At 39.3% G+C, this 1153433-nt stretch overlaps 11 protein-coding genes, 2 long non-coding RNA genes, 1 other non-coding gene and 1 pseudogene across 51 annotated transcripts in view; 8 read left to right on the top strand and 7 right to left on the bottom strand.

Annotated features, from left to right (window-relative positions):
* The first annotated feature begins 9552 nt into the window (after positions 1 to 9552).
* On the top strand, positions 9553 to 44494 carry MCM6 (minichromosome maintenance complex component 6). Its single transcript, XM_061439094.1, has 17 exons — positions 9553 to 9748; positions 14502 to 14648; positions 16007 to 16117; positions 17160 to 17409; positions 18937 to 19102; positions 19379 to 19524; positions 20334 to 20484; positions 23053 to 23194; positions 25392 to 25533; positions 26236 to 26343; positions 27388 to 27543; positions 29338 to 29466; positions 31196 to 31357; positions 38917 to 39052; positions 39676 to 39831; positions 40557 to 40696; positions 43748 to 44494. Exons 1-17 carry the CDS (start codon positions 9642 to 9644, stop codon positions 43862 to 43864), a joined length of 2466 nt encoding a protein of 821 aa, XP_061295078.1. The 5' UTR covers positions 9553 to 9641; the 3' UTR covers positions 43865 to 44494.
* A 10299-nt stretch (positions 44495 to 54793) lies between these two features.
* Positions 54794 to 104720, top strand: LCT (lactase). Its single transcript, XM_061439102.1, has 17 exons — positions 54794 to 55433; positions 66319 to 66398; positions 69306 to 69389; positions 71257 to 71359; positions 73061 to 73139; positions 77123 to 77849; positions 81483 to 82128; positions 83290 to 84837; positions 85673 to 85941; positions 89100 to 89390; positions 91608 to 91806; positions 93397 to 93599; positions 95421 to 95530; positions 97137 to 97271; positions 101913 to 102136; positions 102949 to 103176; positions 103797 to 104720. Exons 1-17 carry the CDS (start codon positions 54794 to 54796, stop codon positions 104012 to 104014), a joined length of 5784 nt encoding a protein of 1927 aa, XP_061295086.1. The 3' UTR covers positions 104015 to 104720.
* Positions 104721 to 107827: 3107 nt separating this feature from the next.
* Positions 107828 to 137974, bottom strand: UBXN4 (UBX domain protein 4). Of its 2 annotated transcripts, none has more exons than XM_061439114.1 (13): positions 137583 to 137974; positions 131092 to 131194; positions 128499 to 128527; positions 127729 to 127847; positions 126906 to 127080; positions 123313 to 123406; positions 120139 to 120193; positions 119230 to 119394; positions 118402 to 118529; positions 114127 to 114229; positions 112242 to 112373; positions 110398 to 110600; positions 107828 to 108472 (listed from the first exon to the last, which is right to left on the bottom strand). In XM_061439114.1, the coding sequence occupies exons 1-13, from the start codon at positions 137662 to 137664 to the stop codon at positions 108334 to 108336; spliced, it is 1527 nt and encodes a 508-aa protein (XP_061295098.1). In that variant the 5' UTR covers positions 137665 to 137974; the 3' UTR covers positions 107828 to 108333. The 2 variants fall into 2 exon arrangements, with proteins under 2 accessions (XP_061295098.1, XP_061295108.1); XM_061439124.1 differs by lacking the exon at positions 137583 to 137974 and adding an exon at positions 136999 to 137558.
* Positions 137975 to 138008: 34 nt separating this feature from the next.
* On the top strand, positions 138009 to 139570 carry LOC133256101 (translation machinery-associated protein 7-like). The gene is made up of 2 exons (XM_061430875.1): positions 138009 to 138047; positions 139282 to 139570. Exons 1-2 carry the CDS (start codon positions 138009 to 138011, stop codon positions 139465 to 139467), a joined length of 225 nt encoding a protein of 74 aa, XP_061286859.1. The 3' UTR covers positions 139468 to 139570.
* Positions 139571 to 145531: 5961 nt separating this feature from the next.
* On the top strand, positions 145532 to 149899 carry LOC133260618 (uncharacterized). The gene is made up of 2 exons (XR_009740892.1): positions 145532 to 147300; positions 149800 to 149899. It is a non-coding gene; the product is annotated as an uncharacterized LOC133260618 (long non-coding RNA).
* Positions 149900 to 156680: 6781 nt separating this feature from the next.
* R3HDM1 (R3H domain containing 1) lies at positions 156681 to 319626 on the bottom strand. 18 transcript variants are annotated; one of them, XM_061439158.1, is made up of 28 exons: positions 319438 to 319624; positions 318528 to 318670; positions 252586 to 252794; positions 249591 to 249801; positions 235235 to 235276; positions 234696 to 234785; positions 230670 to 230784; positions 229583 to 229661; positions 222705 to 222764; positions 222481 to 222621; positions 218833 to 218941; positions 218648 to 218743; positions 216271 to 216308; positions 216140 to 216190; positions 215797 to 216023; positions 213426 to 213680; positions 210608 to 210759; positions 206995 to 207096; positions 204548 to 204838; positions 200013 to 200136; positions 187147 to 187301; positions 180447 to 180598; positions 164568 to 164671; positions 162441 to 162610; positions 160868 to 161012; positions 159384 to 159466; positions 158916 to 159000; positions 156681 to 158037 (listed from the first exon to the last, which is right to left on the bottom strand). In XM_061439158.1, exons 4-28 carry the CDS (start codon positions 249759 to 249761, stop codon positions 157676 to 157678), a joined length of 3399 nt encoding a protein of 1132 aa, XP_061295142.1. In that variant the 5' UTR covers positions 249762 to 249801; positions 252586 to 252794; positions 318528 to 318670; positions 319438 to 319624; the 3' UTR covers positions 156681 to 157675. The 18 variants fall into 18 exon arrangements, with proteins under 18 accessions (XP_061295142.1, XP_061295151.1, XP_061295125.1 ...); XM_061439167.1 differs by lacking the exon at positions 318528 to 318670 and having other exon boundaries at positions 162441 to 162607; positions 319438 to 319625; XM_061439141.1 differs by lacking the exon at positions 318528 to 318670.
* A 233-nt stretch (positions 319627 to 319859) lies between these two features.
* Positions 319860 to 625553, top strand: ZRANB3 (zinc finger RANBP2-type containing 3). 3 transcript variants are annotated; one of them, XM_061439301.1, is made up of 21 exons: positions 319860 to 320551; positions 351368 to 351535; positions 438013 to 438031; positions 477930 to 478108; positions 481595 to 481826; positions 488814 to 488899; positions 521885 to 522056; positions 523231 to 523347; positions 554185 to 554304; positions 556983 to 557102; positions 559841 to 560020; positions 560538 to 560690; positions 595482 to 595887; positions 598890 to 599084; positions 602977 to 603059; positions 606688 to 606789; positions 607937 to 608079; positions 617729 to 617839; positions 618858 to 619260; positions 622157 to 622288; positions 624727 to 625553. In XM_061439301.1, exons 2-21 carry the CDS (start codon positions 351375 to 351377, stop codon positions 624823 to 624825), a joined length of 3213 nt encoding a protein of 1070 aa, XP_061295285.1. In that variant the 5' UTR covers positions 319860 to 320551; positions 351368 to 351374; the 3' UTR covers positions 624826 to 625553. The 3 variants fall into 3 exon arrangements, with proteins under 3 accessions (XP_061295285.1, XP_061295300.1, XP_061295295.1); XM_061439316.1 differs by lacking the exon at positions 319860 to 320551 and having other exon boundaries at positions 351447 to 351535; positions 478022 to 478108; XM_061439311.1 differs by lacking the exons at positions 319860 to 320551; positions 351368 to 351535 and adding an exon at positions 430125 to 430607.
* LOC133236029 (U6 spliceosomal RNA) lies at positions 339218 to 339320 on the bottom strand. Its single transcript, XR_009732706.1, has one exon. It is a non-coding gene; the product is annotated as a U6 spliceosomal RNA (small nuclear RNA).
* LOC133260715 (uncharacterized) lies at positions 589824 to 617733 on the bottom strand. Of its 2 annotated transcripts, none has more exons than XR_009740941.1 (3): positions 610977 to 617733; positions 610231 to 610290; positions 589824 to 606588 (listed from the first exon to the last, which is right to left on the bottom strand). It is a non-coding gene; the product is annotated as an uncharacterized LOC133260715 (long non-coding RNA). The 2 variants fall into 2 exon arrangements; XR_009740938.1 differs by lacking the exon at positions 589824 to 606588 and having other exon boundaries at positions 609868 to 610290; positions 610977 to 611167; positions 611880 to 617733.
* A 23336-nt stretch (positions 625554 to 648889) lies between the features above and the next one.
* On the bottom strand, positions 648890 to 759960 carry RAB3GAP1 (RAB3 GTPase activating protein catalytic subunit 1). Of its 2 annotated transcripts, XM_061439326.1 has the most exons (25): positions 759873 to 759960; positions 759716 to 759771; positions 754223 to 754298; positions 716856 to 716988; positions 713729 to 713807; positions 697596 to 697715; positions 695987 to 696152; positions 690592 to 690691; positions 688334 to 688415; positions 683560 to 683628; positions 682212 to 682285; positions 679601 to 679693; positions 679014 to 679183; positions 676311 to 676400; positions 675140 to 675312; positions 673739 to 673793; positions 672520 to 672891; positions 663928 to 664065; positions 659880 to 660107; positions 655087 to 655183; positions 654887 to 654990; positions 654647 to 654762; positions 653089 to 653191; positions 650606 to 650626; positions 648890 to 649785 (listed from the first exon to the last, which is right to left on the bottom strand). In XM_061439326.1, exons 1-25 carry the CDS (start codon positions 759888 to 759890, stop codon positions 649549 to 649551), a joined length of 2970 nt encoding a protein of 989 aa, XP_061295310.1. In that variant the 5' UTR covers positions 759891 to 759960; the 3' UTR covers positions 648890 to 649548. The 2 variants fall into 2 exon arrangements, with proteins under 2 accessions (XP_061295310.1, XP_061295319.1); XM_061439335.1 differs by lacking the exon at positions 650606 to 650626 and having other exon boundaries at positions 759873 to 759958.
* Positions 669978 to 670811, top strand: LOC133260710 (ATP synthase subunit d, mitochondrial-like; annotated as a pseudogene).
* A 14392-nt stretch (positions 759961 to 774352) lies between the features above and the next one.
* MAP3K19 (mitogen-activated protein kinase kinase kinase 19) lies at positions 774353 to 834156 on the top strand. 2 transcript variants are annotated; one of them, XM_061439373.1, is made up of 14 exons: positions 774366 to 774757; positions 780635 to 780830; positions 784358 to 784546; positions 786485 to 786639; positions 791295 to 791410; positions 794019 to 794134; positions 803656 to 803752; positions 809204 to 809282; positions 810208 to 810464; positions 819289 to 819332; positions 821237 to 823687; positions 827099 to 827248; positions 828693 to 829390; positions 833117 to 834156. In XM_061439373.1, exons 2-14 carry the CDS (start codon positions 780654 to 780656, stop codon positions 833181 to 833183), a joined length of 4596 nt encoding a protein of 1531 aa, XP_061295357.1. In that variant the 5' UTR covers positions 774366 to 774757; positions 780635 to 780653; the 3' UTR covers positions 833184 to 834156. The 2 variants fall into 2 exon arrangements, with proteins under 2 accessions (XP_061295366.1, XP_061295357.1); XM_061439382.1 differs by lacking the exons at positions 827099 to 827248; positions 828693 to 829390; positions 833117 to 834156 and adding an exon at positions 824689 to 827057 and having other exon boundaries at positions 774353 to 774757.
* Positions 834157 to 840051: 5895 nt separating this feature from the next.
* Positions 840052 to 871836, bottom strand: CCNT2 (cyclin T2). Of its 9 annotated transcripts, XM_061439410.1 has the most exons (11): positions 871679 to 871836; positions 870811 to 870892; positions 868851 to 868877; positions 856658 to 856786; positions 854802 to 854862; positions 852800 to 852862; positions 849601 to 849646; positions 847802 to 847965; positions 844490 to 844560; positions 842853 to 844005; positions 840052 to 842751 (listed from the first exon to the last, which is right to left on the bottom strand). In XM_061439410.1, the coding sequence occupies exons 1-11, from the start codon at positions 871834 to 871836 to the stop codon at positions 842684 to 842686; spliced, it is 2022 nt and encodes a 673-aa protein (XP_061295394.1). In that variant the 3' UTR covers positions 840052 to 842683. The 9 variants fall into 9 exon arrangements, 8 of the variants coding, with proteins under 8 accessions (XP_061295394.1, XP_061295403.1, XP_061295378.1 ...); XM_061439419.1 differs by lacking the exon at positions 868851 to 868877; XM_061439394.1 differs by having other exon boundaries at positions 840052 to 844005.
* A 9134-nt stretch (positions 871837 to 880970) lies between these two features.
* ACMSD (aminocarboxymuconate semialdehyde decarboxylase) lies at positions 880971 to 945431 on the bottom strand. 5 transcript variants are annotated; one of them, XM_061439483.1, is made up of 10 exons: positions 945223 to 945431; positions 936687 to 936731; positions 927363 to 927459; positions 922613 to 922662; positions 921023 to 921259; positions 915886 to 915979; positions 913230 to 913325; positions 911970 to 912142; positions 888656 to 888714; positions 880971 to 883689 (listed from the first exon to the last, which is right to left on the bottom strand). In XM_061439483.1, the coding sequence occupies exons 1-9, from the start codon at positions 945277 to 945279 to the stop codon at positions 888691 to 888693; spliced, it is 873 nt and encodes a 290-aa protein (XP_061295467.1). In that variant the 5' UTR covers positions 945280 to 945431; the 3' UTR covers positions 880971 to 883689; positions 888656 to 888690. The 5 variants fall into 5 exon arrangements, 4 of the variants coding, with proteins under 4 accessions (XP_061295467.1, XP_061295448.1, XP_061295474.1 ...); XM_061439464.1 differs by having other exon boundaries at positions 888656 to 888754; positions 945223 to 945430; XM_061439471.1 differs by lacking the exon at positions 888656 to 888714 and adding an exon at positions 888715 to 888754 and having other exon boundaries at positions 883637 to 883689.
* Positions 945432 to 970259: 24828 nt separating this feature from the next.
* Positions 970260 to 1153433, top strand: part of TMEM163 (transmembrane protein 163) — a 331871-nt gene continuing 148697 nt past the window's right edge. The window contains exons 1-3 of one of the 3 annotated variants that reach the window (XM_061439558.1): positions 970260 to 970832; positions 983199 to 983261; positions 1038957 to 1039076. In XM_061439558.1, coding sequence (XP_061295542.1) covers positions 983210 to 983261; positions 1038957 to 1039076 — 172 coding nt within the window. In that variant the 5' untranslated portion in view covers positions 970260 to 970832; positions 983199 to 983209. Of the gene's footprint in view, positions 970833 to 983198; positions 983262 to 1032900; positions 1033299 to 1038956; positions 1039077 to 1153433 lie in introns of those variants that run through there. The other 2 variants (XM_061439555.1, XM_061439557.1) reach the window with 2 other exon arrangements.

Here is a 1153433-nt window from a genome sequence, read left to right on the forward strand (position 1 = left end):
ACACTGCTTCTGTTTTATGTTTTGTTTTTGTGGGTCACGAGGCGTGTGGGATCTTAGCTCCCCAACCAGGGATCCCCAACCAGGGATCAAACCCTCATGGCAAGGCAAAGTCTTAACCACTGGACCTCCAGAAAAGTCCCCAGTAAAAGAATAAATTGGTACAACCTTACTGAAAAGCAACTTGGCAGTTTATGAAAATGGAAAACATTCATTCACTTTCACCTAGGACCAACCCTTTCAGAAATTTATCCTCCAGAAATACACACATACAAAGAGGTTGATTGCATTATTGTTTCTAATGGGGGGGGGGGGGCAAGGGGAAGCAAGATGGGGAAAAAAATCCCTAACCTAACCTACATACCCATATGTAGAGGATTGGTTAGGAGGAAGCAATTTAACCACTGACTTTCCTCTTCCACCAAAGACTCTCTGTGATCTTGACTCCCTCTCTCCTCCAGGGTGCTTCTAAGAGGCATGAGCCAGTGGTGACAACTGAGACACCTGAGAGGCACAGAGGCAGGAGATACCAAGTGGCTCAGAGCCTTCATGGGACTGGAACAAGAGACTACGTGAGGATCTGAAGGGGTGCATAAGAGGATCTGATATCATAGCTGTATTTTTTACAAGAATGCTTGTCTTTTAGAGGAGATACATACTGGAATACTTACAAAAGAAATTGTATAATGTCAGAAATTTATTCCCAAATAATTTGGTGTCAGGAGAAGATGGGTTATAGATCCAACAATACTGAACTAGGTGACAGATACATGGGAGTACATATTTCTATTTCATATATTTGGAATTTTCTATAACAAAAAATTTTCTTAAGAAAATATGCTCTTTGGTTTCTTAGGAGATGTTAAGACTTCCCAAGTTCCCAGTTTTAATCAGCCAATAAAAATATTTGATATCAAGCCAAAAGATAACCAACCTAATCAAGGCAGAAAACTACATATGCCAACTGGGAGATGGAATGTTTCCAGCATTCAGAGAAAGGAGACAGAACCATAGGCTGGGAGGCCAGAAAGCCTCCTAGAGAAGGTGGGACAGTATGGAGACAGGTCTAATCATAATCTAATCTAATCTAATCACATATCCCCTGTTGGCAAGGGGTCTCTGGGTCCCTGGAAATGGGTATGCCAACCACCTCAGCCCTACCTGGATCCTCATATCAGGAAGTGGATTCCTGGAACACTGGTGTTTGCTCTTGGATTGCCTCAAAAATTCTGACGTTAAGACATGCTTTGGGCCAAAGTTTCTCCCAGGCACATGTCATACCGTTCTTGGTCTTTCCTCCCAAGTGGCAGTGATGTTTATGAAGCCCTTCATAACATCCATCTTCCACCAGTCTCCAATGGGTGGTCCTAAATACATCTAAATTGCAGAACTCATTCACTTTGGCAGATGGTGGTGTGCAATTCTACGGTGTTGTGGGCTAACCAACCTTAACTGGTACAGAGCAGGCAGTACAGTGGGCTACAGTGGTTCTCTTTGGCTAAGCACTAATAAGAGTACTTCCAACAAGGTTAGACACACACACACACACACACGTTACACCATAGTATGTTTATGTTATACAAGTATATTTTTATGGAAAATACTTCAGAGACAAACAGCATTATAGTGAATCAGTACTGAGGAGGGTTAAATAGAATATGAGTATGATATCTACTAATATATGCCAGGCATATTTGCACATATTATGAAGCACTTTGCACATATTATCTCTTTTTAAATTTTATTTTTTGATTTTGCTGGGTCTTCATTGCTGTGCATGGGCTTTGTCTATTTGCAACAAGCAGGGACTACTCTCCAGTTGCAGTCTGAGGGCTTCTCATTGTGGTGGCTTCATTTGCTGTGAAGCACAGGCTCAAGGGTGCGTGGGCACAGTAGCTGTGGCTTGCGGGCTCCAGAGCACAGGCTCAGCAGTTGTGCTAAGCACACGGGCTTAGTTGCCTCACGGCATGTGGAATTCTTCCAGACCAGGGATTGGACCCATGCACCCTGCATTGACAGGCCGATTCTTAACCATTGGACCACCAGGGAAGTCCTATTATCTCTTTAAATCCTTACAATGACAGCCCTATTGGCAGGTTTTATTATCATCCCTCAGATAAAAAACTCATTATAAATTATCTTATTTACTCTTTATAACAATAGTGCAATTAACAGGTTAACAGTTTCCATTATTGTCCCACAGAGAGGTTAAGTACTCTGCACAGAGAGTTTAAGTATACTGCACAGAGAGGTTAAGTAACTTACACGTAGTGGAGCCAGGACTCAAATCCAGAGCCCAAGTGCTTAACTGCTGAGGCTATACCAACAACTCAAAAACGTTGCTTCAGGTACAACTGGATTCTGGTGCAAGGTTCCAAGTGAGTGCCTCTTTATTGTACACACTTTTGTAGAGCAAAAGACTTCCCCATATTTGCCTTTGGAGGAGGACGAGTAGCTAATGCCAATTTTCTTGGGGAAGGACAGTATGCAGGGAAGTTGCTAGCCCGTCTAGTAACTGTGCAATCCAGAATAAAGTTCTCTTAGTCCAGGGTGATTGGCTGAGCTGGTAGAGTCTGACTAGATTTCAGCAGCCCTGGACCTTGGCTACCATAGATGGTAATCCCAGCCATAGGAGTACAAGAGGGAGTCACAGGAAACCTTCATGGAGTGAGAAGCACTCATTCCATCACAGGTGTTGGGGGCCATGTAGTCTCCCCTCTATCCCTGAGTTGCCAGAGGGAGTAACTGCTGACTGGCTCTCTCCCCCTGCACCTTTGCTCCAACAGCCAATGGTTTCCAAAGCACTGAAGCCTATGTCAAGGGCCTCTCAACCCAGAGAGAGCAGAGCAGGTCTCTGTAGCCCAACTTAGTGGCCACCACTCACTCTGCTTCTTGGGCTCCCATCACACTCCCCTGCAATCTAACTCCCACCCCCTCCACAACCTTGAAATCCCTTCGGCCGTGTTCAGTCTCTGTCCTCCTTGACACTCTGCAGCCTTCACTAACGACAATGACTGGTGCTAGAGTCTTCTCTTTTGATTTTTCAGTTTCTCTTCCTATTTTTTTGGCTGTTCTTTCCCAGCCTCTCTCATGGCATTTTCCTCCTCAACCTCCTTTTAAATGTTGGTATTCCCCAGGGCCTCACACGTGGACCCACCTTCTCTTTCTTCAGATGCTCTCTGGGTGATCACATCTATTACTGAGGCTTCCCTAGTGTCTCTTCTGAGGAGTCCTCAATCTGTTTCTGTTGCCTAAATCTTTCTTAAATTTGAGAAGAAAAAAAAGTGAATTTCAACAAACCTCTGCTTACACAATTCTTTAAATTAAAAAATTTTTTATTCTTTTTTTATTTTTTTAATTGTCTCTTTTTTTTCTTTGCAAAGTCTTAACCACTGGGTTACCAGGGAAGTCTGAGTACTTTCATTTTACAATGCTCTTTAGATACACATTAGCCAAAACCTTAGAGCTTAAGATTTAGGTCACTCAATATCCAGAAATATCCACTGCAAAACACTTAGCAAAGCCTATTCTTGTTGTAAAAGAGTTAGCTAAATCACACTGTTTTGTTAGGGAAAAAAATTCAACTTTGTTTTTTAGTTCAAACAAAAATGTTAATATTGTTTCAAGAAATAGTCTTAAAAAACACTGAGAGACAAAATATGGAACATACTTAGTAAAATTAATGATTAAAAACAGTCAAATTGATATTAAAATAATACTGATATAATTCAGTTCAGTTCGGTTGCACAGTCATATCCACTCTTTGCAACCCATCGGCTGCAGCATGCCAGGCTTTCCTGTCCATCACCAACTCCCAGAGTTTGCTCAAACTCATGTTCATCGAGTCGGTGATGCCATCCAACCATCTCTTCCTCTGCTATCCCTTTCTCCTCCTGCCTTCAATCTTACCCAGCATCAGGGTCTTTTCCAATGAGTCAGTTCTTCGCATCAAGTGGCCAAAGGGAGTTTCAGCTTTAGCTTCAGTCCTTCCAATGAATATTCAGGACTGATTTCCTTTAGGATTGACTGGTTTGATCTCCTTGCAGTCCAAGGGACTCTCAAGAGTCTTCTCCAACACTGCATTTCAAAAGCATCAATTCTTTGGTGCTCAGCTTTCTTTAGAGTCCAAGTTTCACATCCATACATGACTACTGGAAAAACCATAGCTTTGACTAGATGGACCTTTGACAGCAAAGTAATGTCTCTGCTTTTTAATATGCTGTCTAGGTTGGCCATAGCTTTTCTTCCAAGGAGCAAGCATCTTTTAATTTTGTGGCTGCAGTCACCATCTGTAGTGATTTTGGAGCCCCCCAAAAATAAAGTCTGTCACTGTTCCCCATCTATTTTCCATGAAGTGATGGGACCAGATGCTATGAGCTTAGTTTTTTGAATGTTAAGTTTTAAGCCAACTTTTTCACTCTCCTCTTTCACTTTCATCAAGAGGCTCTTTAGTTCTTCTTTGCTTTCTCCCATAAGGGTGGTGTCATCTGCATATCTGAGGTTATTGATATTTCTCCCAGCAATCTTGATTCCAGCTTATGCTTCATCCAGCTTAGCATTTCGCATGATGTACTCAGCATATAAGTTAAATAAGCAAGGGTGACAATATACAGGCTTGACGTACTCCTTTCCCAATTTGGAAAGTCTGTTGTTCCATGTCTGGTTCTACTCCTCCTGCCTCTCAGGAGGCAGGTAAGGTGGTCTGGTATTCCCATCTCTTGAAGAATTTTCCACAGTTTGTTGTGATTCATACAATCAAAGAGGTGGTAAGAATACACAGAAGAACCATACAAAAAATATCTTAAAGACCCAACCTCAATGGTGTGATCACTTGCCTAGAGCCAGACACCCTGGAATGCAAAGTCAAGTGGGCCTTAGGAAGCATCACCAATATAATTAAATTTCTGATTTTTATAACAGCTATAAAAACAGGAATACATTTATATGATGTTTCTCTTTTCTTAATTTACAACAATGTACAGTAAGTACAGTCAAAAATAATGTTTTTATATAAATTGAGAAGTCTAATGAAAGTTTTAAATATTTTTGCAGTAATTGTGTTTGTGTATAATTCTTTGGAAAAAATTACATAGGAATTATATAAAAACAGGTAAGGGAATTTCCCAGCAGTCCAGAGGTTAAGCCTCCACATTTCCAATGCAGCAGGTACGGGTTTAGTCCCTGGTGGGGGAACTGAGGATCCTGTGTGCCATGCAGCATAGCCAAGAAATTATTTGTAAAAATAAATTAATTAAATTTTTTAAAACAGATAAAAATTGCCATCATTGCCTCTTCCCTCACCAGTCTTTTTGCCGTACATCATGACTAAATTTCTCATACATAAATAACAAAAGAGGAAGGCAAATGACTAAAAAGGCATTTAATCATGTACTGCTAAAAATGAATTGGTCAGCAGCTGACATATAATTCTCTTATTTTGCGAATAAGAAGTAATATATATTAAATATTTTAAGAGGATTGACTTTCTTTGGAGGAAAATATTTCATACCATGATTTGATAAATATATTATTGAATATTGTATACCACCTAAAATCAACCATGTAAAAATTTAATCTGCTGATTTTATTCAAAATATATTGAAGTGTTAATAAGCCAGGAAAAAAATATTACAATTAACTTTAAAAGATTCAGTATCATCAACCTGTATTGCTACAGCCCAGCATAAGATATGTTTCAGGAGAGAAGAACACTTATCTTTTAGAGAGTCTTTCTGAAATATCTACAAATGAAATAATATGAAATCCTTTTGAAGGATTTCCTTCAAAGTCATAAGGGAGTGGTGAGAATTGTACTTTATGGTCTTCTTCCTAAACCCCCTAACTACAGTCTAAACATGAGAAAAACATCAGACAAATCCCAATTGTGGGATATTTTGCAAAATACCTAAGCAGTAATCTTGAAAACTATCAATGTCATCAAAACCAAGAAAATTCTGAGAAAGTGTCAGACCAGCGGAAACTAGAGATACAAGTGAATGTGATATGGTATTCTGGGTGGGATCCTGGAAGAGAAGAACAACATTAGGTGAAAACCAGTGAAATTCTGGAGAAGGAAATGGCAACCCACTCCGGTATTCTTGCCTGAAGAATCCCAGGGACAGGGGAGCCGGGTGGGCTGCCATCTATGGGGTCGCACAGAGTTGGACACAACTGAAGCGACTTAGCCACAGCAGCAGCAGTGAAATCCAAATGAAGTATGGAGTTTAGTTAATAATACTGTACTGAAATTGGTTCTTTAGTTGTGACAAATATACTGTGATAACATAAGATGTTAACAATAGGGGGAAATAGGCATAGAGTATATGAGAACTCTGTACTATCTTTTGCAAGACTATTTTAAAAGACAAATCCAGGACTTTTCCGGTGGTCCAGTGGCTAAGAATCTGCCTGCCAATGCAGGGGACATGGGTTAGATCCCTGATCTGGGAAGATCCCACATGCTGGAGGGCAACTAAGCCAGTGAGCCAAAACTGTTGAGCCCGAGCCCCGCAATTAAGAGAAAGCCCTCAAGCAGCAACAAAGACCCAATGCAGCCAAAAATAAATAAATAAAAGACAATTCTACAATAAAAAATTTAAGGGACTTCCCTAACAATACAGTGGTGAAGACTCTGCTCTCAACTTGGGGGACGCTGGTTTGATCCTTGACTAGGGAACTAACATCCCGCATGCTGTCCAGCCAAAAACAAATAAGTAAAATAAAAATTTTAAGATAATCATTATGGAGAGGGAAAGCAGATGGGGTGTATGGTTGGGACAGAATTGGCCACGTGTTAGTGGTTACTGGGGCTATGTAATGGAAGTTCATTATGCTTTTCTGTATATATTCATTTATGATTGAAATTATTATAAGGTTAAAAAATACATATATTGTGTTGGGGGGGTCCTCAAAGCCGTCCACAGGTTCTGTGATTTGCTAGGAGGACTCTTGTTATTCAGCGGCTCAGTCATGACCAACTCTGCAACCCCATGGACAGCACTATGCCAGCCTTCCCTGTCTTTCATTGTCTCCCAGAGTTTGCTTAAACTCATGTTCATTGAGTCAATGATGCCATCCAACCATCTAGGACGCAGCATATAATCATACTCACAGCTATGAATTTCTTTTATTATAAGCTTTATTTGAGTTAAATATAGAAAACAATATACTTTTATTTGCAATTTAATGATGCAAGTTGTTATGGCAATATAAAATTGTTTACAGTAATTCCTTTTATTATATAATATTATCCTTTTGAACATTATATGTATGTAAGGAATAAAGCTAATCATTTATGAATTTTAACAATAATCAGAAAATTTTCTTCCAAAAAAATTTCCTTAAGTATGATACTAGGTATAAAGCTCATAATTGCCAAAATATTGATATTAAGTGTGTGAACCTGTCATTAAATAAAGATAAATATCCTTACAGTGAAAGGACAGAAAATAAAGCACAGGGGGCAAAGTTCAGACAAAACCAAGCACAAGCTCCCTCTGAAGTCACACAGAATGCACTTAATTCCTTCCCAGGATCACACGTGACTACCAGGGAAGCTCAACTGGAGAAGCCTAGTGCTGTTACTGAAGATTGGTTACATAAGCACCCTCTGCCTAGCACATGTTAAGATTCCAGACTCTCAGAAAATATTCAGTATCAACCACACTGTAAAACATTTTAGACACAGTGAGCCATCCATACCACTTAGGTCAAGTGTAATATCAACGTAGGGAAATATTTAGCAGTCAAGTTCCCAAATGTGAGCCAAAGGCCAACCCTGCCAACAAGCCTTTATAAGGATAGTCTCAGGCCTAAATGCACACACACACGCATACACATGCACACACAGAGGCATACCACTCTCTGATACAGCACAAGGATGTTTTGTAACTCACATTCTCCTCTTCTCACACACACACACAAAGGCATACCACTCTCTGAAACAGCACAAGGATGTTTTATAACTCACATGCTCCTCTTCTATGGAAGGTACCTCCACAATACACACTTGGAGACCCCATCTCCTATTTTGGTCCATTGATGAATGTCTGAAGGCAGGAGGAAGGGCCTGTGAGGTGTGGAGGGCTGAGAAGAACACGTTCCAAGTTTCTCTGTGGGGACAGCCATAAATAAGCCTGGAACTGCACTTTTGTTCTTTGCTTTTTTCCTTCTGTAGGTGGTACTTTAGTTCTGAGACGTCTACCTGGAGAAAGAGAAGGAAAAGAAAAATGGAAGAGAAAAGAAGAAGGCTTTCTGAGAGACTGAGACAGAATCCCGTCAGCAAAATGTTCCTAGATATCTCCTGGATCCATTCTTATGCCAGTGCAGGAGGGTTGGGAATATCATGAAACAGGTGAGTTTAAGGTTCCTAAAGTATATACAAGTGGTGATGTTCTGTGGGCAGGCAGATCTGGAGCTGGTGAAGAGCTGAGGGATACAGATCTGCAAGGGTTCCCATCCCCTTCAAATGAGGTAATACACACCATCTGATACACTACAGTACACAAGCAATGAACTCTTTTGTTAAATCTTGTAAATGTCTTGTGAATAGGGCCTTCAACTTATGTGTGTGTGTTAAAAGAATGACTGTAGCTTCTATCCTCCTGTTTGGCATTAAAAAAAAAAAAAACTTTCCTTTTAATATACTTAGAAGCCTCAAAAAATAAAACTAAGCCAAGTTTCTCATAATTTTTGGAGGCCCAAGAAAGATAACTGGTCGGTAATACACCTTCAGAATTCATCAGCACCCAGATCTTGGTGAATTGAAACCAAGGGAGTGAAGGGGCTCGCCCAAGAGAGCTCCTTTAGGAGATAAGAGGGTTCTGGAACCAGAACATCAGAAATGGCCAAAGATACAGGAGAAAACAAGTGAAATAAAGTCGGGGGAATATGGCCACCAAGGGGTGGAAAGGAAAGTCAGGAAGACCCAAGTCAAGAGTGCGTTTGACAGTGGAATTAATCAACAGCGTCAAATAATAGCTGATTTTCCCCGGTCAGCACCAATCAGAATAATTCTGCCAACATCCTTTCCCCCTGGTATTGTTTATACATCACTTTTGACTCTTTTTACAGGATTTTAACTGGTGGTTTAGTTTATGTCTTCCAATTGGATGGCTCCGGGAGTTGATGATGGACAGGGAGGCCTGGCGTGCTGCGGTTCATGGGGTCGCAGAGTCGGACCGATTGAGCGACTGAACTGAACTGAATTGGATGGCTCAAGCAGGTCTGAATCTTACTCATTTTCCTCTCTAAAGCCTTATGCCTCCTGCTCAATTAATATCAGGGAAACGATTTGAAGAAAATTTGAAAAACCACCCCCCAATCCCACCCCCGAACAAAGATCTTATCTTTTAACCTCCCCCAGCCAAATTTCGTTGCCCACGACCAACTGCGCAGGCGCAGAGGCAGACCACCCAGGTTTCCCAGGTCTTTGCATTTGGCGCGAAATCTCCGCTCCGTGGGCGGGGCTGAGAGAGAAACCGCGCTCATTGGACAAGTTTGGCGCGAATCCTGGGGCTCCTGAGCCACGATTGGCTCCGGCCTTCCAGCGAAGGGGCGGGACGGAGGCGGCGCGCGCAGAGCGGCAGCGTCGGAGGAGAAGCAACTATAGTGTGGCGCCAGCTGCCCTTCAGCCTTAGGCGGATATGGACCTCGCCGCCGCGGCGGAGCCGGGCGCCGGCAGCCAGCATTTGGAAGTCCGCGACGAGGTAGCCGAGAAGTGCCAGAAACTGTTCCTGGACTTCTTGGAGGAGTAAGTCGGCGGTTGGCCCTTAATCGCGGAACTTCCCCTCCCGGCTTCCGGAGTCTGGGGCCCCCTAGGGCCTCGCGCGAGTTTGGGTACTGAGGGGTCGCGCGCCTCGGAGAGCGGGCCGCGGGGAGGAGCCTGGGTCGGGCTGGGCTGGTCTCCAGGGTTGGTGAAGTTCATCTGGAGCCCTTCCTCGGGCTCCTGCCGTGTGCTGTGTCCTGGGCCGAACGCTTAGGCCCGTTGTTCAGTCCTCACAGCCCGAAAGGCTGGTGGTCGCGTAGCCCCCGTTTCCCTGTGGGGACGCCGAGCGGGTAGGAATGAGTAACTCGTCCAGTTAGGCCGCACGTCTGACTCGTGAAGGGAGGCCGAACTGGCGTGGGAATCCTGGCGGGGGGCTCATGGGGTCCACCGAGGGCCAGGAAGCCCTGGAGCCTGTGGAGGTGAATGTGCGGGAATGAGCCCGGTGCTTGACAGATGCTCAGGCTAGGGGCCGCCTGCGTTGCTTACGGCACTGAACGCACTCCCTCCATCTCTTCCTTCCTTCCCTTCCAACGCCCCAAATCCCTCTTTTCTTTTTTTTTTTTCTGTTGCTTTGTTTTTAGGCTCCAGGCATCTCAAACCCCCTCTCTCTGGCTTGCAGCCACTGCCACCAGTTACTTTTCTTAGATCGCGCAGAATATCGCTGCTCTCCCTGAGTCCAGGAAGAAGTGGAAGCACTTTGGAATGAGTTAGAGAAAAAATTTTTATAAGACCTCAGCTTTTTAATTTGATCATTTCTTGCGTTTGAAGTACTCTTCAATGACATCCTCGGCCTGAGACTCGGCAATAGTCCTAAAAAAATTATATACGATTTTACTAATATGTAGAAACTCTTAAGTTGTTAGCATTAGTTATACTGAAGCTTTAAATACTTCCATCATTAAAGTTTCTTGTGGCTATCTTTAGGGACCTTAATGACTTCAGTATCTTTTAAGCAATAACATGACAGGAAATTCTTTTTTTGTTGTTGTGGTAAAAACTCGTTTTAACCTTTTTTAAACATAGAGTTCACTGATGTTAAGTACATATGCCTTGTAATATAGCCATCACTAACATCCATCTCCAGAAGCTTTTCTTCTTTCCAAACTGAAACTCCACTCACTAAACAATAATTCACTATTCCCACCCCCCCACCCCAGCACCTGGCAACCACCATTCTATCTTCTGTCTGTGAATTGGACTACTCTAGGTACCTCAGATTTGGCCTTATACAATATTTGTCCTTTTGTGACCAGCTTACTTCACTTAGCATAGTTAAGTCTTTGAGGTTTATCCATGTTGTAGCATGTGCCAGAATTTTCCTTTTAAGGGTGAATGGTACTCATTATGTCTATTCTACATTTCGTTTGTTTATTCATCCATCCATGGACATGGGATGTTTCCACACTTTTACTGTTAATAGTTCTGCTGTCTTAATGAAATTCTGATATACTTAATACCATAGTTTATATTTCCCTACTTTTCATAATGTTTTTCTCTGCCTGATAACTATTCATCCTTCGAAGCCTAGCTAAAGATTCATACCTGTTTGTTAAACCCTATGAACCTTTCAGGCAGCTGCAATCCTTTCTTCCCCTATGTTCCCAGGCTGCCATTTTCCATTACCTCTGGTAGTGTATCTACTGCCAGCTATTTCATCTGAATGTGAATCCTATGCTAAATCCCACCTAGCCACCATACCACTTTACAAAGGTCCTCAACTATGTTTGATGTTAACAAATAATATAGTTACCTTCACTTCCTTGCAGTTTGCCTTGCAGCTAACTGCTGGGCACAATGATGATGAACAAGACAAATAATCCTTGTATTTGTTGAGAAAAAAATGTTATCTCCCTCTCAAAATACCAACTTTGATTTGTCATTTCTTATGAAATAAAGTCCAAATTCTTCACAGCTGCCCTTTCTAGTTTCATCTTCCACAGCCATTCTGTCATCATCCACAGTCCTCCCATACCTTTCCTGACTGTCACATACTTGGAAACATCTGTAGCCAGTCTATCTATCACTCATTTTTCTTTTCAGATTTTAAAAGTCTTTCCAGGCCAAATTCCACTGCCACCTGTTATATGCATAAAGCCTTTCTAGGTGTTCCTGTTAGGCAAAATTAGTTTATATTCACCTGTCACATTTCTTTCACCTTCTTTTTTTTTTTTTCTTTAAGATCTACCCTCTTAACAAAATTTTAACTGTACCCTGTATTGTTGTTCAGTAGATTCTGTTAGAACTTATCCATCTTGCGCCACTGAAGCTTTTTTTAACTTTAATAACTTTTATTTATGTTTTATTTTTAATATTGTGTTAGTTTCTGCTATACATCAACATGAATCAGCCATAAGTACACATATGTCCCCTTTCTCTTGAACCTCCCTCTCACCTCGCACCCCATCCCACCCCTCAAGGTTGTCACAGAGCACCAGGTTTGAGCTCCCTGCATCATACAGTAAATTCCCACTGTTACCTGTTTTACATATGGTAATAGATATATTTATATATATATATATTTCAGTGTTAACTCTTTCAGTTTGTCCCTCCCTCTCCTTCCCACACTGTGTCCACAAGTTGTTGTCTTTATGTCTCCATTGCTGCCCTGCCAATAGATTGATCAGTACCATCTTTCTAGATTCTCTATATATGAGTTAATAAACAATTTGTTTTTCTGATTGCTCTTTGTTTAATAGGCTGTAGGTTCATCCATCTCATTAGTATCGACTCAGATGCATTTCTTTTTATTGACTGAAACTATGCCTATAATACTTCCACATTTTCCTTTTCCTCCAACCAACATTCCACTCTTTGATTCTATGAATTTGACCTTTTTTTTTGGCTTCACCCCATGACTTGTGTGATGTTAATTTCTTGATCAGGAATTGAACCCCGGGCCCACAGCAGTGAAAGCACAGAGTCCCAACCACTGAACTGCCAGAAAATTCCCAAATTTGATTCTTTTAGATACCTCATATAAGTAGAATCATATAGTATTTGTCTTTGTGTAATTGGATATCCATTGGAAGGACTGATGCTGAAGCTGAAATTCTAGTACTTTGGCCAACTGTTGCGAACAACTGTCTCATTTGTAAGGACCCTGATGCTGGGAAAGATTGAAGGCAGGAGGAGAAGGGGACCCGACAGAGGATGAGATGGTTGGATGGCCTCAACAACTCAATGGACATGAGTTTGAGTAAACTCCGGGAGTTGGTGATGGACAGGGATGCCTGGCATGCTGCAGTCCATGGGGTCACAAAGAGTCAGACACGACTGAGCGACTGGACTGAACTGAATTGGTTTATTTCACATAGCACCATGTCCTCAAGATTCATCCACATTAGGACATTGCAGAATATCCTGTTTTAAGATTGAGTAAACATACAGAGAGTAACATGGAAACTTACATTACCATGTGTAAAATAGATAGCCAATGGGAATTTGCTGTATGACTCAGGGACCTCATACTGGGGCTTTGTAACAACCTAGAGGGGCAGGATGGATAGGGAGATAAGAGGGAGGAGACACATGTATACCTATGGCTGATTTCAAGTAGATGTTTAGCAGAAACCAACAAAATTCTGTAAAGCAATTATCCTTCAATTAAAAAATAAAATTTAAAAAAAAGATAGAATAAACATTTTGTTTATTCATTTGTCTTAGACATTTAGATGTCTTATCCCTCTAAATGTCTCCTATGAGAGTGTCAACCCTAGGAGAAGAGCAATGCTGTTATTTCCAACTTATGGTACCTCTGGCATAGTGCTTTCCAGAGAGATGTTCATAATGTATTAAACAGAACATGCTGAATTTGAAGGAGGAATTTAGTTTTCCTCAAAACTATCTGCATGGTTATATTAAAAGAATAAAAAGTAAATATGTTTGTATGATACTTGTTAGGAAAAAACACCCCAGCTTTACTTTGTGTGTATGTACATTTTCATTTCCCTGAAAGTCTTGAGCCCTAAAGCACCTCGTTTCCGTGTATTTATTGATTTTCTTGTTCTTAAATCAACAATTAATGTCAGTTTTCCCTTTAGAAATTAAATCTTTTGATTTTAGCCTGAGTTTTTTTTATTTAATATTTTCTAATCAACAAATGCTAACTGTTCTTTTATTGTTGTTATGTACAATTAAGATTAGGAAATGTTAGATCAAGAAATTCAGATTTGGGACTTCCCTGGTGGTCCATTGGTTAAGAATCCACCTTGCAATGCAAGGGATGTGGGTGTGATCCCTAGTTAGGGAACTAAGATCCCACATACCATGGAACTAAGCCTGCGAGCCTCAACTGCTGAGCCAGCTGGCACACCACAACTAGAGAGTTTGCGCTGCAATGAAGGTCCCCAACAACACAGTGAAGATCCCACATGCCACAACTAAGACTCGATGCAGCTAAATCAGTAAATACTGGCGGGGGGAGATTCAGATTTAAATCTGAAGACATAGTTTTTCTATGTTCCCAACTTTGTACAAAGATTTCATAGGCATTCTCTCATTTAATCTTCACAGTTAACCTTACAGGATGATGTTCTAATCTTTTTCATTATTATATTCAAAAAGAAGAGGGATAGGTTTAGAGAAGACAGGTAACTAGCCTTAAGGTATACAACTACTAAAATGGGCCTCTCTAGCCCTAAAGCTGATGATATTTAACCAGTATACCGAATTATCAGGCATTCAGATTCTTCTTTTTACTGCCTAATTTCAGTTTAATCTGATTTGTATGTATCTGCAGGTTCCAGAACAGCGATGGAGAAATTAAGTACTTGCAGTTAGCTGAGGAGTTAATTCGTCCTGAGAGAAACACATTGGTTGTGAGTTTTGTGGACCTGGAGCAATTTAACCAGCAACTTTCTACCACCATTCAAGAGGAGTTCTATAGGTATGGTATATTAATCTTTAAGTAGACATGGAACCTGGGAAGCCAGCTCTTGTTGGAATGGAAGTGTTAATTTGTGAGGATAAAGGGAGGGCAGGTGTCACAAAGCCCTTTTTTACAACCAGTGGTTATTTTAGTGCTGCTCTGAACTAATTTAGGCCTTTGTAGGGTTGAGTATTTTTCACATGCAGATATTGAAAATCTCTGCTTTCTATTGATAGTTTTTCCAAGTGTTAAGAGAATTGCTTACTTTGTGTCAGGCATTCGGTGCTATTGCTCTGTCATTCATTTAATCCATTCCCCGTCCCATATTAAATAAAATCCCTTGAAACATTTTAAAAGCTGAATGATATTTGGGGGCAGGAGTTAGACATTAGGCTTTTAATTTGCTTTTGATTGCTATGTAAAGCAGGAAACCTTTCTACACGAAATTCTGTCTGCATTTGGATTAAATAAATGTGACAATCTGTATAAATAAAATCAGGTTAAAATAAACACTGTGGACAGTTATGAAGGAGAAATGAAGACTCAGGAATAAGGAGTCACAGTCTTCTTTTTTCACCTGGTGGACTGGGAGATGGATTTGTCTCAGTGTTTCTAGTCATATCTGACTATCAAGAATGGCTAGAAGGATAAGCAGCAGAGTTTATTGTGAAAGTATGTAGTAGGAAAAGTTGTCCTGACAAGTGAGAGGGAGGTAGAAAATTGGGCTGATGGTAGAAACACCTATGTCCATAGCGCATGCACAGACTGCCGCACAGTTCTGTCTCCTTAGAGTAGCTGATTTTCAGAGGACTTACAGATCCTACTGCTTAAACCAAGCTACTGCAGCTGTTTAAAACTTAAATCAAGGGGACATGCACACACCCACCTAACCAGCCAGGTGAAACATTTCTGCCAACTTGCTCTCACATCAGTACACAGATTCCTTCCCTACCCTTATCCATTTCCTGTCAATCAAGAATTAAACCTGGAAGAATATACTAGGCCTTGACACCAAATGGGAGGCTGCTTTGCTATTAAGAGGTATTATACTGCCCAGGTTCAGGAAGAGTAATCTTGGACAGAGGAGTGGTCTGTGGTGTGCATGCTAAATGATTATTAAAAAATAATAGATATCAAGGAGTAGCACTTTATATTTGGTGTTTGTGTTGTCTTAGATGTATTTGTGGTGTAATGGAAGAGGATTGAAGAGGTTCCTAGACCAGATGATAGAAGGATCCTGCATAGTTAGATTCTAAAGCTTGGTTGTAATCAGGTGAAATTCCTTAGTTTCAGCTATTGGGAAGCATGAAAGGGAAAAGAGGGCTTAGTAAGCCTCTTAAAGTTGTAAGTTGGTTTTCTTTTTGTTTGCTTTTCAGAGTTTACCCTTACCTATGTCGAGCCTTGAAAACCTTTGTCAAAGACCGTAAAGAGATCCCTCTTGCCAAGGATTTTTATGTTGCATTTCAAGACCTACCTACCAGACACAAGTAAGAAACTCTTTGAAAGGAAAAAGAATTCATTAAATAGTATAGCTATCACTTGTCAGAAAGCTCAGAAGGTTGTAGTCTTACATCTGTAAAGAGTTACACCCAGTTATCCAGAACATTTAATTGTGGAAAATTTATATTTCCAGGGAAATGAAAGGGAAGTAAGTTAGGTGAAGTCATTTCTAGGGATTATAATACTTTAGCACACCTTTTAAAGGATGTTTAGATGAAAGCTTAGTTTAGAGAGAAAATATGAACATTGAGAGCAGTCACAAAAATTAATGAATTGTCAAGAGCTTAAATAGCATAACTTTTAAACTGTTTTCCTCTTTAGCAATTATTTAAAGAATAAATTTATTGGAGGAAATTAAAGTGCTATTTTGAAAACTTTATTAAAATTACCTATAAAGTTACCAAGTTGTTTAATATAAAATGAGTTTCTGAAATAAAGTGTTTTCTAAACCTTCAAGTTCAAACAAACAAGTTTTCCCCCATGACAACTGTACTATGAAAATACTTATTTAGAAATGTAGTTCAGCAGAAAATATTTCTGTGTGTGTGCTCAGTCACACAGTCGTGTCCAACTCTTTGTGATGCCATGGACTATGGCCCACGAGGCTCCTCTGTCCGTGAGCTTTTTCCCAGCAAAAATACTGGAGCGGTTTGCCATTTCCTCCTCCAAAGGATCTTCCCAGTCCAGGGATCAAACACACATCTCCTGCATTGATTGCATACAGTCTTTACCACTGCGCCATCTGGGAAGCCCCTGTTTTATAATTGTAATTGCAGTTCTTTCATGTCCTTTACTTAGGTGGGTTTTTTTTTTTTTTTTTTTTTCCATTTATGTATTTGGTTGTGGATGCATGTACATTATACTTCAGGAATGGGCATGTTGACTAAATCACTCTTTCAGGAGAGTCTAAAGAATACCTTGTCTCTTATTGTTTTAAGCATAAATTATCTTTGAATATCCTCTCGTTAAAAGTGAAAATTTTTAGTTTGGAAATGAACATTTACTAATGCAGTATCTTTCTTTAAACAGAATTCGAGAGCTCACCTCATCCAGAATTGGTTTGCTTACTCGGATCAGTGGGCAGGTGGTACGGACTCACCCGGTTCACCCAGAGCTTGTGAGCGGAACTTTCCTGTGCCTGGACTGTCAGACAGTGATCAAGGATGTGGAACAGCAGTTCAAATACACACAGCCAAACATCTGTCGAAATCCAGTTTGTGCCAACAGACGGAGATTCCTGCTGGATACGAATAAATCAAGATTTGTTGATTTTCAAAAGGTATTCTGTTTAGATCAGATTCAGCCTATGCTAATAATTCACTTCTAGGCACTTGTAATTATTATTATAAGCTTAACTTAGGCAATGTTGTAATTGCCTAAAGATCTGTGACTTACATAAAAACTGACTACAAGTTTAAGCTAAAAATTTGTCATGCAAATTTCAATTATCAGTATATAAATGTGTTTTAACTTTTAATAACTTGGATTGGAAGCTCCTTCAGACAAATAAAACATATTTGTCAAAGAATAAACACTAACTTATTATTAGTTATCACTGTAAGTTAGAGTTATGGAAACTGAAGAAGTAGAGACTTGGTATAAGATTGGGAGGTGGTGGTTAAGAAGGAGGAAGGCATAAGTAAAAGTACAGGTGAAAATGGACATGCTTGTTAACAGCTATGGGGATTATCATGATTAAAGTAGAGGAGCCAAATTGGAGATCGTCTGAGAGATGATTTGATGCGTGGCATGGAAATGCTTGGATCCTCAAATTGAGAAGTTTGGACCTGTTTTGAAAAGCAAGAGGAATACGTTTTCAGAAGATGTGTATTTTTCTTCGTTTCAGGAAGATTAATGGGACAACAGTGGTAGTATTTAACAAAGAGACTAACAGGCAGTTGTAGTTACCTGGGCAAGAGATAGATGGTAGCAGTTAAGAATGAAGGGGCTAGGTCTTTTTAGGACTGAGTAACTCTGGAATATGCAAGGAGGAAAGAAAAGTTGCAGCAGCTCAAGCACTAGGAAAATGAGAACCAGACTAAAATAAATAATATTAAATTCAACTTTTAGTCTTTACTTAGTTTTCTTGTATTATTTTGATACTTGGTTAGTAAGAAGCCTGTACTCTACCCACAATTTTGGGTAAGAGATGCTTTGTATCTGATAACTTGATATAAAAACCAAATACCAAAATATGAATTTAGGTTGGCGGGATGGGGAAACAGCTGTAATAAAGGACATTCTTAACAATTCAGAAAATACGAAAGTAGACTGGATAATAGAAGACATGGAATTAAATACTTAAACCCTTGATGTGATTGATGGCATTGTGGTTACATAGGAGATTGTCTTTATTCTTAGGAAATGAGTGCTTTAATATTTAGGGGTAAAATATCTTGATTTTTGCAACTTCTTTCAAATAATACAGTAAAAATATGTGTATCTTAAGTAATGTTAACAGTTGCATTGAGGTGGAGGGTATAATAGATGTGAAAATTTTCATAAAATTATGCTGACAATTTAGAGGAGGATGGGACCCAAAACACATAATTAAAGTAAATTTCAACAAAGAGAACAAAATATGTGTTGTTTAATGAGGGTAAAAGTGAAGTTGCAGTTTTCAAGTAGACGTAATCTCTTACTAAATTGAAAAGAGTTTTTTAAGATGAATGTTGGCACATGTCAAAAGTCTGCCAACTGGTAAGATAATTTAGGATATATCAATGTTTGTGCATTTAATTTAGATCACATGGCACTTGAAAGAGATCTCTTCTCATCCTTGGCCATTTATTTGTCTCTGTCATAGGTTCGTATTCAAGAGACTCAAGCTGAGCTTCCTCGAGGGAGTATCCCCCGCAGTTTAGAAGTAATCTTGAGGGCTGAAGCTGTGGAGTCAGCTCAAGCTGGTGACAAATGTGACTTTACAGGGACGCTGATTGTTGTGCCTGACGTGTCTAAGCTTAGCACACCAGGTCAGTAATCTGTGGCTCAAGTTTAACAAATTCTCAGTTATTGCAGAACATCTAGCTTCTTGCCTCTTGCTTGTCTTATTTTTGGCTACCAATCAGAGTGAGCAAGGAATTGTAATGATAACAAAGACTAACTGATTTTGCTATAGAAGGTACTGTTCTGAAAATTTCAAAGCCTAAATGAAATTTTAGATTTTTTGGTTTTATTTATTTGAGAAGTTTTGATTATCAGTACCTTCAGTATTTAGCTATGAAACAACCTGTCATTCAATGTTTCAGGAGCACGTGCAGAAACTGATTCCCGAGTCAGTGGTGTTGATGGATATGAGACAGAAGGTGTTCGAGGTCTCCGGGCCCTTGGTGTTAGAGACCTTTCATACAGGCTGGTCTTTCTTGCCTGCTGTGTTGCACCAACCAACCCAAGGGTGAGTGAGTGTCTTAGTAGAATGGCAAAGCTTAAGAAAGACATTACCTGAGGCTGCTGTAAATTCAGTGTTAAAGACAAGGGCTTGGGTTGAGATTTGCTCTTGAGTTCTAAAACCAGATTTTTTCATGCCTTGTTTTCCTGACCTTAAGGAAAAGTCTTACTTATTTTTGTGTGTTAAAGTTCAGTGCTTTAAGCGTATTGGTGCTATTATTATTAATGGTGGTTTTTCTGGAGGTGGGGGTGGTCTTGTTTGTTTTTTAATTGTTACATTTCCTCTGTCACACTCCTTGAGAAAGTACAAATAGAAAAATTTCGTAATCTGGGAAATAGCTTATAAATTACTCTTTCTGAGAGTGATTGACCCCCTGGTATTATAGTGGTTGAGAACTTAATTTTGTTTGCAGGGTGGGAAAGCAATGAGAAAAAGTTTGGAAAATAGTCCAGTGTTGGGAAATGAGTGCACATAATAATTCTATTCATTCTCATCTTCATAACAACGATTACCATTTTATTATGGCTCATCTCTTGAGCATCTGGATTCATTTAGATAGCAATGCAAAACAATGGTGGTAGCTTTTTTTGTTATTTATAAATCACTGGACAGATGACAAGCTCTTTGGTATTTTGGCTAACTTAGGCCTTTCTGGTTAGAAGGTTTTTTTTTTAAAAAAAAAACCTTTACAGGCAACAGATTTTGACCTCCCAGGATGTATTTTGTTTGTGCTGATGTTTCTTCTCTTTCACATTATTTTGACTATTTGTATATTTCAAAAATCTACTATTTTTTTCCTTTCTCCTCCCCCTCAGTTTGGAGGAAAAGAGCTCCGAGATGAGGAACAGACAGCTGAGAGCATTAAGAACCAAATGACTGTGAAGGAGTGGGAGAAAGTGTTTGAAATGAGTCAAGATAAAAATCTGTACCACAATCTTTGTACAAGCCTGTTCCCTACTATACATGGTAAGAAGTCTATGTGTGAAATAAGCTTGAAGTCAAAGTAATGTTTGTAAAACAGCAACATGTGACTTCTTAAAATACACAAATCAGATGTTAAAAGGTTTTTAGTGGGTTTAGATGGAGTTCTTAAAAGTCATTTATAAAAGGACAGATATTACATGATACTTAAAATAGGTAAATTCATAGAGAGAGAAAGTAGAAAAAGGTTACCTGCTGAGGAGAGAAATAGGGAATTGTTTAATGAATAGAATTTGTGTTTGGGGTTATGAAAAGTCCTAGAAGTGAATGGGTGATGGTTGTAAAAGATAGTGAATGTACTTAAACCCCTTCTGAACCCCTTAAAAATGGTTGCAGTGGTTAATTTTATGTTGTGTGTATTTTGCCAGTTTTCTTTTGAAAAAAGAAGAAATCATTTAGTCTTTTTCTGGCTTTAGGACAGAACTGCACTTAAATATATTCTTAATGCCAGATTAACATCCTGATCTCTTTTTTCTTGTTAGTTTTCACAATGGGAAGAGATTTCGTATTTTTTTTGGTTATATGTACTGTGCCTAAGCCTGGCATGCTGCAGTTCATGGGGTCACAGAGTTAGATACGGCTTAGCGACTGAACAACAACTGTGCCTATACTTTGTGGTTTCTGCTTTCACACTTTCTTAGCTCTTGGTTACTAGCTGTTCACTGTCATTAAATCCCTTGTCCATTGAAGGATAGGACTAACTTTTCAGATCTCATGCTTTATTTTTGTTTTTTTTCCATCCCTCTATATTCAGTTGACGGAGAAGGCAATGGCAACCCACTCCAGTACTCTTGCCTGGAAAATCCCATGGACAGAGGAGCCTGGTAGGCTGCAGTCCATGGGGTCGCTAAGAGTCAGATATGACTGAGCGACTTCACTTTCACTTTTCACTTGCCTGCATTGGAGAAGGAAATGGCAACCCACTCCAGTGTTCTTGCTGGGAGAATCCCAGGGACGGGGGAGCTTGGTGGGCTGCCATCTCTGGGGTCGCACAGAGTCGGACACGACTGAAGCGACTTAGCCGCAGCAGCAGCAGCAGCATATTCAGTTGAAGTAATGGCAAGAGTTCATAAGATTATGGTTATTTGTCTTAGGTATGTATTTTTAATCATTGAAAATGAGCCTTTTTTTCTGCTTAAATATTTGGTCAGTGTAATTGAACTGAAATCCTTAATATTAATAATCCTTTGTGGGTTTTAGAGTATCCTCCCTTAGAATGAGTAGGTATCAAATTTTTATACTGTTCCATTCCCCCACCATAAATTAATCTATTGCTACGTAACAAATTATCCCAAATTTAATGGTTTAAAACAACAAGCATTATTTCATACAGTCTGTAGGTCAGGAATTTGAGGGAAACTTAGCTGTGTGGTCTTGGTCAGTCTTTGTAGATTTTGCAGCCAAGATGTCACCTAGGGCTGTAGTCATCTGAAGGCTTGACTTGAGCTGGAGGATCCACTTACAAGGATCCACTCACTCTTATCTGTCAGTGCTTGTTGTTAGCTGGAAGCCTCAATTCCTTACCATATGAATTTCTTCACTGGACTGTTTCAGTGTCCTCATAGCACAACAGCTGGCTTCCTTCAGAGCATGCAGTCCAGAAGAGCAGAGCAAGGAGGAAGCAAAATGCTTCTCAAGACCTAGTGCTAGAAGTTATACACTTTCTCTTCCACCATATGCTATTTGTGGGAACCAAGTTACTAAGCCCAGTCACACTTTAGGAGAGGAGAATTAAGCTCCATCTAGAAATGAGGATTATCAAATAATTTGTGGGCTATTTTAAACTACCACACCTCCAACTCATTTGTTTCATACAGGTTATAAGTCAGAGAAATTTTGTTTTTGGAATGGATTTTAAATTTTCTGCTTCTAAGAAGTCCTTTCTGTACATGTGCCAGCATTTCATTGATGGCATTCACAGAAAGTCATAATAATTAAGACAGAAGAATGTTTCTTCCAATACCACATTTCTAAAATTTGGTGTTGTCTTTTTTTTTTTTTTTTTTAATTGTTCATTTCCTTCTTGTATTTAAAAACAGTTTTTAGAAGCAGCTGTAGACCACATTCAGCATCTTGCCTAATCTATATCAGTTTAATTAGCTTGTATTTATAGGGTCACTATTCCTGATACAAAAGAGGTAAGTCATGGATCATTTCCTGAAACTCTTGATAGAACCGTATAACCTGCAGTTGGAAAGAACTAGCAAATATGGTAGGCTGTAGTGGACATAGTTTATTTATGGGGAGAGATATTTGAGGACTGTGACATAGGGAAAGACTTTATGTAGGAAGCAGGACTTATATACAAGGAAAAACTCTTAGAATGGTGAGCATCAGCATCTGCTTCAGGTGAAGGTATTAGTACAGTGATAGGTGACTTTACATTCATAGGACGAGAACCAAGATCAAAATGAGAAACCAGAAAGATATTTTTACTTTGGTCTTAACTTTGCTTCAGCTACCTCTGCACTTTTGGTTGGTAAACATGCCTTTGTAGTGTCCTGTGAAATTGTTTAAACTCATGTTGAAAAATACCTTGGGTTTTTATTTCAGGTAATGATGAAGTAAAACGGGGTGTCTTGCTGATGCTCTTTGGTGGTGTCCCAAAGACAACAGGGGAAGGGACCTCTCTTCGAGGGGATATAAATGTTTGCATTGTTGGTGACCCAAGTACAGCAAAGAGCCAGTTTCTCAAGTAAGTGCCTGCGATAGTACAACAAAGAAAACAATACGCATAGTTGCAGGCTTTCAAAAACTCTCTTGGGTTAAAGTCCACCTTAATTTGTTGAGGAGAATGTAACAACATTTTACAGATTTTGGAATACGTAAAAATTGTAATTACAATCCCACATAGAATTCTTTTAATCTTTGTATAAAACTCTTTGAATGTATGAATATATATATATATTTCCATGGTTATAAGTCACAGCATGCATATTTTTAATTTTAATTAATACTTTAAATTCTTTTCAATGTTTCTCTATTTTCACAATTGTTTTTTGTTGGCATATTATAGCTTAAAAGATAATTCCCCTACCCTGATATTAGACAACTTAACAGAGTAACTTATTTTAATGATCAAATACAGTGAACATCATAATGTGTATAAGTTTTTATTTTATTAATTTCCTTTGGGTAAATTCCTAGGCATAGGATTGCTGAGATTAAGAATACAAATGTCTTCACAGTTCTTATACAGGACACAGTTTCCAAAAACAGTGTGATAAAAATGAGGCATTTTGTGCTGAACTTACCAATATGAATTTAGCAGTTTCTGCTTATTTTTAAAAGGTATAAGTACTTGCTTACTTTCAAACTTTTAAGAAACTTAGAGGTCAAGATAATGGCAACACAAGCACCTCTTGTGTTCTTGGTGCTGTGTGAGTCTGTGTATGTGTCTGTGTATTATGTCATACCCTACCAACATTCAGACAGGCATATAATACTGTCTTTTTTTTCAGGGAGGCAAACAAAACTCTGAGTTCTCAGTAAATTGTCTAATTCCTTAGAGCTGACAGGTGGCTCTAAGCCATGAATTCAGCTTTTGATTGCAAAGCATGTGCTCTTCATACTGTATCAAGCTGCCTTTCCTTTATTTGGAAAATTTTTAACATGGCAGTGTTCTAGAACATAAAATTTTTCGCTGAAGTTTTATAATTAAATATTATTTCCTTCAAGTATATCATGGACTGAGTTCTAGGTTTGAAGATAATAGTCCTATATTAAATGAACTCTCTTTATTTTTCTTCGTTTCTGTTGCTCCCGCCTCCCATCTCCCCATTGCCACCACAAAAGATGTACTACAGTGTTGCCTCTGAGCAGTATTGTGTTGTACCTGATTATATTTGCTTTTTAACGATATTAAGTCTTTTGATCCATGAACATGGGTTATCTTTCCATTTATTTAGGTCGTCTTTAATTTCAGTAATGCTTTGTAGTTTTCAGTGTATGTGCCTGTGCTTCTTTTATTAAGTTTATTCCTAAGTATTTTATTCTTTATGATGCTAGTATAAATAGAACTGTTTTCTTAGATTCATTTTCAGGTTGTCACAAGTGTGTAGAAATACAACTATTAAACTTTTATTTTGCAACATGCACAAACTGATTTATTCTGTTTTTGTGGACTTACTAGTTGTGTTTTAGTGGATCTAACTTGTCTGCAAGATCATGTCAAATGCAAATAGTGATAGTTCTTTTTTCTTTCAAATCTGAGTGCCTTTTTCTCTTTCTTGCCTAATTGCCCTGGCTGAATCTTTCAGTGTAATGTTGAATAGAAGTGGCAGGAATAGACCCCTAAGTCTTATTCCTGTTCTTAGGGGAAAAGCATTCAGTCTTTTACTAGTAAGTATGATGTTAGCTGTGGGTTTTCATAAATGCCCTTTAGCAGGTTGAGGGAAAGCCTCTTGTAATTACTTGAGTTTTTATCATGAAAGGGTATTAGATTTTTTCACATTTTTTTAACATCTATTATAATGCTTCTTATCTTTTTTAATATGGCATATTATTGTTTCTTAGTTGTTAAGACAACCTTCCCTTTTTTGGAATAAATTTCACATCTATTCTGTTTTTGTTGTTGTTGTTGTTTGTTTTTTGTTTGTTTTCATTTTTTAAGTGCAAGGTCTTCTAATAGATTACTGGTGCCAAACTATTAATTGATGTTTTTGTCGTGTATGAATTTCATCTTCCTTGACAGGAATGGATTTAGTCTATTCAGAAGACCAAAGGAGAAAAGACTTTCTATTTGATCTATGGCATTTATCTTAACTGCATTTTCTTAATGCTTTTTCCAAATGTTCTCTTAAATTCTTACTTGATGTAAACTGTATCAAGCTGATAATCCTGAAAAGGATGCTTTATAATCATATATTAATGAATATGATAACCTTGAACAGGCACGTAGAGGAATTCAGTCCCAGAGCTGTCTACACCAGTGGCAAAGCGTCCAGTGCTGCTGGTTTAACCGCTGCTGTTGTGAGAGATGAAGAGTCTCATGAGTTTGTCATTGAGGCTGGAGCCTTGATGCTGGCTGATAATGTAAGAACATTTTACCTGATTAGATAGAAAGAAATCAGAATATCACCTACCCTATCAATAAAGACCTATAAGTTCCTATTAAGGTGTTCTTTTTCAAGAAAAAATAAAATACTTTTAGTAAATAATTTATGGTTTTATTAATCTAGAAATTGAGATTATCATCATTAGTCAACACTTTCTGAACTTCTGTAGAATATATTGCCTGCCCTGAGCTTGTTGTTTGCTATGACTACTAGTACGTCTCAGCACTTTTTCCTTTCTAGACTGTGATACATCTATGAGTATATCTATTGCATTTTGCATGTATTTGTCATAGATCAGTTAGATCTGTGAATGCATGTAAATTGTAGCTGTAGATACAAACATGTTCCAATTTCATCCTTCACTTTGAGCCTAAAATCAACACTGAAGTGATCCAGAATGTTTTGACCCTGAGATTTACACAACATTTTGATGTTGAGTAGAACTGCAATAAGTAACTGCCTGTTTTTAGTTTTGCCCTTAAAGGGCAAACTAGAGTTTAAAGTGAGTTGAAAGTTGTATGGTTCCCTTGGGGATCGTGTACTGCCTTACTCTAATAGAGGGAATTGGGATTGCTTACTTACCTTAGTTGTTTAAAGTCATTATGGTAGCAAACTTTGAGTTTCCTTGCCATTTGACATCTGAAAGGAAGTTTCTTATGCCAGGCTTATTTGATTACAGGGTGTATGTTGTATTGATGAATTTGATAAGATGGATGTGCGGGATCAAGTTGCTATTCATGAAGCTATGGAACAGCAAACCATCTCTATCACCAAAGCAGGAGTGAAGGTATGTGTGTCCACTTCTGTTCCACTGCATCATGCCTTAGCCTTGTAGACTAGTGTAGCTCTGGAGATGATCACTTGAATAAAATTCATTACTTCAACATGAAATGCTGTTTATTGAAATGGAAAACACAGCCCTGAGGCTTATTAATCCAAATTACAGGTGTTGGGGGCATAGCTCAGGGGTAGAGCACTTGACTATAAATTACAGGTGCTGTTAAAGGTACTGTGAAAATTAATTTATGAAACAAAGTAGAGGAAGTACTGGTGAAATTTTTAGCTCTTTCAAAATTTCCTCAAAGCTTCTCTGTAGTCTTCACTAAAGTGTGCTTCCAATTGTAACAGAAATAAAGTTGACAAATCATTTAAATGGAAATAATAAGTACAATATTATAATTAGCATTAGAGAGAAATAAAACTTTAAAAATAAAAGTAATACATTCAAATAGTTAAGAAAAATGTAATAGGTAAATATAAACTAAAAAGAGAAATCTCCTCCTCCCAGCACCAGCAGATACTCAGAAGTATCTGCTGAGTTTATGTCCCTTTTAGGAATATTTTATCATAAATAAGCATAATGCACATAAAGTTTTATTTTTTGCTCATTTAACTTTATAGTTTTATTTTGGTAATCTTTCTATACCAGTATGTATTAGATCCACTATGGTTTTTTATTACTCCATGATTTTCACTTGTATATACCCCAGTTTGACTCATAGGTAGGCTCTTATAAAAAGAATGATGTTTAGGTCATTTCCAGCCTTCTGTATTACAAACAACATTGTAAGCATTGTACGCCTCTTCCTATATCTAGCTGCAAGATCAATTCTTAGTAAGAAATTCCTGGCTTAAAGGGCATACACATCATACCAGCACCATCGTATGGGGATACCTGTTGCTATATCAGACTTTGATTTCGATGATTCAGTAGATGAAAGATGATATCTTATTATTTTGGTTTTCATTAATTATGAATGATGTTGAGGTTTGTCATATGCCATTCCAGTTGTCTTTAAACCTGTCATGATTTTTTTCCTTTTGTGGTCAGGCTACTCTGAATGCCAGGACATCCATTTTGGCAGCAGCAAACCCCATCAGTGGACACTATGACAGATCAAAATCATTGAAACAGAATATAAATTTGTCAGCTCCTATCATGTCGCGATTTGATCTCTTCTTTATACTTGTGGATGAATGTAATGAGGTAACTACATGAGCCGTTCCTCTGAGCTTCCTTTATTATTTCCAGTTTGAGTAATTGATCGAGACAAGCCTGGAAGATGTACTCGTGAAGAATTGGTGCATGCGTTGGCACTGACCTTTCATATCTCTGAATGGCACAGGATTAGATAGGTTTATTAAGCAACTTGGAATCACTTTAATTGATGGTTCTGTTTAATTGTATTAAGGAATATCAAGTTTGTTGTTTTTGTTGTTGCTTTTTAATTCTAAAAAAAAAAACCACAGTTCTCAACCATACCCTTTAATATTTTTATTAGACTTTTGTTTGTTTTTTCATTAAGGTTGAAAAGAATTCGGATACCAAACAACTTTCCTTTTTTTCCACAAATTATGAGTCATTTGTCTCCCTATATCTTCCTGTCAAATTATCGTATGTGTCACATTTTTTTCTAATTATGTAGCAGTTTTAAGACTGAATGTAAAATTGTGGATTTACTTACATTCTGACATATTAGTATTAGAGTTGAAAGAAAGTGAAAGTCACTCGGTCGTGTCCAGCTCTTTGTGACCCATGGACTGTATATATAGACTATACAGTCCATGGAATTCTCTAGGCCAGAATACTGGAGTGAGTAGCTTTTCCCTTCTCCAGGGGATCTTCCCAACCCGGAAATTGAACTCAGGTCTCCTGCATTGCAGGCGAATTCTTTATCAGCTGAGCCACAAGGGAAGCCAAGTATTAGAGTTACTTAGACTTAAATATTTAACAATGTTGCATATCTCAGATGTATGCAGAACTGCAGAATGACCTTAGAAGGCAATATTGTACTGTACTTGTAATTACTGAGCATGGAGAGTCTACATTACTTTAGGCAGAATAAATAACTCTTGCTTAAAGTAAAGTTTTAAATTTATCTAAATAAAATTTGCCTTCCATTAATGTGAATGTTAGAGAGTTTTCATGTTCTATCTTTGGGTTTGGTTCTTTTCCTTCACAAATCTATATAAAATGTTTAACCCAGTCCCCACCCCCCATCGTTGGGCATTGACTGATTTTCATATATTTATGTCTCTACATAATTTATTTACTTTTAACTTTTTAATTAGAAATAATTTCAAACTTACAGAAAAGTTGCAGGAAATACAATAATGAATATAGTACCCATATACCCTTTATTCAGTTCACATAGGTTTTTGCCCTATTTGCTTTACCATTTGCTCTGTGTATCTCTACATTTTTTCTATACCATTTGAGAGTAAATTACATATTTTTAGTATGATTTTATTCAATGTTAGTAACAGTTTTATGATGATTATCCTCATATATTCATAAGTGGCAGCATGATATCATGGCTAGGAGGACATATTCTGAAGCTAGACTCTTCAAATCCTTGCTCAGTTACTAACTGTGATGTTGGACAAGTTACTTAATTTTTTCAGGCCTCAATTTACTTATCTGTAAAATGGGGTAATGTTATCTACCTAATAAGGTTTTTGTGAGGAACAACACTTAAGGCAATAGAGCCTGGCGTTTACTGAGGGCACTACAACTCTTTATTTCTGTCAGATTAGGTAAGTCAGTTAATTTCTTCAGGAATAGTCTTAATTAGAGTAAGGCACAGCTATACACTGAAGCATTTGATTTTGGATGAAACTGGTATTAAACTTTGCTCAGAAACTTGAACCCATTAATATATCTTATGGTGGCATATTAAAGCTTGAGGTTATCATGCTACAAATAATTTCTTAATGCCTGGGATAGTCTGGAGTGGATGTTATTATAACTGATCAAAGTGATTTTCTTGTTTGGAATTAGGTTACAGATTATGCTATTGCCAGGCGAATAGTAGACTTGCATTCAAGAATTGAGGATTCCATTGATCGTGTGTATTCCCTTGATGAGATCAGGAGGTATCTTCTTTTTGCAAGACAGTTTAAACCCAAGGTAACCTGCCCTTTTGTACTGTATTCAGGCATGATGAGTATGTGGCATTTAAACAGATGCATTACTTGGAAATTAACTGAACCTGATTTGAGGATTTTTTATGGCTGGTTGATTGGCTTGATCTGGGGGTTTGCTTGGGCTTTTTTGGGAGGGTGGGATAACAGTTTATTTCTTTAGCAAAAACGTCTTGAGAAAAAGTGTTTTAAAAGTCTGAAAAATTCCATTTCTTCTACTAATTAGGTGCTAATAAAAAGGTTTTTATGAGTGAAGAGTTTTGAATAACCAAACAAACTAGATTTTATTTCAATCATTATTCCTAAGAATCTTAAAATTGTGTATGCTTAAATCAGTAGTCTACAGATGCTCTTGAATCTTTCTCTGAGGAAAAACTTGGATTCCTCTAGTTCATTGTAATGAACATAAATAACTACCTTTACAGTAATAGATGTAGATCTTTGGATTAAACCTGCACTGGATTCAGGGTGCTCACTTGGACGTTTATTTTTGTTTGTTTGTTATTATTTTTTTAATTTATTTATTTCAATTGGAGGCTAATTACTACAATATTGTAGTGGTTTTTGCCATACATTGACATGAATCAGCCATGAGTATACATGTGAGCCTCATCCTGAACCCCTCTCCCACCTACATTAAAAAAAAAATCCATAATGCATATGTTGTTTGGCATTTTCCTAAAATAGAATATAGAAAAAATTTTCATTTGATTCTTGTTGAAATGTCTACACTATTTCTGGCTTGACTTTTGGGAATTATGCTTAGATTTTAATCATCTATCACCTTCACTTGATAATCCATAATATCAGAATTGAGTCTCATTGTCCCAAGGAAAGGGTAGAATATCACTTTTGTTTGTAGAAGCATTTGTTCTCCATGACTAACCTGGTTGCTCTATAACTTTGGCTTGCTTCCTTAATACTTAGTTCCTTGCTCTGAAAAACTGAGTATCCTTTAGTTACTTTGTTGTTATTATTGAACAAATGATAAGGTTTACTGAAATAGCTGATATGTATATCCCAAGTGGATACCTGAAATCACAGATAGTACCAAACCCTATAAATACTATGGTTTTTCCTATAAGTTATTAGCGCAGTAAGAGAATATCTAAATGGCTGGCATCACTACTTCTGCACTTGGGAAGCATTAGTGAGTAAAAAGGGCTACTTGAACATAAACACTGTTGCCATAACAGTTGATCTGACAACTGAGTTTGCTACTAACTGACTAATAAGCAAGTGCCATATACACTGTGGATACTCTGAATAAAGGGATGATTCACATCTTGGGTGAGACATTGGATAGCTACTAAGATTTCATGACACTACTCAGAACAGCACAAAATTTAAAACTTATTGTTTCTGTCTGAAATTTTCTATTTAGTATTTTTAGACTACAGTTGACCATAGGTAACTGAAACAATAGAATGTGGAGAAGCCACAGAGTGGCTTGAAATACTATTGAAATACTTACATATTGAAATACTAACTCTACTGTCTTCCTATTCGTAAAATTAGTGCATGGAATTCATAGTCCTCCTTCGTGTTAGTTTCTTTTGAAAGGTATTTCAGGACTAATTTCTTGTCATTGATTTCAAAGTCTTGACCCTCTCAGTTCCCCCAGAGTATCTCCATCTGGGAACCTTTTAACCTTCATGTTTAATGCAGCTTCCATTAAGTAGAAATGCTCTGACTTCATCATTGTTCTGAAACAGATTTCTAAAGAGTCAGAGGACTTCATTGTGGAACAGTATAAACGCCTCCGCCAGAGGGATGGTTCTGGGGTAACCAAGTCTTCATGGAGGATTACAGTGCGACAGCTTGAGAGCATGATCCGTCTCTCTGAAGCGATGGCTCGGATGCACTGCTGTGATGAGGTATCAAAATCACTTTAACATAATGGGAAAGAGAAATTGATATTTGGCTTTAAGTGTGTTTTTATTTTTGGTATAGAACATACTAGCATTCACTGCAGATTTATTTTTATATAACTGTTGAGTTCTCATAGAATACATGACTCCTGACCCTGGGGGCTTTCCCTTAAAGAAGGTTGCTGTCAAGCATTTATTGAATGTAGTAGTTAGATTAATGAGATAATCATGACATAGATTATAGAGTACAAACAGAGGTGAGTTCAAGATTAGTGCCATTCGTTCAATAAAAATTTAAACCTTACAATGTTTAATCCTTACCATTTAACCTTAACAGTGTGCTAGGCTTCTGGGCATCAGATACAAATGTGATAATGTTGCCCCCAGTCACCTAAGAAGGGAATTTACCTCCTTAGTTTCGTATAATGTGTGGATATTAAATTGTTCTTTGAGCCCTGGGTTTTACAGGTACATGTCAGAGGATATTCACACCCTTATCTCTGCTTCATGAAAACCAGCCCTGCTTTATATAACTTTATATTTTTAAACAGTGTAAGATTTGTTTGAGGAAAGAGTTTGGCTATTTTTCTTAAAATAGTATGATTGAGGTATAATTCACAGAAGAGACTGTACAGCTCTGACTTTTTACATACACCCTTGTGGCCACCCAGCTCAGAATATAGATTTATAACATCTTAGGGAGTTCACTTATACCCTTTCCCAGAAGTGAGCACTGTGGTAACTTCATTCACATTTTTGTCCCATAGATTTCATTTCTCAGGTGTGTTTGTTTAATTTTCAGATTCTCTGCTATAGCGCTTTACTGTTTACAAAATTCTTTGATACTGTCTTGTTCTTTGAGTCTTCAGACATTTAATGGACATCTTTATAGGTTAAGAGATGAATAAAAGAGCCCCTGTTTTCCATTGCTGATAATTTGGTGGGAGAAGACATATGTTTAATTAAATATGTGAAATATGAGAGAGGCTATTATGGTAGAGTGTCATCAGCAGAGAGTATAGAGATCAATAAATTCTTTCCTAAGTAAGGTGGAGGGTTTGGGGAGATGCCAACATTTGAACTGGATCACTGAAGGGCATATGGAATTTTGATATGCATTTTTAGAGTGAAAGGAGGAAAGTTTAGCAAGAATGTAGTGGAATCTGCAGAGAAAGAATAGGTCATGGTGGAGGGGAATTCTTAAAAACTATGGTAACATTTGTACCATTTTTTTTTCCCATTGTGATGTTTCCTAAAATGAGTGTCGTAGAACTGATGAGTCTTGGAGAATTTGTTAGATTTTTCTTCCCTTTTTTTTTTTTTTTTTTAAATTTTTTTTTGGTTTTTTAGTAGGTAGAAAATTCACATGATATGAAAATAAATATGGATATATACACAAATATATTTCCTGAGTAAAATTGAGTGTTTTGCATATATTTAAAAGCCATCTGTACTTCCTTTTATTTTATGATCCTATTCTTTGTTTATTTTTACTTACTTTATTATACAGGCCTCCCCTAGTCTAAGATTATAAAAGAATTCTCTCAGGATTTCCTCAAGCACTTAGATGGTTTCATTGTTTGTATTTAAATTATTCGAACATTTGGTATGTATTCTGCTGTAGGATGTAAGCTATGAATCAGTTGATTCTTTTTGAGCTAGTTTCCTAGTTCCAACACCACTTGCTGAACAATCTATCTTTTCCACACTGGTTTGGTATGCTTTTATTTTATATTAAATTCTTGTGCCTGTTAAAGTCTCTTGAATTTTTTTTCTGTTCCTTTGGTCTTTCAACCTTCTTTTGCATTGGTGCCACAATATTTTACTCAGAGGGGCTTTATATTTTAAATGTACGGCTAGTTCCACTGCATTGGTGGTGGTCTTTTTTGGCTGTTGTGAACTTAATGACCTTAGGTGTTTTTTTTGTTTTTTTTTTTACTGATATTTACTAAGAGGAAAGCATCCTAGGAACTTGTTTGAAAAACTTGGGAATTTCCCCTTCTCTGCCCCTCCTTTGCCCTCCCCGCCATTGCCTGTTTTACATATGGTCATATAAGTTTCCTTGTCACTCTCTCCATGCATCTCACCCTCTCCTTCCTCCCCTGCCCTCCATGTCCATTAGTCTCTGTTCTCTATGCCAGTGTCTCCATTGCTGCACTGCAATAACTTTCTCAGTACCATCTTTCTAGATTCCATATATATGCTTTAGTATAGGAGGTTTATCTTTCTCTTTCTGTGTAATAGGCTCTAGGTTCATCTACCTCATTAGAACTGACTCAAATGCTTTCCTTTTTATGTCTGAGTTATGTTCTGTTGTATATATGAAATACACAGCTTCTTTAAAACCTGGGAACTTTTGAAGAAAGCACTAACCATTCTGTCTCTAGACTGCTATTCTCACCTACAGATTCTGGACTTGAGCTGCAGTATGTCCAGGCTCCAGCCACCTCTGCTTACTTCAGACTGGGCCCTACAATCCTAATTGGCAAGAACCAATTCTTTATTTATTTATTTTTTAAAATTTTATTTTATTTTTAAACTTTACATAATTGTATTAGTTTTGCCAAATATCAAAATGAATCCGCCACCGGTATACATGTGTTCCCCATCCTGAACCCTCCTCCCTCCCAAGAACCAATTCTTTAATACCTATCCTGTTGCTCCTGTTTGTCCTGAATTCAGTGGTTTTTGTATACTGACAAATTCCTTGGTTTGTCTGAAGGCAAGGGGAGAGTCTTATCAGCAATCAAGGACCTCTCTGTTCAGTCCTGAAATGGGTTTTCCTCCAGTTGCATGGCTTGTTCCTATACTTGTGCTACTAAATGTATGAAGCTATGTAATTATACCACCCCTTAGATTTTTTCTAACTGTTGAATATATCATGTAGTAAGGAAATGCATTATACCCTTAAAGCTGTCTATTCATTTATCTTTGTTTAAAAAATCTGAATATAGGGCCAACATATACTTGAGCTCAGTGTTTGATACTCAGTTTTTAGTATTTTTATACTAAAATAAAAATAGTATACTACCAAATTATAGATATTGAGAGCATGTTACATTTGTTAATAAGAAGAACTGACATCTCGATGATTTTTCCTATCTAAGAAAACAGGATAGCAATTAGAATCTAGTTTATGCCACTAAAAATTGCAGCTGTTTAAAACAGAAACAGTTATTTTTTTTGCTCATGCTTCATGTTCATTTATGTTAGCCAGAGGCTCTCTTCACATTGCTCAGAAATTCAGGCTGACATAAGTCTCTGTTGACATACACTTCCATGATCATAGAAGACAGAAGAAAAGGTGAATCATACACCGCTTCTTAACCTATCTAGAAATGACATGGCACTGCCACTCAAATTTCATTGGTTAGAGGAATTAACATAGCCATGCCTAAGTTCAAGTGGTTAAAGAAGTGCTTTCCTATCAAGTGGCTAGAATGAGAAAAGCAAACATTTGTGAACAGTTCTGATGATTCATTCATTATCTTTCCACTTAAGTTTTGTGTTGTTTCATTTAATGGCTTTTAAAGTTTTCCTATGATTTTTGCATAATTCTTACTGAATTTATTTCTTGGTATTTTGGTTTTTTTCTTGGTATTGAAGGTAGACTTTTTTCCATTTTATATTTTGACTGGTGGTTGCTTGTATATATCAACTATTGGTTTCTGTATGCTAGTTTTATACTATATGAAGCCTTTAGTTTCTTTTTCATTCAAGTCTATTGATTTTCCAGATTTTCATTCTTTTTTCAAATGATAAAGGGTTCTAGTCTTACTGAAAAAGTAAACTTAATCTTTTCCCGTAGACTCTACTAATTTACTTTGGCTTTTGCTATTGCAATATAATGTCTAATAATTATGAAATTAGACATTTTTTTCTTGTTCTTAGTTGGCTCTGTGGCTGAGATATGTTTTTATCAATAAGAACTATACATTTATTATTCATATCTTGAATATTGCTGTCAGGAAGATTGTTTTGTTTTTTGCCTAGTATCTTTTTAGTGTTGTATGTCTGCTTAGTCATTCAGTCCAACTCTTTGCAACCCCATGAACAGTCACCCACCAGGCTCCTCTGTCCATGGGGATTCTCCAGGTAAGAATACTGGAGTGGGTTGCCATGCCCTCCTCCAGGGGATCTTCCCAACCCAGAGATCAAAATCAGGTTCCCCACATTGCAGGTGGATTCTTTACTGTCTGAGCCACCAGGAAAGCCCTTTAGTGTATATGAGTTAATCATGATTTTTTTTCTCCTGGATCTATTAAAATGAAAATAGACTAATATCAAGGCTTCCTGGAATAAATTCCACTCTTTTAATGCATTTGGCATTTGCTTGCTGTTATTTAGAATTTTTAAACAGTACTCACAAAAAACCACGGTTGTTACTTCATTTAAATTTTTGGAAAATTTCCCCATTTTTCCTCTATCCTAGAATGGTTTTCCGTTGTATTAAAATGATCTGCCTGGGAATGCCCTGGCAGTCCAGTGATTAGGATGCTGCTGCATCTCCACTGCAGGGGGCACAGGTTCAGTCCCTGGTCAGGCAGCTAAGGTCCTGCATGCTGTGTGATACCACCATAAATAAAGTGAAATAAAAATCTGCTTTTACTGATAGGAATTCTCAAGTAAAACTCTTGAGCCTAGATATTCTCTCTCTTCTTAGGTCAGTTTTGGGTGAGCTATATTTTCCTGAAAAAAAGTATCCATTTCTAAGAGTTTGCAGAGTTTAGTAATAACCAGTTAGAATGTATTTTTTTGGTTGCTTGTTTTAGTACTACGTTGTGATTAGGCAATTTCTCATTTAGTTTCTAGGATGCTTTCTGTGTAGCCCAGTGTCCCTGTTTGTTTTCTTTTGGGCTGGTGGGTCTTGCTTTCTCTAGTTGCAGCAGGTGGGGGCTACTCCTCATTGTGGTGTACAGGCTTCTCATTGCTGTGCTTCTCCTGTTGCGGAACACAGGCTCCTTGCACGTGGGCTTCAGTAGTTGTGGCATGTGGGTTTAGTTGCCCTACAGCATGTGGAATCTTACCAGACCAGTGGTTGAACCCATGTGCCCTGCATTGGCAGGCTAATTCTTGACCACCAGTGAAGTCCCCATCGCCAGTTTTCATAAATGTTCCATGAGCACTTTGAAGGAAGGCCTAGTTCCCTGTTTGCGTGCTTACCTGTGTACTCAGTTGAATTCAACTCTGCGACCTTGTGGACGCCAGACTCCACGGTCCATGGAATTTTCCAGGCAGGAAATACTGAAGTGGGTTGCCATTTCCTACTCCACGGGACCTTTCATCTGTGAAGGGGGAAGTTAACTTATTATATTACATAGGCCTTCTGTTTTTTTTGTGGGGTTTGTGGTCTACCATATCTTCTCTAAAGTGCAAGTTTAAAGTGTGTTATGAATACTTTTTATTTCTCTACCAGTAATATAGTTTTGTCTCTTTGTATTTATCCTTTTACATCCTATAGTTTCAGCTTTACTAATATTGTTCTCTTAACTGATACTTATCTTTTCATTTTGATGTGTACCACCTAACTTTCTTGGTCTCATTTATACTTTTTGGCCTGAACTCTTACCTTGCTTTCTTTTTCTGATATTCCTTTGCATAACTTTTTATTATTTTTGGTCATTTCTGAGTAAGCTAAGTGTGTATACACACACACATAGCATAGAGTTCGGTTTTATTTTGTGATCCAAACTAATATTATTTTAATGTATGTTAAACCCATTTACATTTATTGATATGAGAGAGAGGGTTTTTTATTTGTTTTCTTTTTATAGTTGAAATGATTTTTCATGATGTGGTAACTTTGCTTTTGCTTGTATGTGCAGTTCTGAGATTCAGAAAGTTTACGTTTTATTTTAGTGGTTACTTTTGTTATTATAATTTTATATTATATCCTCCATTCTCTATTGGTTCCCTACCAGGAAGAGTGTTAAAACTAGTGTGTTTCATCTTCCTTTTTCTTCCCTTCCCTCTGAATGGCATGATTTTAGTAAATTTTACAGCTTTCCTTTGCACAGTCAAATGTAGTTATCCATCACTTGATTTATCATCTTTTGACTTTCATTTGTTATGGGTGGGAGGCAGTCAGCAAATTCACTTTGAATCTCCCTTTACGTAAACCCTCTGTCTTTAGGTCATACCATATACATTGTATTCTGTCACTCTTAATTCCCATGCTTGTTTTTTAATTCATAGTTTTTTTAGATAAATATATGCGTAGCTCATTGAAGATAATTTGTTATGATTTCCTAATTTATCTCTTGGCTGATTGAAATTTGGTCCTTTTTCAAGGGTTTGGTGGAATAGATGAGTTCATGGGGCTAACTTTCCCTGAGTATTATGTGCAACAGGGTTATTTGTAGTCTTTACCTGAATGACATATTGGCTTGACCTACAACCTATGTCTCATACTTTCTTTTCGTACGAATTTTTCTACTGTATCCTGACATTAGTTGTTCCCTTGGGGAAATCTGAGGCCAGCCCTTGATTATTAATTTCTCCCCCATAAGTAACTGGATATTTTTCTCTTCGTAAACTATTTTTTATTTTTATAGACCAGTAAGTTTACTAGGATATGTCTTGATATTGACTGCTCTAAAATGCCTTAAAAGTTTCCTTGCAGGCAGTAGTGTATTTTAAAAAAAAAAAAGTGCTCTGCTGGATTTATCTGTTGTTATGGGGCTCAGCTAGTTAGGAAGGGAGTATATTTAGAGAGACTGTTGGTTATTTATATAAGGACTTAAAACAATGCCCCCTGCCCCCAAAATAGACTTGTAATTTTTCTTCTAAGTGAACTTTTTTGTTGAGGCAAAACATAAGTACAGAGAGTGCACAAATCACAAGTGTACAGTTCGGTTAGCTTTCAGTGAAATACCTGTGTAATCTACACCCAGATCAGGAAGTCGAACATTCCTTATTAGCATTTCCAAGACCTACCCTTTGAGCTTTTTCTTTACAGTCACTGCTACCTGCTTCTCTGAGGATAACCTTTTTCTTTTCTTTATTGCTGTATAGTACTCTAACCATACTTTTCCTGATAGTTGTTTTCAATCTTTTTCCCCCTCCCAGTTGTGGTTAAAAACACATAACTATCAGTAAGTGTGTCATAGTGATTGGCTCATTCTTCTATTAAAATGGACATTTGTGAATAGTCTCCAGTTTGGGTCTTATGAGATGTACATGTCTTTTAGTTCATCTGATGTATATATGTGTACATTTCTGTTCAGTGTATACCTGCGAGTGGAGTTATTGAATTATTGGGTCATAGACTGTATGCATACACAATTTAGTAAAGACTGAAGTGATTTCCCACAATGGTTGTAATGGTTTATATTCCCAAGAGCAGTGAATGAAAGCAGTGTACATCCTCAACACTCAATATTGCTGGTCATTTTAGCCATTCTGGTAAATTTATGGTTTGCCATAAATATCTCATATTTTTATGTCATGTGAGAGGAAGAGTGTGAGAAAACAAAAATGTCACTGAAATTTCATATGCAGAAAATCTGTTTGGTATATCAAAAAGACTGGCTTACTGGTTTACCTCATCATCTTGATTGGTTTAGGTTCAGCCTAAACATGTGAAGGAAGCTTTCAGATTACTGAATAAATCAATCATCCGTGTGGAAACACCTGATGTCAATCTCGATCAAGAAGAAGATGCCCAGATGGAGGTTGATGAGGGCCCAGATGGCATCAATGGTGAGGTGTCTGTCCATGACTGTTCTAGAGTTAGGGGCCAAAATGTTCTCTAAGATATCGTAATAAAAGTACACTTACTGATGGTTATGAAGTCTGTGTAGCAAAAAGGGGAAAAATAGATAATGAATTTTATTAACTGTTTATAAGTTAAAATATAATCAAATAGTTGATATAAAATATATAAGCTTGAAAGACTTGAGAGAAAATACACCAAAATGGAGATAGTGGACTTAATATTGCAAATGCACTTTTAGATCATGAAATCTTTTATCTCCCATTCTTCCCATTTCTTCCAAATGAGTTTTTGTCTTCACTAGTAGCATTTATAAAATTGCTTCTAATTTATTCGTACAGTTACTGAATACTGGGTATAATTATATGGTTGTTTTAAAATTAGTATTAATGAGGAGGGAGGAGGGTTCAGGATGGGGAGCACATGTATACCTGTGATGGATTCATTTTGATATTTGGCAAAACTAATACAATTATGTAAAGTTTAAAAATAAAATAAAATTAAAAAAAATAAAATTAGTATTAAAATATGAATAGTGTATTTATAAAAGCACCTAGTGGGGGGGGTATTGGCACAGGAAGAAGATTCAAACAGTTAATATTTCACTTAGGTCATGCTGATAGCCCTGCTCCTGCGAGTGGAATTAACGGCCACAGTGAAGACATGAACCAAGATTCTGTTCCAAAAGCTTCCTTGAGGCTGGGCTTCTCCGAATACTGCCGAATCTCTAACCTTATTGTGCTTCACCTCAGAAAGATGGAAGAAGGTGAGGCCATACCTAGTGCTGCTCCTGTGCTGAGTCATTTACATAAGCTGTATTCACATAAACTGCTGTGGTTTGCTAAAGATTGTGTTGTTTTGTCAGAAGAGATGATAAATTTTTAAGACAAGCTCACTTTGGCAAACAAAATCTGAGGGAATGTCAGCATATCTACCAACCTGGATGTTTTCCCTACAAGTTCATTGTCAGAGGTTTATGACTCATTTTTATTAATGTCCTTGGCCTATTCTAATATTTGTTAAGCCAAATTTGGGATCTGATAATATATAAGGAAGCACTTAACAAATTTTTTGTAGATGTAAAATCTTCCTTCTTTACAATGGCTTTGTTTTAAATGGATGGAATCCTTCATTCCCAATTTATGCTTTCAGTTGCTGTTTACAAACATTGTCTGGGTGGTGAAGCATAAGAAAGTGAAGGAAACACCTTCATACTTTGAAATCATAATAGCTTTAAGAAACTTATCTCTTTTTTTTTAAATTTTTCTTTTCAGGATAAAGTAAGGATACTTTAATTGAACTAATATGGAGGGTTATTTCAGGCTTAAGGTGGAACATTGCAAACCTTATTTTAGCAAATATGTTTTCTGACAGATTGGTTATCTAATCTATACATTATTTTGTTTGTTGTTTATGCAAACTCCAAGAATTGGCAAAACAGCTTACTACCAAGATAATTTAATCCTTTTTAAATGAATTTTTTTTTTGCAGAAGAGGATGAGTCAGCATTAAAGAGGAGTGAACTTGTTAACTGGTACTTGAAGGAAATTGAATCAGAAATAGATTCTGAAGAGGAACTGATAAATAAAAAGAGAATCATTGAGAAAGTCATTTATCGACTCACCCACTATGTACGTATATAATTAAGTTTGCTGGGGTATTATTGAGGGAAGGTTTTCATGTTTCATATCTTTATAGGTTCCTTAGATGTTCATTTATTTTGAATCCTGAGAGTCTAGTCAGAATTAAAAATTGTTTAAGAGACTTACTAATTAACTGACTTATTTCTTCTGCCAAAATAAGCAGAATTTATGTTAAAGCTGGGAAAGTGAATTTAGGGTCTTACTATTTGAGTGTTTTTAACCTTTGTTTTTTACTCTACCATAAACCTTCAAGCGGCCTGACCACTATCATCTAAATTCTGCATTTTATCCTTCCTCCTGTTCTTGTCTCCCCATTAACCAGTTTACTGTCTGTCTCATATATTTTTTCTTATACTTGCCAATTCATTCATTCTCCTTTTATAATACTTGCTTGGCAAAACTCCAACTTTGGTTAAAACTAGTTTGTTTACTATACCTATATCTAAGAAGTTAAAAGTATCTGAAGAAAAGCATACAATCATATACTCACTCTTCCTTTACATTAATGACCACAGATCTCAAATGGACAATTCTTAACTTCTATCTTATCTACTTCATAGTAGCACTGACCTCACAGTAGCAATTCCTGCTGCCATTACTTTTCCCTCATCTGTTCATTCTCCTATTTCTTAAAGGACCATTACATATATACCGTCTCACTGCTCCAATCAGTTGGCTATTTTCAGTATTCAACCTGTCAGCACCATCTGTCACAGTTGATCACTCCTAGAAATACTTTGTTTGCATGGCTTCTGAGTCACCATATTCTCCTGGGTCTTCTCACTGTTATTTTCTCCTCTTCTCTCTTCTCTCACTCTCTCTCTCTCTTTTTTTTTTTTTTTTAAATTTTGAGCTGTGTGATTCTGTTTTTTCTCTTTTGGCCACATAACATGGCATGTGGGATCTTAGTTTCCCAGCCAGGGATCGAACCTGTGCCCCCTGCAGTGTAAGCACTGAGTCTAAACCACTGGACCACCAGGGAAGTCCCTCCTTTTTTATTTTCCTGACTCTTTCTCTTGTCCCTTTTTAAATGAAGTACTATACGTAGTCCTCAAACCTCTTTTTCTATTTATATTCATTGCCTAAGTGAACTCATTTGGTTCTATGAATTGAGAACCATTTGTGATGACTTCCATATTTACATCTCCAGCTCTCACCTGTCCTCTAAATTCCTAATGTATATAGCTAGCTGCTTACTCACAAATTAATAAGCATCTCACACTCAATGTGTTCAAAACAGTTACTTCCCTGTAGTTTCACTTACTCAGTTACTTTAGGCCAGACATTTTAGAGTTAACTTTGATTCCTATCCCCTCACAACTTTCTTTTATCAGCAAATCTCATGAACCCTGCCTTCAGTATTCTCTCTTCTCTCTTCACCACCATCACAGCTACCCAAGCCACCATGCCTGGAGTTCCACAGGTGCCTCCTAACTGTCCACCCTTGCAGTGCCTCTCTGCCCATCAGCCAAACAGGTCTTTTAACAAATGAAATTGTTCTAGTGCCCTGCCTTCCTTCCATCATGTTTAGAATAAGATCAGTCTCTGTACCATGGCCCGCAGAACTTTCTACACAAGCAGGCCCCTGCCCACCTCATTGTCTTCATTTCATAGCTTCTTTCCTTTCCAATTCTTCACAGTGACACTGGCCTTGTGACTGTTCCTTAGACACACCAAGTATGAAGGCTTTTACACTTGCCCTTTGTTTCTTTCCCCATATTCCCTCCTCCATTCTAATGTCTGCTCAAATGTTGCCTTCTCAAAGTAGTGCTTCTTGCTTAATCTGTTGAAATAGCAGACTTCCTCCTTGCTGTCACCCCCTAACCCTGCTTGTTTCTTCAAGTGTTTATCACTGCCTGGCAGTATAGTCTTTGTTTAGGTGTTTAATAATGTGCAGCCACCATGAGGGCAGGGACTTTATTTTGTCAATCCCCCTAGGCAGTGGTGCCTAGCTCAGAAAGGGTTCAAATACTTGTTAAATGATTGAGTTTTTCTGTTCAAATGGCAGAGATTGCATTTAACTTCACAGTGCTCACTTGATAAATATTATAGTTGTCACACATCAGAGTTTATCATCTGATAAACTATTTCCCTGTAGAACTAGATGAGTCTGTGATTACAGGTGGGGGGATTTTAAGAACTATTCCATTCAAAATTTAATAAATAATATGTATAAAAATAGAGCTGAAGTGGGGTGGTGTTGTGCTCAGAGTTGTCTGTCTAGTAGACAGTATGTTTGCATCAGGCCAGCCCTTCCCTTCCTAGTGGCCCTGGAATCAGTGTTAAGATAAAAATAATTCATGCAAAAAATCCACATTGGGACACATTGTAAAACTAACTGATCTAAATTGGGCTTACGTTTTTAAGTTTGATTCACCTCCTGAGCCAATTTGGTACAAAAGACTAAGGAACTTGTACTGGGCTGGTCAAGTGTGCTTTCTATGAAGATGTGTTTGTACATAGAGTACTTGAAAGTGTCTAATCCATCTTAATGGTATTAGTTAATGCTCATACTGTTGGAGTTTTCCATCTTAGGATCAAATCACTATTTCCTGAGTTCCTCTCTATGGGCCTTAGGTAGGAGTCCTTGTTTGTGGACATACTAGACTGACTTACAATATCATGGCTTCAAATCTGTCATCAAGTTTATTAAGCCACATGGCATGTTCTACTTTTTTTTTTTTTTACTAGTTAATAGATCAAAGTGAAAATTATGTTAATTATCTTTAGATTCTACTTCTAACTGAATTATGAATGGGTGGTATATGAAAGAGTTCAGTGGCCGGTAATTAAAAATTAACATAATATTAAGTATTAAACACTTTGAATGATAAATAGAATAGTAAACATATTTATCAGGATTTATATAATTACATGATCATAAAATCATGTTTTTTGAAGTTATTTTTAAGTACATGATGTGATATGCTAGGGAACCTGGTTAAAATCAGACATTTAGAAGGAGGGTCAGGTCTTGTGTATCTTATCATTCTTAATAATATTGCTAAAGAACTGAGGACAACCATTTGTATTTCATAGGATCATGTTCTAATTGAGCTCACCCAAGCTGGATTGAAAGGCTCCACAGAAGGAAGTGAGAGCTATGAAGAAGATCCCTACTTAGTAGTTAACCCTAACTATTTGCTTGAAGATTGAGCTATTGAAAGAAACTGGAGGAACTATGGCCCTCCACCTCGGGCCTGGAGTCTGGATGGAGTTCTGCTAGCCAGAGAAATGCTTCTGGGAGCAATGATTCAGGAAGATTTACGTTGAGGAACAAGAACCAAGTTGATTGTCCTATCCTATATTGTCATATTCCTTTTATACCAACACAGGTTTTATCCCTTTGTTTAGTGTGCTTCTTGTCTAAAAAAAGTTGGATTGCAATAATGTGTTGTTTCTATAACTAAGACCTTGTGTTTTCATGTGTAGAAAAAGGTCTGCTGCTTATATGTTATGTGATATCATATTGGAGAAATAACTTTTTTCAAGTATCATTTACTGCTTTTTTTCACCAGAAAAAACTTTTTCAGCAGTTGTCTATTAGATTTATTTCTAGTCTACTCAAATTATTGCTTCCATTTATTCATGAATATAGAAAAGGGATGGAAATATGACATTATGGTAAACATTTACACATAACTTCCTCTGAGGAGAGTCCTTATTAGAATTTGATAGTATGAAAGCTAAGAGACCTTGGAGATGACTTTTAAAAGTTAAATCAAGTTCTATTTGTTTTTTTAAGAGAGTTTATGAAAATAAAAAGTTTATTATACTTTTCCACTACTCTTTAGTAACTTTTAAAATTTCTATGTTCTAAGAGTAAGGTCTCAGAATTATTTTCTGACTGCTTTTTTAAGGGAACTTTGATCATTTTCTATATTATAACCATCCTTAAATTTTTTCAAGGAAAATTATTGCTGTTTATGATACTAACAGTCTCTGAGGCTTTAGCTTTGATCAGTATGTTCATGATGTACTTGTTCCTATTGTTGCAGCTTTTGGCAACAGATGGAAAATGTCGTTTTTCTATATATACAACCACCCTTAAATTTTACAGCATTTTTCTAGGAAAAGAATTACTGCAGTTTATATTAACAGTCTCTGAGGCTTAGCTTTGATCATAGGTTCATGGTGTAGAAGTTACTGTTGTTGCAGCTTTTGACAATAGATGGTATTTGGGGGTCTGTGGGGCTAGTCAGGGAATGTTTATACATGTTACTCAAGTTCTCTAATAGAAACTTCACTCACCACTAAAGATAAGGGAGATTGGAAACAGAGAAGTTGCACAGTTAGCAGATACAGGGTATAAACTTGTGTGAAAACTATGTTACTAATTAATGGGGGTAGGCAAGCCTTTTGAGACAAGAAACTTCAGTGTACAGGATCTCAGACTTATTGTTGAGCAGGAGCTGCTGGAGTAAGGCAATGGACTAAGACAGAAGGTTCCAGTAATAGGTGATAGGAAGAACAACTAGTAAAAACAGAAAACCGCAAGAAAGAGTTCCTTCCCTGCACCAGTTCCCAACTTGATAAAGAAGATGGGGTAAGGCGTTTCTGAATAGAGAAACAGCCTGACAGGAATTTAAACTTCAGTTTGATCAAAGGAAAGTGTGACGGCCAGGAAAGATGAGTTCCTTAATGGTGAATCTGTCTTCTCCCCCAATTTTGCTATTAGTGAAAGTGGGGACTCTAAAGCAAAGTGAGACAGTTAATAACAACTAAAGTAAGTTTTTATACATCTGAGTAAGTGTGCTTACATTTTCACACATCCCCTCTATCTACATGTTACTTGTCAGAGAAGTGAAGTGGCTAATGGGTGATGGATTATGTATAAGATCTTTATGAAGAAAATTAGACAAGTATTTAGTAAGTGGATAGATGTAAATTGTTTCTGAAAAGGACATCTTGAATATTGTAAATTGTCAACCATAAGTTTAATCTAATTTCAACCAAATCCCAACAGATGTCCATCAGATAGGAAATGACTACATAAATTATGGTAACAGCCATGCTCTCTGCATTATACAAACTAAAATGAGGGAAATGAAGATGTTTGAAATGGAAATATCTCTAGGACGTATGGAAAAGATGTGCAAATAAAGCCATGGAACACCTGAATATATGACACAAATATTAACAAACCTAAGGGAAAATAGACAGCAAAACAATAATAGTAGACTTAAGTATCCCAGTTTTCATCAAAGGACATTATCAGTAAGGAAGCATAGACTTCAAGTAGTATGTTTAGACCAGATGAGCTTAACAGGCACAGACCATTCTGTGCAAAAGCAACGGAATACAGATTCCTCTTAAGTATAAATGGAACATTTTTCAGGATAGATCATATGTTAGGCCACAAAACAAATCTTATTAAGTTAAAGATGACTGAAATAGGCATCTTTTCTGACAATAATATAAAACAAAACTACAGGCAGAAACCTCAAGTTCTCACAAATATGTAGGAATTAAGCAACATCCTACTTAACCAATGAGTCAAAGAAATCAAAACAGAAATTTAAAAATGAAACACGAAAATGGAAAAATGACATAGCAAAACTTGATGGGAGGCAGCAAAAGCAATCCAAGAGGGAAGTTCATAGGAATAAATGCCTTTATCAAGAAACAAAGATCTCAGCCTAACTTTATATCTTGGGTGGGGTGGGAAATAGAGCCCAAAGTTGGTAGGAAAGAGCAATAAAACTAAGCCGGTTTTTTTTCTTTTTAAGGTAAAATTGACAAAACTTATAACTAGACTCACAAAACAAATGGAAGATAAGTTATACCACAGAAATATATAAAGAATCATAAGATGTTGATATTCACCAGCAAATTGGACAACCTAGTAGATAAACTGCTAGAAAAACACTATCAATCATGACAAAAATGAAAAATCTAATTAGTCTGCTTAGTAATGAGATTGAATAAAAAATCAGAAACCTCCCAACAAAGTCCAGGACCATATGGCTTCACTGATGACTTCCACCAAACATTTAAAGATGAATTAATACCAGTCCTTATCAGTTTCCAAAAATGGAAGAGGAGGTACTATGAAGCCAGCATTACCGTGATACCAAAATGAGACAAGGACACCTAAAGAAGAGAAAATTACAAGCCAATCAATATCCTTGATGTACAAAATAGATGCAAAAAGCCTTAACAAAACATTAGCAACGTTAATTCAATAATATGTTAAAATGATCAAGTGGGATTATTCCAGGTATGCAAGGATGATTCAACATTGCGAATCAAGCAATGTATTATACAGCTTAACAAAATGGATAAAAATCCTTGTCGTCCCCATAGATAAGGAAAAGAATTTGATAAAATTCAACATCGAATTATGATTTTAAAAAACATCATAGTATAGAGGGAAAGTATCAACATAAGATGAAATGGCAAGTCCACAGCTAATCATACTCTTGGGGACGAGGCAAGAATGCCCACTCTGAATATTTTTATTCAATAAATAAAAATGGAGTCCTAGCCAGAACTAGGAAAGAAAGGCATCCAAAGAAGTAAAATTGTCACTATTTGCAGATAATACGATGTTTCATATAGAAAACCCTAAAGACACAACCAAAAAAAAAGTCGGGTACTTACTGATGGTCAAGTGGTTAAGAATCTGCCTGCCAATGTAGGAGATACAGGTTCAGTTCCTGATCAGAGAACTAAAATCCCACATGCCGCAACTTTTGAAGCCCATGTATTCTGGAGCCTGCATGCCACAAGTAGAAAGTCAATGTACCAGAACAAGAGCTCTGCATGACACTGAAGATCCCACTTGCTACCCCCAAGACCTGATGCAGCCAAGTATTTATTTTTTTATGTATCAGAAAAGAGAATCCCATTTACAGTTGTATAATTAAAAAACACCTAGGAATAAATTTAACCTAGGTAAAAAACCTGTATACTGGAAACTATAAGACAGTGGTGAGAGAAATTGAAGACGATAATGATAAACATTCCATGCATACAGATTGGAAGAATTAATATTGTTAACATGCCCCTTCATTTTAAAATGCCCTTCATTACACATTCAGTGCAGTCTCTCAAAATACCAGTGGCATTTTTCATAGAAACAGACAGTCCTACAATTGTGTGGAATCACAAAAGATCCTGAATAGCCAAAGCAATATTGAGAAAGAACAAAGCTACAGGCATCATGTGTCCTTACTTCAAGCTATATTACATAGGTATAGTAAAACTATGGTATTGGTACAGTAAGGAAAGACATTCTCTTAAATGGTGTGGGAAAACTAGATCACTACATTACACTATTCACAGAAGTTAAAAATGGATTTAAAAGTTGAGCATAAAACCTGAAATCATAAACTAGAAGAAAACAGATGGTAGGCTCCTTGACATCAGTCTTGGCAATGGCTTTTTGGATTTGTCACTAAAGCAAGGGCAACAAAAGCAAAAATAAATAGGACTACATCAAACCAAAAATTACTGCACAGCAAGGAAAACCATCAGTCAAATGAAAAGAATGTGAGAAAACTTTTGCAAATAATATCTGGTAGGGGTTAATACCCAAAATACGTAAAAACATAACAGCAACCTAAAATAGACCAATGACCAGAATAGGCATTTTTCCAAAGAAGATATTCACATTGCCAACAGGCACATGAAGCGGTGCTCAATATTACTAATCATCATTGAAATGAAAATCAAAGCCACAATGAGGTATCAATTACACCTGTTATTAGAAAGGTTATGAAGAAAGTAAGTGTTAGCAAGGATATGAAGAAAAGAGAACACTTGTGTACTATTGGTGAGAACCTTTGGAAAACATTGAAGTTTCCCCCACAAAAAAAACTAAAAATAGAACTACCATGTAATCCAACATTCCACTTCTGGTATATATCTGAAGAAAATGAAAACACTAATTCAAAAAGATACATGCACCCTCATGTTCATTGCCACAATATTTACGATAGCCCAGACATGGAAGCAACCTGTGTTCACTGATGGATAAATGGATAAAGAAACTGTGTATAATCAAATATTAGTTCTGAAAAGAAATCTTGTCATTTGTGACATGAGTGAACCTGAAGGGCATTATGCTATATGAAATGTCAGAGAAGGAGAAATAGTGTATAATCCAAAGGAAAAAAAAATGTTTACATAAAAACTGAACTCATAGGTACAAAGAACAGACTGATGATAGCCAGAGGTGAAGGTGGTCAAAAGGTACAAATTCCAGTTACAAAGTAAATGTCATGGGACTATAATGTACATCATGGTGATTATAGTTACTGCTATCTATCTGAAAGTTGCTGAGAGTTTAAACATTCTCACCACACACAGGAAAAAAATTTGTATATTAGTTATGGATATGTTAACTAGTCTTACTGTGGTGATTTTGTGCAATGCATATGATTGTGTTGTACACCTGAAACAAATACAATATTATATGTCAGTTGTGTCTTTTTAAAAATTAATTTTTTAGCTTTTCTTATAACCAGTAGAAGAGGCTTTTTAAAACTATATCTAGAGAGCAATAAAGAAATCAATGAATTTGACTACACCAAAATTTAATACATTAAAAATTAAAAACCAAAGCTACAGATTTGGAGAAGGTTTTGTCAACCTATAATACTAGAGACAGGATTAATGTCCAGAATAAATAAGCTGCAGATGAGAAGAATATACTATATATGTTTACTATATTATGTATATAATTATATATAATTTCAGTAGCTATATATTTTCTCGATTTACAATGGTAATAAAGATTATTTCCCAAAATAGATACAGAACTGATACAAATAAATTTTTTAAATCATTCAAAATTATATAAACTAATAATTTGATAGTAGTATAATAGCATTGGTAGGTTTGCTAGGAATTTGATGTTGTAATACACTACTGGTTGGACTATAAATTGGGACACTGCTTTCAAGGAAAAATTTGTTAGTACCATTAGAAGTTAAAATATGGCTGACTACCTTATTACCCAGCAAATGTACTCCAGTATTTTTCCTGAAGAAATACCTGTGTATAGAAAAAGGCATAGACGATGACACCCAATCAACAAAATAATGATGGTGCAGCATCACACAATACAGCCCTCGAATCAGATATATCAGTATTTACACAATGTGAAAAGATCTCCAAGGTGTGCTATATGCTACAAATGCTAGTTGTACATCAATACTCACATTATCAGTTAATTTCAGTTCAGTCGCTCAGTCGTGTCCGACTCTGCGACCCCATGAATTCCAGCACGCCAGGCCTCCCTGTCCATCACCAACTCCCGGAGTTCACTCAGACTCACGTCCATCGAGTCAGTGATGCCATCCAGCCATCTCATCCTCTGTCGTCCCCTTCTCCTCCTGCCCCCAATCCCTCCCAGCATCAGAGTCTTTTCCAATGAGTCAACTCTTCGCATGAGGTGGCCAAAGTACTGGAGTTTAAGCTTTAGCATCATTCCTTCCAAAGTAATCCCAAGGCTGATCTCCTTAAGATTTGAATGGTTGGATCTCCTTGCAGTCCAAGGGACTCTCAAGAGTCTTCTCCAACACCACAGTTCAAAAGCATCAATTCTTCAGCGCTCAGCCTTCTTTACAGTCCAACTCTCACATCCATACATGACTGCTGGAAAAACCATAGCCTTGACTAGACGGACCTTTGTTGGCAAAGTAATGTCTCTGCTTCTCAATATGCTATCTGGGTTGGTCATAACATTTCTTCCAAGGAGTAAGCGTCTTTTAATTTCCTGGCTGCAGTCACCATTTGCAGTTATTTTGGAGCCCAGAAAAATAAAGTCTGACACTGTTTCCACTGTTTCCCCATCTATTTCCCATGAAGTGATGGGACAGGATGCCATGATCTTCGTTTTCTGAATGTTAAGCTTTAAGCCAACTTTTTCACTCTCCACTTTCACTTTCATCAGGAGGCTTTTGAGTTCTTCTTCACTTTCTGCCATAAGGGTGTTGTCATCTGCATATCTGAGGTTATTGATATTTCTCCCGGCAATCTTGATTTCAGCTTGTGCTTCTTCCAGTCCAGAGTTTCTCATGGTGTACTCTGCATAGAAGTTAAATAAGCAGGGTGACAATATACAGCCTTGACGTACTCCTTTTCCTATTTGGAACCAGTCTGTTCCATGTCCAGTTTCAACTGTTGCTTCCTGACCTGCATACAGATTTCTCAAGAGGCAGGTCAGGTGGTCTGGTATTCCCATCTCTTGAAGAATTTTCCACAGTTGCAGCTTGCAGGCTCAGGAGTTGTTACGTGCAACCTCTAGGGCACATAGGCCTCAGTGGCTGCAGCTTGCAGGCTCAGGAGTTGCTACATGCAGCCTCTAGGGCACGCAGGCCTCAGTGGCTGCAGCACACAGGCTTAGTGGAAGCTTGTGGGCTCCAAAGCACAGGCTCAGTAGTTGTGGCACATGGCTTAGTTGCTCCATGGCATGTGGAATCTTCCTGGACCAAGGATTGAACCCGTGTTCCCTGCACTGGCAGGCAGATTCTTATCTACTGCACCATCAGGGAAGTCCCAAATACTTTGCTTCTGATAAATGGCATTTCAAATAGTGGGGAAGGAGTGGCCTATGCAACAACCCATTAGAAGTTTATAAACTCTGGTAACATGCAACATAAAGATGGAATAAAGGTCTAAAGATTAGAAGCAAGAATATTAATACATTTGACACAAGCTTTCAAAAATATGGTACAGAGTAGTGTATTTTGAAAGATACACTTCAAATAAGCCAAATTTTAAAACTGGGGGACTATTTTTTTTCTATCACATTTTAATACATGATATCCAAACTATTGAGTTCCTATGTCATAATAAATTGTACAAAGGATATGAACCTAAATCTTAGAAGAAAAACAGGTAGCCATTTAACATTAAAAACTACCCCTCCAAACCTAAAATGTGTCCAAATGTGAATTTATAACAGGTGTGAGCAAACCAGAGAGATTTAGACACACTTCTAATTGTAAGCAGGATTTAAGTTTGAAGAAACCTGCTTTGGATTGCAATCAAAATTCCAAATGGACACACCATTGAGTTAGCAACTTAATTTCTAAAACTCTTATCTTAAATGTGGACAAAGATGTATAGCTAAAAATATTAATTTGCAACATATTAAAATTAAGAATCAACCAATATTCAATATGCAAGAGGTTAAATTGAAGTGCAGGGGAAAAAAGCTAAGGAACACTGCATTAGACATAGTTCCATGTATCTTTTATATATTTGAAATGTTGTACACATATTTGCATTTGTATATGTAATAATAGCTATCATTGAGTTGCATGGTTCTAAATATGCTAATGAATGACCTGATTTAATTCTCACAACCCTGTATATCCCCATTCTGCAGCTGAGAAAGCAGAGACAGAAATTAAGTAACTTCCACCAGATGAAATTTAAACTCCTGGCACTCTGACTCCTGAATACCATTAATATATGCAGAGAAAGAAAATTGGAAGGAAGCACAGTATTGAAAATGATTATCCTAGGAAGGGAAACAAAGAGGGGAATGAGTAAATTTTATACATATTTCTATACTGTTTGAATCTTTTATAAAATATATTCATCATGTATATACTTATGTATTTTTAAAGGAGGAAAAAAGTTTGGTGAGGAACTCACTTTTGTTCTGCTATGTAAATAAATTTTAAGATAATTTGTAAGTAAGAAAAACATATTAGTAAACTCGGGGAGTTGGTGATGGACAGGGAGGCCTGGCGTGCTACAGCCCATGGGGTTGCAAAGAGTCAGACATGACTCAGTGACTGAACTGAAGTAAGAAAAAATGTGAAGGACTTTTTCCTTCACTTTCCAGGTTCCTTGGCTTAAATTGTATGAAAAGTTTGAGGTTATTGTGCCATCTCTTATGGCTTTAAAATTTTTTGATATTACATTGATGAATCATACTGTTCATGGGGTTCTCAAGGCAGTAATACTGAATTGGTTTGCCATTCCCTTCTCCAGTAGACCACATTTTGTCAGAACTCTCCACCATGACCCGTCCATCTTGGGTGGCCCTACACGGCATGGCTCATAGTTTCATAGAGTTAGACAAGGCTGTGGTCCATGTGATCAGATTGGTTAGTTTTCTGTGATTGCGGTTTTCAGTCTGTCTGCCCTCTGATGGAGAAGGACAAGAGGCTTATGAAAGCTTCCTGATGGGATAGACTGACTGAGGGAGATACTGGGTCTTGTTCTGATGGGTGGAGCCATGCTCAGTAAATCTTTAATCCAATTTTCAGTTGATGGGTGGAGCTGTGCTCCCTCCCTGCAATCTACCTGGGCCAAACTATGGTGGAGGTAATGAAGATAATGGTGACCTTCCTCAAAAGATCCCATGCACGTACTGCTACAGTCCGTGCCCCCAAACCTGCAGCAGGCCACCACCAACCCACGCATTTGCCAGAGACTCCCGGACACTCCCAGGCAAGTCTCCTGTGGGGTCACTGCTCCTTTCTCCTGGGTCCTGGTGCACAAGGTTCTGTTGTGCCCTCCAAGAATCTATTTCTCAGTCCTGTGCAAGTTCTGGGGGGGTTAATGGTGACCTCTTCCAAGAGGACTTATGCCATACCCACACCCAGAGCCCCTGTCCCTGCGGCAGACAACTGCCGACCGGTACCTCCACAGGAGATGCTCAAACACAGTTCTGTGTCAGTCTCTGTGGGGCCCCTGGGTTCTGGTGCACACAAGGTTTGTTTGAGCATCTCTGGCAGATATGGGGTTTGATTCTAAAAGTGAATTCACTCCTCCTACCTTCTTGCTGGGGCTTCTCCTTTGCCCTTGGGCGTGGGGTATCTCCTCACAGCCACTCCAGTGCCTACCCTCTTACTAGGGTTTCTCTGACCTTGGACGTAGGGGTATCTCCACATGGCCGGTCCAGTGAAGCGCAGGCACCACTCCTGATCTTGGATGTGGGGTATCCCCTCTTGGCCACTCACCACTCCAGCGGGGCCACCAGATTCCTTATATTGACAAAGGAGGCAAGAATATACAATGGGGCAAAGACAGCCTCTTCAACAAATGGTGCTGGTTCCAAATAGGAAAAGGAGTACATCAAGACTATATATTGTCACCATGCTTATTTAACTTACCTGCAGAGTACATCATGAGAAACGCTGGGCTGGAGGACACACAAGCTGGAATCAAGATTGCCAGGAGAAATATCAATAACCTCAGATATGCAGATGAAACCACCTTTATGGCAGAAAGCGAAGAAAAACTAAAGAGCGTCTTGATGAAAGTGAAAGAGGAGAGTGAAAAAATTGGCTTAAAGCTCAACATTCAGAAAACAAAGATCATGGCATCCGGTTCCATCACTTCATTGGATGTGATGAAGAAACTGGAAACAGTGGCAGACTTTATTTTGGGGGGTTCCAAAATCACGCAGATGGTGACTGCAGCCATGAAATAAAAAGACACACTCCTTGGAAGAAAAGTTATGACCAATCTAGACAGCATATTAAAAAGCAGAGACATTACTCTGTCAACAAAGGTCCGTCTAGTCAAGGCTATGGTTTTTCCAGTAGTCATGCATGGGTGTGAGAGTTGGTTGATAAAGAAGGCTGAGGCCAAAGAATTGATGCTTTTGAACTGTGGTGTTGGAGGAGACTCTTGAGAGTCCCTTGGACTTCAAGGAGATCCAACCAGTCCATCCTAAAGGAAATCAGTCCTGAATGTTCATTGGAAGGACTGATGTTGAACCTGAAACTCCAGTACTTTGGCCACATGATACAAAGAGCTGATTCATTTGAAAAGACTCTGATGCTGGGAAAGATTGAGGGCAGGAGGAGAAGGGGACGACAGAGGATGAGATGGTTCGATGGCATCACCGACTCAATGGACATGAGTCTGAGTAAACTCTGGGAGTTGGTGATGGACAAGGAGGCCTGGCGTGCTGCCGTCCATGGGGTCGCAAAGAGTTGGACACGACTGAGTGACTGGACTGAACTGAACTAAACTGATGAATCATGTACTGATTTCATTATTGTAGATAATCCAGTTACCTATTAAGTGTTAATAGTTGCTTGGTATTTTACAACCTCAACTGAAGTTATAAAGTAAGTATTCCACAAACCTCCTGACAGTTCCTTGAAGATGGAGCTGGCCTGGCATTTAGTCCTTACTGTCCTTTTAAGTTTTTCTTGCTGGGGTTTAGACTGGGACTCTGATAAAAACTTCATCTCAGCTGCTGGTCCTCTAACCAACAGCTTGCTACACAACCTGAGAGATCCCCTGGGAAACCAGGCTTCTCCCTTTGTAGCAGAAGATGAAGAAATTTACGATTGTCGCCAGCCACTGCCTGCATTCCTGCCAGAGTACTTTAGAAGTGTCCGCGCCAGTATGATCACCCATTACAAAGTATTTCTGCCATGGGCACAACTTCTCCCAGAAGGAATCTCGGAGAACCCAGACAAGGAAACAGTGCTGTGCTATCGGCAACTGCTTGAGGCCCTCAAAACTGCTCAGCTTCAGCCCTTGGTGGTTCTACACCACCAGACCCTCCCTGCCAGCACTCTCCAGAGAACTGAGGCCTTTGCCGATCTCTTTGCGGCCTATGCCTCCTTTGCCTTCCACTCCTTTGGGGACCTAGTTGAGATCTGGTTCACTTTTAGTGACTTGGAGAGAGTGATCACGAAGCTTCCCCACCAGGAATCAAGATCTTCACGTCTGCAGATGCTCACTGATGCCCACAGAAAAGCCTATGAGATTTACCATGAAAAATATGCTTCTCAAGGTGAGTTCACACAACCCTGATGGCTGACCCACCAGCAGCCTTCATCATACACCTTCATCCACCCTTCTTAAAGCAGGACTCAGCATTTCTTTCCACTTACTTTCAACAGTCCCCTCATAGCTATTTATAAGTGAGAAATTAATATCCTGAAGATTTCTTGGTGGAGGTAGGTAGGGGTGGCTTGCATTGTACCATGCCCAACATCCCCTTTGAAAAATGTCTTTAAACCCTCCTTACCCAGTCTTGAGTCTACACTATTATCAATTATCTTTCCGTCTTTCCTTCTTCAGTCTTGCCTCCCTGACTCTCCCTAGGATTTCAAGATTGCCCATTTTCTTTCAGCCTCCCTGCTTTCTTTTTTACATTTTAATTTTTTATACTTTTTGACCATGCTGCGTGGCTTGGGAGACCTTAGTTCCCAACGAGGGGTCAAAACCATGCCCCGTGTAATGGAAGCTCAGAGTCCTAACCCCTGGACCATCAGAGAAACCTTGAGCCTCCCCATTTTTCTTATGTGAAGAGAATTACATGCTCTGGTTGAAGCTTATATTCCAGCAGGGGAGACAAATACAAGATAAAATAACGATACGCTGATGGATAGTGAGAAGAGCATGATTACAATTGTCCGTATTCTGCTTCATAGCTAATTTAAGCTTCCCATTCAGTAGGTCTGGACAGACTCAGGACATTGATTTTAATATATCCCTAGATGAATCTGAGGTATACCAATTTTGAGAACCAATTAGATTAATTAGGTTAATTGGATTAGATACGCTTTCTAGTTTTTATTATATACTGTATATTTGTATACTTACTATATATAGTAAGTATATATATATACTATATATATACTATATATATATATACTATACTTGTATATTCTACTTTTTAAATTTATTTTTAATTGGACTTTACAATTTTGTGCTGGTTTTTTGCCGTACAATAACATGTATGTATACATGTAACATATTTGTATACATACTATATATCTGTATACTTGTATATTCTACTTTTTAAATTTATTTCTAATTGGACTTTAAAATTTTGTGCTGTTTTTTTTGCCGTACAATAACATGAATCCCATAAATATACATATTCCCCATCCCTCTTAAACTTCCCTCCCACACCATGTTGTACTTTTGAAACTTAACATATAATTAATATATTCTCATTTTAATAAAAACTCATTGAAAGTATGATTTTCAATGTTCTTACATGTTCGCATTATATTAATGGCTCGTTTAAGATATTTCATTTTTACATACTAGTTTAATTTTCAGTTAAAAATTACGTTGCAGTGAACATATGTATAAATACTTGCCTTCAGATAAATTCTGACAGACTCTTTTTAAAAAAAAAAAAGTATTTGTGTAACTTACGGCTGTGCTGAGTCTCATTGCTGCACATGGGCTTTCTCTGGTTGCACAATGAGAAGTGCAGGCTTCACACTGCGGTACCTTCTCTTGTTGCTGCTCCCAGGCTCTAAGCTTGAGGGCTCAGTGGTTGCAGTGCATGGGCTTAGTTACCCCAGGGCATGTGGGATCTTCCTGGACCAGAGATCAGATCTGTGTCCCCTGTTTCAGCAGGCAGTTTCTTTAGCACTGAGTCACCAGGGAAGCCCTCTGAGATTCTTGAAACTGAAATTACCAGGTCAGAAGATGCACTTTCTTTAAGACTTCAAAGGATGTTGCTAAATTATTTTCCAGAAAAGTTGTAACTTTATACCAACAATTACAAAATTGTTCTTCTGACCCCACTCAGCCTGTTTTCAGTGATGTAATTGTTTTATCATTGGTGTAGACAGAAATAGTTAATAACAGATCTATAATAAAAATAGAAAGAGTTTTATTCAAGCCAAACTATATCTTTGGAGGGAGCCTCTCGGAAATCTCCGAGGGACTCCTCAAGAAAAGCATGGTTTTAAGCACAGTTTTGTATTTCGTCAGAAAAAAGAACATCAACCATGACGGGGGTACATTCCTGCAAAGTTTTGAAAAAAGACAGATTAGCCTGTGCACAGAGAGTATGTGTGGCTTGCCACCCGGGAAGGAAGCCTTATTATCAGAGGTGTACTGTCACTGACGTCCCAGGAAAAGAGGCATTCATCTCTATCTTCACAACAGACATTCTTTACTTCTGGACAATGCATCTTCTTCTTTGATGGTTAAAGCACATGGAAAATGTATGTTTAACAGACTACAAAACAGGATGTTCTAGTTAGCAAAAAGTTTATGTTAAATCATGCATAAGCCAGAATGACTTCCCCATATCTCAGTACGTGAAAATTTTCTTCCATCATTGGTAATTTGATGGCTGAAAACTATTATCTCCTTATATTCTTTATTTGCATGTGTTCAATTATAGAGAGGTTAAACATTTTTTTCTGTGTTTAAAATAAAATCAGGGCAAGGGGGAAAAGAGTGGGAATGTGATTGGGGCTATTTTAGATATGATTGTCAAAAAGGCTGTCCTTGGACCACCTTTTTAGCCAAGTGGAAGGAGGGAGAGAGCCACAGGATCTGGAGGGTTACACGCTGCTGGGTGAGAGAACAATCCTGCCGAGGGAGCCACAAAAGCCCAGCTATCAGTTTCATAAACTCTAGGTCAAGGGAGAACAAGAGATGCCGGATTTGAAACCAGTTTCTTTAAAAGCCTATCATGGAACGAATGAGAAAATAAATAAATATTTATTGACTGTAATTCTACTGAAGAAGCTTTGAGTAAAATGAACTTTGAAAGAAGGCAAAGCTAGACATGGATCATCTGAAGCTGAAGAAAATCTGTCTTATTTTGAGGACTAATTCCATAGAATTATTTTAAATTATAAAGCTATATATACATGTTTGTTAAAATGTTTTACATATTTCATTTTTGATCTTCATCAGGTTACTAAAGACTATTTCTTTCTTAAACTCATGTTTGCCTTCTTTTCTTCTGCTCATTCCTCCCAGCCTTCATTTCATGTTTTATCAACATCACTAGATTGTCTGTCCCTGATATAATACAGGACACTAAGTAAATTCTCTTCTCAGTCTCTTTACTATTCCAAAAGACAGTTTTCCTTCTTCCTTTCTCTCCCTCACTCATCTTCCACTTTTTAATCCAATTCCATAGCTTTGTTGTTCTTTGTAAAATACATTTTTAATATACCCAAAAAAGTTACATATGTTGATTAAAAGCAAAATATAATTTTTAAAAAGCAGGGATATTGAATAATATCCCATGAACTGAAAAGAAATTTTGAGACCAAAAAGTGAAGCAGGCAACTCCATAAAGTATAATTATGGGGTTTATTGTGGGTAACTTACATATGGGTTGGATTGGCGATCTGGAAGCATTTGCAGCTGCATTCCCCACTGCTGGGCTTCCCTGATAGCTCAGTTGGTAAGAATCCATCTGCAATGCAGGACACCCTGGTTCAATTCCTGGGTCGGGAAGATCCCCTGGAGAAGAGATAGGTTGCCCACTCCAGTATTTGTGGGCTTCCCTTGTGGCTCAGCTGGTAAAGAATCCGCCTGCAATGCGGGAGACCTGGGTTCCATCCCTGCGTTGGGAAGATCCCCTGGAGAAGGGAAAGGCTACCCACTTCGGTATTCTGGCCTGGAGAATTCCATGAACTGTATAGCCCATGGACACGACAAAATGTCAGACTCGACTGAGCGACTTTCACTTCCCCACTGCCAAAAAGGGTATGGGGAATTTAAAGGGGCCAAAGCTAAAAATACAATCTGACTACTAAGGGAGTAGCACATTTGCACCAATGGGAGCCGGGGGTTTTTCCTCCCCCTTGGGGTCTCATGACCATTTTTCCCTGTGGACCATTAACTATCTGTGTTAGTTGAATAGCATTCTTCCAGTTCTTGCATCAGATGAAGACAAGGGTAAAAGTTGATAGGAAACTTATCTGGCTTGGGTGCATTTCTTGTGAGTACACTAGAGCTCAGTCACGCAGGATGGGAAGTGGGTAGGACTGCAGGCCTAAGAAGGAGCTGACAAAATGCAGTCAATGTGATTCAGCCACATAATAGTTAACATCCATGAAGTGACCACGCAGTCCAGCAATTAAGCTATAACAATACTGTGATGGTTTTGTAATATATAGAAATATTGAATTACTATTTATACTCATGGACTAACAATGTTGTAGGTTAATTATGCTTCAATTTTTTTTAAAGCAAGTAAACAGCAAAAAATGAAATTATACCCACAATATAATATCTGCTAAGTAGAGAGCCAAGAAAAATAAAAGCAAATGTCAAGGCAAAAATATTTGCATCACAAATATTCATAGCAGTATTATTCGTAATAACCAAAAGTGGAAACAACCCTAATGGCCATCAGTTGATGGATAAAGAAAAAGTGGCGTATTAGTAAAATGGAATAGTACTCAGCACTTGAAAGGAGTGATTGATTCATGCTACAATATGATAATTCTTGAAGACATTATGCTAAATGAAAGCAGCCAGCCCCAAAAGACCACATATTATATAATTTCATTGCTATTAAATGTCCAGAGTAGAAAAACCTATAGTAGAGACACTAAAGTAGAGTAGTGATGTCTGGGGCTAGAAGACAGAATGGGAACTGACTGCTAATGGGGATGTAATATCTTTCTGGGTGACTAAAGTGTTCCAGAATTAGTGCAGAGAGTTGCACAGCTTTGTAAATGTACTAAATATAACAAAATGTTATAGTTTAAAAGGATGTATTTTATAGTATATGAATTATACCTCAATTTTAATGTAAAAATTAGTTAGAAAGCTGAGGGTTTATAAGACAAAACAAACCATATCACAACTTTTGTCTACTTGTATGTTTTTCCCTATCTCATCTCCCACTCTACCCACTCCCTCCCAGGTTACCACTGTGCTAAATATTCCATCCATCTTGCATTAGACCATGGCTTTCCCCCTCCCACACTGGTGTCACAGTGGATGTACAAGTTTAAGCATTTCAATAAAATAATTAATTACAGGAAAAGTGGCATTTTACTAAATACATTTTAGCCCCAAAATCACCATGTTTAAAAAATATGTTTAAAAATTAAATTCTCATTTACTGATGACTAGAAAATAAACAATCTGAAATGAAGTTCTAATTTTTTTCCAAGGAATTTTTTTATCAGGGAATGAGTTACCTACAGTGAAATGCATGGATCTTAATTTTACAGTCTGATCTGTAAAATTGAACCCATACCCGTATCAAGATATAAAATTAAAACCATCCTCTCATCATGATATAAAATATTCATCAACACCTCCAAAAACCCCATTTCTGATCATTGTATCCCTTCCTAATCCTTACCCCAGAAAAAATGTTGATCTGGCTCCTATCAGGAATCATACAGTATGTACTATTTTGTGTGTGTCTTTTTCCATCAGCATGTTCGTGAGATTCATTTATTTTGTTGCTGTTCGTAATTTGCTGCTTGTTTCTTCTAAGTGGTGTTCTATTGTGGATGTATCACAACTGAGGGGCACTTGGGCAGTTTCCAGTTTTTATCTCATATAAATAAGTTGCTATGAACATTCTTGTACAAGGTTTTGCACGGACGTATGTTTTCATTTCTCTTGGATAATACCTAGGAGAGGAAATGCTGGATTACAGGGGAGAGATGTATTTGACTTTCTAAGAAACCGCCAATTTCTCAAAGCAGTTGTTCTATTTTATACTCCCACTAGCTATGTGTGAGAATTTCAGTAGCCTCATAATCCTTACTAACATTTGGCATTTTCGTCCTTTTCTGTTTTAGCCATTCTGATGGTATCTCATTTAGATTGCATTACTTTTTTAAAAAAAAGTTTCTATCCCAAATGTGTATGTATTTAAACAATTTAGTGTCCAATTTTGCTTGGTTTGGAATTTAGCATGATGAAAGAGTATTATACATTTTGTAGTCCTCTAGGACTTTTTTGTTCAAACAAAATTGTTTCCAAGGCTTATTCATATTGTTGAACAGAGCTATATCATCTTCTTTTCACTGCTTTCCACTGTGGGACTAAGCCAAGTTTTATTAATTCATTTTCCTGCTTATGGACATTCTAGTTTTCAAATTTTGCTATTATGAACATAGCCATTATGAACATTCTTGCACATGCTTCTTTCTGCATGTGTCTAAGAGTTTCACTTGTGTTTATGCTCAAGTGATTGCTAATTGGGGGAATGTAAATATTTAGCTGTGAGAGATAAGTTGTTTTCCACTGTGGTTATACCAACTTACATTTCCTTGACCAGTGTTTATACTTTGGTTCCTGTTGACCTCTTCCAACACATGTAATTACCAGAATTATAAATTTTTGCCTATCTCACAGATGTAAAAATATTTCTTTATCATCCTTTATCATCTTTTTTACCTGATTCCTATTCAGATTGAGCAGGTCTTCATGTGTTCATTAGCCATATTTATTTCTTTTGCATAATTCCTGTTTTGCCTTTTATCCATTTATGTGTTGACTTGTTGGAATGCTTTATATATTCTTTAATCTGCATTGGGCATATGGGATGACGGTATTTTTCCACTTCTTATCTTTTCAATTTTTTCATGGAGACTTTGAGGAACACAATTTCTTACTTTATACAAAATTATCAATCTTTCGGTAGATTTTTTTATAAGTTCATTTGTATCATTTCTTAACATAATTTTGTTTACTTATTTATTTTTGGCTGTGCTGGGTCTTCATTACTGTGTGGCCTTTTTCTCTGGTTGCAGTGAGTGGGGGCTACTCTCAAGCTGCAGCGTGCGGGCTTCTCATTGTAGTGGCTTGTCTTGTTGCAAGCGTGAGCTCTAGGGCGCTCAGACTTCAGAAACTGTGGCTTATTGGCTCAGTAGCTGTGGACACTGGGCTCTAGAGCACAGGCTCAATAGTTGTGGCACACAGGCTTAGTTGCTCCGAGGCATGCACGATCTTCCTGGATCAGGGATCAAAACTGTATCTTCTGCATTGGCAGGCTAATTCTTTACCACTGAGCCGCCAGAGAAGCCCCCAATCCCTTTCCCCTCTACTCTGAATCTCAGATATTAGATAATTATACATTTTCCAAGAACACTGCTTAGTCATTTTCTGTCATTGTGTCACTGTTGATATTTCTTAATGATTAAGAGGTAATCATTTAAAAGTCAGAGAGAACCTGAAAAATTAGAAGCTATAGGTGGTTCAGAGTTTTTTCCTTTCTAATCAAGACTTTTAAAAAATTAATATTATTTTTTTGTTTGTTTTGATTTTTACTTGTTTTGCCTATCCAGGGCCAAGGAAATAATTTGTTCAGCATGTTGGTAATATATCCATAGGAAGATACTCTATCAGTACAGGCAAACCTTTAAAGCATTTTTACTTATTATTTTACTTCTTTATTTACATGTTTATTGAGTTAGAGGTACATAAGAAAACGTTAAACCAAACAACTACTTTGAAAACAGATTGAGTTGGTGATTTGAATTTATTTGGCTATTTTAAAAAGTACTTTGCTTTACCTAAATTCACTTGAATCCAAAATTTGAAGTATCCTAGTAACTTACCGAAATAACTGAGGTAGTGACTTGTTTCAAGATTACATACATCCTACAATAATACTATTTTTTAGAACAGTTTTAGATTTATAGAAAATTTGAGCAGATAGTACAGAGTTTCCATATGTCCCTGTCCCTGAAACCAGTTTCCCCTAACATAAACATCTTACATTATTATGGGACATTTGTTGCAATTAAAGAACCAAGGTTGATACGCTATTACTAACTAAAGTCCATGTTTTGTTCAGATTTCCTTAATTTCTCCTGCATGTCCTTTTTCTACTCTGGGATCTCTTCCAAGGTACCACATTATATTTAGTTGCCGTATCTCTGTAGGCTCCTCTGAGCTGTGAGAGAAGTTACAGCCCTGCGCTTTGGTGGCCGGGATGTAATGGTGTAGCCACTATGGAAAGCTGTATGACAGTTCCTCAAGAAATGGAGCCTGCAATTGCCATACGATCTAGCACTTGTGGGAATACACCCAAAAGAACTGAAAGCAGGAGCTTGAACAGATATTTGCACACCCATTTTCATGGCATTATTCAAAACAATCAAAAGATGAAAATAATCCATATGCCCATACAAGGATGAATGGATAAATAAAACATGCTAGATACATACAATTGAATGTCATTCAGCCTTCAAAAGAAATGAAATGCTGACACATGCTACAGCATGGATGAACCTTGGGTACACTACACTAAGTGAAATAAGCCAGACACAAAAGGACAAATATTGTATGACTCCACCTATATGAAGGACCTAGAACGATCAAACTCACAGAGACAGAAAGTAGAATAATGATTACCAGAGACTGGGTGGAGGAGGGAATGGGGAAAAACTCATGGACCCGGAGTTTCTGTTTGAAATGATGGAAATCTGGGGAGGTGGATGGTGGTGACAGTTGCAGAACAAAGCCACTTAAAAAAAATTTAATGGTGAATTTTATGTTATGTATTTTTACCGCAATTTTGAGTTCTTTTCTAATGACTGTGTGTTGTTATAAACTTCCTGCTCGTGTTTTCAACGTCCTACCGTTGGAAGGATATGAAAAGATTCTTGGCAGACCAGCAGGAGCATGAACACACCTCTCACAGGAAGAGCAGAGTTGCACACCGCGCCTCCCGCCTGCCGACACCGGAACACAATCTAGGGCAACGCTGGGGACTCCCACTCTCCCCCTGAAGCTTTGATCCTGGCAGTTCAATACTGGCCTGATTGATTACTTCTATTTAAACATTTGGGGCAAAAGGGAGAGGAGCAAACAAAAAGGGGCTGTTTTGTATGAACAATAGCAATGGGTTTTAGAGGAATGACATACTTTTGTGATGGAAACAGAACTGAGCTTATCCTTAAACAAAATCTAGTAATACCTGTGAGGGACATAAACTCACACATTGCCATGCAGTAATTTCCTACATGGGCTTGAAACAGTTAATACTCAACCCCCATCAAATACTGATTTTGAGTTCTGTAGACAAGCACACTGACCTTTAACCATATCCAGCAAAAATTACAAGATAAATTATCTTAAACCAGTGCAATTACCCCCAACTTCAGTCCCGAAGAAACATGAACTGCCAGCTTAGAATGAGGTTCCAGTTTTGAGTAACCTGCATTTTATGTTATTTTAAGAAGTATAGTTTGTGCTTGCACTAGGAACCAGTTAGGAATAATATCAGAAATTTTATTTTGTATGATATGAGACTTTCTGGAACCTCAGGTACGCTTGTTCACTCTGAGTCTAGAAACAGCTTGTTAAGTCAAATAGGAGTGATGTGTGAGTCAGTTGCACTTAGGGATTAACTGTCCTCCTGTGTCATGTCATTGATCCAGAGATAATACTAAATTGGACATTTAAAAATGTTCAGCACAGGCTGAGAACATATGTTCTACGTGTGCTGATGTGATGATAGACTGAAGTGTGGAAAATCTGTGGAAGGTGAAATGGCTCCATGGGGCACAATCACTGAATAACTGGAAAATAGCATTATCTTATCAGGAGGACCAAATGTCTCTGAGTGATATTCCTAGCTCAGAGGATTTCAAAGTTCCATTATGCCTATCAAAATAAGCACTTTGGTAGTTGGCAGCGGTTGGTTATTAATAGTGGTTTCAATGACTGGGGAGATCTTTCTCCTGTACAGAATTTGAATGTAGGAGAGAGGTCAGGCATATAAGCTTGTCATTTAAGTCTCAAACGCTGGCTTTAGGCCATTTTGTTTACTGTTTCCAAAGCACAGGTCTGAGCACTTGCCTATGCACCCATCCTAAGCTTGCTATTTGGAGAGACTCGAGAAATGTCGAAGCTTGCTCCTCAGGGAGCACACAGTCTCAGCAGGAGATAAAGACTTTTGTGCATCAAGGAGTTAGATGGTGCTTCTGACAACTGAGGCATCCCAAGTCCACCACACGAATGGGTGCATTCTCAGTCATGTCCGACTCTTTGCAACACCTTGGACTGCAGCCTGCCAGGCTCCTCTGTCCATTGGATTTTCCAGGAAACAATACTGGAGTGGGTTGCCATTTCCTCTTCAAGGGGATCTTCCCCACCCAGGGATGAAACCCGCATCTCCTGCATCTCCTGCATTGGCAGGTGGATTCTTTGCCACTAAGCCACCTGAGATGCCCACAGCAGCGTGTTTCAAACTGGTCTGAGCACCACTGTATCTGAAGCACCCAGGAAGCTTGTTAAAAGGCTCTCATTCCTGGGTCCACCCCAGTCGGCTGACAAGAAGGACAGGTGATTCTGATGTACGTAAGCTTCAACACCACTGTTAGGTGATCAAATGTCAAAGCGAGAGGGTTCAAGCCGCACAGGTCTATGTTTCTTCATATTCTCCTCAATGCACAGTAAGGGTTGGATGGACTTGGCACAGTGAATAAGGACAGGTAACAGCAGTCCCCTGAGAGCACCCTACCTCTCCAAAGTCTCTCCACTTGGAAGTCTAAACTGTTGTTTAGACCGACAGTTCCCAAGCTTTAGCAGGTGTCGGAATCACCTGGAGCGCTTGTAAAGCACGTAGAGGCCAAGGTTTATTAGGAACTGAGACGCAGCTCTCTCCATCTGCCTTTTACATTGTGTGGGGTTAGGGAAAGGAACTGTTTTGATTCGTGCAAAAGACTTTACAAGTGTCCTGCACGTCACTGTTCTGATTTATATGAAACAGTCTCTAAAGGGACATTTCTTAAAAAGCTACCTTGTTTTCTAAAGTCTTTCAGCTTGAGTAAAATCATGTGAGTGATTTCTGCAGAAATCTTTTTTAAAGTTGGTGAATGTGGACTAGAAAGGCCAACAGAAAACGAGTTCACCAGTGGCTTCTGGGGTCACAGCCTCCTTCCTCTCTCACCTACATCCCCTCATCTGGTTGGTTTCAGGTGGAAAACTCTCTGTGGTCCTGCGAGCTGAGACGCTCTCCAAGCTCCTGCTAGAACCATCTATGTCTACACTTGTCAAGGTAATGACAGCCCAAAGAAATAGAATCTGTAACTTCTGAGAAAAGTTGCAAGTTTAGTTTAAAAAAAAAATAGAAATTTTTGTCGACTTGACATCCTTTCTTTTTAAATTTATCTTATTGACATGTATTTAACCTACAATGCTGTGTTAATTTCTACTGTACAGCAAAATGATTCAGTTATATATATTTTATATACATATACATTCTTTGTCACATTCTTTTCCATTATGGTTTATCACAGGATATTAAATATAGTTCCCTCTGCTATACAGAAGGACCTTGTTGTTTATCCATCCTACATATAAGGGTTTGCTTGACATTCTTACAAATGCCTCTTCTGAGTGTTATGCATTCTCTAGATTTATAATTACTTTAAAACAAAATCTTATTTGTTGTAGCCCCAGCTTTCACTTGGTCAAGTGTCAGCTTTTGCCTACACAAAGACGTCAAATGCCTCTGGTCTTGCTCCTTCTTAAAAAGAGCTTATCAAAAGAGAGGTCAGTTTTGTATTTTTCATTTGTTTGTTTTTTTAGCAAAACAGACACTAGGGTAAGAGGTTTTTTTTTTTAAATAACATTAATAATGTGGTCCCTAGAGTGCCCATCCTGTTTTCTACCTCCTCTAAAAACAACTTTTAACTATAATTTTAATAATAAACGTTAAAACATTTGAGAATTTAACAGCCTTGGCCCTTGTAACATTGACTGCTGGGCAGCGTGGAAAACCCTCTGAGAAAACAACTGATTCCTGTAGTTGCTGCACCGTGTCTGTGCTGCGATGGAGGCCCCATGTGCCAAGGTCCAACTTCAGATTTACAAGCTCAGGGGTTTAAAAACCAGACATGATAAGGTTCTGAAATGACCAGGTCCAAGACTGATAGTATGACCAGAAAACCAGAATATCTAAATTCTTTTATAAGGGGCGATAACTGCTATCAGTTATGAGCTCAGGAGACCAAAGTGCTGATCAGAAAATGCTTGTCAAGAAGTAGTCTTTGAACTGGTCTCTCTGCCCCCATTTCCCCCCTGCAATACATCTTTTGCTGAATTCCCTGCTGAGAAGCTACATTCCCCTGAAACGGTGAAGGTCCTCAGAGCCTTCCAGAATGCGGCTCACCAGGGCCCTCTTGCCGGCTCTCTGCCCTCGCCTTTTCCCCGGTGTGCATGCTGTCACTCCACCAGCCCTGCGGCATTCGCTACCCGAAGTCTTATCCTCCTTCCCTTCCTCAAATCTCTTCCAATAAAATTCTACCCATTATTAACATCAGTGTCAATGTGCCCACCATAAAGAGGCTTCTGTTAATAATACTTCCCCACTAAACCTGATGTGGTCTCTCCCTGCTTGGAATATTTTAGCCATTTGTTAGATCAGCAGTTCTCAAATTTTGGTATCAGAATCACCTGGAGAGCTGCTGCTGCTGCTACTACTGCTAAGTCGCTTCAGTTGTGTTCAACTCTGTGCGACCCATAGACAGCAGCCCACCAGGCTCCCCTGTCCCTGGGATTCTCCAGGAAAGAACAGTGGAGAGGATTGCCATTTCCTTCTCCAAAGCATGAAAGTGAGAAGTGAAAGGGAAGTCACTCAGTTGTGTCCAACTCTTTGCGACCCCATGGACTGCAGCCTACCAAGCTCCTCCATCCATGGGATTTTCCAGGCAAGAGTACTGGAGTGGGGTGCCATTGCCTTCTCCGACCTGGAGAGCTACTAAAGTACAAAACTTAGTGTGGAGGGACACCCTGGGCTTTCATAGCCTTCCCACATTCCCAGGTGAGTCTAATCCCCACCAAGATTTGAGGTGTGGACTTTTCTTATATCACTTAGAACTTTCTGCCTGTTCTTCATGTGGTCAGTACGTTTACTAACTCTCTCTGTCAAGTTGTAAGTTTCTGTGGCTCCTACTCGTCTTTAAACCCAGCACAGTGACTTTCAAGAGTTTGAAGTCTATGATCACATGCTGCCTGGGGCTGGTAGACAAAGCAAGGGCTGAGAGGGCCAAGAATGTTCCAGAGGAGCTTGCCAGTGGGGAGCAAGCCTGTGGACTGTTGAGCAAACATGGCAACAACTTGATTGGGAAAACCATAGGGAGCAGTGGAGAGTCAGTTATCTAAGGTCAAGTGCACTGGGTTGTTCCCAGATGCCATCACCCACGGTCTCTGTCCCAGGGGAGGACAAGGGGGGAGCACAGGCAACAATCTGGTCGTGGCCAGGAGAGAAATGGCTCGCTGAAAAGGGTGGAGACTCTGGATCTGTAGTTCTTAAAGTATGTGCAGACAGAGACAGGGTGGAGATGTATGTCCTTAACTGGAGCACAAATAGGAGTGTCCACAGACCATGAGAGCTCTGTTCCTGGATTATAGTATGGGCCAGGCTAGGGCCAACGGGAGTGGACTTTAAGCTGTGGTTGGAAAGTAGCCAGTGACGATAGCCTACAATTAAACCTCCAAGCTCCGGTAGGGTCTGCAGAGATTACTAAGTGGACCGTGGGTGGCTGAATCTCCATTGCCTCTGTCCTGCAGAGTGGAAGGGCCATGAGAAGGGTGCCACCCAGGGCAGCTCTGGCCTTTGACCCCTTTTCTTAGAGTTCACTCACTCGGTGGAAACCCACCCTTTCTGGCCCGCAGTACTTTTATTCACTCACTCACTCATTCCATCGTACACATTTATTGAGCCCTTCCTGTGTGCCAAGCACTTTGCTGAGTGCATACATGATGCATTCCTCACAACACAGAGGCAAACCCCATACACATTCTCACCTCGTCCCCAGCTTTTCCTCATCCTGCTTTTTCCTTGGAAAATCCTGCTTTGGAGTATTCCATTTAGTAACGAGAGAAACAAAAAAATAGTTCTGAGCTAGTTCTTCATCTTGAAATTGCTTATGTTCTAAAGATTCTGTTTGCTTATTTCCAGGATGCAGTTGACTTCATCTCTCTTGATTTATCTTATGAATGCCACAGTGAGGCAGATTTACCACAGACGTTGAGTGAACTGCAGGTAACTTAAGCTATTTTCCATATTGATGATGAATGGCAAAGGTTCCTGAGAGCATACTAGTCATTTAATGCTTCAGCTGATGCATAAACTGGTGGTCCAGTGGTTAGGACTCCATGCTTTCATCTCTGCCAAAGGCCTGAGTTCAATCCCTAGTTAAGGAACAAAGTTCCCACAAGCCTTGCAGCACAGCCCCCCCACCAAAAAAAGAATCCATATACAAGCAGACTTCCCTGGTGGCTCAGATGGTAAAGCATCTACCTACAATGCAGGAGACCCAGGTTCAATCCCCGGGTTGGGAAGATCCTCTGGAGAAGGCAATGGCAACCCACTCCAGTACTCTTGCCTGGAAAATCCCATGGACGGAGGAGTGTGGTAGGCTACAGTCCATGGGGTCGCGAAAAGTCAGACATGACTGAGCGACTTCACTTTCACTTTCTTTCATACATGCAGTCTTGTCTGAGGAAATTTCCATAGAGAACCTCTGGAGGTTAGATAGTCTTCCCTGGAAAGGATAAAGAGAGTTGGCTTTTTAAGGTAAGTATTTACCTGGATCCTCTGCTCTCTCATGTAGAAAGCTATTGAGAATCAGAATTCCAGTGTTCATTCTGAGATTGAAAAAGACATTTCGTAGATGTGGTCATGGAAATATTTGCCTTAACAAGCCAACCCTCACTGTCCACTCCCCCCAAAGAACCTGTACGCCCCTCTCTGAGCCTTAGCTGCTGCTCCCTGCCAGCACACAGGTGTCTTAGGGCCCGGGGACCCATCGCATGTCCACAGGTTCTGAGTGCTGCAAGAGCTGTGTGTGGAGGTCCTGCATTCCCTTCTCAGAAGAAACCCTGCTCACCAGGGAATTCCTCACTCAGCAGACGGCTCCTCCAGCTCTCCAGCCCTGTGACATCACAGGCCACCCTACTGTGCATGGGTCTTTCAGGAAGGAGAAAACCCTCTATTCCCTTAGTAATTTGACTTTACCACATTGACCCGGCACAGGGGAGGAACACAGCTATGTGAGCCACAGCCCCACTAACTGGTTCTGAGCAAGTTAATCTGTTTCTCAGAGCTTAAGTCACCTCATTGTTACTGGTGGCTTTGAGAAAATAAAGAACCTGCCAGCCTCCTCTTTGAGTAGTTGCTATTGGTATTTCTCAGTGGCTGTTAACTATTCAGAGGAGGGGAAGATAGTGTGGGAAAAATGACCAAACCCAAGAAAAAGTAACTTAAAATGAGGTCAAACAACTTGTCAGCCCAAAGATGTTCCTTTTGATACTGAAATGGCTAGAAATGGGAGAAAAATGACACCTGCTCCAATTTTAATGGAGATAGTTTCTTTTCAATTTCTTTATGGAAAATGTCAGACATATCCAATGGTAGAAAGAAAAACATAAAGAAGCCATCTCCAGGTTCAGAGGCTGTCGACTCGGGGTTGATCTTGTTTCCTTTATACTCTGCCTCGCCCCTCCCCAAGCCAGATTGCTCTGAAGCAAAGCCTCGACATTATAAACATCATGACGGCAGCTCCTGATGGAGCTTCTTGTAGTAGCTCAGGCCGCTGACATGGGCAGATGACCTTGTTCCTGGTCCTAATACAGAGACTAGTTCTAGGAGGTTCCTTGTGGCCTGAGGTGATAGGATAGATGAACCTATGTCTTTGGTGGGGGTCTGTATAGAGAATGGCCTCTGTTATAGAAAAGTGTAGTTTTTTCCTCCCTCGAGTCTGGAGTCAGCTCCCTTTATTAACTGACACGGCTAGAGGTCATTTCCAAAACCACACTGAGTGTTGTGGCTTCACATCTTGAACACCTGTCCCTGTTAACTAACAACTCTCAGCAACTTCGGTTCCCTTGCTGGCCTATATCATTTTCAGACCACTGAACCAAAAGTGAAAGTTTTCGTCTTCAGCCTGAAACTCCAGAACTGCCTCTCCACCAGGAACAACGTAGCCCATCTGCTCTTCAGCCTGCTCAAAGGTGAGTGGGCCATCATTGGAGAGGTTTGCAGTGACGTTTGGCACGTTGGCTTGTAGGGTGGTAATCTTGAGAGTCTGGGGTTCCGACAGGAGAAGAAGAAGAAGGTATGGTCTGAGAGCCTGCCCTAGATGCGTGTAGAGTCCTTGCCTTCTTACTGTTGGTCACTTAGTTCCCACTGACCCAAGAAAGAAGAGAAGTTCTGTACAGCACGTGAAGGATGCCAGGGTCTCATGGAGATAAAGACCATCAGGCCAGAGATGTCAGGTGTAAGCATGGCAACAGCCCTGTGCCCATCTGTCTGTTTCAACTGCTCCTCCCTCCAGGGTCTCTCATCTGTGCCCCCCTTTGCAGGACTGCTCTCTGCCCACCCCAGACACTTTTACTTTTGTTCATTTCCCCATTGCTTGATCAGCATCTTCAGTTACAGGACCCCACAACTCATGGACCATCTCCAAAATGTCTCTTATTTCAAATTCTTGAGAGTGAATCTGATGGGTGGACCATGCATCAGAAGACTTCTCCTGGGACTTCCCTTGGTGGTCCAGTGGTTAAGACTGCATGCTTCCAATGCTGGGGCTGCAGGTTCGATCCCTGGTCAGGGAACTAGGATCCTGCATGCTGTACAGCATATAAAAAAGGTTAACATTACATTTGATAAAAATTTTTTAAATGATTATTCAGAAGAAGATTGTCCTGGTCCAGTCTGGTCAAGGGAAAGCAGTGTCCATTAAGGCACCAGGGGCTGAGGACCACTAGACACTCTGCCAGAAGGGGCCAGGGGCAGGCCCCTGGGTGCCTGATATCCAGTTCAGTCTCCCTGTAAGGTCAGAATATGGGAGATGTTGGTCGTGCCCTTTTTACCACTTGTAACCAGTGCTGAGCTGGCTTCACAGACTTCATGAACCACATCTATGAATGCCACATAACTCTAGCCCTAACTCACTTTGGAGTAATGATTTCCTGTTCTTAAATCCCATCCCTTTCTAAATGGTTGAAATAGGCAATCTTATGTTTATGCTGCTGCTGCTGCTAAGTCACTTCAGTCGTGTCCGACTCTGTGCGACCCCATAGACGGCAGCCCACCAGGCTCCCCTGTCCCTGGGATTCTCCAGGCAAGAACACTGGAGTGGGTTGCCATTTCCTTCTCCAGTGCATGAAAGTGAAAAGTGAAAGTGAAGGTGCTCAGTTGTGTCCGACTCTTTGCGACCCCATGGACTGCAGCCCACCAGGCTCCTCTGTCCATGGGATTTTCCAGGCAAGAGTACTGGAGTGGGGTGCTTCTTGCAAAAAAGATTCCACCCTCTCCTAATGTTTGAGGTCTTCTGAGTCAGTTGTGCTCTGCATTTGGTCTCTAGAAAAGCAGCATCAGCATCACTGGAAACTTGTTAGATATTCACATTCCAGAGCCCACCTCAGATCAGAAAGCTCTGAGCAGAAACCTGGGAGTTGGGCCCAGCAATCTGCAGTGAACAGGCTCCACAGGTGATGCCGATGCACATGGAAGTTTGAGAACTGCTGTTCTTAGTAGGAAAAAAAAATCACATGTGACCTCCTTAAATCATGGCCTTGGAATTTTCCAGAGGGGCTTGGAACCATTGCTTGGAGTTTGGCTGTGGTATATGAGTGAGGAGAACTGTTGATGGCAGTCATGCATAGCTGGGTGGGCTTCAGGTGGAGTGAATTAAACTTCTTCTCTTTCAGCCATAAATGAAGACCAAATGCCCGTCATTGGGTTTGATATTAGTACATTCCTGAGCTGTTCATCGAGTTCCAAGAAAAGGTAACATTAGATTTCCTGTTGAACTATCAATAACTGATATTTGCAGAATGCTCTGCTGTTCTTCACCTGTGTAAACTCACGGGACTGTTATCATGTGCCTTTGGATTAGTGAGTCCTCTGTGGCCATTCTGGACATGAAAGATGGAGACTCAGGGGAAGGCTGGGAGCAGTGTCTCTGGGCCCCATGCAGTTCTGACATCCTCACCAATCATTCAGCCTCCTCTAGTTCACCAAGAGCACACAACTAACAGAGCTGGTGTTTGAAGCCCTGCCTTCTAGTTTAGATCTTTTTGGAGGCATTGTTAGATGATGAAGAGCAGGCTGGGTTAATGATAGACCTGCCCATCCCTGAAGTTATGTGGTCTGAGCAAAGTGAGTTCTCTGTACCATTTTCTCTCATGAAATTTGAAGCATATTACCTGCAAGGAGACAGCATAAATGGGAAAGTCAGCCATGCACCGGGCAGAAGCCTAATTCAATGGTTTCTCAGGACAAATGTTTTAAAATATTGTGGGATTGCAAATAATTTCTTAGCACATGAAGTACAAAATTGGTAAGACACATACTAAAAAAAAATTAGAGCAGATCTGCAATTATCTCCATAATTATGTCAGTCTCCTGCACTTACCTGGAGAAAGGCATGGCAACCCACTCCAGTATTCTTGTCTGGAGAATCCCATGGACAGAAGAACCTGGTAGGTTACAGTCCATTGGGTTGCAAAGAGTTGGACATGACTGAAGGGACTTAGCACCCACGCGTGCATGCACTTACATTCCAATGCATTTCTTGAGTGAGAAATCTTGGTGTGGAAGCCAGTGCAGGGAGTTTCCCAGAACCCTCAGCACTCCACAGGAGTATGTTGCACAATGGAATGTCTCGTACCCTGTGTCAAGGAAGGACTAGGGGCAACCATTAGCTTCCCAGACCTTCAGCCAAAGCTCGCTGCAGACATTTCTAGCATAGCTCTGTCCAAGATCATAAGCTTCAGTGCGTTACCTCTTTGTACCTTTTTTTCTCCCAGCACTTGGCTGTCGTCAGCCATGTCTCCCTCTACTGTTCAGTCCTCTCAACTCACTTCAAATCAGCAGTTCACATCACCAGACCCTAAGCAGCGACATGTCAGGCTTTGTGCTCAGAGTGTGAGAAGTATATTGCAGTTATACTGCATGAGCAAGCAGGTCAGAACTGCTCTCTGTTTATACTTGGAATCAGCTAAGGAGTGCTGGGCTGTGTTTTTTGGAAAATAAAACTGAAGAGGTCATAATAAAAGGGGCAGTCTGAGAAAGCAGTGCTTATAAAACCACAAGGTGACATGAGACATCAGTTCCAGGGTTCTCTTTCTAACACCTTGATCTCTCGCCACTTCTCCTGAAGGGGAGGTCCAACTTTGGCTAACATGAGAGTGGGTGAGTGTTTATGGAGAACCTGCAGGTGTGGGGCAGGTGGAAGGGGGTTCTGGAAGGACAGACATCATTTTCTCATTGGAGTGTTTTAGACTCAGAAATGAGACAGGCGCACCAGTGACTCTAGCAGAGAGTGTGGCAGGAGATACAGCACTGCTCCCCAGAGGAGAGGATGAGAGCACTACCGGGATGCTCTGAGGGGTCAGAGTAGAAGGTGAGGGACAGCTGAAGGAGGGACACCTGGAAGGCTGGGCATACGGACTTCTTAAGCTAAATCGTTACCCAACTGAGGCAAACCCAGGCTCCAAGGCCTGTATGGAAAGTTCTGTTTTATCCAGGTGCAGTTTATTTCTTGAAAACCTCTTTTCACCCAAGCCAGGACAATCATGATCAGAAGGGTTGGGTCGGAAGAGCTGAGTGGGCACCCCTCCGTGTCCCTGGTGTGCTCAGACTCATGCATCTGTTTTGGACAATCCACAGCTGTAGGCCATCATTTCCCGTCACCACTTTTCTACCAAATGCAGAGTTGATGCTTCATAAAACAGAAGGAGCTTAAGTTTGAACCCTGGAGAAGGGCATGGCAACCCACTCCAGTACTCTTGCCTGGAGAACCCCATGGACAGAGGAGCCTAGTGGGCTACAGTCCATAGGGTCGCACAGAGTTGAACATGACTGAAGGGATTTAACACACACAAATTTGTAAGGCTCAGGCCCCAGTCCATGGGAGAGATCTTTCTGCAGGGTCCCTGTACCAGTTCTGCGCTCTGGGCCAGGCTTGTAAAATGCCAGCCCCTCTCCACACGAGAGCCCTAGGACAGGGAGTTGCTCTTGTCCTTCACTGCGCCTCTCCCCATGTGTGTTCTCTCCTCCGGGCTGAACACACCCACCTCTACCAACGCTTCCTCAAGGCTGCCCTCTGCTGGTGAAACTGCTGCATGTTCTCAGGCACTGGTCTCCAGCCCACAAGACAGGACTCAAGGACCGAGGGAGGGAGGGAGGGAGGGAGGAGGGAGAGAGAAGGAAAACAGACTAGAATTAAACAGAATATATCAGACTTTGTTGTGTATGAAAATAGCTCTTTAAAAATAATTTTATTTATTTTTGACTCAGCTGGGTTTTCATTGCTGCACGGGCTTTTCTCTAGTTGAAGAGAGCAGGAGCGATGGGGTGCTGCTACTTTTCATTGCAGCGTGCAGGCTTCTCATTGCAGTGGCTTCTCTTGTTGCAGAACATGGGCTCTAGGGCGCTCAGGCTTCAGTAGTTGCTGCACAAGTGCTCGATAGTTGCGGCTCCCAGGCTCTAGAGTACAGACTCAGTAGCTGTGGTGCACAGGCCTAGTTGCTCTGAGGCATGTGGGATCTCCCTGAACCAGGGATCAAACTCATGTCTTCTGCATTAGCAGGTGGATTCTTTACCACTGAGCCACCAGGGAAGCCCCCCAAATAGCATTTCATGTTATGTTTTATTTCAGCTATGTTTATTTCAGATATATTTATTTCTGAATAAATATTTATGTTCATAAAACATAACACAAATATGCATATAATGTCCACACATCTACGCATATATATAGTGATATGTGGTAAAAGCACAGACTCTGAGCTCTATCATTTGCAAGCTGTCTAATCAAGGAGTTCTCATTTTAAAAAAAGATAAAAGTTTATTGACATAAATGAAGCCCAGAGATGGACAGTCTACAGAGTGGGTAAAATCATCAGAAGTCCAGGCTCCTCTCTTATTGTTTTGTCACCCTTATCAAAACTTCTACCTCATGGTCCTAGATGGATGCTTGAGCTCCTGCCATTATGACCATAACCCAGGCAACATGAACAAGAAAGGAGGTTGTAGCTGGGGCTGATATTTAAGTGGTACCCATCAGTAGAGCTGTACTGGTAGTTCAATTACTGAAATATTTCTGTACCAGCTGGTAAATAGCTGCTGGCCCCTGATGCCCAGAAATTACTCACTTCTTTAAGTCTCAGTTTCCTTCTCTGTAGGAAGAAGATAAATAATGTAGTGCCTACCTCATACACTTATTTTGAAATTTAAATGAGGTAATTAATGTACATACATTTTTATCACAGTGGCCAATACAGAATCAAAAGACTCAATAACTGAAGTCATTATCTTTAGTTGTGTTTTATAAATGTACATGATAAGAAGAAAAATTTCATCAGAACTGAAGACGGTATTCAAGGGTGTTGTAATACAGAGACTAGTAGCATTAGCACAGTATTTTCAGTCATGCAGGAGCAGTGATAACTTGCCTAAGTTCAGTTCACTCAGTCATGTCCAACTCTTTGTGACCCCATGGACTGCAGCATGCCAGGCCTCCCTGTCCATCACCAACTCCCGGAGTTTACTCAAACTCATGCCCACTGAGTAGGTGATGCCATCCAACCATCTCATCCTAACTTGCCTAAGAAGGGGTAATAATAATAATTTCCCATCTCCCAGTCACTTCCTGCCCATCACTTGGAGTCAGTGTTATTGGAATCTTTACTTTACATCAGTCTCAGGTCACCTATAAATTAGAGTCATTACTTATTATGTCCCTTCATGTCACTTCATTCCCTCAGCTGGTCTTGTTCTCTGAGTGACAGCCTGACCCTCCAGACTGCCCCGCAGCTGGGCCCAGACACAGCAGTATACGCCTGGCCGCCCCGCTCAGCCTATCAGAGGGTCTGGGAAGCGTTTGCCAACCAGTCCAAGGCAGAACGGGATGCTTTCCTGCAGGATGTTTTTCCTGAAGGCTTCCTCTGGGGTGTCTCCACGGGAGCTTTTAACGTGGAAGGAGGCTGGGCCGAGGATGGAAGAGGGCCGAGCATCTGGGACAGAGTTGGGCACCAGAACACCAACAAGGGCCAAGCAACGCCAGAGGTGGCCAGTGACAGTTACCACAAGGCAGACACTGACGTTGCCCTGCTCCGTGGCCTCCAGGCCCAGGTCTACAAGTTCTCCATCTCCTGGTCCCGCATCTTCCCCACTGGGCAGGGGCGTAACCCCAACCCCCGGGGTGTTGCCTACTACAACAAACTGATTGACAGCCTGCTGGACTCGCACATCGAGCCCATGGCCACCCTGTTCCACTGGGACCTGCCCCAGGCCCTGCAGGATCGCGGTGGGTGGCAGAGTGAAGATGTGGTGGACGCCTTCCTGGACTACGCGGCCTTCTGCTTCTCCACGTTTGGGGACCGTGTGAAGCTATGGGTGACCTTCCACGAGCCGTGGGTGATGAGCTACGCGGGCTATGGCACCGGCCAGCACGCACCGGGCATCTCCGACCCAGGGGTGGCCTCTTTTAAGGTACTTCCCATCCTTGCAGTGCCTACTTGTTGGAAGAGGAAGGGCACTTGGTTGGAAAAACACTCTTTCACCTTCCCATCAGCAAGTCTTTCCTTTTTCTTCTTTAGAGGAAATTGGAGGGAGGGAAGGAGCTGTTAAAATTGTTAAAAGTACCAAACGCTGTTCTGGTGCTTTAAACGTTACTGCATCCTCAGAACGGCTCTGATGGACGAGGGAATTGGGGTTCAGGAGGAGAAGCAATTTGGTTGTGATGACATTGCTAGTGGGTTAGCAGTGTGAAGCCAACATTTTGAGCCCAAATCTACTTGACTCCAAAGCAAGTGTTCCATGTCAGCCAGGACTTAACTGCAAGTGACAGAAAACCCAACCTAAACTGACTTTAAAGCAAGGAGGGAATTTCTGAGTTCAGGAAACTAGAAAGTCCTAGTTTTAGCTGGTCAGAGTAGAGTTGTTTGGACTACTGATGACGTTACCAGGACTCAGTTTTTCTTTTTCTCTTGTTGCCCTCATTGGCTTTATTCTTAGGCTTCCCGGTAGCCAGATGCCTGCAATCCTTCTCTGATATTTCAACATAAGTAGAAAACAGGAAAGATTGCTTATCACTGTTCTGGCAGAGGTCTCCTGTGCTCATGGTCTCCGTGTGGGTCACATGCTCATCACTGAACCAGTCACTGGGTCTAGGCTAGGGGGCTGTGAAGCTCAGTGCAGATCCCAGCTCTACCCCTCAGTACTGGCTGAGAGATGGGGAGGTGGGGATGGAGGAAGGTGATCTTTCCAGGGGGCAATCAGAGTATCACTTCAACAAGAAGGGGATGTATATCTTGAAAACAAAATATATATTTTTTCTTTTTTTGACCACATGTGGCATGTGGGATCTTAGTTCCCCAATCAGGGATTGAACCAATGCCCCTTTCAGTAGAGGTGCAGAGTCTTAACCAGGGAAGTCCCTGGAGACAAAATTTTAAATATCTTCATATGGGTCCCAAGCATCGTCTTCCTTTTTTTTTTTTTTTTTAATCTCCCAGAAAATCTACTAGCTTCACTGGCAACATTCTTCAGGATAAGCACATTAGTCTGGCTTTCCCCTGCCACACTTTGGGTTCTGTTCTGAAATGGGCTTCCCTGGTGGCTCATATGGTAAAGAATCTGCCTGCAATAAGGGAGACACAAGTTCAATCCCTGGGTCAGGAAGATCACCTGGAAAAGGGCATGGAAACCCACTCCAGTATTCTTGCCTGGAGAAGTCCATGGACAGAGGAGCCTGGTGGCCTACAGTCCGTGGGGTCACAAAGAGCAGGACATGACTGAGTGACTAACATGCACAAACTGCTCTGAGACAGGAGTATTCACTGTGCCCCAGGCTAGATAAGTGTCCCAAGACATTAAAACCTTTGGTGGGGAAATGATACTAACACACATCAGAAAATTAGAGAGCAATTCAAAATATGCACAGAGTGAGCTCTGTGAGTAAGCGACTCAGTATAATGCCGGAACATAGCACTGAAGTCAAGGCTTCCCTTCTGCTCTTGTTCACCACACCCACGGAGAAAGAGAACTCTACTGAAAGCAGAGGGTTTGGACCTTTCTGTGTTTTTATTGTGAAGCTCATCCCAACCTTTTCTCCTTAGGCTTCTTATCCCTACAGCTATGTCTCCTGAGATTTTCCTATAGAGACTTTGATGAGAAAGTCCACCTCACTTTTCTCTCTCGATTCTTCCTTTTATTTATAAAACGTTATGATACCAGTAAGGAAAAATTTCATCTCTCTCATCATCTTACCAGTATTTCGTTCCAGTCACAGTTTCCTTGCACTCACGGTATAGTGTACCTTCGGCTTCGTACCTTTGGTTTTTTTTTGTTGTTTTTATTGAAGTGTAGTTAATTTACAGTGTTGTGCCAATCTCTGCTGTATATCAGAGCAGCTCAGTTATATACATATATACCTTTTTAAATATTATTTTTCATTATGATTTACCCCAGGAGATTGGATATAATTCCCTGTACTATACAGCAGTATAGTATATACTGTATATACTATTATATATGGTGTTTATCTATCCCATATATGATAGTTAGCATCTACCAACCCCAAACTCCATCCCTCTCCCTCCCCGTTTCCTTGGCAACCACAAGTCAATTCCCTACGTCTGTGAGTCTGTTTCTGTTTTGTAGACAGGTTCATTTCTGCTGTATTTAGATTCCCCATATAATATCATATGCTGCTTGTCTTTCTCTTTCTGACGTATTTCGCTTGGTATGGTGATTTTTGGTTGCATCCATGTTGCTGCAGATGGGGTTATTTCATTTTTCATGGCTGAGTAGTATCCCAGTGTATATATGTGCCACATCTTGTTTATTCATTCCTCTGTCAATGGACATTTCGGTTGTTCCCATGTTTTGCCCTGACACCAGCAAGCTTAGAAGGGAAGCATTCCTGCTTTTAAGAAAGGAGCACAGTTTGCTGCTGGAGGTCAGGGCCCAGTTAAGGACTAATATTTGGTACACTACAAACAGTCAGGAGCTCCTCTTCATAGAGCCATGTTTTGGTATAACATTCTTCAAACACAGGTGTCATCCTCTTCACATGACGAAAAGAAGAGGAGCTCAGTAATAACAAACCCCTTCCTGCACCCCAGTCTCTGCTCTGTGCTCTGTTCACACAGCTGCCCTGAGTCCTTCAGGGAGGATCCAGAATGACCCACTTCCTGCAGACCAAGCTGAAGTCGAGAGAGAAGATGGTTTGAGTTTCCTGAGCATGTGACAGAGTCGATTTAAATGTAGACTTGTTATGCTCCACACACCCCTCCTTTGCCCAGTTTTTCACGGCGCTCCACCAAGGAACAATGCTGACTTTTGTAAGACCATGAGTTGAGTTTATGAACAGGTCCTGGTGGTGGTTTCTCTTCCTAGGTTTCATTAAGTAGAAAGGAGATCAGGCAGGCTAGAAAGACTTTTCCCCTCCTTTGTGTTAACTAAAATGGTCCCCACTTCCAACTAGTTGTCGGCTCGCTAGTCCCTAAGCCCTTACTGAGCACAGAGGCAGCACAGCACTGTGAGTGACGGTACAAGCCCGAGGCGGGACGGCCTGCATCTACCCCTTCTCTGGATCTGCGTTCCTCACCTGTGTTGTAGAAATAGTATTTGTACTTGTCAAACAAGTGAGGATCACAGGAGAGAAGCTATTAACCCTTGTCAGTGTGGTTGCGGTGCTATTGCTGATGATCTGACGGTGGTGTTGACTGCTTGTCAACACTTGTGGACGTCGTTGCTGTTGGCCTGTGAGGCTATTGTCCATGTTGCTGATGTTGCTGGCACGGTGGTGTTGTCAACATTGTCCATGGCCCAGCCTCCTTTACATTGTTAGCATCAGTCTTCTCGGTGCTGTTGACATGATGTTTTGTTGATTTGTTGCCAGTGTGACGTAGGTGTTAACTTGTCGATGACTTGATGACATTGTTGACATCAATGTTGATATATTGATGTTGACATCGTCAGTCTTACTGCTTTTATTAACTTGCTACCATCATTCACCTCGGTGTTAACTTGCTAACATTGTTCTCATTGACTTGTTGCTGACTTGTGGGTGGTGCAGCTGTCACTAAGTCCTGTATTTCCTTCCTTCTTCCTCACAAGGTGGCCCACATGGTCCTCAAGGCGCACGCCAGGGCTTGGCACCACTACAACAGCCACCACCGCCCACAGCAGCAGGGGCGTGTGGGCATCGTGCTGAACTCGGACTGGGCAGAACCCCTGTCCCCGGAGAGGCCTGAGGACCTGAGAGCTGCCAAACGCTTCCTGCACTTCATGCTGGGCTGGTTTGCACACCCCATCTTTGTGGATGGGGACTACCCGGCTGCCCTGAGGGCCCAGATTCAACAGATGAACAAGCAGTGCCCCAGTCCTGTGGCCCAGCTCCCTGAGTTCACCGAGGCAGAGAAACAGCTCTTGAAAGGCTCTGCTGATTTTCTGGGTCTGTCCCATTACACTTCCCGCCTCATCAGCAAGGCCCGAGGAGATACCTGCATCCCCAGCTATGATACCATCGGAGGCTTCTCCCAGCATGTGGACCCCACATGGCCCCAGACCGCATCCCCTTGGATTCGTGTGGTGCCCTGGGGCATAAGGAGGCTGTTGAACTTTGTATCCTTGGAATACACAAAAGGCAAAGTTCCAATCTACCTAGCTGGGAACGGCATGCCCATAGGGGAGAGTGAAAACCTCATCGATGATTCCCTGAGAGTCGACTACTTCAACCAGTATATCAATGAGGTGCTCAAGGGTAAGAACATGGATATGCTGGTGATTGAGCATGGGTGGTACTTCATTAAGTCTTCAGAGTTTTGTTTTATGGGACAAAAAATGGTCTCCCATGGAAATGAAGCCAGAAAGTAGTGTTTGTAGTAATAGTCAGCTCTTCATTCATATCAGCCTCCTAACTCTCTCCCCAAAGGCCTTAAGTCTTTGCTTTTATATTCTTAGTCCCTACAGTGCTCCTTCTATGCTCTGCCCGTCTGAGTCCTAACCATTCATCAAGCCTCATCATCTTTTTGTTGTTGTTCACAGCATGTGGCTTGCAGGATCTTAGATCTCTGACCAAGGATCAAACTCATGCCCCTTGAATTGGGAGCATGGAGTCTTAACCACTGGACCACCAGGGAAGTCCCCTCCAATCCTAATTCTAGATAAACAATTCATGTAATCTTACAGGCTTTGCCTTTATAAGCCTCCCCTATTTTATAGCAGAACACAATTCAAGTGCTTCTTAAATCGATGCCTTCTGGGCTGCAGTGCTCAGTTCAATCCAGTCGCTCAGTCGTGTCCGACTCTTTGTGACCACATGGACTACAGCATGCCAGGCTTCCCTGTCCATCACCAACTCCTGAAGCTTGCTCAAACTCATGTCCATTGAGCCAGTGATGCCATCCAACTATCTCATCCTCTGTCATCCCCTTCTCCTCCTGCCTTCAATCTTTCCCAGCATCAGGGTCTTTTCTGGGTCAGTTCTTCACATCAGGTGGCCAAAGTATTGGACTTTCAGCTTCAACATCAGTCCTTCCAATGAATATTCAGGACTGATTTCCTTTAGGATTGACTGATTTGATCTCCTTGCAGTCCAAGGGACTCTCAAGAGTTTTCTCCAACACCCCAGTTCAAAAACATCAATTCTTCACTGCTCGACTTTCTTTATAGTCCAACTCTCACATCCATACATTACTACTGGAAAAACCATGGCTTTGACTAGACAGACCCTTGTTGGCAAAGTAATGTCTCTGCTTTTTAATATTCTGTGTAGTTTGGTCATAGCTTTTCTTCCAAGGAGCATGGCTGCAGTGCTGAGAAACCCCAAATAAACACCTCTATTTGAAAAATAATAGCAGAGACTTTAGAACAATCAGAAACAGAGACTTTAAAGCAGTCCCAATTTTGTTTTTCTCCACAGCTATCAAAGAAGACTCGGTGGTTGTTAAGTCTTACATCGCTCGCTCCTTCATTGATGGCTTTGAAGGCCCTTCTGGGTATAGCCAGAGGTTTGGGCTGTACCACGTCAACTTCGATGACAGCAGCAGGCCAAGGACTGCCAGGAAATCTGCCTATTTTTTCACCAGCATGATCGAAAAAAATGGTTTCCTCAACAAGGTAGTAAAAAGACAGTCACCACCCAGCATAGCAAACGTCCCCCGGAAAATCAGAGCCTTCTCTTTTCCATCCGAGGTGCCCTCCAAGGCAAAAGTGGTCTGGGAGAAGTTCTCCAACCAACCCAAGTTTGAGAGAGATCTGTTCTACCACGGCACATTCCGCGATGACTTTCTGTGGGGCGTGTCCTCGTCAGCCTATCAGATTGAAGGAGCTTGGGACGCTGACGGCAAAGGCCCCAGCATCTGGGACAACTTTACCCACACACCAGGGAGCAACGTGAAAGACAATGCCACTGGAGACGTGGCCTGTGACAGCTATAACCACCTGGATGCCGACCTGAACATGCTCCAAGCATTGAAGGTGAAGGCTTATCGCTTCTCCATCTCCTGGTCTCGGATTTTCCCAACTGGGAGAAACACTTCTGTCAACGCACATGGTGTGGATTATTACAACAAGCTGATCAACGGCTTGGTGGAAAACAACATCTCTCCCATGGTGACCCTGTTCCACTGGGACCTGCCCCAGGCCCTGCAGGACATCGGAGGCTGGGAGAATCCTTTCCTGGTTGACTTGTTCAACAGCTATGCAGACTTCTGCTTCCAGACCTTTGGTGACAGAGTCAAGTTCTGGATGACTTTTAATGAGCCCACGTACCAGGCCTGGTTGGGATATGGCTCAGGGGAATTTCCCCCAAATGTGAATGACTCAGGCAGTGGACCTTACAGGATTGGCCATGCAATCATCAAAGCTCATGCCAGAGTCTATCACACATACGACGAGAAGTACAGGCAAGAGCAGAAGGGGGTCATCTCCTTGAGCCTCAGTTCCCACTGGGCAGAGCCCCAGTCGCTGGTCCCCAGGGACGTGGAGGCAGCTGACCGGATGCTGCAGTTCTCCTTGGGTTGGTTTGCCCACCCCATCTTCCGAAACGGAGACTACCCCGATGCCATGAAGTGGAAGGTGGGGAACAGGAGTGAACTGCAGCACTTGGCCACCTCCCGCCTGCCCAGCTTCACAGAGGAGGAGAAGCAGTACATCGCAGCTACCGCCGACGTGTTCTGCCTCAACACTTACTCCTCCAGGATTGTGCAACACACGACACCCAGGTTAAACCCACCCTCCTACACAAGTGACCAGGAGCTGCTGGAGTGGGAGGACACTTCCTGGCCTGCCACAGCCATGAACAGGGCTGCCGCCTGGGGGATGCGGAGACTGCTCAACTGGATCAAGGAAGAGTATGGGGACATCCCTGTTTACATCACTGAGAACGGAGTGGGGCTGACAGACCCCAAACTGGAAGACACCGACAGGATATTTTACCACAAAACCTATATCAATGAAGCTTTGAAAGGTATGTGAGGGTTCATGTTCCCCTTAGAGTCTCCCAACATCCGTATGTCAGGAGCCTTGGCAGAATGGAGTACAAACCATCAACAGGTCTCTCTTTTATACCCTGGTCCTTTAACTCTTTCCCTGTCTGAGGATACATATCCCTCTGGAATCTGAAAAAAAAGCAATGATCATCGCCCCAAATGTGCACACAGAGTCCCACAAGAGTATTTTCATTATTGACCAACTAGTGTGTGACAAGTACTATTCTAAGTGCTGGGGACACAGCAGGGAACAAAACAAACACCTTTATGCTGACAAGGAACTTATTATATTCTGGTAGATTCCATTTGTCAGGCTTCTCTGGTGGCTCAGATGGGAAGAATCTGCCTGCAATGCAGGAGCCCCAGGTTCTGTCCCTGGGTCACAAAGATCCCCTGGAGAAGGGAATGGCAATCCAATCCAGTATTGCCTGGATAATTCCATGGACAGAGGAGCCTGGTGCGCTACAGTTCATGGGGTCTCCAAGAGTCAGACACAACTGAGTGACTAGCACTGACTTTCAGGTTCCATGTACCCTAGAGGAATAACCTCTAAAGTGGGCTAAGACTCTTGAATTTCAGACGTGTCCCTTTACTCCAACAAAAGAATTTGATTTTGCAAAGATCAGCCATTAATACTTGTTATGGGGTTATCAGTATTAACAAAAAGATGATCTATTACGGGACACATTACTTGTGTGTACAAGTTGGTGGTTGAAGACCGCCTGAAGTGAGGAGCCAGTACGTGGCTGCGCTTCTTGGGCCCTGACCCTCCTGGTATAAAGCTGTCCTCTGCCCTCTGTGCAATGTCCCCAGCCTACAGACTTGATGGTGTCAACCTTCGAGGATATACTGCCTGGTCCCTGATGGACAGCTTTGAGTGGCTGAATGGCTACACGGTCAAGTTTGGACTGTACCATGTTGATTTTGATGACGTGAACAAGTCTCGCACAGCAAGAGCCTCAGCCAGGTACTACACAGAGGTCATCACCAACAATGGCATGCCGCTGTCCAAAGAGGATGAGTTCCTATACGGACAGTTCCCCAAGGACTTCATCTGGAGTGCAGCTACTGCCTCATATCAGGTGAGGAGTTAACCATCTACATTAGATCTACTATGTGCCAGGCTCTGTCAGGGCTGCAGAGGGCAGACAGGAGCAGTGGATTTTCACAGACCTGTGGGCAGGAGGTACAGGTACTGCAGGGTGGGGATAAAGGGGCATCTGGGAGGCCCTCTTCCCAGACAGTCTGGCTTCTTCACATCCCCAAATTCAGGTGGACAAGTACAGTTAGAAGGGCCAGGCTGAGATAGGTGTTAGCAGGCCAGATGGAGCAGGTGGAACCACGCAGAAACCCTTAGGCAAAGATGTGCAAATAAGAAGATTCTCAGCTGGATGCCTTCATTTCTTACCTAGTATCTTCCAAGCAGACAGTTTGATCAAAATGACTATCATGCGGACCCGGGCTTTTTCTGACGTCCTAATAACATGCCTTTACCTTATTCACGCTAAATGAAGCTCACTAATACAGAAAATACGAGGGTTCACTTTTCCTCAGAGAAATGAAAGCTACAAAGTGAAGTGTGACTTGCCTAGGCAGCTAAGGGTGGGACTCTGCTTTACATCTCCTTCCTCCTTTCATTTCCTTTGATCCAGGAGTGGGGGCTCTGTATTCTCAATGTGGAACCTGGGCAGGGTCAGTGGTCTGAGCTGACCTGACTCTGGGTTGCTCAGCCCTTGAGTTTTTTCTAAGTGACCATAGCTGCTGAAACTGTTTCCAAGAAAGGTGAGGGTAGCCCCACCAGATGACCAGACTACCATGATATAGTGACATCTCAGACCAAGTTTTGCAGTGTCCAGACGTACGTTAGCTAAGCACACAAACATAGAAACTATTCATATGTCTTATTCCACTGCCTGGAAGAAACCGCAGTTCTTAGTCCTCTTTGGAGCTCTGGTCAACACTGAACATGAAAGTTTCATTGGAGGAAATGCCAAGATTTCAGAGACAGAATCCTGTTACTCTTACTTGAGGCAGACAGAATTCTCTGTAGAAAGGTTTCTCCAGCTGGGCCAACTGACATTTGGGGCTGGAGAACTCTGCTGTGGGCCCATCCTGTGCACCGTGGTCCGTCCCGTGAACCATGGGCCCGTCCCGTGCACCATGGGCCCGTCCCATGCACCATGGTCCGTCCCGTGCACCGTGGGCCCGTCCCATGCACCGTGGGCCCGTCCCGTGCACCGTGGTCCGTCCCGTGCACCGTGGGCCCGTCCCGTGCACCGTGGGCCCGTCCCGTGCACCGTGGTCCGTCCCGTGCACCGTGGGCCCGTCCCGTGCACCATGGTCCATCCCGTGCACTGTGGGCCCATCCTATGCACTATGGCTCCATCCTGTGCACCGTGGGCCCGTCCTGTGCACTATGGCTCTGTCCTATGCACCGTGGGCCCGTCCTGTGCACTATGGCTCCATCCTGTGCACCGTGGGCCCATCCTGTGCACCGTGGGCCCGTCCTGTGCACTGTGGCCCGTCCTATGCACTATGGCTCCATCCTGTGCACCGTGGGCCCGTCCCGTGCACCGTGGCCTGTCCCGTGCACTGTGGGATGTTTAGCAGCAAACCTGGTCTCTGCCCACTAGATGCCCGTAGACCCCTCTCCAGCTGTAACAACCAGCAATGTCTCCAGACATTGCTAAGTGTCTCCTCGGGGACAAATAGTCCCTGGGTGAGAATAGGCCATGGGTTTCTAGCTGGACTTATTCTAGGTCCAGGGAAAGGGTCTTATTCTAGGGCACGGGCTGCAGTCCTGAATCAGGTATCACTGTGACAGTTGATGAACGGTGATTTTTCTCAGTCCATCATTGCTTTTATATTTATTAGGTGGCATTCAACAGAAAGGTCGAGTTTTGTCGGTTTTATGTTTTATTTACATATAAATACATATTGATATGTATCAAAAGTATGGCCTCATGAAATTCTATTTTGTTCGGTGGGTTATACTTTTGTCATCATCAGTATGGAGATACTTAAATCGTCCCACATTTTGCCAGGTGGATGGTCCTTTAGCCAGAGCCTGTGTCCTTTTGACGTGGCCCATCGTTCTTTGAGCACTTTCCTAATTCTTTCCGGTACAACAAGATGTTCCAAGCATCTTCTGTACTTTCTGCCCCAGCCCTGTAATCAGCCATTTCTCTAATGAGCCCTGGTTTCTTTTATTGGATAAGGGCATCTAGAAATCAAGATCTAGGTCCTTGGTGTACTCATGGGTCATTACTTCTAGGCCCTCTAGAAGTGGACAGAGCGAGGAAATACATGTGTGCACACACACATATATCTACTTCTACATGCACCCACATCTTTATGTATGTTAAAAAAACACCTTGATACCTCCAGGTCCAATCCTACTCCACAAGGTTAATGCTCGCCTTCCCGCTTTTCATATTCATCTCTCTTTTCTCCAATGATGAGAAATCTAACTCCTAATATCCTCAACATAGTCACTTACTGTCTTAGTCGCCCTGCATTAACTAGTCTCCCAACCACCCAGCCATCTCCTCCACTCAGATGGACAGCAGCTAGCGCCTTCCCGCTGCTCCAACGCCCTGCCACTCTCACAGGGGCCGTGCAGGCCAAGCCTGGATGAGCATTCTTGGTTAAAGCGCCACACTGCTTAGCCGCAGCCAGTCACGGAGTTTCACACCATACCCGTCCAAGTGTTTTATAGTAATTTATAGACACTACACATCTTGGACTACCTAAGCCCATGGGTAGGCATTTGCCCAGTGGCTTGTGGTCAGTTTGCCTGTAGATTAGGGGAAAGGAGGAAAAGGAAGCACAGAAACAGTGATACCCGTCCTGATTAGAAACTCTGCCTCCACGTCTGGCATCACTGGGATTTGTCTGACTGTGCTTGGGGTTAAGGCACATCAGATTGTTCATCGAAACATTTAATGAGCACCCGCCGTACACCAGACATTGCTGCACTGACAGCCGGGCCACCAAGGTGACAGATGCCACGTCTAGTCTTCCTAGTCTTGCTGGAGGGAAGCCAGTCAGCAGACACATAACTGCTCAGTGCAGTGTGATAGTCCCATGACGTTCAGAAAGTGTATACAGGAAGCTGCAGGAGTTCAGAAACCGGGGGGAGCAGAGAAGGTGATGCTGACTTACGTCCTGACTCAGGACCCCCCACTGACAGGAAGGGCTTGACTACATGACTGACTTGACCATGTCTTGTCCTCTTAAGATCGAAGGTGCATGGAGAGCAGACGGCAAAGGACTCAGTATCTGGGACACGTTTGCTCACACACCCCTGAAGGTTGAGAACAATGACACAGGAGACGTGGCCTGTGACAGTTACCACAAGATCGCCGAGGACCTGGCCGCCCTGCAGACCCTGGGCGTGACCCACTATCGCTTTTCCATCTCTTGGACTCGCATCCTCCCCGACGGGACCAGCAAGTACGTCAACGAGGCGGGCCTGGACTACTACGTGCGGCTCATCGACACGCTGCTGGCCGCCAACATCCAGCCCCAGGTGAGGGGCCCTGAGCAGGCCTGGGCCAAGTCCACGAGAGGGAGCCGGCTGGGCTGGGGAGCACATCTCCTGGGAAAAATCAGTGCTCTTGCCAAGTTTAATTTTTGAGTTGTCTGTAAAGATTTTCCTTCTGTCCCTGACCACCCCCTCCCAGCTATCTATTCCCCTCCCTACAGGTGACCAGGGCTGCTGAGTCTTCATGTCCTTTTGGGTATCTGACCAGTGGGCAATATGTGTGTGTGTGTGTGTATGCTTATTACCCTCCTTTTTCCTAATGGTATGATACACATAGTTTGATACTTTTTATTTACCAATAGTTCTTACAGGTATTTCCATATCCCTATGTGTTTTCCTCATTTGTCCTGTCTTTTTAGTTATGTGGAAACTGTACCTCACTTCTCTAGTCACTTCCCTATAAATGGACACTCTTCCCTGTTTTCACTCTTCTTCCTTTGTAACCAGCACTGCAATGAGTGTGTATGCATGCTAAGCTGCTTCAGTCGTGTCCAACCCTTCACAACCCTATGGACTTCGGCCCACCAGGCTCCTCTGTCTGTGTAACTGCAGTTACATAATTACACTAGGATAGACGTTTATAGGACATGGTCCTAGGAGAAGAACTGTTGAGGCAAAAGTTCGTGTGCTTTTAAGCCGTGAGTTCTTATGAATAATAAAGCTCATATGGGGGCCTCCTTTGCTGCCACCAGATCTTTTACATTTTACCTGGGAGCCTAAGAACTCTTTGCCTTTTCTCCTGGGCCATTTATGATAAAGGGCCAGAGGGGCACTAGCTCCACGGTACTGCTGTGTCCTCCGCGGTAGTGATTGGAGATTACGTACGGCAGCCAGAGTATAATCTCCGAATTATAACCCCCTTCTTCCCACCCCACGAAGCACAGACTTTAACAAATCAAAGTGCTACCTGGGTGACTTCCCTGGTGGTCCAGTGGCTAAGACCCGAGCTCCCAATGCAGGGGGCCTGGGTTCAATCCCTGGTCACGGAACTAGATCCCACATGGCATACCTGAGTTCCCAGTGCAGCCAAATAAATAAATAAAAATAGATATTTAATTTCAAAGAGTGCTACCTGGACTCCTCACACTGCTAACACTGCAGGAATAAATTAGTCATGCAGCTTTATTACAGTGCGTGTGAGTGCCAGCTGTGATGGAGATGGGAGGGCCAGTGGCTGTCCTGTAGGACCCCAAGATCAGGGGGAATTTATATCCATTACACACAATTCAGAGAGAACACAACTCAGGGCTAAATTATTTTGTGGTTCTTATTTTTTTAAATAGGGTTTAAGCTTTTATTTATTTATAGATCTTAAACTTTTATTTATTTTTGGTTGCATCACATGGCTTGTGGGATCTTAGTTCCCTAACCAGGAAATGAATCTGGGCCCTGGGCAATGAAAGCTCAGAGTCCTAACCACTGAACCATCAAGGAATTCCCTGTAGTTCTTAAGGACATTGAGACAAGGCAGAAAAGTAATATGGCCATAAAAACCTTCAAGGAGGTGTGGATCTTAAAAAAAGAAGAGAATTTGGGTGGGTGCATAGGCAGGGAAAGGGCACTTCAGGGAAAGGGAAAGACTGGGTCTGAGCTGAAGACGGTTGACAACTCAGTGGAGACCCCGGCATGGGGGTGTGTCAGGAGCATCAAGGGGAGACCCGGGGGAAGAAAGGCCACCACATGGGTGTGGCCAGAGGGGCCCGTCTCCAGCAAAGGGCTCCCACTCCAAGGAAGAGCCTCCAGACACATTAGAAGTCCTTGGGGATGCCCCTTGACAAGCAAAATGCCTCCCTCCTGAAACCGTCAGAGCATTCTATCCAGGAGGTTCTGAAGCTCTAGCATTTCTGATCCTTGATTACAGTCATAGCTAACATTTGCCAAAGAGCTGGCAGGATGTCAGTCACTTTTCCTGCCCTCTGCTGTGTGAATTAGGCCTCACAGTGATTCTGGGACATGGAGGTCTTACTGCCTGGTAGTTGGCAGAGCTGAGACTCAAACCCAGGCTTCTCTGATCCAGATGTATGAACTTTTCTCGCACTTCAGCTCTACTGTCCTATCCTTCCTGCCAAAGAAACTTTGAAGCTTTTTTGTCTCATCATTCATTCTCATTCTTAGCAACAGACATTTATGTTGGCGCATAGAGCATCAGTGGGCTCCCATGAAAAGTAGGTTGGTGGAAATGCTGGTCTTGCGTTTTCACAGGTGACTATTTACCACTGGGACCTGCCCCAGGCACTCCAAGATGTTGGGGGCTGGGAGAATGAGACAATTGTACAGCGGTTTAAGGAGTATGCAGAGGTGCTGTTCCAGAGGCTGGGGGACAAGGTGAAGTTTTGGATCACACTGAACGAGCCCTACGTCGTTGCTTACCAGGGCTACGGCTATGGGACGGCAGCTCCAGGTAAAAGTCTCAGATCCCACTGGTCGGCAATTGGAGGGTGGTTTTCTCAGCACCACTGACATGAAATCCAGGTGGCCCTGGAGGAGGTGGCCAGTAAAGCCCCAAGGCAATGCCTCAGAATTCCTGCCTCCCCCACCGCCCCATTCTGACACCACTTCTGCTGAACATGAACCTCACATCTCCAACCACCAAATGGCTTCTTTGCTCTGTGCATCTGATCTGCCTCTGATAGGAAGCTCCCTGAGATCAAGGGTGCAAACTAATTGATACAGGAAAGGATAGTATATCAGACTGTACAGACCCACAGTGGGGTTTTGTTTTGTTTTGGCAACTCCCCAAATGCCAAAGTTCCCAGTATTTGATTTGGCTGACCTGGGCATAACCTGATGTTGGCATCCCACTTAGTGTGAAATTTCAAAAAATTCTGCTGCAGATGTATCAGTGTCTTTAATTATGGAGAGCTGTCCTGAGCCCTGCTGGGGTCATATGTAAATATGTTATATGCAACTTATTACTTTTCTAAGACACAGAAACCTTTTAACTTCTAAATATATCAAACTCTGAGTTGTTTTTTTTTTTTTTTGCAACAGAAGTATAATTGACTTACAATGTTGTATTCCTAAGACTTTTAAATAAGGAATTGTGGACCTGTCATTGTCCCTTGAGAACCCTCTGATTTTCCTTTTCTCTAACTCTGAGCCTTAGAGAGTAAATTCGTGTTCATTTCTGTGATTTCCTGGGATTATGTGTCCCAGCTGGGAAGAGCCATGGGGAGATCTGCTTCGACTCATTATCAGATGCATCAGCTGTTGGTCCTTGGTTGACGTTTTGGTTTTTTGTTCCTCCAACACATGAGAGGCTGCCTCTCTCATAACGTTTGCTCTCGAGGAATCTGTGTCAGCGGCTTCCACCAACTATACGCTCCAGCTCTTTCACAGTGGGTCCCCGAAGAGAGTCAGGATGTCAGCCCTTGAGGCACACACTCTTCCAGGTACTCTGCCCGAGCCATGTGAGCCACTCTGTCGGTCAGGGGTATAGAAACCAACAGCAAGTGCCTTCTCTTTGCCAGACACAGTGCTTCTGGGTGCTTCACACACACGCTATTCACAGCAAGTCTGTATTGCTCATTTTGTAGAGGAAGAAACAGAAAGGCTGAATTACTCACGCAAAGTTACATGGTCAGCCAGGAAGAAGTGGAGCCAGGATCTGAATTCCATTCTTCCTCAAGAAAAAATCTACAGTCTTTCTCCCAAACACCAAGAGGCCATCTATCGGCAGAAAGTGATATTCTCAGCCACATTTATTCTTGTGCTGGGTCTTCATTGCTGTAGTTGCAGATTGAGGGCTACTCTCTAGTTGGGGTACGTGGGACTCTCATTGCAGTGGCTTCCCTTGTAGCTCTCAGCTCTAGGTGCATGGGCTCAGGAGTTATGGCGCACAGGCTTAGTTGCTCTGAGGCACATGCGATCTTCCTGGACTGGGGGTCAAACCCATGTCCCCTGCATTGGCAAGTGGACTCCCAACCACTGGACCACCAGGGAAGTTCTGGCCACATTTATTCTTCACTGACGTCTATGTCTGCATTTCCAGGGATCTCCTTTAGGCCCGGCACTGCCCCCTACATTGTTGGCCACAACCTGATAAAGGCTCACGCTGAGGCCTGGCATCTGTACAATGACGTGTATCGTGCCCGGCAAGGTGGCGTCATCTCCATCACCATCAGCAGCGACTGGGCTGAGCCCAGAGACCCCTCCAACCAGGAGGATGTGGAGGCAGCCAAGAGATACGTTCAGGTCAGATTTTCCTCTGGGTGTTGTTTTTGCTCCTTCTCTTTTCCCCTCCTGTCATGATCTAATGAAAACAGAATTAGACTGTGAAACAAAGATTAAGGATCTAGGCTTTGTTTTGCTATTACCTTATTTTGTGCACTTGGGAAAATCATCTAACCTTTTAATATCTTAGTTTTCTTGTCTTTAAAATAGATGTGACCTAACTACCCCACAGCTTTGCTGGAATGAAAGTTCTTTGGGGTTGAGTTTTCTTTCAAGTCTTAAAAAATCAGTTATACATGCAGCTCTTACTGGATGCAACATTGGCTTGAGACTAAAAAATAGAAATTCAGCCTCTTCAGTCTGTGGTTTGACTATAGGACAGGGCTGCAACATCACACTTCACCTCTAGGTGTCACTGTCTGATTTTACTTACTCTGCCTAAGACTTCCTTAAATTGGAATTCTGTGAAACTCATCAGCGCCCCTAATTTTCTAATTCCATGAGTTTAATATAAAGACTTGCATCTTTTGGTCATGGAATTTTGCTCTTAGGAAGTAGAGACACAAGTAAGCAGGTGCCAACATGGCCCGCCTTATTTCAGTCTGGGTCCCTGAAAGGAGAAAGAGAGAACAGCCCTCTTCAGGCATAGCTTGTCCCAGGCTCCTGCTACTGTCTCTGAAAGGTTGGAAGGTGCCCTCTTCGTGTTTCAGGATCAGGAAAGAAAGGCAAGCATCTCTCTCTCCAGACTGCTCCCACGTTTGGCCCTGAGGAGAGCATGCAGCCTGGCATTTCTGAAAGGACACCAATGGCCTTGGTTTGCCAAATCCTTCACAAAGGAACTTGAGGTCAAATGAATTAAGTGCAAACGAGAATTTAATATCCCCATTTGGTAGTCAGCTTGTGGGGCGTGGGGGAAGCCTAGGACCAAAATTAAGGTATTCCCTCATTTCAGATGCACAGAACTGATGAATTAGAGCTATAATTCGTTTTCGGAAATCAAAAACAAACCTGCAGAAATGTCACGCTGTAGTCTCATCATCAGTCTGTCAGTGAGCTGTGATCCTGCAGCCCAGGACAGTGATCTGCACACCCCCTCATGAATTCAGCTTCCCCAGAAACCCAATTCCTCACCTCCCAGTGAACTGAAGCTTCTTTTACTGGAGCGAGTATCTTCTAAACCTCATCTTTGGCTGAAAATGGAAGGCTGCTCTCACTCCACATTCCAGGCAGCAGCCAGCAGTTGCAGGGAGGATGTGAGGAGAAAAGCCCAGGACCCACAGCATCACAGCACTGAAGTGCCGTGTATACCCTGTGAGGGTTAAGGGTGGCCTGAACCTTACTTAAGAAAACAAACAGGAAAGTTCCCATTTTAGGGCTGCAAGTCCAAAGCCCATGAAGAACTGCCCTTTGCCTGGGTAACCAGGAGAGCCTCGCATCTCTGCTCACCCTAGAAGGTTCTGATGGGTCCTTCGGCATTAGACCTCCCCTGTGGTCAGTGAGGGAATCAGGGCCTGGAGGCTTGGAGTCTCTCCCCGTCTTGGGCCCAGCCCTCCTAAGGGCAGCCAGGCAGCATCTAGCAGGCCCAGAGCTCAGTTCAGTTCAAATCCCTCCAGCTGCAGTGGGTAGGAACACAGTCCTGCCCATAGTGAACTCCCAGCACGGTGACAAGACCCATGGGCATTTAAACTGCAACATGGGAACAGACTTAGAAGAAGGGCAAGTTTAAGACTGGGTGGGGAGAAGGAGGCCTGAGGTCAGTGACTCCTGGGCAGGGAGCCTGCTGTCTCCTGTGGGCCTACCTGTTAATGCCAGCGCTGACTGTCCCTCCAACCCCTACTGCAGTTCATGGGAGGCTGGTTCGCACATCCGATATTCAAGAATGGGGATTACCCTGAGGTGATGAAGACGCGGATCCGTGACAGGAGCTTAGCGGAAGGCCTCAACAAGTCTCGGTAGGTCCTGGTGCCACGCCCTCAGCCACTGAGGCTCCTGGGTGGCTGGCACAGGTGCTGTTGGGGTTGGAGAGGAGTGTCTTAGGCAAGTTACTGTCTGAGCTTCCATGCATGCTGGAAAGACAACACGAGTGTGTATGTGGAGCTCTCAGCCCCGGACAGGCACAGCTCTGACAAAGGCAGTTGCTCTTGTTATTCTTTAGAATAGGCAGGCCATCTGGGGCACCCACTTCTTAGTGACCCACTGGCTCCCTCTTTGAGCCTCCTATAGCCCAGCTGTGAGGATTAAGTAATCCACCCCAACCCTTACATCATGCATGTGCTGGCCTGGTTAGGGAAGTCCTGCTGAGCCAAAAGGTCTGATCTGTCGACCCTGGTCTCCAACCAGCAAGCGAGTGCTCCAGTTCCTCAACACAACCGTGCTGAAGCACCTACTGTGTACCAAGGCCGGTGCCAGGCCCAGCAGGGTCCACATAGAGGGGACTCTAAGCATGGCTTCCTCAGGTGCTGACACACCAGCTGGAAAGACAGTGACCTTCATCACTCCAGGGAATTCTATTCCCCAATTTCTTCATGCGTTGAAGACTCAGATGAGATCAGGGCAGGCTGGGTCGACCCAGGAGACCCCCTGGACAAGACAGGATATCGGCTGACTGGGCCTTGACAATGAACAGCACTGGGGAAAGCAGAAGGCTTTCGATCCAAGGGAAGGGGTGTGAGCACCGGCCTAGAGGTAGGAGTGAGTGGAATGCTGCAACTGGGGACACTGGCCCAGCAGCAGGGAGAGCCAAGGCCGCGTGGCAGAGCGACTGGAGGCTGGCACAGGTGCTCAGTCTTGAAGCCACAGGATCTGAGAAGCCCTTGCTGGCTCCTGAGCAGGGAAGTAAAAGGTATGGCAGCGGTGGTGTGGGGAACTTGGGCCTTAGTTTTGCCCCAGTATTTCAGAAACTCCAGGAAGTAAGGTTCTTTCCTAGGTTAATAGTAGCAGGAAGGTCAAAATGAAGTGTCAGGGCCTAAGCAGGGCATTCTCTCAGCAACCCTAAACCAGCAGCATGTGGTCAGGATCTGGGAGAGGGGAACCTCTAAGTGCTGCACACAAGGGCATGTTAATCACATCACACAGAAAAGTCTAAGAATACATGGAAAAAATGTAAATATGTATAGAAATAAGTCACACAGCAGAGACTGGCACAACATTGTAAATCACCTATATTTCAATTTTTAAAAATATATATGGAAAATGTTCCCCTAGATGTTTAAAAAGAAAGGGCAGTAAAATCATGAGAGCAGAAAAGTCCAGATCTCAAAAGTCAATTTGTAAAAGCATTTCCCCTACTTGTAAGGACAGACTTTGGAGAAAAGAAGCATGTCTAAACAAACCACAGTAAAAACTTAAAATCAGAAGAGAGGGTCTGTGAGGGAGGTGAGGTCTGTGTTCTGGTGGAAGGAGGCTCAGGCGCTTTCGGCAGCACCTGGGAAGGGCTCTCCTGGCTCCTGGTCAGCTGCCCGTGGGCACCTCAGGTACCTGAGTTTAGAGCCCTCCACCGGCCCTGCCCTAAGAGTCTCTTCCCAAAGCCCCACGCCTTTAATGACTCCTCCCGCCCAGGCTCCCTGAGTTCACGGAGAGTGAGAAGAGGAGGATCAACGGCACCTACGACTTTTTTGGGTTCAATCACTACACCACTGTCCTGGCCTACAATTTAAACTATGCCTCTTGGATCTCTTCCTTCGATGCAGACAGGTAAGTAAGGGCAGCTGGAACAATCTTCGGGAAAGATAGCAAAATGCCCTCTTACTTAGAGGCCTGTACAGCCTCTGAAACCGCCTCCTGATGCTATGTATCCTGGGGTTTGCAAGACAAGCCCCAACTCCTGATATACACCTCTATCAGTCAGACAGTTATACAGGCTAGGATTTCCAAGATGCTTTTCATTAAAGCAGACAGGCTTAGAGTTTTTAAAAATAACTAAGATTTTCAGTTCAGTTCAGTCGCTCAGTGGTGTCCGACTCTTTGAGATCCCATGAATCTCGGCACACCAGGCCTCCCTGTCCATCACCAACTCCCGGAGTTCACTCAAACTCACGTCCATCGAGTCAGTGATGCCATCCAGCCATCTCATCCTCTGTCATCCCCTTCTCCTCCTGCCCCCAATCCCTCCCAGCATCAGAGTCTTTTCCAAAGAGTCAACTCTTTGCATGAGGTGGTCAAAGTACTGGAGTTTCACCTTTAGCATCATTCCTTCCAAAGAACTCCCAGGACTGATCTCCTTCAGAATGGACTGGTTGGATCTCCTTGCAGCCCAAGGGACTCTCAAGAGTCTTCTCCAACACCACAGTTCAAAAGCATCAATTCTTCAGCCCTCAGCTTTCTTCACAGTCCAACTCTCACATCCATACATGACCACTGGAAAAACCATAGTGTCTCTGCTTTTTAATATGCTATCTAGGTTGGTCATAACTTTCCTTCCAAGGGGTAAGCGTCTTTTTTATATATATGTTTTTTCATCAGATTTTTCTCACTTATCAGATGTATTTCAGTTAAAATAATTTTCTTTTTTCCCTTTGAGGGTAAAAGTTAAACTATTTCTCTATTACAATAATGTATGTTCACAGTAGAAACATTAGAAAGCAAGAAGAGAAAATTCTTGTCATTCAGAAGTATATATATGTGTATAGGTATACTACCTCTCTCTATATATGATATATATATTATACATAGTTTATATAGTATGTCAGAAATTTCATACAGGAATATATTACAGAAAAACAGGATTACACTTATGCACAGTATCTCTTCCTTTTTAAAAAATTTCTAAATATCTAATATTGAGACATTTACAAAGACATTGTCATTTTATTTAATAACATCTAATACTTACAAAGACATTGTTATTTTATTCCCCATCTCAAGAGGAAAGGTGCCTGGGTCCAGCCCCGGTGGATCCAGGGAATTCGAAGCGGGGATGGCGTCAGCGAGGATCAGGAAACAACTGCTTAATTAAATGTTAATTAAGGATATAGAGTAATAGAATAAGGATAGCTCAGTGAGGAAATTCAGTGGAGAAAAGAGGCTGAATAATTCAGCCAGAAGGTGAGAGAAAGAACGACATGGGGAGACCAAGTTTCCGTGAACAAGGCCCGCACTTTATTTTTCAAAGTAGTTTTTATACCTTAAGTTATGCATAGAGGATAATGGGGGAAGGGGTAGAGTCATGCAGTAAGCCAGGCTTTCTTCCTGCAAACTTATCATATGCAAATTTTAGGTGATTTGCATCATCTTCTGGCCTGGAGGCCTGTTAACATTTTAAGACCCTTTCTTCAGAAAATGTATTTTTCTCTAAAGGTGATTAGTCAGGCGCCACCCTCCAAAAGCATTAAAGTTGCATTCCTATAGGGCAAAAGTGTGGTGGGCTATAACAAGAAAAAGAATTAACGCAAGGGTCCAAGGTTACAAACTTTAAAGCTACTACTTACACCAATTATATTAATCAATACACTGCCAGGGACACAGCAGGTAAGGGATATGGAGACTTAGCAGCAAACATTGGCCCAACAAGTGAAAAACCCTTCACCAATACAATTTCTAATCAATCTTTTAACTGCTCAAAGGAATCTGTATTTAGACAGTTTAGAACATCTCATGCCTCTCACAGTTGGGAGGCTCTGAACAATCACATGTGGCCGGAAAAACCTATTCAGGCAGGCTAGAGGACTTCCGAAGGAGTTTGTAGGTTGAAACACTATCACACCCAGGAACTTTATTAACTGGAGCTATAAGTCAACTCTTTTTTCAGAGCGAGGTAGTGGGGGACAGTCCCCCCCCGCCTGTAAAGTCAGAGGTGTAGGTGAAAGCACAAAGCAGAAAGTAGGCAGGCTCTGGTTTGGGGGTAGATGCTCGAGAATTTCCAGGGGGACTCCTGAGGCTCGATCCTGCCTTTGCATATGCCGAACCTCCTTCCTCATGACCTTTGCCATGGGCGGAGTTCCTCACACTGGCTCCTGGCAGTGATAGAATTCCAGTTGAGCTATTCCAGATCCTGAAAGATTATGCTGTGAAAGTGCTGCACTCAATATGCAATATGCCGGGAGATGGCTCCCGGCAGAAAGGTTTAATATTCCAACATTCATTGTCTTCTGTAGGGTTTTTTTTTCTCCTGTAGACATTCCTTATTAGATTAAGAAAGCTTTTTTGGTCGGGTTTTGTTTTTGCTTTGTTTGGCTGTGCCACGCGGCATGCAGGATCTTAGTTCCCCCTGCAGTGGAAGTGCGGAGTCCTAGCCACTGGACTGCCAGGGAAGTCCCTTTTGTTCCTTTTCTGACAAGCACCTTTCCACATCAGTAGCTGTGAATCTGTCCGGAATCTCTGGAAACAACTGCCGACATCCCCATTCATCCTCCAACCAGCAGAGTCAGGCTTGCCGAGAGGGGCTGAGGTGGCGCCCTGCTGGTTCCTGCACCCACTCGACGGCTACCTCACCGGTCCTGGGACTATCTTCCCAGGCGCCTGTGCTCAGCTTATGAAATGTCCCACGTTCAGTTCAGCTGAACAAGATAAATCCAGCTGCTGGTAAAAGTTTTTTTTTTTTTTAATTGAAGGACCGTGAATGTTAAATATCTAAATGGCTGGTCCTTATAATGAAATGCATGAGCCTGTGCCTCCCCTGGTGGCACACCTTTGGCACAATGTGATACCCTCTCTTTGCCCATCACTGGAGAGAGAAATAGGGTCTTGGGCACTTAAGGCAGGTCCTAGCGTATCTACCCCATCATCACACTAATGGGGGCCCAAATATTCGTTCCTGTGGGTGTACCACCTGTTGACCACACATAGGTGACTCAAGGGAGCCCCTTTCTGAAGACCTAGCACTCGCACTCCATGGGAGTACCAGCACCCTTCCACGTCTAGTGTGAGGTGTGGCCTGTTACCGAGTGGCTTGGAGAGTTAGGTCCATGAGCAAGTCCATTCCTGTGTACTGGTGGAAAGCTAGACCAGAGAGTTTAGGTGGCCCATCCAAAGTTACACCAGCACTGATTGATGTCACTACAACCAGTGAAAAGAGAAAAGCAAAGTAATGCTCAGAATTTTCCAAGCCAGACTTCAACAGTATGTGAACCGTGAACTTCCAGATGTTCAAGCTGGATTTAGAAAAGGCAGAGGAACCAGAGATCAAATTGCCAACATCTGCTGGATCATTGAAAAAACAAGAGTGCCAGCAAAACATCTACTTTATTGACTATGTCAAAGCCTTTGATTTTGTGGATCACAACAAACTGTAGAAAATTCTTCAAGAGATGGGAACACCAGACCACCTGACCTGCCTCCTGAGAAATCTGTATGCAGGTCAAGAAGCAACAGTTAGAACTGGACATGGAACAACAGACTGGTTCCAAATCAGGAAAGAAGTACGTCAAGGCTGTATATTGTCACCCTGCTTATTTAACTTATATGCAGAGTACATCATGAGAAACGCTGGGCTGGAACAAGCACAAGCTGGAATCAACATTGCTGGGGGAAATATCAATAACCTCAGATATGTAGATGACACCACCCTTATGGCAGAAAGTGAAGAAGAACTTTCACTTTGATGAAAGTGAAAGAGGAGAGTGAGAAAGTTGGCTTAAAACTCAACATTCAGAAAATGAAGATCATGGCATCTGGTCCCATCACTTCAAAGCTAATAGATGGGGAAACAATGGAAACAGTGAGAGACTATTTTAGGGGGCTCCAAGATCACTGGTGGTAAGTGCAGTCATGAAATTAAGATGCTTGCTCTATGACCAACCTAGACAGCATATTAAAAAGTAGAGACATTACTTTGTCAACAAAGGTCTGTCTAGTCAGAGCTATGGTTTTTCCAGTAGTCATGTGTGTAGTGTGAGTTGGACCATAAAAGCTTAGCACTGAAGAATTGATGCTTTTGAACTGTGGTGTTGGAGAAACCTCTTGAGAGTCCCTTGGACTGCAAGGAGATCCAACCAGTCAGTCCTAAAGGAAATCAGTCCTGAATATTCATTGGAGGACTGATGCTGAAGCTGAAACTCCAATACTTTGGCCACCTAATGTGAAGAACTGACTCGTTGGAAAAGACCCCGATGTTGGGAAAGATTGAAGGCAGGAGGAGAAGGGGACAACAGAGGATGAGATGGTTGAATGGCAACAGCAATTCTGTGGACATGAGTTTGAGTAAGCTCCGGAGTTGGTGATGGACACAGAAGCCTGGCGTGCTGCAATCCATGCAGTTGCAAAGAGTCAGACACGACTGAGCGACTGAACTGAAGAGTCAAAAGGTTGTTTTTTAGTAAAAATCTTGTTCATGCTTTGTGCAGAGGGTCTCTTGGGATTTATAAACTGACACCTAATCCCTAGTGTTTGAATTTGCAGGGGAGTGGCCTCCATCACAGACCGCTCCTGGCCAGACTCCGGCTCCTTCTGGCTGAAGATGACCCCTTTTGGCTTCAGGAGGATCCTGAACTGGTTGAAGGAGGAATACAACAACCCCCCGATCTATGTCACAGAGAACGGAGTCTCCCATCGGGGAGAAGCAAACCTCAATGACACTGCAAGGATCTACTACCTCCGCAGCTACATCAACGAGGCGCTCAAAGGTATGACGGGCCTACCCCTTCCTCTGTGTGCACCTTTTATTGTTGGAAACGTCTAACGTCTGCAGCCGATAGCGCACCCACGAGTCTCAGATGAGAAAGATGAGCCTTCTACCTCCTTTTGGGTTTAAGCCTTTTTGGGGGGCTGCACACTAAGATTTTTCCTTCTTAAAGCTCAGCAAGCAAAACCCTGCACCCGAGTTCCTGGCTTGCCCTTTTCTCTGTCTGAGCCTCCGGTGTCCATGTCCCTGAAAAGCAGCGCCCTCTTGTGGACAGTCTGGGCAGGGCCCAGGAGGAATGGGCTGGAGAGATTGTATGATCTTTTGTTCCCCAATCAGAAGTCTGAGACCCTTACAGCTCAGCAGAACCACCAGGGATGGGACTATGACAGGGGAATGTAAGTAATGCTGAGTAAAAGAAAGTGAGCAACGCAGCAGCAAAGAGAAACAAGTAGAAAATCTTATTCCAGATAAAATCTTTCCCAAGGGTCCCTTGAGACTCTGCCCAAGACCAGTATCCTAAGATGTGAAGACGATGATAGCTGACCCAGCAGGGTTAATTTAGTCTATACATGTTCCTGGCTCCCGATCAGGGTTGAGCCTGTCTAGAAAAATGCAGATGGCTCTGTGGTAACACCCACAGGGGACCAGCTAATGATTCCTTTGTGCAGGGTGGGCTGCTCTCTCCAAGAGCTGAAAAAAGCTCCCTTGACCTGCAAGTGGGGACTGTGGGAGCACTGTGGGCAGGCCCGGGCCCGGTGGAGAGGGGCTTAGCCCATCAGAGCAGCTCATGCTGGGGCCTCTGTCTTTGAGCAGCTATGCAGGATAAGGTGGACCTTCGAGGATACACGGTTTGGACTCTGATGGACAACTTCGAGTGGGCCACCGGCTTCTCAGATAAGTTTGGTTTGCATTTTGTGAACTATACTGACCCTGCTCTGCCAAGGATCCCCAGAGAGTCAGCCAAGGTCTACGCCTCCATAATCCGGTGCAGTGGCTTCCCCGACCCTGCTGCAGGGCCACATCCTTGTCTTCAGCAAGAAGGTGAGCTGTGGTTCTGGGATGGACAAAGCCAGAGGAGGAAGGGCAAATGGGCCTTTCTCAGTCCGTTTTCTTCTAGTTTATTGCCAGCCCTCTCTGCCTCTCCATCCCCTTCATTCATTCAACCAGTATTTTCTTTTTCTTTGAATGCTCCAGACATTTCAGGATGGAACAAAGGAATTAAGGGCTAAAGTTACATCTAGAAACCAGGCCCTGGCCTGGAAACAGCAATTTTAGATTCTTTCCCCAGCCCTACCATTAACTTGTTATGTAACCTTAGGCAAGAAATGAGTCAAATGCTGCGCCGAGGCCAGGATCAAAGAGTGACTAAAATATTGTGCCTGGCATTGTAAGGTGCCCAAGATTTGCTGAATGACTGACAAAGTATAAATTACTATACAAATTGAGACAATTATCCAGTATAGGTTTTACTCTAATTGCTGAAAGATGCTTAAAACTGCATGACTTCTCTCATAACTCACGAAAAGGATGTGCACAGTCACCTCCGTGATGTGCTGACCCTGGATACAGGGTAGCTTCTCTCCAGCAAGGATCTGGCTTGCGCTTAATAATCTAGGTCAACATGATCCAGTAACTCCATATCGCCTGTTGTCCTCTCCTAGATGCTGAGCCCACCGCCAGCCCCGTGAGACAGAACATTCAGTTCCTGGGCCTCAGGCTGAGTACGACGGAAGCCCAGACAGCGCTTAATGTGCTCTTTGCTTTCATGCTTCTTGGAGTCTGTTGTGTTGCACTTCTCTCCTACAAGTATTTTAAGCGCTCCAAGCAAAAGCACACACAACCAGGTGAACAGGAATTGAGCCACAGGTCTTCATTCTGACCCAGAAGTTACCACCTCCTCCAGTTCTCCTCCTAGTTTCTCTGCAAGTCTTTGCCACCCCCAGGACCACTGAGGATCTAATACTCTGTCTATAACAGACTTTATAAAAATCTCTGCACTCTTAAGACACTAATCTTGAAGGATTTCAAGTCCCTGATTAAAATGGAAGTATCCCCACCTTGCCCCCATATCAGGAATTCATCTGGGCATTAGAAGACCCTGCGAGTGGCTCCTGTGGAAATACGCAGTTACTGAACTCAACTACTAGGTTCTGTGAGTCATTTAACTGAGCTGTTTTAATTTTCAGAGATTTTTAAAGGTGGAAACATTAGTAAAAACCATAGCAATCCTTTTCATGAAAAGATAACCGCTAGGTCATCTCCTGCTTTCTTTAAGTTCCCTCCTAGCCTCTCTTACCTTCTGTTTCTCAGAACCTGAAAAAGATGCTCTTAATGGTGTCCTGTCTCCTACGGGTGCTTCTCCTCAGAAGACGGGTTCCATAGCAGTTATGAACATCCCCATTCACAGCTTCACCACATTAATCCTCTGCTATTGGCTTCCGGAGGCCAGAGGACCATGTCTCAGTGTCTCCGGCAAGTACATTTTTGGAGACAGGACAGAGGGAAGCACACCCACTACATCTGTATGTTTATTCACAAAACATTCAGAGAAGTGGGTGAGTCTATCACTTCCACTCAAATGTGCTCATGAGACAATCACAGAATGGAAGACTCTAACTTATTTAACCTATATATTCTTTCTAGATATCTAGGAGATATTCTTTTTTTAAAAATAGTTTTCAATTGGTTTTAAAAGGTTGATCATGCTCAAGATGTTGCTTCTGGTAAGCGTTCCTACCTGAATTGTATCTATAGAAAATTCCTACCACAGTGTCCCACTGCTGTGGGCCCCAACCTGGCAGTCAAGATTGTGGGGCACAGGCATTTTCTTCCACCAATAGACAGGAAAAGTTGATCAGATGGGGTGAAGATGGTTCTAAAACTGCTATAAGAGATTTTTATAAGCTGTCAATTTTATGTAAATTAATCTTCAAAAGTCAGTATACCTTTTCTGCAGGGGTAGGGCAGGAAATGGAAAAAAATAATATAAAGTTGCACATAAAACTCACTTGTAAAAAGAGCCAGGATAAATCTGGGGGGGGGGGGGTTGGAGAAAAAAATATAAAGCTACTGTTTTGAAACGGAGTGAACAGAAAGATCAACAAAGGAAGACAGAGCCTAGACACAGACCCAGCTGCATACCAGGGACAGGGTGCACGCCGGAGGTGACCTGCCAAATGGCGGGGCGGTAGAAGGGGCGATGATGGACCAGTCCTTATATAAATGGAGGTGGGCCACAGGCCAGTTCTAAGGATGTTAGTCACAGGTGCGGGAAGGGAGCCACATTCCTTACCAGGATATAAGATTTAAATGTAGAAAAATGAAACCCATGAGAATGTCAGAAACCCATGAGAGTGCTAGGACAGACAGGTGAGGTTTTTTAAATTACTTTTTGAAGTGGGAAAAGTATTTTATATTCAAGACTTACGACCTGGAGGTCATAAATAAAAACACTGATAAACAGGACCACATAGAAATTATGGCAAGAAATTACCATCAACATACTCATCAAAAGATGAACAGGGAGAAAATATTTATAGCATATGCCAGACAAACAGCTAACTTTCTTAATATACATGAAATCTGTTGTAAATCAGTAAGAGAGATAAACACAAATGAAAATTGGCAAAGAAAACACAGGCAGTTCTCAGAAAATAAAATAACCAATAATATTAAAAGATGTTCACCTTCATTCACAATCAACACGATGCATATAAAATGCACACAATTTTTCATCTATCAGGTGGATAAAGATGAAAAAGTATAATACCGTGTTGGCAAGCATCCATGTTCTCCTACCTGTCAGTAGGGCTGTAAATTCACAGAGCCTTTAGAGGAGGCAATTTGGCAGCATTTTTTATAATCCAAACTGCAAATACCCTTTGACTCAGTGACTTACAGGTGTATTTCCACAGCTAAGAAACTTCCCAAAGCTATGTTCACTGTAGTGACGTTTGTAACAGAAAAACAGAAACAAGCACATAAACTGTAATAACCAATGAAAGCAGTAAGAGAATAGGTAGTTTACCAAGTAAAATGCTCTGCAGGCACTAGTAAGAATGAGGTAGCTATGTGTTAATGGGGAAAGATCTTCAAGACCGTGTATGTTAAAAGGCAAGATGCAGAGTAGTATACATATAATACGATCCCATTTATTTAAAAAATAAAGATTACATATTTGCCTATGTACACGTAAAAATTTTCTGAAGACTACAAGAGAAACTTGAGAGAGATTACTTCTGGAGACTAGAAGTCTTCTAGATTAGAAGACTAATCCACAAGACTAGATTAGTGTGTGATGCCAAGAGGAAGACATCATTTTACAGCCTTCCATACTGTTTTGAATTTACCATTATACTTTTTAAAATATGAAATTGAGGCAGGATCCTCGTACTCAAAGATTGTGAATCATTCTTTTATGTATGTTTCTCTAAGATCTGCTTTTGATTTTTTTCAAGGGAAAATTGATTTTTTATTCACATATTACTGTATTTTTCAAGATGAGAGACCTTTACTTAAATGAGATGCTTGCTGGAGATGTATCTATTTCAAACTCTTTCCTTAAATTATGAAAGTAATTTCATTACAGAAAACTGAGAAGACATATAAGGATGAAAATGAACTAAAATCATAATATAAATCACTCTTACTGCTGTTGGTTTTTCTTTCTTTACATTATGCTAAATATACTATATATGATGTGTTTATAAAGTTGAGATCATACTGTACCTGCAGCTCTGTATCCTGCTTTTTCCCCTGAACACATAACAAACAGTCAATAAATATGTTAAATCAAATTGCTGAATTAGTATTGTCCCATTTTTCCTTAGCAAAAGTTAATTCTGCAGAAGGCATGTAGTTGGGTTTCTGAGGTTAAATAAATAAAACTTAACAGGTTTATACCTAAATTTTGCCTGTATTTATGATCATTCCTTAGAAAAACTTTTTAGATCAAAAAGCATGAAATTTTTACGGCTTCTGCTAATGTTTTTTCAGAAAAATTATACTAGTTTTCACTCCTACCAACACCACCCCTGGTCTGTTTCCTTGCCAACACTATTACCATTGTTACTTCATAGGTGAAACAAAATTTGCTCTGAGAAAACTTCCTCCTCTCATTACAAAATAAACTCAGAGTCCTTCTACAACGTTAAGTATCTTCCAATCTAAACACAAAAGGTTAGAGAGGAACAGTCAAAATTACCCCCTTTTCCAGACATTCTTAGTGTCTTCACCGACATAAACATATCACAGTATGTAAATCAGATTAAGAATCTAAAATTCTTAATAATAACCAAATGAGCAAGAGGCAAATCTTAACTCCCTACTTCATGCCCAACAGTACAGGTTCTTTATTTCTTTGAAGAGTGACTATCATTGAGGGCAAAACTCCAGTATAAAGGTGAGAACCAGCTGTAGACCGGCAGTTGTTTTGCATCTAATGAGAACAAAGGCCACTACATTATGCAAACAAAATGATGCCTCCCTGCTTAGGAGAGACACTAACATAGCATCAGTGTGTGTCAGAAAACTTCTTCCTGCAGTGATATTTATGGTAAAGTGGTCCCTCCTTTCTTGGGAAAGCTCCAGGCAGTACAGATGGGTGGGGGGATTCAGAGACACATGACCTCCACAGAGCCCTGTGCAATACAGAGATGCTAGAATAACAAAACTTAGATCAAAGATAAGATCATTCTGATTTTTGGAAAAGTTTTTTTTTATTCAGTGTTTAAGTAAGATTAAAAACTACAAGATTTTGCTTGCAGCTGATGAGCAAGAATTATCATCTGGCTGGCTAGTTAAAATGCTCTCAGAGTCAGATTACTCAGTGACATAACAGTTACCTTGTGTTGGCTTAGGGATTCAGAGCAAAACAGCCCTGAACAAATGTATCATCTGAGAGCATAGGGCTAAAATGGGCGTATGAAATACTGAATAAGAAAGCTGATAAAGGGAGGCTGTTACAGACTTTTTGATTTTTTTTAGGCTTCTAGCAGTTGGTTACCATATACAAGGACCCAGCAGCCAGTTATCTGACCTCTTGTCTGAGTTAAACAACTTGAACCCACTAAGCAGGAATAGAGAGACACTTTGTAGATGAGCTGGAACACATAAAGCAGTCCCACTTCTCCAGCAGAATTTTAGTTGAATTAAATCATAAGAGAAACAATGATTTTTGCACATATTGTACTTGTCGCACTACATCTGTTGAGTGGAATTCCCATTCCAGGTGTTGTTTTCATCTTCACCATCATCTTGAGTCCTCAATCTATATATCTTGCCTTCCTTTTTAAAGTCTTCCCCCCGTTTCTCCAGCACTCTTTTTCTGACTGGTTCCCTGATAAAACAGAAGAGGGAGAAAAAGGAAAATGATAAAAAATGAAAACAGCAGTTACACAAAGTCTTCTCCTTTAAACTGCCATTAGTACAAAGACAACTATAGTTTAAGGAAAGTCCATGGGAGATCACTGTATCTACGAACGCTGACTTGAATTTGGTGCTTTTTAACTCCACCTGTTCTCTAAGCCAAACCAGTCAAATGCTTCCCATGTCCATGTATTTTTTGATGACTTACTAAGTTTTAGAACAGTGGGACTGTCTGCCAACTAAATTGCTCCTTTATTATTTATGCAAGTTGATATATCTACTAAAATATTTATAATTTACACGGCACCCTAGTGGTTATCACAAACTCCATTCATAGCTTAATATATGGAAATGGTCAGTTAGCAATTCTTAACTCTTTTAAAATCTTTAAGAGTGATTTATTTCTACATGGACAATTAAGAACAAACCTTCTTCATCTAAAAATGGGAAGGAAACAGGTGAAATTTAAACTAATACATTCTCCAATACTAGAGAGGGAAAAAAAAAAGCAATAATGGAACACAAAGCTTCCCCCACTCAAACATTTGTCCCATTCTTTGCCCCAATGCAAGACCTTTTCCCTTATTTGAAGTAAGTTTTTAAGACCCATTCAGCAAGCTCTTTCAGGATGAAATGCTTCCACTCATGCTCAGTAGGAGTTCTAAAATTCAGACCTAACAAGACCTAGTTTGAATGCTGCTCTGTAAGAAGAGAAGAATTTCTCTGTGTCCTCCTCACTTGAGTAATGTACTAAGGATATAACTGGTCTTCTTGCATAATAGTTAAGAAGGACATCAAGATAAAGACTGTATCAGCCCAGCAACAATATTCACTCAAATCTTCATTTAGACAGTCAGCAGGACACAAAATCAGGGATCTCCTTAGAGCAGACAGGGCTTCCCAGGTGGTGCTAGGGCAAAGAACCCACCTGCCAATGCAAGAGACATGAGACACCTGAGTTCAATCCCTGGGTTGGGAAAATCCCCTGGAGGAGAAAATGGCAACCCACTCCAATATTCCTGCCTGGAGAACCCCATGGAGAGAGGAGCCTGGTGGGCTATGGTCCATGGGGTTGCAAAAGTCAGACATGACTGAATTAACTTACCACTCACAACTGACAAAGGCAAGGGTTTTCTTTAATTATCAAAGATTGGTGTGAGGATTTGCTATTAATGGCCCAATAAAGTATTGAACAGCAATAGGTATATAGTGTAATAAATTATGCTATTAATTATTAGAAGGGGGTATAATCTTAAATTTTAAGAAAATACTTCCTGTTAACCTCTTTCAAAAATTTAGAATTTTAACAGAGGTGTGGGCTAAGACCATTAGTGCTGTCTACTAGTATTACCATTCTAACCATGGCCATGTGCAATAAAAGTAAGGCCTCTTGGTTAAGGAACCAGTCCAAAGTAACTCTGAAAGAGACACCATTTTCAAGTGAATATACACTTTCCTCATTTTGGTCTTCTCTAAATGACCCAGAGAAGGCAGTTAAATTATCTAGAGCACAATGATCCCTCTAAAAGTAATCATGTGCGATGACTGTAAGAAATTAATGGAATGAAGTATCTTGTCAGACAAGATATGGCTAACAAGAAAGATACTGCTATTTAGACCTGAAAAAAGTATATCTTTTATTATGGAATAAGAGAATCCAATAAATGAAATAATAAAATCAGTAGCAGTGAAGCTGCTTAGCATGGAATTTTATAGAAAGAGGGCTGAGAAAACTTAGGTAAGGAGTTTCCCAGGTGATACAATAAAGCTTCAGAACATGCTGGGTTTTCCCCTTTACATAGAAAAAAGGCAAAGTATCTATAAATTTTTTTTTTCAGTTTGAATAAGGCATTGGGCATTACTAATATATTTTGCAAATGGGGAAAACACAAATACCTTTTTTCTGAGTTGCTAGACGATGCAAGGTTTGAGGTTTCCAAACTTGCTGCTCTCACCGAGGTCTGTGCAGGAGGAGGATTACTAAATAAGAAGTTGCTTATCAGTCTCCAGATGGCAAGGAATGGGTAAAGCACTGTCCCCAACAATGTCCAAAAGTCTCCACTGGAAGAATGTACCATGGATGTAGTTGGTCTTCCTGCCTAAAAACGAAGAAAGAAACCAAAATAGACTACATCAGCCCAACCACATCACACACAAGGTTCTAGATAAACTTTTTATCTGGGAAAGTCCTATGGATTTTACTTTACTGCAATAAAGTAAAATTGCCATCTTTTGCTATTTTTCAAGTGTATATAAACTTCAAGGAACTCCTGGAATTCTTTTCCTTTTAAGGAGTAATCACAACATAGAAACCAGAAAGTAGTTCTCAATGAAATGAAACAATTACTTTGAAGACAACTAAACTTTTGTAATGAAGTTAACAACTCTGATTTTAAAAGTCTATATGATTTTAAAAAAGAGAAAGGTTTCAAATATCAATGACTCCACAAAATCCTGAGTACTGGAGGACTGTTTTAGGTTTGAGGCCCTGCTTTCAGTTGGGGTAAACTATAGTCATCCACCCTTATCTCAGGGGATACTTGCCAGGACCCCCAGTGGATGCCTGAAACCATGGATCATACCAAACCCCATATATACTACTTTTTTTCCTTTACATACATACCTGTGATAAAATTTAATTTATAAATTAGGCACAACAAGGGACTATCAAAATTGCCAGCATCACCAGTATTGAGCTTTGGGGCTATTATTATATAAAATCAGAGTTACCTGAACACAAGCACTGCAGTATTTCATCAGTCTTATCGGATAGCCAAGAGGGCTGCAAGGTGACTAATGAGCAGGTAGCATATACAGTGTGGATATGCTGGACAAAGGAATGATTCATGTCCCAAATGGGACATGATTTCCTCACACTATCACAACGGTCCGAAATTTAAAACTTATGAATTATTTTTAGAATTTTCCATGTAATACTTTCAAAGTGCAGTTGCCCCTAAGTAATTGAAAGCAGGGAAAGAGAAGGGGCAGATTTGGGGGCACTGCTGCTGCTAAGTCGCTTCAGTTGTGTCCGACTCTCTGCGACCCCACAGACGGCAGCCCACCAGGCTCCCCCGTCCCTGGGATTCTCCAGGCAAGAACACTGGAGTGGGTTGCCATTTCCTTCTCCAGTGCGTGAAAAGTGAAAGTGAAGTTGCTCAGTCGTGTCCAACTCTTCGCAACCCCATGGACTGCAGCCTACCAGGCTCCTCTGTCCATGGGATTTTACAGGCAAGAGTACTGGAGTGGGGTGACACTGCCTTCTCCCTTGGGGGCACAACCATACACTAACCAAGCTATGGAAGACCCAGGCTCTCATCCCAGCTCTGGCACTTAAGGTGGCACATTTAAATTTTCTGGGCCTCTTTTTTTTTAATATCAGAGATTAAAATGTTGTTAGGATTAGTATGTTTAAAACTTAATGTGATTTTTATGTTAAAACATTTTTTTTTAATTGATAAACTGCAATCATACATAAATACAATGACACCAAGTCAGCAGATTAGACAGATGAGGGAAGAAGTTGAAAATGTGTTTAGTGTGTTTAGTCTTTTACTAACGTTACAAATATAAAGCCCAGGATAATGGAACAATAAATTAATCTAATATTTTTGGATACTTTGGATTCTAATTATCCACAGTATATTTTTTCACTTTCCCTTCCTCTAATTATAAGAAAAAATCAACAGCAGAACAGACAGACCTGTAAGAATAGAAAAAATATACATGCATATACATACTGGCAACAGTACCACTGAAGCACTTGGGGCAAGTTCCAAATCCAATAACTTCTTTTTATAATCTTCTTTGGTAAATTCCCTCCTGGGAAACATTGTTGCTAATGAAAAGTTACCGTAAGTGTTGCCAACAGTCTGTAATATAAAAATAAGTTTTAAAACCTTACAGTTGAGCCTTTTTAAACTAAGATATTACAAACTCATACACATTCAAAATGACTGATTTAAAAGTTCACTTAAATATAAAATCAAAACATTCATAAAAACTCTGTGCTTTAAAAAACAGCTGAAGGCTATCAAATACAAATAGTACTTAAGAGCTTTCATAACAAAATGACCACAAAATATCAAGAATATGTTTTCTAATAGCAAGACTAAATAAGATGAATAAAAATGAACAATTACATATCTTAACTATGACTACAGTTTGCAATTAAGAATTTCCACTGTTGTTTGTCAAACTTATGTTAGTATCTCACAAATACCCATTTAGGTTATAGGTATTTCATATTAAAAACATGAAAAAATTCTAAAATGAAAAACTAAAATTAAAAATTCTGGAACAGATCAGAATTGCCCTGGTATTATTTATATATATATATATATGGCATGAGTTTTTGCCTCTTCCTTGACTCAAAGAGTAAATGGTCCATAATCAACCCATATTATACACATAATCCAGTCCTAGGAATTTACAGTGGGCAAGCAACACAATCACCTTCACGCTGTTAAGTCACCTATACTTGTAAAATCTTTCAAAGGGAGAATGTAACTTTTGTTTTTTGTAATATTTTACTCTAGGTCATATATATACATATACACACATATATATATACACACAGACACACACACCACCACCCCCCGCACCCCCTGACTGTTCTCACTCAACATCAGGTCACTAAATTAGATCACTGTACTGAGGTGAAGTTCTAACAGGACTGATGCAATCAGAGATCTCTCTTTACTCCTGTGATTGCCTCACTTACCTGTGGCAGAAGCAAAAGACTCAGGCCAGGGCAGGCCATTTGAGGAGGCCCCAAGTGGGGCCCCAAGGCAAAAGTGGAATGAAAAAGGCTATGTGGAGTGGATCCTACTATTAAGCTTGGTGAAAACAGTTAATAAAATAAGTTTATTGTCCAGCCAAGCTCACCAGTGGAAGAAGCTTTTTAGGTATCCTTTTCCTGGGACCTATTAAGTGACATAGCCGACTAAATGCAGAAGAGATCTAGCAGAAAAGTCTGAAACCTAATTTCAATCTTGAAGTGATACATGAAATACTGGTACAAGCCTCATTTTGAATACATAATCTATCAGAATAAAAAGTAATTGGAAAGTACTCATATCTTATTTTCTAAGATGTTTATTTCACACCCATTTTGTTCAGATTTTGAACAAGGCTAAGTTCTGGAAGTAAATTCCTGAGGAAGATACTTGTTGCCAAAAACAGATTGATTATTGATCTTTAGTTTGACCAATCAGCAGATGGTGGGAAGATTGCCAGCCCCACAGCATTCTAAGCAACTTGCAGAAAATTTGCAGAGGACCAAGAAAAACTGCATCTTTTATTGAGGACAGCTCCTTTAGACTTCTGGAAAATCACTTGCTTTTCATTCCTCCAGCTGAATGTACTGAGCAGTGAGAAAAGTTTCCAGAGTCTATTATACGGTGTCAGCAAATCCCTCTTTTCATAGAACAAGCAGATATGCTGTTCCCATATGGCACTCATACATGACGGAAGCTCCACAACATCCCAGAGGCATCTTGTGCCTCCCTCCTGGGGATAAGTCATGACTTACTCATACTCTTCCAATTCTGCCTGGAAATTTTTCCCTCTTACACTTAATAACCCATTCATCGACCTTCATTACAATTCATGACATAAATTTACCTGTGCAGCAAACTGTCTAGCTTCTTCTAGAGGAGCATCAGAAGGGAATTGATTTGTAAAGGAAGAACCATCTGGAAGACGGAACTGAATTCTCGCAACAGTGCTGTAAGAAAATGAAAATTAAAAGTCAGCATCTTTACCTCTACAAGTTCTCAAACTGTAAAACTAGGAGAAGATGGAAGTAAAACTGTGTAATGAAAACAGGAATTTATGGAGAGTGAGGGAGGGGAATTGGAGAAAGGTGGTCAAAAGGTACATACTTCCAGTTTAAGGCAAATAAGTACTGGGGATGTAATGTACAATAGGGTGACTCAGCTAACACTGCTGTGTGGTGTAGGGAAAGCTGCTGAGAGTAAATCCTAAGAGCTCTCACCACAAGGAAAGGCTTTTTCTTCTTTATATTGTATCTCCCTGTGGCCCTTGTACAACAGGGGTCTGAAATGCACGGGTCCGTGTGTAGGTGAAATTTTTTTCAATAAACTGCACTATCCATGGCTGATTCAATCCACAGATGCAGAACCACAGATATGGCGGGCCAACTGTAAAGTTATACGTGGATTTCTGACTAGACAAGGGTGGCGCAACCGTGGATGCAACCCCAACTCTTGCATCATTCAAGGGCCAAGCGTATATGAGAAGATGGATGTTAGCTGAACATGTTGTATCAATCACTTCAAAATATATGTAAATCAAACCATCATGCTGTATTCCTTAAACTTATTCAGTGATTATGTCAAATATTTCTCCAATTAGAAAAAAAACTTTTACAGTAAAATCTCATTATTTTTAGCAACAGTTATTTTGAAATATAATTCACATAAAATTCATCCTTTTAAAATATACAATTCAGTGGTTCTTAATATAGTCAGAGCTGTGCAACCATCATTGATTCCAGAATATCCTTATCCTTTAGAAAGAACGAAAGCCCATCAGCAGTTAGTCCCATTCCTCCTCTCCCTGCCCCTGGCATCCCACTCATCTGCTCTGTCCTTCTGGATTTGTCTGTTTCTGGCATTCCATATAATGGAATCGTAAGATGGGTGGCTTCTGGGTTTTGTCATACAGCATTTTGTTTTCAGGTTCATACATGTTGCACCATGTGAAAATACTTCATTCTTTTTTTTGGTGAATAATATTCCATTGTATGGGATATATATCCATTCTTCAGTTGACAGACATTTTAGTTATTAGCACATTTTGGCTATTATGAAGAATGCTGCTATGAATACTCACATACAGGTTTTTGTGTGCAGACTGTTTTCAACTCTCTCGGATGTATACTTAAGAGGAGAATTGCTTAGCATTTTGAGAAACTGCCAGGTTGTTTTTCCCAAAGTGGTTGTACCATTTTATAATCCCATTAGTAATGCAGGAAGCTTCCAAAATCTCCACATTCTTGCCAAGACTTGGAGATCACCTTAAATTGACGCATCCTAGAAAGTGTGGTTTTGATTTGATTTTCCTAGTGACTAATAATGTGGAGCATCTTTTCATGTGCTTATTGACTATTTGTATATCTTCCCTGGAAAAACATCTCTTTAAATCCTTTCTCCATATTCAAATTGGGTTGTTTGCTTTTTGTTGTTGACTTCAAGTCTTCTTTTTATATTCCAGTTACCAGTCCCTTATCAAATATATGGCTTAAATATATTAAGCCATATAATTAAATATTGGAGAAAATTAAATATTTTCTCCAATTCTTTTTTTTTTTTAATTGCACCACGTGGCATGTGGGATCTCAGTTCCCTGACCAGGGATCGAACCCATGACCCCTCCAATGGAAGCATGGAGTTGTAACCACTGGAGCACTAGGGAAGTCCCTCCAATTTTGTGGGTTTCTTTTCCCTTTCTTGATATCTTTTGAGGCACAAACGTTTTTAATCTCAGTGAAGTCCACCTTCTCTGTTGGTTTCTTTTGGCACTTGTGCTTTTGCTGTCTAAGAGGACTGCCTAGTCCAAGATCACAAGGAGTCCTTATTTCCTGCCCCCAACAAGAGTTTATCCTTTTGAACTTTCACACTTAGGTAGATGATCCATATGGTGTGTGAGATAATGGTTCAAGTTTATTATTTTACACCTGGATATCCACTTGCCCAAGAAGCATTTGTTGAAGAGACCATTCTCTCCCCCATTGAATGGTCTTGGTATCCTTTTCAAAAACCAACTGATCATAAAGATATAGGTTTATTTCTAGAGACTCAAAGTCCTCTTATAGGCATACCTCAGAGATGTTGATTCCACATCACTACAATTAAGTTATCACAATAAAGGAAGTCACATGGAATTTTTGGTTTCCCAGTGCACATAAAAGCTATATTTATACTATACTATAGTCCAATAAGTGTACAATAGCATGTGTCTAGAAAAACCATGTACATACCTTAATAAAAATACTTTATTGCACAAAATGTGATCAACTGACAACACAGGTTTGCCACACAACTTTGGATTTGTAAAAAACTGCTATAAAGCATTAGCACAACAAACCAGGTATGCCTGTACATCAATCTGTATGTCCATTCTTATGCCAACACCACGACATCTTGGTTGATGTACCTTTGTAGTTAAGATTTAAAATCAGGAAGTCTGAGAACTTTGTTCTTTTTCCAGACTGTTCTGGGTGCCTTGCATTTCCATATAAATTTTAGAATCCGATTCCCGCAAAAATTTTGGCAAAAAAAACCCAACTGGGATTTTGATAGGGACTGTGCTGAATCTGTAAATCAGCTTGGGGGTAAATTGCCACCTTAACAATATGAAGTCTTCTGATCTATGAAAACAAAGTATCTTTCCGTGTATTTAGTTAGGTCTTCTTTAACTATTTCAATTATGTTTTCTAGTTCTCAGTGTATAAATTTTACACTTCTGTTAAATATATTCTTAGGTATTTGATTTGTTTTGGAAAATAGTTCTTAAAAAGCCATTTTTCTGGGCTTCCCTGGTAGTCTAGTGGTTAAGAATCTGCCTGCCAATGCAGGAGACATTTGAGTCCTGGTCTAGGAAGCCCCCACATGCCCTGGGGCACTTAAGCCCATGTGCTACAACTACTGAAGCCTGTGCTCTGGAGCCCCTGCTCTGCCACGAGAAGCCACTGCAATGAGAAGCCTGCTCACCACAACCAAAGAGTAGCCTCTGCTCACCACAACTAGAGAAAGGCCATGTGCAGCAATTAAGATCCATCACAGCCAAAATAAACGAATCAACAAACATTGTTAGAGTAATTTTTCTGATTACAAAAGTAATGCTTGTTAATTTTCTGATATGGAAAATACAGAAAAGTACAGAGAAGAAAATAAGTATTAATAGTAATCCTACTAGCAGTATGTACTAGAAATCTGAATTTCTGTCTTTGCAACATACTTCTGTTTGAGGAACTGCCTTATCCCTCCAATATGTCACCCATTCTGGTATGATTATCAGTAATATTTCTCGTATCTCCTTCACCATAGGAGTGGGCATGTCTACTATCCCAATCAGCTAGCCCATATATGTGACAAAGTGATTGGTACTAAGATGGCCCATGTGACCCAAGCAGGACCAATCAGAATTCTCAGTGAATGAGAATTCACTTCTTTCCTCTCTAGGATCAGAAGCTCAAGATCAAGAAGGTGCCAGGAGGCCCTAGGCTCTCCTGACAATATCTGAAGAGTTTCTCTGAGAATAAAGCTAAAACAGAAACCAGGAGACTAAAAAGAGACAGAAAAAGTCTGATGATACCCTTTAGGTTCCTGGATCTAGCGATGCCTACCCAAATCTATCACTGTAACTCCCAGGTGCAGAGCCAGGGCATTCCCTCTTCTGCTTAATCCTATTTGACTTGATATTCTGACAACTGAAGAATTCCGTACACATGTCACTGTTGTTCAATCTCTAAGTCATGTCCGACTCTTTGCAACCCCATCGATTGCAGCACACCAGGCTTCCCTGTCCTTCACTGTTTCCCAGAGTTTGCTCAGACTCATGTCCACTGAGTTGGTGATTCCATCCAACCACTTTATATCCTCTGTGAGATCATCACTGTAACCATTTTGATGAACATGCTTTCTGTCTTTTGAAAGAGATTTCGGCTTTCTTTAAAACATCATGTATTTAGTACTGTAAGTTTGTACATTCACATTCAATGACAAATACCATTGGCAGGTGCCAACTTATCAGTATATTCTTCTGGAACTATTTATTAAGCCACAGAATAAATCAGTTTTAAAGAGAAGCCCACAACTGCTTTTCTCCTTAGCCGCCACATACATCCATACACTTTAGCAAGAAATAAAGTACCTTCTTTCTTTTGTGGAAGTCTCTCTCTTGATTTCCATCTCTGCCTGTTTGGCCAGCAGGGCGGCAGCTTTAGCAGCTTCTACTTCCTCCTTTGTCTTTGCAAACCGAGCAGCTCTCTCCGCACGGTCCTTGAAAACAGTTGTTAGATATTAATTATCTTTCACTGCCAGAAAGATCTAGTTACACATTTCCAACATATGGAACACAGATATGCATGAATTCCTTAAGACCATACATGAACTTCATCACGCTGGATCTGGCATTTTTTAGTTTTATCAACTGTCAGGAACCACAGTTATTGTTAAACAAACAAGGACTTGATTTTGGTCACTATCTCTCAAGCCTGGAACAAGGTCAGTAGATAATATTTACTGAATGAATACATGAACAAACAATATTAAGAAAGGAGGTTTTCATATGTATTACAAACGCTTAATTCTAAAACCAACTGATGCAAAACCATCCTAAGCTTCATGTGCCTAAATCCTTTGAATGTCCTAAAAAAGAATGCTTAGCACTAGAGGAGACTGTGAGGGAGCAAATTCTTGGCTTCTTCCCTGGGAATCTTGAAAACTATCTTTGACTACTGATAAAATTCATAACATAACATGGAGAAAAATTACTTCAAAAGATTATCTCAGTTTTAATCTTAACTGTATTTTAATTAGACAATTTCTAGTAAAAGAAAACTGAGAATTAGTACTCTCTGAGTCACTAAAATCCACTATTTCTGTGTACCCTGTCTGGTAGTAAACCAAAACCACTGCGCCTGGGAAAACAATTTCACCAACGTTCTAGAGTCAAGCATTAAAAATAAACAACACTCACCAGAGCAATCTGCTGTTTTATACGCTCTCGAGCTGCCCTATCTTCTGCCTTTTCTCTGTTTCTTTCCTCTAACATTCTTTTTGTTAATTCTTCTTCTTGCTTTCTTTTATAATCCAACATTTCTTTTCCAGTTTTCCTCCTCTCAATTTCCTTCTTAATCTCTCTCTGAATTAAAGAAAAACTAAGTTTTATGAACCAGAAACAAAAGTTAATAATCCTCTGTGAATACCATTTTGTACACAGGGTGTAGGCTACAGCTAAAGGAACAGAACAACTTCACAAAATGTAAGAGTCTAGTAGAATGTATTAATAGCGTGGGTCAGTGGTCAAATCCTATCAATTTATAAGTCTTTGCCAGTGGTTTTGTAAAGATTATCATGTGGTCAATGTAATTTGGAAAAAAAAAAAAAAAACCCAACAGAATTACAGGTTGTCCCTCCAAGGACAACAAAGTAGTCATTTATTTGGCCTGAAGATATAACCTTCATATATTAGAACCCCAAAGAGATGATGAAGTTTAGGTGCACAGTGTAATAAAAATGAATGGTGAACTAGAATACAACACCACCAGAGGAAATATTCAGCAAAATGTCTACCCATTTCTTTTTCACAAAAAGGAACTAAAACTTTGATCTGCATCAAATCAATTTTAATTCAAGTCCCTTTATTCTCAGTGTAAAAGATTCACTGCAAAGGGAGAAAAGATGGTCTAATTTATTCCTAGCCATTTCCAAACATCACAACAAAGTGTACACTGTGACTTTACGACAGAAGACTGGTAATGCCCCTTACTGTGCTGCAACGTTGAACTACAGGACCAGGGAGTCATCCCATGTGCCAAGCTAAATAAGAAATCAAACATTCCCTCATGGAAAGCAAGAGGAAAAAATACTAGGCATATCAATTTACCTGTTCTTCCTCTTTCCTTTTCTCTTCTCTTCTTTCTTCAAGTTTTTTGGTTAGTCTGTATTTTAAAAGTTTTAAAAATACATTAAGAAAGTTTAAAAAAATGCATTAACTGAGATACATTATATTGAAATAAATTACATTTAGAAGATTTCTTTAGCTAAAAACTGGGGAAATGTGGAGGCAAACAAAAAAAGCTCCTAAAGGCTAAGCAACAACTTCTCTACCTAGCCCCTGGCCCTGAAAAAAATCCACAAGAATCAGGGGGAGCCATAAGAAGCCTCCCTCCAGCTCTAAGGGCCTTACCTCCTACATACCACTAGAGTTCCCTTTCCTCACCTGATTTATCGGATACTGTTTTTTTTTTTTGGCTACACCATGTGGCTTTTGGGGTCTTAGTTCCCCAATTAGGGATCAAACCTGAGGCCTTGGCAGAAAAAGCACAGAGTCCAATCCAGTGGCCCACCAGAGAATCAGATATTGATTTTAAAATGTCTTAAAATATACATATATATAAATCAATGACTTAAAAATGCTTTACCTCTTACATAGAAGAGGAATATAGCACAGAATTGATAAAAGCAAAAAGCTGAAGGCTAACACTTATAAAGACCAGTAACACCAAAATTGATTCTGAACTGTGAGAAATTCATCAATTAAAAACTAATGATTCTGAAAGCAGACAGTGGTAATGGTTCCACAACCTTGTGAATATATAAAAACCCACCCAATCTGCATACATTTTGCATTTTATGGTATGTGAATTTTATCTCAGTTTTTAAAAACTAATGGCACTTTTTCTCAGAGGGGTTTGGGTTGCACAGGCACATGCATTTGTTAAAACTCAGCTGAAGAGCTCAGCCAGAAATCTAAGGGATGTTCAAAGACGATGGTTTAGAACCCCAAAGAGATGATGAGGCTTAGGTGCAGATGGTGAGAAAAATGAATGGTGCGCTAGAACGCAGCAACACCAGAGGAAAAATTCAGCAAATGTCCACAGGTTTCTTCTTCATAAAAAGGATGTCAGAAGGACTTAAGACCCAACATGAAGGGGTTCTGCTATAAATCTAGAGTATTCTGTGCACTAAAAAAAGTTACGAGAGAAATGAACTGAAACACTTTTAAGAGGGAAAAAAAAGGACCCATGAAACATCTTACTACTAAGGGAAATTATAAACTTGAATAACCACTTTGGGAAACTGTTCAGCCAGCATCTACAACCCAGAAATTCCCACTCCTGAAAACATACCCGAAAGATACATTCACCAAGACATGTAATAAAAGAATGTTCACAGCAATCCTATTCATAACCAACTCAAACTGAAAATAATTCAAACACCCATCATCAGTAGAATAGATAAATAAATCATGGTATAATCAATACACAGTCACTACAGCTATACAGTTATGAGCAACAATTTGAAGTGCTTATATGATTTAATTATGTGATCATGGCTCAAATTTTTGAAACGTCAAGCAGCTAATAGTTACTTCCCAGTGAAAACTGTTTCATTATTAAGATCTTTTCAACATTTTACCTAATTTAAATATTAGAATTCCTTTTTAAAAGCTTTTTTAAAAATTGGGTGTATGTATCTTCTAAGAGCACTTTGAAGTTTTTTTTCCAGTTAAGGAATCTCAAACAACTCTAAAACCACTCTGTCCTGACCAGGCTAACTATAAAAGTAATAATGTTCAATGAAGAAAATGGGCCAAAACAAATAAACCTCTAATTCCAGTTTCACAGATACTAGTATAAGCATTTTGTGCATGTCTTCAAATATCTTCTGGGGTTCATTATCCTATGTAACACATACACACCAGTATGTGTACATATTGTTATTTTGTAATTAAAAATGGCTTATTATATTCTACTTGCAGAACCATATAGGCAGACACTAGTAGACATCCCTTTATGTAAGAATGGAAACTATTTGGGGGAATTCTCTGGGAGTCGACTAGTTAGTACTCTTAGCTCTCACTGCCAAGGGTCTGAGTTCAATCCCTAATAGGGGAAAACTAAGATCCCACAACTCATTTGGTGTTTAAAAAAAAAAAAAAAAAACAGAATGGAAACTATTAAATAACAGAAGCTCCCCTTTCCCACAGCAATTAAATAGCACTTGATCCCACCTCACAATAAAGGGCTACCTTTATTGTGTTTCTTCATATTCCCTCCAATTCTCGAAATCCTTTCCTGAGTTTTCGTTCTCACTTCACTCTAGGATCCCAAGGTGATACAAGTAAGGGTGCATGGTGAGGGATGTGGTGTTAGTAAAGTAGAGAGAAACAGAGGAGGAAGAGCCTCCGAAACTCTCGTTCCCTACTGCTCTTCTTCCAGACACACACCATTTCTCTCCACTGTGAGAGGTCTATCCTGCCGTGCACTACCAGATCCTGGCCCTGCCACACTCATAAAGAACAATCAGAATCAAGGGAGGTTTTGCTAAAATGAAGCTCATTTATACTGAACCGTCCATGAACTAACCCAAAAACTCAATGACAGCAATCATTATGAATCTTGGTTCCCCATAATATCTACGTCAACAAGAAAATATCAAGTCTAAGTAGTTTTTCTTAATTTCCATATAACACTAAGTGATTTTTAAGTCAAGATTTTAAAATATTCCTGCTTATCCATTCACCATTAACTCAAGTACCTTTTAAGAATCATAGTATAAGATTATGATTTGATAACTACTGTAATATTAGAAAGTACTAAACTAGAAGCCACAAAAAGTCAGAAATTTGATTATCAGACTAACAGCATGTGATACTTAATAGACAGCCACATATGCAGAACCCAGACTCAGTGCATAGTCATAAAATTGGCTGCCCATCTGGAACTTATCCTGTGACACAGAGAGATAAAAGCAGAAGTGACAGATGGAAACACATATACCAAAATACTAGTGAAAGAGGGACTGTTAAAATTATCAGACCTAAAGCTGACCAATGACTTCAGAGATATACACAAGTTCTTACTTCTAGAATATATTTTCTATGGATACAAATAAGCTGGTCAAGAAGTAAAAAATTTCAACCTAGAATTTTAAAATTTTTTGTAATTTTAGCCTAAATTCAAATTAATGAAGTAACCCAAATTCTAATTAATGAAGTAACTGAAAACCACCGTCTATTAATAACAAAACACTGTGTCTAAAAATAAAAGCAAACCTTTCCACTCTGACGGTGAGGTCTTCAGTAGGTCTCTGATTTGAACATCCACTAGGCTCTTGAGACACAGTGGTCTGGCCTGAACTTTCTCCTCCTTAAATAATAAAAGAAAAAAAAAAAGAAGAATGCCAATTTTTAAAAAGACATATATCTTTTGGGTTACAACATCTGTTAACAATCTTGTTTCTTAAACATATTTTCCCTAGGGATGGAGTAGGTGATAAGAAATAAACTATTACTAGCTCTGCAAGTTTGAACCTGGAATAACAGTATATAAGTAGGAAATAAGGCAGTTACTCAGCTGAAAGCCACCAAAATAAAACACGCAGAAATATTAATCTGGCAGGAGGGAATATAACAAAAGCAGAATAGCATGCCCTAGCCAGGGGCAGGTTCTGCTCGAAAGCAGCAGGGTCCAGTATCTTTGGTATCCATTAGGGCAGCCACTAGTCAGTCACGTGTGGCTACTGAGCACTTGTAATAAACTAATGCAGGTGAGAGACTTTTTCAACTGTATTTAATTTTAATTAAAAATGCTACATGTGGCTGTGGTTATGGTATTGAAGAGTTCTAGGGAATTTCCTGGTGATCCAGTGATTAGGACTCTGCAGTCCCACTGCAGGGGGAACAGGTTAGATTCCTGGTCCCACAAGCCTCACGGCAAAAAAAAAAAAGGGGGGGGGGGGAGACGCGAAGCTCTAGAGGCCAAGTATGATACTGGGTATTACTAACGTTATGATGACCCATGGGATCTGCTTCTTCAGACCACAATGATTCCTAGAGAAGCTTTTCATACCGAATATTTCATACACTAATATTCTTTTAAGGATTTCTTGAAGGACAGAATTTTGTCCTGGTCTGCAGTAGAGGATAGCTATGGTCTGGTACTCCCTTTCAAAACCTCTGCTATTTCCTTCCTTACCACTCACTATCAACTTCATTATTCCTTATATGTTTGATCTTTGAAACAGTATGGACTGCAGAGCAACAAAGTCTGGGTTAAACCTTGTTCTGTCACTTGAGTAAGTTATTCAATCTCACTACCTTACCTATAAAAAACTGCATAGACTTGTTAGGAGAAATACGTGCTACAGAAGCACAAGACTGAAAGTTGTACTAGGACTGGCACTAAGTGATTCAGTTATTACAGCAGTAATAAAAATATTAGAATTACTAAATAGAATCAATGGTATGTATGCATGTACTCCTACCCTGACATTCAGTGCATCACCTACATAACTTGAAATCAGCCACAGAAGGATTATTTACACTTCGGAAATTAGTAAACACTACAAATGAGGGCTTTTCTCCCTCGCTACAAAAAACTTTTGTTAAATATCTACTAGCATATCATGAATGCAACCCTTGAGTAAGAAATGGTAATCTCTAGCAGCCAGTGTGTGTTCTATAGGAAATTAATGTTTTCTTTAGTAAGTAAAATGAATGTCAAGGTCATTAGATATTAGCAAAAAATATTTAAGAAAACTTCTGAAAATAACCTGTGAACAAGCTGAAAAAAAGTGTTGTGTATAACAATTAGTGAGGTGGATCTATGACTCATAAACAAAGAAAAATGGATGGCAATCAGCTAAAACAACTGATAAAAATCCAAACACAGTAAAATTACTAGAGGAAGTTCTGTCTTTAGGTTTAAAGACAACTGGATTATCATGCATAACTTATCTCCTGATAAAAATGCACAGCAACACCCATAAAGTAGTCGTGACAAAAAAGAATAAACCTGACTTCAACAACTAAAACCAGCCTGTAGTATTACTTCCAATTTAGAGGAATTTTTACAAATTATCATAGGGATGTACCAAATCCAGACTCTGGGAAACTATAGAAAAAAACCACTCATGACAGTGGGAATCTATGAAAATCACTGACTAATAATGATATATTGGACTCCAACTCAAAGCTGGAAAATTTAGTGTAAATATAAATATTGCCTAATTAATGATAAAAAAGAATCAATGTTAAGCTTTCCAGGATTCATAAGAGATAATCACATTCTATTTACATTTTCTAAAATGCTTTTTAAGATATTTTTTTTTTGTGACGCTGCTCAGCTTATGGGATTTCAGTTCCCTGGGCCCTTGGCAGTGAGAACATGGGAGAGGTCCTAATCACTGGACCTTCAGGGAAGTCCCAATATCAACATTTTTAAAGATGAAATGATATAATGCCTAAGTGTATCCTAATAATAGGTGGCAAGGAGATACGGAAAGGAAGCACAGATGAAACAATATTGGCCATGAGTTAAAAATAGATGGAAGATAGGCAATGGGTTCATGAGATTTCTTATACTATCTTCTCTACTTCTGTATGTTTAAAATTTTCCATAATGAAGCTAAACAAACAAACAAAAAAACTACAAAGAACTAAGATTAGAGTTGCTACTCACCTCAGATAAGAGAGTATAACAGTCTGAGCCTAAGCAAGTTATTTACCTATTAAACCAAACACAAGAATGCTCTTTGTGGGAATATAACAGAATCCAGAGTGTTATGTGTAACTCTTTAAGTAGTACTAAAGTTAATGGGAAATTATAGAACATCGAATATGGGGAAGAATTTTGCTAAAGCCTAAGGGGTTCAACAACAGAACAAGATTCCTAGCAAGGTAATGAGCTTCCTCTCATTAAATATATTCAAATACAGGCCTGACGATTATCTATACAGGAGCTAGAGCAGGATCACCTTTTAAGATACTAATCTAAAAGTACTTCTTGGACTTGCCTGGTGGTCCAGCGGTTAAGAACCCACATGCCAATGCAGGAGACACAGGTTGGATCCCTGCTCCGGGAAGATTCCACATGCCTTGGAGCAACTAGGAACTGTGCACCTGCGCTCTAGAGCCCATAAGCTGCAACTGCTGAAGTCCACATGCCCTAGAGCCCATGCTCTGCAGTAAGAGAAGCCACTGCAATAAGCAGCCTGTGCGCTAAAACTAAAGAGCAGCCCCGGCTCACCACAACTAGAGAAAGCCTGTGAGCAGCAATGAAGACCCAGTACAGCCAAAAATAAATAGAATAAAAAAAATAATATTCTCGCTTTGTATCTAACCCTACATTGCCTGATACAAAGCTATATTATACAAAACAAGTGATTGTACATGATCTTTAAAATACTGTATAGAATTTCTCTCTGCCTTTTCTATCAACCCCTCTGCAGTCACAACTCTTATTGCTACAAGCTCTATTTTACAATTAACTTTTTTTCATGTTTTTTTTTTAAATTTTATTTTATTTTTAAACTTTACATAATTTTATTAGTTTTGCCAAATATCAAAATGAATCCACCACAGGTATACATGTGTTCCCCATCCTGAACCCTCCTCCCATCTCCCTCCCCATACAAGTGAAATCACTCAGTTGTATCTGACTCTTTGCAACCCCATGGACTGCAGCCTACCAGGCTCCTCTGTCCATGGGATTCTCCAGGCAAGAATACTGGAGTGGGTTGCCATTTCCTTAAATTAAGTGAATGTGAAGGGGAAAACTACAGTATTTTCATTTTTAAAAACATTAATCCAGTCTTCAAAATGAAGTAAAGTGTTTAGTGTACCCAAAAGGGTACACTAAAAATTACCTGTTGCAGAATCTGATTTTGTATCAGAAGTGGATGGCGTCTCACAGAGCTCTACATTTCTGGACTGACAGTTTTCAGAAGTGTTGTTATGTTCAAATGAGGCAGATGGAGTAGAGACTGAACCTTCTGATTGGCTACCATTTGCCAATGATGCTTCACCTTTTAATGAATGCATCTAAGGAGGAAAAAAAACACTGATTTTAATTACAGGTAAGAATCTAAATTTACCATGGTATATGAGACCAAAAATGAGGAAGTCAATCTATACTCCACAGAAGTGAGAAGTACTGAACCTCCCAAGTAAATCAATCTAAAATGTATAGTCCTAAACATGACATAATCACACTATGGAATTCAACAGCAAGGTGACAAAGAGTATTAAAAGATTTTTAAAGCACACTGTTGATTTTTCTTAAAATGAGAATTCAAGGAAAAAGGTTACAAGCTGTATTAGCCATATGCCCAAAGTGGATGGAAGTGAGAAATTGAGTAAGATCTATAAAACAAGTCAAGTAATATACTATTAAGGACCTTAATGTGAGAGCAATACTCTCTTGCAATAAAGTAATAGTGACTACATTGTGTGGTTGGGTGACAGAGGAAAAGGGAAGGGAGAATAAGAAGTCACTCATGTATAGGCACCTCTAACTTCATAAAGTGGTTTTGAAAATCAGTCCAGAAAGACAGTATTAACTACCTTTTAAGTTTAATAGCATGGCTAGTTCCTGAATATTTAGAGTGACTCCAAAAATATTCCAATGTCAAGTTCTTGACAGATCATTTTCCAATGTTTATACAAAGAACCAATTCTGTTCCTTCTCACCTGCCGGACTTTGTGGATTCTGGTAACAAGTTCATCTGCAGAAATACTTCCTGCTATTACTTCCAAAGGAATTCCACTGTCTCCAATAAAAAAACTGGAGGGAACACACACTACAGGATCTGCACAGTGTTATCAAGTCTAACAACTCATGAGAAACAAGGGAATAATTTTATTAAACACTACTGATTAAAAGAAACAAAATAATCTTTGTGAATTTCACAATAAGCTAACCTGTTTACAAAATAATTTCAACTAGTTTATCACTATGTGATACATGAATTGATTTATTTCTATCGCATATATGTAAGTGGAAAACACTCATTACATTCCCTTCTATCATGACTTTTACATCTATCTTATCTCTTGCCAGCTACTTCTATTAAATAACATTCCAACTGTATCATATTGCTTTCCAGCTATCGTAATCGCAATTTTAAAAAGCTCCCCAAGGGGCCTTCCTTGGCAATCCAGTGGTTAAGACTCTGTACTCCCACTCCAGAGGGCATGGATTCCATCCCTGGGATCCCTGGTTGCAGGATCCCATATGCTGCACCTCACAGGCAAAAAACAACAACAAACTCCCCATGACCCCATTTGATACAGTGCACTGTCTGAAAGGACAATCAGCAATATAAAGTTTCCATAAACAAGAATTCATCAGTTCTTAAATAAAAACAAATGATTTCTAATTGTCATGCATCAACCAAAAGAAAGGTAAATCCTCAAGCAATATTCATATATATACAACTGATTCTTCATGTAAAGGATACAGATCTGTGAAAATTGTAGGCAGGCTTCACTGCAAAACAAAATCAAACAACAAATCACTAGATGAATGTAAGTATTTCCCAAATACTGAGTTGTTTTTATAAAAATGTACTGTACCAATTACAAGTATTTTTCTGAAACTACAAGTTCCTTTCATAGCTATCAACTGAAAGGAGAAAAATGTATTCCTTATCTCACAGACCATTTTGGGTTTGTTTTATAATTTTCAAATTAGAGAGATACTTGCTCTTGCAAACCACAAACTAGTGGTCAGATGTGGCACCTAAAAATCACCTTAGTATCTGCCATGTTGCTTCCTCAGCAGCATGTGTTTCTGAATACAATATTGTAGCTTGTAATAAGAAGATATTAATACCTATGAATTACTTGTGCAAGTGATAATGCAATACTCTGTAATACGAAAGGACTCAAAACAACCTAAATATCCACCAGTTAAAAATTGATGAATCATGCAATTATAAAGAGGGAAAAGAAAAAAAAAGTATGTCAAACTACTATCATTTTTGTTAAAAAAAGGGAGAGGAAAACAATGGTATTCTCTTGATTTGGTTTCTTCCAAAGAGTGGTTAGGGACAGGGATGGGAGAGAGAGACTTTATAACAGTAATAAAAGACATTGATAAATGTAGATGAGTAATTCCAAGAACCAAATCAATGCTTCAAAGAACCAGAAATTTGCTTTGTCTTTTTCCGAATCTGAGACATGATTATAATAAAAACATCTGAAAATGTAAAAGAAAACTATAAAGAAAAATATTATCAAAATCCTACTTTCTCAGCTATAACCACTGTAAACTTTTGATACATTTTCTAACAATCTATTTTCAATGCAAGATACCTCCATAAATAAGAATATACTAACATGTTCCTAGAACGTTAGCTTTATTATTATATAATAAATTTACTTTTCATAATTTAAAAAACATACTAGATCTCATCCAGCTGTCCATAATGAAACAACCGTCAACCAACACTATACACAAGTACTCCTGCATCTGCTAATAGAAATTTGTTTTTAAAAATGCTAGATATATCAGTCTGTATATAAATCACAACAATTCTGAAATTCTCATTTCTTCCACATTCCCAACAAACCCCTACATTTCTCCTGCCATTACTGACTCTAAAAGGTGCTTCTGGAAGAGAATGGACAATATCAATGATATGATAGACTCTTTAAAAGAAAAAAGAAAAAAAACCACAATTATAGCTCAATAAATAAATGTTCAGTAACTACTGTGAAGCAGACTGTACTATGATTTGCTTCATGTTTTATTAATGAAGAAAAAATTTTTAATAAAAAGTTTACAAAATTACAGGTAAATTTCTATTTTAATGTTGATAGTAATTTTCATTTTGATACTATTCATACCAAAAGAACAGAAAGCCCACTTTAAAATTTTTCCAGGCATTCATCACTGATGGCTGTGGCTAACATCATAAAGACAAACAACAGAGCATTATGCACCCTGTCGCAGAAGAATGGAAGACATACCACCATCTAAGAAGTCGTCTTAAGTGGGGGAAAGAAACCTGAATCCAAATGTCAATTTACAGAAAATGGAGGACAGAGTAATAAACTAAATGACACTGACAGGACTACAATGAACAAAGCCTACACTGCAGGAAACTATGTAACAATCACCTGGATTCTCAAAAAAATAGACTGCAAAGAAAAAGACAGAGAGGGAGATCCAGAGGTGAAGCCTCCAGAGTAAAGAGCCTGACAGAGACCAGTGCATCACAATGTGTAGATCTTTATGGATCCTGAACCAAACAAACTGTAATAAATAACAAAACCTGACTGATGAAACTACTGAAAATGTAAACACTTGGTAGGTATTTGATATTAAGAAATTAAACTAATTTTTGAAGTATTATGTTAAAAAATTAAGAATTCTTATCTTCTAGAGACATAGCAAAATATTGATAGATGAAATGATATGATGACTGAGATTTATTTCAAAATTATATGGGATGGGTTCAAATGGGTGGGGGAAAAGATGAAACAAGACTAACCAAGAGGTGACAGCTGTCTAAGTAGTTGACAAGGTGGGGGGCAGGGTTCATTACACTACTCAAACACTGCTGTGTATGCCTGAAATTTTCCATCACACACACACAAATTTTAATGGGGGAAGAGGGATATATTCACAAATGAAACAGACTTGTGGTTATCAGGAACTATGATGTGCCTATAAATGCTCTTATTTTTACTGAATTAAATGACTCCATTTTCAAAAACAGGATCCAAAAGAGTGGTTATAACCTTTTAGAGATATTTAATATATTGTTTATGATTACTTCCAAGTTTTTAGAATCTGAGGATCACAGTTCCTTTGCATTACTGGTGTATGTCACATAGCTGCTTGGCAGACCAAGAATTTATCAGTTTTTCAATGATATAAGAAGAAATTTGAAAAATGGCAATCAGAATATAAGCCCTCAGAACACCTTAGACAAAAATCAACATTCTTATAGTTCAAGAGTATAAATCATAAATCACAACCAGAGACAATGGTTAAAAATTTTGTTTTAAATTGCAAGAGTAAACATAAGCAAAACATAAGCAAACCTTTTGGTATCGATTTTAATAGCAACAAAACTGTTTGAAGATGCTTCTGTCACTTTCTCATCTTCCCAACTTGCAGCCATCTGTGTAGACTGCTCATCATCACCTGTAAAACATTTCAAGCATTCTTATAGCGTAAGGCCAGTATCTGCTGATTCTTTTCCCTGTAATCTGGAACTTCAAATAAAATACAAACCCACAAATACTATTTTCTACCAAATTTGAAAACTGAATTTTTCCATAAATGAAGTGACTGTTAACATTAATAAAAAGTAATGAAAAAGAAAATACTGGTATTTAGGTTATACAAAGTGTTTCTAAATGAAGACATCCAAATTATGATGCAAATCATGGGCAGAAATGTGTCTATTTTGGCTTTTGTACATATGATTTTAGAAAACAAAGGTACAATACTTTTCCTATACGTAATATCTTTCTGTTGAGTTTAATGTCCTCCGCACACACACCACTTATTCTCCAGAATCCCTCCAAGGTAGACAGAAGCCGGGTGTGATTCTGTTTGCAGTTTTGCACCTGCCTTTTGTTAGAGGTATGCCAGTTATAAAAGGTATGCTGATCCAAAACTAATCTATGGTGACAGAATTGAGCATGCATGCATGCTACCTTGGTGGAGGTACTACTGATTGGGAAAGAGGATGAAGGAGCCTCCAGGGTCTTGGAAATGTTTATATATATATATGACTAACAATGCTGTGTCAGTTTCAGGTGTACAGCAAAGTTTTTCAATTATACATATACCCGTACCTATTCTTTTTCAAATTCTTTTCCCATTTTCCCATACTCTTGAAAACTGAGCGGAGTTCCCTGTGCTATACAGTAGATTCTTATTGGTTGTCTATTTTAAAAACAGTAGTGTATATACATGTCAATCCCAATCTATCCCTACCCACCCTTCCCCCTGCCCCACCCTGGGTTACCATAAATTCATTTTCTGTTTATTTCTATTTTGTAATTAAATTCATTTGTATCATTTTTTTTTAGATTCTGCATAAGCAATGTCATATGATAGGAAATGTTGATCTTACGCAAGTGTATTCATCTATAAAAATTCATCTAGCTGTTCACTGAATATATTTTACTTAATATACTGTATGCAATACCTCAATGACAAAATATTTTAAAAATTACACCCATTAAGAGATTATTTCCATTTTAGACCTGTAACATCTAGATTTTGACATAACCATTTATTGATGGGCAAAGGGAAACTTACCAGAGTTAAGTCACTGAAAAATATTTCTAAGGTTAGCAGAGCTATGTTTTCAGATCACACTTTTTGCTTTACAAAAATGCAAGCTTTCTATACCTACTCTTTTGTAAGTTGTTTTCTTCCCATGTGTGTTCCCCTTCCTCATTTTAATCTACCCTTAGTCTTCTCCATCTCAGTTATCTGATATTGATAACACCATCCTTTCAGTTCTCAGACCAAAGTTTACTTATTTTTGCCTTCAGTTGATGTTATCTCCAAAATATATCTGGAATATTTGGAATGTATCTGGAATATCATATTCTGACATAATGATTACAATAGCCTCCTAACTGGTCTCCCCGCTCAGTCTACTCTTAACGCAGCATCCTCTTTTAAAAAGTCAGATCAGGGAATTCCCTGGGGGTCCAGTAGTTAGGACCCGGCACTTTTACTGCAGGGGCACAGGTTTGAGCCCTGGTTGGGAACTAAAATCCCACAAGCCACAAAGCACAGCAAAAATAAAATGACACACTTCACATATTTCCAAAGCGTCCTCATTTCCCATTTCCCTCATTTCTTTTCTATAATACTATAACCTTCTAACAGGCGACTTGTTTTCCTTATCATGTTCACTGTTTGTTGTCTGTTTCCTTCCACTAGAACTCATGCTCCATGAGGGCAAGAACTGTTTTCCTTCTTATTTACTGTTATAACTCAAACATCTACAACAGAATCTAGTATATAGTAAATAGTTGGAGTACAGCAGGCTCTCAATAAGTGTTTTGTAGAACGAATAACTAAATTTCTTGTATAGAATCTTGGCATGCCTACAAAACTTGACTAATGCTACATGGCTGAAAACATCTTTTCTGAAATGAGATTCAGGACTATTCAGTAATAAGGGGCTTGAGAAATATGGCCATGGAAAAGTAGACAGGGATAGAATGCATGCACAGACCAAGACCAAAACAATGCCCATTAGCAGACGCCTAGATGTTGAAGCAGCAGACAGGAAAACTATCATTTGCCATGAGATCATTCTGAGCATGTCTTCAGACACTATGGGGTGACGAGAGCTGCAAGATTCCAAGTAAATGACAAGATTATCAACCTAGAAAATAGCTACAAAGGAACATCCTTAATACACTTAGAGAAGGCTGTGAGGTGTAAGGGGTTGTTTTTATTCATTCTTTCTTTCATACATTCACTATTTTACTTCACATTTATATTGTGCTAGGCACTGTGCTAACTATAACTAAATATAAAACAAATGAGATACTATATGCCCTCAGTGGAGCCTAAAATCTAAAAAAAGTACTTGTTTGGTAAACTATAATTATGGTAAGAAATGCTCTGAAAAAACAGACGCCTTTAGATTGGTCAGGGAAGCCCTCTCTGAGGTGATATTTAAGGTAAGACCTAAAGGATGAAAGAGGTAAACCATGCCACAGGCCAGAAAAGTTCACTAAGCAGAAGGAATTTCTGTGGAGGGAAAGGGCTGTATGGTTAGGAGTGTTGTGAACACTAGGTACCAGGGAACAAGATGAGACTGAAGAGTTGAGTCCAAAGATGACTCCCATGCTTGGGTTTATCCAACTGGATATAAGGTGGTGCCATTTACTTAGCAGTAGAGTACCAGGGGGTGGGGAACAGATTCAAGCAGTAATACTTTCAGGCTTGAGAGTCCTGTGAGGCATCCAAATGGGGATGTCAAGTAGGCAGCTGGAAGGATGGACCTGCCACTCCTGAGGCTGATGTTCCTCACTCCTTCACCTAGGCTGTTCGATGCAGACAGCTTCTCAAGGGCTCCATCTCCACTAGCAATGTCTGCTCATGACTCAGTGGAGGGCAACAACAGCTGCCTGACCAACAGAGATGTAAGAGACTGAATGGAATTACATAACAAGAGTTACCTTAGCTCTACTGGGTGAGATTTTTAACTGCCAACTTTGGTATCTTTACTTTCTTATTTTTAATCAAATTATGAACTATGCTGTGGAGTTAGATGGGCCAAAGATTTCAGGAGAAAACATTACATTCCTGGTGGTGTTAGCAGTATCCCAAAGTAAAGCCACTTAAAAAGAGTAATACAAACTTGGAAGCAGTTGCAGACCCTACAACCAAGAATTTCAACAGAGAAAAACTCAGCTGGTCTAAACCCAAATGGCTTTTTAGTCTATTTTAATCAAAAAAAAAAAAAAAAGGCATTAAATAGCATTGGTCAAGGAGATTTTAGCCAACTAGAACCATCAGTCAATGACCAGTGTTTAGCTGTCTAGCCAGTGACAAGACACCTCTGCTTCAGAATGCCTGTCAAATTATTGTACATTCCCAAGAATCAAAACCTGTTTGTTTCTTTCAATTTACACACCTACAATAATTTGAAAATACTTGTTTGACTTAACTAGTAGTAACCTCTCCAGTCTCTTAACAGTAATTCCACATATTCTTTAATTGATCCATGAAAATTTCACTAAAACATAAACAATCTGCCTAAAATGTTTCCCACTTGAGTGGCTATATGAACCACTTCCTTCCAACTATAAAGCTATCTTTTTAATTTTCCAGTGAGTTGGCACATTACTGTCAAGGTCTCAGATCTAAGAAAATCATGAGTTCTGACTATATTCTTCAAAGTCAAGAATAAAGGTCTAGGGAATTCCCTGGTGGTCCAGTGGCTAAGACTCCATGTTCCCAATCCAGGGGGCCCAGGTTCGAGCCCTGATCAGGGAACTAGATCCCACATACCGCAACTAAAAAATCTGCATGCCACAACTAAATAAATACATTAAAAAAAAAAAAAAAGAATAAAGGTCTAAGCAACTTATAAGTGTTGCAATTTCATGACTGCACTGTCTACACACTCCAGCCAGTGTTGGAGACTAACTTCCTAAAATTCTAGAAAAACTAACGGTATTTGAATGGGTCAAGTGATGTGGAAGCAACTCCTTCCACAGACTGCTAACAGTCCTCCTGCAAACATTCAACAGTCACCCATATTCTAAAAGCGTATGTTACATGATACATGCTCATCAGAAAAACTTAAATTGAAGAAGGTATATATTATATGTAGACACAAAGCCCCAAAGACCTATGACTTTATTTTTCTATTGTACTAATTAGCGCTACTGTTTCCAAATAGGTTTCTAAATGTTTCTTAATTAAACCTAGCATTTCTTTCAAATTAACAGGTTAGTCCAAGAGTGCCTTCAAGGAACCTTTGGACACTGATCAAATGTGATTTCTGTTTAAAAATATGACTACTGGGGACATCCCTGGCAGGCAAGCGGTGAAAAGTTCCTCCTGTCCTCTTCCAATGCAGGAGGTGAGGGCTCCACCCCTGGTCACAAAACAGAAAGGTTGTAACAAACTCTACAAAAGATTTCCTGATTTCTACACCAATTTCAGTTAACTACCTAAGGTCTGTTGTATAACTACCTAACGTCTGTCTGTACAATGGTTTTTTTTTCCTCTGGAGAAACAAAAAAGACACTTTTTTGGAAGCTGATAAAAAAAAAATCTGTCAAGAAAAGATACATATTCTTTTTGTGACACTGGTGTACGTCACTTAGCCGCTGTGGACCTAAGTTTCCTCACTGATAAAATGGGCATGATAAACCCTGTATTACCAACGTGCAGGATCAATTGAGTATATGCGAAAAACACAACTTAAAATGGTGTTACAACTATTACTGCACTCTTAATGAGCATATTCAGTATCATTAGTTTTCCTTTCCCTTTTCTTATGATTTTATTTATCTACGGCAGTGCTGAGTTTTCCTTGCTGCTCCGGGCTTAGGCTTCTTTTCTTTTCCTGGAGAGTGGACGCGGCTCTCTAGTTGCAATGCCCAAGCTTCTCATTGGGTGACTTCTCTTATTGCGCAACATGGGCTCTAGGCGGGGGGCTTCAGTAGCTGCGGGGAGTGTGCTCAGTAGTTGTGGCCCGTGGGCTTAACTGCTCCGGGGCATGTGGGATCTTCCATTATCAAGGACTGAACTTGTGTCTCCTGCATTGGCAGGCAGATTCTCTACCACTGAGCCACCTGAGAAGCCCTTCCTTTCATTTTTAATCCACTTATTTTCTTACAGGTTTACAGCAGTTAGTTATTATGTGAAATATAACTCTAAAAAAACAGCATAAAAGAATCTGAACTACTCCAGCTCTTCTAATTAACATCAATGAGTTAAAATTTTACCATAATTTAAAACAATTCAAAATTTCAAATTTAATGTTGTGAAACTCATATTTCAGCAACTTGCTCTTCACTACAGTGCATAAAGCTACAGATTACCGAGCCTTCCAAGCCACAGTTAATAATGAACAGACCGTTATTAAACACAAATAGTTGAAATAGTGCACCTCAAATTAACGGTAGTCGCAAATACTAATTCGGTTCAGGTAATGAGGATGAGCAAAACTTCACAGAGGCACAAGTGTACTGCAAATCTAGAAGACTGCAGTAATAAAATACGGAGCAAAATAACCCAGAGCAACACAGAATAGATGAGTTAGTACACATTCTAAAACTGTATCTATGATACTGCTGCTGCTATTGCTGCTAAGCTAGGAAGACAATAAAAAGAATCAATGCTTGTGTGTCTACTTCGAAACAAACGGTTAAGTAACAATCCACTTGCAAATTATTTCATATTAGATTTTCCACTCCTACGGCATTAAAAAAAATACGATTTATATAGACCTCAAAAGTTTACGTTTCAGGAACACACGAAAGCCAGTAACAGTGAACATCAGGTGGTTTCTCTTTGTTGATTACCGATGACACAGCTTTCTTCCTCAAAGTCCACAACTAATTACAAGCAAAACGGCCTTAGGGCCCGTCTCTCTCCTCACCTACACACTAACTATACGGGAGTTAAAGTCTCTCCAAGTGGGTCTCTCCAAGTGGAGCACTCCGTCGGGGGCGCCAGGAGGCGACGGTGGGGTCTGCGGGTGCCAACTCCGCAGGCGGCGCGGAGTCAGGCTCGACCGCGAGCAGGGCGGCTAGGGCCTGCTCTACCCGTCCCCTCGCCCCGCACTGGGGAGACGGCAGGGCTCGGCGCGTTTGGGGGGCGAGGCCGGGACCGTGCCTCCCGCAAGGGGGCCGGGAAAAGCGAGCGGTGGGGGTCAGGCCAGGTGTACTCCAAAAGGCCGGGGCAGGCGCTGAGACGCCAGGGACTGGCAGCCGGGCCTCTTGGGGCCCGGAGGAAAGGCTGGGGGCCCCTGGGGTTGGAGGTAGGCCGGAGGGGGTGTCCGTGCCACATCTCGGGCCCTCGCCTCCTTCACCTGCCACGAACACCACGAAGACCGCGCCACTCCTCTTGGCCGACGCGATGGCGGCCGGAATGGCGCCCTGGAACCACAGCATCGCTGCCCTCGGGCCGAGGCGCTCGCTCGGTGTATTGTCGCCGCGGTCCCGGAATTGGCCCCGCCCTCTCCGTCGCCTGGCTCCGCGGCCCCCGCAGCCCCAGCCGGTCAGCACCCCGCCTCCGGCTCCGCACAGGCGCGCAAACCCGTCAGCGGCCCACTGGACGAGCGTAAGCGCGCAGGCGAGGCGCACACCGAGACACGTGACGCCACACGTCGGCGTAAGCGCCGCGCCCCCGTGCCTTGTCTCGTTGGCAAGTCGGAGTGTGCGCGCGCACGCGAGGCCGCAAGGCGCTGCAGTCACAGAAATAGAAGGGGGCGTAGGGAAGAATGACTAATCGCTAAATGGCGTCGGTGGCGTCTTCCCGATGCATGACGGGAATTGTAGTCTTGGCTTGGTCCCTTTATTATTGTTTAGTTCAGTTCAGTTCAGTAGCTCAGTCGTGTCCGACTCTTTGCTACCCGATGAACCGCAGCACGCCAGGCCTCCCTGTCCATTACCAACTCCCGGAGTTCACTCAAACTCACGTCCATCGAGTCAGTGATGCCATCCAGCCATCTCATCCTCTGTCGTCCCCTTCTCCTCCTGCCCCCAATCCCTCCCAGCATCAGAGTCTTTTCCAATGAGTCAATCTTCGCATGAGGTGGCCAAAGTACTGGAGTTTCAGCGTTAGCATCATTCCTTCCAAAGAACACTCAGGACTGATCTCCTTTAGAATGGACTGGTTGGATCTCCTTGCAGTCCAAGGGACTCTCAAGAGTCTTCTCAAGAGTCTTCTCCAACACCTCAGTTCAAAAGCATCAATTCTTCAGCCCTCAGCTTTCTTCACAGTCCAACTCTCACATCCATACATGACCACTGGAAAAACCATAGCCTTGACTAGACGGACCTTTGTTGGCAAAGTAATGTCTCTGCTTTTCAATATGCTATCTAGGTTGGTCATAACTTTCCTTCCAAGGAGTAAGCGTCTTTTAATTTCATGGCTGCAGTCACCATCTGCAGTGATTTTGGAGCCCCCCAAAATAAAGTCTGACAATGTTAATATTGTAGGAAATGTTAATCGTGGTTTGCCGGATAAGGCTAAGGGGGCAACCGTGAGAGCCGCTTCACAGTCTATAAAGACAAGGAGAAATGGTGCTACCCATTGGAAGATGCTCTTCTTTTGGAGACCTTAAATAAGAGGAAATCATCCTCCACCCGGATGGAACTCTGCCTAGTGCGACGATGTAATTCTCTATTATGATTAGTGGCTATTGTGGATGGGTGTCTCTCGGTATGAAACTTAATGGGGTTTGTAGGGATTTACTACAAGTTCTATTTTACTATTTACTATTACAAGTTCTATTTACTACAAGTTCTAAATTAAGTTCTATTGAACTTAATTTATCAGCTCGACCTTGAAGAAAAGAAATAACAACAGTCACATTGTGTAATACCATACAGCCCGTGTACCTGAGAGGAGTTTATGGTTGAACGCAGACCTTGAGTAAGGTCATTGGTTAGAGATCATTACAAACCTCAAAACACTTAGCTATGCTGTTGCTACAGCTGGTTTCAAAAGTTAAGTCAGGGCTTCCGGTGGAAGAGCCTGGGGAAGGGGCGGCAGGCGCCACGTAGGGCCCCGAAGATGGCAAGAAGCCCCTGAAGCAGCCCAAGAACCAAGCCAAGGAGATGGACGAGGAAGATAAGGCATTCAAGCAGAAGCAGAAGGAGGAGCAGAAGAAACTAGAGGAGCTAAAAGCAAAGGCCGTGGGGAAAGGCCCCCTGGCCACTGGTGGAATTAAGAAATCTGGCAAAAAGTAAGCTGTTCCTTGTGCCTGAGGCAATGATGACCCTTAGTTCCATTCCTGTTTAAACACCTGGATTCCCTGCCATAATACCTGTTGCGACCTATAGCTAGAATGAAGTGTTGTCTTGAAACCTATTGTACATTTAAGGATAAACTTTTGTAAAAAGAAAAAAAAAATCAGAAGCAGAGAATAGATAATGATTTCTTTTCCAGCTACTTTTCATGGTAATGCAAAAGTGAATAAATAATTTTGTTTACCATGATATATAACAAAGTACTATTATCAAGATATAGCACTTTGTGGTTGGTTGCCATTAAAATGAAAACTGACCCAAATTTAATACCTTCATGAAATTACACGGTCTCTAATAGCTATTGGCTAAAGGTTTCTATGGTTTATTTAAAGTTGCATAGGCTATTATATTGTACATCCTACATCACTTAATTTCTCCTCTAGCAGCACAGGCATTTGACAATCTTTGAAGGATTAAGGAGGGGCTACATCTGAAAATACCCCTTTCCTACAAGTATTTAACCTAAAAATAGCTAGGAGATTGCATTCTGATTTTTATTTGCTTTTTTCCAATCAGGCCTCTTATGTAGTGTTCTTATAAACTGAAACATAATGCTGATTACAGACAATTGCTATTTACAGAGGATATCATTCCTCAGGAAGAATTAAGAGTTGATTTCAACATCAACTTTAAATAGTTTCCTTAAAATTTGATCAACATATATACCCTTTCAGTAGAATAATATCTTTAATTATTTCTAATGTGACTCATTGGAAAAGACTCAGATGCTGGGAGGGATTGGGGGCAGGAGGAGAAGGGGACGACAGAGGATGAGATGGCTGGATGGCATCACTGACTCGATGGACGTGAGTCTGAGTGAACTCCGGGAGTTGGTGATGGACAGGGAGGCCTGGCGTGCTGCGATTCATGGGGTCACGAAGAGTCGGACATGACTGAGCGACTGAACTGAGCTGAACTGAACTGAATGTTAGGATTAAATATTAGAAGAATCGTTCACAGCCTCTCACTCATCAAATATTTATTGCACATCTGCTATGAACTAAGCATTATACCTGGCAGTGATAAGGAGGTGAGACAGTCAGACAAAGCCCCTGCCTTTGTGACTGCACAGCTGGAAAAGGAAGATAGGCATTGAGTAAGTAACTATGATAAATACCACAAGAGGGAATTCTGAGTGCTTCAGAAATGTAACGATGTGACTCAACATGGATGTGAAAGTTGCTCAGTTGTGTCCGACTCTTTGCGGCCCCATGGGCTGTATAGTCCATGGAATTCTCCAGGCCAGAATACGGGAGTGGGTAGCCTTTCCATTCTCCAGGGGATCTTCTCAACCTAGGAATTGAACCCAGGTCTCCTGCATTGCAGGCAGATTCTTTACTAGCTGAGCCACAAGGGAAGCCCAAACATGGATAGCAGGGTTAGAAAAGGCCTTCCTGAGGAGATGACATTTGAGGAGAAGTCTAGCTCTGTGAAGGAGAAGACTATTCCAGAGAGAGGAAACAGCAGTGTGAAAGCTCTGAAGCAAATAAGAATAGTACCCTTGAAGCCCTGAAAAATGTTCAGCGTGACTAGAACATACAAAGAGATGTATGGTGTGAACGAGGCTGACAGATAGAAAGGATAACTCATCCAGGGCCTTGGGCATCATGTTAAGGATTGCAGACATTTTCCTAAGAATTGTAGAAAACTGTTGAAGAATTTTAAACAGAGGAGTTACATAAAAGATTTGTGTTTTCAATCTGCAGGTATGCTGCAGTTCAAGTGGATTGCAGTGGAAGTGGAATGGTTGAATGTGAAGAAACTGGTTAAGAACCCACTGTCCATGTATAAGGAAGATGGAGAAGTGGATACCTTCGAGGTTTTTGGAGGTAGACTCAATAGGTTTTAGCTATGGAATTTGAGGAAGGAGGAGTCAAGAGATCTTGGGTTTCTGTCTTGAGAAATCATATAGAAGGTTGTGATTGATAGGGACCACTGAAGGGAGAGCAGGTAGGTGGGGAGGTGGGCATGAAGATGTGAGTTCAATATTAGGCATGTACTGGGAGTGCTGGAGAGATAGCAAGTCGGGGTGTTAAGCAGGCACGGGATAATTGAGGCTCTGCAGGAGATCCTCACAGACTGCATAAAATGAGGAAAGACAAGAGTTATGACTGAGGTCTTGGGAATTCCCTGGCAGTCCAGTGGTTAGCACTCCATACACTCACTACCAAAGGCCCTGGGCTCAATCCCTGGTCAGGGAAGTAAAATCCCACAAGCCACTCGTTGCAGCAAGGAAAAAAGAAACCCAAACAAACAAAAAACAGATTGAGGGTTGTGTAGGAAAGTATAAACCAGTAACCGAGACTCAGGAGAGGCAGGGGTGTGTGTGGGGGTGGGGTGGGGGAATATGAGAGCTTGTGATACCAGAGAAGCCCAGGGTAGAGTGAGTTTTGAGAAGGGAGTGAGACGCCATTGTATTAAAGGCTGCTGTTGTGTCCAGTTAAATAAGACTTTCAAATATCCACTGCTTTTAGCAATGTGGAAGTGATTATCAGCTTAGAGAGAGGTGTTTCGATGGGTTCTTCTGTGTGGAAGCCAGATGGCAGTGGGTTGAAGAGTGAAGGGAGCTAGAGAAGGGGGGTGTCAGTAAATGTGAAGAGAAGGAAGAAGAAAGGACAATTATCTGGACAGAGATGTGGACCGAAAAAGACAGATTTTTTTTGTTGTTGTTAAAGATTGGAGAGACCTGTACACAATTATTAATGGAAAGGAGCTAGTCTTGGAAAGACTGAATACACAGTAAAGAGGGAGGACCCTAGGAAGATGGGGAAATGAAAGTGAAAGTGTTAGTCGCTTAGTTGTATCTGACTCTTTGTGACTCCACAGACTGAAGCCCTATCAGGCTCCTCTGTCCTTGGAATTCTCCAGGCAAGAATACTGGAGTGGGTTTCCATTCCCTTCTCCCTTCAGGAAGATCAGGGGATCTTCCTGATCCAGGGAATGAACCCAGGTCTCCTGCATTGCAGGCAGGCTCTTTATTGTCTGAGCCACCAGGGAAGCCCAGAAAGATGGGAGGGAATATGAAATATATGGCAAATTCTACTGATAGCTCACCCAACAATCATGCTTCTACCACGCTCCCCATTGTTCTTTGCTGGCAGAGTTTCCCCATTGAGAGGGGACCTGCTAGATATTTGTTTCTTCAGCCTCCGCTTGGAGCTAGTTAGGACCTCATGGAAAGTAGCAGGGGCATGGGCAGGGGGTAGTTCTAGGAGAAATTTTCCTTAAAAAAAGAGCCACACGGAAGAAAGTACAACCCTTCTTTGCTAGATATGGTTGTGTGCGAACAATGCCCAGTCTGCTATAGCCAGAGGAATGATGTTGCTGACACTCTGAGATTGATAGAGTGGAATATGGAAAGCACTCACATCTATGATGACTCAAGTCTTATCTTGTGAGAGAATAACTGTCCTCCTAGATTAGGCTACTCTGTAAGTTGGATATTGTTGCTTGTAATATCCCCTGGGATCACCCTAAGCCTCAGTTACCTCTGCATTCTACCAACATTATTACAGATGTAATTTACTCCCTAATAAACTTCCTGGAAGCAGATCTTCTCTCAGTCTGTGAACCCCCACAAGACAGAACCCCAGTTGCTTGAAAGATTCATACAACTTTCTTCACTGCTCTTTCTGACTTCTCTTCAGTCCATCCTACACAGTGATGTCATAGCCAACTTTCCCCAAAATTATTTTTAGCATTTTTGTTCAGCTTAAAAATCTTTACAGGCTCAGGAATTCTCTGGAGGTCCAGTAGTTAGTTAGTTAGGACGTCATGCTTCCACTGCAGGAGGCACCAGTTTGATCCCCAGGTCAGGGAACTAGGATCCCACAAGCTGTACAGCACGACAAAACAAAAATGGAAAACAACTTTACTGGCTCTGTAATACCTCTAAAAATAAAGCACAAATTCTGTAGCTCTATGTTCAAAATCCTCTACGATTTGGCTCCAACCTTCTTTTTCAACCTTCATTCTTCCATTTCCCCACCTGAGTTCCCTGGGCCAACCAGAGCATTGTATCCACCGTCCAGGCCATGTTCCTGGCAATCTCTGTTTTTATTCATTGATTCCTCTTGCATGGAATTCTCTTTCTCTCAGTCAACACGTATTTGAGCGCCCACATGGGACAGACTGGAAGCCTGGTGCTTGGAATAGAACTATTTGTTGACTGATGACAGATACTATTTTTGTTCTCAAAAAGCTTAAAGTCTAGCCACTGGAAGAAACATAAATAAACATATAATGTGTTGATTTGGATAAAATGAAAGAACAATGTCTAGGGTATTATCGAGAGGAAGGGAAGAACAGGGATGGTCTTTTGGAGGAAATGGCAACAGCCCTATTTTTCAAATGAACCTGAATTGCTGATGAAAAGCTGCAACTCAGTTTTACAATCAGACCCATAAAACAGAAGTTTATTGGTGTACAGCAGGCAAACTATGAAATGAGTTATATCTTGTTTTCCTTCCCAACACCCCACATCATTCTTGACTCCAAGGATTTATGGGCTTCTTTGGTGCAAAAAGAGTGGGTTTTATTGCAATGAGCTCCTCTCTGAGGGATCGTAGATACCAGGCCCGTTCCCGTGCCCAGAGACAGTGAGGAGGAAGGCTAGGTTTCAGTTGGTGGGTCTCCGACCATTGGAAGAACCTCCCCCCCATGACAGCTTGACCAAACACTTGACTCCAGTGTGAATTCTCAAAGTCCATCTTCAAGCCATCAAAGATATAGAGGTGGTTCACAGTGATTCTGGGCCGAGATGGGGACCCTTCCCAGTTGGCTGACCGTAAATCCTCTCACCTTCCACCTCTTGAATCTGTCGGCTCTCCTCTGTGATGTATGACTACCTGCTGCTTCAGATTTGCCAACAGTTCCCACAGCCCTTTACCCAGCACAGGACCACTGACTTTCTTCATGTCTTGATAGCGTGGGATCCTGGAATGCTTCAGTCCTGCACTTGTGCTAGAGCTCATGGACTATACTGGTGTCCCAATATTATTGTGCTTGCACAAAGTTTTATAAAAGTCATGTGCATTTTAGTTTGCCACAGCCCCTCCCACTCATTTACTTCCTCGCTGGCATACAGATACCTGAGTTTGCCGACTATACACATTGAGTTGGCATCAAAATGTGTGCAGGCATGCATGAACAAACCACCTTGGCTGCTGTTTCACCAACCTGCTCAGACCAGCTTCCATTAAGAAACTGAAAGACAATTGGTCAGAGAAGGTGGCACAGCTGGAAGAAGAGTGTAGTTTCTCATGGCCATTTTATCTTGTGAACATTTTATTTCATATATATTTAAATTACTGGGTTTATGTGTTTTTTTCCTCCAAAAGATGCAAAGGAGCAACTCAACTTAATTTTCTATCCCTCCCAATGCCTTATGTTCTTTGCAGATTAAATGAGTTATTAGTGTCATGAGGCCAAAAGTTCCCCACTACAAGGTTTTTTATTTCAAATTGCACAGATAAAAACCCATCACAAACTGAATTCTTAACTCTGGCCACTCAAGTATATTTGGATATTCATAAGAAAGTATAAAGGTGCCAGTCCTTTATGATTGCTTGGGGAAAAAAACACCAAAGTGTATTTCTTACTGAAGCTTGAACTATAAAATCCCACACCATGCTTTAAAAAAAAAGGATATTTGTTCCATAGAAATGTTCACTTGTTTACCACTAGGGGAGGCTGTATGACTTCATGTTGCAAAGCTATTTATATTAAAACAAAACTGGAAAAAAAACCATATAAAGGTAAAAAACAGCCTCTGTCCTTGCTTTTTCATGAGTGAAAAGGGGAAGTGTAAAAAAGTAAAATGCTTATGGAAAGCATAATCATTCATCTACAGACCAGAAATAAAATTTGCAACATCCACTGGATCCAAGAAAAAGCAAGAGAATTCCAGAAAAACATGTAGTTTGGCTTCATTGATCACGCTAAAACCTTTGTGTGGATCACAACAAACTGTGGAAAATTCTTAAAGAGATGGGAATACCAGACCACCTTACGTTCCTCCTGAAAAACTTGTATGCAGGTCAAGAAGCAACAGTTAGAACCAGACATAGAAAAATAGACTGTTCAAAATTGGGAAAGGAGTATGTCAAGGATGTATATTGTCACCCTGCTTATTTAACAACTTATATGCAGAGTATATCATGAGAAATGCTGGGCTGGATGAAGCCTCAGCTGGAATCAAGATTGCCGGGAGAGATATCAATAATCTCAGATATGCAGATGACACCACCCTTATGGCAGAAAGTGAAGAGGAACTAAAAAGCCTCTTGATGAAAGTGAAAGTGGAGAATGAAAAAGCTGGCTTAAAGCTCAACATTCAGAAAACTAAGATCATGGCATCTGGTCCCATCACTTCATGGGAAATAGATGGGGTTACAGTGGAAACAGTGTCAGACTTTATTTTTGGGGGCTCCAAAATCACTGCAGATAGTGACTGCAGCCATGAAATTAAAAGATGCTTACTCCTTGGAAGAAAAGTTATGACCAACCTAGACAGCATATTGAAAAGCAGAGACATTACTTTGCCAACAAAGGTCCGTCTAGTCAAGGCTATGGTTTTTCCAGTGGCCATGTATGGATGTGAGAATTGGACTGTGAAGAAAGCTGAGCACCGAAGAATTGATGCTTTTGAACTGTGGTGTTGGAGAAGACTCGTGAGAGTCCCTTGGACTGCAAGGAGATCCAACCAGTCTATTCTGAAGGAGATCAGCCCTGGGATTTCTTCGGAGGGAATGATGCTGAAGCTGAAACTCCAGTACTTTGCCAACCTCATGTGAAGAGTTGACTCATTGGAAAAGACTCTGATGCTGGGAGGGATTGGGGGCAAGAGGAAAAGGGGACGACAGAGGATGAGATGGCTGGATGGCATCACTGACTCGATGGACGTGAGTCTGAGTGAACTCCAGGAGTTGGTGATGGACAGGGAGGCCTGGCGTGTTGCGATTCATGGGGTCACAAAGAGTCAGACACGACTGAGCGACTGAACTGAACTGATATGTATAACTGAATCATTTTGCTGTACGGCAGAAATTAACACAACATTTTAAATCATTTATAGTTCAGTAAAAAAAAAAAAAATTTTAATGGCAGTCATTACATTCACAAGGCTTAAGGCAGTAATTTAAGTGGTTAATCCCATGAACTCCAGAGTCAGCTGTCTGATTGAGGTATACAGCTAATACTCACTAGCTCTGTGACCTTGGGCAAATTTCCTCACCTCTGACATTTCAGTTACCTCACTGTAAACTGAGGTAATAATAGAACTTACCATTTAGGGCTATTGTGATGATTAAATAAGAACCCTTATAAGTGCTTAGCAAGTAGTTGGCACATAGTAATTAACTGCTTTACAAATGTTAGCTATTATTTCTGCCTGCCTGCCAAAAACATGCTTGAGAAAAATACATATACATGCCTTTCAGGATTCAAGGCTTTTGACTCCTCGGCTCATTTCTTCATTTAATCATAAGACAAATATTTACTGAGAAAGGCACTGGTGGGGGCCGGGGATGTATTAGTAACAAAGCCATAGATGTTTTTCCTGCCCTGAAGATTACATATTGATGGATAGAAAACATTAAGGAACTAATTGGCCAATTACACAATTACTATTGTGATTAATGCTTTGAAGAGGAAGCATAGGATATTATTAAAGCTATTACTGGCAGAAGTGACTGTCTGGAGGACAGAATTAAGGACCTCTGGAGGAAGAGCAGGCTATCTGAAGGAAGAAATATTTGAGGTGGGATGTGAACTGTGAGTACAAGTGAACAGAAGGTGGAGGGTAGGGTGGGAAGAATAAATGTTCCAGGCAGAAGGGAAATTACATGTGGGACAAAAACAATCCACAGGTTATTTATGGATAACTTGTATAACTTACAGGTTTCAGTTATTTCAGTGTTATTTCTCATTGACTTCATGACGAATGTTAGAGGTAGAAGGGGGTGGTTGTGTACAGGGCTTTGCTCCATGCACTCTTTCAGGAACTCCTGAATTCTCCCATCAGTGGCTCTCCCTTTCCCTGGCATCTCAGAGGTCTTTATGATACCCTCTATATGCAGCCAACATGCAAATTTTAAAGGTTACGGATCACCTGGAAATCAGGTTAAAAATGTAGATTCTGAGGCTTCCCAGGTGACTCAGTGGTAAAGAATCTGCCTGCCAATGTAGGAGGAGTCACAGTTTTAATCCCTGGTTAGAATTCTACATGCCACAGAGAAACTAAGTCTGCATGCCATAACAACTGAGCCTGTGCTCTGATCCTGGGAACTGCAACTACTGAGCCAACATGCTGCAAGAAGACCACATGCCCTATAGCCCAGGCTCTGCAACAAGCGAAGCCGCCATAATGAGAAACCCATGTATTACCACTGGAGAGTAGCCCTCACTCACGGTGACTAGAGAAAAGCCCCATGCAGCAATGAAGACCCAGCACAGACAAAAACAAATAAGTAAATAAGTAAATGAAATTTTATGAAAAGCAAACCAATGTAGTTTCTGATTCAAGTTGGCCTGGGATTAGATATAAGATTCTGCATTTTTTAAAATTTTGTTTTTAAAAATACTACATATTTATTTAGGCTGTGCCCCATCTCAACTGGGGCACACAGGATCCTTGGTTGCCATATGCAGGATATACTTCCCAGACCAGGGATGGAACCCAGGTCCCCTGCATTGGGAGCGTGGAGTCCTAGCCACTGGACCTCTGGGGAAGTCCTAAGGTTCTGCATTTGTATCAAGCTTTCTGGTGATACTGATAATTGATGGTTTCTAGCCCCCACTCTGATTAGCCAGAGCAGGAAGAATCTCTTAGATGGTATTAGACAACATATATATTAGAATATATATATATATGTCTAATATATATATACATATAGAAGGTATTAGACAACCTAGCTGCTGCTGCTGCTAAGTCACTTCAGTTGTGTCCAACTCTGTGCGACCCTATGGACGGCAGCCCACCAGTCTCACCTGTCCCTGGGATTCTCCAGGCAAGAACACTGGAGTGGGTTGCCATTTTCTTCTCCAATGCATGAAAGTGAAAAGGGAAGGTGAAGTCGCTCAGTCGTGTCCGACTCTTAGCGACCCCATAGACTGCAGCCTACCAGGCTTCTCTGTCCATGGAATTCTCCAGGCAAGAGTACTGGAGTGGGTTGGCATTGCCTTCTCCACAGCATATTAAATAGCAAAGACATTACTTTGCTAACAAAGGTCCATCTAGTTAAAGCTATGGTTTTTCCAGTAGTCATGTATGGATATGAGAGTTGGACCATAAAGAAAGCTGAGTACCAAAGAATTGATGCTTTTGAACTGTGGTGTTGGAAAAGACTCTTGAGAGTCCCTTGGACTGAGATCCAACCAGTCCATCCTAAAGGAAATCAGTCCTGAATATTCATTAAGTTGAAACTCCAATACTTTGGTCACCTGATGCGAAGAACTGACTTCTTGGAAAAGACCCTGATGCTGGGAAAGATTGAAGACAGGGGGAAAACGGGACGACAGAGGATGAGATGGTTGGATGGCATCACCGATGCGATGGACATAAGTCTGAGCAAGCTCCGGGAGTTGGTGATGGACACGGAAGCCTGGCGTGTGCAGTCCATGGGGTTGCAAAGAGTCAGACATGACTGAATGACTGAACTGAAGAGGTCCAGCACAGAAAGGCATGCATCATTTCTACTTAAATTTCGTTGGTCAAAATTCAGAATCATGGTGCATCTTGGTGCAGGGGGTTGGAAAACCTAGTCTGGCACATGCCAGCAAAAAAGAGACATACACCTCCTGCCACAGTTTGCTGAAAAACTAACCACAAATGGGGAGTATCCCAGTATCTAGCAGAAGATCACCACTTTACAGAACCCAGAGACAAGAGAATATAGTATGTTTGAGGAATTTAGGGAAGTCCAGTGTGAATAGAACCTGGCAAAGGAGAGGGCCAGTGCCAGGTAAGTCTAGAGATGTAGACAGGCAAGGGTCAGAGCATTCAAGACCTGGGAGGTGATAAAAGATTTTGGAGAGTGAAAAGTCATGTGACCATTGAACATTTGAAATGTGGCTAGTGCAACTGAGGAACTGAATTTCTATTTTATTTAATTTTAGTTAATTTATTCAATAATTTAATTAAATTTACTATCTACATGTGGTGTGCAGTTACCATTCCGGATAGCACAGCTCCAGGAATTGGGATCAAATGTTTACATGAGAAGATAACCAACAATACTTGATAGATAATAAGTCACACTTGTTATATTGCAGGATAGACGAGCCAGTGGATGAAGACAGTCTATGCTGATGATATTGCAGAGTCCCTGGATCCAGCCATACCTGAGCCAATAAATTCCCTTGGTTACTTCAACTACCTTGAGTTGGTTTTTTTTTTTTTTTTTTTATAAATTTAAGTGCTATAAACAGAACAGTGTCTACATACAAGTGTTCAATAAGCATCAGATGTCATTTTTATCTCAGTGGACTTGAGTAACCACATAAGTCTTTATGGGTGAAGCATGCCTAGGATTCAAGGAAACAGAAATCCCAAACACTATGTCCTGGTAGGTAGAAGATAACAGTGGTGCAGACTGCAGAATCCACAATAGCCAGTTTAAACAGAAAAGTAATTAATTCAAGAGTATCTGCTTACAAACCCTCAGGAGGCTAAGACTGAGCAGCTTTGAAATCTCCTGGGATTGCACACAGAAACAATCCAACTACAATGAGGAATTCTATGTACAGCCTGCCTCCTCCCCTGTTCTCTTCCTGATTAGATTTTTCTGGATGTGAATGTGGCTGGTGGAGCCCCAGATCCCATGTTCAGAACACAGCCATGTTGGGGTGTAGCTTTTCTGAGCAAAAGAAAAGCTGAGAATTGAGTCATCCTAGCTGTTATTTTGGGGTAGAAAGATTTGTATATGTGAGATTTTCCCAAATACAGGAAGGGTATTTAAAAGGTTTAAATTTGACAGATGACCACAAAAGTGAAATGTTGGAATAATGTAGACAGCAACCAAGGAGGAGTAACTCAAGGACATTTGTATTGATGTGACATTGCAGGAGCCAAAATATGAGTATTTTGTTGGCTTTTGGAAACTAGCCCCTACCTTACCTCAGCCATTAAGGAATTCAGTGCCAAGACAACCAGAGATGTGAATTATGCTTATCCTCCAGCTCCTTCCCATCCCCTGACATCACTCAGTGGGAGATCTCCAGACCAGAGAAATAGCCAGGGTTCTCCTGAGCCTTTTAAACAGTTGAAAAATATTTGTTGACAATTAATGGGTGCTTGGAAATAAAGGTATAAGTAAGGTAAGGTCTTTGATCTCATGGAATTCATATTCTAGTTGTAGAAACAAAAGAAAAGATCTGATAGGGATGATAGGCATAAAATTGAGATAAAGTGATTGTGTTTGGGTGGCGACATGAAACTGGGTGGCTCATAAAGACTTCTCTGCTGAAATGACATTTCTTTTTTTTTGTTGTTTTTTAATGATTTTATTTATGGTTGTGCACGGTCTTCATGCTGCGTGGGCTTTTCTCTAGCTGTGGCTCCTCTTGTTGCGGAGCATGGGCTCTGGTGCCCACAGACCTCAGTTCTGCAGCTCCCAGGCTCGAGAGCCCCGGCCCAGTGGCTGTGATGCATGGGCTCAGCTGCTCTGCCACGTGTGGTCTTCCCAGACCAGGGGTGGAACTCGCGTCCCCTGCTTTGGCAGAGGGGCGATTCTTTATCACTGAGCCGCCAGGAAAGCCCTCAGGCGTATTTTAGACTAGTTTTCCACGCTCCTATCTGGTGAGAGAGGCCTGGGAGCCGGGAATCCTCAGCCACAGTGCTGGCTCTGCCATCAAAAGCTCTGGGGCCTCTAGCGAGCGCCTGCCCCTCCCTCAGTCGTGTCTGACTCTTTGCCCACCAGGCTCCTCTGTCCATGGGATTTCCCAGGCAAGATTACTGGAGTGGGTTGCCATTTCCTTCTCCATGAAATGTCATTTCTATGAAAGATAAAGGAGTTGGTCAGGAGCAAAACCTTCCAGGTAGAGGGGAAGAACAGATCAGAGGTGTATGCTAGACTGAGTTTTGTAAACCAGGATTGAGGAAGTTATTGAGGGATTTGGGGCAGGAGGAAATGACATAAGCTGATTACCTTTTACATCATTCTGGCTCTATAAAGATGTGGGAACAAGAGCGGAGGCTGGAAGACCAGTTTGTTGTTCAGTCACTAAGTCATGTCTGACTCTTTGTGACTCCCATGGACTGCAGCACACCAGGCTTCCTTGTCCTTCACTGTCTCCTTGAGTTTGCTCATACTTATGTCTATGGAGTCAGTGATGCCATCCATCCCGACTATCCATCTCATCCTCTGTGGTCCCCTTCTCCTCCTGCCCTCAATCTTTCCCAGTATGAGGGTCATTTCCAATGAGTCAGCTCTTTGTATCAGGTGGCCAAAGTATTGGAACTTCAACTTCAGCATCAGTCCTTTCAATGAGTATTCAGGGTTGATTTCCTTTAGGATTGACTGATTTGATCTCTTTGCTGTCTAAGAGACTCTCAAGAGTCTTAGGAAGGCCATTTCTATTCATTATAGGAAGATGACAGCTTGGTCCAGGGCGGTAGTGATGAAGACGAATCCTAGTATCCTGAGAGAAACTTCAGGATGTGATTTGGAGGCAGAGTCCGTGGGGAATTTTATTGGGTATCTGTGCTTGTGGTAAATTATCTCCAAAGATGACTGTAACCATTCTCTTCCATCCTACATGGCTTTTTGCTGCTTTTCTCATCAAGAGGTAGGGTTATTGCCTCTGCTGTGAGTGAACCCTATGAGTTTTTCTTTTTAGCCAACAGAATGCAATAGAAATGACATCTGGGACTTCAATATTGTTACCCCCGAAATGGGTTTCCATCTTGGTGGGTGTCCAGCCAAAAGACACAACCAAGCCAAAGATCAGGAGAGGGAAGGATTTATTTATTACTTATAGCAAGTAAGGAAAACACCAGGGATCTTTCCCAAAGCAGTGTCTCCCCAAACAGCACACTGGGGAAAATTTAAGCTAAGGCTACATGCATATTCATTAAAGGGCTTGAACAAAGAATTCAGCTTAGACCTTGAGCAGAGTTTACTGAGTCCAAGCTTTAGTTGACCAAAGTCATGAGGGTTAGAAAAGGGTAACATCATCGTCTTTTAGGTTCTAGTTGTTCTGGTGGCTGAATGTTGGAGAGGGTTTGAAATTCTCTAAAACAGTTCAACAAAGTGCTTCGAGCTAATCTTTACCATTGAAACAGAACTGTGAGTCTTTACAACTGATTTATTAACTTTGCTATTGTTACTTTCCTTGCCTGATAACAGGCTTGTTCTATTGTTCCCTTAAGGTCATTATTACTGAGACCTGTTCAATAGCAAGCACTGAGACCAGGCTTAGATCAAAAATAGCTTCTCTAGTATCAAAAATGCATCTAATACTTTCGAATTGTGTTGCTAGAGAAGACTCTTGAGAGTCCTTTGGACTGCAAGGAGATCAAACCAGTCAATCCTAAAGGAAATCAATCCTGAATATTCATTGGAAAGTCTGATGCTGAAGCTCTAGTACCTTGGCCACCAGATGCGGAGACGCTTTGGAAAAGACCCTGATGCTGGGAAAGATTGAAGGTAGGAGGTGAAGGGGATGACAGAGGACAGGATGGTTGGATGGCATTACTGACTCAATGGACATGAGTTTGAGCAAACTCGGGGAGATGGTGAAGGACAGGATAAGCCTGGCGTGCTGCAGTCTATGGGGTCACCAAGAGTCGGACACAACTTAGCAACTGAACAACAGTCATGAGTTCAGTTTGGAACTTCCAGCCCAGCTCAGCTGAGTGCAGCTGATTATCAGGTGGAGAAGAGCCAAGCTGTCCTCTTTAAGCCTTGCCCAAATTCCTGACCCACAGAATTAGTGCTGTAAACCACTAAATGTGGGTGGTCTGTTAAGCAGCAAGAAGGAATTGAAAATGTGCTTTTTTGGGGGGTGGGGGAGGTAATGTAGCTAATGATTTGTCTATTTCAATGATTCTCTCTCCCCCTTCAAAGAACCAACATCTTCAGTTTTCTGATTAGAAGTTCCTACAGTCTCTTCCTTCCACTCCTCCAATATTCTTACGTTGGTGAAATAAAATCCAGAGTGGAGACATGAAAGGGGAAAAGTGAAGAACAAATATTCAAAACACAACCTGAGCACATGTGGCCATGGGGGAATAAATAGCACCTGTATCCTATCTGTGCACCTGTATCCTATCTGTTTCTTGGGCTGGTGAGGGCTACCAGCTGAATGGATGTGAGTCTCTGTTTTTTTTTTTAGCATCAGCTCATAAAGGCTTGGGCTTCCCTGGTGGCTCAGAGGGTAAAGTGTCTGCCTACAATGCGGGAGACCTAGGTTCAATCCCTGGGTCAGGAAGATCCCCTGGAAAAGGAAATGGCAACCCACTCCAGTACTCTTGCCTGGAAAATCCCATGGACGGAGAAGCCTGGTAGGCTACAGTCCATGGGGTCACAAAGAGTCGGACACGACTGAACAACTTCACTTCATAAAGGCTTGACAATTTCCAAGCAACATAGGACCAGTTTTGAATCCTGCCACCATCATACGTGGACACTGGTCTCTAGAAGAGGCCGAAATTAGTGCTCTCCATCTCTGAAGACAACACACAATATACTGTTGTTTAATCACTCAGTTGTGTCTGACAATACGTACCAGGTCTCATTATATGCTGTGCAGGCAGGAGACTGGGTCAGCGGGGCCCTGGCCACCTTCACACAGGCCCTTGACTGCCCTCTGCTGGACTTAACATTCACATTTTTTCAGTTGTTGATGACACATGGAGCACGCAACTCTTTGCTTCCCGCGGTAGCTGAGGATTGCCTCTTCCCAAGCTATTCTGGCACTGTGGGCTCTACTGAGACCTGTAGGTTTTTGCACTATTCACAGGTCATAGGTCCTTCCCTGGTGGGATCAGAAAAACCAATTTCTTAGTGTGTGGGAGAGTTCAGATACCTACTTTGTTAGTTTAGGTGACAAGCTAATTCTTTTAAATTACTGTTGGCAAACACACTTTGTACTCGATTCACAAGCACATCTATTCACATTCTTTGTGGACCAAGGGCTTAAAACCTGTAAGCCTTTACTCTCAGCTTCCTAATACATAAGGTAGAAGTGCCCACAAAGTTATCAGATGCCCTCCACCATTCCCAAAGGGGCTGCTGGAGCTGCCAATATTGATACAGGTAAGAATAACTCATTTTATTGGTAAAAGTATTGTCTGCCCCTAAATACGGTCAGTGCTCTGGGAGAATCCACAGCCAGGACTGTGGTGCACGGAAGCTGTCCTTAGGAAGGTTTAAAGTCTGGACCAAATCACATCTTTAAATGCCTCCTTTGATGCTTCCTCCTCCCAGCATTTTTCTACAGATGAAGTTAGATTCTAGATCAAAAAGAACAGGAGAATATAGTCGAGGGAATGCATGTGTATTTTTGTAATGTGTATATAGGGGGTGGCAATTTGGATATATATTTTTTAAAAAGCACATGAGGATTTAATACATCTAAGTATATTTAAAAAATTCTAAAGAAGCAAGTATTAAGCTTGTGAAAAGAATTCAGTACCTTTGAACACAATTGAGAACGATTATGAAAACTATGTGCTATTTGCTCTTTTTTTTTTTTTTTTGCTATTTGCTCTTATATTAGAAATGGTGTTCATTTAGTTGACTCTCATCAACAGGTCACTTAAAATATGTTCACATTAAAGTTTCAAGGCCAATTTTAAAGCTAATCATTACAGTTGTTTTTTAACGGCAGGCTCCTTGGTTTCAGGGACCCGTGATTGTCTGGGGACAGGGGTGGGGAGATGGTGGTGGTGAAGGTTCAGAGCTGACTTCACAACAGCTTCAGCTCTGCCTTCCTCTGGGCAGTCTTCAACTCCTACAGGGTAAATCAAATGTCTAGAGTAAAACTTTAGATTTAATGTACAGCATGGTGACCTCAGTCTTTAATACTGTTTTGTATATTTAAAAGTTGCTAAACAGATCTTAGAAGTTCTCATCACAAGAAAAAAAATTATAACCATGTGATGAATGTTAACTAGACTTATTGTGATTAACATCTTGCAATATATATATCAGATTGTTATGTCGTATGTCTGAAATGAATACATGTCAATTGTATCTCAATTAAAATAACCCCTCACTTTACCAGGATTTCTACAGCAAAAGAGAATATTCAGAGAACTGAAATAAATCGTAGGATTGTAGTTTTGTCTCCACCCCCATGATTAAGTAATTCCTGCTGCAGTATTGGCCCTAATTATGTATCCTCTCCATCTGTGACATTCTACAGTCAAACATTTAAAAATTCCACAGTCCTTGGAAGTGAGTGATTTTCACAGTGCTCCTTCCTACTTCTTTCTCTGTGTCTGGCTCCTTAATCTGACTCATTTGGGAGGCAGCTCGCACCTGCTTTCAGGAGCACAATATCCATAATCGCAACACACCAGCTTGTGTGTGCAGGGGGCGACGGGCGGGGGTGAGTTGGGATCCCCTGGGACAAAGTAGGGCTTTGCAGATGCTCTAGAGGGAGAGAACATCTGCACCAGAGCCTGGTAACACCTATTGCTCTTGAGCTGCAAAAAGTAAACCCGCAGTCTGGGCTGGAAGCCAGCCAGGCTCCAGGCAAGCTGCAGATGGCAGAATCCCCTTCCCCTAGCCCCGATTTTGGGTTTCCTAGCAGTTTGATTCTGCTGGGCCAACAAGTGGGGAAAGCTTTCTATAAAGAACTTGAGCTAAACTGGACAACTGGGTGCTCAAAACATCAGCTAAGACCACAAATTCTTTAAACGATCATAATGTTCTGTTTTCAGCTGTCTCACTCTATATTCATTCATACTCACAACTGTCTACAACTGACTGGTATTAACTTACGAGAGGACAAATGACATGAGTTACACCCACAAGAAACACTCCTATAGAGAAACTGATGCTTTGTAGAATATTTGTAAAGTGGGGGGATTTCATGTCTTTCATCTTCCCTAAGTCTGAAAATGAAATCTTCAAGATAGGTTAAGTCTTCAGGACTGACTCTCATTTAAAAAGGTGATTTTAATTTACAAAAAGACAAAGTGGGTATATATTTGTAAACATTTATTCTTTTGAACTGAAAAAGGCTTGCATCAGCACACATTGTACAGCCTTGCAAATTGAAAAAAAGGTTCCTTGTTCATAAGTGCAATGAATCTTTGATGTCCAGTGATCCGCTGCAAACAATGAAAACACATTTTTAACCACTTAAGAAGTTTCCAGCACTCATCAAATGCATTTCCTCAGGTGACCAAAAAAAAAAAAAAAAAATCCACAAGAAAGGGAAAGCAAATAAGTGGCATTTAGTTATCGGAGGGAGACTTAAAAAAAAAAAAAAAAAAAAAGGAAGTATTTTCCTGCCTAGAATGATTCCTATTCCCTTTTGAATCTAAGTGGTTTGATTAAGAGGTGTTAAGAACATAATTTACTTGACAGTGTTCATATGACCTAAGTGAATAAGGAAAGGACCCTATAAGGGAATTCTTTATTTTCTGGAAACTGTTTGTGTTTAGAGATACAGGGGAAGAGTAATCTTTTGTTTGTGAGCTCTCCTTAGTCACCTACTGGGCCCCCCAAAAGACAGTATGTAGTTTTAACTTGGCTACTCCACTCCTGCATTCTTATTCCCCCAAATTCTATGTCAGGTCACACTGTGCTGCTGGCTGCAAAAAAGAAATACAGGTTGCAACTGGTGGTACTCATTTTGAAGAATAATTTGCTGTACAATCGAGCTTTGGATCTGATACAAGAATTCAGAAATATAAAACAAAATAACTATAAAAGTTAGGAGGCATTTGAACAGCATTTCCTCAGAAAAAGCTGCTAACTCTGTATCATTCTGATGTGGATTCCTACAGTCATTTGGGGTGAAATGTGCATTTTTCCCCTCTTTGCTGGATCACTGGCCTGTCTTCAGAAGTTGTAACGCCATGACCACACATCCTAGGAGTCTCTATCATGTTAACAGAAGCTCCCGATACCAAGCCAGTTAAAGATGGGTGACGATGGGGGGATCACAAAAGGCCAAGGGTCTGAGGTGGCTGTTACTGAGAACTTGCCCTTTCCAAAATGTGAAAGTCATAGTGCTTCTTGCTTGTTCTCAGCTTAAACTTGTTAACCGAGTTAATTTGTTTCTTCAATGCATTCTGCGCAGCGGAGATGGAGGGGAATGTGGCTAGGACGGTGTACGTGGAGGCCAAGTCACTGGGTTTCGAGCGTTCGGGGTTGACAGTGCTGTCACCACTGCCACAGCAGAGCGGGTGGCGACGCATTTGGGGCTGGGACTGAGGGTCCCGGAGCCACCGGATCTTGGCGCCAATTTTAAAGAGTTCCCCAAAGAGCTTCTCGGCTTCCATGCGAGTTATTCCATCTGGTAGTTCAGTAATTTCCAAGACCTTCCCAACAACTAGAATGGAAAAGGTAAAGAATTAATCCCTGTTACCAAGAGGTGGGCAGAATGTACTGCAGACTCAAATGACACAAGAAATGAACATAATTTTCTAAAACCATTCAAATCCACAGTTATACTTGGTATGGCCATCTTCTAAATATTTCTTACACCCAAGCAAGGGGTGCAGAGAGGCCCTTGCCACCGGCCACACTCACAGCCTCACATACAAAATGCAGCCTGTGCAGTGGCTTCTTCAAACTAGGTGTGTGATCCTGGTACAGTTTCCTGAACTTCAGATTCCCATTGTCAAATTATACGTATCTTCAATTTTTATTTTTTGGCTGTGTCGTGAGGCACGTGGGATCTTAGTTCCCTGATGGGGGATGGAACCCATGCCCCCTTCATTGGAAGTGCAGCCTTAACCACTGGACCACAAGGCAAGTATTCTGTATGTTATCTTTAAAACAGCACTTGCCCTAACAAACCCAAGGCTATTGAATAGAAAGTTAAGGTACAGACTTGAAAGCCCTCTGCCACAGAAAGGCAATGTATTTGTTCTTCAGACTATACAGCCTGAAGGGTATAAAGAATACTTCCTTTCTCAAAGAACACAGAGGCAATGCATTTCATTCTACCTATTCCTCTCTCACATCTCTTTCGAATCCCTTTGGTGCCTGCCCTCCTCTTAAACCCACCTTTGTTTCAGTACTCCCAAATCCGAAATGAGACAGAATTAAAAGAACATTCAAGAAGCCTGCCTTATAGACAGCATAACTGTCTAAGACTTTGTGTAGGATTCTAGACAAGGAAAACCCACTTCTGTGGCGTGGCAGTTTTAGACTCTCAGGCCAACAGTTTATAGAAGCACATCCGGATGCCTCTTGGGGACACACCTGCTTCTCCTGCACCCAGGTCGGTGGATGCAGCTTTTTTGGCTTGTTTCCTTCCTCGGTTGCCATGCCTGTTGCCAGATTGACCCTGAAAATCCACAAACATGAGAAATAAGTTGATGCTGCTACAAAATGTAATTGCAGTGTTTGACCACTTAACAACTAACTGCACTGAGTCTGGGGTTTGTACTTTAGAAGAAAAAAACCCCCACCTCTAGGCCTTCTGAATTCTGCCTCAGTGGCAGCAGAACTTTGGCCCATCACTTGCTGACAGTCTTTTCTAAGTAACAGCACCCAATGCCTCCTGCCGCCCGCCCCCCACCCCTCATATCTGGACTGTGCTGGGAACTGATGCTCCTACCACCTTCTCCCTCACTCTGCTCTCGGTAGGGCCAGGACGCCCCACTCTCACCAGCAGAAGTACAATGCTCTGCCAACAAAGCCCAGGAAGTCAGACAGCAGCTCTCACACCTGTTGGGCTGGAATGTGTCCGTGCAGAACAGCAGGAGGGTTGTACTGCAGGGTCTGGCCAAGTAACGGGTATCTGGCATCTCCTGAAAGTTAATAAAACATCACTTTCACATTTTCCTTTATTCGGGTACAAAGTACTTCACAGTTTTCTCAGTTGTCTCAGGATGAGAGAGGGAACATATTCTACCAAATAGAATAAAAAAGTGGAGGTACTGATATCTTTTTTTAAAAAAATTAAAAGCCTCCACATATCCTTCAAAGAACTGGGGTAAACTTCTGCAAGCACTAGGGACTAATAACAACAGTTATGAAGGAGGTTAAGTGGGAGAGCTGGCAGACAAATTAGCATGGAGAGAAACTTCTTGGTAAACCTTAACATTCTATGTGAAATCCTCCAAAGGAACTATAAGAACTCATTCCACCCATCTGAGATACTAAAATCCACATTTTCTCTGATGGTTAAAAGTGAACAGAACATACATTCAGGGGACAAAAGAAACCTTGGAAAAACATGAAGCTCTCTATCTCCCCCAAATCATTATTAATTACTATAAATATATTTTCTTTCACACCTTAGTGCCTAGAGTCATCCCATGGAAAGCGCTTCACACATGCTGACTGCAAAAGTTTTGTCTGTAATGTTTTCATTTGTTGTAGTCTCATTTTAACTGTAAGTCCCCAAATGTAGCACATTCAGTGTCTGGAGGAGGGTTATGGGTGGGTGCTAAGAGAGCATCTTCAGAAAATCATACAGTGCTTCTCCTGATAGTTTCCTAACAGAGACAAGCAAGGCGTGAGCCTCTTGCCACTGTGTGGAGCTCTTTTCTGATGAACACTGTGGGGGTGCTTGGGCAGCTCCCTGGTAGAACACACCCACGACATACTTGCTCCTTCCTAAACACTAGCTGAAAGGCAGATACAACATGAAGGTTTAGCACTGAGACCAGAGACACAATTTTAAGCATGAAGATGGAGTGAAGTGGTATTTCATTGAGATTTTAATACTCCCTTCCTTAATGAATGATGTTGAGCACCTTTTCAAGGGCTTAATGGACATCTGTTTGTCTTCCTTTTTGAAATTACCATATAACTTGTTCTTAAAAATTCAGATACTACTTTCCTTTTTAATGATTCTTTAAGACATTATTTTTTAAATATTTACTTATATATTTACTTGGCTGTGCCAGGGCTTAGTTGTGACATTTGGGATCTTATTTCCCCAACTAGGAATCAAACCTGTGATGCCTGCAGTGGAAGTGTAGAGTCTTAACCAGTGTACTGCCAGGTAAGTAGCATTAATTAATTATTTGTGATGAAACATTAGGTTAGGAGAGAAAATGGTAACAAATGAAAATGCCTGAGGAAGGTGAAAATGCAGTCCTTTGGAAAAGGGAAGGTAGCAGTACCAGGTAAATTACAAATTGATGGGGAGTGAATGGATGTCTTAAAATTCTCTGAGGCTGTGACTAGCTTTCTGCACTTACCTTGCGCAGAGACAAAAGGTCTAGAAAACTGGGGTATGATGGCAAGGGGTGGTCCAGAGGGACGGACAGTTTTCAGGGTAGACAGCTGAGCTGGTGCTGGTGACTGAGCTGGTGAAATAATGGGACTACTGAGTTGAGGACTGTGCTGCAATTATATCAAGAAAACAGGTCAACATTTTAGTCAGGGTTTTTGAAGAGCTCCTTTTGGACAGAAATTTTTATTCTTTCTGATTACAAGTATGTACACATTACATTATAATAGGTACTTGTTATTTAAGAAATTAAAACAGTACAGAAAAATTTATAATTTTCAATTCCCAAGGATAAACACTAGTAACACTGTTTCTATGTATATGTATCCATATATCTGCTTCATAAAAATGGAAACAGACTATACATCCTATTTTTGAATTTCACTTTTGTACTTTTAAAATAGTATTGCAGATATTTTTCCATTAGAAAATATATACTATACACCATACTGGTAGAATTTTACTAGCTTTTAAAATTGCCCATGTACTTAACTGAGAGTTTTTTCCCCTAGTATAGCTTCATATTACTGTTTAGTATTATACTTTCATTTCCCTTTGCAGTGGCTCCTTTGAAAATTTCTGGTAGAGCAGGTCTCAAATTTTGTTTATCTAGAAATTTTTAATTTCTCCCTCACTTCTAAAGAACAGTTTTACTAGATATAAAATTCTTGGTTGACAGTTTAGCACTTTGAATATATTTATTCACTTTTTGCCCCCAAATGTCTTTTGACTGGTATTCAAGGAAGATCCCCATACATTGCATCTGATTGTTAGAACTCTTGAGTCTTTAAATTTATAATAGATTCATCCTTCAATTCAAAATGCCAACTATTTGTTAAAGAAATAGGCAATTTGTCCAATAAAATATCTGCGGTACCTATAAACTGTTTTTTATTTTCTTCCTGTATTTTCTGTAAATTAATAGCTAGACTCAGAGAGGCCTGATTAGATTCAGGTACTATTTTCTTTGGCCGTCCAGGCATGGCTTATGGATTCCTTAGTTTCTTGATCAGAGATGGAACCTGGACCCACTTTAATTGACACTACAATCGATCAGTTGCTTCAAGTGTTGTCTGCCTAATCTACCTATTTGAAAGCTTCTCATAAATCGTTTCCTGATGTTTTTGATGTTTCCTTGTTCATTACTTTAATAGGATTCCAAAATATCGCTTTTGAAATTCTATCAGTGTTTTTAGATTTATTGATTGCATTTCTTCTATGATGAAGAGTCTTCCCTCATCAACCTTCTGGTTACAGTAAAATACAGTTCATATGGGAAAAGCAAGATAGCAACTTAATTCATTTTCTTTAATAAAATTCAGATCTAGTTTATCTTCTTAATTTCTAAATTAAAAAATGTTTAATTATGCAAACATTCAGAAACAGTATTTAAATTATTTGGCTATAGAGAATGTCCAAACTTCTTTACTAATCTGTTTGAGAAGATTTTAAATTCAGCATCAAGTCTTATAGGTTGGTCAATCTTATGTGACTAAGTGTTGAAAGTTTTAAAATTATAATAGACAAAAGAAGCATCTTACCTGAACAATATTGTCAACACTACTAAATTCCACACACTTCTGTCCTCTCTGGTGATCACAGTAATATTTGTTTTGCTTCCACTGTGGGGGTGAATGGGCACGAGACTGTGGATTGTTTGGTACGCTGAGCTGCATCATCACCATTCCGCCACCAGGTGGAGGTGGCGCTACTGAGAATCAGAATTAGGACCCAGCAGTTAGCACACTTTAGCAAATGGCTAGTTTCTTTAAACACCAAGATAATGACGATACTTCTATATCTCTGACCAAAATTTTATTTTTATTTATGTAATCCAGATTTAAGCTCTGATGCTTCATACAAGTGTTGTGTGTTTTAAAAAAACATTGAAATTGACTCCCTAGACCTAAATATCTCACTTATCCTAAACATAATAGGTCAGGAACGTCCAATTATCTAAAAGACCTCTCTAGAATACCACAATTGTGATATGACCTATAAAAGTGCTTAATTTTTAAAATAAATTTATTTTCAAATAAGCATTATTCTAAATACATAAAGGAAAACTGGGAAAAGAAGTACCCTACAGAAATTTCGATATATGGTAAAAAAGACATCTTTTGAGTGACTCAGTTTCATGTGGTAGGAAAAAGTTTGGCATATGGGATTCCGAAAGCATAATTTCAGTGCTCTGAAATGTCCTACGACTCAGAGAAAACTATTTACCCTCTTTTATTGTATTTTCTCATTTGAAAATGGCTAGGAAAACCACTTTGGCTGACTTCAAAAGAGCTGAAATAATCACATGAACAACCACTGATAGCTGATTTATTTCTGTTGTGGCATCAGTACTGCAGCACTACCAGTATTAGGAATGTAACTGCCACTCACCATTTCAGTGTAAGGTAAGGTACCCTGGGGCCTGCCTCCAGGACCACTGTTTGCACTTTAGTAATTGTATTGGTAGTTTCCAGTTCCCCAGAAATAGCACCAACCTGACCTGGCTAGGCACACCACAGAAGGCTGACTGCTTGGGAGTATCTCAGGGTTCTCCTTGGCCACAGCAGCCGATATTGATGCAGCCATTATTAGTCATATATTTGATAATTATCTATTGTTTCTCTGTTTCTTTGAGAGATTACATATGTCAACAGATCATTACAATAAAATATGGTCTTATGATAAAGGATTGTTTAAGAAACAAAGGAAGCAGAGAAAACAAAGCAACAAACTCAGTTTTAAGGACTGAGCAAGACTTTGCAGAAGACATGATTTCTGAATCAAATTTTAAAGATACGCAGGATTTGGCAACTGGATGCTAGACCGGCACACCAGGGGGAGGAAAGAACAGGTACAAAAGTATCTTTGGCATGAAAAAGCATAGTGCATTCTAGAAATAGAGTTCTGAGGCTTAATTGCCAGGGAGTGGAAATGGAGAGTCTATGCAAATTTTTAATTCAGAGGAATGACATGAAGAGACATCTGTTTCAGGACGATAATTCTTGAACTATGTATGTATGTGTGTATGTGTTGGGGAGAAGGAAGGTTGGGTATGGGGACAACATAAAAGAAGCAAAATAGAAGCAGTGAAGAAGGAAAGAAGGTAACAGATTTGAGGAAATGGTGACAGCCTAAGTGTGAAAGAGGAGAACAGAAGAGAGTTAGGATTTTGAAATCTGTATTGGTCCCAATATGGAAGGTGAAGAAAGGGATGAAAAGGGAGAAATATTAAATCTAAAGTGCCTTTGACATATTCCTGGTTAGGAAATGTCCAATAGGCAGTTGGCTATGTGGTCTTGCCGTGGCAGAAACAAATTTGGGAGACAGTGGCGAAAAGCCAAGGTTGAAGCTTGGAAAGTGGCTGAATTTCCGAGGAAGAACCCAAAGAGTAATGAAAGAAAGTATCCTAGAGAATATCAGTAATAATGAGGCAGGCAGGAAGGAGAGCCTGAGGAGAAAGAGAGAGCAGGGGTACTGGTAGCAGGGGAAAAGGAAGAAGTGGACTGAGCCTGTTAAATCTGACTTCTCATGTGCCCTGAATACCCTGGGCATATCTCAGCACCTAACAAGTTGAAAATCTTTTTCCTAGAAATGTCCAAGGAACCTATTTCTCAAATGGACAAACCATCCCTGCCACCTACCCGCCGGCCCCAATTATCTATTCATACCTGCACACTGGTGGCCTTGGAGCTGCTGGGAATTGCATGGTGAAGTAGTTCGAGGAAACTGTACTTGTTCTGATCCTGGATGTTGCAAGTAACCTACTGATGAGCTATGGGGAAAAAATAAAACAAATACAAAAACACAGCACAATGAGATGGAGATGACTGTAAAGATTCTTTGAATGAACAGTCCTGTAAATTTACTTAAAAAAATTATTTTTCAAGTAGTAAGCTTAGTACAAGTCAAATTAACTCTTTTATAAATTGTGAGTTATATGTAATTACTTTTTGAATAAAAATCACTTTGTTTTTGACAATAACACAGATATAAAAAAAAAACCCTGCTGATTTCATTGCTCTTATTCTTTTAAAACTTATTCTAAATAGGGTTTTTGTACTGTTCAAATAATTTTTTTAAAAATAAAAAACTCACTAATTTTACAAAATAAAAAAGTACTTTATTTGAATCTCACTAAGCTATATTTTAGAAAAGAAAATATGCAGTTGGATAATGATGAGACAGAAAAAACGTTTTATTCCTTAAAAAATATATAAGGAATAAAATAAACACTACAACATCATTCTGACATTCTAATACAAATACTGACAAAAATAAAAGGCTGTTATTGTAAAATGTCTTTAAGGTTTTCCCTGTTTAGCAACTTTTCAGGAAAAGAGTGAAAATCATAGAGCAATACTGTGAATTCTGAGAATACTGAACCCTGTTACCATCCTTTTTTCATCATTTAAGTCAACTTTCTTTACATAGTATTTTATTTCTTAATATAGCTTTAACCACTTTCTGCATTTACATCTCACATAGCTGCATCAAAAATACACATTCGAGCCAATGACTGAATTACAAAGAATACAGGGAGACATGTTAACACCATGATGACACCATTAGTCAAATTCAGGCTCTGGGACACTCTACAAGACAAATGTGTGAAAACATAAGCAGTATTTGTGGGGTAGTTGATAATACAAAGACCAATTGGGTATTTGATATAATTAAGAAATTAATTGTTAAATTTTTTAGAATGTGCAATAGTACTCTTAAGCTAGGTAGGTTTAAAAAAAACCTTTTAGAGATACCTATAATGAAATACTCATAAATGAAATAATATAATACTTCGGTCTATTTTAAAATAACGTGAGAGGAGGACGAAGTAGAAGTTTAAATGAAAACAGATTAGTTATTAATTGATAAATGCAGAAACTAAGTGATGGTACATGGGGCTTCAGTGCACTTTTATTTACATTAATGTGTATTTAAAAATGTCTGTAATGAAAAGTTTATAAATGATTCTCTAACTCAGGCTGACAATTCTCCAATTAATAATAATTAGTAAAGTTTTACTGTTTTCTGTGGCAGTAATTCAGTGTAGTTCAATAACAACAAGAAAGGAATGTAAAGGGACGAATTCCTAAAAAGTGATTTTGGGCCATATGACAAAATGGAAAAGTAGTACTTTCTAAAACTGATGTTAATTACGATCAGAATGCGTTATGAGTATTAGCCACCTATAGAAATAATACCACTCAGGCATAAAGTTTATAAAATGTACTGGACTGGGCAGAATAGAAAGCTACACCATAGGATAGAAGGATTTTTAGGTTCTTCTTCTTCCTTCATTGGGATAAAAATCCAATAGGATCTTAACTATGTTAAAACTACATGAAAGTGAAAGTTGCTCAGTCATGTCTGACTCTTTGCGACCCTATGGACTATATAGTTCAGGGAATTCTCTAGGCCATAATACTGGAGTGGATAGCCTTTCCCTTCTCCAGGGGATCTTCCCTACCCAGGGATCGTACCCAGGTCTCCCGCACTGCAGGCAGATTCTTTACCAGCTAAGCCACAAGGGAAGCCCGACAATACTGGAGTGGGTCGCCTAACCCTTCTCCAGCAGATCTTACCCACCCAGGAATTGAACTGGGGCCTCCCACATTGCAGGAGGATTCTTTAGCAACTGAGCTATCAGGGAAGCCCTAAAACTACACACAATGAGAAGAAAGATTAAGAGAATGTGATATGAATATGACAACAGAAGTCACCTTAGGGTTGTAGATATATTTGCTGATTTCTGATACTTTAGACTTGCTTTTGCATTTTCCAAAAACACATGCATGCATTTTATAATCACTAAAAATACCCTATGAAAACTGCTTGAAAGGTTCTACTTTTAAATGCTGTATCAGGGATTTAGTATCAATTAATAATCTGAATCTTCTTCAGAAGTCACAGTATGGCCTGTGATTTTCTGAAATATAAACCACCTTCAATTCATCTGAAGGACAGACCTCAGTCAGGTTTGCTCTCTCTGGAAGAAAATATTAGCTTTCTGCCATAAAAGCCTTTTGCAATTCAAAGGGATTTCCACTTTATTTATTTTTTATGATGAGGGTATCTATTTAGGACAATATAAATAAGCCCTCAACCAATTTGAATTTGACCAAACTGATATGCTCAATTAATGAAAATGAATGTCAAGTAAAACTTCTGTTGTCCAATATCTGGAGTTTTCCCTTAAATGCAAATGGTCGATTTTTTTAGGTTTTCTGGTTAAATGCTTCTATTCCTAAGTGTATTTCATTTATAGCTCACCTATTTTCAATCTGAAACAGTGGAAAAAACAAAACTATGTAGACTAAAAAACAGAGAAAATATTAATATTTCAGACACAAAACAAAAAAGGTGTAGGGACATCTAGGATAAGATTGTTGCTTTCACTGAGAACTGAATCTACTTTGTATCCTGGCAGCTAAGACAAATTGTTGAATCCAGAGAATTATAAGACTCTGCCAGGATGATACAGGAAGCAAGTATGTAAGCCTTTGGCAGGTGCTGGATTACAGACATATCATAATTGTATTCTATGATGAATTTAAAGCAAGTAGTTAATTATAGAGGAATGTAGTCCTTTGACAGAAGATATGAAACACAGTTCATATTTTACTGGGCAACTGAGAGGATAAAAGGGAAATCTTGCCCAAAGAGAGTATTACTTCCCTTTGAAAAATAGATGGGATGCAGAAGTACTTGCAATAAGGGCTAATGTTTTCCTTAAAAACAAACTTGTATTTTTCAAGTACTTGAATGAGACCAGAGGGTCTGCACTGTACACTTTACATAAAAGATGCCTTTGGTTTGAGAAATTTATGGGCAGCTATTATCAACACAATCAAACACAAAAATATCTATGATGCTTCTGGGTGAATGACTGAGTTTGAAATGGGCCATATTCTAACCAACCCACTAGTATAAACTGGTTCTCCTCAAGCATCTGTGTTAGTGGACCTATGGATATATCACTTTATTAGCCCACTGAAGTGGTAGAAAACATTCACCAAACAGTAATTTTAGTTTTAGTACAGCTGGTCCTAAGGTGCTCTTTTTGACAATACCTTAGCTACTTATTAAGTCTGCTCCTACAGTGAGACCGTAACATTGCCGCTGGCACTTAGGATGATGCTTGTACACCTGCTGTGTGATATAGCTGGAGAAGAGGCATCCCATTTCTCAAACAGCTTCATAAAATCTTTTAAAATAATTTCAAAAGATAGGAGGCCAAATAATATAATTTCTTATTTTTTGAACCAAATTTCACCTATTAGAGAATGACTTCTAGCACAACAGCTTGAGTGTACTCACCGTATCTCCCCACTGAGACTGATGAAAGCTATTAAAGGTGATAGAAATGATCCTAAGGATGAAAAGCAAAATAGAAAACATCTATTCAAGAATATCTATGAAAAGCTGGTAAGAAAGATGAGTCTGGTATTTGAAACAATATCGCTCCCTCCTGCCTCTCTCAGTGAAATACAGCCTACTCAAGACCACTGCAGCAAAGAACACAGAGCTGCCTCTCCCCACAACACCCAGAGGGAGGGTTTCTTTCTAGGAGATGTTTGTCAGCTTTCTCATCCTGCTCCCAGGTACCTGCTGCTGAAGCTAAATCCTGAGTGAATGAAGGTGAGAGACGGGAACTCCTTTTCCTTCACAATCCATATAGGACAGAGGGTCTACTGTGGGTGTGGTGTGCTGAGAATACTGGGGTTCTGGTCAGATCACCCTTGCCCCATCTCATGAAGAGGTGATTTCATGCCAGTGATCCTAGGCTGTGGTCTCCTCACCCTCCACCAAGTGATCAGCTTATAGGGTAGGGTGTTATTTCAAGAAAAGCTAATCACTGTCCATATCCCCAGCTTCTGAGCCCTGGCTCAGAGATTTCTGGGGAGAAAACAGGTCATAAAACAGATAGCATCTCATGTTTTCTCAAAAGAATGGTCTTCAATTGTAACAGAGAGGGAAGACGTTCCCGCCTACAGGTGCTTTCAAGAGCAGTGAAAAGTGCAAGTGGCTCAGCCTTGTGCCTGCCAGGCTCCTCTGTCCATGGAATTCTCCAGACAAGAATACTGGAGTGGGCAGTTGTTCCCTTCAACAACAGGAGTGGGTGTGATAAAGACAATTGGGAGGAGATATAAGATTCAGGCTAAATTGTAGGCCTGCTAGTTCGCAGGAAGGAAATAGGCAAAAATACAGCAGGAATGATCCTTTCTTAGGGCAGAATAAAAACCAAATACTGACCACAAAAACTTTTCCTTCAAAGGAGCCAGATTTTGATTGAATTATTTTGTAGAGCAATCTGTGAGTCAGAGCATTATTGGAAGCAACAGAGTAATCAGCTGGCAGTTAGTGGATACTGTCAAGGAAAAAGAGAAATGGAGTCCTACCAAAACCACTGTGATTCTAGGATGACTGTGAGAATACCCAAAGTAGCTTTCCCTGCTTGAGGAACAACATCAGAGGCTGAACATTTGGTGTCCTGGGACGCTTAAATAGACTTCACTAAAGTAATCCAGTCAGTCAGGGAACAAATTAACAAGTGAACAACAATAACCAGACTGGCTACATTATTTATGATATCCAATTAAAAAAATTACAAGGTATGCAAATAAACTGGAGAGTGTAACCCCTACTTTGGACACAAGCACGGAACAGAAACTGCCCAAGAGAAAGATTTTTCACATTTATCAGAAATACCATAGTGTAGCCATTATAGACACATTCACAGAAACAAAGGAAATCATGATTAAGGAAGTAAAGATGGAATGGTGACAAGGTTGCATTAACAAATAGAGAAAGAAATAAAACATTATTTATTTATTTAATAAGACATTAATAAAAGGGAAATTATATTAAAAAGTACCAAATGGAAATTATGGAGTTAAAAAACTGCTAAAATATAAAATTCACTAGAAAGGCCCAGCAGCAGATGTTAACTGGCAGAAGAAAGAATAAATGAAGGCAGACTGAAAGATTACACAAGCTAAAGAACAGAGAGAAAAAGGGACACAGAAAAAAGAGCTCCAGAGAAATGTGGTGCTTTGTTAAACAAACTAACACACATATAATGGGGATTATCAGAGAGGAGAACAGAAAAGATATTCCAATAAAAAAATGGCTGAAAACAGCTCAAATTTATTGAAAAAAACAAACAAACAAACAATGACCTATTCATCCAGGAACCTGAAAAAGCTTTTAGCAGAATAAATGCAGAGACCCAAAGAGATACCATAGTAAAAATACTGAAAGTCAAAGACAAGCAGTATAAGAAAAATGATTAGTTATTTATAATATAACCCCAGTAAGATTTACAGCTGACTTCTAAGCAGACACAATGAAAGTCAGAAGGCAGTGGGATAACATACTCAAAATGGTCAAGGAAGAATACCTGTCGGCAAAGACTCTTAAATTCAGTAAAGCTATTTTCCAAAATGAAGGCAAAACAAAGACTTTCCTCTGTAAGTAAAAACTGAGAGTTTGTTGCTGGCACACCTTATAGAAGGCACTAACTACAATGAACAGAGAGTACAGTATTATGGTCTTAATGCTTGCATCCCTCCCAGATTCATATGTTGAAGCCCTAACCTAATCCAATGGTATTTGGAAATGGGGCCATGGAGAGGTAACTAGGATTAGAGGAGGTCATGTGGGTAGGGCCCTGGTCCAATGGGATTAGTGCTCTTATAAGAAAAGACATCAGGGGGCTTGCTGTCTTTCTGCTTGAACACACTGAAGAAATGCCAAATGAGCTCACAATGAGAAAGTGGCCATCTGCAAACCAAGGGAAGAGCCTTCAGCATGTATCAACCCTTCTGGTACCTTGATCTTAGATTTCCAGTATCCAGAACAATGAGAAAATAAATTTCTGTTGTTTATGCCACCCAGTCTATGACATTTCATTGTGGCCGCTTGAACAAACTAACACAACCAAGTACAGGTATTTATGTAATTGGAAAGACAGCAGAAATGAACATTTTCCCTTTTTTCTGATTTAAGAAGCAAATGTATAAAATAATATGTACATAATGTAATGTCAGACCTATAACATATAGAAATGTAACATATGTGCCAATAATAGCACAAAGGATGTGGATAGGAACAAAGCTGTATGGGCTAAGAAAATGCCTACTGATGGTGGTAAGGTAAGTATCATTATAACAGTGTACTGTGTTTGTAACATTAATATAATATGAATAACAAGAATATCAGGAGAAGTGGGGGAAAAGAGCAGTTATGTAGGAGTAACTTTTCTCTATTTCACTAGAATTAAGCTAGCATAAATCAGAAGCTGATTGGATAAGTTAAGACACATATGATAAACCCTAGAAAAAACACTGGAAAAAAAAAAAACCCTCTAGACAGAGGAGATAAATAATAAAAGCAAAATGGCAGACATAAGGCAAGTACATCAGTAATAACATTAAATGTGAATGCATTAAACAATTCAATCAAAAGACAGATGTCAGAAGGGTAAAAAATGATCCAACTATTAATATATGCCGTCTATAGGAGACATGAAGGCTGAAAATAAAAGGACAGTAAAAGATACATCAAACAAACAGCAACCAAGAAAGCTGGTATGTCTATATTAATATCACACAAACCAGACTTTGAGGCAAAAACTGTACGAGACAAAGCATTTCATAATGAACAAAAGATCAGGAATATGTAACAGTTATAAACTTATCAGCTCCTACTACAGGAGCAAAACATGAAACATACACTGAAAAATGAAAGGAGAAACATACTCTTCAATGATAGTAGTGCAGACTTCATTATAACATTTTCTTAACTCAACAGCTTGCTGGATCTTAATCCCCCAACCAAGGATTGAACCCAGGTGCAAGGCAGTCAAAGTGTGGAGTCCTAAACACCGGACTGCCAGGGAATTCTCAATACTACACTTTCAGTAAGGAACAGATCAACAATACAGAAGATCAACAAAGAACAGAAACCCTGGACAACACTACAAACTAATTAGACCTAAAAGACATCTACAGAACACTCTATCCAACAATAACAGAATTTACAATCTTTTCAAGTATACATGGAATATTCTCTGGGACAGACCATATGCTAGGTGATAAAGTGAACTTCAATAATGTTAAAAGGATAGAAATAATACAAAGTAAACTCTCCAACAACAAAGAAATGAAATTAGAAATCAATAGTAGGATAAAGTTGGGACACACACATGTAAGTAGAAATTAAACATTACAATACTAAGCTACCAATAGGTAAAAACAGAAATCAAAACAGAAACCAGAAAATACTTTGGGATGAATGAAAACATAACACACCAAACCTTATGGAATGCTGATACAGCAAGAGTTTAGAGGGAAAATTATATCTGTAAATGCCAATATTAAAAAAGAAGAAAGGACTTCATTAGTGGTGCAGTAGTAAAGAATCCACCTACCAATGCAGGGGACATGGGTTCAATCCCTGGTCTGGGAAGATTCCACACGCCATGGGACAACTAAGGCTGTGAGCCACAACTACGTAAGCCCATGCACTCTGGAGTCCATGTGCTGCTACCAACAAGCTTGTGTGCCACAACTATTGAAGCCTGTATCCCACAGAGTCCATGCTCCGTAACGAGAAGGCACAGAAAATGAGAACTTCATGCGCCACAAATGGAGAGTGGGGGCTATGCTCTGCCTGCCACAACTAGAGAAAGTCTGCATGCAGCAATGAAGACCCAGTAAAACCAAAAATAAGTAAAAAAAAAAAAAAAAATCTCAGATCAATAACCTTCATTTTCATGTTAAGACACTGGGGGAGAGATCACCAAGCTTAAAGCAAGCCAAGGGAAGTAAAGAAGAAAGATTACAATGGGAATAAACAAAACAAAGAACAGAAAAGAGAAAATCAATAGAAACCAAGAGCTGGATCATTGAAGAGATCAATAATGGCAACTTTTTGTTTAGCTGACCAAGAAAAAAGGAAGGAAAACTCAAATTACTAGAATCAGAAACAAAGAAGGGAGATTACTACAGACTACAGAAATAAAAAGGATAATGAAATAGTATAAAAAACTGTCTACCATGAAAATAGATCAAGTTCCTAGAAACATACAAACTGCCAAAACAAACTCAAGTAGAAACTGATAATCAGATATAAACAGATAATCAGAGTGGACCTATAACAAATGAAGAGATTGAAGTTGTAATCATAAAACAACTCACACACACACACCCCCTGGCATACAAGGCTTCATCACTTTATCACACTTAGAGAAAAGTTAACAATAATTCTTCATAAACTTTTTTTTCAAAACAGAAAACAATACTTCCCAACTCATTCTATATTACCCTAAAATTAAAGCAGACCAAGGCACCACAAGACAACAGACGAGTATCTCTTATGACTATAAATGCGAAAATCTGACTGAATGTGATTAATCCCAGGATTGCCCGGGTCATTTAATATCTGAAAATCAATTAATGTAATATCTATTTTTTCTCAACATGATACAGAGTACCTACAGAAAATCCACAACTGGGGCACTCTCCATTCCCCTTCTGATGTCTATGTCAGAAGCCTTCTCTGCCCCTTTTCATACTTTACTAAAACTCTACAAAAGCTCTTGAGTGATCAAGCCTGGTCCCTGGTCCCGAAGCTAAATCATCTTCGGAGATCAAGAATCCAACACTGTTCACCGTAAGCTATCAACATTGCCCCTGTTGAGAATGTATGGTATAAATATACCATGTTTCTAACTTTTTGTTGCAATGAAGAGCCTTAACTTTATCTTTATATATATGAATTAAAATATTAATATACCCCCCCCCCAAAAAAGAAATCCACAACTAACATTACACTTAAGGTGGAAGACTGAATGCTCTCCAGTCATGAAGATAAGGATGTCAGCTCTCTCAATGTGTACTGAATGTAACACTAAGGTTCTAGCCAGGGCAATGAGGCAAGAAAATGAAATAAAAGGTACCAAAATTGAAAAATGTTACTGTCATAATTCCTCTCTTCTCTTTATGGTTTTGCAAATATTATGATTGTTATTTTAAATTACTATTTTTTTGATGGGAGAAAAGGACCCAATGTATTCTTAATAATTAGTTTACCTGAAAAGCAATCCCCACATATCTACAGCTTTTACCAGCTATGAAAGATATCTTTGAAAATCCAAGAACAGATGGCAAGAAAATGTGTTCTAAGAAGTCATTTGAAGGAAAGAAAAATAAAAAATAATGCAAAAACAACAACAACAACAAAAAGAAAGAAGTCATTTGGTTTTCTGCCTTTTTAAACCATTTGACACCTTACTGCCAATGATAGGCAAACAAGGCTTCCTGAACATTACTTAGCAGACATGTGCTGTGTTCCCTGAAGATGCAGTCTGAGTATCACAACATTTAATTCATTAATAATAAAAAGAATGAAGCAGTTAACAAAGAACAAGCACTCTGAATCTCACTGGTCCCAATAACTGATTCACCACCTGTGACAACCTGAGTAAAAGAAAGAAAGTGAAGTCACTCAGTCATGTCCAACTCTTTGCAACCCCATGGACTATAGCCTACCAAGTTCCTCCGTCCATGGGATTTTCCAGGCAAGAATACTGGAGTGGTTTGCCATTTCCTTCTCTAGATCATCCCAACCCTGGGATTGAACCTGGGTCTCCTGCATTGTAGGCAGACGCTTTACTGTCTGAGCCACCAGAGAAGTTCAATAACCTGAGTAAATTCCAACCAAATTTAAACCAAACTTAATCAGTCTAGCAGGAAAAAAAAGAGGGAGAGATAAATGAAAGTTTAAAACATTTAAAACAGAATTACTCTGTATTTCTTTTGGATGATTTTTGTTGGATTTTCCTATAAGTAACAACACTTTTTTACAACTTGTTTGGAGCAGTTTTAATTTTGGGGGGTGGGATAATAATTGTGGCAAAACTCTGAGGCAGAAATACAGAATAAAAAAGGACAGGAGTTCTGTGTTTTGTTAAATGTCATCAGACTGAATTATGGACAAAATGGGCTTCATATGCCCAGAATCCAGCAATGTTTGTCTCTTTGCTTAGTATCTTAGTATAGCTAAGTGTTTTGTCCTTTTGGGCTTAAGGGTGTGTTAATTCTCATTTTTTAAGATAGCTGGTGAGAGTGAATATTTTCTTATGTGATAATTTATCACTAGTTTTTGCCAAGTGGGTAAACTACTTATTTCCATGAATTGTTTATTTGTAGAGTTGCAATATAACCATCCTAGAACATACAGAGGTGATAAAAATGCTTGTAAGCTTTTATCAGACATCTGTCACATTTACCCATATCTTAACGCTTTCTTTTTAAAAATCTGTCTTGATGTAACTGTGCTGAATCTTTATATTAAGGCAACCTTTAAAACACTGATCTACTCTTTGATAATGCCTATTTTGAATCTTATATCAGTGAGAAAAGCAAAGCAATTAAGTATTTTCACGAGCTCTTCACCACACCCATCTATGTAATGATACCTGTACCCAGGCACTCTGCTTTTTTCCATTTACCACGTATAAGCCCTCTACATCTTACATATGGCGTCCTGACTTCCATTTGCGTTGTTTACTCTCACCCTTCCTGGGGACCTTACTGCTCTTCCCTCTCTGCTATAGCAACATAACTCTTTCTGCTGTCTTTCAATTTCAGCATATAAAGACCTCTTTTTTCAATTAAGTACAGACTACTCTCTTAACCTTATTTTCCCCTCCCATATACTGCTGAAATTCAATGCTTCTGCTTAGGGATGCAATTCTCAAAAGTTGTCTCTATCTACTGCCTCCGATTCCTGTCCTCCCATTCTCTTGGCTTTTAGCTCTTAAAGTCTTCCCCCCGTAATTAAGTATACCCAGAAATATGAAGAATCTTACAGAACTGTATGATATAAAACTATGTAACCTCCATTTGGATTAAGAATACCAAGTCTCCACACCTCCCTCACCATTAATTCTAACTGTTGCGTAATAGTGCTCCATATGGTTTGTTTAACATTTTAAACAAATTGTTTCTGAAGGTTTTTTTTTAAAATTATTGAGGTTTGAGGATTCTTGATATACTCTCTAAGAACTTTTTCAAATATATGATTTCCCAGTCAGTATAGTGCTTGGCTTTTCATTTTTATTCTCTTGTGGAGCCAGCTTCCATCTGGTATAATTTTCTTCCTGTCTCAAAGACTTCCTTTAGAATTTCTTGCAGTGCAGGTGAGCTGGTGATTAATTCTTTCAGTTTTGCACGTCTGAAATAGTACTGTTTCTAACAAGAAGTCTACCGAATTCTTATCTTTGTTCTTCTATATGTAATGTTATTTTTTCTCTGGCTACTTTTATAATTTTCCCTTTAAGTTTTAAGAAATTTCCTCTGTATTTCTTTTGCTTGAAGTTTGTTGAAATTTCTGGATCTGTAGGTTTATAATCTTCATAAGTTTTGAAACATTTCAGCATTATTCAAATATATTTTTTTATCCTCCCTTTTCCTCTCTTGAGGATGCCAATTGCACATGCATTAGGCCAAAAAGTACTGATGCTCTGTTCATTTTTTTCCCAGTCCGTTTTCTCTGTCTGAATTTTATACTGGCGTTGTTTCAGTCAGGTTCAATTGACTGATTCTTTCCCCCCATTATTAGCCTTTGTTTCTTACTTCTTTGCATACTTGACAATTTTGGACTGGATCCCAGCCATTATGAATCTAACCTTGTTGAGTGCTGGACATCCTTGAATTTTTAATAATATTTTTGAGCTTTGTTCTGAGCCACAGTTAAATGGAGACAATTTAATCTTTTTGGGTCCTGCTTGTTTAAGGCAGGACCAGGGCAGCTTTTCATCTAAGGCTAACTGTCCTCCACTACTGACACAGTATTCTTTTAAGTCCTCTACTCACTGCCTCTTGTATTACAAGGTTTTGACATGTGGGCTGGTAGGAATATAAACTATTCCTGCCCTTGTATGAGGTTCAGGGATTGTTCTGCTTGTTTCTTTTGAGGGGTTTTTTCCCTGGTAATGGGTAGGTTTTGTACATACACGTACCAGTCAGCAATCAACTCAGACTCAAAAGGGCCCCACTTAGATGGCCAGAGCAACCTCTTTGAAACTCTCTTCTCTTCAGTATCCTGCCCTGTCAACTCTAAGCCACAGTGGCTTCCTTGGACTTTGAATTCCATCTTGTTAACGTAAGGGTCTTGCAGGCAGGAAGTTGGGGTAATGGTTAAGACTGTTTTCCCTCTCTCAAGTTTTACTGTCCCTAACTGCCTAATGAAAACTGTTGTTTCATATGTTTCTTTAGTTTTCAAGGCAGATTTTAAATTTGGTCCCTACTACTCTATCATGGCTGAAAATGGAAATCAAGAGGATGTCGGTTTTTAGCATCCTTTCATCAACATGCCTGATACTGCCCTAACATTAATTAGTAAAACACAGACATCAGCACACTCTCAAGGCAAGGCACAGAAATTATTCACAAAATAAAATATATAAAATACGCCAGAGGGGGTAATTCTAACACAAAACTTTCCTAAACTTGGCCTTTCTCAGGGGATTGTTTGTTATCTAGGTTACCTATGGCCTCGAGAAATATCAAATAAAATGGCAAGCCAGTCAAATTCTTGGGCTGTGAAGAAAGGATGGATTTTAAGAAACAATTTGAAAAAGCTTAAAATTTACTTCGGGAAGAAAGTTGTAAAAATCTAACAAATAATTCAAAAGTCCAGGACCAGGGGGCTCTCTAATGGCTTGCAATGTAAGAACGGTCCCTCACCTAAAGTAATTCCATTCTTCTCATTAGTAGGACTGTATGAAAAAAATTTGTGCTCAATTACCTCATTCTGAATTCTGTCAATAAAATTTTTTTGGAAATTTATGTTCTCTTTTGTTACATAAATACTTAAATAGTACCCATAATTTGATACTTTAGACTATGAAGTCTGAAATATTTCCTGTCTGGTCTGTTACAAAATAGTGTGCTGACCCTAGATCTAGTAAGTACTTGTAAGTAAACAAATCCAAATTACAATGACACTAATTTCCAACTCTGATTCTCTACAGTTCCAAGTGGGACATTTTCCACCAAGGTATCTCAAATTTTCCTTTAATTCTCATTTATATTATCACCAAATATTCATTTCTTCTTTCAAAGTTCCTCCCTTCCTACTGGTACCACTGCATTTGAGCAATCTGTCACGTAACGTGCTTAAATTATAACACTTCTCCTTGTGGTCTCCGCCCAATTCAAATCCTTCTTAATGACTGCTACTGAGCTTATTTTTTTTCAAAAAGATAAGCTTTACCATATCAATTTCATATTTCAGAAATCACAAACCCATGATAATATCAGGAGTCTAAAATACAGATAAATTCAGGTACTCTGTGGAAAAGATGTTCAAGGCTAACAAATTCAAAGAAAAAGGCCAGATGACAAACAAAATATTCATAAAAATAATTCCACACATGCAGAAAAATTCAGTGACAAATGAATTTTGAAACACAAATGAAAATATCCCTAATCTACTTCAAAACAGAAACACCAAACCTCCCTCCTCAAACCATAAAGTTTTTCATCTATCTACTTAAAAGTAGAAAAAGTGTTAGAAAGATAAATGACAAACTCTAAACAGTGATCACTTTGGTCAATGAACAGTAACTGCTTTGCATGAAGGGCAGTTTCTTGGCTGTTCTGAGCAGGGATCTTAGTTCCCCCAACAGGGATTAAACCCGGGTCACATCAGTGGAAGCGCCAAGTCCTAACCACTGGAACACCAGGGAATTCCCTTACTCCATGTGTTTTTACGTGGTTTAATTTTTAAATCAAAGATTATGAATAATGTAATTAAAAATATAGAAAATATAATGGTTAGAATGTGTGATTCCTAACAGAGTTAACATATTATGTGTACACTGAAAAATGACCTGAATGAAGACATCAAAATTTAACAGCTATCATCTCTTGAATGGTGTTTGTGGCTGATTTGCTTTTTCATCTTTTTTTACAGCTTGAAATTTTTTGTATTTTCAAGTTTTCTATAATGACTATGTATTATATGTATAATCAGAAAGACCCAAACAAGTTAAATACAGAAAATGCTCTTTTAATGGACAAAATCCAAGATGTATGAGAAATGTTTTTCTCAATAGAAACTCAGTGAGAGACTGAAAAATGAAAAGATTTTTGCATGAGATATTACCTTTCCTCCCCATTCTTTAAAGGTATCTATTTAAAAATTATTAATCTAAAATATTTATTATATCACTAATTTTTGGGGAGTTCACAAGAAATGAAATAGCTATAAGCACTCTCTTTCCCTTTAACATTATTTTTGTCAGTATAAGTTACTAATTAATTTTTCTGATAAACACATGCTTACAAAAATAGCTGCTATATCCAATGGAGAGAAAATAAATACCCTGAAAAGGAAATGTTTTAGCACCAAAAGTAACTTTCTTATTACATTTTATTTCTCCAGGCTGTGTTAACAACTTCTCTTTTAATAACAGAAGTAAAATTTCACTAAAAGATGTGGTTCAGATTGAGACTTTGTTACTGACAATTATTTCAAAGGATGACTGTGGCAAACAAAAACCCAAAAATGCAAAACGAGGCATTTAGGAGAAAAAAAATGAATCTAAGACAATACCAGAAATAGGACAAAGGGGACACTAGAGGAATACTAGTTTACAAAGATGAGGAAACACAGACTATGCAGATGATGAAAAGAACAAAACTTAAAAGTAGATTTTCTTTTCTCATGTTTCATAAAGATTCTGTGAAGCATCTTTTTAACAAAGTTCTGAAAAATAAAGGTTACAGTCTCTTCAAGTTCCCCTCTCTGTATGCTAGCTTTTGAGACTGCAGATCAAAGACAAAAGTATATTCTCCTTTTGAGTTTCAAGATAAAAATGGGAAAATAAATGGTAAAATAGGAAGAAAAAAAACCCAACACTCAAATAGAAGCAGTTTGAAGATATTATCCAATTAGCTTGCCACTTTTGCAGATTACAGGAATGAAATTATTAACTTTTTTGAGATTATTTACATCATTGACTGAAAGAAGTACCACGATTAGTTGTAAAACTAGTTTCTGTGACTGGTACATGGTTTGCTGAAAGGGACAACACGCATGATCTGAATCAGGCTATGTTAAATCGTCATAGTACATGTACCAACACAATCAAATACAAAATTGCCTCAGTGATAACTGATTGGTTGAGTTGAAAGTAAAGATAATTCAAATTCTACTTTTCTGCATAAGGAGCTTCCAGAAGAAAATGGACTGCTAAGCAACTCAAGCTAAGGAAGACATTTTTCAGAACATAGGCTCATTAGTGTTCTTATAGAAACCTCATAATCTGGTTATATTTTAGTAAAAACATGAGTGTTTGGCTCAGGACTACAGCTTAGAGTTTACTAATGAGCAATAAGAGACACTGTGACTTTCTTGCAAATGTGTAAAACATTACTAGGTTATGGCAACTTGTGTAAGGATGACACGCAAATGCATGAAGTATTCCATATTAAAAATGAGGAGCTATAAGATTAGGCTTTTTATTCACTCACCTTAAATTATTTTGTTGGCCAGGTGGAATGACGCTATAGTAAACTGGCATTCCTGCTGCAGGCATAGATCCTTGATTAGACTGATTAGGGAACATAACAGGCTGTTGATAAGTGTGATGGGCAATTCCTTGAGAACCTTGAGGCAGTGAAACCTAAAATTTGAAAGACATTTTAAAGGGAAAAAGGTTTTTAAAACCTTGCAAAAGTCAAGGTCTCCAGCCTCCCTAAGCTTTTCAAATATGAGCAGTTAGGAATAAGCTAAAACTGCCATAGGCTGTCTTGATAATTTAGTTACGGCATTACCGCTTTATTTTTATATTTTTAAAGCCAGTTATTGTTTTTGGCTAGCATTTATCAAAAGCACAGGAGGCTAGGAGTTGTGTTCCAAAGTAGAAGTTATTTAAAAAAAGAAACTGTTTCCATATGGATAACCATTTGACATGGAAAGAATAATAATATTTACCTCAGGTAGAGCTAAGTAAAACTCAGGTAAGAGTACTGGTGAGATACACTGGATCAGGAAGTATGAGCTTCGGAGCTTAAGATACCTAAATGTAATAATGATCCATCAACTTTACTGTACATGTGACACTGGGAAAATAACTTAACTCTTCTGAGGCCCCAGAGTTCATTATCTGCAAAAATGGTATGTCTCTTTCACCTCAGGAGGGCTATTATAATTTCTATTTCCAGGATCTAGTACAGAAGGTATTTGAGGAACAGCAGATCTTTCAATTCTGTTTTCTACAGTATCTACATAGAAACCATATGAACATAATGGATTCATTTCTCCAGTTTCCATAGTTATCTAAAATAAAACCCACAAAGGCATAAGGGTTTTGTAATTTACAAGTGTGCCACATTACAGTGATTTTGGTCAGTAAAAGCTTCTGTTGATGCTGATATCAACAACAGTAGGGTCGATGACAGTAACAGTAGTTAATGGTGATGACAGTTAAGGTTGACATTATTGAGTACTTACTACCATGTTCAAGTTCTGTTCCAAGAACTTTGTGTATATTATTACATCAAGTCTTCCTAACAACACTAAGAAGGTATTTTTATCATCCCTGTTTTATAGAAGGAGTTAAAACCTTGCTCAGTGTTGTACAGCTATCAAGAAGAGAAGTCAGTGTTTGAACCCATGCCCACTGGCTCCAGAGCCGCAGTTCTTCAATCATTTCATCATTCTCTGTATCTGGGCTCTGTGATTTCTAAGTTAATGATTAACTTTTAGGTTTTTCCTATTAGTTCAGTTCAGTTCAGTCGCTTAGTCGTGTCCGACTCTTTGCAACCCCATGAACTGCAGCACGCCAGGCCTCCCTGTCCATCACCATCTCCCAGAGTTCACTCAAACTCACGTCCATTGAGTCAGTGATGCCATCCAGCCATCTCATCCTCTGTCATCCCCTTCTCCTCCTGCCCCCAATCCCTCCCAGCATCAGAGTCTTTTCCAATGAGTCAACTCTTCGCATGAGGTGGCCAAAGTACTGGAGTTTCAGCTTTAGCATCATTCCTTCCAAAGAACACCCAGGACTGATCTCCTTTAGAATGGACTGGTTGGATGTCCTTGCAGTCCAAGGGACTCTCAAGAGTCTTCTCCAACACCACAATTCAAAAGCATCAATTCTTCGGTGCTCAGCTTTCTTCACAGTCCAACTCTCACATTCATACATGACCACTGAAAAACCATAGCCTTGACAAGACGGACCTTTGTTGGCAAAGTAATGTCTCTGCTTTTCAATATGCTATCTAGGTTGGTCATAACTTTCCTTCCAAGGAGTAAGCGTCTTTTAATTTCATGGCTGCAGTCACTGTCTGCAGTGATTTTGGAGCCCCCCAAAATAAAGTCAGAAACTGTTTGCACTGTTTCCCCATCTATTTCCCATGAAGTGATGGGACCAGATGCCATGGTCTTCATTTTCTGAATGTTGAGCTTTAAGCCAACTTTTTCACTCTCCTCTTTCACTTTCATCAAGGGGCTTTTTGGTTCCTCTTCACTTTCTGCCATAAGGGTGGTGTCTCTGCATATCTGAGGTTTTGATATTTCTCCCGGCAATCTTGATTCCAGCTGTGCTTCTCCCAGCCCAGTGTTTCTCATGATGTACTCTGCATATAAGTTAAATAAGCAGGGTGACAGTATACAGCCTTGATGTACTCCTTTTCCTATTTGGAACCAGTCTGTTGTTCCATGTCCAGTTCTAACTGTTGCTTCTTGACCTGCATATAGGTTTCTCAAGAGGCAGGTCAGGTGATCTGGTATTCCCATCTCTTTCAGAATTTTCCACAGTTTATTGTGATCCACACAGTCAAAGGCTTTGGCATAGTCAATAAAGCAGAAATAGATGTTTTTCTGGAACTCTCTTGCTTTTTCCATGATCCAGCGGATGTTGGCAATTTGATCTCTGGTTCCTCTGCCTTTTCTAAAACCAGCTTGAACATCTGGAAGTTAACAGTTCACGTATTTCTGAAGCCTGTCTTGCAGAATTTTGAGCGTTACTTTAGTAGCGTGTGAGGTTAGTGCAATTGTGTGGTAGTTTGAGCATTCTTTAGCATTGCCTTTCTTTGGGACTGGAATGAAAACTGACCTTTTCCAGTCCTGTGGCCACTGCTGAGTTTTCCAAATTGGCTGGCATATTGAGTGTAGCACTTTCACAGCATCATCTTTCAGGATTTGAAATAGCTCAACTGGAATTCCATCACCTCTACTAGCTTTGTTTGTAGCGATGCTTTCTAAGGCCAACTTGACTTTACATTCCAGGATGTCTGGCTCTAGGTCAGTGATCACACCATCATGATTATCTTGGTCATGAAGATCTTTTTTGTACAGTTCTTCTGTGTATTCTTGCCACCTCTTCTTAGTATCTTCTGCTTCTGTTAGGTCCATACCATTTCTGTCTCTTATCGAGCCCATCTTTGCATGAAATGTTCCCTTGGTATCTCTAATTTTCTTAAAGAGATCTCTAGTCTTTCCCATTCTGTTGTTTTCCTCTATTTCTTTGCATTCATCACTGAGGAAGGCTTTCTTATCTCTTTTTGCTATTCTTTGGAACTCTGCATTCAGATGCTTATATTTTTCCTTTTCTCCTTTGCTTTTTTCCTTCTCTTCTTTTCACAGCTATTTGTAAGGCCTCCCCAGACAGCCATTTTGCTTTTTTGCATTTCTTTTCCATAGGGATGGTCTTGATCCCTGTCTCCTGTACAATGTCCATAGTTCATCAGGCACTCTATCAGATCTAGTCCCTTAAATCTATTTCTCACTTCCACTGTATAATCATAAGGGATTTGATTTAGGTCATACCTGAATGGTCTAGTGGTTTTCCCTACTTTCTTCAGTAAGTCTGAATTTGGCAATAAGGAGCTCATGATCTGAGCCACAGTCAGCTCCTGGTCTTGTTTTTGTGGACTGTATAGAGCTTCTCCATCTTTGGCTGCAAAGAATATAATCAATCTGTTTTCAGTGTTGACCATCTGGTACTGTCCATGTGTAGAGTCTTCTCTTGTGTTGTTGGAAGAGGGTATTTGCTATGACCAGTGTGTTCACTTGGCAAAACTCTATTAGCCTTTGCCCTGCTTCATTCTGTATTCCAAGGCCAAATTTGCCTGTTACCCCAGATGTTACTTGACTTTCTACTTTTGCATTCCAGTCCCCTATAATGAAAAGGACACCTTTTTGGGGTGTTAGTTCTAAAAGGTCTTGTAGCTCTTCATAGAACTGTTCAACTTTCGCTTCTTCAGCGTTACTGGTTGGGGCACAGACTTGGATTACTGTGATACTGAATAGTTTGCCTTGGAAACGAACAGAGATCATTCTGTCGGTTTTGAGATTGCATCCAAGTACTGCATTTTGGACTCTTTTGTTGACCATGATGGCTACTCCATTTCTTCTGAGGGATTCCTGCCCACAGTAGTAGATATAATGGTCATCTGAGTTAAATTCACCCATTCCAGTCCATTTTAGTTCGCTGATTCCTAGAATGTCAGCATTCACTCTTGCCATCTCCTCTTTGACCACTTCCAATTTGCCTTGATTCATGGACCTGACGTTACAGGTTCCTATAGAATATTGCTCTTTACAGCATTGGACCTTGCTTCTGTCACCAGTCACATCCATAACTGGGTATTGTTTTTGCTTTGGCTCCATCCCTTCATTCTTTCTGGTTCTATAGGTTTTTCCTATAGTCCCTTCAAAATACACAGTAAGCTCTGAATTACTTTCAATTTGGCTCAAAGGGAAAGATATGTTGATGGTTTGATTTACTCAATTTTGTATAACAAAATATATTTCAGTCTTTTTGTCTACTGAAGCAGTGCAACATTCTATTGTTATTTTTGATTGTTTTTAAGTTAGTGTATATGCTAGGTAGATCTAAGAAAAATGACACAGCTCAATCTAGATGATTTAAGCTACAGATTAAATTTTTAACTAGTGGTAAAGAAAACACATGAAGTACCAAAGGAGAGGAAATGGTACTTGAGAAGGTATAGATGTAGAAACACTCTACTAAATAGATAACTTCTCAGGCTTATTTTTTATTTAAAAAATTTATTTTAATTTTTTCAGCTGAGTCATGAGGCTTGCAGGATCAGGGGTTAAACCCAGGCTCTTGGCAGTGAAAGTAAGGAGTCCTAGTCACTGGACTGCCATGGAATTCCCTTTGGCTTATTATTTAGATAAGTTTATCACCACCTAGCTTCTCTAACCAAATGTGGTAGGAAAAATGAAGCAGGCTATCATTCATCACTTGTCAGAGCAATATTTCTCACAATCATTCACCCAATGTAAGGATTATGTGAAATACCATGAGAAAATGTACCTTGTAAAAAAGTATGCTATAGAAGTTATAACAACCGTCTCAGCTTTGAAACACTTTCAGTATCTAGCTCCATTTTTAAAAACTATAATAACAAGGAGATAATTTATTTTAAACTTATATTTCAAGGCTGATCTTATTTACATAGTGCCTGGGCTACTTCACATCTGATAGATGCTAGACAGACTAGATTAGGTAGGCAACACGAACAGGGTCTTGAGAAGGGAGAGTTCTTGGCTTGGTAGTGATCCTAATGATTAGCTACAGAGGAAGTGGGGAATGGGCAGTCTCATGGGCCTCTAACTTAAGCAGGGATGGTGGTGGTTTAGTTGCAAGTTGTGTCTGACTCGTGCGACCCCATGGACTGTAGCCCACCAGGCTCCTCTGTCTGTGGGATCTTCCAGGCAAGAATACTGGAGTGGATTGCCATTTCCTTCTCCAGGAGATCTTCCAGACCCAGGGATCAAACCCAGGTCTCCTGTACTGCAGGCAGATTCTTTACAAACTGAGCTAAGAGGGAAGCCCCTTAAGCAGGGAGAACCAGAGTAAAAAGAGGATGTGAGAGAAGATGCAAAATTGGTTCCCATAATGTTTTGCTTTCTATTATCAAAGGGCTTCAAAACTAGACATATTCTTAGTGCTCAAAAAGTCCTCGACGATTTCACATTTTAATTACGACTTTCATTTTCTGGAATTTCACAGAATATGCTACCTCCTTTGCTCATATCCTGCCCTATTCTCAGAATGTCTTAATTAATTTATGTCCATAATTTTCTAATTTTAAGAGCTAATTAAAGGTTTATATCTTTTTCTTCTGTATTAAGTCCCCAACTATTCATGGCTGTGTTTCATAATTCCTTCAGTTACTGGTCTGTAGATTATAACCAGTTTGTTGACTTGTCCTTAGATGAAATACATGTACATTTACCTTCGCAACTTGATTATTTTTACATTGTGGGACTGAATCAAAATAGCCTCTGGATTTCTTAACATTAGACTCAACTACGGGAAACTGTGAGGCTAAGAAAACAAACTCACTTGCAGATTATTCCAGAAAGGTGAAGTGAAGTAGCTCAGTCATGTCCGACTCTTTGCGACCCCATGGACTGTAGTCTACCAGGCTCCTCAGTCCATGGGATTTTCCAGGCAAGAATACTGGAGTGGGTTGCCATTTCCTTCTCCAGGGGATCTTCCCGACCCAGGGATCGAACCCAGGTCTCCCTCATTGTAGGCAGACGCTTTACCATCTGAGCCACCAGGGAAGCCATTCCAGAAAGGTAAAGGAAGATAAAATAAATGTCTGAAAATGTGACACAGTATGGGCTAAAGAAATCTGACATATTAATGAAACACTAGGTATTTCTACTTGAGAATTATGAATTAAAATGCATGACATTTTCAATACAAGACATACTATTTCTTTTCTTCATTGAGTTGGGGGCGGGGGGGTGGATATCAATTCCAGATTGGGAAATCGCACATTCTTTATTCAATAAACACTAATTTATAATCTACTCTATTTCATACACCTACTTATACCTTTACTTTTCCCTCCTGTTCCACTCTCTCCTCAAGAGACTTTGTAAGGAGCTGAAGAATAGAATAAGATATTTGCTCATATATGTAGGTAGTTGGAAACACAAACAGTGCCAGAAAAATTTACTTCACAATATTAATATGGTTCAGATATTTTTCAAAAAATTAATGAAGTGAATGAATGCAATAAAATGAGGATAGAACAAAATTGCAACAACTAATAAAACTCTTTTAAGACTATAAAGTTACATATTACAGAAGCCTTTCCCCAGATTAAACGGAGAAGTAGCCCACATTTTATTTATTGAAAATCACCTCTAGCCAGTGCAGGTAAGAGAGGGACCACGTACCTGATATGATGGCACTGAAGGATAGGGGATGACCACGCCCTGAATCTGATTTCCAATGCCGTTGGGCTGGCCACCAACGAGACTCTGGCTCTGGGGTTGCTGAACTCCAACTATCCCTTGGTAGTTTTGCTGCTGGTTGGGCATAACTTGATAACCTGTAATGGCACAGTGAGTTAAATCCTGCTTTGAATTTGTTTCACTAGCAGTATGTTTTTGTATTTTAAGCAAGTTCTAAAATCACAGAATTTGTTTAAACAGCAAATCTCAAAAGCCCTCTATTATGACAGCCAACATTTAAAAGGTTTGCTATGTAGGTAACCCAAGTCAGTCAGCACTTCCCTACTTCAAAACATTCAAATTAAATTTGTCTTCAAAGATTTCCTTTGTACTTGAGGAAATTTATAGGGCCAAAGACTTGGTTTATATACACAATTACTATTTGGCATATGTTATAATTTGATATTAAAAATAACTTTCTGTGGACCAGGTCTGTCTACATAATTTGTGGGGCCCAGTGCAAAAGCAAAATGCAGGGCCTCTGGTTAAAAAATGCAGAGTTTTGAGGTGGTATTGGCAGAACTAATTCTTTTGGAGACTGGAAATAATGGAAGGTGGGATGACTTTTATAGAAGAGCTGTATGTTTATAGAAGAGCTGTATGTTTGAAAATTCAGACTAAGATATGAATCCTTATATTAGGAATGTCTTCAGGGCACAAGGGAAAATGGAGTTATCTAGCAACTTTTAAGATTATCTTCTTATTATTAAGGTTACTTAACAAAGAAACTGATCATTAGAGAGGTTAAGCAATCTGCCTGAAGTTCATAAATCAAACACCAAAGGGACAGTTCTTAAACTTGAGACACTGCTGGTAACTTTACTAAGTTAAGAGTATAAATATACTTTTATTAAGTGAATTTATTAGTTATTTAAATGACTCCACAATAAGGTTTGAGTAATGAGTATGAATTTTATGTGTCTCTTGACCCTAAAAGGATTTCCTTAAGTAATTAGCTCAAGACATATGTAAATTACTAGAAACTACCACAAATTCTTCTTTCTTTATAAAAAAAGAAACCAGATTAAAATAAACAACCAACCTTCCAGCCAGGGAATCTAAAAAGGTTTTACAAAGATAAACCAAATGATGGCATTGCCTATACAAACTTCTACAACTAAAGGTAAGCTAAATGATTTCTCTAATACCATAGATCTATTTTGCTACCTTATAAATACCAGTTTTTATTTCTATCCTCATTAATTCCTAAAACAACAGGAATGGCAAAGATCCCATCTCAGGTGTTGATTTTGACAATAATATCAGCGTACTTGCCTGAAGTCTCAATGATTCTTCTCAATGACTAAAATAATTGAATAAATTTAGCATCACCCTTTTCTAAAGACATGAATATAAAACATATTTGGTAACTAAGCAACATATTAACAACAAAGTAAAAATACAGATACAATCAATCCTTTAATAATGAAGGGTTTTATAAAATGATGCTATTTCTATGGCAACAGTGCTTTAATGCCATGTTTCAAATGACTTCTCACCAGTCAACCTTTCCCCAAAAATGTGTATTATGGTCTTTATGGGTAATAAAGTGACTATAAACATGCTATTTCCTAAATATCCCTCCCTGTGAAATTCCTATTAATACTCAAATTTGCAGACAAATAAACTTCTTTCTTGCTCCTTAGTCTAATACTTGACATTCAACTCTACTTTCAGTTTATGAAATGACAAGCATTTCAAATTTACACTCTAAAGTCCAAATACCATCAAAACATACACAGACACATTTCCACTCCTAGGAAAATAAAGGGCAGGAATGGAAAAGGGATGTGAAGACCCCTTCTTGTGTTGGAAATGTCACCTCTGAACACCCACACAGCCTCTACTGCAGTGTCATAATTTAGGCATAGCTCTTCATACACGGGAAAAGTAACTTCTTACAATGAACTTGTCAGAATCACAGTTCACTAAATTAAAAAGAAAAATCTGAACACCTAGCAGAATTCACTGTAACATAATTTGACTTAAATTGTCACGTGCCCTAAGAAACTCAAATGTTTTTCACAACATTTTTGTATTTTATTCAAAATATATTCAGAGTTATAGGTTGCCTCGAAAGAAAACTTTGGGAAAAAAAGCCAATTTATGTGCAAATGAGGTTCTGATTTCCTTTATCTAAATACATCAGTATTTGGAGATTCACCATTTGCTTCCTGCCTGCAATTCCCTCTTATGAAAAAAAATCTGATACAGAAAGCTTCAATCAGTAGCTCCAGATACCATGACACAGTGGTCTAATGTAGGGCCGCTTGGAATTTGCACTAATAAATTTCCAGTGGTATTTTTATTCTTTAATGCAACCTTATCTCCACTAATGTTCACGCCTACTAATGGATATATTTATCTGCACACAAACATCACATTTTGAAAATGTGACATCATAAAATTCAAAACATCTGATTCCAGCACCTCATTTGTTACACAGGGTAGTATAAAGTTCTGTGAGCTCAAGATGTGCCTGGAGGGTGATAAAAGTTAAGTAAAACACAGTCCCTATATTTGAAATCAGGCATTCTTAGCCCTGACACCATATCAGAATAGCAGAATACGTAGGGTATTATGAAATTAAGAGGGAGAAATTAATCCTGGCTGATATCCACAGAGGTACTAACATTTGAGCCCGGACTTAAAGAAAAGGTCTGAAAAAAGTAAAAAAGTGAGTAACATGTTTGAGGAACAGAGACTAGTAAGGAGTGGTTTAATTTAAACATTGCATATGGAGTGAAAAGTGGAAGATGAAGGTAGAATATTGGTAGAGAATCAAAGACTTTACAAGTAGTAGAGCAGTGAGAACCATTAAGAAGTTCCAGATTTTAAAGACTGTGAAAGTAGAAAAATAACTAATATTACTACTTCATTCAAAACTAGAAAAAATAAACTGGGAACATGTTCTGGGAACAGTGGAACTATTAAAAATAAGAATGCCAAACACTTTAAAAGAAAATATTTTCCCAAGAAGCTCTATTAATCTTCCCATAATTTTTATTGCCTTAATCCATATTTCTTAAAACTCAACAGGTAATATAAAATTGTTCCTGTTAACTGTTTTCTCATGGCTTGTATATACCTTAAAAACAACAAAACTGAAATGGTGTGCTTTCTAAGGGCAGGGTTATCCACCCTGTTAAAGGAAAAAAAAAAAACCCCAAATATCAATACCAGCTATTAAGCAAATAAGCCAAGGAAGTGGACACTCATTTATATTTACCAAATAAATAGTGAGGAAAAATATATTCTTAACAGAACAGAATCAATATATGTTTCTATATTCCAATACTTTGGCCACCTGATGCGAAGAACTGACTCATTTGAAAAGACCCTGATGCTGGGAAAGACTGAGGGCAGGAGGAGAAGGGGACGACAGAGGATGAGATGGTTGGATGGCATCACCAACTCAATGGACATGAGTTTGAGTAAACTCTGGGAGTTGGTGATGGACAGGTAGGCCTGGTGTGCTGCAGTCCATGGGGTGGCAAAGAGTCGGACACAATTGAGCGACTGAACTGAACTGATGTTTCTATACAAAAACCAGGAGCTCCCTATGTGCTGACAGGCTCACTGTTCACGTTTAGTGAATGGCTTTTGACAGCAAAAGTCGTACTTAAGTTTTACGGTAACATGTCTATAGTAAGGTTAAACATATTTGCATTCTCATTAAAATAAAACTTGATCCCATAAACAGAAATTAACCTCAGTCCAGAATTCATGAATTACTCATTAAGTCTTCCCTTAAAAAATGCATGGCCACCTCAGTGTGTACTTGATAAGGAAAAACAGAACTGTTTTAGCTCATATCTAATATGTAAAGCTTGAAATGAAGGTTTAATTTAAACAATGCTGGGGGGAATGAAGGGACATTAAAAATACCCTTGAAAAAGGTTTATTTGACTAAAAAATAGGTTTTCATCAAAGAAAACTTGGAAAATACAACAAAGAGAAAAAGCCAGGGTGGAAAAACCATTTTTGTAAGACAATAACTTGCAGATAATATTATTCACATGTTGTATTTATGGCTAGCCTTGTATTTTCTACACAGACAGCAACATACATTCCCACTTTCATTATTTATAGAAATGGGCCGTACGACACATTGTTTCAAAACCTTTCCCCAAGCAATGTTTCCACAGCTAAACAACAGGGATTTTACAAAGCTATGGGAAGGAAGTATTTAAGGAAATTTTCTTAGAACATATTTAGACCTACCTCAAGTTAATGATCAAAGGATGAGAAAAAGACTCTGAACTTTCCATTGCCTTTTAGGAAGAAGGCACGTGTCAAGAAGCGAACAAGACAAAAAGACTAAGTATTTCAGAACAATAAATCAGCTTTTGGTTTCCATTGTGGAATCCAGCCCAAACACAAACGAAACCCAAACCCCCATGTGTTTTCATTTAGAATACTAAATAATTATCATTTATTTGATAGCACAAGGTACTACTAGTAGCTAATATTTACATGACATTTATTAGGTTCTAGGTACTACTCTAAGCACTTTCATGTGTGAAGTTTTTCCATGCTCCCAATCTTCAATCTTATGAAATCTTCAGTTCAGTTCATTGCTCAGTCGTGTCTGACTCTGTGACCCCATGGACTGCAGCATGCCACGCTTCCTTGTCCATCACCACCTGCCAGAGCTTACTCAAACTCATGTCTGTAGAACTGGTGATGCCATCCAGCCATCTCATCCTCTGTCATCCCCTTCTCTTCTTGCCTTCAATCTTACTATCCCCATTTTTCAGATGAAAAAACAAAAGCATACAGAAGCTCACACTTTGCGTAAGGTTAACAGCTGTTAAGTGTTGTAGCTGGATTTGCACATAGTAGCCTGATGCTAAACTTTACTTTTCTCAGGGACAGATGTTGACACAGACAGAGTATTACAGTAATACTGCTCCAGTAAGCAGAACATGAAATGCCTGACCTTCCACTGTCTGAGCATTTTGGCTAATGAAGATTTTTACTACAGTTTCACATACCTGAGTCTCAACAGCAATTTAATTACAGGAAAACAAAGAATTATTGTAAATGGTCAATATTTGTGAGTATTAAGTGTTATCCAAAACAGAAATCACGATGAAAGGCTATTAAGCAGTTAGTCCAGATTGTAGGTAAAAGAACTTACGGCTGAAACAAGGCCAAATCAAATGTCACAGAGTTTATTCAATCAGTCCATAATGTCCTCTCTCCTTCACTTGTTTTGCCCACTACTCCCAAGATGTATGGGTTGTGCCCTCTAACTGCAAGGTTACACTTCTTTGCCTCAGTATAATATGATTTCACATGGACAGAAAGCAACTGGGAAGGGGAAAAAGAGGCTCAAATGGTGTCATATTTCAGCTTCTATGTCCCCTGGTCTGTGCCTCTCAGTATTTTGTGTCAATCTCCAATGTTCCTCTGGATTTTAGCCTTGCTATTTTGCTTCAAAGGCTGCCTTTGCTCAAGATGTATACTCTACTGCCACATTCCAGATGAATACACAGATTTCTCTAGCAGAATTTTCATGAATTTGGCTCCCCTCTCCACAATGTTGAGTTCCTGAGCCAAGAAGTGAGCCTTTACTCAGTGGGGCAATGCCAACTTTAACCTGGACACCATGTATATAAGGGGGCATGTCCTGTAACAGGGGTGAAGCCTTGAAGTTCCTGTGAAGGAATGGCTCTTTTCTATATACTGAATAAGTTTTACATTACTTTTATATTAGAGGAGGGGAAATCTACCAGGTGTGAACCATAATGAACAGAAAGCTATCAGGACCTTAGAAATCTTTCTAGCTTAAAAAGAAGAAGAAGAAAAAAAAGCCTTATTTAACATTCGGTATGTTGCATGGCTGGTATCCCAGGAAGGAAATTCTACAACATTAAGTAAGGTGCCTGAACGACTTTTTCCAGAAGTCAGGATAAGGTGTTTGACCATTCATTCCAATACTTAAACAGTCCAGTAACTAGTTAAAAAGTATATAATTTTAGAGTATACTCCCTAAAGAACATGATATTAAATGCTGCAAAAAGATTATTGGACTTTTTCAAATGACATAAGACCATGGGATATATGTTGGTTAAAGTTACTATAATCACAAGTAAAATTAGAAATATTCAGTCAGAAAGCACTAAAAAAAGAAACACCCATCATTCTACTATTAAAGGTAAGAACCTTACTATTGTTTATGTAAGACAAAACCACAATAGTGTGTTAGTAACATAAAGAACCATGTAATAACAGACATGCCTCACTTTATTCACACCTGCTTAATAAAATTTACATCTTAAAGAAGTGTTGTTTTAAACCTGTGTTTAAACATTCAGGTTTCACAGCATCACTGTTACAGTGTGGCATTTATTAGAGAAGTGGCACTGTGGTTCAAGTTCATTATCTAATTCAGGCCGAAGGAGGGGAGGGACATAGCTCTGATATGTTCAAAAGTATAGTTTGAAGACTGTCAAATATGAGAAAAAAAAATCCAACGATCTGGAAAAGAGGGAGAAGGGTGAAGATTAGGAAGGGTAAAGTAGACTCTCGAGAATGAAAAGTATTGCTATGTTTTAAAAATACTACAAGAGTATTTCCAGTATTCTGAGGCTCAATACATCCCCAATTTGGCCACTACCTAAATTATTCTTTTGTCAATAAAGTGTTTCAGTACATCTAATTTAAAAAAATCCTTCCTGTGACAAATCTGGATTTAAACTGGGTATATGAGGAAAATAGACTATCTCTTGTAGAAATTTCTGAAGATTGTAGGAAAGCATCTATTTTGTAAAGCAAGCAATGCCACTATATGTGATATCAAACAACAGAATAAACACCCAGATTTCAGTGTAAGTGTTATTTAACACTGACATTCTCCTTTGTTAAAAGATTGCAGTTGTGCAATATTATCCCATTTCTTCCAGCACTTTCAGAGGAAACCACAATTAATTCTGCAAGCTGAGAGAACTAGGACAATACAAACTGATGGCTCAGGCTCTTCCCCGGAGGGCTCCAAAGAATATTCTATTTTTAACTCTCTTTCACTTCAGCAGGGAAAAGAGCAAGAAGGAAACACAGTGCTCAGCAGAAAAGTATTGCACAGGCTTTAACAGGCTAGTTTTATTTTATAGAGGTGACCTGAACTATCATTTGTGCTAAAGGAAAGCAATCTTAATAATACGGATTAGACATAATCAGAAAGATAAGAAAAGAAACTGAAGAAGTGCTTAGTCAGAATAGTCATAAATGTAAGGTTATTTCATTTAACGGTATTATTATATTTTTTCAAGGCTGAATTTGCACAGCAGAAGCACTGCTGTCAGGGTAGATTTTTTTCTTTCTTGGGTGAGCCGTTTTGCCAACTCTAAATTTAACTGTAACCAGGTATCTACAAGATAATTTATGAAAACCATTTCCAAATCATCAAAATCTCAAGTTTGTAATCTAATCTGTATTATGTCTGTAGCATTATTTTAGTGAGCAGGCAAAATTCAACTAAGGATAAGTCTGTTAGGTGAATGTGGAATACACATCCACCTAACACCAGTACACGGTCGCTGTTCTTTATCTTCTATCACCCTCTGCTCTCCTACTCCTGTGCCTTAAATTAACAAAATTACAAACATAAAATATTAATCTAATAAAAACAGGTTCATACAGGTTATAGGTCAAAGCTATTTAAATGACCGTCCTATGGAAGAGGGTATACAACTCAAGGAAATCTATGGGTACTTACCAGATACGTTTGGCTCCAGTGGCGGCAGGTTAATGAAGAAGGGAAAAGGGAAATACGTGGATTTGTAGGTAATATACAATGTTTGAGTCTGTGCTGGTCACGCAATACTAAGAAATGCTTACGGAATCAATGATAAAACAAGGGTAGCCAGGACTACCACCTAGTAATATAAATACAAAATTCCTATAACTCAAGTCAATAGTTGTCAGTAAATGACTTTGTAGCTAGAGTCCCTATTTGACATAACTTATCTGTTATAAGTATCACCCCTCCTCTGCTTATCCAATAGGATCCTTTCTTCCTTGCCTGTCTTTCATATCCTGGTTACTTTTAAATTTGTGCCCTGCAAAGCTGCCATTATTCTTGGGCATCTTACAGCCTGTTTAACCCAAAATGTTTCTCCTGTGGTTGTGGTCAATAGGACCCTACTGTAGTCTGCTGATTGGAAAGCTAAGATTACAGGTATAATGCATTGATAATCTTTGAATTTACCAGAGGTTGCAAAACTAAAATGATATTTAGCTTTATGGAGTCATTTTTGCTTCCCACACGCATACAATATCACAGTTTGGAAAAAAAATTAAATTATATCCCTTCAAATACCTTCAAATGCTTTTATGTGTCTTAAGTCCATTTAATGGCATGCATAATAATATTCCTAAAAAGCTATTTAGTAATAGGGGAAAAGATGTATTTGACTTTCATTAATGAATCTGGCATGCTTAGGACATTAAACTTTTAAGAAAAGCTCCAATCAAAAGCAATCTGCCATTCAATTCTTCCTTGGAAAATAAATTAAAGCAACAGCTTTCATGAATTTTTAAAAGGTAAATTATATTAAGCCAAGGTTGTCATTTAAATTCAAATCCCTATTTCTGAGTATGAAGCATGATTAAAAGGCATTACAATTAATGGAAAATATAAGCAAATGTTAACATTTTAATATAGCACTAAAAGAAGGAAGGGAAAAAAGAAAAGAAAGCAGTGGAAACCTGAGTAAAAAGAAGCCAGGAAGCAGCTGAAAAAGAGACCGGTTCACTGTGAGAAATGTAAACCTCTCAGACAGTGCTACGGCCCCGAATCCAACAGCTCAGGAACAAGGCCAATTATTGCAAAATATTAAACATATATGGTGAAGCTGCGAACTTTTCAAAAGAGTCCTAAGAATGAAAGCAGCTAAACAAAGAACAGCCAGGCCTCATAAACCTAAAATCTTTGCTGTAATTACTACCTGCAGGAAGTTTCTTTATCATATACTTCATAGTATTCAAGCTGTACATTTTATGGTAAAGGGTTAAGATAACAAATTCTTACTACTGCAGCTGGCAAGTAACCAGATCTTTTAAAATCTTTGCTTGTATGGCTCCTGTTATGGCAGTAGGCACTAAGCTATTGCAAACCAATCTTCCAATATTCTGCCCTTCTAAACTAGAAATGACTTATCTAAGACAGACACACAGAATCATGGAATTGTACGGTACACAGAGGCTTCAACAGACATATTAGCAAAACTCCCTTACTTTGCAAGTGAGTAAACTGAAACCTAGAGGCTTTAAATAATATACCTAATACCAGTTAAATACAAGTAAGGGCTGTTAGGATTTGACTCCTATTTTGTTTTCTTTTATGTTATACAATACATTGTCCAAAAGGCCTTATGTAGACAGAATTTCTTCTGTTTCTGTTGACAGGGGTTGACTCAACCTTTCAACCTTGTTTTAATGACCATAGTAGTTTCACATTCATAACGGAAGATTGGTACGTTCATTCCCCAGCAGTTATGTTAGTACTGATTTCAATTCAGTTCCCATAATAGATGGGTTTAGGAGATCAGTAACTATAGCAGTCCTCTGGCATGTGGATGAAAGATCAATCCTTGAGATATTTCCCCAACTTCCTTCCTGCACTCAAAAGGGAAAATAATAGAATATCCTGTTTATATTGCTCATACCCTACTGATCTGAGAATATCTGATTCAACTGGGTTTGTTAATTTAGAGCAAAATTTTCTTCAGATTCATTTACAAACATTTAAAAATTATTTATTTGTGCCTCAGTGGAAATAAATTGTTCCAAGTCTATCTAAGGGATATAACAAATTATTTCTAATTTTAATCAGATGGGGATGGTGGAATATAGAAAAATATAAGGAAAAAAAAAAGAAAACCAGAAAGTATAATGTTTACATACAAAAATGGAAATTACTGAGAAATAAATTGCTTTAAATCTGTAAAAAGAAAATCAGAACCAAAAAGCTACTGTGTCCATTTCCCAGTGGATTTTGCTTTTCTGTCAGGAGACATACAAACATAAATGCACATTTTTTTGTTTTTTAAATGTGTTTACTCGAATACATTGGGGCTTAGCTGCGGCGCATGGGCTCTTGGTTGTGGTGCACAGACTCTAGTTGCAGTGCTTGGGCTTAGCTGCTCTGCAGCATATGGGATCTTAGCTTCCCAACAAGGATTTGAACCCATGTTCCATGCACTGCAAGGCGGATTCTTAACCACTGGACCACCAGGGAAGTCCCAAATGCACATTTTTTTCTGTAAGCTTAGACATAAAAAATAATCACTGGCTAATCACAAAAGTCTTTAGATTATACATATTAATCATCCAACTCCTACAAATTCCATACAAAGGTTCAATATAATGACCAACAAAGTAAGTGGCACTGGCATGACTGAAATTTCCTTTAAAGGGAAAGTTTCTTTCCTACCTATTAGCATAACAATATTTTTTTCCCTTTCAGATAAGGGTGCTTTGAGGATTTATTTCTCTTCTATTCTTCAAACTGAATGACATGAACCTTAAGTTTGAGTTGAGAAGATATTATTACATAAAGTAACTGGAGGAACCAACTCTAGTTATAAAGTGTTATATTAATATTATAACTGACTCTTTTAAGAGTCAAACACAATGGCAGAGTCATTCAGACACATACACTTTTCTGTGCCTGCACTGTCCAGATGCAATCTGACTTATTGTTTCTTTCCTTTTCACCACAACCACCAGCATTAAGAAAAATCCAACAATTAAAATATCACTGATAATGAACACATGTCATCTGTTATGTAGATATTCTGGCCCTGAATTGGGAGGTGTGGCATTTATAGTTGTTTTCCAGTAAGTGGGAATAGTTTTGGTAGAGAAGCATTTGCATGAACACATTGGTCCAAACTGTGAAAGTTTTAATTTTGCAGGCACTTTGACAATGGAGAGGAATAAAATTTAGCCATGAAGAAGAACACAACTGGAAGCTCACACAAATACAAAATAAAGTTTCTTTGCTTGCTTCATTAACTGGGTATACTAATGAACTAATAAGTTAATTAGTCACATGCAAGGTATTTGAATGGGGAAAGAAAAGGCCAATTTCTTTTTTTAGTATCATAACATTAGCTGTAATATGTATTAGAATTTGTTTTATAAAATGATTAAACATTAAAATGTAATAAGTTAAACAATAAAAATTATAAATGTTTAAAAAAATAATAAAATAATATAATCTGTATTATAAATAATAAATATAATAAAAACAATAATAAAAATTATAAATATAATGTTTTTTAAAACTATTATAATTATAGATATAAAAAAATAAAAAAACTATTATAATTATGATATGAAAAGTCAGTCAAGGAGGTCCAGGAAACTTAGGAAACAATTTCTATTAGAATAAAACAACAATGTATTTAGTTAGTGAGCAGTGTCATGACCAATGTCTCCAGGTATAAGGGAGAGCTTCTGATGCCTTTCAAAATTAGAGCATATACCAGCTGAAGTGGAATGTATTACTAAACCTCAGGAAACCCTGAAATTAAAGGGAGTCAATTTTGAGACAGAGGACAAATTCTAAGTTGGCCAAAATGACCACTGTATGTACTCAACATCCTTTGGAAGAACGTTTGTCACACATACAATACAAGGCCAGCAACACAAAAACAGGAAAAACCTACACATTAAGTACAAGACAGCTCCTGAGAGCAACAGATTGAGGCCCTGGAAGTTTCCCTGCTGAGGTGATAAGTAAGAGTCTTATCTGGTAAAGCTGATGATGAGTGAGGACTGCACAAGTGAGGAGAGGCAAGAACACTCCTCTCATCAGACCACGCAGGGCAGATGTCTTTCTCCTGAAATTGTGGAACCCATCAAAGGCTACAAACATTATCAAGAGCAAGAAACTGTCCACTACAGATGCAGGGTTATGTGGCCTCAGCAATCATGCTGACATAGTCTGAGCACCTTCAAATGGTGACAAGCAGCTAAAAAGGCTTCAAAGAAACCAATAAAAATTCTCTTTCAATACCTAGAGTTATATAAAAGGCTGAAAAGAATACCTTATTAAACATCTGGGGCAGAAGTACACATCTAGGTGGGAAGCACAGAGAGAAATGAAGTCAGCAAAATTAGTGAGATAGCTTTTACACTGAGATCATAGTTGTTTTCATGGAAGGCTTAGAGAAAATTTGAAAGGGGCAAAAGAAAAACAATCTTCAGTTTTAATACATTTGATATGTTTAGGTTTAGACTGCATTCAGTTTAAATATACCTTTCACTACACAACCAGAAAACTGAAAAACAAAACACAAAAAATTGTGTAAGGACATCATTCCTTTCAAGGCATTCCTACAGAGACGAAGACACCAAAATAGCTTCACTAGGCTAGAGCTCTCAACCCAAGTTAGGTCATTTTGGGCCTTGTTTTGGGTTACCTGTTCAGCAGACATCTTAACTCGCCTTGTCTGTAGGTCTTGATGCAGTGAAGGCTGCAGCTACAGGGGCAGTCAGCACTGCGAAGCTGCTCACCTGGTACAGTCTTCTCATTATGGCTCCCAAGTCTTTAGCATGGAAACCTGACAGGGTGGTATTCTCTGGACGGTGCCTGCTCTTTTCATCTAAGATCTGCCTACTCTTTTCCTCTCACTGGTTTGCATATTCACCTGTATTCACCTATTTGAAATCCCTGACTGACTGAGTGTAGTAGTACCTTGGCAGTACCTTAATAGTAAGATGGAAATAAACCAGGATGAAAAAATCATCAATACTCAAAGCTAAGAATTCCTAACCTCATGAATTCTACTCACCTGTCTGCTGTGCAGGCTGTGGCAGTGGTTGGTTTAGATGTGAATTGTAATGGACCGAAGGGACTGGACGATACTGAGGCTGATTAGAGTGGTAATGGCCTGGAGCACAGTAACAGGCTGGCATCTAGAACAAGGATTGAGGGAAAAATAATTATTTTTATTTGGAGCAGAAATCTTTATTTCCTTGTCAGAAATATCAGAGTATAATGAGTAATAATTCTCCCCATCACTAATCATCTGAAAACTGATTTTCCTTTGCTTTAAGTTTACCTGAAAAAAAATTTAAAAATTTCAAACATGTAGTATACATAACAAAAGATATATACCAATTTCCCCACTAAATTAGATTTAGTAGATTTAACTTTTTTGGTCACATTTGTTTCAGATTTTTCTGTTACAAAACCAAATACTACTGAAATACTTAAAGGCTCACTTCCAACATTCCTTTGCTCTACATGCCATAGAAAAAGCATCATTATCTTATAGATGGTGTATATCATTCCCATAAATGTTTTTAAACTTCTAGAGTCTGTGTGTGTGTAACATATTATCAATCATCTATGTAATCTAGACTTGTTGAGAATTTTTTAAATGCACATTTATGGTTATTCTACATAAACTTCATGGGCTTTCCTGGTGGCTCAGCTGGTGAATCTGCACCTAGGTTAGATCCCTGGGTTGGGAAGATTCCCTGGAGAAGGGAAAAGCTATCCACTGCAGTATTCTGGCCTGGAGAATTCCATGAACTGTATAGTCTATGGGGTCGCAAAGAGTCGGACATGACTGAGCAACTTTCATGCACTCATTCATATAACTTCATGCAGCTTATTTTGCAATTAACATTATTTTTGAGACTCATTTTGGTTAAAGCATGTATCGGGAGCTCATTCAAATTTACCTGCTGAGCTGCTATCACCACATATGTAAGTCAGTTTATCCTTTCCTACACATTCACATTAGCACTGATTTCATTCTTTAATTTTTCTCATATTTCTAATGCAAATTAAAATGTCAATACACATTTTATTTGTCAATTATACTTTAATAAAGCTGGAAAAAATGCCAAGAAGACTAGCCTGATTTAGTTTTCCACCCAAAGCTATTTGTATCAGTTGTGAATTTCTCTAAACGTAATCTGATCTGGTTTGGGGTGAAGAATAAACAATTAATCTACTGATATGGAAGTATGTGGAGAGTTAACTTCATTAGGTTCATAGGCTCTCAAGTTCTGCTCTTCTGATTGGGCTACTTCTAAAAGAACAGAGCTCTGTGGCGATCTTACAGAGAGCCCATTTTGTCTGGAAACCAGACAAGCACAGAATTCCTGAATCAGTTATAAGCCAAGAATCTTCTAAATTTTCTGTAATATTTGTTTTTAAAACATTATAGACATAATACACATGTGATTCCTTAATTTTTCCTGGAGGTATCAGGAAGTAACAGATATATCTGCATCTAACAAGGTCAATTGATATTTAAAGATAAGAGGACTAAACACTCCAATCAGACTGAATAAATCAGCAAATATCAATTATATACTGAATTTGAATGACACACTTTAAGTATAAATGGTGCATATAGGAGAATGGAATAAGACCTATTATCTAAGTGCTAATCAAAAGAATGCACTAACACTTTTACAATCAAATTTGGTATTGACTGCTATACTTAAAATGGATAACCAACAAGGTCCTACCTTATAGCACAGAGGATTCTGCTCAGTGTTATGTGGCAGCCCAGATGGGAGGGGAGTTTGGGGGAGAATGGATACATGCATATGTATGGCTGAGTCCCTTTGCTCTCTACCTGAAACTATCACACCACTGTTAATCAGCTATACTCCAATATAAAAGTTTTTTGTTTTTATTTTTAAAAAGGATGCTTAATTCACCATATTAAAGTCACATTACAGTATGTTTCAAGACAAGCAACAGTACTAGAGACAGAGAAAAACATTTCATAATAGTATGAGTCAATACATTGGGAAGATTATACATTCAAATACTATAATACAATATGATAGAATTTAGAAACAGACAAAACCACTATCATCTATTGATAGAATTAGACAAAAATTAAATAAGGATGTAGAAGATCCAAAAGTATCAAACACATATACTCAGTTGATACTGCTGCTGCTAACTCACTTCAGTTGTGTCTGACTCTGTGCAACCCCATAGACGGCAGCCCACTAGGCTCCTCTGCCCCTGGGATTCTCCAGGCAAGAATACTGGAGTGGGTTGCCATTTCCTTCTCCAATGCAGGAAAGTGAAAAGTGAAAGTGAAGTCGCTCAGTCATGCCTAACTCTTAGCGACCCCATGGACTGCAGCCTACCAGGCTCCTCCGTCCACGGGATTTTCCAGCCAAGAGTACTGGAGTGGGTTGCCATTGCCTTCACTGAGCGTATACTAAATGCAAAAACAATATGAGAGAAATTAAAGATGACCTAAGGACATGGAAAGATATTTTATGCTCGTTAAGACCAGAACATGTCACAGTTAAAATGACAATATAACACAGAACCATTTACAGATTCAATGCAATCCCTATCAAAATTCCAAGGCCTCTTTTTCAGAAATGGAGAAGCCATCCTCAAGTTCATGTAGAACCGCAAGTAAGCTAAATAGCCAAAACAATCTTGAAAAAGAAGAACAAGCTTGGAGGACTCACACTTCCTGATTTTAAAACTTACTAGAAAAAAAAAAAAACAAAACTTACTAGAAAGGTACAGTAACAAAAACAGTGTGGTACTGACATAAAGATATAGTATAAAACAGTGTAAAAGTGACAGTTCAGAAATAAACTGTTACATTTATGATCCAACTGATATTCAACAAGGGTACCAAGATTATTTAGTGGGCAAAGAATAATATCTTTGGACTTCCCTGGAGATACAGTGGGTAAGAGTCCCCCTGCCAATGCAGGGGACATAGATTTGATCCCAGGTTTGGGAAGATGCCATACGTACCAGAGCAACTAACCGCGTGCGCCACAACTACTGAGCCTGTGTGACACAGCTACTGAAGGCTGTGCGCATACAGCGTGTGCTCCACAACGGGAGAGGCCACTGCAATAAGAAGCCCGTGCACTGCAACTAGAGAGGGACCCTCCACTCTTTGCAACTAGAGAAAGCCTGCACGCAGCAACAAAGACCCAGTGCAAAAAAAATAAGAATAGTATCTTCAATAAGAAGATAAAGAGATATACACATGCAAAAGAATGAAGCTAGAACCTTATCTCATACCATATACAAAATCAAACTCAAAATAAATGACCTATATATAGGAGCTAAACCCATAAACTCCTTTAGGAAATAAAGGAGGGAATTCTATCCAACTCATTTTGAAATCAGTACCACCCCGGGCACTACAACCTGAAAAAGGGCTTATAAGGTAACTACAGGTCAGTATCCTTCATGAAAATACATGCAAAACTCTGTAAGAGAATACTGACAAATCAAACCCAGTGATATACAAAAAAGATAACTATATCATGATACATATATATCATAAGGTATGTTCCAGAAATGAAAGGTAGTTTAACATTCAAAAGTCAGAGTAATTCACTGTATTAATAAAGGGGAATAAAACCCCACATGATCGATCACCTCAATAGAGGCAGAAAAAAAATTTTTTTTTATAAGTTAATATCCATTCATGGTAAAGACTCTCAACAAACTAGGAATATAAGAGAAACGTACAAAAAAAATCCACAGATAATTTCACAGTTAATGTTGGAAGACTGAAAGCTTACCCCTAACACTGGGAACAATGTAAGCATAGGTACTTCAAAACATATTTAAGTTAATACATGGATTCTAGAGATTTTACTTCCCTCTCCTGTGAGTATATTCAACAGTGGCACACTTAGCTAATGCAATAACGCAAAAGAGAAACAAAAGGCAAAGAGATTGGAAAGAATAATGTATGTAGAACAATCAAATTTAGAAAGTCCACAGGATAAAAAGATCAATATACAAAAGACAATTTTATTTCTACATATTAGCAGTTAACAAAAATAAATAATAAAAATAAAAAATAAAATTTTAAAATAATATCCTTTAGAATTATCACTTTAAACATTCAATATTTAGGATATATTTTAAAAACTATATGTAATACTTGTGTAATGAAAACCACAAAATACGATTGACAAAAAAATTACGGAAGATCTAAATAAATGGAGAGGTAACATATTTTTGCATAGGCCATTCAACAGTGTTAAGACGCTAGTTCTCCCCAAACTGATCTGTTTCTTCTTAAAATGTACCGTTTTATTTTCATAGTGCATTTACTTTACTGTGTTTCTCTTAAGCTAGTTAAAACAAAACAAACCTCTAAGAGTCAGAAGGGAACTCAAAGATTACATAGTTTAACCCTCCAACTGAAGTATCTATCAGTCATGTGGTTGTCTAGAATGCATTCTAGAGTCTCCAAAAGGGAAGATGGCTGACAAGTTTTGGTCACACATTCTCACAAGGTTTCTCCGTGCAAAATTAAGTTCTCTAAAGTTAGAAGATGAAAAAGCAATGTACCTGTGGAGAGGGCTGCTGAATATACCCCTGCTGCTGGAGCACTGGCTGGCTGACAGGATGACCAGAGGCAGAATAGCCCGGAGCAGGGACTGGCTGCCCAGGCGGTAGGGGAGGAGGTGGCGGCGGTGGCGGTGGCGGTGGTGGAGGGGCTGCTGTCATGATATAACCAGACTGCTGTGGGGACTGAAGAACAACAGTGGACTGGAACATGGTGGCATGAGGGTCAGAACCATCTGTTGATGGCTGGCGGGCAAGACTCATGTGGCTAAACTGAGACCCAAGGTTGTCCTGCTAAAAAAGGGAGAGACCAGAAATCAGTAAGCTTTCCATACACAGACCGATCTTATCAAAGAAAAATACTTCATGTATTTTAAGAAGAGTTGCAGTAGTATATATTAATATCATGGAAATTCTATATCTATAACAAGCATGATTTAATAGAAGAACAGCTTCAAGAAAACTGTAATTCTGAGGCAGGAAGGTAGCAATATTACAATGCTGTCAACTCAAATTACTTATAAAATATATCTCATGGAAATGTATAGCATGCAGAAAAGAGTAGGGTATAACAGCATTTCACAATAAAAAAATGAAGACACTTATTTAAAATGAAGATTAAAGGCACACTTTTATATTAGGCAACTAACATTTTCTGAAAAGACTTCAAAGACCAGGAGTCTAGCCAGGCATGGTACTAATTACTCTTTAATACCCTTCTTCCCAGAAGGTAAGAAGAGTCAGGTTCTATGCATTTCTGTAGTTCCTCCCATACCTATCGATCAAATACAGTAGCAGAAATGAAATATATAAAATCTACCCTCTCTGATCTTCTCTCTAATCTCAAAAATAATTTGGTTATCAATTCTATTTTTCCTTGGTGTTTTTTGGTCTACTCCTTAAATCAGATGCTAGGCAAAGGTAAACCAGGTGACAGTTTCCTATTGCTTTTGCTACTTGGAGAACAGGCAGTGGTGTCAAGAAAAGGCTACAATTTATATTATCTGACTCAACAAAGTAAGGACCAATTCTGACTTGTCTACATAGTATCAACTGAAATGACTACAAGGGGGTTAAAATAGCATTCCCTTGTTGTCAAGGAGCCAGATTGGCAATAAGGTGCATCACATTTTGCTGAGAGGAAAAATTTGAAAAAAGGAAAATTACTTAAAAAATTGTGGCAACTGAGTTGTCAAAGTTGACATGTCTACAATTTCTATAATCTGCTTGTTTTTGCAAAGTAAATTAAGGCTATGGAGATGATAAAGGATTGGAAAAAAGGAAACCTGACTTAGTGACTGAAAACCCTTCTCAAATGGTTGTTCTGATTTAGTCCAGCACTACTCACCTAATTCAATGAATAACTTCAGAAGAGGAAAATATACCTAAAAATGCTTACCAGCTGTAATGAAAATGTATGTCCAAATATTTTAAAAAGAAATACCATAATGATTGATATATCCCATCATTACAGTCATCTTGGTGAAAAAGTCATTTTCTTACTCCAACCATCTGCCATTTTTCAAAACATTTTTGAGGCTTTTATGTTATTTTTTAAAATGTTCTCAACCTTCTCAATGCTGGCAATTTCATTTTCTCAGACTGAAAGTGATTTTTGAAAATCATTCAGAGCCAAGGCTGGTAAATAAGGTTGCCCTGCAGCTCAAAACAAAAACACCCTCAACAAAACAAAACATTTAAAAAAAGTGTTGAGTGATTTTAAGAGACGTCTTATAATTTAACTTGGATGCAATTTCAAAATGTGATGACCGTACAGTCTGAAAAGTAACAGCATCACTGGGAAAAAGTACAGGTGATTAGGTAGATTCAACTTAATGGAAGGAAATTAACATTTACTGAATATCTATTCCATTTTAGGCACTATGCAGGAGGTACTTTATATTGTGGTCCCATATGTTCACTAACTAGAGATGGTCATTACTGAGCTCTTACTGAAAGGTATAACTTGGGGCATGCTTTGGATTAAAGGAAGTACCACTACTTTATAGTCATAGATTAAATATCTAGAGATTTTGATGTCTTATGAAACTGGAAGCTCCAATTCACCCCAATGACTAAGTTTTTTCGGACCTGGTGGGGAAAGAAAGTCTAAACCCAGATGAAAGCTGCCACCCCAGGACTACACAGATCTACACCAGCCTCAATAAGAAGAGTAGTTAAAACATCTTAGGACCTGAAGATTATTTCAGTATGAAAAACAAGGAAAATGTTAGGCTTTACATAATTGCCAAAATAAGCCAATATAACAAATATTTTATGGAACAGAATAAATTATTTCTAATACAGCTTAAAAAAAATGCTTTTTCAAAATATATGTATCCCTGACTTCAGAAAATCACAAAAGAACATATCACATTAATCACATTCACAAGGATTTATCACACATATACCCATAGAAACAACGCAGGACGTGAATAGAGATATAGTACCACGGAGTATTGCTGAGTGGGTGAGACTGGCAGGAGCGGGGATGGGTAAGGGGCTGTAGAGTACTGAACAGGCTGTGAAGAGGGCTGCAGAGGACGAATAGGCTAAAGAATAACAGGTTGGCAAACAATGTTAATGTCAGAATAAAATGTTAGAGAAGAATTACATAAAATGGAAAGTTACAGTTTTTTGGCAATAGCTTAAAACTACAAAGTCATCTTAAAAACAATATAGGAAACAATAAAAACAATAGTAAGTGAAGAAACTCTACATAGAAAATTTCTGAGAACATACATTTAAATTTAAAACATAATTAGAAAATAATTTTTTCATAAAAATATTTGATTCACTACAACAGGTAATTTAGATATTTCAAATGTTATTATCCTACAAGACCCTTGGGTTAGGTCAGTAAAAGCAAACCCCTTTATTCTTTCTTCCTGGTTTGATGAAGGGGCTGCTCTATAAACATTAAGCAATAGAATTTTTCTTCTATTCTTATTATCAAACAGTATAACAAACATAATATCTATGTCGAGTATTCTATTTGACAAGGCATGATTACTGTTTTGGGACCAAAGTGCCTAAACTTTAGCAATTTTTCAAGGAAAATATACTGTAGGTACCATTACAAATAGCCTAAAGAAAACACACACACAAATAGATCTCTTCTATATAAGGAAGATACATACAGTTTTCTTCTAACTAAAAATTTTTATTGAAAGAATATTAGAAGTTGAGAAACTATACTGGGCCTTTGAACAACTCAGGGCTTAGGGACGCTGACTCTCTGCAGGGTCAAAAATCTGGGTATAACATGGCTGGCCCTACATCTGCAGATTCCGGTCCACGGATCCAAATAATCACAGATCATGTATACTGTAGTATGTACGTGCTAGGAAAAACAAAAAAATGTGTATAAGCAGATCCTTGCAGTTCAAACTTGTACAAAGATCCACTGAAGTTCTTTGAAATTTTACTAACAAAATACTCCTGCATATCAGGAAAAAAAAAATCAAGTTTTACGTTTCCCAAGGGTACTCACAGGTATTATTAAAAAATGAAAGAAGTTTCAATCATATTTAAATTTTAGGGAATACACCTGGCTACTGACAGGCAAATTAGTTTCCCAATCTTACCTTTATGTAGTTTGTTACAAAGAACTAATATACATATTTGTTTAATAACTATCATAATCCAGCATACAGGTGACAATCTGTTTAAGTCACCTGCATACCGTCATTTAACATTTGAATCTCTCTCTGGACAATACTTTTGAGGAGTATACTTTAACAACTTCTCTCGTGGCTCAGACATCTGACTACAATTGTAAAGCATCTGCCTACAATGCGGGAGACCCGAGTTCAATCCCTGGGTTGGGAAGATCTCCTGGAGAAGGAAATGGCAACCCACTCCAGTATTCTTGCCTGGAGAATCCCATGGACAGAGGAGGCTGGTAGGCTACAGTACATGGAACATACTTTAGAAATGCAAAATTAACCAAATAGGGTTACTCAAGGAATAAACTAGACAAGAAGAAATTCCTATGATTAAGACATATAATGCTGAGCTGCTCTTCCACCACAAAATCAAGTTTCTAAAACATGAATGGCTTAGAGTAGTTTAGAATTACACACATACACAAAACACAAAAAATCTACAGTTAAAGTACTAAAAAAAAGCAAAAGTTTAAAGATCTAAAGAGTAGCCACTGACTTCTCACTAACCTCTTGAAGGTTAGTGAGAAGAAATTAGCAAGCTCCCTAATGGATGACAGCATGTACCACACCAAATGAGGTGCAGTAGCTTTAAAACTACAAAGTACAAGCTCTTCAATGTGTTATTAAGTCAGACAACCATAAAGACACAACTTTCTTCCAGACAACTTAACCTACTATGTAAGTGTCAGATGAAACAAAAGCTTTAGTCTGCTGGAGAATAAGAGAAAGAGGAGTAATATGAACACCAAGGGTATGATTTTATGTCTGCCAGAATGTCAAGTGGTAATGAGAAAAATGTGGGCTGGGAGACTGGCTGATTAAAGTGAAACTCTGACAACTCTAAGAAAAGAAAAAGCCTTAGAATGTCCTGTTTTTCTACTTCAGTTGCAACTGGCTGCAAAACAGCATTCACTTAAAGTGACTGGTTTCAAGAATGTGGCCCATCTGAAGGCTTTGGAAATCATGGCATTATTTTGTTTGGTTAGCTGAAATTTCATGGGTGGATTATCTCAGTGCAAAAGATCGTTAGTGAGTATCATTTGTTCATCAATTCTCTATTCTTGTATTCAGTGAAAAATTACCAGAAGCACTTGAAGTAATGCCAGGAAGAACAGCCATGGAGTTTGATACATACCCCAAGATTTCAAATTATAGTCTAAGATATCGTTTCTAAAGTAAGCTGCCTGTATCTTTTAGGACTGTCTCTTGAAACTAAATCAGACAAAGCTATTTCTAAGAGATAATAATCTGAAATATATAACTGTAGATCAAACCTTAGGATTTTTTTCTGAAGCTGCCAGACTATTTCCACTGAATTAAATCAAATGAAAATCTGCCCTGTAAAACTCCTGATGAAATATATAGCACTGTAAGATGACCATGTGATGGCAGATTAAAGAGAAACACTTCAAGACCAAGTTGAATGAAACCAAGACAGAAAAGGACAGTGAGGGAGTTTTATTCTGTCTAATAGCTACCTGAGTGCATGTAATCAAATGAGGTTGGGAAGTTAAAAAACCTACAAGTCCAACTTTAGGGAAACTGCCTTGCCTAATAAGGAGTCTTAATTGCCAGAGCAGTAATTATTTAGTTAAAAAATATGTGATAACTTCATCAAACTGCTCATACATTTTTCACTCCTGTAATACAAACAATTTAAGCTGTGAACAAAACTAATAAAACTTCTCCAGTTCAACTTTACCACTGTACTTCTGTCACAAAATATTCTCCATGTTCTCACTAGTGGAATACTTAAGATTGTCTTCCAGAGAAAAAGAGGTGCAAATAACTGTGCAAACTGTCTTTGACATGCTATACAACCTTTTAAAAGACAGAATGAAAGTATGAGTTTACACTGGAATAATCAAGTCCAGTAAGAACGAGTAACACATCTCTAGAAGAAAAGCCTGAATGTGAAAATATATGTGGAAACTCTAAACATTTATACAAATTCAAAGTATTATTAAAAGTGCTTTTGATAATTCTGACTCAAGTATCTTTGTCTTTATTTTTCATAGGGTAGGTGGGATGGAGAGTACCTTGAAGCAACAACTCAGTTTCTTATAAGTGATTGATTTGTTGAATTTTAAAACAACTCACTTTGTTCACTGGAATAATGTATAATCTTAGTTTTGATTCCTCTTGTCCATTTCCTGCTACTGTGAAACAGGGATAAAATACTCACCACACAGGATCATGAGATAAAAATTTCCCTTAGCAGAAAAGCCCTTGAAGTTAACCTCTCCCTAGGAGCAGTGAGTGGGACATCATTGGTGGAGAATATTAAAGTTCTAAGAGATACTTACTTGGGCCATGGCAGTTATAATTAGTGAAGTTAGCCCCAAATATGCAAAGGTAGATGAACTTAGCATTATGTAATTGTGGATATGTGCACCTGTGAGAAAATGTGATTAGCTGCTTGTTGTTGAGGTGGTGGGGGTGGCAGAGGTGGCTGTGGAGGTCCAGGCACTTGGGTTCTAACTGGTTGTTGCGTCATTGGAGGATTATACACAACTGGACTCCCATCTGGGTTTATGAAGGGCTGACCTGAAAATTTTAAGAATGAAGGAAAAAAATCACTTACAATGGAGACTGAATATAGGTCATTCTACAAACAACTTATAACATGTTCAATCCTTATTCACAATTCCAAAGGCCTCAAGTTTCTGAAAACCAAAGCTTTTTCTTCTTAGCCTGGAAAGCAAAGTTTGATTTTACATGAGGCTATTTCTAGTCTTTGTATCTCCCACTTAAGAGTAAATATTCAAAAACTTTGCTGCAGTGTTTCACTGTGGTGCTGTCACTCCAGAATCCACTCAGATTATATTATAGTACACAGTATTTTCCAAAAAATTTAATTCTCAAACACCCCTTGCTCAAGGAATTGAGTTACAGGATTATGTAACATCTCAGTTTTGAAGGGAAAAAACAAAACAAAACTTGACTTTGGGATACTGGAAATCCATTAATTAGCCTGTTAGATGGGAAATATTTAACATATAGGTCACATTGCATATATTTAACTAGTAAGATTAAAACCTGATGAAAATTAAATGGCTGATAACTTCAAATTTCAAATTGTGGCTTTGATGGCAGTGTCCTAATTTCATAGATTCTAACTTGTTAAAATTAGAAAATAATCTAAAACTAAATAATTATCTAAAATAACTTCCTTTTGATTTCAGTGAGCTTTATTCATAGGCAAAAAATAAAATGAGAGGATACTTCAGTATTGATTTTGAGGCTTATTGGTTATCAATTACTGAAGGAATATTTTAAGTAACTCTCTACACATAGATTCTAAACAACTTTTTATTACACGAAGTAATATTTTTATTGTGGGAAAATAACCAACAAATATAGATCAAAAGGAAAATAAATTCCCCATAACCTTACAGTTAATTTGGATACCTTCTTCCAGACTTTTTTCTCAATGCACATACAGATTCAAAGATTAGTATTTTTCCATACTATACACTGAATGACTAAAAAAAAAAACTGTACTGTTAAAACAATTATGAAATAAAGAGATCATTGATTATGATACCCTTTTAGGATAGGAAAAATATAAAATAAGAGAAATTTGACTGAATAATAGTGTCTTAAATAGCCCCCCAAACATTCTCTCTTTTTTTTAAAAATAAGTTTGTGACATTTAATAAGATAATATTTGGGAGAGAAGAATATATTGTTCCATTGCGATCAAGTGGGAAAAGTTCTCCAAAGTCAAATTATTTTCATCAGTTAATATCCTGACAATTTATATGATGGATATAGAGAACTAAAGCGAAATCATGCTGGGAATTTGTGGATTGTTTATTAATTTTTAAAACAATGGTAGATTAGACTTGAATGAAAGTATGTTTCAGCATAATTTAAGGACTGCTTGAAAAAAGCTGGATGTGTTGTAATGCTTTTCTCAAAAAAAGGTCACTTTTGGACTAATTTAAAATTAAGTATACAATTCAATTTCAGGTTGATTAGTTTCTCACTTTATAATTTCCTACTCAATTTACACTTTCATGTTTCCAAAAACATATTAACTAATGTTTGGAATGAAAAACAATAGAAAATAGTAAAATATTAAATCATCTTGTATCCTGCTCCAGGAAAATAGGCAGTTTAGTTACATAACAGACCTAAAATATCAAAAGATAACCATTATAAACCAAAACTGAATTTCTTAGGAGTCAGTTTCCTATGCTAATTTAATTTGTTTCTTAGAAACAAAAGATACAAATGAGATCTGAAGGTAACATATTCCAAGCCAAGGTTTTTTCTACAACAAACAAAAGGAAAGTTTCAGGAACACTCCGAGACCCTGACCCTCTATCTGGATCTACCTTGACCAACAACTACCATGCTAGTCTGACCACATCAGCTAAATCTGTGAATATTTAAGGAAGGTTAACAAATGGTTTAAGGTTGTTTTTATTATCTAACTATATGATTGGGCTATGTTGTTTTGATTATAAACCAAGACTTCTCTTGACTTAAGAAAAAAAATTAACATATATAATGGCTGCAGTTTCTTAATCTCTCTGAGGTTCAGTCTCTTTATCTGTAAAAGTAGATTTCACCTAACAGGATTATTATATGTAATGTATTTAAAGCACAACACAGTATATGGCATAAAGCACAACACAGTATATGGCACAGAGTAAACACTCAATAAACACAAAGTACTACCTCCTAACTGCAAACAATGTGTTGTCAATATTAATTAACAATGACTACTTTTTCATTAATAGTAAGATGTAGCTTATAATAGCTTTTCCTCAGTAGAAAGCAATTACCATATTCATAAGGACAATTACTTATAGGTCTTTTCACTACATTATAAAAGAAGTAAGAGCTGTTAATGTTCTCCTTTTTCATGAAATGTATACTATTTTCCCCAGGATGAAATTCTTTTGAATAAAGCTCTTTCAAAGGTGGTGGTTGCACTTCTAGGAAATGAACTGTTTCATGATTTGACCTAAAAGACAACGTCACCAATGTCACAAGGAGAAAAATATTTTCTGATATAAATATGTCTTTTAACATTCTCTAGCATAAACTGTTTTTAATAAAGTTCTAGGGAAAATGCTAATCACTCATGAAAAATAAAAAGCTGACAACATATATACAGATAATACATTTAATATACATTCTTTAATTTTCAGATAACTCCTGACATCTCAACTGAAATAAACCTTTTTCTGGATACCAACCTGTTTGAGGGTTGATCAGAATACTGCCAGGTGGTATGCCTGCTGCTTCCAAGGGAAGCAAAAAGAAGCTTGTGCTAGGAGATGCAACTTGCCCATTTAGGCCACCATCAAAGGAAAGAGAACTATGAGTGCTGACAGCTGGATAGACGACAGGTGCACCGTGAGAAGACTGGCTAAGAGCTGTACCTGGGAGAGGCTGCTGGATGTGTGAGAGCGAGCCCGTGGATGACCCTACACTACCAGAAGACTCAGAACCTAGGGAGGAGTAATAAAAAAGGGAGTTTTTAAAACCTTATATAAAGATGCAGGCTTTAAATACATAACAATAAAATTCACACTGCATAACATGCAGTTAACACATAAAAGCATGAATTATTTTTGATTTACTGTACAACTTTGCCTCCCCTCCCCACCAAAAATAAGTTTAATACACCAAGACTTATCACATTAAGTTGTCAGGTAAGTCAAAGCCAAAGCATGCAACTTAAGCAAGTCTATAATAATATCAGGCACAGACAGCCACAAAAAACACATTGCCGACATTCCCAAAAGGACAAAGTTATATACATTTTTACCTTTAGATTAACACCTAGGAATATATAGATTATAATATTCCCCCAGGACAAACAACTTAGCACAGCCAAATGCCCAAACCTCTTATATCAGAAACCCCTCATCTATAAGAACACAGAAAGATTTAAGAGTAGTGTAGGAAATAACAAAAACAGTAAATTCTCTACCAAATACCAAGAGAAACAACTGCCAAGTTTCATTGCATACTTTCATTTTCAGCTCATAATCATAGCATCTTCCTACAATGTACAGTCAACTTTTAATTTTTATCACAGCAAGGGACAAAGATAGAATAAAAATATTCCAAGTAATTATATTGCTGCTGCTGCTGCTAAGTCGCTTCAGTCGTGTCCAACTCTGCGCGACCCCACAGACAGAAGCCCACCAGGCTCCCCTGTAACACTAGCTTAAATTTTTTTACTATACTTAATAAACTAATTTGATGTATAATGGCTAAAGGGAGACAATGAAACAATGAAGAAACGGAAAGATTTTGATGAATTAGGTTAATTAGGTTTTAAAAAACAGAATTGAGTCTATGAGAATTAATTTTTCATGAAAGAAGTAAACAAATATGATACACTATATAGATTTCTCTGAAGGATAACTTCTATTTTACATTGTGCCAAAATAACTGTTTCCAATAACTATATGAAAAATAAATATACTTATTTTCATCTCTGAAGATAATATAGATTATAAATAGTACATGTTCTTAAAATGTTTTGATTTGGCTGTATGTCTAAATGACTTTCTCAGGACACATGAGTAGTTTTATTATGACGACTTGATGACTAAGTGACCATTTATCAAATAAATGCATATTTGGTACATATGCATATTTCTTACATTAATAAAACTTACCTTTCTTTGGTGATATATCATATACACTAAGACATTTTAAACATCCACATTATATGTTAAAAAGATGACAAGTGCAATTCAAAAACCTTAAGAATTTAAAGCACTCAGTTATATAGTCAGAGATTAAAAAATACTGTCACCTTCAAATTTACACCTCTCCCTTCAACTGTTATCTGTAAAACTGTATGTCTAGGCTGTACCCAAAAGGATAAGGAGAGTGCCATTTCTGATTTTCCTGATTATTTTGGGATAAAAATAAAGATCCATGAGGATCCTAAAAGAGACATAAACTTCTTTAGTATTGAAGCCAGTTAGTGAAAGTGAAAAGAGTAAATGCTATGAGCCTAAAAGTTATATAATCTAAAATAAAGAAGCTTTAGAATGAAAATGTTACTGAAATTTCTACTCATCTATAATAATTATACTGTATTACATTTCTTTAGTTTGACAATTTCTCAAAAAGTCTCAGCAATTTTATACATTTTTTGAACAGCAAGTGAACTTTATCATGAAATGCAAACAATAATATGATAGTAGTTGTTGAATTTCAGCTAATAATGGTATTAGCTAAAAATACAATCAATGTTAACTAATCCTACGTGAGAAACCACAGCTTCTAACTATAACTAAGCACTGAAGGATTTCCAATCACCTAAGGCACTTAAACAAGAGATGACATTTCATTAACCAACCTGATTTAAGTTTACATCACAGTGGAGGATTCTTATTTTAACTGATGTCTGTGAATCTGTCTCACAGAGAATAAATCCTAATGTCAATACACATATTACCTTATAAGTACTTTGGAGGTGCTCAATGTACTACTGATAAGAATCTTTTATTTAAGGATAATTACAGAAGCCATATGATAAATGCCAAGCCAACATTATGGAAACTAATGTTTGACTGCACAGTTCTAAACAGATATTTGTACCTGTTTTTGAAAGCCTGCCTATGCTTTTGCTGCTTCCAGAACTATCACCTCTTGTCAGAACTGAAATTCCACTGAAGCTGCTGGCTTTGGTTACAGCAGGCTTGAAGTTTCGGAGAGAGCTGTCTGAATCTGTGCTACTCCAGGGCCGTGGTTCAGAGTACTTCAAATCATTCTCAGTGCTGCTTTGATGGCTATTTGTTGATCTTCCTGAAGCATCTTTATTAACTCTGTAATTTAGAAATAAAACTTTGAAAAGCCAATAGAGACAAAAAGGAAAATTATGAAGGAAAAAAAAAGCTCTCAATTTTCAATACTGTACTGCATGAAAACATGCTTCCAATACCTAAATATCTGGCGCCTCTGCTGAGTGCTATTAGCATCCTCGTCTTGGATTCTGTTGGCATTTTAATAAAACATTTTTACTTTTATTAGCGTCAGTCAGACACTTACCAAAACAAATGTTAAATTCCTCACCTTTTGTCAATAATATAATTCTCTTGGGAACACAGGGACTAGAAAGAAAGAACAGATATAAAAAGTTGAGCATTTGTCAAATAATGCCATCTGTAAACCAATGATGACAACAAAAATCATGTGTATTAATTAAAATAACAATAGTTACTCCCGGTCCTCAAATCAAACATGGTGGTAAGGTACACAAATAAATGATAATGAAAAATCTTTTTGGCTTGGAGATACTATGCTTACTTTTAACAGACACATGTTTTTGAAACAATGCATTTCTGTTGTACAAAGTAACTTGAAATTCAAATATTGTTTCCAACAAGTAAACCCATTTTCACTGTTAAATATTCAAGATAAATACACGTCTGTAGATTCCATCTTATTCACTCAACAAATACCTTGATCAGTTCTGCTTTGGCAGTAGCTGTAGCAGTGAACAAGCAGCTATGCCTCAATGTAGCTTATACCCAAAAGCCTCCCAGTGCTAACAACCTGACTCAGATAGCCATCATTTTTGCATCTTGTATTAATTACAAGTCTTCTAGTTTACCAGCTATCAGTTTTGCTCCTTTCATCCAATTTAAACAGCAAAAGCCATAGAAACCTCTCTGATCATGACTTTCCACTCCTTAATAGCTCACTGATCTTCTAGTATTTAGTATTAATTGCTCAGTTGTCTATGACTCTTTGCAATCCCATGGACTGTAGCCTGCCAGGCTCCTCTGTTCATGGAATTCTCCAGGCAAGAATTCCAGAGTGGGTTGCCATTTCCTTCTCCATGGAATCTTCCCAACCCAGGGACTGAACCCAGGCCTTTTGCATTGCAGGCAGATTCTTTACCTTCTGAGCCACCAGGGAAGCCGAATCTTCTAGCACAGGGGTCAGCAAACTACAGTCAGCTATCTGTTTTTCTAAATAAAGATTCACTGGAGCACAGCCATGTCCATTCATTCACATATTGTCTATGGTTGCTTTTGTATTAATAATGGGAGTTTTGAGTTGTTGCAATGAAGGCTATATAGTAGGAAAGCCTAAAATACTCATTATTTGCGCCGTAAGAAAAAGTCTCCTGAACCCTGCTCTAGCTAAAAACTCAACTCCCTGCACTAGATTTCAGGATCAAGCTGAAATAAGATTCCTACTAATTCTCCAATTGAAACTTCCCTCATTTCCTGCCCCCTAGGCCATAATCCAGGTGGATTATGAATTCTTCAGTTCCTCATGAGTCTAGCTCTCCTTTATCTCTGGCCCCTGCAGATGCTGACCCTGGACATGGAACATTTCAATCCTTCAGGTATCCTCTTAGAAGCTAACTCTTCCTCTCACTCCAGAGTTCTGGTTTTTGGTGCATCTCTACTGTGTTCCCTATTTCACCTTCATGTTTCTATACCAATTACACACTGTATTGTCATTATCTCAATACTCATCATGGGTAGAGACCTCATTCATCTTACAATTACAGAGGAAAACAGATCTAGATTAGGCCCTGAGAAGACCTAGGGTGAATCTTGTCATTTTCTAGCTAGATGATCTTTGTCTATTTTACTTAGACTTCTGGAGCCTCAGTTTCCTCATCTGTGAATATAAACAGTGATACTGCATATAGGGCTGTTTGGGAGATAATTTATTGTAAATGTGCATGGATACATTTATCTAGTGCCCAGCAAAGTACCTACTACAGGTGATCAATAAGATTTGTTGAATATTATAAACTTTTAACTGACAGTCTAGACTTTAGTGTCATTTCCTTTTTTTTAATACAGAGAAAATTTCTATCTCTGAAAGTATTAACACAAATTACATATATTCTTATATCCTTGACTGCATAGAGCAGATCTTATATCCTAGTACTGCATAGAGCAGATACTGGTAAAACCAAACTGATTCTCTTCTTGAATCTATGTGTAAAATAAGCAGCCACTTAAAAGATCCATATAATCACATAAAAGTGGAAAGTAAATATTAATTTAAAAAATCAATTAGCTTTACTTTAAAAGAAACAAGTTATTTATCAAGAAAAGCCCACTAGCAAGTAGGATTTAGGGCACATGATTTTGTAGATAGTGACCAATATTACAAAAATCTCCATTCTGTGAGAGGAAAAAAATACTATATAAATATATAAACTATATACTCAGTCCAAAGTACTACTTCTTAGTTGATCTGCTTCCAACTTTTGAAAAGTACACATAACTGCAGCAATATAGTATTTTACAAACTATTAAATCATTAACATGAATAGGAAAGACTATAGTATTTCTAAAAAGATGACTTTATATGTAACAAATGTAGCTGAAAGTAAATATGATCAATAGATTAAGGGAGGAGTGAATAGGCAATTAGCATATATTTAAACATGAAGACCTAAATATAAGTCAGAACATACATCTTGGGAAAATATCCGGTCTCTAGCTCTCTGGTACTCTTCTTCTCTTTCTTCTATAGATTTGCTTCGTCTGTCATCTTTCAAACGTATTCTCATCTAAAGAAAAGAGAACAATTAATCTTGGGGAAATGATCTGCCAGGATAAGTCCAGCATCTATAAAAATGCTCCAAATGTGCTAGGTTACCTGGTTATCATCCTTGTCAAAGCTAGAGTTATCTCTCTTGAGGATATATCGTTTCTGAAAGTCTTCACCTTTATCATCCTTAATATGTTCAGTAAATTTCTGATCGGGTCTAAAAAATAAACCAAAAACCAAGGGAACAAAACATAAAACAGTTAAATATTACATTTTATGAAAAGTGGTAAAAATAATATGTTCTCACTCACTGGTGCTTTTATAGATACTTATGTTATCTCAGTTATTCCTCAAAAATAATTTTATAAGAAAACGTTAACTATCCCACGTCATGACTGAAAGGATATATGAAATACACTGTGGGCTCTGGAATCTGACTGCTTAGGTTCAAATACTCAGCTTTAACATTTAGTTGCTTTAGTTACTTATTAACCTTTCTTTTCCCTACTTTCCTCATTACAGTCTACCTACTTCATAAGGTTGTTCTGAAGATGAATTAATAGATGACCAGGACTTAAAACAGTAAACAGTAGACGTTTGTTATTATTATAAATACTACTGACAAAACTGAGGATCAAATGACTAAAGCAACTGTCCAAGATCAGGGGGCAAGGAAATGACTGAGCCATAGTTGGAGCCCTGGTATGTAAGCCTGTCTATTCTCTTTGCATTGCCTCCTCTAATTCAAAGAAACAATTCTGGAACAAAGGAAAAAGTATAGCACAGTATCTTATGTTACACTCTTACAGTACCTGCTCTGATGTTACATAACCAAATATGTTGTGGTTGAATTTAATAAAACTTAAGAGACTACTTCAAAATGCTACCAAGTTACCAAGTATTCTTAATTATAGCGGGATACATCTTTGTTTTGTATTAACTGAAACAGGTTAAAAAGAGGTTTTTAGAAGGTTCATGTTATGACTTAAAGTAATGATTATGAACTCTTAACAACGTATTTCATGGCTGATTGGTTTTTCCTCTATGGAAATGCTGCAAGTTCTACCGGGATCCAGAAAACAGATGGAATGCTGTTGCTCTTGGAAAATTATAATCATATAAGATTTCATTTTCTGACATATATTCTCAGCTACAATAAATTAATTCATTCAACACTCCTGAGACTTAATATCATTCTATTATAAAACTGAAATATGTGATCTATAAAAAATATATTTATAGGCAATAAAGAAAGGCTAACTGAACTAAGCAATTTTTTATATATACTTAAAATATATATTATGTAGTCACATAATTTATTATGGGTACCTTAAATAAATTTCTAAACCAGATAAACCTGAGTAAGGATATCTTCAGCAAACTTTGTAAGATATTTCATTATACATAGTAATTAAGTAACACTTCTGAATATTTGTTTTAACTTAATGAATTTTTAAGAGTACTGTATCTACAGCCTGTCAAATGATACAAAGATTTTAAATGAGAATTATCTAAGTAAGCTGAAGAAATCTTTATTTTAAAATATATTTAGATATGTGAAACAAACATATCTCCACATAGAGCTATACACAGAACTAAAGAGAAAAATAAAGAGTAAAAAAAGAGAAAAATTCCATGGCCAAACTGATGAGAAAAAGACTGCTTTCTTAAGGAATTTGAAAGATTATCTATTTAATCCTGACAATGGCACTATACTGTTATTTGTCACATGATTGCCCCACTGGTTTATATCAACTATTTTTGCAGCTGTTCAAAATCACGTTTTCTTTTTCAAGCGGTTTGTACTTGGGTGAGAGATGTTATTCCAGTATGACTGTAAGATTTAACCAAGAGCCTGGCAACTTTTCTAAGAGCAGCTGGATTCCCACACCAAATAGCATTAGCAGGCATTTCAGCTAACCTTAAGACTGTCTTACCTCTGTCTTTTATAGATGCCTGAATTTACTGCCCTGCAATCGCCAACTTCCCGCTCCAATGAGACACCCCAGTGGACACCGGGTTGTTGACATCCACAACACCACTGGTTCAAGGCTGGAGCGGGTAATCTGCCTATGAGGAAAAGGCAAGTTTGTTTTTATTCAATGTGGAGCAGTTCTCTAAGGTTTTCTGATTTACATCCTTCTTCATATTCCAGAAGAAAAAAATAAAAATACAGTGTAACTTCAATGATCTGAAATGTCTAGTTATAATTATGCTATTGATCCATTCTTCTTTAGGTATCAATACATTATAAACATCTGTGTTTAACTAAACTCTTGACTACCTGGATAAAGAGAACCCTGATATCATGTGTAGCATTCAAATAACTGAGGTTACACTGCATTGAAAACCTTAGAGAGTCACCAGTCGAAATGTTAGTCAAAATGCCTGCTAATGAACATGTGCTTGGGGTATCCAGCAGCTCTGAGTAATGTTGAAAGGTATTGGTTAAATGAAGTAGATTTCTATTCACCTTCAGTCCAGCTCATAGCTTACAGTTACTGTCCCACCTTAGTCATGATATAACTAACTAGGAAAAAGCTAAAAGATATTTAAAAAAGACTAAAAGATAGGCAGTAGACAATTAAATCAGATTCACATTTGCAGGTAAAACTTAATCCCTGAAGAAACACGGGATCCTTTTCAAAGACAGCTGTCTTCATTAATTTAATTTTAGTTGTAGTAACAATCATTTAAAAAATACAAGCTTCCACCAATAAATATACCTTTTGGACAAAATACTATTTGAAATGGAAGAAAACCAACTTAGTTCAAGCAAACAAATATGATAGCTACAAGGGTAAAGACCATTATAACAAAAGAGAAATAAATGAATTAAATATAATTGTACAAACCAAATGGTTCATAATAGACAGAACCTTGAGAAGTCTAGCTTCAAGGAAGGAAGAAAAATTATGAACTGAAAAGCATTATTTATGGCATCTGAAGCTGACTGCTGCTCACAGATCCACTGCTGTCACATATGAAATTAATATGGAAAATTCTTTTGATAGATCACCATGAAGAATTTTAGCTGAACTCAACAGGTTGCTTTAGGATTAGTTTTACTAATAGACAAAAGAGGTATTGTGAACATATAACTTTAGGTGCCTCTGCATTGTGCCTTTTGCTCCCAAATATCAGCACTGATTATCTATTTTACCATACTACAAAGCTAACACTTTTTAAAGCAAATGATTCCTCTTTACTTCTTAAAATTTTTTGCTAAGTCATACATAGCCCAGAAGGGTACACAATATTATGGATAATATTGGATTAACCAACCAATAGTCCCACTGTCCTGAGATCTGTGGAAGAAAAGAACCAAAAATAGAGGTGGAAAAGACAGTGAAATGATAGAAAATTAGTGAAAATATAAGGGTTTTAAAGTTTGCTTTTTCCTTTTAAATTTGCCTGAAGTTGGCCGTAGCTATTTAAATTGTACTAATTTAAAATCCATAAGAAAACAGTTATTAAACATCACTGACTTCATGACTTTTGAGGGTTTTCCTACTTTCTTTTTAAAAAAGCAATCCTCATTCACCTGTCTCATTTCAGTCACCTGTCTTATTTCAGTCCAGACTGGTGCATTTTACATCTCGTGAGCAGAGTGTATTTTTTAGACCTGTCACATAAGGCGATACATCACAAAGCTGAAGCAGGCTGCTAAAATATGTGGAAAACCTGAGATAAAAGATGTTACAGAAAGATAAAGAATTATCACACACACATATAACAACCTTTCTTGATACTTACATTCTTGTATTGCTAGTTTTGTTTACTATGACAGCCTTCCCACTCTGATCAACATTGTGGTCTAATCCAAAGTAAGCGGCGACTCTGTGCAAGAGCATCCTATGGTAAGATGTCATTGGGGGAAATTTTTTACGGGGAGACCTAGAATTAGAAGAAAGACTAATTTAGCAGATATTGAATAACTGTGATGACAATTTATTTTCTTGTTAAAGGTCAGGACTTACTCATTATTACCAATGAAATCTAAAATTTCTTGTTCCAATTTCAACAGCATCATTCTGTCCCTGAAACAAAATATGAAAAATCATAAAACTTAACACTGAAATAATCATAAATGTTGAATTTACAGGGCTATATATATTTTTATAAAACCTGTACACTGAAGAACATTACACACTTGATATATGCCTTCTAAAAAAGTAATATTTTAAAAGAATAAAGATGACTTTTTAAAAAAATTTATGGAAAATTTCACACATACACAAATGTAGAGAGAATACCATCCAATTTCAAAATTATCATTATATTATCTTGATCTGTTAAGTACTACTGTATTATATTAGATTGTTTCGCAAATACATGGATTATAACAGAATATTAGTCTTTATCCCTTACTCAGTAAAGTAAGAAGCAGCAAGAAAACAGACATCTTTAGGTAGGCTCATGACTTTGTTACCATGCTCAACTCCATAGAAACAGTACTCTAAAGAACATGCAATGCCAGTAACAACAGGAATACTCCAGTGGGAATCCAATGCTAGTATATAAATGGAACTACAGCAGAGAAGTATGAACTATATTACTAATCCTAACTCAGAGGAAGAAGACTTCAAATTATTCTAAAAATCACTATAATACATTTTTAAGATTTGGGGAATTTTTTTGATAAAATACCAAAGTGAACCAAATATCTCCAATATTAAAATAAATAAGGACACTAGGGAGCACCTGCACGTGCTCCTTCAGACCACTAGGGTCCTATTTAGTGCACTTACAAAACAAGTTGCTGGTACCACTCCCCGAAGGACCTCCTTGCTCACACACCAAGAACACAGCTCAAGAGAGTATTCCTGTGGTCACTAAATTTCATGTGCGTGTGGGAAAAACAAAACAAAAACAAACCTCAAGAACCTCAGAGCTAGAAGCAGCTTTACAGAAGCAGCTTTCTGTTTCTGAAATTTTATAAATCAAGAAAACTAGGCCAAGAGGTTAATGTTTCCTTCTCAAATAAACACTACATAGTGGATCCCTCTCAGATTCTAAGGGGAAAGTATGTCCTCTATTTCCCCTGCTTAAGTCGCTTGAAAGTCTATACATCAGCCCTGAGTTTGATCTATGTTGCAAAAGTAGTCTTATAAAGCTGACTAATATTAACCATACATGTTTTTATATCAATTGAAAAAAATCAAGAGAATAACATGCGTAAGTGGTGATTTTAAACCCGAAGTGGAACAGGATTACATTTTAATACAAATTTCAGCAACATTCAATTTTTTTCCTTCAGTATACTTCACCTCAGCAAGTGGCACCACCTTTCACTCAGCATACTGTACTAGAAGTACCTTTTTTTGCCTATTACTATGCTTTTCCAAATCCTCCCATGCAGTTAATTACAACTGCAAATTTTATCTATATTTGATCTATTTTTCTTCTTTCCACTGCCAACACTGTGGATCCAAGTATTCAGGATTGTGACTTGACCTCTATGATAGTAGTATATTATCTCCCTGTATCTTCCCTTGTTCCCTCCAAATCTGTTTTACCTGGAACATCCATAACAATCTTTTAAAAACACAAATGTGAAGACATGTCATGGTGTGTGATAAATATTTATCACAGGTTTCCCATTGCTCTTAGGTTAGAAATGAACATCTTTTGTAACATGGCCCATGGGGCTTCCTTGGTGGCTTGGTGGTAGAGAATCTGCCTGCCAATGCAGGAGATACGAGTTCAATCCCTGGGTCAGGAAGATCCCCTGGAGGAGGGCATGGCAACCCACTCCAGTATTCTTGCCTGGAGAATCACATGGACAGAGCTGGACAGGCTACAGTGCATCGGGTCACAGGGAGTCAGACACAACTGAGCACCCACACACACTAATTCAATGTGCCTTACAAGGCAGGTATGACCTTCAACTATCTCTTTAGCCTCATCTCCTGCCCCTTTCTCCCCAAACCTTCATCATTTTGGCTTATCGCTATAGTTCCCAAGCTCCTTCCTTTCACAGGTTCCTCAAAGATGCTGTTTCCTTTGCCCAGTACCTTTTTTTTAAAAAACATTTATTTATTTGGCTGCACCAGGTCTTAGTTGCAGCATGTGGGATCTAGTTCCCTGACCAGGGAGGGAACCCAAGCTGCCTGCATTGGGAGCACAGTCTCAGTTACTGGACCATCAGGGAAGTCCCTAGCACAGCTTCTTACATTCTTTTTTAGAACCTGTTTCTTTCATACCTTTTAAGAGTATTTATCACAATTACTTTTATATAGTTGTTTGTGCTATAGTGAGGAGCTCAACAAATCTGAGTGGAATAAATTAATCAGATTATTTTACCAATGTCTTTTAATGTTTTTCCTTAACATTTTAGGGGAGGATGGGAAATTTTTATTTACTTCATAAGGTTTTCGCTGAAAAAGACTTACTTAATGTTAAGACTCTTTTCTTCTAATGTTTTTGGGGGTCAATTTGTCTTGACATGGTAAAATTTTCTAATGTATTTTATACACTTATTGTAGGGGGAAAAAAGGAATCGGAGGCAGGCAACTTAATAAGCATTCATGAAACCGTGCATTTAATTTGGTTCCTCTGTTTGAGCTAAACAGCAAGCCTACAATATGTGAAATATTCTAAAGAAATTTCTGTTGTCTCCATGAAAGAAAACAAAAACCTAACAATTTTATTAGTAATTGACACAAATTCAGGCTTTTCCCCCTTTTATATGTAGATTTATGGGTTGCAGAGGATTTTCTATTATTACCTGGACTACATACTATTAAATTAAGTTCCCCTACTTAGTTTACTAAATTTTTAGTTAGCAAAAAGTAAAACTTGTTAGAAAAATAGCCTTCCTAAGTTCTCAAGATTTACACTTCCTGCCTTGTATCTGCTACAGCTTAGTCCAAGTTTCCAAATTTTCAAATCTGTCATCAAGGTTAGATATCTTGATAATGGCCATAAGTCAAAAATTAATAATCCTTTACAGAATCATTACATACAGTACTCAAACTAACAGATCCATAAATTAATTTTCATACGGCATAGGTTTATTAGCACATGAACTTATAGGCACACATAGAACTTGTCATTGTATAATCTTTAAAAGAAACCAATACATGCTATCTGTTATTAAAGAAATATATAAGAAAAACAAAGATCTCAAGCAAATTGACTAATAAACTACCTGAAGTTAAAATGAAGGGACAATAATCTTTTAGTTATTAGTGTTCTAATCATTATACCAGAACTGACTTTTGAGAAAGTATGTGCTGGTACACAAGTGGCAAATAAAAGAAGAAAACAAGAATGCTTGCTTTGACCATCCCCTTCCCAGTGTTCTATATGAACGGGGTCAAATATCTGCAACAGGCAAGAAGTATGATGATTTAAACATTACCTCTAATAAAAGTAAACTCAGAAAATATTTCAAGCACAGAACAATTGCATGATGTTCCCCAGAACAAAACTGCTTACTTAAAAACATATACTCTTAGAATTGATCCATGGGGCTGCTCCCCTCCATTAGTGACACAGTTGCCTGTACTGTCCATATTTCTTCAGTATATTGTAGAATTTACAGAAAATGGTTATAAAATCAATACAAAAACACGTATAAAAACCATGTCAGTGAATGTAATCTCTATCTTGGGCAACTGCAGGTTCCTGGGTTCTAATCTAGTAATGACTATTTATTACAATTTTTGAAAGTATTTCTTAAAACAGGAATTACAGATAAACGGTTATTTAATACCTGAAGTTAAGTTTATTCATTGGGATGAGAACAAGATTTAAGGACCTGAAGGAAAATTTTGAAATAAAATGTAGACTAGATTTTAGTATGATTCAAAATAAATCTGCTTAACATCTAGAATGCTCTGAAGTTCTAGTGAAAATTTGCCAGACTTATTACTAATTTTGTGCCACCTATGTCTGGCAATTAATGGTGTGTTTCATTGAGAGAACACAGAGCCATCAGGCAAATCGTTTTTCTCACAAAATTTAACATTAGCTACAACTATGTAAACCACACTGACATTAGTATTTACAAATTAGCCATTATATGAATGGTTCTGTTACATATTTTTATGAATAAAAATGCAAACACTGAAGGATTAATGTTCTGATACATGCTGCATGACATGGATGACCCTTGAAAATATTATGTTAAGTGAATGAAGCCAATCACAAGAGACCACATACATATGATTTCATTCATATGATGATACCCAAAAAAGGGAAATCTGTAGAGACAAGCTAGATTAGGGTTCAGGGCATAAGGAGGTGAGAGCAAAATGGTTAAGGATTTCTTTTGGAGGTTGATGAAAAGGCTCATAAATTGACTGTAATGATGGTAGCATGAAATCTGTGAATATACTAAAAATCATTAAGTCGTACACTTCAAAAACACATATGCAGATAACGTAAAAACTTTTGCATTTGTAGAGGAAAACAGAAAACTGCACAAAAGAAGAATATTTTAGAATTTCTTCTGAACCTGTTATGGGTTCAGAAGAAAGAAAAATCCTACCTGTTTAGGATCCTATCTTTCTTTACACAAACTAGCTATGTATTTTCTACCTTCCCCTTAACCTACTGAGTTCTCATTTCCACCAGTCTACAGCAAATGAAATGCCTTGTTAAAGTAGCCAACAACTTCCTAGTTCCTTAATCTAATGGGTTGCTTCATTTTACCTTTAATGAAACTGTTGCCCTTTGGCTGATTTCTAAGACAAATGTTCTCATGATTCTTCTGCAATCTTTAGGACCCAGTGTCTCTTACTTATCCTCTACCTTTAAGATAGTGTTTTTCCATAGAGTTTCATCCTTGTCATTTATTGCATCTTGCTGGCCAAACTCACAAAGCAAGGGTCACCTCTACTGATGACTCCTAATCTGTAAGAGCATCCAGGCTCATTTACTTGAAAATCAGAGCTATACACTTCATCTTGCCACAGCGTTTCATCAGACACCTCAAACTATATTTATTTATAACAGAACACGCCTTACTTCATTCAGGCTTGTCCTTATTACTTCCCCTGTTAATGGGATTAACCATCAGTCCAGCTGGAAACCTAACAGCTGTTCTAACAAACCACTACTCTTCCATATCCAAATAATCACCAAGTCCTGCCACGGGATTAATTCTTCAACATCTTCCGAATAAGCCCTTTCCTCTCTGTTCTTCTCTATGTTCTCCTACCCACGCTCCCTGCTCATGATTCTCGGCCCCTCACTGATGAAGTAATCTTCCTAAAATGCACATCTCATTCTGGTATTACCCTATTCAAAATTCTGTCATGACTTCTCCACAGAGCATGCCCTACTCAGTATTTCTCAAATGGTGCACTACCACAACTCAGCGAAGATGATTTTTAATTGTTCATCATATCCCCGGCTTCCCATCAGCACTTCTTGCTCAGTAACCACCCCAGCGTGTTGGTACTGATCTAGGTTGAGGACAACTGAAGAGTCTGTCTTCATACCTTACCAACAACCTCCCCATCACTTTCTGGAATTACTTGCTACATGCCTTCCTGCCAGATGCAGTGTGCAATCTTCTCTGCCTGGGTATACCACCTCCCTCTCACACTGCTGTGGCCTAGAAATGCTCTTGTCCCTCTCAGGTTCTCATGCTCCCATTTAAAGCACTGTGAATTCAAAATTCAGCTCAGGCATTATCTTTTCAGTGCAGCCTTTCCAGATCCTCTCAGAGGTGGGATCCCATCACTGTGCTTTTATAGCACCCTGAAAAACTTCTTTTACATTTATTCTATTTTAATTATATATCATGGAGTTTTCTTTTTTCCCTAGCACATAGAAAGTGAATATTTTAGGGTCAGAGATTATATTTTGCTCACTTGTATATCTACAATGTTTAGCACAATGCTTAGCACATGATAGATACCCAACGAATACCTGTTCAATGGATTAATTTCAGTTGGGACCACTGAGGAATCAACTTGAACTGAAAAAAAGTCATGCAGAGTTGACTGACTTCACACTTACACTTCCTACTATAAGGAGACTATTTTCCATTTTAGTGGTTCTCCATTTGGGATTAAAGTTAAATGTGAAATAGAACATCAAGATGGTACTGAAACAATAAATCCTGAACGAAATTAAAGGTGTATCTTGAAGCAAGACATGAGATAAGCCTCAGCAATACTGAAGAGACTTGTTCATGTTTTTTTATAACATGTGCCGACCCAATGAACTAAAAATTTCACAAATTTTAACTACCATTCTGGGGAGCTAACATCTAGAGGAGGGGTTCTTAACCTTCGAAGCTTCTAGTCCAAGAATGGGTTGGCCAGATATTTTGTGAATAAACCTTTTTCTGGGAAGAATGCCTCAATGGGATCGATGACCTGTCAAAAAGTTAAAATCTATTTATCTAGTACCCTGGCAAAACAAAGGATTTCACAATTAGTTAGTGACTCAAACAAGCACCTTAAAAATCTTTGGGTTGGAGGTTCATAAGCTAAGCAAGAAGAAACAAAAATTCTGTATTCAGTTAAGTCCAGAAACTTGTTATAAGTGAATATACTGAGTAATTTGGCTGAGTGCTTTATCGTGAGGTATATTTCTCTCATATTTCATGATTAATGATAACTCTTTAATCTCAGTTAAGACCCAGAATATCTTAATGATTCATTTCCCAAAATTCCTACAAAGAGTATGAATTATCTTTATATCATGATATATATAATGCAAAAAAGGTATTTACACATGTGTATATAGAGGCCAGCAACATCTTAGCCCTAAGAAACTGAAATGTTTCTGGTGTACTTCAAATATTCTAATCTTATTCTAACTCAGTAATGAAAACATATATAACAAAATTATGGTACTCTAGAAGCAATGTAAACCTTATAAATTTAATTTTTACCTGGGATTGTTTTTTAATGTATTTACTAAAAATTCATGTAGATCTATGCCAGTTGAATCAGTGTATTCTTGACTGGAATCTAAAAAACAACAACACAAAAACCCAGTATAAAGTTGTTTGAAACAAATTCCTTTCCCTTCACACATGATGCATAGCAAATAAAATGAGATGCCCCACAATGAAAACTGACGAAGTAGGAAAATGGAATTTATGATGAATTCAGATGACCACAATTTTGCTACTCCTATATAATGAACATGGATTTATGTAACTGCATGTTTATATACCTTCTTAAAAAGAAAATTTCTCTCATATGTGCCACTTTAATTTACTCTGAATTCTTACAGATCCTTTTATATACTCACCACAATTCTATTTAAAAATGCCTCATTTAACAACAACAACAAAAAACTGATTCAGACAGCAAACTGAGTCTGCTTAGTTCAGTTGCAAATATAAGGAGTTAGTAATTTGGAGATATGCAGGAACTTTAGCTCTGAAAGAGTATCATAAAAAAATTTGCTTTCAAAAAAAATTTTTTTTTTTAACAAATATTCACATTTATTTCTTCTCCTTAAATGTAATATCCTTATGCTGTTTATAAAACTGGTCAACATAACCGTGTCTATAAATGTAAAAAGCATTTTTATAGGCTTGTAATGATATGATATAGTCCTTTAACATTCACTCTGAAAGATAAACATCTTGGGTTTCCAAGAATATTCTTACTGCATACTAAACATTTTGGCATTAGTTCTTTGTATTGTAAGGAATTAAAAATACATCTTTTTAATGGAATCAGTATTTAAATTATAGTGATTCCATTATTTTGATACAAAAGACAGACCAATAAATGATCATGAGTTATCTTCCTTGGTGACTTTGACATGAGGTGCAGTTTTTTGGCTAAATTATCTGATGTTTAGAACTGTGTCATGCCATTTTGCCCAGAACTATATCATCCCTTCAGTCTGTTCTGGACTCCTTTTATTAGAAATATACTATATAAAAATTATTCAAGGGGTAAAGGGTGGATTAATGGTGAAATAAAACCTTTGTTTAAAAAATACAGAAATAAATTGCAAACCTCTTGATAACATTTTTCTGGGCAACTTATCACTGGCTTTTTCTTTTTCTGCTTCATCTTTTGGGGGCTTCTCCTCTTTTTCAAATGATTGTGTTAACTGGATCTGAATTTTCTCCTGTTGGAAGGTAAAATCAGTTATTAAGTGAAAATATAAAAGTGATTCAGTTAATACCCCACATTTGTATTGCTGATTAACAAAACTGCATGGAGGAAAAAAAAGGTTTTTATTTTATCCAACCAGATTCTTCAAGTAAGAAAATACAGTAGCTTTACCATGTTAATCAAACTCTTGATAAAAAAAGTTAAAATTAATTTTTTGAGCTGAATATATCAATTGAAACATATCCACTGAAAATATCAATTAAAAATTATCTTAGAGAAAATAAATGTTTTTTATAATAGTTTCAATGAATCTACTTAAAACCCTTGGAGGATCAGAAGAAAGGTCTTTTTAACCTATTTTTGCAATGGAGATACCACATCAAACAAAAGTATGATAATTTTCATCAATCATGACAATAGGAACATATGAATGTCAGGTTAACACTTACCAAAAACTAATTTTCTTAAGTATCCACTTTAAATTCATATTCCTTCATTTTCTTATCATATAAAACTGTAAGTAAAAACTTCAAAACCAAATCCCAACTTTGATTATTTCCTGTTTGAGTCTACTATCACTGTTCCTCCTCTAAGTGCCACAAAGTTGTTTTAGAAAGATTTCAGACAAGATTGTTTCCCTTAGTGATATGTAACATTTACTTGTAAAGTAACCATTGTCTAAGACTGAAAAGGAGAACTAATTTTACATTTTTAAAACAATGTCATGACATGCAATTTCAGAACAGAAAGGAATTACTAGAAATACAGCTGAAATAGGTTAAAAATCACAAGGCTTTGATTATTCACGCAAAGTTATTAAGACAGACAGACAAACTTCCAGAACATTTCTACTAAAGATAAAGGTGTAGCCTATCTAGATGTAGGCTAAGTTGCTGTATACAGTTGTTCTTTAGTGATGGGAAATATTAGTAAATGACTTCGCTTTTCTGGGTGACGGTTGGTGGTGGCAGTAGGTACAGTAAGTCAATACTGAAAGGATATAAATTTCAAGATTCTGAAACTTGCAGCCACCATGATTTCTATTAAACATTTTTCTCCCCATATATATATATATATATATATATATATATATATATATATTTAAAATAGTATTTGGCAGAAGAGTTTCAGATCTAATACATATACATATATATGTATATATATATCCCTCCCCATTGGGTTTCTGACTGCTATTTTTATCTTTTCTCAGTTCTGATTCCTATTTCATCTTAGTTCAAAGTTGTGCTCAGAATATAGGACAAAAGTGAGGCACTGGCAAATTCCACTAAAATGACAAAACATCTGCTTTATGCCCTCCTTTGTCTTATTTACCAAATCTCATGCGTTAATCAACTTCATGTATTTGTCAGTCATTTTTCTCATTATGACTCACTTTCTAGTCTACTTTCCTTATATTTTTAACTTAAAAATGAATCCCAGAATTGTTTCAGAAGTAGAATATTTAGAAGTTTCCCTAACTTATGACTTCTATCCTGTTACTCAAGGATAATCTATGAAATCAATGTTGGAAGAAAAGATTCCACATTTAGACAGATATTAAACTATTTTATCAAGGTGAACTGTATTTAAAAATCTAGCAGATATAATGTATCTAGGCTTGTCTTCAGTTGGTACTGAGGCCTTGTTTTCAGTAGCAAATAAACAAGACATATTTTAATTTTAAAAGCCTAAGCCCTTATACATAAACTCTCTTGACTACAAATAACTGAAATGATAGCACTATCTCCATGGGCAGCCATAATTTCTTTACTCTTCACTCTGTCACTGACATCAGTTATTGAGGTCATTTCCTTCTCATAAGCTCTCATCAGACTCGAGTGACATCTCTTTTTTAATTGCCTCTCAACCTTTCAAATAATGAGTTTTATTCCAGATTAATTCCTCAAAAATCACATTCTGAATCAAGCGTTATTAGCTGGAAAGTGTCTGCTGTCAAGGATTAGATGCTAGTACATTTTATGAGAAATAATTTATTTTTCAATTCCCATTTAGGTGCAATTTAGTTAACTCAACGTTTGGAAAAAGACTTTCTATTAAAAAGAGTATCTTTTGTTCAGAGAAGGTAATAATAGGTTGTTATCCCAAAAGAAAAATTTAACTGTATCCAAGAAAAATTGAGAAATAATATATTATGTGGAACAACTGAATTTTGGTATAACCAGCTTATTCATTATCCATATGCTGCAAGTCAGCTTTTTTGAATAATATATACATCAGTATACAACATATTCTCCTTGTACTAATTTATTTCTTACATAAATTTTCACTAGACAAATTTATGTAGTACTATAAGAACCCCCACCTCCCTTCTACCTCCTATAATAATTTTCAGATAGGTGAAATGTACCACATCAAACCAAAGATCATGTTTGTTACAGTTTTTCTCAAAAAGAAGACACTTTTTCTGGATTAACAGTCTTATGAATGTCCGACTCTTCTCATTTCCTCAATCTCCTTGGACAAGTTATTCTATGGGGCTGATGGAGTAACATTTTGGTCAACAAAATGAAGAAATTAATTTTCAAAAAAACCCCATTACACTGCCTACTGCTCAACCCTGAACAGGTGTATTTGTTACTCTGACATGTACAAAAGAACTTGTAAAACTGCTTTTTAAAACTTTTTAAAACACAATTGTATTGAATTTTTTTCAGAGTGTATAAATAACTCTTCAGCCTCATCAACAAGCATGCAAAAGCCAAGTTAACATCTGAAAATGTTCTCCAGGCAATCGTTCTTAGTAAAATATTTTGAGCATATTTCTATTTTTTGGAAGTTTATTTTTTATTGCTTAAAAATATCTGTTTTTATAGAATACATACAACTATCTTCTATTTATGTAAGATTTTAAATATAAATCAAAAGTAAATTTTGATCTCTATGTTCCTTGACACTTTGTCAATAATCTATTAAAAAATCTTCTTATATAAAATAAAAGCACATAGTGCTTTTTAAAAACATAACACATTCTAAACATGTGACAACTACCTTCAGTATTTATAGATATGTTTGATGGCATTGTCTTCTACATCAAGGCAAAGCATCAACAGTCTCTGCTTGAATCAACAAACATACAACTGGCATTAAAAAAAGGGGGGTATACAATCTGTCATAGCTCTTTTTTCTCTTTCTCCTTTATTCAATCATCTCTCTTAACCAAAATATTGCCTCAATTCTTTGGAAACTAATTGTTAGGATACAGGGGGACTTCGGGTTATTTAAACTCTTAAAGCAGAACAAGCCACAAACAGCCAAAGTTGTCACACTAATAAACATCGTTAAGGGGGTCCGAAAATAATTATATGTAAATGTACAAGTGTAACATAAGACAAAGATCAATCTGTAGCTAAGATTAATAGAAAAGTAAAGTCATAGCATTAAAAAAATATATAAAAAGCAAAAAACCAAACTATTTGTTGAGCCTCAGTAGTTCTATACTTTATAAACAATGGAATAAGAAATATTAGACAACTATTAGAGCCAAGCTATTATGAAGACTGGCTTCACCATGCATTCAGGTTAAGCATAATGATACATATCAAGCAGAAGTCTTGGGTAGTCTCCACTTCACACTCAAGAGGTGTTTGACAAATTTTTAAAAGCCAAAATCAAAAGGGAAAATTTCCTCGCAATTACATTAACTGGAAGTACTACTGAAATATAACTTTTCCATAATAACTTAAAATTCCCCTGAAGCCATATTCTCAGTTAACTATAAGCCTTAGACTTACTGGTAGTTTACTCAGTAAAAACATATACAACACATGTACATGCACATACAACTTTTATTTAACATTATGAAAAAATATTCTCCAGGAAGCAGGCTTTTCCATTGTATCTGTGAATAATAATTGCTTTGCTTTGTTTATTGTTTTGGTGTTTTGGTTTTTTTTTTTTTTTTACCTGGTTCTCCTGTGATATCTCTGCTGTAGGGGGTGGTGGAGATTCTTCACACACTGCAAGGCTCCGAACTAGCTTTAACTTTGAGCTTGACTGAAGAAAAGTATTTAAAATTAACGCTACATTTCATAAATCTAGGGCTAGAGTTTAAATTTCTTTATAATAGTTTCTGCTGTGTATAGATGTAGGTGAAATGTGCAAGTTAAATATATCATTAAATACCATTAAAACTCTTTGTTATGAGGGAAAACAATAACTGCAGTTTTAAAAATAATAGCAATAGCAAGAATGGGAGTAACTTCAATCTCAAAACCCAAAGAATGATGAGAGCCATTTTCTCTACAGATAAAGAACCATTAAAGATATAAAAGCAATGCACAAAAGCGACTAGGCAAGACAAAAACCCCAAATAAAACAAAATAAGCTTTCTGCCCCAAACGAAATGTGACAAAACTAAACTGAATGCAGCGCTGTATGAAAACAAAGATTCATCAAGCATGAGGGAAGGCCCTTGGCATGCCAGCACAAAATATTTACTATACCTTAGACCTTTTTCCTGTCTGTCCAAATGACTGCAATGGCCGCTGAATACACAAGAAAGATTTGCATTAAATTTCATACTGAAACAGAAAAATTGTTTCTTAGTTCATAATCCTAAGCCACAGAGAAACTAACTGCACAGAGAACGGAAAATGAGGAAATCAGAGCTGGTTTCAAGTAAAGAAATATTGATTCCTCCCAAAAGCACACTTATAGAAGATTTTCTAAAATCCTTCTGTGAGTTGGCCATGTTCTTTAAATGAGCAAACAGCCATAATTTCTGTGTTGATTGAGCTAAACTGAATTATAAGGTAATGTCTTAGTAGCAAAATAACATACACATTGTTTGTATTCTGTAACATATTACACTTTAGTGAAAGTTGGGGGGGGGTACCTACAAGAAACCTTGAGGAATTTTAAGTAGCTGTGCCTAGCAAAGTTCCAAACTTATGATACTGAAGACAATGTTTCAAATGCTCATTGAATCAGAGTACCACCACTTCTCTACTGAGCCTTTTTAGCACTGTACTTCACCGTGCTAAAAGCCAAAATCAAAAGGGCAAATTTCATCGCAATTACATTAACTGGAAGTACTACTTAAATACAACTTTTCCATAATAACTTAAAAATTCCCCTGAAGCCATATTCTCGGTTAACTATATGATCTCTAAGTTTTTCCAGAGAGAAATCACTGCACCAAGCCTTAGACTTATTGGTAGTCTTGGTTGTACTTCACAGTACAACCCCAGTTTATCAGTCGGAATCCTATTTGTTTGGTCAAGGGTAAGAGAATGAAGTAGAAATGAAGAAAAGTGAGCAAAGTTCCAATATGCATGTTCAGCTTAACCATCAGATCATCAATCACACAATTGGGGAACCCGCTCGGGTGAGTGGCTCTGGTCTGTGATACCAGGCTTTGGCCTGAGAAAACAGCTGAAGGGCTTGTGAACTGGACTCTGGAAGATTTTCTTTGCTTCCATCTCCTTCTAATCTACCTCTCTAACCCCAAACCCAAACGGTACAAGGCTTACGTATCTATCACTTAAACTCATTAAAACCAAGGAGCCAGTTTGATACCAGTCATAAAACAACATCTTTAATACCTAGATTAGTATGCTTCACATATGAAAAAAAGCCACCATTTCATTCCAGAATCCAAAAAGGCCTTCCTTGTAGAACCAACAGAAACAATAATCTATAGCACCAGTGTGGTCTGTCTCCCATTTTGAAGTCAAAGTACTTGAAATAAGAAGCACTGTACTCTTGGGATTTTGACCCTGGATTTATTCAACAGTAAAAATCAGCAGTACCAACAACAAAAGAAAAACGGAAGAAAAAAAATAGAAATGACTTTGTTTCTTCAAGAGAAGAAATGGTACGGAGGCACGCACAAATGCACACGACAGCACTGGCTGAGAGAACTCCATGTTGGTTCTGTCTTCTGTTTACTCACTTCTTTAATTTATTCAAGAGGGTTTCTGTTACCACTACACATGGACTTAAAAGAGGCTATGTTACATAAAGTAAGGGTTTACAGAAAAAAACAGGAGAAAAATAAATAGATGAATATGAGCAAAATATACATGACTAAATAAGCTCTAAGGAAAACAATTTATGATTTATTTCAGTCTTCTGATTTAATCCCTTACAGTTCTAAACTAAGTATCAATGGCACATCACTTTCTCTTAAAATTTTATTTTTTAATGAAAAAAATCATTAACTGGCAAGTAAAAACTGCATTCATATGCTGGACTGGATTCAAATTTCTAGTTTTGCTTATGAGTAGGTGATCCTAGTCAAGTTATGTCAGTTTACTTCCCTTGTATAAAAGTTCACACTACTTGTATTAATTCTCAAAGTTCTTGAAAAAGTTCAGTAAAATGATAGATTTAAAAAATGAGGGACTTCCCTGGTGGTCTAGTGGTTAGGACTCCGCCCCCAATGCAGGGGACCCAGTTTGATCGCTGGTCAGGGAACTAAATTGCACATGCTGCAAGTAAGACCTGGTGCAACCAAATAAATATAAAAAAATATTTTCAAAAAAGAAAAAAGAAAAGGGCTCTGGGGAGGTTGTACACTGTCCCTATAGTAATGGTTTAGAATTTTCATAGATTTACACATGCTTTAACCGTCTCCGTTTTAACTCATAAGAGTTCTTTGATGAAGGAAGATTAAACCACAGAGACGTAAAATTATCTCAATGTGACTTAACATGTTCTAAGTTCCTGCTACATGCCAGACTCTGTGCCACATAGTAGGCTTATAAAGATGAATAAGACACAGATGTTGGTCTCAAGAGCCTTACAGTCCAGGATCAGTGTTACTAAACAGTCAAACAGAACCTAAGATCTTCAGAATCTTAGTCCCGTGCACTTTATATCACACCTATAAACAAAACCTTCTTGTGAGTCAAATACTATTTGTGATTGACAGAATTCTCAAGATAGCCTTCTAACATTGCCCTCCTCTGGTAAATTAATGAAATGCTAATCTAAATAAGGTTGTGAAAGAATTTTGCATATGTAATTAAAGTACCAAGTCAGTTGCTCTTAAGATAGAGATAATTCAGCTGGGTCTCACCCAAACAAGCAAGCCCTTTAAAATTTCTTTGGTTGGGAGGGAGGCGGCAGGTCAGATGCAAAGGGTGAGAAGGACCTGACACTGCACTGCTGGCTTTGAAGACAGAGGGGACAGAAGAGGGCTACAGGCAGCTTCCCGGGGCACAGAGTGGCCTGTGGCCAAAAGTCAGCCAGGAAACACGGACCTCAGACCCCCAGCTGCCAAACACTAAGGCGCTGCTGTTGTTGGTATGAGTGTGAACACAAACTCTTCTCCAGAGTCTTCAGATTAAGGGCCCCCAGCCTGGCCAACACCTCTGCTTTTAGCCTTGAGAAACCCTAAGCAGAGAACTCAGTTGAGCTCAACTGAACTCCCAACTTACATAACTATGAGTTGACAACTGGACATTGTTTTAATCCTCTAAGTTTGTGGTGGTATGTTATGCAGCAATAGAAAGCTACTACATAAGTAAAGCATAAACTGCCAAAGTGGCATTATTCAATAAAAATCACTTATTTCATATCAAATGATAAAAGATCCTAATTACATAATAAATACCAGAAAATCTGCCACATACATACATGCAAACACAACAGAGAAAAGAAGTTTGGTTTTAAATAAGAATGAATTATTTCTAAAGTGGATTTTATTATTTAAAGCATGTCTTTCACTTTTCCACCCCCATTCCGCTCCACCCCTCCATCCTCCATGTGGCCTACATATATTTGCATATTTTAGCTCAGCCCAAGCCAAGCCTCCTTCTCAATTTTTTTTTACTGTGGAGAAGTACATATAAAATTTACCATTTTAATCATTTTTAAGTGTGCAGTTCAGTTTAAATATACTCAAAATGTTGTCACCATCCACACACTGCATATCTGTAACTCTTTTCATCTTGTAGCCATTAAACATTACTCCCCATCTTCTCTCATTCTAACCCCTGGTGACTACCATTCTACTTTCCGTCTCTGATTTTGAATCAAAGTACCTCATGTTAATGGAATCACAAAGTGCTTATCTTTTAATGACTGACAGTATAATAACCCCCGAGTTCATCCATGTTGCAGCATATCACATAATTTCTTTCTTTTTTAAGGCTACATGTTATTCCATTGTATGCATATTCCATATTTTGCTTATCTCTTTATCTCAAGATAAATGCATTTGGCTTGACTCCATGTTTAACTATTGTGATTAATGCTGCTATGAACACGGGTGTACAAATATCTCTTCAAGATTCTGCTTTCAATTCTTCTGGTGTATATCCCGAAGTGTAATTGCTGGATCACACACTAACTCCATTTTCAATTTTTTTAAGAACTGCCATTCTGTTTCCCATAATGTCTGTATCATTTTAAATTCCCAACAACAGTGTACAAGAGTTCTAATTTCCCCACATCCTTGCCAACACTTGTTTTTCTACTTTTTGATAGTAGCCCTCCTAATGGTATAACATAGTATCTCATATTTCTGATCTGCATTTCCATAGTGATTAGTGATGCTAAGTATCTATTCATGTACTTACTGGCCATTTGTATAACTTCTTTAAAAATGTGTATATTTAAATCCTTTCTCCATTTTTGAATTGGGTTGTTTGGGGTTTTGTTGTTGTGTTTTAGGAGTTCTCTATATATTATGGTTATAATATCTTCTCAGACAAATGATTTGCAAATATTTTCTCTTAGTCTATGGATTGTCTTTTTACTCTATTTATAGTCTTTTGCTGTAAAAAAAATTTTAAATTCTCATTAAGTCCAAATTGCCAGCTTGTGCTGTGACAGCCAGGAAATCACTGCCAAATTCAATGTTGTAAAGCTTTTGTCCTATGTTTCCCCCCACCTCTTCTTAAGAGATTGTGATTTTTTTTTTCCAATTTGGTACTCTGATTAGAAAAAGAACAATGTGAATCATGCTTCATTATGCTAATCAAGAGTACCAAATTTTGATACTGATTAGAGTAAGAACATGAGATCAGTAAGAATAAACACTGAATTATTACTAAAATACTGTGATACAGCTTCACATTGATTGTACATAGAGAAAAAATAACACTGGAGTTAAGGCAATAACCACATGTGCAAACCAAATACATTACCCTGACATAGTCTTCAGTAAAAAGCTTTTTCCTTAGGTGATGGTTAATATTGTTGTATGTGGGTCAGTCTTCTCTTGAAGGATTAGGTTTGAATGGCTTCATTAAAAAGATCCCTCTTACTGGCCCACAATGGTCAGAAGTAGTCTTTGATGATCTCCTCTCATGTCATTTGAAACTACTGGGTCCAGAGTCTTCTGATACATTTGACTGAACATCTCTTCTATTGGGTCGGGCAAAAAGTTCCTTAGGGCATTTCTATAACATATGCATAAACCTAAACCAACTTTTTGGCCAACCCAATACATGTTACATGATCAATATCACTTCAAGGGACCACAATCCTGACCAGCATGAAGTCGTCTGTGCCAGCATCTTTCACAGAATAGTACAACCTCTCAGCAAAGAAAGTTGGGTGGCTCGGGGCAAACTGCAAGATGGTCTTCAGAACACTTTCGACACTTCTGTAAAACTCATGGTTGATATACTGCTTAATAAAGCTCCGTTAGCCATCCTGGAATGTCTCCGCAACAGCTTTCAGCTAAAGAAAGCTTCTTGTGGCATGAATCAAGATAAAGTAAGATTCACATGTCCCGAGTCTTCACCCCTTACCAGCTTGATAAAGATACTGAGCACTTACTGAACCAACTGGTGGTTTATTTGTGTGTGTGTGGGGGGGGGAGGGGGTAGGGGGGCGGAGAAACACTTTACTTAACCCTTTCAAATCCAACCAACTTAAAATCAATCTGGTGTCTTATCTGGCTCTCATCAGTGAAGTCTCAAAAAATTAAAAGCAAGTCCCATTCCAAGGGTGGCCCTTTGGAGTGTCCTCATTTCAGCAAATGTTGAAACTTATACAAGATTCAAAAAGTCTGAGTTCACTGTAAAATGCACTAAACACAGATGCTAGTTTTAGGGGAGTTGGGCCCAAACAAGGTTGGGAAAGATCATGAATGGGGCAGCATGGTGCTCCAGAAGTACACAAAGGTAGAAGGCTAGGGTTGAGTCCTGCCTGTGCCACTGGATCTCCAGGTGACACTGGCAATTCATTGAAATAAGCTTCTGAAAAACAGGTTTGTGGGGCTCAATTTTGAGTTGCGACTCTTGAGTTCTGTGACTCTAATGCCAAAATGCCTTGAGCTCCTCTAGCCAATTCAGGATCCTTTTTGGAAGAAATGTCATCAGAGGGCATTGTTCCTCTGGTATTTCTTCCTCAGGTTCATGAAGGATGGTGGCGGTAAAGGTAACTTTCACAAAGGTGTGCAGTTTTCAAATGGAAACCCAGCCACCCTGAGGCCATCAATAAACACTTTTGCCCTAGACCTGAGCACTGACTTTTTTCTTAGAAATACCATTCTCTCTCTGGTAAAAGTGAGCTGTTCCAGCAACTTTCCTCCCACTCTGTGGGGACAAGATCAGCATGTCTTCTCTGCAATGTAGGTTTTTGCTGTGGGCATCACACAGGGCCTGTGATCCTGGAAGATGCCAAGGGGCAGGGTATATGGCTTCACTAATCATTTGATAGGAGAATCTTCCACAGCTTAACAGTTGTTTTCTTGTATCAGTGCTATTCAACGTACTGCCCACAGACCTGTAAATGGGTAATACTGGCATCACCTGGGAGCTTGCTGAGATGCAGAATCTTGGCAGTCTCACCCCACACCTTCTTCAGTCTCTTTTGTGGTTTTGCAGTCTTCAGCCTTTGCCCTTCTTAAAGTTGACTTTATAAATGGGTCCAGCAGCTCTGGCACTATGGCCCCTTTCCTCTTGGGTATGCAGTTTATAACAGGCATCTTGGGCAGCGGAATGTCTTAGAGGCAGGCCTGGGGACTAAGAAAGCTCTCTTGGCTGGCCCCTTTGGTGTTATGTCTAAGAAGTCATCACCAAAACCAAGTCACGAAGCTTTCTTCCAGTGTTTTCTTCTAAGAATTTTAGAGTTTTACAGCTCTTAGAGGTCTTTGATTCATTTTGTGTTAATTTCTATATATGGTCTTAGGTAAGAGTCCAAGCTCATTCTTTTGCCTGTGGACATCTAGTTTTCCCAGCACCATTTAAAAAAAGACTATCCTTTCTTCATTGCCTTAGCACTCCTATCAAGAATCATCCAATCATATATCCAAGAATTTATTTCTGGGCTCTCTAGTCTATTCCACTGGTTTATATGTCTGTCTTTATGCCAGCACCAGACTGCTTTGATTACTGTAGCTGTGTAGTAAGTTTTGAAGTCATGAACTGACCCCTCCAGTTTTGTTCTTTTTCAAGAATGTTTTGACTATTCCAGGTCCTTTGAAGTCCCACATGAATTTTAGAATGGGATTTTCTATTTTTGCAAAAATGACATTTGATTTTGACGGGAATTGCACTAATCTGTGGATCACTTTGGGCAGTATTAACATTTTAACAATACTGATGTCTCCAATTCAAGACAATGAATATACTTCAATTTAATTATGTCATCTGTAATTTCTTTCAGCATTGTTTTGTAGTTTTCACTGAACAAATCTTTCACCCCCTTGATTAAGTTAATTCCTAAGTATTTTATTCTGTTTAATCCTTCTGCATATCGAACTGCTTTTGCAATTTCCTTTTCAGATTGTTCACTGTTTATATATAAAAATCCAACTGATTTTTGTGTGCTGACTTTGTGTTCTGCTACTTTACTTGAATTCATTTATAGGAATAGTGTGTGTGTGGCAATAGAAACAATGCTAATCAAAAACTCTTTGCATAATTATTTGGGACCATACCAACAATTCAGAACTCCATAGCAATTATGTGGGAAAGTGAACTTCTTGAGATTAATGTGACAGATTGCTTGAATTAACTCTAAATGTAGTCATAAAAATTCTTAAAAGATTATAGTCCCTAATAAAACTGAATAAAAAACACAATCAACACTGTCATACAAGTGAAATTATTTATACAAGAAGTGGTCAAAGAGCTTTCTATTAATTAAGATAATATCTGCTTGGAAACATTCAAGGAGATGGATGTCTAATGTCTGCTGGCCTCTCTCCAGCTTGATGATATTATTGTTATTATTATCATGGCTTATGTAGCTTTATTGAAGAAAAAATCAATTACTAGCAGAGCTATTAGTTGATTACTCATCCACTGACAACTGGCATCATTTATTGAGTGCTATATTAAACACTGTATTCAAAGACAGATTAACTAACAGCACCAAGACTCCTAACAATATATACATAAAAATTACAAAATGTTTGAGACCCTGTTTTAGAATACAAAGGGTGTTTGACTTCCAATTTCCACTCTCTGTAGAACAAGACCAGGTCATTCCTTTATTGACATGGATAAAATACATCACATTTTCTGTACTGCTGCTGCTATAAATTCAACACCAATTCTCCAGCACATCAGTTATGAACATGAAGCATATCATGTAACCTCAAACCTCTAACAGGGGACGGTTTAAACAAGGATGGATACTGCTAGAATAATGCTGCTTCCTTTGATGTGACAACTCAGCATCCATCTCCCTCCCCCTCAGATGAATTCTTCACCATGATAAAGCAGAGTGAGGAATGGTTTCAGTCTCATAACCAAGTTAGAATGAAGAAACTGGCCACATAATACACATGCTCCATTAAAAAAAAAAAAAAAAAGGCACCTTGGGCAACTGTCCTCTTGTACTTTACAGTTTCCAGAACCATTTATTCTCTGAAGATAGAACTTATGTCTTCTCAAGTGAGCACATGAATGAATGGATGGAGGTAAACAAAAAATAAAATGAAAAAAGATGAGGCCTGACAGGAGAGCACCCAGATAAGAAAATCAAAAAAGGTACAATAATTTAAAGTTTATTCCAGCTATGATGAAGGTTATTCTAACTTTAAGGTAGCAACACATGGCACAGTCTGAGTCCATTCCCAAGATACTCAGTAGTGCTTATCTCTGTTTTATAGATCCATGCAATCTCTGGCACCAGGGAATCATCTAAGTTTGGATCACATATCAGTGAACAAATGGATAAAAGAACAGTTTATATAAAAATATCTTTAACAAATAGTAGAAAATCATAAGAGTTCTTTATATTAATTTTATACTATGACATCCCTTCATTCAAAAATTAGTTTTCCTCAATAAAATACTAAAAGGATGGTCAGGAAATTAAGACTTGGAAACAGATGAAAAGTTTGCTTTCTTAAGAAAACATTTCCATTTTCCTAAGTCACTTTTAATCAGCACATACATGTAAATTTGAGTAAAAATAATAGTTGCTGTTTAAAATGAAACCTTCAGGAAGTATCTTAGAGGTAGAAAAAGAAGATGAAATGTCTACTAGTATCTTAGAAAAAAAGGCATTTCGTAATAGGTAACTCCATATTAAGAGGTAACTATATAAAACAGATTTTTCTTTTTTAACAAGACACTATTCCCTTTTCATTCTTAAAACAGTTGACTTATTTATATTAAAACAAAAAAATTTTTCTAATTTTGTCTACTTCCATTCCTAAAATCTCTGTGTACATTATTTCGACTGTAAACCCCTTGCCAGATACCTTGTATAGAGGCATGTTGAACCTCAAAATCTCCAAGCAGAGTAAAAAATCCATGTAAAAGTAAAATCTTAAAAAACATTTGAATAAACAAGGAATACAGCATTTCAGTGGATTAACATAAAACGAACTCTCGTATTCTCTTTTTTCCTCTTCCCAGTCTTTATACTCACCATGCTATATGGAACGTGATATGAGAGACCAAGCCCATTTTTCCTTATTACACTATTTCCTGGCCATGGAATATGTTTTCAGCAAGTGTTTGCGGACTGCATGAAATTCTCCTGCAGTATGAACCACTGAGCCATGATTCAATAGTGGTCATCAGAACGTTTTTGTGTTTACCACCAAGAGCAACACAAGAGACATGGCAGAAAATGTAATACAAGCACACCTCGTTTCACTGTGCTTGGCAGATACTGTGCTTTTACAAATTGAAGGTTTGTTGCAACCCTGCTTCAAGTAGCACCATTTTTCCAACAGCGTTTGCTCTCTTTGTGTCTGTCATGTTTTGGCAATTATCACAATTATTCAAACTTTGTCATTATTATTTTGTTTGTCATGGTGATCTGTCATCAGTGACGTCTGATGTTACCACTGCAATTATTTTGGGGCGCCTCAAACCACACCCTCGTAAAATGGCAAGCTTAACCAATAAATGTGGTGTGTGTTCTGACTGCTCTGCCAACTAGACAGTCATTTCCAGCTTCTCCCTCTCCCCAGGGACCCCTATTCCCTGAAACACAACGATGTTGAAATCAGGCCAGTTAATAATCCTACATCTAAGTCTTCAAGGGGAGAAGGCAATGGCACCCCACTCCAGTACTCTTGCCTGGAAAATCCCATGGACAGAGGAGCCTGGTGGGCTGCAGTCCATGGGGTCGCGAAGAGTTGGACACGACTGAGCGACTTCCCTTTCACTTTTCACTTTCATGCATTGAAGAAGGAAATGACAACCCACTCCAGTGTTCTTGCCTGGAGAATCCCAGGGACGAGGGAGCCTGCTGGGCTGCCATCTATGGGGTTGCACAGAGTCGGACATGACTGAAGAGACTTAGCAGCAGCAGCAGCAAGTCTTCAAGAGAAGGTAAGAGTCACATCTTTCTCAGTTTAAATTGAAAGCTAGAAATTAAGCATAGTGAGGAAGGTATGCTGAAAGCTGAGACAGGCTGAAAGCTAGGCCTGTTTGCCAAACAATTAGTCAAGTTGTGAGTACAAAGGAAAAGTTCTTAAAGGAAATTAAAAGTGTTACACCAGGGGAAAACATGAACGATAAGAAAGTGAAACTTCCTTACTGCTGATATGGAGAAAGTTTTAGTGGTCTGGATAGAAAATCAAACCAGCAACAACATTCCCTTAAGCCAAAGCCTAATTTAGAGCAAAGCCCCAACTCTCTTCAGTTCTATGAAGGTGGAGTGAGGTGAGGAAGATGTAGAAGTTTAAAGCCAGCAGAAGTTGGTTCACAGATTTTAAGGAAAGAAGCCATCTCCACAGCATAAAAATGCAAGGTGAAATACCAAGTGCTCATGTAGAAGCTGCAGCAAGTTAGCCAGATCTAACAGCCTTCTATTGGAAAAAGATGCCATCTAGGACTCCCATAGCTAGGGAGGTGAAGTCAATGACTGGCTTCAAAGCTTCAAAGAACAGGCTGATTTTCTTATTAGGGATTAACGCAGCTGGTGACTTTAAGTTGAAGTCAGTGGTCATTTACCACTCTGAAAATCCTATGGCCCTTAAGAATTATATTAAACCTATTTTGCCTGTGCTCTATCAATGGAACAACAAAGCCTAGATGACAGCACATTTATTTACAACATGCATAACTGAATATTTTAAGTGCATTGTTGAGACCTACTGCTCAGAAAAAGGATTCCTTTCAGAATACTACTGCTCATTGACAATACACCTGGTCACCAAGAGCTCTGATGGAGATGTACAACTAGATTCATATTGTTTTTATGCCTGTTAACAACACAACATCATTCTGCAGCCCATGGATCAATAAGTAATTTCAACTTTCAAGTTCTTTCAATTTCTTAAGTCTTATTACTTAAGAAATACATTCTGTAAGGCTATAGCTACCACAGATAGTGATTCTTCTGATGAATCTGGGCAAAGCCCAGAAAGCCTCTGGAAAGATTCACCATTCTAGATGCCACTGGTGATTCATGGGAAGAGGTCAGAATAGTAACATTAATAGGAGTTTGGAAGAATTTGATTCCAACCCTCATGGATGACTTTAAGGGGTTCAAGACTTCAGTGGAGGAAGTAGCTGCATATGGAGTGGAAACAGAAAGAGAACTAGAATTAGAAGTGGGGCCTGGGGACTTTCCTGATGGTCCAGTGTTTAAGAATCTGCCTTGCAATGCAGGGGACATGGGTTCAATCCCTGGTTGGGGAACTAATATCCCAGCCACAGGTAACTAGGCCCATGTGCCAGAACTACTGAGTCCACATACCACAACTAGAGAGAAGCCTATGCAGCTCAACAAAGATCCTGCATGCCGCCACTAAACCTGACACAGCCAAAAATAAATAGATAAACATTAAAAAAAAAAAAGAGAGAGAGAGAGACAATGAAAAACACTATCCTTAAAAAAAAAAAAAAAAGTAGGGCCTGAAGATGTAGCTGAACTGTTGCAATTTCACTATAAACCTTTAATAGATGAGGAGTTGCTTCCTGTGCCTAGTGAGCAAAGTGGTTTCTTGAGATGGCATCTACTCCTAGTAAAGATGTTGTGAACATTACTGAAATGACAACGGATTTAGAATATTACATAAACTTCACTGAGGAAGCATCGACAGAGTCTGAGAGGACTGACTTCAATTTTGAAAGAAGTTCTACTGAAAGTAAAATACATCATTGCATGCTACAGAGAAACTGGACATAAGAGGAAGTGCAAACTGATGCAGCAAATTTCAATGCCTTATTTTAAGACATTGCCAGTGACCTTTAGCAACCACCACTCTGATCAGTCAATAGCCACCAACATCAAGGCAAAACACTCCAACGGCAAAAAGATTATGATCTGTCAAAGGTTCAGATGATGGTTAGCATCTTTAGCAATAAGGTATTTTTAATTAAGGTCTGACTATTTTTTTTATATATAATGCTACTGCATCCTTAACAGACTACAGTATAGTGTCTTTACACGTGCTGGGAAACCAAAAAATCTGTGTGACTCGCTTTAATGTGGTATTTGCTTTACTGCAGTGGTCTGGAAGTGTATGCAGTGTATGCCATAATCCAAGTTAATCGCCTGTTGAGAAACATGACCTGGAAGAGTGAACCTTTGGTGCCAAAAAGAGACTAGAAAGATATCTTTTACCATTTCAATCACAAATGCAAGAGAATTTAAGCATTTTCTCTGATCCAATCAGGATACTGACTTTCTGCCATCACTGGGTGTACTGATGGCAGGCATGACAATCTTTTGTTTTAAAAAGTGCTATTTCTAAAAATGACTAGAAAAACTGTTATTCCTCCAAATTTGTGTTATTCCTCCAAATTTCTTAGATAATAGCCACCTGACTTTACTTAAGCAGTGGGATCTAAATGCTTTTTAACTGCTGTATGAGTTGATATAATTTTCTAACACATTTCTGGCACATAATGAAGAATACAGTTTTTGAGTGAATGAAAGAATAAAACAACCTTTAAAAGAACCTTCTTAATTTATTCTAAAAGAATAAAGTATAAGTTTTGGCACATAGCCTTCAAGGTCTTTAGGATGCAGAAAGAATGATAAGAGTATTTTTCTCCCCAAATGCTAACTAAAACAAAAGTTTAAGACATAGTATTTTAATTTAACAGTTTATGGGCTTCCCTGATGGCGCTAGTGGTAAAGAACCCACCTGCCAATGTAGGAGACATAAGAGACACAGGTTCCATCTCTGGGTCGGGATGATCCCCTGGAGAAGGAAATGGCAACCCACTCCAACATTCTTGCCTGGAGGATCCCATGGACAGAGGGGCCTGGTGGGCTATAGTCCATAGGGTCATGAAGAGTCTGACACAACTGAAGTGACTTAGAAGTATAGGGCTAACTAAAACAGAAGTATCAGATAGTATTTTAAATTAACAGCTTATGGTAGATTAAAGGTTTTTCCTACTGAGAGACAGGGTCAAATGCCCTCTCCCCTTGAATCTGGGCTGGCTTTACTAACAAGTGTTATCAACAGACAACAGTGGAAGTGACATTCTGGGAGTTCTAAGCCTAGGTCACAAGGATGCTTGCAGCTTTGTTTGGCTCTTGAAACACTTTCTGGAACCCCTGAGCTGCCCATAATGAGTCTGATTACCTGGGCCGATTGTGTTGGAGGCAGTCCAGGTATGTTATCCTAGTTCCAGCTCAGCTTACATTCCAGCTATTGCCACCAACAAGCCAGATAAGTGAGCAAAACAGTTATGGACCTTTTGGGCCAGGCCACCTGACATTTAAATATCAGTGAGGGATCTCTTTTGATGCCTTGTGTGGACAAGATTCATTCAGTCAAGCCATTGCTCCATTTCCCAACACACAAACCACGAGATATTAAAAAAGAAAATGTTATTTGAAAATTGCAAGCCCTTATTTTGTGATTATCCATTGTATAGCAACAAATAACAAGAACACTTATAAGTAAGCATTGTTAAGTACTACTTGACACAATTTTTACCTACCTTGAATCTGTGGACCATCATCAATTGTCATCTATGCCTGGACTTAAAAGCCTTCTCAGTGGTTAGTGCTAGGTCATCATACACGTGTATCATCAAAAGCCTCAAGTGACCTTTTTTCTTCATCAATCTCTTTTTTCCCCTCAGTCACAGTTATCAATTGCTTCCCCAGGGCTGTTTTTGCCAACAGAACTCCTGCAGTTACAATCTCTCTATTCTAATCTCTTCTAATCTTAGGTTATTTTGAACTCTCACAACACTGATAAGTGTAAAATGGAATGAAAAAGTATAAAGCCACTAGAAAAAACAATATTAGCCACATACGAATAAAAAGAAATAGGTGATACAAGCAAATCAAAGAGCTAGATTCAACAAGCTAATCCAGGTGACCACACAAAGCAGCTGATAGACATGTCACAACGGGTCATCTTACCCTTATACAATTCTGAAAGTGAGTGTTGTATGAAAAGTATAATTATGTATTGAATATTTAATACTTGTAGCCAGAGGAAAAAATCTTGTTTACCTGCAAATCAATATTGTTGTCAATACAACGTTCATTCTTCTCTGCCAGAATCTTCCCATAGTTTTCTGATTTGGTAAGATTTTCAACTCCAGTTGTATCTTTCACTTCTGCCTCCAAATCCTTCATTGTTTCAGTATCATTTTTTATAGTAACAGTATCAGACATCCTCATTAGCAAAGGTTATTTTAGAATTCTACAGGGAACTTGAAGCCTTAGCAAGCAAGAAAAAAATTTTAATTCAGTTTGAAACATCCCTTACATTCAGTTAGTGCACAACACTGACTAAGTATCTTCTATGTTCCAGGAATAATGTCAAATATACATGGATAAATGCAAAATTCCTGCTTCCAAAGAGCATACAGTTTAGTGGCAAATATATCCAAATTAAAAAAAAATCATAAGACAATGAGATAAGGGATATAAAGGGTATGAGGTGATTTTGATGTGCACACCACTGTGAAAGTTCATAAGAAACATTAAGGAATAAGTCCTATCCAGATGAAAGGTAATGGATGGAGAGTTATAGATATGTACTGGGCTGACATCAGAAACCTTTTTATCTGAAGGGATATTACGAGTATTGTCCCTGTCATAGGGACAAAATCTTCCTGTCATAGCTTCAGAGCTTTCATTTAGCATTCCTAAAATTTCTAATTTCTTAAATTAACTTGCAATTCCAAAAGGAAATAACTTAAAAAATAGTGACATTCTATACAAAATACAGTTGTGAATTTGCACTAATAACTGTCCAGCATTATGAATCAAGCATTGAAAACTCTCCTGATTTACATGACTCAGGGCCAAACAACATATATTACCAGATGCTTTAGTACTTCAAAGGAGATCAAATACCAAAGAAGCCAATATATTTCATATCTTCAGTGAGTTTAAGACAACAATGGGAACTTTACACTGAATATCAAATAGGAACCTATCAGATAGAGCTCTCATTTTAGGACATATGAAATACGTGAACCTGAAGAGCAGAAGTTATAAACCACTTGCTATTTTTTTCTAGACTTATTGAGATATAACTGATATATAATAACATATAAGCCTAAGGTGTACAATATGATTATTTGATCAGATCAGATCAGATCAGTCGCTCAGTCATGTCCGATTCTTTGCAACCCCATGAATCGCCAGCACGCCAGGCCTCCCTGTCCAACACCAACTCCCGGAGTTCACTCAGACTCACGTCCATCGAGTCAGTGATGCCATCCAGCCATCTCATCCTCTGTCGTCCCCTTCTCTTGCCTCCAATCCCTCCCAGCATGAGAGTCTTTTCCAATGAGTCAACTCTTTGCATGAGGTGGCCAAAGTACTGGAGTTTCAGCTTTAGCATCATTCCTTCCAAAGAAATCCCAGGGCTGATCTCCTTCACAATGGACTGGTTGGATCTCCTTGCAGTCCAAGGGACTCTCAAGAGTCTTCTCCAACACCACGGTTCAAAAGCATCAATTCTTCGGCGCTCAGCCTTCTTCACAGTCCAACTCTCACATCCATACATGACCACAGGAAAAACCATAGCCTTGACTAGACGAACCTTTGCTGGCAAAGTAATGTCTGTGCTTTTGAATATGCTATCTAGGTTGGTCATAACTTTCCTTCCAAGGAGTAAGCGTCTTTTAATTTCATGGCTACAGTCACCATCTGCAGTGATTCTGGAGCCCAGAAAAATACAGTCTGACACTATTTCCACTGTTTTCCCCATCTATTTCCCATGAAGTGATGGGACAGGATGCCATGATCTTCGTTTTCTGAATGTTGAGCTTTAAGCCAGCTTTTTCACTCTACTTTCACTTTCATCAAGAGGCTTTTTAATTCCTCTTCACTTTCTGCCGTAAGGGTGGTGTCATCTGCATATCTGAGGTTATTGATATTTCTCCTTGCAATCTTGATTCCAGCTTGTGTTTCTTCCAGTCCAGCGTTTCTCATGATGTACTCTGCATATAAGTTAAATAAACAGGGTGACAATATACAGCCTTGATGAACTCCTTTTCCTATTTGGAACCAGTCTGCTGTTCCATGTCAAGTTCTAACTGTTGCTTCCTGACCTGCATACAAATTTCTCAAGAGGCAGGTCAGGTGGTCTGGTATTCCCATCTCTTTCAGAATCTTCCACAGTTTATTGTGATCCACACAGTCAAAGGCTTTGGCATAGTCAATAAAGCAGAAATAGATGTTTTTTTGGAACTCTCTTGCTTTTTCTATGATCCAGCGGATGTTGGCAATTTGATCTCTGGTTCTTCTGCCTTTTCTAAAACCAGGTTGAACATCAGGAAGTTCACGGTTCACATATTGCTGAAGCCTGGCTTGGAGAATTTTGAGCATTACTTTACTAGCATGTGAGATGAGTGCAATTATGCGGTAGTGTGAGCATTCTTTGGCATTGCCTTTCTTTGGGATTGGAATGAAAACTGATCTTTTCCAGTCCTGTGGCCACTGCTCCAGGTAATGCAATCCATCACCTCACATAATTAAATTTGTGTGTGTGTGGTAAGGACAATCTATTTCAAAATGCATCAAAAAAATGAAGATAAACTGAATAGGTAGAGGGATGGGTACAGATGGACAGATGCAGGTTAAAGCAAGTATAATAAAATGTTGATGGTAGAATGCAGGGGTGGTTAAATGGTTTCACTGTAAAATTCCTTCAACTTCTCTGTGTTTCTCAAAATTTCATAATTAAATCTTGAGAAGGGAAAAATCCAGTAGACCTTGTTTTTTCTACATGGAAAATTCAAGATTTCTTTTCCTAAAAGAATGTTTTGCAATGAAATACCTAAACCTATCTTAGGAATCCATAAATACACCTGAAAAGCTTAAAAAAAAAAAAAAGTCTTCCTTAATTATATTCATACCAAAGTTAAGTGATTCATTCTCAAAACAGTAAAGTTAGTAAGGGGGAAGAAGCTATTTAAAGTACTCTGATTGCCTACGATTTTGAACTAAAAATCTCTAATTTTTCTTAAATGATGAGAGGTTAGGTTACCTGATGTGTCCTATGGATTTGGGATTGTGGTGTTCCACAAAAATAAAATAAAATAATCCAAGGTTCTTTTTCACAGTTGTCAGCCAGGATGTCAATTGTCTTGACCCATTTGGAATCTGGCAGGAGGAGTCCCATGTCCTTGTCACCACTGTAGATTCCTGGACTGAAATGGACTGTCTTGGATCAAATATATCATATCTCTCAGCGGCCTAAAATTAAAACAAAATATTTTAACAAAATAGCCAAGGGAAATTAAATACTACACAGTAATTTGGAAATTAAAAATACTACTCTTGGTGACTTTACTGTTTTCTTGTCCTAAACGAGGGCCAGAACACTTAGTTCTACACAATTCTGACATACACTGGTCTTGTGAGCCTGAGTAAGTCATGAAGCCACCTAGACTCTTCTGCTGTAAAAGCAGAAGGAAGAAGAAAGCAAGGGAATAGATATATAATAAGAACAGAGTATATGGTCAGTGTTGTAAGGGAGATGATGATTTTCATTTTAAAAGTGTGCCCAGTATCAGAACCAGGGAATTCTTGCCTCCAAGAACTATGATTTTTAGTTTTCTTCCAAAGCTACAACTCCATGGATATAAAACAGTAATTTTTAAAAATAATCACATTCTAGGTTTTTAAAAGAACAAAAGCTGTAATAAGCCATTTAACACGTTCAAAGAAACACACATTGTCTGTTAAAAGCAAATGTCTATAAAGGGTGACAGACTATTTTTAAAGACATCTGAAAGATTAATGCCAAAATTCTCTCAGTGTCATCTGTTTTTATAGTCAGTTTCATTTAAAGTTTTCTCTTTTTTTTTGGTACAAGTGACTACATCACAGCAAAAAACACTTTGTGTCGCTCTTCCATCTTCCTTTGACAATCTGTTGTCAATAAATAGGACAGCACAGTTTTAAGGTGAACAACTGCACATAATGGGGTCTAACCACCAAGAGATGTAATACTAATACTGCTGAGCATACATCACAGAAGAATTCACATCTTATACTAATTCTTTAAAAACGACTTTGAAATGGAATTATTTTGAACCCCAACACAGATTCATATTAGTTTTCATATCTCAATTACACTGTGTTTGACTACAGGATAACAGAAAAGGACGTATTACAAACAAGTGTTAAACTGTTTTCTAATTGACATGGTCATTTCAATATGACCAAGGTTGCTGGGCCACTAAATATAATGACTAGGCTTAAGAAAAAAAATCCACCTGAAACAAACCAAAAAATACTTAAATATATTATTTTTCTCATTAAAAATTTTTTCTCTCATAAAATGGTAGACACAAGATGGCAGCACTCACTAAGCAGCAAAATTCTTTGCGTTCTTGCAGAAATTTTGTGATTTAATTTTGACTTTTTTACATTCAAAACTCTAAGAGAGCATGGTTGCAGTTCACTTAAGAAGTGAGTAAGGTATCACGAAAGGAAAAGCTGCAAGGGATAATGAGGAGGAGGCACAATGTGAAGAGGTGAACAAGGATCAGAAGATCTTCTAAGGACCCAAGGAATCTTAGGGACCACCAAATCCAACTGTATGATAAACATGCAAGTTATCAGTGCCCAGAAGTAAAATGACTTATCCAAAGTCATACAACCAATTTATACGACCAATACTTGCTAATAAGCCACACTACTTGACAACAAATTAATGAGTGCTGCTGAACCAACTGGCCAGTTATTGCCTGGAAAGGAAGTAGTAGTATAACAGCAAACTCAATGCATTAGCATTAGTGTGTGTGTGCTCAGTCAGGTCTGACTCTTTTCAATCCTACAGACTGTAGGGGAGTCGGACACGACTGAAGCAACTTAGCATGCATGCATGCATTGGACAAGGAAATAGCAACCCACTCCAGGATTCTTGCCTGGAGAATCCCAGGGACAGAGGAGCCTGATGGGCTGCGTCTGTGGGGGTCGCACAGAGTCGGACACGACTGAAGCGACTTAGCAACAGCAGCAGCAGCAGACTGTAGGGAAAAAAATATTTAACTGATAAATGGTTAGAAGATTTGAATGGCTTAAAGGTCAAGCACTTGCTACAGTACCTCTCACAGAGTGGGCACTCCAAAAATGTTATAATAGCTTTCTTTCATGGTCAGAATCACCTTAGGCCAGCAGTTGGTTGAAGCTTTATCTGTTGTGTCCTGGCTGCACCCTGCATGATAGCAGACTGACCGAGGCCCACATAGGGTGCACAGTGGCCTTGTATACCTCAACTTTTCTTATGCATGAATCCTACAAAGCTCAACAGGAGAGAATGACTGGAGTTTGTTTGAATGTGCCTATGTTGGGGAGGAGGGTACTTGCCTCAGTGTACAGCCTCACTGGGCTCTCATTAGAGCTTTGCCATTAAACATTAAAAATTCACATCAACTTTACTTCTCAAAAGTAATAATGTACTTATTTTAAATACAAATGTTTTCCTCTCTAAATCTTCAAGTAAAAGAGAGATTCCAGCTTCTTGGTACTTACTACAACAAAATTACTTTTATTGTGGCACAAAGCCTGTATTTCTAGGGTTACCTAAGGCTATGTGGATGTGTAGGTGTCAAGTACAGGAAGCCACAGACAGAAGTGGCAGATTATATCTCTGCCACAACACTCAGGAGTCAATTAAATGCACCTTCCTTATGTAATAGATAGCTATACAGTAAGTCAACATGATTAAGGAACTTAAATGAATTGGGTAGGTTTCTACGATAGAAAGAAAAGGAAAAATAATATTGACGTCTATTAAATGCATACATCTGAGTACCTACTGTTACTGATATTTAAAAACTGAGCTTCTGAGAATTTGTTCCAACATAAAACAAATTTTATTTGTTGCAACAAAACATAAAAAAAAAAGATGTATATATGCACTCAACATTCAAACTCGTCTTTGAAAATACATTCTTCCAGCCAGTAATGTTATTTATTAGGGATATATCAGAGATTTGATTGCTTCCCTGGCGGTCAGCTGTAAAGAATATGCCTGCCAATGCAGATGTGGGTTCGATCCCTGGGTTGGGAAGATCCCCTGGAGAAGGAAATGGCAACCCACTCCAGGATTCTTGGCTGGGAAACCCACGGACAGAGGAAAATTCCATAGCCCCGTGGGTTATAGTCCACAGGGTCACAAAAGAGTTGTACAGGACTGAGCAACTAAACAACAGAGATTTGATTATACACAATTTCTAAGCTACCAGGTAGCCAACAAAAGAGAAATGGCCACATGTATGTATTATACATAATAGAATCTTCAGAATCTTATGCACAGAAAGGCTGGCATCCACCCAACACCATATGCAAACGGGCATTAGAGGGAAAAGTAAATTTTTATAACCTAAAAAAGTTAAACTATAAAAGCATACGAATATAGGAAATATTTTATAATTATTTTGTGAGAGTCCTTCCCAAGAATGATGAAAAAATTTAGAAGCTATCAAAGAAAAATATTAACAAAATTTACAATAAAGTTTCAATATATTTTTGTATGACAAAAATGTAAGAGATTAAAAGGCAAATCATGTAACAAAAATATTTTCAATACAAAAGGGCCAAAATCTTTAAAGTAAAAAAAGGTCTTAAAAACCAAAGAGAAAAGGAGAGAAATGGGAACCAGAAATTTATAAAAGAAATACAAGTAACTAGCACCAAAAACTACTCATAAACAGCCTACCAGTGCAGGTACTGTTCTAATACCTTTCATAATTAACTCATTTAAAACTCATAACATGGAGAAGGAAATGGCAAAGCAATCCAATATTCTTGCCTGGAAAGTCCATGTACAGAGGAGCCTGGCGGGCTACAATCCATGGGGTTACATGGCTGAGCATGCATGAATGAGGGTGGAGGGAGATGGGTTGGTAGCAATAAACTGGTAGAACTAAAAAAAAAAAAAAAAAGCTCCTAACAATTCTAGGAAGTAGGCTGTATCAATATCCCCATTTTACAGATTAGGAAACTAAGGCACAGATAAATTGCTTTGTCCATGGTCACACAGATGCTAAGAGTGGGATATGAAGCAGGATATGAACCGGGGCAGACAGATGCTCCTCTCTAAGCTCTTACCCAAAATGCTGTATCATCATTAATATGTACCAAGAAGAGAGACAATTTGGGTTTATAGAGCATATTTATTTCAAAAAATACTTAAAATGTGTAGTAACTTGGTAACACTGTGTTCAAGAAAGAAAGTAGTAGACTTACCCTTTTCACGTAGATAGTACATAATAGTACAGAGATCCTCTTTTTATTTATGGTTAGTCAGGCTAATTGCTACTAAATTAGCAGAAATGTCAGGTAATCATCCAGTTTCTCTTAATTTCCCTATCTCTTGTGATCTTAAGTATTAAACTATGTAAACCTGGCTGGTAACAAGGATTCAGTTTGTGGTGAAGGAACAACATGAAGCCAAGGAGCTTACCAATGATAAATATGCATAGTTAGCTACCTTTCTCAGGGTAACAAAGCAGGGCAGAATTAGGATCAACATTTTGAAAGCATATGCAGTCCATGAATGAACAATTTCTCCAGTGAAGATTTCAGACAGAATTTTCAGCAATAAAAATTAACCACTGCTAATTCAAAGGATCACCTTATTCTGCGTAGAGCCTAATGTATGTGGTTCTATGAGTATGTTAAGTGCTCAGTCATGGCTGACTCTTGGCTAACACACAGACTGTGGTCCACCAGACTCTCTTGTCCATGGAATTCTCCAGGCAAGTATACTGGAGTGGGTAGCCAGTCCCTTCTCCAGGGGATCTTCCTGACTCAGGGATCAAGCCGAGTCTTCTGCTCTGCAAGCAGATTCTTTATTGTCTGAGCTACCAGAGAAGCCTATGTGTTTATATAGCACAAAGAACTGAAAAGTTACATAATCAGAAAAATAAATATTCTAATTTCACACACTGAAAACCAGTTTTTTCTAGATAAAACATCAAAAAGTTATTTAAGGGAATCCCCTGATGATTCAGTGTTTAGGATTCTGCACTTCCCCTGCGGGGGGCCTGGGTAAATCCTCAGTCAGGGAACTAAGATCCCACAAGCCCATGGCTCACCCCCATCCCCCAAATAATTATAATTTTGTTGTGGGAAAGAAATGTGGCCACACAGGTTAAAAAAAATTTTTTTTTTCACATAAATATTGGGGGGGGGGAGGAGTTACATTATTTAAGTTATCTGAATAGAATTTGGCACTGCAATGTCACTTTATTAGATAGACACAATGCTGTATTTTTTCCCTTAGAGAAGAAATGTAATCGGGCAGGCACATTTATTAAATAAGCCAAATGCACAAGATCAACATACAACTTCTCCTAAGGTTAAAGACAGACACAAACCATTGGCCAAAGGCCTCTACTTGGAAAAGCCAAAAAAAAAAAAAAAAAAGCCCACAACTATCCATGGTTTATGCTATATTTAGAAATAGTGGAAATATACAGTCTCAGAGTCAATCACTTGTCATTTACTTGAAAAAGAATACAAGCAGCAACATTTCAAAATGCTAACTGCCTATGTGATTTATAAACAGTTGCTGTCATCCAACAAAAGGTATGGAGTGACCTCAGGAAGCTGCAGCAAGTATTAGCTATATTATTAAAAATGAACAGAAGAGAAAGAACTACCTTGATGCAAAGAGTTTGCTAAACCCAAACGAGGAGGTTAATAATGACATTTATCAATAAACACATAAAATATTTTAAGATGATATTAAAAAGAGGAAAAAAGATAAAAAGAAAAAAACTTTAAAAAAGAGAAAATAATTAAAAAAAAGAAAAGTAAAAAGGTTTGGTAAATTAAAGAATGAGAGGGAATAACAGATTAGTGGAGTCTTATAGTCCATGAGGTCGCAAAAGAATAGGACACAACTTTGTGACTAAACAACCATCAGATTCTGAGACAAATTACTTTTATTAAAAAACTTAATGGGGAGGTAAGGTGTTACATGAATCTGCTGCATTCTGCATACAAAGATGCCAAAGGAAAAAGAAGTTCATTTAATGGGAACAGAGTATATGAACTGAGGCTAAAGACAAGAAATGTGACGATAGCTAGAGTTGGCAAGGGCACGGGGAATGAAAACTCTCAAATACTATGAGTTTATGTTAGTAATCTGTGATAACATATGAAGTTTACATTTGTCCTATCCTATGCCCAACATTTACACTTCTGGATCTATACACCGAAGAGACTCATATATGTACATGAGGAGACTACAAAAATACTCACTGAATTGTTTTAATACAATGCAACTTATGGAAAAATTTTAAAATGACACAATCATGAATTGGAAGGATACACATCTATTTCGTGTTAGTAATTCTCTCTGGAAGTTTCTGGTGAGAAGCACAGGAATTTTTAGCATGTCTTTATTATTTTATTTTTTAAAGAAAAAGATCTGTAGCAAACAACAAAAGGTTAACAATTTGCTAATTCTGAGTAGTAAGTACTGAACATTTTGTTATAATGCTTTTTTTTTTTTTTTGGTTCTGACATTTTATTAATTCATTTAATCCACCTAACAACCCTAAGGAGTTCTGAATGTCTCCATTTTACAAGTGAGGAAGCGGAGGCAGAGAAAGACCAGGCAGTTTACTCAAGGTTGCATGACTACTAAGTGGCAGAGTCAGAATTTGAATTCAGGTAGTCTGGCTTCAGAGCCCTTGCTGTTAGCCACTGCCTATATATACTGTCTCTAGAAACAAGGATGCTAATAGAACAGAAAGTAATTAACTGGGGAGACCAACTAGATACAGAGGTTGATACAGATACAGGTTGCTGCTGCTGCTGCTAAGTCACTTCAGTCATGTCCAACTCTGTGTGACCCCATAGACAGCAGCCCGCCAGGCTCCGCCATCCCTGGGATTCTCCAGGCAAGAACACTGGAGTGGGTTGCCATTTCCTTTTCCAATGCATGAAAGAGAAAGGTGAAAGTGAAGTCGCTCAGTCGTGTCCAACTCTTCGTGACCCCATGGACTGCAGCCTACCAAGTTCCTCCATCCATGGGATTTGCCAGGCAAGAGTACTGGAGTGGGGTGCCATTGCCTTCTCCGACAGATACAGGTTAGGAATGTGATAGTTATGACAGGATACACATGACTGTGCAGGTAACGCTTGCTACCCACTAAGAGAGGAAACATCAGTTCAGTTCAGTCACTCAGTCGTGTCTGACTCTGCCACCCCATGAACCGCAGCACGCAAGGCCTCCCAGTCCATCACCAACTCCCGGAGTCCACCCAAACCCATATCCATTGAGTCAGTGATGCCATCCAACCATCTCATCCTCTGTCGTCCCCTTCTCTTCCTGCCCTCAATCTTTCCCAGTATCAGGGTCTTTTCAAGTGAGTCAGCTCTTTGCATCAGGTGACCAAAGTATTGAGTTTCAGCTTCAAAATCAGTCCTACAATGAACACTCAGGACTGATCTCCTTTAGGATGGAGGAAACATAAGAGGGGGGAAAAGAGGATTTGGTGTAGAACAATCTCACTTCAGTTTTGTATACAGTATGTTCAAGGTGCCTTCAGGACATTCAGGGGGAGAAATCTAATCAGGAGTTGTACCATCAGGTGTTAAGCAGAGAAGGAAAGGCTGCTACTGTTGACTGGGTTGAAGTGCTGAACAGACAGAAGTTCTGAATTATCAACCTAGATGCAGTTGCTGAGAAGGCACTGAGTAAGAAAAGAAGTGGACTTAGGAAAGGATTCCCGGGGAACACCAAATCCTTAGGAGATGGGCAGGAAGGTGGAGAAACAAAGAGTCTGCTGGATCTGGTAACAAGGTTAGCATGAGATGCAAAGCTAGGGGAAGGCTGTCAGGATAGAAAGCAGAGAAAGGACGGAGGGAAATTGGAGTCTTGAAAAGGAAAAAAGGATGAGAATGAGAAGGAAAATCTGAAGTAGAAAGAAATGAAGAATTGGGGTCAGAAGAACAAATCAAAGGACAAGCCTTACAAGTACTTACCATTCTCAGAAAAATGAAGATAATGTGACAAGAAGCCGAGGGAATTCATATCTAATAAACACTTTTCTCTATTTCAAACCTAGGACATTATGTGCTAAAAATGAGGAAGTTGGGATAGCTTTGGACTCTTCGAAGAATGATGGGTGAGGATAAATATTGGAGTGAGTCTCTAGCGGGAGGCTCATTACAGCTGACTCCAACATCCAGAACTGTCTAGGCATAGTCCTTCTGAGAGGAAGTCTATAGATATCAAGACTACAGGTTTCTGAGATTGTTTAACTGAAGTCATTGCAATGGGAGTAAATGAAATGACTCAGGTGTTATCGAACAGCCATTTCCAGATCTACCATTATAACATTATATGGTACATTGCTTAAGAAGCCTAACAATGCCAATCAAAAGGCAAAAAGCTGGAGGCTAGGAATGCTAGAGTACTAAAAGAAGTCTTTCTATATTTCTATGTAGTGGGGTTCCTAGTTTGAGCTGATGCAGAGGCTAAAGAATGTGTTTCCCATTAGAGAACCAACGCAGGAGAGAAAAAGGGGAAGACAAACAGTTCAAGGTATATAAGGGATCATGGCCAGTACAGAAGATTCTAGAGAATATGGTGCCCTGAAGACTAACTTTATCAGAAGCTCTAGGAGACAGAACTTTAGGCAGGAATATTAGCAAATTCATAGCAAGCACTAGCAAAAGTGGCAGTGGGCCAGAGAAGGACAAAAACTCAAAGAGCATGAAAGGGCTGTTCATGAGCTCATGAGAGATGCTCCCTACGTATGTGTTAAATGCAGGACTGACACAAACATACCAGGTTATAATAAGATCTCTTGGCACATAGTAAGATCCCCTTTAAAGACCACATGGAAGAAAAAAGACTGGTCTTATCATTTGATCATGTTTTGGGAAATAAAGAACATTTGAAGGTTTAGATTCTTGGAAACTTGAGCACAGATAAGAAGGATGTGAGAGGAGAAATTACGATAATGGGCATGTAAGAAGAGAGAGTATAGATTTTTTGTTCCATACTGAGTTTGAATTGATTTTAATTCATTCTTTACATAGTATATTATCTACTGAGAGATGCTTTTAAGCAATGGAACCTGCTAAAGGGAACTATTTAAACGGAAAAACATCTGTTTATTCAACCTTGACTTATCTCTTGGAATAATGACAGCCAGAAAAGTAAATTATTACCCTAATACAGAACACCAAAGACACTATCAATATTTAAGAGAATAAAATATTGTGTAGTAAAGAATTTGGCTGGCCTTTGTCTCTAGTTCCTGGGAGGTAGCATCTAAAATCTTGGAATTCGGGGGAATTCCCCAGCAGTTCAGTGGTAAGGACTTGGTGCTTTCACTGCCATGGCCTGAGTTCAATCCCCGGTCAAGGAACTAAGATCCCAAAAGCCACATGGCAAGACCAAAAAATAAATTTAAATTCTTGGAAGTGATAGGAATACAGGGTACTGATTGTTTATGTTACTGAGGTAACTCATGGTGGAGGCCCTACAGAACTGATGTGAAGAAGATGACTCAAGATGTGGACTGGCCACACCTGAATGATTAACAGGATTATAAAGTTGGGGCTCTGAGCCAATGCAATATCAGCATGACCTCTGGGAAGGGAAAGGGAAGGTGAGAGACTGAACTCAATTGATGGGACAATGATTCAGTCAATCATGCTGATGTCATGAAACACTACTAAAAACTGAAGCTTGGGTGAGCTTCCCCAAACTGTAGTATTCAGTCACATACCTGTACCAGAAGGGTAACACATCCTAGCTCATTCCACAGAGATGACGAGGGAAGCTTTGCATTTGGGCCCCTCCCAAATCTTTTGTATCTGTTACAATAAAGCTGTAATGGAAGTTAGGCACTTTCCTGAGTTCTAGAAGTCATTTTAGTGAATTTTTAAAACCTGAGGGGGTAAAGGGAACCTTCAAATCTGTAGCTGGCTGATTAGAAGTGAGGGTAGACTTACAGAGGACCATGCCTTAACCTGCGAAGCTTGGTCTCATGCTGGGTTACTCAGTGTCATGAGCCATTGCAGTTATCAACCTTTTGCATAGTCTAGTCTCATTCATTACATTCTTACTAATATGGTTTGTGCTAGGTTCACAGCATGATAATACCTGTAGTTTACCGTTCATGAATAAAAGTGAATATTGTGAACATAATCCCAGTTTATTCATCCATTCTTAATGCCATCAATGAAAAGGCATATCTTTATATGGCATGCTAGGCCATGCTATCAGAAGCCTTCAGTCTTTATGGTATTTAAGCTAGACTCTAATGTGGTATCCCTTTACTCCTTCAGAACTCTTTCACTTGATTTTTCCCCCCGCTGTACTACTAATATAACTAAATGAATTTATCTCTAATGTACTTTTTATCCATGGCTAGCATTTCATTCTTATCACTGGATCACAATGGAAGTTCTTTGAAGGCCTTAAAGGTATTAAGCTCTGTCATCAAAGAGTCTCAGCAAAATTCACGCTGAGCTACTGGCACATTTATCTAATCTATCCAAAGGTTCTTTGATGGCTTATGTATTTCATCAACATGTGAAACTTCATTTTCTCTAGCATTTGAATCAGTAGGTTTAACATGACCCATTTCCTCCTCATGACAAAAAGTGTTTCCTTTACAAGATTTTAATTTAGGTTACAATTGGCAGACATTCTGTTTTATAACTATTAATGTGCCACCCTTCACTTCTTGAACTGCCAACTACATTCTTTCCAACAAAGGATCACAACCCTCTTTCAAGAAAGCACCTAGGGATTATGTTCAGGGGAAAAAAGGCTCAAACATGTTTTATTTCTTTTCAGTCAAAGAGCATTTCATGGTCAGTAAAAATAGCTTAAAAACAGCTTGAGGTAGAACAGGTGTTGTCTTTCAATGGCCACCATCTACAGTCATACTCTATAAAAGGATGTGCACAACAAAGTGCAAATACTATTATAGCTTGAAGATGCTGCTGCTAGGCATGTGTGAACACCACTGAGAACCTCCTGGTCTCCAGAAATTCACACTATCCCCTACATTTGTAGAATGAGCAGATATAGCTTCTGTTTAAAGTGCCTAAGGTTCTGTCCAATTTAATTAGTTCAATTTCCTATGGCTGTGCACAAAATGAATAAATCCAGTCTAATACGTTTCAGATTGGATTTATTAATGACTTTCTTTCATTATTCCTTGAACTATACCCACTACATCAAATTGTTTTAGTAGTTATTAATAGTTTATAAGTTTCTGTTGCTTTCTTTACAATTGTCACTGAAATTCAATGGGGCATTCAGTCTACAATTTCTGATATCATTGATTTCCTACCTGTTAAAAGAAGTTGTGGTTTAGCTAGCACTTTGAAAATACTGAGATGATAAAATGTTCTACTGTCTCTCTCTAGTGATCCTGTATTACGGCGTGACATTAGATATGCTTGGTAATCAGCACTGCATATGTTCAAACTACTTGAAAAAAAAAAATAGAAAAGGCACGTGATTTCTGTGGAAGTGCCTTCTGCGGAAGATAGAAACCATATACCCTTCTAAGTATTTGAAAATAACAGAAAAGAGAGAAGATGTCAAACCAGCATAGTAGATTGAATAATGATTTACAGACACGATAAAGCAGTAACTCTTAATTATTTTTAGACCATAAACGGATCCGGCTTGAGAAGCTTATTAAACTCTGCAGGGATGCAGCACTCAGACATGAGTAGGTTCATGGACGTTTTCCATGTGGTTTTAGGTTATTTAGAAGCACATACATAAATCCTAGTTGGCATCTCTTGTTTTATATTTTATATATGCATGTTATACAATGTTTTGTATGTGTGTTTTATATGAAATATAAAACAAGATTGTTAATTAACATTCAAGTATAGGCTTGGGAGAAATACACACATATATCCACACATGCACATGTATACATATATACACGCAGATTGTACACAAACCCGTAAATTTCAAGTGAGAAGGTGGGGCTGGGTTGAAAGATATTAACTGGAAAATAAAAAAAGAAAAAAAAAAAGAAAGATATTAACTGGGCTTCAACCATTTATCTAGTTACTAAAGTACATCTGAGGAAGTCTAGGGCTTAGAAGAACTTGATTGAGAAAAAAAACAACTATTAACTCTATTAAAGACATCTATCAATTAGAATGGGGGTTCCTCAGCTAGGGAGGTGTGACAAGAAGATTTTCAGAGATGATGATTTTTTGGGGGGTTCTATTTCACTCCTACCCCATGTCCCACATGACCAAGAATCTAATTATATCGCAGAGAAGAGAACTATGACAATCAGCAGAGGCACCAAGAGAAATGTTACATGATTTCACAGAAGGGAGAGTTATACATGAAGATGACATTTAACTCAGCTCTGAAAACATTTTTATCTTATACATCTTACTTTGTCTTAAACACATATAACTTGTTAGCCGAAAATTTAAGCATCTTCCCTGATAGCTCTATGAGTTATCACAAAACCACAGTGCCATTAAGACAACTATGCCTTAATCAACTTGCTATCTTAATCTGTTTTACAAAGCAAAATAAAAACAGTATGATGACAGTTGCTAGGTTTGTTACTATGTACACATGTAAATGTTAAGTGAATTTCTGTTCCTCAGACCATTTTAAATACGAAGATATAAGGCACAAAATCTTGAAAAAAAATTTTTAAATGTTAAAAATCTTTAAACACATGAGACTTCTCTAGTATTTTGCAATTTTCTGTGACTACAATTATTTCAAAATAAAAAGCTAAAAATCCCATTGTACATCCACTGTACGACATTTGGAAAAATACAGAATGGTATATTAAAAAATATGACTTGGAACACAATTATGAAGTAGGTATTGTGTTAAGTTATCTTGAAATGTGAAAATTTTAAAGGTGCTTTCTAAGAAAAATAGGAAAATAGAAAAATCATTTGAGAGAAAAAGAATTCCCTTTAACAGTCTAAAATGTGTATCTTTGGAAGACAAAATATTTTAGATGACAATTTCAATATGTGATCATTTCAATCCACTTATAAGGCCTGAAACATCAATTTTTAAAAATTAAAGAAATTGAAGGGTAAAACTTATTTATTTAAAATATATTTAACTATTACTCAATAGTTTCTTTTTTATTAAGTGCAGAGTTTAACATAAAGTGTCGCCAGTCACTGCTATTAAATGACCAAAGAACATTTAAAGTCAAGTGCAGATTTGGTTCCAATGAAAATTGAAAACCTGGACAATGAAAATTTGGAGAGTGTATGTGTATGAGTGAAGGTTGGACAGGAAGGAGAAAGACCGGGAGATAGAGTAGAGAAGGAAGCAAAACGCTAAGAGGGAGAGAGAAATGGAGGCAGAAAGACTAACAGGACAGTGTCAAGGACACGGGAGACGCAAACAGGGACAGAGAGGCAGGAAGAAAGTCAGGCACGGAAGAGTAAGAGAAGGGGCGGGGGACAGCCAGAAAGCTGGAGCAAGGGGCCCAGAGGACGGCACGCCAGGCACAAAGGCAGAAAAGTAGACAACAGTAACAGAGAGGGAGAGGGAGGGACAGAGGCAAACAGAGGAAAAGGGAGAGACAGTGGGGGCAGGGAGAGAGACACTCACAGAGAGACGGAGGCACCAGAGACAGGGTGCCTCAGGTGAGCAGAAAGGAAAGGAAAGACTGACAGACACACAGAGAGGGACTCTGAGACACCAGGTAGAAATGCACAGAGAGGGAGACAGACTGAGACAAAGTGAGAAAGACTAACAGGCCAGTGGAGGGAGACAGAGGGAAAGGAGAGAGACAGAGAAGAGCCAAACACTCAGAAAGTCACTCACATGCGCGCGCACACACACACACACTCAGAAAGTCACTCACACACACACACACACACACTCACACACGGCGGGCAGGGAGCAGAGAGACAAAAGGAAACCTAAAGAACACAATAAATGAAAAGGGGTAAAGACAATTAAAAAGGGAAAAGCAGAATGCAACAAAGATGGATAAAAGCAGTTGTAGGTAAGAACTCAGAGTATGAGCTGTTAATTTTCATTTTTTTTCTTTTGTTGTTCAACATAAAATTTAAAATCTGAGCATAAAAAAGAAATGGTGATTGAAATTCTCCTGGCATTAGATTGAAATAATGTACCTAATAAAACTCCCTAATTTTAATAACAGCTATTAATACTTTCACAATTCTAATTACTTACACAATTGGGAATCAGAAAGAAACAAAAGAAAAAGGAATAATGATATTCAGCAACGAAAAAAGGCCATTTAGTGAGTTTTCTCCTGTCTCCTCTAAAAAAAGATGAGTTATTTCTCAAGATCAAAATAATTGATTCTTATGGGGGGGGGGTGGAAACAATACAGCAATTCCAAAAACTGTTAACATTTTGGCTAAATCCAGGAAACAAGCAAGCAAAACTCAAAAATCTTCCAAACAAGTCAATTATATACTAATGGACATATTTCAGTTATTCAGTATTGCCCATATGGTGGGATTTCAGTTTTGAAGAATCATAATATATCAAGATAAATGTCAAAGTTTTTAATTGGTATGATTAGAAATCAGTTCTCAAAAATTACAGCTTGGTTAGCATTTGTTCTCTTTTGCAATGTGATAATTGATTACGCTAATCAGAGCAATGACAAATCTATGTTTTCCTGTTATAAGCACTTTAAAAACTATTCTACCTCTTCTCCCAAAAAGGAATACAAAAATTTACATCGGGTTTGAAAGTTAAGGTTCTTTGTTTTATAATTTCCAAAGTCTCATCCACACTGTACTGGTTACACAATGAAAAATTTTAAATGAAAAAGCCACTCAGCAGGTCTATTTTGAGATGAACCTGAAGGAGAAGACATCTTCCTGACTGACAAACTATTCTGTTACACACAAATATCAATGAGCACTCAGGTAAACCATTCTATCAACAAGGTACAAAGAGTACCACAAATTTGGGGGTTAGGGGAGAAAAAACTTCTACTATTACTGAGAAGCAAATGAATCCTACTCCTCATTCTACCAACCTTAACAAACATATCTTTACAAAAAGAAATAAAAACCATTTTAAAAACAAGCTCTTGTGTTGGATTTTATCATAAGCCCCTAGCAAAATTAGGGTACTAAGTGAAGACGAATAACTCTTCATTCATCTGATTTACCTTTTGTACACATTATTAAATGAATTAAGAGTCACATACCTTCATCGCATTGGTATTTGCTTCATCACACAGAGTGAATGAAGATGTACTTGCCATAGTATCATCTGTAAACTGATGCTCTGCATTGCTCCTCTACAGAGCTCAGTGCACACACAGCCGGCTGATTAGTCAGGCATTGGGAGAGTGCTGCGGGAGCGGTCTACAGCACTTGCAGAGGACTCAGACAATAGAAAGTCAACAGCTGTATGTTGTGATGTCAGTAACACTCTAGCCAGTCACCACCCAGAATATCTGAAATGGATCGGAAGCTATACTGAGCTCTTCATTAGCAATTCAGAAGCAATGATGCAAAAGTCTATGAAACTGTGAATGCGCTAAGACTATCAGGATTTTTTGAGATTTCTCGCTATTAAATTTTTGTTGCACGCTGATGAGAAAAGTTGAGATTATTATATTTTCCAGAATTCCCTTAAGAACAAAATGTATGAAATCTAGGCAGTTAATACATCAGGTTTTTCATAATGCTCTTTAACACTTCTAATGTCACTAACAAAAAGCCTTTAAAAAAAACTCAAAGACAATCTGCCTACAAAAGCTGACATCCCATGATGGTTTCTCATCTTCAACTGATTTAACTGTCACAAAGAAACAAAATGCATTAAGAGCATAATTCCTTATTTCTTGTTTCTGCTAAAATTTAAACGAGCTGGCTTCTTCTGGCAAGAACATTACTTCTTCACACCAACAGATGGAGACAGCAATAGAACTGCGATCAGAAGACAATTCTGCCTTGTGTCAGATGTCTGTTGTCTATATTAGCTCAAGTGGTAGACTTAAAGAATGAACTGAAAACATCGTTTAAGAACTAAGAAAAACAAAATACTTTCCATAAACATACGGGGGTACTGCAAGGATCCTACCAGACATTTATTACCTGTACTATTTGAAGAAAAAAACGTATACCACTAACCAAAAATACTTTTCTCTGCCACTAAAATGGTTAAGTCTTACAGAGTTTAACGTATCAGCAGTGCTCTGTATACAAGCTTGCTGCTGCTGCTGCTTACATGTTCAATTATGTCCAACTTTTCTGCAACCCCATGGATTGTAGCCTGTCTGGCTCCTCTGTCGATGGGATTTCTCAGGCAAGAATACTGGAGTGGGTTGCCATTTCCTTCTCCGGGGATCTTCCCAACCCAGGGAACGAATCTGAGTCTCCAGCTTGGCAGGTGGATTCTTTACTAGTGAGAGACCTGGGAAGCCGTATACCAGCTTAGGAAATGGCAAAATGAAAGGCACTGTAACTATGTTATTGCTTTCAACAGGCTATATTTCAGACTTACATATATAGATTTAAGTTTGTAATATATATAAATCCACAAAACCTTTCCTGACTATTCAAAGGTGTTAAGACAGTGATTGTTGTCTGAGATGTTTTGCATTAATTTACTTAAAGTTTCCCAAAATACCTATTTCCTCAGTGTACAATCCTTTACCATGTCATATACTTTTTGCTACTCATCTGCATGTAAGAGGTAAAAGCGAAGTACCAGTCTGGGTACCAAAACACATATATCCAAGTCTCTAGCTTTTCCCCAAATGGCTACTGCTTTCATTAAAACGTACAAGTGATATTTTCTCAGATAAAACTTTGTTACTTTTGAGAGATATAAATTCAAGGCAACATTCCTTAAAAATCCTAAAAAAAGCCCTTGTTATGAAACAGGAAAACAAACTGAAATGCAGAATAACGAAGGAACCCAACTTCACTGTAGCAAAATTAAACTGAATATTTCTACTAGTCAGAAAGGTCAGGATAAAACCACTTGTATATATGGATGCTATTTCAAATGATTCTATTTATCTTTGAGCTTTGGAAATTGTTGTTGTTAGTCGCTAGGCTGTATCTGACTTTTTTTGCGACCCCATGGACTGTGGCCCACCAGGTTTCTCTGTCCGTGGAATTCCCCAGGCAAGAATACTGGAGTGGGTTGCCATTTTCTTCTTGAGGATATCTTGTAGATACAGGGATCAAACCTGCGTCTCCTGCACTGGCAAGTGGGTTCTTTACCACTGAGCCACCAGAGAAGCCCTTGGAAACTGTAAGGTCTTATAAATTCAAGTAACTCTGAATTAATGAAAAATCATAATAAAGAATATTTTAAAATGTAGTTTCATTACTGTCAGGTAGAGGTCTCCCTCTAACTCTGAAAGAACTTAGCTGTCAATAGTGAATTCTATCAATAGTGAACTCCTAATTTAAGAGCAACCTATAACGTGCTAGTAAGACACAAAATCTTCAATATTTTCTTTGGATACTATATCATTAATTACACAAATTAGCTTTGTTGTACCCTATAAATGTTCAATACAAATAATAGTGAAACAGGTTAAAAAAGGTTTCTTATAATACCTTGGAACTGTGCTTAAAACATGGTACCAAGATCAGGTAACAAAGGAAACTTTCAAAGAATAAATCCTCAATAAAAACAATATGAGTTAGGGGGTTCCCTGGTGGTCCAGGAGTTAAGAATCCGTCTTGCAACATGAGGGACACTGGTTCAGTCATGCTGGTCCAGGAAGATCCCACATGTCCTAGGGCAACGAAGTTCACGTGCCACACTACTGTGGCCTGTGCCCAGAACGAGAAGCCACCGCAACAAGTCCATGCACCGCAACGAAGAGCAGCCCCTGCTCGCCTCAACTACAAAAAGCCTGGACACAGCAATGAAGACCAACCATAGCCAATAAATAAATACATCTTAAAAAAAAAAGGAATATGAATTAGTAAGATTTAATTTTTTGCTTGCATCTCAAGTTTCATTCTGTACATTTCTGAACGCTCAACAACTTCCTCTGCAAAAGCATAAGCATACTGACTCTATTAACAGTGTTTAACTATAGTTATAACGTAAAAACTAAATTCCCAACCGAATTAAAGGAACTGGGGCAACTATGGGACTAATAACAGAAATTTAATTTTCTAAATCTAATTACTGACACTGCTGATAAACTTTCTTAATTTTTTGGTGCCTGAGCTCTTAAGAGGTGACTTTTAAGTGCTTGACCTTTAAAGGTGAAAATAATATTTGAACCTAAATCTCCCATATATTGCCTAAGACATTTTGAATAAAAAGAATAATGACTACCATAACAGGAGACACCTTATGGGAGCCAACTTTTTAAGAAATTTAACATTTTCTTAGAAGTGGCAAATCAGTATTTTGCAATCTCCAATGTAATAGCTGATTCCAGCAAAGACTAGGAATAAATGACAAAAACCTATCAGATGAAAGATCGTTATTGAACCAAGATAGTCTTTGATTACTGTTAACTTTTTTTAGTCTTAGATGAATATGTTTATCATAAGATACCGTTAACTTTTAATTTCAAAGAGTAAAAGTTAAACCAGCAGACTCTACCTTACTCAAGTGAGCAACTTTAACATCACCAATAATAGGACAGGCTAATATAATTGGGGACAAAAAAAAAAAAAAAAAAAAACAACACTCACGTAGTACTCATCTGAAAATATTTAAATGGAATCTGTCATGATAAAACAAATAAATGTAGACTGTGAACCATTCTACAAGACAGCTAGCTTGAAGTCTTCAGATATCAATATTATAAAAGGAAAAATGGGCAAAATTATAAAAGACCAGAGAGATGTAACAAATATAAAGTGGTTTGAGGATTTCTGAGTGGTTTCAGGATTTTTCAAAAAGTTATAAAGGATATTAACTAATAACTGGGGCAGCATGAATGTGGCTGGTATATTAGCTAATAATATTATCAATGTTAAATTATGGGAGTGTGATAAAAATATGAGCGAGTGAGGTGAAATGTTTAAACTGGTAAAGCCAGAAGGCTATCTGGACATTCACAACACCATCTTTAAACTTCTCTGTACAACCTTTTCCAGCAGTCCTCCTTTTCTCTAGCATTTTTTTATTCATTAGGATAGTAGTCTTAGTGTAAAACAGCTAATTAGATACTACAGCAAGTTTCTATCACATGTTACTTGGAAGTAGCCAAACATTAACCTTATCTAACCTGTTGCCTTGTGAGCTCTTACTGGATCTGATTAATTGTAAAGGTGGATAATATAAACATAAAGGGATTGTGTCCCTCATGGAATGGACTCCTTTCATTTCATAAAGCATGAAGTTCACTCCTGGACTGCTTTCTCCACAGTAGTAATGAGTCTCGTGATCTTATTACCTATATTTAGAAGTCATGCAAGCATTTTTAACACTCACTGCACCTGAGATTTTCCCCAAGTGAAAGTATTTCATGATTTAAATGTTTCCTGTCTGTTAATACATGTGCTGCTGCTGCTGCTGCTAAGTCGCTTCAGTTGTGTCTGACTCTGTGCGACCCCATAGATGGCAGCCCACAAGGCTCCCCTGTCCCTGGGATTCTCCAGGCAATAACACTGGAGTGGGTTGCCATTTCCTTCTCCAATGCAGGAAAGTGAAAAGTGAAAGTGAAGTTGCTGAGTCTTGTCAGACTCTTAGCGACCCCAAGGACTGCGGCCCACCAGGCTCCTCCATCCATGGGATTTTCCAGGCAAGAGTGCTGGAGTGGGGTGCCAATGCCTTCTCCATAATACATGTGCTGCTGCTGCTGCTAAGTCGCGTCAGTCATATCTGACTCTGTGCGACCCCACAGACTGCAGCCCAACAGGCTCCTTTGTCCCTGGGATTCTCCAGGCAAGAACACTGGAGTGGGTTGCCATTTCCTTCTCCATTGCATGAAAGTGAAAATTGAAAGTGAAGTCGCTTAGTCGTTTCCGACTCTTGGCGACCCCATGGACTGTAGCCTACCAGGCTCCTCTGTCCATGGGATTCTCCAGGCAAGAGTACTAGAGTGGGGTGCCATCGCCTTCTCCGAATACATGTGCAGTTAACATTAAAAATATATAACATATATTAAATGCTTCAGAACTGATCACCTAAGATGAATATTAATATACTTTTATTTTCTACCAGTAACATAAAATGTGATATCCTGTAGTATGCCAAGAAGTGGTTTGCAAATATTAGGTATTCCTCATGACAAAAACCGTTAAAGAAACATTGCCCCATACCCCCAATTTTAAAGTTGAAAAGACAGAGATATAAATGGATCAAGTGATTTCTCCTGTGTAATGTTAGACCCAAGTTGTGAGGCTGACTTTATATTCTACAGCCTTTACTCTTAATTGGTACACTTGGTACACTGTTTCCTCTCTCTGTAGAAATTAAGGATAAACAAATATTGGCTCAATTATGAAAGACCTTTAAAATCAAACATTATAGTTTAAATGAAAAGATTTTTAAAAGGAAGAAATACAACAAGAGCTAGGGGATATATACTTATAAAGCACTCAACTATTATCTCCTTTAATACTTTCAATTCAGGGGGAAATTCAATCTACTGAGATAATTCAATATCAAAGATTAGCATCAACATAATTCTTGCAAATCTAAGTTAAAGATAGTAAGGCAGAGAAGTTAAGAATGTAAACTAGGAGATTCTTAGAATAATCTACATATAAGATGACCATGGTTGGGGTAAAACAAAGATAGTGGAGAGACACCTCAAAGCAAAATTTGGCTAATCATGAATGATTCATCAAAGAGAGGGCTAAGTCAAGGATAATCCAAATACTTAAAAACTGGGTAACTGAAAGAATGTTATGAAAGAACCATAAAGGTATCTACCATGGGAAACTGGTCTAGAGGCAGAAAAAAACCATTAGTTTCTCATCTACTCTTGGCTGGATGCTCAGTCGCTTCAGTCGTGTTCAGCTCTTTGCGACCCTATGGCCTGAAGGCTACCAGGCTCCTCCATCCATGGGATTCTCCAGGCAAGAAAACTGCAGTGGGTTGCCATTCCCTCCTCCAGGGATCTTCCCAACTTAGAGATCGAACCCACATCTCTATTCTTGGCTACCACTCACCAAAAGCAAACAAGCAAGTAAACAAATATATAAACTCAGTTATCCTCTTTACTTAACATGTCACAGAAGATTCAAGAATGGTAAGGAGGAACTGAGATATTCCCAAGTTAGAAGAACAGAGTCAACCTTTCATAACCAGTGGAATACCCAAAGTGCCAGCCTCATAGACCTCCAAAGATAATTACAGAAATAAGGCCTCAAGACAGTTAAGAATAAAGTGAAATATTCCATGGGCAGGAATTGGGAGTCATGCTTATAAGGCAGGATTTGTGAGAATTTCCCTACTATGAATCTAGTGGCAAACAGGACAAACTGCCCTCAAGGATCTTCCAAACTTTCTAAGTATCTTTGAATTCTACCTTCACAGGCAATATCCTAATATAGGCAAACGTTATTTCCTGCTTGGATTTCCCCATGAGGCTTCTTACTGGTCTCTAACCTTTTAAACAGTCTTAACATGTTCAGTCGCTCAGTTGTGTCTACCTCTTTGTGACCCCATGGGACAACAATCCACCAGGCTCTTCTGTCTATGGAATTTTTCAGGCAGGAGTACTGGAGTAGGTTGCCATTTCCTCCTCTAAGGGATCTTCTCAACCTGGAGATCAAACCTGCATCTCTTGCATCTCCTGCGTTGGCAGGCAGATTCTTTACCACTTGTACCACCTGGGAAGCCCTATTAAAATGGTCTTGCCCCTTTCTAATTTATTCTTTACACCACAGATGGTCTAGAGAAAGATACAAACATTATTGTATCAGTGTGGTAAATGCTAGGACAGGGGAAGAAGCATTCAAGTGGGCCTTGAAGACTAGTTCTGGAGAGGCAGAGAATGTTTTGTGGAGGAAGTGACATTTAAGCTATCTTTTGAAGGAATCTGCCAGATAACGAAGCAAGAGAAAAGTATTTGGGGGAGAAGCAACAATATGAGTGAGAGCCAAAGGCAGAGGAGGAGTGAATTTGGTGCATGGTAAGAAGCTCAGCAGGGCAAGAACTGTTAACTAATGTACAGATCTTACTTTAATTCCTTAAGCCAAAGAATTCTTCAGTTTCCCACCAATGTCTTCTTCCTGATGGAGGATGCAATCTGGGATCTCATGCTGCACTGTCAGTCTGCTTACTCTCCTCCAGCCCATGAAGGTTCCTCACATCAGTCTTTGTCTTTCATCACCTTTATTCTTTTCAAGAGCATTGGTCAGTTATTCTCTAGAATGACTGTCAATTTAGGCTTACCTTGTATTTTCTCATGATTAGACTAGACTGAGCTCACACATTTTTGGCAACAACATCACAGAAGTACAACTACCCTCAGTGCATCATAATGAGGGTATACATGATGTTGATAAATCTTAATAACTGATGATTTTTACTTTGATTACTTGGTTAAAGTGGTGTCTGCCATGTTTTTCCTAAAGTTACTATTTTCTCCTTTGTAATTAATAAGCATCTTGTGGGGAGGTATTTTATGACTTTGAAATATCTTGTTTCTCATTATAATTTCTCTAATTTTAGCATCCATTGAAAGTTCTTGCATGCAATAATTACTACAGTGCTGTTTGCCTACTGGTTATTTTAATTTCTCTGGAATTCCCCTGTAAGAAAGTACTGTCCCTTCTCCCAATTTATCTATTTATTTTTATGTATGAGAAATGTATTTTGTTGTGGGTTAAAATCCAATAGTCTCATTTTTAAATGATTTTCTGGTACCATATGATGTTCCAGCCTTATCTTGTTATTTTCCCTACCCCAGCCTCAGACTCAACCGTTTCTCCCAGGAACCACTGTTCCTTTTTCTGGAGAAAGCTATTTAGAGAAGATCTAGGCACTAACATGTTTCCTGTTACTAGGATCTCACTGCTTTTTGCCTCTCTCAGGACAGAACCAAGACATGTACATATGTGTACTAACATACATATTCACATGTCTATATTTATTTCTGAATTCTGCATCTGCATATATATGAAAAATCATGGGTTCCTATGGATATCTCTAACTCCAAAGAAAACAGAGTTCATAATTGCTTATTTCCTTATCTGTAGCTTCCTTATCCAACATAGAAAAACTGTACATTCATTATCTGTTGACACAATATATTCACTTATTTGTTCAAACTCAGAAACAGTTTGAGAATTCCTAAACAATACTTCTGTGAGAAACACTTTTATCACACAGAATACAACATTTGTTCTTTCAGTCTTTGGCCCTCTAGTATATAATCAAAACCCTGTTTTCCAAAGTTACTTAGTTCCTTTCTTCCCCACTCAGGTTAGTGATTTTGTTATTCATTCGTAATACAGTGAGGTTCACTTGTTAGTGCTTATATTCCATTTCAGAATCACCACCTACCAAACACACATCCAGAATGACTTTTACTTATTTTGGAGGATATGTGAAAAATTAAGAGTTCTAAGAGTCAGAACTACACAAAAAAATGTTGTTCCCCTTCCTCCCCAGTGTCTTGTTTCTACTATTGCTGATCTTTCTACTCCATTTTGACCCCCTTACCTATAGGAAAGCAATTTTATTAGTTTCTGGTTTATCATTCTTGCATTATTTTGCAGGAATAAGCAGATACATGTATATATTGATATATCTCCCTTTTTACATGAAGAGTAGCCTGCTACAGATACTATTTGTAATTTACTCTTTTCTCTTAATTGCACCTTAACAGTGCAGACTTTCCTCATTTCCTGATAACTGCATAATCCTTCACTGTGTGGCTGTACCATAATTTATGCAGTCATTCTCCTGTATGAGCATTTAGGTTATTTTCAATATTTTGCAATTACAAACATTCCCCAAATGAATAAACTTGTGCATATGCAAGGGTGTCTTTAAGAGTCACAGTGAGAAAGTCTTTTCCTAAACTAAGGTTAAAGAAAAAAACCCATGTTTTCTTTTAGCAGTCGTATGGTCTCTTCTTAGATGTCCGACTAGAGACTGAACCAGGGCCCTCGGCAGTCAAAGAGTGGAGTCCTAACCACTGGACTGTTGGGGAATTCCCTATCTTGTGACTTTTTAAAATAAAAAATTGTTTTCAATAACCATTTTCAACCTTGTTATCTTACTTTGCATATTTGCGCTTTCTTCCTTTACATGATCAAGGTAGCTAGTGATTTGTCTAATTTGATCATTTTAAAAAAACATAGTATAGATTAATTAGGTCTACTGGTTTTCTATTCTCTACATTACTTCCTACTTTCTATCTTTATTATTTCCTTCCTTGTACTCTGTTTAGGTTTACTTTGTTGTTGTTTTCCTAGATTTGTTTTGAGCTAGAAATTTACCTCACTTATTTTCATCTTTACAGATAAATCTGCTTATTGCTATGAATTTTTCATTTGCACACTACTTTATCGGGATGTTTTACAGAGTCCTATTTTAATGGTGCCCTCTTCTGTCAATATTGCAAAGTCCAGATACTTCAGCCAGTTGTTTTATTCTGAGGGGAGAAGTTGGTTATGAATCCACAATTTTGTGGTTCTCTGTCTTGCTGCATTATGAATTCTCTCCCTTTGCTTTATCCTCCCTTCACCTGCTGAAGGGTACTTCTCTCTTTATTATGTGCCTTTTTGTCTCCTCTAGAAGCTATGTATTTTGAAGGCTGCCACTTCGAACTGCATGTGTTTTTAAGTCCCTTCCCTAGAATTCCTGTTCCAATCTAGATTTTTTTTTTCTTCTAGAATTTTTCAAGGTAAACTTAGTCCTTCTGGCTGAGTGTTCAAGCTTAGCTTCCCGCTGTTTTGATGCCTCCTTTTTTTCAATTGAAGTATAGCTGATTTACAATATTATATTATTTTCAGGTGTACAACTATTGATTCAATATTTTAATAGATTATACTCCATTTAAAGTTATTAATGGCTACATTTTCCTGTATTGTACAGTGTATCTTTGTTGCTTATTTATTTTATATATAGTAGTTTATATCTCTCAATCTCTTGTCCCATTATCACCCCCCTTTCCTCTCCCCAATGGTTACAACCATTTGTTTCTACATCTGTGAGTCTGGTTTGTTACATACATCTGGTTTGCTTTATCTTTTAGATTCCAAACAACTGATAAGAGATTCTTTATCTTTCCCTGTCAGACTTATGTAACAAAGCATAATACTCACTAGGTCCATCTATGCTGTTGCAAATGACAGAATTTCAGTCTTTTTTATGACTGTATGTGTGTGTGCTCTGTCGTGTCTGACCCTTTGACTCCATGATCTATAGCTCGCCTGGCTCCTCTGTTCATGGCAATTTTCCAGGCAAGAATACTGAAGCAGGTTGCCATTCCCTTCTCCAGGGGATCTTCCTGACCCAGGGATTGAACCTGAGTCTCTTGTGTCTCCTGCAATGGCAGGCAGGTTCTTTACCAGCTGAGCCACCCCACCCCCACTTTTTTTTTAGCCTTTGCTTGCCACAGTTTTATGGCAGGCAGGAATGGAGTAAGAGTGTGAGAGATCACATGTAGAATTTGGTGAATTTCTGTTGGTTTGTTTCAAGTTACTTTGAAGTTTTAAATTCTCTCAAATTATGCTATGTCTTTAAATTTTTCTTTTTACTGTTCTATTTTTTGAAGAAAAACTTGGAAGCAGTAGCTAGAAGACCATCACTGTCTTCAGTTATCTGGAAGTCCTTGACGTTTATATTTGGTAACAGCTTTAGTTTGGTAATAGATATAATTCACATATCATATAATTTGCCTATTTAAATATACAATTCAATAACTTTTAGTATATTCACAGAGTTGTGTAATTATAACCACAATCAATTTCAGAATGTAAAAGTTGTCCCATAAGGAAAACCTGTACTATTTAGTTTTCATCTCCTAATCTCTCCATCCACCACCTACCCCTGGACAATCCCTAATCTACTGTTTCTATAGATTTCCCTATTCTGCAAGATGTAGTTTTTGATAAAGTAATTGCCTAACTGCATAATGTAATTAATAACTACACCCCTCCCCGGTGCCCCAAAGTTTTCTATCCATTTGGTTTTATGAACTAATTTTCCAGGTGTCCAGGTGATGGACATCTGAGTTATTTCTTTTAGCTACTATGAATATGCTATGAACATTCATCATGAATTTTTGTGTGGACATATGTTTTCACTTTTCTTGATTATATACCTAAGAGTCAAATTGTTGGGTAAAACAGTAACTGTGTGGATGTACAATTTAAATGCCCACCAGGAGTGTGTGAGGGCTCCCATTTTCTATATCCCTGATAGTATTTATTGTTGTCTTTTCAATTACAATCATCCTAGTGAGTATGAAGTGGTACTTCTCTGTGTTTTTGATTTATATTTCAATTGATGGCTAATGATGTTGAGTATTTTCCCATTTACTTATTGTCTGTATGCGTATCTTCTTTGGAAACCTCTATTCATTCAGATCATTTACCTATTTTAAAATTATGTGTCTTTAACTACTGAGTTGTTAAGAGAATTTTTTATGTATTTTCTGTATATAAATCCCTTACCAGATAAATACTCCAAATATTTTCTCCCTTTCTAGGTTTTTTCTTTTCCATTCTTAGTGCTGTCCTTTGAAATACAAAACTTTTAAATTTGATGAAGTGTAATTTATCTATATTCGAGAAACAATTTCCAAAAAACATTTTATACTACTGATTAACTTAAAAATACATACTGATTCTAGAAATTCTGGTAGTATGAATATGTTTTAAAGAACAATGTATAGTCATCTTTGGGCTCAAAAGAAATGAATCAAAGAATGCTAATAAAGTATACACAGACTTTTTTTGAGGGGTAGAGAGGTAGTTTTTGATAAAGTCATTGCCTAAATGAGTTTTCTCAAAGGACATATATGTCAAAAATAGTTTTAACAGCAAAGAATTCACCTGCAATGCAGGAGACCTGGGTTTGATCCCTGGGTTCGGAAGATCCCCTGGAGGAGGGCATGGAAACCCACTCCAGTATTCTTGCCTGGAGAATCCCATGGACAGAGGGGCCTGGCAGGCTACAGTCCATGGGGTCCCAAAGAGTTGGACAGAACTGAGCAACTAAGCACAGCACACCACAGGTGTTTAAATAAATTTATAAAAAAAAGTTCTGAAAATGAGAAAATAAAGTGGAATCAAAAGCCAGGGGACTTAGAATAATGAAAATACACATCTGATATCATGTAAGAGCAACAAGGCCTCTGGCAATGCTGGCAAAAAGCTTTATTATACAACAGTCTCTGAGAATTACTTAATTTCTTTCTTCTCATGCTCCTTTCTACAACTCTGGGAGAACCACAGAGCTGTAAAGGGAAATTGATTCTTATTCCTAGAGTAGGTATGGGATGCATAATGTAATTAATAACCACACCCCTCCCCAATGCCCCAAAGTTTTCTCTCCATTAGGTTATATGAACTAACTTTCCCAGTGCTGATCACTCCCTTCTTAGCTGATAATTGGGGCTTCCCTGGTGGCTCAGGCGGTAAAGAATCTGGCTGCAGTGCAGAAGACCCAAATTACACCAAATAGACTTCTGAGGGGCAGAAGGTAACCAACGATGATGCAGTCATCTAATCACTAACGACAAACAAAAGATAATTCTTTGCCAAGGCAGCATCACAGACAGCATCATGTATGCAAAGTAACACTTTAGAAAATGCTTTATGATCCTATATAACATTCAGCTCACTTAACTCATTAACAAACACAGAATTAATCCAGAATCAAATGGTGGAATACAAACTTGAATGGAAAAGGGTAAGGATAATAAGGATAATTTAATTGCTATATCTTAAAATGACTCATCTGAAATACCCTATTGAGTAAAAGAGCTGTTAACAATTAACAGTTAGAATCAACTTCATCAGCTGAGGAACAGATTCTTTTCATTCTTGAACAAAAACAACAAAAGGACCAAAAGCTAACACTTTACTATGTGATAGGTAGGTTCTAAGCTCAACATTCAGAAAACTAAGATCATGGCATCTGGTCCCATCACTTCATGGCAAATAGATGGGGAAACAGTGGAAACAGTGTCAGACTTTATTTTTTTGGGCTCCAAAATCACTGTAGATGGTGATGCAGCCATGAAATTAAAAGACATTTACTCCTTGGAAGGAAAGTTATGACCAACCTAGACAGCATATTGAAAAGCAGAGACATTATTTTGCCAACAAAGGTTCGTCTAGTCAAGGCTATGGTTTTTCCAGTGGTCATGTATGGATGCAAGAGTTGGACTGTGAACAAAGCTGAGCGCCAAAGAATTAATGCTTTTGAACTGTGGTGTTGGAGAAGACTCTTGAGAGTCCCTTGGACTGCAAGGAGATCCAACCAGTCCATTCTAAAGGAGATCAGCCCTGGGATTTCTTTAGAAGGAATGATGCTAAAGCTGAAACTCCAGTACTTTGGCCACCTCATGCGAAGAGTTGACTCATTGGAAAAGACTCTGATGCTGGGAGGGATTGGGGGCAGAAGGAAAAGGGGATGACAGAGGATAAGATGGCTGGATGGCATCACCGACTCGATGGACATGAGTTTGAGTGAACTCCGGGAGCTGGTGATGGACAGGGAGGCCTGGCGTGCTGCAATTCATGGGGTCGCAAAGAGTCGGACATGACTGAGCAACTGATCTTAACTAAACTGAACTGAAGCATTTCCTGTGAGGCAAATAGTATTAAGTATCCTTATTTCAGAATTGAGAAAATGGAGATAGAGGTAGATTAAGTAACTTGCCCAAGGGTACACAACTAGTGAGCTGCAGAGAAGAATGTGAAGTAAGCAGTCTGGCTCTAGAGTTCATGAGCTTAATCACTTTGACATATCACCTATTTCTGATTGTACAATATTTAAAACGTCTTCCACATTCTGAATTAGTTTAGCTAACAGACATTACCACCTATTCTTACTTGCTCCTTCCTGTGGTACAGAGTAGAGCAAGCCTGGTCCATAAACTCAAGAATATCAAGCCAGCAGAAATTTAAAAACTAGCATCCATAGTAAAATCTACAGGATTTGGGAATGATCAGATTAGGGGATAGAGAAAATACAATGCTCAAGTTTCTGGCTTGTGCAACTGAGTGTACAGAGGTGAACTTTGTTAAGATCAGGACTCCTGGGGAGGAGGTAGAGGAATGGGAAGTCTTCCCTTTGCTGTTTCCTTGTACATTCTTTGGCTTTGGAGGGCAAAGACACCCCAGGACTCAGTGGTTAGACCTCTAATCTCCCTGAGCTGGTTCCCTATATGCAAACTGTTCCCTTAGCAGCCAAGTGATAACTCCTTAACCTCCTTCCTCTCTAACAGGTCACCAATAATCCCTTTGAATAGGGTTCCTTTTAGTGAAAAAAGTAAATTTAAGAATTACTGTTGGGACTTCCCTGGTGGTCCAGTGGTAAGGAATCTGCCTTCCAATGCAGGGGATGCTGGTTTGATCCCTGGTCAGGAAACTAAGATCCCATATGCCATGGGGCAACTAAACCCATGCACCACAACTAAGACTTGATGTAACAACAACAACAACAACAAATTATTTTTAACTGTTAAACTTACATCAACACCGAACTACATTTCAAAGAAAAAAAAAAGAAAAACACAGGAAAACTCCATCCAGAAATAAACCAGAAATGAGACCAGTTGATGATTCTTGGGCATGGTTTAGCCTTTCAACGAGAAGAAGCTGTTATGCATACCATGCCAATTTAGACACTTAATTAAAAGTAAGAAGAGCTAACTTTCCTTTTTTTCCCCAAAAGAAAGATATAATAGCTGCATCTTGATGTACTCTGGGATATTCACCCTATTGGTATACATCAAATGTGGCAGCATTTCAAGCAAACAGGGAGCCCCTGGCCCTCTCCAGGGGCTTTTTACCAGCAGTGGTAAAGACTACACTTTGGGAGTGAGAAGTAAAGCTTATGTGTATGTCCTTGTGCACACACATGATGCAATTATCCATGCTTAAGAATAAATCTGTAAACATGATTCCAGAGTTCAATAGTATCCAAAGAACCTGGGTGTATAATCTAAAGCAGTGAGTACTAATTAATTATAGTGAGCCCTAACTGGACCAAGTCTACAAAGAGAAGCAGGATTGTTAGGCTGCAGCATGGATTACCAGACTATGGGCTGCAAACTGCTAAGGTACTGCTGAGTTATAGCAAAGGACTCTTACATCCACCTACATCCAAAGCACTATTACTGATCTTTTTTGAACTTAATAAGAAAGTTTTTTAACAACTGGGAAAGTTGAGAACCTAACCTTGGAGGCAAGCAGTAGTGCCCATTGTGCCAATCTCAGTAACAGAGAAAACATTCTGCCCAGGCCTACAGATTTGACCATTTCCTTGCCTGTGACAGGTATCTTCCTAGCAGACCGTCTATCCAACCAAACTCACCTTAATCTGAAGCCCTGCTTAACCAACAGCCTTCTAATTACAACCGGCCTAGTCCATGCAGATTAACCTGAAGAGAATACACTATTCATGCTGACACAAGCAGTACTCAACTCTCACAGTAACCAACATTCACATATTCAGTCTCCATAAACTTCATTAACATATATGCCCTGAGTATTTGCTTTACTTTATGTGAGCCTACAAAAACAAACTCTTGGGTTTTCAAAACTGAGGTCTCCTAAACACTAGAGCTGTGCAAAGCCATTGACAAAAATGTGCTGTGAGGTCTCGGGACAGTGCCACTCTTACATCTAACTCATCCTTTTTCTAATATTGGGAACATGTAAAATAACAAAGAGTTACACACATATCCTAGATCAGTATTCCAAAGAAATGGCTGAGTTTACAAAGAAAGAAAATCTAGTGTTCTATTAACTTAAATAACAAATGTCTAGCTCAGGGCGAGTAGAAGTTGTACAAGAGAGCATTTCGGATAAAATAAGATGCAAGAGTGATACGTGAATCCCAAATTAGTTAATAAAGGTTTAACTCATTGCAGCACTATGTATAATAGCCAAGATATGGAAACAGCCCAAGTGTCTATTGATGGATGAACAGATAAAAAAGCTGTGACATACCTATACAATAGAGTATAATTTAGCCATTAAAAAAAATGCAGTCTTGCCATTTGCAACCACATGGATGAACCTTGACGGTATTAAGCTAAGTTAAATAAGTCAGAGAGAGCAAGACAAATACAGTAGTCCCCTCTTACTCATGGGAGATACATTCCAGGGCCTCTAGGGGATGTCTGAAACAGTAGACAGAAGCAAACTTTACATACACTATCTTTTTTCCAATACATACATACATACCTTTGACAAAGTTTAATTTATAGAGACAGTAAGAGATTAACCACCATAACTAATAATAGAACAATTAAAATAATACACTGTAATAAAATTTATGTGACTGTGGTTTTTCTCCTTAATTAACTTCACCTCTGCTGAAAAGCAGCAGTAGCTTCTTTGCAGCAGACAGACTCTCCAGTAACTTCATTTTTCAGTCCAAACCCATTCCAGAATCTGTGTAACCTCCCTGCTGCTGCTGCTAAGTTGCTTCAGTCGTGTCCGACTCTGTGCGACCCCATAGACGGCAGCCCATCAGGCTCCCCCGTCCCTGGGGTTCTCCAGGCAAGAACACTGGAGTGGGTTGCCACTTCTTCTCCAATGCATGAAAGTGAAAAGTGAAAGTGAAGTCCCTCAGGCGTGTCCGACTCTCAGCGACCCCATGGACTGCAGCCCACCAGGCTCCTCTGTCCATGGGATTTTCCAGGCAAGAGTACTGGAGTGGGGTGCCATCGCCTTCTCCCTAACTTGCAGTAAATGATGCGGTTCACTCATTTCCCTTGCTGAAGTATTCCTATAAGCTCAATGCTTTCTGGCACAACACACTGCTGTCAATCACCTCTCACCCCAAAATTCAATGTCTTTTCCATCTTAACTAAGCACTTATCATGTGGCCATAATTTTTCAGTCTGAGGTGTGATAGCAAAACTAGCACAAATTTCTCTTCCCTACTTTGCGCCTTCACAGATTGAAGGTTCATCCTTACTGTAGACCTTAGCAACCTCAGACAAACCTACAGTTTAGCAAACCTTAGCAAACCTACAGTTTGGTTTCTTTTTCCTTTCAAGTCAAGAACTTTTACCGTTTTCCCTTAAAGGAAGTACTTTTTTGCAAATCCAAATTGCCAGCAACACTACTCTTGTGCTTTGAGGGCATGATTAAGTAAAATAAGGGTTACTTGAACATAAGCACTGTGATGCTGGGCAAGTGGATTTGATAACCAAGACAGAAACTAAGTGACTAACGGGTTGGATACACTGGACAAAGGGCTGATTCACATCCAGAGTGAGACGGAGGAAGACAAGACAATATTTCATCTCTCTACTAAGAACGGCACACAATTTAAAAACTTATGAATTGTTTACTTCTGGAACTTTCCATTTAATGCTTTCAGATGTTGGTTGACTGCAGGTAATTACAACCAGGAAAGAGAGAACTCAAAAGGTAAGAGGGAACTACTGCACTGCATAATCTCATTTAAATAATATGCAAAAATCTATAACCAAACTCAAAACAAAAGCTAAGACCATAGATATAACTAACAGATTTGGTAGTTGCCGGAGTGGTGGTGGTGGTGGAGATGAGTGAAGGGAATTAAAAGTGACAAAACTCCAGTTATAAAGTAAGCATGTCATGGGGACATAATGTACAGCTGGGTGACTATAGTTACTAATACTCTATATTTGAAAATTGCTGAGAGTAAAATCTTAAAAGTTCTCTTCAAAATATAAAAGTTTTTTGTAAATATGTATGGTGATCAGGGTTTCCTTGGTGGCTTAGTGTAGGAGAATCCGACTACCAGTGTAGGAACTGCGAGTTTGATCCCTGGGTTGGAAAGATCCCCTGGAGGAGGAAATGGCAACCCACTCCAGTATTCTTGCCTGGGAAATCCATGGACAAAGGAACCCAGCAGGCTACAGTCCATGGGGTCGCAAAGACTTGGACAAGACTGAGTGACTAAGCACGCATGGTGATGGATGTTAATTAGACTCACTGTGGTGATCATTTTACAAATACTGAATCATTGTGTTCTATATAATGATTGTATGTAATCATTATGTATAATATAATGTAGTATGCAAATTATACCTCAATAAAAAAGGAAAGTTTAAATTTTATTAAATATATATCTGCATTTAAGTTGCAAAAATATTTGTTACTGTACAAGGTGGTAATTTAGCCAATTATTATTACTGAGGCTGTAAAGAATCTTCAGTTAGCTCTGTGTAGTAACGATTATTATTAAAGGTTATTTCTTATTTTGCAATAAAGAAAAAGATTAACATACCTGTGAAAAACAGCTTAAGAAATAAATAGGTACTTCACAGAAAAGAAATTAAAGATTTTTTGATTAAAGAAAAGCAATTTTTAAAAAACAGCACTTTCCACTAGCAATGACACAAGAGAACTCCGCCTCTGCCGAGTGAATGGCATTCTTATACACTGTTTGTGGGAGTGAAAAATGGCCCAAACTCTTTGGAGGCCAATTTAGCAGTATGTATCATCAAAAGCCTCACCTTTGATCCAGTTAAGACCATTGGGATGATTTTAATCCAAAGAAAGAGTTACAGCGTAAATGATGGTGCTGTGTAAAAGTGAAAAATTGGGAACACTACAGGACTGGCTAACTAAATGAAAATACATTCAGTAAGTTGCAGAAACTCATTTGTTGGCAGCCAAGATGATGAAATTTCAGGTAAAAGAAAAAAAACTAGTTCCTGAAACAGTATGTACATACAATATGATCTGGTTTATTTGTAAAAGAAAAAAAAAAAAAGAATGACTTACTTTCTCTGGGTGATAGTAACTTACTCGTGGCTAGTTTTCATAGTTTTGTTTATATTTTCTTATTTGTCTTCTGTGGATGTATATTATGCATTTATTTATAAAAATATCAACAAAAATCTATGTGCTCAGATTTATACTTAGGGAAATGTGACTCTCATGTCTATCTTACAGCTCTCTTTTCTAAGACTGCACATAGTAAGTAAGCAACTGCTCACAACTAACTAACTGCCAATGTAGAAATACAAAATACACAGGATAATACAGAATAAAGAGCCAAATTTGTAGTAAGTACTACATATTACTTTAAGGCTAATATTGTGTGGCTAGCTTATTTTTAATGATCGGTCTTTTTTTCTTTGTATCAGGGTTTCAAAAGTATTCCACTGGGCTTTGGGGACTTTACCCACTCAGCCTCAAAAACAGTAATGACTGACATTTATTGAGTGCTGAAAAGGTACCTGTTATGATTTTATTATCAAATACCTTGCCCAAAACTTATGATTGTTATCAAAGAACCAAAGAGTATACACATTATAAAATCACTCTCACTAAAAGGAAGGCAGACACTAACCATCAAAACAGCTACCAGAGATACTTGACTGACCAACATATTTGGGTGTGAGTGTTATAGCAGGAAAGGCAAAAAGGAAACAGGTATGCAGTTCTCATTCTCAGAAAATGAGAAAATGTACCAAATCTTTAAGAACAGAGAGAATGTTTCTTTAAAAGGTAATTCTTGTATTTGCTTTTGCAGCTTATAAGCAAAAATTAGATTATATGGCCCTTGCACAAGGATGACACACACATTCATGAATTATTCCCCATCTTAAGGATTTCAGAATGTCCAAACATCATCTCATAGACTACTTGCTACTGTAAGAGATAAATGAAGGAATCAGGTTGCTATCAGCCAAACAAAATGGAACACTTTAATACAAGAAATTTCTGACAATCACTGTCAAAAGTCAATGATCAATAAGATAATCATATAATTTTTTTTCTCCAAACTGGGCAGAGTAAAAGGGGGTATGTTATTTTGTTATGCAACAGGTGTAAACTGGTGTATGTGGTCACCCTGGTTATCAACCTAACAGCAAACAGTAAAGGTAGGAAGTAAAAGAAGGAATAGTTCATTTATTTCCACCAGAAATTAAGTGAAATGAACATGAACACCTACTGAAGTTGAAACAGGACGTGTACCTTTCCTATAGTTGAGTCTGTCCTGGGGAAACAAGGTTAGTTTATTCACAACAGTTGGGTTTAAAATTACCTGTTGAAAGTACAGGAATAAGGCAGGGATAAGAAAATGAATGCACCTAACCAAGAAATGGCTACCCACTCCAGTATTCTTTCCTGGGAAATCCCATGGACAGAGAGGAGCCTGGCAGGCTACAGTCCATGGGGTCGCAAAGAGTCAGACTGACTGAGCGACTAAACAACAGCACCTAGCCAACTTAAAATTAGTTCAACTCTTCAGGTTTTCATGAACCTGAAACTGTAAATAAATCAGAAATGAAAAGTTTTATAACACTGGGACGATAAAAATTTTCAAAAGTTTAGGTATTGATAAGAGCTCTCCCAATTTTCAACAAATGATGTTAAGGACTGGTAAAAGTGGTATCATTCCCCAAGAAAATTATTACAAAAAAAGCAATTAAAAAATATATAATCACTTATTACAATTTTATAAAACCTGACAACAAATAAGAACCTACTGTATAGCAGAGGGAGCTCTACTCCCTCTGGGAAGAAATCCAGAAAAGAGGAGAGGTAGGAAATGGCAACCCACTCCGGTATTCTTGCCTGGGAAATTTCATGGACAGAGGAGCCTGGCAGGCTACAGTAGGGGACACAAGGACTCTGGCAAGACTAAGCGACTAACAGCAGCAACAATGTATATGTATAGCTGCTCTACTTTGCTACACGGTAGAAACTAACACAACATTGTAAAGCAACTAAACTTTACTCCAATAGAAGGTAATTTAGAAAAAGATAACTAACTACTATGAACTAGCACAGACAGAGTAAATCATGTAATACTGAACTGTGTATCTTTTTTGACAGAGTTACTAAATAGTTAATATACTGCAGACTCTATGAGTTACGATTTCAAATAAGTTACTGGCCAAACAAATATTCTATGGAAGCTTTGAGGTTCATGCTCAAACACACACAGGAAAATGCTGGCTTGAAAGATCAAATGCAAAGCAAACATTCACTTTTTGGAGTAAGTACTTAAAATGCATGTATTAAAAAGTGATCCTTTTGGCCAACACAATAGTTTACATTACTTTTATTATTTTGAGTCTATTTCTTTTTTTATTGCTTAATATACTATTCTGTTTTCTTCTAACTTAACAGACCAGGGGAGACCTATCTTCAGATAATAAAAAGCAGCCATAAAGTGTAAATTTATCCATAGGTAGAAGGGGAATCAACAGATAAAATGGAATCAGGACTCTGGCTCACTAAAAAGAGAATAGTTTCTTACACATGGAATTGTTCAAGAGTGGAATAGGCCATTTCATAGAGTGTAGTATACAGACTTCTGACATCAGAAGCATTCTTCAGGAATCTGGTGTGGTTAGGGAGCTGGATGAGATCACAGGTGTATTAGTCAGGCATGCTGTGATAATTAGCACCTACAACTTACTGGGTTAATACAAACTTTTTGTCTGGCACCACATGTTTGATACCAGTCAGGTGACTCTCTAGTAGACAGTAAACTGGGGCCCACAGCTTGTTTTCATATGTCCTTTGAGCTATAAATGGCTTTTTCATTTTAAAGATTTGTGAAAACAATATAAAACACAACAAAAGAACATGTGACAGAAATGGTACGTTATTTGCAAAGCCACATAAAACATCATCTGCCTTTTATGCAGTGATTCAGAGATTTGGCTACTTCCACCTCATGGCTCCTTCCTTCTCTATAGCTCTGCCATCTCAACAAGTAGTCTCCACTATGGTCTCTTCTGGTCACGCTCCAGAATGAGTTATGCAGCACCACCTAACTGCAACAGGGCTGGGAAATGTACTGATCCAGATACCCAAGGGAGCAGAAGAATACCAACATGGGAAAGCATCATAAGTCTCCACCACCGCTTGTATTATTTTATTCTAACTCCGAGATTCTATGATTCTAAATATTTCAACTGTAATTTTCATTTTTAGTACATATCATAATGAAATGCTTTTAAAATTGATTTAGAAAGAAATGTTTCAAAATATCACAGCTGGTGGTAAAGCAAAAATGCTTTATATTTGAGTTAGAAGTAAAACAAAGGAAACTAAATATCATATGTAGCATGTGTAGATTAAATTTCTTCAGTTTGCCTAGATTTCACATTTTAGCATGCTTCAATGGTACTAATGAATCATAACAACCTGAAATTTTAAACATTACATGATTGGAACAGAAGAATTGATAGGTCTTGCAGAAAAATATATACGTGTACCAACTTTGTAAATGAGAATAAAGTAAGTTCTATGCCATCACTGAGGGAAAACTTGGTTAATTTGGTCATTTCAAAATCTCAACACTTCTCATTGAATTGATTTAGTCAGTATGAAACAGCTGCAAGCTAAATTATACATGATGATAGTGAAATATTTTACAGATTGTTTAGCCATATCTACTGGGCATACTAAAAGACATAAATTAGAGTAGCTGTTTTCCCTTTAATCTAGCAAGTGAATGTTGTATTACATGGTAAGACTTCATTTATACAAACTCACCAAGCTTGATAAAATTAGTTTCCAGTTCAAAACCAGTTTAACTGTACCAGAATATGCTGTTATACTAGGAAGACAGAAAAACAAGTTTAAGAGTCTACAGCTCACAAGCAAATCACAAAAAATAGGATTTCAATTCATAAAATATTAATAATCAACTGTCAATATGCAAAAATGAGGCAGAAAGTATGAGAAATTAAGTAAGAGGATGCACGGAAATATTTAAACGAAACAAAATTGACCAATATTACCATGAGAAAGCTAAAAACCTGAAAATGATTTCAGCTGCACATTTAAAAAGGATTAAAGGGTTCTGTCAGGGCATACTACAAGTATTAACTGGAATAAATCTTTCAAATTATTATTAATAAGACATAATGAAAAAATAATAAAAAACAAAACAGTTGTTTAAAATATTAAATTGCAGAGTTGATCGGGAAAAAATTACAAATATCAAAGAAATCTGAAGAAATGAAAAATGAACCCAGTGATTTTTTCAATATCTGAAAACACTGTAGGGGACAAAATATAAACTGATACCAAGGGATGAAAAGAAGGATGACAACTAACATACTCTGTAAAATCGTCAACACCCGTGATAGACGCTTTGGTTTTCAAGTTTCATTGAACAAATGACTTTAAAATGGAAGTAGATTAAAAAGTAGTAACCTCTAAGTTTTGTGGAATTGTATTTTGGCATTTAGAGGAAAGATATCCTTAAAGAAAAATTCTGCTAAACATGTCTAGTAGGAAGGCCATAGGTATTACTGGCAAATAACTTGAAAATATTTAAAAACATGATTATCATTTTAAAGATTTTTAAATACATTTATTTACCTTAAAAATGAAAAATACCAACCAAAACACCATGAAGCATGTCCAGGGACCCTCGGTTGATAAAAATTAAAAATTCCCTATCTCTCTTGGCAACCAATTCCAAGAACCAATTCCAATTCACAATACTTAGTATCGAAATGTTCTTCCTGAAATGTCCCCAAGCTACACTGTAACTTCATTTTCTGTACTTAGTGAACAATAACGTATATATTATGAATAAATAGCCCAAGTATTACAGCTAAAAGACCTTCAATGAGAAATTTTAATTGCTGGGACTACTGGCCCTTAATTTCTTTGGCGTTCATTTCAAGGGTGGTGAAAGGATGGGGACCATAAAGACGATAATGACTAACACTTGAGCATGGCATGCCAGGTGCTATGGTCTAAATGTTTAGTTCCCCTCAATCCTTACGTTGAAATCTGAATCTGATGTGATGGTGTTAGGAGGTAGGGCCTTTGGAAGGTGCTTAGGCCATAAGGTCATTAATTCACGGAGCCCTCATGAATGGAAATGGAGCTTTTATAAATCAGAAACCCCTCAGAAACCCCTCAGTCCTTCTTCCCTGCAAGAAGTCCGCAACCTGCAACCCAGAAGACAGCCTTCACCAGAACCCAATCATGCTGGCTCTCAGATCTTGTACTCTAATCTCCAAATCTGTGAGCGATACATTTCTGCTATTTACAAGTCACCAGTCTATAGGCTTCCCAGGTAGCTCGGATGGTAAAGAATCCACCCGTAATGTAGGAGACGTGGGTTCGATCCCTGGGTTGGGAAGATTCTCTGGAGAAGGGACAGGCTACCCACTTCAATATTTTTGCCTGGAGAATTCTATGGACAGAGGAGCCTGGTGGTTTACAGTCCAAGGGGTCACAAAGAGTTGGACACAACTGAGTGACTTTCACTTTTTATAGCCTATGTTATTTTGTTGTAGCAGCTCAAACTAAAATAATGAGTGCCAAACACACATAAATGAAGTCATTTAATCTCAAAAGAGCCCATTGAGCTAGGTATATATTTCCACCATTATACAGATGGGGGAAATAAAGGCAAGGAGGGTTTTGCAAAATGCCTAATGCCTTAAAGCTACCAAATAAGAGGGGGTAGGATACTATTCAAGGTATTTCAAGACTAGTGAGCTGTGCTGCCTAATAAGATAGCTAGTAGTCCATGTAGCTATTTAAATTTAATTAATATTAAATAAAATTCAGTTTTTCAGTTACATGGCCACATCTCAAGAGCTCAGCAGCTACATGTGTCTAGGGGCTACCATGCTGGGCAGTGCAGATAGGGAACATTTCCACTGTTGTACAAAGTTCTACTGGATACTACTGATCTGTCTGCAATCTTAGTCACTACACAGTATTCCTTTCTTGTATGTGAAAAGCAATGCGTGCTTAGAGAATTGGCATTATATGTGAACCAATTAACCTACAATTCAATATTTTCAGTGTTTTGTTATTCCTCTCCACCCCAACTTATTATCATTATTGACATCTACCACACTGAATCTCTTAAAATGTGTTATCTCGCCAGCACTTTAGACTCCAGGCTTCAATTTGAAGAAATATAGTGCTAATGTATTTTAAAAGCTTATATCAAAATTTAAGACTGTTTTGTTGTTTTTATCCACTAAGTCGTGTCTGACTTTTCTGCAACCCCATAGACTGTTGGACTGTAGTCTGCCAGACTCCTCTGTCCAAGGAATACTCTAGACAAGAATACTGGAGTGGGCAGCCATTCCTTTCTCCAGGGGATCTTTCCAGCTCAGGGATCCAAAGAGCATTTTCTGCACTATAGGCCAATTCTTTACTGCTGAGCTATGAGGGAAGCCCATTCCTTCATTTATGGGTCCATTATTTTATTCAGTGAATGACGACTATATACATACTGGCTTCTGTTATTTCTGTCTATTGAAGGCCCAGTTCCTATATTTCTTCTGGTGTTGGTATCACACACCAGTGGCCTTGCCCGGTACCTGACTCAACCTCCACTTACAGCCCCAGGGGTGAATATATGACGTAGGCATATACTACATACATCACAACCCATATTGGACATTTTCAGGGTTGAACTTGTGACTTAAGGTGAGTCATTCAGAAATGTGCCATAAGATCTTCCTTGTTACCAATCACCAGCTCATTCCTATAGAGATAAAGAAATCTAAAGATTAACTAAGCCAGGATTTACAGGCAAGGAATTTTTCCTGGCAACATGGATGAAGCTGTCCACAGAACGCCTGCAGAGAGGACATTAAGAGTCAGATTATACCATTTGAGGTCTGGACCTCGCATATGAGTTAGGAAGTTCTACTTTTGTTGAGTTAGGATGTTCTAGATTTCTACTGCTTATAATTAAAGGAACAAGGGAAGACTAATGAAAGATCAGAGTGTAAAGATCCTTGGAACTGTCTGGGAAGGAGAATAAAATGAAGATGCATGGTTAAAAACGGTAATTACTACAAGAAATAGAGTGCATAATTTCCCCATTAGAAAAGTAAATGCAAAAAAACCCAAAAACAAAGAAAGAAGCAAACTCAACAACAAAATATTATCTTAAGATAACTGTATTGATAATTACTACAGTAGAACAGGGGGACCAAAGGGCACTTGTCCTAGACTCCTAGCCCTGTGTCTCTAAATTAGAGTCAAGTCAGGGCTTAAGTCACTGATTAAGAAAGAAAAAAGGCTGAATGAAATAAGTAAGACAGAAAAAGACAATTATCACAGAATATTGCTTATATGTGAAATATAAAAAAAAATGGTACAAATGAATTTATTTACAAAACAGAATCACGGATGTAGAAAACAAACTTGTGGTTACCAGGGGACAGGAAAGGGAGGGATAAACTGGGACGTTGGGACTGACATAAACAGGGCAGGTTTGGTTCCCCAAGAGGGTCTGGTCCAGACCTCTCTCCTTGGCTTACAGATGGCTCTCCAAATTGCCTCTTTTTATAGGCGCACTAGTTATACTGAATTAAGGGCTCACTCTAATCTAGCATGACCTCATCTTAACTAATGATATCTGCAATGACCCTATTTACAAGTAAGGTTACGTTCTGAGGTACTGGGGGTAAGATGTCAACTTAAGCTTCTTTTTGGGGGGGAGGAGGGCACAATTCATCCCATAATAATATTGTAAGAATTTATGACTTAAAAGAGGTGATGTTGGGGGCTTCCCTGGAGGCTCAGTGGTAAAGAATCTGCTCAACAATGCAGGAGACTCAAGTTCGATCCCTGATCCAGGAAGATCCCACATGCCACGGAGCAACTCAGTCCACTGGCCACAACTACTGAGCCTGTGCTCTAGAGCCAGGGAACTGCAACTGTTGAGCCCATGTGCCGCAACTACTGAAGCTCAGTGCCCTCGAGCCTGTGGTCCACAAAGAAGAGGCCACTGCAGTAAGCCTGTGCAATGCAATGAAGAGTAGACCCACTTGCTGCAACTAGAGGAACGTCTGTGCAGCAATGAAGACCCAGCACAGCCAAAAATAAATAAATTTTTAAAATTATTAAAAAAAATGATGTTGGAGGAAAGGTCTTAAAGAATCTAACATTTTAGATTCTTTAAAAATAAATCTTGCTCTGTCAAAATGTCTTTTCCATGGTCTATGATTTCTACTGGTATTGCTATGAACATTTTCCAGTAATAATAGAAGCCTGGGATCTTTATTGTGATCACCGGGCTTGGTTCATAAACTGTTCCTGTCCATACAATCAAAGGAAGCTAATACAATAAGTAGAGGTTTTCTTTAAAAAAAAAAGTTATCTCTGTATTTCAGAAGTTATTGGCAGTTCATCAGCTTTCAACTTTTTCATCTGCCTTACTTCTCATTGTACGTTGAAAGTGTTAGTTGCTCAGTCATGTCTGACTTTGCGACCCCATGGACTACAGCCGGCCGGGCTCCTCTGTCCACAGAATTCTCCAGGCAAGAATACTGGAGTGGGTTGCCATTCCCTTCTCCAGGAGATCCTGCCAACCCAGGGATCGAACCTAGGTCTCCTGTACTGCAAGCAGACGCTTTACCATCTGAGCGTGGGAAGCCCAGGGAAGCCCATTGTATGCTGGTGAAAATTAATTTTTCTCAACTACAAAAGCTTAACATATGGCATGTTAAAGACAAAGTTTTGAAGGCCAGAAACAAAATTTAAAACGGTTTTTTAAAAATACTGAATTTATCCCAGATGTACAAACTTAGATAATTATAAAATAGCCAACTGACACAGGTATCTAAATTTCAGTATCAGCATTTCTTAGATGCTTTACTTTTTTTTCCATTTATTTATTTATTTTTTACTTTACAATATTGTATTGGTTTTGCCATACATCAACATGAATCCGCCACGGGTGTACACGTGTTCCCCATCCTGAACCCCCCTCCACCGCCCTCCCCATGCTTTACATTTTAACCTTAATATGACTGAGTGGTAAACTTAAAAAGTTCAAATTACAAAAGTTTATAATGCTTCTTAAATATCTATTAAGGCAAAATTTTAACTGAGAATAAAAAACCTTGTAATTATACTCTTAGATTGATTTATTAAGAACTGACTGAACATTAGCTAATCTGAAAACTACATATAATGTGTATTTTTTCATATCCAATGTAAACTTCTGGAAACAGCTTGAAGCTACACAGTATTTAATTTTACTATGATAAAGAGCTTCAATTGTGCTAAGAAAAAAAAATACTAATATGCCTCATTATATTATTACTTTATGAAGGGCCCAATATTTAGGCTTCTAGCTACATGTATAGCACATTTTAATACATTTTGTGTCATTAAATAACAATAAAGTCTCATTTTCAAAAAGAATTATTTAAAACTGAAGCCCAAGAAAGCCATGATTAAAAACACACCTTTAACACAACAATCAAAAAACCAAACAACTGTGCTAAAAAATGGGAAAAGGATCAGAAATTTCTCCAAATTAAATACACAAATGGCTAAAGAAGCACATGCAAAGATGCTCGGCCTTGATGATCCCAAGGAAAATACAAATACAAACAAGAAAGAGATAACATCCAACATTTATTATGATTCTTACTATTAAGACAGCAGAAAATAACAGAGTTGGTGAGAATGTGGAGAAACTAGAACCCCTGTGCATCATTGGTGGAAATGTAAAATGGTACAGGCACCTAATTTATAGTACGGTTATTCCACAAAAACTTAAGAATTTAATTACATGCATATCTGCAGTTTCAGATCCATACAACTACAACAAAGCGAGTCAAAAAGACCTTTTGGTCACCTAGAACACAAGTCATATTTACACTATACCAGAGTCTAGAAGGACTTTGCCAGTGGCTCAGTAGTAAAGTTTCTGCCTGCAAGGCAGGAGATGCAGGTTGGATACCTGAGTAGGCAAGATCCCTTGTGGAAGGAAATGGCAAGCCACTCCAGTATTCTTGCCAGAAAAACCCATGGACAGAGGAGCCTACCAGGCTACAGTTCAGAGAGTCCCATAAGAGTCAGACACAACTTAGCAACTAAAACAATAAAAGTCACAAATAGTCAATTAAGTGTGCAATAGCATTAGGTCTAAAAAACCATGTATATATCTTAATTAAAAGATCATTTGCTGCTAAAACATGCCAACTCTCATCTGACCCTTTACCCAGTTGTAGTAGTAACTTCAAAGATCACTGTAACATAATAATGAAAAAGTTTGAAATATTTGGAAAATTACCAGAATATGACACAAAATGAGCAAATGTTGGAAAAATGGTGCTGGCAGACTCACCTGATGAAGGGTTGTTGCAAACCTTCAATTTGTAAAAAAACAAAAAACAAAACGCTGTGTCTGTGAAGTGCAATAAAGCAAGGTATGTCTGTACTATATAATCTAGTAATTCCACTTCTAGGTCACACACCCAAAAGAACTGAAATCGAGGTCTGAAAATAGACATTTGTACACCCATGTTCACAGCAGTATTATTCACAACAGCCAAAGGAGGGAAACAACCCAAATGCCCATCAAGAGATGAACAAGTAAACAAAATGTGGTATATAGAGAAAACATATTATTGTTTAGCCGTAAAAAAGCAAATTCTGACACGTGCTAAAATAGGATAAACCTTGAGGACCTTATGCTAAGTGAAATAAGCCAGTCACAAAGAGAAAAATACTGAGATACCTGCTGCTGCTGCATCGCTTCAGTCGTGTCTGACTCTGTGTGACCCTATAGACGGCAGCCCACCAGGCTCCCCCGTCTCTGGGATTCTCCAGGCAAAAACACTAGAGTGGGTTGCCATTTCCTTCTCCAATGCATGAAAGTGAAAAGTGAAAGTGAAGTCGCTCAGTCATGTCCGACTCTTTGCAACCCCATGGACTGAAGCCTACCAGGCTCCTCCATCCATGGGATTTTCCAGGCAAGAGTACTGGAGTGGGTTGCCATTTCCTTCTCCAGTGCATGAAAGTAAAAAGTGAAAGGGAAGTCACTCAGTCGTGTCCTACTCTTCGCAACCCCATGGACTGACGCCTACCAGGTTCCTACGCCCAAGGGGTTTTCCAGGCAAGAGTACTGGAGTGGGGTGCCATTGCCTTCTCTGATGAGATACCTAGCATAATCAAATTCATAGAGACAAAACAGAATGCTTACTGCCAAAATCTGGGGAAGAAGGGAATGGAGAGTATTTAATTATACAGCTTTGGTTCTGCCAGAGTTCTGGACACTGGTTTCACAATGTGAACATACTTAACATCACTGAACTGTACACAAAAGTGGTTAAGATGGTAAATTTTGTGTTATGTGTTTTTTTTACTACAATAAAAACCACTTTTCACCCACCAACAGGATCAAGCTGGGTTTTGCCCTAAATTTAGGACTGAACACACAAACTCATAAAAGTAAACAGCACTTTAAACTATACATTAGTATCAGATTTCAAGAGGAATGTATTGGTATATAAATGGAGTAGAAATATATGTAAACTTCACACCCATATATAGCTCATACAAATGAAATAAGGAATTACTGGATTTAAACTTGTCGAGAGGTTGGGATTAATAAATCAGATACAAGAATCCTTACCACAGACAGCTTCAGCCTCTTTTCCTGCCACCACATACCTGACGGCCTGAGAGAGGTTAACAAACTCCTTTCTGAAATCTTCCCAAATGGGAAGAAAGAAAAGGTATAATTTGAATGACTCTCCCTCTTCTTATCTCCTTGAGGGAAAGCAATCTTCTCCCTTTCCACTTAAAATTTCTCTAATGCTAGAAATATAAAGAAAAATGCACAAATGACAAGGATAAGAATAATGGAAGGGGCAGGAACTGGGATCACAAGCACAGGTCAGTAAGTTTTAGGGCAAGTAAGAATTCTTAGTCACTACTGTGTCCCCTAGAAATCCTATCACAGTCCCTGGTATACAGTTAGGGATCAACACATTCTAAAGAGAAATGGACTAGGTTTGAACAAAAGGGAGGGACATTCCTTCACTTGAGACTGGTAGAAGACAAAAAGAGTGAGTACTCGGAGAGGTTTTTAAATTACCCATGGATAAATCAGTGACCCTCCAACTGTTATAAATAGCCTCAATATCTTCACAAAGATAGGAGAAAAAATCATTTATGAAAATAAGGGCAGGAGATAGCAAGGGGCTTAAAGAGAAAGGAGAAAAGCCAATTGTAAATTCAAGTCTAGACATACAAAAGACAGTTATACAAGGATTACAATCACCAAGTCAAAACAGGAATTGATTAAAAAGATTTTAAAAGGTTTTTAAGGTTTTAAAAAACTTTTAAGTTTTTAAAAAGGTTAAACATGCTTAGTTCTACATCTTCTTTTAACCACCCCCACATATCAGAAAAAGCATAAAAATGAGACCATGTGGGTGATCTAGAAACTAAGGTCAGGACACTGGCCTCTGTGAAGTAAGAGAGCGTGATGCATTTACTGTGAAACAAAATGGGTGAGAAGATGGCAAGCTCTGTGAAAAAGTTCTTCCGTGAGGTAATTTAATAAGGCTTGATAAAACAAGAGCATACTACAAAACATTTTGGGGGGGGGGTTAATATTCTTTATCCTTAGGTCTTCCCTAAGGAATCCACCTGCGATGCAAGAGACCTGGGTTCAATTCCTGGGTCCAGAAGATCCCCTGGAGAAGGAAATGGCAACCCCCCCCAGTATTCTTGCCTGGAAAATTCCACGGACACAGGAGCCTGACGGGCTCCGAAACAGCTTAGCGACTAAACCAACATTCTTTATCCATAGAAATTACACTACCAGTTCCTTCTACGGTAGAATTCAAAACAGGAAAATGTTAATTAGCATAGCTTTGAAAACCAATTCTCTTAACTAGAAACACAAGTTCTAGTTAAACACAAGTTTTAGTAGAAACACAAGTTCCTTAAATAGTTCTTAAGACATGCCTCCGCCTACAGGAAAAATATGAGAGAGTATCAAGAAGGATGAGGACAGTTCAGTGCTAACGATCAAATCAGCTGATGCCAGTGCTGAGACTGGGATTTGGTATTCACTGGGACACAGACATCAGGATTGAGTCATCAGTTCATTTCATAAAGTTATCTCTCAGCTATCAGACTGTCATCACTTCTCATCTGAGACATAAAGGAAAGAAATTTTATTCAAGTCAAAGTTTTGATAGAATTTTAACTTGAAGTAGAATACATCTGAATTTTTTGAAAACAAAGTTTATTTTTCTAAATCTTTCTCTGAATAACTTTTCTTGCACTGTAAGTATAATTATCTCAAATCAATTTGATACCTAATTATATTTAAATCTATTGATACAAACATTTATAAAGTTCAACTGCATACAAGGTATTATAATCAAGCTGATAAAGGTAATTTTAAACTGAGGCAGTGTCTATGACCGGGTGTAGGGGGACAGCAGGTGGTAGAGGAGGTGAGGGTTGAGTACGTGGTGAATTACACATAGTACCAAGTACAAGCAATAACTGATATGAAAATAACACCCACACACATATATATACATATATATACAGTGCATGGGAGAACAATGGGAGAGTACCCTGCTGGGGTGTTTTTGTTTTTGTTTTTTTAAACAAACTTATCAAGTGGATTTGTAATGATTTATTAGATTGAAAAAAAGTATATTATTAGATTTTCATACCATCTCTTAGAGTTATGAATTTGGCTTGAACTGTTTATGTGTATTTCTCCGTATTTTAAGCACAGTATTTTCATTTGTATATCTGAATTAAGAAAGCAAACAATGAGATGAAAATAGGAAGGTACTCTTCTCATTTTACCCTCACTCTACATTTATAATCTCTAAATCTCAAAATCTTTGACATTCCCCCTCCTGCAAAAAGGGGGGTGGGGTGGGGGAGATATTCTTAAGCTGAAAGTGAAAGTCGCTCAGTCGTGTCTGACTCTTTGTAACCCTAAGGACTATACAGTCCATGGAATTCTCCTGGCCAGAATACTGGAGTGGGTAGCCTTTCCGTTCTCCAAGGGATCTTCCCAAACCAGGGATTGAACCCAGGTCTCCCGCGTTGCAAGAGGATTCTTTACCAGCAGAGCCACCAGAGAAGCCCAACAATACTGGAATGGGTAGCCTATCCCTTCTACAGTGGATGTTTGGAATCAAACCGGGGTCTCCTGCATTGCAGATGGATTCTTTACCTGCTGAGCTACCAAGGAAGCCCATTCTTAAGGTGAATGTGCTTTAATTCGAGTCAAGTGTGTTAACTCTCACCTTGAAGACAAATACTATACAGTTAACAAAAAATATTTATCTTAAAACCCAGAGGGCCATCTCTGTCGCCTGTTATGTAGATATCTTAGAAGTGCCTAACTTACAAACAACCTTATGTGCAAATATTATCAAATTCTACTGACACGCAAATAAATAAACGAACAGTATCACATTCTATCTTCCCTCTAACATGGCCTCAAAGTCTGAAAGTACTTCTGCCTCCCTCTATCCCCATTAATTCTTGCTGTTAGTTCTCAGGTACGAAGAACAACTTCATGAATTCTCTTACTCTCACCTAACTACTGACTATGCCAAAGCCTTTGACTGTGTTGATCACAATAAACTGTGGAAAATTCTTAAAGACATGGAAATACCAGATCACCAGACCTGTCTCTTGAGAAACCTGTATGCAGGTCAGAAAGCAATAGTTAGAACTGGACATGGAACAACAGACTGGTTCCAAATAGGAAAAGGAGTACGTCAAGGATGTATATTGTCACCCTGATTATTTAACTTATATGCAGAGTACATTATAAGAAACGCTGGGCTGGAAGAAGCACAGGCTGGAATTAAGATTGCCGGGAGAAATATCAACAACCTCAGATAGGCAGATGACACCACCCTTATGGCAGAAAGTGAAGAGGAACTAAAGAGCCTCTTGATGAAAGTGAAAGAGGAGAGTGAAAAAATTGGCTTTTAAAGCTCAACATTCAGAAAACTAAGATCATGGCATCCAGTCCTATCACTTCATGGCAAATAGATGGGGAAACAGTGGAAACAGTGGCAGATTTTATTTTTTGGGGTTCCAAAATCACTGCAGATAGTTGACTGCAGCCATGAAATTAAAAGACGCTTACTCCTTGGAAGGAAAGTTATGACAAACCTAGATAGCATATTAAAAAGCAGACATTACTTTGCCAACAAAGGTCCGTCTAGTCAAGGCTATGGTTTTTCCAGTAGTCATGTATGGATGTGAGAATTGGACTATAAAGAAAGCTGAGCGCAGAAGAATTGATGCTTTTGAACTGTGGTATTGGAGAAGACTCTTGAGAGTCCCTTGGACTGCAAGGAGATCCAACCAGTCCATTCCAAAGGAGATCAGTCCTGGGTGTTCGTTGGAAGGACTGATGTTGAAGCTGAAACTCCGATACTTTGGCCACCTGATGCGAAGAGCTGGCTCATTTGAAAAGACCCTGATGCTGGGAAAGATTGAGGGCAGGAGAAGAAGGGGACGACAGAGGATGAGATGGTTGGATGGCATCACCAACTCAATGGACATGGGTTTGGATGGACTCTGGGAGTTGGTGAAGGACAGGGAGGTCTGGCGTGCTGTGGTTCACGGGGTTGCAAAGAGTTGGACAGAAGTGAGCAACTGAACTGAACTGAACTCAAAGGAAAATACTATTGAGAAGCTGAGCCTTGCTCATTGCCTCTTGCTGGAGCTCAGTCCTGAGATCATCCTATTTCCAGTAAATTATTTCACTTTACTTACTGTCCTATACTCTCTTGCCCCTACAAGACAGTCCAATGTGTATGTTAATACTCCTCACCTATCACCACTTTAAATAGATGGGTGGTAGTAGGCTATCAGATTAGATTATTTTTCTTGAATTTTAACTTGGGACTCACTATCTCACTAAAATAAAGATAACGGGCTAGGAGTCATACAGCAACACAAGCATTGTGCTAGAATAATACATTACAACTGTGCTTGACCTTGAAATTGCTAAAAACATACTTCTAGGCCCCCTTTATGGAGATTCTAACTTAGTAGACAGCAAGTGTATATTTGGGCTTCCCTGGAGGCTCAGACAGTAAAGAATATGCCTGCAATGCAGGAGACCTAGGTTCGATCCTTGGGTCAGAAGATCCTCTGGAGTAGGGAATGGCTACCCACTCCGAAACACTCTAAGGTAACTGTCAGTAGGTTGGCCATATGATTTATTGTCCAAGACAGGGCATACTTCCGAGTGAAAGATGGCACTTTTACAATTAAGTCAGACAACAGGCATAAACTGGGACTGTCCCAGGCAAACTGGTAACTACCTATTTATCAGTTAAGTTTGGAAAACACTCAAGAATCAGTATCATTTCAATCCTCCAATGTCTTAGAGCTAAGCCTTTAATGTGTTTGTACACATACTGGTATTTCATATGGAATATGGAACCTAAGTACTCATCAACAGTAGAGCACATAAGAGCTACACAAACATTTAGATATCAAAGTTTACATAAAATTAAAGCACATAATAAGCACATGAGAAAATTCTCAACACCTTTAATCCTTAGAGAAATGCAGATCTAAAACACAATGAAAAATCTACTTCACATCTACTAGGATGGCTATGATCAAAAAGACAGACAATAGTAAGAACTGGTGAGCATGTGGAAAAGATAGAAATCCTTTTATATTGCTGCTGGGAATGCAAAATGCTACAGCTACTTTGGAAAACGGTTGATCAGTTCCTCAAATGGTTTAAGAATTACTATCTGACCCAGCAATTCCACTGGTGGGCACACACCCAAGGGAAATGAAAACATATGTCTACACAAACACTTGGACAAGAATGTTTATAGCAGTGAAATTAAAAGATGCTTACTCCTTTGGAAGGAAAATTATGACCAACCTAGATAGCATATTCAAAAGCAGAGACATTACTTTGCCAACAAAGGTTCGTCTAGTCAAGGCTATGGTTTTTCCTGTGGTCATGTATGGATGTGAGAATTGGACTGTGAAGAAGGCTGAGCACCGAAGAATTGATGCTTTTGAACTGTAGTGTTGGAGAAGACTCTTGAGAGTCCCTTGGACTGCAAGGAGATCCAACCAGTCCATTCTGAAGGAGATCAGCCCTGGGATTTCTTTGGAAGGAATGATGCTAAAGCTGAAACTCCAGTACTTTGGCCACCTGATTCGAAGAGTTGACTCGTTGGAAAAGACTCTGATGCTGGGAGGGATTGGGGGCAAGAGGAGAAGGGGACAACAGAGGATGAGATGGCTGGATGGCATCACTGACTGAATGGACATGAGTCTGAGTGAACTCCGGGAGTTGGTGATGGACAGGGAGGCCTGGCGTGCTGTGATTCATGGGGTCACAAAGAGTCGGACACGACTGAGCGACTGATCTGATCTGATTTATAATTGCCCAGAAGTAGAAACAACTCAAATGGCCCTTAACTGATGAACTGATTTTAAAAAATGTGGTATTACTCATATTGTGGCATATTATTCAGCCACAAAAAGGAACAAAATACTGATTCTTACTACCACATGGATGGACCTTAAAAACTTTATGCTTAAGTGAAAGACAGTCACAAAAAATGACATACTGTATGATTTCATGTATATGAAATTTCCAGAAGAGGCAAATCTATAGAGACGGAAAATAGATTAATGGTTGTCTGGGGCTAGGAGAATGATTGCTAACGGATATGGGGTTTCTTTATGAAGTGATGATAATGTTCTAAAACTAGATTATGGTGATAGTTGCATAACTTTTTGAACTCAGTGAACTGTAAATTTTAAGTCAGTGGATTTTATGGTTTGTGAACTGTATTTCAATAAAGTTACTTTAAAATATCAGTATAAAAAAGTCAACATTGGCCAATAAATTTCAATGTGATTTATATGCCAGGTTTTATATTAACTCTTTAAAGAGCCCACACCACATTTTCAAATTTTTTTGTATAAATGTTTTGTTTTTTTTTTTTTTTTTGTATAAATTTGTTAACACTGCTTCATCAAAAGCATCTGACTGACCTGAATTCAAAGTCTGGCTCATGAAAGCCAAGTCAAACTCATTACCTTTAGGATCATAATACACCTGTAGAGCCACATTCTGATGTTCCTCAAGCTTCAATTTCTGCAAATGCTGTTCATATCAATTCTTACCTACTCCTCCTATCATGGTGATGATTTGTAAATATTGCTAACCTAGATTAGTGGAAAATTCACGCAAATGACTGATGTCTGGCTACTGTCAGAACAAATTTGCTGTGATCCTAAATATGACAAATCTTAATACTTCACTTCAATATGACATATACTGAATTTCCTCCAGTTTGGCTAAATTTTAGTTCAGAAAGACTATTTCAGGTATAAACAAAAACAACCTAGATAACAAAGAAAATTAGTCATGGAATGAATACCAAGCAATGTTAACAACAAAGTAGCTATGAAAATATTCTACTTCACAAAACGTACTTTATTTAACAAATACATCCTGGTTTACAAAATAAGTAGGACATTACTTAACTATGACTCACTGACTTTGTCTACTGTGTGAAGAATGAAAATTTGGGGTTAGAACAAGTTATCAAGTTAAAAAGAAATGCAGGTACACTTTCATATTTATTATAGGGTCTATTTCCTTACCATTAAATCTCATTTAATGCTGAAAGGAAAAACTCTTGCAGGGTAGAAACAAAAAAAAACCTCTTTACTAAATAAAATTATTTTTGTTATTACATGGACAACTTATGCTAACATTTCAATTTATAATTAGCACACTCTGAGTAGCTCAGGGTCACTTACAATATAAAACAATAATTACAATATAATACAGTAACTTTGCATTCTATACTACCAATCAGGTACGATGGTAGGCTAGAGACTTTAGGCATGTAAGGGCTAGACAGCTTTACTTCCTGAGGAATCTTTCTTGAGAAAACACTTCAGGCTACTGTCTAGTAAAATGAGTGTGAAAATCAAGAAAGGAAGGACCTAAAGGATCCAGTAAACACTTGATTCAAGCTAGGAAGGCAGTGAAGGCAAGTCCCAGGCTGAGAGCACGAAACAGAATTCAAGAAAGAATCTGAGAGGCCTCCATGAAACAGACGCTGAATAACACTGAAGATATATTGATGGTACATTATTATTTGTTCATCAGAAAAAAATGAAAATTAGAAACCCCAGGAAAACTGGAAAAATATTTTCAAGTGCTAGTTATAATACCAGCATTTGAGTCAAGACAGAAGGTCTTCTAAGTATGTAAGTAAGTAGTTTTAAGCAACTGGCAATTCTAGGAGTAACATAAAGTCTAGAACAACAAAGTATGGAGTTTGATAGCAATAATTCTGACAAGCTAGCTATCTATTTTGAAATCTTCCCCAATAAATGCCCTTATACTATTCTGGGGCTAAAAAATAGGCACATTAATTGACCTATTAATTCCTTTATACTTGATACAGTATAAAGCTGAACTTGCAGTAGAGTCCTGGCTGGGCCATGTTAATTTTGGGTAAATAATTTTGTATGTCTGAAATATAGGATGCCAGGTGAAAAGCTGTAAGAGAAATGAGGGCAGGACAAAAATGCATGTATTCCAATTTTACAACAGGATATGTAAAAGCAATTCAATTAATGGTTATCTGACCACCAACTTTCACTTGGTTCTCTATTTTGCATTTAGAAGGTGTCAATCTCACATAATCCTTGGAAAAGACCACCAGACACCACTGTTCCTACTTTATCATAGTTCCAGTAATCCTCTCTCTCTTTAACCTGTCCAAAGACTAGGGGAAAGAAGAGAAGGACAAGTAGGATAAGGAGAAAAAGGAATGGAAGCAGCAGCCATTTACAATATGGAAATTTTGATTCAGGTGGATTCCTGATAAATCATGAGCTTTTCAAAGATATGTCTTTAAGGACAAAAGCAATTCAATTATAGCCCTTTCTGTGATCTTAGTTTAATGAGAACATCAATTATCCCTTACTAGCATTTCTGTAAGCTTAATGACAAATGCCACATACACCAAAACAAACAAAAAAAAATGACATGAGCAAAGATAAATAGGTCCTTTCTAAAATTATCAGTATTAGATGCGAGTAAAGTAGATATAGGACTTCCCTGGTGGCTCAGACAGTAAAGTGTCTGCCTTCAATGCAGGATTTACGTCAATCCTCTTAAACTCGCTTGTTTTATCATTGGGTTTTCCATTTTAGTAGTAAGGTAAACACAACTGAAAAGTTGTGCTTTCAGAAAAACCACGAAATAATTTTCACATGTAAAATAGAGCTTGAATATTATGCTTAAAAACCACTTTACGCTTTTATAACTTGAATTAAATTTCAAAATTAGCATTCACTAACAAGAAAATTAACACTCATAAAAAGCATGGCGGTCAAAAAAAAAAAAAGAGTAACTGAACACTGAACTCTAGTTACCCATATGCATGCCCAAGTGTTCAGGACTGAAGTACACCGATCCTTGCAATGTATTTTGAAATGCATCAAAAAATAAGACAGATTGATACAGGATAAAGTTAAAGGAACGAAATGTTAATAACTGTAGTTATTAAGTGAGTCATCCATCAAATTTTTGTATGCTTAGAAAATTTCATCAGTATAGAAGACACTAGTGATATGTCTAAGTACAAGAGAGAAATGACTTTGAACTTCTCATTCTATACTGCCAATCAGGTATGATGGCAGGATAGAGACTTCAGCCATATAAGGGCCAGACAGCTTTACTTTCTAAGCAATCTTTCTTGAGAAAACACTTCAGGCTACTGTCTAGTAAAATGAGTGTGGAAATCAAGAGAGAGGAAGGATTTACAGGATCCAGCAAACAGTTGATTCAAGCTAAGAAGGCAGTGAAGGCAAGTCCTAGGCTGAGAGCAGGACACAGAATGCAAGACAAAATCTGAGAGAGGCCTCCATGAAACAGACATTGAATAACACTGAGGATAAACTGATGGTACATTATTATTTGTTCATCAGAAAAAAAGGAAAATTAGAAACCTCAGGAAAACTGGAAAAAATATTTTTAAGGAAATCTACGCTTTTAATGTGTAACAAAACAAACTTTCATGATACTGACAAATTGATGGAAGTTTAAAAAAAAATCTATTTGACTTTTGATGCTTATAACATTCTACTTGTGGAAACAGTGGCTGACTTTAGTTTTTTGGGCTCCAAAAATCACTGCAGATGGTGACTGCAGCCATGAAATTAAAAGATGCTTACTCCTTGGAAGGAAAGTTATGACCAACCTAGATAGCATATTCAAAAGCAGAGATGTTACTTTGCCAAAAACGGTCCGTCTAGTCAAGGCTGTGGTTTTTCCAGTGGTCATGTATGGATGTGAGAGTTGGACTATAAAGAAAGCTGAGTGTAGAAGAATTGATGCTTTTGAACTGCGGTGTTGGAGAAGACTCTGGAGTCCCTTGGACTGCAAGGAGATCCAACCAATCCATCCTAAAGGAGATCAGTTCTGGGTGTTCATTGGAAGGACCGATGTTGAAGCTGAAACTCCAATACTTTGGCCACCTGATGCGAAAAGCTAACTCATTTGAAAAAACCCTGATGCTGGGAAAGATTGAAGGCAGGAGGAGAAGGGGACGACAGAGGATAAGATGGTTGGATGGCATCACCGACTCAATGGACATGAGTTTGGGTAAACTCCGGGAGTTGGTAATGGACAGGGAGGCCTGGCGTGCTGCAGTTCATGGGGTCGCAAAGAGTCGGACATGACTGAGCGACTGAAATGAAGTGTCTTCAAGGGACTCATCAATTCTGATAACAGTAGACAAAGGCATGATAATCAATTATAGATCCACTTTACTGTTTGATTTTTTTGTGTTTACATTGTTTTGATTCTTTTAAAGTTTAACTAGTTTACAATCTGTTGAGTGTACTGAATAGACATGAAATGTTTTTGATTTGAACAGATGTTGGCAATATTACCTGTGTAAAAACATTTAGAAGTGAGCATCATTTTTCTCAAATCGACTTGACTGTTACCAGAATGTTCTAAAAATAGATGTAAAAACTGTCTCTAAGACTTTCATTTCCTGTGATCATACCACCTTGAATAAAACAAAACCTAACATCATAAAGACACCATCATGGTCTAGGTGCCTGGTTCTCTGACAAGATCTAATGAGCTCTGAGGACTAGCTGGAGCTCCTCCGCCAGTAACAACAAGGACTATAACCCAGCAAGTCTAAGGATGGTGCTAAACAGCCAGGGGGAATACAAAGGAGCCAAGTACGTACTCAGGACATCTGTAGGATTAGTCCTCCACCATTTCTCTCATTTTAGACAACAGGGCCAAACAAGAGGGTCTTATGCCTGAGCAAGTAAGTCTCTCATCCCTGCCAACATTTTTACTCTCTGAGGATGTGGGGGATGGAGACAGGCGACTGGTGTCATTGACACTGAGACACCTTTATGGTAACTTTTCGATTGTGTTTGGGACCAGTTGAATCTTCTCTCCTCTGACTATGCCTTCCTTTCCTACACCACCCCCTATACACATACACTATATGTAGAAGAGACAAGTCCCTTGAGAATGCACTCCTGTCATTAGAATAGTTCCAGAAAAGGCTAAATCACTATCTGCTTGATTTCCCTCTCATGTACGTTCCCCACAAAAGCCTGCTCAAAAAGGCATGAGTCGGCTATCTCCTCAATTCTAATATCCTTTGAAAGAAGAAAGTAAGGAAAAGCAGCTAACTATGAAAAGCTATTTAGGTAACTGGACCAGTCCTTGAGAACTACTAAGGTTGGACCAGATGACTTCTCAACATCCCAAGAGAACAATTTATCTTGTGAAGCTTCCCAGGTGGCTCAGTGGTAAAGAACCTGCTGGCCAAACAGGAGCCATGGGTTCAATCTCTGGGTTGGAAAAATCTCCTGGAGGTGGAAATGGCAACCCGCTCCAGTATTCTTGCCTGGAAAATTCCATGGACAGAAGAGCCTGGTAGGCTACAGTCCATAGGGTCTCAAAAGAGTTGGCCACAACGTAGCAACTGAGCGGCTCAAACAGTATGTAAATGTAGGTAATTCTAAGAAAAACTACCAGATCTCTTGTTTTAGCACCGAAAAGACAAGAAACCTTTAACAAGTACAGATTAAAGACTTGGGTTTAGGCTTTAAAAATGTCCCTTAAAATTCACTGGAAAAGACTCTGATGCTGGGAGGGATTGGGGGCAAGAGGAAAAGGGGACGACAGAGGATGAGACGGCTGGATGGCATCACTGACTCGATGGATGTAAGTCTCAGTGAACTCTGGGAGCTGGTGATGGACAGGGAGGCCTGGCGTGCTGCGATTCATGGGGTCGCAAAGAGTCGGACATGACTGAGCGACTGATCTGATCTGATCTGATCTGACAGAGGAAATGATTCACTTAGCTAATAAATACGCGTAGATGACAGCCCCAGAGCCACACTTCAAAGTGTTCCAATGTTCTTGCTCCTTTAAATCCTGAATTTGAGAGAACACCGCTGAACTTCAGTAAACAAGTGCAATTTCCATCTCCACCCAAGTATGCCCCCATGCCATGGCCCCTGTACTTTCTGTTCCTCCTCCTTAGAATGTTCTTCCCTCACATTATCAGTTATGTCAAGAGGCCTTCTGACCACCATATCCAAATTGGACCCCACATCTCATTCTGTTTTTCAACCTGCTTTGTTGAAAAAAAAAAACACAAAACTGCAGCAATGTCGATTGGATATTTGGTTCAGTATTTATACAATCACTGAGGATTTGAAATCACTTATATTTTAACCTAATTAATTTTTACTGGGAAAATACACGCTAAAGAACCATTCTCTAAGGCAGAATTTTTGCAATTTCCTTCTGTCTTCCAAAAGTTAATAGCAGGATTGGAGTAAGGTAACAAACTGCCTTAAAGGAGACATCAGTTTACCCTGATTTCTGAATAATTTCTTTACTTTTGTTGGCCCTTTCTCATCCTTACTTGTTTGCCATTGTAATTTGTAGTTAAGTAGAAAATTATATGAACAAAGTTCAGCTTTTAAAATAAATACTACTATTACAATGAACCAAATTTACATGAAAGTTACCATGCTATGGTATGTACACTTTCAGTGGGAAAAAAAATTAGCCAATCCTATAGAATGTGCGTGTATGAGTGTGCTCAGTCATTCAGTCATGTTCGACTCTTTGCAACCCTATGGACTATAACCCTCCAGGCTCCTCTGTCTGTGGAATTTTTCAGGCAAGAATACTGCAGCGCGTTGCCATTTCCTACTCCAGGGGTTCTTCCCCACCCAGTGTTTCCTGCGTATCCTGCACTGACAGGCGGATTATTTACCAGAGCCACCTGGGAAAAGAAAGAAAAAGAAAGTGAAGTTGCTCAGTTGTGTCCAACTCTTTGCGACCCCCTGGACTGTAGCCTACCAGGCTCCTCCGTCCATGGGATTCTCCAGGCAAGAATACTGGAGTGGGTTGCCATTTCCTTCTCCAGGGGATCTTCCTGACCCAGGGATGGAACCCAGGTCTCCTGCATTGCAGGCAGACGCTTTACCCTCTGAGCCACCAGGGAAGCCAATCCTATATAACAGAGGTTGACAAATATAAATGAAAAAAGACAAGCCTCAAGCCTTTGGTGGTTTTTATACACCCAAAAGTTAGGCTTCCCTGGTGGCTCAGATGGTAAAGAATCCTCCTGTAATGTGGGAGACCTGGGTTCGATCCCTGGGTTGGGAAGATCCCTCGGGGGAGGGCATGGCAACACACTCCAGAATTTTTGCCTGGAGAATCCCCATGGACAGAGGAGATTGGTGAGCTGCAGTCCATGGAGTTGCAGAGCAACTAACACATACACAAATTTACAGGCATGATCATGTTTCCTCCTTATAAAAACCCTCATTTAAAAGGTGAAGGGGAAAAAAAAAAAGGTGAAGGAAGACTGAGAGGCTAAGTAACTTGCTCAAAAACCACATGAGCTGTTAAGTGGCAGACTGGTGATTTTCAACCAAGTTTCTGAGTCTCCAAAGATACTTCTTTCCACTGGACAAGCTATTCTTAAAGTGTGGTCCAATGACCACTGCAGATCAAGATGCTTTCAAAGCGTTCATGAGATCCTTCCCCTTTCCTCTACATATCTGTATGAGGCCATGTCTTATACTTCTATCAAAATCACATATAATGTCAGAGTGAATGGAAAAATAGATACGAGAATAGATATTTTCTTATAAGCCATACGTTATGGAGTTTTGCAAAAAAGTAGAACAATGCCTTTCTTCTCATTTTTATTTTGCAAATATATTTTTAACAAAATACATTACAGCTGTCTCTCAATATCCATGGGGTATTTGTTCCAGAGTCACCCTCTGGTTCCCAAATCCACAAATGCTCAAGTCCCTCATATATAATGGCACAGTATTTGCATATAACCTTTGCACATCCTTCCCTAAACTTGAAATCATCTCTAGATTACTTACAATACCTAATGCAAAGCAAATACTATGTAAACCATCATAAATATAATATAAATGCTATATAGTCATCCAAACATGGCAAACTATTTCATTTTTGGAACTTTCTGGATTTTTTTTTAAGCACTAGTTTTCAATCCACTGCCGGCTGACCTATGTATGCAGTCCAGCAGATATGGAGGTTCAACTGTATTTATATTACAAGCAATAAACTTATTATCCTTTTAAAATGAATCACTAAATATTAAAGAAATCCTCTCAATATTGTTAACATGACAATACTCCCCAAATTGACCTATTTGATACAATCTTATCAAAATCAAGCTGGTTTCTTCAAAGAAAGTGGTCAGCATTCAGAATAGCCAAAGCAATCCTGGAAAAGAATAACAGAGTTAGAGGACTCACATGTTCTAATTTAGAAACTTTTTCCAAAGCTACAGTGTGGGACTACTAGAATAATGACAGACAAATAAATCAATGGAATAGAAATGAGAACAAGTCTCCTACATTTATGGTCAACAAATGTGTTAAGACAATTCAATGGGGAAAGAACAACAAATAATGCTGAGACAAAAAAAAAAAAAAAGGATATCCACATGTAGAAGAATGCATTTGGATCTCTTCCTCACACCATACACAACAATTAACTCAAAATGGATCAAGATCATGCATATCACACACAGTGTATCCTCTCCAAGTTGGTGACCTATGACTTTTATTTTTGACCTCCTCACATTCCTCCTGCATTGCTTTAAAACATTTAATACTTTTGTACTAAAAGGTTCATGGTCACACAATAAACACAGTGTAACTAAATATAACTTTCTTCCCTCAAATTATATCTCATTTGTTGTCTTTACAAGGAACAAAATCTCTTGTTTTACAGATTTCAACAACTCAAAATGCAACTATCTAGAAGGCAATGGCACCCCACTCCAGTACTCTTGCCTGGAAAATCCCATGGACAGAGGAGCCTGGTGGGCTGCAGTCCATGGGGCCGCTAAGAGTTGGACACGACTGAGCGACTTCACTTTCATGCATTGGAAAAGGAAATGGCAACCCACTCCAGTGTTCTTGCTTGGAGAATCCCAGGGACGGGGCAGCCTGGTGGGCTGCCGTCTATGGGGTCACACAGAGTCGGACACGACTGAGGTGACTTAGCAGTTGAATAATGAATGTACAGCCTCTCTTGACAAAACCAAAATTCTTTTATAGCAACTGGAAAATGAACAAAATAATATAGATGACCAATATCAGATTCCTTCCAGTTTATATGAAGCAAGGTTGGAAAGAAAAAGTGCAGCAAGCCTGAAAAAAAGAAGAATGGGGACGTCCCTGGTGGTCTAGTGGTTAAGAATATGCCTACCAATACAGGCAACATGGGTTTGATCCCTGTTCCAGAAACATCTCACATGCAGTCGAGCAACTAAGTCTTTGCGCCACAACTACTGAACCCACGCGCCTAGAGCCTGTGCTCCACAACAACAGAAGCCCCAGCACTGAGAAGCCTGTGCACTGCAACAAACAGCAGCCCCTGCTCACCGCAACTAGAGAAAGCCAGCGCACAGCAAGACCCAGCACAGCCATAAAGAAAGAAAGAAAAGTTTAAAAGACTCCATGCTCCCAATGCAGGAGGCAAGGGTCAATCCCTTAGTCAATCCCACTCATCTTACTGTGGGTGCTAAGATCCTTCATGCCACAAAGCACAGCCTAAAAAATAAAAAATTTAAAAAGAAGAATGAACTGGCATTTACGGAAAACAAAGCATATAAAATGAAAACAGAAACTACATGTTGGATACGTCTAATGTAGAAGTATTTCTACTGCGTGCAGATGCATGTGAACAAGAAAGTATAAATAAATGAATAATAAGAAATATATGAATTGATATTCTGCAGAGAATAACTTTTAAAAAACAGATGCTTCTGCCTCCCAATACTATACAGGGACACATATATAAGTACTGGATATTTTTTGTAATTGACTTAATAATTTTAAAATGATGATAACTTCAGTCGTAAAAAAATAGTACAGCAACCAGCCATGTACTCTTCTTCATCCAGTTTTTCCCAATGATAACATTATACAATTGGCCCTCCTTATCCACATGTTTCATATCTCTGGATCCAACCAACCTCAGACAGAAAACATTTAGGAAAAAAATTTCAGAAAGTTCCAAAGGTAAAACTTGAACTTGCCATGCACTGGCAACTGTTTATATAGTATTTGTATTGTATTTACAACAACTTACAAAGTATTTGATATTATAAGTAATTTAGAGGTAGATTAAAGTATATAGGAGTATATATGTAGGTTTATATGCAAATACTATTCCATTTAATACAAGGGACTTGAGCATCTGTGAATTTCGGTATTCAAGGGCAGTCCTAGAACCAATCCCCAGTGGATACCAAGGAATGACTGTGTAAGTGTAGTTCAATATCAAAACCAGGTAATGACACTGATATAATCCACAATTTGATTCAGATTTTAATGATTTTACACACACTGTGTGTTTTTATGTAATTTTATCACATGTATATAGATTTACATAACCACCACCACAATCAAGGTACAGAGCTGTTCAATTACCACAAAGATCTCTCATGTTAACCCTTTACAATCACAATCACCCTGCTCCTCCCACCCAGCAATACTTGGCAATTGCCAACCCATCCACCTTTCGTCACTTTGAAAATGCTATATATACATTAAAAAAAAAAAAAATATATATATATATATATATATGTCGGAGAAGGCAATGGCACCCCACTCCAGTATTTTTGCCTGGAGAATCCCATGGATGAAGGAGCCTGGTGGGCTGCAGTCCATGGGGTTGCTAAGAGTCGGACATGACTAAGCGACTTCACTTTCACTTTTCACGCATTGGAGAAGGAAATGGCAACCCTCTCCAGTGTTCTTGCCTGGAGAATCCCAGGGACAGGGGAGCCTGGTGGGCTGCCGTCTACGGGGTCGCCCAGAGTCAGACACGACTGAAGTGACTTAACAGCAGCATATATATATAAATATGGAACCACATGGTAGTTCCATTTCAAGATTGGTTTTTCATTTGCCATAATTCCTTTAAGATATATCCAAGTTGCTGTGTACAACAGTTTGTTCCTTTTTATTGCTGCATAGCATTCCATGGTATAGAGACAGCACTGGTTGTTTAACCGTTCACTCACTTAAGGGTGTCTGGGTTGTTTCCAGTAAAAAAGATACTTATTTTTACCCAAGAGGATTTTTAACATGAAGGCCTTATGGTTATTTAAACTGCTTCTTTGCATATATATATACACACACACACATACACACAGATTTCCCCCCCAACATTAAACCTTAAAAAAAAAAATTAAATCCCACAGCCTCCCTCTTCAGTGAGGGCCAAGACAACAAAGTAAATCTGCAGATAGTTAGACCTCTAACTCAGACTATAACGTGTTATTTTATACTAGCATGGAACTTATTTCATGTAGAAGGCAGGTTAGTGACATTAACTGCACATCTAGTCCACAAAAGTAATTTATATCTGTCACTGATTAAGCTAAAGTTGGCAGAAGTCAAATTATAGTCTTTAAACTCTTAAGACAATATCAAATAATATCAAATTATTGACTTTTAAGAAAAAAATGTCAAGAATTAAAAACAAATGGAGTTTATGCTCCACATTTAATTTCTTTTGGAGAGAAAGTAGTTTTAGGGAGTTGTGGATGAAAACATTAGTCAAGCAGGCTTACAAGAACAATCATTTAAACGTGTTATGTGAGCTAGCATTTATGAAAAGAGGAGGAACAAAAACCTCACAATTTGCTTGGAGAAAGGAGCTTACAGGTAGAAACTAAGAAAAAAGTCACTAATCTACAATTCAGAGGGCAAAGAGAGAATAACAAAGATTATCAAGTGTAGGCTTGCAAAACTCATACAAAAAAATTTTAACTTAATAAGTATGTGTTAACTACGGAAGAAAGAAGAGGCAATAAAGAATAAAATCTGGGAACAAAAAAACAAATTTTTGGAAAATAAGGTAGAGAACTAGTCTTGAGCCAGGATTAAATAACTCATCTCTTAGTTCAACCATCAGTCAATAACTAATTGAAATAAATCCTGAAAAAAATACACATGCTTACCAGGTATAAGCAAATCTGTTTAATTATATAACATATACTTATTTGGAAAGCAAAGTTAACTTAATAAAATTGTTTGATTTTATTATTTCTTTGCCCATGTCTGTAATATTAGTACACATTATCAGAATTCACATGGATCAAGTGGAAGATTTTACTTTTTTAGAAAAAGACTATTATTCTGAGAAGAATGGACACACTCCCTTCTCTTTATGATAACCATCTTAGTTTATTTATCTTAAGTGATAAGCAGTAAGGTATCATCATTGTATGTGGATATGACTAAACAGTGTACTGATTCTGTGGTTTGGAGCAGCAAGTGCTATCTGAAAAGTTCGCTACCATTTGTAACCACACCTCTTTTGACGTACGGACTACTGAACATATTTATAATAGACCATGAAAGTGGTAATTGTGAGATTTTCTAATCCAAGCAGCAACAATATAATATAAACCCATCAGTCTTAAAGTGTTTATTACTGTAACATTTTCAAGAATGGAAAAACACCCACAAAACCTGCTATCAACTCTTAGTACTTCTTTATTTTTGAGGAATTAGAACTTAACATTAACTGAAATAGGTATAATTAGGTATTCTAAAGTGCTAGTACTAGAGAATCTTTCGTTACTCAACAATTCTTGTCTTATGCATAGTATTTTTAAAAGCTTATTTCAATTTTACAATATTTTCTACTGCTGCCGCCATGTAAGGTCCCTCAAAGGAGGACCCAACAGTATGGGTTCAATAACCTGGCAGGCGTGTCACACTATATACTTCAGCTTGTATTCAGCATCAGGTAGAGCTGCCCTGAAGACTCCATAAAAAAACTGTTTTCAAGCTAACCTCAAATTTGTCTCACTGTACACACTCCAAGGACACCATTATGTGTGAAGACCCAGTACATTTTCAAAAGTTCCTGGGAGGAGAAAGGAACAGTGTGTCTGGAATGTTGTTACACAGAAAAGAAACACTTAAGAACTGATAAATAATGAGAATTCAAAGCAGCAACAAAACAGTAGTCAATCTATGGCCATAACAAATTCAAATACCTCACTTAATCTTACTAACACTATAAAAAGTTCAATAGCTGCCTGCCCCGGGTGAATATGGATAGCGAGTACATAAACTTGATCTTGAAAACATAACAGCTCAATAACACTTTAGAGGTATTATAATTATTTATCACTTAAATAACCTGACACATACTTTTACTCCAGATAATCCATTTGAAACTCAACACCTACACTTTAATGCAAAATCAAAAAATCATCTATAAAATAATAACTCTTCTGTGCCTGATAACCAATTTCTCACATCTTCCACTTTGAAAATGGCTAATTAAAAATTGTACTTTAAGTTACAATATAAATGAAAACCTCCACAGAACTCCTCACTAATAGAACATGTCCTGAGGCTCCAACAACACCCATAGGCATTTGAGAAACCAACTCATTCTTTCAATATGCCTGTCGGTAACAACAGTTAATGTTTAACATACATACTAAGTGTTAGGTGACTAGGGGTTTTAAATACTTCATCTCTAAAATCTTCACAACTCTTTGAGCTGAGCATAACTATTCCCATTTTATAGATGAGGAAACTATGAGGGTCATAGAGGGGTCCTGTAGCTAGTAAGAGAATACAGAAGAAGCTGCCTATATTTTCATCGGCCCTTTCTGTACATAAGGCACATGAGATCTGAAAGCATTATATATTTATCAATTAACCAACAAGTTTTAGAAAATGCTGGGCTGAGTAATGTATGCTCTGGGTACTTTTTGTGGGGAGCTGAGCGAACTTACCTTTCAGGGTTACATGGTTCATTTCTTAATTCTAACACACAACCAAATTTCTTTCAGATACTGAATCTATGAATACAAGTCAATTCTATACCTAGGTATATTAGTTATGGATTATGGAAGATCACTAAGCCAGTATAGTCTTCTCAGATCCTGAAGAAAATGGTCCAACACAGTCAAAACTCAAGTATTTCTTCAGAACCCTAGTTTATGCTGGTTCCAAGTAAGCCTCAGAAGTGGGCCTACGGTTTCACCTGTGATTACAAACATGTCCACGAAAAACTACAGAATCCAGTATTTAAGGACATATTCACCCAGACAAAAAAGCAAGGACTGAAAAGATGAGCACTCAATCAACATGTGAGGAAAAAGAAATCCCTCTCAAGTACGGCCAAATGTACCAAATTTTGTCAAGTCGTGTGTCCAATTAACCTAGTCATACTGGTATCCTACTAAAACATGGCACAGAGTTTACTGTTTCAAATATTACAAGTAGGTGGGCTGCAGAGTTCGACTTGAACCATCTTTTTGTTATTCAAAAGTTCTTGTAATCAATGACATTTAGGCTAAAAGCAGTTTCTTCAGATTACAGTTATGCAAACCATAATCTCGAGAGATATATATACTTACATATACATGCATATATATTCATATACATATAACCATATATACACACACACACACACTTTTTTTTCTACTCTGGAAAATCATATTATAAAAACCATCTGCTACTTACTAAGCCTTCCTATTTGAGCAAACACCTCTTCGCCTTTTACTTAGTTGACCTGCTATCCCAATTATACACGGGACCTTGAGAGCCTCAACAGTTTGTTTCTGCATAAAAGCAAGCTCAAAGAACAGAGGCACTCTCCTCTGCACCTAGCAACAAAAAAAAGAGAACGACAAAAAACTTCAAACACACAGGGACCTGGGGGGCAGAGCCGAAGGCTCAACCCTGATGGGTGTAAATCTGATCCCCGAGGTCTGTGGCATTGACAGTCATTCAACTTTCTTTCCAATATTCCCACTGTGCTTTTTCTGTTACCACACGCAAAATGTACCACTAACATTTCATCAACCAGTCGGAATGTCTTATTTCCTTTCTAAAAATTTTCAGGGTGCAAGGCCAGGGGGCAGCGGCCGCGGGGTGGGCCGAGGATCCTGGAGCACGGGCGCCAGCCACCCAAGAGAGCAGAGCCCCGCACGGCACCCGCTCCGGGCAGGCCTGCTGTGGCTGGTTCCCCAGTCCCTGGGGGTGCAAGAACAGCAGCAGCAGCCATAGCAGGGACTCGGGAACCTTTCCCCCGTCTCCTCCGCTAGGCCTCGAGGGGTTTGCTTTTCACATGGCCCCCGGGTGGGGGCGGTGGGCGCAAGGTACTAGATGCAACTGCAGGCGCAGCGGCGGGCCAGACGAGCCGGGGCTCCCTCAGAACCCGACCTCCCAGCGGGGCTGGCAGCAGCAGCACCTCGGCGGGGCCCTGGCTGGAGCGTCGACCGCTCGGCGGGGAAGGCCACCTTCTCACACACCACATCTCTCCCCTGACTGCCTCCTTCTCCGTTAGCGCTACCGGCTGGCGGGCGGGGGAGGGGAGGGAGGCGCGTTATTCCCGGGGAGCTGAAGGGGGGGAGGGGAGGGCATCTCTTACCCGCGTTACTGAGGAGGAGGAGGCGGCGGTTGGAGCGCGGCGCGGCGGGGCGACGGCGGGGCTGGGTGGGTGCAAGTAGGAGTCTTACGAAAGGGAATTAACCCCATCACCAGCCCGGACACCGGCTCCAGCGGCAGCCGCGGCTGGCAGAATCCCGCCCCTTCCCACCACGCACTAGCCCCGCCTCCTCGTTCTCTTTGAGAGCAGTCGACAAATCATAGGATGTACATCCTTGGAGTGGCAGGAGGAGTATCCAATCACACCTCAACAAACGGCCTTCTCTCCACCCCTTCATCTCCTCCCGGGCCGCGGGAGAGCCGTGCCAAATCTTTCTCCACCCTCAAGGGAAAAAGAGCCAATCGGCTATAAGTATCCGCCCTTGAAGGACGCAAAGGACAACCAATAATAAACCTAGGAGGACAGCCATTTTGCCCACTCGAGAAAGAGCCACCTTTTCCCACGAGTTGGAACCTGAGGTTGGGGGAGTTCTGGGAATTTTTACTGACCTGAATGTATTGGAAAGACAACTATATTTCCTCAAGAGTATTTATACTGTTTTATAGGAGGAAAGGAAAATTCTCGTCCTCCATGTGGTTGGAGGTGGGGAATGCTGCTGAAGGATTTGGCTCCTCCTCTCAGCGGTAACGGGCTCTAAGACCAACACCTGGTTTCTCCAGCCTCAATGGGAAAAGGCGGGGTGATTGCCCTTTTCGGCTTGCAGCCGACTACAGCTCCCAAAGTGCTTTGTCCCCGCCCATATCCTTTCCTCAGTTTGCTTCCCGCGGAGTCTGACGGGAATTGTAGTTCATGGGAGGTACCCACGCCGCCTCATCGGCCAATGAAAAAGAATATATTTCTGAATGATTTGGAGTTTGGGGCTGGGAAATAACCCCAGGGCTGAGGTGAAGCCTTTTCGCCACCCTAATAGAAGAGCGAGAAGGGTTAGAAAAGCGAGTCGGGGAAGAGTATTTTCTCGCAACCTGGTAGGGGTTTTAGATTCCTGCTATTTGCATTCTATTACTTTCAGTTTGTCCCTTTGAAGTCACTTCCGCTTTGGGACGGACACAGGCCAAACCCGTGGCGGGAGTTGGAGATTCTGCAGCGGATACACCAGGTGTGGTCGTCCGGGAGTGGCGTGGCGGGGTAGTTGGTAGTTTCTTGCGTGAGTGATAGGAAGTTGAACAGAATTTAATTGCATTTTAAGAAAGAGTGGGTAAAATGGGATGGGGGTAGTTCCAAAGTCCAAGATGCGGTTCTCCAGCCTCCTTGTCATTCCCGGAGTCTCACTTGTCTTTTGACTTGCCAAGTATTAGATTGCACGCATAAATTTGGGGAGTGTGCCTCTAAAACCTTCACGTCTTCACTTTGACTAAAAGGAAGCGACTCCGAAGTTCTGAGCGAAGTCTTCCCATTTTTACAAACCAACTGAAGGCTGGTTCGAAGAAAAACTGCAGAAGGGCTCATGATTGATACTTGAGAATAAGCGCATTACTTTTTTTTTTTAGTAAAGCAGACATTAAACAAGGGTCGACAGGATGCCAACTATAGTACCCCGATGAATACAGATCATCAGAAAGGCGTTGGAGCCAAAAGCCTAAAAAGTTGAACACACTAGGCCCTGTTTGTGCCCCTGTCCGGGTGCTAAGTTGTGTGTGTGTGTTTACCGTTGAACGTTCCCTTTGAGGTTCCTTGGATAACTCATTGATCAAAGGAAATGCAGAAGGTGGTATAAGACAAGTTCTTCCCCCCAACCCCTCCAAAAACAGGACTCCCTCCCCAAGCCTGATGGCTTTCACCATCATTTTGACAGACTTTCTCCGATAAGTTCTTACTCAATTTTCTCTCTTCTTTTGCTGAGACTTTGTCTTAGAAGTTATATTGTAAATATTTATTGAGAATTTAATATTGTGTTAGGCACTATGCTGCCTTCCTGGTGGCGCAGATTGTAAAGAATCTGCCTGCAGTGCGGGAAACCTGGGTTTCATGCCTGGGCTGGGAAGATCCGCTGGAGAAGGAAGGGACAGGCTACCCACTCTTGTATTCTTGCCTGGAGAATCCAATGGACAGAGGAGCCTGGCGGGCTACAGTGCATGGGGTTGCAAAGAGTCTAGTTTAATTGCTAGACTGAGCAATTAAACCCAGGCCAACCAGGCACTATGCCAGATTTAGGAATAGCAGTGCCAAAAAGACAGGCTCCTTATCCAAAAGTAGTGAGGAAGACAGAAGCCAAACAAAATTAGTGGTAGGGTTACTTGTTGTATCTCTAAGTCAGATCTTCATTAGTCATGTTTTGCTAGTTTTTTCATTCTACCTGTGGACTAAACTAAGCATATTTTCTCTGGGTTCTTTTTTTTTTTTTTTTTTTTTACTTGAAACACTGATAGGTTTGTTTCCTAGACTCATGAGTGGTGTTTATACATCAACTAGATGATAAATTTTATAGTGTAATACTGGTAGATACAGGAATGTCATCTCACTTTTCAGCCAAACAGTGTTCTGAGTCCTTCAGAGTGTTGCCTCTTTCTTTTTAATGCTATTTGGGGATTTCTTATAATTTAGCAGAAAGTTCTTCTATAGATGCTTAGATTTTTTTTTTGTCATGAGTGCTTCCAGTATAAATCAAGTCAATAAATAATAATGATGGTTTTCATTTTATTGACTATTTCCTCTGAGCCAGGAATGGTGTTAAGTGCTTTCAAGAGTGTCTCCTTCAGCAATCTGCAAGGATTGTTCTGTGACATTTATAGGTGAAGAAATTGGAGCTCAGTGAAGACTAAAAATTTTTTTTATTGGAGTATTAGTTGATTTCAAATGTTGCATTAGTTTCTCCTGTACATCAAGGTGAATCAGTTACGTATGTACATATATCCACTCGTAAATTTTTTCCCCTTTAGGTCATTACAGAGTATTGAGTAGAGTTCTCTGTGCTATACAGTAGGCCCTTATTAGTTACCTGTTTTATGTATAGTAATGTGTATATGTCAATGGGCTTCCCAGGTCACTCAGCTGGTAAAGAAGCCATCTGCAGTGCGGGAGACCTGGGTTCAATTCACGGGTTGGGAAGATCCCCTGGAAGAAGGCATGGCATCCCACTCCAGTATTCCTGCCTGGAAAATTCCATGGAGAGAGGAGCCTGGTGGGCTTACAGTGCATGGGGTTGCAAAGAGTCGGACATGACTGAGGGACTAAGCACAGCACAGCACAGCACATATGTTAATGCCAGTTTCCCACTTTATCTGTCCTCACCCTCAATAAGACTTTAAGGCCTTGGTCAGCAAACTTTGGAGCTGAGATTCACATCCAGCTCTGTCTCATTCCTGAATTCTTAACCACTGCTCACCTTGCCTCTTATTTATTAATTCCCCAATATGTGCCAGGCATATAGTGAGAAATGTGAAATTTCATCCTAGGATTCTAGAACCAATAGTGGCAGTCACTTCCTCTTTTGGTTTTCCTTTGGCATCACATAATACATACTCATTGTATTTAAAAACACAGGAAAATGTAAAAAAGGAAGTAAAGCTCATTAATATTCCTATTGCTCAAAGATACTTCTATTAAATTTTGATGAGTATCTTTTCAGATCTCTATCTTAATAGATACAGACGTGAATGAATAGTATGAGACTACTTTGCTCTTTTGTAAGCTTTCTTGACTCAAAAAGTAGTCTGTGACTATGACTGAAGATCAGTATTATCATTTTTGATGGCTATATAGAATTAGATTGTATATTTCTAACAACCATTTCCTAACTATTTTTAATTGTAAAAAATATATAAACTTTACAATTTTAACCACTTGTAAGTGTACAGTACAGTAGTGTTAAGTATATGCACCTTGTCATACAACAGATCTGTGGAAAATTTTCATCTTACAAAACTGAAACTCTTTACTTACTGAACAACTTGACTCCTTTTCCTGCCTCTCACAGCCCTTGGCAACCACCATTCTACTTACTGTTTGCAAGAGTTTGACTTTATATGCCTCATATAAGTGAAATCATGAAGTATTTGTCCTTCTGTGATTGGCTTATTTCACTTAGCATCATGCTGTCGTGGTTCGTTCATGTCGTGGCATATGGCTGGATTTCTCTTTTTTTTTTTTAAGGCTGAATTAATATTTCATTGCTTGTATAATCAGTATTTTATTTATCCATTCATCTGCCGGTGAACATTTATGTTGCTTCCACTTATTGGCTGTTGTGAATAATGCTTCAGTAAATGTTAATGTCTCTTCAAGATCCTCTGTTTAGTTCTTTTGGACATATGTGTTCTTTTGGATATATGTATCTACATATGTATACTTCTGGGTATATAGCTACACCCAGAAGTGGGATCAACTATTAATTTTTAAAAGCAGTGCTATCATGAGTATCATTTTTTTATGCTTTCCTGATTATCCCTTAAATCTAACTTTTTAGGAATAGTGTGATTTTGAATTATTTATTTACTAATACAAAACTGTAATTCCTAAATTGCTTTTCAGAGAGATTATGCCTGTTTTCTTTCCTATTAACAGTGTTTCAGAGCACCAGTTTCCCATCTTTTATTCTATTCAGTCTGATTGTAAAAAGTGATCCATCATTTACTTAATTCTATCTAGTTGAATTTGGTTGATGTTGAGCATCTTTTATGTGTACATTATCCATTGTTGTTTAATCTCTTTTGAGTAGACTGTTATCTTTCATAGACTCTTAGTAAGTTTAAAGAAATTACTTCATAGGTTTTTAACTCATCATGTATTTTGCTTTTACTCTCATTTTGAATTTGATGTTTTTAACTTTTTAATTCTGTTCTTCTATGACATAGTATAAATTATTTTAGTGTTGAAATTTATGTCTTTTCCCTTATGGTTTCTAGATTATTTGTGATACTTAAAAAAGCTTTATGATGAATAGAAAGTAGATAATAAAACATAATATGTATATGCAATTTTTATTTGTTTTTACATTTGATTTTGAAACCATGTAACCAGATTGGGAGTTGAACCCATGGGTTGGGACTTGGACGTAGCCAAAACCCAGACTGGGACTTGAATCCACAGACTTTTAGCTGAGAGCACACATAATCTTAGGAATTAGTAAAGCTCATGTTCTTGATGTCTTATCACAGCAAGCATTGAATGAGAAAGAAACCCATAGGCAAGAAATGGATTTATTTTGAGAGAAACACAGTCCACAGGCAGTGTGGGCCATCTCAAAAGGTGACAGAGGCCGCAGTCTGTGGGGTTGACAGTTTTTATGTTGTTTAGTTGCTAAGTCATAGCTGACACTTCTGGACCCCACAAACTGCAGTACACCACGCTTCCCTGTCCTTCACTATTTTCCACAGTTTGCTCAGACTCATGTCCATTGAATCGGTGATGCCATCCAACAACCTCATCCTGTCACCCCTTCTCCTCCTGCCCTTAATCTTTGCCAGCATCAGGGTGTTTTCTAATGAGTCAGCTCTTTGCATCAGGTGGCCTAAATATTGGGTCTTCAGCTTAAGCATCAATCATTCCAATGAACCTTCAGTATTGATTGCTTTGATCTCCTTGCTGCACAAGGGACTCAAGAGTCTGCTCCAACACCACAATTTGAAAACATCATTTCTTTGGCACTCAGCATTGTTTATGGTCCAACTCTCACATCCATTCATGACTACTGGAAACCATAACTTGGAGTATATGGACCTTTGTCAGCAAAGTGATGTCTCTGCTTTTTAATACACTGTGTAGGTTTGTCATAGCTTTTCTTCCAGAGAATAAGTGTCTTTTAATTTTGTGACTGCAGTGATTTTGGAGCCCAAGAAAATAAAATCTGCCATTGTTTCCACTTTTCCTGCATCTGTTTGTCACAAAGTGATGGGACCGGATACCATAATCTTAGTTTTTTGAATGTTGAGTTTTAAGCCAGCTTTTTTACTCTCCTCTTTCATTTTCATCAACAGGCTCTTTAGTTCCTCTTCACTTTCTATATATGGTAACATCTGCATATCTGAGGTTGTTGATATTTCCCCAGGCAATCTTGATCCCAGCTTGTGCTTCATCTAGCCTTCCATTTCCCATGATGCACTCTGCATATAAATTAAATAAGTACAGTGACAGTATATAGCCTTGACATACTCCTTTTCTGATTTTGAACCAGTCTGTTTTTCCATGTCCATTTCTAACTGTTGCTTCTTGTCCTGCATACAGGTTTCCTAGGAGTCAGGTAAGGTGATCTGGTATTCCTATTTCTTTAAGAATGTTCCACAGTTTATTGTGATCCACTCAGTCAAAGACTTTAGTGTAGTCAATGAATCAGAAGTAGATGTTTTTCTGGAGTTCCCTTGCTTTTTCTGCGATCCAATGGATGCTGGCAATTTGATCTCTGGTTCCTTTGCCTTTTCTAAATCCAACTTGTACATCTGAAAGTTCTTGGTTCACATACTGGTGAAGCCTAGTTTAAAGGATTTTGAACATTACCTTGCTAGTGTGTGAAATGAGTGCAGTTGTATGCATTTTTAACATTCTTCCACATTGCCCTTCTTTGGGATTGGAACGAAAACTGACTTTTTCCAGTCCTGTGGCCAGTGCTGAGTTTTCCAGATTTGCTGGCATATTGAGTGCAGTGCTTTCACAGCATCATCATTTAGGATTTGAAATAGCTCAGCTGATATTCCATTACTCCACTAGTTTTGTTGGTATTAATGCTTCCTAAGGCCTACTTGACTTCACACTCCTGGATGTCTGGCTCTAGGTGAGTGACCGCACTGTCTGGTTATCTGAGTTGTTACCACCTTTTTTTTTTGTATAGTTATTCTCTGTATTCTTGCCACCTCTTCTTAATTTCTTCTGCTTCTCTTAGATCCTTGCTGTTTCTGTCCTTTATTGTGCCCATCTTTGCATGAAGTATTCCCCTGTTATCTCTAACTTTCTTGAAGATATTTCCAGTCTTTCCCATTCTGTTGCTTTCCTCTATTTCTTTGCATTGTTCACTTAAAAAGAAAGACTTTTTCTTATCTCTCCATACTGTTCCCTGCAACTCTGCATTCAGTTCGGTATATCTTTCTCTTTCTCCTTTGCATTTTACTTCTCTTCTTTTCTCAGCTATTTGTAAGGCCTTCTTAGATAACCACTTTGACTTCTTGTATTTCTTTTTCTTTTGGATGGTTTTGGTTACCACCTCCTATACAGTGGTATAAACCTCCATCCTTAGTTCTTCAGTCACTGTCTACCAGATCTAATCCTTTGAGTCTATTTGTATTTATGTTTTGTTCAGTCACTCATTCGTCTCCAACTCTTTGCAACCCCATAAACTGCATGACACCAGGCTTCCCTGTCCTTCACCATCTCCCAAGCTTGCTCAAACTCATGTCCATTGAGTCAGTGATGCATCTCCTCCTCTCTTGTCCCCTTTCCCTGCCTTCAATGTTTCCCAGTATCAGGGTTTTTGCTTATGAGTCAGCTGTTCGCATCAGGTAGCCAAAGGATTGGAGATTCAGCTTTAGCATCAGTCCTTCCAGTGAATATTCAGGGTTGATTTCCTTTAGGAATGACTGGTTTGATCTCCTTGCAGTCCAAGGGACTCTCAAGAGACTTCTCCAACACCACGGTTCAAAAGCATCAATCCTTCGACGTTCAGCCTTCTTTATAGTCCAACTCTCACATCCATACATGACTACTGGAAAAACCATAGCCTTGACTAGATGGACCCTTGTTGGCAAAGTAATGTCTCTGCTTTTTAATATGCTGTCTAGGCTGGTTATAGCTTTTCTTCCAAGGAACAAGCATCTTTTAATTTCATGGCTACAGTCACCATCTGCAATGGTTTTGGAGTCCAAGAAAAAGTCTGTCACTGTTTCCATTGTTTCCCCATTTGCCATGAAGTGACGGGACCGATGCCGTGATCTTTGTTTTTTGAATGTTGAAGTTTAAGCCAGCTGTTTTACTCTCCTCTTTCACTTTCATCAAAAGGCTCTTTAGTTCCTCTTCTCTTTCTGCCGTAAGGGTGCTGTCATCTGCATATCTGAGATTATTCATATTTTTCCCTGCAGTCTTGATTCCAGCTTGTACTTCATCCAGCCCTGCATTTCACATGATGTACTCAAATATAAGTTAAATAAGCTGGTGACAATATGCAGCCTGGACGTACTTCTTTCCCAATTTGGAACCAGTTCGTTGTTCCATATCCAGTTCTGTTACTTCTTGACCTGCATACAGGTTTCTCAGGAGGCAGCTAAGGTGGTCTGGTATTCCCATCTCTTGATAAGAATTTTACACAGTTTTTTGTAATCTACACAAAGGCTTTAGCATAGTCGTTGCTCAGTCGTGTTCAACTCTTTGTGACCCCATGGGTTATATAGCCTACGAGGCTCCTCCGTCCATAAGATTCTCCAGGCAAGAATACTGGAGCGGGTTGCCATTTCCTTCTCCAGGGGATCTTACCCACCCAAGGATTGAACCCGGGTCTCCCGTATTGCAAGCAGACGCCTTTACCATCTGAGCCACCATGGATATTTTTCAATGAAGCAGAAGTAGATGTTTTTCTGGAATTGTCTTGCTTTGTCTATGAGCTAACCGATGTTAGCAATTTGATCTCTGGTCCCTCTTCCTTTTCTAAATCAGGTAATTTCATAGGCTAATGAGTGGGAAGAGTATTCCAAATATTTGGGGGAAGGAGTGGGGATTTCTAGGAATTGGGCCACTGCCCATTTTTTGGTCCTTTATGGTTAGCCTTAGAACTGTCATGGTGCCTGTGTATGTATCATTTAGCTTGTTGATATGTTACAATGAATATATACTGAGGCTCAAGGTCTAGTGGAAGTCAAATATGTGCTGTCTTGAACCTATTTGGTTCCAATAAGTTTATGTCATATCATCAGACGATGTTCTTCTTTTAAAGGTTGTGCCCTGCCCTCCTCCCGCCTGTTTCAGTTTCACAATTTATATATACTTGGTTTTGTTTGGGTTCTCTTCTCTTTGATTGTTCTGTCTTTTCTTTGACTCGTACCATACCCATTTTCTTAATTTCTGTAACTTTATGTTTTTGTATCTGGTATGGTGTGCTTTCACTACTTTAGATATTTTCTTGCCGTTCTCACATTTTCTTGCTTTTTATTAGGTGGATTTTGGTGTCATTTTGTCAAGTTAAAAACAAATATCTGCACTTTTTATTTTTTGGCTCCACTGTGTAGCATGCAGGATCTTAGCTCCCAGTTTAGAACCAAACCCTTTCACCCTGGAGATAAAGGGCAGAGTCTTAAACACTGGACTGCCAAGGAAGTCTCAATATCTGTACTTTTATATTTTAACAAAATACAAGTTTGACGTTTTTACAGATGTAGAATACTACCTAAAAGCATATTTCATTTCATATTAACAATACAGAATTTTTCATTGTAGAGTCAAGGTTAATTGGGGCATTCTGTGCTTTGTTAAAATATGTTTTTATTAGAGTTAGATCTAAATGGTGATACTTTAAGAGCACATGTAATTTTTAAACTTATATACTTACTTTTTATACAGAAGCTAATATTTTGTAGGGGCTTTCTGTAGGATCTGATCACTTCTGAATGCTTTTATTTCTATTTGTAACTACTTATTCTACTGTGTCTTTTCAGAGTACCTCACATTCACCCTATCTCCTTAATGTGTTCATCTTCTTTTTTACTCTCTATATCAATTGTATATTTGGTCAAGAAATATTGAGCATCTCTTATGAAAGGTATTAGGTAATGGTCAAGAAGATGGGCTCCAGGCTGGGAAGGCTTGATTGTGAGATCTTCCTTGTACTCCTTCAGTGACCTTTGGCAGAATACTTAACTATCCAGTGCCATTGTTTTCGTATCTGTAAAACTGAGACAAAGGAAATTGCAGGCCATTGTTAACCTAAAATGATTTAATATATGTAAAACATTTAATATATGCCTGGTGTTTAGTGGGTTCTGGATTTTGTTAATATTATTTTTATTGACCTGGGCTAATACTAGAGTGATGCTTCCTAAGGCCCCCTTGACTTCACACTCCAGGATGTTGGACTCTAGGTGAGTGATCACATCATTAATTGTGGTTATCCGGGTCCTTAAGATTTTTTTTTGTACAGTTCTTCTGTGTGTTCTTGCCACCTCTTCTTAATATCTTCTGCTTCTGTTAGGTCTATACCATTTTTGTGCTTTATTCTGCCCATCTTGGCATGAAATAGTTCCTTAGTATCTCTAATTTTCTTGAAGCAACCTCTAGTCTTTCCCATTTGGTTGTTTTCCTTTATTTCTTTGCATTGTTTACTTCAGAAGGTTTTCTTATCTCTCCTTGCTTTTCTTTGGAATTCTGCATTCAGATGGATATAGCTTTCATTTTCGCCTTTGCCTTTCAGTTCAGTTCATTTCAGTTCAGTCGCTCAGTCGTGTCCAACTTTGCATCCCCATGAATTGCAGCACGCCAGGCCTCCCTGTCCATCACCAACTCCCAGATTTCACTCAAACTCACATCCATCGAGTCAGTGATGCCATCCAGCCATCTCATCCTCTGTCGTCCCCTTCTCCTCCTGCCCCCAATCCCTCCCAGCATCAAAGTCTTTTCCAGTGAGTCAACTCTTCGCATGAGGTGGCCAAAGAATTTCAGCTTTAGCATCAGTCCTTCCAAAGAACACCCAGGACTGATCTCCTTTAGGATGGACTGGTTGGATCTCCTTGCAGTCCAAGGGACTCTCAAGAGTCTTCTCCAACACCACACTTCAAAAGCATCAATTCTTTGGTGCTCAGCTTTCTTCACAGTCCAACTCTCACATCCATACATGCTGGAAAAACCATAGCCTTGACTAGATGGACCTTTGTTGGCAAAGTAATGTCTCTGCTTTTGAATATGCTATCTAGGTTGGTCATAACTTTCCTTCCAAGGAGTAAGCGTCTTTTAATTTCATGGCTGCAGTCACCATCTGCAGTGATTTTGGAGCCCCCCAAAATAAAGCCTGACCCTGTTTCCACTGTTTCCCCATCTATTTCCCATGAAGTGATGGGACCAGATGCCATGATCTTCGTTTTCTGAATGTTGAGCTTTAAGCCAACTTTTTCACTCTCCTCTTTCACTTTCATCAAGAAGCTTTTTAGTTCCTCTTCACTTTCTGCCATAAGGGTGGTGTTATCTGCATATCTGAGGTTATTGATATTTCTCCCGGCAATCTTGATTCCAGCTTGTGCTTCTTCCAGCCCAGCATTTCTCATGATGTACTCTGCATATAAGTTAGCTTCTCTTTTTTCTCAGCTCTTTGTAAGGCCTCCTCAGACAACCATTTTGCCTTTCTTTTTCTTGGAGATGGTTTTGATCACCGCCTCCTGTACTTTGTTAACGAACTTCCATCCATAGTTCTTCAGGCACTCTGTCTATCAGATCTGTTGCTTAGAATCTATTTGTCACTTCCACTGTATAATCTTAAGGGATTTGATTTAGGTCATACCTGAGTGGCCTAGTGATTTTCCCTACTTTTTTCAATTTAAGTCTGAATTTTGCAATAAGGAGTTCATGTTCTGAGCCACAGTCAACTCTGGTCTTGTTTTTGCCGACTGTATAGAGCTTCTCCACCTTTGGCTGCAAAAAATATAATCAATCTGGTTTTGTATTGGCCGTTTGGTGATGTCCATGTGTAGAATCATCTCTTGTAGGAAGAAGGTGTTTGCTATGACCAAACAAGTTTGCCAAGTTTTGTTCTCTTAGCAAAACTCTGTTAGCCTTTGTCCTGCTTCATTTTGTACTCCAAGGCCAAACTTGTCTGTTACTCCAGGTATCTCTTGACTTCCTACTTTTGAATTCCCTTCCCCTTTGATGAAAAGGACATCTTTTTTGGTGTTAGTTACAGAAGAGCACAATAAACTGTGGAAAATTCTGAAAAAGATGGGAATACCAGACAACCTGACCTGACTCTTGAGAAACCTATATGCAGGTCAGGAAGCAACAGTTAGAACTGGACGTGGAACAACAGACTGGTTCCAAATAGGAAAAGGAGTACGTCAAGGCTGTATATTGTCACCCTGCTTATTTAACGTATATGCAGAGTACATCATGAGAAATGCTGGGCTAGAAGAAGCACAAGCTGGAATCAAGATTGCCAGGAGAAATATCAATAAGCTCAGATATACAGATGACACCTCCCTTATGGAAGAAAGTGAAGAGGAACTAAAAAGCCTCTTGATGAAAGTGAAAGAGGAGAGTCAAAAAGTTGGCTTAAAGCTCAACATTCAGAAAACGAAGATCATGGCATCCTGTCCCATCACTTCACGGGAAATAGATGGGGAAACAGTGGAAACAGTGTCAGACTTTAATTTTGGGGTTCCAAAATCACTGCAGATGGTGACTGCAGCCATGAAATTAAAAGATGTTTACTCTTTGGAAGGAAAGTTATGACCAACCTAGATAGAATATTAAAAACCAGAGATATTACTTTGCCAACAAAGGTCTGTCTAGTCAAGGCTATGGTTTTCCAGTGCTCATGTATGGATGTGAGAGTTGGACTGTGAAGAAAGCTGAGTGCCAAAGAATTGATGCTTTTGAACTGTGGTGGTGGAGAAGACTCTTGAGAGTCCCTTGCACTGCAAGGAGATCCTGCCAGTTCACCCTAAAGGTGGTCAGTCTTGGGTGTTCATTGGAAGGACTGATGCTGAAGCTGAAACTCCAATACTTTGGCCACCTCATGCAAAGAGTTGACTCCTTGGAAAAGACTTTGATGCTGGGAGGGATTGGGGGCAGGAGGAGAAGGGGACGACAGAGGATGAGATGGCTGGATGGCATCACCGACTCGATGGACATAAGTTTGAGTGAACTCCGGGAGTTAGTGATGGATAGGGAGGCCTGGCGTGCTGCAATTCATGGGATCGCAAAGAGCTGGACACAACTGAGTGACTGAACTGAACTGAACTGAACTGATAGAAGGTCTTGTTAGGTCTTCATAGAACCATTCAACTTCAGCTTTTTTGGCATTAGTGGTTGGAGCATAGACTTGGATCACTGTCATATTGTATGGTTTTCCTTGGAAATGAACAGAGATCATCCTGTCATTCTTGAAATTGCATCCAAGTACTGCTTTTCGGACTCTCTTGTTCAATATGAGGGCCTTGGAATCATCACTGTGAACAAAGCTAGTGGAGGTAATGGAATTCAGCTGAGCTATTTCAAATCCTAGAAGATGATGCTGTTAATGTGCTGCATTCAGTATGCCAGCAAATTTGGAAAACTCAGCCGTGGCCACAGGATTGGGAAAGTTCAGTTTTCATTCCAATCCCAAAGAAGGGCAATGCCAAAGGATGCTCAAACTACCACACAATTGCTCTCATTTCATATGCTAGCAAAGTAATGCTGAAAATTCTCCAAGCTAGGCTCCAGCTTCAACGGTACATGAACCAAGAACTTCCAGATGTTCTAGCTGGATTTAGAAAAGGCAAAGGAACCAGAGATCAAATTGCCAACATCCATTGGATCATAGAACAAGCAAGACAATTCTAGAAAAGCATCTGCTCTACTGACTATGTTAAAGCCTTTGACTGTGTGGATCACAACAAACTGTAAAATGCATAAAGAGATGGGAATACCAGACCACCTTAGCTGCCTCCTGAGAAACCTGTATGCAGGTGAAGAAGCAACAGGACCGGACATGGAACCAGACATGGAACAATGGACTGCTTCCAAATTGGGATAGGAGTTTGTCAATGCTGTATATTGTCACTAGCTTATTTAACTTATATTTGAGTACATCATGTGAAATGCAGGGCTGGATGAAGCACAAGCTGGAATCAAGATTGCAGGGAGAATTATCAATAACCTCAGATATACAGATGATAGCACCCTTATAGCAGCAAGCAAAGAGTAACTAAAGAGCTTCTTGATGAAAATGAAGGAGGAGAGTGAAAAAGCTGGCTTAAAATTCAACATTCAGAAAAGTAACATCATGGCATCCGGTCCGATTACTTCATGGAAAATAGATGGGACACAATGGAAACAGTGACACTTTATTTTCTTGGGCTCCCAAATCACTGCAGATGGTAACTGCAGCCATGAAATTGAAAGACACTTGCTGCTTGGAAGAAAAGCTATGGCAAACCAAGACAACATATTGAAAAACAGAGACATTACCTTGCCGACAAAGGTCCATCTAGTCAAAGCTATGGTTTTTCCAGTAGTCATGTATGGATATGAGAGTTGGACCATAAAGAAGTCTGAGCGCCAAAGAACCAATGCCTTTTAACTGTGGTGTTGGAGAAGGCTCTTGAGAGTCCCTTGAACTGCAAGGAGATCAAACCAGTCACTCCTAAAGGAAATCAATCCTGAATATTCATTAGAAGGACTGATGCTGAAGCTCTAATACTTTGGCCACCAGATGTGAAGAGCCAACTCATTAGAAAAAACAATGATGCTGGGAAACATTTAAGGCAGGAGGAGAATGGGACGACAGAGGAGGAGATGGTTGGATGGTATCACTGACACATATTGATATGGCACCACTGACTCATATTGGTATAGCAGATATTAGATATGGTAGTTTTAAAATTGACATGAGTTTGAACAAGCTCCAGGAGATGATGAAGAACAGCGAAGCCTAGCATGTTGCTGTCCATGGGGTCGCAAATAGTCAGACACAACTTAGCGACTGAACCACAATGCTAGAGTGAGTGTGTGCCTACTTCGTCACTTCCGTCTTGTCCAACTCTTTGCGACCCTATTGACTGTAGCCTCCCAGGCTTATTTGTCCATAGGATTCTCCTAGCAATAATACAAGGATAAATAATAGTTTACCTTGCCCTCCTCCAGGGATCTTCCTGACCCAGGGATTGAACCCATTTCTCATATATCTTCTGCTTTGGCAGGTGTGTTCCTTACTACTAGCACCACCTGGGAAACCCAATACTAGTGTACTGAAGTAAAACAGGATGAAAAGTTTGTGGTCCTTGACTTTATAAAGACAGTCTAATGAGAGAGAAAACAAATGAAAATAATTTTCAATCACAGGAAGTGCATAAAGGAAGTGAACTGATACTAAGGTAAATGTAGGAGAGTCCTACTGGGAAGTACTGCACACAGGCTTGGGGTGGGTGATGTCTGTCAGCGTGGAAAGAAATGAATGGATTTGTGATATGTTTGGGGAATAGTTAATAATTAATCAATTTAATGTGGTTAAAGAAGAAGTAAAAATCAAGAATGAACTCAATTTACTGGTTTGAGTAACTTCATGATTGCACTACTACTGAGAGAGTTGGTCAGGGAGCACACAGTTTGGTAGAGAATCGAAGACTTTGGTTTTGGACATTTAGGCTAGAGATGTCTGTATGTGTGGTCAGACCAGCCAAGATGGCTGTTCTGTTGTGCTCTGCGCCCTGCCTGCTCCACCAGTCACCTATACCCACTTACCTATACCCTATATAGGTAAGTCTATATATAGGTAAGTATAATATATAGGTGAGTATATATATACTTCACCTATAGCCTACTTACCTGACTGACCTTCCTGCTTATATTTCGTCTGGCCAACTAGTGATTGCTTTTATCAAAGAGATCTTGAGGGTGGGCTTCTCTCCTGGTTTCCCAGGTAACTAATACACCCACCAGACATCAATTCCCCACCTAACCCCAGGGAGCAAAGGCTGCTGCCTTGTCCTGCCTGCTGTTAACAGCATGTGGTGGGATACCTCTCCAGGACCCTGCTTTCAGATGTGTAAATGCCCTCATCCATTAAACTGCTGTCTCTGTTGCTAACTCCAGGCTCTTTCTTCTATCTTAAAACTGGGAAAGTGCAGGCCTTATAGGCCTGTGGGGTGCAGCCCAGCACTTTGAGACATCCAAGGTGACCAAGGCAGGTAATTAGATGTAGGAGTCTGAAGCTAAGAGATTATATAATGTATTACCCAGACTATTTGTAGTACCCCTCTAAAAGATTGTCCTTGTCCCCACATCCATTCTTCCAAATTTGACAAGGTAATCTTTGTAAAGTAGTGACTTGGTTAAACTCTAGGAAAGGCTCCCAATTTCTTACAGAATAAAGCCTAAACTCCTTTTTTAATATGGCATATGGAAACCTCCCTGACCTGACCTATTTTTACTTCTTTACCACTTGTCACAAAGCATCTAATCTTTTAGCTATGCTAAACTGCTTAAGATTCTCTGAAACTTTATGGTTTTGCAAATATGGCCTGTTTCTCTCTAGAATTTCCTTGATTTTCCATCAGCAAACTCCCCTCTTCTTCAAGTTTTGAGTTACATCAAGTATTTAAATAAGGTGTACAGCATTCCAAGCATTTTTTCTAAGTGAAGCCTTCTTTGATTGCTTGCTGCCTCACATGGTTCAACACTCCCACTTATGTGTGGTATTGTTATATGTATTTCTTTCATAGCACTTACTGCATTGTGTTGCAATTATTTGTTTATAACTCTTATTTCCGTCTTAGATTTAGCTGGAGTGTAAGGCTCCAATGGCACAAAGTCATCTTTGTTTACCTGGCACCCTCTGCAATGCCTAATACATAAAAGACACTTAACAATTATTTGTTGAATGAATGATTTTAAGAGGCAGTGTTGCATAATAGCAAAATTCAGACTTTACATTAGACCAATCAGAGTTCTAGACTTAATATCACCACTTACTAACTAGTGATAAATGATTAAATATCTCTGAACCTTAGTTTTCTTGTCCTTAATGTGAGGATAATGATAACTTATCTTTGTGAGTTGTTTTGAGAATTATAGATTTTCTAAATTTTCCTAGTGTACTGCCTGACAGAAAGAGATCATTCATTAGTGGGAGTTGTTTTGTCTTTCTGAAAACAGTTCCCTGTAGAATGAAAGATTGTAGTGTCCTTGCTTTTAAAGTAATTAGACATTAGATATGGAAATATTAAAGTCCCATCAGTTATTTTAAAAATATGTAATTTTATAGTTTCCTGAACTTGATCTTTTATCATTTTAGAATATGATTCAATTTTATTAACAAAGTGAAAGTGAAGTCGCTCAGTCATGTCTGACTCTTAGCGACCCCACGGACTGCAGCCCACCAGGCTACTCCATCTGTGGGATTTTCCAGGCAAGAGTACTGGAGTGGGTTGCCATTTCCTTCTCCAATGCGTGAAAGTGAAGTCGCTCAGTCGTGTTTGACTCTTAGCGATCCCATGGACTGCAGCCTACCAGGCTCCTGCATCCATGGGATTTTCCAGGCAAGAGTACTGGAGTGGGGTGCCATTGCCTTCTCCTTTATTAACAAAATGTGATGTTAATTTATTAAATTTAGTTTGTAACTTACTGACAATCCTTAAATATACCTATCTCAGATAAAACACAAAGCTGAATCTACTTTATTATGAAACTATGAAGTATGGTAAAATATGGAATAGGTACATTTATAAATTCTGATGAAATCTGAAGAGTTTCTAAGATTTGAGTATGTGATTTTGTGGGTAATAACTGAAAGTATCTGAGTAGGTAAGTGACATCTTCATAGACTGCCTTTTCAAACTCATATTCAAAGTGCTGTTGTTTTTGTGAGCGTGTGTGTAACTGAACAGGACCCTGTAGGGCCTTCCCAGGACAGACCCCTCTGTCATATCCTCTGCTTTAGCTCCTCTGTGTTACCTAGATAATAGTCTCTGATGCCCATTTCCTGAGTGGTTTTACAGCGGCTAAAGTGAAAGTGTTAATTGCTCAGTCGTTTCTGACTCTCCTGTGTCCATGGAATTCTCCAGGCAAGAATACTGGGGTGGGTAGTCATCCCTTTCTCCAGGGGATCTTCCAGACCCAGGGATCAAATCCACATCTCCTGCATTGCAGGCAGGATCTTTACTGTTTGATTCTTTACAGCTGCTAAAACCCCCACCAACTGGAAGAAATTAACTACTTAATTGTTGACCTTGAGTACATAGCCCCTACAGCCTACAGGTGCCTAAGGATTGATAATGTTAACCCCTGTGACACCACCCTGTTACCGCACCTTCAACCAGTCAGAGAATTGTGCACAGCTGATCACATGCCCTGGGATGCCCCTCCCTTTCCTTGCCTTTAAAAATGGTTTGCTGAAACCTTTTGCGGATTTCAGGCTTTTGGAGCACTACACTTTCCTTCATCACAGCCTGGTGTCAGTAGATTGGCTTTACTGCATGTCAGCGTGTGGACCCGAGTTTGTTTTGGTAACTTGTGTTTGCTGGATCTGTGTACTTTAGAGCAGAGTTGTTCAGTAGACTTCCATATTCACCATTTGTGGGAAGTAGCAATTTATTTTAGCTCAATTTGTATTTCCAATAAGGAACTTGGAATTATTTCTGTTAATACATGCTTATTTCTGTACTTGGGAAAGCACTGGTATTACTAGCTTGTAGTCCTCCTCCCTCATCATTGACTACCTGCTTCCTATTATCAGTGGATGGAAGGAGAGGAGGAATGAGTAATCAAATTGCTTGTCATAGGTCACCCAAGATTTATTTAAAATATTTTTACATTTATTTGTGTCCGTAACCAAATTGCTGTAGTAATTAGGACCATTTCCACTAACAATTTTTGTTTGGGATGAATTTATAAAATTTAGTTACCTAGATTAACTGAACTTGTGTTTAAATTTAATTTTACTTATTTGGCAGTACTGGGTCTTAATTGCAACATGTAGGATCTTTAGATTTGGCATGCAGACTCTTAGCTGTGGCATATGGGATCTAAATCCCTAACCAGGGATTGAACCAGGGCCGCCTGCATTGGCCACTGGACGACCATGGAAAACCCTGAACTTGTTTTTAAATTGAACAGAAGATTTGCTTGATACTATGTAGCCTAGAATTTCCTAATACCTTGATATTCTAACATGAAGCCATATTTAATCCATATTTAATAAACTACCCCCTCTCTAATCTTAATCACTTTGCAAACTATGTCATTTTCCCTGCTATAACTTGAACTTAGTTTACTTTCTGTCTACCTACACTCTGACTTCTACATTTGAATGCACACCTTAGCTAATCTGGTATGTTAGGTTTTTAGTTCCTCAACTGCCATATTGCCGGTGAACTTTATTTTCACACTAGTTCAGCTATGCACTCCAGTGGTCCCATCTTCTACTGTCTCATCTCTAGGAATTATTCTATCTCTAGACTGTTTAATCATGGTCCCTGTCCTTTGAAGTTTTTTTTTTTTTAATTTCTTTTTGGCTGTGCTGCAGTGTTCTTGTTGCTGCTCGGGCTTTTCTAGTGGCAAACAGTGGGGGACTACTCTCTAGCTGCGGTGTGCGGGCTTATTGCAGTGACTTCTCTTGTTGCAGAGCATGGGCGTTAAGGAGAGCAGGCTTCAGTGGTTGTGGCCTCTGAGCTCTAGAGCACAGGCTCAGTAGTTGTGGCCCATGGGCTTAGTGGCTCTAAGGTATGTGGGATCTTCCCAGATCAGGGATCAAACCCATGTCCTCTGCATTGGCTGGCTGATTCTTTACCACTGAGCCATCAGGGAAGCTCCTGAAGTTTTAATACAACGAATAATATCAAGTGCATAGTACCGGGCACTGGCTAGGTGCATGGAATACACCAGAAGCAAAACAGACAAAAATCTATGCCCTTTGGAGAGTTTATAGCCTAGTGGAAAGAGACAAAAACAAACAAACAAAACCCCATAGTATGTAAATTATATAGTGTTTTACAAGTTGATGAGTGTTATCAAGAAAGAAAAACTAGAGCAGGTAAGAGATAAAAGGGAGTTCAATTTTTTTGTCTTAAAAAATTTAAGATATATAGTCACAAGAATGGTACAAATATGCTCTTGACCCAGAATCACATGTTGTTAATGTTTTGTCATATTTACTTTAAAATTCTCTCTCAAAAATATGTAACACTTTATGAATTTGTGTGTCCTTCTTGTGCAGGAGCCATGTGAATGTTCTCTGTATTGTTCTAATTTTACTGTATGTGCTGCCTAAGCAAGCAGAAACATTGTAGTTTTAAATAAGGTGGTCAAGTTAAGTGTTCGCTGAGAGATTGGCATTTTAGGAAAGTCTAGAAGGCAAAAAGGGAAGTAGCCATGCAAAAAGGAAGCAGTGAGAGATGGGGATGAGGAGAGGTATAGGCAGATGGACCAGCTGGTATGGAGTCTAAAGCAGAAACGTGTAAGAACATAAGTTTGATAGGAAAAAGTGAGGTGGGAGGTAATAGGAGAAGGGTGCAGAGTGTAAAAGGGCTCGTAAACTATTAACAGAGATTTTATCCAGGTAAAATCAGGAGTCACCAAGGAGTTCTGAGAAGTAATGTGATCAGATTTACTTTGTAAAAGTATTTATTTCACTGACTGCTGAATTGAGAGGAGCACAGTGGCATCTGGAGTATCAAGCTGTTGCAAGAATTCAGGCTTAGAGGTAACAGGATGGTGGCTCAGATCAGGCGAGTAGATGTGGAGGTTGTACGAAATGGTGGGATTCAGGATATGTTTTGAATGTAGAGCCAACAGGAGATGGTGGTGGATTGGATGTGCACTGTGAGGCAAAGCCTGAAGTCTAGGAATTAGTGTGAGTAACTGGCAAGATGGGATGGGGAAGACCCTTGATGGCGTATGGTTTGAGAGAAAGATCTAGAGTTCATTTTGGTCAGAGTAAGTTTGAGATGTCTGTTAGACTTCTAGGTAAATATGTCTGGTTGAATATGCAAACAAATCTGAAGTTAAGAAGAGGTCTGATCTTTGCATATGCCTATGGGAGTCATTCGGAGAAGGCAATGGCACCCCACTCCAGTACTCTTGCTTGGAAAATCCCACGGACAGAGGAGCTGTTAGGCTGCAATCCATGGGGTCGCTAAGAGTCGGACACGACTGAGTGACTTCACTTTCACTTTTCACTTGCATGCATTGGAGAAGGAAATGGCAGCCTACTCCAGTGTTCTTGCCTGGAGAATCCCAGGGACGGGGGAACCTAGTGGGCTGCCGTCTATGGGGTCGCACAGAGTCGGACACGACTGAAGTGACTTAGCATAGCATAGCATATGGGAGTCATTGGCATAGAAATAGTATTTAAAGCCATGAAACTAATGAGATCTCTAAAGGAGAGAGCAGAAGATGCTAAAACCTGAGCCCTGGTACTCTCTAAGAAGACAGGAAGATGAGGAAAAGGGAAAAGTTTAGACCAAGAAGGAATGATACATGATAAAATCCATGAGGGTATCAGTTCAGTTCAGTTGCTCTGTCGTGTCCGACTCTTGGCGACCCCATGAATCGTAGCACACCAGGCCTCCCTGTCCATCACCAACTCCCGGAGTTCACTCAAACTCATGTCCATTGAGTTGGTGATGCCATCCAGCCATCTTATCCTCTGTCGTCCCCTTCTCCTCCTGCCCCCAATCCCTCCCAGCATCAGGGTGTTTTCCAATGAGTCAGCTCTTCACATGAGGTGGCCAAAGTACTGGAGTTTCAGCTTTAGCATCATTCCTTCCAAAGAACACCCAGGGCTGATCTCCTTCAGAATGGACTGGTTGGATCTCCTTGCAGTCCAAGGGACTCTCAAGAGTCTTGTCCAACACCACAATTCAAAAGCATCAATTCTTCGGCGCTCAGCCTTCTTCACAGTCCAACTCTCGCATCCATACATGACCACAGGAAAAACCATAGCCTTGACGAACCTTTGTCGGCAAAGTAGTGTCTCTGCTTTTGAATATGCTATCTAGGTTGGTCATAACTTTCCTTCCAAGGAGTAAGCGTCATTTAATTTCATGGCTGCAGTCACCATCTGCAGTGATTTTGGAGCCCCCAAAAATAAAGTCTGACACTGTTTCCCCATCTGTTTCCCATGAAGTGATGGGACCAGATGCCATGATCTTCGTTTTCTGAGTGTTGAGCTTTAAGCCAACTTGTTCACTCTCTTCTTTCACTTTCATCAAGAGGCTTTTTAGTTCCTCTTCACTTTCTGCCATAAGGGTGGTGTCATCTGCATATCTGAGCTTATTGATATTTCTCCAGGCAATCTTGATTACAGCTTGTGCTTTTTCCAGCCCAGCATTTCTCATGATGTACTCCGCATAGAAGTTAAATAAGCAGAGTGACAATATACAGCCTTGATGTACTCCTTTTCCTATTTGGAACCAGTCTGTTGTTCCATGTCCAGTTCTAACTGTTGCTTCCTGACCTGCATATAGGTTTCTCAAGAGGCAGGTCAGGTGGTCTGTGGTATTCCCATCTCTTTCAGAATCTTCCACAGTTTATTGTGATCCAGACAGTCAAAGGCTTTGGCATAGTCAATAAAGCAGAAATAGATGTTTTTCTGGAACTCTCTTGCTTTTTCCATGATCCAGTGGATGTTGGCAATTTGATCTCTGGTTCCTCTGCCTTTTCTAAAACCAGCTTGAACATCTGCAAGTTCACGGTTCACATATTGCTGAAGCCTGGCTTTGAGAATTTTGAGCATTACTTTACTAGCGTGTGAGATGAGTGCAATTGTGTGGTAGTTTGAGCATTCTTTGGCATTGCCTTTCTTTGAGGTTGGAATGAAAACTGACCTTTTCCAGTCCTGTGGCCACTGGTGAGGTTGCCAAATTTGCTGGCATATTGAGTGCAGCACTTTCACAGCATCATCTTTCAGGATTTGAAATAGCTCCACCGGAATTCCATCACCTCCACTAGCTTTGTTCGTAGTGATGCTTTCTAAGGCCCACTTGACTTCACATTCCAGGATGTCTGGCACTAGGTAGTGATCACACCATCGTGATTTTCTCAGTCATGAAGATCTTTTTTGTACAGTTCTTCTGTGTATTCTTGCCACCTCTTCTTAATATCTTCTGCTTCTGTTAGGTCCATACCATTTTTGTCCTTTATCTAGCCCATCTTTGCATGAAATGTTCCCTTGGTATCTCTAATTTTCTTGAAGAGATCTCTAGTCTTTCCCATTCTGTTGTTTTCTTCTATTTCTTTGCATTGATCACTGAGGAAGGCTTTCTTATGTCTCCTTGCTATTCTTTGGAACTCTGCATTCAGATGCTTATATCTTTCCTTTTCTCCTTTGCTTTTCACTTCTCTTCTTTTCACAGCTGTTTGTAAGGCCTCCTCAGACAGCCATTTTGCTTTTTTGAATTCCTTTTCCATGGGGATGGTCTTGATCCCTATCTCTTGTACAATGTCACGAACCTCCGTCCATAGTTCATCAGGCATTCTGTCTATCAGATCTAGTCCCTGAAATCTATTTCTCACTTCCACTGTATAATCATAAGGGATTTGATTTAGGTCATACCTGAATGGTCTAGTGGTTTTCCCTACTTTCTTCAATTTCAGTCTGAATTTGGCAATAAGGAGTTCATGATCTGAGCCACAGTCAGCTCCCGGTCTTGTTTTGCTGACTGTATGGAGCTTCTCCATCTTTGGCTGCAAAGAATATAATCAGTCTGATTTCAGAACAGTGTTCCAGAATTTAAATGAAAAAAAAAAGTGATTTAATGAAGGGGGAATGATTTACTGATATTAAGATGTGAAATGAGAATTCCTTCATTCTCTCTTCCTTTTACTTCCAATTCATTTCCTTTATACTTTTTTTTAAAAGATATTTATTTTTATTTACTTATTTGACTGTACCAGGTCTAAGTTGTGGCATGCGAGATCTAATTCTCTGACCGTGGATCAAACCTGGGTCCCCTGAATTGGAAGCATGGAGTCTTAGCCACTGAACCAAGAAAGTCCTTTGTATAAACTTATCTGGTTATTGTGTATTTGTTCTTCAGCTCTCAGCCTTGATGTGTGTATCTGTTAAGAAGCCTTCCAAAACCCCAAATCTGAACACTGTCCCTCTTATATGTTCCACTAACATCTGCCTGGTACATTCCCTGTAGTGTTTCTTGAAAATTGCATGTGTTCTATGTTATATCCAGAGCCTTCTGCAGTGTCTGCTCCACAGAAACATGCAAGTATTTTTTTGTTGTTGAATACATAAAAAAATGAAATTCATTAAGTGAATATTTTTTAACTGTAATTCTTTACAGAGCAAATATTCTATTTAAAATAGATATTTTCCCCTGGATTTAGCCCTGAGGCAGAGATGGACCATTCTTGTATTGAAAAGAGAGTAAAGACCCAGATGTATTACCTCAGCCGTTAGCTACATGATCCTGTTTTATCTTTTTGGTCATTATCCCAAACTTTCAGATTAATCGTTACATGTTAAGCCAGTGTGTTTGCTTTCCAGCTTTTAAAACTGAAGTTTTAATTTTGAAGTCTGTAAATTCATAGCTGTTGGGAGAAATAATGCAAAGAAATAATGGAGGTACAATCCTGTGTGCTTTACCCAGTTTCCAGAAATGGTAATATCTTGTAAAATTGTAACACGGTATCACCACCAGGATATTGACACCATCAAGATGGAGAACATCTCCATCTCATAGGGGTCCCTCATGTTGCCTTTCTAGAGTCACAATCTGCTCTTTCTTTTCCCCACCTTAACCCTTGGCAACTACTAATCTCTTCTCCATTTCTACAATTTTGTCATTTGAAGAATGTTACATAAATGGAGTCAAAGAAATGTAACCTTTTGACATTGACTTTCTCAGCAGCACAGTTCTCTGGAGATTCCTCCATATTGTTGTGTGTGTTAGTTGTGCCTTTTTTTTTTTTTTGGCTGACTAGTATTTCATGATATGTATGTACCAGTTTGTTTAACCGTTTACCTCATAGAATGGTCTATTCCAGTTAGGTTGGTTTGAGGTTTTGACTATAATAACTAAAGCTACTGTAAACATTCACATTTAGGTATAGTCGTAAGTTTTATGTAGACGTAAGTTTTGACATTTTTCCTCTAGGGTAAATGCCCAGGAGTACAGTTGCTGAATCATATGATAGTTGAATGTATAGTTATTGAAGAAATTATCAGATTATCAGTATTTTTCTAAGTGACTGTATATATACTCCATTGAGGCATATATCAAGATAGGAATTGCTTATTTGATAGATTGATTTTGTTTGTGTTTTAAATCTTTGGATGAGACTTTCCCTCATTTCAGGCTTTGTAGCCATACAAACATCTAATCCTATCACTTCATGGCAAATAGATGGGGAAACAATGGAAACAGTGACAGACTTTATTTGCTTGGGCTCCAAAATCACTGCAGATGGTGACTGTAGCCACAAAATTAAAAGATGCTTGCTCCTTAGAAGAAAAGCCATGACAAACCTAGACAGCATATTAAAAAGCAGAGATATTACTTTGCCAACAAAGGTCCATCTAGTCAAAGTATGGTTTTTCCAGTAGTCATGTATGCATGTGAGAGTTGGACCATAAAAAAGGCTGAGTGCCAAAGAATCGATGTTTTTGAACTGTGGTATTAGAGAAGACTCTTGAGAGTCCCTTGGACTGCAAGGAGTTCCAACCAGTCCATCCTAAAGGAGATCAGTCCTGAATATTCATTGGAAGGACTGATGTTGAAGCTGAAACTCCAATACTTTGGCTACCTGGTGTGAAGAACTGACCCATTGGAAAAGACCCTGATGCTGGGAAAGATTGAAGGCAGGAGGAAAAGGGGACAACAGAGGATGAGATGGTTGGATGGCATCACCGACTTCATGGACATGAATTTGAGCAAGCTCCAGGAGTTAATGATAGACAGGGAAGCCTGGCGTGCTGCAATCCATGGGATCACAAAGAGTTGGACACAACTGAGTGACTGAACTGAACTAAAACTTGTATTTGAATCCTGGCTTTCTTATCCACCATGTTATAGTTTACTCATTAGTGAATATGAAAGTGAAAGTCACTCAGTCGAATCCGACTGTTTGTGACCCCATGGACTATACAGTCCATGGAATTCTCCAGGCCAGAACACTGGAGTGGGTAGCCTTTGTCTTCTCCAGGGGATCTTCCCAACCCAGGGATTGAGCCCAGGTCTCCCACATTGCAAGTGGATTCTTTACCAGCTGAGCCACAAGGGAAGCCCAAGAATACTGGAGTGGGTAGCCTATCCCTTCTCCAGCTGATCTTCCCACCCCAAGAATTGAACCTGGATCTCCTGCATTGCAGGCAGATTCTTTACCAACTGAACTATACTTATTTCATAGGGTTCTTAGCAGAATTACATGAGATAGCATATGTTCAAGTTCTTGGCACAAAACAGACACTCCAGAAATATTCTTTCCCCACCTTCAGAATTAAAGAAAGAAAGAAAGAAAGAAAGGAAGTGAAGTCACTCAACGTGTCGAACTCTTTGCGACCTTGTGGGCTGTAGCCCACCAGGCTCCTCTGTCCATGGGATTCTCCAGGCAAGAATACTGGAGTGGGTTGCCATTTCCTTCTCCAGGGGATCTTTCCAACCCAGGGATCGAACCCTGGTCTCCTGCATTGCAGGCAGATGCTTTATCCTCTGAGCCACCAGGGAAGCCCCAGGGCCTATTTTCACTGTTTGTGTTGTTTCAGTGGCATAAGCATCATCTGAAGAGTTTGTTGATACTCTTATCAGTTCCAATCTAGTAACAGGGTTATCAGTTCTTTGTTTTACACATTCTTTTAAAGAAATCTTTTATAGTTTCCATACACAGGGCTTGTGCATCCTTTTTTTAGATTTATTTCTGATCTTTGAATTTCTTGATGTTTTTAAGAATGGTATCAATTTTAACATTTTATTTTCTCATTTTTACCTATGAAGAGAAACATAAGGGATTCTGTATATTGGTCATCTATTCATCTACTTCACTAAATTTGCTTATAAATTTCCTAGTTTATTTTTATTCTCTGTGCATAATCCTATGTCATGTGTGAATTAACAATTTTTTTTCTCCTCTTTTGCCTTATTCAATTGATTTCCATTGTTAAATAAAACTTGAGATAGTAAGCATTTTTGTGACTTTTCTGACCTTGCAAGGAAAGCTGTCAATATTTTACCTTAAGATGTTCACTGAAGGTTTTTGGTAAAATCTTTTCATCATATGAAGTGTCTTGTTCTGTTTTTCCTGTGTCAGGGAGCTTTTCCTCTGAACAGATCTTTAATTTTATCAAATGCTTCTCTCCCTGTACCATTAAGATTACCATATAAATTTTCTTTATTTTTTTATTCTTGAAAATTACATTGATTGAGGTTTTTACAATTTTTTTTTTTAAAAAGCAGCCTAATTGAGATAAAATTCACCCAAAAATAAAATCAAAATTCATTCATTTTACAGTTCTGTGGGTTTTGATATATTCAGAGTTGTAGGACCATTATCATGATCTAATTTTTTAACATTTTCTTCACTCTAAAAAGAAACCCAGTAATCATTTGATGTTGCTCTTTATTCTGCTACCCTGTATTCCTACCCTCCTCACACTCCCCTGACTCCTGCCCTAGGTAACCACTCATTTACTTTCTGTCTCTATGGATTTGCTTCTTCTAGATTTTTCATAAAAATGGAATCACACAGTATGTGGTTCTTTGTGACTGGCTTTTGTCACTTAGCATGTTTTCAAGATTCATCCCATGTTGTAGCATGTATTAATATTTTATTCATTTTTCCCTGTCAAATAATATTCCATTGCATGGATATACTATATTTTCTTTATCAGTTCATCAGTTGATAAACATTTAGGTTTTTATTTTTTAACTATCATGAATAATGCTGCTATGAAAGTTTGTATGTGAATTTTTATGTAGATGTATATTTTCATTTATCTTGGGTGTATACCTAGAGGTAGAATTTGCAGGTTTGATAGCAATTATGTTTCACATTTGATGAACTGCTATATTGATTTTCACAATGATTACACTTGTATACATTTCTACAATCAGTGTTTGAGGGTTCTAATTTTCTCCACACTTTGCCAAACTTCTTGTCATCTATCTTTTTTACATTAGCCATCCTAATAAGTACAAAGTGATGTTTTGCTATGGTTCTAATTTGCCATTTTCTTAATATTCATGATGTTGAATGTTGTTCTGTGTGCTTATTGGCCATTTGTATATCTTCTTTGGAGAAATGTCTATTCAGATCTTTTGCCCATTTAAAAATTGGGTTGTCTTTTTTTTTCATTGAGTTATAATTGTTCTTTGTATATTCTAGATTTAAGTCCCTTGTTAGATATAGTTTGCAGATCGTTTCTCCCTTTTTGTGGATTGCCCTCACTTTTTGGATGGTATTATTTGCAACACCAAAGTTTTAAATTTTGGTGAAATCTATTTTATCTTTTTTGCTTTTATTTTTGGCATTGTATCTAAGAAATCATTGCATAACTCACAGTCACCAAGATTTATTCTTATGCTTTCTTTTAACAGTTTTTTAGTTTTAGCCCTTGATCATTTTTACTTATATTGTGTATGGTGTGAGTTAGGGGTCTGGTTTCACTTTTATATGTGAATATGAACATCTAGTTGTCCCAGCACTATTTCTTGAAAAGATTATTCATTTTCTCTTGAATTATTCTGATACCCTTGTCAAAAATCAGTTGACTCTTAAGTGTTTAATTATGGACTCTGAATTCTAATCCATTGTTCTGTCTATCATTATGCTAGTACTACACTGACTTCATTATGTGGTTTCATAGTAAGTTTTACAACCAAGAAGTATAAGTACTTCTTTTAGAAAGATAGTATAAATGGGAAAGGGCTTTCGAAAAGTGTTTTTCTTTTGAGTATTAAGTAAACATTCCTTTTCTATTCATTAGATTGTACCGCTACATTTTTAAGTTCCTTATGCATTCAGGTACCTATTTGAATTATCAGTGAGCCAGCTCATAATTTTAGTTTAATTTTTTCTCAACATTGCTGTACTGTTTCAGAGTTCTTCCATCTTCATATTGAAAAATTATTTTTTCTCTTGTTACTCTATTAGAACAGTTTTTTTATTAAGATTATTTTAGTTTCATTGTTTATTTTTACTAGTTACAGTGCCTGATTCAGTCCTCATAAAAGTTGCAATGTGACCTCAACATAGTGGATATTTTTTTTTGCGTGGAGTATTTGTTAAATTTTTTTTACAATATTAAAAAGCAAAGATAATAGGTAGTAAAATGATTTTTGTATATTTTTCTTAGCTTCTTGCCAGTGTCTGTCACTAAAACATGGTATCCCTTGTGCCACTTACCCTAAAGGTTTCTAAGCCCCTATTCCTTCTGGAAAGTGGACATGACTCTTTCTGCTGCTACTGCCCTTACCAGAGTAAATTTCACTTAATTCCAATGTTTTTGAATTTTTACTTTCTAGGTTAAAGACTGAAACGGGTATATCTGATTAGCAAAATCTATAAGTGTAAGGCAAGCTGGGAGAGCAAGAATCTGTAATTTCCAGCTTTATTTTTGGAAGGTGATACCTGACTCCCACTCATATATGTAATGTAAGGAAATTTCTAAATATAGCAGGGGTCCCAGATATTGGGTGGCTGCAAAAAATGATACAGGTTTACTATCCCAAGTTGGCTCCCAGTACGTATCTACCCTTATTCTCTCCCTAGAGTTCCAGATTGATATATTTTCAAGTCTGTTTGACATATCCACTTCATATCTTGTGATCATCTCTAACTGTATATATTCCTAAAAGATCTGTTGATTTTTTTTCTTCCCAATCTATTTGTTCGTTAGCCTTTTAAGTAACTTGTGCAGCCTAACTCCATTACACTAAACATACATCTTGATTTCACATTTCCCTCATTCTCCTCATGTACTCCATCAGCAAGTCCTATTAGCTTTACCTCTAAGAGATTTCCTAAATCTCTATAGTTCCATTGTTAAGAATATTTTTGCCATGTACTTTGCAGCATGATAAAGAGCTTCATGCTTTCCCTCCTTTTGAGCCATTTTTCTATTCTTTATTCAGAGTTTTGTTATTATTGCTGACAAGGTACTGGGGATACTGACTCAGTGTTGCTTCTGAGAACAGGTCTGAGTTATAAATCACCTCTAAATTCAGGCAGTATGGGCTTTGTGGACTGGCCAAGTCCAATAAGAACATTTCTCCCTGCCTTTCTATTGACAGCTTTATCCTCATCTGGTAGTTTTTGCACTATAAGTCAGATTGTGTTCCTGCCCTGCTTAAAACTTTCCAGTGTTTGCTATCCAATACAACTTTCAGTGAAGAATAAGTGTTCTGTATATGTGAACCATTCAGTATGATAGCCACTAGCCATATGTGGCTATTGAGAATTGAAACATGGTGGATGGAGCTGAAGCATTTAATTTTTTATTTTAATTACATTTAAATAGCTTTATCTGCTTAATAGTGTATTTGGCAACACATCTCCATCGACTTACCTTCATTCTTAAAGTGGAGTCCAAAGTCTTTATGACAGCCTTCTGTGATTTGACATTTGCTTATCTCAATAGCTTCATCTCATGCCATTCTATCCCTTGGTTTAACCTCATTGGCCTGCTTTCTGTTTCTAGAAATCACTAAACCCTTTCTCAAATTAGGGTCGTTTCACTCATTCTGTTCACCTGGAGTGCTCTTCTATCAACTCTGAACCTGACTGGTTCTTTCACATCCTTTAGACTGTAGAGCAAGCATCACCTAAGAGTGGACTTTCCCGGTCAGCTTGCCTAAAATAGCTATTACCCTCTTAAGGTCCTTCATAATACTGGTACTGCTGCTGCTGCTAAGTCGCTTCAGTTGTGTCCGACTCTGTGCGACCCCAAAGACGGCAGCCCACCAGGCTCCCCCGTCCCTGGGATTCTCCAGGCAAGAACACTGGAGTGGGTTGCCATTGCCTTCTCCAATGCATGAAAGTGAAAAGTGAAAGTGAAGTCGCTCAGTCGTGTCCGACTCTTAGCAAGCCCATGGACTGCAGCCTACCAGGCTCCTCCACCCATGGGATTTTCCAGGCAAGAGGACTGGAGTGGGGTGCCATTGCCTTCTCCGAATACTGGTACTATATACTGTAATTAATCTCCTTGTTTATTTGTTTAATTTCAGTCTACCCCTCAAGAATGTAAGCTCTGTGGGGGTGTGATCCTTGCTTCTCTAGATTGTGGCATGTTGTACCTATTTGTTAATAATATATATTTGTCAAATTTTTGATATTCTTAAACATTATACACAGAGATTAATTACTTTTTTAGGGGAGTGGGAGGCTAAAGTTTAAAAGTCTGCAAGTAATTGATAATTAAAGCAAATTTGTTTTTAAAATGAAATGAGGTTATAAATAGATGAAAGTTGCAATCTAAATACAAAGTCTCATATTAAAGAAGCTTTATAGTTCAGTGATTTAATAGGATTTTTTTCTTGCAGAGTTCTAAGAATTTGAAGATATATGAAATTTTTATGTTAGAAAATTAAAACTATATCTGTGGAAACCCACTGGTGAGAAAGGTGCTAATCAGGCTGTGTTTATACTGTGGATTCAAGTGGTTAAAGAATTCATTTTAATATTAAAAATAAATCTCATTTAATAATATTGAGCTAATTTAATAATTATAAATTTGGAGTTAGTGTCTTTGTATCTTACCATTTTTAAAGTGCAATTTAGGAAATTCCCTGGGGGTCCAGTGGTTACAACTCTCCACTTTGACCGCTGAGAGCCCAACTTCCATCCATCAGGGAACCAAGATGCCACAAGCCACATGGTAGGCCCAAATAAATAAATAAATAAATGATAAAATTTAATTTGACTTCATTCTTAGAAAATCTGGTATAATGTGAAGATGAGTATCTATAAAAGGATCAACTATAAAAGGAATTTCATATTTCTGTAACAAATTCATTCCTTATTTTAAAAGTAATATATCTCATTATATATTTCTAGTTGATTTATAACTTTTCAGTAATACATTTATTGCTTATAACAGGGGTTATTGCTACATTATGGCTCAACTATTAATAGAAGTATAAATGAAATAGAAAATGCTGGTCCCTAGACAGTGGAACAAGTAATTGCTTTTGGATTCAGTGCTTTGTATTTTCTTAATTGCTTATTCTGAGAACATGATTTAACCAGTTTATATCTGGTATATCAAGACTACTAATAAGTACTATTATTATTTATCTTTAATTTTCTAATACACTTAGTAATATCTATTTCCTTCACCCCTTCCCTTGTGATTTTTGTTTTGTTTTGTTTTTAGGATCATCATGTCCAGAGGTCATAACATAAAAAAGTCTCTTACACCTCACATTTCTTGTTCGACAAGTGAATCTTATAAACAGCTGGATTTTTTGCCTGACAAACTAAGAGCAAAGCTACTTCCTTTCCAGAAAGATGGCATCACTTTTGCCCTGAGAAGAGATGGCAGGTAAGTACTTTTTTCAAGACATGGTAAAATGACAAATCTGTCATGTGTGTGTGTATGTGTGTGTGTGTGTATAATTTTTTCATTGTTGTTCAGTAGCGAAGAGTCAGATGTGACTGAGCGACTAAACAACAATGAAAAAAATTTTTTGTGTATACACAGTCTGTCTTCCCATTGATTTGATTTTTTTTTTTTTTTTTTACTGTATCATGAAATAATAGCTAGATCCTGAATAAGTAGAAACAAAAGCTTTAGAGGACATTTTTGGGTTAACTGGGAAAACTTCAACTGGACTCTTAGAGTGATGTTATCAAATTATAGATACAGTGATAGTGTTATAGTTGAACAGAATAATGTTTTTGTTCCTGGGAAATGCATGATAAAGAATTTGGGGATAAAGAATCCTGCTATCTAAAGCCTATCTTCTACATTTTCCCAAAAAGGAAAGGCGTGTATTTGTTTAGAGAAACTCTGAGGGGTCAGCCAAAATATTAACACTGTGAACATTTGAGTGGTATTATAGTGTGTTCATCATATTACTCTTTTTGACTTTTACATGAGAAAAAAGCCCAAAAAACAGAAATGGATGTATTTTTCATGCCTTAATAAATCATCTGTCTTTTATCTGTATCTGATTTTATTTTTCTCTTTGTCTTTGGAGTACTACAGTTGCACTATAATTTATTCTATATGATTTGCTTTTTATTTATCCTGGTTGGTATTTTACATTTTTAATGTGGGATTTGTGTCATGTTGATTCTGGGAAATTTTCAGTCTTCAAATATCAATTCTTACTCATTCTCTTCAGTATCTTCTTCTGCTACTCCAGTTAGACTTATACTTGACCTTTTCTCTTTGTCCTATGCTTCCATTAATGTCTCATTATCTGTGTTACATTATGGTTGTTTTTAAAAATCTCTCATATATATGACTGAACTGTTCTAATCTATTTACTCACATATTCAGTTTTTAAAGAACTTTTTAAATGATGAATAAAGTATATGGAAAAGCATGTGCAGATCATAAACATACAACTTGAAGATACCCATTCACCAAAATCACAAAGTAGAACATTACCCGCATCCCAGAAACCTTCCTTTTGCCCTCTCACAATCCCTACTGGCTGCCTCCTTTCCAAATGTAATCACCATCCTGACTTATTATGCCACACATTACTTTTACATGTTCAACTGTATTATTGTAATCATCCAATGGACATAAGTTTGGGTAAACTCCGGGGGTTTGCTATGGACGGGGAGGCCTGGAGTGCTGCAGTCAATGAGGTTGCAGAGTCGGACATGACTGAGCAACTGAACTGGACTGAATCATCAATTTGTACTCTTTTGTGTCTGACTTTTCTCATTCACCATCACTGCAAGATCCTTCAGTATTGTTGCATGTAGTTGTAATTGGTTCATTCCCATTGCTATATAAAATTCCATTGGGTAAATATACCATAGTTTATTTATTCATTGTACTGTTGATGAGCAGTTGGGTTGTTTCTAGTTTGAGGCTTTTAAAGATAACAGTGCTGTGAACATTCTTAGACTATTGGTAAAAATATATACACATTTTTATTGTGCATATACCAAGAAGAGGAATCATTGGGTTATAAATATGCATATATTCCACTAAGTAGATGCCACCTGTGTTAATCTGTCAGTACTATCAAAATGAAGTATTGACTGGGGCTGGGGGATGGTTAAACAACTGAAACTTACTATTTTCACAGTTCTTGAGTCTAGAATTCCAAAATCAAGATGTTGGCAGAGTTGATTGCTTCTCAGAACTGTGAGAGGAAGATCTGTTCAGGTCTCTCTTCTTGGCTTTGTGTTGGCTGTCTTCTTCCAATGTCTTTTCACATCATCTTCCTTCTATTTGTGTCAAAAATTTCCCATCTTATAAAGACATCAGTTGTAATTGGATTCAGGCCCACCTTAAATGACCGGATTACATAGGCAGTGACTCTGTTTCCAAATCAGTTCACATTTTGGGGGACTGGGTGCTAAGACTTCAACATATGAATTTTGGGGTTACAGTTCAACCCATAACTTGACCATACATTTTTCAAAGTGGTTTTACCGATTTATACTTGTGTCCCCAGTGTGTAAGAGTTCCATTTGTACCACCAATACCTCGTTTTGCTTACCTGTAATTTCATTTTAGGTTCTTGTAGGAATATAGTGATATCCACTGAATTTTCATGTACATTTTTCTGATGGTAAACGAAGCTTGACAGCTTTTCATAATGCTTATTAGCCGTTTGGATATCCTCTTCTGTTAAGTGCTTGTTCGTGTCTTATCCATTTTTCTACTGGGTTATCTGCCTGCCTTTTTCTTACCGTTTTGTAGAGACTTATCAGATTATATTCTGGATGAGTCTTTTGTCAGGTATCTGTGTTGCAAATGATTTTTCTCAGGCTATGGCTTGCCTTTACACTCTCTTAATGATGCCTTGATAAGCAGACATTCTCAAATTTAATTTCCTGTTAAATATTCTTTACTGGTATTGTGTTTTATGGCTGACACTTTTTGTGTCCTATTTAAGAAATCTTTGTCTACTATAAGGTTGTGAAGATACTTTCCTGTGTTTTCGTCTAAAAACTTCTTTGTCTTACGTTTTTACATTTAGAATGACAATCTACTTGGTTTTTTTGTTGGTTTGCTTGGCTGCTTGACTTGCGGGAGCTTCAATCCCTGGACCAGGGATTGAAGCCAGGCCCTGGGCAATGAAAGCTCGGAGCCCCAATCACTGGACTGCCAGGGAATTCCCTGCAGTCTACTTGGAATTGATTTTTATATATGGTGTAAGGCAGTGGCCCCAACCTTTTTTGGCACCAGGGACCAGTGTCATGGAGGACAGTTTTTCCACAGAACATAGTGGTAGGGGGAGGGAATGATTTGGGGATGATTCAAGAGCCCTGCATTTGTTGTGCACTTTATTTCTATTATTATTACATCAACTCCACATCAGATCATATAGGCATTAAATCCCAGAGGTTGGGGACCCTAGGTGTAAGGTAGAGGTGATGGTGGATTAATAGGTCATTTATTTATTTAATTTTTTATATATGAACATAAAATTGCACTATCACAATTTATTAAAAAGACCAGCTTTCCCCCACTGCACTAGAGTGTCACATTTGTTATAAATCAAGTAATTCTATGTGTATCTCTCTATTATAAGTGCTGTTGAATAGAACTTTCTGCCATGATGGAAATGTTAGTATATGTACTATTCAATTTAATAGCTGGCTGCTGAGATGTTGAAATATGGCAAGTGCTCAAAAGGACTGAATTTTTTATTTTAACTAATTTTAATTTATTTAAATAGCTACATATGTTTAGTGGCTACCATATGGGACTGTGTAGGTGTAGATTCTTTTTTCTGTTTGAACGATTGCCAATCTTCGTGACAGTACCATACTTCTTAATTACTATAACTTTATAATAGATATTTTAGTATAAGTTTTTCAACCCTGTTCTTTTTTTCAAAATTGCTTTTTCTATTGTTGACTTTCTGCATTGCCCTTAAATTCTACAACTCATTATTCAGTTTTCACAAAAAAGTTGCTAGGATCATGAATAGGATTGTTTTGCATATATAGGTCAGTTTGCAGAGATTTGATATCTTTACAATAGAGAGTATTTTAATCCATGAATGTGAATTATTCTTCCATCTCTTTACTTTCACCTCAATTATTATATCATCTTCCCCTTATTTAATTTCTGTTTCAATAAAGTATTTTGAGTTCTTTTGTTCATTGTTGTGTTATTGTTTGTTGGCTACACTATGCACGGCTTCTGGGATTTTAGTTTCCGGGTGAGGGGTCAAACTTCATGACCGTGAGAGCATGGCGTCCTAACCACTGGACTGTCAGGGAAGTCCCTTGATAAAATTTTATAGTTTTCAGTATATAATTTTTCACATATATCATTAAATTTATTCCTAGGTACTTAATATTTTTGGTGCTGCTATAAATTATCTTTTCCCCCTAGGTGTTTAATATTTTTGGTGCTGTTATAAGTTGTCTTTCTCCTCCCCTTGCTGTTCTTGTTTTTTCTTTGCTCAGCTCTCCAAAATTTGACTATGATGTGCCTATGTGTGGTTTTCTTTGCATTTATGCTTCTTAATCTGTGGACTGATGTCATTCATTAGCTCTGCATAATTCTCAGTTATTATCTCTTCAACTACTATTTTTGCTCCTTCTTAATACTCCTTGAAAGTGAAAAGTGAAAGTGAAGTCGCTCAGTTGTGTCCCACTCTTTGTAACCCCATGGACTGTAGCCTACCAGGGTCCTCTGTCCATGGGATTTTCCAGCCAAGAAAACTGGAGTGGGTTGCCATTTCCTTCTCCATGCCTCCAGTTATATCCACTGGACCTTTTCTCAGTGTCTCACATATCTCTTATTGCATTTTTTGTATTTTCTTACCTTAAATTTCTCTGCTTCAGTTGGATATTTTTGTTTAGCCATAGTTTTGTTAACTTTTGTTATGTTTCACTGTTAAGTTAATCTATTGATTTCTCTTAAGGAAGAGACATCACTGAAAGTACTGGCAACCAAAACCCATGCAGTATGTCTAAAACAAGGAAGCTGAATTTATTACTTGCTAAGCAAGGAAGACTTAGACTTCTTAGACTTCTTTTGCTTCTTAGACTGGCTCTCTAAACAAAGCGAGAAGTTGGTATTGTATCTGGTTTGGGGGAAGTCTGTAGGCTTTTAAAAAGCAGGATTATTTAAGAACTTGCTGAATTTCAGAGTATAGTTTATAGAGATTAGCTGACTAATGTCAAAGAACAGTCAGTCCTTTCCTTTCTTGAAATTGAAGAATAGGAGCATTTTGTTTTCTGTTCCTAATGTCAGATAGTATATCCAATTTCTGTCTGCCTGGTATGTTGTTGCTATCCCTTTTCTTGCCATGTTTTAATTCTGTCTCTTATTTCTGTAAATATCTAGAACAGACTTACATTATCTGAAGTCCTTTGGAGGCTCATTTTGCCTTTCGTTGTTATTGTTGTTTGTGATAGCTTATTTGCTAGTTGAAAAAATTTTTAAATAATCAGGTAATCTTAATTTCTGGAAACTTTAAGAAACCTAAATGGTGGGTAAATTCTTTTAGGGAGAATTGACAAAGTTAAATATTTGGTTTAGCATTTTCCAGGTCACATGGGCAGCATCTAATTCATTTTTAGGTAGGCTGATGATTATAAATTTTGATCATTGATTTTCTCCCCATGCCAAGCCTTACGTCTCCTTAATGGCTTTTAAAATTACTTAGGTATAATTAAATTTAATAAAATGCACAGGTTTTAAATATACAGTTCAGTGGATTCTGCTGTGTATATATGCTATGTATGTATATATATATATACATATGTATATATACGTATGTATGTATACCTCTCTTTTCAGACATGTCAGTCAGCACGTAAAATACTTCCATTTTCCAGAATAGGTTGCTTTTTAGTCAACACCTTCCCCCTGAGTTAGACAACCAGTGATCTGATTTCTGTTACCAGAATGTACTTTTTTTATAGTTACTTGATGCTCTCTTTTAATTTTTTTTAACATTTTATTTTGAAGTAATTTTAATTTATAGAAAAGTTATTCTGAAAAGTATAGAAATAACTTTCATATACCTTTTACCTAGTTTAATTATAAACATTTTGCACTTAAGTTTTACTTTTTTACTTCTCTCTCCCTTTCCCTTTCTCTCTCTACATACATGGGTTTATTTATTTATTTTTTTTTCTGAATCACTTGAAAGTAGGTTGCATATATCATGATCCTTTAACATGGAATATTTCAGTGTAGTATGTATTTTTTAAGTGCACAGATATTCTCTAACATAGCCACAGTACATTTATCAAATTCAAGAAATTTAAGTTCTATATAATTCTTTAATCTACATGGGGAAGTGTGCATGCATGTGTGCGTGCTTAGTCATTCAGTCATGTCTAACTCTTTGCAACCCTTTGGACTGTAGCCCTCCAGGCTCCTCTGTCCATTAGATTTATCAGGCAAGAATACTGGAGTGAGTTGCCATACCCTCCTCCAGGGGATCTTCCTGACCCGGTGATTGAACCTGCATTTCCTGTGTCCACTGCACTGCAGGCAGATTCTTTACCTGCTAAGCCATTTGGGGAAGTCCTTAATCTACACATCAGTTGTCACTGGTTCTAGTAATATCCTTATGGCATTGTTTTTCTTTTAGCACAAGATCCAGTCCCAGATCAATTTTTGCATTTAATGATCTCTTTCCTTTAATGTAGGACATTTCCACAGCCTTTCATGACACTAGTGTTTTGTTTTGTTTAAGAATATGCGTGCTAAGTTGCTTCAGTCGTGTCTGACTTTGTGTGACAGTGTAGACTGGCCTGCCAGGCTCTTCTGTCCATGGGATTCTCCAGGCAAGAATACTGGAGTGGGTTGCCATCCCCTCCTCCAGGGGATCTTCCTGACCCAAGGATCGAACCGGCATCTGTTACATCTCCTGCATTGACAGGTGGATTCTTTACCACTAGTGCTACCCGGGAGAAGGCAATGACACCCCACTCCAGTACTCTTGCCTGGAAAATCCCATGGATGGAGGAGCCTGGTAGGCTGCAGTCCATGGGGTCGCTAGGAGTTGGACATGACTGAGCGACTTCACTTTCACTTTCATGCATTGGAGAAGGAAATGGCAACCCACTCCAGTGTTCTTGCCTGGAGAATCCCAGCGACGGGGGAGCCTGGTGGCCTGTCGTCTATGGGGTTGCACAGAGTCGGACACGACTGAAGCGACTTAGCAGCAGCAGCAGCAGTGCTACCCGGGAAGCCCCCTTTTAAGAATATAGGGCTGTTTATTTTATAGAATGTCTCAATTTCTTTTAATATTTTCTCATGACAGGATTTAGATTAGTCCTGTCTGGATTAGTATGTGAGATCAAGGTCCTGTCCTTGTCAGGATATTGCTTCTGTAGACACACTGTATCTGTCAACCCCTCACTGGTAGTATTAATTTTGATTGCTAGTCAGTGCTGTAGTTTCTCTATATATTGTTATTATTTTCCCCTCTCTCAGTTGTTGCCTATTTAGCAAACAGCTAACAAGAAATGTTAAGACATACAAATATATTTCTTATTCATTTTTTCCTCTTGGATTTAATATCCATAGATAATCGTTGCTCAAAATAATTTTTGCCATATAGTTGTTAAAATGTTGATTTATTGACTGGCATTTGGCACTAAGGAAGAGCCCTCCCTCTGCCCAACAACTTCTTTCTCTCTGTCTCTGCTGTATTCATCCCTCCTCAAAATGGGACCATGGAATACTATATACATTGAATGGGTTCTAATCCCTTTCAGTACCATAGCTTACATTTCTCTCTTTTGGAACTTGTTTTGAGTGGAATACAGTTTATATGTATCTGACTTCTCTTGTTCAACATGTTTTTGAGATTCATATACATTCTTTTGATCTATGAGTGTTAGGTATTTATTAACTTAATGATGGACATGTGTGTTGCTTCTAATTTAGGAGTCATAATAAAGATGGTAGGTATTAACATTGCTACAAGTCCTTTTTTGGACATGCATTCAATTCTCTTGCTTGGTTTTAGGGTTGGTGTCTGTTTAACTTTGTAGGAAAACTGCCAAACTGCCCAACTTTTTTCCTAACCCATCAGCAATATATGAGAGTTCTTTATGCTTGAAGTCTTTGCTAACATTTGATGTTGTCAGCTTATATCATTTTAGCTACTCACAATTAATAGATCTTCAAGAAGAAGCTCATTGTATTTTAATTTGTGTCTTCCTAATGGCTAATGATGTTGACATCTTTCCCTGTGCTTATTTGCTGTCTATCTCTCTACATGAGATAGATAAATCTTATACTAATGGTTTACCTGTGTTTTACTTTTATCACTGATTTGAAGGAGTTCTTTTCATATTCTGCATAAATGACCTTTGTCAGATATGTGAGTTATGAGTCTTTTCTCCTAGTCTGTACCTTGCCTTTTATTTTACTTTTTGGCTGTGCTGCACAGCATGTGGAATCTTAGTTCCCCAACCAGGGATCAAAGCCACGCCCCCTGCAGTGGAAGCATGGTCTTAATCACTGGACCTCCAGGGAAGTCCTCTACCCATGCCTTTTAATTTCCTTCCAAATATCCCTTGATAAATAGAAGTTTTTAATTTTGATAAAATCCAATTTATCCAGTTCTTATACTGTAGTGGTTTTTTAAAATTAATTTTTATTGGAATATAGTTGATCGATTTACAGTGTTGTGTTTCTGCTGTACAGCAAAGTGATTCCATTATATGCGTGTGTGTCTGTGTGTGTGTGTGAGTTGCTTGGTTGTGTCTGACTCTTTGCAACCTCATGGATTGTAGCCCACCAGGTTCCTCTGTCCATGGAATTTTTCAGGCAAGATGACTGGAGTGTGTAGCCATTCCCTTCTCTAGGGGTTCACAACCCATGGGTCAAACCCAGTTTCCTTCATTGCAGGCAGATTCTTTACCATCTGAGCCACCATAGGAGATCATATCTGTGGGGCAAGAAAAGACTTACTGCTGAAAACGTAAAAAGCACTACAATAAATCTACCTATAGCACAGGGTACTCCACTCAATACACTGTAATGACCACCTATATGGGAAAAGAATCTAAAAAGAGTGGATAGATATATTACATATTAAAAAAGCAGAGTTCCCTGTGCTATACAATAGGTTTATTGTAGTGCTTTTTATGTTGTCAGCAATAAGTCTTTTCTTACCCCAAGATCACAGATATGGTCTCCTGTGTTTTGTACTGAAAGCTTTATAGTTTTTGCTTTTGTGTTTTGATATATTTTTCACCTCAAATTAATTTTTTTATATGGGGTGAGATGAGAGTTCTAGGTTCAGATTTCTTTCACTCTGATATCCAGTTATTCAGCACCGTTTGTAGAAAAGTCTCTATATATTCTTTTCCATAAATTACCTTTGTGCCCTTGTGGCAAAGCAATTGACCAAACATGTATAAATCTACTTACTTCCCAACTGGTTTCCTTTTGCTTATAACTCTCTTTCTATTGTCACCCCTTCCCCATTTTCACTTATGTTGTAGCTTTCTTAGGCTCACGTGTTGTTTAGGATTCTCACTTCCACTGTTCACTGTGTATATATCTATTGCTCTGCTTGACTATTAAGTCTTCAGGTTCCCTGTTGGTGGTGTCTGCAGGCTCCTTCAATGTGGCCTGTAGCCTTATCACTAACTTGTTACTCTGAGTTTGACTTTCTCTCTTGTTTCTGGTCATTGTAAAGTTTTTTTACTTTTCTTCAGGCCAGCTCTACATTTTATAATAAAATATAGTATTTTATCTAGTTGTTATTTTTCAGTTCAGTCACTCAGTCATGTCCAGGTCTTTGCCATCCCATGGACTGCAGCATGCCAGGCTTCCCTGTCCATTGCCAACTCCCAGAGCTTGCTCAAACTCGTGTCCATCGAGTTGGTAATGCCATCCAACCATCTCATTCTCTGTCATCTGCTTCTCCTCCTGCCTTCTGTCTTTTCCAGAATCAGGGTCTTTTCCAATGGGACAGTTCTTCACATCAGGTAGCCAAAGTATTGGAGTTTGAGCTTCAGCATCAGTCCTTCAAGTGAATATTCAGGACTGATTTCCTTTAAGATGGACTGGTTTGATCTCCTTGCAGTTGAAGGGACTCTCAAGAGTTTTCTCCAACACCACAATTCAAAAGCGTCAATTCTGCACTCAGCTCTCTTTATAGTCCAACTCTCACATCCATACATGACTACTGGAAAAACCATTGCTTTGACTAGATGGACCTTTGTTGACAAAGTAATGTCTCTGCTTTTTAATATGCTGTAGGAGAAGGCAATGGCACCCCACTCCAGTACTCTTGCTTGGAAAATCCCATGGACAGAGGAGCCTGGTAGGCTGCAATCCATGGGGTCGCTAAGAGTCGGACACAACTGAGAGACTTCACTTTCACTTTTCACTTTCATGCATTGGAGAAGGAAATGACAGCCCACTCCAGTGTTCTTGCCTGGAGAATCCCAGGGACGGGGGAGCCTGGTGGGCTGGCATCTATGGGGTCGCACAGAGTCGGACATGACTGAAGTGACTTAGCATAGCATAGGTTGGTTATGGCTTTTCTTCCAAGGAACAAGCGCCTTTTAATTTCATGGCTGCAGTCACCATCTGCAGTGATTTTGGAGCCCCCAAAAATAGTCTCACTGTTTCCACTGTTTCCCCATCTATTTACCATGAAGTGATAGGACTGGATGCCGTGATCTTAGTTTTCTGAATGTTGAGTTTTAAGCCAGCTTTTTCACTCGCCTCTTTCACTTTCATCAAAAGGCTCTTTAGTTCTTCTTCACTTTCTGCCATAAGGGTGGTGTCATCTGCATATCTGAGATTATTGATACTTCTCCCTGCAATCTTGATTCCAGCTTGTGCTTCTTCCATCCTGGCATTTCTCATGATGTACACTGCATTACTATATTTAGGTGTTTGAAAAGGAAAGCGTTTTTAGAATATCTAAACCACCATAGTACTGGGAACATAAATCTTAATCTTACTGTTAAATCTTCATTTGGTATTATACTGTTTATCATTATAAAATACCTGTATTATAAAATTAGTTAATTCTTTCATTTTATACTCTAAATTTGACAATCTTCCCTGGTGGCTCAGATGGTAAAGCATCTGCCTGCTATACAGGAGACCCAGGTTCGATCCCTGGGTCGGGAAGATCCCCTGGAGAAAGAAATGGCAACCCACTCCAGTATTATTGCCTGGAAAATTCCATGGATGGAGGAGCCTGGTAGGCTACAGTCCATGGGATCGCAAAGAGTCGGACACGATTGAGTGACTTCACTTCACTTTATACTCTAAATTTAATCCCAACAACTGTGGGATTATCCACAGTTGTGTGATTATCCAACAACTGTGTAATATCCCAACAACTATTTCTTTAATTTTAATTAAATTAAAAGATTTTTATTTTATTGAAGTATAGTTCATTTACAATGCTGTATTAATTTCTGCTATGTGTGTGTGTATGCTAAGTTACTATAGTCATGTCCGACTCTTTGCAACCCCATGGATTGTAATTGGCCAGGCTCCTCTGTCCATGGAATTCTCCAGGCAAGTATACTGGAGTGGGTTACCATTCCCCTCTCCAGGGGATCTTCCCAACCCAGGGATGACACCTGTGTCTCCTGCATTGCAGGCGGATTCCTTACCTCTGAGCCACCGGAGAAGCTCTATTTCTTTCGGACCATACTTTTTTTTTTTTTTTTTAGCATACTTTTTAACTATCTTTCTATTTTCACCATTTTTTGAGACACTTCTTTAGATGAATTTTTAAGTCTTAGATTTCACTTTGTGAATCAGTTGTCTTTTTTCTTAAGAATTATTAAGCTCACTTTCATTCATTGACTTTAGAGCTATGTTTGCTCTTAATTCTGTCATCATAGTATTTGTTATCATTTCTGTTCCTAAAAATATGTTACTATACAATCTTTGTGTGAGCTAATAAACATGTGATTTACATTTTCTTCCTGTTTAGAATGAGTTTTTAGTTATTCAAAAGGTATAGAGTTTGAATTCACTGGTAATATATATAACTATAGCTTATATTACTTGGATCTCTATTTTATTAGACAACATTTTCTAATTCCCAGTGTAGTGATAGTTGGTGTAGTTCATTTTTCTCCCTTTCTACCTTCTTTCTCAGCATATCATAGTAATTGGTTATTTTTCTTGATTGTCACCTTTGTATTTTAAAAAATACTTATAATTTATTCCTACTATATACTTAGATTATTTTCCTTCCCAAATTTAAATGAGGTTTGCCTTTTTCCTCTCTTACCTCTTGATAGGTATGTAATTTCTGTGTTGTTTTTGTCTATAGCTGTTACTTTCTCTTCTATATGCAGATTATTAAAACACTAAGTAATTTCATTGCTTCCCTTCTCTTGTTTCTGTATAGTATTCTTTGGTTGAAGTTAACTTTTTAAAATGTTTTAGAAGAGCTCATGGGAAACCAGTTTCCTAGGTTCTTACATTTTAAAAATGTCTTTACACAGAGTTTATCCTAAATGACAAATTGGCTGGGTAAGAAATTCCTCAGTCTCACTTTCTTTTCTGGCTGATGTTCTAGGCATTCCTTCACTGTTTGCTGTAGATATTCTGGGTTTTTTTTCTCCTTAGGGATGATTGATTTTTTTTTGGTCTCACTACCCTTTTGGCCGTCTAGTACTGGAATATGTCTTAATGTTGATGCTTCTATGTATTTTTCCTGGATGTGCTATATTATTTTAATCTCTAGTTTACATTTTTTTTTTTCATTTCTGGAAAATTTACTTGAATTATATGGAGAACAGTTTTTCAATTCTTTCACTTTTTAAAATTAAACCACCAGGTATGCTTATGTTTGTTGATTCATCTTGGCTTATCATCTCTATCATTTGTATTTTCTGTCATTTTCTTTCATAATTTATTTTTTTCTCTAAAAACTTTTTTGGTCTGTTCCTTCCCTTTGAAAATTTTCTTTCAGTCATGTCCTGTGTGTACTTTATTTTTTAGCAGTGCCTGTTTTTATTTCTGCTTCCATTTGGTCTTCATTTCAGTGGTGTTTATTTTTCTTTTAGTTCTCTGACCTGTCAATTCATCTTTAATTTCGTTTTTTTTTTTTTTTTTTTGCTATAGCTTCATTAAATTTCTGTATCTCTGCTTTATTTGTCTTGTGTCATCAGTTCAGTTCAGTTCAGTCGCTCAGTCATGTCCGACTCTTTGCGACCCCATGAATCGCAGCACGCCAGGCCTCCCTGTCCATCACCAACTCCCGGAGTTCACTCAGACTCATGTCCACCGAATCAGTGATGCCATCCAGCCATTTCATCCTCTGTCGTCCCCTTCTCCTCCTGCCCCCAATCCCTCCTAGCATCAGGGTCTTTTCCAATGAGTCAACTCTTCGCATGAGGTGGCCAAAGTACTGGAGTTTCAGCTTTAGCATCATTCCTTCCAAAGAAATCCCAGGGCTGATCTCCTTCAGAATGGACTGGTTGGATCTCCTTGCAGTCCAAGGGACTCTCAAGAGTCTTCTCCAACACCACAATTCAAAAGTATCAATTCTTTGGTGCTCAGCTTTCTTCACAGTCTTGTGTCACAGAGGTAATTAAAATTTAAATTTATAGCTAACTATTTAACTATGATTTTCATCTGCTTCATGGGTATTTTTTTTCATGTGTGTTTTTCCTTTTGATTTCTATTTTTCTTTCTTCTTTATATTTGTAACATTGATTTAAAAAAAAATAACTATTCATCATTCAATGAGGAAAATTTTTCTTAAGCCTACTATTTGCAAAAGATCACCTCAGAGAGGCTTATTGTTCTAAACTAATACCATTCTCTTTATGACACTATTTCTACAAAAAATATTATTTTATTTTTATTGATGTATGGTTGATTTACAATATTGTGTTTTAGGTACATAGCATAATGGTCTAGTGTATTTGCAGATTGTATTCCATTATAAGTTATTATAAGATAATGAGTATAATTCCCTGTGCTATATAGTATATCCTTGTTGCTTATCTCATTAGTATATAGTAGTTTTTATCTATTAATCTCATATCCCTAATTTGTCCCTCTCGACCTTTCTCTCTCCCCTTTGGTCACTACAGATTTGTTTTTCACAGATTGGTATTTATGAGTCCATTTTGTATATACAGTACATTCATTTGTGTTATTTTTTTACATATAAGTAATATATAGCATTTGTCTTTCTCTTTCTGGCTCATTTCACTGAGCATAATATTCTCTAGATCCATCCACATTGCTGCAGATGGTAGTATTTCATCCTTCTCTATGGCTGAGTAATACTCCATTATGAGAGTATGCTTGTGTGTGTGTAATGTATCACATCTTCTGTTTTTTTATTTTATGTTCTGGTTGCCCTGGGACTTTGTTGCGGCATGTGGACTTCCTCTAGTTGCAGCAAGTGGGCGCTGCTCTTTAGTTACAGTGCACAGGCATCTCACTGAAGTGGCTTTTCTTGTGGAGCACAGGCTTCAGTAGTTGTGACACTTGGGCCCAGTAGTTGTGGCATGCAGGCGTAGTTGCTTCACGGCACATGGGATCATCCCAGACAAGGGTTCAAATCCATGTCCCCTGCACTGACAGGTGGATTTTTAACCACTGGACCAACAGGGAAGTTCCATGTATCACATTTTCTTAATCCAGTTGTCTACCGATGGGCACTTGAGTTGCTTCTGTGTCTTTGGCTGTTGTAAATATTGCTGCTGTGATCATTGGGGTACATGTATCTTTTCTGTGGAATTTGTGGATCATATGGTAGTTCTATTTTTAGTTTTTTTAAGGCAACTCCATACTGTTTTCCATAGTGACATAGTTACATTCCCACCAGCAGTATAGGAGGCTTCCCTTTTCTCCACATTGCTCTCCAACACTTGTTTCTTACAGACTTTTTTTATTGTTAATAATTATTAATTTATTTGTCTGTGCTGGGTCTTAGTGGCGGCAGACAGGATCTTGCATCTTCTTCATGATATGTGGGATCTTCAGCTGCAGCCTGCGAGATCGAGCTCCCTGACCAGAGATAAAACCCAGGACTGCTGCATTGGAGTTTGGAGTCTTAGCTGCTGGACCATTAGAGAAGTCCCCTATTTGTAGACTTTTTGATGATAGTCATCAAAAAGTGTGTGTGAGGTATGAGGTGAAGACCTCATTTGGGTTTTGATCTCCGTTTCTCTAATAATTACTGGTGCTGAACATATTTTCATGTGCCTGTAAACCATCTGCATGTCTTCTTTGGGAAAATGTCTATTCAAATTTTCTGGGAGTTTTTTGTTTGGATTGTTTGGTTTTTTGATATTGAGTTGTATGAGCTGTTTGTATGTTTTGGATATTAACCCTTTGTCATATGCATCATTTGCAAATATTTTATCCCTTCTCATAGGTTGTCTTTTCGTTTTGTCAATGGTTTCCTTTGCCGTGAAAAAGCTTTTAAGTTTAATTAGGTCCTTTTTGCTTTTTTTTGCTTTTATTTATTTTGCCTTAGGAGACTGGTCCAAGAAACTATTTCTATGATTAATGTCAAAGACTGGTTTGCCTGTTTTCTCTTCTAGGAGTTTTATGGTTTCATGTTTATGACATTACTTTTATATGTAACATTTCTTTTGGTTGTATTACCTGAGCAGAAGAAATTCACATGGCAGGGAAACTAATGATGCAGAGATTCTCAGTCTTCTCCTAGCTTCTCTCTACTTCTCCCATTTGGGGTTTCATCGTTGAGCCTCGCCTCCCCTGCTTCTCCTTGCAGCCAAACTGGACCCAGGGATATTCTGGCTGCCAGTCTGTCTAGCCTGTTGTGTTGATTTAAAGAAGGGATTCTTGACCTGGTAATGCAAGTGTTCTCCTCACCTTGGAAATTCATCCTACTCTTTTGTTTCCCTGAGATGTGAAGCCAGAATGTTTTTTCTAGATATACTCCTTTAGATCTTGTTGGGCACTGGTGGTAAAGAACCCACCTGCCAATACAGGAGATGTAAGACACAAGGGTTTGATCCCTGGGTCAGGAAGATCCCTTGGAGGAGGAAATGGTAACCCACTCCAGTATTCTTGCCTGGGAAATACCATGAACAGAGGAGCCTGGAAGGCTACAGTTCTTGGGGTTGCAAAGAGTCAGACACAACTAAAGAACTTAGCACAGTTATCTTTGTTTTGCCTAGTGTTCAAATTGATTAATAACCATGTGTTAAATTTTTGAATCTGTGCTCCACTGAACTCAGTGTTATATACATTGCTTAAGTAATTATTAAGTGATTTATATATATATATATGTATTTTTGTCTGGTTAATAATGTATATACATGGTTAAAAATAATTGACAAACACATTTTTAAATATATTTTAGTTTTGGCTGTACTAAGTCTTTGTTGCCACATGTGGGCTTCCTCTAGTTGTAGAGAGTGGGGCTACTGTCTAGCTGTGGTGCTCGGGGCTTCTTATTGTAGTGGCTTCTCTTGTTACAGAGTACAGTCTAGGGTGCGTGGGCTTTAGTAGTTGTGGCAGTTGGTCTCAGTCGTTGTGGTGCATGGGCTTAGTTGTTTCATAGCATGTGAGATGTTTCCTGACCAGGAATCAAACATTTGTGCCCTGCATTGGCAAGTGGATGCTTAACCACTGCACCAGCAGGGAAGCCCCACAGAATTATTAATATATGAAATTTTGGACTTCCCTGGTGGTCAGTGGTGGCCAAAACATAAATAAATTTCTAGTATATACTTGAATAGGAAGATTTGCAATAATTGAGATGTAAGACATCTGTCACTGAATGAATTATTAGGCTTAGCATTGTACACCATCATTGGTACCTTCATAATTAGTTAATACTCTTTGTATAGATGGTGTTCTGAAATAAACTGCGTTTCATTTCTTCTGGAAATTCTGGAGAGCAAGTTGTTTTAATTATTTGTCTGCATGGTGGAAGAGAAGACTTTGTGGTATTTAAGGCTTTTACTAAAAGTATAAGAAATGATTTTGTAGTCATTTGTAGTCTTTAAAAGTATCACTTGACAGTGTAATTTCTTTCATTGTTTTCTTTGCGAAAGTTGAAGAGCTTTTTGTTATATTACCCATTTAGATATACTGCTTTTGTAGTGTTACAATCCCTTCTACTTTGGCTGAATATAGATGGAATTTTTGCATCAGTGAACAAAAATATTGAAACACCTGGTGCTTATACTATACGAAGTTTCTTTGTTAAATTATTTTAATATTAGGGTATATCACCATGCCTATCATCTCAATATGATAAGTAGATGAAAGTTTGAATGAACTTTGAAGAATGGGTATAAAATGCTGAAGAAAAAAGTAACAAAAATTTACCTATTATTTTCATACAACAAGAGTCATCTAATTCATGAGAATTGAAATTTTGACCTTCTAAATAGTATTAATTTGAGTTGTAGAATACCTTCATTCATTGTTTTGCTCCCTCCCCAAACAATGAGGGCTCTATAACAATACCTGTAGAGAAACTTGACTATGTCAAAGGAAACTATTAGCAAGGTGAAAAGACAGCCTTCAGAATGGGAGAAAATAATAGCAAATGAAGCAACTGACAAACAACTAATCTCAAAAATATACAAGCAACTCCTACAGCTCAACTCCAGAAAAATAAACGACCCAATCAAAAAATGGGCCAAAGAACTAAATAGACATTTCTCCAAAGAAGACATACAGATGGCTAACAAACACATGAAAAGATGCTCAACATCACTCATTATCAGAGAAATGCAAATCAAAACCACTATGAGGTACCATTTCACACCAGTCAGAATGGCTGCGATCCAAAAGTCTACAAATAATAAATGCTGGAGAGGGTGTGGAGAAAAGGGAACCCTCTTACACTGTTGGTGGGAATGCAAACTAGTACAGCCACTATGGAGAACAGTGTGGAGATTCCTTAAAAAACTGGAAATAGAACTGCCTTATGATCCAGCAATCCCACTGCTGGGCATACACACTGAGGAAACCAGAAGGGAAAGAGACACGTGTACCCCAATGTTCATCGCAGCACTGTTTATAATAGCCAAGACATGGAAGCAACCTAGATGTCCATCAGCAGATGAATGGATAAGAAAGCTGTGGTACATATACACAATGGAGTATTACTCAGCCATTAAAAAGAATACATTTGAATCAGTTCTAATGAGGTGGATGAAACTGGAGCCTATTATACAGAGTGAAGTAAGCCAGAAGGAAAAACATAAATACAGTATACTAACGCATATATATGGAATTTAGAAAGATGGTAACAATAACCCGGTGTACGAGACAGCAAAAGAGACACTGATGTATAGAACAGTCTTATGGACTCTGTGGGAGAGGGAGAGGGTGGGAAGATTTGGGAGAATGGCAATGAAACATGTAAAATATCATGTAGGAAACGAGTTGCCAGTCCAGGTTCGATGCACGATGCTGGATGCTTGGGGCTGGTGCACTGGGACGGCCCAGAGGGATGGTATGGGGAGGGAGGAGGGAGGAGGGTTCGGGATGGGGAACACATGTATACCTGTGGCGGATTCATTTTGATATTTGGCAAAACTAATACAAGTATGTAAAGTTTAAAAATAAAATAAAATTAGAAAAAAAAAAAAAGCATTATGACCCAACACAATAATGTAAAGCATTTATCCTTTTTTCCTTCTCAAAGGGATCTTCCCAACACAGGGACTGAACCCACATCTCCTTTGTCTCCTACACTGCAGGCAGATTCTTTACCACTGAGCCATCAGAGAAGCCCAATTATCTTTCAATGAAAAATAAATACATTAAAAAAAAAGCATTATTGTTGCATACATCAACAGGTATACATTTTGCATAAGCAGAAATAAACAAATGAGACTACATTAAAGTAAAAAGCTTTTATACAGCAAAGGAAACAATCAACAAAATGAAAAAGCAACCTACCAAGTGGGAATAAATTTTTACAAATCATATGTCAGATATGGGTTAGTACCCCCCAAATATTAGGAATTCATTGTTGTTATTCAGTCGCTCAGTCACGTCTGACTCTGCAACCCATGGACTGCAGCACAACAGGCTTCCCTATCCTTCACCGTCTCCTGGAGCTTGCTCAAACTCAGGTCCATTTGAGTCAGTGATGCCATCCAGCCATTTCATCCTCTGTCATCCCCTTCTCCTCCTGCCTTCAATCTTTCCCAGCATCAATGTCTTTTCTAATGAGTCAGCCCTTCGCATGAGGTGGCCAGAGTATTGGAACTTCAACTTCAGCATCACTCCTTCCAATGAATATTCAGGATTGATTTCCTTTAGGATTGACTAGTTGGATCTCCTTGCACCCCAAGGGACTCTCAAGAGTCTTCTCCAACACCACAGTTCAAAAGCATTAATTCTTCAGCGCTCAACTTTCTTTATCATGCAACTCTCACATCCATACATGACTACTGGAAAAACCATTGCTTTGAGTAGATGGACCTTTGTTGTCAAAATAATGTCTCTGCTTTTGAATATGCTATCTAGACTGGTCATAACTTTTCTTCCAAGGAGCAAGCGTCTTTTAATTTCATGGCTGCAATCACCATCTGCAGTGATTTTGGAGCCCAAGAAAATAAAGTCTGTCACCATTTCCTTTGTTTCCCCATCTATTTGCTGTGAAGTTACGGGACCAGATGCCATGATCTTTGTTTTTTGAATGCTATTTTAAGCCAGCTTTTTCACTCTCCTCTTTCACCTTCATCAAGAGGCTCTTTAGTTCCTGGTTTCTTTCTGCTATAAGAGTGGTGTCATCTGCATATCTGAGGTTATTGATATTTCTCCCTGCAATCTTGATTCCAGCTTGTGCTTCATCAAGCCCTGCATTTCCCATGATGTACATTCATACAACTCAAAAAATAAATAATCCCATTAAAAAAAAAGTCAAAGGACCTGAATAGACATTTTTCTGAAAACATACAGATAGAGAACAAGTACATGGAAAGATGCTCAGCATCACCAGTCATTCAGTTCAGTTCAGTTCAGTCGCTCAGTTGTGTCTGACTCTTTGCAACCCCGTGAATTGCAGCACGCCGGGCTTCCCTGTCCATCACCAACTCCCGGAGTTCAGTGAGGCTCACGTCCATCGAGTCAGTGATGCCATCCAGCCATGTCATCCCCTTCTCCTCCTGCCCCCAATCCCTCCCAGCATCAGAGTCTTTTCTAATGAGTCAACTCTTCACATGAGGTGGCCAAAGTACTGGAATTTCAGCCTTAGCATCAGTCCTTCCAAAGTAATCCCAGGGCTGATCTCCTTCAGAATGGACTGGTTGGATCTCCTTGCAGTCCAAGAGACTCTCAAGAGTCTTCTCCAACATCACAGTTCAAAAGCATCAATTCTTCGGCGCTCAGCTTTCTTCACAGTCTAACTCTCACATCCATATATGACCACTGGAAAAACCATAGCTATGACTAGACGGACCTGTGTTGGCAAAGTAATGTCTTTGCTTTTGAATATGCTATCTAGGTTGGTCATAACTTTTCTTCCAAGGAGTAAGCATCTTTTAATTTCATGGCTGCAGTCACCATCTGCAGTGATTTTGGAGCCCCAAAAATGAAGTCTGACACTGCTTCCACCAGTCATTAGGGAAATACAAATGTAAAATCTCAATAAGCCATCACTTTCTACCTTTAGGAAGAGTTTTATTAAAAAGACAATACATAACAAGTGTTGGTGACAATATGGAGAAAAGGAAATCCTAGTTCACTGTTCGTGGGAATATAAATAGCTATAGCCATTGTGGAAAACAGTATGGAATTTCCTAAGAAAATTAAAAATAGAACTGCCATGTGATCCAGCAGTCCCACTTCTTGGAATATATCTGAAGGAAATGAAATCACTACCTGGAACAGATATTTGTGACCCCATATTCATTTCAACATTATTCACAGTAGCCAAGATGTATAAACAACCTAGGTGTCTGTTAATAGATAAATGGGTAAAGTTGTAATAATGGGTATTGCTGGTGAAAGGGTACAAGGTTTCAGTTGTAAGATGAATAAATTCTGGAATCTAGTGTATAGCATGGTGTCTACAGTTGGCAGTACTACACTGTATGTTTGAAAATTGCTAAGAGAATGAATCTTAAGATTCTTTACCAATTGAGCCACCAGGGTAGTCCCAGTATTCTCAGCACAGATACAAAAATGGTAACTGTATATGATGATAGATATGTTAACTAACCTTATGGTAATCATTTCAAAATATATGTATATATCAGATCATCACATCATACATATGTATATGTGTGTATATACACACACATACTTGGGAAGTGCAATAAGGCTGTACTACTTCACTGGTAAATTTAGCATGAAAAGGAATTTTACTCAAATGGTTCAATTTAAGAGGTTTTAATGAGGGGACTCATAGGAGTTGTGGTAAGGTTAAAGAGCCACCAATATGTTTGAGCCCCTAAGAAACCAGCAATAAATTGTAAGCAGCCAGTCATGCTCACTCCCATGTCTGAGAATACAAAGGGAGAAGATAGTATTATGGGAGCTCAGTGAGCACTGAAGCTAAGGAGGATGGGGCACAGGCAGAACCTGATGTTGTGGAGGGACCCAGTCATTTCTAGACTTTCTGTTCTTGACTTTCTAGACTTAACTGTTCCCATTATCTCCAACTGGTACCCCCAGAGGCAAAACTCTGTGTGAACCCACCCATTATCAGTGCAACTTTGGACTTTGGAGTACTCCTGGAAAAGTTGTATAGAATATAATATTTTGATCTCTATTTACCTTTTGCCTCTAAAGTTCCATTTTGGGTAACTTTCATGTTACATATACATATCCATTCATCCATCTCTCTCTCTTTCTCTCTCTCATTCTGTGCATGTGCACACACACTTCATAGCAAGTAAAGTGAAAATTAACACTAAATTTCAAATCACTAATTAAAAACAGTGATTTATTCTCAGTGGTAAAGAATCTGCATGTAGTGCAGGAGATGTAGGAGACACAGGTTTTTGATCCTGGGATTGGAAAAATCTCCTGGAGGAGGCAGTGTCAACCCACTCCAGTATTCTTGCCTGGAGAATCCCTTGGACAGGGGAGCCTGGTGGGCGACAGAGGATCCCTAAGAGTCAGAGGCTACTAAGCGACTGAGCATGCACACATGCACATGATGGTAAGAGTTTAAAACAATAAAAGAAATGTAAGTTATTGGGACTATGAAGGCTAAGTATTTGTTGGATTTTCAGGTTCTCTCTCAGTTGAGTTTTGTAACACAGTTACCCTAAGTTTTGTATTGGGTTAGCCAAAAAGTTCATTCAGGGTTTTCTGTTATGGGAAACCAATATTAGAAAGTTTATAAGGTGCAGTACTGTACTTTATTTTATCCAAAGATTACATTATGGGAATTTTCAAATGTATTAAAAAACGGAGAGAGTATTTTAAGGAACTTACATGTAGTTATTTGGAGAAGGCAATGGCACCCCACTCCAGTACTCTTGCCTGGAAAATCCCATGGACGGAGGAGCCTGGTAGGCTGCAGTCCATGGGGTCGCTAAGGGTTGGACACGACTGAGCGACTTCACTTTCACTTTTCACTTTCACGCATTGGAGAAGGAAATGGCAGCCCACTCCAGTGTTCTTGCCTGGAGGATCCCAGGGATGGCGGGGCCTGGTGGGCTGCCGTCTATGGGGTTGCACAGAGTCGGACACGACTGAAGCGACTTAGCAGCAGCAGCAACATGTAGTTATTACCCAGTTTTAATAATTAGGAACATTTTGCCAGGTATTGATTGTTCTGTTCTGCCTTCTATACCTACAAATATACTTTTCTTTTTCTGGAGTATTTTAAAGAAACTATTTATATCATATATATAAAAGATATTGTACTATAATGTTTTATAATATAAGATGTTGTATTGTACCCATAAAAACTTCAGTTTAATTTCTAACAAATAAGGACTTAAAAAAGACATTGTCTTTATCACATCTAATAACTTAAAGGTAATTAATTCCTCATTACAGATATTCCTTGACTTTCGATGGTTAAGTTTATGTTTTCAATTTTACGATGGTGTGAAGATTTTATCTGATTTTTTATCTTGTCTGAGGCTAGTGATATGCTGTACCGTACTCTCCTGCAATGCTGGGCTCTGACTATTGCTGCTGCAGCTCCTGAAAGTGAAAGTGAAAGTTGCTAAGTCTGTCCAACTCATTGCGACCCCATGGACTATACACATACAGTCCATGGAATTCTCCAGGCCAGAATACTGGAGTGGGTAGCCTTTCCCTTCTCCAGGGGATCTTCCTAACCCAGGGTTCAAACCCAGGTCTCCCACATTGCAGGCGGATTCTTTACCAGTTGAGCTATGCAGCTCCTAATCAGCCACATAATCACAGGGGTACTCAACTGATGCACTTCCAACCACCTGTACCTATACACCCTCCTGTTTTCAGTAGGGTATTCAATAAATTGTGTGAGATATCGAGTACTTTATCATAAATTAGGCTTTGTGTTAACTGATTTTGCTGCAATAAAGGCTAACGTGTGTTCTGAACATGTTTAATTTTGTAGCTTAGGTGTTTCAAATGCATTTTCAACTTATTTGAGATGAGTTTATTGAGATTGAATTCCAGCAATATAAGTTGAGGAAGTTCTGTATATATATATATCCTTCCCCACTTATCATAAAATTTCTTTGTACTGTTGGCTTGTTTTGAATTGTTTTTAGACAAGGGCCATATACTGCACTTGGTTGACTCTTTTATTTTTTTTAACTTTTTATTTTATGTTGGGGTGTATCTGATTAACAATGCTGTGATGGTTTCAGGTGCACAGCAGAGGGACTCAGCCATACATTCACATGTATCCATTTTCTCCCCCAAACTCCCTTCCCATCCAGGCTGCCACATGGTTCTTTCACTTTTAGATCAACAAATCATAGGAATATTATAGTGTTTTCATTTGTATACTTGCATTATTAACCTTTTAAATTTTTCCTTGGTTGACCTTCAGTTTATTTTTAATATAAGAAATTCTATGATGAATTTAAATATTCACCAGCACTTTTGTATTTTTTTATGAATCCTCAAAATAACCTAATGGAATAAAGTAATACTTTAATGGCTGCTTTTCCAAAAATTATTTCTGTAGTGCCTACTATGATCCTGCGCATTTAGTAGTACTGGAGTGGAGCAGAAGCAGCATATTCTTTGGTCATAGCTGGGCTCATGGTCAGTCTATTACACCCATTCTACCATTATGATAATGGGTGTATTCTTAAAATTCTTTGAAGTTGGGGATGATAATATGAAGCCCAGTTCAAAAGAGGTACTCAAAAATATTTGATTTAATGATCATGAATTACTTATTTAAATATGCATGAGTAGATGAGTTATCTCTGGAAGCCTCAGGCTTTCAGAAGGACTGTGGACAGAAAAGTAGATGGAGGGCCAGAAGAGCATACTCTACCAGTGAAGGCCAGTAAGTGAGATCCCAGAATTAAGTGAACACTCCATGTTTAAGTATAGATGCAAAGGATAGGCCTGATTAGTCTGTTGTACAGAGAGGAACAGGGAATTTTTATCAGTAACAAATCTTTTTTTACTGAAAAACTAGACTTGTGAAAATAGTGACAAAAATGAGAAGTATGTTACGTTGATCAGTGTTACTGTTTTGGATTTCAGTTAAAACTGGTCACTGAGAGAGTAACTGATTGATTTCAGTCTTCTCCATGGGGAGAAACCACCAAACGAAGTGCAAAGTAAAACAGCCCTTTGGTTTGCAGAAGAAAAATGCCACCATTTCTATTTGCTCATGAAGGCAGAGGCAGATGGCCAATTTTCTTCTGTAACCTGGTGTGTGAATGGAGGGTGTGGGTGGTGTATATTTGGATCCTCTTGAGTTGCATCTCACTTCTGGATCTGTGATACCTTGCCTTTATATATATATATTCATCCCCTTTCCCACCTCCCTTTTTTTTAAGACTTCTATCTTAAAACAAGTAATGTCTGAGATTTAGTTGGTTAACTTTCTGTTTATCATGGTAACTGAACTATATAGAAACCAAACCACAGGTATTGTTGAAAATAATTCAGCATCCATTTGCTTGTAAGAGGAAATTCAGGGCTAAACTTAGGTTGAGTTAAATATGTGTCAAGGCTGTATATTGTCACCCTGCTTATTTAACTTATATGGAGAGTACATCAAGCAAAATGCTGGGCTGGATGAAGCACAAACTTGGAATCAAGATTGCTGAGAAAAATATCAATAACCTCCGATACACAGATGACATCACCCTTACGGCAGAAAGCGAAGAAGAACTAAAGAGCCTCTTGATGAAAGTGAAAGAGGAGAGGGAAAAAGTTGGCTCAAAACTCAACATTCAGAAAACTAAGATCATTGCTTCATGGCAAATAGATGGGGAAACAATAGAAACAGTGACAGACTTTTTCTTGTGCTCCAGAATCACTGCAGACGGTGACCAAGACGCTTGCTCCTTGGAAGAAAAGTTATGACCAATCTAGACAGCATATTACAAAGCAGAGACATTACTTTGCCAACAAAGGTCCGTCTAGTCAAAGATATGATTTTTCTAGTAGTCATGTATCGATGTGAGAGTTGGACTATGAAGAAAGCTGAGTGCCAATGAATTGATGCTTTTGAACTGTGGTGTTGGAGAAGACTCTTGAGAGTCCCTTGGACTGCAAGGAGATCCAACCAGTCCATCCTAAAGGAAATCAGTCCTGAATACTCACTGGAAGGACTGATGCTCTGAAGCTGAAACTCCAATACTCTGGCCACGTGATGCAAAGAACTGACTCAATGGAGAAGACCCTGATGCTGGGAAAGATTGAAGGAAGGAGGAGAAGGGGACCACAGAGGATGAGATGGTTGAATGGCATCACTAACACGATGGACATGAGTTTGAGTAGGCTCTGGGAGTTGGTGATGGACAGGGAAGCCTGGCGTGCTGCAGTCCATGGGGTCACAAAGTCAGACATGACTGAGTAACTCTACTGAACTGAAGTATGTGGCAGAATCCAAAGGATTCATTTTTACTCAAACTGGAAGGAAATTGTTCTTGATTTGTTCCTGTACGTACATTTGTCTATGGGTAAAGTAAGATTCCTTTTTGAAAGGATGTGGTTTTGTATTGGGAGATCTGGAGCTGAGAAAGTGCTATCTGCTGCTCTGGGTCACACTGCCACCTGGGGGCTAATAAAAGTCTGCCATGGGTTATAGTCAGAGCCAGAAATCTTTGATACTGACCTTGGTTCTTTTAAGACACATACCAAAACACTATTATCTGTATGTAGGCATGAAAATAATGCTGTTGGTTTACCTAGTGATGTGATATGATATAATGTTATGTAATGAAAACATTTAAAAATTGAATGTGGTACTTCCATATTACCTTTTTTGCTGTCTTAGACTTTTCCCCTGTGTTTGGGGATATTACTATCTTGAGACGAAGTTAATGTAATTTTCCTGGATCCTTTTATATGTATTCTGCTGCTTAGTACTTATTAACAGTATTTTATGCATACTGGTCATCAGTTCAGTTCAGTCACTCAGTCGTGTCCGACTCTTTGTGACCCCATGAATCACAGCATGCCAGGCAGGCCTCTCTGTCCATCACCATCTCCTGGAGTTCATTCAAACTCACGTCCATCGAGTCTGTGATGCCATCCAGCCATCTCATCCTCTGTTGTCCCCTTCACCTCCTGCCCCCAATACCTCTCAGCATCAGAGTCTTTTCCAATGAGTCAACTCTTCGCATGAGGTGGTCAAAGTACTGGAGTTTCAGCTTTAGCATCATTCCTTCCAAGGAACACCCAGGGCTGATCTCCTTCAGAATGGACTGGTTGGATCTCGTTGCAGTCCAAGGGACTCAAGAGTCTTCTCCAACACCACAGTTCAAAAGCATCAATTCTTCGGCACTCAGCTTTCTTCACAGTCCAACTCTCACATCCATACATGACCACTGGAAAAACCATAGCCTTGACTGCTGCTGCTACTGCTGCTAAGTTGTGTCAGTCGTGTCCGACTCTGTGCGACCCCATAGGCGGCAGCCCACCAGGCTCCCTCATCCCTGGGATTCTCCAGGCAAGAACATTGGAGTGGGTTGCCATTTCCTTCTCCAATACCTAAAAGTGAAAAGGGAAAGTGAAGTCGCTCAGTCGTGTCCGACTCTTCGCGACCCCATGGACTGTAGCCCACCAGGCTCCTCTGTCCATGGGATTTTCCAGGCAAGAGTACTGGAGTGGGGTGCCATTGCCTTCTCCTAAACGGACCTTTGTTGGCAAAGTAATGTCTCTGCTTTTCAATATGCTATCTAGGTTGGTCATAACTTTTCTTCCAAGGAGTAAGCATCTTTTAATTTCATGGCTGCAGTCACCATCTGCAGTGATTTTGGAGCCCAAAAGATAAAGTCTGACACTGTTTCCACTGTTGCGCCATCTATTTCCCATGAAGTGATGGGACCAGGTGCCATGATCTTTGTTTTCTGAATGTTGCGCTTTAAGCCAACTTTTTCACTCTCCTCTTTCACTTTCATCAGGAGGCTTTTTAGTTCCTCTTCACTTTCTGCCATAAGGGTGGTGTCATCTGCCTATCTGAGGTTATTGATATTTCTCCGGGCAATCTTGATTCCAGCTTGTGTTTCATCCAGCCCAGCGTTTCTCATGATGTACTCTGCATATAAGGTAAATAAGCGGGGTGACAATATACAGCCTTGATACTGGTCATAGTTTCCAATTTGTACCACAAAATGGATTAGTCAATGAATGTCCTTTTCTGAGCCCAAATATTTTGAGCATATATAAACATTTTTATAATGTTGATATGAATGCAGTTATTTATTTTAGATGTTTTTCTGAAAGATGATTTTTTTAATATAGTGCCATTGGATTATTTGATATTTTAAAATGTATTACTGAAGAATGAAAACTGTATTATTGCACTTAGATGGAGTACCTAGAATAGTCAAATTCATAGAGAAAGAAAGTAGAAGAATTGCCAGGAGTTGGTGAAAGGAGGGAGAGAATAGGGAGTTATTGTTTAATGGGCACAGAGTTTCAGTTTTGGATGATGAAAAAGTTCAGGTAATGGTTACACAACAATGTGACTGTGCTTAATGCCACTGAATTATACACTTAATGGTTAACATGGTTAACATGGTAAATTTGAAGTTTTATATGTTTTACCACAATCACAAATGTATTACTGTGTACTAGTGTTGAATGCTTCCCTTTCTTAGGGCATAGGAATGAGTAGGTACATGAACTTAATTTTGAAAAGCACATGTTAGGTGCCAGAAACTTTACATGTATAAGTCTAGAATCCTATGAGGTATTTACTTTTTACTAATTTTCTTCTACCTATTAAGAAACTAAAACTTGGATAGGTTTGTTTGTAACAAATTTATGAACAGTGCACTGTTTAGCTCTCAGGATGATTTATCTGAAGTACAATACTTACAGGGCTTCCCAGGTGGCACAGTGGTAAATAATCTGCCTGCCAATGCGGAAGATAAAAGAGACAGGTTCAGTCCCTGGGTCGTGAAGATCCCCTGGAGGAGGGCATGGCTACACATTCCCGTATTCCTGCCTGGAGAGTCCCATGGACAGAGCATTTTGGTGGGCTACAGTCCAATGGGTCCCAAAGAGTCAGACATGACTGAGTGATGGAGCGTGCACACACACGCGTGCACACACACACACACACACACTCTCTGTCTCCCCCAAAGTCAGTAAGAGATGTAGCGGAGACTTGGACCTATTTCTGCTTATCTCTAGGGCAGGTACTCTTCCTATTCTATATCCTTGCCTTCTATGAGAATATTGCAGCTTCGTGTTAAAAAGCTGATGCGGCATTCTGTTATACTGTAGATTCTCACATGTTATGGTTCCAGACTGGAAACAAAAAACTCATAGAGCAGCAGTGCAAGAACCCTGAGATAGCCCCAAACTGTGTGTAATGTCTGTGGGCTTGAAGCAGTTCATGTCTAATTTGAGTAGTGTATGGTGGAAATGACTCATGTACCATGAGGTCATCAACTACAGTATTTTTTATTTTAAATTAGTTTCTCATCAGATATAAAGTTGGTGCTTCTCTTTAGTATACCATGAATCTCTAAGGGAAAAGATTCTTCTATTTTATTTTTTTCTATTTGCTATTTTTTTTAATTTTTAAAAAATTTATTTATTTTAATTGGAAAGTAATTACAATATTGTAGTGGTTTTTGCCATACATTGACATGAATCAGCCATGGATGTACATGCATCCTCCATCCTGAACCCCCCTCCCACCTCCCTCCCTATCCCATCTCTCATGGTCATCCCAGTGCACCAGCTCTGAGTACCCTGTCTCATGCATCAAACCTGGACTGGCGATGTATTTCACGTATAGTAACATACAGTCGCTGACTTTATTTTTTGGGGCTCCAAAACCGCTGCAGATGGTGACTGCAGCCATGAAATTAAAAGATGCTTACTCCTTGAAAGGAAAGTTATGACCAACCTAAACAGCATATTAAAAAGCAGAGACATTACTTTGTCAAGAAAAGTCTGTCTAGTCAAGGCTATGGTTTTTCCAGTAGTCATGTACGGATGTGAGAGTTGGACCATAAAGAAAGCCGAGCACAGAAGAGTTGATGCTTTTGAAGTGTGGTGTTGGAGAAGACTCTTGAGAGTCCCTTGGACTGTAAGGAGATCCAACCAGTGCATCCTAAAGGAGATCAGTTCTGAGTATTCATTGGAAGGACTGATGTTGAAACTGAAACTCCAGTGTTTTGGCCACCTGATGCAAAAAGCTGATTCATTTGAAAAGACCTTGATGCTGGGAAAGATTGAGGGCAGGAGAAGAAGGGGACAACAGAGAATGAGATGGTTGGATGGCATCACTGACTCAATGGACATGAGTTTGGGTAAACTCCAGGAGTTGATGATGAACAGGGATGGCTGGTGTACTGCGGTTCATGGGGTCACGGGGTCGGACCCGACTGAGCGACTGAACTGAATATACATGTTTCAATGCTATTCTCTGAAATCATCCCACTCTCGCCTTCTCCCAGAGAGTCCAAAAGTCTGTTCTTTACACCTCTGTCTTTTCTGTTGTCTTGCATATAGGGTCATTGTTACCGTCTAAATTCTATATATATATGTGTTATATATGTGTGTGTGTGTTAATATACTGTATTGGTGTTTTTCTTTCTGACTTATTTAACTCTGTGTAATAGGCTCCAGTTTCACCCACCTCATTAGAAGTGATTCAAATGCATTCTTTTTAATAGCTGCGTAATATTCCATTGTGTATATGTACCACAGTTTTCTTATCTGTTTGTTTGCTGATGGACATCTAGTTTCCTTCCACGTCCTAGCTATTGTAAACAATGCTGTGATGAACATTGGGGTACACGTGTCCCTTTCAGTTCTGGTTTCCTCGGTGTGTATTCCCAACAGTGGGATTGTTGGGTCATAAGGCAATTCTATTTCCAGTTTTTTAAGGAATCTCCACACTGTTCTCCATAGTGGCTATACTAGTTTGCATTCCCACCAGCAGTGTAAGAGGGTTCCCTTTTCTCCGCACCCTCTTCAGCATTGTTTGTAGACTTTTGGATAGCAGCCATTCTGACCTGAGATGGTACCTCATTGTGGTTTTGATTTGCATTTCTCTGATAATGAGTGATGTTGAGCATCTTTTCATGTGTGTGTTAGCCATCTATATGTCTTCTTTGGAGAAATGTCTGTTTAGTTCTTTGGCCCATTTTTTAATTGGGTCATTTATTTTTCTGGAATTGAGCTGCAGGAGCTGCTTATATATTTTTGAGATTCTTTGTCAGTTGCTTCGTTTGCTATTATTTTCTCCCATTCTAAAGGCTGTCTTTTCACCTCGCTTATAGTTTCCTTTGTTGTGCAATCTGTTTGCTATTTTAAATTGCATTTTTTATTGCTGTCTGCTTTTCTTGGGCAGATGCATTCCTTTCATGAAAGAAAATGAAACTTATCTCATCATGATAAATAATTTAATAGAAAATATCTCAGTATAATTAGGATTTCTTAAACTCTAGTCATAGAATCAGTGTTTTCCAAAATAGTATAAACACAAGCATTTTAGAATAAACAACAAAAAAGGATCTGGATTTCTATTTGGAGTTCTGGAGTTCTGTCAACAAAAAAGGATTTCTATTCGTGGTAATCTGATTTTACAAATGTTCCCTTCCAATTACCCTTCAGAACTGGAACATTTGATACACCATAAACTCAATCCTACATCTCTTGAACCCTAGTACTTAACTATTCTGAGTAGCTATGGAAATAATTTCCCAGAAAGAATGTAATTGCTAAATCACTACCTAATTAGTTGATTTCCTTTATGTACAAAAATGCCTGATATTTGGTAAAATACCTAGATTTTAAAATGACATGATATTTCTGATTATGCAGAAACAATTTACATTTTTTCTTAACAAGTGCCCCCAAACACTTACAACACTAAAATATTATGGGATGCTTCTTTGGAAGCCAAGGAGCTTGTTGCTGACATAGTAATAATTTGGTTGTTTGCACATTTTATAAAATATTAAAATGTTGTTAGTTACCATATTCTTTAAATAACTCATGGTGAGATGTTATCTCTGAAGTGTTGGGTTGTTAGTAGGAGGGAAATTATATGTTACAGTGTTATATAAAGCTGACTCATATGAGTGGGTGAAAAATCCCAAGAATACCAGGACACCCACACTTGAAAAAGCCAATATGTGCCATTTCTCTTTACACCGTGTTCCAGTGGGCTGCTTAATGGAACTGTATTCATTAAGAAATTGCTATACTTCCTTTCATGGCTTGGTGCAAACTTCCTGTTTAAAAAAAAAAGTGAAATGACATTTTGTTTTCATCATTTGCAAAATGATTGTTCATTGGACAAAAAGTTTGATTCCGTATTTGAAGTAATTCACTTCTCTGGGCTGGTTTCATTTTGAGGGTATTTTTTTGTTAGTTAAAATCAAGACAATAAAACACACCTACTTTGGAAATGTTTTAGAATATTTACTAAATCCTAAAGAAACACAATTATATATCTTTTAACAAGTAGTATTCTGGTTCTTGATAAATAGCTAGCTTATGCTGTTTTATTGATAGTGACAAAAAGAGAAGAATGTTGTATTTATCGGTAGTTAACTGTTACTGGCAGCAGTTAAAACTGCACACTGGGAGAGTGAATGGTAGATTTGTAGTAATATTAAATATTATTTTTTTAGTCATAAGATTGTTTCATTTTTATTTACTTTTAACATTAAATATTCTTATATATGTTATATTAATCAAAATGTTGTTTGAATGAAAACGTTAGTTACTTAGTTGTGTCCAACGCTTTGCAAGCCCGTGGACTGTAGCTTACCAGGCTCCTTTGTCCATAGAATTCTCCAGGCAAGAATACTGGACTGGGTAGGCATTCATTTCTCCAGGGAGTCTTTCTGACCCAGGGATCAAAGCCAGGTCTCCTGCATTGCAAGCATATTCCTTACCATCTGAGCCACCAGGATCAGTTCAGTTCACTCACTCAGTCCTGTCTGACTCTTTGCAACCCCATGGACTGTAGCATGCCAGGCTTCCCTGTCCATCACCAACTCCCAGAGCTTGCTCAAACTCATGTCCATCAAGTCGGTAATGCCATCCAACCATCTCATTCTCTGTTGTCCCCTTCTCTTCCTGCCTTCAATCTTTCCCAGTGTCAGGGTCTTTTCCAGTGAGTCAGTTCTTTGCATCATGTGACCAAAGTATTGGAGCTTCAGCTTCAGCATCAGTCCTTCCAGTAAATATTCAGGACTTATTTCCTTTAGGATTGACTGGTTTGATCTTGCATTTCAAGGGACTATCAAGAGTCTTCTCCAAGACCACAGTTCAAAAGCATCAATTCTTCAGTGCTCAGCTTTCTTTATAGTCCAACTCTCACATCCATACATGCCTGCTGGAAGAACCATAACTTCGATTATATGGACCTTTGTCAGCAAGGTAATGTCTCTGCTTTTTACTATGCTGTCTAGGTTGGTCATAGCTTTTCTTCCAAGGAGCAAGCATCTTTTAATTTCATGGGTGCAGTCACCATCTGTAGTGATTTTGGAGCCCAAGAAAATAAAGTCTGTCACTGTTTCCATTGTTTCCCCATCTATTTCCCATCAAGTGATGGGACCGGATTCAGTGATCTTTGTTTTTTGAATGTTGAGTTTTAAGCCAGCCTTTTTCACTGTCTTCTTTCACTTTCATCAAGAGGCTCTTTAGCTTCTCTTCACTTTCTGCCAAAAGGGTGGTGTCATCTGCGTATATTTCTCCTGGCATTCTTGATTGAAGCTTGGGCTTCATCCAGCCTGGCCTTTTGCATGAGGATAGGAGTCCACAAATTATATCTTGCTTGTACGGAGGTTTTGTTGTTTGATTTTTAAAGAATGGGGGCTTCCGTCATAGCTCAGTTGGTAAAGAATCCGCCTGCAATGCAGGAGACCCCGGTTCAATTCCTGGGTCGGGAAGATCCACTGGAGAAGGGATAGGCTACCCACTCCAGTATTCTTGGGCTGCCCTTGTGGCTCAGCTGGTAAAGGATCTCCTGCAGTGCAGTAGACCTGGGTTTGTTCCCTGGGTTGGGAAGATCTCCTGGAGAAGGGAAAGGCTACCCACTCCTGTATTCTGGCCTGGAGAATTCCATGGAGTATACAGTCGCAAAGAGTTGGACACGAGTGAGACACTTTCACTTTCCAGGTTCTTTCACCACATGCTAAATTAGCCTTATTGTTTTAATGGAATTGTCTTTCCTCTTTTACCAAAAATTCTTTGCCCAAACTCAAAATCTCAACCAATACTTAAAAAAAGTTTCTATTTTGTTGACAAGAATGTTAACTTCATTTGAAAATAGGGAAAGGGCAACTGTTGCTGTAAAACAAGCCTCTAAAAAAACATTTTTGTTTATGTTCCTTAATTATTATAAGATCTCTACAATGGTGGTGGTGTTACCCAGTTTTTTTTTTTTTTCAAGAGAAAGCTGTGGCTTTGATATATTAAGTAACTTGCTTACTTAATGATAGAGTTAGGGTTTGAACTTATATAAAACCTCTGTTCTCCATTTCTATTCTGTTTAACCATAATATATCTACATTAGTACATAAATCTATTTTTGAGAGTTGTATTGCTGCTGCTTACAGATGTAGCATATATGTGATTTCTATTGCATTGCATTTCCATCTCAGACTTTATTTTTAAAGAAATCCAAACAAGCAGTTTGTCACTTTTATCCTCTCAAATTGAGATTCTATGCAAACTGATTTCTATTATGATTATTATGGTTATATGTTTAAGATGAATTTAAAATTATTAATCATCTTCTTGATCTGATAATGATTAAAATAACTCTCCTTATGGTCAGATAGTTTTATCCTAGAATCTTCAAACCTAATCATGTAGCCAAAATAGTGATCAAATAACCAATATTATTTTGTGAGCTGTTTGCTTTAGTAAAGAGGAAGTACAAAACTATTTTAATTAATTTCAATTTCTGTGATATGATATAGATATATTAGATGTGTATATACATTTATCTTTGTGTGCATTAGATAAAATTAGTCAATGAAAAGTTAATTTGGTCAGCAGGAACCATAAAGGTTTAATTTTAAATATGATCAATTATACTTGTATCTGTGGTTATCATTACTTGGATTTATGTATGTTTCATCATTTATACTTTAATTTCTGTGATCTCATTTTAGATGTTACTCCTCATATTTAGATGTAACTGTATGCAGGTAGATATGTTGAGATAGTTAATTCTTGATGATTTTCTCAATGTTGATTGTTACCAGATTCAGGTTGTTTATGATAGCTGATATTCTCATTACAAAATCAGTGTTTGCAAATATGTTTGTTATTTTCACAAGAAATTTTTATTTTGTCTTTTTATCTTAATGATGAAAAATAAGTTCCAGATTATCTTTCAATTAAATAACAACACACTGAGGAAACCAGAAGGGAAAGAGACACATGTACCCCAATGTTCATCGCAGCACTATTTATAATAGCCGGGACATGGAAGCAACCTAGATGTCCATCAGCAGATGAATGGATAAGAAAGCTATAGTACATATACACAATGGAGTATTACTCAGCCATTAAAAAGAATATTTGAATCAGTTCTAATGAGGTGGATGAAACTGGAGCCTATTATACAGAGTGAAATAAGCCAGAAAGAAAAACACCAATGCAGTATACTAACACATATATATGGAAATTAGAAAGATGGTAACAATAACCCGGTGTACGAGACAGCAAAAGAGACACTAATGTATAGAACAGTCTTATGGACTCTGTTGGAGAGGGAGAGGGTGGGATGATTTGGGAGAATGGCATTGAAACATGTATAATATCATGTATGAAATGAGTTGCCAGTCCAGGTTCGGTGCACGATACTGGATGCTTGGGGCTGGTGCACTGGGATGACCCAGAGGGATGGTATGGGGAGGGAGGAGGGAGGAGGGTTCAGGATGGGGAACACATGTATACCTGTGGCGGATTCATTTCGATATTTGGCAGAACCAATACAATATTGTAAAGTTTAAAAAGAAAATTTAAAAAAAATTAAATTAAATTAAAACAAGTAAGTTCCAGAGGTAAAATCTAATTTCCATTGAAGTGAAAGTTGCTCAGTCATATCCGACTCTTTGCAACCCCATGGACTGTACAGTTCATGGAATTCTCCAGGCCAGAATACTGAAGTGGGCCCCCTTTCCCTTCTCCAGGAGATCTTTCCAACCCAGGGATCAAACCCAGGTCTCCTGCACTGCAGGAAGATTCTTTACCAGCTGAATCACAAGGGAAGGTTTGTCAGGGAGCCAGGAAAATCCAAGCGGCCATCTTTGATTTGCTCTGACTCTTTGATTTACAGCTATTGTTCACCCATTTTTAATTCTCTGATTTAGGAGTAGACTGTTACTATGTTTTAAGGACATCAGGATAGCAAAAGTCTAACCATGAGGACTAATTTTTTTAGAAGCAGAATGAGCTTTATCTACATGTACCATAATCTTAATGTTTATTTATTTTACCAGAGTAGCAAAAAAATTTAAAAACAAACAAAAATCACATAAAGGCAAAGAAATCACTACTTTCCAGTATAAATTCCCAGTTGGAATGACATTTCATACAACTGAACTTTATTTCTCAAACAGGGTCCAACTATCCTGTTTATTTTCTGAAGTCATTTCAGATAAATATTCATTGAATGGCTCTGCACTGGGCACTGAGAGAGGCCCTTGAAATGCACAAATAAGTAAAATAGTGTCTTATCTCCAAGCAATACCACCGCCTAGTATTAAATAGCAGATCATACATACAGAATTTTTATTACATTGTGATGGATGTCACAGTAGGAGGATGTTCAAGGTATATAGGGGATATGGAATGAAGATGGAAGCATAGAACAGAGGTTGTCTGAGAATGTCTCTCAGGGGACTAAGTTGGGTTTTGAAGAACAAATACACATTTACTACCTGAGTGGAGTATAGGTAGAGAGTTTTCATGGGATTGTTTCAGCAAAACTAAGTGCTTAAGGAAGTATCATAAGGAAGAAGAGCCCACTGTTATTCCAGAACATTATTTTAAATATGTTTTTTTCTTGCTTATCAAGCGAAACATTGCAGTAACTAGAGTGTTTATCAAATAGTACTTACACTGGTCTAAGTTTCCAACCATCTGTGATGGTTGCTAAATATTAATGGTGGCACTAATGAAAGATACAGCAAGGAGACATCAGGTAATAAGAGGGAGACAGAAGGATAAGATGCTTGGATTATTTGCTGACTTTTTATACATCACTATATTATATTTCGAGGCTTCCCTGGTGGCTCAGATGGTAAAGCCTCTGCCTGCAATGCAGAAAACCCAGGTTTGATCCCTGGGTTGGGAAGATCCTCTGGAGAAGGGAATGGCAACCCACTCCAGTATTCTTGTCTGGAGAATCCGAGGCAAGATGGACCGAGGAGCCTGGTGGGCTATAGTCCATGGAGTCATGAAGAGTTGGACACAACTGAGTGACTAACACACACATGTTATGGTTCCCTAAAAAATTTAAAGTATATAGTGTTAGATGTTCTAAGAGTAACAAATAAATAAGATCAGACATAAAAAAAAAGTTTTTAAGTATAAATTCTGCACAAGATTTAATTTTCAACACATATATATATTGAGCTGGTGTCCCCACTTTGAAAATGATTATTTCCACTTTACAATCCAGAAAACTAAGGTAGAGAGGTGAAGTAATTTTTTACACTTACTAGTGTAAAAGGAGGAGCCAGCATACATTTTGTTTCCAGAGCCAATGCTTAAAGAAGTTGTAAAAAGGGTTTCCCTGTAGTCTAGTGGTTAAGAGTTCACCTGTCAGTGCAGGGTACACGGGTTCAATCCCTGCTCAGGGAAGATCCCACGTGCTATAGGGCAGCTAAGCCTGTGCATTACAACTTCTGAGCCTGTGCTCTAGAGCCCATGGGCCCTAGAGCCTGTGCTCCATGACAAGAGAAGCCACTACAATGACTAGTCAGAGCATCACAATGAAGAGTAGCCCCCACTCGCCACAACTAGAGAAAGCCCTTGCGAAGCAGCAAGGACCCAGCACAGCCAAAAATAAATAAATGTGTGCATTTTTTTTTTTAATTGTCAGAGGGTAAGTTGATCTGGAGTACTGAGGGAGTGAGAGAGGCAAAAAATGAGGCCGGAAGCTTGGCTTTGAATTTAGAGTGACAAAGTAAGGACCACAGAGGCATTCTTGTGTATTTTTAAGGTGGGTAGTGTGTATCATGTGTAAATGATAGCTAATAAAAATGATCCAGCCAAGACAGAGAATCAGAAGGCACGGATGACAGAAATAATTGTCAAATTATTGTCAATAATTGTCAAATAATTGTCTTACTTCTGAGAAAGTAAGACAGGGCATCATCCCTCTTAAGAGGGAGGAAAGAGCATCATGGTACAGATACAGATGAACTGAAGTTAGTTTCAGAGGTGGTTAATATATCACATGTATCAGCCTTTAGTGATGCTTTACTTGTGCACTTCATCTTTAATTGGTCTCTGTGATACACCTGAAAGAACAACCACATATGTTTAGATGTGCTCGTCTGGGAGTCTAACTACTCCCAGAAGAGAATGGGTTTGTATTGAGTTTTAAGGGGGGAAGCTGTGACTGCATAGTACAAGGGAGAAAATGAGGTAATGCTCTGCTCATTTGTTTATATGGAGAATTAAACCACTTAGCACAGTCTCAAGCTGAGTCCAGAAGAAAATGTAACAAGAAATACAAAGTAAGCCATAGGAAGAGGAATTGGACAAAAAGAGACATGCCACCTACAATTCATCTACTTTAAAGGAAGTGAAAACCTATCTACAACAATAGTGATAGCATTACATCTAAAGAATCTAAACTTTTTCTAAGAGCTTTTTCCTTTTATATACATTCACTTTTCAGATATAGAATTCTAAAGCCGAGGGATCCTTATATACTATTATTGTCCATTTAATAGAAGCGAGACCTGAGACCCATCCACAGCAGTTAGCTAAGATCTGAAGCACAGCTTCTAGTAAGATCCAAACTTGAACTGCAGGTTTCTAACTCACAAATTACTGTTCTTTTCTCCACAGGATGCTGTCTCCCATTTTAACACATTATTAAAACTATTTTTGCAAGGCCCTTATGTGCATGTGAATATTGCTATCATACCTGATCCTCACCTCTCCAAACATTTTTCCTTTTATAATAATTTATTCATCCATTCTTCATGTGTTGCTGCTGCTACTGCTAAGTCGCTTCAGTCGTGTCTGACTCTGTGCAACCGTATAGACGGCAGCCCACCAGGCTCCCCCGTCCCTGGGATTCTCCAGGCAAGAACACGGGAGTGGGTTGCCATTTCCTTCTCCAATGCATGAAGGTGAAAAGAGAAAGTGAAGTCGCTCAGTCATGTCCAACTCTTAGCGACCCCATGGACTGCAGCCCACCAGGCTCCTCCGTCCAAGGGATTTTCCAGGCAGGAGTACTGGAGTGGGTGCCATTGCCTTCTCCGTCTTCATGTGTTATGTTTTCAAATTCTTTACTATCCTAGTCGCTCTCCTCTGCGTTGTCAGCATTTAATTGATATTTCTTTTCTAGTGTCTTATTTAGATTGTGAAGTACTTTGGTCTGCAAAATATCTGTTAGATGAAGCAGTCAACTTTATTTTGCCACCCAATTAATATTTATGATGTCATAGGATAAATACTTTCCAAGTGAATATGCTATTTTCTTATTAACTGACATTCTAATTACCTTATTGAAAAATTATATCAGGGCATCTTTTTAAAATTTTAATCCTAACTTTAATTTTTCTCATTTAGGAATCTTTGAACAGTCTTATGGACTCTGTGGGAGACGGAGAGGGTGGGAAGATTTGGGAGAATGGCATTGAAACATGTAAAATATCATGTATGAAACGAGATGCCAGTCCAGGTTCAATGCACAATACTGGATGCTTGGGGCTAGTGCACTGGGACGACCCAGAGGGATGGTATGGGGAGGGAGGAAGGAGGAGGGTTCAGGATGGGGAGCACATGTATACCTGTGATGGATTCATTTTGATATTTGGCAAAACTAATACAATTATGTAAAGTTTAAAAATAAAATTAAAAAAAAAAACACTAAATGATAAAAACAAACAAAAAAAAAAACCTTTTAAAATCTAAAAAGTTTAGGTCAAGTGACAGTTCATCATTTTTCTCAGATGGAATCAGACTGGCTATTCCAGAGGGAATTTGGTCAACAAATACAGCAATGACATTTAATGTTTTTTCCAAATTCTAGTTATTTCTTTTGGTGGATTGAATCAATTTGCAGAACATGAAACTGATTATGTGAAGTTGAAAATAAATGTTTAATGACTCAGACTTGTACTCCTGGATATAGATTTCATTAAGTGCTCATAGGGACAGATGGTAGGATGATGACAGAATTAGGTAACTGCCAGTTAAGGGAGAAATATATATACAAACTTTAAAAAGCAACTAGAACTAAAGATTTATGAATGTAAAAATTCGCATGGGTGTCCTGTGACAAATCAGCTTAGGATTATTTTCCTCATCAATAGAAGAACCTGATCCGTATATGCAGGAATCATTACATCATACCTACTGTGCACCTCAAACTGGAAGACACCATCCACTCCTAAGCTTCTTTTATTCTCTTCTATTTCTTCTCTTCTATAGACTGAAGTAACTTCATTTCAGTTCCCCACCACACCCCCACACCCCTGCCATCTTTAGTTCTTCTTAGTGCTAGTTGGCACTCAGGCTGGGGCTGTCTGAGCTCATCTTGCCTGCCCAGACTACAAAAGTCTTTAATTAAACGGTATTGAAGTCGTTGATACAGCTTCCTTTTCAAGCAGAGCCAGTGTCCAAACACATCTAAACAGTCTCCCATTTAGCAGCTGTCATATTTGCCTGCTCAATAGTGTCTGACTTTTTGCGACCCCGTGGACTGTAGCCCTCCGGGCTCCTCTGTCCATGGGATTTCCCAGGCAAGAATACTGAAATGGGTTGCTATTTCCTTCTCCAGGGGATCTTCCCTACCCAGAGATTGAATCCACATCTTCTGTACTGCAGGCGGATTCTTTACCACTGAGCCATCTGGGAAACCCTTTTTAGCAACTGTCATCAGCTTTTAACGTGGTAGAAAGATTCTGCTAACCACAGAAGGTAGATGAGTGGCATATTCAGGCTGTAAAATCAGCATATGTACTGCTTAACTTTCTTCGTTGGATCCTTCAGAACTGCCCCTCAAGTTTTCATAAAACCAGTTTGCAGGGCCAGGCAAGTAACACATCCCAATGTGGTCAGTTGATTGCTAAGTCATATGTCAGGGGGACAGCAGCTACCTGGGTGCAGCCAGTTGTCATGTCAGAGGACTCATCTAACATTGCCAGATTTCCCAGTTTTTCAAAGATTGTGTGTGTGACACTCTGGTTCTTGTATGTTAGCAACTAATGTGAATTTCCAAAACGCACCCAGGGGTGGAAGCAAATCCTCCTGTAGGCCTGGCCACCAGGTTGCCACTTCTATTTTAAGGAATGTGACATGGATCTTAGACCTTCACATTGCCCACAGTGCTACCACTGCCATTTTTACCCTTGCTCTGAAGACACCTGAAGGTCTGGGGCTGTGTAGGAGAAAGAAGAACAAAAGGAGGTGAGAACCTACTTAAGTTATATTACGTCAGATCTTACACTTTTTGAAAAGGAAAGTGTTAAGCAAAGAAAATCCCATTTTCCTCTGAGAAACACTTTTCTGGGATAAGTTGAAGTCAAAATAATAACAGCTTAATTTGTCTTCAAGAATTGACCTTATTTCTTTGTTGGTATTGACTGTAGCACATCTTTGAGATTATCTTTGAGATAAAAATATTTCAGCCCTTTTCTTATCTCTTTTGCTTCCTAAAATTATGAGAGTTGTGGATATCGGCATCTTTCACAGATGCAGCAAACTTTAACATGTAGAAACTCATGATTTTATAAATGAATGGATTTGAAACTTTTCCTTTCAAGGTAAAAGTGATATTGCCTGAATTAAACTTAGTTCCCAGTCTTATAACTCTAAAGTCAGTATCAGTGGCCAATTTCTAATGTCAGTCAAAAAGAAATGTTCTGACAGTTTTGTGGGAAAATAGAAGGAAAAAGGGGGTTAATTGGCATTTGTAAGCAAGACCTAATGCAGTTTCTGGAAAGATAAGACTACTACAAATGACCCCGTAAAAATTTCTAGTTTCTTACGTCATCATCCCATAAAATTATTTAAAATGTTTATGTCAATCTTTTCAAGTATGTATATGTGTGATAACCCAGGTAGATCTCCCATGCCCAATCCCCCCACAGGATTTTTTTTAAAGCAAATCACAGGCTTTTAAGTGCTATGCATAGTTATATGTGTGTGCTTATCTTAGTTATACAGAGAGGTTATTTCTATAACTGGATGCACCCTTTGAGAACATGTCTTTAATGCGACCTTGAGGGGGGGTCTCATTTACAGGCAAGTAAATATTTGTGATCAATTAAAGTAATGAAAATGCCTTTGCAAGATTTATTGGGGAGACTGTATTGGTGCTTTTATGTTTTTGCCTAGTAGTTGTGTTTATTAGTGGCAGTTGATTTATATGTACATCCAAGTGCATCTATCTGAAGACTGAGTAAATAATTAACGTTTGTTTTTTCTACCTTAAATTACATTTGCTTTCTAATTTTAATTCACATTGAATTCAGTCTTTCCCAGGCTAGGAATGTTTTTTGAGTTCTTACTTTGCCTGGAGACTCTGCTAAATTATTTACAGGTGTAAAGTTATTTAATCCTAACATTCTTTTTGCGACATATACTATTGTCTAAGTTTTGTTAACGTGTAAATTGAGCTCAGTAAATTTGATGTTTTTCAGCCAGAAAATGGCAGAACCCCTATTTGCCTAGTTTGACATCAGATAATGTCTTTTCATCATACCCCAGTACCAAAGGGCCTACTGAGACTTGTACTAGCAGTGTAAGTGCAGTATTTGTGGTTTATAAGCTCACATCTTTAGACCCATACTTCTAGTACCGTATTATGCTAACATAATTTGTGCTGTGCTGCGTGTGCTTAGTCACTCAGTCATGTCCAACTCTTGAGACCCCATGGACTGTAGCCTACCAGGCTCCTCTGTCCATGGGATTCTCCAGGCAAGAATACTGGAGTGGGTTGCCATTACCTTCACCAGTCCAGCTCTTTAGGACCCCATAGACTATAGCCCTCCAGGCTGCTCTGTCCTTGGAATTCTCCAGGCAATAATACTGGAGTGGGTTGCCATTGCCTTCTGCAACATAATTTACTATTATATTAATACTGATTATATTTATTTATAACAAAAAAACCTGCTTTATGAACTTGTCACCAAAGCTAAGTTATAGGTATTTTGTTTACCACTTATTTGGTTGCAAAGGTCAAACCTGCTATTCTTATTGGTAGTGTAATTTGAGTCTCTTATCCATCAACTATCTGGAGTGATGAAAGTAATCATTACAAGTTTTACACACGCATCTTTAATGGGCATATCAACTTCAGCAATCGTTTTCAAGCCTGTACAATATGTCACTACATAAGAACTTTCTGTGATGAAGAAAATGCTGTATATCTGTGCTATTGAATATAGTATCTGCTAGCTCTTATGGCTTAAGAACTTAAAATGCGGCTAGTGTGACAGAAGGGATGAATTGTAAGGTTTTATTTAATTTTAATTTAATTTGGCTAGTGACTACCATAATGGACAGCATAACTCTAAGGGATTATAGTTTGTATTAGATATGATTCTTATGTGTTGTAAAATTCTTAGGTGTTTTAAGGCAAAAGTAGAGTCCTTAAATGAATTTCATCTTGAGAAACCTTATTGGAGCAAGGAGCATAATTTATTAAATTCAACACCTAATATCTTGGAAGCCAATGAGAAATTGCCCTTATTCAGATACCAGAGATCTTTGGAATTAAACTTACTTCCATTTATTTTATGTAAAAACTTACTAACCAGGAAGTTAGAAATATTATTTAACTGATGATGATGCTTCTGGATGGGTAGAAAACTATAAGTTCACATGTTCTTAGCCTTTTGGTCTATTTGCTTTTGAAGCAATAGACAAGAAAATAAAAATTATCATTGCAGTAGGGACTTCTTGTGGCTATATTTATAAAATCATTTTGAAACAGCAAATCTTAGATCAGAAAGACTTTTTATTTTTTTGGCCACACTGTGAGGCACATGGGATCTTAGTTCCCCAACCAAGGATTGAACCTGTGCCCCTGCAGTGCAAACTTGGAGTCCTAACCCCTTGACCTTCAGAGGATTTTCAGGAAGACAATTTTTAAAATCTCAAATAGTTTTAAACTTTAATATTTGGAATGAATCACCTAAATATATGTTATTTAACATTTTCTATTTTTAACTTAAATTTTTTTCACAGCCACTGTCCGATTAGATAAATTATGTCAGATTAGATAAATTAGCCAGCTGATTAATTTTTCTTAGTTGTTTTCCAGAGTTGGTACTCTAGAAAATTATGTTATCATTGCAAATAATAGATCCAGCTAATGAGAACTATGTTGCAAAAAAGTTTTATTCATTAGGAGAATTTCCAGATGTGTTATGCTTCTGAAATTGGATGAAAACTATTTTTTCTTCATTCAGTTTATTTTTAAGATCTTTATTTTTTTTTCAGATTTTGAAAGTAGAAGTGTAAAGTAATGTGTTTTTCTAAAAATTAATCAAGCATAAACATAATTTCTTGGTGAAGCAAAGGATCCTGGCTTCTTCTCTCAAGGTCTCTCTTCAACAGAATAATAATAGAACATTTGAAATAGGAATTTCTGGTAATATTCATTCTTCTCTGGGCATGCTTCTTTCTTTTTCTTTTGATTTGAGCTTTAAATTTTGCTCTGGACAGATTGAGGCACTAACACAGTCGGTTAGAATAAGCTGAAAATGTATTAAAATGAAATGAAGAGATAAGTTTTATTAGTACATTGATGGCATTGCAGCCCAAAATATCTCATGTATATGAGAATAGTCCTAGGTTTTAACTGAGAGAAGAATGAGGCAGAAGGAGTTAACAAAGCAGAATGATTATTCCTTATATGACTACCAGTTCCATCATTATGGTACTATGATCCTCTGAAATGTGAGAATCTGAGAATATGTTTGTCGTGTGAGATATAGTCATAATAACTTTCATTTGGTTATGTTGTTGTTGTTACTCAAAGGGAAATTATAAAGTGTGACATCATTGGTGAAAAGAAGATTCAATAAATCTAGATTAGAAATCTCAACCATAATGTCTGTTAGACAAACTGTTAAGAGATGTGGGTTCTAGTTTTAGTTCTGATGTTGATTAGGTTTAGCAGGTGGCTTAGCCTCTCTTGATCAGTGGTTTTTTAAGAAATCATTTAAAAAATTAATTTATTTATTAATTTATTTTTGACGACCCTGGATCTTCGTTGCTTTGCTTTGCTTGTTGTCCCCTTCTCCTCCTGCCTTCAGTCTTTCCCAGCATCAGGGTCTTTTCTGAGGAGTCAATTCTTTGCATCAGGTGGCCAAAGTATTGGAGTTTCAACTTCAGCATCAGTCCTTCCAATGACTATTCAGGATTGATGTCCTTTAGGATGGACTGGTTGGATCTCCTTGCAGTCCAAGGGACTCTCAAGAGTCTTCACCAAAACCACAGTCCAAAAGCATCAATTCTTCAGTGCTCAGCTTTCTTTATTGTCCAACTCTCACATCCATACATGACTACTGGAGAAACCATAGCGTTGACTAGATGGACCTTTGTTGGCAAAGCTCTTTGTGCCTTAACTTTCTAGTCAATAAAAGGAAAATAATTTTTTTTTTTACATTATATGTCTATTGGTGAATAAGAAAATTTTCTCTACCCCTCTAGGTTCTTCTGGCTGGTCTAAGAATTAAATTGACATGAGATAGATTAACAGGAGAAAATCAAACAAAAGTTTGGGAGAAGGCAATGGCACCCCACTCCAGTACTCTTGCCTGGAAAATCCCATGGATGGAGGAGCCTGGAAGGCTGCAGTCCATGGGGTCGCTGAGGGTCGGACAAGACTGAGCGACTTCACTTTCACTTTTCACTTTCTTGCACTGGAGAAGGAAATGGCAACCCACTCCAGTGTTCTTGCCTGGAGAATTACACGTATACATAGGAAAGACCCTGGAAGACTGAGTAACTTGTCGAAATGGTTGAAATCCTCACCTTAACTACCATCTTCAGCTAAAGACAAAAAGGATGTTGGGGGTAGTGGTTTAGGACTTCAAAGGGCAGGAAGGCAATTCACGTGGAGATGAAAAAGCAAATGTTTGATAAACAAATGTTTGCTGGGCTGCTCAGAGACAATGGGACATAGAGTGGATCTGAACTCCAGGCCCTGTTGGAGTTTCTCCCTTCACATCTTGCACTTGCTCTTTGCAAATATCTCTGCTGATCATTCTGTTCCAGAAATGAGCCTTTTATGTAAAGTCTTTATTTAGCTAAGGGGTGGGGGGTGGGGGTAAAGCGAAAGTCTTCTTGAGTCTTAGGTTTCTTAAAAATTATTAGCCTAAATTAAGAGACACATTTTTGGTGTGGCAAATTTGGTTCCCAGCATTGTGCTTATGAAGATTAAAAGAGATAGTACATGTGAAATGCTTTAAAAAGTGACTTGCATATAAGCTCTGAATACGTGACTTATCAGTGTTATTATCATAGAAAATTTCTAATGCCAAAAACCCTGACTTTGGAGTGAGAGGGATCTTTGTTTCAGTATCAGCTCTACCACTTATTGTGGCCTTATTTAATCTCTTTTAATCTCATTCTACTCATTACCAAAAATGGGTAATAATCACATCTACTCATTAAATATTTGTGTGAATGAAATAAAATAATTGTAAAGCACTTGGCACAGTCCCTGGCAGAGAGTAGATGTTCTGATTGTTATATTCTGATTATCTGTTGCTACATAATAAATTGTCACAAAGTTTAGTGGCTTAGAACAGCAGTTAGGTTTTTTTGTGTTTTTTTTTTTAAGAGCTTCTAATTATTTTTGGTTGTGCTGGGTCTTCACTGCTGCGAGGATTTTTCTTTAGTTGCAGAGAGCGAGGGCTACTCCGTATACGGTTCAATGGCCTCTCATTTTGTTGGCTTCTCTTGTTGCAAAGCACAGGCTCTAGGCACATGAAACTTCAGTAGTTGCAGCTCTCAGGCTCAGAAGATGAGCTTGTAGGCTCTCAAGTTCAGGCTTAGCAGTTGTGGTGCATGGGTTTAGTTGCTTTGTGGCACATGGAATCCTCCTGGACCACAGATCGAACCCATGTCTCCTGCATTGGCAGGTGGATTCCTATCCATTGTGCCACTGTGGAAGTCCAACAGTTAGTGTTTTATTGTCTCTAATGATTGTCTCTGGACCCAGATAGGTAGTTTTCACTCAGGGTCTTTCAGGCAGTTGCAATCAGACAGTGGCAGGGCTGCAGTCTTCTCAAAAGCTTTCTTAGTCACATATCAAGCTGTTGATTCAGGCTCTTGGCTGGGATCTCTCTACTGCCTCACAGTGTGGTATCTGAATTCCAAGAACTAGCATCCCAAGAGGACTGGATGTGGAAGCTGTATCTGCTTTTGTGACACCTTCAGAAGTCTCCTAGTGTTCCTTTGTCTGCAGTCATAACCAACCTTATTTCAAGAGGAGAGTCAACATCACCTTGAAAGAAGAACAGGTGTGAAATGGGAGGTACTGATGCAGTCATTTTTAGATGATACAGTTCACCACTGCAAGCTATTATCCCTGTGCATGTGTATGAACATTTTACATAAAATGTTGGTGCCCTCCCACCCCCAATACGCACAATTTATGAAGTTTTCCATCTACGTTCTTTTTCTGTAAGCTGTTTTGTCCATACCCAAAGTACCTTATTTCTGGCAAGTTGTATTGGCATTCTTCTAGCTGCCAGCTGAGACTTGTAAATCACTAGTTCTTCATCAGCGTGCCAGCTCCATATTGTTTTAGGCTAATACCATGATTTTCTCGCGTAGGAACCCTTTGATCACTCCTCTGTGTTTATACAGGATAGGCATATGAGGGTGAGAGGGAGGTCTTTGGGGACCATCTTAAAATTCTGCCTGCCATTAGCCCCTTGAAGAAATTTTTACTTTTGTTTTGTACTTTTCCGTTTCAGAATTTCAGTTTGGTTATTTTTAAAATGTTTTATATTTTTATTAATATTTCCTAATTGAATAATGTCATATTTTCCTATAATTCTTTGAACATATTTATAATAAGTTCATTGACTTTGCTGAATTTGGGTCCACTCAGTTTTTATTAAGTGATTTTTTTTTTTTTTGCTCCATTAATTTGGTTGCCTAGTAATTTTTGGTTGAAAACTGCACTTTTTTCTTTTTCTTTTTCTGCACTTCACTGCTTGTGGGAATCTCAGTTTCCTGACCAGGAATTGAACCCATACCACAGCAGTGAAAGCCCAAAACCCTAACCATTAGGCCCCCAGGGAACTCCCTAAAACTATAGATGTTAGATAATATACTGTAGCAGATCCAGATTCTCTTTTATATTCTTTGTTCCCCACAATGTGTAGACAATGATATTTCTGCTCAATGATTTTATTTTTATGTTTTTCGCCTAGATCCCTAGGTCTTGTTCCTTTGTGTGTATAGTATAGTCATCAGCCAGTGATTTGGGTAGAGATTATGTTTAAATGCTTTGAACCTTATGCCTCCCACCTTCTGTCTATCAATTTGTGTGTGGGTTGAGGTACTCATTCAGAACTGCAGTCAGTACTCAAGCCTTCCTTGGTTCTCACTTTTCACCAGGCTCTCACATCTCTCCTGTGTGTGTGTCTGTAGTTTCCTCATCGGCCAGGAACTGTGGGCAGAAATTTATCTCAGTCCTTTCGTAACTCTCTCATTTCTAGAATTCCCAATGAAATTTTTGGTTTGTCTGTTGCTTTTCCCAGTTGGGACTACAGCCTGGGATGAGTAGAGCTGCAGATTTCCTCTTCATTTTCATCTAAGTCTACTACTAGTTTTACCACTTGTGGTTTTTTATTAATAGGATAATATATTTTCAAGGCAGAGTGCCAGCATGTTCCTACTGAAGTGTTAACAAGGCTGGCATCTAATGCTAATTCCAGTATATTTGTTACACAGTGAACACTTTTAAAATGTTATTCTAGTATGTTATTTTATATCCCCTTCTGTTGCTTTTCAAACTTTAACCACACTGTAAGTCTACCACTTTGAAAGGCCAAAGCCATGGGTTGTTTTGTCCTCCACGTGTAATGGAGTTCAGCCCTTCCTGGTTTCACTGCCAGCCTATCAGTGGTTGACTACTGTTCTGAGAGTGCAACTTCACAGAGACAGAAGGTAAAATGAGAGGGACAGGAGGAATGAAGAGTTTTTGTTTAATGGGTATATATGGAGTGTCTTGTTTTGTAAGATGAAGAGTTCTAGAGATTGGATGCCCAACAGTAAGAATATAATTAACACTGTACACTTAAACTGTCACACTTAGGTTGGGGAATTTTGTGCTATAAGTTTACTCAGTTAAAAATTAAAAACAGAGAAACTACTGTTCTTGCCAACGATTTGGGAGAGTGGAGGGCAGTGCACATGTAGCCAGCCTCAGGCAAAAAGGCCACAGTCTTTCGCTATTCTTACCTGAAGCTTCAGTCTGATTTTAAGAATAAATGTTCTCAATTTGTTTTCTGCATCAGGCTACAGCCCTGAAATGGTTGCTTTAGAATTCTGTCTAGTTTAATTATTGTTTTTTTGTGGAGAGGAATCACTGACCTTTTCACGCCACCATAACTGGATATTACTTCCTTGATCGCTCCTTCTTAGAGCCTCCTGTGGGTTGTCACTCATGGTTTCCTCCTAAATGATAGGGTCCTACAGCATAGTTCTTGGGCCTTTTCTCTCTCTCTCTCTTTTTAATGGCTTCCCTAGGATATTTTATCAAGCCTCAACACCTTAAATATTAATATGTATGCTGGTGGCTCCCAAGTTTGTAACTCCTGACCCAAGTTCTTCCCTACTCTCCAGACTTGTATATTTGCCCGTCTACATGACAGCCTACTTGGATGTTTAATAGACATCTCAAACTTAACCAAACTCCTGATATGTGCTGCCAGAAACTGGCTTCTTCCTCAGTCTACCCTATCTCAGTTATTCATGTCTTCATTATTCTACCTTGTCAGGCTAATAACTTTGGGTCTGTTCATTTTTTTGGACTGTGCCAGGTCTTAGTTGTGGCATGTGGGATCTTTTACTTGTGGCTTGCAGAATGTTTGGTTGCAGCATATGGAACTTAGTTCCCTGACGAGGGATCGAACCTGAGCTGCCTGCATTGGGAGCCAGAGTCTTAACCACTGAGTCACTGGGGAAGTCCCTTGGTAGATTCATGACTCCTTTCTTTCATGCTGTAAGGCCACCACATCAAAATATCCTGCCAATTTTGCCTTCAAAATAGGCACAGAATGTGATCCTCTTCTCACCACTCTCATGGCTACCATCACTTTCAAGCCACCATCATCTCTATTAGTTGCTCAGTTGTGTCTGACTCTTTGCCATCCTATGGACTCTAGCCCACCAGGCTCTTCTGTTCATGGAATTCTCCAGGCAAGAATACTGGAGTAGGTAGATATGCCCTTCTCCACGGGATCTTCTTGACCCAGGGATTGAACCTGGGTCTCCTGCTTTGCAGGCAGATCCTTTACCATCTGAACCACAAGCATCTCTACCTGAGATTATGAAGTTTCCAACTGTTTTCTTCTAATGGTCTTTTGCGCCTATAATATGTTCTCAGTAAAGCATCAGAATGATCCTGTCTAATATCAGGGAGATCTTCTCACTTCTCTGCTCAGATTCTTCTAATGAAGGGTTGCTCATTGCACTCAGAGTAAGACCAAAGTCTTACCAAAATTCACTGCATCCTCCAGAATCTTGCTCCGCCTTACCTTTCTAACATCATAATCTCCTCCTCTCCCTCCCTCAGCTCACTTTGCTCCCGCAGACCTTCACTCATGAATCTGTCTCAGATCCATTTTACTTATTTTCCCTTTTCCTGGAGGGGCCTCCCCTAACCACACTTCTCCTCATGCCCTAGCTTCCTTCCTTGCTTTAGGTCTTTATCCAAAATTGACTTTCTGCATTAGGCCATCCTTGGCCACCTTGTCCAAATTTCTATGACTTCTTCCCCATTATTTCTTTTTTTTAAAACTTTTACTTATTTGGCTGCGCCAGGTCTTAGCTACGGCATGCAGGATCCTTGATCGTCATTGTTTCATGCAGGATATTTCAGTTGTGGCGTGTGAACTCTTAGTGTCAGCTTGTGGGATCTAGTTCCCTGACCAGGGATCAAACACCAGCCTCCTTTTTGGGAGTCTTAGCCACTGGACCACCAGAGAAGTTCTGCCCCATTCTTTTTTTTTTTTTTTTTTGAGTCATTTTATTATTTATTTTTGGCCTTACCAAGTCATGGTTGCTGTGCAGACTTTTCTCTAGTTGCAGCGAACAGGGGCTACTGTGATTCACAGGCTTCCCATTGCGGTGGATTCCCTTGTTGTGGAGCACAGGCTCTAGGTTGCCTGGGCTTTAGTAGTTGTGGCACATGGGGTTAGTAGTTGGGACTCCTGTAGAGCACGGGCACAATAGTTGCAGCACATGGGCTTAGTTGCTGTGCAGCATGTGGGATCTTCCTAGCCCAGGGATCGAACCTTTGTCTCCTACAGGTGGATTCCTTACCACTGAGCCACCAGGGAAGCCTCTGCCCCATTATTTCTTATTCTACTGTCTTGCTTTATATTTTAACCTGAGCACTTATTACTATTTTATGTACTATACATTTAATTAATTTCGTTTACTGTTTCCCTGTTTAGTTGCATGCTGCTACTGCTAAGTCGCTTCAGTCGTGTCCGACTCTGTGCGACCCCATAGACGGCAGCCCACCAGGCTCTGCCATCCCTGGGATTCTCTAGGCAAGATCACTGGAGTGGGTTGCCATTTCCTTCTCCAATGCATGAAACTGAAAAGTGAAAGTGAAGTTGCTCAGTCGTGTCCGACCCTCAGCGGCCCCATGCACTGCAGCCCACCAGGCTCATCCGTCCATGGGGTTTTCCAGGCAAGAGTACTGGAGTGGGGTGCCATCGCCTTCTCCGTTAGTTGCATGAGGGCAGACTTTTTTTTTTTTTAGTATATATTACTACTCGTAGAACATAAAATAGAGCCCTGCACTTAAGCTTGCACTGTATAGAATGTTTAGAGGGAAAGGTGAAGATGAAAAAAAGCATGAATTTTTAGAGTAAAAGGTCTCCCTGAGTAATAAGTAAAATGAAAGAAACGCATTCTTGGGATATTTCAAAACATCAGTTGTAAAGAAGATCCCAAAAGCTTTTAGAGAAAAGAAATGAAAGTCTGCAAATTAGCACATACAGTGCTAGAAGGCCATGCAGCATGGATATAAGACAACGGGACTGTTTTACCAACATTTTGAGGAAAAAGGAATATTAACCTAGAATTCTATACCCAAACTATCTTAAATATGAGGTCAAAATACAGTCATTTTCACACATGCAAATGTTGAAGATAAATTAAGAGATAAATGATGTTTCTCTTTAAAAGAGTTGAGGATTTTGTTTATCAAGACAAGGATGATAACCAAGAGAGGATACAATAATCAGTGAAACCCCCAAATCCAATTGTTCCAAGCTCCAGATGATGTTCATTCAGCAGTCAAGAAAAACAATTACATTAAAGTAGGAATTTAGTTGTGTCCAAGAAGATGTGGTTTTTCCAGTGGTCATGTATAGATGTGAGAGTTGGACTGTGAAGAAAGCTGAGCGCCGAAGAATTGATGCTTTTGAACTGTGGTGTTGGAGAAGACTCTTGAGAGTCCCTTGGACTGCAAGGAGATCCAACCAGTCCATTCTGAAGGAGATCAGCCCTGGGATTTCTTTGGAAGGAATGATGCTAAAGCTGAAACTCCAGTACTTTGGCTACCTCATGCAAAGAGTTGACTCACTGGAAAAGACTCTGATGCTGGGAGGAATTGAGGGCAGGAGGAGAAGGGGATGACAGAGGATGAGATGGTTGGATGGCATCACTGACTCGATGGACGTGAGTCTGAGTGAACTCCGGGAGTTGGTGATGGACAGGGAGGCCTGGCATGCTGCGATTCATGGGGGTTGCAAAGAGTCGGACACAACTGAGCGGCTGAACTGAAGAAGAATGGAATAAAAGTTGATAAATTAGAATTAATATGAGGCGGGATAATATTGGAACTGTAGTAAAATAGTTTGTTATCTCAGTCAAGACAAGAAAGATGGTGGAAAGTTCAGATAGAAAGAAAATAACTAGATAAGAAAGTAACCATCCAGATATTGGGTAAGCTCAAAGTAATATGATTTTGAAAAATTAATTGAATGGAAGAAAAGAGATTTCTTGTGACTTTGTGTTAGCATGGAAGAGAAGGTCATGTCCTGAGCATACTGATTTTTTCTTCTCCAAGCAGTGTTCATATAAACCCTGATATTGGTTATGTTGTGTATTGTTTGTCATTTTTTATTATTTGCTTATTTAATTTTTATGGAGGATAGTTGTTTTACAATGTTGTGTTTGTTTTCTGCTGTATAGCAAAGTGAATCAGCTATACATATACTTATGTCCCCTCTGTTTTGAATATTCTTGCCATTTAGGTCACCATAGAGCATTGAGTAGAATTCCCTTTCTTTTTTTTTTTTCTTTTTTTTACTTTTTAAGTTATGAAAGTATGATAACACATTTACAGGAGACTTGGAAAATACATCATGAGAAGTGTTGGACTAGATGAAGCACAAGCTGGAATCAAGATTGCCAGGAGAAATATCAATAACCTCAGATATGCAGATGACACCACCCTTATGGCAGAAAGCAAAGAAGAACTGAAGAGCCTCTTGATAAAAGTGAAAGAGGAGAGGGATAAAGTTGGCTTAAAATTCAACATTCAGAAAACTAAGATCATGGCATCTGGTCCCATCACTTCATGGCAAATAGATGGAGAAACAGTGGAAACAGTGGCAGACTTAATTTTTGGGGCTCCAAAATCACTGCAGATGGTGACTGCAGCCATGAAATTAAAAGACGCTTGCTCCTTGGAAGAAAAGTTATGACCAACCTAGACAGCATATTAAAAAGCAGAGACATTACTTTGCCAACAAAGGTCTGTCTAGTCAACGCTATGGTTTTTCTAGTAGTCATGTATGGATGTGAAAGTTGGACTGGGAAGAAAGCTGAGCGCCAAAGAAGTGATGTTCTTGAACTGTGGTGTTGGAGAAGACTCTTGAGAGTCCCTTGGACTGCAAGGAGATCCAACCAGTCCATTCTGAAGGAGATCAGTCCTGAATATTCATTGGAAGGACTGATGTTGAAGCTGAAACTCCAATACTTTGGCCACCTGATGCAAAGAACTAACTCATTTGAAAAGACCCTGATGCTGGGAAAGACTGAAGGCAAGAGGAAAAGGGGACAACAGAGGATGAGATGGTTGGATGGCATTACTGACTGAATGGGCATGAGTTTGAGTGAACTCCGGGAGTTGGTGATGGACAGGGAAGCCTGGTGTGCTGCAGTCCATGGGGTCACAGCGAGTTGGACATGACAGACTGACTGAACTGAACTAAACTGGAAAATACAGAACAAAGTTACATATAGTTCTACTATATATTACAATGTTTTTCATTTTTTAAAGAAAGAATTGGCTTTATAGCCAAAGTGTGAAGTCATAGAATGCAACTTAAGTTTTATTGTATCACCATAAGATATGTTAAAAAAAAACATTAGATGTTACAGAACGTGGGTAGGACAGGAATGATAGTTACTACTAAAACCTTCATTCTGTATAACAGTTCTCAAACTTGGTTGCATATTAAAATTACCATCAGTTCAGTTCAGTCGCTCAGTCATGTCCGACTCTTTGTGACCCCATGAATCGCAGCACGCCTGGCCTCCCTATCCATCACCAACACCAGAGTTTACTCAAACTCACGTCCATCGAGTCAGTGATGCCATCTAGCCATCTCATCCTCTGTCATCCCCTTCCCCTCCTGCCCCCAATCCCTCCCAGCATCAGAGTCTTTTCCAATGAATCAACTTTTCACATGAGGTATCCAAAGAACTGGAGTTTCAGCTTCGCATCATTCCTTCCAATGAACACCCAGGACTGATCTCCTTTAGAATGGACTGGTTGGATCTCCTTGCAGTCCAAGGGACTCTCAAGAATCTTCTCCAACACCACAGTTCAAAAGCATCAATTCTTCGGCGCTCAGCTTTCTTTATAGTTGAACTCTCACATCCACACATGACTACTGGAAAAAACATAGCCTTGACCAGATGTACCTTTGTTGGCAAAGTAATGTCTCTGCTTTTCAGTATGCTATCTAGGTTAGTCATAACTTTTCTTCCAAGGAGTAAGCGTCTTTTAATTTCATGGCTGCAGTCACCATCTGCAGTGATTTTGGAGCCCAGAAAAATAAAATCTGACACTGTTTCCACTGTTTCCCCATCTATCTGCCATGAAGTGATGGGACCAGATGCCATGATCTTCGTTTTCTGAATGTTGAGTTTTAAGCCAACTTTTTCACTCTCCTCTTTCACTTTCATCAAGAAGCTTTTTAGTTCCTCTTCACTTTCTGCCATCAGGGTGGTGTCATCTGCCTATCTGAGGTTATTGATATTTCTCCCTGCAATCTTGATTCCAGCTTGTGCTTCTTCCAGCCCAGCATTTCTCATGATGTACTCTACACAGAAGTTAAATAAGCAGGGTGACAATATACAGCCTTGACATACTCCTTTTCCTATTTGGAACCAGTCTGTTGTTCCATGTCCAGTTCTAACTGTTGCTTCCTGACTTGCATATAGATTTCTAAGAGGCAGGTCAGGTGATCTGGTATTCCCATCTCTTTCAGAATTTTCCACAGTTTATTGTGATCCACACAGTCAAAGGCTTTGGCATAGTCAATAAAGCAGAAATGGATATTTTTCTGGAACTCTCTTGGTTTTTTCCATGATCCAGTGGATGTTGGCAATTTGATCTCTGGTTCCTCTTCCAGACATTCAAGCTGGTTTTAGAAAAGGAAGTTCATGGTTCACGTACTGCTGAAGCCTGGCTTGCAGAATTTTGAGCATCACTTTACTAGCTTGTGAGATGAGTGCAATTTTGCGGTAGTTTGAGCATTCTTTGGCATTTCCTTTCTTTGCGATTAGAATGAAAACTGACCTTTTCTAGTCCTGTGGCCACTGCTGAGTGTTCCAAATTTGCTGGCATATTGAGTGCAGCACTTTCACAGCAGCATCTTTCAGGATTTGAAATAGCTCAGCTGGAATTCCATCACCTCCACTAGCTTTGTTCGTAGCGATGCTTTCTAAGGCCCACTTGACTTCACATTCCAGGATGTCTGGCTCTAGGTGAGTGATCATACCATCGTGATTATCTTGGAAGCTTTCAAAATACTGATACCCCCACCACATCAAACTGCATCATACCAGTTAAACCCACATCACTAGGCATCAGCTTGTTTGTTGTCTTAAGTTTGCCAAGTGATTCCAGAGTGTAATCAAATTTGAGAACCAGTGGTCTGTAGTTCATGGAACTATAGCTAGAAGCTGGAAGTTTATTTTTCTAAAGTTATAAATGTGATAAATAGTAGAATCCTTCTTATAACTATTACTGTTGGACAGAGAAGGAAATGGTGAGGTAGGAGGCTGCTGGAAGTGAGCCTGATATTCCTTAGAGGGAAGCCAAATATTCTTTGGTGATGAGTCAGAATTCTGCAATTTAGGACTTCCCTGACTGTCCAGTGGTTAATACTCTGTGCTTCCAAGGTAGGCAGTCCGGGTTCAGTCCCTGGTGGAGGAACTAAGATCCTACATGCCTTGCATGGTGGTCAGAAAAAAAGAAAAAAAAAGATTCTTCATTTTGTTTCCAAGTTAGTCTGGTAATCATTTTGTTTTACTTGCAAAGAGGAAATGTCCCTTTAGTCATGTTCCTAATTTTATTAAAATCTGTACTGTCTTTTTATAAATAGTTTCAATTAATTAGAGCTAGATCAGTGAGGTCATTATGAATAATTATTTACCTGGATGTTAAAATCAACTTCCTGTGGTAAACTATATTTTTTAAAAATAGTTTTCTATAAAAGATATTTTAACAAATGCCATTTCTTCTGACAAACATTTTAGACACAATGTTATGTGTTGATAGTGTTAACAGTCCTTATAAACAAAACTTTCATTATGTCAGTGAAGTCAATTTGTCTTTCTTAGCAAACAAATTGAGCAGAAACTCAGCTTTCTGAATTTGAGGTACAAAATAATTATGTTTCTTTTTTTAATTTAATAGTAGTAGGAATGTAAATACATTCCAACCTTTTCTTCTCTAATTGCCTCAGGCTTTATCAACCTTGGCAATGCATTGGAATTCCTTGGGGAAAATTCAAAAGTCAGTATCATGTTTTTTTAAAGTTCTTCATTAATAATTACTAACTGTAGCCTGGTACTCAGACCTCGGACATTCTTTTCCAGTCAAGCTAAAGAGTGAGTTTATGATTTTGTTTCCACAGAAGTTAATAGAGAGTATCTGGAGTTTATGAATAATTAGATTGCATGATAAGTATATTACTTTAATAGATAATATCTGGAGTTTATGAATACTGAGATTGCACAATAAGTGTATTACTTTAAGATTATGAAGGTTGCCTTTTGGGAGTTGGAGTGGGACTAGGGGGCGAGGAGGGATGAAGGTGGAGACAGTTGGTACAATGCTCTTTTTAAAAGTAAAAACTATGGTAATGAACATTTTGGTTTAAAAGTTTAATAGTTATAAAAGTACTATCTCTTATTTTGAAATAATATGTGATGAAACTTTACATTCATAAAATTGACATATTAGGATGTCTTCATATTAAAAATAATTCTAAAGTTTTAAAGACTATCCTTTTAAGAAGTTTCTTACTGATTTTTTAAAGTGAACACTTTACTAAAGTATATCATACATACAAAAACTGCCCTTATCTTAACTTTTCAGAAAGGGAACACTCCTATGTAGCCAGCATTCAGGTCAAGAATTCTCTCTTGCCTGATACTAGAAAGCCCAGGTATGCTGTCTCCAGTCACTGTCCTCTCCTTCTCTAACCACAGTCTTGCCCTTGAACACCATTTTATAGATTTTTGTTTCATTGTGTTTCTGAACATTATATAAATAGACTGGTACGTTATACACTCCTTTACCTTTGGCTGCCTTCACTGAGCATTATGTTTGTGACGTTCATCCTGTCACATCGTGTGGTTTTAGTTTGCTCATCCTCATTGCCGTGTGGAATTAGATTTTAAGGATATGCTGCAATTTATTTATCCATTCCCTGGTTGATAGGTATTTATACTGTTTTCAGTTTTAGTCTGTTGTGAAGAATACTATTATGAACATTCTTGTACATAGCTCTTCTTGTAGGTTTGGCTGAAATTTAAGTTTAGGAGTTATTGCCAAGGCAATTACAGTCAGACCTTAAATGATTTTAAGAATAAGCATGAAATTAGTTTTTCATTTACAAAAGTCTTGTGTGTGGTCTTAAGAATATATATGTGGTATACCCCTCTATTGTACAGCTTCACGATGGATAGTGAGGCTTGCACCAATTTCTGTTCCACCTTTTGAAAAAATACATAGTTTGGCTTATGCAGTATACTTGGTATTAAATGGCAAAACAAGACTGGTGAGAGTAAAGCTCTGGATATGTATAAATTAATGTCTCTTCAGGTTCCTAGTAGCGTGTGGGATAATAATCAAAGGGTAAAGAATAACAGTCTTTGAACCTGATACCTAAGCTATAAAACAAATTCCATCCCTTAAAATATTCACTTCTGGCCCTGTGTATAATAAGATGTACCAGGAATTCCCTGGTGGTCCAGTGGTTGACTCCTTGCTTTCATTCACTGCTGAGGGCATGGGTTTGATCCCTGCTTGGGGAACTGAGATCCTGTAAGCCATTTTGTGTGGCCAAAATAAATAAATTTTTTAAAATGTACAATTGCATCATTAGTTGATGGATATGTTCCTGTGTGTGCATGCTAACCTCTCCACTTGCCCACAAGTCTGTATTTTAGGACATGCCCTCTAATTCTGACTTTGTTTAGATGTAATCCTACATGTATTCTAATTTACCTCTCAAGCCTTTGCACCGTTCACTCTTTGTATGAAAATTTGAAGTGTTAGTCGCTCAGTTATATCTGACTCTTTGTGACCCCATGGACCCTACGGCCTTCCAGGCTCCTCTGTCCAAAGAATTATTCAGGCAAGAATACTGAAATGGGTTGCCATTCCCTTTTCCAGGGGGTCTTCCTGACCCAGAGATCAAATGCAGGTCTCCTGCATTGCAGGCAGATTCTTTACCATCTGAGCCACCAGGGAAGCCCTCTGTCTTTGTTTACTAATAACCTATTTCATTTTGCCGGGAGTGGGGGTTGGGGAAGGGGGCGGGGAGGGGCAGCTATTAGACTTTGTTCCCCTTGCCGGAGTATCTCCATAAATTAATAAACAGGGAGTTACATCCATTTGTCAACGTTTGGAGGTTTAATAACCTTTCCTTATGGTCAGCCGTTACTGACGTTGACCTGCCTCAATTTTCCACCCAAAAGCTGTTACTTGCCAGACTTATCTCGAGTTCTTTTTGTTGTGGTAGTGGTTTCTTCTGGGGGATGGGTAGGTGAGAAGCTTACAGGGTCTTATTTCCCTGGCCAGGGATCAAAACCATGCCCCCTGCAGTGGAACCTTGAAGTCCTAACCACTGAACCGCCAGGGAATTTCCTGTCTAGAACTTTTAACTGGAGTCTGAGAATTTTAAACTCCCACCACATGGTGTGCTTTCTGAAAGGGAGCTGGTGTGTCCCATCTGTTGATCAACTGCTCATTTAATTCTGATTTCTATCTTGGGGATTCATTCTTCTTTGTTCAATGTGTCATTTTTTTTTCTTTTTAATTAGAAATATTCCATTGTATGAGTATACCAAAATTTGTTTAGCTGTTTACCTGGTGATGGACATTTTGGATTGTTTATAGTTTTTCATATTTATGAATAAAGCTATTGTAAACATTTATATGCAGATATTTGTATGAGATATCGATTTTGTTTTAATATTTATTTATTTGGCTGTGCCATGTCTTAGTTTCGGCACATGGGATCTTTAGTTGCATCTAGTTCCCCAACTAGGGATCAAACCCAAGCGCTCTGCATTGAGAGCTTAGAGTCTTAGCCACTGGACCACCAGGGAAGTCCCCTGCATAGGATATGTTTTTGTTTCTTGTGTAAATACTTAGGAGTAGGATTGCTGGACATATGGTAAATATATGTTTGACTTTATAAGGGACTAATGTGCTGTTTTTAAAGTGGGTGTATATTTTCCATTCCCACCAGCAAATATATGAGCGTTCCAGTCACTCTGCATCCTTGCCAATATTTGGAATTATACATCTTCTCCATGTTAACCATTTTAGTAGGTGTGTAATGATTTCTTATTGTGGTTTTAGTTTGCAGTTTTCAGATGACTAATGATGTTGAGCACATTTTTGTTTGCTAGTGGCCATCTGTATATTTTTGTTGAAGTGTCTATTCAAATCGTTTGCCCATTAAAAAATTGGGTTATCTTCTAATTGAATTGTAGGAGACATTTATATATCCTGAATACAAGTCTTTTGTTAGATATTACATATTCTCCTAGCTTGTGGCTTGTCTTAGGTTTGCCTTTTTGAAGAACAGATGTTAATTTTGATTAAGTCCAATTTATCAATTTTTCAATAGTTTTGTGCTTTTTTTGGTTTTATCTAAGAAAACATCACTTCATGGGAAATAGATGGGGAAACAGTGGAAACAGTGTCAGACTTTATTTTTTGGGGCTCCAAAATCACTGCAGATGGTGATTGCAGCCATGAAATTAAAAGACGCTTACTCCTTGGAAGGAAAGTTATGACCAACCTAGATAGCATATTCAAAAGCAGAGACATTACTTTGCCAACAAAGTTTCGTCTAGTCAAGGCTATGGTTTTTCCTGTGGTCATGTATGGATGTGAGAGTTGGACTGTGAAGAAGGCTGAGTGCCAAAGAATTGATGCTTTTGAACTGTGGTGTTGGAGAAGACTCTTGAGAGTCCCTTGGACTGCAAGGAGATCCAACCAGTCCATCCTAAAGGAGATCAGTCCTGGGTGTTCTTTGGAAGGAATGATGCTAAGCTGAAACTCCAGTACTTTGGCCACCTCATGCGAAGAGTTGGCTCATTGGAAAAGACTCTGATGCTGGGAGGAATTGAGGGCAGGAGGAGAAGGGGATGACAGAGGTTGAGCTGGCTGGATGGCATCACTGACTCGATGGATGTGAGTTTGAGTGAACTCTGGGAGATGGTGATGGACAGGGAGACCTGGCGTGCTGCTATTCATGGGGTCGCAAAGAGTTGGACACGAGTGAGCGACTGAACTGAGCTGAACTGAAGAAAACATCCATCCCAGATCACAAAGATATTTTTTCCTATGATTTCTTCCACGAATTTAATAGTTTTAGCTCTTATATATAGTTCTATAATACATTTAAACTTAATCTTTATATATAGTGTGAGGTGTATTTAGGCTGAGAGTTTTGTTTTGCTTTTGCATATGCATGTCCAACTATTCTAGCATTGAAAAGACTGTTCTTTTCCCTTGACACCTTTGTCAAAAGTCAATTGACTGTGTATCTAAGGGTTTATTTCTTAACTTCGTTGTTTTCTGTTGATTCGTGGTGGTGGTTTAGTTGCGAAGTCATGTTCGACTCTTGTGACCCCATGGACTGTGGCCTGCCAGACTTCTCTATCCATGGGATTTTCCACCAGGATACTGGATTGGGTTGCCATTTCCTTCTCCAGGGGGTCTTCCTGACACAGGGATTGAACCCCAGTCTCCCTCATTGTAGGCATTCTTTACCGACTGAGCTACTAGGGAAGCCCCTGTTGATTCATACGTATATTCATACACATTCTTATGCACATACCACATTGCTTTGATCACTGTAACTCTGTAGTATAGTCATGAAATTGGTATATCCATATTACAGGAAAAATGGTATTTAGCTGAGGATTTTCTATCTGTAGCTTCTTCCCACTGATACTGTATATGCCCTTCAGAATAAGACCACTTCTTATTTTATATGACACTCCCTCATTTTTTTGGATGGACTTCCCAGGTGGCTCAGTGGTATAGAATCTAACTGCCAATTCAGGAGAGGAGAGTTCTATCCCTGGGTTGGGAAGGTCCCTTGGTGGGGGAAATGGCAACTCACTCCAGTGTTCTTGCCTGGAAAATCCCATGGACAGAGGAGGGTGGCAGTCTCCAGTCCTTGGGGTCACAAAAAGTCAGACATGGCTAAGCCTGCTTGGACATATTTATTTGAATAAATATTCACACATTTTAACTTGAACTGTAAACTCTAGACCTTTTCATTTTGAGACATCTATATTGTTTTATATTCAGAGCTAATGACAAATTGGAGTTCAATAGATATTTGTTGAACTGAATTGAATTGAACTCTGGATAATTGTTTACTAGTGTCCTTAAAGCAGATTAGTTGAGTTCAACATAGTGAAAAAACGTAGTTCTGGGGATATTCATGTCATTAAGGAGCCATGATTCTCTTGATCAAGAAATGAATCTCTCTGGACAATTGCATTGTCACTTGTTTGTTTTTACCCACTGGAAAGATCTTGATTGAATTTTAAGATTCCTTCTGTGTCCATTATTTAAAAAACCATCAGCTCTATAAGAAACAGCCATCTGCTGGTATTGGTCAGCCTTCCTCTACACAGTTTGCAGTTCCGCAGCGCTGTCAGTTCTTTCAGTCTTTAGTTATTCATATATCTCAAAATATATGCTTATGTTGCAACTTTTATTTTCCAGTTTGGGACATTGGGTTATTTTCATACTTTTTGCCAGGCCCTGGCTGGTCAATTGAAAGTGGAAGCTCATTTCCTTTTAGTTGAGGAATTTTAAAAGAATTAGTAATGTTTAGCATTATTTATATCCTTCCAGTTTTCTTCACATTCTTTTTTCTTTTTTCTTTTCTTTTTTTCCTCCTAGATTATTCAGATATTGGAGAGCCTGAGGCAGTATTCTAATTTTTTTAAATCTTTTTTTCCTATGTTTCAATCCATTGTCTTTTTTCCCTCCTTTGTGAGAATTTTCCTCAACTCTGTCTTCTAGTTCCTTCATTGAGCTTTTGATCTGTTGTTATGTTTTTAATTACCAACATCCCTTTTTTTGTTCTTTGAATATTTCCTCTTACTAGCATTCTCTCCCTACCCTCACACAAGTGTTCTGTTCTTGATTCATGGCTGACATGTATTCTCTGAGGATGTTAATGATGACTTTTCTTGAGTTCTTTTCTTTTTAAATAGTCCTGTTTCCTTAAATTTGCTTCTGTTTTGTGTTTTGAATTCTTTCATATTATTAACTGTTAAACAGTAATTTCTTCAGCCAAGTACCCAATGCTAATCTGACCTTTTTTTTTTTTAATGCTTAAAATCATTGTTTTCTTTAGTAACTGTGATTACAGGTGGGCTATTGTGGACTTGCCTAGACTGTACCCTGTACCCTGCTGTACTCTTGCATTGTGCTGGTTGCTCAGAATGATACTCTGTTGCTTTACAGCCCTAGATCAAAAGTATACTGAAGTTATCATTTAATCATTTTTCCTACCTGCCCTCCCACAAAAACCAACAACAATAACAAACACATTTCTACTTAGTCATTGTTTTCACATGTAGCAGAAGTGGCTATTTCTTCATGTCTTGCACATAAATACTTCAGGTATTTTTTGAGAGCTGCACTGTTAAACAACATGGCCATTTGCCCTGCATATTTTACATGATTATTTTTAATTTAATCTCTTGATTTCTGATTCTTGTTTTCTGCTGTTAAGGGTATCAAGTTCTGTGCTATGTATTTTATTGCATCCTTTTACCTATATTCTTCTTTTTAAAAAGAAAGTAATCTCTTAAGTTTGTTATATCTTTTACTGATCATTTCTTATTGGATTTTTTTCTTTTATGTAAAATGGCTTTCATGGACCTAACTAACCAATGAAAAGTATTTCCTCTAAAGTGGTGAAAACAAAGGCATTGGGTATGTTGATTACCATCTTTGGCTTGTTAAAATTGTATTGATTGATTGTTTCATTTCCAGAGGAAATCTTCTGTTTGAGAAGGGCCTATGCCTAGGTTTGAAAATGATTCTGGAAAAGATACAGGTTTAAAAAATAGTTACTTACTTTAATGGTAATACATGTACATGGAACAACACTAAAAAGGCACGAAAGAATATGCAGTGAAGTCTCCCTGTCCCCTTCACCTGCTCTCTGAGCCCCCAAGCTCCCATTTCTTCTTCTCAGAAGTAGTCCCTGGAACCATTTTCCCCCTACATCCTCTAGCGAGCTTTAAATTGTTCTGCTTATGTGCATATGCATAGACCAGAGTTTTTTTTTTCTTTTGCCACTTCTGTTCAACATAGTACTGGAAGTCCTAGCCAAAGCAATTAGACATTTCTCCAGAGAAGACATACAGATGGCCAAGAGGCACATGAAAAGATGTTCAGCATCTCTAATTATTAGAGAAATACAAATCAAAACAACTATAAGGCATTACCTCACGTCAGTCAGAATGGCTGTCATCAAAAAACCCACCAACAGTAAATGCTTGAGAGGGTATGGTGAGAAGGGAATCCTCCTATACTCTTGTAGGAATGTAAATTGGTATAGCCACTGTGAACAGTATGGAGGTTCTTTAAAAAACTAAAAATAAAACTACCGTATGACCCTGCAGGGGGCTTCCCTGATGGTGCTAGTGGTAAAGAATCACCTGGCAGTGCAGGTGACACAGGACATCTAGGCTCCATCCCTGTGTCTGGAAGAGCCCCTGGAGTAGGAAGCAGCAACCCTCTCCAGTATTCTTGTCTAGAAAATTCCATGGACAGAAGAGGGAAGCCTGGTGGGCCACAAAGAGTCAGACAAAACTGAGCGACTGAGCACATGATCCTGCAATCCCATTCTGGGCATATATCCAGAGAAAAGCATGGTTTGAAAGGATACATGTACCCCAGTGTTCATTGCAGCACTATTTACAATAGCCAAGATGTGGAAGCAACCTAAATATTCATCAACAAAGGAATGGATGAAGAAGATGTGTTACATGTATACAATGGGATATTACTCAGAAATTAAAAACAATGAAATAATGCCATTTGCAGCAACATGGATGGACCTAGAGACTGTCATGCTGAGTGAAGTAAGTCAGACAGAGGAGGAGAAATACTGTATGATATCCCTTATAGGTAGAATCTAAGAAAAAAGATACAAGCGAACTTATTTACAAAGCAAAAACAGGCTCACAGACTTAGAAAAGAAACTTATGGTTACCAGAGGGGAAGGGTGGAGGGGAGGGATAGTGAGGGAGTTTGGGATCGACATGTACACACTGTTATATTTAATATGGATAACTGGAGCTTCCCTGGTGGCTCAGTGGTAAAGAATCCACCTGCCAGTGAAGGAGACACTAGTTCGATCCCTGATCCAGGGAGATTTCACATGCTGTGAAGCAGCAAAAAGACCTGGTTCAGCCAAACAAATAAATAATTTTTTAAAAATGTATAACCAACAAGGACATACTATATAGTACAGGAAATTCTGCTCAATATTATATAACAACCTAAATAGGAAAAGAGTTTGAAAAAGAATAGGTAAATATACATGGTATAACTGAATCATTTTGCTGTATACCTGAAACTAACCCAGTATTTGTTAGTCAACTATATTCCAACATGAAGTAAAATTTTTAAAAAGAGAAATAGGAGGCACGCAAATCCAAAAAGTAAAATCCTCTGACATGTAGGTGACATAAAATGTAGATAACATGACCTTAGGTATGAAAAACCATAGGGACTATGTCATAAAAGTGTTAAAGCTAAGAAAGTTAGTAATGTTGTAGGATACAAAATCAGCGTACAACATTAAGCTGTGTTTCTATACTCTGCTAACAAACTTTCAGAAAGATAAAATTAAGAAAATTCCATGTACAATAGCATCAAAAACATATAATTATTTTATATAAGGAGGTGAAAGATCTATACACTGAAAACTATAAAATGTCGATGAAAGAAATTAAAGATATAAATAAATGTAAATATATTCTGTGTTCATAGGTTGGAAAAATTATTAAAATGTTTGTACTACCGAAGGCAATCTAGTGATTAAGTGAAAATCTCTATCAATATTACAATGGCATTTTTCACGAGAAAACAAATCCTAAAATTCATGTGCAACCACAAAACAACTTGAGTAGTTAAAATAATCTTGAAAAAGAACAAAGCTGGAGGAATCACACTTACTGATTTCAAATTACAGTTGACCCTTGAACAATGCAGAGGTTGGAGACACAGTTGAAAGTGCATAACTTATCCTTTGCCCTCCCCGTCCACTGTTCCTCCACATCTGCAGATTCAACCAACCTGGAATTGTGTCCTGCTGTAGTATTTACTGCTGAAAAAACAAAAAACAAAAACCATGTATAAGTGGACCTACACAGTTTGAGCCCATGTTGTTCAAGTGTCAAATAGTACTACAAAGGTATAATAATCCAGAAATTATGGTGCTGGCATAAAAACATAAATATAGACCAGTAGAACAGAATAGAGAGCCCAGAAATAAAGCAATACATGGTGCATTCAAGTAATCTTCAGTGGAGATGCCCATAATATACAGTGGGGAAAAGACAGTCTCTTCAATAAATGATGTTGGGAAAACTGGATTTCCATGTGCAAAAGAACAAAATTGTATCCTTATCTTATACCATATACAAAAATCAACTGGAAATGTATTAAAGACTTAAGCATAAGGTCTGAAACTGCAACACTCTTGAAAGAAAACGTGTGGGTAAGCTTCTGGATATTGGTCAAGGTAATGAGTTGTTTCAGTTTAACAACAAAAGCAAAAAGTAAGTAGGTGGAATTACATCAGACTAAAAAGTGTTCTGCACAGCAAAGGAAATCATTAACAAAATGAAAAGGCAACCTATGAAATGGAAGAAAATATTTGCAAACCATATATCCATTAAGGGGTTAATATCCAAAATATATAAGGAACACATAAAAATCAATAGCAAAAAAAAAAACACCAAAGCAAAAAAAAAATAATATGATCTAAAAATGGCAAAGCTCTTGAATAGACATTTTTCCAAAGAAGACATACAAGTAGCCAACAGGTGTATGAAAAGGTGCTTAACTTCACTAATTTGCAAGGAAATACAAATAAAAATCACAATGAGATATCACCTCATACCTGTTAGAACTGTTATTATCAAAATGTCAAAAGATAACAAATACTGGTAAGGATATGGAGAAAAAGTGAGTCTTTGTGTGCCATTAGTGGCGATGTAAATTGATATACCCGTTATGGGAAATTGTATGGAGGTTCCTCAAAAAATTAAAAATAGAACTACCAAAAAAAAAAAAAAAAAAGAAAGAAAACATAAAATTACCATATGATCAGGCTGTGTCATTTCTGGGTATATATATCCAAAGAAAATGAAATCACTGTCTGGTAGAGATATTTGCACTTCCATCTTTATTGTAGCAGTATTCACAGTAACTAAAATAAGATATCTATTGATGGATGAGTAAATAAAGAAAATATTATTTCTATATATAATGGAGTATTATTCAGCTTTAAAAATGAAGGTAGTCTTTTAATTTATGACAACATAGATATGAAGGGCATTATCCTAAATAAGATAAAGTGAAAGTGAAGTCGCTCAGTCGTGTCCGACTCTTTGCAACCACATGGACTGTAGCCTAACAGGTTCCACCATCCATGGGGTTTTCCAGGCAAGAATACTGGAGTGGGTTGCCATTTTCTTCTCCAGGAGATCTTCCCGACCCAGGGATTGAACCCAGGTCTCCCACATGGTAGGTATTGTAGGCTAGACACAAAAGGACAAATACTACATGGTTAACTTATATGTGGAATCTAAAAAAGCAAAAGTCCAGTTCATAATAAAAGAGAATAAAATGGTGGTTAGCAAGAGCTAGGGAGTGGGAGGAAGGGGAGATATTGGTCCAAGGGTACAAACTGTAGTTATAAGATAAATAGGTTCTGGATACCTCATTTACAGCATGGTGACTATAGTTAATAAATACATGCAGTTTGTTATGAGAGTAGATCTCAAGTGTTCTCACCACATACACACAAAAAATGGTAACTGTGGGAGGTGATGATTATGTTAATTAACTTGATTGTGATGTTTTACATATAATGAGGCTTCCCTCATAGCTCAGTTGGTAAAGAACCCGCCCGCAATGCAGGAGACCTGGATTCCATCCCTGGGTTGGGAAGATCCCCTGGAGAAGGGAAGGGTACCCTCTCCAGTATTCTGGCCTGGAGAATTCCATTGACTGTATAGTCCATGAGGTGACAAAGAGTCAGACACGACTGAGCGACTTTCACTTTCACACTTCATACATATATTAAAATATCATACTGTATATCTTAAACATATGCATTTTTTTACTTGCAAGTCATACCTCAAAAACCTGGAAGAAAGAAAAGTAATATGGTATTTTTAAACAGCAACCTCAGATAGCATTAGATCTTTAAGTGTTCATTCAACAGATGACATATTAAGTATGCCATCAACTGAAATTCACAGATTTTAAAAATATGTACCCTGTTGTGAGAAATAAGACCACAGATTCAAAGTTTATGGAGTAGGAAGGAATTAAAGGAAGACACATGAATTTTAGTTGAGTATCTCACCTCAATTTCTAGATTGCCTTTTATAGTCTTTCAATATGCTCTTAAAAGCATACAAAATTAGAAGATTTTTTTTAGATATTTTAAGTCATAAGATTATGATGTCAAGATATAAATCATTGCTTAATATTCTTTGTTCACTTATAATTGAGTGTTATTTGTAAAGAATGTTGACAATATGCTTTTGAAAGAGAAAGATCTCAGTATTTAGTCAGAGGGAGTAAACTGTAAGATTCTATCAGTTTGAGATAACTTTTCTCTAACTGGCTATCTCCATAACATTGTAGCTCTTTCTATCTATGGGATCTTATTTATTTTTCAACAATTATTTTGTATTCTTCAATTATGAATTTATAACAATTCTGTTTATATACTCAAGCACAGTGTTCTGTAATTAACTTATAAAATTACATCTATTGGCATGCACTCTGTGTGTTCACTCTTCTGATAAATCCACATTTCTTTTTTTCTTCATCCAGTCTTAATAGAAAGATTTAAGTATCAAGCCAAAATCATAATCCATTGACTCTGTACCAGAAATTACCTTCAGGTCACCACAGTTGCATTCTAAGATAGAGATTTGCAAACTTTTTCTTTAAAGGGCCAGAGAATAAATATTTTAGAGTTTGTGTGTCATACAGTCTCTAGTACTCATTTCTGTTTTTGTTGCACAAGAGCAGCCATTTAATACTATTTATATGAATGAACAGGACTGTGTTCCAATAAAACTTTATTTAAAAAAATTGATAGGCTCGGTTTGACTGATGAAGACTAATGTGCAAAATCTTCTTTTAAGGGAGTGAGAATTCTCTTTTTTTTTTTTATTTTCTATTATTTTCTTTTTAGAATTCTCTTTAGGTGCTGAGTTTTCTAGTAGCATATAATCCAAAGAACAGTACTATAAGAATATTCTGGATTATCTGAATAATTGCTTTAAAATCAGATGTGTATATTTGGTGCTCCCAGTTGCATTTAGGATTGTATGAGGCATCTCTCCTCCCCCATACACCTATACAAAATGGATCTTATTGCAATGCTGAATGAAGAAAGGATTTTACTGTTTTTAAGAAAGATAGAATAGAGAAAAAGGGACTAATTGAGCTATCACCTGGCACATAGGGGTACATGCAATGTAGAACATTATACTTGTGATGGAACTGATTGCTTTGTTTTAGCTTCCAAACTTTAACATATTGGTAATTATAATAGTCCTTATGATGAAGACTCTCTCCTCTGAATTACAGGCATAGTTATATATCTGTTTGATATAGATTTCTGTAACACCTTGGAGAAAACTTGATCTTTATGTGATAGAGGTGTCTACATTGTTTCCAAATCACTTCTTAAACTTAGCCTTGGAATTTGTGGTAGACCATGATATTCTCCAAGCTAGACTTCAGTGGTATGTGAACCGAGAACTTCCAGATGTTCAAGATGGATTTACAAAAGGAGATCAAATTGCCAACATCCATTGGATCCTAGAAAAAGCAAGAGAATTCCAGAAAAACATCTGCTTCTTTGACTACGCTAAAGCCTTTGACTGTGTGGGTCACAACAAACTGTGGGAAATTCTTAAAGAGATGAGAAGACCAGGTCACCTTACCTGCCTCCTGAGAAATCTGTATTCTGGTCAAGATGCAACAGTTAGAACCTGACATAGAACAATGGACTGGTTCCAAATTGGGAAAGGAGTATGTCAAGGCTGTATATTGTCACCCTGCTTACTTAACTTATATGCAGAATACATCATGAGAAACCCTGGGTATGATAAGAAAGCCTTCCTCGGTGATCAGTGCAAATAAATAGAGCAAAACATTAGAATGGGAAAGACTACAGATCTCTTCAAAAAAATTAAAGATATCAAGGTAACATTTCATGCAAAGATGGGTACAATAAAGGGGAGAAATGGTATGGAACTAACAGAAGCAGAAAATATTAAGAAGAGGTGGCAAGAATACACAGAAGAACTATACAAAAAGATCTTCACGACCCAGGTAATCACGATGGAATGATCACTCACCCAGAGCCAGACATCCTGGAATGTGAAGTCAAGTGGGCCTTAAGAAGCATCACTACAAACAAAGCTAGTGGAGGTGATCGAATTCCAGTTGAGCTATTTCAGATCCTAACAGATGATGCTGTTGACATGCTGCACTCAATATGCCAGCAATTTGGAATACTCAGCAGTGGCTACAGGACTGGAAAAAGGTTAGTTTTCATTCCAATCCCAAAGAAAGGCAATGCCAAAGAATGCTCAAACTACTGCACAATTGCTGTCATCTCACACGTTGGTAAAGTAACGCTCAAAATTCTCCAAGCCAGGCTTCAAGAATATGTGAACCGAGAACTTCCAGATGTTCAAGCTGGTTTTAGAAAAGGCAGAGGAACCAGAGATCAAATTGCCGACATCCGTTGGATCATCAAAAAAACGAGAGTTCCAGAAAAACATTTATTTCTGCTTTATTGACTATGCCAAAGCCTTTGACTGTGTGGATCACAACAAACTGTGGAAAATTCTTTAAGAGATGGGAATACCAGACCACCTGACCTGCCTCTTGAGAAACCTGTATGCAGGTCAGGAAGCAACAGTTGGAACTGGACGTGGAACAACAGACTGGTTCCAAATAGGAAAGGAGTACGTCAAGGCTGTATATTGTCACCCTGCTTATTTAACTTCTATGCAGAGTATATCATGAGAAATGGTGGGCTGGAAGAAGCACAAGCTGGAATCAAGATTGCCGAGAGAAATATTAATAACCTCAGATATGCAGATGACACCACCCTGATGGCAGAAAGTGAAGAGGAACTAAAAGGCTTCTTGATGAAAGTGAAAGAGGAGAGTGAAAAAGTTGGCTTAAAACTCAACATTCAAAAAATGAAGATCATGACATCTGGTCCCATCACTTCATGGGAAATAGATGGGGAAACAGTGGAAACAGTGTCAGACTTTGTTTTGGACTCCAAAATCACTGCAGATGGTGACTGCAGCCATGAAATTAAAAAACACTTGCTGGTTGGAAGAAAAGCTATGACCAACCTAGACAGCATAGTAAAAAGCAGAGACACTGCATTGCCAACAAAGGTTAAGTTTAGTTCAGTCACTCAGCCGTGTCCGACTCTGCGACCCCATGAACTGTACCATGTCAGGCCTCCCTGTCCATCACCAACTCCCAGAGTCCACCCAAACCCATTTCCATTGAGTCGGTGATGCCATCCAACCATCTAATCCTCTGTCGTCCCCTTCTCCTCCTGCCCTCAATATTTCCCAGCTTCGGGGTCTTTTCAAATGAGTTAGTTCTTCACATCAGGTGGCCAAAGTATCAGAGTTTCACCTTCAAAATCAGTCCCAGTAATGAACGCCCAGGACTGATCTCCTTTAGGATGGACTGGTTGGATCTCCTTGCAGTCCGAGGGACTCTCAAGTGTCTTCTTCAACACCACAGTTCAAAAGCATCAATTCTTTGGCACTCAGCTTTCTTTATAGTTGAACTCTCACATCCATACATGACCACTGGAAAAACCATAGCCTTGACTAGACAAACCTTTGTTGACAAAATAATGCCTCTGCTTTTTAAAATGCTGTCTAGGTTGGTCATAACTTTCCTTCCAAGGAGTAAGCGTCTTTTAATTTCATGGCTGCAGTCACCATCTGCAGTGATTTTGGAGCCCCCCAAAATAAAGTCAGCCACTGTTTCCACTGTTTCCCCATCTATTTGCCATGAAGTGATATATCTAGTCAAAACTATGGTTTTTCAAACAATCATGTATGGATGTGAGAGTTGGACTATAAAGAAAGCTGAATGCCAAAGAATTGATGCTTTTGAACTGTGATATTGGAGAAGTGTACTGTCTTGAGAGTCCCTTGGACTGCCAGGAGATCCAACCAGTCCATCCTAAAGGAAATCAATCCTGAATATTCTTTGGAAGAACTGATGCTGAAGCTGAAATTCCAATACTTTGGCCACCTGATGCGAAGAACTGACTTATTTGAAAAGACCGTGATGCTGGGAAAGATTGAAGACAGGAGGAGAAGGGACAACAGAAGATGAGATGGTTGGATGGCATCACTGACTCAATGGACATGAGTTTGAGTAAATTCCAGGAGTTGGTGATGGACAGGGAAGCCTAGAGTGCTGTAGTCCACCGGGTTGCAGAGAGTCAGACACGACTGAGCAACTGAACTGAACATCATTAGAAATGCGGGGCTGGATGAAGCACAAGCTGGAATCAAGATTGCAGGGTGAAATATCAATAACCCTGGATATGTAGACAGTCCCATCCTTATGGCAGAATGTGAAGAGGAACTGAAGAGCCTCTTTATGAAAGTGAAAGAGGAGAGTGCAAATGTTGGCTTAACACTCAACATTCAAAAAACAAAGATCATAGCATCCAGTCCCATCACTTCATGGCAAATAGATGGGGAAACAATGGAAACAGTGACAGACTTCATTTTCTTAATCTCCAAAATCACTGCAGATGGTGACTACCACCATGAAATTAAAAGATGCTTGCTCCTTGAAAGAAATACCATGACAAACCTAGATAGCAGATTAAAAAATAGAGACATCATTTTGCCGACAAAGGTCCATCTAATCAAAGCTATGGTTTTTCTAGTAGCCATGTATGGATATGAGAGTTAGACCAGAAAGAAGGCTGAATGCCAAAGACCTGATGTTTTTGAACTGTGGTGTTGGAGAGTCCCTTGGACTGCAAGGTGATCAAAATAGTCAATCCTAAATGAAATCAATTTTGACTATTCTTTGGAAGCATTGATTCTGAAGAGGAAGCTCCAATTCTTTGGCCACATGATGCAGAGAGCCAACTCATTAGAAAAGACCCTGATGCTGGGAAAGATTGAGGGCAGGAGAAAGGGATGGAGGAGCCTGTTGGATGGCATCACCAATTCAATGGACATGAGTTTTTGCAAACTCTTAGAAATAGTGAAGGACAGGGAAGCCTGGTGTGTTGCAGTCCTTGGGGTCAAAAAGAGTGGGACATGACTGAGTGACTGAACAACAACAACAATGATGTTACTTTCCCCAAATCCCTCTTCCCTTTACCCTCACTGACTCAACCCTGGGGGGTGGAATCTAAATGCCCAGCCAAAACTCCTCTTTTCTAAGCTCCATTTCAACTAGGAGTGGTTCTGTGACACAATGTGGCCAATGAAACCTTAGTAGAAGTTTCTGGATAGTGATTCTGGGAAAACTTGTTAAAATAGGGTCAACTCAGTTGGGATGTACCCTTTTGTCCTTTTCTTTTCTTCCTGCATCAAACAAGGATGCCAAACTTGGAACTGTAGCAGCCATCTTATGGCCTACTAGGAAGAAAGAATGAAAAGATTGTAGAGGTGTGGCTTTGACATCTTGGCTGCTGCTCTAGCAGGCGCTACTAACTCCAAGCTTCCTGGTAAGTAGCAGGAGAGGCAAAGTAATGGGGAAAATAGTCCTATCTATTTTGGTCATTACTTTGTGGCATTTTATTTGTGTGGCTGTTGTGAATTCCCTCTCATTACAGAAGTAAATACAGGATATGACACAGCTTAAATATTAAGTAGACGGAAGTCTATTTCTTTTTACCATAAAATCCCAAGGCATCAATTTTATTTCTGCAAAATGATACCATCTATCAAATTAATATTGTTAAATTGAATTGTTTTTATTTTGTGGTTTATTCCTCATTTCGTAAACGTGTTCTCATTTTTAAAATATTTTCTAAAATCTGTAAGTATAAGGAGTTTGTTCCTAGTTTTGGGTTTGTACTTATTTGACATTTTTTTTAATTAATAATAAGGTTTTGGGAGAATATTTTCCTTTGAAATAAGTTTGATGATTACTCAAATATGAGGCCCTGCTTGAGGCATTCATTCTGAACCCAGTCAATATTTTAATGCTTCGTCATATGCTTTTGAATGTAACTTTCATTGCACACTTAGATAGAAGTGACTACTCCTGTCTTTGGCCTTAATCTTGGCCTTGAAAGGACTTCAAGTACACTTATTGCTAATATATTTGCATCTTGCTCAGATAAAAGGCCTAGCACTATGCCTGGTGCTCAAAGGTATATCTGGTGAATGACCAAATCAATATTAGTGAATATCATGTGCTTGGTGGTTATTGAAATTTAAAATAATTTTTAATATGTGCTTCCACTAATTTAATATGTGCTTTCCTGGTGGCTCAGAGGTTAAAGCATCTGCCTGTAATGCGGGAGACCTGGGTTTGATCCCTGGGTTGGGAAGATCCCATGGAGAAGGAAATGGCAATCCATTCCAGTATTCTTGCCTGGAGAATCCCATGGATGGAGGAGCCTGGTGGGTTACAGTCCATGGGGTCACAAAGAGTCGGACATGACTGAGCAACTTCACTCACTCACTCACTCCACTAATTCAGCCTCACAGCTCCACAAGCTTGAGACAGTAATAAAAGTGCTCAGGCTTTATTAATATATAATTCAATAAATCCAAAATATAGGCTAAAAGGAATTTGTAGGCAAAAGATTATTTTATTTCCATGTTTTGAGAGAATTCTGTTTGTAATAAAACTATTTAACTTATTTCTCCATCTACCTAGCAATATTTAAGCATCTTTACTGTCTGAGCCACAAGGGGGCTTCCCCATCAATGGTGTACATGTCTTTATTAAGTGATTTTATTACTGTAAATCATTTTTACTACTTATAAATGGGGCTTCTCTGGTGGCTCAGCTGGTAAAGAATCTGCCTGCAATGAGGGAGACCTGGGTTGGGAAGATCCCTGGTAAGGGAATGGCCACCTACTCCAGTTAAGTATCCTTGCCTGGAGAATCTCATGGACAGAGGAGCCTGACGGGCTACAGTCCATGGAGTCGCAAACAGTTGGATACAGCTGAGTGACTAAGCACACAAAGTCACTTTAGACTAGATCAGGCAGACCTGAATTACTTCTTATTTGCTTTTTATATAAACTATATTTTTGTCTTTAACTCCAAAATATTCTAATGAATGTTATTGTCTAATCCCTTAAAATTCTCCCACTAATTATTGCAGGAATATTCACCTTTTTTTGACCTGCAGTTGTATAAATAGTTACAAATAATTGTGTGAAAACTAACATGTGATATAATGGCCCAGGGGAAATTATTATACACCCTGAAAACAATAATAATTCTCTCAAAATAGCTTAGATACACCATTTTTTTAAACCCTAGGAGGATGCAGACACTATTTACTGTTTTGCTCTTTATTCTTGAAAGTTACAGGGTAATTTTGTGCTAATGAAGTCAGACTAATGAAGCATAATATTTTGAAGATATTATCACGCACTAGGGGTTAGTTTAATTTTTAAAAAACTCATGAACAGGAAGAGCAATTCTTTTTGAAACTTCATTGGGTTGTTGGTATACACACAGATTTATTTATACTCCCCCACATCTCTTATGTACCTTGAAATTATTACCAGACTTTTATGTCCTTCCTGTGTGTGATTGGTGTTTCATAATGGGTAAAAAGAACTGACACAAAAGAAATCACTAAATGTTATCTTAGTCTGTTTTTCAAAGTCATAACATGTACAGCAGATATGGGTTGCTTCATGTAAAATCTTTCTCCTCTCCTTCCCTGTCAACAGAGCCTAGAATTCTTTGGATGTACCTTCCATGTGTCTCTGAACATGGTGGGTAAGGCTATGTTCTCTGGAGCTACTTAGGATGAACCAGCAGAACGATGACATGAGTAGACTACACCTGGAAATCATCCCACCCTGGATTTCTCATTATATATTATGTGATATATTAATTCTCTTTAGTGGTTAAGCCATTTTGACTTGTTTCTTTCCTTGCATCCTCATGAAAACAGGGTTTATAAAACCAGTTTTTAAAGTCGTCACATTTCCTTCCATTTTTAATGGCTAAATTGGAAGCCACTGCCCTCTGTTGTCTAGTCACTAAGTTATGTCCTACACTTTTGACTTAGCATAGACTTAGCAACCCAGGGACAGTGGAGCCTGGTGGGCTGCCGTCTATGGGGTCGCACAGAGTCAGACACAACTGAAGTGACTTAGCAGCAGCAGCAGACTTAGCCCACCAGGCTCCACTGTCTGTGGAATTTTCAAAGCAAGAATACTAGTGTGGTTTGCCACTTCCTTCTCCAGGGGATCTTCCTGACCCAGGAATGGGACCCACGTCTCTTGTATTGGCAGGCTTATTTTTTGCCACTGAGCCACCAGGGAAGCCCATTGTCCTTTGTATCTTCCCTTTGTTCACTGCCAGTACTTACTTTTTGACAGTGAACATAGTTATTTGGAGTTTATTGAACAGAACTTATTATCACCATCATAACAACACTAAAGTTCTTATGGTATCTTTTTATTTACAATGTATTATCTCATTTTATCCCAGCATAGCTTACTTGACTTGTTGTTCAGTCACTAAGTCATGTTGGACTCTTTGCAACCCCATGGACTGCAGCACTCATGACTTCCCTGTCTGTCACTATCTCCCAGAGTTTTCTCAAACTCATGTCCATTGGGTCTGTGATGCCATCCAATCATCTCATCTTCTCTCACCCGCTGCAGGGTCTTTTCCAGTGAGTCAGCTCTTCACATCAGGTGGCCAAAGTATTAGAGCTTCAACTTCAGAATCAGTCCTTCCAGTGAATTTTCAGAGTTGATTTCCTTTAGGATTAACTGGTTTGATATCAAACTTGGCTTAGTCATTTCATAAAACAGATGAGACTTAAGAAACTGGCGATAGAGGTCTAAGATATGTTTAACTATATGCTTGCAAATAAGAGCATTGCTTTAAGCTTTTACAGTTATGAGGCAGACCAATTTGATTCACAAACAAAATAAATGCTTCTGTTTTGTAGCTTTTGTTTTTAACAGAAATTTCTAACCCAAGGGTAAGAGTCACAGACTCAAATCCATTGTTTAAATAATCCCTTTAGAGGTTTGATTGTTTTTGTTTTAATCAAGTGCTTAATTAGCTTCAGTTTCAAATATAAACATGTATCCTATGCCATAATAACTTCAGGATATTCAGGGAAAAGTTCCAAAAAGCGGTTTTAAATATGCATCTATCTGGAGTATATTGTAAAAGCCTTAGGTGCAGATTTAGGACTTGTGTATGTGTGGTACTTAAAACTATGAGGGTGAATGACAGCTTTAGGAATTTAAGAGGAGCACAAGGAGAATGTGACTGAAGATTGAACACAGAAGAAGTGGAGTAGCAGAGGAGGCACCAGGAAATGGGGCAGAGATGAAAGCTAGTAGGAGAATCAGGAGTGGCTGGGAGGCCCAGGAGATCTTTTCCAGAAAATGTTGTTCTACTGCAGACAGTATGAAAAACCAAGCTAGTTGAGAGCTGAAGCAGAGGGTTTCCTGACCACATATATTTACCATTTGTCAAAGCAAGAAATTTTTTTTTTTCTAATTTTCAACCTCAATTCCGCCCCCCACCCCCGCCTTTCTCTTTTATGTTGCATGTTAATATCATGTTACAGTATTATATTGTGGACTTTAGGGATTTTACATAAGATTAGGAAAGGTGTAGATCTTAAGTTATTAGTTGTGACACACATACATATCTATACACACACACACACACACATACGTACATACTGTATTCATATGCACACACGTATATTAACTTGTATTCACAGAGCCTGTTTCCAGAAAACTACACAAGAAATTGGTTACAGCCAATGTCTGGAACACCCTTGAGGAATAGCGATTGGAGAAAGATTTTCTATTTTTGTACCTCTTAAAGCATGTGGATATAATGTATCCCCAAGTAAATAATATTAAAAGTAAACAAATAAAACACAGGCCATTTTATCATGTTGAACTTTGATAGTTATGGGGAAAGGGATTTTAAGATACGGCTCTAGCTAGAAAAATTGTTGTGACTTGCTTCTCTGAACTCCTGGCCCTGTGGCTTAGTCTATAGGGAATAGTGGGTGGGTTTATTAAAGTAACATTAAGTTGTTGTTCCGTTGCTAAGTCATGTCCAACTCTTTGCCACCCCATGGACTGTAGTGCACCAGGTTTCCCTGTCTTTCACTATCTCCCAGAGTTTGCTCAAACTCATGTCCATTGAGTCAGTGATATCATCCAGCCATCTCATCCTCTGTTGCCCCTTCTTCTCCTGCCTTCAATCTTTCCCAACATCAGAGTCTTTTCTAATGAATTGGCTCTTCCCGTCAGGTGACCAGAGTACTGGAGCTTGAGCATCAGTCCTTCCAATGAATATTCAGGGTTAGGATTAACCTGGTTTTAGGATTGACTGGTTTGAACTCCTTGCTATCCAAGGGACTCTCAAGAGTCTTCTCCAGCACCACAATTCGAAAGCATCAATTCTTTAGTCTCAGCCATCTTTATGGTACAACTCTCACATCTGTACATGACTACTGGAAAAACCATAGCTTTGACTGTACAGACCTTTGTTGACTAACATTAAGTTAGCATTGGTCAAATATACCATACTAAAGGGTGATATGGTAGTATATTAACCATATTAAATTGTTATGGACGGTTTCATATGAATATCCAAAAAGTCAGTATTCTTCCTGGGATAATAGCCCACATCTGAGGTCACAGCATGCATGGTAATTGATTAAGCAGATTCTGTTTTCATGTACTGAGTCCTGAATTCTGTACTTCTGATTCAAAACAGAATTTGTTGTTTGGTCACTGAGTTGTGTCTGACTCTTTGCAGCCCTATGAACTGCAGCTCACCAGGCTTCCCTGTCCTTCTATGTCTCCTTGAGTTGGCTTAAACTCATGTCCATTGAGTCAGTGATACCATCCAACCATATCATCCTCTGTCGTCCCATTCTCCTCCTGCCTTCAATTTTTCCCAGCATCAGTCGGGTGGCCAAGTATTGGAACTTCAGCTTCAGCATCAGTCCTTCCAAGGAATATTCAGGATTGATTTCCCTCAGGATTGCCTGGTTTGATCTCCTTGCTGTCCAAGTGACTCTCAAGAGTCTTCTCTAGCACTACAGTTCTAAAGCCTCAGTTCTTCAGTGCTCAGCCTTCTTTATGGTTGAACTCATATCCATCCATGACTACTGGAAAAACTGTAGCTTTGACTCAATGGACCTTTGTCAGCAAGGTAATGTCTCTGCTTTTCAACTAGGTTTTTCATACAGAATTAGAGCATTAAGTTCTGAATGTCATCAAAATATTCTCTTGGAGAGTTTTTCTATTTTCTTTTGACATGATTTATTCAAAAGAGATATGGGTGTTAATTATTGAAAAGGTATTTTGTTTTTTTTTAATATAAGGAAATTGGAGAAAAGCTTCCACTTAAACACACATTATTTTGTTCTATGAGTCTTAGAAGAGAAATTTAGCTGGTATGTAGAGTGATTGTTAGGAAAGTATAATGCTGTTCAGTTTTCTCTTTTCTACCTGTATTTGAATTGGGGTTTAAAATAGCTAACACTGAACATGTACATCCATAGATATGGCTGCTGCAAATACCAGAATATATATGTCTTGATACTGTAAGTGGTGATTAATGTAAGGAGCCTCAAGGTTTTGGAAACAACTCAGTGAAATGGAAAGTTGCTTTTTTGATGTCTGCAGCCATGCTGGATAAGCTATGATTCAAGCAATTAACAATGAATTTGGAACAAAGAAATGTTATTTTTTTTTTATGAAAACGGAAAACTGAACTGCTTGTTAAATTCAGATAAAATTGTATAGCTATTGGCATACCAAACCAGGTTTGACAAATAAAATGCATATTCTTTAATGAAGGTTTTCATTCTAGCTGTAGGTTAAAGTCCCTATAATATGGATTGTATTTGCTATTTCCCAGTGGGAGAAAAAAACTGTTTATATTTCCATAGATATAATGTAATTCTGTGTAATAATGTGATAATGGACAGTCCTTCATTTACAAATGAAGTTTAGGCTTTAGTTTCATTCAGATATGATATAAAATTTCTATGAAGTGAGAAATTGGATTAGCTATATTTTCACTTTTTATATTATGGTCTCCATCAGTCATGTTTATTGTTTTCCTTCTCAGTGTTGACTCCGTGCCCATTGTTCGGGTTTTCAACATGTTATATGGCTACTTCCCTATTTTTAGTTTTTCTCTTGTTTTTTGCTACCAAAATTCCTTTCTGATTACTCTGTATCTGTTGCCTCCCTTTTTTTTTTTTTTAAACTATCCACAATCCTCTCAACAAATGAGAACTGCAAGTGAGCTTACATATGAGCTTAGTATGGTGTCCTTTTAGTCATCCTTTGCAGCATTTGACACTGTTAACCCATTTACCCTGTTTTGAAATGTGTATCCCCTGGACTTCTTAGTCCCTGAACCTTGTTCTCTACCTCCATAAATATTTTTAGTTCCTTCCCTTTGCTTTCAGAATAAGAGTGGTTCCCAAGGTTGTAGGCATGAAAAAAATTCCTTCCTTTTTTTTTTTTTTTTTACAGTTTTTGCAGGAGAACCCCATTCTTTTCTACTTCTTCTGTTACCATCTTCTACTTCTTCTGTTACCGTCTTCATGCATAGCTACTTGACCATTTTTATTTGTTGTCTTAACTTGATTGCCAAGTGTCTGATCCACAGATGTTACGCTCATAGAGTCAGTGATTGGGTTATGTATAGTATTTTGTCTTTTTAAAATATCTTCTCTATTCCCTACTTTTCTTTTGAGCAGTAGTACTACCATATTTATGTGTTCCCCGTACAGAATAATTCCTTTAGACAGTAATCTCTACTCAGTCTCTGCCCTTCTTCTCTTTCCATTGTCTCCTGAACCCTTTCAGGTGAGGCTTTTGTTCCCTACTGTTCTATCAAAGTTGCTCTTGTCAGGGCTGTGAATGATCTCTTCCCAAATCAAATGATCAATTCTTAGACCGAATTTCACTAGACTTGTCAGCAGCATTTGTCATAGTTGTTCATTAGCGCCGTCCCAAAACAGTTTCTTAACTTGGCCTCAAGGTCACTACATTCTTCTTGTATCTTTTTATATTACTGGATCCTTCTCAGTTTCCTTTGCTGGATCTTTCTCCCTTTTGTGACCTCTTATTGTTGGAGCGCTCCAGGGCTTTCTGTCAGTAGCTCTCTTCTTCCTAGGTGATCCCATTTAGTCTCCTGACTTTAAATATCACCAGTTTGGTTTTCTGGAGCTTCCCTGGTGGCTCAGTGGTAAAGAATCTGCCTACCAGTACAGGAGATGTGGATTTGATCCCTGGATTAGGAAGATCCACTGAAGAAGGAAATGGCAATTTACTTCAGTATTCTTGCCTGGAAAATCCCATAGACAGAGGAGCCTGGTGGGCTACTTAGTCCGTGGGATTGCAGAAGAGTTGTAGACAACTTAGTGACTAAACAACAAGAACAAATTTAGTATTCTGCTTTAGAATAATTTTAGTACTGCCTCTCTCCGTTGTTACCACCCTTCAGTTTTGCACTTTCAGATTGCAGAATGAGGTCCTTCCACTTGCAGAGTCTTCATTTAGAATATACATCATCCACTCAATTCATGTATATATAGTTTCATTGCCAATCACATTTCCTTTTCGTCTTCTATCTTGAATCTGTATTCAGTTAGTTCAGTTCAGTCCCTCAGTCGTGTCTGACTCTTGGCGACCCCATGAATCTCAGCACGCCAGGCCTCCCTGTCCATCACCTACTCCCAGAGTTCACTCAGACTCACGTCCATCGAGTCAGTGATGCCATCCAGCCATCTCATCCTCTGTCGTCCCCTTCTCCTCCTGCCCCCAATCCCTCCCAGCATCAGAGTCTTTTCCAATGAGTCAACTCTTCGCATGAGGTGGCCAAAGTACTGGAGTTTAAGCTTTAGCATCATTCCTTCCAAAGTAATCCCAAGGCTGATCTCCTTAAGATTTGAATGGTTGGATCTCCTTGCAGTCCAAGGGACTCTCAAGAGTCTTCTCCAACACCACAGTTCAAAAGCATCAATTCTTCGGTGCTCAGCCTTCTTCACAGTCCAACTCTCACATCCATACATGACCACAGGAAAAACCACAGCCTTGACTAGACGAACCTTTGTTAGCAAAGTAATGTCTGTGCTTTTCAATATGCTATCTAGGTTGGTCATAACTTTCCTTCCAAGGAGTAAGCATCTTTTAATTTCATGGCTGCAGTCACCACCTGCAGTGATTTTGGAACCCAGTTGTTTGATTATTTTTCTCAAATATTTTTCTTCAAATGGTTTGCCTAAGTGATATAATCTTGGCGATCTTGATTAGCTGCATGTCTCTTTGCCATCCCACCCACTCCAGTGTTCTTGCCTGGAGAATCCCAGGGACAGAGGAGCCTGGTAGGCTGCTGTCTCTGGGGTCGCACAGAGTCGGACACGACTGAAGTGACTTAGCAACTGGATATAAGATTCATGAGTTCTGCTTTCCTTTCAAGTAGTCTAGATTAGTTTCTGTTGTTTTTTAGTTTTCTGATGTTGATGATAAAAGTGCAATGCAGTTGTTTTTTTTCCCTTTATTGATAATTTTTATTTCAGTCTAAATACTTACAAGGTTTTCTTTTTATTCATAAGATTAATGAATTTTATGAGGATGTGAGTAGATATTTGTCTTTTCTTTTCAGCTCACCCTGAAATGAGGTTCTCCATTTCAGTTATCCATCAGAAGTGTTTTTTTTAGCCCAAAGAAATTTCTTTAATTTTTGCTTCTCCTTTGTATATTGTGTCCTTTCTCCTTTTGAACAATTTTTCACATTAGTTTTCAGGTTCTGTTCTTCAAGTGTTTTTTCTTTGCACTTCATCTCATAGTCTACTGATTTAGCTGTCAGTAATAATCATCTTTTTAAAAAATTTATATATTCAATTTAGTTTGGAAATCATGCAAGGGAGTGTGTGTGTTTGTTGCATTAGAATTTATTTAGGTGCTATAACAATTTTTGTGTAGGTGTTTAGTCTTTCTAGCACTGCTATTTCACTAGATATATATTCTGATTATTTACTTGTATTCTGTTCTTTCAGATGATGGGGCCTCTCACATGATCAGTTATTTTTCTATGATTGTTATTGTTGTTGTTTAGTCGCCAAGTTGTGTCTGACTCTTTGAGACCCCATGGAAGCCCACCAGGCTTCCCTGTCCCTCATCATCTCCCGGAGTTTGCCCAAGTTCATGTCTATTGAATTGGTGATGCCATCCAACTGTCTCTCATCCTCTGTCGTGCTCTTCTCCTTCTGTCTTCAGTCTTCACCAGGGTCTTTCCCAATGAGTCAGCTGTCCACATCAGGTGGCCAAAGTTTTGGAGCTTCAGCTTCAGTGATGACTGTTTCTATGACAGATCATTGGAAATCAAGTCTGGTTGCTGAACTATTGTAAATAGCAGGACTGCCAGAGGTTGGGACAGATATAGTGCCTAAATTTGAAGGACAGTCAGCCCCACTAGAAGTACCTGAAGGAAGCTCAGTGCTCTTTGATGGACTTGAACTGTCCTGGTTTCCAAAGTTCGGAAGACCCACCTGTCTCATGTTAGGAGAATCCAGCATAACCAGAGGGCTGGAAGACAATCTTACAACTGAGGTCTTCAGATACTTAAAAGCCAAGCCAAGGCAGTGATCCGCAGCCATCAGTCGTGTCAATTGTTGCCCAGGGCTCTGATGCTATTTTTCAGTCGGTTAACCACCCATGGGGTGATTTAGCTGCCTAACAGTTTGCTCTGATGTTACTTCACTAGAGTCATAAACCTCATCTAGCAGCCTGCAGGTCACAGTAGCTGCTTAACTTTAGAAAGTTAAGAAACTTGGAGTTGGGCATAGAAAATAAGCCACAGTCAAGGTGTTATATTACAGACTATCCTTGATCCTTTCTCATTCCAATGCCTTTATATTCTAATGACTCTCAGATTTATTATATCAGTCCCTGCTATTCCCCTGACTCACATATCCCGTGCCCCACCCAACAGTACAACTGGGGTATCTAACGGATACCAGAAAGGCTATAGATCCAAACCTTTTTTTTTTAATCTTGCTGCAACTTGCAGGATCTTAGCTCCCCAACCAGGGATTGAACTCTGCCCCCTGAAGTGGAAGCATGGAGTCCTAACCACTGGACCATCAGGGAAGTCCCCCAAACAGAACTTTTGATTGTGACCTCCAAACCTGCTGTTCTCCCCACCCTTCCCTTCTCAGTGAATGCATTACCACCATTTTTTCACAGTTAATTGCTTAAGCCAGTATCTTAAGATTCATTTTTGACTTCTTTCCCCTGTTTCATATCCATGATATCTCTATCCCAATTGTTCAGCATATCCTATTGACTGTGCTTTCAAAATGTGTCTAAACTGACCACTTTTCACCAACTCTGTCTCTATCATGCATCCATATATTGTTGTTCCTCTCTTGTTCTACTTCAGGTGCCTCCTATCTGCTCTCTCTGTTTCTGCTCTTGTCCTCTATAGTTTATTCTCTAGAAGCCAGAGTAATGTTTTTAAAAAGTTAAATGTTGCTTACTTCCAAAGGATTCTAAGGAAATCTAGACTTCATGCCATTGCTTATGGCTGTCCATGGTCAGGACCTAAGGTGCTTCCAACCTTATTTTCTACCATTTGCCATGACTCAGTGCATTTTAATCACATTAGACTCCCTCCGTTTGCTTAACTACATCATAACCATCTTATCTCAGAGCTCTTGCATTTGCTCATTACTTTGTTTAGAGTTCTCCTCCTCCAGATTTTCTCATGATTCCCTTCCGCATTAAATTTATGACAACTTATTCAGATCTGTTTGAATTGCTTTATCGTAAAGATTATTCCTGACCACTATATAAAGTAGAAACTCCCTTACTTCCCTATTCCACTTACCTTGTTTCAGTTTTTTTAATGGCACATATCACCACTAAGATCATTTATTTGTTCATTGTCAGAAGTTCTTCCAGTCGCCCTGTATGAGGAAAAACCTTTAAATGCTCTATCCCTAGGACTTGGGCTTCCCAGGCGGCTCAGTGGTAAAGAATCTGCCTGCCAATGCAAGAGCCGCAGGTTTGATCTGGGTCTTGAAGATCCCTTGGAGGAGAAAATAGCAACCGACTCCAGTATTGCTGCTAGGGAAATCCCATGGAAGAGGAGGCCGGCGGGCTACAGTCCATGGGGTCGCAAAGAGTCTAACACGATTGAGCACACAAACTTATGGTAGTGCTAGTCACATAATGTTGTTCGGTCACTAAGTTGGGTATGACTCTGCAACCCCATGAACTGCAGCAGCCAGGCTTCCCTGTCCTCCCCTATGTCCCAGAGTTTGTTCAAACTCATGTCCATTGAGTCGGTGATACCATCCAACCATCTCATCCTCTGTTACTCCCTTCTCTTCCCTATTGAGTTACTTAACAGGCACTCAATAAATAATATATACTTCAAATGACATCTTTATCAAATTTGAATTGGATGTTAAAATGAAAAAGTAGGTATACATGTAAATCTTCCTGGAAATAAGTCATATTTTTCAAAGTATTGCTTTTTAGTTTTCTACTTTTCCAGCCTGTTTGGAAAAAATGTAATAAACTTGTTACTCTTGCATATGTTTTAAATTTCAGTTAGACTATTTATATTTTATTTTCCCATAAAAACTTAATATATAACCTACCATCTTTTTTTCATTTTAAGAACAAAATTCCATTTTACCTGTAGGTTATTTCTTAATAATGTATTTATTACCAAATTCTTAATTTGTGTTTTATGTTAAAAGAAAGCATGTAATATAGTATAATGTCAAGGCCGTTGGGATTAAAGGAATGAGAAAAATGCAAATAGGGACTTTTTCCTTTCTGATTTTTATAATATTCCAGTTTTTCTTTTTTTCCAAATTTCCTGGATATCACCTTGGTTAAGAGATTGGTTTTTCCCCTTATGATGTACTCACTGTCTCTAAAGGACCCCTCGTGATCTGGACCGTATCTGCTATCCTTTGTTTTGTTCTTTGCTTTTTTCTTCTAATTATGACCTTAGTTTATGCCCCTGTCCTCAATTTCCAGTGGATAGAATTTACTTCTGTAGGTTAATAAGAAAGAATAGGGAGGAGAAAATTTAGTGAAATAATAGTAGAATACAAAATTCAGCTTGAAAGTGGCCTAGCATGTATAATATAGCATATATTAATATAATTTTTTGTAAAACATGTTAATGCACTTTAATACAGCATCTGTCTAATCTCTAGGGGAGACCAGTAAACCTTACTTACTGGTAAGGAGGGAAGTCATTGGTACAATCACTTGCTGTTTTGCTCACGTTTTCGAAGGGTCATTGTAGCTATCGTCATGGGTGGGCATTGGGAAACAGCGTATCTGAAACTAACAGTCCCACATAACCATATGCCGTTGGCAGCTGGAGAGTCTTGTAAGTCAGGAAAGGCCCTTATTCTTATGCACACTTATAAACACCTCTCTCTGGCTTAGTGCTATAATGTGTAAACTGTTTTGTGGCAAGCTACTTAACAACGCTTAATCAAAACTTTTTAAATGGTTGACTTTGGTAATTAAGACATTAATTTGGTTTTATTTTTATTTTTTTCCAGGTGTATGGTGGCTGATGAAGTAAGTGTTTTCATGATTTTTATGTGGTTTATAAAGTTCCCCAGCCAGTTTTTATTGTCTGCTATTTACCCTGTACTCTCTCTCATGTGACTGTGCATCTGCATATGGAGAGGAGAAGGGGAGGGCGAGGAGGAGGGTGGCAGGGCAGCAGCAGAGAGAATAAGAATGGGAAAGAGAATGTGCGTGTGTGTTTGTGTGTGCATGCATGCAGGGCATGCATTTGGAACATGTTAGTATTAACATTAGTGATCCAAAAATTCTGTATTTGTGGCCTCAGAAGAATGAATGCAACCCCAAACAAAGCTGAACTCTTCTTTACTTGTCAAAATGCTGCTTTCTTAGAACCTGGACTTTTAAGATTTTGCTCTAAAGATTATTTTTAATTGTTTTGTATAAGTGTGAAATGTACTATTCAAATGGTGTTTTATTGTCACTAATCAATTTGATACCTTTGAGTGGCATGTACTTGTATATACTCATATTCAGATTTTTCCACTGAAAGGGAAGCTCTTGCTACATAAGCTGCAGTACTCTGCATGCATTCTAAGTAAATTTAAGTCAATAAAGTTCTGATTTTTTATATCATTTTGAAACATGTTTTCATGATATCTTTAATGATAATAGCAAAACATATACATTTAAAAATATGTCAGAGATGAAGAAAATGGATACTGAATTTTTTAAAAAGATATGTGAGACCATAAAAAATTCTCCCAATTAGCTATTTTTTAATTTAATTTACATGTAGACTCACCAATGGTGTATCTCTAGGAAAAAAGTAAATAAGAGTATAACATGCAAATGAATGCCAAGCAGAAGGTTGATATACGGCTTCTTGGTTCATGCTGACTTATAATTACTGAAGTTTTTAGTTTGAACTCTTTATAGACATTTGTTTAGACTAAATGTTACAGTTAGAAACATAGTCATTGCCTGTGAAAAAGTTCAATGGTGTAATTAAAGAGACAGGACATGGACATTTGGAAAAAAAGTAGAAATGTCTATTTTGGAACAAGATGAATTCCGAAAGAATCTACATAAATTTATAGATTTGAGAGTCCAAAATTACTAAAAGAGGCTTAGGTTTTTAGTCCCTGAATATGTTTTCACCAAATAGTATAAATTCATACTTCAAAACCTCAAAACTAGGTATAACCATTTTATATAACGTATAAATCGGTGCTGCATGTATTGATGTATGTATACATTATTTTTTAAACAGACCAGTTTTATGTTCACAGTCAATATAACATGCAGTATTATTTGGTAATCTCCTCAAGTGATTCATGGGGAACATTTTACTGGCTATGACATTGCTACCTTGTTCCTCAATTTGGTGTTATAGTGGTTTGAATATGCCTTAAATGTGCAGAATCATTCATGGATTGAAATAAACATTTGATTAGCACCTGAACTCTGCTTAGCATTTATATTTCCCTGTTTTCTCAGTTAACATTAGACTAAGGATGGTGCATGATGAGTTCACGATGAATGCTTTAGCCAACAAGAGTTTTTCATTATACTCTTCACTTTTCATCACCTATTATTTACAGTTACACTTGTCACATGTTGAAGGATTTGTGGTAATCTTTTGAAACTATTATTTTTTAATTTAATAAATTTAAAAGAACCATTTAATATTTCAGTACTTAAAAGAAGATTCCCCTTTTGTGTCCCTCATATCTCCTCCCTTTTCACCAGCATTTTAAAGACTCTTAGTTTTTACACTTATTTGACTTTCCAAAGTTCATTATGTTGAATCCCCTATCAATAAGGTTAATTAAGGAAAAATCCTCAGTTTAACATATAAGTACAAAAAGTAGTCACAGAAATAGCATAGTGTTGTAAATTAAATTCTAAGATCACAGCTCAAAATATAATAACATCCTCTGTGTTTTGATTGAATTGAAATGCCATTTCTGTGGAGTCTTATTGAGCTAATATGGATGAAAGTGAGTAAATTAAAAGTCTTGAAATAGAAAGAACTTGTATATATGTAAATTATATGAACTCTGGTTTGACCTTCATTTTATTTTCTAATACTGTTCTCCTTCTCTTGCTCTTATCACAAAACAACAGTAGTGAAGTCAGAGAAGGAAATGCAGCTTATAATTTTGATTTTAAATTTAAAAAATATATTTTGATATGAATGAATTTTTGACTTATCAATAGATAGAGCTTTAGGAGAACAATTTTACATCTGTATTATTAACCTCTTTTATTTTTTTTTTAAATGCTTGAATACCTACTTGGAGTCTTGTATAATTTAACTGTCTGCTGTAATCTTTCCTCCCTAGCTTTAGAAGCAAATGACTTCCTTCACTGGTATAACTGCATCCTCTTCTTCTATCTTTCTACTAATGTCTTTTCTAATGTATCAAATCTTTGTGGAATTATATAATCTCTCTATTACGTATAAAATTGGAATGGTGACTTATTTGTTTGTCTAATTGTGTGATCTTTGAGTATTTATTATAAAACTATGTTTCAGATAACCAACAAAGCTTCAACTTTTAATCAAATTAACTTTGCAGACTTAGCTTAAGCTCTTTTAATTCCTGTTTCCCTTTCTTGGTTTACTGTAGTTAAGTGTTGTCTCAAGAGCTATACAGTAAACATACAGAAACTCTTTTGAAGTACTGTTCCCTTAATAATGGAATTTTGGGCCACAGTCTGTAGTCAGGCTCTTGCACTATTACCTTTGCTGTTTCTTAATAGTTTTTTAACCACTGTGTTTTTGTTCTGTTGAAAATGTTTATTCACAGAAAGATTTTAAATGTGAAAAATAACTTCACATTAACATATACCAGGTAATTCAAGTGGATACACATGAGCAAAATATTAAACCTACACACTTAATACCTTATTTTCAGGGATTTAAAGGCAATTATTTTTTGTAGAAGCTTAGTGTTTACAAATTTTTGTGATGTTTGTTTTTACTTAAGAAAATGAGATTAACATCCTGGGTTTAGATGAATAGCTTAATAATTTCGCAGCTATGGACAAAATGTTGTCAGGACTTGGATCTGTCTTCTCTGTGTATTGAATCTATTATCAGAGTCAGAAAATTCCTACTTTCCTCGTTTGTAATATTTTTGTTAGTACTCTACTTTAGTCGTCTCCCCCTACACTTTTCCCTAAGTTTCCTTCCTGTTACTTGAGAAAACATTTGGAGGCAGAGGGATGGTATACCAAATAAAGTATTGCTTTCCTTCCTTTTTCAGAAGAAAAGGAAACCGTTTGTCAAAGCTAAGCCACTTGGCTTACTTTGTGACTATTTTGGGATTAATAGATAAATATTTGGAACAGAGACCAGAGACTTATCATTATGGATAATCTTTTTTTTTTTTTTTTGTCAAGGTGCTTCTCTGGAAGAAAAGTTTGGAGGGGAAAGGCTGTGGAAACTGTTGAATGCTTGCAGAAGTTTTTCTGGAGGCTGAAGTTTGAAAAGCCTTGTGATTTTCTCTGCAGGCAGAAATCTGTAGGTGTCTCAAAACACCAAAGAACCCCCTTTAGAAGATTATTTCTGAGCAGAATACCTTAAAATTGATACTGTGATATAGACTCTGCCAACATTTTAGGTTTGAGGACTAAAACATTAAACCAAACGTGAAGAATTTTAGTTTTCCTTTTACATAAGCCGACCTTGGTTTGACAAAGTGAGCTGAGATGATAGTTTTTATTCCATTTGCTTCTACAAATCCTTCTTTCCCTTTACGAGACCCTGGTGGAATTGAATCCTCTCTGAGATTTTACTGTTTCTGATAAGCAGAAACATAACCCCTTTGGCGTGGTGGTCCATTTTTGTTGAGTGAATAGACTGATTAAAATCTTAATACTTAATTAACACATATGTGCCAGATTCTGTTCTACTGATTTAGATGTATTCATTTATTTCACCTCTGGACAACCCAATAGAATGTTATGATTATTACTACCACCATCATTTTTTAGATGAGAAAGCTGAAGTACAGGTATGTTAACACATGCTAGGAGCTGGTATCGAATCTGAAATAATCCAGCTCCCAAGTCCATTATTGCTGTTCTATACAAAGTCTGCAGGCACCAGACTTTCTGTTTTGAAAGGATTCTTAAATACAGAAGACTCTGTAAGATACAGTGCTCAAATGGATGAAACTGAATGATAAGTGACAGCATTTGTGCTGTTGAGACTGTTCTCTAAAACGGTATCATTTGCCTGCTTGTTCCTCATTTCTAAGGCCAGCTTTACTATTTTTTGAATGTCCTTTCTTAAAAATAACTTTTACATTTTAGAATAGTCTTTTTTAAATTTTTTTGGTTGCACTGGGTCTTCGTTGCTGCTCGCAGCCTCTCTCTAGTTGTGGAGAGCAGGGGCTACTCTTTGTTGCAGTGCATGGGCTTCTCATTGTGCGGGTTTCTCTTGTTGTGGAGCATAGGCGCTAGGCATTGAGCTTCAGTAATGGCAGCAGGTTGACTCTGTATTTGTGGGGTGCAGGCTCCAGGGCACGGGGGCTTTAGTAGTTGTGGCTCATGGGTTCTAGAGCATGGGCTCAGTAGTTGTGGTGAACGGGCTTTAGTTGCTCTGTGGCATGTGGAATCTTCCTGGACCAGGGTAGAACCCGTGACCCCTCCGATGGCAGGTAGATTGTTATCCACTGTCTGTCCCACCAGGAAAGTTCAGTAACACTTTTAGTTTTATACAGTTATTGTGAAGATAGTACAGAGAACTCTTTTACGCCCCAAAGCTAGTCCCCCAGTATTAGTTACTTTACTATACTAATAGTAATGTGTCTCAAATAATGAACCAATATTCATATATTAGTACTGTTAACTGAAAACCATACTTTATTTAGACATCCTGTGGTTTTTACTGATGTCCTTTTTCTTTTGCAGGAGTCCATCCATGTTTTATAACATATAACTCCATTATGTGTTTTAAATAGACAGGTGGTTGTTGTTCAGTTGCTCAGTCATGTTCAACTCTGTGACCCCATGGATTGCAGCACATCAGGCTTCCCTGTCCTTCACCATCTCCCAGAGCTTGCTCAAGCTCATGTCGATTGAGTTGGTGATGCCATCCAACCATCTTGTCCTCTGTTGTCCCCTTTAACTCTTGCCGTCAATCTTCCCCAGCATCAGGGTCTTTTCTAATGAGTTGGCTCTTCGCACAGGTGACCAAAGTATTGGAGCTTCAGCTTCAGCATCAGTCCTTCCAATGAATGTTCAGGGTTGATTTCCTTTAGGATTGACTGGTTTGATCTCTTTGCAGTCCAAGGGACCTCAAGAGTCTTTTCCAGCACCACAGTTCTAAACATCAATTCTTCAGTACACAGCCTTCTTTATGGTCCAACTCTCACATCCACATGACTAACCAATAGCTTCTCCTGGTTGTGAGTTTCTCAGACTTCCTTTGTTGTTGAAGACCTTTACAGTCTTGAGAATTAATAGTTTAGTATTTGGTAAAATGTCTCTTAATTGGGATATGTTGTCTGATGGTTTTCTCATGATCAGACTGGGGTAATGTGTTTTGACAAAAAGACCACAGAGGTAAAGTGCCGTTGTCACCATGTAATAGCAAGGGTACATAATATCAATTTAACTTATCACTATTGATGTTAACCTTGATTACCTGGCTTGATGTAATGTTTGTCAGGGTTTTACCCTGTAAAATTACTGGGTTTATTGTTGTTGTTCCTTCCCATACTGTGTTTTTTAAAAGAAAATAACTGTATGTAGCCCATACTTAAGGAATGGGGATTTATGTTCTACTTCCTTAAAGGCAGAGTAAATATATAAATTGGGCTACCCTGGTGGCTCAGTGGTAAGGAATCTGCCGGCCAATACAGGAGACGCAGGTTCAATCCCTGGAGAAAATCCAGGAAGGTCCCCTGGAGAAGGAAATGGCAAACCACTCTAGTAACTCCAGTATTCTTGCCTGGAATATTCCATGGACAGAGGAACCTGGCAATCTAGGTCACAAAAAGAGTAGGACATAACTGAGCTACTAAACAACAACAAATACATAAATTATTTGGAATTCATTTGTTCACTCACTTACTTTACTGTGTATTTATATAGGTAGGACTCATGGACATTCATCTTATATTTTGGGTTATTATCAGTACTTTTAAATTGTGTTACACAAATGGTTCCAGCTTTGGCTGTTGGGAGGTCTTTTAATTCACTCCTGTGTTCCATGACGTGCCCGCTTCTCTATAGGTTGTTCTGTTTGGGGTTTTGTGTTTTCTTTGTTTTCCCAGTATTTTCTTACTTTCTGGCACTATAAGATGCTCCAGAGTTCTCTTGTATATTTCCTACCACAGTCCTTGAATCGGCCGTTTCTCCAGGAAATCCTGGTTCTTCTTATTGGAGAAAGATACTGAAATCAGATCTAGGTGGTAGGTGTACTCATTTTTACTGAGGTGTCATTTCTTCTAGATCCTCTCAGCTGACAGAAGTGAAAGTGAAGTCACTCAGTCGTTTCCGACTCTTTGCAACCCTGTGGACTGTAGCCCACCAGGTTCCTCCCTCCACGGGATTCTCCAGGCAAGAATACTGGAGTGGGTTGCCATTTCCTTCTCCAGGGGATCTTCCAGACCCAGGGATCGAACCCGAGTCTCCCGCATTGCAGGCAGATGCTTTAACCTCTGAGTCATGTGTGTGTATGTACATATTTATAGATATTTATCAATGCAACCAGCTGTTATCTGTATTTAAGCTAAACATGAATTCTTGATTTCTCCAGCTCTAATCCTTTACCACATGGATCATTCTATCTTTTCCCCTTGCTTAACTGTAACTTCCCATTCCATCAGTGAGAATCTTAGCTTCCACCGTCTGATATCTCTTTAATTAATTATGCATTTCTAGTATACAGGCATGGTGGTTTCAGTATTATTAACCTGTACCCTCACAGGAAAGAAAATTATTAACTAGAGTTCAGTGCTTCTGTACAGTTCCTTTTACCTTTATTTTTATAGGTTCCATTCATTTTCAGAATTATTTCTCTTTGTGATCCAGTGAAGTTGTTTCATACACTTATAATACAGTCCAATTATTGTATCACACATTACATTGCATCATGAGATCTTCTCACCTCCTAAATTATTTTCAAATTTTGTATATATATCAAAGTTTACTTTTTGTAATGTATTATAATGTTCTATGGATTTTCACAAGTACTTAATGTCTTTTAGGCACCATTACAGTATAATACAGAATAATTTTACTGCTCTAAATAATCCCCTATGCTTCACTTACTTAATTCCATTCAGACCAAAACCCCCAACAACCAAAGATATGTTTAATGATGCTGTCACTTTGCCTTTTCCAGAATGTCATACGAGTGGCAGCATACAGTTTATAGATTTTTCAGACTGATTTTTTTCACTTAGCCTTATGCATTTAAGTTTCAACCATGTCTTTTTGTGGCTTGATAGCTTTTCTTTTATCACTGAATAAAATTTCATGATATGGATGTGCCACGGTTTGTTTTTCCATTCACCAAGATGAAGGGATGTATTTGTTGTATCCAGTTTTGACAGTTATGTAAGTGTGTGGATATAATCAATTGAGTAACTATCTAGGAGTGCAATTGCTAGATTATATGGTGTGTTAGTTTCCTAGGGGTGCCATGAGAAAGTACCACAAACTTGGTGGCTTAAAACAATAGAAATTTATCCTCTCTCAGTTCTAGAGGCTGGAAGTCTGAAATCAAGGTGTCAGGAAGTTTGTTTTTTTTTTCCGAGGGTTCTGAGGAAAATCTCTTTGAAGCCTTTCTCCTGGCTTCAGGTGTAGGTCGGCAGGCTTTGGCATTTCTGGGGTTGTAGATGTGTCACTTCAATCCCTACCTCCCTTTTCATGAGGCATTCTCCCCTTCTGTCTGTCTCTAATCCTCTTGAAAGAACGTTAGTCAGATTGGATTAATGGCTTACCCTACTGTGATATGACATTCTCTTCACTAATTACATCTGCACAACCCTTTATCCAAAAAAGGTCATGTCCTGAAATACTGATTGGGTAGGACTTCAATCTATCTTTTGGTGAGCAGACACAGTTCAACCCATAATGTGTGGTGAGAATATGTTCACTTCTGTCAAAAACTGTCAAACTGTCTTTAGACATGGCTGTACCATTTGGCATTCCCACTAGTTGTGAGTGAGAATTCCCCTTCCCCTGCATTTTCACCAGCAGTTGGTAATGTCCGTTTAAAAAAGATTAAAAAAAATTTTTTTAGCCATTGTACTACATATAGTAGAATTTCATTGTTCTTTTAATTTCCAGTACTCTAATAACAAATGATTTTGAGCACCCTTTCATTTGTTTATTTGCCATCTATGAATCTTCTTTGGCATGGTCTTTGTTCAGTTCTTTTGCCCATGTTTTAATTAGATTATTTTTGTTGCTATTGAGTTCTAAGAGTTATTTGTATATTTTAGGTACAAGTCTTTTATCAGATATGTGATTTGCAAGTATTTTCTCCAATGACTTTGACTTATCTTTTCATTGTTTTAAAAGTTTCTTTTACAGAGCAGAAGTTTTTACCTTTAATAAAATACAACCTATCAACTGTTTCTTTCATTGATTCCCCTTTTGGTCTTATTTCTCATTGCCAAACCCAAGCCACCTAGATTTTCTCCTATGTTACCTTCTAGAAGTTTTATAGTGTTACAATACACTTTGGTCTACGATTGATTTTGGGTATAAAGTTCAGTTCAGTTCAGTCACTCAGTCATGTCCGACTCTTTGTGACTCCATGAATCATGGCACGCCAGGCCTCCCTGTCCATCACCAACTCCCAGAGTTCACCCAGACTCATGTCCCTTGAGTCGGTGATGCCATCCAGCCATCTCATCCTCTGTTGTCCCCTTCTCCTCCTGCCCCCGATCCCTCCCAGCATCAGGGTCTTTTCCAATGAGTCAACTCTTCACATGAGGTGGCCAGAGTATTGGAGTTTCAGCTTCAGCATCAGTCATTCCAACGAACACCCAGGACTGATCTCCTTTAGGATGGACTGGTTGGATCTTCTTGCAGCCCAAGGAACTCTCAAGAGTCTTCTCCAGCACCACAGTTCAAAAGCATCAATTCTTTGATGCTCAGCTTTCTTCAGAGTCCAACTCTCACATCCATACATGACCACAGGAAAAACCATAGCCTTGACTAGACGGATCTTTGTTGGCAAAGTAATGTCTCTGCTTTTCAATATGCTATCTAGGTTGGTCATAACTTTCCTTCCAAGGAGTAAGCGTCTTTTAATTTCATGGCTGCAATCACCATCTGCAGTGATTTTATAAAGTTAGTGCCTTGAATATTTTTTGTTTTTGCATATCAATGTCTAGTTGTTCCAGCACCATTTGTTGGAAAAATTACTTTTGCTTCTTTTTCAAAGATCAGTTGACTTTATTTCTATGGGTCTATTTCTGTGCTCTTCTGTTCCCAAGACCTGTGTCTATTCTTTTGCCAATACCACACTGTCTTGATTACTATAGCTTTATAATAATCCTTGAAATTTTAGAATCAGTATCTCAGTCTCCATAGACAGCTTGCTGGGATTTTGATTGGTATTACATTGAATTTATAGATAAAGATGGGTGGAATCTATAAATCTATAGATTTATAGACCAAGTTGGGAAGAAACCTCAACAAGGTGAATCTTTAGTCCATGTGAAACTGTTTACCTCAGATTGGGACTTGAACCCAGCTACACCCAGTTAGGCTCTTGAACCCAGCCAAAACCCTGCTTAGAACTTGAGCCCACATGGCTGGGACTCGCACCCAACCAAAACCCTGCTTGGGACTTCAACCCATGTGGCTGGGACTTGAACCCAGCCAAAACCCACAGTACCTGGTTTTAGGGCCTAATGAGGCTCAGGTTCTTGATGTCTTTTCCCAGAAAGAATTCAGTGAGAGACAAAGTGATATGTAAGAAATGGATTTATTCAGATTCAGAGAGAAGCACATTCTACAGAGTGTAAACTGTCACAGAGGGCAAGTGTGGCCAGGAAATGTGGCATGGTTAGTTTTTATAGGCTGGGTAATTTCACATGCTAATGAGTGGGAGGATTATTCCAACTAATTTTGGAAAGGGGTAGAGATTTCCAGGAATTGGGCCACCGCCCACTCCTTGGTCTTTTGACTGTGTCTTGGAACTGACAGTGCCTGTGAGCCCCTGGCATGCTAGCATAAGTCCTTTTGAAGGAGGTCATCATTACCACCATTACCCCTAGAATAGTTTAGCCAAACTACAGGGAGAGAACACAGCCCCAACCATGAACAGAAACTTGGATCAAAGATTTACTGAGTGTAGCCCTGCCTATCAGAGCAAGACCCAGATTCCCCCATAGTCAGTCCTTCCCATCAGGAAGCTTCCACAAGCCTCTTATCCTTATCCATCAGATGGAAGACAGAATGAAAACCTTAATTACAGAAAATGAACCAAACTGATCACATGAATCACAGCCTTGTCTAACTCAATGCAGCTATGAGCCATGCTGTATAGGGTCACCCAAGATCATGGTAGATAGTTCTGACAAAACGTCGTCCACTGGAGAAGGCAATGGCAAACCACTTCAGTACTCTTGCCTTGAGAACCTGATGAACAGTATGAGAAGACCAAAAGATATGACACTGAAAGATAAACTCCCCAGGCCGATAGGTTCCCAATATACCACTGGAGAAGAATGGAGAAATAGAGAAAAAGAATGGAGGAATAGCCCCAAAAAGAATGAAGAGGCTGAGCCAAAGCAAAAACGACACCCAGTTGTGGATGTGACTGGTAATGGGAGTAAAATTTGAGGCTCTAAAGAACAGTATTGCATAGGAACCTGGAATGTTAGGTCCATGATCAAGGTAAATTGGAAGTGGTCAAACAGGAGATGGCAAGAGTGAACATCGATGTTTTAAGAATCAGTGAACTAAAATGGACTAGAATGGGCAAATTTAATTCAGATGACCATTATATCTACTACAGTGGGCAAGAATCCTTTAGAAGAAATAGAGTGGCCCTCATAGGTAAAAAAAAAAGAAAAAAGAGTCAGAAATGCAATACGTGGGTGCAATCTCAAAAACAACAGTAATCTCTTTTTTGTTTCCAAGGCAAACCATTCAGTGTCACAGCAATCCAAGTCTAGGACCCAACCACTAATGCCAAAGAAGCTGAAGTTGAACAGTTCTATGAAGACCTACAAGACCTTCTAGAACTAACACCCCAAAAGATGTCCTTTTCATCGTAGGGGACTGGAATGCAAAAGTAGGAAGTCAAGAGATAACTGGAGTAACGGGCAAGTTTGACCTTGGAGTATAAAATGAAGCAGGGCAAAGGCTAACAGAGTTTTGCCAAGAGAATGCACTGCTCATAGCAAATGCCCTCTTCCAACAACACAAAAGATGACTCTACACATGGACATCACCAGATGGTCAATACCGAAATCAACCTGATTATATTCTTTGCAGCCAAAGATGGAAAAGCTCTATACAGTTGGCAAAAATAAGACCAGCAGCTGACTGTGGCTCAGGTCATGAACTCCTTATTGCCAAATTCAGCCTTAAATTGAAGAAATTAGGAAAAACCACTAGACCATTCAGGTATGACCTAAATCAAATCCCTTACAATTATAGAGTGGAAGTGAGAAATAGATTTAAGGGACTAGATCTGATATACAGAATGCCTGAAGAACTATGGACAGAGGTTTGTAACATTGTACAGAAGGCATTGATCAAAACCATCCTGAAGAAAAAGAAGTGCAAAAAGGCAAAATGCAAAAAGGTTGTCTGAGGAAGCCTTAAATATAGCTGAGAAAAGAAGAGAAGCATAAAGCAAAGGAGAAAAGGAAAGATATACCCATCTGAATGCAGAGTTCCAAAAAAAGGCAAGGAAAGATAAGAAAGCCTTCCTTAAGTGATCAATGTAAAGAAATAGAGGAAAACAATAAAGTGGGAAAGACTAGAGATTGCTTCAAAAAATTAGAGATACCAAGGGAACATTTCATGCAAAGATGGGCACAAATAAGGCAAAATGGTATGGACCTAACAGAAGCAGAAGATATCAAGAAGAGGTGGCAACAATACACAGAACTATACAAAAAAGATCCTCATGACCCAGATAACCATGATGGTGTGATCACTCACCTAGAGCTAGACATCCTGGAATGTGATGTCAAGTGGGTCTTAGGACTCACCACTAGGAATAAAGCTAGTGGTGGTGATGGAATTCCAGTTGAGCTATTTCAAATCCTGAAAGATGATGCTGTGAAAATGCTGCACTCAATATGCCAGCCAATTTGGAAAACTCAGCAGTGGCCACAGGACTGGAAAAGGTCAATTTTCATTCCAATCCCAAAGAAAGGCCATGCCAAAGAATGTTCAAACTACCACACAATTGCGCTCACCTCACACACTAGTAAAGTAATGCTCAAAATTCTCCAAGCCAGGCTTCAACAGTATGGGAACCAAGAACTTCCAGATGTTCAAGCTAGTTTTAGAAAAGACAGAGGAACCAGAGATCAAATTGCCAACATCCGCTGGATCATTGAAAAAGCAAGAGAGTTCCAGAAAAACATCTATTTCTGCTTTACTGACTATGCCAAAGCCTTTGGCTGTGTGGATCACAATCAACTGTGGAAAATTCTTCAAGAGTTGGGAATACCAGACCACCTTACCTGCCTCCTGAGAAATCTATTTGCAGGTCAAGAAACAACAGTTAAAACTGGATATGTAACAACAGACTGGTCCCACATTGGAAAAGGAGTACGTCAAGGCTGTGTATCAGTCGTGTCTGACTCTTTGCAACCCCATGGACTATACGGTTCATGGAATTCTCTAGGCCAGAATACTACAGTGGGTAGCCTTTCCCTTCTCCAGGCGATCTTCCCAACCCAGGGATCGAACCCAAGTCTCCCGCATTGCATGTGGACTCTACCAGCTGAGCCACAAGGGAAGCCCTTGTGAAATGCCAGAATGGATGAAGCACAACTGGAATCAAATTGCCAGGATAAATGTCAACAACCTCAGATATGCAGATGACACCACCCTTATGGTAGAAAGCAAGAGGAACTAAAGAGCTACTTGATGAAAGTGAAAGAGGAGAGTGAAAAAGCTGGCTTAACATTCAAAAAGTGAAGATGACGGCATCTGGTGCCATCACTTCATGGCAAATAGATGGGGAAACAATGGAAACAGTGATGGACTTTATTTTCCTGGGCTCCAAAATCACTGCAGATGGTGACTGCAGCCATGAAATTAAAAGAAGCTTGTTTCTTGGAAGAAAAGCTATGTCAAAGCTATGACAGACCTAGACTGCATGTTAAAAAGCAGAGACATTACTTTCCTGACAAAAGTCCATCTAGGCAAAGCTGTGGTTTCTCCAGTAGTCATGTATGGATGTGAAAGTTGGACCATAAAGAAAGCTGAGCGCTGAAGAATTGATGCTTTTGAACTGTGTTGTTGGAGAAGACTCAAGAGTCCCTTCGACTGCAAGGATATCAAACTGCTCAATTCTAAAGCAAGTCTGTCCTGAATATTTATTGGAAGGACTGATGCTGAAGCTGAAACTCCAATACTTTGGCCACCTGATGCAAAGAACTGACTCATTTGAAATCAAAGACCCTGATGCTGGGAAGGACTGAAGGCAGGAAGAGAAGAGGCCACGGGATCAGATGGTTGGATGGCATAACCAACTCAATGGATGTGAATTTGAACAAGCTCCTGTTGCAAAGAGTGGGACACTGACTGGAACTGTGTTAGGGAAATTAAGTAAATAGTCTTTTTAGGCTTCAGAGACAAAGCAGAGCAGCCTCTGACATTGCTTCTTACCTGCCTGGACACTGCCCTTCCTGGGAGTGACTATGAGTGACTGCCTGCTGTTAGTGGAAGACTTGCAGCACCATAGATAAGATCAGGAAGGAATCTTGAGATTTTTGAGCCCCTTGAGGGGCCTGACGAACCAAACCCTAGCAATATTCCAAGTTTTACAAGAGAAAACAAACAACATAAAACCAGGCTGCAATTTGGTCACAGATTGATGATGATACCGATTTGAGTCTGTCCTGGAATTATAAGCAGGAACCCCGAACTGCAACTTTTGAAGTCTCACCCAGAGTGGACGTGCTGCCTGGGACTCTTTCCCAACTGGGACTCCAGATGTGCTATGACTTGGAACTTCCCACCTCTGTTTAAGTCTGGATGTTAGAACCCAATTTAGTGATGTGTCCTCTGCTCTTCCTATTTCTCTTTTCTTTTAATGTTAGTGTATTAAAAGTAAGCTAGATAATTCTCTAATAAATATCTGTATTGTTTATTTGTACATAATGAGTGGCTTATTTTGTTAACAAATCCTTTGAACAAACTGTCATGGCCCCTTTGGGTGTGTCATTTAGCTTGCTGATTGAGGATCAAGTGAAGTGAAGTCACTCAGTCGTGTCCGACTCTTTGCAGCCCCGTGGACTGTAGCCTACCAGGCTCCTCCATCCATGGGAATTTCCAGGCAAGAGTACTGGAGTGGGTTGCCATTTCCTTCTTCAGAGGATTTTCCCGACCCAGGGATCGAACCCTGGTCTCCCGCATTGTAGGCAGGCACTTTACCATCTGAGCCACAAGGGAAGTCAAAGTGGACTTGTCTGCCATCTTGGACCCCATTGATTCTAATCGGTTTATGTTGTGTCCTTGGGCTATGTTATTCTTTCAAAAGTTGTGTCATGCCCCTTTCCTTTCTGTTACAGAGGAACACAGACTCTCTCTCCATTTATTTAGGAATTCTTTGATTTTTTTTGCTCATTAGTATGTTTTTTGTTTTCTAGTGAGGTCTAGTTGACATACACTGTTATAGTTAGTCTCAGGTATACAACATAATGTTTCGATATTTGCGTGTATTGCAAAACGATCACCACAATAAGTCTAATTGGCATCAGTTGCTATCCAGTTGTTCATTTTTCTCCTTGTGATGAGAACTTTTAAGATCTGCCCTTTTAGCAGCTTTCAGATATACAATACAGTATTATTAATTACAGTCACATAAAGGTATACATTGTATCCCCATGACTTATTTATTTTATAATGTGAAGTTTGTACCTTCGGACTCTCTTTACCCATTTCGTCCACCCCAACCCCACGCCTCTGGCAACCGCCAGTCTGTCCTCTGTATCTATGAACTCTGTTTGTTTGTTTGTTTGATTCCACACATAAATGGAATTATACAATGCTTGTCTTTCTTTCTTTGACTTATTTCACTTAGCATAATGCCTGCAAGGTCCATCCATGTTGTGACAAATGACTGAATAATATTCTATTTATGTGTGTGTTGGACACAAGTTATTTGCATGTCTTCGCTATTGTAAATAATGCTGCAATGAAAATGGGAATACATGTATCTTTTTGAGTTAGTGTTTTCATTTTCTTTGGATGAATACCCAGAAATAGAGTTGCTGGATCATGTGATAGTTCTACCTCCAATTTTTTGAGAAACAACCCCCTACAGTGGCTGTACCAATTTTTATTCCTACCAGCAGTGTAGGAGTGTTCCTTTTTCTCCACATCTTCAGCAACACTTGTTATTTCTTACTTTGATAATACCTATTCTAATATGTTGGAGTAGGAAATGGCAACCTACTCTGGTATTCTTGCCTGGAAAATTCCATGGACAGAGAATACTGGCAGGCTACAGTCCATGGGGTTGCAAAAGTCAGACATGACTTAGTGACTGAACATACACTCAAACTCTAATAGGTAAGAGGTGTTATCTCATTGTGGTTTTGATTTGCATTTCTCTGATGATTAGTTATATTGATCATCTTTTCACATACTTGTGGATCATCTGTATGTCTTCTTTGGATAAATATCTATTTGGTTTTTTGTCCCTTTTTTAATTGGCTTTTTGTTTTTGTTTGTGGGTCCCTCCACCCCCTGTGGAGCTGTAGGAGTCATTTGCATATTTTGGATATTAACCTCTTATTAAATATGTGATTTGTAAGCCCTTTCTTCCATTCTATAGGTTGTTTTCTTATTTTGTTGATGGTTTTGTTTGCTGTGCAGAAGCTTTTTAGTTTGAGGTAATCCCACTTGTTAAGTTTTGCTTTTTTTTTGCCTGTGCTTTTGATGTCAAATTCCAAATCATAGGCAAGACCGATCCTCCTGCATTTTCTTCGAGGAGTTTTAAGATTTCCAATCTTACATTTAAGTCTTTAATTCATTTTAACTTAACTTTGGTGTGTAGTGTAAGATAGTGGTCAAAACTAATTTTTTGCGTGTGAGTAACTGTCCATTTTTTCCAACACTGTTGACTGAAAGGACTATCCTTTCCCTCCGTGTATTCTTGGTTTCTTTATTACAAATTAGTTGATAATATAGGCATGAGTTTATTTTTGCCTCTATTCTGTCCCATTGATCAATATGTCTGTTTTAATGCAAATACGACAGTGCTTTGATTGCTATCACTTTTTGTTGTTTGTCACTAAATCTTGTCCCATTCTTTGCGGCTCCGTGAACTGCAACATGCCAAGCTTCCCTGCCCTTCACTGTCTTCTGGACACGCTCAAACTCATGTCCATTGAGTTGGTGATGCCATCCAACCATCTCATCCTCTGTAGTCCCCTTCTCCTTTTGCCATCAATCTTTGCCAGCATCAGAGTATTTTCCAATGAGTTGGCTTGTCTCATCATGTGACCAAAGTATTTGGAACTTTAGCTTCAGCATGAGTCCTTGCGATGAATATTCAGGGTTGATTTCCTTTAGTATTGACTGGTTTGATCTCCTTGTAGTCCAAGTGACTCTCAAGAGTCTTCTCCAGTACCACAATTCTAAAGGATCAATTCTTTGTAGATCAGCCTTCTTTATGGACCAACTCTCATATCCACACATGACTACTGGAAAATCTATAGCTTTGATGATAGGGACCTTTGTCAGCAAAGTGATGTCTCTCCTTTTTAATATTCTGTCTAGTTTTGTCATAGCTTTTCTTCCAAGGAATAAGCATCATTTAGTTTTGTGGCTATGGTCACCATCCATGCTGATTTTGGAGCCTACGAAAGTAAAATCTGTCACTGATTCCACTTTTGCCCCATCTATTTGCCAGGAAGTAATGGGACCAGATGCCATCAAAATCAGGGAGCATAATGCCACAGCTTTGTTCTCTCTTGTGATTTGCATTGGTTTTCAGGGTCTTTTATGGTTTTATACAAATTTTACAATTTTTGTGAATTTTTCTATTTTTTGAAAATTTTCTATTTTGTGAAAAATGCCATTGTACTTCTGATAAGGATTTCACTGAATCTTAAATTGCTTTGGATAATATGGATATTTTAACAATATTAAATTTTCCACTCCTTGAGCATGAAATATCTTTCCTCTTTTTGGTGTCTTCTATTTTTCCATCAGTGTCCTAGTAATTTTCAGAGTAAAGGTCTTTCACCTCCAAGGTTAAATTTATTCCAATGTATTTTATTCATTTTGATGTCATTAGTGATGTTTCCCCCCTATCTCTCTCTCTGGTAATCTGTTGTTAGTGTAATAGAAATGCAACAAATTTTTGTGTATTGATTTTGTATTCTGTAACTTAACTGGGTGTGTTTATTAACACTCATAGTTTCTCGTGGAGTCTTTTGGGTTTTCTATATATATAATAGGAGAAGGCAATGGCAAGCCACTCCAGTACTCTTGCCTGGAAAATCCCATGGACGATACCTTTTATATCCTTTTCTTATCTTTGTACTACCTATTTTCTTCTAGCACAGTGTTGAATAGGAGGTAAAGCAGGACATCCTTGTCTTGTTCTCAGCCTAAGGAGGAAAATGTCCAGTTTTCTTACCATTAAGTATGATGTTTGCTGTAGGTATTTTGTAGATAACTCTTTATAACTCTAAAGAATTAAGTGGAGGATAGTCCCTTGGCTTCCTAGTTTTCTGAGACCTTTTGTCATGATTGGGATTTGATTTTTATCAACTGCATGTTTTGCATCAGTTGATAAAGTTATATGGTTTTATCTTCTTTAGTCTGTTTCTTTAGTGGATTATGTTTATTCATATTTAAGTGTTGAACCAGTCTTGCATATGTAGGATAAATTCTACTTGGTCATGGTATATAATTCTTTTTTATACATTCTTAGAGTTGATTTGCTAATATTTTGTTGAGGATTTTTACATCTGTGTACCTACAGAGTATTGATCTGTTGTGTGTGTGCGTGTGTGTGTTTAATTTAATATTGTTTTTGGTTTCAGATAAAGTTGACCTTGTAGAATAAGTTAGGAAGTGTTTCCCTTGTTTTACAAATGTCAAAGCTGAGTCAAATGAAAATAGCTACCCTTTGCTGCTAGAGTTATATTCCTCAAATTCTCCATTTCCTCCTGTTGCCTATGGAATAAAGTACTTCACAATGTAATTGCTACCCGTGTCTTCCATTCTCTTCTGCCCTTCTCTGGCATAAATTGTGGTGTTACTTCCATCTCCCTACCTATTATAAAATCTACCACTTGTTACCAGGGTTGTATTACACAGTTAACCTCTCTGAGCCTTGTTTCTTTGGGTACAGTTGGAAATAATACTTGTCTCATGAAATTAGTTATGGAAGGAACAGATGGAATATATCTCAGACATTCCTTTCCCCTTTTCAATGTCCAAACACCATGACTTTTTACACTTTTTTATCTTTATATATGCTGTTCTTTTTCTGATTAATTCCTTTCCTTTTGTGTCCTCTTCTTTCCCTAAGTTCACCTAACAAAAACCTAATTCAGAATCTCTTCAGGCATCACTTCCTCTGTTTCAACATCTGTATCACCAGTCTTTGAGCCTCTTGGTTCCTATGGCTTTCACTTCTACTCTATTTATTTTTTAAATTTATTTTATTTTTATTATTTATTTATTTGACTGTGCTGGGTCTTAGTTGTGGCATGTGGGATCTTTTAGTTGGGGCATGCAAATTCTTATTTGTGGCATGTGGAATGTAGTTCCCCAACCAGGGATCAAACCCCAGTCTCCTGCATTGGGAGCTGAGAGTCTTAGCCCCTAGACCATCAAGAAAGTCCCCTTACTTCTACTTTAGTTTGAATCATGTTATGCTGTATTATCTGGTTCTCTCCCAAATACTGGAACTCCTAGGATTCAAACCATGTGTACTGAGCAGTGTCTAGGGAATAGTAGGTTTCCAGTTAATGCCTTCTGAATGAGTGAAGAAGAGAGAAAACAGAACTTTTGTATCATTAATTGTTGTTGACTTGAGACCTTCTGGGCTCATCTCAGATAAATATCTCTTTATCTGAACAAGAGGGACATCTTAGTTACAGTCACCAGTACTTTAAATTAGGTCCACAATGCACTACTACCCATCTCCAGTTATTCTTGGCATGGAGTCAATGGAGAAAATATTCCTTAAGTGTTTTAAAATTGTATTAAAATGACTAGCACAGGAACTTCCCTGGAAGTTTAGTGGTTAAGACTCTGCGCTTCCAATGCAGGGACCACATGTTTGATCCATAGTCGGGGAACTACGATCCCACATGCCACATGGTGTGGCCAAAAAAAAAAATGTCCAGCAAGGGGTTGTCTTGTTTTTCTGCAGTTCATCTGAAGTTCTTTTCTTCTTGAACACTTGAAATGTATGAATGCAACTGATTGCATTTTCAATTTTTGAGAAGTTTACCCTGACTTCTTTGAGGGGGATGTAATTTTGTTCAGGGCTCCTGCTGTTCTGCACAGCTGGGTTATTACAGTGTTCTCTTGGTAGTCTTGGATAAGATTCAAAATGAAATGCAGAGGTGACAGCAGTGGTAGGAAGGTTAAACCAAACCCAGATAGAGTTAGACACAAGGCATCTTCCTGGAATATCAAGCACTGAAAGACACAAAGCACTAATGCCATTATCTCACCCTGAGGCACGGTTATTACACGTTAATACTCCCAAGTCCATTGTGAGGAGGATGCTACAAACGTTCCTACCTTGCCGATTTTTATTAAATGAAATGTTCTTAATGGCATAGAAATTATTTAAAATCTGGAGAGGAGGTTAAAGTTAATTATCATCCCATAATCTGCCTTTTTTGTTTTTTGTTTTTTTTACAGTAATGGACTTAAGTGTCCACAGCTCTTGAACAGCTGAAAGGGGCCACAACTGCATGGAGAATTAGACAATTCTGAATATACATAAATGCTACAGCTCTATGGTAGATAGCAGTTAGGGACTGTTATCAATCCAAGTCTTATTTCTTTACATTAGTTCAGTTCAGTCACTCAGTCGTTTCCGACTCTTTGCGACCCCATGAATTGCAGTACAGCAGGCCTCCCTGTCCATCACCAACTCCCGGAGTTCACTCAGACTCACGTCCATCGAGTCAGTGATGCCATCCAGCCATCTCATCCTCTGTCGTCCCCTTCTCCTCCTGCCCCCAATCCCTCCCAGCATCAGAGTCTTTTCCAATAAGTCAACTCTTCCCATGAGGTGGCCAAAGTACTGGAGTTTCAGCTTTAGCATCATTCCTTCCAAAGAAATGCCAGGGCTGATCTCCTTCAGAATGGACAGGTTGGATCTCCTTGCCGTCCAAGGGACTCTCAAGAGTCTTCTCCAACACCACAGTTCAAAAGCATCAATTCTTCGGCTCTCAGTCTTCTTCACAGTCCAACTCTCACATCCATACATGACCACAGGAAAAACCATAGCCTTGACTAGATGGACCTTTGTTGGCAAAGTGATGTCTCTGCTTTTGAATATGCTGTCTAGGTTGGTCATAACTTTCCGTCCAAGGAGTAAGCGTCTTTTAATTTCATGGCTGCAATCACCATCTGCAGTGATTTTAGAGCCCCCCAAAATAAAGTCTGACGCTGTTTCCACTGTTTCCCCATCTATTTCCCGTGAAGTGATGGGACTGGATGCCATGATCATTTTCTGAATGTTGAGCTTTAAGCCCACTTTGTCACTCTCCTCTTTCACTTTCATCAAGAGGCTTTTTAGTTCCTCTTCACTTTCTGCCATAAGGGTGGTGTTATCTGCATATCTGAGGTTATTGATATTTCTCCCAGCAATCTTGATTCCAGCTTGTGTTTCTTCCAGTCCAGCGTTTCTCACGATGTACTCTTGCATATAAGTTAAATAAGCAGGATGACAATATATAGCCTTGACGAACTCCTGTTCCTATTTGGAACCAGTCTATTGTTCCATGTCCAGTTCTAACTGTTGCTTCCTGACCTGCATACAGATTTCTCAAGAGGCAGGTCAGGTATGGTCTGGTATTCCCATCTCTTTCAGAATTTTCCACAGTTTACTGTGATCCACACAGTCAAAGGCTTTGGCATAGTCAATAAAGCAGAAATAGATGTTTTTCTGGAACTCTCTTGCTTTTTCCATGATCCAGCGGGTGTTGGCAATTTGATCTCTGGTTCCTCTGCCTTTTCTAAAACCAGCTTGAACATCAGGAAGTTCATGGTTCATATATTGCTGAAGCCTGGCTTGGAGAATTTTGAGCATTACTTTACTAGCATGTGAGACGAGTGCAATTGTGCGGTAGTTTGAGCATTCTTTGGCATTGCCTTTCTTTGGGATTGGAATGAAAACTGACCTTTTCCAGTCCTGTGGCCACTGCTGAGTTTTCCAAATTTGCTGGCATATTGAGTGCAGCACTTTCACAGTATCATCTTTCAGGATTTGAAATAGCTCCACTGGAATTCCATCACCTCCACTAGCTTTGTTTGTAGTGATGCTTTCTAAGGCCCACATGACTTCACATTCCAGGATGTCTGGCTCTAGGTCAGTGATCACACCATCGTGCTTATCTGGGTCGTGAAGATCTTTTTTGCACAGTTCTTCTGTGTATTCTTGCCACCTCTTCTTGATATCTTCTGCTTCTGTTAGGTCCATACCCTTTCTGTCCTTTATCGAGCCCATCTTTGCATGAAATGTTCCCTTGGTATCTCTAATTTTCTTGAAGAGATCTCTAGTCTTTCCCCTTCTGTTGTTTTCCTCTATTTCTTTGCATTAATCGCTGAGGAAGGCTTTCTTATCTCTTCTTGCTATTCTTTGGAACTCTGCATTCAGATGCTTATATCTTTCCTTTTCTCCTTTGCTTTTTGCTTCTCTTCTTTTCACAGCTATTTGTAAGCCCTCCCCAGACAGCCATTTTGTTTTTTTGCATTTCTTTTCCATGGGGATGGTCTTGATCCTTGTCTCCTGTACAATGTCACGAACCTCATTCCATAGTTCATCAGGCACTCTATCTATCAGATCTAGGCCCTTAAATCTATTTCTCACTTCCACTGTATAATCATAAGGGATTTGATTTAGGTCATACCTGAATGGTCTAGTGGTTTTCCCTACTTTCTTCTATTTAAGTCTGAATTTGGCAATAAGGAGTTCATGATCTGAGCCACAGTCAGCTCCCGGTCTTGTTTTTGTTGACTGTATAGAGCTTCTCCATCTTTGGCTACAAAGAACATAGTCAATCTGATTTTGGTGTTGACCATCTGGTGATGTCCATGTGACAGAATGTGGTCCACTGGAGAAGGGAATGGCAAACCACTTCAGTGTTTTTGCCTTGAGAACCCCATGAACAGTATGAAAAGGCAGAATGATAGGATACTGAAAGAGGAACTCCCCCAGTCAGTAGGTACCCAATATGCTACTGGAGATCAGTGGAGAAATAACTCCAGAAAGAATGAAGGGATGGAGCCAAAGCAAAAACAATACCCAACTGTGGATGTGACTGGTGATAGAAGCAAGGTCCGATGCTGTAAAGAGCAATATTGCATAGGAACCTGGAATGTCAGGTCCATGAATCAGGGCAAATTGGAAGTGGTCAAACAAGAGATGGCAAGAATGAATGTCAACATTCTAGGAATCAGCGAACTCAAATGGACTGGAATGGGTGAATTTAACTCTGCTGCTGCTGCTGCTGCTAAATCGCTTCAGTCGTGTCCGACTCTGTGTGTCCCCATAGACAGCAGCCCACCAGGCTCCCCCGTCCCTGGGATTCTCCAGGCAAGAACACTGGAGTGGGCTGCCATTTCTTTCTCCAGTGCATAAAAGTGAGAAGTGAAAGTTAAGTCTCTCAGTCGTGTCTGACTCTTAGCAACCCCATGGACTGTGGCCCACCAGGGTCCTCCGTCCATGGGATTTTCCAGGCAAGAGTACTGGAGTGGGGTGCCATTGCCTTCTCCGGAATTTAACTCAGATGACCATTATATCTACTACTGCGGACAGGAATCCCTCAGAAGAAATGGAGTAGCCATCATGGTCAACAGAAGAGTCCGAAATGCAGTCCTTAGATGCAATCTCAAAAATGACAGAATGATCTCTGTTCGTTTCCAAGGCAAACCATTCAGTATCACAGTAATCCAAGTCTATGCCCCAACCAGAAATGCTGAAGAAGCTGAAGTTGAATGGTTCTATGAAGACCTACCAGACCTTTTAGAACTAACACCCAAAAAAGATGTCCTTTTCATTATAGGGGACTGGAATGCAAAAGTAGGAAGCCATTGATTAACCTACCTTTTACTCCTATCTGTTATTGAGGGTCTTCTGTTTGACAAGTTATTATGAATGTAAATTAAAACATGTCCACTCTCAGAGAAGCTTTCAATCAGGAAATGAGTGTTTGGTATGTGTCTCTATGTTTTACATATAAAATGTAGGATACTGGGAATGTTAGAAATTAAGTTTACAGTGTAAATTCTGGGTACTTTTGTGGAAGGAAACATTAATTCCAGTTTGAGGAAGTCAGAATGCTTTGTGAAGGAGGTAGATTTAAGGTGGATCTTATAGAAAAGTTAAGTATAAAATCAGCATTAAAACAGGAAAAAGAAAATTGATGAGTTTATTAACCTACCATGGATTGTGAGTTGTATTTCACAGAACTGAGGTTGAGACTTGGGGTATGATGCTACAAAGTTTCTACCTTACTTCAGCTACCTCACTTTTTCTACTTGATCAATGTTGATTTTCTATGTAATAATGTTCTATTTGAAAATGGCTTACATTGCTTTTTTAAAAGTTTAAAAACTGCTTTTCTCCATTCTTAGCGTCTTGTTCTGTATTGGTGATATGAAATGTGTATCTTTCTTAACCTTTATCTAAGCTTACTCATAAGTGATCCACAAGTTTTCAATAGAATGATTCACTCTGGCATTTTCTGCAAGTTTTAATCACATTCTCCTTCTCTCAAGCTATAAAGTTGATTCAGAAAGTTAAACTAGACACCAGGGAACAAGGTTGTGAGGAAAGGAAGGCTTGGAGTGCTGCCGCCATTTCTTCCACCTTCAGCGTCTGTGCCTTTCACAGAGCTTCTGACAGCGCTGTGTTGGGAGGTTCACAATGCTTGTGATCTGTAGAAACTACTATGAGGAGGGCCAAAATAAGCGTTAGTATTTTTAGTGGAAAACAAGCGGTAGTTACTAGTTACGATTCTTTTGTGCTTTGAATCTGGATTTGCTGCACCTTTCTTTGTAGTAAGACACCAACTGCTTAAAAAATAATCCATGAAACATGTATGAAGAGGTGCCGTCATTTTGAAAAAAGATCTGTCTTAAACTCAGCATACTAGATATGTTTGTAAATAAAGTGAAAAAAAGTGTTGGTCACTCAGTCATGTCTGACTCTTTGCAACCCCATGGACTGTACCCACCAGGCTCCTCTGTCCATGAACTCTCCAGCAAAGAATACTGGAGTGGGTAACCATTCCCTTCTTCAGGGGAATCTTCAGGGGATCTTTCCCATCCAGGCACTAAACTCAGGTCTCCTGCATTGCAGGCAGATTCTTTACTGTCTGAACCACCAGGGAAAATTAAATAAACTTAGGGCATTAACAAAAAAAGAAAAAAATAGATATTAATTTATATATATAATAAAGCATATTAAAATATATAAAATATAATAGAAATTTTATTTTAATATATAATATTTAATATTATATATTGATACATACTATATCATATATAATATATAAATATTTATATTATTAATATGTCACTATATTATTAATATATGTTATAAGTATATATCATATATTAATAACATATTAGTGTAAATTATTTTATCATGCTACTGCTAAGTCACTTCAGTTGTGTCTGACTCTGTGCGACCCCATGGACTGCAGCCTACCAGGCTTCTCCGTCCATGGGATTCTCCAGGCAAGAACACTGGAGTGGGTTGCCACTTCCTTCTCCAATGCATGAAAGTGGAAAGTGAAAGAAGTCACTCAGTCGTGTCTGACTCTTAGCGACCCCATGGACTGTAGCCTACCAGGCTCCTCCGTCCATGGGATTTTCCAAGCAAGAGTACTGGAGTAGGGTGCCATTGCCTTCTCCCGTATTATATCATATATGCATATTTTTGGCCATGGCATGTGGCTTGTGAAATCTTAGTTCTCCAACCAGAGATTGAACTTGGGCCACAGCAGTGAAAGCACTGAGTCTTAAACCACCAGACCACCAGGGAATTTGCTTCAGTATATTTTTAATGGTATTATTTTCCTGCTTTTTAAAATTTTAAGTATTTAAGCTTAAATGACATATTTCTAGAGTAAAAGTTTTTAGGACAGTGAGGTATTCAATTTTATTTTTGTCATAACATTTGAAAGACAGAGTTTTTTTTTTTTTTTTTTTTCAAATTTTTTCTGTATATTCCTGCTTCTTTAAACTTTGTACACTAAGCATGAGACTGTTACTCTGTCAGTCGTGTCCAACTCTTTGGGCCCCCATGGACTGTAACTTGCCAGTCTCTCTGTCCATGGAATTCTCCAGGCAGGAATACTGGCTGCTGCTGCTGCTGCTAAGTCACTTCAGTCGTGTCCAACTCTGTGCGACCCCATAGACGGCAGCCCACCAGGCTCCGCCATCCCTGGGATTCTCCAGTGGGTAGCCATTCCCTTCTTCAGAGGATCTTCCCGACCTGGGGATCAAACATGGGTCTCCCATGCTGTGGGCAGAATCTACTGTCTGAGCCACTAAGCATAGTTTAACCTGCTTTTAGTTACTCAAGATTATCAGCTCTGAGACAAGTTAGGCCCTTTACTTAAATCTCTTACACAGTTCTAAGTTAGGTGTCTCCTTACTCTTCACTTTTGCTGCTCCAAGACCTTTTTCTTTCCTGTCCTGTGTGAGTTTACATGTAAAATGAAATGATTCTTTATATATTTTGTTAGTATTAGTACTGAGGGTATTAATGACAAATAACATTAGAATAGATAGATGAAGTAATATTATCAGTTATTCCATCACTTTTCAGTATACTTTTATTTAAAGTCCATATTTTAGGCTAGGTTAGTCCCTCAGTCGTGTCTGACTCTTTGCGATCCCATGGACTGTAGCTCACCAGGCTCCTCTGTCCATGGAATTCTCCAGGCAAGAATACTGGAGTGGGTTGCCATTTCCTTCTCCAGGGGATCTTTCTGACCCAGGGATCAAATCCATGTCTCCTGCATTACAGGCAGATTCTTTACCATCTGAGCTACCCGGGATCCTTATATTTTAGGTTATTTCATAATATATCAATTTATCAATTGAGTTTATCTTACTTTAAAAATTCTACCATTAATTCCTAACATGTATTACTTAAAAATATTTTTTTCTTTGTTTTTTACTGCTCTTGGTTTTTGTTACTGTGCATGGGCTTTCTGTAGTGGCGGTGAGTGGGAGCTACTCTCTGGTTGTGATGCTCTGGCTACTCATTGTGGTGGCTCCTCTTGTTGTGGAGCACAGGCTCTAGGGTGCATGGGCTTCAGGAGTTCCTGAACATGGCCTCAGTAGTTGGGGCCCCTGGGCTCTAGAGCACAGGCTCAGTAGTTCTGGCACATGGGCTTAGTTGCTCTATGGCTCATGGGATCTTCCTGGACCAGGGATCAGACTTATGTCTCCTGCATTGGCAGGTGCATCCTTCACCACTGAGCCACCAGGGAACTCCTGTATTATTTTTTTTATTCCAACATTTTCATTGTATTTTAATTTTCCTTAACATATGTAACTTTGCCATATGAATTAACTTTTGGCTGATCATATTGATGTTTGGTAGAAACAAATACGATACTGTAAACCAAATTTCCTTCAATTAAAAATAAATAAATCTTTTAAAATTAACTTTTATTATTTATTTTTTATTGTTAGTTATTAGTACTTTGCAAGTAGGATTTATTTTGATTCTAGACCCAATTTGACTTTGTGTCTTAGGAAGATTTTCTTAGATAACATTTCCTTAAAATTTCTGAAGTTCAGATATATTACATTTTCTCTAGTCAACTGGTTCTATAAAACCAGAGTCAATTTTTTATTTTGACATGAATAGTATTTAATAAATGAGGACTGTGACTAGGATATGATGCCATTATCATAATTTTGACATATCTCATTTCTTTTTATAGATTAAAATTGAATTCCTTAAGTAATAATTGACAGGCTGTACACTCGAGCATATTCTGTACATAGATTCATTTAAGAAATTTGGGGCCATTATTAGTTCTAATAGAAGACAGAAGAGAAAGAAGAGTGAAGTGATCCAATAATATATTTAATTATATTGGGAAAACAAGGTGCATCCCTATCTAATAAAAATGTCAGAAATCAAAAATATTTCTCCTTGCTGTAATACTTCCCTGGGGTTCATGTGACATTACATTGTAGGAAACTGTAACTCTAACACTGAAACAACCTATACAGATTCTACTCTAGTGGAGAAAACTGGTTTGAACCCAGGAAATTTTGCCTTAATGTGGTATGGTTGATTTTTAGCCCCCCAAATCATCTCTTTAAAGATTCTCTGCTGCTGCTGCTGCTAAGTTGCTTCAGTCGTGTCCGACTCTGTGCGACCCCATAGACGGCAGCCCACCAGGCGCCCCCGTCCCTGGGATTCTCCAGGCAAGAACACTGGAGTGGGTTGCCATTTCCTTCTCCAATGCATGAAAGTGAAAAGTGAAAGTGAAGACACTCGGTCGTGTCCGACTCTTAGGGACCCCATGGACTGCAGCCCACCAGGCTCCTCCATCCATGGGATTTTCCAGGCAAGAGTACCAGAGTGGGGTGCCACAAACAAAAATTAATTTTTCAGTATTTAATGTTTTCAAAACATTCATCATTTTCTGTCTTATTCCTTAAGAGTCCTGAGTTTTTCTTTACTGCCTCTCAGTTTAAACTGCAATTTTTATTTTTGGTAACATCCCGTGTCTTTTTCTTAGAATGACAGATTGATTTTGCAGCCTTATATGATTCACATTCTTGTTTCCTTTCCAGCAAATAATGCCTAACCTGGGGCTTTTGTGATCGTCCTTTATTTTTTAACCTTTGAAGGCTATCTACCTCACTCCTTAGGGGTCTGTCTTCAGTCATTAGTGGCATTTTGGCAACTGGTAGAAGATGTGTTTAGCCTTTTGTTTTCTTTTTCCTTGTTTTCTTTTCATTTTATGTAACCACTTATTATTCTTACTTTTCTTTAAAAAAATTAAAAAACAAATATCTTAGAAAGCCTTCCTGTTTGTTGTTGTTGCTCAGTTGCTAAGTCGTCCAACTCTTTGTGACCCCATGAAATGCAGCACACCAGGCTTCCCTGTCCTTCACTGTCTTCCAGAGTTTGCTCAAACTCATGTCCATTGAGTTGGTGATTCCATCCAACCATCTCATCCTCTGTCGCCCCCTTCTCCTCCTGACCTCAATCTTTCCCAGCATCAGTCTTTTCCAATGAGTGAAATGTTATCTTAGGAAGACTTCCTGTGTACTTCCTTTGTAATGCATGTAAAGACCCATTTTTAAATGAGTCTCAGTTCTGAATCTGAGTAGTGAATCTGATATTGCTTAAATTACTTCAAAAATTCCTGGGTTGAACTTTCAGGTTCATTCTAATGGTTGCAAAGTGATTGGTATGTGTCAACACAAGAATTGACAGATAAAATACAAGTACTTGTTCAACTGAAGGCATTCTAATAACCTTATAAAAATTTTGTCTGAAACATTTGATTGATTTACATTAATTTCTTATTTGAAAACAAAAGTAATTTCCTTCTTGTCAGAAATAAGTGGTGACCTTATTTATTTACTTCACTTCCAGCATGATTTCTATGCCATTATATAATTGAAGAAAATATTATTTTAATATACTATCTGAACTTCAACATGAGGTTCTTTGTTCTTTGTCTTCAAATTAATTATAGTCTTTCCACATAAAAAAAGGATACAAAACATCATGCTGTAATTATTTACACTACCCAGGCAAAGGACTTACTAATTTTTCTTTTATCAAATATCTAGCTGAGTTGATTTGTGATCATTATTGGCAATAATCAGTGTGCTGAGTGTAGATATTCACTGTCTGTCCTTTGTTTCTTAGTCTTTGTTTTCATATGCTTTTGAGAGACCTTATTATTTACTTTTATGATCAGCATTCACAGCATTATTATAGAACATGGGTAATTTTGTATTTTTCATACTTTTTTTCTTTAATGCACTTTTATTTCTCTGTTCATTACAAATGTAAATTTTAGTGATGTAAGTTAATTTATTCCTCTAGCTGTTAAAGACAATTAAGTTTTGTTTATATTGACTTAAATATAGCACTTTGTTTACCTGAAATAATTAAATTAATACACAAATTAGATTCCTTCTCAAAGCCTGTATTGAACTGCTCAAATTAATCTTTTTCTATTAAATTGTTAGTTTATCATAGATTTAATAAATTAAATAGATTGTGAAGTTAGTAGCCAAATTCTGTGTTTCTTAAAGTTACTCTGTATAGTATATTATCGTGAAATAGAAAGTACTGTGTTTATACTGCCTCAGAAATGTAGTTGAAAATCAGTTAAGGAACAAGAGTCCCCAGAAATTAATAAGAAGTTCAAGAATAAAATCCTGCACGTGTTTATTTAAAAAAAAACAAACTATTAATTTTGGCTGCACTGGGTCTTTGTTGCTGCATGAGGGCTTTAGCTAATTGTGGCTAGCGGGGGCTTCTCTGTAGTTGCGGTGAGCAGGCTTCTCCTTGTGGTGGGTTCTCTTTGTTGTGGAGCACAAGCTCTAGGGCTCATGGGCTCAACAGTTGTGGCCCACGGGCTTAGTTGCTCCATGGCATGTGGAATCTTCCCAGATCAAGAACTGAAACCATGTCACCTGCATTGGCAGGTGGATTTGTAACCACTAGACCCACCAGGGAAGTCCTGAAAGTGTTAATTTTGGTTTCCTCTTTTTTTTTTTTTTTTTCTGAGAAGAATATGGCAAAAAAATTAGGCAAAAGCACTCTGATATTTTTCTCCAGTGTTTAATCTTTAGAGTAATTAATCTCAAAATGCAGTCTGAGAGCCATCCGTATGAGAATCACTTTAGGGCTCCTTATTTTTTTTTTTAGGGGTCCTTATTTTAGAAGTCCAGTTCTTTTAAGTCAGGGTTGGGAATTTGGTGCCTCAAAGTCTAAATTTTTAATTAGTATACAAGCCATTCATAAGTTTAATAGATTTTAAGAACCTAGAACATTAACAAAAGATTGGTTCACTTTTTCTCTTTCTCCTTTTCTTTTCTTTCTTTTTATTCTAAGCATCTGTAATTGTATTCTTTGTGTTGTGTTGAGCTCTATTTTCTAGAAATTGCCAAGGCACTAATCCTATAATACATATGGGGAAAATGAAAAGAATCTTATTAGAGTTTGCTCACCTAATTTTGATTTTACAAAGCAGGTTTTTTAAAGATAGGAAAAATATATGAAATATCTACTTCTGAACTACTTAGTGTTACCAACCTATATTTTTCTGTCATGATCTTTTAGTAATACATATTTTACCTTAGGAGTACTACTGTTTGAATGATAATACATACATTTTTGAGCATTTTACATTAAAGTTATCTCATTTTTACTATCTTGTGATCATTTCAAGATTAAATATGAATGTAGGAGAGGAAATATAATTTTTCTTCTACCTTTTTCAGTTCTTGATTGAGACTCCCTGCAATAAAAGACAGATTAAACAAGAGAAAAACAAAGATCAGTCTATTAACATATATACAAGGGAGATACCTAGAAAATGAGTAAAATTCTTTAAATGACTCAAGCCACCACCTTAAATACCATGTTCAGCTAAACACAAAGGAAATATGACAGGGGCCAGGGATGGGGAAGAGGGGTTATAGGAAGTTTCCGAGAAAACCATGGTTAGCAAGGGTATGATTTGTTATGCGGATTTCAGTCAGTGCCTTCTCCATTGCTGAGAGTGTCGTAATTTTAGAGTGATCCCTCTATTCCAGATATTAAGAGGGAGATACCTTAAAAATAGAGATCTCTTTTATAAATGTAGATTTTCCTTTCAAAAGGGTAGCTTTTACTTCAACTTCAAAGCTTCTCCTGTGTGTGCTATTTCTCAAAAATACAGCTCAAAATAATCCTTATTCCAAAGAGGCTTATTTTGGGGTGGTGAAGATTTTGAATATGGTATGAACAGATTGCTTCCCAGAATACAACTATAACTTGAAATTCTTCTAAAATGTTATAGTCTATGTTAATTGTTTTTCATTCTGTTTTGTAGTTCAAAACATCATGATTGTTTTTTTTTATTGACCTAAATCGTTTTTTTCCTGGGAAACATCAATTATTCCTTATACATTTTCCCACTTATTCCCTTGAAATGAGTATTATAATACATAGCCACCACACTGTTACATATTGAAAATCCAAGCATATTAAGGAAAAGTGACTTACCTTGAGTCTAGACCTAATAATCATCAGCAGAAATAGGATGAAACAAGCCACCCTGGACTTCTTCGTTTTGCTTCTTTGTTTTTCCCTGAGTGTGGGTTTAACCAATATTTCTTTTGGAAAAGGACTTTTTTCATTCTATACTTAAATACATGTGTTTAGTTCACATCTCTCCCTTTCCTCATTCCTCTCCCATTCTACCCTTTCCTTTTCCCTCCTTCACCACCCTACCACTCCAGCTAAAAGTTACAGTACTTCAGTATACTGTGACTTTTTTAGAAAGTCATAGTAGATGCCCAGATGTTGCCATAAACATTACTAATACTCAGAAATTTGCTACTTCTCAAATGGTCTCTTGCATATTTTTTAATTTACTTTAAAAAAATTGGAATATGGTTGCTGTACACTGCTGTGTCAGTATATATGTATATATGTTTATAGATATAGATATCCCCTCTTTTTTTGATTTCCTGCTCATTTGCATCACCATAGAGTTCTGAGTGAAGTTCCCTGTGCTATATAGTAAGTTCTTATTAGTTATCTGTTTTATATTTTGTATTATATATATATTAATCCCAATCTCCCAATTCATTCCACTCTACCCTTCTCCCTTGGTATACATACATTTTTTAATGTACATTGTGTCTCTATTTCTGCTTTGTGAATAAGATCATCTATACCACTTTTCTAGATTCCCCATTTCTGTATTAATGTATGATATTTGTTTTTCTATTTCTGATTTACTTCACTGTGTATGTCAGTGTCTAGGGCCATGCATGTCTCTGCAAATGACAGAATTTTCTTCCTCTTTATGGCTGGGTAATATTCCACTGTATATGTATCAGATCAGATCAGATCAGTCGCTCAGTCGTGTCCGACTCTTTGCGACCCCATGAATCGCAGCACGCCAGGCCTCCCTGTCTATCACCAACTCCCGGAGTTCACTCAGACTCATGTATATGTATACACATCTTCTTTATCCTTTCATCTGTTGTTGGATATTTAGATTGCTTCCATGTCCTGGCTGTTGAAAGTAGGGCTGCAATGAATATTGTGGTGGATGTATGTTTTTGAATTAGAGCTTTCTCTGGATAAAAGCCCAGAGGTGGGATTGCTGGGGTCCTATGGTAGTTCTATTTTTGGTTTTTAAAGGAACCTCCATACTGTTTTCCATAGTGGTGGTGTTAATTTACATTCCCACCAACAGTGTAGGAAGATTCCCTTTTATCCACACTCTCTCCAGCATTTATTGTTAGTAGATTTTTCATGATGGCCATTCTGATCACTGTAAGGTGATACCCCATTGGAGTTTTGTTTTGCATTCTAATGATTAATGATGTTAAGCATCTTTTCATGTGCCCCTTGGCCAGCTGTATGTTTTTGGAGAGATGCCTATTTAAATCTTCGGCCCATTTTTTGATTTTTTTTTTTTATACTGGGCCTCATGAGCTATTTGTATATTTTGGAAATTAATGCTATGTTGCTTTGTTTGCAAACATTTTCTCCCATTCTGAGGGTTGTCTTTATGCTTTGTTTATGGTTACCTTTGCTGAGCAAAAGCTTTTAACTTTAATTGGGTCCCATTTGTTTATTTTTATTTTTATTACTCTGGGAGGTGGGTCAAAAAAGATCTTGCTATGATGTATGTCATAGAGTGTTTTAAGTTTTCCTCTAAGAGTTTTATATTGGCTCACCTTACATTTAGGTTTTTAATCCATTTTGAGTTTATTTTTATGCATGGTGTTAGGGAGTGTTTTAGTTTCATTCTTTTACATGTAGCTGTTCAGTTTTCCCAGCACCACTTATTGAAGAGACTTTTTTATCCACTGTATATTCTTGCCTCCTTTGTCATAGATGAAGTCACCATAGGTGTGTGGGTTTATGTCTGGGCTTTCCATTTTTTCCCATTAATCTATATTTGTGTTTTTGTGCTAGTACCATAATGTCTTAATTACCATAGCTGTGTAGTACAGTCTGAAGTCAGGAAGATTTATTCCTCCAGCTGCATTTTTCTTTCTCAAGATTGCTTTGGCTATTCAAGTTCTTTTGTGTCTCCATACACATTGTACAATTTTTTGTTTGAGTTCTGTGAAAAGTGTCATTGGTAATTTGATAGGGATTTCATTGAGCCTGTAGATTGCTTTGGGTAGTATAGTCATTTTTCACAATATTGATTCTTTCCATCTAAGAACATGCTATATCTCTCTGTTGGTGTCATCTTTGATTACTTTCATCAGTGTTTCATAGTTTTCTGAGTACAATCTTTTGCCTCCTTAGGTAGTTTTATTCTTTTTGTTGCAATGGTAAATTGTTTCCTTAATTTTTCTTTCTGATCTTTTGTTGTAAGTGTATAGAAGTACATTAACTTTGTATCCTACAACTTTATCAGATTCATTGATTTGCTCTAGTAGTTTTTTGGTGGCATCTTTAGGATTTTCTTTTTATACTATTATGTCATCTGCAAACAGTGACAGTTTTACTTCTTTTTGAGTTTGTTTTCCTTTTATTTCTTCTTCTCTGATTGCTGTGGATAGGACTTCCAGAATTATGTTGAGTAAGAGTGAAGAGTGGGAATACTTGTCTTTTTCCTCATCTTTGAGTAAATGCTTTCACTTTTTCACTGCTGAGAATGATGTTTGCTCTAGACTTGTCATATAAGGCCTTTATTATGTTGAAGTAGGTTCCCGCTGTGCTGCTTTCTGCAGTTTTTATCATAAATGGATATTGAATTTTGCCAAAAGCTTTTTCTGTATATATTGAGAAGATCATTTGTTTTTTATTCTTTAATTTGTTAATATATCACATTGATTCATTTGTATATATTGAAGAATCCTTGGATTCCTGAGATAAATCCTACTTGATCATGGTATATGATCCTTTTAATGTGTTGTTGGATTCTGTTTGCTAGTATTTTGTTGAGGATTTTTGCGGCTGTGTTCAAATGTAATATTGGTCTGTAATTTTCTTTTTTTGTGATATCGTTGTTTGGTTTTGGTATCCAGGTCATGGTGACCTCTTAGAATGAGTTTTGGAGTATTTCTCCCTCCGCAGTTGTTCCATTTATAGATGTATTCTTGATATACTTAAGAGGAAAGACGAATTCCACGTCCTCCTGTTCTGCCATCTTGACTCCTTCCCACTCTTGCGTATTTTTAAAAGAACTTTTCTGTCTCTTCTTTACTGCCCCCTCCAAGTAATATTTATTCAGGGGGATAAGTACACTGCATGGAAGACAATACAAGCTCAAAGTCAGTATTTTCCTTCCAGTCCTACCCCTGCAAGCCCTCCCTCCAATGGTTATGCTATCAATAGTTCCTATCCTTCCTTCTTCTTTTCTTTCCTCTTTCCCTTTCTTCCCCTCTCTGTCTTCTCTTCTCTCTCTCTCCTTTTTCAGTACTAACTGGATTATATTCACCATACTATTTTTCTTTCAGTACAGTATTTGCATCCTATGGCTTTCCAGTCTTTCCATATAAGAATATTACCTAATGTCTCATTATATGGAGGTACCATAATTTCTCTAACCAATATCTTCTTTAGTGATTTTGTGTACTATGCAAGCATATCCCTGGATAAACTGAAATGACTGGACTTGCTGGATGGCCACATTACTGGTTTAGATCCACAACAGTGTATAAGTGCAGATTTCTTCGTACTCTCTCCAACACTGTTATCATATCTTTAGTTTTTGTTCATCTTATTCTATAGGTGAAAAAATGGGTTCTCAAGGTTTTGGTTTCTTCATCCCTAAGTATGAGTGACCTTGGGCATTTTTTGATGGTTGTTAAGCATACTTAACATATATAAATTGATCATTCAGTTCTTTTCTCCATTGGATTGTTTGTCTTTTTTTTTTTTCTTTCCCCTTTTGATAGAAGCTTTTCATAAATTGAGGAACTTGGCCTTTTGTCATTTGTATTACATTTTGTTGTTGTTTTGTTTCCATGTAATTCTCTCTGTATTTTCCTTTATGTTTTTTGGATTTGGTATAGTGAATTAAAATGTCTACTCTGTTTTTATTTCTACACATATTTTTCTATTACCTTTCTTTGTTCCTTCTTAGTACATAAATATTTGATCTTTCTGGAAATTGTCTTCTAGTGAGGGGTGAGGCAAAGACCTACTTTTATTACATTTCCAAGTGGTTAGTGCAGAGAAATGAAGAGTTTTCCTTGACTCTCTTAGGGTCTCTGGCTGGGTCTGAAAACTAAACTGACCAAGATAAATTGGATAACAGGAAGATATGCAAATTATGCTGAATTTTTTCATGTACTTGAGAACCATCACAAGAAAATGAGGACTTGAAGTGACCAGAACAGGAAATTGGTATACCTTTTAGATAATGAAACAGTAAATTTGTGAAAAATTGACAAGGCAACAGGGTTTGGGCTAGGGCTGGTATATGGTGAAAATATAACTAGGAAGATAAGGGTTAGTTTAATGAGGTTTGTTTGTAGATTCGTCTGGTTCCTTCCTGGAGTTATAAGAGTCTGTGGCCAGAAGGAGAATTTATTTCCTGCCTTTAGGTGCAAAGGAGGAAGCGTTTTCTGCATTTAATACTTCTTAATTTTTCTATGTGGATTTCTTTAATTCAGTTCTTCATTAAAATTTTAAATCTACACACCTAAAAGGGTCCTCCAAAGGGGTATCTTCTAGAACAAATAGACCGCCTATTCTAAAAACAATCCAGATCTCAACCCTAAAAGCTACAAGCTGCTTATAACTTGAAAATCAGCAAAAATTTTGTGTTTCAAAAATTTTTCAATCACCAGGCATCTTCTGTATATAGTTGCTATCTAAAAGTTATCATGATGAAAAATAAAAAGAAAGAAAGAAACAGACATTAGCATGTCAGGACCATTGTTATTTAGTTGATCTTAATAATTTTATGGAAAAAGACATTTAGAAAATGTAAAATTGTTCTCCCTAGTATAACAATGATTGATTATTATGAAAATATTGATAAAATGTTCTCTTGAAGTTAGTATATTCTTTATATAATTCTTCCTAGGTAGTTACCTAAACAGCTGTATTATTATTGAGTCAAGGATTTTGTTCCAAATAGGTGATTTAGGCTTAATTGTTCTGAAACATTGTGTTATTCTACTTTAACAAATGCTATGGTAGTTAAAGCCAAGAGCTTTAAACCACCTTTTGAATGGGGTTACTTCTTTATGCTTAAGTTACTTGAAGTGTGTTATTGCTTTTATAACTGAATGTTAGGCTATTTAAACTTATTTGCAAAGTATTGAAACCTAAGTACATAATTTGAAAGTTTATTTCTCCAATAAAAATAGTTTCATACAGTTATTTTCCTTTTGATAAATTTTATCTAAAAAACAGCTATTCTATGCTATGGATCATTTCTTTCCTTAATGGGAACATGAGACTACATTAATATACTTTTATTTTTTAATTTGGAATCATCTTTTGTTTGAATTTGTCCTATTAAACTATCTTGTACTGATGGTTCCCAAAAAAGGAACAAGCAACAGCAAATACCTAAAAAATAAATACTTGAGAACATTAACAACTGATTGCTTTGCTTGCTTTACTTTGTGTAGGTAAATCTTTCTAGTTTCTCGAAATCACCATTATTCATTTAACTAAATGATCTTTAACAAAGAGATGATGAATTTAGGGTTGTTTCCATGAAAGATAACTAGATAAAAACAGACTGGAATCTCATTTTTTAGGTGAATTGTCCAACCAGGATAGGGTATTATCTTCAGATAATTCAGATACCTGATCAGTTATGCAGATTCAGAAATTTGTTCTTTTCGGTGATTCCAAGTTAGATTCTGAAATTTCTCGCTCAAGCTATAAAACTCAAGGAAAACTTTTCATTTAAATCACAATGCCTCCTTATTGATATATATTAAGACATGACTTTCCTTTGCTCTCCAAGGAAATGAGACTGATTTGGTTTTTAATTGGGTTTGCTGCTGCTAAGTCGCTTCAGTCGTGTCCGACTCTGTGTGACCCCATAGACGGCAGCCCACCAGGCTCTGCCGTCCCTGGGATTCTCCAGGCAAGAACACTGGAGTGGGTTGCTGTTTCCTTCTCCAATGCATGAAAGTGAAAAGTGAAAGTAAAGTCGCTCAGTCGTGTCCGACTCTTAGCGAGCCCATGGACTGCAGCCTACCAGGCTCCTCCATCCATGGGATTCTCCAGGCAAGAGTACTGGAGTGGGGTGCCATTGCCTTCTCCTAATTGGGTTTAGTGCTGCTATAAACACTGGGGTGTGTGTATATTTTCAAATCAGTTTTCTCCAGATATGTGCCCAGGAGTGGTATTACTGGGTTATATGGTTACTCTATTTTTAGCTTCATAAGAAACCTCCATACTCTTTTCCATAGTGGCTACACCAATTTGTTTTCCTACCAACAGTGTAGAAGGGTTCCTTTTTCCTCCACACCCTCTCCGGCATTTATTAGTTGTAGACTTTTTCATGATGGCCATTCTGAGTAGTGTGAGGTGATACCTAATTGCAGTTTTGATTTACATTTTTCTAATATTAGTGATGTTGAACATCTTTTCATGTCTGTTGGCCATCTGTTTGTCTTCCTTGGAGACATGTCTGTTTAGATCTTCTATTCATTTTTTGACTGGATTGTCTTTTTGATATTGAAACATGAGTTGTTTTTGTGTATGTTGGAAATGAGTCCCATGTCAGTCATTTTGTTTACAACTGTTTTCTCCCATTCTGTAGATTGTCTTTTCTTCTTGTTTATGGTTTCCTTTGCTGTGCAAAAACTTTTAAGTTTAGTTAGGTCTTCTTTGTTTATTTTTGCTTTTGTTTCCATTACTCCAGGAGATATATTGAAAAAAAATATTGCTCCTGTTTATCTCAGAATGTCCTGCCTGTTTTCCTCTACATTTTACAGTATCTGGGAAGACCTACATCCTTGACCTCAGGAGCAGACAGTATTAGGAAATTTTAAACACTGGTTCATCAGCTGATGCCTGGCAGGCCAAAACAGACCACTCTTAATCACACTAAGTGAAATGCACCAAAGTACAGGTAGGCAGCTCATTGATACTATGTAAATTTAGCAGCAAGCGAAATATAAGGACCTGATGGTAGAATCTGAGTCCCAAAGAAAGCATTCTATTCCCTAAGATATTGCAGAAGAAAAGAGAGCCCTATATCTAGAGAAACTGAGATTAAGAAAATGAGTTATGAAACCTTGAAAGGAAGCAAAACCAGGAACTCACAACTATGGCACAGATTTGTGGTATGGTCCACACACACAAAATAAGGCCATGACTCAGTTCCTGGAACTGTGCCCGTGATCAGAGTTGTTGCAGGAAAGAAGCAACATTAATGATCCCAAGCCAGGTGATGATTCTTAAATCTCTTAAATTGTTAAGAGATTTAAAGAATCTCTCAAATCTTAAATCTCTACTGTCTTGGAACTAAGTTGGTCCCAGAACCTAATTTAAGTGGGTTTCAGCTCTAAGGATTGGAAGGCTTCAAGGACTAGGAAACATATCTAATGGTACATAGTCATTCTTTGGTTCAGATTTACAAAAGTAAATTTTGTAAAAGCTTGTTCTTTTCTCTTAGAGCTAGAATTTACCATTAGGTCGACTATGTAGAGCTAAAGTTTGGGTTGTGTGCTATTTCTTGGAAGGAGGTATAGAATATTAAGATAAACCAGTCCATTCTGAAGGAGATCAGCCCTGGGATTTCTTTGGAAGGAATGATGCTAAAGCTGAAACTCCAGTACTTTGGCCACCTCATGCGAAGAGTTGACTCATTGGAAAAGACTCTGATGCTGGGAGGGATTGGGGGCAGGAGGAGAAGGGGATGACAGAGGATGAGATGGCTGGATGGCATCACTGACTCGATGGACGTGAGTCTCAGTGAACTCTGGGAGTTGGTGATGGACAGGGAGGCCTGGCGTGCTGCGATTCATGGGGTCGCAAAGAATCGGACACGACTGAGCAACTGATCTGATCTGATCTGATAGTAAAATGTGTAGGTTGTGCTTTGTGTGTGTGTGTGTATGCATGTGTGTCCATTCCTAAGTTACCTTTACCTGTTCCCATGTCCTGCCTAACTTATCCTCTATTTGTTGTTAAAATACAAGATAGAAAAAATTTATCTTCATCTGGATCTTGTTTCAACTTTGAAAACTTTTGACTCTGTACTTGAATGTTATGCCTTAAAACTTTGAAATGGTAACTAGTAATATAACTGCTCTTGGAAAACTTTTAGTAATTTGCTTAATAAATTTGTTTAATAATGTTTAATATTTGAACATTATTTATTTGTTTCTAATTTAGATGGGTCTAGGAAAGACAGTTCAGGCAATTGGCATCGCTTACTTCTATAAGGAGGAATGGCCTCTTCTAATAGTGGTCCCTTCATCTCTGAGGTATCCTTGGACTGAAGAAATAGAGAAGTGGATCCCGGAGCTGAGTCCTGAAGAAATCAATGTTATCCAGAATAAAACTGATGTTGGGTAAAAACAACTTTTTTAATCTTTAAGAAAAAAAGCCCTCCTGTGTATAATTAATGTATAGCAGTGTTTGGAATGAAATATCGCAGAATTTAGAATTAAGAAAGTAATGTTGCTGTTGTTCAGTTGCTCAGTCATATCCAGCTCTTTGTGACCCCATGGACTGCAGCATGCCAGGCTTCCCTGTCCTTCACCATCTCCCAGAGCTTGCTCAAACTCATGTTCATTGAGTCAGTGATGCCATCCAACCATCTCATCCTCTGTCATCCCCTTCTCTTCCTGCCTTCAATCTTTCCCAGCATCAGGGTCTTTTCTAATGAGTTGGCTCTTTGCAACAAGTGGCAAAAGTACTGGAGTTTCAGCCTCAGCATCAGTCCTTCCAATGAATATCCAGGACTGATTTCCTTTAGGATTGACTGGTTGGATCTCCTTGCAGTCCAAGGGACTCTCAAGAGTCTTCTCCGACACCACAGTTCAAAAGGATCAGTGCTTCAGTGCTCAGCCTTCTTTGTGGTCCAACTCTCACATCCATACATGACTACTGGAAAAACAATAGTTTTGACTAGACAGACCTTTGTTGGCAAAGTAATGTGTCTACTTTTTAATATGCTAAGTTGGTCATAGTTTTTCTTCCAAGGGGCAAACGTCTTTTCATTTCATGGCTGCAGTCACCATTTGCAGTGATTTTTTAGCCCAAGAAAATAAAGTCTGTCACTATTTCCATTGTTTCTCCATAAGAAAGTAATGTAAAGAATTTTATTTTCCATTTTAAAATATGAATTACCTATCTAAAAACCAACCATATATTTAATGTTATATGTTCCTTTATGGTATTTTTTTTTAATGTAAAATATACATGCTTTAAAAACGTATGAATATACCTACTTTGTATATACCTTAAATATACTTTAAATTGACTATTTTGAAGTTGAAAAATAAATTTTCCAACTTTTCAGTGATTAACTTGAAGTTTGTGAGGTTTTATTATCAGCAACTATGGCAGGTTTTGCCTTCTAAGTTGTTACTTTATATGCAAGTTTTATGTGTAACTCAAAATTAATGTTAGGCAATTTTACTTTTTTATTATTTCAATTTATAGTTTTAATATTTTCTGTATTGAAAACATTTGTTTTGTGACTGTTTGAAGTCCTTATTCTAAAATCATAGTATAGTTACTGTCTTTTTCTCATTTTGTTTTCCAGCCATTGGAATAAACCAATCAATTTGAATATTAATAGTTTATTACATTGAGTTTCTAGGTGAATTATACAAATTGTCATGTTCCTAGAAGTTCAAAATTACCATTTCTGAGTCACAAATAAAGTTATGTTTCTACTAGAAATAAATATATAGATTTTTGTTAGATTCTTTTGTGTGTGGTATTATTCTTCTATATTTTATTCTCTAAGATTGTTAACATAAAATGTATTTGTAGAAATAAAGTTGGCCTTTGTGAATGTAGAAAGAGGAACCAGACAAAATAGATAGCTGCCTTTTTCTCTTTCAGCCTTGGAATTCTAATTCAGTAAAATATGTCTTCTTGGGCCCCAGAAAATTTAGACACTATATTTGTATAGACAAAATAAAATGTAGGTAATAATTATGACAATTTTCCTCTTTGTTAATAAAGCTGCATGAAATTTAAGACAATAGTTTAGAGAATGTAGAATTTATTATAGCCTCTATAATCATTTTCTATAGCTATACTTTATTAAAAAGTTTACATTGAAGTAGTCTTAAAATATTCCTCTATCATATTTATAGCATTTAAGCCTTCTAGTTTTTATTACTATTTTGGAACTATACTCTTGCAATTAAAACAGTGGCTAATATTTTTAAATGAATAACATTTGGCATATGTTAGATAGTGCTTCAACCCTAGCATGTAACTTTTCTGCAGGATGATAGCTAAGGGCAGAAAAACTTACCCAATGTCTTGCTGCTCTTGCTGCTGCTGAGTCGCTTCAGTAGTGTCTGACTCTGTGCGACCCCTAGACGGCAGCCCACCAGGCTCCCCTGTCCCTGGGATTCTCCAAGCAAGAACACTGGAGTGGGTTGCCATTTCCTTCTCCAATGCAGGAAAGTGAAAAATGAAAGTTATGTCGCTCAGTCGTGTCCAACCATGGGAAAATCTCCGTCCATGGGATTTTCCAGGCAAGAGTACTGGAGTGGGGTGCCATTGCCTTCCCCTCTATGTAAGGCTGGGCAACCTCTATGTAAGGTGGGGTGCCATAAGTCCCTTTATTGAGTGGATTTATCCAAGGTATAAACGCGGTTGTCCTTCAGAAAAAAAAAAAAAGCAAAAACTGTCATATTAGTACTCATATTAGGCTCTTTAGAAGATCTGAATTTTCTGTTAGAAACTGCTACTGCTAAGTCGCTTCAGTCGTGTCCAACTCTGTGCGACCCCATAGACCGCAGCCCACTAGGCTCCTCTGTCGCTGGGATTCTCCAGGCAAGAACACTGGAGAGGGTTGCCATTTTCTTCTTCAATGCATGAAAGTGAAAAGTGAAAGTGAAGTTGCTCAGTCAGGCCCGACTCTTAGCGACCCCATGGACTGCAGCCTACCAGGCTCCTCCGTCCATGGGATTTTCCAGGCAAGAGTACTGGAGTGGGATGCCATTGCCTTCTCATATTAGGCTCTTTAGGAGATCTGAATTTTCTGTTAGAGACTAGAGAACTGCAAAAGACTTGACACTGTCCTGTGTTTTTCACTGGTCATATAGAAAATGCAAAAGTGATACATTTTATTGTTAATGAATATATTTTTCTAATTATCTCATTTTACAGACTCATGGGGAGCACAACACTGTATATACAAATAAGAATAAGACACATTCCCTGTCCTCACCCATCTTATGATAGAATAAGGGAAATAAATATATAAATGAATAATTTCATACAGTGTGGTAAAGAATATTATAAATATATGAATTATATCACCCCAGGGCCAGGGCCTCACTTTTGTTGTCACAGTGATAGGGACTCTACTGGCCTTTAATGAGAGGGTTCAAAATGTGAAATGCCCTGCAGTGCTCTGGACATACCTGTAACATTATCATCTTGCTTATAATCACAGTAGTGCCTGAGATGAAAAACACCGCTATCCCGTTGGTGGAAAGTCTTCACTGAATAGTCAACTAATCTTCGAATTACCTACTTTATATACAAGAATTCTAGATGCATTGAAGCAAATATTCCCAGAAAGTAATTTTCTTATTATCCCAGTAAAGTGTGGCGACCTGGATGTCAAAATATTCCAAAGACCATTTAACTATAAATTTCGTTTTCTTAACCAAATTTTAAATTTGGATTCTGATTTATCATATTTAAAGATGGTAAATTAAGAGACACTGGGTTTCAGCATTGTATCATCTCTTCTTATTTTTCCTCTTCTTTCTCCTCTGTATCTCTTCCCTAAGAAATGTATTGTCTATGATACATTGGTTACCAAAATATTTTTTAAGTACATGGATTATGTTTTCTAGGAGAATATCAACCAGCAAAGTGACAGTTCTGGGTTATGGCCTTTTAACCACAGATGCGGAGACTCTGATAGATGCACTGAATAATCAGAACTTCAAAGTGGTTATTGTAGATGAATCACACTACATGAAGTCCAGAAGTGCAACTCGCAGCCGGATTTTATTGCCAATAGTACAGAAAGCCAAACGAGCCATTCTGCTCACAGGAACTCCAGCATTGGGAAGACCCGAAGAGGTATTAAATTCCTTATATTTTGGGCTTAAAAAAAATGGCATCAATCACTGTTTTTATAATTTTTAAATTAGATGCTTCAAATGCCATAAGAGCACATTGGAAAATTCTAGGCATCTATTTATGGCTAAATATATCTGTTACCATGACTGTTTTTATCTATGTATGTGTGAACCTTGGCCATGCTTATAGGTATATTTATATATGTCTTTTACCTTTATTATAAGATTTTTATATTTAGTATACATTTGTAATAAGCCAACTCTGAGAGACAGCTATGGTGTCACATCTCTCCGAGTATTACCATGGCTCTACATTTGTTCTCTGCTCTGGAAGTCTTCTGAAAGACACATAAAAGTACATAGATAATGATGGTAAAATTCTCAATTTTACCTTTTATATTTTTGCTGTAAATACTAGAAGTGGAAGAGTGGACCCCAGGTAATTTCCTTATGTTCCAAAATTATGTTCCTGGATTGTGGGGTTCATTATATCTTTATAAAAATATGCAAAATGTATCATTTCAGGATGGGAGTATATAAAAGATATGTGTATTCTGCATGATGATAGTAAAATGACTAATCACTTATTGATTACTTACCATAAGAAAGAGAACCCTGACAATACAGTAGTGGTCCTTGTGTCGCATGTAATTACATGCCAGTACCTTCATGCCTCACCCAGGATAGGTGCTATTCCAAGCAAGGGTAAATCCCGGTTTTGTAGATTATGATGATTATACAAATTGGGGATGTTTGGGACTCTTCACCAAAAAAGTAGAAGATTATAAATTCTAAATTAGGAGTTCTGAAACTAGTGTGAGTCTTGCAACTCTGTTTTTCTTTTTCAAGATGATTTTGAATATTCTAGGTCCCTTGAATTTTCCTAAGAATTGTTTTTAATAACTTGGCGACTTCTGTAGACAATCCAGCTTCATAGTTATTGTGTAGGACCTGTAGATCAGTTTGGAATGTATTGCCATGTTAACAATATTAAGTCTTCTAATCCATGAACTTGGGATATCTTTTAATTTATTTAGGTTTTAAATTTCTAACAGTGCTTTGTAGTTATAATAGGATAACTCCTCTGCATCTTTTGTTAAATATTTTATCCTTTTTGATGCTGTTGTCAGTGGAATTGTTTTATTAATTTCATTTGTAGAAATACAGTTGATTGCATATTGATCATGTATACTGCAACCTTGGTGAACTCATTCATTACTTCTAATAGTTTTCAGTGGACTGCTTAGGATTTTCTGTACGCAAGATTGTATTTAAATTGCCTAATTGTCTTGGCTAGAATTTCCAGTACAGTTTGGAATGGAAATGGCAAGTGTGGGCATCTTTATTTTGTTCCTAATCTTACGAGAAAGCATTCAGTCTTTCACCTTTAAGTATTGCCCTTGTTTTGTTCTTCAGTCACTAAGTCACGTCTGACTCTTTGTGAAACCAAGGACTGCAGCATGCCAGGCTTCCCTGTCCTTCACTATCTCCCAGAGTTTGCTCAGATTCACATCCATTGAGTCAGTGATGCTATTTAACCATCTCATCCTCTGCCACCTGCTTCTGCTTTTGCCTTCAATCTTTCCCAACATCTCTTTCAGAACTTTCCACAGTTTATGGTGATCCACACAGTCCAAGGCTTTGGCATAGTCAATAAAGCAGAAAGAGATGTTTTTCTGGAACTCTCTTGCTTTTTTGATAATCCAGCAGATGTTGGCAATTTGATCTCTGGTTCCTCTGCCTTTTCTACAACCAGCTTGAACATCTGGAAGTTCACGGTTCACATATTGTTCAAGACTGGCTTGGAGAATTTTGAGCATTACTTTGCTAGCATGTTAGATGAGTGCAATTGTGCGAAAGTTTGAGCATTCTTTGGCATTGCCTTTCTTTGGGATTGGAATTGACTTTATTGACTATGCCAAAGCCTTTGACTGTGCGGATCACAGTAAACTTTGGAAAATTCTGAAAGAGATGGGAATACCATACCACCTGACCTGCCTCTTGAGAAATGTGTATGCAGGTCAGGAAGCAACAGTTAGAACTGGACATGGAACAACAGACTGGTTCCAAATAGGAAAAGGAGTATGTCAAGGCTGTATATTGTCACCCTGCTTACTTAACTTATATGCAGAGTACATCATGAGAAACGCTGGGCTGAGGGAAGCACAAGCTGGAATCAAGGTTGCCAGGAGAAATATCAATAACCTCAGATATGCAGATGACACTACCCTTATGGCAGAAAGTGAAGAAGAACTAAAGAGCCTCTTGATAAAAGTGAAAGAAGAGAGTGAAAAAGTTGGCTTAAAACTCAACATTCAGAAAACTAAGATCATGGCATCTGGTCTCATCACTTCATGGCAAATAGATGGGGAAACAGTGGAAACAATGACAGACTTTATTTTGGGGGGCTCCAAAATCACTGCAGATGGTGATTGCAGCCATGAAATTAAAAGATGCTTACTCCATGGAAGGAAAACACTTACTCCGTGGAAGGAAAGTTATGACCAACTTAGCATATTACAAAGCAGAGACATTACTTTGCCAACAAAGATCCGTCTAGTCAATGCTATGGTTTTTCCAGTAGTCATGTATGGATGTGAGAGTTGGATTATAAAGCTGAGCACCAAACAATTGATGCTTTTGAACTGTGGTGTTGGAGAAGACTCTTGAGAGTCCCTTAGAGTGCAAGGAGATCCAACCAGTCCATGCTAAACTAAATCAGTCCTGAATATCCATTGGAAGGACTGATGTTGAAGCTAAAACTCCAATACTTTGGCCACCTGATGTGAACTGACTCCTTGGAAAAGACCCTGATGCTGGGAAAGATTGAAGGTGGGAGGAGAAGGGGACGACAGAGAATGAGATGGTTGGATGGCATCATTGACTCAATGGACCTGAGTTTGGGTAAACTCAGAGTTGGTGATGGACAGGGAGGCCTGGCATGCTGCAGTCCATGGGGTCACAAAGAGTTGGACACGACTGAGCGACCTGAACTAAATTGAACTTTCCCGACATTAAGGCCTTTTCCAATGAGTCAGGTCTTCACATCAAGTGGGCGAGGTATTGAAGCTTCAGCTTGAGCATCAGTCCTTCCAGTAAATATTCAGGGTTGATTTCCTTTAGGATTGACTGATTTCATGTCCTTGCTGTCCAGGGGACTCTCAAGAGTCTTTTCTAACAGCACAATTCAAAACTGTCAATTCTTCAGCTCTCAGCCTTCTTTATGGTCCAAGTCTTAAATCCATACATGACTACTGGAAAAACTATTAGTTTTGACTATATGGACCTTTGTTGGCAAAGTGATGTCTCTGCTTTTTAATATGCTGTCTAGGTTGGTCACAGCTTTTCTTCCAAGGAGCAAGCATCTTTTAATTTTATGGTTGCAGTCACTGTCTACGGTGATTTTGGAGCCCCCAAATAGAAAATCTATCACTGCTTCCACTTTTTCTGCTTCTATTTGCCATGAAGTGATGGAAGTGGATGCCATGATCTTAGCTTTTGGAATGTTGAGTTTCAAGCCAGCTTTTTTACTCTCCTCTTTCACCCTCATCGAGATGCTCTTTGGTTTTTCTTCACTTTCTGCCATTAGAATGGTATAATCTGCATATCTGAGGTTGTTGATATTTCTCCGGGCAACCTTTATTCTAGCTTGTTAATCATCCAGCCCGTTGTTTTATATGATGTAGTCTGCATATAAGTTAAATAAGCAGGGTGACAGTATACAGCCTTAATGTATTCCTTTCCCAATTTGGAACCAGTCCGTTGTTCCATGTCCAGTTATGTTGCTTCTTGACCTGCATACAGTTTTCTCAGGAGACAGGTAATGTGGTCTGGTATTTCCATCTTTTTAAGAATTTTGCTGTGATCCACACAGTCAAAGCCTTTAGCTTAGTCAATGAAGCAGAGTTGCTTAGTAGTATCTGACTCTTTTGTGACCCCATGGAATGTAGCCTGCCAGTTCCTCTTCCACTGAATTCTCCATCCAGGCAAAAATACTAGAGTGGGTTACCATTCCCTTCTCCAGAGGAACTTCCTGGACCATGAATAGAATCTGAGTCTCCTGCAGTGCAGACAGATTCTTTACTGTCTGAGCTACCAGGGAAACCCTGATAGCTCAGACAATGAAGCAAAAGTAGATGTTTTTCTGAAACTGCATTCCTTTCCCTATGAGCTCAAGAATGTTAGCAGTTTGATTTCTGGTTCCTCCTAAACCCTTGTTAATGGTGGGTTTTTGAAGATTTCCTTTATCAGGTTGAGTAAGTTCCTTTCTACCCCTTGTTTACTGAGTGTTTAATCATGAAAGGATGTTGAGCTTTGTCAAATGCTTTTTCTTCATTATTGAGGTACTCATATGTTTTTGTCCTTTATTGATAGGCTATAGTATAATAATTGACTTTCACATATTAAGCCAACCTTGCATTCTAAGATAAAACTCATTGGTCATAATATATAATCCTTTCATGTACTGCTGGATTCAGTCTGTTAATATTTTGTTGACAATCATTGTGTCTCTATTCATAAGAGAGATTGATTTGTAGTGGGTTTTTTTTTAATTGTATCTTGGTCCAGTTTTGTTATTAAAGTATTACTAGTGTCAAAGAATGAAGTGGAAAATGTTCTCTTCTCTACTATATTTTGAAAGATTTTGCAAAACATTGTATTTTAAAAATATTTGGTGAATTTGATGGTTAAGCTATTTGGGTCTAAACTTTTCCTTGTGGATGGATTTAGGTTAACAGCTCATTCTCTTCACTGATCAAATGTCTATTCAGATTGATTATTTAGTTTAGAATCAGTTTTGGTATTGTATCTTTTTTAGGAATTTGTCCATTCATCTAAATTATCTAATATATTGGCATACATTTGTGCATAGAACTCTCTTTTAATATTTCGTTATTTCTGTGCAGCTAAGAGTAGTGTCCCCTCTTTCATTCTTAATTTTAGTAATTTGAGTCATCTTGTTTTTCTCAGTTATAGCTAAAATTTTGTCAATTTTGTTGATCTCTTTAAGAACCAACTTTTTGCTTTGTTGATTTATTTCTGTATTTTCCCTTCTTTATTTTATTTCCATTCTAGTCTTAATTATATTATACCTCCTGTTTGTTTTGGGTATAGTTTTCTCTTCTTTTCCAGTGTCTTAATGTTAAAGGTTAGATGATTAATTTGAGAACTTTCTTCTTTTTTAATAATAAACATATACAGATATAATTTTACTCTAAGCACTGCTTTCATTGGATCTGAATTTTGGTATGTTATTGTCTCAACTTCATTTATTCCAAAGTCTTGTCTAATTTCTAATTTCCCTTGTTTCTTCTTCTTTGGACAATTTGTTACTTAGGAGTATGTTGTCATATAAAAAGGATGTAAAGGCTTTCCTGGATGCTTAGATGGTAAGATGGCTTAGCCTGCCTGCAATGCAAGAGACCCGGATCCAATACCTGTATCAGGAAGATCTCCTGGAGAAGGGAATGGCTACCCACTCCAGTATTCTTGCTTGGAGAATGCCATGGACAGATGAGCCTAATGGGCTACAGTCCCTGGGATCACAAAGAGTCGAACACAACTGAGAGACTAACACTTTCACGATTTTCAAAGCAACAAAGCCACTTTGGAAAACATTTCGGCAGTTCCTTAATAAATTGAAAATCAAATTACTATAGTACCTAGCAATCCCATTATTAGGTATATACCCAAGAGAACTGAATATATAGCTGATCATAATGAAATCCAAAAAGTAGAAAAAAGCCAGTGTCTATAACTGCTGAATGGATAAACAAAATACAGCTGTAAAAAGGAGTAAAATACTAATATACTCTACAAAGGGAGAAGGCAATGGCACCCCACTCCAGTACTCTTGCCTGGACAATCCCATGGACGGAGGAGCCTGGTGGGCTGCAGTCCATGGGGTCACTGAGAGTCGGACACGACTGAGCGACTTCACTTTGACTTTTCCCTTTCCTGCATTGGAGAAGGAAATGGCAACCCACTCCAGTGTTCTTGCCTGGAGAATCCCAGGGACGGGGGAGCCTGGTGGGCTGCCGTCTATGGGGTCACACAGAGTCGGACACAACTGAAGTGACTTAGGACCAGCAGTTGCAGCATACTCTACAAAATGGGTGAACCTTGAAGACATTATGCTAACGGAAAGCCAGACACAAAGACTACATACTTTAGGATTCTATTTATATGAAATGTCCAAAATAGGCAAATTCTAGGCGATGGAAATATAATAGTGGTTGCCAAGTTTGGGAGAGAGTGGAAACAAAAAATGACTAGTAATGGGTATAGATTTTATTTTCAGAGTGATAAAAATGTTCCAGAATTAGATAGTGGTGATCAAGGCACATTTTGAATATACTAAAAGCCACTGAAATATACACTTTAAAAATGAACAGTAAAAGTGGTATATGAATTTATATCTCAATAAAAGTCATTTTTTAAAATGCTTATTAACAGTGAAATGCTGTATACAGCCTATTTAAGTTATAAAAATTAAAAGATTTTATGATTCTATTGATGGGAGTATAAATTGGTATCATCCTTTTATAATGCAGCATGGTAACATCTATCAAAATTTTAAAAACATGCCATAATTTCTAAAAATGTACTGTATAAACCCATCTATTAGAAATGCAGATGGGAGATGGATGGATGGATAGGTGATTGATGGATGTATATGTACTTTAATGATGTCTAAAATAGGCTTGGTGGAAAAATTCAAATTGTGTATGTTATATGATCATGTAAATAAAAGAGAATATATAAAGATGCATATATAGGCATACAAAACATATAAATATATATTGAAGAAAGATATAGGAGTTAGTCCTGAAAAATAGGATGGCAGAATGGGTAGGTAGAGGGGAAGGAAGAGCCTTGAGGAAAAAGAGGTGCATTTTTGTTTTTACTATTTCATTAACTGGACTTACAATAACAGCAATTAACTTGAAAATATTACAGCATATTGAGAATACCTATATTGTTACAGCTTTTCATGCAGATTGAAGCTCTCTTTCCACAAAAATTTGGAACATGGACTGAGTATGCCAAAAGATACTGTAATGCACATGTCAGGTACGAAAAACTCTTTTCTGTAAGTTTTAATCCTATTTACCGTGAACATTAAGCTCTCTTAAATTTTTTTTTCCAGGGTTTTATAAAGTCATGGTAGCTATGGAATAATTTGAAGTAAAATCTTGGGTGAATGACCCATATATAGAATGAAAAAAAGGAGTAGATAATGGAAGTTTTTCTTTCTTTCTTTTTTACCTTTCATTTTTAAAATTATTTATTTGTATCGACCAGATGGATGTGCACATTGTTCAGAAATGATAAGTAAGTGGCCATTTTGCTTATGTCTTCCAGTTAACCATTTCCCTTCCCAGGTAACCAGTGTTGGCAATTTCTTATGTATTTTTCTATAGGTACTCTATGCATGAAAAACACATATGGTTATGTATGTATAATATTATTTCATTTTATTTCTACATGTATAGTATTATGCTGTACACATTGTTCTGCACTTTGCTGTCTTTACCTACTGTATATTAGAGATCTTTGAATATCAGCTACTAGAAAAGCTTTGCTATTCTTTTAAAATGTTGCTGTGTATTTCAGTGCTTGGATGCACTGTAATTTATTTATGCAGTCTACTATGTATTATAGTGGCAAAGAGCATGCAAATTAGAATTAGACTACCTGTGTTTTATTTTCACATTCAATACCTACCAGGTATTTCATTTAAGAAAGTAACTTTACCTCTCTATCCCTCAATTTCTTCAGCTCAAAAAAGAGAATAATTATTCCCTCCTTTGAGTTATTATGTGACTTAAATGAGCTTATATTATGAAGTCTTGAATAGTGACTGGCACATAGTGAGCACTCAGTAATTACTAGGTATTTTAGTGTTCCGTGTTATATATTCAGTACATGGGAATAAGTCTGTAACATAAATTTATTATAAATGGAATTGCTCATACAAAGGGCATTTGCATTTTTATATTTTTTAAGCATTTGCAAATTATGCTTCTCAAAATTTATACCAATTTATATTCCTACCAGCAACATGATTATCTCTTTCCTCACACCTTACTAACATATTCAAAGAGAAATTATTTCTCATGCCAATGTGATCTGATAGCAGTTTTAATGCACATCAGTCTTCTTATGTTATTAAATGCAGCTTAACATTTTTTCATACTTGTAGAGTCATTTATACTTTTTTCCTGTCAGTTGTCTGTATTCTTTGCCCTTCATTCCACTAAGTTTATTGGCTCTTTTACCTTAATAATATACTGGAAATCTTTATATATAGTGGAAATCAGCTCCTGATATTTGATATGAATCCCACCTTTTTTCTCAGTATATATGTGTGTGTATGTGTATTTTATTTTTTCCTTTCTACAGTTCCCTGAGATAACCCCATGCAGTTGAGATGTTCTGATCCATTCCATTCCATTCTAGTGCCACACAGTAGCAGGATTAGTTCCCTAATCCTGATCAAGGATAGAAACTGGGCCCTTGACAGTGAAAGCTCGGATTAAGACTACACATGGAGAAATATTCAGTATTAATATAAACCATAAACTCATTAAAAAGCCTAATACATTAACCATATGGAAATGGAATTTATATCAGGAATGCAGTCATTGTTTAATATTAGGAAATTTGTTAATATAATTAGCCATGTTAATAATGAAAAGGAAAAGCTTCATTTCATTTCCTCCATTTATGTTGAGGTATAATTTGATGAAGTTCAGCATTTATCTTCGATTAAAGTTTTGAATATAAGTTATTCATTTCATGTATGTCATTTATATAAATGTAAATACATATTTTATGTGTATGTGTGTGTGTGTATTTTAAGTCTAAAGCAACCATCACATGAAACACTAATACCAAGGCGAGGGGTTAATTGTCTTTGCACTTTACCTTTATTCTGGGGATATTCGTTTAACTACTCAAAAGAAAAGCAGGAGGTAAAATTCATAAAGAAAAAGGAAAAATTATCATTATTTGCTGCTGATACAATTATTTAGAAGACCTGAGATAATGAGCTGAAAAATGTTCAAAACCAGAGAGATTTCATTAAGGTATCCTAGCACAAAAGCTGGAAATAGAACTGCCTTATGATCCAGCAATCCCACTGCTGGGCATACACACTGAGGAAACCAGAAAGGAAAGAGACACGTGTACCCCAATGTTCATCGCAGCACTGTTTGTAATAGCCAGGACATGGAAGCAACCTAGATGCCCATCAGCAGATGAATGGATAAGAAAGCCGTGGTACATATACACAATGGAGTATTACTCAGCCATTAAAAAGAATACATTTGAATCAGTTCTAATGAGGTGGATGAAACTGGAGCCTATTATATAGAGTGAAGTAAGCCAGAAAGAAAAACACCAATACAGTGTACTAATGCATATATATGGAATTTAGAAAGATGGTAACAATAACCCTGTATACGAGACAGCAAAAGAGACACTGATGTATAGAACAGTCTTTTGGACTCTGTGGGAGAGGGAGAGGGTGGGATGATTTGGGAGAATGGCATTGAAATATGTATAATATCATATATGAAACGAGTTGCCAGTCCAGGTTCGATGCTCGATACTGGATGCTTGGGACTGGTGCACTGGGAAGACCCAGAGGGAGGGTATGGGGAGGGAGGATGGAGGAGGGTTCAGGATGGGGAACACATGTATGCCTGTGGCGGATTCATTTCAATGTATGGCAGAACCAATACAATATTGTAAAGTTTAAAAATAAAATAAAATTAAAAAAAAAAAAGAAAAACAAAGTTGTATACAGATAATAAACAGTTTTAAAATATAATACCAAATAGATGCAATACTGGATATTGTTAGGGAGTCCTTAATCATGGTTCTTGCAGATTATAAATGCCAAAAATTTGCCTACATAAAACAAACACATTAACACATTAATACATTTGCCTTTTGGGGACTAGGAAAACCTAAGTGGTCAGAATACATTTCTTTTCTGATTAGGACTTACCATGTGAAAATATAAGTGTTTGAAGTGGAAGCCTGTCCTTTTCTTGCTTTTGAATGTAGACACTATTTGAAAGAAAAGTTTATCTGTATGCAATGCTTGACTGGGGAGATTGTGTTCTATTTCCTGTTTACTGTGTGTGTATGCTCAGTCACTCAGTGGTGTTGTGACTCTTTCAATCCATGGACTCTACCCTGCCAGGCTCCTCTGTCCCTGGAATTTTCTAGGCAAGAGTACTGGAGTCAGTTGCTATTTCCTTCTCTAGGAGATCTTCCCAACACAGGGATCGAACCGAAATCTCTTGTGTCTCCTGAATTGGCAAGCAGATACTTTACCACTGTGCCACCTGGGAAGCCCTTCATGTTTACTAGAGAAAGTCATTTCAAGACTGTTATCATGCCTCTTAAGGCATTTTCTTTCAGATTCCATTTCATAAGTTTCAAGTTATTCCTTTACTTCTTTACCTTGGAAGCACTGTTTCCATAGACTCTGTTTCAGATCAAGGCATTTCCTGGAATTTTAAGTTAGTTTGTAGAATGTTAATTTTTTTTTTTCCTGTAATGTTCTGAATCTATGAAGTTGTCATTTTCACACTATAATTCTGCAGAAACCAAATTATGGTGAGTTATTCAGTTCTAAACCCTTATTTTATATTTGAAATGTCATGACTATATTAAAAATAAAGTTAAATGAAGCTTGAGGTAAAACAGAACTTTGCCTTTGTAAAGCATATTAAATACATAAAGGATGGCAAACAGTTATAATACTTATGTGAAGTGATTTTGAGACAAGAGTCTAGGTATAGGTAACTACCTAGCTGGCTTGCTTTGAAAGGTACAGAGAAAGTATTACTGAATCAGAGCATCTCATTTTCAAGATTCCTTACATCATTCACACCACTGGGTTATATTTAGAGGAAGCTATAAATCCAAATATGATTTGAAGAAGACAGCACATTCAATTTTCAACCAGGAGCGCATTAGAGCTAGAAAGACTTTATGATCAAGTGGTCCCCCTCTGTCATCTTATAGATACCTGGTGAGGTTAAATGGCTTGCCGTCTGTGTGACTTCCTCTTACATTATTTTTCACTTTTCCTGGCAGTAAGAAAGACTTGCTGCTGCTGCTGCTAAGTCACGTCAGTCGTGTCCGACTCTGTGCGACCCCATAGACGGCAGCCCACCAGGCTCCTCCGTCCCTGGGATTCTCCAGGCAAGAACGCTGGAGTGGGTTGCCATTTCCTTCTCCAGTGTATGAAAGTGGAAAGTGAAAGTGAAGTGTCGCTCAGTCGTGTCCGATTCCTAGCCACCCCATGGACTGCAGCCTTCCAGGCTCCTCCATCCATGGGATTTTCCAGGCAAGAGTACTGGAGTGGGGTGCCGTTGCCTTCTCCGAAGAAAGACTTAGGCAAGGGTAACTTTAATAAATGTTCTTTTATAAAAAAAAAAAGGCACAAGATAGTCCAACCATGCATCCTGTTAGCAGCAGTCACCTCCCTGATGTCATGGTTGAAGGTTAAGAATATCTTTATAGTAATTTATCAAATTTTATGAACTTTCTTTCTAGCTCGTATTTTGTGCCCATTCCACTTCTCAGAAGAAATAGTTGTCTAAATTTTTTTTTAATTTTTTTACTTTACAATATTGTATTGGTTTTGCCATATATCAGTTGTCTAAATTTTTATGACAGGAAAAATGCTGAGTGATTAGTACATATTAAAGGTATATGTATGGTCATTCCTTCACATTGGAGAAGGAAATGGCAACCCACTCCAGTGTTCTTGCCTGGAGAATCCCGGGGACGGGGGAGCCTCGTGGGCTGCCCTCTGTGGGGTCGCACAGAGTCAGACATGACTGAAGCGACTTAGCAGCAGCAGCAGCATGGTCATTCTACACCCACTCATGTACTCTTGCCTGGAAAATCCCATGAATGGAGGAGCCTGGTGGGCTGTAGTCCATGGGGTTGCTAAGAGTTGGACACGACTGAGCGACTTCACTTTCACTTTTCACATTCATGCATTGGAGAAGGAAATGGCAACCCAGTCCAGTGTTCTTGCCTGGAAAATCCCAGAGACGGGGAGCGGGTGGGCTGTTGTCTATGGGGTCGCACAGAGTCGGACACGACTGAAGCGCCTTAGCAGCTTAGCAGCAGCATGGTCGTTTCTACAAAAGTGTTAATTAGTAGGTCATGTCAACATCAGTAAATGTCTTATGAGGAAATGCACTGTACTTTGTCCTCAGCAGCGTTGAACTCAATATTCTCAGCCGTGGCTACATAGAGATCAGGTCTGTTCCACTTGCGAATAGCTCAAATCTGAGAAAAATACTTAATATACGGGATGGCAGAGATAAGTTTGAAAAATAAGTAGCTAAAAACTAATAGGATAAATTCTGCACTTGTGCTTAGAATGTCTGCTTTGTATGAAAGCATTTGAGAAATCCTCACCTATTATCAGTAGTTCAGTTTACAAAGACTTCTGGTTTTGAATAACCCTAGGCTAAATGAAAGTCAAGTGTCTATCATAACTGATAAAAATAAAGTAATGTTAGGGCACACTAATCAGAATAACATCCAGTATATAGGATGGTTCTACTCTGCTCATTGATTAGACCACAGCTGGAGTATGGTTAAATTTTGAATTAATCCATTCATTCAAAAAATATTTATAGGGTACCTGTTATTGTGATGCTATATGCTAGGTATCAAGTGTGCATTAGAGCAGCAGTCCCCAACATTTTTGGCATCAGGAATCGGTTTCATGGAAGAGAGTTTTCCCACAGACCTGGGGGAAGGAGGAAGAGCAGAATGGTTTCAGGATGATTCAAATGCATTACATTTATTGTGCACTTTATTTCTATTATTATTATATCAGCTCCATCTCAGATCATCAGGCATTAGATCCTGGAGGTTGGGGAACCCTGCATTAGAGAATGAAACCCAAGTTATCCCAGCCTTCATTGAATTTTCTAGTCAAACACTAACCAGATAATTTTAGTTGTATTGAGCATCATAAAAGGGAAGTAAAGGAAATGAACTAAGCAAGTCAGAAAGGACTGAAGAGGCATCCTGTGAGTAAGTGATACTCATCTACATTCCAGGAAGAGGAATTTTCTATGGTAAGGCCCAGAGCAAGAGAGACGGCTATGCTTTTGAGGAACTAAAAGCAGTTCAGTTCAGCTGAATATTCTTGAGCTAATTGATCCTCTTGAGAGGATCTGAAGACAAGATGGAATTAGGCAAGGGGTCATCATTATACAGTCTTGTTCTTCATCATAATAGCAGTAAGAAGGCATTGGAGGGTGTTTTGTGTTGTTTTTTAGTTATTGTGGGTTTTTTTTTAAATTACAGTAAAATATGCTTGAGGAAATCTCTCACTTTCACCCTTTTAAAGTTTACAGTTCAGTGATAATAAGTACATTCACACTTACTAATGTTGCTGTGCAGCTATCACCACCATCCATCTGTACAACTTTAATGGGCACTGAAACTCTGTGCTCATTAAGGAGTAATTTCCCATCCCTACCCCGCACCCCAGGCACTGCATTAGGGACTTTAAAGCATGAAAGGACATGCATGATTATGTTCACAAGTTTTATTTGTTATTTTTTAAGACAGTGTTTTCGTATGATTCAGAATTCTAAACCTACAGAAGCGTGTATACTTGGAAAAAATCTCCCTTTCACTGCAGTTTCCTTCACTTTAGGCAACTGTGTACAGGTTTTTAGTCTTTCCACAGAAATTGTATGCTTTTTCAAACAAATTTTTATTTTTCACTGGTTGTTACAGACATGCACATTGTTTTGTACTCATTTGTCCTTTCTTTGTATATGTAGATACCTTTAGCTTTTTTTTTTTTTTTTTAGTGGCTTTGTTATTGAGAATATCCATGGTTTCTGGTTGGCAAGAAGTTGAGGAAGTTTGTATACTTTTATTTTTTCTAGGAAAGTGGAGTGACAGTTATATGTTCAGAGAAATGGTAAAATTGGGGATTAAAAATTTGATGAATGTTGACATGGTGTGAGATTTTGGTGAATGGGGGAATGAGATAATGAGATTAGCATGGTAGAATCAGTGTGGCACTGGGGAACCATTTGAGCTCAGCAATTCTAGATTTGTAATGGAACCAGTCTTCTGTAAGGTATGGCTTCCCAGCATTGTGGGTAGAGACTTGGAAAAGTCTTGGAGCCATCCAAGGTATTTTTTATACTAGCTTGCAATGCATGGACTGTCGGCCAAAGGTAATTATGCTATATTGTTAAAAACAAAAGTAATATATAGACTCAGAAATGAAAGCAAGGTGAGGAAGTATATTGTGGACATGGTTAAAGTTGACTGAGAGGTACTGGTGAGATAGGCTACATTGGGTGTGAGTGAACAAGTGGGCTAGAAGGACGGGAGTACTGGAGAGTGGAAGGTCTGAATTTCCCAGGTAGGGCTATTTTTCAGGATTGGTTATAGCCACAGGAGTGGAATGATTGGAGTGGATTTTAGAAGGTCACCAGAGACAAGGAATACAAGGAAATAAAAGAAAACTAAAAGTCGTATTTTAAGAAGCATGTTAACAAATGAAAACATATCTGGAAAAATGTTACCAGAATACTGAGGGGATTTCATATTCATCTCTCAAGTGCCTAATATTGATTGCCTGGTATATTTAAGGCATTATTTCAGAGCTGCTGGCAATACAAAGATGAGTAAGACATAGTGCTTGAACTTACGAAGCTTATAGAAATTTGAAAAAGAAAGACCTAGAGGGAACAAATCTTTAAATATTTAAAGATCTGTCATGTTTTAAAGGAATTAGGCTTTTGCTTGGTGGCCTCAGAGAGTAAACTATTATCAAGGAATGAAACTTAATGGGGAAGTAGGTGTTGGCTTAATGCAAGAACTTGTAAAATAGGCATATGTATATTTACTTCTGTTTCATTGACTACGCTAAAGCCTTTCTTTGTGTGGATCACAACAAGCTGTGGAAAATTTTTAAAGAAATGGGAATACCTGACTACTTTACCTGTCTCCTGAGAAACCTGTATGCAGGTCAAGAAACAACAGTTAAAACTGGACATGGAACAATGAACTAGTTCCAGATTGGGAAAGGAGTATGTCAAGGCTGTATATTGTCACCCTACTTATTTAACTTCTATTCAGACTATATCATGCAAAATGCCAGGCTGGGTGAATCACAAGCTGGAATCAAGATTGCCAGGAGAAATATCAACAACCTCAGAGATGCAGACGATACCACTCTAATGGCAGAAAGCCAAGAGGAACTAATGAGCCTCTTGATGAGGGTGAAAGAGGAGTGTGAAAAAGCTGGCTTAAAATTCAACATTCAGAAAACTAAGATCATGGTATGTGATTCCATAACTACGTGACAAATAGATGGGGAAAAAGTGGACACAGTGGAAGATTTTATTTTCTTGGACTCCAAAATCGCTGTGGATAGTGACTGCTGCTACAAAATTAAAAGAAGTTTGATCCTTCAAAGGAAAGTTATGACAGAGCTAGACAGTGTATTAAAGAGCAGAGACATCACTGCCAAAGATGGTCCTCATAGTCAAAGTTATGGTTTTTTCCAGTAATAATGTACAGATGCAAGAGCTGGACCATAAAGAAGGCTGATATCAAAGAATTGACGCTTTTGAACTGTGATGTTGGAGAAGACTCTTGAGAGTCCCTTGGACTGCAAGGAGATCCAACCAGTCCATACTAAAGGAAATCAGTCCTGAATATTCATTGGAAGGATGGATTGATGGTAAAGCTGAACCTTCAATACTTTGGCCGACTAATGCAAAGAGCCAACTCATTGGAAAAGACCCTGATGCTGGGAAAGATTGAGGGCAGGAGGAGAGGAGGGCAACAGAGTATGAGATGGTTGGATGGCATCACCAACTCAATGAACATGAGTTTGGGCAAACTCCAGGAGATACTGAAGGGCAGGGCAGCCTGGCATGCTGCCCTTCATGGGTTTCCAAAAAGTCAGACACAACTAAGCTACTGAATAACACCAACAAATGGTTTTCCCAGTAGTCATGTATGGATGTAAGAATTGGGCCATAAAGAATGCTGAGTGCCAAAGAATTGATGCTTTCGAATTGTGGTGCTGGAGAAGACTCCTGAGAGTTCTTTGGACAGGAAGGAGATCAAATAGTCAATCCTAAAAGAAATCAACCCTGAATATTCATTGGAAGAATGGATTCTGAAGCTCCAATACTTTGACCACCTGATGCAAGTTCCAACTCATGGAAAAGACCCTTATGCTGGGAAGGATTGAGGGCAGTAGGAGAAGGGAGCAACAGAATATGAGACGGTTGGATCGCAGCTCTGACTCAATGAATATGAGTTTGAGCACACTTCAGGAGATAGTGAAAGACAAGGAAGCCTGGCCTGCTGCAATCCATGAGGTCACAAAAAGTTGGACACAACTTAGCAACTGAACAGGGCTTCCCTGGTGGCTCAGACGGTAAAGAATCTGCCTGCAGTGCAGGAGACCTGGGTTCAATCCTTGGGTTGGGAAGTTCCCCTGGAGAAAGGAATGGCAACCCACTACAGTATCCTTGCATGAAGAATTCCATGGACAGAGATAATCCTGTCAGGCTACAGTCCATGGGATCACAAAGAGTCAGAAACTACTGAGCAACTAACACTTTTAACCCTAGAGACTATGCAACAACAATACATGTGTATATGACAATAAAATATATAACACTATACAATAAAAATGGAATGGAAAAATAGCATAATCCCAACTATACTAACAGGTAAATTGTTTTCTTTTTTCCTGTAATTCTACCCCTATCTGTATATCTAATAATTTTATATAGTTTTAAATTAATGAGGTGGATGAAACTGGAGCCTATTATACAGAGTGAAGTAAGCCAGAAAGAAAAACACCAATACAGTATACTAACGCATATATATGGAATTTAGAAAGATGGTAATGATAACCCTGTATGCGAGACAGCAAAAGAGACACAGATGTATAGAACAGTCTTTTGGACTCTGTGGGAGAGGGCGAGGGTGGGATGATTTGGGAGAATAGCATTGAAACATGTAAAATGTCATATATGAAACGAGTTGTCAGTCCAGGTTTGATGCATGATACTGGATGCTTGGGGCTGGATGCACTGGGACGACCCAGAGAGATGGTATGGGGAGGGAAGTTGGAAGGGGGGTTTGGGATGGCGAACACGTGTATACCTGTGGCAGATTCATGTTGATGTATGGCAAAACCAGTACCATATTGTAAAGTAATTAACCTCCAATTTAATAAATTTATATATAAAAAAATTTTTAACATAGCCTACATTTGATGCTATCATCTGCTACTTCACTTAGTGTAACACTTATCCCATTGTCTTTATCAGTTGTTTTATTTTCTTTATTTTTACTGCTGTAAAGATGAAAGAAAGAGTTAGTCATTCAATTGTGCTGACTCTTTGCAACCTCATGGACCGTAGGCCACCAGGCTCCTCTGTCCGTGGGGTTCTCCAGGCAAGAATACTGGAGTGGGTAGCCATTCCCTTCTCCAGGGGATCTTCCTAACCCAGGGATTGAACCTGGGTCTCCTGCATTGCACGCAGATTCTTTAAAGATAAAGATAGTTGATTACTTTGGGGAAAATGGTTTGTAATTATTTTAACAATACAAAGAGAAAAGTGTTTTTAAATAAGAACAAATCAACTGAACTCTCACTGTCCAGAGATAATCAGTACCTAATGTATCAATATTTTTAAACTTTCCCTCTACGTAGCCTTTCTATTAGATTCATGGGGGTAGGGAGACAGGTGGATAGATAGGCAATTTTATGTAGATAAGGTCGTATTATGCATACTTTTCTGTAATATGCTTTTTCATTGAGTACAATTTTACATTGTCATCCTTTATCAATAACTAAAATACATCATTTTTATTGGCTACATGGTATTACATTTTATATATAAGATACTCTGCCAGAGTTCTCTGGTGGCACAGTGGATAATAATCTGCTTGCCAAGATGGGAGACATGGCTTCAGTCTCTCGTCCAGGAAAATTTCACAGGCTGCAAAGCAGCTAAGCCAGTGCACCACAGCTACTGAACCTGTGTGCTAGAGCCCAGAAGCCACAACTACAGAGCCTGGTTCTGCAACTACTGAAGCTTGAGTGCTCTGGGGCCCATGGCCGCAACTACTGAGCTTGTGTGCACAAGTACTGAAGCCTGCTTACCCTAAAGCCTGCATGCCTTACAGCCCAAATGCCACAGCTACTGAGCTCGCATGCCTAGAGCCTGCACACAAGAGAAGCCACTGCAGTGAGAAGCGTATGCACTGCAACAAAGGGAAGCTCCTGCCCCCACAACTGGGGAAGGTCTGTGCACAGCAACGAAGATCCAATGCAGCTAAAAATAAATAAACAAAATAATTTTTTAAAAAAGATACTATGCCATGTATTTTAGATATATTATCTTTAATTCTTTCAACAATTCTACAAGGTTGATGATAATATGTCCATTTTACAGAGGAGTAAACTGAAATTAGAAAGGTTAAGGAACTTGTCCAAATCACAAAACTAAAAGGTGAAAGAGAAGTTGAAACACTTTTTGTCACCACTTTTCTTCTGTTCTCTTTCCTATATTTGAATTTTTTGGTAATTCAGTATCCGTGTTTATATGGTTGACTAAATAGAATAAATAGACTAAATTAATGTTCTCTAGTAAATCCAATAGTTGAGTGTTCCTTTCTTTATCAACTTTTTATCTTTAATTATTCTCTTTTATTCTATCTTTTGGTTTTTATATTGCCATCAGTGGTTTGGTTTTTTTTTTTACTCAAAGACTCTAACAGATCTGTCAACTTCCAAAAGGTCATACAAGCACATAAAATAATCTTTTCCTTTTTTCCTTTTTATTTCCTGGAGACCTCCTTCCCATAGCCTTCTGTTCTGCTCCAATCTGGATTGGTTTTTCTTTAGGCATGGTGCAAAGCTGTCTTTTGAGTTTTCTTTTGCATTTCTGTATTAGAAGACTTTTCTTTTTTAGTTTATTTTCTGGTCTTTTTAATGTTTTATTATGGAAAAAATTCAGTATACACAAAAGTAGAGAGAACAAAATAAAGAGTCCCCCGTGTACTTTTCACGTACCCAAAGAGCATCAGCCTTTGTCAGCTTATGGCCAGCCTTGGTTAAGCTATACTCTCACTTACCTCTGTGAAAGTGTGTTAGTCACTCAGTCATTTCCAACTTTGTAACCCCATGGACTGTGGCCCGCCAGGTTCCTCTGTCCATGGAATTCTCCAGGCAAGAATATTGCAGTGGGTAGCCATTCCTTTCTCCAGGGGATCTTCCTGACCCTCTTACTTCTACCACCCCATGTTATTTTGAAGCAAAGCCTAGATATCAGATTTTATCCATAAAATATTTTAATAAATATATCTAGAGAGTAAGGACTCTTTTTAAGAAAAAAAGTATTATAGTATTATCATACATAAAAAGATTAAAATTAATAATAATCCCTTAATAACATTAAAACCCTCATCAGTATTTCAGTACTCAGTTATTTTGTGAATGTCAGAATTTTACAGTTTCATAAGCTTTTCCCCCATTGTTTGAGTCAGTACTCAAATAAGGCTCACATGTTACAAATCATAGATCCCACTCTTGATGTCCTAAGTCTCTGTTAGTGTTCAGATTTCTCCTCAATTTCTGAGTTTGATTACTTTTAATTTATTGAAAAAACTATATTGTTGCTGTAATCTGGGTTTTGCTGTTTGCATCTCCACGGTGTTGTTTAACATGTTCCTCTGTCCTCTGTATTTGATGCAGAGACTTTAATTTTTTTAGCAGTTCTGCTTTTCTAAGGATGTTGTATTTTTCCATTAGAAGGCCTATGATATCTAAGGCCTTCCTTTTTGTAATCTTAGTAGCTGTTAATATTCAGTACTCTGTTTATTAAATCACTGCTGCCGTTGCTGCTAAGTCGCTTCAGTCGTGTCCGACTCTGTGCGACCCCATAGACGGCAGCCCACCAGGCTTCCCCGTCCCTGGGATTCTCCAGGCAAGAACACTGGAGTGGGATGCCATTTCCTTCTCCAATGCATGAAAGTGAAAAGTGAAAAGTGAAAGTGAAGTTGCTCAGTTATGTCCGACTCTTCGCAACCCCATGGACTGCAGCCTTCCAGGCTCTTCCGTCCATGGGATTTTCTAGGCAAAAGTACTGGAGTGGGGTGCCATTGCCTTCTCCGTATTAAATCACTAGACATTGCAAATGGTAATATTTGGATACTCTTCCTTCATTTGTTAGCTAACATACCTCTGTAAAGGATCCACACCTCATCCACTATTTAGACATTCAGTGGTTCTGTTTGTTTAAAACGGAGAATAGGGCTTCCCTGGCTGCTCAGTGGTAAAGAATCTGTCAGCCAGTGCAGGAGACATGGGTTCAATTCCTGATCCAGGAAGATCCCACGTGTCACAGAGCATCTAAGCCCATGCCCCACAACTATTGAGTCTGTGCTCTAGAGCCCGGATACCGCAACAACTGAAGCCTGCACCCTAGAGTCTATGCTTCGCAACAAGAGAAGCCACTGCAGTGAGAAGCCTGAGGACCGCAACTAGAGGGTAGCCCTCATTTGCTGCAAATAGAGAAAAGCTATAAAGCAACGAAGACCTAACACAGCCAAAAATAAATACATAAAAATTTTTTAAATAGATTAAAAAATGTAAAAGGGAGGGTAAAATGATTAGTTTCTCCTCTTTGTGAGTTTTCAAAATAATAAGTTGTTTTGCTAGCATTCTCTAGTAGTGTTCAGTGAAGGCTTTATAAAATTTTTATCTATTTATGGCTGCAGTGAGGCTTTGTTGCCTTCAGGGTTTCACTGGTTGCAGTGAGCAGGGTCTGCTTTCCAGCTGTGTGCGGGCTTCTCATTGCGGTGTCTTATTGCACAGTACGGGCTGTGGGTGCTCGGTCTTTCAATACTTGTGCCTCACGGACTGTAGAGTGCAGTCTCAGTAGCTGTAGAACTTGGGTTTAGATGCTCTCAGCATGTACGATCCTCCTGGACCAGAGATCGAGCCAATGTTCCTATTTTTAGCTATCATGTCACACTTATTCCCACCTTCTAAAGTACCTGATCTTTTTCATTGCTGACACACTCTAAAATTTTGTGCACACCACTCTTTAGGTCCCTGATATTCAGCTTTCTCTGTTTGTTAGCATCTTCACATTTTTTTTTCCTGCTTGTAAAAATATGTTAACATTGTTTGCTGTTGTATGATTTTCATTCCATTTTTCCTGGTAGGCTCATGTATTTTTATTTCTTTGTACTCATTTTGATTGAGGGTGAATGCTTGTTTGTTCAGTGCACCATGTTTTAACCAAGACATCTCCTCTATTTACTTTCCATTTTCCAAAAATTGGATGAAATACTCAACTTCTATTTCTTTCCCCCTCTCTCTCTTTTCTCTCATTGTCTTTGTTCTTCTTGTTATGTAATAGCTTTTAAATTCCTTTCCTTTCGTGATATAATAATAGAAACAAGTGATAAATATGATTAGTTTGTTATGTTTAACCGCATCTCTTTCCAAACTCTGGTTGTTGCTTTAGCTTTTGCTTGCTAAAGAATTGCTCTCCTCAATAACTGTGTGGTGTATTCGTTAGTCAGTTCATCCATTTGTTCATTAATTCATAAGCTACTTATTATATGTTAGCCACCATGCTAGGTGCTAGGAATACAAAGATAGATAAGACATGGTCCTTGCCATTAAGAAGCTTACACTCAGGGTATTCATGATTCTAAACTCAGGTTTGCATGCTGCTGTTAAATTACGTTATAACCTTGAGTTATTTCTTGAAATAACATATTTTCATTTATCCAGGTAGTTTTTTTTACTTGCTCCCAAATTTATCTAAATAGCCAGCAAAATAGTTCTTGGATTCATATATTTGTTTATCTCTGTAATTGCAGAAGTACTTTGGGTGAGTAGTTTGCCTCAGCTTATTCAGCTGCTTTTTGTCCTGATTACGGTTACTTTGATACTTCACATACATGTGGAGATTGGCTCTGCTTAAGAAACATAAAACATTACTTCCATTTATGTGAATTTCTTCCACACATTTGAGCTCCTTTTCACCGAATTGATTCCGAGCGCTTCAGAATCTCCTGTTTTGCAGAGCTCAAGGAACTTTACTAACAGGAAATGAGTGCACTCTTGAGAAGCCATCTGTCCCATGCACATGGCTTGGCTGCATCTGAAACCCTATACTCCCTTAACTGATACAGCAGCCTTTTATATTTTTTCCTTCAATTTCAAGTTTAGAGCACTCGAGTGTCCAGTTATACTGGTAAACATATAAGGTGTTCTGAGCCACCTATTTTGTTTCAGAACACTGGACTTTGCAAAATCCTTCATCTTAAAGTCAGTTCACTAAATGTTAAACATTTCCAAAGCCAATTGTGTGACTGCAGTGAAGAGATAAATTTTTCATGTTTTCTAACAGCATTTTCCATACCTTTATGCCATCACCTTAGGGTGAAAAAAATAACACAATTTGATGGTTCCTCTTTTCTGCAGCTTGATTACATTGTAATGTGCATTTTGTTCTTTTCATGGTGACACTTTTCCTAAGTTTCAGAGCATCCTAATATTTCAGGATTTGAGGAACAAGTTTATGTTCTATTTACCTAGACTGTTGCTCTTTATCAATTCTACTTATAATCTCTCTTAGTCTTTTCACTCTGAATAGTTCCCATTATTTAGTCTATCTTCCTATAATAGAGCTTTCCTACTTCACTTTTTCCCTCTGGTTTATTTACATTAAATTATTCCTATTTCTAAACATTTTCTTATAAATTAGATAAATATAAACTATAAGACATTAAGGAAAAAACTGAAAGATTTAAATAAATGAAGTGAAACACTGTGTTCATGGACTAGAACACTCAATATTTTTTAAATAACCATTTTCCTCAAATCGTTATATAGATTCAATGCAATAATTGAATAATTCTCACTGGAAATTTTAGTATACCATACTTTCTGCCTCCAGCTAGGACTGTAATGGCAGCCCAGCTGCCCACTTTTATCTCCTTTTATCTCTCTTATTTTGTTTTCTCCCTTTGTGTCTCTGTCACTCCCTTTTATAGCCTTTGTTGTTGTTCAGTCAAGAAGTCATGTCCCACTCTTTGCTACCCCAGCGACTGCAGGATACCAGGCTTCCCTGTCCTTCACTGTCTCCTGGAGTTTGCTCAAACTCATGTTCACAGAGTTGGTGATGCCATCCAATCATCTCGTCCTCTGTCACCCATTCTCCTCCAGCCTTCGATCTTTCCCAGCACCAGCGTCTTTTCCAATGAATTGGCTCTTTGCATCATGTGGCCAAATTATTGGAGCTTCCACATCCGTCCTTCCAATGAACATTCAGGGTTGATTTCCTTTAGGATTGACTTGTTTTATCTCTTTGTAGTCCAAGCAGCTCTTCTCCAGCACCACAGTTTGAAAGCATCAGTTCTTCAATGCTCAGCCTTCATTATGATCCAACTCTCATATTCATACTTGACTACTGAAAAAATCATAGCTGTGACTCTATGGACCTTTGTTGGTAAAGTAATGTCTCTGACTTTTAATACACTATCTAGGTTTGTCATATCTTTTCTTCCAAAGAGCAAGCGTCTTTTCATTGCTGCAGTCACTGTCTGCAGTGATTTTAAAGACCAAGAAAATTCAGTCTGCCACTGTTTCCACTTTTCCCCCATCTATTTGCCATGAAGTGATGGGGATGGATGCCATGATCTTCGTTTTCTGAATGTTGAGTTTTAAGCCAGCTTTTTCACTCTGCTCTTTCACCTTCATCAAGAGGCTTTTTAGTTCCTCTTTGCTTTCTGCTTTTCAGATCAGTTCAGTTCAGTCACTCAGTCGTGTCCGACTCTTTGCGACCCCATGAATCGCAGCATGCCAGGCCTCCCTGTCCATCACCAACTCCCGGAGTTCACTCAGACTCACGTCCATCGAGTCAGTGATGCCATCCAGCCATCTCAACCTCTGTCATTCCCTTCTCCTCCTGCCCCCAATCCCTCCCAGCATCAGAGTCTTTTCCAGTGAGTCAACTCTTCACATGAGGTGGCCAAAGTACTGGAGTTTCAGCTTTAGCATCATTCCTTCCAAAGAAATCCCAGGGCTGATCTCCTTCAGAATGGACTGGTTGGATCTCGTTGCAGTCCAAGGGACTCTCAAGAGTCTTCTCCAACACCACAATTCAAAAGCATCAATTCTTTGGCGCTCAGCCTTCTTCACAGTCCAACTCTCACATCCATACATGACCGCAGGAAAAACCATAGCCTTGACTAGATGAACCTTTGTTGGCAAAGTAATGTCTCTGCTTTTGAATATGCTATCTAGGTTACACATAACTTTCCTTCCAAGGAGTAAGCGTCTTTTAATTTCATGGCTGCAGTCACCATTGGCAATAATTTTGGAGCCCCATAAAATAAAGTCTGACACTGTTTCCACTGTTTCCCCATCTATTTCCCAGGAAGTGATGGGACCAGATGCCATGATCTTCATTTTCTGAATGTTGAGCTTTAAGCCAACTTTTTCACTCTCCACTTTTACTTTCATCAAGAGGCTTTTTAGTTCCTCTTCACTTTCTGCCATAAGGGTGGTGTCATCTGCATATCTGAGGTTATTGATATTTCTCCCAGCAATCTTGATTTCAGCTTGTGTTTCTTCCAGTCCAGCGTTTCTCATGATGTACTCTGCATATAAGTTAAGTAAGCAGGGTGACAATATACAACCTTGATGTACTCCTTTTCCTATTTGGGACCAGTCTGTTGTTCCATGTCCAGTTCTAACTGTTGCTTCCTGACCTGCATACAGATTTCTCAAGAGGAAGGTCAGGTGGTCTGGTATTCCCATCTCTTTCAGAATTTCCCACAGTTTATTGTGATCCACACAGTCAAAGGCTTTGGCATAGTCAATAAAGCAGAAATACATGTTTTTCTGGAACTCTCTTGCTTTTTCTATGATCCAACAGATGTTGGCAATTTGATCTGTGGTTCCTCTGCCTTTTCTAAAACCAGCTTGAACATCAGGAAGTTCATGGTTCACATATTGCTGAAGCCTGGCTTCGAGAATTTTGAGCATTACTTTACTAACATGTGAGATGAGTGCGATTGTGCGGTAGTTTGAGCATTCTTTGGCATTGCCTTTCTTTGGGATTGGAATGAAAACTGACCTTTTCCAGTCCTGTGGCCACTGCTGAGTTTTCCAAATTTGCTGGCATATTGAGTGCAGCACTTTCACAGCATCATCTTTCAGGATTTGGAATAGCTCAACTGGAATTCCTTTACCTCCACTAGCTTTGTTCGTAGTGATGCTTTCTAAGGCCCACTTGACTTCACATTCCAGGATGTCTGGCTCTAGGTCAGTGATCACACCATCGTGCTTATCTGGGTCGTGAAGATCTTTTTGCACAGTTCTTCTGTGTATTCTTGCCACCTCTTCTTGATATCTTATGCTTCTGTTAGGTCCACATCATTTCTGTCCTTTATCGAGCTCATCTTTGCATGAAATGTTCCCTTGGTATCTCTAATTTTCTTGAAGAGATCTCTAGTCTTTCCCCTTTTGTTGTTTTCCTCTATTTCTTTGCATTGATCACTGAAGAAGGCTTTCTTATCTCTTCTTGCTATTCTTTGGAAGTCTGCATTCAGATGTGTATATCTTTCCTTTTCTCCTTTGCTTTTCACTTCTCTTCTTTTCACAGCTATTTGTAAGGCCTCCCCAGACAGCCATTTTGCTTTTTTGCATTTCTTTTCCATGGGGATGGTCTTGATCCCTGTCTCCTGTACAATGTCATGAACCTCAGTCCATAGTTCATCAGGCACTCTATCTATTAGATCTAGGCCCTTAAATCTATTTCTCACTTCCACTGTATAATCATAAGGGATTTGATTTAGGTCATACCTGAATGGTCTAGTGGTTTTCCCTACTTTCTTTTATTTAAGTCTGAATTTGGCAATAAGGAGTTCGTGATCTGAGCCACAGTCAGCTCCTGGTCTTGTTTTTGCTGACTGTATAGAGCTTCTCCATCTTTGGCTGCAAAGAATATAATCAGTCTGATTTCGGTGATGTCCATGTGTAAAGTCTTCTCTTGTGTTGTTGGAAGAGGGTGTTTGCTATGACCAGTGCATTTTCTTGGCAAAACTCTGTTAGTCTTTGCCCTGCTTCATTCCGTATTCCAAGGTCAAATTTGCCTGTTACTCCAGATATCTCTTGACTTCCTACTTTTGCATTCCAGTCCCCTATAATGAAAAGCACATCTTTTTTGGGTGTTAGTTCTAAAAGGTCTGGTAGGTCTTCATAGAACCGTTCAACTTCAGCTTCTTCAGTGTTACTGGTTGGGGCATAGACTTGGATTACTGTGATATTGAATGGTTTGCCCTGGAAACGAACAGAGATCATTCTGTTATTTTTGAGATTGTATCCAAGTACTGCATTTCGGACTCTTTTGTTGCTGTCTTTAGGATAGTGTTATCTGCATATCTGAGGTTATTGATATTTCTCCTGGCAGTCTTGATTCCAGCTTGTGAATCATCCAGCCCAGCATTTGGCATGATGTACTCTGCATGTAAGTTAAAATAGCAGGGTGACAATATACAGCCTTAATGTACTCCTTTCCAAATTTGGAACCAGTTTGTTGTTCCATGTCTAGTACTAACTGTTGCTTCTTGACCTGCATACAGGTTTCTCAGGAGGCAGGTTAGGTGCTCTGGTATTCCCACCTCTTGAAGAATTTTCCACACTTTGTTGGAGTCTACACAGTCAAAGGCTTTAACTTAGTCAGTGAAGCAGAAGTAGATATTTTTCTGGAATTCTCTTGCTTTTTCTATGATCCAGTGGATGCTGGGAATTTGATGTCTGGTTCCTCCACCTTTTCTAAATCCAGCTTGAACATCTGGAAGTTCTCAGTTCAGATGCTGTTGAAGCCTAACTTGAAGGATTTTGAGCATTACCTTGCGAGCATGTGAGATGAGTGCAATTGTGTGGTAGTTTGAACATTGTTTGGCATTGCCCTTCTTTGTGATTAGAATGAAAAATGAACTTTTCCAATTGTGGCCACTTCTGAGTTTTCCAATTTGCTGACATATTGAGTGCAGCACTTTAGCAGCATCATCTTTTAGGATCTGAAATAGCTCAACTGGAATTCCATCACTCCACTAGCTTTGTTTGTAGTAATGCTTCCTAAGGCCCACTTGACTTCACACTCCAGAATATCTGGCTCTAGGTGAGTGACCATATCATCGTGGTTATCTGGGTCATTAAGACCTTTTCTGTACAGTTCTTCTGTGTATTCTTGCTACCTCTTCTTAATTTCTTCTGCTTCTGTTAGGTCCTTCTGCTTCTGTTAGGTCTGTTTCTGTCCTTTATTGTGCGCATCTTTGCATGAAATGTTCCATTGGTATCTGTAATTTTCTTGAAGAGATCTCTAGTCTTTCCCAATGCCAACTGGAGTTAGAAAAGGCAGAGATCAAATTGCTAACATGCTTTTGATTATAGAAAAAGGAAGAGAATTTTAAAAAAAAATGTACTTCTTCTTCACGCTGCAGGTGCATATCTGGCAATAGGAAGTCTCCCTTGTACCAAGTCATAGTCTCCAAGGTACCAGATTCTCTGAATACACAGACACCAAGAGGCTGGCAGGTTCATCTAACTTGCTTATGATCTGGTGAAATGTGAGGAGAGGTGTTTCTATTTGTTGTCAATCTCCTGTTTAACAGAAGGATCACTACAGCATTTTCCACAAAGTGTATTAAAACAAAATCCATAAGGTTGCTAATTTAGAAGGAAATGGGGCTTCTGCAATTTCATTTTGCTTGGTTTTGTTTTATATACAATGATACAAAGTTAATTTAAGATGTAGAGTTAGGAGAAGTGGTTTGGATAAAAAATTTGAAAGGGTCCTTGTGGATATTCATTTCTGGCCATCAAGATGTGGATGCACATTTCTTAAAATTCTCACACGTTATATATTTTCCACCTGCAAAAATACGAGAAGCAATACCACACTGATAGGGGAAGCAAACCTTCCCTCTTGCTGGCAGCCATGATGGGCCCTGAGGTTGTCTGCAGCAGAGTCAGCATGGTGACAAGACAATCTTGCAGTGACACTCACCCTTGAAGGAAAAGGGCACTTTGTGCTGTATGCTAGGAATCAGGAATGAACAGTGAGAGAGGAAATGAAACAGTGAAAGAACTGCTTAAGTAAGAGCAATATGAAGTATTGGCTTTGGAAAATCTGGTTTTCATAAACCAGAATTGAAAGAAAGTCTAAACCCAATATTGCTTACTTTGCTCCTTAAAATAACAAAGGTCTAGTGAGGTAATCTTCTGGCAATACACAGGTCAGGGGAGGAAAAGTAAGCAACTCAGGGGTGAGATATGACTCCTTTAGAGCAAAAAAGGGACAGTCCTCCATTACCAAATACCACTTGTGTCAGGGCCTTTATAACATGCATTGTTCTCACCCCAGTCTTATCATTTTGATAAGGACCTTATTGTCTTTTTACCAACTTATTGCTTGAAATGATAATATAGCCTGTCTGTCTGCTGTTTCCAGACTGTGGTATATTTTCCTAGTGGTTTGGTTTTTAAAAAAAAAATAGTGCTTAATTAAAAAAAAATATTCTCAAAGAATTAAAGGAAGATGTGGGGAAAGTCTAGAAAATGATGAATGAACAAAATGGAAATATTAATAAAGAGAAAACTTTAAAAATTCTAAAAAGAAGAGCTTAAAAGTAAAATAACTGAAAAGAAAAATTCCCTAGAGGAATTCAAAAGCAGATTTGATCTGGCAGAACTTGTCTCCAATTTTTCCATCCCTTCTTTTTTTTTTTTTTGATGTTCTTTTTCAAGCCTTTATCAAGTGTAGTAGAAAAGCTTAAAGATATAAACATCTGAATGCAGAGTTCCAAAGAATAGCAAGAAGAGATAAGAAAGCCTTCTTCAGTGATCAGTGCAAAGAAATAGAGGAAAACAACAGAAGGGGAAAGACTTAGAGATCTCTTCAAGAAAATTAGAGATACCAAGGAAACATTTCATGCAAAGATGAGCTCGATAAAGGACAGAAATGATGTGGACCTAACAGAAGCATAAGATATCAAGAAGAGGTGGCAAGAATACACAGAAGAACTGTGCAAAAAAGATCTTCACGACCCAGATAAGCACGATGGTGTGATCACTGACCTAGAGCCAGACATCCTGGAATGTGAAGTCAAGTGGGCCTTAGAAAGCATCACTACGAACAAAGCTAGTGGAGGTAAAGGAATTCCAGTTGAGCTATTCCAAATCCTGAAAGATGATGCTGTGAAAGTGCTGCACTCAATATGCCAGCAAATTTGGAAAACTCAGCAGTGGCCACAGGACTGGAAAAGGTCAGTTTTCATTCCAATCCCAAAGAAAGGCAATGCCAAAGAATGCTCAAACTACCGCACAATTGCACTCATCTCACATGTTAGTAAAGTAATGCTCAAAATTCTCAAAGCCAGGCTTCAGCAATATGTGAACCGTGAACTTCCTAATGTTCAAGCTGGTTTTAGAAAACGCAGAGGAACCAGAGATCAAATTGCCAACATCCTCTGGATCATAGAAAAAGCAAGAGAGTTCCAGAAAAACATGTATTTCTGCTTTATTAACTATGCCAAAGCCTTTGACTGTGTGGATCACAATAAACTGTGGGAAATTCTGAAAGAGATGGGAATACCAGACCACCTGACCTTCCTCTTGAGAAATCTGTATGCAGGTCAGGAAGCAACAGTTAGAACTGGACATGGAACAACAGACTGGTTCCAAATAGGAAAAGGAGTACATCAAGGCTGTATATTGTCACCCTGCTTATTTAACTTATATGCAGAGTACATCATGAGAAACGCTGGACTGGAAGAAACACAAGCTGAAATCAAGATTGCTGGGAGAAATATCAATAACCTCAGATATGCAGATGACACCACCCTATGGCAGAAAGTGAAGAGGAACTAAAAAGCCTCTTGATGAAAGTGAAAGAGGAGGGTGAAAAAGTTGGCTTAAAGCTCAACATTCAGAAAACGAAGATCATGGCATCTGGTCCCATCACTTCCTGGGAAATAGATGGGGAAACAGTGGAAACAGTGTCAGACTTTATTTTTGGGGGCTCCAAAATCAGTGCAGATGGTGACTGCAGCCATGAAAGTAAAAGACGCTTACTCCTTGGAAGGAAAGTTATGACCAACCTAGATAGCATATTCAAAAGCAGAGACATTACTTTGTCAACAAAGGTTTGTCTAGTCAAGGCTATGATTTTTCCTGTGGTCATGTATGGATGTGAGAGTTGGACTGTGAAGAAAGCTGAGCGCTGAAGAATTGATGCTTTTGAACTGTGATGTTGGAGAAGACTCTTGAGAGTCCCTTGGACTGCAAGGAGATCCAAGCAGTCCATTCTGAAGGAGATCAGCCCTGGGATTTCTTTGGAAGGAGTGATTCTGAAGCTGAAACTCCAGTACTTTGGCCCCCTCATGTGAAGAGTTGACTTACTGGAAAAGACTCTGATGCTGGGAGGGATTGGGGGCAAGAGGAGAAGGGGACGACAGAGGATGAGATGGCTGGATGGCATCACTGACTCGATGGATGTGAGTCTGAGTGAACTCCGGGAGTTGGTGATGGACAGGGAGGCCTGGTGTGCTGCGATTCATGGGGTCACAAAGAGTCGGACATGACTGAGCGACTGATCTGATCTGATATAAATATGTATAATATTTATATTTTAGAGAACTTACAAATTTTTGCATAACTAAAAAGATTATGACATTTTGATTCCACTTGTTTGACTTAGTATGAATAGAATGCTAGATTTCTAATTAAAAAATAGATACACAACAAGCAGCAAAGGTTTACTGAATAGCATAGGGAACTATAGTCAATATCTTGTAATAACCTGTGATGGAAAATAATTTCAAAAATCATATATGTGTATTTGTATAACTGAATCACCTTGCTGTGCACCTGAAACATTGTAAATCAACTATACTTCAATAAAATATATATTTTTTTAAAAATTAAAAGATAAAAAGAATCAGAGAACTTGAAGATAAAACAATGGAAATTTTCAAGTCTGAGGAAAAGAAAGAAAGAAGAATGAGGAAAAGTGAACAGAACCCATAGGATGTCTGTGCATTGTGGATTCCCAAGAGAAATGAGAAGGAAGGGGCTGAGATTATTTGAAGAAATAAGGACTGAAAACTTCCCAAATTTGATGGAAAACATTATAAACGTCCAGAAAGTTCAACGGACTCTAGAGTAAAATAAACCAAAGGTGGCCCATATCCAGATACATTATAATCCAGCTTTGTAAAGACAAAGAGAATCTTGATAGCAAGGGCAAACCAACTCAGTGTGTAGAAGGGATCCTTAGAATGATTATTAGTTGATGTCTTAATCAGAAATTTTGGAGGCCGGAAGTCAGGGAGCCGATATACCACGTAATTCAGCAGTTTCACTTCCAGCTATATTACCAAAATAATTAAATGCAGGGTAGTGAAGAGATATTTGTGCCCTTATTCATAGCAGCATTATTCACAGTAAGTTAAACAGCTTATTCACAATAAGCAAATCAAGTATCCATGAATGAATGGATAGGCAAAATGTGGCTTATACATCCAATGGAATATTCAGTCTTAGAAGAAGGAAATTCTGACATAAGCCACAACATGGATGAATCCTGAGAACATTATAAGTGCAATAAACCAGTCTCCAACAGACAAATGCTGTGTGAATCCACTTATGTGATCTACCTAATCAAAATCATAGAGACAGAAAGTAGAATGGTGCTTGCCATGGGGTGCGAGTAGGAGAGAATGAGGAGTTATGTTTAATGGGTATATAGTTTGGGTTTTACAAGATGAAATTTATGAAGATAACCAGTGGTGATAGTTATGTAGCATTATGAATGTATTTAATTACCATTGAATGGCATACTTAGTAATGGTCAAGATGGTAAGTTTTATGTATATTGATCACAATTTAAAAAATAAAAAAATCAATTTAAAATGGATTGTAAAGTAAATTGTAAAACCTGAAACTATAAAACTCAAAACAAAGGAATACATTGTGACTTAGGGTTAGGCAAATAGTTTTATACAGGATGCAAAAAACATGTATTGTGAAAGATAAAAGTGATGAATTTTCTTTATAAAAATTGAAAAAGTCTCTTCCAAAGACACTGGTAAGACAATGAATGGATAATACACAGACAAGAAGAGAATATTTGTAAAGTACATATTTGATAAAGGGGTATATAAATTAATATATGTGTATAAATACATGTATTTTAAAATATACAAAATAAACATGTAAAAGAACATATCAGATCTCTCAAAACTCAGTTATAAAGCAAAAAGATATCAAAAAGATAAGATCAAAAAAGCACTTGAAAAGATGCAACATTAGTCATTAGAGAAATGCTAGTTAAAACTGCAATGAAATACATGCATTGGAATAGATAAAGCTTTTACAAACTGAAAATACCAAATGATGTTAGTGCATGATGCCAAAGAACTGGAATTCACATACATTAATGATGGGAATGTAAAATGGCATATAAACTTATGGAAAAAAGTATGGCAATTTTTTATAAAGTTAAACATACACTTAACATTCAATCCAGCAATCCCATTTTGAATAGTTAGTTGGGATAAATGAAAACATATGTTCATTCAAAAATATGTATGCAAATGTTTACAGCAGTTTTATTTAATAGTCACTTAAAACTTGAAACAATCCAGATGTCCTTCAGCTGGTAAATGTACAAACAAATCATAAAATATCCATGCAGTGGGATATATTACTCAGCAATAAAAAGGAATGAACTACTAATATATCCAGCAGGACACATGAATTTTAAATACAGTGTGCTAAGTGAAAGAACTCCGATTTAAAGGCTGCATACTGTATGATTCTGTTTATGTACCGTTCTGGACTGTGCAAAACCGAGGGGCAGAAAACAGATCAGTGTTTCCCAGGAACTGGGAGTGGAAGAAAGGGATTGCTACAAAAGGACAAAAGAGAAGTTAACTTTGAAAAAAAAAAATCAGAAAGTGTTTTCCAAAGTTGACTCTATGTATGCTTGTGTGTACATGTTTCAGGAACAAAGATAAGTGTACACGTTCTTTACCATGCTTCCTATTTTATCAGTTAAGCTGATTGTGCTCGGTCATGTTTGTCTCTTTTGTAGCTATGCACTGCAGCCCGCCAGGCTTGTCTATGCGTGGGATTTTACAGACAAGAACATTAGAGTGAGTTGCCATTTCCTCCTCCAGGGGATCTTCCTGACCCAGGGATTGAACTCGTGTCTCCTGCATTGGCCAGTGGATTCTTTTACCACTGAGCCACCTGGGAAACCCCTTGTAAGCTACTATTAAGTGCTTATTAAGAAATGCCTCTTTTAAATTATACATGGTGAAAAAGAAAGATACAAAGAAGTTTCTATTTATTCTTGTTTAGAATTGGAGAAGGAAATGGCAACCCACTCCAGTATTCTTGCCTGGAGAATCCTATGAACAGAGGAGCCTGGCAGGCCACAGTCCACGGGGTGGCAAGAGTTGGACACGACTTAGCCACTAAGAGAGAGAGAGAGAGAGCAAAGGAGAAACAAATTTTTACTTACCTTGTAAATGTGAATGAGGAAATGGCTGTATTAATCCCAAAAGAAATTTAAAGATTCATGCTTCATTACTTCTTTAGAAATCTTTGAAATTTTGTTGTTGTTATTAATTTTAGGTTGTTAGGAATTGAATTTCCTTTATGTTTAAATGTTTATTTCTACCCTAAGCCAAACTACTGCAACTTTGTCCTTAAAAAAATTTTTTTAATTTAATTTTATTTTTAAACTTTACAATATTGTATTGGTTTTGCCAAATATCAAAATGAATCCGTCACAGGTATACATGTGTTCCCCATCCTGAACCCTCCTCCATCCTCCCTCCCCATACCCTCCCTCTGGGTCGTCCCAGTGCACCAGCCCCAAGCATCCAGTATCGTGCATCGAACCTGGACTGGCGACTCATTTCATACATGATATTATACATGTTTCAATGCCATTCTCCCAAATCTTCCCACCCTCTCCCTCTCCCACAGAGTCCATAAGACTGTTTTATACATCAGTGTCTCTTTTGCTGTCTCGTATACAGGGTTATTGTTACCATCTTTCTAAATTCCATATATATGCGTTAGTATACTGTATTGGTGTTTTTCTTTCTGGCTTACTTCACTCTGTATAATAGGCTCCAGTTTCATCCACCTCCTTTTTTTCTTATTCATTTATATGTTTCCTCTTTCATGGGTACACCTTATTTCATTGCCACACATGCTAGCAAAGTAATGCTGAAAATTCTCCAAGCTAGGCTTCAACAGTACATGAACCGAGAACTTCCAGATGTTCAAGCTGGATTTAGAAAAGGCAGAAGAACCAGAGATCAAATTGCCAACATCCATTGGATCATAGAAAAGTAAGAGAGTTTCAGAAAAACATCTGCTTCATTGACTATGCCAAAACCTTTGACTGTGTAGATCACAACAAACTGTGGAAAATTCTTAAAGAGATGGGAATACCAGACCTCCTGACCTGCCTCCTGAGAAATCTGTATGCAGGCCAAGAAGCAACAGTTAGAACCGAATATGGAACAGCAGATTGGTTCCACATTGGGAAAGGAGTACATCAAGGCTGTATATTGTCACCTTGCTTATTTAATTTATGTTCAGAGTATATCATGTGAAATGCTGGACTGGATGAAGCACAAGCTGGAATCAACATTGCAGGGAGAAATAGCAATAACCTCAGATATGCAGATGACACCACCCTATGGCAGAAAGTGAAGAAGAACTAAAGAGCCTCTTGATGAAAGTGAAAGAGGAGAGGGGAAAAGCTGGCTTAAAACACAGCATTGAAAAAGCTAAGATCATGGCATCCGTTCCCATCACTTCATGGCAAACAGATGGGGAAACAATGGAAACAGTGACAGACTTTATTTTCTTGGGCTCCAAAATCACTGCAGATGGTGACTGAAGCCATGAAATTAAAAGACATTTACTCCTTGGAAGAAAAACTATGACCAACCTAGACAGCATATTAAAAAGCAGTTAGAACCAAATATGGAACAGCAGATTGGTTCCACAATGGGAAAGGAGTACATCAAGGCTGTATATTGTCACCTTGCTTATTCAATTTATATTCAGAGTATATCATGAGAAACGCTGGGCTGGAAGAAGCACAAGCTGGAATCAACATTGCAGGGAGAAATATCAATAACCTCAGACATGCAGATGACACCACCCTTATGGCAGAAAGTGAAGAGGAACTAAAAAGCCTCTTGATGAAAGTGAAAGACGAGAGTGAAAAAGTTGGCTTAAAGCTCAACATTCAGAAAATGAAGATCATGGCATCTGGTCCCATCACTTCCTGGGAAATAGATGGGGAAACAGTGGAAACAGTGTCAGACTTTATTTTTCTGGGCTCCAAAATCACTGCAGATGGTGACTGCAGCCATGAAAGTAAAAGACGCTAACTCCTTGGAAGGAAAGTTATGACCAACCTAGATAGCATATTCAAAAGCAGAGACATTACTTTGCCAACAAAGGTCCGTCTAGTCAAGGCTATGGTTTTTCCTGCGGTCACGTATGGATGTGAGAGTTGGACTGTGAAGAAGGCTGAGCGCCGAAGAATTGATGCTTTTGAACTGTGATGTTGGAGAAGACTCTTGAGAGTCCCTTGGACTGCAAGGAGATCCAACCAGTCCATTCTAAAGGAGATCAGTCCTGGGTGTTCTTTGGAAGGACTGATGCTGAAGATGAAACTCCAGTACTTTGGCCACCTCATGCGAAGAGTTGACTCATTGGAAAAGACTCTGATGCTGGGAGGGATTGGGGGCAGGAGGAGAAGGGGACGACAGAGGATGAGATGGCTGGATGGCATCACTGACTTGATGGACGTGAGTCTGAGTGAACTCCGGGAGTTGGTGCTAGACGGGGAGGCCTGGTGTGCTGCAACTCATGGGGTCGCAAAGAGTTGGACACGACTGAGTGACTGAACTGACTGACTGACATTTTATTTAACCATTCCCCCAAAAGAATGGACCTTCTCATTTTACACATTTTAGCAATAGAATCAAGAAAGAGAAGGCTAAGACCTAAAGTCAGAAATGTTTCTTAGTCCTAGAATCTCCTGTTTTTGTACACCACACCCTCCAACACACACACAAACTCAAGCATATCAAAATAATCCCAAGAACATTAAATATAACGTTCGTGTTATTATATGAAAGTTGAGTTTTATTCAAGTCAGACTTTGGAGTCACATTACTAATCTCAAATTCCATTACCACCATTACCATCTGTGATACTGTGGACGAATTCCTCAACCTCTTTTTGCATATGTTTCCTCATTCATAAAATAGGGATGATAACTGGTACTTTTGCTGTCTTCTAGTGTTGTTGAAAGTTAAATGAATTACTTCATGGAATACCCTTACTAAAGCTATTGCCATGGCCTTTAATGCTATAATTGTGTAGGTATTTCTTAAATACATATTAAGTTTGCACTTTGTTTTGGCATTTTGGAGCCAAAAATTTTCTTTTTACTTCATTTCTGATACTTTTTAAAAAGTCTCACATGCCTTTGAAAATTCCTTGGCCCTAGGCATTTTTTTTTTTTTTTTTTTTTTGAACATAAAGAACTTAGTTTAATTACGTCAGCCTCCGTTTTTCTTTCCCTGGTCTCGTCTTTGCATTTTTTATTATAGTACATTAAGTTCTATTTCTTACTTAATTGCTTTAAATATATTTAAACCTCTATTTCTTTTTATTACTTTATTTAATTGTAGGCTAATTACTTTACAATATTGTAGTGGTTTTTGCCATACACTGACATGAATCAGCCATGGGTGTGTGTACATGTGTTCCCCATCCTGAACCCCTCTCCCAACTCCCTCCGCATCCCGTCTCTCAGGGTCATCCCAGTGCACCAGCCCTGAGCACCCTGTCTCATGCATGAGACAGGCCCTAGGCATTTAAAAAGCCCCTAGCCCAAGATTTAAAGCAGTCTGACCTCAGCTCAGGCACCTTTTGCTAAGATCATTCTCTCTAGTGGGCTCTGGTACAGGGGAATCCTGGAAATGTTCAGGGCAGGGACTGAAATGCAAATCCTCCACACTTTTTTATATTAATAAACTTTATTTTTAAAGAGCAGAGGTAGGTTCACAGCAAAATTGAGTGAAAAGTACAGGGAGTTCTGATATACCCTCTGTCCTCAGAAATCTACAACCTCCCCCACCACTGAAATTCTGCAACACAATGCATGTTTTTACAATCATTTTACTCCACTGACACATCCTTATCATCCTGTGTCCATAGGTTATGTTAGGGTGCACCCTCAGTATTATACATTCTATGGATTTTGCCAGAGGTGCAATGGCATATATCCACCATTGTGGTATCATATAGAATAGTTCCACTGCCCTGAAAATTCCCTGTGTTCCACCCAATCATCCTTACCTCCTCTGTAGTCCCTAGGAGCCATTTATCTTTTTATTGTCTCCATAGGTTTGCCTTCTTGACTGTACCGGGTGGTTGGAATCATACAGTGTAGCCTTTTCCTATTAGCTTCTTTCACTTAGTTATATGCATTTAAGTTTCCCCCACAGCTTTCCATGATTTCATAGTTCATTCTTTTTTAGCACTGAGTAGTATCTTTTCTCTTATTATATGGAATTCTAAACATTAGATTTTTTTTCCTGTTCTATTTTTTCTCAGTTTTATTAAGATACATTTGACAGGTATTAGTTTTTTTTAACCATAATGTCAAAATGTAATTATCTTGATTGTGACAGAATTGAGTAATGGCAAATATTTTTCTATTTTTGAAAAAAAAAGGAATTTATTTTAATTGGAGAACAATTACTTTACAATATCGTGATGTTTTTTAGCCATACATCAATATGAATCGGCCATAGATATACATGTGTCGCCTCCATCGTAAACCCCCCTGCCCAACTCCCTCTCCACCCTGCCTCTTCAGATTGTCACAGAGTGCTGGCTTTGGGTGCCCTGCTTCATACAGCAAACTCGGCACTGGTTATCTGCTCTACATATGGTACTGTGTGTGTTTCAATGCTGTTCTCTCAAATCATCCCGTCCTCTCCCTCTCCCACTGAGTCCAAAAATCTGTTCTTTACATCTGTGTCTCCTTTGCTGCCCTGTACATAGGATCATACGTACCATCTTCAGATCCCATATATATGCATTAATATATGGTATGTGTCTTCTTTCTGACTTATTTCACTCTGTATAATAGGCTCTAGGTTCATCCATCTCATTAGAACTGACTCAAATGCATTTGCTTTTATAGCTGAGTGATATTCCACCGTGTGTATGTACCACAACTTCTTTATCCATGCAGCTGCCAATGGACAACTAGGTTGCTTCCATGTTCTAGCTATTGCAAATAGTGCTGCATTGAACATTGGGGTTATTAGTGTGTAAAGTTTTAATTATGTGCAGACATAAAGCATTGAAGTCAAAATACTTCAATAAACAGATTTCAGTAATTCAACTTATAGCAGTTATAACTAAACTTATTTTTTTTACAATGCCAGCACTTAGTTTTTTTTAAAAAAAAAAAAAAAGAATTTCTTATTGATGACAACTAAATGGTGTCTGTCATTTTATCACACAGAAGTTTCATCCATTCACTATACTTTTCTAATCAGTTCTACATGCAAATACATGTTTTTAATGTTTTGCGTACTATTCCTGTATGTTTGCTATAAAAATACATAAACCTAAAAAAAAATCAGTATCAGCAATTTACAAGTTTCTCAAAATAACACTCTGTATTAAAATACCACCAAATCCCACTAAAATGAAGCTATTTAATTGTTAATATTAATAATTGTAATGCAACCCAACAGGAAATTTTCCTTTGTTAATTATTCTCTGGTAGCTATTTTCAGTAGTTTTGGCGCCCAGAAGACCATTGTGAATTTTGTGGACTTGTGTGGGGGTTGTCACAATGATAAAGGGATGCTGTTAGGCTAGCTGTCTTGATGTCCAAGTTCAGTACATCCACCAAATGTAATACCTACCCCCCGTGCTTGGTGCTTCCAACTCCTGATCTCAAAGATCTAGAGGATAAGTTCCCTTTTGCAAACATTTTTGAGGTGTCACTTGCTTTCTTTTGTCAAGTCATCTACTGCTTGTCTGACTTCTAAACGTTTGTTGAATATCCTTTGATGTTTTCTTTCCCAATCTCTTGTTCATAAGGCATTTGTACCTTTTTCCCTGCCTTTGCTCTCATTTCAGTGGTTCAAAGGAAGAAGAGCTCACCAAGTGATCTGTCTGCTGGGCATAAAAGCTCAGTGGGAGATAATATTGCCTCCTATAATTGTAGAAAATGTTTTAGGTGGTTTTGGTTGTTACATAGCCTGACTGGTGTTCTGGCGGTTAGTGCTTAGTTAGGGCTAGATCTGCTAAACATAGTGCCTTATGTGAGGTCACCAAAAATGCCAATGGTATTCAGGGTTATCAGTTTTGCTCAGCCTTATATTCAGTTCAGTCACTCAGTCATGTCCGACTGTTTGCAAACCAAGGGACTGCAGCACGCCAGGCTTCCCTGTCCATCACTAACTCCCAGAGCTTGCTCAAACTCACGTCCATTGAGTCAGTGATGCCATCCAGCTGTCTCATACTCTGTTGTCCCCTTCTCCTCCTGCCTTCCATCTTTCCCAGCATCAGGGTCTTTTCCAATGAGTCAGCCTTATATTAACTAAACATAAACACTATGCTTAAACATTAACATTTCCTATAGCTGACAGTAATGTATAATCTTATTCATTACTATTTCTAAAGAAGAGTTTTTTGAAACTAATTTGCATTCAGTAATAAAACTAAAAACAGTATCATCGCTCCTTATCTTAAAAGGAAGAAAACATCGGATAAATTGTTTTCTTACTCTAGCATCCAGCTTTGCTACATTTTTTTTTTCTTCATACTAACAGATATTTTGGTAGAAGATCTCAGTGGGATTGCAGAGGGGCATCAAATCTTAATGAACTTCATCAGCTATTAAGTGACATAATGATTAGAAGATTAAAGACTGAAGTTTTAACCCAGCTGCCCCCTAAAATCAGACAGCGTATTCCATTTGATCTTCCATCAGCAGCAGCCAAGGTGAGAACCCATGTTTGATTGAAAGTCTTATCTGAAATCATTTGAAATTATACTATGAAAGATTGCACATATTTCATATTTCACAGAAGGAAAAAATTCACTGTCTTAAAATAGGTTTAATTTAAAAAGCCATATGAATTGTCTTATATCATTTCAAGAAAAGAGCAGGAAGAATTTAAATTTAGTCATCAAATAATGTGAAAAGATTTAGTATCTTAGTCTTTAAAAAATATATTTCTGCTGAATGGTGAAAAAAACACTTCAATTGCTGCATAGACTTAGTACTAAGAATTCTAAGTATTTGTAGGGTGTGAAGCCCAGTAATTAGCAAGAAAAGTTCAGTTTCTTACTCTTAAGTACATGTAACTGTCTTCTAGAATAATTTGGTTGCATCCCCTAATTCTGGAAATCTTAAAACTTCGTGACCATGTTGTAATGTGAAGTTCAACTTACTAGAAAACCAAAATTGTATTTTCCCCAGCCCTTATCTACATTTACTTTTGAGGAATACGATGTTTGTGTAATCTCTGAAATTTCTTCACATCTGGACATAACTATCAGCAAATACTACTTATTGCCTTGTTTTATCTTGAAAGCTTAAAATAAGCATTTTGTATATTAAAAAAAAACACTGAGCAGTATAAGTAAAATAAAAATGGTCTTATTTTCTGTATCCATTTTTTTAAGAAAAGAAACATAAAAGTGTCAATATCATATCACATTTTTATGTGACAATATTCCCCAAGTCTTTATGCTTATTTAAATAAAATCATACCATTAAATTAAATGCTCTGCTACCATATATATTTTTGCTACTGTGCATTGTTTCTGTTTTTACTTAAAATTTTTATTTTATTTAAATTTTTTCTTAAATTTTTATTTTTTTCTTTACTAAATGTCCCTTTGTAAGAGAAGGCTGCAATTGTTTGATTTATGGTGTTAGCAAAGGGCTTGATTTTCTCCCACACCTATTCATCGCTTTCTGTCATTAGCACAAACATGTGTCTGACCTACCTCCACACTGATGTTTTTAAATGAACACACTGGTATCTTTGAGAAGTTATATATATATGTATTTTTTATATATAAAAAAAGAAGGACATGATTCATTATTACATTAATTGCTGTCATCTTTATACTGTATTTCTAAACATTGTTATTTTCTCCTACATAGGAATTGAATTCCAGCTTTGAAGAGTGGGAAAAATTAATGAGAGATCCATATTCAGGTGCTACCGAGACTGTCATGGGGTTGATTACTCGCATGTTTAAACAAACTGCTATTGCCAAGGTACACATTACCTGACCATCCTGTGTTTGTGTTGATACAAATTATTTAATGTATTTAATTTTTAAAATTAAGCAACCTAGTTGCATACTGCATCATGTCTTTGCCATTTAATTTTTTTAAGTATTTATCATGGAAAAATTCAGACAGATTCAAAGTAAACAGTATAATGAGCACTGTTATACCTGTTTTCTTATATATATATATTCATATTCATATATATAAATGTGGAGTAGGATTGTGCTTATTAATTTATTTGGCTGCATTAGGTCTTAGTTGCAGCACGTGGGGTCTCTGTTGTGTTATGGGGGGTCTTTCACAGTGGGGCACAGGCTCTCTCGTTATGGCTCACAGACTGCCTAGTGGTGGCATGCGGGCTCAGTAAGTTGTGGTGTGAGCTTAGTTGCTCTGCAACATGTGGGATCTTAGTTCCCAAAAACGGATCAAACCAGTGTACCCTGCATTGCAAGGCAGATTCTTAACCACTGGATCACCAGGGAAATCCCCTATACCTGTTCATATATTCATCCTTTTCTTTAGATGGGTATACTTTGATGAGGGAGTATATTTTATGCTTTCTCATTGAAAGGACTTACATATATTCATCATTTTTGCCAGCTTTTGCCATGGTCTTACTACAAAATGGCTACTAGTAATTTTTTTTATATGTCAATCGTTTTTAATTGGTATTATGTTTTTACATTCCTCCAGATATAGTTGTGTTTACATTCTGTTTGTCCAAAGGTGCAAGTTAGAGAGTTAGTTTTTAAATCTCAATGACTATCAAATAGATTCATCACACATTGTTTGTTGCTGTTTTTACCAGCATCATTGAACTTATACATGCTAATATGTCATCTTTCTCCAAATCTGAGATTTCCTTTATAACATAACTTTTTAAAAAGAGGTTTGTTAAGGTATAATTCACATATAGTGAAATTCTTTTTAAAACATACTGTTTGATGAAACTTAACATATATAGTTAATCACCAGTACAATCAAGATAGAGAACATTTCTATTATCCCCAAGTTTCCTCACGCACCTTTGTGGATGTTTCCTTCACACCTCCCTCTAGACTTTGGTGCTCACAGATCTGGTTTCTATCACTATTCAGTTCAGTTCAGCTCAGTCGTGTCTGACTCTTTGCAACCCCATGGACTGCAGCATGCCAGGCTTCCCTGTTCATCACCAACTCCTGGAACTCACTCAAACTCATGTCCATCAAGTCGGTGATGCCATCCAACATCTCATCCTCTGTCGTCCCCTTCTCCTCCTGCCTTCAATCTTTCCCAGCATCAGGGTCCTTTCCAATGAGTCAGTTCTTCACATCAGATGGCCAAAGTATTGGCATTGCATCAGGTGGCCAAAGTATTCTACCACTATAGTTTTGTGTTTTTCAGAATGTCACAAAAATGGAATACCATAGTATATAGCTTTGTGTCTGGCTTGTTTCACTTAGCATAAAATTTTTGAATATTCATCCATGTTTTTGCATGTTAAATTAGTTTTTTCATTTTTATTGCTGAATAGTATTTCAATATATGGATATATTAATATTTATATATCTATATTAATGTAAATTTTTAGAACTTCCTTTACCAGTTAGTGGTTATTTAGAGTATTCTCAATTTGTGCTTTTATGGACATGCATATTATAATCATTCATGTGCAAGTCTTTATATGAACACATTTTCATTTGCCATGAGTAAATAATTGGAACAAAGACTACTGGGTCATATGGAAAGCATAGACTTAACTTCATCAAAAGCTGCCAAATTGTTTTTCAAAGTGGTATAGCATTTTGCATTCCAAGTATCAACATAGGAGAGTTCCAGTGTCCTCCATCTTTGTCAGCACTTGGTATTGTCAATCTTTTTTAAAATTTTAGTTATTCTTTTTGGTATGGGTGGTGTCTCTTGGTTATTTTAACTTACCTTTTCTTAATGTCTAATGATATCGAACATATTTTCATTTAGTTTTTAGCCATTCATTTTCTTTTGTAAAGTGTCTGCTCACATCAAGCCCATATTTATACTGGGTTATATGAGCCCTTGATATATCTTAGAAACAAGTTCTCTAACATATCTGTCATTTACAAATAATTATTCCAAGTCTGTGGATCCATTTCTGTTTTCTTAACATTGTCTGTTTCAAGAACAGAAATTTTAAGTTTTGAAACAATCATGTTTATCAATTATTTATCTTCAGTTCAGTTCAGTCTCTCAGTCGTGTCTGACTCTTTGCGACCCCATGGACTGCAGCACGCCAGGCTTCTCTGTCCATCACTAACTCCCAGAGCTTACTCAAACTCATGTCCCTTGAGTCAGTGATGCCATCCAACCATCTCATCCTCTGTCATCCCCTTCTCCTTCTGCCTTCAATCTTGCCCAGCATCAGGGTCTTTTCAATGGGTCACTTCTTTGCATCAGGTGGCCACAGTATTGGAGTTTCAGCTTCAGCATCAGTCCTTCCAATGAATATTCAGGACTGATTTCCTTTAGGATGGACTGGTTGGATCTGCTTGCTGTCCAAGGGACTCTCAAGAGTCTTCTCCAACACCACAGTTCAAAAGCATCAATTCTTTGGTGCTCAGCTTTCTTCATGGTCCAACTCTCATATCCGTACATTACTACTGGAAAAACCACACCTTTGACTAGACGGACCTTTGTTGGCAAAGTAATGTCTCTGCTTTTTAATATGCTGTCTAGATTGGTCATAACTTTCATCAAGAGGCTCTTTAGTTCCTCTTCACTTTCTGCCATAAGTGTGGTGTCATCTGCATATCTGAGGTTATTGATATTTCTCCCAGCAATCTTGATTCAAGCTTGTACTTCATCCAGCCTAGCATTTCTCATGATGTACTCTGCATATAAGTTAAATAAGCAGGGTGACAATATATAGCCTTGACATACTCCTTTCCCACTTTGAAACCAGTCTGTTGTTCCATGTCAAGTTCTAACTGTTACTTCTTGACCTGCATACAGATTTCTCAAGAGGCAGGTAAGGTGGTCTGATATTCCCATATCTTGAAGAATTTTCCACAGTTCTTTGTGATCCACAAAATCAAAGGCTTTAGCATAGTCAATAAAGCAGAAGTAGATGCTTTTCTAGAATTCTCTTGCTTTTTTGATGATCCAACGGATGTTGGCAATTTGATCTCTGGTTCCTCTGCCTTTTCTAAATCCAGCTTGAACATCTGGAAGTTTATGGTTCATGTATGTTGAATCCTGGCTTGGAGAATTTTGAGCATTACTTTGCTAGCATGTGAGATGAGTGCAATTGTGTGGTAGTTTGAACATTCTTTGGCATGGTCTTTCTTAGGATTGGAATGAAAACTGACCTTTTCCAGTCCTGTGGCCACTGCTGAGTTTTTCAAATTTGCTGGCATATTGAGTGCAGCACTTTCACAGCATCATCTTTCAGGATTTGAAATAGCTCAACTGGTATTCCATCACCTCCATTAGCTTTGTTAGTAGTGATGCTTCCTAAGGCCCACTTGACTTCACATCCAGGATGTCTGGCTCTAGGTGAGGGATCACACCATCGTGATTATCTGGGTCGTGAAGGTCTTTTTTGTACAGTTCTTCTGTGTATTCTTGCCACCTCTCCTTAATATCTTCTGCTTCTGTTAGGTCCATACCATTTCTGTCCTTTTTTGAGCCCATCTTTGCATGAAATGTTCCCTTGGTATCTCTAATTTTCTTGAAGAGATCTCTAGTCTCTTGAGGAGACTAGAGATCTCTAAATTATTTCCTTACTTTTTTTTCAGTTGCACTAGGTCTTCATTGCTGTGCATGGGCACTCTCTAGTTGTGGCTAGCCACGGCTGCTCTTTGTTACGGTGCACTGGCTTCTCACTGTGGTTGCTTCTCTTATTGTGGATCACAGGCTGCAGGGGCATGGGCTTCAGTAGTTGCAGCATGTGGGCTCAGTAACTGTGGCTCATGTGCCCTAGACTGCGTGGGCTTCAGTAGTTGAGCACATAGGTTCTGGGGAGCAGACTCAGTAGGTGTTACACACAAGCTTAGTTGTTCTGTGTCATGTGGAATCTTTCCGGACCAGGAATCGAACTCACGTCCCCTGTATTGTCAGGTGGATTCATATCCACTGTACCAACATGGAAGTCCTCAATTTTCTTTTTATATTTTATGCGTTTTGAGTCCTAATTGATTTTTGCTTAATCCAGATTCAAAAAGATTTTCTCCAATGTTTTCTTCTAGAAGTACTATAACCTTACATTATATATGTAAGTCTATGAGCTAGTTTGAGACAATTTTTTAAAAATATTTGTTTATTTATTTGGCTGCACCTGGCCTTAGTTGCAGCATATAGAACCAGCTTCCTGACTAGGGATTGAACCCAGACCCCCTTCACTGGGCGCAGGAATCTTAGCTACTGGACCGCCAGGGAAATCCTGAGATAATTTTTGTGTGTGTGTGATGTAAAGTAAAGGTGGAGGTTCAGTTTGTTTTTTGTTTTTCTTACATATGGATTTTCATATTGTTCCAGCCTCCTTAGTTGGAAAGTCAGTTTCTCCCTTATTGAATTATCTTGGTACTTTCATAAAAAATCACTTGGTTATGTATGTATAAATCTGTTTCTGAACTCTGTTCTGTTTCATTGATCTATGCATCAGACCTGAGAGGAATACTACACTGGCTTGATTTACTCTATCTTTATAATAAGGCTTGAAATCACATAATGTTCACCTCTACTTGATTCTTTTTCAAAATTGTTCTGTCTCTTATATGTCTTCTGCTTTTCCTTATGATTTATAGAATTAGCTAGTTTAATATGTACAATTTTCATTGGAATTATTTTGAATCTGTAATTTGTAAGAATTGACTGTCTTTAAATTGAGATATAGTCAACACAGTTTCTATTAGTTTCAGGTATATGACATAATTACTTGATGTTTATGTCTATTGCAAATTGATTATCACAAGAAATTCAGTTAACATCCATCATCATATATACTTACAAAATTTTTTTCTTGTGGTGAAGACCCTTAAGAGCCACCCTTTTAGCAACCTTCAAACATTCAATGTAGTGTTATTAACTATTATCACCATGCTGTAGCTATATCCCATGACCCATTTATTTTATAACTGGAAGTTTATACCTTTTGACCTCTTCTACCTCTTTCACTCACCTGCCCCTCTTTGTTTTGCCTCTGTCAACAACCAGTCTGTTCCCTGTAGTGTGAGCGTGGTGGGGTGGAGGGAAGGTGGTTTGTTTTTTTCAGATTCCACATATAAGTGAGATCCCAAGGAATTTATATTTTCCATAGTAGCTGTACCAATCTTCATTTCTACCAGTAGTGCACAAGGGATCCCATTCTGTGCATTCTTGCCAGCACCATTTTTTTCTTCCCAGCACCATTTTTTTCTTCCCTTTTTTGATAATAGCCAATCTAACAGATGTGAGATGGTATTGAATATTCTTTTCTTAATATTATTGAATTTCCTGATCCATAAAAAGAGTTTCTTTCTTCTTTGGTTTAGGTCTTAAATTTCTCCCAGCAATGTTTTCTGATTTTCTTGAATACATTTTGTTAGATTTCTTTCTTGCTATTTCATGTCTTTTATGCTGTTGTAGATAGTATTTTTAAATTTAAATTTCTACTTTTTCACTGCTAAATATAGATTATTAATTATTATATACTGACGTTTTACTTTGTAATCTTGCTACACTCACTTATGAGTTCTTATGACATTTTGGTAAGTTCTTTGGGATTTTGTGCATAGATATCATTTTGTCTGCATATAAAGATACTTTTATTTTTTCCCTGTAATCTGTATGCCTTTTATTTTTATTGCGTATCACATTGAAGGAACAGAAGTATAATTTTGAACAGAAATGGTAGTGTTAAATAACTTTCCCTTGCTGCTAATCTTAGAATGAAACCATTCAGCCTTTTGCCATTAATTCCAATGTTTTCTTTAAGATTTTTATTGATGCTCTTTTTTAAGCTGAGAAAATTTCCTTCTTTTAGTAGTTTGTTGAGAGGAGAGATGAGACATAGAAAGTGTTTTCCTTTGTCAGAGCAGTGTTAGTAAGAAGGTAGCTACCATAAAAGTGGGTAAGAAGAAGACACCTAAAATGTAACAAAATTATGCAAGGTAAGTGTCCTTGATGTTTATCCTAGAGAAATGAAAACTTAGGTTTTACACAAACATCTTTACAGGAATTTATGTATAATAACCAAAAACTTGGAAACGACCCAAATGCCCTTCAAACAAATTGTAGTACTTTAATATAATGGAATATTCAATTAAAAGGAATGAACTGTTGACAAATGCAACAAGTTGGATGAATCTCAAGAACATTGTACTAAGTGACAGAAGCCAGTATCAAAAGTTTACATACATCATGGCACCATTTTTACATTTTCAAAATGATAGAATTATATGATATGATAGAATTACAGTGATAGAAAATATCATTATTCCAATGTAATTTTCTAGTGTTTAATTGCACTATGCTGCTGCTAAGTCGCTTCAGTCGTGTCCGACTCTGTGTGACCCCATAGACAGTAGCCTACCAGGCTCCCCCGCCCCTGGGATTCTCCAGGCAAGAACACTGGAGTGGGTTGCCATTTCCTTCTCCAATGCATGAAAATGAAAAGTGAAAGGGAAGTCGCTCAGGTGTGTCCGACTCTTAGTGACCCATGGACTGCAGCCCACCAGACCTCTCCATCCATGGGATTTTCCAGGCAAGAGTACTGGAGTGGGGTGCCATTGCCTTCTCCGGTGAGATTACATTAATTATGTAATTAATGTAATCTGACAGTTTGATAGATTTCCACATCATTCATGATAAAACATCTCAGCAAACTAGAAGTAGAAAGGGATTTCCTCATCCCAATAAAAGGCATTTTTGGAAAACTTACTATCAACATCATAGTTAATGCTCAAAGACTGAATACTATTCCCTAAGATCAGAAACAAAATAAGAGTCTGCTCTTATCAATTCATTTCATCACTGTTTACTTCAACATTGTTTCTATAGCTGGGTAATAGGCTAGAAAAAGAAAGAAAATGTGTGCAGATTGAAAAGGACAACGTGATTCTTTGCATTGAAAAACAAACAACACTTCAACCTACTAGAACTGAGTGGATTTATCAAGTTTGCAGAATTCATGTTCAAGATACAAAAAGGATTTGTAGTTCTATATTACTAGCAATGGAAAATTGGAAATTCAAATTTGTAAAATACAGTTTACGATAGTATCAATAAGTATGAGCTAATTTTGGAATAAATTCAAGAAAAAAATTTCACTGAAAAGTATAAAACATTGTTTAGAGAATACAAAGCAAACTTAAATGACAAGATAGATCATTTTCATGAATCAGATGATTTGATATTGTGAAGATGTCCATTCTTGTATATAAATTAATTTATACACTCAATATAATGCTAATCAAAATCCCTGTAATATTTTTTATACAGGTTGACAAACTAAATGTAAAATTTATGTGGCAACCAATACAAAGCACTTCCTGTAGCCAAAATAATTCTGAATGAAGTTGGAAGACTCACACCATATAAAATAAAGTTACTATAACATTGCAATAGACATTTAAACTAATGAACCAGAAAAGAGAGCTTAGCAGTAGATGTTCATCAGTTCAATTCAGTTCATTCTCTCAGTTGTTTCCGACTCTTTGTGACCACATGGACTGTAGCAAGCCAGGCTTCCCTGTCCATCACCAACTCCCAGAGCTTACTCAAACTCATGTCCATTGAGTCGGTGATGCAATCCAGCCGTCTCATCCTCTGTTGTCCCCTTCTTCTTCTGCCTTCAATCTTGCCCAGCATCAGGGTTTTTTCCAAAGGATCAGTTCTTTGTATTAGGTGGCCACAGTATTGGAGTTTCAGCTTCAGCATCAGTCCTTCCAATGAATATTCAGGACTGATTTCCGTTAGGATGGACTGGTTGGATCTGCTTGCTGTCCAAGGGACTCTCAAGAGTCTTCTCCAACACCACAGTTCAAAAGCATCAATTCTTCGGCACTCAGCTTTCTTCATGGTCCAACTCTCACATCCATACATGACTACTGGAAAAATCACACCTTTGACTAGATGGACCTTTGTTAGCAAAGTAATGTCTCTGCTTTTTAATATGCTGTCTGGGTTGGTCTTAACTTTTATTCCAAGGAGTGTCTTAATTTCATGGCTGCAGTCACCATCTGCAGTGATTTTGGAGCTCAAAAAAATAAAGTCTGTCACTGTTTTCATTGTTTCCCCATCTATTTGCTGTGAAGTGATGGGAACAGATGCCATGATCTTAGTTTTCTGAATGTTGAATACTAAGCCAACTTTTTCCCTCTCCTCTTTCACTTTCATCAAGAGGCTCTTCAATTCTTCTTTGCTTTCTGCCATAAGTGTGGTGTCATCTGCATATCTGAGGTTATTGATATTTCTCCCGGCAGTCTTGATTCCAGCTTGTGCTTCATCCAGTCGAGAAATGGCAACCCACCCCAGTATTCTTGCCTGGAGAATCCCATGGACGAAGGAGCCTGGTGCACTACAGTCCACTGGGTTGCAAAGAGTCGGACACGACTGAGCGACTTCACTTTCACTTTCACTCTGCATATAAGTTAAATAAGCAGAGTGACAATATACAGCCTTGACGTACTCCTTTCCCAATTTGGAACCAGTCTGTTGTTTCATGTCCAGTTCTAACTGTTGCTTCTTGACCTACATACAGATTTCTCAGGAGGCAGGTCAGGGGGTCTGGTATTTCCATCTCTTTAAGAGTTTTCCACAATTTGTTGTGATCCACACAGTCAAAGGCTGGAGATATTCATATTGATTGTCAACTGATCTTAAGAAAGGGGACAAGATAATAGGGAAATGATAGTCTTTTCAACAGCTCATACTAGGGCAGTTAGATAAACAAAAGGAAAAAAAATGAGCCTTGATCATTATTTCACACCATACATAAAAATTAACTTGAAGCGAAGCATACATGTATAAAAGTTAATTTGTAAAATTTTAGTAGCGTACATATTTTAAAATATCCCATCCTTTGGATAGGAACATTTTTTTTAGATAGGATACAAAGAGTACATTCTTTAAAGGAAAAGCAAATGGGACTCAAACCCTTACAGTTTATGTCGTTTAAAAGTGTTACTCAAACCCTTAAAATTACGGTGTTTCAAAGTGTTACATATGAAAGACACTGCGGCACTGAAAATGCAAATGCAAAATATAGATGGGAAGAGAATATTTGCAATACGTCCCCCCAGTTCCATTTTCCCATATCATAATTTTTGGTTTGATCAGTGTTCATTGTTTACAGTATAATGACTCTGTTAAACACTTCACAAATGAGCTATAATTACATTTCTTTGACAACTGTTGTTTTTCTTAAAGTCGATAACTATCTTGTTTTTCATTTGTTTGCTTGCTCACTTAGCTTTCTTTGTTCTTAGTTCCGACTGTAGAATACAGCTGAAAAGAAAAGAATATACATGAGAACCTTTTAGATAATTTCCTGCATATGATAAGAAACCCAGTTGGCAGTCAGAAGTGTTGATATGTATGGATGCTACGTCACTTCAGTTGTGTCAACTCTTTGCAACCTTATGGACTGTAGCCCTCTAGGCTCCTCTGTCCTTGGGATTCTCCAGGCAAGAATACTGGAGTGGGTTGCCATGCCCTGCTTCAGGGGATCTTCCCACGTCTCCTGCTGGGAGAAGCCTTTATATATGAGAACAGTTTAGATAATTTCCTGCATATGGTAAGAAACCCTAGTTGGAAGTCAGAAGTGTTGATAGTCAATAGGAAGTTGCACCTAATTCCTAGAATCCTTGAAGAAAAGTAAAGACATGAAAAAAAGTTAGTTGTTCCAGCTTAGAACATATTCCCAAAGATTATCGGTAGCAGAAGGCTACCCTGACTTCCTAGTTTTCAGTCCTTTTACTTTCCCTGCCTATTAGAACCTCTGTCCTCAGCCACCTGTGAAGTTATAACTGTTATGTCAATTCGTGTGCTATAACCAGAAATAATTAGTTCATAGCATTACCAGATTGGATTTCTTAATGTACTGTCCCCAGAAATATTATTGGTATGCAGTAGAGTCCAAAGTAATTATAGATAATACAGTTTACCTACGTTGTAGTTGTAGGTAACATTGAAGGGAGGTATCTTACATTTAATATTGTTTCTATGGGAAAATGTGTTTCAGAGTTCTCCCAAATCTATCTGTTAATGAACTTTTAAAATACCACACATTATAAATTGGTAATCATGTTATGTAGCTTCCTTTCTTTGGCTAAGTGTTTTCCTAACTAATTCAGCAGATATTTATTGAGTGCCTACTATGTGGCAAGGATTATGCTTAGTGTGAGAGAGGCATGGTGAACAAGACCTGGTGTCTACCTCTCAAAGAATTTGGAGTCTGTTGGGGAAGACAGTAAAAATAAATGTTCAACTACAATAGAGCATATTGAGTGCCTGAAAAACAGGATATTGAAGAGGGACATGGGAGAAAACACTTGGTCAAATCTTGGGGTTCAAGATTCCAAGGAATGAACAAGTAAGATGTGTAATTTATCCTAAGGGTTCTGAGCAATCAGATATTGTGGAATAGAGTAAAATGATATGATTTGCACTTATCAAAAAGAACAGCGGCCACAGGTATACCACGTTTTGTTGACCCTAGCTTTATTGCACCTTGCAGATTACATTTTTGTTGTTGTTGTTACAAATTCATTTTGTGCCAACTGTGCATCAAACTAGTCTTCTTGGCATTATTTTTCTAATGGCATTCACTCACTCATGTCCCTGTGTCATATTTAGGCAATTCTCATAATATTTCAAACTTCATGATTATTGTTATGTTTGTTATGGTGATCTCTGATGGGATCAGTTATCTTTTGTAATTCTTTGGGGGTGCCTTGAACAGTGTCCGTATATGCCAGTTAACTTAACTAAGATAGTTGTTTGTGTTCTGACTGCTCCATCAGCCAGCTATTCCTCTGTCTCTCTCTCTCTCTCCTTAGGCCTCCCTATTTTCTGAGACACAACAATTCTGAAATAGGCCAGTCAATGACCCTATAATGGCCTCAGCAGCGTTCAAGTGAAAGGAATAGCTGCACATGTGTCTCTTTACATCAAAAGTAGGAACGATCAAGCTTAGTGAAGAAGTCATGTTGAAAACTGAGGTAGGCTGAGAGCTAGGCCTCTTGCACCAAAGAGTTAGCCAGGTTGTGACCACAAAGGAAGAGTTCTTGCAGGAAATTAAAAGTGTTGCTCCAACGAACAAAACTGTCTTACTGATGATATGGGAAAAGTTTTAGTGGTCTGGAAAGACAATCAAACCAGTCACAACATTCCCTTAAGCCTAAGCCTCATCTAGAGCAAGGCCCTACCTCTCTTCAATTCTTTGAAGACTGAGAGAGATGAGGAAACTACAGAAGCATAGTTTGAAGGTAGCAGAGGTTGGTTCATGAAGTTTAAGGAAAGAAGTCATCTCTATAACATAAAAATACAAGATGAAGCAGCAAGTGCTGATGTAGAATCTGTAGCGAGTTATTCAGAAGATCTGGCTAAAATAATTAATGAAGGTGGCTACATTAAACAACAGATCTTCACTGTAGATGAAACAGCCTTATATTGGAAAAAGATGCCATCTAGGACTTATGCAGTTAGATAGGAGAAGTCAGTGCCTGTGTTCAAAGCTTAAAGGGACAGGTTTACTCTCCTAAACAGGAGCTAATGTGGATGGTGACTTAAGTTGAAGCCAGTGCTCAGGTTGTTCAGTTCAGTTGCTCAGTTGTGTCTGACTCTTTGTGACCCCATGGATTGCAGCATGCCAGGCTTCCCTGTTCATCACCAACTCCTGGAGCTTGCTCAAACTCATGTCCATCGAGTTGGTAATGCTATCCAACCATCTCATCCTCTGTCATCCCCTTCTCCTCCTGCTTTCAACCTTGCCCACCATCAGGGTCTTTTCCAATGGGTCAGTTCTTTGTATCAGGTGGCCAAAGTATTGGAGTTTCAGCTTCAGCATCAGTCCTTCCAATGAATATTCAGGACTGATTTCCTTTAGGATTGACTGGTTGGATCTCCTGGCAGTCCAAGGGATTCTCAAGAGTCTTCTCCAACACCACAGTTCAATAGCATCAGTTCTTCAGTGCTCAGCTTTCTTGATGGTCCAACTCTCACATCCATACATAACTACTGGAAAAACCATAGCTTTGACTAGATGGACCCTTGTCAGCAAAGTAATGTCCCTGCTTTTTAATACGCTGTCTAGGTTGGTCATAGCTTTTCTCCCAAGGAGTAAATGTCTTTTAATTTCATGGCTGCAGTCACCACCTGCAGTGATTTTGGAGCCCAAGAAAATAAAGTCCATCACTGTTTCCATTGTTTTCCCATCTATTTGCCATGAAGTGATGGGAACGGATGCCATTATCTTCGTTTTTTGAATGTGGATTAGTATAAGCTAACTTTTTCCCTCTCCTCTTTCACTTTCATCAAGAGGCTCTTTAGTTCTTCTTTGCTTTCTACCGTAAGGGTGGTGTCATCTGCATATCTGAGGTTATTGATATTCCTCCCAGCAATCTTGATTCCAGCTTGTGCTTCATCCAGCCTGGCATTTCACATGATGTACTCTGCATATAAGTAAAATAGCAGGGTGACAATATACAGCCTTGACATACTCCTTGCCCAATTTGGAACCAGTTTGTTGTTCCATGTCAAGTTCTAACTGTTGCTTCTTGACCTGCATACAGATTTCTCAGGAAGCAGGTAAGATGGTCTGGTATTCCATTCTCTTGAAGAATTTTCCACAGTTTGTTGTGGTCTACACAGTCAAAGGCTATCGCTTGTCAATAAAACAGAAGTAGATGCTTTTCTAGAATTCTCTTGCTTTTTCAGTGATCCATCGGATGTTGGCAATTTGATTTCTGGTTCCTCTGCCTTTTCCAAATTCAGCTTGAACATCAGGAAGTTCACGGTTCACATACTCTTGAAGCCTGACTTGGAGAATTTTGAGCATTACTTTGCTAGCATGTGAGATGAGTGCAATTGTGTGGTAGTTTGAACATTCTTTGGCATGGCCTTTCTTTGGGATTGGAATGAAAACTGACCTTTTCCAGTCCTGTGGCCACTGCTGAGTTTTCCAAATTGGCTGGCATAATGAGTGCAGCACTTTCACAGCATCATCTTTCAGGATTTGGAATAGCTCAACTGGAATTCCATCACCTCCACTAGCTTTGTTCCTAGTGATGCTTTCTAATGCCCACTTGACTGCATTCCAGGATGTCTGAATCTAGGTGAGAGATCACACCTTTGTGGTTATCTGGGTCATGAAAATTTTTTTTTGTATAGGTCTTCTGTGTATTCTTGCCACCTCTTAATATCTTCTGCTTCTGTTAGGTCCATCCCATTTCTGTCCTTTATTGAGCCCATCTTTGCACAAAATGTTCCCTTGTTATCTCTAATTTTCTTGAAGAGATCTCTAGTCTTTGCCATTCTGTTGTTTTCCTCTATTTCTTTGCATTGATCATCGAGGAAGGCTCTTTCTTATCTCTCCTTGCTGTTCTTTGGAACTCGGCATTCAAATGGGTATATCTTTCCTTTTCTCCTTTGCTTTTTGCTTCTCTTTTCTCACCTATTGAGTGCTCATTTACCATTCTGTATACCCTAAGGCCCTTAAGAATTATGCTAAATCTTCTCTGCCTGTGCTCTACAGGTGGAACAAGGAAGCCTGGTTGACTAGATCTGTTTACATCATGATTGACTGAATATTTTAAGCCCACTGTTGAGAACAGTGCCCAGAAAAGATTCCTTTCAAAATACTACTGCTCATTGAGAGTACCTGGTGTGATGGAGATGTATGTTGAGCTTCATGTTGTTTTTATACCTGCTAATACAATATCAGTTTTTCAGCCCCATGAATCATGGAGTAATTTCAACTTTCAACATTTTTCTTTAAGAAATACATATCATAAAGCTGTAGCTGCCACAGATAGTGATTCCTAATTTGGATCTGGAAAAATTCAGTTGAAAATTTTCTGGAAAGGATTTACCATTCTAGATGACATTAAGAACATTTGTGATTCATGGGAAGAGGTCTAAATAGCAACATTAACAAGAATTTGAAAGAAGCTTGAGTCCAACCCTAGTGAATAACTTTTAGGTGTTCAAAACTTCAAAGAAGGAAGTAACTACAGATGTGGCAGAAATAGCAAGAGAACTAGAAGTGGAGCCTCAAGATGTAACTGAATGCTGCAATCTCATGATAAAACTGTATTTATTATGTGACAAGCACTCTTCCATTCCACAATAAAAGCATAAACCAAATCTGGGGCACTTACCATTTCTGCCACCTCTTATGGCCTGTGTCCTCAGAGCCATTAATCAAGGAGCCTAAACTGTGACAGGGCAGCCACACCACTTGTTTTCAAGTTGCTGAGGGATGATGCGCTAGGACTAGGGTCTCGACAGGATAGGCACAATTCCTTTGGAGTCCATTCTGTTTGAGCCCTTATAAAGCCTGAACTTCTTTTAAGAGCACAGGCCCAGCCCCTTAAGTCTCAGAACAGATTGCCATCAGTGGGGATTTGCAGACAGTCATGATAATTCTTCATTAGAAGCAGTCACTTCAGTGGATGAGTAAAAAAGTGGTTTATTGAGATGGAACCTGTTCCTGGTGAAGATGCTGTGAAGGTTGTTGAACTGACAAAGGATTTAGAATATGACATAAATTTAGTTGGAAAAGCCACAACAGAGCTTGAGAGGATTGATTCCAGGTTTGAAAGAAGTTCTGCTGTGGGTCAAATGCTATTAAACAGCATTGCATGCACAAGAAAATTGTGCACATAAAGAAGAGTCAATTAATGCAGCCAACTTCAGTGTTGTCTTAATTTAAGATGTTGCTATAGACACCCCAACCTTCAGCAGCCATCACCCTGACCAGTCAGCAGCCAGCAGCACTGAGGCAAGACCCTTCATCAGCAAAAAGATTATACCATGCTGAAGGCTCAGATTTTTAGCATTTTTCAGCAACAAAGTATTTCTCAGTTGAGTATGTATATAGTTCTTTTAGACATTATGCTATTGCACACTTAACAGACTACAGCATAGTGTAAATGTAAGTTTTGAATGCACTGGGAAACAAAAATTCATGTGACTCCCTTTCTTGAAATATTTTCTTTGTTTCTGTGATCTGGAGTTGAATCTGCAATTGAATCTCCAAGGTATGCCTGTGTGTAAAGAATGCACTGGAAGGAGTAATCCTGTAGGCAGGGATGTTGCACTGGTAATCTAGATGATCTGAACTAAGGGTGGTGGCTGTACCACATCTTAAATTGAAAGAAAGGAATAATTCAAAATATATTAAGACATTAGTGATTGATTGAATGTGGAGGAGAGTTTGGTAAAAGTAGGATCTGGATTTTTTGCTTGGCTGACTAGATTGATGTTTGTGAACACAGTTCCCTGTTAAGTATGATCTGTGCCAAATTCAGCAAGACTCAAGCCATGAGGTAACAGGTTTGTTTTATACTCTGGAGCATCATATTGGAAGTGCTTTACTTTTTATTGAATCACTTGAAGAATTATGTTGAGAAATTTAAAGATAATTATAACTATCTAATGATAGTTTATATAAATTTGAAAATCTTGATGAGAAAAAGAAGGAATTTGAAGAAAATAATGAGTTTTCAAGTAAATGTATTTGTGTGAGTATACTTGTTAGTTCAGTTCAGTCGCTCAGTTGTGCCTAACTCTTTGTGACCCCGTGGACTGCAGCATGCCAGGCTTCTCTGTCTTATAGGATATAAGTATAAAAGTATATTTATAGGATATGCAATTTTATTTTATTTACTTTTTTCTCTTTTTTTGGCCATGACACAAGTCTTATGGGATCTTAGTTCCCAGACCAGGGTGTGAGCCCAGGCCCCTGGCAGTGAAAACATGGACTCCTAGCCACTAGACTGTCAGGGAATTCTGTAGGATATGCTATTTTTAGAGGCATATATTTAATTATTGCCTAAAATCTTGTCCTTGTCAGCTCTTCTGAGGAAATAAGTACTTCCCACGTCCATTTATATTACTCTTTTTACATTCTCTATTCATTGTGGTTAGGGAACAATGGACCCAAAAGGACCTCGGCGGGCCATCTGGCCTCTTACTTTACTCCAGGCAGAGTTACCATGTAAAGTCTTCCAGACAAATGGATCTCCATCTATCCTATTTTTATAAACCTCCAGGATAGATTTCTTTCTCACCTTCTCTCTTTTTTTCATACCCTACAATGTCTTAGAGGGCTTTCCGGGTAGCTCAGATGCTAAAGAATTAATCTACAATGCAGGAGACCCCAGTTTGATCCCTGGGTTGGGAAGATCCCCTGGAGAAGGGGATGGCTACCCACTCCAGTATTCTTGCCTGGAGAATTCCAAGGACAGAGGAGCCTGGCAGGCTACTGTCAGTGGGGTTGCAAAGAGTTGGATACAACTGAGCAACTTTCATTTTCACCTTAACAATGTCTTAAGCAGATGGGAATAACAATTCCAGTGCTTCCAATTAGGTCATGTCAGCAAATCAGGCCATATTAATATGATAATTTTTAATATATACAATGCAGTACTATATAATGGTGTTGACATATATCATCCATGTGCTGTACAGACATTTATGCTGTTCTGCCATTTGAGTTTAAATACTTGTACTTCTTAGGGGGATAGAGGCTGTATAAGTTTTGGTTTTTTAATATTTTTTGGCTGTACAGGATCTTTAGTTGTGACATACAAATGCTTAATTGCAGCATGTGGGATCCAATTCCCTGACCAGGGAGGTCTCTGTAGAAGTTTTTAACATGTTTGCTTTTATAATATTGAGATCTCTTTTTCAGATACTTCTTAACAAGAAATTTAATAATGATAATGGTAAGCATAAGTGATAATGATAAGTGCTAACCAAGGAAATGACCATAAAATAATTAATGTTGCTAGTACAAAGTCAATTGTTGAAGAATCTGAGGTAATTACAATTACTTTCTCTATACCATTATTTTTATTCCTCTGTGATATTTGTTGAGAATATTAACAGGTGAAAATGAACAGATTCTTTTTTTAAATTGTAGTTGATTGAGAATGTTGTATTAGTTTCTGCTGTACAGCACAGTGATGCAGCTGTACATATTTATACATTCCTTTGTATATTTTCCATTATGGTTTACCACAGGACATTGAATGTAGTTCCCTATGCTATTCAGTAGGACCTAGTTGTTTATCCAGTCTCTGTGTAATAGTTTGCACCTGCTAATCCCAAACTCCCAATCCGTCACTCCCACATCCTCTCCCTCCTTCTCAGCAACAAGTCTTGAACAGATTCTTTAGATTTAAGATCAGCCTAATGCTGTCCTAGAAATAAAACAGATGTAAGTTGTATGCGTGGTTAGCTAACTCTCAGTTATTTTCTGGTACCTTGCAATCTTATCTCTTTAGAGAAAACCATTTTAAGAGAAATGCCAGTTATTTTTCCTAAGAAAATGATGAAATCAACCCATAACTTTAAATTTCCTGTCACTGTGGGGATGGCAACATTTCTTAGTGCTTTAAAAACTTTGCACAGGCAAATTACTTTCAACACAAAGCGGATTTTCTGTCTGCTAAACAGGGGGAATCCTACTTATACCATGCAATGAGGTTCAGTAAGGTCACTGCAGTGTTCCCTGCTGCACAGGGACTGAGATATTGTGAGACTAGGGTGCCTCTTCCTGAGCCAGTTCTTTTTTTTTTTTTTTTTTTTGAGGAAAGCGTCTCTGGCTCTGAGGGCTTCACTAGTGGCTCAGTGGTAAAGAACCTGCCTGAGCCAGGTGCTGTAGGGTTCCTGTATTAGTAAGGAGATGGTCAGTAATAGTAAAGTACAAATAAAACAATATTTTCTTTTTAGAGGAGGAAGGTGGTATGTTAGTTATGTGGCTATGTGGAATGGAGGAAGGCTTTAGTAAAGATGTGAAGATATCCACTCAAGAACTAAGAGTGGTTTAGCCCAGGTCTCTCTCATTGCAGGCAGATTCTTTACCAGCTGAGCCACAAGGGAAGCCCAAGAATTCTGGAATCGGTAGCGTATCCCTTCTCCAGTGGATCTTCCCTACCCAGGAATCGAACTGGGACCTCCTGCATTGCAGGCGGATTCTTTACAAACTGAGCTATCAGGGAATCCATTTTGAGGTGGCAGGAATGGCTAAGTCCACAGGTGGAGGAAGAAGAGAAGAAATATGTCTCTTGTATGAAAGGAAAGGAAGTGAACAATGAGTAAAAAAAAAAAAAAGTAAGGAAAAGTAACAGAATTCTCAAATGATGAATTCTATTTTCTCTGGGCAGTGGTAAGTTTAAGAATTAAGAGACATAGGTTCTGATTTTTTTAAATTGTTTTTGCTGTCTACCGGAGAAATATAGTAAAAATATGAGCTAACACTCTTACAGTGTTTACCATGTGCCAACTGTCCCCAGCATATTTTATTCACTAACTCGTTTAATTTTTACTACTACTCTTTGTGTAATAAGTACTTTTTATCCCCTTTTATGGGGAAACCAAGGTACAGCATTTAAGTGACTTGCTCAGAGACTCTCAGATTGTAAACGAGTGAGGCAGGATTTGAACGTGCACAGTTTGGCTACTAAGTACATACACTTGCCTATCATTCCCCTAAGGTAGCAGAATAATTGTAATATTTGTTGGTGACCATGGGTTTAAGGTGACTTCTGTTTCCCTGTTACTGATTTTTTAGCATCTCTGTTCAGGTATGGCAAGAGAAGATATAGAATTTAAAAATCTATACATTCTATGTGTTGTCATTTTAAACGCCCAAATAAGATTTATTCATGCTGAGTCATACAAAATTGGTTACCTTATTGATGTGATCAATGGATGGAGTTTAGAAAGAGATTGAGAATGTTTTTCAGAATTGATTCAGTTTTTAAAGAATTAGATTAGCTCTTTTGATCAATGACTTTTATGATCAAACTCACATGAAATAAACTTTTTATGAAAAATATTTTTAAAGTCCATAGTAATGTTGCCTTTACTTTCTAACTTTGCCTAAATTTGGTTAACACAGTGGAGTAGATTATTCATGGGAATAGTCTCTCTCATCCATCTTTGCCTGATAGATAAAAAGATAGATTAGATTGAACAATTGGTTTATAATAATATCTTGTTCCAAAAAGTTTTATGGAAAGGTTTAGGATCCCAGGTTCTTTTGTAAAATTGTCTTGGTTAAGGTATTAAATTTGGGTTACTCTCTTCTTACATACAGTATTGTAGCCCTTCTGCTTCTTGGTGTGAAATAGGCTGCTTGCAGAACTTGGTCAGTGTCAAAAGATTAGCTGTATTAGACATGTTAGATTTCTATTTACAGATGTGTTTATAAGCATGCCTAGCAATAAGAAAATCACACTTCTTATAATTCACCCAAGTTATCTTTGGAAGTTTCCTGTGGGAAAATTTTGGCATGGGGTTCTGACAAGAGTATGGAGTGACCATTCTTCCCTAAAAAGTTGTCTTCTACCAGATTTGAAAATGTTTTTTCAGGTTGATGAAATGGTTTCTAAATTAACAACCATTGGCAGGGGGAAAGGGAGTGAAAGTGAAAGTGAAGTCGCTCAGTTGTGTCCGACTCTTAGCGACCCCATGGACTACAGCCCACCAGGCTCCTCCGTCCATGGGATTTTCCAGGCAAGAGTACTGGAGTGGGGTGCCATTGCCTTCTCTGTTAGCAGCAGCTAGGCATATTATATTTACTTGGAGCTGGTATACTTGGTGACAGCCTTAGTGCCCTAGCAGAAGACAAATTCCTAGCCTTTCTTTGTGGTGGTCTGCAGGGCAGGTGAAGAGAAGTGAAAGTCACTCAGTCATGTCTGACTCTTTGTGACCCCATGGACTCATGGAATTCTCCAGGGAGAATACTGGCGTAGATAGCCATTCTCTTCACCAGGGGATCTTCCCAACCCAGGGATCGAACCCATGTCTCCCACATTGCAGGCAGATTCTTTACCATCTTGAGCCACTAGGGATGTTAGAGGGGTAAATAAGCAATGTTCTCTTTTACTTATTATGTTCCTTTCCTCATTTAAAATAGTTTTAAAGGATAAAAGATGAATTAACTATCATAAATTTACAAATCAGTAAGAAACATTATAGGATGAAATAGATAAATGAATAGAAACAAGAGTCAGAGAGGCTGTCAACTGATGAATGGACAAGTATAATGTGGTATGTCCTCACAGTGGAATGTTACTTGGAATAAAAAAAGGAGTTAAACACTGAAAAATGCTACAACATGGATTGAAAGCATTGTGCTAATAAGCCAGTCACAAAAGACCACATATTGTGTGATTCCATTTGTATGAACTGTCAAAACAGTCCAGTCCATAGAGACAGAAAGTAGATTAGTGTTTGCCTAGAGCTAGGTTGATACAGGGGCCTGCAGTGGAGGTGGAGTGATTGCTAAGAGATGAAAGATTTTAGGGAAATGAAAATATTCTGAAATTGTGAAGGATGCACATCTCTAAATGTTCTAAAAACTGTTGAATTGTAATCTTTAAATGGGTGAGTCTTATGGTGTGTGAATTATATCTCAATAAAGGGTTGTTTTTGTTTTTTTAACGCATCTGGATTCTTCTTTCTACTCTGGCTGCTGTAGTTCACCACTTTGCTCAAGAGCTTCCATAGTAGCCCCAGGGTAATTGCTGCAGTGTGCTGTGCTGTTATATCTGACTCTTTGCGACCCCATGGACTGTAACCTGCCAGGCTCCTCTGTCCATGGGGATTCTCCAGGCAAGAATACTGGAGTGGGTTGCCTTGCCCTCCCCCAGGGGAGCTTCCTAACCCAGGGATTGAACCCAGGTCTCCTGCATTGCATTCAGATTCTTTAACCATCTGAGCCACCACGGAAGCCCAAGAATCCTAGAGTGGGTAGCATATCTCTTTTCCAGGGGAACTTCTGACCCAAGAATCTAACCGGAATCTCCCACATTGCAGGTGGATTCTTTACCAGCTGAGCTTCCAGGGAGGCCCTGGTGTCAAGTGCAGGTCGTAACATCCAAAGCAAGGAAGTTTTCCATAACGTCCGTTTGTCACTGAGCATTATTTTGTTTTTGTTTTTGAAGCCTCCAGCAGACTTCCCATTTTCCCTATAAGGCAGAATCATTGGGGAATGAAAGTACTAGACTTGCTGAGACCAATCACAGTTCACCTCTTCTTGACTAATATGGGCTTGAAGAGGTGTCCTTAAATCATGTGCCTGGTGGTACAGTGGTAAAGAATCTGCCTGCCGGTGCAGGAGACGCAAGAGACATGGGTTTGATCCCTGGGTCAAGAAGACCCCCTGGAGCAGGAAATGGCAACCCACTCCAGTATTCTTGCCTGGAAAATTCCATGGACAGAGAAACCTGGCAGGCTACAGTCCATCTAGGCACAAAGAGTTGGACATGACTAAGCACACACATGCACACCAGATATCTAAATAGATCTGCCATTAGTCTGGGGTTGAGGACTTCAAAACTTAAGGAGAAGCTTTTTTTAGCTCATGCTCCCTTAGCTACAAGTTATAGGTGCTAAAGAAAAAGTTATTCTGATACTTGTTAAAACAGTAAGGAAGACTTTATTCAAGGAGTTGACTCTATCTCACTAGAGTTTGCAATAGGAGTCAACTCTATTGCAACTGAGGCGAGAGATCACTCAACTCTGAACACAGCAGAGAGAGCTGGGGATTTATAGCCAACAAGCAGGGTAAAGGGGTCGGTGGTCAGAAAATTAGTAAGAGGATAAATCAAGGTAGGGAGATTTTGCTAAACTGATTGCTCCTGCCAGCAGCACATGCTTGTCTCAAAGATTAAACTATGCATGTCTAAGTGCATAGGCTGGTACAGTGAAACTGTGGATTGCTTATTAAATCAGTTATGTATAGGAATGCAAGGGATTTCTGTGTGTTGATTTTATATCCTGCAACTTTACTGTAGTCATTGATTATTTCTAGTAATTTTCTGGTGGACTCTTTAGGGTTTTCTATGTAGAGGATCATGTCATCTGCAAATAGTGAGAGTTTTACTTCTTCTTTTCCAATTTGGATTCCTTTTATTTCTTTTTCTGCTCTGATTGCTGTGGCCAAAACTTCCAAAACTATGTTGAATAGTAATGGTGAAAGTGGGCACCCTTGTCTTGTTCCTGACTTTAGAGGAAATGCTTTCAATTTTTCACCATTGAGGATAATGTTTGCAGTGGGTTTGTCATATATAGCTTTTATTATGTTGAGGTATGTTCCTTCTATTCCTGCTTTCTGGAGAGTTTTTATCATAAATGGATGTTGAATTTTGTCAAAGGCTTTCTCTGCATCTATTGAGATAATCATATGGCTTTTATTTTTCAATTTGTTAATGTGGTGTATTACATTGATTGATTTGCGGATATTGAAGAATCCTTGCATCCCTGGGATAAAGCCCACTTGATCATGGTGTATGATCTTTTTAATGTGTTGTTGGATTCTGATTGCTAGAATTTTGTTAAGGATTTTTGCATCTATGTTCATCAGTGATATTGGCCTGTAGTTTTCTTTTTTTGTGGGATCTTTGTCAGGTTTTGGTATTAGGGTGATGGTGGCCTCATAGAATGAGTTTGGAAGTTTACCTTCCTCTGCAATTTTCTGGAAGAGTTTGAGCAGGATAGGTGTTAGCTCTTCTCTAAATTTTTGGTAGAATTCAGCTGTGAAGCCGTCTGGACCGGGGCTTTTGTTTGCTGGAAGATTTCTGATTACAGTTTCAATTTCCATGCTTGTGATGGGTCTGTTAAGATTTTCTATTTCTTCCTGGTCCAGTTTTGGAAAGTTGTACTTTTCTAAGAATTTGTCCATTTCTTCCACGTTGTCCATTTTATTGGCATATAATTGTTGATAGTAGTCTCTTATGATCCTTTGTATTTCTGTGTTGTCTGTTGTGATCTCTCCATTTTCGTTTCTAATTTTGTTGATTTGATTTTTCTCCCTTTGTTTCTTGATGAGTCTGGCTAATGGTTTGTCAATTTTATTTATCCTTTCAAAGAACCAGCTTTTGGTTTTGTTGATTTTTGCTATGGTCTCTTTTGTTTCTTTTGCATTTATTTCTGCTCTAATTTTTAAGATTTCTTTCCTTCTACTAACCCTGGGGTTCTTCATTTCTTCCTTTTCTAGTTGCTTTAGGTGTAGAGTTAGGTTATTTATTTGACTTTTTTCTTGTTTCTTGAGGTGTGCCTGTATTGCTATGAACTTTCCCCTTAGGACTGCTTTTACCGTGTCCCACAGGTTTTGGGTTTTTGTGTTTTCATTTTCATTCATTTCTATGCAAATTTTGATTTCTTTTTTGATTTCTTCTGTGATTTGTTGGTTATTCAGCAGCGTGTTGTTCAGCCTCCATATGTTGGAATTTTTAATAGTTTTTCTCCTGTAATTGAGATCTAATCTTACTGCATTGTGGTCAGAAAAAATGCTTGGAATGATTTCTATTTTTTTGAATTTACCAAGGCTAGCTTTATGGCCCAGGATGTGATCTATCCTGGAGAAGGTTCCATGTGCGCTTGAGAAAAAGGTGAAATTCATTGTTTTGGGATGAAATGTCCTATAGATATCAATTAGGTCTAACTGGTCTATTGTATCGTTTAAAGTTTGTGTTTCCTTGTTAATTTTCTGTTTAGTTGATCTATCCATAGGTGTAAGTGGGGTATTAAAGTCTCCCACTATTATTGTGTTATTGTTAATTTCTCCTTTCATACTTGTTAGCATTTGTCTTACGTACTGTGGTGCTCCCGTGTTGGGTGCATATATGTTTATAATTGTTATATCTTCTTCTTGGATTGATCCTTTGATCATTATGTAGTGACCTTCTTTGTCTCTTTTCACTGCCTTTGTTTTAAAGTCTATTTTATCTGATATGAGTATTGCTACTCCTGCTTTCTTTTGGTCCCTATTTGCATGGAAAATCTTTTTCCAGCCCTTCACTTTCAGTCTGTATGTGTCCCCTGTTTTGAGGTGGGTCTCTTGTAGACAACATATGTAGGGGTCTTGTTTTTGTATCCATTAAACAGAAAGAGAAATTAAGGAAACAATTCCATTCACCATTGCAACGGAAAGAATAAAATACTTAGGAATATATCTACCTAAAGAAACTAAAGACCTATATATAGAAAACTATAAAACACTGGTGAAAGAAATCAAAGAGGACACTAATAGATGGAGAAATATACCATGTTCATGGATTGGAAGAATCAATATAGTGAAAATGAGTATACTACCCAAAGCAATTTATAGATTCAACGCAATCCCTATCAAGCTACCAACAGTATTCTTCACAGAGCTAGAACAAATAATTTCACAATTTGTATGGAAATACAAAAAACCTCGAATAGCCAAAGCGATCTTGAGAAAGAAGAATGGAACTGGAGGAATCAACTTACCTGACTTCAGGCTCTACTACAAAGCCACAGTTATCAAGACAGTATGGTACTGGCACAAAGACAGAAATATTGATCAATGGAATAAAATAGAAAGCCCAGAGATAAATCCACGCACATATGGACACCTTATCTTCGACAAAGGAGGCAAGAATATACAATGGATTAAAGACAATCTCTTTAACAAGTGGTGCTGGGAAATCTGGTCAACCACTTGTAAAAGAATGAAACTGGACCACTTTCTAACACCATACACAAAAATAAACTCAAAATGGATTAAAGATCTAAACGTAAGACCAGAAACTATAAAACTCCTAGAGGAGAACATAGGCAAAACACTCTCCGACATACATCACAGCAGGATCCTCTATGACCCACCTCCCAGAATATTGGAAATAAAAGCAAAAATAAACAAATGGGACCTAATTAACCTTAAAAGCTTCTGCACATCAAAGGAAACTATTAGCAAGGTGAAAAGACAGCCTTCAGAATGGGAGAAAATAATAGCAAATGAAGCAACCGACAAACAACTAATCTCAAAAATATACAAGCAACTCCTACAGCTCAACTCCAGAAAAATAAACGACCCAATCAAAAAATGGGCCAAAGAACTAAATAGACATTTCTCCAAAAAAGACATACAGATGGCTAACAAACACATGAAAAGATGCTCAACATCACTCATTATCAGAGAAATGCAAATCAAAACCACTATGAGGTACCATTTCACGCCAGTCAGAATGGCTGCGATCCAAAAGTCTACAAATAATAAATGCTGGAGAGGGTGTGGAGAAAAGGGAACCCTCTTACACTGTTGGTGGGAATGCAAACTAGTACAGCCACTATGGAGAACAGTGTGGAGATTCCTTAAAAAACTGGAAATAGAACTGCCTTATGATCCAGCAACCCCACTGCTGGGCATACACACTGAGGAAACCAGAAGGGAAAGAGACACGTGTACCCCAATGTTCATCGCAGCACTGTTTATAATAGCCAAGACGTGGAAGCAACCTAGATGTCCATCAGCAGATGAATGGATAAAGAAAGCTGTGGTACATATACACAATGGAGTATTACTCAGCCATTAAAAAGAATACATTTGAATCAGTTCTAATGAGGTGGATGAAACTGGAGCCTATTATACAGAGTGAAGTAAGCCAGAAGGAAAAACATAAATACAGTATACTAACGCATATATATGGAATTTAGAAAGATGGTAACAATAACCCGGTGTACGAGACAGCAAAAGAGACACTGATGTATAGAACAGTCTTATGGACTCTGTTGGAGAGGGAGAGGGTGGGAAGATGTGGGAGAATGGCAATGAAACATGTAAAATATCATGTAGGAAACGAGTTGCCAGTCCAGGTTCGATGCATGATGCTGGATGCTTGGGGCTGGTGCACTGGGACGGACCAGAGGGATGGTATGGGGAGGGAGGAGGGAGGAGGGTTCGGGATGGGGAACACATGTATACCTGTGGCGGATTCATTTTGATATTTGGCAAAACTAATACAATTATGTAAAGTTTAAAAATAAAATAAAATTGGAAGAATAAAAAAAAAAAAAAATAAATCAGTTATGGTTCCTTTGGTCACTCACTCTTCTACTTGGATAACCGGTAATTCTAGACTTTCTTGCAGCAGGGATGTGTGCATTTATCAGATCAAAATCAAGGTCAAAACAGAATTCTTGCAAAAAGAAGGCCAAGAAATTAGCTGTAAATAGTGAGGATTAGGAACTTGATCAGGTATCAAGAGTTAATCAGGTATCAAGAGTAGGGGCATTCTTGATAAATTGGCTTAGCAGGATTCTTGCTAAAATTGGACCTGGAAAGGGCAAGAGAGACTTGGAAGGCCAAAATTGAGGCCTAGTTAAGAAGAGGGCTAAGAGGAACGTAACTGAAGTTTGACAAGGAGAAACTCTTTGTCATAGCTCAAGTTTGGTGTTTTTTTTGCTCTTTTCCCCTCTTATTATTTGATGAAAGACTGACAACTTAAAGTAACTTTCCTCAGGCCTTTAATGCAATGTAGGTTTTTCTTTACTTTTACTTCAAAAAGTATTATGTGTACCTATTCACTGAAAAAAAAATTTAAGAAATAAATCATATAACATATTCTCATTATTTCTGCATCTCCTTAAATGAGACATAGTGTGTAGTCTTCATTATTTAAATTAGAACTTTGGCTCACAGACACATTACTAACAGACCAATTTTAGTAAAATGAAATGAAATTGTGAGTACTATAGCTGCTATAAAACCTGAACCGGTGTGACCAAATCACTGATCGTTAACAGGACCTGCCGTACCTGTATAAAATGCACTTAAGATACTTCAAAAGCAAACTTCTATTCAGATAACTTAAAATATGACAATGCAGTGACTTTTAATCAGACTAGAATCAGAACAGGGAAAATGCATGTATAGTTCATTTTAAAATGCAAACCTGTGCAGTCCCCGACCTAAGAACCTAAGAGAATCCCAAAATCCCTTTGCTGTGTAGATTTTTTGGTTCTGCAAACACATTTTCTCCTCAGAAGCAACATCACAACGCTAGCTAACAGGTTAGTCCCAAGAGATTGTTTAACCCATTGAACTTTATCTAGTTGAATTTATAATATTAGTAGTAACCATAAGCCTTTCTGAACCTGTGATGGGGAGGAATAGACGGAAAGGGGCTTGAGCACTTGGCACCAGCAGTTTCTGGTTGTACTGAGGAGGGGGTGATGGGAGTGGAGGAGACTGGTAGAAACAGCTCGCTTGTGTAGAATTGGGGAATGCATCTGGGACTAGGGCTGCAGTGGTTATTTAGTCTGAAGTCTGCAGTGGTTGGAAAATGAATGTACCTTAAAAATACTCCAACTTGACATGTACTTTCTGAAAGGCTTATCACAGTAAATATAGCTCTTTAGGCAAACATGCAGTTTATTAAAGTGGTTCAGTTACCATGGCAACATATCTGGAATTTATAGCTCCTTATTTTGAGAGGGCTTCATTTCCACCTTCTGAGGCACTGAAATCCAAGGCTAAAGTTCTTAACAGCCTCCAATCTCATTGTATGAATTTTTAGTCTTTAGAAAACATAGACGTACAAAATGTAGCTTGGAGAGAATCAATCTTGTGACTTGATAGTCATATGCATGAATTTTAAATTGGTATTTTTCAATTTTAAAATGTTTTAAACTGTTTCCTATTAAAAATTTTTTTAATTATTACAAAGCTACATATGATCATAATTTAATGAGGAGAAATAGAAATTTCGAAAAAAGTAACAGTCTCCTAAATTTATTCCCTGGAGGCAACCACGTTCTTTTCTTGTAGCTGATTTTGAGGGATTTACTTCAGATCCCTCAGCAATGGGTTTATCTTACTTCTTGGTTGGTATTACTGCTTGCTTTGCAGCAAGTGTCATTTTAGGCATCATCAATTGGTTTCTCTATATGTAAGATAAAATTTTAGCCCTTTTGGTCTTCAGCCCCACCCTCACATCCAGACCTTTCCCCTGTTCCCATTCTTCAAACAGCAATAGATAGGGAGATAGATTGATAGATTGATGGATCAAGAGATAGAAATGGATGAAGAGAGGGAGAAAGTTACAGTTTTACAAATTTTATATAAATTTATACTAATTTTGGCTTGATCAGTATTAAACTTGTACATTATTAGAACCATGTTTATAATTTACAGATGAACAATACAATATACTATGGATGTTTTTTCTTTTATGACTCATTTTTCACTAATTCAGCCTCTTACCTTAGTTGTCCAGACTCCTTGCAATATCTTTAAATGTTAGCATTACATCAATTTTATCCACTTAATGAAATTTCTCCTGTACCATTTGATCAACTGCAGTCTAGACAGTTTTTCTTTAGGTTTGCTGTGAAACTCTTATCAGGGATTTTTATCTATTTCTCCCTTGTACTGAATTACTTCTTTTTCAAATATATATATATATATATAATTTTCTTTATTTTTTTATTCCCTTGTTTTGCTGTACATTTTCCAGTAGCCTCCCAAGAAGGGGTACGTTGGCAGTAAATTGTTTGAAACTCTGCATATCTGAAAATGCCTTTGTTCTACTTTTATATCTGATTTTTAATTTGGCTGTATATGAATTGTTAAAAATCGTTTTCTCTCATTCAGTATCAATGTTGAGATAACCAGTGCCATTCAGATGTTTTATTCTGTTTTGTTTCTGTGAAATCTGTTCCTCCCTTCTCTAGAGACTTGTAGAGTTCTTTCTTTGTTCCCATTGTCCTAAGATTTCATGATTATGGACCTTGCTCTGGGTCCATTTTCGTCTGTTATGAAGGATCTTCATTGGGCATTTTCTAGTTTCCATTTTGGGAACTTCCAGTTTTAAGTTCTGTAAAATATTCTTTTTTTTTTTTAATTTCTATTTTTTTCTATGTTGTTTTCTAGAACTTTTATTATTCACATATTGTTTTCATGGTCTGGTTCTCTAATTATATTTTATATTTTCTCTGTTATTTTATATTTCCATCTACTTCCTGGAAGATTTTCTCAGCTTAGTAACCAGTAGATTTTTCATTTCTGCTATTATAGTTTTAATTTCCAAGAGAATTCTGCCCCACTCCCCCAACTCTTTTTTTTTTTTTTCTTTTTGTAGTGTCCTGTTCTAGTTTGGTTTTTTCTCTCTCTGCATTGTTGATCTATTCATGTAGGTTGCTTTCCACAAATGTCTGTTGGGTTTTTCTGTTTGTTTGCTTGCTTTTATTTACAAGATTTTAAACGCTAACTAGGAACTCTGAATGGATATGTAGAGTTTCCATGTTTATTGAAGGATAATAATTGAGTGATCTGATTGGGATGTCTTGTTGAGGAACCCCAATATCAGTATCTTTAGTCTTTTTTTTAGTGGTCTGCTTTTCCCAAAAAGAATCATTTTACACGATTCTTCTCCCTTGCCTCAGTCTCTATTTGGGGACCCTAGGGAATAAAAAAAATGGAGAGAGAGGGTCAGATCTCACCATTTGTTATGTAACTTACATCTAATCCCCTTGATTTTTTGCAGGATGACCTAACATCAGTGTAGGATTCCTCCACCTGAATAACCTCTGTTTTGCCCTCTCCAGAAAATAAATTTATAGTTTTCTTCCAGGATGGATTGGGAGATCACCTCTTATGTGGAATGGGTAGAGAAAGGCTATGGATCAGCACAGCACATATTTAGCTACTTAAACATTTTTTCAAACAGTCTTCCTATTTTAGCCACATCCCTATCCTCACTTCCAGAGGTGACATTTCCTGATCCTTTTCTGATCACGCCATTTTAAACCAGGTACTTCTCAACACTCCATACTGGCAGCTTAAGAACTGTCAGGTTGGCTAATCAGTTACCAGGCGTCTGTCTGCTTTTTCACTTGCAAAGTTTTGTGGCTATTGATCCCTCTCCAACCTCTTTTTCTCTATACATTTTTCTATCATTTAAATATAGCACTGAGGAGTGGAGGTTAAATATATTCAGCCTGCTATCTTTTCCCAAAATGTCTGACTAATTTATTTTAACAGTTAAGAGATATTGTATTCGTGTTTTAAATTTAATTCTGGCTATCCATTTTAAATTTAACTCCTATTTAATTCATCTCATATTGATTTCTTATGCTTAACCAGTAACCTGGCCTCTAGCTAGCTAAGAAAAGCCTATTCAGTATGAGCTTTCATGATTTTTCTCCCTTCTGCCTCAGGATTTCTTTGTCTCCCTACCTATTCTCTCTCACCTCCCTACTGATCTCTTAATCCCATCACGCCAGCCTGTTCTGCAACCTTCTCCATCCTGGAGACAAGCACAGTCCCCTCATTTCTTATTTTTCTCAGTCTTTCTACACCTTTAACAGCCTTTTTGTAAATCTACCTTAGTTTCTTAGTTAAAAAGAAATGAAAAAACAACTTTCCTTAACCCTTAAACTTGAGCTCAGTTTTCTTATTCTTTTTCAGTTTCTCTCCCACACACACAGTGCCATTTGTTTGCCTTTTTATCTTCCATTTTCTCCTTCACTCTGTTCCACGTACTCCTCTGTATGAGCTTTTTTTTTTGAAAATTACTTTCTTGACAAAACCACCAACTGCTTCCTCACCACAGCTTGCTTGACTACCCACTTTGCTTTGAGACTCCTTCCCTATCTTGTTGTTGTTTTCCATCTAAATTCTTATCTTGTTTTTATTTTATTTCTCAGTTTTTTCCCTCTCATGTTCCTCTTGTTTCACGCGTCGCTTTAGGTGTGGGCTTCTACTATAGGCTGCCTTGAGGACAAAACAGTTAAAGTTCATAGAAACTTACTGATTTTCAGGCTTTCCTTGCGTTATTAAAGTGGCATGATTTCTTATAAACATTCTTATGACATTAATGAGGTTTAACTTTTTATATTTAGGCAGGTGCTGTAAAGGATTATATTAAGATGATGCTTCAGAATGATTCACTTAAATTTCTGGTTTTCGCTCACCATTTAAGCATGCTCCAAGCTTGCACAGAAGCCGTTATAGAAAACAAGGTAGGTTTTATTTATAAAACACTACGTAGGATGCAGTTTTTATATGCTAAACATCAACTGTAGTTTTTATAATTGAGGTGGATTTTTTTTTGCCTTCTTCAGATTGTGGGATGTATATATATAAATTATTATTACATATTTTATTGCAAATTATACAAATGTATATATTTTTTAAATTGTACTAATATTGGGATCAACGGGGCACAGTGGTAAAGAATCATCCTGCCAATGTGGGAGATGCAAGAGACACAGGTTTGATCCCTGTGTTGGAAAGATCCCAGTAGGAAATGGCAACCTACTCCAGTATTCTTGCCTAGAAAGTTCCATGAACAGAGGAGCCTGGCGGGCTACTGTCCATGGGGTCGCAGAGTTGGTCACAACCGAGCATGCACACATATACTAATATTATATTTCCACTGTGTTGATAATATACTACTAATATTTGTCTTTTATACCAGTCATAATACTCCACTGATCAAATTGGATGCATGGATTAAACTCTGCTGCCTTAATAGACTATCATGTGAATTCTGTTTTTGTTATTGGATAAACCATTTGAGATTGGTATAAGCTAAGCTAAGCTAAGCTAAGCTAAGTCACTTCAGTCGTGTCCAACTCTGTGCGACCCCATAGACGGCAGCCCACCAGGCTCCCCCGTCCCTGGGATTCTCCAGGCAAGAACACTGGAGTGGGTTGCCATTTCCTTCTCCAATGCAGGAAAGTGAAAAGTGAAAGTGAACTCGTTCAGTCGTGTCCGACTTTTAGCGACCCCATGGACTACAGCCTACCAGGCTCCTCCATCCATGGGATTTTCCGGGCAAGGGTACTGGAGTGGGGTGCCATTGCCTTCTCCTGAGATTGGTATAGGCAGTTAAAATTGTTGTTTACCCACATGGTGGCCTAGAATGTGGGTGATTTTGAGGGGAAAGGAAGAATAAATTTAGACAGTTTTGTTATCCAGCTGCAGTCATACTTTTTAAACATCTAGGCAGCCTACTTTATAGAATATTAAGATTTAGTATGGGTGAGTCTGAAACATACACCCAGGTAAGCCCCCTGAAACATGCTGGCTTCACTGCCTTTAGGTCCACCTTGTTCCCCAACAGCACTATCAGAACAGTATCTGCCGTTTTTTTCTTTCCAAGTTTAAACCTGTCACCCCTCTGTGTGTGCTAAGGCCTTCTTGAGATGCTCTGGATCAGCCAGAGGAAGTTCCTGACAAATTATAAGAGCTTAATATCCGTGTAACATCAGAACCACTTGCTGGTGCAGTTAGCTTTTTTAAAGGGAGGAATAAAGCCATGTTTTTTAAAACTTTGTGTACTTTTTTCAAGTATTTGCTAATAGTCATTAACATTACCAAAGAAATAATTCTAGTCTTTCCTTCATAGAATGATTTATAATAACATAACATAGTAAAGTGCTATATATTAAAGGGATGCTTTCTCATTATCATATAGTATCTGTGATAGATCCTCTGAGGAAGGATTAATTAGCCTTAGAAATTTTTGAAATGATTGAACAATATTAGATGTTTAATTCTGATTCCGTTATACCTTAAAACTATTGGGATGTATTCCAAATGTGTCTCTTCTTCCCACTCCCACTTTATTGGTGTGTTTAGAATTCTGTTTAATGCCACTAAGAGTTAAAAATGTAGGTAGTCATGGTGTTGGAGGTTAATTTCTCCCAAACTCTCCTTTGCCTGACAGTATGTTTTCTTTAGAAAGACCCTCAGAAGATTTTATAGTCTCTGTTGATGGATCACTGGTCAATTTATATCTGTTTATGAGGACATAGAAAAGTTGATAAGGGACATTCTATTAAATCATTAATTTGCTGGTTTACTTATAAAACTGTGTCTCAAGTATTTAAGGCAATGTTTTCCATAAAAGTGCATATAAAAATGAGACAGTTTGAAATTCAGGGCTTATGCCTGTTTTTACAAATTTGAGTAATAAGTTTTTAAAAACTATTCTGACGTACACTGACTGCTTATATTTTCTAAACTCATATTGTTCCTAAAAGACAGCATGGTTCAATTTAGTACTTAATATTTACTTCTTTTTTAAAAATGTGTTTGTGTGTCTTGGTTCTTACCTCAGTGGAGATGACCAAATCACATATTTCTTTTAAATTTAAAAATGGGAAAAAGATGACTCAAATGCTACTTTAAAAAAGATGTTTTCCCAGTTAATGTTGCAACATTTCAGGACTACTGTTCCTGAATCCCAAATACATGGGCTGAATCCACTTTTTCTCACATGTCTGACTTTATTTTCACTTTGGAATTAGTGGTCCTGTAACTTTAAAATTAGTCTGATCCATCTTTTAAAGTTTGTATATCACTTTACCTAGAACATTATTGAAGACAATAATCCAGTTACGATTATGAAACTCCTGTTATATCTGTCACTCCTGTGACATCACACTTGGCATTGATGGTATGAAGATGAATTAGACTAGATACCATTCTCAAGTAGCTTAAAATATTTAAAAATAAGAAATTTTTATAATCAGGTTTAAGAAATCTGGTTAAGAGTCTTATACAACATTTACTAACCGATCATTTTCACCAGTTTCGGTTTTATTGTGTGAACATAAAAATAAGCTGTAACATGTATATAATAAGATGGAGCTTGTCCTAATTTTGCCATTTCCCTTGTTGTTGATGGTAGACTCGTTACATCAGGATAGATGGAAGTGTTCCATCTTCAGAAAGAATACATCTGGTTAATCAGTTTCAAAAGGATCCTGAGACTCGTGTGGCTATCCTCAGCATTCAGGCTGCTGGTCAGGTAAGAAGTTTCACGTCTGAATTTGATAATGAAATGTTGAGATAATAAAAAGGCCATTAACCTTAACTATAACTTCCTATTTGGTGTGATAAATACTCATTCCACCTTGAAGAGCTAGAAAGTGTAACAGAAGGAGACCTCAACACCTCTGATTATAAGCTTCCTGAATTTTCAAGTAAAGAATTTCCTGAAAGAGTAAAGTTAAATTTCATTATAATGCTTTCCCATGAACTTTTGTATAGCATTTTCTCATCCCTTTCTTACAGCACTCATCTTACTTGGTTGTTTTCATCAGAGTCTGTGAGGCAAGGTGGCCTGAGGAAAAAAGAACGCTCCTGTCTTTCTGAGTTTTTTGTGGAATGCCCTTAGTTTGTTTCTTAGAATTAGGTTTGGCTACAAGTAAATGTAAATCCAAATTAACAATGACTTAAATACACAAAATTTCACTCTTGGATACAGACAGTCCAAGGCTGTTTACCACTCTTAGCAGGTATCTCATCTAAGAGTTCTGCTAGAGCTGATATCTATGATCCAGGCAGCTGAGTGGAGAAAGGCATGCTACATCTCACTGGCCTGCAGTTATTCCCAGAGCCACAACTGTCTTAAAATGAAACTGGAAACAGTAGCCTTTATTGGTCAAGTGTTATGTTACAAAGGGGTAAGAAAAGAATAGATATTGGTCTGTACTACCCACTGTAGAAGGGGACGCTTCTGAACATTTTTCCTACTAGCATTCTAGAATATTTTGATGTAAATATCTAAGCCAGGATATTTAACAGAGGGAAAAGCAATTGGGCATATTGTTGTTAAATATCCAACCTGGTATATGGCAAATCTGGCAACTTCTGTGGATTCTGGAATCTGGACCAGGGCCAAAGTTCTCCTTTTAGTGAGCTAATTGATGTATATAAAATTGTCTATATAGAGAGAATCCATGAAGATGAAGAAGTTGTAGAACTCACTAGGAGTTCTAATCAAAAAGATGGTTGTCTCAACACTTTCATGTTGGATTGAATTTCTAGTAGTCTGAGTTTTATATCTGTTAGAATATTTCAGCCATAGAAAATATTATAAAAAAGAGCTTAAAAGTAGAAATGGAGTACCAATAGCTTGGGAGTAGATAAGTAGGAAGAATCTGGGCAGGAGAGTCTGGGAATGACCTGATAAAAGACTTTCTGAAATTAAGATTGTACAAGGCACTCACATTCTATTCAAGGCTGTATTCCTGAAGGCCTTGTATAATTCAAAACTTAATACCCTTGAATACTATTAATAAAATCTTCATCAGAATGAAGGAAAGTAGAAAGGGCTTTGTCCTGGAGGTTTCTGAATCTTCCATTGTAGTTTAGTATTAATAGCATCTTTGAGTGATTTGATCTTGCCAACATATTTTCCCTTTTTTCTTGTATGGTCATATGATACTTTTTACACTTTTATGATACTTTTTACTTTAAATGCTACTTAATTTTCTTGCGTTATCTCTGATATTTTGCAGCTTTTCAAATCCTAAATAGCAGCACAGTTTAACATGGTGTTTATTTGACTCTGTCCATGTTTTTATTACTTCTAAGTTCTGTTCCAAAGTGGTTGATCTTCAGCTTGAGAATGAGTGCCACTGTTTAATGAATGCTAATATGATGTTGTTATGTGATATGAAAATATTTTAAGTTAAAATAACATCAGAGCAGCACAGCAGTCATGGAAGTCACTCACAGAAGTTCCAGGGCATGTGAACAACAGCCATGGATTAGATAACACTACCATAATATGGTAGGTGTTCCTGTTGACCACGTAATACCACCCACTACTGTGTGGCAATAAGCATGGTCCACATTTCGCTTGACCTACCCACTTTAAAGTCATGCATTTTTTAACACAGTTTAAAGAGACTTGCATTATTTCATATATTAGTTATAAAACAAGACCTAGTTAATACTTTTAATGTCATACTGTTTCAAACTGATATAAAATACAGTTGCACAAAGATGCAACTGTATTGTATACATCAAGATACAAATCAGTAAACATCAGTCTTTGGGATGCAACATGAGAAATTCCAAAGATAGAAAAGGTTTTGACTGTAGACATGATTTTATTGCTTTATAAAACAGAATAAATTAAATGAATAGAGGATGTCATTGCTCTCTGCCTAGTTGCTATGGATACCATGTGTTAGAATTATATTCTCATTTATAATGTATTTTATTAGATTTTCCAATGGTAATGTGAACCCAGTATACATCAGAGGATAAAGTGATTTTGTTTATGTATACATCCGTCAAACTGACTTTTGAAATACTGAAATACCTTTTAAACATGTACTTTGTAGTTCACCTGACTAATTTGCAGTAAGCAGTCTTCATTTATCTGAATTAAATTTTCTTAATTTGACTTAAAATGAAAGACTGATTTGTTTTTAAGTCCTTCAGTGTTCTCTTGTCCAGTGAACGTACTCAGAAAGACTTTATTATACATGGCTCTATGTTAAATTCTCAGTTTATTTGCATCTCAGTTTCTTTACTTTGGGCTTCCGGGGTGACTGCACTGCAGGAGACCAGGTTTGATTCCTGGGTCAGGAAGATCCTCTGAAGAAGGGAATGGCTACCCACTCAGTCCAGAGAACTCTATGGACAGAGGAACCTGGCAGGCTACAGTCCAGGGGGTCTCAAAGAGTCGGACACAACTGAGTGTCTAACACTTTCACTTTTCACTTTTTTTCTTCACTTTATTTTGCTTAGGGTTTGACATTTACTGCTGCAACTCATGTTGTGTTTGCTGAGTTGTACTGGGACCCCGGACATATAAAACAAGCAGAAGACCGTGCTCACCGGATTGGACAGTGCAGTTCTGTGAATATTCACTACCTTATTGCAAATGGGACTCTAGACACCCTTATGTGGGGAATGTTGAATCGTAAGGTAAAGCTTGAATTTAAACCAGGTTACCAACTTTTACTCAGAGCTTATTATCCATAGCTTGTATGAGTTAAGAGGCTGAGTTTTGGTGTTTTCAGGCAAAGCATATATACATACACTGAGATATTGATGTTGATAGAGACCAAGTCCAGAAAAGGCTTCGGTTGGTAATACTTTACCTGCTGTCCTTGGTAATAAGAGAGCAACATGAATTTACTTGTGTTCCTATTGTCTTCCAAGTCCTTCTCTACCATTTTAGAGGCCAGGGGAGGATGAGCTAGTAAGGAAACAAAACATTTTCAAACCCCAAGTCCTTTTTGTAAGGTGAGAACATACACTTTCTCAAAAGCATTCTTGAACCTTGAGTGATTCTTGATTGCTAAAGCCCATGATATATTGAAAAAATAAGATTTTCTTTATTGGATTGCTTGTGACTCAAATGCAAAACCAGGTTACTGCTTAGTAAATGTCATCTGTAAGGCAACCTGTCGTAAAATCTATATGCTTTTCCATCTTACAGGCTCAGGTTACAGGAAGCACACTGAATGGGAGGAAGGAAAAACTTCAGGCCGAGGAGGGTGATAAAGAAAAATGGGATTTCCTGCAGTTTGCTGAAGCTTGGACTCCAAATGAAAGGTCTGAAGAGCTCAGGGATGAAATGTTGTTCACTCATGTAAGATTATATTCTTTTCTATTTATTTTAATACCGTGAAACTATGACTTTACCATATATTATTTTAAATAGTAATTTTCAGTTGTTCATGCTTTTGAAAGGAGTCTCCATGTAAAGGTGGAAAAGCTCTGAGAACTAAAGGATGACTTTGATATAAGGAGGCTGCAAGAGTGGTTTGTATTTTTCAACAGTAATAGATCAGGGCTCACTGTTCAGCTCCTTATAAAAACAAGCCAAGTAGAATTCCTGCCTTCAGGAGAAAATATGGGAGACTATCTCTGAGACCCTGAGGGTAGGGAAAGATATATTAAATTTGCCACAAAAAGTGACATACACAAGTCTCATACTCAGTAAAGATATTTTGCATTACAGTGTTCAAAGTATATAACTTTATACAATTCAGTTAGTAAAACAAACAAGCTAGTAGAAAAAATAGGCAAACAATGAGAGCGTCAGAGACTGGCCTGAATAGACAAAACATGAAGAGAAACTAGCTTCTCCAAAATAAGACAAATTTATAAAGGTACCCTTTTCTCTTTACAATTAGTATGTAATCTATGGTGTGATACTTTGAGATCACATGACTATTACTGTTTCCAAAACCTTTCACGCCTTGGTTTTAACATTCATTGATCTTTGCCTGAAGCAGTTTTGAAATAGTGATTTTTTGAATTCCATCATTGCTTCTTCATTAGCTGGCATTTTTTCTGTAGAGAAAAATTTCTGATTTCTTCCTTTTTAAAAAATATCACTATGAACTTGGGATTCTCTTATTATTTAGTGTGTTATAATCTGGGCCTTTTTTTTAAGATCTGGCTGCAGGAAGCACCTTTATTTTATTTTATTGGGTTTTTGTTGTTGTTTGGGATTTTTATTGAAGAATAGTTGGTTTACAATATTTGAATTTGTCTCAGATGTACTGCAAAGTGATTCAGTTATGTGTTTTTTTCAGATTTTTTTCCATTATAGGTTATTATAAGATATTGAATGTAGAACCCTGTGCTATACAGCAGGACCTTATGTTTATCTATTTTATGTATAGTAGTTTATATCTGTGAAAATTATCCCATACTCCTAGTTTATTCCTCTCCACCCCCTTTCCCCTTTGATAACCATAAGGTTGTTTTCTGTCTGTGTGTCTGTTTCTGCTTTGTAAGTAAGTTCAGTTGTATCACATTTTAGAGTCCTTATAAGTGCTTGCATATGATACTTGTCTTTCTCTGACTTTGTTTGGTAATCTATAGGTTCATCCACATCGCTGCAAATGGCATAATTTCATTCTTTTTTATGGCTGAGGTGTATTGCTATGTTTCAGTTCAGTTCAGTTCAGTTCAGTCACTCAGTCACGTCTGACTCTTTGCGACCCCATGAATCGCAGCATGCCAGGCCTCCCTGTCCATCACCATCTCCCAGAGTTCACTCAAACTCACGTCCATTGAGTCGGTGATGCCATCCAGCCATCTCATCCTCTGTCGTCCCCTTCTCCACCTGCCCTCAATCCCTCCAAGCATCAGAGTCTTTTTCAATGAGCCTATCTATATCTATCTATACCATAGCTTCTTTATCCATTCCTCTGTTGATGAACATTCAGGTTGCTTCCATGTCTTGGCTATTGTAAATAGTGCTGCTATGAACATTGGGTGCATGTATCTTTTAGAATTAGAGTTTTCTCCAGAGGTATGCCCTGAAGTGAGATTTGGGATCATATGGTAACTCCATTTTTAGTTTTTTGAGGAATCACCATATTGATTTTTCCTTATGACTACACCAATTTACATTCCCACCAACAGTGCACAAGGGTTCCGTTTTCTCCACACCCTTTCCAGCATTTATTATTTGTAGACTTTTTGATGATGGCCATTCTGACTGGTTGTGAGATGATACTTCATTGTGGTTTTGACTTGTATTCTATAATAATTTGTGATGTTGCACTGCAGCTCAAGCATTTTTATGGGACCCAACAATTTTTATTTTGTACCAGGATCCATTTCCTGGTACATTTGCCCAAACATCTGTGCTGGACATGCAGACTCCTTTGTTAGACCTTAAGCATGCTATGGAACTGCTATGGGCCTTGGATTCACATACACAGATTAGAATATTACTTACTTCATAGGTTGTCGGTATTAAGTGACAGATACAGTATGAGATCAAATTGCCAACATCTGCTGGATCATGGAAAAAGCAAGAGAGTTCCAGAAAAACACCTATTTCTGCTTTATTGACTATGCCAAAGCCTTTGACTGTGTGGATCACAATAAACTGTGGGAAATTCTTCAAGAGAAGGGAATACCAGACCACCTGACCTGCCTCTTGAGAAACCTATATGCAGGTCAGGAAGCAACAGTTAGAACTGGACATGGAACAACAGACTGGTTCCAAATAGGAAAAGGAGTACGTCAAGGCTGTATATTATCACCCTGCTTATTTAACTTATATGCAGAGTACATCATGAGAAACGCTGGGCTGGAAGAAACACAAGATGGAATCAAGATTGCCGGGAGAAATATCAATAACCTCAGATATGCAGATGACACCACCCTTATGGCAGAAAGTGAAGAGGAACTAAAAAGCCTCTTGATGAAAGTGAAAGTGGAAAGTGAAAAAGTTGGCTTAAAGCTCAACATTCAGAAAACGAAGATCATGGCATCCGGTCCCATCACTTCATGGCAAGTAGATGGGGAAACAGTGGAAACAGTGTCAGACTTTATTTTTCTGGGCTCCAAAATCACTACAGATGGTGACTGCAGCCATGAAAGTAAAAGACGCTTACTCCTTGGAAGGAAAGTTATGACCAACCTAGATAGCATATTCAAAAGCAGAGACATTACTTTGCCAACAAAGGTCTGTCTAGTCAAGGCTATGATTTTTCCTGTGGTCATGTATGGATGTGAGAGTTGGACTGTGAAGAAGGCTGAGCACCGAAGAATTGATGCTTTTGAACTGTGGTGTTGGAGAAGACTCTTGAGAGTCCCTTGGACTGCAAGGAGATCTAACCAGTCCATCCTAAAAGAGATCAGCCCTGGGATTTCTTTGGAGGGAATGATGCTAAAGCTGAAACCCCAGTACTTTGGCCACCTCATGCGAAGAGTTGACTCATTGGAAAAGACTCTGATGCTGGGAGAGATTGGGGGCAGGAGAAGAAGGGGACAACAGAGGATAAGATGGCTGGATGGCATCACTGACTCGATGGACGTGAGTCTGAGTGAACTCCAGGAGTTGGTGATGGACAGGGAGGCCTGGCGTGCTGCGATTCATGCGGTCTCAAAGAGTCGGAAACGACTGAGCAACTAAACTGAACTGTATGAGAGAGAGCTTACCCCAGTTCTGATACTTGGTAAATACTCAGCTAATGGGCAAAACAAAAGCAAACAAAGAGACAAAAAAACCGAACAACTTTCTTTTTCCAAATCAACTATATTTTGTCAAGTGTTCCCAACGGGTATCACACAGACCCTGTCAAAAGGCAATGTAAAGAATTCGTAGAGCAAAATACTAACAGCAAGGACTCTGCTGCTGGTCTGCCTGGTTCAAATCCTTTCTCTACCACTGATTGGGGATCTTGGAAAGTCACTTAACTTCTGTGTGCCTTAGTTTCCATTTATTATTTATATATATATATATATATATATATATATATATATATATATATATACCACCTATAAGTGATATCATTTGATATTTGTCTTTCTCTGTCTGACTTACTTTACTTAGTATGATCATCTCCGGGTTCGTTTGTGTTGCTGCTAATGACATTATTTCATTCTTTTTTCATTAAAAAAATGTTTTTACAGTATGTTAAATTTACTCATAAAAACATTCTAAAAATGTATAATTTTTCCATTTTAACAAAGCATAATACAACATAAAAAAACCCCAAACAGAACTCTTGACATTTACAATTCAAAATCAAATTAGCAGGATATTAAATATTTACAAAACTGTATCTTTTAAAAAATATTTGTAAAGTTGCATGCAATTTTGTAGAATTGACATAAAAGAATGGCTCAAAAATGGGAGAATTTTCCTTCATTCTTAAAAAGAGAATATGTCCAATAGAAGCTGTGAAGATTCTTGAGTACACAGGTATTCCATTGTGTGTGTGTGTGTGTGTGTATGATACATCTTAAACCAATCATCTGTTGATGGACATTTGTGTTGCTTCCATGTCTTGGCTATTGTAAATAGTGCTGCCGATACATTAGAGTACATGTATCTTTTCTAGTAGAGTTTTCTTCTTTCCTAGATACATGCCTGTTGTAGCCACGTGTTCCGGGAAACAAACTCACTCAGAAGGACAATGTAGATAGTGGAGTGCAGTTTATTACATCGGCGGGCCCAAGTCAGAGTCTCCTCTTAGCCAAGGACCCCGACCAGTTTTTGTGAAAACCTTATATACTCTAAGTGTACATGCCCAAACCCACCTCCCCAAATTCCCTGAAACTAGTCTGAACAAAGGAAAAGAAAGATACGGTCAAAGATAACCCGTGATTCATATGCCTTAGGTCTAGGTAGTTAACAGTGGACAATTATCAATAGGCCTGTGGTCATACCCCAATAAGCATAATAGAATTTATGATTCTATTCGGTTACACAGATAATTAGGCTATTCTTTTAGTTGACGAGAGTCTAGGTATGAGCCCTGGGGCTCTTCCATGGGGGCGGGGGCAGGGGTCTGGTTTTCCAGTTGGTATGTCGTTTCCATAGATACTGGGCATATAGATCAAAGTCCATAGTCCAGCCCAAGATGGAGTCCTGCTTTCAAGACGAAGCCTGTTCTGTCTGTTTCCTCCTTCATGCCTAGGAGTGGGATTGTAGGGTTTATTATTTGTAGACTTTTTTAATGATGGCGGTTCTGACTGGTATGAGGTAATACCTCATTCCTACAACTAAAATAGTTTCATAGCAAGGAATACATTCTTCTGCATATATATAAGGATACATGTACAAAGATGTGTACTCAGTGATCCTTTTTGGAATGCAAAAAATTGGAAACAACCAAATGTCCATCAATAGGACAATGGCTAAATCAACTGTCACAAGATACTACTTAGAAGTTAACATGAATGACTTAGGTTTATATGTATGAACATGACCATATTTTGAAAACATGATGTTATTTTTTTTAATGCACAGCACACACACACAAATAATATTATGTATTTGTGAATACATATATATAAAATAAGATATGTAAACATAGATTGGAAGAATACATATTAAACTTATTGCCTCTGAAAGAAGAGAAGAATGAGTCTAAGGAAGACTAAAAGTGTGGCAACAGCTTTATCAGAAGTATTTTATTTTAAAAAAGTTCAGACATAAATATTAAAATGTTAGTATCTGTAAATTTTGAATGATGGGTATATGGATATTTGTTATATTGTCTGTACAATCACAAATGCTATTTGGAGGCCATATAGCAACTGAATAAGAGATAATATATTAGAGGAACATATAGTCATTCAAACTGTCTTTTTCCTAGCTCTTCTGGTTCAAAATGGTATGAGAGTTAATGGGGAGTTTAATTGTAATTTTTGAAAGAATTGATCCACTATTATAGGAATGAAATTGAAGTCTGTACACATTTTCTCATAATGCAAAATTAAAATTTTAATCTCAAGTTTAGTTCCATAAAATATATAATGTTTTTTATGTGGAACCTTATTACATTTTTTTGTATGCTATTTGGAGGGCTAGTACATTTTTCTTTTCTAGGATACCAAAATGCCATTCTGTCACATTTGTTTTAAAAAAAAAAAAAAAGAATTATTTCCAATATATTTTTCTCTTATTTTAAAAAGTACTTTTATTTTAGTAGTGTTTATTATGTTGTATTTTGGTCTATAAAAATCAATAGATATGCTAGGTATTTTAAAAATATATAACTAAAACCATGATTTGTAGCTGTTTTTCCACTAAAATTTCCTGTTGAACTGTCTGAGTTCCTTCCTAAGATAAATATTAAGAACTTGAAACACATGTTCCCACATATGTGTGTGTGTGTGTGTGTGTGTGTGTGTATATATATATATATGTTTATTGTTTTTAGGTGTCTTCAAAGAAAATTATGTATCTGTATAGAAAGTTAAAAAAAAAAAATCACCTATCACCCTTAGCAAATCTTGCTTTTCTTGAATTAGGTGTTTAACCTTTCAAAAGGTTAGTGTTAACTCACACAGATTTCTCAATGCATGCCTTTTACACAGATGGTTTTGTATAGATGGGAATCTTAAAATGAGAAGAGACCATTTTATTCGATTTGCTTTGTATTTTTTTCCTTGTTTGTTGGCCAAGGTGTGAAGTGTGCTTTAAGGACCTTAGGTGAGGTAGCTGCTTATCCCTTTGTCTTTATACCCTCCAGCTTCATGCATCTTAAGAAATGTTCAATTTGTTGAGAAATCCTAAGGAAATTTAACCAACATGTTCTTCTGAGTGCTGCCAAAATTTCAGCATTTCCTATGGGAATTTTTCTATTTATACTGATGTCTTTCAGATCCTTTTTTTAAAGCCTTTTTAAAAAAAGTTGCCTACATTTAGCATTTTTAGGATACTTCCAATTTTACCGATTAAACTTTGCCAAATTAACTTTGCCCACTGTCATCAAAAACTTGTTTAACTGAAATGTTGATAACAGTTCTAATTGGATGGTTTTTAATAGTTTACGAATATTTCTGTAGTGTCAGCATTTTAAGGAATGTTCATTTTATCTCTGTCCCAGCGTATGGCTGCTGCATCTGGAGGTTAGAGTTAGGGCAAAGAAGGACCTCCCAAGGCCAGAGGAATAGATTGTGCTTGTTAGTGTGAGACTTGCCCAGGCTGTCAGCTTTAGAGTAAGGGAGACTTGGAGGCTCCAAGGAGCAGAGAGAGAACCTGTAGGGCAGAGAGAGGATGAACCCAGGCAGGAAGGAGCCTGGGTCCCTGGTTCGCCACAGTCATCTTAACTCTTCCAGTTCATCACATTCAAAACGTTGTGGACTCTAAGAATGATTTTTAGAAAGCCAGTGAATGTGGTGCATCTGACAAATTGGTCTCCAGTGATTTGGGTTTCAGGTGGACTGACATTTAGCATGTGAAAGTGTTAGTTGCTCATTCATGTCCGACTCTTTGCGACCCCATGGACTGTAACCTGCCAGGCTCCTCTGTCCATGGAATTCTCCAGGTAAGAATACTGGAGTGGGTAGACATTCCCTTCTCCAGGGGATTTTCCTGACCAAAGAATTGAACTGGGACTTCTGAATTGCAATCAGATTCTTTACTGTCTAAGACACCTTGGCTTAGTCTTTAGCATATGGGCTTTTGGCAAATTTGTTCCCTGTGGATTGATATAGAGCTAGTATTAGTATGATTATGGGTCCTGGGTACAGGGAGACCTGTGATTGGGAAGAGGAGGAAAATGAAAGAATATTTTCCTGGACAGAATTTTTATATTAATTTTGTTCTTTCTTGTCTTCTTTCTCCCCTGGTGTTCATTCAGAATGACATTGGCATTATCTTTGTCTCCCTCCTCTCTTAATCAGAATATTTTGTCACAGAACTCAGCTTATTAAAAATGTATGGAACCAGGGCTAGCACTATACCAGTGTATATGGGTATAAGTGTACTGGCTGTTAAATGTTAAGTATTTGGTAACAGTAAACAGCCACGTCTTCAATCCCTTCATTGTACTCCCTCACCCACCACCTGGACCTCCCGTGATCCTTCACAGCCTTGGCCTCAAGGACTCTGGTTAATACCTCTGCTGTAGCTGTTATTAAGTATTTAAATAACACCCTGCATAAAATTAATCCATATAAATGTATGAGTCACAGTTCTTTACCCATCCTAGATATATTTACATTTTAAAAAGATTATTTATTAACCCAAATGAAGCTCAAGTTGAAGTCCAACTCAAATGAAAAGAAGTACTTCTACCACCACGAAGCAGGGTGACTTTGCACAGCCCAGTTGGCTGTCCCTTCAGTAACCAATTCCTTCTAGAGGCCATCACCAAGGTCACTGTCTCAGATAGGATCCACTTTCTCAAGATTCTTCCTTCTTTCTACACCTTCTTCCACATACATGACTTCTCAGTTCTCTTGGTTTTGCAGTGTTTCGATTTTCCTACATTGGCTTCCAAGGAGTGATAAAGTAGGGCGTCTCCAGATGGAAGGAGAGAAAGGTATGGGCTATAGCAGTCTATATTGTCATTTCCAAGTAATTAAAAGCTGTTTCTGGATAAAATAGAATGAGTGGAGTAATCATATAAAAAGCCTGCCTCTATAATTTTCATTTTCTCCTGCCATCATCTCATGGGTATCTCTTGCTTTAGCAACAGCTGTGGGAAATTGGGCCCTTCCCTTCACCTCTTCTTTTCTCATCCTCTTTTGGCTCTTAATGCATAAGAGCCAGCAGCATCATTTGCCCAGCTACTTAAGTCCCTAGATCACTAGATGGCTCTGAGGTCCCTTTCATTCATTATATATGTATACAAAATAAAATAGCTGAAGAGAAACTTGGTGCATAAGAGATTCACAGATAAGCAAAAGAAAGGACTCTAACTTCATATGGGTAACAAATCCAGCTCCTGCTTAGGATAAATCTTCTTTGGGCTCGGCTTCTCTTCTCCTCTCACTAAGCCAGCATGTGCATGCTCAGTCAGGTCTGACTCTTTTGTGACCCCGTGGACTTTAGCCCCTCCAGTCTCCTCTGTCTATGGGTTTCTCCAGGCAAGAATACTTGAGTGGGTTGCCATTTCCTCCTCCAGGGGGATCTTCCTGACCCAGGGATCAAACCCGGGTCTCCTGCATTGCAGGTGAATTCTTTACCATCTGAGCCACTGGGGAAGCCCCATTGAGCCAGAGCTGCTTCTATTTCATTACTTCAGACAGCAGTTCTTTCCATTGTGGAATAAATCTCCAGACAGTTTCCAGTTTCAGTCACACTGCAGTCTCTGCTTTCCCTCAGCCATTGTTTTCATTTTGAAGGCTTTTAGCTCAACATCTCCTAATTCTTTATCCTCACGAGCCTCTCCTTGATTGTCTCATCTTTCTTTCCTTGCCGTAGAACTTCATCATTGACCTGGCTCACAGCCTGCCTTTTCTCTGTCATAGTCTTCAAGTCCCCTGGTCTACTCTCCTCAAGGCCATCTAGAATGGCCTTCACCCAAGGCAAATTTACATTTGCATTAAAACACCCATATTTGCATTAAAAATCTATAGAATGCTTACCAGTCTGCTGATAAAAAATTCTATGGAACTGAAAAGGAGAGCTCTTTAGCACACTGAAATTTAAAAATATGCACTCCAAATTCAAAACAAACTTTACGTTTTTTATTAAATGCCAACATTGTAAAAAATGTTTGTTTTGTTGACCTAAGAACTGCAAATAAGAAATCATGTCATACATATAAAAAATTACTTTGTTTCCCACGTACTGTCTAGTTGGAAAAAAAATTGTGACAGCAAAAAAGAAAATTGATCACAGGGGCTCTTTATTCATGAAGTATAAATCATTCTTATCCAAAAATCTCTTGTTTCTCAGTATGCTAAAGCACTACTTTCTTGAAGGTTCAGTTCAGTTCAGTCGCTCAGTCATGTCCAACTTTGCGACCCCATGAATCGCAGCACGCCAGGCCTCCCTGTCCATCACCAACTCCCAGAGTTCACTGAGACTCACGTCCATCGAGTCAGTGATGCCATCCAGCCATCTCATCCTCTGTCGTCCCCTTCTCCTCCTGCCCCCAATCCCTCCCAGCATCAGAGTCTTTTCCAATGAGTCAACTCTTCGCATGAGGTGGCCAAAGTACTGGAGTTTCAGCTTTAGCATCATTCCTTCCAAAGAAATCCCAGGGCTGATCTTCAGAATGGACTGGTTGGATCTTCTTGAAGGTAACACATCTTAAATCAGAATATTTATTTAGTATGTATTTTAGAATTCAAGCCACTATGTAAACATGATGTAATTAGTTTGCATAATAGCCTAATAATGACAAGAGGGTAGCCTCATTACTGTGGAAACATATAAATATCTCTGTCACAGCTTACATCACATAGTGCTATTATTAGGCATTTTTCTTGTTTGCCTTTGTAACTTCAGTTCACTCGGTGATAATAATTAACATGTACTGTACTCAGTATTCCAAGCCCTTAAAAACTCAAGACTATTTAACATTCAGGGCAGTACCAGAGTCAGATAATATTACCCTGCCCCAATAAAGCTCAGAAAGATTAAAGATCACCTGCCTAAGTTCATGTAGCCAATAAGTAGCAGAGTTTGGATTTGAACTCAGGGCTTTCAGCTACAAAGTCTACCTTCATCAGTTCAGTTCAGTTCAGTGGCTCAGTCGTGTCCAACTCTTTGTGACCCCATGAACCACAGCACGCCAGGCCTCCCTGTCCATCACCAACTCCTAGAGTCCACCCAAACCCATGCCCATTGAGCTGGTGATGCCATCCAACCATCTCATCCTCTGTCGTCCCCTTCTCCTCCTGCCCTCAATCTTTCACAGCATCAGGGTCTTTTCAAATGAGTCAGCTCTTCGCATCAGGTGGCCAAAGTACTGGAGTTTCAGCTTCAACATCAGTCCTTCCAAGAATATTCAGGACTGATCTCCTTTAGGATGGACTGGTTGGATCTCCTTGCAGTCCAGGGGACTCTCAAGAGTCTTCTCCAACACCACAGTTCAAAGGCATCAATTCTTCAGCACTCAGCTTTCTTCACAGTCCAACTCTCACATCCATACATGACCACTGGAAAAACCATAGCCTTGACTAGATGGACCTTTGTTGACAAAGTAATGTCTCTGCTTTTCAATATGCTGTCTAGGTTGGTCATAACTTTCCTTCCAAGGAGTAAGCATCTTTTAATACCTTCATAACCTTGCCAAATTATACCAAATGCATTAGCCCATTGTGGATCCCCAATTATTTGTGGAATGAAAAGAAAACTGAAATTGTTCTTTAACCAGTGTCTATAGGATGTGTACTACTGTTATGGACCAGGGTTTTTTGCCTCCTTAATTAACAGAAATTGATCAGAGACCAGACAAGAAAGTCAGACAAAGCTTTCCTGGGACCCCTGCTGCAGTAGAAGGGAGCAAGAATATGCAACAGGTTCCCTTGCTAGCTCTCCCATTCAGGAGGAGCAAGCTGGAGTGAGAACAGGGGTGTGTCCAGAGGTTTGGCTGGAGGGGTGGTCCAGAGGTTTGGCTGGAGGGGTGGCTTAGGTAGTTTGCTTCTTTGGTAGTACTGAGTACAGGGGGCATGCACAATACCCTGCTTTTGCTCCCAACACCCAGATTTTGCTCCTGGTCTTGAGAAGTAGCAGTTGGGTTGTTTGATCTTTTTGTGTCCTGCCCCAACTGCACAGTGCACACAGTTGTTTTCAGTCCCTTGTAGTTTCTTTGTATTTTGTTGCTCAAGGAGCCATTTGTCCAGTTGCAAGGGCTGCAGCAAAGGGTCCCAGGTCCCACCCTGTCTCTCCTACCACAGGGCATTCAAAGATTATTCATTATATAAACATTTATTAAGATTATTATATATAACTGTTTCACTTTGCTGTACAGCAGAACCTAATACTATGCTGCTGCTGCTAAGTCACTTCAGTCGTGTCTGACTCTGTGTGACCCCGTAGATGGCAGCCCACCAGGCTCCCCTGTCCCTGGGATTCTCCAGGCAAGAACACTGGAGTGGGTTGCCATTTCCTTCTCCAATGCATGAAAATGAAAAGGGAAAGTCATGTCTGACTCTTAGCAACCCCGTGGACTGCAGCCTACCAGGCTCCTCCGTCCATGGGATTTTCCAGGCAAGAGTAATACTAATACTATAAATATATACAAATCAACCATACCCCAATAAAAATTAATTTTAAAAAATTTATATGAATTGCAAATCAAAAACCACAAATACCACTTCACACCCACTAGAATGACTAAAATTAAGAGAAACAATGTGTATTGGCATAGATGTAGAAAAATTAGAACACTAATACACTGTTGCTAGGAATGGAAAATGGTGTAGCCATTTTGAAAAACAGCCTGACAGTTTCTTAAAGTGTGAAAACACAAATTTAATGTATGACCCAGCAATTGTACTTCTAAGGGAATTAAAAACATATATCCACATAAAAACTTACACGTAAATGTCATAGCAGCATGACTCATTATAGCCAAATGTTGAGAACAGTCCAAATGTCTATCAGTTGATTAACAGATAAACAAAATATGGCGTGTGTGTGTGTGTTAATTGCTCAGTCCTGTCCAACTCTTTGTGATCCCATGAACTGTAGTTCTCCAGGAACATCTGTTCATAGAATTCTTCAGGCAAGAACACTGGAGTTGGTAGCTATACTCATCTCCAGGGGATCTTCCCAACCCAGGGATCAAACCCAGGTCTCTTGCATTGCAGGAAGATTCTTTATTGTCTTAGCCACTAGGGAAGCCCTATACATATGTGTATATATATATATATCCATCCATACAATGGAATCTTATTCAGCCATAAAAAGGAGTGAAGTTCTGATGCATGCTGTAACATAGCTTAACCCTGAAAATGTTATACTAAGTGAAAGAAGACAAACACAAAAGGCCATATATTATTTGGTTTCATTTATATTTTGTGGCCAGAATAGGCAAGTCCATAGAGATACAAAATAGATTAGTAGTTGCCAGGGCCTTGAGAGAGGGAGGGAAAGAAAGAGACTGCTTACTTGGTTTGGGGTTTCTTTTTGAGGGTGATGGAAGTATTTTACAAGTAAAGAGTGGTGATGGTTACATAATTATACTAAAAGGCACTGAATTGGATACTTTATGAGTTAATTAGTAATAGTATATAAATAGATTACATCTCACTACATCTGTTGCTTTAAAAAGACTGTCTCCTAGGTGCAAAGATAAGGAAAACAACTAACTTTCTTTTGGAGCTTACTCTTTAACTGGGAGAGATGATTGTAAGTGAATCATTTTAATGCAGTGTAATAAATGTGAAAACAGGCTCTGGGAACATAGGATAGAATAAATAACTACCTGTGGGAAGCATATGAGCTGGATTATGAAGGATGAGATCAAAAGAAACTGGAGCCACACACCCACAGGCACCATGATAGTTCCAAGGCCAACCATAAGAGTCAAAAAGTGGGTGATGCCCAATCCCTGGAATTCCCCAGACCTTCCCCAAAATAGCTGGAAGACTCCTCCCACTCATTAGCTTATAAAATTACCCAGCCCTATAAAAACTGACAGTCCCATACCCTGGTGCCTCTCTTGCCTTCCAAGATGGCCCCCATCTTGTTTATAAAGTGTGTTTCCTTCACTTAAAAAAATAATAATAAAGAAATAGGTCCTGGTTCAGGCAGAGAAACACTGAAAGCATGTGCCAAAGCCTAGTGATACGAACAGACATCCTGACAATGGGAATTCCGTGCAAATGTGAGCGTGTGATGAGAAGTGAGTCAAAGTAGAGGAAGCCTGAAACTTTGGCACTGATCAGATGGAGGGGGGCCCATGCATGCCCTGCCAGGAAGTTGGACTTTATCCTAGAAGTAGTGTAGTGTCATCAGAGCCTCTTAAGCAGATGAATAGCATGATCAGGTTTGTTTTCTAAAGATATTCCTCATGGCAGTGTGGGAAATGAACAGGAGGGAGAAGAGACAGAGGTTCTTAGAGGCAATGGTAATTGGGGAATGGATTACTTCTGCCTCCCTCCCATCCAGTTTGAGTCTGTGGTAAAGGGATTTTCTGTCTCCATCCTGAGGGCTTCCTCCCCCAACCCCTGGAGGGTGAGTTGTTAATCTGAATTTTTTTCAGCCTGAGAACTTGGGACACAGTTCAGGGCTTGTGCTTCCCAGAGGTGTGCTTCCCTTGGACCGTGTCTCCACCGGAAGCGAGCCCTGTAACCTTCTCTGCTGCTCACTTTGGGGTGAGAAGTAGGAAGTCCCATTATGGCCTTGGGTTTTGGCTGGTTTCTTTCATACACCTTTTTACCAAATTTTCCTGGGGTGCTTTCAGGCACTTACAGGTCTATTAATAAAGCCAGTTCCTTTTTATTCACAAGGCTATTACCAAATGGAAGTCCCCTTTGTCAGGGACTCCCAGCTGCAGTCTGGGGTACTGAACTCCACCCTGAACTCCTAACAGTGATAGTGGTAACCGAGAAAGAAAAACTGCAGACATTTCACAGGTAATATCATCACAGTGAGGCCTGGGAGGAACTCGGCAGCAGGTGCAGGAGAAGCAGAAGGAATTGAAGCGGGCATGTAAAGGAGATTCCATAACTAGAGGCATGCAAGTAGGTAAGGGCAGGACAAACGGAAGCCACGGGAAGTGATCCAGTTTAGTCTAAAACTGAAGGGTCCATAGCAGAGGTGTCTGTGTGTGTGCTCAGTCGCGTCTGACTTTTTATGACTCCACAGACTATAGCCCACCAGGCTCCTCTGTCCATGGGATTCTCCAGGCAGGAATACTGAAATGGGTTGCCATTTCCTCCCTCAGGGGATCTCAAACCCATGTCTTCCCGGGTCTCCTGCAATTGGCAGGCAGATTCTTTACCACTGTGCCACCTGGGAAGCCCCATAACAGAGGATTTCATGTTAATTTGATAAACAGGGAAGAGCCAAGGACTGTGATGGTGGGAAGTGAGCAGGTCTGCGGACAGGGTGAAGACCCACTCAGCCCCTCCGGAGTCTGAGGCACCTCTGAACAGCTTAGCTGATGTCTGTGAGGCATTTCGTTGGTTTCTTCTATGCCCACTGAGAAAACGTGCTGTGCCTAGGTGCTGCTCACTGCCAAAATTTTAATTAGTACATGGGAATGGACGTTGTGCGAAATTTGAAAAAGTCATTTCTTTTTTAGGAGAATTTAAATTCATTTCTTCAGTCAGATGATTGCCACTCTACTTTTCTCACTCAATATCGCCTGGCTTGTTTATAAGTGTTAGTGAACTGGCTGTTTAGTTCCAGTTCCAATCGTCAATCATCCACTGTTCTGGAGACCAGCAAGATATCATGGTCGCCCACTTGTAAACTATGGTTTTGTTCACTCTTTGGGGAGCAGGAGAGGACAGGCATGAGGCGGTGCTGCTTTCTCCCAGAGCTGCCCTTTGATCAAAGTCCATTAACCCCGACACCAGGGCTTTTGTTGGTGGCGTGTGCTGCACTGGAATGGCACCAGGCTTTGAAGTGCTTTATTGTTTTTTTGTATGAGTTTTACCAGATTTGCTTTTCCTTTCCTTCAGTTCTAATAACTAACTTTTAATCCTGTCATCATGGCAGGGGATTTGTCTCTAAAGAGCAGTTGTTTACCATGGTGCAAAATGGAACAAACATCTTAGGTCCCTGAACCTTTCAAATAAACACACACATTTCGCCACCTTAAGCATTTTGCAGGTTTTGTTCCCAGCTCTTCTCACCAAAAGCAATATTTTTTCTTTTGCTTTTCAAAAACAATATTGAACAAAAGGCAGGAACATAATAACTCAGTGTCAGCTTTATAACTGAGGAGAGGAATATGTTCTTCTCTTTCCTACACTTCTTATTACACGGGCATGTTGACTTAACTATATTTTCCCCAAAGCCTTGTGATAAAAATTACCATAAGCTTAGACTACTCTTCCTATTTAGAAACATGTACTTTTAAGTTCCTTTTTATCATATTTTAAAAGGGTCACTTAATATAGTTATTTCTTTATAAGAACAGTCATGATGAGTTAAAGCATTTGTCAGTAATTTGTTCCTATACTGTCTCTTCTGAATGCTAGAATGTAGTTATAAAAGACAAAAGACTTCTTCGCTCAATCTTGCTATTAAGTAACAGAGTTTTCCTAAGTCATAAAAGTATTGTCTTTCTGTGTTCCTGATATCTTTACCACTGAGAAATGCTGATAACATTAACAAAGTTGGTAATTTTTCTATCATAAATTTGCCACCAGAGTCTGGGTGCTGAGTATATAACTGTCAGTATGGCTGTTGTAACTTGGGGCTTCTAGTTTGTTTTGGTGAGCCTGATAAAGTTTGTCCCTCTAAGGAGTCATGTCATTTATTGATAAATTTAATTTTTTTTAGAAAACATGCTTATGTGGGGAACATTTTGTTTGCAATCATTTCTTATCCCCTTTTATTCAGATGCTTTAGTCAGTAGATCTACCATTCACTTTATGAAAATTAATAGAAAAAGGACAAAAGAAAGGTAATTATATCATCGTCTTACTAAAATGCAAGACTTTTGCATTCACGTTTAATATTTGAGTCTACAAATCTTGTTGATGGTCATTTCCTTCTTGTTAACCAGACATGTCCCAAATGCTTGCCGGGATCTCCATGAGAAAGCTGATGATGATAGACCCTTGTCTCAGAACATCACGGAGGGTGTGTTTTGTTTTAAGCTGACCTATGTGACATTACGCCTTTGAGTCCTGCCAGCACAGCAGTGTCTCCTATCACTCCCCAGTCATTATGATTCATGTGCTTTTTTCTCACCTCATCAGTGATTTCTCTTTTTTTTTTGACTGTGTGAGACTCTCGTGTCATTTGCTCTCTTACTATTCAGAGTCCAGTTAGAGGGACAGATAAATGAGCTCAGTGATGTGTCATGCCTGCACAGAAGTCACTCCATTTGGTATTCTTTAATATTCAGCTTTTCTTTAATACATAATTTTATTTTTTTATGTTTGGCTATTCTGTGTCTTCATTGCTCCACCGGATTTTCTCTAGCTACCATAAGCGGGGGCTACTCTCTAGCTGAGGCACGCAGGCTTCTCATTGAAGTGGCTTCTCACGTTGCGGAGCATGGGCTCTAGGGTATATGGGCTTCCGTGGGTGCAGCACATGGGCTCAATAGTTGCCGCGCCCGGGCTCTAGAGCACAGACTCAGTAGTTGTGGTGCACAAGCTCAATTGCTTTGCGGCAGATGGGATCTTCCTGGATCAGGGATCGAACCTGTGTCTCCTGCATTGACAGGTGGATTCTTTACCACTGAGCCAGCCACCAGGGAAGCCCTGGTATTATCCATTTTTTTAAGTATTGAGAGATGTTAGAGAGATTCTCATTAAGAATTTAAGAGAACTTATGTATTTGTTTCCACTTAAAAGCGTTTGTTCACCACTCAAATGTACGTTCACAAATGAACCCTCAATCTCTTTTTCCAACAGAAAATTAAGAAATAGATGGAGCTAATCAAACTGCACGTGCATTTTCTAATCCAGTGGCTCTTAACTTTTCTCTTGAATCTCTTTGAGACCATAGAGAAAGTAAAGAACTGCTCTCCAAAAATGCACATACAGTACAGACAACATTTTATGGACAATTTCAGGGGTTTCTCAGGCTCACTGAAGGTCATCCGAGGTCTTGTGAGAGGCCCGTGGATCTTAAGTCTTAACTCATGTTCAGTAAACCTTCAACCCTTCACCTTCTGATGCATGTAACTATCGTCAGGATGTGTCCAGGAGATCTTCTCACCTGTTTCTCTGTCAGTTATAGCCACTTATTTTCAGAGAAACCACACCAGCCAGCTTCATGCCTGATTGTTCAAAGCCTTCAATCTGAAAACATAACTGATAATATGCACCAGGTTTCTAATTGATTATCTCAGACGAAGTCTTGATTATTCCTGTTAAAGCTTGTACTTCTGCCAGCCCTGTGGCCAGGGCACTACCTTGGACCTTCAGTCCACTAGCTGAAACCACAATCATCATTGTCCAATTTAGCTATCACAGCATTAAAGTCTTGTCCTGTCCTTCTTCTAAAATTATACCCCAAATGTATCCTTTGGTTCCCAAAATTATATAAAATGATTCTCTTTCCACCCACAAGTCCTTTTCTGGATTTCATGTTCTCCAGTCTCTTTATTATTACCCAAGCAGCAGTGGTTTCAAAATAGCCCCTCTGCTGACTTCTCGCAGGCACTGTAAGTTAACCCTCCTCCCGGCAGAGATACACAATCAGTTTCCTTTTGCTGTCAGTTACTGCTAACCTTTACTCTGAACCTGCTTCTGATTCATGCGACTTTCTCAAATGCTAGTTTCCAAAACTCTATAGTCACTGCTTACATAGTAAAAGCAGTTCTTCTAAAACAGCTTTAATGATCTTTAAAGATCACATCAAGAAAAGAAAAAAAAAAGATCACATCAAGGAAGCCTAATGTGCTGCAGTGCATGGGGTTGCAAACAGTCAGACAGGACATAGCAACTGAACAACAAAGATATCAACTGTAAAAGCTGATATTTCAAGGCTCTGAGAATACTTTTTTTTTACATTGAATTTTATTTTTATTTATTTATTTTTTACTTTACAATATTATATTGGTTTGCCATACATCAAAATGAATCTGCCACGGGTGTACACGTGTTCCCCATCATGAACCCCCTCCCACCTCCCTCCCCATACCATCCCTCTGGGTCATCCCAGTGCACCAGCCCCAAGCATCCTGTATCCTGCATCGAACCTGGACTGGCGATTCATTTCTTATATTATATTATACATGTTTCAATGCCATTCTCCCAAATCATCCCACCCTCTCCCTCTCCCACAGAGTCCAAAAGACTGTTCTATACATCTGCATCTCTTTTGCTGTCTTGCATACAGGGTTATCGTTACCATCTTTCTAAATTCCATATGTATGTGTTAGCATACTGTATTGGTGTTTTTCTTTCTGGCTTACTTCACTCTATATAATAGTCTCCAGTTTCATCAATTCATTAGAACTGATTCAAATGTATTCTTTTTAATGGCTGAGTAATACTCCATTGTGTATATGTAACATGGCTTTCTTATCCATTCGTCTGCTGATGGACATCTAGGTTGCTTCCATGTCCTGGCTATTATAAACAGTGCTGTGATGAACATTGGGGTACATGTGTCTCTTTCAATTCTGGTTTCCTCTGTGTGTAAGACCAGCAGTGGGATTTCTGGATCATAAGGCAGTTCTATTTCCAGTTTTTTAAGGAATCTCCACACTGTTCTCCATAGTGGCTGTACTAGTTTGCATTACCACCAACAGTGTAAGAGGGTTCCCTTTTCTTCACACCCTCTCCAGCATTTATTGCTGGTAGAATTTTTGGATTCTACAAATTCTTTTGGATTACAGCCATTCTGACTGGCGTGAAATGGTACCTCATTGTGTTTTTTTTTTTTTTTAAACTTTACAATATTGTATTAGTTTTGCCAAATATCGAAATGAATCTGCCACAGTTATACCTGTGTTCCCCGTCCTGAACCCTCCTCCCTCCTCCCTCCCCATACCCTCCCTCTGGGTTGTCCCAGTGCACCAGCCCCCAGCATCCAGTACCATGCATCGAACCTGGACTGGTGACTCATTTCATACGTGATATTATACATGTTTCAATGCCATTCTCCCAAATCTTCCCACCCTCTCCCTCTCCCACAGAGTCCATAAGACTGATCTATACATCAGTGTCTCTTTTGCTGTCTCGTATACAGGGTTATTGTTACCATCTTTCTAAATTCCATATATATGTGTTAGTATACTGTATTGGTGTTTTTCTTTCTGGCTTACTTCACTCTGTATAATAGGTTCCAGTTTCATCCATCTCATTAGACTGATTCAAATGAATTCTTTTTAATGGCTGAGTAATACTCCATTGTGTATATGTACCACAGCTTTCTTATCCATTCATCTACTGATGGACATCTAGGTTGCTTCCATGTCCTGGCTATTATAAACAGTGCTGCAATGAACATTGGGGTACACGTGTCTCTTTCCCTTCTGGTTTCCTCAGTGTGTATGCCCAGCAGTGGGATTGCTGGATCATAAGGCAGTTCTATTTCCAGTTTTTTAAGGAATCTCCACACTGTTCTCCATAGTGGCTGTGCTAGTTTGCATTCCCACCAACAGTGTAAGAGGGTTCCCTTTTCTCCACACCCTCTCCAGCATTTATTGCTTCTAGACTTTTGGATCGCAGCCATTCTGACTGGCGTGAAATGGTACCTCATAGTGGTTTTGATTTGCATTTCTCTGATAATGAGTGATGTTGAGCATCTTTTCATGTGTTTGTTAGCCATCTGTATGTCTTCTTTGGAGAAATGTCTATTTAGTTCTTTGGCCCATTTTTTGATTGGGTCATTTATTTTTCTGGAATTGAGCTGCAGGAGTTGCTTGTATATTTTTGAGATTAATTCTTTGTCAGTTGCTTCATTTGCTATTATTTTCTCCCATTCTGAAGGCTGTCTTTTCACCTTGCTTATAGTTTCCTTTGTTGTGCAGAAGCTTTTAAGTTTAATTAGGTCCCATTTGTTTATTTTTGCTTTTATTTCCATTACTCTGGGAGGTGGGTCATAGAGGATCCTGTTGTGATTTATGTCAGAGAGTGTTTCGCCTATGTTCTCCTCTAGGAGTTTTATAGTTTCTGGTCTTACGTTGAGATCTTTAATCCATTTTGAGTTTATTTTTGTGTATGGTGTTAGAAAGTGTTCTAGTTTCATTCTTTTACAAGTGGTTGACCAGTTTTCCCAGCACCACTTGTTAAAGAGATTCTTTCCTCCATTGTATATTCTTGCCTCCTGTGTCAAAGATAAGGTGTCCATATGTGTGTGGATTTATCTCTGGGCTTTCTATTTTGTTCCATTGATCTATATTTCTGTCTTTGTGCCAGTACCATACTGTCTTGATGACTGTGGCTTTATAGTAGAGCCTGAAGTCAGGCAGGTTGATTCCTCCAGTTCCATTCTTCTTTCTCAAGATTGCTTTGGTTATTCGGGGTTTTTTGTATTTCCATACAAATTGTGAAATTATTTGTTCTAGCTCTGTGAAGAATACTGTTGGTAGCTTGATAGGGATTGCATTAAATCTATAGATTGCTTTGGGTAGTATACTCATTTTCAGTATATTGATTCTTCCAATCCATGAACATGGTATATTTCTCCATCTATTAGTGTCCTCTTTGATTTCTTTCACCAGTGTTTTATAGTTTTCTATATATAGGTCTTTAGTTTCTTTAGGTAGATATATTCCTAAGTATTTTATTCTTTTCATCACAATGGTGAATGGAATTCTTTCCTTAATTTCTCTTTCTATTTTCTCATTATTAGTGTATAGGAATGCAGGGGATTTCTGTGTGTTGATTTTATATCCTGCAACTTTACTATATTCATTGATTAGCTCTAGTAATTTTCTGGGGAGTCTTTAGTGTTTTCTATGTAGAGGATCATGTCATCTGCAAACAGTGAGAGTTTTACTTCTTTTCCAGTTTGGATTCCTTTTATTTCTTTTTCTGCTCTGATTGCTGTGGCCAAAACTTCCAAAACTATGTTGAATAGTAGTGGTGAAAGTGGGCACCCTTGTCTTGTTCCTGATTTTAGGGGAAATGCTTTCAATTTGTCACCATTGAGGACAATGTTTGCTGTGGGTTTGTCATATGTAGCTTTTATTATGTTGAGGTATGTTCCTCCTATTCCTGCTTTCTTGAGAGTTTTTATCATAAATGGATGTTAAATTTTGTCAAAGTCTTTCTCTGCATCTATTGAGATAATCATATGGCTTTTATTTTTCAATTTGTTAATGTGGTGTATTACATTGATTGATTTGCAGATATTGAAGAATCCTTGCATCCCTGGGGTAAAGCCCACTTGGTCATGGTGTATGATGCTTTTAATGTGTTGTTGGATTCTGATTGCTAGAATTTTGTTAAGGATTTTTGCATCTATGTTCATCAGTGATATTGGCCTGTAGTTTTCTTTTTTTGTGGCATCTTTGTCAGGTTTTGGTATTAGGGTGATGGTGGCCTCATAGAATGAGTTTGGAAGTTTACCTTCCTCTGCAATTTTCTGGAAGAGTTTGAGTAGGATAGGTGTTAGCTCTTCTCTAAATTTTTGATAGAATTCAGCTGTGAAGCCGTCTGGACCTGGGCTTTTGTTTGCTGGAAGATTTCTGATTACAGTTTCAATTTCCATGCTTGTGATGGGTCTGTAAAGATTTTCTATTTCTTCCTGGTCCAGTTTTGGAAAGTTGTACTTTTCTAAGAATTTGTCCATTTCTTCCACGTTGTCCATTTTATTGGCATATAATTGTTGATAGTAGTCTCTTATGATCCTTTGTATTCTGTGTTGTCTGTTGCGATCGCTCCATTATCATTTCTAATTTTATTGATTTGATTTTTCTCCCTTTGTTTCTTGATGAGTCTGGCTAATGGTTTGTCAATTTTATTTATCCTTTCAAAGAACCAGCTTTTGGCTTTGTTGATTTTTGCTATGGTCTCTTTTGTTTCTTTTGCATTTATTTCTGCCCTAATTTTTAAGATTTCTTTCCTTCTACTAACCTTGGGGTTCTTCATTTCTTCCTTTTCTAGTTGCTTTAGGTGCAGAGTTAGGTCATTTATTTGACTTTTTTCTTGTTTCTTGAGGTATGCCTATATTGCTATGAACTTTCCCCTTGGCACTGCTTTTACAGTGTCCCACACGTTTTGGGTTGTTGTGTTTTCATTTTCATTCGTTTCAATGCAAATTTTGATTTCTTTTTTGATTTCTTCTGTGATTTGTTGGTTATTCAGCAGTGTGTTGTTCAGCCTCCATATGTTGAAATTTTTAATAGTTTTTTTCCTGTAATTGAGATCTAATCTTACTGCATTGTGGTCAGAAAAGATGCTTGGAATGATTTCTATTTTTTTGAATTTACCAAGGCTAGATTTATGGCCCAGGATATGATCTATCCTGGAGAAGTTTCCGTGTGCACTTGAGAAAAAGGTGAAATTCATTGTTTTGGGGTGAAATGTCCTATAGATATCAATTAGGTCTAACTGGTCTATTGTATCATTTAAAGTTTGTGTTTCCTTGTTAATTTTCTGTTTAGTTGATCTATCCATAGGTGTGAGTGGGGTATTAAAGTCTCCCACTATTATTGTGTTATTGTTAATTTCCCTTTCATACTTGTTAGCATTTGTCTTACATATTGCGGTGCTCCTATGTTGGGTGCATATATATTTATGTTATATCTTCTTGGATTGATCCTTTGATCATTATGTAGTGTCCTTCTTTGTCTCTTTTCACAGCCTTTTTTTTTTTTTTTTCATTTTTTTAAAATTTTATTTTTAAACTTTACATAATTGTATTAGTTTTGCCAAATATAAAAATGAATCCATCACAGGTATACATGTGCTCCCCATCCTGAACCCTCCTCCCTCCTCCCTCCCCACACCATCCCTCTGGGTCGTCCCAGTGCACTAGCCCCAAGCATCCAGTATTGTGCATTGAACCTGGACTGGCATCTCGTTTCATACATGATATTTTACATGTTTCAATGCCATTCTCCCAAATCTTCCCACCCTCTCCCTCTCCCACAGAGTCCATAAGACTGTTCCATACAGCCTTTGTTTTAAAGTCTATTTTGTCTGATATGAGTATTGCTACTCCTGCTTTCTTTTGGCCTCTATTTGCATGGAATATCTTTTTCCAGCCCTTCACTTTCAGTCTGTATGTGTCCCCTGTTTTGAGGTGGGTCTCTTGTAGACAACATATATAGAGGTCTTGTTTTTGTATCCATTCAGCCAGTCTTTGTCTTTTGGTTGGGGCATTCAACCCATTTATCTTTAAGGTAATTATTGATAAGTATGATCCCGTTGCCATTTACTTTATTGTTTTGGGGTTTGAGTTTATACACCCTTTTTGTGTTTCCTGTCTAGAGAATATCCTTTAGCATTTGTTGGAGAGCTGGTTTGGTGGTGCTGAATTGTCTCAGCTTTTGCTTGTCTGTAAAGCTTTTGATTTCTCCTTCATATTTGAATGAGATCCTTTCTGGGTACAGTAATCTGGGCTGTAGGTTATTTTCTTTCATCACTTTAAGTATGTCTTGCCATTCCCTCCTGGCCTGAAGAGTTTCTATTGAAAGATCAGCTGTTATCCTTATGGGAATCCCCTTGTGTGTTATTTGTTTTTCCCTTGCTGCTTTTAATATTTGTTCTTTGTGTTTGATCTTTATTAATTTAATTAATATGTGTCTTGGGGTGTTTCACCTTGGGTTTATCCTATTTGGGACTCTCTGGGTTTCTTGGACTTGGGTGATTATTTTCTTCCCCATTTTAGGGAAGTTTTCAACTATTATCTCCTCAAGTATTTTCTCATCGTCTTTTTTTGGGACTCCTATGATTTTGGTTTTCAGTCTTCTGGTTTTCAGTCTTATTTTTACAGTAGTCTCAAGACTTCTCCTTCTATACAGCACCATTGATAAAACATCTAGGTTAAAGATGAAAAAAGATCTTGTCGTCTTTTTTGGGACTCCTATGATTCGAATGTTGGGGCGTTTAACACTATCCTGGAGGTCTCTGAGATTGTCCTCATTTCTTTTAATTTGTTTTTCTTTTTTTCTCTGATTCATTTATTTCTAGCATTCTATCTTCTATTTCACTAATCCTATCTTCTGCCTCCATTATTCTACTATTTGTTCCCTCCAGAGTGTTTTTGGTCTCATTTATTGCATTATGCGTTATATATTATATATTGACTTTATATATTGACATTATATATTGACTCTTTTTTATTTCTTCTAGGTCCTTGTTAAACCTCTCTTGCATCTTCTCAATCCTTGTCTCCAGGCTATTTATCTGTGATTCCATTTTGATTTCAAGGTTTTGGATCATTATCACTATCATTATTTGGAATTCTTTATCAGGTAGATTCCCTATCTCTTCCTCTCTTGTTTGGTTTGGTGGGCATTAATCCCGTTCCTTTACCTGCTGGGTACTCCTCTATCTCTTCATCTTGTTTATATTGCTGAGTTTGGGGTGGCCTTTCTGTATTCTGGCAGTTTGTGGAGTTCTCCTTATTGTGGAGTTTCCTCGCTGTGGGTGGGGTTGTACGGGTGGCTTGTCAAGGTTTCTTGGTTAGGGAAGCTTGTGGTGGAGCTGGATTTCTTCTCTCTGGAGTGCAATGAAGTGTCCAGTAATGTGTTATGAGATGTCAGTGGGTTTGGAGTAACTTTGGGCAGCCTGTATATTGAAGCTCAGGGCTGTGTTCCTGTGTTGCTGGAGAATTTGTGTGGTATGTCTTGCTCTGGAACTTGTTGGCCCTTGGGTGGTGCTTGGTTTCAATGTAAGTATGGAGGCGTTTGATGAGCTCCTGTTGATTAATGTTCCCTGGAGTCAGTTCTCTGGTATTCTCAGGATTTGGATTTAAGCCTCCTGCTTCTGGTTTTCAGTCTTATTTTTACAAGAGTCTCAAGACTTCTTCTTCTATACAGCACCGTTGATAAAACATCTAGGTTAAAGATGAAAAGCTTCTCCACAGTGAGGGACACCCAGAGAGATTCACAGAGTTACATGGAGAAGAGGGAGGAGGGAGTTAGAGGTGACCCAAATGATATGAGGTGGAATCAAAAGAGGAGAGGGCAAGCTAGCCAGTTATCACTTCCTTATGTGCACTCCACAGTCTGGACTGCTCAGAGATGTTCACAGAGTTATACAGAGAAGAGAAGAGGGAGGAAGGAGACAGAGGTGGCCAGGAGGATAAAAGGGGGGAATCAAAAGAAGAGAGACAGATCCAGCCAGTAATCAGTTCCTTAAGTGTTCTCCACCATCTGGAGCACACAGAGATTCACAGAGTTGGGTAGAGAAGAGAAGGGGGAAAGAGGAGACAGAGGCAACCTGGTGGAGAAAAAGGAGAGTCCAAAGGGGGAGAGAGCAGTCAAGCCAGTAATCTCACTCCCAAGTAAAAATGGGCACTGAATATTGGGTTCTTAAAGGTACAAAATTGATAACAAATAACAAAAAGCAAAGATTAAAAATCTAGAGTAGAGGTTGGATTTTCAAAAATACAATATTAAAGAAAAAAGTCACAAAAATTATAAATATATATATATGAAGTTTGCTTTAAAAAACAAGGTCTTTTTTTTTTGCAAAGTAATAGTAGGTTATAAAAATGAAAATTAAAAGAGTAATAGAGGGCTTAAAAATTTTAAAAAAAATGATCGTAAAAATATATCTAGGACTTTCTCTCTGGTGGTGTTGTGGGCAGGGTGGGGTCAGTTCTTTTTTGGATAGTTCCTTGGTCCAGCTTATATTTCTCAAGATCTATAGGCCCCTTCCTATGTAGTCAGTACTAACTACAGGGTTTTAATCTATTGCACCTGTCACTTCCAAGGCGGTTTCCTCTGTTTTAGCTTCTTCTATTTGCTGATCTCTTCAGTGTCTGATTCCTGCCCTGACACAAGGGGGGTGGTGGTGGACACTTTTTGTTTTTTTTTTTTTAGGCTCACTTGTTCAGTCGCACTGTGGGGAGGGAGGGACACTGCAAACAAATAACACTGGCGTGTGCTCACAGTATCTCGGTCACACTGGGCCTGCCCCCGTCATGGCGCTTGTGCCCTCCCTGCCCATACTGCTTAGGCTCTAGGTTGCTCCACCGGGAACCGTCTGAGGCCAGCCCTGGGCTGCATGCACCTCCCAGGTCTAAGCTGCTCAGGTCCAGGCGCTCGGGTAGTCCTCAGAGATGCAGACTCATTTGGGCCTGTGTTTTGTGCCCTTCCCAGGTCCGAGCAGCTCAGGTGATGAGGTGTTTGGCGAGCATGGTCGCTGTGACTTAACGCCTCCCCAGTCCCTGCCGCTCGGTTTTCTGGGTGTATAACCAGCGCACCTTCGCAGGCAGATGTCCAGAACCACAAGAAGTCTTAGTTAGCAAAGAAGCCTGCTTGCAGGTTGGTAGATAAAGTCTCTCTGGGGCTGTGATTGCCCCTTTCTGGCTCTGGCTGCCTGTCACCAGAGGGGGATGGTCTGTAGCTGGCTAGTTCTGTTCAGTCCTTAGTTCTGTGTGCAGGCCTGGTGATGTCTTAGGTTAGGGCTTTGCGCGTGGTAGCTATCCTGCAGTCTGGTTTGCTAGCCCAAGTTAGTTCGCTCAGATTGCCCTCAGGCATTCAGGCCTGGTCCTTACTCTAAGCAATGCAGCCCACACCTCCCTGTCTAGCCTCCGCTTGCTAGTGGCAGGTGCAGGCATCTGTGCTGCTTCTCCACTGGGGGAGTTACCATTGGGCACGTAATCTGTGGGTTTTAGTTATTTATTTATTTTTCCTCCCTGTTATGTTGCCCTCTGTGCTTCCAAGGCTCGCCACAGACTCGGCAGTGAGAGTGTTTCCTGGTGTTTGGAAACTTCTCTCTTTTTAAGACTCCCTTCCCAGGATGGAGCTCTGTCCCTACCTCTTTTGTCTCTTTTTTTGTCTTTTATATTTTTTCCTACCTCCTTTTGAAGACAATGGGCTGCTTTTCTGGGTGCCTGATGTCCTCTGCCGGCATTCAGAAGTTGTTTTGTGGAATTTACTCAGCGTCTAAATGTTCTTCTGATGAATTTGTGGGGGAGAAAGTGGTCTCCCTGTCCTATTCCTCCACCATCTTACAACCGCCTCCGAGAATACTTTTTAATGAAAGATTTCTTACGTTTCTGTTTTGTATTGTTCTTTTATAAACAAATCTGAAATAATCTTTTGTTTTATCTTTTGGTGGGGAGCTTAAAATGTTTTAGACAACTGGAATCAAATTCTTTGAAATGTAGAAGGAGACAAAAGATGCTGGTGTTATTAAACATTATTCAGTGGAGATGACAATGCCCTGCTTTGTATATTTTATCTTTTGTAGTCTTTGTTTTTGACATTTTATTCATTTATTTAGCTATTTTATTTGTTCCTCTTTTAAGATGTAAGAGAAGAACCAGTTGAGGGAGTGGGGTAAGACAGTAAATTGAAAACAAACACATTAACTGGAAGACTCCTTAATCAGTGGTGAAATCCTTAGCACCCTGTTCTTGATCACTTCACTTCTGATCAACTTCCAGGTCACTGGTTAGCTAGTGCTGTATCCTCCAGGCAGGAGATTGGAGGACTCCTTTCTGGATAAACTGACTGGACCAAGAAAAGGCTGTGGAGCCTGAAAGGAATCCCCGGACTAGCAGTCACCAATGACCTTTAGTGAGGTCCCCCACTTGGAGCTTACATTGGCATTTTAATGTCTTATTTTTAAATGTGAATAGACAAGCCAGGACATGGAAGCAACCTAGATGTCCATCAGCAGACGAATGGATAAGAAAGCTGTGGTACATATACACAATGGAATATTACTCAGCCATTAAAAAGAATGCATTTGAATCAATTCTAATGAGGTGGATGAAACAGGAGCCTATTATAAAGAGTGAAGTAAGTCAGAAAGAAAAACACCAATACAGTGTACTAACGCATAAATATGCAATTTAGAAAGATGGTAATGATGACCCGATATGCGAGACAGCAAAAGAGACACAGACGTATAGAACAGTCTTTTGGACTCAGTGGGAAAATGCGAGGGTGGGATGATTTGCGAGAATAGCATTGAAACATGTATATTATCATATGTGAAGCAAATTGTCAGTCCAGGCTCGATGCATGAGACAGGGTGCTCAGGGCTGGTGCACTGGGGTGACCCTGAGGGATGGGATGGGGAGGAAGGTGGGAGGGGGTTCAGGATGGGAAACACATGTACAACCCATGGCTGATTCATGTCAATGTATGGCAAAACCACTTCAATATTGTAAAGTAATTAGCCTCCTATCACTTCATGGCAAACAGATGGGGAAACACTGGCTGACTTTATTTTGGGGGGCTCCAGAATCACTGCAGATGGTGATTGCAGCCATGAAATTAAAAGACACTCCTTGGAAGGAAAGTTATGACCAACCTAGACAGCATATTAAAAAGCAGAGACATTACTTTGTCAACAAATGTCTGTCTAGTCAAGGCTATGGTTTTTCCATTAGTCATGTATGGATGTGAGAGTTGGAGTATAAAGAAAGCTGAGCACCAAAGAATTGATGCTTTTGAAACTGTGGTGTTGGAGAAGACTCTTGAGAGTCCCTTGGACAGCAAGCAGATTCAACCAGTCCATCCTAAAGGAGATCAGTCCCAGGTGTTCATTGAAAGGACTGATGTTGAAGCTGAAACTCCAGTATTTTGGCTACCTGATGCAAAGAGCTGATTTATTGGAAAAGACCCTGACACTGGGAAAAATTGAAGGCAGGAGGAGAAGGGGATGACAGAGAATGAGATAGTTGGATGGCATCACTGACTCAATGGGCATGGGTTTGGGTGAACTCTGGGAGTTGGTGATGGACAGGGAGGCCTGACGTGCTGCAGTTCATGGGGTCGCAAAGAGTCGGACATGACTAAACTGAACTGAACTAAAATAAATTAATTAATTTATTAAAAAAAAAAAAAACAACTCCGTTGGGAACATGTCAATCCCAAACTGACACACTGCTATATTTAAAATGGGTAACCAGCAAGGACCTACTGTATAGCACAGGGAACTCTGTTCAGTGTTAAGTGGCAGCTTGCATGAGAGGGGATTTGAGGGAGAATGGATACATGTATATGTATTTCTGAATCCTTTTGCTTTCAACCTGAACCTATCACAACATTGTTGATCAGCTATACTCCAATATGAAATAAAAAGTTTAAAAAAAACTGTGAAAAGACAGTGAAGGTCACCAGGTTTGGAAGAAATCCTCTCATGGGCAAAGCAGAAACCAAAATATGTGAGGACTAGTATGTAAAACAAAAAAAGGATAGAAAAGAAGCAGAAACATTGTAATGAGCTGAAGAAAACTCAATGTGCCAGCAAATCTGGAAAACTCAGCAGTGGCCACAGGATTGGAAAAGGTCAGTTTTCATTCCAATCCCAAAGAAAGGCAATGCCAAAGAATGCTCAAACTACTGCACAATTGAACTCATCTCACATGCTAGCAAAGTAATGCTCAAAATTCTCCAAGCCAGGCTTCAACAGAGGAGCCTGGTGGGCTATAGTCTGTGGAGTCATAAAAAGTCAGAAGCGACTGAGCACACACACAGACACCTCTGCTATGGACTCTTCAGTTTTAGACTAAACTGGATCACTTCCCGTGGCTTCCGTTTGTCCTGCCCTTACCTACTTGCATGCCTCTAGTTATGGAATCTCCTTTACATGCCCGCTTCAATTCCTTCTGCTTCTCCTGCACCTGCTGCCGAGTTCCTCCCAGGCCTCACTGTGATGATATTACCTGTGAAATGTCTGCAGTTTTTCTTTCTCGGTTACCACTATCACTGTTAGGAGTTCAGGGTGGAGTTCAGTACCCCAGACTGCAGCTGGGAGTCCCTGACAAAGGGGACTTCCATTTGGTAATAGCCTTGTGAATAAAAAGGAACTGGCTTTATTAATAGACCTGTAAGTGCCTGAAAGCACCCCAGGAAAATTTGGTAAAAAGGTGTATGAAAGAAACCAGCCAAAACCCAAGGCCATAATGGGACTTCCTACTTCTCACCCCAAAGTGAGCAGCAGAGAAGGTTACAGGGCTCGCTTCCGGTGGAGACACGGTCCAAGGGAAGCACACCTCTGGGAAGCACAAGCCCTGAACTGTGTCCCAAGTTCTCAGGCTGAAAAAAATTCAGATTAGCAACTCACCCTCCAGGGGTTGGGACTGAGTGACTGAACTGAAGAAAACAAAAAACCTTCTATTCATGTTCACAAGAAGTAAAAGTATTGTACCCACAAAACAGGAATAAGGAAAGGGAATAATCAAAGAACAAGGAAAAGCTCTTAGAAAGTGAACCTATAACATCAGAAAATAATAATCTGACAAGGACTAAAAGGAAGATAATGAGGAAATCATACAGAAAGTAGAACAACAGAGGTAGGAAAAAAATGTGAGAAAAAGCAAAGAAAATCAAATGATCAGTTCAGAAGATTTTACCTAATAGAAATTCCAGAAATAAAAAACAGAGGGAAAAAGTATAAGAAAATCTCCCAGATCTGATTAAAAATATCTGAAGGACATGGGTTTTTCTGGGTGCTTGGGATCATGAGTAGAAACCAAAACACAGGAGCCACTGATCCCCTGGCTTTTCCACCCTCTTACTGTTCCTACTGTTTCCTTCCCTGGTATCTCTTCCTCCTCATTCCACTCTCAACATCCCTCTGCTTTCCATCCATGACTTCTTACCTCCTCCTCCCTCTGTTCGTGACATCCAGGCCTCTGACTGGAACCACCTCTGCTTGTCACTGGTTCCCACACAGGCATCCAGATGTTTCTTTCCCTTCAACTGTGGACCTGCTTCCTGGAATTCACCACCCTGGCACCCACCAGTCCTCATACATATCTAAAAGTAAACTTCTATTTCCTTATCTCTTCTCTTTTTGCCTTCTATTCTAAGATAATGAGACAATAATAAGCCCATTTATCTTCCTATATTCTCTGTTATGATAATTCAAAATGTCATCCATACAGTGTCAGAAGTCAGAAACTTAGGAGTCTGAGGAGCACTCCAGTCCCTTCCATCTTCTGCACCCCTCCCGTTCAGTCAGTAGCCCATGTGTCCTGATTTCCCAGGCAGCCCTCCTATTCCATCGTTCTTCTGTGTGAGGTCATCGGACATTTGAGAAGGAAATCTGTGGTGTGGAAAAGCTGAACAAAATAAACTAGTACAAAAATTGATCCTGGAGATAACTTTAAAAAACTAATTTGTATCTTCAGATTTGAGATGATACTGCACATACAAATAAAATCAAAATACTATGAAAAAGGAACAAGAAGGAAATTTTACATGTTAAAAACATGACTGCCAAACTAATTTTATGTAAGCATTGAAAGATAAAATAGCTAAACCCATTTAGAGGGTAAAAAGACACAAAGAAGGAAAATATGAAAGTAAAAGATGACGTAAATGTCCAGGTCCAACATTCTGCTAACAGGAATTCCAGAAAAGCAGAAGTGAGAAAATGAAGAGGGAGAAACTATCAAAAAAGAATAGAAATGTCCAAGAACTAGAGATGATCAATACTATACAAAATTAATAGGGTATCCTAGGTGCTGAGCAGAAATCATATAGATACAGATGACACAGATAGAGTATATAGACTTAGATCATTGTGAAATTTTAGAATACCAGGGATGAAAAGAAGGTTCCAAAAGCCTCTATAAAATGAACAGAGTTTGCAACTACAAAGGAACATTGTCAGTATCATCAGATGTTGGAAGAAATCAAGCAATTTCTTTAAAGATTTTTGAGAATTGTTTGCCCAGCAAAACTACTAAGAGTTAGGGCAAAATCAGGTCATTTTGAGACATGTACAAGGACTCAGAAAGTTAACCTCTCTTGTAAAATCATTGTTGTTTAACTAGAAATAGCTGGTAGAATTTGTTCACATTTGCTGAATATTTGCCAATATTTTCAAAGTTCAAGGAGTTCTCTGCAGTGCTGTTGTATGAAATAGAACATTCTCTTTAAATGTATAACTATATTTGTTTCTTTGTTACCTTTTTAACACCAAACTCCATGAGTCTGATAATCTCCTTGCTTTCCTCCACCCTTTTCTTAGAATTTCTCTTGTGCGTGGTTTTAAAAATCTTGTCTCATGGTTGATTTCATTCTTTATATTTTTGTCTAAATTCTGTAACTTCCACAACTTACTAGATAACTTTGTAATAGTACGCTGCTGCTAAGTCGCTTCAGTCGTGTCCGACTCTCTGCGACCCCATAGACGGCAGCCCACCAGGCTCCGCCGTCCCTGGGGTTCTCCAGGCAAGAACACTGGAGTGGGTTGCCATTTCCTTCTCCAATGCATGAAAGTGAAAAGTGAAAGTGAAGTCGCTCAGTCATGTCTGACTCTTCACGACCCCATGGACTGCAGCCTACCAGGCTCCTCCGTCCATGGGATTTTCCAGGCAAGAGTACTGGAGTGGGGTGCCATTGCAATAGTATATGAGTATATAAATAGTAGTCATACAAAATCAAAGTTGTACGTTACTGAGGAGGACTTTTTTCCTAAAATATATGTTTTAATTATTCCAATATAGGAACAACATAAGTATTCTTTCTTCTCTTCCTACCTTTTTTCCTTTTTTAGAAATTAAATACTTGTGATTATGTACATTATTATAAAGTTTGCCATCGTAACTATTTTAAGTGTATAATTCAGTGACGTGTATTATATTAATGGTGTTGTGCAACTGACACCACTATTTTCAAACCCCATACAGAGACTCCATAACCATTTAGCAATAACTCCATTTTTCCCTTTCTCACAGCTCCCAGTAACCACTATTCCTTCTGTCTTGATTAATTTGCTAAATCTTTCTTATTCAGCACTACTAAAGAATACAGATAAGATTTATTATGTAAACTTTCTCTTTGCAACATTTGCATGTCACTATAGTATCTGTAATCTATTGTGGCATAACAATTTACCCCAAAACTTAGTGCCTTGAAACCACAATAGCTGTGTATTTTTTCTCATGGTTTCTGTGGATAAAGAATCCAGCCTGCGTACAATGGAGATGACATGTCTGCTGCCTGAGAAGTGGGGCCTTTGCTGATCGATCCCAAGACTGGGAGCTGGAATCTGAAAGCTTCTTCACTCACATGTCTGACAGCTGATGCTGACCGTCACTGGGGGGCCCATGTGCGGCTGAAGAGTTGAATGCCCATACGTGGTTTCTCCAGTGTGGCCTGGGCTTCCCCACAACACGGTGGCTGTGTTCCAAAGGCTAGTGTCCCTCCCGAAAGATAAGGAGAAGGGGAGAGTGCCAGAAGCCCTATCAGCCTCAATGACTGAGCCTCAGAAGTCACACAGCGATGCTTTCATGGCATTCTGCTGACTGACACCGTTACAAAGGTCCACCCAGGTTCTAGGGAAAGGAACACAGACCCCACCTCTAAATGTAGGTGTGTCAGTGTGACATTGAGAGACAAGTGTGTTAAACGGGATAAGAATTGGCCATTTTTGTGCAGTCTGCCACAGCGTGTGTCCACCATGTACCCAGTTCAGGCCTTAGCAGGACTTCTCTAAAATTAACTCCTTTAATTTACCGTAACTGCTGGCTAATCAGCTGTGGAAATGGCTGTTATCCTTTCTCTTAATTAGGAGGTTGAAATTTACATGTTGAAAAGAAGATGGAAAACATGAGATCATGAAGTTGCTGCTTTTAGAAAAGAGAAATCTGTTTCTTAGGAACAAGATAATTATTAAACTATCTCTATTAAAGAAACTGTTCTAATTCATATCTTTACTGCTATTTGAAAATATTCCTTAGTCAGGAAACTATTTTAATATGAAAAATATATTGTTTATGAACATTGTTTGTGTTTACAGTTTGGGCATGAAAACATTTTTCAAGTCTTTATTGACCTGAAATATTTAAACACACAATTGCTTCCTTTCCCTGACATACATCTAGAGGCCAAAGTACATTTTTATTATATGACTTCTATAGCCAAGTGCGGAGAAGGCAATGGCACCCCACTCCAGTACTCTTGCCTGGAAAATCCCATGGTTGGAGGAGCCTGGAAGGCTGCAGTCCATGGGGTCGCTGAGGGTCGGACATGACTGAGCGACTTCACTTTCACTTTCATGCATTGGAGAAGGAAATGGCAACCCACTCCAGTGTTCTTGCCTGGAGAATCCCAGGGATGGGGAAGCCTGGTGGGCTGCCGTCTATGGGGTCACACAGAGTCGGACACGACTGAAGTGACTTAGCAATAGCAATAGCCAAGTGACCTAACTTCTCTAATGCTTTAGTGTTGTCATTTGAAATTTGGGAAGAGTAATACTACCTGCCTCACAGAGCTAGCATGAAGATTACATGAGTTGATATACATAAAATGCTTCACACGTTGTAAGTGCTAAAAAAAAGTTAGACACAAAGTACATGGAGACAATAGTGGTATTCTACATGTATGTATATATGAAGAGTCATCGCAGGGTTGAATTCATTTCCAATAGGGTATTCAAAAGATAGAGGAATATGGTTAATGACAAGTTTGTTAAGCTATTTCATTTAGGAAGAACACACTCAATAGCCTCTTAATTTAATAACTTTGTTTTTTCCTAGTTTGAAAAAGAAAAACAGCGTGATATTCGATCATTCTTTTTACCAAACGCTAAGAAAAGACAGTTGGAGACCTCCTGTGATGAATCAAGGGTATCCCAGGAGAAAAATACTGTAGTGCCAGCAGACCCTGTAAAAACAGCCACCAGAGGTGATGAAAGTGATCTTGAACCTGAAGCTAAAAAACTGAAATCGGTCGCCATCGATGACCCTTGCAGGCCCCCTGAGGAGCAGCCATGCCGGCCTGGGCAGGCCGAAGCTCTGCTCACGTTCGGGATCTGCAAGGCCAAGGCCCAGGCCACTACCCCAGCCTTTTGTGGTGAGGGCTGGCAGTGTGCTTTCTGCACCTACATCAATAACTCAGTGTTACCTTACTGTGAAATGTGTGAGAATCCACGGGGCGGCGCTGGTGAGTACATGGAGGGTGACCATGAGGCGGGTAGCAGTGGTGTCTTCAGATAACCTGTGTGTTTAGAGACAACTGCTGTCATCAGAGATCCATGACTGGGTTCCAACTTCAGTGTTTAAGCTGGAGGAAGAGCTTCCACAGTGAAGACTGTGAATTTATCCCCTTGTGGAATGTGAAAAGCTCCCAGTTCTGTCAAGAATATATATCCCCCAGCATCTGTGACATGGCATTAATTTGGCACAAATGGACATTTCTGATTAATGCCAGCAGGACGTGGATTCAGTGGGCAGGAATAGAAGCTCTGTTGCTATGGCAGCAAATATGCCTTATAGCCATAGACCTGCTGTTTTCTTTCCTCTGTAGAATATACTTGTTTTTAAAGAAATTGTAGATTATTTTGTTTAAATAGCAGAATGAATCCAGTGTAGCTTCTTCGCCTACTGAATTATTTATTGTGCCATGTGTCTCCCATGAAAAATCATAAAAATTCCTCTCTTGATCTTCTTTTAAAAACCAAATCTCACGTCTGTTTTATGAGTTTATTCTTTTCTAAAACATGCTATTTAAAAGAAATCATAAACATACCTCAGAGTATGTTTTGCTTGCGTGATATGATATGCTTGCTGGTGTTTTATTTTTGAAGTGACTATTAACAACTGTGGTTGTCTTAAGAAAATCATCATCAGTATTCCTTTTTTTCCAGTTTTAGAGACCATTTTTATGGTCACTAAAAATGCCAAGTGTATGGTTTTGGAAACTAGAAGAAATTATAAATAAAATCTTATCGAAGTGTGTAATGATTATACACACTTTCCCATCATATGTGAATTCTCCAGAGTCTTGACATTAACAGAGTCTCAGCAAAGATAGAAGCTCTAATGCTGCAGTTCCTTCCTGCTTGCCTTGCTCTCCTCTGCCTTAATTTTGATCTGAAAGAAAATGTAATCAGTAGCTGAGTCTTTCCTCCTTTGATTCTGGGTGTTCCTCCCAAAACTGACAAGTCTGCCATCTGGGTGATTATATTTGTAACGTGGACACCTGTTGTCTATGAACTAAATTGGAGCCACAAGCTTATCCCATATAATATCTCCCACAATTTGCATTATCTCATTCAATTTCCAACTGCTACAGGCAATAAAAATAAAGTATCTCATGACTACAAAATAATATTAGTTCACACAAAGTCTATAAATTGAATGACTGAGCAATAAAAATCATGGTTTAATAGGGTTTTATAAGTTCTGACTTTTCTTTATGATACCAAGAGCAACAATGAAGATTTCTAGAACCATGATTTAATAAGCAAACTGTCAAGCAGTCTAAAAAAACAAAACACCTTTTGTGAATATGAAACAATCTGATTTAAGAACAATACATATTCCAAGTAACAGTGATATTACCATATCTGGTAGTCATAATTATTAGATTAATAATACTACAGTTTAACATAATCATTTCCAACCTTGATTTGGATGCATCCCCAAAGTATTAAAAAGCAGAATTCCAATTCATCTAAATTTTAAAATCAATACCTGCCACATAACACTTTGAGGAAACAGTGAATTCAAAACATTAAACGAGCAATATTAGGATACAGGACTGGAAAGTCTTATAAAGCTGTTAACTAGTGGTCTCTAGTACGTTAGCTAGTACATTAATTAGCTTACATTGGATACTTGCTGTTGTTCAGTCACCAAGTCATGCCTGAGTCTTTGTGACCTCATGGACTGCAGCATGCCAGGCTTCCCTGTCCTTCATGGTCTCCCAGAGTTTGATCAGGTTCATGTCCATTGAGTCAGTGATGGCATCCAACCATCTCACCCTTTGTCATCCCCTTCTCCTTTTGCCTTCGATCTTCCCCAGCATGAGGATCTTTTCCAGTGAGTTGGCTCTTCTCATCAGGTGGCCAAAGTATTGGAGCTTTAGCTTCAGCATCAGTCCTTCCAATGAATATTCAGGGTTGATTTCCTTTAGGATTTACTAGTTTCATCTCCTTGCTGGCCAAGGGACTCTCAAGAGTCTTCTCCAGCACCACGATTCAAAAGCATTGATCACTAGAGTTGTCAGTATGTAACATTTCTCTTGTGCTTTGTTCTTAACATCTATTGCTTATCCTCTGCATCTTATACTTCATACTCCCAGATTTGTATCTCTCATTTGAATTCCAGACTGGATGTATGCAGTGACCTACATAACATCTCCACCAGGATGTCTAAAGGGTACCTCAAGTTTAACATGTCCAAAATGGAATTCTTGATTTACAGTCACTACATCTAACACCAAAGCTTCTCTTCCCCCGTCTTCCCTACATTGTGCTAAAAACCTGGAGGCAGCATCTTTGATTTTTCCCTGTCCTCCCATCTTCATGAAGTTCCGCTAGTGTAACCTTTACAAAGTGCCTTGATTCCAGTCACTACATCTTCATTGCTACCATCACACTGGAAGCCACCAGCATCTCTCTGAAGCCTCCCTGAGGCTGGTCCTTCTCTCCACAGCAGATGGAGGGAGCCTTTAAAAACTTAGATCATTACATTCCTATGCTTACAACCCTTTAATGGCTTCCAGTGACACTAAGGCTCTAAGTCAAGAATACAGGCCCCCTGGGGCCAGGCTTCCCAGATCCCTGAGCAGCTCTCAGCTCCAGGGAGCCTCCCACCCCATCCTCTAACTCATGTATTCTCTTTAGCAAAAAAGATCCTATCTGTTTGCCTGTTTATCTCTGCCTTTGGAATGGAATCTCTAGGAAGCAGGGACCTTTCTGACTTGTTCCCTCTGCCTTTCCAGCACCTAGAGTGGTACTTGGTGATCCCCAATAAATATTTAGAAAGAATGAGCAGATGTTGCTGACTTTGTTTCTTTTTGTACAACTTAGCTGTGACATTTTTAAACTCTACTTTCTGTACTGGCTTTAGGGTACACAACGACTTTAGCTAAATATAAGTGTAAATTATTTGTTTTTCATGAATTATTTTGTTTGTTGTACAAATTTGTTCCACAAATAGATAGCCTCAGCCACACCCAGAATAAAAACAAAAACGAGAAAGATGATTCTCAGGACACCTCCAAAAAAATTCAGACTAGTTCTGACGGGGAGAAACAAGTTCTGGCACATTCAACACCTGAACCATCAGCTAAGAGCAAGGAAGAAATTTCAACAACTGAGAGTGAAGACAGACTCACCCCCCAGCCAGGTGATGGTAAGTCTTGCCATTTCCAGGATCCAAGTAATAACCATATGCTTAGATGTGGAACACTGTTAATAGGTTTGCGATTACTACCTTGTTCCAGGTTCCTTGTATTCCCTTTTATATTAAAAATACCAACCATTTGTAACTACATACATAAACACCAGATGGCTAGAAAAGCAGAGCTGTTGGCATTCAGATGTTACAGAGAGAGCTAAACTCATATGGGCTACATGTGCTGTCTCCGGCCTGTTGCCCAGCTTCCACCAAGCTCGGCCCATTCTTGCAGTGAGAGCATGGTTTTGATATTTGGGGGTTCTTTTGGACACCATGGATTGCTTTAAGATTGACAGATGATTGACAGCCACTTAGGAGATCATTCATCCTTTACAAGTGAATTTCTTTTATTTTTTATTATTTTTGGTTGCACTGGGTCTTTGTTGGTGCATGTGGGCTTTCTCTAGTTGCAGCAAGCTGGGGCCTCTCTCCACTGTGGTGTGCAGGCTTCTTGTTGCGGTGGCTTCTCTTGCTGTGGAGAACAGGCTGTAACACATGGGCACAGTAGTTGCAGTGCGCAGGCTCAAGGGTACAGGCTCAGTAGTGTGGTGCACGGGCTTAATTGCTCTGCGGCATCTGGGATCTTCCCAGACCAGGGAGCGAACCTGTGTCCCCTGTACTAGCAGGCGGATTCTAAACCACTGTACCACCACGAACCCATACACATGAATTTCTTTTAAGTGGCTACAATTAATCAGCATATTTTATATTTTGAGTTTTGAGGGTTGTTTTTTTAAGTAAAATGTTTTTAAGGAACATAATTTCAAGACTATGTGAATCATGACCAACCAACCATGTAGTGTCTCAGGTTTATTTACTTCTTTCCTTGATTCCATTCATTATTTATGGCTGCAGTGGTTGGCAAATACCAGCCTGTATGTCATCCATCACAATCTTTATGGGCCAGCTGGCAAAAGATTGTGAGTACTGTGGGGTTATTTTCTTTGTTACTCAGTTTGTGACCATAGTAACGAACAGGTTGATGTTTCATTATAACAACCCCAAAGTGTTCAGGATGGATTGTCAAAGTTTTTAAGTTAGTTGCTGTTAAACATAGATATAGTTTAGAGTTGGATTCATAGCTCTAAAAAGATAAAAGTGTTAGTCACTCAATCGTATCCAACTCTTTGCAACCCCATGGACTGTAGCCCACCAGGCTCCTCTGTCCATGGAATTCTCCAGGCAAGAATACTGGAGTGGGGTGCCATTCCCTTCCCCCAGGGCTCTTCCCATCAGCAGGCAGATTCTTTACTGTCTGAGCCACCAGGGAAGTTAAACATAGATATAATTCCATGTTGAATTCATAGCTCTAAAATGAAATGTTTATTAAGTATTTCTAAACTCTAGGCATCTTCCTTCTGTGCTCAGCTTTCCTTTCCTCTAATTCCTCAAGGTCTTCCCAAAACTATCTCACAATAGATTCTGTTCAGGTCTGTTAATTTTAGCGGCCTTTAAGTAGACAATCTGGACTCAGGCGTCTTGTCTCTAGTTCCCTTGTGTGTACTCTGACAGTGCCCCCATTGAGGATGAAACCATTGCTCTCGGACAGTGTCCAGGTCAGTGAACAAAACATCAGACCCAGAATCAGCGACTGGCAATTGTTGTCAGCTGGGCCATGAGACTCTCCATCTACAGCAAGGAAATGCTTGTTAGTTACAAATTGGTCCCTTGATGAAGATGTATGTTAGCTTTACCTACACATTCTTTTCGAAAATCACCAGACTTTTAGAAATTCTATTCTGCTGGTGAAATTTGCATTGGCCTCATCCAGTAAACAATGCTGGTATTTTCCCCTACACCTATTCCCTCTTCTTTTTTTCTCTCTTTACTTCTCAGATCACTGGGCTGCAAAAGTGTAATTCTTCACATCTTCCCACTGACATGGATTTCCTTAAAAAACAAGAAAGAGAAGGGACATTGTAGTAAGATGCTTCTACCCACGTATGCTCTTTTAGAACCAGAGTGACGTATACCACTCTGGAATTGCAGCTTCATTCTAACTGGAATTCTAAGGGTCTGGAAGGAAGGCCATATCTTCAAAAGATGCTATCTGGTGTTTGGAACCATTAAATTATACTACATGAAAAAAATGAAAAATACATTCCCTGATGTAACTAGTAGTTACCAAAAAACATCAGCTGATTTGGAGTTGTTCTCATAAGGCTTTTTATCAAAGAGTGACTTCTGATCTTTAAGCATTAACCACAGTTCTTCAAATCTGGAGACAGTGATTATGGTAGGCACTTACTTTATGTACATTAAGAAAGAAAAAGATGGGACTTCCCTGGTGGTGTAGTGGATAGCAATCCACCTGCCAATGCAGAGGACACAAGTTAAATCTCCAGTCTGGGAATATTCCACGTGCCCTGGGGCAACTAAGCCCTTGTGCCACAACTATTGAGCCCATAGACTAGAGCCTGTGCTCCACACAGGAGAAGTCAACCCAATAAGAAGCCTGAGCACTGCAACTAGAACGTAGCCCCCAGTTGCCAAAACTAGAGAGAAGCTTGCTCAGCAATGAAGACGCACAGCCAAAATAAAGAAACAAACTGCCGGTTTCACTATGACACAGTAACTGGTTATCCCTGCAGTGATGCATGTTTGCTTCTTTAATAACAAATTTATGCTTTCTCATCCTGTATGCAAGTTTTTGGTGTACATGATAACTTTTCATTTCAATCCCAAACCACAGTAAAACATTTTGAAGACATTTTGAAGGTAATCAGAATCAACACTCAGAAATGACAATGCATATATCTCAAGCGTAGTGTCGAAGTGAAAACGGTGTTGTAGTTATGACTAAGCTCATGCCCAGGCAGTGAAAACTACCTTACAGCTGTCACCTGGCCAAGCATAGTTGTAAAATGCCAAGGCTGTTGACTGGAAGACATGCCAATTTCAGAGATATTCAAGTGTGGGGAAAGCATGCATTTTTGAATTTATGAAATATGGGGATAATCCACAGTCTAAGTTTGTAAAGTGACTGATGTCTCGATTAGAAATATTCAAATAGATGATACTGCAAATAAATCATAGACTTGTATATCTGGAAAAATACTTGAAAGGGTCACTGGGGAACCATGGCAGAAGTTAAGAGCATAGGCTCTGGAGCCAGATTACTGGGCTCTGTTACCAGTGGCCTTGGGCAGACTGATGTGCCTTGCTTCCCTCCTCTGTAAGACGCACAACTTGTTTCTGAGAGGTGTTAATATAAGTGCTTAGACCAGTACCAGGCTCATTGTTAGTGCTTGATAAGTGCTAACTAATTATTATTTAGATTTGCTTGGATAACCCTATCCTTTCCACAGAATATATTGGTCAGTAGGACTGAGAAAAAAATAGAGATGATGAGAAAGACGTCTTGTTCACTCATCTCCTTTTGTGAATGTGAGGCACCAGGCCATAAGGCATCAGTCATTTAAGTAGCCCTCGACATGGTAGTCTTGCTGCGGATAATCAAAATGGTGTTCATTCGGTCTCAACTTAAACCCTCTGTAGCAATAGGGATAGATTCTAGACTCTTTCAAGACTGATAGGGACTCTTTCAGGGTAAGAAATTCTCCCTTATGCCTAATGCTTATCTTTTATAAAGCAAATGCTGAATTTCGTTTTTTTTTTTCTTGTTGGGTCATTAGCAAAAGTTCCAAAGCAACTGGTTACCATATAAACCAGTATGCTCTTAGATCACCTGCCATGTTTATTTCATGCCCAGGTACATGTTCTTTGTTCAGTGTGCTGATGTATTTGATAAAACTCTTTCATTATCCTAACCCACATAGGATTAAAGTAAGCTGTTCTGGGTAGAGGGTAGATATGCCTTCAGGTTCTTTTTTATCTTCTTCATTAGAACAGTTGAAGAACTGGCCAGTGTATGATACCCTGATGTTTTGTGCAAGTAAGAATACTGACCGGATTCACGTCTATACTAAGGTAGGCATCATGTGGATTCTGGAAACATACCCAAGGCTTCCTTTTTTCATGTTCCAATGGAGATAATTTTATTAGCAGTGAGATGGGTAGTGAGTTCTTTTCCTACTTAAAGCTAATTCTCAGATTCCTCTGTTAAATCTAAAGACAAAGAGTGGCAAACAGCTTCGTAGTTAGAGTGCAGACTCTAGGGCCAGGGTGCCTAGGTTCAGATCTGTTACTGCCTGTGGAATCTTGTGCCTGTTTCCTCAGCTGTAAAATATGGAGTGGTCATTGCCAGGACAAAATAAGCTAACTCCTGGGAGGCCATTAGCACAGTGCCTGGCCCTGGTGAACTCTCACTCCGAGTCGCCTCCTGCACTGATCCTGCAGCAACAGCAGCAGTAGGATTCTCACAGAAGCCTAAGCCTGCCTACACATGCTGAGTAACTCTGCTACTGCTGCTAAGTCGCTTCAGTCGTGTCCGACTCTGTGTGACCCCATAGACAGCAGCCCACCAGGCTCCGCCGTCCCTGGGATTCTCCAGGCAAGAACACTGGAGTGGGTTGAGTAACTCTAGGAAGCTTTAATAATATGACTGCTCATGGCCTGAGTTAGCAGTGCTCAAAATTTTCAGTCACAGGACCTCTTAGCACTCCTAAAATTTGTTGGGGACCCAAAGACCTTTTGCAACCCCATGGGCCATAGCCCACCAGGCTTCTGGTCCATGGGATTTTACAGGCAAGAATACTGGAGTGGGTTACCATTTCCTTCTCCAGGGAATCTTCCTAACCTAGGGATGGAACCCATGTCTCCTGAATTGGTAGATAGATTCTTTACCACTGAGCCACCAGGGAAATCCCATGTGGGTTATATCTCTTGTGAAATTAAAATAGAAACACTTTAAAATATTTATCCACGTGAAACTAGCAGTAACAGGGCTTACCTGGTGGTGCAGTGGATGAGAATCCGCCTGCCAATGCAGGGGACACGGGTTCAATCCATGGGCCAGGAAGATCCCGCATGCCGTGGGGCAGCTAAGCCTGTGCTGCACAACTACTGAGCCCACAAGCGCTCTAGAGGCTGCGAGCGTCAGCCGCCAAGCCCGCGCGCTGAAGCGACTGAGCCCCATGCGCCTGGAGCCTGTGCTCTGCCACAGGAGGAGCCGCCACAGTGAGAAGCCTGTGCCCGTAAGAGCAGCTCCCAACATCTAGAGAAAAGCCTGGTGCAGCAGCGAAGACCAAGCACAACCAAAAATAAAGGAATAAACAGTAATTAACAAACTAGCAATAATAAATCCACTGTATACTGATATAAGAAGCATATCTCTGTGAAAAATAATTATAATTTCCAAAACAATGTTTAGTGAGAAGAGTGGCGCTGTTTTACATCTTTAGCAGTTTCTCCTGAAGTCATAATAGAAGACAGTGGGATTCTCAGATCTGCCTCTGAGTGGAAAACTTCCCTGGACATTCCTAAGAGAATAACAGTGGAAAAGGCAAATGGTGTTGCACTAGTATTATAAAACTTATGTCTCTCTGGATCTTCTGAAAGGGTCTTGGAGACCATGTGAGAATCTTTGGCCAAGGTTCACTAGTATAAGTATTTGAGAAAAAAAAAATTACTGAGATTTATGAACACTTTTGCTTGACCTACAGTTTCAAACTTCTAATCTTTACAAGTATCATAAAATAGGATTTGTGAGTTTTTAAACACATGGGCCATTCTATTGAAATAATGTCATTTTAAAGATAAGTTAGGTTGGGCCTGCCCAAACTCAATTATGGGTTTTCTGCTAAACCAAATTATTAGATACAGATAGATGCTGTACCATGTAATAATCTCTAGTTCTAACTGAATATTAGAAGATACTGCTAGAAGATTAGGAGACGGCTAGGATCATGAATACCAGAAGCTCCAAGCAGCCTCCACTGTGGGACCACTGCCAAGAGCAACATCAAGAATGCAAATAGGCAGGACACGTTTCCCTTAAAGGCTTCAGCCTTGGTCTGCCATGTGGAACTTTTGACTCGGGGAGCACCAAGAAGCCCTCCGCTCCTCTAGAGACAGGTCTGAGTGTCTGAGCCACCTCCTGCCCCTTGTGAGACCATCACCTAAGAACAACAGAGAATGGCTCTCCCAGGGGCTATAGAAGGTCAAGAATCCGGAAGGCAGACCCCAGGCAGAGCACACACACAAGTTCAGAAGCCCTTAAACTTCTTACTGTGCACGGTGAAGGCTCTGCATCCTGGATCATCATGTCGGGGTATTTCCTCCTCTGCTGGAGACTGGAGAGAAGCTGCAAATGGTAGACGGTAGAGCATGCCTTCGTTGTAGTTCAGCTGCTAAGTCGTGTCCTACTCTTTGTGACCCCATGGACTGCAGCACACCAGGCTTCCGTGTCCTTCACCATCTCCCAGAACTCTGCTCAAACTCAGGTCCACTGCGTCAGTGATGCCATCCAACCATCTAATCCTTTGGTGCTCCCTTCTCTTCCTGCCCTCAATCTTTCCCAACATCAGAGTCTTCCAATGAGTTGGCTCTTAGCATCAGGTGGCCAAAGTATTGGAGGTTTAGCTTCAGCACCAGTCCTTCTAATGAACATTCAGGGTTGATTTCCTTCACGATTGACCGGTTTGATCTCCTTGCTGTCCCAGGGACTGTCAAGAGTCTTCTCCAACCCCATAGTTTGAAAGCATCAATTCTTCGGCGCTCAGCCTTCTTTATGGTCCAACTCACATCCTACGAGAACCCCTGAGCAGTATGAAAAGCAATGTGCCTGCCACCAAGCAAATAGCTCAGCCACCTTCCTGACCTCTCTCAACAGTCTCAAGTGCATTTTTACCACTCTTCTAAATACTTACATATCCCCTTGCCATGAAACATTATTCAATCAAGTTTCCAAACTGGAGACACTAAGCAGGTCAAATGTCAACAGGGATTTTCACAGCTACAGGAGAGTTCAGAAGAAAGCTTTTCTGTTCACCTTAGGAGACCTGAAATAAAATCTAGAAACAGAAATTCATATAAAAACCCCCATTCAGTGCCTAAAAGAACACTCTTTAAAAGGAAGAGCAGTAACAGATGTTTAGCATCTTATGTCATGTTAGTAGTATACCTCTAAACTGTCACTTCAGCCAGAACCCCATGTTTAATGGGAGTTCACTTCAGCCAGAACCCCAGCCAGAATAACAATTACACATCTGAACTTTTAATCACTATGTAAGTACTTTTTGTGTATTTTTCTTTCCCCAAAGTGATTGTGGTAACTGTAACGTTTCTTTCTGGCTGAGAGAATTAGGCAGAATATGGGTTCAACTTTTGTTTATACAGTAGATTTCTATATACAGAGATTCTTCTTTCGCTTTATAAAAAAAATACTTCATGTTCAACTGATGACACCTCTCTACATGGTATGGCTTACCCTTAGACCAAATGTAGTGGGGGCTCTCAGAGGGCCTAGCCCCTTCCTGGGCTCCGTATCCTCTCAGTGGGGGCAGTACGGGTGGAATCTTGTCTGGAATGAGCTGCCTCAGTTTATCAGTTTAGAAGACTGGGCATGAAATGCAATAATAGCATTCTTTACTTTTAAAATAATTATTAGTGCCTACAGACAAAATGGATTAATACTGCCTTCCTCATCTATAATCAGGATGGAAACCAGATGAACTGTAATTTCATTCCTTTGGATATAAAATTAGACCTGTGGGAAGATTTACCAGCAAGCTTTCAGCTGAAACAAAATCGCTCCCTGGTAAGAACCATCCTGCACATTTGTTCTGAATGAAAATTTGTTGAGTAATTTTAAAGACCATTTTTGAGTTTGATAAAAGCAGAGCAGCTTGTGGCCTGCTGCAGTCAGATCACTGGGTGCACTTTAATCAGTCCAGGCAGTGCCTATGAATTACCAGGATAAATGTGAAATCTGTTAGCCTGGTGAACGATCACACCTCAGGTTGCTGTTTCTGTGGATAGACTCATCCTCACGTCATTTATTTCCTCATTCACAGGATTAGCAGCTGTGAGGTTGGTGTCTGACAGAATCACACTTTATCTTTGTAGGTTAAGTTCTAACACTGACAAGCTCTGAGAGCAGGGATAACACCATGTGGGGGGACTCCATTCCTTATGGGAAGCAGCCACAGGCCATGTACCTGCTGGGGAGGCCTTAGTTCTGATCTGTGCTGATTGATCTTCACTGCTAAGGAGGGTCAGCGTGTGTGGGGGCTGAGCCAGCATGCAGCATGGTGCTGTTTACAAGAATACAGTGATTATGTTTTTGCATTTGAGCAGAAATGAAAACATTGGCCATGGTCGGCTGCACCCATCTTAAAAGAAAAAGTAGCTATGAGCTGTTTTCTTTGGTGTCATCTAATGCTGATGCTCAGATTACCAGAAAATAGCCAATTATGTATAACTGACTAATAAGTAACAGTAGCCCTAATAAAATGTCCCAGATTTATTATTGATGGCTTTTTTCCCGTGAGAGTTTAGGCAGTCAGGTACAAACGATGCCCAGATATTGCGTTGTCACCACCAAAGATCCACTGTCCCCAGAATCCAGTTTTGCCTCGGCCACCGTTGGGGTATGTGCGCTTTTGGTGTCAGTGAGCACGTTATTGCTGTTGGTCTCTGTGCATGAAGGACATGTGCTGAGTGTCCTAAATGGTGTCTATAGACAGCTGATGGCTTGGAAGTGACCTCTGCAGAACTGGCCGTAGATGGTTCACAACAAAGGTAGGAAAACTGCATCAAACTGAAGAAAACCTTAAACTGTGAGACTCAAAGCCTGTTTGGGGTTATGATAAAACATCCGTTTGCAGATGCTATACGTAGCCTCGCTTTCAAAGGAAGATGCCTGGCGAGCTGTACACTCTTTTCATTATCTCAATTTCCGCCAGATCTTGAGGTTTGTTCGAGAATGGAGTAGTCTAACTGCCATGAAGCAGAAGATAATCAAGAAAAGCGGGCAGCTGTTCCGCAGCCCAGTTCTGGCTCTGGAAGAGATCGCAAAGCAGCAAACCAAACAAAACAGTACTAAGAGGTATGAGTTGTCTTTCTTCATTTCGTATTTTATTGTTTGTCATAGTTATTTCCACAGGAGTGTCAGACATTTTATGTAACCACTGACAAAATTCTGATGGATTAAGAGAATACATAAAAAGACAGCGTGTTTTGTAGCAACATAATTAGATATTTTGTGAATTTGGTCACATCTGCTGGGGAAAATCAAAGTGTCTGGATCTTACTCACTATGAGTCCTGCTCATCAAGAGAGAGGCCAGACTCACAGGTTGATCGTGCCCTTGGGACGTGAATCTTGGGTGCGATACAGCGTGGTAGCTGCTTCTGTTTGACATTCCACCACCCAAGTAAGCTGTGCATGTGTGCTCAGCTGCGTCCAACTCTTTGTGACCCCACGGACTGTAGCCCACCAGGCGCCTCTGTCCATGGGATTTTCCAGGCAAGAATACTGGAGTGGGTTGCCATTTCCTCCTCCAGGGTATCTTCCCAACCCAGGAATCGAACCTGTGTCTCTTGTGTCTCCTGCACTGGCAGGCAGGTTCTTTACCACTGCGCCACCTGGGAAGCCCCTACTAGGGGAAGGTGGCAATTATCATGCCCATGGTTGGAAACAAAGTAATAGGAAAGGTTGAATATCTCAGGTTTGTAACTGTTTCACCTTCATCATGACAGTTCAGTTCAGTCCTCAGTCGTGTCCAACTCTTTGCGACCCCATGAATCGCAGCACGCCAGGCCTCCCTGTCCATCACCATCTCCCAGAGTTCACTCTAACTCATGTCCATCGAGTCGGTGATGCCATCCAGCCATCTCATCCTCTGTCGTCCCCTTCTCCTCCTGCCCCCAATCCCTCCCAGCATCAGAGTCTTTTCCAATGAGTCAACTCTTCGCACAAGGTGGCCAAAGTACTGGAGTTTCAGCTTTAGCATCATTCCTTCCAAAGAACACCCAGGATCGACCTCCTTTAGAATGGACTGGTTGGATCTCCTTGCAGTCTAAGGGATTCTCAAGAGTCTTCCCCAACACCACAGTTCAAAAGCATCAATTCTTTGGCGCTCAGCTTTCTTCACAGTTCAACTCTCACATCCATACATGACCACTGGAAAAACCATAGCCTTGACTAGACGGACCTTTGTTGGCAAAGTAATGTCTCTGCTTTTCAATATGCTATCTAGGTTGGTCATAATTTTTCTTCCAAGGAGTAAGTGTCTTTTAATTTCATGGCTGCAGTCACCATCTGCAGTGATTTTGGAGCCCAAAAAATAAAGTCTGACACTGTTTCCCCATCTATTTCCCATGAAGTGATGGGACCAGATGCCATGATCTTCGTTTTCTGAATGTTGAGCTTTAAGCCAACTTTTTCACTCTCCTCTTTCACTTTCATCAAGAGGCTTTTGAGTTCCTCTTCACTTTTTGCCATAAGGGTGGTGTCATCTGCATATCTGAGGTTATTGATATTTCTCCCGGCAATCTTGATTCCCGCTTGTGCTTCTTCCAGGCCAGCATTTCTCATGATGCACTTTGCCTTTCAAATCTGTACACACTCCATTTCCTTTCTCAGCAGCAACAGCAGCACCATCTTTGCCTCACAGAGACGTCCCCTTGTGTGATCTGAAATCCCCAGTCTCTGTAGACTCTTTGTCAGCGTGAAGCAAAGATACTCAGGAAAAGCGGGCAGCTGTTCTATAGCCCAGCTCTCGTTTTGGAAGAATCACAAAGCACCAAACCAAGCAGCACTATTGGCAGGAAAAGGCCCTTTCTTTAGCTCTTGCTTTCTTCATATACCTGTAATCTCTCTTCATCTACCTGTAATCTCTCTTCATCCTCACATCTAGCATTTTTATCATCTCTAGCTTTTTCTATGCACGAGTGACAGAAATCCATTAACTGTATCCAATACAGTTGGCTAAGTACATTAAATCCTTATACTGTGAAGACCTCTTCTGCTGTCTCAAAATACCATATGTGAGAACATGGAAAATCGTTAAGGGTAAAAATAAGTGTATAAAAAGGTTGTTGTGTTCAGTTACTCAGTCTTGTCTAACTCTTTGCAGCCACGTGGACTGCAAAGCTCATTAAGCTCCTCTGCCCATGGGATTTCCCAGGCAAGAATACTGGAGTAGGCTGCCATGCCCTCCTCCAGAGGATCTTCCTGACCCAGGGGTTGAACTCACATCTCCCACATCTCCTGCATTGGCAGGCAGATTCCTTACCACTGGTGCCACTTGGGAGGCCTGTAAAAAAAAAAAAAAAAAGGATGGAGACACAAATATATGTAATTGCTATTAGCGACACAGCGTTGGGGAAGATAGCTTAGGAACTGGTGTCAGAGGTTTTTCTAACACATGGTCCTCAGCTGGAGGCAGTTTCTTCTGTGGTTGCAATCTTAGGGGTCATTTTTTAGATTTTCATGATTAGGGGATACAGCTGAGACCTGGGGTACTGCCAAAAATCCTGAAGTGAACAGGGCCACTCTTCCAAACAGTTACCTGTTTCACAATGTCACTGGTGCCACTGCTGCGAAATCTGACTCTAGACCATATGATTAGGGGATTTGTGAAGATTGTAGGGACTTTATACTTCCCGCTGGGATTACAGACTCATGTGACTAAAAATAAAGCAAGGAACCATACACGAATGAATGAGGTCAGGTGTAAAACTAGAAAAGGATGGGGTAGGGGTAAAACTATAGCAAATTAGAAAGTAATAACCTATATAACGTCACACAAATTTAGATTTAAAAATTAAACACTGTATGAGTCATGTAAAGCCCTTCGACTAGTTCTATTTATCCATGAGCTGCCTGTTTTGGACTCTTGCCTCAACTCTTTTGTACTGGTTGGCTTTTTCCATGACTATGTATTACCTTATATAAAAATATACATATACACACACCTACACACATATAACAAAAACATACCTATTTTGTTTTTCTCAATACTTCTTCCAGTCCTCTCCTTCTTTCCATTTTTGTAACCATAGTAGTATGGTCTTCTCTTTACACAATCATAGTTCCCTTCTTAACTGAATTTACAGCTCATTCCAGCCACTTCTAACACATCCTGTTATTTCTTCTCCAGCAGACATGGAAGCACCGCCTAAGAAAGACAGCTGGTCAGGGTGTAAAAGCAAAAGTCATAAAATCAGTACAAGCCTAAGTCAGATACACAGTATTATTTATAAATATTATATGTAGGTGATATATTAAAGATAAAGCTGTGTTAAAAAGCAGTGGAGTAAGTAGTCAGATTTGTATTTAGTAAGAGCTCCCCCTGGCCCCAGTTGGAAGATTAGATTGAAAGGGCAAGACTTGAAGTGGGAGACGAGTGGCGTTAGCTTCCTGTTGCTGCCCTAACAAATCACCCCAAATTTAGCAGCTTAAAATAACAGGAATTTATTATCTCTCAATTTTTTAAGTCAGGAGTCTGAGTTGACCCTACTTGTTTCTCTGCTCTGGATTTTATAGACTGAAAGAAAAGATACTGGCTGGCTAGGTTCTTAATGATAGTCTGGGAAGGATACATTTCCACACTTATTCAGGTTTTTGACTGAATTCAGTTTCTTCTGGCTGTGGGACTTTGTTTTCCTTGCTGACTATTGACAGGGGAGCCACCCTCTGCTTCTAGAGGCTTTTTTTTAGTTCTAGCACATAGGCCCCTATGTCTCAGAATCAGCAATGATGTGTCAAATATTTCTCATGCTTGGAATTAATCCCTTTCTGTTTTGTTTTGGGTTTTTTTGGGGGGGGCGGAATTGCTCCCTTTCTTAAGGTTAACTGATTAGTAACCTTAATTACATCTGCAAAATCCCTTTGCAACATTACCTGGGTGAGTGTTCAATTGAGTATCAGGAGATGGGACTCCTAGACAGAGATATCTTTAAATTACAGTTGACCTGGGAAAAAAAGATAGGGGCTTATACTGAGGCATTAGAAATGGGAATGGAGGAGAGAGAATGAGGAGAGGTATTAAGGAGACAGATCCAAAGACCTTGGTCACTAATGAGAGAGAGGTGGGAGAGAGGGCTCCAGGGACATGGACTTATGTCCAGGAAAATGAAACACATGCTTCCGCAGAGGGTGAAGACAGAGGAAGCATGCTGATTCTGGCTGCAGAACCCTTGTCGCAGTGAACTGAAGTGTGTCTCCCTGAGAGCAGGTGTAAAAGGGGCAACACAAGAGCACTGAATGAAAGCCTGTGTGGGGAACAGGCAGATGCTGGATGCCTCGCCCTCTCACCGTCCTGCCAGTTTACCTTCTGTTGCTGTTCAGTTGCTAAGTCGTGTCTGACTCTTTGCAACCCCATGGACTGCAGCAGGCCAGGCTTCCCTGTCCTTCACTATCTCCCAGAGTTTGCTCAAATTTTGTCCATTGAGGCAGTGATGCCATCCAACCTTCTCATCCTCTGTTGCCCTCTTCTCCTCTTGCCCTCAATCTTTCCCAGCATCAGAGTTTTTTCCAGTGAGGCGGCTCTTCACATCAGGTGACTAAAGTATTGGAGCTTCAGCTTCAGCACCAGTCCTTCCAATGAATATTCAGGGTTGATTTCCTTCACGATTGACTGGTTTGATCTCCCTGCAGACCAAAGGACTCTCAAGAGTCTTGTCCAACACCACAGTTCAAAAACATCAATTCTTTGGCACTCAGCCTTCTTTATAATCCAACTCTCACATCCCTTCATAACGACTAGAAAAACCATAACTTTGACTATATAAACCTTTGTTGGCAAAGTGACGTCTCTGCTTTTTAATACACTATCTAGGTTTGACATAGCTTTTCTTCCAAAGAGCGTCTTTTAATTTTGTGGCTGCAGTCCCCATCCACAGTGATTTTGGAGCCCAAGAAAATATAGTTTTCTTTCCAGAGAAACTATACCAGAGAGGCAGCTGTCTTGGAAACATCAGGCTTAGTGGAGACAAAGAGAGAAGTGTTACGCTAGAAACTACACTCACTAGATCCCTGTATTGGCTCAGCTGCCACACCAATAGCCATATTTTAGAATAGGCAGGAGATTAGAGGAGTCATCTCTGAAAAGATGGACTAGCCTCAGAATGAAGACAAAGATATATTACTTTGGGGGAATTCTCCCAAAAGCAATAACTAGGTCTCCCAGAGTGATTATTTGTCCACTTGTTTGCAGGCTACACCCAAGCTCAGAGGTTGCAGTCAGCTTTTGAGCGGCTCACTCTAAAAGCCAGTATCACCAGCCATTGTATAGGTTCCTAAGTGGGTTCCCACTTGTTGGAGGGCAGGCGTGATTCAGTTGGAAACCTGTGGGTTTAGAATACCAACTTTTTACCATATAGCCATAGCCGGTCAGGTCGGCAGCCTTGAGCCCAGCACCGTTCTCACTGGTGCAGGCCGCTTTCCAACTCACTCCTCTCTCATTGCAAAACTTCCGTGGTCCATCTTCCATGACCGTCCTCATCCCAGAATTCCTTCAGGAGACTTCTTCCTTCACTATTTGTCAAAATTGGGATTCACCATAATCCGTTTGAGAGTTGGTATGCTTATGAACTGAGCAAACCTCAATGGAAAATTAAATATTGGTAACACAACTACATTTGAAAAGTTGTCAACAAACCCACTGTGAGGCTGGTTGATCTGTTTCTTGTAGTTTCCAAACATTTGTACTTAAACGTCTCGTAGGAAAGCCAGAGGTTATTTTTAGTTCTTAAATCTCTGAATAAATTTCTCAGCATCTTTTAAAGTTACTGAATTAAGTTTCTAAGCTTTTAAACATTGAATAATACCAAAGGCAAGGCTTAATATCTCATTGCCCCTCAAAGCTAGGAAGCTTTTAAGTTCATTTAGAATCTGCTGGAATACTTTAACAAAATGCTTTTGTGGAGGGAATAAAATGATTGAAGAAATGGGGTGTGTGTGTGTGTGTGTGTGTGTGTGTGTAGGGGGAATTTAGGAGCTAAAAGGGCAAGTTAAAGAATACTAAAAGAATTCACTCTGATCTCTTTTTGCTTTAAGAAAGACACACAAGTAGAAATGCAAACATGTGAAAAGATAGTCATCATTCCTCTTAATAGGAGAAATTCAAATTTAAAGCTATAACAGCAGACCAGTCACTGTTGGCAGAGACATTTTAACTGCTATCCCTTGTGCTAGTGAAAGTGTGAGGGACTGTCCTCCACTGCTGGTGGGGTCTATAAATTGGTAGGGCCTCCCAGTGGTAAAAGATCCACCTGCCAGTGCAGGAGATGTAGGTCCCTGGGTCGAGACGATCCCCTGGAGGAGGGCATGGCAACCCACTCCAGTATTCTTGCTTGGAAAACTCCTTAGGGGAATTTTTAGAGGCAAGAGGTCAGAGGAGCCTGGCAGACTACAGTTCAGGAGGTCGCAAAGAGTCAGGCACAACTTCTGCTGCTGCTGCCACTAAGTCGCTTCAGTCGTGTCTGATTCTGTGCATCCCCATAGACAGCAGCCCACCAGGCTCCCCCGTCCCTGGGATTCTCCAGGCAAGAGTACTGGAGTGGGTTGCCATTTCCTTCTCCAATGCATGAAAGTGAAAAGTGAAAGTGAAGTCGCTCAGTAGTGTCCGACTCTTCGCGACCCCATGGACTGCAGCCCACCAGTCTCCTCTGTCCATGGGACTTTCCAGGCAAGAGTACAACTGAGCACTGTATAAATTGGTACCATCCCAGAAGAGAACAATGTGTCAAAATCTATCCAAACTTAGAGCACCCAAGATCTTTGACTTAGCAAGTCTGCTTCAGGGAATTTATTCTACAGATAGTTCTTGTATAGAAAATAGGGATATTTGGGATAGGACTGTTTATTACAGCATTATTTAGGATAGCAGAGTCTAGAATAACCTAAATGGGCATTAATCAGAGACTAGTTAGATAATGAAATAACATGAAACCATTAAAAGTATAGAGCAATCTTATGTGTGCTAATATGGAAAGATCTCCAAGAATGTATCTTTAGGCAAAAAGAGCAAGGTGAAGATTAGTGTATATTATTCTACCTTTTGTTTTCGTTTTAATTTTTATTAGAGTGTAGCTACTTTACAATGTTGTGTTTCTGCTGTACAGCAAAGTCAATCAGTTATATTAATACACATACATATAGCCTTTTTTGGATTTCCTTCCCAGTTAGGTCACCACAGAGCACTGAGTAGAATTCTCTGCTATACAGAAGGTTCTCATTAGTTATCTATATTATACACAGTACCAATAGTAAATATATGTCTATCCCAATCTCCCAATTTATCCCACCCCCTCTACCCCTCCCTTGGTGTCCATGTTTCTTCTCTACATCTGTGTCTCTATTTCTGCTTTGCAAATAGGTTCATCTGTCCATTTTCCTAGATTCCACCTATATGCATTTATATACGGTATTTCTTTTTCTGACCTATTTCACTTTGTATGACAGTCTCTCGGTCCATCTGTGTCTGCAAATGGCAGGTTTTTTCCTTTATATGGTTAAGTAATACTCCATTGTATATATGTACCACATCCTCTTATCCATTCCTCTGTTGATGGACATTAAGGTTGCTTTCATGTCCTGGCTGCTGTAAATAGTGCTGCAGTAAACACTGGCATGTATGTATCTTTTGGAGTTATGGTTTTGTCCCGGTATATGTCCAAGAATGGGATTGCTAAGGTCGTACGGTAGTTCTATTTTTATTTTTTTTAAAGGAGCCTCCACACTGTTCTTCACATTCCCACCAACAGTGTATGAGGGTTCCCTTTTCTCCATACCCTCTCCAGCATTTATTGTTGTAGATTATTTTTTGATAAACACCATTCTGATCAGTGTGAGATTGTATCTCATTGTAGTTTTGATTTGCGTTTCTCTAATTATTAGTGATGTTGAGCATCTTTTCATGTGCCTCTTGGCCATCTGTATGTCTTCTTCGAAGAAATGCCTATTTAGATCTTATGCCCATTTTTGATTGGGTTGTTTGTGGTTTTTTTGATACTGAGCTGCATGAGCTCTTTGTATATTTTGGAAATTAATCCCCTTGTTGGTTGCTTAGTTTGCAAATATTTTCTCCGATTCTGAGGGTTGTCTTTTCATCTTGTTTATGGTTTCCTTTGTCATGCAAAAGCTTTCGAGTTTAATTAGGTCCCATTTATTTGTCTTTAAAAATAAAAAATATACTGGAGAGTGACTGCTCATGACTATGGGTTTCTTTCTGGGGTTATAAAAATGTTCTGTAATTAGATAATCATGATGTTACAGCCTTGTGAATGTACTAAAATGCACTGAATTGTAAACTTTAAAATGGTACATTTTATGATATGTGAATTAAATGATCATAAAAATACAAAGAAAGAAAGGTATGCATGCTCCTGTGCTCAGTCGTGTTCAACTCTTTGTGACCCCGTGGACTGTAGCCTACCAGACTCCTCAGTCCATGGGATTTTCCAAGAATACTGGCGTGAGTTGCTATTTGCTCTTCCAGGGGATCTTCCCGACCCCGGGATCAAACCCATGTCTCCTGTGTCTCCTGCATTGCAGGTGGATTCTTTACCACTGAGCCATCAGGGAAGCCCCCAAATTAAAGTTATACACCTTTACAAAAAAAAAAAAAAATGAACTGTTTCTAAAAGGATGTATTGAAAGCTGGCAAAAGATGTAGTTTGGGGAAGTGGGGAGAAAATGATGGGAATGGAAGGGAGGCTTATTATTCACCACATACAGAAGTGTGTGCCTTTAAAATCCTGAAATATGCATTTGTATCACCTAATCAAAAATACCATACTTTATAGAAAGGGAATCTGTTAATTATTAAATATACTTTAACAATATAAAAGCAATTAAAAAAAATTTACCTATAAACTGCACAATTCCATTGTGATTTAACTTTGGTATTATTGTCAAGTTACCAAATGAAGTATTTGAGAATATGAAGAAATGCACGTTTAGAGTAATTTTTAAAGAAAACTGCAATTTTTAAAGAAAACTGTAAACCACTCGAGAAACTAGGCCATGCTAATTAGAAGGAATTAATTGGGTAATTGCATTTTACCTACTTAAAATCCCCCATCACCTGTAATTGAAGTAACTTTCCTCTCTCCTTCCAGTCCCTAAACCATTATGTGGTATTGATAGTGTTGTGTAATAAGGTTCTGAATCCCTCATCAAAAGTGGCTTTATGTCAGTGGAGGATTCCATAAACCCTGTATGAGCTGATAATAATGGAAACAACCTTGAGATTATACACAATGTGATTGAACCTGATTAAAGAGAATAACTTTATCCAAATACGATGCTACACTGTTATAACTGATTAAGGTGAAGGAGGAGCCTTGAAGAGAAGGCCAAGAGGAGGTAAAAATGCAGTTGGAGATGCTCTGCATGGCTTGGCAAGCAGTTTACCTACAGCTGTCAGTGGTACATGAATTTGATCACTTCTTATTCCCATACCCACTCCTTTTTTCCCGTGAGTGAAAATTGGTCCAAAGGATATTGACTGACTCTTGAATTTCTTAGAAAAATAAATCTTCAGAAAACTTATTTGGCACAAAGAGATGTGTTTAGCACACATGGGGACCAATGTAGAGGAAGAAACTCCTGTTCCCTAATTTAAGTATTAGCACGGTGAATAGACTTATATATTCCTTTTTCTCCTACTGCTTTTGCAAGGAGCAATGTGAACATGAAATAGAGAAACTCTTAAAGGACATCCACTTCATGTGTATTTGTTTCAGATATATAACGAAAGAAGATGTTGCTGCAGCCTCGATGGACAAGGTGAAGAATGACGGGGGCCATGTCCGACTGATCACAAAGGGGCCCAAGCCAGGGGACCCTTCTACAAAGTAAGAGGTTTTTTACTTGTCAGGCGTAGTGGTACTAAGACTCTTTCTTTAAATGAATGTATTAATTTCTATAACAATAGTTTACCACTGTGTGACCAGTTTACACGTTACAAAAAGCTTTCACAATGTAATAGCTCTTCTGTCCTAGCAACGCTGCGAGGCTCCTGATGCCCTTATCTTAGAAATTAGAGATCAAGAAGGTACCTGAGGCCAAGTGGGTTATAAGACGTGCCCCAGGCTACCAGATACTAGTCCTGAGGTCCAATCTGGGCTCTGCCCCCAAGTCTTGAGTTCTTTCTATCATAAAAAGTTTTTCTTTTAACACTTCTAACAGCAAAGTAGCTATTGTAATTCCCATGCAGGACTTTACAACATTCTTGAGTAATGTACCTTTTCCTTTAGTTTAACAAAGTGAGCTTATGTCCTGCCATGTTTCATCTCTAATTTTAATTGTCAACTCCGAGTTTACCTGTAGGAGGCACATATGTAGCAAGTCTCCCGTTCTAATTCCTGTCAGCACTGCTGGTTCCCTGGTTCAGTCACTGAATGGATGTGAACAGTCTGTCTCCTGAAGGCCAGCAATATTCAGATAGATGTTCATGGAAATCTTGGTAATGGCCTCCTGGTCCTAATGAAGTGTGTGACCCAACACATTGAGTGAGCAGGGCAGCCTGTCTTTTCCCAGACTGAAGAAGGATTTTCTAACTTTTCATTTTCCATCTTCTCCAGACGCCTCAGAGTCTGTGTAACTTGAAGACATCTAAGTTCCAAAGAGAGGCAGCGTATTTGTATTCAAATTAATTTTTCTGAACACACCATCCTCTCTTTTCCTTGGAGTGTGACAGAGTGCCGACTATAGCTATTACTATTTCGTCTCCACAGTGGATCGCAGAATCTGCGTGCCCTGTGTTTACTGTTTGTCAGCACAGAAACTTTGAAGACCTGTAAATGAAGTAACAACGATTTAAAATAGAGTGAGCCTTAATTAATTACCTATTCAATGTTTTGCCCCTTCTAGAGAATTTCTTGAAGGTGGAGAATGTGTCCCATTTCTAAATCCCTGCACAGCCCAAGGTGATCTCATTCTGAAGGCTTCTACATCCAAAGGCTATTTGCAGGCTGTGGATAACGAAGGAAATCCACTTTGCCTTCGCTGTCAGCAACCCACTTGCCAAACTAAGCAAGAGCGTAAAGCAGATGCTTGGGATTCACGGTTCTGTTCTCTGAAATGTCAGGAGGAGTTTTGGATTCGATCTAATAATAGTTACCTGCGAGCCAAAGTATTTGAAATTGAACATGGTGTGTGTCAGCTGTGTAATCTGAATGCACAAGAACTCTTTTTACGTCTGAGAGATGCCCCTAAAAGTCAGAGGAAGAGTCTTCTGGATGCTACCTGGACCTCAAAGCTCCCATTAGAACAGGTAAGTTTTAATCACTGACTGATAAAGACAGCATTGTACTGAGTGATGAATATTGACTAATTTTCCTCTTAAAACCTTTTTAATATGGGAATTCTCAGAAACATTTACAAAAGCAGAATAATGAACCCACACACCTGTCAACCGACTTTACCAACATTTTGCTATTCATTTCATGTTTCCCTCACTTCGATTCTTCTTCTCTCCTGGAATTATTTTAAAGTAGATCTCATACAGCATTTCATTTCACCCTTAGATACTTTCATTATATACCTTTCACAGATGAAGACTTTCTTTCTCCCTCCCCTTTGTCTTTCTCTTTTATATATAAACCCATAGCCCAATATCCATGATCACACCCAACATAATTATAATTCCAGTTACAATAAGGCCATGTTTGGTTTCCCAGATGATCTCAAAAATGCCTTTTTACAATTGCTTTGTTCAAATTAGGATCAAAATATGACCTGCACATTGCATTTGGTCATTATACCTCTTATGTTTCATTTAATCTGTAATATAACCCCTTTCCTTTTTTTACGCCACTGATTGTTGAAGAAACCCGGTCATTTGCCTGTAGGATTTCCCACATTCTGGATTTGTGTGTGGTCCACATTTTGGACCTGTATCCTCATGATGTCGTTTGACGTGTTTCTCTGTCTTCCTGACTTACTGAATAATGGTTATACGATCTAGAAGTTTAATTAGATTCTTTTTTCAACATTTTTTAATGTGACTATTTTTTAAAGTCTTTACTGAATTTGTTACAGTATCGTTTATGTTTTATGTTTTGGTTCTTTGGCCTCAAGGCATGTGGGTTCTTAGCTCCCCCACCAGGAATCGAACTTGTACCCCCTGCACTGGAAGACAAAATCTTAACCACTGAACCACTGGAAGTCCCTAACTAGATTCTCATTAGATTATTTTGGGAAGAGATCTTAACAGATGGCACTTTGCATTAGGAGGCACTTAGGGTCTGGTCATTCCACTTTTCATGATGTTAATATTGAGTGACAAGGGATAAATAGATAATCCCTAAAATGTAGTTCATTACAATGTGAAAGAAACTTATATTTGTTTATCCCATTGTAAAATGTAATTTATTATAAAATACTCTTCTCAGCACAGTATTCTTAGTATCCACTTTGACTCCCAAAACTCAGTTGGGTTTCCAATGTTGTGATCCAAGCACCTCTAAACTTCAAACTAGAGCAAAATGTGTAAATTTGTAGTATGCTTCATTTTAAAAAATGACTCTACAAAAATATTGGATAAATTCCAGCAAAAATCTTACAATTTTACTTACTTAGTATTGCTGAATTAACTAATAAGCATTTCTGCAAAGATGAAGTAGCATGACTTCCAGAGCTAGAGAAATACACTATTCCCCTAACATTATCCAGAGCTCCTGAAAGATCTAGTCTAGTTGGTGAGCGGCATGTGACACCCATCCCAGAAACATCAGCCAGACTCCAGTTACTGTCTGCTGCCTCCATGTGGAGACTTCCAAAAGACACAAAGAAATGACTCATGGACATCTAGTCTATCCAAGAATACAGAAGTAACGTAGCATACGTCTAGAAGAGGAGCACTTAGGGAATAAGCAGGGCCCAGGGCACAGATGGGGACGACCAGGGGGAGAAGGGGTGATTCTTTCCAGAGGTAAGTTTAGGACGTAGAAAGCTGGCCCCAAGTGATTTAGAATTCTTGGGAAGAATAAAGAAGCACCTTCTGGATCACAAAATGTCACAGTGGAGACTGCTCAGGGCAAAAGATTTGGTTACAAACGAGACGACCAAAATGGATGTTTTTTCCCTGAGAGTATGCCACTTGCTTTATGCACAAGGCTGCCATATGACATTGCCTCTAACAATGCCAACCTCAAAAAGAAAAATCAATATATATCTTCTAACCAAAGTTGGGAAGTTCAGTATAAAAGAGAGAAAGTCAGTCCATCTACAGTGGAGTTCAGGTAGACCGTTTACTGCTCCAGTTTGCTGCCTCCTAGGGCTGTGCTCTTGGGCCAGACACTGTTAAGGTCCCTGTGCTGTCTGTGGGCCTGACAACTTTCCTAAAGCACTTCAGAGATGTGTCACAGGTTCCCATGGCCAGCAGCCATGAAGTTGATTATAGAGTCTTCCTTGTTCAAGACCAAGGAAATAAAAACCACTTTCACACTAATCTTTGTCCCATTTAAATAACTCTATCTACACTGCTATGCTGTGAGCTGTGACCTTATATCAAATGCTAAAATAATACCAATTAAACATCAGTCATCACTGGTTAAATATAAAGTGTGTCTACAAGGACTGGCCTAGGTAATGTCTACTTTAAATGAATATCTTTATTTATTCTAAATATTCAAGTTACAGAAGTTTGTTCTAGAAATTTGATTCCAGTCCATGTAACTTAGGAGGTTCTCAGGTAATTGCAAAAGTTCTAGATGATCACTATTAAACTGTCATTGGTACAAATACACATGCATTTAGGTCAACAATTAAAGACTTGAGTTCAGTAATACTCAGAAGTTTTCCATTTCTAATCTTTTTATCAGTTTTGTTTTAGTAACTGTATAAACTAGTTCAAAGGTGCATAAGCAACTGATTTTTCCCAGTCTGTAAGGAGGCTTGATATTTTATACTTGCTTGTAATTTTTTCAAAATGGGTTTGGGTAAGTGGGGCGGGGGCTGGGTGGGGGGACCTTTTTCAGAGACATTTTTTTTTATTGCTTTCAAATTGCTAACCTTGAGGGTTTTTCCTACTCACAATAAAAGCTATAAAAAACCACCCTAATGTATTTTTCCCTGTGATTTTGCTGTGTAAACATGACGGCACAATTGAGAACCAACAGTTCCCACAGTGTGTGTTGAAAACTGCTGATGCTGTGTTCTTATTACAGCTTAATGAGATGATAAGAAGCCCAGGGGAAGGGCATTTCTGGCAGGTGGACCACATCAAGCCCGTGTCTGGTGGAGGAGGGCAGTGCTCCCTGGACAACCTGCAGACCCTCTGCACAGTCTGCCACAGAGAGGTCAGTGATGCTCGCAGACACATCTGACTCCATCCTAAGACAGCCAATTGGAAATTGTGCATACAGGTGTGGAGGATTATAGGGTGAATCTCTATCCTGTCTGGGATCTGAGATGTGTTTTATTCTTTTCATTACCTACCACTTGAGTTTTTTCTTGAGGCCTATGCAAGTTCTCCAGAGAAGGCAATGGCACCCCACTCCAGTACTCTTGCCTGGAAAATCCCATGGATGGAGGAGCCTGGTGGGCTGTAGTCCATGGGGTCGCTAAGAGTCGGACACGACTGAGCAACTTCACTTTCACTTTTCACTTTCATGCATTGGAGGAGGAAATGGCAACCCACTCCAGTGTTCTTGCCTGGAGAATCTCAGGGACGGGGGAGCCTGCTGGGCTGCCGTCTGTGGGGTCGCACAGAGTCAGACATGACTGAAGTGACTTAGCAGCAGCATGCAAGTTCTCATTCACAGATGAAAAAGAAACTGCTTCCCTTTCGATTTATTCTAGGACCAGGAAATTTTCACCACTACCTAGAAGGAAATGAATACAACTTACATATTGCACAGTTTTGAAAAGACCCAGACCCTCAAACTAGAAGTTCAGTGAATTGGGACAGTGGCATATGTTTGCATCTGCAACTAAATATGTCCTGAAATATCTGAGAACATGAATAAATTATCTCTAGGACCAACTCAGCTCCACATACAGGCATTACACTGTTGACCTAAATATGAAACCTATTAATCTTGGTACATCTTGGAGCAATTACCTAGTGCCTAAAATGAAAGGAAAGAATAACATAATATGGTCTGTCAACTAGGATGAATTTTTAACAGGTAGTTCAGCAAAAGGTCGCAGGATCTACCTGTTAAGACATAATCTTAGAAAGCAGCATACATTTAATGTGCAACTTTGTACCCAACTTTTTTTCTACTTATGGCAAAATTTAAGCATTTCCCCATGTTCTTATGATAAGCATTCAGTGTTTATCATCTAAAATGGCTGCATAGTAGTCTATTGAGTACATCTCTGCTGCTGCTGCTGCTGCTGCTAAGTCGCTTCAGTCGTGTCTGACTCTGTGCGACCCCATGGACTGCAGCCCACCAGGCTTCTCCATCCATGGGATTCTCCAGGCAAGAACACTGGAGTGGGTTGCCATTTCCTTCTCCAATGCATGAAAGTGAAGTCGTTCAGTCATGTCTGACTCTTAGCGACCCCATGGACTGCAGCCCACCAGGCTCCTCCGTCCATGGGATTTTCCAGGCAACAGTATTGGAGTAGGGTGCCATTGCCTTCTACTGTGGTTAATTATGCCATTCCCATACTGATGAACCTGAAGTTGTATACATTCTTTGGTTCATATACACAATGCTGCCAACCACATTTTTTTGTATACAAACTATTTTTTACATTTCGAGGTTGTTCCTTAAGATACTCAGTTGTAAAATCATTGAGTCAAGTTTTAAGATTTTGAGTCAAGTTTTGAGACTGCAGGACATGAATTCCCTCCATGCTGTTTTCCAAAAGGATTGTACTCAGATATGCTCCTTCGATCCTGGCGGTGAAAAGTGCCTGTTTAATTGCACTGGTATTGCGGCTGTGGTGAAAAAAGAATTATTTTGTTTACTTGTAATTTTTTCAAAATGGGTTAGGTAAGGGGGGAAAAAAATCTTTTTCAGAAACATATTTTTTATTGTTTTCAAATTGCTAACCTAGAGGCTTTACTTTATTTTAAAGACCCTGATATTTATGAAAATGCTAATCAACTGTATCTACATTGTGAGAATTGTTCAGATCCTTTGCCAGTGTTCATATCATATGAGCACTTTCTTAGCCTCTTTTTAATATTTCAGATTCCTCAATTTAGTCACAAATTTTATTGTGTAAAAACTATGTAAATAACTTTTACATAAATAGGACCATGTCATAAAAAGGGCTTTGTTTTAGTTTTAACCTTGTTTTCCTCTCTGTACCCCTTCTACCTGGATAACTTCACACATACATGGACTTCAATTGGGCAAAAGATCATCTGATTTCTCAACTGTGCAAACTGTTAGCACAGTCAAGATCTGTAAGAAAATTAAGATACAGCAAAAGAGAATGCTGTGCCTTCTTCTGTAATCACCTTTTTAGAGTCTCATGAAAAATGTTATTTATATTAGCAAAAGAATCCAATTCTGTTCTACTCATTTTGGTTTTTTGCACTGGCTTGGCTGTTAGGTTGGGAAAGGCTTTTAAGCCCAGAGAACAGGAGGTGGGCGGGCCCTGCACACACCTAAACCTCAGAGTTATTGGCTTAGTAACCCCACTGAGGGCAAAGCACTGGTACACGAGTGTGGTGATAATGTATATTTTTTTCAGAATTCACAGAGCTTTTGAGTTGCTGTAGCTGGTACTTTAATTCTAACATATGTACACATGCTTTACTTTTTTTAACTTTTAGAGAACTGCCCAACAAGCCAAGGAAAGAAGCCAGGTGAGAAGACAATCTCTAGCATCAAAGCATGGATCAGACATCACACGATTTTTGGTAAAGAAATGAAGCATAAACATTTTTAAATGGATGACATATGGTTTATATGTGGAGAATTCACCAAAATTTTTTTGTGCTTGTCTAATATTTTAAAAGTGGAAAATTTCAAAACACAAATCAAGAATTCATCTTTCCTTTTCATGTTAAATGCTTTTAGTGTTAATACTTTTTTAAAGTACTTAACAAACTGAAATGCAATACTAAATATTTCTATGATCTTCTTGATATCCATTATATTTCAGTAAGGTTTTGTTAAGCTTTCAATTTTCCCTGACTATATCTTAATCACTGTATTATGCATAGATTGTTTTTGAAAAATATACTGTCAATTACTTGAAAAATGCTGCTGGGTTAGTATTGGTCACGGACTGCTATATGCAAAAATGCAACACTGTAAAGACATCAGGGAAATTTTGTAGGCAAAATCATTATTCGGGAATTCTAGACCAATCATGACCTCCTTGCTTAGTATGCAGTAGAGATTCTTGTTCACTAAATGCCTCCAAAATGAACCCAGGATGCATATTTTGAGTGTTGTCTTCCTTTTATTTCTTAGCCAGTTGTCTTTATTGAAAAGATGCTTTTGAAAATAACCTAATTAGACCCATGGTGTTTGTGGACAATTCAGGGATTCTGGCTGAAGTAACTGTTAAATCATGTTTTAAAAAAATCAAAATGCCATTTAAACTTGTTTTTAATTTGTCTTAATGCATAAAACTAGGCTTACTGTCAAAGCATTCTTTGTCTCAAGGTTATCATTTTCTGGTTTTGAAGTCCTATTTTATTAAAAGGGTATTCCTGAAATCTCTTTTAAAAGGGATGATGATGATAAAACACTTTTTCTAAAGTATCATCAGATGGAGATAAATATTTAAAAAGTGCAAGGGTAACATTAAAATGTAATTGATACTCAGACATAAAAGAGTGATGATGAAAGAAAACCAAGACATAATCTGGCAATACGTCAGAATCATGAGAATCAGAATCAATACGTCAAAACTCACAAAGTACAGGGTCAAGGAAGAACCACATTCACAAAAGGCCTGTTTGCAAATACTGTTTGGATGTAACATTAGTTTGAGTACTCTTTAGTTTTAATTAGTAGCTTGTATTTCACAACATGGAGGACTTATATTTGTATAAATATTATACAATCATTAATCTTCCAGAGTTTTTTTTTAAGTTTATAATATTTCATTGACATGATGTAATGCGTGTTTTCAGTCGTGTCTGACTCTTTGTGACCCTGTGGACTGTAGCCTGCCAGGCTCCTCTGTCCATGGAATTTTTCAGGCAAGAATACTGGATTAAGTTGCCATTCCCTTTCCCCAGGGCTTGCCTGACACAGGGATCAAACGTCTCCTGACCCACGTCTCTTCGCCTCCTGCACTGGCAGGCAGGTTTTTTACCTGCACCACCAGGGAAGCCCCTTGTATGAGATCAGATTTTACCGTTCAGTTTTAAAATCAGTTGGGCTTTCTTTGGCCTTCTTTCTGCTTTGCTGGTCAGGCTCTTTGCAGTTTTCTGCCTCATTGCCAGGGTAACCAAGGATCTCTCACAGTTGAGAGCTGAGAAGCCAGCATGCTACTTTTCCTCCAGCATGAGATACGTGCAAGTGAGATTGGTCTAAGTAGGTCAGATTTGAGTGGAGCTTGCTCTTTAGATCAAACTAAAGTGGTAATTCTAGGGAGAAAATTTTCAGTGTGGGAACTATATGAGAGTTGGAGGTGAAATGACCCATGAAGATCGTTTCTCTCTTTGCCAGATTTCAAAATGCCAGTTAAAAATGCTATAAGAGCATCAGAAAATTACGAATAGGGCTTCCCTAGTGGCTCGGAAGGTAAAGAATCTGCCAACAATGCAGGAGACCTAGGTTCAATCCTTGGATCAGGACGATCTCCTAGAGAAGGAAATGGCAACTCAGTCCAGTATTCTTGCCTGAAGAATTCCGTGGACAACTACACAGGGTTGCAAAGAGTTGGACACAACTGAGTGACTTTCACTCACTCACTCAGGGTATATTTAACCAAGGAGATGAAAGCTTTGTACACTGAAACTACACGTCTTTGGTGAAAGAAACTGAAGACGACACAAATGGAAGAAAGTCCATGTTCCTGGATCAGAAAAGTTAATATTGTTAAAATAGCCATACTACCTGAAGCAATCTATAGATTCAGTGCAATCCCTATCAAAATTCCAGTGGCATTTTCGAAGAAATAGAAAAAAAATCCTAAAATGTGTATGGAACCAGTAGCCAGAGCAATCTTGAGAAAGTAGAACAAACATACCATTTTTCTGCCCATTTTTTGATTGGGTTGTTTTTTCAATATCAAGCTACATGAGCTGTGTGTATATCCTGGAGATTAATCCCTTGTCAGTTGCTTCATTTGCAAATATATTTTTCCTATTCTGAGGGTTGTCTTTTCCTTTTTTTATGGTTTCCTATGCTATGCACAGATTTTAGGTTTAATTAGGTCCTATTTTTATTTTTAATTATTATGCTAGGAGGTAGATCAAAAAAGATACTGCTGCAATTTATATCAAAAATTGTTCTATGTTTTCTCTAAGAATTTTATACTATCTAGCCTTACATTTAGGTCTTTGGTCCATTTTGAGTTTTTTGTGTGTATGGTGTTCTAGTGGGCTCAAATTTCACTCTTGCATGTAGTTTTTCTAGCACCACTTAATGAAAAGGCTTTCTCCAATGTAAATTCTTCCCCTGCTTGTCACAGATTAATTGACCATAGGTAGGTGGGTCTATTTTTTAAATTTTATTGGATTGTAGTTGATTTACAGTGTTGTTAGTCTCAGATGTAGAACAAAGTGATTCCTTTATACATATACATATATATTTTCTTTCTTTTTCAGATTCTTATATAGGTTATCACATAACACTGAGTTCCCTGTCCTATAGATACTAGGTCCTTGTTTGGTTATCTATCTTATATATAGTAGTATGTTAATCTTATACATACTGTATGTTAATCCCAAGCTCCTGATTTATCCCTGCTCCCACATTTTCCTTTTGGTAACCATAAATTTGTTTTTTATATCTGTAAGTCTGTTTCTATTTTGTAAATAAGTTCAGTTGTATCATTTTTTAAATTAGATTCCACAGAGTGATATCGTATGATATGTCTTTTATTTCACTTAGTATGATATTTAAGTCCATCCATGTTGTTGCAAATGGCATTATTTTTTTCTTATTTATGAATATATGGCTATGAGGGGTGTAGCCGGTGGGGAGGAGCAATGGTGGAGTGAACTGGGAAATTGGGATTGACATATATACACTACTATGTATAAAACACATAATTAACATATACAGCGCAGGAAACTCTACTCAGTGCTCTGTGGTGACCCAAATGGGAAGAAAATTTAAAAATGGGGTGATATGTGTATACATATGGCTGGTTCTCTTTGCTGTACAGCAGAAACTAACATTTTAAAGCATCTATACTCCAATAAAAATTTTAAAATAAAATAAATTTTAGAATTTGCATAGCAAAGGGAGCCATAAACAAAACAAAAAGACAACCTACAGGCTGGCAGAAAATATCTGCAAATAATGCGACCAGCAAGGGATTAATTTCCAAAAACAGACAAATAGCTAATATAGCTTAATGTGGAAAAAAAGAACATTCAAAAAATGGGCAGAAGACCTAAATAGACATTTCTCCAAAGAAAATATACAGATGGCCAACAGGCATACGAAAAGGTAGATGCTCAAGATTGCTCATTATTAGAGAAATGGAAATCAAAACTACAAAGAGGCATCACCTCAGACCAGTCAGAATGACCATCACCAGTCTACAAATAGTGAATGATAAATGCTGACGAGAGTGAGGAGAAAAAGACCCTCCTGCACTGTTAGGAGTAAGGTAATTAGTACAACCCCTATGAAAAACAGTATGAAGTCTCCTTAAACTAGTTACTGTAATATCTAGACCCACTCCTGGACATATATCTGGAAAAGACAAAAATTTGAAAAATATACATATCCCTCGGTGTTCACAGCAACACTATTTACAGTGTCCAAGACATGTAGGCCACCTAAATGTCCACTGACAGATGAATGAATGGGTAAAGAAGATGTGGTAAATATGTATATACAAAGACTGTTAGCCACAAAAAGGAATAAAATAATTTTATCTGCAGCAACATGGATTGACATAGAGATTATCATGTTAACTGAAGTAGGTTAGACAAAGACAAATATCATGATATCACTTATTTGTGGAATATTTTAAAAAAATAATACAAATGAACTTATTTACAAAACAGAAGTAGACTCACAGACACAGAAAATAAACTTCTGGTCACCACAGGGGACAGTGGGGAGTGAGGGGAGATGAACCGGGAGTTTGGGATTAACATATACACACTGCTATATACAAAAGAGGTAAACAGCAAGGACCTGCTGTATAGCACAGGGAACTACGTTTAGTATCTCATAACAACCTTAATGGAAAAGAATCTGAGAAAGTGTACATATTGTGCATATATATAACATGTATTAAGAATATATGGGCTTCCTTGGCAGCTCAGCTGGTAAAGGACCCACCTGCACTGCACGAGACCACGGTTCAATTCCGGGGTGGGAAGATCCCCCAGAGGAGGGCATGGTAACCCACGCCAGTGTTCTTGCCTAGAGAATCCCCGTGGACAGAGGAGCCTGGCGGGCCGCAATCCTTGGGGTCGCAGAGCTGGACACGACTGAGCAACTAAGCACAGCACATGTTAAGAAAGTGCATGTATAACTGAAACATTTTGCTGAATCACTAACACAACACTGAAAATTAACTATACTTCAATAAAATAACTTAAAAAGAAAATACAATATTGTAAATAGATAGGCTCCCAACTCCCAAACACCAAAATATATTAGCAAATAATAAGAGACATTAAGGGAGAAACAGACAACAATGCGGTAATTGTAGGGGACTTCAATACCTCTCTCTCACCAATGGATAGATCATCCACACAGAAAATCAAAGGCAGTGTTGGAACTGAACCACACGTTGGGACAAACTGACTTAACAGATATACAGAACATTCTATCCAACAGCAGCAGAATACACATCCTTCTCAAGTGCATGTGGAACATCATCTAGGCTAGATCACAAGATAGACGACACACACAAAAATGCTGGCAGATTTATGACAGATCATCCAGCTGTTTCTTCTGAACACAATAAAATGAAACAAGAAAATAAGAGAAAAGTGCGACTATCTACACGTGTGTGGAAACTAAAAACACACTTCTAAACAACCCCTGGGTCAAAGAAGAAACAAAACTGGAAATGAAAATGCAACATACTGAATATTGTAGGATGCAGCAAAAGCAGTTCTCAGAGGAAAGCTTACAGCAAAAATTCATACAGTAAGAGATTAAAATAAACAACCTAAACTTACACCTCAAGAACTAGAAAAAGAACAAATTAAGTCCAAAAATTAACAGGAGGAAGGAATTAAAAAATCAGAAAAGATATTAATGAAATATAGATCAGAAAGGATCAACAAAAGTAACTGGTTTTTTAAAAAGATAAACAAAACTGACCATTCTTTAGCTAAGCTAACTAAGGAAAAAATAGGGAAGACTAAAATAAAATGAGACATGAATGAGTTGTATCTTCAGGGTGAATGGTTCCAGAAGGGGCTGGGGTCTACACAAGTCACTGGGACTTGCCTTCCATTTCAGAAGCAGCAAGACGTTCACACTCAATCTAGCAAGGAGCCCACCACTTCTGAGTAACAATGATGGTAGCAGCTCAGCTTCCCTTTACACCCCTGAAGATCTGTCTCCGTTTGTGGGGATCGACCTGTGAACCCCAGCTGCTTCAAAGAAAGTTGTTTATAATGTTGCTGAATGAGCAAGACAGAACTTCAGCTTTTTTTTTTTTTTTTAGTTTTTTTTTTTTTAAAGATACCTAACCCAAGTAATGCTCAAAATTCTCCAAGCCAGGCTTCAGCAATACGTGAACTGTGAACTTCCTGATGTTCAAGTTGGTTTTAGAAAAGGCAGAGGAACCAGAGACCAAATTGCCAACATCCGGTGGATCATCAAAAAAGCAAGAGAGTTCCAGAAAAACACCTATTTCTGCTCTATTGACTATGCCAAAGCCTTTGACTGTGTGGATCACAATAGACTGTGGAAAATTCTGAAAGAGATGGGAATACCAGACCACCTGACCTGCCTCTTGAGAAATCTGTATGCAGGCCAGGAAGCAACAGTTAGAACTGGACATGGAACAACAGACTGGTTCCAAATAGGAAAAGGAGTACATCAAGGCTGTATATTGTCACCCTGCTTATTTAACTTATATGCAGAGTACATCATGAGAAACACTGGGCTGGAAGAAGCACAAGCTGGAATCAAGATTGCCGGGAGAAATATCAATAACCTCAGATATGCAGATGACACCACCCTTATGGCAGAAAGTGAAGAGGAACTAAAAAGCCTCTTGATGAAGGTGAAAGAGGAGAGTGAAAAAGTCGGCTTAAAGCTCAACATTCAGAAAACGAAGATCATGGCATCTGGTCCCATCACTTCATGGGAAATAGATGGGGAAACAATGGAAACAGTGTCAGACTTTATTTTTGGGGGCTCCAAAATCACTGCAGATGGTGACTGCAGCCATGAAATCAAAAGACGCTTACTCCTTGGAAGAAAAGTTATGACCAACCTAGATAGCATATTCAAAAGCAGAGACATTACTTTGCCAACAAAGTTCTGTCTAGTCAAGGCTATGGTTTTTCCAGTAGTCATGTGTGGATGTGAGAGTTGGACTGTGAAGAAAGCTGAACACCGAACAATTCATGCTTTTGAACTGTGGTGTTGGAGAAGACTCTTGAGAGTCCCTTGGACTGCAAGGAGATCCAACCAGTCCATTCTGAAGATCAGCCCTGGCATTTCTTTGGAAGGAATGATGCTAAAGCTGAAACTCCATCCAGTACTTTGGCCACCTCATGCGAAGAGTTGACTCATTGGAAAAGACTCTGATGCTGGGAGGGATTGGGGGCAGGAGGAGAAGGGGACGACAGAGGATGAGATGGCTGGATGGCATCACCGACTTGATGGACATGAGTCTGAGTGAACTCCGGGAGTTGGTGATGGACAGGGAGGCCTGGCGTGCTGTGGTTCATGGGGTCGCAAAGAGTCAGACACAACTGACCGACTGAACTGAACTGAACTGAACCCAAGATGGTAAACCTCAGTAAATGCAGGTTAAAACCATAATAAGATACTATTTCACATGAACTGAATTGATAAAAAAAATTATCTTTGTCAGTACTGAGAGCTAGCAAGAATATGGAGTAAAAAAGAAGTCTCATTCAGAACGAGTGGGAGTATAGGTTAGTTCAACCACTTTGGAAAACAACATGACATCCTCTAATGAAGCTGATGAATCACATCCCTCACCAGGTACATACACTGGAGAAACGAGGTGTGGATGAGTAGTCGTCCCCAGAATGTTCACAGAGCCCCGTTTACAGTAGCAAAACCTCTTGGACCACCCAAATATTTGTAACAGAAGACTTGATAAACTGGAAATATTCCACAACGAAATAGTGCACAGCTGTGAAAATTAGTGAACTTCGGTCATGCACATCAACGTAAGAGTGGTTCACAAAAGAAACTACAATCCAAGCAGGTCAGGAAGACTATACAGTTTTTGCTATACACACAAAACGTGATGAGGAGTACACTGAGACTGTAGGACACATTCCTATGTGGTGAAAGTAGAAAGACTAGCAAGGCCTAGCTCACAGGAAACTCAAAGAGAGTGGTTACATTTGGGGGGTGGAGGAAAGGGCACGTGATCAAGGAGGGGAACAGGAGCCTTTCAATGTTGGAAAATGCTCTCCTTCTAAAGCCAGGTTCAGGTTACAGGTGATCATTAGCATCCTTTGTGCTTTTTAACATATACATGTTTGGAATCTGAACTAGTTCATAGTAAAAATGGTACCTGGCTTAGATAAAAAAAATAACAGTAAATGTACTTTTTGTCGACTTTTTTTTTTCTTTTTTAAAGCAGAATAGTCCTATATAGTGCAAAGGTTCAATGGATTAAAGGAAGATACAAGTAAAACACGGTCCATGCCCTTCAAGATTCTGCAACCTAGCAGAATCAAAGAGCTTTTCTGTTCGTTGTATAATGTGTCCTGACAGTCACAGCAGGCCTCCTCTCTACTAGCAGGAGGTAACTCATTGGATTAACTAGCATAAGGCTGTGAAGAGCTGGGCAAATGTACTGGACGTGGCCTGCAGGATGGGGTGTATAAGGAAGGGACCTGATCAGCTGGGGAGCTGGATGACTAGACAGAAGGGTGGGGTTCCCAAACAGCAGGATATCTAAGATAGGCTTCACCTATTGCACAGCTTTGCTGTAAAGCTGCCCCGAATGTTAGGCACGCTATGGCAAACGAAAGGCAGACACCATCTCCTCATTTTGCCAGCTGAATGACTGCTTACCCTGTTCAGAAATACTTGGTGGCACAGAAGCATCTCCAAGGAGCATCAGTGCGCTTGCCTACCTGGAGGTGCTGGGCCTGCCCAGGGGCTCCTTCCACTCTCCTGGGTGCCTCCTTCTCATCCTGACCCTGATCCTAGGTCTGAGTTTGGGAAACTTACATACCGTTTTCCTGGTGTTAAATGTGACACTTCTGTGGAAGAATGCCTAGTGGACGTTTCCCTGAGAAGCCTCCTGCCAAGATGCCTCACTTGTTCCTCAGATCCTGATCTCTGCCAGCAGCCCCATGACAGGATCTCTGGAAAAGGCTGTTAGGGAAGGTGTTCGCTGAAAGGGTTCATGCAGTCCTTTCCACCCCAGTCCTCACATAAAATACTTGCCTTGGATGTTGTCCCTGAAGGATGGACGTATCCTGGGAGGAAGGCCATCCCTCCTGAGCTCTGGGAGACTTCAGCTCTTTTGTATACATCACTGTTTTAACCTAAGCTACAAACAATAGAAGTCTCCATGAGGAACAACCCAAAACACTAAGTTTTTGGCGGCACTTACCTTTGACACTCAGGGACTTGTAGCATCCACATACCTGGAGAGGGACAGTGGGCATATCTTCCCAGGACCACATCTCCAGGCTTGCCTCCTCTGATCCCCTCCACATGACCACTGAGGACGGTCGTTATAAAACATCAGTGGGATCAGTTCCCTTGTTTTCCATTATTAATCACTTTAGGATACTCACACCAGCTGCCCTGTCAAAAAAACAGTCCTAAGTGGGCTTCCCAGGTGGCTCAGCTGGTAGAGAATCCGCCTGCAATGCAGGAGACCCTGGTTCAATTCCTGGGTAAAGAAGAGCCACTGGAGAAGGGAAAGACTACCCACTCCAGTATTCTTGGGCTTCCCTTGTGGCTCAGCTGGTAAAGAATCTGCCTGCAATGTGGGAGACCTGGGTTTGATCCCTGGGTTGGGAAGATCCCTTGAAGAAGGGAAAGGCTACCCACTCCAGTATTCTGGCCTGGAGAATTCCATGGACTGTATGGTCCATGGGGTGGCAGAGTTAGTCACGACTGAGCGACTTTCACTTCACAGGTGGCTCAGTGGTGAAGAACCTGCCTCCAGTGCAGGAGACACAGGAGAGGTGGGTTTGATCCCTGTGTTGGGAAGATCTCCTGGAGAAGGGCATGACAACCCACTCCAGTATTCTTGCCTGGGAAAATCCCAGGGATAGAGGGCCTGCTGGGCTACAGTCCACGGGGCTGCAGAGTGAGACATGACTTAGTAACTGAGCATGCACACACACACAGTAGCTTAACAAAACAAGGCTTATTCTCTGCTGAAAGCCCAGGGTGAGTCAGGCAACCCTCTCCTACTCCTCCCGTCACCACTGGAATTCATCCTCTGGGCTGTTCTGTGGGGAAAGGAAGGAGGCGGGCTGGGCCCTCACCTGCCTTCTCCTCATTCTCACTCACAATCCGTTGGCCTAAAAGCCTAATCGCAGGACAAATGTTAGTGAGTTCTCACTCCCTACCTTGCTTATGAAATGTGTTGTAAACTTTTCTACCCAAGCAGAGTACCCCTCATGGGGCAAAGTGGACAGTTCACTCCCAGAGAGTCTGAGGGGAAAGCCCAAAAGGGCCCCCAACTAGTGGACACTGTCTTTAAAGTGTTGAAAATGTCATTCAGACTTGCACTCTGATCCTTGTTCCATCCATGTTTGTTCCCCAATGAGAGTCTCTTCTGACTGTTCGGGAAATACCACCTGACCCACTGACCTAAGAGAGGACTTTTCCACTGGGTATGGGATTCGGCACATGGGGCTGAGTCGTGGGCGGCCAACAGGACCCAGCAGGTGCCACATCCAGGCTATTTCCCTTCTGTCTGGAGTCAAGAACTGTTTTAAGAATCCAAACTCAAAGAAGTATGCGGTTACAAACAGCAAGTTTTCTCTCTGCTCAGTGATCTAGTCCAAGATAATTACTGAGAGAGACCGAATTCACCAACGAGGTGGCAGTGTTACACTTTCAAGTTTTGTCTGGAAGACATTCCTATAGGTGGGTATTATTGCTAAGAGGTTAAATCTCCTCTGTCATGTGGCTGAATGACCTACTTACCATCTCTCATTATTGCAGGGAAATATTTGTTACAAGGGTTTCGGGGATAAAGATAGATGACCTTTCTAAATATCTCATGTAAATTAACTAAGAGAATTTAAAAATGACTGTTCAGAGCCAAACCTTTTGTTGTTGTTCCCTACCTATAAAAAGGCGCATATAAGACACCGTATGGCCTTTAGCCACAGGTGTCATCCTGTGTGAGAGGAGACACTGAGGGGCAGGTGAGGCAGGTGGCAAAATGGCAGGCGGCTCTAAGAGCAGGCGTCCACATTTCTTAACCCTCTCTACAAATCCGTCTGAAGTCCCATCCAGAGATAAGATCCACAACTGTCCTCATCCACACTTAAGCCAAGGTAGATATGTAAGCCTCCACAAGTTGGCATCAAACTGCCTCACGGACCAGTTTGGCTCTTGCAGCGAGACCCCAGAACTGGCCGGCAAGCTGAGCCAGCTTGCTCGTCATTTCATTTACCTTTCAATCACACAGCCGTGGTAGGGCTTCCCTGGGAGCTCAGCTGGTAAACAATCTGCCTGCAATGCAGGTGACCCCAGTTCGATTCCTGGGTTGGGAAGATCCCCTGGAGAAGGGATAGGCTACCCAATCCAGTATTTTGGGGCTTTCCTGGTGGCTCAGATGGTAAAGAATCCACCTGCAATGTGGGAAACCTGGATTCGATTCGATCCCTGGGTTGGGAAGTTCCCCTGGAGGAGGGGGCATGGCAGCCCACTCCAGTTTTCTGGCCTGGAGAATCTCCATGGACAGAGGAGCCTGGCGGGCTACAGTCCACAGGGTTGCAGAGTCGGAAACAACTGAACACCGCACAGCATGCACTCATACATCTTATGTGACTGAAATGTTCAGTTCCCAGTGAGTATACTGTTTTTTAAAAGTCATATGAACAGCAATAAACCCAACATCCTCAGTGGCTTTAACACCTGTGCTGTCCCCCAGTTACATTGTCTTCCATTTCCCACAAACAGAACCACTGTCCTCAGCCCCAGGCATCTAGCTCAGCAGGTCTAGGGGATGGAGAACGTGCATCTCCAACAAGTTCCTAGGAAATGCTGAGCTGCTGGCCTGGGGACTATACTTTGAGAGCCACGCCCTAGAGCACATGCTCAGGAGCAGGTTACTGGGTTGTAAGGTATGTACTTGTTCAGATTTTATCAGGGAATGAAAAACTGTTTTCCAAAGCTGTACCAACCTGCACTCTTGCCAGCAATGGATAAGAGTGCCTGTTGCTGGATATCCTTGTCAACACCTGAGTATCATCTGATTTTAAAATCTGTGCCTATCTGGTAAGTGTGAAATAGTCTCTCAGTGTGACAAATCTTCTTCCAGTCTGTAGTTTGTCTCTCATTCTTTACAGTGTTTGTTGAGCAGAAGTCCTTAATATTAATGTACCCAAATTTATCAATCTTTTCCTTTATGGAAGAGATTTAAGAAGACCTCACTACCTGAAAAATTTAAAGCTACTTTCCCACATAGTAATCTAAACATTTCGTGTTTTCCTTTTACATAAGTTTTTAATCCACCAGAAATTTATTTTTTAGCATGGATGTATGGGTCAAATTTCATTTCTTTTCCCTCTTAAGATACAAGGCTAACCTCTTGTCCAAGCACTATTTATTGAATATCTTATTTCCCCACTGACCTGTCTTACTCTATCAGAACTTAAGTTTCCTTTTATGTCTGGGTCTCTTATCTGTTCTGTTGAACTACTCTGAGTCAACAGTGTTAATTATTGTAACATTATAATGTCTTATTATCTCATAATGCAAGATCTCCTGTTGTATAGTATACGTTTAAAAAGACATTGAATATTTAACCAGGATTTCAGTTGCTTATGGTTTTTTCAGAGTACCTAGGATGCCGTTTTCTTTATCTTCCTTAAACTTTAATTGCACTGATTTTGTCATGTGCAATAAGAATATCACTAGATATGTAACACAACATATAGTAAAGAGGATTCAAATTTGAAAACCTGTTTCCTAAATCAGCTCCATTACTGTTCTGACAAGTTCTTTCCTTAGAGTCTACCCAACATAGTTTTTGTCATTTCTCTCCATCAGAACATGGTGGGGAGGAAAAAAGTTAAGGTGGACAGAGGAGGGATGGAGGAGTCATAGTTTTTATCTAACACAGATGTATTAAAAACTTGGCCTAGAAAACTAAAATGGCAAAATATTGCCAATGGGTGAATTTGGATAAAGGATGTTCTAGACTTCTCTGTACTATCCTTCCAACTCTCTAAGTTTCCAAACAAAAAGTTAAATAAAAACCTTCAGGAATAACTAAAGTCATAAACACAAGCACACTGGAATTACGGCCACACCGTCTTTTTTTTTTTTTTTCACACCGTTTTCTAAAGGACTTTTTCCTTTTCATGACCCTCCTAAGGGAGCAGTGACCATGTCACATCCATGAACACTTCTCACCACAGCTGAAGGGACAACCCAAGGCTGGAGAGTGACCCACAAATTATGCCCAAATGGGGCTGGGATGAAAAGGTAAACTGGACTGATTGGGTGTTTCTCTATAGAACTGGCAAAGTGAATGATCAAGCTAGTTATCAACAGAAACTGGTACTGAAAGGTGGTGATGTAAAGGGCAAAAAAGTTGCCATGCATTGATTCCCAGAGGGATCAAGGTGGGCAAGAAGAGGAGGCCAGCTGGGACTGGGACAGAAAGACCGTTGCTCAGAGCCAAGTTGCCTTCATAGTCAAACACTAGGAGGAGAAGCTGCGAATTCCCACTGCCGAGTTTCTCTAGAGCTGACCCAAATCCCAAAACCCAGGTTCTGGACTCCATGGTCAGGCCTGTGGTGGCTCAATTTCATTCCATGGTCCTCACTGCTCTCTGGGGATCCTTTATTTCTTACCAGCAAAATAACCCAACTGCATCCCACTAACCAATGCTTTTCCCCATGAAATTGAAAAATATATGATCCTTAATGATTTTGTAAATATAAGCCTGAAGTCATTTATACAGTTCGGCCATTAATGCTGTATTATATTGTTTTAACCATATCACTAACCAACTAAAGATTTGAAAACCACTCTGTAAAGCCAGCTCGTCTTAAGTCAGCTTGGGCTGCTTTAACAAAATAACATAAACTGGATGGCCAATCAGCAAAAGAAATCGATCTTTCATGGTTCTGGAGGCTGGAAATCTGAGATCATGGTGCCAGCATGGCCAAGCTCTTATGAAGACCCTCTTTTGGGATGCCACCTGCTGACTTCCTGCTGTGTCCTCATGTGGCAGGAACAGTGAGCTTTCTGGAGTGTCTTCGTAAGAACATTAACCCCATTCATTAAGGTTCCACTTCATGACCTAATCACCTTCCAAAGGCCCCACCTCCTAATGCCATCACACTGTGGATTAGGATTTCAACACAGGAATTCTAAGGGAACACAAACATCCAGTCACCCTTTTATTTAAATCTCTCAGGTTTCCCTGGTGGTCCAGTGTCTAAGAAACTGCCCTGCAATGCAAGGGTTCAATCCCCGGTTTGGGAAGATCCAAAATGCCAAGAAGTGGCCAGTCCCGTGTGCCCAACTACTGAGCTTCACGCTGTAGAGCCTCCGAGCCCCAACTATTGACACCCATGAGCTCTAGAGCCCATGCTCAGCAACAAGAGAAGCCACTGCAATGAGAAGCCTACACACCATGAGAGTAGCCCCCACTAGCTATAACTAGAGAAAGCCTACATGCAGCAATGAAGACCCAGCACAGCCGAAAGTAAATAAAAATCTTAAAAAAAAATCTCTTCTCTAGCTTGCTTTCTTTCTAGGGCCAGTTTTTTCATATGAAACCTATATGAACACTGAGGGATAGGCTGATGCTGGGTGGTCAACTAGAGTCACCCACTAACCTTCTTGCTTCTAGGCATGACTCAAACCCATGTATCAGCCAAGTGACCACATGCCACAGCCAGCATATGCTGCACCTGAGACATGTGCGTGGCTGAACCTCTGGCCTTCCTGTGCATCTGGCCAGGCCTGTCAGCTCTCACAGTCTAGCCACGCTGCACCCTGCCCAGCTCCTCCCATCACTAAACCTGAGCGGCACGTGACGGTCACAGGTAGACCTAGAATCCTCCTCTTGCACAGAGGTAGGGCAGGGCTAGGAGAACACCTGCACCCATGGGCCCAGGCGCACTTCCTCAGGGTGGGAGTACCTGAGTATCCTGACTCTCCCACAGGACTCACTGGGTGAACGCTTCCCATGACAACCCCGGGAGGTCCGTCTCAGACTCCTCCCAGCTGCAGCCCTGTGCCTAGAGGGCAGTCGGCTTTTCCCATAGGAGGCTGTGCACCAGCTTTGAGGGTGGTTTTCAACCAGGACACTGTTACGGAACCTCATAAACACAGCAAGGAAACATGTCCGGCTCTCCAATCAGATGGCAAGACCTGAAACTCTCAGGCTCTTTGGACAGGTTTAATTTTTAGACTCTGCAGTTCAGCCGAGCCCATCCTGTTGGGACTGTGCTCGCCCGGCTCACACCCATTTCATGGAAGCTGCCTTCTGACACCAGAGCCAGTTAAGCTACATATGCCTTCCCAGGGCTGCCAGGAAGGAGCCTTTTAAACTTATTCAGAGCACTTTGGCTTCCCTGGTTTGACATCCCACTAAGGGGATCCACCCTGTCACTTGAATGCTGAAGAAGAGGGGTTCACTGCTTGTACTCGTTTTGTACCCCCCCAACCTTAACAATGAAGAACATCAATTAAGGGTATTCCTAGGCTCCAGAACCAGCTGAACACGTTAAGCCGGTGCAGAGAGGAGCCCCTGCCTCTTGGCCAGGGAAGCATTAGGCAGGCTGGAGGTCCAGCCAGCTTCTGAGGTGCAGGGGTCAGCACTAGCCAAAGAGAAGACGGCCAGGCCTCTCCCCACACTGCCCTCCCACCATGACGTTATCCCTCCAGTCCAGAATAGTTGAGAACGTTTGGGAAATTCACTCTCTAAAAATACTTCCTTTTTTCGTGTAGGCAAGATAACACAGGAGTGACAGTGGGTTACTAAGAATGCTGTTCCCTCCTTATGTAACACAGACAAAAATAAAGAGTGTTCTGGGCCAAAAATAGGACTGAAAAAGAGGAATGGGAATAAATAGCACTGACAAGTCATTATTTACTCAAACTGTCAAATGGCTGAAGAAGTTAAGAAAAGTTCTGATCCATGTCTCCATCGCTGATTAGACAGGTCTGACTGGCCCCCAGCAGCAGCCCAGGTCACCTTCCTGACAAGTGTTTGACACAAGAGAGTCCATGTGCAGTGAAGGCCACTCGCTCAGGCAAAGGAAAAGTCGCACGCTCCCACCCATCACCAGCCAGCGATGGGACAGGGGCTCCTGGACGCTGTGAGCACAGGGCATCCCTCAGGAGACAGCAGCCCATCCTGTGTCACCTGACAGGGTGCTGATCGCACTGGGGCGCACAGTGCCGTGCCCTTGCTGGGGGCTGCTGTGCGGGCAGGTGTCTGTGCCAGGCTGGATACAAGGCACAAACCCCTCTCCCAACCAAGCAACTGGGCCCTTGGATCAGAGCAAGACATCCAGACCCACCCTGGCTCTCACTGCCTCCTTCCCGGGCTTCTCCAAGTCCTGCTGGTGTTGCCTGCTCAATCTCTCACTGCCTCACCACCATGGTCAAGGCCACCACCACGTCACACAGGGGTCACTGTGGTGATCACCAGTTTCTGATGGGTCTGAGTCTAGGCTTGCACCTCTGTCACTCCACTGAAAAATTTCCAGAGCTTCTCTGCTCTCACTCAATCAGCTCCAAACTCCCCAGTGGGGCCTGTGAGGATCATGAACCAGCCGCCGCTTCCCTCTCCACTCTGGCCACACAGGCACCAGGGGTGGGGGCCTCCGCAGATGAGCCCGAGGCCTGGAATGGGGCACGACTCTCCCCAACTTGCGCACCCCAGCCATCTGCCTCGACAGTGTCTACTTGGCCTTTACACTTAAGTAACTTGTTCCATGGAGCCTGTGAGCCAAGGAAGGGGAAGGGAATCAAAAGAAAACCACCCACTTGACGAGCGGGTAGAGATTTCAGGGTCCCTCTTCTTGTTTTGTCATCTCTATGAACACTGGATGTGTCTCCACTTGTAGCCAACAGCTAAGCAGTCACTAGCATCCACAGCTAGGCCACTTAGTACCTAAGTACCCAGCCATGCTGGGTGCTTTTCAGACATCATCTTGTTGAATATTTGTAACAATCTGTTGGGTACTTTGTCTCCACTTAAGTGGAGGGGGAGGTTCAGCAGCAGCTCAGTGTCTGTGGCTGATGAGAAGGCAGAGGTTTGGAACCCAACATTCTGGAGCCAGGCCCCTGCCTTTGTCATCAGGTCCCAGGGCTCACCAGTAACTAGAGCAGCCCTCGTCCATCTGGATGGCTTTTGGGCAATGCTTTCATGGGTGAAATTGTGACCTCAGCCCCCTTTGAAAAAAAGATATGCTGATGTCCTAACTCTAGGATCTCTGTGACCTGGTGCAGAAATAAGGTCACTGCAGAGGTAGCTAGTTCAGATGAGGTTGTACTGGAGTGGGGTGGCTGGTGTCATAAAAAGAGAGACAGACACACGGGGGTAGGAGGCATATTCTGCCTTGTGACCACAAAGGCAGAGACTAAAGTGCTGCAGCTGGGAGCTAAGGATCACCAAGTATGCCAGCAACCACCAGAAGCCAGAAAAAGGCAAGGAGCCTCCTCCCCAACAGGCTTCAGAGAGCATGGTCCTGCCAACATTCTAATTTCCGACTTGGGAGCCTCCAGAACCATGAGACAATAAATTGCTGCCATTTAATATCATCCGGTTTGCGATACTCTGTTACTGCAACCTTAGGAAATGAATACAGTGGTGAATTCTTTTTCTCTTCTGGGAAATAGTTTTTATCACAAGCCTGCTATGTACTGCAGACACTAAACTTAACAGCTTTGAACCCAACTAACAGCATCTCCAGCACGAACCAGCCCAGCCTGCAAACATCTCCCTCACAAGTAATTCGCTTTACCTGTTCTGGAACAAAGATGAAAACAAATCTGCAAAACTTAAGAAGAAAACAAACATTCTATCATGGTTCTTCATGGAATAAAAATTTCAGCTTTTTTTTCAGCCTGTTAGGGAAGACATGTACTTTTCTTAGAGAGGCTCACTCAGCTGGAAAGTGGGGGGAAGGGCATGTGCCTCTGAGTCGGAATCAGGATCTCCTCCAGGAACTAGTGAGGTTGGCCTTGGGGAGGGGCCAAGAGGAGCATGACCCCAGAGAACGAGTCAGGGACTGTGCCAAGTCCTGTCCTCTCTGGGTGGGGACCAAGGAGGGGTCTTCTGTCCAGCTGCTTACCTGAGCAGATAAGCTCAGCCTGGGAATGGTCCCTGCTGTAGGTCAGCCTTCACTTGGGGAATTTATCAATGACCACGGGTCAGACATCACAAGCTCCCAGGGGAAACACTGCTGGCAAAGAAGTTATGTATGTGAATACGAACTAGCTTTATTTTGCATTTCTTGAGTTAGGCGAGCCCACTTTTGTAGGCTGATGCCAAGCCCACTTCTCAGGGCTGGAGCAATGTCAGCAGCAGGCCTCTGGCTTTCAGGAGCTAATATTCTGCAATGTTCTGGTTTCATGGTGCCCGGTGACAAAGAAATTGAGTTGAGAAGATTCAAACACAACAGTTTTGCCACCAAGAGGCATCCACTCATTCATTCATTGCTTGCCGAATGCCCAGTCCTATCCATTACTCTGCATGCAGGCAAACAGAGTGGGTCACAGCTGGCTTGTAACAGACTCAACTAGCTTCATACTCTTGCCCGAGTCCTCATCCTATCCTCCTGCCCCCTGCTCTCCAGTTCCTGGCAAGGAATAGTGCACAGCAACCAAAAGCCCATCTAGCTTAGGGCAGAAGTGTTAAGTATGCCCACAGTTGGAGGGGACGTAATCATGGCTTCCGGCAGTCACCTCTGTTCTTTCCCAGAACTGCATTCCCTCTCTGATGCCTTTGTTACTTTGCAACCACAGGTACCTGCCAGTGCTTTGTCTGCGTCTTACTCAATGTCTCAATGGCATTTGACACAGTTCATCAACTACTCCCTTCAAAGATTTTTTTTCTTGACTTCTAGGAAATCACACTTCCAGTTTTCCTTCTACCTCAGTGGATCCTCCTGCTCAGTATCCTCTAGCTGTGCTCCTCCTCTTTCTGACCTCTGGCTCAGCCCCTACGGCATCTCCTTCTGAAGGGTCTCAGTACTGTTCTACAGCTGCCCATACTTCCCAACTTATAGCACAAGCCTTAACCTTCTCCTTAAACTCCAATCTAATCACTTTTGACTGTTGTTCTGTTGTTCAGTCGCTAAGTTATGTCTGACTCTTTGTGACCCCATGGACTGCAGCAGGCGAGCTTTCCTGTCCTTCACTATCCTCTGAAGTTTGCTCAAACTCATGTCCATTGAGTCGGCGATGCCATTCAACAATCTCATCCTCTGTCACTCCTCCTCCTGCCCTCAATCTCTCTCAGAATCAAGGTCTTTGCTAATGAGTCGGCTCCTCACACCAGGTGGCCAAAGTATTGAAGTTTCAGTTTCAGCATCAGTCCTTGCAATGAATATTCAGGGTTGATTTCCTTTAGGATGGACTAGTTTGATCTCCTTGCTGTCCAAGGGACTCTCAAGAGTCTTCTACAGCACCACAGTTCGAAAGTGTCAATTCTTCATCGCTCAGCCTTCTTTGTGGTCCAACTTTCACAACTGAAAAAACCATAGCTCTGACTATACAAACCTTTGTCAACAAAGTGATATCTCTGCATTTTCATACTCTATCTAGGCTTGTCATAGCTTTTCTTCCAAGGAGCAAGCATCTTTTCATTTCGTGGTTGCAGTCACTATCCGTGATTTTGGAGCCCAAGTAAATAAAACCTGCCACTGTTTCCATTGTTTCCCCATCTATTTGCCATGAAGTGATGGGACCAATTATATCTGTTGCTTATGTAACCTATGGCCCCCAAATTGAGAAGCTTAAAACAACAAACATCCTCTCACAGTGTTTGAGGGTTGGCAATCCAGGAGCTGCTTAGCTGGGTAATTCTGGTTCAAGGTCCCTCAGGAGGCTGCAGTCTTCTGAAGCTGAGGAGAACCTGCTTCCAAGCATATATGGCCACTTGCAGAGCCCTCATTCTTCAGAAATGGGCCTCCCCCTAGGGTTGTTCGTGACATGGCAGTAGACTTCCACGAGTAATCCAAGAGAGAAAGGCACTCAGATTAATGTCTTTCATAACCTAATCTTGGAAATCTTTTTTTTTTTTGGCACTCAGGATTTCAGTTCCTCACCCAGGAATTGAATCCACACCCTCTGCAGTAGAAATGCATGTCTTAACCACTGGGCCACCAGGGAAGTCATCTTGGAAGTCACATACCAACTTTCTCCATGTTCTGTTGTTCGCAAAGACCAGTCTTGGTACAATTTTTTGGGGGTGGGAACTACAGAAGGGTTTGAATCTGGACAGAAGAAGTGGAGAATACCTGGGACCATCTTAGATGCTGGCTACCACAGGTAACTAATTGGTATCTCAAAATTAACATATCCTAACTCAAAATCTTTTTTTATAGTTTTTTTTTTTTTTTTTTAAACTCCTTTGGCGAGTCCATTCGGCTTGCCAGGATCTTAGTTCCTCAACCAAGGATTGAATCTGTGCCCCCAGCAGTGGAAGTGCAGAGTCCTGACCACTGCATTGCCAGGGAATTTCCCTAACTCAAAATCTTTACTCACATCAGCCCCTAAAACTTGCCCATCTCACAGTCGTACCCATCTCAGTAAATGACAGCCTCATTCACTCACTCACTCACTCAGGTCCCAAACTTCCAAGTCATCTATGATCCTTTCTCATACCCTCAGTAATTCCATCAGCAAATCCTGTGCATTCCACCTTCAAAACACATATCAAATCTGATCACTTTTTACGCCCTCCCCTGCTGCCACTCTGCTCCAAGCCATCAACACTCCCAGTGTCGCTGCTTCTACCTCCGCCTCCGCAGTGTATTCTCCACAGAGCAGCCAGAGTGAAGCTTCCAAATGCTCTAGCATGGCACCATGCCTCCCTCCCCCATTCAGAATTCTCCACTGACTTTCCCTCTCAGTTAAGAAAATGAATCACCTCCTAACGTTTAGTGTAGATCTGGTCCTTGCACGTTTGTCCAACTGTCTTTCCTTTACTCTCCCTTCCTTCACTTACTATAATCTCTACAACCACTCTGGCCTTTTCTCAGAGCCTCTGACATACCACGTTCCTCACACCCCCTTCTTTTCTATCCCCTGTCCGAGATCATCTCCCAGACATCCACAAGGCCAGTTCCCTCACTTCATTCAGGTCTCTGCTGTCACTGCCTCACAGCCTTCCCTTATCACCTGTCTAGAAAGTATTCTCCCCTCACTCAGATAATCTGACTATACTCATCCCTCACTGTAAATATGAAGGCCTTGTACCTGTCTTGTTCACTGCTATATCCCTTGCCCAGAACGGTACCTGGCACACAGTTGGCATTCAGTAAACATGTGCTGTCACTTGGACTGCAAGATCAAACCAGTCAATCCTAAAGGAAATCAACCCTGAATATTCACTGGAAGGATGCTGCTGAAGTGCCAATACTTTGGCCACCTGATGCAAAAAGCTGACTCATTAGCAAAGACCCTGATGCTGGGAAAGACTGAAGGCAGGAGAAGAGGGCAGCAGAGGATGAGATGGTTAGATGGCATCACTGACTTAATGGACAAGAGTTTGAGAAAACTCTGGGAGATAGTGAATGACAGAGGACACTGGCATGCTGCAGTCCATGAGGTCACAGTCAGACACGACTTTATGACTGAACAACAACAAGAAAATAAGATGTGCTAAACTAATGAATGGAATATAAAAATAAATTTTAAGAGGGTTTTAAAAATCCCATCCTGAAGAAAAATCTGGATTATTAAGGTGGTGCCTTTTTATACAGTTCATGGGGTTCTCACACCAAGTACACTGGAGTGGCTTGCTATTTCCCTCTTCCAGTAGATCACATCACATGCTTGGTGTGCTGCCCTCTATGGGGTCCCAAAGAGTCAGACACAACTTGGCAACTAAACAATAATAACAAAGGAACATATAGGTGGCAAGACCCATGAGAGGATATTTCCTGTTGGTTCCATGAGCAGTTACAATGGAAACACCGTTACAAAGCACAAAGGGGGGGGGGGGGGGGAGAAACACTGATGATATAATTGCTACTTCCCAATTTAGTAGCAGACCTAGGACCTGTAAATACTTTGTTAGCCTCTCCAATCCATTTAGTGTGGTCTAAAACTCACATTTCCTCTCTTCAAACTCCAGCAACTCAACAATGCCCTGGAGACAATGGCCTGAACTTCTTACTGTGTTTTACCCAGAATTCCATCTAGCCTCAGTGACCTTACCATCTTCATATCTTGCCTCTTTCTACTCTGGGTATCACACCCAGCCAAAGTGAAATGCTGGCTATTCTCCAAAGATACATTTTCTGCTTCTGAGTTTTCTGCCCATTCTGTTTTCTCTACCTGTAACACTCTTCCTATGCCCTCCCGTATCAGCTAATTTTTGCTGCATAACAAACCCTGTATGCTTGCTAACACTCTGATGACCAAAGACAGACATGGCTAAGTCCAGAACAAAGAGCTGGAAAAATAAACTCCACTTCCTGGGAGCAGCGACACAATTATTATATTAGGGGCAAACATACAAGGATGGTAAAAATATTGTAGTTCTTTGCAATTTATCATACTTTCCCATCTTAGCTCCTACTCACCATCTTTTTTATTTTTGGCCACTTGTGGGAACTTAGTTTCTGATTAGGGATCAAACCCAGGCCCCCAGAGTGAAGTGTGGGGTCCTAAACCACCAGACCACCAGGGAATTTCCCAGCTCCTATTCATCTTCTGCTCTCAATCTAGAAATCATCTCTAGGAAGAGTTTCCTGATCCCTACAGCCTGAATGAAAACTGTCTCCCATAACCCCTTATATTCACTATTACTGAATGTATTAGTCTCCAATAACAACAAATCAATGAATTACTATGACAAACCCTGGACCTCATTTCATACCACTGAGTTGACTGTACTCTCCATTTTTGGCAATGTAACCACAGCCTTCCCTGCCTGACAGGAAGGTCACTGATAGGGAGGGAGTATGTTTGGTTTCTGTTTTATCTTCATTGCCTAGTACAGTACCTGATATGAAGTAGGTACTTTAAAATATTTTAAAATAAACAAACATATAAATACAGTAAAAGTAAAATGGAATAACTGCCATTAAAAAAGGCACAATGTGTTCTTGAGATCTTTGCCAAGACTCAGAAGGCTGCAATTATTTAGGAAAATCTGAGACCAGCATAAAACTAAGAACAAAATGGCCAATGGAGGGGTAAAAAGAAGAGAAAATTAGCCAGAGAACAATACCTTCCCTTTTATTAGATTCACAAAGCCTTTCTGAAGTCCAACCACTTTGAAAAATGTTTTCTTTGTTGTTAACTTTCTCATTATAAAGCAGACAAACTCTGTCCTTGAAAGACAAGCTTTCCGTTAATACTTGGGACTGCGCTCAGTCCTCGGGCCTGTAGTATGTGGTTCACCCAGCAGCAAAGACCAGTATCTCAGAGTAAAGTGCTGTGAAGGCCAGAGGTAATCAATCAGGGCCTCCCACACTTCATACATACATACATATATGCTTATATATACATATATGTACACACATTTACATTTGTTTTTACAAAATAATGTAACAGGGCTTACAGAGTTGTATTAATTCTTTTAAGTTACATAGCCAAGATCTATGCTTCAGTATAATCATTTTTAACTTTAAGGTGGGAATTTTAGGCCTAAAAATAGATTTAAGATTACTGAACAGAGGCCATTTTAGCAACACAGACTTGATAAATCTTGATCATGTAACTAGAAATATGTTGCTGTTATCCTTACGCTGGGTGTCACACATCCCCCATCAATTATCTTCATTTTAAGTAAAATACAAAAGCAAAATAATTCACTGAAGTTATCTTCTATTAATTATATTAGCACATATGCCAAATTATACTAACTGCATGATAATCTCTATATACAGAGGCTATATTTTTAGCATGTGCTCATCTCTACTTCATTAATACAGTATCCATCCAGTAACTACAAAAAAAGGAACGCATGCTGTACAGCAAGAAAGAGAACAACAACCCTCGTGGTGGTATCTTACAGGGCTTGTTGTCGTTGTTCAGTCGCTAAGTTGTGTCCAACTCTTTTGCGACACCAAGGACTGCAGCCCACCAAGCAAGAATATTTGAGTAGGTTGCCATTTCCTTCTCCAGGGGACCTTCCTGACCCAGGGACTGAAACCGCATGTCCTGCCTTGGCAAGCGGATTCTTTACCACTGAGCCACCACAGAAGCCCACTGAAGGCAAAACAAGTCAGAGAAACAAACCTTACAAGAGATATATAAAACTAATTTGCAGTGACATTTAATATATACTTTTCTTTTTAATCAGAAGGAATACATTTAAGTCCCAGTTACATGGAAAAACATAGACTAGGTGAAATTTCAGGCTTTCTCCTAGAATATTCAAAATGCTCATCAAAACTTAATTAGTGCAATAAAGATTGCCACCAGGTGACTGAATAAACAGAATGTCATTTAGGATTCTAAAAACACAGATTCTGGGAGTAGAAGCTACTACCAAAATATCTGGAAATCTGGGTTAACAGATACTCCACTCCATTTTGCATACTTGATACTAATAAACATAAGTGGTTATAGAGACTATGAATGCAGGGCAACAGCCTATGGGATAGTCACAGAGAAGAAATGAATGCAATCCTGAGGGAGTGAGTACAGAGAACTGCTGCTGTCTCCTCCCTGTTCCCCATCCCCAACAAGGGCAATCTCTTTGGAGCAGAAATCTTTCAAGAGCTGAAGCCCATTCCTCTGCCCCCACCAAGATCCTACGGAACCCATCAGAAAGTCTCTCAGATGCTGGTATGACTCAATCACTGAACAGGACAGGTCCTCTTCACAGCCTCTCAGCTTCTGACTGACGCAGCTTCCTTCCCACAGAAGGGGTCAGCACTGTCTCCGAAGCCACAAGTGAAGGGACTCAAGAAGAGCTAGAAGAAGGAGGTATCTGATGAAAAGGCACCTGCAAGTCTGAAATCCTCTTTGGTGAGAACACTGTACATGCGCTGAGGCAGAGCCCGGGAGTAGGGAGCAGGGCGGGGAACGGCTGTGCGCAAAATGAGTTCCCGGCCCGCGGTGGGAGGGAAGTCTGCCGCCAAGTTTTGCCTCTTCTCTTCTGGGGGGCCCATCCTCTTCAGTTCCTCCTCCGCTGGAGTCATGGTTGCAGCCTTGAAGAGAATCACATGCTAAATTCAAGAGCGAGTTGAATGCTAAACTTAGATCATTCTGAAGGACAGATGAATAAGCATGATAAATACGAAAAAATGTTCTACATTACTCAGTAATGCTATTGATTATGTTATGATTGCTCAAAAATCACAACACAGAAAATGCAAGAAGCTTGAAACACTACGTGAGCAGCCAGAAATTACAAATAAATTGGTGACAGAGACAGAGGATAATGACAGCCAAGCAATCTGCTGTGGAAAGTGAGGGCCATATTCAGACATCTGATGAAGAGGGGAAATGGAGCTGTTCTGGTTTCTATACAAATCTTCTAGCAACAACCGAAGTCCAAGTCTGCTGTCCTCAGTCCAGTAAGGAACTGCTGCTCTCCAGAGTCTGGAAAGATGATATTTATCGATTCTTTCCATTCTTTTCACTTGTCAAATTAAAACTGGGAACACTGGTTTGTTTGCCAGATGATTAATGTGATGCAGAAGTGAGAGAGATCCATGAAATGTAGCAGTGGCCACAAAAGAGAAGTTCTCAACATTAAAGGCATCTATTTTTTCATTAAAATTGCATAAAACATATATTCAACAAGAGCTTTTATTTTAACTCTGATCACTATATTTCTTTCACGAAACCATTAATTTCAGGAAAAAAGTTGTTTTGGCAATGGAAATATGAAATGTAAGAAAGAAAGGTATGCCAAACCCAGACTGTTGAAGAGGAGGTTGGTTAGTCTTAATGACCTTATGAAGTTAGAGAAATGGGAAGGAACAAGAAACAAGAAACTACAAGGGACAAAGGCTATTTTGTTACCTCATCAGAAGACTCAGTCAGCTTGAGGAAGGGTGAGAAAAGAAACAGTGATGAAAGGGAAACAAGCAAGATGGTTTAAAAAGAGCTAGACAAGAGATTTCAAGATTATTTCAGAGACAGCATGCACTACGTTAAGGAACATGGTCCTATCAAAAAGAATATCAAGACAAAAAACACACCACATACAAAACACCTAGCCATCCAGCTGAGCAGACAAATCCCACCACTCATGCATCTGATGGCTCAACAGGCAACGTACAGAATGTCACTTAATGAGGAAATGTTAAGCAAAAACCTAGCTCTTTCACAAGATTAAAAATACTAAAACAAAGTACTCATGGCTTGAAAATAGATAACCCAATGAATTTAAGATTAGATGTCTGACTTAATTTAGCACAACCAAAGCAAAATCCAATCAGTGATTTGTTTGCAGAATTCTATTTAAATATGGATATAACAATGATAAATGTAATCATGATGAAAGTTTATTAAAATTTAATATTAAGGAAAAGTTTGAAATATGTAAAATTATGGTATAAAAAATTTTCAGTAAAATTTTCTAACTTTAAAAATGTTAAAATCTTGATTTAATAGAATTGATATAAAGTATTAGTTAATTATGAAAAATTACATGAGTAAACCTGAATTGTTTCCATTAATTACCCAATATTTAAGAGCTGAGTTTAAAAATAGACCAACCAGGTGCTTGTTATATGGATTACAGTCTGTTGAATCTGTAAAAAACATTCACTACAAGGTCTGAAAGCTTGAAATATTTGAAAATTACATAACGTGGGATAAATGTACAATTTCAGTATCCATTAAAGGAGATTAGCTATACAATGAGCCCAGTGAAAAGATGATATAGTCCTATATTTACCCATGAGAAAAATAATCACATTAGATGGAAAATAAGAACAAATAATATAATCCTATATTGTAAAATTTACATATATTTGAATATACTAGATGTTAAATGTTGACAGTGATCATCAGTGGGTAGTGAGATTAATGTGATTAATTTTTTTAGGGTCATTAATTTTTCTTTATAATTCTCTGTACTATCCAAATTTTTACAACAGTAAGAGTTTGCTTACAATCTTGGGGGAAAAGATTATCTCCATATTGGGGAAAATAATTTTGCTTAACTATTTAGAACAATGAGAGTGTTCTACTCTTAGCATTAAAAATCTAAATACTTTAGATTTTTAAATCTTAACAAACAAGTTTTAAACATTAAGAAAAGAATTTCTGCAGTATGAGGAAAATTCATATTGGTGTTAATAAGGAAATATATTTGTGAGGCTCTGGCTAGTAAACTGGCAAAGATATTACAGGATGTGAAAACAAACCTGATTCTTGTTTCATGCCAGAGTCAGAAACATAATAAATCGAAGTAAGTATCTATTGTTTTCTAGAACTTTATAAGGAAATACTTGGTTTTTAACTTGAAATCCTTAAATTTAGTTTGCCATCCCATAAATAATCTCAGGTTTCAGTTCTTGCTAAAAATTCAGATGAACATATCTGGTTATGATTTTGAATATAGTAACCAGATACATTCCAGACTGACTCAAAGGAGGTTATGAAGTTTCTTTTTCACGGATAAACCCATGAAAATCCTTTTCCCTATTTGACTGTGAAAAATTACACTTCCAAAACTGGGCCATCCTAAGTGTCATGACAGTACTGCAGAAGGGGCACCCTATATTTACTATGCTTCAAAATACTTTTATCAGAGTCTTTAAGAAGTCCTAATGTGAGACTCATGTGCAAAAAGCCAGCACCTCTTAACCAGTAAACAACCAGTAAACATTTGTACACAAAGAGTCAACATAGAGTATAACTAATACCAACCTCATAAAAAATTCAAATCTTAGTGGTTTAGAATGTCAGAAGGTACCATATAATTTTTAAACATTTCCTTTCATCAATAAAGGTAATGACAGAAAAGTTTTCAAATTGGGCTTTTTTTTCTATGCTGAAGACTGTTTCCACTGTCCTAAAAATCTGAATCTTGCTCTTCTTTCTGAGGAAAACTTTGAAGTTATATCTTTTCACTGTTATAAAAATAGTAAAGATTTGCAATTTCACAAGCCAAGTTGTGAATCCACTTGCAGTACATGGAGTTTAAAACCAGTAAAACTAAACTCTATTCTAATTTGACAGCAGTAAACATTTTTTCCACACCACTGCACTGGTCATTGCTACCCAAGTCTCTATCGGATTCTTTAACAAGGAATTTCAGACCATTCTAACTTCTGAAACTTAGGTACAAATTTCAGAAATAAACTTATCATTTTATTTAAATGTGTAAAAGAGCAGATGGATTTCAAAGACTAAGAAGTCACTGTTAGAGTCATTATTTCTTCAATGTTTGAACCCAGTGCCTTTAGCAGCTTCATGTGTGGGAATCAAAACAGTACCTTACTGAGCAGAGGCCTGGAGAGAGCATGACACAGTCAAGAAGGAATCTCACATACCCTCTGAGCATTCACAAACAGCTTGTGAATGATCCTGCCAGCGTGTCCTCGGCCTGCACCAACGACTAACACCTCGGGTTGCTCCAGAAGGCAACTCACAAACCTGGGAGAAAGAGGGAAGGAAAGGATGGGAAAGGAGCTGCTCAGTTCACACTGGGTCAGTCCTCCCTGACTCATTTTGGGGACAAACTCAAAATCATACTGGTGAGCCCTACATCAAGGCTGGAGTGAAAATTTAACAGGATAGATCAACATTTGGAATTAAAATCAGCTCAAATGACAAGCTTCATGCCTTTCAACTCTTTTTATAAATTTTTTCAAAAAGCCCATCTCTGTCAAAGTGTGAGATGAAACAGTCTATTTCTTTCAGACTAGAAGCTTAGACAATGTTATACTAAGGAAGATTTTTTTAATGTTTTTAACAACAAAAACCACATTTAATTTAGACAGCAAAGCAATGATCCTTGTTTTTCATTTTTGTTCTTTTAAGAGGTGTGTGTGTGTGTATGTGTGTGCATGCACTTAAAATATGTTTTGCTGGGCACAGTCTCAATTGTAAACTGTGCCATTATGTACTGGAAGCATTCATCTTCCAAGTATACCACAGACAACGTATGGTGGAACTAAGAGAGTCGAAGACACAGAGCCACCAAGCTCGCACCACCTGCTTGCTAACTCGAACTACTATTTTAGAAACTTCCTTTGATTAGAGTATATTCTCCTCATTTAAAAGGAAGGAATATTCAAGAGCAAAGAAGGCTGGGAGAAAATTTCACCCAACAAAAGACATAATATTCAAACAAGAACTTGTTAAAAGCTGTAGCAAATGCCTTGTCATATAATATTAATTATTTAACATCAATAATGTTATTTCTCTTGGAAAGGCTGATGAAAATTTTAGTTATAACAAATTCAACCCACTGAAGTAGCTAATCTGGAAACACTTTCTCATCTATTAAAACAACATCATCCTTTCAAGTATCTCGGGCAAAAATGGACAGAGGCTGTGTGCTGACAGCCCCCCTTTGAAATGGTCCAAATCTCAGAAGGAGGAAAAGACTGACTCCATCATTTGCCTCATCCTGGAAAGGCCATCTGGTCACTCTTTCAAAACATATTCACAAGGGACAGAGGATATGCACATTTGCTATCACAACTCTTGTTTAGAACTGGTAAGTAGAATGTTGAGCAGAAACAGTTTCAGAACACGTCTGCCTATAGTTAACAACAGTGAGAGTGGGAAGCAAAGTTTCCAGTAACAAGAGTGAATATGAACAGCCAGTTCCTCCAGAGGCAACTGCTCCAAGAGCAAACAAAGACATTCCTAGAAGACTTGGAAGACTTCATTCTTAAAGTGGGAGGAATGGAAACAAGTGACAAGTACTCACAAATACAAGAGAGGTCAATCCTATAATAAACAAACATTTCTGTCTCTAACCAACGCTTGTTACAAATAATATGGGAGCACTACAAAGGAACCTCAACACTGAAAATTTTCTAAAGAAAATGGTGGCTTTTCCTACGGGAGACAAAGATGAGTTAGTCAGATAGCAATTACCTTTCAAGATCTTCCTTTTCCTCTTCTTGTTCGCATTTCTCAGTTCCAAACTTGGCTTTCAGTGAGCGGGCTCTGGCAATTATAGCTTCTACATTAGTAATTTGATGGATGATTTCCTAACAGTGCAAAAGAGGAGAAGCATACATTGGAAAAAGGCAAAAGAAAGCAAAGCATTTTAAAAATGTATTTTTTAAAAAATTACTGCCAACTGGGAAGAACATTTGACAAGATCAGACTTACTTCCAATTTCTTGTCTTCCGGATTGGGGAAGTGCAAAACTTTACTGGAATGGGATATTATCTGCTTTATAATCTTCTTCACTGAAGAAATGTTTTCTAGACTTTCTGTTTTTAAAAAGATCAAAGCCACCACTGGAAAGTTAGGCAAAGTCTACCTTCATTTTGGAAATGAACTAATGATTGATCAAATAAGACATTTACCTTCTTCCTTTACCTTGAGTACAGCTGCATGGATTACACAGGGTAACAGGTGCCGAGCAAGGTCTGCCGGCTTCTGGACTGCCAGATAGTGCAGTACCTGAAGGAGACACAAAGTTAGATAAATGATCAAGACAGCTGCCAAAGAAGACAGCAGCCATTTACAGAAGATCTCTCTCCCCTGAATTCATACCTGTAACAAGAGTAGAGAAGAGCTCTCTTCTCTTTGTACCTATCCTACTCCTTCAGGTAAGTAGCTGCTACTCCCAAAGGTAAGAATAATGTTACTGGAAAGAGCTAAGAACTTCAGTCCTTAATAATGGTGAATACTCTCATAATGTTTTTTTCTTGATACAGAGAACACTAAAACCAACCGCAAATTATACCACCTTGAGATAACAACTGTTAATGGTGGAGCATTTTCACTGCAGGATTTTTCAAGATTTTGAATATACATCATATATTTGCATGTGTATTAAGTCGCTTCGGTCATGGCTGACTCTGTGTGACCCTGTGGACTGTAGCCCAGCAGGCTCCTCTGTCCATGGGATTCTCCAGGCAAGAATACTGGAGAGGGTTTCCATGCCCTCCTCCAGGGGATCTTCCCACAGGGATAGAACCCATGTCTCTTATGTCTCCTGCATGAGCAGGGTTTTTTTTTTTTTTTTTTTTTTACCACTAGTGCCACCTAAGTAAACTAATATTATGTAAAATACTGTTTTGTAATCTGCTTTCCTCACTTAGGATTTCTAAACATTGCTAGCAATGTTCCTGTAAATATTTTGTTTTGTTTTATTGTTTTCTCCAAAATGAAGATTTATTATTTTTCTGATTAAAAAGACGCACAGGAAGGCATGTGTAGCACATGGTCCCTACCTTTAAGCTCTTTATTCAACAGCAGTAAAGACAAAAGAAGTATAGTATCATTGTGACTGAAAAATGCTCACAGATCTCAAAGTAAACAATCAAAGAAGTATAATGCAGAAGTTCTCTAGAAATCCTACATCCTAAGGAACAACACAGTTTTGTGTTTATCTTCTCAGGCTTATTTCTATGCCTACTTAAACACAAAGATACACATGTGTATGCGATTTCTTAACAAAAGCTCATAATACACACAATTTCAAAACTTGCTCTGGTCATTTAATGACTTATGATTTAGAATTATTTGTCTTGGGACTTCCCTGATGGTTCAGTGGTTAGGAATCTGTCTGCCATTGGAGGGCACACAGGTTCTATCTCTGGTCCAGGAAGATCTCACATGACGCAGAGCAACTAAGCCCATGCTCCACAACTACTGAAGCCTGCATGCCTAGAGCCTGTGCTCCGCGACAAGAGAAGCCCTCACGCAACTGGAGAGTAGCCCTCACACTCCGCAACTAGAGAACGCACAATGAAGCAAGGAAAACTGAGCACAGACATAAATAAATAAATAATATTAAAAAAAATTTATTTGCCTAGAAGGGCTTCATGTTTTGAAATATTTTTAAAATTAAAAAATGTTTTTTACACATAGCAGAGTATTTTGTATACAGAAAACACAAACACTTGTTTACATACCCATCAGCTTAAGAAACAGAAGATACTGGGACTTTCCAAGTGCTCCTCATGCTCGCCTTGATCAAGACTCCCTCGCTCATGCACTCCACCACTCAAGTAACTACTAGTCATTCCTTTTTCTTCATAGCTATCTCACATATGTACATAGACCTAAACAATGTGCTGTTTAGTTTTGCCTGGTTTTAATCTTCGTATAAACAGATTGTTTCTAGTTATGCCCCTCAGTGACCTGTTTTTCATTCAGCATTGTTTCTGAGATGCATAGATATTAATACATGATATATATAACTTGATATATTAAAATGCACCCCTCCATTTTTTTGCTATTAAAATAATATTTCTCTCATATTATTTCATAAGTTTGTGGCATACATGTAGAGGAATTTCTTCAGGGTATCTATCTAAAAACAAACAATGCCAAATTATTATTTTTCAAATACTGAAATCATATTCCAAATTGTTTTACTAAGTATTTAAACAGATTTTCATTCTTATATAGAGTAATAAGAGTTCCCACTATTGAACATTTTTGTTAACACTATTACAAATGTTGTTTTCCTTAACTTACAGAAAAACAAATTTCCAAGAATAGAAAATATTTGTACATCCTTTGTCTGCACTCATCTCCTTTTACCTCATCTCTCTCTTTTTTTTTTATCACATGCAACTCTCCTCCTCTGTAGGTCCATACAATATATACATATAAACATTGTTTTTCTAAATAATTTGAGATCAAGTTCCATACAGGATATCCCTCTATCTCCAAATACCTGTATTTCCTAAAATTAAGAATGTAATTAACATTGATCAAATACTTTTAATCTAACCCATTATCCTTAATTTTAATGCAGCAATCAGAGTACTGGTGTTATTTCCATCATGAAACCCACTGATGTTTTCTTTGCACCCTAACATACTGTTTTGGTGAATGTTCCATGTGCATTTGAAAAGGAAGGACCGTTTTTATTATCAAGATATAGTATTTGCAATGTATCTAAAAGATCAACCTTATTGATGATCTTGTTTAGTTTTGTCTACTTGACTGTCTTGTACACTGGGAGTGTGTTAAAGTACTCTGCTACTAGTGTGTTTTGATCTATTTCTCCTCGCATCTCCCATGATTTCTGTTTTATACAAATGATCACATTAGCCAGTGCATAAACATTGACAACTGTATATTCTCATTGTGAAATATCACTTTTAGACTGTAAAGCATCCTTATGTATCTCTTGTAATGCTTTTCTGCTTTGATTCTGTTTTACTTGGCATCTGGATGATAACCCCTGCGTTCTTAATGTTTCCTGGTAAATCTCTGTCCACTGTTTATTTTGTAGTCTTTTTGAGTCACAGAATACCTTGTTTACAGCACAGACATGGGTTTTATAAGACTATCTTACTTTGCAATTACTCTGTATGCAGTATGATCTTTATAATGTGTATTACTCTATTTGGTGTGTGTTCTTTGCTTGTGAATAATTTTTCCATTGTACTTAGGAAGGTTCATATTTTCATTCTTGTGATATTACCTTTTTCTGCTGCCCTTAATTCCTTTATATCTTTATTTTATGAACTTTGTATCTTTATATCTTTCCTTTATAAAATTATGGTCTGATAATTCTAAATAGTATCCTTTGATTACACCTCTTATCTATGTAACAGTCAATGACTGCATTCTACTTTCCTCTTCCTCTTTTTCCATCCCAACTTTTTTAGATGCATTCTATTTTGCCCTAATATACAATTTTTACATATTCTTCTTCTACCCATGACCCCATCTAGTTTTAGTTTTAGCTCTAAAATTAAAGAAATGAAATGCTCACCGTTAGCCCTTTGCCAGTTTCCCTAGTCATCCTCTTGGTTAAATTTATTCTTCTCTACTATGCTGTTCAATAAGGCAGCCACCTGCTACAGAGAGCCATTTAAAAATTCAGTTCCTATGCTACTACTCACATTTCAAGAGCTCATCACAGCCATGTGTAGCCAGGGGCTACAATTTGCACAGCGAAGCTATGACCATTCTAAACACTGCAGAAAGTTCTACTGGACAGGTCAGCTATAGAGGATTTCTCAGGAAGGGCCTATGTATACAGTTATATGTGCGAAACCATGGAGAAAACATTTTTTTATAGCCTTGATTACTTGGACATCTTGGTGGAATGTAAAATATTTAATTTGTATTTTTTGCTTTTATTTCTTGAAAACTCTGCCCCACACTGCTGTGCTACTGAAAAATCTGACAACTGTCTAATTCTCTTGCCCTTGTAAATTATTTTCATGTTTTGCCTGCAAGGTCTGAGAATTTTTTTTTTTTTTAAATATTTAAGGTCTAGTAGTACTATAGTACTACTGTAAAATTTGGAGTTCACTACACCTAATCAATTTTCCCCTGTACCCAATGAGCATTTTTAATATGTAAATTCAGATTTTATTTCATTTTCAGAAAGTTTTCTTAGATTACAATTTTAAGTGTTTAGTTCTGTTCCAGTGTTTTGATTTTTCTGCTTCAAGGACTCTGATAAAATGAGTGTTATTTCTACTTTTCCTATCTTTCAGTTTTACTACTTTCTCTCTAATCCCTTTTACTCCTTTATCTCATTTTCTTTCTCTTGGTTATTTTAATGCTCTTCCTCAATGCCTTTTATTAAATATAAATATGAACCTATTCTTCTGTGGGTACTATGTAATTTAGTCTTTATTTTTGATATGGTTTTTTTTTTCTTCTACTTCTATCCTAAGTTAAATTAGCAGTAGTTTCATTTCTTTGTGGGGTTTTTGGATTCATGTGGCTCTTGAATAATAATAATCCTAAATGATTATACCATAATTTATTAAACAACGCTCTATTTTTTGAAACTTTGGTTGTATCTATTTTTTCACTAAAAAACTTCTCGAACATCACTGTTGCACATTGATCTTTATATATTTCTCTCATTACTTCCTTAATACATTTTTTTGGTAGTAGAATTGCTAGGTCAGAGGACATGATCATTTTTAAGGCTTTGACATATGCTGATGGTCCAAGAATGAGCATTTTACGTAAAATATGCAGGTCTTATTCTTTGGTCTATTTGTAACCAGTTCTAAACCCTTAAATGTGAATATTAGATATATAAAAGGCTCATAACATTTCAAACCTTTGTTTCTCAAGTATGTTCAAAGTTCTCGTATCTTGTCATAGTTTTTTAAATATTAGAATAATAATTAGCAGTCACATTAGATACCCAAACCTCAGTTACCTTTTCTGCTTCCCGTGTGTCATCAAAGAGTCTCCTCTGCCTTCGAGCAGGAATTGGCTTAGCTGTTTCCCAGGCCTCTACCCACATATTGCTTGGAATCTTCATTCGGGCACTCAGTTCTCCTTTCAGAACCATGTTGCCCTTTTCATCAACCACTTCCTCTTCAATATAATCCCGAGGTGAGTACCACCTCACAAAATCTTCCAGAAAACAACCTGGATTAGCTGCCTAAAGTAGACAAAAAATTCAGCAGAATCAAAAATCAACAGTTACTGATAAACATGTTTTCAAAACCATTCTTTCATTTTCATAAAAAGACTAATCTTCACAAAATCTAGTACGTGACCTGAGTTCGGATGTCACCATTAAATCACATCAGATATTAAAGCACCAAAGTACTTTGTTTTTCCTGCCTCCATTTTATAGAAAAAGAAAACATTTTCATTTGATGAATTTGGAAATAAAAATCTGATGTAAAGTGAAAATAAATCTCAGACTGTAAGTTATATAAGTTAGTTTAAAATTATAGTGTAATAACTACTCAATACTTAGAAAAGCATCTATAAGCTCAAGTCAAGTAAATTAAATAATACACAACATGATCAGAATAATAACTCAATGATGGAAAACTTTTGCTTTTTTCCCTCAGTAAGTCAATACTGGTACTGCAATAAACATCAGCTAACCTCGAAAATGTTCTATTCAGCCATCAAATTCTTGTGCCTTATATAACAAATTACCATCACATAAACTGCTTTTGTGCTATTAAGGAATTAGAATTCAAGTTACTGTTTTTCAGGCTTCTGAAACCAAACTAATTAAAGCTTTATTTAGTGGATAACTCTATAGAATTAACAATGATGCATGCCAAAAATTTTTTAAGTAATTCTACATCCAAGCCTGAATAAGAGAGGTTTCACAGTGTGAGTAATAAGACATGGAGGTCTTTTTACAAGTGTCCAGTAATGTACCGTTGTCGTCGTTGTTGTTTAGTCGTGTTTGACTCTTTGTGACCCCATGGACTGTGCAGCCCATTAGGCTCCTCTATCCATGGGATTTCCCAAGCAAGAATACTGGAGTGGGTTACCATTTCCTTCTCCAGGGGATCTTCCTCATCCAGGGATCGAACCCATGTCTCCTGCATTGCAGGCAGATTCTTTACCACTGAGCCTCAAGGGAAGCCCAGTAATATATTAAGAGTACTAAGGGCAGGCATGGAGAAGGTAATGGCAACCCACTCCAGTACTCTTGCCTGGAAAATCCCACGGATGGAGGAGCCTGGTAGGCTGAAGTCCATGGGGTCGCTAAGAGTCGGACACGGCTGAGTGACTTCACTTTCACTTTTCACTTTCATGCATTAGAGGAGGAAATGGCAACCCACTCCAGTGTTCTTGCCTGGAGAATCCCAGGGACGGCGGGATTATCATGGGCAGATGGTGGGCTGCTGTCTATGGGGTCGCACAGAGTCGGACATGACTGAAGCAACTTAGCAGCAGCATCAGCAAGGACGGGCATATATGTCATTCCTTTAGTACTCAAAGGGTACACACATTAAATACATTCCTTTCTGGTTATAATTCTCTACCACAACATATTCATCCTGCTATGAATAGTATATTTAATTGCCTGAAATAGCTACGTAGGCATTACTAAAAAGTGCTAAGCAGAAAGTCATTTTCTTTCTTTTTAAATTTCTTTTTTTTAAATTAACCTCAGACAAAAATGAAAACCAACATGATAGGAATGGTTAGTCTTAAATTTAAAGAACAAAAATGCCAGTTTCTCCTTATTGAGCTTACTGGCTATCAGTATACTCATGCCCACCAATTTAGGAAGCCCTCACAGGGATGAGGAATCAGAGGAGGGTTCCTAACTGACAGTCAACCACATCAGCTTCTAAGAGCTATGGCATCATGGCAACAAAAAATGGCTGTGAAATGTAATGGGTCAAGATTACTGCATGATTCAGAATTCATGTATAAGACTGGATATTAACCAGGCAACACCACACCCACATGAATGCATCTCAGGAAAATAGAGAGACAGGCCTTGAGTGAAGAGAGTGAACCTAAGCCTTGAGTGAAGACAGTGAACCTAAAAAAGAAATCAATACTGAACTCTTATACTACAGAATATATTAAAGGAAGAGATTTCACACTAGAATTCTTCTGTCTGGCTGTCCTTATACCAGACAGTACACAGCGCCAGCAAGAGAGGTTCAACATTCACTTCAGCTACGGCTTATCTTCTTTCTACTCTTACAGGTATCTACTCCAAGGGCATGCTCTAGAATAGGCCCTGTCCTTCTGGAATTGTGCCGTGTTAAGCACCTCAGGTACATATCAGCATTTATCCACAGCTCTGGGAAAGTCCCATGGCCCCAGTACATCCCTATACAAAAAGGGAAAGGGAACCATACCTATTTTAGAGTGACTACGTATTTCCTTAAATATGTTATCTGACTCCCACATAGGGGCAGGCAGATATTTAAGTTGGTTATTTGACATACAATCTATTTTCTGGTTAAAACACTGTAAAAGACTTGTACATTACCCAGGTTAGTCCAAAAGAGTCTAATGAACCACAGTTTTATTGAAGTACAGTGTTAAAGGAATTATACAGCACCTTACCATGCAAGGCAGATATGTTTCTATGGGAAAAAGCATTTACAGTTCCAATTGGGAATTCCTCTTGCACATGCTTCTACAGGACACTTTAGTAGGATAGGGACAGACGATCATGAAGGCAGGTAACGGTTGGGTTAAAAAACAGCTGCGATGGAGCCAGTTCTTCCTACTGTGCACAACCCTAAGCCAATTCCCTTCTCTACTTTTTTGACTTAACACAGGCCCTGACAGTCAACTGGCTTCTCTTTATCCACTGTACCAACTATCTGTTTGAAAACAACACAGCTCTTTCTTGTCTCACAGCAAAATGCAAAGATTTTCTGTATCTTTCTAATCTCTAAGGAAAACTTGCAATGCTCAAGAGGTTTACTAAAGATTTCTTCTCTTAGGAATGATGGGGTAAACAAAAAAATGGAATAAAAAAAACAGGGAATAAAAAAGCTCCCTTTTACTGTCACTTAACTTTGTTAGCAGGCAAGATCCAAGTGGCATAGGTTTTCATGGAGTGTTTACATTCAAATACCAAACTCAGGCTGGCCTACATAGCACAAAAGCAGCACTAAGAGAGGCTACGGAATGAAGAGATGGAGGCCATCGCAGGTACCAGTAGGTTAAGGAGGAAGTCTGAGCATGAAAGACAGCTCAGAAAATCAATAGCAGGAAAGGGAAACCCTATGGCCCACTGAACTACCCACTGTTTTCTTTTTAATGTATGTGGGTGTACCTCTGCTTTCAAGAGTAAGTAATTCAACAAGACTCTTTTTATCCCTGGGTTTAAGTGTCACCACTCTCTGAATCCTCTGTGTCCTAGATACAGGCCTGTATCTAAAGCCTAAAATATTCTTCTCCATGTAGCAAATGCCTACGTACCCTAAAAGGTGACTCTTCTGAGAAACTTTCCATGATTCCCACTCAGTAGAGTCAGTCACCTTTTGACCTTGATTTCCTAAGAGAACTCATCACTTAATAATTATTTACATATCCCCTCCCACAACCTCAACAGACTATAATTGAGGATAACCATTATACTTAATTACCTAATCACAGTGCCAGTCACAAAGTAGGCAATCAAAGGTTTGTTGAACGAACCAGCCTATGTTAAATCTGAAGGGGTTCCTAAAAGCCTTGTATTAAATCGACTGACACAACGGAAGAAGACAGCCCAATACACATAAAGAAACGATTCAATTCTCAACTTTCAACTATTATTCAAAGATTGTTCTTTTCTTTTTTAAATTCAAGAAGCAAGCTTGACTGTGACCTTTAGGGGATGGAGGCAGGGTGTTATAACTACTAATGAAATCAAAACATTTAACGAAAAAAAGACATTCAGACCTTCACACCACTTTACAGAGTGACTTTCACAGCTTCATCCCAGAATAGCTCAAAACAGACTCCCGAGCTCTGACAGTGTGACCCACCTTAAAAGACTCCATATCTGAGAGCAGACATGCACTTTGCATGCGCGCTCGGAGGTGAGCCCCTTCTGCCGATGTACCCAATTTAGCTAGAACCTCCGACTGCTCTTCGAGCAGATCTTCTGTCATAGGTGCTGGTTCCTGCAGAGCACAAAAGGACAAAGCTCATGAATAGCTTTTTTTTTAGAGAAAGCAGAACTATAAAAATAGAACAAAGACAACAACTGTTTCAGCTCTAGCAGTCACAAGATATGTATTTAAAAGAATTCAAAGAAATTCTCAAGTTTTTTGGAACCTACACAAAAAAGTAATGAGTTAATAAGAATAAACATGACTTTCAGTGCTCCCCTCCCCAAAAGATAAGATCATCATGTTTCCTCTTGAGAGGAACTGGATGCACTGAACATTTTCCTCCCTACTAATGATATCTTAAAGGAAATCAACCCTGAATATTCTTTGGAAGGACTAATGCTGAAGCTCCAATAATTTGGTCACCTGATGTGAAGAGCTGACTCAATGGAAAAGACCCTGATGCTGGGCAAGACTGAGGGCAGGAGGAGAAGGAGGTGATAGAGGATGAGATGGTTGGATGGCATCATAGACTCAATAGACATGAGTTTGAGCAAACTCCAGGAGATAGTGAAGGACAGAGAAGCCTGGCATGCTGCAGTTTATGGGACTGCAAAGAGTTGAACATGACTGAGTGACTGAATACCAACAATGATAAAGAAATAAAGTCTTAAATATTTTTATGAATGTCATTATTACTTGCAACTAGACTTTTATTATAACTAGTGAAAGAAGAAAATTGATACATGTATGAAAATAAAGGTAAATGAACTGAATGCCAAGTAAAAGCCCCTAAATAACTATGTTTTATGTTGGAAGAGTTGCATTGAGTTTAGGTTCCAAATACATTGAAATTATCAGTTCCCACAAGAAGTTGGTTGTTTTTTACTTTGGGAATCAGAGACACTCTATATTTTAATGGCAACCCCAAATATAACAGCAGCTAAGGCAACTCTAAAGGAAGAAACAACTGTAGAATAATTAAGAAAGTGATAGAAACATTTCAAAACTGCTCAGAGGGGTTGAGGAAAGTTTTCTAAGAACAGATTCCATTCAATTTTATATTTGAAATATGAAGAACTTAACAAGTCAGAGACTAACTAAACAAATTTTGCCTGCTTTGTTGTTAAAACCAGAAAACCATGAACTCTTTCATTCTTAGATAATAGGATAAGACCCAGCAGAAGTAAGTGTCTTGTCAATAAATAGATTCCTTCTAGATTTCAGGAGCTTACTATAAAGCAAGTTTTTTTCTCAGTCTCATACTACTGACATTTTAGACTGGATAATTCTCTGTTGTGGAGCCTCTTCTACGCATTGTAGGATGTTTAGCAGCGTATCTCTGCTCCTGCCTATTGCAGTAGTACCTCTACCGCCTGTGTTACCTTTCCACCTCATGACAATCAGAAGTGCTTCCAGACCTTGCCAAATACCCCTGGGAGCCCAAACATAGTTCCCAGTTGAGAACCTCTGCCACAGAGATAAGTAATTTTCACAGATATCTTTCAGAAATAAAGTAGAAGAAATGTAAAGGTATAGCATTCAAAACACAGCAACAAACAGAAGACAGTAACTTTTTTTCTTGTGAAAGTAACTTTTTCCCTTGTTATCATCCTCTTTTTTTTTTTTTTTAAACTTTACAAAATTTTATTAGTTTTGCCAAATATCGAAATGAATGTGCCACAGGTATACATGTGTTCCCCATCCTCATTTTTGAAACAACCCTTCAGGGGCACTTTCAAACACTGTTGGGAGAGAATATAAATCTTCCCGGACAACAATCTGGCCACCAATACATGGCAAGCATTTATGATCATGCCCTCTGACCCAATAATTCCACTTCTAAAAATATCACTGTAGCATCATTTATAACAGCATGAAAATTCAAAGAATCTGAATGTACAATATAACAGGGAAATGGGTAGATACAGGAAAAAAGGGCAAGGAAGTACTTTAACAGTGATTACCTCTGGATTATGGAATTGTGAGTTTTTGTTTTGTCTCTACAATAAACATACATCACTTTTAAGGTCACTGATACTTGGGGGTGAGTAATAACTGGTAAGGCAGCATGACAGAGTGGTTAAGAGCTTGGGCTCTAGAAGCAACATGCCTGTATTTGAATCCCAGATCTGTTACCTTGAGCAATTATCCCAGTTTTATGTGATCCACTGCTGTAAAGAACAAATTCGAGCACAAACTCAATAAACGTTTGCAATTATAGACAAAATACTTAGGTTGTATCATAAGCTTTTTACTCTACTTTCCCTATGATATCAAAATTCCTCAAATTCAAAAGTTACATGAATCTCCAATGAAGCAATATACTTAAGAGCAGACTCCCTCATTATTTCCATGAAAAGATTTTCATTGTCATTTTGCCCCCTCCCAAAGGAAAGGAAGAGACTGAAAGAGGTACTGACTACCCCTCCCACCTGGGAACTCAGATAAAATGTAAGTGAAAAACATGATCAAGAGGAATACATATGATATTATACATGTTTCAATGCCATTCTCCCAAATCATCCCACCCTGGCCCTGGCGCACTGACTGGGATGACCCAGAGGGATGGTATGGGGAGGGAGGTGGGAGGGGGGTTCAGGATGGGGAACACGTGTATACCCGTGGCGGATTCATGTTGATGGATGGTAAAACCAATACAATATTGTAAAGTAATTAGCCTCCAATTAAAATAAATTTATATTAAATAAAAAATAAATTTAAAAAAAAGAGGAATATAAGTGGCAAGTAGCATAAAGACTATACTTCTTCCTTTATTTTTTAAGACTTATTTTTTTCTGGCTGTGCTGGGTCTCTATTGCTGCACGTGGGCTTTCTCTAGTTACAGTGAGCGGCAGTTACTCTTAGTTGCAGTGCCCTGGCTTCTCATTGCAGTGGCCTCAGCAGTTGCAGCTTGCCACTCTAGAGCCAGGGCTCAATACTTGTGGCCACATGGGCTTTGTTGCCACGTGGCATGTGGGATCCTAACTGGGCCAGGCACCAATCTGGTGTCCCTTGCATTGCAAGGTGGATTCTTAACCACCAGGGAAGCCCAGGACTATAATTCTTACATGTACCACATCTGAATATACCCAAAGCTTTGTCATGTACATGATCTCATCACTGAGAAGTGAACTGGACATTTAACATGTAGTGAAACAGTGTGGAGACAGTGTCTTGCCCAATGTCATAAAAGTAGCAAACTAAAGAGATCCAGGATATCTATCTGATGCTGACTTTGAGCGCTATTAGTTTGGTTCTAATCCACTACTTAAGAACTCCTGCTTCAAAAGATTCTCCACAACATACATGAATCTCAAAATAATTATGCTGAAAGACTTCCCACATACAAAAAAGTTACTGTAATTATATAAAATTTATATAAAATTCTAGAAAATGAAAACTAATGTATTTTTTGAGAGATAAACAAGGCTCAGAAAAGAATATAACTTGTACTAGCATTTCTAGTAATAATTGGTGGTGCCAGGCTATAAATCTAGTTCTGCTAGATTCCAAAACCTCAGTCTGTGCCACAAGACCTCAATGTCAACTGCATGCACCCTAACAAAATTAGAAAAAATAAGTACTTGGTTTCCAGTATTAGAATATTTCTGTCCTAATACTAAATGTTAGTGATGAAATATCTAAAACATAATTTACTTTTAAAACAAATAAAGAAGCAAAAAGATTAGGCCTGTCAAACAAAATTAATGTCGTAACTAACAGCCACCTCACAAAGAAACAATATGAACGAGGAAATAAAGTTAACAGAATCCATGTTTCAAATTATCAAACAAACATCCCCAATATCCCACTGCATAATTATTACAAGTGATCAACCCATTTCAGAATACGAAAACTAGTCACAAAAGCTTTTAAGTAAATCCTTGCATCCTGGGAAGCAATACTAGCCTCTTATGTCTTATATAAGAAAAAGTTCTCAGAAAATAATAGCTAAAAATGGAATGGTTATTTTGAATTAAACATGGTATCATTTACTTATCATACACTATTTCATTTAAAACTCAATGATTTTATGATTATTTCAATATGCAGGACAAACATTTGATAAAATACAACACGTGTTTATGATATAAACTCTCAGAAACTAGGAATAGGAATCTCCTTCATAAAATAAATGATACATACATCACATACACTCAAAGACTGTCACATGATTTCATTCTGAAATTAAAAAGAGGATGTCCATTATTCAACACTGTACCTGAGGTCCTAGCCAGTGCAATAAGACATGAAAGACAATCAAAAAGTGCCCAGTTCAGAAAACCATAATTCACATTGTCTATATTAACAGACAACACGATTGTGTATATAGAAAACTCTAAATAATCCACAAACTACTAGAAATAAGTGAATGTAATAAGATCGCTAGATTCAAAGTCTATATACAGCAATCAACTATTGCTATATATCAGGGAAAAAATTAAAAATTAAATTTAAAAACACCATTTACCTTATTTGAGAAATCAGAAACACTGTGACATAAACCTAATAAAAATATACAAAAACCTCTATATTAAAAACAAAAAACAGGGACTTCCCTGGTGGGCCCAGTGGTTAAGAATCTGCCTGGCAACGCAGGGGACACAGGTTCGATCCCTGGTCAGGAAACTAAGATCCCACATGCTGCAGAGCAGCTAAGTCTGTCTGACAACTACTGAGCCCACACACTGAAGTCTGCATGCTACAACCAAAGAGCCCACAAGCTGCAACCAGAGAGTCCCTGTGCCACAATGAAAGATCCTGCATGAAGCCATGAAGATCTGCGTATCACAACAAAGACGACACAGTCAAATAAACCTTTTTAAAAATAACAACTAAAAAACACTGATAAGGGAAAGCAAAGGAAACATTAAATAAAATGAAAGACATTTCGTGATTATGAGACTCAATATTGTTAATATGTCAATTCTCTCCAATTCAATGCAATGCTAAATCTGATAAATTAAAATCTCAACAGGATAATTTTGTATGTGGAAATGGATAGTTTCCCAAATTTACATAAAAATGAAAAGACTAGCCAAGATAATCTTGAAGAACAAAGTCAGAAAAGTTATACTATAAGACAGAAAGATTTTTATAAAGCTACAGTAATAACAACAGTACATTACTGACACAAGGATAAACAAAGGGACTAACAGAACAGTCCAGAAATAAACCAACACACATACAGTCACATGATTTATGACAAAAACATCACTGCCACTCTATGGAAAAAGGTAGGTCTTTTTAATAATGGTGTTGGAGAACAACTATACATCCTTACAGAAAAAGAGAATCTTAACCTCTTCCTCACACCAAGCACAGTCAATCTAAGATGGATCACAAGCATAAATATGATGGGCAAACCTATAAACCTTCCAGAAGGAAACACCAGAGTATCTCCAGGACCTCAGGGTAGTTAATTTCTTAATGGGACACAAAAGCAGTATCTACATTAGAAAAACATTGGTAGATCAGACTTTATTAAAATTAAGAATATCTATTCAACAAAAAGCATCATTAAGAAAGTGAATAAGCAATGCACAGACTAGGAGAAACTGTTACATATATATATATATATACACATACACACACACATATACACATATAATTAAGGACTCAGATTGAAAATATGTGAAGAATTCTTTTAAAACAATAAGAAAAAAGACAACTAACTTTGAAAAATAGGTAAAGGTCTTGAACAGGCACTTCACCAGGAAAACATCCAAATGGGCAATAAATATATGAAAATGTATTCAGTATTATTATTCATCAGAGAAATGAAAACATGAGATAGTACCAAACCACCACCAGAAAGGCAAAAATTAAAATGATTGAAATTATGAAGAGTACTGAGAAGGGAGTGGACATATGTATACCTATGGCTGATTCATGCTGATATATGGCAGAAACTAACACAATATTGTGAAACAATTATCCTCCAATTAGTGGGCCACCTGGGGCTGGTGAAGGTTCTTAAGATGGCTGGATGGAAACTTGCTCTAAAAGCCACTGACTAGATAGCTTTTGGGGAGATCATCCCCCAAAACCAGAAGGCCGTGGCTAACTCCTTGAAGTCCTGGAATAAGACCCTCACTTTCAGGTTGGCTACTCTGCCTTGAGAAGCCACCTGCCATCGACTGGGCTTATACAAGGCAAACGTGGCAAAAGCTAGCTTGGTGAATGACTTTGAGAAGAAGTTTAATGCCCTAAAGGTTCTGCTGTGCTTAGTTGCTCAGTCCAGCTCTTTGCAACCCCACGGATTGTAGCCTGCCAGACTCCTCTGTCCATGGGGATTCTCCAGGCAAGAATACTGGAGTTGCCATGCCCTCCTCCAGGGGAGCTTCCCAACCCAGGGATAGAACTCAGGTCTCCAGCATTGCACATGGACTCTTTACCCACTGAGCTCCCAGGGAAGCCCAAGAATACTGGAGTGGGTAGCCGATCCCTTCTCCAGGGGATCTTCCTGACTCAGGAATCGAACCAGGGTCTCTTGCATTGCAGGCAGATTCTTTACCAGCTGAGAGACCAAGGAAGTCCAAAGGTTCCTATATCAGAGGATTAATACACTGCCCAGGTGGATGCTGAAGAAAAGAAGATGTGAAAAGCTGTGCTGAGGTTTTGTCTCTCCCAAAGACCAGGATTTAGGACTATGAGAAAGAGTTGGAGAAGATGAGGAACATAAATCCATTTGATCAGCTGACCACTAAGGACTTGAATGAAGTCTCTCCAGAAACCAAATTAGACAAGAAGTACTCCTACTGGCCTCACAAGTCAATTGAGAATTTATAAACTTGAGTCTGGGAGAAAGCTCTGGCCCTTGAATTATAAACCGTGTACATTAAAAATAATAATATAGGGAAGTTATATAACATAGTACATATAGACAGATAATGGCTATAATACTGGAGAGCACAAAATACTCATGTTCATCTTCAAAGAAAGTTCTATTGATCATTGCTATTCTAGGATGATGAGAATTTTCTGTATCTTGATATGAGTAGTAGTTAAATGGGTATCTAAATATGAAAAAACTCAAACTAATCACTTGAAGTTCGTGCACTTTAGTTATAATTTATAATTCAATAGGTAAGTACATAGACATGTTTTTAAAATAACTAGGAGAAAACATATACAATGTATATAACAGATTATTTATATTTAAAATATAAAGGAATCATATAAATCAATAAGAATAGAACATCAACCTAAAGGAAAAATGGAATGCAACTTATAGGCTGGAAACATACTAAGAAGACGCTAAGGTTCATCAAAATCAGAGAAATACAATCTAGAACATTGAGATACCACTTCTGCCCATCATACTGGCAAAAGCTTTTATGACTGGTAATATCAGTTTTTTATAAAAAATTAAATAAAATATGAATACAAGTAACATGAGCTCAAGAAGTGTACTATATAATTTTGCTACTAAAATCCTATAGTCCCAAGACAGTGGCTAACATATACTAGGTACTCAACACATATTTATGGAAGGAAGGAAGTATGAAAACAAAGTTGGGGAGATAGTGGTATTCCCTTATTCCTATACTCATCAATGATGGGGTATAAAGTAGGTACAGCCCTTTTGAAGAGGAATTTTATATCTTATATATTTGTTTATATAGAAATTCCATTTCTCCCTTGGAGAAACACTCATATGTGAAACAGATAATAATGAAAAACAAGAATTTATACTGTAGCATGATAATAGCAATAAGCTTCAAATAACATATTATGCATTAAGAGAGGAAGAATAAAACTATGGCTCTTCCATCCTGTGGAATATTATACAGCAATTAAAGAGATGAAGTAGACCTGTATGTAATGACATGAAGAGATCTTCAAGCTTTTAGGTTAAAAAGCTACATATCAATACACAGATTTTTAAAAATCCACAAAACTGTGTATCATATGCATATGTATACATACATCAATGCATAGAAATAGGTATAGAAAACTATAATCCAAACCAATAATAATGGTTATTTATACAGATAAGACCTGGAATTAATGGGTGGTGACTTTCACTTTTTCTAGATTGAGATTTTCACAATAAAATATACTCACTTATTACCTATGCAAAAAAACCCCCAAAAAATCCAAAAACCATTGCTCTTCCTTAGGTCTTGAGCTATTGCTATTCCACTCCCTAAGGGTATAAAATGTGTTCAAACTATATATTGAACAGATAAGAACTAATTACACAAATCAAGCATTTTTACTTTTGTTCTTCCCACCAATATTTTTGGATTTTTTTTAAACACCTGAAGAACTAACAGGTCACTGTATACATGATGAAGTACTATCTACTGAAACTTCAAAACATTTCTTAGTTGCACAAATAGTAGACCTAAAAACTCCAATAGTTTATTTAGATTTCAAATCTATAGATCTTTAGACACAGACTGTTTAAAGAAGTGCCTTTATCCGAAGTAATCATCTCCTACTAGGATAAAGTTATGTAAACAACAATAACAACAACAACAACAACACAACTTAAAGAACCAGTCCCCGCCCCACCTGGGTCACTGGAATGTAGAGAGGTTCTCCATTATGTAGCAGTGTGAGTTTCCCATGCTGATGGAGTCGTCCTTCTGGCTTTAAACTTGCCATCTCCTTAGGTCCTCCTTTCTTGCCACTCTCTTGTCCATTTCCCTTAAGTTCTTCAGTATCACTTAGGCATTCAAAAAACTCTTCCTCGCTGTCACTCCAAGAATCCCATGATTTTCCCACCTCTCCTTTGTCCTTATCTGTCTCTCTCAAATTATCTGGCCCCAGCTGATCTCCAGATTTTCCAGCATCCCCTGAATATGTATTAGTCACATTATCTGAAGGACTTGTCTTTCTCCCCTCATCACGTGCCTTCTTTCTTTCAATACAACAATTTAACATCTTAAGAAAAGAGAAACAAAATTATTTATTATTTTATTATTATATTTATTATTATATATGAATTGTTAGTTAGACATGCATGGGTACCAGCCATATCCTGGACAGAGTTATTCTTCCTTCCCCATCCTGGACACTGGTGATCAGAATATACCCAGAGACCCTTGCTTTTGTGGTCAAGGATCCCTAAGTTACCAGCCTTATTAGGCAAAAGCTAGACAAAAACTGCCAGCACAAGGGCACCAAGACCTAAAAGGTGACTCCAAGTAATAACCCAGGGCTCATTACACTGTGTTTGTAATAAACCAGCATTGCAGTTTTTGCCCGCCCTCTGTGGGTTTTGCTTGGGTGCTTATGGGTAAGCACCTGTGCACAAGGATACAAGTTATATAAGCTAAAGCTGTCAATCAACTTGTCAAATAACACAAGACACAGGAAGAGAATTTCCACCACTCTTAAAAACCAACCCTACCCCCACTTCAGGGCGGTTTCTGGTTTCTAGACTACCCATTCTCATCCTTTCATGACAGCTTATTTTCTCTTTGCTTAACAAAACTGCTGCTGCTTAAAACTGCTCTATATCTCTCGAATGAATTTTTTCCTTTGCAAGGACAAGGACTGAGGAAATTGCTGTTCCACCAGTGACAGTTACAGTAAAAATTTATCCACTGCCTGAGTATTTTATTTTCAGTCTCCACCCTTTCCCTGGACCTTGGTGTGAATGACAGTGACTTAAGTAACCTACAGCAGCACAATGAAAACAGCCTATAATCTATTATTATATTTAATGTCAGAATAACTTGACCTAACCACTGTCACAAATTATATACTGCCACTGGGAAATTTTTACCTGTAGCTTCTGATGCAGTAAACAGCATCTCAGATCTGGAGGTCCACTTGCTAATCTATCAAGTAAAGTAATAGAAAAAAGCTTATCAGTAGAATTGCTTCAGATATGCGTATTTTTATACTACCATATATTTAAATCACATAGATAAGAAAGCAAAACTAGACTTCTACAGATTAGGCAACTTAGATGGAGCAAATAAAATTAAAAGATCAAAATTTATTTTATTCTCCTAGTCCATAATTTACCAACAGCAAGTACAAGAGACAAAACGCAACAGCAAAGTAGTGATAGCTCTCAAGCTAACAGAAACTTAAAAAATGTAAAGCCTTGAAATCCACCCTAGGAAGTAGCTAGCATGCAGTTTTTCAAACACTACAAAGGAAGTTATACTATTTATTCAGTTCTCAATCATTATGGTAGATTCTCAATATAAAATCCATTGATCTCCACCTCTCTTTTGCTGAAGGGAGCCTGGATTTCCTCTAATCTAAATGAGGTGGTTCCCAATAATTAGCCAAGAGAGAATCCAGTTAAGTAGAGGCTGGCAAATGACTTAGGAGTAAACATTTTTGGATCAGTTACCATTTTGTATTACCAATATCATGATTCTCCTCCCTTAGTTTGAGTAGGATGGGCAAATGAACAGTAACCTATACAGTATCAATATATATGCTAAACCCTTTAAATGAAATGTCAACATAAGCTATATAAAAAATTTATAGGTAATATTTAACACCCAAACTTCTGAACTCTATAAAGATGTTTTCCCTCCAACTAAACTACTGTTAACATTTTGTTATATTTCTTTTTCATTATTTTTCTATACATATTTCTATATATATTCTTTATATTTTCTAATATTCTCTATCAGCATAGTTGAAAGCACTGTATACATAACACTATAGTCTACTTTACCACAAATACTGCGATCATCTTCTATGTTAACAGGGATTCTTGGGAAAAAACTCTCCATTATAGAAATACATGATGATTTATTTAACCACTCTTTATTGAAAAAGACCCTGATGCTAGGAAAGATCTAAGGCTGGAGGAGAAGGGGACAACAGAGGATGAGATGGTCAGATGGCATCACCGACCCAATGGACATGAGTTTGAGTAGACTCCGGGAGTTGGTGATGGACAGGGAAGCCTGGCGTGCTGCAGTTCATGGGGTCACAAAGAGTCAGAGACGACTGAGCGACTGAACTAAATTAATGTCTGATAATTAGATTAACTTTTTCTTCCTATTATAGTGAACACCAATGAACAGAAATCATATCTTAAGTTTCTTACCATTTTCTTGGGGCAGATTTCCTACAAGAGGAGAATTAATGAGTCAGAAGTCAAATTTTGTGAACAAATAAAAATACTATCTCTACAATCGGGAATTGAAATTATTACCCTGGAATCAGAAAGTTGTTTTCCCATCTGAAACGCATTTCAAGAACAAATTCCTGCCAGAGATGTGCCACTCCTTTCAGTCCTCCATGGTAGAAATTGATCATACAAAGACACAAAGCCAACTTGTATGTTAAACTATCAGACGGTGCAGATTTGAACTGATTGTAGAGATTCTAAATTTAACAAAATAGAAACAAAAAAACTTGTTACCAATATATTTACATGTATAATCAGAAACTGTGTAGGCAGAGATTTTAATACCTGAAATTAATCTATCCTAACAGCCAGGCTTTTATCAACTGTCTAAAACATTATTGCCTGAATTTTTTTTAGGCAGCTCCATGTTTTCAAGATCTCTACAAGGATCAAAAAGTGACACTACAGTTTAGTAAGGCTAAAGGTACAGCTTTCAGTTTCTTCTGTGAAATCTTTAAGATATACTCTAAATTTCATGCGTTATAAAAATCTTATAATTACAAATGAATACGCACTTGCCAAAACCAAAAACATAAAATCAGAACTGTATAAACTAAAAATGAAAATCCCTGCTTTTCCCTCTCACTTCATGAAATCACTTTCTAACAGTATTAACAATTTGATATATCTCTACACAATTTAAACTTATTTCTCAACTTATCAAAGACTTCAAAAAGGAAAATATGAAAATTATACTTCATTTTACACATTACTTCAATTAAAGAATTTTCTACCCTCTATCTAGTTTTGAAATATAAAGAAGAATCCATTGCAAAACATAAATTTGATGACTTATGAAAAGTTTAAACTAAAGGATAGCCTATAACCATACACAGTATATTTTTTCATTATTTCCAGAAAACTTCTTTTACCCAAAATATGTATCTATGTTAACGTTCTATAGTAGGTCACTGAATGGAGGCCATAATCATCACTCAAGTTTTCCTAAGGTGATTTTTACAATAAAAAGATCCTTATTTCACAACAGAGAAAGTTTTATAGCGAATGCTAGAAAATTATCACATTTTCCTCATCCAAGTCTTTGTTAAACTGAGGAAGAGCTTAAATGACAGGTATAGAGATATAAAACTGTTTACAGTAGCCATTCTTGTGAAGTAGATTTCATGACTGTTGCTAGAAATATAGCAAAATCCCTAGAAATTCAATGCATTTTAAATATTTAACATTAACTTACATATTCTTCACTCTCTAGTGGAGGATTACTATTGTCTGTTGAAGAAGTCCCATCTAATGGTTTCTCAGAAGCAGCATCAGGGAATAAGAACTTATGGGAAAGAAAGAAAATAACCACATTTTCAATGAAATTTCTTACTTTGCAGACTTTTGTAACTTTTATAAACACCATTTGACATTTTAATGCTTATGGTTTTAAAACAATGAGAATGCTCTTACTGTATCAGCCAGTTGGTTCTACACTATCTCAAATATTTTCTATTTTTCTCCAAAAAACAGAGTGACTAGTCAATTTTAAAATCAGATTTTTCTTAAATGTAACCACAAGGTTCTGTTAATTGTTTAGTTCACAGAATGCAAAACCAGAATCTGTATACCATGATTTCAGGCTCATCCAAGGTCATTAAATTTTTTAAAAAGTGTTATTATTAAATAGATAAAATTATAAAAGAAAAACTGGAAATACCCAAACATTTGTGAGGCTCCATAGAGAAATACAACCCACAGGTTTTCATATATGAAATGCTGCAAGTATGACATTAAAGACCCATAATTTTATCTTATGAGATACTTACAGAGTATCTCGTAAGATAAAGTGGGAAGCAGACTAAACCTGTAATGACCGATGAATCTTTTCTACATGATTTCTGTTAATACATGTGAGGATTTATGTGAGGGTGAGGGTGCATATGTGAGGGTATGCAGAGTGGTTAAAAAAAACTGCAGTGCATACAACTGAGCTACATAATTGGAATAAAATCTCTTAAGGATATATCCTTAAGAAGGGGCCTTCTTTACCGAAATTTACTTTCAATCCTTTAATCACTAATCTCCCCAAGTGTTTTGTGGTACCGCTGACTTGTGATTCCTTTGCATACTTCGCCATGTACTACAGAACTGAACTGAACAGAACACGTTGAAGAGATTTTTCCAGTGGTCATGTATGGTCGTGAGAGTTGGACTGTGAAGAAAGCTGAGTGCTGAAGAATTGATGCTTTTGGACTATGGTATTGGAGAAGACTCTTGAGAGTCCCTTGAACTGCAAGGAGATCCAATCAGTCCATCCTAAAGGAGATCAGTCCTGGGTGTTCATTGGAAGGACTGATGCTGAAGCTGAAACTCCAATACTGTGGCCACCTGATGCGAAGAGCTGACTCACTGGGAAAGACCTTGATGCTGGGAGGGATTGGGGGCAGGAAGAGAAGGGGATGACAGAGGATGAGATGGCTGGATGGCATCATTGACTCGATGGACGTGAGTCTCATTGAACTCCAGGAGCTGGTGATGGACAGGGAAGCCTGGCGTGCTGTGATTCATGGGGTTGCAAAGAGTTGGACACGACTGAGCAACTGAACTGAACTGAACTGACAGAACATGTTGAAGAGATTTTTCTTCTTAAGGAGAGGAACAACCAAGTGTCAACATCCACTAGTTAAGCACGTTTATACACAGTATCCTATTTTCATACCACTACGTGAGCTATATATCAGTGCCCACATCTCTTGCAAATAAACGAACTAAAAATCTGGCTAAAAGTCTTGCTCAGATAAACAGCAGGGCTAAAATTAACTTCAAGTTTTCAAGTCCTATATTCTTTTCATTGCACTACTCTTAAAGGTTTTTCCCAAGACTGTCTTAATGCACAGGTTGTCAGAAGTAAGATTGTAACTACAACTATAGTAAGGATAGCTATCATTTAGCAAAGTTCTCAGAGAAGGCAATGGCACCCTACTTCAGTACTTCTGCCTGGAAAATCCCATGGACAGAGGAGCCTGAAAGGCTGTAGTCCATGGAGTCGCTAGAGTCAGATATGACTGAGCAACTTCACTTTATTTTTTCACTTTCATGCACTGGAGAAGGAAATGGCAACTGTGTTCTTGCCTGGAGAATCCCAGGGACGGGGAAGCCTGGTGGGCTGCTGTCTATGGGGCTGCACAGAGTCGGACATGACTGAAGTGACTTAGCAGCAGCAGCAGCAAAGTTCTATTAAACACCAGTGTAACAGAAGGTCCTTTAATCCGTCCAACAACCTCACAGGCTTTTATTAGATTCACTTCAGATGAAGAAACTGAACTTAAATGGCTTGTTCAAAGTCAAACAACAAATCAAGATTAACCCTGGTGTGTATGGTTCCTGGGCTGGACCCGTTCCACCAACCTATACCTAGGAGACACCCTAGCCCCTTCTAGTACTTGCTATAAAGTTTTCAAGAATACCATTTTGATCATGTCAACCTCCTGCTTAAAATGGCATTAAACCGAAGTCCCATGCTTCAGCAAGCACTTCACCAGCTACTCTCCAGTCTCATCCCTGACCCGCCTCTGGGAAGTACCCTGCAATCTACCAGATTATCCGACATGCTCTCTCAGGCCTCTGCAATTCATCCACTTCTAAACCTTCATCCATTTATGACTAGCTCAATTGTCCCCTCTTTATGAAGCTCTCCCTGATTCCCACTGCTCAGACAGACAGATGCACCCCTCTGCTGTGTTCTCACAGGCCCTTTGCCAGAATTCTTACATGTAACATGGTATTGTAATTACTGTTCATTTTTCTTATTCCCACTACACCAGTGGCAACTCTGAATGTGGAGACTGTGTTTTACTCATTTTATATCCCCATCCAGTACCTGCCACACAGATGGGACTGTATAGATAATAAATGAGTGCACATACAGACACATAAAAACATTACATTTAGTTACCAAGAGAATAGTATTGAGGACATCATTATTCAGTGGTGATTCTTCTACACCTCTGTGTTTCCGTATTTTCTTCTTTGCAGTGTGCACCATGTTAGAGACTGATAATTTATGAATTGGAACTGGTGCAGGCTCTGTCAACTTTGACAAAGCATGAGTTATATCAGCAATTTCTATAAAAAGAATAGAAATGAATACATATTACATCACCAACCCTAGCAGGTCAAAGTGATGAATAAACTGATGACTGTACAGAATACTTTAGTCACTCTTTTCATCAGTGACTTTTCATTAATACACATGTTCAACTTTATATGAATGCATGATTAATAAAGGTGTAACAATTTCTGCCCAGGAACTTCAAAAATAAACCTCTAAAACTGTTTTTTAAAATATCTTACATTTTCTTATTAATCACACATGTTTTAAGCTCAGGGTATAGCCAAGAGAAAATGGGAGCTGTTCAGTTCATCAAAACTTGATTCCCTAATATAACCTGAATGAGAAGAACAGATGAAAAGTTGCTGGAAAATGTGTGAAAGAGTTAGACATTTGAAAATAACTTTAAAAAAAAGAAAAAGGTAAGTCACCTCTCCCTTCTTCCTCAAATGTGGATCGTCCAAGAATCTCATCAGTTGACTCCTTTCGACGGCAAATTTTAAAAAATTCAGTGACAAAATCACCTACACAGAAAAAAACGTTACTCATTTTTGAAATGTAACTGAAAGAAGTCAGTCCTATAAATAAAGATACATGTCTTCTCACAAAAGCTATTAACTAACATATTGCTTCCCTGGTGGCTCAGATGGTAGAGTCTGTGGTGCGGGAGACCTGAGTTCAACCCCTGGGTCGGGAAGATGTCCTGGATAGGGAAATGGCAACCCACTCCAGTATTCTTGCCTGGAAAATCCCATGGATGGAGGACCCTGGCAGGATGTAGTCCATAGGGTCACAAAGAGTCAGACATGACTGAGCGACTTCGCTTTCACTTTCAACATATGGCAGAAAAAAAAAAACATTCAAGGGAACTCTACTCAGTGCTCTGCACTGATCTAAGTAGGAAAGAAATTTTAAAAAGAAGAGATATATGTATACATGTAACTGATTCACTATGCTGTACAACAGAAACACATTATAAAGCAACTATATTCTCATAGAAATTAAAAAAAAAATTGAACTCTTGCATGATCTACCTGCCCTTCCAGTCAAGAGGTTAACATCTGAGCAGGCCCATGAGATTAGTCTTGACCCAGAATAAAAAAAATGAGACACACTTGCCACTCTTGTTGCAATTCTGGTCATAAAAATGCATTAAGTTTGACATTAAAAAAAAAAAAAAACAAAGAAAAGGAACCATTCAGTTTCTCCACCCAATGCAAAAAATTAATCCCATTTCAAAGGTAGCCTTGCTTTTACTTTCCCTGTATGTCCCAGGATATTAAAAGTTTCTTCTTATAATTCCCTCTAGAATGAAAGGAAAAATAATTGGACATAGTAATATTAAGCACTTACTATTGGCCTGAATAAGATAAATAGTATCTCTTCTCATGAAGTTGGTGGATCTAGGATTTAAAACAAGGTCTATCCAACTCTAAAACATTTTGTATCAACCCTCTACCTACCTCCCAATGTTCTTATTGTTTTAGTCACCAAGTTATGTCTAACTCTCTGCAACCTCCTAGAAAGCCTGCCAGGCTCCTCTGTCCATGGAATTTCCTAGGCACAAATACTGGTGGGTAGCCATTTATTCTCCAGGGTATCTTCCCAACCCAGGGATCAAACTCACGTCTTCCATGTCTCCTGTATTGGCTGGCAGATTCTTTACCACTGAGCCACCAAGGAAGCCTCACTACTTTCCTATACCTCAAGACAAAGATGGCAGGAATTTTACCTTATATACATAAATGCTAATTAGCATTTAATGAATAACATGACAAATGACACAGAGCTCAGGCAAAAAAGCTTTACGGAAATGCCCCAATACTGTCATCAATAAATATTTAGTAATAACTCCATCAGCTGAATGACAATGTATCACGTTGTATGAAATAAATGTGGCATGGATGAACACAGAAATGGAAAAAATAATTTTCACATCCACTAAATATAAGAGAGAAAAAGACTGGAAAGAGGAGATGGGTTCAGAAGACTTCATGAAAGAGACATTACCTACAAAAGCAGGAAGAGAAAGATAATTCTAGATATGGGCTATAATAATTATGACCTGAAGAGCGAATGATAGTTTTTAAAGTATTTCTATAATGTTATAACATTTCTATAATGTTACAGAAATGTTCTATATGTTCTAAATGTTCTAGAAATAAATTTCTATAATGTTATATCAGGGTTTCCCTGATAGCTCAGTTGGTAAAGAATCTGCCTGCAATGCAGGAGACCCCAGTTTGATTCCTGGGTCAGGAAGGTCTGCTGGAGAAGGGATAGGCTACCCATTCCAGTATTCTTGGGCTTCCCTTGTGGCTCAGCTGGTAAAGAATCTGCTTGCAATGCAGGAGACCTGGGTTCGATCCCTGGGTTGGGAAGATTCCCTGGAGAAGGGAAAGGCTACCCACTCCAGTATTGGCCTGGTGAATTTGATGGACTGTATAGTCCATGGGGTTGCAAAGAATTGGACACGACTGAGTGACTTTCACTTCTACATACTGTTATTTCATTTCAAATATCCCTATGACATGTACAAGATTATTTACACCTCTTTTCCTCTATCAGAAAATATATCTGCAGATACAGTACAGAGCCCTACAGAAAGCTCTAACAAGACCATCAAATTCAGTGTTCATCCTATTATATACTGCAAGCATAAAGGGATGACAAAAGACAAAAAGGGTTCCACTAACCAGAATGGAAGAAGCAGAGTATGCCACAGAAGGAAAAAAGAAGTCACATAAAGCATTAGGAAAATAAAACTCAGATCCTGGGGAAACATAAGAGAATTTTGAGGTATGGACTGGTTAAAACTGAATGACAAAAAGTCTGCTATTATTATTTAAGAATAACCAGAAGGAGTCACTGCTGTTGACAAAGATTAATTGTTAATGATGTTAACTGAGAAGGTCACAATGTAAAAAACTTAAAAAAAATTTTCAGATAGGTGAAATAAAGTATAAAGAATACATCCAGTGTTCCTGATCTGGAGAACAGACAAATACGTGGTATTTCAGGAAAGGAACGTAAGTATCTTACCTAGTAAACACTGAGGATTATCAGCTTTTCGAACTCTAACAGACCAATGGGGAGCCTGCATAGGATCCAAATCACTAAAATGCAAAATGATAAACACAAGATCCTATTTATAGCAATCTGCAAGGTTCATAAATTTACCAAAATGCAGTCTTAATGAAAACATTATATAGAAGGACAAGCAATCCATTTCGCCTCCCTTAAACTTACTGCTATTCACATGCAGAAGACCATTTAGGTGAGTTTTTAAAAATAAAACCCTAAGACAAAATTCTTAGACAAAAAGGTACAAAAGGAAAAACCAAAATCAGAACAAACTAATCAAAAAGCATAAAAATGATTCTGATCAGGTAACATACAATGATAACCTAATGAGAATATTTTAGGAATAAATGAAACAAAATGAGAAATGAGAAACAAGCAAAAATGTACAATAATCCTAATCTGTTTTTATTATACTATTTATTAATAAAAAAGAAAACTATAAAAATTTCCACAAGATCAAGTGCCCCATTTTCTCAGTTAAACAGATTATGCTGCATTCACTTAATGGGATATTATGCAGTACTTTACAAATTGACAACACAGATCTACATCTATTCAATGAATAACTGTATTATATGAATAAAGTAAATTAATATATAAACTTATACTTTAAATAGAAATACCCTTAAATGTTAACTGCTAATTTTTTAAGTAATAGAATTGTAGGTAATCTTTCTTCTTTATACCCATCTAAATTATCTGATTTTAAAAGCTTGTGTTACTTCTTCCATCAGAAAATAGAACACTTTTAACTATTTAAAAAAAAAAAAAAACTGTCCTATTTCTCACAGTTTTGCATCAAGCATGAGAAGATACCAAAATTACATTCCTCTTTCCTCACATTCTTCTAGGATAGGGCTCACTGCAATTTTCAATTTTTTCCTGTGCAATTTTTCCATTGCACAGGAGTATATGATATGGATGTTTTGTTATTTATGGCATTTAACAATCAAATGTTCTTCCCACATTTTTTAATGACCATCATCTCTTCAAAGTCCTTTATCAAATGTTCTTACCAGCTACACAAAGTCCAAAAGAATTATGCACTGACTCCCAAACTAACTAGAGACACCTTCGCTAAGCCCAAGTAAGATGCAGACTGCTCATTACCCCGGAGCTAAGGATCCTGTCTCCAAAGTCCACAGCTTAAAACACATTTCTAATATACATCAGTCTAAAAACTGATCTTTAAAAACAAAAGCAAACAACCATATCAGAAATTGATTCAAAGAAAAATTGCTAACCCACTGGGCAGTTAGTCTTTTGAAATCTGTGACTCTTAATGTACTATTTTTAACATACTTACGAATAAACATCATTATCCACAATGATACCTTCAGTCAGGTGGGGCCATGTAGTTGCTAAATGGAGTTCACTGAAACAAAACATACAATATATCTGTAAGCTTTAATAATGTATATATACCTGATTCAACAATTCTACTTCTAGAATTGTATCCTCAGTAAATAACTGGAAATATGCCCCAAAAAGTATGCTAAAAATGGTCATGATTTGTAATATAATAAAACTGTAAGCACCTGGTTTAGCAAATGGTGGCACATTTATATTAATGTCTGCAAGAAAAAACCATGCTATACATAATAACCAAAAAGTGTAAGTAAACCAAATGTGTGTCAATTGATGAGTTAAGTAAAACATAGCACTATTCCATAGGACAGCATATTATATGGCCACAAAAAGCAATGATACACTGATTCACACTACAATGTGGATGAACCTCTAAAAGATGCTAAGTGAAAACAGCCAGATACAAAAGGTCCCATATGGTATAATCCAACCCATATGAAATGTCCGGAAAAGGCAAATCCATATAGGCAAAAAGTACATTAATATCAGTGTAGACCCAGAGGCCCTAGGGAGACTGGGATGGCGGGGGCAGGGGGTGAGGTGGAGGTAGTGATAGTTAAGAGGTGAGGGGTTTCTTTTTAGGGTAATGAAAATGTTGTGGAATTAGATACTAACGATGGTTGCACAACTCTGAACCCTAAAAACACTAATTTGTATACTTTAAAATTGTAACTTTTATGGTACATAAGTTATATCTCAATTTTGAAAATATTATTTTTATAGTTCAGGAATTGGCATACTTTGTCTACAAAGGATCCTCTGGGAAGTATTTTGTGCTTCTTATGGGCCATGTATCAATAGTTTGCTATATTCTTGTTTTTTTCTTTTAAAACCCTCAACAATGTAAAACCACTTTTAGTCCCTTGTTGTTTAGTCACTGAGTCGTGTCTCTTTGTGACCCCATGGACTGTAGCCTGCCAGGCTCCTCTGTCCACGGGATTTCCCAGGCAAGAAAACTGGAGTAGGTTGCCATTCCCTTCTCCAGGGGATCTTCCCAAGCCAGGGATGTGAGGTAATAATAATAAAAAAGTACATAATAAATGCCATGTGCTTGAATCATCCTGAAACCACCTCCCACCCTGGTCTTCCATGAAAGCCATTTCTGGTGCCAGAAAGGTTGGGGACAGCTGCTCTCTAAGACTCTCGGGGTCCATCATCTGGACGCACTGGTGCAGCTTGACCTTGAGGTTGACCATCACCAGTCTTCCTGATGAAGGAGATCTGGGAGGGGAAGTCTCACTGTCTCACGAGGTTGGGGAGCATGATTTCTACTATAATTTTCTTGGGTTGAGACTTCACCCCCTGAGCCTTTGGTGTGCTTGGGGTGGCTTTCCCTGGTGGAGACCCATGAAGGGTAGATTGGCTAAGAGGCATCAAATTCTGAGCAGATCTGCTGGAAGCCTGGTGCAGGCTCTGCTGGAGGCTGAGCAGATCCCTAAGCTCCATTACATCAGAAGAGCATGGGGTGAACAAGACCTAGCCCCGTGAAGACCATCCACAGTGCATACAGATTCCGGGCACATTCATGGGCTAGCTGTAGGGACGTCTTTTGGGCTACAGTTTCACCATCCAGAGTTCAGCCCATTAAAACTATGGTAATGTAGCTCATTATGTATATAAAAACAGGCCACTGGTCAGATTTGGTCCACAGGTCATAGTTTGCTGACCTCTTTTTATAGATGAAAATTAAATTTCAGAAACTTTTCATGTAAAATTATAAAATAACAAGCCACAAAAAATGTATGATGACATATATTTATAAAATAAATACTGTGCAAAAAAGAGTTACCATAGCAGGCCTAACACTGAGAAAGGATTACTTGCAAGGCTAGTCCCTGGTTTGGCATCTGGGAACTTGAATTTCAGGAGGGTTCCTATCATTCCCTGTGCCTAAATTACCTGTGCCAAAAACACGGTTGATGGAAATATCTGGTTTCCTTCTGGTACAGGCTAGCCAGAGGGTGCCTACATGACCAGTCTCTGATTAAAACTTCTAAGTGCTGAGCCTCTAGTGAGCTTCCCTGGTAGATACCCTTTCACACATACTGTCACAATTCATTGCTGGGGGAACTGAATGTGTCCTGTGTGACTACATGGGAAGATGAAGTTTGTCCTTCATTTGCTCCAGACCTCACCCCATATGCCTTTTCCCTTTGCTGATTTTTGCACCATATCCTTTTTCTTAGTAAATAAGCATGAGCACAGCTATACATTGAGTCCTACAAGTTCTCCTAGCAAATCAACTTGAGGGTGGTGTTGGGGGATCTGCTGCATATATACACATAAACATGTACATATACACACCTAATTCATATATATGAAAAATGGTCGGAAGCACATATAGCAAGCTGTGGTCAGTGAGCACCTATGAGTAGGTGATTATAAATTTAATGATTTTTTTTCCTCCTGTCTAGATTCTGATCTCACTTGTTATGTTCAGAGAATATAGAAGTCAAAAGGGTCAATTACTTCATTTCTTTGCTCTTTGGTGATACTTGACTAACTGGCAACTCTAGTCTGAGAATCTGAATCTGTAAGCACAGTTAGGAATTCACAGTGGGCCAGCACTCCACAACAATGCAGTGTAACCCGGGTTATGAACCAGACAATTAGGCAGGCTTGGCTCAAGGCTATTTTCTGAGCCTGGTTCTACAATGGTCCCAATTAAACATTTGAGTTACTAAGTATCTATCCAAAAAACTGATTTTTCGCTTGAATTAGAGTTGACTATTAAACAGTTTGCCACTAGACAATGTGACTACTAAACATAGGGGTTTTGCCCATTTTTACATTTTCTCTGCACTGAACATGAATTTATTATTCATAATAAAACAATTAAGGTAAAAAATGACTGCAAATAATATGTGATATCATATAGTTTAAATGATTAGAATGATTGGAAATTTAAAACTATCCACTACTGAATTTTTTAAAGTATGAACCTCAAATGCAATTCCTAAGCTTTTATGATTAAGTCCTCTCCTCTCCCTCTAACTATAGAAAAATTTCTTTGACAATGAGACAAGATACTGACTCTTTCACTATTAAAGATGCCTTTTCAAAAGCACTGTGCCCACAATATTTGCTAATCACTGTTTGATTTAAATGGTGTGCCACATGCACCATCTTACCCTCAACTTATTTCTGTGTTCTTCAATCACTTGTTCCTTTGCTGACTGACTCCTCATCACGATACAGATTTGGAAGAAATATTTAACAATTAAAACCTCCACATTTCTATCAGGTCAGTTTATTGCTCTCCCCCTAGAATCTTCTCTAAGTAAAATTCAAATAAACGACCCCACTGGAAGCCACAATTCTATCTGTATCCACTCCGACACCGTTTCTTGCTTGCCCACTACATTCTAGCCATGATAGCCACCTTTTGTTTCCTTCCGTAGACTTTCCAAGCTGTTTCCTGCATCAGGGTGCTTTGCATAGGCTCTTCCCTGCACCTGGAATGGTCGTTCTCTCATTCTCTGCCTGGCTAAATTCTTCCCTAATTGAGACTCAGAGTAAATACCCTTTCCTTTGAGAAGACTTTACTGATGGCATACCTATACTTTTCCTTCAAATTATTCCATAATTTATAATTCTAAGTTTACTTAGGTGATTAGTTCATCTATTTTATTTAATTAGACTACAAAAGCCGAGAAGGCAGAAGCTGTCAGTTTTACTTACTTCAGGATCTTCCTCTTAGCACAGTGTCTGGCACACATAATAAATATCAATTTTAAAAGATACCCACTTTATCGTCTCCCTTAAGTGATTTTAAGTGAAAAGTATTATTATTTCTACATTTAAGTGAGAGTATTAAAGAAGGCAAAAGGAGAAGAGGATAGCCGAGGATGAGATGGTTAGATAGCATCACTGACTTAATGGACATGATGAATTTGAGCAAACTCCGGGACATGGTGAAAGACAGGGAAGCCTGGCGTGCTGCAGTCAATGAGGTCGCTGAGTAGGACACAATTTAGCAACTGAACGACAAAATGTGAATATATATATTTTAAAATAACCAAATAGTTTAACAAATGAGATAGTTTTTATATCAGCACTGTTTATATTTTCCAAATATTTTGCTAGCAGTGATGAAGTTTTCCAACCCCTACATTTTCTCGTGAAACAGTTGTTTTTATTCTTTTTTTTTTTAAGTAGTAGTTCTTCTAGAAAAGCAATTGGGTAACCTATAAGGTCACCTTTGTGTCTCTTATTTACATCTTAATTTTGAAAAAGTGGCCAGGAAAAATGCAAAAAATTGTTAACTCTGGGTGATGGACACACGAAAATTTGTGTTATATGACAATGTCTGTGCTTTTCAGTATTTAAAACGTTTCCCCAAAGTAGGTCAAGAATCACTTCTATAAGGAAGTGATTCCTTATACATTAAGTGTATTAATATACACTTAATTACATTAATGTATTATTATTGTATATTACATTATATTATACATTACATTACATCAATGTATTCTATTAATATACACTTAATACATTAAGTGTATTATATATGTTTTATATATTACTTTAAACCTTCTTTTACTTCTTAAGTTACAGAGGAAAAAAAAAGATGGACAGATTATTACAAGCAGGTCTCTATTTCCAGTACTACATTCATTCCAGGAGGCTGCAGTATTATAAAACACAGTAAAATCAACATCAAATAGAATTTTAAAAGTCCCATAATTCAAATGATATAACGCAAGTCACACCTAATGGGATCTTCACAGGCACCAAATGGTAACTTGCCGAATTCCAGGCCTCCCACTTCTCCTCCTACAAGGGCATCTATATCTAAAGAAGAAAAAAAAATTTCCACAAGTTAGCCAAAAGTGGAGAAATAAGAATTTAAATTTAATTATGTCAACTTTTTGAAAGATTATAGATTTAAAACTGTCTACATTAAGACACAGCAAGTTAGAGAGCAAGCTGTCAGATATTAGACTTCCTCCAAGAATGTTAGAGTAAAAAAAACGGAAAGTTATAGTAAAAGGATACATTTAATTCCTGTTTGTAAAGTGCTGTATTCAAGCCTGCATTCTAAATTTTGCCCTTCTGAAACAGTCCTTAAATACTATTCAAGAGAATATTATTCTTGTAAATTTTAAAAATTTTCTAAGTATGTGATTCATATTATTTAAAAGAACAATTAAATAAGTATTAAAAAATTTAATCATCAACCTACATTCATCAGTTTTGCTGTTAATAATTTCAGAATAGCCCAAATTAGTCATCATTAATAAAACTTTATTTAAGCTGACAGTATATGGAAATATCTGAAGCACAGAAAATAATTTCCATTCCCTTATGAATGGTATCTGAGATTAGAGGAAAATTTAGAAGGTAAATCATCGCTTAGTTTCATCCCTCTTGAAGAATAAACACTTCTAAAAGACGTCAAAAAGATTTGTCTTCAAAGTAACACAAATGGTTGTTTTTAATTATTCACACAACACTGTGAATTACTAAAGTCTACTGTTGAGTTATGAACATTTACAGATTCACTAAAATCATGTTTGACAAATACCCACACCCTAACTAAATTATTAAAATTAGCATTAAATATGGTTCAATTACTTGAGTCAGTAAATTTTCTCAAATCAGTTCATTCCATTTTTCCAACTAAAGAATGCTTACAACAGAGATCAAAATAACTAGTTTTATTATAAAATGTGAATTAAAGAACTTCAAAATTTATAATAAGGACATGTTTAAAATCAGTGAGCTAGGGCTTCCATGGTGGCTCAGTGGTAAAGAATCCACCTACTAATGTGCAGGAGGCACTGGTTTGATCCCTGATCTGGGAAGACCCCAAGTGCCACAGAGCAATTAAGCCCGTGCGCCACAAGAGAAGGCATCGCAAGTAGAAAGTAGCCCCGCCTCGTCACAACTAGAGAAAAATCTGAGCAGCAACCAAGACCCAGCACAGTCAAAAATAATTTTTTTTTAAAACTTAGCAAGCTAAAAATTATTGCTGGACTATAACTGTATAAATTTTAATTAAATTAAAAGGTGAAAAGCAACATTGTAGAATCAAAGGATGATGCGACTTGGAGTTTGACCAGGATTTAAATGTGAACTTTAGCACTTGGACTCTTGAAGAGTCCCTTGGACTCTTTCAGTCCATTCTGAAGGAGATCAGCCCTGGGATTTCTTTGGAAGGAATGATGCTGAAGCTGAAACTGCAGTACTTTGGCCACCTCATGCGAAGAGTTGACTCACTGGAAAAGACTCTGATGCTGGGAGGGATTGGGGGCAGGAGGAGGAGGGGACGACAGAGGATGAGATGGCTGGATGGCATTACTGACTCGATGGACGTGAGTCTGGGTGAACTCCGGGAGCTAGTGATGGACAGGGAGGCCTGGCGTGCTGCGATTCATGGGGTTGCAAAGAGTCAGACACGACTGAGCAACTGAACTGAACTGAAATTAATCAGTACATCAATGGCTAAGTAGGTAAAATGATTTTAATTAATTTTTATAAAAACACAAGTTAAAGTAAAATATTCTACAGCTCTTCCCAGCATATGTGTATATATACATTTCTTTTTTTTTTTTTTCTGCTTTCCTTATTTAACCCTCTACTTCACACTCTACTCTCTATAAGGTTCTGTGCACGTCTGTTCTCAGCATAGAAGAGAGGTTTCTCTTCTTATATTCTGAAAGCAGACATTTTAATTATTCATTACATACTAATTTTCAGCATACAATGTTCCATAGCAAGGGAATGCTTTATAAATATTTTTTTCAAAGACAGATTGTCAAGTAGAGAGTAACTGACAATTAGAGTAATTGTCTAGAATAATTCTAGAGTTGTCTCTAGAAAAACCTACAATTTTCAAGAGAAAAAAGTGATAAGGGCAATGAAATTAGCAACACTATACATTAAAAATGAGTTACAAATATTTCAAACACTTGAAACACACTGTTAAATACTTTTAGTTTCTGAATATAGTTCTAAATTATCTCACCCGGAGGTTGCTGAGGCCAAAAATACTGCTGCCAATCCTGAAGAACATAGGTAAACCGTATAGCAATATTAACTGGAGGCAATGGAGTTAATGGACATCCCTAAGAAGTAAATGCAAAGACAATATCATGAAATGTTAGTACCCTTGTAATACCAGATGCAAATTTCAAACTACTGAAGTAGATGAATTACTACCTTTATGACATGGGGATTTTCAGGTTATAGTGTTAGATATGGCACACATAAACCAGCCATAAAAAATGTATGTATGACATTCTAGCCATTAAAAAGGAAAACTAAGTCACTCAAGTTATTAGAGCCAAAGGTGCGGAATTTAGGAAATCATTTTCATAGGGGAAATTCTCACAGCCTATAATGCCAGAGAACAAATTACATTAAAATAAAGCTGCTTAACTCTGACATAAATCACAGCAAGATCCTCCATGACCCATCTCCTAGAGTAACGGAAATAAAAACAAAAATAAACAAAAGGGACCAAATTAAACTTAAAAGCTTTTGTACAATGAAGGAAAGTACAAGCAAGGTGAAAAGACAACCCTCAGAATGGGAGGAAATAACAGCAAAGGAAACAACTGACAGAGGATTAATCTCCAAAATATACAAGCAGCTCACGCAGCTCAATACCAGAAAAACAAACAATCCAATCAAAAATTGGACAGACTATCTAAACAGACATGTCTCCGAAGAAGACATACAGAGGGCCAACAAACACATGAAAAGATGCTCAACATCACACATTATTAGAGAAACGCAAATCAAAACCACAATGAGGTATCATCTTACACCAGTCAGAATGGCCATCATCAGAAAGTCTACAAACAATAAATGCTGGAGAGGGTGTGGAGAAAAGGGAACCCTCATGCACCATTGGTAGGAATGCAAATTGATAACAGCCACTATAGAAAACAGTATGGAGATTCCTTAAAAAACTAGGAATAAAACTACTATACGAACCAGCAATCCCACTACTGGGCATATACCCTCAGGAAACCATAACTGAAAAAGATACATGTACCCCAATGTTCACTGCAGTACTATGTACAATAGCTAGGATATGGAGGCAACCTAGATGTCCATCAACAGATGAATGGATACAGAAGTTGTGGTACATACACACAATGGAATATTACTTAGCTATAAAAAAGGAGCACATGAGTCAGTTCTAATGAGGTGGATTAATCTAGATCCTATTATACAGAGTGAAGTCAGAAAGACAGATTTTGTATATTAATGCATACATATGAAATCTAGAAAGATGGTACTGATGATCATATTTACAGGGCAGCAAAGGAGACAGCCATAAAGAACAGAATTTTGGTCACAGTGGGAGAGGGAGACGGTGGAAAGACTTGAGAGAGTAGTACTGAAACATACACATGACCAAATGTACAATAGCTAGCCAGTGGGAATTTGCTGTATGATGCAGGAAACCCAAAGCCAGTGCTCTGTGACAGTCTAGAGAGGTAGGATAAGGAGGGAGGTGGGAGGAAGGTTTAAGAGGGAGGGGACATGTGTATGCCTGTGGCTGATTCATGTTGATGTATGGCAGAAACCATCACTATATAGTAAAGTAATTATCCTCCAATTAAAAATAAATTTTTTAAGAAAGAAATAAACTTCCAAAAAAAAAAAGCTGTTTGACCTACTACCAGGAAGAGATATTACATTCTATTAAGTAAAATACTATTTCAAAATATCTTACACAATTTTAATTACACAAATATAATTTCTTACTAGTCTCTTCAGCCATGTTGCATGTAAAAAAATGTGAATCATTTTTTAAATAAAGTAAAACTGCTACAAAATATAAAACTAGGTTTAAGATGTCTTTTTTCCCTTTGAAATGAAAATAAACTCAAAGCCAGTCTTGAATATTTAACGAAAATGTTAGACTGTGACAAATGGTCACTCACGCAAAATAGTTTATATTAATGAATCAGAAAATTAAGATCTATCTTTATACTCATTAATAATAATAAAAATTAATAATATCCAAACATCTCATGATCTCAGCTTCCCTTAATAATGGTTAAGCTATATTAATGTGGAATAGGAATTAAGTATGCATAGGCATGACCTAGTGAGCTTATGAAAATGCAGATTCAACAATATCCTGCATATCTACCCAGTTTCCAGGTGTTTCTGATACTGCTGGTCAGAAGAAATAACATAGACCCTTTAGCTCAGCATCAGTAGCTATAAATGTCATTAGTAACTTTAACTGAATACAAACTCAATCTCAAGATAGCTGCCAAAAAAGAGAGAGTTAATTCAGTTTTGGGCTGCTGTGTCCTACAGAAGCAAGTAAGATTCTAGCTGGTCAGAAATAATTACTTTTTACTTAGGTTTAGGTACCAAATGAGCATTCACCAGTAATTCTAGACCAGTAATGATCTAGAAACCATAATGAGGTCACTTTGACACATAACCTCTGCTCCAGTCACGTTAGCAATGTTGGCAAATACAGAAAGAGATGACCAAAAAGAAACAGCTAGGATCAAACATGACTTATCTTCACAGACCCTAGAAAAGGTATAGAAAAGGTACAGAAAACTAAAAGTATTAAGTGGGACCCAAGACACATGCTTGCTAAGTTCCAGATGACAGCCAGGATTATGGACTGCATTAAATGGATCCAAAGTACTCAGCCCAGACTGAGGGCACTACAAGACTCTCTGCTTAAGGCAGACATATGGACAGAGTACTCTAGATTGGAGCAGTGGCTGTGCTGGAAGGTATAAGGCTAGAAAAAGTTGTGTGACCTGGGGAAAAACCCACTCCTATGATCCAGGCATCCAGGCTTCCCAGGTGGCTCAGAGGTTAAAGCGTCTGCCTGCAATGCAGAAGACCTGGGTTCAATCCCTGGGTCGGGAAGATCCCCTGCAGAAAGAAATGGCAACCCACTCCAGTATTCCTGCCTGGAGAATCCCATGGACGGAGGAACCTGGTGGGCTACAATCCATGGGGTCACAAAGAGTCGGACATGACTGAGTGACTTCACTCACTCACTCACTCATGATCCAAGCAAGCAATTCAATGATTCCAAGACTCCATGTGCAATACCACAATATCAACACCGAGCAAGAGGCATCAAACACCATTTTAAGACAGGCATCTGAAATAGTCTACAGATAAGAAGCAATCACAAATTATAAAACCACTAGAGAAGATAGGAAAGTTTAAAACTACAAAAAGATGACATTAAAAATGAGCCTGCAAACAAAACTTCCCCAGAACATGAAGAAATAAATACAATTCTAAGAAAGATAAATATCCAAATCAGAATATAAAACCATGAAACATAAAGAACATCTGATAGAATGAAGAATGTCTAAATTGAAAAAGGAAACACTACGGTATGAGAGCGCTTTCAAACATTTAAAGGATTGTGGCAAAAGAGGATTTAAATTTAAACTTTATGTGATTCCAAGGACAACCACCCTCTGCTGCCACTCTGCCAAGGAAGCCTTTTCAAAATATTAGATTCATGTGAAAATGAAATAAATTGCCACTGTGGGGCTAAAGTGCCTTGGAACACTTCCAGTAGATTTAAAGGGTAATATTTATAAAGATAGCCTTATAAAGACAGTATAAGAGAGTTGCATATTAAGTAGTTTTATGTAATACCAATAAAGTACTCAAAACAGGTCTCAATTATTTTAAGTTCAACTCTTACCAAATAAACTTTCATATTTATACCAGTGAGGTTTGTAAAAGTTCTGAAAGACGATGTAATAAATTGATTAGGAACGTTTTTTTTTTTTTTTTTTTTTTAACAGTCATATTCTAAATCAGGCTTCACAAATCAATGTAGTCCCTAGTTTTAGTAAGAAGCTGAGTTACGTAGAGGAGTAAAAGATCCATGAAAATAACTTTCACTAATGTTTTTAAAAAGAGGAATAAAACATTAATATTTGCATCTGACTAGAATTTTATCTAAAATAATTAAACATAATTGAAGATTTGGTGAGAACAAAGGAAAACTAACAGAGTAGAAATAACACATATTTGTCTTTTTCAAAAATTTCTCAAGGCAACACATGAAGAATTGAGTAGTATTTAAGACAGCATTTCAAGGTCCAGAGAGGTTTTGGGGGAAAAGTTGCATATAGACAGGGAACTTTCTAAAAGACATACTTCTATCATTTGTTTAATGGAGATAATCACAGAAACAGCTAACAATAGTTATTTTGAGGAAAGGGACTAAGGATATAAAGAAGTTTTTACCTCTTTAATTTCTTAACCTGGTACATGTACTTTTTTAAAATATCAAGTAGATTCATCTTTGTAGTGATAATCCTAGCACCATGCTATTTACAGCCTCAACACTGAAAACATACATTTATGAAGTTCTAATCCTAAATATCTTTCTACAAACAATATATGTTAAAAAAAGAAATTTCAGCATTTTCTTATTTTTTTTAATTTTCAAAATTTGTAAACCTTCAGAAAGGTTGCAAAGCTAGCATAATGAATACCCACATGATCTTTTTACCTGAAACTTTTGAAAGTAAACTGCAAGCATCATGGCAACTCACCTCTAAATACTTCATTCAGCATGTGATTCCTATGAACAAGGATATTATCCTATGCAACCATAACACAATTATCACACTCAAGAATTTTAACACTGATATTATTTTGTAATATATAGTCCATATTAAAACTGTCCCACTGTTCCAATTGTGTCCTTTATGGCTATTTTGCTGTGATCAAGGATCACACACTGCCTTTAGTTGTTACATCACTTCACTCTCTTTTAAGCTAAATAGCTCCCAGAATTTGTATTGCCTATCATGAAACTGCTATTTTTAAAGAGTCTAGGACAGCTACTTTGTAAAAGAGTAGCACAGGCAAGTCCTCCATATCTCTGTTATAGTGTTTTTAGAGAAAAATAAAGATGTGTTGAGCACATCCAAGTTAGCCCTGCTGCCCTCAGTCATAGCATTATAAGCCAGATTAATTTTAAACATCAAATAGACCCTTGGGGGGAAAAATAGCAATTCAGAACCCAAGAGTTCACATCTCAGTTGCTCTTAGTCAGAGTCCCCAACAAGTAGCTACATAGAGGCCCACTCACACGGGGGAGGGTTGGCAATATTACTGTTAGAGAAAAAGGAATATAAAGAGTTAACACAGTATCTAAATGTTAACAGAACAACCAAAGCTAGTATACAAACTAGTTTTTAGTTTGTACACTAAAAACTAATTGGATATTTGTTTCTTTAGATACACAGAGTAATTTTTATAATCGATTACATCTTTCTTCTAATTATATTATCAATATTAGAAATATTTCTATGAAATCAATAAAATTACTAAATTACTACTTTTATCTGGATCCCAGATAAGACAAAGTATCAATGCCAACTCACAATCTTTGATTTGAAGATATCCAGCAGACCTGATAAATGAGTATACTGATTTGGCACTTTTCGAAGATGAACCATTTCAAAATCAGTTCGGACACCAGGACCCTGACATTCACCCACATACATTCTTCGCCATTTGTGATGAATCTGCACAAAGAGTGGCACCTGGCTGTAGGATATAATTAACAAGAATAGACTGTAAGTTCATTAAACATTGAATAGCTTCTAAATCTCGCTTTACAGTATAACATTATTTTAATCTCAAATATCTAAAGAAATAAACAAGGAACATTCCACAGACATATTTATAACAAAGGCATTATTAGTTTCTTTTCTCCTTACACTAATAAAATGAAATTATCATCAAGTGGCACTGTACAGTCAGAACATTATTTTTAAATGGCTGAAAAATCATTAAAAAAAAAAAAGGCAGAATAAAAATTTTCTTGAATAAAAGTGATCTCACCTACTAGGATTTTCAAGGACATTAATTAAACTTGATTCACAGGTATTAAACAATACAAATTAAACCTACATTAGTGGTGAATTATATTTTACTTAATCATTTGAAGATATAGTTGTTCCTCCTTATTCAAAGATTTCCATATCTGCAAATTAGCCTACTCACTAAAATCTATCTTAACTTCAAAAATCAATACCTGTAGCACTTTCAGTCATTTGAAAACATGTGCAGAGAAACAAAAAATTCAAGTTACCTGAATGCATAGTCCTAGTGGAGGCTGAACAAGGTGATGCTGTTATCAAGTTTTTAAAATTAGATTTTTCTTTGTATTTTTAAAATTATTTTTAATTGGAGGATAATTGCTTTACAGTGTTGGGTTGGTTTCTGCTACACATCAACATGAATCAGCCATAGGTATACATATGTCCCTTCCCTCCCATCTCCCACCTCATCCCACCCCTCTAGGTTGTTACAGTGCCCTGGGTTGAGCTCCCTGAGTCACACAACAAATTCCCACTGGCTATCTATTTTACATATGGTATATGCTTCAGTGCTACTCTCTCAGTGGGCCCACCTTCTCTCTCATTCTGTCTGTAAGTCTGTTCTCTATGTCTGCATCTCCATTGCTGCCCTACAAATATGGTTCACCAGTACCATATATATGTTAATGTACGCTATTTATTTGTTCTTCTCTTTCTGACTTACTTCACTCTGTAGAACAGGCTCTAGGTTCATCCACCTCACTAGAACTGACTCAAATTCATTCCTTTTCACGTGAGTAATATTCCACTGTGTGTAGGTACAACTTCTTTACTCATTCATCTCTTGATGGATATCTAGGTTGCTTCCATGTTCTGATTTTGCATCAAAATTTAAATAGATTAAACATTTGGAAGCAAAATACAAAAACAGTACAATTTATTAATTTTAAATATTCATGTAATATTTCAGTAAGTTTCCCTTTAGATACGCTTTCCCTAAAGATTTTGTTGTGTTGGTCCTTATATATAATATTCCAATATAATAACATAAAAATACTAATCCTATACTAATCAAAAACCTAACATTTAGCAAGCAGTTTCCTTCATAAATTTTAATTTAAAATAGTTCTTAAAACTCATGTCTAGGTGTTTTGACATGTCCACCTACCAGCCAGTGTTTCCCAAAGCAATAGACACAGAGCTCAGAAGAAGATTGCACTTAGATTCACTGAGGACAGCATCATTGTTTGCAGCAGGTGCTATCACCACAAACTCTCGGAGTCCATACCTTTAAAAAAAAGAAAAAAGAATCACTGCCATTAAACAGGCAAAAATGTCAGAACACAAAAATCTATTATTTGGGAAACGTGAAAAATATTTCCCTGAAAAGAAAGTTAGGTTTGAACCCAGGTCTGTCTTTCTTTCCTTCTTAAATGGCAACTGAACCTATAACAACCTGAATTTCCTTCATTTGGCACAAAATTCACATCATTCATCTATTTTCTCTCCATTCTTTACAAATTCGTGGCGATTTGCTGAAATTACGAATTACAAAGAAAAAAAATTAAATAATCAGTTTTGTCTTAGTTAGGTTTCAAAAATAAAACATGAAAGCCAGCACTGACTTCTTGTATTAATTAGGTGATAACATTAAGTCCACTAATGTGGAGAGTTAAAGTTTAATAGATTCCCTAAATGTCAGGAAAATAACTATCAGTCATACTTGTGCTGTCAAAGTAAGAACATGATTTAGTCTTGTTTAGTCGGTAAGTCCTATCTGACTTTTTTTTTTTTTTTTTTTTTGTGACCCCATGGACTGTAGCCCACCAGCTCCTCTGTCCATGGGATTTCCCAGGTAAGAATACTGGAATGGGTTGCCATTTAATTCTCCAGATTTACTCTGCTGCTGCTGCTAAGTCGCTTCAGTCGTGTCCAACTCTGTGCGACCCCATAGACGGCAGCCCGCCAGGCTCCCCCGTCCCTGGGATTCTCCAGGCAAGAACACTGGAGTGGGTTGCCATTTCCTTAATCTAGTATTATAATTAAAGAATTATTATATTCTTTCACTCAATAACACATATTAGATAGGAATCACAAAATTATCAGGCTTACTCTTGGTATCTTACAATAATGCAAACTTCTCATTTAGTTGACAAGTCCATTAAAAACCACAAATCGGCAGCCAAAATTTACAAAAACATTAAGGTCAAACTGGTAATCTTGCCTCCTGAAAATTCCTGTCCTATTCACTCCCTGTTGTGTTTTTATTTAACAATATTTTTAATATAAATTTATAAAAGGCATTACTCATTTGCCTATTTTAACTCTACACAGTTATGAATACTTCTATGAACAGTCTCAAGAAATTCCCCAAAACAGTAGCAAAAAAGATTTAATTTTTTTAAAATCCAATCATAATCTGTTTGCTGTTTAGATGACAAAAGTTTATTTCATCTTCTCACGTCTCCTCCACCCTCCTACCCCTGAAATCAAAATTAGTTATGTAGAAGTAGCATCAAATACCGCAAAGAACCCAGAGCTGTGAATTTTAGGCTCTAAATCTATTTACATACAGTTTTTTTCTTTCTTTTCTTAATATCCTTGGAAGAAAGAAAACAAAAGCACTTATTTGCCTCGGTATCCCCAGAAACTAGAGAGAAACAGTTGTCAATCGTTCTTGGTCAGTCTTCCAAAACTGTTCCATCTGTCCATTGACCCATCCTTTCCTCAAAAAAGATTAGATTAATATACTTCCTGTACCTTCTTTTCAAAGGCTCATCTCCCCTACTGGTCAGTACTTTGTTTCCAGTTTTATGCTACTGCAACAACACTGCAACAATTTCTACAGGGTATAACTGTGGGACAAATTTTTAGAAGTTGCTGGCTAAAAGAACATCTTTAACATTGATAGCTGTTGCCAATCGATAGCTGTTGCCAAACTAACTCCTCCCCCTCCATACACATAAAATTGTGCCAGTGTATACTCCTGTTCACAATAAATAAGCCAAAGTGAACTGCTTCCTATTTATCTGCAATAAAAGCCAATCCTCAATGTATTTGTTTCCACTACCTGGAATGTTTTCCCTACTCAACAGTCATCATGGAACATCAGTAGATTCTTTTTTTTTTTGAAGATTTATCCCAAATACCACCCCATTACCTCTGTTAAATATGCTCTCTTCTTTGATTACAAATGTATTTTCCCTGTCACTATTATCTTTAAAAGATCAATGCATACAGGTGGTCAACAGCTACATGGAAAGATGCTAAACATCACTAATCATTAGGGAAATACAAATCAAAACAACAATGACATATAACCTTGTATCTTTTAGAGTGATGATCATCAAAAAGAAAAGAAAAACTATTGGCAAGAATGCAGGGAAAAAAGGGAACCCTCAGTCACTGTTGGTGGGGATATAGACTGGTGCAGCCAGGAGGAAAAACAGTATGGAAGTGTCTTCAAAAAAATTTTAAATGGAACTACCTTATGACCCAGCAATTCTATTTCTGGGTATTTATCTAAAGAAAATGAAAACACTAATTCAAAAAGTTATGTGCCCCCATGAACACTGTAGCACCAATTACAAAAGCCAAGATATGGAAACAACTTAAGTATCCATTAATGGGTGAATGAATGAAGAAAATGTGGTGTATGTATATGCAGACAGAGGAGCCTGGTGGGCTACAGTCCACAGGGTCACACAGAGTCAGACATGACTGAAGCGACTAAGCACGCATGCATACACACAACAGATTATTATCCTGCCATAGAAAAAACTGAAACCTTAACATGTGCAACAACATGCACGGACGTGAGGACATTATGCTAAGTGAAACAAGTCAGACGGAGAAAGACGAAATAGGATCTCACTTACATATGGAATAAAAACAAACAAACAAAAATGCACCAAGCTCCTAGACACAGACAACAGATAGCTGGCTGCCAGAGGTGGTGTGTGAGGTGGCGGAAATGGTGGAGAGACCAAAAGATACAAATCTCCAGTTATAAAGGAAGTAAATTATGGGGATGTAATGTACAGCATGGTGACTATAGTTAATAATACTGTACAGTGCATCTGAAAGTTGCTAAGAGTATAAATCTTAAAAATCTTAAAAGTTCTCATCACAAAAGAAAATTCTGTAACTAGGTATGTGGACTAATATTAACAGGACTTATGAACCTACCTACCACACCCTCTGCTCACAAAAGAGTTCATAAGTTTACATTTGAACATAAATGTCTGCTAAAATTAATGTTTGTATCATTTCTATGACTATTTTTTTTTAATAAATAGCAATTAATCAAGGGACTAAATTTCTAATGAGGGTTTCAGGATCAGCCATTAGAAGGTATTTAAAGGATATGTATAAAAGGAGGCAGAGAGAAGCAGCCAGTAAGTCACATTATTAAGATTCCCTCATAGCTCAGTTGGTAAAGAATCTGCCTGCAATGCAGGAGACACAGGTTCAATTCCTGGGTGGGAAAGATCCCCTGGAGAAGGAAAATAGCAACCCACTCCAGTATTCCTGCCTGGAGAATCCCATGAACAGAGGAGCATGGCAGGCTATAGTCCATGGGGTCACAAGAGTCGGACATGACTAAACCACCACCTTGCCTAAACTATAAAACTTGATCATGAAACTGTAACCAAGTGCCTGTGTCCCTGTCTTTTGAAGTAAGAGGCTTTTATTTTCATCTCCCAGATCTCCCCTGGGTCTCTAAAGGTTGGCTCAAGCATTAATTATCAGGATATGTGAACATGCAGAAACTAAAAGAGGTTGGGCTGGGAAAGGTAACAATTCAGATTATAAATCAACCACATAGTAGAGTCATCAAACTCCCAGTTCCTTAAAAAATATAAATGTCTGACACATATTCCTAAGTTGTTTTTACAGAAACCAGACCCCACCAGATGAAAACTGCTGACTGCAAGCACGAAGTGCCCAAACTGATTGGAGCCAGAAAATTGATGATGTGCCAAACTTTACCTTGATGCCAATCAACCCAAGAGCTGAGCACAAGCTGATCATGGACCACGCGGCCCCCTCCCTCACAATGTCCTTGAAAACCCTTCCCTGAAAGCTATTGCAAAGCTGGGTCTTTTGATCATGAGTTTCCCATTCTCATTGTCTGGTGACCTGCAATAACACTGTACTGTCCTTTACCACAACTCGGTATCAGTAAATTGGCTTTGCTGTGCGGACACACATCCAGGTTCATTAACATCATGCCCACATAACTTTTAAGACTAGTTTTACAAAATACTTTTTAAAAAGTTAAATAGGGTTAATGCTAACCTGGCAGATGTTTGATACAAAAACTGAAAATAGGAGATAACAAAATAGAAATAGATTGATAAACTTGAACCATCAAAACTCAGCATTTGACATAAATGTTCTATTTTTTGTAAGTTTGATTAATCATATATTAGGTTTTTCTCATTCTGACAATCTTTACTCATTGTCTATGTATAGTACAAATATTTTGCATTATACTTCAAATTTGGGGGGTCTACTTTATTAACTTTCAGTTTAGTTCAGTTGCTCAGTCGTGTCCAACTCTTTGCAATCCCATGAACTGCAGCACACCAGGCTTCCCTGTCCATCACAAACCAACTGCTAGAGTCTACCCAAACCCATGTCCATTGAGTCAGTGATGCCATCCAACCATCTCATCCTGTGTTGTCCCCTTCTCCTGCCCCCAGGGTCTTTTCCCAGCATCAGGGTCTTTTCCAATGAGTCAACTCTTTGCATGAGGTGGCCAAAGTACTGGAGTTTCAGCTTTAGCATCATTCCTTCCAAAGAAATCCCAGGGCTGATCTCCTTCAAAATGGACTGGTTGGATCTCCTTGCAGTCCAAGGGAATCTCAAGAGTCTTCTCCAACACCACAGTTCAAAAGCATCAATTCTTCGGCGCTCAGCCTTCTTCACAGTCCAACTCTCACATCCATACATGACCACAGGAAAAACCATAGCCTTGACTAGACGGACCTTTGTTGACAAAGTAATGTCTCTTCTTTTGAATATGCTATCTAGGTTGGTCATAACCTTTCTTCCAAGGAGTAAGCGTCTTTTAATTTCATGGCTGCAGTCACCATCTGCCGTGATTTTGGAGCCCCAAAAAATAAAGGCTGACCCTGTTTCCACTGTTTCTCCATCTATTTCCCATGAAGTGATGGGACCGGATGCCATGATCTTAGTTTTCTGAATGTTGAGCTTTAAGCCAACTTTTTCACTCTCCTCTTTCACTTTCATCAAGAGGCTTTTTAGTTCCTCTTCACTTTCTGCCATAAGGGTGGTGTCATCTGCATATCTGAGGTTATTGATATTTCTCCCGGCAATCTTGATTCCAGTTTCTGTTTCTTCCAGCCCCACGTTTCTCATGATGTACTCTGCATATAAGTTAAATAAGCAGGGTGACGATATACAGCCTTGACGTACTCCTTTTCCTATTTGGAACCAGTTTGTTGTTCCATGTCCAGTTCTAACTGTTGCTTCCTGACCTGCATACAGATTTCTCAAGAGGCAGGTCAGGTGGTCTGGTATTCCCATCTCTTTCAGAATTTTCCACAGTCTATTGTGATCCACACAATCAAAGGCTTTGGCATAGTCAATAAAGCAGAAATAGATGTTTTTTGTTCAACTTAAAAAAGGAAATACTTATAGCTGAAAACTTATGTGTATGTTATTCTTCAGTTGCTAAGAAGCTTCATGATTAATTTGTATCCTTGAAAGTAAGAATTTTTAACAATTATAATTTCAAAATTCTATTTAAAAAATATGAGAACAATATGAAATCTTGTTAAGATGCCTAGTTCACATTAGACTACAAATTCATAGACACTATCTCATCTTTTGCCATTCTCAACCCTCAGCTTACCCCAAGGCTTCCCAAACTATTTGCAGGCTTCAAGTTCAGTTAGGCATCATCACCTCTACTTACACTCTTCTGCCTTGAATATCTTTTTATTTAAACTCACCTGGCTTATTCTCACTTGCCTTGCAGGATTCAGGTAAGGTAGCACCTCTCCTTGGAAACATTTCCTGACTTGATCTATCTGGAAAGGCAGTATCTCCTATGAGTTTGCCTCAAGCTCTGTGCTGCCCCCCATGAAAGCACTTAGCAGTGCCGCCATCTGTTCCCTTATCTCTAAACCCCCTTCTAATCCGAAAGCCATCTGAGACAAGGACCACAGTTTACCCTTGATAGCCCAGTATCTGACTCACAGTAAATGTTTTAGAAGAATGTCTGTTGAATAAAAGAAAACACATAGTTTTAATATGCCTAATTTTTAAATTCTCAAAAGTTTGTTGTTGCCCTTCTAATCTTTAAGAAAAATCAAATGAAAAAATATGGAAGTGATACAGCAAATTGATATGACGTAGGTCCCCTTCCACCCCAAAATACCTGGTAAGATATGATAATGTTTTTGAAATACATAGCTGAACTTCAGATTAAAAAAAAGATTCCTGAGTCACAAAAACAAAGAGGGAACTTAAAGGCAGAAATAAGCATGTAAAGGTGACTGAAGAAAACCAGGGGATTATCAACTCTGGGTAGACACCACAACAGCTAGTGACTAGGGATCAGGATCTTACAGGATAAACCATTTAGATGCTAAAAGCCTATTAGTATGACTTACAGAGCAAAATGACTATGCTTTGATAGACTACAGAGCCTGAGAATGATAGAAGAAAAGTCTGTTTATGTCTGAAACTACCACATATTTAGCTTAGCAATGACAATGTGAATTATACCACTCTGAGATGATAAGGTATAAACCAGCCCAGCAGAAGTGGTCTTTGGTATGTATACAGGTTAGGCTATGTCCAAGAATGCCCTAGTCTCATAAATATAAGTCTAGGTTTGGAAACTATGCTTCCGCAAGTGTGATGTCATTCAGATATTAGCATCCCCTGCTCATGAGGCACTGAGAATAAAAAGCTACATACTTTTTCTGATGTTGTTACCAATCTCTCTACCAGGTAACCTAGGAACACATCAATTTCCTTCTGTATCCTTTATATTTAATCAAGTATTGTCTGTGTATGGGCTTTCCATCAATCCAAATCAGTACAGAGGTTGTAACATTTTGAATGGCCCCTCAGGGATATGGGTGTACATGAGGCAAGGAAGTAGACGGAAGACTTCTGCTTAAAGACTGGACCATAGAAGCGACTGCCACCTCAGTAAAACTCCTCCAGGCCCAGGTGGTTTCCTGAACAAATTCTACCAAACATTTAAAGAAAGCAACATCAATTTTACACAATCTCTTTCAAAAAACAGAAGAGAACAAAATACTTCCCAACTGATGTTATGAGGCCAGCGTTTGTCTGATATCAAAACCAAAATGTAAGTTTTGTAATGTTAATATTTCTCATTAACACAGACACCAAAATCCTCAACAGGGGCTTACCTGGTGGTTCAGATGGTAAAGAATCTGCCTGCAATACCCAGATTCACTCCCCGGATTGGGGAGATCCTCTGCAGTAAGAAATGGCAACCCACTCCCATATTCTTGCCTGGAGAATTCCATGCACAGAGGAGCCTAGCAGGCTACAGTCCACAGGGGTCGCAAAGAGTTGGACATGACTGAGTTTGGCTACTACTACTACTAAAATCCTTAACAAAATATTAGCATATCATCCAGCTATAGAAGTAAAAATTATGCAAATCAATGCAAGTTAAACCACAAAGAAGAAGTAGAGTTCATCCTGCCGGTGCGAAGCTAATTAGCTATCTAAAAATCAATCCATGTAATCACCATATTAAAAAACAAAAGAAACAAAAGATCATATCAATTTAAGTAGAAAACACATTTCACAAAATTCAACATCCATTCATATAAAAACTCCTAGCAAACTAAGAACAGAACTTTCCCAACCTCGTAAAGCATATCAATGAAGAAACTATACCTGACATCAAATTTCATGGTAAAAGACTAAACAAGATTAGGATCAAGACAAAGCTGTCCACTCTCACCATTCATATTCAGTATTTTACTGGAGCCTTAGCCAGTTTAAAAAGGCGAGGGTAAAAACAGAACCAGATATTGGAAAAGTAGTAAAACTATGCTTATTCATATGACTACAAAGAAAGTTCAAAAGACACCACAAAACTCTTTCTACAGTTAATAATTGAATTTAGTATGGTCACAGGATATGACCTCAAGGCACAAAAATTAGTCACATTCCTATATACCAGGAACAAAGCGCTGGATATGAAAAAAATTTAAACAATACCATTACAATAGCTCATTTAAACAAGCAATAATTAGATATACACCTAATAAAAAAATACACAGGATAAGAAAGCCAATGCCAAAGAATGCTCAAACTACCGCACAATTGCATCATCTCACACGCTAGTAAAGTAATGCTCAAAATTCTCCAAGCCAGGCTTCAGCAATATGTGAACCGTGAACTTCCTGATGTTCAAGCTGGTTTTAGAAAAGGCAGAGGAACCAGAGATCAAATTGCCAACATCCGCTGGATCATCAAAAAAAGCAAGAGAGTTCCAGAAAAACATCTATTTCTGCTTTATTGACTATGCCAAAGCCTTTGATTGTGTGGATCACAATAAACTGTGGAAAATTCTAAAAGAGATGGGAAAACCAGACCACCTGATCTGCCTCTTGAGAAATTTGTATGCAGGTCAGGAAGCAACAGTTAGAACTGGACATGGAACAACAGACTGGTTCCAACAGGAAAAGGAGTACGTCAAGGCTGTATATTGTCACTCTGCTTATTTAACTTATATGCAGAGTACATCATGAGAAACACTGGGCTGGAAGAAACACAAACTGGAATCAAGATTGCTGGGAGAAATATCAATAACCTCAGATATGCAGATGACACCACCCTTATGGCAGAAAGTGAAGAGGAACTAAAAAACCTCTTGATGAAAGTGAAAGTGGAGAGTGAAAAAGTTGGCTTAAAGCTCAACATTCAGAAAACGAAGATCATGGCATCCAGTCCCATCACTTCATGGGAAATAGATGGGAAACACTGGAAACAGTGTCAGACTTTATTTTTCTGGGCTCCAAAATCACTGCAGATGGTGACTGCAGCCATGAAATTAAAAGACTCTTACTCCTTGGAAGGAAAGTTATGACCAACCTAGATAGCATATTCAAAAGCAGAGACATTACTTTGCCAACAAAGGTCTGTCTAGTCAAGGTTTTTCCTGTGGTCATGTATGGATGTGAGAGTTGAACTGCGAAGAAGGCAGAGCGCCGAAGAATTGATGCTTTTGAACTGTGGTGTTGGAGACGACTCTTGAGATTCCCTTGGACTGCAAGGAGATCCAACCAGTCCATTTTGAAGGAGATCAGCCCTGGGATTTCTTTGGAAGGAATGATGCTAAAGCTGAAACTCCAGTACTTTGGCCACCTCATGCGAAGAGTTGACTCATTGGAAAAGACTGATGCTGGGAGGGATTGGGGCCAAGAGGAGAAGGGGATGACAGAGGATGAGATGGCTGGATGGCATCACTGACTCGATGGACGTGAGTCTGAGTGAACTCCGGGAGTTGGTGACAGACAGGGAGGCCTGGCGTGCTGCGATTCATGGGGTTGCAAAGAGTCGGACACGACTGAGCGACTGATCTGATCTGATCTGATATGCTGAAATTAAAGAAGACCTAAATAACTGGAGACCAATTGTGACCATAGAGTGGAAGACCCAGCATATAAACATATCAATTCTCCACCAAAATAATCTACAGACTCTAGGCAATTCCAATAAAACTCCCAATGAGACTTTTTGTAGATATATACCAATCCTAAAATGTAAACAGAAAAGCAAAGGAGCTAGAATAGCCAAAACAAATTTGAAAAAGATTTTTAAAAAGGAAAAGGAAAGGGACTATTTAATGTAAACACTTATAAAACCAAGAGCATGCAGAAACAAACCCACACAAACGTGGCCAGTAATCTTTGATAAAGTTGTATAAGTAAGTCTATGAAGAAAGGAAACTCTTCAACAAATGCTGTTGGGACAACTAAACATCCACAAGCAAGAAAAGAATATTATACAAAAATCAACTTGAAATGGATAAAAGCTCTAAATATAAAAGGTAAAACTTTTAGAATAAAACAAATAATTGACCATGTAATCAAAGTTAAGGTCACTAGTGACTAAATCATGATGATAATATGACCTTCTGATATATAATAAAGAGGTACTTCACCATTATGATCTTCTTTCCAAAGTCATAACCCAAATGTAACCATAAAACTTTTTCTACTTCAAAAAAATATTTTAATGGATACATGTTAAAATTGAGCTCTTCTGTTGCTTTCTTCAAACTACCACAATATTGTTAATTGGCTATACCTCAATATGGAGAAGGCAATGGCACCCCACTCCAGTACTCTTGCCTGGAAAATCCCATGGACGGAGGAGCCTGGTAGGCTGCAGTCCATGGGGTCACTAAGAGTCAGACACGACTGAGTGACTTCACTTTCACGTTTCACTTTCATGCACTGAAGAAGGAAATGGTGACCCACTCCAGTGTTCTTGCCTGGAGAATCCCAGGGAAGGCGGAGCCTGGTAGGCTGCCGTCTATGGGGTCACACAGAGTCGAACATGACTGAAGTGACTTAGAAGCAATACAAAATAAAAAGTTTAGAAAAAAAAATTGTTTTTTAATTTTTAAATCTCTCAAACTGAACGAGATTCTACAAAATTCCTGACTAGTACCCCTCAAAGCTCCAAGTGATCAAAAATGAGGAAAAGACTGAGAAATTTTCACAGGAATGTAGACTGAACAATCTAAGGTGATACGATAACTAAATGCAATGCAGTATCCCAGACTAGATCTTTGAATAGAAAATGGATGTTAGTGGAAAAACTAGTTAAATAAAATTTGACTAAGTACCTGGCATGCTGTAGTCCATGGAGTTGCAAAGAGTCAGACATGACTTAAGAGACTGAACAACAACAATGTACTAATGTTTTAACTAATGTACCAATGTTGGCTTTTCAGTTTTGACACACATATATTGATAATATAAACTAACAACAGAGAAAATTGAGAGAACGATATCTTGGAAGAGTCTGTAACTATCTCTATAACTTTTCTATAAACCTAAAATAAACCACAAATTTTTTAAAGTTTATATACATATATTTTTTAATTAGGAGAAAGCTTTCTGACCTCATGCAAGTGTTCTCAGAAATGGCACCAAAAGCATGATTCATAATGTAAAAAACTGATAAACCAAACTGCATCAAATTTTAAAAACTTTATTCTGGAAAAGACACTAGTAAGAGAATGAAAAGATAAACTACTGTCTAGAGAAAATATTTGTATTTAGAATATATTTAAAAACTCTCAAAACACAACAATAAGAAAACAATTCAATTAAAAAGTGGGCAAAAGACTTGCAGACATTTCACCACAGAGTATATTCATGGCAAAAAACACATGAAAGATATTCGAAATTAAAATTAGGATGAGATATTCTCATTCTAACAACACATCTGTTAGAACAGCTAAAACTAAAAAAACTGACACCAAGTGCTATTGTGGATACAGAGCAACTGAAACTCTCATATGTTGTTAGTGGAAATGCAAAATGGTACATCACTTTGGAAATCAGTTTGGCTGTTTCATATGAAGTTAAATATACACTTAGCATGTGACTGGCTTCCATGTGACTTAATCACACCCTAGTTACTTACCCAAGTAATCTAGAAATATATTTTCATATAAAAGATCTACACAAAAATATTTACAGCAGCTCTACTCATAAATGTCCAATCCAAGAAATAAATCTATTATCCCTCAACAGGGGAATGAGTAAACAAACTATGGTATATCCCTACAGTAGAATACTACTAATAGAAAGGAACAAACCATTGATACAAAATTATTTCAAATGATCTCAAAAGTATTATGCTGAGTGAAAGAAGACAGTCTCATATGGTTACTATTTGATTCCATCTCTATGAAACTCCTGAAAGGTCAAAACTTACAGTGACTAAGAACATGTTCAGTTCAGTTCAGTTCAGTTGCTCAGTCGTGTCTGACTCTTTGCGACCCCATGAATCGCAGCACGCCAGGCCTCCCTGTCCATCACCAACTCCCGGAGTTCACTCAGACTCACGTCCATCGAGTCAGTGATGCCATCCAGCCATCTCATCCTCTGTCATCCCCTTCTCCTCTTGCCCCCAATCCCTCCCAGCATCAGTCTTTTCCAATGAGTCAACTCTTCGCATGAGGTGGCCAAAGTACTGGAGTTTCAGCTTTAGCATCATTCCTTCCAAAGAAATCCCAGGGCTGATCTCCTTCAGAATGGACTGGTTGGATCTCCATGCAGTCCAAGGGGCTCTCAAGAGTCTTCTCCAACACCACAGTTCAAAAGCATCAATTCTTCGGCACTCAGCCTTCTTCGCAGTCCAACTCTCACATCCATACATGACCACAGGAAAAATCATAGCCTTGACTAGACGGACCTTTGTTGGCAAAGTAATGTCTCTGCTTTTGAATATGCTATCTAGGTTGGTCATAACTTTCCTTCCAAGGAGTAAGCGTCTTTTAATTTCATGGCTGCAGTCACCATCTGCAATGATTTTGGAGCCCCCCAAAATAAAGTCTGACACTGTTTCCAGTGTTTCCCCATCTATTTCCCATGAAGTGATGGGACTGGATGCCATGATCTTCGTTTTCTGAATGTTGAGCTTTAAGCCAACTTTTTCACTCTCCACTTTCACTTTCATCAAGAGGTTTTTTAGTTCCTCTTCACTTTCTGCCATAAGGGTGGTGTCATCTGCATATCTGAGGTTATTGATATTTCTCCCAGCAATCCTGATTCCAGCTTGTGCTTCTTCCAGCCCCAGCGTTTCTCATGATGTACTCTGCATAGAAGTTAAACAAGCAGAGTGACAATATACAGCCTTGACGTACTCCTTTTCCTATTTGGAACCAGTTTGCTGTTCCATGTTAGTGACTGCCAAATATTAGAATGGAGAAGAGTTTGGGGGAGGTTACACAACTATCCTATACTCTGTGGTACCAGCTTTAAAAACTATAGGGGACTTCCCTGGTGGCCCAGTAACTAAGAATCCACCATGCAATGCAGGGGACATTGGTTCAATTCCTGATTGGGGAACTAAGATCTCACATGCCCCCAGGCCCACACATTCTAGAGCCTATATACTATAAAACGCAAAAACGATTCCAAGTACTGCAACTAAGATTCAACACAGCCAAATAAGTAAATATTTTTAAAAACTTGTATACAAATGCACATGAAAAAGAAAAACCTGGAAGTATTAGTCGCTCAGTTATGTCTGACTTTTTGCAACCCTATGTACTGTAGCTCTTTAGGCTCCCCTGTCCATAGGATTTTCCAGGCAAGAATACTGGATTGAGTAGCCATTCCCTTTTCCAGGGGTATTCCTGAGCCAGGGATTGAACCTGGGTTTCCTGTATTGCAGGCAGATTCTTTACCATCTGAGCCACCAGGGAATGTACATGGTACCATTATTTTCACTCTAATGGCAGAAAGCAAAGAGGAGTTAAGGAGCCTCTTGTTGAGGGTAAAAAAAGGAGAGTGAAAAAGCTACCTTAAAACTCAATATTTAAAAAATGAATACCATGGCGTCTGGTCCCATCACCTCATGGCAAACAGATGGGAAAAAACTGGAAACGGTGACGGATTTTGTTTCCTTGGGCTCCAAAATTACTGCAGAGTGAGTGTAGCCACAAAATTAAAAGATACTTGCTCCTTGGAAGAAAAGCTATGAAAAACCTAGACAATGTATTAAAAAGCAGAGACATCATTTGCCAACAAAGGTCTGTATAGCCAAAGCTATGGTTTTTCCAGTAGTCATATATGCATATGAGAATGGAACCATAAAGAAGGCTGACAGCTGAAGAACTGATGCCTTCAAATTGTGGTGCTGGAGAAGACTCTTAAGAGTCTTTTCGATTGCAATGAGATCAAACCAGTCAATCCTAAAGAAAATCAACCCTAAAGATTCATTGGAGTGACTGATACTGAAGCTGAAGTTCCAATACTTTGGTTACCTGATGCGAAGAGCCTACTCACTGGAAAAGACCCTGATGCTGGGTAAGACTGAGGGCAAGAGAAAGGGGCAGCAGAGGATGAGATGGTTAGATTGCATCACAGACTCAATGGACATAGGCTTGACCAAACTCTGGGAGATAGGGAAGGACAGGGATGTCTGGCGTGCTTTAGTTCGGCAAAGAGCTGGACACAACTTAGCAAATGAACAACATATGTGTTAAAGTTCAGTGAACATCAAAAAAAAGTCCAACTTACTGTATGTTAATTTCTAAAATAAAATTTTATAAAAATGGGAATATTAAAAAACTAACAAGTGATTTTCATTAATATATAAACAAATCACTAACAAGTGATTCATTAACACAAAGAAAGATTTCACAAATTCACTCAATGAATATTTAACCATGGACTATGTGTCAGTACACTTTCTTGAAATATTAAAAAGCTGAACAGAAATTATATAACAGCATTGTAATTTTGATATATATATGTGATATATATAATGTTATTATCTTATTAAATCCTCACAAATACTCTCAATGGTACATATTATTTATTATTTTGACTTCACCAACTTAGAAACCAAATCAGCGAAATTAAGTTTTGCCCAAAGTTTCTGAGGTAATAGGTACCTGAGCTAGAAATTAAATATTAGTTTGTCTAATTCACTGCCTGGCCAAACAGTAGATCAATTAATGCTGAATGAATGAATGTAAATGCAAACTCTATGACACCATGCTGCCTTCTGATATATTTTGTCATATTAAATGTATGTATTTATATTCTAAAAGATAAGAGAATCAGGATGGGGACTTCCCTGGTGGCTCAGTGGTAAAGAATTTGCCTGCCAATGCAGGAGACAGGGGTTCAATCCCTGGTCCAGAAAGAGCCCACATGCCACGGAGCAACTAAGCCCATGTACCACCATTACTGAGACTGTGCTCTAGAGCCAGTTAGCCACAGCTACCGAAGCCCACGTGACCTAGATAGAGTCTGTGCTCCACAATAAGAGAAGCCATGGCAGTAAGAAGTCCACACATTGCAACTACAGAGTAGCTTCTCCTCACAGCAACTAGGGAAATCCTGCACAGCAACAAAGACCTTGCACAGCAAAAATAAATAATAATAAAAAATAATGGGACTATTTATGAAACATTATCCAGTTTATTGCATATGCAAATAATTTTATGTGTCACAATGGAATGAAACACAGATTATCATTCTTCCCCTTCCTTAGAAATTCTTTAATTAAAAAAAAAAAATCAAAAGACTGACTCAGGCCAATAGAGTAAATTAAAACCAGTATACAAATTTCCTTTAACTAGGTCTTCTTTTTTGACCATATACTTATGCTTGGGCCATTTTGGTGAGTGAGTGAATATAGTGTTATGTTTTAACACTAACATCTCCAAAATAAAGAAATGCTGTGAATAAATGAAAAAAATTAAAAGAACTTCAGAGAGATTACAAGACTTTTTAAATGTGATAATCTTAAATTAACATACCACATTTATAACTAAGACACAATTGAGTTTTGATGTTATAACATAACTGAGATCAATATTTTATGTCAATTCAATTTTCAACAATATATATGCAGCTTTCTATATTTAATTGTTCTATGCTAGTCATCAGAATCATAGTTAAGTACAACCTGGACTATGACTACTGTGCAAAAGAGAGTTAACGGCCCTGTGACTGCTACCCTCAGAAAGGCCTACTTGCAAGGCCTGGTTGATATTTGGGTTTGGGTACTTGGATTTGGGGAGGGGTCACATCGTTTATCCTAACCAATAAAGTTATTGTGCCTAAATTGTACAAACAACATGGTTTAAACAGCAGGTTTACCTGCTTTCCTTCTAGGAGTCTGAAATTTTCTTATGTCACAGTCAGAAGGTACGTACGTGACATGTCACTAGTTAAAAACCTGAGAGAGCTGAGCTTCTACAAACAAGTTTCTCTGGTAGACAATTATGTATTGTCACAACTTGTTGCTAAGGGAATTCAGTATGCCCTGTGTGACTCCATTAGGAAAGGACTCTTAAATACCTGCACTTCCTCCAAACTTTGCCTCAGGCACTTTTCCTCTTTGCTGATTTTGCTTTGCATTCTGTCACTGTAAGAAATCCTAGCAGTAAGAGCAACTATCAATACATGCTGAGTCCTGTGCGAATTCCCAGCAAATCATCTATCTTGCGGGCAGTCTGGGGGCCTCCCTGACATACATTCTGAAAGTTATTTGTGTAAAATGTATACTTACCATCTTACCAGGCAATGTGCTCTGGGAGGAAAGTCATTATTCATACACAGCAAATCTTGCATAGATTGTGGAATAACATCTACAGAAACATTTGACAATGAACAAGTGAGTACATTCATTCTAAGGCAGAATTTCATCATATAATTTAAAGATAGTCTATAACGCGTCTTGCTAGTCCATGTAGTTTTGCCATTGCTTAAGGATTTACATCTAGGGCTAAAGATAAACTTTGGAAGGACACCGGTATCTCTCTCTCGCTCTCTCTTTTCTTAAAAAAAAAAAAAAAAGCCAGTCTCTAAAAAAAAAAAAATATATATATATATATATCTCATTCCCATGTTTATAGTATTTTCCATTTTTCTAAATCATGACTCAAACAATTCTTCATTCCTTACTAGAAAGCCTTGGTTTTTTTTGTTCTTCTTGGCATGCCCTTGGTCTTTACTTTTCTTCAAAATTTATATATAGAGTCTGTCAATTCTATATCACCTCCCATAGCTAGCCTTTGTTCATCTCTGGCCATCTTAAATATTCTTGTAAAACCACTAAGCTTTTTCTCCTTTATAACCCATATATGTGGAAGTACTTGCATTACAATCCGTAATAAGATACTAACATCAATGATTATTATTTATACTTGAAAATACACAGTAAGTTCAAAGCATAAAAAATGCTCATAAAAATACTTCCTTTTGCTATACAGCTATACTTGCTTAGCAAATTTATATTTTGTTAATCTGTAAACAGAATAAATAGGAGAATACTAATAACTTGATGCTCTACTTAACTAAAGCAATAAGCAATTCAAATAATCAGTACTCAAATCTTCTGACCTCTGATAATATAGTTTTAAATGTGTATCTCCAAATTAACTGAGCTGATGATTTGCTTCTAACTTGTACCATTAGTTACAGCTTCGATCACAACCAAATTAAAACTCCCAAATATATACACATATGCAGCAATAATGCCTTAACTATCTTAAATTCATTCATTATCTCTCATCATTCCAGTCTCCTTTGTCTATCTCAGAAACACTGATTCTAAGCCTCCTTATTACAATAGCTTTTCCCTGATGTACGTTTTCTCTACAAATTAACAACACCCAAGATTTCTATACCTTGAACAGTTTCCGTCATTAATCAGCAGAATGCTGGACCCAGAAATCTTTAGGCTATTACTAGGCTTCCACCAGCTATGTGTATTGGCTTCCACCAGCTATGTGTATTTCCCTCTTCCCCTTATTCTTAAAGTATACATACCCATATTCTGGTTTATTTTATTTTGTTGTATAATTGTCTTATCCATGTATATACATGGTCAAATTATCTATCCTAGTTTATGAATCTAAATGCAGATGCTACCTAATTGTTTTGTGAAAATAATATATACAATAGAAAAGGTAATATAATTTTATTCCTACGTAAGAAAAGGTACAAAATATTTCAGGCTTACACTTAGAAATGATAATCTATTTTGACCATCAAAACTTGAACACTCATTGTACATACTTATTTTCTGAGTGAATGAAAAAGAGTATTTGACCAGATTCAAAATTCACACTTTTTAATACCTTGCTCACTCACTATTTTATACTAGCAAATCTCAGAACAAAGATTTTGGATAATGTGACCTATTAACAACTATAAGCACCATCTAACATTGGGCCAGGTACTGAAACAGGTACTTTATTTCAATAGGAAATGCAAAAAAAAATTTTTTTTTTGCAAAATTTAATAAAATTAAAATATTAACTCAGAATTAGAAATTATTGTATTTCAACTTAGTAATAAATTATGAGATTATTATATTTTAAAAAGACTATTTTAACACGTATTCTTCTCTTAAAATAACTGGTAATATATGTGTGACAAATTGGGAGGGTATGACTGACAGATATTCACCATCAGGTGTAAAATAGCTAGTGGGAAGCTGCTATATAGCACAGGGAGCTCAGCTCCACGCTGTGACGGTCTAGGGGGTGGGATGGTGGTGGGGAGGAGGTTCAAGAGGGAAGGGATATATGTATACATGTAGCTGATTCACCTTGTTGTACGGCATAAACTAACACAACATTGTAAAGCAATTATACATCAATAAAAATATAAATAAATAAAATGATTGATAATATAAATTAAAATTACCTTTGCAATTTTGTAGGGGGAAGAAATAAAACTCTCAGAATCCTTTATTAAGCGGCAAAGGATGTTTGCTAGCTTGAATACTAATTGCAATGCTTGTACAAGAGGCTGATAACATTAGTAATGGTGAGATACACACTTATGTACAGTATCTTATTAAATCTTCCCACTTACCCTCCAGGTAGGATTACTTCATTTTACAAATGAGATCAGTCAAGCTTAGAAAGGTCAAGTAATCCATAAGGAGAAAAACCAGAATTTTAATCCACTTGATCTGCCTCCAAAGTCTGGGGCATACACAAAGCCAACACTGACTAATCAATAAACAACTTTCAAAAATTCTTCAAAGCCCAGCTTAGTTACCTAATTCTCCATAACACCTTCTCTGATCTCTCTGGATTAAAACTGATCTTTTCTCCTCTGAACTCCAGTAAAACTTTGTGCTTTGGGATAGCATTTATCACTTTTTACCTTTTATTATTGTTACTTATTTATAGACTTTAACTCCCCTACTGAAATGTACATTTTCTCAATTGGACTTTGCACAGAACCTAGCACATGTTTGGTTAGTCGTGTCCAACTCTTGTGACCCCAGGGACTACAGCCCGCCAGGTTCCTCTCTGTCCATGGGATTCTCCAGACAAGAATACTGGAGTGGGTCACCATTTCCTTCTCCAGGGGATCTTCCCAACCCAGGAATCAAACTTGGGTCTCCTGCATTGCAGGTAGTTGATTTACCCACTGAGCTATGAGGGAAGCCATAGCACATGTTAGGCACTCTACAAATAAATGACTTAACTAATTTAAAAATGAATGATGCTGTAATAATTACTCTGCAAAGATCATACTCTATTTCAGGTGTGGTGAAACAACTGTGCAAATGTAAAACATCTCCAGAGAATACTATTTAATTAAGTGAACTAAATTCATAATTTAAAGTTAAAATCACTCTTACAAGAGTTTAAAAATATGTAGTGAAAACTTACCTTCTAGTACTTCATCCTTTGCTTCTTTATCAGTGGATTCTTGTACAAGATAATGATGAGTGACTGAGAACTTGAAGTCTGCAAAGGAGATCTCATCTGATTTCTCTTCCCATGTCCCAGAAGTAAATATACCCTGTATTTCACAGAAAAACAAAAAAAGAAAAAACATCCACCATAACATATTCAATAGTTATCATTAGTTTTTTAACCACAAATCTTTTTTCCCTTTTTCTGCCTCTTAATCTAAAAACTTGATCCTATATTTATCCTCCCCAAAAGGGAAAAGGAAAAACATACAAGTGAATAAACCAAGAGGAAATTATTTATAAGTGACTTATCACAGTGGTCCTTTAAAAAGAAAATTTCCCTAGAAAATTAACTATCAAGTGCCTAACAAAATTGTAATTTTCAAATAATCAAGCAATTTTGGTAAGATGAGTCTCTATATAAAATAATGAATATATAGTAAATCCCATGCCTCTTCACATACCAAAAAAAAAAAAAAAACCCAAAACCCAACTCTCTCTACCAACAGCAGAATCTGAGTATCTTTTAACAGAAACTGGTTAAACAAGGGTTTCATAAATTTTAAAAATTAGAAAAAATACATGACAATAAAATATTTATTATAAAAATCTCAAATCTAATAACATCACTATGTAGTACACAGCATTACTGGGAGATCAGAAATTGCTTCAGAAACAAGCAAATCTGTAAAATCACTGTAAGTAATATGGTATCTGTAGCATTTATTTGCTTAACAGGTTCTGTGAGTTTCTTTATATGACCTCTGGCATTCAAATATTTTCACTTAAATATCAATTTGATTGGAAAACATTTTAATTAAAAGTTTCAAATAGCGCCCTTACTTACATAATATAATCATAAAAAAGGATTTTTCTCACAAAGCTTCTAGTCTCCCATTGCTGTTCTTTCCACTGGAGAAGTCTATAGTCATTACAGCATAGCACCACCAAGAGGCAGAAATACCAACTCAGCAACTTCCAAGTACAGAGAGCCCCAAACTAGATAAGAAACTGTGAGGAATGATTCTGTGAGTCACTGAGTTTTTAAAAGTGTTGTTTGTATCCTGCAGATGTATGGCAAAACCAATACAATATTGTAAAGTAAAAAAATGAATAAATAAAAATAAAAATAGAAGTGTTGTTTGGACTATACCTATCATATAACATCCAGCAGTTTTATGTATTCTTGGAAAGGCATATAAAATTCTGAATCTTTTTGTGACGAGAATAACCACCACGTATCCTACATATCACAGAAAACTAACCAAACTGATCACATGGATCACAGCCTTGTCTAATTTAATGAAACTATGAGCCATGCCATGTAGGGCCACCCAAGACGGATGGGTGATGGTGAAGAGTTCTGACAAAACGTGCTCCACTGGAGAAGGGAATGGCAAACCATTTCAGTATTCTTGCCTTGAGAACCGCATGAACAGTATGGCAGAAAATGAAGAGGAAATAAACAGCCTCTTGATGAAGGTGAGAGAGGAGAGTGAAAAAGTTGGCTTAAAACTCAACGTGCAGAAAACTAAGATCATGGCATCTGGTCCCATCACTTCATGGCAAAGAGATGGGAAAACAATGGAAACAGTGACAGACTTTATTTTCTTGGGCTCCAAAATCACTGCAGATGGTGATTACAGCCATGAAATTAAAAGACGCACGCTCCTTGAAAGAAAAGCTACGACCAACCTAGACAGCATATTAAAAAGCAGAGATATTACTTTGCCAACAGAGGTCCATATAGTCAAAGCTATGGTTTTCCCAGTAGTCACATATGAATGTGAGAGTTGGACTATAAAGAAAGCTGAGCGCCAAAGAATTGATGCTTTTGAACTGTGGTGTTGAAGAAGACTCTTGAGAGAGTCCCTGGAACTGCAAGGAGATCAAACTAGTCCATCCTAAAGGAAATCAATCCTGAATATTCACTGGAAGGACTGATGCTGAAGCTGAAACTCCAATACTCTGGCCACCTGATGGGAAAAGCCAACTCATTAGAAAAGATCCCCATGCTGGGAAAGTCTGAAGGCAGGAGAAGGGGATGACCGAGAGTGAGATCACTGGATGGCATGACCGACTCAACGGACATGAGTTTGAGCAAGCTCTAGGAGTTGGTGGAAGACAGGGAAGCCTGATGTGCTGCAGTCCATGGCGTCGCAAAGAATCAGACACAACTGAGTGACTGAACAAATAACATGCTACATATCAAAATCTAGGATTTTTTTTATACGTTAGGTTTCTTAAACTGAGGTTCAGTTCAGTTCAGTTCAGTTCAGTCACTCAATCATGTCTGACTCTTTGTGACCCCATGAATCACAGCACGCCAGGCCTCCCTGTCCATCACCAACTCCCAGAGTTCACTCAGACTCATATCCATCAAGTCAGTGATGCCACCAAGCCATCTCATCCTCTGTCTTCCCCTTCTCCTCCTGCCCCCAATCCCTCCCAGCATCAGAGTCTTTTCCAATGAGTCAACTCTTCACATGAGGTGGCCAAAGTACTGATGTTAAATTAAGATATCTATTACCTAAACCAAAAGTCTCAAACTGCAATAAGAAATAATGATACACATAAGAACTTGGTTTGCTAGGAAGAAAGCACACTATAAAGCAGTGAAATCTAAAACTAAGGTAGGGGGAGAAGTCCAGAAAATGAGACATAAGTTCCATTTCAAGCTTGCAAAAAAGCTGAAAAAAAAATTTTGAGGTTTTTTTGTTTTTTTTTTTTTAATTGAAATGTTCTTGGTTTACAATGTGTCAGCTTCTGATGTATAGCAAAGTGATTCAGTTATATATTCTTTTTCATACTCTATTCCATTATGGTTTATTCCAGGATATTGAATACAGTACCTGTGCTATACAATAAGACCTTGCTCTTTATCCATTCTATATACAATAGTTTGTATCTGCTAGTCCCAAACTCCCAATCCAACCCTCCCCTACCTCCCCTCCCCCTTGGCAACCACAAGTCTGTTTCCTATGCCTTTGAGACTGTTTCTGTTTCATATGTAAGTTCATTTGCGTCATATTTTAGATTCCACATGTAAGTGATATCATACAGTATTTGCCTTTCTCTTTCTGATTTGCTTCACCTAGTATGATAATCTCTAGATCCACCCATGTTGCTACAAATGACATTATGAAATATTATTTTAAAATGAGACAAAAGTAGACTTGCCTGGTGGTCCAGTGGTTAAGACTTGGCATTTTCCACTGCAGGGGGCATATGTTCAAGCCCCAATCAGGGAACTAAGATCTTGCATGCCTCGTAGCACAGCCAAAACAATTTTTTGTATTAAATAAGTAAAATAAAAAATTTTAAAGAAAATATATTTATTTTAAAAAACCTAAGTTTTTAAAAATGATACAAAGAAACATCATTTGATCCTACTCCTGCATTCTAGATACCATGACTGTCAACCTTACCAAACAGCTATCTCAAGGTGGATTTGGTTGTATTTGACATAAAGGACATCCAGATTCTGTATGCAGAACAAACTTAAGATAATTTACCTTGACTGAAAAATAACACTCCAACCTCCCTCCTTCAATTGCATTATGATACAGTCACTTGTAAAGATTATATTTACTATTAGAACCAGAAAGGTCAACATTTAGTTCAGAATTAATCTAATAATTCAAATATAACTTCTGATGGCCCTACTCAGACAATAAAAAGAAATAAGCACACAGACTGGAAAGAAATAAAACCATCTTCTTTCACCAATGGCCTGATTATGTACATAATATGTCCAAACAAATCTACAAAGTACTAAAACTAATGAATTTATGAAGTTGTGGAATTCAAGGTCAGTATACAAAAATCATCTGCATACACACACACACACACACACACACCCCAAGCAAACACTTGGGGAATTAGTATTGTTTTTTACATATCACTCTTAAGACATCAAAAAAATCAAATATCTACAGCAGAGACTCAATGAAAGATGAACAAGAACTCTACCTAAAAATACCTCAAAGTATTGCTAAAAAGATATTAAACACCTAAATAGAGATATCATGTACACAGACTGGAAAACACAATACCATTAAGATGTCAATACTAATCAATCAAATCCTAATCAATATCCCAGCAGCCATTTTGTAAAGACTGACAAGCTGATTCTAAAACTAATATGAAAATCCAAAGAACCAAGAGTAGCTAAAATAATTTGATGAAAAAGTATACTATCTGATTTTAAGATTTACCTTGCTACAGCACTTGAGACAGTATTCAGTTCAGTTCAGTCGCTCAGTCCTGTCCAACTCCTTGCGACCCCATGAATCACAGCACGCCAGGCCTCCCTGTCCATCACCAACTGCCGGAGTTCACTGACTCATGTCCATCAAGTCGGTGATGATATCCAGCCATCTCATCCTCTGTTGTCCCCTTCTCCTCCTGCCCCCCAACCCCTCCAGACCCAGCATCAGGGTCTTTTCCAATGAGTCAACTCTTCACATGAGGTAGCCAAAGTACTGGAGTTTCAGCTTCAGTATCAGTCCTTCCAATGAACCCCCAGCCCTGATCTCCTTTAGGATGGACGGGTTGGACCTCCTTGCAGTCCAAGGGACTCTCAAGAGTCTTCTCCAACACCACAGTTCAAAAGCATCAATTCTTCGGCGCTCAGCTTTCTTCAATAACCAACTCTCACATCCATACATGACTACTGAAAAAACCATTACCTTGACTAGACAGACCTTTGTTGGCAAAGTAGTATCTCTGCTTTTTAATATGCTGTCTAGGTTGATCATAGCTTTCCTTCTAAGGAGTAAGCGTCTTTTAATTTCATGGCTGCAATCACCATCTGCAGTGATTTTGGAGCCCCCAAAAATAAAGTCTGACACTGTTTCCACTGTTTCCCCATCTATTTCCCATGAAGTGATGGGACCAGATGCCATGATCTTACTTTTCTAAATGTTGAGCTTTAAGCCAACTTTTTCACTCTCCTCTTTCACCTTCATCAAGAGCCTCTTTAGTTCTTCTTCACTTTCTGCCATAAGGGTGGTGTCATCTGCATATCTGAGGTTATTGATATTTCTCCCGGAAATCCTGATTCGAGCTTGTGCTTCTTCCAGCCCCACATTTCTCATGATGTACTCTGCATATAAGTTAAATAAGCAGGGTGACAATATACAGCCTTGACGTACTCCTTTCCCTGTTTGGAACCAGTCTGTTGTTCCATGTCCAGTTCTAACTGTTTGTTCCTGACTTGCATACAGATTTCTCAAGAGGAAGGTCAGGTGGTCTGGTATTCCCATCTCTTTCAGAATTTTCCACAGTTTATTGTGATCCACACAGTCGAAGGCTTTGGCATAGTCAATAAAGCAGAAGTAGATGTTTTTCTGGAACTCTCTTGCTTTTTTGATGATCCAGAGAATGCTGGCAATTTGATCTCTGGTTCCTCTGCCTTTTCTAAAACCAGCTTGAACATCTGGAAGTTCACAGTTCACGTATTGCTGAAGCCTGGCTTGGAGAATTTTGAGCATTACTTTACTAGTGTGTGAGATGAGTGCAATTGTGCAATAGTTTGAGCACTCTTTGGCATTGTCTTTCTTTGGGATTGGAATGAAAACTGACCTTTTCCAGTCCCATGGCCACTGCTGAGTGTTCCAAATTTGCTGGCATATTGAGTGCAGCACTTTCACAGCATCATCTTTCAGGATTTGAAATAGCTCAACTGGAATTCCATCACCTCCACTAGCTTTGTTTGTAGTGATGCTTTCTAAGGCCTACTTGACTTCACATTCCAGGATGTCCGGCTCTAGGTGAGTGTGAGTGATCACACCACCATGATTATCTGGGTCATGAAGCTCTTTTTTGTACAGTTCTTCTGTGTATTCTTGCCACCTCTTCTTAATATCTTCTGCTTCTGTTAGGTCCATACTATTTCTGTCCTTTATCAAGCCCATCTTTCATGAAATTTTCCCTTGGTATCTCTAATTTTCTTGAAGAGATCTCTAGTCTTTTCCATTCTGTTGTTTTCCTCTATTTCTTTGCATTCATCACTGAGGAAGGCTTTTTATCTCTCCTTGCTATTCTTTGGAACTCTGCATTCAAATGGGTCTATCTTTCCTTTTCTCCTTTGCTTTTCACTTCTCTTCTCTTCACAGCTGTTTGTAAGGCCTCCTTAGGCAGCCATTTTGCTTTTTTGCATTTTTTTTCCATGGGGATGGTCTTGATCCCTGTCTCCTGTACAATGTCATGAACCTCCATCAATAGTTCATCAGGCAATCTGTCTATTAGATCTAGTCCCTTAAATCTATTTCTCACTTTCACTGTATAATCATAAGGGTTTTTATTTAGGTTATACCTGAATGGTCTACTGGTTTTCCCTACTTTCTTCAATTTAAGTCTAAATTTGACAATAAGGAGTTCATGATCTGAGCCACAGTTAGCTCCCCGTCTTGTTTTTGCTGACTGTATAGAGCTTCTCCATCTTTGGCTGCAAAGAATACAATCAATCCGATTTCGGTGTTGACCATCTGGTGATGTCCATGTGTAGAGTCATCTCTTGTGTTGTTGGAAGAGGGTGTTTGCTATGGCATGTACTTACACTGGTAGACATACAAAGCCCACACATCTGACCCCACCCTTTTACAGTTTTATCTTCCACAGTTCATTTCCATTTACCTATGTTACAGTGCCTAACAACTTGTATTGCCCCAGAAATATGCTTTATCTTTGATATCTATGCATGATTTATCCTGCTCTTCTCTATTTCTCTTGGCATACCTTTCATATATTCATTTTCCAAAATGCATTCTAAATGTTATTTCCTATAGGAAATCTGCTTTATTGCCACGAAAGGTAAAGATTCTCAGTGTTTTATTTAAATCTATAGAACAGCATCTTATTCAAGTCACTTATATATCTACTTCTCGATTAGACTGTGAAGAACAAACACTACAGCCTATTCTTTGCAGCTCAGAACCTGAAAGTGACTACATGCTTAATAAGTATCTTAGAAATTATCTTTCAATAGTCAGAAAACCATATTTTCCAAATATATTATACATATTTCAGTAACTATACAGAATATATAGACTGAGATCTAGTCTAACTACCTGAAATAGCACACAACCCAATCCTAAAGGTATTCTCTGACTTGAATTGACGTACGTGACAGTCATGTTGAGTTCTTACTGAAATTAATTTCCTCACTGTACAAATTAACACAGATGGGTAAGCCCACTGCCTTCCTGGATTAAGAGATTTTCTGTAACACCTAACATAAGTCATTTTTAAGATTTAGTTTGATTTACCAGAATCAAACGTCATATCATAAACAACCCAACATTAAACATATAATCTTTCATTTTAAAACTAAAATTCTATCTCATTTATTGTTTAACCAATTATTGAAAAATTTTTTCTTTCTACTGATAAAAACAACACATTATTGAAAAGGAGGAAAATATAGTAAAGCATAAAATATAGTGGGTGGTTTTCCATTTCATTTTTTGAGGAGCACAGAGCTATGGTTCTGAACCTAATAGACTTTATAATCACCCACAAGGCTTTTAAAAAGTGTACTAATAACTAGACTCCACAATAGAATAATTAAATAATTATTAAATAATTATTTAATTAATTTAAATAATTAAATCAGAATATCTGAGGTTGTGTCTCTCTGAACACTAAAATTTTTGAAAAACTCCATGTGATTTGAAAGTGCAACCCAAGTAAACAAAATCTCAGTATAGAGCAAAAGTGAATATTTTCTTGCACTGATGGAAGAAATCCTTTTGAATGTTTGCAGTACTGAAATACAAATACTAAAACACCATCTATTTGGGGACAACTGAAGAACCACATACAAAATTAAAAAAAAAAAACAAAGGTGGAACCTTTCCTTATGCTAGGCACAAAAATTAATTCAAAATGGATCTTACATGTAAATATAGGAGCAAGAACTACAGATACCATCAAGAAAATAAAGACAACCCATGATACATGCTGCAATGTGGAAAATGGGAAAAAATGTGTGAATCAGATATCTCGTAACAGACTTAAAGAACACTTACAATTGCATAATAAGAAGAAAAATAATTCAATTTAAAAATGGACAAAGAATTGGAATAGATATTTCTCTAAAGAAGATATACAAATGGCCAATAAGAACATGCAAAAATGCTCAGTATGAATGGCCGTTAGGAAAATGCAAATTAAAGTCACAATGAGACATCACTTCATAAACACCAGGATGGTTATAATTTAAAACACAGAAACAAGGGAGGAGATCAACTGGTAGAGTAGAAGGATACTACTGAGCTTATGTCCCCACAGGAACACAGCAACACGTGGAGCAATTCATACTGTAAATAAATTGAAGAATGACAGAAAGACTCTTCTACAACGACAACTATGAGGCAAGATCCACAAGAAGTCAGGTAGAAAGTAAGCAAAAGCTATCAGGACCTGCAGCGTTAGGAAGGGACACAGAAGAGGAGGGGGATATCTCAGGCTCAGATATTGTCTCAGAGAAAGAAGTGGTCCAAGTCACATACATATTGTACAACAACAGGAATCCACCTCCTTCATTTCAGTTCACTCAGTTGTGTGCGACTCTCTGCGACCCCATGAATCGCAGCACTCCAGGCCTCCCTGTCCATCACCAACTCCCAGAGTTCACTCAGACTCGCGTCCATCAAGTCAGTGATGCCATCCAGCCATCTCATCCTCTGTCGTCCCCTTCTCCTCCTGCCCCCAATCCCTCCCAGCATCAGTCTTTTCCAATGAGTCAACTCTTCGCATGAGGTGGCCAAAGTACTGGAGTTTCAGCTTTAGCATCATTCCTTCCAAAGAAATCCCAGGGCTGATCTCCTTCAAAATGGACTGGTTGGATCTCCATGCAGTCCAAGGGACTCTCAAGAGTCTTTGCCAACACCACAGTTCAAAAACATCAATTCTTTGGCGCTCAGCTTTCTTCACAGTCCAACTCTCACATCCATACATGACCACTGGAAAAGCCATAGCCTTGACTAGACGGACCTTTGTTGGCACAGTAATGTCTCTGCTTTTCAATATGCTATCTAGGTTGGTCATAACTTTTCTTTCAAGGAGTAAGCGTCTTTTAATTTCATGGCTGCAGTCACCATCTGCAGTGATTTTGGAGCCCAGAAAAATAAAGTCTGACACTGTTTCCACTGTTTCCCCATCTATTTCCCATGAAGTGATGGGACCAGATGCCATGATCTTAGTTTTCTGAATGTTGAGCTTTAAGCCAACTTTTTCACTCTCCACTTTCACTTTCATCAAGAGGCTTTTTAGTTCCTCTTCACTTTCTGCCATAAGGGTGGTGTCATCTGCATATCTGAGGCTATTGATATTTCTCCCAGCAATCTTGATTCCAGCTTGTGCTTCTTCCAGCCCAGCGTTTCTCATGATGCTCTGCATATAAGTTAAATAAACAGGGTGATAATATACAGCCTTGACGTACTCCTTTTCCTATGTGGAACCAGTTTGTTGTTCCATGTCCAGTTCTAACTGTTGCTTCCTGACCTGCATACAAATTTCTAAAGAGGGAGGTCAGGTGGTCTGGTAGTCCCATCTCTGAAAACTAGCAGAACTTATAGGAGAGGTAGAAGAAAGCAAAACTTTGTAACTGAAGAATGCACACACATGCTTGCTTACTCCCAAGAACAAGGCCTAGGAAGAAGAGTGAAACTTCCTTAGTTTCTGGCTGGTTTCTCATCACACTAAAGTATGGGCACCATGGCCTACACCAAGTGCCTGCTCTAGCACCTCTAGCAATAATGCCGCTACCCATGAGAGAAAGGCTGTTGCAACCAAGGAGAGTGTGCATTTAGGAGGAATGTAGCCAAAGGGTGGTCATGCTAACACTCAGAGAGGCAACAGATACAGAACTGTCCAGAGCTCTAACTGGTGTGTGCTGGGACCAATTCAGGACAAAACCCAGCACACATTAAGAGCTTGCTCTGTCCCCAACTGCTCCAGCACAGTTCCCCTCCAGGGCAAAGGTGCCATTGCCAAGAGTGGGGAGTGCACACACTTAAGAGGAAACAAAACCTGCTCGAACTGACCCTCAAGGCTTCTGCTACAGCACCCTGGGACCCACCCCCACAGGGCTAAAACAGCCACGAATCATAGAAGCTCCAGCTTTTAGCCCCTCTATCTCCAGCCCCACCTCCCACCAGGTGATAGCTGACAGCCATCATGACCCATGATCATTTCACATCCAGCTCTCCCACCAAAACCACCAGGCACATACAAACTGCTAACAATGCTCCCACACAAGGACACTCCTTCAAGACCATGATAGGTAACTTTAACCTAATTTCACAGAGACAGAGAAAGTTAATCAAAATGCGAAGACATTTGTTTCAAACAAAAGAACAGGGGGAAAACACCTGAAAAAACAACTACTAAAACATAATTTATCAGATAAAGAGTTCAAATCATTAGTAATTAAGAATGCTAACTGAACTTGAAAAGAAAATAGATGAACACAGTGAGAATATTAACAATAAACTAGAAAACAAGTAAGAATCAGGCAGACCTGAAGACTGCAATAACTAAAATGAAAAACACACTAAAAAGAATTAACAGCACACTGCCTGATGAACTATGGACAGAGGTTCATGACATTGTACAGGAGACAGAATCGAGACCTTCCCCAAGAAAAAGAAATGCAAAAAAGAAAAATGACCGTCTGAGGAGGCCTTACAAATAGCTGTGAAAAGAAGAGAAGTGAAAAGCAAAGGAGAAAAGGAAAGATATAAACATCTGAATGCAGAGTTTCAAAGAATAGCAAGGAGAGATAAGAAAGCCTTCTTCAGTGATCAACGCAAAAAAAATGGAGGAAAACAATGGAATGGCAAAGACTAGAGATCTCTTTAAGAAAATTAGAGATACCAAGGGAACATTTCATGCAAAGATGGGCTCAATAAAGGACAGAAATGGGATGGATGTAACAGAAGCAGAAGATATTAAGAAGAGGTGGCAAGAATACACAGAAGAACTGTACAAAAAAGATCTTCACAACCAGATAATCATGATGGTGTGATCACTCACACTCACCTAGAGCCGGACATCCTGGAATGTGAAGTCAAGTAGCCCTTAGAAAGAATCACTACAAACAAAGCTAGTGGAGGTGATGGAATTCCAGTTGAGCTATTTCAAATCCTGAAAGATGATGCTGTGAAAGTGCTGCACTCAACATGCCAGCAAATTTGGAACACTCAGCAGTGGCCATTGGACTGGAAAAGGTCAGTTTTCATTCCCGTCCCAAAGAAAGGCGATGCCAAAGAATGCTCAAACTACCACACAATTGCACTCATCTCACACGCTAGTAAAGTAATGCTCAAAATTCTCCAAGCCAGGCTTCAGCAATACGTGAACTGTGAACTTCCAGATGTTCAAGCTGGTTTTAGAAAAGGCAGGGGAACCAGAGATCAAATTGCCAACATCCGCTGGATCATGGCAAAAGCAAGAGAGTTCCAAAAAACATCTACTTCTGCTTTATTGACTATGCTAAAGCCTTTCACCGTGTAGATCACAATAAACTGAAAGGATAAAACTCTGAAGGAGATCGGAATACCAGACCACCTGACCTGTCTCTTGAGAAACCTGTATGCAAGTCAGGAACAAACAGTTAGAACTGGACATGGAACAACAGACTGGTTCCAAACAGGGAAAGGAGTACGTCAAGGCTGTATATTGTCACCCTGCTTATTTAACTTATATGCAGAGTACATCATGAGAAACGTGGGGCTGGAAGAAGCACAAGGTGGAATCAAGATTGCTGGGAGAAATATCAATAACCTCAGATATGCAGATGACACCACCTTTATGGCAGAAAGTGAAGAAGAACTAAAGAGGCTCTTGATGAAGGTGAAAGAGGAGAGTGAAAAAGTTGGCTTAAAGCGCAACATTCAGAAAACTAAGATCATGGCATATGGTCCTATCACTTCATGACAAATAGATGGGGAAACAGTGGAAACAGTGACAGACTTTATTTTGGGGCTCCAAAATCACTGCAGATGGTGATTGCAGCCATGAAATTAAAAGATGCTTACTCCTCGGAAGGAAAGTTATGACCAACCTAGACAGCATATTAAAAAGCAGAGACATTACTTTGTCAACAAAGGTCTGTCAAGTCAAGGCTATGGTTTTTCCAGTGGTCATGTATGGATGTGAGAGTTGGACTATAAGGAAAGCTGAGCACTGAGGAATTGATGCTTTTGAACTGTGGTGTTGGAGAAGACTCTTGAGAGTCCCTTGGACAACTAGGAGATCCAACCAGTCCATCCTAAAGGAGACCAGTCCTGGATGTTCATTGGAAGGACTGATGTTGAAGCTGAAACTCCAATACTTTGGCCACCTCATGTGAAGAGCTGACTCATTTGAAAAGACCATGATGCTGGGAAAGATTGAGTGCAGGAGGAGAAGGAGACGACAGAGGATGAGATGGTTGGATGGCATCACCAACCCAATGGGATGGGTTTGGGTAGATTCCGACAGTTGGTGATGGATAGGGAGGCCTGCCGTTCATGGGGTCGCAAAGCATCTGACATGACTGAGCAACTGAACTGAACTGAACTGAGGTAATACAAAATAATACATAAGTGATCTGGAAGACAGAATAATGGAAAATACACAATCAGAACAGCAAAAAGAAAAACATTTTTAAAATGAGAAAAATTTAAGGGACCTTTTGTACATCAAGCATATTAACATTCACATTATAGCGGTCCCTGAAGGAGAGAGAAAGGAGTAAAAAATGTATTACAGTTTATCAAATTATGATTATGACTGAAAACTTGCCAAACTAGAAGAAGGAAATATACATTCAAGTACAGGAAGCACAGAAAGTTCCAATCAAAATGAACCCAAAGAGACCACAATAAGACATATCATAATTGAAATGGCAAAAGTAAAAAAGATTCTAAAGGCAGCAAGAGAAAAACAGTCACATATAAAGGAACTCCCAAAGGCTATCAGCTGATTTTCTATAGAAACTTTTCAGGCCAGAAGGGAGCACTGTGAAACCTTCAACCTCCGATACTCTACTCAGCAAGGTTATCATTCACAATTGAAGAAGGAATAAAAAAACTTCTCTGACAAGCAAAAACTAAAAGAGTTCAATCAACACTCCCACAAGAAGTGTTAAAGGGTCATGTAAGTGGAAATGAAAAGGCTACAAAATGAAGTAAGAATTTACAGGAAAGGAAAAACCCCACTCATAAAGGCTCATAGTTTAAGTGGATCTACCACTTAAACTAGTATGAAAATTAAAAGATAAAAAATGTAAAATCAACTATAACTACATGAAACAATTAAGGGATGAATCAAAGTTTCAGTTGCTGAGTTGTGTCAGACTCTTTGCAACCTCATGGACAGTAGTCTTCCAGGTTCCTCTGTCCATGGGATTCTCCAGGCAAGAATACTGGAGTCGGTTGCTATACTATCCTCCAGGGGATCTTCCTGACCCAAGAATTTAACCCAGGTCTCCTGTATTGCAGGCAGATTCTTTACCAACTGAACCACCAGGGAAGGGATAAATATGAAAATGTAATTTCAAAAAACACTAAACGTCAGGAAGGGGAATAAAAAAAAATGTAGATCTTTTAAGATGAGTTTGAACTAAAATGACTATCGGTTTAAAACAAGTAGGTATAGTTAGAGGTCAAAATACATGAACCACTCAGTCACCACAAATCAAAACCCTAAAACAGACAACTAGAGAGAAAGGAACCCAAGCATACCACTAAAGAAAATCATCAAATCACAGGGAAGAAAGTAAAAGAAAAGAATGGAGACATGCCCCCCACACACACACAATGAAAACAGGTAACAAAATAAGTACATACTTTTCAATAACCACTTTAAACGCCAATGGACTATTCTAATTAAAAGACATAACACAGCTTATAAGATTAAAAAAAAAAAAAAGACCTATCTAAACACTAAATTCAAGGAACTCACCTCAAAGCTAAAACAGACTAAGAGGAGATGGAACAGTTATCTCATGCAAATGGTAATGACAAGAAAGGTAGGGAACGATATTCTTATCAGACACAGTTGACTTTAAAAGTCTACAACAAAAGAAAAAGGGGCATTATATAATAATAAAGGAATTGATACAAGGAAGAACATAACATTTATTACTGTATGTACACCTAATACAGTTGCACCTAAATATATAGAGCAAATATTAACAGACATAAAAGGAAAAACTGACAATAATACAGTACTAGTAGGGGAGTTTAACACCACATGTAACTTGAGAGATGATCCAATGAGGAAACAGTAATCTTAAATGACATGTTATGCCAGTTAGGCTTAAGAGAGATGTGTAGAACATCCTATCCAAAACTGGCATAATAAACATTCTTTTCAAGTGAACATGAAATGGTCTCCAGGATAGATCACAAGCTAGGCCACAAAACAAGTCTCAACAAATTTAAGAGGCTAGAAATAATAAGTATTTTTCCAGCCACGTCAGTATGATATTAGATATCAATTACAGGAAAGAAAGTGGGAAAAACACAAACACATGGAGACTGGACAAAATGGTATTAAAAAAAAAGTCAATGGGTCAAGATTTCCCTAGTGGTCCAATGGCTAAGACTACACGCTCCTAATGCAGGGAGTCCAGTTCAATTCCTGGTTGAGGAACTAGATCCCGCACCTGCAATTAAAAGTGTTTGCATGCCGCCAACTAAACGAGTTCGCAAGCCACAGCTAAATCTGGTGAAAGTGAAAGTGTTAATTTGCTCAGTCATGCCCAACTCTTTGCGACCCCATAGACTGTAGCCCACCAGGCTCTTCTGTCTATGGAATTTTCCAGGAAAGAATACTAGAGGCGGTTGCCATTTTCTCATCCAGGGGATCTTCCTGACCCAGGGATAGAACCCAGGTCTCCTGCACTGCAGGCAGATTCTAAACATCTGGTGCAGCCACATGCATAATTTTTTTTAAGTTCATAAATAAACAGGCCAGTGAAAAATATCAAAGAAGAGATCAGAATTTCCAAAATCTATGGGATGCAGCAAAAGCAGTTCTAAGAGGGAAGTTGGTAACAATACAAGCCTTTCTCAAGAAATAAGAAAAATCTTAAACAACCTAACTTACCATCTAAAGGATTTAGAAAAAGAAGAAAAATCAAAGCCCAAGGTCAGCAAAAGGAAGGAAATAACAAAGAGAGGAAAAATATAAACAGATCAAAAAAGTAATGAGAGAAAAATAACCAATGAAAATAAAAGCTATGTTTTTTAAAGATAAGCAAAATTGATCAGCCTTTAGCCAGGCTGATTGAAAAAAATAAAAAGAGAACTCAAAGAAAATGAGCTTAAGAGGAGAAATTACAACTGATATCACAGATATTAAAAAAAAAAACCCATTAGAGAATATTATGAACATATTATATATACCAACAAACTGGATGATCTAGAAGAAATGGATAAATCTCTATAAACATATAATTTTCCAAGACTAAATCAGAAAGACAGACAACCTGAAGAGATTGACCACTAGTAGTGAAACTGAATCAGTAATCAAAAATGTTCCAAAGTCCAAAACCAAATGGCTTAACAGAGGAATTTTATCAGGCAAAGAAGAGCTAATAACTATCCTCACACTATTCCCAAAAACTGAATAGAACACTCTCTAATTCGTTCTATGAAGTCATCATCACCCTTATACCAAAACTCGAAAAAGACACTATGAAAAAGGAAAATTACAGGCCAATTATCTTTGATGAATATAGATGCAAAAATCATTGACAATATATTAGCAAATCAAATCCAACAGTAAATAAAAAAGATCAATCACCATGATCAAGTTGGAATCATCCTAGGGTAACCAGAATGGTTTTTCATACATAAAATTAATAACACACACCGCATGAACAAAAGGAAAGACAAAAGCCATTTTATCGTCTTCATAGACACAGAAAAAGCAAGTGACAAAACTCAATTTCCATTCATGATAAAAACTTTCAAAGTGTGTACAGAGGAAACTATCTCAACGTAACAAAGGCCATTTACAACAAACTCACAGCTAACATAATATTCACCCCGAAACAATCACAGATAAAATGCAATCCCTATCAAGATTCTGATGACATTTTTCACAGAACTAGAACTAATCCTAAAATTTATATGGAACCACAAAAGACCCTGAATTACCACAGCAATTCTGAAAAATAAAGAACAAATCTGGAGGTGTAACTATTTCAGACTTCAGATAATATGCAAAGCTACAGTAATCAAAGCAACACAGTATTGCCACAAAGAAACACAAAGATCAATGGAACAGAAAAGAGCCCAGAAATAAACCATCAATGGTCAATTAATCCACGAAAAAAGAGGCAAAAATATACATGTAAAACAATGAAATTAAGCCATTCCCTCACACAAGTATACAAAAATAAATTCAAAATGATGTAAAGATCTAAATGTAGGACATAATACCATAAAACTCTTAGAAGAGAACACAGACAAAACACTCTTTAACAGAAATCATAGCAATATTTTCAAAGATCAGTCTCCTAGTTGGCAAAAGAAATAAAATGCAAAAATAAACAAACATGACCAATTCAAAATTAAAAGCTTTTGCACAGCAAAGGAAACTCTCAACAAACAAAAACACAACCCAAACAATGTGACTGACAAGGGCTTAATTTTCAAAATATATCAACAGCTCATACAAATCAATTAAAAAAAAGAAAAATAGGCAGAAGACCTGAGTAGATGTTTTTCAGAGAAGACACACAGATGGCCAATGGGCCCATTAAAACATCGCTAATGAGAGAAATGCAAATTAAAACCACAATGAGATACCAACTCACACCCATCAGAATTGCTATCATCAAAAGGCAACAAACAAATGTTGGTGAGTATGTGAAGAAACAGAAACTTTCATATACTGTAGGTGGGAATGAAACCTGGTACAGTCATTGTGGAAAAGAGTATGAAGGGGTCTCAAAAAACTAAAGATATAACTACCATATGATCCAGCAATTCCATTCCTAGGTTTATATCCAAATAAAGTGAAAAATATTAATTTAAAAAGATACACGCACCCAATGTTCATACTAGCCTTATTTACAATAGCCAAGATAGAGAAGCAACCTAAGCGTTCCTCAACACATGAATGAATAAAGAAGATGTCACACACACACACACACACACACACACACACACACACACATATATCACCCAGCCACAAAAAAAGAATGAAATTCTGCCATTTACAAAAACACAGGTGGGCCTGGAGGGTGTCATGCTTAGTGAAGTACATCATACAAAGAAAGGCAAATACTCTATGATATCATTTATACATGGACTCTAAAAAGTAAAACAAACTAATGAATTTAACAAAACAAAACAGGATCACAAATATTAATATAAAGAATAAACTGGTGGTTACCAGTGGGCAGGGGTGGGGGGTCGGGGGGGGCATGATAGGGGTAGGAAATCAAGAGGTACAAACTGTTATGTATAAAATAAGCTATAAGGGTATATGGTACAGCAGAGGGAAGATAGCCAATATTTTATAATAACTATAAATGGAGTATCATCTATAAAAACACTGATCACTAATACAATATTATAAGCCAATTATACACTTTAATTTTAAAACGATTACAAGTATTGGTGAGGATGTGTTAAGAGTAGGACCCTTATACACTGCTTATATAAATGTAAAATGGTATAGCCACTTTGAGGAAACAGATAAGTTCCTCAAAAAGTTAAAAATAGTTACCATATGATCCAGCAATTACATTCTTAGGTATGTATAAAAAAATTTTTTGAAAATATATGTCCATACAAAAACTTGTACCTGAACTTTCATAGAAGTATCACTCATAGTAGCCAAAAGGTGAAAAAATGCAAATATCTACTAATGAATGGATAAACAAAAGGTGGTATGTCCATACAATGGAATATTATATGGCAATGAAAATAAGTGAAATACTAATATATGTTACAACATGGACCAACCTTGAAAACTATGCTAAGTGAAAAAAGCAAGTTACAAAAGGCTATCTATTGCACAATTCCATTTATACACAACGTTCAGAATAGGCAAATCTATAGAGGCAGAAAATATTAATAGGTTAACTGTTACCTAGGGCTGGGAGAAATGACTGCTAACAGGGATGGGGCTATTAGGGGAAGTGATGTAAATGCTCCAGAACTGATTGTGGTAATTGTTTTAAAACTGACAATATACTAAAAACCACTGAACTGTACACCAAATTGGTGACTTGTATAATATATAAATTTTATCGCAATAAAAAATTAAGACTGAGAAGATTCTCTTAATCACAATGTTCTGCATCTATCCTGTCTGAAAAGGCCACTAGTAGTTTCAAATCTGAACACATAGTAATCTTTAAAGACCAAAAAAAAAGATTAAAGGAAAAAAAAGCCAAAATACCTCTCACTGGACATTTCATCTATTTCTGGAATAATACAAACAAGGGTTTCTGTAGTCACATGTGACTCTAAAACTGTTTTGCAGTTTTTTTCCTATAACAAAACAAATATGCAAGTATACTGGCCAAGTAGAATGCAAATAAAAACAAAGAATTCAATTCTCAACAGATATTTGTTCTCCTGACGACCAAAAATTTTAACTCAAAAACACAGCAAAAATATGAAAGAACATATTTAATATAGAAGGCAGACTTTACTCTCTCCATCCATTTGGTTATGAAGTAGACTTGCTACATTTGAGTATTTTTGTTTGCTGTAAAATGACTGTAATATATAACATAGTTTGTAACACTAATGAATGTTTCATGGCAAAGTTTCCAATTCAGTATCTTTATGGTCAGAACAACTGGAGATGAATTAAAAATTAAATCTAATCATTAAAGAAGAAGAAAAAAAAAAAAAACAGCCATCTATACACGTTCTAATCCTCACAGGCAGTCTGGCTGGCCCTCAGTTTAGATTAGGATTATTCCGCTAAAAGCACAGTAGAGAGGGCAATGTTACTAAGGCTCAGTCCAGAAGCTCCTCAGTATGTAACTTTCACTTCAGTTACACAGGGTTATTAAAACACCCTTCCAAGGGAACTTGGAAATAAAAATGGAATTTGAGATTATTCCCTCTTGAATCAATAAAGAAACACAATTCACCCAGAAAACACTCAACTATCTAAGAACTCTTAACAGTAAGAGATCCTGGGGAAAGGGAACACAGTCAACTACAAGTCAGCCATACCAAATGTAGTAAGCTAGTCCTCAAGAAGAGAACAAGCCAAGCAGATTCAAGCCAAGCAGATTCAAGTAGGTACAAAACACAACAGTTAACACAAATATGACTACTTTAAAGGCAACAAGTACTCATTCACACCACCTCGATTACTCAGCTCTAATAGGAGTTTGGGCCTACCTCATCAGCAACCACAATTTATACTCCTTTTTAAGTCAGCCTGACTTGCAATTTAACCCCACAGTGTTTTATCTCTTGACAAGACCTCCTAATCTTTATAGATGATCTTCTTACTTATATATATGTATCACATTTATGTACAATCACCAGGAATTTTAAGTAATCCAATTAACCCAATATACTGGATGAGATCATTACAAACATTTTTCAAATGTTTGTATAGATTACTTCTGTGCCCTTTATAAGAACTAACACTCATTCAATGTCTACTAAGCCAAATAATTCATATGTAACTTTGTGTGATGTGCGTGTTTGTGTATGTACATACATAAAATTTTGTAACACTGCCATTTAAATTTCAACCCTATTTTATAGATAAGAAAAGGTTCAGGGATTTAAAAATTTGTCCAAGGTTAACATATAATTAAGTGGTAAGGCTGGAATTTGATCCACCACAGCCCAGCTCTTTCCGCTAGATGCTAAAGCAGGTAGATGTAAATGCACACATAGACATATATAAATTTCATAGTACAAATGGAAACAAGATAAAGAAGAAGAATTTAATGCAAACAAGATAAAGAAGAAGAATTTAAAAGTGGTCAGAACCTAAGGAGATCGTTTAATAAATGCCAGTTGAGAGAGTCAGAAACGGATTCATTCAGAAAACTGTATCCCTGCTACTCTTTAGGTAAGGTAAGGCTAACAAGAAAGAATAGATAATGGTCTGGGGCAGGAAATTGGATGTCTAACTTAGGGAACAAATAGTCCAATTCAGCTGGAATTTCTTACAGGAAATAGATGGGGGGAAAAAAGGTAAGAGACCTGACACTGGATGTCTACAAATATCAGTTCTAAGAGTTTCAACTTTACCCTATAGGCAATGGAGAGCCTCTGAAGGCTTCTATGTAGGCTTGTAACATGATAACAGTATTAGCTTAGGAGAATCCCTCTTGAACACCCTGGATAGAGAAACAAAATGGTAAAGAGCTAAGGTAGGGAAGATGAAAGTAGAAGAGGTGCACAAAGAAGGGCACTCAGGAAGTACTTGAGCCCAGTGACTCTTCTGGGAAGGCTATAGCTTAGGGCAGATCTCTTGGGTTCACAGAAATTTACTAGCTAAATAATCTTGGGCTAAGTTATTTTTCTCACTGTGCCTCAATTTTTATCTATAAAATGGGGATAATAAAAACAGTACATATCTCCTAATTATATCTGAGGATTAAATGAGATGATATATATAAAGAACTTAGAAAGTGCCTAACAAAAAAAAAAAGTGCATAGCAGATAGTTAAGCATGTAAGTATTCAGTAAATGTTAGCTATTATGATATCCAAAATTCAGAAGTGATGTAAAAGTTCTAAGTTATAGTAGAAGCCAGCCCCATAGATAAGGACTAAGAACCTAAGTTACTAAATATCATTCAAGATGGTACTCAGTGTTATCTGTGCATAATTAACTGTGGCATTTCTCTAGAGGTCTAAAGAAAATATGGCCAAAAATATGAAGACAGACAATACCAGGCTCTGGTTTCAGTTTGCAGCAATAACTAGAGATTGACAGACAATTAGGACCATCCATTGTCAAAGGACCAACCCAAAGTAGCACTTGTGGGAATTCAAAGCTAATTCCGAAAATACCTACAGAACTCCAAAATACTAAAAGCAAAGAAGAAAGTAGGGAGTGTGAAACCTTGAATAGTTGCTTGAAGCAAGAAGCCAGAAACTTGGAAAGAAGTCACCATGAGATGTATCTTTTTCATTAGGTGCATTCTTTTCCTGCGATATGATTAACTCCTAGGAAAAAGCATTCACAATTTAAAACTAAATGAACATCTCTCTGGGCTGGGACCTAGGCTGTGGCAACATAGCAAAATACACCAAGAAGGTCAGTGTTAGTTGCTCAGTTGTGTCCGACTCTGTGACTCCATGGACTGTAGCCTGCCAGACTCCTCCAACCATGGAACTCTCCCAGGAAGAATATGGAAGCAGGTAGCCATTTCCTTCTCCAGGGGATCTTCCCTACCCAGGGATTGAACCCAGGTCTCCTACACTGCAGGCAGATTCTTTACCATCTGAGCCACTGGGGCAGCCCCAAGAAGGTCAGAATCATGGGCAAATACGTGACAGGTTATGGTGCCTCCCTAAGGAAAATGGTAATGAAAACTGAAATCACCCAGCATGCCAAATACACTTGCTCCTTCTGTGGCAAAACCAAGATGAAGTGATGAGCTCTGGGCATTTGGCACTGTGATTTCTGCATAAAAACAGTAGCTGGTGGTGCTTGGACCTATAAACTATATACAAAATTTATACCAAAATGGATTAAAGACATAAACATAAGACTTGAAAGCATAAAACTCCTAGAAAACATAGGCAGTAAGCTGCTTGACGTTAAATCTTGATGATGATTCTTTTGGATCTGATTGCCAAAGGAAATGTAACAAAACAAAAGCAAAAGTAAACAAGTGGGACAACATCAAACTAAAAAGTTTCTGCACAACGAAGGAAATCATCAGCTCAGTTCAGTCACTAAGTCGTGTCCGACTCTTTGCAATCCCATGGACTGCAGCATGCCAGGCCTCTCTGTCCATCATCAACTCCCGGAGTTTACTCAAACTCGTGTCCATTGAGTCAGTGATGCCATCCAACCATCTTATCCTCTGTCATCCCCGTCTCCTCCTGCCTTCAATCTTTCCCAGCACCAGGGTCTTTTCCAGTGAGTTAGTTCTTCGAATCATGTGGCCAAAGTATTGGAGTTTCAGCTTCAGCATCAGTCCTTCCAATGAATATTCAAGACTGATTTCCTTTAGGATGGACTGGTTGGATCTCCTAGTTGTCCAAGGGACTCTCAAGAGTCTTCTCCAACACCACACTTCAAAAGCATAAATTCTTCAGTAGTCAGCTCTCTTTATAGTCCAACTCTCACATCCATACATGACGACTAGAAAAACCACAGCTTAGACTATATGGACCTTTGTTGGCAAAGTAATGTCTCTTTTTAAAATACTGTCTAGGTTGGTCATAACTTTTCTTCCAAGGAGCAAGCGTCTTTTAATTTCACAGCTGCAGTCACCATCTGTAGTGATTTTGGAGCCCCAAAATAAAGTCTGTCACTGTTTCCCCATGTATCTGCCATGAAGTGATAGGACCAGATGCCATGATCTTAGTTTTCTGAATGTTGAGTTTTAAACCAACTTTTTCACTCTCTCCTTTCACTTTCATCAAGAGGCTCTTTAGTTCTTCTTCATTTTCTGCCATAAGGGTGATGTCATCTGCATATCTGAGGTTATTGATATTTCTCCCTGCAATCTTGACTCTAGCTTGTGCTTCATCCAGCCTGACATTTTGCATGATGTAAGGAATACATCAAGGCTGCATATTGTCACCCTGCTTGTTTAACTTATAGGAGAGTACATCATGAGAAACACTGGGCTGGAAGAAGCACAAGCTGGAATAAAGGTGGCTAGGAGAAATATCAATAACCTCAGATATGCAGATGACACCACCCGAATGGCAGAAAGTGAAGAGGAACTAAAAGGTCTCTTGATGAAAATGAAAGAGGAGAGTGAAAAAGTTGGCTTTTAAAGCTCAACATTCAGAAAACTAAGATCATGGCATCCAGTCCCATCACTTAATGGGAAATAGATGGGGAAACAGTAGAAACAGGGTCAGACTTTATCTTTTGGGGCTCCAAAATCACGGCAGATGGTGACTGCAGCCATGAACTTAAAAGACGCTTACTCCTTGGAAGGAAAGTTATGACCAACCTAGATAGCATATTCAAAAGCAGAGACATTACTTTGCCAATAAAGGTCCGTCTAGTCAAGGCTATGGTTTTTCCTGTGGTCATGTATGGATGTGAGAGTTGGACTGTAAAGAAAGCTGAGCACCGAAGAATTGATGCTTTTGAACTGTGGTGTTGGAGAAGACTCTTGAGAGTCCCTTGTACTGCAAGGAGATCCAACCAGTCCATCCTAAAGGAGATCAGTCCTGGGTATTCATTGGAAGGACAGATGCCAAAGCTGAAACTCTCAATAATTTGGCCACCTCATGCAAAGAGTTGACTCATTGGAAAAGATCCTGATGCTGGGAGGGATTGGGGGCAGGAGGAGAAGGGGACGACAGAGGATGAGATGGTTGGATGGCATCACCGACTCGATGGACATGCGTTTGGGTAAACTTTGGGAGTTGGTGATGGACATGGGGTCACAAAGAGTCGGACACGACTGAGCGACTGAACTGAACTGAACTCCGTATATAAGTTACATAAGCAGGATAACAATAGGCAGCCTTGACGTACTTCTTTCCCAATTTGGAACCAGTCTGTTGTTCCATGTCCAGTCTAACTGTTGCTTCCTGACCTGCATACAGAGTTCTCAAGAGGCAGGTAAAATGATCTGGTATTTCCGTCTCTTAAAGCATTTTCCACTGTTTGTTGTGATCTACACAATCAAAGGCTTTGGTGTCATCAATAAAGCAGAAGTAGATGTTTTTCTGGAACTCTCTTGCTTTTTTGATGATCCAACAGATGTTGACAATTTGATCTCTGGTTCCTCTGCCTTTTCGAAATCCAGCTCGAACATCTGGAAGTTCACGGTTCACGTACCATTGAAGCCTGGCTTGGAGAATTTTGAGCATTACTTTACTAGTGTCTGAGATGAGTGCAATTGGGTGGCTGACTTTATTTCTCTGGGCTCCAAAATCACTGCGGATGGTGATTGCAGCCATGAAATTAAAAGACGCTTGCTCCTTGGAAGGAAAGTTATGACCAACCTGGACAGCATATTAAAAAGCAGAGACATTATTTTGCCAACAAAGGTCCATCTAGTCAAGGCTATGGTTTTTCCAGTAGTCACGTGTGGATGTGAGAGTTGAACTATAAAGAAAGCTGAGCGCTGAAGAATTGATGCTTTTGAAAACTGCAGTGTTGGAGAAGACTCTTGAGAGTCCCTTGGACTGCAAGGAGATCCAACCAGTCCATCCTAAAGTAGATCAGTCCTGGATGTTCATTGGAGGGACTGATGTTGAAGCTGAAACTCCAATACTCTGGCCACCTGATACGGTGAGCTGACTCATTTGAAAAGACCCTGATGCTGGGAAAGATTGAGGGCAGGAGGAGAAGGGGACGACAGAGGATGAGATGGTTGGACAGCATCATCTACACAATGGACATGGGTTTGTGTGGACTCTGGGAGTTGGTGATGGACAGGGAGGCCTGGCATGCTACAGTTCATGGGGTCGCAAAGAGTCAGACATGACTGAGCGACTGAACTGAACTGAAGGGTGTAGAGAAAAGGGAACTCTTGTGCACTACTGGTGGGAATGTAAACTGGTGCCACCACTATGAAAAACAGTATGGAGGCACCCAAAATATTAAAAAACAGAACTACCACGTGACCCAGCAATTCCACCTGTGTGTATTTATCCAAAGAAAACAATAACTTGGAAAGATATATGCACCCCACCACTGCAGCATTATTACAGAGGCCAAGATACATAAACAACTTAATATGGATTAATGGATAAAGAAAATGTGGTATACACATACAATGGAATATTATTTCATCACAAAAAGGAATGAAATCTTGCCATATGCAACAACATGGATAAACTCTGAGGGCACTATGCTAAGTGAAACAGGTCAGACAGAAAAAGAGAAAATAATATATAAGGAAACTTTTCAAAAAACAACAACAAAAAACTAAGTTCACAGATGCAGAGAAAGGATAGGTGGTGGTCAGAGGTGGAGGAGGGGAGGTAAAATGAGTGAAGGGCATTAAAAAGGTATAAACTTTCACAGTTATAAAATAAGTCAGTCATGGGGATAGAATGTACAGCTAGTGACTATAGTTAATAATACTGTACTGCATATATTAAAGTTGATAAATCTTAAGTTCTCAAAACAAGAAAAAAATGTTACTATGTACAGTGATGGATGCTAGCTAGACTTGTGGTGATCATTTTTCAATATATACAAAAATCAAATCACTCTATTGTACAGCAAAAACTAATAAAATGTATGTCAATTATACTTCCATTTAAAAAAAAAGAAAAGGCTAATCACGGTCAACATTTGATTTAAAGCCATGTTATACAGAGAATTCAATATTAGAAATGTATTTACTAGAACTAAAAGTTATTAATTTAATATGACATCTCAAAAGGTACTTCACACTATCTTGTTGAATGGATATAGATAGGTATTATTTTTAGAATAGTTAATAAAGTTGTCTTCATGCCAAGGAAAAAATTAATATGAAGAAATAGAAGTATAAAAAGAGTTAAGAAAATTTTGGAGGGACTTCCCCAGTGGTCCAGTGGCTAAGATCTTGCGCTCCCAATGCAGGGGCCCGTGTTCAATCCCTGGTCAGGGAACTAGATCCCACATGCCTCAAGGCCTGGGGCAGTCAAATAATAATTTTTTTTTAAAGAAAATTTTGGAAGAGAAAAATAATGGGAGCATATTTTTGTCCCACCAGAATATACAATAAATAAATAATAATTAAAATAAAATAGCATATTTATAAGAATACAAAGTATTCATATTCTAGAAACGAACTCAATATATGGTAAAGAGCATAATCAATAATTCAGAAAATGTTGGCTATCCAATAGAATAAAAAAGATCACTGCCTCATTTCATTCACAAAAATTAATTTTAAGTAGTTATCTAAATGTTAAAAAAAATCTTTCTTTACAATAACTAAAAATAGTAAAATACAGAGAAGGTTCTCAGGGTCCAACAGACCACATCATGAGAATTTCTGACCTAAAGGGCAGACTAATTTGTGCACATCCAGGGGTAAACCCCAAACTTTGCAAATAAACTCTGTCCCAAATCTTGGCTGTTAAGCCATGCATGTGCAGTAGAAACTCCAGAGTACACTGACAAGGAAGAAACTTCAAAGAAAAGATTTCAGCTGCTGTCACCAACGGAGAGAGAATGGAATTTTACTCCAATTAAGCAAACTGGGTGCTAAAACAAAAAAAGTGTTCTTCAGAAAACACAACAGAATCTAGTCTATACATTCACTCAAAATACAAGTATAAAGTTAAGATACTTTGGATACACATTCCCCCGCCCCCAAAAAAAAGGCTTTCCAGCTGGCACCAGCGGTAAAGAATCCATTGCCAATGCAGGAGATGCAAGAGATGTGGGTCAATCCCTGGGTCGGGAAGATCCCCGGAGTAGGAAATAGCACCCTAGTCCAGTAGTCTTGTCTGGAAAATTTCATGGGTAGAGGGGCCTGGAAGGGCTACAATCCATGAGGTCACAAAGACTGAGCAACTGAGTGCACACAAAAAAACACAAAATAAAAAAACCCAAGAAAATGTCATGTATACTCAAGAGAATACAGTGAACAAATTCAACCTCAAGACCTAGATATCGCAATTGGAGGCCTAAAGGGCAGTATTTTCAAAACGACTTTAGAGATAAGTAATCACAGAGAATTAGAAATCATAAAAGGAACCAAAAAATTCTAGACCTAAAAACTACAATAACTGATTTGGAAAATACCTTAAGTGGGTTTAACAGCAAACTGGAGACAGCAGAAGATAAATTCTAAAAAAATTATATGAGAGAGAAAAAAAAAAAGACTGAGTACAGTAGAGCCCCAGAGACCTGTGGGGCAGTATCAAGAAGTCAAATATTACTTAAATTATAGAAAAAGAGAATAGGACAGAAATATATTGAAAAAATAATGGCAAATGGGGTTCCCTAGTGGTCCAGCAGTTAAGACTCAGCACTCCCACTGCAAGGGGGCACAAGTATGATCCCTGATTAGGGAACTAAGGTCCCAAAGGCTGTACAGTATGGCCAAAGAGTAAAAAAGAAATTAATAATAATGCCCCAAACTTCCCCAATTTGGTGAAAAACAAAAGTTGTTTTTAATATTAATACGTTCAGTATTAATAAAACTAAAGAGGAAAAACACAAACAAAATACACCTATGAGTGTATTTATAGTCAATCAGCTTATAAAGATAAAGAAAAAAATCTTGAAAGTAGCCAGAGAAAAGAGCACCAAGCCAGAACAAAAATGAGTGTCACCTAATTTCTCATCAAAAATTATAGAGAAAACAATGGAACCACATCTTTAAAGAACTGGAGGGGAAATTTTTCAAGCTAAAATTCTTCAGCAAAACTGTTCTTCAAAAACCAAGTAAAAGGGCTTCCCTGGTGGCTCAGTGGTAAAGAATCTGCCTGCCAATGCAGGAGACATTGGTTCGATCCTTGATCCAGGAGGATCCCACATTGCTGTGGAGCAGCAGAGCCTGTAAGCCACAACTACTGAGCCTGTGCTCCAGAGCCTAGGAGCTGCAACTACTGAAGCCTGAGCGCCCTAGAGCCCACGCTCCACAGTAAGAGAAGCCACAGCAATGAGAAGCCTTAGCACCACAACCAGAGTAGCCCCTGCTTGCCACAACTAGATAAAAGCCAGCACAGCCAATAAATAAATAAAATTATTTTTTTAAATAAAGATACATTTAAAGAAAAATAGTAGTTTTAGTCAGCCAGTATGGCAATTAAAAAAACTAAAAAACAATTAACATATGATGAAAATATTGCACTTCTGGGTATACATTTAAGAGTTGAAAGGAACTCAGATATCTGCACACGCATGTTCACAACAGCATTATTCACAAAAGCCAGAAAGTGGAAATACAGTAAGTCCCCTACATACAAACAAGTTCTGTTCTGAGAGTGAGTTTAAAAGTCCAATTTGTTCAGAAGTCCAAGAAAGTTAGGCTAAGTACCTAACTAACATAATCAGCTATATAAAATTGTACTGTAAGAGGTTTATAATACTCTTCACACAAATAATACATAAAAAACAAACACAAAAAATCAAACAGTGGCTTCTCTGGTGGTTCAGTGGTAATGTATTCACTTGGCAATGCAGGGGTCATGAGTTCTATCCCTGATTCAGGAGGACCCCACATGCTGTGCTCATGTGCCACAACTATTGAAACTATGCTCTAGAGCTCGGGAGGCACAATAACTGAGCCCACATGCCACAACTGTTGAAGCCTATGCTCCCTAAAGCCTGTGCTCTGCACAGGGAAGCCACTGCAAGGGCTTCCCTCTGCAAGGGAAGCCACTACAATGAGAAGCCCGCTCACCACAACCAGAGAAAAGCCCACACAGCAACAAAGACCCAGTGCAACCAAAATAATAAAATATTAAAAACATTTTTCTTTAATCTTATGGTATAGTACCTTGAAAGGTACACTAGTACAGTACGACAGCTGGCATACAGGAGCTGGCACTGAGTGAACAGACAAGAAGAGTTACTGACTGGAAGAGAGAGAAGGTGGGAGATGGCAGAGCTGAAGGACTGTCAGCAATAGGAGACAGAGGGCAAGCTGCAATTTCATACATGCCTTACATGATTAGACATGTGAATCCACATTCATATCTTCGAAAGTTCGCAACTTGAAGGTCTGTATGTAAGGGACTTACTGTAACCCCAGTGTCCACTGATACATACACAGATAAGCAAAATGTGTCTGTGTATAAATATACACACACACACAATGGAGTATTATTCTACCTTAAAAAGGAATGACATTCTGACAAATTCTACCACATGGATGAATCCTAAAGAAATTAAGTATGACAGATGAAAAACAAGCTAGACACAAAAGGACAAATACTGTAGGATTCTATTTATATGAAGGAGCTAAATAAATGAATTTGCAGAAAATGAATAGTGGTTATCGAAGGCTTCAGACTACGGGCAGTGAAAGAGTTCAGTCTGGGTTGATGAAAACTTGAAATATGTAAAAATACTTAAGCCACTGAAATTTACACTTGAAAATGTTTAAAATGGTAAACCTTATGTACAAATTGTCCTTGACTTATATTGGGGTTATTATGGCCCAATAAATCCTTTATAAATTGGAAATATCATTAAGTTGACATAAATAAACCTTATCTATCAAATATTATATAGCTCAGCCTAAGCCTAAAGGTCAGTTTTCATTCCAATCCCAAAGAAAGACAATGCCAAAGAATGCTCAAACTACCACACAACTGCACTCATCTCACATGCTAGTAAAGTAATGTTCAAAATTCTCCAAACCAGGCTTCAAAAGTACATGAACCGTGAACTTCCAGATGTTCAAGCTGGTTTTAGAAAAGGCAGAGGAACCAGAGATCAAATTGCCAACATCCGGTGGATCATCGAAAAAGCAAGAGAGTTCCAGAAAAACATCTATTTCTGCTTTATTAACCATGCCAAAGCCTTTCACTGTGTGGATCACAATAAACTGCGGAAAATTCTAAAAGAGATGGGAATACCAGACCACCTCACCTGCCTCTTGAGAAACCTACATTCAGGTCAGGAAGTAACAGTTAGAACTGGACATGGAACAACAGACTGCTTCCAAATAGGAAAAGGAGTTCGTCAAGGCTGTATACTGTCACCCTGCTTATTTAACTTATATGCAGAGTACATCATGAGAAACGTGGGGCTGGAAGAAACAGAAACTGGAATCAAGATTGCCGGGAGAAATATCAATAACCTCAGATATGCAGATGACACCACCCTTATGGCAGAAAGTGAAGAGGAACTAAAAAGCCTCTTGATGAAAGTGAAAGAGGAGAGTGAAAAAGTTGGCTTAAAGCTCAACATTCAGAAAACAAAGATCATGGCATCCGGTCCCATCACTTCATGGGAAATACATGGGGAAATAGTAGAAACAATGTCAGACTTTATTTTTTTGGGCTCCAAAATCACTGCAGATGGTGACTGCGGCCATGAAATTAAAAGACACTTGCTCCTTGGAAGGAAAGTTATGACCAACCTAGACAGCATATTCAAAAGCAGAGACATTACTTTGTCAACAAAGGTCCATCTACTCAAGGCTATGGTTTTTTCAGTAGTCACGTATGGATGTGAGAGTTGGACTGTGAAGAAGGCTGAGCGCCGAAGAATTGATGCTTTTGAACTGTGGTTTTGGAGAAGACTCTTGAGAGTCCCTTGGACTGCAAGGAGATCCAAGCAGTCCATTCTAAAGGAGATCAGTCCTGGGTGTTCTTTGGAAGGAATGATGCTAAAGCTGAAACTCCAGTACTTTGGCCACCTCATGCAAAGAGTTGACTCACTGGAAAAGACTCTGATGCTGGGAGGTATTGGGGGAAGGAGGAGAAGGGGACAACAGAGGATGAGATGTCTGGATGGCATCACTGACTCGATGGACCTGAGTTTGAGTGAACTCCGGGAGTTGGTGATGGACATGGAGGCCTGGCGTGCTGCAATTCATGGGGTCACAAAGAGTTGGACACGACTGAACAACTGAACTGCACTGAACTGAATAAAGCCTTTGACTGTATAGATCACAACAAACTGTGGAAAATTCTTAAAGAGATGGGAATACCAAATCACCTTACTTGCCTCTTGAGAACTCTGTATGCAGTTAGAACTGGACATAGAACAGACTGGTTCCAAATTGGGAAAGAAGTACATCAAGGCTGCCTATTGTCACTCTGCTTATTTAACTTATATGCAGAGTACATCATGCAAAATGTCAGGCTGTATGAAGCACAAGCTGGAATCAAGACTGCAGGGAGAAATATCAATAACCTCATATATGCAGATGACACCACCATTATGGCAGAAAGCGAAGAAGAACTAAAGAGCCTCTTGTTGAAAGTGAAAGGGGAGAGTGAAAAAGCTGGTTTAAAACTCAACCCTCAAAAAACTAAGATCATGGCATCTGGTCCCATCACTTCATGGCAAATAGATGGGGCAACAAATGGAAATGTGACAGATTTTATTTTTTGGGCTCCAAAATCACTGCACATGGTAACTGCAGCCATAAAATTAAAAGACTCTTGCTCCTTGGAAGAAAAGCTATTACCAACCTAGACAGCATATTAAAAAGCAGAGATTACTTTGCCTACAAAGGTCCGTCTGCTGCTGCTGCTGCTAAGTCGCTTCAGTCGTGTCCAACTCTGTGCGACCCCATAGACGGCAGCCCACCAGGCTCTGCCATCCCTGGGATATTCCAGGCAAGAACACTAGAGTGGGTTGCCATTTCCTTCTCCAATGCATGAAAGTGAAAAGTGAAAGTGAAGTCGCTCAGTCGTGTCCGACTCTTTGCGACCCCATGGACTCCAGCCTACCAGGTTCCTCCGTCCATGGGATTTTCCAGACAAGAGTATTGGAGTGGGTTGCCATTTTCTTCCCCATGGATGTGAGAGTTGGACTATAAAGAAAGCTGAGCACCATAGAACCGATGCTTTTGAACTGTGGTGTTGGAGAAGACTCTTCAGAGTCCCTTGGACTGCAAGGAGATCCAACCAGTCCATCCTAAAGGAAATCGTCCAGAATATTCATCGAAACGACTGACGGTGAAGCTGAACTGACTCATTGGAAAAGACCCTGATGCTGGGAAAGAGTGAAGGCAGGAGAAGAGGATGGCAGAGGAGAGCTGGTTGGATGGCATCACTGACTTGATGGACATGAGTTTGAGCAAGCTTCGGGAGTTGGTGATGGACAGGGAGGCCTGGCATGCTACAGTCCATGGGGTTGCAAAGAGTCAGACATGACTGAGCAACTGAACTGAACTGATGAAAACCTCAAACTTTCAGTATTGAAACACTGGATGTTTCACCGGTAAAATTGGAAGAAGGGAATGATGCCTACTCTCAAAATTCTATTGAAAATTTTATTAAGGGTCCTGGTTATTGCAATAAAAATAAGAAATAAAAGGTAAAAAAATTGAAAAAGAAGTAAATTGTCCCTATTTGGAAACAACATGACTATGAATGTAGGAAATGAGAAAGAATTAACAAAAAGATTATGAATCTTTATATTTAACCACATCCAAACACAAAATTAATATAAAAAATTATTGTATGTCTATGAAGTAGCAAGGGCCTCCCAGATGGCTCAGTAGTAAAGAATCCACCTGCCAAGCAGGAGACATAGGTTTGACCCCTGGGTAGGGAAGACCCCCTGGAGAAGAAAATCAAAACTCACTCCAGTATTCTTGCCAAGGAAATCCCATGGACATAGGAGCCCAGTGGGCTACAGTCCATGGGGTCACAAAGAGTTAGAGAGGATTTAGTGACTAAACTCAACAACAACAAATGTCCTAGCAAACAAATGAAAAATAAAATCAAAACATAATTCCATTTACAACTGCATCATATAAAATATTTAGCAATAAATTTACAAAAAATATGCAAGCCCTTACCAAAAACTACAAAATATTGCTGAGATGAAGATGACTTAATAAGTGAAGAGATGTCAAGCTTCAAGATTGCCAAAAAGTTACTTCTCAAAAAAATCTATAAACTCAACACAATCCCAATCATAGGCCCAGCACAATCATAATCCTTTTTATATAAACTGACAAACTTATTCTAAAATTCATAATGGAAACATAAGGTCCTAGAATAGATAAAACAATCTGGGAAAACAACAAAAGCTAGAAAATCTGCATTCACTAAATTTAGGACGTATTCTAAACCTATTCAGTGGTTCTCAGTTGGAGGCAATTTTGCACCTCAGGGGACATTTGACGGCTCAGCGGTAAAGAGATCTGCTTGCGATACAGGAGAGACAGGTTCAATCCCTGGGTCAGGAAGATCCCCTGGAAAAGGAAATGGCAACCCATTCCAGTATTCTTGCCTTGGAAATCCCATGGACAGAGAAGCCTGGTGGGCTACAGTCTGAGGGGTCACAAGAGCCAGGCACAACTTAATGACTAAACAACCACCAGATACATTTTTGGTTTTCACCACTGGGAGGGTGCTACTGAAATCTACTAGGTAGAGGCCAGAGATACTAATAAAATTCTATAGTACACAATACAGCCCCACAACAACCTGGCCCAAAATTTCAACAGTGCCAAAGTTAGGAACCCCTAAACTACAATAGCCAAGACAACGTGGTTTGCTGTTGTTCACTCAGTCGTGTCCAATGCTTTGTGAACCCAAAAATGCAGTACTCAAGCCTTCCCTGTCCATCACCATTTCCTGGAGTTTGCTCAAACTCATGTTCATTGCGTTGGTGATGCTGTCCAACCATCTCATCCTCTGTTGCCCCCTTCTCCTCCTGCCTTCACTCTTTCCTAGCATCAGGGTCTTTTCCAATGAATCAGCTCTTTGCATCAGGTAGCCAAAGTATTGGAGTTTCAGCATCATTCCTTCCAGTGAACACTCAGGGTTGATTGCCTTTAGGGTTGACTGATTTGATCTCCTTGCTGTCCAAGGGACTCTCAAGAGTCTTCTCCAACACCGCAGTTTGAAGGCATCAATTCTTCAGCGTTTAACCTTTTTTTACTGTCCAGCTCTCATATCCATACATAACTACTAGAAAAACCATAGCTTTGACTATATGGACCTTTGTTGGCAAAGTAATGTTTCTGCTTTTTAATATGCTACCTAGGTTTGTCATTGCTTTTCTTCCAAGGAGCAAGTGTCTTTTAATTTCATGGCTTCAGTCACCATCCACAGTGATTTTGGAGCTGAAGAAAATAAAAGTCTGATGTCAGTACAATGTGCTACTGACAATCAGGATTTTCCAATAGATAAATGAAACAGAATACAGACTCCAGAAGGTAAACTCCAGGTCAACTGACTGACAAAGGCATCAATGCAATTAAATGGAGAAAGAGGTGTTTTCAACAGAAGGTCCTAGAATAAGATCAGATCAGATCAGTCACTCAGTCGTGTCTGACTCTTTGCGACCACATGAATCGCAGCACACCAGGCCTCCCTGTCCATCACCAACTCCCGGAGTTCACTCAGACTCACGTCCATTGAGTCAGTGATGCCATCCAGCCATCTCATCCTCTGTCGTCCCCTTCTCCTCTTGCCCTCAATCCCTGCCAGCATCAGAGTCTTTTCCAATGAGTCAAGTCTTCGCATGAGGTGGCCAAAGTACTGGAGTTTCAGCTTCAGCATCATTCCTTCCAAAGAAATTCCAGGGCTGATTTCCTTCAGAATGGACTGGTTGGATCTCCTTGCAGTCCAAGGGGCTCTCAAGAGTCTTCTCCAACACCACAGTTCAAAATCATCAATTCTTTGGTGCTCAGCCTTCTTCACAGTCCAACTCTCACATCCATACATGCCATGTGTAAAAACTGAATTGTGATTCCCACCTCACCACACACACATTAGTTCACAATGGGTCAGAGACCTAAATAAAAAACCAACATGCTAAATTCTAGAAGAAAGCATAGTATCTTTACAACTTAGCAAAACAATCTGTGAAGACTTAAAAACAGAATACACAAAAGATGCCTACAATTCGATAAAAACCCAATTAAAATATGGGCAGGGGGACTTCCCTGGTGGTCCAGTGGATAAGAGTCCACCCTTCCAATGCAGGGAACATGGGTTCAGTCCCTATTCAGGGAACTATGATCCCATATGCTGTGGGGCAGCTACTAAGCCCACAGGCCAGAACTACAGAGCCCGCATGCTCTGGAGCACATCTTCCTCAGCCAAAAGTAAATAAATTAAATATGGACAAAAAACTTGAACAGACATTTCACCAAAAATGACACACAAATGGCTAAAAAGCACATGAAAAAAATGGTCAGTACCAATATTCATCACAAAATACAAAAGTAAAACAAGAAAGAGAAATACAAATTAATTCCACAAACTACAAAACGATTGTGCATACATGTGCTCAGTCACTCAGTTGTGTCCAACTCTTTATGACCCCATGGATTGTAGCACACCAGGCTCCTCTGTCCATGGAATTTTCAGGAAAGAATACTGGAGTGGGTTGCCATTTCCTATACCCATTGGGAAGACTAAAATTTACAAGACTGAAAACAAGCAATTGTTGGTGAAATTACCCCAAACTCACATATTGCTGGTGGTTAGGTAAAATGTTACAACACCTCTGGCAGTTTCTCATAAAGTTAAGTATACACTTACCCTAGGACCCAGTAATTCTACTCCGATATTTACCCAAGAGAAATAAAAACTTATGTCTACAAAAGGCCTCACATAAGAATGGTCTCCTTTATTTGTAACAGTGAATACATCTGTCAACAAGTGACGCACTGTGGTATATTCATACAGCAGACCACTATTTAGCAATAAAAATAATGATAGACCCAACAAACTACAATAATCTCAAATACTATGTAAAACAAGCCAGCAGAAAAAGTATGGTACTGTATGATAACATGCATATCCAGTTGTATAGTAGGCAAAGTAATCTATGGTTTAAAAGAAAAAAGGAAAAGAACAGCAGACACCTTGGCACTGCAGGGGGCATGGGGGCAGCATAAATGAGGAACATGGGCATCAAGTGGAAAGGTTCACTACAGACATTTCTGGGATGACAAAAATGTCCAGTATCTTGAGTGAAAACGCTTACATGATGTAAACATTTACCAAAATAAGCAGTTTTGTGCATTATGTATATTTTATTTAAAACAACTATTTTTAAAAAATCTAGTAGGGAGGGGAGTAGACAGACATTGAAATAAGAAATTGAAGAACTGCTGAACCTGAGTGACAGGCACATAGGGGTTCATTATACTATTTTTGTTTACCTTATATATGCCTGAAACTTTCCATAATCAAAAGTATTTAAAAAATAACTTCTCTTAATTCCCTCTCAGTGGAGGAAGAAAACTAATAATCAACTTTCTTGACATAAATTACAATCTTACTTCTTATTTCTCTGAATTTTCTTTATGCCAAATAATCCATCTCTTACACTTTCTTTAATCTTATTCATCACAGCACAGCTCGCCTTGAAATCTGTTCAGATTTTCCATGATTGACTTATTTATTACTACCTGTAGGGAGAAAAGGACTGGAAAGAGCTAATCCTCCTTTCGCCCATACTACCTGATAGCAATATGATACCTACACTAAATACATTTCCTAACTCAAATCCCAACATTGAATTTAGCATCTAGAATTTTAATAATTTTAATCTTATTACCTCCCTTTCATGAGAATTCATTTGCAATGGCAAATAAGGATCTTATCCTATTAACTATTTCTTTAGATATGGCACATAAAGGATACCCAGTGAATATGTGTAAATCAAATATTTAAGAAATATAAAATCAGAGCTCACAAATACACAGTTTAGTTCTCTTTTTGATAGTACAAATTATTTCCCAACTCATTTATATCCATTGTGTTTTGCCTTTAACCTTATTGGTATGTATGTCTTCATTTCAAGTGGACTAGATGTGTGTTTAAAAACTTCACATCTCTTCTTTATTCAAAAATGTAATCATATAATATTTTAAAACAATAAGTCAATTTAATCTATATATTTCACTGTATGAAGTGATGTGATTTCTATATATAGTATTATTTTTTCTGCTCTTACTCATATGGATAAAGAAAAAAGTCACAATGCTTTGAATATCTCAAATTCTTTTAAACCACCATAAAGCTAAAAATCTCTAGCAAATATGAAAATTCAGAGTTCCTTAAAAACAGCTAAAGTGCAATTAAAAATAGATTTTTAACAAAAACAAAGATTACTTGAAAAGAATTTGTCTAACAAAGCACCTATATACCTATATAAGCCCAAGACCAAGTTGTTAGTTCCCTCCCGTGAAATACAGGAAATCAAGGTTTGTTCTCAGAGTATGTGCTTCAGTAAACATTTGGAGTATGGTTTATAAGCAAAACCATCATTATTTTGGATTAGGATTTTCAAACATTCTATGGGAGAAAGCACGAGAAAAGTTAACTATCAAAAGAAACAGAAATAAAATTACTCACAAAGAACGACATTATACATATACAATTTTATTATTAAAAAACAGTTCAGAAATATCTTACAAATACTGTCACAGATTCAAATCCAAGTTCTTCCAGATGCCATTTTATATTCATAAATTATACATAACTTTTAGAACATTTACTTTAAATGTACCAAATGCAGCAAAAGACTTAAAAATAGAAGTTTCAAAGCAAATACTCATTTAGAGACACCAGCAAATAGATCTGACCTTTTCAAGTGGCTTTCCCACAGAGTTTCCAATCAATTTCCAATCATTCAAAACTTCTTCAACTTTGGAAATAAACCTAGGAAGGAGGAAAAAACTTTCAAACTATGTAATCACATTTTTTTCCTATTGCTATACAATTTAAGTTTTTTCTTCTTAATATTTTAACACTTTTAACAGAAGGCTTGTAAAGTTTAATATTGTTATTGTAAATTTATCAACATGGAACAAAAACCCAAAAAAGTAATCTTTAGCCCAAGAATTCTTAGATTTTAATTTTTTTTAGATTTTTTTAACATCTTAGATTTTTTTAAAAATCTACTGCCTACCCAATGCCATTCTGGTTTCTATAAAATAAAAATAAATCTCTCCATATTGAAATGAAAATAGTAAACCTGGGACATAAGTAAAAATTGACAGACTGAAATGATACTATTAAGGATAACTGGGCTTCCCAAGTGGTGGTACTGGTAAAGAACCCTCCTGCCAATGCAGGAGACATAAAAGAGACACAGGTTCAACAACTGGGTCAGGAAGATCCCCTGGAGGAGGGCATGGCAACCGACTCCAGTATTCTTGCCTTCCATGGACAGAGGAGCCTGGCACCCTACAGTCCATAGGGTCGCAGAGTCGGACACCACTGAAGTGTGTCGCACACACAGGCTTCCTAGGTGGCACTTGTGGTAAAGAATCCACCTTCCAATGCAGAAGACCTAAGAGATAAGGAAGTCTTGTCTGAGTAAGGAAGATTCCCTGGAGTAGGAAATGGCAATCCACTCCAGTATTCTTGCCTGTAAAATTCCATGGACAGAGGAGCCTGGCGGGCTACAGTCCATGGGGTCACAAAGAGTCAGACACAACTGAGCACACACACATAACGATAATTCTGAAACCAATAATCTCTTCACTATGCTCCAAATAACTTATCTCTTTAAATTAACTTTCTTTAAAGATACTTATGAATTCTCTGATTTGCCTTCCACTCCTCCAAAAAAACATTATTTGGGAACTTTGCCCATTAAAATACAACAAGTTTTAATGGACACCTGGTAAGAAACTAAGTAGATTTGTCAACTTTAAGGGATTTTAAACTATTCACTGTCTGGTCTTTAATGATCAAGCTGACCTATCAAAGAGAATGAATTCTGACTAGCAACATGCTCTGTATCAGCAAATGAACAGTCAAAGCTCAGTAGTAGTGTTCAATATATATAAAAGGACACTTTCAGCTTAGTCACTCAGTTGTGTCCAATTCTTTGTGACCCCATGGACTGTAGCCCGCCAGGCTCCTCTGTCCATGGGGATTCTTTAAGCAAGAATACTGGAGTGGGTTGCCATGCTCTCCTCCAGGAGATCTTCCCAACCCAGGATCCAACCCAGGTCTCCTGCACTGCAGGCAGATTCTTTACCGTCTGAGCCACCATGGAAGCCCAAGCCACCAAGAAGCTGACTACTTATACTATATATGTATGATGCAATCTAACAGCAACACTGCTCTCCTAAAACACCTACACATTATTGCCAGAGTACTAAAATTAATTCTAGTCAAGATATATTCACAAATATCAGGTTCTGCCATCAGGGACATTGTAAATTATTATTTACATTTTTGATGTATGTTTTTATGATTCAACTGAACCTTATAATTATTCCTTTTTAAAATGAAGATATTAATTAATATAGCATTTTGAGGCGGTTCAAATGGCAATTATCAGATCTTATAAAGAGTGCTCTAGAAATAAGTAAATATGTTTACAAAACCAAATAAAAATTTTAATGTATGTATATGTGAGTGAAAATATGTACGTGAAATATACATTAATAAAGGTAAAAAATTGGAAACTATCTTAGGTACAACTGCACCAAAAAGCTGTAAATTAATGACATATCCACTCAATGGACTAATATGCACCCATTAAAAATCATGTTTTGAAGCCTGCTTGAGGAAATAAGAAAAAGTCCATATGTTAAATGAAAAAAGTGAAGCTATAGATATAAGTATAAATATAGTTTAACACAAGTTTATAACATACACAGATTACATGGAATTTTCTCAAAATATTAACAGTAGCTATCTCCTGGTGGTAGAATTACAGGTGATTTTTTTTTTCTTTTATAATGAAGTATTTTAATAAATATCAGGGATTCCCTGACAGCTCAGTTGGTAAAGTTCAATTCCTGGGTCAGGAATATCCACTGGAGAAGGGATAGGCTACCCACTCCAGTATTCCTGGGCTTCCCTTGTGGCTCAGCTGGTAAAGAATCCACCTGCAATGAGGGAGACCTGGGTTCAATCGCTGGCTTGGGAAGATCCCCTGGAGAAGGGAAAGGCTACCTACTCCAGTATTCTGGCCTGGAGATTTCCTTGGACCGTATAGCCCATGGGGTTGCAAACAGTTGGACACAACTATGCAACTTTCACTTCACCTCATTTTAATAAAAGGGCTTCCCAGGTGGCACTAGTAGTAAAGAACCCGCTTGCCAATGCAGGAGACTTAAGAGACTCAGGTTCCACCTCTTGGTCGGCAAGATCTGCTAGAGGAGCAAATGCAACCCACTCCAGTATTCTTGCCTGGGGAATCCCATGGACAGAGGAGCCTGGAAGGCTACAGGCCATATCACAGAGAGTCAGACTCGACTGAAAGGACTTCACATTTTAATTTCACAGTAAAAGAAGGAACATCTTAAAATATTCACTGTATTAGCAATACTATCACTACTAAAGCAGACCAAAATTGGAGCCTATTCTGTAAGTACTGAGATTTGATTAGAAAAATGTAGTAACTACCCCTGAAAGCTCTCTAGATCTCACCTGTAAGATCACTTCCTCTTACTCCTCAATATTAGGTTCTTTTGTTATATGCTCTTAAAAAATGTTTCTTTCCCTCTTCTTAGCTCTCATTTCAACTGTAACTACAGACTCACTTGTATCATTATTTATTCACATCCTTCTTTTCCACTAGTTTATATGTTCAGCAACAACAGGAACCATCTGTTTTCACTGACCACCACATCCTTATGCCCTGCATTGTGCTTGATACATGTTCACTCAGTATTTTTTCAATGGACAAATAATAAAAGGAGTTATTGGTTTCTATAAATTGTCCATACATACATACATAACATACTGATAAGAAATTTCATTCAAACATTAAACTCAAGGTTTAAAAGACTCCAAAGTCTTACCATTTTCCTACAAACTGTAAAACACTAGTCTCATTCTATAAACAAGGGGATAAAGCCAAAAACCAAATTTCCTACTTTGAGGTAGTTTTCATAACTCTGTTAACAACGACCTACAAATAAGGAGTTAGAAGGATTTAATATTTCACCTGAGGATATTTTAAATATTTAGCTAGTGGAAAGTGATTATTTATCCATTAAATACTCTAATGTTTCCTCAATTCACTCTTAAGATTCAAACTACTACATTTTCTAACTAACTTTAAGACATTATTATTTCAAATTCAACAGGTCTAAAACTATATTCTTCTCTCTTTGCCACTTTCTTATCTTCACTCTTCTAGGCAAGAAACTGCAGTTTCATGTTTGATTTTTTTTTTCTACTCCTACATTTCATCAAGTTTATCTTCTACTTATTTGAAATGTCTTACAATCTTCCCTCCTACCCTTTCTCTCCAGTTTCCTAATCACCAACCTAACCAAAATAGTAACTCACTTGCCTTCATTTCACCTAATCTTGGCAAACAACTCTCATAACACAAAATCAAGGGTCTCTCCCTACTGTTCTGTAATGGCTCTAAAGCGTGGTGTCTTGACCCAGCATCAGCACCTTGGATCTTCTTAGAAATGAAAATATTTGAATCCACCTCAGACATACAGAATTATAAACTATGATTCTAATGCACACTAAAGTTTGAGAATCACTGGTCTTAAAGCATCAAATTTAGATTCCTTTACTTAGCTTTGGAGGCTGTCTGTAACCTGGTTTTATCTTAATAATCTAATTTTCCTTCAACAAACAGTCTTCACTCCAGTGAAGACATTTCGTTAAATCCCAAAGGTTTTCACCTGTCTCTGCTCCTGTCAGGACCGTCTCATATTTAACCAGTTTTTTTTTCCATTTAAGCGGTTATTTTCCACTTTCCAGGCCTGGCACATTTCCTGTCTTTTCTATGAAAACACCTCCAACAATTACAATCCACAATTACCATCCTTATACTAATATAACTATTTGCTGTTTTGTTTTTTTAACAGAGATCAAATGATTTGTTTTGATTTTGTTCTTTTCTGTTAATATAGTTCTGAATACATAGTACCTATTCAATAAAGCCTTGCCTGGGTGGTTATGTCTTACCTTTTGGGAGGAGGTGGGGGTGGGGCAGGGACCACAGGTCAAACTAGCATCCCAGCAGGGATCTTTTCTATGCCATTTAATAACATAACATTCACAACAAGATGGATTTCCTCTCCCAATCAGAAAGATCATAAAATATTCCAACAAGCTAACTACTGACCTCAGTACTCAAAAAACCTGAAGGGGCTCTTGGACAACGAACTGATAACATCTCGACCTAAGCTATCAGATCAGATCAGATCAGTCGCTCAGTCGTGTCCGACTCTTTGCGACCCCATGAATCGCAGCACTCCAGGCCTCCCTGTCCATCACCAACTCCCGGAGTTCACTCAGACTCACGTCCATTGAGTCAGTGATGCCATCCAGCCATCTCATCCTCTGTCATCCCCTTCTCCTCCTGCCCCCAATCCCTCCCAGCATCAGAGTCTTTTCCAATGAGTTTACTCTTCGCATGAGGTGGCCAAAGTACTGGAGTTTCAGCTTTAGCATCACTCCTCCACAAACTTGGCGTTCAACTAGTTTTAGTGATCCAACAATTTCACTCAGCTATTCAACTGGAGTTTGGTGGTACAGGAATTTGGAGTTTCTATGGCAGAGGAAGCCTGGGTCACATTACCCACTGAAATGGAACAATTAAGCGTTCCAAAGCCACACACAAACTGTTTCGAAAGGTTACCCTAAAAGACAGGATGGAGATGGTGGGAGTGTGACAGATGGACAACCACCAGGATTCAGAAGAAAGGCCTCCTCCTGAAACGGATGTACAAGGAAAGGGGGGAAAAAAAAAAGCAGCTGCGAAGTTTGTTGCCTACTATAACAAACGAATTAGTTACACGGACATTAACACAGGAACGGAAGGTAGCCTCCGGAACTGTTTCGGCGGATGATCAACAACTAGATGGACCAAAAGTCTAATGGAAGTGGTCTAAAAGGAAAGAAAACAAAACTTCGGAGAGCCAGAGTCTCCGGGTTTTACAGATGGGGGCGGGCCGGAGCTTGTCAGACCCGAGACGTGGAAGAGGCTTGCGGTGGACCACAGAAGGGAGGAGGCGAAGACTGGGGAGCCAATGGGGCTTACTTTTCCCGCAGAAGTGGCGTCACTTGTGGTCAAGGTTGGGGAAGTAGCCGGGCGGAGCCGGGGCCCAAACTAATACTAACCAATGATACGACTCACTCACCTTTCCCATTCCGAGGCAGTGGTGAAGTCCGTGATTTCAAATACCTCGGACTCGGGCTGCGTAAGTGGAAAGAAAGAAAGAGATTGAGCTCCCGAGCGCTGACACGGAGGAGCTAACTTAAACAGAGACAGAGATAGGTAGCGGGCAGACACCTCACCTCACTGTCAGCCGCCATCTTGCGGAGCGCCGATGTGGGCGCTAGGACTGCCGGGAAGAAAAGCAGGAAGGCGAGGGGAGGCGGGGGAATAGGGGAGCAGAGAGCGGGCGGGGGCGGAGCCTCCACGCAGCCCCGCCCCGGAGACACCTCTTCCGGTTAGTTTGGCAAAGTCTCCTGAGGCTGAAGTCATTTAATTTTTCTTCTGTAATACTTTTTGTTCCTGAGAAGAAAGAACTTAGACTACCATCAAGTCCCCGTTCTCTAGCTGATTTAACAAAATTTAAAATTCTCCTGTAGAGTAATGAATTCAAGAAAGGAACAGGAGCAAGAACAAGGCCTTAGACTCATGTGGGTATGATTTTATGAAAAAAACCTAAAACAGATTGGTTTTGTTCTTGTTTTTTCATTCATCCTCTCAATCGATTGCAAGGCACTGAGCTAGATGCCATAATATCCACCATCCCTCACCTCAAAGATTTCAGGCAGTTTGGGTAAGTCATCAAATAAAACCATTATACCAGTTATCTGGTTTCTGAGAAGAGCAACATGCTGTTTAATGAACACTTTTTAAGCCACTGAGGAATAGGAGTGCCAGCTACATGTTAGTCATTATATCTCATACATTCTGAAACATTTACAGAGGAAATCATACCATGTCCAGGATTTGTTTCAAATAATTGGAGGAGGAGGTGGGTGGTTGTTTTTTAGTTGCTACTCTTTGGGACTCCATGGACTGTAGACCTTCAGGCTCCTCTGTCCATGAGATTTCCCAGGCAAGAATAGTAGAGTGTGTTACCATTTCCTTCTCCAGGGGATCTTCACAACAGGATCAAACCCACATCTCCTGCACTGGTAGGCAGATTCCTTATGGCTGAGCCACTAGGGAAACCCTAGGGAAATAGATATGGCTAGAAATAAAACAAGATTAGCCATGGGCACATAAGCTATTGTTTAAGCTAATAATGGGTACATGGATATGTGTACTTTTCTCTCAACTATTGTTAGGTCCAAAATTTTTCATAATTAAAAACTTTTTTCCTTAAATTCTCTTTTATTTATTTATTTTTATTTTTGGCCAAACCACGGGGCATGAGGGATCTAAGTTCCCAACCAGGAGTGGAACCATGCCCCCTGCAATGGAAGCACAGAATTTTAACCACTGGAAATCCAGGGAAGTCCCTAAAAGCTTTTTTTTTAAGTTTTTTTTTTTAATTAATATCATTTAATGATTTTTTGTGACTCACAAGAAGGAATTTGTGGCTAGAGGACTCAGAAATACAGCTTTAGCAATTAAATATTTTAATCTTAGGAGAGAGAGATATAAAAAATACAGTGATATACATTGTGCAGATGAGAAAACTAAGGTCAGAAGAATTTGATAATTATGGCCAGTGCCAAGACTTGAACCCTCATCCCTTGATATTCCTTCTAGTTTCAGTTCACTACACTAGTGGGAGTTAGAGTTACTACTGTAAAAATCTTTCCCAAAAGGTCTGAACTTGCACCTTCATTCATTTATAGGCATTTATTAGACACCTACTATAAACCAGTCATTATGCTAGACTGCTAGGAAATGAAGACATACTGAAGACACAATCCCTGATTTCAAGGAACTCAAGATGGAGTAGGGAAACTGAAAATTTACTGCACGAACCAAAAGAAGAGGCACCATATGTATCAGCATCCCTGTTAGCAATGTGGAGGCCAATGGTGACCCTGACAAGAAGAATCTTCAGGGCCAGCTGAAGGGTAGAGTGGAGGCAGCCAGGTTGGGGGCAGGGAAGGCTTCTAAGGGCAGAGAATAGCATATCCAGAGGGTTAAAGGTAGGAAAGTCTGATCTGTCTAACAAACGAAAAGAAGACACCTAGAGCACAGCAGTTGCAATGAGGTTGAAGAGGTACACATGGGCCAGACCTTAAAGAGCCTTCTATGTGCCCCTTATGTGAAGCAAAGTGGGCATTGCTAAAATGTTTTAAGCAAGAGAGCATTGTGGTCCAAAATATAAAATCCTTTACATTTTGCAATGGTCTGGTTGCTATAGGAATGCATTGGGGGAGGGGGGTTGCAAAAAAAGAAGTAGGAACAACTAGTGACTTATTACAACATCCAATGGGAGATTGTGTGGAGGCTTTGACTGCTGGGGGTCAGCAGACAAGGTCAACTGATTTGATACGTATATTGGAGTTACAATAGTAAGAGCTTGATGACATTAAATGCAGGGATAAGGGAAAGGTGCTTCCCAGTGGTAAAGAATCTGTCTGCCAATGCAGGAGACACAAGGGATGTCGGTTCAATCTCTGATTGGTAAGATTCCCTGGAGAAGGAAATGGCACTCTAATGGCAGAAAATGAAGAGGACAAAAGAGCCTCTTGATGAAGGTCAAAAAGGAGAGCGAAAAAACTGGCTTAAAACTCAACATTCAAAAAACTAAGATCATGGCATCTTGTCCCATCACTTCATAGCAAACAGAAAGGGAAAAATGGAAACAGTGGCAGATTTTATTTTCTTGGGCTCCAAAATCACTGCAGATGGTGACTACAGCTATGAAATTAAAAGACGCTTGCTCCTTGAAAGGAAAGCTGTAACAAGCCTAGACAGTGTATTAAAAAGCAGAGACATCACTTTACTGACAAAGGTCTGTGTAATCAAAGCTGATTTTTCCAGTAGTCATGTATGGATGTGAGAGTTGGACCATAAAGAAGGCTGAGTGCCAAAAACTGATGCTTTTGAATTGTAGTGCTGGAGAAGACTCTTGAGAGTTCCTTGGACTGCAAGGAGACCCAACCAGTCAATCCTAAAGGAAATCAACCCTGAATATTCATTGAAAGGACTGGTACTGAAGCTGAAGCTCCAATACTTTGGCTACCTGATGCTAAGAGCCAACTCATTGGAAGAGACCCTGATGCTGGGAAAGTCTGAAGGCAGTAGATGATTGGGGGCAGCAGAGGATGAGATGGTTAGATAGCAACACTGACTCAGTGGACATGAATTAGAGCAAACTCCAGGAGATAGTGGAGGACAGGGGAGCCTGGCATGCAGCAGTTCAGGGGATTGCAGAAAGTTGGGCACAAACGAGCGACTGAACAACAACAAATGAGGGAAAGGTGGGAATCAAAGAGCCGTTCACTTAACCTTTTAAGATTCTCTCCAGCTGAAATACATTTGTAAGTTTTAAGGTCAAGCAAACCCAGGTTCAGCCACTTACTACCTATAAGACTGGGCAAATAACGTAAGCCCCCTAAACATCAATTTCTTAATTATTAAAATTTGATTTGTAATACCTCTTACCACATAGGACTGTGGCAAAGATTAAGTTCCTATGCACATTTGCAGAGTGGTTAACAGAATGTCTTGGCATGTAGTAGGTGATCCATTATGGTAGTAGCAATTATAATGGATGCTTTATATAATGAAAACTGTAACATGTTACTCACATGTGAGTATTACGTTTTTTCCTTTTTGGTTAACCATTAAGAAGTTTCAGTGCATGCCAAAATCTGAAACTGAAAAACCACAAAGACTTTGCTGCATCAAGTTAAATTTCAGAAACTGTAGGAAACAAGCCTTATCAGGTTGCTAGGTAAAGTTTCCTTCCAAGTTATTTTTGGCTCCTTCTCCCTGGAGAAACTTTTTAAATAAGTTATTTGTTAAAGTGAAGTGTGAAGCCAGGATGCTAATGATGTAAAGTACCCAGGGGAGACACACTTTTATTAGATTTTTCACTGGTTCATGAAGCAGAAAAGATTTTGTTTCTTCAGTATTAAGAGCTATTTTGCTGCACGTCCAAAGGCAAGGGTTTTTCCATGCAAGTGTATTCCCTCTCTGGCATACCTTGCAGTTATTTCAAGGTGTTACCAATAATGGCCACAGGGAGAATTTTGACGCATAGGCAATTTAAGAGATTAGAGGCCTGGAAAAATCACCCTTGGCTTAGTCCTCAGAGGAATGCAGGGGCATCACAGTTTAATTAGGTCTTAGCAAGAGAGCAAACATTGTGAGAGGAGCAACAGCAGTGGGACTGCACCATTCTCATCTGCCTTGATGGCCTCTGTGCAGAGAGAATCAGGAATTTTCTGTGATATAGCTCTGAGACCAATTGCAGTAGAAGGTACAGCAGGAAGAGGAAGACACAGTATGAGAACAGGAAACTCTTAGAAATTCTCTAAATCAAAACTATCAGAATTATCAAAATTATCAGTATTCATTCATTCATTCAGCAAAATTTATCAAGTATCTACTGTCATGGCAGTGAAGTGGAAAAAAGTGAGTGTTAGTTGCTTAGTTGTGTCCAACTCTTTGCAACCCCATAGACTGTGGCCCACAAGGCTCCTCTTGTCTATGGGATTTTCCAGGCAAGAATACTGGAGTGGGTTGCCATTCCCTTCTCCAGGGGATCCTCCAGATCCAGGGACCAAATCCTTGTCTCCTGGACGGAGACAGGTTCTGTATCATTGCAGAGGGACTCTTTACTGCTGAAACCACCAGGGAAGCATGGCATGTCATAGTCAACCATAGGGAGGGGTTCGAAGAATAATCCCTGCCCTCAAGGTGTCCACAGCCTGAGATAAGTCAGAAAGAACTATAATATGATTTATAAAGGGAAGCACAATGGTTATTCAACTTCTTAAAGCTCTTTGTAAAATCAGTGGTGTGAAAACAATCAAGTAACCTTTCTGAACACACGGGCAATATCATGTATCCTAAATAAGCAGTCCACTGTTTCTTGGATAGCAAGAGTTATAGCCACCAAGGCAGGAAGCTCTAGAGAATTTCAAGAGAAGTAATGCAAACTTCCTTAACTCATCATTCATTCACTCCTTTGTTCATTCAACAAACACCTGTTAAAAGCAGCTTCTATGTGCCTGACCCTGTTCTAGAAAATGAGAAACAAAAACTTAAAAACATGATGCCTGCCCTCAGGAAGTTTCAAGTATAATTGAAGTCCCTCTAGGTGATAATGCTAAGTCAAGAACAGCTAGTTCTAATTCCCAAGTTTGTAACTTAACTTCTTGTCTGGTATTAGATCCAGAAAAGACAGTTCTTACTGGCAGGTTGACTTAGTTTGCCCACGTTTACATGTTTCTATTTAAACTATTCTATTGTTAATGTATTTTTGAACTCAGAATGTGAAAACAAAAGAGTTAAAAAGAGTCATAAGAATTATGTACAAGTTTACAGAATGAGCATATTCTAGCTGTGTGGGGTGGTGTGTGTGGACAATTAATTACCATATTTTACATAGACATTCTTATTTAATCTCTGATTTTCCTTGTTATGAGGAAAGATATGAATATGGATATGAACAATTCTAGCTACAAGTGATGAATAAATGCAAAATTTTAGTATAATCCCGACTTTTTGTATCATATTGTATGGCATGTATCATATTGTAAGACCTGCTAACTACATTTGCATTAATATCTCCAGATATGTAACTATCTGCTCCTCAGAGCCCTTTCACCATCCACTTCAGTCTAATTTCTAATTAGACTAGATGGACTAATTTCAGTCTCAACTGCTTCTGCTATTTTGCTATAGTGAATCTTACATCTTCCATTTATCTCTGCTCTTTGCTTTTGCCTACCTATATACTACAATATGGGCTTCCCTGTTGGCTCAGTGGTAAAGAATGTGCTTGCAATCTAGGAGACCTAGATTCAATCCCTGGGTCGAGACGATCCCCTGGAGGAGGGCACAGCAACCCACTCCAGTATTCATGTCTGGAAAATCCCAAATCCCATGGACAGAAGAGCCTGGCAGTCTACAGTCCATAGGGTCCAAAGAGTCAGACACAACTAAAGTAACTGAGCACGTACTGCAATGTACTTCCAAATATGAAATACTTAAATCACTATTTATAACCCCAAAGCCAGAGCCTGGGAGTTGTTTAATTTGTCCATGCACTATAATAGAAATGTCTTCTCATTGTAAAAGTTTCAAATAATATGCATAAAACAAATGGCCTCCTTTACCATCTTCTCTATTTCTATATTCCTAAGATGAGCTCCAAAAAATTGATGCTTTTGAACTGTGGTGTTGGAGAAGACTCTTGAGAGTCCCTTGAACTGCAAGGAGATCCATCCAGTCCATCCTAAAGGAGATCAGTCCTGGGTGTTCATTGGAAGGACTGATGTTGAAGCTGAAGCTCCAATACTTCGGCCACCTCATGCGAAGAGTTGACTCATTGGAAAAGACCCTGATGCTGGGAGGGATTGGAGGCAGGAGGAGAAGGGGATGACAGAGGATGAGATGGCTAGATGGCGTCACCTACTTGATGGACATGAGTTTGGGTAAACTCCAGGAGTTGGTGATGGACAGAGAGGTCTGGCATGCTGCAATTCATGGGGTTGCATGAACTGAACTGAACTGAAGATAAAATCACCAATACCATTGAGTGTAAATAATTTTAGACTCTTTCCTATCTTTTTACATAAACATTTATAGAGACACAATACAGAGTTTTAATTCTTTTAATTAATTTTTGCACAAATAAGTATGTCTATTCACACATACCCCAATGTTCATTGCAGCACCATTTACAATAGCCAAAACATGGAGGCAGGCTAGATGTCCATCAACAGCTGAGTGGATAAAGAAGATGTGGTACACATATGCAATGGAACACTACCCATCCATTAAAAGGAAAAAAAATAGAGTTAGTTGAAGTGATGTAGATGAACCTAGAGCCTGTCATACAGAGAGAAGTAAGTCAGAAATACAAAACAAACATCATATCTATGGAATGTAGAAAAATGGTACTGATGATCCTATTTTCAGGGCAGGAATAGAAGTGCAGATGTAGAGAACAGAATTATGGATGTTGGGAGGCGGTGGGAAAGTGGGATGAATTGAAAGAGTAGCCTTGAATAGCATTGACACATATACACTACTACGTGTAAAATAGACTGCTAGTGGGAACCTGCTGTAAAGCGGAGGGAGTTCTGCTCAGTGCTCTGTGATGATCTAGAGGGGTGGGATGGAGACGTGCAAGGGAGGCTCAAGAGGAAGAGGATATATGTACGTGTATAGCTGACTCATTATGTTATACAGCAGAAACTATTAATAAAGCTATTAATAAATAACATTCTTAGATGGGTGACAAGTGCATGGGTTCATGATACTATACTGTTTACTTTGCATGTTTGAAATTTTCCATGATAAATGTGTTCCCCTCAAAAATACTAGAGGAAAAACTTATTATGCCTACATTTTTGTGAACATGTGTGAAAATTATTCTAGGGTGGATATGGAGGAATGGAAATGCTGGGTTGAAGAGTATGTGCATTTTAAAGTATAACAGGTAGTACCAGATCACAATGTCCAAAATGAGCATTACTAATTTATATACCCACTAATAGTGTAAAAGAGTAGCCATTTCCCCACACATTTTATACTCTGAATCATTTAAGATTTTGCCAGTATGTTGAACAAAAAATGTTTTGATTTGCATCTCCCTGAGCCCTGGTGAGATTAAACAATTTTCCCTGTGTTAGTTGACCATTTATATTCCTCTCCTATGAAGAGTGATTTCAAATCTTTCACTTGTTTTTCTACGGAATTGCAAGAATCTGTGTTTTTTATAAAATCTGTCCAGATGAAGCTGACATTCAATCATATTTGGCTGCCAAGGCTTTATGGAACATCATTTTTGGCTCCATCTCATAGAGTCGGAGCTGTCCCTGCTCACATTCTCTTTCTGAGCAGCAAAAACAGAACACCTAAGTCAATGAAACCAACAACTCCACCCCATATACCCTACTCAGCATCACAAAAACCCCTGGACTTGCTATCGAATTTCTCTAGACCAGTATGCCCCTTGGATCTCAATGTTTTCTTCCATCTCTTTTCTCTGTCCACCGAGATGCCCAATTTATCTTCCTGCCTTTCCTTCACCATCACCCTACAACCCTCCATTCACTCTACCACCTTCTAGGTGGAAAAGAAGAGATTTGGAAGAAAGTGTTCCTCAGAAAAGTATGTTCGTTCCTTAAAAGCAGCAGGTCCCTTCATGGTCTTCCTGAAAACACTGCCGCCTTTTTCTACCACTGCACTGCGGGGGACAAATGGGTCCTGCTTAATATGCAGAAGACGAAGCTCACAACCAATCCTCTGCTGCCTCAGCAGAAAAGCCCTTTTCAGAATTTTAAAATCCTTTAATCCTTTCCCACTCAATACAGCAGGGTTGCCCAGATATTCAAAAGTATTCATTAGTGTATTCTTATAGCTAAGATTGGATTCAAAACTTCAATTTTTGTCCTTTTCAAGCCCCTCCACTTACAGCATCTCATTTGCTACTATTGTTCACTGAAATCCTTTCTCCTCCTGTCTACCTAGCCCGAAAAATAATAAAAAACATAGCTCTACTGAGAACTTGAGCTTGTCCCATAGTAAGCAAAAGGCCACTACATGAGATTCTTCATTGTTTTTTCACTCTACTCTTGTGTACATTTAGTTCTAGAAATAGCCACCGAGAACCTTCTCTGCATAAATTATAAAGACACAATAGCAGAACAAAGATAATTAAAACTTGTTACTTGTCTTCTAGAAAATAGAATCTAATGGAGAGATTAAAAATAACTCTAAAACAAGTCAGACTCTGTCATAATAGAAGTATGAAATGACAGGAGAATAGAGTGGATTGAAGGGGTGCTTATTGGATCACAGAGCCTGGGAACTATTAATACAAAGTCCCTGAGGACTATAGCTGAATGAGAGCTGGCTTTGGAACATGGTGACCACCAGTGAAGTGAAGTGAAAGTTGTTTGGTTGTGTCTGACTCTTTGCAACCCTATGGACGTCCGTGGAATTCTCTAGGCCAGAATACTGGAGTGCGTAGCCTTTCCCTTCTCCAGGGGATCACCAGAGGGAGGACTTTATCACTGCGTCATTTCTCATTTCTTGATTTTTCTCCTGTAATGAAATTACTTTGCTTATTTTCTGTTTTAGATTCTCAAACTTTTGGAATCAGAGGGGTTTTCTGAATTCATTTTACTCAACCCCTTCAGTTTATAAATAGGAAAATGGTCTGCCCTGGTGGTGGCTCAGACGGTAAAGAACCTGCCATATGGGAGACTTGGTATCGATCCCTGGGTTGGGAAGATTCCCTGGAGAAGGGTATGGTAACCCATTCCAGTATTATTGTCTGGAGAATTCCATGGACAGAGGAGCCTGACCGGCTGCAGTCCATGGGGCCACAAGGAGTCCGACACAACTGAATGATTAAGCACAAGCCCAAGTCACATAGCTAGATTACATTGAAGATGAGAATTCAGTCTAGATACTCCTCTTCTAGGGCTCCTTGCTGCTGCTGCTGCTGCTGCTAAGTCGCTTCAGGCGTGTCCAACTCTGTGCGACCCCATAGACGGCAGCCCACCAGGCTCCCCCGTCCCTGGGATTCTCCAGGCAAGAACACTGGAGTGGGTTGCCATTTCCTTCTCCAATGCATGAAAGTGGAAAGTGAAAATTGAAACTGAAGTCACTCAGTCGTGTCTGACTCTTAGCGACCCCATGGACTGCAGCGTACCAGGCTCCTCCATCCATGGGATTTTCCAGGCAAGAATACTAGAGTGGGTTTCCATTGCCTTCTCCCCAGGGCTTCTTGCTCCTCTCCAAAATCTTTCTTTATTATTTTAATTTTTCTGCTTTTTTGTCTCTTGAAATACCTGATATCTCCTATGGGGGGAACTCAAAGGCATGTTTCAAAGATAATTGCATCCAGTAGCTAAATGTGTATGTGTGTATCATATTGTCAAATCAGATGCATGCAGATCTAAAACATCATCCACTATCAAGCTTTCTGAATAATTTCAGGGGTATAATCAATCAACAGGAACAGGCAAAGCAGGGAGAAGTGTGAGATACAGAGAGAAGCTCCCTGGTCCTTTCTTCCCATGTAAGACATAAGCTCTCTGTAATGAAACATTTCCATTTTACAGACATATAGCTGAATGATTTTTGTAACATTTTTCAGGAAGCCATGCTCCTTAACTTCATAGATTTACCATAGACAATCCTTAAGTAGGGATATCCTACAACAAGCACATTCTATAAACAAGGATGTTCCTCCTAGCAAATAACCATGTATCTTCCAGGAGTTTCAGTTATTGTTGTGTTTACAATACTGAGTTATTCATCAATACTTTCTTTCTTTGTCTGAGAGTATCTTGACCTCTTCATCCCCAGTAATGGGAGAGGAACGGATGAGGGCCAGCTATATTAACTCCGTCCTGCCCAATATTTAAATATTCAATAAAAAGTAAATAGGTCTCATATGTGTACATCTTCCATAACACTACTAGATTCTCCATAGTGACAAAAAAAAGGAAAAAAAACTTGTAGTTTTCCCATGTTTAACTATGATCAGAGGTGGCCCGGTGTGGGTGCAGGGGTGGAGGTAGGAAATGGAAGTGTTACAAGTTTTTTTCTGAGCATCTTTAATCATAGCCTGTAAAAATGCTATTTCACATTGGTTTCTTGGGACTGAAGAAGAAATAGAGACCTCAGGCAAGCAGTCATTTCCCAAGGCCTTTTATTTTATTCTGCCTTGATTTTTACAAAAATGTACTCGTAAGAATATCCTTCGACCAAGAATACTGTTAGAGTTTTATATTTTGCCTTCAAAGCTTCTACTCACAAGTAGGTACTTACAGTAAACTAAGCACCAATTGCTTTTATATTCACCTCTGACTTCCACTGCTGCACCTTACAATCTTTCCTCTGTACAACTATCAATATGATTAAAAAAGAATCAGACATTGTCACTCCCTTGAGGAAAGTGCTCTGGTGGTTTTATACTGCACTTGGAATAAGTCAAACTCTTTATGATGCCTATGAGGCCCTTCAAAATATGGCCCCCGCATACCTCTCCAATCTCAATTCTAATACCTTCACCATCTTCCTGTAACTTTGACAAGGAATGTTTATATATCCATTATGACCTTTGCCCCAGCTGTGCCCACTGCGTAGAATGTTCTGCCATCAACTATTCAAAGGACTGGCTGCTTCTTTTCATTCAAGTAGTAGATCAAATGTTTACCTAGAAGGGAGACTTTCCATGTGCATGCAATGGAATAAAACTCTTTCTGCCCACAACTGTCAATCTCTATCACTTTAATTTGCTTCATGGCATTTGTAACCACTTGATAGTACCTTGATTATTTATTCATTCAGTCTACAATCTTATTTCTCTGGTATTTCTACAGTAATGAGAATAAAGCTTTGCACAAAAAGAGACATTCAAGATATGATATTGAATGAATGAATGAGTGGGCCCTCCTTTTCCTTCAGGTATAACTTCAGGTAATTTAACCTTACACCTCTTATTTGCTGTCCATAGAAGAACTGGTCTAAATAGCATAGCCTACTATATTCCTGGAAAATCTAAAACATTCTTTGCTCTAATATCGTGACTCAGCTCCTCCAATTTGTCTTTATTATTGTTTTAGGTTAGGTCAGCATCATTTTCTTGACTCTTTATAAAAATCTTCTCACTTTTATATCTGCCACTCTCCTTGAATTAATTTTCAATCCTGCTGTCAGAATTTTTCCAAACTATAGGCCTGAATGTACCTCTCCATGAATAAAATCTTTTTTTTAAGTCTTTATTGAATTTGTTACAATATTGCTTCTGATTTATGTTTTGGTTTTTTGCCTTAAGGCATGTGGGATCTTAGCTCCCCAGTCAGGGATCAAACCTGCACCCTCTCCACTGGAAGGCAAAGTCTTAACTGCTGGACCACCAGGGAAGTTTCTGAATAAAATCTTTTAATCTCTCTCTCAATTCAGCTGGAAATAGTCTCACTTCCCCTTCTCCTCATTTATTCTGCATTCTAACTGCACACACATACATGAAACACAATTTTCCCAACATTTCATGCCTTTATCTTTCCTTTGGACATGCTGTTGTTTAGTCTATCTGCAATGTCCCTCTGTCTATGGTTTATACCTGATGAATTATTTGTCCTTCAAGTTTCAGCTCAGATAAATATCTTTCTTTGAAATTCCCTATGCCCTTCTGTTAATCCTTAGTATATCAGAATGTGACTAGGTCTGGAGATTAATCCTTTGAAGAGGTGATTAAGTTAAAATGAGATTTAAAAAGCTGGCTTAAAACTCAACATTCAAAAAACTAAGATCATGGCATCTGGTCCCATCACTTCATGGCGAATAGATGGGGAAACAAGGGAAACGGTGGGCTCCAAAATCACCGCAAATGGTGACTGTGATCATGAAGTTAAAAGATGCTTGTTCTTTGAAAGAAGAGCTATGACAAACCTAGGCAGCATATTAAAAAGCAGAGACATCACTTTGCTGACAAAGATCCGTATAGTTGAAGCTATAGCTTTCCCAGTAGTCATGTACAGATGTGAGAGTCGGATCATAAAGAAGGCTGAGCGCCGAAGAATTGCTGCCTTTGAACTGTGGTGTTGGAGAAGACTCTTTGGGAGTCCCTTGGACTGCAAAGAGATCAAACCAGTCAATCCAAAAGGAAATCAGTCCTGAATATTCATTGGAAGGACTGATTCTGAAGTTGAAGCTCTAATACTTTGGCCATCTGATGCGATGAGCTGACTCATTGGAAAAGACCCTGATGCTGGGAAAGATTGAAGGCAGGAGGAAAGGGGGATGACAAAGGAAAAGATGGTTGGATGACATCACTGACTCAGTGGATGTGAGTTTGAACAGGCTCTGGGAGATAGTGAAGGACAGGGAAGCCTGGCATGCTGCAGCCCATGAGGTTGCCAAGAGTTGGACATGACTGAGCAACTGAACAACAACAAAAAGGGCCCTAATCCAAGCACACTTATGAAAAGAGGAGATTAAGTAAGACACATGCAGAGACACCAGGGAGAAAAGACCATGTGAGGACACAGTGAGAATGATCCATCTGCTCACTAAGGAGAGAGGCCTCAGGAGATAAGAAGCCCACTGACACCTTGATCTTGAACTTCCAGCCTCCAAAACTGTGACAAATTAAATTACTGTTGTTTAAGACACCCAGACTGTGACGTTTTGTTATGGAAGCCTTAGCAAACTAACATATCCCCCCAAATTAGACACTCCTCTCTCAAGTTTCCTTAGAGCCTTTTACACAGCTCCATGCTGGCCTTACCACCTAATATGGTCCTGGTTTTGCATGCTCATCCCATTACTGTTTCTGAAAAACTGGGTTTCTATTAAACAGAACAAAACATGATCTGAATGACTATTTCTGAAAATGAGATTGAAGAAGAGGATTACTCTTTGGGGAATCAAGTGAAAGGTTCATGGATTGCAGACCAGTTTGAACCCAAGGGTAACCTACAGAAATGCTAAACATCAGAAACTACAGTACTTGAAACTTTCTCTTGACACAAAAGCTTAATAGAGTACTATTCCTCCTGTGAGTAGAAACAAAGGAGGATTGAGGAAGTAAAAACAGAGTAGCCACCTATATGTACTTGGATTCATGTCAAACTGGGTCAGGCTGAATTGGATGATGAAACAATATGCATAAACCTGGCAGTCTCGCAGTGGTTTTTACCCTGAAGTGTGTGAGTGAGTGAGTATGTGAGTATATGAGCGTGGTGTGTATGTGTGTGTGTATTGCGTGTTAGCTTAGTAAAAGTGGTGAATATTTCAGCACTGTAGTCAGGCTATTCAGATTTAATCCCCAGCTCTACCTTTTATTAGCTTAAAATGTCTTAGCCTCAATGTCCTCATCTGTAACATGGGAATGATGGTGATTATACAATCTATTACATAGAGTTGTTGTGAAGGTTAAATGACATCTTTAATGTAAAGGACAGGGACTTCGCTGGTGGTCCAGTAGTTAAGATTCTGTGCTTCCACTCTAGGGGTATGATTTCGATCCCTGGTTTGGGGAAATTCCACATGCCATGCAGTGCCGCAAAAGAAAAAGGGTTGCATCTCATGTGAAGGATGAGTCTAGTAAGCGTTTAATAAATGTTAGTTGTTGCTATGATAAAATACCTGAACTCTATTCAGTTGAGTATATATAGTGTGAAGTATATGGTTAGAAGAGAAACCCCTGCATGCTACTACTGTAGAAAGAATTTGGCAGCACACAGATGCCAGGTGATGTTATGCTGTGGATTGACCTGAGTCTACTTCCTCAAGAGTATGCTTTTATAGACCATAATTTTAAAGTCTCTTTCACCTGGGTTTATTACCACTTATGACTCAGACAAAAATGCAGTCTATTTATTGAAATTTTTGCTTGATAATAGCACAAGTCCGGACAAGAAATATATCCTCATATAAGAATTTCCATTTATTAGTGTTTTCTCGAGCATGATTCTAAGGATACAACCAGTTTGGGGATAATCTATGGGATCCTCCCCATAACCTATATTCAGATTTGGAAAGAGACCCATTTGGCACATTACAGTGATTATAAAGGTACAGCTTTCCTGGAAAAAATCTCAGTGGGTAAGGTAACAACGACATTTGTGCCAAACAGGCAAATGCATAGGAGTCTAACTCTTTCAAGCTTTTAAACAGAACTCTGAAGAATGTACAACACTTATTTCCCTTCTTGAATAAGACTGTCCCACTTTCAAGTCTCCAAGCTAAATGCACAGTGGATGGTTGCCCAGGTGACAGCCCGTAAACTAAGCAGTCTCTGCAGCTAACTGAAGAGTTTGTACACACAGAACCAGCTGCAATTATCTTTTTATTTTACAAGTACTTGGAGCTGTGAAACATTGGAAAATAATCAAAGAAAAAAATCTATATTTATGCTGCTTCTAAATGGATCCCTTGTTGAAGTGTGGGTTGACAGCTGTTCCAGGAATCAGTGCCTTGATGAATTAGGATGATATTGACTGCTGTTTGTCTTGGTGTCTCAACTGTGTACCAACTTCCTCAGCAAAACATAGAACAGGTAAGCCGAATCTCCACTTTTCACCACATTTTATGTTCCAACTTTTTTTTCTCCCCAGAGATGTCCCAGTGGAGGAACATTAGGTAAACTGATAGAGGAAACTATCTCCTAATCTCAAATAATTATATCCTCAGAGTTCTTGGAATAAGCTATTTTTGACTTTTCGAGTATTGAGATAATCCCTTCTAATACTTTACAAAAATGACTCTAGACCATAGGCTAACTGCATAAGGACAAAAAGTATACAAAAATACTTGTGTTCATTGAATTATACCCAGGAACAACCTTTTATTTTAGTTTAATCACCTGTACATCTGTTAATTTTATTTGGTATAAACCTTCTTGAACTACTCAGTATTATATGTGTCCTCAGTCGTATTTTCTCAACATGAAAAGGGATTCCCATTATTTTAAGTCTTAATTACATAAGATTCCAAATCAAATGTATATAATAATAAAAAGATTTTGTTTTACAAGTAGGTTAACCATGCATATAATTAAAAATTTTAAAAAAAGAACTGGGCTTCAACAGATGCTAAGCCAGAAATCCCTGTGGAATGAAATGTTATTGCTTAAAAATATCATCAGTCCTAACAATCCTAAAAGAAAAATTGAGAAAAGCTTTTTTATGAAAAAATTTAAGCTGTGACTGTACAGAGTGAAGATCAGAAGAGGAAATGGAACTCACTAATAAAAAGCCAAGTGGGTCTGTCCACGATAATTGAAAGAGCACTTGCTATATGCTGATTCAATCATCATCTTCCTTCAGTCACAACTGAGAGTGAGATGGTAGATGGTCAAACTAAGACCACACTGCCCAGTATTATAGTGATTTGACTTGATAACTCTCAGATTGCAGTTGGCTTAAATCTTAATTTTATTTTTTATTTATGAGATAGATACTACTTTTGAAATACTCTCGCTTAAAGGTTATATTAAAGAGCTTAACTACAGTCCCATAACATACATTGTCATTTCATTGCTAGATGTGATAACCTGGGGGAAAAATACCTTTGAGGTTTTATTTCCACATTATGAGTTAGCTGGGGATATAAATATGTATTTCTTATCTAGTTGTTATTTGAATATCCAATTTCCAGCTTTATTGAAGGACAGGTTTTAATTAACTTTTGTTTTTGAACGCATTTCTTTTAACTGAAATGATACTGCAAATATTGTTTCAGTAGTAAGTATATAAATGCAACTTGCAAAGCAGTTTGCTGGGACAGACATACATATGGGTTTCAAATTTTTCTGTGGCCTGATTTTGAGAGTATCATTTGCTCGTCAGCTTTGTTTTAAAGTTCCAAGTACCCTGCTTATTCAATGTTAATGATTAGGATAATGATGCTTAAGTGACGGCAATCAACCAAATGCCTGCTTTATTTAGAAGAGCTGAAAGGAAACTGACAGGCACTGCTGGTGGGAGTGGAAATTGGCACAGCCACTGTGGAGAACAATCCAGTAGTATTAGTGAAATTAAATATACTCAAACCATTCACCTCAGAGGAACACAGGCGCAGTGCATGATAAGGCCTGAACAGGCTACTTATCACAGTGTTGCTTGTGGAGTGGGAAGTGGAAGGCCACTTAGATGTCCATCACCAAGGGAAGAGACACTGAATATGATCCTTACTATTCAGCCCTTAGAAACAACCAACCAGAGGTACACAAAAGTATAAGGCTAAAGCTTAAGAACAACACGTCAAGTTAAAAAATAAGTAACAAGATCTTTAGTACATTATCATTTATGAAATTTAAAATATGCCCACACACATAACAGCACCGTTGGCCTTACAAAGATACATATCTGAGGATACCGCTTGGGCACATTAGACTGGGCTCCTGCGAGGCAGGTGTGGGGGCAGAATGGAGCAGAGATGAAGGTGGAAAAACATGAAACGAGAGAAGTCAGACATGGCCCAATACTGCTAATTAGGAATATGATTAACCCACATCCCTTTAAGGTCCAGCAAGGAAATGAAAATAGGCCTATTTTACAAATGTTCCTTTATTATGCTAGTTGTGTTAAATGTTTTGAGCACTCCTGCTCTCATCTCTCCAGCATGAGATCCCTTTTTATTAATGCCTATGTCTAGTTTTTCTCATCTGTAAAATACAGGTAACAGTACTACTGTTCTGATGGTGGTGTTTGAAATGTAAAAATAAAATATATGGAAAGCATTTAGAAGAGAATATGGCATGTGGATCTTCCCTGTAGCTCATATGGTAAAGAACCTGCCTGCAATGCAGGAGACCCGAGTTCGAGCCCTGGGTTGGTAAGATCCTCTGGAGAAGGGAATGGCAATCCACTCCAGTATTTTTGCCTGGATAATCCCATGGACAGAGGAGCCTGGTGGGCTACAGTTCGTGGGGTCTCAAAGAGCCGGACACAACTGAGCGACTAACACTACTACTACTATAGCATGTGGTAAGCATTCAATCAATGTTGGAGATTATTGCTGATATTATATTATCGTTAGTATGTAACATCACTTTGAGAAAAAGTAGAGGAAAACTTGAGAAACTGCTTCTCTATTTCCATTTATTATTTATTAGAAACTTGGAGGAAAAGCTAGTATTTATCCTAAGAACTTTAAATCAAAAGGAATAAGTGGTAATGATAAATGTCAACTAGAAAGTAAAGTGAATTGCAAAGAAAATTGTGGATTGGATTCAAATTACTAGGTCAGTATTTCCAAAAGTTGCCTAATATTAGGAATCACCTGAAAGCTTGAGCAAAAAAGGTATGTACTAGAGACAGAAAAAAGATAAGTGGTTGCCAGGGATTAGGAAGGAGGGGAGCTTGAATAGGTGAGACAAAAAATAGTGAAACTACTGTATACTATAATGGTAGATGCGTGTCATTGTATATTTGTCCAAACTCCTAGAATGTGCCACACCAAGATTGAACCCTAATGTAAATTCTGGACTCTGGATAATAATGATACATCAATGCAGGTTCATCAAGTATAACAAAGGTGCTACTCTGGTGCTGAATGTTCATGGTGGGGAGGTGTGTGTGTGTGTGGTGAGTGGTGGAGGGTCAAGAAGACATATGGGGAACTCACTGTGGTTTCCACTTAATTTTGTTGTGAGCTTGAACTACTGTAAAATATAAAGTCTATTTTAAAATAAACTATTAAATTTTTTTAATTAAAAAAATGAAGAGAGTCCCCCACTTCATTCCAGACCTACCCAGTCAAAAGGAACCTAGGAACCTATTTATAACCAGTGGACAGCCTAATTCTTATATTTCAGGCTAGTTTAGGAAACTGCACTAAGCTAAGGTCACATTTTTTTTTTTTAATTGAAGGAGACAAGACACTCTTCTACATGCTGTGCTGTCTCTGTTGCTGACCTCAGCACTTATCATTCTGTAAAAGCAAATGCTTGCCTCTCCCAACATCAGGTCTTCCCTGATTGCCCAATAATATCCTCTTGGACTCATGTTTCATTTTCTATGGCCAGTAAGTCACATTCCTGTTAAGTTTTACTTTCAAAATTTTGTTTCTTCCTTTCCATTCCTTGTCATAGGAATCTTACTAAAGTTACCATGTTCCTATACCACTACTGTGTGTAGAATAGCTAGCTAACAGGAAGTTGTTTGGGTAGCACAGTGGTAAAGAATCTGCTTGCTAATGAAGGAGATGCAAGAGACCTGGGTTCGATCCCTGGGTCCTGAAGATCCCCAGAAGGAGGAAATGGCAACCCACTCCACTATTCTTGCCTGGAAAATTCCATGCACAGAGGAGTCTGATGGGTTATAGTCCATAGGGTGGCAAAGAGTCAGACATGACTGAGCACAGTAGCAGCAGTAGGAAGCTGCTCACAGGGAGCTCAGCTTAGTGCTTTGTAATGACCTAGATGGTGGGATGGGGGCTGGGAGGGAGGCTTAAGAGGGAAAGGATATATACATACATATATATATATAGATATATAGCTGATTCACTTTGTTGTATAGCAGAGACAAACACAACATTGTAAAGCAATTATAATTCCTTTTTTTTTTTTAAAGGACCATGTTCCTAAAAGGCACTACCCAAAATATTCCATGGGCTTCCCAACCTGTTGAGAAGTAAAAGAGTAAATTCCTACAGGACCATTTTCTCCTCATTGTTCCTAGGTATAGACTTTTGTTCATACTCTTTTCCTGGTCAAAACTACTCTTTCTCCTTTATTCTGGTTTTCCAGTTATTATTAATACGTTTCTTTTCACATCATATTCCAGCCCACATGGCCATTCCATTTCTCCATTATTTGTTGTTTGACACTTTTAAAATTTTTATCTGAACTATTTTATGCTATGTTCTATTGTGCAGGTCAGTAAAAGTTCTTGAAGGACGTATAGTATCCTCTTAAATAATGGATAAATTTCTCAAATTGAATTATTTCTGGGGTGAAGTACACAAACTTTTTGAGAAAGAAAGAAGGCTTAAGTAGTCTGGCCCATGAATACTGAAGGCAGTTAAATATTTAGGACATTGAAGACCAATTCTAGACATTTCCTTATTTATTTTTCTTAGCTTTTCACTATAAAATTGTGCTATGAAATGCCTTTTGTTCTTTTTCTTTGTGCCAAATATCAGTGCATTGTAAGTAAATTGCCCACTCAATGAAATAGCCTGTGCTTACAGACAGTGACAATGGTATCAGAATTTGAAGCTGGAAAATAGAATCTGAAAAAAAGATTTTGTGCTATTTCCAACAGTAAGACACTCCACCAGGAGGTCGTTGGTGACTTCAGAAATGGCAATTTAAGATATATTTCAATGATTTGGAAAACCGAGATAGGATATTTAAAATTAGGACTTTCCTGGAAAATCTAGAATGGTATTAACCATATTCTTTTATGACTCACACTGTGCTAGAATTATGGAGGACACACAAACCCAAGACATGTAGATCAGATCAGATCAGATCAGTCACTCAGTCGTGTCCGACTCTTTGTGACCCCATGAATTGCAGCACGCCAGGCCTCCCTGTCCATCACCAACTCCCGGAGTTCACACAGACTCACATCCATCGAGTCAGTGATGCCATCCAGCCATCTCATCCTCTGTCATCCCCTTCTCCTCCTGCCCCCAATCCCTCCCAGCATCAGAGTCTTTTCCAATGAGTTTACTCTTCGCATGAGGTGGCCAAAGTACTGGAGTTTCAGCTTTAGCATCATTCTTTCCCTGCTATTGAAGAGTTGGCAGTATTATTGGGAAGACAGGGGCTCTAATAAAGAAAGTAATTACAGGAGTTTTAATAAACAACACTAAAGAAAATAAAATTCTACAATAATTCTCACCAATTGGATGTGCCAATGCTTTGTATATAGTGTTTCAGATCCTCACCAACCATTTGAAGGGGGATTATCATTTCCATATTGGAAGATGAGAAAGGAAGTTCAGAAAAGTTGAGTGAGATGCCCAAAGTCACAATGTGGAGGTGGGATTTGAATCCAGGTTTTTTCAGACCCCAAAGCCTGTACTCTTTCCATTCTGGTGTTGACCCATCCTTTCTTCTTCTGTACCACAGCAGATCTGCAAAGTGACAGTGAAAGTATTATTGTTCCTAATTTAAAATATGTATGCAAAATTTTTTTAAATGTATGCAAAGAACCAAGACTGACAGTTTTCCTCTTTTTCAAAATTGCCTTTAAATCTGTTATAATATTTCACACATCGTGTCTGACTCTTAGCGACCCCACGGACTGCAGCCTACCAGGCTCCTGCGTCCATGAGATTTTTCAGGCAAGAGTACTGGAGTGGGGTGCCATTGCCTTCTCCAAAAAAAAAGGAACAGGTGACACTAAAGGTAGAATATGTTACATTTAAACCACCCACTACTTTGTTGGATCTCATTTAATTAGTTTCTTTCCTCTTGCAGGCAATTACATGGAACTAGCATGATGAATAAAAATAAACTGATTCATGAATTTCTGGAAGTAGTTTCAAGAGGTGATGTGGAACTCATCTGTGACCATATTGCTAAAGTCCATTCCATCCTTGGAAACCTTGACTTTCAGCATCCAAAGACTGGGAATACACCTCTCATTACTGCAGCAGAAGAAAATCTAACAGAGGTAATATGTGGTGTCCAGGGGCCCTTGGATGGTCTTCTAAGTGAAGGATTCCAAGAATGAAATGGTTAGGAATAGCATAGTCACCTACTTTCAAAAAGGAATATTTGAGAGCACAAAGCAGGGGTGGGGGGTAGCAGCTGGAGAGAATACTGAGAAACCCTAAATGATCCAGACACCACCATCTTTATTCATTTCTTCACTCAGTCAACAGATACTCCCAAAATACCCAAGGCAATATACCAGACTTCATGATTCATACCATGGTGGGTGAACCAAATACAGGCATCACCCTTGAAGAGCAGCTTATGGTCTAGTGGGACCACATAACGGAGTCTGAATTTTTCCCTCCTTCCCCACAACCCACACCCAGCCCCATCAGTACTTGGAAATTTGTCCCCTGGTCCAAACAGGTGCGCAAAATCCTGAAAGTAGGGGAAGAGGAGTAAATAAATAATGAGACTTAAAGGGGCAGAAAACTGTCCTCTTTGTTGTTGTTATATGTCCAGCTTAGCAGGCCTGACGCATCTAAGTAATGGATAAATTAATGAATAAATAATCCATTTGTGTCTTATTGATCATTTACAAAATTGTGTATGGGAACTTAAAAGATTCTTTTAAAGAATGCAAGGATTTCCCTGCCAGTCCAGTGGTTTAGGCCTCTGCATTCCCAACGCAAGGGGCATAGATTCAATCCCTGGTTGGGGAACTAAGATCCTTCATGCCGTACAGCGAGGCCTAGAAAAAAAAAAGAATGCAAGTAAAAGTGACAGCAATATGGGCACTTGGAATTGGGGAGGGGCATCAAGGAGGAGACTTCAAGGGGAAGAGAAGAAATGAGTGAAAATTCAAGACAAATTTCACCCAACTGCATACCTCAGTGCCTCTACAAGTTCTTGGAGGGCTAAATGCAAATGGACTGTTAACTCTGGTTGGCCATCTTTGCTTCCACAATTACCCTCTTTCTTGACTTTATTCCTAGCTCTGTTTCTATCTTGACTCCTTTCTATTAACACTTTTATAACAAAGTATAAAATATAGCATATATGCTTTTTTAAAAATAATATTTATTTTTGGCTGTGCTGGGTCTTTGTTGCTGGCTTTTCTCTAGTTGCAGGGCAGGGGTTTCTCACAGTGGTTTTTCTTGTTCTGGAGCGTGGACTCTAGGGTGTGCAGGCTTCAGTAGTTGGAATATGAGGACTCAGCATATATGCTTTTTTTTAAAAAAAGGAAAACCATGACAGTAGCACCATTGTATCTACCATCCAAAACAAAAAATTAAATCATTGCAGTGCCTCAAAAGCCCTCTAAATGCTCATCATGAATTGTGCCCCCACACTTCATAATCTTGAATTTGGGGTATACACAGATATTACACTAATTCCTCATATATTTAGAGGGGTGCTTCCCAGGCGGTGCTAGTGGTAAAGAACCCATCTGCCAATGCAGGAGACATAAATGACAAGAGTTCCATCCCTGGGTAGGGAAGATCCCCTGGAGGAGGGCATCACAACCCACTGTAGTATTCTTGCCTAAAGAATCCCCATGGACAGAGTAGCCTGGTGGGCTACAGTCCACAGCGTCACACGACTGAAGTGACTTAGCAGGCACGCATGCATACATCTAGAGACAGAAGCCTTAAAAATCACTGTACATTGAATGGCTCAAAGGACCAATCATGTTATATTTCCCTCTTCATTGTGAATCTTGCCCAAACCTCATTAGCTGAATTCAGAGGACTCAGTTCCCCCAAGGGACTGGGCAGGATGCTGACTTGGGAACCTGAATCCAAGTGAGCCATGAAAGTTTGAGTCTCTCACCTCCTCAAAGTCACCAAAATTTTCATGTGGGTGACTGCAAACTTCAATCCTCTTAAGATAGGGCAACTGAGGATGAGGTATAGGTGGAGGGAAGGATTCGGAACATGGTAAGAGAGAGTGGCTTTAGGCCAATAAAAAAGATGCATATACTTTTAGTTTCCAGAAACATGCTGCTCAGCCAAATGAACTCCCAGTGTTTTTTGTTCATACAAAGCCTTAGATCAGGTAGCAAGGTCATTATTATTGACACCATCTATTTGGAGATCCAACCAGTCCATTCTGAAGGAGATCAGCCCTGGGATTTCTTTGGAAGGAATGATGCTAAAGCTGAAACTCCAATACTTTGGCCACCTCATGCGAAGAGTTGACTCACTGGAAAAGACTCTGATGCTGGGAGGGATTGAGGGCAGGAGGAGAAGGGGACACCAGAGGATGAGATGGCTGGATGGCATCACTGACTCGATAGATGTGAGTCTGAGTGAACTCCGGGAGTTGGTGATGGACGGGGAGGCCTGGCGTGCTGCGATTCATGGGGTCGCAAAGAGTCGGACACGACTGAGCGACTGATCTGATCTGATCTGATCTGATTTCCCCTTCAGAGATCCCTTGTCTTCAAGGCCACAGCCATATTGCTTTGACTGGATCTGGGGTTTGTAGCCTTTGGTTGACTCAGGCTTAACTTTCACAGCAGGACCTTTTTTTTAAAAAAAAAAAGGATTCTACCTTGATCTGAATAATTTGCTGACCCATTGTGATAATAGCATTTTGTAAATTTTCACCCAGTTTAACATAAAGGCCAGAGGAGTTTTCTGGGGCAGCAGGACTAATCACAAAGAATTTGTCTAGATTTCTTTGTATCTGTTTCTCTTTCTTTAGTGGGTGACTATCAGCATTGTAACCCATTGCAGGCCAGGAAGAACCTGAACTAGTGTTAATTCCTCATTTGTGATTTACCATAAATATTTGTCTGTCTCAAATCCCCTCAAAAGGGCTAGAGCTCCCTTTAAGTAGCTAAAACCCACTGGAAAAAATTCTGAGACTGTTTACCTGTCTTGTTCGTGGCTGGAGTCTCAGCACCAAAGTCAGGTCTTGACACACATGAGTCCCTTAATCCGTAACTGTTGAATAAATTAACCCATTACCATTTTAAATAGAGTTTATTCTCTCCCTAAAAATACTTGTGGAAATACCTGAAACATTCAAGAATCTATAAGCCTGAATTTGGGGGTTCTATATTCTAAATTATAGATAACAGTAACAGGAAGACTTCAACATTTTATGTGGGTTTAACATAAAATATTCACAGACTTTTAGTTAAAAAAAAATAGTATCTCCAAACTATCCATATCTTGGAGATTTTTGTCTCTCAAATTTTAAAAAAGGCAAATGGCAGTTGTATGTGCCTTCTAAGTCACTACAGTCATGTCCAACTCTTTGCAACCCTATGGGCTGTAATCTGCCAGGCTCCCCTGTCCATTGGATTCTCCAGACAAAAATACTGGAGTGGGTTGTCATGTCCTCCTCCAGGGGATCTTCCTGACCTAGGATTGAACCTCCTATATTGGCAGTCAGGTTCTTTACCACTAGAGCCACCATTTTTATGCCTATCTTACTCTCATTTCTTATATCTTGAATCAGAGCTGTGTCCAACTAAGTAAGTTTTCTACCCAACTCTGAAGACATGATTGTAAGAATGCTGTGATTCTGCAGGTTGTTGGATTTCTTCTGGAAAAGGGAGCAGATATCACCCTGTGTAATTACAGCAATCAAACCGCAGTCCATGTGGCTAATTGTGATGTCCAAAGACAACTCTTGGCCATCAATGGAATCCAAGCTCCCCAAATGCAACTTCTGCAAAGCTCATGGCAAGGTGATCTTGAACAACTTCAACACTTGCTGGTCAGTTAATTCAGTGTTTGCTTCTGTCTTTGGGTGAGTGGGTGAGACTTGAAAAGAGAACAGACTACACATGACTCCTTCTAAAGAAAAATAAGTTCTTTTCAAATGCAGTCCCAGAAAGTTTCAGGCAGGACATATGAGACAGAAACAGGATTAAATGGGACACTTGGGGTGGAAAACAAGATAATAAAAGAACACAGCAGCACAGCCTATTTACACCTTCTTTCTAGCTGGATGGGAGAAGTCATGTAGCACCCCTGAGAAATGATGTCCTCCCAAAGATGCCCCTGGAGAACCACTGTCAACTTGCTCAGAGGTGTTCCCTTGACATCACTGCCATTTGTACAATTGCTGTTCAGATCCCTTCGGACCATCTGCAGTTATTATCTTTATCCTGAAAAGGGAATCAGAGAGACTATGCTTTGCATAATATTTAGCTGGAATGAAAGTGAAGAGAATACATTTTTCAAAATGCTGTCTTTTTAGGGTATTGATCTTCTTCTTATTCAGATTTTTCTGCCCATAGAGACTCTTTTCCAGAGTAACTTGCGAAACCACATGCATAAGCAAGGACATTCATTATTGGCGAACAGGCTCTTGGCATTTACCTTCTGAGGTACTGTCAGATCACATGACCTTCCATCTGAAAGAAAATCAATTGCTGCTAGGAAACAGCTTCTTCTATTCCCTTACAGTAGAGACACAAACAGATAAAGAAGAAGTGAAAGATATTCTGGTCACCTAGAGTTCAAGGAAATGGACAACAAAATCCAAAGGACTCTAAATTCTTCTATTGTGCTAAATGATAGTCTAAAATTGCCATATATCATAAAGTGAGGCTTAGAAATGTTTTTGGAATACTTTGAATTTCATTTTAATGGCATTTTTTGGACAACTGTTGTTGTAATTCAATGTCTTTTTTTCATAACCATATTTTTCACTTCTAAAGATAAGCCTCCAAGTTTTAAAAACATATACCTGTAACTGGATCCAGAGCTTAATCAACAGATGTTCAATTAATGTGCTATTGCAAAACTATTCTCAGATCAAAACTTTTATGCTGGTTCTAACTAATAATAAACATTTATATAAGAGGTGGTGTCTTTTCAGAGACTGAAAAAAAAAAATACTAACTAATTAATTCCCACAGCACCCCTCTGAGGTAATATCATTATCTCTAGTCTGTCCCTGGAGAAACTGAGGTAGATGCTGACTATATTGATGTGGCATAAAGTGAAATACAGATGGAAATTCGTGAATTACTTTGACCTGTAAAATAAACAATTCAGACAATTTGGCCTTCCAGTAGCTTCTCAGCTCTGAATTTTCCAGATTAAATTTTACTAAAACAACAAATAGCATCTATACATCCACCTCCATTTGATTGTATAAATCCTGTTCAATAAGTTACCTTGTAATTGTAAACCAGTCATTCACTCCACAGATGTTTTCTGAGCATGGTCAGACACTCTGCTCAGTGCTTTTCATTTCCTGTTTCCAATCATCCAAACAATCCTATAAGAAAGGACCTGAAGACCCTGAAGTTCAGGGAATAAGATTGCCAGATTTTGCAAATAAAAATACAGGACACTCATTAAAATTGAATGACACTCATTGAATTTCAAGTAAATACCAACTATTTGGTATTTAACTAGCTGTCCCTTATTTCATCAGGGTGATTTTATCAACTTTTAACAGAATGTCCTTGATATAACCCTGTCAGGGAAGTTAAATAACCAATTTAAGGACCTCAAATTCAAACTCCAATCTGTCTGTCTCAGGTTTGTGTTATTTCAGTTCATCAGCTCCTCTCAAGATATTGAGGAACAGTATCTTGAAATTAAAATGAGAATTTGGCCAGGTGATGAAAATGTAAAGATTAGTATTAATGGACATGCAGTAAAGACATAATAGAAATAAAGCTTCATGTTTTTAAAGGCATCTGAAGAGTTCCTGGATATAAATTTCCCAAACCAACATGGCTTGACCCCTCTGATGCTGGCTGTGAGAGATGTGGACCTGTTTGAAAGGCTTGATATGTTAACGCTCTATAGACCTGCGGAGGTTCTCTCTGAGCTTCTCAGGCATCATGCGTGAGTATCAGGTGGTTAGCCAGTACCCATGGAAGGGCGTCTCTGCCATTGTTACTTACAAAGTCATTTGCAAACCTAGATATATAGATTGTTTGTATATACATGTATACTGTGGTGCTCACTCACATCTGACTGTTTGTGACTCCATGGACTATAGCCCACAAGGTTCCTCTGTCCATGGGATTTTCCAGGAAAAAATACTGGAGTGGATTGCCATTTCCTACTCCAAGGGATCTTCCTGACCCAGGGATCAAATCCGTGTCTCTTGTATGTGGATTCTTTACCACTGTGCCACCTAGGAAGCCCCTTATACCTGTATACATGTATATGTATAATGTATATTATAAAATACTGTATGTATACAAAGATAAATATAATGTATATACATATATATATGAAATGCCCATGCATATTCATAAATGGGACTTCAAAGTTGCAAAGTGATGTACAGATGTTAGAGGTTGCTATCTATTATTTTTATGATATTGTCCTTTTATTTCATTTGTTTAAATACTTCCTCTTTGGTGTTCCTGAGACTGTCAAATAATTCTTGAGTATGTAGCTCCTTACCCCCAAAATGTTATTAAATATTCCAGAAAGCATTGTCAATTATCAAAAATAAATTATAGTAGTGATTTCCAATTATGTGATAGTTACATTTTGGGAATTCCCTGGTGGGCCAGTGGTCAAAACTCCAAGCTTCCAGTGCCAGGGGCGAGGGTTCAATCCCTGGTCGGGAAACTAAGATCCTGCATACTTCATGCTGTGGCCAAAAAAAATTACATGTCAACACACTCTTTTAGGAGGAGGGAGATAAATCTTTTTTTTAATTAGAGGGCTAATAAGCAGTCTTTCATGTCAGAAATGCAGTTTCCTAATGCTGTTGCTGTGGCTTCCCGAGTGGCACAGGGGTAAAGAATCCGCCTGCCAATGCAGGAGACGTAAGAGACACAGGTTTGATCCCTGGGTCGGGAAGCTCCCCTGGAGAAGAAATGGCAACACTCCAGTATTCTTGCCTGGGAAATCCCATGGGCCGAGGAGCCTGGCAGGTTACAGTCCATTGGGTTACAAAGAGTCAGACACGACTGAGTGACTGAGCGTGCATACACGCAATGCTGCTTGTTACCTGTTTATCTTGTCATCAAAAAAGAAGAGATGGCCAAAGCTCTTCCTCAGTATTGCATATGCATTTTTTGTGGGGAATAAAAAAGGAAGAAGGAACTTCCAAGACAAAAGTATAATCAAGAACACGATCTATTTTAAAAGAATCAGTTATTGTAATAGGATGAAGATGGAAGTCTGAAGCTACCTCAGACTTCCTGTGCATACTAGTTGCTCAGTCGTGACCGACTCTTTGCGATCCCATGGATTGTAGCCCATGGAATGTAGCCCATTTTTCAGGCAAGAATACTGGAGCAGGTTGCCATTTCCTCCTCCAAGGGATCTTCCTGACCCAGGGATCAAACCTGAGTCTCCTGCACTGGAGGTGGATTCTTTACTGCTGAGCCATCAGGGAAGTGACCTGAGACTTCAGTGTTAATAGCTGAGGAGATTGTTAAAAACGGAGATTACTGGACATCAACCCAGACATGGTGTTCAATAAGCCTGAAGTGGGGGCCAGAAAGCATGAAATCAAACACCACTTGGAGAAACACTAATCAAGGTAGATGAGCAAACTAGAGATATCAAGGGAACATTTCATGCAAAGATGGGCACAATGAAGGACAGAAATGGTATGGACCTAACAGAAACAGAAAATATTAAGTAGAGGTGGCAAGAATACACAGAGGAACTATACAAAAAAGATCTTCATGACCCAGATAACCATGATGGTGTGATCACTCACCTAGAGCCAGACATCTTGGAATGCAAAGTCAAGTGGGACTTAGGAAGCATCACTACGAACAAAGCTAGTGGAGGTGATGAAATTCCAGTTGAGCCATTTCAAGTCCTAAAAGATGATGCTGTGAAAGTACTGCACTCAGTATGCTAGCAAATTTGGAAAACTCAGCAGTGGCCACAGGACTGGAAAAGGTCAGCTTTCATTCTAATCCCAAAGAAAGGCAATGCCAAAGAATGCTCAAACTACCACACAATTGCACTCATCTCACATGCTAGTAAAGTAATGCTCAAAATTCTCCAAGCCAGGCTTCAACAGTACGTGAACTGTGAACTCCCAAAGTTCAAGCTGGTTTTAGAAAAGGCAGAAGAACCTGAGATCAAATTGCCAACATCTGTTGGATCATCGAAAAAGCAAGAGAGTTCCAGAAAAACATCTACTTCTGCTTTATCGACTATGCCAAAGCCTTTGACTGTGTGGATCACAACAAACTGTGGGAAATTCTTAATGAGATGGGAATACCAGATCACCTGACCTGTCTCTTGAGAACTCTGTATGCAGGTCAGGAAGCATCAGTTAGAACTGTTGCATGGACATGGAATAACAGTTGGGAAAGGAGTACGTCAAGGCTGCATATTGTCACCCTGCTTATTTAACTTATATGAAGAGTACATCATGAGAAACGCTGGGCTGGAAGAAGCACAAGCTGGAATCAGGATTGCCGGGAGAAATATCAATAACCTCAGATATGCAGATGATACTACCCTTATGGCAGAAAGTGAAGAGGAACTAAAAAGCCTCTAGATGAAAGTGAAAGAGGAGAGTGAAAAAGTTGGCTTAAAGCTCAACATTCAGAAAACTAAGATCATGGCATCCATCCCCATCACTTCATGGGAAATAGATGGGGAAACAGTGGAAACAGTGTCAGACTTTATTTTGGGGGGCTCCAAAATCACTGCAGATGGTGACTGCAGCCAAGACGCTTACTCCTTGGAAGGAAAGTTATGACCAACCTAGATAGCATATTAAAAAGCAGAGACATTACTTTGCCAACAAAGGTGAAAAGAAGAGAGTGAAAAAGTTGGCTTAAAACTCAACATTCAGAAAACTAAGATCATGGCATCTGGTCCCATCACTTCATGGCAAATAGATGGGGAAGCAATGGAAACAGTGACAAACTTTATTTTGGGGGGCTCCAAAATCACTGAGGATGGTGACTACAGCTATGAAATTAAAAAAGGAAAAGTTGGAAGAAAAGTTATGACCAACTTAGACAACGTATTAAACATATTAAAAAGCAGAGACATTACTTGGGCCACAAAGGCCCATCTAGTCAAAGCTATAGTTTTTCCAGCAGTCATATGGATGTGAGAGTTGGACTATAAAGAAACCTGAGCGCCAAAGAATTGATGCTTTTGAACTGTAGTCTTGGAGAAGGCTCTTGAGAGTTCCTTGGACTGCAAGGAGATCTGACCAGCCCATCTTAAAGGAAATCAGTCCTGAATATTCATTGGAAGGACTGATGCTGAAGCTGAAACTCCAGTACTTTCACCACCTGATGCAGAGAACTGACTCATTTGAAAAGACCCTGATGCTGGGAAAGAATGAAAGCAGGAGGAAAAGGGGACCACAGAGGGTGGCATCACTGACATAATGGACATGAATTTGAGTAAACTCCAGGAGTTGGTGATGGATAGGGAGGCCTGGAATGCTGCAATCCATGGGGTTGCAAAGAGTCGAACATGACTGAGCGACTGAATTGAACTGAACTGAGCAAACTAAGGTCCCAGAGAGCTAAGTGACTTGCCTAAGGCCATGTATTAAGGTTAGTGGCAGTCCCTTGATTCTTGGACCTATGCTAATTCTTTTGAACCATGAGCATGGAGGGAGAAAAAGCCCTAAGAATATTATTATAGATCATAAAACATTAACCTGGGACTTCTCTAATGGTCCGGTGGTTAAGGCTCTGTGCTTCCACTGCAGAGGGTGTGGTTCAGGCCCTGGTCGGGGAACAAAGATCCTACATGCCACACATCCAATAAAAACAGAATGTGACTAGTGAAGCAAGTCTAGCCATTGTTTCCCTCACCATAATCTGTAAACAGAGTTCCCATCGTTTACCTTCTGGACCTCTTTGAGCTGATGTCTAATTCTAGGATTCATGGCAGCATAGACAGGAGATTTGCACTGATGCAAGGAACTCTAAGATCAGCCATGGGGCTTAACAATCACAGGACAAGAGGAATGAAAAATCATACAGAGAGGCTCTATGATAAGATCACTCCACTCAACCAAGCGTCTGCGAAATAAGTATGTCAGTTTAATTTCAAGGTGAAATGCTAGGCCATTCTACTAGCATTATTCTATTTTGAATAATAAAAGAGCTCGGTATTAGAATTAGGAAAAAGAAATATTGAGAATAAGCAGTTAGCTAAAGCACTAAGAAGAAAAAAATCAATGAAGCCAGCTATTTGGGATGATAAGACAACAGTTTATCAAGATGTTTTTATCTTTACTTGCTTTATGCGTTATTAAAGAATTATGAAACTTCTTGTCCAAGGTTGAAAATTTTCAGCAAATTATTAGAATGTTTTTAGACTAGAAGTGGCCTAAAATATGCAACATATTCCTTTCAGTTAAAAATCTTGAAAATTTTCTCTCTCTGTCTCTCATGCATTTTGAATTCATTATTGCTATCCCCAAACTATATAAAATTATTTTTATTTATTTGATGTCAATGTTTTTCCTCTCATATTGGTTTTCTTTTTCAATAATTTAACTCAGTAATCTTTGATGTTGATTCTATTCTTCCTAGAGACCCTAAACTCTGTGATTTTAGTGGGAAATCAGCAATACATTATGTGTCACAAATAGAGAGTTTCAGAAAGCAGCAGTTATTGGACATTTTAATGAATTCTATGCCAAAACCAGGTAATATTTTTATTTCACTTTTGAAATTCTCTAGCTATAAAAGCCCTTTTATAGTTTTTTACATGTATTTGATGGATCCTCTTAAAGAAGTCAAGCTAAATGTATATATATGTGTAACTGAATCACTCTGTTGTACAGTAGATGTTAACACAACATTGTAAATAGATACTTTAAATAAATAAAGAAAAAAAGAAATCAAGTGAATAGCTATCTATAATCCAGGGACTTTGTACAAGACCCAAAGTTAGGTACTCTGAGATAGGCAAAGAAGACTAAGATGTGGTCCAAATTTTTGAAAGTGTTCAGTACAGTCAGGGACACACTACATCAGTCAGAGGAGAAAGAGATTGTTATAAACTTAAAAGGGGAAGAAGGACTTGCTGTGGTTCTCTAATGCTGGATAAAATATGAAGGAAGCAAAAAGATGTGATATAGGCATGGAGAAAGCGTCTAAGCAAGACAAAAAACAGCCACAGAAAGAAATGTAATGGAAAAAGTGCCACCGAGCCACGTGTGACTTTGTGAAAACTGCTTGACTTTATTGTCTGATTGGATTTTTGTTGGGAGCTCTGGACAGGGAACAAGGCTATCCCCAGGAAGATTTCATGGAAGAGGTAAGACTCAATCTGGTTCTAAAAAAAACCATGAGAGCTGATTTTGTGGACAGAGGCATCATGCTGTAAGTAAGCATGGCTCATCCCAGGGGCGAACCGGAGACTAAAACCAACAGTTCATGTCAGGGGAAAGGAATGCAGAAGATAGACACACAAAGAGACTGAGTCCATCAAAGAGTCGTTAAATGTCAGACTGAAGGACATTTTTTTTTTTTTTTTTTTGCAATGAAATAGAGTCACTGAAGAATTTTAAGACAGGGAACGATGAAAGCCATGTTTTAGGAGAGGAAGAGACTCATGACAAGCAAGCTCTATTAAGAAACTATAGAAGTACCTGTGCGTGGTTTCAAGGATCAGGAAAAGAGACTTTGGACATGGCGTGTAGTGGGCCTGAGAGGTTCTAGGTATGTGAGTTTAAGAGAATGTGAAAGAATTCACAGAATATAGTGATGCAAAGTTGATAGAGGAGACATATAGACAAGGGTTGAGAGGCTTGAGTTAAACATGATTCCAAAGTTTCAGCCCAGGTTCGAGGCACGATGCTGGGTGCTTGGGGCTGGTGCACTGGGACCAGAGGGATGGTATGGGGAGGGAGGAGGGAGGAGGGTTCGGGATGGGGAACACATGTATACCTGTGGCTGATTCATTTTGATATTTGGCAAAACTAATACAATTATGTAAAGTTTAAAAATAAAATAAAATTAGAAAAAAAATAAAATAAAAAATAAAAAAAGTAAAAAAAAACCTACTTCGTATCACCTAAAGGGAAATGGCAAATTTAATGAAAAAAAAAAAATTAACCTGAGCTATAATCTAAATTTGGATTCAGTTTATTTCCCTTACCAGATGGAATGAACAAGTCTTAGAAATAGTGTTTTGGTTCAAATTAGATTGTTTGAAAAATTAAACTATATGTTTTCAACAACAACAACAACAAAAAACAAAGTTTCAGCCCTAGGAAGTGGGGAGGTAGAAATACAATTAACAAAATAGGAGAACATTATGGCTTGGTGTGGATGTTGAGGTAATGGGTTCTAAAACACTCATTTGATGAGAACTTTTGATCTTCAAAGTAGCAATTTTCTGTAGGCCAGGGCTTGTGGGGAAAGGATTGGCTAAGATGGACTGATGGGTTTCTTTGCAAGTTCTCTACAAGGAGACTGTGAAGATCTGAGAGTAGGTGAGATCACTAAAGGATCGATGATGGTGAGAAAATTGCAGGGGCTGGGCAGAGAATGTACACATGGACGAGGCATAAGAAAGGAAGGAGGAGAATTAGGAGAGAACTGCAAGAAAGAAGGGGTGGGAAGCAGCATCAAATTGAAAAAGAGTTTACAAAGCAGATGTGATAAGAAAGTGAGGGTTTCAATGGTAGGATGGAGGCAATAGAAAGGTTGCAAAGAGTGAAGATAGAAAATATGGTGAACAAATGCAGGCTATGAGTAGAGATCACTCTTTCAATTTTGTATCACTCATACGATCAATGAAATAGGAAGAGATGCAAGAGGAAGAAGTTTTCACGGTAGAGCGCATGCTTATCTGAAAAAATCAAGATAACAGGAGAAGGGTATGTAAGAGAACAGTGTCCCCCAGGAACTAACTGGGAATTCATTGTTTGGTGTTCAGAACTCTGTCAATTTAATGTGGCTTCAAGTGCTAGACAGGAAAGGTGCTCCAAGCAGCTGAGCACTTTTGTCTTCGGCAACTATAGTACAGATATAATTCCCAGCCCCTTATTAGGGGTTACACTTAGCAACATTACCCCCTTTTTAAAAAACAAAAAAACAAAAATGCATTCATTCTGTGGATTCCTTTTGTCCTCACATTTTTTCCGGTAAAAATTATGGCCCAAAGCTTCCTCAGGATCCCAGATTACTATTTCAAGAAAATTTTAAACAAAATGGAACTCATTTTTAGAACCTAATGCTAGATGTTGCTGTGAAATTGCTGGAGATGCAGCTTATCAAAACACATTTTTATGTTTCTTTTGGCAGAAAGACATGCTGAATCATTGCTTGACATTTGTCATGATACAAACTCTTCTCCAACTGATATGATGACAGTTACTAAAAACCAAAATATAATCTTGCAGAGCATTGGCAGCAGTGAGGTAAGATGCTCTAATCTTCACATAGAAAAACTAACAGAAAAAGGGATAACCTACTGCATCTACATTTACTTCATTTATATCTACTTCATTTAAGTTGCTTGAATATTTATAACAAACATATATTACAATTATATATTTAAATGTGATTATAAGGAAACTTAAACCATAATTAATCATAGTGCTTCATGAGTTTAATCTCAAGGCAGTAATTAGCTAGTCAATTCTGAGTCTCATACATTATGCGTGTATGTGTATACCATAGAATATTGTTGCAGCTGAATCCATGCTAAATAATAAAATGTAGCTTGTCTTTATGCATGTTAATGTGAAAGAAGAGAAAATCTTTATTCTGTTCATGTCAAATCCATCCTAGGATACCACAAAGGAGGTGCCTCCTCTTGGTCCTGGTCATTACCCCCTGTCCATGATGAATAACTTCACAAAGTATAGTAATAGTACTAGTAACAAACATTATGACCCACAGAAAATGATGGAATGATTTCCTAAATGTATAATAAACTGTTAACAGTGGTTGCCTAAAAGGACTGAAATGGAGAAGAACTTTGTACTGTATATTCATTTGTATTTTTTTGAATTTTTATAAAATTTAACATAGTCCAAACAGTTAAAAATATTACAACTCTATAGGAATTCCCTGACAGTCTAGTGGTTAGGACTCAATGCTTTCACTGCAGGGGTGGGAGTGGGAGCAAAGTTGGGAGCCCTGGATTCAATCCCTGGTTGGGAAACTAAGATCCCACATGCTGCACAATGGTGACAATTTTTTTAAAATTACTACTCTATATTTTATTGGTAAAAAGAATATGACCACAAATGTGTTTATTTTTACAAGTTAATGAGGTATGGACTATAATAGACAGAACCCATATGAAGAGTTTTAGAGATAGTGTAGTAAGATCTTTTTGTACCTTTCTCTTTCCAAAAATTATTCTAAAACAATAAAGAAAACAAAAACCAAAACTTTAAGTAAAAAAGTAGTCTGAAATAACTATAGATTCAAAAGAACTTGTAAAAAGAGTACAGAGAGCTCCTGTATAACCATCACCAGCTTTCCTCAATGGGAATTATTATAACTGTAGCTGATTGTCTAACCTAGAAAATTGACATTAACCCAACACCACAATGAACTAGACTACAGACCTTCCTTGGATTTCACTGGTTTTTATGTGCGTTCCTTGTTCTTTCTTCTGTTTGTGTGTGCCTGTGTGCATAGTTCTGTGACATTTTATCCCCAGAATCTTTGGTGGAGATACAAAACTGTTCTGTTACCACAAAGGAACCCCCTTACTACACTCTTAATTGCCATGGTCTCTCTGCAACCACTGATCTGTTCTCCATCTCTATTGTTTTATCACTTCAAGAATGTCATATAAATGGCATTATCATACATGTAAACTTTTGAGATTGGCTTTTTCTACTGAGCATAACACTCCTGAGGTAGATCCAAGTTGTTCTATGTATCAATAGTTTCTTTATGTTGCTAAGTAGTATTCTATTACAATTTTATTTTGTCCCACAGTTTATTTAGCTGTCCATCTGTTGAAAGACATTTGGGTTGTTTCCAGTTTGGGGCTATTACATATAAAGCTACTATGAACATCTATGTACAAATTTTTGTGTGAATTTATGTTTTTATTTCTCTAGGATACATGCCCAGGAATCCAATTAGTGGGTCATTTGGTAAATGTATGTTTAGTTTTTTTTAAAGCTGCCTAACAATTTTCCAGAGTAGCTCTAACCATTTTATATTCCCACCAACAGTAAATGAGAGATCCAATGTCTCTATACTTTTGGCGGCATTTGGTACTATCAGTATTTTTTATTTTAACCATTTAAAAAAATTTTAACCAAAATAGGTATATGATGGTAGCTCATTGTGGTTATAATTTGCATTTCCCTAATGAACAATGTTAAACCTTTTTTAAAAAATGTATTTGCCAATAGCTATAATTATTCAAATATTTTGTCCATTTTCTGATTGAATTATTTGTCTTATTGTTGGGTTTAGAGAATTCTTTATATATTCTGGATGTGTAACTCACAAATATTTTCTGCTAGTCAATGAGAAAAATTTGGTTTACTTTTTTCACCTTTTTAACAGCTCTTTTACCAAACAAAAGTTTTTATTTTTGATGAAAATCAATTTATCCATTTTTTCCCTTATGGGTCTTGATTTCTATATTATGTCTAAGAAGACTTTTACTTGACTTAGGAGTATGTTCAGCTTATAAAAATTCTTGAGTCTATACAGTTTTGATATGTGCACATTCCTGAATATATGCTATTCTTAAAAGTAAATATACACAATGGGATATTACTCAGCCATTAAAAGGAACACATTTGAATCAGTTTTAATGAGGTGGATGAAACTAGAACCTATTGTACAGAGTGAAGTAAGTCAGAAAGAGAAACATCATGTGCTAACGCATATATACAGAATCTAGAAAGATGGTACCAAAGAATTTATTTGCAGGGCAGCAATGGAGAAATAGACACAGAGAACAGACTTATGGACATGGGGAGAGGGGAGAAGAGGGTGAGATGTATGGAGAGAGTAACATGGGAAACTTAAATTACTGTATGTAAAGTAGATAGATAGCCAATGAGAATTTGCTGTATGTCTCAGTAAACTCAAACAGGGGCTCTGTATCAACCTAGAAGGGTGGGATGGGGAAGGAAATGGGAGGGAAATTCAAGAGGGAGGGGATATATGTATACCTAGGGCTGATTCATGTTGAGGCTTGACAGAAAACAACAAAATTCTGTAAAGCAATTATCCTTCAATTGAAAAATAAAATTTTTAAAAAGTAAATTAAAGGGAAGGAGTGAATGCCTTCAGATATCTGAGCAAAGAATATGGTTTTAAATCTAGGATTTTATATTCAGAAAACTATAAATCAAATATTCAGTTCAGTTCAGTTCAGTTCAGTCACTCAGTCGTGTCCGATTCTTTGCAACCCCATGAATTGCAGCACGCCAGGCCTCCCTGTCCATCACCATCTCCCGGAGTTCAATCAAACTCAGATCCATCGAGTCAGTAATGCCATTTAGCCATCTCATCCTCTGTCATCCCCTTTTCCTCCTGCCCCCAATCCCTCCCAGCATCAGAGTCTTTTCCAACGAGTCAACTCTTCACATGAGGTGGCCAAAGTATTGGAGTTTCAGCTTTAGCATCAGTCCTTCCAAAGAACACCCAGGGCTGATCTCCTTTAGAATGGACTGGTTGGATCTCCTTGCAGTCCAAGGGACTCTCAAGAGTCTTCTCCAACACCACAGTTCAAAAGCATCAATTCTTCGGCACTCAGCTTTCTTCACAGTCCAACTCTCGCAACCATACATGACCACTGGAAAAACCATAGCCTTGACTAAACGGAACTTTGTTGGCAAAGTAATGTCTCTGCTTTTGAATATGCTATCTAGGTTAGTCATAACTTTTCTTCCAAGGAGTAAGCGTCTTTTAAGTTCATGGCTGCAGTCACCATCTGCAGTGATTTTGGAGCCCCAAAAGATAAAGTCTGACACTGTTTCCACTGTTTCCCCAAATATTGGAGTTGAATAAAGACGTTTTTCAGACATGCAAATGAGTAAATGTTCTACATTTCACATGCCTTTTAAGGAAGCTACTATGTACTCTATTAAATTAAGGGGATAAGATAAAAATAGAAGGGAAAATTGGATCCATGATTCAGAGGATCTGGAACCCAACACAAGAGAGGAGGATATCCTTGGTATAAAGCAGACAGCAAGTCCCAGGGCTTCAACCCATGTATGAAGTCTGGAGAACAATGAGCTCCAATCACTGGGGAAAGAGAGGGGGGAGGAAGAACAGGATAATGGGGATTTCCAAGAAGGTGGAACTGGTATATTTTCTGATATATTTAACCATGTGGAAAGACCACTGGAGGTTGGGAAGATTTAAGATTTTAAAAAATATAAGAAAATGAATTAAATATTAAATAAAATTGTGAATGAAATAAAAACAGGGATTTGGGGTTTATGTATGATAAAAGTTATGCAAGAAAGAAAGTATAATCATACTACATTTCTATTGCATGACTATAGTGCAATACATACAGTATAGTACAATACTCAAATAATCATAATTTAAACTTTGCCTATTGATTTTATAAGAAAAAGAGGGTGAATTTATTGGAAGGATGGGGACAGGATATAAGAATATTCAATTGTCAACTGCAATAATAAGGCAGAAGGTAATGTATCACTTTATCTTTTGGGGGCAGGAGGTGGGGGTTGTTTACCTTTTGTGCTGTTATCACCGGTAAAAAGATCCCAACCTACTTCCCTAAGAGTCTTGCTTTTTCTCGAAGTCACCAGTGAGTCAATACGTCAACGAGGAGAGAGGTGACTCTCCTTTCCCCGTTTCTTGCCCAGCCTAACATTTCATCTCCTTCCTCTGGCCAAGTTATTAATAGCAGATGAATAGAGCAGACGGGGCTTCCCAGGTGGCACTAGTGGTAAATAATCAGTCTGCCAATGCAGGAGACATAAGAGACATGGGTTTGATTCCTGGGTCAGGAAGATCCCCTGGAGGAGGGCATGGCAACACTCTCCAGTATTCTTGCCTGGACAATTCCATGGATGGAGGAGCCTGGCGAGCTACAGTCCATGGGGTCACAAAGAGTTAGAGACAACTGAAGGACTTAGCATGCATAGATGGCCATTATCACACCATTTAAGAGTACTTACCTACTTCCGGCCCATTCACTATCTGCAAAGTCCACCTGTCCCACTCTCTCCCCTGTTCTCAGGACACACAGCTCCCATCAGGCTCCACAGGGAAGGCCCAGCGGCGCACAAGACTCTCACCCAGGAATTGCCACCAAGAGAAGTGACTACCGTTAACTGCTTTGCAAAGTAGCCTCTGTTCTTCTCAACTTGCAAGGAGGAGAAACAGTAACCACCCCAGTGATAGAACCTAGCTGATCTAAAAATCAAAGCTTTGGGACTTCCCTGAAGCTCCAGTGGTTAAGAATCTGCCTTGCAATGCAGACAACACAGGAGACGAGGGTTTGATTTCTGGGTCAGACACGGGTTTGATCCCCTGGAAGAGGGCAGGTCAACCCACTCCACTATTCTTGCCTGGAGAATACCATGGACAGAGGAGCCTGGCAGGCTTCAGTCCATAGGGTCACAAGGAGTCGGACATGACTGAAGTGACTTAGCTTAGCACAGCACATCACATAGAGCAAATCATAGGATCGGGATGAAAATCAGTCTTGGCCTTAAACCCTCACAGCTCCAAGTCCAGTGTCCCTTACTTTTTCCTCTTTCTAATCCCACCCAAACCTTGGCTCATAGACTAACCCCACCCAGACCACAGTACCCATTCTCTGACTTCATCCTCCTGAGTCTGTCCCCAAATTGACTGCTCCAGTGATTTGCCAGATGAATGAGCTAAGGAATAGGTAAGATATCACTTTAGTAACTCAAGAGACAGCAGGAGGGGACTTCCCTGGTGGTCCAGTCGTTAAGAATCTGTCTTCCAGTGCAGTGGGCCTGGGTGTGATCCCTGGTCAGGGAGGTGGATTCCATATGCTTACTGCAGCCAAATAAATAGAAATAAAATAAATTTTAAAAAGAAAAAAATTGATAAAAGAAAACACACTTACTTTTCATTTTTTTGTGGTATAGTTAGGAAACTTGCTTTTTTTTTTTTTAAGACTAAAAGTCCCTTTATATTTAGTTAATTTTTTATGCAGTTCTAAGATATTTTTTGAACTTTCACTCTATATTTTTCTTATTATGGTTGAAATAACTTTGAACTCATTTTTGAGGGAGAGATAGACTCTCACTATTGAATCTGCTTCTTTCTGGTGCTTTCTGTAGGGTTTAAATAAAAAAAAAAAAACCAAGGTCTTTCTTTACTTCTTTTCTTTGAATGAAAGCTTGCTTTCTTTTTGGGTTATCTGCAATAGGTTTTTATAGTTTACAAATATACGCAGCTGCTTTGCTTGTAGGATTGGTCCTGAGAGGCTCTTCACGGCCTCTGCCAATCTTCTTTTCATCTAAGAAGAATCTTCTTTCCAAATTTAATTACGTACGATTTCTATGCCTCTTTTCTGTGTGGTTGGCATTCTGTTGTTTGCAGATTAGAATGCTATGCTGTCTAGTCTGTTGTCACCTCTTGCATTACTGTGAATGGTTGATGGGCTCCATTTATTTGGGATGTGCTATTCTAACGTTTTCTCTCCTTCACTCACGACCGCATTATTTCAACCTTTCCTCCGTCACCCAGTGAAAGTGAAAGTTGCTCAGTTGCGTCCAACTCTTTGCGGCCCCACAGACTATACAGTCCATGGAATTCTCCAGGCAGGATATAGGAGTGGGTAGCCTTTCTCTTCTCCAGGGGATCTTCCCAACCCAGGGATCAAACCCTGGGTTTGATCCACATTGCAGGTGGATTCTTCAGCTGAGCCACAAGGGAAGTCTATTAAAGTCATTCAAATTTAAGATTCTAAAACAGAAAATTCTGAGCTGTTGCTGTTTTTGTCTTCATTTTCATGTTAATCTTCAAAGTAGGTATTATTCCCCACATCCTTTTTGTTTGTGATGCTTATGGTTTTTCAGTTTGTTTGTTTGTTTTTTTTTTAAGGAAGAAGTTTTTTGTCAGGAGTTTGTAGGGATCACACATCTTTTATTTTTTCCTGTGCAAAAAATATAAATTATGTTTGGGTATCCTTTCTCTTAATTTTCTCACTATTATTAATTTTCCTTCTGGTTCTTGTTGAGACTCTCTTGTTTCAAATTTTTCATAGCAGAAAGAAAGCAGAGTGATTATGAATTCTGTAACCAGACTTCAGAGTCTGGGTGTGAATCTGGCTTGCTAGGTGACCTTGGTTAAGTTACTTAACTCCTCTGAACCTCATGTATAAATGGAGTAATAGTTTCTACCTTTAGAGTTCTTGTGAGGATTAAGTTAGCTAATATGTGAAAGGTCCAGCAGTGTCTGGCACTGTGTGGATAAATGCTGGTCATTGTTATGGGTTTTGCAGGTAGTTTGCCCATGCTCCGCATCTTCCAACTTTTCCTCAAGGACCAAATAATAAATGAACTGAGCAGTTGAGACCAACCGCAGATCATTAATCAACATAGAAACTTGAAACGAGAACCAGTTATATATTTAACACTAAAAATTAGTGTTAATTAGTTTTATTCAGCCTAAAAATTTCATTGAAACACTCTAATTATATGAAATGGAAGAGATATATTCTGAAGTCTCACAGAGTGTTCTAGACATTATATGAAAAGAAATTATATATATATATATATATATACACACACACTAAGAAGGAAACTTCAGTGGTCACTAAACATCTGAAACTATCTCCAACACTTCTACTAACAAAAGCATGCACATTCAAACAATCAGATCATATATCACATTACTAAAAATGAAAATTGTTCATTGATAAGGGAGAAGGTAGTGAAACAGACTTATGCACTGCTAGTGGACAGTAAGTAGTAAGTGTAAATTTACTTTTAAAGCAACGTATGTAAAAAAAAATTCTAATATTCTTCAGATCAATAATTCCTTATAATTCCATGTCTAAGAATCCACTCTAAAGAGATAATACAAAATTGGGGTATTACTTGTAAAGATGTTCACAGCACTATGTGTGATAATGAAGAATTAAAAACTGCCTACTATGCATGATGGGGTTTATATCATAACACTTGTGGGACTTACTAAACATCTTTATGACCCTCTGATAAAATTCCACTAAAATGATATTTACTTAGTAAATTGCTATGTAATTTATACATCATAAGTAAAAAAGCCAGATATGAAATGACATGATACAGCTCTATTATTAAACACTTGGGAAGTGAACAGAGTTTGCTATTTATTTGTAGGATTATAGGTGATTTTGTCTCCTGCTCTTTAAAGAACTGCTGTTTTGGTATTTCCATGCATTTTATAAAATAGTAATACCCTACCGCTCACGCTTTGTAATTGGATGGGAGGGAGAAGAAATTTGCCAGAGAGTGGTAGAATTTTTGAAATGCAAAGAATAAGCAGTAAAATTGACAACAGTCTAGGATCAGGGCGAACCTGTCCAGCTGTCCCATCTGCCATTGACAACCAGGATGGTCTGAGGTAGGACCCCTAACCTGTGCTGGGAGGTAGAGAATGCTTTACAAAGCGTGTACTGCTATATAAAGTAAAATATGATAACTAAGCTATTATAAGTGAACACCTTCCACCAAGGGGAAGGGACACTTAGGGAGTTTGGGATGCTCAGGTACACACTACTATATTTAAAATGAATAACCAACAAGGACCTATTGTATAGCACACGGAACTCCACTCAATGTCATGTGCCAGCCTGGATGGGAGGGTGGTTTGAGGGAGAATGGATACATGTCTATGTGTGGCTGAATCCCTTCCCTGTTTACCTGAAACTACCGTAACGTCGTTAATCGGTTTCACCCCTGTACAAAATTAAAAGTTTTTAAAAAATTGAACACCTAAAATATTTTAATGGTAGTGATAAGTCAAATGAACAAGGTGAAAAGATTCCCACACTCTCTTGGGAATTAGTGAATGAAATATCAGAGGCTTTATGATAAAGTCTGCTTGCTTGTCCGACAAACATCTGCATTTAGGGCAAAGACTTTTTATCCAATAGTCTGCTTAACTAGACCGTTCATCTGGATCACAGAAACCAGAATGCCAATTATAACATCCAGGTAGGATGGGATATTTTAACTACTACTTGCATCTATCACTGTTCTAGCCACTAAAAGGGGCAAAATCACCAGCAACAACTTCTAAAGGAGGAACCTAGCAACAACAATGCATTCTCATAGAAAACATTTCTTCTTTAGAGAGTCAGGAATACTTTTTGTAAGTCAAGCTGGTTGTTTTTTTTAAGTTAAGCTGCTTTTCAACAATGTTTTTCAGCAGTTTGATCATTTTCTAGATCATAAAAGGGAAGTTTGAGAAGTCACATAACACGATTAGATCAGAAGGCTGTCATAGTGAAAACTTTAATCAGCTTTGCTGCCTCCTTTCAGTCTAAGGTTATATCTGCAGCTTCCATGTAGGGCAAGGATTTCCACCCTCACCATCTGTAAATGATGCCCCAGGGAGGCATTATGGAAAAGACCATGTTCCTTTGGGGTTGTTCACTGGCTGTGGCCAAAGGATTCTTTCCAGTTACCCACTCGGATGGAATTGGTGGCAGCTTAACAGCCTGAATACAGACATGATAAAGTATAAAATATTGAATTTCTCTGTGTTTATGCAATTTCAGCTTTGATCTTCATCTTTGATTATGCAATTAATCACGTTCACGTCTGTCTAAGCCTGGTGCTCTGGAGACAAACACTTTCCCATTATTTTAGTCCTGAATACTTTATCCGATTTAAAAGGAATCAGCAGTGTGAAACTTTAGCCTAGAAAAAAAAAATCAACATTCACCCTGCCAACCAAGTATTACACTGAAAAACTGAGTTTCTATTTTATGATATTTCAGGAGTCTGACCAAGATGATGACTGCTCTCATTCCATATTGATTAGTGAAGAAGGAGATCCAAGTGGTGATGGACAAGACTGGCAACCTAGGACAGAAGGTATCCATCTTCTGTCCTTGATGTGTTTACAAAGACAATATTGATTATTTGGATTTTCCCCCTGATTTCAGTCATGCTCAGTGCAGAGCTTTGAAATCTCAGACAAGCATAGAGGAAAAGAAATCCTAGCCTTTGGTCCATATTTGAATCAGTGAGTCTTGGCAACCTATCCAGTCTCTCCTTTGTTCTACCCTACTCTAGCTCAACCTGCTGTTCTCATCTCCTTCCTTTTTTGTCTGGTAGCACCTTTGCCCTCACTTCTTTTCTCTCAAAATCTTCCAGCAGCTACGGGGATCTGTTCTCTTCCGTGCATGTGTGCGTGCTAAGTCACTTTAGTTGTGTCCGACTCTTTGTGACGCTATGGACTGTAGCCCACCATGTCTATCCTATGGATTCTCCAGGCAAGAATACTGGAGTGAGTATGCCATGCCCTCCTCCAGGGGAATCTTCCCAACTCAGGGACTGAACCCACTTCTCTTATGTCTCCTGCCTTGGCAGGTGGGTTCTTTACCACTAGTGCTACCTGGGAAGCCTTATTCTTTTCCAGGACCAAACATTTCTCCATTAGCTGTCATCCCAGACCTCTTCCCTTGAGGCAGGAGTTGGGGGACTGAACAAAGAACTAAAGGCCCAAGTTGCACTCTTGTATTCTAGGAGGCCATAAGTCTGGAATTTTCCAAAACAACACCCATTCCAAATGTGTCATCCTGTCCTATCCCTAAATGCCCTTGCATTGAACAGATCACAAGGTATTTAGATTCTCACTGCAGAACATAGTCATCACAGCAATCACATTTGTCTGTCCTCTACTCCCCTATAAACTTCTTAAATGAAACGTTTATCTGAACTGCTCCAATCTCTCTTCTGGTAATTTTCCTCCTTGCCTTTCTAACACTCCAGGGAAGCTGCCCTCTTGGATGTCTTTTTTCTCATACCGGTTAACCACCCTGAAGGCTGTGCTAGCTTAGCCACTGTCTCCTTTGACCCCTTATGCAATGCTGCCCTCTTCTGGGAAGTCTCCCATCTTTCCCAAACTCACTCTGTACCTCCTTTCTCCTGGCTGAGGGCAGGGAAGAAACTATAAACATCATGAACCCTGAAAGACCTAATTAAAATAAACAAGTCCTGATCCCCTCCAGGTAGTCCTTGTGATCTGCCTTTGCGTTTCAAAGACTTCAAATCTGAGTTCTCAGAAGCCCAGTTGTGTCCCCATCACCTTCTAAGAGTTTAAATACTGTGTTTATTCAGCTCAATTTAGAGATGACTTACCATTTGAGGTGCTTATAGGAATTGAACCCGGTTCTCCTGAATTGTAGGCAAATTCTTTACCATCTGAGCTTCCAGGAAAGTCCCTTCATATTAATAATACTTTTAAAATCAATTTGTATGTAATATTTTAGATTTTCATGTAGGAACCATAACACTTAGGCAGCATCTCAACTAACTTCCTGCAGTTTTAGGCTTTCATAACTTGAGTTATACATTCTAAAGAAGAAATTATGTTTCTAAGTTTTCTTCTCATAGTTGATAAGAGTCTTCAGTAAGCTAGTAACTCTTTCAAGTCACAAAATCTGAAATAAAAATGTTTGGGGAATTATTGTGCATTGTATTCATCTTAAATAACAATAAATCTCTTTAAATTCCATTTACATGCTTCTAACATACCCCAGGTTGTTAATGTTTAAGTGTTTGCACACTTTATAAAGACTTTATGCACATCCATGTGACTATTTGATGGTAGATATGCATATTTAATCATTTAATTTATATCTGTTTGTTCATTGTATTATTCTTTTAAAAAGGAAACTTCACTAACTAAAATATATATAAACTCTAATGTTTAGATCACTGCCCTGGTCTTTAACAGCTAAATATTCCTGCAACACACATTTGCTTTCTTATGAACTTTTACAGATGGTAATTTATAAAATACAATTTGCCTCTCACCCCAATCCCTCATCCTTTTCCTTATTATAAAAATCTTCTTGCATTCCTTAATCAGCTATTTTCCCAGAACATATCAGATGCAAACCTTGTAGACTGGAAACTGAGCATGTAAAATTATTATTTTCGTGAGTGAATGAGAACCTATTTTCTAAAATTCCTAGGCTTACAGTGTTTATCTGTCAGGATTCTTATGTGCAAATAACAAAATCTGCTCTACTTGAGTGAAAAGAAAGGAAGTTTTAAAAGCTACTAGAAAAGTTCATAGACCATTGAAAACAAAGGAGAAGAACAGATCCCAGGTTGGATTGTCATAAAGAATTCTTGTAGCTACATCTCAAAACTGGTCACTGACCCCCAGATCACACTGCCTCAGCCACAACTAGCATACAAAATGCTTCTACATTGACCTTAGACCCTCCCTCTGCTGTTGACACGCATATCAGCAAAAGGATACCTCCATATTATCTTCTCTTGTGTAACTCCTGGGTATCCATCTCTCAAGTTAGCTTTCTGAAAACTAGTGGCAAAAAAAGACTGGTAAATGTAGTTGTAAAAAATTCTGTTGAAAATCATGATTTAGGAAACTATCAAAAGGTAGAGAGGTTATCAAAATATTTTGAACCTTGATTCCCATCCATTTAAACAAAGCAAGTAGAAAACACAGAAAAGTAAGACTTTTCTGGAGAAAATAATTTTTCTTCATTGAATGAATTAGGCTAGGCCAAATAAGTTTTTGTTTTAAAATTTTAGCACTTATATTAATAATTAGTCATCATTTTCTGACTTTATGAATATCATTTGCCCCTTTTCTGCAAGAAAGTTTATGTTTCTGGTTGTGTTTAAATGATGCCTCTTAGTTTCTCTCTACTATAACATTTTCTGGTGGGGTTAATTTGCATCTTCTTTCTGGAAAGATGCATTCAGATAGGAGCAAGTGTTTTATTTTCATATGTGACAGTACATTTGCTTTCCTGGACCACTCTTAGGTTCAGAGGCTCCTATGATCACTCACAGTGTTCAAAAGACAAAACAGAGAGTATATGTGTTCCAAGATGATTTCAGTGTCAGAAAGTTTTATAATATCCTTCCCCTCACCCTGCCATTTACGACCAAATGTTTTTTCCCCATTTAGGAACCATTAACTTTTCACAATGTCTAAAAAGTCAGGAATTTCTTATACTTGCTATTGCGTCTTACTTCCTTGGTTTAAAAAAAGAGAAATCAACCAATTAACAAATTTTTAGTTTATTAAATCTACTTAAAAACATTCTTGGTAAAAAAATCATCTAGGTTTATTAGTCCTCAATGATTCTAAAAATACAGTCATTGTTAAGAACATGTTCACGTGAATATACTGCCCAATTTTCTAACTTCTACAGCAAAGTCTAATTGTGCCTAGTCTTACAGAGCGTCCTTTTCACTGACAGTTGAGTTATTAGGAATGTATGCTGTATGTTTTTCTTACTCTAACATGTCAGCTAGGTGTTTGCCCTCAAGGATGACTACAAAAATGGTATGAAAGACATCCATCTGCCTTTCATTACAAAAGTGGCCATGAGCCATCTCACAACCTCATGACTGTCAGTTTTTTCATCTCTAAAACGAAGGGTTTGGGTCCGATCACCTCTAAGTTCCTCCCAGCTCTATAATCCCAGGCCTGTCATGTTGTGCTACATAGTGTGGTGATAGGATATTTGAAAAGTTAAAAAGAAAATCCACCATTCCAAGGGAACTTCATTTTTAGAGATTGCAAAAAAAAAAAAACCCCACAAAACTCCTTTTGGAAATATTTACTTTTTTAAAATGCACCACTCTTATAAATAACACAAGCATTAAACATTTAACATTAAAAATGCTTTCCTTATGGTGGTTCCTATATATTTGACAAAATACCCAATGTCCTTTAAAAATAATAAAAACTTTAATTGATACGCTGATGGTGATTAGGCTTCCCAGGTGGTGCTAGTGGTAAAGAACTTGCCTGCCAATGCAGGAGATCTAAGAGACGCAGGTTCGATCCCTGGGTCAGAAAGATTCCCTGGAGGGCATGACAACCCACTCCTGTATTCTTGCCTAGAGAATCCCATGGACAGAGGAGCCTGGTGGGTTATAGCCCATAGGGTCACAGAAAGCCAGACATGACTGAAGCAACATAGCATGCACACACTGATGACGATAGCTATTAAATAACTTTCCCAAGGTCCCCCCCGGAAGTGGCAGAGGAGGGATGGAGACCCAGGTCTCTCTGATTCATGACCTGCTCAAATCTTCTCTACTATTCTTCGATCAGTGGAGCTGATTAAAACCATGGCTCCTCCAGCATCCACAGACTGAATGAATGGCTCTGACAGTTAGATGGATAAGCTGAATACTGGGAAAAGCCCTACATCTTCCTCGAAGGATATGCCTCTATGTTCTACACACACATTGCACACTTCTTTCACAGTGCTTATCTGGCTATGCGCTTCGCTTTCTTATTTATAGTCTCTGCTAAGGCCACAGCTGTACCTTCTTTGTTTCCTTACATTTAGCACAATGAGTTACACTTGTCATATACTTGATATACTTATATCATATACTTGATATATATACTTGATAAAAACTTAGGAAAAAGTGAACAGGTGAAAATCTTAAAGGACAGACAGTTCTGGTATGGTTCACACTAGGTTTTTTGAATGTTATTTATTTTTTGTTTATATATTTATTGATTGTGCTATGCCTGCATTGCTGCCCAAGGGCTCTCTCTAGTTGTGGTGAGTGGGGACTGCTCTCTAGTTGCAGTGCACAGGCTTCTCATCGCAGTGGCTTCTCTTGTTGCAGAGCCCAGGCTCTAGGCATGCAGGCTGCAGTAGTTGTGGTGCATGGGCTTAGTTGTCCTGTGGCAACTAGATTTCATGTGAAACAAGATTTCATGTGAAATCTTCCTGGATCAGAGATTGAACCTGTGCCTTGGTAGGCGGACTCCTATCCACTGTACCACCAGGAAAGTCCCCACACTAGTTTTTAATGTCAGTTTGTTTAATGTGCTATTTTGTAGGCATGCATCCACTCTATAAGTTGGAACTTTCTGTCTTAAGGGTTATACTAAAAGTCGCTCCTTGGAATCAGATAAGAGATGACCAAATGACAAATATAAGCAAGTTCCGATGGGGCAACATAAATTATCTCATTTAATTCTCACAACAGTCCTGTGAAGTAGGTGATATCAGTCACACTTTACAGAAGGAGGCCTTGTTTTCTCCATTCAGGGAGAAAACACTGCTCATCATAAAGCTTTATTTTACTTCTGGAATGTTTTGTTATACAAATTCTTTACCCTTTAAGCAAGCATTTATTTAGGACAGGAAAGATACAAAGATGGTTAAAACTCAGTTCCTAGTTAATGTTCATCATGTAATTACTAAGAATACATGAGCCAAATAACCAAAAATAAAACATTTGATTCCTGATTACCCCTGGAATTCATTTCTTTCTTCTTCTTATTACTGACCTGCACTTTCATAGGTGTTGAGATTATTGTTACTTTTCCGAGAGATGTCATCCATCCCCAAGAAACGGGCCAAGAAGAATTACCAGAAAACAAGTAAGAAGTATTATTTGAAAGGTTAGATTGGAATTAAAGTATATACTTGTGTGGCAACCCACATTCAGAAAAACATCCCCAAGCAGGGGTCATAATAAATAATTTTGTGGCAAGAGCTGGATAATAAATGTTTTATGCTTTGTGGGCCATATGGCCTCTGTTCCAATGAGTCAACTCTGCAGTTGTAACTTGAATGCCTCCATGGATGGTATATAAACAAATGGGTGTGCTTATGATCCAATCAAACTACCAAAGTGAGACTGGAGGCTGGATTTGGGCCAAGGACCATCATTTGCTGACCTTGCAGCAGTGCCACTCAAAACAGAGTTCTGAGGTCCTTCTGTTACCAGTCAATAACGAAGTCAGTATAGAACTTGGACATTTAAACCTTTAAAAAGATGTGTAGCCATTTAGTCAAGTAATTTTATATTTATTGATCTGATAGTGGAAAATTTTTTTATTTTCACGTTTTCAATTTTTGTTTAATTTTTATAGTCATTCACTTTGATTACATTTTACAAAAGTTTCAATCCATGATGCAATGTAAAATTTTAAATGGATTCTTCACCAAAGATAGTTTGAGAAGTACTGGGCTTTTGGAGAATGGTCAAAGGCCTCTGGTCAATGCCTTTGGAGAAGTACAAGGGTGCACCCCCTTATCTCTGCCTTTTCCTCCTCTGATTTCTCTGCTTGAGGAAACAGAGACTGGGAAAACCAAAGTGTGAGTGGCAGAGGGCTGCTGAGGTGGGGAGCAAGTCAGAGAACGGGGAGGTCTTGTTCTTTCAGCAATACAGCTATTCCACTCAGCAGTACCATTTGGAAATAGTCCTCCAAACTTTCCAGTGATGTCAGGTGGGCTAAGAACTGGAGATCCAGAAGACATGGGGAATGACTTTTAAATTAAACTATTTCCTTCCCCCTTTAGTCAGATAACCTCAGGGCATCAGGAATGGACACCAGCACATTCTGTTTCACTTCCAAAAAACATTGAGATGGTGGGCTTCAGGACAAAAATGGTAACCACGGAGCCTTTACTTGCAAAGAAAGAGGAACGTTCCCAGGAACTCTTCAATACGAACTTGGGCTTTTTGTTGCCAAGACCTCACTTAGAAACGATAATCTCCAAGTCTGTAGCCAGAGATGTTCCTCACTTTCTGAAGGGGCAGCCAAGGAAATCTGAAGGTGAGTTCATTGAATTATACAGTGATACCTTTATTCTTTGGTCAATAAATATTTCTTCATTCATCTTTTTCTTAAGAATTTGAAAATCTTTACAGGGAATTCATATTTGGTTGATCTTTATCTGTGGGAGATTTGGGGGGCATACGGTGAGGATACTTTCATTCAAGATTTGAGTTAGCTGTTCTATCTAGCCCAAAACTTATTTACTAGATAGCACACTGATGCCAGCATTTCCCCTTAGTGCACTGCTGTCTTTGATATCTGCTTAACACTGTCCTAAACCAATTGACCTAAACCACCAGAGACAAACTTGCAAAATGCAATTTTGTATTTATTGGCTTATTGCAATGAGGGGTATTGCATAACAGAGGAAAGGTCAAACAAAGGAGAAAGAAAAAAAGCATAATTATGATAGGATTTGGGTGCAAGAAAAGTGAAGTCGCTCAGTTGTGTCTGACTCTTTGCAACTCCATGGACTGTAGCCTGCCAGGCTCCTCTGTTCATGGAATTTTCCAGGCAAGGTTACTGGAGTGGGTTGTCATTTCTTTCTGCTGACCCAGGGATTGAACCTTGGTCTCCCGCACTGCAGGCAGACTACTTACCATCTGAGCCACCAGGGAAGCATTAGGGTGTGAGAGTAGAGCTTAAATGAAATTTTTAAATGAAACAGCATTTAAATTTTTTTTAATTTTAAATTTATTGTGGTAAAATGTGCATAACATTCAATGTACTACTTTAACCATTTTAAAGCATACAGTTTGTGGCATTAAATACATTTATATTGTGGCATGAACATCAACACTGCATCTCCAGAACTTTTCATCTTGTAAAACTGAAGCTTGACAGCCACAGGACTTTTTTTAATTTATGCTTTCATTATTTATATATTGATTATTTTTGGCTGTGCTGGGTCATCACTGCGGCATATGGGCTCTTCATTGCTGGGTCAGGGCTTTCTCTAGTTGCAGAATGGGGATTTCTCTAGTTGTGGTACTCAGGCTTCTCACTGCAGGGCTTTTCTTGTTGTAGCTCACAGGTTTAGTTGCTCCATGGCATGTGGAATCTTCCCAGACCAGGGATCAAACCCATGTTTCCTACATTGGCAGGCGGATTCTTAACACTGGACCACCAGGGAAGTCCAACACCCATTCAACTTAAACTCTCCTTTCTCCTGTTATCTCTGATAGCCACTGTTCTCCTGTTATCTCTGATAGCCACTGATACTTCCTATTTCTATGAAATAGACTATTCTAGGTCCCTCATAAAAGTGAAATCATTGAATAGTTGTCCTTCCCTGTCTGGCTGATTTCAGTTGACCTGATGTTGAAGCTGTGTTTCTAGAGGCTGTGTGTAAAAGTCAACATCAAACTGGACTGTGATATAGACCCAAGGGTCTTATTCCTTGAAATCTGCAAAGTCACTCCCAGCTCTCCACAGCCTCTGTTCAGCCTCCTCTCTTTTCACTCTTCCTCACTGGACAATAAACATCAGCACCACCAAATGCCTTCCATTCCCAGAACAGATATGTGAATATTTTCACATACTGTTTTTTCCGCTGGAACATTAAGACATCCTTCAGGTATGCTCTTAGATATGCCTTCCTCTGGGAAGTCTTCCTGAATGTCTCTAAGACTGGGTAAGTCACCATGCCTTTGGACTCCCATAGGATCCTAACCTTATCTTCAACCAACACACATCACGCTAAATTGTCACTATCTTTTTATGTGCTGGTCTTCACCAGACGACAAAGGCAAAAACCATTACACCTCCCCACACAAAGCTCCAGATCTGACACGTAACTATTTAAAAAAATATATTGAATTAGTAGCAACAACAGCAGTAAACATTTATTGAGTGCTTATTACTTCAAGGCACAAATGTTCACTGATATAGCTAATATTAACATGCTTGTTTTATAAATGAGGCCTCAGGAGGTTAAGTGTATGCTCAGGTCACATAGCTAGTGGGTTACAGAGGCTGGGTTCAAACCTGGACCCCCATCTCCAAAGCCAACATATTTAAGCACCATGTCACATGTGTTCAGAGCTCACAACTCCCATCTGAGCCCCACTTTAATTATTAAGGGAAAAAAAGGAGAAACATAGTTTTCTAGAGGAGGTGAGTTTAGAGAAAAGGAGGGGCAGTTGGTACAGGTACCAAGTGGAGAAAGGATAGATGGAGAGACTGAACTGGACATTGTGGAAATAGCATTTCTCTTGGCCAAACCACAGAGAATCTTGAAGATGTAATAAAAGCAGCACATTCAAACAAAAACAAACTGGGTTAGGTCAGTATTCTGTAATGGGGTCTGCTCCATAGGTGTTATGATCTTGTCTGAAAAAATCAGCTGGGTTTACCAGGCTGGTGTTTGTTCTCTTAAAAAAATTTTTTTGTTGTTTACATGCAATCTTAAGATAATCAATAAATGTTGTTTAAGAAAAATTCAGAAAAGACAGATGAGCAGAAATAAAAAATAAGAGATAAGAAGCACAAATACTGTTTCCGGTTTCTTCTAGAATGCAATTCCACATTTTTAAATAATATGTTTATAACTACAGTGCTTGATTGCTCATAGATATTAGGATTTAAAAATTTAACATTACTCTCTGTACACAATGCAATCTTTGAAATCTTTGTGCTTTAAAAAATTAATATTTATGTTCTCCTCTAGGAGTTTTATGGTTTCTGGTCTTACGTTTAGATCTTTAATCCATTTTGAGTTTATTTTTGTGTATGGTGTTAGAAAGTGTTCTAGTTTCATTCTTTTACAAGTGGTTGACCAGATTTCCCAGCACCACTTGTTAAAGAGATTGTCTTTAATCCATTGTATATTCTTGCCTCCTTTGTCAAAGATAAAGTGTCCATATGTGCCTGGATTTATCTCTGGGCTTTCTATTTTGTTCCATTGATCTATATTTCTGTCTTTGTGCCAGTACCATACTGTCTTGATAACTGTGGCTTTGTAGTAGAGCCTGAAGTCAGGTAGGTTGATTCCTCCAGTTCCATTCTTCTTTCTCAAGATCGCTTTGGCTATTCGAGGTTTTTTGTATTTCCATACAAATTGTGAAATTATTTGTTCTAGCTCTGTGAAGAATACTGTTGGTAGCTTGATAGGGATTGCATTGAATCTATAAATTGCTTTGGGTAGTATACTCATTTTCACTATATTTCTTCCAATCCATGAACATGGTATATTTCTCCATCTATTAGTGTCCTCTTTGATTTCTTTCACCAGTGTTTTATAGTTTTCTATATATAGGTCTTTAGTTTCTTTAGGTAGATATATTCCTAAGTATTTTATAGGCAAAACACTCTCTGACATACATCACAGTAGGATCCTCTATGACCCATCTCCCAGAATATTGGAAATAAAAGCAAAAATAAACAAATGGGACCTAATTAACCTTAAAAGCTTCTGCACATCAAAGGAAACTATTAGCAAGGTGAAAAGACAGCCTTCAGAATGGGAGAAAATAATAGCAAATGAAGCAACTGACAAACAACTAATCTCAAAAATATACAAGCAACTCCTACAGCTCAACTCCAGAAAAATAAACGACCCAATCAAAAAATGGGCCAAAGAACTAAATAGACATTTCTCCAAAGAAGACATACAGATGGCTAACAAACGCATGAAAAGATGCTCAACATCACTCATTATCAGAGAAATGCAAATCAAAACCACTATGAGGTACCATTTCACACCAGTCAGAATGGCTGTGATCCAAAAGTCTACAAATAATAAATGCTGGAGAGGGTGTGGAGAAAAGGGAACCCTCTTACACTGTTGGTGGGAATGCAAACTAGTACAGCCACTATGGAGAATAGTGTGGAGATTCCTTAAAAACCTGGAAATAGAACTGCCTTATGATCCAGCAATTCCACTGCTGGGCATACACACTGAGGAAACCAGAAGGGAAAGAGACACGTGTACCCCAATGTTCATTGCAGCACTGTTTATAATAGCCAGGACATGGAAGCAACCTAGATGCCCATCAGCAGATGAATGGATAAAGAAAGCTGTGGTACATATACACAATGGAATATTACTCAGCCATTAAAAAGAATACATTTGAATCAGTTCTAATGAGGTGGATGAAACTGGAGCCTATTATACAGAGTGAAGTAAGCCAGAAGGAAAAACACCAATACAGTATACTAACGCATATATATGGAATTTAGAAAGATGGTAACAATAACCTGGTGTATGAGACAGCAAAAGAGACACTGATGTATAGAACAGTATTATGGACTCTGTGGGAGAGGGAGAGGGTGGGAAGATTTGGGAGAATGACATTGAAACATGTAAAATATCATATAAGAAACGAGTTGCCAGTCCAGGTTCGATGCACGATACTGGATGCTTGGGGCTAGTGCACTGGGACGACCCAGAGGGATGGTATGGGGAGGGAGGAGGGAGGAGGGTTCAGGATGGGGAACACATGTATACCTGTGGTGGATTCATTTTGATATTTGGCAAAACTAATATAATTATGTAAAGTTTAAAAATAAAATAAAATTTAAAAAATAAAATAAAATAAATAAGGAATAAATAGGAAAAATGTATAGAATGTGGAAGAAAATAATAAAAAAAAAACTACCAGAAAGGGAAATATGAAAGTATTTTAGACAAGTGTTTTGGAAGCACTTGTCTGTGAGTTATATAAAATTTGAATAATTTATCTTAATTTTGAACATATCCTAGGTGTATTAATAAATATATCAGAAGTTTAGATTCATGCTTTCATATTTACAAAAAAATGATGATACAGCTTCATTTCAAAAGCAAAGAATCAGACACCACAGAAGTGATGGTGTGCACACACACACACACACACACTGCACACATGTTAGCTATATTCACTATGAATTTTTTTGGTAAGACAGTTTTCCAAGCTCTAAACTGCATTATTGCAGATTCCAAATTAACTGAGTGATAATGAGAGTTTTAAGCTCTATTCCTTTTTCCAATGGAAATTTTAAAATATATGCAGGGTAGTCATTGAAACATATATACTAACATCTTCTCCAATGTATTTATTTTCTAATTTCATATAAAATGATAAATCTATGTTCACTATACAAAGTGAAATAAAAATAAAATATCTGAATAATAGACAAATTGTCTAGCCTAGTGTGCTGTGAAAACCTTGAAAATCTAATAGATCTAAGGATGCTATAGAATGATGGAACTTACCTTCTTTGAAAAATTAATATTTTAAGTATTATCAATAATATAATTTGGATCATATAAATAAGTACAATTACTCAAAGGATTAAATTGTCATTATTAAAACTATTCATTGTTATTATCTAAAAAAAAATTAATATTTAATGTCTCCCTTATTATGACTAGGTAAAATATCATTCACAGCTGAGCCCCAGACTGTGCTTTGATGGCATTGCTTTTCTTTTGAGACATTCTATTTATCCTGTCTTTAATAACCGCTTCATTTCAGCATTTGTTTACTTTCTGTATATCTGTCGCTAATTCATCCCCATCCTGTCTAATGGACCTGAGAAACGCACCTCAGTACAGGCAACTGCACACCAGGTAATTCATTGGTCTGTTTTGTTTTTGGAGACATTACTCCTGGAACATTCTGCCCTCCCGTTTCACTCTGTGTTCCTTGGTCCTTGGACCTCCTGACCAGCTGTCTCTCTGGGAGTTCCTCACTATGATCCTGGAAGTGCCTTGGCTTTCTGTGTTTGATCCCTGTGTGCTGCGTACACAGCTTCCTCTCCCTTGGTTTATACCTCATTTGGCGGCGGCGGGGTGGGGGGCGGTACATAATTTCAGGAGCTTCCTGAAGATGCATGGATTATATTAATGGTAGTTTTTCACCATCTCTGTTTCCTCTGAGCTCTTTTGTTTCTTTCTGTTTTGTTCTCCATATTTTCATGTTAGAGGCTGTTCCCATATGTCAGTTGATCCTTGGTGATTATTGGTTTTTAAGAGGGGGAGTCTAAAAAGTGCCAGGGGCTCACGCGGACTTGTGGAATGGGCAGAGGTGTGAATGGCTGGGTGAGGGATTTCTCTCAGCTAGTTTTCCAGTGAGAAGAATCCAGCCTCCTGCCTGTAGGTTATAAGACTTGAGTGTCACATGTCAAGGTCGAAGCTTTCATTTATCACATTTTCACTCCAGCACCCCGGTTCTGCTCTCAGCTTTACCTAGCACCTTAGCATCTTTCAGGCTCTTCAGAGTATACACTTCCAGCCAGGAATGGAGAAGAGCAACCCTCAGCTATTGGGGCAGGACAGGGAGTCTGGAATCTACTGCTCATACAGACTGAAGCAACCCCTTGTTTCAGTCTTACTTGCATCCCCACCTTTAGAGGTGTCTGGTATTAATATTTTCAGTTCCTTCTCCTTTCTGGGGTTCTCGTTTCTTGTTGAGTTCTCCCTGCTGCAGAGAAAGCTGACAACTCAATAGGTTATTATTTATCCATATAGTTTTCACTGTCAGAAATTTCACTGATGTCATGCATGTGCTACTTTACCTGCTGGGTTTCTGTTGTTATTCTTCCTTATCTTTTAATTATTTATTTTTTTGTTTGGCTGGGCGACTTGCAGGATCTTAGTTCCCCAACCAGGGCCCCAGTAGTGAATGCACTGAGCCCTAACCACTGGACACCAGGGAGTTCCTTTCTTTATCTTTAAAAAAAAAAATTAGTTTACTATCATTTTAGTGGAGTTTGTGGAGAGAGAGGAAGAAAATTTGTACATTCAATCTTTTAACTCATACTTTTAGTTCAATACTCTTTTTATGAGATTGACATGCTACCTACTGCCCTAAGGAGGCAAGTTTTGATACACATTTTTAAAGGCTTTCAATAAATATGATCCCATTACCTACTGGAAAGATCTTACCTCTACATTCTCATCAGAAATATAAAGAGTGCCTTTCCATCTCATGTCATTCCTCATCAATACTGGAGAGTATCCCTCTAAATATTTATAATAACTGAAAGATTTTTTAGCTCAGAGGATTGTACCTATGCAGCCAACTATAAATCATATTTAGTTATATTTCTAGTATTATTTTGTAATATATTTTACACAGAATGTCTCAACCTTTAGAATACAACCTCTATGAGAGCAAGAATTCTGTCTGTCATTCACAATTATATTGTCATCATCTGGGACAGTGTTGGCTACTCAATAGGAACTCAATAAATATTGGCTGAATAAATGGATAAAGAATTGGGGTGGTTCTTTGGCCAGCTGTGGCTAAGCAGAATGCCTGCATCCTTTCTTATTGGGATCCTCTTTTTAGGTGACCGTTTTTTGCTTGAGAATGGCTTCTCTCCCTGTTATACATCTCAGAGAGATTTCTTGAAGGGAAATTTCAAAATGGCAGCCTGTGCCTAAAAAAGGTCCTACAGACATTTTTTTTTTTTTTTTGCCTTCAGAGTATTTTTAAAAAGAAAGCGAGGGAGATTTCACATAAAGTCTCCAGCCTTCTGGCTTCCCTTGGCAATTGGAAGATCTAGCAGTGCTGGATTACCCAGCCGGAATGGACAATACCAACTGAAACTGGGAAATGGATGCCCCAGTAGTTGGGGCACATGATTTTAGTTCACCACTGTCCCTACTTGCCCCACGTCATCCATTTATGTGCCTTCTTCTACCCACTGCAATATTCTTGGGCTTCCCTTGTGGCTCAGCTGGTAAAGAATCTGCCTGCAACGTGGGAGACCTGGGTTCGATCCCTGGGTTGGGAAGATCCCCTGGAGAAGGGAAAGGCTACCCACCCTAGTATTCTGTACAGCCCATGGAGTCGCCAAGAGTCAGACATGACTAAGCTACTTTCACTTTAACCCTGAATACGTTTGGAGCCTTTGGCTTCAGTTTTAAGCTGCAATGGTGAGTGGGGTTTTAGGGACCATTCTGATGTTTTCGTAAGAAGAAAACAACTAGGTTTTACCCTTCCTGGTAAATTCCATCTCACCCTTCCCTGCACCCCTTCAGACTTTATGCTGTATCCCATATTTGAGTTCAAACAACAGTTGCAAGACAATAATACGCAAATATTTTCACATTTCTGTGAAGTCTGGGTTTTCTGAGTAAAAAGCATTGAGAGACCAATTTAAAAAAGGATTGAAGGACAAATATGGCTTGGAAATTAGAGATAAGATATTGCTCCAGAAAGATCAAGGCTGATTTTGCCAAATGCCGTTTGCTTAACTTTCTAGGGTAAGAAACAAACAAACAAGACTCAGAGACACATTTCCCTTTTCTCCTAGAGACATTAGCATACATTTCATAGTAAAGGTCTCTCTTTCTTGGAAGGGAAAGATGGTTCGAACTGCCGACACTCTCTGTAAGCTCTGAGTCTCCTAATTTCAGGGTCTCCTCCTGTGGTGCAACCTCACCACGTGTGCAGGGAAATATCTGGTTCTCATTGCACCAGCTTGCAGGGAAGCGGGGTGCAAGGAACTGGCACTGGGATGACTCATGGGTGATAAGTGCTCTATTTTCTGATCCAGAGGGCGCGTGTTTCCAGAAGGAATATAAATAAAAATAAGTAAATAAATGTCAGACGATGTGTGTACAAATGTTATAAATATAAAACATATGTATAACATGTATTTATATAAAAACCAGTATGTTAAAATAACATCCCCCTAAGTGGCAGTAGTTTTGTGAGGTGATTCTGCACCCACCTCCATGTAGATCACATCTGGAAAAACTTCATTTTACCAACTTTTCCTCAAACCTCAGAGCCAGGATCACTCCATCCACATCCCCTGGCTTAGTGCTGACTGTGTTCACCCTACTACTAAGAATACCTAATAATAATTATTATTTTTCTTATTACAGAGTTTTCTATCTCTGACATGAAGTATAGTAGCCGAAGAATTGAGGTAAGAGTAGTTTTGAGCATTTTTGACTTACGAATTAAAACCAAAGAATCTTGTCAGAGACAAATTCTATCAAAAAACTCAGAACCCAAATCCTCAGCATATAATCTTGTAAAAACAACAACTCACATATAGTTTATAGAGGAGCAAATAATTTCTGAGAAAATTATATCTTGACATGTATATATATATTTTCTGGGTATAGTTCTCCACATTATGAAGTGAGTAGCTCTTTTGGACATACCTAATTTTTCTTTTTTTAATGCATTGAGAAGTTAGGTGATTCTTTTTCCATAGTAGAAAGATTTTCCCGGTTGTCTCATTCGTTAAGTAAAGCATTTTGAAAGAGGCTTGCAGTTCTCCAACTGTCTGGCTCTTCTGTATCCTTTAAGTCTTTGAGAAAATACATATATATTGCTTAGTGTTGAAAAAAAAAGTTCATTTGCCTAAAAAAAAAAAAAAAGGCTGCTACTAGGGAGATGTTTAAAGCACTGGAAGAATCTGCTTGTACTTTTGAGAAGTCATGTAGGCAATAAAACTGGGGAATTATACTGTGTCTCTCCTGTTTTTCATGCCTATTTCTAGTCAGATTTCTTTTCCTCTCTTTTAACACGCGGGTGGCAACAGAATGAAAATTAAACATGTAGCTCTTCGTTACCACTCATGATCTATGCTTTTCTATGCTATATCATTAGGTTTCAAATCTATATACACAAGGCCACAGTGAAACATGTAAAGAGTTTATAGCTTAACTGAGCAAAAAGCTGAATATTATATATTGGGTTACACTGACCTCTAGAGGCTGATAATAATAAGACCTGGCATGCTGCAGTCCATGGGGTCACAAGGAGTCGGATACAACTGAGAGACTAAACTGAACTGAATTTGAAAAGAGTTGGAAGGCCAAGGAAATTTTAAAAATTTAGTGAGCTAACTTTCTCTTTTTAGATTTTTTGGCCACACTTCAAGGAATATGGGAACTTAATTCCCCAACCAGGGATCGAACCCACATCCCTGGCAGTGGAAGTACGGAGGCCCAGCCACTGGACCATCCAGGAAGTCCCAGGAGCTAACTTTCAAGTGTATGGCATGGCAGATTTATAAGCCACCTTCAGCAAAACAATTCAGCCAAGCAATGAGGAGTAGTTGTGTTCCATATGAAAATTCTGAGTTGGTCTGAATGATCACAGAGTAAATAAATGTAACAGCAATTTTAAGCCGTTCTAAGCGGGAATTTTAGGAGAAGGCACTGGCAACCCACTCCAGTACTCTTGCCTGGAAAATCCCATGGACGGAGGAGCCTGGTGGGCTGCAGTCCATGGGGTCACTAAGAGTTGGACACGACTGAGCGACTTCACTTTCACTTTTCACTTTCATGCATTGGAGAAGGAAATGGCAACCCACTCCAGTGTTGTTACCTGGAGAATCCCAGGGACGGAGGAGCCTGGTGGGCTGCCATCTATGGGGTCGCACAGAGTCAGACATGACTGATGTGACTTAGCAGCAGCATCAAGTGGGAATTTTAAGTTTTGAATAAATTCATTGGAAAGTAAACAGGAAAGAGAATAGATACAAAGTAGAAATAAAACAGAATGTAAACAGAAATGACAATAGAAATCTTTAAAAATGTAAATGTTTTATAATTTATATGATAGAGGCTTTATTTTTAATAGATAAGCATGAACCTTGTAATGTTAATATTAATATTAGTTTTTAATATTACCTTGGTCCTAAGAAAACACCAGGAATGAGATTTTAGTTTTTTCAATTGTGATCTCCAGAATAACTTTGTACTTTAAAGCCCTTCCTAAAGAGAATCTTAAAATCTCTTCACATTACTTGAAACCAGTTAACATGAAATGCATATGTGTTTCTACATTCTTTAATTTTTCTTTCTTTCCTTTTAGTTCTCTCTGCCACCACTATCATCTCTGCCCATGAGATCTGGTCTCCTTACTATACCCCTAAGTCACAAGGATCAAAAAGCGAGAGAAAGAAATATGCCACGCCTTGTATCTTTCATACCTAAGTTCTCAGAGCCTATTAGTCAATCTGATGAATTTAGACCATCAAATAAGCAGAAGGAAGCACCGATCAAGATGTTAGCAGATCAGACTCTCAGATCCTTTGACGGTTCTATTTGGTCCAGAAACATGTGCTCTTTTTGGAAGGCTCACCATCACAGACAACACCTGGAAAAGGAAGCGAGCAGGAAATCCAAGGAAAGAGAAGGATGTGTCAACATTGAAGTCTTTCACTTTGAAAAAGGACAATCTTTAGTGTCCCTGGAGAATTTCAAGGAAGGCAACTTTCCTACAGGTAGGGAAGAGGATACTGACTGCCATGGTAATGAACTGAGAAGAGCAGAAGAGAACGCTCCATCTCTTTCATCGGGAAAGAAAGGGGATTCAGGAGCCAGAAACTATGAACAAGATTCAGAAGTTGGATATACCAAGCCAATCAAGTTCCAAGAAGCCCTGCCATCAGATATAGGTCTAAGCCAGGATGAAGGGACTAAAAGTGATAAAGCTGATTCAAAAAGTGCTTCAGCACTTAAAGGCGAAGCAATTGAACTAGACCATATTTCAGAAGATTACACTCTTCGTAAAAGTTTGTCTGATGCAGTCACTGATGGCCCCATTGAAAAGCTCTCAGAAGATCATAGCAGCATGGAGACAAGCACAAAAATATCAGTAGCAGAAACAACCAAACCAGAAATGAATGGGACGGTGCCTCTTATCCACATCACTTTCCCTGGAGATGAAACTCCCAAAGAACCAGCAATAACCAAACCAAGCCTCCAAAAACGAAAGGGCATCCTTCGTAGCAATAGTAGCTTGAACATACTTGCACACCAAGAAAATGACAAGCATAAGGTGAAAACCCAGAGAAATAAGTTAGATTCAAAGACCAAGACCAGTAACAGGACACCTCAAAATTTCATGATTTCCACTGAAGTTTCTGTGAAGCCTACCACGCATAAAACCAGTATAAAAACTCAAGTTTTTCCTGCTTTGGGGCTTGTGGATCCCAGACCTTGGCAACCACCCAAGTTTCAAAGGAGAATGCCACAGACAGAAAGGAAGCAATCTGCTTACCAGGCTTTGAAACCTAAAAAGCCGTCATTCCCTTGCCTCTATAAAAATCCAGGAATAGAAAAGTCTTCTGTTCCTCTCTCTGCTCAACCAGCAGAGCCAAGACTGAATTACTTAGATCTGAAGTATAGTGACATGTTCAAAGAGATCAATTCAACTGCGAATGGGCCTGGAATCTATGAAATGTTTGGAACTCCTGTTTATTGTCACATGCGAGAGGCTGAACGGCATGAAAACAAGTATCACCGAGAGATATGCTCAGCTCCATCAGGCAGATGTATCACCAATAAATGTCGATCTTCACACAGTGAGAGGAGCAGCAATAGCCGAAACAGACTTTCTCAGAAAAGACCGCATAGTAAACCCCCCAAATCTTCTCTTGGCATTAAACAAAAGCACAGAAGTTTAATTTCTAAAGAAAAGGATTTCCAGACTGTAGGTAGCACCCTACAAGATGCTGAAAATGGTGATGGCATTTCAGAAACAGGGTGGCAGATTAAGTCTTCAGGAAATGACTTTCTATCTTCGAAAGATGAAGTTCAGCCCATGAACTTGGTTCAGGCTCACGAGCAGTTCACTGAACAGAATGATTTCTTTCCTGTCTCAGATTTGTCCATTGTTGAAGAAGTCTCTATGGAAGAGTCGGCTGATGAAGAAGACATTTCTAACAATCAGATACTTGCCACGCGCCTCAGAGATCTGCATCAGCTTGAAGAGCTACGCCACCAGACCCCATTTGTCCTTTCAGAAAACAGCTGGGCAGTACCCAGTGAGAAGAGTTCCAACATGCATGTACTGCAAGAAGAGCAGAAGGTAGCATCTCCCGGTGAAACAAATGCCAACCAAATTTTAACTAACAATGTAGACTTTGATAGTTTTTCAGATAAGTCAAAAACTCTTAGGAGTTTCTCTTCCCAGGAGAAACAAGAAAGTGTAACTTCTCAAGCATATCAACACTGGGCGCTGTTTTTGGATCATGATAGTTTAACTAATGAGTCAATTCCATATCAAACACTTGGAAAAACTTTAAATGAGGCAGATTCAATTTCCCAAGAAATTCTAGACTCTGTAAAGAATGAAGAATTGACAGATGAACTCTTAGGTTGTCTAGCTGCAGAACTATTAGCTCTTGATGAGAAAGATGACAACTCTTGCCAAATAATGGCAGATGAAACAGATCCTGAAAGCCGAGATTTTGTCCTCAGCAAGAGAGGAAATACCATGCAAGAATTAGGTAGAGAGACAACAAATGTCAAAATACAGGTTGGTATAACTAGAATCGGGCTTTCCTAGTGGTTCAGACAGTAAAGAATCCACATGCAATTCGGAAGACCTGGGTTTGATCCCTGGGTTGGGAAAATCCCCTGGAGGAGGGCATATCAACCCACTCCAGTATTCTTGCCTGGAAAATTCCATAGACAGAGGAGCCTGGCGGGCTATAGTCCATGGGGTTGCAAAGAGTCAGACACAATTGCGTGACTAAGCACCGCACATCACATAACTAATAATCAGAGATTCACTGGGGCGGGAAGGGACCTCAGAGACACTGTGCTTCAAACCCCTTATTTTCAAATGGGGAATCAGAAACCCTAAGGAGTTAAACAGTTTCATCAAGGTTTCATTGTTTGGTTGCAAGTTTGGAATCCAGGTCCCCTGACTCTCATGCTGTTTTCATTATGCTGCCTCACTTCTAGAATTTAGCTAGCCTGACACTGCTTTGGAATCACTTTGGGCACATTACTGTAGCAAAACTACTTACTAAAATAGGTAGATATTATATTTGGTGATGATATTTTCAATCAACAACTAACAGCTGGGAGATAATTGTGGGTAAAGCATTACTCTAGGTGGTATGTGAGATACACAGCCCCTGAAGTAGCTCACCATCTAGTTCCAAAAAACATATGAAGACACAAAAAGATCTTTTCTCAAAGATTCCCTGCACTTGAGCATTTGTTGCCAAATGGTTTGCTTTAATAGAAAAATATTATTGATGCCTCCTATGTTCCTGGTATTGGGATAAGAACTGGAGACATGATAGGGTACAAGACACAGCCATTGCTCTCAAGAAAACATAAGCAATAATCCTGAATACATTAAAAAAATTTTGTTTGGCATTGGAGTTGGAATGGGGAGAAGAATATTAACAGGTGGTAGGGTTACGGGTGTCTTAGTTTTCACTGAAGTATATCACCCTCCGGTTCTACTAAATTTTTTTTAAGATGAAAGTTTTTGTTTGTTTGCTTGTTCTCCTACCCCAACAGACTTGGAGTTTGTTTATTGGCTGTACCTTGCGGCATGCAGGATCTTAGCTCCCTGATCAGGATTAGAACTCGCACCCCCTGCTTTGGAAAAGTGTGAAGTCTTAACCACTGGACCACCAGGGAAGTCCTATCTTCTCCTAAATTTTTAAGATAGAAGCATTCGGTTTAGCTGAAACAGTCACTAAACACTAACTAGGGTTATATCATGCTCTTTCAGGATCAGAAATAATTATTGTAAATAATTGAACAGAAGAATACACAAGGTGAGAACTTGACATATATAAGTGAGACACATTATACTGTCTCCTTTCTGTCTTCATAACAGCTCCATGAGATCAGTCCTGGAGGTAATAACAAGTCTCCATTCTGCAGATGAGGAAATCGAGGTTTAGAAAGTCTCGCAGGGAGTGAGCGGTGGGGAGGGGCATCCTGATTCCAGCCCAACACTTTTAATCACTATACAGGGGGAATATTCCTTGCCATAATAGGCCAGCTCCACCCTCATGGTGAGCGTGGTCTCTGCTGGGAGGTGGATAGTGATGCAGAAAGGCTGCCAGGCTTGGGTGGGAGACAGGGGTACATGTGTACACGCCTGTGTGTCTGAGATGGGTCTACAAGTCTGCCAGTTCACATTCAAGAAAAGCTAACAAGCTGGTAAATATAATCAGCCCATAATCCTACCCTGCAATTGGAATAAAAAACTGACCTTCTGTGATCTTTCATTTCCAAGCAGTCCTTATATTTCGGTTTGAATAGAAACATGAAAGGCTGGGGAGGAGGAGGAACCCATGAGGCCCTTTGAAGGCACCTGGGGTCATTTCTAAGAAAGGTGATCCTGTGCCATGTCTTATTCTTAAGGGCCTTTTCTGTGCCTCTACATCACCATCATCATTTATTTTTAAGAACTCTTAGAGGAGATCCAGACAAAGTATTTTTGGTTCTGATCAAACAGTTGGAAAACATGGTGTAAGCTCTACAAAGATACTTATTTCCCAAGGGCAGGGCCTCTAAAGGTTTACTGTGGATACATATCTCTTGAGGATCACACTGAAATGTAGAACTGATTCCATATGTCTGAGGTCTGAGATTCTGCAAGTTTAACCAGCTCCCATGGGATATTGATAGAGCTGGTTTGCAGATTCTCCTTTGAGTAGCAAGGGTCTAGAGGACCATGGATCTTCAGTCTATTGCAGCTGGTCTTGACCTTCAGACTTGCTTGTTATGCTTGTGCATGCATGCACATGTATGTAAGAAAGAAGGTTCGGGGAATTCCCTGGGAATCCAGTGGTTAAGACTCCCGAAGGCTCTGGTTCAACCCCTGATTGAGGACCTAAGATGCCACAAGATATGTGGCACAGCCAAAAAAAAAGGAGAGAGAGAATATCTATATGTATGTATATTTGTGTATAAATGTGTGTATGTGTATGGAAATGTAGGTATAAATTCTTTTATGTGTGTGTGTGTGTTTGCGTGTATGGGTGTGTTGTGGAAATAGAACAGGCAAAGGCTATTTATTCAGAGCTCATTATAACAAAGGAGTCAACCACCATTATTTGCATTTGGTAGAGACTCAAATGGAGAGGGCAATGGCACCCCACTCCAGTACTCTTGCCTGGAAAATCCCATGGACAGAGGAGCCTGGTAGGCTGCAGTCCGTGGGGTCACTAAGAGTCGGACATGACTGAGTGACTTCACTTTGACTTTTCACTTTCATGCATTGGAGAAGGAAATGGCAACCCACTCCAGTACTCTTGCCTAGAGAATCCCAGGGATAGGGGAGCCTGGTGGGCTGCTGTCTATGGAGTCACACAGAGTCGGACACGACTGAAGCAACTTAGCAGCAGCAGCAGCAGCAGCAGCAGAGATTCAAAAAAGCAGGCAGAGGAGTGAGAAGGATTTTTAGTGGAAAAAGGCTTCAGGTGTGCCCTGATTCGGAGAAGGTAATGGCACCCCACTCCAGTACTTTTGCCTGGAAAATCCCATGGACGGAGGAGCCTGGAAGGCTGCAGTCCATGGGGTTGCTGAGGGTCGGGCACGACTGAGTGACTTCCCTTTCAGTTTTCACTTTCCTGCATTGGAGAAGGAAATGGCAACCCACTCCAGTGTTCTTGCCTGGAGAATCCCATGGACGGGGAGCCTGGTGGGCTGCTGTCTATGGGGTTGCACAGAGTTGGATAGGACTGAAGTGACTTAGCAGCAGCAGCAGTGCCCTGATTGGAGGCTGTTGTTCTGGGGAGGTTGTTGTGGGGGCTGGTTAACTGGAAGGGGCCTCCCGTGTGATTGGTTAAGGGTGCATATTTGGCCTTCTCTGATTGGTCCGAAGTTAGAAAAGGAAGATTCTCCTATCTGCCCTTTCTCTCTGTCCCAAGGACTCAATGTAATGATGACATTTTTTGTCTCATTCTTCCAGAGATACAGTAATGGCTTCAGGAGATATGACAAAGAGGAGAGATTTTTCAACCCACATGAAAAGAAGACATTTTCTGAAAATAGTTTAAAGTATGAAGAATCTATCCTGTGGACCAAGGGTGAGATCCTCGGGAAGGGAGCATATGGCACAGTAAGTGAAACAGGAAGCTTGCTGAAATAAAAAAACCCCATTCCTCCTCGACCCCTCCCTCTTTTCTAATCTTCCTGTTTGCCCTCCCCACTCCATATACACTTTTACTTAGAGATCTTTCAGTTGGAAGTAATAGGCAACCCAACCCAAACCACCTTGAAGAAAAGGATGTCCACTGTTTTATGCAACTGAAGTGTCTGGAGTAGGTCTGACTTGGGGCACAGCTGGTTTCAGAGGTCAAATAACGTCATCAGAGTCTGGCCTCTCTGTCTCTCCTTTTGGCTCTCGTTCTCAGGCTCGTTCTCAGGCTTCATGGGGTGGTTCAGTTCAGTTCAGTCACTCAGTCGTGTCCGACTCTTTGCAACCCCATGAATTGCAGCACGCCAGGCCTCCCTGGCCATCACCAACTGCTGGAGTCCACCCAAACCCATGCCCATTGAGTCAGTGATGCCAACCAACCATCTCATCTTCTGTCGCCCCCTTCTCTTCCTGCCCTCAATCTTTCCCAGGATCAGGGTCTTTTCAAATGAGTCAGCTCTTCGCTTCAGGTGGCCAAAATATTGGAGTTTCAGCTTCAACATCAGTCCTTCCAATGAACACCCAGGATTGATCTCCTTTAGGATGGACTGGTTGGATCTCCTTTCATTCCAGGGGACTGTCAAGAGTCTTCTCCAACACCACAGTTCAAAAGCATCAATTCTTTGGCGCTCATTGTATTTCTAGCCTCTCCTTCTCTGAGGGTCAAGTCCTGTGGGAAAGAGGTCTTTTTGTTCAACAATTCAAGTTATGTTACCCAAAGTTGGGAGAGCCATTGCCAAGAAGCAAAAACAAAAGATATTTCTTATATTTTGTGAATTGCATAAAATACCATCTAAAGTCCCAGCTGCTGCTGCTAAGTCGTTTCAGTCGTGTCTGAGTCTGTGCGACCCCACAGACAGCAGCCCACTAGGCTCCTCTGTCCCTGGGATTTTCCAGGCAAGAATACTGGAGTGGGTTGCCATTTGGGGTATATGTATATGCATAGCTGATTCACTTTGCTGTACACTTGAAACTAACACAGTATTGTAAATCAACTGCAGTCCAATAAAAATTATTACTCCAAAAATTTTTTTTAAAAAGCCCAAGCACTGTACATGGTATTGGGTTAACCAAAAAGTTTGTTTGGGTTTTTCAGTAAGATGGTATGGAAAAACCTGAACAAACTTTTTGGGCAACCCAGTATTTGCACAGATTGCTAGAGATGACTGAACCTAAGCTATTATGATATGCATTCACCATGCTACTTATCCCAATCTTTGCTTCCTTGCAACTTTCAATTTGTTTAAGTATAATAATTCACATTTACACAAGGATGTATCATCTTAGAGAAAAACCAGGGTTTGGGAGGCATTTTGTGAATGAGTCACTTTTTATATTTAATAATAAGGTATTGGTTTGCTTCTAGGTATATTGTGGTCTTACTAGCCAAGGACAGCTAATAGCTGTAAAACAGGTGGCTTTGGATACCTCTGATAAATTAGCTACTGTAAAAGAATATCAGAAACTGCAGGAAGAAGTCGATTTGCTCAAAGCCTTGAAACATGTCAACATTGTGGCCTATTTGGGGACATGCTTGGAGGAAAACATCTTAAGCATTTTCATGGAGTTTGTTCCTGGTGGCTCCATCTCTAGTATTATAAACCGTTTTGGGCCATTGCCTGAGATGGTGTTCTGCAAATATACAGAACAAATTCTGCAAGGTGTTGCTTATCTCCATGAGAACTGTGTGGTGCATAGAGATATCAAAGGAAATAATGTTATGCTTATGCCAACTGGAATCATAAAGCTGATTGACTTTGGCTGTGCCAAGCGTTTGGCCTGGGCTGGCCTAAATGGCACCCACAGTGACATGCTCAAGTCCATGCATGGGACTCCATATTGGATGGCCCCAGAAGTCATCAATGAGTCTGGCTATGGACGGAAGTCAGACATCTGGAGCATTGGCTGTACTGTGTTTGAGATGGCCACTGGGAAGCCTCCACTGGCTTCCATGGACAGGATGGCAGCCATGTTTTACATTGGCGCACACCGAGGGCTGATGCCTCCTTTACCAGATTGCTTCTCAGAAAACGCAGCAGACTTTGTGCGTGCATGCCTCACCAGGTAAGAAACTGAAAGCAAGAAAGGAGGATAAATCCCCAGAGATTTCAAGCAGTTGACATTTCCCCTGAGATGTATGGCCCATTTTTAGCTCTGCTCAGGTTACAAAATCAAGTGGGGAGTGATTTTGCTCTGAAAAGAATCATGAGTAGCCACATTGGGTGATGTGTTCTGTGTTGTACCAGGGTGTGGGGGTAATGCTTCAAGTGGGAAGTGTCTCAATTAAGTGTCTTATCAGGTCCAGACAGTACTTGCTCAAATCAATGGATGTGCAAGAATTGCTATTTATTTGCAAGATCTGTTTATTTACCAAAGAGACATCTTCCCAGGGACTAGCCATGGTGAAATGGCATCATCTGTGCTTAGCTTCCCTCCCCTTTTGGGGAACCAGTGTTCTCATTCCTTCCTAAAACTGGCTCTCAGGAAAGTATGTGAGAAATTCATTCATATCAAGGAAATGACACGAATTGATTAATCAATGATTGACAGATTTAATGTATTATTCCCCCAGAAACACTTGCATTTAAAGTGAGAGGAAACATTTTGAGTCAAAGGAACAAATCTATAATTGAAGTATTTCAAGCATCAAGTGGGTAGTGTTTGGGGAAGCAGAAAAGTCCCAGAAGGTCACCTCTGTCTTCCTCTTCCAGCACCTTTATATCGATCAGCCTGACCTGGTTGATTTCAGGGAATCACAGAGGCTAGGACAGCACCACATACTCCAGGGTTGAGGCGGGGGCGGGGTGCAGTTCTGGGCATCCCCAGATGCAGATGCCCTAGGTATCCAAGGATGGATTTGCAGGCAGAGCTATGGACACAGAACTGCCCCTTCCTGTCTGCCAAAACACCTCACAAAAGGGACACAAATGTGTTAGGAATATCATATGGACCAGTACTAGTTTGGGAGATTGGTTTTACCTCTTAAAACTACTGTGGTTACTTTCTTCTGAATTGAACAATGATCTATTATTGATCCACAACAACTGCTTGCTACTTTTTTTTTTTCAAGTTCTCATTAATACACACAAACAGCTTTACAGAGAAAGGGTGGAATTTTTTTTTTTTTTTTACTTTCCTTTTGAACCGCTGCTTCATAAACTAAGCAATACACAACTCATAATCAATTAACAGGGTTGTTGTGAAGGTTAAGTGAAACGGTGTGTGTAATTGCTTAGCATAGCATGGAGTACATAATTAGGGCTCCACCATTAATAACCCATGGGAGAATGTTAATACACCTTACCTAATGAGTGTCATGCAAGCATATAATTATCTCCTGAAATTCTAAGCCAAAGACCCTAAGGACTCTAGAATCTTGCCTGTTGTCTATGAAAATAACTCCTTGGAGGTATGGATATTCATAAATAAAAGGGAAAGGCACTCAAAGATTCATAAGTAGAGATGATCAGGTTAAAAACTAGGAAAAAGGACTGAATATAACAAATGAATTTGGGGAAGCAGTCAGAATAATGACGGGGTACTACTATGGGCAGGTTTCAGAAATTCTGGGGAGTCAGGCCAAGGAGTTTAACTTTGTTGCAATAGGCAGTGGAGATCAGGGAACTGCAAAGAATTTGGGGTAAAGGACGCCATGACAAGAAAAGTCTTTGGGGAGGAACGTCAGGTAGCAGATTCTGTAGAGGGACCTTGAATGGAGGCCATTCTGGAATTCAGATCTTGGACTTTGATGGTAATGGAAGCAGTGGGAGTGTAAAGGAGATTCCAAGACATTTTAGAGGAAGGTGAATCAGGACTTGATGATGGATGATGATAGGATCTCATGGTTTTGAACCTGGATAATGGGAGAAATAATAGAAAGTTGTGAATGAGGAATAGTGGAGGAAGTTGAAGGAAATATTTGAAGCTATAGAATTGTTGCTCAGGAAAGCAGTGAACATTGGAGATGTGTATTTGAAAATCAAAAGGTTGGTAGCTATAACCATGAAAAAATTAGAGGGCTGAGGAAAATGTTTTTGAAAATACTCATGGGAGAAGATAACACAGTATGCATAGAATTAATTCTGGTACTCAACTGGAAGAAAGGGAGGGAGGCGAGTTGCCCCATGGGGGAAGAATAAAGAGGACAGTTTCTCTTAAGACCAAGCAGACATTGTTTCAGAAAGAAGCAGGGTAGTGAATACTTCAAATGCTACAGAAATGGAGGCTGAGCTCACTAAATCTGGTAAGGAGAAGGTTATGCTTAGTTTCACAGGGACTACTTTTTTTTTTTTTTCTGTTTTTTTGGCTGCACTGTGCAGCACGTCGGATCTTAGTTCCCTGACCAGGGATCAAACCAGTACCCCCTGCCCTGGATGCACAGAGTCTTAACCACTGGACTGCCAGGAAAGTCCTCCCTGGTCAGGATTAATTTTAAAAGGACAATTTGTAGAGAGATAAGTAGGCCAAATAGTAAAGATTTAGGATACTGAATGTTGAAAACAAGTTATTGGACTTGCCGAACTTAGAGAAATTTGGCAGGAATAGAAGATATAGGATGGCAGCTAGAAATGATGGTCACTTAAGGACATTTTGGAGAGGAAATTTCTGCATATTTTGAAGACTGGAGAAAGAGCCTCTGGAAGGGAAGAGATTTTTTATTTTAGAATCATTCATGATCACTTTCTTTTAAAAGTATTTTATTTTTATTTTCATTTTGGCTTGGGCTGTTCTTTGTGGTCATTTGCTTCCAAAACGACCAAGATAGCAAATTTAATCAAAAGAATGCCCAAGGAATAATTTACTGCAGAAAACTATTGACTAGTTCATTAGTTCACTGACCAGTTCATTGTCAAAAGCGTTTTATTAAATTTATTTTTAATTGAAGGATAATTGCTTTACAGTATTGCATTGTTTTCTACCAAACATCAACATGAATCAGCCATAGGTTTAACTATGTCCCCTCCCACTTGAACATACCTCCCCATTTTGATTTCTTGAGGCAAGGGAAAAAACCCAAGCCACATGTGTACTTCATGTGTCCAACTTCATAAGTCGCTTCAGTTGTGTCTGACTCTTTGCGACCTTATGAACTGTAGTCCACCAGGCTCCTCTGTCCATGGGATTCTCCAGGCAGGAATATTGGAGTGGGTTGTCATTTCCTTCTAAAGTGGATCTTTCCAGCCCAGCGTTCAAACCTGCATCTCTTATGTCTCCTGCATTGCCAGGCAGGTTCTTTACCACTCGTGCCACCTGGTAATTAAGAAACTGTCTCCCTTTATGCTCATCCAAGAGTACCCCAAATGGGGTTATTTAATCACCAAAGCATATTTAAATCCAGGGCTTTTCAATCCTGGATTTCTCTAAATTTAAAAATAAATTTCATGCTAACTAAAAGTGCATTAAACTGTACATCTAAAAGTGTATTTTACTCTGTGTAAATTATCCCCCAACAAATTGAACAAAAGCGCTATGGAAATGTAGGGACTCGTTTTGAATCAGGTAATAATTTTTGTATTATTACTATGTTACACTTTAAAAGCTGTATATACATTAAAAATAAAATTATCCCAAATGAGTTAGGTGTTGTTATCCCCATGTTACTGATGAGAGAAGAGTTGGAGTCCCTGATTTAAGATCACACAGCTAAAATCTGGAGTCTGGACTCAACCCAAGTCTGTCTGACGGGCACAGGTTGTACTTCCACTGTTACAGTAGGTATTTTGAGTCAAGTAGATGTAGTTGGCAGGCACGTTGCTGGGTGCTTATTCTAATGTGTTTTTGCCTTCTTAGGGACCAGCATGAGCGACCCTCTGCTGTTCAGCTTCTGAAGCACTCCTTCTTGAAGAGAAGTCACTGAGCAGACATCAGGACTTTTCAGCTCCACTACAGATACTTTGTTACTGTTTCATTGTGGAAATGATGGTTTAGGGACCCTTATTCCTACTGGAAAGTCAATCTAACCCAATTTAACCAGATCCTGCAATGTCACTAACTGAAAAGTTGTAGTTACGTTAGCCTTCTCTAGCTTCAGGCACAATTGCCCATGTATATGAGCAAATTGGGAAATAGATGGTGAAACAGTGTCAGACTTTATTTTTTTGGGCTCCAAAATCACTGCAGATGGTCACTGCAGCCATGAAATTAAAAGACGCTTACTCCTTGGAAGGAAAGTTATGACCAACCTAGATAGCATATTAAAAAGCAGAGACATTACTTTGCCAACAAAGGTCTGTCTAGTCAAGGCTATGGTTTTTCCAGTGGTCATGTATGGATGTGAGAGTTGGACTGTGAAGAAAGCTGAGCACCAAAGAATTGATGTTTTTGAACTGTGGTGTTGGAGAAGACTCTTGAGAATCCCTTGGACTGCAAGGAGATCCAACCAGTCCATCCTAAAGATCAGTCCTGGGTGTTCATTGGAAGGACTGATGCTAAAGCTGAAACTCCAATACTTTGGTCACCTCATGTGAAGAGTTGAGTCATTGGAAAAGACCCTGATGCTGGGAGGGATTGGGGGCAGATGACAGAGGATGAGATGGCTGGATGGCATCAACGACTCGATGGACAGGATTCTGAGTAGACTCTGGGAGTTGGTGATGAACAGGGAGCCTGGCATGCTGCGATTCATGGGGTCACAAAGAGTCGGACACAACTGAGCGACTGAACTGAAGTGATGAGCAAATTGTCTTGAACAGTAAGAAGAGAAAAATTCCAGTGTTTACAGTTTTATCCAGGAACTACAAATTCTCTTGATTTATATGCTATTTCCTTCTATTTTTTTGCCTGTTAATTTTAATGTCATTAGCTCAAAATAAATTGTATAAAAAAGTAAATGTATTTTCTTGCTTGGTGGGCAAAGGCACTTATTTAATTCTTACAAAGGAGAGTGGAGGAAGGTGAGAAGGTAGAGGAGAAAGTCACTAGATTCAGATTACGTAGGCAGCAGCCTTAACACTGGCGATTACAGGGGCCTCAACATTAACAGGAAGAGCTAAGGGTCTTGGCCTTTCATTGCCAGAGGGTCCCCTAACTCCTCATAAGTTCCCACCTATAAGAAGCTGGGCTCTACAAGGTGGGCTCCATAATCCTCAGGCTGCCTTCCCTGCGCTTTGTACTATGATTTGAGGTCTTCACTTGTTTAGAGTTAATATAATCATTACTGCACTGAGAACTAGCTAAACATAAGCCAGCTGGTGGGATAAAAGCTCATTGATCTGATAAGGGGAGAGTGGGTCAGCATACAAACTTTTCTAGGATATTTTGCTCACATCACCTGATGGAAGGACATCCGTGCTAAGGTCACTCTTTCATTTCCAGGACACTGAAAAACCTTGCAAAAGTGCATGGGGATAAGTTGTCAGAATTATTACGAAGTCTTAAGTTGGTGGACTTTTTGATAAGGTTTGCTGTGACTCCACTCATCTATATTTCATTGACACCTACTGTCTTTAGCCAGGTCTACAGATATTTAGTAGCTGGTATCATTTGAAGATGGCATAACTACAAGCTAACTTGAGGGGAATTCTAATTCTCACCAGTTGTGAAGCTTTGTCAAAATCAAGCTGCTTCTTGAGAAGTTTTTGAGATATGTGAAACACGGTCCAGCTAAGGTAAGAGTTTACTTTGGCCAACATGTTTAGAAGGTTCTTTGAGGGTATACCTTCCTTCTCTCTCTCTGGTTTGTAGGGTTCTTCCCTCACATTTGATAAAAACTGAAGGGATACTTTGCTTATTTTACTTGTGTATCAACACCATCTTAAGTAGGGTTTTTTAATCTTAGTATGGGTTTCAGTCTGAATGATTATATCTGACTTTGGAGCAATTAACTATAAAAACCCTGTGAAGAAAGGGCAGGGACTAAGAAATGTTTATACTATGTATAGAGATCACAGTGAAGGACACACACAAGTTGCTGTTAATAAACCTACCCCTCTTCGGATACAGGAAAACACTGAACACTAACAGAACCTTCAAAATTTGTACATTTTTAATAGGCAAGTCTTGATCCTAAGAGCTTTCTGTTTTGTCATTTATTAATGTTGAAATTAAGCTTGTATCACTGCCCAGGTGTTTGCTCCCTTTGTATCTTCCTTTAGGAGGTAGAGGTCCTGAAAGAAGACTGGGATTTCAGAAAGGTGAAGGCTGGGAGGGCAAGCATTCGTTGAGCTCTTAATAGTGAAAGGCACGCATCATTTAATTCTGGCTGTCTGGGTTGGTGGTAGTCTGATTTTATTAACAGACAGTAGTGCTCAGAAACACGTTAACTTTCTCAAGGTCATCCAACTGGTGAGTGACTTGGGGCTGCTACCCAGATCTGACTTTAGTCTTTTCCCTGCTGCCTCCCAGATTTGTAGTTTATAAATGAAATGAGTTACATTATTTCTACTCAAAAAAAACCTCGAGATGCTGATAAATTCACCAGTACAATGATTCTAATGACTTAATTGGTCTCAAAAGCTTCTCATTTTTCATTTAGCGACACTGCATTTCCTTCTATGCCTATATCCCCATCTGACCAGGCACACCACCTGTTTTCAAGCACATTCAGAAGTTGAATTTCATTACATACTGAACAGGTCTTAAGGTCAACCAAAGGAAATTTAACTTCCCAAGTAAAATCCTAAAAGTAGTTCCAACTCTAGAACATCCTTAACTTTACCTTATTTTAGCCCTTATGCTGTGGACACTTTTCAATGGCTGAATTAAGAGAGTTGCCACTGTGGAAAAGCCAGAGCGCTGGAGTATGGGGTTGGGGGACGTGCACGATTCTACCTACTTTATCCACACTCTCCTGCTTGACCATGGTAACAGTCCCGGGCCTTTAGTGTACTGAGTATTTCCAATATAAAAAGCCACTTATCTACTCAAAGACCATGAAAAGCCTCCATCATGTACCAGGCCATCTTTATTCCTCATAGCTGCTGTACTTCCAAGTATTCAGTTGAAGGCAGTTATGTAACTAAAGCAACTTACGTTTTAAAAAGCTTTCCAGGTGATTCAAGTTGAAAATACTGGGCGTAGGCAGTCTGTATCTTCATTGATTATTAACAAGAAGAGTTTTGTGTACCACACTGTACTGTGAAAAGCTGAACTACATACACACAGCCCTGAGGAAGAGCTGTAGCACTCATATTGTTATGACTCTTTAAACTTGTGAAAATCCACAGCTGACTTGTCTCTAAAGCAATTATTTCTGACTTGAAAGACTAAAGAAAACTGATCTTGGGGATATGCCTGGACACTGGTTTAAGGTCTCAATAAGCCTGTTAATTTCATGGCAGTACGATTAAAAATCCTCATTTGGGAGGTAGTGTTGGGGTGGAGGGAACAGGTACATCATATACAAGACCTGAAGCAAAATGAACAATTTTCTCCATTATACTAATAGCAGCAGGGGGCTGGGCAGGGGAGGAGGGTGGAGTGAATAAACAATTGAGTAGGGTGAATTGCTAAATGAGATTACTAACTTTGGTTAAGGGGAATTACTGACTTTATGTTCCTAAATAAAACCATTATATTCTTAAAAAAAAAAAAAAAAAAACACAACAAAAAAACACAACAAACCCTTACTCCTTACTGGCTCCTTATTCCTTGTGACTCAACTGGTAAAGAATCCACCTGCAATGCAGGACACCTGGGTTCGATTCCTGGGTTGGGAAGATCCCCTGGAGAAGGGAAAGGCTACCCACTCTAGTATTCTGGACTGGAGAATTCCATGGATTGTATAGTCCATGTGGTAGCAAGAGTTGGACACCACTAAGCGACTTTTACTTTCACTCCTTACTGGTGTTATCAACATGAAATAAAGACAAATCTAACGTGATTTCAAGACATTTATTTTATATTTAGGCTTAAAGTGCCTGTTAGAGAAAGTAACTTTTCTATCCTAGTTCTCTTTTATGAAAGCCACTGCAGGCTTCGAATTTCTTTCAAGTATTGTGCAGGAAAACAGGTGTGGGAGGGAAAGGGGTTGGAAAGAACAGCCACGTTAAAGCAGTTTATGTTTAAATTTCACATGACTAATTGTGGAGGTGATGCAAGAAGGTACACAAGAAAATACCAAAGTATGAGTCGGAATGAACAACTCGAATTCTGTAAACAGTAGGCCTGCAGTGTCTAACACACAAGTTTACTGTACCTGGCCTGGCCTTTACCAGTTTCCTGCTTCTAATGGATGCTCTTCAACACCATCCATTCTATTTAGCTTTCACTGATCGACCAAATCTTAAGCCTCACAACGCAATGAATAGGTACTACTGCTGACATTTTGTAGATTAGGAAATCAAGGCACAAAGTCATTTACCCAGACATCAGCAACTAAGTGATGGGGCTGAGACTGGAATATGGACAATCTGATCCTAGTGGCCACACTCCTTGATGATACACGAAGTCACTAAACTGAAGAGTAACTTTTACATTAGAGATCTCATTTCCCACATCTCCCAGGAAGTTATTTCTGATTTACATTAACAAGACATGTTGGAGCCTTGGATTTATGTTGTCAATAAACAAACTTTATTAATAATTCCTTTTAATAGATATTGAGATGAAATTCAATGTCTAATTGAATTCATGCCATATACACAAACTCTTGTTTTAGATTTTCTATTGGCAAACATCCTGTTCAATAGTCCTTGGGGGTTCTGAGTACATTCACAAAATGAAATCCCAATTATTGCTGCCAACAAATGAGTACATAAGTTTTTCAAACCAGGTGGGTGAAACTGCTTGAAAAACACAACTTAAAAAAAAAAAATGTACTCATTAACAATAGGCAAATTGAGTTAAATCAACCACTAAACAGGTTTTAAGTGAGATTTCTCCCCCAAACTTGGAAATAAAAGGAAATCAGCCCTCAGAATTTACTTTTGCGATTAATGGATCACAGAGAACAGGGTAAGTCACTTTTGAGAGACCAGAATTACTCCTAGCCACACAACCTTCCAATGTATCTTGCTTATTTAGCAAGCTACCTTATGAAACTTCAACCAGAACACATACTGGTAAATGAACAGAAGAGGAGTCATAGAAGCAAAAGGTGGCTGTGCCCAAATTAACATTGCAAAATAAAAAATGGATGCATAGTATCAGACCTAAAATGCTTGGAATACAGATGTTTCAGAGGCAAACTTCTCTTACCAAGACAAACTTCTGACTATTTGGCTTACATTTGTTGGTTTACAGGAAAAAAAATGTCAGGTTATCAATATAGTTGTGAATCCTCAAATTAATGCACTGGTACTGTAATTTGACACCTGAGAAAGACGAGGGCAGAATACGCTGCTTCTCCAATCCAGAAACTCCTAAGTCAGCCTAACAAACAAACTGGTCCATGAAATTATCATCTGTCACCAAGTGTTTTCTCACTTGTGGGACTTAACTCATTTTTTTATCTGGATAAATGTGGTTAGGAAATCCTACTACCTTCCAAGAAAGCAGAGACTGCTGAATAAAGAATTCTTTGTAACAAAAGCTCTGATTTTTCTCAGCAAAGATCTTAAAAATCACCTAGCTATTTAAGCACAGTAGTAGGTCACAAAAAATTGCTTTTCTGTTTAGATAAAACTTGGGAATGGTGAAATATCTTGACAGAACTATCTTCCCTTAGAGATATTACCATGTTTTTTAAAACTCTATTTCCATAGTAAATGTAAAACCCTAAAAAAATCTAACCAACCAAGGATACTACTTAAAGAGTATGTAATAGTCATGCATATATAAGCAGTGGTTTATTAGTTAAGATTAATCTTAAGATTAGTTAAGGAATAAAAATAATTTAAGTTCTCAAATATAACCAAAAATATGTGCTTAAAATACTTTTAAGGCAGGACATTCGGTAACAAAAACATTTCAAATTTGATTACCTCAAATTGACCTTAACTAGTCATTTCTTCAGTTCAAAGTAGATAGACAGGCCAGGAAATATATCCTACATAATTATAATCTGTTTGCACAAAGTAATGTAAGCACCCCTTATGACATTTTGCATGAAACCATTTATCATGGTAGAAATTTTCTTTGATTCTTAAGAACTCTAACAAGAATGAATCTGCATACAGAGATCAAGACGCACTTGTACTGTTTTCAAAGATACACCTTGGGGTGACTACATGACTTTTCAGTATTTAAATACCTGCAACAAAAAATGAACCTCAGCGTTAATTTAAAAAAAAAGGAACTAGGACATTTTGCAAGGTCTTACTACTAAAAGATGCTACCACCAGTTTTCTGGGATAATGTTTGCCTCTGAGAATGTTTCTGTGAAAAAACCACTCCTTTGCTTTGGTTCTGAAAACAGTGTATTTTAAAACAGCTAAGGCAAATATTTAGGGGGCACAGCTCAATATCAAAAAATTAGTTCAAAGAGGTAGAAGTAAAGCCTTTCTATGTAATGTGCTTCTGCATAAAGGTAACAAATCAATGATCTCTGATCTAAGGAAAACACAACTGCAAAATGAATCACTCTTTTATAGGATGTTTAAAGATAACGGTTTTTAATAGTTCAAATATTTTTTAAAAATCTCATCAAAAATGTATCACCTTAACAGTACTTTGCACATGTGGAATTTCATACCTAAATTTGATACTATTTTGGTTTATTTATGGCTACTTACAAGAAGACTCAGTAATAATGTCCATTCATTGGAGTCTTTTTCTTTGGTTGAGCCTACTGGGACCAGGCTGATGAACTATTTTATGCAAACAAGATGGTCAAATTCATGGCAATATGAATTATAAGGGTTCTCATTTAATGGAAATGAAACTTAAAAGAATTTCCATATTTTATCCCCACTGTGGTTTTAGAAGCTAATATCCTGTTCAGAAGTTAAAGAGTTTGAATAGCTCACAAAACCCTGTAAAAATTACAACTGTCTGCCCTTTAATAAATAAAGTCATTGTAAAGAATTACATTTACAGAGTGAAAAGTGAATACATAGCATTATCAATTTTGGAAGTAACTAATAAGTACTTCCCCATAACAATATACACTAGCTACCTTTTTAACTGTCCATCATTAGCACCAAAAGATTCAACAAAATTACCTTTATTCTCACATCTCAAAACAATTCTGCAAATTCTTAGTGAAGTTTAAGTATAGTCACAGACCTTAAATATTCACATTGTTTTCTATGTCATACTGAAAATAAGTTCACTACTTTTCTGGATATTCTTTACAAAATCTTATTGAAATTCCTGGTATTATCATCCCCATTATACAGTAGCACAACCACCCAGTATCATTTCACATGATAGCTCCATAGAGGTTTCACATCTAAATTACCAAGAACAAAAAAAACCCTTCCCTCCCTCATCTTGCACTCCTCTTAATTCTATACTAGTCCTTGGATTATGTACCACTGTAAAAGTATAACTGTATCAAAATTACCATGTTTATGGATACAATAATATGCCATACAGAGCAACAAAGTTACATGTAATGACAAAGATTACTAAAGTTATGCAAGACAAGAACAAAGTTAGGACATGCTAGCTAAGCAAAGTCCCTAGAAAGAGACTCCTAGTATCCTAAATTCAAACAACATTGACAAAATAAAGAATAATTATCTTAAAAAAAATTATAAAGCTACCGGCAAATCAGGTAATTGCTAAATAAAAGTAGAGCACAAGATTAAACTCTAATATTTACAACTGCAACATACTTGAGTAAAATTACAATTGTGCACATATCAGTGGCTTTGTAACAAAAATAATTCATATACATAGAGGAAAAAATTAAGACAGTTTTCAGTTCAACAGAAGTTGAATTCAACCCATCTCAAAGATACTCAACAGCTCAAAGATTTACCACAGAATTAAAGATTAGCTGATAAACCAGAGCCACGTTACTGGCATTTAAGACAAATTTTAAACAAGTTAAAGTCTATCATTTGCTCAGAAGTCAGAAGACTGTGCAAACTTGACCTCAACAGGAATATACTGAGATGTGCAAACACATGGAAAACCTCCACTAGCTGTTTTATCTGGAGGCTTACCTTTTTTCTTCCCCTCAGAGAGCTTCCTGTTAACAACCATAAGATATAAATACAGGTACAATGCACAGTCAGTGACCTTTTTTGTTTATTTATTGTTAGAATATAAAACAACTGAGAGAGCAACAGGTTTAATTTCATTTTTATAAGGAAGACTGCATTTACCTGAAAAAGAAATATGGCATCACACACAAACACACTTCAAGGGAGGGGTATGTTTAAGAACATGGTGTCATTCTGAATGCTAAAGGAAAAGCGATTCTGTTTACGGTTAAAATATGTAGTGTTAAAGTTCTTTATTTAAGAAAAAAACTTACTAATTCTGCACTAATGTAAGTTTTTGTGAATTTAGTTTTCAAATCACAGTAATCTACTTAACCATTATTAACACCTCTGTGTTTATAGTACTGCAACAAGCCAACAAACACTTAAATGCACTTCACATCAAGAGTATGTAAACTTTATTTTTTCCTCTTCAAGCCTTCAGAAATTCAGGGGCTCTTTCAGCAGCCAGTCTGGTCAGAACCTCTGAAGGCAGAATCAGTGCCTCACGGAGTAAACAACCATCTGTGGCACTGCATACCCATCCGGTAGTGAAGTGTCCCCCTTCAGTGGCTTCCAGTAAGGCCTAGAGTTTAAGGTTAACATGAAAAAGTGCCACCTTTGTTTTAGATTAGTGATGGACTCTGACAAGATAAAATAAAGTTATTCTGTATATTGTTATACTTACAAGCAGCTCCAATCCTGAGTATTTATGGTAATATCTAAACATACAAAAATGTATGTACATTTTTCTCCACTTTCTTGTAAACAGTTGTCAGTATACTGTTTTATCCCTTTATCAGTGAAACATGCAAATCATACATACAAGTATAAATACACAAAAGAAAACAATTTACACTCATTCAAAAGCCAAGCAACAACAAAAAATAGCTACAGTATTCAAATTATAAATAAACGAATGCTTGAGGCATCTTATATTCCTAGAAGCAGCCAGCCATTCACCCTAATGTTCTTAGCTGCAATTGTAGAAATACTGAGTTTTGCACCTTCCATGCTTTTACAGTATTTATAACACTATCATATGTGGAGATAAAGACTTGTTTACTATAATCTCTTCTTTTCAGAATGAAGAATAAAGCAGCACTTACAAATATTGAAGCAGTGGTACTAACAGCAGGTGTTACCACTGCTAGATCAGGAGGAAGTTTTCCATTCTAACAATTTTTAAATTAAAAAAGGAAAGGAAAAATTGACCTAAAGAAATGATTACATGTTCATTCCTTGGGCACTTAACAGCGAGTCCAGCATGTCGAATGTGTCTTTGTAGTCCATATGCTGGCTGTTTGTACTGTACTCGTGATTGACATCAGGACCGTTGGTCTCCACTGGCTTCTTGTCCAGTTTCACGAGGGTGCTGAGATGTCCGTAGCCCACCTGGTATGTGACAGGGGGAGGAGGGGGTAAGGGATGGTTAAAAACAGAGTTGTGAGAGGATATATACTGCTTAACAGAGGAGGAAGAACTAGATGAACTACCTGAACTTTTGGAACTTTTGCTCATTTTGGAGTGATGGTTGTGAGATGCATCATTGATATGCAGCTTCTTCCTTGAAGAGCTGGAACTAGAGGAAATGCCATCACTGCTCAGGCCAACAGGACTCCTCAGAACAGTGGGTGCTATTCCGTCAGCACTGTGTTTACTGCCACCACTGCTGCTGCCACTGTATGAGTGGGAATGCTTGTGACTGCTGGGGTGGTGGCGGTTGGAAGGATGCTCCTTGTGCTTCTCCTTATGGTCCCTGCTAATATGTGGGCTTGAATGCTTGCTCTTCCCACTGCCTTCATCAGAAGAGCTGTGTCTTTCTGAGGAAGAAACTTTTATTTTCATTTTCAGTTCTTCTTTACTGACACTTTTATCAGTGGGTGGTATTGGAATCCGTAATTTCAGTGATCCACTCTTTTCCTTCTTCTCTGCCATATATTTTTCAGGTTTTTCAGCATTTGTAATGGGAATTTTCATTTTAATGGGAGAAGTCACAGAACTGCTGCTGGCTGCCTGAGACTGTACATGTTTGTGCTGCTGTTCTACCTGGGCAGCTATATAATGATCCCTTGCATCCAGATCAAGGCTTTCTAGCTTACGTTTTTCTCTATATTTATCTAAAGACATTTTCTGAGGAATTACTCCAGGAGTAGCAGAAATTGGCCCATGGTGTTTACTGCTCCCTGCTTTATGAGTATAATCTTGCTTAACAGAAGAATGATCAGAAATTTTGTCAGGTCTGTGATGTAATCCTGAATGCAATGATACAGAAGGTCCCTGCTTGAAGTTGATGTTGTACTGGCTACCAGATATTTCCTGTTTCTGTGAATATATCTGTTCTGTCCTTGCCGACTCTTGATGCTGAGGCCATTCTTGGTGTGATGACAAACCATACGAGGTACTCGGCATTCCTGTTGCTAGCATTGACAAATTATCAGATGCATGGCTGTCTTGAACAGAAATATTTCCTGAATTTAGAGGTACTGGTGCAGGGAAAGCTGATGTAGATGGTTTCTGAAAACTTGGTTTGGTAGGCACACCAGTAACACTATCTACTAACATGGAATTCTGGACCAAAGATGAACCCAGAAGAGGCGTTTCTGATACTTGTCCATCTACTTTTGGTTTCCCAGCTGCCTGGTTAGCCTATTTAAATAAAACACAGAAGAAACAATGACAGCAAAGGAATTTTATAGAAATGTCTTTGCTTATAAAAATTCTATATTAAACATATGAAAATAAAATCACCTGGGGTTGGACTTTGTTGCGAGTAAACAAACATCTTATTTAAAGACATAAAATAAGACTATATATAGTGAAAGCACTGGCTTTAAATTAGATACTGAATAAATTCCAGCCCAGCATCTGAGAGAGGAATTTAACTTGTCTAGCTTTAATTCCCCTTTTTGTAAAGTGAGGATACTATTTCCACAGTAATCACTATGAGAATAAGAAATCCATAAAGTTATTTATAGCAAAGTCTACTGGACACAGTAGTTGGATAAATTATGAGCGCATGTAGCTTATGATACACTGTAATTACTTCAAATATTAGAAATAAGAATATTTAACCATAAAAATTCAAATTATTAGAAATTGATGTTCTGATAAACCCTGTCAATTCTCTTACCCTCCAGTATCGAATCTTCTTCAACCTACTAGGCGTTTTCTCCAATATTTGTAGAAACTCATGTGTTAGCTCTAAAAATAAAATTTAAATTTAAAACTTAGAAGGTGCCTTTAGATTTAGAATTCTCTCAAGTGGGCAATATTAAAAAGAAAGCACAAGAGTTCATCTACTTCATGATCACCTTCCTAATTCAACCATCAGCACATACAGAAGTACACATAGCTCTGAATTGGTATTTTCAAAGATGAATCTTAAAAAAAATTTTTTTGATTAAAAAAAAAAAAGAAAAAACCAAAACAAACAAACAAAAAATCCAAAAAACAATCAAACAAAAACCCCTCCTCCCACATGTCCCTGATTTTAAAAGCTTACTTAGAATCTCTGAAAAATTTAGTCACATTTAAAAAATTGCTCCCAAACAGAAAACTGCTATCAGGCAAACATCAGGAATAATTGTGGTGGGCAAAGTCCATCATTAGATTCTTTACAATCAGTGCCCAAAAGTTTAAGGAAAAAAGAGAATATTTGTATAATCAAGATATTAATTACAAAAAGAAAATTAGTAACTTTACGACCCTAACAAAGTGATCATGACTATCGTTACCAGCAATAAAACATATCAACATGATACACCTTGATGAAATGCATTGAGTAGGACAACTCATTTCTGTGGTATTCTTGCCAAAAATGCAAAACCTCAATTTAACAATGGGAAAACATGAGACAAACTCTAACTGAGGAACATTTTATAAAATAACTGACCATTATTCTTCAAAGTGTTAAGGACATGAAAGAAAAGATAGAAAAATTATCACAGATTGGAAGAGAGATTAAAGGGGGGCATGGCAACTAAATGGAACATGTGATCTTAGATGTTGTTATTATGTAAGATGCTAATATTAGAGAAACTGGGTACAGGGTATAACAGCACAGAATGTGTACCATTTCACAGTTTCTTTAAATTTAAAACCATTTCAAAGTTAAAATGAAAAAATTTCTTTACCTATATTTGTAACTTCCTAGCAGACAACATATTATTAACATTTCAGTAAATCACCCTGGTCACATTTCTACAATTTTTCTTCTTAAATTTAGGATTACAATGAAATAAGAGATGATTCACTTTTCCAAAGTGGTATGGTTAAGATGAATTATAGTTTTCAACTCCGTAGAAAGTTACTGGCCACTCTCAACACAAGTATTAATAATATCAAATGAGAATGTCATATAATATTATTAATGCCCATTTAGTATAAAGAGACTGATAAAAATTTTGCATCATTATGTGCTCATAATCTGTGACAACTAGTTCCTGCTAAAGTCTCAGGAGCCTTTTGATTCAGTTTAGATGAAAAAAAGATCTATTGCCTATACTACCACTTCTTCATTTGAAAAAAAAAAAAAAAAGACCACTTTTCTACTTGGACACAGTAGTAAATCTAGCAGATACACAGTGCCCCTGGGTCCAAAATTAACAATAAATCATTCTGATTCAGTTTCAGAAAAATTCAAATTATAAAAAACACATGAGGGTTCGTTATTAATCAATAACCGCCCCCTCCCCCTCTCCCCCAACCCTCTTATAGGTAGGCCAAATACAATCAATGTTGTTCTGGTGACAGTCATTAAATGTAAAATTCAGATATTCTTAACATCTGAAATTTTGTTATGTTTTAATGTAATCAAAATAGAGAAAAGGCTGCTACATATGTCGAAATTTTCAATGTGTTAAGTGTCCAAGATTCCTATTCAATGTTCAAATGAATGTGAACTTGAGCTTTTTCAGAATAGAAGCAAAGAGATATTTAGATGGCTCATGTTGTGTCAAAAAAGACTTTACCTACAATTTAAGAGCAGGATAAAAGGCAGATTACTTGCTTTCTGTAAACTTTATTTTAGAGACATGTATAGAAACTATTTTTATTAAGTTTTTATCTTATTTATCTTATATCTTACCATATCTATTATATAATATCAATAGATCAGACAACTATTTTATCTTACCTTTTGACTACTAAAATAAGATGGTGGCACAATTTCAAGTCACAAATGGGAAAATAAAAAGTTCCCACTAGTTTTTAGAAGATGTTATATTTCAACTCGCTGAAGATTTCCTACTACTCTGAATAAACTTTAAACTATCACTAGTGAGCCAAGTATGACCTGTATCCTGTTTTTGTGAATAGATTTACTAGAACACAGCTATAACACTTACAGTTGCCTGTGGTTGCTTTCTAGCTCTGATGGCAGAGTTGTCTTGTTGCAGACAGTATAGCCCACAAACCCTAAAATAGTTACTATTTGGTCCTTCACAGAAAAGGGTGCAGACCCTTAAATAAATTTCTACCTTAAAGAAGCATCTGAGATATTAATGGAAAACCACATTCCAAAGCCTTAGAGGTCTCTCACTTTTACCTAACAGATGTCCTGTAAATCCAGTTTTCTCATCAGTTTCAATTTTATAAAGGAAGCTGGGGAAAGCACATAAAAAGAAGCTGAAAACCTAACATACCAGTTTAGATTTAAGAAGTGTTATCTATTTCCTTTCTGAAATCTATAGTTCCTGGTTAAAATGTCTTAATCTGCAAGGATATTCTACCTCTGGCCTGCCAGAAAAATTTCCTATCAGGAGACCCCTAAATACCAGATTCATAATTTATAGAACTTACACTCCCAATTTTTCCTTGTCAATTCATACTTATTAATGCACGGCAACAATGATACACTTTATCACCAGCAGAACAACACAACAAGGAATATTACCATGAAAATACCATTAGCTTACTGCTTCACATCTTCTACAGTAAGTTAATACATGACTTTGTGTTTATACATTTTAAATCCAACAAAATTAGTATACTTTAAAATTACGTATGCTTGTATTATCAACCTGCAGCATTATATTAAATATTTCTTTGAAAAGTCATGAAAGGGCTTTAGATATTGAGTAGTGGTTAATAATATGTTCATTTTCCCCCCTTTAGGCTAATGAATTTATTCTCATCCTATTCATGAGATCATGTAACTGTACTTTTAAATCCTATTGCCAAACTGTTAAAATAGAACTATGTTTTTAAAGATTTTTTATCTTTTCAAAAGAGGAAATACCAGTAGATGAAATGATACCTGGGATTGGCATCAAGTAACTATAGGGTGAAGGAGGATCCTGGACTGGCCAAAACTGTTCAACCGACCATGAATATATGGGAACTCAATATTTTTTAAAATCGATACAGAAGCAGACAGAATGCTTAATCCATGATAAAAAGTAAGAAAATATTCTGTTGTAACAAAAAGATTTTTTCTACTTACCATCTAGTAATTCCAGAGTAACTGTAGGATCCACATATTCCCACCAATGTTTTCCATCAGTTGACACAGGAATCTCCCAATTGGACCATTTGCAAGCCAAATGAATGCACACACATGCTATCACTGTTGGTTTATACTGAAGACAGAAGGTTGTAAGATGCAGACTGTTGTAGAGCAGATTTGGAACGAAGAGTCATAGAAATTCAAATATGTAAAACAAAGAAAAACATTTACCAATAAGATTAGAGGAAAAACAAAATTATGTAAGTTTTCTAAGTCTAGAGTACAAAACCTTATTTTATAAAATTAAAAGCTAACATTATGACACTTTTTATGACTATGGTCACAAAAACTCAAACACTAAAAACCCATATAGATTTTCAATGTTTTCATATTCTTACTCCCCAGAGTATATTATTAATACTACTAATACTAATACATCAGTGTATCTAAACTTTGTTTTTACATCTAAATTACAACTATTTTTACTTCTTTATAAAAGCAGAGGAAAACAGTACATTTCCAGTAATTACTATATATAAGTAAAATGACTTAAAACTTTTTTGGGTGGTATTTTTGTTTCTTTTGTAATGTCATGGTAGAATAAAGAAAAAAGCAGAAAACTGTACAACTGACAAGGTAATTTCAATACCACATTATAATCAGGGATTCTACCATTCCATGTGGCTTAACATTCATTCATTCTGAAGTAACTCATATGTTTAACACTTATTTAGGTAAAACTTTATCTTCTCAGCAACGCCACAGAGAAAACTTACCTTTTGCTGAATAGCTTCAAGGCCCAATGCTGCTAAATCTACCAAAATACTACCTCTCTCCTTCCATGACATGCCAAAAACTGCACTTGCAACATGCCACAGCTAGCTTTTTCTAACCCAAATTTTAAATTTAAGTGGTTCTTGCCTTGTTCAGTATTTCTAGGGACAGAGGTTAAATCCCAACAATATATACCTAAGAAAATATACTGGCTTTTTTGGCAATTCAAAGTTTTAAACAAAACATAACAGTATCACAAGAAATTAAGGACCACATAAAGCTGGTTTAGTCCACTCCTCCCCAAGGACTCATTTAAAAAAACAAATTTAAATCATTATAATCAATCCAGAACAAAATTATATACTAGATATGAAAAGCTTTTAAAAACTATTCTTCCAGTTCAATTTCAGAACTGATGAAAATGTCTACTGGTCAAGCACAAACCCATACTGTTCTTTAAATGAACTAAAGAGAAAATACTGAACGTTTAAGTAAAAATTACACGTATGCAAATCAAGGCACTGATAGGATGTGACTACTACTAATCTACTACTGGTGGGTATTATCTGGAAAAAAAACCCAAGTTATATAAATTTTATTTATTAAAAAACTTTAATGATTAAAGTTAAGATAGGATCAATGTGAAATTTTTAAAAATTGTCATTTAACTATAATTGTAAACTAGAAATAGCTTTATACTTACCAAGTTGCTCGAATTTCTAGGTTAAGTTTAGCTCTTTGTAATCTTTAGCTGCTATTCAGGCTACCAATTTTAGACTTATGCACTCACAAATCGAGAATATGTCACCAGAAAGCACCACTACACTTCACATTGTGCATTTAACCCCTCTGTGCCAAAAGTCCCTTGTACAATACACCGCAAAGCAGACAGGAAGGTACCACCACAGTAGATGGTCCAGTCTCCTGCTGCAACAAGGGTGAGAGACACATTGAGGGGGCCCTGCATTAAAGGAAGCTATAGTGTGCTACAACAGTGCAACAAAGAGGGTCAGGATAACAACCTGTTGGTAGCCATGAAATAGGATGTCTGTGCCAAATCCTTGCTTGCTGTAAGAAAAGAAAAAAAAACGAAGACAATACTATCAGCTTTAACATGCTACCATGAAAAAGTTCTCAACACAACAAAAACTCAAAGATTTGTACACAAAAAGTAAATTTTACTTACTACTTACAAATATCACAAGAGCGCCATCATTTTCTATACTACTGAAAATCTTCAACAACATTCACTCAAATGTTTCTTGCTATCCCCCAAAGATCTGAGAAACAAGCCGATTTGCTTTTAGCTAGCCAGTTACAAGGGCTAAACTTGTTACTAAGTTAAGCATCTAGTCAGCTAAAAGTTGCAATAAAGCATTCTCCTGGATTTAAAAAAAAAAAAAAAAAAGAAGAAGAAGAAGAAAAGATTTTGAAGTCTAATACAAAATACAAAGAGTTGCCTGCCAGACTTAATCCTCAGTCATCACATTTAAGTTGGTTTAAGTACTTCTACCAAAAAAACAAAACAAAACAAAAAACAAAAATCAAAAATAAACCCCCAACCCCCAAACTCAGAGAGGACAACGTGCTGTTTTTCATTATGTTACTAAGCATCAACAGAATAAACCACCTAAAAACATCACAAGGGATGTATAGAAAACACCAGTGTGATTATTTTTAAATTATATAATCCAATTAATGATAACTTTAGAAAAGATATAAGTACTTTAGAGGGAATCAGGATACTTCAATACTGGTCCTCAATAGAAAAGCAATTTTTAATAACTAGTTTCTTAAGATACTGACATTGAAAACAGCCCCCATCTCCCTTCTTCTACTTCTTATTCTTCCCAAGAGGGATGCCTTTGCTACAGTTTCCCTTTCTCCCCGAGTTACATTCATAATCACTGACATACCTTTCCCCTCTGTTCACCTAGGATTAATTCACCTCCACTCACCCCACTCTAACAGGACTCAAGTTCCTTGCCCTCTCCTAGTTTTATTCGTGGCACGTGTAATTCCCCGCTGCCCCATGGATCATCAACATAAAGGTTTACAAAAGGGATTTGGGCTTAGCAGAGCTGTGCTAAGGAAGAGTGTCAAAGCATCGGATGTCTTGGAGGCATTGTGACTTAAGTAAGGCATTCTTTCCTGGTGGAGAGGGAAGGAGAAATCACAGATATGAAAGGTCCCTGTAAAATGACATTAGCCAATTTTGCAGCAAAGAGCATAATAACTTTCTCATCTCCAGACATGGGGGGCATGGGAGAACTTCAAAGAAATCAAACCATTTACCCCCACCCCCACCCCACAAAAGAATCAAAATACATAGATAAGTAAAAATAATTTTAAATTGCCGTTGTAGTCTTCACCTCAGAATGTATGTAAATTCAGTAACCTATTAAAAGCCATTGTGACAGAGAAAAACGTAAGGAAAATGTTCTTTTGTTAGCTTAAAGTGGTTTTAGGGCAAAGGAAAAAAATATATACCAAACATGAAAGAACACTTTAAAGATGGACTAAGATGCAAATTATAGTTACTTGAAAATGTCAGTCAGACAAAAATGACATTAAACAAGATTTTTACAAAAATTTAAGAATTCGTCACATTTTAAACATTAATAACAGTAACAAAAAAAATCAGATTTAAATATTTTGCTTTGGATGATATATCCAATTTACAGATTCTGTAAATGTTTATATTTTACTACTCAGTTTTGCAAAATAAATGGACTTTAATCTCTCTAGCTTCTTTAGACCGGATTTAAGAGAAGCTGATTCAAATTTCACAATACCAAGCTGAAAATTCAGTTTCATTTTCTACTAAGTGTGTGTGTGTGTTTCTTAACCTATATTTAGTATCTTTCTTCAACATCTTTCTTTACTAAGCTCAACTTAGGGCAAATTAAGTGGCTCTCCATTATTCAAACAAAACAGCTCACCCTTTTAAGTTTCCAGGGAAACAAAACTTCTCTAAAGCTTTATTTCTTAATTCCATGTCTACACTAGTTTATCCATACCATTCTATACTATGCTGTAATACTAAGGATGAGAAAGTGCTACAAAACATATAACCATGAATAGGAACCATAATTAAATATAAGTAACATTTGCTCTTAGATAAAAAAAAAAATCTAAGTCCATTTCTTAACAATGACAACTCAGTTATCAGACAATAGGTTTTTTTTTTTTAATGTAGTCATTAACACAATAAAATCCTACCTAGGTATAAAATGAATTCAATTTAGAATGAATAAAATGAGAGAACATTCAGGTAAACACTAGAAACAAGGCTTTCAAAAGTCTTACCCATTTTGTTTAGAACAAACCTATAGAAGTCTAGTGGTAAAGGAATAAAACCGCAAAATTTCATTTTCAAAAACAGGTAACAGAAAAAGGCACACTAAAAGTTCCAAGTGATTACTATTAGTGCATACCACTTCAAACGGTAAACAGGAAAGGAAAAGTAGTACAGCATGCATCTGTGTGAAAAATTATTTCTAGAGATACAATGATATATAGGATTCATTAACAAGAGTAGAAAAACATACACCACATGCTTTATAAGGAGTAAAAAACAGTACAAAACTTTGTACTCTTGTTTATAAACAGTTTAATAGGTACATCACATGCTGTTATGTATCATGCTATGTAATAATTTTCTCATTATACACAAAAAGGAAGCCACTTTTATTAAGGCTAAAGAACTTAAATTAATTTTGGCCAAATGAACACAGGTGTAACATTCCCCAAAATGACAAATCTAAAGGCAATTTTTATCTGAAAGATGTGAAAGTGACCTCCAAATTCGAAAACTGTAATCAGTTTTCAAGAAATCAATGAAGTTTGATATAAATTTAAAATTAATACTATTTCCTCCACCTATATGTTAAATGGCCCACATCTTAAATATTAACTGAAATGGGATGAGTATAGCCCCATATAAAGAGTTCTAGTATTTGGAAGCCCTCTATTTTTTTTTTTTTTAGTGAAAAGAGACTCTCACCTAAATTTAAAGGAAGTTAATTCACCAGGAAGGACCAAATATAGAGGTAGATGAATAGGCAGGTGTAGAACACTGAAACATAACGCTTCAAAATGACATTTCTTGTCATTTTATAATAATAAAACCCCCAAAAAGCTAGGAGAACAAAACGGCAGTCATATAAAATATAGACAATAAAAAGCATTAGTAATTTAAAAGTTTCAAAGATCACTTACCTCTTACTAACTGGGTACATTTCACTACATCTGTGTGTGGGTGTTCAATGGTGATCTCAAAACCTGAAATGAAAAGCACTTTTTTTCCCAATCACTTATACCAGTACAATACTTGCCTGAGAAATCCCACTCATCACACAACTGTAAGTATGAATTTTTCATTATTAAAAAAAATCAAAAGTTAGTTTCTCATCACTGACATGCTTATTATACCTTCAATCATAAGAAGTAATATCTCGAAAAGCATTCCAATTACGAAAACTGAAAGTTACTTAGAGATAAATAGTATTTATTCAAAATTCTGAATTACAATTAGTTTGAGATTATCTTTAAGTTACAAACTACAATCATGACAATTATTAAAGCAGCCCCACAATTTAAGCAGGGAATTCAACTATGTAATATATTTCTTAAATATATTCCAACTCCTTTTTTCAGAAGATGTGACAAGAACATTTTTCATAAATATAATCTTTGGGCTACAGTGGAAGAGGTGATCTTTTAAATGATACAGTCCTCTTATTTTCTCAGTGTACCTTAGATGAAAGAGTTTTAATCAGTTAGCTTGTAATTACATCTTATTACTAATAAAAATAAAACTGTTAAGGCAAGTGAACCCTGTAGGTAGGGCATAGTTTCTCCTTTTCCTTTCTTAGAAGTGGAGGTCGTTGTATAGTGCCATGAGAAGTAGTAAAAGAATAATATTCCAATAAGCAGGTAATCTCGATTTTAAAGTTATTGTGTGGTCTATTCATATTTCTGTTATTAAACTTGCAAAAATTACACTTTAGCCATGAGTTGTATCTTGTAAATTCTAATGTTCCCCTTAAAATAATGCTGTTCATTCTGTGTTTAAGAAATCTGTCATCAGTAGTATGAATATGATGGACTTTATATGATAAAATAACTATTAAAAAATGTTTTTCCCTTCAACTTTCATTATATGAATATTTGTCAAATCTCAGATTTATATATTAACAGTAACATGCTAAATCACTGAATTTGGAGAGAATAAAAAGATTTTCACTTTTATTTTTCTTGTTTAGTTGCGTCCAGATTATTACTTTCATTTTTGTATCTTTCTATGTTATAAAAACCTTTAACAAGTTATATGTGTTTCAAACAACCTACTTGTGTAATAAAAAAAATCTGTCATAATGGAAAGCTACGATTATTAGACTTCTATTCAACATCTGGGAATTGAGTATAAATAAGATAAAAACAACTAATAATAAACAATGATTATTTATGAAATACTATGTGGCAATTAAAAAAAAAATCTTTCATCTTCAAATTCACAGTGTTAAAGTAGAATTATTATTCCACCTTACACACACAGGATAAAAGTAAAGGAACTTTGACCACGTTTACAAAGTAAATAAAGAGGAGTATATATTTAAGTGCAGATCTCAATAAAGCCTATATTCTTCCCATGACACCCTGCTAGGTCCTTCCAGAAGTAATACATGACTTTACACAGTCCACACCTGCTTAAAGCTCAATCTCCTCATGAGTAAAGTAAAAGATCAGAATAAATGATCTTCAAAGATGACTTAAGTTGCACAAACCTTATAGACAATTTAACTTTTAGACAAGGATGATGGACACTTAAATTACTATGTCACGTTTAAAATGATGTGATAAATTCATAAGCTCTAGCATAGCAGGACTGCCTTGGATGTTTATAACATTATAATCATATACGACAGCCCTAAAGGACCATTTTATTCCCCAATGCAAATCCAGAATGAACCAGAGTCTTAACTATCTGAAAATATGAGAAATCATACTGAAAGCTATGCTGACCATTCAATTAAATGCTAAATGAAATTAAAATTTTAAAAATGGTTTCCTCAGAACCAAGCACTACTACTCTGGCTCCAAGCTGTATTTTCAAATGAAACTTTCTTCAATGATAAAATTATTTCAGAAATCTGTTCCTTTATTTAGAATATTGCATTCAACAACACATACACAAATAATACTTGATGTAAGTACATACCTAGGGTTTGTAGCATTATGGTTTCAAGTAAAACCAGTTCTTGAGTCTGTTGAAGATAAGTCTGCCAGGTAAAAATAATAATATCAAAAAGTTTAATAAACATAACACAACTAGACCATGGGAATGTTAAATCTCTTACGATTAAATCATAGATTCATTACAAACTCCAACAAAATCTTTTGGAAATATGAAAATGAACTGAGGGTGACAGATAAAACCTATTTTCTATGATAAATAGATTCAGTTACTTCTAATACAACAAAACAAAACAAAACAAAACCAATCTAAGGATAATAATACAAAAGGGGGTAGATTAACTGAAAAAAAGGGATCTCCAGTCTGCAAGGTAAAACTTTACTTAGGCATTGGCACTTTGAGTCCCATTAAGGACAGGAAGCACCAACTCAAGAAAGATCAAATTCAAACTGGCTTTTAAACAAAAGGCTCATCAGCTCACTACAGGCTACTTCATGTATTAATTCCTTGACTTCCACAGTTGGTCAGTGAGTTATTTTTTAGAATAATTTTCTCTTTTCAGAAAAGACAAAATCAAAACAAACCCTCAAACCCTTAGATTAAAAAAAAATTTTTTTTTTTAGCTATAAAACACCAAAACAATGTACCGAACACCTGTGGGGACAAAAATAGAGAATCTTTTTCCTCAACTTCACTAAATCATTCAAATGTAATCACTCAGGGAAGAAAAGGTATGAAAAATTTTCTGCCATCTCATTCTTGCATCATGACAAATGACTAGGGTGATAAGAAAACCATATTATATATAAATACTCATTTACGTAAGGACATACTTCTAAACTCAGAGTGAAAGCACCTTTAATTTTATTAATGCCCACTTTGAGAAGATCACTGAGCTTCATTTTAAAACATAGGCTTTTCTATTACTTAAACAATACCCTAAGTAATCGCAAGAAATAATTCTGAGTCCGTAAAGTTAATAGAAACTACAAGAAATAACTTTAAATAATCTCATTCACTATACTGAATGGCCACATTAATATTTTAGTCTCTTAAATCCAACATGTAGGATAAATACTTGTCATTAATAGAATCAGATATATTTAATCTGGACCTTAAACTTGATCCAAATCGAACTGAATTAATACTGGTAGTGATTCAGTAGTTAAAAGTTCTTGATAAAGCAATTCAATTACATAGGAGTGCTAGGAAAAGGATTTCAAAAGCCCAGAATGCTATAGTTTCTGTTTTAAGACATCAGAAGACTTAAAAATGGCGTTTTGAAACTAGACCTATTGAAATGTTGATGAGGATACAAGCTGTTTGGAAACTAGTATTACTCTTTTTTTTTTCCCCTCCAGACTATTTTAGGAAAATAAAAATATTTTTGAAATGCCACTCATGTAAGCATAGTAAAATGCATCTTTATGTATCAGAGAAAAGCAGTAGTATATATGTATTGATAGTAGAACACTTGTAAAAAGACTAATTACTGGTCCAGAGATAAATTCAGAGACTTTTCTATTCCTTCATTTGCTGACAATTTAAGAAAATATCTATCTATGGCCTTAAATACATCCAAAGGTGATATGATGCACCCTCTATGTGTATCACTGATTTGTAAGAATGAATAAAACGTCAAACACGTAAAGAGTACCTTTGAATCAAGGACTTAAATGATTCAGAAAGACTAAAACCTCACAAACATAACATGAAACGTGTTTCTGTCAGATCACTTCCTGGTATTTACCTTCCTAAGTGAAAACAGAAATAAGCAGCACAGGACGGCAACACTAACTGAATTACATTTTTATTAGGTTTAAATGATGAAAAGGTTTCAAATTTACAAAGAAAACTCAAAACAATGAATTTTTACATACATCACATTTAGTATCCAGCAGTGGCTCTAGGGGATGAAGACAAGCATGTGCTACTTTGATAACATGTTCAAGTTTTCGAGCCTGTTCTTCTACTTTTGCAGCCAAGAATAATGCAGTAGGTGATATCATCTGCAGAAAAGACAAAATTTGGTGATTTAAAAACACACACATTTTGGAAACACCTTCTACTTTCTAAGGGGGGATGCAAAAAAGGAATGTAATATTCACAGTATGAACTGAAACTGGGCTATGACAAGACTGATGTTAAGTTTTTAGAAAGTTATTCATTAGACGTAACTTGTTACTTCAGTCTATAAAATCTGTTTTACTTGCTTTGCAAGTAGAAATCTAAAAGGAAAAGACTTACACTTTAAAAGAAGGTTTAAATAACAATAATAATGCACACTGGGGAGGTAGAGGAAAAAACTGAAGCAAAATAATAAAGCCAAAGCTCTTTAAAAAGAAAGGAAGGAAGAAAGTAAAGAAAAAAACAAAGTGGGTATAGTCAGATTTTCCCTCTTTTGAGGCAGTCACCACTCACTGGTACTCTTTTAATCAATGCTTCATTGTTTGGTTAAGAGCTATACCCTTTTACTTAAGAGAGAAAAAGAAATCTCCTAGACAAAATAAGAGGATTCTGAACATGAAACTGCTACTTAATTTCTCTATTACTTCAATAAATCAATATTAAAAGAACCTAAAAAATTCAGGTAATAAACCATGTAAGACAAACCAATAGCGTAGAAACCTTGCCAATTGGAGACGAAAAAATCATCAATTTGTTTTAGCTTTAGTAAGTTATCTACTGGAAATAGAAATGTAAGAACATAGCACTATAGAGATATTGACTAAGAAAACACCATCTTGAGCAATTATTTATCCAAAAAGTTAGTACTAAACCAAATAATTGCTGAATCAGAAAACTGACATGTTAAATTCTAATAACATTCAAAGATTCCACACAAGAAATTGGTCATGAAAGGATCATTTCTAAATGTCAAGATTCAGGTACATTATTTTTTAAGAGATGAACATCTAATTGCGTGGAGGCGGGTAATCAATCCCTACATGGAAACAATGCCAACAAAAGGACAGGAGGAGGAAGGAGGGCATAAATCCCATTACATGTTTTGGGTAGTCAAAATAAAGAGAAAACTTGATATAGGGAAGATGGACTCTTTCTTCTGACAGCTCTTCAAACAACTTACAAATATCATTCCTGAGACATAAAAGTTAATCCTTGGATTGCGGCTTTGAAAGGGGCCTTCTGTAATCCAACTGCATTTGCAGATAAGTAAATGGAGTAAAAATGACTTCATGAAGTTGTCTTACTACATAAAAATCTTTAAAACAGACCTAAAATTAAGTGAGTTTGGCTCTAAACAACCAAAAATAATGTTACCTTAAATAGACTGAATAATTCCACCTTGGACTTTCAATTTATTTCAGTCTTTTAAAATTAAAATGACAAGGAAGGTTTAAAAAATTTAGAACGCTCAAAAAAGCAACTTAAAGTTTTCATGGATGTAGACTAAACTGATTTAATCAAACAATACCCAAATTAGTCAGTATTCTTGTAATACCAGTTATATAGCAGTGATCCAGGGCAGGGGGGTTCCTAAATTGTAAAAAGTGTAAGATAACTGAGAGTAGTTATCTTACAATTATCTTCCATCTGTTCTGTCATTTTTTCTACATAGTGAAAATTTCTTATCACTGTTACCTAGTTTGATTAATTCTTTCGCTATTTAACAGCTTACCTCAAAAGATCACATCCTCCCAACTTATGGAATCAGAGCAAAATGCTCTTCTTTATTCAATAGGAAACAGTATATTCCTCTGCCATTGTACTTATACTGTACTCTAACTTCTGGTTTATTATATTTGCCTGCCCTACCAGGCTAGAAGCAGCTTGAACACAGAGACTAAATTATTCATTTGTGTTCCCATTATCTAGCATTGTGCAGCTGCTGTTCACAATACTTAATGAATGACATGTGGACAATCCATATAAAGGCACCAATATTAAGTTCACAGTATTCCAAATGTCGTAATAAAAAGCTAAGAGCCAATGCCAAGGTATGAAATGCAAGAAACAATAAAACGAATATACTTTCAGTTTCCCACAATCTCATTTATTATCTCATTCATGTCTAAACGGGGAATGGTTACACCAAAACTCAAATGTTAGAACTATCTGTCAAAGAGTGAAGCATACAGGTTCAAGTGAAATGTCAAATTAGGCTGAACTTAATAAACTGTTTGCCTAACTGCCAGATAATTTCTCTTAACTTTCCTAAAAGGCACTTCTGAAAATCTCCAATGAGTTTTTCTTGGTAAAAATCTCTTAGGACTTCTAGTAACAGCTCCATCCTCTTCAGACTTTTTGTAAACCTTGATATCAAGAAGAACTTTCAAGTCACACAGCTCTTCACCTTAGAAGATAGTTCTCAATGGAGTCACAATACGCATACTAGTGAATGATTCTAAAATTCTACAAAAACTAAAAAAAAAAAAAAAGCATTCGAGAAGCTTAACATTGATCTTCAGGGTAGGTTTCTTGTTTATTTACCCACATGCCTAACAGAAGTCTTTCTGTTTTCCCTCTAAATAGCGTTCAAGTCTCAATCTCCTTCAGAGCAACACTAATACCCAACACTCTTCCAAAGTTCCTGGTGAAATCCACTAACTCCACTCACATTTCCTCCTCTACTGCCTGCAAACATCTTACTCCATCAGGGCTGTAAAAACAAAACAAAACAAAACACCTTTTTAGATAAATACTTAGTGAATATCCATGTGAGGCTTTAATTTTAAGGATGACTAAGGAAGGTAATTAAACTAGGTACTACTGCTTTTCGTATGAAAAGCTGATTTTGTTGTATGGCTTACTAAAATGAAAATAACTCCAAAAGTTTAAGTAATAACAACATTTTTAGTTGGTCTGTGGCTTTTAAAGGTGAACACACTTCTGAAGGCAACAAACATTCATTACCAAACCTGGTTCAAAGTCAAAGAATTTATACCAGTATTGGAGTAGACACTTGGTTGGTTCACATGACCAATTACAAACTGAGATTCAGTTTACTGGGGATAGGGACCATGTGCTATCCATCTTTTGTGCTCTGGTACCTAGTTTAATAAATTTTCTCAAGGTACTCTAACTAAAGGTAATAAAAATTGATCTTTAAATAGTGTCCAGAGTTTGTCACTCTAGCAGATGTACAACTATTTCAAGGGGATATTACATACTCAAAACAAGACAAATTTCTACAGAAATATACCATACAAATGATGGAGAGGGGGAGGTGGAGGTGATGACGCCAGCTGTAGCAGAGTAGTCAGACTGTCTCAGTGGAATCCTGGCTCTGTTATCTGACTAGCCTAGGCAAATTACTTATTTTCTTTGTGGTTCAGTTTCTGCATCTGTAAAATGGGAGAAATAGTATCTGCTTATAAAGTTGTGCTGAGGATGAAAGGAATCAATATACGTAAAGCACTTAGAATAGTGCCTCACAGTTAATATGACTCAAATATTATTACTACATTGCTTCTCAGCCTTTTGGCTAAGTTTGCGTGTACTATGTTGCAAAATAAAACCACAGCTGTGTATTAAGACTCAAATATTATTACTACTATATTGCTTCTAGGCCTTCTGGCTAAGATTAAGTGTACTATGTTGCAAAATAAAACAGATGTGTATTTTTACTGTTGATTTTAAATTTAAAAAGTGATTTAACATGCTCTTTAAAATTCCCTCCTTTCTTGCTCATCTTCTTCCTTGTACAAACTCAGTTCTTTAAAGGGTTCACTGCAGTCCTAACTATTTATTATAATAAACAGATTCAAACACTCAACTAATGACACCTGGTTTTACTTTAATGATTACACTTGTAACTCTTCTTTTCTCTTCTAGCTCCAATTGTTTTTCCACACTTCCCTTTTTCTATTCCTTTGTATGTTTTGATTTCTCCCTCTCAGTCTGACTCCCTCCCTTCTCTACCCTCCTCCAGCCCATTCCTGGCCACTGTCTCCCCTGCCTGTTCATGATGTCCTCACTGCTGACATTCTTCACTCTCATTGCTGGCTTCAACCGTATAGTTGGAGGCAAGGTCAGTTTGCATTAACAAAAAGCTTACGTGATTGTTAAGACACCAAAAATGGTTATATCACCATCAGTTTCAAATAAATCATTTTTGTCTTTACTCTTTAAGTAATTTACGGCATAAACTTTGTGCATACATCATTTGTATTTAAGAAAGAGCCATAGTCATTTTGTTACTCTTCAATCTCCTAATCCCCAAAAAGCCCTAACAGAAGCAAAGAACTCAAAGTCTGTTTTCTATTTGCTAATACATTATCAACAAGCTTGTTCTAATATATTTTTAGGTTTCATCTTTAGTTCCCAGAGGCTGGTGAGGCTATTTCTCCCATATCCCTTAACTGCCCCAACACTCCCTGTCCCCTAAGACTAGAATTAACTATTTTCTGTGCCTTGAAGATGCTTCATTAAAAAATATCCAACAAGTTCTAGGTACTGCAGCTTAGAATTTGGGACTATGACTATAGTTAAGGAAAAATGGTAATGGTGCAGCTTCAGCAAAGACTCATAGAAAAAGGATTCCAGAACAGAAAAAGAAACCTGCTGCATTTCTGAATATTACACAAAGGAACAGTGAAGTTAGAAAAGCTCCCCTGAAGCACATCTACTTATTAAAGCTCTCAAAAGAGTTCGATAAAAAGTATCTAGGTCATACAAAGACACTGTAAGAAAAAAATTATAAGAGTTGTCCCTAAGCATCAAAAATCATGCTAGAAAGAAGTGCTTCAGGGACTTCCCTGGTGGCACAGTGGGTAAGAATCCCCTTGCCAACGCAGGGGACATGGGTTCGATCCCTAGTCTGGAAGGATTTCACATGCCCTGCAGCCACTAAGCCCTGCAGCAACTAAGCACTACAACTACTGAGGCCTCGTGCTGCAACTCAGAGAAGGCAGTGGCACCCCACTCCAGTACTCTTGCCTGGAAAATCCCATGGACGGAGGAGCCTGGTAGGCTGCCGTCCATCGGGTCGCACAGAACTGAAGCTACTCAGCAGCAGCAGCGTGCTGCAACGACTGAAACCTGTACATTTAGAGCCTGTGCTCTGCAACAAGAGAAGCTTCCACAAAAGCAATGAAGATCCAGAGCGGCCAAAACAGCAACAAAACAATTTCTTAAAAAAAATTCAACAAAAGGTACTGAGAAAATGGAATACTTGCATGAAAAAATGAGACCTTTACCTTATACTATATACAAAAATTAACTCACAACGGACCAAAGACCTAAATGTAAGAACTAAAACTATAAAACTTAGAAGATGATGGGAATACTTCATTATTCTGGATTTGGCAATGATTATTTGGATATGATACCAAAAGCACAAGCAACAAAATAAAAATAGGTAATCTGCACATCATCAAAGTTAAAAAGACTTACGTGCATTAGGAAAAAAAGAGAAGTTGGCCTATAGAATAGGAGAAAATACTTGCAAATCATGTATCTGATAATGGATTAATATTCAAAGTATATGAAGAACTCATATAAAGTAACAAGACCCAACTAAAATATGGACAAAGGACTTGAATAGATGTTTCCCCAAAGAATACATATAAATGGCCAATAAACACATGAAAAGGTGTCCAATGTCAGTAGTCACCAGAAAATTGCAAATCAAAACTTCAATCACTTCACACCCATGATGATGGTTATTATCAGAAAACCATAAAAGAGTAAACCTTAGAGGATGTGAAGCTAGCATCTGTGTGCATTACTAGCTAGAATATGAGATGGTGCTGGTGCCGGGGAAAACAGGATGGCAGTTTCTCAAAACATTAAAACAGAATTACAATGTGATCCAGTAATTCCGTATCTGGGTACATACCCCAAAGTACTGATAGTAAGGAACTGAGCAATCTGTACACTCATGTTTATAATAGCTATACATCTGCCCATTAACAGATTAAAATGGATTAACAAATTGTGATACAATTGGCAGTACATACTCAGCTTTAGCAAAGGAAGGGAATTCTGACACATGCTACAACGAAGATGAATCTTGAAAACATTATGTAAAGTGAAATAAGCCAGACACAAAAGTTCAAATATTTTAAGAGTCCACTTATAAGAGGTACCAAAAAGAGTGAAATTCATAGACAAAGTAGAATGGTGGTTGCTGAGGGAAAGGAGAAATGTGAAGTTTGATTAATGAATGGTTTCAGTTTGTGAAGATAAAAAAGTTCTAGAGATGGATGGATGGTGGTGATGGCTACACAACAATGTGAATGTACTTAATGCCACTGAACTAAAACACTTTAAAAATGGCTTAAATGTCACACTTATGCTGTATTTTACCACAATTAAAAAACACCAAAAAGCTAACTCACCTCCAAACAGACATTAAGAAACCGATTCATAACATAAAGTAATAAGGATATGAAATCACATATTCGAAGAGAACATCACACACCTGATCATATCAACCTAGAACAACCAACACAAAAACACACTGTACTGAGATTACTGATTTTAAAGGGAAAAATAAACTCCTGGGCTACTTAGGCAAAAAAAATAAAAAGAAAGAAAAATTAGATCACCACCCAAACTGCCAGCAATGCTTTATACCAGGAAAGAAAAAAGTGTACATAAATTTAAGATACTCAAAAGAAAGCAAGAGCCAAGGATTTTACACCCCCAAATTGACCGTGGGTATAAAGGGCACAAACTATTATCATTTAAGAAGTCAGACAATACTGTTGCCATGATCTTCAAGAGAACTTCAAACAAAATGACTCAGAGATTTCAACATAAGCACCAAAGGCTCAGACAGTAAAGAACCCGCATGCAATGCAAGAGACCTGGGTTTGATCCCTGGGTCAGGAAGATCCCCTGGAGGAGGAAATGGCAACCCACTCCAGTATTCCCGCCTGTAAAATCCCATGGACAAACGAGCCTGGCCGGTTACAGTCCATGGGGTCGCAGAGTAGGACCCAACTGAGTGATGAATACTTTCAACTCTCAGTGAACAATACTTCCCTGGTGGCTCAGATGGTAAAGAATCTGCCTGCAATACGGGAGACCTGGGTTCAATCTCTAGGCTGGGAAGACCCCTCGAGAAGGGAATGGCTACCTGCTCCAGTATTCGTGTCTGGAGAATTCCATGGACAGAGGAGCCTGGACGGGCTACTGGGGTTGCAGAGGGTCGGACTGAGCGACCAATACTCTCACTTTCAAGTGAACAATACAAATAAAGTTACCTGCAGAACTAAGCATGAATGAAGATTAAAAGGAAGAGTACAAGATGAACCTGGAATATCTTGCTATAATAAAATATGTGAGGAAACTATCCCAGATTATACAGATATGGAATTATATATGCTCTGGCAATTATACTCCTGGGAAAATACCAGGGCAACCAAAACATGGTTCTGGTTTCAAAACATTTATGTGGAAACACAAAACACACATAAACGTTCACAGCAGTAATATAACAGCCAAAAAGCAGAAACAGCACAAATGTCCATTAGCTGATGAATGTACATACAAAATGTAATATAATGGTAGTTCAGCATGAAAAATAAATCAAGTACTGATACACGGTACAACATAGATGAACCCTGAAAACATCATGTACTAAGTGAAAGAGGTCAGTCACAAGGGATCACAGACTGAAATAATTGCATTTATAGAGACTGTCCAATAGGCTGGGGTAAGTATGGGAAGAGATGGCTAAAGGATGTGGGGTTTCTTTTTGGGGTAATAACAATTTCTTAAATTGATGCACACAACTTCATGAACGTACACAAAAACCACTGAATTGTACACTTTCAAAAGGTGAAGCACAGTGTGGGGATTTTATCTCAACAAAGGTGGTAAACATGGGGCAAGAATCAAGTATTTATTCTACCTTTCCCATATAAACTTGTACCAGCAAGTGTCCAAATAGTAGATGAATCACAGCATTTCACTATAAAAAATACAACTTAAAAATGAAAAAATGATGAGTTAAGAGCATCAATGAATTAAAGGATCAAGGCACTGAATATCAACAGCTGTCAACACCACAAAAAGAAACCAGACATTAGCAGTGTCCTGACTGAAGAATGTAACAGCACTGGCAGTCTTGCCAAAGGGATCTAACATGAGTCTGATAAAATTTCTGGACCCAACTGGCAATTTTCAGGGAATACAAGAACAAAGTACATCAAGTGAAATGCCGGGTAGGATGAAGCACAAGCTGGAATCAAGATTGCCAGGGGAAATATCAATAACCTCAGATATGCACATGACACCACCCTTATGGCAGAAGGAGAAGAGGAACTAAAGAGCCTCTTGAAGACGGTGAAAGAGAAGAGTGAAAAAGCTGGCTTAAAACTAAACATTCAAAAATCTAAGATCATGGCACCTGGTCCCGTCACTTCACGGCAAATAGATGGTGAAATAATGCAAACAGTGACAGACTATTTTCTTGGGCTCCAAACTCACTGCAGATGGTGACTGCAGCCATGAAATTAAAAGATGCTTGCTCCTTGGAAGAAAAGCTATGACAAACCTTGTGTGTTAGTCGCTCAGTCGTGTCTGACTCTTTGCAACCCCATGTACTGTAGCCTGTCAGGCTCCTCTATCTATGGGATTCTCCAGGCAAGAATACTGGAGTGGATTGCCGTTCCCCTCTCCAGAGCATCTTCCTGACCCAGGGATTGAACCCAGGTCTCCTGCATTGCGGGCAGATTCTTTACCATCTGAGCTACAGGGAAGATCTTGACAAACCTAGACAGCATATTAAAAAGCAGAGACAACACTTTGCCAACAAAGGTCAGTGTAGTTAAAGCTATGGCTTTTCCAGCAGTCATGTATAGATATGCGAGCTGGACTATAAAGAAAGCTGAGCGCCAAAGAATTGATGCTTTCGAACTGTGGTGTTGAAGACTCTTGAGAGTCCCTTGGACTGCAAGGAGATCAAACCAGTCAATCCTAGAGGAATTTAACCTTGAATATTCATTGGAAAGACTAGTGCTGAAGCTGAAGCTCCAATACTTCGGTCACCTGATGTGAAGAGCTGACTCACTGGAGAAGACCCTAATGCTGGGAAAGATTGAAGGCAGAAGGAGAAGGGGATGACAGAGGATGAGTTGGTTGGATGGCATCACCGACTCCATGGACATGAATTTGAGCAAGCTCCGGGAGACAGTGAAGGACAGGGAAGCCTGGCATGCTGCAGTCCATGGGGTTGCACAGAGTTGGAAATGACTGAGCAACTGAATAACAAGAAGAACAAAGGAAAATGATAAACTGTACTATGAGCAAACAATAAGCAAAATTCAGACAGGTGGAGACTCTACAGGTCTAATGTCCTAGGTCCTTCAACAGACAAAATTCAAGTAAAAGAAAGGGATGGAGAGGAAACCTGTACTTTGAGACAGGAAACCTTGCATATATCCTATCCACATCCTTCTCTGTATTTTTAATCACTTCCAGATTACTTATAATACCTAATATAACACAAGAAAGTGAAAGTGAAAGTGAAGTCGCTCATTTGTGTCCGACTCCTAGCGACCCCATGGACTACAGCCTACCAGGCTCCTCCATCCATGGGATTCTCCATGGCAAGAGTACTGGAGTGGGGTGCCATTGCCTTCTCCGTTAGTGAACTTCTATGTAAATATTAAGAGCTGCTGGTGTGGGGTAAACACAAGCTTTGCTTTTTGGAAATGTTGAATTTTTCCCAAATAGTTTCAATCCACGGTTGGTTGAACCCACAGATGCAGAGGGCTGACTGTATAATGGATTATGAGACACAGAGGAGAAATCAAAATTAAAATGAACAATCTTCAACTTTAGCAGGTATCAGTGTTACTTTAACAGTAAGAGAGAGGATGCCAGGTCTCACCACAAGTATCCTGATTACACAGGTTTAAGATATAGTTCACTAAAGTATATTTTAAAGGAACATTTTGGTAATTCTCATGCAGGAAGCTGGTGAATCACTACTGGCACAATGCAAAAGCTTTATATGTACTGCTTTCGGTGATAAATTTCAAGGCTATGAAAAGATTCCTAACAACAGATACTTGAGGCAGAAATAGTGATAACTGCATGAACAATGGAGTCTAGATCTGGGTGAGATTTTTGCTTCTGTCACTCTGTTGCTGTGTGATTTCAGACAAAGTGTTTAACCTTTATGATTCTTTTCTTCCTTATTTGCAATAAGAGGGTAACCAACTTCAGATAAATATTTAAGAACGACACACCAAAATTAACTTGAGGAAAAACAAACACAGAAGCCCAAGAAACTCTTCCCATGAAACCAGTAAATGAATATAGTAGACACTTATCTCCAGATAGTAAAGCAAAATTAATGTCAAAAAAATTATGTCAAAAACCTCCATAAACAAAATTAGATGACAAACTACTAAAATATTTGCTAACATGATAAGAAATTCACAAAAAGCTCAAATAAGAGGCTAAGGAACACATTAGTACTTCACAGAAAGGCAAACTAAATTTAAACTTTAAATTTTAGGTATATCAAAAATGTTTCCCTTAAGCCCTAAATTAGAAAAAGATCACAAATTGATCTTTGTTCCTAAGGTCCTTGAGGAATTACAGATGAATAGGCAATTTCTTACTAGAACATAGAAAATTCACCAAACACTCAAAATTAATCTAGTAAGGATAACACAGCTTTAGCCTCCTTAACTCTCTAGGTTAACCCATGGTTTTCTCAACCTTAACACTACTGACGTTTTGTACGAGGTACCTCTTGGCTTTAGCGGGCAACCCTGTGCGCTGTAAGATGTTTAGCAGCATCTCTGGCTTCTATTATTCACTATGTATCAGTAGTACCCCTTCCCCTAGTTGTGACAACCAAAATGTTTCCAAACATTGTTAAATGGGTGGTGGGCAAAACCGCCTCTGGCTGAGAACCACTAGGTAAATCTATACCATCCTTTGCTAGTGCCACCTTAAAAATTACTTCTCCAGCAATAGCCACATCTGTCCCCAACTGGGATCAGTCCAATTCTGTATGTTTTTACATTTGCTGCTATGTGCTGCATCCAATGCCTGTGAAAAAAACAAACAAAACCCCTTTCCTCTCCTGATAAAGATACACACAAATGTTTGCACAAGCAAAAAGTATTTCTGAAAGGGCACACGAAGACAGTGAACAGCAATGGTGTAGGGCACCGGGCTCAGACACTTAGATGGGAGGGAGATTTATCATATCCCCTTTTCTACCGTTTTCTACATTGCTTACCGTGTTATTTGATACCTTAAACTAATAAAATACATTTAAGTTTGGCATAAATGTTTCAATTGCTGCAGTTCAAGAAAGAGGCCAACAGATCTAAAGAAAGTAAAGAGAAGATTAAAATGACCCCATGAACTGGAGAAATGCTAGGAAACTAAACAATGACCAATAAAAATACTAAGAATGTGTTCTTTACAACCTCATCTGAAGAGAACTCATAAGACTTGGAATTAATACAAGAAAACAAGTGCATTGTAAGCTTGACTAACCAAACAAACTAATGAACAGAGTTTCTAGGAGAAGCTGAGTCAATATGTGCTCTATGACTGACACAGGGGACAATGCTCTCCCACAGGATATACTTTGGAGGCACTGTTGTTTCCAGAGCTTTTTTTATACACTTTACTAGATTCATCTTGAGCTTGATCCAGCAAGGCCATTCTTCAATTACTAATCTTAATTACATAAATCTTACTGCATCCAGTGAGCAAAAGATAGATTTATGTAATTAGGTTACATATAAAACTCATTTCCTGCTGATAGCAAGCCAACCTTCTAAAAAGAGAAACCGACAATGATGAAAGACAGCTCTGTTGACACTGATTTTTAACACAAGAGCAACTTGACCTTTAGGGGATTTTTCACTTTTAAACTTGTCAATGTGAGAAAAAATAAAGCCACATAAATTTTTTAATATAATGAAAGCATATTTATTATAAGATTGGATATATTTTGTCACCAACATCTTTAAATTTAAGCTTGTTATGGTTTAATTTACCAAATGGTGTTTAATTCACTTTGTAATGACTTAAACCTTTTTAAAGTTTACTATGACATTCCATTATAGCCTTATAAGAAAACTATTCCCAATAATGTGGCAGAATATGAATTTAAAAGTGACTCACATTCAATTTGAGACCACCCCCTTCACCCTAAAAGAATAGGAAAAAAGATAAAAGAGTGAGGCTGTGCAATTGTTGCAAGTGCACCAACACAAATATTAAAACCACTTTTGATATAATAGCAAAGGTAAAAAAGACAATGGTTAGAAATGAAGAGTGCAATTTACTTCTCAAAACAGAAACTAACATCAGATTTCAATTATTCTGCTAATAACAACTCTGTACAACATTGAGGTTTGCCTTTATACACACATAAGACAGAAAGTAGGGTAATAAAAATGAGTACTTTGGCTTTCTTACTAAATGATGGCATTTAATAAAATAACAAGGGTTAGAATGCCAGCGACCTGGGCTTCACCAGTCAATTTAAAGTTACAGCTGTGAATTTTGGCTGTAAGCATTTGCTTTAAAGCATACCAAACAGGCCATAGAGACAAATTATGAAAGAGGGATGGTTCAAAATGAGAAGTGTAGTCTTGTAGTGAAATCATTACTGAAGTAGAAAAGCAAGCAAATGGGCATCTGCAGCCACGCAAAGAATTTCCAGAACTATTTTAATTTGTGACTCCTACCAGTATTTTCCAGGGCTACTTAAGTCATATTCATATTAGTATTTATCAGTTCACTACTGCCTTAGAAGACAATTTAAATAAAAATGCTATTTCTCTCAATCTAAATATTACTACAAAAAGGTTTCCTCTCTCTTCCCAACACTATCACTGATCTAAGTTCCATGCACAAGAAATAACCAGGGAAATAAAAACAGAACAAGAATCACACAGATTTAAAAGATGAAGAGTAGAAGCTATGGAGACTGCAAGAGACCGAAATGTATATAAGAAATGTATATTGTTTTTAAGATAAACCTATATGCCAATCTGATAAACCAAGTCAGATTTATGATCAGAAGAGATTAATATAGGAATCAATCTAAACTATGAAGCTTTTCCTTTCTTCCAACTCAAAAAAAGAACCTTTTCAAAAACTGTTTTCTTAAAAGGTCTAATAACAATCCATGCATGAAGTCTTCCATGGTCAATTTTTCCACACACCTTTCAGAGTAACACTCTAAAATAATAGCTACGAGTAAAAAACATGGTGAGAAATAAGGTAAAATATTTACCTTAAAGTATTTCTAAATGATACGTAGTTTTGTTAACAGGTACAACACAGTATGCATGTTTCTCTGAAAAGAGCACACACCCAACTGCCCTGTTTCATAATTTAAAATTGCAACTAAAAGCCACTACTCAATTTGTGACACACAAGATTTACAGCATATGTTCCAAATCAGTACCTTAGTATTGCAAGGTAAGATGAACTTCAAACTAATTATACACATACACGACATAGTTTTGTCTGAAGCAAGATACAATTCAAATCACCAAAAATTTAAGTAGACAACTAATGCGAACCTGTGATAAATAACGTTTGACAACTTAAATTGTGTTAACAAGTGAAATACTCTTGCTAAAATAGCAAAACAGTTCTTTCAAAGGATTACTACAAAACAAAGTTGCAATTAAACTAAGCCCAATTCATACTATTTGAAACAATATGAATACAGATGACCGCGTCTCCCCATCACATTGTACATTAAAATTGTTTAATTTAATTACCTTAAATTGTTTAAATGTCGAATATAAAACTTAAATGCATACAAATGTAATAAACACTCTTTGAGAAAAGAAATGCTTCTGATTTATCTCTCAGCTCAAAAGAGCCGGCAGAGCCTGACAGCGCCTGGCAGCTTGTCATCCCAAATTAAAAAACTAACAAACCAACGAACCAGAAACCGCGCATTTGAAGCAAAATGTTCAAGCCATTCACCTTCACTGTTAACTTGGAACACTAAATACAGTAGTAAAATCCACGACCAACTCCTTTCTACGTATCGATTGTACCTTAAAATTTGGTTGCAGTAAAAACAAACAATAAAATAGTGCAATAAAATAGTACTTACATATCTGCTGAATTTGGTGAAAGAATGGTGCATGTAAAACCTGTGCATATAAACAATCGCAGTGTTTATTGTAAGCTGAGAGCTGGAACGTAACATTTAGGAAATATTGGAGAAAAACAAGATCTCTTTCCAAAACAATTTTGAAGGAAAATATCCGATCTACGGTCCTTTTCCAACGCCACCCGTTCACTCAAAACCAATCCCCAAACTGTAAATAATAAGTAAATAAATAAATAACCACAGGATGGTGGGGTGGGGGCTGGCGGTTATAAAAGGCTCCACACCGAAATGGTAATACTAACAGTAACAACAAATGCCGAGCATTTCGCTCTAATATTGAAATTAAGCGAGCCCAGGAAGGATTGATCAATGGCTACGGCTGACTAAACCTCAAATCAGAGTTGAAACACGCGCGCACACACCCATACAAAACCTTGTCAAGAATATAAAGACCTCCCGTGCGCTCCCCAGGTACGAGAGAACCGCCATCAAATTCGCTGGGAGAGCTAGCTCTCAAGCCCCTCTCGGACGAGAAGTGGAAGCAACCGCCTTTTTTCTGCGATAATCCCTAAAAGTCCCCTCTCGTCTGGGCGGCACTCCCATCCCCCGCCGCCACCACGCGCGGCCCCAAACAGATTACACAACGCAGCCTCCCGGCCCGCATTCCCGGTCTCCCCTCCTCCTCCACTCCTCCGCCGGTCGCTCGCGACTTTCCGAACCCGAACCTGCCTTCCCTTACGGCGCGGCCGTGGCCCAGCAAAGGCCGAGGCGACGGCGCCATGTTCGCGGGGCACCAGGCCCGGCGACCGGGCGAGTAGTGAGAGGGACAGGGCGTGAGCGGCGGAAGGCCAAGAATAAGAAAGGATACACATTGAGACGCTGTCCCATTTCCTGGATGAGGTTGGCCGCCTGCTGGCGGTACGAGAGCTCTTTATCCGCCTCCACTCCGCAGCGACGGCTCGGCGTGTTCTCCAGCTGTTCCCGAGTAAAGAACCAGCGAGAAGAAGCTCCACGGCCCGACGCCATGACACTTCCTCCTCCGCCCGCTCCCTCACCCACCCCCCGCCCCTCCGGGCTCGCAGACTCCCCGCCAAGGCCGCGCGACCCCGCCCCACTCCGCTCGCCGTAGACCAGGCACTGCCCCTTTTCACCCCCGTCGCCGCGCGTGCGCGTGCGCGGGGACCGCCCTATCGGCTCGCCCAAGCCTTTTGCTTTCTCTTTCCTGCCTCCATCCTCGCTCTCGCGTACGGGACCACAATGCTCCGCGCCGCTTGTCATTTGGAGGCGCCCAGAGGTGGGGGTCGGCTGGAAGGGAAAGGTCGGCGCGGTGCATGCTGGGTCTAGGATTGGCTGGGCTAAGGGCGTGGTGGAGAGGAAGGGAGAGACTGGTTTCGGGTCGGATGACAAGAGAGGCGGGCACGCGGCTGCGCCATATGTCCTGGGCGTGAACTCTCAAATCCCGGCGATGCTGGAATCTGGAGTCTGGCAGCGCTTAAGAAAAAAACCAAAACCTTGCTGTGCCGCAGTCTCGCGGCACATCTCTATTTTTCACAGCGTCTGTCTGCGCAATATCGTAGGCTCCCTACTCTCAAGTGGCGGACAGTCTTCCCCCAACGGGTGGTTCTGGCAGGGACCTACCTGAGAAAGGGTGCAGAAGAAATGACGCTCCACGTTTGTGCTGTTCTTCAGTGCTTTTCCTCTACATTATCTTGTTTGAATTCCACGACTACGTAGGCCGAGGGTTTATTTTAATTGCCTGCCAGAGGTTATCCAATTAGCAATCAGAGTAGCTGGATTTCCAAACTAGGTTTCGAGTCCGTTTCGGTAGTGGTTTTTTAATATCTGATTTTAAAGAGAAGTTTGAAGAGAAGCAGGTGCTGTAAAAACAACTGAGGAAAAAAATTATCAGTGTTGAATATGGTAACAGTATTCATTAACCCTTTCTCCTGTTCCTGCAAGAAAATTCCGCAGAGCTCCACCCTGGGAGTGGGTGCGTCTCTGGCTTTGAGCCAACGCCTACTGTGTGTGAATAATTTTCTAAGTTTTAAATTTTTGTTGTTAAGTTGTTGAGTCGTGTCCGACTTTGGCGACCTCTTGAACGGTAAGCCCACCAGGCTCCTATTTGCCAAAGATTAGAGCACAGGAAGACATACTTCTAAAGGCAACTGGTACTTTCATTGAGTTCTTGATTAAATCTGCAGGCTTTTGTCATCGTTTGGGCGCTCCGACGCTCAGTGTACTGATATATCTTGGCTTGCCCGGCCCCCCCCCCCCCCCCCCCCGTCACACACAGTATTGAGGTATTTTGGTAGTCACCTGGCGTGAACGGTTGTCTAAATAACTTTCTTAGCTACCTTGCTTAGAAGTTCCAGGGCAGATTGACTGAAAGCAACACTTAAAAAGTGTCTACCTTGAACGCTCATTCATGATAAAAGCTCTAACAAACTAGGAATGTAAGAGAACTTATGCAACTTAGTGAAGTTAATACAACCTTAGAGCTGGCATCATGCTTAATGGTGAGAAACTTTCCTACTAAAGCATGACTCCCGTCTCATCACTCCTTTCAAAGTTGTCCCATAAATCCTGTAAGAAAAGGAAATCAAAGCTAAGCAGATCAGGAACAAAGAAAGAAAACTGACTTGGTTCCTAGTAACATAATTGTTCATGTAGAAAATCTTGAGTATTAAAAAAAACTGAAACTAGTAAGTGACTATAGCAGAATTATAATACGCAAGAGTCAGTTGCTTTCCTGTGTACCAGCCATGTATAATTGATATTTGAAGCTAAAAACACAATATCGTTTATAAAAAATAAAACAGGTGTGAATCTAAAATATATACAGGATCTGTTTATAGAAAACTATAAAGCTATGATTAAAGAAAATAGAGTGGAAGGATATTCTGAGTTCATGGATTCCAGGAATTAACATCACTAGATGTCAGTTCTTCCCAACTTCATTTATAAATTCAATGCAATCCCAATAAAAAATTTATCAAGTTCTTTTATAGATAAGTACTAATTGATTCTAAAGTTTATTTGGAAAGACAAAAGACCCAAAATAGCCTACACAATACCAAAGAAGTGGAATGGGCTCTACCCAACCTCAAAGCTACAGTATGAAAGACAGTGTATATTGGCAAAATAATAGACATACATCAGTGGATCAGAATAGGGAGCCCAGAAATAGACCTATAGAAATATGGTCAACTGATCTTTGACAAAGGAGCAAAGGCACTTAAATTAAGATCATCTTTTCAACAAATAGCGCTGAAACAACTGTACATTTATCTGGCAAAAAACCCCCACAAATCTCACAAAATCTCAAAGATCTCACTTTTAACAAAAATTAATTTTAAGTAATCATATCCCTAAATGTCAAATGCAAAGCTTTAAAAATTCTGGAAAGTAACAGGAGAAAAGCTAGGTGACTTGTTTGGCAATGAGTTTTTAGATATAACACCAAAAGATGATCCATGAAAGAAAAAATTAAGTTGGATTTTATTAAAATTAAAGACTTATGCTCTGTGAAAGACAGTTAAGAGAGTGAAAGTACAAGGAAAATGGCTTTGCAAAACACTTTCTAATAAAGGACTTGTGTTCCAAATATGCAAATAACTCTTAAAGCTCAATAAGAAAACAAAGAACCCAATTTTAAAATGGGCAAAGGGGGGGCTCTTCCCTGGTGGTCCAGTGGTTAAGACTCTGTACTTCCAATGCAGGAGGACATGAGTGCCATTTCTCATCAGGGAACTAGGATCCCACATGCTAAGTGGCCAAAAAAAAAAATAAAGGGAGCAAAGGATCTGAACAGATACTTCACAAAGAAGTGATACAGATGGCAAATAAACATTTGAAAAGATGTTAAACATCATTTAAGGGCATTCTTAGCAGTAGTTTGCAATTTTAAAAGACTGGAAGCATGACCATTCATGATTTGAGAATTGAATAGTTTGATATATCTATACAATGAAATACTAGTCCCCTATTAAAAAGAAGGGATCAAAGTGCTGAAAGAAGAAAAGCTGCCAATCAAGAATATCAGAAAAGCTGTCCTTAAGAGTTGAAGGAGAGAGTTTTCCAGCCGAGCAAAAGGTAATGGAGTTCATCCCCACTAGACTGGCCTTACAGGAAATGTTAAAAGGACTTCTTTAAGCTGAAACAAAACAGTGTTAATTGGCTGCAGGAAAACATATTAGAGGATAAATATCACTGGTAAGTTATGTAGGAAAAATCAGAGTAAAGTTGTAAAGGTGATAAGTTAATTACTTTCAAAGTTTGAAGATTAAAAGACAAAGTAGTAAAAATAACTACAAAAACTTAAGAGACACGCAAGATAAAAAGATGTAAATTGTGATATCAAAAACCTACAACATCAGTGGGGAAGGGAATATAAATATAGAGTTTTATAATGCGTCCAAATTGAAGTTAGCTTGCTTGCTAAGTCACTTCAGTCATATCCAACTCTTTGTGACCCTGTGGACCAGACCGGAGCCCTCCAGGCTCCTGTGTCCATGGGATTCTCCATGCAAGAATACTAGAGTGGGTTGCTAACACGCCCTCCTCCAGAGGATCTTCCCAACCTAGTGATTGAACCCACATCTTTTAAGTCTCTTGCGTTTGCAGGTGGGTTCTTTACCGCTAGCGCCATCTGGGAAGCCCTAAGTTAGCTTCAGTTCAGTTCAGTTCAGTCGCTCAGTCGTGTCCAACTCTTTACGACCCCATGGATCGCAGCACGCCAGGCCTCCCTGTCCATCACCAACTCCCAGAGTTTACCCAAACTCATGTCCATCAAGTCGGTGATGCCATCCAACCATCTCATCCTCTGTCGTCCCCTTCTCCCCCTGCCCCCAATCCCTCCCAGCATCAGGGTCTTTTCCGATGAGTCAACTCTTCACATGAGGTGGCCCAAGTATTAGAGTTTCAGCTTCTGCATCAGTCCTTCCAATGAACACCCAGGACTGATCTCCTTTAGGATGGACTGGTTGGATCTTCTTGCAGTCCAAGGGGCCCTCAAGAGTCTTCTCCAACACCGCAGTTCAAAAGCATCAATTCTTTGGCACTCAGCTTTCTTCACAATCCAACTCTCACATTCATACATGACCACAGGAAAAACCATAGCCTTGACTAGACAGACCTTTATTGGCAAAGTAATGTCTCTGCTTTTCAATATGCTATCTAGGTTGGTCATAACTTTCCTTCCAAGGAGTAAGTGTCTTTTAATTTCATGGCTGCAATCACCATCTGCAGTGATTTTGGAGCCCAAAAAAATAAAGTCTGACACTGTTTCCACTGTTTCCCCATCTATTTCCCATGAACTGATGGGACCAGATGCCATGATCTTAGTTTTCTGAATGTTGAGCTTTAAGCCAACTTTTTCACTCTCCTCTTTCACTTTCATCAAGAGGCTTTTTAGTTCCTCTTCACTTTCTGCCATAGGGTGGTGTCATCTGCATATCTGAGGTTATTGATATTTCTCCCAGCAATCTTGATTCCAGCTTGTGTTTCTTCCAGCCCAGCGTTTCTCATGATGCACTCTGCATATAAGTTAAATAAGCAGGATGACAATGTACAGCCTTGACGTACTCCTTTTCCTATTTGGAACCAGTCTGTTGTTCCATGTCCAATTCTAACTATTGCTTCCTGACCTGCATAAAGGTTTCTCAAGAGGCAGGTCAGGTGGTCTGGTATTCCCATCTCTTTCAGAATTTTCCACAGCTTATTGTGATCCACACAGTCAAAGGCTTTGGCATAGTCAGTACTTGTATAATTATAGATTACCTTTACGAAAATACACATATACAGATAACAGATAAAATTGGCTCCCTCTGGGTGACATACATTGAATTTAATGCTTTTGAACTCTTCTACCATGTTTGTGGATTGACTTCTAAAAAATGAACTTAAAAATTTTTATTAGGTATCTGATAAAAGTGAGCAGTGTTTTATATTCAGAAATGGAAACTTCTATTCACTTTTGTTCAATTTTGTTTCGGAAAAAGCCTCAGAATCATTGTAAGCTAAACAAATATGAAGTTGGTATTTATTTTAATTAAATTCATCTTAAATAATTGAATATATGTATTTTAAATGGAAGTATAGTTGATTTTTTTGGAGAAGGAAATGGCAACCCACTCCAGTGTTCTTGCCTGGAGAGTCCCAGGGATGGGGGAGCCTGGTGGGCTGCCATCTATGGGGTCTCACAGAGTCAGACATGACTGAAGCAACTTAGCAGCAGCAGCAGCATAGTTGATTTATGATATCAACTATAGTTGATTAGTTGGTTAGTTGATTAGTTTCAAGTGTCCATCACAGTGATTCAGCTATATATTGGGTTGGCCAAAATATTTGTTCAGATTTTCCCATAAGATGTTATGGAAAAACCTGAACAAACTTTGGTCTACCCAATTACATTTAAATAAATATTTATTTATGTTTGTAGGTATTTATTTTGGGCCTCCCCGGTGAAGAGTGTGCCTGCCAATGCAGGAGACGAGGGTTTGATCCCTGGGTCAGGAAGATCTTCTGGAGAAGGGCATGGCAACCCACTCCAGTATTCTTGCCTGGGAAATCACATGGACAGAGGAGACTGGCGGGCTACAGTCCATGGGGCTGCAAAAGAGTCCTAAGTAAAATATGATGTTGCAACTAAACAACAACATTTTATTTATATATAATACTTTATTTATATATTCATCTTCATATTAATTTCCCTTATAGGGTATTACAAAATATTGAATATAGTTTCCTGTGCTATACAGTAGGTCCTTGTTGGTTATCTGTTTAGTATACAGTAGGAGAAGGAAAGGGCAACCCACTCCAGTGTTCTTGCCTGGAGAATCCCAGGGACGGGGGAGCCTGGTGGGCTGCCATCTATGGGGTCGCACAGAGTAGACACGACTGAAGTGACTTAGCAGCAGCAGCAGCAGCAGCAGCAGCAGCAGCAGTGTGTATGTGTCAATCCTGATCTCCCAATCTATCCCTCTCCCCTTTGGTAACCATAAGTTTGTTTTCTATGTCTGTGAGTTTCTGTTTTGTAAATTCATTTGTATCATTCTTTTTGATGAATATAGGTGTAAGTTTTCTGGTTGGGTAATAAATATTGGGTTGAATTAGAACAGGCTTCCTTTTTAGGGGAGGTAGAAAATTTGGAGAAGGGTCCAGTCCAAGGAAGAGAAATACTTGGATGACTATGAAGAGTTGTCCTTTGGAATCTGATGGTGGTGGGATTTTTTTCCCCCTATGGCTATGTTTTGGCAAAGTACATATACTAGATAAGAAGGGAGAGAAAAGCCTAAAAGGGGGATTTTCTTGAGAGATTTTTGAGATTTTGGGTGTGATAAGTGCCATGTTAGGGCCAGAAGGGTCTTTTCAAATTTCAACTAGTTATATCCTTGTTGCAGTCCTTTAATGGACTGGAACCTGGTGGTCCAGAGTCAACGATAAGAAAGTGAAAGAAGGAAAGAGGCTAATATTCCCTGGGTTATGCAGAAAACCAATAAAACCCTAGGACAGGGCTTGTACCATTCACATAGGCACAGGGCACCCTCTCAAGAGGTCTTCAGAGGTCTTGAAAGCTTGGGCAGGAAAATGAGCTCGGCAGGCTTCCACACTCCAGAGAATCAGTCAGAAAGAGAGGGAGAGAAAAAGAAAGAAAGAAAGAAGGACACAGGGACCCAAGTCTCTAGTGGGACAAAGGTCCTTTATTGAACTCTGTGTGAGTATATATAGCTCATTACAAGGTAGCTTCTTCAGATAAACATCAAAAGACCAGACTTTACAGGTTACCAAGGAAACAAGGAGTAATAGAGGCCATAAAGCCAAAAGACATCCATATCAAAAGAGGGTTGTAAATCATCCCTTTCACCATATGGAAAAGCTAATGAAGGAAATCCTATGCAAGCATCCCATCTCTTTGATCTCAGTCCTGGGAGCGGCTTGCCGCTCCACTCGTTCCTGACAGGAACTGATAAGGAACAGAGGGCTCAAGAGAGACAGGAAACAGCACACAGGAATCCTACTGTTAAACATTCCCTGACATACCCTAATTAAAAACCTCACAGCCTTTTGATAGATCAAATTCCTCAAACCAGTGTGTGCACCCATGTGATCTTGTCTCTTTGTACCAAGAATGTCTTGCTTTCTCACCTCCAGCCCCAGTGGTATCCCTTCCTGCTGTGTTCTCTCCTGCCACAAGGCTTTCATCTATGCTCTTCTCTCTGTGCTCTTCTCTTTCCTCTTTGCCTCTTTACCTTTTAGCTGTTGTCTGCTCTTCAGAACCCAGCTGAAGCAACAGTTCTGAAAATTCTCTCCCCAACTCTAATGGGCTCATGTCCCGTATTTTAAGCTTTATATATACTATGTGTGGAGAAGGCAATGGCACCCCACTCCAGTACTCTTGCCTGGAAAATCCCATGGACAGAGGAGCCTGGTAGGCTGCAGTCCATGGGGTTGCTGAGGGTTGGACACAGCTGAGCGACTTCACTTTCCCTTTTCACTTTCATGCATTGGAGAAGGAAATGGCAACCCACTCCAGTGTTCTTGCCTGGAGAATCCCAGGGACGGGGGAGCCTGGTGGGCTGCCGTCTATGGGGTTGCACAGAGTCGGACACGACTGAAGCGACTTAGTAGTAGTAGTAGTATACACTATGTGTGTCTCCTTCCTAGCTCTTGTCACAGTAGCAATTTTACATCAATTTGTTGCTTGTTTGATACCTGTCTCCCTAACTAGATTATAAGCGCAGCTGAGGGCAGGAACCATGTTTGTTTTTACTTACATTATCCCAGCACCTAGTGTACATGGTGCACCCTCAGTAAATACTGTTGGATGCAAATTAATTAGGTCATCATTTCTGCTCTCAAGGAAGTTCCAGTCTAGTGGGAAGATAGCAATTGCAATTCAAATTGAGAAGTGTCTGCTATTAGCAATATCAGTACAACTTTTAAAAGGGGAAAATACTGATTAATGACATCTCAAAGCCTAGAAACCATCATTCTAGGTCCTGAGGAATTTTAAAGAGCACTAGAGAAAGAGCAATGCTATCAGATACATACTTGGAAAAATTTTTCTGGCCATAGGGTGGAAGGTGGATTATGCCAGACTAAGCCAAGAAGCAGGAATATACATAAGAGATAATATCAATAATCTTGATGAGAGTTGAGGACCTGAATCTAGTTGGAAGCATTAGGGAAGACAGAATAGATAAGTGAAAGATATAAAGATGGCAGAATCTATCAGACTTAATGTCAGGTTTGATATGGGTGAAGGAGAAAATTTAAGTGACTGGGTGATGCCATTGATCAGAATTGGGACTATAGGAAGTGGAATTATTTTGAGATAAAGGGATTGAGTTATACTGAGAGCATATGATTCTGCCCCCAAGTACTAAGTACCAATGTATTGAAAAGATTTTTTAAAAACTTTAGTTTTGGCTGCCCTTGGTCTTTGTTGTTGTGCGTGGGCTTTCTCTAGTTGTGGCGAGCGGGGGCTACTCTGCTGCGGTGCATGGGCTTCTCATGCGGTGACTTCTCTTGTTGCGGAGCATGGGCTCTAAGGTGCAAGGGCTTCAGTAGTTGTGACTCGTGGGCTTAGTTGCTCCGAAGCACTGAGATCTTTCCAGACTAGGGATCCAACCTGTGTCCCCTGCATTGCAAGGCAGATTCTTAGCCCCTGTACCACCAAAGAAGCCCAGTACCATAATAATTTATATTTTTTCTTTTTTAATGCCTAAAGCTATTAGGCCTTCTTGAAGCATTGTCTCCCCCTTACTTCTGAATACATTTTTTCTGGTTTTCTTCCTACCTCCCTGAGCACTACTTAGTTTCCAGTGCTGGTGAATCATAGTAATTAGTCTTGGGTTCTTTTGGTTCTCTGCTTTACATTTTCTCCTGGTGATTTCATCCAGTCTCATTTCTTTAAATACTTTCTATACACTGATGCCCTCTTCCCAACTTCCCTCTTTAACTCCCCAAAATAGTGTACCTAACTGCTTATGGACATTCCTACTTAAATGTTTAAGACACATCTGAAATATAGTAAGTCCAACAGCAGAGCTATTGATTCTCTTTCTTCCCAAACCTGTTTTTGTCAGTCTTCCTCACAATGGTAAAATAAATCAACCCAGATGCTCAAGTGAAAAAAACTAGGAGTCAAGGCATCTGTCTAAAGTATGGATGAGTTTAATAGCCTTCGCTACATTACAGAGGATAAATGTCCCCAGAATTATTGCACAGAAAGGACATCATTAGAAAGCCCTTCTTTATATTTGGATTAAAGAGGAAGTTTCTCATCTTTTCTGGTGTCTGCATAGTTTTACCTTATCTTGGAGTTAAATCTTTGATCAAATCTATGTTGGAGTTACCCTTATGTGTGATATCACAAATGAACCTGATTTTATTGCAGCATTATTTGTAATTGCAAAATATTGGAAATTACATATAATGTCCAAATGTAGGAGACTGAACAAACTATGGTCTGAACACACACAGACACCTGGGAATCAGCCTTGATTTTTTTCTTTCCCATTTGCCCTTGTCCTCACATTTATCAAGTGCTGTTGCTTCTCCCTACAACCCCATGTCACTGTCCCTGTTCTACTACTCTTGCCCATGCCACCATCATTTCTTGACACCTTAAAATAATTCTCCACAGAGCTGTTAATGTGTTTTTTAAAAACATAAGACAGAGCATGTCACAAACCTATTTTTAAAACTCCATTGGCTTACTAAAATACTTAATATGAACATCTAAACTCTCGACCACAGCTTACTTATCTGGCCAGCTTTTCAGCTTCATCCCTGTTTCTCCCTTGCTCACAAGCTCTGCCCCAGCTCTTTTCTGCCTCAGAGCCTTTGCTGCTCTAGCCCTTCCCCAGAAGACTCTTCTCCATGGCCATTTCTTTCTGTTACTCAAGTCTTAGTTCAAAGTCCTCTTTAAACAGGTGTGCCCTGGCCCTACAACTTAATGTTTTATCTCCCATCCTTCCCCGAGTCATTCTATACATCTTCTTGTTTTAATTCTGCATAATGTTTATCAGTATAAGAAAAGTTTCCTCCCTCCCTCCTTTCCTTCCCTCCCTCCTTCTCCCCTCTTGCTCTCCATTTCTCCTTTCTTTGTCCTCCCTCCTTTATTTATTTATAGTTTCTTACCCTACAGGTTGTAGGTTTCATCAGAGAACAGATTTTATCCTTTTTGTTAACTTTCTATGTCCCCAGTGTGTGGAACTGCCTTACAACCCTGGCATATCACATAAATACTCTATGAATATGAATATATCCCAAATCTATTTAAACTATGTATTTATCTATATATCTGTTAAAATTACATTGAATGAGATGATCAGGTTACTTTTCATAATAAAGCAGTCCTCAAACACTATGTTAAAATGCTCAAATACAGAATATTTAAAAAGAAACAAGACATCTTCCCCCAAAGAATGGGGAAGTAAAAAATAATAACATATGCTTCATGTTGCTGTTTGACTCAACTTTTTCTTTTAAAGCAGATTGGAGTAACAAGCAAAGTGTTGGGTGGGTAAAGTCTTAGAAAGCAACAGGAGGAGCAAGAAAGAGATGGGAGTTATAGACTAAAATAAAATAATAGGATGAGTGTAGTTTAGCAAAGATTAAATCAGTACAAATTACATGTCATACTCAACTCTTGACTAATAGGAGGGAAAAGAAGTATGAATGAATCAAGAGGATGGGACTTCCCTGGTGGTCCAGTGGTTAAGACTGTGTTTCCACTGCACGGGGAAAGCATGGATTCAACCCCTTGTCAGGGAACTAAGATCCCCCATGCCACGATGAGGCCAAAAAACCCCACACAAAAACAAAAAGCCAGAAAACCACAATTAAAGCAAGCGGGTAATTTTGAAAAATTACGTTTTAGAATTCAGCCAGAGGTACATGAACCACAGATGTTCATCACCCCTCCCAGAACCAAGTTCATCTTCAGCAGACCAGGTGGAATGAATAGAAATGCAGTGAGTATAACAGGCTACCCTGGTATTGCCCTGCTCAACCTCCACAGCTTGCTTTACACAGTCTCCTCAGTATTTCAAATGGAAAGAGTTTCTGGTAAAAGTAAATTACATACTGAAACTTTTCTCCAGAATAGGTAAGTTCTTATTCATATGGAAACTATGTTCCCATTGTTTTGCCTTCCTATTTACCATCTTCCAACTCTTAACATGCCTTATTCATCTTTATAGACTCATCTCGAGTTCCAGCTTCTGTGAAGATGTGCCCAAAGTTGGAATCAAGTGAATTTTTCTTAACTGAAATTCTGTGACATGCATGTTTTATTGCTTAGTAATTATTCCATAAACATGTATTTTGCCCCCTTAATTGGGCTGTAAGTTCCTAGAGATTATGGAAAATGTGTATTTTTTTTTTTTTTGGACTCTAAAGCATTCCCGGCCCACTTCTGAGCTAATGGAAGGTATTTAAAGTGAATAAAAACAGGTTATTTGGGACCTATTAACAAATATTTGCTCAAAGTAGAGAACCTACATGAACCCTCTAGGATGAATCTGTTATTTTTTTCATATGAATCATTAATGGCATTTTGCTTTTTATTTCTGCCATTAATTTTAAAGTCTGTCAGAAAATAATTTTTGATTTGCACATGAAATAATGTACTTCTTTTCAGAATAAAAACATGAGAATCATTTTTGTTATGAATGGTTTAGGGTATTTGGATATATTCTATTTCTGGATAAAAGAGTTCAAAATAGGATTTCAATAATGCATATGTGATACGTATTTAAAAGCAAAAGTAAAATGTCTTCTTGAAATTTGCCTTTGTAGCAAATTCAGTCATTCAAATTGTTTCCTTTCAAGACCCAAAAATTCTAGGGCATTGCCAGCTTTGAGTTTATCCTGAAAAAGAAAAGAAAAGGTTTTACTTTAAAGCATTATTTAATGGCTGTTTTAAAGCTTATTAACTGTCTTCAGGTTTTTAAAAACTCAGTTCCCCAGTGTGAGAGAAGAATAACAGGTGTTTAAACAATGATCTCTTGACCCATGTTTTGCCGCACTATTTTAAAAATTATATTCATATATTTGTATTGAACAATACTTTAAAAGCAAAAATATGAATGGTGGGTGGTATATTTATGCTTTAATTATTTTCTCTACTTCTCAAATATGTTGACAATCATAGACAAAACATGGTAGAGGTTTTAAATTTTTGAACATGTAAACAATGTATTATTTACATTATAGCTAATGTAGAAAATGTATAATTTTATGTTTTTTTATAGTAGCAGTTTCTAATGAAATATTTCTGCAAATGCATTTTATATTAAATAGTAAGTACAATGATAAGTTTAAGCATATTATAAACAGAATTATGGTATGACCCAACAATTCCACTCCTAAATATACCCAAAAGAATTTTTTAAAGTATCAATCAGATACTTGAAAGGGAACGTTCGTAATAGTACTATGCATAGCAGCTGAAAGAAACAGCACAAGTATACATCAACAGATGAGTAGGCTTTTAAACGTGGTATACACATAAATGGAATATTCAGCCCCCAAAAGAATTTTCTTTTTTTCTTTCAGTTTTATTGATATATGATTAATATACAACACTGTATAAGTTTAAGATGTACAACAAATTATCCTTCAATTAAAAAATAAATTAAAAAAATTATGACAATAAAGTTTTAAAAATAAAATAACATAAAAGCAAAAAAAAAAGTACAACATAATGATCTGACTTATATACATCATGAAATGAATACCATAGTAAGTTTAGTGGATATCCATCATCTCATATGGACACAACATTAAAGAAATAGAAAAAATATTTTTTCTCTTGGGATAAGAGTCTTAGTATTTAGTCTTTTAATAACTTTCATATGTAACATATAGCAGTGTTAATTATATTTATCCTGTTGTACGTTACAGTCCTGGTGGCTCAGTGGTAGAGAATTCACCTGTCAATATAGAAGATACGGGTTCGATCCCTGGATTTGGAAGAGCCACTGAAGAAGGAAATGGCAACCCACTCTGTATTCTTGCCTGGGAAATCCCATGGGCAGAGGAGCCTGGTGGGCTGCAGTACATGAGGTCACAAAAGAGTCGGACACGACTGAATGACTGAGCATAAGAAGATTAAAATCCTAGTACTTATTTATCTTGTAACTGGAAATTTGTACCTTTTGACTGCCTTCTCTAATTCCCCCTTTGTCCCTCTATTTGAAATCTAAGTTTGAAATTTGGTTGTAGGAGGAGGGGAGGAGACTTTCAACAGGGAAAACCCTCCTAGGAAAATGACTTCTTTGGTAACCTCTACAGGACCCTCCAATGAGTTTTAAGAATTACTTGGAGTCAAATACAGAGAAAAGGTACAGCTTAGGTACCACTACTTTCTCTGTATATGTGTTGTCCTTTCACATGACCCTGAATAAGAGTCTCAGAATATTGTACAAATATGTACATTGATAAATTTCACATGAGAATGCCAAGTTTTTTTTCACCTTCTCCCCAGCTATAGATTAGATCTGCTCCACAGAAAAAGCTCCTGTGATTTGAGAGTTAACTTTGTGATACCCTAATTGATATAGGTCTAGCTTGCAAAGGACAGGCATGCAGCTGAGGGTGGAAGGAAACATGTATGGGGTTGCGTAACATCCATACCATTAGTGTGTATCTGTGTATCATGACCATGTCAGGGTTCTCACATAGGCTTGCAGAGTGGGTAATGTGAAGCAAGGACCTCTTACTTGGGGTTCTTCTGTGATTCACCCTGGGTCATCCTTCTCTAAAGGAAGACTTCAGAAATAATGGCTGCTGCTCTGAAAAACTATTTGCTTTACTTTTTAAAATACGTTGCTACCAAGTATCCTTTGAAGGTGATACATTTTGGTGTATTGGATAGAGACCTGATCCTGGAGTTAGGAGATTTGGAGTTGAGTTCATGTGCTATAATCTAGCAATTATATCCCTTTGGCAAATCACTTAACACCCAAGTCTTGATTTCCTCCTGTGCATCTACCTGGTGGAATGCATTTGCCTATCTCCCAGTGTTGTTGTGCTCATCAAATGGATTTATTTATTTCATTAAAAATTTTTTTAGTGAAATTTTACCTTCATGTGGCTCAAAATTCAAAAGATATGAAATGTACGTTTCCTTTTACTAGTACTGCCCAACCACTACTTTTTCTTCCCAGACTTATCAGTTTCTTATCTGTTCTTCCAGAGATATTTTATTCATATATAAGCAAATTCTTATATGTAGGTTTATAAATTTTTTTCACAAATGGATAGTGTGCTATTTACAAATGAAAGTATGTGCATTTTTGTACCTTTCTTAATATATCTTAGAAATTGATTTTTAGTACTTTTTAATGGCTATACTGACTCGATGGACATGAGTTTGAGTGAACTCCAGGAGTTGGTGATGGACAGGGAGGCCTGGCGTGCTGCGATTCATGGGGTTGCAAAGAGTCGGACACTACTGAGTGACTGAACTGAACTGAACTGAACTGAATGGCTGTATAGACTCCATTGTATAGACATACTGTTATTTATTTAACTATTCCCCTTGTTTTTAGTCTTTATTACAATGTTATGATGAGTAACATGTAACGTTACAGAATATCATGTATTTATGACTGCATAAATTTTTATTCAAGATTTTCTGAAAACTTGAAAGTGGTAGACATATAAAATTAAATAACAAAAGGCATATAATAGTAATTATTATTATTCCATTAAAGTCTTAATCAGGATATTTGACGTGGAGTTTGAGCAAACTCTGGGAGACAGTGAAGGGCAGGGAGGCCTGGCATGCTGCAGTCCATGGGTCTCAGAGTCGGACACGGCTGCAACTGAACAACAACAACAGGAGCTTGGGGTAGTCTGGTTTTAGTTTATTTTCATTCATGTTATAGGGAGTCTTTCATTTTCACCTTTTGATATAAAAAGTAGAGAAAATCCTAGTATTGCTTTCTACTTTAATAAGTATATATTTAACAATTATATGAAGGCTTACCTCATAGCTCAGTCGGTAAAGAATTTGCCTGCAGTGCAGGAGACCTGGGTTAATTTCCTGGGTTGGGAAGATCCCCTGGAGAAGGAAATGGCAACCCATTCCAGTATTCTTGCCTGGAGAATCCCATGGATAGAGGAGCTTGGAGGGTTACAGTCCATGGGGTTGCAGCAGTAGGACACAACTTAGTGACTAAACCACCACCACCACCGCTGCTGCTGCTGCTAAGTCGCTTCAGTCGTGTCCGACTCTGTGCGACCCAATGGATGGCAGCCCACCAGGCTCCCCCATCCCTCGGATTCTCCAGGCAAACCACCACTACCATTTAACAATTTAGGATTTTTATTTCCTTAAGGTGGTTAAGTGCCAGAGGAGACACTTCCTGTTTAAAGCAGTCTGAGGTTTCCCAGTTAATAACTTGCAACTAGTATATATCAAAATGTACTCTTCTTGGCATCTGTTAATGTGCTTCAAGCTGTCTAAGAAGATGTGATGAGCTGTATCCCTAACAATTAGAGTAGAGAATTAGAGATGAAGATAACTTTTGGATCCTAGTTTAGAAGAAAGTCAAGTCTCATACAAAAGGGTTATGACAGACTTTTGTAAAATTTTTTAAGAATTTACATCTCCCTGTGTTTTCATTTTGGCATCCCTGTCCCCTAGTGGTGAAGTCTTAGGAAGAACTTGTTTCGTTGGGAGCATGTGTGGAATGGGATTTGCATGCTCAGTCACTCAGTTGGTCTGATTCTTGTCTCCTTTGTCTCCTGCATTGGCAGGTGGATTCTTTACCACTGTAGGATGGGATAGTCAAAGTGTTAGTTGCTCAGTCATGTCTGACTCTTTGCAACTCCATGGATCGTAGCCTGCTAGGCTCCTCCATCCATGGAATTCTCCAGACAAGAATGCTGGAGTGGGTAGACATTTCCTTCTTCAGAGGTTCTTCCTGACCCAGGGATCAAACCAGCATTTAAGGTGGGCTCTTTACTGTCTGAGCCACCAGAGAAGCCCATGGGATGTGAAGGGGATGGCAAAGGAGAGGAAATCTGGAGACACAGTGCCTCATTTTAAGCTCATGTTGTTTCAGGAACCTAAGGGGCAGAATAGGAAGTGTCAGCATTAAGACACAGTTAGCTACCCTAAAAGTCAAATGCTGAAAGAAAAACAAAATCCAGTTGCTTGAGGGTTCTGCATCCTTGAGTCCTGTTAATCAAGACTTGAGTCTAAATATCCAAATTACTAGAATCATTACAACTTTGGAGATTGGTAGATATGTAATAGAAACATGTTTTCTTATTCATCTAACATGCACATCTAAATATATTATTAAATATGCTTCTTTACAGTTTTCTTTCTTGTCTTTATGAATTTCGTTGTACTAGGTTGACTTTTAGCTTTTTAACTTTCCTTTGCTCTTTAATAGATCAGCCGTTTCTAAAGATCAAGTAACAGTTCTAGGAATACTGCTGCTGGTGCTAAGTCACTTTAGTCGTGTCCGACTCTGTGCGACCCCATAGACGGGAGCCCACCAGGCTTCCCCGTCTCTGGGATTCTCCAGGCAAGAACACTGGAGTGGGTTGCCATTTCCTTCTCCAATGCAGCAAAGTGAAAAGTGAAAGTGAAGTCGCTCAGTCGTGTCCAATCCTCAGCGACCCCATGGACTGCAGCCTATCAGGCTCCTCCGTCCATGGGATTTTCCAAGCAAGAGTACTGGAGTGGGGTGCCATTGTGAATACTAAGTGCAACAATTTCTCTGTCCTTTGCTATCCCATATCAAAGTGCTCTGAAACCAAACACAGTTAGATCAGGGAGATTCAGGAATAAGATCATGAAGTAAAAGGCACATACCTTGGTTTCTGCATCAAATTCTCCCATTGATTCTATCAGTTTCCCAGGTTCCAACTCACCTAGTGGGAAGGGGTAATCAGTTCCCAAAATGACTTTATCCTAAAAAAAGAACAAATTTATCCCTACTTTTTTAAAGCATCAAAGAACCTCTTATAAACTTAATTGTATTTACAAACACTCCTATGGTAAAATAACAAAATTTCCCCTGATTAATGGAAGCAAACTGATTTGAAGTTTTAGGATTTAACGGCTTCAAATAGTATTCTGACATTTTGTCCAGCAGGTGGCGATATTAGGTCTCTTAAAACTGCAAATAAACCTCTATCCTCCCTTGTTTTTTCTAAGGAACTGAATTGCAGAACACTCAAATCTAAGAAGCAGGCATTTGTTTAATAAAACATGCTAATGTCTTCAGATGAAATTAGTGATTCTATATTTCTTAAAATGATGCATTGCAATTGACTCCACAATTTTTGAAAATATACTAGAGTTAGAAAGGAAAACGTAAAAAACTAACAACTGGATGAAATGAATGAAAAGAAAACAAACAAAAACTAACCAGTTCCCCCCCACCCCCACAAACAATTACTATCTCTGTAAACTAGATTGTGTTTTTCAATGATGTAGCTTTGAAGTTCTATTTGACACTTTGTATGATAAAGCACACAGGCTTGTCTGTCTACAAATACATAAAGCAGTATGTCAAATAGTGTGCTAAAATCTAGATTGTTCTGGTCAACAAAACAGAAATGGGGACAGGGAGGGCTCAAGATGGCAGAATAGGAAGATCCCAAGTTCACCCCCTGTCACACCTGAATTACACTACTGAACAGGGCAACTATCTCTGAGAATGACCTGAAGGCTAGTAGAAAAGACATAAAGAACCACAACCTGACAGGTAGGAGGGTGGAGACACTGGCTGTCAGGACTTACATTCTTGGCATGGTGACTCACAAGCAGGAGGAAAACCAGCTGTGGAGGTCCTACCTGAGGAGCCAGGTGTCCAAGTCCCACACTGAGGTCACCAGCCTGGTCCTGCACTGGGAAGATGAACACCCAGAATGTCTAGCTTTGAAAATCAGTGGGGCCTATGTTAGAACTAAAGGCTGGAGGGCCATCCTTAAAGGGCATGTGCAAAAACTTACTTGCTCCAAGTCCCTGTGCCGAAGCTGCAGTTTGAAAGGAGTCTGGATCAGACATACTTGCTGATCTTAGAGAGTCTTGTGGAGAAACAGGGGGCAGCTGGGACTCCCCTTGGGAACTGACATGTTTGTGGCAGCTGTTTTCATAATCTCTCTCTACCATGCTGACGCTGGCCCTGGTGGTTGCTTTTTTGGAATTATCCCTCTAGCCTGTTAGCGCCCGGGGCAGCCCCAACTACCGGCACATCTGCAACAGCCAGCCTTGCTACAATAGAAAGGCTCATGCAGCCCATGTAGGGGACACCCCTGGAGTATCTGACTCTGGTGATCAAAGGGGAACATGTTGCTGGGCTTCCCTAGGACAAGTCACTTCTCCAAGATTGGGAGTTGTAACTAACTACATAATACATAGGAGTAAACTTAGAGAATTAGGCAAATTCAGGAGACAGAGGAGTGTGTTTCAAACACAAGAGCATGACAAAACTGAAGAAAAAGACCTAAATGAAATGAAGATAAGCGATCTACCTGAGAAAGAGTTTAAGATAATGATTGTGAAGATGCTTACCAAACTCAGGATAAGAATAGATGAACAAGTGAGAACTTGAACAAAGAGTTAGAAAATATAAAAAGGAACCAATAAGAGTTGAAGAATACAATAACAGCAATGAAGTATACATTGGAGGGAGTCACTGGTAGAGTAGATGATACTGAAGAATGGCTAAGTGATATGGAAGACAGAGTAGTAATAATCACCTAAGCCAAACAGGAAAAATAAAAATAATTTTAAAAAATGAGGATAGTTTAAGGGACCTTTGGGACAACATAAAGTGTACTAACACTTGCATTATAGGTGTCCCAAGAGAAGAGAGAAAGGGTAGAAGTAGTATTTGAAGAAATAATAGCTGAAAACTTCCCTAAGAAGGAAACAAGCATCCAGGTCCAGGTAACATCAAGAGTCCAAAACAAGATGAACCCAAAGAAATCCATACCAAGACATAATTAAAATGGCAAAAGTTAAGAGAATTTTGAGGGCAATAAAAGAAAAACAATTAATCACATACATGGGGATCCCATAAGGCTATCAGCTGATTTTTCAGCAGGAAATCTGCAGGCCAGAAAAGAATGGCATGATGTAATTAAAGTGATGAAAGATATTCTTGAGATGAATATAGCATTGTAAGTCAACTGTACTTTAATTTTTAAAAATACAGTGGATAAGAATATGATATATTTGTGTAATGGCATAATATACAGTGTTCAATGAACAAATTTTGGAGAAAAAGACAGAAATGGTCCCTCTCCTCAGAAACCTCATGATCTAGTAAGAGAGACACTAAATCAATAATCAATAACAAATCCATCTATTGAAATAAAATAAGAGGAACATATTTTCAACTAGAAATTTTACTTCTGGTAAGTATCCCACTCATATGCATGTAATAGAAATATTTCAAGGAAATTAATTGCAACAGTATTATAGTAGCAGAACACTTATCAAATTAAATTATAGCATATCCCAAAATAAAAAGAAATGAAGGATAATTGCATATGCTGAAATGAAATAATCACCAAGTTATATTGTAAAGAGGAATGATCCTCAGAGCAGATGCTAACACTACATTGTGAATGAATCTTGTAACTGAGAAAATACAATGTAATAGCTGTCAAATGGAATTTACTAAAGTTAATTCAAATATCATATGATACCGCTTATATGTGTAATCTAAATGGTACAAATGAACCTTTTTACAAAACAGAAATTGAGTCACAGATGTAGAAGACAAACACGGTTATCAAGAGGGAAGTGGGGAGGGATAAATTGGGAGATTGGGGTTGACATATACACATTCCGTTCAGTTCAGTCACTCAGTCATGTCCAACTCTTTGCGACCCCATGGACTGAAGCATGCCAGGCTTCCCTGTCTATCACCAACTCTGGGAGCTTACTCAAACTCATGTCCATCGAGTTGGTCATGCCATCCAACCATCTCATCCTGTGTTATCCCCTTTTCTCGCCTTCAATCTTTCCCGGCATCAGGGTCTTTTCAAATGAGTCAGTTCTTTGCATCAAGTGGCCAAAGTATTGGAGTTTCAGCTTCAGCATCAGTCCTTCCAATGAATATTCAGGATGGATTTACTTTAGGATTGACTGGTTGGATCTTCTTGCAGTCCAAGAGACTCTCAAGAGTCTTCTCCAACCCCACAGTTCAAAAGCATCAATTCTTTGGTGCTCAGCTTTCTTTATAGTCCATCTCTCACATCTGTACATGACTACTGGAAAAACCATAGCTTTGACTAGACAGACCTTTGTTGGCAAAGTAATGTCTGCTTTTTAATATGCTGTCTAGGTTGGTTATAACTTTTCTTCCAAGGAGCAAGCGTCTTTTAATTTCATGTCTGCAGTCACCATCTGCAGTGATTTTGGAGCTCAAGGAAACAAAGTCTCACTGTTTCCATTGTTTCCCCGTCTATTTGCCATGAAGTGATGGGACCAGATGCCATGATCTTAGTTTTCTGAATGTTGAGTTTTAAGCCAACTTTTCGCTCTCTTTCACTTGCATCAAGAAGCTCTTTAGTTCTTTGCTTTCTGTCATAAGGGTGGTGTCATCCGCATATCTGAGGTTATTGGTATTTCTCCCAGAAATCTTGATTGCAGCTTGTGCTTCATGCAGCCCAGTGTATCACATGATGTACTCTGCATAAAAGTTAAACAAGCAGGGTAACAATATACAGCCTTGATGTACTCCTTTCCAGATTTGGAACTAATCTGTTGTACTGTGTCCAGTTCTAACTGTTGCTTTCTGACCTGCATATAGATTTCTCAGGAGGCAGGTCTGATGGTCTAGTATTCCCATCTCTTGAAGAATTTTCCATACAGTCAAAGGCTTTGGCATAATCAGTAAAGCAGAAGTAGATGTTTTTCTGGAACTCTCTTGCTTTGTCAGTGATTCAATGGATGTTGGCAATTTGATCTCTGGTTCCTCTGCCTTTTCCAAATCCAGCTTGAACATCTGGAAGCTCATGGTTCACGTACTGTTGAAACCCAGCTTGGAGAATTTTGAGCATTACTTTGCTAGTGTGTGAGATGCGGGCATTTATGCAGTAGTTTGAACATTCTTTGGCATTGCCTTTCTTTGGGATTGGGATGAAAATTCCTTTCATTACTCTGTATTGTAATGACCTATATGGGAACAGAATCTAGAAAAGAATGGATGTAGGTATATGTATGATGCATAATGTATATGTACATAATAAAATATGATTCACTTAATATACAGCAGAAACTAACATAACATTGTACATCAACTATACTCCTATAAAAACAATTAATAAGAAAAAAGAGAAAGTTATAAAGAGGGGAAAACAAAGTCTAGGACAATGTATTTGCTATACTCATATTTCTGTTTCTAATAAGAAACCTATAGAAACACATATATTTGTATGGTAAAGTCTATTTCATAAATGGTAGCCAAGAAACAAGATAGTTTCTTCTTTCTTGAGAAACAAGATGGTGAGGAACAAGGATGCCTCCTGTGCTACAGTTCATGGGGTCACAAAGAGTTGGACATGACTGGGCAACTGAACAACAGCAGCAACAGCGGCCAAGAAACAAGTATCAGGTGTCTCCACAAATGAAGACTAGGGTTCGGGGGTGTAGGAGAGCCCCATTTTTCTCTTTTGGAGATATAATTCACATACCAGAAAATCAACTCTTTAAAAGTGTACAGTTCAATGTGTTTTAGTATATTCGTGAATTTGTGTTATCATTCCCACTAATTTGAGAACATTTTTATCACCTTAAAGTGATCTGCATACTCATTAGCAGGCACTCCTTGTTACCTCCTCCTTCTGGCCCCTGAAAACACTAACTTATCTTCTGTGTCTATGGAATTGCCCCTTCTGACATTTCATGTAAATGGAATCATGCAGTATGTCGCCTTCTTTCATTTAGTATATCATTTTCAAGGTTCATCCATGCTATAGCCTGAATCAGTACTTCATTCCATTTTGGGCCAAATAATATTCCATTGAATAGATACACCACATTGTGTTTATCCATTCATCAGATAATGGATATGTGGGTTGTTGCTACTTTTTGGCTATTATGGTAATGCTTCTCTGAACAAGTGTTTTCATAAATTTTTTTTATGAAAACCTTTTCCCTTCTCCTGGGTATATACCTAGGAGTGGAGTTGCTCCTAGGTGTATAAGGATATAGGACTTATAGGATAAGTCCATATTTAACATTTAGAGAAACTGTTTTTCACAGTGGCTGCAGCATTCGACATTCTCAACAGCAATGTGTGAAGGTCCCAATTTCTCCAAATCCTTACCAACGCTTGTTATTGTCCATTTTTTAAACTATAGCTGTCATGGTAGGTGTAAAGTGGTATCTCACTGTGGTTTCGATTTGCATTCTGTAACGAATAATTATGTTGAACATCTTTCCATGTGCTCCTTGGCCATTTGTATGTCTTTGAAGGAATATCTATATGTCCTTTGTGTCTATTCGAGCCCATGTGTTTCCGTTTTTATTGTTGAGTTGCCAGGTTCTTTATATTTTCTAAATACTACAGATTTACCAGATGTATGATTTACAGATATTTTCTTCATTCTGTGGGTTGTCTTTTCACTTCATTCGTTGTATCTTTTGAAGCCCAAATTTTAGAATTTTGATGAATTTAATTATTTTCTTTGGTTGCTTGTGTTTTTGGTGTCATAGTCAAGAAATTATTGCCTAAACATCACGAAGATTTACAACTAAGTTTTCTTTTAAGAGTTTGTAGTTTTAGCTCTTCCCTCTAGGTCTTTGGTCCATTTTGAGTTAACTTTTGTGTATTTTGAGTGTGAAGAAGAGATCCAACTTAATTATTATTCTTTTTATGCATGTGGATATTCAGTTATCCCACTACAATATATTGAAAATACTATTCTTTCTTTATTGACTTGTATTAGTACTTTTGTTCAGAATAAGTTATCTTTATGTCTGTCTTTAAGCCACTATCACCCAGTTTTGATTATCCTATATATCTGTAGAAAGTTTTGAAATTGAGAGTGTGAGTCCTCCAATTCTGTTCTTTTTCAAAATCATTCTGTCCATTCTGGGTCCCTTGTATTTCCGTATGAATTTTAGCATCAACTTGTCAATTCCTGTGAAGACAAACAAAACAAACCCTGGATTTTTGAAAGGGATTGCATTCAATCTGTAGATCAATGTGAGAAGTATGGCCATTTAACAACATTGAGTTTTCCAGCAGATGAACATGGGATGTCTTTTCATTTATTTAGGTCTTCTTTAATTTTCTTCAGCAGTATTTTGTAATTTAGTGTCCAAGTCTTCACTTCTTTAGTTGAATTTATTGCTAAGTATTTTATTCTTCTTGATGCTATTGTAAATGGAATTGTCTCCTCAATTTCATTTATGGATTATTCAATGCTAGTATATAGCAATGTGGGTAATTTTTGTATATTTATCTTATATATTTGTATATAATTTATATATTTATTCTACAACCTTGCTGAATCTCTTTATTAGCCCTGATGCTTTATTTGTGGGTTCTCTAGATTTTATATATACAAAGTCATGTCATCTTCAAATAATTTTGCTTCTTTCTTTCCAGTTTTTATGCCTTTTATTTCTTTTTCTTGCTTAATTTCCCTGGCTACAATCTCTAATACAATGTTGAATGGAAGTGGTGAGAACAGAACCTTTCAATCTTTTGCCATTAAGTATGATGTTAATTGTGGATTTTTCATAGATGTCCTTTATCAGATTGTGGAACTTCCTTTCTACCAGTTTTTGAGTGGTTTCATCATGAAAGACTGTTGGAGTTTGTTGAGTGCTTTTTCTACATATATAGTTTAGTATGCTTGATAAACTACTTGAGCAATTTTCTGATAGACTTTATAGAACTTAAAAGCCCCTCCTGCTGCTGTTTGCTGCTGTTTAATTGTGAATTTGTGTCTGACTCTTCTGTGACCCCATAGACTATAGCCCTCCAGGCTCCTCTGTCAATGGGATTTTCCAGGCAAGAATACTAGAGTGGTTTGCTATTTCTTCTCCAGGGGATCTTCCTGACCCAGGGATTGAACCCGGGTCTTCTGCACTGGTAGGCAGATTCTTTACCACTGAGCCACCAAGGAAGCCAAAAGCCCCTCCTAGGAAATCCATTCAGTTGACTATTAGTCTTGAAACTAATCTAAGAACTTTAACCAATAATGCAAAGAGGCTAATTGTCCTTAACTAGATAGTCATCTCCGTATTTAAAATATAGTCTAATAATAACTGTCTAGCCATTTTTCCCCTATAAAATGACTCTGCTAAGATAGAATCTTTGAATTGGGCTTTTCAGAAAGCCTCTTCATTTGAAATAAAACTCTGACCTATGCTTATAATCAGTCTTGAGAGTGATTTTGTGTGTTGAAGGGATGAAGGCTTGAATATATGAAAGAAGGAAGTCAGATTGTTACTAGGCCTAAATATTAAATGTGTTTTTTCCATGAGTCCATAGTTATTCTTATTAATATTAACTAAAGTCTGTACTCTACAGTAAGGCTCACTCTTTGTGTTGTACATTCTGTGGGTTTTGACAAACAAGTTGTGACATCTGTCCGCCATTCATACAGAATATATTAAATGTATTTTAAGTACTCTCAAGTTGAGTTGTTATGAGGATAAATGACACTTTGATTTCTACCAGAAAAAAAGATTTTCCTAGGTTTTATGATTACATTTACATGAAACAATGTGGAGAAGTATATACTAAAGTTTAGAGGAAGGCCTTGATAGACTCACAATTCTCTCTCTAGATTCCTGTATTCATGTACTGTATAAAACCAAGCAAATCAATACACCTTCTGGTAGAAACCCTAAAGACCCAAAGTTATGTTTCCTCACATCTGTGCCAACAGCTGATCTCGTTCTGAACTGCCAGCTTGGTATTCACTGGAGGTTCATTCGTCCTTATCTCTACTCCTCTAGCTAAAGTTGTTTACAATTGCAAAACATAACATAATTTTAAAAAGTCCCATGCTTATATTACATTTGTCAACCACATTAACATGAAATTGAAACCTAGAAAATGATTTTTCATTCTAGTCAGGAATTCTTCCATTCCAACTATTATGGCCTTCTCAGATATAAATATGGTTTAAGCATGGAGGAGTCTGTTCTGTTCTATGGCAAAGGAAGCAAATGATTTTAAAGCAGAAATGAACCACTCCTCTGCAATTCATTCTTCCTGGTTAGGGCACTTCTTTGTTCTCCTGCCTAACTTGATTTTGGAAGCCTGTTGCAGAACACCAGACCTACGGTTTGCTGTGTCAGTCGCTCAATCATGTCTTGACTCTCTGCGACTCGTGGACTGAAGCCTGCCAGGCTCCTCTGGCTGTGGAATTCTCCAGGCAAGAATACTGGAGTGGGTAGCCTTTCCCTTCTCCAGGAAATCTTCCTGACCCAGGGATTGAACCTGAGTCTCCCACATTGCAGGCAGATTCTTTACTGGGTGAGTCACCAGGGAAGGTACACCTTATGGTTTGGCAGTGTTTAATTATTATTTAATAGCTATTGCTCACAACTCCTCTCTATAGATTAATTATCCATTTGTGATCATCTAGTTTGTAAATTTTTTATACCTATTATCCAATTAAACACCTTTTATTGATACCTTCTGATAAACTTTTGACCATTTCTAACTTGTTAGTGATTTCTTAAGGGAGAGGGAAGTAGGCATAAAAAAATTGGAGGTAGAGTCCTTGTTAATTGGATTTCTTATTCAGAGAAGGGATAGTACAGGGAAGAGATGGGGAGAAGAGATTCCTTCAGAGTCAAATGGTCCTGTAGGATGAAGGTCACTTGCTCCCAGTCTTTGCTTGATAGATGCTTAATAAATACTTGCTGAGTTAAAAATAATTTTTGTATTGTTATTTCTTGTTTAGTTCACTAAGTCGTGTCCAACTCTTTTGCGACCCTATAGGCTGTAGTCCTCCAGGCTCCTTTGTCCATGGGATTTCCCAGGCAAGAATAATGGAGTGGGTTGCCATTTCCTTCTCCAGGGGATTTTCCTGACCCAGGTATTTCTCCTGCATTGGCAGGCACTTTCATTACCACTGAGCCACCAGGACAGCCCCTATTGCTATTTCTATCACCTACTATAACTGCAAATTGATTGTGTTCTAAATGGATGCAGAGTCTGGTTAAGGAAGCATAGAATATGGCCTTGGATGACTGTTGCCTCGTTTCCCACTGATACAAGCTCTGTGAGATATCCAAGGTTCTCGTGATACCTCAGGCTTCCAAGTAACATACCTGGTCCTAGCCTTCCAAAAGCTAGAACTTTGTTCTTTCTTTTTCCTTCTTGTCTGTGATCTAGACTTCTAGTCCTTTGGGACTGACCATAATTATGAACCAATTTTTAAAGGATATCTGTGATATTTGCTACAGTAATATTTATTAACATCTACATTTTAGTGGGCCCTTTCTAAAGACTCTACTAAAATCAGAGGAATAATTTTAATAGTTGACATTTTAGGTAGTGTGGCTAACTCTTCTAGGATTCTAAAATTAAACCTCAACAGGTACTGGCTTTCCTTATTAGGCAGGAAAGCAGTGGCTAATCCTGATTGATTTCTCCACACCAACACCACCCCAACATAATTTCCCTCCCCAAAGTTAGTGGCACACGTTCCCTATGAAGTCAAAGACTCCTGAGTGGTAATAATAGTGATTAATATTCCTGCCAGGGAAAAGAAAGAAACTGCTCACCTGCTGGGACGTATTAACTTTTCACATTCTCAGGGAATGCTGTGAACACTGAAAGATGTGACTTACTAAAGAAACTCAAATAGTGGAAGAGAATTCATTTGTCTTCTGGAAAAGGAACAATTAACTCTCTTCTCATTAGCATATTTCATTAGTAGCATTTGCGGTAAATACAACACACCTCTCTTACAACATAGCTTATTACAAAAATCCTAGTATATCAAGGATTCACTTTGTTCCCTGAGACATAATTTCCTAGAGAAATAGCTTGATTTCATTCAATCAGTGCAAAGCAAGATTAGCCTTATATCCACAAGATCATTACACAACTCAGTTAAACAAATATTAACTTTACAACCACTGTGCAAAAAGCACTGACATTTGGAGAGTCCTTTGGCATTGTGTTATATTAGCTCCTCACATCAACTCTGTCTGGCTATCTATCATCTGTGTTTTACAGTTGAGGAAACTGAGGTTGAAGGCAATCAGTGACCTGATACTAAAGTTCACCCAGCTGACATGCAGTAGAGCCAGGACTTGAACTGTCTCTCACTTACCATAACTTCTTGAGAAGGTAGTAAGTTATACTCTTGTTCTCGGGAAGCTTACAGGCATCAAAAAGGGTTCCACTCTACTGAGGACTGCAGTGCACAAGAAAACATCACTTATCCAGAATACTTACAGACAGAAGTATTAAAATACATTTAATTTTCAAGTCAGAGTGGAAACATTTCTAATACATATGGTATACTCCACCAACTACAATAGATATAATCACATCTTTGGTGATAAAGGACCTTTTCATTGCTTTAGAATCCCAAAATAGAGCAGTCCCGAATGTTAAAGAGTCAGAAGACTTAGGAAATGAATGAAGAAAAAGCTTTGGCTTTTGGGCCTGACTGGTCTCTAGTTTTAGGTCCATTTTCTAACCCACAGATTCAAATGCCCAAGACAAGATCACATGCATGCCCACTGTAAAAACTGGTCCATAAAGTGCCCCCAAATAACATTGTTATTTCTATAAATGAGCCATTTATTTTACTGTCAGATAAAATATTTTATTTTGCAGAACAGGTGTTTCTGGTTTCTCTTTTAAAAATATACAAAATAACATATAAATAGAGGCTTTGATTTGGGTGGTTGAAAGTCTCTCTTGCAGACAGAGTCCTCTTCATTTAAAAAAAAAATTGAGGGGAAATTTGCAAACATAAAATTAGCCATTTTAAAGTGTATACTGTGATGACATCTAGTACATTCACATCTAGTACATTTCCACTCGTGTTTTCTTGTGATGTACAACCATCATTTCTATCTTGGGCTAAGACATTTTTACACCCTCAAAGGAGACCTTGTACATATTAAGAAGTCACTCTCCATTCCTACCCACCCCCTGGCAACCACTATTCTGCTTTCTGTCTCTGTGGGTTTATCTATCCTAGATTCTTCAAAGAAATGGAATCATACAATACATGACCTCTGTGTCTGACTTCTTTCACTTAGCATGTTTTCAAGATCCATGTTGTAGCATATATTGGTATTTCATTTCTTTCTTTGGCTGAATATAATATCCCATTGTATGGGTATAAAACATTTTGTTTATTCATTCATTTGTTGATGGACATTTGTTTCTACCTTTTGGCTCTTGCAAATAATGCTACTACCAACATTTGTATACAAGTATTTGTTTGAATACTTGGTCTTAAGTCTTTTCGATATCTACCCAGGAATGGCACTGTTGGGATATGCTAATTCTATGGTTAACTTTTTGTAGGCCTACAAAACTGTTTTCCACAGCAGCTAATGGAAGATAACGACTTTATCTTCCAACCATCAGTGTGCAATGTCTTCACATTCTTGTCAACATTTTCCATTTCAAAAAATATATAGTCATCTTGGTGAGGATGAAGGTTATCTCGTTATGGTTTTGATTTGCCTTTCCCTGATAACCAGTAACGTTGAACATCTTTACCAGTGCTTGTTAGCCATTTATATACTAATATCTTTTTTGAGAAAAGTTTATTCAAATCCTTTGCTCAGTTTAATTGGGTTATGTGCCTTTTTATTATTGAATTATGAGATATTTGAATTATGAGATATATGAGATTATTATATATTTGAATACAAATCTCTTGTTGGGTGTATGACCTTCGTGTGAGTTTTTCATTAAAATTATTGTACTTTTTAGGTTCAGAATTTCTGTTTGTTTTCTTTTCATAATTTTTATATATTTATTGTTAGTCTCTGTTCAGACATTAGTCTCCTGGTTTCCTTTAGTTCTTGGTCTATGATTTTTCTTTATTTCTTGATCATATTTAAGGCTGTTGATTTAAAATCATTGTCTAGTAAGTCCAATGTTTCTCCAATGACAGTTTGTTAGTTTTTTTTTCCCCATAGGAATGGGCCACAATTTCTTTTTTCTTTGAATGCCTCTTAATTTTTTGCTGAAAACTAGACATTCTGAATATTGTGATATGGTAACTTTGGTAAGCAGATTCTTCCTTCTTCTCAGGGTTCATTGATATTTCTTTGTGTGCTTTGTATTGTTTATTTAGTGACTTTTCAAACTATTTTGAAAGACATTCTTTGTTATATATGCTCTCTGAAGTCTCTGTTACTTAAGCTTGTGTCAGCTCATGTTTGGATAAAGAGTTATTTAAATTCCCAGAACAAAAAGAGAATGAAAAAAAGACAAGGAAAAAACCTCTCCTGGTCTTTGCAGATTGGCTCTGTGATGGACCTTCCTTGAAAACTTGGCCAGGCCATTTACAACCTCATCTTGGCATTCACTTCCTACTGATGCTGATCCTAAAGATCAGGGAGAGATTAAAGCATAGGGCCCTATCTTGTCTTTCCTGAGAATGTATCCTGCTCTGGGCATGTGCTTGGCTTTCTAGGTTCTTCCTTATTTTTATCTTGTTCCCTCTTCACTTTTGATGAAGTTGCCATAGAAGATCCAAGGCTTATTTTACATCATTACTTCAGAAAGAGGCATATCATCTTTCTTCTTTCTACCTTCAATCTAAGCCAGAGAGAGTACTAGAATATTCTTTAAATTCTGAAAATCTGGCCGGACCTTCTATTGCTGTAGCTTCTGCTAACCTATTACTGCATGTAACCATGAATATGACTTCAGAGAACTGGAAGCTGGGCCATAGGAGGATGAGATATAGATAAGATAAATTTCATTAGAGAAAGGGAGGAAAGCTCAAGACTAGTATTATTACATGTATCCAAACTGGTCTTCCACTTGTGCATGATGACATAAGGAACTTACCCTAGAATGTCAATCAATGCACCACTTCCTTTACTGAAAAAGTCTTGCCATTGAAAACAAACTCAGGACTTTCCTAATGGTCCAGTGGTTAAGAATCTGCCTTGTAATGCACGGGTTACTGGTTGTATCCCTGGTCCAGGAAGATCCCACATGCTGCAGGGAAGCTAATCCCATGTACCACAACTGCTGAGCCTGTGCTCTGGAACACAAGAGCCACAGCTGCTGAGCCTGAACGCTGCAACCACAGAAGACCACTTGCCCTAGAGCCTGTGCTCTGCACTGAGAAGCCACTGCAATGAGAAGATCATGCATCACAACTAGAGAGCAGCCCTTGCTCACCACTACTAGAGAAAGCCCATGTGTAGCAACAAAGCCCCAGTGCAGTTAAAAATAAATAATGATTAATTAAAAATATATAAAAAAAAAAAAACAACCCCAAAAGACAGTTAAACTAAACTGTGTCATTAGTAAATCAGTTTACATTCTGGCACAAATTCTTCCTCTTACCCTAGACTGGTAACAAAATCTTTGTGGGCTGGAATTGATCTAAGAATCACAGTTTGAAACCCCATGAAATAGATGGTAAAGTGGATTTTAAAAAGCGTACACCCACAAGGACAAAGAGAACAGGACAGAAGAAATAAGAAAATTTCAGAAACTGGAAAGCTGTTGGACAATAACTAACTTTAGAAGACCAAGAAAGAGAAATTCCTAGCTAGTATGATATAGGCCAAAAAGTAATCTGGCTTATATCACCAAATATCTGTAATAGACAGCACCAGGTACCTCTGGAAGTCAAGACAAAGACTGAACTAACAACAGGAAGATTCATTGCAAGCCTGTTGCAGAAGCAGTTAGACCCTAGACCACCTCCCTCACTGCTTAGTCCAGTGTCTGCTTTCCCCTCATTCTGACAAAAGATTGGTCAGTTAGCCTCAAAAGGGGGTGAAAGAGAGAGTCTCTAAACTGGAAGATACCAGGCACAGTTGAGAGCATGGAATGTTCTGAAAGCAAAAGTTTATTTATTAAAAACTGAGCATCCCAACCCTTATTCTCCACTCAGTTCTTAGAATACTGGCAACCAGGCCTTTACTGGTTTTAACCCATGTGGTGCTAGTGGTAAAGAATCTGCCTTTCATTGCAGGAGATGCAGAAGATGTAGGTTCAATCCTTAGATCAGGATTGCCTGGAGTAGGAAATGGCAACCCACTCCAGTATTCTTGCCTGGAAAATTCTATGGACAAAGGAGCCGTGTGGGCTACAGTCCATGGGGTCGCAAAGAGTCAGATACGACTGAGTGACTAAGGACTTTACCATTCAGATAAGAAATTGAAAGAACTTCTCTGGGAAAGTGATAAATCAAAAAGGAAAGACCAAATATCTAGAATTTCCAAAGGACATGGCCCAGTTGGATTACTCTGTAGAGAAAATCCCACTTGACAGGTCCCATCCATATGCAGAGACTTCCAATCATCTTTTTAGTGACCACTCTTAAGTAAAAGTAGATAGCCGGGGATTATGGACATTTAAGGAAAGCATTTAATATGAAATACTGAGACTTAAAAGACAAAAAACTAATTGCAGGAAGGCTTGTGGGGAGAAGTATATTTCCCAAAATTATTAATATTTTTAGAGTTTTAAAAGGTATGGCACTCACTCAACAATAACAGGATATTTTAAAAAGGTTTACAGAACAGGAACAGTAACATCAAGATCTTGCAAATTAAATATTAAAAGCCAATTACATAGAAGGATTTATTAATAAAATTGAGGAAATCTCCCATAAAGTAAAACAAAAGCTCAAAAAGGGGAGATGTAAGACAGAAAAAAAAAAAAAAAGATTCAACTTTAGAATAGGAACTCCAGAAAGAAAAAATAGGGGCAGAGGTGGGGGAGAAGGAAGTCATTAAAGAAGTAAATTAAGAAAATTTGCAGAATAAAAGGACTCACCAAATGGCTAGCATAATGGGCAAAAACAGTCCATTACTAAGAAATTTCAGGACAAAAAGAAAATCTTTTAGTCTTTGAAACTGAGAGTGAAGGAGAGAGAAGTATGTTTTATATGAAGTTTCAGAGATTAGACTTGCATTTTATTATTCAATAACAACTCTAGAAGTCAAAATATAATGTGAAAATGTATTTAAAATTCATCAGGAAAACAGATTACAAGCTAGAATTATATACTTAGCTAAACAATTAACTCTTTGTAAGGGAAGAATATGCTCAAAAATCCTTCAGGCTAGGCTTCAGCAAGTACCTGAATCAAGAACTTCCAGATGTACAAGCTGGGTTTAGAAAAGGCAGAGATCTAATTGCCGACATTCTCTGGATCATAGAGAAAGCAAGGGAATTCCATAAAAAAATCTATCGTTTCATTGACTATGCTAAAGCCTTTGACTATGTGAATCAGCAAACTGTGGAAAACTCTTAAAGAGGTGGGAATACTAGACCATCTTACGTGTTTCCTGAGAAACCTGTATGCAGATCAAGAAGCAAGTTAGAACCTTAAATGGAAAAACTGACTGGTTCAAAATTGAGAAATGAGTACAAGGCTGTATATTGTCACCTGTTTATTTAACTTATATGCAGAGCACATCACAAGCTGGAATCAAGATTGCTGGGAGAAATAACCTCAGATGTGCAGATGATACCATTCTAATGGCAGAAAGTGAAGAGTAACTATAAAAGCCTGTTGATGAAGGTGAAAGAGGAGAGTGAAAAAGCCAGCTTAGAACTCAATATTTAAAAAACTAAGACAGGGCATCCAGCCCCATCACTTCATGGCAAATGAAAGAAGAAAAGGTAGAAGCAGTGACAGATTTTCTCTTCCTGGGCTCAGAAATCACTGTGGGTGTTGACTACAACCATGAAATTAGAAGATCATTGCTTCTTGGAAGGAAAGCTATGACAAACCTAGCCAGTTTATTAAAAAGCAAAGACATCACTTTGCCGACTAAAGTCTGTATAGTGAAGGCTATGGTCTTTCCAGTAGTCATGTACAGATATGAGAGTTGGACCATAAGGAAAACAGAGTGCCAAAGAATTGATTTTTTCGAGCTGTGGTGCTGGAGAAGACTCTGGAGAGTCCTTTGGACAGCAAGGAGATTAAACCAATCAACCCTAAATCCTCATTGGAAAGACTGATGCTGAAGCTGAAGCTTCAACACTTTGGCCACCTGGTGCAAAGAGCTGCCTCATTGGAAAAAAACCCTGATGCTGAGAAAGATTGAAGGCAGAGGGAGAAGAGGGTGACAGAGGATGAGATGGTTGGGTGGCATCACCAGTTCACTGGACACGAACTTGGGCAAACTCCAGGAGATAGTGAGGGACAGGGAGGCCTGGTGTGCTACAGTCCATGGGGTTGCAGAGTCAGATATGGCTTGGCGACCGAACAACAGAGGAAGAATAAAGAAATATTGAGATAACCAAGGCTTCAAAAATTTTATCTCCCATACTCTCTTTCTTAGAAAGTTATTAGAAGATGTTCTCTGCCAAGATGAAGGACTAAAGCAAGAAATTGGAAAATTGTGGGTCTCGGGAAGCTGGGAACCCAGTGAGAGAGAGAGAGAGAGAGAGAGAGAACATGAGGCATGCAAAGGGGGGATCTCAAGATGACAGCTGAGCAGCAGGTCTAAATAGCAACCCAGTCCATATTTGAGCAAGTCAGAGACTCCTGAGATATTTTTCCAAGAAGAAAGAATTAATAGACGACTGTATCTAATGTGTTTAAGAGAAGAAAGTTACAAAATTGGTGGAGAGTTTGGGGTTAATTTAGTGTAAAAAGTAATGGGCAAAAAAAAATTAAAAGGTGAAAGAATGAAAGACAGATATTCTTGGGCTGTAGTGGTCTCACTGAACCTCATAAGAAAGCCTGACTCCAAATTGCCCAGCCATGGAATTCCTGGATTCCTGACTCAGAGGAAATGAATGAGATAATAAATGTTCATTGTGGTTTTAAACCTGACCTAGTTGGTTGGTTGTGCGTACTCAGTTGTGTCTAACTCTTTGAGACCTCGTGGACTGTAGCCCACCAGGTTCCTCTGTCCATGGAATTTTCCAGCAAGAATACTGGAGTGGGTTGCCATTTCCTTCTCCTGGGCATCTTCCCTACCCAGGAGTCAAACTGACATTTCCTGCATCGCCTGCGTTGGCAGGGGGATTCTTTATCACTGCGCCCACAGGGAAGCCCCAAACCTAATCTAAGTTTTAGGTTAATGTAGTATGTAGCAATAGATAACTAATACAGATTTTGGTGCCTGGAAGTAGGCCGTTGCCACAATGAAAACTTAAAAACAGGGGAGTGGTTTTGGAATGGATTGGTCAGAGGAAGTTGTAAGGATCTTGAGATAGTGAAAAGACTGGAGACTCTTGTTAAGACTGTTATTAAAAGCGTGATAACTTGTGAGAAAGTTACCAGCAAGGACTTTGGGAGAAAAAGGAAAATGTTATTGGAAACTAGAGGAAAGGAGATCCTTGCTACATTGTGGCCAAAAAAAAAAAAAAAAAAGCAATATTGTTACCAACAGTAATATGCAAAGTAGAAATTATATTTATCAACTGGGTGACATTGCAAAGGAAATTTCCAGACAGTGCTGGAAGTGCTGCATGCCTGCTTCTTGCTGCCTATAGTAAAATGCAAAGCGGACTGCCTTAAAGGAAGGAATGATTGCTCAGTCAGTAAAGAATCTGCCTGCAGTGCAGATCCCTGGTTGGGAAGATCCTCTGGAGAAGGAAACGGCAACCCGCTCCAGTATTCTTGCCTGGAAAATCCTATAGACAGTAGTCTGGAGGGCTACAGTCCATGGAGTCACAAGAGTCAGACATGACTTAGCAACTAAACCAACACCATTATAAATAAAGGAATTGTTGGGTTTGAAATTTCTCAGCCCCTCTGATGGCAAATGATACTAAAATTAGAGATAGCTTTCCAGCAAAGGTTAAGAGCAGGGTGCAATCTGAAAGATATAGTCTAAAAATGAACCCAAAATGTGACTATAATATGTTTGTTATGATTTCAAAAGATTTAAGACAGTGCCTCAAAGAACAACCTTCAGACAATAAGGGCTTCTAGGTAGCTTAAGAGTGTTGTCCCTCAGCAGCCTTTGCAGAATATGTAGAGAAAGCCTTTTCTCAGAAATTTGTGGGTAAGCCTTTTGTGCAATGATATGAAGCTTAATGTTGGAAAAGGAAATGGCAACCCACTCCAGTATTCTTGCTGGGATATTTCCATGGACAGAGGAGCCTGGTGGGCTATAATCCATGGGGTTGCAAAGAATCAGACACGACTGAGTGACTAACACACACACACCTGAAGCCTAATAAGATTCATAAAAGACCTGCAAAGAGAGTTGTATTTGTAGAAACACCACCAACTTGGATTTAAAGGAACAGCTAGAACTAAATGAAGCCTTTGGGCCTCAAAAGTTGTGGAGAGCATGAAGCAGTCTGTAGAAACTACTCAGCCACAAACATGGGCTACCTTTCATGGAAAAGGAGGGATGACTCAGAGAGTAGAACCAAGACTGGAGAATCATTCTATGCATGAAGCAGTCTGTAGAAACTACTCAGCCACAAACATGGGCTACCTTTCATGGAAAAGGAGGGATGACTCAGAGAGTAGAACCAAGACTGGAGAATCATTCTATGCTCTGAGCTCTAATCAAAGAATTGTCAACATGTGCCTGATAGATTTCAGATTTGCTGGTGATGAGTAACTCCTCTAAATCTCCTGATTCCCCTTTTTGGAAAGGAGGGTCTGAAGCAACTACCCTTTGCCTGTCTCACCATTTTGTATTTTGAGTATGTGCTGCAAAGAAGTTACCTCTGTAGTTCAGACTGAGCAAAACTCCACATGAGGAGTGCCATCCAAAAGTTACTTTAAACACTGAGATCCTACACTTTAAGCTTATGCTATAAATAGATGAGACTTTGAGGTGGTTGTGGGAGGACTAAAGATATTTTGCATTTAGGAGGAATTACTTAGTTCGTAAATAATTTGACACCAGAGTGTATAGTGTGGTAGTTTAAAAATATGTCTTCAAATTCTTTGATACTCCTCCCTTCAAAAGGTGGAGCTGAATTCCACTGCATTTGAATGTGGGCCAGATTTAGTGACTTGCTTCTGAGGGTAGGTCATAAAAGGGCAGCTTCTGCCTGGTATACACTCCATCTCTCTCTTGCTCTCTTTTCCTGTCCCACACCCATTTCTCTCTCAGATCATTCATTCTTTAGGAAAGCCAGGTGCCATGTTGTGAGGATACTTAAGGAGAGTTAGAGGGACCCAGAGGGAGAGTTAGAGGGACCCAGATGAGGAGGAAGTGAGGCCTCTTGCCAAAGTCCAGCACCCATGTGCCAGTAATGTATAAAAGTCACCTGGAAAATAAATCCGTCATCCCCATTTGAGCCTTCAGGTGACTGCAGCTCTGACTGACAACTTGCCTGCAACCTTGTGAGAAATTCTGAGACCGCTCAGCTGTTCCTAAATGCCAGACACAGAGACCATATGAGATAATAAATGTTTATTGTTTTGATCCACTGAGTTGGGGCAATGTCTTCTGCAGCAAAGAGCTTAGCACTGGATCTAGCCAAAATTATGATGCAATCATAAGGGGAGGATAACAGACCTCTCAAAATCTATCTACCTAAATATATAAAGTGAATTTTCTATGATCATGTTAAAGTGAAAGTGAAAGTCGCTCAGTCGTTATCTGACTCTTTGCTACCGCATAGACTATACAGACCATGGAGTTCACCAGGCCAGAATACTGGAGTGGGTAGCTGTTCCCTTCTCCAGGGGATCTTCCCAACCTGGAGTTTGAACCCAGGTCTTCCACATTGCTTGCAGATTTTTTACCAGCTGAGCCACAAGGGAAGCCCTGATCATGTTAAAACTGGGAAGCAATAAGTTTTTTCATATTTTTCACAGTGATAGACCAGTAAAATATAACCAGTATTCTTTGCATCTGTCTTTAAAAATAAGTAGACAGAGAAAAAGCAAAGAATTTTAGAGATGGGAGGAAGCTAAGAGATTATGTAATTCAAGTCTTCTGTTTGGAGGGAACTTTAGAAGTAGTAGGGGTGCAATAAATGGTTTTGGTGTATATATGACATATGTCTATTTATCCTTAAGGTATTATTTAGAATTTTGATTTATCAAATTTACACCTATACATAGTTAACTGAAAGTGAAAGTGTTAGTCGCTCAGTCATGTCTGATTCTTTTCAACTCCCTGGACTGTAGCCCGCCAGGCTCCTCTGTCCATGGGATTTTCCAGGCAAGAATACTGGAGTGGGTTGCCATTTCCTTCTCCAGGGGATCTTCCTGACCCAGGAATCGAAGCTGGGTCTCCTGCATTGCAGGCAGATTCTTTATTGTCTGAGCCACCAGAGAAGGTTTTTAAACTATGTTTAATACATAGTTAAACAATCAAATATTACTAATGTCTTTCTTATAAAATACAGTCCTGGGTCCACTTTCCCAGCTCTTGTTGCTGAAAGCAGCCTCTTTTATCTTTTATCATGACTCTTCTGATAATCACCCTCACAGATCTAGATAATAAGATTATAGTATTGTTTCTTGATTTATTAGCTTTAGAGAGTATTTACTGACTTCCCATTATGATCGTGGAGAATTTCTTACCCCAACTTCCCCCCTCCATTTTCCTAGTAGAATTACAATTTTCAATTAAGTTAATGCTTATTACACTAGAAATATAAATATTGTTCACTGTTGAGTCAAGTAGTGTGCAGTGATTATCTGTCTTTGTATGGATGTTTGTTTTCTTGGAGTTATTTCCTTTGTTTCATTTGCTATATTTTTTATATATGTACAGCTTGTTTGTTCCTAATGCATTAATAGATCTGTTGAATGCCTGCCTGATGATCATTGTTTCAAATTCAAACACATCAAATCATCCATCCATTCTTTCCTTTTGTTTCATCTGCTGTATTTTCTATATATGTACAGCTTGTTTGTTCCTAATGCATAAATAGATCTGTTGAATGCCTGGCTGATGATCATTGTTTCAAATTCAAACACGTCAAATCATCCATCCATTCTTTCCTTTTGTTTCATCTGCTATATTTTCTATATAGGTACAGCTTGTTTGTTCCTAATGCATAAATAGATCTGTTGAATGCCTGGCTGGTGATCATTGTTTCAAATTCAAACACATCAAATAATCCATCCATTTCATTTTATCTGTCCTGGACCTCCCTCCACAGCTCAATAGCTCTAACCTCCCTCCTCTAGCTCTAATTTGGACAGTTTCTGTCTAGACTGGCTGTCATGCTAGGACTTTCCTTAGCTGTTCTGGTTTGGGAATTGTTTTTGAAAGATTTTGCTAATGTGAATATAACTAAAATGAAGAAACATTAATATTTTAAAGAGAATTCTACATTATTAATATATACTGCCTCTGTGTCCTAGATTCACCAGCATGTGAAGTCACATAAAATGAGGTCACATTTGCTTTTGATGCCCACATTTCTGTGGCTCAAGTCTTCACAGTTTGAATGCACCTTTGCAATTTTGCAAAGTCCCCTCTGAGTTTTTCTGAGTCAATAAAAGGGATGTACTTACTAACTAGTCTATCCACTGGTTACCACAAGGCATTTTCCATGTTCTTCCTCTTCTGCTGTGACCTCCTGGCCAATGTATATTGCCCTGAATTCTGTTTAAAGGCGCTAATGATATTCCTCATAGGATGGTTGTTGTATTAATATTTGCCGAGGGTGTTTTTTCCTGAAGTTGCCATTGTCAGGAATACCAGGGATACTACGCTTGATGGAAGGTAGTGAGAATGACCCTTCCCAATTCCACATCAACTTCCTAGTCCCTGTCCTCTGTTGCCTGAAGTTCAGAGCTCACAGTATCTTTCAGTTTCTCCATTTTGTAGTTTCCTACTTATACACCTGCCCATAGCCCCTTTTTCCAAACCAGTAATAATCAGAAGTCACAACTAGCTAAGTTTCCATTTCAGCAGGGGCATCGCAAAAGCCAGAAGGCTCAGAAACAGAGCTCAGTCACATAATTTATTCCCAAACCAGAATGTTCAACATTTTTATTCTAGTGAGCTTCTCAAGCCAGAGAAACAGTCAGCTTTAAAGTGAGATATAGTCTCCATTCTGGAGATAGAACACTACTTGCAACTTTCAAATAGTGGACCTCTTTCTCTGCTAAACAAGATTGTAAATGCCTCGGAATCTACTCTCAATCCAAGTACCACATTGCCAGCCTTCAGATATGTAGATGGTATCAACAGGAGAGCTGCTAGCAGACCACAACAGAGGAAGGACTTTCTCTTGTGAGATGTAAAGCACTACCGTGCTGATCTTTTTGGCCAAATGAGAGAAATTGTTTTCAAAATAAAGGCCAGAGAAACATTTCAAATAGTGCCTAAGACCCTTCAGCATCTTCCCTTGCCTCCCTGACCAGTGCTATCCCCTCCCTTTAATGTTCCAGTTTCCTTCATTTAGTGGATGAGGACAGTTAGAGTCCTCTGCACGAATGCTAAGTCGCTTCAGTCATGTCTGATTCTGTGCGACTCCATGGACTTGTAGCCTGACAGATCCCTCTCTCTATGGGATTCTCCAGTAAGAATATTGGTGTGGGTTGCCATGCCCTCCTTCAGGGGATCTTCCCAACCCAGAGACGGAACCCACATCTCTTATGTTTCCTGAATTAGCGTGAGGATTCTTTGCCACCAGCACCACCTGACAGAGTCACACTTAACCTAATTCATAAGACATGCAGCCAGGATTTTAATTCAGGTGTATTTGACTTCAAAACTGGTGGCTTTTTCCTGCTTACCTCATCATGATGAGTCACTTCCTTAGGATCACTACACAGGTGACCGTAGGAAGAGGAACTTATCTGGGAGCTACCAGCCATGTGGGTTATCTGGGATTTCCCTGGCATACATCCATGATGGTTTCCTGGTGACACATGGTCTGTGTTGAAGGAGATTCTGGATAGGATACCCCGTGTGAGCAAACTTAATTCCATACTTTAATGTCCCTCTTTTTTCTTCTAATGCCTCTTCCCCCATACCTCTTTTATGGAGAGACACCAGGCAACTGTTTGCTGATCCTGCACTCTACTCCCCATAAGTTATCTGAATAGCAGTTCTGGCTTACCTTTCCTATGACATCTGTTAACAGTTTGAGGGCCAGAGGATCATGAACCAAGGAGTCTGTATAAAAGGAACCAAGGTATTTCTTTGGGTTGGTTGGATTGTCCTGTGCACACAGATCAGGACGCATGCTGAATCCATGGGAGATTCTTCCAACTGTGAAGGGGAAGGAACCACCTGCAAGTAAAACGCATTCTTGAGAGGCTAGTGTTACTTGAAAAGGATTCTTTTCAATCCTCATGTTGTATGCAAGGAGAAGTTCCTATAGCCCAGCTAATTAACTACATTTACAGAGGACCTACTGAGTTCCAAATGCTGAGAGATGACCCAGAATAAAGGAGCCAGAATATAGAATGAAGTTAACTCATTTAGAAATTCAGATTTAAGGAATGCATCCTAGGGAGAGAAGCCAAGTGTGTAAAGATATGTGGTCAAGATTTTAAAAATGAAGTGTCTTATGATAGAAAAATACAGAGGCAACCTATCAGGGTTGGGAAATATTTAAATAATGATGGCATATCCATAAAACATATTGCTATACATACAACCATCAAAAATGATGATGGTCTGTACTCACTGACATTGAAAGATGTCTCTATATGCTGATGAGAAGGAAAAGCAGATTAGAGAACAGTATGTACAGCTGGATATTGTGTATGTAACCAAGAGTTCCAAACTCATTTACCTATAGAGACAGGAAAGCAGGAAATGTAAAGGAATGAAACAAGCCTATTTCTAAACAATAGTGAATGGTAAAGACTACTGCAAACTGGAGAGCTTATGGTCTGACAGACAAAGCAAAATCAAGTAAACTGTGCCAGCCAAACTAAATTTGTCTGCCAAAGTGGAATTTGGTCCTTGAAATGATATATTTTATAACTAAAACAGTGACTAGAAGGACCAAATTGTATCCCTCCAAAATTGTGTCCCTGATCCCCAGTGTGACTGTATCTGTAGGTAAGGCCTTTACTGAGATAATTAAGGTTAAATGAGGTCGTAAGCTTGGACTGGTCCTCATAAGAAGAGGAAGACACACCTAACCTCTCTCTCTTCCTGTGAACACACACAGAAAAGGACAGGTGAGGACATAGGAAGGCAGCCTTCTGTAATCCAGGAAGAGTCTCACCAAAAACCAACCCTGCTGGCACCTTGATCCTGGAAATCCACAACTCTGAGAAGACACATTTCTGTGGTTTAAGCTGCCCAGACTGTGGTTGTATTTTGTTCTGGCAGCCCAAGCTGACCAATACAGATAGGGGCTTACCTCCATGTGCAAAGCACACTTTCAGTTTAGGAAACTTCTCAAACACTCCACCCATGATCATGGAACAGATGGCTGCAGTGGTCTCAGCTGGCATTCCTGGAAGAGGAAACAGTCATGATGTATAGGGATTGTCACCACAAGCAAGAGGTTCAGTGATGCTAATGGCAGGGGAATAGCACCTTACTGTAATTGTCAGTGCTGAGAAACACAGTTTCCCTGTGCCCCAGCATGGCTTGGTTTTATGCAGGCCATGACTTTGGCAAGCAGAAACCTTGGGACACCCCCATTTGCCACTTGCAAGTAAAGTCATCTAATGGCTAGAACAGTCAAGGAGCGAGAGGACCTGGCTTTTGTCCTGATTCTCCCAGCTTCCATTTTGGATTCAGTGGGTCAAGTAGAGTACAGTGAGTCTAGGCTGAACCCTTCTTCTTTCACTTTTTTTGCTTCTTGGCCTTTGAAACTGATATAATGCCCTTGAGTCTGGGGGTCTTCACCTGTGAAATGGGGACAGTACTGCCCATCTTGCAAGGCTATGCAAGGCCTTGCAAAGATGATACTGGGGAAGTTCTTGGCCAGAATTTCACATTACAGGTGCTCAACAAATATGAATTGCCTCCCTGTGTTTCAGTTTTTCTCATCTGTAAAATGGGAATTATAATGGTTAGTTCTTGCCAGTTAGTGAGTGCTCAGAAAGTATCAACTAATATTAATATTCCTGCCAAATCTTTGCTGCCCCCTTAGAGCTGAGGTTGAAAGTAACTGGATTAAAATGAATGATTTCAAGTGCTTTGTGCTTCTAGAAGAGGTGGCTGGCTGGTCCACACCTGATGCTTTCACGTCCATGGAGTCAATCTGGGCAATATTTCCAGATGACTGTTTTTCAGTCTGTGATTAAGAACTCTGTGGTGGAGAAGTAAATGGCAACCCACTCCAGTGTTCTTGTTGGAAAATCCCATGGCCAGAGGAGCCTGGTAGGCTACAGTCTATGGGGTCATTAGTAAAGAGCATGTTTCATGTTTAAAAAAAAAAAAGAAAGAAGAACTCTCTGGGGCTCTGTGACTGAGCCCTGGGCCTTCTGGAGAAGCTGACTCTCTGGCTGCCGAATGGGGCTTTACTGATTGCTCATCCTGCCTTAGGCCTGTCACTGTTCCATAGACAGAGAGGCCTCTGGCTCCCTCAATCCTTAGCCTCTGGAGAATTCTGGAAGCATGATGTATTCATCTCTATCTGGGAGTGGTTTGTGGGCAGAGTTTCCCTCCAGTGGGGGGATGAATAGCATCACACGTGGACAGTAACCCCACGTACATTGTCCATATAGGAGCCAAAGTGGAATATTTATAATGTGAATTGGATCATGACCCCCACCCCCCGCCCGCTGGGAATTCTCCAGTCTGTTAAAGACTGCCTTTACATGCAGAATAAAATACTGAAAGTAGTCTGCTTGTTTATGATCTATGGACTTGTTTGTCACCTCTGGCTTCAGAAGGGCAGAGGTTTTGCCCATGCTTGGTATATCCTTAGTGCCAGGTACAGGGCCTGACCTGCTGGAAAGGATCAATATATATTTGTGTTGCAAAATAAGTTATGAGATGATCCTCTGTGTAAATGCTCTCTCCTTTGTTTTTCCTGTGGGAAGTTGCAATACAGATATGTTTGTGGGACTTGTCAAAATGTGTTGTGTGAATTGCGAAGAGATTTTCTTTGAAGCTGCAGAGCACTGGGGCTTCTTAGGTTATCTCTTCTAACTGCTGCTCAAGAATTTGGTGGGGGATTGGGAGGAAGCTGCCTTACTAAATTCGTTGGTCTCCAAAAGCAATAACAGGGGCATAAAATGTCAGGGCAGAAAGAGAATCCAGACCAAGTCTTATTCTGAGTCTGGTAGGCCTAGTAGAGATCTCGCCTCCTTTTCCTAGTAGAAGTCTCTCCTCTTATCCTCAGGTGGAAGTATGAGTGAACAGTGCGGGTGGGGAAGAGCATGTGCAGGGAACTTGAAGGCCTGGTCCTTCGATGGGGGAAGTTGACCTTCTACTCACAGTTCCAGGGTTCTCATTTGTAAAGGCTGATGCTATCACTGGCTTCTAAAAAATCTATTAGATAGGCATGGCTGCTTTTTTTCAGAGACTTTTTGGGAGTCCGTGTAATGAGGTACTTTGGAGTCAGACAGATTTGCTTTTTTGCTTTTTAACTATGTGACTTGCACAGCTTACCTAACCACTTTGAGACTCAGTTTCTTCATCTTTAAAATAGATATTTTAGGGAATTCTCTGGCAGTTCAGTGGTTAGGATCCTGAGTTTCCACTACAAGAAGCATGAATTTGATCCCTGGTTGGGGAACTAAGATCCCTCAAGCTATGTGGCATGGCAAAAAATAAAAGGCTATTATAATGTTAACCTCATAAAGTTTTGTGTGAATAAGATTAAAATTAAATGAAGTAACCTAACTAAATCACTCTGCTATGCACTTGGAACATTATAAATCAACTGTACTTCAACTTTTAAAAATTAAATAAGATAATACATAACAGCAATAAGAACTCAATAACTCACAATCCTGTCAATTATTCATATTTTCTCTCTTTGACATAATAGCATCCATAGATAATTGGAAAACACCAAGGGCTTGACTCTCTTTTCCAGATCACAAGCTGACACGAACCTATGAGCCAAGGGAACCAGTATTTGGCCATCCGTCCATCCATCTGCATGTCCCAGGGGTGCACAAATAGGGAACAGTTCAGCCTTTCAGCCTCCTTCAAAGAAGCAATCAGAGGGTGAGGGGGTTATTGGGATGAGCCAGCAAATATAGGGCACTATTTTAGGGTATTGCTTTTCTCTGGGTCTATATTGATCTGAATAAATGAACTATTTTTGAAGTTTTTTCTGATCTCTATAACAGAATCATTGAAAAACTAACTAAAAAAGAACACTTAGAATTAACAAGGGTGTTGGTTAGAATCAAAAGTAGCATTGGCAAAATGCTCAAGGATTGATCTCACACCTCAAGTGCCAAGGAAATTTCACCTGGTGGTTCCTATTTGGTCCACTCTTTCAGAAGGATTGCTCAGATTGTATCATTGGAGTCATAGTTGGAGCGTTCCCTCCTCTGCCCCTCCTGGAAACCCAATGATGTGGAAAGTGAGGAATTGATGGGCTGGGAGCCAGGGGCTTATGACTGTCCTGGAGCAAGTTGGCCTGACCTATATCATCTGGCCTCTCGGAGTTTGACATTAGGTGGGAATTTCTGGGATCTACAGGCACTCACAAAGCCTCAGGACCACAGCTGAGCTGCTGTGAGCAAGAAGACTTGAGAAAGGAAGAGCTCTCAGTGCTGCAGCAAAGCAGGTACTGAAAAGAATGTCATGAGCACAACTGCTCCAGGACCTTTTGGGAACTGGAAATACCATCTGGAGGGCATGACCTTTACTTAACACAATGTTTAATTAGAAAAAGTCCTCTCAACAGGTTTTTAATATTAGTGGCTTGCCATGGTTCAAAACAAATTTCCTTGGAGCATTTCTTTTCCAAATATATTAAGGTGCTGGGATGATTCATCCGACGTCTACACATAAACAGTTGGGCCAACCAGGCTGATGCAATGTGACCTGTGTGCCTAAACATTTTCAAAATGGAGAAATAGTCCTGGGACAACAGGTGATTCTGGAAGTGGCAGGCAAAGTGTAGATTGAAGAAAGGACTTCTAATTCAACAGGTTCCAGGGAGTGGAAGAGATATAAATCTTTTGAAGGGAGAGGAGCTAGTTGGTTTCTACCAGTGGATGCAGGCTGGGGAGTATCAACTTCTTGGGATGGTTTGTGCTTGATAAAGGCACATGATCATGGTATCTTGGTGGGATTTCACTCTTCATGAGGATAAAACTTCATTCTGTGTAATTGTGATGGTTCATTTCTATTCAGTTAAAATTAGCACATACTTTTGATCACCTTTGGCATATGAGACATTGTAGAGAAAATAAAAATAAGTCACTTACACCTTCAAAATCATGATAACCCTAAATGTATTGAGCACTTACTGTGTGCCAAAAGGATCACAATAAACTGGAAAATTCTGAAAGAGATGGGAATACCAGACCACCTGACCTTCCTCTTGAGAAACCTGTATGCAGGTCAGGAAGCAACAGTTAGAACTGGACATAGAACAACAGACTGGTTCCAAATAGGAAAAGGAGTACGTCAAGGCTGTATACTGTCACCCTGCTTATTTAACTTCTATGCAGAGTACATCATGAGAAACACTGGGCTGGAGGAAGCACAAGCTGGAATCAAGATTGCTGGGAGAAATATCAATAACCTCAGATATACAGATGACATCACCCTTATGGCAGAAAGTGAAGAAGAACTGAAGAGCCTCTTGGTGAAAGTGAAAGAGGAGAGTGAAAAGTTGGCTTAAAGCTCAACATTCAGAAAACGAAGATCATGGCATCCGGTCCCATCAGTTCATGGCAAATAGATGGGGAAACAGTGGAAACAGTGGCTGACTTTATTTTTCTGGGCTCCAAAATCACTTCAGATGGTGATTGCAGCCATGAAATTAAGATGCTTACTCCTTGGAAGGAAAGTTATGACCAACCTAGACAGCATATTAAAAAGCAGAGACATTACTTTGTCAACAAAGGTCTGTCTAGTCAAGGCTATGGTTTTTCCAGTGGTCATGTATTGATGTGAGAGTTGGACAGTAAAGAAAGCTGAGCACCAAGGAATTGATGCTTTCAAACTGCGGTGTTGGAGAAGACTCTTGAGAGTCCCTTGGACTGCAAGGAGATCCAACCAGTCCATCCTAAAGGAGATCAGTCCTGGGTGTTCATTGGAAGGACTGATTTTGAAGCTGAAACTCCAATACTTTGGCCACCTGATGAGAAGAGCTGACTCATTTGAAAAGACACTGATGCTGGGAAAGATTGAGGGTAGGAGGAGAAGGGGACAACAGAGGATGAGATGGTTGAATGGCATCACCAACTCGATGGACATGAGTTTGGGTAAACTCTGGGAGTTGGTGATGGACAGGGAGGCCTGGCGTGCTGCGGTTCATGGGGTCTCAAAGAGTCGGACATGACTGAATGACTGAATTGGCTGACTGACCGTGTGCCAAAACTGTTTTATATATATATATATATATATATATATATATATATATATGTATATTATATGTGGGCTTCCAGGTGGCGCTAGTGGTAAAGAACCCGCCTGCCAAGGTAGGAGTCGTAAGAGATGCGGGTTTGATCTCTGGATTGAGAATATCCCCTGGAGAAGGGAATGGCTGTCCACTCCAGCATTCTTGCCTGGAGAATCCCATGGACAAAGAAGCCTGGTGGGCTATAGTTGATAGGGTCACATAGAGTTGCACATGACTGACTTGACTTAGCACGCATGCATATATGTATGTATCATATATATTGCAATTTCACAATTGTTAACTAGTTTAATCCTTTAGGAGATGAGTACTTTTTATTATTCCCATTTTACAGAGAGGGAAACTAAGGCAGATGGAGGCTAAGTAAGTTACTGAGGTCTTCTGGCTAATAAATGGTAGGCAGTTTTCCACTGCCACTCTGCTTCATACAACAAAGTCATTTTTATACCTGAAAACTGATGTGAGCATGTTGTCGGGTTCCTTCACTGAGAACAGAGGTCTAGGAGATTAGGGGGACAATCAGGTGCTCTGGAGCTTTGGCTGACCTCGCAATGACAAAGCCAGTTTGGCTCACAGAAACTCCTCTCGTTTGTTTCAGCAAGTTAGTGGTGAGGCTGGCAAGTCTTGCTAACCAAACAAATGTGCTGTCAACTCTAGGACATCACAAGTCAAATGGGGCCAGGATGCTTTCTTGAATCCCCACAGAGACTGGCAGACCCCAAAACAGCCTAGTTAGAATGATTAATTGAACTGATCACATAAATGAAAATATCTATTTGGACCCCAACTGGCTGCTGTTGCTTTCTGAGCACCTTAGTAATTCATAAAGCTAAGTCCAATGAATAATAAAATGACTTATAGCTGAAGGCTTGCTCATACTGTGCTGAAACAATTTTATATACAAGTAAATAAATCTTCTTTTCAGAGTTCATTAAAGTTTCTAGAAAACTTTTGCTGGATCAGTTCAGCCACTGCAGCCAGTAATCTTCTGGGAGTTCGATATTTAGAGGAGCATTAAATCTTTCAGGTAATTAGGAGGCAGTTTAACAGGCAGTCCCCCAACTGGTGGGCAGTGTCCATAGGCACAGACATGGAAAACATCCTGCATGTAGTCAGAGCTCAATAAATAATAAATGAAATAAATGATCAGTGATTATAGTATCTGATGGGTCCACCAACATCTACTTAATTCATTACTGAAGATTTTGTGTTTACAATGAAAATAACCAAAAATGATACTATTATAATTCTAGGACAGAAGAAATTTTTTAAAAATGCAATTGAATAAAGAATTATGCATCTTGAATTCTGGAATTAAGGAAAGCAGGTTTAGGTACAGAAAGAACCTCCCAAAGTAGAGAGGACCATGGGATTGTGGACTCTTCTGCTGGATATTTCAGAAATGGCTGGCACTGCATTTGTGAAGATATATTTTATTATGCAGTGTTTCAAATATAGAAAGTTATAAACAATAGTACAATGAACAGCTATACGTTTACTATCTAGTATCATCAAATATTAACATTGTGATGGTATATTTTTGTTACATATTTTTATTATACTACATTTAAAAATAAATGGTTTAAAAGGTATCTTAATTGCGAGTCGGTTAAATAAAACAAGACATATTGCAATACTATGCAGTTACTTTAAGTCATGCATTGAGAGAATTTTCACTTAGGTTAGAAATTCTCAATTAGAATATAAAATCACATGTATAATAGAATTCCAATTCCATTAAAATATAAAATATGCAGATGTATGCACATAAAAAGATAAATGTACTGTTAACCATAGTTAATCATCTTTGGGTGACAGAATTATGGGTTATTTTTGTTTTCCTATTTATTTAAAATATAGTTGATTCACAATATTGTGTTAGTTTCAAATGTACAGCATAGTGATTTGTTTTTGTTTTTGTTTTTTTTGCAGATTATATTCCATTATGGGTTATTACAAGGTATTGGGTTTAATTCCCTGTGATGTACAGTAAATCCTTGTTGCTTTTTTTAGTTTATGTATAGTTATTTTTCTCCTTATGCTTTTCTATATTTTCCACAATTGGATTACTTCATAGTTTTGAAAAATGATTAAGAATTTTTTTCCAAAGCAAAAGTAAATACTTTGGGGCCTGTCATTAACCTGATCCTTTTGCACAGTAGCTGTGATGTGGGTAATAATTTGGCTTCAAAATGAAACCTCTTTATTTAAATTAAAAAATTTTTTTATTTTATATTGGAGCACAGTTGATTAACTATGTTGTATTTCAAGTGTATAGCAAAGTGATTTGTTTACACATAAACATGTGTCTATTCTTTTTCAAATTCTTTCCCCATTTAGGTTATTACAGAATATTGAGCAGAGTTCCCTGTGCCTTATAGTAGGTCCTTGTTGGTTATCTATTTTATTCCAAATTAAACTTTAAAAGGAGAGCAAGAGAGCTCAAAAGAAGAGAGATTTCACTGAGTTAAGGTTGCCCTGGGAAGCATTTTCACTTGTCCCTTTTTTAGTAGGATGGCCCTTCCTGTGGGGGAGCTCTTTCCACAGTCCCCCTGCATCCAGCTTGTCATCAGGCATTTCTCCAACCCAGGGACACCCAGCACAGTGCCTGCTCCACGTTGGCTGAGTGGGCACCTCATACTCACCGCGTACACTGGGAAGAGTTCCCGTGCGTTCAGGTCCCACTCGTTGATGTGGGAGCCGATCTGAACCCCGGGAAAGCCCAACTTCCTCACACAGCGCTCCATCTCCTTAACCGCCAGCTCAGGGGCCTGCATGGGCAACGTCCCCAGACCCACAAACCTCCTGGGGTGGCTCGCAATGGTGGCAGCTAGGTCGTTGTTCAGAAGCTGGCACAGGTCTAAAGTGTCCTGAGGTTTGGCCTGGTGGAGACAGGCAAGGGAAAGCACATGGTTCAAAACCTACTTTAGATATTTACTCTGCTCAGCACCTCCTCTAGGCTCAATCATTTGTCCCTCCCAGTGGCTTTACACCTCATAAACCTGAAGCACAGTTTGAGATAGGCACTTGGCCACAGAAGACCCAGAAGCCAGTCATTACCAAGGTAAAGAAAACTGCTAGGATATTGCTGATTAATTAGAAAACTGATGTAATCAGGGCCTGGAATCCTACACTAGACATAGAATGAGGGCAGACCATCTACCAACCCAAATAGGAGCCTGCAAGGCTCCCCCCACCCACACCAGGAACTGAGCCGGATATCCGGGCACCTCCTTGTCACACCTCCTTGGGGATGTCAGGCTGCTCATGAACCTCTCCTGTCCCTGTCTTTCTCCTTGTCCTTCCTGTTGGCGGTGACACTCAAAGAGTTACCTTAATAGCAAGATGCTGATGCAGACAACGTTTGCTTTCTGTTCTCCTAACTCTCCCTCCTTCCTTTCTGTCTTTCTTTTCAACATCATCCCACCCCACTGCTAAGAATCTGGTACTCTCCAGCAATGCCAGTTGTCCAGTTAGAATAGCACCCAATCAGGTAAATTCAGGTATCTTGAGGTCTTACGGTATTTTTATTTTAAGCAGTGAATTTTATCGTAGGAACAGATAAGTATTGAATCACTGATACTGGAATTATGAGCATAGGTGGCGGAGGTGAGAATAGGTTGGAATTTCCAAAGCTCCTTAAATCACCACATGCTTGAATATTTATTTGGTTGAGTGGGTACTTAGTGTACCTCCAACTACTTACAAAAGTGTCCTTTTGCAGGCTTGCCATCATGCCTGAAACTTTCAGCACTCAAGATTTAATCACTTGGGGAAAGACATCCAACTCAAGGAATCCTGTTTCGAATTGTGTGTATTTCCATGGGAGAGGCAACATATTAGGCCATCATCATCACTCCCGTCACCTCAAAATCTTTATCACTTTAGAATAAACTGGCTTGTCAGTTACTGAGCCTCGCTTGGCAGGAATGAGTCAATAGGTCGTTCTGATGGAGATTAAGATTGAGTCTAGAATTGTGCTGTCTAGTGGAAATCCAGTTCAAGTTACATAGTAACATGCAGCTATTGGCTACCATACTGGACTATGGAGTTCTAGAGCAAGGACATAACTAGGAAGACAGGCCTGGGAGAGAACAGTGCAAGTGTGAGGGGCCTTGCTGATCTCTAAAGGAGAGTTGGGTGGGCAATGTCAAGACGAGGCATCTGTCTACTTGCTGGGGAACTGGATGTGAGCCTTTGCTCACCAAGGAGATGGATTGAGATTTCACACTCACCCAGTAGCTAAACATGACAGGAACCGTGGAAAGGGCTTGCACAGTCACTCCTAGACAGAACCAAAGGCAAAACCAGTGAGAAGAATGACCCAGGCACCTCTGCATCTCCCAGGGCCTTGGAGCCTAGCAAGTCCCCGTCCCACCTTCCTTCTGCTCTCCCCTCCCTCACTGTGTCTTCCCTGTCTCCTTCTCTCAGGGTTCTCTGCCCTAGGCTTCCCTCATCCCTCAGCCTCAGTTCTAAGAGGAGGAGGAAAGGCTGGACAAAAATGAGATCATTGAAGAAAAACGAAAATGCCCATTTTTCAAAGGTTATTTCAACAACTGTGAAGTTGTATTTAAGCAAGGCATTTCCCCGTCAGTTTTTTTAAGGTGTTTCATCTTAGGTCATGCATGACAGAGTATATTTCTCAGTCACCTTCCTGGCCCTGTAATTCATCTCCTAAGTGAGTCTGGGTAGAGTCCCACTGTCTGGAATGCCCAGAATGAGGCCCTGAGTGTGGTTCCAGATTCCAGCCTCCAGGATGCCTAAACTCTCTGATAGTCACACTCCTGGAGCTGGGGTATTGGGAGAGATGCTGCCAAACCAAGGATGGGCCCTCTTTCCCTCATACACACATCCAACCCAACAGCAAGTCCTGTTTGCTCTACTCCAGTTCCTTTTATGCACTCACCTCTCCCCATCTCTTGCCACTGCCTGGTCCAAGCCACCAGCATTTCCTATGGGGACTGCTGCAGAAGCCTCCAAGCTGGTCTCCTACCATCACTCTTGTCCTCTTACAGTTTGTTTTCCACTTGGAAGCCAGAGTAAGTGTTAAAACTTAGATCAAGTCACTCTATTATTCAAAACTTCCAAGTACTTTTAGAGTAAAATCACACTTAGAGTAAAATCCAGACTTGAACATGGTATAAGGCTCCACACAGTCTCTCCTGCTCACACTGAGCTTCATTTGCCTCCTGCCTGTTCTTTGGAGCTCTTTCCTGCCCCATGGCCTTTGCACAGCTATTCCATCTGCCTGGAATGCTCTTCTTTTGGCTCATCACAGGATGCGCTCCTTTTCACCCCAAGATCTCCGTTCAAACATCAGATTCTTGGAGAGGCTTTCCCTAACTCCATGCATTCTCTGTCTCACTGTTCCGTTCTTTTAATGTTCTGTGACTTATTACAGTCTGTCATGACTGTAGTTAGTTGTTTATTCTGTGCCATTCCTTACTTGATCATAAACACCACATGAGCCTGTCTGTCTATGTCCCATCCCTAGTGTCCAGAATAGTGCCTGGCGTGTTGAACATACCCATATATGAAAAAATAGATCATTGTTTAGTGAGGACTAGACCCTACAGCTTTTGATTATAGAGCATCATTAAACGTTGCCACAGATAGGATTTGTGTCCATTGATTAGTTTGCAACAGACAAGTCCCTTTCAACTGCAAAATCTTCACATTTTACACAAATGCTTTTGCTGACATTATTCCGTTTAATTTCTCCACTTTACAGATTGGATCTAAGGTCACATGGCCTGCCAGTGGTGGGATGAGGCTCCTGTCCAGCTTGGCTCCTTCCCTACACCCCAGTGGCCATCACTTGTCACTGTATTTCATATTAACATAGTAAATTGCATTATTTATGTGCTGGTTTATTTGGATAGCTATTCTTTAGTCTCTGGGAATTGAGAGGGAAAAAAACAAGTCTAATCCAATTAGAGCTGATATTTAAAAAACCAAACAAACAGGTGTTTAAAAGTTTGGCATAGCACAGCATTCCCCAAATTTACTGCTTTACCTTGAGTAAAGTGGGCAGAGGCCAGGGGTAGAGAGAAGTGACATCATAAAAACAAATTCAGAGGCCTTCCTTTAAAAACTCTGACTCAGTGGATGGGGCCTGAAAAAAATTCCTAGTAAGCACCCCAGGCAATGCTTATCCTGAGGGAGGCTTGGGAAAAGCTCTCTTGGAAGAGTGAAGGAATGGGAGAGACAGTCCTGAGTACAGTCCCAGCTCTACCATTTACTGTTGTGTGTTCCCAAGCAAATCGTTTAAACCCTTTGCATCCCTCAGGTGGGAATAGGTACAACAATGCCTGCCACGTAATGTGATGAAGCAACCCAGGAGCTACCTATTACATTTGTCTCCCGGTGAAAATGGCATGGCATGCTGAGATCTTCTGTGTTGTGCTTTTATCATTTTATTTTCTTACCTTGGCGGAGGCAGAAGGATACACTGTTAAGCCCTTGTGGCCAGACTGCCTGGGTTCAAATCCCTGTTTTGCCCCCTATAAGTTATGTAATCTTGGACAGATTGCTTAATCTCTGTCCCTAAGTTTCTTCATCTGTAAAATGGGTATAATAATAGTTGCTACTGCCTATGGTTGTTATAGAAATTGACTTAATACATGTTGGGTGCTGAGAGCAATGCCTGGAAACAAAATAAATGCTCAGCAAGGGTTAGCCATGACTGTTCTCTTAAGGATAGCCATGGAATGAAACACACAACCAAAACCAAAGGGGACATTCTTTATCTAAACTGCAGTCTTGAACAATAGTTCTGACACTAGTCATCATTTCCACTAGTTTTCCCCTTGAGAGGTGGGAGCTCTGGTTCAGCTTGGGCTCTGCTATCAGTCTGGGAAGCCAGTTCTCTCTCCAGTGCCCCTCCCATCCCTGTTCTAGAACAGGGGCATGTGTACTGTTTTCTCTGGAATGGCCTATAGAGGTGCTTCAGGCTGTCCACAAAGTTCAATGTCAGTGCAATTTAGACATACTTTTAATTATTTTAAAAAAATCTATAAAGCAATATCTGGCCTAGAGTGCATGGATGCGTGTGTGCATGCTAAGTTGCTTTAGTTGTGTCCCAGTCTTTGCAACCCAGTGAACTGTAGCCTGCCAAGCTCCCCTGTCCATGAGATTCTCCAGGCAAGAATACTGGAGTGGGTTGCCATGCCTTCCTCCAGGGGATCTTCCCAACCCAGGGATCTCTTATGTCCCCTGCATTGGCAGATGGGTTCTTTACCACTAGCGCCACCGGACATGACTGAAGTGACTTAGCAGCAGCAGCAGCACCACTGGGGAAGCCCATCTAGCTTAGAGTTGCCAGAGACCGCCTGCTCATTTTGGGGCTGATAGTTCAACTCAGTTTGTGCAGACCTTAGAATAAAATGTCTCCTGCTATCTCTGTGTATGTACTTGAACTTCTCATGTATTTGTCTTTGGTTATAAAGATGGTAGATACAAACTCTTTTGTTTGTGTGTATGAACTGTTTGTTTTCTGGATTAAATCTAGACCACTGATGTTAAAATTTAGGCCTGACAGTGTTATTGTGGGGGCTCCTCATCACAGCTCCTGGGCATGGCCCATGGGTGTACAGAAGGCTGGGTGCCCTTGTTGGAGCACGCTCTCCTTGGTGGCACAGCCAGCCAGGTAATAACAAGTGAAAGCACAATGTGGCTGTCATACCATACTTTAAAAATTAAATTTTATTTATTTTTCATCCCCGTCCATCATATCATATTTTAGATAGGCTTTCACAATTCTTTTGAACTGGGGGGACTTGTTTGATTTTTAAATATAGGATAAGGAATGCAAGCAGTTATTAGAAACTGTTATTGATTTAGCTAGGAAATAAAAATTTCCTAACTCTCCCCTTTCAAATGTCTGGATTAGTTTTATTGTAGAGTCTAGTGGGACTATCTGATTGCTTTTTGTGTCTGCTCCTGCTTCCACCCCATGTGTGTCCGTGGGGATGTTCTGGGTACTGTGCTAAAGCAAACTGCAGAAACAAGTTGAATCCTGACTCAACTAAGAAAGCAGTTGACATCTTTAATCTGTGAATTCGAATATTTACTGTTTTTGTTTGTTTGTGTGTTTGGCCATGCCGTATCATGTGGGATCTTAATTCCCTGACCAGGAATGGAACCCAGGACCCCTGCACTGGAAACCCAAAGTCCTAACCACTGGGTCACCAGGGAAATCCCTAATTCTTACTGTTTTAATTGACTCTATAAGTAAATACTATGCATTTGAATTTAACATTTTTAAAATAATAAAATACTACTTTTATCTTTTTGATAATATAGCACGTGTGCATGTGTGCTACGTTGCTTCAGTCGTGTCTGACTCTTTGTGACCGTGTGGATGGTAGCCCTCCAGGCTCCTCTGTCCATGGGATTTTCCAGGCAAGAATACTGTAATGGGTTGCCATGCCTGCCTCCAGGGGATCTTCCCAACCCAGGGATTGAACCTGAGTCTCTCATGTCTTCTGTATTGTGCAAGAGGGTTCTTTACCACTAGCACCACCTAGAAAGCACCACCTAGAAAGCCCCGATAACACAGTATTCTACTTTGAAACAAGCGTACCTAATTTGGGGGCTTCCCTGGTGGCTCAGATGGTAAAGAATTGCCTGCAATGCAGGAGACTTTGGTTCAATCCCTGGGTTGGGAAGATTCCTCTGGAGAAGGAAATGGCTGCCCCCTCCAATATTCTTGCCTGGGAAATCCCCTGGACAGGGGCGCCTGGAGGGCTACAGTCTATGGGGTCTCAAAGAGTCAAACACAACTGAGCACACACATACCTAAAGTTTAAATCCACACTCCAAAAACATTATAGTGGAGGGTGCCATCCCTCCCCCAGTGAAGCTGAAACAGTGGAGAAAATGGGATCAGAGGTTGCCATCACATAAATCATGTAAGGTAATCAAAGGGCAGACTTGCCTCTAACATCAGATGGAAACATTGATACCTTTTCTCATTGTAAATACCTGTTTGGTCCATTTCTCTAAGACGAGCTTCTGGATCCCAGCAGTTCTCTTGGACCACTCTGAAGACCTTCCCATCTTTCAGCATCTTTGCTTCTCCCTAGGACAGAAAACTCAGATCAGCAAATGGTGACCTAAGCTTGCTTAGCTGGAGAAAGGAATGGTAATCCACTCCAGTATTCTTACCTGGAGAATCCCATGGACAGAGAAGCATGGTGGGCTACAGTCCATGGGGTTGCAAAGAGTCAGACATGACTGAGTGACTAACACACACAAACACACACACACAAGCTTACTTAGATTAATTCTTCCTTGTATGCTTTGGAATGTGGTTCTCCCCTAATCTTTTTAGGCATTTTTCCTTAATCCTTGAAGAAGTACAAATTTGTTTGTTTAGCAGAACTCAACTTGTTTTCCCCCTGCCTTAATATTGACTTGGATTTGAAGGGGTGTGCTTTGTGGGTGTCAGAGGCTGGATACAGAGAGAACCAGGTCATGGTCATGACCTTTTGGGACTATACAACTGAGGATTGTGTAGGTTACCTTGCCATTCTGAACTGCTGGCTCCAAAAGCTAAGAGGATGGCCCAGGATCTGGAAAACTCTAGATTTATAACATTTTAGAACTGGTAAATGGCACCCCACTCCAGTACTCTTGCCTGGAAAATCCCATGGATGGAGGAGCCTGGTGGGCTGCAGTCCATGGGGTCACTAAGAGTCAGACACGACTGAGCGACTTCACTTTCACTTTTCACTTTCATGCATTGGAGAAGGAAATGGCAACTCACTCCTGTGTTCTTGCCTGGAGAATCCCGGGGACGGGGGAGCCTGGTAGGTCTATGGGGTGGCACAGAGTCAGACACGACTGAAGCGACTTAGCAGCAGCAGCAGCAAGGACCTCTGAGGTAGGCCATGTTGTCCAACCCTGTTTTTTTTTTTTTTTTTTAATATTTATTCACTTATTTAGTTTTGGCTGTGTTGGTCTTTGTTGCTGCACTCAGGTTTTCTCTAGCTGCAGTGAGTGGGAGTTACTCTTCTTATTGCCGTGGCCTCTCTTGTTGCGGAGAATGGGCTCTAGGCGTGCAGGCTCAGTAGTTGTGGCCCATGGGCTTAGTTGCTCCATGGCGTGTAGGATTTCCCAGCCCAGGGATTGAACCCATGTCCGCTGCATTGGCAGGTGGATTTTTAACCACTGGACCACCAGGGAAGCCCCAACTTCTTGTTTTATAAAGAAGCAACAGATGGATAGTGAGAGGAAACAATTTGTCTGGCAGAGCAGGGCCCGCGGATGTCAGGACCTGCAGGGGGAGGAAGGCCATTCGGGGACCCAGTCTAGACGTGCACGTGAAGTTTGGTGCTGAGCTGCTGCTTCTCCCAGGCATCGTGCCTGCCTTGTACACTACCTTTTAATACTCAGGGAAGGGGGGCCAAACTAAACGGCTTCTCAAAGCATGGCTGCTACTGCTGCTTAGGCTCTAAATTGAGCTTCAGGTTGCTGATCCCTAAAGAAAGGGAAAAGTTCTCCCTAAAATCATACTTCTCAGGTTCAAATCATTATTCTGCAACTTATCGTATAGCCATAAGCAAGTTAAACATCTCTGAACCACAGTTTGCTCTTTTTTTGTTGTTTGTTTGCTCTTTTTTTCATTATAAAACATGTTAATTTAGCACCTACTTTTCTTTCTCTGACTGATGTAAAAACTTTAAGGATATACAGTTGGAAAAAGAAAGGATATACACTTGAGGAAAAAAGACAAGTTAATAATCTATCACTAAAATTTAGGTCATAAGCATGGAGATTGGAAGGACTGAGAAAAGGAAGAAGAAATTAAGGCACAGATTTCCATCCATGGAGATGAAGAACAGAGTACCTGAGTTGATTGGGCAGAGGTTCCATAAGCCTACTATTTTTGTAGGTATTAGTAGTTTATTATTTAAAAATGTGTTTTATTGAAAAATAGTTGATTTACAGTGTTTATTAATTTCTACTACACAGCAAAGTGATTCAGTTATCCTTCCCAAGATGGTATAATGTGCCACCAAGATCCCCCTTCAAGAATAGAGGAGTTGGGAGTTCCCTGGTGGTCCAGTGGCTAGGACTCTGTGTTTTCACTGTGGGGGTCTGGGTTCAATCCCTGGTTAGGGAACTAAGATCCCTCAAGTTGTGCAACATGGCCAAAAAAAGAAAAAAGGATTTCTTCTCCTAGCTTCTGAGAATTACCAGGGAGTATTGCTGGCAGACAGCTCTCAGTTGTCAGTCCCTATGGAGAAAATAGGAAGATTGCCTTGGGTGAAGAGAACCACTTCCCTAAAGTCCTGCCTCATTTCCAGGGAAGTCCATTTCCAATGACTGATTACTGTAGAGCAAAAGGCCCCTCTTCTTTGCCCCCCACCCCCAACTTGGGACCCCTGTGGAGGTTAGCTCTAGAGCTTCTTAAGGGTCAGCTTAGACCTCTGTTGAGAACATCACAGCTCAACATTGCCCTGTTTTACCCTACTTCCTCCTTTTCCCTTCCACTGATGTCCATTCTGAGAGCACTTCCTATTAAACCTTCTGCATGCTCATCTCCATCTCAGAGTCTGATTCCCAAAGAACCTTAGAACCTCACCTGTGACCCTTCTGATTCTTAAGTTCTAGTTTTAATACTGTCTACAATGAGTCCAAATATAGCTGATATTTCAAATGTCTGGTATTGTGTATCACTAAAAAGTGTATTTTATAGAATGACCATGTTATCCAGCAATCCCACTCCTTGGCACATATCCAGACAAAACTTCAATTCAAAAAGATACAAGCACCCCTATGTTCATAGCAGCACTATCCACAATAGCCAAGACATAGAAACAGCCTAAATGTTTATTGACAGATGAATGGATAAAGAAGATGTAGTACAATGAAATACTACTCTGTCATAAGAAGAATGAGATAATGCCATTTGCAGCAGCATGCATTCAACTAGAGATTATCACACTAGGTAAAGTAAGAAAGAGAGACAGAAATACCATATAATATCATTTATACATGGAATCTAAAATTTGGCACAAACGAACCTACCTATGAAACAGAAACAGACTAAAAGACATAGAGATCAGACTTGTGGTTGCCAAGGGGGAGGACAATGAAGGAGGGATGGCCTGGCAGTTTGGATTTAGTAGATGCAAGCTATTACATATAGAGATAGTGGACAAAAAGGAAAATAATAGTGCAGGGGAAAAAAGAAAAAAAATATGTATTTTAAAATTCTGTCTTTTATCAACAGATTTCCATTCTCTTCCCCCTTCCCCAGGTGCCCACTCAAGCTCTACCTCTAGACCATGCAAGCTGCTAGACTGGTTGGGCTTGAGGTGCAAAGCTGGCAGAAATGACCCAGACACTGTCACCAGGAAGCAGCTTCTGTAATCACTGCAGCTGTCACTTTAAAGTTTCTGAAGGACAGCTCCATGGGAAGCTATGTTACAACCACTTCCAGCTATATTCACTCAACCTGCTACTGCTCATCTCTTGCTCAGATCTGCTTGTCCTCCTGGCTCTATTGCCTCTCTCCTTGATGTCAGCATTATCTTTCTCACCTCTATGAGACTACATCATTTTTTTTTCACTTCCCTCTGTTTGACATGTCACCATCCCATCCATTTTCCAATATGTCTCCAAAATAGACCCTGCAGTGATCCACATTTCTCCACCTCCACTGCTCCAGCCTTGGTCCGAGCCCTATCTTCTCTCATCTGAATGATGCTGCAGCCTCAAGCCTGATCTCTTTCTGCTTTCATTCTTATTCCTCTCTAACCCAGTCTCCACAAAGCAGCAGAGTAAACTCTTAAAACCCTAAATCAGATCTTGCTAGTTCCCCACAGGAAACTCTTGAATGGATTTCTATTGTCCTGAAGATAAAATGCAACCCCCTTAACCTGACCTACGGGGCTTCATCATCTAACCTCTGCTTGTCCCCACAACTTAATCATGGGTCTCAGTTCAGTTCAGTCGCTCAGTCGTGTCCGACTCATTGCGACCCCATGAATCGCAGCACGCCAGGCCTCCCTGTCTATCACCAACTCCCAGAGTTCACTCAAACTCACATCCATCGAGTTGGTGATGCCATCCAACCATCTCATCCTCTGTCTTCCCCTTCTCCTCCTGCCCCCAATCCCTCCCAGCATCAGAGTCTTTTCCAATGAGTCAACTCTTAGCATGAGGTGGCCAGACAACTGGAGTTTCAGCTTGAGCATCATTCCTTTCAAAGAACACCCAGGGCTGATCTCCTTTAGAATGGACTGGTTGGATCTCCATGCAGACCAAGGGACTCTCAAGTCTTCTCCAACACCACAGTTCAAAAGCATCAATTCTTTGGCGCTCAGCTTTCTTCACAGTCCAACTCTCACATCCATACATGACCACTGGAAAAACCATAGCCTTGAGTAGACGGACCTTTGTTGGCAAAGTAGTGTCTCTGCTTTTCAATATGCTATCTAGGTTGGTCATAATTTTCCTTCCAAGGAGTAAGTGTCTTTTAATTTCATGGGTGCAATCACCATCTGCAGTGATTTTGGAGCCCCCCAAAATAAAGTCTGACACTGTTTCCACTGTTTCCCTATCTATTTCCCATGAAGTAATGGGACCAGATGCCATGATCTTAGTTTTCTGAATGTTGAGCTTTAAGCCAACTTTTTCACTCTCCTGTTTCACTTTCATCAAGAGGCTTTTTAGTTCCTCTTCACTTTCTGCCATAAGGGTGGTGTCATCTGCATATCTGAGGTTATTGATATTTCTCCTGGCAATCTTGATTCCAGCTTGTGCTTCCTCCAGCCCAGCGTTTCTCATGATGCACTCTGCATATAAGTTAAATAAGCAGGGTGACAGTATACAGCCTTGACGTACTCCTTTTCCTATTTGGAACCAGTCTGTTGTTCCATGTCCAGTTCTAACTGTTGCTTCCTGACCTGCATATAGGTTTCTCAAGAGGCAGGTCAGGTGGTCTGGTATTCCCATCTCTTGAAGAATTTTCCAGTTTATTATAAATAAGCTCTTTGTTAACTGTTCAAAATATCCTAAGTATTTTGTTTGTTTTCTGTTTGGAAGCTGATTGACTTAGCTAAAATAAATAAACATATTAAATAATCCTATGTCCTTTTATATAGGTGCATGTACATATAAGTAAAATCATAGGAAAATGTCTGGAAAGATAGCCACCAAACTGTTAATAGGAATTACTTTTGAGGATGGGGAATGCTGATCCAATGAAACTGTAGCTTTATCTTCAACAGCTTAAATTTAAAAAGAATTTACTCAGATTCTACTTATGTAATGGAAAATTAACCTTAAAAATAAAAACATGAAATGAGGACATCGAGCAAAATGAATGGCTTTCAGTCGATTTTGGCTGAGAACCCCATATTATAAGGAATATATTTTCCATTGTGACCCAGTACATCTGTATATATCTATTTATAAAGATACAAACTTGAGACAAAAATTTCATGAAACAACACTTACCCTCACCATGAACAATACATTCTGCTATTTTCTTTTGTAATGTATTTTATTTTTTAAGCTGTCCTAACCCACTGAATTGATATTATTACTCATTGTTAGGTTGGTATGCTATGCTAAGTCACTTCAGTCGTGTCCGACTCTGCGTGACCCCATAGACGGCAGCCCACCAGGCTCCCCTGTCCCTGGGATTCTCCAGGCAAGAACACTGGAGTGGATTGCCATTGCCTTCTCCAATGCATGAAGGTGAAAAGTGAAAGTGAAGTCGCTCAGTTGTATCCGACCCTCAGCGACCCCATGGACTGCAGCCTTCCAGGCTCCTCCATCCATGGGATTTTCCAGGCAAGAGTACTGGAGTGGGGTGCCATTGCCTTCGCAGCATTGTTAGGTTGCAACCCATTAAACACTGGACTAGATGATCCCTAGGCCTACAGTCCTATGGTTTTTTATCTTCATGAAAGTTGTCTGCTGTCTTACCCTTCCCACCCCCTGAATTCCCTCACTCCTTTGCTCAGCACAATTTTGCACTATCTGTATGTTCTTTATTCATCTGAGTGTCTTCTTGGCTCCCCAGTGAGAGGGAAATCATTTTGAGAGCAGGAACCTGATGATTGAAGATCACACAGAATGGTGTGGGTGAAAATACTAAGTGTGATCGCAATGGTGTGTGTGTTTGTATTTCAAGGGCCTGAAAAACGCTCAGACATTGATGGCCCATGTATTTGAACTGGGCCATGGATCTGGCCTCCCTTAAATGCTGCGGGGTGTTCCTGCCATCAGCACTTAATTCTACCCTACCCCATGCTGCTCCTGAGAGGAGGGCGTACATAGTTTTAGAAATTTTCAACCAAATATTTCAACCCAAGGACAAATGATGTTTTTCAGTTCTGAACAAGGCTTTGCCATGGGAAACAATACCCCTTGATTCATTCCAAAAGCGTTGAAAAATCAAAGGTTAAGAAGAGAAACAAATAGGGCAGACCAAAGATGTGTTTGGGAAATATCTTTCAGGAAACAGGAATCTCTGAGGTAAATCGGTCATGGATGGGGGACAGAAAATATTATTCACAAAAGGAATGTAGGCAAATAAAAAGGAATTGCTCTAAGCTGAATTTGCAATTTGTATGTATTTATATGTCGTTTTCCAGTGACTGTGATCCCTGACTACGGTAATTATAAAAAAAAAAAACCAATTTAGTTCTGCTTTGGTTTGCTTTGTTTTGTTTTTGAAATGGAGGAAAGGAAAATATCACTTTGATTTAGACTACTGTTATATCCAATTTTGCTGTAACTATGCAAGTGGTAGATTTGATTTGAAATATTTTCATTCTTGGGTTTCTTGTTGTTTGTTGAAGTTTTTTGTTTGTTTTGTTTTTGTTTTGAGAAATGTTGTTATGTTTACCAAACTTCTCTTGACACAAAAATGAAATGAAGGCCATTCAGATCTAGTTATGAAGGGTAGAAACTGCAGCCTGGGACATGGAGTAAAAAAAAAAATGTTACAGGCTGCTCATCCTTCACTTGGGGCTTCCTAGTGGCCTTGTCATCATCTCCACTCAGCTTATTTTCTCTTTTGGGCAGACTTGAGAGCCAGCTTAGGGCTTCCCGGGTGGCTCAGTGGTAAAGAATCCGCCTGCCAAAGTAGGAGATGCTGGAGACACAGGTTCGATCCCTAAATTGAGAAGATCCCCTTGAGGAAGAAATGAAAACCCACTCCACTGTATTCTTGACTAGAAAACCCCGTGGACAGAGCAGACTAGTGGGCTATAGTCTATTGGGTTGCAAAGAGCTGGACACGACTTGATGACTGAGCACGAGCAGGAGGCCAGCTTAGATCACCAGCTCCCAGGCTGGGAACTGGCACTTTTCATGGAAGAAGTGCAGTCTCGTGTCTAAACTGGCACTTAGTGGGCAGTCTTTGATGAAGGTGAGAATGAGCTGCCCCATAGATTCTGATATTTAAAAAAACTCTTTAATGATTCCTCACTGCCTTCAGGATCAAGTACAAAGGCCTAAGCCCATCCTTCAAGGCCCCGTTTGATGAGGCTTCTGCCTACCTCTCCAGCTTCTTCCTACCACCTTGCCCACCAAACTCTTATATGCCTCTATCTGACCCCTACAGAGTACACTATGGCCTTTTAATGCTTTTCTTTTTTTGGCCATGTTGCATGGCATGAGGGATCTTAGTTCCCTGACCAGGGATCGAGCCTGCACTCCCCATATTGGAAGTGCAGAGTCTTAACCTCTGGACCGGCAGGGAAGTCCCCAGGGGATCTGTTTAAGCCATTAAGACCTTTCAAGGAAGTTACATTGCATTAAGGCTAAAATCTGGCCTCCTTAGCACGTCCTTCAAGTCTGTCCATAATCTGGTCCCTGCTCGCCTCTTTTCCTGCCATCTCCCCTTGCACCACATCTTAGCCAAACTGTCCTCCTTCTTGTTCTTTGAACACAGCCCTTCCACACATGGTAGCCTTTGCAACTGCTATTCCCTCATCCAGGGACACTCTTCCAGGGTTTTCCTTCTCATCATCTTAAGTCTTTGTTAGCTCCCCAACCAGCCAGCCCAGACAAATCTCCCAGTCACCCCTTGTTCCAGCACTGCTTTTTATTCCATCCTCTGAAGTGATTATGTTTGTTTGCTGCCCCTAGAATTTGAGCAGGGAGCATGTCTGTCTTGTTCACCAGCATATTCCATGTGTCTAGCCTGGTGGGCCTGGCATCAAATAGGTGTCATAAAAATCAGTGAGTGAGTGAGTGGATAGAGCCAGTGGTTTTCAAGCTTGAGTAAATATCAGAATCAACTGGAGACTTGTCAAAATACAGATTGCTGGCCCAATCCTCAGCATTCCTGATTTTGTATGTCTGAGGTGAGGCCCAAGAATTGGCCTTTCTCCCAAGTTCCCAGGTGACACTGAACTTGCTGGTCTGCAGACCATACTTTGAGAAATGCTGATACCAGCCCAAGCCAAGTGCTTGAGTTCTGGGTTTACGGATGTTTCATATCCCCATGCCTTCGCTCCCTGTCTTTGTTTTCTTTTTTCCTTTATTCCTCGGGCAAACCTTCACCTCTGCTTCCAGACTCAGGAAGAGCATCACTTCTTCCAGGAGGCCTTCTCCAAATCCTTAGTGCCCAAATCTATATCCTCCAGTACCTGGTCCTTATCTTGTCACAGTGCCTTGAATTATCCCTGGTCTTCCCATACCCCCAGTCCTTCAGGGCTAACTTAGTCATGTTTGTGCTTTGCTGGAAGCTCAGGAGGGTTCCCCCTGCCCTCCATGAGGGCATGTGATGCCTCTGAAAATGAAGTTGGCCCAGACCCCTAGTTGGCAGCTCACTCTCAGGCCTCATTATGCGCTAAATGCTTTGCCCCAAGTCTTCCTCCTCTTGCTCTTTCCTCAGACTAAACTCCACCCTTAATAACAGTGGCTTCTTCTTGGTTTTGTCTCCATGTTTAATTTCTCCACCTGTGCTCAAACCTAAACTCTTCCATTTATTTGGTCGACCTTAATATACTGTCATAACTGTGGAGAGGGCTAGGTTGCTTCCTTGAGGCAGAGCAATGCTAAAATTGGTTCCAGGGCAAAAATAAAAAAAAAAAGAGAGAGAGAGAGAGAGATTTCTTCATGGCTTCTCCAATTTCAATTTTATCTTTCTAAATGCTGCTCTTTGAAGTTACACCCATTTTCCAAAATACTTTGGAGAAACCTCAGTGCTGCCTACTATAAAGCTCAGTTGGAGGGCAAAAGAGTTGGGGGTCCCTGGAGGACCGAGTGCAGGAAGGTCTCAGACTCAGTTTGTCCAGGGGTCTGAGGCATAGTTGTTCTTTGGGAGACACTCACCTTGCCATTGTGTTGGAGCTGCACCCAGCCTCCATAACCGAATCTCTGTGGGGAAAGGGGAGAACAATCAGACTAGAAGACCACAGCAGAGAGGACTGCAAGAAGGCGGAGTCCCTGGGCTAGAGCATCCAAGTGCCATCCTTTCAAACAACTTCCCATTTCCTTCCCCATGACCATGACCACTTATTCCATGTTTATATTCCAATCAGGTTATTTTTTCCTGAAATTTTCAGGAAGAAAATTCTATATCACAGAAGTGCTAGTTTTATTATTTTTTCCTAATGCATGTTACAGCATGTTAAAAATTTGTTTTATTTTTTAAAATTTTAATTCATTTATACATATTAGTTTATTTTTCTGGCCATGTGGTATGCGGGATATTAGTTCCTCAATCAGGGATCAAACCCATGCCTCCTGCAGGAGAAGTGTGGAGTCTTAACCACTGGACCACCAGGGAAGTCCCTGCAATTTCTGAATAAGGATGAACATTAAAAAATATTTGCTTGTGTACCACCTAAAATCCTTTTCAGACCACTAGCAGTACAGGCTGGAAGGACCACTCTTTAGGAAATACCATCTTAGAACATTAACCCTGCTCTTCAAACTGTGGGATGCAATCCATGAGTAGATCATGAAATCAATTCAGTAGTTAATAACCCAGATGTTCTGAAAACATGAAATAGTATGTGTAACAGATGCCACTGCTGTCCTACCCATATTCCTTCCCTGTAGTACTTCTGTGAACACCAGCCCTCTTTCAAGCAAAAGTGCTCACATTTTTTGGACAAGATTTTCCCTTTTGCCATTGTAGCCAACTTTGATTAACCAACCTCTAGAGGATCAGAAAGTGAACACTTTGACTTTTCACTTTCACGCATTGGAGAAGGAAATGGCAACCCACTCCAGTGTTCTTGCCTGGAGAATCCCAGGGACGGGGGAGCCTGGTGGGCTGCCGTCTATGGGGTCGCACAGAGTCGGACACGACTGAAGTGACTTAGCAGCAGCAGCAGAGGATCAGAAATACTAGGAAATTAGTGACCCCTTTCTTGCCTGTCCCCCAGATCCCTCAGTCATGACCGAGGGCATTTGTATATAAACAGCATACACTGTTTTCTCAGCCCCTTGGGCAGGGTGGCTCTGAGGTGAGGCACACATTCTACACTTTGATGGGCTATGTTGCTTTCTCTGTCTCATCTCCCCACTCTACTGGTGTTTCCTGGGATCACCTCCAAAGTAAACTAACTGCATTTAAACCCTTATCTCAAGGTCGGCTTCTTGGAAAACTCAAGCTAAGATAGTAAAACAATGGAATATAATGAAATAGAAGAGAATAAAGAAGGATACAATAGGATAGAATAGGATAAGATAGGATAGGATAGAATGCCTTCTATGCCTATTAGTTTGGAAACTCTTATTTCCATTATGTATATGAATGTTTGTACTGAGTCACAATATGAAATATATTTTTTCTTGGGGGTCATGAATAAAAAAATCTGAAAGACTTCGCCTAAGAACATAGGTATATATGACTCATGTTAACAATAGTTTTTTTTTAAATTTTATTTTATTTTTAAACTTTACAATATTGTATTGGTTTAGCCAAATATTGAAATGAATCCACCACAGGTATACATGTGTTCCCCATCCTGAACCTTCCTCCCTCCTCCCTCCCCATACCATCCCTCTGGGTCGTCCCAGTGCACCAGTCCCAAGCATCCAGTATCGTGCATCAAACCTGGACTGGCGACTCGTTTCATACATGATATTATACATGTTTCAATGTCATTCTCCCAGATCTTCCCACCCTCTCCCTCTCCCTCTCCCACAGAGTCCATAAGACTGTTCTATACATCAGTGTCTCTTTTGCTGTCTCGTATACAGGGTTATTGTTACCATCTTTCTAAATTCCATATATATGCATTAGTATACTGTATTGGTGTTTTTCTTTCTGGCTTACTTCACTCTGTATAATAGGCTCCAGTTTCATCCACCTCATTAGAACTGATTCAAATGAATTCTTTTTAATGGCTGAGTAATACTCCATTGTGTATATGTACCACAGCTTTCTTATCCATTCATCTGCTGATGGGCATCTAGGTTGCTTCCATGTCCTGGCTATTATAAACAGTGCTGCGATGAACATGGGGTACACATGTTTCTTTCCCTTCTGGTTTCCTCAGTGTGTATGCCCAGCAGTGGGATTGCTGGATCATAAGGCAGTTCTATTTCCAGTTTTTTAAGGAATCTCCACACTGTTCTCCATAGTGGCTGTATTAGTTTGCATTCCCACCAACAGTGTAAGAGGGTTCCCTTTTCTCCACACCCTCTCCAGCATTTATTGCTTGTAGACTTTTGGATCGCAGCCATTCTGACTGGCGTGAAATGGTACCTCATAGTGGTTTTGATTTGCATTTCTCTGATAATGAGTGATGTTGAGCATCTTTTCATGTGTTTGTTAGCCATCTGTATGTCTTCTTTGGAGAAATGTCTATTTAGTTCTTTGGCCATTTTTTGACTGGGTCATTTATTTTTCTGGAATTGAGCTGTAGGAGTTGCTTGTATATTTTTGAGATTAGTTGTTTGTCAGTTGCTTCATTTGCTATTATTTTCTCCCATTCTAAAGGCTGTCTTTTCACCTTGCTTATAGTTTCCTTTGTTGTGCAGAAGCTTTTAAGTTTAATTAGGTCCCATTTGTTTATTTTTGCTTTTATTTCCAATATTCTGGGAGGTGGGTCATAGAGGATCCTGCTGTGATGTATGTCAGAGAGTGTTTTGCCTATGTTCTCCTCTAGGAGATTTATAGTTTCTGGTCTTACGTTGAGATCTTTAATCCATTTTGAGTTTATTTTTGTGTATAACAATAGGTTTTAAAATCTCATTCTGTGTGTTCATTCATTCATTCATTTGTCAAACCCTCATGGAGTCCCACCATGACCAGCCTTTCTAGGGCAGAGAAAAAAAAAAAGAAGGGAACACAGTCTTGAGAGGCCAACGCTGGGCTGGGCTGGGCAGATGACTGAAGAGCCTTATCATGTGTGAGACCTGTGGTGCCAGAGTGACACACAAGTTCCCTGGGAGCCTGGAGGAGCATGCTAACACACACCTGGGTCAGGCAGTGTCATGGGAGGGCGCCTGGAAAGGTAATCCGGGATTGGATTGGAGTATAACCTCCAGTGTTCAGTATTTCCATACTCTAAAGCAATGGTTCTAAAAGAGTGAGGTCAGAGGGAGGGCATAGAGGCCAGAGACCATGATGTAAAGGGCTTAGTAAACAGCTCCTGTCAGCAAAAATGGGTAGAGTTAATGAACTCCACAACGACTCCTAGCTTGCTGTGGTTGGATGAGAACAGGTGATGGCAGTTTGGTTCTTATGTCATGGTGCAGGGAGGTTGTGTAGAGGGAGCCAGGGTTTGACAGATCTCTTCCTTCCTGGCTTCCATCTCACCTCCAGACTGAGAGGGGAGGTCTGGGCTTAAAGCACAGAGGCATTCGTGTGTTCCTGAGTCTGTCCCTGGATTCTTCCCCAGTAGACTTCAGATTTGGCCAATTCTCTACCAACTTTATTCTACCTGGGTAGAAGGTCTGTTTTTGAATTTTAGCTCCAAATATTCACATTAGTTCTGGAAATCTACCTGCTGCTTCCCAAGTGACACAGGGGGATCTGGCTTAGTAGGCTGGGCGTGCAAGGGGCCCTGTCTACCTTGGACCCCTTGCATGCCTCCTTCCTGCAGCCAGTTTCTCCTCTGTGGTGCATGCCCACCCTCTTCATGCGTTCGGTCCCCTTGTGTTTTACTTCTCTCTTCCCCTGGATAAAGCTGCCCAGAATGTGTTGGAGGAAGGGCTGGAATGGCCTCAATCAGTTATGCTTTAGAGTAAACTTAAATACACTCTTGAACTGGAAGGTTGCCATTAAAAGCTTACTTTAATGTGAAAGAAAAGATTTTATTTCCTTCTTTCTTTCCTTGCTTTTTCCCCTCCTTCCTCACTCTCTTACTTTTCTTTCATTCCCTGTGGAATGTTAACCCGTTAGTTCACAGGTGAGAGAAACTTTGCATTGGGGAAGGGCAGAGAGGCAGGCAGAGGCAGAATGGAGGGATCTTGTCACACATACAACACTCCTCTTACAAGATCCTTTACTTTCTTGGAGCAACTTACCATCTTGAAGTCACTGTTTTCTTAGGTGTAAAATGAGGCTAATGGGAGTCTTAGTGACATAAGGTTTTATGGGAAGTAACTGAAACAATTCAGAGAAAGCTGTCGACACCAGACCTGGCTTATAGAAGGGGGCTCATCGATGGTAACAGTGATAATGATGGTGACAGCGATAATGACGGTGACAGCGGTGATGGCAGCGGGAGGCAGAGGTGGTGGTGGTAGTCATGGCAGGCATGGCGGTACTGGAGGCTATGACGCAGCAGTGGCGATGGTTGTGGTAGTGAGTTTTCACAGTGGTGGCACCAATGATGATGATGGTGGTGGTGACAGGCAATAATGGCAGTGGGGGTGACGTGGTGGTGACAGCCTGTTCCATTCTGAGGTTTTGAAATAAGGCACACCCTCCACTAAGGAGAGAAAGAAGGAGCCCTTTGTCACTCTGTGTTCCTCCCTTCCCTGTCTTGGAAAGCACTTGGAACACTTTGGAACACTTTATACTTCCCTTGAACTTTACAAAGGCCTAATCTACTTAGGGCAACTTTATCTGTTCCAAATCTGGGCTGCACACAATCCCCCAAGTCTCATCCTAGGTTGAAAGAGGCTAAAATTGAAATTTATGACCTTGGGAGTAGTTTTTGTCAGAGCAAATGACAAGGAGGCATTTACCATCTGAAAATGTTTGACTTTGAACAGTGTCCCATAGGCATTTATGGCCATGACAAATTAAAAAAAAATATTTAAAATTTAAGGAAATTAAGTTCTATATACAAGAATTGTGTTTCTGAAGTGACTAGGTATGAATCAGGGACTGATGAACTGAATGACACTTTTAATGTCTTGGGGACCTCACACTCTTGAGGTGAATAATGAATTTCCAGGTGATGAAACCAGATCTCTATTTTCTCAGAGGAGATGTTTAAAAGTCAAGTTTTGTCTGGGATTTTCTCTCCTAAAAACGTTACGGTGATTGAGTGCAATTGAATCATTACTAATGAAAGCAGATGTAAATATGTAATTTTTAAATAAAGGCCCCCTTAAAATTAAAAGCATCTTTGCAAGCCCTACTGTCAGGCACAGAGTAGGTGGGCAGTAAAGCCTTGCTGAAGGAAAAAGCTGAAATCTTGTTATCCTTCTTGTTGTTACAAATAATATCATTGTGAATCAACCCCACATAACTTTTACACAGGTTTCTTGGGCCAGAGTGTGGTTCCTGATTCATCAGGAACAATTTAATCAAGTGAGCCCTCCTGAATCTGCTCTCTCTCCACCTCGGATTCTACCCATCACCCCCACCAAGGATCTTAACTCTAACTCTGACTACACTCATTATTAGCAAGTGAAAATGAAAAAAGTTCTCAAATCCCAGTCCTTTGTAATCATTGGTTAATCGTCAAGCCAAGCGTTTGATTCTGCTTTTCTATTTCTTCACTGACTAAGGAGGTCAAGGTATTTGAAGCGTGTCTATTAATATTTAACAAGAAAAGGCAGATTTGAAAAGAGATATCAGTTCTTCCAGAGGGGCTTCATCTTCTAAAATGAAACTAGGGCTGGCTTATTTTTTTCATTCTTTATTGGAAAGCTTGAAAAAATGCTAAGAAAAGATCAGAGATTGATGCTCTGAAATAACATTTTACCTACAAAAAACTATTTGAAGACAAAGAAAAGTCTGCTAGAACTGTTGAACTCTATGAACACCAAGGCATATCTGCTATACACTCATGTCACTTTAATATTCATATAGACTGATGATATAGTTGATCATATAGACTGGAAATAGGGAGAGAGAAGGATCCCAGGACGATTTAGATGTATTGATCTCACTCTTCCCAGTTCAAAAATACAGAAACGGTTTTCTGCAAATTGTTTCATGACTAACTTGCCTACATTCCAATGGAAACGCCTACCTCATAACAGATCACCTGCTGTGAGGAAGCCCTCAGTGATTTACGTGACTGTGGGGAATTGGGAAGGGGACTGGTGTCACGGGTGGCCTTGGAGGGGTGGGGCGCAGAGGGAAGCAGGGACATCCCACCCAGCAGTAATGCAGCCCTGGACCAGCTCTCTGAGGGTGGGTGGGTGTGGATGAAGAGCTATGGAGTGGCCGCCACAGCCCCATGAAGCTCTGGGATTCTAGGCTCATTTCTGAGTCTCAGTGACCTCATCTGTCCAGCCAGGTTAATGATAGAAATCCTATCTGCAATTCACAAGATGTTATGTGAATCAAATTACATGTCTCTGTTGCTCTCTGGAAGTGTAAGAGTATTATGATTATTATTATTACCACCACCATCATCATCACATATATCAGTTATCAAAACAAGAAGAGATTCACAGAGGACAGACTTGTAGTTGCCAAGGCAGGGGGTGGGGGGAGGTAGGGAAGGGAAGAATTGGGAGTTTGGGATTAGCAGATGTAAACTGTCATGTACAGGATGGATAAACAACAAGGTCCTACTGTATAGCTCAGGGAACTATATTCAGTATCCTGTGATAGACTATAATGGAAAAGAATATGAAAAAGCATATATATGTATAACTGAGTCACTGTACTGTAGAGAGGAGATTGATGTAATATTGTAAATCAACTATACTTCAGTAACTTTTTAAAAAGTGTATCAGTTATCTGCTTGCAGGCTGTGAGACTGCTAGATAAAATCCTGGTTTATGAGTATAGAATGCCCCATCAAGAGCCAGTGGAACTTGTGTGTGGTGAGCCTACAGCGCATGCATTTGTGGTTATAGCCTCTCCATGCTCTGCATCCTGGAGCTTCCGGAGCAGTTTTGGCAGTGCCTTCAGCACCCGGCATTAGGCGGGACACCTAGATATTTGCAGCTCTTGGTGGCCAGTTCTCTGCTGAAACTGGAGGCAGTCTTCTGATGGGAGGCAAGTCATGGGAGGTGGGGTTATGACATGGGATACTAGGTAGAAAGTTTTCTCCCCTTAGCAAAAAGGAGGTACACTTTTAGGCTACTACAATTGTTCATCACTAACATTGTGAAGCGATGTCTACACTTTAATAATAAAATATAACGAGGACAACAGCATTCAGAACAGCAAGTTCCCATGTAGGCTCCTTTTGGAGGGGTTAGTTCAATAGGGTTGTTATTTAGTCACTAAGTCATGTCCAGCTCTTTTGCAACCCCATGGACTGTAGCCCTCCAGGCTCCTCTGTCCATGGGAGTTCCCAGGTGAGAATACTAGAGTGGGTTGCCATTTCCTTCTCCAGAGGATCTTCCTGACCCAGGCATTGAACCTGTATCTCCTGCATTGGCAAGCAAGTTCTTGACTGCTGAGCCCATAGGGTTGGTTCTTACCATTAACTGCAATAGGAAAACCTTTCAAACATGATTTAGCATCACTTGCGTTTTTTGATCTACAATGTCCACTATCCATCTTACCTAAAATACCAGTGGACAAAGAAACACTTAAGATGACCATTCTCCCAGGAGACAACTATGAGAAGAAAATAGTCTCTTCTGTCTGCACAATGAAACAGTGAAACCACATTTTAATTAGAGTTTGGGGTCATTCACTTTTCCTCACTCGGGATGAAAATAGATGAAACGTTAGGAGTCATCTAAAACTGCTAGAGAAGTCTGAATGGGTAAAATCTGATACTTAGCCTGAGTAAAACTCAAACCAATTTTAAATTTCTTTCATGTTCTCCACTTTCTTTTTTAGTATTCACTTATAAGTTTTTAATGGCAAAAGGAAATTGCCATCTTTTGAGAAACACAGAGAAAAGTCTTGAGAGACATTCACTGTGCAAAGGTTTCATGTCATTTCTGCTAGTTTTTTTTTCTTTATATTCCTACTCTCTAGTTCATAACAAGAATTTACAGCTTAGAAATCAAAAAGGAAAGGTTTTAGACAGTGTTTTAAAATAGATTTAAAAAAATTCTACAAAGCTATCATTTGGTGCTTCCAAAACTTATTTTCAACATCTTGGAAAGGAAATACGTTTTAGAAGTCCTGGGAACCGATCACATTTAGTTTTTAATAGTCTCTTACTTGAAACTGTAACTTTAAATTCTGTAAGTGGCACCTATCTTCCTAGCAGCTGAATATGTGACTTAAATGGAAGCAAAACTGCTTGACTTATATTGTCCAGAAGTTTTAAAGAATGCTTCATTTGAGGGGAAAAAGGATTTTTAAAGAACATTTACTTTTAAAATCAAGTTTCTTTCAAAGTAAATATGAAATCAGTTTAAAAAACTAGGAAATAAGAGCTACCAAATAACTTAAAAACTTCCTAAAGCAGAGAAATTTAACATCTAATTCCCAAAAGAAGACATCATTCTGTAATAGAGGCATTGAGAAACCCTAGAAATAATTCTAGGAGAAGCTTTAGAAATAATTCAGCAAATTAATCACCATTACCTTTTTTAGGTCTGGCCATTCTCTTGGTAAAATATGAGTGTGGATGTCAATCTTCATTGCCACAGGATCAGAGGAGATGCATATAAAGAAAGAAGTTTTGATATGAAGAGGTCTTCATGAAAACCATGGAGTTAATTGATTTACTTAGTCTCTTTACGGCTGCCACACCACTCGGTATGCCTGCTTAACTGGCCTAGATCCACTGGAACTGCCTTCTTAAAGTCCACAGCTCTGTTTGTTTGTCTACTTGGCTTTGGGTCAACAACTCTTTGGTAATCAGGACTCAGGGCACAAAATTAAAAAAAAAAAAAAAAACTACTAAAGCCTGTGAGGTCAAACATACTTACAGGCTGCTTTTGAGTACAGGAGATCTAAAACTGACTAATCTTTGTTTTTGAATATTTTAATTTTTATGAAGATATACATACTTAGAAATCAAGTATCAGAAAGCTTTTAAAGGAAACGAATAGATCCCTGACTCATCTGTTCTTATTCTTGGTTTCATTCCTTAGAAGAAACCAAGTAATGCTTTTGCTTTTTGTACCATAGTTACCTCCAGGTCTTTAAACCATACTTAGCAATTGTCTTGTTCATGATAATCTAGGATGTTGCAAAGTTGTGAAGGAAGTTTCATCTTTACTTTTTTTTAATACCTGATTAGTCAATATTGATATATTTTTATTAACTAAAATCCATAGTTTACATTAGGGTCCAGTCCTTGAGTTGTGTATTATGTGGGATTTTGTTTAGCTTTTTATATTTTATTGGAGTATAGCCAATATAATTTACTTTTAAATCATAGAAAGAACTTCATACTTTGTATATGTAATTTCCTCCATTGCTTTTTTTTCATTTTTTAAAAAAATTTATTTGGTCACACCTTGTAGCATGTGGGATATTAGTTCCCCAACCAGGGATTGAACCCACATCCTTTGCATTGGAAGATGGAGTTTAACCACTGGGCCACCAGAGAAGTCCTCTTTTATATATTCATTCATTCATTTAACAAATTTTTATTGAGAACTACTGTGTGCTGAGGATATAAGGCTGTATGAGAGTTAGAATGATACATACATTGTTATAGGTACTTGTAGAGAGTGTAAGTATTGGGAGAAATAGAGGGTTGTCAGAGCAGTTTGGGGAGGGCTTCCACTTCTCTTTCCTTGATTTGACTCTGCCAATCAAAGAGATCAAGCTCAAGGAGAAGCAGAAATGCCAGTTTAGGAAGGAGTAGAAAAGACCATGTGTTCACTTTCAGGAAGAGGAGGCAAATCTTTCAATATAAAGATTGAAGAGATTATTAATATATTGTACTGGACATTTTCACTTCTTCACCTAAGGATGGGTTTGCAATTTAAAGTGGCTTTAGGAATTTTTATTAGCTAAAAATGAGTGGAAATGTCAAGGAGACTGCCTAGGTTTTCATCCAGAGGGAGGAGAAAGACTACCTCTACCAAGCAGTAGTCTTTCCCAAGCAGAAGGGAAAGTAAGAGATTTAAAATGTCGCATGTGCAATACATCCAGTGAGTCCTGTCAGCATACATGTAACAGAAGAACAATGCATTTTTTAAAAATTAATTAATTAATTTATTTATTTTTGGCTGCACTGGGTCTTTGTTGCTGTACCCGGGCTTTCTCTGGTTGCGGCAGGGGCTACTCTTCATTGCAGTGAGGACTATTCTTTGTTGCAGTAAGCAGGCTTCTTTTGTTGCGGAGCATGGGCTTTGGGCACTCAAGCTTGGTAGTTGTGGCACATGGGCTTAGTTGCTCAAGGCATGTGGGATCTTCCCAGACCAGGGATCGAACCTATATCCCCTGCACTGCAAGGTGGATTCTTAACCACTGGGCCACCAGGGGTCCAGAAAAGAGCAATGCTTTTACTTCTGCTCATAAAGACAGGCAAACATTTTGGCTTGAAAGGGCAGGAGGTCACAGTGTCCTCATGAACTAAAGAAAGTACTCTTTCAGTTTCTACTATAACACTAAGGAAAGTGACAGCAAAAGGAAAATTGTATAAGATCTCATCTCACATCTAGAAAATGAATTATGAATCAGATGAGCTTTATACTGGCATTACTTTGTGGAAGAAGGCAAGAGATCCTTAAATTATTCAGTCGTTTCATTGTATAAAAATAAAATACGGCTTAGACCAAATCTGAGTAGTTGCTTTCTCCTGGCCCTAATCTTATGGCTATGAAACAGCTCAAATATTTACCAAGGTTCAGTTCCTGACTCTACTGACTTTTACCCAGATATCACTGGGGAAAGTTACTTAGTCTCTCTGTGGATGCTTTTGAAATGTGGTGCTGGAGAACACCCTTGAGAGCCATTGGACCACAAGGAGATCGAATCAGTCAATCCTAAAGGAAATCAACCCTGAATATACATGAGAAACACTGATACTGAAACTGAAGCTCCAATACTTTGGCTACCTGATGCAAAGAGCTGACTCATTGGAAAAGATGCTGATGTTGGGAAAGATTGAGGGCAGGAGGAGAAGGGGGAAACAGAACATGAGATGGTTGGATGGCATCACTGACTCAGTAGACATGAGTTTGAGCAAGCTCTGGGAGATAATGAAGGACAGGGAAGCCTGGTGTGCTGCAGTCTATGGGGTTACAAAGAGTTGGACATGACTTAGTAACTGAACAACAACAAAAATAGGGATGATAGTAGAAGAACTGATTCATAAAGTTGTGTTAAGCATTAACTTAAATAACATAAAACTGTCAGCTATGAATTAGATGATGACATGTAATCCAATTATTTCTTAATCTACCATATGCAGAATGACAGGAAGTCTGATGGTGGATTATATAAGAACCCTGGGTTTATGTGATGCAGGACTGTGGGGTGGAAACACCCTCTCTGTGATGGTCCTGATTATATTTCTCCGTGGCCAGGCCTGTGATCCACTTGAAGTTAGGCAGCTCCACTGGTAGAAAAGGACTTCTCCTGGAGGCTCCCACTCCAAATTAGAATTCTTCTTTCTTCCTGTACCTGCTCTTCTTCTTTGTGTTTCCTCTCTCAGTGGATGACACTGTCCAAACTGAATTTTTCCCTCTTTGCCTCTCTCTTTCTCTTCCCCACAATCAATAAGGCTTCAGCTCTTTTTATTCTAGCCCCATGGATCTCCCAACCTTGTTCCTTCCTCTCCAGTGTCACTTTCAGGCCCTCATCGTCTGTCTCCAGGACTGTTTAATCGTCCAGTAATGGTCTCTGACTCCAGTCTTGGCCCACTGTAATCCATCCCCAGGACTCTACGTCAGTGTGACCTCTCTAAAGTTCTATGTGATCTCATTTCCTTCCAACTGAATGTTTTCCGTGGTTTCTCACTCTAAGTTCAAGTGTGCATGGGAAGCAAGGTCCCATATCTACTTTTTACCTCTGTGCTGTGCCACTGTTCTCTGTGCCCTAGGCTTAGGGAGCACTTTATGCCTCCCCAGATGGAATGCATTTCCATTTTTGTCTTTACTTATGGCTTCTCTGACTGTCACTGAACATTTAGCTTAAATATCACTCCTCTATGAAGCCTCTCCAGACTACTCCTACCGCAAATGGTAAAGGAGGACTACCCACTCCTGGGAGACTTAGTTAGTTGAGGGAGTGAGTGAGTAGAAATGACCCCAATAAAGCTGTGGCAGATTTAAAGTTCATCTTCAAGGGTAACAGAATCCCTTTCTGCTATCTTTTACCCAGCCTCTTGCTTCTGGCACCCAGAGATATCTTTACCTCTTTTTCTTCCTTATCAATATTTGCTATTTGAAGAGGATCTGGCTTCAGTCTTTTGCACTCAGTTTGAATTTGTCTACATTGGGGAACTGTTGAATTAATGAATTTTTGAGAAAATATCATAGGGTCAGGGACCATGTTTGTCTTTTCTGTTACAACCTCAGTGAAAAGCAACTGAGTAGGTGATGCGATGATTAATTTTATGTGTCAGATTGGCCACAGTGCCCAGATATTTGATTGAACACTTTTTTAGAAGTTTCTTTGAAGGTTTTGTGGGTTTTGTTTCATTTTTTTTTTCCGGATGGAATTAACATTTGAATCAATAGTCTTGAGTAAAGCAGAGTACCCTCTATGATGGGGGTGGGCCCTTCCAATCATTTGAAGGCCTTAATATAAAAAGACTGACAATCCTGGATGAGGAGGAAATTCCACCAGTAGGTGGTTTTCATACTTGAACTGCAGCACCTACTCTTTATTGGCTCTCTAACCTATTGGCCTACTCTGCAGATTTTGGATTTGCTAGCCTCCACAATTACGTCAAGTTAATTCCTTAAAATAAATCTCTTTCTATATATACATACACACACATCTTGTTGGTTCTGTTTCCTTGGAGAAACCTCAAAAAATACAGTATTTTATAGGTGTTTCATTAAATATTTGATTAACTAATTCATCATTAATTAAATACACATGAATAGGTAGATAAGATATATTTTTCTGGAACATTACTGTCTGAGCTTCACGTTATGAGTATGAACTGTTATGCGAAAGGTTTCAGCCTTTATTCAATAGCATGCAGCAACAGGTGTCATTCCCAGTATTTCTGTGAATTCTCTGGCACTCTTTATTTTTGGAAAATTAAGGTATTCAAGGGTAAAAACAGAAGCCAACTCTTGGATTTTTAACTTTTTCTTTAAATTAAAGCATAGTTGATTTAAAATGTTGTGTTAACTTCTGCTGTACAGCAAAGTGATTCATATATGCATATATATATATATATTCTTTTTATAAACATTCTTTTCCATTATGGTTTATCATCGGATATTGATTATGGTTCTCTGTGCTATACAGTAGGACTTTGTTGTTTATCCTATGTAGAAGCTTACATCTGTTAACCCCAACCTCCCACCCTGTCCTTCCCCCAACCCTCTCCTCCTTGGCAACCACCAGTCTGTTCTTGATGTACATGATTTTGAGTTTTAAAAGCTTCGGCCTCAATAGTTGACTTTGAACCATAGACTTAGGAGGATCTGAGGTTGAGATGAAATTTTCACCCATCTCTGATTTAATAAAGACCTCCTCCCCGAGAAATAAAGACCTCCCAGAGCAGGCAGAGGGGAATCAGAGAAGGAGAAGGAAGTGTGTTGATACTGTGGGTCCCTGAGGAGCTCATCCCTTTGCCCTGCCTCCCATGGCCAAACCTGGGAGTGGGATGGGAGGAGAAATCTCAGATTGGTTGTGAGATCTTGATCTGGTAGGAGAGGGGATTCCCAGACATTGCTTGGGAAGGCGGCAAGAAAATGTGGTAGAATGTTGTAGCTGAGCAGAGAAGGCGTTATATAGGTGAGCAGAGTGCCCGAGGCTCAGTAAGGCAAGAGAGCTGCAGAATGAACCAAAGAGGAGGGTGGAAGTAGCTGAAAGCAAGCCAGTCTTGAAGGGGCCTTGGGGGAGGGAGGTGATGAGTCAGCAGGCGCCTGTGTGTGCTGACGATGGAACATGTTTCAATATACATCAGCATGAACAGTGACCCAAATGAAATACCACTGAAACTGAGTTCCCCTGCTGAGTTTATAATTAACCTCTCTATCCAAAACTTTACTCTCCTGCTTATCCTGTTCCTGTTCCCTTCAGGACTGAAGAGTATCAAAGAGAAGGGGAGCCTGAAACCTAGTAGGACCCTGTGGGGCACTCCCTGCTACAAAAGCCCCTTGGTGTCCCCCATTTCTTGTAGAAAAAGACCTCAGCTTCCTAGGCCTCCCCTGAGTTCCAAAGAGTCATTGGGATCACTCTTCATGCTAGTGTATATTGATACATGTTCCTTCCATCATCAGTGCACACAGGTGCCTGCACTATGCACACATAGAACCCAGATTGATTGGAACCAGAAAGTGACTAAAACACTTTAATGATTAAACATCACCCTGTCACCTCACCACCAATCAATCAGAAGAAAGTCAAACCTGATCCTTAATTTTGCTCTTAATAACTCTTCGCTGGGACTTCCTGGTGGTCCAGTGGTTAGGACTCCCATGTTTCCACTGCAGGGGCACAGGTATGGTCCCTGGTCAGGGAACTAAGATCCTGCATGCCACGCAGTGTGGCTGACAACAGATTCTTCCCTGAAAGCCTTCAGGGAGTTTGGGCCTTTTCAGTATTAGCTGCCCATTTTCTTTGCTTGGTGCCCTACAATAGACTCTATACTTTCCTTTGCCCCAACCCAGTGTCAGTACATTGGCTCTTCTGCCTGGCAGGTGAGCAGACCCAAGTTTGGTTTGGTAATACCTCTTCTGCCTGCTAATGCCTTGGGCTACAAAAGAGAGTAAGGAGAGTCTGGGGTAATGGTTTACAGCATGGACTATAGCATAGAAGACACGAAGTTTATTTCCTTGAGCAGATCACTTAATTTTCTATGTACTTATCTCCCCATATTTAAATAGAGAATAATAAAACCTACCTTGGGATGTTGTAAGATTAAAATGAGTTAAGACATGGAAAGCATATAAAACAATGCCTACAGACTTTCCTGGTGGTCCAGTGTTAAGACATCACACTTTCAATGCAGGAGACACAGGTTTGATCTCTGACCAGGAAGATTCTACATGCTTTGGAGCAACTAAGCCTGTGCACCACAATTATTGAGTCTGTGCTCTAGAGCCCAGGAGCCACAACTACCGAGCCCATGCACCCTAGAGCCCGTGCTCACAAGAGAAGCCACTGCAGTGAGAAGCCCATGCACCACAATGAAGAGTAGCCCCCCTCGCCACAACTAGAGAAAACCCCACTCAGCAATAAAGACTGAGCACAGCCAAATAAATTATATAATATATAATATATATATATATATATATATATATATATATATATATATATATAAAAGATCCAACTTGCTGCATGGCATGGTCAAAAATTTTTTTTTAAATAAAATAAAAATGCAAGTCTCTTTTAAAAAATAAAATAATAAAATAAAATAATGCCTAGCATAGATAAAGTGAAAGTGAAAGTGAAGTCGCTCAGTCGTGTCCGACTCTTAGCAACCCCATGGACTGCAGCCCACCAGGCTCCTCTGTCCATGGGATTTTCCAGGCAAGAGTACTGGAGTGGGTTGCCATTTCCTTCTCCATAGCATAATAAGTGGTATATAATTGTTAGTTGTCATTTATCATATTATTGTCATCACATAAGCCCTTCAGAATTTAGACAAAACCTCAAGGAAAATGTGTGGATAAGAGAAAACCTGAAATAACTGCGATTAAGTTTCTGCCATCTGATGGCATTAGGATTTGTATTAACAACTGAGAGAGATTATAGAAAAGTAGAGAAACTTACATTTTGCATACATTTATATGATGACACATGAAATTTTTGCAAGTTCTCCTCGGAATTCCAGGTGTTATGTGTGAAGGGAGGTTTTTGGGCGCAAGATGGGGTTGATAATCCCTTGATTTATAGGCCATATTATCAATGGATGCAAGCTTCCCTGGTGGCTCAGAGGTAAAGAACCTGCCTGGAATGCAGGAGATGCAGCAGGAGACAGGGGTTTAATCCTTGGGTCAGGAAGATCCCCTGGTGAAGGAAATGTCAACCCACTCCAGTATTCTTGCCTGGGAAATCCCATGGACAGAGGAGTCTGGTGGGCCACAGTCCATGGGGTCGCAAAGAGTCAGACAAAACTTAGTGACTGAGCACATCAGCCACCTGAGGAGGCCTGGAGCAATGGAGATCAAAGTTTAGGAGGAAGTTTAGCTCAGGAGGACAGGAAGAAATAAAGACCAGAGTACAGATAGAGGGTTAGCTTTGAAGAGGGGGAATCCCTTCTTCTTAGGGTGAAGGGAGATAGGAAGGGATACAATGGGGCTGTGATGTCCAAAGCCTCAGCCATCAAGGGCTGCTAAAATACATGGTCTTTCTGAGGTGAGAATTGAGATCATCTACTGAGTCAGGGCTACAAGTTTGAAAAGAAAAGAAAGGAACAGCTTTAAAATGGCATTTGAGTTGTTGCTAGGGGATGAACAGCAGCATAGAGGCTATAGTGAAGTTGGACCTTCAGAATATTTAATGGAAAACCACTTGAAAACACACAAAGGAATTTTTAATCTGGAAGAAAATACAGCTATAAATGCACACAGTGAGGGGGGTGGATAGATTGGGAGACTGGGATTGACATATACACACTGCTATATATAAAATGGATAACTAATAAGAACCGACTGTATAGCACAGGGAACTCTTCTCAATATAATGAACTATATGGGAAAAGGATCTAAAAATGAGTGGGTATAGGTATAACTGATTCTTTTTGCTGTATAGCAGAAACTAACACAACATTCAAAATCAACTATGCATGCATGCTTGCTAAGCCGCTTCAGTTGTTTCCAACTCTTTGGGACCCTATGGACTGTAACCCACCAGACTCTTCTATCCACGGGATTATCCAGGCAAGAATATGGAGGGGGTTGCTGTGCCCTCCTCCAGACGATCTCCCTGACACAGGGATTGAACCCATATCTCCTGTGGCTCCTGCATTAGCAGGCAGGTTCTTTACTGCTAGCACCACCTGCTGCTGCTGCTACTGCTGCTAAGTCACTTCAGTTGTGTCCGACTCCGTGTGACCCCATAGACGGCAGCCCACCAGGCTCCCCTGTCCCTGGGATTCTCCAGGCAAGAACACTGGAGTGGGTTGCCATTGCCTTCTCCAATGCGTGAAAGTAAAAAGTGAAAGGGAAGTCGCTCAGTCGTGTCTGACTCTTAGCAACCCCATGGACTGCAGCCCACCAGGCTCCTCTGTCCATGGGATTTTCCAGGCAAGAGTACTGGAGTGGGGTGCCATCACCTTCTCCGAGCACCACCTGGGAAGCCCATAAATCGACTATAATAAAAATCTTTTAAAATAATAAAAAAATTTTTTTAAAGCATTAGAGGGAATTCTGTGGTGGTCCAGTGGTCAGGACTCTGAGCTTCTACTGCCAGGGGCTCAGATTCAATTCCTAGTCTGAGAACTAAGATTCCACAAGCCATGTGGCATGGCCAAAAAAAAAAAAAAAGGTATTAGATCAAATAAAGATACTCCTAAAGGTGAAAAAATATAAATGCACAAAGTGGTTCTATTAGAGTAGTGAAATTCTGAATTGTTTTTTTAATTTCTGTATTTTCAAAATATTTCATAATGAAGTTATAATACTCTAATCATTGGAAAGGTTTATAAAAATATATTTTAAAGGAATTTATAATGTGGTCTCAAAAGTCACTATAATTAATGTCATCTTTTTCTGTAAATCATAATGGTTTGTCTTGTCTAGGGAGTTTTATCATAGGTTATCTAATGTTTTCATCTCACTTTGATAACCTTAGCATGTAGCTTACCTGTTTCCTTAAACGATTGAGCCAGTAATCCCACAGTGCTGTATGTTCTACTCCAGTTGCCCCCTGAATTATTTTTTAAATCAACTGAAGAAACCAAAAATTAAGATTCAATCCAGGATCTCCTCTGATTACATTAGCTTTTGCCAGATCAGTGTAACCTAGTAAGATTCTACATTCATGGAGAGCTATGTCTCTCGGAAGTCAGGGAAAATGATTGGCTTGCTCTAAATTAGATTTATTGAGTGTCAACCTAAAATCTAGTGGTATACTTGATTTTATTCTTTTTTTTTCCCCACTGTGACTTTGACTCAGAGATCAGCTCTCCCCTCTCTTCATTCACAATTGCCATAATTGATGCCTAATTCAGAAATGAGGGGGTAGGCATTTCCGTAATGGGAGATTATGTGTTATTCACTCATAAAGACAATGCTACGGCTGTCAGTCATTGCATGCTTCACAGTGCTATGGAGGGGAGAAGCAGAAGTGAACGAATGTGAAATCCATCATCTGGAGTATATTTTAAAAAGAATAGTTCCATTCTAGACTTACTCAGAGCTCTAATGATAGAAAATAATAACTTTTATCGCACGAGGTTGAGGATGGATTGAGAAAGACCAGAGAGTCTCAATCTTAATTCCCAAGTGGTAATCACTAGGGGAACTTTAAAAATGTTGCTCTTCCTCCCTCCAACTCCTACCCTTTTCCCTGGTTTCCCTGTCCAGAGAGGCCTAGTTAAATTTGAATTTATAATATTTATAGTATAAGTATTTCTCAAATATTGCCTGGGGCATACTTCTATGAAAAAATTCATTATTAATCTGAAATTCGAATTTAGCTGTACACCCTGTCTTCTTACTTGCTAAATCTTTCATACAAACACCCTTCCTCCCAAATCTGCAAACAAGATTCAGAAGTGAAAGGTCTGGTAGTTTAAAAAGTTCCTCAGGTGATTCTAATGTGCACCAAGATTCAGAAACACTGGGCTAATAAACCTTAAAAGGTTTAAGCTGTAAAACCCTGGAAGCTGACCTTTGGTAGAAGGCAAACTAAAATAGGAAAGAGGAAGATGATAAATGATTGTTAAGACAGCTCAGTCGAATCCATCACGACTTCTTTGAAGTCTTCTGTTTTGTTGTCCTATATTCTATATTTGTTATAATTTATTGAAGAGGACATTCATGCTACACATACATGTGTATGTAATCCCTTCTGGATTACTATACCCTTCTGGATTACTATACCCTTGACTGATGCTGAGTAGGGAATTCTAGGTATTTATTCTAGGCATGTGTAGCCATGCTCTGTGTCACTGATCATTTCTGCCCCCTCCAAACTGTGTCCTCTGGCAACAGGGCTGGCTGAACCTGGAGGAGACACATGGCCCAAGACAATCAGTTTATGGTCTGGACAGTGGCCTATAAAGTATTGTGGTATAAGAGTTCTGCCCAGTAGATTGATGGTGATTCAGTTGGACCAGACAGATTCTTTCTGTGTTTTATTTCTGTATACAGAGCGCCAGATAATGGAAGGAAGCAGAATCAAACGGGATAGGTTGGGTCAGTGGTGCTCAGACTTCAGTGAGCGTTAGAATAATTTATAGGGCTAATTGGGCTAGTTTCTGCTACAGTAACGAACAAGCCCCAGATCTCCATGGTTGAAGGAAACAGAGGTTTCTTTCTTGTTTGGGCCACGTGTTTGTTGTAGGTTGTCTGGGTGCTCAGTTTCCAATGTCAGTGTCAGCTTCCTCACTCTGAGACTCAGCCTGATGGAGCAGCCACTGTCTGGGACATCCTGGCTGTGATCACAGCAGAGGACACAGGGAGTGCATGGTGAAGCACACCCTGACTCTTAAAGTTACCCCTGGAGGTGACATATGTCACTTCTACTCAATTGTGCTGGCCAAAGAGAATCATATGGCCCCACATAACTTCTAGTGGGCTGGTAAACACAATCTTATTTTCTTAGAAGGAAGAGAACTAGAAGATTTGCAAACTGCTTTAAATATCAACCAATGGCTGGAACCAAAAAAATACACACAAAAAGAGACTAGCATGCAGAGGGCATGAAATCATCAGAGCCAGGGACTGAGGAAAACCCTGGCTGGTCAGTTGGTAGTGGCAGGGATGATTAGAGACAAGATGTGGGTATATAGAGTCATATAGTGGTTGATGATGGTTATTGAAGCTGCTTTTGATCCTAAACCACCTCTAAAGTTGTTGCATTATGTTCTGATAACCATGGATGTATTAATATGGACGTTCCCACATCAATACCTCTAGGCCCAAAGTATGACCAAGGAGCGGCTATTTGGAGGTGTGTAAATGGAGCCTAGGCATGTGGGCTAGGTGTCTGAGACCAGGAGGGGACCTAGAGGTAAGAAGAGAAAGGGGCATATTTCATGGTCTGGGGACCAGGGCTCTCTGCAGTATCATGATTGAGCACAGAACCTTTAAGAACCCAAGAATTTTAACTTCAAACTTGGCTTTCCACATGGTTCTGAAGGCATATTTGTAAAAGTAGTTTGGATAGAATATATTCCAGTTTCTTAGGTTGGTTTGTCCTTATAAATATTCATAATTATGGCACGTAGATCTCCATTAATTTTTTAATTTTAAAATTATTTATATACGTATTTATTTATTTAGGCTGCACTGGGTCTTAGTTTCAGCACACGGGATTGTTTTTTTTCAGAATCTTTTTTTTTTTTAATTGCAGCATGTGAACTCTTAGTTTTAGCATGTGGGATCTAGTTCCCTGACCAGGGATGGAAGCTGGGCCCCCTGGGTACCCCTGGGAGTGTGGAGTCTTAGCACTGGACCAGCAGGAAAATCCACATAGGTCTCCATTTATATCCTTGCCACGTGCTGTGTGTGCTAAGTCACTTCAGTCATGTCTGACTCTTTGCGACCCCATGGACTGTATCCCACCAGGCTCCTCTGTCCATGGGATTCTCCAAACAAGAATACTGGAGTGGATTGCTATGCCCTGCTGCAGGAGATCTTCCGACTCAGGGATCAAACCTGAGTCTCTTTGTCTCCTCCATTGGCAGGTGGGTTCTTTAATACTAGAGCCACCTGGAAATTCCCTTGCCCCAGACCCTGTCAATGTTAGAGACTGATCTGGAGGGCAGGTGGAGAACTCAGGAGGTCAGGACTCAGATCGTGGCCTGGGGCAGTAAGGAAGCACCTGTCAATATAATTCTGTGGTGCAAATACTGATGAATCTGCTTTGACTATCAAATTTTACAGATTTAAGAAACAATGAATTGTCTCCAAATCAGGTTCTCCAAAGCCTCGCAAAAGAGCTTGGCAGAAAAAGGGTAAATGCTTATATTTCACTTAGCCAATTTGGCTCTCACTCTAATCTGTCAACAATTTGTTTACAACAAGCTATGTTGTCATATTAAGAGCACTAGTGCGAGAATTAAAACACGTGGTTTCTAGACACTGCAGCCTGGTGGCCAAGAGTGTGGGCTTTGGAACCAGAGAGATACCAGCTGGGAGGTCAACTCTTCTGCTTACAAGCTGAGTGATCTCAAGCAAGTATCAACCTCTCTGAGCTTCAGTTTCTCCATCTCTAAGTAGAATAAGGATCCCTGCCTGACACGGGTATTGTTAGGATTTAGTAAGACACACCTGAAAGTGCCTGGTGCCTAAGGGGTAACTGGTGCCACTGTGGTTTTGTTGCTTCTATTGTTATAATTGCACAACCTTCGACCAGCTAGTTAAACTCACTTCAAAATTAATTAGAAAAAAATACCAATACAGTATACTAACGCATATATATAGAATTTAGAAACATGGTAACAATAACCCTGTATACGAGACAGCAAAAGAGACACTGATGTATAGAACAGTCTTTTGGACTCTGTGGGAGAGGGAGAGGGTGGGATGATTTGGGAGAATGGCATTGAAACATGTGTATTATCATATATGAAACGAGTTGCCAGTCCAGGTTCGATGCACGATACTGGATGCTTGGGGCTGGTGCACTGGGATGACCCAGAGGGATGGTATGGGAAGGGAGGAGGGAGGAGGGTTCAGGATGGGGAACATGTGTATACCTGTGGCGGATTCATTTTGATATATGGCAAAACCAATACAATATTGTAAAGTTAAAAATAAAATAAAATAATAATAAAAAAAGAAAAAATAGGGTAGCACATTCACATAGTTAAAATCAGATATGAAAAAATATATATATTGAAAAAAATTATCCCCCACCTCTCTCCCCATTCATTCCTCATTTCACACAGCCTTATCTTCTGTGTTTTGGAGAGGGAAATGGCAACCCACTCCAGTATTCTTGCCTGGAGAATCCCATGGATGGAGGAGCCTGGTGGGCTACACTCCACGGGGTCGCTAAGAGTCGGACACGACTTCACTTTCACTTTATCGTCTGTGTTAGTTGTGGGTGTGTCCTTCCAGTATTTTATTCAAAAATAAGCAAATAAAAATAATATATTCTTGTTTTCTCCCTTTTCATACACAAAAGGTAGCACACTATATTTTTTTTTCACTTAGCAGTGTCTCTTAGAGATCTTTCCATATCAGTATTTAGAGAGCTTCCTCATTCTTTTCTACAGCTGCATACTATTCCACTGTGAATTTTATTTCCTTACTCCCCTCAGCTCAGTTCAGTCGCCCAGTCATATCCAACTCTTTACAACCCCATGAACTGCAGCATGCCAGGATTCCCTGTCCATCACCAATTCCTGGAGTTTACTCAAACTCATGTTCATTGAGTCAGTGATGCCATCCAACCATCTCATCCTCTGTCGTCCCCTTCTCCTCCCTCCTTCAATCTTTCCCAGCATCAGGGTCTTTTCCAATGAGTCAGCTCTTTGCATTAGGTGGCCAAAGTATTGGAGTTTCAGCTTCAGCATCAGTCCTTCAAATGCATATTCAGGACTGATTTCCTTTAGGATGGACTGGTTGGATCTCCTTGCAGTCCAAGGGACTCTCAAGAGTCTTCTCCAACACCACAGTTCAAAAGCATCAATTCTTCGGTGCTCAGCTTTCTTTATAGTCCAACTCTCACATCCATACATGACTACTTGAAAAAAAAAATAGCTTTGACAAGACGGACCTTTGTTGGCAAAGTAATGTCTCTGCTTTTTAATATGCTGTCTAGGTCGGTCATATGGTCATAACTTTTCTTCCAAGGAGTAAACATCTTTTAATTTCATGGCTGCAGTCACCATCTGCAAGTGATTTTGGAGCCCAGAATAAAGTCTGTCACTGTTTCCATTGCTTCCCCATCTATTTGCCATGAAGTGATCAGATGCCATGATCTTAATTTTTCTGAATGTTGAGTTTTAAGCCAACATTTTTACTGTCCTCTTTCACTTTCATCAACAGGCTCTTTAGTTCTTCTTCACTTTCTTCCATAAGGGTGGTGTCATCTGCATATTTGAGGTTATTGATATTTCTTCTGGCAATCTTGATTCCAGCTTATGTTTCATCCAGTCTAGCGTTTCTCATGATGTACTCCGCATATAGGTTAAATGGGCAGGGTGACAATATACAGCCTTGACGTACTCCTTTCCTGATTTGGAACCAGTCTGTTGTTCCATGTCCAGTTCTAACTGTTGCTTCTTGACTTGCATACAGATTTCTCAGGAGACAGATAAGGTGGTCTGGTATTCCCATCTCTTTAAGAATTTCCCACAGTTTGTTGTGATCCACACAGTCAAAGGCTTTGGCATAGTCAATAAAGCAGAAATAGATGTTTTTCTGGAACTCTCTTGCTTTTTTGATGTTTCAACGGATGTTGGCAATTTGGTCTCTGGTTCCTCTGCCTTTTTACTCCCCTAGAGATAAACAACTGGATTGTTTCTTTTTAAAAACAATCTTATTGAAGTGTAGTTGATTTATAGTGTTAGTTTATGGTGTATAGCAAAGTGATTCAGCTATGTATATATGCTTTTTCATATTCTTTTCCATTATAGATTACTGCAAGATATTAAATATAGTTCCCTGTGCTATATAGTAGGACCTTGTTGTTTATCTATTTCATATATACTAGTTTGTTAATCTGAAACCTCCTGATTTATCTCTCACTCTTTTTTCCTCTTTGGTAACCATGAATTTGTTTTCTATGTCTGTGAGTCTATTTCTGTTTTGTAAATAAATTTATTTGCATCATAGATTCCACATATAAATGGAATATGATATAAGAGAAATGTGATATTTCTCTGACTCACTTCACTCATATGACAATCTCTAGGTCCATCCATGTTGCTGCAAATGGTGTTATTTCATTCTTTTTATGGCTGAGTAATATTCCATTGTATATATTTTCCACACCTTTATCCACTTATCTGTCAATGGACGTTTAAGTTGTTTCTGTCTTGGCTATTGTAAATAGTGCTGCTATGAATATTGGGACACTTGTATCTTTTTGAATAAGAGTTTTCTCCAAATATATGCCCAAGAGTGGGATTGCTAGATCATATGGTAACTTTATTGTTAGTGTTTTAAGGAACCTCCGTAATGTTTTCCATTGTGACCGCACCAATTTACATTCCCACCAACAGTGTAGGAGGGTTTGCATTTTATACTCTCTCCAACATTTATTATTTATAAGCTTTTTAATGATGGCCATTGTGACCAATGTAAAGTGGTACCACAACATAGTTTTATTTGGATTTCTCTGATAATTAGGGATAATGAGCATCTTTTCATGTGTCTGTTGACCATCTGTAAGTCTTCTTATGAGAAATGTCCATTTAGGTCTTCTGCCCATTCTTTTACATTGGTTTGTTTGTTTTTTGTTATTGGGTTGTATGAGCTATTTGTATATTTTGGAAATTAAGCCTTTGTCAGTCACACTGTTTGCAAATATTTTTCCCCCAGTTCATAAGTTGTCTTTGTTTTCCTTTGCTGTGCCAAAGCTTATAAATTTGATTAGGTCCCATTTGGTTACTTTTGCTTTTATTGCTATTGCCTTGGGAGACTGACCTAAGAAAACATTGCCATGATTTATGTCAAAGAATGTTTTGTCTATGTTCTCTTCTAGGAGTTTTATGGTGTCCTGTGTTATATTAAAGTCATTAATCCAAAGAAAGAGAAGCTCTATACAGTCAGCAAAAACAAGACCAGGAGCTGACAGTGGCTCAGATCATGAACTCCTTATTGCCAAATTCAGACTTAAATTGAAGAATGTGGGGAAAACCACTAGACCACTCAGGTATGACCTAAATCAAATTTCTTATGATTATACAGTGGAAGTGAGAAATAGATTTAAGGGACTAGATCTGATAGACAGAGTACCTGATGAACTATGGACGGAGGTTCATGACATTGTACAGGAGACAGGGATCAAGACCATCCCCAAGAAAAGAAATGCAAAAAAGCAAAATGGCTGTCTGAGGAGACCTTACAAATAACTGTGAAAAGAAGAGAAGTGAAAAGCAAAGGAGAAAAGGAAAGATATTCCCATTTGAATGCAGAGTTCCAAAGAATAGCAAGGAGATATAAGAAAGCCTTCCTCAGTGATCAGTGCAAAGAAATAGAGGAAAACAACAGAATGAGAAAGACTAGAGATCTCTTCAAGAAAATTAGAGCTACCAAGGGAACATTTCATGCAAAGATGGGCTCAATAAAGGACAGAAATAGTAGGGACCTAACAGAAGCAGAAAATATTAAGAAGAGGTGGCAAGAATACACAGAAGAACTATACAAAAAAGATCTTCATGACTTAGATAATCACAATGGTGTGATCACTCACCTAGAGCCAGACATCCTGGAATGGAGCCAGACATCCTGGAATGTGAAGTCAAGTGGGCCTCAGGAAGCATCATTACGAACAAAGCTAGTGGAGGTGATGAAATTCCAGTTGAGCTATTTCAAATCCTAAAATATCATGCTGTGAAAGTGTTGCACTCCATATGCCAGCAAATTTGGAAAACTCAGCAGTGCCCACAGGACTGGAAAAGGTCAATTTTCATTCCAATCCCAAAGAAAGGTAATGCCAAAGAATGCTCAAACTACCACACAATTGCACTCATTTCACATGCTAGTAAACTAATGCTCAAAATTCTCCAAGCTAGGCTTCAGCAATACATGAACTGTGAACTTCCAGATGTTCCACCTGGTTTTAGAAGGCAGGGGAACCAGAGATCAAATTGCCAACATCCACTGGATCATGGAAAAAGCAAGAGAGTTCCAGAAAAACATCTATTTCTGCTTTATTGACTATGCCAAAGCCTTTGACTGTGTGGATCACAATAAACTGTGGAAAATTCTGAAAGAGATGGGAATACCAGACCACCTGACCTGCCTCTTGAGAAATTTGTATGCAGGTCAGGAAGCAACAGTTAGAACTGGACATGGAACAACAGACTGGTTCCAAATAGGAAAAGGAGTATGTCAAGGCTGTATATTGTCACCCTGCTTATTTAACTTATATGCAGAGTACTTCATCAGAAATGCTGGGCTGGAAGAAGCACAAGCTGGAATCAAGATTGCCGGGAGAAATATCAATAACCTCAGATATGCAGATGACACCACCCTTATGGAAGAAAGTGAAGAAGAACTAAAGAGCCTCTTGATGAAGCTGAAAGAGGAGAGTCAAAAAGTTGGCTTAAAGCTCAACATTCAGAAAGCAAAGATCATGGCATCTGGTCCCATCACTTCATGGGAAATAGATGGGGAAACAGTGAAAACAGTGTCAGTCTTTATTTTTGGGGGCTCCGAAATCACTGCAGATGGTGATTGCAGCCATGAAATTAAAAGACGCTTACTCCTTGGAAGGAAAGTTATGACCAACCTAGATAGCATATTGAAAAGCAGAGACATTACTTTGCAACAAAGGTCCATCTAGTCAAGGCTATGGTTTTTGCAGTGGTCGTGTATGGATGTGGGAGTTCGACTATAAAGAAAGCTGAGCACCGAAGAATTGATGCTTTCGAACTGTGGTGTTGGAGAAGACTCTTGAGAGTCCCTTGGACTGCAAGGAGATCCAACCAGTCCATCCTAAAGGAGATCAGTCCTGAGTGTTCATTGGAAGGACTAATGATGAAGCTGAAACTCTAATAATTTGGCCACTAATGTGAAGAGCTGACTCATTTGAAAAGACCCTGATGCTGGGAAAGATTGAGGACAGGAGAAGAAGGGGATGACAGAGGATGAGATGGTTGGATGGCATCACTGACTCAATAAACATGGGTTTGGGTGGACTCTGGGAGCTGGTGATGGACTGGGAGGCCTGGCATGCTGCGGTTCATGGGGTCGCAAAGAGTCAGACACTACTGAGTGACTGAGCTTAGACTGAGAAGGCATTTTGAATTTATTTTTGTGTGTGATGTGAGGTCTGTCCAGCTTTCCCAACATTACTTGCTGAAGAGACTGTCTTTTCTCCATTCTATATTTTTGCCTCCTTTGTCAAAGATTAATTGTCTGTAGATGTGTGGGTTTATTTCTGGTCTCTCTTAATTGGATTGTATCTGATATTTTGCTCTAATGAATGATGCTGCTGTGAATGGACTTGAACATGTGCTATTTCATGCAAGTAGGTATATCTGCCTTAGGCAGGTAGCTGGAGTAAATGCATTGGTAATTTTAATAGATAATATTAAAATGTCTTCCACGGGAGTTATACTATTATGTACTTTCTCCACAATGTATGTGGTTTAAGTCATGTGAACATCTCACTCATTTTTTTCATCTGTCAAACAGGGCCAGTAATGATGCCCAACTGTATTAGTTTCCTGCTGCTGTAATAAACTTACCACAAACTTAGTTGCTGATTTTTTCTATAATTTTTGTTGGAGTATAGTTGATTTACAATGTTTTGTTAGTTCCAGGTGTACAGCAAAGTGAATCAGTTCTATATATATGCATATATCCACTGTTTTTTTAGATTCTTTCTCCATATAGATCATTACAGAGTATTGAGTTCTTCGTGCTATACAGTATGTCCTTATTAGTTATTTTATATATAGCAGTGTGTATATATCAATCCAAATCTCCCAATTTGTCCCTTCCCCCTTTTCCCCCTGGAAACCAAGTTTGTTTTCTACATCTGTGACTCTGTTTTATAAATAAGTCCATTTTCTTTTTAGTTTCCACATATAAATGATATCATGATATTATCTTTCTCTGTCTGACTTACTTCACTCAGTACAATCTTTAGGACCATCCATGTTGTTGCAAATAGCATCATTTCATTTTTTTATATGGCTGAGTAATAATCCATTGTATATATGTACCACATCTTTATGTACATTTAGGTTTTTCCGTGTCTTGGCTATTATAAATAGTGTTGCAATGGACTTTGGGGTGCACTGGTGTATTTTTGGTGATATAATATATTGATACAATACATTATATCAATATAATATATTGATATAATACAATACAATATATTGGTGTATTTTTCCTAATTATGGTTTTCTCTGGATATATGTCCAGGAGTGAGATTGTTGGATCATATGATAGTTCTATATTTAGTTTTTTACAAACTTAGTTGCTTTGAACAACACAAATCTTACAGTTGAACAACACAAATCTTATCTTATAGTTGCTAGAGATCAAAAGTACAAGCTGGGTCTCAGTGAGCTATTGACTGGATTGCATTCCTTGTGGAGGCTATGGGAGAGAATTTGCTCCCACATTCCTTGGCCCATGGCTCTGCATTACTCCAAATTCTGCTTCCATGGTCACATCTTCTCCTTCTAACTTTCCTGTCTCCCTCTTTTATGGACCTTTGTGATTACATTGAGCCCACTCAGATAATCTAGGATGATTTCACATCTCAGGATCCTTAATCACTGTTTGCCATGTAAGGTAACATATTCACAGATTTGGGGGGTTAGGATAGTCTTCTTTGGGGAGGCATTATTCTGCCTACTACAATTGCCTACTGCATGGGATGTCAGGAGAGTCAAGACAGAGAAATTACCTGTAGAAAGTTATAAATTTGCTGTTTCCTTGTTAATCTCCCCAGCTGGAATGTAAGAATGGAGGTGCTTTTGGTTGAACTATTTAGTCTCTGTTTATGCTTGATACTGTGGTCACTGAGCAGAGCTTCAATATAATTGTTTTATATTTTATAATTATATTTAAGTTATAATGTATGAAAGAGTGAATGAAATTCTTAGAAGAAATATAAAACATATGCAAAAAAGCCATTATTATTTTTTTTAAAAGAGTATGTATATCCCATTCTTTGGAAAGAAAGCTTGTCTTGCTACACAGAGAATGGTGGTAAAGACCACTGTGAATTATTGAGCCATTATTTTGTCAAATTTTGTGAATCAGTAAAACAATATGTACTTATTCAAAATGTGTTTTATCTTTCAATGAAGAAAATATATCTGCCCATATCTAAAAAAAATGATTTTCAGTTTTTCAGTTTAAACTTAACATGCAGATAGTCTGTCCACGCAAAGTCTGTCCCACTTTTTCTCGGCTTGTGTCACTGAGTCCATGGATCAAAGAACAGACTGGATTAAAGTTAAAACACACAAACACTGAGGAATTCAGTTAATATGCACTGATAGTGCCAAAGTAATCACAAGAAGAACTGCTGAGACGTCAGTAGGAATCAAGGCAAGGGCACAGAATTACGTTAGCTGTGATTGTATTTTCATCATTACACCCTTGCATAAAAAAAAAGAGTCAGTTTAACTTCAAGAATGTCCTTAGTGAAACAGTAGAAATTATTAATTTTATTAAACCTCAACTCTTGATTATACACCTTTTTAATATTCAGTGTGGCAAAATGAAATATCTTCATAAAGATCTGGGGCTGCATATCCTGAAGGATGCATATCTTAGGTGACTATTTGAGTTATTAGCTAAACTAGCCACCTTCCTTATGAAATGCCATTTTTACCTGAAAGAGTAACTGTCAATCTGTGGCTAGTGAGACCTGGATATCTGATGGACAGTTTGTGGAAAACTAGCAAAATGGATTTGCTACTTTAAAGTAAACAACCAGCAGTATTTATTGCTAGTGGTAAAATTCTAACTTTCAAACTTTTCAGAAATAGAACTTTTAAAAACTTGCATCCATGTCCATGAATTCAGTAGCTTTCCATCAGCAGCTTTTCTGATGAAGTTAGTGGTGACTGTTACTTTTTAAATATTGTGTAATGAATTGGGTCAACATTTGGGAGACCTGCCTAATTCAGAAAACCAGTATTTTCCAGGTATTGGAATGCATGACAATACAAAATCTTTCCAAATGCGAGATAAACCAATGAATTTTAATGTGACAGAGTGCAAAAAAAGTCATTGATGTGATTTCCGATTCTATACTGCAGCTAACCTTTTAAGAAAGTACCAATTGTCAAATTTTAGTGTAGTATCAAAGAAGAATATCCAAAATCATCTGAAAAGGCTATTATAACAGCCCTCTCTTTTCCAACTCTGTATCTTTATGAGCCCAGATAATCTTCATATCCTTCAACCAAAGCCATCACAACTTATTTAGCACACAAACAAATGTAAAATCTGCAGTGTTGTACTATGCCATGTACTAAAGAGATTTGAAAAATTAACTCTCTCTCTCTCCCTCTCCCTCTCTCTTGTGGTTTTGGAAAAGATGATTATTTTTCAGAAAATGTTATATTAACATGAAATGGAATTGTTGTTATTTCTGCATGAGTTGGTAAATATTCATAGATCCAACCCACATAACTAAAAACTCTTTGAGGTCCTCAACAATTTTTAAGTGTGTAAAGAGGTCCTGAGGCCAAAAAGTTTGGGAATTACAATATAATGCAAGATAACCCTAATGTAACATAACCCTAACCCAGAAAGTCAGGGCATACTTGGGTCAGTGAAGAGGCTGTAATAAGATTCTATTTCATTATCAGTGGGCAACCTTTTGCAGATAAATACATTTAAATAATATGTAGTTGACTACATTGGTAACAGAGCAGATAATCAATTTACCCAGAAACTAGCAGGCAAGTAATTGTCTAAATATATTCTTGTTCTGACTATCCCTTTATTTTTATCACCCTCTTGGGGAAAATCAAATTGGAAATATGATAAGGCCAAAACTCCTACTGTCCATGCCCAGCCTCCCATGACAGGTCTGCCAGTGAGAATTTCATACCAGGCCTCAGGATATGAGTGGGATGTATTCCAATTAAAGAATAGTTGTTGACTTCTCTAGGGAAAAAAAAAAAAAAAGCAGTGGGATCAATGGATATTTAGCTACAGTAACAAATGGGATTCAGCTGGGGCCTGATGGGTCTAACTGGGTATCAAGGTCTTTACCTATTTTTGACAGACTGAAACTCCAAATCTTGTCCACTGATATTGGTGTGCAGCTGCCTACACAGATTTATTCCTTCTCAGCTTTGATTTGGCACTGTCAGTGGTCATCTGGTCAATGTGTAAGTCCAGCCTTCAAAACCAAAGACAGTCATACAAGGATGGCTGTTGTTGTTCAGTCCTTAAGTTGTGTCCAACTCTTTGCAACCCCATGGACTACAGCATGCCAGGCTCCCCTGTCCTTCAGTATCTCCGAGAATTTGCTCAGATTCATGTCCACTGAGTCAGTGATGCTATCTATCCATTTCATCCCATGCTGCCCTCTTCTCCTTTTGTTTTCAATCTTTTCCAGCATCAGAGTCTTTTCCAGTGAGTCAGGTCTTCACATCAGGTGGCCAAAGTATTGGAGCTTCAGCTTCAGCCAGTCCTTCCAATGAATATTCAGGGTTGATTTCCTTTAGGATTGACTGGTTTGATCTCCTTGCAGTACAAGGGACTTTCAAGAGTCTTCTCCAGCACCATAGTTTGAAAGCATCAACTCTTTGGTGCTCAGCCTACTTTATGGTCCAACTCTCATATCCATACATGACTACTGGAAAAACCATAGCTTTGACTATATGGCTGCAGTCACTGTCTGCAGCAATTTTGGAGCCCAAGAAAATAAAATCTGCCACTGCTTCCACTTTTCCCCCATCTGTTTGCCATGAAGTGATGGGACCAGATGCCATGATCTTAGTTTTTTGAAAGTTGAGTTATAAGCCAGCTTTTTCACTCTCCTCTTTCACCTTCATCAAGAGGCTCTTTAGTTTTTTTTTCACTTTTTGCCATTAGAGTGATATCATTTGCATATCTGAGGTTGTTGATATTTCTCCTGGCAACCTTGATTCCAGATGGTGATTTATTCAGCCTGGCATTTTGCATAATATACTCTGTACAGAAGTTAAATAAGCAGGGTGACAATATACAACCTTGTCATACTCCTTTCACAACAATGGCAGGCCCAATAAAACCAAAGTCAGCATCATGTCAAGGTTTAGACACTCTTGTTTGCAAGCAGTCTTCATTTGATCATTTTTCTTTCCTGTGTTTGTTGAGAAATTAATATTAAATATTGGCTGACAAATCTAGTCATTGCAGATAATACCCCTCTAACATCAGAAAGTGAAGAGGAACTAAAGAGCCCCAGTACTGTATAAAGTACAGTAATACAGTATTTTTATATCAAGCCCAGAATGTCTGGAAGCAAGCAAAAAGCAGCAGTGATGAGAAAAATGCACTGGCTCAGAGAAAGGACAGTGAGAGACAGTAGGAAGAAGTAACTGAAGAACCAAAGAAATTCATGATGCAAGGAAATGGCAAGGGGATTTTCTTTATTTGAGGAGGCACAGGACCCAAACATAGAACAGAACACAAAGGTTGCAGCAGCCATTTAGAATGCAGCCCAGTGCTACCATGTCATCTATGATGAGAAAAAAGGAGCTACTGCCTGGACATCACTGCATTGTTTGTTTCAAGAGGCTAGGTAGAACTGAAGTCAACAAGGAACCAGAACCCGTGCTGTCAACGTCAGGCACGAGTGAAATTGCAGCTTGCCCTCCGTCTCCTATTGCTGATGATCCTTCAGCTCTACCATCTCCCACCTCCTCTCCCTCCTCCAGTCACTAACTCTTCTTGGCAGTTCACTCGATGCCCGTGGTTAAGAATCTGCACACCAATGGAGGGGACATAGATTCGATCCCTAGTCCGGGACGATTCCATACACCTTGGCTCAACTAAACCCGTGTGCCACCACTACTGAACCCGTGCGCCTAGAGCCTGTGCTTTGCAACAAGAGAAACCACTACAATGAGCCCCCACTCGCCACAACTAAAGAAAGCTGGTGCACAGCAATGAAGACCCAAGGCAGACAAGAATAAAAAGAAACAAATAAGTAAAATTTAATAGTACTTTATTACCAAAAAAATGCTAACCATCATCTGGCAATGCCGGGTTGACAAAATCTTCCATTTGTTAAAAGCACAGTATCTGCCAAATACAATAAAGTGAAGTGCAATAATGAGAGACGCCTTGGTCACTTACAAATGAAACAGTCCTAATAATTTATATTTTAGTTCTTTTTTCTATAAATTTGGTTAAAATTCCTGGTCAAAACAAGTGGGAGTCCATTTTACTTATAATGATAATAATAGCTGATATTTCTTGAGCCTCTTCCGTGTGCCAGTCACTGTTCTAAGGGCATCACGTACACTCACTCATTTAATCCTCACAGGAACCTACAAGGGGCTACATCTCCATTCTGCAGATGAAGAAATTGAGACACTTGGTGAGCCCCATTTCCATCAACCCCGTGTTCAATACACTTTCTCTCGCAGGTTAGGAAAAACCTATGAAGACCTTGCCTTCTATTTGAGAAGTCACCAATTAAGTGAGTTATTGTACTTGGAAGGGTCCAAAGTTTATTTCTGTTACCAGAAGTGTCTCACGGAAACCTTGGAAGGATAAGACAGAATGATGGCAGCTGCAATGCGAGATCCCAAAGGAAAAGTCAGTGGCAGGCTGCTTCCACATGAGGAGGTCTCTTTGTGCAGAATGGGGGTTAGAAGGATTCTTTTCTCTCTGCAAGATTAACTGAATAATCAAGGGTAGCATACTACTCTCAGAAATACGGACTCCGTCAGAAAGAAGATGGATCAGGAAACAATGGCGTGTTACCATAGCAGAGGACATGGGGAGTTGGCTTTTCTGCTATCTCCTGGCAACCGTGTGACAAGGAGCTGCACCAGGCATTGAAATACAGGAGAGAAAGCTCCCACTCGGGAATCATCTGGAAGAGAACTTTAATCAAGTTTACCTTGGTGCCTCAAGAGAAGCTCAGATTTATTAATGGAAAATAAATATGTCAGGCCCCCCTAATGTATAACTCCGTGGATCTTCCTGATGTGTCATGAAAGCAATGAAAGTTTACCTCATGAAGGAGCCTTCTGCTTTAGTTTTTGAAAAACATGCCAAGGAAGGATTAGCCTTTGTTTGCAATTGCCTTCGTTCAGGGGCCGAGTACTTGCAGAGGTGAGTACCTACTGGAACAGAGCTGCCAATAACCTTCTTCTTCTCTCTAACCACTAAATCTTTTAGGTATTCCCAAGCTACTGTGTCTTTGTCTACTTCATTCCTTTAAAAGAAATTTGACCTATTTATTTTTTAAAAGGTTAGACTTTATTTTATTTTTGGGGTGTGCCATGTGGCTTGTGGAATCGTAGTTCCCTTACCAGGTAGGTACTGAACCCAGGCCGTTGGCATTGAGAACTCAGAGTCCTAACCACTGGACTATCAGAGAATTCCACTACTTTATTCTTTTAAATTGCTGCCTGGAATTTTGTAAAATGGATGTTCTATAGTTTAGTTTGTTGTTGTTTAGTCGCTAAGTTGTGCCTGACTCTTTGTGACCCCATGGACTGCAGCACTCCAGGCTGCAGTTTAGGTTACTATTGTCTAATTCATGGACAGTTAGGCTGTTTCCAGAGTTTTGTTATAACAAGCACGGCTCTCCTCACCATCAGGTTAATGCTACTTGTGCAAATAGGTTTGCTGGGTTGAGGAGTGTGCACATTTAAAATATTATAGCAACTTCCTAGGAATACCCTGGCAGTACAGTGGTTAGGATTTCACACTTCTACTGCAGGGGGCACAGGTTTATTTCCTGGTCTCTGGTCAGGTAATTAAGATCCGGAAAGCCAAATGGCATGGCTAAAATATATATATATACATATATATATTTATTATAGTAACTTCCAAATTTCCCCTCAAAACACTATAGATTTTACATTTTTGTTAACGGCTCCCTGTGAGCATCCTGCCCACTTCCTTCTCAGCGCCTTTGTACATGTTCTTCCCTCTGATTGGGCTGCTTGTCTCTTACTCGTCTTTCAGGGCTTATCTTAAGCTTTCCTTTTGGGGAGCCTCCCCTCACTCCCTGTCCAGGTCATGGTCTTGTGTCCTAAGTGGTCAGAACATCAAGCTCTTTTCCTTCAGAGCATTTAGTATGTGTACATTAATAATTGTTGTTGGCAATATGATCTCTGCCTCCTTGAAACCCAGCTTCTACACCTGGAAGTTCTCGGTTCACATACTGCTGAAGCCTAGCTGGAAGGATTTTGAGCATAACCTCGCTAGCATGTGAAATGAGCGCAATTGTGTGGTAATTTGAACATTCTTTGGCATTGCCCCTCTTTGGGATTAGAATGAAAACTGATCTTTTCCAGTCCTGCAGCCACTGCTGAGTTTTACAAATTTGCTGACATATTGAGTACAGCACTTTAACAGCATCATCTTTAAGGATTTGAAATAACTTAGCTGGAATCCTGTCACTTCCACTAGCTTTGTTTGTAGTAATGCTTCCTAAGGCCCGTCTGACTTCACACTCCAGGATGTCCAGCTCTAGGTGAGTGACCACATTGTTGTGGTTATCCCTTGAGAGATTAGAAGACCTTCTTAAATGAATATTAATGGTGGGATTGCCTAGTTAAATCTATGCTCTATTGAAAGATTTAATTTTCTATTTGTCCCTCCCTTAGATCCATTCTTTGACCTTCTCCAACTCCAGAGGTTGTTCCTAGGCTCCTTTGTCAGCTGGTTTCCAGCTAGGTTTGGCCAATGTCAGCTGTGGAGACTGTGACCAGTACATATTCCCATTCTAGAAAGCATTCTCCAATAGGAATATACTAAAATTTCACCTAATTAAAAAAATCATACACAAATTCCAGTATATTATTATGGGTCCCAAGCGATAACCCACCATATCCTAGAAGTCCCATGAGAGAGAACGCTGAGAACTTTGAGTACTAAAATAGGCTTATCAAATGAGGGCTTCCAAATGGATAGCCAAATGAGGGGTTTCAGATCCAGATGATTTACTATTATTGGTAGTTATAATCTACGGAGTTGCAGCAAATACTGAATCGTTGCTCCTAGGGGAAATGCAGGGTTAGGTTCCTGCAAGCCTCTGATCACAAAATTTCCATCAGTGGTGAAGATATAACTTTGTTTTATGTGTGTTTCTGTTTAAAGACACCTTGTGTTTCATTGCTTAGTCATGTCCAACTCTTTGTGACTCCATGGACTCTAGTCCACCAGGATCCTCTGTCCATAGGGATTCTCTAGACAAGAATGACTGTTTTGCCATGACCTCCAGGGAATCTTCCCAACCCAGGGATTGAACCCAGATCTCCTGCATAGCAGGCAGATTCTTTAATGCCTGAGACACCAGGAAAGCCCTAAAGACACCTTATCTAGTTAAAGGGAAGTCATCACAAGGTAGCGTTACCTATTCTTTATTCGAAGCACTTAGTTAGTCACTCAGTCGTGTCCTGCTCTTTGTGACCCCATGGACTGTAGCCTACCAGACTCCTCCGTCCATGGGATTTTCCAGGCAAGAGTACTGGAGTGGGTTGCCATTTCCTTCTCCAGGGGATCTTCCAGACCCAGGGATCGAACCCGGGTCTCCCGCACTGCAGGCAGACTCTTTACTACCTGAGCTACCAGGGAAGACACCTTATTTAATGTATATTTTTGACTCATTAACATTGAACTCATGGCCAGCAGCACTAAACTTATGCCTGAATGAAGCTAATCTAACAGATACATTTTCTCCATAAGACACATCACAGCCATTTTGAGTTTAGGAAAAGACAGCACTTCAACATTATGCTTGGGAGTCATTTTAAACAGCAAGTGTATGAAGGTTAGTCACTCAGTCATTTCCAACTTTTCACAACCCCATGGATTGTAGCCCACCAGGTTCCTCTGTCCATGGGAATTCTCCAGGCAAGAATAGTGGAGTGGGTTGCCATGCCGTCCTCCACTGTATCTTCCCAACCCAGGAATCGAACCCGGGTCTCCTGCATTGTAGGCAGATTCTTTACCATCTGAGCCATCAGGGAAGCCCCCTTAAATAGCAAAATCACCAACAAAAAGCTCAAAATTTTGAAAAGTGTGGCACTAAATAGCCTGTGCAAATAATGTTATTTACAGTGTGAGAGCTGAAACAAGAAGGCAGAATATCAGATTATTTAATCTCAGCTAACTGCCCAGAGACTCAAATTTCTCACTAATCTGCATTTATGTACAAATGACTACAAAAGTGCTGCAAGTACAGTCAGTCCTCTATATCCGCAGGTTCAACCAACAGTCGTTGAAAAATACCAAAAAAAAAAAAAAAAAAAAAATTTTTCCAGAAAGTTCCAAAAAGCAAAAGTTGAATTTGCTTGCAATGACAACTATCTACATAGCATTTTCATTGTATTAGGTATTATAAGTAATCTAGAGATGGTTTAAAGTATACAGAAAGATGTGTGTAGGTTCCATTGAAACACTACACCATTTTATAAAAGGGATTTGAGCATCCATAGAATTTGGTGTCTGGTGGGGTGTCTTTGAACACCTGTGACTACTATCCTCCCTGGTGGCTCAAACGGTAAAGAATCTGCCTGTAATGCAGGAGATCAGCTTTGATCCCTGGGTTGGGAAGATCCCCTGGAGAAGGGAATAGCAACCCACTCCACTATTCTTGCCTGGAGAATCCCGTGGACAGAGGCACCTGGTGGGCTACAGTCCATGGGGTCGCAAAGAGTCAGACACGACTGAGTGACAAACACTTTCACTTTTTCACCTGTGACTACTGAAGGAACCCTTTATTGCTTTAGGGGTTACAAATACATATACATTTTAGTGAATAGGCAGATTTGCAAATTCAGACCTCCAATGCTGCTGCTGCTGCTGCTGCTAAGTCGCTTCAGTCGTGTCCGACTCTGTGCGACCCCATAGACCGCAGTCCACCAGGCTCCGCCGCCCCTGGGACTCTCCAGGCAAGAACACTGGAGCGGGTTGCCATTTCCTTCTCCAGTGCATGAAAGTGAAAAGTGAAAGTGAAGTCTCTCAGTCATGTCTGACTCTTAGCGACCCCATGGACTGTAGCCTACCAGACTCCTCCGTCCATGGGATTTTCCAGGCAAGAGTACTGGAGTGGGTGCCATTGCCTTCTCCTATAGTGAGGGTCAACTGTATTTTGTTTGATTAGGATGATGATACCAAGAAACGAACATTGAGCTGAAATGACTGGGGTTACAGGATGTCCCCACTTCCAAATGTTGACAGGAAGCTGACTGCTTCACACTTACTTTTCCCTACCGGCCAGTAGAGGCAGGAGAGTCTGGAACTCCTGGCGTGGTTTACCTCTTTCATCAAGGGCAGATCTGAGAAACCATCCTCTGTGTGCTGTTTATCCCAGTGAAGTGGGATGAATGAGTATCAGGGGCAGGCTTGGACGGGAAGGAAATCATAGGAAACAGAGACGTGTCTGATGGAGGGGAGGGCAGAGATATTCTAGTGTCTATCCAGGTGGGGGTCAGGATTGTGGACCCCCAGTTTCCAGTGCCTTGGGTTTCTCAAGGAGCGCACAGGGCACCACGGGAGGTACTGCCCACTTCCTCCAGCCCAGCCTCTCCTCTTCAGGCCATTGGGTGGGGCCTGGGCCAGTCCACCATCTCATTCTGCCCTAAGGACATTTCTCTGCAGTTTCAGATAGGTGGTCTCTCCTTGGGCCAGAACCGGGAGAGAAAAAAAGGAAAACAAAGAACTTCCCTAGTGGTCCAGTGGTTAAGACTCCATGCTTCCAATGGAGGGGACGCAGGTTGGATCCCTGGTCAGGGAACTAATATCCTACACTCAGTGGGGTGTAGCCAAAAGAAAAAGAACTGGGAGAAAGTGGTAAACAGACAAGTTCCCAGCATCTATTCCCAGCATGTGAGGAGTGAGTTTTCCAAGGACCTGAAATCTATCCATTAAGCACACAAATTAGGCATCTGGGTGGAAATTTTTTGGATAAACATTTTGTTTCACTGCCAGGTAAGATGATAATATTAACCATAAAATAGTTTGTGGCATCACCCTTACTACACTACAGTTTTTCACTGAAGTGACTTCCTTAGGGCTCAAAGACTTCTATACTGAACACCAACAGCTGTCTTCCTTTTGTTTATCATTTGTTGGATTTTGACTATTTAGCTGGCCAGTAATTACTCTGCTCCTATCAGCATTCTCATCAAGTCCAGAAAACTGTCAGGTTCAGACTTAGCAGGGTAGATCTGAGCTGTTAAGCCAGAAAAAATCATCTGGAAACCCCAGAGTAGATACTGCAGCGAATCTGTTTGCTGACTCTGAGTTCCAGAGAATTCTACAGAATTATTGCTGTAGTGGGGTCCCTTGTCCTGGTCCTGTGTCTTGGTCAAGATTTTCAACTCTGAGACAAAGACCTATTACTTCTGCAGTTTTTCCCAGGCCTGGCCTCCTAGTGGCAAACTCGCTTGCTTTTGCCATGCTGTGGTCTTGTAAACTGATCATCAACCTCCACACCCACTCTGTGACCACTTTTTATTTTTTCATTTAAGTGGTTACATAGTAATGAATTTTAAAACAACATTTATATATTGATTTATTTATGGCTGCTTTGGGTCTTAGTGTGCAGGCTTCTCTCTAGTTGTGACACACAGGCTTAGTTGCCCCAAGGCATTTGGAATCTTAGTTTCCTGACCAGGGATCAAATCCATGTCCCCTGCATTGGAAGGTGGATTCTTAAGCACTGGACCACAAGGGAAGTCCCCACAGCCCCTCTTTTCTTTATTGCTTCCTTGCTGTTGAGGTTGGTGCTGCTGGCCAGAGATGGGACATTACGATATGCAGCTGATCAGCCATATCCCAGAATTAGGTTGTTTGCTCAGAGATGGGTTGATAGGAAATCTCAGTGGGCGGAAGATTTCAGGCATGGCAAAGTTTTCCCCTGAGGGGCTAGAGAAAGAAAGTAGCAGAAGAGTAACTTCAGAATGCCTGCACTTTCTGAAGGAGTTTCTAGAACTCCTAATGAGAGGCTACTTCTAGAAAAGTAAAATTTCTAGCCATTCCACAGTCAGTATAACAAAGACAAAAGTTTTTCTTTTTGTTTCATTTTGTCTGGACTGAGCAAATGTTGAGATTTTACCAAGCATCAGCTCCCTGTCACAAGCAAACTCCAAATGGGAAAAAAGTTTCCTCCCTACCTTTGGGGATGCCATAGGTGCCCAACACCCCCTCCCCCAGCCCATGACCCAGACCAGAAGCCAGGGATGCATGACCGAATGCCCTTTTCCCTCTTGCTGCACAACAAATCTGTCATGAATTTCCATCATGATGCTCCATCCCACCAGTGTCTTGAGTATGTGTCAGTCCTCACCACTGCTTCATTCCAGGTTCTGGTTTCTGCTGTTCCACCTGCCGCACCATCACCCGAGAGAACTTCCCGAAAGTCAGCAGTGTTCTGTGCCCCCTTTGCTGTTGTTCAGTCACTAAGTTGTGTCCAACTCTTTGTGACCTCATGGACTGCAGCATGCCAGGCTCCTCTGTCCTCCACTGTCTTCCAGAATTTGCTCAGATTCATGTCCATTGAATCGATGATGCCATCCAACATCTCATCCTCTATCGTCCCCTTCTCCTCCTGCCCTCAATCTTTCCCAGCATCAGGGTCTTTTCAAGTGAGACAGCTCTTCACATCAGGTGGCCAAAACACTGCAGCTTCAGGACTGGAAGGCATCAGTCCTTCCAGTGAATATTCAGGGTTGATTTCTTGTAGAATTAACTGATTTGATCTCCTTGCAGTCCAAGGGACTCTCAAGAGTCTTTTCCAACACCAAAATTTGAAAGCATTAATTCTTGGGTATTCAGCTTTCTTTGTGGTCCAATTCATATGCTCCTTTGCACATCATCAACAGTTTCATCAGCATGGCAGGTGCAGCCTTTCTCTACTTTGCTGACAAAGCATGTGTTTGTTGTCAGCTCAGAGGCTTTTCACCAGAGTCCCCAGTTTGCCTGGTAGTTCCACCTAGAAGATGGACCCAGAAATGTGCTGAATCCCAGATGTCCACCTGATAACTCAGTAAACCCAGAAAAGTTATTTAACATTTATGAGACTCACTTTTTCCATCTGTAAAATGGGGATAATTATCAATACATCTAGCATCAAAACTCATCAATGTAAACTGGCATTGGAATCAGAGGATATGTGAAGAAGTAACTTACATTTTACACAACTTTAGATTGTTGGCTTCTCTGGTAAGAATGCATGCATGTGTAGTCATGTCCAGCTCTTTGTGAACCTTTGGACTGTAGTCCAGCAGGCTCCTCTGTCCATGGGATTTCCCAGGGAAGAATACTGAAGTGGGTTGCCATTTCCTTCTTCGGGGGATCTTCCTAACCCAGGCATCAAACCTGCATCCCCTGTGTCTCCTGCATTGCAGGCAGATTCTTTACCTGCTGAACCATGGGGGATATGCACTACTTTCACCAGTAAAAATATTCAAGGGATGAAAAAATAGTCTGGTAGAATTTCTGTAGTGTCTGGTTTAATTCAGCTTGCCCACTTATTCGCTGTGTGACTGTGGGTGAGTTACTTAACTTCTCTGTGCTTACTCTGCCAATTTGTAAAATAAGAATAACTATAATACTTACCTTGCAGAGTTGTTTATTGTAGTCATTAAATGAGTGACATACATTAAGTGTTTGGAATAGTGCTGGCACATTGGAAGTGCTGTGTAGGGGAATTTAGGGGAATTCCCCTGTGGTCTAATGGCTGGTACTCCACGTTCCCAATACAGGGGGCCGTGTTGGGGAACTAGATCCCACATGCTGCAACTAAAGATTCTGTGTGCTGCAATGAAAATCTCGCATGCTGCAGCCAAGACCTGGCACAACCAAATAAAAAAGAGAGAAAAAAAAGAAAGACCATGAGAAGTGCTGCCCAGGACTTTGCTGAGATTAGTGATGGATGATGAGACAGTAAATGAATCATACCTGTCTGATGTCGTCTGCCCCTCCCCAGATATTTCCTAGGATTGCTGTGAGGATCCAGTGAAGTGATATACGAGTGACACCTGGTCCATGTCGAGTGCTCAGTGCCTGCTAAATGAATACCAATTTTCCTCCCTCCTGCTCTCCTTGCATTTCATGCCTCAGTTGAAGGACTTTTCCTTTTCAAAGGCTTTCCTGATACCTAGGCTGTCTGGGCCAATCCCACGTGTTTCTATTTTAGGACACTTTCCATACGACCATGTCATTGTTGGTTTACTTCTGTGTCCTGCGCCAGACTCTCAGAAATTTACAACAAAACTGTCTTAATTTACCCTTGCATATCTAGTCCTTGGCCTAGTACCTGGCAAAGAGTAGGAGCTCAGTATACGTTAGCTGATCTCTACCTTCATGCAATTTATAATGCATCTAGGGTGAAAAGAATGCAAATATCTGAAAGGTCAATCCCATCAACAAATGTAAAGGTCTATTTTTGGAATATGATGGCACAAGGGGCAGTGAGGGTGGAGGAGAGCTCCAGCCCTGGGAAAGGGTCAGGAGACATGGGTGGAGTGCCCAGGTTGGTTGCTGAACATCATAGGAGACTCAGCAACAAGTACCTAACTTCTGTGAACGGAGGTCCTGTAAGCTGGAGAAGATGACAAAAATGCCAGGCTCCAGGCAAGCCCTTGTGGCTCAGATGGTAGAGTCTGCCTGCAATGCCGGAGACCTGGGTTCTGATCTTTGGGTTGGGAGGATACCCTGAAGGGAATGGCTACCCACTCCACTATTCTGGCCTGGAGAATTCCATGGATGGAGAGCCTGGCAAGGTATAGTCCATAGGGTCGCAAAGGGTCGGACATAACTGAGCACTTTCACTCTGAGAGGATGGGCAGAAATTAGGCTTGTGGGGAGGAGGCTGGAATATTTCAGGCAGGGTAAAAGCTTGAGAAGAAATAGTTTAAAGGAAATGAAGAGACAGACAGGAAAGAATCACATATCTTTATTGTCCACAAAGAGGAATTAAAAGACTCGTTTGCTTGTGAATGTGGCATTTTACTTCATCTGTCAGTTTTGAAGGAAAGCAGGAAAAACATGACCTGGACTATGAAAGAAAAGCTGGGGGACAGTGGGGGCTGCTCAAATCTGGAGAAAACTGCCTATAATTTCAATTACATTTTAAAAGATAGCACACTCTTGCATTTAAAACAAAAGCAGTAGGTATGGAGATAGTTAAGCTCATAACCAAAAGTTTTTATTGCTTTGAAGTTTAATTTAGTTGTTTAAATGAATTTTAATCTTCTAAATCCACAATTCAGTAAAAAGGTCTTTAAAAAAAACCCTGGCACCTAGTTGTTTTGTATTTAGCTTTGAAGAACCAGATGGGACATACAAATAACACTCTTTTTATTATTGCTTAACTGTATTTTCTAAATGTTTTTTGTTTCCAGTGTGGTATTACTTGAGGAACTTTAAAATTTCTGAAATAAAAACAGACACAAGTTAGAATAACCTCTGAATTTTTTTGAGCTCATAATCTCCCATCTCTGGCTCATTTCCCTTTTACAGAGCAGCAGCCCAAGAGACAGTGATCGAAAGGAAACATGCAGGTTCTTTGGTGTCTATTTATGTGTACTTTGCACCTTATCTACATTTTTGTGATGCTTAGACTTGAATAGTAACAGGCTAGCTGGAAACCATCTCTTCTTTGGTTAACCTTTGGCTATTGCCAGTGACTGAGGGACAGATCCTGTTGCTAATGGATGTTGTCCTCTAAGTGGAAAATCACTGGTCCACACACCGTTGGGGGCAGCTACAGGCACAGTGCAGTTTTCAAATCACTCTACCTGTAATGCAAGAGAGATGATCCTCCCCCCATCTACCCCTGTTTTAAGCTGTTTTGTCCAACCTGGCAATGGGGTGATGATAGAAAGAATAACGGTTTCCCTAAAAGATGTCCTTGTCCTAATCCCCAGAACCTGTAAATTACTTACATGACAAAAGGGACTTTGCAGATATCATTAAATTAAGGATAGTGAGTTACCATTGATTATCAAGGCAGACCCAGTGCAATCTCAAAAGTGTTTGTTAAAAGAGAGGCAGGAATTTCAGAGGCAGAGAGGGCAACTTGAAGATGGAAGCAGAGAAAGAGAGAGTTTAAGATGCTATGCTGCAGGCCTTGAAGGTGGAGGAAGGGGCCATGAAAGCAGGCAGTTTCTAGAAGCTGGAAAAGGCAAGGAAGCAGATTCTTGCCTAAAATCTCCAGAAGGATCTCAGGCTTGGTGACACCTTGATTTTAGCCCAGTGGGAACCATCTTGTATTCCTGATCTTCAGAACTGTAAGATAGGAAGTTAGGGTTGTTATAAGCTGCCAAGTTAGTGGTAATCTGTTACAGCAGGGACGGTTCACTGAAGTGCTGGTCTTGAGAAAAGAAAAGTTACTCATGGACAGGCACTTAATCACTCAGGGATGGCGTGACTGGAATCTTCAAAGTCGTTACACTATGAACTGCCTGTGAAAGAAGGAAAATATTACTCTTTCGGGCCCAACAGGTGGTCTACCAAGGTGGCAACCTTACCAAAGCCCATGATGAGGAGCACTGTTACTTGGCAGATAAGAATATATATTAAGCTAGAAAGGGGGATTTTTTTAAGTTCCAGAAGCACTATTTAAAAATGGAGTTGTAAATACATAACAAAGTAACATAACTAATAAAGGTAACAAAAATAAATAAAGAGAATAATGTATCCATGCAAAATAAAAATAACATAGTAAAAGTCCAAATATTTGTAACTGAACAAAACTGTATAAACACTCAAACAATACCCTAAGTAGAACAGATGTTAATATTTTCCTAAATAGCTCCTTACCTTCTACATCCATGTTGATATGATCGTACCCAAACATTAAACAAAGAGGAAACAGTGGTGATTATTTTGTTCTACTTTTTCTTCGCATGGATTTACCCTTTTTAATGTTTCATTTATCGGGGGAACTTTTTTGGAAAGAAATACCCCTTTTCATTAGACAGTAGGTAGGCTACAGGTGCACTGTAGAAACATAAAATGTAGAAAAACAGAATAAAAACAATCTGTAACCCAACTCAGAAAACCACTATTTTAGGATTTTTCTCTTAACAAGTTTTGCAGTTCTTAAGATTACAGAGTATAAGTTTGAATCCTTTTATTTAATATAAGCATTCCCCACGTCACTATAAATTCTCTAAAAATGTTGCTTTTAATGATGGTACCATGCTCAACTACCATTTATATTCTAAAGTGACCTACCAGTGCTGTTATTGAGCATTTAAGATGTTTGGGTTTCCCAGTACAATGAATAACAGTGCAGCGAATATTTCTATGTAATAATCATTGTCTGAATTTTGGAATCTATGCTTAAGATAAATATCCAAAGATAGAATACCTGCTTTAGAGGCTGTGGATAATATCAAGGTCTATGAAATTTATTGAAAAATTATTTTTCCATTAGGTGTGTACTAATTTCCCCTTATTAGTAGTTTATATTGGCTGAGAAACATGCATATTGTAATCTTGGATCAGTGGCTTTCAAGTATATCTTATTGGTTCACTCTAAAAATAACCCACTATGTATCATAACCCAATACACACATACACACACACAGAAACAAAGATTTCTCTTTCAACGTAAGATGCCCTACCACTATGATGTTATGCTTTCTATTATCTTCCATTTTTTAAATGCTAGTTTTGGTTCATAAGGTGATTTCAATGCCAGTGAATGAGCCACGGCCCAGTTTGAAAAAACTGCTTTAGATCATGGTGGTAGATCTAGCTGAGTGTAATTCATATTTGCATCTAGAAGGTTCATAGGAATTATGCCTTCTAAAAGTATCTCAAATCTCAAGTTTCCTGCCATTTCAAGAAACATGCTTATATGATGATGTGATCATAGCAGTAGATTAAAAACAATATTTGTATTAAACAGCTGATCAAACTTTGGAAAACCTGAATTAGCTCTACCTCAAAGCCTAAATGTCATCTCCATTATAACATCCATTATAGATGTTTGTTAATTCACAGAATTCTCACAGGTATACACCTTGTGATTTCTATGCATTTAATAATGGAAGATGAAGTGGCAACAACAGATCCTTAAAATTTTGAATTCTGTGAGATTTTGATGTAAGTTGCACCTTTGGTGCTATCAACACCTTTGTGTGTCTGTGAATTCTTCTAGATAGGCTTTAAAAAAAGATTTCCTTTTCCCAGCTAACATCTGGGGAAGGCGAATGAGCAAGTAATGGGTGTTTAAAAATAGAGAAAAGGACATAGAATAAAGTAACCATCTCTATTTTTACACAGGTGTTAGATTAATTTTCTGGATTCAGGTCTAGAGAAATTCCTTCACATGTGTTGAATGCTACCACTGTGATGAAATTTTTAAAAAGTCTACCAGCAAATATATCTAAAATATACTGTAGGCCATTCAAGCTCCAGATTTTATGAGTGACTTAAATGCCAAACATTTCATGAAACATACTGTATTTGTGATTACTATTCTTTCTCTCTCTCTTTTTTTTTTAGGCAGCAAGTCAATGGAGAGCCCTAGAAGAAATGCAACAATGATGAAACAGTTGATTGTCAAAGGTGGTGAAAAAGTGCCTCAAAAATTACATTATTTTTAATTCACTTTTCCTTTAAAAAATTTAAAGCACTTCACAGACTTTTGACCTCATTAATTTTCACAGTCCTTTAGTATCACAAACAGACAAAACAATTCTTTTTTTTAATTTAAATTTGGCCGCACCGTGTGGCATGTGGGATCTTAGTTCCCCGACCAGGGATTGAACCCACAGCCCCTGCATTGGAAGCGTGGAGTCTTAAACACTGGACCGCTAGGGAAGTCCCTGGACAAAACAATCTTCTATCCGTTGACTAGACAGATTTAGAGAGAAAGAAGGGCTATGGCCAAAGGACCTGTCCAGATTTGGAATTCTGGATGAAAAGCTGACATTTGTTATTCTAAGTCACCATCTCACATGTGACCCTGCCTTCAGTCACAAGTCCCTCAAGAGTTTGACATTCTGAGACCAGAGTTGCATGAGGGATCTTAGCTACCCAATCAGGGTTCAAACCTGTGTCTCCTGCATTGAGAGGGCAGGGTCTTAACCACTGGACCACCAAGAAAGTCCTCAGAGTTTGTTTGTTAAACACTAAAAGAGCATTACACATATGCCAGGAACTGTTCTAAGTGCTTTCCAGATAAAACTCGGTTAGTATTCATATCAATCCATATAAAGTGGGCGTGATTGTTATTTCCATTTTCCTGAGGAGGAAATGGAGTCACTGAGACACAAAGGACTTGCCGAGTGAAACCTGGGTTTGAAGACTGCACACTGGGCTGCACAGTCTCAACCATTGCACTTGGTTACCTCCTATACTATAAAGTAAACGAATCCTCAACCTTTCCTTTGAAAGCCAACCTTCCCTAGGATCTTCTGTTGTCTACTACTTTGGAGCATATTTTTTGACATGATGATTTTTTTTCAGAGAAGGAATTCAAAAACCTGTGTGTGTGTGTGTGTGTGTGTGTGTGTGTGTGTGTGTGTATGAGATATACAGAAATGAAGCAGAATAGAAGTTTACACACTACAACTCAGATGCAAAATAGAAAACCAAGTAACCTTATATACATGAACTTAGTCCATCCTGCTTCAGACTAACTCCCTTCTTGCTCTTGCTGATGAAGACATCTATAATTTCTTTATTAAATTTAACTCAATCTCTTCCAGTTTAAAACTGTCAGCTGGGGGGTAAATAGTGGATTCAAAATCACGTCCTATCTCAGGGCTGTGTTTCCCTTCTCCTCAGGCACTTAGGTGCAGAAAGGAGGGTCCTTTGGGTCTCTCCTGCCTTCCACAAAATGACCCTCAGCCTGCAGGGTCTCTGGGCCCTCTCTACCCATGATGCTGAGAAGTAATGGGTCTTGGCTGGAATTTTGGTTGTCATTGCTAAAGTTGAAAGTTCCTGATACAGTTCCTTTAGTCACAAGGCTCTATACTCTGTGGTCTCCTCCTCCTGATGCCAGGCTTCCTCTGGTACATCAGTTTTCTTAGCACTCTCTCATCCCCTACTGATACTAATGGGTTTTCCTCAAGCCTTACATGTGGCATGTAGATGGGGGTCCACTGGGAACACTGACTCTCCACCCTTTCTTAGGAGCCTCGGTGCAGTGCCATTGCCCAGTATGGGACTTCTTTGAGTGCTCTGCAGTCTCCTCTGACCTAAAACTCCAATGTTCTCAGGTTTTTCAAAATGTAAGAGTGGGTTCCTTATATCCCTTCTGGAAGTTTCCACCCCATAAGACAAGCTAGGACATTTGCATATGAACTTTTTGCTCCTTCTCCCCTTTTCCCTTTCAAATATTTTGCCCTTATCCAAGGTCTTCCATTCTCTATCATCCAAACTTTACTTCTTCTTATTTAAGGGAAAGTTTCCAAATTTAGAAAATCACTTTTTGTCACTCAAGACAACCCAGCTTTCAAGATTATTATCTTTGCTGTGGACTTCAAATCAGTTTGAAACTTAAAGCTGAGATCAAAGCTGATTTCTTTGATCCCAGTGGTGTCACCTTCTCTCTGAAGCAAAGAACCATTGAAGAATTGTTGAAGCAACAGATGGAGAGTTGCCCAGCAACATGATTTCCCAGGAATGAAAAATAACATTCCTGGACTCAGGTATGAGTATTAGAGACTAATGAGGCTCCAACTTAAAAATCTTAATCTATAGACTACCTATAAGAGTAAACTGATATTATGAATAAATACACCTGAATGGGCTCTTTGTTTTTTTTTTTTTAATTTATTGGCATATAGTTGCTTTACAATGTTGTGTTTGATGTCTGTTGTATAGCAAAATGAATCAGCTATGCATATACACACATCCCCTCTTTTTGGATTTCCTTCCCATTTAGGTCACCACAGAGCACTGCGTAGAGCTCCTTGTGCTGTGCAGTAGGTTCTCATTAGTTATGTATTTTATACAAGGTTTACATGTATACAAATGTACACTGCGAGCCACCATCGTGGCCCTGTCCCTTTCTTCTCTACTTCAGGCTCTCCTCTACCTCCTTTAACAAAAGTATATTCTGTTTCTTCTCCGTTTTAAATCCTTTGACTCTCTGTCACCTTCAAGATGAAGTTCAATTTCTTCTGTGACCCAGGCTCAGCCCAGTGTTCCAGCTTGCTTTGATGCCATCCTTTTTCCTAATCATCCTATGTCCTGCCCACTGAAAGCCAAATTCCCTGGACCCTTCTTGAGCCTCCTGCAGTCCCAGCAGCAAATGCTGCATGTGCTGCCAGCTGACTTGATGGCTTTCTACTGGCTTCTCCACCCTGGCACTTGGCTTGTCCTTTCAGACCTAGCTCGAGTGGCATCATCTCCAGGGAGCCTATTTATGGCTTCAACATATTTTCTGAGTTTGGTATGTCTCCTTTGAGCTACCTGAGGCCTCACTAGCCTAGTATTTATCAAGTTGGGTGGCTTTTATTTTTTATTTGTTTTTGGTGCATGGCAGCTTGTGGGATCTTAGTTCCTTGAGCAGGGATTGAACCTGCCCGCTCAGCAGTGAAAGTGCAGAGTCCTAACCACTGGAGTACCAGGGAATTCCCTATCAAGTTGTATCTTAATTGTCTGTCTTTTTCTTTCTGCCACCACCCTCCCATAGACACACACACACACACACACACACACACACACACACACAAGATCATGAGTTCCAAAAGGCTGTAACTTGTGTTTTTCTCTCTGTATTCTCAAAATCTAGCACGAGTGCCTGAAATGCATTACATGCTCAAAATTCTTCATTACTGGGAAGAAGAAAGGGAGGAAGAGGGAATTTAGAGTACATCAAGGCTCAGGAGAAGTCAGCATTAACTTGAAGTTGTTGTAGTTATTAGTACTAACAAATTGGCTGGCATGACAAACCCGAAGGCATCGGCTTTCATTCCCCCTCTTTATTTGCGGCTGCTAACACGTTTGGTTTTGCCTTTCCTATGAACGAGACTATTCCTAGCAAGACTGGGTCACGGTGACTAGCACAGTGCTGCCGAGCACCCAACAAGACCTCAATACCTTATCGGTGAACTGACTTGTCCAACTTTTCACTTTGCCATCTAGGACACAGGCAACCAGGGCCCTTCTGTCGAGCTGTGGTTGTGACCCCCTCAAAGGCCTGTGTAAATGTCCTCATTCCATGCGGCATCCATGCTCCTGAAGTCACCCCATTAAAATGGCCTGGTAAGGTAAAACAGAAATCCAAGAATCCCCAAATCTCCCTGTTTTCTAAACAATTGTTATGTGATGCCACCAGCTAGAGGGTCCCCACGACAAGACTTTGACACAACAGGCGTTACCATCCCTCTTCCCTCCTCCACCTTTCCCAGGAAAATAGGACCTAAAACTATCGGAAGTAGTAGATAAAACTTCTTCACAAGCCCAGTACAGGAAAAGGAACCATGTTCCCATAAACCTCACGGAAGCCATATCTTGGATAAGACCTCTGCTTTTAGATTATTACAACTGTTTTTTCTCCCCAGGAGGCAACCGTTACCCACTTTACATGATGTGTTGTATACAATTGTGCTTAGTTTCACTGGATATAACTAGTATTTCAAGCTTTTCCAGTGTGTAGGTAGGAAATAAAGTTACATTTGCTTGTGATGCCCAGACTAAGATAGTTTGAGCCTTAGCCAGCTGTACTGTGAGATATCAGAAGCTCTTACCTTCTCCTTATTTCTGGAGGTTTTTAAAGGAGTGTCTCACATGCTGAGAAACCTGTTTGTCCACTAGGTGACCATGCAGTGTTCACCATGTTCTGTCTGTCACGTTCTGGTTGGATTCCCCAGGATGAAATCCATTGCTCTCAAAACTTCCTAAAGGAACCTCACTCTATATTGCCATTGAGGATAGTGCCTATTGCAAACTAAGCTCAGGGATGGTTTGGGGAGATTTCAGTGGACGCTCACAATCTTATTATAATAAAAACAAGCTTCAGATCAACTCTGCCACCCCTTCAGACACTTATTACATGAACATTTATTAGCAAACAGCAGGGGCCAAAACGGTCCCCAAAACCACTTTGGTAACTTCAGTGGAGGTTCCAGCTCTCTGCTATTAAAGTTGCTCTGATCAGTCCAACATCCCAGAGGCTGAATTCAGTTTGGGTTAGGGTGGGCTTTGGCAACCAATAGTGCTTAGAAACAGTGGCTGGATATGAGATCATTTTGGAACAATCATTCCTCATTGTGCAAGATTCTTCCTTCCTGACTATTAAGAGTGGGAAATGTCTCTAAAATACTATGTCCAGCCTCATGCTCCTGCTCAGTCACCCAATTATGTCCAATTCTTTGTAATTCCATGGACTATAACCCTCTGTCCTTGGGTTTTCCCAGGCAAGGATACTGGAGTGGGTTGCCATTTCCTTCTCCATGGGATCTTCCCAGCCTACATATCTTAAATGTAATTTCTTTTACCAAATGAGAATGCATTTCTAAGCATGAATCATATTGATCAACAAGTTGCTAATTTCATCCTTGAAAAGTAATTTCTGATATTCACGGTTGTGATCAGCAAAGTATTGAAGAAAAGACTGACATCAGAAACACTCTGTTTTGGTCCTTCTGATATAAGGCCAACTGATCACCACTGCAGCGTGTATTGTTTCTTTGGACAGCCAATATGCTTAGAGATGATGCCTAAATCAACTAGCACACATGTAATCACACCTGGTCAGTGATGAAATATTTAAAGGAATTTTCAGACACAGTGGTGTGTGCCTGGAATTATCAAGAACATCTGTTTCAAAGAGCTCTCTCCTGCTGTTGCTGAAGTCTGCTTCCTGGACTTACAGAGCAGCTGTGAGCAAAATATGGCCATGGATCCTCTTATCTGCTTCATGACCTCTAGACCACACTTTGTTACTGGCCTTGAACAGTATCACCCATAAGGCTATCACTAGCCATTATGGTGCCTTTGTATGGATTAGGAAAAATGCATCCCTTCTCTCAGGTGGGTGAAGGCTGTGCCAGAAAGAGATTGGATTATTGTGACCACTCACCCCCTTGGCCAGGTGCTCTTGGTCAGGGCAAAAAAAAAAGGCCTTGACTCTTCAAGTACAGACTTCCCAAAAACCTCTCACAAAAAACAAAACAAAACAAAAAAACCCAAACCAAATAACAACAGTACTCCTTTAGCTCTTCCCTCATGTCCTCACTTTTACAAAAAGTTGTCCAAGTGTATCCTCATCTTCAAAACACACACATACACACATCCTAGTAAAACGTAGAAAAGTCACCACCCATCTCCAGAGAAACAAACAATCATTCAGGCAAACGCTGGTCTCAGATTATGGACAGTCAAGAGAGACTGTGCTTTCCTTCCCTCACAGTGCCCTCAGTTTCTCCCAACCCTTCACAAAGCAAACTAGAAGATTCGGAGAAAGACAATTTAGCCTTGTGACTATTTATATGATTAAATGAGAACACTAAAAATTGACTTTAAGTCATGTATCAGTATGCTTTTAGTGGCAATGCACAGAAAACCCCAAGTAGCTACAACTATAAGGAAAATGTATCATCTCACTTAGCAAGAAATCTTGAGATAGAATAGCCGCCAGGGCTGAGTAGTTCGTAGCCTTCAAGAGTGTCGTCAAAACCCCAGATTCAGGACTTCCCTGGTGGTCCAGTGGTTAAAAATCTGCCTGCTACTGTGGTTTGATATCTAGTCTGGGAAGATCCCACCTGCTGTGAAGCAACTAAGCCCGTGAGCCACAACTACTGAGCCCATGCTCTAGAGACCACAAGCCACAGCTACTGAGCCCCCGATCTAGGGCCTACAAGCCGAAACCACTGTGCTTTGTGCTGCAGCTAGTGAAGCCCATGCACCTAGAGCCTACGCTCTGCAAGAAGAGAGTCCACCACAGTAAGAAGCCTGAGCACCACAATAGACAGCAGCTCCCACTTGCAGCAACTTGAGAAAGCCCGCACACACCAAGAAGATCCAGTTCAGCCAGATAAGCAAACAAATTGTTAAAAACAACAACTCCTCATCAAATCCTCCCAGGTTGGAACATGTAGTTAAAAAAAAAAAAAAGGACTTCCCTAGTGGCACAGTGGATAGGAATCCACCTGGCAATGCAGGGGACTTGAGTTCCAACCCTGGTCTGGGAAGATTCCACATGCCTCAGAGCAACTAGGCCAATGTGTCACAACTACTGAGCCTGTGCTCCAGAGCCCGAGAGTAGCAACTACTGAAGCCTTCACACCTAGGGCCTGTGCTCTGCAGCAAGAGAAGCTACCACAGTAAGAAGCCTGTGCACTGCAACGAAGCATAGCCCTTGCTTGCTGCAACTGGAGAAAGCTTTCACACAGCAACGAAGACCCAGTGCAGCCAAAAATAAGTAAATTAATTAAGGAAAAAAAAAAAAAGATTCTGTCCACTTTGCAGTCCTTTTCATATCAGCTTAGCTCCCTCCCTGTCACAAAGTGGCTGCCATGGTTCCAGGTTTCACACACAGACATGACAGTGTCTGGCAGAATAAAAGGAACTTTTTGTTTAATGTTCTTTTTTGTTTAATTAGTGGGAAAAGGGAATTCCCTGTCTGTCCAGTGGTTAGGGCTCTGTGCTCTCACTGCTGAGGGCCTGAATTCAATCCCTGGTTGGGAAACTGAGGTCACAAGCCTGCAACACAGCCAAAAAAAAAAAAAAAAGTAGATAAATAAATGGAATTTAATTAGTGAGAAAAACTTTTCCCAGAACTTCCTCTTCCTCTAGCACCTTTGCTTTCCATCTTTTTGTGAGAACTGTGTTACACGCTCACACCCACATCAATGGCCAGCATGGAATTGGGACACCAGGATTGACCTTGGATACAACCACTGTTCACTCTGGGACTGAGATCAGGAAGAATGAAGGGCTTTTGTGAAGGTGCACAAGTGTGAAAGAGACACATATTCTAGGATGCAAATACAGTTCTGTATTGAGTCAGCCTTTATCCCACCTGTCACATTAAGGCACTTAACACTCATTTGCAGAAATTTTCTTAAAACTAGAAGCTTTAAGTTGAAATTGCTTTTATATTCTGCACTGCTGTCTGCTGTGTATCCTCTAATGATGCCTAAGTGGAAAAGGATGAGGTGGCTTATCTCTTGCTTCCCCATTTCCTCTGGGAGGACTCTGTGAAGTGTCAGTGAGATATCTGATGGAAGCCATTCATAACAGCAGGACTCAGGCATTCCTCTCGGGACCACACACATGATTCTTCTAGAGGCCTCACCTGGACCCAAGCAGCAGTTCTCACCCTACGAGACCCCTCAGACCCCAGGATAGGAATGACTTTTCTATACCTAGACTGCTGTTACGCCACCCTCTTCACCAACTGTCACGGTTGGGACAACTTGGGTGGAAACCTACACTTCCCCCCAAACAGAGTTACTCACATTTTCCCAAATTAATTTTTTCCCCCAGGTCATTTTCATTTTGAACCCTCTTTAGGCCCTGAACTGTGACTGTGAGTCTTGGCACTTCACTTTACGTCTATTTTAGTATCAACAAAAATGTCAAGGTTGTGACGCGTGATTCCCTTTCTAGAGCCCTACTGAAGATGCTAAAGAGGAAGTGTGTTGTCAGATGGCCTCCTGAGGTCCCCAGAAGGAGCATGCAGAGAGAAAGAGAGTGTCCATGTCAGCAAGGCAGGTCTTCATGAACAGAAACAGGAAATACGTTTGCTGTGACCCCTATGGGCCAGGGGATCTGTAGACATTTTATTTAGTCTTGCAGCACAGACTTGTGGATATTATCATGCCAATTTTGCAGGTGTGAAAACAGTCTGGGATTAAGTAACTTGATCAAGGTGGTATTTAAGCCCAGGTGTATTGCTTTTAAAACCTGTGCTTTTACCAGCACATCCTGCCGGCCTCTAGCAGGATTGAGTGAGGCTAAGTGTCCTGTGGGCATTGTGGCAAGAGATCACTGACCTCCATGGTGATAAAATCCTTGACTCTGGGGCCCCTGTGGTCATGTCACAGATTCAGCTTGTCCTGGCAGGAGCAGCTGGAAGGATGGGGGAGGGAGTGGGGAGGGTTAGGGTAGGAGAGGGGCCAGCAGATTTTGCCCCACACCCTCTACTCCCTTTGCAAATCAGTATTTGGAGCAGCTGCTCTCTCTTTGGGTCTCACATTTTCGAACATTTCAGGCAAAATGCAGGCAGGTCATTAGCTCTGAGCCTTGTACCAGGTCAGGAATAGAAAGATGACAGTTCCTCTCTGAATGAGATGTTCTGGGAACTAAAAAGACAAAATGAATTCCCATGGGTTTTGTCTTTGCACTATGACACCACTGCTGAATAACTTTTCCTGAACCTAACAGTTTGTATAAGGAAGTAAATTTCCTGCTGCCACAGAACCAGCCTCTCGCCCAACTGTGGGCGGAAGTCCTGTGGTGGTGAGGCACGTTAACCATAAGACAGTCACACCAACCAAGTGCCCATTTATGTGTTTATCCACCCGGTGCCACAGCTGCACATCAGAGAACTAGGCCCCTTGTGTGCTCTGTAGACGGCAGAGCTGAGTGGTCGCACAGCCTAGGGCGAGGCACTTCTGCAAAATGAAGCATCTTTGGCAGAGAGCCTGCAATCGGATAGTGATGCTATTTCATGGATGGATATTTGCTAGGTGACTCTCCCAAGGGGCCCTGCGTTTCCTTTCTCATATTTCTTTGTTGTTGTTTAGTTGCTAAGTCATGTCGAACTGTTTTGCCACCCCCTGGACTCTAGCCCACCAGGCTCCTCTGTCCATGGGATCTCCCAGGCACCGATACTAGAGTGGGTTACCATTTCCTTCTCCTGGGGATCTTCCTGACCCAGAGATCGAACCCACATCTCCTGCCTGGCAGGTGAATTCTTTACCACTGAGCCATCAAAGAAGCCCCATATTTCTTTATTAAAAAGTAAAACTAACTAATACTTTTTGGGCATCATGCGGCATACAAAATATAGACATCATCAAGAGTCTGAAAGGAAATCTATCAAATGGCTAAGAGTGATTATGCTTAATAAGATTAGAGGTTATTTACCTTTTTGGTGTTTATTATCTGGTTTTTGGCTTCTAAATTTAACATGAAATACTTTCCTACTAAAAAAAAAAAGAAAAATAGAAATGAATTGTTCTAAGCAAGACAAAGGATAAGGAAAATAGCCAGTTCTCCACCTCAAATCTCCAATGTAGAAAGGCAGGAGCAAGATCTGGGTTCAGACATTTGCTTTGCCAATGGGTGGCTCATTGTTCAAGCTTGTGTTTTTATTTATTTGTTTTATTTAAAAGATATTTATTTGTGTATTTGGCTGTGGCAGGTTTTTAGTTGCAGCGTGCAAACTCTTAGTTGCAGCGTGTGGGATCTATTTCCCTGACAAGGGAGCGAACCTGAGCCTCCTACACTGGGGACTCAGTCATAGCCCCTGAACCACCAGAGAGGTCCCTATTGCGTGCTTTTATTTTTAATTTATTTATTTTAATTGGAGGCTAATTACTTTACAATATTGTATTGGTTTTGCCATACATCAACATGAATCCGCCACGGGTGTACACGTGTTCCCCATCCTGAACCTCCCTCCCACCTCCCTCCCCATACCATCCCTCTGGGTCATCCCAGTGCACCAGCCCCAAGCATCCAGTATCCTGCATCAAACCTGGACTTATTCATTTCTTATATGATATTATACATGTTTCAATGCCATTCTCCCAAATCATCTCATCCTCGCTCTCTCCCACAGAGTCCAAAAGACTGTTCTATACATCAGTGTCTCTTTTGCTGTCTCGCATACAGGGTTATCGTTACCATCTTTCTAAATTCCATATATATGCGTTAGTATACTGTATTGGTATTTTTCTTTCTGGCTTACTTCACTCTGTATAATAGGCTCCAGTTTCATCCACCTCATTAGAACTGATTCAAATGTTTTCTTTTTAATGGCTGAGTAATACTCCATTGTGTATATGTACCATAGCTTTCTTATCCATTCATCTGCTGATGGACATCTAGGTTGCTTCCATGTCCTGGCTATTATAAACAGTGCTGCGATGAACATTGGGGTACACATGTCTCTTTCAATTCCGGTTTCCTCGGTGTGCATGCCCAGCAGTGGGATTGCTGGGTCATAAGGCAGTTCTGTTTCCAGTTTTTTAAGGAATCTCCACACTGTTCTCCTTAGTGGAGGTACTAGTTTGCATTCCCACCAACAGTGTAAGAGGGTTCCCTTTTCTCCTCACCCTCTCCTATTGCATGTTTTTAAATGCCATTTCTCTGACTCCCAGTTTGTATCTCTAATTAGCCTTCTTTTCTGAACTCAAGATTTGGATTTACAACTGCCCATTCAGTAGCTCTACTTGGAAGACTCAAAATTAACATTTTAATTAACATTTATTAATATTAACATAGACTCTCAAGATTAATATTCCAAGACTGAACTAATTATCACCCTCCAATCTGCTTCTCTCACGAACCTCTTTCTCCAGTGATGGCAGCTCCATCTTTCCAATGCTCAGACCTAAAGCTTTAGGGTCATCCTTGACTTATCCATTTCTCTCACACCCTACAAACTGTCTGTAGACCTGGCTAACATATGTGTCATATCCTGTCATATCATAAAATCAAATTGCTTCTCTTTACCTCCACTGATATACCATGAACCACGTTATCACTCTCTACCACAATTACCATGATAGCGTCTTCGCTTCCTCCCTTGCATTTGAATAGAATTTTAGGAGGCAGATCTTGTTACATCTCTGCTCAGATTCATCCAGAGGCTCTATCTTACTTGGAGGAAAAGGATTCCCCACTGTCTCTGGCCTTTTTCCTTCACGTCTCTCTGACCCTCCCCCAGTTACACTGGTCACCTTCTGCCCTATGAACGTATTAGAGGCACAGTAGCCTCCAGGCCTTTGCACTTGCTGTCCCTCCACCTGAAATGCTCTTCCCCAGGTGTGTGCACAGCAGCTCCCTCACCTTCTCCAGATCTTCACACCAGTGAGGGCTGTGTGTGCATGCTTAGTTGCTCAGTTGTGTCTGACTCTTTGCGACCCCACAGACGAGCCCACCAGGCTCCTCTGTCCATGGGATTTCCCAGCAGGAATTCTGGAGTAGGTTGCCATTTCCTTCTCCAGCGGATCTTTCTGACCCAGGGATTAAGCCCAAGCCTCCTATATTGGCAGGTGGGTTCTTTACCACTGAGCCACCCAGGAAGCTTCCTGGCTCTAAATCCCTCCACCAAGCTTCAACTTGCCTTTGAATCCTTTCTTGCTCTGCTCTTTCCATAGAACTAATCACCATTGCACAGGATTTATTTTATTTGTGTTTATTGTCTCCCTTCCCCCAACCCCCAGAGGGGATGTGAACTCTATCAGGCCAGGGTCGTGTGTCTGTGGTCCTGCTGTATCCTTGGTGGCTGGGACAGAAGAGGCATCAGCTTAGTGGTGGGTAGAGTAATGACCCCCAGAGATGACTGAGTCCTACTCTGCATTCCTTTTAAATTTTTAAGAAAGGAAGAACTTTGTAATGGATATATATTTTTTAAATGTATTTGGCTGTGCCAGGTCTTCTTTGTGGCCTGTGGGATTTTTAGTTGCAATATGCAAGATCTAGTTCTCTGATGAGGAATTGAGCCCCAGGCCCCCTTCCTTGGGAGCTCGGAGTCTGAACCACTGGACCACCAGGAAAACCCCTGATTCCTTTTTTTTTTTTTTTAATTGAGGTATAATTGTTTAACAATGTTGTGTTAGTTTCTACTGTACAGTGAAATGAATCAGCTGTATGAATACACATATCCCTCTCTTTTGGATTTCCTTCCCATTTAGGTCACCACAGAGCACTGAGCACATTCTCATTAATTATCTACTTATACATATTAGTGTATGGATGTCAATTCCAGTCTCCTAACTTGTCCCAACCCCCCTCACCCCCTAGCGTCCAGATGTTTGTTCTCTACATCTTTGTCTCTATTTCTGACTTGCCTCCATTCCTTTATTATAAGATATTCTCTCGTACTTTATCCTAATACTTTTAGAGTTTTTCTCTTTATTGTTTATATCTAGAGTAATCTGGAATTTATTAGGTATAGGGATCAGATGAGAGATTCAGTTCTTTTTTGCTCCCTGACAACCCAGTTGTTCCAATGCCGTTCCCCACTGGTTTGAACGGACATCCTTGATCCAATAGCAATTTTTCACAAGCATTTGTGTTTATTTCTGGGCTTTTGCCTATTGAATTGAACTGCATGTCTGTTCACAGGTTACTCTCCAGGTAATTCTGTTAATTATTATAGTTTTTTAAATAAATTTCTATTGGAGTATAGTTGACTTAATTATTGTAGTTTTAACAGTGCATTTTAATATCTGCTAGGGTTTGTCTCTCTCATTTCTTCTCATTTTCAGAAAACTTTTGATTTTTCTAGTATGTTTATTTTTCCATGTGAACTTTAGAATCAGCTTGTTAGATTTAAAAAAAAAAAAGAAAGAAAAAGAAAAGGTCCTTTGGTATTTTCACTGGGAGACTAATCTATTTATAGTTAATTTATGATGCACTGACGTATTTACAGTACCTAATATCCTTTAAAAGTTAGTTTAAAATTTAAAATTGTGCAGGTATTTTAATAAGGTAGATTTTTAGCAACAGAACTGCTAGGTCAAACTCTAAAGACCCTTTCATTGGTCAAGCATTATGACATAGAAATGACCTCTCCACCAAAGAGAGATTTGCCTGAGAGTGTGCCCTTCTCCAACAGCGCATTCCCCCAAGCCTGAGTGAGGGCGTTGTCTGTAGTGTGCAATTCAGAACTCCTGGGGGAGCTCTTGGTCCCTTTACAAATGCATACCGTCCAGTGCCTGGTCAGTGAATGCAACTAACAAGTTCTGGGTGCATAGAGGCTTCGTTCTACTAAAGGGGCTGGGCCTGACCAAAACTCTCACTACACGTTAGGCAGGAATACTGTGGGAGAGACTCAGAGATGGATAGTGGGCAGAAGTGTTCCTGGCTTACCGTTCTGTAACTTGGAATAATACCTTTTCCCTTCCCTTAAAAGATTGTTAATTCACAGTCATGAGAGGTGACATTCAAGTATTAATACAGCATTAGCTCAGGACTTCAGGGACCTTAAAGGATAAATGGGCTTTGGCAGGTTGCTTGCTGGAGAATTGAACCAGTATAAACAATAATTCCAATAGGACAATGCTTTCTGAGTCCTGATAACTTTAAAATTAGTTTTGAAACCATTTGTAGATCAGAGATTGTGATGGAAGACACCCTTCTAGCCTTCACCACTTAATCCTGGTGCCTCCTTTCCTTTCTCTGTGATGATCCCAGGTCTGCCAGGGCCCTCTGTTGGTGCTGGACCAGGTCCATGATCCTTGAAGAGTAGCTCGGGGTTTAGTTACATCCTTTTACTTGTCTTTAGTCAATTTCCCCTTCCCTTCCAAATCCTCTTCACTTTCCTTAAGCTTTTCACACAACCCAGCTCCCTCATAGTCAGTTGGCTTCATCTCCTATGGAACCAAAAAATTAGGTTGTTTGGCAAAAACTGTTCTTATTTCCTGCCTTTCACTTTATCCCTAATATATTTGTTTGTCCAATCTCAAAGAATGAGTACCCCAATTAGGGCTAACCTGTGCTCTAAGCCTTGGCTCTATCTTTATTTCCATCAGTAATTGCTTCTTTCTTATACGCAGCTGGGCTGCTGCATCACACAGCCATAGGAGGTGTCATCCACATGTAATGCCATGTAAATTATGCCACCTGGGGTTGGCCATAGACAGTCTTGATTTGAAAATCCTATGTCTCTCCCATCCTTTTCTCCCATCTGTCATATTAACAGTCTCGTTGTTCTCTTTGTCCTTTGTAACCATCACTTATTCTCTCTCCTCTAAGCCAGTCTTTTTAAAAGAGTTGTTGCACTTGTCTCCACTTCTTTACCTTCCTTTCCCTCTCTGTTATACTTTAAGTAATTTATTCTTTTCATGTATATTTATTAACTACCTATTAAATGCCAGGCACCACGCTAGCTGCCCAGACCACAATAGCAAGTAAAAAAAAGTATAAGCTCCCTCACATTCATGGAGCTTATAGAATGTTGAAAAAGAGAAACAGATAACAAGAAATCATGTTTAAAAAGTATGTAGTTTCAGAGACAGATTCGGCTTTGCAGCCTGGTGCTGCCACTTCCTAGCTGCATTTCCTTGGCAAGTTACTTCTGTGTCAGGATGCATTGAGTTCCATGTGACAGGATTTTCAACTTGCATGGCTTCATTCATAAGGATATTTGTGATTTGCTGGAGAAAAAGCCCAGAGATAGGCATACCAGCCTCAATGAGACCATCAACGACCAAACGTATCCTTTCCTCCTGCATCCTTAGATGCGTCCCATCTCTGCCTCTTGCTTGCCATAGACTGACGATGCCTCCAGCTTCACTTCTTTTCCTGATAATATCCAAAGCCTGAAGCAGCAGGAGTGAGGCATAAAGGGCTTTCTCTTCTACTCCTTTTTCTCTCATGAAGGAGAAAACACTTTCCCAGGAACCCTCAACAGTCTTGTCTTTGTATCTCTCAGGCCTGCATCAGTACCAACCATAAGTAAAACAGCACATGGTCACCAAACTGGTTGTGACTAATCTTGACTTGATGATTCACTAGGACCTGGGCTCATTGTCATCCCCAACAAAATCAGGCCTGGTTAATGAGGAGGCAAGTGGTGGAGGCCCTGGTTTGGCAATCAGAAGCATCAGTCTCAGTTGCCTCATCTCTTCAGGGGGGGATAGTGATACCTGCCTCACTGCACTTGTAGAAGGATGAATGAATAACAAAGGTAGAGCACCTGGCACACGGTGCACACTTGCTCAGTGTCCACTCCCCTCTGTGATTAGGCATCTAGACTCTGGGGTCTAGCAGGCACCTCAGAGGTTAGCTAGGCCAGCACCCTCCTTTTGTGGGTCACAAAGCAAATGGGTCAATTCTAAAGGACATTGAGCCTGAATATTCATTGGAAGGACTGATGCTGAAGCTCCCATGTTTGACCACCTGATGCAAAGAGCTGCCTCATTGGAAAAGACCCTGATGCTGGGAAAGGTTGAGGGCAGGAGGAGAAGGGGATGACAGAGGATGAGATGGTTGGATGGAATCACCAACTCAATGGACATGAGTTTGAGCAAACTCTGGGAGATAGTGGAAGACAGAGGAGACTGGTATGCTAAGTCCATGGGGTCTCAAAGAGTGAGACACAATTTAGCGATTGAACAACAACAACAAAGAAAATGGGTGTTGAACCAGATCGAAGAAAGAGATGTGCTTAAAAAAGAATGGTGAGAAAAGGTCAGACTGGGGCTATATCATGGAGTCTTGCCAACAGGATTTGTTGACGACTTAGGCATATAAAAAAACAAGACCAAGAGTTGACTGTGGCTCAGATCGTGAGCTCCTTATTACCAAATTCAGACTTAAATTGAAGAAAGTAGGGAAAACCACTAGACCATTCAGGTATGACCTAAATCAAATCCCTTATGATTATACAGTGGAAGTGAGAAATAGATTTAAGGGCCAGATCTGATAGATAGAGTGCCTGATGAGCTATGGAATGAGGTTCATGACATTGTACAGGAGACAGGAATCAAGACCATCCCCATGGAAAAGAAATGCAAAAAAGCAAAATGGCTGTCTGCGGAGGCCTTACAAATAGCTGTGAAAAGAAGAGAAGCAAAAAGCAAAGGAGAAAAGGAAAGATATAAATATCTGAATGCAGACTTCCAAAGAATAGCAAGAAGAGATAAGAAAGCCTTCTTCAAAAAAAAAATAAAGTAAAAAAGAAAGCCTTTTTCAGCGATCAATGCAAAGAAATAGAGGAAAACAATAGAATGGGAAAGACTAGAGATCTCTTCAAGAAAATTAGAGATACCAAGGGAACATTTCATGCAAAGATGGGCTCGATAAAGGACAGAAATGGTATGGACCTAACAGAAGCAGAAGATATCAAGAAGAGGTGGCAAGAATACACAGAAGAACTGTACAAAAAAGATCTTCCTGTCCCAGATAATCACGATGGTGTGATCACTGACCTAGAGCCAAACATCCTGGAATGTGAAGTCAAGTGGGCCTTAGGAAGCTTCACTACGAACAAAGCTAGTGGAGGTGATGGAATTCCAGTTGATCTATTTCAAAGCCTGAAAGATGATGCCGTGAAAGTGCTGCACTCAATATGCCAGCAAATTTGGAAAACTCAGCAGTGGCCACAGGACTGGAAAAGGTCAGTTTTCATTCAAGTCCCAAAGAAAGGCAATGCCAAAGAATGCTCAAACTACCACACAATTGCACTCATCTCACATGCTAGTAAAGTAATGCTCAAAATTCTCCAAGCCAGGCGTCAGCAATATGTGAACTGTGAACTTCCTGATGTTCAAGCTTGTTTTAGAAAAGGCAGAGGAACCAGAGATCAAATTGCCAACATCTGCTGGATCATGGAAAAAGCAAGAGAGTTCCAGAAAAACATCTATTTCTGCTTTATTGACTATGCCAAAGCCTTTGACTGTGTGGATCACAATAAACTGTGGAAAATTCTGAAAGAGATGGGAATACCAGACCACCTGACCTGCCTCTTGAGAAATCTGTATGCAGGTCAGGAAGCAACAGTTAGAACTGGACATGGAACAACAGACTGGTTCCAAATAGGAAAAGGAGTATGTCAAGGCTGTATATTGTCACCCTGCTTATTTAACTTATATGCAGAGTCCATCATGAGAAACGCTGGGCTGGAAGAAGCACAAGCTGGAATCAAGATTGCCGGGAGAAATATCAATAACCTCAGATATGCAGATGACACCACCCTTATGGCAGAAAGTGAAGAGGAACTCAAAAGCCTCTTGATGAAAGTGAAAGTGGAGAGTGAAATTGTTGGCTTAAAGCTCAACATTCAGAAAACGAAGATCATGGCATCTGGTCCCATCAGACTTTATTTTTTTGGGCTCCAAAATCACTGCAGGTGGTAAGTGCAGCCATGAAATTAAAAGACGCTTACTCATTGTAAGGAAAGTTATGACCAACCTAGATAGCATATTGAAAAGCAGAGATATTGCTTTGCCAACAAAGGTCCATCTAGTCAAGGCTATGGTTTTTCCTGTGGTCATGTATGGATGTGAGAGTTGGACTGTGAAGAAGGCTGAGTGCCGAAGAATTGATGCTTTTGAACTGTGGTGTTGGAGAAGACTGTTGAGAATCCCTTGGACTGCAAGGAGATCAAACCAGTCCATTCTGAAGGAGATCAGCCCTGGGATTTCTTAAGAAGTAATGATGCTAAAGCTGAAACTCCAGTACTTTGGCCACCTCATGCGAAGAGCTGACTCATTGGAAAGGACTCTGATGCTGGGAGGGATTGGGGGCAGGAGGAGAAGGGGACGACAGAGGATGAAACGGCTGGATGGCATCACTGACTCGATGGACATGAGTCTGAGTGAACTCTGGGAGTTGGTGATGGACAGGGAGGCCTGGCATGCTGTGATTCATGGGGTCACAAAGAGTCGGACACGACTGAGCGACTGAACTGAACTGAACTAGGCATATAAGCATGAAAGAGCAGGGTTGAGGATACTTTAGGGTTTTTAGATGGTGCCCTGTGCTGAGGTGGAGAACATCATAGGAAGTTTAGAATCATTTTGGCTAAAATGGGAAGAAGGCAGTTTGTTTTATTGTATTTATTTTTATTTATTTGGCTGTGCTGCACAGCCTATGGGATCTTAGTTCCCCAACAAGCCCTCAGCAGTGAAAGCACAGAGTCTTCCCTGAACCTCCAGGGAATTCCAGGAAGAAGGCAACTTGAAGCTTTCACACTTTGTCTTTACATTCTTTGTTTTACAGACCTGGGGATTATTCATAACATAAAGAATAATGGGTAATTTCTAAATCCATAGAAAAGATAGCTAAAGATTTCCATATAATTTAGCTTCCTCAAATTTCACAGGATTCTGTTGCCTAATGTTGACATCTGATCAACCCAAAAAGTCAAATTAATATTTAAAAATAGTCTTCGTTTTGCAAAGGCAGTGTACCCTCCCCTTGCTTCACTTCACCGGGCAGAAACGAAAGATGAGAAAACAGCCCATTGTTGCCTTTCTGTGGTATTTGGAGACTTCTGGACAATGTCTTTAAGAGATATAACTCCTGATCCCCATAAAGTGGTAGTTCTTCTTCATTTAAGGCAGAGGTCCCCAGTGTCCAGGGTCTAATGCCTGATGATCTGAACTGGAGCTGATGTAATAATAATAAAGTGTCCTATAAATGTTATACACTTGAATCATTCTGAAACCATCCACTGTCCACCCATCCATGGAAAATTTGTTTTCCACAAATCAGGTCCCTGATGCCAAAAAGGCTGGGGACAGATGATTAAGGAGATACTAAAGGCAAGGTCTTAAATGCATCCATGAAAGTTGGTTTTCCTTACTTGCTCAAAAACACACTTTTAATACTTACTGGTTCTTCAGCAGCCGGGCCAGATGTGGTCCTTGTCCAACTGAGTGGATTCACTCCCTGGGTGCTGGCCAGTCACAGGCTGCTACTTACCTTGACCTTGTAATGGTGGTCAGGGGGGCAGACGGGGAAGCCAAGGAAAATATAGGTCAGAGAAAGAGCTTCAGGAACCCTTAATGATCACACAGATCGATGATTCTGAGCCTTGGCTGCAATGGGAATCACCTTGGGGATCTTCTAACAACACTAAGGCCTGCCTCCTACCACTCAGATTTTGACACAAGTATCTGGGAGTGTAGCCAGGACATCAGTAGTTTTTAAACACTCCTCCAGTGTTTTTCATACGCAGCTAGGGTTAAGAACCACTGACTTTGTTCCATTCTTCCTTCACCGATAAGCTCATTGAGTCCCAGAACTTCTAGACCACGTGGTTTGTGAGGTAGTATATGAGGTTTCAAACTCAGGCTTGCACATCTTCTGTCAATGGTCTCGAGAAGAAGGAGGCATAGCCAGAGAGAAAAGGGAGGAAGACTTATTTAGAAGGTTGGAGGGAATGCTTGTGAATTCACTGAAAGTAGATAGTTTCTGAGGTTCATCTAAGAGTTGTGATTATATCACTTCAGTATGTTCCCCAGTGAGAGGGCATGGCATGGGCAGCCACAGACAACAGCCCTGGTTAGCCTTTCTCCTCCAAAGCCATACCCTCCCTTGGGATTGGTGCTCAGCCCTCTGGGCAACAGAATTCAAGTGAGAAAGAACAGAGCTCGTGGAGAATGCTGGTTTTGGTCTTGGTAGTCCCAGGGCTGAAGAACGTGAATGGGAACAGGACACCTTTGTTCATGACATTAAAGAGGATCATTGGGAAAGTTTATAGGAACCAAAAACCAAAGTTAAGCATCCTAAAACTTTATTTTTTTTCAGTTTCATTTATTTAAAAAATTTTGGAGTATAGTTGATTTATAATTTGCACTAGTTGCAACTGTACAGCAAAGTGAATGAGTTATTCATATACATGTATCCATTTGTTTTTAGATTCTTTTCCCATATAAGTTATTACAGTGTGTTGAGAAGAGTGCCCTGTGCTATTCAGTAGCTCCTGAAACAACTAGCATTTTTTTGTGTGTGTGTGCTTAATAGGCTTTTGGAAGTCTTTTCTGGTGAAACGTCTATTCAAATTCTTCGCTCATTTGAAAATTAGAGTATTAGTCATGACTGTATTAGCCGTAGGAGTTTGAGTTTGTTTGCTTGCATGTTTGTTTTTTGATAGATTCCTTAGGATTTTCTACATACAGAATCATGTCATCTGTAAATAAAGACAGTTTTTTACTTCGTTCTTTCCAATTTCTTCGTTCTATCCAATTTCAGTTGAGTTGCTCAGTCATGTCCGACTCTTTGCAACCCCATTAACTGAAGCATGCCAGGCTTCCCTGTCCATCACCAACTCCCGGGGCCTGCTCAAACTCATGTCCATTGAGTCTGTGATGCCATCCAACCATCTCATCCTCTGTTGTCCCCTTCTCCTCCTACTTTCAATCTTTCCCAGCATCAGGGTCTTTTCCAGTGAGTCAGTTCTTTGCATCAGATGGCCAAAGTATCAGAGCTTCAGCTTCAGCATCAGTCCTTCCTATGAATATTCAGGACTGATTTCCTTTAGGATGGACTGGTTTGATCTCCTTGCAGACCAAGGGATTCTCAAGAGTCTTCTCCAACACCACAGTTCAAAAGCATCAATTCTTTGGTGCTCAGCTTTCTTTATAGAGTTGTTTTATCTCTTTTTGTTGCCTTACTGCAGTGACTAGAACCTCAAGTACATGAAATAGGCCTGATGAGAGGAGACATCTATGCCTTGTTCCTTATCTCAGAGTAAACCAATCAGTGTTTCATATTAAGTATGAAGTTAGCTGTAGGTTTTCCATAGATACCCCTTTACAGACTGAGGAATTTCCCTTCATTTCCTATTTTATTGAGAACTTTTATCATGAATGGTGTTGCATTTGTCAAATGCATTTTTTACAAGTGTTTGAGATTTGATAGACCTAATATTGGAAATAGACCGTGGGTGGAGCTGGAAGAGGAAGGTCTCAAGGCTGCAGCTGGAGGATCAGAGGAAAAGCCATTAAAGGCATATTACTGGATTCAGATTGCTACTGTTTATTAAGAATTTTTGCACTGATGTTCATGTGGATCAGCCTTTAGTTTTCTTGTGATGTCTATCTGGCTTTGTTGTTAGGATAATGCCAGCCTCATCTAATGAAGTGGGAAGTGTTCCGGTATCCTCAGTTTTCTGATAGATATGTAGGAGGTATTATTACTTTAAATACTGAATGAAATTATCCAGGTGAACTTTTACAAGCTTATTTCAAATTGTGTCTCTTTTTGGCTTAAAATCCTGTTGGTTTCCCTTCTTCCTTTTTTTTGGTTGTGTGGCTTGCAGGGTCTTGGTTTCCCAACCAGGGATTGAACCTGGGCCCCCAGCAGTGCAAGTGCAGAGGCCTAACCATTGGACCACCAGCAAATTCCCCAAATCCTGTTGCTTTCTATTCCATTTAAATCAAGACCCAGCCTCATCACCTGACTTATAAAAGTCCTAAGTGGCCCCTTCTGTCTACTGTTCCAAACTCACCACTTACCTGTCTGCCACCTTCCCTTATTGTACTTCAGCCACCTGAGTTTTGTGTGTCCCTCAAACATACTGAGCTTGCTCTAACCACACACAACTTGTTTCCACCTCTGGACCTTTGCATCCATTGCCTTCTGGTCCTGAAACCTCCTTTTCTCTACATGATGTCATCATTGGTGCCATCCTGTTTTTAGATCTCAGCCTGAACCTCACCTCCTCAGGGAGGCCTTTCTCAAGACTAAAGGGTCTAGTTCATCACTCTCTATCCCATATCCTGTTTTAATTCCTACATGACAACTACCTTGGAGTTTTTCTTGGTTATTTATTAACCATTTCTTGGTTATATTATTAACCATTTTTATTGGAATGTAAGCTCCCTAAGAGCAGAAACCTCATGTTTTTTTTCCTGGCAAAGACTTCCCACTACCAAGAACAGGGCTGACACATAGTAGGCAGTCAGTAAACATTGGTTGAACAAATAAACATCCATAACAACAACAGCAGCTGCTCTTTGGGAGCAGGCACTGATCGAAGTGTTTACAAATGTTATTTAATTATCATAACCCTAGACGCAGATATGATTTTCCGCCATTAACTGAGAAGGAAATGAAACTTAGAGGCACCAAGTAACATGGTCCTGGCCACCCACCTGTTAGGGTGCAGCGTGAGGGCACGCCCCACTTTGTCTGATGGCAGAGCCTGAGCTAATCTATACCTAGACACACCTCCTCTTTGGTTACAGACAGGAATAGCTGATCCACCAAATGACAGGTAGTGACCTCAGGCTGACAAGTCTTCGTGGAAGCCCAGGGTGAGGCCCCTTGGTTCCGAGCAGTGATCTGTGTGGACCAGAGGAACTGCTACCAGGGCCCCCTTCCCCCTCACCAGACAGGCTCAGGCTGTGCTCCCACATCCTCTTTTTGAGAACAGATTCACTTCCTTAATCACAGCTGGCTTCATCTTGTGCATAATGCAAATTCTTACTCCTGTCTTTTGTGAAATCAGTCAGTGACCTCCACATGTCTGTGAACGAAAGCATTGGTCTTTTAGACAGGCTGGTCCCAGAAACTAATAATAAGTAAGAATCACTTGAGAGCTCTTCTGTTCCAACCACCAAGAACATCTCAGAGGTGACCTCACATCATCCTTGCAACAGCCCCAAGAGGTAATTCTGACTATTATCCCATTCTATGGATTAGAACTCTGAGGCTAACAATACTATGATTTATAAGAAATATATACAATTAGGTCCACCAGATGATCAGAGGATATTTCTCAGATATATTTGATCTTCATCCGCAGCTCCCCAAACCCTTGACATTTCCTGAGCAATAAGAGGAATGGGAACATCTTTTGTTATAATATTTGGTCTCATGTCCTTAATTCCTGAAAAAAAGAACTTCTTCAGAGCCAAGAAGGTTAAATTGGTGCCTTGTTAGTTATAACAAGCCCTTTCTACCACAGCTAGGTTTATGTTAATGAGGCGACTTCTGTAAAGCATCGAAGTGGGGAGGGTGTTGCCATAGCAACCACATAGGAAGAAAGGGTTGGAACTTTCAGTCTCACCCATGATTTCCAGGGAGGGAAGGGGGGCTGGAAGTTTATTCAGTCAGTGGTCAATGAGTTAATCAATCATGTCTATGTAATGAAGCCTGCATAAAACAAACAAACAAACAAAAAAACAAAACAACAACAACAAAAAAACAAAAAAAAGAGGGCTTTTGGAGAGCTACCTTGGTGAACCAGAATACTTCCATGTTCTGCTGGGCCAGACTCCAAGCTTCCCAAGGACAGAAGCTCCTTTGTTGGGAACCTCACCCAGTGTATCTCTTCATCTGGTTGTTGATTCATATCCTTTGATATCCTTTGTAAGAAATTGACAATCTAGTGAGTAAATGGTTCTGTGAACTCTTCTGGAAAATTCATCAAACCCAAAGAGCAGGTCATGGGAGCTTCTGATTTATAGCCAGTCAGTTAGAAACACAGGTAACAACCTCAGCTTGCACCTGACATTTGAGGTGAAGGGAGGTCTTGTGGGACTGAACCCTTTACCTGTGGAATCTGATTGTGTCTCTGTAGATATTGATTTTGTTGGTGTGGGAAGCCTACACACACACACACACTGGAATTGGAAGCAGGAACCTTTTCAGGCTCAATAAGGTTAAATTATGTGCCCCAAATCACATAACTAGTCCAGGGCAGGGCTGGCACAGGATATGAACCTATGTCTGTCTAGACTGCTACTGCCTACACACGCTTACATCACTGAGTGCAGTATCTGGCAGAGAACCGTGAATTATGTGATGTTTACTTTTACCTTTATACAGCAGAGAGAAAATGATGGTGATGACAGTTTGCGGCATTTTGATGGCTACATTATCTCACTAGAGCCCTCTAGGGGGTGCTGTTGGGTCCACCCTCATCACTTTTAATTGGCTACCCTTCCCCCCACAGTTGGGAATGCTGGCTGCTCACAGCTCTCAGCTGTTTCCTCCTTCTGAGCCCTGGACTGCCTAGAAATGATGGCTTCCCTCTGTCAGCCAAGGACTGACAGATATGGGCTGCAGAAGCCCAGTCCCTTGTCTCAAGGCTGGATAAGTCTGGTGCCATCAGTGCTACAGAGCTCCCTGTGGGGTCAGGCTGAGGTCAGAACTCAGATGCGCCACTTCTTTCTCGGTTTCTTCCTCTATCCTCTCCCACTTCCCTCATTCCTGTTCTCCCCAGAGCATTCCTACCGAGAATCTCCATCTCATGTCTTGCTTCTATAGAACCCTGGACAAGCCCTATGAGTCCACAGCTACTCTTTGTATTTTTTCAGAGTGAAATTGTGGAGGTGCTGTCCCCAGTAAAGTCACCTCACATAGCTTCTGGAGGTGTGACATGACTCTGGGCTCCCTGTCCACGGAGGGGAGGTTTCTCCTCTTTGAAACTACTGCTTCCCAAGTATAAGAGGAGAAATTTCTCCTTCACAGGCTCTCCACCCTCTGGGTTCACTCTTATTTCATCCTTTCCCTGGCTTCTGTCTCAGTGTTGTCCTGCATTATCCGCCGTGGACCATGGCTATCGGACACACGCAGGCAAGCTGGGGGCTGAGGCAGTCATGGATTTTATCTGATGGCATGATTTTCCTGAAAGATGATGCTGTGAAAGTGCTGCACTCAATATGCCAGCAAATCTGGAAAACTCAGCAGTGGCCACAGGACTGGAAAAGGTCAGTTTTCATTCCAATCCCAAAGAAAAGCAATGCCAAAGAATGCGCAAACTATCGCACAATTGCACTCATCTCGCACGCTAGTAAAGTGATGCTTAAAATTCTCCAAGCCTTCAGCAAAGCTTTACTGAAGCTTCAGCAATATGTGAACTATGAACTTCCAGATGTTCAAGCTGGTTTTAGAAAAGGCAGAGGAACTAGAGATCAAATTGCCGACATCCACTGGATCATCAAAAAAGCAAGAGAGTTCCAGAAAAACATCTATTTCTGCTTTATTGACTATGCCAAAGCCTTTGACTGTGTGGATCACAATAAACTGTGGAAAATTCTGAAAGAGATGGGCATACCACACCACCTGACTTGCCTCTTGAGAAACCTGTATGCAGGTCAGGAAGCAACAGTTAGAACTGGACATGGAACAACAGACTGGTTCCAAGTACGTCAAGGCTGTATATTGTCACCCTGCTTATTTAACTTCTATGCAGAGTATATCATGAGAAATGGTGGGCTGGATGAAGCACAAGCTAGAATTAAGATTGCTGGGAGAAATATCAATAACCTCAGATATGCAGATGACACCACCCTTATGGTAGAAAGTGAAGAAGAACTAAAGAGCCTCTTGATGAAGCTGAAAGAGGAGAGTGAAAAAGTTGGCTTAAAACTCAACATTCAGAAAACGAAGATCATGGCATCTGGTCCCATCACTTCATGGCAAATAGATGGGGAAACAGTGGAAACAGTGGCTGACTTTATTTTTCTGGGCTCCAAAATCACTGCAGATGGTGACTGCAGCCATGAAATTAAAAGATGCTTACTCCTAGGAAGGAAAATTATGACCAACCTAGACAGCATATTCAAAAGCAGAGACATTACTTTGCCAACAAAGGTCCATCTAGTCAAGGCTATGGTTTTTCCAGTGGTCATGTATGGATGTGAGAGTTGGACTATAAGGAAGGCTGAGCACCAAAGAATTGATGCTTTTGAACTGTGGTGTTGGAGAAGACTCTTGAGGTCCCTTGGACTGCAAGGAGATCCAACCAGTCCATCTTAAAGAAGATCAGTCCTAAGTGTTCAATGGTGGGACTGACGTTGAAGCTGAAATTCCAATATTTTGGCCATCTGATGCGAAGAGCTGACTCATTTGAAAAGACCCTGATGCTGGGAAAGATTGAGGGTAGGAAGAGAAGGGGACAACAGAGGATGAGATGGTTGGATGGCATCACTGACTCAATGGACATGGGTTTGGGTGGACTCTGGGAGTTGGTTTTGAGCAGGGAGGCCTGGCATGCTGCGGTTCATGGGGTCGCAAAGAGTTGGACATGACTGAGTGACTGAACTGAACTGAACTGATGATTTTCCTCCTGTCCTTCCCACTGATAACATAGCTTGCCTCCCCACCCCAACCCAATTTCAACCACATGTGAGCACATGACACGGCTGGCCCAGTGCACCATCTCCTTCGGGCTGCAGAGACTTGTTCAGAAGTGAGTGCATGCTCAAGCCAGGCTAATTGGCCCCAATAACATCCAATCAGAACCCTTATTGGGGCTGTTTTGTGGAAACCAAGAGAAAAATCTGCTTCTGAGATGCTGTAAGGGTTTGAACCTGGGTTCTGTGAGGGGTCATCTTCCCTGCTATGTGGAAAGAGCCCTTCTGAGGTCAAGGAGACTAAGCCAGCATCCAGGGAGAAGCAGCAGCACCAAGAGGTGGCTGGAGAGAAAGCAGTGGTCCTGACAACATGGTGCAGTCCTGGATCTGTCATGCATGATACATCCTGTCCTTCCCAGTTACACAAGCCGGGGCAGGCCTGTCATTGATTTCTGTCTGTTGCACTTGAAAAACTTCTCAGCTGCACTGAGCACAGCTAGATGTCACTTGCAGGAGGAAGCATTCCAGGAGACAGGCTAGATTTCCCAAGGGCACATCACCAGCTCCATCATCAGAAGGTGAGAATTAGCACATTAGAAATCAGTTTCTCCTGATTCTGGGTCCTATTCCTTTTATTCCAACCTTCCAGTTTTTCCAGTGAGAGAATCACCAGCCCTTGCACCTGGGTAATGAATGAGCAGGATGTGGATCAGCTAGAAAGAAGCTCTGAAGATATAACTATGTCTAGGTAAAATGGTTCTCAACCTTTTTTGACACCAGGAACTGGTTTCATGGAAGAGAGCTTTTTCATAGATGGGGCAGGGAATAGTTTTGGGATGATTCAAGTGCATTATATTTATTGTGCACTTTATTTCTATTATTATTACATCAGCTTCACCTCAGATCACCAGGCATTAGATCCCGGAGGTTGGGGACCCCTGGTCTAGAGAATCTGATCCAGCCAGAAATCCCCCAGCAGAGCCGTCTTCCCCCAGGTCTTTCCAGCAGGCAAGGATCTGAAGTCGGGAAAGGAGCTTGCTAAAAGGGATATCTCAGGGATATTTTTGGCCTTTGCTGAACCCCAGCAAGGCAGGGTGTCTTCATGGGACTTTCTGTCTTATTGTGGTTTTTGCTACTATGTTTATTCCTCCAGGGAAAGTTTAGGAATCTACTCACTGTGGAGTTGGGAGTTCTGATTAGAGTTCTTGCAGATGTGAGCCACCCCAGGTCTGGCTGGTCCTGGGGGACACGGGGAAGTACATACCAACTTCCCTCTTTGTCCTCCTCCACATCACCTGACTGCATCTCATGTGATCGAATATCCTGTAACTATGCCTTCATGTGGGTTTTCCTGGTGGCTCAGATGGTAAAGAAACTGCCTGCAATGTGGGAGACCTGGGTTCGATCCCTGGGTCAGGAAGATCCCCTGGAGAAGGGATGGCAACTCACTCCAGTATTTTTGCCTGGAGAATTCCATGGACGGAGGGACCTACAATCCATGGAGTCACAAAGAGTAGGACACAGCTGAGTTACTAACACTTACACATGCCTCCATGTGAATATGACATATTACATCTTCTTCTTTAGGGCATTTTGGAAGCTAGATACATATTTGGGTAATAAAAAATATAGTTTCCCGTTAAAAGACTTCAGGGACTGATGGGTATACGAGGCATGTTTTTTTTGGTGGGAATGGAGAAAAAAGCATCTCTCCAGAACCTTCTGTTTTCATATGTGAGGATGGTGGTACTGGTGTTCAGTCGTGTCCGCCTCTTTGTGACGCTATGGACTAGTCCACCAGGCTCCCCTGTCCATGGGATTCTCCAGACAAGAATACTGGAGAGGGTTGCCATGCCCCTTTCTAGGGGATCTTCCTGACCAGGGATTGAGCCTGAATCTCCAGTGTCTCCTGCATTGCAGGTGGATTCTTCACCACTGATCCATTAGGGAAGCCTCACATGTGAGGCAGGGGATTTGGGTTTGATCCCTGGTCGGGGAACTAAGATCTCACATGGCATGTGGTACAACCAAAAAAAAAAAAAAAATTCCTCATCAGTATCATGAAACCTCAGCCAAACTTGGATGACCTCTGTGGCCTCATCTAACTCTCTCAGTTTTGCACAATTATTAGTCTGACTTTCTTTTTGGCTAGGCACTATAATTACGTATGTCTTTTACACAGAAGTCAAAGTCACTCAGTAGTGTCTGACTCTTTGTGACCGCATGGACTGTAGCCTGCCAGGCTCCCCTGTCCATGGAATTCTTCAGGCCAGAATACTGGAGTGGGTAGCTGTTCCCTTCTCCAGGGGATCTTCCCAACCCAGGGACTGAACCCAGGTCTTCCACACTGCAGGCAGATTTTTTTACTGTCTGAGCCACCAGGAAAGCCCAAGAATACTGGAGTGGGTAGCCCATCCCTTCTCCAGGGGATCTTTCTGACCCAGGAATCAAACTGCAGTTTCCTGCATTGCAGGGAGATTTTTTTTATCAACTGAGCTATCAGGGAAGCCCCAATGTCTTTTGCAGATATTAAGAACTCAAGGTCTAGAGATGTATGAGGACACTGCTCTGGCTAAGGGTGAACTAGAACCCAGTCACTTGTCTCTTCATTTCCATTAGATCAAAGAGTCATAGAAGAGGTCTTTCTTACATGTGCTGTGTTTGGATATAGAACAATCTGAGCCTGTTTCAACAGTGTTGGAATCTCGAGATGAGAGCTCAAGGTTGGACCAGGACTTGAAAGTCAGAGTCAAGGTGATGAGCAACAGCTCAGGGTGATGAATTAGAGTCAATTTTCAAGTTTAAAAACATCTACAAAGCCTCATGGTCCCATGAGGTAGTGCCGCCGGGATTACTGTTTTGGAATGAAAGTGGTATCAGGACAATTTTTTTTATAACCTATTAAGGGGCTTTTTATCAGAAAATTTCTGATTTCTACCCTATCAGTACTTACAATTTTCAGTCTCTTCATGAGAAAAATGGAAGAATATATCATGAAGGAGAGAGAAGAACAAATACTTCAGCCATTATAGATGGGTTGCTTGGAGAATTGGCTTCTAAAATCCTGCACAGTTCAGAGAAAAACCACATTGAGTTCTTTTAATAGGGTGGTTGTTCATTCACTCTTTCTTTCATTGAACCAAGGAATATATACGTGTACATATTTTTAATTTGTTATTTTTTTATTGTCGGCCGTGCTGGGTCTTCATGGCTGCGTGCCGGCTTTCTCTAGTTGCGGTGAGCAGGAGCTACTCTTCATTGCAGCGGGCAGACTTCTCACTGTGGTGGCTTCTCCTGCTGTGGAGCACAGGCCCTAGGCACATGGGCTCAGTAGTTGCCTCACATGGGCTTAGCTGCCCTGTGGCATGTGGAATCTTCCCAGACCAGGGATGGAACCTGTGTCCCCTGCACTGCAGGGTGGATTCTTACCATTGGACCACCAGGGAAGCCCCCAAAGGAATATTTTTATTAAACAACTACCTTATGCCAGCTACTATCCTAGACCCTTGGGATACATCAGTAAACAAAATGGGCAAAAGCCCTTGTCGCTATGGATCACACATTCTAAATATATTTGATGGAGGGTGGCTCCAATCACACCACCCTCAAATTGGGTCTGTAATCTGTGACCCAAATTACAGACAGGTCATTTGCGTACACCATGACCGATGGCAGAAACACTGAGGGCTATGGGACAGGGGGACTGCTCAAGGACCATTCATGGGAGCTGAGTCACTGAGGCTGAGTCTTGGGCAGCTGTTTCTCCTTCCAACCTACACAGCTGCCTCTCCTTTCAGTGGTTGTACACATGGTCCAGCTGGAAGGGTGGGCGCTTATGGTGCCAGATCAGATTCTGTGGTTTTAGTCCTGGCTAAGTGCTCCCAGCCCCTACTCCCCATCTGTGTGGTTGTGGGAAAGTCACTTTCAACTTCTCTGAGCCTCAGTTTCCTCCACTGTAAAATGGAGTCATGTGATGATGACTTTGTATAGTGGTCATGAGTATTAAGGGGCTTCCCTGGTGGCTCAGTGGTAAAGAACCCGTCTGCCAATGCAGGAGACGTGGGTTTGATCTGTGAGTTGGGAAGATCCCTTGGAGAAGGAAATGGCAACCCACTCCAGTATTCTTCCCTGAGAAATTCTTTTGTGGACAGTCCAGGGGTCAAAAAAAGAGTTGGACACGACTTAGCAACTAAGCAACAACAACAACAACATATGAGTATTAAAGACTGAAAAATTCTTGCCCCAGAGTATCTCTGATTCTGTTACCTGTTCTCAATTCTAGAGCTGGGCTGGGATGAGCCCTGGGACAAATAGCCTGAGATTTGAGCAGAACTGAGGAAGACAAGCCTGTTTGTGGATGGGTCAGACAGGGGGCACTGGGGATAGCTGGGAAAGGGCAAGGCATTCATTCATTTGTTTATTCAAACAATGTTCACCAAGCCCTCCTGTGTACCTGTACACTGTGTTGAGACCCAGAGAGGTTGAAAGGAAAGATGCTCACAGTCAGGTGAAAGAGACAGACAAGTAACAATTCCAATACAGTGTCATACATGCTCTGATAGAGGCAGGCACTGGTGGGCTTCCAAAAAGGAGGCTCATCTCCCAGCCTTGCCATGGGGAGGGTGTTAGAGAAAGTTTCCCAGGCCACATCATCACGGAGCTGAGGGCATTAGCCAGATGGAAACACATTCCAGGCAGTGGGAAAGCAAAGGTAAAGGCAGAGTGGTGAGGGAACATGGTGATCCAGGGGAACCCAAGATGTGAGTGTGGCTGGAGTTTAGGCATTGAAGGGGGAGAGGCCCTTCAGAGGTCAGAACATGGAGCACTTTGGTTGTCAGGCTAAGGAGATAGGAAATACTAACCCGACATAACGAGGAGCTGTTGATGGACTTTTCACCGGGGAAATACATGACTAGACTCATGTTTTCTTTTCTTTGGTGTGTGTGTGTGTGTGTGTAGAGCCACGTGGCTTGTAGGAGTTTAGTCCCCCAACCAAGGATCAAACCCAGGGCCCTGGCAGTGAGAGCTCCAGGTCCCAACTCCTGGACCACCAGGGAATTCCCTTAACTCATGTTTTCAAGCTGTTTCTCTGACTGCATTGTGGAGAGTGAGTTGGGTGGGAGACATTAGGAGGCTCTTGCTCAATTCTGGTGACTATGAGAGTGGCCAGACCTTAGGAAAAAGCCCATGGGGCTGGACCAGTCATTCTGCCTTTGACTGCATAGAAATCACCTAAACAAATTTTAAAAAGACACTATGTCAAGGCTCTACCCCAAATTAATTAACTTAGATTATCTTGGGTGGGCTTGGCCATAGGTTTCTAAAGTTCCCCTAGTGACTGTAATGGGCAGTCAAGGAGGGAAGACCACTGGGTTAGAGAGATAGGGGAGAGGAAATATCTCTGATGGGGTTTCTTAGAATTACCTGGGAGCATTTATTAGAAGTACAGGCTCCTAGCCCCATCACTCAAGAGTGAATCTGAGTCTCCGGAGTCCTGATCTGGGACTCTGCATTTACAAAACAGTGATTCTTAGTGCTCCGAGATTGGAAAAGCACTCTACGGGATAGTAAGGGTGGTAGCCAACAGAACCTGGGAGGGGCAGAGGTCTTCCTGCTCCTGGGAGCACTGCCATCAGAAGTCCAAGAGGACACAAGGGAGAAGGGACCCAGGGATCACCCAGACAGGGATGGAAGGTCAAGGGAGCTCCATCCAGTCCAGTCAGGAGTTTCCATCGCATGCTTGGGCTTGGGCATTGTATTTGTTAGTTAGGGCTGCCGTAACAAAGTACCATAGACTGGCTGGCTGAAACAACAGACATTTGTCTTCTCTCAGTACTAGAGGCTGGAAGTCTAAGATCAAAGTGTCAGTGGGGTTGGTTTCTTCTGAGGCCCTTCTCTTTGGCTTGTAGATGACTGCCTTTTCCCTGTATCTTTCATGGTCTTCCCTCTGTGTGTGTTTGTGTGTGTGTCCTAACCTCCTGTTCTTGTAAGTACCTGGTCATATTAAATTCAGGTCCATGCATGACTGTTTAGTTGCTCAGTCATGTCTGACTTTTTCTGACCCCTTGGATTGTAGCTTGCCAGACTCCTCTGTCCATGGGATTTCTCAGGGAAGAACACTGCAGTGGGTAGCCATTTCCTCCTCCAGGGGATCTTCCAGACCCAGGGATGGAACTCATGTCTCTTGTGTCTTGGGTCCACCCTAACTTAATTACCTCTTTAAAGGCCCCCACCTCCAGTCACATTCTGAAGTACTGGGACTTAGGTCTTTAACAAATCAATTTTGCAGCAACACAGGCAACCTGTAACAGGCATCTCAGAGCTGGAAAGGGAGAGGAAGACAGATAGGCTCTGACACCCATAAGAAACGAGAGCACAGAAATAGATCCTTTTTCTCAAAGGCAGGCTGAGAGAACACAGGCCCGAGCTATAGCAAGAAGGTTTTAGATTACACCTCAGAAAGCCTCTGCCAGAAAGGAGCAGATCACCGGGAGACCTCATTCAGAGACTGAGTCAACTCATCAGGGTCATGAATAAAAGGGACAGAGTTATGGTTTGAAAAAAAAAAAAAACTAGAAAAATATTAGGAAGGAGAGGACAAAAACATTGTGCTTATGGTTGATGGCGATGGGAAAGAAAGTTCTTTGTATTTGTATCAAATGTTTTGCATTAAGACTTAAAATCCCTTCCAGGTAACCTTCTAGCAAAGTGTCTGGGTGTGTTTGAATAGATTCTGGTGTGAAAGCAGGGGGATGGCTGGGTAACTCCTGGGCTTCATTTCAATCCTCCAGTTTCATCAATTTCAGGTTCCTCTTTGGTCCAATAACAGCTTTACATCTCCCAGTCTGAACTCTGTTTCTGCATCTGACTTTTATTTCCTTTCAATATAAATCAACAATGAAATATTTACTATGCCCTTGACAGAGGCAGTATAGCTCGTATCTATATTAAACAAAGTGATAAAAGAAAAGGAAATTGTTCTTTGGATAGAGACTGGTAGAGATGTATCTGCTGACCTTTAAAGAACACTGTGTCCTCTTGTGTTTATAAAAATCATTTAAAAAATAGCTTTCAAAAATTATGGCTGATTCATGTTGATGTATGGAAGAAACCAATACAACATTGTAATTATCTTCCAATTAAAAGCAAATACATTTTTAAAAATTACATCTTCAGTTCACGATATTGTTCAGAATGAAATGGTCAACATAGAATTTTTGTAAAAGAAATGTTTAAAACAGTTTAAATGTTCACCAATTAAAGAAATGGTTAAATAAATTATTGCTTACCTATATGATAGAATATCCTGTAATTTTAAACCTGAGGTAGCTTTATATGTATATAAAGTTGCAGAATAATGTGTTACAGAATACTGTGATCCCATTTTTTTCCTTTTCTTCTCCCATTTTATTTTAAAATTAGATAAGTTTATGTATAGATGAGTGTATGTTTAGACCAAAAAAATAAAAAAGACTCAAAGGATTTTTTTTTCAAAGGATGTTCACTGTAGTGAGTAACATGGTGTCCTCCCTAACATCCATCTGTGGCTGCGTGCCCCACTGTATAGTGACTTGAGTTTGAATGGAAAGGACCCCATGTCCACCTCTAGAAACTGGCCCTATTCATGGAGCCGACCAGGACAATTTCATACTTTCTGCCACAAAGGTTGAATTCAGGAATCGGAATTGACCCAATCAATAATTGGCATTCCCCAGGCCTCAGTGGTGTGTTCATAAATAAGCATGTGGCCAGATTTGGTCAGATCAGAATGAAGCCTGTGACGTTCACTCCATGGTTGTTGAGTTTCTCTATGTCTTGCTTTCCTTTCCCTCCCTTCTCCCCTCTCTGAAGAAGCACGTGGCCCTTTTGGCAGTGTTGGGGAGAAAGAATTTTCCTCTACCCTTCAATGGTTCTTTTGGCTGGTCTAATAATCAAATGGATGTGAGACAGATTAATATCAGAAAAAATAAATTTTGCATATCCAGGAACCCCAAATACATGGGAGATTCAAAGATAGAAAGGTAAAATGAGGGATATGGCCATCCCGAGCTGAGGAATGGGGTAGGTTCTGGGGCTTCCAAGGACAGGAGTGTCATTCACAGGATGATAAGAAGGGGAGCAGATGGTGGGTGATTACCTGTTTGCCCTCTCATACAGGTGGGTCACTCAGATGATGATACTCATTTTGGGAAAGATCTCCAATTTAAATTCTTCTAGGGAATTCCCTGGCTGACCAGTGATTAGGACTCAGTGCTTTCACTGCCAAATGCCTTTTCAGCCCCTGACTGGGGAGCTAAGAGCCCACAAGCCACACAGTGCAGTCAAAAATAAACAAACAAATTCTTCTAGGTAGTTAAGGGAGGGTAAAAGTTTCTCTTGACCCCAAAGAGTCTCCATTACTTTAACCTCAAAAGAATCCACATGCCATGGGGACTTCCCTGGCCTTCTAGTGGTTAAGACTCTGCACTTCCACTGCAGGGGGCTTGGGTTCAATCTCTGGTCAAGGAACAAAGATCCCACATACCACTTGACACAGTCAAAGACAAATAAACAAAAAAGCATAGCTTCTATGTATAACTGAATCACTTCACTGTACACCTGAAACTAACACACTGTAAATCAACTGTGTTGTTGTTCAGTCTCTAAATTATGTCTGACTCTTTGCAACCCCATGTACTGCAGCAGGCCAGGCTGCCCTGTCCTTCACTCTCTCCTGGAGTTTGCTCAGACTCATGTCCTTTGAGTCAGTGATGCCATCCAACCATCTCATCCTCTGTTGCTCCCTTCTTCTTTTGCCCTCAGTCTTTCCCAGCATCAGGTTCTTTTCCAAAGAGCTGGCTCTTTGCAAAGCATTGTAGCTTTAGCTTCAGCATCAGTCCTTTCAACGAATATTCAGGACTGATTTCCTTTATGATTGACTGGTTTGATCTCCATGAAGTCCAAGGAACTCTCAAGATTCTTCTCCAGCACAATTTGAAAGCATTAGTTCTTCAATGCTCAGCTTTCTTTATGGCCCAGCTCTCACATCTGTACATGACTACTGGAAAAACCATAGCTTTGACTAGACGGACCTTTGTTGGGAAAGTGATATATCTCTGCTTTTTAATATACTGTCTAGGTTTGTCACGTTTCCTTTCATGCATTGGAGAAGGAAATGGCAACCCACTCCAGTGTTCTTGCCTGGAGAATCCCAGGGACAGGGGAGCCTGGTGGGCTGCCGTCTATGGGGTTGCACAGAGTCGGGCATGACTGAAGCGACTTAGCAGCAGGTTTGTCATAGCTTTTCTTCCAAGGAGCAAGTGTCCTTTTCATTTAATGGCTGCAGTCACTGTCCACAGTGATTTTGAGCCCAAGAAAATAATCTGTCACTGTTTCCACTGTTTCCCCATCTATTTGCCATGAAGAGATGGGACCAGATGCCATGATCTTAGTTTTCTTAGTTTTCCCTCTTTCACCCTCATCAAGAGGCTTTTTAGTTCCTCTTCACTTTCTGCAATAGAGTGGTATCATCTGCATATCTGAGGTTGTTGATATTTTTCTTGGCAATCTTGATTCCAGCTTGTGATTCATCCAGGGCAGAGTCCTAACCACTGAATCATGAACTATGTGGCTGATGGTGGACAGTGGTGAAGCTTTGAGGGGACTGATAATATTCTGTTTATTGAATTGGCTCCATGTGGGACTTTGCTTTGTGAAAACTGAGCTTTCACCTTAGGATTTGTGTACTCTCCTACATGTAATGGGTTGAACCAAAAGGTTGTTCAGGTTTTCCCACAACATTTTACAGAAAAACGAGAATGACCTTTTTGGCCAAAGCAATATGTTGAACTTCACTAAAAGATTTACATAAAAACAATGCAGGCTTTCAGAAGAGGGTCTGCCAAGTTTAAAACCATGTAAATTCAAAAGCGTCTGCCATTGAGACCAAGGTGCAAGGGGGTGTCTGCCATCTTTTAAGGGGATGGTACAAATGGTACGTTTTCCCCCCCCCTATTTTAGCAGTTAACTAATGCTTGATATAGGGCTTCCCTGATAGCTTAGTTGGTAAAGAATCCACCTGCAATGCCAGATCCCTGGGTTCGATCCCTGGGTTGGAAAGATCCCCTGGAGAAGGGAAAGGCTACCCACTCCATATTCTGGACTGGAGAATTCCATGGACTGTATAGTCTATGGGGTTGCAAAGAGTTGGACATGACTGAGCAACTTTCACAAGCACTTGATATGGGAGTAGCTGAGTTTATTCATTTATTCCTTCAACACTTAAAAAAAAAACTCTCTGCATGCATTGTGATAAATGTCTAAAACACTAGGATGAAAAAACTGTGTTCTTGCCTTGAGAAATTTCCCATCAAGCAGAGAGAAGTAGGTGTATAATCAAAATTAGAGAAATAAAGTGTTATTCAGGCTATAACAGAAGTATGGATAGCGTATGAATAGTGGGAGAGAAACAGGAGGAAAGATCAGAACACCTTAGCAGGTGGGTGTATTAGGAAAGGCACGCAGAGAATGGAACTGTAGAAAGAACAGAAGGTAACTGGGTGTGCCTGTATTTGGCTGGGATTGAGAGAGTGTCTAGAAAGCTCTTCCAGGAAGAGAGAATCACAAAAGCAAAAGCACAGAGGTGTGAATGAATTATCCAGGCAAGTTTGGGAACCTAAGGAGATTTTGCCTAGTTGAAGAGATAGGGACTAGAGGAATGGGGAGAGTCATGAGAAAATGGCAGCAGGACACAGATGAAGAGGGCTTTCCCCACCAACTGAACAGATTTTTAAAACCTTTATTCTATAAACAGTAGCAGAGGAGCAGCATGGTCAGACCAACTTTTTGGAAAAAGTGCTGTATAACAGAAGGTGGAGGGAGTTGGATCAGAGGAAGACACGTTGGCAGGGAGACCACTGCGATGATACAGGCAAGAGATGGTGGGGGCCTGCAATAAAACAAGAGGAGCCTGATAGAAAAGGTAGGTCTGATATAATGGATGTCAAGAAGGTGGAATCCACAGAGGTCAGTCAACAATTACCTGCTGCTTGTAAGGAGTGAGGGAGAGTGAAGTCAAGAGGAGGTATTTTTAGGGGGCTGGCTCAAGCTGACAGTGAATGGAGCTGTAATTATCCAAACTCAGCATGTCCAAGGCAGAACATGTTATCTTCCCCCCCCAAAACCTGAGAATCTTCAACCTACCTTTATTGACTTGGGGGCTTGCATCTTAGGGCTCTGGGGAGATGAGAGGAGAATTGGGGGAAAGTAGACACCATTCCAGTTTCAGCTAAAGCTGAAACTCCAGTACTTTGGCCAACTCATGCGAAGAGTTGACTCATCGGAAAAGACTCTGATGCTGGGAGGGATTGGGGGCAGGAGGAAAAGGGGACGACAGAGGATGAGATGCCTGGATGGCATCACCAACTCGATGGACGTTGAGTTTGAGTGAACTCCAGGAGTTGGTGATGAACAAGGAGGCCTGGCGTGCTGTGATTCATGGGGTCACAAGGAGTCAGACACGACTGAGCGACTCAAATGAACTGAACTGAACTGAGACACCATAACTTTTATTTTTACGTTAGCAAAAGAAAATGCAACAGTTTTTTTTCCCTTTTTTTTTGAGTTTATGTGACCCCATTTTCTCCTTTGTACTTCATTCTTTTTAATTCCCTCTTCCTCCCTATCTTTGATGGCCCATTGAGCTGTGATGTCTCATTAATCCTGCTCAGTGTTCCCTGGCAACTTCTGATGGGGTTCAGTACAGTACAATCTGCTTCTGCCAAGGAAGACCTACCCTCACAATCTAGATGGTTATTCTGGAGAGAATTTTTATAAATATTTTGATTGCAAAATAAAACACACACACTGCACACCACACACACACACAAAAAGTGTGGTGTAGCAAATTACTATAAAGCAAGTGCTCCCCAGGTCAAAAACTAGAACTTCCCCAGCCATGCCAGAAGCCTGTTCAACGGGACCTGTCCTTATCCTCACTCCAACCCCCTTCCTCCCATAGGTAAGCACTATATGGAGAGAATTGTGTGTCTGTATACATTTACACAAAGTTTGAGCTAATTTTATCACGGAATCTTCATGCCTATATTTGCCCTTTCCTGCAATGAAGTTAAAGTGTTAGTTGCTCAGTCATGTCCCTCTCTTTGCGACCCCATGGACTATAGCTCACCAGGCTTTTCTGTCCATGGAATTCTCCAGGCAAGAATACTGGAGTGGGTAGCCATTCTCTTCTCCAGGGGATCTTCCAGACCCAGGTATAAAACCCAGGTCTCCCATATTGCAGGCAGATTCTTTACTGTCAGAGCCACCAGGGAAGCCCTGAATATTCTGGTGACATAGGTAGGCCTCAGAAAATTCCCACAAACAGGCAAGGTATAAATACCTGGCTAGGGAATTAGCTATGTATGGATGTGAGAGTTGGACCATGAAGAAGGCTGAGCACTGAAGAATTGATGCTTTTGAGTTGTGGTGTTGGAGAAGACTCTTGAGAGTCCCTTGGACTGCAAGGAGATCAAACCAGTCAATCCTAAAACAAATCAGTTCTGAATATTCATTGGAAGGACTGATGCTGAAACTGAAGCTCCAATACTTTGGCCACCTGATGTGAAAAACTGACTCATTGGAAAAGACCCTGATGCTGGGAAAGATTGAAGGCAGGAGGAGAAGGGGACTATAGAGCATGAGATGGTTGGATGGCATCAGTGACTTGATGGACCTGAGTTTGAGCAAGCTCTAGGAGTTGGTGATGGACAGGGAAGCCTGGTGTGCTGCAGTCCATGGGGTTGAAGAAAGTTGGACATGACTGAGCGACTGAACTGAACTGAAAGGAATTAGCATGAGATTGTGGAAGCAGACAGTGTGTGTGTGTTAAGTCATTTCAGTTGTATCCAACTTTTTTGCAACTGTATGGACTGTAGCCCTCCAGGCTTCTCTGTCCATGGGATTCTCTAGGCACTAGAGTTGGTAGCCATGCCCTCCTCCAAGGGATCTTCCCAACCCAGGGATGGAAGCTACGTCTCCTGCATGGCAGGCAGATTCTTGAGTGCTGAGTTACTGGGGAAGCCCTTTCCTGGTATGCCCCTCTACGTATCACTGTTAGTATTCATCCTCCTGAAACTTGTCCAGATTGCCATTTTCTCTGTGTTGAATGACCACTGTGTGTGTGTTGAGCATTGATGAATCCCAGAGGGTAATGCCCTAGGTCCTGCTCCCTCACTGTACTGTATTACTAGTTACTCATGTTTTGTTGATTTGATTTTTTCCCTTTTGTCAGTTTTTTCCCCATATGTCCCCCTTCCTGACTATATTGTGAGTCTTTTGAAGTAGAAATCAAACCTACTGCTCATGCATTCCAGACCCTTGATCCTTTCTATTCAGAGGGTGGGTCATATGCCAGTATTGGCATCAACTAGGAGTTGGTAGGCTGCAGTCCATGGGGTCACTAACAGTCGGACACGACTGAACGACTTCACTTTCCTTTCACTTTCATGCATTGGAGAAGGAAATGGCAAGCCACTCCAGTGTTCTTGCTTGGAGAATCCCAGGGATGGGGGAGCCTGGTGGGGAGCCAGGCTCTGGGGTCACACAGAGTCGGACATCACTGAAGTGACTTAGCAGCAGCAGCAAGAGTTAGTTAGAAATGCAGAAAACGGGGCCCACACCAGGCCTATTGAATGGAAATCTGCAACTTACCAAGATCACCAGGTAGTTCTTGGGCGCATTCCAAGTTAAGAAGCACTTTCCTGGAGAAGTGCTTTTGCAACTTGGCTACACATTGGAATAACCTGGGAGTCTTCCAAAAACACTCATGCCTAGGTCCCACCCTTAGTGGTTCTGTTCCAATTGATCAGGGAGTTGATTTGGACCTTAGGATTCTAAAGTATATCCTAACTGTCCCATTTTCCCTAGAACTGTTTTTTGTTGTTGTTGTTGTTGTTAAGACCAGACATATCCTTAGCAAATGAGGGCAAGTCAGTCACTCTAGCCCTGAAGATTATAACATGCAGGTAGAGTCAAGATGCATTGCTTAAGAGCAGATGTCAAAGGTAGGGATGCAGGACTAGACCATTCTTTTAAGTCCCTTAAAAGCAGGCTTCCCTTGTGACTCAGTGGGAAAAAAAATTTGCCTGCCAATGCAGGAGATGTGGGTTTGATCCCTGGGTCAGGAAGATCCCCTGGGGAGGGAAATGGCAACTTGCTCCAGTATTCTTGCCTGGAAAATTCCATGGTCAGAGAAGCCTAGTGGGTTATAGTCCATGGGGTTGCAGAGTTGGACACAAATCAGCAACAACAACAATAGCAGCCAAACAGTGTATTGGTTAAGAGCAGGGCTCAGGGACCTCCACTCCTGGGTTCATTAGCAATGGTACTTAACCTTATCCTAAGATGGAAATACTGTTAATACCTGCTTTACAGGGTAGTGAGGGCTATGTGGACTCTTTCCTGCCATATCCTTAGAAGTCATGAGCTTAGCAAGTGGCTGTACCAGAGGTAACTGCAGCTGAGGCTCTTATTGCCTGCTTTGTTTTTTTGGGCTTCTTGTCCTTCTCTTTCTTGCATAAATACCTAGGATTAGGGATCTGGCTTCAAACTTTTCTTATGACCTTCCTCACCTCTCTTAACCTTCATTACACTGAAGAGAATTAGGGCTTTGTTCTGAGGGGGCTTTGGCTTAAGGGAATATTGTGTTTGGTCTGATTCTCTATCCAGACCACCAAAGCTTTTTTCATATCAGCAGTAAGGCTGTTTTGCTTTCTAACCATTCACGTGTTCCCTGGAGTAACACTTAGTTCCTTCAAGAACTTTTCCTTTGTATTTGCAAGGAGGCTAACTGTTTAGGGCGAGAGGTCTAGCTTTTTGGCTTATCTCAGCTTTTGTAATGCTTTCCTCACAAGCTTACTCATTTCTAGTCTTTGACCTACAGTGAGAGAGGTGTGAATCTTCCTTTTATTTGAACACTTAGATGCCAGTGTAGGGTTATTAATTGGCCTGATGGCTGGTGACAGAGCAGTCAGAACACACACCACATTTATCAAGTAAGGTCACCATCTTATGTGGGCTTGATTTGTGGAGACCCAGATGGTAAAGAGACTGCCTGCAGTGTGGGAGACCAGGGTTTGATCCCTGGGTTGGGAAGATCCCATGGAGAAGGAAATGGCAACCCACTGCATTACTCTTGCCTGGAAAATCCCATGGATGGAGGAGCCTGGCAGGCTACAGTCCATGGGGTTGCAAAGAGTTGGACATGACTGAGCGACTTCACTCACTTAAAACAATTACGATGGTAACATCAAATATTACTGATCACAGATCATAACAAACCTAATAATAATTTTTAAAGTTTGAAATATCTTGAGAATTAGAAAAATGTGAAACACAAATGAGCAAATGCTTTTGAAAAATGATGTCAGTAGACTTGGTGAATGGGCTTCCCAGGTGGTGCTAGTGGTAAAGAGCCTGCCTGCCAATGCAGGAGACATAAGAGACATGGGTTTGATCCCTGTGTCGGGAAGATCCCCTGGAGGAGGGCATGGCATCCCACTCCAGTATTCTTGCCTGGAGAATCCCATGGACAGAGGAGCCTGGCTGGCTACGGTCCATAGCTTTGAAGAGTCGAACACTGAAGTGACTTAGTATGCACATACACGCAGACTTGCTAAATGCAGGGTTGCCACAAACCTTCAGTTTTTAAAAAATGCTATCTACAATAAAATGAGACATGTGATGTGAAAGTCACTCAGCTATGTCAGACTCTCTTCAATCCCATGGAGTGTAGCCTGCCAGGTTCCTCTGTCTGTAGAATTCTCCAGGCAAGAATACTGGAGTGGGTTGCTTCTCTTCTCCAGGAGATCTTCCTGACCCAGGGATCAAACCCAGGTCTCCTGCATTGCAGGCAGATTCTTTACCATCTGAGCCACCAGAAAAGCCCCCAAATGAGGCATGCGTGTATTGAACATGTAAAAGGGAATAAATAGCAAAAAAAGATACCACTCAATCTGTATATTTCAGTAGTCAGGTTACATGTTCATGTGCTTTTACCCAAATGTAACTTTCCAGAGTGTCCTGGTGGAAGCCCTGTTTTAAGAATTTGAGATTTCACAAAATTCACAAAATTTCCAAAATCCTTAAATATACTAACAAGTCCCAGGAAAAGCTAGTGGAACTGGATTAAAATTGTGCCTATTAGTTTAATTCTTGGCTGAGTACCAAAGAATTGATGCTTTCAAAATGCGGTGTTGGAGAAGACTATTGAGAATCCCTTGGGCTGCAAGGAGATCAAACCAGTCGATCCTACAGGAAATGAGTCCTGAATATTCATTGGAAGGACTGATGCTGAAACTGAAGCTCCAATATTTTGGCCATCTGATGTGAAAAACTGATTCATTGGAAAAGACCCTGATGCTGGGAAAGATTGAAGGCAGGAGGAGAAGGGGACGACAGAGGATGAGTTGGTTGGATGGCATCACTAACTCCATGGACATGAGTTTGAGCAAACTATGGGACACAATGAAGGACAGGGAAGCCTGCATGCTGCAGTCCATGGTGTTGCAAAGAGTCGAACAACAAAATCCTTTCTCACCATTATTCATGAACATTGTACTCCTGATGACCATATTAAAATTTCCAAGAAACTTTAAAGTATTATTAAAGTACCTCATATACTTTGTCTTTCCATGGTTTCTCTTCGGCAATGGGCAAAATTTAAGGTTAGGATGTCTACCTCTCAGACTCAAGCCTTCTCATCTCTCCCCACTTAATTTTATTTTATTTTTTTTAAAGTAGACTTTACTTGTTAGGATAGATTTTTTTCTTGATAGATTGCAGGAAAAATGAGAAGGTAGTATAGAAAGTTGCCATAAACCCGGCACTCCGTTTCCCCTATTATTGATGTCTTATGTTAGCATGGTACATTGCTTTAATTGGTGAAGTATAACTGATACATTTGGATGTGAATTTGAGCAGACTCCAGGAGATAGTGGAGGACAGAGGAGGCTAGCATGCTACAGTCCATAGGGTCACAAATAATTGGACACAACTTAGTGACTGAACAATAACAAATTGATACATTATTATTAACTAAGGCCCCAGTTGTTCAGATGTTTTAAAATTTAACCTAATATTCTTTTTCTGTCCCAGGATCCCATCTAGGAAGTAATACACTTAATTGTCATGTCTCCTTAGGTTCCTCTTGGTTGTGACAGTTAAGCCTTCCCTTTTACAACAGTTCAGTTCAGTTCAGTCACTCAGTCATGTCTGACTCTTTGCGACCCCATGAACCGAAGCGCGCCAAGCCTCCCTGTCCATCACCAACTACCGGAGTCCACCCAAACTCATGTCCATTGAGTCGGTAATGCCATCTAACCATCTCATCCTCTGTCGTCCCCTTCTCCTCCTACCTTCAATCTTTCCAAACATCAGGGGCTTTTCAAATGAGTCAGCTCTTCACATCAGGTGGCCAAAATATTGGAGTTTCAGCTTCAACATCAGTCCTTCCAATGAACACCCAGGACTGATTTCCTTTAGGATGGATTGGTTGGATCTCCTTGCAGTCCAAGGGACTCTCAAGCGTCTTCTCCAACACCACAGTTCAAAAGCGTCAATTCTTCAGTGCTCAGCCTTCTTTATGGTCCAACTCTCACATCCATACATAACTTCCAGAAAAACCATAGCTTTGACTAGACAGACCTTTGTTGGCAAAGTTATGTCTCTGCTTTTTAATATACTGTCTACGTTTGTCACAGCTTTTCTTCCAAGGAGCAAGGGTCTTTTAATTTCATGGATGCAGTCGCCATCTGCAGTGATTTTGGAACCCAAGAAAATAAAGTCTGTCACTGTTTCCATTGTTTCCTCATCTGTTTGTCATGAAACTACGGGACTGGTTGCCATGATCTTAGTTTTCTGAATGTTGAGTTTTAAGTCAGCTTTTTCACTCTCTCTTCTCGCCTTCATCAAGAGGCTCTTTAGTTCCTCTTTGCTTTCTGCCATAAGGGTGGTGTCATCTGCATATCTGAGGTTATTGATATTTCTCCTGGCAATCTTGATTCTGGCTTATGCTTCATCTAGCCTGACATTTCGCATGATGTACTCTTAAGCAGGGTGACAGTATTATAGCCAAACTCTGTGGGAAACAGACTCACTCAGGACAGCGTGGGTAGTGGAGTGCAGTTTATTACGCTGGTGGGTCCGAGGCAGAGTTTCTTCTTTAGCCAGGGACCCCAAAATACTTTTATGAAAACCTTATATATCTTAGGTGTATGTGCTCAAGTCCACATCCCCAAATTCCTTAAACCTAGACTGGAAAATGTTAAAGGGGAATACAATCAGGTTATAGACATGATTCATAATCAGAAGGGTCAGCTGGTTATACATTGTAACCTACATCAGTGGTGCCATAAAGATTACAAAGGTGATTGACTACCTAGGGGATTATTACATTCTTTACGGTGAAGGGAAATCTTAGTATGGAATCTGGTGTCTGTCAGTCCAGGAGGCCTGTTCAGCCGTAGGTATGTGATCTCCACTGCTACCAGGCACATAGTCCAAAGTTCACTGGGAATGTAGGATGGGTTTCCTTCTTTTTCAAGATGGTGTCAGCTCAGCCTGTTCCTTTCCTCCTTCAAAAGTATACAGCCCTGATGTACTCCTTTCCCAATTTGGAACCAGTTTGTTGTTCCATGTCTAGTTGCTTCTTGACCTGCATATAGGTTTCTCAGGAGGCCGGTAAGGTGGTCTGGTATTCCCATCTCTTTAAGAATTTTCTACAGTTTGTTGTGATCCACATAGTCAAAGGCTTTAGTCAATGAAGCAAAAATAGCTGTTTTTCTGGAATTCTCTTGCTTTTTCTATGTTCCAATGGATGTTGGCAATTTGATCTCTGGTTCCTCTGCCTTTTCTAAAACCAGCTTGAACATCTGAAGTTCACAGTTCATGTACTGTTGAAGCCTGGCTTGGAGAATTTTGAGCATTACTTTGCTAGCATATAAAATGAGTGCAGTTGTGCAGAACATTCTTTGGCATTGCCCTTCCAGTCCTGTGGCCACTGCTGAGTTTTCCAAATTGGCTGGTGTATTGAGTGCAGCACTTTCACAGCATCATCTTTTAGGATTTGAAATAGCTCAGCTGAAATTTCATCACCTCCATTAGCTTTGTTCATAGTAATGCTTCCTAAGGCCCACTTGACTTTGCACTCCAAGGTGTCTGGCTCTAGGTGAGTGATCACACCATCATGGTTATCTGGGTCATGAAGATCTTTTTTGTATAGTTCTTCTGTGTATTCTTGCCACCTCTTTTTAATATCTTCTGCTTCTGTTAGGTTCATACCATTTCTGTTCTTCATTGTGCCCATCTTTGCATAAAATATTCCCTTGGTATCTCTAGTTTTCTTGAAGAGATCTCTAGTCTTTCCCATTCTAATATTTTCCTTTATTTCTTTGCATTGATCACTGAGGAAGGCTTTCTTATCTCTCCTTGCTATTTGGAACTCTGCATTCAGATGGGTATATCTTTCCTTTTCTCCTAATGCCTTTCACTTCTCTTCTTTTCTCAGCTATTTATAAGGCCTGTTCAGACAACAATTTTGCCTTTTTGCATTTGTTTTTCTTGGGGATGGTTTTGATCGCTGCCTCCTACACAATGTCACGAACCTCAATCCAAAGTTCTTCAGGCACTCTATCAGAACTAATCCTTTGAATCTATTTTTCACTTCCACTGTATAATCGTAAGGGATTTGATTTAGGTCACTCCTGAATGGTCTAGTGGTTTTCCCTACTTTCTTCAATTTAAGTCTGAATTTGGCAATAAAGAGTTCATGATCTGAGCCACAGTCTGGTCCTGGTCTTGTTTTTGCTGACCATATAGAGCTTCTCCATCTTTGGCTGCAAAGAATATAATCAATCTGATTTCTGTATTGACCATCTGGTGATGTTCATGTGTAGAGCTGTCTCTTGTGCTGTTGGAAGAGGGTGTTTGCTATGGCCAGTGCATTCTCTTCACAAAACTCTGTAGTTAGGTATTTATACCAATTTAAGTTTAAGAGCAGTAAGACAAGACTCTGGTATATTATTAACACGTTTTCTTTATTTTTGACATTTTGAGGTTAGAGCTAAATAAAAATATCTAGATACACATTTGGAATTACTGGGCCTGTGACAGTTACACATTTGACAGGTGCTGATGTATTGATTGTTGACTCACAAGCCATGAGTGGGACGGGTGTCATTGTCTTGATTTTTCAAAACAGTGAACAAAGTAGTCTTCCCTAGATTTATACAGTAGTTGCATTTACAGAAAATGCACTGTGTATTCAAGTGGTGCAAAAATATTTTGTTTATATGGAAAACAGAGTTGAAGTTCTAAAGTAATAGAAGCATATTTTAACTGCCCCAAATGTCCAATCTGACATATGAAGCCCACGCAGGACACAATCACTGCGCTGCAAAATCCTGGCCTGGCAGGACTTTCCGCAACCTCCTCCACTCTCCACTTAAATGCCACTTCCCTCTGCCCCTTGTTGTTAGACCCAATTAAAGCATCTGTAAATTTCCAAAATACCCCTAGGGGGCGGTACTGTTGTGGGCTGTAGTGCTAAAGTTTAACAGGAGACTTGCCATCTTTTTTTTTTTGAATTAACTTTTATGGGAGTATAGTTTATTTAAACAGGAGATTTGCCTTGATTTTTTCCTTTGTAAAATGAGGAGAGTAGTAGTTAAGGGATGGAAACAATTCAGGTAAAACACTTAGTGAGGTGCCTGGCACACAGTACATGCTCCAGGATGTAAGCTAATATTATCTCCCAGTCAGTCAGCAGAGATTGTTCCCCCAAGTAGATGTGGGTGAATGAAGATAGGAATCAGGCATGCACCACATCCCCTGCTTCCATCAGCAGTGAGTTATTAAACACTTACTGTCCGCAAAAAGGAGAGCCCGGGGAGAGCTGGAGTCAGAGAAATCTTTCTGGAGGAGACAAGAATGGCTTATTGAGCCAGGGCAGCTGCAACTTGAAGGAAATATATTTATTCCATGAATAATAAATAACTCCTGGATCCTTGCTTTGAGAGAGTGGTCTTCAGACCAGCAGCTTCAGCAGTGTCTGGGGGCTTGTGAGAAATCTTAGCCTGTACCCCAGACAGATTTAGAATCTGCATTTTAACAAGAATCTCGGGTGTTCAACTGCACATTACAGTTAGAGAACCATCTGAGGGACCAGAGGAAAGAACAAGGATACTTTATCCCTTGAGAGAACACAGATCTTGGGTGTGTTTGTGACAGAGGGAAGGAGGGAGAGGATGGAGGGGGTAGAGAGATGATGAGTGAGCAGGGGCCAGGTTAGCCAAGATTGTGGAGGGCAGTTAGTGAGACTCTCAAAGGTGGTCGTAGAGCAAGCCGTCTACAGCAGAATTTGTGTTATTCAAATAAAGATTCTCAGCCAGATCCCAGATCTACTGAATCAGAATCTCAAATAACAAGGAGTCAGCGTTTAAATAAATTGAAAAAAGAAAAAACTTCTCCAGATGAGTTAAAAATGGGGAAGGAGTTTTAAAAAATAGCCACGTTTTCACCTATGGTATTAGAATTTCCTGCAGTAAAGTATTTTTGTTGGTAAACTCCCCAGGTGATTCTAATGTTTGCGAGCTATTGACAGGAATTAAATGGGAAAACCTGGAGAAAAGTCTGGGTGGGAGGAAGTAAGGGTTGTCTGCAAATACCTGAAGGCTGTCTACCTCAGAGTGAAAGTGAAAGTCACTCAGTCTATCCGACTCTTTGCGACCCCATGGAATATGCTATGCTATGCTAAGTCACTTCAGTCGTGTCCGACTCTGTGTGACCCCATAGACGGCAGCCCACCAGGCTCTCCCGTCCCTGGGATTCTCCAGGCAAGAACACTGGAGTGGGTAGCGTTTCCTTTCGCAAGCGGATCTTCCCAGCCAAGAATCGAACCTGGGTCTCCTGCATTACAGGCAGATTATTTACCAACTGAACTATCAGGGAAGCCCCAAATTGGAAGTCGCTCAGTCTCGCCGACTCTTTAGTCCTCGGAATTCTCTGGGCCGGAATACTGGAGTGGGTAGCCTTTCCCTTCTCCAGGGGATCTTCCCAACCCAGGGATCAAACCCAGGTCTCCCGCATTGCGGGCAGATTCTTTACCAACTGAGCCATCAGGGAAGCCCCTCAGAAGACAGAAGCAAGACCAGTGGGTAAAATTTATTTATTTTTGTGTGTGTGCTCAAATAATCATAGCGTTTTTCTTCCCCCTCCTCCTTTTCCTCCTTTCCTAGCAAGAAGGGGCCTTTGAAATGCCCTTGTCCACCTCTTAAAGTTTGTAGTTATTGCTTTAAAAAGGTAAAGTAAATTGGCCAAGGTCAACTCAGATATTCTCAATCAAACCCAACAGCAGCAACAAAATGAGACCCTCTTCCCAGTGCTAGTGATAGTTCCACTGCACGACAAAGGTATTTTAATCCCACTCGGATTTCCATCGCAGGCAAAGCGAGAATGAGAAACTGGTTACTCTTCAAAAAACGGTGCCCTCCCCCACAGTAGGCAGGCTTTAAATGAGGAATTGGCATTTTAGAAGACTCATTAAATCTTAAGAATGATATACTTAGGAAGAGGAAATCTAGCTTTGTGAATCTGGATACGGATATTATATTCAAGCCGAATCTGATAAATGGCCGGTCCCCCTTGGCACCTCTCCGGGTTACACCACAGGGCGTGGGTTCCAGGGTGCACCCACCTCGTTGGTTCGCTGCGGAGACGAGCCGGACCGCGCGCCAGGGTCGAGCTCCGCGCGATCAGAGAAGGGAGGAAGCGCCAAGGAAGCCAGCGGAGGACTTCCAGTAGGAGGGAGGCTTCGATCTGAAGCCTAAAGTATCAGCAAGACTTGGCTACTCAGAGAGGAAATAGCTGGTGGCGGACTGGCTGGATACATGGTCCAAGGGCAGTTTCAATGGTAGTAGTGGGGGGTGGGGGGCGGGGGGGGGGCGCAGTTAGGGTCCAAACTTCTATAGAACGCCCTGTGGTCCTAAGATACCCGGTCTCTTTAAGTTGGTGCTGGAGGGTAATCGACGCTCTTAGAAGAAGACCCAACATCGGTGGGGGTGGAGGCAGGTGAACCTCGTTCTCCCGAGATGGGCGATGAGGATGGCAGCCCAGGCAGGAGATCCTGCATAGTCTGTGAAGCCCGTGCAGCTCCAGAGGAGAAGGGTGCCACATTAGGGCGCTGACCGCTTTCCTAACCAAGCGCGGGCGCAGCCTTCTCGGACAGTAAAGGAAGCGGGTCCGAGGCGATCTCCTCTGGTCACCATCCCGCGGCACGAGTGGGGCGGGTCTCCCATCACACCCTCAGCAGGCCCTGCTCGGGTTTCTGCCGGTCCTGGCTTTCCCAGTAGTCCAGCCCACACCCCGAGCCTCCAGGCTTCAGGCCTGGCCGGATCCCTCCCTCCCCACCGGCCTCGGGGCGCGGGCTCCGGCGCCGGGGCCTCGGGGCGGGTCCCTGCCGCACGCACCTGCCCCCGGGGGCGGAGCGCGGCAGCTGCTGCTGGGCCCGAGTCTCTGCCACCGGCCACGCGAGCCGCGCGGCTCCCGCACACCCCCCCGCCCCCTGCCGCCGCCGCACTTCCACTCCGCGGCGCCCGCGCGGTCGGTCCGTCCCTCCGCCCGCTCCCAGCCGCGGCGCCTCGCACTTCTGACTCGAGTCCCCTCAGCGCTCGTCATCGCCGCCCGGACCCGCCGCCCCGCGCCATGGAGACGGCCGCGGGCAGCGAGCGCCGCAGCACCCCGGGTCCCGCAGTCCCGCCGCCGCCCAGGGGCCACGCGCCCTTGGCCACCGCCTCCGGCCCGCTGAGCTCCCCGGCGCGCGAGCCGCCGCAGCCCGAGGAGGAGCGGCAGCTGCGTATCAGCGAGAGCGGCCAGTTCAGCGACGGGCTGGAGGACCGAGGTGAGCGCGCGCCGCCCCGGGCCCCTTCCCCTGGCCCGGCCCCTTTCCTCGGCCGGGCGGGCGCGATGAGGAGCCGCTGCTCGGGGCCCGCCTTTCCGCTGGCGGGTGGGGCCGGGCTCGGCGCCTCGGAGCGCGCTGGGGCGCGGAGCTCCGACTTCCCGCGAAAGCGTGGAGAGCTGAGGGCGGCAGCCCCACCTTCCGCGGCCGGCACCGCCCGAGTCGCGGCGCCTCCGCCGGAACCCGAGAACCCGACTGCCTCCTGGGAGACCCCGCCGGGGCCCTCACCCTCCTCTCGGCCAGCCTTGGCTCCTCCAGCGCCCACTGGAAAAGTTTGCTGGAGGCGTGTGTGTGTGATTTTTTCCCCCCCCCGCCCTCTGCTTTCCGAGCCGAGCGCTCCCGGTTGACTGCGGGTCGCGCTCAGTTGGGAGGGTCCTGAGCTCGGAGCATGCTCCTTCCCAAGCCCGGTTCGGCTCCGTGGGTTAACCAGGGAGAACTTCCCTCTGCGGATTCAGCTTCGAGGGGCGACTGCCCCGGCGAAGGGGAGTCGGGTGACCTCCGACCCTCATTTACTGGGGACCCAGTTTATCGTGGGTCGCTGCCCCGCTGTCTGCCGATGGTACAGAGGACTGGGACACTTGGATTTGGACCACCAATCCTGGATGGATGCCGCTGGAACCTGGCGGTTCTCGGAGCGCGCATCCCAGCCTCTTCAAAATCCCTGGACGCTGGCAAACGTCCCTATCCCAGGAGGCCAAGCCCGACCCTCCGACAGATAGCCGGTTACCCCTTTGAATTGCCCACATAAAACGCGAGAGACTGCCCTATTCATTCCTATGTCTATCTCCTCCTCCTACATCTCTCTTTTTTTCCCTCCCTAGTTTCCTTTCAGCCCGCTTCTTGGCCACGTCTGTACCTTTTTTGTTTCTTGCAGAATCGAATCCAAATCGGCCCCCTCAAAAAGACTCAATGGCTCTGCTAAAACCGGTTAGTGGCCGAAACTGGATTCTGACAGCCGGCCGTTCCGGGGGGAGCGGCTCGTCGCCACCTCCACCCCCTGTTCTTGGAAGCCTTATTTTGTTGGCTGTGGCGGATTTGTATATTTCAGTCTTAGCAGGTTTCTGTATATTCTTGGTATCTCCTGTACATTTTTATTCCGGTTTAGAGTTCGGAGGCACGATCTCGTTCCTCTGAGAAATTTTAAACTGTAGCATGTGAAAACCAGAATGACAAGGAAACGGCAATTCCCAGAGAATCGGCAGGGATGCTCGGGCGAGAACTGGAGCCACTCCGGTTGCAACGAGTTCCGCACCTATGTTGCAGTTTCTCCTCCTATTCTCACCTAACTCAATTATCATTTTCGAGCTGATGATGGGTGACATCACAAGCACCCAACAAAACCTATCATTTTTATTGTAGATCGTGTTAATTACCTTTCTCTCTGCAACTGATGTTGTAGGATTTAAAATCTTTGTATTGAAGAAAGACCGAACTCTGGGATGGGCTTATTTTTGTAGCATTGCAGGTCGTCTGTATCAAGCTGGCCTATTTCTCCCTATCTCACAAAAGGATAGGAGGGGAAAAACGTGCTAGGGCGAGTTAATATTTAGTGTCATTTTGTAGCTCGGGCTCAAGCATAAAAAGCCCTTCTGAATTCATTCTTAAGGTTATTTTTCACTGGTCAACTGAATTTCATTTTCCATTATGTTATTGCATGAAAGCATTCACTGTTCATAAACTGTCACTGTGTAAAAGCGCTGCGTGTCACACACTGCCAGTCTGTTAAGATGAGTCCTGTCCCCCAAAGAACCCGGCTCGGTGTGGCCTTGAGAGCTGAAAGTCAGTGTGACATTCTTCTGTTTGACCTGTTCCTGGCAGCCAAGAGTTAATGCTGAATGAGTCATTTCTATTAAATAAATCAGAAGCTTATCTAGGGAGGTTTCTTAAAATATTTTGTGTTTGTGTTATTTTTTCTTATGGGGCTACATCTTTTCAATATCGATTTTTTTGTATCCCTTGGGAATGGTTCGATTGTTACTACTGCTACATTTTTCCTAATAGTGAGAGGCCTTGGGGAGGAGGAGGCCTCAGCAGCTGCCTGCTATGTATCTCTACCTCATGCCTGGCTTGCTTGTCTTCTAAACCTAAATACCTACCTCTGGGTGTGTGGGAGGGCGGACACCTGGTTCTGTACCCATATTTGGCCTTCTCTTTTGCCATAAGTTCCTTCTGAGCTGTCAGGACCCTGTTAACAGTCTCAATCTAACTTTGATCAAAGGCTGGCTTATAAAAATCTAGTGTTTGGGAACTTTAAAGGTTTTTTTTCCTTCCCCCATAGAAGTGATGTGGGCTGGTTCCCAGAAACCTAGCTAGCTCATATTGTCAGTAACTGCAGTGCCATTTGGTTGAGTCTTGTAGTTCAGGGAGCAAGAGCTTTGTGGTCCAAGACTGACTAAAACAAACAAAACATAGGCCAAGTTTGTCTTAGGCATTTCCACACCCTCCCTTTCAGTGCCACTCTTCTCCCCACAAGTGTTTCCCATCATTCTGCCCCAAGGCTTAGGGCCCTAAGAGTGTTACCTGCTTCAGCATTTTCTACTGCCTTCCTATCTATCGAATATTCCCCTTCTTTCTGAGAATCCAAGCATGACCAGTTCTTAGGAGAAAGCAATGGGAACTAATTCATACTAGCATGGAAATGACTGATGGCGTCAACCTCCCTGTGTATATTTGCATCTCCCCAACCCTAGTATCAGTCCTTCATTAATACAACCCTTAAGCTTACTTATGCTTACCTTATACCAGGATCCAAATTACAAATAGGTGAAATTTGAGTGAGATTAACAATTTGAATGTGGAGGCCAACTAAAGGCCTCTTCTAGGAACCAGTCTTGTGTGCATATGTGAGACCTGCCTTGGCTTCTGTAGGCTGCGCTACCTTTCTTCTACCTTTGAAACACAGCTTCCTGAAAATTTTAGAAATTCTCATCACATCTCTGGCTTGCACTAACACAGTGCAGCTAACGCTGCATGCAGCTAACACAGGTTGGAGGGGGGAGGTAGAGGAACCTGTGTGCAGACAATTCATTTATAAGCTGGGTCTTCATAGATCATTATATCCCACTTCACTTTGAGGAGTGGAGAGTTATCCATTCTAGGTTTTAGCTCTCTTTTTAGGAAGGAAAACTAGTAGGAAGCAAGTGAAGGTTGAATAGGAATGGGAAAGTTTCTCCCTTGGACAGTCTCCATTACATTTCTCCAGTGTTTAAAGTTTGAAACATCTCATGGGGAAGCACATACAGGATCAGATCTGGGGAAGAACTACGAATCCTGCTGACCAGGTGCAATTCTGCACCACCCTAGCAGGACAGTGCAGCCCAGGTGAGCTGGCAGCCCACACTCCTCCAAGGGGAGTGCTGGCCCCCTCAGGGGTGAGGTGTGTTGATTGGCCGTGCAGTCAGCTCCAGTCACATTGTTGGAAACAGCTGGCTTTGGAAGGAAAAAATAAATGTCATGTGTTGGAATCAGAAACCCAGATCATGGTTGTTTCTCTTAGAAAATTAAATCTTCTAGAAGGAACCTTGTTTTTTCACCCCCAGTGGATAACCTCTTGAGATTGTTGCTGTCAAAGTACCCAGCAAATGAACTACTTACTTGAGTCAGTACTTAAATGTTACAGCTTCACTTCTCTTGAAAATCAATTGGCCAGGATGAAAGAAAGATTTCTGTGTCATTTGGGAAAAGAGAAATAAATTATAGGGAGTCAGTGGGACCTGCATAATATTTTCGGTTGTAGCTTAAACTGGAATCAAGGGTGATTGCAGTTGAAAATTAAAATGGGTATTTTTAGCAGCTAGGGAAATAGACAAAGGGACAAAAAGAAGTAGACCAAGGGACAGTTTGAAATCATTTGTACCCAGGGCATAATGTGATGAGAGGTGGTTTTTCTTTTTTCTGTCCAAGTGCATTTTTTAAAGGAAGGTTTGGTGAGATTTTTGCAGTGAGGTGAAGGAGTTTATACCTACTTTTTGCAAATTCATCTCCCTTTTGGTTGTAAATGTGTCTGCAGCTTTGAATGACTAAAAAATCTGGCTGTACACTGGACTCACTAAGCAGGCTTCATGACTTTTCCCCGTTGCTCAGGACTTGTGGTCTGAGTAGTTAATGGGACTGGGAAACTTTGACAGGGTCCTTGTTATATTTCGAACATGATGCAGTTTTCAGTAACCCAGTGTTTAATGTTGTACCCAGTCAGTCTAGTGGGAAGATGCCTTTTTACACAATGTGTAAGTGTGATTTGTTGCATGCTGTGTAGTATTTTACACATGGGTGCTTAAACCCTGACTACCAGTTTCTTCATCATTTGGAGCAGTTGTGATAAGGCTGTTCCACCTCTACAAATTATATAACGGGTTGTTTGGCTAGAGACGGTGTCCTGTTTATGTGGAATGTGTGCTTAGTCACTCAGTTGTGTCCGACTCTTTGCGGCCCCATGGAGTGTAGCCCGCCAGGCTCCTCTGTCCATGGGGATTCTCCAGGCAAGAATACTAGAGTGGGTTGCCATGCCCTCCTCCAGGAGATCTTACCAACCCAAGGATTTATAGAGCCCAGGCCTCCCATATTGCAGGCAGATTCTTTACCATCTGAACCACCAGTGGGATGCTGGGCTGAGAATTTGGTTCTCCATGCAACTAAGAGATGCCGTATATGATCTCTTTTCAAAGGAGAAGAAAAAATGTCCAACAAGATCATACTGATGTTTTATTCTTTGACTCAAGGCTGTTGAAACTTGGGCATTGTCTCAGAGGCATCCTGAATTTCTGTTGTTGAGGACTCAGTGTCAAAAGCAGAGGAGATGAAACCAAACCTTTATTGTATGTGGCACGCCTGGGAAGTGACCCCTAGTTTTAGCAGGTTTACCCCACTTAATAGTCTGAGAATTTTTTGACATAAGCTTGATACAAAGGAATAGATGCTATAGAGCAGAAAGAGGAGAGAAGAAAACGTGGCGTGTAATTTAGGTCAGGTGGTTGTTGGTTGTGGTTAAAGAGAAATGGTCCTGTTAATTGATGAGGGGAGCCACGAAGGTATTTGTATTCCATGACTCATTGCTGTGGGCAAAACCTGGTCCCCCAGTACAGGGCCAGGATGGTGGATTAACGCAAATTGGTGCTGCAGTTGAGGAGCCCAAAAGCCCAACCAGATGTGGGCTATTCATGCTGTTTCCTTAACGAAAGGCTTCGTTAGAAGGAGCTGCACCTGCTTGAGTCAGTGAGCCAAGGGAGTTAATACAGGGGCAGGGGCATGGCTGGGGTCGTTCGGCCTCAGGTCAGAGGTTGGTGGGCTGGCAGACTCCTTTATAAAGAAGACAGCTGGTATTTCCCTGTGGGAACGCTTGAGCCAGTGATCTTTCAAGAGATGCCCCAAAGCTTGATTTCCATGCCACTCTCCTAAAACACCTCTTGGATAACTGAATCACTTTGCTGCACACTGAAACTAGCACAATATTATAAATCAATTATATTTCAATTAACACCCCCCCCCCCCCCATCTTGGCCCGCAGGCTGCTGGTTTATAATCCTTGGATAAGAACATATAGCTCTAGTTGTGGGTTTCTTAATAAGGAAATGCCTAACTTCCTTTTCTCCTTGTATTTGTCAGGCTTACTAGAAAGCAGCACTCGGCTAAAACCTCATGAAGCCCAGAACTACAGAAAGAAGGCATTGTGGGTCTCCTGGTTCTCCATTATCGTCACACTGGCCCTGGCGGTGGCTGCCTTTAGTGAGTATTCAGAGTCTTGCTGATCGATGTATTTTACGGGTGTTGCCGGTTTTATTCTCTGACTCCTATGGGATGCACTTTTGCTTTTAGTTGACTATTATTGATGAGTAAATATTTTTTCGATGGTTACATAGTCAAATGCTTATAAATTAGTAAAATGGCTTCTCTCCTCTGCAGAGGCAAGAGGTAGTTAAGAAGAAGACTGGGAGTCTAGGCTCTCATCAGTATGCGGGTTTGTGGCAGTCAATTCTGGCTGCCAGCTGAAATAGTGAAAATAGTCTCTTGGTGGATGCCTTCAGCCTGGGCTGACATGTGACAAATATATATCCTTGAGATTGGTATTTTGAACCTCATGCTACCAGATGAGTGTAATATTGTAGTACGACCTCTCCTCCCCACCCCCACCCCTGAATTATATTTGCCTGAGGTTTAGAATAAAATCATCTGAACATTTTAATGAAACAAAAATGGGAGGATCCCCTTGCAAGTTTTCAGTGGCCTTGGAAACAAAAATATTTATCATAATCGAGAAGAACTAAGAAAACTGAATGCTTTTTGCCTATGGATAATCCAGTTTCCCTGTTAGGAAGCCCATGACATGCATTTTCTCCACTAACATTTGCAGCCTATAGAAATGTGCATGTGCTGTTTATTCTTATTAATGTGCAGTGATTCATAAGCTTAAGCAGTGACATTTAGCTTCAGCTCAACCTTGGTGGAATCCACAGTGTTTTTTTCTTTTTAATGCTAGGAAGAAGAATGTATTGTATGCATTTTGTGATTAATTTATGGCCTTAACAGATTTATATTCTAAGTAATGAGTATCATACAAGGTGTCTCATGTAACAACCGCAGAGTAGGAGAAGGAAGGGCTGTGTCTGCTGGAATATACTACCCTGTGTGTTTTTAAAATTCCATTCTGCACAGTTAGAGCTGCTGCTGGAAATTGGTGTTGGCTCCCATGGGGGATATTAGAATTTGACCAAGTGTTCCCTGCAAAACTCAGTGTATATTCCTTTAAGCAATATCTATTTGGAAACACTGTACCACATCTTGGCTTTTTTTTTTTTTTGCCACATATTTAGCAGCCAAGGATAATTTCAGGGTAGAAGCATTTACCAATGAGCCAGAAATCTGATCAAGAGGAATTCTGATCCCTGAAAATAGCTACTCCTTCCTTTTTTTATAAAAATGCTGAAACAAGAGTAATAGCCCTATTGACATCCCTGGAGGATAATTTGGTTGCAGTGGCTGGTGGTGGGCTCCAAATCTGACCCTGTAATTTACATATGTAAAGGAAGAGGAATGGCAGGAAGGGAGATGATATACCAACAGAATAATAGTTACTCTGACTGATAGAGCTGTTAGGACTTTATAATATGATTATTTGAATGAGGACCTGAATGTGGAAAAATATTGAGCAAGTCTTTCCTTTGGGAGAAGAATCCAAATTAAGCACATTTGATGTGCTTAATCAGAATAAGAAAAAAATTAGGAAATTTTGGGTTTGCAAATTATGCTTGTTCAGTTGGGTTATCTTAAAAATTTTGTTCCATTTCTTATAATAGGAAAAGACTGTTGCATAATGCATATGGAATTATAATATTGCTTTATGAAAAGGGTTCTGTTTCTCTTTAAAATGATTTTACCCTCTTTTTATAGCAAGTAATTTAACTGTTATAACTTCTTGCCTATAAAATGTTGACCTTGGGGTATACATGGCATCATGATTTTTGTTGCTTTCTGTGGTACATTAATTTGTTCCCAAGTTGCTTTCAACTTGTTCTGGTACAGTTAAACCAAAAAATGTAAAAGTTAAACTATATATTTTCTCATTTTAACTAGAGTAACTTTAATGTGTGTGCACATGTGTGTGTTTTATATTTTAGACCCTCGAGGTGGTCTGTGGCTGCATTGTTAGGGTTGTTGGTTTTATTTAGTTTCCAAAATCTATTTGTACTATGAAATATTAAAAGCTTTTAAAACATCACTTGCATGTTGATAGACTTTTGCTCAATTCTTTTCACAGTTTTGAAGGGGAAGAAAGTCAATAGAGATTAAGCAATATAAGCTTACTTTTGAAATTGTTTAAATTAGTATTTAAAGGAAAATGGTATGTTTCAGAAAGCACAGTAAATGTATTTTTAAAAAAGACTCAGAAGGAGCCCCCAGTATTCTCTAAGGAGGTGGTTGACAGAGAGATGGGATAAATGGAATAGGCTGGCTTGGTGAACGGCTGTTATATCCAATGAAATGGTCAGGTTGAACCAGTTAACATTTTAAAGAGAATTGCTATGGAATGCAGTGCTGTGAGATGGCAGAGAAGTGTGGAGTGTGTGCCGCGTGTGCATCTGTGTGTGGTGTGTGTGTTGCCAGGAGGTGATAGTCATGGTGAAGAGAAGACGGTATTTATTGTCATGTCTTCTTGCTACTACTGGATGGTAAACTCTTTGGGGCAGGATGAACATCCATTTTTACTTGGAAATCAGTACTTGAGATTGTTGAATGAATGAACTGAGAAACAGTTTCTAAAAAGTATTTTTTTTTTTAAGTTGGGGGAAGCAAAAGATTTCTTAGAAATAAATTTCATCTAAAGATTTGTTTAGATACCAGATTTAGGTCTTATTTATTTTATAAACAATTGAAATCTATTTAAGACAATTGGATAATCCTATGGCCATTCTCTTACTAAGGACCTTTCTTGGAGCACTATGGCTGGTTCAGTTAGAAACCCATCTTTATCTCCTCACCTGCCATTTCCTCTTTAATTGTACATGCTGATTTTTAGCTGAGCATCCTCTGGAGAAATGCTGTTGTCTCTTTTGTGTTTGGAAATGAGGCTGAGGGATATATGTAAGTTTTGGGGATACCTCTTTTTTCAGGACTGGAAAGATTCATATTTTTACATAGTGTGTACATTTGCAAATAAAGACTAGTATCCTTCACTTCCTACCAGCTTCCAAGTAATCAGGTACGCTTTATTTTCACAAATTAGTAGTTTCTAAAAGACCTAATGATAAAAATAGCTTTGTTTAGTATTACTGAGTGATCGGTGATAAGTCACTTACACATGTAAGTATGGACGACATACAGGATGTCTAACATACAATGGATGGTGTACATGGATGTCTGGTATAATCTGAAAAATTAGGTGAGTTTTCAAAGTTTGTGACTTGAAAGTATTTTGAGAGGAATATGTGCTTTGAAAGGGAGATGAACTATTTTTGGGAATCCTTGGTAATGTAGTGATTTTTGGACCTGCTCAAATGCTGATATAAAACCAGATGGTAATACATCTTGAATATTTCAGAAAGAGTTTTAGTTTGGCTTTAAAATTACTTCTGTTTATAATCGGTAGGCAGCATGGAAAATGGCAATCCTGTTATGAACAAACCTTAAAAAATCTGGTCTAATAATGAGGTTAGAAAGAGAACAGAAGTTCTTTTCACAATTCAGGGTTTTGACATCATTGATGTCTTTGTTAGAATGATTTAGGAAAGTGCATTCTGACTCTGAGGTTTGAATGAATGTGAGTTAATTTTTAGGCACTCAATACATGTTCTGTGGGAAGTGAAGATATATTTGAAACATTCTCAGGGGAACACCTTTCCTAAGACACACAGTTCCACTTTGAAAAAAAATTCAAACCAAGATCTTCTCAGAAAAAGTTCTCTCAAAAATTTTGTGAATCAGTAGATTTAAGAATTGGAAAATTTTCTGAAAGGAGTGATTTTTATACTTGGGGGTTTTAAAATCATGTATCTGATTGTTGTATAAACTCTTAACCCTTAAAATGGTAGAATAAGTGTACTTATTCTTTTTATTTTTAGTTTGTGAGTCCAAGAGTTGAGCAGAGAAGGCAATGGCACCCCCACTCCAGTACTTTTGCCTGGACAATCCCATGGACGGAGGAGCCTGGTGGGCTGCAGTCCATGGGGTCTCTAAGATCCAAAATGACTGAGCGACTTCACTTTCACTTTTCACTTTCATGCACTGGAGAAGGAAATGGCAACCCACTCCAGTGTTCTTGCCTGGAGAATCCCAGGGACAGGGGAGCCTGGTGGGCTGCCATCTATGGAGTCGCACAGAGTCGGACACGACTGAAGCGACTTAGCAGCAGCAGCATCCAAGAGTTGAGAGATAGATAAAATGAAATTATAGGTTCTTTTATAAACTCAGCAAAATATGTCTGGGAATTTATTATGGTATCTCTCAACTGACACATGTGTGAGGTGGGAAAGGCAAAAGACTCTCCAGTGGCCCTTTGGTACCCTGAGAGAGACATCTAAAGAGTTATAGTGGCCTAAAATGTGTGGCCTGACCTGGCCTTTGCCCCCCACCTTGCTCAGACATCCCAACTTCCCAGGACTGGAGCTGGCATCTTTCAGCAAAACTCATCTTCTGGTAGACCTTCATGCGGCTGAATCTTTTGAGGGCCTCACCAGCCATAAGGACTCATTTCCCAGAGTAGTTTTATTCGTTCTTCGGTGTATGCCAGTTTTCCCCTTTGTGTCCCTCCTGCATTAGGTCAGGATGCCTGTGAGACCCTCACTGCTCCTGCGGGTGAGCCTAAGACCCAGCCCCTGCACCATTTCCCTGAAGACTTAGGGGGCTTCCATTCTGCTCCTAGAACTATCCTTCCTGTTGTTCGCTGTTCTTGCTTCTTTTTCTTGATGAAAGAAGTACATGCACATTATGAAAGTTCATGAGGCCAGAAGTACACAGTGCCAATCTCTTTCCCACCCTCCACTTTCTCTCAGTTTCCACTCACCAATGACAAGTCTGTTGCCAGGGTCTTGTATTTCCTTCTAGACATTCTCTGGGCATGGGAAGCGCAGGTGTGGTCCCCGTGTGTACAATCCCCCATTGCTACTTAGGTTAGATATGGGGTCTTATTCTTGCTGATCTTTCAAGGAGCCCGGCCTCTTCCCAAGCTGCTGTTTCCCCAGGGTAGTGTGGTGGGGAGTTTTTCAGAACAACTTCCCAACCACTGCCGGTCTGGGCTGCTGAGCTGAGCGGGGAGGATGTGGGCAGGAAGTTTGTGAGCCACATCCTGGGCGTGTTTAGGGGGATAACTTGCTCCCCGGGAGTGTGCGGGGTAAATGATAACCAGAGATGCTGATTCTGAGAGGTGGAAACCAGGAGGGAGGAACAGCTGAAATGCGGTTTGGGCACCTCATGTTGACAACACGCCCTGCCTCTGGGTCCTTCCTTCCTGCTTTCGTGTCCTTGTGGGTCGTGGACTCAAAGGTTGATGCCTCATCTCCCCACCCCAAGAATGCCGGCTCACAGATGATGCCGGCTCACCGATGCTTAGTATCTTAGTCCCGCCCCTTTGCTCACCTAGAGGCCCCTTCTGATCTTGCCCCTCCTCCCTGGCTGAACTCGGCTTCTCCCATCCCCCCAGCCAAGCTTGCCCACAAATGCTTCTTGCAGTTCCCCAGATGCTGCATCCTGCTCTTCGCCCCCACATCCATGCACCTGCTGTGCCCTTGGCGTCAGAGGCCCCGTGTTCCTGCCCCTATGCTTTGTTTTCTAGCCAAATTTTACTTATCCCTCAAAATTGAGATGAAAGAACCCCTAGTCCCGGAAGCCTCCTCTGACCCTCCATTTCCTGATGAAATGCGTTTTGTGAATATAGCCAATATTTTATAATAACTATAAATGGAGGAAATATAATTCTTAAAAATTGTGAAACACTATGTTGTATACCTGAAATGTACATAAGTAAGTAAACTATACCTCAGTAAGAAATGATTTGAAAAATGGAAAGAAAAAAAAATGCCCTTGGTTTCCACAGCCTTGTGGGCACCAGGCAGTGTATCAGGAATGTGATACACGATACTTAAATCATTGTGTTGTCACCCTGTGAACAAAGGCAGGGCCCCGTCTTCTCTGGTCTACCTTCTCAGCCCCTAACACGGTTGGCGCTCAGATACTGGTTCAGTTAGTTCAGTTCAGTCTCTCAGTCGTGTCTGACTCTTTGGGACCCCATGGATTGCAGCTTGCCAGGCTTCTCTGTCCATCACCAACTCCCAGAGCTTGCTCAGACTCATGTCCGTGCCATCCAACCATCTCGTCCTCTGTCATCCCCTTCTCCACCTGCCTTCAATCTTTCCCAACATCAGGGTCTTTTCCAGTAATTCAGTTCTTTGCATCAGGTGGCCAAATATTGGAGTTTCAGCTTCAGCATCAGTCCTTCCAGCGGATATACAGGATTAATTTGCTTTAGGATTGACTGGTTTGATCTTCTTGCAGTTGAAGGGACTCTCAAGAGTCTTCTCCAACACCACAGTTCAAAAGCATCAATTCTTTGGCGCTCAGCTTTCTTTATAGTCCAACTCTCACATCCATACATCACTACTGGAAAAACCATAGCTTTGACAATATGGACCTTTGTTGGCAAAGTAATGTCTCTGCTTTTTAATATGCTGTCTAGGTTGGTCATAGTTTTTCTTCCAAGGAGCAAGTGTCTTTTAATTTCATGGATGCAGTCACCATCTGCAGTGATTTTGGAGCCCAAGAAAATAAAGTCTGATACTGTTTCCACTGTTTCCCCATCTATTTGCCATGAAGTGATGGGTCTGGGTGCCATGATCTTCGTTTTTTGAATGTTGAGTTTTAAGCCAGCTTTTTCACTCTCCTCTTTCACTTTTATCAAGAGGCTCTTGAGTTCCTCTTCGCTTTCTGCTATCTTAAGGGTGGTGTTATCTGCTTATCTGAGGTTATTGATATTTCTCCCAGCAATCTTAATTCTAGCTTGTGCTTCATCCAGCCTGACGTTTCTCATGATGTCCTCTGCATATAAGTTAAATAAGCAGGGTGACAGCATACAGCCTTGATGTGTTCCTTTCCCAATTTGGAACCAGTCTGTTGTTCCATGTCTGGTTCTAACTGTTGCTTCTGATACTGGTATTTCAGATACTGGTTGGACTGGAGTAGCTTTTAACATCTCCCTGCTGAGGCCACTGTGGCTGCAGCAGGTTGAGGATGTATGTTTGTAGGTGAAAATCTCAGAAAAAAGAACAGCAGATTTTTCAAGTGAATGGAAACAAGCGGGAAAGCCAGTGGGGATGGGGGATGCGGGGCCCTTGTCTCTCCCTCCCCCCAAACCCCTCCCTCCCCTCTCCCTCTGCCCATCTTGGGCCGACAGATCCAGGGTTCTATTGACCCCGACTCACTCATGGCTGTTAGGAGAGTGCATCTTCCCGGTCCCCAGGCTTACAACGAGCTGTTGTTTCCAGCCCACAGTGGAGGAGGGGTCCTCGCAGCTGCCTGCTTGTTCTGCTTCCCTTCTCCCTGCATTCTGCACACAGCCTTTAATTAAAATGTGGCCAGGGTGTATTAGCACAGAGGTGTCCTTGTCACACAGCCCCGGTGCTGACTCAGGGAATCTGGGCAGTGAGCCCTCTGGACTCATCTTATTAGGCTGGGTGGGTCCTTGCCCCCTCCTTGCTTGTGTCTGGGCTCTGCTAACATGCCTTCCAGAGTCCTGTGGGAAACTCCTGAGGGCTTTTCCTGTTGCCTCTCAGGCTCTTTCCAGGCACAGTTGTTAGCTGGTGGGACAAGAATAGGTTTTCTGGTCTGCTTGTGTTTAGGGACTGTGATCTGGTCCTCTGGGGATTTCCCCTTGAAGGTGAAGTTTCTGGCAGGGTCCTTGACAAGAGGTTATTTCCTGGTGCCCTGTCGTGAGGGCTGAAGATGAGGTTGAAGGAAACGAAGAGGACAGTCCTTTTCCCGGTAAAGGAAGCTGTTTCTCACTTTCTACTGTTTCCTCCTGCGTGTCTTTCCAGGGTGTGGCTGTGTCCATCCAGTCCTTAGCAAGTGCCTGTTGCCTGTCTGGTGTTCTGGGTACCACAGAGGACACTAGGACCTGGGACAGCCTCTTATTCCCTTGAAAAGCTTGGGTCTAATGGGGAGGGGAGTCTGTGGACGTTGGAGCAAATGATAGGGCAGTGGGGTAGGGCAGATAACCTGTTAGACACATAGGATGCTCAAGAAAAGATATCATTGGTCTGTTAGAGAAAGGACAGTCTGCAGCCTCCCCAAGAATGAATTAAAGGAAAATCAGAGCTATTAATGTAGAAACTAAGGCCATCCCGAGGCCGGAGTGCAGGAAGACTTAGGAGGGGCTTTGGAAACAGATTTTGGAATAAAGTAAATGCACTAGAGGATTTTACCTTCAGTGAAGAGATGGACCAGAATAAACCAACCCATCAACCCAGGAAGACCACTCAACTCTGTGTGTGGGGAGGCTTCTACTAGAATTTATAACCATGGGGAATGACCTTGTGCTCGTTTGTTTTTGGAATTTTCATAGGTTGCTTTCCTAAGAAATAGACTCTGACTCTGAGATTCACTGCAGGAGGTTTATTAGGAATGGGGGCTGGGAGAGGCTCTCAGGAGTAATTTCTTCTTTTTTTTTTTTTATACACTTATTTTTTTTTAATTTAATATATTGTTATACAGTAGATATAGCAGCTGATAAAAATTATACACAGGTAAGATGGATGCATAATACACAATAATAGATATCAACTAAATATTTTATAAGACAATTTAAATGCTCAATAACTGATTATTAAAATGCCTGTTGGAGTTTACAAAAAGCAGCTTCTAGAAAATTATATTTATAGCATAGCATTCAAACACTTTTATTTTTTAATTTTTTTTATTTTTTAAATTTTATTTTATTTTTAAACTTTACAATATTGTATTAGTTTTGCCAAACATAAAAATGAATCCGCCACAGGTATACCCGTGCTCCCCATCCTGAACCCTCCTCCCTCTCCATACCCTCCCTCTGGGTCATCCCAGTGCACCAGCCCCAAGCATCCAGTATCGTGCATCGAACCTGGACTGGCGACTTGTTTCATACATGATATTATACATGTTTCAATGCCATTCTCCCAAATCTCCCCACCCTCTCCCTCTCCCTCTCCCACAGAGTCCATAAGACTGGTCTATACATCAGTGTCTCTTTTGCTGTCTCGTACACAGGGTTATTGTTACCATCTTTCTAAATTCCACATATATGTGTTAGTATACTGTATTGGTGTTTTTCTTTCTGGCTTACTTCACTCTGTATAATAGGCTCCAGTTTCATCCACCTCATTAGAACTGATTCAAATGTATAATTTCTGAAAAGAAGCAAGGGAAGCAGGATTGGGCAGGGGGAGAAGTTGAACGGCAGTGCTGTTACCTCAGAGACTTGTCCTATAGGGACTTGGAGCCAGGATGGCCATTCAGAATTGTCTTATTGAAGCAAGGTTGCCAGACCCGTCATTGGTATGGGCTGCCCCATGGAGAAGTGTGACCTTGGGAGAGGCAGCTTCCTTCAGTAGAGGGCGGATATAGGAGAGGGATGAGCTGTGAGCCATTGGCAGCCCTCATTCCTGGCAGCTGAAGGAATGAATGGGGAGTTCCTGAGGGAGAATCCAGGGGGTACACCATGGCGTCCTATATAGGTACTCATCCTGCCCGGGTATCCTAGGAACCCTCAAGCTGAGATACTGACATGGATATGGTTCTATGTTGCAAATACCCCTGGAATGCCTGAAAGAAGCAAGTGTAGAACCTCCACTAAGTCCCAGTAGCCTCATATGGATGACACGCCACCAATGCTGAGCTCATAATCCAACATTAGAAAGCTCCTGAGAAAGGATCTTAACTAGATGACTAAATCATATAGCAGCATGATTAGAACTCGATGAGAAGAAGCTCTGATAGAATCTGTAAAAATGTATATATTTAATGAATAGACAATAAAAAAAGGAATCAAACATGTGAAGGACACTGAAAAGAGCAACTGGGAAACAAACAAATAAATATATATTTTTGCTGCTTTTATGGAAGCCATAACGTGAACATAGTTTTGTTTTTTGCTGCACCGCACAGCATGAAGAATCTTAGGTCCCCGACCAGGGATCGAACCTGTGCCCCCTGCATTGAGAGCACAGAGTTGTAACCATTGGACCACCAAAGGAAGTCCCATGTGGGTGTGGTCTTTAAAGTTAAGAACTGTAGCAGCAATCCACCACCCCCCACCCTGCCCCCGCAACTCTCTCTCCTCTCTGTTTCCTCCTCATCTCCATGCTGGCAATCACTTTGCCTCTCTAGTTGATTCTTGCATTTTCTTATACCTTTAAAAATAACAGGCTTCTAATGCTAGTTCTTGAATTTTTGTTGTTAAGGTGTTACTTGTTGACTTCCCAGCAGGGAAGAAGATAATTTACTCTCTACTCTCCTCCTGGCCCCACACAGACATGCTGACTTTGAATTCCCATCCTTGCATAATAGTTATGGTTTGCATTATTATGACTACATAAATCTTGCTCACTGAGCTATATGGCAAAGAATGATTACCTCTTTCCTGCACCATTTTTTATTTTCTCTGGTTTTAGTATTTAATATGTAAGTTCTGTTTTGTTTGTTCCTATGTTTACTTTTCTCTGCATCTCTTTATTTTTTTAAAATTATTTATTTATCTCGTTGCTGCTCTTGGGCTTTCTCTAGTTGTGGCAAGAGGGGCGACTCTAGTTGTCACGGGCTTCTCACTGCAGTGGCTTCTCTTGTTGCAGAGAACGGGCTCTAGGACATGCGGGTTTCAGTAGCTGCAGCACACGGGCTTAATTGCCCCACGGCATGTGGAATCTTCCCCAACCAGGGACTGAACCCGTGTCCCCTGCACTGGCAGGCAGATTCTCAACCACAGGACCACCAGGGAAGTCCTTCTGCATCTCTTTCTTATTAAATTCTAATTCAGCATTTTTATTTCAACCTCAGCTTCTTTGTAATATTTTCAGATGCGTCAATAATTCTGTCAGTGTTTTCTTTAAGAAATCTCTTTCAGGGCTGTTTGACATTTGTTAATCTGTTTGGTTGCTCTTTCTATTTGATGGGCATCCTAACATCCTGCATCCTAGCATCACCCTTCACCACGGATTTGGGCATTCCCTGTATTTCTCCTCTGTTGAGTCCCCTGTTTCCTGGATGCCATGTTTTTCTCTTCTTTGGTTGACATGCTTATCTTCTCTTAGCTCCCCTAGGAAGGAGCACATGGGAACGGAAGCTTTTCAAGCCTAAAATGTCATTAATATATCCTGACACTTGACTGATGGCTTAATAGAAAATTCTCAGTACAAATAATGTTCCTTAAGAGTTTTGAAGCTCTTATTTCTAGGGTTACTATTTAAGTCCGAAACCTTTCTAAATCATAATCCTATGTATGAGACTTGCTGTGGTAGGGTCTTTTTCATGAATGTATGCCCCTCCTTTCTATTTTTTTTTCCATTCATCTTTTTCTGTCTCTTTGCTCTACATTCTGGGAAATCTCCTCCACTTTATACTCCTGTTTCTATTGAGCTTTTCATTCTTACTGTCAAGTTTATTTTTAATTGCCTGAGTGTGCCTTTTAAAAAATCATCCAACTCTTGTGTTACTGATCTTTTTCATAGACCTTTTCTTATCTTTTTGGGAAAATATTAATGACATTAAAAAAGATCTTTTTCTGATTTTGTATTGTCTTTCTCTGAGGTGCTATTTTCCCATTTTCCTTGGGTTTATTGTTTTTGTGAGGAGTCCTGTGAGTGGTGATCCTTGATAGGTCTGCTCATATTAAGAGTGGGTGTTAAAAAAGAGTAGACGTGTACCCTATGTTCATAGCAGCACTATTTATGATAGCCATCCCTCCCAAAAAACCCCAAAAATACAATAGTCAAGACATGGAAACAACCTAAATGTCTATCAATAATGAACGGATCCATGGAATACTACTCAGCCATGACAAAGAATGAAATAATGCCACTGGCAGCAACATGGTGGACCTAGAGATTATCATTCTAAGTGAAGTCAGGCAAATGCCATGTGCTATCATGTATATGTGGAATCTAAACTATGACACAAATTAACTTACATATGAGACAGACTCACAAACATGGGGAACAGACTTGTGGTGGCCAATGGGAGGGGCATGGGGGAGGATGGATTGGGAGTTGGGGACTAGCAGGTTGAAACTATTATACCAGGAATGGATAAACAACAAGGTCCTACTCTAAGGCACAGGGAACTAATTTCAGTATCCTGTGATAAACCATAATGAAAAAATAAAAAGGCAAAAATAGTGGATGTTTAAAAGCTGACTGGAGTTGTGAATATGTGGGTGGGTGGACTTTGTGGTGGACTGTTTTGTTGGGTGGATCCCAGTTTAATTAATGCTTCCTGGTCCTTCCTTCTGGGCTTCCCAGGTTGCCCAGAGAAGGGCTTTCTGATGTGGGGGGTAGACGGCTGCTGCTTGAATTGTGTGTATTGAGTTGAGGTGGAAGATTGAGATCTCATCATTCTATTTGGGATTCTTCATTTGGTCTGCTGGGTAAGAGTTCAGTTTGGTTTTCCCACCTTTATCTGAGTCTGTGAGTGAGTGAGTGAGTGAAGTCGCTCAGTCGTGTCCGACTCTTTGTGACTCTGTGGACTGTAGCCTACCAGGCATCTCCGTCCGTGGGATTCTCCAGACAAGAATACTGGAGTGGGTTATCATTTCCTCCTCCAAGGGATCTTCCCAACCCAGGGATCGAACCTGAATCTCCCACATTGGAGCAGACGCTTTAACCTCTGAGACACAGGGAAGCTGGGTCTGGTGTTCCTCAAATAAGAAACTGTTGTACCTTCTTCAGAGAATAGATCTCTAATGTCTGACAGGAGTTGGGGAGGGAACCTGGAAAGGACTTTTAAAATAGACTTTGAACCAGTCATTCTGTTTTCAGTATTCTCTTTGTTACACTGTGCTACCAATTCTTTTTTTTCTTCAGTGCCCTGAATGTAAATTGACCTGCCTTTTTGCTTTCACACTGCTGTCTTAGGAGTTTGCTTTCTGGAGTCTGTTAAATCAATTACTAGTTGCCCATATGTTTTCTGGCATCTAAAAATTGTTTTTGTTGCTTCTTCCATTTTCTTTTTCTAATGGGTTTGTCTTTTTTTTTTTTTTTTTAATCTTTCTACTCTTAGTTTAGAATTTTTTAGGGGAAGCAAAGGGGCTTCCCTAGTGGCTCAGATGGTAAAGAATCTGCCTTTAGTGCAGGAGACCCAGGTTCAATCCTTGGGTTGGAAGATCCGCTGGAGAAGGAAATGGCAGCCCATTCCAGTACCCTTGCCTGGAAAAAATGCCATGGACGGAGGAGCCTGGTGGGCTACATACAGTCCATGGGGTTGCAAAGAGTTGGACACGACTGAGTGACTTCAGGACAAACAAAAGTAACCGTGAGGAACCATCCTGCCATATTTCCCTGGAAGTGTCACACACAGCAGTTTATAGTGAAAACATATGAAGTGAATTAGAAACCAATGAGAAATAGTGAACCAAAATATAGTGAGAAACTTACCCAGAATGTGGCCCAGAGTGATACTTCTCTTTCATGTTTTCTAAGAGACATGAAATTAGGAAAATTTCTAATATAAATGAATAAGAACTCTAAAAGTAGAAAAAAGAGGAAATAGAGAACAGTCTTTGTTTTTAGAGGTGTCTGAGACTGTTTTGGGATTGGTGGAAATTTAAAAATTGATGTCTTTGAACTATATCATGCTGACCATTGTGTGAGTGACTTGATGTCAGAGATTTTAAAATAAGAAAGAAAAGTACACTAAGAACATGTCTCTTTCATTTAAAAAAGTGCTGGTCACAACCTATCAAATTGATTTTATGTGCCACCAATGGGTTGTAACTTTCGGATTAAAGAACACTGACCCAGTGGGTCAATATAGAACCATGTGTCCAACAAGTCTGTTTAACATTATGGAACATTTATAGATGTGACCACTTCCATGGTTACGAAAGAAGCCTCATTCAGTTACTAAGAATTTGTATTTTACAGTGTTCTCTATTCACAATGCAATGAACGTTTGAAATAGCATGTAGCTAAAATGCTTCTATATGTCACAACATATGTGGGAAATTAACACCTTTCTGAGTATCACAAGGGGGAGAGGTGCTAAATATTTAAAAATATTTAGAACTTAAGATGAGATAAAAATTGATGAGCAAAACTATGTAAAACAAGAGACTAAGAAACAGCAAAGCAGTAAATCCAAAATAGGTGAAAGGAAGAAAACAGTACATCTAAGAGTACAAATTAATGAAAGAGAAAAAGATTAAATAGAATCAATAATACTAAAAGCTGTTTAAGACTAATAAAATTAGGTTCAGCTCTAGTCAAACTGATCATAACAGAAAAGGAATGAATGAAAAGTAATTGCAAGTTAAATGAGGAGTGATAATTAAGAATAAAGAAAAACGTAATCAGACTATTTACAGTTTTATGCCCATAAATTTGAAAGCTTAGGTGAAATGCATAGTTTTCTAGAATCATAATCTGTTATGATTGACTCAAGGAAAAAAGTGACCAAAATGGCAACCCACTCCAGTGTTCTTGCCTGGAAAATCCCATGAATGGAGGAGCCTGGTTACAGTCTACAGACTATGGTCCATGGGGTTGCAAAGAGTCGGACACGACTGAGCGACTTCACTTTCATGCTTGATTTAAGTTAAAGAAGTTAATCTAAGCAATTGGTTCTCATCCAGGTATGATTTTACACCTAACTCTGTGCCCCCTCCTTTCCCAGAGGACATTTGGCAATGTCAGGAGACATGTTTCGTTGTCATAACTGGGGCTAGGAATGCTGCTGTCATCTGGTTGGCAGAGGCCAGGGATGCTGCTAAACATCCCACAATGCATGGGGCAGTCCCCCACAAAACAAATAATTACCTGGCTCAAAATGTCAATAGTGCAAGGTTGAGAAACTCTGATATAGGCCAACATGGTTTTATAGGTGGTTTTATGAATATATAAGGATTAGATAATCCCATTCTCATGTATACTGTTTCACTGAAAAAGAAAAACTTCCCATATAATTTTTAAAAAATTTATTATTAATTAATTAATTTTGGCCAGGCCATGTGGCATGTGGGGTCTGTCTAACAAGGGATGGTACCTGTGCCCTCTGCACTAGAGTCTTAACCAAGGGACTGCCAGTGAAGTCCTCAATGTTATTTTGAGAGTAGTACTACCTTGATACCAAAAACCAAAGACCTTAGAGAAGAAGTTACAGATAAGCAAGCTGAATCTATGTTTATATAACAAAACAGTAAATAACCATCTTTACCACATTGTGTTAATTTTGGAATGCAAGGATGATGTAGTCAGAATAGTTATTATGTAATTTACCATGTTTGTAAATTAAGAGGAAAAGTCATAGTGTCTTTCAGTAGATATACAAAAAGCACTTGATAGAATTCAAGGCAAAATAAAACTTTTAGCCAAGAAGGGAATTACCCTGATAAAGACTATCTAACTTAAAATGTTAACAATTCTAAGTGGTAAGCATTAGAAGCAATCCTGTAAAATCTAGAATGAAGATAAGGATGCTGCTGTTATCACTTTTCTCCAACGTTATTTTTGATGTTCCAGCCAGTGCAGTAAGGCAAGGAAAAGAAATAAAAGTACATGCATAGACTGGAGATGGGGAAAATAAGAAACCAGCTTTGCTCATGGATAGTATAGTCTACTCTACATAGAAAAGAAAAGAGAGTTGCAGACACTATTAAAAGAAATGAGAAATTTCAGCAAAGTTGGTGTGGATGAATAGAAGTTTAACATACAGAAATCAAGTGTGTTCCTGTACAATAGCAACACAGAAGTTGTTCAGTTGCTCAGTCATGTCCAGCTCTTTGCGAACCCATGGACTGCAACACACCAGGCTTCCCTGTCCATCACCAACTCCCGGAGCTTGCTCAAACTCATGTCCATTGAGTCGATGATGCCATCCAACCATCTCATCCTCTGTCATTCTCTTTTCCTGCCTTCAGTCTTTCCCAGCATCAGGGTCTTTTCCAATGAATTGGCTCTTTGCATCAGGTGGCCAAAATATTGGAGCTTCAGCATCAGTCCTTCCAATGAATATTCAGGATTGATTTCCTTTAGGATTGACTGGTTTGATCTTCTTGCAGTCCAAGGGACTCTCAAGAGTCTTCTCCAACACCACAGTTCAAAGGCATCAATTCTTCAGTGCTCAGTCTTTTTTATTATCCAGCTCTCACATCCCTACGTAACTACTGGAAAAACCATAGCTTTGACTGTGTGGACCTTTGAGGCAAAGTAATGTCTCTGCTTTTTAATATGCTGTGTTCAGTTCAGTTGCTCAGTTGTGTCCGACTCTTTGCAACCCCATGGACTGCAGCATGCCAGGTGCAGATGACATCACCCTTATGGTAGAAAGTGAAGAAGAACTGAAGAGCCTCTTGATGAAAGTGAAAGAGGAGAGTGAAAAAGTTGGTTTAAAGCTCAACATTCAAAAAACTAAGTTCATGGCATCCAGTCCCATCAGTTCAGTTCAGTTCAGTCGTTCAGTTGTGTCCGACTCTTTGCGACCCCATGAACTGCAGCACACCAGGCCTCCCTGTCCATCACCAACTCCCAGAGTTCACCCAAACTCATGTGTATCGAGTCGGTGATGCCATCTAACCATCTCATCCTCTGTCATCCCCTTCTCCTCCTGCCTTCAATCTTTCCCAACATCAGGGTCTTTCAAATGAGTCAGCTCTTCTCATCAGGTTGCCAAAATATTGGAGTTTCAGCTTCAACATCAGTCTTTCCAATGAACACCCAGGACTGATTTCCTTTAGGATGGACTGGTTGGATCTCCATGCACTTCATGGGAAATAGATGGGGAAACAATGGAAACAGTGACAGACTTTATTTTTGGGGGCTCCAAAATCACTGCAGATGTTGATTGCAGCTATGAAATTAAAAGATGCTTGCTCCTTGGAAGAAAAGCTATGAGCAATCTAAACAGAATATTAAAAAGCAGAGACATTACTTTGCCAACAAAGGCCCGTCTTTTTAAAGTTATGGTTTTTCTAGTAGTCATGTAGGGTTGTGAGGGTTAGACTATAAAGAAAGGTGAGCGCCGAAGAATTGATGCTTTTGAACTGTGGTGTTGGAGAAGACTCTTGAGAGTCCCTTGGACTGCAAGGAGATCCAGCCAGTCGATATGCTGTGCAGGTTTGTCATTGCTTTTCTTCCAAGGAGCAAGCATCTTTTAATTTCATGGCTGCATCACCATCCATAGTGATTTTGGAGCCCAGGAAAATAAAATCTGTCACTGTTTCCATTGTTTCCCCATCTATTTGCCATGAAGTGATGGGACTGGATGCCATAGTCTTCGTTTTTTGAATGTTGTGTTTTAAGCCAGCTTTTTCACTCTCTTCTTTCACTTTCATCAAGCTCTTTAATTCCTCTTCGCTTTCTGCCCAGGAGTAGAATTTTTAATTTTCATCACAATACCATGTCTTATACTAACAAACCGAAAGGAATAAATCTAATATACATACAGTTCCTTAAGTTATAAAATATTAAAGTGCATTAAATAAAATCTGAATAAAGAAACCCTGTTTTCATGATTGGGAAGACGATAAAGATATCAATTTTCCTTGTATTAACCTGAACACATGCAATTTTGCTAAGAATTCCAATAATTTTTTTCTAGTAAAGCTGTAAAATTTATGTGGGGGAATAAAGGGCTAAGTATAGTTAAAGTGATTTTGAAGAACAAGGTACATGGACTTGTCAAAACTTTAAACAATAGAGCAGTTGAGGACTTCTCTGGTGGTCTACTGGTTAAGACTCAGTGCTTCCACTTCAGGAGACGAGGGTTCAGTCCTTGGTCAGGGAACTAAAGATCCTGCATACTGATCCACGCTGCATGGCATGGCAAAAAATTACAACGACAAAAAAACTAGAGCAGTTGAGATTATGATATTTTTAGGGACAAATAGACCAAGGAAGTAAAGTAGGCAGTTCAGAATTAGTACTACACATATGGAAATTTGATATGTGAGAGAGGTAGTGTCGCAGGTTGGGGAGGGAAGTAACAGTACTGAAACAATTGGCTGTCTGTGCAGAAAAAATGAACATAAATTTCTACCTCCCACCACAGACAAATATAAATTCCAAGTGAGTTAAGACATTAACCTGAAAAGCAGGAATCTAAAACTTTTAAATGGAAGTATGAGAATATGCATATGACCTGGCAGTAAAGAAAGTTTTAAAATTTAAGACACAGCGCAAACATCAGTTAATTTAACTACAACAATAAAAAATGAATAAATTTAACATTAGTAAAATAAACATTCATAAATTTGTCTACAAGCAGACTGAAATCTTTGTGCATAACAAAGAACTATATAAAATGAAAGATGAGCCTACAACTGGGAGAGGATATTTACAAAGCATGCAACTTTTATATGTGTTCAAGGAGATGCACAGACTGTTCACAGCACTTTTGTTTGTAATGGCAAAACCTCAGAGGGAGACAGAGGTCCATTAACAGGAGAACTGGTAAACTCCATGTCTTAATTCTGTGACTCTCTCTATATAACATCACTTTTCAGCTTTGTGAGATCCAGGGTACCCTTTTTATAACTTAAAATTTTTTATTTATTTATTTTTGGCTGTGCTGCATCTTCAGCTCTGTGCAGGAACATTCTCTAGTTGCGGAGAGCAGGGGCCATTGTCTAGTTGTGGTACACAGGCTTCTCATTGCAGTGGCTTCTCTTGTTGCGGAGCATAGGTTGTAGGGCATGGGGGCTACAGTAGTTGTGGCTTGTGAGCTTAGTTGCCCCAAGCCATGTGGGATCTTCCCAGACCAGGGATTGAACCCATGTTCCCTGCATTGGCAGGTGGATTCTTAACAACTGGACTACCAAGGAAGTCCTATAACTTATATGTTACCATACCCATTCTATTATCTTAAACTCCCATCTATACTTACAATTTATAAAAATAACATTATATCCTAAAAGCAAAGTAATGGAAAAATAAAAGCAAGATAATTTTGAAGAAAATAGTGTATGTGTGACTGTATAAATGCTTGGTATGATGATATTTTTAGATACAGTTAAGCAGTTGTTTACACTTGTATATAAGGAGGAAATTGGGATCTAAGAAGATTTCATTGTTTACATTTTATACATGTCTCCAAAATGTAGGGCATTTGAAAGAAGGACTGAAGAGGTTGGTGATGTTGATGTGCACATGTGGAGTCATGACAAATGTGACACCTAGGAGGACAGACTGATACAAGTGTTCTGTATTGTGTCTTGAAAACCTGGAATGGAGTTGCTATTAGTGACCTAATATTTTGAACTGGTTTATAACTCTTTGTTAAAGTCTCACTAAAACCAATCATATTCTCCTTTTCATTTACATGGTATTTCCTATAAAAAATCAGTGTATATATAAAACTATGCAAAAGAAACAAACAAAGTTTCCTGTAGAGGTTAACAATAGAATTGAGTTCTAGGCTCAGATCCTTTTTCACCTAAATGAGTATCTTGTGGGTTTTCTGAAATCCTATGGGAAAAGAGAAAATTTTTCATTGCACAGGAGTCTCTTCAACATTTTAGAATATGAAGATCCCTGGCTCCCTCTCGTTCACTAAATACTACCATCTCCCCAGGCCCACATTTAACAACCAGTGACAACCCAACACATTTCCAACATTACCCCACTGTTCTGTTGAAAACTGCTCAACTAGAACTTCTAATGTGGATTCATTGGAAAACAATGCTTAAGAATGGAAGACTCTACCAATGAGATAATCTTAACTAATACTAATGTATTGTTAACTACTGAACTGTTTGTGAATACAGAAGTGTAATAACAAACATGGAAATGGTAAGGTAAACTCAGGATGGTGTCTTGCTTGGAGTGGGTGGACACAAGGGATCAATAAAGGATATACAGAAGGCTTTATCCGTAACAGTAATGTTCACAGTCACCCCCACCAAAACAAAAGTAACAAACAAAAACCAACCCCCAAAAATACCCTTTTGGTGTTAATGTAGTGAACTGTAAAGATTTCTCAAAACTGATGGTATGTGTATAGGTGTTCATTCTTTTATTGTTGGAACCTTGCAATATAATGTCAAGCGAGACAAAAAAGAGGATGACTTAAGATAAAGGTCAGATAAAGGGTTAAGGTTGTATATGTACTTAATTTTTGCTTCCATCCCTTCCCGCTTTTTTGCCATTGTCTACTGATTCCTTACTATGAATTAGTAACCTTTTCTTTCTCCTCCACTGTTTTCCATAGCATCTAATTTGAAATACCCTTTCCCTCATAGCATATACCCATAAGCAGTCAGTGAACATGTTCTTTTCATATACTCTCTCCCTGCTTCTTCTCTCTTTAAAATATTATGTAGTATTCACATTGTCAGATCAATGTGTAGGGAATTCCCTGGTAGCTCAGTCGGTAAAGAATTTGACTGCAGTGCAGGAGACCTGGATTCGATCCTTGAGTTGGGAAGATCCCCTGGAGAAGTAAATGGCAACCCACTCCAGTATTCTTGCCTGGAGAAACTGTGGACAGAGGAGCCTGATGGGCTACAGTTCATGGTGTCGCAAGAGTCGGATACAACTTAGTGGTTAAATCACCAGCCACTATATTGTGTTTCTTATAGCCATCATTTAGTCTTAGTTTTACAGGTAAATACTATATTGTTGTATATTGTATATTGTTGAGAGTCATTGCCAGTCCTTATACTGATGTTTCATTTCAGTTCTTTCTCTGCTAGATTCCTCAGGGAGAATTCATGGGAACATTTCTGGAACTCTTGAATGTATATAGTATTTTTTTAACCTTTATACCTGAAGCTCATTTTGTCTAAATATAAAATCCTTGGTTCACTTCCCCCCCATCCCTGCCAAATATCTTAAATATGTTACATCATTGTCTTACAGCATTAGGCATTCCTGTCAATGTTTAACGACATTGATTGTCTTTCTTAAGAGTGATTTGATCATTTTCTCAGATGTGTAAATAATAACTTTCGAAAAAATGACCAAGAGTCTTCCCAAACTATATCTCAGTGATTGCTTTCTGGATCAACTTTTCCCAGATAGAAGGTGTAGCTTGATGTCTTTCTATTTCAGAAACGTTTCTTAAAGTATCATTTTTAGTATTCTATTCTATTGCTTTGGTTTTATACCTTAGAAACTTCAGGGGTAGGTCTGTTGGATCTTCTTTACCTCTCATCTGAATCTGTTGCTCAGTTGCTTGCTCAGGCATATCCAAGTCTTGATGACTCCATGGGCTATAGCCTTCCAGGCTCCTGTGGCCGTGGGACTTTTCCAGCAAGAATACTGGTGTGGGTTGCCATTTCCTTCTCCAGGGGATCTTCCAACCCAGGGATTGAACCTGCGTCTCCTGAATTTGCAGGCAGATTCCTTAATACTGAGCTACCTGGGAAGCCCTCTATATCTCTTAATTTTCCTCAAATAATTTTATTTTTCAGTTCTTTTTGAGTTTAAAGATTTTCTTTCCATTTTCTGGAAAATAGCATTACTGTTTGTTTATTCTTGTCATTCTAGTGTTCTCTTCGTTGCTGAAATGAAAATTTTCTTTTGGTTTTAAGCCTTTGCTGAGTTTTCTCATCTTTTTTCAGATGTTTTGTTTCTCCAGTCACATGTTTCTGAAATTTAAAATTCTGGTATGTATATATTTCTATATGGGCTTCCCAGGTGGCACTAGTGGTAAACAACCTACTTGCCAATGAGGGAGATGTAAGAGAGATGGATTCGATCCCTGGGTCAGGAAGATCCCATGGAGGAGGGTATGGCAACGTATTCCAGTATTATTTTCTGGAGAATCCCATGGTCAGAGGAGCCTGGTGGGCAACAGTTCACAGGGTCACAGAGTCGGACACAACTGAAGCAAGTAGCACAGCATACACATTTTTCCATACACATGCCACTTCTTTATTTCGGTGTACTCCTTCTTGAGATACTATGTTAGAGTTTACATCACTTTGGTGAGTGTGTGCTTTGCATCACTTTTTTCTAGTGTGTGCTCACCACATATAGGGATATTTTCCTGCTTTTCATTCTTTTATTTACTTGAATAATGTTTGAGTGCAATCTTTTTCTGTGACTCATGTTTAAGTAAAACAAGACCGCCTATACTTCTATGAGGAAGGATAAGTCTGGAGAACTTTTTGAGCATGAGAGCTTCTAGATCTTTTTTTTTCTATAAAGTAATTAAAAAAATATGGCCTCCTTCTCTGGATTTGCCTCTTTGGTTTTGCTCCTGTTCCTCATCTGTCATTATGATAGAGCTTTTCTTTGCCCCAGTTGCTTGTGGACTATTTAGTTTGAATTCTGCTTCTAGTAATTTTTCCTAAGTGTGGAGCTCAATCCTAAGAGAGAGCTTTGCCTTTAGTTCAGCACACATAGTTTTAGCAGACTTAATTGCTGTCCCATGTCCATGATCTGGAGCTTGTAAGACTTTCTCACACTTTGGACTGCCTTCTCAGATTGACTTACTACTAATTCTAGTGGTTATCTGTTTTAATTTGGTGGTTTCTCCCTGTTTCTTCCTTTTTGAAAAATCTATTTATTTATTTGGCTGTGCCTGGTCTTAGTTGCAGCATGTGGAATCTTAGTTTCCTAACTAGGGATTGAACCTGGGCCCCCTGTAGTGGGAGCATGGAGTCTTAACCACTAGATCACCAGAGAAGTCCCTCTGTTTTCTTGATAGTTTCTGATCCATGTTCAGATAAATACTGATCACAGTATTCAGGTCAGTGTTTATATTTTATGTTTTCTGGCAATGCCTTTCAGCTAGTTTTGTTGTCAGCGTTTGAGTTTTTGTTTTATTTTTATCCTACTTTCTCTGATGTTTTTATTAGGGGACTTCAGAGAGATTAATAAACACTATTTACTGCCATTTCCACTTTTCCAAAAAAAACCCTTGGAGTTTATATTTCTTACTTGGGTCTGTTTTGCATGGTGCTTTTTTTAATCCAAGGAAATTTCTGGCATTTCTGTTACTTACATTTAGAAACATTATAGCATTTTTCAATGACAAGTGAACTTTCTTTATTTGATGAAGACATTTTCAAAATGGAGACTTCTTGATTTTTTCTTTTTTTTAAAGAATAATGTGTATATATATTTTGTGAGCTCATTTTGTGAGCATTTGGATCTAATCCCAGGTTATTCTTTACTGGGAATGGGGAAATCTGGTATCAGAACTGAAGAGATATTATTATTGAATAATTGATGTACCAGCCTCCTGAAAGCAGAGGTTTAAACTTTACATGTCCCATAAATAGAGCATTCTTAGGGAATGATTTTTATACAAAAGATGGCTATCTTTTTGTTCTAAGCAGGGACAGATGCAATTTATTTCTGGTGAAATAAGAATAAGTTCTTAGTTGCAAGTAAATTTCATTACCTTTAAGTCACCATGCCAAGCACACTAGTCCTTCAGTTCTCCAGTACTCACACCATAGATCAGGCACCATCATATCTAAATTACCATTGTGAGTCGGGTCTTCACTCTCCTTTGCACAGACCAGCACCCTAATGTGTCCTCTTGGTTGTCAGGGTATCTCCCCCCACCCCATCACACTGAAACATCTCAGCAGCAGGCACCTGTTCTCTTCTTTTGGGTCTCGCCAGCACTGTGACACTGCCTGCCTGGAGCCAGTAGCCGGGTGGTCAGGGTTTATTGAATTCATTGATTCAATGAGTAAGTTGAATAAGAGTAAGCTGTTTCTCAGAGTCAGCATTCAGGGTTCCATCTTTATCTTCATAGTTTATTCGGGTTACTTTGGCATTTGTATTTTGCTAGTATTAGCCTTTGCATTGGTGGAACAACTCCAATTTTGATTGTACAGGGTCTAATGGGTTAACCTGGAGAACCACAGTGTAAAGAAAGCTGAGGTCAGAAAGTTTTTAATTGCCTAAGCTTGGGTCGGGGGACGGCTTGGCTTTTTTACTAGTTTGTTCAAGGCTCTGAAGAATTCAGGGGCTTTTCCTCTGATGAATTAAATCTATCCTTCACCTGGATTAGTGACTTTTTATGAATTGCTAATGTAGCTTGTTTGATAAATGGATGGATTTTCAGTTAATGTAAAGCCAGAGGGGCAGGTTGAATGTTACTTCTGGGCTATATGTGCAGTTCTTTGGAGAAACCCCATTTTTAAGTGGGGGGAGGCGGTTATAATACTTGGCTTAGGCATTCATTTGAAATAAAGTCCATCTGTAGTGATTTATGTTACATCGAACTATTCAAATTAGGAAGCCATAATATTGGTTGGGTTTCCCAAGTGGCTCAGTGGTAAAGAATCCACCTGCCGACATAGGAGACACACGTGGGTTTGATCCCTGGGTCTGGAAGATCCCCAGAAGAGGAAATGGCAACCTGCTCCAGTATTCTTGCCTGGAGAATCCCATGGACAGAGGAGCCTGGTGGGCTATAGTCCATGGGTTCACAAAGAATTGGACACGACTAAGCACATGTGCAGCAGCATCAGCCATATTTGGTTAGAATAGCTCAAGCTATTAGCTTTTCTAACTGCATCTGTCTTGCTTAACTCATTCATAAGTACTGGGCAAAGGTGAACTGCAAATGTTTTCCTCTCTTTGTTCTAGCCTGGGAGCAGATCTCTCTGAAAGCCCCTGGGCCCCCATTTCCTCCTAAGTGGTGGCAGGCTTCTTAGGAGGCATCATCTTGGAGGGGATGTTATAGTGCTGATTGTTTGGGAATGTGAGCTGGATGGCCCATGTGTCTAGAGCATAACTGTCTAATAGAAACAAAATAGAATTTGGGCCACAGATGAGAGCCACATAAGCCATTAAAACATTTTCAGGAGCTACATTAAGCAAAGTAAAAAGAGACAGGTAAAATTAACTTCATTGATATTTTAAATTACCCTAATATATCCAAGGAAGATCATGACATCTGGTCCCATCACTTCATGGCAGATAGATGGGGCAACAGTGGAAACAGTGTCAGACTTTATTTTTTGGGGGCTCCAAAATCACTGCAGACATGAAATTAAAAGACACTTACTCCTTGGAAGGAAAGTTATGACCAACCTAGAGAGCATATTCAAAACCAGAGACATTATTTTGCCAACAAAGGTCCGTCTAGTCAAGGCTATGGTTTTTCCTGTGGTCATGTATGGATGTGAGAGTTGGACTGTAAAGAAGGCTGAGCGCAGAAGAATTGATGCCTTTGAACTGTGGTGTTGGAGAAGACTCTTGAGAGTCCCTTGGACTGCAAGGAGATCCAACCAGTCCGTTATAAAGGAGATCAGCCCTGGGATTTCTTAAGAAGGAATGATGCTAAAGCTGAAACTGCAGTACTTTGGCCACATCATGCAAAGAGTTGACTCACTGGAAAAGACTCTGATGCTGGGAGGGATTGGGGGCAGGAGGAGAAGGGGACAACAGAGGATGAGATGGTTGGATGGCATCACTGACTCGATGGACGTGAGTCTGAGTGAACTCCGGGAGTTGGTGATGGACAGGGAGGCCTGGCATGCTGCGACTCATGGGGTTGCAAAGAGTTGGACATGACTGAGCGACTGAACTGAACTGAACTGAATATATCCAAAATATCCAGCATTTTGTAATAAAATGTAAGAATCATTAATGAAGTGTTTTACCCTTTTTCATGCTAAATCTTTGAAGTCCAATGTTTGTTTGGTACTTACAGCACATTTTATTTTATTCACACTATATCTCATATACTCAGTAGTTACATGCGTTTCCTGGGTACCATATTGGACAGCATCCTTCTCAAGAGTGGGTGTGTTTGTGTCTTGGGAGCGAAGATATTCCATTGTTCAGTATTATGAGATATTTGAGTAGGATTAATACTTCGATGAAAACTGAAGGTCAGTTTTTCTATTACTGCCAAATACCTGTTGTTTCCCTGGAAATAAGTAGAAAATAATGTCTGTGAATGCTTCCAGTGGAGAAACTGTTTTAGCTGAGAGATTTAGTGATGGGAGAACTAATTATTTCCTCCCCAAATTACAAACTTATTTTTACCTATTTAAGAATATTTGGAGGATTAAGCATTCCCATATAGAAAGACTGGGAGACCATAGGAGTTTGTATAAAGAGGAAATTGTTAGGGGCTTCCTTGTTAGCTCAGCTGGTAAAGAATCTACCTGCAATGCAGGAGAACCGGTTTGATTCCTGGGTTGGGAAGTTCCCCTGGAGAAGGGATAGGCTACCCACTCCAGTATTCTTGGGCTTCCCTGGTGGTTCAGACAGTAAATAATACACTTACAATGCGGGAGACCTGGGTTCTATCCCTGGGTTGGGAAGATCCCGTGAAGAAGGGCATGGCAACTCTTTTTGCTTGGGGAATCCCCCTGGACAGAGGAGCCAGGCGGGCCACAGTCCATGGGGTCGTAAAGAGTTGGACACAACTGAGCGACTAAGCACAGCACAGAGATTTTTAAGTTTCTCCTTTGTCGTTGGTTGATTGCTATATTTTCATATTGTGTCTTGTGTACCTACTGCGGTGACATTCCTTTTATTTTGTTTTCTGTCTGCCAGCCTCTCAACCCCTCTCCTGTCTTTGGAGACTCTCACCATTTGGTCCTTGGTGGGACCAGTAGGGCTCTAGTAGAAAGTTGCTTTCCCAGGGCTGAGGCACAAAACCAAAGCTAAACCAATTAGAAATCCCTGCAGGGGATTTGCGTCCAGTGAGGCTGCCCTTTAAGACCCCTTCCTGGCCAGGAGTCAGGTAGCTTGCTGCTGAGTGACCACTAGTGGCAATGTAACCAGAGTCACCGGGCCATATTATTGGCTCTGTTCTCAGCACCTCGTCTGGCTCAGTTTCCACCAGTGATTGTTTTGTCATCCTTCAGTCTGTCTTCCGAACTCGGAACTCCTTCCAGGGCAAATCCCTTCTCTTTCTTTTTTTAAAAAGTTACTTCTTTGGCTGTGTCAGGTCTTAGTTGTGGCACACAGGATCTGTAGTTGTGGCATGTGGGATCTAGTTCCCTGACCAGGGATTGAACCCAGGCCCCCTGCATTGGGGGTGAGAAGCTTTTAGCCACTGGACCATCAGGGATGTCCCCCATCTCTCTGTGTTAATCAGAGGTGCTGAATGGTGTTAGCAACTCCAGAATGAAGCTCCTTGAGTTTGGGAACTGTTTCCACACTTCTTTGTACCATCCTGTGGAACTTGGCTCATCATCTGGTAATCCAGATAAACTGAGTTCTGCTTTTCACCAGTGATTCATTGGTGAAATAACCCTGGGTACATACCTGTTGATCATGGTGTGTGTAGTCTATAAAGAATTGACCTCCACTCAGAATAGATTTCCTTAATTGTCAGCTGGATCATGCATTTCATAGTTATGTAAGACCCAATATTAGCATCTCTGCTGTACGCATGGTCACAGCCACATGCGTCACTTCTAGAGAGGTCTCTGGTCTGTAGTGTTTGCATAAATTGTTGAGATGTATCCAGAGAATGAATACACAGTGCTTGTGTCTTGTTAAATTTTTATGTATTTAAAATGAATTTTACTTCTCAAAATGATACATGCTGATGAAGTCAGAGAGTGCTAAATTCGACAACAAAAAACTGTTCCCTCTGGGTCCACTCCCCTCCTTCTTCCTCACATAGCTATGCTTACCCCAGAGACAGCCTCTTCCCAATGGTTCTTCTGTGCTTTTCTGTAAACCCTTTGTTTCTAAAGTCATTACTTTTTGGCGTTTCTATGAACACATTATGGAGATTTTAACTTTATTTCCCATTGGGAGATAATTCTCTCTGGGTCTTGGGTGTTTCTGCATGTCTTGCAAGCAGAGGTGCTAACTCCTGTGTTTCAGATCATCTTTTCAAAGATACAAGCTTCAAGCCAGCAGTAATAATCTCCTCCAGAGCAGACAGCAGTTTGCTTACAGTCTTGGAGGGAGAGAGTGTTTTCCTCCAGAGAGAAGAGCAGGTCTGCCTACTGCCTGCAAGGAAATGTTCAGCTTCGCAAAGCTTGGTGTTCTCCTCTTGCAACACAACTCATGATGTATACAGGTATCATGAATGTGCATGGCCGGGGAATAGAGGCTTTTAGAATCAAGGGAAAAATGAGGGTCTTCCCTGGTGGTCCAGTGGCTGACTCCGTGCTCCCCTGAGTGGTCAGGGAACTGGATCCCATATGCCACAACTAAGAGGCATGCCACAGCTAAAAAAGATCCTGCGTGCCGCAGCTGGGGCTCCCATGTCCTGCAGTGAAGATTGAGGATCCTGTATGCCGCAGCTGGGGCTCCCATGACCTGCAGTGAGGATTGAGGAGCCTGAGTGCTGCACCTGGGACCTGGTGTAGCCAAATAAATAAATAAATATGAATATTAAAAAAGGGAAAGATGTCACCCTGGCTACTGCTATTGCTGTGAGTAATAAATTATCCTTTGTCTCCGACCCAAAAGTCTCATGTCTTCTTCCAGCATCCATGAACCTGACAGGATAACTTGTTCTAAAGTCAGGGAAAATCTGTGACCCTTCACAACTTTTCATTTTTACCCCTCCAGTTTTCACAGAATTAAGGTTTTTGATTAAATCTGTATTAGGTATAATTCTGACTATATAAAAATTGTGCACTGATGAGCTGAGTAGCATCTATGATTATACCTCCTTTCCTCTATAATTTTTGTTGCTCCTAAAGTTGCTAATTGCCTTTTAAAGCAATATATTAAAGATATATATTAAAGATATATATTATCTTTATAATATAAATATATAAATACATATAAATACAATATATATTTATATATTATATAAATATATCAAATATATAAATATAATATATATATTATATTATAGTATATAATATATATTATATATTATTACAACAATATATATTTAATGTATTATATAATATAATATATTAAATATAAAAATATATTATAAAATATAAATATAATTTGTATATGTAAATATATAAAAATATATAAATATATAATATATAAAGATATATATTAAAGATATTCAGTTGATGAGTTTTCTTTTTTTTAAAGTATTTATTTATTTGGCTACACCAGGTCTTAGTTGCAGCAGGGAAGTCTCTGGTGAGTTTTCTTTAATCTCTCATCACATCTTCCCATGATTTCTAACAACTCTATAATATGTTTAAAAAAAAAAAAAAGACAGCAGCTCAGAGATAGACTGTCAGATATTCTACCATTTCTTCTTTTTAACTGTAGACTCACCTCTTGGAGCAACCACCATCCTGTTCTCATGTGTACCTATTACTTTTAGGGGCTCTATAGTTGTTTTCGCTGAGCCTGGTGGCAGGCTTCCAAATCCCCGTTCATAACTACTTCTCCATTCTTCCATCTGCTTAAAGGCTGGGTAAGTTACATTTTCTCTTCCCTAGCTTCTGCAGTCTGGGGTGTCTATGTAAAACTTCTGGCAAGTGACATATGAGCAGAGGTTTATCAGGGAAAATTTTTACTTTCCTGATAAAAAGGACAAGAAGGACTCAGATAGTATTCCTTTCCTCTTGGCTTGATGGTGGGCACGATATCAGGACCTGTGACAGTCATTTCTCTGAAAAGGACACATGGATATATAGGATAGTAGGGTCCTTGGCCTAAGCCACACCTAACATTAGTTTTGTTCTAGATTTTCTTTTTGTAACATGAGTCAATACTTCTCTTTTTTTGCTTAGGCCAGTATGGTTTGGATTTTCCAACTCTTATAATGAAAAATTCCAAATGATTTTAAAAGCTTTTCATTATTCCTGACTCGGTAATGGAGAGTATAATCGTGTTCGGGAATCTCTAAGGTGCAGAAAATGGGTTTAATGACTATGTGATTGATTTGTAGACAGAGAATCCTTTCCTAGTTTTGACTGTATTTCCTTCTGCCATGTTCCTTTTATAAAAGTTTTATAGCGATTTCATGAAATGCTGATGGAAAGAGGTGGGACATGGGGCCCGTGGGGGTTCCGGATCCAGTTAAGCTACTGGTGGACCTTTCAGTGACTTTTCTGGAAAATCCCTAATTTTATAACATATAGATGTAACATGATGCCAAATTATGCTTATTACTCATAAATAATTCATTTCCTTAATTTGATATTCCTAGCATTCTCAACTGCTATTTTTAGCAAAGGGCAAGATTTCCCCCCAAATTGCTCATGATAAAAACTTCTAGTTACTGATTGGGTTGTTGATTTGTTGTTTTCTACCTACTATGATTGAAAAAATATTGCCCAGCCTGTCAGTAAACAAAGGATGTTGCAGCCATCACATTATAGCTGCCCTGATGAGGGAACTCAGGATGGAGGCAGGATGTCCCCCCATCTAGCAGTCAACAGCTGCAGCTCCTCCACTGCCAAGGTGCACCCAGAGATTCAAGAGGAGAAAACACAAGATGCTGGTCCCAGAGAGCTGAGGGGCATTTCAAAGCATTGATTTCAGATTCAATCACTTGAATGCGAGTGACTCTTGCATTTTCCCATACATAGAAAAGCAGTAGATTTCTTGAGATGTCTGATTTTCTGTCATAGTAATCTTTTGATGTTCCAACTACCTGGTCTTTATTACAAAAACGCCTATGTATCCTGGCTCCCCCCTTGCCTCTTCTGAGCAGTGTCTCAGAGTTCTCGGAGATGTCAGTTTTTGTCCACCAAATAAAACACAACTCATCTTTTAGGTTGTATATTTTTTTCCAGTCAACACTACCCAGAGGTCTTCTTGGATTAAAAATTTATGTGTTATTCAGGATGTTTCAATGATATGTGTAGAGGAAGAGAGTCCTAAGTGGTAGGTTTATAGTGGAAGTCTAGAGCAATTAATTGAGAATTTTGGAAGCAGTTATTTTTAAAGATCAGACATCCCTCAGATGTAATGAGTGGCTTCAGGAACCTACTCAGCCATGATCTTTAAACACTGTGCTTGACTTTGGGGTGGGCGCACATTCAGCCAGTTACTTGTCAGCTTGGAATCGAAGGGAAAGGCTGGAGAAGCACTGCTGTTTTATATCAGTTGTGACACCAGTGAGATAAGAACGTGAAGACTGAGATTCAGATTGGAGAGAGTGGACATTGTTGCTGGAGTGCCATCTTTTTCCGTTTGTCTGTTTTTTTAGTTGAAGTATAGTTGATTTACAATGTTAAGTTTGTGTACCGCGGTGCCAGGTTTTGTGTAGACCTTGGTCTTGGGAGCTAATTCATTCTGCTCTCATGGCTTCTCTCTGGTGTTACCAGAACACTGGAGTTGTAGGGCACCATTTTGCCCTCACGCCCTTTTTTGGTACTTTTGGAGTCTAGCCTCACCATCTGATGGCCCGACTCCAAGGGGCCTCTCTTGGAAGAAAATGCCCTTCCCATTGTCCCTAGCCTTGAGAGAATTTTCCATTCCTTCAAGGCCCTGCCTAAGCCTTTACTCCTGCTCCTGGTCAGAATTAATGGCCATGCTTCTTCCCACTTATGCTTCTACATTACTGCTGCTTATGGTTTTACTTGGTGCTCATTTCATCTTGCCTTGTAGTTGAACGTATCTATAAACTTCACTAGAGGAGCCCCTAGAGTAAGCTTTGTAGTTGATAAATTCTTTCAGTTGCTAGTTGATAGAAGATGTTGAGTTCAACATTTGTTAAGAGAATAAATGGATAGGGGGTGTGTGTAATAAGGCAGAGACCAAAGGCTGTGTGTTTTCTCCATGACCTGGGACTGTGTGCTGAACTTTTATGTGTCTTGCTTTCCCCGCCTGAGATAATAATACTTGATCAGAGTATTGGAGCTCATGCATGCCTCTGCTTAGGATGTGAGAGCACACACACAAATGGCAACTATTGGCACCCGTCATTGCTAGTAAATTGCCCATTTTACTGCTTTGAATTTTCTGTGAGTTAAACTGTACTCTTCAGAGACCACTTGAGAAATCAAGGGCATAGTGTAAAAAAGGGTTCCTTCTGTGTTCCCAGTGGTGAGGATCTTAGCACTGACACATCAAATTTAAGGAATTGCTGATCAAGTCACTTTAGTGCCCTCATTGTCCTTTTACCTGTTACTGGCCACATTTGTTTTCATAGCACAATTTGAACAACTCCCCTCCACACCCCCGTGTCTATCAAACACTTGTGTGAAGCCAAGAACTGTGCTGGGAACCCAGGATGGAGTAAGGAAGACCTGCCATCTGCCATTCAGTGTGTCCAGAAATGAGCAGGACTTATTACAGATTGGATCAGGAGACTTGCAAAATCTTTATAAGCACATATTTAGGTTCTGGTGTCAAGTGATTCAGACTTTGGAATTCCCCCTGATGTTTGCTCTATGAGAAAAAAAAATGTTCTCCAAAAAAAAAAAAAAGAAAGTAAAGATATTCCTGTTGTTCGGAGCTTAGTAAATGAGCTTGGTTTGAAATTAGAGGTAAGTGCAGTGGACAGAGTATGGAATGGGAAGTCAGGAGGCTTGGGCTCCCAGCTTGGGTCTCTGCAGTCTGTTCCTGGAACCTTGGCTTCCACACTCTTTGGCAAGATCTAAGAGTGAAGAACTCTCTGGGGGCTCTTCCAGCTCTAACAGCCTGTGGTTCTGAGGACTTAGGACCCCTTTCCCATTAATTTTAACCCCATATGCCTTTCCTAAAGGGATGGATGACCATTCCCCATGGTTTACTTTGTGTGATGATGAGGCATGACATGATCAGCTGACTGAGACATGGCTTTGACCCCCCAAAATGAGCTGAGTGTGATCTTGGCTTCCACAGACAGGAAGAAAAATTTTCAGCTTTGTGAAGCAACAGAGGAAAACAAATACAAATTTGCAAGAAAGTTCCCCATCCTCCAGCCTTTCTCAGCTTCAGCTTTGCAAGAGGATAAAGCCTTACTGCCTGAGGAGGTGTGCTGAGTACAACGAATTAATGCCTGTCTTGTGCATCTAGAAGAATGGGAGCCACGCACCGTGAGTGAGGAAACTCAAGCCCACCATTTCCTGGGGCCTGTGGTTGAGATGAGGAATCCTGGTTGGAATGGATTGTAAGGCCAAGGGGCAATCTCTGGGTTAATCACATGCGGAGTCTTCTGTATTCATTTTCTCAGACATCTCTTAAGTATTGGACCAACTTGAGGTTGTTTTTCCTTTGCAAGGTGTGTCCCTCTCTTCTAAAGCACTAGCTTTTTAATTATTACTTTTAAAAGTTCCCCTTATTTCTGGTTTCCTAATTTACACTCATGAAAATAAACCTACCATGAAGGTGCTTTGGGGCATATGAAAACATATGGACATCAGGTTGTTTTATTCCTTGAGGAAAAACTTGTTGATGAACTATCCATTCCACAGACACTGATTGACGTCTCTGTGCTGGACACCAGGACATCACGTGGAAGGCAGGCAGGAGGACTTGTATACTGTGCGTGGTGGGGATGCTCTGAGCAGGCATGATGCCTGGGTCCAGTCATGGAGGCTGGATAGTGGGGTTTCCAGGTAGCTCTTATGTTCCTCTTTGGTTAGGAGAGTGTGTGCATGTGTTGGTGGGGGAAATAGGGAGAAAGAGTTCTTCAAAAGCCTTGTGCCTTTGGGAAATTGCAGGTTGTTAGATCAGTTTGGCAGGAGCACAGAGATGGATGGTTTGTGTGGGAGGAGCTACACGAAGTCAAGCTGAGGAAGTAGGGGGCAGGGAATGCAGGGCTGGCTTTTCTGGCAGGGAGCTGAGGCTCTATCTAGTAGTAATGAGTAGTAGTAGTCATTGAAGGAGGTCACACGAGAGTGTGGCACAACCTGGTGTGTGTGTCAGAGATAACCACGTGGCCTGAGTGGGGTGGAGGAGGGTGCCCTGCTAGCTGGCTGTGGCGGACACTTGGGTGAGAAAGGAGGGGCTCCATTGTGCATGTATGATGTGCTGAATGCACAGGAAAGGATGACTTAGGAAGTGAGGGTTGCTGTCGAAGTGCCCTTAAACCACCCAAGGATCTCAGGCAGTTAATCTAAGTGGTTTAAAAGTTGGGTGAAGACATACCTTTATTATCCAGTCTCTATTCTACATTATCAAATCCATCCTGTTTAACCGATTTTTTGTTTTTTTTAGTTCTTTTTTTTTTAAATTAACTAATCCATGGCGTTTGTAGCAGTAACCATTATAAAACGAATCTTTGTTGAGCACTTCCTGTATGTCAGGGCGTCTTCTAAGCCTTTCTTATGTTTTTGTGTGATCCTCATAACAACTCTATGTAGAAATGGAAGTGTGCGGAGGTTAGCAATGTGCTCAAGGTCCTGCTGCCCACATGTGATGGAGCTGGCTTCCAACCCTGGGCCCCCCCGGCTCCAGGGAGATGGTTGTTCTTTCTGCATGAGCCCTGAGGAGAAGAAGCCCTGCTGGCCTGAAACCTCTGATCTTCTGAACAGGGATGGGAGGCAGATCCCACTCTTGTGAAATGGACAATGGGCAGCAGGTAGGGAACTGTCTGTCATACAGATCAGCTGTCTGAAGGACTGATGGGAAGCCTGTGCTGCGACTCAGTTTGTAACGAGCCTTTGGGAATACAACACCGGTGGAGAAATACAAGTTTTCTTGTATTTAGTTAATGAAAAAGTGAAAGGCATGTGGGAGGTGGACATTTGGTTAAATGTGACTAGTGACTTTAAAGGCTACTGTTTATAGGTTTCTTCTTTGTGCCTTAAATCCTGCCTTTGATTTAGTCTTTTAATTTAATCCTTTTATCACCCCCCTGAGGGTAAACATCCATTTAAATGAAAATTCCATGAAAACAGTAATGAATTATTTAGAAAATGATTAAAAATTTTAAGATCTCATTAACAATTTTTTCTCCAAAACCTTATGTTGAAAACCTTATTTTCCCATGCAGCCGTTTACGTGATTAAGACTTCTAAACCAGCAACCTCCTTCGCCACCCCTCACGCTAGGTGGCACAGAGCCACGGAATCCAAGGTATTTCTGTCCCTATTTTGTGGCTTCATTGGTTCCTTTGTATTTTCAGAGGAATTAGTGTTTAAGAAGTGTGCATGCCAAGTTGCTTCAGGCATGTCTGACCCTTTGCGACCATATGAACTGTAGCCCGCCAGGCTCCTCTGTCCATGGGATTCTCCAGGCAAGAATACTGGAGTGGGTTGCCGTGCTCTCCTCCAGGGGATCTTCCTGACCCAGGGGTCGAACCCCCATCTCTTAGGTCTCCTGCATTGGCAGGTGCATTCTTTACCACTGAGCCACCAGGGAAGCCCGTTTAAGGAGCAAGTTAGGTTTATGCAGGTGCTGGGTGGAGTCAGTAGGGGAATGGGAGGCTGGGCAAGTCTCTGGGCAGAGTGGAAAAGGACTTTGTGGGTGAGCCCCTCCCCATGGCATCACTCAATTGTGGGGTGGTGGTGGGGGCTGGGGATGAGCTTCTGGGGTTAGGAAACTTGTTTCTAGATAGGGCACCACTTACTAGTTCTGTGGCCTTGAGCAAGACCTTGAGTCTCTCAGAGCCTCCGCACCTGTCTGTACAACAGGGACAGTGATGCTCTCCATTGGCCCTTTCCAAGGCAGGTATATGAATCAAATTAAATGCCTTAGAAAGCCCTGGTATGCTCTGGAGTCATTTTACAGCTCCTCACACTGCTCTTCCTTCCAATGCAGAGCTCTTCTCCACTCAATCACTTGGATGAAATTGTTCTTTCTAAATGTAAATTCTTACAGGAGCCAGGCAGGCATGAAAATGAGTGAAGTGGGCACGGTGGGTGGGGTCCATGGCACACACCTGTCACCTACTTGAAATGCCACTGTGCCCTAAGTGGAGGAGAAGGCCTCTTCTTCTTTTTTTTCAAATTATTTATTTATTTGTCAATACCAGGTCTTAGTTATGGCATGCGGGATCTTTAGTTGCAGCATGTGAATTTTTAGCTGTGGCATGTGGGATCTGGTTCCCTGACTGGGGATCAAACTTGAGACCCCTGCATTGGGAGCACAGAATCTTGGCCACTGGGCCACTAGGGAAATCCTGAGGAGACTACTTCTAATACTATGTATGACTGAAAATGAATGAGTTTGTTCTAAAGCTGATGGACCAAACAAGTAAAGCTACAGGTATAGTTATATACACATATGGAACATGTTTGGTCATAAGTACATATTCTCTAGCCGAGGGGCTGGGGGTCAGTGGTCCCTACCAGGATGGCTTTGCTGGTTGTTAAAACACCACATGGTGAGCAGCCACTAGCCCAATCTAGCCCTGCCTCCACCCTTGCACCCACCCCTACGCCCTGCCAAGATCCTGTGACATACCCACTAACCAGCTGCTGAAAGGGTGTGGGCCTCCAGGCCTGACCCCAGCCCAGGAACAGATGCTGTTCTTTATGGCTGATGGAGGCCAGAGCTCTGTTGTCAAATATGATGATCATCATCTCTGTGTACAAGGCTATTGTTTTTCTGTACATACATAGATCTTGACAGTGTTTTTCATTAGGCGAAAGATTGGCATGGTTATCTCTTGAGGTAACAGTTGTTCTCAAATACAGCGGCCTCATTAAAATGTGGCTTATCTACTTGGAGTTAGAGGTGAACAAAACAGCTCAATAAAGATTCATTTTAAAGCAATTAAAAACCAATAACTTGAAAGATTAGTATATTCAGCAGGCATCTATTGATCGCCTAGAAAAATAATAACGTATCCCAAGCAGTGACCATTGGATTGGCTCAGTGAATGTGTCACAGCTTCTGATGGCTCTGGATCCTTGCTGCCCCAGGTACTGCGGTGGTTTGGTTTTACAGGTGTGGAAAATGAAGGCGCTCCTGGGGGTGATGTGAGTAGTAGAGACTGGGTGTGAACGCAGGTCTGAAGATTCCGGAACCACTGGTCTCACCTCGATGCCCAGCAGCCTTGCCCCCACTGGGGGGACCGGAAGGCTGATTATGATAGATGATTCTGGATTTTCCCACAGGAGCTCATTCTAGTGAGAAAGATCCAGACGTAAACGTAAACAGTCCCCACAGCGCCATGTTACTTACAAACAGAAACCTTGTCCCCCTTTTTTCCTGTGTAATTCATACAGCCTGGAAAGGCAGCCAAAGAGGGGAACACATCCCTGTGCTCACGTCAAGGGCGGGGGGATGAGGCAGGATGCACCGTTTGTATTGTTTTGGCATGGAGCCTCAACTCACGTCTAGCTTCCAGAATAGTGGGATTCCTCCCTGCCCTGGTGTAGCCTGTGGACCTTAAACCTCAGAGCTCCTCGGGGTCTCTATCCAGCTCTCCTTACTCTTGGGTGTTTGCTAGTGGCTCGGGGAAAGGGCAGATGTTAAAGATGATTTTCAAGGGCTCAGTGCAGTTCTAGAAAATATGCCTTCTGGAGCTGCAACAGCAAAATCAGTCCTGAGACCAGAAAGAAAAAGTAACCCTGACCAAGAGTGCACGGCACTTCCTGTTGGGGCAGGGCTGGCCCCGTCTTCCTGGTTTGGCTGCAGGTGAGTTTTCTGGAAGGTGGAGGAGCTTTTCACGGCCAGAGCTTCTCCTTGCTGTTAAACCCTAGGAGGAGAATAATGACCTTGCTTGTTCTTGCCGAGGTGTCCAGCATCGTAGGAAGAGCTGCTGTCCATTGCATTATGAATTGATGTAACATGGGTTGCGTTTAAATTAAAAAGATAAAAGGCTATTTATTGGGTATTTATTACCAAGTAATATTATGACAGTAACACATCATTTGGGGAAAAAAAAGTAGTCCTCAGTTCTTCTCCCATATCCCAGGGACAGCCATTTTAATATTTTTTGTTCACCCCTGAACTTTTAGTCTATTTCAAGAATCATATATATGTGGTCGTATTATAAATACAGTTTTGTATTCTGTGGTTTGGGTCAACTTTGTTATAAACAGACCTTCCGAGATTGAAACTATCTCCCTTCCATGCAGCCCTTGCCCTGAAGTGAAGTCTGTCTTTCGCTTATAAGAGTTTACACCATGGTATGTTTTTTTAAAAAGGTACTGAAAGATGGTGGTGTCTTTGTTTTAAAAGGCTACCAGCACCTTCATTTTCTGTCTTCCCCATGCTTTTCCTACATGGATTTTGCAGTAAGTTTTTTGTCTACAGTGTTTCTCTTACGAGGAGTGGGATTTCATTGAGGGAAGGGCAGCCAGATGAGCTGCTGAAACTTGGGAGATGCTTTTGAAAAAAGCATCTATTTTTTTTTTTAAAAAAATAGCCCCATCACGGCAGTCCAGCGGGCCTCAGGCTTTTCCTTGCAGCTTCCTTCCTGACGTGTGAGAATCCTGGCACGTCTTCAAAGGCAACCTTCCTCTGCATGGTCAAGGCTAGGGTGTCTGTGGGAGGAAGGCCGGAGAGCAGGGTCACCCACTTTGATTGTGTAGCCCTCACAAGTTACACTAAGGGGATGTGGACACATTCATGGTATTTTACATCCTTCTGCCTAGGGGCTGTGTCTGTGGAAAAAAAATTGACAAGAGAAAACATGGATACTGCCTTCAAGTTTTTCCTGCCCTATTTACAATGTCTTATCAGTTGGTTCTAGGAGAGAACAGTGAGGGTGGTTAAGCTTTTCACTTCGCATTGCCTCATGTAGCACTAACTCATTATAGTCTGTTCATCCCAAATATTTTTTTCCTCTCTCTCTCTTTTTTAAAAATTATTTTATTTTCAGTTGCATTGTGTGTGGCAAGAGGGTTCCCAGCCTGCAAGCGTGTGGGCTCTGTAATTATGGCACATGGGCTAGTTTGTTGAGGTGCACAGACTTAGTTGCCTCGAGGCATGTGGGATCTTAATTCCCCAACCAGGGATTGAACTCTCGTCCCCTGCGTTGGAAGGCAGATTCTTAACCACTGGACCACCAGGGAAGTCTCATTCCCAAATATTTTTATGTTTAAAAATATATGTATAAAATTACATGATGTCATGTATGTGAGATACCATAATAGGCAAATGTATAGAGACTGAAAGTATATAAATGTTTGCCTAAGGCTGGAGGTGTTGGGGGAAAGTGAGAGGTGACTTCTAGAGTGTAAGGAGTTTGTTTTGGGGAGGGTGACAATATTCTAACTATTATAATATTCTAAACTAAGCCACAGTAATGGTTGTGCAACTCTGCAGAATGATTGACAGGTACACTTAAATCAGTGAATTATATCGTAAATTATGTCTCAATAACACTGTTTGAAAAAAATATGAATTCATATATGCCCACTGCAGTACTAAACAATATATTAGTATAACCCATCAGAAAGACATGTGTTTGAAGAGAGAACACACAAAAACCCAATTCTTTATGTAAGAATTCATGGAGGTTCAGGCATGTCTGTGAGATATCACAGAGTTTTTTTGTTCTTTTGAGAGTGGGTGAAGATTGCTAAATTTTCAGGATTTTTGTAAATTCCTGACATTGAGCTGGTAGCTTGAAATTGGCAACAATGTATATATTTACACCATCAGTTCAGTGGCTCAGTCCTGTCCGCATGGCAATTGGCAAATGCTGCAGGTCAGGGCTTTTTCTCCCTCCAGGGAGCAGCTGCAAGACTGCACCTTCATTGAACCTTGCGGCGCACACAAGTCAGCTTTCCTCCTGGCCGTTGAATTAAGAGCTGAGTTTAGGAGAATTGTATTAATGAGGGTGAGAATGGTGTGGTTGCGAGAATCATTGTCCTGGGTCCTTGCTAAACTCTCACATTCTTTCTGTCTGAAAGCATCTAATTGACATATTTCTTTAGCACTTGGGGGCTAACCTGGGGGTCTTCTCTTTTTGGGGAGCTGTGCTCTGTGGAATGTTAGGAAATCATCAGTGATTGCTTTTGCCTGGCTTTTTGGCTTTTGAGAAAGAAGACAATTTGATTCCCAGATTCCAAGACCTGATCAGTTAATGAGTGCCGTTCTCCCATGGAGGCTGCCCTGTTGTGGCTCTAGATAAAGTTTCCAACTGTGACTTGTGAAGCTAAGGGACAGAATCTACTTTCCTTCATATTCATCTTCTTTAATTAATTCAATCTGACTTAGGCTTACATATCTAAAAGTAATTTTTTCCAGGCAGGAAATATCTGAATTATTCATATAGTCCCCATTATGAGCTGTGCGTATTGGTCCCCTGAGAAATCAGAGCTACGCATCTTACTGCTGTTCCCCTGTGGTAGTTTGTCAACATCTCTCAGTGAGATTAGTAATTAGACAGCCAGCCACACTGGAAATTGTGGCAATAATAAAGGGTTTTGGAAAACCTCAGGTGATACAAGTGGCTGAAGTTGAAACCCAGATACAATTATCTTCATGCCTACATGGTTCACATTTCTTTCATTGGTTCATCATTTTTATTAATAAGAAAAGTAGTGTAATGATGTATTTCATTAAATTGTATTAATACTTGGTCTTTTTTCTTTGTGTGATGATCAGAATGAAATTTTGACATGAAATTTCAGGAAATGAGTTTTTCCCCGAAGTAGAGGTGTCTTCATATATGTCTTTTTGTTTTAATACATATTTGTAAAATATGACTGGTACATAGAAAGTAAGGGAGAAGGCAATGGCACCCCACTCCAGTACTCTTGCCTGGAAAACCCCATGGACGGAGGAGCCTGGTAGGCTGCAGTCCACGGGGTCACTAGGAGTCAGACACGACTGAGCAACTTCACTTTTACTTTTTACTTTTTGCATTGGAGAAGGAAATGGCAACCCAATCCAGTGTTCTTGCCTCAAGAATCCCAGGGACAGAGGAGCCTGGTAGGAGGCCGTCTATGGGGTCGCACAGGGTCGGACATGACTGAAGTGACTTAGCAGTAGCAGTGTATAGTACGATCTGATTTATGTACAGGAAAGTATGCCCCTAATATACCCCTAATATATCTATATGGAAGAATTTATATCCTGGATAAAAGTGTGTGTTTGTATGTATCTATAAATGATCAAAAAATAACAACCTTTTGTTTCCTAATGAATGTGAGATGCTTAAACTAGCCCCCTGTTGATAGATGCCTAGAAACACAGTTTTAGAATTCTGAACAGTGATGTAATGAGAATATACAACAATATAGTTTTGTATATGGGCTTTCCTGGTGGCTCAGCGGTAAACAATCTACCTGCAATGCAGGAGACATGTGTTTGATCCCTGGGTTGGGAAGATCCCCTGGAGAAGGAAATGGCAACCCACTCCAATATTCTTGCCTGGAAAATCCTATGGGCAGAGGAGCCTGGTGGGCTACAGTCCCTGGGGTTGCAAAAGAATTGGATATAACTTAGCGAGTAAACAACAAATAGTTGTGTATAGTAATTTGTGTTAATTTCCTATTCTGTAACAACCACAAACCTAGTGGCTTAAAACCCACACAAAGTTGTTATGTTACAGTTCTTGAGATCAGAAGTCTGAAGTCGGCTTCAGTGGGCTAAAATCAAGTTCTTGGCAGGGCTTTGTTCTTTCCGGTTTCTCTGGGTCTCCCCAGAGCTGTTTTCTTGCCTTTTCCAGTTTCTAGAGGCTTTTCCACTTCTTGCTGTGGGGCCTCCATTCATCCAGCAATCATATCACTTCAATCTCTGCTTCCATTGTCACTTTCCATTCTCCCTGTTTCCCTTATACAGACTCTTGTGATGATGTGGGGTCCACCTGAAGTATCCAGGATCATCTCTGTATCTCAAGATCCTTAATTTAATCATACTCACATAATCCCTTTTGCCGTTAAGGTAAAATCTTGACAGGTTCTGGGGATCATGACATGGACATCTTTGGGGGGCATTATTCTGTCTGTCATATGATTTAAAACAAACTACTAGCTTAAACTTGCTTATGTTGTTCAACTCATTTTCATGTCTGAGCACTCGGCCCTAGGAAAACAGAAATGAGCGGCATAGATTTTCCTGGGGGTAGGGGGCTTTTCAGGGAGTTATAGCACTGAAAGGAGAAGGCAACTCGTGAAAAGAATGTGGGCTGTTGGAGGGTCTGTGGGCCATTCAAGTACAAGGTGAGAGAGAGTTGGAAATGAAGGTTCTTCAGAGGCAGACCAGCAAGGGCTGGTGTGAACCTGTGACGTGGGCCTTGACCTTCCGATCAGGGCTTCTTATCCTAGGTTAATGGAAGGACACCAGAAGTCTCTCGTACCACCTGACCTGTGTGTGAAAGTTGAGGTGTTGTGCATTTTCCTGTGGTGGGGGTTGATGATGTTTATTAGATTTTTCATGGGGTTTGCAAACCAAAAGCTCAGCACCACAGCTGTGGTAGGACCCTGGAGGACTCTATGCAGGGAAATGATGGTGTGATTTAATTTGCACTTTGGAAAACTGGCCCCTGTGGGGTTTTGGGGGCACAGATAGAGGCAGAGACATCCTTAGTAAGCCCCCCAGGGATGGCAGCTAGCGATGGTGAGGTTGGGCAGATGGTGGAACAGAGCAGCAGCAGTGGTCTATGGTAGGTGAGAAAGGAAACACTGACAGGAACAGGGTGACTTCGATTGAGGAGGGTGGAGCGTAATTTGCCAGTATGCAGGATGGATGAATTTAGTGGACTTAAGAAATATAGGATGATGATCAGGATTAGGGTCATTCATTGTGGGGCGGGAGGGAAATGATAAACTCACTTTTGTATGTATTCATGTCACGTGGCCTATGTGGTCTATCCAAGTGGAGGTCAGTAGTATACAACATATAAGCACAGAGATTTCTGGTTTACAGAACATGTACAGAACTTAAACAACTTAACATGTTGTTAAGTCATGTCTGACTCTTTGCGACTCCGTGAACTATAGCACGCTAGGCTTCCCTGTCCTCCACTATCTCCCAGAGTTTGCTCAAGCTCATGTCCGTTGAGTTGGTGATGCTATCTAACCATCTCATCCTCTGCTGCTCCCTTCTCCTCCTGCCCTCAGTCTTTCCAAGCGTCACAGTCTTTTTCTAGAGAATTGGCCATTTGTGTCAGGTGGCCAAAGTATTAGAGCTTCAGCTTCAGCATCAGTCCTTCCAGTGAATTTTTTGAGGTTGATTCCCTTTAGGATTGACTGCTTTGATCTCCTAGCTGTACAGGAGTATAGATACTCACTAACTGTATTTCTATATTTTAATTTCTTCCTATCTAATACCATCCACTCTGTTCCTTAATGGTAGAGTTAAACCCTTAAAATGAGCAGGATGTTAAGGTTAGGGATTTTGTGGGGGAGACAAGTAGCAATGGCTATAAATTTTTCATATTTTTATAATTTACAAAGTATTTTCCACAAACAGAATCCCCTTCTATCTTTATATCCATCTTATGAAGGGTGGCAGTAGATGAACTGTATGTGATGTAAGGATAATGATAATGAATAATTGTTGATAACGTATATCCAGCATTTACCATGTCAAGCTAGGTTCTGAGTATTTTACACGTATTAGCTTAATTCAGCTTCATAATAGCCTTCTAAGATGGTTTTTTTCACTATCCCATTGCACAGAGGAGGAAGACAGGGTCCAGAGAAGTTGGGTCACTTGCCCTGAGTCACAAGCTAGTGATGGATGGCGCTGGCTTTGAATTCAGGGTGAAAATGTTAGTCGCTCAGTTGTGTCCTACTGTTTGCGACCTCATGGACTGTAGCCCACCAGGCTCCCCTGTCCACGGAATTCTCCAGGCAAGAATACTGGAGTGGGTAGCCATTTCTTTCTCCAGGGGATCTTCCTGCCCCAAGGATCGAACCCGGGTCTTCTGTGTCTCCTACATTGCAGGCGAATTCTTTACCGCTGAGCCACCAGGGAAGCCCAGGGTGTTACTCTTCAATTCTGTGTCAGGCCTCTCAGTAGTGGGGCTCAGCCTGCATTCCTGCTGATCATCTCCACTTCCTGTGCTCCTTGCATTTCACCATCCTGTCTCTCCAAGGATGGGGGGAGATGACAATTGCATTTCAGTTTTATAGCTGGAGATGGGAAGGAAAAAGCCCCAGGAGAGGGTGAATGGGGCAGTGACAGAATGGAGAAAAGCAGCATTCCAGGGGTCAGCAGGATGGAGCAGGGGTCTCAGTCCCCAGCTCTGGACAGAGGACTTAGTTTGGGGCTTTAACCCTGGGAGGTGAGTGTTCCCAGAGAGCCAGGCTGTAGAGAGTGATTCCAGACACAGAAGGGGCATGTGTATTGGTGTCTGGTGGAGCCAAAACAGTTTGGGAAGAGTTAATAGTGACTGATCCTAGAGGCTTTCAGGGACCAAGAGTTGGGGAGGGGTGGGCCTCCTCGCTGGTGGAGCAGCTTGGGTGATTTCAGCAGAGAATCACCTGAGTGTGTTTGGGTCTCTGAATTGGCTTTGCTAATAGTGAGGATTCTGCAACCCAGACAGTACTCTCAACCTTTGGGGACCTGCGTGTCTTGGGTCTGGTGCCAGTCTCAGCATTATTAGTCTTTATTGAGGGCCAGTGAAGCACTGGCGAGGACAGACAGGGCACGTGGTCCCACTCATCAGCCTGCAGACAAGGCTTCGTGGGTCGATGGAAAACCTCTCCAGAGGGAAGCCTTTGCAAACAGCGTGGTGTGCAGAGGGCAGGCCTTTCCCAGGACGGGGACTGAGTTACTCAAAAAAGATGAGCCATCTGTAAGGACAAAGGGATCAGCAGCTGAAAAAAAGAAATGAGCCAGAAATGAGCAAAAACATCCCAGACAGTTTTTATTTATGCAGGAATCTCCAGTGTTCTTGCCTGGAGAATCCCAGGGACAGGGGAGCCTAGTGGGCTGCCGTCTATGGGGTCGTACAGAGTCGGACACTACGGAAGCGACTTAGCAGCAGCAGCAGCAACATGGTGTAGGTTTCAAAGGCCTCTAAAATCGAGGACTTTAATGTCAAGTATTTGGCTCTTTGTGGGAAAGTATCTAGTTACAGATGATCGATCTCACATTCCAGCCAAACTCAGTTTAAAGGCCTCTGGTTTTCTGAAATGGAACCTTCCTGATCCTAGGGCACGCCCCCTCCCTTCCTCCCAGCTGTTCCCAGTAAGCCTTTCTTCCCCTCACATGTCACTTCCTGTCACTGCCCACAGCCATTGGATTCTAGCAACTCTAGCCAATTCAGTGTCACCAGTCCATTTGTTTTGTTTTGTTTTTGATTGACAAGTGAGCCTGAGTCCCAGTTGTCAGAGGCTTGCTCACTATAGCTGTTGTAGTGGAGGAAGGATGGTGTAAGGGCAAGAATGCTTAAGATGGTGTGGAGAGGCCCCCATTTCGCCCACCTCTGCGGGTCCTCAACTCTGGGTCTGCTCTTGGGGAGCACAGGAGGGCCCTTCCCTTTTCTAGCTCTGAGGATTACCTAACCCCAGTTTGAGATGCCTTGAGGTCTCTCAAGGAATCCTAAAAGAGGTATTGTCAACATCTTAAAGTAAAAATTTAAACTCATTTTTTTAAAAGTGCCATTTATCCTACCAGAAGTTGAGTTGTGAAACTGCATGCTGATAAGATGTTCTAAACATACCCCAGAGCTGGTAAATTGCTATCTTGGGGGATAAAGATCCTGAGTTCCAGTCACTATGTTGCATAGAAATGTAATGGCTCCAGACCAACAATGACCTGCATTTTGTGGTTTCTGTGAGTCAGACATTTGGGTGCAGTTCAGCTGTGTGGTTTGGGCCTGGGGCCTCTGGTGAGGTTGCCATCAGAGAATGGCTGTGGTTTAGGTCACGTCAAAGGCTTGTTTGCGCACATGTCTGGGGTTGTGAGGAGACCCTTGTACAGCTGGGGAATGGCATAGCGGGGACTTCGTGGACATCTCTGTCCACTCCCATGGAGTCTTTCATGTTACCTCTCCAGCACGGTGGCATCAGGGTCACCAGACTTGTTCTTTGTTGGGCTTGCTCAGGGCTCTGAAGGTACGTGTCACAAAGAGAGAAAGAATTGGAAGCTGCTGTACTTTGTGTGGAGAAGGCAACGGCACCCCACTCCAGTACTCTTGCCTGGAAAATCCCATGGACAGAGGAGCCTGGTAGGCTGCAGTCCATGGGGTCACTAAGAGTCCGACACGACTGAGCGAATTCACTTTCACTTTTCACTTTCATGCATTGGAGAAGGAAATGGCAACCCACTCCAGTATTCTTGCCTGGAGAATCCCAGGGACAGAGGAGCCTAGTGGGCTGCCGTCTATGGGGTCGCACAGAGTCGGACACGACTGAAGCGACTTAGCAGCAGCAGCAGCAGTACTTTGTGTAGTGTAGCTGTAGAAGCTGTGCTACGTTCTCTTTGTTGAAGAGGTCGCAGGGCTCTACCCGGGTTCAAGTGAAGAGAATATAGACCCACCTCTTGGTAGTGTCAGTGTTACATTGTGAGATGCACAAGTGGGATGAGAGAGCTACTGGTGTAGCTGTCTTTGGAAGCTGGCTTGTCAGAGCTGATGAGCTTTGGAATTGGAGTGTTAGAGAATCTTCATTAGGGATCCAGTTTCTTTCTTCCAACTGAGGGCACTATTTACAATAGCCAGGACATGGAAGCAACCTAAATGTCCGTTGACAGATGAATGGATAAAGAAGATGTGGCTCATATCTACAATGGAATGTTGCTCAGCTATAAAAAGGAATGAAATTGAGTCATTTGTAGAGTTGTGGATGGACCTAGAGTCTGTCATACAGAGTGAGGTAAGTCAAAGAGAAAAACAAATACTGTATATTAATGCATATATGTGGAATCTAGAAAAATGGTACCGATGAATCTATTTTCGAGGCAGGAATAGAGACACGTAGAGAATGGACATGCAGACACAGTGGGAGAAGGGGAGGGTGGGACGAATTGGGAGGTTAGGACTGGCATATATACACTATCATGTGTAAGACAGCTGGTGGGAAACTGCTGTAAAGCACAGGGAGCTCAGCTCGGTGCTCTGTGGTGACCTAGAGGGCTGGGATGGGGGTTTGGGAGGGAGGTACAAAAGGAAGGGGATATGTGTATACATATAGCTGATTCAGTTTGCTGTACAGCAGAAACTAGTGCAACATCGTAAAGCAATTATTCTTCAATAAAAATAAAAGTTTAAAAAGGGGGGGTGGGGGGCATGGAGGTGACTAGGGCTCTTTATTCTTTTCTTTTCTTTTCCTGTGTGATTGGAGGATAGGACTAGATCTGAAAAGACTCCCTAGGCCATTGCCAAGGTAGGAGGGACTTTGCAAAGGGAAGAAACAGCTCAGAAACATATGATCGGGCATCAGAAGGGGTTTGTGTTAGCTTTTGGGGAAGGACTTTGGTCCTTATAGAGTGAGCAGATCCTGGAAGTGATCAGAAGACTTTCCATTCACTCCCTGGTCTGTTTTTCACAAGTGAGGGCAGGGAGCCCAAGGCTTTGCTTGAGCAGGATGCTGCTGTGGTTGGGAAGTGGCCGTGGGTACACCCTTGCCACTTCTTTGATTCCCTCCTCTGTGGTGGTCTCTTTCATGTAGCACGAGGCCTGAAGTGCTGCATCCCTTGGTATGAGAGTTCCCTTAGGAAATGTCATTTAGTCAGTGAGGTGGACAAGTGACCTCACGTGGTGGATTTTCACTTCCCAAGTGTGAAACAAACATGGGCTCATCCTGTCTCAAAGGAAAATGATGTAAACACCCAACATCCTTTGTAAATTATTTTGTGGTAGGGTTCTTAGGGGATCAGTTATTTGTTTAAAGTAAATAAACTCTGTGTTTATCGTATATAAATCCATTACAGGATATGAAGAGGAGAAAGGCCACTAGAAACCTCTTTGCCTCTTTTCTTTCTTTTTTTTGCACAAGCTCTATATTAATAGTGAAAGAGGAACCAGAAATGGCAGAAACCACCAAAAAAAAGGTGAGGATCTGCTACCTGGGATTGAATTTGGGGTCTGATTATTTGGAAGATTTTTTTTTTTTGCATTTTTATAAGGATTAAAATTTTTTTAATAAAAATTAAAAATTTTTAATAAAAAAATTTTTTTCAATTAAAATGCATCTTTATTATACAGTTGCCAATAAAAAAGGACAGGGTACATATTTACAAGGTAGTATAGGGACAGACAATACATGAATAAATGAAACAATACCAACAACCCGTCATATTGTGGTTCCAAGGGAATGAACAGGGTAGAGGAGATGTGTCTTACTTTTACTGCTGGGGTGTATACATAGGGGAGACAGGGAAGACTCTCCAAAAGGTAACACTTAGAAGAGAAAAGGGATTAGAAGACTAACAAAAACATCTTAACAAAGAATTAAGCAATGGATTTTTGACGAAGGGAATAACCTGGGTCAGGAAAATTCCCTGGAGGAGGGCATGGCAACCCATTCCAATATTCTTTTTTTTTTTAAATTTAACTTTTAATTTTTTTTAATTTATTTATTTTAATTGGAGGCTAATTACTTTACAATATTATAGTGGGTTTTGCCATACATTGACATGATCAGCCAATGATCAAGAGACTTTGTATACCACAATCTGTATCCTTCCCTGCCCCACCCCCACTCCACCAGTTACCTGGGTGAGAGGAAGATGTGGCCAGTAGTGAGCACACATATAGACACACGCACATGGAAACTCTCGGCTTATTCCAGAAGAGGGTTGTGTGCCGACTGGGGTTGAATTGTAACGTGCCAATGGCTTATGGGTTTGATGGATTATCCTTTTGGGTTTGGGGTTTTCATTTTGTGTCTTTACTAGTTTTGTTTCTCTTGACAGTTTTGTGGCTACTGTCAGGCTGTTTCTTCCTTTGGTTGTCGGCTTTTGGTCTCTGCCTCCTGAGTGTCTCAGCCTGAGTATTCTAATATGGGAAATGAGGGTGAGGCCCCATGGGTCTTGCCCTCCTGGGCAGGGCTGGACCCACAGCCCAGATCCTGTAGCAGCAGGTCTGGAGCTTTGTCCACTAGAGTTCCAACTGTGTGGTTCCAAAGACTTTGCAAAACATTGTAAATGTCACTGAATGCGTTTGGCTGAAATTGTCAGATTTAAACTATTGGATTGATTTTTCTTCCCATCTCAGGAGATGTAATGATTAACTGTACAGTGTGTGACTCATTAAACAAATAACACTCTAATACTCTAGCTGACTGAGTGTTCCCTTCTAAGGAGTCACTTTGGGATATTTCACAGAATGTTTTCCTTGCTTAAAATGTATTTTAAACTTTTCTTTTGCAATTACATTTAGAAACTATTACATGTCTGAATTAGTTGGACTATAGGTTTGTTTGCTCTGAGAGACTCCAGTTAGTCGTGGCTTAAACACACTGCTGAGGCATAAGCAGTCCAGGGCTCCTATGATGGCTCCATTGTATCAGAAATGCTGTTTCCTTTCTTTGCGCTCTGCTTTCTCTAGCATGTTGATTGCCTCCACATAGCGAGATGCGCTTTCCATGGTCTAGATTTCATGTTCACATGCCAATCAGTGGGAAGGGGAATGAGGTGGGGAAGGTTTATCTTTTTTCTGCAGGGGAAACACCGCAAGATCAAGGCCAGTCATCTCATTGGCCGTAACTTCCTCGTGGGGTCATCCCTAGTGGTAAGGAATGGCGGAAATAGAGTCTTCATCTGGGTACTGTGTGGCTGTTCAGTCTCTAAGTTGTATCTGACTCTTTGTGACCCCATGGACTATACCATGCCAGGCTCCTCTGTCGTCATCTGGAGTAGATACTGTCCTCTACTGTATCTCCTGGAGTTTGCTCAAATTCATGTCCATTGATTCGGTGATGCTATCTAACCATCTCATCCTCTGCCACCCTCTTCTCATTTTGCTTCAATCTTTCCCAGCATCAAGGTCTTTCCCAGCGAGTCGGCTCTTCACATCAGGTGGCCAGGGTAGCAATAGTCCTTTCAATGAATATTCGGGGTTGATTTACTTTAGGAATGCCTGATTTGATCTCATTGTAGTCCAAGGGACTCTTAAGAACCTTCTGTAGCACCACAATTGAAAGCATCAATTCCTCAGAGCTCAGCCTTCTTTACAGTCTCTCACATCCATACATGACTACTGGAAAAGCCATAGCTTTGACTATGTGGACCTTTGTCAGCAAAGGTCATGTCATGTGCCCAACTATAAACTGGGCTTCTACTTCTTCTTCTACAGAAGAAGAACAAAGAGGGAATAAATATTGAAGGATGACCAGCAGCCTCTGCCACAGTTGATTTTTTTTTTTTTCACAGTTGATTTTTAATTCTTCTCACATGGAGCACTTTGTTTGGTATGGGTTTGGTTTGGGGTAATAGACCCTTTGAGCTAAATGGGCGATAAGAATGTTCGAGCACTAGGTCATATTCCTGCTGGGATAAACAAGGGGTCGTTGTGAGTGCTGAATGGAGTTCCCTAGTAAGGCTTGTACTCTGGGTCAGAAAGATACAGTGTCATCGAGGGCTTTCAGTGATGTTCTGAGGATGGAAGCTTTGATAGAAAAGACTCTGGCCTCCCAAAGTGACATCTCTGAAGGGAAACCATCAGATTATGTAAATTCTGGTAACAGGTTACATGTATTGAACACTTACTGTATGCTAGACATTGTTTGTTGTGTGGGTTATCTCATTTAATCCATGAAAAATCTTTATGTAGATGATACTATCTATATTTTTATTGAAGTATAGTTGATATACGGTGTTGTGTTAGCTTCTGGTGTACAACAAAGTGTTTGTGTGTGTGTAAACTTTTTCATATTCTTTTCCATTATGGTTTATTACAGAATACTGAGTATAGTTCTCTGTCCTATACAAGGAACTTATATCTATTTTGTTGTTTATCTTTTATATATAGTAGTTTGTATCTGTTAATCCCAAACTCATAATTTCTCTCTCCCCTACCCCCATCCCCTTTCACCTTTGGTAACCACAACTTTTCTATGTCTGTGAGTCTGATTTTGTTCTGTAAATAAGTTCATTTGTATCATATTTTAGATTCCACATATAGCGATATCATATGGTATTTGTCTTTGGCTTACTTTGCTTCCCTTGTGGCTCAGCTGGTAAAGAATCTGCCTGTAATGCAGGAGACCTGGGTTTGATCCCTGGGTTGGGACGATCCCCTGGAGAAGGAAAAGGCTACCCACTCTAGTATTCTGGCCTGGAGAATTCCATGGACTGTACAGTTCATGGGGTTGCAAAGAGTCAGACATGACTGAGCAAATTTCACTTTCACTTTCTTTACTTTGCTTAGTATGATAAGCTCTAGTTGTATCCATGTTGCTGCAAATAGCATTATTTCATTCTTTTTTATGGCTAAGTAGTATTCAATTGCATGTATCTACCACATCTTTATCCATTTAGCCTGATACTATTATAATCTCCTTTTTATAGATGAAGAGCTGGAGTAAATTCTCCAAGGTCATAAAATGAGAAAGTGGTGAAATAGGGTTTTGAAGCCAGGTAATCTGGCTCCAGAGTCTCACTTTGCATCCTAAAGTGAAAGTCTACCCTCTGGATGGTGAAGCTGCTGAATTGCAGTCTTCTACTTACTCCAGAGAGCCAGGGTTATTCCATACACCCGCAGGCAGGACCATGGAGGGTTCCTACCTCAGAAGTTCAGCCTATCCTGGCTTTGCTAGAAGTGAAGAAGGTGGGCACCAAGGAAGGGCTTTCAAGGCAGAGGATGTGGCATAGGTGGAGGCAGAAACAAGAATGGATGTTGAGGAAGCATTTCAGTAAGTTTGGAGTAGATGGTCTGTGTGGATGAGAATGAATGATGATGAGTAAGTAGTTAGACTGGAGAGATGGGCCCCTGATGGAGGAGCTGGATGGGCAGAGTATGGTTCTTTTTACAGAAATTTTTATTTGTTTATCTGTGGCTGTGCTGGGTCTTATTGCTGCGAGGGCTTTTCTCTAGTTGTGGTAAGTGGGGCTGCTCTTTAGTTGCAGTGCTCAGGCTTCTCATTGCAGTGGCTTTTCTTATTCCTGAGCACAGACTCTAGGGCACGTAGGCTTCTAGTCATTGTGGCAGGTGGGCCCAGAAGTTTTGGCTCCTGGGATCAATAGTTGTCGCCCACGGGTTTAGTTGCTCTACACGGCATGTGGGATCTTCCCTGATCAGGGATCGAACCCGTATCTCCTGCAATTGCAGGCAGATTCTTTACCACTGAGCCACCAGGGAAGCCAGAGGATATAACTGTTATTAAAAATCTCCTCTCTCTTTTTGTTGCTATTTCTAATAATTTAAGAACAGGATCAGATCTTAGAGGGAGCTGCTTACACATGTGTCAGTAAACATATTATCAAGAAGGAGGCTTCTGTTGATCAGAGTAGGGCATGTCCATTCAACTACTTTAAAAGCAGTTTCAAGTCACAAAAATAACAGAAGTAAATGTTTGAGTGCTTTCTATCAGCCAGGCAGAACTTAACACACATCATCTCATAATGCTCTCAATAGTGCCTTAATACTTGACAGAGGCTGCTGGTGATGTCCCCAAGTTACAGATGCAGAAACCAAGGCACAGAGAGGTTAAGTGACTGGCTGGACCACAGGGCCAGTGAATTGTGGGGCCCTGTATTGAATTGGACTCTGTAACCACTTTGCTGTGCTCTCTCCCTCTCTGTGAGTTAAAGAGAAGGGAGGGGGTGGGTACGGTGTGTACTCACTCAACTTGCAGTACTCATAGTGTTCTGAGTCATCATCAGATCTTCCAGGGGACTGATCATTCCTCAAAGTGGCATTAGGTGTGGTGTGGCCAGATGGAGTGCAGAGTTCTCAATGTGTGGATCCTGACCAGCTATATCAGCATCACTACCGTATTAGTTTCCCATGCTGTTGTTACAAACTACCAAAATCTAGCGGCTCAAAAAACAGAAATGTATTCTCTTACAGTCTGGAGGCCAGGAGTCTAGGCTGTCGTATGATGCTAAAATTAAGAGCCTGTGGAGAATCTGTTCTTGCTTCTTCCAGCTGGTGGTGGCTGCCAGCATTCTTTGGCTTGTGGCCACATCACCCCTGTCTCTGCTCCTCATTGTCACATTGCCTTCTCTTCTTCTGTCATTGACTCTTCCCGAGCTTGCTTCTCATAAGTACCCTTGACATTACATTTGTGACCTACCAGACAATCCAGAATAATTTTCCTATCTCAACATCCTTAACTGAATCACATCTGCAAAGTCTCTGTTGCCATAAAACCTACATATCTTTGGGAGGGAGGGGGTGACATTATTTAGCCTATCATACTGGAAACTTTTAGAAATGGAATTTTTTGACACCCCCCAGACATGCAGAATAGTGGTCCCCAATGTTTTTGGCACCAGGGACTGGTATCATGGAAGACAATTTTTTTCACCCATGGGGTAGTTGTGGGGGATGGTTTCTGAATGGTTCAAGTGCACTACATTCATTGTGCACTTTATTTCCATTATTATCACATCAGCTTCATCTCAGATTATCAGGCACTAGATCCCAGAGGTTGGGGACCCCTGCTGTAGACACAGAAACTCTAGGGTGGGGCCATTGATTCATGTCTTAACAAGTCCTCCAGATGATTTTGTTGGATGCTGAAGTTGACATTGAGCTCACACAGCTCAGCCTGTAATTGGAAACTGCTGAATCAGGGGTCAGGGAAAGGAAAGTCAGAGCCACAGGGATCTTGTGTTACTCCTTATTGATTTCCACAAGGGTGTGGGTGTTAACAAGAACCAATATGCACTAGCCGTGATGAAAGCCTGACTTTGCTGCCTACTAGGGAACCTGGTCTGAGAATTCTAGACCTGGAATTTATGAAACAGTAGAGGGGTACATGGTGTACATAAAAATGCCATGATGCAGGTGGGAGAAGAGGAGAAGCCACAGAACAAAAACGGGAGAGATGACATTGGTTGGGCCCTTCAGACCACATCTATAGGGTTACTGAGGGTCAGCAGGTTAGCCAGGTTGGATGTTTACCTGTCAACATGGCCTCGGGGACTTTAGAGCATCTGAGAAGGAACAGGTGTGGTGGAAAGGGCAGGATTCAAATGTTGAGTGTCTTGGTTTTGTTACCTTCTAGCTGGGTAGCCTGGGCATGTTACCTCCTGTCACATCTCCTCTCAGCTGTGGGATGGAGGCAATTCCTGCCTTGCAGGGTTGGAGGAAGGTGTGGGAAGATGCAGGAGGCTGTGTGCTCAGAACATCCGCATCCTTGCCCAAAGTAAAGAAGATCAGTGCAGTCCTCTTGATGCTTCAGACTAAGAGCACAGCAGGGATGCTCAGGCAGAAAGCGCCCTGTGACGCAAGTATTTAGAGCACTTGACCACATCTTCTGCACTGTCACCCTTCGGATTCATCCCAGGATGCAGTGCAGCACTGGTCCATACAGCCAAGCCAGGGCCTCCTACAGGGCTTATTACTTTGATTTTTTTAAGGAAGTGGCAAGGAGTTAAAAGGAATTTTGATTTTATGAGCTTCTGGGGCCTCTGCTGAATTCTGTCCTGCATGTTTGCTTCATGAACCAGACCGAGAACTTCAGGGGCCACTCCACAGGCTTCAAAATGTTAGAACTGACCAATTTCTAAGAAGCAGAAACCATCCTGAAGTGTCTTCAGCCAAAATTAGGGCTGAATCATAAGGCTTATTCCTATAGGAGGGGGGCCTGGAGCTCAGAGCCTGGACTGTCACCAGGTCCTAGAAAGCTGCTGGAACTACAGCCCTCATCTCCCACCTTCGTGCCTCTTTCTGGGTATGTTTAATTTCTTCTTTTGCTGCCGCTGGGCTTTCTTCACTGCCCAGGCCACTGGGTGAAGTAAGGGCTGCTGCGTATGAGAAAGGGTTGTTCACACAAAGGGAAGGAAGAGTCCAGCAGATCCAGTTCAGGGTTTTCTGGCCAGATGGGTTAACTGGGCTGCAGTGAGCGCTTGATGCAAATCATGCCATCAGTGGTAGTCTGGAGGATACTGTCGCCACCAGGCCCCCAGGCGTGGCACAGAGAAACTGTAACTTGGTTATTAGGTATAAAGTATAATGAGAGGTCTTGGAAAGCCCCTGGTTCTTCCTCATTCTTTGGAAGCACATGATCTGAAAAGTGTCTGGGGTTCTGGTGGATTTCAGGTCAGTGGTGTCAAAAGATTAAAACAAATAAATTACACCCTTTCTCCCTTCATTTCTTCTTTCTTAGGAGATAAATACACAGGGGGAGAATAATAATCACTCACTTCTCAAATCCCAGACTGAGTCACTATTAACATTTTAATTACATTTGTAGCTAGTCTTTTTCTATATCTGTCCAGAAATTGAAATTATATGAAAAATTATCTTATGAACATCATGCATTAAGTTGTTTTTGATCAATATTCCCTTTCTAGCCTTGCTTCCAGTATATCTAAAGATAGCCACTTTTGTGAGTTTGTCATATATCATTTTGATCCTTTCGTTATATCTTTCATTACATCTTTATGTATGAACTCTACCCATTTCTAATATCCATCTTAAAGAAGGGAAAACTATATCATGTTTGCACATTGGTTCCTAGGGTGGAAAGTGAATGAAAGGAGTAACCCACAAGTATTTCCTTGAAAGGCTAAAATTTTGTTATTCATTTTGAATTCTGACTCCATTAAAAAACAAAACACCATTTTTAAAAAACACATGATTCTCTAGGAAATACACAGAGCCTTCAAGTGCCTAATCTTGGATTGGCAAAATATTTTTTCAAGACTGTGTAAGATGTGCCACATTTGCTTAATGTCTGAATGAAGAAAAGTTAAATTAGTCTTTATTCTATAGAATTTACATGAGTTCTGTATTGTGAATGACTCACTGAGGTCATCATAAGCCTCTTGAAACTTAACAAATGTTGCTGTGTCCTACCTGAAAAATTAAGGACTTGCAAAGTCTTCAGATCTGGTTGCATGACTTTTGTCTAGAGAGGCTATAGAGGATTACTTAGGGATGATGCTGTGCTGCTGGGTGAAGCCATTGTTTTGGAACATGAAGATGGCTACAGATTTCACTTGCCAGTTAAATGAAGGAAGTGCTCCTTTGAATAAATACCAGGTGAAAACGATGCCTTTGTATGTGAAAGTACTTTTCCCCTAGGGTCTCCTTCCATTTCTGAGCTATTAGGAAAACACTATTTCTCCCTTTCTCTTTCTTTTCTCTCTCTGTCTCACACACCCAGCCACAGGGCACTTGTTTTGGAGATCTCCAGCAAAACCAGCATGCATGCATGTGACTACCTGGCTCAGCTATTTAAAGTGCAGAGCTGATGGACATCTGACTTAGGTTTGTCTAATGGCCTAGTTTCTCTTGCTCCTCTCTGCCATAGACTGGCCCCATGGTGGACCTCAGTTGGCTGACTTCAAACACTGGCCGTGGGTTGCCTGGCGGACCTTGTTTGGAAGCTCAGGTAAATCAGTACCACTACAAACAGATGTCTGTAAGGATGCGCTGCTGATTTGGGGATCAGGAAAGGAATTGTTTTTATTTAAAACAATTTGTTTTATTTAAACAAAAACAATTCCTTTCAAAGCAGTCTGAGTTTCTACCAGGGATATTCTTTTAAAAAAAAATAAGTTAAAAAAATTTACTTATTGATTTATTTTTGGCACGCTGGGTCTTCGTTGCTGTGCAAAGGCTTTCTCTAGTTGTTGTGTGTGGGCTTCTCATTATGATGACTTCTCTTGTTGGAGAGCACGGGCTGTAGACACGTGGGCTTCAGTAGTTGCAGCACATGGTCTCAGTAATTGTAGCTCATGGGCTTAGGTGCTCCAAGACATGTGGAATCTTCCCAAACCAGGAATTGAACTCATGTCCCCTGCATTGGCAGGTGGATTCTTAACCACTAGACCACAAGGGAAGTCCCTACCTGTGACATTCTTGATTTACTCTTCTTATCCATCCATCCATCCAGTCCCTCTGAATTCCATTAGCAGTTGTCCAAAATGTCCCCTCTTTGCCCAGTCCTCAACCATCTCTGCTGTTCCAGGCCACCATCCTCTCTTGTGGGTACCATTCTAGTGGCCTCTGACCAGCCCTGCTTCCAGTCCCCTCCCAGCTGCCTTACCTCTCCCTTTCAATAGCAGAGAGATCATTTTTTTTTTTAAACTATAAACTAAACCTTCCCACTCTCTTACTTTAAACTCTTCCATTGCTTCTCCATTGCTCTTATATGAAAATCTAAGCTCTTTTCCCTGGCCTAGAGGTTTGCAGTGGTCTGACCCTACTGGCCCTTCAGACCTCATAGGTACACTTCCTATGACTCATTCCCTGCAGACTATAGCCACTTTCCTTGGTTATCCAGCGTACCCAGATTCCTCATCCAGATCTTGCCTCAAAAATCTTCTCTGTGGAGGCCTTCCCTGATCCCTGTCTAAAATAGCCCCCTGTGGCCCATATCACTTGATCAAATCACCTTCTTTTGTATTTTTTTTATAAGTTCAGTTCAGTCGCTCAGTCGTGTCCGACTCTTTGCGACCCCATGAATTGCAGCACGCCAGGCCTCCCTGTCCATCACCAACTCCTGGAGTTCACTCAGACTCACGTCCATCGAGTCTGTGATGCCATCCAGCCATCTCATCCTCTGCTGTCCCCTTCTCCTCCTGCCCCCAATTCCTCCCAGCATCAGAGTCTTCCAATGAGTCAACTCTTCGCATGAGGTGGCCAAAGTACTGGAGTTTCAACTTTAGCATCATTCCTTCCAAGGAACGCCCAGGGCTGATCTCCTTCAGAATGGACTGGTTGGATCTCCTTGCAGTCCAAGGGACTCTCAGGAGTCTTCTCCAACACCACAGTTCAAAAGCATCAATTCTTTGCCGCTCAGCTTTCTTCACAGTCCAACTCTCACATCCATACATGACCACTGGAAAAACCATAGCCTTAACTAGACAGACCTTTGTTGGCAAAGTAATGTCTCTACTTTTTAATGTGCTACTGTGAACTTCCAGATGTTCAAGCTGGATTTAGAAAAGGCAGAGGAACCAGAGATCAAATTGCTAACATCCGCTGGATCATCGAAAAAGCAAGAGAGTTCCAGAAAAACATCTATTTCTGCTTTATTGACTATCCCAAAGCCTTTGACTATGTGGATCACAATAAACTGTGGAAAATTCTGAAAGAGATGGGAATACCAGACCACCTGACCTGCCTCTTGAGAAATTTGTATGCAGGTCAGGAAGCAACAGTTAGAACTGGACATGGAACAACAGACTGATTCCAAATAGGAAAAGGAGTACATCAAGGCTGTATATTGTCACCCTGCTTATTTAACTTATGTGCAGAGTACATCATGAGAAATGCTGGGCTGGAAGAAGCACAAGCTGGAATCAAGATTGTGTGGAGAAATATCAATAACCTCAGGTATGCAGATGACACCACCCTTATGGCAGAAAGTGAAGAGGAACTCAAAAGCCTCTTGATGAAGGTGAAAGAGGAGAGTGAAAAAGTTGGCTTAAAGCTCAACATTCAGAAAAAGAAGATCATGGCATCTGGTCCCATCACTTCGTGGGAAATAGATGGGGAAACAGTGGAAACAGTATTAGACTTTTTTTTTTTTTTTTATAAGTTAGACATTACCAAAGGTTTAATCTTGTCTTTATTGACTCTTTCCCTTGCTTCAGTGTAAGCTCAGTGGTGGGGACTTGTCTTTCTCTCTCACCAGGACACCCTCAAGGCTTAGAATAGAAGGTACTTGGCAAATGTTTGTGGAATGAATTAGCTAACATGCCCACAGGAAGTGGTACCAGCCAAGGAGCAGGTGTCCTGCCGTCCCTACTGTTCCTTGCGTGATGTGGATGGCGGCAAGCCCCGAGATGCTTCAGTCAATTTAAGCCGTGTTCTGAGAGGTCCTTCACAGGAGGGATCCTCAACCCCCAAACCAGGGACTAGTACAGGTCCATGGCCTGTTAGGAACCAGGCTGCTCAGAAGGAGGTGAGCAGTGGGCTAGCAAGCAAAGCTTCATCTGTATTTATTGCTGCTCCCCATCACTCGCATTATTGCCTGAGCTCCTCCTCCTGTCAGATCAGCAGCAGCATTGCGTTCTCATAGGAGTGTGAACCCTACTGTGAACTGTGCATTCAAGGGATTTAGGTTGTGAGAATCATCCTGAAAAACATCCCTACCCTCCCATCCGAGGAAAATTTATCTTCCAGGAAACTGGTCCCTGGTGCCAAGAAGGTTGGGGACCACTGCTTTACAGGGTCTGCTCAGTATGGCAGGGAGCGGGGTCAGGGTGGGGCGGGGCCCTTGATCTATCTTCTTTTCATCTCTCAGACTTTAAAGTCTGTTGTCCTTATTCTTTTAGAAGCATTTTAAGTTTCTTTGCAGATCAGAGTTTCATAAAAACATGAAGGATTTTTATGTTATCTTCTCTTTGGAATATGTATTCTGCTTTTCATCTGCTAATACAGTTGTTTTGCTCATGTCAGTACTCAGAACAAGGCCAGTGTATTTGTTCTGAAAACATTAAAAAATACATAATTTTTCAGATTTATGCGTTGTGTCTCTGTATTATGTGGGGGTGGAGGCAGGGGAAGAACTTATAATTTGAACAAAACTCATAAAGGCCTTTCATATTACTTTTGTTCTTTGACTTAAATAGAATTCTGAATCGAAAACTGGCTTTCTGTGACCTTAGAGCTGTTGGGTTGGAGCAGTGAACATTCATGGCTGAATTTTTTCTTAGCAGTTTTCTTTCAGCAAGGGCTGCTCATGTTTTGGGGTGTTGCTTTGTGTCCTCATAGGCTTTCACCCACACATCATAGAAGCTTCTTGAAGTCTATAGGAATCTGCATGTGGATGGCTATGACCAGCCTACTGAGTAATAAAAGTAACAATAAAATATTTGATTCTCATTCTTATCTGTTACAGCTACTTGTTTCTAAAATAGGCTTTTACTTAGAAATAAACCTTTCAATCTTGATTTGAAACCTTGTCAACACCTATAATTTCACTGCTTCAACACTATTTTAATTTTTCACTTATTTCACTTATTTGATTTTGAATATACAGACAGTTGGGTTCTTTCAATTTAAAAGTAACACAGGTTGATAAAAAGTATATATTATAGAGAAAAGAATAAGTTAAAAATTACAGTTTCTAAGCATACTTTTTAGGTGTTAATGTTTGAAATATGTAATTCTAGATTTTTAATACATATAAATCTTTATTTTTTTTTTTTACATAAAAATGTGGTCATACTGTGCATATGGCCTTATTGTTTAGTTGCTAAGTTGTCCAACTCTTTTGTGACACCATGAACTCTAACCTGCCTGGTTCCTCTGTCCATGGGATTTTCGAGGCAAGAATACTGAAGTTGGTTGCCATTCCCTTCTCCAGGGGATAGTCACAACCCAGGGATTGAGCCACTGCCCCTGGATTACAGGTAATTCTTTACCACTGAGCCACCTAGGAAGCCGGTCTCATAGTGCCCTACACCTTCCTTTTCTTACTCTCAGTAACACATTGTGGACATCTTTGCATGCTACCACATAAAGACCGACTGCGTTCCTTAGCGTGGCTACACATAGTGTTCTCTTTTGTGTTATGTTAGGTGCTTCCTCAGTAGAGCTTATGTAAGTTTTCTTTCTTTCTTTCTTTTTTTTTTTTTTAATTTCATTGGAGTATAGTTAGCCCTGAAGGAAATCAATCCTGAATATTCATTGGAAGGACTGGATGCTGAAACTGAAGCTCCAGTACTTTGGTCATCTGATGCGAAGAGCCGACTCATTGGAAAAGACCCTGATGCTTAGAAAGATTGAAGGCCAAAGAGAAAGAGGGCAGCAGAGGATGGAATGGTTAGACAGCATCACTGACTCACTCGACATGAATCTGAGCAACCCTGGGAGACAGTGAAGGACGAGGGAGCCGGGTGTGCTGTAGTCCATGAGGTCGCGAAGAGCTGGACGAGACTTAGTGACTGAACAACAACAGATAGTTGATTTACAATGTTGTGTTAGTTTTAGGTGTACAGTAAAGTGAATTAGCTATACATATACCACTCTGTTTTAGAGTCTTTTTCCATATAGGTCACTAAAGAGTACTGAGTAAAGTTCCCTGTGCTATGCAGTAGGTCTGTGTTATGTTCTATACATAGTGGTGTGTATCTGTCAATCCCAGTCTCCCAAGTTACCTCCCCTTTCCCCGTTCCCCAGTCCCCATTCCCCATTTCTATATCTGTGGGTTTATTTCTGTTTTGTAAATAAGCTCATTTGTATCTTGTTTTTTTTAGTTTTCGCATATAAGTGATATCATATGGTATTTGTTTTTGTCTGGCTGACTTTGCTCAGTGCGACAATCTCTAGGCCCACCCATGTTGCTGCAAATGGCATACATGGTGTTCTGTAGCAATAGTTTATGTGATTTCACCCATTCCAGTGCTGATTGACATTTCAGTGGTTCCAAAGTTTTAGCTATTAGACTATGCACTCATATTTTAATGTAATTTCAGGGTACTTTCAAGTTTTTAAATCATTATACACATTTATCCATGTTTTTGTTGTGTAGTTGCTGTCTAAAATTGGCATCTTTCAGCCAAAACATTACCCAGTGTTTTGTAATGCTTCTAAATTCCACCTTTTCATTACTATAGAGAGTACTTCAGTGGATTATGCTGCACTGTTGTTTGCAGAAGGGACTGTGAACATGTCCAGTGCAGTAGGACTTGGAGGATGTATTGGTCACTGGTATTAGTTCTGAGTACTGGGCATGAGAGGGCGATAGAGGGGAGTGAGTGAGTGTGTTCTACTAAGCATGAGACTCCTTAAAGTTTTGAGTACTGGTTGAAACTGAACTTTTCAAGTGTTTATTTCCTTTTCTATGAGTTGTGCACGTGTATTTTGCTCATTTATTTCTTGAAGCTTTGATTTTTTTTAAATGAGTTTGAGAATTTTATGTATTGTAAATATCATATTTTGTTTTTTAGCTGTGAGCCTGAAGAAGTGTTTACTTCTGGTTGAAGTGAATCATTTATGTCCCATATTAGCGAGGGTTGAATGAATATAAGAAATATCACAATTTAATACTGTTGGCAGGAAGTAAGTTCTTAGCACCATGAATCATGAGACTGATTTCAGAAAGGTTATTATAATTAGAAGCAGTAATGCTTACACAGATTGCTTAGTTATAAGTTGTATGAGATTGTTGTCCTTTCCTTTTATGTCTGAGTGTATAATTGAAATAGAAATGTAAATACAATACTTTGTTGTTGCCAGTTGGACATTGGCTCTTCTTCACATCCTTAGTATGTGTCTTCTCTACGCATCAGTTGGTTTTCCAAATATTCAAAGCTGGCGGTGGGCAATGTGTGTTTACGTTTTTTTTTTTTTTAAATAGATTTATTTATTTATTTGGCTGTGCCAGTCTTAGTTGTAGCTCGTGGGATTTTTAGTTGCCGTATGCAAAGTCTGAGTTGTGGCATGTGAGATCAAGTTCCCTGACCAAGGATCAAACCTGGCCCCCACTGCATCCAGAGCACGGAGTCTTAGCCACTGGACCACCAGGGAAGTCCCAGGCAATGTGTTTTTGATGTGCTGGCGACTTTTCAGTATCTGTGGGGTACAGAGAACATAAATCCTCCTATCAGGTGACTTTGTCTACCACCTCCACAATTTACATTGAACTTGGCTGCTCTATCCAATGAGAATTTAAATATTATTCCCACTGTACATGAGTGCTCAGAAATTATTTAAGGGAATCTTTCATAGGTAATTTTAGGGGTTGGTAGAACATTCAGAGACTGTTAGATTCTAGTTCTGTTACATAGATGAGAGATGCTGGGGTTGGGGGGAACTAACTTTTACAGTTTAAATTTTATAAATGACAGATTCTTTCATTTATGACTGTGTTTTGTGTATAAATGCTTCCTCTTTATCAGTTTTCATTTTAGTGCTTAATAAATATGCTTCCTAGACATTTTGATTAATGAGTTAACGGATAATAATAATATAAACTCAATTTATGTTGGAAGGGAATATTGGAGGGGTCTTCCTTTTGTGAGTGAGGGAATTGAAGCATGGAATGGTTAAGTAGCTTGGCCAAGAACACACAACTGATTGAAGACAGGTCTGGTTTTTCTGAGACATATCTAGTGTCTTTCTTTTCCTTCTCAAGTTGAAAATTTGCACTGTGCTTTTTGTCAGTGTTGACAGAACTTTCAGGACCCAAATTGGGACTAAACTTTAGCTGATTTGCCTTTAGCAATTATGTAACTCTGGGTGAATGCAAATTGTGAAGCTGAATTGTTTGTAAGTGTGAGTTATCATGAGCAGTTTCTTGTGTGGATTTGTCATGAATCCAACCACAATGTGTTTAAGTCCTCAGGCTCTTTCTAATGACCCAGTCTTTTCATTTAATTAGAAGAAGCAGAGTAGACGTTGATGCTAAAAACAAACAGGTAATCAAAAAAGCTATTCTGTGCATGTACATATTGAGACTATACTGCATATATTAATCTTCAGATACTGGAAGTAAATAAACATACAGGAGAAGCTTAATATTAGAGGCAAAATCTGTTTTTTGCAAACTTTACTAAGTTAACATAGAGTAAAATTGACTTTGTATATACACTACTATGACTTTTAACACATGTACAGATTTGTGTAATCATCACCATAACCAGGATACAGAACAGTTTTATTGCTCCCCAAAAGTCTGATTGTACCTGCCTCTCACAACTAAGCCTTGCTGCTGCTACTGCTGAATTGCTTCAGTTGTGTCCAACTCTGTGCAACCCTATGGACTGCAGCCTGCCAGGCTCCTCTGTCCATGGGATTCTCTAGGTAGGAGTACTAGAGTGGGTTGCTGTTCCGTCTTCCAGGGGATCTTCCTGACCCAGGGATCGAACCTGGGTCTCCTGCATTGCAGGCAGATTCTTTACCGCTGAGCCACCAGGGAAGCCCAACTATGCCTTGGCAACCACTAATCTGTTCCTTTTTCACCATAGCTTTGTCTTTTTGAGGATGTCATATGGTAGAATTTTATAGTGTGTAACCTTTTGTGCCTGGCTTCTTTCACTCACTCAATGTCTTTGAGATTCATTAAAATTGTGTGTCAACAGTTTGTTCCTATTTATTATTGGTTAGTATACCATTGTATGGATATAACACAGCTGATTTATCCATTAACCTGTTGAAGGACAGACATTTGGGTTGGTTCCAGTGTTTGATGATTATAAATAGCTGCTCTGAACATCTGTACTTTGTGTCAATTGAAGTTCTTTTCTCTAGGACAGATGTTGGCAAACTTTTTCGGTGAAGAGATGGATAGTATTAATAAATATTTTTGGCTTTGTAGGCTGTACAGTCTTTGTTTCAAGTGTTCAACTCCACTGGTGTGGGAAGCAGCCAGAAACAATACAAAAACAAATGTATCTGGTCCAATTTGGATCACTGCTGAATTTGGCCTGAGGGCTGTAATCTACATGATGGTAAATTCTTAGGAACAGGATTGTTGGACTGAATGGCAAGTTTATGTTTAACTTCTAAGAACCTGTCAAATTCTTTCCCAGAGTGGTTCTATTATTTTGCATTCCTACACTGATAAGAGTTCCAGTTGCTCCATATCCACTTGGTATTAGCAATATTTTTTTTTAATGCCATTCTAATGGAGTTGTATCTTACCAAGATTTTAGACTGCATTTTCCTTGGTAATGGTGACAAGCACCTTTTCATGTGCTTGTTTGCTATCTCTATATCCTCTTTATTGAAGTGTCTTTTTATTCATTAAAAAATGAATTTTCTCACAGTTGAGTTTTGAAAGTTATTTTTAATAAATTCTGAATATAAGTCTTTTGTTTGATATATGATTTGAAAATATGCTCTTTTAGTCTGTAGCTTGTCTTTTCATTCTCTTTATTGTGTCTTTTGCAGAAAAATGTTTTTAATTTTGCAAAGGCATTTGATCAGTTTTTTCTTTTATGGATCTTGCTTTTGGTGATGTGTTTAAGAACTCTCTGGCTAACCCAGGACTCCAAAGATTTCTCTTAAAATTTTGATAGTTTCATGTTTGGCATTTATGATTCATTTTGAATACATTTTTATACAATGTGTGAGGTATAGGTTGTGGCTTATTTTTCTTTCCTTTACATATGAATGTCCAGTTATTCCTACATCATTTGTTGAAAAGACCATCTTTTCTTTATTGAATTGTTCGTATAGCTTTGTAGAAGATCAAGTGGCCATATTTGTGTGAGTCTGTTTCTGGATTCTTATTTCATCGATCTTTTTGTCTTTTTGCTGATACCACATTGCCTTAATGACTATAGCTTTATAGCAAATTTTCAAATTTAATAGTACAGTTCTTTTAATATTGTATATTTCTTTCAAAATTGTTTTAACTAATTCTTTTGCCTTTCTAAATGAATTTTAGAATCAGTTTGTCTATATGTAGAAAAAAAATCTTGCTGAAATTTGACTGGAACTGTGTTAAATGTACAGGTCAGCTTGTGAAGAATTTGCATCTTTACTGTGTTTAGTCTTTCAATCCATAAATATACAGTGCCTCTCCATTTATTTAGTTCTTTGACGTGTTTCATCAGTATTTTGTAGTTTGAACATACTACTACTGGACATGTTTTATTATATTCACCTGTGTTTACTTTTTTAGCGCAATTAAAAGTACTCAAAAAGTTGTTTTTAATTATGTACTGTTAGTACATAAAAATTTGGTTGATTTTTGTATGTTGATCTTGTATCTCATATTCTTGCTAACCTTACTTATTAGTTACATAAGGATTCTTTTTTTTTTGCTGTTTTTGAGATTTTGTATGTAGACAATGTCATCTGCAAATACAGTTTTCTTTCTTTCCAATCTATTTGTCTTTTATTTCTTTTTCTTGCTTCATTACACTGGCTAAGGCTTCTAGTATAATGTTGTACAGGGATATTAAGAATAAACATTCCCTTATGTTTGTAGTTTGTGGAGTTTTTGACATGAATGGATGAATATTGAATTTTCAAAATTTTCAATTGAGGTGATCATGATATTTTCCTTTTTTATACTGTAAGTATGTTGGATTACATTTGTTGATTTTTGAATATTTAACTGGTCTTATATTCCTGGGATAAACTTCATTTGCCCATTATGTATTGTTCTGTTTTATATAATTAGACATTTGTTGCGAATTTTTGCATCTGTATTCATGAGGGATATTGGTCTGCAGTGTTTTCTTTTTATACTTTCTTTGACTGGCATCAGGTTAATACTGGCCTTATGAAGTATTCCCTCTTTTATTTTCTAGAAGACTTTATGTGGAATTGGAGTTATTTCTTTCAATTTTGGTAGAATTTGCTACTGAAATTATGTGGACCTGGAGATTTAGTCTGCAGAAAGATTTTTATTACAGATTCAGTTCCTTTAATAATAGAGCTATTCAATTTATCTTTTTCATTTTGAGTGAGTTTTGGTAGTTTATTGTTTATTTGAAATTGATCAATGCAATATAAATTGAAAGAATCATGTGTATAGAGTTTTCTGTTATTTTTATGTTCCCTTATTCTTTTAATGTTAGTGGAATCTATAATGATGTCTCCTCTTTCATTCCTGGTGTTGATAATTTGTGTCTTCTCTCTTTTTTGGTTAATCTTGCTAGAGGTTTATACATTTTATTTTTCAAAGAACTGGCTTTTAGTTTTATTGATTTTTTTTCTCTTTCATTTCTTTACTTTCAGTTTCATTGATTTTTGATCTTTATTATTTCCTTTCTTCTGTTTACCTTGCTTATTTTGCTCATCTATTTCTAGTTTTAAAAGGTAGAAGCTAAAATTATTGATTAGAGACTTTTCTATATAGGCATTTAATAATCCAAATGTTTCTTGAAGCACTGCTTTGTCTGTCTCCCATAAATTTTGATATATTGCATTTTCATTTTTTTAGTTAAAAATATTTTGCAATTTCTCTTGAGATATCTTGTTTAACTCATGAATTATTTAGAATTATATTATTTAAGTTCTAAATTTTTAAAGTTTTTGGGTCAGTTTTCCATTATTGATTTCTATTTTATCCTGTTATGTTCAGAGAATACATTTTGTATGATTTCAATTTTTTTATTATTAAGATTTGTTTTATTGACTCAGAATATGGTCTCTCTTAGTGAATATTCTGTGTGCACTTAAATATTTGTTCTACTGTAATGGGTTAGTCTATATATGTCAGTTAGTTCCAATTAGATGCTAGTGTTATCCACTTTCTACTTCCTTGCTCATTTTCTTACTAGTTCTGTTAATGAGAGACTAGTATTGAGGTATTCAACTGTAATTATGAATTTGTCTATTTCTCCTTTCAGTTCCTCTTTCATGTGTTTTGAATTTCTGTTGTTAGGTGCGTATGCATTTAGGATGTTATTTTTTCTTGATGACTTGACCAGTTCATCCTTACATAATGTCCATCTTTAAGCTTGGTGGTTCTTTGTTCTGAAATCTACTTTGAAGTGAAGTGAAAGTTGTTCAGTCATGTCTGACCCTTTGCAACCCCATGGACTGTAGCCCACCAGGCTCCTCTTTCCATGGAGATTTTCCAGGCAAGAATACTGGAGTAGGTAGCCACACCCTTTTGCAGGGGAATCTTCCCAACCCAGGGATCAAACCTGGGTCTCCTGCATCACAGACAGATTCTTTACCAATGAGCCACCAGGGAAGCCCTGGAATCTACTTTATCTGATATTAATATATCTTCTTCAGTTTACTTTTGATTCATGTTAACTAGCATATCTCTTTGACTTTTCACTTTTAACTTATTGATATGTGTATTTGAAATAATTTTTTTCCAGGTATCAGAAAATCAGGTTATTTAATTAATTAATTTATTTTTTGGGCACTCTGCATGGCATGTGGGGTCTTAATCCCCTGATCAGGGATGGAATCTGTGCTCCTTGCAGTGGAAATGCAGAGTCCTAACCAATGGATTGCCAAGGAAGTCCTGATAATCAGATTATTTAAAAATTTTTTTCTATCTTTTAAAATTGATATTTAGACCATTCACATTTAATGTTATTATTGCCATACTTTCCTTTAAACACATCGTTTTATTATTTGCTTTCTGTTTGTTCCCTCTGCTTTTTGTTCCTCTGTTCCTTCTCTTCTGCCCTTTTTGAGTTATTTTACTAATTTTTAGTATTCTATTTTGACTATTGAATTTTTGATGATCTCTCTATATATATATGAACATGTATATATTTCTAGTAGTTTCATTCATTTACATATCATATTTTCTCCCTCAGCCTGCTGCCTGACTTTTTATTTTCTAATCAATATCTTTTTCTGAGGAAAAGACTTAAAATTTAATTTCTCACTTTTTAAATGATATTGCTTTCTGTGTTATATTTAAGAAATCTTTGCCTATCCTCAATTTGCAAAGATGTTTTCTCATGTTTTCATCTAGGAGTTATATAGTAGTTTTCATGTTTATGCCTACAGTATTTCAAGTTAATTTTTATGTATGATGTGAGATAGGAATCAGTCCATTTTTTTCCTTTCAATTGGATATTCATTTATTCCAGCAACGTTTGTTAAAATGATATGCCTTTTGCCCTTGAAATATCCTGGCGTTGCATCTTTGTTGAGAATCAGTTGATCATATATATGTGGGTCTGTTTCTGTTTTTTATGTTCTATGCATTGTTTATTTAACTGTCCTTATAACAATTTTGATTACTGTTGAGCATTTGCACTCATAGGCAGTTTCCACTGGTTTTCTAGTTATGTTTCCTTTCTCACTGTGCCCTTTATGGATTTTCTAAACAATGCTATGCACCTTTTCTTTTTCATGTTTGTAGTATGTTTGCACATTTGCTTGCTGTCTGTCATATGGCTCAGCTCAGCATGTATAGCTCTATTTAGACCTATTTTTTATATTAATAAGGTGAAGCTGATTTCTCCATGACACCCTTTCCATCTGAAACGATACTTGCTTGCCTTCCTTACTGAACTGGAGTTTGAGGACTCTGAGTATTAAAAAAATTTTATTCCCTGAAGACGCACCATAAGTGAAAGGGGTTGGAAATGGAGCTTGGTTAAAGCTGGGTGCAGCCATTTTGAATGACCGGAGCTGTGCTTTCTCTTCTGAGATTTGGTTAAAGGTTTTAAACCTGGGTTTACCCTCTCAGAGTTACAGATATGCCTGTTCCCATGAGGTGAGAGTACGTTCAGTCTTGGAAGCATTTTCCCAGTTCCCATGACACTTCCCAAATAACAAGCTCTGCCAGTTTTCCTGACTTCTACTAAGATCTCGAGATACTACTGTGATGGTTAGAACTCATTTCTGCTCATGCCGCTGTGCTTGATACTTCTTAGCTATTATCCATTTCGTCATCTTGCTTCTCTTTAAATTGATGGGTGTTGGTAGAAATTTTCAATGTGTTGCAAAAACATACTGCTTCTTTTTTGAAAATCTACCCATTTTCTTTTTTTCTCTTTTTGGGCTTCTATTTTTCACCATTTTGTTAGGTATTAATGAAGGGAAGGAGTGCTGGTCCTTAAGCGTTGCCATCTTTACCCAGTTGTCTGAAAGAATCATTCATTCTTCCTTTTTCTGGATTATTTATAATTTTACCTTTATGATTTTGCATTTTATGCCCATTTTATTGACCTGACTATTAACCTTTACCTTAGTACTGGTTGCAGAGCTGGTACTTTAAAAATTGGAGCTCTATTATGGTAAATAGAAGCGACAGTAAAGGAAACCAAATTCTTAGATAAACTACAACCTGGGAACACTGATTCTTTTAAGGAAACTTAAATTTAGGCATTGTTTGTGTTTGGGAGAGAAGAAAGGAGATGATTTAATGTCCAAAATTTAATTTGCTATTAATGTATAATTAAATTTGTAATTAAATTTAATTTGTTGAATTTAATGATGTTACTAACTTCATAGTAAAGGGATGAACCAAAGAGACTTTAGCATTTTCCTTCCCTAGAAGAATGGGGCATATTCAGAAAAAATAATTTTCATTTCATTTCCAGCAGTAGTATCTAATACCCTAAGCTTTGGGAAGAGTTATATGTCATCTTTTGCATTGCTGCTTGTTTTTGTGACATTTTCTAGGTCTTTTTTTTTTTTTTTTTTTAGGTCTTTATTTCTGATTTAGCAGACGAATTGCTGTAACTAGACAAAAGAGTCCTCCACGGACAAGATTATACACAAATACAGCACATTTAGATGGCAGCTTGTGTTCGTGACATTTTGCTGTGAGCCTCTTAGAAGCTTAGCAGCTCACAGCATCTCCAATGGAAGCAAAAGGCTACCAGAAAATGAGAAATTGGACTTGGAACCAGAAACCAAAAATAAAAGTAACCATGGTAGTGTCTAAGCAGTGTGACAGTAAGCTGATTTTCAGATGGTGGGACTCTCATATTGGTCGTGATACTGAGGTGTTTGGGGCCAATAGTCCTGAGCTTCTGCATGTCAGTTGCCTCCTTTGTCTTCAGTTCTCTGCTTTTTTTTCACTGAAGGCTTTCTTTGACATGTGAACTCTGACTGTCTTCCAGTTTTCTTTAGAAAAATCTCATTTTCCTGCTGTTCTGGAACCCTGTGTCCATTCTGCCTGGTTGAATGCAGCTTCCACCTTGCTTCCTTGCATTTCTGTGGTCTTTTCCTGTTGTGTTGAAGATTGGGCCAAGATGCCGCATCATGCCTTTACTCTTCTGCTGTGGGCTTCTCTCTCCCTCCAGGCTATTTCCTACTTGACTGACCCCTCTGTTGGCTTTCATGACACACTATTATGCTTTTTGTCCCTGTCCTCTCTGTTTGATTGCCTTGTCTTGGCTTCCTAACTGTTGGTGACACAAGAGAGGTGGCAGTCTGCACCCTTCTGTTCTTGGGTGGTTCTGTCTGATTCCAGTCATCTTTCTGGGTGCCCTAAATTCCTATTTCCATTCCTGTCTCCTCTCTTGAGCTTGGTGAGACATTTTCAGTCAATAAAGTTAGTAAAGTCCACCAGGTTGTGCCCTAGACTCTCCACATCACCATGGGCAGCATGGAACTCTCCTTCAAGTAGAAGAGTACAACCCACACTAAGGGTTTTGTTTGGTACCCGTGTCCTCCTGTATTGGTCTTGAAATCCCTTTAAATTTTTTTTAAAATGTTTCAAGGTATGCTGCTGTTGCTGCTAAGTCGCATCAGTCGTGTCTGACTCTGTGTGACCCCATAGACAGCAGCCCACCAGGCTCCTCTGTTCCTGGGGTTCTCCAGGCAAGAACACTGGAGTGGGTTGCCATTTCCTTCTCCAAAGCATGCGTGCATGCATGCTAAGTCACTTCAGTCATGTCCGACTCTGTGTGACCCTATGGACAGTAGCCCACCAGGCTCCTCTGTCCATAGGATTCTCTAGGCAAGAATAGTGGAGTGGGTTTCCATTTCCTTTTCCATAAATGTGAGTATTTATTTAGAATGAGAAAAGAAATCACAGCAAATTAGGAATTTTTAGAAATGGACAACATCACAGATTCTCCAAATATAACATGACATTTTTATTAACTGCCCAAAATGCTTTTTTTATTATTTTTGGTTACATATTCTTTTTTTAATTCCAATTTTATTGAGATGTAATTGACATACAGTGCTACATAAATTGAAGGTGTACAGCCTAATGGTTTGACTTATATATACCATGAAGTGATTGTCACAATAAATTTAGTGAACATCCATCATCTCATATAGGTACAAAATTAAAGAAATAGAAATTTTTTTTTCTATGATGAGAACTCTTCGACTTTGTTCTCTTAATGCCTTTTACATGTAGCATGCAGCAGCAATAATTATGGTTATGTTTTACCTCACATCCTCCCCTTTCTCTCTCCTTTCCCTCAATCACATCTTCCCACCTGCACATCTCTGCACCTTCCTAACTACTCTTTTTCTGTCATCCCCCTCCTTGAATCCTTTATGCTCTTCTGTCCAGATGTCTCACCTTGACCTACAGATGTCTCTGATCTTGTCTCCCTTTCTTTTCTTGCCTCTGCCACTCACTCAGGAGCCTTCAGTGGTGCATACACTTTGACACAGCATTTCCACTTCTACTAGGACTTATCTTGCAAATTTACATAGACACGGGCATGCCAAGACTGACACTCCGTTTGTTTGCTGTCTTGTTTCTAACAGCAACAGGGGGTAATGACCTCTGTCCATCAATAGAGCACTGCTTGAATGAATAACGGTAGAGCTGTAGAGAGAATAGGATGTTCTATGGCGATTAATAATAGTGAGGTATGTATGTATTTGCTGACATGTAACATCTCCAAGACACACTGGTCAGTTGAAAAAAAAGGGTAAGGGACACGATAGTGTGTGTTGTTGTTCAGTCATTAAGTCATGTCCAACTCTTTGCAGCCGCCTGGACTGCAGCATGCCAGGCTACCCTGACCTTCACTGTCTCCCAGAGTTTGCTCAGATTCATGTCCATTGAGTCAGTGATGTCATCCAAGCATCTCATCCTCTGTCATCCCCTTCTCCTCCTGCCCTCAATCTTTCCCAGCATCAGGGTCTTTATCAATGAGTTGGCTCTTCACATCAGGTTGACAAAGTATTGGAGCTTCAGCATCTGTCCTTTTAATGAATATTCAGAGTTGATTTCCTTTAGGATTGACTGATTTGATCTCCTTGGTTTGATATCTGATAAAATGTGCTCCACTGGAGGAGGGAATAGCAAACCATTCCAATGTTCCTGCCATGAGAACCCCATGAACAGTATGAAAAGACAAAAAAGTGTGTATTTTAATATATTTCTATTTGTGTTTTTTAAAAAGGCAGGATGAGTTTATATACACACTTGAATATTCATAAAATATTTGTGAAAGTTTACTGGACAGCTTTGCACAGTTTATTTTTGAACTGTGTGTATGTATTGCATTTTTCCTACAGAAAATTTAGTAAATAAATAAACAAAACCCTTCAGGCACTTCTTGGGGCTATAGAAGCAAGTCTGAATTTCTGAACCAGCTTTCAATGAAAATGCCTTTAGATACGGCACTGTGGGTGTTGCCAGCCTCATATGTATTCCTTTCTTTTGTATGGTCTTTATCCCAACCTGAGCCTACTGAAGAAAGGCATAGACCTCTCACCATTGATTTGGTGGGTGTAATGTGGGCACAGCCCCAACTGAGGGGCACTCGACACTGGGTGTCATGCTCTCACTTTAGTAAGTAGATTGTGTGGACAAGTGAGAAGTGGGGGAGGGTAGCCAGGGTTATGGTAGCAGAGTTGGGTAAGACAGGAGAGGGTGGGCTGGGGAGATAGCCATATACCTTCTGATATGGGCCTTTGGGGGATTTTAACAGTTGGCCAAACATTCTGTTCTCTCCCCTCTGAATATCACCCCAAGGCATCCTTTCTGTGGCCTCTGCTTGCTAGCAAGCAGTGCCCGTATCCTTTGGTCTTTTCCTCTTGGAACACCCTTTCTAATCTCTGCCTTTGCAGATGCACCCACCCTTCAAGGCATGCTAAGATCTTCATCTTCTTCCCTCCAATTAGTTATTTCAGTTGCTCAGTCATGTCTGACTCTTTGCAACCCCATGGACTGTAGCACCCCAGTTTTCCCTGTCCATCACCAACTCCTGGAGCTTGCTCAAACTCATGTCCATCGAGTCAGTGATGCCATCCAACCATCTCATCCTCTCTCGTCCCCTTCTCCTCCTGCCTTCAATCTTTCCCAGCACCAGGGTCTTTACCAATGAGTCAGTTCTTTGCATCAGGTGGCCAAAGTATTAGAGCTTCAGATTTAGCATCAGTCCTGCCAGTGAATATTCAGGACTGATTTTCTTTAGGATTGATTGGTTTGATCTCCTTGGAGTTCAAGGGACTCTCAGGAGTCTTCTCCAATACTATAGTTCAAAAGCATCAGCTTTTGCACCCTGCATTCTTTATGGTCCAACTCTCACATCCATACATGACTACTGGGGAAAAAACCATAGCTTTGACTCTATGGACCTTTGTCAGCATTAATGTTTCTGCTTTTTAATATGCTGTCTAGGTTGGTCATAGCTTTTCTTCCAAGGAGTAAGCGTCTTTTAATTTCATGGCTGCAGTTACCATCTGCTGTGATTTTAGAGCCCCCCCCCCCCAAATAAGGTCTGTCATTGTTTCCATTGTTTCCCCATTTATTTGCCATGACATGATGGGACCCGATGCCATGATCTTCGTTTTTTGAATGTTGAGTTTTATGCCAGCTTTTTCACTTTCCTCTTTCACCTTCTTCAAGAGGCTCTTTAGTTCCTCTTGGCTTTCTGCCATAAGGGTGGTGTCATCTGCATATCTGGGGTTATTGATATTTCTCCCGGCCATCTTGATTCCAGTTTGTGTTTCATCCAGCCCAGCATTTCTCATGATGTCCTCTGCATATAAGTTAAATAAGCAGGGTGACAATATACAGCCTTGACCTACCCATTTTCCAGTTTTGAACCTGTCTATTGTTCCATGTCTGTTTCTCACTGTTGCTTCTTGACTTGCATACAGTTTTGTCAAGAGGCAGGTAAGGTGGTCTGGTATTCCCATCTTTTAAAGAATTTTCTATAGCTTGTGATCCACACAGTCAAAGGCTTTGGTGTAGTCAAAGCAGAAGTAGATGTTCTTCTGGGATTCTCTTGCTTTTTCTGTGATCCAACAGATGTGGCAATTTGATCTTTGGTTCCCCTGTAGGTTATCAGGGTCTGCTCTCTGAAGCTCTGAGCCTTTTGTGTGTCTGGGTTTTCACATTTATCTTTTTCTTTTGCGCAGTTTTCCTTGTCTTACCTCCCCTGCTGATGACATGCTGATAAGACCAGAGTAATTCATCACTGTATTCTCTTTGCCACATGAGATTTCCCAGGATTCCTGCCGTGTTGAATGTTTGGTTTGGTTCCCTCTAAACAGAGTGATATTCCTTAGTCTAGTGGTCTTGTGAAATGGAATATTTCCTGCCATATCAATAAACAAGGGTGTCATAAAAGCCATTCCGACCCTCCAAATGTGAATTTCAGAGCCCAAGGGCAACCAGGAAGAAGGGTGAACCAGGAACTAAGGATGTGAAAAATCAAGTCATGGGATGCTGGCCCCAGATAGGTGAGATGCATATGAAAGGAGTGATTTCATTTAAGCCCAGACTCTTGTATCTTCCCACACATAGAAAAACGCTACATTCCTTAACTTGAGATACTTGGTTTTGCTTATTTACAATGATCTTTTGATGTTCAGGCTATGTGCCCCTTGTAGGAAACTTCTATATAACCTGACTCCTTCCCTCACCTCCTCGGAACAGTTCTCTCAGGGTCATTGAAATGCTGTCTCCTGGGCTTGAAGTCCTGTAAGTTCCCACCAAATAAAGCATAACTTTCAATTTTTAGGTTGTGACTTTTTTTTTAAGTCAACAGTCTTGACTTCTTGTTTGGAAGATTTGGCCCCTGAATGATGGGTGAAGAGAAAGGGAGAAGGATGAATTGTATTTCTGCTCCTTTAGCAAAGGAAATTAGCAAAGCCCTTTCTGGGGTGTGTGGGGGGAGTGGGGATGCTCAAGGATGCACTGAACCAAGGGCTGGAAGAGCCCTCCTCCATGGCAGTGAGTGCAAGTCCCTGTCACCAGGAAGTAAGGTAGTAGTATTTGTGTTTTCCAGATCAGTCCAAGAAGCTTAGCAAGGAATCAGATTGTAATTCTCTCAATGTGCAGTGTAAATGGACTTTCATAAATGTTTTTACTTATGTGTTTCTCTAATTATTTTTTCAAAGGTATTTTATTTTAAAATTTGTAATTAACTTCTTTGGCTGCACTGGGTCTTTGTTGCAGCATGCAGGGTTGTTCGTTGCTGTGTGAGAACTCTTAGTGGTGGGATCTAGTTCCCACCAAGGATTGAACTCTGACCCCCTGCATTGGGAGCTTGGAATCTTGGCCACTGTATCTCCAGAGAAGTCCTTCTAATTTATTATTTGCCATGAGACTTTTTCATGGTTTTTAGTCAATCCTTTTGTCCTCCCTTTTCTTTCTTCTCAAGAACAAAGAAGCACTAAACTTGTGAAGCCAGTTGTCAACACTGGAAATTCTGCTAGGTAAGATACCTGAACATTTGATTTTTGTCTCGATATGTTTCTCATATTTCTGTTACCTTCTCTAAACTTAGCAGCTAGAGTTAGAAGTTTAAGAATGTGTACCTGGTTTTGTTTTATTCCATCTTTTTATTGCAGGGTCAGTGAACTATGGCTGATCGCTCAGTCCCTAGCTGTTTCTGAGAAAGCTTTATTGGGATACAGCCACAGCTATTCATTTATGGATCGTCTGTGGCTGCTTTCCTGATGCAAAGAGTTGAGTGGTTGTGTTGAGGACTATATGGGCCTCACACCCTAAAACAGTTACTCTTTGGCTCTTTTCAGAAGAAGTTTTCTGATCCTGTGCTGATTTGTGTTAAATATTCTTCCACTCCCTTTCCCCACCTCTACCCCATGATCATATTTTCTTCTTGGTTGATTCTTTTCCAGTTTTCAGACCATGTTGGTTGGTTGGTTTGTTGCTAAGTCATGTCTGACTCTTTTGTGACCCCATGGACTATAGCCCACCAGGCTCCTCTATCCATGGGCTTTCCTGGGCAAGACTACTGGAGTGGGTTGCCATTTCCTTCTCCAGGGGATCCTCCTGACTCAGGGATTGAACTTGTGTCTCCTGCATTGGCAAATGGATTCTTTACCAGGGAGTCACTAGGGAATCCCCTCAGGTCATGGCACATAGTCAGTTATTCAGCAGACAGGACTGGCTGGTAGAGAGCAGATCTGCTCATCACCTGGCTGTCCTTGCAGGGGGGACTAAGTCAGCTTTCCTGGTGCCCATGGAAGAGGGTCTGGAGGAGGTGTTGAACACCTGCTGCTGCTGCTAAGGGAGCAGGCACTAGGCTCAGTGCTTCCCATGCTTGGGCTGCGCTTAATCGCTCAGTCGTGTCTGACTCTTTACGACCTCATGGACTGTAGCCTGCCAGGCTTCTCTGCCCATGGGATTCTCCAGGCAAGAATACTGGAGTGGGTTGCCATGCCCTCCTCCAAGGGATCTTCCCAACCCAGGGATCAAACCCAGGTGCAGGCAGAGTCTTTACCATCTGAGCCACCAGGAAAGCCCTTTCCATGCTTAACCTCCCACCACTTACATGTAGAGAATGGTATCATCTTTGTTTTACTGGGGGAAAGGAGGCATGGAGCTGTTTAGTAACTTGCCGCAGAACATGATGGGCAAGGGCCAAGCCTGAATATGCATCAAGTCTAAGGTCTGTCTGACTCCAGAGAGCAGTGTCTCACCTCCTGTGCTTGGCTGCTACCTCACTGAAACCAAACCCAGCCTGAGGCGCCACAGGCTTGTGTTCCGGCTGGTTGTACTTGATCTTTCTGGTGAGCTTGAACGTCTGCCTACTCTTGGCTTCCCTACCTCTTCCACTAGAGATAGAAATTCTTTCTTGGCTTCTTTACCGTATTCTTCCTCTTACTTTTGCATCTTAAACCTAGGCACCCTTTCAGATTCTTCTTTGTCACCCCTCTCTTAGGGATCTTATTTGTGGTTGAAGCTTGAAGAGCCAACATTCTACAGAAAACCCTAAACCTGAAACTTTGTGATCTAAACCTTGGTCCTATTCTTTTCCCAAAAGTCCATCCCTTTCTTTCTATTGTCTTGGTGGACTTTTCTTGGGTGTCGCCCTGAGATCATAAACTCATTTTCTCCCCTGGGTTTCTGTTCATGGCACTGTTGTTCTCTCACTCATTGAGATTCAGAATGTAATGGTCAGATTTCATCTTATTCTTTTCTCTCAGTGCTTCTTGCGTCTGTGTTATCTTGTGTGTTTGCCCCGAAGTGTTCCATTTCTGCCACATCAGCCCCATGCCAGCCCTCACAATGCCTTTTGCTTAGACTGGTAGAATAGCCTCTTTCTGACTGTCTTTAATGTTTCAGGCCAGGAATGACAGACTGCTTCATGGTTCTGTCTTCTCTTGGCCAGACTGGGCTTCAGAAGCCTTCTTAACACAGTCAGTGATGGCACTCCTGTCCATCCCTTCTCTGATTTATTTATGCAGTTACAGTGATATAATTTCCTGGAAGTGCAGCCTCATTTGTATCATTGATCTGCTTAGTAGTTAGGCAACTGAAAGGTCCCAATGGTTCCTTGCTTCCCACCTCCAAGCTCATCCTTCTTCTCAGAATGCCTTTCTCATCTTGCAAAGCCCGTCTCAGTTGCTGTTTCTTCTGTGGTTTCTCTGATTTCCAAGCTAAGGTGAGTTTTCTCCCTTCCAAGACTCTGTTTTGCTTTGATTAAAACTTTCATATTGAACTCGGCTCTTTACACATGTGTTGTGACTGGTGGACTTATTGAATTGTCCATTTACTATGGTCACCCATGGCAGTGGGGTGGCTGTGGCATGCAGCAGCTTGAAAGGGGATCTCAGTTCCCTGACCAGGGACTGAACCTGAGTTGGATCAGTGAATCCTAACCACTAGACTGCCAGAGATAAGTGGCTAGGAGCAGGGCTCCATCTCTTGTCTGCTTTGAAGAAAAAACTCAGCAAAGAAATGAGAAGTAGTGAGGCAAGTAAAATGTTTATTAGGAGAAAAGATATGTGCAGAGAAAGCATGGGCAGGCTTAGAGAGAGGGGGATGCTGTGTCCTTTTGGGGTGTTTAAATCACTTCTATGGGGACAGTTCTTCTGGGTTTCCTCTGGCCAATCATTTTGCTTTGTGGCTTTGAGTCCACCTTTGGTCTGGCTCAGGGCCCTCCCCTGTGTGCACCCATATCTTTTAGCCAAGCTGGATTCTAGGCAAGTGTCTCTGGGAAGCTGACAGAATATATTATCATATGGCACCCCCTCCGCTGAGGATCCTTTCTGCACATGCCTAGCTTGAAGGAGTCAGGGGAGGGTCTCCTTAACCTCAAGAATGAGAAATCTGTGACCTCTTTATCTTTTATCCGAGCAGGACTCAACTTCTCCTTGCCTCTGCTGTTATCTTTGTCTTGGAGTATCTGTCCACAAGGGATGGATTCCAGCTGCTCAGCCTGGAGCCCATCTCTGTCCTGCCTCAACCGAACTGCTGATGCACTGAAGCAGGGACTCTTCTCGACTTAACTAATGTTCAAGATCCCTTGAAAATGCTTAATAAATATTTGTTAAATCAGTTCAAATGGGAGCATAGGAGAAAAGTCATAAGATTGGCCATGAAGTTTAATAGCTTCTCATTCCAGTATCCCTAATATACTATTAAGTTCTTCAAAATATGCCTTTGGTAACATTCAAGTTTTAAAATACTGTCATTTTCAGTTTAAGCCCCAATACGAGTCAGTTCATTGTGACAGAACACAAAGAACCAAGGAGCAGCTTTCATGGCATGTCCCTGTCTTGGTCTCTGATTCAGCTCTGTAGCATTGAGCTTGCCTCTTGGCCTTTCTAGGCGTCAGTTTTCTCATCTGTAAACTGGGTGTGGATGAAGATCCTTTTGTTTTCTTAAAAATTTTTTAAAAAATTATTCTGTTTTTGACTGTACTGGGTCTTCTTTGCTGCATTTGTGCTTTCTCTAGTTCCTGCAAGCAGTGGCTATTCTTCCTTGTGGGGCTTGGGCTTCTCACTGCTGTGGCTTTTCTTGTTGTGGGGCACAGGCTTTAGGCATGTGGGCTTCAGTAGTGGTGGCACACGGGCTTAGTTCCTCCCCGGCATGTGGAATCTCCCTGGACCAGGGATTGAACCCATGTACCCTGCATTGGCAGGTGGATTCTTAACCACTGCACCACTGGGAAAATCTCAAGATCCTTTTCTGATAGAGCAGCAGTGCCAGGGGATGATTTTGTTTCCTAGGGGACATTTGTTAATGTCAGTACATTTTTGGTAGTCCTTACCCAGGGATGTTGCTAAACTCCCTCATTGTACAAGACAGCACCCAACAAACAATTATTTGGTACAAAATGTCAAGAGTGTTGATGAAACCCTAAGGTAGAGGATACTATGACTCAAAATCTTATTTTAATTGAATAAGTATCACAAATCTGATATTTTAATTATAATTTAATGGGAGACATTCTTTTTCTCAGAGGTGTTCTGAGATGTAAGATTGTTTTCATTTTTTAGTGTTTGAACAAATGGGGATAATTAACATCAATGTGTGTGTGTGTGTGTGTGTGTTAGTTACTCAGTTGTGTCTGACTATTTGCAACCCCATGGATTGTATCCTGCCAGGCTCCTCTGTCCATAAGATTCTCCAGGCAAGAATACTGGAGTGGTGGAGGGAGGGCGGGGAGTTTATTTATTTATTAATTTCTTAAAAGAATACTGGAGTGGGTTGCCATTCCCTTCTCCTGGGGATCTTCCTGACCCAGGGATCGTACCAGGGTCTTTTTCATTATAGGCAGACTCTTTTACCTGAGCCACCAGGGAAGCCCTAATTAAACATCAGAATGGAGGCTTAAACTGTTTGTAAAGTCATATCCACCTTCATCCCATTGGGTCCCTAATTCTATAGGTTTCTATCTTATTATTAGAACATTTGAAAGAATTTGCAGGGAAGAAGTTAAGAAAAAATTGGAAACCATGTATATGTGGGCTGAACATAAATGGAGGAATTAAAAGTGAAACGTTCCCCCCTCTTATTCCCCAAAGTACCACATTTACAGGTGTTGTCTGGGGAAGCTCCTGAAGCCTGATGAAAGTGGGGCCTGGGTAATTTGAAGGTGGGACTATTTGCTATTCCTTGGGACCAGTACCTAGTTAATATTACTTTGTAATATGGAAAGTTTATCTTGTTAAAAACCCCAAAGCCCAGAAAAGGTATAAAGCTGGTGTGGAGGTAGCAGCCAGGTCCAGTGTTGTTTAAGTACTTGTTCCCTTAAAATACCAGGAACCCAGTCCGTGTGCCCCTTGCCAATTGTAGAAACCAAAGGGGATACCCTCTTACCATGGATGTGTTTGGAGTGAGTTGGGAGAATAAGGTCATTTTCTCTTGCTTCTTCCTTTTCTTTATCCATCTCTCCACAGATGAGCTTTGGAAAGCTACCAGGTACAAAAAGAGAAAACATAATTTATGGAGAATCACTGTTTTGGAATGAACTCAGAATCGCATTCTAAGAAATTAGTGTGGAGCTGGCACAGTTGCAGTGAATGGCAAAAATATAAAAATAATTGAAATATATTGGAGTGAAATGAAACTGTTTACTTATTAAAAGGATTAGATGATTTGGTAATTACACCTAATTTTACTGTGGTGCCATTAACCGATAATGAGAGAGATGCCACGATTCCAGCAGAATTCTTGCAGGAGGACATGTAGAAAACCTGAGTAGGGTGACTTAGCCGAATGGGAGGTTATCCTTCTAGTTTGAATCCAGAGGAAGGCAGTTCAGAATCCTGCCAGGGTCCCAGACTTTCTAGCTTTTACTTCTCTGTTCTTAGTAGCATTCGCGTTTCATGTCATGTTCATAGGATTGCTGTGTTGCTTCCAGGTTTGGCATCCCACATACTTGGCAGACAAAAGAGGGGGAAAGGTCTAAGCATGCTCTGCTCATACCCAATTGGCTGGTTCTGGTTCACATGGCCACCTTTAATTGCAAAGGAACCTAGGAATCAGGCCACCTGAATCAGGATATTGCTGTCTTACCAGAAGTGGAGTTGTCGTGGAACAGGCTAAAGCAGAATGAATCTCCCAGAGCCCCAAGGAGTGTCTGCTGCTCAGTGCTTTTGTCCAGTAGACCTCAAGGATTGTAAACTCATTCCTTCATTGGCCTAGGAGAAATAGATCAGGGAAAAGAATTTTCCCCGTGTTGCCCTGCTGCCTTTCTCTTTCAGTGGCTGGGTTGAGAGTTTGTCTTGCATTTGATTCCTTTTTGTTGACAGAAAGACTTTAAAATTATCCTTTGCTATGTGCAGCATCATTGTGCTATTTGATTTCCCTGCCAGGACTAAAAGGTTCACTTCCCATGCTGGGGCATAAAGGCTAGCTTAAAGGCCTTTGAACGTTGCTCCAGTGAGAGGCTGGAGAACATGGGCGCGTTTTAATTTAGAGAGGGGAGCACGAGCCCCTTTCTATTTTCATGTTGGTTAAGTGTATGGTGAAATGTTCTTTCAGAGGAAGATGCGGGCTTTTCAGGTTACCTGTGTTTCTGGAATTTTCTACCCATGAGTGGGTGGCAGTTCTGTGGAAACTGGTAAGCAGTGGTGGCCACACAGATGTTGGCTCATATGCTGTATGCTGACTGTAAGGTGAATAAACACACATGCCCACCCACTCGGTTTATTATTCTTTATTGTTCACTGTGATTACTGAACAAGGCGTGTTTATACATTGATCTATGTCAACTGCCTGTGACAGTCAGAGCCTCAGTGTCCACCCTGGTTTACCGCTGGCCCATTTGAGTCAGAGATCTGGTGAAGCTCCTTTGGGGCTTTTTCCTTTTTATTGGTACGTCCTTCTCTACACCTTGAAGAGACTCTGGGCTGCCTTTAATCCATTTCTTTTAGGTTCCTGTTTGTACTTGGTTGCTGATTTTCCTTTTTCAACCAATTTTCTTTTTCTCAAGTGTTTGACACTTAGCTGAATGAGGCTGTCAAAATGTTTTCCTTCTATCATTAGCATAGCCTGTCTTAGCTTGGTATTGTGTGTGTTTGTGGTAGGTTTTTGTTTAATCTGCTGAGCCACAGATTAACAGCCAGGCCTCCCCCTCTTCCCCTCACACATCTCCCATACAGAACACAGATATAAAAAAATTAGTTTCAAAAAGCATCCTAGACATTTCACATCGCTGAAGAGGACAGGCTGCCTGCCTCACTGACTGGAGGTGGTGTGTCTTCTTGATGGAGGGTTGCCATGGCAACCGTGTGCAAGCTAAGGCGTCCTGGGCAAGGGGGAGGGGGTCTAGCTGTCAGCCCCTTGTTCAGCCCCTCAGATATGTCTTATTTCTCACCGCACTCTTGGGATTGACATTCGACTCTCCAAGTGCACGATGGATGTTGACGTGTGGAGATGGCTTTTTGTCAACTGTGCCCTTATCTCGGTTACTTCCTTGTGCCTTTCTGTCACATTCCAGTATCAAGTGTTTTCCTCTCTTCCGGCATCTCTTATTCTCTGCTCAGTGCTGCATTGGAGATGAGGGGTCTTATAAAGGAGATTCAGCTATATTAAGCCATCACTGACTTGAAAATGCTGGAAATGGAAGGAATATTATTTAGAGGGTTTTTTTTTTTCTTGCTTTTTGAAATGGGCTGGTTGTGTGGCAGGTGCATTAGGAGTGATGATACCTTTCTTTTATTCGATGTCTACTGTGTTCGAGAATCTTATCATGTGTTGTCTCATTTGATCCTCATAGCAATTCTCCAATGTGGATAATTATTCTCACTATACAGATAAGACAAATAGGATCAGGGAGGTTAGATAACTTCCTTAAGATCACACAGTAACTACGTGACAGAAGTTAAACCCAGGATGTTACTCGTTGAGTATCATGAACAATCCTGATAAAGTAGGCACTTACAATGTAGGTTGTGTGATTGAACTCAGTTGCTACTGACAAGGACCTCAGAGGGTCTGTGAATACTGATATTGATGTACAATTCAACATGTCCTCTCATTAGAAAATAAGTAGCTCACTGATATTCAGATGTAGCTGTTTCCATTAGTTTGGATGTCTACCTGAAATGCCCAGTCAACACAGATCAATTTGTCCATCAAACCCTTTCTTCACAAGCAACAGATGTCAACTTTGAGCCAGCCCAGCTTGGAATCACAAATTCTGAATTACTGTTTCAGGAAAATTACTGTTTTCTTTGTTGATAAGGCTTTGCTTCTGTGTGAAATCCATGCAAATAATTCTAATGAATATACTGATAGAGTTTTATTGGAGAACTTGGTAAGAGTGATACTGAAGTTTATTTAGAAAAGTAAATATGCAGAAATAACCCAGACTTGGGACAGAGATTGGTGACAAAGGACTAGGGTATAACCAGAATTACAATAAAGTTTAAATAGAAGACTTTAAAAGAGAATGGTGCAAGGCCTGGTCAGTGAGAGAGAACAGAAAGACCACAAACAGCATCCCCTTACCACCCCCATGTGTCTATAAAAACTGAGCATACAATAAGGCAGATCTTATAACTACCAAAATTATGCTAATATATGCTTTTACATCAAAAATATAATATATATGGAAGTTCAAGGTAAAAGTAATATCTTTTCTTCCTGTAATCTCACTCCTAAGAAGAGATTATTAATATATGTTTTTTGATGTATATTACAAATGTACCTACAGACATGCATACATTTTGGGAGACAGGCAGCATGGTGGATTGGTCGTTGTTGTTCAGTTGCTCAGTTATTTCAACTCCATGCTACCCCATGGACAGCAGCACACCAGGATTCCCCGTCCTTCACCATCTCCCGGAGCTTGCTTAGCCTCGTGTCCATTGAGTCCGTGATGTCATCCAACCATCTTGTCCTCTGTTGTCCCCCTTCTCCTCCTGCCTTCAATCTTGCCCAGCATCAGGGTCTTTCCCATTGAGTTGGCTCTTCTCATTGGGTGATCAAAGTATTGGAGCTTCAGCATTAGTCCTTCCAATGAATATTCAGGGTTGATTTTCTTTAGGATTGACTGGTTTGATCTCCTTGCAGAATGAGGGACTCTCGAGAGACTTCTCCAACACCAAAGTTCAGAAGCATCAATTCTTCAGTGCTCAGCCTTTTTTATGATCTAACTCTTACATCCATACATGAGTATTGGAAAAACCATAGCTTTGACTCTACGGACCGTGTCAGCAAAGTAATGTCTCTGCTTTTTAATATGCTGTCTAGTGAAGTCAAGTGGGCCTTAGGAAGCATTGCTACGAACAAAGCTAGTGGAGGAGATGGAATTCCAGTTGAGCTATTTCAAATCCTAAAAGATGATGCTGTGAAAGTGTTGCATTCAATATGTCAGCAAATTTGGAAAACTCAGCAGTGGCCACAGGACTGGAAAAGGTCAGTTTTCATTCCAATCCCAAAGAAAGGCAATGCCAAAGAATGCTCAAACTACCGCACAATTGCACTCATCTCATACACTAGTAAAGTAATGCTCAAAATTCTCCAAGCCAGGCTTCAGGAATACATGAACTCCCAGATGTTCAAGCTGGATTTAGAAAAGGCAGAGAAAGCAAGGATCAAATTGCCAACATCTGCTGGATCATCAAAAACGCAAGAGAGTTCCAGAAAAACATCTATTTCTGCTTTATTGACTATGCCAAAACCTTTGACTGTGTGGAGCACAATAAAGTGTGGAAAATTCTGAAAGAGATGGGAATACCAGACCACCTGACCTGCCTCTTGAGAAACCTGTATGCAGGTCAGGAAGCAACAGTTAGAACTGGACATGGAACAACAGACTGGTTCCAAATAGGAAAAGGAGTACGTCAAGGCTGTATATTGTCACCCTGCTTATTTAACTTATATGCAGATTACATCATGAGAAACGCTGGGCTGGAAGAAGCACAAGCTGGAATCAAGATTGCTGGGAGAAATATCAATAACCTCAGATATGCAGATGACACCACCCTTATGGCAGAAAGTGAAGAGGAACTAAAAAGCCTCTTGATGAAAGTGAAAGTGGAGAGTGAAAAAGTTGGCTTAAAGCTCAACATTCAGAAAATGAAGATTGTGGCATCCGGTCCCATCACTTCATAGGAAATAGATGGGGAAACAGTGGCTGATTTATTTTTTGGGGGTCTCCAAAATCACTGCAGATGGTGACTTCAGCCATGAAATTAAAAGACACTTACTCCTTGGAAGGAAAGTTATGACCAACCTAGATAGCATATTAAAAAGCAGAGACATTACTTTGTCAACAAAGGTCCATCTACTCAAGGCTATGGTTTTTCCAGTAGTCATGTATGGATGTGAGAGTTGGACTATAAAGAAAACTGAGCACCAAAGAATTAATGCTTTTGAACTGTGGTGTTGGAGAAGACTCTTGAGAGTCTCTTGGACTGCAAGGAGATCCAACTAGTCCATCCTAAAGGAAATCAGTCCTGGGTGTTCATTGGAAGGACTGATGTTGAAGCTGAAACTCCAGTACTTTGGCCACCTGATGCAAAGAGCTGCCTCATTTGAAAAGACCCTGATGCTAGGAAATATTGAGGGCAGGAGGAGAAGGGGACGAGAGAGGATGAGATGGCTGGATGGCATCACCGACTCAATGGACATGAGTTTGAGTATACTCTGGGAGTTGGTGATGGACAGGGAGGCCTGATGTGCTGCGGTTCATGGGGTCTCAAAGAGTTGGACATGACTGAGCGACTGAACTGAACTGATCTAGGTTGGTCATAGCTTTTCTTCCAAGGAGCAAGCATCTTTTAATTTCATGCCTGCAGTCACCATCTGCAGTGATTTTGGAGCCCAAGAATGGAACTAGATGCCATGATCTTAGTTTTTTGAATGTTGAGTTTTAAGTCAGTGTTTTCACTGTCTTCTTTCACCTTCTTCAAGAGGCTCTTTAGTTCCTCTTTGCTTTCTGCCATAAAGGTAGTGTTATCTGCATGTCTGGGGTTATTGATATTTCTCCCGACCGTCATGATTCCAGTTTGTGTTTCATCCAGCCCAGCATTTCTCATGATGTATTCTGCATATAAGTTAAATAAGCAGGGTGACAATATATGGTCTTTTTTAAAATTTTTTTTTTTTTTTACTTTACAATATTGTATTGGTTTTGCCATACATCAACATGCATCCGCCATGGGTGTACACATGTTCCCCATCCTGAACCCCCCTCCCACCTCCCTCCCCATACCATCCCTCTGGGTCATCCCAGTGCACCATCCCCAAGCTTCCTGTATCCTGCATCGAACCTGGATTGGCGATTCATTTCTTATATGATATTATACATGTTTTAATGTCATTCTCCCAAATTATCCACCCCCTCCCTCTAATATACGGTCTTGATGTACTCAATTTCCAATTCTGAACCTGTCCATTGTCCATGTCTGTTTCTAACTGTTGCTTCTTGACTTGCATACAGGTTTGTCAGGAGGCGGGTAAGGTGGTCTGGTATTCCCATCTCTTTCAGAATTGTCCACAGTTTGTTGTGATCCATACAATCAAAGGCTTTAGTGTAATCAGTGAAGCAGAAGTAGGTGTTTTCCTGGGATTCTCTTGCTTTTTCTTTGGTCCAATGTATGTTGGCCATTTGATCTCTTGTTCCTTTGACTTTTTAAAATCCAGCTTGAACATCTGGAAGTTCTCAGTTCATGTATTGTTGAAGCCTAACTTGGAGAATTTTGAGCATGACTTTGCTAGCATGTGAAAGTGCAATTGTATTGGTTAAGAATGTTGACTTTTGAAGTAGGACAGTTAGTTTCATGTATGGATGTGTGCCCTTGGATGTGTTATTAAAACTGTGTGCCTCAGTTTTTCTCATCTTTACAGTGATGGTAATAAAAGTACCTGCAGGGTTTTGTAGGGGTCAAATGGCATAATATGTGCAAAACTCTTAGATAAAGCCTAGATAAAGATAAACACAGACATCATGAATGTTCAAGAAAAGTTAGCTTTTAAAAGTGTAAGGCTGTACCAGGTATGTTTTGCAATTAACTTATATCTGTTGTGGGCGTATACTGTGAGTGGATACTCTCTCATGTATGTGTGTTTCATTCCGTTCCTTGACTGTATATTGTTCCATTGCACCAATTTATCAGACTCCTGTTGGTAGTGTGTTGGGTGTTTCCAAGACCATCCTCAGGCTTACTGGTTCACTAGAAGGACTCACAAGATGTAGAAAAGATGTTGCACTTGCAGTTATGGTTTATTACAGGGCTTCCCAGATGGCTCAGTGGTAAAAAACAAAAACAAAAACCACCTTCCAATTCAAGAGATGCAAGGGACATGGGTTCAGTTCCTGGGTCAGGAAGATCCCCTGTAGAAGGGAGCAGTAACCCACTCCAGTATTCTGGCCCGGAGAATCCCATGGACAGAGAGGCCTGATGGGCTATAGTCTATAGTGTCGCAAAGAGTCAGACACAACTGAGCACACGTGCATGCATGGCTTATTACAGTGAAAGGATATAAACTGGAACAAGCGCAGGGAAGAGGCACATGGTAATGGGGTGAAGTCGATAGAAACCAGAAATTAGCTTCCAGATTTTCTCCCAGTGGAGTCATATGGATGCACTTAGTTCTTCCACCAATGATTTGTGACAACACATGTGATGTCTTGCCAAGCAGGGATATTCACCAAGCCAGGATATTTATCGGGAGTCATTAGGTAGCATGCACTGCCTGTGTGACTGGCCTCACTCAGCTCACCACACTCTAGCCCTTCAGAGCAAAAGCAGGTGCCAGCCATATATCATATTTGCATAAACCATCTGATGAAATTGGTACTGCAGGCATACGGAAACACTGTTATCAAACAGAATATTCCATGGGCTCAGAGCTTATCTCCCCAGAGCTAGTCAAGAATCAGTCCTGAAGATCGGCCTTCCTTGGAAATGTGCAGAGTCTGATTAGTATGGGTCTATTGATTTAACCCTATTCCACAGATAGACATTTAGGAGGTTGGCTGCCGTCTATGGGGTTGCACAGAGTCGGACATGACTGAAACGACTTAGCAGCAGCAGCAGCAGCATCTTGTAAATATTGTATGTAAAGAATACTTGATGAAGTAGCTGTATACATATTGTCTTAAGGATTTCTGTGAGTGTTTTATAGTATAAATTCATAAACTTGTTGAGTCAAAGAGCATATAGAATTCAGCTTTTGACAATTGTGTAATTTTGTCCATGAGAAGGTTGCTGTCACACTCTGACCAAGGAAATCAGTGTTGGCATCCCCCCACCACCACCCTCTAGAGTGTTTTATATCCTAAACCTTGGTGATCTTTTCCAAACCGATCATGACAACATGTCAGTTTAATTTGCAGTTCATTGTGATAAAAGAGATTGTACATTTTTAGTTTCTTTTTTGAGTTGAAGTGGCCTGTCAAATTTAAAGGATAGAAGGCTACAATAGAGTCAGGACAGTTGGTTAAGTTTCTTTGAAAAAGAGTAGGTTTATATTTTTCTCAATATGCAATAAAGTACACCTCAGATGAATTGCTTTTCTGTAAAGGACCAAGTAGCAAATACTTCAGGCTTGGGGGGCTGTACTGTCTCTGTTGTATGTCCCTTTCTTTTTTCCCAAACAGCTCATGGGCCATAAAAAAGTAAGTAACAACCCTTATAGTTTGCTGGCCCTGTATTTAAACAATTTACTTTAAAAAAGTGAGTCATCTGATTCTTACTTGGTTAGTATGAGAATATTTTTATATTAAGTAAGACTCAAATATAGAACATTTTCTACTTGCAGTTCAGTGTTCTGTTATACTCCAATTATAAGCAATAAAGAAAGTCAACATAAGGGAAAATAACGTACCAAAGGGAAAAGCCTGATGACTAAACACAATTTTTAAATGAGGATTTAACTGTTTAGTCTCAAACATCCATAAATGCAGTGCAAAAGGAAGGTGAAGAGCTAGATATTTTTCAAATGCCTTTATAAAAGATATTTACCAGTGTAACAGTCTTAAAGATAGACATGGCTACCCACTCCAGTATTCTTGCCTGGAAAAGTCCATGGACAGAGGAGCCTGGCGGGCTCCAGTCCATAGGGTCTCAAAGAGTTGGACACAACTGAGCTACTAATACACACACAGGAAGAAAAGTCCTATCATATTACAAAATGGGCAAAGGACACAGCCAGACAATTCCAAAGGAAGAGATTCAGTATACTAGTTAATATGATATCTAGAACACATTGTCACTGGAAAGAAAAGAAATACATGTTTAAACATTAGGCTAACATTTCCAACCAAAGTGGCAATGATTGAATAAAATAGTAATATTTCATGATGGCACAAGTGGTGTGAAATGAGCACTCTAATATGCTGCTACTGAGCATGTAAATAAAAAGTCTTTCCAAAGGACAGTTTGCAAAGCTCATCTGAAGAGCCTTAATCAGAAGCTCAGATTCTTAGACCTGAAAATAACTGCAGGAATGCTGAATAATTTAAATGCTATAATCTGTGTTTTCACTTGGGCTACTGTAATGAAACGTTGTAGACCCAGTGGTTTGTCAATAACAGAACTTTATTTCTCATAGTTCTGGAGGCTGGAAATCTGACATCAGGGTGCCAGCCTGGCTGGCTTCTGATCAGGAGCCCTCTTCCTTGTTACAGGTAGTAAGCTTCTTCCTGTATCTTCACATGGTAGAGAGCAGAGAGATACAGCCAGCTCTTGTGTCCCTTCTAATAAGGGTGCTAATGCCATTCATGAGGGCTCCACCCTCATGACCTAATTACCCCAGAGGTCCCACCTCTTCATTCTATCACAGGTTAGGATTTCAACAGATGAATTTAATAGGGAACACAAACATTCAATGCTCTTAACATATCTATTTCAACATATTGAAAACACCAAAATATTTAGAAGCAATTTGATAGAAACCATACATGAGTATGTTACTTACCCATAAGAGGGAACACTAAACATGCTAAAATTCATATCCCTGAAGAGTGTTTTATTACTAAGTGTGTTTTAGGCAGAATAAGCCCCACCCTCCACCCACGTTCGTCCCTGGGATCTGTGAATAGGTGACCTTACATGGCTAATGGGACACTACAGAATTAGGTGTGATTAAGTAAGGGATGGGAGAAGGCAATGGCACCCCACTCCAGTACTCTTGCCTGGAAAATCCCATGGATGGAGGAGCCTCGTAGGCTGCAGTCCATGGGGTCGCTAAGAGTCGGACACGACTGAGCGACTTCCCTTTCACTTTTCACTTTCCTGCATTGGAGAAGGAAATGGCAACCCACTCCAGTGTTCTTGCCTGGAGAATCCCAGGGATGGGGGAGCCTGCTGGGCTGCCGTCTATGGAGTCGCTCAGAGCTGGACATGACTGAAGCGACTTAGCAGCAGCAGCAAGTAAGGGATATTGAGACGAGAGGATTATCCTGGATTTTCTGAGTGTGTCTTATGGAATCCCAAAGCTACTTCTATGAGGGCGGCAAGACGGTCAAGGTCAGAGAAGGTGATGTAAGACGGAAGCAGAGGTCAGAGTAATATGGGGCCAGGAGCCAGGGAATGCAGGCCACCTTTAGGAGCTGGAAAGGCAAGGAAACATTACAGAGCCTCCAATAGACTGCAGCCCTGCCAACACCTTGAATTTTGCTCACTTAGTTGCTCAGTGAGACTGATTATGGACTTCTGACCTCCAGAACTATAAAATAATGAACTTGTGTTTTTCTCAGTCACTAAATTTGTGGTAATTTATTATGGCAGCAGTAGGAAAGCCATACTCTAGTGGAAAGCTCACATACTGTCAGTGGGATGGGAAGACAGGATGTCACCACAGTGAGGTGGTTATTGCGGGGTGGTGCAGCCCCTGCAACAGACTCTCTGATAAGCTGTTGACCCTGTCTGCTGAAATTGTACACTTGCTGGATTAGACAACTTTAGGCTTAATGTTGTCCTGTGTCACAGTCTTTTTTGTATTACTGTTTAGGAACGACATATGAAATGATCTGTTTTTCCTTTTTAAAAACACATTTATTTGGCTGCTTTGGGACTTAGTCGTGGTGCATGGGCTCAGTAGTTGTGACCTGGTCTCAGTAGCTGCTTTGAGGCATGTAGGATCCTAGTTCCCTATCCAGGGATTGAACCCAATTCCCCTGCATTGAAGGCGGATTCTTAACCAGTGGACCACCAGGGAAGTCCCATGATCTGTTTTTCAATGCAGATATTCGCAGCCATTCAGGACCTGTTTCACTTTTGAGTTAATCTTAGCATCAGCAAGGTGACATCTCACATAAAGGAAAATTCAGAATCATGTCCAGGTATCTCTGCTTCCAACCTCTCAATCCTCTGAATGTTCATCTCCTTATAGTGTTCCGTGGTGACTCTGGCCCAGAACTGCATGTGGCTTGTGATCACAAAGTCCCACCCACCACCGCTCCCCCAGCCCCAGGAAAGTACAGATGTGCAGATGAATTCCATCAATAAATGTTGCTAATCAAACCTCGTGAAACTTGCTTCACCTGTCTGGGCCCCATATGCCTATATTCCCTTAATAAAAAATAGGGGAGTTTAGATGTTGTGAACTTTCTGGTCTTTCCATGTTGAACGTTCTAGAATTCTTTGTTGAATCTAGTCCTCAGATGTGAGTGCCACTTTCACAAAGTGTAAATGGAGGTCACAAGATTAATTTAATATGGTTGTCCCTTGGTATCGTGGGGGGGGGGGTGTGCACCCCTGCCCCTCCCCCTGCAGATACCAAAATCCCTGGATGCTCTTGTAAAATGATATATTATTTGGATACAACCTGTACACATCCCCTGGGATACTTTAAATCACCTAGAGATGACTTAATACCTAATGAAATGTAAATACTATGTAAATAATTGCAAATGCAATGGGCATAGTACAGTGTAAATAGTTACCAGCACAGCAAATTCAAGTTTTGCTTTTTGGAACTTTCTGGAATTTTATTTAGATTTTTTTTCCCATGTCGAGGCATGTGAGATCTTAGTTCCCTGACCACGGATTGAACCTGTGCCTCCTGCAGTGGAAGTGTGGAGTCCGAACCGCTGGACTGCTAGGAAATCCCCTTTTTGGAATATATTTGATCAAGGATGGTTGAATCTGTAGGTGCAGAACCCATGGGTACAGAAGGCTGATTGTATACGCCTGGGTGAAAGTGAAAGTTAAGTTGCTCAGTCGTGTCCGACTCTTTGCGACCCCATGGACTGTAGCCCACCAGGCTTCTCTGTCCATGGGATTCTCCAGGCAAGAATACTGGAGTGGGTTGTCATTTCCTTCTCCAGGGGATCTTCCTGACCCAGGGATTGAACCCAGGTCTCCCGCATTGCGGGCAGATGCTTTAACCTCTGAGCCACCAGTACATAGACATAATTGATGGCTATCATCAGAATTTGTATGGGGTTTGCATGGTTACAGAGGAAAAAGAACACACAAAGTCAGTGTTGATGAGAAGGTGAAGTTTCTGTCCCTTTATTTTTTCTTCTGTTCTTTTTCACTACCACCAGAAATCTTCAGAAGAGGGATAGAAAACAAGATGGGAGAAAAGAAAGGGTGCAGTCCCCTGAAAGTCCTTCTTAAGAAACTGATGCATGGGCAGAGGTTAGAAAACATTCTTGCTGATTTGTGTTTTTGATACCACCTCTCCGCTCTGCCTTCTTTCTGCTTTCTTCTTTTGGTGAGAATAGATTTTGTCTAGTGCTAAAATACTCCAGGGGCTCCCCTGTGCTTCTGTGTAACCAGTGCTCCATTCAGCAAGCAGGCTGATAGTTTTTCAGAACTTGAGAAGATTGCTCGATTTAATATTATAAGAATTAACACACACCATAACTTAAACATCTGCATCTGGAGTTTTCTTCTCGTAATACTTTCTGCTGGGAATTCACTTTTAAGTCAATGGGGGTTAATAGAAACCAGTATCATTTATCCCAATACTGAAGGGCATACCACACTCTCTTAGTGTCTTAGGCACTTGGAAGCCAAATGCTTTAGTACCAGTTTCACCACAGCCTGTTGGCGATGCAAAGACTAGCTTTTGCTGTAATTTAGCAAAACGATATTCTTGGCAAGTTTCATTCCACAATTAGCATTCTCCCTGTTAGGGAGTGAAACCATGGATTTCCTGCTGCAGGAGTGACAGAGGCAGTGTAGGGATGGAAAACAAACGTATTTGCTGTGCCATCCAAGCTATGACTTTTGTTGAGGTATAATTTACGTAGAAGATCTGACAGTTGTAAAATTATTGAGTTATGCAACCGTGATTCATTGCCTCACCCCCAAAAGTTCTCTAATGCTTGTTCACATTCAGTGCTTGTTCCTAGCCCTACTGCTGCTACTGCTAAGTCACTTCAGTCGTGTCCGACTCTGTGCAACCCCATAGACAGCAGCCTACCAGGCTCCCCCGTCCCTAGGATTCTCCAGGCAAGAACACTAGAGTGGGTTGCCATTTCCTTCTCCAATGCATGAAACTGAAAAGTGAAAGTGAAGTCGCTCAGTCATGTCCGAGTCTTCGCCACCCCATGGACTGCAGCCTACCAGGCTCCTCCATCCATGGGATTTTCCAGGCAAGAGTACTGGAGTGGGGTGCCATTGCCTTCTCCGGTTCCTAGCCCTAAGTAACTACAAATCTTTGTTCTATAGATTTGCCTTGCCTAGAAATTTCATATAAATGAAACCATGTAACATGTAGTCTTTCATGTTTTGCTCCTTTCAAATGGTTTTGGGTTTCATCCATGTCGTAGCAGGTGTCAGTATTTTATTCATTTTGTTCAATTGAAATATATTTGATATATAATATTGTATAGGTTTAAGGTACAATGTGCTAACTTGATATATTTATATACTGTAATATGTTTATCATTGTAGCGTTAGCTAACACCTCTATCATGGTGTATAGTTATTATTTCTTTTTTGAGCATCAGATCCCCAGGACTTATTTATCTTATACTAGTTTTAAGTTTGTAGTAACACCATCTCCCCAGGTCTGCAATTCCCCAGCCCCTGGTAACCATCATTCTGTTCTTTGGACATTTTCTGAGGGGAGGGGCCACACTGCACAGCATGCAGGATCTTAGTTCCTAGACTGAACCTGTGCTTCCTGTGGTGGAAGCGAAGAGTCCTAGCCATTGGACTGCCAGGAAATTCCTTCTGTTCTCTGTTTTTATGGCTTTAGCTTTTTTAAGATTCATACAGTGAATGTTTATATAGTGATATCATACAGTATTTGTCTTTTTCATCTGATTTACTCTCACTTAACATAATGCCCTCAAGGTACATTTTTATTGTTGCAAATGGCAGGATTTCCTCCTCATGGCTGAGTAATATTCCATTGTGTGCATGTACCATATCTTCTTTATCCATTAATCCATTGATGGGCTCTTGTTTCCACTATTGTGAACAATGTTCCAGCAAACATGGAAGTTCAGACATCTTTTCCATATGCTGTTTTCATTTCCTTGGATATACACCCAGAAGTGGTATTGCTGGATCATATGGTGATTCTATTTTTAATTTTCTGAGGAACCTTCATACAGTTTTCCATAATGGCTGAGCCAATTTACATTCCTACCAATAGTGTACAAGGTTTCCCTTTCCTGCACATCCTTGCCAACAATTGTTATGCTTGTCTTTTTAATAATAGCCATTCTATCAGGTGTGAGGTGATATCTCATTGTGGTTTTGATTTGCATTTCCCTAGTGATTAATTATGCTGAGCATCTTTTCCTGTATCTTTTGGCCATTTGGATGTCTTCTTTGGATATGTCTATATAGTTAATCTGCCTGTTAAAAATCATATTGTTATTTGAGTTGTATGAGTAATTTATATATTTTGGATATTAACTGCTTATTGACATCTGGTTTGCAAATATTTTCTCCCATTCCATGGTTTGCTTTTCCATTTTGTTTATTATTTCTTTTGTTGTACAACCTTTTAGTGTGATGTTGTCCCACTTTTGATTTTTGCTTTTGTTGCTTGTGTTATTGGTGTTAGATCCAAAAAATTATTGCCAAGACCCAATGCCAAGGATAGAGAAGGAAATGGCAACCCACTCCAGTGTTCTTGCCTGGAGAATCCCATGGACGGAGAAGCCTGGTAGGCTGCAGTCCATGGGATCGCACAGAGTCGGACACGACTGAAGCGACTTAGCAGTAGCAGCAGCAGCAATGCCAAGGAGCGTCTTCCTTTTGTTTTCTTCTAGGAGTTTATGGTATTTGGTCTTATGTTTAAGTCTTTAATCCGTTTTAAGTTAGTTTTTGTGAGTGGTATTAGAGTCTCATTTCATTATTTTGCATGTGACTTTCTAGTTTTTCCCAGCACCATTTGTTGAAAAGACTATCATTTATCCATTGAATGTTCTTAGAATATTAATTTACTGTATATGTGGGGTCAGTTTATTCTTTTTAATTGTTCAATAGTGTTCCATTGTATAGATACCCAGCATTTAATTTATCCATTTAGTTAATGGGCATTCAGATTGCTTCCAGTTTGGAGTCTTTATTAGTAATATGGCTATGAATACTTATATATTATGTGTATTTTCATTTTTTTATGTAGGTTTTCATTTCTCTTGGTTATATATTGAATTATATGGTAACTCTTTGTTTAACCTTTTAAAAAACTGAAACTGGTTTCTAATGTGGCTGTATCATTTTACATTCCTACTAGCACTATATGAGAGTTATATTTTCTAAATCTTCTGCTAACATTTGTCACTGTTTTTTTATTGCTAGTCATTCAAATGGGTATGTAGTACTATCTCATTGTTTTAATTTGTGTTTTCCTAATGACTGATGTTGTTTAGCACCTTTTCATGTACTTTTTAGCCATTTCTTTGGTAAAATACTGTTTAAATTATTTGTCTGTGTTTTTAATTGAGATGTTTGACATTGAATATTATGATATATGTATATATATGTATATATCAGTCATTGATCAGAAATATGACTTAAAAGTATTTTCTCCCAGTATTGGCTGGTCTTTCCATTTTGTTAATGGTATCTGTTGAAATTCAGATTTACATTTTGATCATATTCAGTTTATCAACTTTTTTCTTTTATGGATTGTGCTTTTAGTGTCATATCTAAGAAATCTTGACACTTAATCCAAGGTCATAAAGATTTTCTCCTACTTTTCCCTCCACAAGTTTTTTTTTTTTAAATTTTATTTTATTTTTAAACTTTACATAATTGTATTAGTTTTGCCAAATATCGAAATGAATCCACCACAGGTATACATGTGTTCCCCATCCTGAACCCTCCTCCCTCCTCCCTCCCCTTACCATCCCTCTGGGTTGTCCCAGTGCACTAGCCCCATTACAGTTTTACAAGTCTTATCCATCTATTGTAGTCAACTGTCCATTTTAGTTAATTTTTTTTCAGGAATAGGAAAGATTTTTTACTTGGAGCAAGTAAATGATCCCCAAAGCAGTATCTCCCATTTTAGTTAATTTCTTTTTTGTATAGGGTATAAGGGTAAGGGTCTAGATTCATTTTTCTTCCTTTCTATGTAGACATTTAGTTTTCCAGTGCCATTGTTGAAAGGTTGTCATGTTCCCCTCGAATTGCATTGGCACTTTTATCAAAGCTTAGTTCACCATAACTTGTTTTTTTTTTTTTTTTTGACTCTCAGTTCTGTTTAATAATTGTATCTGCTTTTATGCTAATATCACACTGTTTTGATTATTGTAGTCTTTTGCTGCTGAAATCAGATAGTGTAAATCTTCCATCTTTGTACGTCTTTTAAACAATTATTTTGACTTTTCTAGCTCCTTTGAATTTCTATGTAAATGTCATGAACAGCATGTCCTTTTTTTTTTTAATAAAAATATATGGATTTTCGGGACTTCCCTGTGGTCCAGTGGCTAAGACTCTGGGCTCCCAAAGCAGGGAACCTGGGTTTGATCTCTGGTCAGGGAACTAGATCCCACATGTTGCAACTAAAAGATCCTATATACCATAACTAAGGCCAGGTGCAGCAAAAAAAAAAAAAAATATATATATATATATATATATACATACACATATGGATTTTCATAGTGTTTCTATTGAATCAATAGATTGATTTTTGTAGAATTTCTATCTTGGCATTACTGGATATCATAGTAGAACATTTTCCCTTTTATTTAGGTCTTTAAGTAATGTTTGTAGCTTCTAGTATAAAAATCTTGCACTTCTGTTAATTTTCTTCCTAGGTATTTAATTCTTTTCAAACCTGTCTTCTTCATACCATTTTCAGATTGTACATTTGTAGAATATAGTATATATAGAATAACATTGAACACCCACTCTGTCCAGAACTCTGTTTAGTGCTGAGGATGTGATGAGACATGAGTCAGAAAGTGGCAATACTTTGGTGATGAGACTTCTGAAGGAGCCTCAAGCCCAACCTACCTCCTCTGCAACTGGGATTGCAACCTCAGCCTAGAAGAGGTGGGCATAGTTTTTCCAACCTCTGGTCCATCAAGTCAGTCTTTCCTGGCAGTGATGCTACTAGTTTTCACATTCAACTTGGCCCTTGTATCACCATCCTATTCATTGAACTGGGCTGGGCGGTCGCTCTTGTCAGAGTCCTACTGTATTTACCCAAAGCTGAGCATTATTTTATGAACATATGCATCCCAATTTATCATATGCCTTTCATTATTTTCCAGAGACCTGAAACGATTGTTTTGACAATTTTATCCATGTATTGGGTTGCTTTTTAGAGAAGGGATGTGTTGGCTTCTTCTTTCCTTTCCTTCCTTACCAGAAGTCCTGCCTATGATCTTAAATGTCTAGACTATGTAAGGCATGGTGGAGTATGTGTGAAAGCCTAGTGGAAGAAAAACAAGGTTTATAATGCACCTCATTCTGGCATTCTCAATGATATATATTGTGATCATTTTGTAATATGAACTCAAAATGAGTGGACAACAACACCTTGTGTTGATGGGACCCTCCATCACAGTTCTTCTGTCATAGTGTACTTATTTAGAGAAACAGAAAAAAATCTTACTTATTTTCCCAAGGTGATAACCTTATAAAGATATGACGTATTGATGGAGGTTAAATAAGAGAGACTTGTTTGTGTATGTGTGTGCTCAGTGGTGTCTGACTCTTTGAGACACTGTGGACTATAGCCTGTCCTGCTCTTCTGACATTGGGATTTTCCAGGCAAGAATACTGGAGCAGATTGCCATTTCCTTTTCCAGGGGATCTTCCTGACCCAGGGATCAAACCCGCCTCTCTTGCGCCTCCTGCATTGGCAGACAGATTCTTTACCACTGGCCACCTGGGAAGCCCAAGAGAGACTTAAATACTATTAAAATTAGACTTGGTTGGTTTGCTACAGATATTAATACTTCAGTATTCAAGTCTACTATACTTTGAGTTTCAACAGAATTTACAGAAGAAAATATAGGTTATAATCCAGTTTAACAATGCCATTTGGGTAAATAATAAAATAATATAATTCTGATTTTTAGTAATTTGTTAGTTTATCATCAAAGGTAGTTTAGGACAAAATACTAAGGTTACTGTGAGCTTTAAAGTTCTGAGGCATCACACAAATTAATCATCTAGCACAAGCAATATTATTTTTAAATTTCTAAGACAAGTTGGTCAGTCTTCAGTGCAGCATTGTATTCTTTAAAAAAATTATTTATTTTTGACTGCGCTGGGTCTTCATTGCTTCACCCCAGCCTTTTCTAGTTGCAGTGAGTAGGGGCTACTTCTCGTCGCGGCGCGCAGGCTTCTCGTCGCGGCGCGCAGGCTTCTCGTTGTGGTGACTTCTTTTATTGCGGGGCTTGGGCTCTAGGCGCCCAGGCTTCAGGAGTTGCAGCCCTTGGATCTAGAGTGTGGCCCCAATAGTTGTGGTTCACAGGCTTAGTTGGCTCTTTACTGTGTGGGCTCTTCCTCCACTAGGGATCAAACTGGTGTCCCCTGCATTGGCAGGCGGATTCTTAACCACTGGACCACCAGAGAAATCCCCAGTATTCTGTTTTTAACAGCGATAGCAAAGATCATTTCTCAAGAAGGCAGGATTATTTTATTTTCAAAGTTAAAATGTAGGCTACATATTGTCAAACTGAATCCATCAGTATGTAAAAGCATTATACTCAATAACCAGTGAGATTTATCCCAGGATGCAAGGTTAGTTTAATATCGGGAAATCAATTAATGTAATACTTCATATTAATAAAATAACAAAACTCACACAATCATCTGAATAGACACAGAAAAAGCATTTCACAAAATCTACCCTCTCTGGGGGCTTCCCTCGTGGCTCAGCTGGTAAAGAATCCGCCTACAATGCAGGAGACCTGAGTTCAATTCCTGGGTTAGGAAGACCCTTGGAGAAGAAGGGAACAGCTACCCATTCCAGTATTCTGGCCTGGAGAATTCCATGGGGTCACAAAGAGTCGGACATGACTGAGCAACTTTCACTTTCATTTTATTTCACCCTTTCTGTATCAGAATCCTCAACAAACTAGAAATAGTTACCCTAAATCTGATAAAGAATGTTTATGAAAAACCTACAGCTTACCATTGTACTTAACAATGAAAGACTGAATGCTTTTTCCCTAGGATCAGGATATCTACTCTCACCATTTCTATTCAACGTGGTACTGAGGTTCTAGTTAGGGCAATCAGGCTAGAAGGAGAGATGTATCCAGATTGAAAAGGAAGAAGTAAAATTGTATTTGTAAGTGACAAAGTCTGGCTCAGACGGTAAAGAATCTACCCACAATACAGGAGACCCTGATTCCATCCCTGGGTGGGATAGCTTCCTTGGAGAAGGGAATGGCAACCCACTCCAGTATTCTTGCCTGGAGAATCCCAGGGACAGAGGAGCGTGGTGGGCTACAGAGCATGGGGCTGCAGAGAGTTGGACATGACTGAGTGACTAACACTTTTTTCAGTTTTACTTTAGTCTTCCATACAGAAAATACTAAATATTCACTAAAAAGCTATTCGAACTAATAAATGAGTTCAGCAAGTTCGCAGAATACAAACAAACTAATATACAGAATCATATTTTATGTAATAGCAGTGAAAAGTTTGAAAAGGAAGTTAAGAAAACAATTTCACGAACAATGGCATCAAAACAAATAAAATAGTTAGAAATAACATTTTTCCTTAGGAATTTGTTTCCTTAGGAAAAAGAAATACAAAACTTGAATTTTGAAGCTACAAACCACTGTTGAAAGAAAATAAAGAAGATCCAAATAAATGGAAATACATCCATGTCTGTATCTCATCATATTTGGTAATCCTTGCTCCCCTGGTGAAATAAGATTCACTTTCCTTTCCGGCTTCACTGTACCCCATAGAAATAGCTGTCACAGCGCCTTTAACACTTCATTATACTTTTGGTTTGTTTAGATACTTGTTGCTTTCTTTTGGCCTGTCAATTCCTTATAGGTAGAGACTATATTTCTCTGTCTTATTAATTTTTGCATCCCTACCTCTGTGCCTGGGGACCTAGCAGGCTTTCAGCAAATGCTGAATGGATATGTGAGAGACTTAAGGGAAATCCAAGTATGGATGAGTGATCCTGGTCCCTTCCGTGCTGGGATAGCCTGGATTCTATTTTGTGGAAATTACAGGTGTGTGTGTGTATGTGTGTGTTCGTGTGTGCGTGCGCGTACGTGCGCCTTTGTGTGTCTGTGTGTCTGTGGTGTGTGTGTGTGTTTCCCTGGTGGTTCTAGTGGTAAAGAACCTGCCTACCAATGCAGGAGACCTAAGAGATGTGGGTTCGCTCCCTGGGTTAGGAAGATACCCTGGAGGGGTGCATGGCAACTAACCTACTCCGGTATTCCTGGAGAATCCCATGGACAGAGGACCCTAGTGGCTACAGTCTATAGGGCTGCAAAGAGCTGGGCACACACTAAAGCTACTTAGCTTGTGTGTAAGTATATGTGTATGAATGAAGAGAAATAGTAACTGACTTGTGACCACAGGGTACCTATTTTGGGCAATTGCCCATTAAATTTTTTGTTGTTTCGTTTTTGTTTTATTTTATATTGGAATATGCTTGATTAACAATGTTATGTTAATTTCAGGTATTCAACAGAGTGATTCAGGTATGCATATACATATATCTATTCCTTTTCGAATTCTTTCCCCATTCAGGTTATTCCAGAATACTGAGCAGAGTTTCCTGTGCTATACAGTAGGTCCTTATTGGTTATTTATTTTAAATATAGTAGTGTGTATATGTCAGTCCCAAACTCCAAGCTTATCCCTCCTCTAACTTGTTTTTTGGTTTGATTTTTCAAAATACTTATATATCAAAATCGTTTGTTTTAAATTATGTCTTGTTTGTCTGCGTTGTGTACAGCATCCTGTGAACTAGTTATTTGAATATGGCTGACCTGCCTCTTGTAGAAGACAGTTGGGGTAGTTGAAATTACATTCTTGATATAGAAGCTCTTTGGATTTAAGGATTTTGCCCAACCGGTATAATTATCCCCAGCCCTAGGGTCCTTCCACTCACTCCCATTCCTTCCAATGATTCCCTAAGGCTGTACTTCTCAATCCTGCTGCTCATTGCATTCACCAGGGGAGCTTAAAAAAATATTTCTTACCCCCTCCAATGGACAAACTGCCTCCAAATTTCTAGGGATGAGACCCAAGCATGGATATCTTTTGTAAAACTTCCAGATCAAAACTAAGCAGGACTCTTGTGGGGCGTTCCTGGGTATAAGAAACTCTCGGTGTTCCCTGATTGTTGTTTGTAAGGAAAAGACTTCATCCTCCCAGACCTTCCCTGAGTTCCAAAGGGCAGATTCAAGCAGTTAGTGATTAGGGAAGTGAGGAAATGCAGGAATAAAGGAAAAGCAGTCAAGAAAGAATAGTAGAGCAATAAAGCAGAGTCATGGTACCCCTTCAAGGGATGTACTTAGCAATCTGATACACATCTTAGGGTTCTTCTAACAGAACTAAGACCCCCAAACAGGAGGAGGATGGTGACTCCATAATGAGTACAAGATTCCTGGAGCACTGCTCTGTTACCCCACCACCATCAATCAGAAGAAAGTCATATACCTTGAGTCTCAAATGTTGTTTTTAAATAAAAAGTGCTGGGGAGTTCGAGCCTTTGAGTGTGAGCTTCCCATTCTCCTTGCTTTTAGCCCTTGCAATAAATAAGCCTTTCTCTGCTCCAAACTCTGAGTTTCAGTTTGTTTGGCTTCACTCAGCATCAGGCACACAGACTTGGGTTTGGCCATGAGGTGACTGCTGTGCAGACAGTGTTGAGAATCAGACTCTGTGGGCATCTTGGGGGTCTTTCAAAGATGATGTTGGCAGTATGTGTTTGAACTTTTGAGTGCAAATACCTTCTTTGGGAGGATGAAATAAAGCAGATTCTCAAAGAGTGGGTCAGCAGATCAGCAGCATCAGCATCACCTGGAACTTCATTCAAATATGTATGTCCTTGGACCTCCACCCCAGACCTACTGGATCAGAAACTCAGGATTGGGGCTCAGTAGGCTCCTTTCGCAAGCGTTGCAGATGACTGATATGCTCTGAAGTCTGAGAATTACTGTGTTAAAAAAATCGGACCTCTGTTCTTGTAAGGAATGAGGCTAGACCACAGCTGGCGATGGTCCCCGAGTTGGGAGTCCGCACTCCTCAGGCCTCCTGTGTTGCAGGAGACAGTGTCGGGTGTGAGAGGATGGTCACATCCCAGGTCTTAGGTGAGTCCCTGGGATGACCAAGTGTGAGTTTTTGGCTTCATGCAGGAAAGAATTCAAGAATGAGCCATAGTACAGTGAAGGAAGGTTTATTCAAGGAGATACAGGCTCCATAGACATAGTGTGGGCCACCTGAGAAGGCTAGAGGCTCTGAAATATGCGGTAGTTAGTTTTTATGGGCAGGGTTAATTTCGTAGGCTAGGGAACAAGGATTATTCCAACTATTTTGGGTGAGGGGATGGGGATTTCCAGGAGTTGGGCCATTGCCCATTTTTGGACCTTCTTGGTCAGCCTCGGGAACTGTCATGGGCCTGTGGGTGTGTCATTCAGCTTGCTGATAGGAGTTACAATGAGTGTATACTGAGGCTCAGAGTCTAGTGGAAGTCACCTCATCTACCACCTTGGATCTAATCGGTTCTAACCAGTTTATGTTGTCCTCAATGGCTGTCATTCTTTTCAAGATTGTGCCCTACTCCCTTCCTGTCTCACCTGTACCCTCAGCAGAGCAGAGAGCCTGACTCTGCCTTGACTAAGGACGTGAAGGTCCATCCTGGGCTAGTTTTGTTTTCAGCAGCCTTTACCCCTCCTCTCATAGGTATCGGACCTCCTTGTTCTGGTAAAGATGGTGCCTTGGGGTGTTTTGTTTAGCCCATCTCCCCTTCCTGCTTCTTGCAGGATCTTCAGTCCTTTTGCCTCCCTCTCACTCAGAATCTTGGGTTTTCTCTCTCTGCTTTCCCTTTCCCGGTCCCCTGCAGACCCTGCTAACCTCACCCATAAAACCTTCCAACGTTTTCAACACCAGAGTGCCCAGGAGTCTATACTTTTTGCTGCGCCACATACAAGCCTATGTACCTGTAACTCACTTCTTCATTATTCTAGTGAAACTGCTTTTCACTGAACTAAAGTTTACCAAATCTAAATCCTCCTTCCCCCACCACTAATCTTAGTCTCCTTTGAATTTCCTGTGTTGTTGCATGTTCTTGGTCACCGTTTCTGGATTGATAGATACTTTGTGCCTTTGTGTGTCACTTACCCTCTTAATTTTATTTTCCCTGCCTTCCTTTAGTTTGGCCCCAGAATTCTGTCCTCTGCTCACTTATTCCTCTGACATTGACATCCATGCTGTGTCTGATGCTCTGCTTGGTCCTGGGGATACCATAACACACAAGACACAGCTGTCACCTTCCTGGAGGCCCTGGTGCCCCAGCCCAACTCTTCCAGGGAGATGGGCTCTGGGAACATTTTGGGCGGAGTGATGATTCTGCAGGCCTGGTCAGGGCGACTCAGAGGAGAGGACTTTGGCTCAGGGAACGCCCAGGAATTTGCCCGTGGCAAGGGCAGGGAAGAAAACATTCATTGTGAGCAAAGGAAAGAGCATGCCATTTTCCGAGAGCAGCGGTTTTAGTGTTAGATCGTGGGATTCGTGACAGCAAGTATTGGAAGTTGACCCTGGAGGGGTTTGGGGAGCCAGATAAAGACATTACATGCTGTATTTAGACATTTGTAATTTACCCTGAGAGCAGTGAGTTAAAAAATACACATATATGTTTCCAATTTAACTTTTGCCCAAAATAAGCCATTCTCACTATATCTCCTTCTACAGTGTCCCCTCAGTAGTACTCAAGTATTTAAAAGGAAAAGTGAATGCCCTCCCCCACCAGAATCATCCCAAGGGTGACTTCTGTTACCAGTTTCTGTGTGTTCCAGATATTTATAAATATAAACCTTGCTGTGGTCCCTTGAATAATACATTGCTGTCATCTTTACACGTCAGCATGTTTGTATCGGCCTCATTCTTTTTAAGACCTGTGGCATTTCATTATATCAATGTCCTGTATTCTGTTTAACCACTTTCCTATGATGGGCGTTGAAGTTGTCAAGTGTTCACTATTGTGAATGTATAACAGTGCGCGTGCGTGCACACACACACACACGCACGCTAATAGCAGCACACATCCTTGTCTATGTTTCTTTGTTCTTTTGAGTTCTTCCAGTAAACTTTTGAGGAACTTCAGAGGAAACACAAAGGGGAAATTGCCAAGCCCAAGATTAAGCTCATTCATGTCCCTCCAAGGTGCTTGGAGCCAAGAGAAACTTTGCCAAACTGATAGGTGAGAAATAGGCACGTAATATTGTAGTAGATATACCTTTTATGAGCAACATTGAGAATATTTTCCTATGTATGTTGACCAATAATTTCTTCTGTGAAGTGTGTATCATTTGTCTGTTTTTTTACTGGGCTGCTTTTTTTTTTCTTACTGATGCAAGGAGGTTTTAAAAAGATTTGAGTTATTATTTTTTCATTGGCATTTAATTACCATTTTAAATTAATATACAGTTTGCAAATACTTGTAGATACAAGTTTGGAATACTCATGAGGGCAGTCACTCCATCTCCTTCCCTCAATCCTATTCTGTGTCCCTCTGCCCCAGGGCTCTTACCAGCTTGGGGAGTGACTTTTCAGGCCCTTTTATATCCCTTTAGACACCTTTGTATTGAGAGAAAATATATTGAGGGTTTTGTGTTTCATTAGCTACTGAAGATACATTTCAAGTTCTGAAACTTTTTCAGTAACAGTATGTCTAGTTCATCTTTGTTGTTATCAATACATATAAAACCAGCTATCATGATTACCTGCTGCATAACATTCTGTATGTGGCTGTAACAGGATTTATTTAACCATATCCCCCATGGATTAACCTTGCCCCCTTCCTCCCCAATATATCCTGTGTTATAAACAGTGCTACACTTCTAATCCTTGTGCATTCCCCCTTGATCACTCCAATGTTTGTCCTGAATGGTTTAAAGCAAGAGAGTTCAGATCAGAAGTGTCTGCAGGAGCCACTCTGACAACAGAGTGAAGGAAAGGCAGCTAGGTTGGAACCAGTTAGGAGGTTATTGCAATAGTCCAGGTGAAAGAGAAAATGAATCTGAATTGATGCATCCAGTTTAGAGAGAGATGCAGGAGGTTTGGAGAAAGAGGAGACCTGTGAGATGGGTGTGGAGTGGTTTAGACTGCCCACAGACAGAGTTTGAAAATTGAAACAAAGCTTCTTTCTTTTCATTGATTAAGTTGGTACATGGATTTGCCAGATATGAGTAAAACAGTACCAGCTGTAGCACTGTCTTCTGCAATGCTAGTCCTTGGGAAAGGAGAGAGCCTTTAGCCCAGGGAGGGTTACAGGTGACGCTTGTCACTCTGTCAGGCAGGACCCAGTTTGTGCTGAGGTCAGGGGTGTGTGTGTATGGTCCTAGTGACCTGGAATCCTAAGGGGTGCTACTTGACAGGTAAAGGACAACAACTGTGTTAGTGGTTTCCAGAAGGTGCCATAATAGTCACTTTGTCTAGCCATCGGCAGAGGGCCGGAAGACTGCTGCTTTTGTGGGGCTTCTTCCCTAGGCATCTAGGAATATATGGGGTATATTCACTCACTGTCTTAAATTACTTGGCTAAAATCTCTCATGATCTTCAGTTCAAGATTTGAGTGCCCTTTAGGGCCAAATCCAAACCCTAATGAAATTCCATCATCTTTTATAATAATATATAGAACCTTTGAACTTGAACTAATTTAAAGGAGAGTCTGGTAGGGAAAGGGCAAAAGCCTTGTTAAAAGATAAAATATACCTATGGCCCTGTGCCTAGAAGGGCAATTTTCTGGGTGATCACTTCCAGCAGAAAGATAGAAGGTTGAAATGACCTGATGTTGGATATGGGACTGGAAAAGAAAAGTGAGTCAAGAGCGACTTTGAATTTGTAATTCAGGTGACCAGAAGGATAATGTATAGATGGGACAGCAAAATACATCCGTGTTAGAATACAGATTTAAGTTTACAGTGCCCATAGCCCTCATATTAGTCAGGGCTCTCCAGAGAAACAGAACCAATAGGAGTAACACACACATAGACACACACAAACACACACGCACACACGCTCACGCACATGCTCTTGTGATTATTGTTCAGTTGCTAAGTTGCATCCGACTCTTTGTGACTCCATGAACTGCAGCACGCCAGGCTCCCCTGTCCTTCACTATCTCCTGGAACTTGCTCAGACTCATGTCCACTGAGTCAGTGATGCCATCCATCCAACCATCTCATCCTCTGTTGTCCCCTTCTCCTGCCTTCAATCCCTCCCAGCATCAGAGTCTTTTCCAGTGAGTCGACTCTTTGCATCAGGTGGCCAAAGTATTTGAGCTTCAGCTTCAGCATCAGTCCTTCCAAGGAATATTCAGGATTGATTTCCTTTAGGATTGACGGCTTTGATCTCCTTGCTGTCCAAGGGACTCTCAAGTGTCTTCTCCAACACCACAGCTTGAAAGCATCAATTCTCTGGGATTCAGCCTTCTTTATGGTCTAGCTCTTACATCCGTACATGACTACTGGAAAAACCATAGGTTTGACTAAATGGACTTTTGTCAGCAAAGTGATGTCTCTGCTTTTTAATATGCTGTCCTGTGGTTATGGAGACTGAGAATTCCCCAAGTTCGAGGTCCAAGAAAGAGGTTGAGTAGTTCAGTCCGAGTCTGCAACCTGAAGTTCCAGTGGTGTAAATCTCACTCTGAAGGCAGGAGAACACAACATCCCAGCTCCAAAGTCAGGTGGAGAGGCAAGTTCTCCTTTTCGAAACCTTTTTGTTCTATTCAGGTCCACTGTAGATTAGATGATGTCCACCCACATTGAAGAGAACAGTCTGCTTTCCTCAGTCTACTGATTCAAATGTAATCTCATCCAGGAACATCCTCAGGGACATAATCCAGAAATGATGTTAGCCTAATACCTACTCTACTCTCCCTGTGATCCAATTAAGTTGATACATATAGTTAACCATTGTGCTCCATAAGACAGATGTTTCTAATAGGGATTACAACTCAAGATAGGTGAGGACTTGATGCTAAAGCTGAAACTCCAATACTTTGGCCCCCTCATGCGAAGGGTTGACTCATTGGAAAAGACTCTGATGCTGGGAGGGATTGGGGGCAGGAGGAGAAGGGCACGACAGAGGATGAGATGGCTGGATGGCATCACCGACTCGATGGACTTGAGTTTGAGTGATCTCCGGGAGTTGTGATGGACAGGGAGGCCTGGTATGCTGCGATTCATGGGGTCGCAAAGAGTTGGACATGACTGAGCGACTGAACTGACTGACTGACTGACAGGTACACTGTACCTGCACAGGTACAGGTGCACTGGTGACTGTGAAAGTGAAAAGTAAAGATTTTAGAGTGAATGGGATCCTCAGGAGGGTGTGTCAGTCAAGTTAGACCACTCCATGTCAAGGATAGGCAGAAGAAATGGAATAGCTAGTGAGACAAGCAGAAAACCAGGGAAGAAATGGGTTCTTGAAGTCTAAGAAAGACATAATTTCAGGGAGGAAAAGATGAGATAATTAGACATTCCCATAAGATGAGATTTGATTAGTGTCCTTGGAAATCAGGACATCTTCATTCACCCTTTTCAAAAGAGGATGCTGGTCATTTCCATTTTAAGTATTTGCTCTGTTGGGCTTCCCAGGTGGCACAGTGGTAAAAGAACCCAACTGCCAATACAGGAGATGCAAGAGACATGAATTTGATTCCTGGGTCAGAAAGACCCTGTGGAGGAGGAAATGGCATCCCACTCCAGTTCTTGCCTGAAGAATCCCATGGACAGAGGAGCCTGGCGGGCTATAGTCCATGGGGTCACAAAGTGTTGGACACGACTGAGCGTGGACACAGACAGATTTGTTCTTCGATGGTGTTCTCTTGTGGCATTCAGAGATTTCAATGTGTCTATTGCATTAGGGCAATTCAAGCTAGCTGCTGTAATAACATTTCTAGAAGTCTCAGGGGCACGGCACAATTAACTCATAGTTTCTCACTGTATATGGGTAGGGCGCATATGGGGCAGCCTACCCATATAGGGCAGCCCTCCTTGGCAGCAGTCCTCCAACAGTGCTTTGGAGGACTGAGAGCCTTTTATCTTATGATGCTGCCATCTTTAAAATGAGATCACTGCAGTATTCTTGCCTAGAGAATTTCATGGACAGAGAAGCCTGGCGGGCTATATTCCATGGGGTTGCAAAGAGTCAAACAACGACTGAGCAACTAACTCTTAACTGTTTGTAGTTGCTGAGGAAAGGCAAGAGAGGGCATGGACAGGATTGCAGGGCTGTATGGCCAGGTCTGGAAGGAGAGTAATTAACTTCCATTCATATTCTTTTGACCAGAACTGTGTCACATGATTTCTATGTAATTGCACAGGAAAGTCTAGACTGGGAAATGGTGAGCATTTAACCCTTCTTTGTCACTATACCAAAGGCATACCTACAGCCTTCACCTCTGTCTCTAGTTACAGGGTTCGCATGTCTAATTTCTTAGTGGACATTTCAGACTCGTTTGAATTACAGTTAACCCTTGAACAATCGGGTGTTAGGCACTGACCTTCTGAGTTGTTGAAAATCCATGTATAACTTATGGTGACCCTCTGTGTATGGAGTTCCTCTGTATCCATGAGTCTTCTATGCAAGCTTCCACATCCTTGGATACAACCAACCTCAGATGGTGTGGTGTTGTAGTACTTACTATTGGGGAAAAAAAAAATTGCATATAAGTGGGCCCTTGCAGTTAGATCTGTGTTCCAGGATCAACTGTAGATCTTACTACTTCCTTCCTCCTGCTATGATAGAGATTGCTTTCAGCGGCTGATAACAGATTTTAGTTTTCTCCTTTAAAAGTTCCTTTAAGTTAGGGAGTCAGAGAGGTATATTCCTATCTCCAAGTCCTTGCTCAAGCTATTGCCTCTTGCTTTTCCTTCAGGTATTTATCTCACTGCTTTCATGTCTCTGTGAAACTTCACCTTAGTTAGGATTGCTTTGTCATATCTATTTAATATTGTGATACCCACCCCCACCTAGAATTCCTGATCCTCTGCATTCTACCCTCTTTCTTTATATTTCTTATACCTTCAAATGTGCAATATGCTTATTTATTATACTTAGTTTTATATAGATTATTGTCCCAGAAGAATATTAGCCCCAGGGCAGGGAGTTTTGCTTTCATTTCCTAACCAGGTAGATCAAGTGTCTCGGACAGTATCTGGCATATAGGAAGCCCTCTATAAATATTTGTTGAGTGAATTGCATTTGAATTGCTTAGACCAGAAAATCTTGGAACCTGTATAGAAGATAGGAGCACACTGAGGGTCTGGTTGGCTGTCAGGTCCAGCAGAGTTGTTATTGCAGTTGCTGTGGTCTCTTTTCCCTGACATGCTCATGGTTTAGTTACCACTATGCTATTGAGTCAGAGAAGGCAATGGCACCCCACTCCAGTACTCTTGCCTGGAAAATCCCATGGATAGAGGAGCCTGGAAGGCTGCAGTCCATGGGGTCGCTGAGGGTCGGACACTACTGAGCAACTTCACTTTCACTTTTCACTTTCATGCATTGGAGAAGGAAATGCCAACCCACTCCAGTGTTCTTGCCTGGAGAATCCCAGGGACGGGGCATCCTGGTGGGCTGCCGTCTATGGGGTCGCAAAGAGTCGGACACGACTGAAGTGACTTAGCATAGCATAGCATAGCATGCTATTGAGTTGGTTTCTGTCTTACTGGCTTTCCAGGCTTGAAGGATCCAACCTTGCCTCCTCCTGCCCCACTCCACATGTAGCCACATCATCTTCCTCCAGTATCATTGTATGAATATAGTTCTTCTATATGATCTGGTTTGTGGGATGTGGGTATGGGGACGTGGCAAGAGACATCTGGTGTTCCTTGTTTCCATGATATAGGTTTAGGTTGACTTGTTCTCTGTAACAGGCAGTTAGTCAGTTCAGTCACTCAGTCATGTCCAACTCTTTGCCACCCCATGGACTGCAACACTTCAGGCTTCCCTGTCCATCACCAACTCCCGGAGCTTACTCAAATTCATGTCCATCGAGTCGGTAGTGCCATCCAACCATCTTATCCTCTGTCGTCCCCATCTCCTCCCACCTTCAATCTTTCCCAGCATCAGGGTCTTTTCAAATGAGTCAGTTCTTTGCATCAGGTGGCCAAAGTATTAGAGTTTCTCCTTCAACATCAGTTCTTCCAATGAATATTCAGGACTGATTTCCTTTAGGATGGACTGATTGGATCTCCTTGCAGTCCAAGGGACTCTCAAGAGTCTTCTCCAAAATCACAATTCAAAAACATCAATTCTTCGGCACTCAGCCTTCTTTATAGTTCAACTCTCACATCCATACGTGACTACTGGAAAAATCATAGCTTTCACTAGACAGACCTTTATTGGCAAAGTAATGTCTCTGTGTTTTAATATTCTATCTAGATTGGTTATAACTTTTCTTCCAAGGAGCAAGTGTCTTTTAATTTCATGGCTGAAATCACCATCTGCAGTGATTTTGGAGCCCAAGAAAATAGTTTCTCATTGTTTCCCCATCTATTTGCCATGAAGTGATGGAACTGGATGCCATGATCTTAGTTTTCTGAATGTTGAGTTTTAAGCCACCTTTTTCACTCTCCTTTCACTTTTATCAAGAGGCTCTTTAGTTCCTCTTCACTTTCTGCCATAAGGGTGGTGTCATCTGCATATTTGAGGTTATTGATATCTCTCCCAGCAGTCTTGATTTCCAGCTTGTGCTTCATTTTGCATGATGTCCTCTGTATATAAGTTAAATAAGCAGGGTGACAATATACAGCCTTGATGTATTCCTTTCCCGATTTGGAACCAGTCTGTTGTTTCATGTCCAGTTCTAACTGTTGCTTCCTGACCTGCATACAGATTTCTCAGAAGGCAGATAAGGTGGTCTGGTATTCCCATCTCCTTAAGAATTTTCCACAGTTTGTTGTGATCCACACAGTCAAAGGCTTTGGCATAGTCAATAAAGCAGAAGTAGATGTTTTTCTGGAACTCTTTTGCTTTTTCAGTGATCCAACGGATGTTGGCAATTTGATCTCTGGTTCCTCTGCCTTTTCTAAATCCAGCTTGAACATCTGGAAGTTCATAGTTCACGTACTGTTGAAGCCTGTCTTGGAGAATTTTGAGCATTACTTTACTAGCGTATGAGATGAGTGCAGTTGTGCAGTAGTTTGAACATTCTTTGGCATTGCCTAATTGGGATTGGAATGAAGACTGATTTTTTCCAGCCCCGTGGCAACTGCTGAGTTTTCCAAATTTGCTGGCATATTGAGTGCAGCACTTTCACAGCATCATCTTTCAGGATTTGAAATAGCTCAACTGGAATTCCATCACCTCCACTAGCTTTGTTTGTAGTGATGCTTTCTAAGGCCCACTTGACTTCGCATTCCAGGATGTCTGACTCTAGATGAGTGACTACACCATCGTGGTTGTCTGGGTCATGAAGATCTTTTTTGTATAGTTCTTCTGTGTATTCTTGCCACCTCTTCTTGGTATCTTCTGCTTCTGTTAGGTCCATACATTTTCTGTCCTTTATTGTGCCTATCTTTGCATGAAATGTTCCCTTGGTATCTCTAGTTTTCTTGAAGAGATCTCTAGTCTTTTCCATTCTGTTGTTTTCCTCTATTCTTTGCATTGATTGCTGAGGAAGGCTTTCTTATCTCTCCTTGCTATTCTTTGGAACTCTTCATTCAAATGGGTATATCTTTCCTTTTCTCCTTTGCCTATAGCTTCTCTTCTTTTCTCAACTCTTTGTAAGGCCTCCTCAGACAACCATTTTGCCTTTTTGCATTTGTTTCTCTTGAGGGTGGTCTTGATCACTGCCTCCTGTACCGTATCACAATCCTCTGCTCATAGTTCTTCAGGCACTCTATCAGGTATAACCTCTGAATCTATGTGTCGCCTCCACTGTATAATCATAAGGGATTTGATTTAGGTCATACCTGAATGGACCGGTGGTTTTCCCTACTTTCTTCAAGGCAGTCTTGAGGGCCTAAAATACTTTTGTATTGCACCCATAAAAAGATTTTAATTTCTTTTAAAATCAATAGAAAAATAGAACTTTTAGATTAAAGCAAAAGTTTTCATATATAACAGTAGAATACTCATATACAAAGTTGGAAAATATAATATGTAATTAATAGGTCCTTGCTATGTAATTAATATATAACTGCTGGAGGAAGGGGCAAAAATAAGCAGAGCTTTTAAAAGTCAGACCCCTGGCTGTGACTTGCCTGGGGTCACCTAGAATATAGTGGATTTAGGCCTAAAATTGTTTTCAAGTCCCTTTCTTATGAAACTGGGGCCTGGAGAGGCTGTGCTAGGCTGAAAACCACACACTGTTGAGGTCATTTGTAAGTCTTTTAAACCTCTGGCTAATGCTTCTTGCCTGTGTGCTGTGCCCCTCTGCCTAAAAAACCTTCCGAAGAAGTAACTTAGATGGATATCATTTCTAAGTATATTTCATTTATTTCAATTATTTCAACAGATGATTACTGACACTTTATTCCTTAGTCGTTTATAAGGAAATCATCGGTAAGTGGCTGTGAAGTTTCAATCACTCTTCAATCATGCTAGATAAAACTTTTTACTGTTACTAATAAGCCAAGTCTTAAAAGAGAGTAAGCTAAGGGGCCATTAGGTCTACAGATACTACTCTTAAAGAGGAGGAGACCTGCTGTACAGATTTTTGTGTTTTAAAATGAAAATGCATCTGGGGGCTTCTGGTCGTTAGTAGTCAGGTATGACTTGATTCCTTTCCTTTCTCTTCATTAGGCAGCATTTTTAGTCATCTGCATACATCATGTTTTATGCTATTGTTTGTTCGTTATCCTTTTGGGTCAGAGACAAGTTAAGAATTAAGTCATATAAAACAATTAAGTCACATATAAATTCCATATTCACCTTCATTACTGTTTCAACTCCCTATGCTGTTTTGCTTATCTAGACTGAGTTCCGCCTAGCCCATATGACAGCTGCATTTCATTCTCATTTATCACTTGTACAGTCATTCATTCAACAAATGTCATTTGATTGCCTTGTAGGTGATGGGCAATTTTCTAGGCACTGAGGATGCAGAAGTAAGCAAAGCCGGCAAACCCTGCTCTCAAGGAGACTGATGTCTAATGTGGGCAACACTAGATTTATTTGACAGTGTTTTTAATTTTGAGGTTCTCGATAGCTCTGATGTGTGTGGGGAGTTTGTATATGTAAATACTCCTACACATAGCAGAAGCCTTTTTACCAGATCTGATTACGACTGGGTGTGTTGTTTAAGAAAAAGTACAGTAAACCTGGGAACTTAGATATTATCAGTGTTAATTGTAATTTTATGTGTATGAAGTTTATGTGTCTACACCTAAAATATGTAGACCCTTTTTTGAATATGGATTCAGTGGTCGGTGTTTTGAATTGAGCTTGTTATGAACCATATCCAGAACATGCTGCCCCTGATTTCCAGTTGCCTGGGGTTAGTACACAGCAAGCATGTACATGTCAAGACATGTCAGGTCATCCAAGCCTAGGATTTTACATTTTTATGATTTTTTCCTTTCCTTCCAGTCTTTCACAAATATCTTGTCCATACCTGGTATGAGTTGGTTATTTTTCAACAAAATGGTTTTAGCAAGTCTTTCTAAAGCATTTAACCTAATATATAGAAACTATGTTTTCTTTTTTATCCTCATGAATATCAATCTATCTAATATTTGTGTAGCCTAGGCTAGTAGGTAAAAGTGC

Source organism: Bos javanicus, chromosome 2, assembly GCF_032452875.1.
Source record: "Bos javanicus breed banteng chromosome 2, ARS-OSU_banteng_1.0, whole genome shotgun sequence".
Taxonomy (NCBI): Eukaryota; Metazoa; Chordata; class Mammalia; order Artiodactyla; family Bovidae; genus Bos; species Bos javanicus.

Coding starts and splice junctions, on each gene's coding strand:
- MCM6 (XM_061439094.1), top strand. CDS start 9,642: ATGGACCTCGCCGCCGCGGCGGAGCCGGGCGCCGGCAGCCAGCATTTG. Junction 23,195..25,391: donor GCAAAGAGCCAGTTTCTCAA/GTAAGTGCCTGC, acceptor AACCTTGAACAG/GCACGTAGAGGAATTCAGTC. Junction 26,344..27,387: donor TCACCAAAGCAGGAGTGAAG/GTATGTGTGTCC, acceptor TTTTGTGGTCAG/GCTACTCTGAATGCCAGGAC.
- LCT (XM_061439102.1), top strand. CDS start 54,794: ATGGAGCTGGCCTGGCATTTAGTCCTTACTGTCCTTTTAAGTTTTTCT. Junction 95,531..97,136: donor GAAGGCCTCAACAAGTCTCG/GTAGGTCCTGGT, acceptor CCTCCCGCCCAG/GCTCCCTGAGTTCACGGAGA. Junction 97,272..101,912: donor TCTTCCTTCGATGCAGACAG/GTAAGTAAGGGC, acceptor TTGAATTTGCAG/GGGAGTGGCCTCCATCACAG.
- UBXN4 (XM_061439114.1), bottom strand. CDS start 137,664: ATGCTGTGGTTCCAGGGCGCCATTCCGGCCGCCATCGCGTCGGCCAAG. Junction 127,081..127,728: donor GAATCCACAAAGTCCGGCAG/GTGAGAAGGAAC, acceptor TTTCCTCCTTAG/ATGCATTCATTAAAAGGTGA. Junction 118,530..119,229: donor TAAAACAGCAGATTGCTCTG/GTGAGTGTTGTT, acceptor ACTGTTTTCAAG/GACCGTGCGGAGAGAGCTGC.
- LOC133256101 (XM_061430875.1), top strand. CDS start 138,009: ATGGCGTCGGTGGCGTCTTCCCGATGCATGACGGGAATT. Junction 138,048..139,281: donor CCCGATGCATGACGGGAATT/GTAGTCTTGGCT, acceptor GGCGCCACGTAG/GGCCCCGAAGATGGCAAGAA.
- R3HDM1 (XM_061439141.1), bottom strand. CDS start 249,761: ATGAGGATGTCTGATACTGTTACTATAAAAAATGATACTGAAACAATG. Junction 210,760..213,425: donor TCTGATCAACCCTCAAACAG/GTTGGTATCCAG, acceptor TAAAATTTTCAG/GTCAGCCCTTCATAAACCCA. Junction 164,672..180,446: donor GGCCAACAAAATAATTTAAG/GTGAGTGAATAA, acceptor TTTTCCCCATAG/CTCATCAGTAGGTTACTTGC.
- ZRANB3 (XM_061439301.1), top strand. CDS start 351,375: ATGTCCAGAGGTCATAACATAAAAAAGTCTCTTACACCTCACATTTCT. Junction 599,085..602,976: donor CACCCCCCAGCCAGGTGATG/GTAAGTCTTGCC, acceptor CTTCTTCATTAG/AACAGTTGAAGAACTGGCCA. Junction 603,060..606,687: donor GGATTCACGTCTATACTAAG/GTAGGCATCATG, acceptor ATCTATAATCAG/GATGGAAACCAGATGAACTG.
- RAB3GAP1 (XM_061439326.1), bottom strand. Junction 696,153..697,595: donor GCTTTGGGAAACACTGGCTG/GTAGGTGGACAT, acceptor TATATCCTACAG/CCAGGTGCCACTCTTTGTGC. Junction 655,184..659,879: donor ACACACGGGAAGCAGAAAAG/GTAACTGAGGTT, acceptor TGTCTCCTTCAG/GTACTGCACTATCTGGCAGT.
- MAP3K19 (XM_061439373.1), top strand. CDS start 780,654: ATGATGAATAAAAATAAACTGATTCATGAATTTCTGGAAGTAGTTTCA. Junction 780,831..784,357: donor CAGAAGAAAATCTAACAGAG/GTAATATGTGGT, acceptor GTGATTCTGCAG/GTTGTTGGATTTCTTCTGGA. Junction 827,249..828,692: donor GGAAGGGAGCATATGGCACA/GTAAGTGAAACA, acceptor GTTTGCTTCTAG/GTATATTGTGGTCTTACTAG.
- CCNT2 (XM_061439394.1), bottom strand. CDS start 871,836: ATGGCGTCGGGCCGTGGAGCTTCTTCTCGCTGGTTCTTTACTCGGGAA. Junction 849,647..852,799: donor ATGTACCCAGTTAGTAAGAG/GTAAGTGATCTT, acceptor CTTTTCTTACAG/CAAGCAAGGATTTGGCACAG. Junction 844,006..844,489: donor AGAAGATTCGATACTGGAGG/GTAAGAGAATTG, acceptor TTATTTAAATAG/GCTAACCAGGCAGCTGGGAA.
- ACMSD (XM_061439464.1), bottom strand. CDS start 945,279: ATGAAGATTGACATCCACACTCATATTTTACCAAGAGAATGGCCAGAC. Junction 936,732..945,222: donor AATGGCCAGACCTAAAAAAG/GTAATGGTGATT, acceptor CTTTCCCCACAG/AGATTCGGTTATGGAGGCTG. Junction 883,690..888,655: donor AATTTGATGCAGAAACCAAG/GTATGTGCCTTT, acceptor TTTCTTTTTCAG/GATAAACTCAAAGCTGGCAA.